General features: G+C 43.0%; 3 protein-coding genes, 2 non-coding genes and 1 pseudogene across 6 annotated transcripts; 3 read left to right on the forward strand and 3 right to left on the reverse strand.

Moving 5' to 3' along the window:
* Positions 1-99,915: 99,915 nt before the first annotated feature.
* Positions 99,916-171,862, reverse strand: LOC126190665 (repressor of RNA polymerase III transcription MAF1 homolog). Its single transcript, XM_049931108.1, has 7 exons — positions 171,002-171,862; positions 163,350-163,496; positions 140,542-140,698; positions 134,025-134,149; positions 132,798-132,917; positions 107,446-107,527; positions 99,916-102,240 (listed from the first exon to the last, which is right to left on the reverse strand). The coding sequence occupies exons 1-6, from the start codon at positions 171,082-171,084 to the stop codon at positions 107,458-107,460; spliced, it is 702 nt and encodes a 233-aa protein (XP_049787065.1). The 5' UTR covers positions 171,085-171,862; the 3' UTR covers positions 99,916-102,240; positions 107,446-107,457.
* A 753-nt stretch (positions 171,863-172,615) lies between these two features.
* LOC126190761 (uncharacterized) lies at positions 172,616-657,516 on the forward strand. Of its 2 annotated transcripts, XM_049931276.1 has the most exons (16): positions 172,616-172,694; positions 241,907-242,063; positions 309,392-309,536; positions 578,341-578,459; positions 580,734-585,378; positions 593,020-593,218; positions 602,642-602,877; positions 604,835-605,009; positions 612,160-612,554; positions 613,742-613,911; positions 614,079-614,260; positions 617,722-617,833; positions 623,555-623,734; positions 633,233-633,331; positions 650,197-650,340; positions 655,842-657,516. In XM_049931276.1, the coding sequence occupies exons 2-16, from the start codon at positions 241,914-241,916 to the stop codon at positions 655,920-655,922; spliced, it is 7,032 nt and encodes a 2,343-aa protein (XP_049787233.1). In that variant the 5' UTR covers positions 172,616-172,694; positions 241,907-241,913; the 3' UTR covers positions 655,923-657,516. The 2 variants fall into 2 exon arrangements, with proteins under 2 accessions (XP_049787233.1, XP_049787234.1); XM_049931277.1 differs by lacking the exons at positions 172,616-172,694; positions 241,907-242,063; positions 309,392-309,536 and adding an exon at positions 507,480-507,606.
* On the reverse strand, positions 424,679-424,752 carry Trnat-ugu (transfer RNA threonine (anticodon UGU)). The gene has a single exon. It is a non-coding gene; the product is annotated as a tRNA-Thr (tRNA).
* Positions 657,517-675,175: 17,659 nt separating the features above from the next.
* LOC126088424 (uncharacterized) lies at positions 675,176-1,146,322 on the reverse strand. Its single transcript, XM_049906567.1, has 11 exons — positions 1,146,180-1,146,322; positions 945,064-945,222; positions 741,943-742,038; positions 726,453-726,595; positions 725,510-725,709; positions 721,834-721,851; positions 713,080-713,308; positions 697,162-697,269; positions 696,846-697,107; positions 685,102-685,442; positions 675,176-676,846 (listed from the first exon to the last, which is right to left on the reverse strand). Exons 3-11 carry the CDS (start codon positions 742,018-742,020, stop codon positions 676,633-676,635), a joined length of 1,593 nt encoding a protein of 530 aa, XP_049762524.1. The 5' UTR covers positions 742,021-742,038; positions 945,064-945,222; positions 1,146,180-1,146,322; the 3' UTR covers positions 675,176-676,632.
* Trnat-ugu (transfer RNA threonine (anticodon UGU)) lies at positions 897,428-897,502 on the forward strand. The gene has a single exon. It is a non-coding gene; the product is annotated as a tRNA-Thr (tRNA).
* On the forward strand, positions 1,102,898-1,103,014 carry LOC126089761 (5S ribosomal RNA; annotated as a pseudogene).
* Positions 1,146,323-1,153,433: the final 7,111 nt, after the last annotated feature.

Below are 1,153,433 nucleotides of genomic sequence, written 5' to 3' on the forward strand. Positions count from 1 at the left end.
TATTGTTATTTCAGCTTAAAAAAAATCGACATGTTCCACATCCACGAGGATCTCCTCAGCACGGATCTATGGAACGAAAAACTAATCTAATCTGGGTGAAGCCGTGGGTTTTACGACGACACGATAAAAAGCATTCAACAAAACTTGTTACGTGAGCTTACAGTGGAAAACGTCAAGTCGTACATCAATTACTTAAGAATAGATGAGCATACATTTCTGTATGTGCTCAATGAAGTGTATCCTCATATCACAAAGCACAATATTCACTTAAGAAGTGCTACATCTTCAGAAGACAGGCTCACTATAACACTCCGATTCCTTGCTACAGGAGAGGGTTATGTTAGGTTAGGTTAGGTTAGGTCAGGTTAGGTCAGGTCTCCAATCTTCTTCATCTATTTTTGTTTTCAGGGTGCCTCACGTTGTAAAGCGCCTCATCAGCTTCAGACATCTCTATTAATTTTGTAGTTGTCGGCACACACCAATTGTATTTACCGGCAATTGTTATAAAAACACTACAGACGACAGAACGCTGCAGCGATGCTAGTGCTCCATGTGGTAACATGTCACATTGCAGTGAACAGAAGACAAGCGGTTTCTTTGATCAAATATACAGCGAGGCCCTAGATTTGATCAAATATTGGATGACATTTGACAAAGTCCCTATTACACTATCAAATATCTTTGACAAAGATATTGGACAAAGATATTGGACAACGAAATTTGATAGTATAATACCGGCCTAAGGGCGGTATTACCCTATCAAATTTTTTTGACAAAAATGTGATCAAATATTCGTCAAATGGTATATTTGACAAAGATCTTTGACGTGGCGTTAAAAAGGGGTATTACAGTGTGATCATATTTTTCGTCAAAGTTCAAAATAGCTGACAACAACAACTTGCAATTAACCGCAGCAGTTGCATGTACCACAATTGCACAGTGTGCACATGTGGAAGAGAAGTGGGGGGGGGGGGGGGGGGGGGGGGGGGAAGGAAACGTACCCGAGTGAAGTCGTGGGTTTCACGATGACACGATAAAAGCATTCAACAAAACTTGTTACATGAGCTTGTAGTGGAGTACATCAAGTCGTACATCAATTACTTAAGAATGGAAGAGCATACATTTCTGTATGTGCTCAGTGAATCCTCATATAACAAGCACAATACTCACTTACGAACTGCTATATCTGCAGAAGGCAGGCTCACTGTAACACTCCGATTCCTTGCTACAGGAGAGAGTTAGGTTAGGTTAGGTCAGGTCTCCAGTCTTCTTAATCTATTTTTGTATTCAGGGTGCCTCACGGTGTAAAGCACCTCATCAGCTTCATACATCTCTATTAATTTTGTAGTTATCGGTACACACCAATTGTATTTACCGGCAATGTTTATAAAAACACTACAGATGACAGAACGCTGCAACGATGCTAGCACTCCACGTGGTAACATGTCACATTGCAGTTAACAAAAGACAAGCGGCTTCTTTGATCAAATCTACAGCGAGGCCCTAGGTTTGATCAAATATTTGACATTTGACAAAGTTCCCTATTATACCATCAAATTTCTTTGACAAAGATATTTCACGAAGACACTGGACAAAGAAACTTGATACAGTAATATTGGCCTAAAACATGTTCACCTCATCCACAATTAATGTTATCCACGATGTATGGAATTAATTAAGGTCCACGACTGTGTTAAAAAATTATTATTGCTTCAATAACATTTTAGTAATTCTCACGAGGGGCGATCAATAAATAAAGCAACACATTTTTTCTTCGGCCGATTTCTGTTGAAGAGGTGTGGAATTTGCAGTGGGACATCGTGAAATAATCCCGCTCCGGTCCCCATAGTTTCAAGAACTTCCAGTAGACTGCGGCGCTATAGCCTTCAAAATGGCGACACTTATGGAGATGCGTTCCAAACAGAGAGCAAGGATATAGCCAGCATTTTATGAAAAGAGTGCAGGGGTTATTTGTTAAAGAGGACCTTGAAAACCCTCATGCTTTTATTTGTTCTGAAAAAATGATTTCTTTTTAATTTTATGTGCGTAGTTTCCTTTTTTCCTTAAATAATTGTAAAATACACACGAAAAGCCAAAGAAACTGGTTCACCTGCCTAATATCGTGTAGGGCTCCCGCGAGCACGCAGAAGTGCTGCAACACGACGTGGCATAGACTCGACTAATGTCTGAAGTAGTGCTGGAGGGAACTGACTCCATGAATCCTGCACAGTTGTCCAGAAATCTGAAAGAGTACCAGGTGGTGGAGATCTCTTCTGAACAGCACGTTGCAAGATCTCCCAGATACGCTCAGTAACGTTCGTGTCTGCGGAGTTTTGTGGCCAGTGGAAGTGTTTAAACGCAGAAGAGTGTTCCTGGAACCACTCTGCAGCAATTCCGGACATGTGGGTGTCGCATTGTCCTGCTAGAATTGTCCAAGTCCGTCGAAATGCACAATGGACATGAATGGATGCAGGTGATCAGACAGGATGCTTACGTACGTGTCATCTGTCAGAGTCGTATCTAGATGTATCAGGTGTCCCATATTGCTCCAGCTGCACACTGCCCACACCATTACAGAGCCTCCACCAGCTTATACAGTCGCCTAATGACATGCAAAGTCCACGGACTCTTGCGGTTGTCTCCATACCCGTGCACTTCCATACACTCGATACAATTTGAAGCGAGACTCGTCCGACCAGGCAGCACGTTTCCAGTCATCAATAGTTCAATGTCGGTGTTGACGGGCCCATGTGAGGCGTAAAACTTTGTGTCGTGCAGTCATCAAGGGTACACGAGTGTACCTTCGGCTCCGAAAGCCCATATCGAACATGTTTTTGTTGAATAGTTCGCACACTGGCACTTGTTGATTGCCCAGCATTGAAATCTGCAGCAATTTGCGCAAAGGTTACACTGCTGTCACGTTGAACGGTTCTCTTCAGGCGTCGTTGGTCCCGTTCTTGCAGGATCTTTTTACGGCCGCAGCGATGTCGGAGATTTTATCTTTTAGCGGATTCCTGATATTCACTGTAGGTACATTCGTGAAATGGTCGTGCGGGAAAATCCTGACTTCATCGCTATCTCGGAGATGCTGTGTCCTATATCTCGTGCGCCGGCTATAACATCACGTTCACGCTCAATAAATCTTGGTAACCTGCTATTGTAGCAGCATTAACCAATCTAATAACTACGCCAGTCACTTGTCTTATTACAGGCGTTGCCGACCGCAACTCCGTATATTAACGTTTAAAAATCCCAGAAGTGACGTAGGGTCCCAAATGTTCCAAAAGTGGATGACAAATGTTGAACATGTGACGTCACCAGATGACGTACCTCGCCGCACACGCAGCGACTGAGCTTACCGGTTTCTCGCACCTGATCTTTCCAACCCAAGTCAAGGTTCCTGTCGGTATGGCTCTGGACCCACGTGCGAGACTTGCACGCTTAGGAGTCAGGATTCGACTCTTGCGTCTGGCAGGCAGTATTTATTTCATAACATTAGACAATTATGTGTTTATTTTGTAACTTCTTTGTTTATAACAGATCACATTTACAAAAAATGTTCAAAATTTGCACCTTTTGCTCGAATGCAAATACTGCATCGCTCAGTCATCTATTCACGCCCAAGACCAACCGCTGCACGTGCGGCGAGGTATGTCTGTGGTGACGTCACATTTTCAATATTTCTCATCCATTTTTGTGGTACATTTGCGATCCCAAGTGTCTCACATTCAATTACTTGTCTCAGCATCATCTACATCGCTTCAGGGTTTCTTAAACGTTAATAAAAATACCCAGAGGCATATTTAAATACTTCTTTATTTGGCAATACGAAAACTTCACTTTATTGCCAAACGAATTAAAACTCTAATATAATGTACTGCCTCTTTGCCAACAAAACACAGCTTAGTTTTCTAATACAAGGTTCACTATCGCAGAGCAGAAGTGGGTTGAATAACTTTTAACATTTAAGAGTGCAAACCTCTTTTGACAATAGCTATCTTTCTCCTACTACAATCTTCTTGTCTTTAAATTTCTTCAATTTCCTTAAGGAACTTCTTTTTAAATTATTATTTCAATAGCCAACTCAGATCTATAGCAGTCAAATTTATTTATAAAACAAAACGGAATACACACATACTATGAGCTACATTTTGGGATCTTATCACTGGTTCACGCATTGATTTCATCTGGACTTGTAATATATGCGACCTCACAAATGAGTTTACGTTTATCCTTTATAATAAGGTTATACAGTCTTTGAAACAAACAAACTCCTCTGTGATGTACAACATACGATATTGCTTGTATGACATTGATTTACAAATACTTGTACTTTAGAGTCGTGACAGTTGGACTCACTGTTCCGAGACTATTTTGAATATGACACTTCACAGCAGGACATCGTGCAGTATAACTTGGACACATGTTCCACAAATAATCCATCCCTGTGCACAGATACATACTACAAAATGACTATCGCTAGTTGCTTTCCAGTGTAAATATCGCCGAATTAAGCAAACCAGCATTAAAAATAAATATTAGTGCCTGCCTGAGAAATAACTATTCCCCAAATCGAGATAAGTGCTGTTACAAAGGTAACGAAACATTATTTTTTTATAATTGTTTCTACAACTTAAAAACATTCCAGTTTGAAGGTAATCATAGAACATCTGAAAACGATTCAGTTATAACGGAATTACGAGGGCGTAAACATTATGGACGACAGGGATTGGGGGGGGGGGGGGGGGGGCAGGGCGAAGATTCTGGGTGCACTCGGGCTCTCACGAATTCAGGTAACCCGCTGAAATAATCTTTTAGAAACGAAAGAAGTGCAGATTGTTCTGTCGTCACACACTCATTTCACTCTACACAAACCTCTTCCCGTCGTTCCGTATTGGAACTGAGATTCATAATTTAGTACGGCCCGGGTGACCATACTGGGCGATATTTTTGCCATATGGGCTACTACTGATAGAACGTTGAACAAATTTTTGAAAGAGCTGCAACTAGCGGCATTTGGGCGATATTTATGTTGATCAACGTGATTTTTGGGGTGACACAGGCAAATCCAAGTGTTTTTGTAAGCACTAATTTTAATTTGACGTTATTTGTAGTTATGTTTACCGCTTCGCTGCCAGGAGAAATATTGTAATATTGCAACTCCGAAGTTCTATCAGTCTCCAAATAACAACTCCAGTGCTAACATTAAATTGCTATAGATAGATAATTAAGTTACATAGTGTAGTGCCCATATTTTTAATTTTTCATAACTCTAGTGAACGAATCAAAATAGGTTTTCCTCTTCTTTCTTGTTACAGGCTTACCTGTAATTAGAAACTACCACAACAGCACACACAACAAAAGCAATGAACGGCAACACTTACATTAAATTCAACTGCAAGTAATAACGGAACTGATTAACAAAACAACATCTGAGCTCAAGTAAGGTGAACAATGTGCAGTAGTTGGTCTTGGCTAAAGTATGGCTACGCGACAGCTATTAATGCTACCAGAATATCGATAATTTAAATCCATCGATGGCCTTGTTGACTATCCACAGTGCGTATCCCTTTTTCGTCGTATGATTGAAAATAAAACTATCTTTCAGTTTCACTACGAGGCAGCTAAGTCGTATGTAATTTAATTTAAGTGATAAGAGCATCCGGCCCTCTGGACCGCCCCCGCCCCCTCTTCCGCCGTCCCCCACCCCCTTTGGTTACGTCCTTGCAGAGATCTGTCACTGAGTTTCTTTTGATGCAAAACCAGAGCATCAGAAATATTCGTAGGCGCTTGCAAAACGTCAGGGGTGACCTAGCAGTGAACAAAAACACAGTGATTCGTTCGGTGAAGCGTGTGTCATCATCGCAACAAAGGCGCGCTATTATAAGATTTGGGTTCCGCCTTTTTACGAACACACTGGTTTTTCTTTTTACCCAAACATGTTTCAGCACCTCTGTCTCATCATCAGTGGGTTTGTTTGTTTATTGAAAACTGTAAAAAGTGAAAATATTTCAGGTTATAATTGATTTAACAAAGGCCTCAATAAAGTTTTTGTTCGTTTTGTTTCTTACCGTGATTTTACACTATGTAGTTTTGCAGGACCAACTGTATCGTGTCCTACATTGATAGCTTGTCACCTGCGAACCAAACGGTGTAAATGTAAATTTCATCGGCTAGTTAACACATCTCTTCATTTTTAAAAAACGTGATTTTTGGCGTGTCAAAATGTTTTGGGTATATATTTGTTGCTACACACGTTTTGTTGTGACTGATCCTTCTCCTTTTCGATTCCGAGGACACTGCACACACACATTCTTGTTGTTGTTGCTGTGGTCTTCAGTCCTGAGACTGGTTTGATGCAGCTCTCCACGCTACTCTATCCTGTGCAAGCTTCGTCATCTCCCAGTACCTACTGCAACCTACGTCCTTCTGAATCTGCTTAGTGTATTCATCTCTTGGTCTCCCTCTACGATTTTTACCCTCCAAGCTGCCCTCCAATGCTAAATTTGTGATCCCTTGATGCCTCAAAACATGTCCTACCAACCGATCCCTTCTTCTAGTCAAGTTGTGCCACAAACTTCTCTTCTCCCGAATCCTATTCAATACCGCCTCATTAGTTACGTGATCTATCTACCTTATCTTCAGCATTCTTCTGTAGCACCACATTTCGAAAGCTTCTATTCTCTTCTTGTCCAAACTAGTTATCGTCCATGTTTCACTTCCATACATGGCTACACTCCATACAAATACTTTCAGAAACGACTTCCTGACACTTAAATCTATACTCGATGTTAACAAATTTCTCTTCTTCAGAAACGCTTTCCTTGCCATTGCCAGTCTACATTTTATATCCTCTCTACTTCGACCATCGTCAGTTATTTTACTCCCTAAATAGCAAAACTCCTTTACTACTTTTAAGTGTCTCATTTCCTAATCTAATTCCCTCAGCCTCACCCTACTTAACTTGACTACATTCCATTATCCTCGTTTTGCTTTTGTTGATGTTCATCTTATATCATCCTTTCCAGACACTGTCCATTCGGTTCAACTGCTCTTCCAAGTCCTTTGCTGTCTCTGACAGAATTACAATGTCATCGGCGAACCTCATAGTTTTTACTTCTTCTCCATGAATTTTAATACCTACTCCGAATTTTTCTTTTGTTTCCTTTACTGCTTGCTCAATATACAGATTGAATAACATCGGGGAGAGGCTACAACCCTGTCTCACTCCTTTCCCAACCACTGCTTCCCTTTTATGCCCCTCGACTCTTATAACTGCCATCTGGTTTCTGTACAAGTTGTAAATAGCCTTTCGCTCCCTGTATTTTACCCCTGCCACCTTCAAAATTAGTGTAATTTATTTCTTTATAAACGCCTTTCTACTTCGCAAGATGTGGTAAGCACAATGTTGTGTTTCCTAACCACGTAGGTGTTCATTTGTTCCCGAGAGAGTTTGGCGCCGAATTTGAATTTTGTTTACTTTCTTCTTTACTTTCTCTTTCTTTCTTTCTCTTTCTCTCTCTCTCTCTCTCTCTGTGTGTGTGTGTGTGTGTGTGTGTGTGTGTGTGTGTGTGTGTGTGTGTGTGGGCTCCTTTAGCCGTTTGTGTTGCCTTTTCTGTAAACTTCCTTTAATGTGTTAAATAATGCGGCTCTACAGAATTTAGTGTTTTCATTTGTAGGCTCCTTTAGCCATTTGTGTTGCTTTTTCTGTAAAGTTCCTTTAATGTGTTAAATAATGCGACTTTACAGAGTGTAGTGTTTTCATTTAAGACCTGTTTGCCTCCTGCTATTGCCTTCTGCATATGGACGTTCTCTTCTATCGTCAGTTTGTGGTATAGGCTGTGGCTGCATTTCAGTGTTTTATAGTTTTTATATCTGCTTCTATTGTAGTTTTAGGCTGTTAGGTAGTCAGAAAATGTGCTGTGGATGCTGTTACTTTTTAGGGCTCTGGGGTGTTCTGAGCATCTTGTTTTAAAGTTCCTGCATGTTTGTCCTATGTATACTGACTGACAAGTGTTGCATGTGAGTTCGTATATTCATGATCCGTTGAATTTATGTGTGGGTGTCTCCGGTGTTCTGAGGTTTATTCTGTGTTGTACTTTCTGTCCTGTATCCTTTTTTAAGTCCCTGTTTCTTTAATCTGTCCGATCTCCCGTGAGCCGGCCGGCCATACACAGCTGTGATTCCTGCAATGTTGGAGCATGCGCACTCTTTCACTAGAGGTGATCGACGGTCACAGACATACACCTGGCTGCTCAGCTGGACGTCTCCGTTGGTGCGACCAATTCTTGAATTCTGCTCGAATGTTTGGGATCCGTACGAGATCGGAATGAAAGAAGACATCGAAGCAATTCAAAGGCAGGCTGCTAGATTTCTCACCGGTAGGTTCGAACAACACGTAAGTGTTACAGCGGTGCTTCGGAAACTCGAATGGGAATTCCTGGAGGACAGAAGACGTTCTTTTCGAGAAACGCTATCGAGAAAATTTAGAGAACTGGCATCTGAAGCTGACTGCCAAACGACTCTACTGCCACCAACATACATTGTGCGTAAGGGCCACAAAGAAATCAGCTCATACGGAGGGGCAAAGACAGTCGGTATTCTGTCCCCCCCTACCCCCCCCCCCCCCGCCCCATCCCCACCCCTCCCCTAAGCACTACTCGAGCGCGGCGCAGGAGGGGAAATGACAAGTAGTAGTCCAGGGCATCCCCGCCACGCATCGTACGATGGTTTGATGAGTATCTATGTAGATGCAGATGTAGATGCAGTGTTGAAACACTCGTCCACCGAGAGGAGCTCACAAAACTCATTGAACTGTTCTTTCTTATCTACCCTACAGCCCAGATCTCTCACCTTCCGACTTCCATCTGTGTGGCCCAATGAAGGATGCACACCGCAGAAGCAATACGTGGATAATGGGGAGGTTATTGTTGTAGCAAGACGGTGGCTCAGACATCGACCAATAAGAGTCGTATCATGCGGGCATAAAGGCCCTCCCAGTAAGGTGGCGTGAGGCCGTCGCATTTAACGTAGATTATGTTGAGAAATAGGATTTTATAGCCAGAAGAGATTCTTTTATCTCATTTTGTTCTATATTGTTCATTGAATTCGTTCGTGGTGGACGTCCAATGACACCCGGTCAGGTTCTTCGTCGATCCGTTCACTCAGTTTTTTATCACAGAGGTTGGCTAACCCTCTGACCGAACACATTGAGCTACCGTGCCGGCGAAGAGTTGGAAGTGATATGGTGTATTGGAATCCTGAATAAGACCAACCTGCTTTCAAGACAAAAAAATGTGCTCCTTTAGTTATTTAACGCGCCTCGTATTAACACGACGCACGCTGACATCATCAGGGTTGTTACAGTTACATGTACAAGTATATTAATGTGCAATATGACAAGGATTACTTTTTGTGTGTGTCGGTGAGATTAAGCGCCGATATTTAACCCTGTGTAAAAAGAATCATTTATTTCAATGTATACCTTAAGTTAACTATGTTAAAATCATTTCATTGATGTCTTTACTTACATTTTTGCTGGTAATTTGTTTGACACACAGAGCACTGCTATATCCATGCAGTCACTTAACACTTTCAGATTCAGATGTTTAGAATCCAAAGATTCTTAACTGCTAGGATAAACTTATTCCTAAGATATTACAAACAAAACAAACACAATCTTTTTTGTAGAAGCATATTTATTTCATATATATATATTAAATATTATAATTATTTGTTGTATTTATAAGTTATTCAGTAATGTTGGACGATATTTTTCCATATAATTCTTTACATTAATAAGAAAGGCACTAAACACTGGAAACTGTTTTGAAGAAATTAACATTGTTACTCTCTAGCTTATCATTTAGCGTCGTTTTACCATGTACTGTGCCATGACTGAAAATTTCTAATTCTTCTTAAAAGTCCATTTGGTGTCCCTCCTCCATTTCTTCCTTGTTACACCATGTTAATCACGATATCCCTGAATGAGGGGCTAGTGTCGTCAATGTTCGTGGCTATTGCGGGTTTAGCATAACTGTGGTAGGCATTTATGTGTTAGCTGAATCTTTCTTGGAAATCTTTCCCAGTGTCGCTTACATGCGTGGCTCTGCATGTAAGGAAGAGTGTTGTTGCCTGGGGCGTTTTCTCAGACTCCAGCTCTGTAATAGAACTTTAACATATTTTCCGATTCCATTTTCAAATGTTAGTATTCACTTTATATGTGCTGCAGTCGGAAATTACAAAAATTGCTCCGGAAATTTATGGCTTTTACGAATGTAAAAACATGTTCCAATGCACAACATGGTCATGTAGCCCGGAAAAGGTATTCTATTTAACTTTAAAAGCACTGCAACCGACAAAATCTTGTCAATACTGTATTTAGTCCTCTATCTGTTACATTACAACTCTACTAAACCCCAAAAATGTGTAAGAAAAATCAAATTAAGAAAATTTATTAACAAAAACCATTTACAAGTTAAACATATTTTGAAAGTGAATCTGTTGGCAATAAACACAAATTTCCACAGGTAATATTGTTGAGAGATAAGGAAACTCAGTTAATGTGCAAATTTCCGATGTTCCATGGTAAACGACCTTCTGTTTCAAGGTAAAAGATGGTACACGATCCATTAGGTATGGCTTTACGTTCCACACATTGTATAACTAGTTTTAAAAATGTATTGAATTTTACCTGCCAAAAATTTCTGTACCTAAAGAATTAACAACATATTCCGAATAGCTTTCATCTGTACTACTATATCAGGACAAGTCGTTGTTTAACGTTGTTACCAAAAATCTCGAAAAATGCTTGACCAATTTATTTCAAACTGCTACACAATAGTGCGCTCAACATTCGAACTGATATAGGCTACATATTTTAACACATATGCTATACAAATATGTACGCAATATATAAAGTGGACGCGTTGTGACCTGAACGTCATTGCGGGACGGTGTCAAATATCTTCCTGAAGTCAAGGAACACGGGACCAACATTGGTACTGTTGTCTACAGCGCTATGGATATCGCTGAGAAACAGAACGAACTAAGTTTTGTAAAATCTCTGTTTTTTGACTACATGTGAATTTTGTAGAGGAGATTTTCGTTGTCCAAATACGTCACAATTCTTGAGCATACAGTATGTTCCATAATTCTACAACATATTGACCTCAACGGTACAGGTCTGTAATTATGTGCATCTGTCCTACGGCCCTACTTGAAAACGGGAATGCCGCCCGGGTGGCCGAGCGGTTCTAGGCGCTACAGTCTGGAACCGCGCGACCGCTACGGTCGCAGGTTCGAATCCTGCCTCGGGCATGGATGTGTGTGATGTCCTTAGGTTAGTTAGGTTTAAGTAGTTCTAAGTTCTAGGGGACTGATGACCTTAGAATTTAAGTCCCATAGTGCTCAGAGCCATTTGAAGCATTTTTGAAAACGGGAATGATCTGAGCTTCTTTGCAATCGTTAGGTACAATTCGTTGCTCTAGCGATCTGCGATAAACTATTGATACAACGGGAACAAGTTCTTTCGCATAAGCTTTGGAGAATCTGATAGGTTTCTCAATTTGTCTTGATACCTTCCTACTATTAAGCGTTTGTGGTTACTTTGCGATTCCGCGATCCGCTATCTTAGTACCTGCCATTTAGACGTTCGCACGTTGGCTGAAAGGAGGTACTGTGTTAAGATATTCCGCGGTGAAACAAATTCGGGAAGCCGAATTTAGTATTTCGGCCTTCGCTCTTCTATCTTTCGTTTCGGTGCCAGTATGGTCAGTGAGTGAATGAATAGATGCTTACGAACAATGAGTAGATTCTTACGATTTGACATGAGACCTAAACCTCTTAGCATATTTATTCAGATCTCTTGACAAAATTTTACTTTCAAGACCATTCAACGCTTCTCTCATTGTTGTCCTTCTCGTTTCTTCAGATGTGTCCAGGTTCAGCCTGTCAGGATGTGTGAACTCAAAGAACATGTGACACTGCACATCAGAAAATCCCACCAGTACTTGGAAGAGCCATTGGATAATCTCAAGTTTGTTTGGAGAGCCTTATCAAATGTCAGCAACATAACACGCTTATTTCGCCAAAATGGTAATGCTAACCGGCAAGTGCAGAAACTGTTTATTCCATATACGGAACCGAGCGAGGTGGTGCAGTGGTTAGCACACTAGACTCGCATTCGGGAGGACGGCGGCTCAATCCCGCGTCCGACCATCCTGATTTAGGTTTTCCGTGATTTCCCTAAATCGCTTCGGCAAATGCCGGGATGATTCCTTTGGCAGGGCACGGCCGACTTCCTTCCCCGTCTTTCCCTAATCCGATGAGACCGATGACCTCGTTCTTTGGTCTCTTCCCCCAAATCAACCCAACCATATACAGATCAACTCACAGAAGATTAAAGATAGTCTTTATGTTTTCAGTAAGACAGGGCAACTATACCTAGCGCCGGCGCCTTCAGTATCTTGTTAGAGCTCATAAAGTATTCGGTGAAGGAGAGAACAATGAACAGAGGCAGTGCAATCTGGTGGCGATCTCGATTACCTGAGTTCTCTGCCTGTCTTATCTACCTGTGGAGCAAACTGAAGGGTCAGGTTTACTCAAATATTTCTCAGACAATGGAAGAGCTAAAGCAATACACTGAAAACTATTGCTGCCATCCGTCAGATAAAGTGGCTATGCGGGTCGCAGAATCTGATAAATCGAGCAAACGCTGCATCAGCGCCAACAGCAACCATTTCCAGTGTCTTCTGGGCTGTTAATTAACAACGATCAATATCTCATCAGTTATATTACATTACATTACATTTATCGTTTTCCATGGATCCCTTGGAGAGGAGTCTCTGGGATGTGGAAAGAGTCAAAGGTTGTTTTTTTTTAATATATTTTCCAGGCCATTTTTATTTTACACATCCTGCGCAACATGGTGGCCATAAAAGAGTCGCTGGAGTGCAAAAGAAAATGCTTTCCGAATCTGCGTCCATATAAGCCTATTACATCAAACGACCCTGATTTCAGGAGAAGAACAAAATGAACTGTTCCAAAGCTAGTGCAAAAACTGTTAAAGGTCTCCTGTATCTTTGAAAAACTCTAATGTTATCCGGATACTGACAATCTGATCTACATTTACATCCAGATTCCGTAAAACACTGTGGGGTGCATGGCAGAGGGTACTTCCTGTTGCACCAGGCTCCTTCCTGTTCCATTCGTGTATGAACCACTTGAAGGACGATAGTTTAAGAGCATCTGTGGGCACTGTGATTTGTCTAATCTTATCCTAAAGGAACCTATGAGAGCGGTACGTAGGGGTTTGCTGTACATCTGCATATTTAGCACCATTTCTTCAAACTTGGTAAGTTTTCTCAGAAACGTTTACATCTATCTTCAAGTGCCTCCCGCTTCAACTTCTTCAACAACTCTGTGGCACTCTGCCATGGATCAAATTAATTGTGACCATTCGTGCTGCCCTTCTCTGTATACGTTAAATGTTCCCTGTTGGTCCTGTATGACACAGGTCCCGCACACAGGTATTCATATGCAGTCTCCTTTGTAGACTGATTGCATTTCCCTAGCATTGTGCCAATAAAGCCAAGTCTGCCACATGCTATACGCACGACTGACCCTTTGTCACTGTTGCATTTCATATCCCCTCAAAGTGTTACATCTAGGTTTTTGTATGAATTGAAGGGCTCCAACTGTCACTCACTGATATTACAGTCACTAGAAACTGATTTTTTTCGTTTTGTGAAGTGCAAAATTTTACCTTTATTAATACATAATACAAGATGCCAATCTTTCCACTACGATGAAGGCTTATCAAGACCTGATTGAATATCTGAACAGTTTCTTTCGGACAGTACTTCATTATAGATGACTGCATCATCTGCGAAATGTTCTCAAGGCTGTCAATTCAACTAAGTACCTGGGTGTAAAAACTACGAACAACTTCAGTTGGAAAGACCACATAGATAATATTGTGGGGAAGGCGAGCCAAAGGTTGCATTTAATTGGCAGGACACTTAGAAGATGCAACAAGTCCACTAAAGAGACAGCTTACACTACACTCGTTCGACCTCGCTGCGCGGTGTGGGATCCTTACCAGGTGGGATTGACGGAGGACATCGAAAGGGTGCAAAAAAGAGCAGCTCGTTTTGTATTATCACGAGTGTGGCAGATATGATACGCGAGTTAGGATGGAAGTCATTAAAGCAAAGACGTTTTTCGTCGCGCCGAGATCTATTTACGAAATTTCAGTCACCAACTATCTCTTCTGAATGCGAAAATATTTTGTTGAGCCCAACCTACATAGGTAGGAATGATCATCAAAATAAAATAAGAGAAATCAGAGCTCGAACAGAAAGGTTTAGATGTTCGCTTATCCCGCGCGCAGTTCGGGAGTGGGATGGTAGGGAGATAGTATGATTGGGTTCGATGAACCCTCTGCCAAGCACTTAAATGTGAATTGCAGAGTAATCATGTAGATGTAGATGTTTGAGGTTACTTTTCATATTGTCTGCAAGATCATTAACACGAATGACATAGGACTCAACACACCTCCGTAGCGCACTCCCGAAGCTACCTTTACATCTGGCGATTATTCTCCAGCCAAGATAAAGCACTGTGTCCTTCCTACCACAAAATCCTCAATCCAATCACAAATTTCACTTGATATCCCGTGTGATAGTACTCTTGACATTAAGTGTAGATGTGGTACTGCGTCAAATGCTTTTCGGAAAGCGGGAAATATTGCATCCACCTGACTGTCTATATCCATTTATTGAAAAGTGTTAGAAGTCACAACTAAAACACAGCAGTTACCGAAACGTAGCATTAACAGCAGTCACTGTTATCGAAAAGTGACAGTGTATTCCAACCCCAATCCATTGTGAATCGGCCTTAGGCCAGTATTACACTATCATATTTCTTTATCGCAGTTGATATGTCAAATATTTATGCCAAAGAAATTTGATGGTGTAGTAGGGAACGTTTCCAAATCTCTCCTGTCGTCAAATAAATATAATCATACCTAGGGCCTCGCCGTAGATTTGATCATAATCGTCGTTCGTGTTCTGTTCGCTGCAATGTGAAATGTCACTGCTTGGAGCGTTGGCGTCGCTGCGGCTATTTGATGTCTGTGTAGCGTGTTTGTAAACATGACTTCAAAATTGGTGTGTTCCTTAGAGTCCTCTTTTTTCTTTTATAATAAACTTGCTTCGACTAGGGCGAGGGGATGAGCAAGAGGGCACAGTGCATGCTATAAATTGTGTGTTGATGCGCAGATGGAATATACTGCAGGCGACATATATCCACAGTCACAGCAGCAACCATCCACCTCTATATCTGCAAACATCCAGGCAGCTTTATAGCAAATCGCAATAGAGGATGTGGTCACACTCTAAAATAAAAGATTCTTTCTTAGCTTTCCATACTATTTTGACTATTTTTTGAACTCTCTTTGTCTATTTATGAACAAGTTAAAAAGCGCTTCATATGTTTCGTACTTTTCACTAATTTTGTAGTTTTGGAACAATAATTCCATTAATTAAATTATTCAAAAATAGTTGTTATTGCCCATATAATACACTAAACATTTATTCACCTTTACGTATCTTCACAGCTTCATAGCTTTATAAATCGCTTCAGTTGTTTCCGGAGTTATTTTGGATAATGTGCAACGTGATATTCGAGTACTGTGTTGTAAACTAGAGTAGCTCTCCCCTGCATCAAGAAATCCCAGTGTCACAGTTTACCTGTCTTCTGCAGGTATACCGTTTCTCAAGAGAGTATTCTGTTTTGTAATATGAGAAGCCTCTTTGCTGAGCAAATACTGAAATACACTCTCATCCACTCGTAAGTAATTTATATATGAGACTTGAAGTCCTCCTCTTGCAGCTCTCATAACAGATTTTACTAAATGCTTTTCTACATCTACCTGGATACTCTGCAAATCACATTTAAGTGCCTGGCAGAGGGTTCATCGAACCACCTTCACAATTCTCTATTATTCCAATCTCGTATAGCGCACGGAAGGAATGAACACCTATATCTTTCCGTACGAGCTCTGATTTCCCTTATTTTATCCTGGTGATCGTTCCTCCCTATGTAGGTCGGTGTCAACAAAATATTTTCGCATTCGGAGGAGAAAGTTGATGATTGGAATTTCGTGAGAAGATTCCGTCGCAAGGAAAAGCGCCTTTCTTTTACTGATGTCCATCCCAAATCCTGTATCATTTCTGAGACACTCACTGCCATATTTCGCGATAATACAAAATCGTGCAGCCTATCTTTGAACTTTTTCGATGTACTCCGTCAGTCCTATCTGGTAAGTATCCCACACCGCGCAGCAGTATTCTAAAAGAGGACAGACAAGCGTAGTCTAGGCAGTCTCCTTAGTAGGTCTCTTACATTTTCTAAGTGTCCTGCCAATAAAACGCAGTCTTTGGTTAGCCTTCCCCACAACATTTTCTATGTGTTCCTTCCAATTTAACCGTCTCTAATGACCTCGTTGTCGACGGGACGGGACGTTAAACACTAATCTCCTCCTCCTCTCCTTCCAATTTAAATTGTTGGTAATTGTAATTCCTATGTATTTAGTTGAAATTACGGCTTTTAGATTAGACTGATTTATTGTGTAACAGAAGTTTAACGCGTTCTTTTTAGCACTCATGTGGATGACCTCACACTTTTCGTTATTTAAGGTCAACTGCCACTTTACGCACCATTTCGAAATATTTTGCTACCTCGATGTAATACCTATGGCTTTATCTACGTATGTTTCCTTTTTTTCCGTCGCTTTTCTTCCAAATACACATACAATGCAATTGTGGTACTAGCAACTGCGGCACTTAATAACAAGCTGTTAATCGCCATCTTGAAGTCTGACGAAAAACATGACGACGGTGTAATACCCGTTTTTAGCGCCATGTCAAAGATATTTGTCAAAGAAATTTGACGAATATTCGATGACATTTTTCTGTCAAAGAAATATGATAGTGTAATACCGGCCTTATTACAACTTACTCCCGGCGGAGGTTCGAGTCCTCCCTCGGGCATGGGTGTGTGTCTTTGATCTTAGGATAATTTAGGTTAAGTAGTGTGTAAACTTAGAGACTGATGACCTTAGCAGTTAAGTCCCATAAGATTTCACACACATCTGAACCACTTACTGATGGTGCGTTGTTCTTCAGAACCTTTCAGTTTGGACTCATTCGTGTCGTTCTTTCAGCGCGGTTGCATATTTCACGGACGTCAGCGTACAGTAAGTTGTCAGCTCCCGCGCTGATAGGATTTATCGGTAATGGGTGGTGTTTGAGGCGGAAGGTGTCGCCGGGGGAGCGGTAATTGGTGGTTGCGCGCTAGGTTGGCTGTCCTGGCGCCGACGCCGCGGCCGCGACCGGTTCGAGGGCGCAGGAATGCAGCAGCGGCAGCCGCCGCGGAACTGGTTTGTGGCCCCAGCCCGCCACAAAGGAGCGCGCGGCCAGCCAGCGCCGGCCGGCGTGCCAAAAACCCCGACAGGCGTTCTCTGGCTTCGGTTTAACGCCCGCTCATCCGCACAGTCGCCACACGCCGAATGACCGCACCTTACCCAATACTCACGCCAAACTACCGGTCGCGTCCGGCAGTAAAACATGTTAGCCGTAAAACGGCGCGGAGCCGTTCGGATTTTACACGTGCTACACTTGCAACGTAATAGGCATCACTAATCATAATAAAGTGTCCAAGGTTAAGCCAATACCCAAAATACCACACTTAATACAGGGTGACAGTGATTGAACTATATTTAAAAAAACTGCAAAAAGGTGGGAATTTAAGGGGATGGAACCTGGAACAACTGACTAAACCAGAGGTTGTACAGAGTTTCAGGGAGAGCATAAGGGAACAATTGACAGGATTGGGGGAAAGAAATACAGTAGAAGAAGAATGGGTAGCTCCGAGGGATGAAGCAGTGAAGGTAGCAGAGGACCAAGTAGGTAAAAAGACGAGGACTACTAGAAATCCTTGGGTAACAGAAGAAATATTGAATTTAACTGATGAATGGAGAAAATATAAAAATGCAGTGGATGAAGCGGGCAAAAAGGAATACAAACGTCTCAAAAATGAGATCGGCAGGAAGTGCAAAATGGCTAAGCAGGGATGGGTAAGATAGATACTGCTTACAGGAAAATTAAGGAGACCTTTGGAGAAAAGAGAATCACTTGTATGAATATCAAGAGCTCAGTTGAAAACCCAGTTCTAAGCAAATAAGAGAAAGCAGAAAGGTGGAAGTAGTATATAGAGGGTCTATACAAGGGCGATCTTCTTGGGGACAATATTATGGAAATGTAAGAGGAGGTAGAAAAAGATGAAGAGGGAGATACGATACTTCATGAAGAGTTTGACACAGCACTGAAAGATCTGAGTTGAAACAAGGCCCCTGGAGTAGACAACATTCCATTAGAACTACTGACAGCCTTGGGAGAGCCAGTCGTGACAAAACTCTACCGTCTGGTGAGCTAGATGTGTGAGACAGGAGAAATACCCTCAGACTTCAAGAAGAATATAATAATTCCAATCACAAAGAAAGCAGGTTTTGACAGATGTGAAAATTACCGAACAATCAGTTTAATAAGCCACAGCTGCAAAATACTAACACGAATTCTTTACAGACGAATGGAGAAACTAGTAGAAGCCGACCTCGGGGAAGATCAGTTTGGATTCCGTAGAAATACTGGAACACGTGAGGCAATACTGACCCTACGACTTATCTTAGAAAACAGATTAAGTAAAGGCAAGCCTACGTTTCTAGCATTTTTACACTTAGAGAAAGCTTTTGACTATGTTGATTGGAACACTCTCTTTCATATTCTGAAGGTGGCATGGGTAAAATACAGGGAGCTAAAGGCTATTTACAATTTGTACAGAAACCAGATGGCAGTTATAAGAGTCGAGGGGCATGAAAGGGAAGCAGTGGTCGGGAAAGGAGTGAGACATGGTTGTAGCCTCTCCGCGATGTTATTCAATCTGTATATTGAACAAGCAGTAAAGGAAACAAAAGAAAAATTCGGAGTAGGAATTAAAATCTATGGAGAAGAAATAAAAACTTTGAGGTTCGCCGATGACATTGTAATTCAGTCAGAGACAGCAAAGGACTTGGAAGAGCAGTTGAACGGAATGGACAGTGTCTTGAAAGGAGGATATAAGAGTCTCGCGGTTGCAGACTGAAGCGCCTAGAACCGCACGGCCACACCGGCCGGCGTTGGAAAGGGGAACTGACTTTATTTCCTTAGCAGCTGCAGCACATTCCATAATTTCACACATAACTTTCGCAGCTGGTAGGATTAAATTTTCCGCAACTGTATGGGATTTCACAGATTTAGCAATTAGCAACGGCACATGATATGGCGCTAAAGTACGCCGAAGAGCCAAAGAAACTGGTACACCTGCCTAATATCGTGTAGGGCGCCCGCGAGCACGCAGAAGTACCGCAACACGACGTGACATGCACTCGACTAATGTCTGAAGTAACGCTCGAAGGAATTGACACCATGAATCCTGCAGGGCTGTCCATAAATCTGTAAGAGTACGATGGGGTGGAGATCTCTTCTGAACAGCACGTTGCAAGACATCCCAGATATGCTCAGTAACGTTCGTGTCTGGTGAGTTTAGTGATCAGCGGAAGTATTTAAACTCAGAAGTATTCTTGGAAACACTCTGCAGCAACTCCAGACGTGTGGGTGTCGCATTGTCCTGCTGGAATTGCCCAAGTCCGTCGGAATTCACAATGGACATGAATGGATGCAGGTGATCAGACAGGATGCTTACGTAGGTGTCACCTGTCAGAGTCATATCTAGACGTATCAGGAGTCCCGTATTAGTCCAGCTTCACACGCCCCATACCATTACAGAGCCTCCACCAGCTTTAACAGCCCCCTGCTGACATGAAGCGTCTATGGATTCATGAGGTTGTCTCCATACCCGTATAGGTCCATCTGCTCGATACAACTCGACCAGGCAATATGTTTCCAGGCATCAACAGTCCAATGTCGGTGCTGACAGGCCGAGGAATGCCTATAGTGGTTCCTTTGACGCTTCAGCGTATATTTCACGTTAGTGTTACCAGCAACTGCAGTCTCTAACAATATGTTTTTGCTGTGTTATATCTGCTTGCGTTTGCCAACACGCCTCTCATGTTTCGTCTCCAAATTTTTCGGAGATTAACAGTTTTCCTGCTTTCGTTGCTCAGTACTTCTTAACACAAGACACACTTAGGCGGCTGGCTGTCACCACTGCCTGTGTATGTAAATCCGTAACATTGGCAGCCATCACAATACCTGCATAGTTTTTCTTCCCTTTCACGTTCACTTGTAGTAGCTTCTGAACATGAAGGCTCCCTCTCAGATTCCTGTGTTACAACAAACAAAATTCCTTTTCTAAAAGCAAATAAGCTTCCTCTTCTGAAAGAATCACTGCGTCTCTTCTAAATCAAAAAGTGCGCCAGTTATAAAACAAGCCGGCCTTCATTTATCTGTTTAAAACAAATGAGTCTCCTCTTTCAGGTGAGCGCTTCAAAAGTGAGCTACAACTTTACTTCCGCCAGTATCTCATCTCTAACCGTCGAAACTTCACATAAGTTCTCCCTTATATATCTCTCCTGGGAGAAAGGATATTGCAGAGACGTGTCTTATCGACAGCCTAGGGGATTGTTTCCAGAGTGAATTTTCACTCTGTAGTAGAGTGTGCGCTGATTTAAAACTTCATGGCAGATTAAAGCTGTAGGCCGGACAGGGATTCGAACCTGGGACCTTTGCTTTTTGAGAGCAAGTGTACTACAGGCAGAGCTATCCAAGCACGACCCTCAACCTGCCCGCACAGTTTTTACAGTATCTCATCTCCTACATTCCATGCTGGCTCAGTCAGTAGAGCACTTGCCCGCAAAAGGCAAAGGTTTCATTTTCGAGTCCTGGTTCAACAAACAGATTTAACCCGCCAGGAAGTTTCAGATCGGCGCATGCTCCACTGCAGAGTGAAAATTAATTCTCGAAACATACCAAAGTAAGAGTATTATGGAACCTGTTTCGGAGTGTGGTTGTGAGGAATCCAATGCTTCCACAACCCCTCGAAGTTGGAACGGATGACTTGTCGGAAGCTGCTAACGTCAGTTCAACTATGATAATGATTTAGGCCAAAGCAATGAATTAAAATTTGTGCCGGTACAAACCCGCATCTCTTGGTTACTAGGCACATATGCTATCCATTATGCTACAATGGCAGTATAGATACTACACCTGCATAGATTAGGCTAGTACATCTTCATCACCTATATACACTCCTGGAAATTGAAATAAGAACACCGTGAATTCATTGTCCCAGGAAGGGGAAACTTTATTGACACATTCCTGGGGTCAGATACATCACATGATCACACTGACAGAACCACAGGCACATAGACACAGGCAACAGAGCATGCACAATGTCGGCACTAGTACAGTGTATATCCACCTTTCGCAGCAATGCAGGCTGCTATTCTCCCATGGAGACGATCGTAGAGATGCTGGATGTAGTCCAGTGGAACGGCTTGCCATGCCATTTCCACCTGGCGCCTCAGTTGGACCAGCGTTCGTGCTGGACGTGCACACCGCGTGAGACGACGCTTCATCCAGTCCCAAACATGCTCAATGGGGGACAGATCCGGAGATCTTGCTGGCCAGGGTAGTTGACTTACACCTTCTAGAGCACGTTGGGTGGCACGGGATACATGCGGACGTGCATTGTCCTGTTGGAACAGCGAGTTCCCTTGCCGGTCTAGGAATGGTAGAACGATGGGTTCGCTGACGGTTTGGATGTACCGTGCACTATTCAGTGTCCCCTCGACGATCACCAGTGGTGTACGGCCAGTGTAGGAGATCGCTCCCCACACCATGATGCCGGGTGTTGGCCCTGTGTGCCTCGGTCGTATGCAGTCCTGATTGTGGCGCTCACCTGCACGGCGCCAAACACGCATACGACCATCATTGGCACCAAGGCAGAAGCGACTCTCATCGCTGAAGACGACACGTCTCCATTCGTCCCTCCATTCACGCCTGTCGCGACACCACTGGAGGCGGGCTGCACGATGTTGGGGCGTGAGCGGAAGACGGCCTAACGGTGTGCGGGACCGTAGCCCAGCTTCATGGAAACGGTTGCGAATGGTCCTCGCCGATACCCCAGGAGCAACAGTGTCCCTAATTTGCTGGGAAGTGGCGGTGCGGTCCCCTACGGCACTGCGTAGGATCCTACGGTCTTGGCGTGCATCCGTGCGTCGCTGCGGTCCGGTCCCAGGTCGACGGGCACGTGCACCATCCGCCGACCACTGGCGACAACATCGATGTACTGTGGAGACCTCACGCCCCACGTGTTGAGCAATTCGGCGGTACGTCCACCCGGCCTCCCGCATGCCCACTATACGCCCTCGCTCAAAGTCCGTCAACTGCACATATGGTTCACGTCCACGCTGTCGCGGCATGCTACCAGTGTTAAAGACTGCGATGGAGCTCCGTATGCCACGGCAAACTGGCTGACACTGACGGCGGCGGTGCACAAATGCTGCGCAGCTAGCGCCATTCGACGGCCAACACTGCGGTTCCTGGTGTGTCCGCTGTGCCGTGCGTGTGATCATTGCTTGTACAGCCCTCTCGCAGCGTCCGGAGCAAGTATGGTGGGTCTGACACACCGGTGTCAATGTGTTCTTTTTTCCATTTCCAGGAGTGTAGATCCTAAGTCATGCCTCAGCTCATCGCTATTCCCCTTCTAAGGAGAGGTAGTTGTACCAGGGAAGTCTGTGCAGCTGTGGTATCTGTAGCGCCACTATGGCCGAATGGTGGCGGCGTGGTACCTCACCGTGGCCAGAAGTCTGGCTGCACTCTGTAAAAATAGATAAATAAATAAAATAAAATAGAATTAAATTAAATTAAATTAAAAAAGTGAGTGAAGGTAAGTATTCAACGATGAACTTGAAGGGGTGTCCTGTGACGTCCACCCAGACCACATGATGAGAACAATGATGAAAATAATGAAGAATAAAAGAAAGAGGATAGGATATCTACCTCATTAGCAGGGGACCTGGTTTCGAATCCTGGCGCTGGTACAAGTTTTGATTCATTGCTTTGGCCTACCTCATTATCGTAGATAAAGGTGAGACTCAGTATGTCTCAGGAATACCAACTTTATATGATTAACGTCAGTTCACTCTGGCTGTGACGTCACGTGACGACACGTTAAAACACTTCACAGTGCATTTCAAATTTCTGCATTCACACTGGCTGTCATGTCACTTCACCATCAAGGGTTCCCAGGAACAAGGTTTTGATCTTCGTACACCAATATTTACTTTGGATTATGGTGGGACACAGCTGGTATAATTTTTGTTAAAAATGAAACTTCCCCAGCTGTACTTAAGATTTTATATTTATTTGGCTACTAGTTTCGACGTTGCGTCAACGCCATCCTCAGGCCCTACATAACACACCATACATAAAACAAACAATGTGAGAGATCAGTAGTCTGTGAGCTATTGTACAAAATAAATATGTTATAAACATATTATATAAATAATGAATTCATTAAAAGTAGTTACATTTCGTTCATTTTCATTAAGATGCAATTTACTTTGACATTAGCAATTTATTGCGTACAAACAAGTACAAATGATGTTAAATATACACGGTTATTTCCATTATAGATCAGTACCAGACACTTGAATAAAAATAGGGGTATATATAAGTCTAGGTGGCCTGCCGTTACTCTTAGAGATTATAATATAGGCGTGAAACAGTACTAAAATTGTACCCTTTGTGTGCGCAGTTTAAATAACAGGAAGGAACATATGCATTGCCAATCAGACATATGTAAGGTATGATTCCATTGTTTATAAATAGTGAAAGGTGGGAAAGGTGGAAAGCAGTTACGTTTGCGTAACACTGTATTGTCATCACTATAAAGTAACAAAGTGAAATAGGTTACTGAAACAATATCATTCATAACGATGCGAAACAGAAGTGAGGAGGAACTAGAAGAATGATATGGAACCCAGTTAATATATTAAAAGGTAGTCAATGGTTTAAAATAAATACATGTGAGTCAATTCATTAAGCTACTCATTCCAACAAGAGAAATATAAGCTAACATGCCACCAAAATGTACCATTTCAATGTCGGTGCTTCATTTAAGGCCATAACCCAGGTCTAAAGTAATCTAATTGTAATAAGCCCGCATGAGTAAAAGAACAATCAAGTACATAACAATGCTCCAAACAGAAGTAAACAGGATGTTGTCAGTCAAAACAGTTCGTCACATATGTAAAATACTTGTAGTGCCTCTAATAACTAATTACTAAAGAAGAGTACACAGTAAGGTATACAAAGTATAACTCTCATATTGTTATACGTAATCTAGTCAAGGGTTGACATAAGTTAACAACAATCATTGAAACGCCTAATCACCCACTTACTTGGACGACTAAATTCTAACATTTACATCATCATTACACCATAAGTACTCACTCATTTCACCTATCCTTATAAACCTGTTCTTGTATAAAATTACTGGTTCAAATGGCTCTGAGCACTATGGGACTCAACATCTTAGGTCATAAGTCCCCTAGAACTTAGAACTACTTAAACCTAACTAATCTAAGGACATCACACACACCCATGCCCGAGGCAGGATTCGAACCTGCGACCGTAGCAGTCCCGCGGTTCCGGACTGCAGCGCCAGAACCGCTAGACCACCGCGGCCGGCTATAAAATTACTATCCACTCATTTACAAGAATGATCATGAGAGTGGGGGGGGGGGGGGGGTAAAACTATACTCAATAAAAGGCCCATCAAATGATTAGGATAAAACTGGATTGTAGCACTGACTCGTATAAACGAAAGATGATAATGTGTCAAAGTATAGATTCTGTCTGAGGAAGGGTTGTTCTTTCACCAAACTGACAACATGGTGACCTCCGTAGTACTTATAAACGAGTAGAGAAACATGAACTACTTGTCTTGCACACAATACTAAACGGAAAAATCTTCACACCAGGGGAATCAATCCAAATATACGAGATTGGACACAATCTAGGGCAAAATTCCCATATCTAAGAAGGATAATCGTGAAACTCCTTCGTAATGATTGGTATAATGGTTACCAGACGTCTGTTAACCGTTAACAGAAGGACATATTTCGCGATAATGCATCATGTGATGGCTGATATCATCCGTTCTTCATCACGTGATCACAAGCTCACCCATTTCCTCCCAATACAGAGCCATTCTCTGATCCTTCATACTTTGCTTTGTCGTGATTCTGTCTGGTCGTGGTTGACATCAGTTGCTATTCTAGGTCTGTTGTTCATTCTTCGTTGTTTTTCGTTATAGACTGAAATCAGCTGCGGACAGCAATGCGAGTTGAGACCACGTGACTTGATTGACTTGACGTGACGTGACTTGACGTGACGTGACTTGACGTGACGTGACTTGACGTGACGTGACCTGACGTGACGGCTAGTATGAATTGGCCTTTAGGCAGTCGTTGCGTGGGTGCAGGCGCGTGGTCAGAGCGCGGCCTGGGCGCGGGATGTGCTCTTCCGCAGGGGGGCAACGCCGCGCTGGACTGGTCCAGACGGGCCTCCAGACGCAAGTGCGGACGCGCCGCGGAGCGGCAACCCGGCGAACCGCGGCGCGCCGCACCTTGCGTGGGCGGACGGCCACGTCGGCGTCTGGAGACGCCGCCGCGGCCGCACCAGCCCCTTCTGCTCCGCCTGTGCTTGTTACAGCTCCCAGCACTAGCTGCAGCCAGCCGGCGACTACTCCATACTGTCCGATGTTGTTGTTGTGGTTGCGGCCATCACTATGGAGGCTGCATTTGTGCAACTCTCCATCTGCAGGATGGCTCAGGAGGAGTGCTCAGCACTGAGCGATATGACAGGAACGATCATTCGAAGCAATAAACTCTACTAAACATGGGCTCTAAAATGCGTACCTTAAGGGGGTTATGACGTCAAACGGGCCGACTTGGAGCAGGGGAGGCACCACAGGACATTTTATTTTCTAGTGTCTATACTTTTACAAATAAATTCATAAAACTTTGTCAGCATGACCAGGAAGGATTCAGGATTCACACTCATAGCAGTGGAAGTGCAAAAACACAACAAAATACATTTTTTTTTAGATAGGAAGTTTCGTCATTGTTTCACTTACTGTTGGCTGCATTTGTTGCTATAGGAACATTTTTCTTCACAAGTAAGAGAGATTCTGTGATGAATTTTGTACAGCATACAAACTATGCTTACAGCTGTACGAAACTCTAGAATTTTCCAAATCTATTAAAAACTGTGGTAAAAATTGAGATAATTAACTACAAAATTTGATTTTTTTCTAAATATAAAGTTTAAAAGGTAACAGCTCATTCATTTTTTCATAAATTAAATAGATTCTAGAGTTTCAGACAACTGTAAGTATGGTTTGTATGCTGTGCAAAATTCATCGAACAGTCTCTCTTACTTATGAAGAAAAGTGTACCAAACAAATGCAGGCAATAGTAAGTGAAAAAAATGATGAAATTTCACATGTTAAAAAATTATTTTGTTATGTTTTTAAACTTCCGCTGCTACGAGTGTGAATCCTGAATCCTTCATGGTCATGCTAACAAAATTTTATGAATTTACTTGTAAAAGTATAGGCAGTGGAAATTAAAATGTCCTCTGGTGCCTCTCCTGCTCCAAGTCAGCCCGTTCGACGTCCTACCCCCCGTAAGAGCTATGAGCAGTTCTTCACCTTCGATACTTTGAAACACATCTCTTCTACTGAACAAGTGCTCATAGCTATTAAAATATGCATTTTAGAGCCCATATTGACTGGACAATTTGTTCTTGTTTTCACACATACTACCTCCTCCAAACACATGGAAAGCGAAGACCCTACAGTTCAAGAAATTTGTTTCAAAGTATCGGAGACCAAAGAGTGCTCATGGATCTTAAGTTACGCATTTTAGAGCCCATATTTACTGGACTTTTTTTGCTTCGGATGATCTTTCCTGTCGTATCCCTGGATACCAACCATTTCCCTTGGGACACCTTGTGCGTTTATAGCCTATCTAACGGCTTCCTGAAGCAATAAAAACTTGACTTTCAGTATTTCATATAATTACTGAATGGACACAAAAACCTGAAATGCTGTCACAGTCTACTCGTTAAGGTGTACAATCTTGCGTTAAAGATCTAACACAATAAGTCAAGTATTAAAACGTATAATACAGCTTGTCTGAATCAAACTTAACAAACAAGATGCAAAAAGTTGTGCTGAATAAGGCAAACAATGTCGTAAGTGTAGAAAATTATAGTTACAGGGCGATATGGGAGGGGGGTGTGGAGGGGGAGGAAATAACTAAGAGTGTCCCACAGGGTTCAATTTTGAGTCGTCGTAAATGGTGCATCAATTTTGAGTCCCCTCCTATACCTTACATATACGAATGACCTTCCACTTAACATTCAACACGCAGAACTGGTATTTTTCCGCTTCTAGTATATTTATAAATGTCATTAGAGAGAAAGCAACAGAAGAGATGGTAAATGATGTTTTCCAAAGTATTATAAAGCTGTTCTTTGAAAGCGGGCTGTCCCTAAATTTTGAGAAAAAAATGGAGTACATCCATAAAATGTATTCGCAGCAACCAGCAGCTGTATAATGAAATGATGACAATGAAAATTTTTGCAGGACCGGAACTCTAACTCAAATTCTCAGTTATCTCGAGTGATCGCCTTATCATTAGGCTATCTGAGCATGAGCCAGGCCCAAACTTCTATATGTCGTCAACCACAAGACTACAACTTGCACTCGAACACCCATTACGTATATTTCCGTCGAGCGGAGACATTTCAATTGAAAGCTGTTTGCCCGGTTTCGGCGGATAGATACGACATTGCACTGCCTGTGTTGTTCAGAGGTACGATGCAACGTTCCTTCGGGCACTATCGCATGTTCGAAGGAACAGGCGCTGCAGTGACTACAGCCGTTATGAAATATATTCGCAGTTGCGAATATGGACAAGCATCAGCTGTGTACTGGAATGACGACAGTGAAAATTTGTGCCGGAACCCGAATTTCTGTACTCAGTTGTGTACAAAAAATAGTCGTACTTACAACTGACGTAGAACGTGAGCAGGAATCAGTAAATAGGGATAGAGTGCACCAAATTTTTGGGTGCTTACAGTGATAAGAAACTTGGATTGGAAGAACCATTACTGAGCTTCTCAAACAATTAAGTTCTGCTACTTCTGCTCTTCGTATAATCGCTAATCTTGAAAGCAAACGAATAAACCTCCTGGCTTATTTTGTATATTTCCATTCAATAATATTTAATGGAGTAATTTTCTTGGATGACTCACCACATAGACTATAATGATTGTACAAAAGCGAGTTGTAAGAATAATACAGCATATGGTGTTCACCCACGGACTAAATGTAGGTACCTCTTTGAGGAGCTAGGCATTTTAATTGGGCCATCAATGAACATATATTCACTAATGAAATTCGTCATAAATAACCGTCACAATTTGAGAAGAACAGTGATATCCATACCTACAGCACTAGACCTTAAAGCTGTCATTGATTCAGAAAGGAGATAAGTGTACAGCAACAAAAATGTTTGATCATTTATCCAATAATATATTTGCCAGCTAGCGAACAAATTTTTAATCTAACCTAAAATCATTTCTTCTGGACAACTCCCTATATTCCACTGACGTATTACTGCGGAAAAACTGGTAGCCAGCTAGAAAAACTGCTAGCCAGTTAACTAACTAACTAACGTTAACTAGGTACGTGTCTTAAGGCAAAGTAACTCACAGCGCACAAATTACCCACGCTGTATTCATCCAGAATTTGAGCATGAGAGCTCTTAGTGATTTGCAACAAATTTTACATACAATTTCAAACCTCTTCGAAACTTAAAAAAGGAACTGATACATTACATCTCACATCCCACAGAGAAACTTAACAAAGCAGGAATTTATAAAATAACATGCAGTCATTGCAAAAAATATTACATTGGCCAAACAGGAAGAAATTTTAAAACCCGCTTTAAAGAACACATTGACTGTTTCCGATTTGGCAAAGCGAATAAACCAGCTACAGCGAAACATATAAACGAAACAGGACACAGTGTTACAATAGACAACGATCTCGAAGTACTACATAATTTAGAAAAGAGCTGTAAAATGGACATATTGGAAGAAATGGAAATATTCATCCGTGGCCACATGGAGAATAACGAGATCCTGAATGAAGTGACAGACTTCTAAAATTCACATTTCTTTCCCAATTTCACTACAGTACTCCTAGAATAAAAGATACATAACATGACTGTCGTTTGACTCTACCCCAGCAATAGCTTAGAACTATGTAAAATAAATAGTTTATATCATAATGTGTTCAATAATATTGTAACATTGTGTCAAACAGAGCTTGGATGGCCTGTACAAGTACAGCTGCCCATGCAGCTTCAACACGATACCACAGTTCATCATGCGTAGTAACTGGCGTATTGTGACGAGCCAGTTGCTCAGCCACCATTGACCAGACGTTTTCAATTGGTGGGAGATCTGGAGAATGCGCTGACCAGGGCAGCAGTCGAACATTTTCTGTATCCAGAAAGTCCCGTACAGGACCTACAACATGCAGTCGTGCATTATCCTACTGAAATTTAGGGTTTCGCAGGAATCGAATGAAGGGTAGAGCCACATGTCGTAACACATCTGAAAGGTAACGTCCACTGTTCAAAATGCCGTCAATGCGAACAAGACGTGACCGAGATGTGTAACCAATGGCACCCTATACCATCACGCCGGGTGACATGCCAATATGGCGATGACGAATACATGCTTCCAATGTGCGTCGCCAAACACGAATGCGAACATCATGATGCTGTAAACAGAATCTGGATTCATCCGAAAAAATGACGTTTTGCCATTCGTGCACCCAGGTTCGTCGTTGAGTACACCATCGAAGGCGCTCCTGTCTGTGATGCAGCGTCAAGGGTAACCGCAGCCACGGTCTCCGAGCTGATAGTCCATGCTGCTGCAAACGTCGTCGAACTGTTCGTGCAGATGGTTGTTGTATTGCAAACGTCCCCATCTGTTGACTCAGGGATCGAGACGTAGCTGCACGATCCGTTACAGCCATGCGGATAAGATGTCTGTCATCTCGACGAGGCCGTTGGGATCCAGCACGGCGTTCCGTATTACCCACCTGAACCCACCGACTCCATATTCTGCTAACAGTCATTGGATCTCGACGAACGCGAGCAGCAATGTCGCGATACGATAAACCGCAATCGCGATAGGTTACAATCCGACCTTTATCAAAATCGGAAACGTGATAGTACGCATTTCTCCTCCTTACACGAGGCATCACAACAAGGTTTCACCAGGCAACTGCTGTTTGTGTACGAGAAATCGGTTGGAAACTTTCCTCATGTCAGCACGTTGTAGGTGTCGCCACCGGCGCCAACCTTGTGTGAATGTTCTGAAAAGCTAATCATTTGCATATCACAGCATCTTCTTCCTGTCGGTTAAATTTCGCGTCTGTAGCACGTCATCTTCGTGGTGTAGCAATTTTAATGGGCAGTAGTGTATTAAGGAGAATAAGCAGACTGCATCGGTATCACCTGGCTGCAGATCCGTAAAATTTACGTTCCTTATTAAGGATGCTGTGATTTGAGCAGTCAAAGATCCGAGTTTACTCACAGACACCGTCAAAATGCAAAATTCGAGTACTGATTGCAGTGTACTTTGAAGGCGTTCTTTTAGTGGCATTTAAGTCGGTTAGGTTGGCAGCGCTGGCCGCGAGTGACCGCGGCGGCGCCCCCTCCCCGCGGCGCCGATAGCCGCTCATTATATCTTTAGCCGGCCACTGACGGCATTCTTTCGCATAAAACTCCGCCGCGCCTCAATTAGGCCCACATGCGGAGGCCTGTGGCGCCGGATGGCCCAGCGAGCAGCTCGGGTCCCCAGTAAAGCGCGAATTACGCGCTTGGCCTCCTGGCATTTCCGCCGAACGGCGGACAGAAACCGGTTGTGGAAGCGCGTCACTCGCCGCTGCGCGTTTTATACGTCGGTTCCCTGTTATTAGCAGCGTGTACACCCCTAGCGTGCATTCTTCAGTTCATTGCCTCTACAATGGTGATCGGTATCTTGCTAAGCTCACCAGACGAAGCCGGCCGCGGTGGTCTAGCGGTTCTGGCGCTGCAGTCCGGAACCGCGGGACTGCTACGGTCGCAGGTTCGAATCCTGCCTCGGGCATGGGTGTGTGTGATGTCCTTAGGTTAGTTAGGTTTAAGTAGTTCTAAGTTCTAGGGGACTTATGACCTAAGCTGTTGAGTCCCATAGTGCTCAGAGCCATTTCACCAGACGAAAAATTTATCGCTTCTATCTGACCACGTAACACTTTCACGAACCCTAATGACAATGACTTTAACGGCCATACACTAAATAAAACGCTAAGCGAAAAATTCCTTAGGGTCCTACTGGATGACAAATTAGAGTGGATTCATCACATGGAATCTGTTTACACCATTGCGATACTTATCAAACTATGTGGAGATGTTGGCCACATAAATCCCTTTTTTCACGAGTGACTTTGTCTCAATGAACTACTCGCGGCAGGGGAGCAGACTGCGGTGCCATTGCCGTTTTATTTCCGTTCTGAGTTTCGCCTGTTCCAAGTAGTCGTTTTCGTTTACACGTAGGTGCCAAAACCGCGTGTTCTATGAGAGTTGTCTGCTGAGCAATTTGGCACTTCAGCGATGAAAGTGCGTTTATGAGGGACGATCCTTTTGACAAAAAAGTCAATGGTCCATTGATAGTGATCGAGCCAAATATCTCACGAAATAAGCATCAAACGAAAAAACTACAAAGAACGAAACTCCTCTAGCTTGAAGGGGGAAACCAGATGGCGCTATGGTTGGCCCGCTAGATGGCGCTGCCATAGGTCAAACTGATATCAACTGCGTTTCTTTAAATAGGAACCCCCATTTTTTATACATATATGTGTAGTACGTAAAGAAATATGAATGTTTTAGTTGGAACACCTTTTTCGCTTTGTGATAGATGGCGCTGTAATACTCACAAACGTATAAGTACGTGGTATCACGTAACATTGCGCCAGTGCGGACGGTATTTGCTTCGTGATACATTACCCGTGTTAAAATGGATCGTTTACCAATTGCGGAAAAGGTCGATATCGCGTTGATGTATGGCTATTGTGATCAAAATGCCCAACGGGAGTGTGCTATGTATGCTGCTCGGTATCCTGGACGACATCATCCAAGTGTCCGGACCGTTCGCCGGATAGTTACATTATTTAAGGAAACAGGAAGTGTTCAGCCACACGTGAAACGTCAGCCACGACCTGCAACAAATGATGATGCCCAAGTAGGTGTTTTAGCTGCTGTCGCGGCTAATCCGCACATCAGTAGCAGACAAAATGTCGCGAGAATCCGGAATCTCAAAAACGTCGGTGTTGAGAATGCTACATCAACATCGATTGCACTCGTACCCTATTTCTGTGCACCAGGAATTGCATGGCGACGACTTTAAACGTCGTGTATAGTTCTGCTACTGGGCACAAGAGAAATTACGGGACGATGACTGATTTTTTGCGCGCGTTCTATTTAGCGACGAAGTATCATTCACCAGCAGCGGTAACGTAAACCGGCATAATATGCACTATTGGGCAACGGAAAATCCACGATGGCTGCGACAAGTGGAACATCAGCGACCGTGGCGGATTAACGTATCGTGCGGCATTATGGGAGGAAGGATAACTGGCCCCCATTTTATCGATGGCAATCTAAATGGTGCAATGTATGCTGATTTCCTAAGTAATGTTCTACCGATGTTACTACAAGATGTTTCACTGCATGACAGAATGGCGATGTACTTCCAACATGACGTCTTTTCGGCACATAGCTCGCGTGTGGTTCAAGCGGTATTGAGTAGCATATTTCATGACAGGTGGGTTGGTCGTCGAAGCACTACACCATGGCCTCTACGTTCGCCGGATCTGACGTCCCCAGATTTCTTTCTGTGGGGAAAGTTGAAGGATATTTGCTATCGTGATCCACCGACGACGCCTGACAACATGCGTCAGCGCATTGTCAATGCATGTGCGAACATTAAAGAAGGCGAACTACTCGCTGTTGAGAGTAATCTCCTTACACGTATTGCTAAATGCATTGACGTTTTTGAACATTTATTGCATTAATGTGGTATTTACAGGTAATCACGCTGTAACAACATGCGTTCTCAGAAAGGATAAGTTCACAAAGGTACATGTATGACATTGGAACAATCGAAATGAAATGTTCAAACGTACCTACGTTCTGTATTTTAATTTAAAAATCCTACCTGCTACCAACTGTTCGTCTAAAATTGTGAGCCATATGTTTGTGACTGTTACAGCGCCATCTACCAAAAAGCCAAAACATTCATATTTCTTTACGTACTACACGAATATGTAATAAAAAATTGGGTTTCCTATTTAAAAAAACGCAGTTGATACCCGTTTGACCTATGGCAGCGCCATCTAGCGGGCCAACCGTAGCGCCATCTGATTTCCCCCATCAAGCTACACGAGTTTCGTTCTTTCTAGTTTTTTCGTTTGACGTTTATTTTGTGAGATATTTGGCCCAGTCACGATCAATGGACCACCCTGTATAGTAAAAGAAGGTAGGTACAAGCAATGCCAGTAGCGTTTATTAATGACTATGGAATAATTATAAGTGGATGTTATCCACAAAGTTCGTCTGGTAAATTCTCCACGCTCCTGAGAACTGAAAGAATAGGAAAAGTGTAGTCCAAAGATTTCCAAACATTTTATTTTTTTCTTGAGAAAACACACTTTAAAATAAAACAAAAAGGTGCACCACAAAGGAATTATCCGAATGGAACGGGATTCAGTAGATGTCACGTACATGTACAGACAAACAAATGAATACAGTTTCAGAAAATTTGGTGATTTATTCAAGAGAAAGAGCTTCAGAGATTCAGCAAGTCAGTAACCCTTTGCTGCACCTATGCCCCTTATGTAAGCATTTATTCGGCTTGGCGTTGATTGAAAGAATTGTTGGACATACTCCTGAGGGATATCGTTCCAAGTTCTGTCCAAAAAATGGTTCAAATGGTTCTGAGCGCTGTGGGACTTAACGTCGGTGGTCATCAGTCCCCTAGAACTAAGAACTACTTAAACCTAACTAACCTAAGGACATCACACACATCCATGCCCGAGGCAGGATTCGAACCTACGACCGTCCGGACTGAGCGCCTGAACCGCTAGACCATCGCGGCCGGCAAGTTCTGTCCAATTGGCGCATTAGGTTGCCAAAATTCCGAGCTGGTTGGAGGGTCCGACCCATAAAACTCTAAACTTTTTCAATTGAGGAGAGTTCTTGCAACATTGCTGACCAAGGTAGGGTCTGGCAAGCGCGAAGACAAACAGTAGAAACTCCAGCCGTGCGCGGGCGGGTATTACCTTGCTGAAATGTAACGCCGGGATGGCTTGCTATGAAGGGCAACAAAACGGATCGTAAAATAACATCGACATACCGCTGTGCTGGAAGGTGCCGCAAATGACAAACAAAGGGGTTCTCCTATGAAATGAAATGGCACCCCAGAGTATCATTTCCAGCTCTCGGGCCGTATGGAATGTAAACAGTCACTGTCCGGGGCTTTTCCAGACATGTCTTCACCGGTCACCGACCCTCAGTTGGAAGTCACCACTGAATACACTCCTGGAAATGGAGAAAAGAACACATTGACATCGGTGTGTCAGACCCACCATACTTGCTCCGGACACTGCGAGAGGGCTGTACAAGCAATGATCACACGCACGGCACAGCGGACACACCAGGAACCGCGGTGTTGGCCGTCGAATGGCGCTAGCTGCGCAGCATTTGTGCACCGCCGCCGTCAGTGTCAGCCAGTTTGCCGTGGCATACGGAGCTCCATCGCAGTCTTTAACACTGGTAGCATGCCGCGACAGCGTGGACGTGAACCGTATGTGCAGTTGACGGACTTTGAGCGAGGGCGTATAGTGGGCATGCGGGAGGCCGGGTGGACGTACCGCCGAATTGCTCAACACGTGGGGCGTGAGGTCTCCACAGTACATCGATGTTGTCGCCAGTGGTCGGCGGAAGGTGCACGTGCCCGTCGTCCTGGGACCGGACCGCAACGACGCACGGATGCACGCCAAGACCGTAGGATCCTACGCAGTGCCGTAGGGGACCGCACCGCCACTTCCCAGCAAATTAGGGACACTGTTGCTCCTGGGGTATCGGCGAGGACCATTCGCAACAGTCTCCATGAAGCTGGGCTACGGTCCCGCACACCGTTAGGCCATCTTCCGCTCACGCCCCAACATCGTGCAGCCCGCCTCCAGTGGTGTCGCGACAGGCGTGAATGGAGGGACGAATGGAGACGTGTCGTCTTCAGCGATGAGAGTCGCTTCTGCCTTGGTGCCAATGATGGTCGTATGCGTGTTTGGCGCCGTGCAGGTGAGCGCCACAATCAGGACTGCATACGATCGAGGCACACAGGGCCAACACCCGGCATCATGGTGTGGGGAGCGATCTCCTACACTGGCCGTACACCACTGGTGATCGTCGAGGGGACACTGAATAGTGCACGGTACATCCAAACCGTCATCGAACCCATCGTTCTACCATTCCTAGACCGGCAAGGGAACTTGCTGTTCCAACAGGACAATGCACGTCCGCATGTATCCCGTGCCACCCAACGTGCTCTAGAAGGTGTAAGTCAACTACCCTGGCCAGCAAGATCTCCGCATCTGTCCCCCATTGAGCATGTTTGGGACTGGATGAAGCGTCGTCTCACGCGGTCTGCACGTCCAGCACGAACGCTGGTCCAACTGAGGCGCCAGGTGGAAATGGCATGGCAAGCCGTTCCACAGGACTACATCCAGCATCTCTACGATCGTCTCCATGGGAGAATAGCAGCCTGCATTGCTGCGAAAGGTGGATATACACTGTACTAGTGCCGACATTGTGCATGCTCTGTTGCCTGTGTCTATGTGCCTGTGGTTCTGTCAGTGTGATCATGTGATGTATCTGACCCCAGGAATGTGTCAATAAAGTTTCCCCTTCCTGGGACAATGAATTCACGGTGTTCTTATTTCAATTTCCAGGAGTGTACAATTCTGCGCCCGTCAATGAGATTCCAGACCGAAAGTGCCCGACACAACTGCAAGGTTAATAGTAGTTGGCGCAAAGAGCGCCGTGAGCTCAGTCCCCTTTCTGTGAGCTGCCTGTTAAAGGTTTTTGTGGTCACTGAAGCATCACTTACACATCGGATCGATGATAACGACAAATCTGTAGCTCTGAGTGCCTCTGACGACTGCTCAGAACTTACGTTCTGCTTTCGCTCTGCGTGGACCGCTTACTCCTTGACGCTGCGTTCGGCCACGGTTCACCCATTCCTGCCAACATCGCCGAACAGTAGCATCGCTGCTTTTCAAAAGTCGAGCTATTCGCCGATGACCCCAACCGGCTTCTTTGAAACCAACCACGCGCCCTCATTCAGTTGCTGACATCTGCGTATACTGTTGACGCCCCCGTCTGCGAGGCATAATTACTGTCCAAATGAGTGCACGGTATGAAATTCGTCAAGACTTTATGGCCTGTTTACCATCGTTGCAAACGGCACGGTGGAATTGCGCTGCAGCGCCACACATCACCCATCGGATTTTGCATTTTCCGTCGAAACCTGCATGAATGTCAAAGTATATAATTACAAACACATCAGACAATACTGGCCATTAAAATTGCTACACCAAGAAGAAATGCAGATGATAAACGGGTATTCATTGGACAAATATATTTTACTAGAACTGACATGTGATTACATTTTCACGCAATTTTGGTGCATAGATCCTGAGAAATCAGTACGCCCTCTGGCCGTAATAACGGCCTTGATACGCCTGGGCATTGAGTCAAACAGAGCTTGGATGGCGGTACAGGTACAGCTGCCCATGCTGCTTCAACACGATACCACAGTTCATCAAGAGTAGTGAGTGGCGTATTGTGACGAGCCAGTTGCTCGGCCACCATTGACCAGACGTTTTCAATTGGTGAGAGATCTGGAGCATGTGCTGGCCAGGGCAGCAGTCGAACATTTTCTGTATCCAGAAAGACCCGTACAGGACCTGCAACATCCGGTCGTGCATTATCCTGCTGAAATCAAAGGTATCAAAAGCTCTGAGCACTATGGGACTTAACATCTATGGTCATCAGTCCCCTAGAACTTAGAACTACTTAAACCTAACTAACCTAAGGACATCACACAACACCCAGTCATCACGAGGCAGAGAAAACCCCTGACCCTGCCGGGAATCGAACCCGGGAACCCGGGCGTGGGAAGCGAGAACGCTACCGCACGACCACGAGCTGCGGACCCTGCTGAAATGTAGGGTTTCACAGGGATCGAATGAAGGGTAGAGCCACGGGTCGTAAACACATCTGAAATGTAACGTCCACTGTCCAAAGTGCCGTCAATGAGAACAAGAGGTGACCGAGACGTGTAACCAATGGCACCCTATACCATCACGCCGGCTGATACGCCAGTATGGCTATGACGAATACACGCTTCCAATGTTCGTTCACCGCGATGACGCCAAACACGGATGCGACCATCATGATGCTGTAAACAGAACCTGGATTCATCCGAAAAAATGACGTTTTGCCATTCGTGATGCAGCGTCAAGGGTAATCGCAGCCACGGTCTCCGAGCTGATGGTCCATGCTGCTGCAAACGTCGTCGAACTGTTCGGGCAGATGGTTGTTGTCTTGCAAACGTCCCCATCTGTTGACTCATGGATCGAGACGTGGCTGCACGGTCCGTTACAGCCATGCGGATAAGATGTCTTTCATCTCGACTGCTAGTGATACGAGGCCTTTGGGATCCAGCAAGGCGTTCCGTATTACCCTCCTGAACCCATCGATTCCATATTCTGCTAACAGTCATTGGATGTCGACAAACGCGAGCAGCAATGCCGCGATACGATAAACCGCAATCGCGATAGGCTACAATCTGACCTTTATCAAAGTCGGAAATGTGATGGTATGCATTTCTGCTCCTTACACGAGGCATCATAACAACAAACTGCTGTTTGTGTATGAGAAATCGGTTGGAAACTTTCCTCATGTCAGCACACTATAGGTGTCGCCACGGCGCCAACCTTGTGTGAATGTTCTGAAAAGCTAGTGATTTGCGTATCACAGCATCTTCTTCCTGTCGGTTAAATTTCGCGTATGTAGCACGTCATCTTCGTGGTGTAGCAATTTTAGTGGCCAGTAGTGTATTTAAATTTCACAGTGCGGTAAATTGTGCTTTTTTCTTACTTCCTGATTTGTTTTCTTCCTAAGTACAAAATAACATGAAAAATTATTTTACTCGCTAAACAGATCAGTCTTTTTGCTGTTGAATCTATTATTATTAAAATTTAATTACGTTATTGTTTGTGTGCAGGTTAGTTCAGGTATATTAAAATATAAATATCTGTATACTTTCAGATATTTCGTCTCTCTTGTGGGAGAACACTACTAAGAAATGTACCAGATTCTCGTGTAATCTTTGTAAGGTGTCACGGAAAGAAAGCGAATGAGAAATAAAGATTAAGAAGACACAGTAGCACAAAATCTGTTACTACAGTAGGAGTGAGCTCGGCGAAAATAGACGAATTTGCGACATAACTGCGCATGCGGAGTCTGCAGCATGCTTGAAATTTTATACTGAATACAGTAAATAGAATACTGATGTCACTGACCCACTCGCGACGGCGTTGGCATGCACCCGCGATTAGTCGGTTTTGAAAGTCGCTCGTGTGAAATGGGCTTGACGGGCATTAAATGATTAAACTGTCGTTCTATTCAGGACTGATGACGTCCGTCATCAGCATCATGGCGACAAATACACAATGACTCGGAAGCAAACAGTTTTCGTGTCGTAAACATTGTTGGCTGAAGACTAACATTAAAGTCTGTCTCTTGCCATTGAATACGAGGTACGCCTTATGGGTGATATATGAGGGGACTGGACGGGCCAGTCTTGGATCTGTGAACGCCGTTAAGAGCCAAAAGAGATTTTTTTCTATAGAAGACGTATTCTTCAGCTGCACACGCAGTCACCCAAGCTTTATTGATCCTATGAATAAGATGAAAGTAGAGTCAGTAAGAAAACAGGAAATCATCAGAACTGCCTAGTGAACGTGTGCACCAGACAAGAGCTTCGTAAGTAAAGTCGGAAATGCCTATCCTCCAAATACGAACAATCTCTGTCGCTAGTGGGAAGAGCATTGTCACTCAATATCACGTAATCACTCCCTTCACAAAAAATAGACTAATCTCAAAGAGGAGAAACACTTTCAAGAATAATGGACATAAGATTAAAGATTGCGCCCTGCTCGATTGCTGTGCAATCAAGCCTAATGCAAAACATTAAATTTCCGGTAACGGTGGCTATCGATCACTTCGTGTATGATAGCAAAATGAGAAACTTCGTATTACAGTCGATCTGTACATGGCAACAGAATTTGTGAACTGCCGTTTTACTGGCACAAATTTAACATGTGTGTAGTTGTATTAACAGTAAAATATATACGCCATTTTTATAAAGTCGTTTGCATAAATGTTTGGAAAAACTTTTTGTAATATTTACGTTTCACTTAATTTAGGACTTTTAAACACTTTTGTTGAATACTTTCATAAATTAAACTCTTTGACCTACATATATACACTCATGTTCAGAAAAAAGAGAATGGCTTCAACGACTAGAGATAGGACTTTCATATTCACAGGACATGTGCATTAGCATGTTCTGCAGAAATGATTATCATTTCAGTCACCTATGTTCCTGAAGTGTTCTGTTGCCTAGTAGGCACAGGGTCCACTATGGGCTATAATAACTTATTCCATGCGTGATGGTATCGGCGCGTATAAGCGTGAATGGCGTCCTGTGGTATAGTTAGCCATGCTGCATCCACCTGGTTCCAAAGTTCATTTGTGGTGGTTGGCATTGGATCACAGTGCTGCACCTGTCGTTTCACCATATCCCAGATATTTTAGATTGGCGACGGGTCTGATGATCTGGTGGGGCAGAGGAAAAGGCTGACCTCCTGTGACACCAAGAAGGAACGTCTTCCTGCAGCAACATGTGGCCGTGCATTGTCTTGTTGAAAAAAGGCGTCTGGGATGTTGTGCATAAAGAGTACGGCTACGGTTCACAGGATGCCATTCACATATTTCACACTGGTCACAGTGCCATGGACCCCATTGACGTAGGTCACACCAGTCACAGTGCCCTGGACATGCATCAATTGTGATTTGTGGTTGTATCCAATAGCAGTCCACACCATAACGCACAGAGTTCCTGCTGTATTTCTCGTGCGAATGCAGTCACTGTGATGCCACTCCCCCTGTCTACAGTGAACCAAAATGTGGCCATCAGTTTCAAACAAACAGAACGTGAATCATCCGAAAACATCATCTGATGCCATTCCTGTTCCCAGAGATGTCGTTTCGTACACCATTGCCGTCTAGAACGTTTCTTCAGATTCGTCAATCGTAGGCGGAGAAGTGGACGACGCGCACATAACCCATGCCTTAATAAATGGCGACGGGCTGTCACCCTGATAGTGTGCGATGTGCTACACTGTTCCACTGTTGCGCCAGAGCCGAGGAGGACGCAAAACTATCTTACAATGCCATTCGGATGGGATGTCGATCTTCTCAGGGATGGTCTGAGTGGTGCGACCTGAGCCATCTCGTCGTCTTCTACGGGCTTCCATGAATCATTCTGCAAATACCAGTTGCACTGCCGAAACACCTCAGCCACACGAGCAGCAGTTTCCCGGATGGATGCATCACATTCTCTCATGCCAATAATGTACTCTCTTTCAAACACACTGATTTGACGGTACTGTTCAGACATACGTTTACAAGGCGTCCTGCACGTCCTCTCAAGTCACACTGATCCATTACCCTCAGTTTATAGCTACAACGAGAGCCACAGGCACATGTTACCGGTAGGTGATATTGCGCTGCGATATCGATGTTGATCTTGAACCTGCACAGGGACATGTTACCGGTAAGTGATATTGCACCGCGATATCGATGTTGACCATGAGCCCCCATAGGCACATACTACCGGTAGGTGATATTGCGCCGCGATATCGATGTTGACCTTGAACCCGCACAGGCACATGTTACCGGTAGGTGATATTGCGCCGCGATATCGATGTTGATCTTGAACCCACACAGGGACATGTTACCGGTAGGTGATATTGCACCGCGATATCGATGTTGACCATGAGCCCCCATAGGCACATACTACCGGTAGGTGATACTGCGCCGCGATATCGATGTTGACCTTGAACCCGCAGGCTGACGTGGTTCAAATGCTAATCATTTCTGCAGACCACACTAAAGTACATGTCCTCTGTATATGAACATACTATCTCTAGTCATTCAAGGCATTCTGTTTCTTTTTTTCTGCACATAAGTGTTCTTATTGCTCTCACTATATGGGAAGAGACATAGTAGTCATTGTTGAATTAGTACTATACATGTGGTACCTGTTCTTTCGAACGTGTCCGAAAGAACTGACATCAGTCATATAATAGCAATATCTATGCCCTGATGGCATTTCATGGCATCTTCAGTGTGGATGCACCCTAGGTCCAGTGTATTGCGGCAATCACGCGAGATGCTGTGAGTAGTGCGGATAACCGCCGGGAGGGGGGGGGGAGGGAGGCTATGGAAGTAGTGTACAATAAGCTGGGAATTTGAGTTAGACAGGAAGCGAGTTCGGATAGCTGAAGCTATTATGGCGACCGCTGGTGTAAAACAGAAAATCTGGGTTCGACTCCCACTCCAGCACAAATTTTCCTTTTGGAGCCACTGAATTACTTCAGTGCCCTCGTGTGGTTGACGGCAGTAACTCTTCATCATGTTTTAGTTGTTGTCAGAGATAGTTACGGCTTAGTTGTTGTGAGAGGGTGTCATTTTCGAGTTTTTGTAAGTGAAAGAAAGCGAGTTTTGGAAGCCAGTCGAAATCGAGAGATATGATTGCATACAGCTGAGAATTACAAATGAGTTCAAATGAAAAGACGTTTCTCGTTTCTTATTTCAAATCTCGCAGTGGAAACAGCAAACTTTCTTCGTACAGGTAAAAAACCAGTGGCGGCAGTCGTACGCTGGAGAAGAGACAACGAGACCTGTAAAAGAATCAGGTAAGTAACAAAAATTCTAAATTTATCTGTGTGCCCGTGCCTTTCAGTTCTCTCAAAAAGGACGAACGCCCGTGAAGTGGATACGTCAAGAGATAGTTATTCACTATTGAAGGTACATGTTACACGCTCTACAACAGAAACAATTCATACACAAGCGAAAGAGACAGTTTTGAATGGCATAAGTTAAGTCTTTCTGTAGCAGCGCCGCCACCGAAGAAAGACGACGAGAATGGAGATAACACTGAATTCGTGGTGCGAGTTGGGAACCCGGGCTACAGGCAAACGATAAATATACATGTCTCCAAAACTCTGTTTAAAACTTGAAAGCCTTTGATTAGTAGCCACCATTCTGTAGAAGATCGTAGTTAAAAGACTATCATCATTATGAATTTCTGTTTTGTATTGTGTACGTGTTGGTATCCAGCACTTGTTTCTCAAAAGATGTCCTTGTTAGAGTTTGACTTAAAAAAAGAACAGAGGCAGTTCCGCTATCTGTCTATACAGAATACATTTCAGTAATAATTTTTTATTGCTCTGAGAAGTCAAGGAATATAATCTAGGTAAAAGGGGCTACGCCTGCTCTGAAGAAGGAACTGAGTTAATCTGAAACTAGAAGAATGATATATCCATGTAAATTGCATATTTTAATAAAAATGTTCTAACCAAGATCTGAAGAAGCCATTCACTTAAGGGGGAGCGGAAAGGCTCAAAATCATGAAAAGTTCAATTTTTACTTTTTTGCGTTTTCTGAATCTGCAGACTATTACCTTTTAATAGATATATAATTTATTCAATTCCGAAGACTACAATTATTTTCAATTTTTTTTTGAAATGTGTTCTACATGGGCGTGACCCACTGTGGCGCTGTTACACTGCTGTCAAATGGTGTTATTATTAACGTCTGTGTTCATCAGGTACATTTTAGTGATGTGAGATAAAGTATGTGTTGTGGCTAACCTGTGATGGTTCAATATATATCGCTGGTGTGATTGTCGATTGTTTCATGTTTATTTACTCTGTCGTTATCTCGAAGATATTCGTAATTAATTCTGTTTCTTGAGTCTCTGTTTTGTTGAAGTATAATAATGAGTAAAAGTAAAGTTATTAGAAATCCTCTGAAGGCTTTTAAGAAAAGGAGACATGTTGGAAAGCCAAAGGTATGTGTTATTACTGTAAATAATAACATTCTAACATGGTACGAGCGATGCTTGCTTTAGACAAGGAACGCCTTCGGGCTGCAGACAGGGCTCTAAAGAATCTAGAAATACAAGCAAGAGTAAACAGGAGGAGGAACAAGAGGAAGCTGGAGGAGGAGTTTGCAGAGGATGAAGATAATCCATCCTATGGACCTGGAATGCACTAAAAAGTTAATCCAATCTTTGTCGCTCGATTCCCAAAACTTTTATTTTCTCATACTAATTACATGTTTTCTAAGGATCTTCCAAACATATTTGTTTCAAACTTTCAGTAAATGTTACACAGTACCTTCTGCATAATTTAACACAGCCTTTTTCCAAAAAACTGTATATTTTTGAATATATAAATAAAAAATTGCAAAAAAATGTTGTGAATTTTCATTACAATTGAAAAAAAATCATCTTTAATAACCGAACTAAAATTTTGTAAAATCACTGTGTTAAGTTGTAGCCCATATTCCAATAAATAATCTGTAAAAAGTTCAACTTCCTACCTCAAATACTTTGTGAGGAAAGATGTAATTTATAAGCGTTATTTTAACATTGCAAGTATAGGGCGTTCCGGAGCCCCTTAACAAAACCAAGTGTTCAAGTGAAAGAGACTACTTTCTTGTCCTCTCTGAAAACTTTACTGAAATGCCGCTGCTGCCCAATCTTAAATCAACGAGGGTTGCCCAGAAAGTAATGCACCGCATTTTTTTTCTCAGCCGAAGGCAATGCTACGAATGAGAAACATTACGCATGTATTATTTGAAGTCCTTTGAGTGGGAGCGTCAAGTTTCCGTCACTTCCGACAGATAGCGTAGCTGTTGGACAGTTTCAAAATGGCGTCTGTAGGTGATGTACGTTACATGCAACGTGCCGTCATTGAATTTCTCACTGCAGAGAAAGAAACTGTGGGGAATATACACAGGCTCTTGTGAAAAGTCTATGGAGCATCTGCTGTGAACAGAAGTATAGTTAGTCGCTGGGCACGGATGGTGAGGTCATCAGAAGGCGGTTCGGCGGAGCTCCACAATTTGCGGCGGTCGGGAAGACCACCCACGGCTGTCACACCTGACTGCCCTGACCTAGCCCCCTCAGACTTCCACGTGTTTGGGCCATTAAAGGATACCATTCATGGAAGACATTTGGAGGATGATGAGGAAGTGATTCACACAGTGTAGGCCTGGCTCCACCACCAGGACAAGGACTGTACCGACAGGGCATACACTTCCTCGTTTCGCGCTGGAGGAAAGCCATAGAACGAGATGGAGATTTGGTGGAAAAATAAGGTGTGTAGATAAAACACCATTCTTTTGTGTGTGTAATTCTCACTATGTTCAATAAAGAATTGTTCAAGAAAAAAGTGCGGTGCCTTACTTTCTGGGCAACCCTGGTAAATTATGGCGCAGTATAACACAATGACGCACAAAAACTAAAACAGTGGGTCACTAAGGTTCCGTACATTCCTAAAGGGATTTGCATTGTAAACTTTTGTGTGGGATCCTGCTGGAATAAGCCACTTACTACTCTAGTCTTTCCTGGTGGGATTTACAGAACACGATGAAGCAATAAAGGAATGAATGAATGAATGCTGCAATTCACTGTAATATTGACAGCACAAAGGACAGTAATAGAGTTCGTTTATCACTTTCAATGAAGATATTTGCACTCAAGAGTCTGGGTCTCAGAGCTGCTTGACGGAATTCCAGACATATTTTACACTGAATATATTGTGTAATTAGTCCATTACCTAGTTAACATTTATCGAGAAACTCTTGTTTATCACGTAGTCTCTGTTGTCGTTGTTCTTCATTCTGAAACATGGTTTGATGCAACTCTCCGCCCTAATCTGTCCTGTGCAAGCCTCATCATCTCTGATTACTACTGCAACCTAGGTCCCTTTGAACCTGCTTACTGTAGTCAAGCCTTGACCTCTCTCTACAGTTTTTACCACCCTCCCTCCCGCCACCAAATGTACACACCTAACTCCATTACCAAACTGATGATGCCTTGATTCTTTATGTTGTGACCTATCAAGCAGTCCCTTCTTTTATTCAAATTGTACCACAAAATCCTTTTTTGCCCCAGTTCCATCCAGTATCTCATCATTAGTTTTTCGACCTAATTTTCGACACTTTTCTTTAGCTTCTATTCTGTTTGTGTCTGAATTGCTTATTGTTCACGTTTCATTTCTGTATGAGGCAACACTCCATACAAATATTTTCAGAAAAGACTTTCTGTCACTTAAATTTGTGCTCTATGCTAACAGATTTCTCTATTTGAGAAATGCTGTTATTTCTATTGCTATTGTGCATTTTATATCCTCTTTACTTCAGCCATCATCAGTTATTTTGCGGCTCAAACGGCGAAACTCATCTACTACTTCAAGTGTCTCGTTTCCTAATGTAATTCCCTCATCATTGCCCGACTTAATTCGAGTACATTCCATTACAGTGTTTTGCCTGTTCCTACATTTCTCCGGAACCCAAAATTTTCTCCCCAGAAGTCGATTTATATCCTCCTTTCCAAACACTGGCCATTTCGTTTAACTGTTCCTCCAAGTCCTTTGCTGTCTCTGAAAGAAGTGCAATGTCATCGCCAAACGTCAAAGTTCTTGCTACCTCTCTGTTAACTTCTATTCCCTTTCCAAATTTCTTCGTTATTTCCTTTATTCCTTGTTGAGTGTATACATCAAATAATATGGCGGATAGGCTACAACCCTGTCTGATTCTCTTTGCAATTATTGCTTCCTTTTCATGTTCTTTGACTCTTATGAGTGCTGTCTGATTTCTGTACAAGGTGTAAAGAACCTTTAGCTCCTTATATTTTATCCCTTCTACCTTCAGAATGTCAGAGAGTGTAGTCCAGTCAACACTGCCAAAATTTTTCTCTAAATCTACAAATGCTATAAATGTAGATTTGGCTTTCTTTAAACAATTTTGTAAAGCAGACTTAGGGTTAGTATTGCCTTGCCTGTTCCTACATTTCTCCAGAACCCAAAATTTTCTCCCCAGAAGTCGATTTATGCTATTTTGCCTTGCTGTAATGTAGCATTTTGTACGCTGCTAATTCTTGCCAGATATTGTTGACCATTAAGCCTTCCTTCAACAATTACTTTATCAGGCCTATTGTCATATCCAGTAGCTCCCCACACTGTTATTATAAGAGCTGAGAAGGGATATATATCTCTCGAGAATACCTGCTCCCTGTGGCCTCTCACGAGACCCACCATGGATATGTATGTGTCGATCTGACTGCCACTAACATCAAGGAGACTCATTGCTCAACACCATAGAACTCCACTCAGTGCTGTAGGTGACTCTCGCTCTACACCATGAAAGCATCTACCGCCTGCGGTATGGTGTCAGCTGTAGGCGACTCAAGCAGTTCGAGATCTCAACCCAGCTTCCAGCAATCCGTTCCTGATGGTTCGTGGTAACACTGTGCTGTGACCTCTGCCAGGATTTCGGGAGATTTTCACTCTGCAGCGGAATGTGCACCGACATGACCTTTGTTGCTACGGAGTGAAAATCTCATTCTGGGAACATCCCCCAGGCTGTGGCTAAGCCACATCTCTACAATATCCTTTCTTCCAGGAGTGTTAGTTTTGCATTTTTGACATGGAGCTTCTATGGAGTTTGGAAGGTAGGAGTTGAGGGACTGGCGAATGTAAAGCTGTCAGGACTGGTTGCGAGTCGTGCTTTTTTCTTTCTTTTTTTTTCGCAAGCTGTTGTCTGTAGTCCATTGAGCACTACTCTTTCTGTGTCATTGCGCAGTAGCCAACTTTCTATAATATCTGTTGGTGTGATGATAACATGTTCCCTACGTCAATGAGTCGACTTTTTTCAGTCCGAAAGATGGCGATAAGCTCCGTGTGAACTTTCCCTTGGTATACTTAAATTGGTAATTAAAATCGCTCAAAAGAGGAAAGGCCTCTGGACCTGATGGGATACCAGTTCAATTTTACACAGAGTACGCGAAGGAACTTGCCCCCCTTCTTGCAGCGGTGTACCGTAGGTCTCTAGAAGAGCGTAGCGTTCCAAAGGATTGGAAAAGGGCACAGGTCATCCCCGTTTTCAAGAAAGGACGTCGAACAGATGTGCATAACTATAGACCTATATCTCTAACGTCGATCAGTTGTAGAATTTTGGAACACGTATTGTGTTCGAGTATAATGACTTTTCTGGAGACTAGAAATCTACTCTGTAGGAATCAGCATGGATTTCGAAAAAGACGGTCATGCGAAACCCAGCTCGCGCTATTCGTTCACGAGACTCAGAGGGCCATAGACACGGGTTCACAGGTAGATGCCGTGTTTCTTGACTTCCGCAAGGCGTTCGATACAGTTCCCCACAGTCGTTTATTGAACAAAGTAAGAGCATATGGACTATCAGACCAATTGTGTGATTGGATTGAGGAGTTCCTAGATAACAGGACGCAGCATGTCATTCTCAAGGGAGAGAAGTCCTCCGAAGTAAGAGTGATTTCAGGTGTGCCGCAGGGGAGTGTCATAGGACCGTTGCTATTCACAATATACATAAATGACCTGGTGGATGACATCGGAAGTTCACTGAGGCTTTTTGCAGATGATGCTGTGGTGTATCGAGAGGTTGTAACAATGGAAAATTGTACTGAAATGCAGGAGGATCTGCAGCGAATTGACGCATGGTGCAGGGAATGGCAATTGAATCTCAATGTAGACAAGTGTAATGTGCTGCGAATACACAGAAAGATAGATCCTTTATCATTTAGCTAGAAAATAGCAGGTCAGCAACTGGAAGCAGTTAATACCATAAATTATCTGGGAGTACGCATTAGGAGTGATTTAAAATGGAATGATCATGTAATGTTGATCGTCGGTAAAGCAGATGCCAGACTGAGATTCATTGGAAGAATCCTAAGGAAATGCAATCCGGAAACAAAGGAAGTAGGTTACAGTACGCTTGTTCGCCCACTGCTTGAATACTGCTCAGCAGTGTGGGATCCGTACCAGATAGGGTTGATACAAGACATAGAGAAGATCCAACGGAGAGCAGCGCGCTTCGTTACAGGATCATTTAGTAATCGCGAAAGCGTTACGGAGATGATAGATAAACTCCAGTGGAAGACTCTGCAGGAGAGACGCTCAGTAGCTCGGTACGGGCTTTTGTCAAAGTTTCGAGAACATACCTTCACCGAAGAGTCAAGCAGTATATTGCTCCCTCCTACGTATATCTCGCGAAGAGACCATGAGGATAAAATCAGAGAGATTAGAGCCCACACAGAGGCATACCGATAATCCTTCTTTCCACGAACAATACGAGACTGGAACAGAAAGGAGAATCGATAGAGGTACTCAAGGTACCCTCCGCCACACACCGTCAGGTGGCTTGCGGAGTATGGATGTAGATGTAGATGTAGATACTGTGTTGTGACCTCTACCTGAAAAATTCCAGTAGCGTCAGACACATTTAATACCCATCATGGAGTCACACTATTCTTCATCTGTTGGAACAGATTTTTTCTGTGCTGAAAATAAGCTGGCATACGAATGACATTTTAATAAAGAATCTCAAAAGCATGGAAATACGAGTATCAATTTGGCGCGCTCTCTCAAGGTCTTCATGGTGTAACACGCTATATTTCCGTCAGAGTATATAGACCAATTCAAGGAGCTCAGTCCAAGTGCAAGGTTACTACTCAACTGTACACGCCTACGTGTCTATTTACAAAAATTGTTTTGTGGATCACAACAAAAAAAGATCACATGTATTTCATTCTGTCAACATCACAGAAAAAATCACCGATGCTTTGCAACTCTCAAAACACAAACAAAAACTAAAGAAAACGGTCTATTGTCACATCTACATCGATACTCCCTAATCCACCTTACGGTGCGTGGCGGAGGGTACCTCGTACCATGGAACGATCTGAAGTGGAATGATCATATAAAATTAATTTTTGGTAAGGTGGGTGCCAGGTTGAGATTCATTGGGAGAGTCCTTGGAAAATGTAGTCCATCAACAAAGGAGGTGGCTAACAAAACACTCGTTCAACCTATACTTGAGTATTGCTCATGAGTGTGGGATCCGTGCCAGGTCGGGTTGACAGAGGCGATAAAAATAGCTCTGAGCATTATGGGACTTAACATCCATGGTCATCAGTCCCCTAGAACTTAGAACTACTTAAACCTAACTAACCTAAGGACATCATACAACACCCAGTCATCACGTGGCAGAGAAAATCCCTGACCCCGCCGGGAATCGAACCCGGGAGCCCGGGCGCGAGAACGCTACCGCACGACCACGAGCTGCGGACGACAGAGGAGATAGAGAAGATCTAAAGCAGAGTGGCGCGTTTCGTCACAGGGTTATTTGGTAAGTGTGATAGCGTTACGGAGATGTTTAGCAAACTCAAGTGGCAGACTCTGCAAGACAGGCGATCTGCATCGCGGTGTAGCTTGCTGTCCAGGTTTCGAAAGGGTGCGTTTGTGGATGAGGTATCGAATATATTGCTTCCCCCTACTTATACCTCCCGAGGAGATCACGAATGTAAAATTAGAGAGATTCGAGCGCGCTCGGAGGCTTTCCGGCAGTCGTTCTTCCTGCGAACCATACACGACTGGAACATGAAAGGGAGGTAATGACAGTGGCATGTAAAGTGCCCTCCACCACACACTGTTGGGTGGCTTGCGGAGTATAAATATAGATGTAGATGTATTAGCCATTTCCTTTCCTGTTCCACTCGCAAATAGAACGAGGGGGAAAGGACTTTCTATATGCCTACGTATGAGCCTTTATTTGCTTTCAAATCTTTCAGTTGCTTCTCTACGCCAGAGATGCTTTTTACTGTGTACTACGTCGTCCATACGGGAGTCGGTTCGATGGTCAAACGACAGTATGTTTGTACGATTCTTCTGCGTGAAGGATTTCTTGAAAGTGAGGTTTATAACTTCGGCCTTCGTTTGCTAGCTTCAACTGCCACACCAGACTGGTCAGCAAGTAATTGGATGGAACCGTTAGATCCACTCAGAGATTTCACATAGGACCAGAATTTTCGAGGGTTCTCTGCCAGATCTTTTGCTAAAGCCGGGTTCACACAGGCAACAAACGTATCGCCACTGCTAATGGCGAACTGCAGTTGCTTTGTAGTTGCATGTGTGAACTCCTAGTTTTCGGTGGCGCCATTTAAGAAGCGCAACTTTTGTCACGCCACAAAAAGTTGAACTTGGTTCTACTTTGTTGCGCCATTTTGCCTTCTCCACAATCGAATAACGTCATTCGATTGCTACCTCGCGGCTGGATTCAAACCTTTCTAGTGCGTATTCGTTCGCAGATAGTGATTTTGTTTGTGCGTTTGTTATTAATATGTCGAAAAAGTGGTCAACAGCGACAATTATGAGATTCTTGGAGGTGTATCAAGAACGAGAATGCCTTTGGAACCACAAAAGCGAATCATACAAAGACAGAAATATGAGAGATGCTGCGTTAATTGAAATAGTAAACAGTATGCGTGAATATGTGCCTGGAATTGATGTAGCTACAACAAAATTAAAAATTCGAAATGCTTACATGAATGAACATAAAAAAGTACTGAAATCACTTAAGAGTGGTGCGTCTACAGACGGTATTTATAAACCCAGCCTTGCTTGGTTTGAAGCTGCAGACCGGTTCTTAAAACATGTATTCGAGACAAGAGAGACGAGAAACACTTTGGTAAGTAATATTTTACATTTATTATGTTTCCAAAACATCTTATTTAGTAATATGTACAGCCGTTTAATCAGCTGAGACAGGTGACGCCATTTTGCAAACTGCGCAATTACGAAGAATTTGTGGCGTCCTGTGTGAACGGTAGCTCACAGCGCCACTTCAGAATGACTTGACTTGTGGCGATACTTTCGTTGCGTGTGTGAACCCGGCTTAAGGTATGAGAGTTGTAGTAGCCATATGCTTGGCGCACAGATCTTTTCACAGGCGCACGAATCTCTACTAATCTTTGCTTGACGTCATTTGCGCGTTCTGTTTTGAACCGAGAGTGTAACAAACTCTGCTTCCTCAGAATTTTCCGAATCTGGTTATTAAAACATGGTGTGTACTTTGCGTTCTTAATCCTCTTAGTAGGCACATAATCCTCCACACGACGATTGACAACCTGTTTAGACTTTGCACATAATTCTTCTACGTCCATCTTACTGGAACTCAGTAATGTCAGTTCATTGTCTAAGTGAGATGCTAACAATTGTTTATCTACTCTTTTTAGCAGAAGCACTCATCTAGACTTCTTGACTGATTTTTAACTTCCGTAATCATAGTTGCTATAATGACATCATGGTCGCTAATCCGCGTTTCTGTACTGACATAGTGGATAAGGTCTGGGCTGTTTGTAGCTACAAAGTCTAAGATATTTCCATTGTGCGTGAGATGCCGAGCTAGCTGCGCAAGACAGTTTTCAGAAAATGTGTTCAAAAGTATTTCACGTGAATGTCAGTCTGTACCTCCCCGCAGTGAATCCACAGACATCCCAGTCTATACTCGATAGTTTAAAGACGCCTCCAACTAGTACTGCACGATCTACTGACGGTAGATTTTCTTTGAATGACCCTAGAACTGTCACAGCGGAGTCGGGTGGCCGGACAAACATCCAACAATGAACTTGGTTTCACCTGCACCTGTTATACGCGATTAGATAACTTCACTGTCACACTCAGCTTCGATCTTAATAGAGACAATATTCTGCAATGAACACTTCCCCTCCTAAGGCCTCTAATGTGTCTTGTTGATATGCACTGCACGACTCGGTAAATAGCTCAGAGCTTTCCACTTCCGGTTTCAGCCAGTAAGTTCGGGAACTTTATTACGACACTTCGAGAGTTTACCGATAAAATTTTGACAGTAGCTGCGGTTACTATAACTACCCTAACGGGCAAAATAATTGATAGCGACCTACTCAACAGAAATATAACAAACAACTGAAATATTGTTCTCAAAACACTGCAGACAGAACACAAACGACAACATGAGTTCTTATTGCAAGTAAAATGAAATGAACATCTAGAAAAGAAGCACTGAGATTACATGTTCGCGAGGTACGTATTTCAGCAAGACAATAAACCGTTTATGAAGCAGGAGACTTGTTTATTTATTTCCACTTATGGTTCCGTAGGACCAAATTGAGGAGCAAGTCTCCAAGGTCATGGAACGTGTCAGAACATGAAATTACAACATAAGTATTGGACGATAAAAAATAAAATATTTATGAACGCAAAAAAGCCATAAGTTGAAGTAAACGCAATCAATAATATAACAAAACAATCAGCTTGATTTTTAAAGGAACTCCTCAACAGAATAGGTGTGACCCGACCCGTGAGGAAACTCTTCAGTTTCGATTTGAAAGCGCGTGGAATACTGCTAAGTTTTTTTGAATTCTTGTGGTAACTTATTGAAAATGGATGCAACAGGATACTGCACGCCTTTCTGCACAAGAGTTAAGGAAGTGTGATCCAAATGCAGATTGAATTTCTGCCGAGTATTAACTGAGTGAAACCGGCTCTTTCTTGGAAATAAGATGATATTGTTAACAAGAAACGACAGTAAAGAATATGTATCTTGAGAGGCCAATGTCAAAATACCCAGACTGGTCAAAAGGGGTCGACAAGAGGTTCATGAGGATAGGTTTAAATTACATACAGTATACTGTGACAGATTGCAAAGATATTACTTGATCCAGAAAATCAGATTCATTTTAAGAAAGACAACTGATCTCTGATCCTTTGTGTTGCCATGCACAATGACATCATCTCATATCATTATTCACTGTAAGTTCTGCTCGTGGAATGATTGCAAAATAACTGTCAGAATATTTAGAACACTTTCACATCACCTATTATGGCAAGTAATTGTAAAGATTTCACACAAAATCTTCATCATCACAGGATTCAATACTGCATCATGCTGAAGGGAGGCAACAGAAAGCTGAAAATGTGAGAGCATAAACAAAATGGTGAATCCTTATTCGAACAACCTCGGCCTCATGGCTTGAAATCTGCAAACGTTTCTCACTGGCTGAAGGCAAGTTCAATAGAATTATATTACAAATCTTGTTGTTGTTGTGGTCTTCAGTCCTGAGACTGGTTTGATGCAGCTCTCCATGCTACCCTATCCTGTGCAAGATTCTTCACTTCCCAGTACTTACCGCATCCTACATCCTTCTGAATCTGCTTGATGTATTCATTTCTTGGTCTCCCTCTATGATTTTTATCCTCCATGCTGCCCTCCAATGCTAAATTTGTGATCCCTTGATGCCTCAGAACATTTCCTACCAACCAGTTCCTTTTTCTTGTCAAGTTGTGCCACAAACTCCTCTTCTCCCCAATTTTATTCAATACCTCCTCATTAGTCATGTGATCTACCCATCTAATCTTCAGCATTCTTCTGTAGCGCCACATTTCGAGAGCTTCTATTCTCTTCTTCTCCAGACTATTTATTGTCCATGTTTCACTTCCAATTAATTATCTTACTTACAAAATAATGAGAACCCACAATCCAAAATGAGGGCAGAAACATACTATTTCCCCCTAGATACACCTCAAGACACTGAAATTAAGGCAATTTAGCCTTATAAGGAGGGGTACCAACAGCCTTTTCCTCAGTCCAAAGTGAAGGGAATAGGAAGAAGAAAAATGAGATTTGTAGTTGATACATTACGCACCCTCCGCCACACAGCAAATGTGGATGTAGAAGGAAAATTTTTTACTGGTTTCTTCTAATCTCAGGTGTATTTAGAATTTCTTCCTGCAATCAGCAGGCCCTAATCATATACACACTATATTATCCTGCCACTTCAGCGAAATGGACGTCGGTTCAAAGAACGGTGCTCATAACATCGGACTTGCAAAGATTTCCTTAAATGGTGTTCAATGGAACCCAATGGTTCTATGGAGATAACTCAAGCATTCCGTGACACTTACGTGCATTTTCTGTAATATTCTGGAAAGTAACTTAAAAACAATAAAAGCTAATGCCTCTATGAAATTAAAAAATAGAGTAAAAATTAATTCCTTTCTGCTCACTAATTTTGATATTCAGTTCGACTGCAACACCAACAGCGAATAAGGCTGTACTTATCAGAGAGTACATGGCAAACTTGCAGACAGCAATTCAACAAAACATGATCATATCATGCCATTTAAACCTCCACCTTTGCCAGGCCCACAGTGCTTACTCATCCACAGCAGTCCATGTAACTCTGACATCTATCATCAGAAGGTAAGCCACATCGTGCTTTTTGCTATACATGGTGCATGTTAAATAGAGGTAAAAATGAAAGGGGCATGTAGAGGACATTGAAACAACTGAATAATCCTAACAAACACAGTTCTGGAAAACAGCAGTTTCCCCAATATGTCATATGTACAAGTACAGTTATGCCAGTGTTACAAAACTGTAATGTCCAAGTACATTTGAAACTTCCTGGCAGATTAAAACTGTGTGCCGGACCGAGACTTGAACTCGGGACCTTGCCTTTCGCGGGCAAGTGCTCTACCAACTGAGCTACCCAAGCATGACTCACACCCCATCCTCACAGCTTTACTTCTGCCAGCACCTCGTCTCCTACCTTCCAAACTTTACAGAAGCTCTCCTGCATACCTTGCAGAACTAGCACTCCTGAAAGAAAGGATACTGCGGAGACATGACTTAGCCACAGCCTGGGGGATGTTTTCAGAATGAGATTTTCACTCTGCAGTGGAGTGTGCGCTGATATGAAACTTCCTGGCAGATTAAAACTGTGTGCCGGACCGAGACTCAAACTCGGGACCTTTGCCTTTCGCAGGCAGGTGCTCTACCAACTGAGCTACCCAAGCACCACTCACGCCCCGTCCTCACAGCTTTACTTCTGCCAGTACCTCGTCTCCTACCTTCCAAACTTCACAGAACCTCTCCTGCAAACCTTGCAAGGTCCCGAGTTCGAGTCTCGGTCCGGCACACAGTTTTAATCTGCCAGGAAGTTTCATATCAGCGCACACTCCACTGCAGAGTGAAAATCTCATTCTCCAAGTACATTTGTTTAGATACACTGCAAGTGAGGTGTAAATTACTTATTTACTTACTTTAGCAGGCGTTCCCACTCAGCAGTTGCCTGTTCTGAGATGCTTCAAACTTCTTTCCTGCCAGTCTTCTTCTGATAGACCTCTCTTTTTCATGGCTTTGCCTATAGTTCTCCTCTATATCACCCTTGGCCTCCCTTGGCTCCTTGTCCCTGGTGGAGACCAGATGAGCAAATACTGTGGCCATCATTGTTGTTCTATCCATCTGGCATCTCCATATACTCTCAGCACTTAAACATCAATCTTATGACTGGTTACACAACATCTGTCTCCATGCTTAGATATTCATTCCTCAGTTGATCCAAGCAGGTCGCTCTCATGCTCCGCTGTAACACATCCATTTTCTCCCTTTGCCTCTTGTGCAGTGTCCAACACAATGAGCCATATGCCAGAACACTTTGAACCACAGCACGTGACACTACTTTCTTTGTACATCTGGATATGAGCCAACTCCAAAAGATACGATTTAATGATCTAACAGCCACCCTTGCTTGACTTAACCTGTGGTATATGTACAAGTCACACAGTCCAGTTGAATCGATTAGTGATCCCAGATACTTGAACACCTCCACATTTCTTACTTGGCCAAACTCAAAATCCAAATCCTCACCTTCCCTACTTTCAACAAGAAGACATTGTGTTTTATCAATACTGACTGTTATTCCCCAATGTTTATAAGTATTCATTAACTTTCTAATTTGATACATGGAATCATCCTTATCCAGAACCATAAGTACTTGATCACCGACAAACAGTAATGAACGTAAACTCTGATAATTTACTGTCACACCCAAACTTCTGCACTGTCTATTACAGTAACAAAGAACAACTTCTAAATACAACTTAAATAAGGTCAATGAGCAGAACATCCTTGTCTTAATCCTTTAATTGCTACAAAACATTCCAATTTCTTACAGCCAACGTTCACAGTGGCCTCACATCAGAGATTCATCCTTTTGACCAACTTTATTTATCCACCATCTGCTCTAACCTCTTCCAGTGATGTCCCCAGTTATCTCCTTGGCACTGAATCATAGGCCTTTTATAAATCAATAAATGCCAAATGGGGCTTTTAATTTTTTGAGATCATTTTCTGAAATATCTAGCGTACACAAAAGATTTTATTGGCACACTCAACACCACCACACTGGTTAAGATAGGCAAACTTAAGCAGCTCACTGATGTACTAGAAAAATTGCACATCAAAATCGTCACAGTACAAGAGACATATGTTACTGATGAGAACCATTTCAACATGGAAAACAACAGGATACACAAAAGAAAACCTGCTGTTAGGCTGGCAACCCCAACGATGTTTGGCACAAGATTTGCAGTACGTAAATCTGTCATAGACAACATCATAGATTTCAGTTCAGTATCAGAAAGAGTCTCTACAATAATCTTCAAATCAGGAAACAAAAGATACACAATCATCGACGCACAAGCACCTACAAATGATCACAACAGCAAGAGACCACAAGAAGTCGAAGACTTTTGGGAAGACATGGAGTGAGTGACAAACAAAATACCAGACAGACATTTAACAATTATACTAGGAGATTTCAATGCACAACTAGGCAAAGAGAAGAAGTATAAGCAAATCACAGACCCACATACAGCACACAAATGCACAAACAAGACTGGGCAGCATTTCATAAAGTAGTGTCAAAGCTTTAACTTAAAAAGTTATGTTGACACAATTTCAGAAACCAAGACGAAAACTCACAACATGGAAAACACCAAAAAACATATGGGGAGAATTCCAAATAGATCACACAGACATAAAAAGTAATAATTCAAGTGCAATTATAAATGTGAGAACTAGCAAAGGATTCCTCGAGCCCGACCATCACTTGCTACAAGTAAAGATTAGGTCAATTCCAAGGAATAGAAAGACAACACAGAACAAAATTATAAGACCAGATCCAGCACATATAGAGATAAACAAAGACAAAATTATTGAAGAAATTAATCACACTACAATAGAATGTAGGTGGTGAACTGCAACTTGTGATCATGCAGTTGAATGAAGAGTTAAGGCATGGAAGAAGTTTAGCAGCAACAGAACAACAGAAACATGGCAGGATTTTCACAAAGTCCAAAAACAATCCTTGAGAGATATTAGAGCAGTGAAATGAGCATACAACAAAAATAGACTAAACGAAATTGAGGAAGACCTCAAGAAAAATAATATGAGAAATTTCTACAGAATATTCAGAGAAAATATAATGGGTTATCACCCTCCAAATGTCTCCTTCCGAAGAACAAATGGACCTCTAGAAACAAACACTACAAAACCCTGCAATATTCTTAAAGGATACTTTGATAAATTCCTCAACTTTAAGAAGCCAAAAGAAAAATTACACTTCACGAAAACACTACCAAACCCAGACTCAAAGCTGCCAACAACCATGGAGGTAGAGGAGGTTATAAAACAACTAAAGAACAACAGAACCCCAGGGGAAGATGGCATTATCACTGAGCTATGGAAATTCACAGACCAAAATATTAAAAAGAAAATTCATAAAATTCTCTTGGAAATATGGAGTACACAGAAAATTCCACGGGAATGGAAATGAGCACTGATTCACCCACTCCACAAAAAGGGTGACAGGATAAACCCTAATAATTACAGAGGGATCTCATTATTACCTACCAAGCGTGGTGGCGCAGTGATTAGCACACTGGACTCGCATTCAGGAGGACGACGGTTCAATCCCGTCTCCGGCCATCCTGATTTCGGTTTTCCGTGATTTCCCTAAATCACTTCAGGCAAATGCCGGGATGGTTCCTTTGAAAGGCCACGGCCGATTTCCTTCCCCATCCTTCCCTCGCCCGAGCTTGAGCTCCGTCTCTAATGACCTCGTTGTCGATGGGACGTTAAACACTAATCTCCTCCTCGTCCTCCTCCCCAACTCATTATTACCGGTCACCTACAATATTCCGTCCAATGTGCTTCTGAACAGACTGGAACCGCAAGTGGATACAGAGGTAGGTGAATACCAGGCAGGTTTCAGAAAGGGAAGACCCTGTATTGAACAAACTTGGAACCTGCTAACATTTTTAAGGTCAGACAGGCGAACAACACTGTAGTCACATTTGTCAACTTAAAGAGGGCCTATAACTCCATTGACAGGCAGACTCTCTTTGATACACTAGAAGAATATGGGATAGATAGAAAAACTAGGGCACTGATAGAACAGATGCTCACAGACACCACATCCAAAATAAAATTTATGGGAGAAATCTCAGACCCATTTGAGATACATACAGGGGTCAGACAAGGAGATGGTCTCTCACCATTTCTATTCAACATAATCCTGGACAAAATTATCAAGCAGTGGGAAGAAAAATTAAAAGGAATTCAGTTAGGAAGAACACGTGCAAACAAGACAATCAAAAAATGCCTAGCATTTGTAGGTGACTTGACAGTACTCAGCAACAAGGTAGAAGGAGCGCAAGAAGCCCTGGAATATTTACATGAAGTCTCTGCTAAAACAGAGTTACATATATCATACAAGAAAACACAATATATGGAAAGAAAGAACAACAATACACAAAGCATGCACAAAAATACAGATTGGTTCACAGAGTGGAAAAATTGAAGTACCTTGGAGAATACATATAAATTGGAGGATCAAACAAGGCATCCAATAGAGAACAAACAGAAAAACTTGAAAATGTACAAACTCACATGGACACACTACAATAAAAGAAGCATCTCAAGACAGGCGAGACTCAGGCACTACAATACCGTTGTACTACCAGACACCCTCTATGCACCAGAAATGACCACAATGGGGGCATCAGGCATCACAGAGACAGAAAAAATACAATGTAATATCCTTTGAAAAATTTTTGGAGCAGTACATAAAGATGGTATATGAATGAAAAGGCCAACCAAAGAACTATACGAACATACAGACAGACTCACAGACATATCGATGAACATTCTTTGGGCACGTACACAGAATGAACAACATCAGACTCACATACAAGGATTTTTGATGTAGTTAACAGCTCAATCAAATAAACCAACTGATTTCATGAAATAGAAGAAGACCTAAAACAAGCAGGAATAAATAAAGGAATGATAGATGGAAGAGACAAATTCACAAACAAAATTATGAACATGAAATCTGAAGTAAAAGAAAGGAAGAGGCCAGGGAAAATATGGACATAACAAAGGAAACATGAACACAGCCAAAGAATGAAGAGGTTTTGAGAAGAGAAAAAGAAGAAGAAAACAAGAAAAAAGGGGAAAATTGAATAATCATGTAACATTCAAACATACAAAGTGATTTTTTATTCATATCTACTGTAATGACATATTTTTAAAATGGTAAAGTCTACCCAAAATGTTATTGTTAAATTGTCATGAATGGGTACTTGACATTGTGTACTTGCAAACAGAGTGCACTTAATATAAATTAGAATAACTTACCTCTGTTTCCTTGCTGGACGAATTAACGAAGCTTTACTGTGAAACCTCTCAAAAACATAAACGTAAAATGTCTTAAATTGTTTCATTCTTTGATACTGGGATATGTATCGACAATTTCTGCAATAACGAAGTGTATCAACCTCAAAGATTAATCTATGACTCAGCACAATATAAAACTAATTTTAGCAAGCATCTTCCTACAGCATGTAAACAATGTTAAGAATGGTCCTTTACATTTCTACCATCTCCCTGTGAGAAAATTCTTGCAAGCTATGGTAAGAGACTTCCTTAAAAAATATTCACACTTGTATGGTTAGTAACAACTTCTGAAGCACATTTATGTTCACGAACATATTCAAGATCTTTATCTGAGTCATAGTTATCCACAGTAGGGGGACAAGGCTGCATCAGTGTATTTTGTTAGTGCAGGTTGCCTACATCAGGGGCATGTATGCACTTAGGGGCAAACTTATTGTTCTCCTTTGATTGACAGGCCATTAACTTATTGTTCTGCTAAATGGATTAAGACCCCCTGGAATATCCTTCCGTTTGAGGTCCTTAACCTATTGCCTCTTCACCCCTCCTCCTCCTCCCCCAACCCCTAAGGAAACCCCCAACCCTCCCCCTAGCTGTACAAGCACTCTTTTGATATCAGTCTGATTGACTACTTAATTAAATTGATCAATTAATTAATCCCTCCTCCTCTGGCAAACCCCATCCCCTCCCCTCCCCCCTCCTGGAAATTGGTGGGAAAAAGACTCTGCTGATCGGTCATTTCAAGGGAATTAGATTGCAGTGTATGGAATATTGTTTAAGCAATTTAGACAATGTGTGGAATATTGCTTATTTAAACAATTTATGGGGTTCAAGGCAGTGTATAGAAATAGTTTATTTACTTGTTTAAAGAATTTTTCAAGAAATCGCTCCCACCCCCACCACCCTTTCCTCCCCTGCCTTGGTATGGGTACACTTTCAGGTCTGGGTCATTTGAATAGCCCCCTCTAACTCTTATCAATTTGACTGACTACTTAATAAAATTGATCAATTAATTAACCCCTCCTCCTCTGGTAACACCTCCATCCCTTCCCCCCTCTCCGCAACCTCCTCTCTCTCCCTCTATTCAGAAATTGGTGTCTCTGCAGTGGAGAGGAAGGATCTCGTAACAGGAAATTAAAGGGTATATTGTTTATTTATGAAAGATTAAGTTTGTGAGGGTTGGATTTATCTTGCTCATTATTCTCTGCTGTTTGGGAAGATGCAGATCTTGTAAGAAATAATTACATCATCCTATCACATGTAATTACACTGGTAAAAATCTTTTGATCACGAAGCATGCGCCATCCACTGGACCACACAGAATGACACCGCACACACTGCCAGGAGTTGGGGTGCACCGGTGGCCCCCAAAAGCAACGACATAGTCATCAGCTGCCGAGCCAAGCACAGGTGTCCATTCAGGTCCTGCAAGCATGAGGCAGCAGCATCCTTTCATACTTGACTCCTGAGAAATTCCTGTCAAAACATGTGTTTACCTAGGCACCGTTGCTGGCAAGATGTGCATAGCCTTCATACGTGTGGGCCCAGTGAGATGTTTGCCTAGTGACTCACCCTCACAAACACAACTACAAGGTTGTCGGTGAGATACTGACGTCTCATGTCTATGTAAATAATAGCCAACTCTCCCCACCGGACACACTATAGAAATCTTTTGCAATGCTTTCAGAAACTGTTTACCCAGAATAACACAGAATGCATTCTTCCTAGTGATCCTAATGGGACAGCCCATCCATTACATATCAACCCTTCCTGGAAATTGTAAAGTGCCACAGAAATAGTTAATGGTCGCTTTTGTTGTTGTAGGAGCTTTTGTGACATTTCAGGTTGTCTGCATGGACGTTCTTGTCCTAACAAGACCTGTTTACAAAAATAGCCCAGAATAACACTGAATGCATTCTGTCTGATGGTCTTAATGAGGCACCCAGTCCATCATATACTACCCTAACCAGAAATCGTAACATCCTGCTTTCAACATATGTCTCAGAAATAGTAAACATAAGCTCATGTTCTCAGTGCTAAAAGCCTTCATCATGTCTGTGCATGCTTGCAAAAACACTGTTAATCATAAAAGCATTACAGAAAAGGAAAATGCCTGGAATTTTCAGTGTCTTACAGCTACTTTTCTGGAAATGTCCTAATGCGCAGTGGTGGATGAAGGACAACATCCCACCATAAATGGATGGTCTGCTTCATCTTGTCTTTGAACACTAGAACAAAGAAGATATCATGTCTCTCAGAACTTTCTGTAGGTACCTTGCCCCTATCTTGTTCCAACCAGTCTGTAGAGGTTCCTGTGTCCCAGCACAAAGGATGTCTTGTGAATGAATGGAGCATTCTGATTGGCTCTTACTGAATTTACCCACTAAATTACTGATCTGCTGATGGGACAGCCCATCCATTACATATCAACCCTTCCTGGAAATTGTAAAGTGCCACAGAAATAGTTAATGGTCGCTTTTGTTGTTGTAGGAGCTTTTGTGACATTTCAGGTTGTCTGCATGGACGTTCTTGTCCTAACAAGACCTGTTTACAAAAATAGCCCAGAATAACACTGAATGCATTCTGTCTGATGGTCTTAATGAGGCACCCAGTCCATCATATACTACCCTAACCAGAAATCGTAACATCCTGCTTTCAACATATGTCTCAGAAATAGTAAACATAAGCTCATGTTCTCAGTGCTAAAAGCCTTCATCATGTCTGTGCATGCTTGCAAAAACACTGTTAATCATAAAAGCATTACAGAAAAGGAAAATGCCTGGAATTTTCAGTGTCTTACAGCTACTTTTCTGGAAATGTCCTAATGCGCAGTGGTGGATGAAGGACAACATCCCACCATAAATGGATGGTCTGCTTCATCTTGTCTTTGAACACTAGAACAAAGAAGATATCATGTCTCTCAGAACTTTCTGTAGGTACCTTGCCCCTATCTTGTTCCAACCAGTCTGTAGAGGTTCCTGTGTCCCAGCACAAAGGATGTCTTGTGAATGAATGGAGCATTCTGATTGGCTCTTACTGAATTTACCCACTAAATTACTGATCTGCTGATGTGGGAGCACTGCCTGCCATATCTTTCTGCAGACGAGACTTTCAGTGGGAAAATTATTTTGTACAGATCACCATATTGCACTGACAGTTAAACCCTGCAAAGGTGGTCTATAGGTCGTCAAACACCGAAAGATACTTCCTCAATTACTCTGCGCTGCCACTGATGACAGAAGCTTAAATATTTCAGCGTGAAACTTATTTCCAACCCGGCTATATGTCACCACATACCATATCGATGTAGTAAACACACAATTCATATCCTGCACCAAACAACATCATCATTTTTGCATCCTGCATATAGCTATCGACCATCAGACACACGTACATACACCGGGAAGACAGACAGTCTAAGCACATGGACTGTATATAGCCCTCACAGCACTAGATATATTCCGTTAGTTCAGCAGGTCATCCTCTGCAGCCGATGGTCACAAGTCATCTGCCCCCATACAAACAGTGGCCTAATGCATGGCCAGAGTACCCTCAGCAGACTGAGGTCACTCTCCGAACTGTTGTACAAAGGCTGGGTCGGTTCCCTCGGCACAAAGGTGCTACTGTTTCTGGCCCCGACCTGCTGGCTTGCTTGCTTTCTACACCCATGCCCAGACTCTGGGATTACAAGAACATATGTATTTTCACATGGTTTGCCAGAATATCATACAATTAATGTGATACTTCTCAATATCAAGCACATAGCAGTATGCTAATGATTGCTTGCACAGTATAATTCTGAAGATATAGACTGGAAATTATTTCTCTAGAAACCCAAAATGTTAGTGAGGTGCAGCATGCTGTAAACCACCAAGTAACTAGAAACTTATCCCAAAAAAATTTAAAAAGATAGAGGAAACTGATATTTCCATTCCTGAATACTGATGTTGATGATATAACAGATTCCAAATCATCATTATAATTTACAAAGTCAAGTAAGGTGCTTCTCATGTCTAGAGAACCAGCATGTGTCCTCCACCTGTCTTTCACCTGCTACATGCACACAACACACACCATAATCAATGTTCTCTCAACCAAATAAAGATGGGAAATATACAGAAGCAGTCACTGGGACAATTTAAATGCGAAGGAATTATGGTCGACCACAAATAGACATCCGTGTTGAATCTTCTCAAATTTTCACAGAGAACACACACAATCATAAAGGCTGTCCAACACATACTGAGTATTAGTTTGCTACTCAGCCATGTAGAGAGCAACATGGTTAGGTCAGCTACATTCCTGTACCCAACCAGCCTTTCGATTTGGACGGCTCCTGCCACAAGCCGAAAGTGTGAACTGTTCTTGCCATGGACCACAGCTGCCACATACTCCTCACACACCAGGCAGAATCTTCCTAGGAAACCAGCTACATATATATTTTATATTTACAATTATATATTACAATCACGGTCTCAATTGGACAACATTCAACAATGAGTGAAGTATCAGAAATATCCCCTGCTGACGGCTGTGGCTCTGGAAATAGAAATATCGGTACCATTCTTATGACTTGACATAATTTTGCAAGTAAAAAAAAGAATCTTTCATTCTCTTTGCAGCTATCGCAATATTCCATGTCAAATCCATACCTTCCTTACAACTGGACATGCACATGTTGGAATACACAATGCACATTCTTTATAAGCCTGATGCTCAAAGCGAACCTATCATGTATCCCATATTACTAAGTATAATACTTTGCCAATAACTGAATGCTGGCAATACGAAACAATACTGAGCAAAAATCAGCGACGGATGGAAATGTCTCATAAGTTTTTCTTGTGAGCATTACCACAGTGTCTTAGAAAGAGAGGCACAATTATCTTACAAGCCACTAGATGTTAAAAACACATTCACAATAACCATGTTACTGTCACAAGTGGTCTTGGTTCTACAGCTCCTCACAAGTATCCTTGTTAAAAACTATGCAAGCCTTATAAATTGAGGTATGGCATTACCTCCAAATGAAGTGGTTTTTCCACACAAATACCACAACACTGAAAATAGATGGTGATTGCCAGAGTGTATATTAACAGACAAAAATTGTGAGTGCATGTCACCAACAGTGTAAGTTTGTAATAAAATCATCGTATTTAAAAAGCGATTTGGCTAAGGAACATGTTATGAAGCCGGTATTTGTAACTTCCTCATGCTGCTGCGAGATATTTCTCCAGTATTTGCAACACATTCTGTCTCAATGTCACACCAGAGGTTTTACAATATATCCACTGGGTTATAGGCAATGGCTGATGGAGAATGATCACATACATTAGATGGTGTGCTGATTGAGGTTGTAAGAAATATCTGATATCATTTGTTCCTTTCCTTTATCCCCCCCGCCGCCCCCCCCCCCCCCCCACGTGTTGCCTAGTCTTCAAACAAGTTTGACTATGATTAAAAAGTGATGTGAAGAAAATAGTCTGCATCATAATATTATTTCAACGTATATATATATATATATATTCAAGTTACAACCCAACTATGTCTCGCAGGAAGAAGAATGTACCATCTGGACAAACAGCCAAACAATAACTTCAAAATCAACAAGCACAAAGTTAAGTACAAATAATAAAATGTGATTATTCTAGCTGTACTTGCTCGTACCAATATGTATTTAGTGTGCAAACACAAAAGTTTTCCAATTTCTTTGTTACTACAATTATTAAAGTTAACGGAACAAGGAGTAGGTCACAGTATCCAGATTCACAAGTCATGAGGTTTACCACAACTTTGTCTCTATTGAGTCTCTTATAACACTGTCCCAGTACCTGGGGGGCTGGAACAGAATTCTCAGTTTTTCACAGCTCATAGTGTTTAAATTCCAGACAGAAATCAGTAATAGCTGATTCAGTTATCTGCCTCTGCCAGTTGTGCCTCTGATGTTCTTGGTACCTGATGTTCACTGCCCTAGTTGTTTGGCCAATGTACAACATGCCACATTGAAAGGTTTATAATAAATTGCTGATTTTTGTAAACCAAGTTTATCTTTCACAGCTCCAGGTGGGCCTCTTATTTTGATTGGTAGGCAGAACACACACTTGATTTTATGCTTCTTGAGAATCCTGTTGATCTTGTCAGAAATAGATCACACATAGTGCAGGAAGCAATAATCTCTACTTCACCTTGCTCTTTTTCTGTATTGTGTGGCAGAGTGACTGGCTGAAAAAGGTTTTCTGGATCTGTTTGACACATTCATTTTTGCACAAGACTAAGCATAGTTGGTCTGTTTCTGATGTCAATCAATCTTGGTCTGACAAGCTGTTGCAGTAACACATCCCATTCCTTGAATGAAGGGTACCACTTCCTTAAATACCTATGTCAGAGAAAAGATGCTCATGACTGAGAGTAGTAGATAAGTGGTGAGTACCGCACTGTATGGACGTGAGTAGCAGTCAGATGACCCTACCTGCAGAGGTGGAGATAGGAGTTCCATGGAGTGGGTCTTTCAGAAGAAAGAGCTCCAGGAAATCAAAGAATGTGAAATGTCAAAGATAACAAATGTATTGTAATTGTTAATTATCAAGTTGAATATCAGATCTGTTATGTGCATAGTACATAGAAGCAGTAAACGAGCTGGCAGCTGTCTGCATTTACCATGTATTGAGTTGCAATTTTGAAGATAATATAAGATGGTGAATTGAATCTCACTTCTTATTTATGTGGTGGAATAAATGAGAATGAGAAGTTAATTTTCAGCAGCTTTATCTGCAGCTTGTAAGGAGGCAAAGTCTGAACTAAGTTGGAGGAAGAAGGCACATGAGTATAGGGCACAGACTAGCTGGACCCTGATAAGTAATGCTTAACAGCAATCGATTATTCAGTAGACAACATTCATTGTTTATAAAAGGAGTATTCAGGTGGCAACTGATTTAAGTGTTTGGTGCATGAGGTGAAGTATAAGAAACCACTGTGCAGCCCAACCTAACTTGAAACACTTCAGCATGTACCCTGAGGAACAATTTCTTTAGAACTCTATCCTTCTGAACTGGGTACTGACAATTCTAACTTGCAGGTATAAATCAGTGTCAGTTGATTTCCTATATACACTGTTGCCAAATGACCCACCTGCTCTCCTTTTCTCCAGTATATCCAGAAATGGCACCTGACCATTCTTCTCCAGTTCTAACAATGGAAAGTCCAGGATGGAAAGTAGCAATATTATGAAAAGGAAAGTTGCTGCTCACCATATAGTGGAGATGCTGAGTCGCAGATAGGCACAACAAAAAGACTATTGCAAATAAAGCTTTCAGTCAGCCCGTAAGACCTTTGTCAAAAATAGATGACAGAAACACACACACACACACACACACACACACACACACAAAACTCACATACACATGACTGCAGTCTCAGGCAACTGTAGCCACACTGCGAGCAGCAGCATCAGCGCATGTTGGGAGTGGCGACCGGGTGGGGGTAAGGAAGAGACTGAGGTGGGGAGGGACAGAGACAGTAGGGTAGGGGTGGCAGACAGTGCAGTGCTGCTAGGGAGCACACAGGGATGAAGTGGAGAGGGTAGGTCAGCATTGTGCAGTCTGGAGGTTAGACTGAGGGTAGGGGAGAGGTGAGGAGAAGGGGTAGTGGAAAAGGAGAGAAGTAAAAAGACTGGGTGCAATGGTGGAATGAGGACTGTATAGTGCTGGAATGGGAACAGCCAGGCTGGATGGGTGAGGTCAACAACTAATGAAGGTTGAGGCCAAAAGGGTTACAGAATGTAGGATATATTGCAGGAAAACATCCGATCTGCACAATTCAGAAAAGCTGGTGTTGGTGGGAAGGATCCATATCGGCACTGGCTGTGAAGCAGTCATGGAAATGAAGAATGTTATGTTTAGCAGTGTGCTCAGCAACTGGGTGGTCGTCTTGTTTCTTGGCCACAGTTTGTCAGAAGCCATTCATACAGACAGACAGCTTGTTGGTTGTCATGCCCACATAGAATGCAGCACAGTGGTTGCAGCTTAACTTGTAGATCACACGACTGGTTTCACAGGTAGCCCTGCCTTTGATGGGATAGGTGATGTTTCTGTTCGGACTGGAGTAGGTGGTGTTGGGAGGATGTATGGGACGGGTCTTGCATCTAGGTCTATTAGAGGGGTATGAGCCATGAGGTGAGGGGTTGGGAGCAGGGGTCGTGTAGGGAGTGTAGGGATGGATTAGTATATTGTGTAGGTTCAGTGGATGGCGGTATACCACTGTGCGGAGGAGGGGTAGGAAGGATGGTGGACAGGACATTTCTCATTTCAGAGCACAATGAGAGATAGTCGAAACCCTGGCAGAGAATATAATTCAGTTGCTCCAGTCCTGTGGTACTGAGTTACAAGCGAATGCTCCTATATGACTGGACAGTTGGACTTTGGGAGGTAGTGGGAGACTGGAAAGATAAGGCAGGGAAGATTTGTTTTTGTACAAGATTGGGAGGATCATTACAGTCTGTGAAGCCCTCAGCGAGACCCTCAATGTATTTCGACAGAGACTGCTCGTCACTGCAGATGCAATGACCACAGGTGACTAGGCTGTATGGAAGGGACTTCTTGGTATGGAACGTGTAGCAGTTGTCGAAGTGGATGTATTGCTGGTGGTTAGTAGTTTGATAAGGATGGCGGTACTGATGTAGCCATCTTTGAAGCAGAGGTCAACATCTAGAAAGGTGGCTTTATGGGTTGAGTAGGTCCAAGTGAAGCTAATGAGGGAGAAGTTGTTGAGGTTCTGGAGGACTGTGGATATGGTGTCCCACCCTTGATCCTGATCACGAAGATGTCATCAATGAATCTGAACCAGGTGATGGGTTTAGGATTCTGGGTGTATAGGAAGGATTCCTCTAGATGGCCCATTAATACACTCCTGGAAATTGAAATAAGAACACCGTGAATTCATTGTCCCAGGAAGGGGAAACTTTATTGACACATTCCTGGGGTCAGATACATCACATGATCACACTGACAGAACCACAGGCACATAGACACAGGCAACAGAGCATGCACAATGTCGACACTAGTACAGTGTATATCCACCTTTCGCAGCAATGCAGGCTGCTATTCTCCCATGGAGACGATCGTAGAGATGCTGGATGTAGTCCTGTGGAACGGCTTGCCATGCCATTTCCACCTGGCGCCTCAGTTGGACCAGCGTTCGCGCTGGACGTGCAGACCGCGTGAGACGACGCTTCATCCAGTCCCAAACATGCTCAATGGGGGACAGATCCGGAGATCTTGCTGGCCAGGGTAGTTGACTTACACCTTCTAGAGCACGTTGGGTGGCACGGGATACATGCGGACGTGCATTGTCCTGTTGGAACAGCAAGTTCCCTTGCCGGTCTAGGAATGGTAGAACGATGGGTTCGATGACGGTTTGGATGTACCGTGCACTATTCAGTGTCCCCTCGACGATCACCAGTGGTGTACGGCCAATGTAGGAGATCGCTCCCCACACCATGATGCCGGGTGTTGGCCCTGTGTGCCTCGGGCGTATGCAGTCCTGATTGTGGCGCTCACCTGCACGGCGCCAAACACGCATACGACCATCATTGGCACCAAGGCAGAAGCGACTCTCATCGCTGAAGACGACACGTCTCCATTCGTCCCTCCATTCACGCCTGTCGCGACACCACTGGAGGCGGGCTGCACGATGTTGGGGCGTGAGCGGAAGACGGCCTAACGGTGTGCGGGACCGTAGCCCAGCTTCATGGAGACGGTTGCGAATGGTCCTCGCCGATACCCCAGGAGCAACAGTGTCCCTAATTTGCTGGGAAGTGGCGGTGCGGTCCCCTACGGCACTGCGTAGGATCCTACGGTCTTGGCGTGCATCCGTGCGTCGCTGCGGTCCGGTCCCAGGTCGACGGGCACATGCACCTTCCGCCGACCACTGGCGACAACATCGATGTACTGTGGAGCCCTCACGCCCCACGTGTTGAGCAATTCGGCGGTACGTCCACCCGGCCTCCCGCATGCCCACTATACGCCCTCGCTCAAAGTCCGTCAACTGCACATACGGTTCACGTCCACGCTGTCGCGGCATGCTACCAGTGTTAAAGACTGCGATGGAGCTCCGTATGCCACGGCAAACTGGCTGACACTGACGGCGGCGGTGCACAAATGCTGCGCAGATAGCGCCATTCGACGGTCAACACCGCGGTTCCTGGTGTGTCCGCTGTGCCGTGCGTGTGATCATTGCTTGTACAGCCCTCTCGCAGTGTCCGGAGCAAGTATGGTGGGTCTGACACACCGGTGTCAATGTGTTCTTTTTTCCATTTCCAGGAGTGTAGGTTCACATAGGATGGTGCCATGCGGATGCCCATAGCTGTACCTCAGATTTGTTTATAGGTATGCCTTCAAAGGAGAAGTAATTGTGGGTGAGGATATAGTTGGTCATGGCAATTAGGAAGGAGGTTGTTGGTTTGGAATCTGTTGGAAATTGGGAAAGGTACTGTTCAATAGCAGTAAGGCCATGGGCATTAGGGATTTAGTGTAAAGGGAGGGGGCATCAATAGTGGCAAGCAGGGTACCATGTGGTAAAGGGACAGGGACTGTGGAGAGTCGGTGGAGGAAATGGTTGGTATCTTTTATATAGGAGGGTTGGTTCCAGGTAATAGGTTGAATGTGTTGGTCTGTGAGAGCAGAGATTCTCTCAGTGGGGACACAGTAACGGGCCACAATGGAGCATCCTGGGTGGTTGGGTTTATGGACTTTAGGAAGCATGTAGAAGGTAGGCATGCAGGGAATGGTAGGGGTGAGCAGAGAGATGGACTCTGGGGAGAGGTTCTGGGATGCAAATGAAGGCTCCACCACTGTTGTTTTGAATCAAAAGAATTACTTGGAAGAAGGACTTCGCCAGCTGCCAGATACATCCACCTACAAACCTTGCACAGTGCCACCATTCCAGAAATCCAACAGGATCTCCAGTCACTCCTCAAATCCTTAGGCCCATCTCGTCGTGCCCTGAAATGAGAAATGTCCTGTCCATTATCTTTCCTACTTTCTCCCTCCCCACCGTGGTATACTGCTGTCCACAGAAACCTACACAATATACTCATCCATCCCTACACAGCACCTGCTTCCAACCCCTTACTTCATGGCTCATACCCCTCTAATAGACCTAGATGCAAGACCCGTCCCATACATCCTCCCAACACCACCTACTCCAGTCTGAACAGAAACATCACCTATCCCATCAAAGGCAGGGCTACCTGTGAAACCAGTCATGTGATCTACAAGTTAAGCTGCAACCACTGTGCTGCATTCTATGTGGGCATGACAACCAACAAGCTGTCTGTCTGTATGAATGGCTTCTGACAAACTGTGGCCAAGAAACAAGACGACCACCCGGTTGCTGAGCACACTGCTAAACATAACATTCTTCATTTCCATGACTGCTTCACAGCCAGTGCCGATATGGATCCTTCCCACCAACACCAGCTTTTCTGTATTGTGCAGGTGAGAGCTTTCACTGCAATATATCCTATATTCCCGTAACCCTCCTGGCCTCAACCTTCATTAGTCATTGTCCTCACCCATTCAGCCTAGCTGTTCCCATTCCAGCACTATACTGCCCTCATTCCACCATCACACCCAGTCTTTTTACTTCTCTCCTTTTATCCTACCCCTCACCCTACCTCTCCCCTGCCCTCCATCTAACCTCCCGACTGCACATAGCTGACCTTCCGTCTCCACCTCATACCTGCGCACTCCCTAGCAGCACTTCACTGTCTGCCATCCTTACCCTATTTTCCCTTCCCCTCCCTGTCCCAGCCCCTTCCTTACCCCCATCCAATCACCACTCCCATCACGAACTGGTGCTGCTGCTCGCAGTGTGGCTACAGTTGCCTTAGACTGCAGTCAAGTCTGTGTGAGTTGCATTTGCCTGAGTGTGTGTGTGTGTGTGTGTTTTTTTTGTGTAGTCTATTTTCACCAAGGCCTTATGGGACGAAAGCTTTATTTCTAATAGTCTTTTTGTTGTGCCTATCTGCAACTCAGCATCTCCACTATATGGTGAGTAGCAACTTTCCTTTTCATAACATTGCTTCTCCAGTTCTAGCTAGACACAAACCTACATGCTTAGTCAGAAATCTGGCCGCATGTTAGGCAGATGCTCAGTGAGCTTTTGGAACATTCCAACTAACACCACCCAGATATAAAGCTCACCATGGAATTTAATGTAATATAGTGCAGTCAAATTGAATCAGGCAATGCTGAAAAGATTATATTAGGAAAAGAAACACTAAAAGTAGCAGACACATTTTGCTGTTTGAGTTGAAAAGTAACTGGTAATGATCAAAGTAGAGAGGATAAAAATGCAGTCTGACTAAAATATAACTATAGCAAAGAAGTCATTTCTTAAAAAGATGAATTTTTTAACCTTTAATATAAATGTAAGTATTGGATATCTTTTCTGAAGGGACTTTTTGGAAGTGCATGTTGGTATTGATGTAAAATGTGGACAGTAAGAAGTTCAGACAGGAAGAGAAAAGAAGCTTTTGAAGTATTGTGCTACAGAACAATGCTGAAGATCAAATGAGTAGATTGCATAGCTAATGGGGCACTGAGTAGAACTGGGGAGAAAAGAAAATTATGGCACAACTTGACTAAAAGAAGTGTTCATACGATAGGATACCTTAGGATACCTTCTGAGACGACAAGGGTACCTTGTGTGACATCAGCAAACCATCACTTCGGTATCGGTAGGGAACTGTGTGTTTGGCAGGAGGGGGGGGGGGGGGGGAGCAGGGGTGTAAAAGTTATAGAGGGAGACCAAGAGATAAATATAGTAAGCAAGTTCAAATGGATGTGCATTGCAGTAGTTATGGTGAGACTTGAACAGGATGGAGTAGTGTGGAGAGCTGCATGAAACCAGTCTTCAGTCAGAAGACCACCACAACATCAATGTAACAGACCAAGATTCATTTATTGTAATATATTATGCTCCTGATTAATGAACAACACAATACACAGTAATTTTATTATGTGGTTATGTAAATACTTTTGATGATATCTTTATTTTCAGCTTACAATAATTATTCTTTAATGACATTTGAGATTATGTAAAATATACTTTAACAGAATTTTGCTCAAGATTTATATTTTCTAAAATAAACTTGCGTTAATTACTATTTTGCCATATAAGATGAGATGATGTGTTTTACATAGATTAATTAGGATTGATGAATCAAACTAGTACAACTGTATGCAAATAAAATATTTATTTGATTGTAATGAAAATATGCATATTACAAAATTAATTGTTAAAAATACTCATCATGAGGCATTTGATACTGAAAGACTCTATATTTCACTAAAAGACTAATGGTGTTTTCTCTGTTGTGTGTCTAGTCATGCTTAAATGATTTTGTACAGATTATTGTTCAATGTAAGTTACTTAAAATACTACTTCTAATACTACCTAAGATTGCTTAAATTGTCAAAATGTGTGTATGAGAAGGTGGCTGCAACCACAGGGCACATGGCATTATTATTATTACTACTACTATTAGCAGAAGTGCTGTTGTGTTCATTTTGGTTTGTGTGAAGAAACGAGTTATTTTGAGACTTTTCAATCAAACAAAATCCATGAAGACAGAGAAGAACATAAAAAAATTTCAAAATATTCACTTCAAGACTTCTGCCGGCAGCTGTGGCCAAGCGGTTCTAGGCGCTTCAGTCCGGAACCACGCTGCTGCTACTGTTGCAGGTTCGAATCCTGCCTTGGGCATGGATGTGTGTGGTGTCCTTAGGTTAGTTAGGTTTATATAATCTAGGAGACTGATGACCTCAGATGTTAAGTCCCACAGTGCTTAGAGCCATTTGAACATCAAGACTTCTGGAGCAATGTTTGACGAAGATCTTAATGGCCGAAAGCTATAACTATGAGAGTCTTTTTGTTGTGCCTATCTGCGACTCAGAATCTCCACTATATGGCAAGTGGCAATTTTTCTTCTCATAATAGTGTTACATTCTGTCCTGGATTTTCCATTGTTTGATTTAATCTCCAACACCTCCAATTCAACCAGTTAAATAACAAAGTATTTTACTAATGTTTCCCTGCTCCAGAACTCAGTTTATCATTTTGCAAGTGCCACAATATTTAGATGTGGATACTGCAAATAATTAATATTACGAACTGAAACTTTTGCAAGCAATTAAAGGTCTTTACATGGATAGTCAGGCAGCAGTTAGAGTTGACGGTAAATTGAGTTCATAGTCCAGAGTAGTTTCAGGGGTAAGACAAGGCTGCAACCTGTCTCCACTGTTGTTCATATTATTTATGGATCATATGTTGAAAACAGTAGACTGGCTGGGTGAGATTAAGATATGTGGACACAAAATAAGCAGTCTTGCATATGCGGATGACTTAGTTGTGATGGCAGATTCGATTGAAAGTTTGCAAAGTAATATTTCAGAGCTAGATCAGAAATGTAAGGACTATGGTATGAAGATTAGCATCTCCAAAACGAAATTAATGTCAGTGGGAAAGAAATATAAACAGACTGAGTGCCAAATAGGAGGAACAAAGTTAGAACAGGTGGACGGTTTCAAGTACTTAGGATGCATATTCTCACAGGATGGCAGCATAGGGAAAGAACTGGAAGCGAGGTGTAGCAAAGCTAATGCAGTGAGCGCTCACCTACGATCTACTCTCTTCTGCAAGAAGGAAGTCCATAGCAAGACTAAGTTATCTGTGCACCGTTCAATCTTTCAACCAACTTTGTTGTATGGGAGCAAAAGCTGGGTGGATTCAGGTTACAAGGTCAACAAGGTTGAGGTTACGGATATGAAAGTAGCTAGGATGATTGCAGGTACTAGTAGATGGGAACAATGGCAGGAGGGTGTCCACAATGAGGAAATCAAAGAAAAACTGGGAATGAACTCTATAGATGTAGCAGTCAGGGCGAACAGGCTTAGATGGTGGGGTCATGTTACACGCATGGGAGAAGCAAGGTTACCCAAGAGACTCATGGGTTCAGCAGTAGAGGGTAGGAGGAGTCGGGGCAGACCAAGGAGAAGGTACCTGGATTCGGTTAAGAATGATTTTGAAGTAACAGGTTTAACATCAGAAGAGGCACCAATGTTAGCACTGAATAGGGGATCATGGAGGAATTTTATAAGGGGGCTATGCTCCAGACTGAACGCTGAAAGGCATAATCAGTCTTAATTGATGATGATGATGATGATGATGAACTTTTGATGTAATTCTTGTCTATATCTTTAGTAGGGATTTCAGAGGTCTGTAGTTATGAGCACAGTTTATTTGGCTTATTATAATGACACAGTAGAAATACACAGTTCTGAAAGTGTTCATCAGTTGAGGCCCCTTTCACTATGATGCCACCTAAATAATTGCAGCATGAAGGACTGTCCTGTACCACCAACTCAAAGTAACACTACAAGACCATTGACACACTAGAAACACCAAAGGGCAGTCCATTATATCTCAGAGGCCGAAGGGTATGTTGAGTATCAACATATCCCAAGAGTCCAGTTGCAGTTGCAACTGTAAGTATGCCTCTGACAAAGACTTTAGTATAGCAGACACAATTTTGTAACATGTAAGACAGGTCTTATGAGTGGGGAATGGGAGAAGTGAAGTTTGTACATGAATGATGCTGTGTGGCACATTTGCCAGTTTTTAGGAAATTGACAAACAGTTTTAATTCCAGAGAATTATTGCACAGTAATAATGTAATAGCAGATATGTATTATTTGTGCTTACAGACTGTTGAAAATACTTGGTTGTGCTTTTTAAAATAGCATTAAGCATAGCTTTTTGAAAATAAATAAGTATTAAAATGGAAAAGTGGTGCATAGCAATGGATATACAGCAATAATGCAAATCACTCTGTACTCTGCTGTAATGATAAGGTTACCTAGAATCCAAAAGTCATAAGTAAGAGAATTGTAACAAGATACAAATTAATATCTACTGTAAAGATCTTGGTCTTAAAAAGGTAATAGAACATGAATTTGCTACCAAGTTGAGACACGAATCTGGTACATCAGACTCAGTTGTCACACTGCAGATTTTCATAAAAATGCCTGTATTTTGGCTCCATATATTTTGTCATGTTCAATAGATCTCTTTCTCCTCCTTGTGAAGTTTCAGTGTCCCAATGTAGAACAACTGAAAACCATAAGGCAACAGAAATTTTTTTACTTCATGTTCACAACCGTGTTTCACAATACAACTTCTTTTCCATGGACAAAGCACACTGTGATTACGACACAAGCTTATGCCTTGGGGATCATCATTACATAGCTTCAGCCAGACCACACCAGTAATTTTCAAAGCAGGTGGCATTTAAAAAACCAAATCAATGGATCCTATGCCCTTGAAGTCTCTCATCATCATCTCCTAAATGGTCAGTTTTGAAGGACTGACAAAGGCCTAAATAATGACATGCCTCCATTCTAAAGGAACCATAACTTTCCTCGATCATTGTAAAGTTCCTGTCATGAGGTAGGAAACTACAACTGAAACATAAATTTTTTTGATGTATTTCTGTAAAGTACTTGCAGCTGAACAGATAGAAATAAAGCACTAAATTATCCAGTTATTGTTATGCCTGACACAGCAGTCAGACCTTACAATCAGTTTGTGTTCCATACCTTCTTCAAGTGTCACAAATTTAAGCAGACAGGAAACTATTTTGGCTGAACCTCTCCTTGTGGTGGATTCATCCCACAAATTTACTGTGTTGTTTCCAGTAACAAAGTCATGAACCGTGAAATTATATGATGACAGCTGTCTCTGGCAGAATACTGTGGAATCTGTCAATGTAGAACAAAGTAAAACCTGTTGTATGCTGACACACATAAGATACATATTGTTATTCCTTTTAGCCATTTCTGTATTGTTTTTTAGCACTTTGTATGCTTGGTCTGCTTTTGTGTGATGCTACTGAGAGTCAAGTTCAATGTTGTGCATTTCTATGTCATCTGAAGCTGCAACCATGAACAATTGATACATTCTGCAGAGTTTGAGATCAGAGTAAAGACATTCTTTAGAGAATTTATTACTGTTGTAGTGAATCATCTGCTTCGGGAATCTCAAAATGTGTTCCCGAATCAGAGTGCTGCCATCAATTTCCTTGACTGTCTTTAGGCATGGTCATTCTGCCTTTCAGTTTATGTTGAAGAGTCTGTGTTCATGGCTGGGTGATGCAGAATATATCAAGCAATGTTTTTTGACACACTTCTTTTGACTGGACTTCATATTTGAAAGTAGCTTGTTTCTGTGAAGTATCATCTGTCTTACCTTTCTTTTGTCTGGCTGGCACACCTATTTTCATTGAGTTTATCAAGTAAAAGGGCTGCTTATCATGCATCAAGGCATGATATTCTTTGTACAGCAGTAACTTAATTTCCAGGTTTATGTCCTTGCGTCATTCTTTTGAACATACCTCTGCACTGTACACGTGATCCCAAAACAAGCAGTCAGCATTACTACATAATATTCAACAGAATTATCATATTCACATTCTCTTTTAATAATATAGCAGTGCTCAGCATGTGTATTCTATTTTTTCGTCAATGATAAAGACAGAGCTGTAGTTAATTTTATTCATGTCACATATTTTTACTGTAATGTTTTCAGCAGATGCACATAATGTGCATTGTTTGAGCCATGTACTCTACATGGCACATATGCAACTCTATAGACATGTGCCTTTTTACAAAACTGATACTCCAGTATTCCACTCACCTGCATTGGAGGCTGTCTCACAGGAACTCCCTTTCCTTTTTGTGGTTTATGTTCCAATCCAGCATCAGAAGTCCTTTCCTCTTAATATTCTGCCAATTATAGAAGATAACTTTCCTTTTCTGTGCATTATTTGCACGTTTCAAACCACTTGTGGCAAGTGTCAACTTGCTACACTCTGCCATTTCTGTACCATACAGCATAGTTCGCACACAGGTGCGTAAACTGTGACTCTCCCCTATCTCTCTTAATGCTGCCCTCAGACAGTAAACAGGTCAACTACTACATCACATGATGAAGCCTGCAGTATACAACATCACTCCACATGATTCTACAAAATGTCAGAATGTGCCATACAGTATTATTCGTCCACACGCTTCAAGTATTGATGATGACCAGGGTATCAACAGCATTAAAATCACCAAGTAGGTGAATCAAGCCATCTAGTTTTTATTATTATTATTATTATTTTTACAAGAGGTTAAGCCCATTGCCTTGATAAGACAGGGGAAATTGCCTCAATGGCCCCCAATCTGTCTAATACTGTCTTAATGACATCCCACAGGGCTTGCGATCTCAAGAGGGCCAACGAGAAGAGAGGCATGGACCTCCATTTTAAATGAATTTGTACAGCTACATCTGCAGCCCATCCAGACTCAGGGGTAAACAGATCCAAATATGAGGCAGTTAAGTTGTTAATTCTGCAAAATGGAATCACCATGGAAACCAAACACACATTCTTTGAAATGGAAAGCTCAAATTGTTTGAATGCCTCTAACCCAAAAATATCTTCTGCATTACCAGAAGTAACAACCAAAAAGGAAGTTTCCTTGAAACATTTTTATAGGAACTCCCATAGCAGAACCACCTTCCACATGTACTTCATGGCTATCATACACAATTACTCTCTGAAGAGAAGGATGTAACAGAGGACAACCTGACACAATGTAGGTAGTACTCTTCAGAAGAGAAAATGATGCATTGGTATCCACCTGTAAAGGGACTTCCAAACCATTCATTCTGTCTCACTCCCTTCCCAGCCACTGCTTCCCTTTCATGCTCCTCAACTCTTATAACTGCCATCTGGTTTCTATACAAATCGTAAATAGCCTTTTTCTCACTGTATTTGACCCCCGACACCTTAAGAATTTGAAAGAGAGTATTTCAGTCAACATTGTCAAAGTCCTTCTCTAAGTCTACAAATGCTATAAATGTAGGTTTGCATATCCTTAGCCTGTATTCTAAGGTAAGTCGTATGGTCAGTATTGCCTCATGAGTTCCTACATTTCTACGAAATCCAAATTGATCCTCCCTGAGGTCAGCTTCTACCAGTTTGTCCATTCGTCTGTAAACAATTCATGTTAGTATTTTGCAGCCACGACTTATTAAACTGATAGTTCAGTAATTTTCACACCTATCAATACCTGCTCTCTTTGGAATTGTAATTATTCTATTTAACCATACCAGCTCGAGAGGTTGATTCATAGCAGGATGAGTCAACATTACAATAGAGTGCACTGCTTCAGTAGGAGAGCTGTGATGAGATGCCACGAGGGACAAGTCCTGGGTGTCAGATGACCTACTCACACTAGCAATGTGGCCCCACAATGGTGGCAGAAGAAGCGGCAAGGGTGTCAGTGTAAACATTGAGGATGAGAAGGTAGGTGACACAATTTGTAAGTCCATCAAGATGGAGAATGGGGGAAAGGCTCTGAAATTGAGTTACATGAGAAGATATGATTTTGAGACACCCCATTCACATACCTCTAGGCCATTGCATTAGTGTACCTTAAGATGTTTACCAGAGCAGTCAGCACAAGTGTGTTATTTTGTGTTGTACTGATGGGAGGTGTTTACCTCCACACTGAAGGTGGTGGTGGACAGTGCAAACTGAGCTTCCCACTGGCATTCGGTTTCCTCTGTGGATTCAAAAGGCTGAGCAATTTTAAGAACTTTATTTAAGGACAGATCTGTGTGCTGTAAGGCCTGTGAGCAGATTTCCTTGTCAAATGAATGTTGGAGATGTTGGAGAAGCAAGCCTTGAATTGAGGGGTCAGCATATGATCAGCAACACGATACTTTGGGGCACACAAACGCACAATGACAACTAAGACCTCGAAGGTCAGTGACCCAGTCTTTTTAGGTTACCAACTGCTGTTTACAAAGTCGGTAATATTTCAAGTGAGCAACTGCCATCTGGAATGATATTCTTAATGACCTGACAGCAGATTATAAATTTCAGCCTCAGCCCACTTAGTATTCCCCCTAAACTCAAACAGGAACACCAAGTGGGCTGAGACATGAATGGGAATTTGGATTGAGGAGGGAGACATGCTAGAGTAGTCCACAAGGCTGTGCAAGGCCACTGTGGCATAGTGGTTAGTGCATCTATCTAGTTTGCAGGAGACCCAGGTTTGAATCCCAGCCTTGGTGCAAATTTTCATTCATTACTTCACTCTGCATATACACATCCTAAATATCGTATAAGTTTGATGTCATAGAAACAGGAGGTAGCCAGCCAATATTAATGCCAATATTAATGTCCATATGTTGTCTAAAATCAAGGCCAATGTTACCACAGATAGTGGCTGGTACAGTGAATAGTCTGTCAAGTGAGCACATAAGGGAATGACTCCTCTGCATGGTAGACACATGGTTACAACTTATCAGAAGTCATGGGGTCCCTCCAGGTGATGTGATGTGAGCTCAAGAGTGTGACCTCTTCCCAGAGTGCTTCTGGTGGAGACAGCTTGTATGATGCGGCACCACCAGTTGTGTGGGCTGGATGATGATGATGTTTGGTTTGTGGGGCACTCAACTGCATGATCATCAGTGCCCATACAGAGTCCCAGTTTTTAGACAGTCCATTTTTCTTTTCACAATTTAATCTAGTCACTCTCACAAATGATGACAATGATGATGAAATGATGAGGACAACACAAACACCCAGTCCCCGGGCAGAGAAAATCCCCAGCCCGGCCAGGAATTGAACCCCGGACCCCATGATCCAGAAGCAGCAACACTAGCCTCTAGACCATGGGCTGTGGACGTGTGGGCTGGAGGTAGGAATCAATCTCAAACAGCTCTGACAGCTCCATGCCACTGTTGGAATCACAGGTGCCACTGCTGGAGCAGGATCCAGAGGTGCTACCGGTGGAGCTGAAGCCAGAAGGTCCTGCATTGCACATGGACGACTTCTGGCTGCATGGGGGCCATCGGCCCAGAGTCCATCAGCGCAGAGTCCATGCCACTCATGGAAAGCCGGTCCACAATGTGGGGCATTGGAACAGAGGAAAGTGGGGGTGCTGGAGCCCAGTCCCTGACCAACATGTCATCAGGTACCTGACATTAGTGGCAGAGGAGAGGAGGTGCCAGTGGTGGATAAGGATGGAGGCACAGAATGTATGAGCTTGTTGGCAGTGTCCTAGGGTGCAGCTGGTTCTGGTGGCATCTCCTTGGGTGACCCTCTGACACCTCATACATCTGTCAGTCATGTGCACTCTGGATTGACAGCCAGCACCCAGGTTGGATGACATTCAAATGATCGGAACCATAGCAGGGTGCCAGTATCAGGGACAGACTAAGGACCGGGACAGATGAGGGTCCTGGGCTAAAAGCAGAGAGAGAGAAGTTTGAGGCTGCCATTTGTGGAGCAATTTCATTCAAGCTCTTCCCCACACTTGGGGTGGCCCTATAGGTAGTCAAAAACAAGGTGAGGGCATCATCTCATGGCGTGGATTGTGCCAGTGTCCCCATCTTCTCTTAGAAGTTTCACACCTTCTGTTCTGCTTCCTCATTGGACTGGGGATGAAATTGAGCTGTACAAGGGTGTCGTATGCTGTGCATGTCACAGAGACAGAAAAACTGATTGGAGGCAACTGAGGGCCATTGTCTGACAAGAAACCATTTGAGTGTGAGACTGTGGAGCTTAGATGAACTGCTTAGCAACAAGTAACTCACAACAGTGCTGGTTATGTTGATACAAAGGAGAGGTATGGCAATGATAAATAAACCCAACATTGTGTTATATCTACAACAAAAGTCGCCAAAATTGACGTTTCATCAGGAAGGACCCCAAGGAATTTCACAGAGTGAAAAAGAAGTGGCAGATGAGATATCAGTGTTACTGCAGTATGAGTCAATGTATTGTGTGGTGTCAGTTATGCTCAACTGAGCAGACAATGTACATGAGGAGTACAATGATAACGATACATGCTTAACAAGGGGAAGTCATACTGAAACAGAAGTTTGAACCATGTAGTTCATCATCCTTGTTGGACAGGGCATCATAAATCCCATCTCCAGTTAAATGTAAAGGACAATCATTGTCCAAGGAGCAGGTACTAAACATAATTACATACATGGAAGATCAACCGCAGTGCAGTAAAGGAGCAATTATTAACAGTTTTTTAATAAGTCTGCAACAATATGACCATGTAGTGCATAAGAAAACCAGTGGATGTACAAGCTTTTGGAGCCTGTGGCTCCTTCTTCTTGCAGAAGGTTTGAAGGGGAAAAGAAAGAGTTGAAGGCGAAAAGAAAAACTATGGATAATCAAGCTTTTGGAGGCAGTTGCTCCTTCCAGCATAAAAGTTGAAGAGGAGAGAAAAGGTGTGAAGAAAAAGGACTGGAGCGGTAGCCTCACCATGAGATCTTTGTCATATGGACTCACGGTGAGGCTGACCTGTTAAAATTCCTGGAATCCCTAAATACCTTCTCACAATTAAATTTCACATGGTCCTATTCCAAATCCCATGCCACTTTCCTTGATGTTGATCTCGTCCTCACCAAAGGCCAGCTACACAGTTCTATCCCCATTAAGCCTACTAACAAACAACAGTACTTACATTTTGACAGTTGCCATCATTTCCATGTCAAATGTTCCCTCCCATATAGCCTGAGCATTTGAAGAAAATATATTTGTTCAAATGCAGATCCTTTATATACATCACCATTTTCACTTCAACCTCCACTGCACATAATTCCATCACCAGCCTAGTTCAAAAGCAGATTTGCCAGTTCATCACATCCAATTGTAGTACAACTGATTCCCCAATAAAACTACTTTAGAGCACACCACTTGTCACTCAGTATTGTCCTGGTCTTGGATTTATTAATCAGCTACTTCAACAAGGCCATGACCTCCTAAAATTGTGCCCTGAAATGAGATTGATTCTGTCTGTTATTTTGTCCACCACACCTAGAACAGCTTTTCATTGACCTCCCAGTCTCTGCAATATCCTCGTCAGACTGTATGCTCTGTCTACACCCATCTCCCTACCATATGGCTCCTACCCCTGTGACCATCCCCATTGCAGGACTTGCCCTATGCACCCTCCTACCACCACCTATACCAACCTTTTAACCGACAAAACATCGAAAGGATACCCACCTGTGAAATGATACCTCATATACCACCTATTATGTAAGCACTGTTCAACCTTTTACATCATCATGACTACCACCAAGTTATCAGTTAGGATGAATGAGCACAGGCAGAGGGTATATGCCACCAAAACACAACATATTATTGCAGAGCATGCTCTATAACATGATAGCTGTGACCGCGGTGCCTGTTTCACCACACATGCAATGCCTTCCGGATTCTTCCTCCAGACACCAGTCTCTCAGAACTCCACAGGTGGGAACTAGTGCTACAACATGTCCTTGGTTCTTGCCACCCACCTGGCCTTAATTTACGTTAATTTCTTCATCTCAGCATTTCTTCACAGTAACTACTCTTTTCTTCACTCAGTTTTAGTTTTCTACATCTTTCATTTTCTGACCTGTCTATTTTTTGCCGCCCCTTCTGACCTCTATTATGTACAATTCGCTTAGCTTTTCACTCTTATTAACTCATGCATAATGTTTTAGCAGTAATCTCTGTCTTGGGTATTACCCTTTCTTCCTCCTAAAGGTCCCAGGTTTTCAAATCTCATCCAGTGCAGTCCACAACAATCAGTCTTTCCTTCTCATCCTGTCTGGTAAGTCTCCCCTGACCTGGGATTCTGGATGACCTCTCCAAGATCTACCACTTTTCCTAAACCTCTCCAATCCTTTACCGTCACCCCTCTTCCTTCTCCTTCAATCCTTCCACCGGAAAAAGGAGGTACTGTCTCCAAAAGCTTGCATACATATAACATTCTTTTATGTGTGTGTTTTCCTGCCACCACTTGGTGAATAGATATTTTTTTATCCATGCAATTACGTTATACTGTCAAAAATTGATTATTTGCATTTTTATATCAATATTCAAGTGAGGGAAAGGCATAGTTGCTATAAAAACTGGTGTTTGCACATTTCAAGGATGCTCAATACAATGCACAGGACGCGCATGATAGTGATCTACAACATTATACAAGTCAAATTGTGCACTATATAAATTACAGTGATTTCAAGGGAAACAGTGCTACAGAATTGGAAGATGCGCCTCAACGATGCAGACAGCCATACCATAGGTGCAAACACGAAGGGGTATCTGTTGAGAGGCCAGACAAATGTGTGGTTCCTGAAGACGGGCAGCAGCCTTTTCAGTAGTTGCAGGTTGCAGGGGCAACAGTCTGGATGATTGACTGATCTGGACTTGTAACATTAACCAAAATGGCCTTGCTGTGCTGGTGCTGCGAACAGCTGAAAGCAAGGGGAAACTACAGCCATAATTTTTCCCAAGGGCATGCAGCTTAACTGTATGGTTAAATATAATAATTCCAATTCCAAAGAAAGCAGGTGTTGATAGGTGTGAAAATTACTGAACTATCAGTTTAATAAGTCGTGGCTGCAAAATACTAACATGAATTGTTTACAGACGAATGGACAAACTGGTAGAAGCTGACCTCAGGGAGGATCAATTTGGATTTCGTAGAAATGTAGGAACTCATGAGGCAATACTGACCATACGACTTACCTTAGAATACAGGTTAAGGATATGCAAACCTACATTTATAGCATTTGTAGACTTAGAGAAGGACTTTGACAATGTTGACTGAAATACTCTCTTTCAAATTCTTAAGGTGTCGGGGGTCAAATACAGTGAGAAAAAGGCTATTTACGATTTGTACAGAAACCAGATGGCAGTTATAAGAGTTGAGGAGCATGAAAGGGAAGCAGTGGCTGGGAAGGGAGTGAGACAGAGTTGTAGCCTATCGCCAATGTTATTCAATCTGTATATTGAGCAAGCAGTAAAGAAAACAAAAGAGAAATTTGGAGTAGGTATTAAAATAAATGGAGAAGAAATAAAAACTTTGAGGTTTGCCCATGACATAGTAATTCTGTCAGAGACAGGAAAGGGCCTGGAAGAGCAGTTGAATGGAATGGACAGTGTTTTGAGAGGAGGATATAAGATGAACATCAACAAAAGCAAAATGAGGATAATGGAATGTAGTCAAATTAAATTAGGTGGTGCTGAAGGAAATGAGACACATAAAGCAGTAGATGAGTTTCGCTATTTGGTGAGCAAAATAACTGATGATTGTTGAAGCAGAGAGGATATAAAGTGCAGACTGGCAATAGCAAAGAATGCGTTTCTGAAGAAGAGAAATTTATTAATATCGAGTATTGATTTAAGTGTCAGGAAGTCTTTTCTGAAAGTATTTGTGTGGAGTGCAGCGATGTATGGAAGTAAAACATGTATGATAACTAGTTTAGACAAGAAGAGAATAGACACTTCCGAAATGTGGTGCTACAGAAGAATGCTGAAGATTAGATGGGTAGATCACATAACTAATGAGGAGGTACTGAATACAGTTGGGGAGAAGAGGAATTTGTGGCACAACTTGACTAGAAGAAGGGATTGGTTGATAGGACATTTTCTGAGGCATAAAGAAATCACCAATTTAGTACTGGAGGGCAGCACGGAGAGCAAAAATTGTAGAGGGAGACCATAAGATCAATATACTAAGCAGATTCAGAAGGATGTAGGTTGCAGTAGTTACTTGGAGATGAAGAAGCTTGTACAGGATAGAGTAGCATGGAGGGCTGCATCAAACCACTCTCTGGACTGAAGATCACAACAACAACAACAACAACATAATGAGTGCATAACCCTGTTCCACTGATTTTGACAGTGTGAACCTTTGTGATCACTGTGGCACACCATTTTTCATTGAGTCTTCATGGAGCAAGTTAATGGTTTGTTCTGAATATTCCTTGAATGTGGACAATATCCATTTTGTGAAGTGTAATACATACATCCCTTAGAAGGTTGATTTCTGCACCTCCTGGACAGTCATTTTCTGTCACTCTCTTGATGCACATGTTAAGTCACTAGCAGTTAATATTTTTCCTGTTATAATTGTTAACACAGCACTTTCAAATGAGCATTACTAAAGATTGAACTTGTGACTTTGGACTCAAGGCATTCCTTGTGAAATGATGGCTTGTGGATGGCCCTCAACAGCAAAGGTATTGAAAAGGGGCTTGATCATATTTGCTGTTGATGTGGAGACTATGTGGTGGATACATGGAAATTTGAAGTATGAGTATACCACAACCAGCAACATCTGATGAAAGAAAGGACCAGTGAATCTATGTGGAGGCATCCCCAGTCCTTGTCAATGGCTGGCCAGTAGGAGTGGCAGTGTGCCAGCTGTTTCATGCAGGACACGCCCCAGTGGGCCCTGGGGCACAGAGGTGGGGGAATAACGACCAAAGGCCATTCACATTCCTTCTGCAGCAGGGGAACAGTATTACAGAGGGAGAGCTGGTTTTTCCAGTTTACATCTTGAGTCGACCATGTTCCTTTGCTGAGAGATGTGATGTGTATTCATGCTTAACCCACTCAGTCACAGTGCCGGGAATAGGGTCTGCGCTTGTCTGGGCCACAATCAATGTAGCATCAAGGGGATCCAGCTGAAAAATAACAGACTTTCTGGATGTCAAAGTCCCGATCACAGCCCACTGCAATCCAGGACAAAGCACCAGTGCTCGAATGGTGGCTGGTTAGCTTATAGATGATGTCATGGCTAGAACATGGTCCAAACAATGTGAGTAATGGCTTGCGGTCAGTCAGCAGCTGGAATTTGACACCATATAGATGGGTGTGAAATTTATTAACTTCATAAATGATGCCTAATACCTCTTTTTCAATCTGGAAATAGATGAGTTGAGCAATATCGATCATCTTGGGCACAAACGCATTGCTATATCCAGAACCATCAGGCTCCTTCTGTGACAGGACCATTCCTACACCATGCTGAGAGGCATCTGTGGCAAGAAGTAGGGCTTCTGTGGCAAAAATGGGACGACACACAGTGCTGACTGGAGGGTTTGTCTAAATGCAGAAAAGCTGCATTGCACTCCATTTTATGCAAATGATTGTGCGTGGGTAGGACAATTTTGCAACATGGGGAATGAAATGGCCATAATAGCTAATTTGTCCCATGAAGTGTTGCAGTTCCATGTGGTTCTGGAGCCAGGGACTGTTTTCTATGGCATGGACATGCTGCCTGGTATGACGGATGCCCTGTTTGCTACTCTGCAGGCAGCTGGAAATATTTACATTTGTGGAGGCTTGCTGCCTGGTATGACGGATGCCTTGTTTGCTACTCTGCAGGCAGCTGGAAATATTTACATTTGTGGAGGCTACATTTGAGGTCAGTATTGATTAACCAAGAAAACAAAGACTGCAAGTTCTGAAAGTGTTCATCACTTGAGATCCCTGTCACTGTGATGTCACCTAAATAATTGCAGCACAAAGGAATGTCCTTTCCCAGCAGCTTCAAGTAATGCCGGAAGACCGCTGGTGCATTAGAAATACTAAATGGCAGTCTGTTATACATCCATAGAGACCAAAGGGTGTGCTAAGTACAAACAATTCCCATGATTATTGATGCAGTGGAAACTATAAGCAAGCCTCCAACAAAACAAACTTAATATAACAGACATCATTTTGCATTGTGTCTAACAGGTCTTCCAGGTGGAGAATGGGAAAAGTATCGATGGGGGACTGATTATTACAGGTCTTAAAATAATTACATAGATGCAGAGAGCTGTCAGGGCTGAAGCCCAATGGCTCAATGAGACAGGGGTAATCTCCTCAGGTACCACCAATCTGTCCAATACTATCTTAATTGCATTCCACAGGACATGCAAAATTGAGCTAGACATGCGAGAAGAGGGGCACGGACCTTTGTTTCAAATGAATTTTTATAACTACATCTGCAGCCCGTCCTAACCCAGGGATAAACAGATCCAAATACGAGACAGTTAAGTCATTAATGATACAAAATGGAACTGCCATGGAAACCAAACATGCATTCTTTGAAATGAAAAACTCAAACTGTGAGACTGTGTCTAAGGACGGATCAACAAGGTGTGAAGCCTGTAAGCAGACTTTCTTATCAGGTGAATGTTGGAGAAGCAAGTTGCAAATCTAGGAGTCAGCATACGGTCAGTAGGATGATTCTTCAGAGCATACAAATGCACAAGGTCAGTGACACAGTCTTTCTAGGTTTCCAACAGTTGTTACAAACGAAACTTCCTGGCAGATTAAAACTGTGTGCCCGGCCAAGACTCGAACTCAGGACCTGAGTTCGAGTCTCGGTCGGGCACACAGTTTTAATCTGCCAGGAAGTTTCGTATCAGCGCACACTCTGCTGCAGAGTGAAAATCTCATTCTGGAGTTGTTACAAACTTGGTAAAATTTCAAGTGAGAAAATGCCACATGCAATTGATAGCCATAATGATCCAATAGCAGAAGACAAACTATCAGAATGTTTCATGGAGGCCAACTTATGGAGCATACCTAACACACTAGACAAAGTCATGAAATAAAAAAAGACCATTGCTGATCTGAATCGGTTACCTTGTAGGCAGTGAGGTGATGGTGGAGGCATCATAAGTATGTTTCCCAATTGTCAACACCATCCAAAAATGAAGGATGTGGTGGAACTGCTGAAGCCATCTCATTCTTGATAGAGAATGCTGCTGTAAGGTCTATTGCTGTTGCTTGTTGTTCCAGTAATTATTGATGGAGAAGTCACAGTTCTTGCTCTTGTTCTGCATACATGTTGCCAATATTTTGATGCACTATGAATTCAAAAAGACTCGTAATGACCACAATTTATTTGGCTTAGTACACTGACACAGTAGAAATGTATAATAAAGCCAGTAACTTATAAGTTTGATCTCACACAAACAGAAGACAGCTGGCCAATATTGAAGTCCAAACATAATACAAGATCAAAGCTAAAGTCATCAACACACAGGGGCTTGTACAGTGAACATTCCTTCAAGTGAGCACACAAGGGAATTATTTCTCTGCATGTCAGACACATGGTTACAGCCAACTGCAGGTCACTGGGCCCCGTCAGGTGATGTGAAGTGAGCTCTGGAGGTGTGGCCTCTTCCCAGAGCACTTCTTGTGGGGACAGCTTGCAGATTGTAGTGCCACTGATGGTGCACGTTGGAACTAGGAAACGATCTGTGGCAGAGACAGCTCCATGTCACTGTTGGAATCCATCACAACAGGAACCTTTCAGTAACCAGTGACTGACCCGAGGACACCACATAGAATGCAACTGGAGGCTACACACAGTATGTTATGAAAGTATGATGAGACACTACCTATTTAGTCTAGTTTGGCAGTGGATCATCTCATTATGGTTGAATGTTGAATATGATTATACTGTCGTTTATTGTGTGATTGTTGCACTTTGGGTATGCTGATGCTCCATAGTGTTTTTGTAGCTTCAGTCTGTAATGTATTTTTCTTTTTTTTTTTTTTTTATTCATGCTGAAGAAACCAATAATAGCATTAAATTATTTGATGATTATGTCTGAGAATTATTTCTTTAGAAATGTCTTGGAGTAAAGAATTACTTCATCAGTCTGACAAAATGTCGTATAGATAAACATGATGGCAGATCTATGGTAGCGCCTTGCTAATTGACTCCTACACAAAATGAAAACTATCATTGGTGCAATTTAAGCTTTGATTAAGAATGTCATTGACTAGATAAAAGAGCACATGGAATATGTAGGATCACTAGATATCCCAAAAGCAGCTAGGGAGAAAAAAGATCAGTCCAGAAAGTTCCTCATTTATCTATACAAAGGATTGGTAGTACTTACCAGTCTACAGTTCAGGAACCCTATGTTCACAAAATTGGTACCCAACCTAGATCTGCTTTGTTCCCTAATGTGTTCTCAATTTGGCACAATCCATGGGTGAAATGTAGCTTATCAAAAGTCATGGACATGACAAGCACCCCAGACATCAGAGACAAACTGAAGCATAACCCAAAAAGGCTGTAGATTTAATATGGATTCACCATTACATCATGAATACATGCTGTAAGAATGACAGACTGACAAATGTGCATCAAAGAAGGTAAATAACTGTGTTGATGTGAAAAATGATGGTAAATGTTTTTTGAGACTCACAAAGCCCCACCAAGATTCATTGATTGGCAAGGGATTTAACAGGGACAGTGAATTATTCTACAGTATTATAGGGGCATTTGGATGGCAAGGTGAAACACAAGTGACCAAGATTAACACAAAGAAGTGTTCTTGCATTAACACAATGTAGCTGTTCAACAACTGCCTTTGTAATGATAAAGACACACTAGTTTGAATTAAAAGTACGTCTATGACCAAATTTTATCCAAACATGAAAAATGGTTTGTGATGAATAAATATTTATGAAATAAAGAGTTAATATCTATTTAAATGGAATTAAAAAGTTGGAGTCTGAATGGCTCAAATGCACTGACATTAGCAGAGATTAAGCTGACCAATTTTGGTAACTGAAAAAGAACATTACATACTGGTTTTTTTTTCCTCTTACCAACTGAATCTCAAATGAAAAAAAAAAAAAAAATACAACTTTTGCCTAAAGTTTGTTGATTAGGAAATGTATTTCTCCACCTCTGCTACTCTTGACAAAAAATCCTGGCAATTAAAATACTTGCCCCACCACACAAGCAAATGTTCATCAACTGGGAACTTACTACATTATCATCCACAAACCATTGCCTCACAGATGCTGCTTTATGAAAGTCTGTATAGCCATCCTGATACAATCATTGTCTCTGAAATGTTCTTCTGCTATACATAGTCCACAATGCTGTGAAATGTGTTCATATCCTTCTGCATTTAGTTTTTACTTCAGTGCAATAAGGGGACCACACCCTAACCACAAAAAACACCCTCTTATCTTAATACTACACATGATGGCAGGTAATGTTCTCCAGCCATTCAACAAACACAGATTCTTCCATTGCATTGCCACGGGGCATGGTGTAATTCAGCACTCCAAATCACTTGTTTCCACTGTCCGGTGGTCTCACTCTTCACACCACCTCAAGCATAGCTTAGCTCTGACTACAGAAATATAAGGCCTGTGAGAATCTGGTCGACCATTGTGCCCCATTTCTTCCACTCCCTATGCACTTGTGCTAAATGGATTGCTGGTAGCACTTTGGATCTCACAAGTGATTCCTTCCACTTATTTCATGTGATTTTTTTCAGCCACCCACCTCAATGGTTGATGGTCCCTGTCCATCAGTACATGAGGTCTGCCCAGTCTTGGTTCAGCCATGGTTGTTCCTTCATGTTTCCACTTCACAATCGCCAACAGTCAACTTGGGCAGTTTTACAAGTGCCAAAATGTCCCTGATGGATTTGTTACTCTGGTGTCATCTAATGACCAGTCCGCACTTGAAGTCAATGAGTTCTCCTGACCCACGCATTCTGCTGTTACTGCTTCTCTTCTGACAACACAATTCTCCCCATCTCATTTTATACTGGTGGGTTTGGCTCTCATGACATCTGGTTGTCAGTTCCACATTACATAGGGCTGTCTGGTTATGTTTGAGCAGATATTGTGTATCTCCCACAGTTTAGAGAAAGCTTTTGATAATGTTGATTGGAATAGGACAGAAACCAGACAGCAGTTATGACTCAAAGGGCATGAAAGGGAAGCAGTGGTTGAGAAGAGAGTGAGAAAGGGTTGCAGTGTATCCCCAATGTTACTTAGAGTGTACATTGACCAAGCAGTAAAAGAAACAAAGAAAAATTTGGAGAAGGAAATTAAGTTCACAATGAAGAAATTAAAACTTTGAGGCTCACCAATTGCGTTGTTGTTCTGCCACAGACAGCAAAGGATTTGGGAGAGCAGTTGAACAGAGTGTCCAGTCTCTTGAAAGGAGAATGTAAGATTAACATCAACAAGGGCAACAGAATACAGTCAAATTAAATCGGACATTGCTGAGGGAATTATATTAGGAAATGAGACACTAAAAATAGCACATGAGTGTTGCTGTTTGGGCAGTAACATAACTGATGACGAAAAAAGTAGAGATGATATAAAATGTAGGTTGGCAATGGCAAGAAAAGCATTTCTGAAGAAGAGAAATTTCTCAACATTTAATATAAAGTTAGGAAGACTTTTCTGGAGGTATTTGTCTGGAGTGTAGCCTTGCATGGATGTGAAACATGGACAATAAGCAATTCAGACAAGAACAGAAGCTTTTGTAATGGGGTGCTACAGAAGACAGCTCAAGATCATAACTAAAAAGGAGAAAATAAATTTGTGGCACAACTTGACTAAAAGGAGGGATCAGTTGATAGGACACATTCTGAGATATGAATTATTGTAAAACAAGACTACTTGCACACGACAGGGCTACTTGACGTGCTAACCTATAGTAATTTTATATATATTATTTGGCATCTATTAATTTTCTTACATTATTGAAGTATGATTTTCATTGTTACAGGTAATTACTCATCAAAAATGGTAAGATGTAAAGAAAATCCAGGGTTAAGACCAAATGCCAACTTTAAAAAGGAAGATATGGAAAAGGCCAGAGATGCCTTTAAGGAGGGAATGTCAGAGAGGGTGGCTGCAGTAAAATTCAGAGCTTGTTGGCCAAAGCTCATAAGGAGGTTGTTTGGAAGGAATATTGGGTCTGCTGAACATCCGACAGTTTTGAGCAAAACTGAAGAAGCTATCATTGCAGAAACTCTTGCCATGGTAACAAAGTGGGGAGTTCGCCAATGCAGATAGACGTTAGGGATGTTGTCAAAAACTATCTTGATGAACAGGGAACAGTAGTTACCTTTCTTCAATGAGAATGCTCCTGATTCAGATTTCCTTGATCCATCATAGCTTGAAACAACCTGTCCATTAGAATTGCTTCCAATATAAAGCAGTCCAGATCCTGTCAATTGTAAAGACATTTTGAACTTCTTTAGTAATGCTGAACTTGTTCTTCTGGAAGTGAAAAGCATGTATCTCTGCAATTATGATGAGACCAACATTACAGACAACCCTGGGTCTAGAAAGATTGTGCTTCCCAGAAACATGAAAAGGGTAGAAAAAGAAAAAGAGCACTCCCAATGTTCAATTAGCCCGATAGTATGCGGGGACACAAATGAAGATCTACTTCCTCCTATGGTCGTGTATAAGGCACAGAATCTGTATGACAACTGGACTGTAGGTGGACCAGCTACTATAAAATATGCCAGCAACCCAAGTGATTTGTTTGATGTGAACCTCTTCCTAACACGGTTCTTTAAAATTTTGTTGCCACATGTTGAAGCCACCTGTGATCCTGAAGACACAATGGTGTTATTACGAGGCAGTCTTGCTAGCCACTTTTCTCCTGTAGTGATTGATGCAAGGAGGTATGGCAAAATTTGTATCATTCCATTCCCACCAAATGCAATACATCTCATATAACCCCTCAATGTTGCGTAATTGCCCAATGAAAAGGAAATGGAGAGAAATTCTGGACCAATGGTAAAAGGAGGGCAGGTATTCTGGTTGTATTTCATAACGACAAGAGGAAAAAGTTAGTATGGGTTTAAAGCTACTGACCAGTCTTCACCGAACCCTACTGAGGTGCTGAAAAGAATTCTTGATGGATTAGATGGTGACAGTAAGGAAGTACAAAGAAATTTAAATAAGAGTTTGGTACAACTGTTGAAGGAACACTGAAGATATTGTGAGAAGACACAAAAGCACGGAAACAAGGTAGCACCAGGAAAAAATGCATCTGCTATGTATGTTCAGGAGACTGAAATCGAACCTCCTCCGAGATTTTGTGTGTCAACATTGACATTATCCTGCCAAAATGACTTTCATCCTCAAGTGCTCAAAATCTTCACAAATACAGACCAGTTTGTGTAAGTCGCAGAACTGTTGAACCATTTACATACAGTATTTGCCATGTAAACTGGAAATATTATAGAAGCAAATGTGATTGGATTGAATGTGTAAAATGCCTGGGACAGATTTGTGGCCCATGGAGTGGTGGAAGTACTGAACTGTGCTACAGCTGCCCCAAATGTGAGAATTCATATGATGAAATTTTTTGCAATAGTGACTAGGATTAAGCCTACATACCAGAGTGAAAATCACAAAAGAGCGCCAATGTGCCTTGGAACTGCATGTAATGGTACTTAGATATTAGTTCTTTGAACGGTTTCCTAATGTTAATGAGTTTTAGTATTTTGATTTATTTTCAGTAATTTGACTTCATTTGCCAGTTATGTATTACAACTTTTTTTCGATTTATTTCAAGTGTGTTTAATCCTCATTATTATTTTTGTTTGTTCATTACATGTAAAGCTTTAAATGCTGTAATTGAATCAACTATGGGTTCTTGGTGCAACATTGTAAATTAACTAAAGAAACACTCTTTTTAGCCTTGTTTCACAATTTATTATTAATGTTACTGCATTTTCAAGTACATTACTGATTCCCAACGATGATCGAGGCAAGATAATCTCAACTTCTTAGGTATTGATCCACAGCTTAATGTACACTTATATCAATGACCATTTTTTTAACAAATTGAATCCATTATTACACACTCACCAATTATTCTACAATGACCGGACTAAAGTTACACATCAGCTAAGATATTTTTAACTATGATGGACTGGAGCCCAAAGTTTTGCTTCTATCCTGGGGTTGTGTTCTGATCTAAATGAGATGAATAATTGAATTGGATTTACTTGTTTAATAGTAGTTGTGGCAATATACACATTTTTTTTAAATTTCTAAAATTACTAATTAGTTGAGTTTGGTCCCCTTTTCCTCAAATGTGTGTAGGACTTGTACATCTATTGTGTATTTGTGATTATTGTTCAGGCAATGTTCTGCAAAGGCAGAATCAGGCTTCCTCAATCTCCAGCTTCTGTGGTGTCCCTTAAGCCTGGTACAGATTGACCTTCCTGTCTCTCCAGTGAGGTAAGACTGACACTCCTGGCATGTGATTTTATTAATCCCAATTTTTGTGATAGCTTGTTGTTTCTCTTTTGCATTGAACAAAAAACCACCTATTGTCTGAGGGACATAGAAAAACACAGAGAAACCTTTTGCCTTCAAGATGTTACTTATGCTATTCGATGTTTTCCCTATAAAAGGTAATCTGCACAATTTCTTTTCTTGTTTGTCTGTGTTTTTCATTGGGGACAGTAGGGACTGGTTTGCTTCTTCATCTTTTTACATAAAATTTTATCAATGGTATTGTGGTCAAATTCTTTATTTATGGCTATTGTGTTTGTTTAGCTACTTTAAATGTTGATTAAACAATTTCTGAGAATAATTAAAATGTACCCAAGAGGCATGTTTTTACTTTATTATGGGGTAACATGAGCAGCCTTTAAGTACAGAACTTATTTTCAAATGAAATAAAGCAAGGTTTTCATCAAGTAGACCCAAATACGGGGTTATTTCGACATCCAAAAAAATAACTTTTTTTCATGTTTTTTTAATTTTAATATGAACTACATCAGAACATGAATTTCTTTGAAAAATTCTCACAATGATAATCTGAACAAGCCAGATAAAAAGACACACTTAGATTAGATTCAGTTTTCGTTCCATACACCCAAAAATGAGATGATTGTCACGGGTGTGAACAAGTCAGAAAGTATAACATAAAACATTTGAATATAATACTCACCACCCTGCTCATTTGTCAGATTGTCAACATATGTGTATACAGTACAGTAAACTGGAACTGCTAATATTTACCTTAATTGATACACACAAAATACCGAATCTTGGCTGTTGTGACCAAGTGCTGTCAAAACTGAAATCTAGCACACATTTTTACTTAAGCTGGTCTAACAGTCCCTGTTAAGATATTTCATTTATAGAGTAGAAGTAGTGACATATCAAATCAAAAAATCTTTAACATTCTTTTCAAACTGTGCTTTATCTGAAACTAAGTTTTTAATGGTTGCTGGCATTTTATTGAGAATGTGTATTCCTGAATTTTGGACCCCTTTCTGGATAAAGGCAAGTCTTCATGTACTGAGCTATTGGTTGGAAATACACACACATTACTTGCAACAAATTTCATTACAGAATAAATATACCGAGAAGCAGCGGTTAGAATACCAAGTTCCTTGAACAGGTTTCTACATGGTGTTCTTGAACTTACAGCATGAATGTGTCTTATTACAGGCTAAAAACTTTTGCTTGCTTTGATGAGTTACCCCACAACATAATCCCATATGACATACTAGAATGAAAGTAAACAAAGCATGCACGTTTTTTTTATGTTTATATCTCTTACATATGACATAATTCTCACTGAAAATACGACTTGTTTAGGGGCTTCAGCAATTCTGTGGTATGCCCTTCCCAACTGAATTTATTGTCAAGTTGTAAACCCAAAAATTTGACACTGTCAACCTCTTCAATGTTATACAAGTTCTGGAAGGAAATCTCTTACAGTTTCTGAACTGCATATAGTGTGTATTTTCATCGTTTAATGACAGTGAACTAGCTTTCAACCATTTATTAATGCCAGTGAAAATTCTATTAGCAGCCTTTCTTAAATCTGTACTTGACGTACTATTAACTGTAATGTTTGTAACATCTACAAACAAACTAAACTTAGAATCTGGCAATGTAACAGATGAGAGGTCATTACTGTACACAAGAAAAAGCAGTGGACCCAAGATGGAACCATGAGGAACACCACATGTAATTAACCCAATCAGATGAAGACTGACACCCTTTGTTTCCTTTTACTTAGATAAGACTCGAACCACTTTACAGCACTACCAGGGACACCACAATATTCTAATTTACTTAAGAGAATGCTATGATTCACCGAGTCAAAGGCTTTTGACAGATCACGAAAAATGCCAGTAGCCTCTAATTTGTTATCTAATGAATTAAGTACTGTTTGTGTAAATAGACTTCTCTATATCGGAATCCTTAAGGAACCTGAACTGTGACTTGGACAATATATTATTTAGAGTCAGATGCTTAAGAATACGCTTGAACACAACCTTTTCAAATAATTTTGTAAAAGCCAGCAAAAGTGAAATTGATCAATAGTCTGGCAGTATCTCTCTATCCATCTTCTTGTAAAGGGGCTTAACTTCAGCATATTTTGGACAGTCTGGAAATGCTCTGCTGATAAGAGATTGATTACAAAAGTAGCTTAAGATAGGACTCAACTCACATGAGCACTCGTTGATATGTTATCATAACCACTAGAATACACTGATTTTAAGGAATTTATGATGGATGCTACTTCTCTGGGAGATGTGAGTGTTATTTCCATTTTACTTAAGTTAGTTGTCAAGACTGGTCTCAGATATTCCACAGCACTGTTTACTGAACCTGATAATCCCAAGCTGTCAGTAACAGAAACAAAGTACCGTATTTACTCGAATCGAAGCCGCACCTGAAAAATGAGACTCGAAATCAAGGAAAAAAAATTTTCCCGAATCTAAGCCACACCTGAAATTTGAGACTCGAAATTCAAGGGGAAAGAAACGTTTTAGGCCGCACCTCCAAATCGAAACAAAGTTGGTCCATTGTAAGATGAGACACAATTTAGGTCGAATGAATGACGATACAGCTACAGTAGTTTGGTTCGAGTCGTAAGCTTAGCAGTTAAGCTTTACCAGGTAGCCATTGCTATGTGTCAGGCGCTCTGTCTGTATTTATACGGGTACCCTTTCTTTTTCACGTGCTTCGTATGGTTTGAATTGATTGCTTATTTTTCTTTGATCTGATAAGCGCCGTTCTCTTTGTTATGGGTGTTTATATCACTCTAAGCTGAAAATGCATTACTGTACTGTGTCATGCACTGTTTGTCGCATTCTGATAATGAGTGTTTACGGCCTGTTGCCGCTTGCGGCAGGGCTTGCTTTTGTGCACGCTACCGCCGCTTTTTAAAAAAAGAGGGAGAAAGAGAGAGAGAGAGAGAGAGAGAGAGGGAGAGAGGAAGGGAGAGAGAGAGGGATGGAGAGGAATCGTCTCATTAGCGAAACAATGGCAAGAGACTGCTATTTGTTGTTACTTGCACTGCTGCTTTCTTTGACAATGATCAACAAGAACCAAATAATATACTGCGTATGAAAGAACTTCTGAACGCGAGTTTAGTGGAAATTTTTCTTCATTTGAAAATCTTTGCAGACGCCTCTTTAGTACATATCATTCTGCACAGAAATTAGAGTCATCTTAGATTTAAAAATCTAGCCAATTGCCATGCTTCATTTCCGACTGTATCACTATTAGGCATAAGAATAATATGGATATAAACATGACATGATGTGTATCTTCTTCCGTGTTTACTGTTGTCTCACTCTAGTTTCGTAGTGTATTAGACAGACAGGATTTAAATGAGGTAGCAGCAAACACGAAACAATACATGGCAAAATGTTTATATTTGTATTATTCTTATGGTGAAGAGAATACTGCATGTGATTCACCGTTCATAAAAGTTCCTATTAGCAACCATCTCTTATCACAGGAAGGAAAAAATGCAGAACGTAGAGTTGGCCATATTCACAAACATCCCAAACAGTCTTGCCAGTCAGATTTTCGTAGTACATTGAAATGCTACTACATTCGAAGATGAACAATACGGAACTTGTATTTACTTCGTTGGATAATATATGAAAATGCAGTGGTCGAAACTCGGAGCAGAGAAAAAAGCTCGTCTTCCACCTTTTTTTTAAATTTATTTACTGACACAGAGGTTTTGGCGCCAGTATTTATCTTTTTGCCTGCAAAGCATGCCTGTGTAGTGCTACATATATTTGACGGCAGAAGTTAGTTGTGGCGGCACCTACCAACATTTTTCAGAACTTCCGCTTACTTTGCACTCGATTCTAAGCCGCAGGCAGTTTTTTGGATTACAAAAAACCTGAAAAAAAGTGTGGCTTAGATTCGAGTAAATACAGTACTTGTTTAAGAGGTTTGCAACACTATGTGCACTTGATTACCACTCTCTCATATATTTTTAAAGCTATCTGTTCCTCTTCCTTTTTTGCCCGACTTGTCTCTGTCTTCACTATATCCCACATAATTTTTATTTTGATGCCTGATGTGATTATCTTTTTCTCATAATAAAGCTGCATAGATTTCTGGATTACCTGCTTCAATGTTTCGCATTTAAAAGGTGTTAAAGTAGACCCGTTTTACCATAGTTTTGGAGAGAGCTATAGGTGGTAAAATTATAGAGGATAACTTGGAGATGAATATAGCAGCAGGTTCAAATGGCTGTAAGTTGCAATAGTTATTTAGAGATAAACACAGGATATAGTAGCAAGGAGAGCTGCATTAAACTAGTCTCCCACTGAAGACCACAATAATCTTGTCTTTATTCAGTACTACACTTTTCAAGTGGGTAAATAACAGACTACTGTCTTTATACATTATTATTTCTCCACAGATACTTTGTATCGCTGTTAGATAAATGTTCTCTTTCAAATAATAGAGAAGGAAGATTAGAATTTAACATTCTGCTGACAATGTTGTCGTCAGAGGCAGAGCACAAGTTCAGATTAGGAAAGGAACAGGAAGAAAATCCACTGTGACCTTTCAAGGGGATCATTCCAGCATTCATCTCAAGTGATTTATGGAAATCATGGGAAACCAAAATCTTAAAAGCTACATCAAACTGTCCATCAGTTTAGTTTTAGTCTTTCAATATACACTTCAAAAGAAAACACATTTTCTGGAATGTGGCAAACAAACAAACAAGATTCTATTTCAGTGTCTACAGTATTAATGAAAGGAGTTCTTTGTTTGTTGATATTCTCAATACTTCGAAAGGAGAAAGCACGGCAGTTTACATAAATGGACAGAGGGATGAGTGTGATAAAACTCTTTCAGTTGTACAATCAAAACAACTTTAATTTTAAAAAATACGGTGGTACATATAAATTAAATTAGATAACAATACTATTCGCAAAAGTAGACATCAGTGCAACTGTATTTGTACTAACTTTTTTTGGAAGGTAATTATCAAAATTACCATCATATATTAATCATGTGCATCATATATTAATATAAGTAACGAATTTATCTACATTATGTACACATTTCTAACCAAATAATAATAAAACATTTGCTTATCATGCTACTGAACTATGTTAACAAAGTCTTGATTTATAAACCTTATGTCAGTGTAAATTTCACTGGAGATTTACCATAAGCATTTTATGCACTTATTAACAATGTGAGTCAGACTCAGAAAGTACACAAAATAAAAATGTTGTGTTTTTGTGAGATAAGTGATACTGACTAAAGTATATTCATATCATACAATCTACAAAATTTTCTTAGCAAAGGATTGAGCGACTTCTACACCAAACACAGAATACGTAACCTACCTTACCGTACAACAGATGAAATTATGTCTGATCTAAAGCTATACCTTGCAGCAGATCATATGGAGAAGATAACTACTACACAGTTCTCATAATGAAAGTGTTAATAAAATACTGGTGGTCAGTTTTCTATGTATTATTAATAGTAAAAGGACACAGCAATAATAGAGGACAGATAGTGAAGTTTGTTGCGGTACTGTGAACTCTATACCTAATACTGGCTATAGCACTATTTTAACACAGACCTAAGTGCGAGAATAAGTACAATATAATTATTTTATGGAGATTATATTGTTTGTCCCTTAAATAAAGACTGACATAAGAAGACACAAAAACAACAATAATGACATATAAATGAGCCAGTTCATTACCAACATAAATGAAAGCCAGCCCAGCTAGAGCCTTAAATTACTGATACAATACCATCAAGTTTCCACAAAAGTAACTCAGTCCAGAGAGGATTATAGACACAAAGCAAGAAAGCATGTCAGCATGGCCAAGTAATGGGGTGGCTATGGATTCTCCAAATATGAGCAGTGACCTCCCATTTTTCTTCATGAATGTAACATTATAGCAACCTACTAATAAAGTCTTATTTTGCTATCATCAAAGGCACTACTATTCTTTACAATAAAGGATTTTCTTACATAGCCTCTTTAGAACAAAAAAGGTTGACATAATCACATAACAAGCACTTTTGTTGTTGAAAACTGTGACAAATGCATTACTTCATACAATATGTAGTCATGTTACTAAATCAAGAAAATGTTCCTATCTACTAAGTTCAAATTACATTCTGACAAATACTTGACAAATTGGGAAAGCATAAGTCTGCTGCTTTCACCTGGATCAATAATAAAACATATCTATAACCTACATACAAACAGAACATACTACAATGAAATAATAAATCAACTTTTCCACACACTGTTCCAGCTGAAAAAAATATTTTTGTTGTATCTTTCACTTCTGCTTCAGCAATGCCAAATGTATCTGTTTTCAATGTTGTGTTCAAAGATCCATGTATAACTCAGATACATACAGCACAGCAGGCTACGTGTAACAAGTAGCAAGATCACCAATTACCAAGTCTGGCACTGACAAATGTAGAAATTCTTATTAGAGTGTATGTACTAAAGACAAAGACCAAGAACACTTATCACAATTAAAAAAAGTTACTTGAGTTTTTCAAAGTAAAAGAACAGTGTTTTACTTATTAACATGTGCTGTTATGTTGTAAATTCTGATATATCCAAACAGGTCGTTTAGCATAAAACAGGAAAAAAAGACATGAGATACAGGTAAGACAACCTAATACAAAGATGTGTTGCAGTACAAATAAATGTTGAACTATAAATTCTGGTACTCTACATGCAGCTATGGAACACTCAAATTAATAACATATTTTTACAGCAAGTACAGATAACAAACACATGAATGAAGAAATTAAGTCTTATACTCCACACAAATTTTTTAAAGCTTTTGTCATTCAGTATAAACGCAAATACTGAATCTTTCCCTAGGTTATCAGTTAAACTCTTGTGCCATTTACAGATTACATCTACTAGTACTGTATTGTCTAGCATTAAAATGACTCAAAGTCAAAGTTTACTTCATCAGAATAACCATAAAAATTAAACTATTCAGCATTCACAACATGAAATTTACATTAAAATTAGTTCAAAAATTGTAAGCTATGTGTCTGTAATATGCTAAACAACAGGATAGCCACTCTGACAATTCACAAAAGTTGAAATTTATTATTTTACTGCCAAAAAGCTTCTGTCTCTTCTTTTAAAGTGTTCTCTGATGTCAACACTGAAGAGCAGCATTAGTTGTTTATCCTGTAACACGATACATATTAACCAGATATTTTACACATATTTCACAAATGAATTAAGGCATGAGGGACCACAAGGGCCCAAAGCACAGAAACAAAGATTTGACAAAAATAGATGTTTGTGAAAAACAAATTTGTAGGCAAACAAGCAGTGTGGACTTGTGCACAAGTTCATATCATTTTTCCGTAAGTTTAATGAACACACACAGATACACACAACAGAGATTTTAGTCATCAATAATATGTTCTCCTTCACTATTAGAAAAGTCTGCCGACACTGGGGTAACTTTTCAATTCTGTGGATGTAGAAATCACATAGTTTTGAGATGAAGAACTTGCCGAGCTAGGTTCAGAGCACATTTTCATCCAGAAAGAAAGATCCTTGAAGGCTGTTTGATAGAAAGTGGAAAAGATGAGAATCTGATGGTGCAAGATCAGATCAACTATGTGACTGTGGAACCGCTTGCCAACTCAATTCCTGTATAGCAGTTTTTGTCAGTGATAGTTATACCTCAGTATAGTACACCACACTGTCACTGTTCCACCAGATTCATAACATTAACTTTTGTGGATACACACAGGTCGTTGTAAGGGGAGTTGCTAGTTTGTTTGGGCTCAATCATTCCTTTCTTTTCCTTTAGTTAGAATGAAGACGCTATTTCTCATCACCAATAACGATAAAGGATAGGAATGGTTGTTGTTCTTCGCAAGCCAATTGATGATGACCAAGCAGAGATGTACTTATGGCCACCTGCTTATTTTTGTGATTCTGACTTAAGAGCATGCAGTAACCGATTTTGAACCTTCCCCATTTCATGCAAATGTCACACAATGGTGGAATGACCACAGTTCATCACATTTGTCAGTTCACGAGTACACTGATGTGGATAATCGTGGATCAATGTGTTTAAATGATTTTCATCAAACCCTGAAGGTCCTCCTGTATGTGGAGGGTCAGCAAAGTCAAAATGGCCTGCCTTAAAATGAGAAAACCATTTTCTTGCCATACTCTGTCCAATGGCATTATCCCCACACACAGTGCAAATGTTTCTGGCTGCCACTGATGTCATCTCCCTACTGAAGTCAAACAGAAGAGCATGTCAGAAATTTTTTGATTTCTCCACTTGGTGCTCCATTTTCTAGCATCCACAGCTCCACTCAGTATCTCCAAATGACAAAATGGCCATGTGTAAACTCAAATAGCAACAGTGAACTACAAATAGAAAATGACAATCAATAAATAAACCGACAGCAGTCGGAATACCAACGTGCAAAATAAAAACACTATGAACTTATGCACCAATAAAATATGAAATTCTATTGAATATGTACAATTATTATTATTATTACTATTAATGTTAATCCACAAAAATTTCATATACAGGCTAGTGACAATAGTGTCTTTTTGACTGTAGTGTAGTTTGTAATTAATGTAAAACTACAATCAGAATATAAAGAATAGATACTAAATGCACCATACTCATAATTATGATCTATCCAAACATTTCAGAGCAGAGATACAGCCAAAAATGTTTTTTTACAGTTCCTGGCATATGGTTGCCCTACACAACAGATGTATTGTGTGGGGACAGTATTGGCCTGCCAAATCAACCTGCTTTGCAGGGCAGCGTACATGTCAGAAGCAATAAACTGTTTTCTGGGACCCAACACGCCGGTTGGCCTGCATGACAGGTGTGTTGTGGGAGTAGTATCAACCTGCTTTGTTAAACTATATTGTAGGGGCTACATGTGCCGAAGAACACGGCCAGAGACAGGTTGAGATGGATAGAGGAGATGATGGAAATTGTGGGTGGGAGGAGCAAATGGGCAGGCAGAGGGGAGGAAGGGAGATGCATGGGGCAGGGTGGAAAGTGTAGATGGGTAGTGGGCACATGGAAAAGGAAGAGGGGGAGGTGGGTATGGAAAGAAGGGGAGATGGAGATGGGAAGAGAGGGAAATGGATATGGTCAGAGGGAGGGGGAGGAAGATATGGGTAGAGAGGGAAGAGGGAGTGGAGGAAATGGACAATGAGAAGGGGAGGACAAGATGAAGAGTTAGAGAAAATGTGGAGGAGGAGATAGATAAAGATGGGAGGATGAACTGGACAGACAGGAGGAGGAAGAGGTGCACACAGAGGGGGGAGGAGGAAATGTGTTCCATATATTTGTCAAACCAATACTCAAGTGAAGCCACAGGGGAAAGGCTCGTATGATATAATGGATATGTAAGAAGTCTACTCAGCAAGTGGTAGCAGGAGAAAACACATATAAAAAAGTTAAAGAAACGTTCAAGCTTTTGGAGCCAGTGGCTGCTCCTTCTGGCAGAAGGGTTGAAGGGGAAGGAAGAAGGACGAAGGCAAAGGACTGGTGAGGTTTAGGAAATGGGGCTCATTCCCATATAAAAAGCCAGGCTTTAACTGGTACAAGGTGTGCAACATTTCATATGTGACCCTCTATTTGATAGAATAAGAAATGCAAAGGAGTGTTAGAGTGGGTGCCAGTAGGAAGATGTACGCAAAAGGTATTGGATAGTCCACATCTCTGAAGAAGAACTTTCAATACTAAGCAATTTATTCATGTGTGAATTAATGAATTTACTGTTCTTTGCTTCTCAGTGCCTCTTGTCCTTGAGGAGTCATAATCTGTAAACATGTTTAACAATACATACTTTTAATGTCTCTCACAATTCTTACCCTCATTCATTGTTTTTATGATGAAGTTAATCAGTCCTAGACACCTTACAAAAGAAAATACTGACTTACTTATTTTTATTGTAAAATTATTCCCCAGACATTTCCCTACATGTTGTTGTTGTTATGGTCTTCAGTCTAGAGACTGGTTAGATGCAGCTCTCAATTTTCATCCCTTCATCTACCCCTATGATTTTTACCCTCCACACTTCCCTCTAGAACTAAATTAGTGATCCCTTGATGCCTCAGAGGGTGCCCTACGAACCAATCCCGTCTTCTCGTCAAGTTGTGCCATAAATTCCTCTTCTCCCCAATCCTATTCAGTACCTTCTCATTAGTTATGTGGTCTACCCACCTACTCTTCAACATTCTTCTGTAGCACCATATTTTGACACCTTCTATTCTCTTCTTGTCTAAACTAGTTATCATCCACGTTTCACTTCCATACATGGCTACGCTCCATACAAATACTTTCTGAAAAGACTTCCTCACACTTAAATCTATACTCGATATTAATAAATTTCTCTTCTTAAAAAACGCTTTCCTTGCTATTGCCAGTCTGCACTTTATAGCATCTCTACTTTGACCATCATCAGTTATTTTGCTCCCCAAATAGCAAAACCCATCTACTGCTTTAAGTGTCTCATTTCCTAATCTAATTCCTTCAGCATCACTTGATTTAATTTGACTACATTCCACTATTCTCATTTTGTTTTTGTTGATGTTCATCTTATAGCCTCCTCTCTAAACACTGTCTATTCCATTCAACCGCTCTTTCAGGTCCTTTGCTGTCTCTGACAGAATTATTATGTCATCAGCAAACCTCAAAGGTTTTATTTCTTCTCCATGGATTTTAATTCCTACTCCTAATTATTCTTTTTTTTTTTTTCCTTTACCACTTGCTCAATATACAGATTGAATAACATTGGTGATAGGCTACAACCCTGTCTCACTCCCTTCCCAACCACTGCTTCCCTTTCATGTTCCTAGACTCTTATAATAGCCTTTTGCTCCCTGTATTGGACTCCTGCCACCTTCAGAATTTGAAAGAGAGTGTTCCAGTCAACATTGTCAAAAGCTTTCTCTAGGTCTACAAATGCCAAAAACCATAGGTTTGCCTTTCCTTAATCTATCTTCTAATGCAAGTCGTAAGGTTAGTATTGCCCCACATGTTTCAACATTTCTACGGGATCCAAACTGATCTTCCCAAGGTCGGCTTATACCAGTTTTTCCATTTGTCTGTAAGGAATTCGTATTGGTATTTTGCAGCCAAGACTTATTAAACTCACTGTTCAGTAATTTGCATACCTGCCAACTGATGCTTTCTTTGGGATTGGAATGATTGTATTACTCTTGAATTCTGAGGGTATTTTCACCTGTCTCATACATCTTGCTCACCAGATGGTAGAGTTTTGTCATGGCTGGCTCTCCGTAAGCTACCAGTAGCTCTAATGGAATGTCGTCTACTCCCGGGGCCTTGGTTCGACTTAGGTCTTTCAGTGCTCTGTCAAACTCTTCACGCAGTATCGTATCTCCCATTTCATCTTCATATACATCCTCTTCCATTTCCATAATATTATCCTCAAGTACATCGCCCTTGTATAGACCCTCTATATACTCTTTCCAACTTTCCGCTTTCCCTTTTTTCCTTACAACTGGGTTTCCATCTGAGCTCTTGATATACATACAAGTGGTTCTCTTTTCTCCAAAGGTCTCTTTAATTTTCCTGTAGGCAGCATCTATCTTACCCATAGCGATATACGCATCGACATCCTTGCATTTGTCCTCTAGCCATCCCTGCTTAGCCATTTTGCACTTCCTGTCGATCTCACTTTTGAGACATATTCTAACATATTATCTCCCCAGTTACTTTTCTTATGTTAAGGCTGTTGTGGCCTCTCCTTCTATGTAATATTATCTTAAAGTGTGTATTGTCTGTGTGAATGGCAAACATGTAGATTCATGTATTATTTGTATCAATTATCAACTGTTAATATTTACTGTTTTTAAAAGCTTTGGCAATGGAAGGAAAATTAATGCTGCACTAATTTTCACAAAGGTTATCGCTGAACATGTGAAATGTGATTACGACATTCACTGAAATTCAACTAATTTAAAATCAAAACAACAATGAATAGTAACTGTCTAGTTCAATATAAGCTACTACACAAGGTAAAAAAAAAAAAAAAAAAAAAAAAAAACCTTGCCTACCAATGTTTCATGTATGAATATAAGACAACCCTCTGCATTTCGAATGATGCATCCGAGGAAAAATCCTCATCTTATAGTCAGGTAAACATGAAACTGATTGAAGAAACATTTTGTCATTGGATTATTCCTTTCACTTTTCATTTTCCGTTTCTCTTCTAATTTATTTTAATTTCTCACTGTGTTTTAATATCTCTGAACTATATTAGACCTTGTACCCTCTCGCTGCTGCTTTTGTCTCCCTCTGTCCTCATAAAACGTGGGTACTTCTTAGCATGTGATTTTAACAATTTACCTTTACATGTAATTTACCTTATTTGAAATTTAGTCAATCTCATCCTCCTCGTCCATAGCAAAATCACTGCCGAAGCCAGAATCCAGTGAATAAATTGGACTGCAAACATAAACAAACAATTATGATAGTTCATACATTAAGAATGTCAGCTGAAAGGTTTAAAAATAATTTTTAATAATTTCTACTTAAAACATATTGTGTACATTTAATAGCACTTCTGGATGATCAGAAATAAAGTTTACACACCAGTTGGATTATGCTAGATGGAACTTATAGAGGGAGTGGGGGAGAGATCAACTTGAAAGAGAAAAAGAAGATGAAGTCGAAGACATGCAGCACTGTTCCCCATGAAATTCATAGAATAGTCTGATGCTAAAACAATACAGTCCAATAAGAACACAGTAATTATTCATTAGATCTCTGTTAACTTTTAAAACCTTTCTCAATAGTTCAGCAGACCAATTATAAAAAGTAGAAGGTATGATAATAAAACTGTGAAGGCAAACTGATCACATCTCATTTCCCTTATAAATGGCTCCCTTCCACTTCATAGGACCATGCAAAATATTATTTTCCTATGAATGGTATGGGCTTCCAAAACGTGACAATGCAAGGTGTAAACGCAGCAAAAAAAAAAAAAATTTACCGGATTTCTCTGTTAGAAATAAAATTCCACTGGGGTGAAAACAAACATTTTCTTGCGTGTTGAGTGACTGTATACTTTCCCTTGGAACTGTGAAACTTACCAATGCTTCGATTGGTAAAGGTTGTATTCACCAGCATAGAACTACTTGGCACTTTAAAAATGAAATGCAGGAAAAAATAACACGTTTCGGAAAGATTTTTCACATGCAGCACCATGTACACTGCTTATTTTTGATATTAAGAAAGTATAAATACAAATTCCATCCAATGCAGCACATTAGTTTCCGAAGCACTGAAATCGAAATTGTGATGCTCTTTTCTCAGCCAATCACAGCACACATCATACTGTCTTGCCTGCAAATGACAGCAGATATTCAGAGCGCAGGATACATGATGCAGTCAGCCAATAGCAACATCACTGTTAAGTAGTGTGAACACACACGGGAAAAGTTCATGGGTTAAATTAAGTATAGTATTGCTACAACAAAAGTTAAGCTTTCATAAGCAATATTGGCCTCCTCTCTCTCTCTCTCTCTCTCTCTCTCTCTCTCTCTCTCTTTTTTCCTTTAAGATATGTCAAACACAAATGTGCCATTGAAATTTTAAATTATGACATAAATGTCTGGTCTTCTGGGCCTGAAATTGTTTAAGTGCTTATCCTCAAAGTGTTTGAAAATAATACTTCTCAAACCATCATTCACAATATTTTCCTGCGATCTGTTAATTAGGTTCACTTGAGCAGTTGCCAAGGTGTGCCAGGAGACAGACGTTACTGCGCATGTGCAGCTACAATGACATAGGAAGCCTGTGCTAGATATTTGCTCTGCTTGTACACCTCTCGTCGCATGTCTGTTTGCAATTTTGTTTGTAGTGTGGCATCACATGACCATTTGCAGCAGTGTGGCAGAGCGACATAGGAGCTATGGTACTTGGGCAATTGCTTTATCACACCTTATCCACTTAAGGAAAGCAAAATTAGAAAGCAGTCCTGGGCATAATATTCATTTCAAAACTAGACTCTACCACTCGAAGAACCCAAATATTTTGGTACACGATCACTTTAACATAGACTTACCTTTTTTCCGCCCTCTGCAATACTGCAATGTAGCAGTTCTAGTCAAATTTACATTGACACAACACTGTAAAAAGCTAGTAAGAAGCAATACAGATTTCCCACAAAAATAAAAGAAAACAGTTGTTTGTATACACCATAAGTAATAACAGTAAGCTTTTCACGAGTTTTTCAAACTGTATAAAAATTAACAAGGTTATCTGTGAAGCCAAGAAACTGTATAATAAGTGGCAGTTTACATTCTGCTCCATGAGTAAATGTAAAGCCTTGGGGAGAGTTACAATCACAAAACATGGTGTGTTGTTAGTCCATAATTTAATGAAGAATGGCTTTCTATAAATTTAAGATGTAAGCAACACAAATTAAGAAATAAAGCCAAGCCTAGAGCAGGTACCAGACAAATGTTGAAACATGTCTTGTGACCAAAAAACATAGTGTTCGACAGAAGGCAGATATGTAAAATTCTGTTCAAGCTATTTGGTATGGGTTTCAGGAAGACAATTTTCTTTGAGTACCATTACTGTATTATCTCATGTTTCGTTCGTTATTATGGCACAATGCTATACAAGCCAGAACATGAAAATGTGCACTTGAAACTCAGTGAACAGCTAAGACTAGCTAGCTAATAGTGTGGAATGATTCATTTCAAATAAACTGATTGCCTCTGCAGAAAAGATTAGTAAAAGCCAAATTTCTTCCAAAAACTGAGAAAAATAATGTCACTGTTCTACAAAGCAAGTAATGCTTGACTGCCAATAAAGTGGAAATAAAATCAAATCAGAAAACTGAAACTATTAACATATTTCAGTCTTCTGTAATTATGTGTGTGTATTTTAATTCATTTGATAACTCCCAGCCACAGAAATCCATTTTGTGCTAAGCGAAGAGAGAACAGCAAAATCACGAAAAATGTTTATCTGGCTAAAAAATCTTTCCACTTCCACATTTGACCATGGTAACACTAGGCATAAATACTTTATAAGAATCAAATGACGAATGTCTTTTTTTCAAATTTTGATGGACACCACTGATAACACCGACCATTACATTTGCATTGTTCATGCCTATACCCTGCAGCTTGTTTAGATCCAATTTGAATTCTTGAAGCATTTCTCCAATTGACGTTACAATAGACTGTGCACTACAATGCTGGAGGTCGTCTAATTTAAGGATCAAAAATGTTGAAATGATTCCACTGGTTGCAACATTGTAATATATTACTGTTATTACTAAAAATTTTGTCACAATGATGGCTGTTGATTCATCAGTTTGAACAATGTACTGCTGTCACCAATACATTGCCACAAATTTTCCACAAAATGGAATGGGACCTTACTACATGTTTCATAACCACACTACACTTTGTTCTATGTATATGAAGTTTTCTGGCAACATCACTGTCTGTGAATTTACTCTTGCAAAAATCACTTTAGTGCCCGCATGGCATGATCCCACAATGTTGGAAACAAATAATGCAAGAGAACTTTCAGCTTGATTCACTTCTAAAGATTCTTTCAGGTTTTGAAAGGTATTTTTGTCTTTGGCTTAACACATTGGCATACAATGCTAACAAAGTACTACGACAATCTTTACAATATGCTCTTGTGTCATCCCTTGAATTCTTTCTAGCCAGTCTGCAAATTTACTATCGTGTAGCCATTCAGCATAAAAATTTTAGCTATACTGTGCCATTACTTTACCAATGTCTAACACTAAGACAATATCCACTGACATAAAAAACATTACATTATTACCAGGACTACAGATATGCACTATGAAAGATGTTGCAGATACTTTAATACTAGAAAGCATAACATACGGGAAAAAAGATATAATACCATATATTAAAAATGTTTAGACCGTACAATGTTAAAAGTTGCTAGACGTTAGCAAATAGTGCTGTTTGCTGTATACTGAATGGATCAGGTGATTTTTTTTTAAATAATCTTACTGTAATTCCACTAAAACATTTTTAAAATGCACCACAATTTCCACTAGTCACTAGATGCAAAATCTGCACACTAGACATGTATAGAAACAACTAGTTTTAGTGGGAAAACCACTGACTTGACAACACTGTCACTTGGTGATTATGCTCCACTACTACTCTCACTGCTCTGCGCACGCATGAAACTGGCAGCTCGGGCAAGCCAGAAAATTAGCGGAGATTGAGGCCTGGTGGATAACGGGAAGAGAGGATATATTGAAGAGCAAGTTCCCATCTCCGGAGTTCGGATAGGTTGGTGTTAGTGGGAAGTATCCAGATAACCCGGACGGTGTAACACTGTGCCAAGATGTGCTGGCCGTGCACCAAGGCATGTTTAGCCACAGGGTGATCCTCGTTACCAACAAACACTGTCTGCCTGTGTCCATTCATGCGAATGGACAGTTTGTTGCTGGTCATTCCCACATAGAATGCGTCACAATGTAGGCAGGTCAGTTGGTAAATCATGTGGTTGCTTTCACACGTGGCTCTGTCTTTGATCGTGTACACCTTCTGGGTTACAGGACTGGAGTAGGTGGGGAGGCCACTCCACCAAGAGTGTCTTTCCGCCGTCCACCTAACCTTCGCAACCTCTTAGTTCATTCCTATGAAATCCCCAAATACCTTCCCTACCCTCTGGCTCCTACCCTAGTAACCGCTCCCGGTGTAAAACCTGTCCCATGCACCCTCCCACCACCACCTACTCCAGTCCTGTAACCCGGAAGGTGTACACGATCAAAGGCGTCCGCCGCTCGTGGTCTCGCGGTAGCGTTCTCGCTTCCCGAGCACGGGGTCCCGGGTTCGATTCCCGGCGGGGTCAGGGATTTTCACCTGCCTCGAGATGACTGGGTGTTTGTGTTGTCCTCATCATTTCATCATCATCCAGGAAAGTGGCGAAATTGGACTGAGCAAAGATTGGATAATTGTACGGGCGCTGATAACCACGCAGTTGAGCGCCCCACAAACCAAACATCATCATCCACGATCAAAGGCAGAGCCACGTGTGAAAGCACCCACGTGATTTACCAACTGACCTGCCTACAATGTGACCAGCAACAAACTGTCCATTTGCATGAATGGACACAGGCAGACAGTGTTTGTTGGTAACGAGGATCACCCTGTGGCTAAACATGCCTTGGTGCACGGCCAGCACATCTTGGCACAGTGTTACACTGTCCGGGTTATCTGGATACTTCCCACTAACACCAACCTATCCGAACTCCGGAGATGGGAACTTGCTCTTCAATATATCCTCTCTTCCCGTTATCCACCAGGCCTCAATCTCCGCTAATTTCAAGTTGCCGCCACTCATACCTCACCTGGCATTCAACAACATCTTTGCCTCTGCACTTCCGCCTCGACTGACATCTCTGCCCAAACTCTTTGCCTCTGTATATGTCTGCTTGTGTCTGTATGTGTGTGGATGGATATGTGTGTGTGTGTGCGCGCGAGTGTATACCCATCCTTTTTTCCCCCTTAGGTAAGTCTTTCCGCTCCCGGGATTGGAATGACTCCTTACCCTCTCCCTTAAAACCCACATCCTTTCGTCTTTCCCTCTCCTTCCCTCTTTCCTGACGAAGCAACCGTTGGTTGCGAAAGCTAGAATTTTGTACGTATGTTTGTGTTTGTTTGTGTGTCTATCGACCGGCCAGCGCTTTCTTTTGGTAAGTCGCATCATCTTTGTTTTTAGATATATTTTTCCCACGTGGAATGTTTCCCTCTATTTTATATATATATGCATTTATGTCGCTGTATAATTGGTTGTTTTGTAAATATTATTTGTATTTTTACGCTGGGTCTTGCCTAGGGAAAACTATGCTATCGAATGAATACGTCGATAGGTCGTGTGGAGAACCAGAGTGTTTAGGATCTTTGGTAGTGTTAACTCTACCGCGTGGAGCGCGGGCAGAGCAGAAGCGGGAGTCTGCCTGGAGTAGCAAGTGGAGCAGGTATGTTGTGTGACGCTCCCGCGAGTTGCCGCGCTTTAGGGGTTTGGCAGCATGTAACTGCGCTCGACTTGCTATGATAGTTTCTGACACAGTGTCGCGGACGGGAAGCATTAGCTGGCGCACATCAAGAGCCCATTTCGCCTGGTGACCGTGTCGAGAAGGAGGCGCGCCAACATCCAGCTTCTCCAACAGCGACGGCCGACAATGAGTGACTGTCGCCACCTCCTCGATCGATGGCTTCAAACCTTCAATCAACCAACAAGGAAGACTGGAAGCACGTAAAGTTTTAGAACTGTATGGCAGACCTCAGCTTTTAAAACTGTTCAAATCACAAAATTACAGCAACATAGCATGAACCTTTGTTGCTCATTGTCCCAATTGCATTACCAAGCTGGGTCCCTTCCTTTTCCGGAATGAACCCGAGTGTCGTTGAAATTCAAACGCCAGCATTAAAGCAATATTATTCTATTTCACTGCTTTAATTTCAAAGTTCAGTTAAAGTATTCATAGCTGGCTACAATATTTAGATTACACAAGCACAAATTATGAGTGCGAGTTTTGTTACCATATTTTAGGTTACCTGTGACTGCAACTCAGCTTGGTACGTACTAAATTTTACTATTGTTAATTGTTCAGAATCATTTAATTCAAGTTCAAAGTTAAATCACTTATTTCTAAATTGCGTAGATTCAAGTAGCTTTTGAAATGATTGTTGAGGTAGTCCAGGACTAACCGTATCTTACTGAATTTTGATGTGCTTCAGAAAGAAAGCTCACTATTAACTTTAGTCACTAAATTAACTTTCGATTTTCCGGTTTTATTAATTCTTTTGCTAAATTAAGTCAGAGTGTAGCGAAATTTATTACTTTTGACAAACTTTCAGTTTTCACACTACACGTGTCAACCTTCAGTTGCCACGCTTCTAGTGCTAATTATATGTGTAATAACCTTTCTTTTTCAGTTACTATAGTAATTGTCCTTAGGACTGGCGACCGTAACTTCCCCCTAATCTCAAATATCTAATTAGCGCCAATTAATTGTTAATGTGACGACCGCACATTTACTTTCTTTATTAACTTTACCCCTTTTCAAAATTAATTTCCACCAGTTTCATTTGCATTTTTCCTTTCATTTAGATGTAACCCTTTCCTCCCTCTTTACCGACAGATTAACTTCGGTGATGATTGCTTTTCCCAAATTTCCATTACATACACGCGGTTTAATTTTTCACTGTCATTAAGGTCGATAAGTGAGGGGGAGGTTACAACGTTTCCAAAATATGCGGACATTTCATGTCAGTTTATCTCTAATGCAAATGTACGGGTAACAACAACTGCATTCAAACAATTCTTGCAGGCCTGGAATGCAAGATTGGGCATTAGAAATAGGAAAATCATCCTGTTTATTGACTCGTGTGCAGTGTATCCCCAGGATACATCACACCTCTGTAATATAAATGTAGCGTTTTGTTTTCCTCCCAATTGTACAAGCCACCTTCAGCCACCTCACCAATGCATTATCAAATGCCTGACAAAAAAATACAGGAAGATTCTTGTATAGAAGAGGATGGATTGTCTTCATTCTATGATGAGAAAGGTTATGATCTCAGACACTTTGTGTTTTGTAAGAAGTGCCTGGGATTCCGTGCAATAAAGACCATCTCAAACTGCCTCAAGAAGGCTTGTTTTCATCGGACATCAGTATTTATGGAAGACATCAACCCAGAAAATAAAGTAATTGCAGCAGAACAATGGCAGCAAATAATGGGGCAAGAAAAGAACACTGACTACCACAGATTCAATCAATATGTCGACTGTGATGAAGGTGTTGTTGCCTGTCGATCCATGACAATTGATGACATGTTGCAGCAACAGATGGCAGAGAAACATGAGGAAAGTGAAGATGAAGGTTAACTGAAACCTTTAAAGATTCCTACCATGTCAAAACGTATTGAGGAAATGGACACAGTAAAGTGTTACTGTTTTGAGTTCTGAAGTCGACGAAGAAGTGATGAACACATTAACTAAGATGGACAACACAATATTAAAATCAGGAAAAATGTCAACTACTGACATGTTTTTCAAACCTTTGTGAAGACAGGACTACACACTGTAAGCTATAGTATAGTTAGGCTAACAAGATGTACAATATACTGACAGTTTGTTGAAATGACAATTTCTATTAAGTTACCAGCAGTGATTTACAATTAGAGAGACACTAAATAAACAATGTTCATTTGTTCTGAGAAGTCAGGGTATATACACGGAAAAAAAAAAAAAAAAAAAAAAAAACCCAACCTGTGTCTTTCCTAGTTAAAAAGTACATTTTTTTCCCTTGGTGAAAATACACTATACCCCATAGGAAAGTACAGGTTTTCCATGTTAAGTGACAGTATACACTGATGGGGAAAAGTTGCAATATCGAGGAGGAGTTGTGTGACATAAACGAAAGTTGGTATGTGTGTTTCTGCATCTGAAATTGGAAGTCTATCTGAATATCGCGCCTGTCGCTTAAGAGTAGTGCTAGTGGCACCACTAAGAGGATGCAAATCAGGTTCGCTTTAAATACACCTTGTAATGATCGTGTGCTTTAGTTACTTTTGAGATTGGACATGGTGAGTTGACATTAATCAAGAATGCCTTTGAGGTGACAAAGATGCCATTATCAACACCTCAATGACATTGAACAAGTTGTGTACTGGGGCTACAAGAAGCTGGATGTTCCTTCCATGATACTGCTGAAACATTTGGCAGGAATGTAGCCACTGCATATGATTGCTGGCAGTGGTGGTCACGAGAATGTAAAGTCACAAAAAGACCCAGCTCCCACATGGTATTCCCGAGAGGCAAGATCATCGTGTATGGTGTATAGCTCTGGCGCATCATACTGCATCTGAAACCAATTTGAGCAGCATTTGGCACCACAGTGACACTAAGAAATGGTACAAATGAATTACTTCAAGAAAAGTTCCACGCCAGATGACTTGCAGTGTGCATTCCACTGACCCCAAACCACTGCCATTTGAGAATTCAATGGTGACAAGCAAGAGGTCATTGGAGGGGTGGGTTAAGGTCTGTTGTATTTTCTGATGAAAGCTGGTTCTGCCTCAGTGCCAATGATGGTTATGTGTTGGTTAGAAAGGGGCCAGCTGAGGGCCTGCAACCAACCTGTCCGCATGCTGCACACACGGGACCTACACCTGAGGTTATGGTTTGGAGTGCAATTTCGTATGACAGTAGGAGCAGTCTCAAGGTTATCCCCCACGCCATGACATAATATAAATTTTACAAGTGTGCACTCATTATTATGCTTCGGGTTTCTAGCCAATTCGGTGGCAACTAAGATACTCGAGGCCATAGAGAAAAAAATTCTGGTGAAACGTTTTTTTTTAATAAAAATAAATAAATAATTAAAAAAAAACACTTTTAGAAGTACCGACAGACAGCCCTAACGACAACCTTGAATTCTCAACAGAGCTTAAAAAAGTTTTGAATGAAAGTGAACAGGTAGACACTGTTTTAATGGGAATTGGAACATGTGGGCTTCATGTTGTTCATGGCATTTTCAAAGTCAGCAATACAGCAAGCACACTGGATGATAATTCAGTATTTACGTGCCTTGCACAAGCTTTCTAAGGACACCCCTGCCAGAAGAGCTCTGTATATTTTGACAACGGAATCAGAACTGTTTCCCTTAAAGTTTGGCATGATCTGATGGTTGAGTGAGCTCTTATAATGCTTCTGTTTCTGAGAATACTTGCTGCAAAGTTGAAAGACAAAAGCAAATCAACATGTGCTAGCTATACGGTAGTCGAAAATTCCCTCAAGAACAATCTACGTGACCTGAAGATCATCTTTTTCAGGACTCTTGCTGAAGACTTTACACGTTTTCTAAAGAATTCACAATCCAATTGGCTGTTAACACATCCAAACGTTCTTCTTTGACAGAGATAATGGAGACAACAATGACAATTTATCTAGACAATAAATGGCTCATCATCAGTTAATTTGGACAAACAATCCAATCTTTTGCGTGTGATGATATTAAGATCAGAAAGTTCCATAACAACTGTAGAAGAGGAATGATTACATTCGATCGAGAAATTTCCCCAAAACTTCAGGTTGACAAAAACTGTTAGCTGCTTTCAGCCCACCATAGCATGCAGGGAGGTTGGTCCCAAATGATTCCATTTCTTTCCATATATTTTGGTAGGGAGCAACTGGATGGATGGATAATGTGCTGAAAAAGCAGAAGCACAATATGCTTCTGCTGTAAACAGGAATGTCAAGACAAAATTCGAGACATTCAACAAACAAGAGGAAATGAGATTTTTACTCTGCAGCGGAGTGTGTGCTGATACGAAACTTCCTGGCAGATTAGAACTGTGTGCCGGACTGAGACTCGAACTTGGGACCAAGTTCGAGTCTCGGTCCGGCACAGTTTTAATCTGCGAGGAAGTTTCAAGAAGAGGAAAGGTTGGATGACTTTTGGATGAAGTACCTCAGGACGCAAAAAACACTCCATGGACTGCAGCAGGCAATAGAAATTGCACTCACTTTGTCACATGGGCAAGCAGCATGGAACGAGGATTCTCAGTCAACAAAGAGTGCATATTTGAGACTACAAGGGAAGAATTTATGGCAAGCTGAAGAATGGCCCACAAGGCCTAACTAGTGGGGGGAGGGAGGCTGGGGTGCAAAAGTCCTGGTGCCCAAGCCTCATAGGGAGGGCCCAAGGGCCTCAAGGTTTCATATCCCTCAGTGTGCTCAGTTGGCAAATATCAGATTGCTACTGAAAAATAAATTTTTTATCATATAATAAATAAAAGAACATTATTCCAGCACCAGCTTAACCAGTAAAACTCTTGCTTTTTCACTGTTACGATTCTTACATGTCAACTGCATACAATTGTTTTTTGCTTAATTTTGAATGCACAACTTTTCTTTAGACATTGTGGCTAAAACCACCTTCCTTGTAATGGAGTCTAAAATGCACTTTCTTTAAATGTTGGTGGAAAACTTACCAAAACATTTCCCTACCAAATGAACAAGGCAACAGCTGTAAATGATGTTATAATTTGGTAGGACTGCCAACAACATTCAAAGATAAGGCAGTTCTGATTCCATCACAAAGTGATTTTACACAAAATATGGACAAAATATTTTGCATTCAAGAGTACACAGAAAATAAAATATATCTAGGCATATGTAGTTGTCCTGCATGCATCATAAAAGTGAAGAAATGAAATTACATGAAAGAGGTACATTGGCCATACTAATAGCAGGAAGTAAAGAGGTAATGTTCTTCTTTTGTTCATTCACTGAGGAACCAACTTACATGAGAACCCTCACTTTACTTCATGCGACATTATTTGTCATAAAACAAGTTTGTCTTTCAGAGGTTCATATCGGAAAACTGGAGGTCGACATACTAGAAATTTCCTCAGAACATTAGAGCTCGAATCACTATGACCCATTTGTCATAAAATACAGTAGCAGGTCAGAGATAGACAAGAAGCTGGAAAGTGATACAAGTGCATTAACTTTCAAGTGATACTCATAATTAATTTATTTCTAGTTGCGTCCATCGCCTCAGTAGTGCCATCTTAGAACAGATGGAAAATGAGAAATATTACTCTATTGTTGTTGATGCAACTCCTGATTCAAATGATGCTGAACAGGCAACATTCATCCTGTGTTATATTTACCTCAATAAGGAAATTTATATGTGAGATTTTCCAGATATTTTGCAGCCAAAGTTTGGAAATAAATTATTTTGTTGAGTGGAAGTGAAATATCATACTGATTTTGAATACAAATGAACAATCTTTATTAGTAGACTTGTATGCATTTTTGTTATTCAGAATAATCATTGAGAAAATAACGTTTTAATTGTTATGTAAGGAGAATTATAAGGGGACAAGTCATGTTTTGTGTATCTTATTATTTGCATAATGTATTTCGCTTAGTCTCCACAACGTTCCAAGAGAGTTGAAGACATACTTGGAGTTTTAACAGGCAAAGTAGTCAAAGGCAGCAAAGAGTCTTCTGCACCAGCCATGCTGTCAAGGAATACCACTGACCAGAAGTTTATACCAATAATGTATATATGTACGTATTGAAAAAAATGCTTGTTATTTGTTACACAGAAGATCTCATGAAACAAGGTATTTATCATCTAATATGTGCTGTATGTAAAGGTGCAATAAAAGCCTTGAAAGACCAGAGTTGTCAAGTCCTGGTTTTTAGTAAAAGTTAAGTTACTCCATCAATAAGAATATTTAACAAGTCATGGGTTTGCAAACTACTCCAAGCTGACAATCACAATGTGGTAAATTAAAATATAAATAAACCCATGCAATGAGTATAAACAAGAAATAAATTAACGACTTTGGAATTCTTAGATTGTAACCAGAAAACAAGAGTTGCTATTGCATATTTAATTTGATCAATACTTGTTAAACACTCAGTTCCTATCAGTGAATGCTGCGGACAGGAATATGAGACGGTGTTATAAAGGAGATCTGACATGTTTCCTTCGGTGGAGTCTTCTTTCAAAATTCTCTTTGTGTGCTTGTCATAGCCTTAACTTATTTGGAGTGCATGCAACTGAGAGATGTCACGAAGCAGATACTTTTTTCAGAGTGATTCAACTTCTTTGCGACCACTTCAGTTGCAGTCAACAACAATGGGATATTCTGTATCAGTACGATTGGATATTCTGAAACAATGTGTCAGAAGTTCTTCATATTCCATGTCTGATACCCACTGGAGTGCTCAGGTTGACACTGTAAGCCCAACTGCAGCTGACTTGGATAAGGCTGCCACTGCTGTTGAAACTCCCAATAAGTTAAGTTAAATTTGAAAAACATTCTGCAGTACAGGTTTCTTTGGATTATGGGAGATCTTTTAAATGTTTAATCTTGACATCGATTCCGTTAAAGTTGTTAGTACTAACTGACTACAGAATCAAATTACAGCCTTGAAATACTACCATCAATATTAAGGTAAGACACCATGCTGGCTTATTTAATAACTTAAAATATCTTTTGAATATTAGGATACTATTCTTCCTGAATCTAAAGTTGTTGCCAGACATCCCGAATTTCCAGAGGTGCACACTAAGAAGAGGAAATGATTTCATTATGAAACCAGGTATGAAGTGACAAATGTAAAAATATGAGGATTTATTCAAGATAATTCACTGTCAAAACTTGAAAACCTGATGCGAAACAGTGAAGATTATAATGACACATTTAGGATTTATGGAAACACACAAAGATGACTGATGATGAGGTCACTGGGGCTAGTTATCTATCAAGGAATACCGTAATGATGTCATGATAGCTTTAGAAGAAATTAAATATTTGAAAACTATTCATACTTCCAAATATGTATACTTGCCTTGAAACAATTAGACCTCTTGAGTAAGATGCACGAGCTTCAAATTTCAAGCTCATTTCTGAACCTATGTATAGCTATGCACATGTTTACACTCTCCAATGGCTGTAGCTGAAGTCTTTCAGCACTCTGGCTCGTGTTAAAAACTGAGTCAGATAAAATGTGCATCAAAAACGCCCGACAGATTTGGTGAATGAAAGGCTCACAAACTGCCATTAATAGTACTATAAGCAAGTACGTTATGGTATGCTACCCACTGCGCAACTCATTGCGGTTTATATGCAACCGCACTGATAGCTATTTACTGAAATATATGGGTATGCCAGGGTACGAACGGGGACAGAAAACTCCACGTCACAGAGTTACTGACAACAGAAATTTCATCCATGTAAAAAGCAATATAATACAAAGCCTTTTGTTTTAAAGTGAAGCTAAAGTAAATTAAACAAATCTAAAAAATAAAATTAAATGGTGAGTACATACATATTACAATAATTTATTCTTGAGTAGCATCTAAAGTTAAACTTAAAAGTTCATCAGCCGAATCAGTTTTCCCTCTTGCCATGACAGTCTCGGTCAAGCTATAATCCAGTTCCCTAGCTAAGGTGGTCCAGGGCTCCTGATAACTGTGTTCATCACTACCTCTCAAACCAATATTCATTATTATTCTTTCAGTCTGCTGCTCCATGAAAGCAGTATGGCACTGGTATCCTTTCTCGATATGTTCGTATTTAACCTTGCACACTCATTCAAGATAACATCTGACTGGTGCGTTCTTTCAAAACAACAGTGCAAAACTGGAGACAAGGATTATGATAATATTTGTTTCCCTATATTGCAAAAGATTTTGACTGGAACAGAACATTATACAAGGTGTATTATAACAACTAGTTATGGTTTTCTGAAATAATAGAGAGCATGAAACTAAATATACAGTGATGTTGGTAGTATTACTATGAGGCAGCAAATCAACTTTGCTTTCAATTCACAATGTAACAGCCATGAGCATTAATTACCTCTGATAAATGGATATGGTGAGCTGATGTTAGTAAAGAATGCCTTCCAGGCTACAAATACGCCATTATCAACATCTCACTGAGTTTGAATGAGGTCACGTAACAGGGCTATGAGAAGCTGGATGCTCCTTCTGCAATATGGCAGGAAGACTTGTCAGGAATCGAGCCACTGTATGTGACTGTTAGCAGTGGTGATCGTGAGAACGTATGGTTGCAAGAAGACCAGGTTCCAGATGACCACTTGGCACTACCAAGAGGAAAGACCACAGTGTTCGACGTATGACTGTGGCGCATCTGCTGCAGCAGTTGGCACCACAGTGACACAACAAACTGTTACAAGTTGGTTACTTCAAGGAAAGCTCCGAACCAGACACCTTGTAGTGTGCATTAAGCGAGAGCTAATTGGAGGGCACGGTGAAGATCTGTTGTGCTTTCTAATGAAAGCTGGTTCTGCCTCAACGCCAGTGATGGCCACGTGTTAGTTAGGAGGAAGCCAGTTTAGGGCTTGCAATCAACTTGTCTGCACAGACACACTGGACCTATGCCTAGAGTTATGGTATGCAGCATGATTTCATGTAACAGCAGGAGCACTCTCCTTGCTATCCCATGCACAGAGAATGCAAATTTGTATGCCAATCTGGTGATTCGACTTGCTGTACTGCCATTCATGAACAGCATTCCAGTGAGTACTTTTCCAACAGGCCAACACTCTCCCACAGACCACTGTTGTTACCTAACAAACTCTACAGAGTGCTGATATGTTGCTTTGGCGTGGTCAATCACCAGATCTGTCTTCATTGAAACACATGTGGGACATCATCCAAGCACATATGGGACATCATCCAAGCATGTATGCCACATCATCAGATGAGAACTCCACCGACTAAGTGCAAAAGGCATGGACCTTCATCCCAAATCTGACACCCAGCACCTATACAACCCAATGCCTGCACATTTGCTTGCCTGCATTAAACATTCTGGCAGTTATGCCAGTTATTAATGTACTAGCATTTCACATTTGCAATGGCTTATCACATGCTTACATTAACCTCTGATCTTGCAATGCACTGACCAGGTTTCATTTGAATGAACCTCATACTTACTCCATATTTCTTGCCAATGAGTATTTTTTTTTTGTATTTCCAATACTCCGCAAATCGTGTTACATCTAAAACATGCCAAACCTTCTTTAAAATAACAATTAAATTGATTTTCTATATCTGAAGATGAGGCCAAATCATATATCCTGCCCTGGGCCAATCCCACCTCTCAGTAGCAAAGCGTACGACGTGGTCGAGATACGCGGTGGGGTCCAACAAGTGCCTATAACACAGTCCTTTATTCACTACAGAAGAAACTCGTGAGATCCCTATGTTGAAGATCTCACAAAGTGAAAGACAAGGATTCCAGAAAAAAAAAGGATGATCTGATTTAAAGGAAGATTTCTGACACTGAAATCAGAGAGCTTAATGAGAAGAAGGCAAAACTTGATGGGACCATTCAAAATGCTCAGATAGATCAAGAACATATTACAGAAAGAATCAATGTTATCGCAAAAAGCTCGAAGTGAGTTATTCCCCAATGTCAATTCCTAAACTGTAATAATTGTTCCTAATGATATGTTGTATTGCCTAACACTAACTAAAATGTTTCTTTAATGAAAATGTTTTTAAAACAAATGAATATTAAAGAGTAATTTATTTTAACCTGCTAATTCCTAAATATGTTTAAACATACATTTCGAACAGCATCTGTCGTGATAAAAAGAATGTTTAGAAAATAAACCAAATTGAAGAAATCAAGCATTAAAATAAAGAAAGACAAGAACAAAATTTAAAAAACCTAAAAACCCAAAAATAAAAAAGAAAGATTTTAAAAACTGAGAAAATATTTTACAGAAGAAAATCTCTTAAAATAAATATGAAAAACTAAGCTTGTTGCTTGGCCCTTTTAGTGTATCTTACCCTTTAAGATAAATTAGGGTGAAGTGGGGTAAGTGTAACCATGGGTTTAGTGTAACCACGGCTTATGGTGCCTTAAAGAAGCCGTATTTTTACCTCTGACCTATCACACATGATAATTTACTCCTTTCTTTGTTATATTTAACCATAAGTTGTCAAATCTGACATAAATTGGTAATTAATTTTTGGACTTGAATTGATGTCTACATTTTCACTCTGTGAGTGAGTGACAAGCTCAGAATTTGGTGGTCTGTCATTTTTGCAGTTTTAAAGATAACTGTGCAATTTTTTGGTTACAAACTAACTTTTGCATGATAATTTCAAATATGAGATTTGTTTTACTCTACTGATAAAGCTCTTGATATGCCAGGCATGGTTACACTTACCCCAACTTTTTCCCAAGTGGGCAAGTGTAACCAATCGGCTGGGGCAAGTGTAACCGGGGAGGGGGTTACACTTGCCCCAAACAAACTTACTGGAACAGATTTATTTATTTAACCGTAACCTTGTTTTTGCTATTACACTAGATCAACTAAACTGGCCCCTGTACATATGGATACCTGAATACTTGATGTGCTGGATTTGTAGGCCTACTGAGTTTTTGTGAGATATAATCTATTTTTTATTTAAGTCTGCTATATTTATAAACCACATTTCCTTTTATAAAATATAACACAGAACTGTGAAGAATGCCACAATTTCAATTACAGTACAGTATGTGAAGCATTGTTTGACTGCAACAATGTTGAGCATGATAATTCATTTCTGTGTTGTCTTTTCATATGTGCGCCGATGTATTGAGAGGTTGGACTACTGAGCGCTCATCAGAAAGGTTAGAATGTATTTCTCTTAGGAAAATTAGTTACACATGAGTAAACCTAATCTTTCATAACTTATCTATCCCATTGTTAAATTGTTTTATTTCAGATTTGTGACTTAGTGTGGTAGGCCAAGTTTTATCTGTGAAACAAAGTGCCAAAATGGTTAGGAACTACCAGAGGAAGACTAACCGTGCTACTTCCTACACAAACGAACAGTTTTCCAGTTCAATTAATGATATAAAAAGAAGAATTTGTACAATACATCAGGCTAGTGTTAAATATCAAATACCCTACTCAACACTTCAGAAACACATAAAAGGTTCTTGTGATGTTAAAAGTGTTTCTCAAGGACGATCTACAGTAATCCCGTATGAAAAAGAGCAGCAATCAGCAAATGGACTGGCAACTTTAGAAAAGTGGGGGTGGGGCCTAAGCAGAAAGGAAGTTTTGGAATTGGCTGGGAAGTACGTAAGAAGAAATAAAATACCAAATGCGTTCAAGAATTGTATACCTGGAGAAAACTGGTTCCTGGGGTTCAAGAAAAGGCATAAATTGCCTATAAAAAAAGCCACAGACCCTTGAATATGCATGAAAAAAAGCTGGCTCTGATCCTTTCATCATTGAGGGATATCTTGATATTCTGAAACAAACACTCAGAGACTCAGACGTTGAAAACAAACCAAAGCAGATATTTAATATTGATGAGACTAGTTTCTCTCTAGACCCAACAAAAACCAAAGTTATTGGTAAAACTAATTCTCCCTCTTCAAGAATCACAGCAGGACCAGCTAGGGAAACTACCACTGTGTTGCTTTGTAGTAATGCAGACTGGGACAAGCTGCCTGCCTTAATAGTATTCAAGGGTAAGAATGTCTGGGACACTTAGATGGCACCACCACCACAACCTCCTTTTCCTGAAACCTGCTATGCTGCAACAGTAAATGGATGGATGGAGTCAGACATTTTTTTAAATTATTTTGAAAAATCTTTTTTGAAATTTTGTGGTCCATATAGACCTATCCTTCTAATCTATGATGGCCATGCTACACACATTGATGACCGTGTGATTAAAAGTGCTATTGAAAATTATATTACAATAATAAAGCTGCCCCCTCATTCAAGTCACATCCTGCAGCCACTGGATGTAGCAGTGTTTAAGAGTGTGAAATCTACTTGGGACCAAAAGTTAACTCGTCACCAGAGACATCATCAAGGGGTAAAAATTAACAAACATGACTTTTCCAATCTCCTCACTGCTGTATGAAATGAACCACCACCTGAATTGTTGAAAAGTGGTTTTCAAAAAGCAGGAATATTCCCTTACAGTAGAGAAGTAATTGATAAAACTAAATATGATACGGAGGCATATAAAAGATATGTAGCTCATACAAAATCTTTGGCAGAAACAAATCCATTGGCAGCTCACTATAATGCAGCCATAGACTGTGTGGAAGCTAAGTCTCTAACAAAAAGTACTCAGATTTTTGGGAAGCTTCCAGCTGAACAACCTCCAGAATTTTATAGGCCTACATCTACTGAGCCCTGCAGTTCTCCCAGTATCAGACAGAGTTCTTTCTCAACCATTCCCGAGCTAACCAATGTTTCATTATGTTCTGGAACTTCTGATTTTTCATTTGAAAGCTTATTATTGGAAACACTCCAACAGTGTAGTCCCACTGGAAAAACAAAGAAGAAAAGGATTGCACCAGGAGCTGAAGTTATCACTTTTCAAGATGCCATCTATAAAGAAAAAGATTTTAAAGGAAACAAGAATAATAAGGAGAAATCAAAACAAAAAAGCATTATTGACATAAAAAAGGGTTTGGTAATGAAAAGTAAATCTTCCAAACAAAGTGCTGTTACTTTATCCGAAATGGCATCTCAGAATGTTGTGGAAAAAAAATCCCTGATTGCTCATGTGTGTAACAAGAAAAAAAGACTGGAAGTTGAATCAATGAGTGAAGAAAGTGAAACTGAAGGAGGCCTATCTTTAATAAGTAGTGATGAAGAAAATGGGACCATAACAACACTGGATGATCTCAGGAAAGAAATGATAAACTGTGAAGAAGAAGAAGAAGAAGCGGCAAACTTTTTTGAAGCCAAAGACAAAATTACAGTTGGAAACTATGTTCTGGTAGCTTTTGCAACAAAACGTAAGAAAGTTCATTTTATTGGCCAAGTTACCAAAATTAGTGATTTAGGAGATCCAGAAGTGATTTTCCTCAGATGCAAAAATGAGACAAAGCATGGCACCACATTCTACTGGCCTGATAGAAAAGATGAGACGGAAGTTCCATCCTCTGATGTCATTTCAGTGCTGCCTGAGCCTACTTTGGGCGCAGGGGAGACCCGACATTTGGTGTTACATTTGATTCATATAACATTCAGTGACTAACTAATAGTTAGGGCCTAAGGGTGAATATAATACGTTGAATGAGGGCAATTTAGCATTAAACACAAATTGCCAACTACTTTAGTTCAATTACCATGAAAAACTATAGAAAGTGAACTTATAAAGTGAATTTTTCTTTTCTCTTGATACTAGATATTTTATTATTTTTGTTAAATTGCCTACTAAAGAAAAAATATTACTTTTGTAGAATTTAAACTAATAAATTACTGGCCTAAAACAAAAATAAATCATCTATGAAGCATTCTGTTTCAGTGTTTTATGGTTTAGGCTAACACTTATTTTTTAGTTTAGCTAACATTTTCTGTGTATTTCATAATATACAAAGAGGCGTGTGCAATAAAGTTCACATCTTGAGTAAAATTTAAGATATTTTAGTAATTTAAAAATCCTCAAATTCAGTAAAAATTGGGTAATCAGGTCACTTACCCCAAGTCTCTTTTACAATGCCCTGTATGGGTACAACAATGCGGGGTTACACTTGCCCCGAACCATGGGGCCAGTGTAACCTCACAACACAAAATTTTGAAAACAATTACTTGACCATATTTTTTTTTTCAAAAACAAAATGTATATTGTTTAAAAGTCAATAAGTCAAACTTACGGCATGAGAAATTTCAAAATCATATCTTCAATAACAAGTTGGCAATTTGGTGTCAAAGTTGAACTATGCCAAAACGTGGTTACACTTACCCCCTAAACAAAAATGTGCCACCAAAATTTTACATAATGGCATACATGGCTGGTCTTCTGTGCCTGAAATTTTTCTAAGTGGCTGGTCCTCAAAGAATTAAGCTTCGAATGAGAATCAAACACTCGATGATTTAAGAAATTCATCACACATTCTCACAAATAACATAACTTAACTTGTGTAATGGGAAATTCACTTTGAAAATAATGCTTCTCAGGAGAGGAGGAGATTAGTGTTTAGCGCCCCACATTTGACACACATTTTGCTGTCAGCAGAAGCTTGTGTGTGCACCGATTTTTGTTGTTGCAAATAGCGCATGTTCTTTGCAACTCATGTTTTATTTTGGTGTTATTCTCTCATTTATGCTTTATTGCTGCAGTTATTTTCTGCGGTAGCAGGCTAAAGTAAAATTCTTTGTTAGAGTATCAGATCTTACCACTCAAAATCACAAAAATTTAACTGAAAACTAAAACAATGAAAAATTCCCAGAATTCTTCAAAATTACTGGGATTTTCCTAGATGAAAAAATTCCCATGTTTCATATTAAAACTGAGGAAAAAATGTAATTTCACTGATTCATTTGGTGGAAATAATTAGTTAGAACTGCAAAGGTTAGGAAAGGAGGAGGGAAGTCCTTCTATGCCCTGGAGGTGTTAGAACACTGAAGGAAAAGTTTGAGGGCACTAAGTTAGTGCGCCAAGAATAGCACAGTCAATCTTTATCTAACTACTGAGACGTAGAAGTCCTGGAGGGAAAGCATGGCAAAATTACTAGGATGTTATTATAAATGAGCCTTGGATGGGAGATTTATCTGCATATTGCATCACACCACAATGTGGAATGTTCTAAAAAGCCTGATAGTGAAAGCAATAAATTTAAAAAAGCAGACACGTTCAGAGTACCAGGTAGGAGGACTGGTGGTACGCGTAAACACGTTCAGAGTACACAGGGGGACAGGTACAAGGGCGCACGCGTTAATACGTCCAGAGCAGTTAAAGGGTTAACACTGCCCTGCATAACTGCCACAGTATATTATCACTTTGTCACCTCTTAGGCAATGTACAGATTGTTTAGGGCTCTACTACTGCACGAATCAATTATTTTACTGTGGTGATTCAATACATGTGTGAATTTCAATGCACATGTACTAGGAGAACATCATGGACCTACGTCGTGCAGCACATGTTAGGGTCCTGTTTCTAATCCTGAAACTCTGAATATATCCACACAAGTAAAAAATTTATTATTTGACTTTTTAAATAACATTACTACTCAAAGTGTTCAATGACTTGAATCAAATTATTCAATTAGTCTAAAAGATAATGCAGAACATAATTTGGTCCGCGTGATCTGAAAATGGAATTTCTGCTTAAAATAATTAGTTTAAATTTTAATTCTGGTTTGAAATTACTTTTTGCTTAAATTATCAATACAAAGTTTATTTGTACATTTATATGTATGATCAGTGCTTCAAAAATTGCTTTTGAATGTTATATCACTTTTAAGGTTCTGATATCCTAAGCATTCTGTTGTTCATCAGAGATGTTTTGGTGACCAGCCAGTAAACATTGTTGTATGAAAAGGTTTCTTTACTTTGTTGATGCTTAATAGTAGGGAGCTTTACTGATGCCACTAACTTGTTCTTGTTTAATTCCAAGGTTATGAGCTTATATTTATTTCTGAGTTCTTAAAGTTATTGACAGGAAATTAGCTGTCTGATTTGACTGATGACTGACTTTGTTTATCTGATCACATACTTTTACTATTTCTTGATGAACCTCGGTTCAAGACCCGTTAACAGTTTCATTCCCTCTCTTTTTTTAACACAATGCTAGTTAAGGAAAAGAGGTTAACAATCTGACTGCTTTACCCCTTCAGATGCACGATCACCGTCACTTAATCCTTTAAAAGGAGTAACACTTAAAAATTTGCATAATGAAAAAGATTTTGTAATATATGGCCTCACATTGCACTTAGTACAAGACATACTATAAATTTCTGTGATGTTCGAAGGTAGGGGAGACATACTTATGTTAGTATGCAAGGGTAGATCACAAGTTGTGCCAAATACCTCTTTAAGTAGAGCAGTAGCCCACGGAAGGCAAAGGTTCCAATTTAGATTCTTTGTGCGGCACACAGTTTTGCTCTGCCAGGAAGTTTCAAATACCGTATTTACTCGAATCTAAGCCGCACTCGAATCTAAGCCGCACCTGAAAAATGAGACTCGAAATAAAGGAAAAAAAAAATTCCAGAATCTAAGCCGCACCTGAAATTTGAGACTCGAAATTCAAGGGGAGAGAAAAGTTGTAGGCTGCACCTCCAAATCGAAACAAAGTTGGTCCGTTGTAATATGAGACACAATTTAGGCCGAATGAATGACGATACAGCTACAGTAGTTTGGTTCGAGTCGTAAGCTTAGCAGTTAAGCTTTACCACGTAGCTATTGCTATGCGTCAGGCGCTCCGTCCGTATTTATACGGGTGCCCTTCCTTTTTCACGTGCTTCATCTGGTTTGAATCGATTGCTTATTTTGCTTTGATCTGATAAGTGCCGTTTTCTTTGTTATAGGTGTTTGCGTCAATCTTAAGCTGAAAATGCATTACTGCACTGTGCCATGAATTGTTTGTCGCATTCTGATAGTGCGTGTTTACGGCCTGTCACAGCTCGCGGCATGGCTTGCTTTTGTGCACGCTACCGCTGCGTACAATTTAAAAAAAAAGAGAGAGAGAGAGAGAGAGAGGAATCGTCTCATTAGCGAAACAATGGCAAGAGACTGCTATTTGTTGTTACTTACACTGCTGCTTTCTTTGATAATGATCAACAAGAATCAAATAATAGACTGCGTATGATAGAACATGTTCTGAACGAGAGTTGGGCGAAAATTTTTCTCCGTTTGAAAAGCTTTGCGGCCGCTTCTTTATTACATCAAATTCTGCACAGAAATTAGTGTCATCTTAGATTTAAAAATCTAGTCACTTGTCGTGCTTCATTTCTGACTGTACCACTATTAGGCATAAGAATAATACGAATATAAACATGACACGATACGTACATCCTTCCGCGTTTGCTGTTGTCTCACTCTACTCTAGTTTCGTAGTTTATTTGGCAGACAGGATTTAAATGAGATAGCAGCAAACACGAAAGAATACATGGCAAAATGTTTATATTCGTATTATTCTTATGGTGAAGAGAATACTGTATGTGATTCAAATTTCATCAGGTTCCTATTAGCAACCATCTCTTCTCACAGATAGGAAAAAATTCAGAACGTAGAGTTGGCCATATTGACAAACATCCCAAACAGTCTTGCCAGTCAGATTTTCGTAGTACACTGAAATTGTGCTACATTCGAAGATGAACAATACGGAATTTGTATTTACTTCTTTGGATAATGTATGAAAATGCAGTGGTCGAAACTCGCGGCCGAGAAAAAAAGCTCGTCTTCAACTTTTTTTTTTAATTTATTTACTGACGCAGAGGTTTTGGCGCCAGTATTTATCTTTGTGCCTACAAAGCATGCATGCGTAGCGCTACATATATTCGACGGCAGAAGTTAGTTGTGGCGGCATGTACCAACATTTTTCATAACTTCCGCTTGCTTTGCACTCGATTCTAAGCCGCAGGCGGTTTTTTGGATTACGAAAACCGGAAAAAAAGTGCGGCTTAGATTCGAGTAAATACGGTATGTGCACACTTTGCATTAGAGTGAAAGCATCATTTCGAAAAAATCTTATAAAGCTCCTTGCACAGAGGCAAAAGCAGAGATGTCGGGAGTTAGACTTAACATACAGACACCAGTGGCCAGTATAATGCCCTCCCAAGTGAATGCATCTATACTTTTCAATACAATGGTCTATAAAACCCACACTACTTAATTCCATAGTTCACATAGGATCAAATTAACACTTTGCAAAATGAGCAGATGTGTTTCACTTGTTTCTCGTAGCCTCTGAAAGCAAATTTCAGAAAACTGTACTTTCAGTATTGTATTCTAATGCCAAAAAGGGCTACAAAATGGCCAGCTTATAGCGAAGTGAGACCCTAGAATACTACCAGTTATGCAAGGATTACAGTTCACTGTGAAATATGAAGCATGGTAGAACTCCATACAATAAAAGTAATGCAAAAAAATAAAAAAAAGCTTAGGATATTTAGCTTAGCACAGAGACTTAAGAGCAATAGAGAGGAGTGAGGTAGTGCTCCAGTATAAGACAAATCTGTCAGCTATGTAACAAACATTCCTTGGAAAGAAGGTTAGAGTCTAACATTTCATTGACATCAAGGTCACCAGAGACAGAAATATACCTTGAAATACCAAAGGGTGTGAGGTGGCGAAATTGTAAGACACTGGATTCACATTCAGGATAATGAAGACACAAAGGTTCAACTCTCAACTCCCCATCTTGCCATATAGATTAAGCTTTCTGTTGTTTCCCTAAATTGCTTAACGTAAATGTCACCATGGTTCTTCTAAATAGGACATGTATGATTCTCTTCCCCGCCCTTCCCTAAGCCGAGCTTGTGCTCCATCTCTAATGACCTCATCACTAACTAAATGTTAAATCCTAACCTCTCTTCTTTCCTTTGGAACATCAGTATAATACTGAGAACCCAAAACACAGAACACTGCTTCTGTGACCGGATCAACATATGTAAGTAACCATTTCAGCTGCATCTTATAACTCCCCCAGTTTTATTTGCCTTAATATTTACTGTATACATACTTCTTAACTGAATTTAAGTTTTCACTTTATGGTTGAGTTGACAACCCCCCGCCCACACTAAACAAGTACACTGTCTTGAACTACGATTCAAATGAGGTACAGTGAAGTTGCCTCATGTAAAGTGGTTGAGAGGAGGAAGAAGGAAGAGGAAAGGTGACAGCTAGGAGAGGAGATGTTGCAAGGGTATGGGGCACCAATGAGTCTGACCTGGTTCAGGTAGACAGTTTGCATGCGGCAACAATGAAATGCAGGAGTGAATTTGGGGATGGCGACACTGACAGACGAAGAGGGAGATCGTGGGGCAAGAGTGTGGGAGTAAGACTTTGAGAGTAAATTAATGGACAGATGTTTCAAATTAGAGTTAAGTAGTGAGAAGTCTTATTTGAATGTGTTTCACTGTATTTCTGTGACCACGTGGCTGAGGAAGAATAGTTTTCTTTCACTACTCTTCACACTCATCTTTTTTCTTATCAGTAATTATATGGGCAAAAAACTTTTTCAACAAGGAAATGGTAATCTTGAATAATCCATTTTCAAGTTTGTCCCTTGAATAGTACATAATTTAAAAGCAGAAGTTATGCTTCATTTGTTTGGAGTAACTGATTTGTTAAAGTAACAAAAGCTTTAAGAGTTTCAACCCACTGTTACAACATAGAAAACAAAGTCATAAATTTTTGGTGCTTACAAAATACTCACTTAATAGCTCTGCATGTGAAGAACACTATACGTTTCAGCTTCTTGTTATAGAAGAAATAATTGAATGACCACAAACAACCATCCTCCCCAAAAGGATCTGAAGCCAAATCTGGGTTATAGCTGCAAATGAAAAGTAACTGCTCACCATTATCTGAGAAATACACAGAGAAAGATACAAGATACTCTGATATTTTGTTGCAAAGAATGTGATTATCGTAACAAAAGGATAATCTGAACTTTATTGTAGGTTTCTCATAAATATACAATAATGTAACAATTATGAATCATTCAAGCACAATAAAAAAGTTAGTCCATAAGAAAAACATATACTGTGGGACATTGCGTGTCCACTCTTGTTTCAATTCAACGGTCATAGACAACCTACAAAACTCGTGTTACACACTTTCAGTTTAGATTATAGGGAATGTTTATGCACGTACAAGTGCCAGTTTAATGTGTGTACATTCAGCCAATCCCCAGATTGTGTGGAAACAAAAAATATGGCAAACATCAGTAAAAACTTTGTTGATGAAGTAAAATTATATACCTTTTTACCATTGTAGGTTATTATCCAGTAATCATTCCAAAGGATTGGAATGTTAGGTTTAAATGACAACGAATAATCTTGCTTCTATCCCAACATAGTCTGCTAACCAGAAGCTAGTTTTACACATAACTGAAATCCAAATCTCAAAACTAAATAATACCATATATATCCCGTGGTATATTTCTTGGGTCTGCTGAGAGCAGCAAACCAGCCAAACACACGTTGGATTACCAAGCTTGGAAAACCTAGATTCACAATATATTTATCCACCTTCATTTTATTTTTTTCATAATGTCCCCCCCCCCACACACACAGTGTCTACTGGGACTCAAGTCATGTATTTTATATTTTATGACACACAATTATCTTTCTTAATGATTTCAGTAGCTACAACGTAATACATAAATGTGCACAGCACAAAATAAAAATAACTAATCTAAATGACAGTCTTATGCAAATTCATGAAGTAAATCAGTACCTCACTCTCTCGGCATTTGGCATAATCTTAAGATCTCAGTTTTATTAATGATGCACTAGATTTTAACTTTGGATTATAAATATTTCACTTAAGAACTAACTATCAAAAACTTTTTCTGTACACAAAGCTTTAACTAGCAGAGGAGAAAACAAATTTTAGCAGAGTATAAAATTGGTGATACCTTATTATTTCAATTTCTAACCTGTAAATGTCGCACTCATTCAATGATATCTCATCATCAACAGCAGCCCACAGCTGAGCTCGCAATGTACGATACTGTTCACCAGCTGTTGCATTCAGATTGCTGTCAACTGTGTTCATCACCCACTACAAACAAAATAACATAAAAAAGTAACAAAGTGTAAACACACAAATTACAAGCTTACGTAAGAGGGACTACTGACAAGTCTAGACTATTAAAAGAAAAAAAAAGGAATTTTTCTGTCTATTGTAAGAACTATTTGCTTTAAGCCCCTTTAGGGATCTGCATCTGTATGGTCTTCGTTACTTTCTTATTAGAGTATTTATTAAATTACTTTCTTTGGGGTTCCCCAGAAAAATTCTTTGCCTTGCTAAAGTGTTAAATAAGAGAGGAAGTTAACAGAATTCAAAATCAAATGGAAGAAAACGGTTGTTCCGGAGTTACTTTGACACCGAGGAAAAATATTACTTGGCTACAGAATTTCTGACACTTTCACACAAATCTGACCAAAACTTTCTTTCCATGCACAGGACAAAGCATAATTAACACTTTGTTCTGAAGGAGGTATATAATTCAATGTTAAGAATGCTGGAACTCAGTTCTCATGGCAGCACTCTACCAGATGCAAAATCTCAGAAAAATGCTGTGGAAATTGCTACACGTTAAGTCAGGTCATACTGATAATGGTTCAACACTGTGTTCACTTCAGCAGGAAACACAATATATATAGATTCTTCCTACCAAATGCCCTACTATTTCTTCAGAATCACATGTGTCGATAACTTTCTATATAAGCCTTAAAGTAATCACAGTAGATTTATTTCCCCACACTAACATATCCTTCAACACACGAAATAGCACCATATGAGCTAATTTTTTCTCTCAACATGACTTTGCATAGGCCGTCACTCAACCCAGAACAACACAGAACCAGCATGCTTTCCTTCCCCACTACTATAAGAATAGTGCGACGGACATATTCCTGTCGTATTTTGCTGTCTTTTACCTAATGTGATTGCACACCATCCCACCCTTCTATAAAGCAGTGTAGATTCTCTGCCTGTCAATAGTGGACCCTATCCCGAATCACAGGATCACGACATTAGAGAGAGAGTTGCATGTACGTGAAATTACATCCTACTGATCATACTGCCCCAAACAGATGAAAGAAGAACTTTTTCAAATTTGCAAGTCACTGTTATGACACTGCAAATATACTGGACAGCAAAGAACACACTAAAAAAATTTGTCACCCACGAAAAGAGGATACAGCAGATTCTTTCACTAACAGAAGACATAAGTATAGTGGCACATGCAGTGTAAATATGTCTAGAATGTAAAAAGAAAACAGCAAACGGTAAGTGAAATATATTAAAAAATTGAGCATAAAATTTATGACAAATTTGGATTTAGGCAATGGCGACTGGGTACTAGAGCTAAATGGGAATACATATTTGGTATTTATTAATTTTACACCAAAGGATATTATCAAAACAAAGACATCCAAAGTGAAGTAAATGGGTACTACCACCTACAGTACTAGATTTTCAAATGATATTGTTGTAGTGGCCGATACTGAAATAACATTGTTTATTTACACAGTACCACTTAAAAAAAAGAGAGAAAACAACAAACGCTGCACACACAAGAGAAAGAATTGTAGCAGCAAACCATATTTTTTTACAGAAAGAACACATGTACTGGTAAACAAGTCACTTAATATGAAAATAAAAAAATTATTTTACTACAGATTTCATCCGAGGAACATTATATTTGCAGATTGTGGCAGCTGGATACTGTTGATAAGTGACAAGAAGTGCTTTGGAGTGGTGGCAATATAGCTGTAGAGAAGACTAACGAAGAAAAGCTAAACAAATAAAATATCCAACGAATAAATTTTTAAACTGACAGAGGAAGGAAAAGACTAATGATTAGTATACTGAAATGGACAACAAATCATCTTGGCTATTAAAACAAAACTTAATTACGTCTACAGTAAATGTTAAGGTACACACTGCAAATGTTTAAAGGTAACATTTTGAGTAAAATGAGAATAGTAGCGGCAGATCATAACACCTAACAAAGTAGCAAATTTGGAAATTACAAAAAGCCAAAATCATCAGGAAATGATGAGATGATGATGGTGTTGAAGTCTATTTTCCCAAGCTCTTTCAGAAGAGACATTGCAGTTACTCTGTCTACAATGTAGTAATGTCACAAGATGCACAGATAAAGCAAATCTGTCCACTTATAAAGTACAATTTGAACACATCATCATTATTATTACACTGCACTATTTGGTGAGAATGCTTCAATATGTCATAATTTCACAATTGTTACTCTTCTTTTCTTAGAGGCAGCAGAAGCCAGCGTTGCCCGTCAATACAGGAATGGAAACTTACAGTCTTATATATATATATATATATATATATATATATATATATATATATATATATATATATATATATATATATATATATAATAGAGGGAAACATTCCACGTGGGAAAAATATATTTAAAAAGAAAGATGATGAGACTTACCCAACAAAAGCGCTGGCAGGTCGATAGACACACAAATAAACACAAACATACACACAAAACTCTAGCTTCCTGACGAGGCAACCGTTGGTTGCGAAAGCTAGAGTTTTGTGTGTATGTTTGTGTTTATTGTGTGTCTATCGACCTGCCAGCGCTTTTGTTGGGTAAGTCTCATCATCTTTCTTTTTAAATATATATATATATATATAAAAACCAGAACATCTGTTCACCTTCATTTCCCCCTAAAAATAAATATTTATGGCCTTGGTCTTTTGCAACCTATTCAAAGGAAACCCTACCTCCTCCCTCCCCACCATCAACAACAACCAAAAAAGTTAGACAATAACATAAGGCACAAGTCATTTCTTTTCTCACAATACTGGAAATAACAACAATATTAGGAAAAGGAAAAACTGCTACTTACTGTAAAGTTGACACATTGAGTTGCAGACAGGCACAACAAAAAATTGGCCAAAGCCTTCTTCAGCAAAGAAAACACACACAAATTTTCACACAAGCAAGCACACCTCACACACATAGGCCCACGACCACTGGCAACTTAGATTGGAATGTGATTGTCAAGTGAATAGCAATCTGTAATGAGATGGAGAGCAATGGGTCATGGAAGGGGGGAGGGGGGGGGGAAGACAGGCTATGGATGGTGGGAGAGAAGAGTGCTTCCTAGCGGGGAGTTCAGGGACTAGAGATTACCAGGGCTTAGATAGTGATTATAGAGCAGAATCTGGGAGGAAATGGTAGTGGGAAATAAAACCTGTGGTTACATGTGTACTTTTAATGTTATATTAAGGGGTCAATCAGTTAAATGAGTGTGTGGTTTGCCAAGTTGATCTGATCATTTATGAGTTGTTTCTTTTCTGTTATGGTTTTTCGGATGAGGCAATTTTCTTGTAAGGTGAAGGGTGTTTTTTGTTGTTGTTTATACTTATGATTTCCATGTCTATGTCTCTGGTTGTAATTTCATGCTGGTGTTGGTGTAAGTGTTCTGCAAAAGGTCAGTGATTTGTCCTATACGTCCATGCTCTTACATGTTCTTTGTATATGGTGTCAAATGTCCTCCTGGTTTGACCTATGTGTCTTCCATCACATGTACAACATTTCAGTCGGTATATTCCTGATTTCTGATATAGATCAGTTTTCCCTATTGTTTTTGGGAAGTATTTCTGAATTGAATCGTTGGTCTGGTGTGCTATTTTTATGCTTTATTTTTTGAAAATATTGGATATTCTGTGTGTGTATTTGTGGTTGTATGTCACTGTGTACCATCTTTTACTTTCTGTTTCTTTCACATTTTGTATTGTTTCTATTCTTGTATTTTGAGTACTTGTTTGTGTATGATTTTGTCCTTGTGTTGGTGACAGTTGGGTGTTTGTTCTTTTCTGTTTCTTGATTTTCTTGTTCAGCTTTGTTACTAAGTTCTCTTCGTATCCATTGTTTGTGGTTATTTGTATTATAATATTCATTTCTTTTTTGTAATTGTCTGTATCTAATGGTACTGTGTTTAGTCTGTGGAGAAAGTACCTAAGTGATGCCTGCTTTTGAGAATTGGGGTGTTGTGATGTCTCATGTATAATTCTGTCTGTTATTGGTTTTTGGTATATGGCAAATGTGTGTTGGATGTTTTGAGTCATTATGGTGATGTCCACAAAATTTAACTATCTATGTTGCTCTTTCTCTATTGTAAAATGTATCTTATCATGAACAGAATTTATGTCTGTGTAACTGGTCAATTTTATTGTTCGGTTCATCTATCAGGCATAACATGTCCTCCATAAATCTAATCCAGTATAGGATGTTGCACCTATTTGACACTATTTTGTTAAATATAATCTGTTCCACATTGTTCATAAATATGTTTGCTATGGTTCCAGACACTGGAGATCCCATTGGTAATACTTCACTTTGTAAATATCATTCATTATTGAACTGAAAATAATTCTGTTCTGTTATTAGCTCTAGAACCCTGACTGTTTCTTTGGTGTATTCATGTGGAAGTGTGCTGTGTGTCTTAAGATTTTGTTCTATAATGCAGTTATTGGTATATTGGAATACATATTCTCTACATAAAATGACAGGAGGGTGGTTGTGCCTGGAAGTTGTATGTCTTTTATGTACTGAATCAATTGTGCGGTGTTTCTTATAGTCCTGTCTTCTGGTAATTTTTAGTTTCCTGATAAGATTTTCAACATGTATCTTGCAAGTGGGTAAATGGGAGCGTTTCTATAATTCACAATAGCTGTGACGGGGAGATCTTTCTTGTGTAGCTCTGGTTCGCATCGGAGGGCAGGTACACTGGAATTTGTTTGTATCAGTTTTCCTTTTTCATTCTTTTCTATTGTATGTTCAATGTCTTTCATAGCGTTTCTCAGCTTCATTTGGTATCTGTTGGATCTGATTTAATATTTATTTTTTGTGATGTATTTCTCTTTATCCATGAGAAGCACTGTGTTTCCTTTATCTGCCTTTGTGATGATGGTGTTGTGTTCCTGTAGTTTCTTCCTAAGTTTTGTCAGTGTTGTAGAATCTGTATTGTTTCGGTTTCCTCTGCTTTCTTTCATCTGTGTTATTATGTTTTTGATTTCATTACTGACTCTCTCGTCAGACCAACATTTACCTCACTTGTTTCGTTTCTGTTTTCCTGCTTGAGAATGCTTTCTGATTCCACTATGAGGTTTTTGTATGTATTTTTCCATCTATGTGTGTGCTGACTTTGTGTTTCAGACCTTTTTTGAGTAGTTTTATTTCTTCTGTATACGAAACAGTATCAGTGACGCTGACCAGTCTTGGATAGAAGTGATGTTTTTCCTTAGACTGGGTGTAATTTGTGGCTGTGTTGGGTGTTTGATTAGCTTTTAAATTTGCAATATTTCTTTTGTGAGGTATTTTTTTCATTTTTTCTATCACTGCATATGTATGATTTTCAATCTTGCTAACAAGATGGGAGAAAACAGAGGTATTATTCAGAACACTCTGAATCTTAAGATGTGCTTTATATAGTTCCCAATTTAGGGTTTGATTTTTGGCGTAAAGATACTTGATTTCCTTGATTAGCCAATTTTTTGAGCTATTTGTTTCGTTTTCTGTGCACTGGGAGAACTGTTTTTAACCTGTACATTAATATTTTTAGGTATAATATTATTTGATCTGCAAGTATTGTTAAACTTGGTGTGTTGGATAGTTTAACAATACTTGTAAACTTCATGTGGAGGCCACTTGGAAATGCCTGACGAGGTGTGCATAATACATTTGTTTGGGTGGCCATCTTCTGCAGCAGCTGTTAACATCTGTTACTATAGGTTATCCATCTTGAGCTTACTGCAATCTAATTATTAAAAAAAAAATTAAACAGCACCACTCCTCTCGGTCTCTACCTACATACAACACAATTTCACTAACTCTCTCTCTCTCTCTACACACACATACACAACGTTTCATAGGTTGGCAACACTCACAAAACGTACAAAAATAAACGAATAGGCATAAACACTGTGGCAGTACAGAATGAAAAACAGTTAGGAAAGTCAATTGTAAATAATGCAGCGCAGGAAACTGCGAACTGCAGATATGAAATGAAGCCTGTCGACACCAACCCCTGCTAGCAAGAAAGGAAGGAGTAAGTAGCTTGCAGACCAACTTTGTAAAGGAAGCACTGTTTTTAACCTAAAACAATCAGAAAATGTATAAACATATCTAGCCAATTTACAGAATAACCACAGAAGATGCTTTGTAAATAAAAGCGAAATGCATCTGGTGTAATTCTTCTTAATGAGATTGCCGTCAGCCCAAAACTGATAACCTATAATAACACAAGCACATAACGTCTGTTCGACAATGATTTACGAAGTCTGTACTTATCATAACAGTTCAGTATTAAAATAATCAAATGCACAATGAAAAATTAACAGAACTGACACTTCCATTACAATCCTATGACAAAAAGTTAATTCAGTGTCAAAATTACCTGCAGACTTGGCTCCTTACTAAATTCATGACTTTTTGCATCAGAAAAGTCATAATCTGGATAAAATGCTGCATTCAAGGTTGCTATTAGATAAAATAAAGTTTTTCTGCTAATCGTGTCACACAATGGGCCATCTTCATCACCACTTATGCTGCGGCTGTCGACAACACAAAATAAATTTACAGGTATTTCAAAATGTGTCTTAATTCCAAAAATAATGCAGTCTTTTTCCTAACATTAAGCATTTACTTCTTAACACTTTGATTTTACCTCTCAGAAAAAATACTGCTCAGTCGGTAATTTTTCACAAACTGGTTTACTTTTCAACAGCTAAAATAGACAAACACTAACTTACAACAACATTTTCCCATTACTTGCATTTTAGCTTTCTTTTAAAAATTATATTACCAGTTTCTTTCCCCCATTTGCCTCTGTACAACATAGAAATCAAGTTTTTACAACATTTGGTGTCACTATCTTGTGACCTTAAAAACCAGGGATATTACAAATAAAAAAAAAGTAACCATAAGTGGCAAAAGCCTCTAGACAACTCTGATAACATCGACTGAGTGAGATGCAGTACTCATTGCACATACGTCGTATCACCACCAAAAACAACTTTTGTTAAGGAGGAGTCAACGGAAGTATGGAATGGGGATTAATCCTAATCACTACTTTTGTAGGTTTAAGAAGCAACAAATAGCGACTACCAAACTCTAAACCATACTGTATGTACTGCAGCGATCATTTTGTGTCACAAATCGCAGAGAATTTAAATTGCAGGTAATGCAGACAGACTGCAAACACAATCTGTCAAGAGTGAACTAAGACCGTGTTTTTAAGCTTGTGCAGTTGCTCTGAAGCCAATGACTGCAACAAGAAAAGTGCAAAATCACTTGGACTGCTCCAAACACTTTTATTGGACTACAGAACAGTAGAGAAAAGTTTCAAGTGGCAAGTCATGGAACACATGACATTCACCCAGTTGCTTGTTTAGCTAGTCGACACCCGGTGAGTATTATTTACCTGTGTGTGATGCTGTGAGTAAAATTCAGTAGAAGTAATGCGATGGTCCAACCTGTATCCCCTGATCTGAACTGTTGACTGTTCAGTTCAGTTGACAAAAAGGTACAAATACGTGGCTGTGAAAATTCTTCAGACAACCACATGCTTACCACATTGAGGCAGTTGTTTGGGATTGGCCTGAAATATTTACAGGAGGAACCATCAAACGTGCAAATAACTTACAGGATTGCCGCTGGCTGTCAAGGGCATTACCTGGCTGCATGAACATTACATTAGTAGAACTACACTATTAGCTGCAAACCAACTCAATCTCTCGAACAATAATTCCTCATGCTTCTCGAAAAATAAAATAAAGTCTTCCTTCAAGTGTGTCAAATTTAGCAATGAAGGTCAAATACCATACTATTAATAGTATACATTATTAGTTACATAACTGTTGTCTTTGGAATGAATGTATGCAGCAGACTTCTAGCCATATAATATGCTTTGAATGGAAAATAGTATCCAAAATGAAAGCACAGTCAAACACTGACAGAAAATTTTCTACTTACCACATGGCAGCAAAGATGAATAAAAGGTAATAGAGATATCACCTTGTGGAGTTACATGTGTCTTCCTTTGACTAAAGAGAGGAAGGATTCAGAGGAAGCGCCAAGGGAAAAAAAAATTGACAAAGTGGAAGCAAAGATATTAAACAGATATACTGGATATATTTCATCATCAAATTACTAATATTTCTCTCACACTTAAAGGAAATATTACAAAAGAATAACTTACAGACAACTGATAATTACGACATACACACAGAGTCTATTGTGTAATGGATATACAGTAGGTGAAGCAAGAAGTATATACTATTTTAGTACCACTCATAAACAAAGCTGAAATCTCAAGCGCCATTTATACAACAGAAAATAATGACAAAATGAAGATACAGTTTTATTTAAGCCTAAAAATTTGTCTATTGCTCATAGTCAACTTTTCAAAAATGAAAATAACCTATATGCTGTTACTGAATACATTTGTACAACAACACTGTGAGACAATTTCTGCTATGTTTAATTCTTTAACATATCAAGATACCTTGTAGCAGACTACAGTATTAAAATCACAGCTTTAAAATTTATAATGGATCACATTAACTTTAGTGTTTCTCATAAGACAATGGTCTCTGGAAAGTGTTTATCCAACCAATAAAGATAATTTTACAAACTTAATGCTCCAAATAGTGTTACATATAACTGTTACTGATACCAAAAATTATTATCACACCACAAAGTAACTGTTTATACATCAAGGGGATTTTCTAAATCTGAATAATAATCCTCTGTCACAGAAATATTCTGATAATCCAGAACATTACGACCATCTACTGAAAGGTATCTTGGTTAACTTCTGGCTTATAAAGCACTGCAGATTATGGCACGAAATCAACAAATTATTGGTACAAGGATAGAGGTAATACTGTGGAATTTGGTAAGGATATGAGTGAGCAATAAGCAACCTGCAACAAATTCTTTGTTCCTTCTCCAACACAGTAAGCTGCCAGCTGTTTTACTTTACATATCTCCTTTTTTGGATGCAGCATGAGAATCAAACACCCTGCCATACACTAGCAGTTTTACCATAATTTATCCAGTTGCCATAGATACTACTGATAATATATAAACATCCAACAAGATTCACTATTTGCATTTTACCTGTTCCTCATCACCAAGACAACTATAATCTGTGATTTGTAACTGATGTTTAAATCACTATATAACCCCATTACGTGGGCACCAAATTGACTAATGAATTCATGCTGCATGGCTCAGTGGTAGTGACACACAATGAAGTAGCTTGCCAAAAGCAATGGAAACTTTACACATAAATGAAAGAAAGAAGGAATATTACAGTCTAACACCATGTCAATAGCAACGTCTGTGGGCAGGACTTTCCAAGTGGCTCCACAAGTACAATACACATGCAATAAATTTGACAATAAGGTCATTTGGGACAGAGCTCAAGCTTTGGTTGCAGATGAGTGATCAAAGGAACGACCCCAAAATTTGACTCAGGTGGTTGAGGAATACTGTAAACCCCAATATGGGTTACCGGAACTGGTGTCCTCTCGTAGACATAGATAAGCCATATGTCTTACCACTGTGCTAAGTTGCTAGTTCCGCATAAGTATCTGTACCTGGGAGGCACAGCCAGAATCATACAATACCCTATGCTGGACAGTTATATGGACCGACTACAAGGAGAGAGAGTGCAACTGTGCTTTACTTGCGGGACTTTCCAAAGATTATTGGGTTTTGTCAAATTGGCCATGTGCCTCATCACCACTGTCTGCAATGTTTATCTAATCATTAAAGATGGGTTTATTCATGGTTTGCCACATTTTGATATATGAGTTCAAATTAATTAAGTGAACAGCATACAAAAGGAGTACAAATCCTTCCACTTGTTACATGTCTTACATATGGCACCATGGCACCACATGATCTTACAAACTACTTTTGACAGGCATAGTCACAATGTTCTCACTGTTCAGTGTATAACTTTACGACTAAAGACTTTATTTTCGAACCAAAAAAACAGAGTTCATATACATAAAGACAATGAATATGAGACACTGGATGAATTTTTGGCATAATGTTTACAAACCAGCTTTGACCGGAGGTCACTGTTCTTTAATATAAAGAGTGTTCTAGGAGTAATGGCCAATATGACAGGAACACTCATAAAAACTGCATATGGGCATATGCTCTATTCCAAATGATTTCTGAGCCGCAGCACATTTAATGTACATTTGTTTTTGGGATAGTTGCACACACATCTTACACACCCAAACTCTTTGACATTTTATGCTAGCCCAACCTATCTTGTTGCTTTCAATGTTTTTGCTTGAGCTATCTTTCTGCCATAAAACGAGCTGGTTGAACACACAGTTGACCATCGGTGTTGCGAGTGAAGAAATAAAGCAACTGAGGGTGTATCAGAGACAAGTATTGGGTAGCTGTGTTTGTAAATACAATGGCTAAAATGTCACACATCTACACTAATGAAGAATATGCAGGTGTGGTGTATATTTAAGGCTTCTACAGTGGTAGTGCACCTGCTGCTGCTGACAGTGAGATATTCAAACATTTATTCTGAACTGTACAACAATGTTTGGGGATGAATGAGTTAAAAATATGTTTTCTTTCTTTTTTTTTCTCCAATTGATACTTTGGAAAACATATATTGTAAAGTTTACAACTGTTGTACATGTGTGCATTTGTAAACCTGGCAATTTATTAAATAACTGAGAATACAAATAACAATGTATGTTATGGAGAGTTCTATCTTGGAAACCTTTCGGAATAGGTCATATGTGCATATGAAGTTTTATGCTTCAAATGATCGTTCCTGTCATATCCCTGAATATTGATCTTTCCTCTTGGAATACCCTGTACAGTACTGAAGAATCACAATAGATCAATTGCCAAGAGATTACAATGCTTACATGCTGCATAACAGCTTCTTTGGGTCATCTTGTCCAGTAACGAGATATCATATATCCCATGCTTCGAAAAATTCTTGGATATTGAGTGTGGCAAAACATTGGACCCTCTCATAATGAGAATAGCATCGAGTGTGTGCTGTGCGTCAGCCCTGTTGAGGGTGTATCATCTTGAGCACAAGCCCTCGTGCCCAGTTACTATTTTGGAAACAAGTCATTGTGATAAGCTGGTAACAGCAAACAATGGTAAGCAACACAGGATTAAAACTGTGTGCTGGACTGAGACTCGAACTCTGGACCTTTGCCTTTCACGGGCAAGTGCTCTAGTAGGCAAAGGTCCCGAGTTCGAGTCTCGGTCTGGCACACAGTTTTAATCTGCCAGGAAGTTTCATATCAGCGTACACTCCGCTGCAGAGTGAAAATCTCATTCCGAACACAGGATTAGTTATTACAACACTGCTCCATGTGGCAAGGGTGCCTGCAACTGCCTGCCAACTCACCTGTGAGCAGGATCAGGCAGTTAAGGGTTCATGGTAAGACAGCCCTACTGGATGTGTACTGTGCATGAGGAGCCACTTGGGCACCCCTGACCACAGACATTTGGCCAGAGCAGTATGGCCACATACGCTACTGCCCACAGGCACCCAGCTGAGGTAGCCTCTCGAGCTAGAACAGCATGGGGGTAGGACAACTCCACATGGTGCACAGCCTTCTCAGCTATCACCACATATTAGATTGAATGTAGTCTTCATCGTTAACAAAATTACTCATCACACAGTGAAGAGAGTAAATATTTTTCTCATTTTATGTTAATAACAAGTGATCTTGTGGAAAAGACAGAATATTCTAAGAAAAGAATATAAATACCACCATAACTACAATATCACTGTATCAAACAGAAAAGTCCCTTGAGAAAACCATAAAATTATGATACAAAATTGGTGCCCGTGCTTATCTTTAGAGATATGTCAGTACCGCCAAGAGACACAGAGTACCTACTTTTATATATGTGTGTCTATCAACAGTACCGACATTTCTTCTTAAGGTAGGTACTGCTCAGAAACTCACGTCTCATGATTTTACAGTTAACTCTATAATATTTCTCCATAAAATATGTACCAGTGTATAGTATGCATCTGAGTTTGTAAGTGTTTGGTACATTTCAAAATTTTAAAGACCATAAACTAGTTCCCTTCTCAATGGCATTAGACTATCTTCAGTACAAAGGTTATGGGCTCTTGGATCATGAAGAGTGGAAAGCTGTACAGAAATTAAATTAAAAAAAAAAGAAAAAAAACTTTTTTAAGTGATTCAAATGTTTTCAGTACTTCACGAGGAGCCGAGGGGGGAAAAGGTTGGACCCAGGCCTCAAAAATGTATTCGTCACAAAAAATAATTCTTCTTTGTTCTCGGGACAAATACTATACATACTCACAATGTGTACCAGCTGTCTGAGAAAGTTAGGATATTGCAAAAATTCAATGCAGTTTCACAGAGAAAAAAATTGTAAAAACATATTGTAAAACTGAAGAGAGATGTATACAGAAATTAAATATCTCAGATGGTTAGTGTCTTCTGTTCAATCACACAACACAGAGTTCAAGAAACAACCTGTAACATTACAGAGAAAGTTGTGCTTCTGGACCAAAACTTATTACTTTTTTTTTTTTTTTTTTGGCACTGGGTACATCCTGAATTATTATTGGACTTAGTAATAAAAGACACTATAATAAGGGCTCACACACACACACACACAGTTACTGTACATCTGATATTCACTTTTGGGACTTACAGGAAGTAGAGAACCTGTCTTTACTTCCCTGTTACGTTGATTTGGATCAGTCTAATTCATTCCTATTTTTCTTTCAACCGAAACTTCGTTGACTTAACAAGTTTGCAGCCATGATTTTGTCCGGACTCTTTTACATACATACACAACTTTTTCATCAGTAAGATGTAAATACTTCCAGAGAAAGGCATCATTCAATTCAAACCTGCATCAGACATTACGTCCATCATGTTTCTACAAATAGCTTCCTTGCACTGGCACTGGCAATAAAGTCAGTTTACACAACACCAGAAGACATAAATGAGATCTCTCACATTACTAAGCAACTGTAAGTCATGACAGATTAGTGCTAGATTCTCTTTCGACCTAGAATGGAGTAGTTACACTGTGAAAAGTTTCATCACTTGAGGTCTTAAACAAAGGAAATGTGACTGATGCTGCAAAAATGTGTATTTAGCAAGTATTTTCAATTAGCAATAGTGTCTTGCAAGTAGGACTCATTGGAGCCAACATGCACCTGCATCCATTTCTTACACTGCTCAAAATATTTCTACAAGTTATGATTTCATTGTCTTTCTAGATGGGTTTAGCTAATATTAAACTCTTCAGTTTCCAGCTGAGTTAGTTGGTTGAAATGATGCAACATTTCAACAAGTATCAATCTCATTATTTTCTAGTGAAGGTGATGAAAGTGACATCTACTGAAATGTCCCACCATTTCAATGATGCCAGTCAGCTGGAAACCCAAGAGCTTTATACTATTTCTACATGCTGTTTCCAAAGAGACTTGCAGGAACTTTGAAGACCTTGCATTTTCCAATGTGCAAGTTCACATGTGCAGTAAACTTCTTGTCTACTGCCACTGAGTTGGCCAGTCAAATTAAATCTATCACTACGTAAGAATAAAGTGCAAGGTCAAAAGAACAGTAGAAAAATTAATAACTGAGTGTAGCTCAGTGGAAGAGTTCAAGTCTATACAGTGGCAACTTGCATGTAAGTGAAGGCTAGAATAAAGGCAGATTGAAAACTTCCATGATCCGACAGATTAGATCCCACAACCCCTCGGTTTCCAGGCACATGCTTTACTACCAACCACCATGCCTAACAATTGCACACAAACAAGGCACAAATAGCTGCTTTATAATGTGAGCCATCTCCCTTCTTTTTTGCCAAACAATTAGTAAGGAAGATGAGTATATATTGATGATGTATCTGACTGACATGTATTCCCTGGAAACAAAACAAATTTGTCACAAAATGTATTAATGAGCCGCTACTGTGTACAGTGGTCTGTCACATCAGACTAATTAACAACCAGTTGTTGGAATCACCTACACCTTTCTTCCCCTCCCTTTCACACAGCCACCTACCCTCATTTTGCAGCAGCTCTTGGATCCCACTGTAGCACGAGTGTGAGAGAGATCACACAATCAGATTGGCAAACAGGATTATTGCATGTGAAAATTGCAATTTTGTGAAGGATTCATTCTAAAACATTATATTTATGCTGTATCAAGATCATAGTGATACTAATAACAATTATATTTAAGTGAAAGTCAGTCTACTCCACACATAAAATGGAAGTGATCACTGGTGCAGTACATGTCACTACACACTGCGGCACTGAATTAAAAATGTGTTGAATGTGTTTGTGCAGTACTATATGTTTTGACAAAAATCCACAGTTTGGTATGCAGTGGCAGAGAACATATGGGAAGGAAGGATGAAACAGTTATAAATGCAGCACAGATCATAAATGTGCTATCACAATATGTGCCTACAATTAAGGAAGCCAAGAAGACAGCAAACAGTTGTATTGTAATTCAAAATTTATTCTACCCATGGCACTTAGTGTATCACATATCAGTGTAGTCAATATTTAGACTATTATCATCTAAAAACAATCTGTTGCCACTGTCTTGTTTTCACATGTCCATTATATTACAGCGTACTCAAATTTAGCATCACTGACGAGGATGAAGTTCCCCAAAGGCTGCGCTGTCTGGTGGCAAGAATGATGGAATGAGATGCCAATGACTATCTTTGACAAGCTTGGCAAATGTGAGAGTCTATTTTCTCAACAACTAAATTAGAAGGTAACACTGTTTGTTGTCATTCTTAGGGACAGGAGAGCACAGCAGTATGATCATTAGTGTATCTAGTGTGTCAGTATCATTAGTGTCATCATTATCAATTAAAATTCAAAACTGGACTTCTTTGGTGGAAATGCTAAAAACAGGGGGACATGCACAAAAAAGGTGTAAAATTCCCAAGAGCTTTGAAATGGGTGAACAACTGGTTTGTGAAAGATGTATAAAAGCTGGAAAGATAAACAAAAATTTAATATGCATTTGACACAGCTTATCACCACCTAAAACAGAGGGTAAGCCCCACCAGACATTAAGATGCTGGGTGCACCCTACTGAAGTGTGGCATAGCAACTGTCATATGCCACAAGCAGGAGAGAGGTGTTTTGTCTCACCAAAAGATGAAGTCATTCCTCAGTACAGCATTTTCCTGCATGGAGACATGTCAAAGAGCACTTCACTTGTTTCAGTCGTAGGAAGGAACTACAATATGGTCATACTGCTGGGTTGACTGATTACCTAATGTGACTGTTAAGTTCAGCCACTTATCTTCCAACCAAAGGAACATAGTGACAGGTGGAGGAAGAACTGTCTTCATTTCCTTATAGTATAGTATCAAAATACTAGTGAATTAAAAATGTTAAGCTAGCACGGTGACTTCAGGCTGCCATTACTTCACGAAAAATATGTAGAAAATCATCTTTTTGTAGCCTCCTCCTCCTACTAATACTACTACTAAATCAAGATGAGGACAACTACTTACCATGCGCCACACACACACACACACACACACACACACACACAAACTGTTCATGTGCATGCAGACTCGATGGCATTCCCAATACGGTGTTCCTTTACCTGGCAATAGAGACAGGAAGAGATTAGGGTAAGACTAAAAAGGAAGGAAGAATAGAGATCTATGTTCCGTCAGCCATGAGCTCATTAGAGATGGAGTTAAGCTTCGATTAGAAAAGGATGGTGAAGGAAACCAGGGCCATGCCCTCATCAAAGGAACTGTAACAGCACTTTCCTTAACCAATTTAGGAAAACCATTGAAAATCTAAATATGGGTGGTCAGTCAAGGAACTGAACCATTTTCCTCCTGAATGCAAGTCCAGTGTGGGAACCACTGCGTCCCCTAAGCAATTGTGAGATTAGGGGAATGCTCTTCTCTGTTCCTTCTTAATCTTCAAATAGCTGTTATTCTCCAAAATTTTCCTCTCTCCATTGCAAGACAGATGGATCTCAGATGTCAAAAGCTGACAAGTTTTTTTTGGCTATTCTTTTCTTTATGGAGATCTTATTACACATGCTTACAATCAATGCCATATTTTAATCTTTTCTACAAATAGAAATTTATCTCAAAGTGACACAAATACAATGCATCCATGCTTTTGGGTTTAAAATGAAACCTATGCTATTGGGGACAACAGATTTATCATACCTACAGGTTTCTCCAGTCTTACTTCATGGAGAGATATTTGCATAGCACGGTCTGTTGTGCATACAACAACACACTACTAATTATGAATACTGTCACAGAAGAAGCTGAGTAGTGCAGTAGCTGTAGTACAGTGGTTATGATATTAGATTGTTGCATGGAGGATTGAGAGTTCAAAACTCACTTGAACTGAAAAATTTTAATTTCTATATTCGGTTAGAGTACATTCTAGAAGTATCCACAAATGGGAAGAAGCGTTGTACTGGAATACTCTGTAGCTGTAGATATACTGTATGTGTTCTGGCCGGAGACATTTCGCTCCGCGCTCTTGTATGTGCAAGTGCTGAATAAACCTTTGTTAAGTGAAGTTAGTGTTCGTCATTCATCTAATTACACCTTCCTCTCTGTGACATTATTCTGGTGGAGGCGCTGGGTATTGGAACTTCTGATACCGCACATTATGGACCACACAGTTGCTCCCATCAGGCCACGACAGGGCCACCCTTTACGTGGCAAGAAACCCAAGTTCAAGCCATATTCAACAGATCGGAATCTATTGGAGACAGAAGAAGAAGAAGAAGAGGACGTCAAGATGACAGCAACTGTTTGCCGCCACATAAGACATGCTTCCGGGTTCTCTGGTAACGATGGCCAAGATCCAAACAAGTGGCTGAAGCTATATGAGCGTATCGCCAAATTTAACAAATGGGATGACACCATGTGTTTGGTTAACGTATTTTTCTACTTGGAGGGAACTGCCAAGCAATGGTATGAGAACGAGGAGAAGTTTACAAGCTGGAAAGTATTCTAGGTGGAACTGCACAAGTATTTTGGAAACACACAACAACAGAAGTGCAAGGCTGAAGATAAATTAAAGTGCAGGGCACAGCGTCCAGGAGAAACGACAGCATCTTACATTCAAGATGTCTTGGAGCTGTGTAAAATAGTGGATCCTCGAATGAAAGATGAAGATAAGGTTTCACATCTCATGAAGGGTGTTGCTGAGGACATGTATCAAGCCCTACTCCTGAAGGAGGTTTCGACAGTAGACGAATTCATAAAATGGTGCCAGTATATCGAGACAATGCATCAAAAAAGAATTACATGCAAGAAGTTCGAATGGCTTCCGAACGCGTATTGATGTCTGTGATGGAGGAAGAAACTAATTTCACACATGTTCTTTGTCAGATAGTGAGAGAGGAAGTTCAGAAGGCACTTGGATTGCATGGCAAGCAAAAATCTGAGACGCTTCAAGAGGTCATAAGGGAGGAAGTGGAACAGACATTGAACCCAATCTCTCGCCCTTCATTTCCCTTTAAAACAGTAAAAAAGTCGAGACCCAGGCGAAGTTACGTTCCTACAATGCTGCATGAGGAACCTGTTTGGGCACCAAGGAAGACTGATGTCTGGAGGACCCAGGATAACCAACCGGTATGTTTCCACTGTGGACGATGGGGACATGTGGTGCGCTATTGTCGAGAAAGGTGGGGATATTTCATGGCGCCCGCACTAGGGGACAGCAGACCAATTTTAGCCGACACCAACTCCGGGATGACAAAGATGAACAAGAAGATGTGGGTGCAGGACAACATAGGTCACCATTGCTGCAAGCTAGCTGCTGGAGAGGACACCCCCCAACATGCCAATCAAGGTCTCCATCGCAGTTTAGAAGCTCCAGCCGATCACCTAGCCTCCACAATCTGGAAAACTAAAGGGTGCAACCTTCCTTGGAGGTGAGGCCGATGAAGAGAAAAATCATCTGCCATCGATCACTACAAAAATGACGGAAACTACGTCGATACTCTCATGGATGTGGGTGGCCGACTAGCCCAAGCTCTTGTGGGCTATGGAGCATCATATTCAGTCATTTCGGAGAAGTACTGACGCTAGTTGCAGAAAACTGTATTCGTCGACAACAAAACATCTCTGCTGAAGGTGGCTAACAGGAAATATGTAAAACCTACAGGAAGATGTGTCATTCGTGTGGGTATAAGTGGCCATACACAGCCCTTTGAATTCATCATCTTACAAGAGTGTAGTCATGACGTCATTTTCGGATGGGACTTTTTGAAAGCTTCTCAAGCAATTATAGATTGTGGTTGCTCGAAGATTATGCTAGACGAGATAAGATACCGTGGACAAGAAGATGCACATCCAACTGCGTGAAGACTGTGTGCTGGATGAAGTGATCATTCCTGCAGTCAGCGCTAGAAAGGTAGCTGTCATGTGTCATGCCATGCATCAACCCATGGATCTTGTAGTGGAATGTAAGAGAAGCATACCACTGAAGAATAACTTGGTCATCCCAGCCTCTGTTGTCTCGTTTAAGAACAGATTCGGTGAATTGTGGATAGTTAACTGTTGCCGAGAATTGCAGATCCTTCTAAGACGCATGTGCATAGCAAACGCTGAGCCATTAATTGTAGAATACCTGAGCGTCATAGAAACCTCCCATGCTGAGTCTGTGGGTGAAATTAGCGCTACCACTACAAGACAAGATCTTCTAGCTCGACTATCATCAGATCTCACTAAGGAACAACAGAAGAAGTTACTTGCCATTCTTCAGGAGTTCTCTAAATGCTTCAATCCACAGGTGAAGAGCAAATTAGACACATCAACAGTAAAGCACTGAATTAGCACTGGTGACTATCAACCAATAAGCCAGAGAGCATAACGTCTGTCAGCAACAGAACATCGAATAATTCACGACGAGGTAGAGAAAATGACGAAGAATGGCATCATTCAGCCTTCACAGAGCCCATGGTCGCCACCAGTGGTTCTTGTCAGGAAGAAGGATGGCAGTGGGTGCTTTTTTGTTGATTACAGGAGGCTTAATAAGATAATTAAAAAGGGCGTTTACCCTCTTCCACGAATTGACGATACACTAGATTATCTGAAGGGAGCTAAGTTTCTCTCAACCATGGACATGTACTCGGGATACTGGCAAATCGAAGTAGATGAGGCTGATCATGAGAAAACTGCATTCATCACCCCTGAGAGCCTGTAAGAGTTTAAGGTAATGTCATTTGGTTTGTGTAATGCACCAGCAACTTCTGAACGAATGATGGATAATCTTCTAAGGCACCTGAAGTGGACGATGTGTCTTTGTTATTTAGATGACATTATAGTGTTCTCAGAGACATCTGATGAACACAGAAAAAGACTGAGGGCCATTCTTAAGTGTCTCCAACAAGCCAGACTGAAACTTAATCCAAGAAAGTGTCTTTTTGGAGCAAAAGAAATCAAAATACTTGGACACCTTGTATCAAATGAAGGTGTGCAACCAGACCCAGAAGAGGCGAGAGCTATAACGGAATTTCCTATTCCTAAATGTATTAGAGGTGTGAGAAACTTCCTCGGAGTGTGTTCTTATTACCGTCGTTTTATCAAAGACTTTTGTATCAAAGCCATGCCGCTCCAAGAGTTGTTAAAAGCCGATGCTAAATTTATCTGGGGTGGGACTCAACAAGATTCTTTTGATGTGCTGCGAAAAACTCTGACAACTGACCCTGTACTTGGTCCGTATGATGAGAGAGCACCTACAGAACTACACACAGATGCCAGTGGGTATGGGATTGGTGCTGTTCTGGTGCAGATTTCAGATGGAAAAGAGAAGGTTATAGCCTATGCATCTAGGACACTTACTAAAGCCAAGAGAAAATACTCAACTACAGAAAGAGAATGTCTTGCTGTGATCTGGGCCATGTGCATATTTCGACAGTATCTCTATGGAAAACTATTCACAGTTGTTACAGACCATCATTCACTTTGTTGGTTGACAGCTCTTAAGGATCCAACAGGATGACTTGTTAGGTGGGCACTACGTCTTCAAGAGTATGACATTACCATAGTGTACAATTGTGGGAGAAAACACCAAGATGCCGACTGTCTCTCAAAAAACCCTGTGCAAGACCATCAAGACTTTGATGAAGATAGTGACTGTCTCACAGCACTCCAGGATCTCTCTGCTGAGCAGAAAAAGGGCGCTAAGATATCTCAAATTATGTTTGCCAGGATGTGAAAGGGCAATTTAAGCTAGTTAATGGATTACTTTGCAAGAAAAACTTTGATCCGTTTGGAAAGAGGTGGCTACCAGTGATTCCTAAACACATGCACTTAGATGTTCTACAGAAATTCCATGACAAACCTGAGGCCGGACATTTAGGATTTATTAAGACATATGATAGGATCCGCAAGAGATTTTTCTGGCCAGCTTTATTTAGGAGTGTCCGTCACTATGTGTAGCACTGTCGAGAGTGCCAGAGGAGAAAGGCAGTTCCTCAGAAACCACCTGGCCGACTCATACCAATTCCACCAGCCAAAACGCCTTTACAGAGTGTTGGGATTGACCTCCTCAGACAATTTCCATCTGCTAGTGGCAACATGGATTATTGTTTGCACTGATTATCTGATACGCTATGCCATTACAAAAGTTGTGAAAACAGCCGAAGCATTCGAGGTAGCCAAATTCATTGTAGAAGACATTGTATTAAAACACGTTGCCCCAAGGTCGTTAATTACAGATCGAGGGACAGCTTTTCAATCGAATCTTGTGACAGAGATAAACAGTTGGCGCAACATTACTCATCACTTGACGACTGCCTACCATCCACAAACTAACGGGCTCACTGAACACCGTAATAGGACCTTGGTTGACATACTATCAATGGTAGTCAATGTCGAGCAGAGCAACTGGGATGAGGAGCTACCTTTTGTGACATATGCCTACTACACCGCCAAACAAGACAACACACCACAGGATTTACACCATTTTTCCTGGTGCACGGGCGTGAGGCGACAATGATGATGGACACTGCTTTTCCATTACATCCTGATGACACGGACGACGACTACATTGGCCAGGTGTTAACCAGAGCTGAGCAAGCTCAGCAGTTAGCTTGACTCCGCATGCTGCAGGCTCAAGAAAACGATCACCAAAGGTAAGACGCGAGCCACTGCCCTGTTGTCTACCAGCCCGGTGACCTGGATTTTCACTCCTGTTCGGAAGGTTGGTCTTTCTGAGAAGCTCCTCAGGCATTACTTTGGATCTTATAGGGTTGTAAGACTGTCTCCTGATGTTAATTATGAAGTTGAAGATTTCAATCTCGACACAAAATGACGAAAGATCAGAAACATGGTCCTCGTCCTTCGAATGAAGCCCTATAAGGATCCTGCAACCCAGGGTAAATTCGAAGCTGCAGCGACAGGCAACAATCGGTAAGGTAACGAAGAAGGTAGTGGCAAGGGATGTTCTACCAAGATCACCACCAGGGCGAACACCAGGCATCGTGAGTCGGAGTATGCAGGACCGATGATCGTTCCCGAACTAGGAAGACGTAACACCAAGATGCTGTTCTCTTAAGGAGGGAGCAATGTCACAGAAGAAGCCGAGTAACGCAGTCGCCGTAGTGTAGTGATTATGATACTAGAATGTTGCATGTAGGGTCGTGAGTTCAAAACTCACCTGAACTGAAAATTTTTAATTTCTATATTCGGTTCAAGTACGTCCTAGAAGTATCCACAAATGGGAAGAAGCATTATACTGAAATGTTCTGTAGCTGAATATTTACCGTATGTGTTCTGGCCAGAGGCAGTTCGCTCCGTGCTCTTGTATGCGCAAGTGCTGAATAAACCTTCATTAAGTGAAGTTAGTGTTCATCATTCATCTACTTACACCTTCCTCTACGTGACAATGTATATTCAACTGTTTTTTAAACTTCTTTAAAACAGAATTGAAGTTGAACACGATGATAAATTGTTATTGATGTCATAAAGGCAAAGAGAGAGAATTTACATCTGTTTCAAAAGGAATTTATAATTGAACTGACTGATGACTGCCCAAATTGGAAGCAGACAGTTTTAAAATCCTAGGCATTCAAAATGCCATAACGGATAATGTGTCGCAAAAGATGTTTGTGCATTGAAACTCAATGAGGATGGTGGACTACACTTTGTCTGGCCCCTCACCGGAAGACCAATCTGGCATGGGTGACCCTACCGGGAGCTTATGCTCCCGCCAGCACAGCTCTTCGGATCACAGAGGCTCACAAACCTCCCCACCACGCTAAGGTGGTAGTCCAATGGGGAGGTAAAGAAGCCAAAATTTGGCATGAAAAATGGACAAGGCAATGTGATGCATACTCAACTGCAAGAGGGATTCAGGGTTCCAAAAGACCCTATAAATGTATGAAAGCAGAAACAAAAGTGGGCATACAGAAAACACTTAAAATTGTTGTTAATTAACCAAATAACACTCATTCAAGATAACAAAGAAAAAGGCATAACTGCAACTGAAATGAGTACAAAAGCACTTTTCTTAAAGAAATGGTGTCGTAATTAACTATCATAACTTTATACGCTGTTGAGTAACTTGAGCATCATATAAAGTTTGACACAATTTTACCACAAAATGATAGTAATTTTGTATTAGAGCTTTGATACTGATTGCTACTATAATGAGAAACTTACAGCAATCACGTAACATAGTAAGTAACATGGTTAGTATTCAACCGCGATTCTTATACATACAAACGCACACACTTCCTGCTGACAGAAGCTGAAAAAAGAGGATGTGTTATCACGAATCCAACGGCCCCCAAATTAAGATCACAGGTGAAGATACATAAAGATCTGCATCCGGTTCGTCCGATTGTTAACGGTTGAAATAGTCCAGCATATAAAATAACGAAATTCTTCTAAATTCTGACGATAACATTATGGATAAAATTGTTTATTACAAACGTTATGTTGACGACACTCTGTTACTTGTCGATGGTTCCCGTGAGGACATTGAGGAAATAGTAAAAAAGTTCAACGACGCACATAATAAAGTAGAATTTACCATGGAGTATGAAACTGACAATTGTTTACAGTTCCTGGACCTGAATATAAAAAAGCAGGGCAACAAACATGTGTTTTCCGTTTATAGAAAACAAACTACGACTAATGCCGTGATCCCGAATGATTCATGCCATCCACAGGCTTATAAAGAAGCTGCTTTCCGTAGTCTCGTGCATAGGGCAGTGAATATACCTATGAGCGAAAAAGACAGGGAGACTGAAATTAATACCGTTAAGAGAATAGCGATATATGATAGATATGGTTAAAAAACTGTTACAGAAAAGTAATAAGCACAAAAAGAAAAAACCTGATGGAGAGAAAGTGAAAATTATCACGATGCCATGCTACGGAACAGTCTCACAAAAGATAGCAAATATTTTTAAACCATACGATGTTAAAATAGCTTTTCAGACTAATAACCTAGTGAGGTATAGCCTTAAGCACGATATTGGCAAGAAGAGAAATAAGTTTGAAAGATCGGGAGTTTATAAGATTCAGTGCAGAACTTGTGATGCAAAATATATAGGGCAGACAGGAAAATCATTTGCGATCCGGTATAAAGAACATAAAGATGCGTTCAGGTTAGGAAATTATGACAAATCAGCTGTTGCGAACCATATATATGAAACAGGCCATCCCCTTAATAGCATAGAAGATAACGTAGAAATATTGCATGTAGAAAAGAAAGGGAGGAAACTTGATTTACTAGAGGAATTCGAGATAGCTATCCATGAAAAGAAACAAAGCAATATTCTAAATGCACAAGATAATTTTAAAGAAATGAGATTTTTTTGCGGGCTTTTAGAATTATTTTAGGGTAGGTATGCAACTTTAAACTTGTAGCATGTCACTGACGGAGTTGCGAGAGGCTAACGATGGCAGACCAATGCAATAAGGAAATAAGGCGCCTAATAGCATAGCATTACCGTCAAGCACACGGCTGTAACCATGCCACAACACCTAGGCACGTCAGTCCACAACAGCTCCCGAGCCGGCACAGTGCGACAGCATACTTTGTAGCTATGGGACGGCCATCGACTTGTGTCAACAACTCCAATGTTAAGACGAGGATCCACAGTCCAATATACTTTTAATTCTGTTTTACTCTATGGACTTCCCAACTATTTGTGATGGTATTTTGTCTTTTTAGTCCGTTTAATTTCATGAAATAGACTTTACAACCTGATGATGAGGGCATTGTCTCTTGAAACGCGTTGTTAAAATATATGTATAAGAATCGCGGTTGAATGCTAACAGTGATAACCAGTATAACGACAACTGCTACCTCGACTCCATAATGGATTATATTAAAAAAAGTAAGTAACATACTGAATCAACAGAATTCTAAGGCCTATAAGTTTGTCTACCATAAATCAATGTTCAACGGAATGTATAGTACTTAACTTCCAAAAAATAAAATAATAGTAGTTATTTCTACACTCCTGGAAATGGAAAAAAGAACACATTGACACCGGTGTGTCAGACCCACCATACTTGCTCCGGACACTGCGAGAGGGCTGTACAAGCAATGATCACACGCACGGCACAGCGGACACACCAGCAACCGCGGTGTTGGCCGTCGAATGGCGCTAGCTGCGCAGCATTTGTGCACCGCCGCCGTCAGTGTCAGCCAGTTTGCCGTGGCATACGGAGCTCCATCGCAGTCTTTAACACTGGTAGCATGCCGCGACAGCGTGGACGTGAACCGTATGTGCAGTTGACGGACTTTGAGCGAGGGCGTATAGTGGGCATGCGGGAGGCCGGGTGGACGTACCGCCGAATTGCTCAACACGTGGGGCGTGAGGTCTCCACAGTACATCGATGTTGTCGCCAGTGGTCGGCGGAAGGTGCACGTGCCCGTCGACCTGGGACCGGACCGCAGCGACGCACGGATGCACGCCAAGACCGTAGGATCCTACGCAGTGCCGTAGGGGACCGCACCGCCACTTCCCAGCAAATTAGGGACACTGTTGCTCCTGGGGTATCGGCGAGGACCATTCGCAACCGTCTCCATGAAGCTGGGCTACGGTCCCGCACACCGTTAGGCCGTCTTCCGCTCACGCCCCAACATCATGCAGCCCGCCTCCAGTGGTGTCGCGACAGGCGTGAATGGAGGGACGAATGGAGACGTGTCGTCTTCAGCGATAAGAGTCGCTTCTGCCTTGGTGCCAATGATAGTCGTATGCGTGTTTGGCGCCGTGCAGGTGAGCGCCACAATCAGGACTGCATACGACCGAGGCACACAGGGCCAACACCCGGCATCATGGTGTGGGGAGCGATCTGCTACACTGGCCGTACACCACTGGTGATCGTCGAGGGGACACTGAATAGTGCACGGTACATCCAAACCGTCATCGAACCCATCGTTCTACCATTCCTAGACCGGCAAGGGAACTTGCTGTTCCAACAGGACAATGCACGTCCGCATGTATCCCGTGCCACCCAACGTGCTCTAGAAGGTGTAAGTCAACTACCCCGGCCAGCAAGATCTCCGGATCTGTCCCCCATTGAGCATGTTTGGGACTGGATGAAGCGTCGTCTCACGCGGTCTGCACGTCCAGCACGAACGCTGGTCCAACTGAGGCGCCAGGTGGAAATGGCATGGCAAGCCGTTCCACAGGACTACATCCAGCATCTCTACGATCATCTCCATGGGAGAATAGCAGCCTGCATTGCTGCGAAAGGTGGATATACACTGTACTAGAGCCGACATTGTGCATGCTCTGTTGCCTGTGTCTATGTGCCTGTGGTTCTGTCAGTGTGATCATGTGATGTATCTGACCCCAGGAATGTGTCAATAAAGTTTCCCCTTCCTGGGACAATGAATTCACGGTGTTCTTATTTCAATTTCCAGGAGTGTATATTAACCACTGACATAACAGATCTTAATTACTGTTTTATGTTATTACACCTTATTCTTGCAATGAAATCAATGTGAAGGATGAGCTCTGTTCTTATCATCAGTTCTTGAACCCTAGATTACTAAACCCTCATAAGATGTATGACAGCAGTTGGTACCAATCTGTGGTTCCTGCCAATCTGGTACTGTCAGTATAGGATGTACAACAGGACATTTTGTACTTATTTGTATGTGATGTACCTTTGTAGAACTTATAATTGTAATTAACTAGTGTGTAAACTATAAAATATTACTCCTTTGAATAAAATATGGAGTAGTAAAATGTATGATGGTATAGTAGCAATGTAACATTTTCCCCCTTTAGTGTTAATCTTTTTCTCTATATTCATTTGTGATCTATATTTTACGTTGACTGACAATGCTAAAAATTCTACCTCACTTCACCAGGATGTTGTAAAAAGTAGCAAAACTCACAGGGCCTTGTTACCTACTTGTAGATACTCCTGCTCTACCAACCCTGCTCTACCAAGCCAAAACATAAGCAATGACGAGGAAACAAAATTCAGTTTGAAGGTGGAATTTGAAAAAATATCAATAAATTGCTCATGTTATTCAGTGGTTAAGTAGTGACTGAAGTTCTGTTCTGAAAGGCTCTTTGATCCAATTATGTTGCACAACTTATTCCTGCACATATATCAGAATGTAACCACAGAGTTAATTTAAATGATCTACTTATCACTTTCTCGCTCAGCCCTCACTAACATAGAGAGAGGAACCGGTCTACACACACTGGCACACAGATTACATCACCGATTCTCAACACATAAACATGGTAGCAGTAATAAAAATGCTCCCTTCATTTGATGCAAAACGGAATCACAAATGTAGTTTAACATTTGTCTGTGGGAAAAATGAAACCTATGATGGCTTTCAGAGTCTGCATAAAGTTTTGCACAACAGAGCTATTTTAGTACACTGGAAAGAACCTAGCCTTGCTATATTGTCAGTGTGCAGCAGTATACTTAATCCAAATACATCAGTCGAAAAAAGAAAATACAATTTTTATGTGGTATATGAAAGGGAAAAACAGTGAGAAACTTACAGATCGAAAAAATGTGCTCACCAGGACTGGAACCTTCTCTAACCCCATGGATGCAATACAGCACCATAAACAGTCACAATTATAAGAATTCAGCATTCCTGTTAACACACTACACAACAATATGACAAACTCAAGAGGTGAGGATTGTCTTGGTGCAGTCATAGGATGTTAAAAACTGACTCTACCAGTCAATCTGAGAGTGATCCAGGAGATTTCCCACATTCACTTTGTCATATATTGACTCAACATTACACTTTACCAAACTAACCCAAAGAAATGAGGCTTTCAAAACACATTTTGTTCAACTTCAGTTAGGTCAGTCAACTGTCATGAAAGCAATTCAACAAATCCATTAACATGAACAGCTGTGACGTTTTATAAGCAAATAAATTATTATAGATGGAATCAAAGTTGAGAAGTCTTTTTGAAAGTTCATTCCATGTTTCTCCATTTCAAACAGTGGAATTTTTGTTAATATCCAGCAGGATTTTGTTAACTACTCTCACCTTTCTTCTTATTTTAGATTTTCAATTGTCACTTTCAACCTAATATTATGAAAGTGTGAAATTATTTTGTAAAGGATTTCTAGTTTTATTTCGTATCTCGTTGGATATTTTGAATTTAATCATATGAGGATACAATTTCATATTGTTGGATGAAAAAGGTGGTACGTGTATCCCTATTAATAACACTAATACTACTGAAATATGGTTACTGTTTAGGTACCAAAGTAATCTATCCTAAAAATACTACATAGATAACAATCAATCTTTTAAGATACAGCAAGTTTTGTATAGTTCTTGTCAAATTCTTGAGGCACGACATATTTTCAAACTCACTAAACCATCTATATTAAAACTGGAAACGTTTGAATATTGCCACCTCTTAGAAACATTTCTGCAGACGCTCCTGCAGTAGGAGCCTCTTTGCGAATCAGAGCTCGCAATCCAGCATAACAGCCAGCCACGCTAAGGACTCCATCTGTAAAAACACCTACACAATTTTCCCAATTAAAGTTGTTTTCTTCCATAAAGAGTGTAGTAAATATTTGAAACAGATCTGCTGCCTTTGTTCCAAGAGTGATTTACTGATTGGAAGCAAGATCTCCATGAAATTTGCTGGCATGTATAAACTGCATGCAACACACTCTATGAGTTTCGGTGTGGTTGTCTGTAGCTTCATCCAACTCAATAGCGATATCAACATTGCCTTTGAGCTTTACAATCAAATGATGATTAATGCCAACAGCCATACTGAATATTAAATGGCTAATTGTCTTGTCTGACAAAAGCACACTTGCCTGTTGTTTGGCAGCTGACTCTTCATGTCAAGAGCAGCTGCTAAAATAAGGTCTTCCACTATGATGTGAACTGGCTTACTCTTTCCTGCATGATAGGCAACATTAAGATAAAAGAAGAGTCTTTGTATTAATTATACCCTGCTTTGTAAGATTTTTTTTGGGGGAAAAAAAAGGAAATGAAAAGACCTTGTGGGAAAAGTATTCTCAGAGTTTGTTCACCAACTATCGTGACTTGACTCCACATGTTGTTTCATTTTATTAAAAAGCATGCCTCCAGTAGCTAAAATTTTGATACATATGATACAGTATGCCCATTCTTCATTCCCAAGAGTGGTACACACAAAACCAAAATTAATGGTCACCATACTTCCTTCAGTTTCGTCTTTTTATGTCTTTTGAACCACACAGTACATTTGAGATACCACGCATGGAAGCAAGATCTCCATGAAATTTGCTGGCATGTGTAAACTGCATGTAACACACTAATGTAACACTGTACTCATATTTAAAAAATTCTGATAGAGAAAGACAAATCACAGGCACAAGCAATAATCAAAAACGATCTGCATCTGACAAAACTAACCTTCTAACTGATCGATACCATGCTTATTCATTTACTCAGAAAACACCAAAATATTATTTTTATGGACATACTGCGACACCCCTCCTGTAAGGCTACTACGCCCTTGAGAGCCAGGATACACAGCTTGAAAACCCTGTTACAGACAAATACTCATTTGCTTTCACAATTACACCCAAGACCTATAAGCCATAAGGGCAAAACTTCCCAGAATTAACAACACAGCACAACTGCATACCAATCACAAACATGTCAAAAATAGGCAAATAGCAGAAATTCCATTATTGGAATACCTGTACTGGCACTGTCCTGGAGAAACTCCCAAAGATGTTTGCGGTGGAGACAATGCCTGCAGATCAGTTGGTGCTCCTGTTTCCGCTCTGTACCTTTTGTACAATTGTTTTGCATTTCCTGCCATTTTGCAGGAATAACTTTCAATCCTGAAATTATTGAATTACTTTAACTGGAATTCCTAACCATATAAATTTCACAGGTCACACTGATACTATACTAGTTTATTCACGATTAAATCAGCATACAGCTCATAAAATAGTGAATGTATTATGGAAAATTAATGCAGAATGTAAATAACTTACAGGTAAAGAGACCACTCAATGAACAGCAGAAGCGCTGAGTTGCCAACAAGCAAAAGAGAAAGAAAATTTGCTTCCTTTTGAACTATTGAATATGGAATATCCTGAGCTAGAGCATGCACCCCCCCCCTCCCCCCTTCATACACACTCCTGTGCTCCTACACTGTGCCAGCTGCACACACATCAAGATTGCATTTCACCAGATGGACTAAGGTGAGGTGCGGGTTGTGGCAGGTGGGGTGGGTTAAGAGAGAAAGAGGAGGCAGGCAGGAACAGAGGTTTGGGATGGGTAGCTAGCAGCTCTGATAGATGCAGCAGGCATACAGGCTGGAACTGCGGGAGGGAAGGGTGGCAGGTGTACAGGTTAGGCCTGTAATACATGAGTATTGGAGCAGGTGAGGCGTCGCACATGATGAAGATGACGTGTATGCATGGACTGGGAGGGGATTACAGGTCAGTGGAACAGGAATGGGCTGGAATGGGTGGAATGGGCTGAGGCAAGGAGGGTTATGCAAGTGAAGCAAATGTTGCAAGGATAACTCCCATCTGTGTAGTTCACACAGCCTGGTATTGGGGAAGGGTTCAGATGGCCCTGGTTGTGAAGCAGCAATTGAATTTGACCATGTTGAGATCACCTGCATGTTAAGCCACTGAATGGTCAACACTGTTCTTGCCCACAGTTTGGCAGTGGCCATTCATTCGAGGCAGACAGCTGGATGGTTATTATGCTGACATAAAAAGCTGTGCAGTGACTGCAGCAGAGCTGATAGATGACATAGCTGCTTTCACAGGTGACCCTTCCCCTGATGGGATAAGAGAAGCCTGGAATATGCCTGGACTAGGAAATGCTGAGTAGTGGATTAGGCAGGTCTTGTACCTGAGTCGTCCACAGGATATGACACCTGTGGCTAGGGATTTGGAGTGGAAGTGGGATGGGGATGGACCAATGTGTTGTGTACGTTGCTTATATAAGGGAATGCATCAACGACCTGCTCTCCTCCTCCTGATCCTTACAGTGGGAACATTCCCTTGCTACCAATCCCTCAAGCTGAACCCAGACAAATTCCCTACACTGAATCCTACCACTCCCTGTTCATAACACCAACCAACCATGATCCTCCCACCTACCCATTCTCTGGTCACGCTGCAGGAATACCTTATCTCCAACATGGCCTCATCACCTTTCCCCAGGATCCTTCCTTACTAACATCCAACAGAAAAAAGAACGTGCATTCAAAACCCCAAAACAGATTCTAATTTCATCATCCTCTCTGCAGACAAAGGCCCCACTGCTGCCGCAATCAGACGCAGTGACCACCCAAAGGAAGGCTTCCGTCAACTGCCTTGACTCTTCCATCTACAAACTCTGCCTCATTGACCCAATAACAGAAGTCCAAATTAACATCCAATCCCTACGAAAATCCTTAGGCTCATCACAGAAGCTTTCCCTCGAGTCTCTTCCTCCTTATTCCAATGACAATCACCTTCAACAGGCCCCTCAAAGTCTTCAAATACAAAAATCCTGGATGCTTCATTATAGTTGGTTACTGTGCTCCTACTGACAGAATTTCTGCTATTACTGACTAACACCTCCAACCAACTGCCTAAAACCTAGCCTCTCAACATCAAACATAGTAACCACTCCTTCACTTACTCTTCACCATCCCCATCCCATTACCACCTAGCTCCATACTCATCACAGTTTATGCCATCTCCGTATACACCAATATCCCTCATGCCCTTTGCCTTGTCCCTATCAAACACTAACTCTCCCAATGTCCTACAGATTCCATGCCCACTACCTTATTCCTCATACACTTTACCAAGTACATCCTCTCACACAACTACTTCTCCTTTGAGAGCAAGGTATAGTAAAAAATCAGTGTAACCGCCATAGGCATGCTCATGGCACCCTCCTATGCCAACTTTTTCATGGAACACCTACTAGAGGAAACTCTCCTAGCCTCCCAAAACCATAAACTCATTATCTGGTTCAGGTTCATGGATGATATCTTTATGATCAGGACTTGGAGCCAAGACACTTTATCCGTATTCCTCCAAAGCCGGAACACCTACTCTCCCACCCACTTCACCTGATCTTCCTCAACCCAACGTGACACCTTTCTGAACACTAACCTCCACATCTCTTATGGCTCCATCTACACCTCTGTCCAAATTAAGCCCACTAACCACCAACACTACCTGCATTTTGACAGCTGTCACCCATTCCACACAAAAAATCGCTCTGATGCTGCCTAGCCAACCATGGATGGCGTACCTGCTGTGATGAGAATTCCCTTGTTCAGTATGCTGAACAGGAACTAGCCCCAACCTAGTCTGCAAAGAGATTTCCTGTGTCATATGCTCACACACTGCTAATCCTACCACCATCCCAAGGAATTAGCTATGAAGGAACACCCCCGTCACCCTAAATCACCCAATATCACTTTGGATTGGAAAAACTGAACCATATCCTTCACTGAGGCTTTGATTATCTATCATCATACTCAGAAACATGGGACATCCTACCACAGATCCTCTCAACCCCTCCTAAAGTAGTATTCAGCCATCTGCCCAACCTACACAACATCACGTTCCACCCCTTGCCACAGGGGTCATGTCCCTGTGGAAGATCCAGTGTAAGGGCTGCACAATCCATCCACCCAGCACTTCCTACTTCAGTCCTGTCACAGGCTTATCTTATTACATCAGAGGCAAGGCCACCTGTGAAAGCAGCCATTTCATCTATCGAATGAACAATGTTGACCACCCAGTGGCATAACATGCAGCTGGGCAGAACATGCTCAAATGCAATGGCTGCAACACAACCAGGACCATCTGGATCCTTACCTCTGGCATCAGCTTTTCAAAACTATGCAGATTGAAGTTATCCTTACAATACATGCATTGCTCCTGTTACCTTCCTGGACTTCACCCACCAGTTTCTCCTTCCTCTGTCCTGCCACCCCCTCCCAATCTACAACTCCATCTCACCTACATAGTGCACTGCACCTCAACTGCTCCAGTACCCGTGTGGCACATGCCTAGTCTATGTTCGTGTCACCCTTCCCTCCCGCACTTCCAGTCAGCAACTCTAATGCCTACTTCTGAACCACTAACCACCTATCCCCAACCCTTCTTCCTGGCTCCCACCTCTCTCTCCCTCTACCCACCTCACCTGACACAAAATTTAATGCCGGCATCCTGTGTTCAGGCCGCACAATATAAGAGGCACAGGTGTGTGTGTGTGTGTGTGTGTGTGTGTTTACTCCAAACACTAGCAAGTTTGAGCATGTTGATTCAACCATTCTGTTATTCAGTGAATGAGCTCCTTTTCTCCAAAATTATGAATACCCAGAGCACATTCTTAAAATTTTTGAATACGAAATTCATAAAATTCAGGATCATGATGTTAAAATTCTCACAGGAAATGATGCAGACATGGCACACGATGTAAAGCACAGATTAAATTATCAGAAATTTTCACACATCAACCATTGATCACAAATGGTATATGGTTCAAGGACAGAGTCAGTGTTTCAGTTGTTCCTTGTGTTGATAATCTCTAGCAATTACTTCACAAGACTACACTTCCAACAAGTATTAGAATAATCAAATAGACCATGTTACTGAACTCATGAACAAACAGGAACAAACCATTGATGTCAAGGTTATAAAAGATTTGTGAAATGGATTACTATTAATATTATTTTATTATTTATTTAACACACTAGGGAACTGACTGGAAGGGATGGTGTACTAAACTACAAGCAGAGGTATAAAGATCAAATTAACATAATTCAAAAACTGCAATATGTAGATGACCAAACAAAGGCATCATGGTCAAGTAGTTAACATATCTAGCTATAGGAATGGATGTCCAAGAGTTTATTTCAACACAGTGGAATAAAAACGGCAAACTATAGTTTAAAGCAGTAGTTATCCAAAAGGTTTAAATGTTCAACAGTAATTGTCAGTCTGTGGCAGGTGTGCTGCAAAAATGTGAATGGACCAGAGCTGCTAACTGCTGGCCCAAGTTAGCTGCGTCAGGTATCTGTCAGTGTACGTCTTACTGACAGGCAAAATTCTGGCAGAATGACAGAAAAAAAATGAGAAAACATTGTTGTAAACAGCCACAAATCACAATATTGGTACAAACACTGCAGGGCTTTATTATGTATATTCTGTACAAGGTATGATCATGTACTCCACATATGTGTCAACTCAAATGAGGAAATTAACTACAATAAAAGATATGGTACATGGGGTTGGGGAAGGCACACATGAAAGTTTTGTGATCCTTCGAAACATCGTCAAATGTTTACTGATGAGTGTCATGACTGTTTCTATGGCACACCAAGACAGAAAGTAAGTTTAGTATGAGAAGTATATAAAAATAGGCCCCCCTTCAGCATACACACATACTGCTCAGTGATCACTATACAAAAAAGAAATGGAAGATAAAGAGTTTTGTGTCCTGTAAATATTGTGGCCAGACTTGACAAGGATGAAAAAAGGAACTGGCTGTTGCTTTGCTTAAGAAACAATTGCACAACTAACCTTACATGATTCAAGCAAACTATTGGTGTAACTGGACAAGGGTTTGAATGAAGTTCTCACTGGATTAAAGTCAATTATGTTAACCACTACACCAACTTGCTCAATATGAAACTAAAACTGGATGAGCTAGCCATTCTTCAACATATTAAAATCTCAAATACAGAGTTTAGCCCAAAGTTCAGGTAACACCAAATTTTAAAATGTATAACACACTGATTTCAGTTAAAATAATAGTCATAACTCTAATCAGATAAACAGCTGGTCTCTTGGCAGAATACAAGATGGAACTGTTAAACTGTGGCAAGCTGAAATACTTCTGTCACTACAAGCAACTGAACTCATGGCCCAACAAAATAAATGTCATTAAGATACAGAGCACTAGCTTAACAGAAAGGATCAAGGAGGAACACAGACAGCATCACAGAGACAACTGTTCTGGAATTTTGAAATTTTTTTTGGGAACTCATGAAACACTTCAATCAAAATGCCTGAGCAGGCAGGTAGGATTATGAACTCGCACCTCCTAAATATAGGTATCTCCTAAGTTAACTGGTGAACCAACCAATCAAAATGCCTGAGCAAAACACAGTATTACTGACAAACAAACTATGTAGAGCCAGATAAAAGTTTGCACTTATATGCAATCCTTGGAGGAGAATGTCACAGGGAACACTAGTTTTTATCCACTAGTTTCCTGTCCTTCACTTCTAGTTAATCTTCCTCCTACTCTTGCAAGACCTTCTGATCCAACACACATTACAACTCATAATGGAATGGTATAACGTTCAGCTGTAGTGTGATTGTAGCTCCCCATGAAACCTTAGTTGTGGTGATACACTAATCTATAGTGTATGATACCTTGGAATGTGACATTTTGCATGGGAGATAGAGAAGCCAACGAATATAGATGCCAAATAATTGTTTACGTGTTAGGCTTGTATTGCATAATACACAAACCTCCAATGAGTATTGTGGTGCACATTATGTAGGGCCTAGACATGTTGTACATCTACTATGTAAGATGCAAGGGTGGCGGGTGGCAGGTAATATGCAGTGTTGAACTCTGTGCTGACAGCAGCCTTCCTTAGCCACTATGGCACTTAGTTTTTTTCTTGGATTCTAATGTGAACTATTACAAAGGAAAATAGACTCCTCTACTCTGTATACTGAAGAAGAATTATACAAAAATCATCCCACTGTGTTACACCCAGGTGGGTGGAGCAGCAGATTAGTCTTTAATATTGACAACAAGGTCATTAGTGATGGAGCACAAGCTCAGATTGGGAAAGGATAGAGAAGGAAATCAGTAACACCCTTTTGAAGGAACCAACTTGGCACTCGCCTTAAGTGATTTCGGGCAATGATGGAAAAGCTAAAACAGGATAGCCAGGGAAATGTTTGAACCATCATCCTTCAAAATGTGAGTCAACAGCTCATATGGACAAGGACAGGAGAAGGACTCAATCATATATATGCAGAAGCTCTGCTACACTGCCCCTGACAGCAGGATATAGGAATTTCAATACAAGTCCTAAGTAAGAGTCTTGACCCCTTAAATTCTATGTTGACTCCTTGAATGGATCATAAATCAGTTTTTTGTCAGCAAGTCTGTCTATATATTGCTTGGAGGAGGAGCAGGAATCATAATGAAAAGAGACTTCCTTAAGACACACTTCCTCATCTCCAGTACCTACACCACCACATGTGTTCTCACTAGATTCTAAACTAATTTGGGAGGCATATCACAAACAAGTTGATATATAACTTAAAAGCTGAAGCACTATTCAAAATGTAATAAAACATGTGCAACTCATTGTCGGACTTCACATTCTTAGATTTGGAATTTGATCTCAATTCACTACTAGGATTTTAACCGTCATTCTTAGCTCCCTTTAACTCTGGCAAAGATTCCTTAATGTGAGGAAAATGAAGCTGCACCATGGTTTGGAGACCAAATTGAATTTGCAGATTCCCCTATAATTGGTTGGGTAAATTGGTTAAATGCAGGGGGAAGGTATGGGTGTACCACCTCCAATAGGACTGTGCCCAGTAAAGCACTGCAGTGCACACCAACCTTTGGCTGAAGAAAGCTTTATGTGAATTAGGTTGGCATTCAAGTGTTGTCTGAATAGCAGTTATCCCAGTCTCTGCATTATTAGGAATTATTGTTAGGCCATTATCGCTATTTTTAAATAAATAATCAGGAATAATGAGTCACCCACTCATTGTTAGAGAGGCCTGTTATCTTGCATCACAACCAATGCACCTACAAACAGTGTGTCTATTCCATCATCTAGGAGACAACTTGTAGATAATTATCTCAGAAACTAGAACAAACACAAGAGCAGTCTTTGGGAAATATATGGCGTAAATATTTGTGAAAAGTTATGGTGGAATACGACTTCTCCTTCTCAGTAAGGACGCAATAATTTTTGAGTAGGGAAAAATAAAGTATTTTGAACAATATATTTAGTTTGAAGATGAAAACAGGATCAAGCAGGAACACAAAACAATTATACTGACATATAATCAACTTGATGTGCTACCTGTGCTACAATTCGTTCTATGGTCTTAAAATATCTCTGTGTGTGTGTGTGTGTGTGCACAACAGAGTTTTCAACTAATTTCTACCATGGTTTGCAATGAAAAAACACAGGTCAATAAATATACAGAAGAAAACTCACAAATAACTTCAAAAAACATGTCAACATTCATCGACAAAACAAGAGTGAATTAAGATTCATATGAAATATTAATGCACATAAACCACTGAGGAAACTGTTTTCCTTTACCTTCCAAGAATCTTACTATCTCCAGTTTCAATGCAGAGTGCACTATTGATTGCCTCGAAACGTGTGCTTTCTAACAGCTTCATCCTCGTTAGTATTGTTGAGCAGTGTACAGTGAAACTGAATTCTCTCCTGATGTTGATCAAAATCAACACGCTAAATACATTCAAATATGTATTCCGATTTTGTTACTACAAGCAAGTTTGTACTCAAAAATTAAAAAAAAGTCAGTATCTGAATACACTTCAGCAACAATGCCCTTGGCTAGGTTGACTTCGGAGCAAATAAGAGTTTATAAACATTCTACTTGAATTTCTGAAGTATCCTTTTCGTCTTGAATGAAATGGTACATGGGAAGCAATCATCAGATTCACTATTTTCGATTTTCCGTACGATGCTTCCAATGGGCACATTACAATTGAGCGAAACTGTCTGCGTTCCAGCACTTCCCTCTTGATAATCTGTTCTGTCCTTTTCAACAGTGAAGTACGCAGAATGCAAATCAAAGGTCGGTTTCCCCGAAGTCCACAGAATTAATACTTGTAGTAGTGCTTCACTATTCAGTGCACTTCAGAATCACAGCATCTCGTGTGCTGCTTCTGAAGAACACTACAAACGTCCAAATTTGACTTGTTCTTGTAGCGTCCTATTGTCCTTGTCAACACTCAAAGTCCTTTGAATTCAAAACAAAATTTTGTTTCCTAACACATTCAAATTAACATCAGTAATTTATTAGTCGGAGAGCACCACACAACACAGTTTTCAGTCACAGCATCATCGTTAAACCAACAACTTTTTGTTTGTAAACAGGCAACTTTTGACAACTTCTACCTTCAAACCGTAATGGCTGCCGAATGTTGTCTTTTTTTAGCCTTGATGCGCAGCTACAGCTAGAGCTACCAACAACCATATCGAACTATTGCTTGCAATCAGTTATATTCGTTCAGATCTAAGCGTAATTATGAAGTTTGTCACTCAGTTATATCAGAAATATAGTTTATAAATTCTTTTTAAATGTGGGGATGAGACTGATTTTTACAGGACGCCATAAATTTGATTTTCAGAAAATGCGGTTAATATTTTTATGTTGGTGCGACGAATGGAATTCTCGTCAAACGGGGTTTCAAAAACAGCGTTATTGCGCAAACGATGGAGTTTGTGATGGGGCGTAGCATTGCGATATTTTATCCGATTATCGGTTATGTTGATTGTGTTTTCGTCCCCAACATGTAAACTCTACGCAGTAGTTTTGTGACAAAGATATGTATCTTTAATAGTATTGGGACTGCTCATTCGAAGAATTTCGTAGTAAATAATTTTGTGTACTTGTCTTCTACTGAAATTCATTCAGATGCTGAAGACGTAAGATTTAAATGTCTCCTGGGCTGTCGCCAGCTTTAACCGAACTCATGGTCTACTGTTGGACCACCGCCAATTATGTTTCAATAATTATGGTTGAAGAACGAAAACGTAGCGAGACATGTTGCTAAAGTTCAGATTCAGATGTATACACTACGGTTGTATACAAGACGGTCAACAAATAAACAACCAGTAGAAGCTGTAGCGGTGGTTGGGGCGCGGGAAAAAGTAGACAAAAATAGATGGTTCAGAATACCTTATATCAGTGCCAAAAGCGTTAGTTGCGGAAATGGCGAGAGGGTGGTTTACGTTGATTTATTTACTATCTCTATATCAGGTCAGTGATTAATTAGTATTTGTGACACATGCATGATACAAAACGTAAACTCTTTCTGTTCGCGGCCCAACAAAAGAAAATGATTAAACCTTTTAGGTTCCATAAAGAACCCGGTCTATGCTTTGATACAGAATATATTCATTATTTCCCAATCATGAACAAGGAGCATCATTGTGTCAGTGCTGGCAACGATCAAAGTCAGGGCGTATGTATGAGCACAATGATATAAACCGTTATCGGTGTACCCAAAAAATGCTTTGTGTTTAAAGAATAGAAGCTCTTAGACGTAATGCTTGAAGTAGTAAGGCTCAAACATTAAACTGATAATATTGCCTTAATATGTGCACAGACTGTACTTTGTGTGCTGAAATACTTATACCTGCTGTAGGAGGCAATTACTAACGATTTAAAAAAAAAAAAAAAAACAGAGAGACAACGTTTATAAGTAATTCAGTTGAGTCTCATGATTAACAATATACTTTGTATGGATCTTGTCTATTTGTATCCAGGAATAATTAAATAAAACTTCTTATATTTAAGTTATTTACAAACTGACATATAAATACAATCATTTCATGTCGATATATGTAAATAATTTTATTTTCTAATATTCACATACTGGCATTCTATAGTGAAATAAGAGACCGTGTGTTGTCTAAAATTGTTTTAGTTCTGCATTGAATGTATGAGATTATTTACTTTTGTTTACTGTAGGAGGCAAATTTTGGGTTGGTAATATACGCTGTTTTGGTAAAGGGTTTTTTTGTTGGGTGACTCTGAAAATCATATCTTTTTTTTGTTGTAATGAACCAGATTGTTCAACATTGAAAATTCCTGGCATGTTTTCAGAAAGCAGGAAGTGTCATTATTTTAATTTCTTAAAATATTTCCCTGTATGGATTTCTACGGGCAATTAACCCACGAAAACATTTGCTTGCTTTTTGATTCAAAACTTGTAGACGCTTTTCCCATCTAAAGTGCTCATATGCCCATAGGAGTAGGAATTTTTTTCCTGGAGCTTGTGCAATGCTGTAGTTCCCAAACACAGCACTTATACTGCTTCTAACTTTACTTCTGATGTTACTGGAATTCATCCCTTCATACAATTTTTCCTTATTTATGACCAGTGTTATCCCTGTCTTTGAGACTTTCTGCTGTTGATCATTCTCTGAGCTTTCCTGTATATGCTGCCATCTAATTGTTTGTAAAATCTTGTATATGTATCTAAGCCTAACATTGAAACCTGGGGCATTCCATAGCTAATTCTTTTTTAAAAAAAAAAAATGATCTGAAAGATTTTCCTTGCCTTAAAGACATATTTGCACACTCTGTTGTCTGTCAGAAACATAGACTTGAACCATTTGAAGAGCTGCTGCTGAACCCCTTAACAATCTAGTTTTATAAGCAGTAAATCATGGCTGATAGATCAGATGTCTCACAGCTTTTGTTCAAGCTTGCTACATTGTACCACTTGATGAAGATTGTGTTAACATCAAACTTCTCTGTAGTACTTTTCATGTTTTTCATATGAAATGGTACATGATATTTTTATATTGAAGCAGTGTTGTTGCTGATTTATTTTGTTAGACTGACGTGTTCCACATCATTATGAAATGCCATGTTCATGATCTGTGGAACAAGTATTAATGTGATGTACCAGAGATGCAACATTCTTATTCCTTTCACTTTTTTATAAAGTAACACATTAGATATTTTTCTTAAATAGTCCTAATAATAACCTATGCCTTTGAACATGTCGCATGTATGCGATGTTTTTACTGCAACATTTGTCCTCAGCAAGTGACCACACATGGGTTGTATTTTTTTCTGGTGCTTGCGTGTGTGGCAGACATTTCACAATATCTGAAAGCCTCCCTATTGTGCCACATTCATTTGTAATGAAGATAGCTTCTAAATAAGTAACAAGTTTTTGATTTGCAGTGCATAAACATATTTAGCCTTACATCATATTGGCCAGTAAGTAGTATTGTTACATAGCTTTTGATTTGCTTACAGATTCAGTTTCATCATCCGTCAAAATATTGTTGTCAAGTATTAAGACCTTTTTTTTATTATTCGTTTTGAGTTTTAACATTTGCTTTATTGTTTATCAATGTAACTGTTAGAAAATTGCCATATTTAAACAAAATGTTAGTTCCTGAATTTCACATACTATTAGCTTTCATACATACCTGTCATTCAAGTAACTAAGACATAAATGTTCCTAACTCGTTACAATGGGAAACAAAAACAATTATTAAATTAAGTGGTATTTGAAAAAGAAAATGCCCCATTTAATGGAAAAAAATGATTGTTATCTGTACACTTTGTTTTATTTCTTTCAGACAGAGAGTAACCGTTAAATTTGCGTGACATAATACTAGCATCTTCGATTGTTTGAGGTGCATAGTGTTAACATGATATGTTAAATTTCAAAATGTCTGACTATATGTCTGTAATTAGGTACAAGAGATGAAGCCTATTATGTCAAACAATACAGGCCTAGTCCTAAAGTAGACACACACACACACACACACACACACACACACACACACACACACACACACACACACACACACACACACACACACACACACACAGGGTCGACAGAAGCGTCCGATCCCACGCGTCGGCTTTGACCCGTGACGTAAGGGTGTTGTCGTGTGTGACATGATGGCGCGGAGTTTGGTTTGAGTGTGGCTGTCTCCAGTTCTGTTTTATCTTATTTTATTTACTTTTCTGATCTGTTCGTTCTATCTCGTGAGATTGGTTTTTTTTTTAAACACTTATTACTTATTTTAATTATCTATTTCCTCCAATTTCTGTTTTAGTTTATCATATTTATCTTTCTGATCTGTTCGTTCTATCCCGTGAGAGTTTTTTTTTTAAAAAGACAAAAAACACTAATCAGCTACTGAAGCATCTTTGTCTTCTATGGGTTGCAGGGGTTACGACCCCTGGGGAGGTGGGTGGGTATTCATGAATGGCTGTCTTCACTTACACGATGTAGCTACGCAAGGCGTCTAAATTTGTTTATATTTAGTTTGCCCCCCCACCCAAAACACCCCATTTCCCGCGCTTGTCCCGTTAGTGTCATTAGGCTTCTTGTGGAAAGTGTGTGTGTTTGTTTTTGTTTCCACCATATTTGTCACGTCATGGGTCAAAGCAGACGGCTTCCGTATTTCCCCCTCCCCCCCCCCCCCCCCCTCACACACACAACACCACTGTCTTGCCACTGAGGCCAGACTACGAGCAACTGTGCATGATGGGAAAAGCAATGTGGATGGTGGGGGTGAGGAGCCTTTTGTATTATATAGTATGATGATGAAAGTAATAATAATTTTATTATGATTCTTAAAATTGTCCCACGATAAAGAGTATTCCTTGAAGTTTCGGGATTGCAGCAGGAACGTCAATTTCCTGACACAATATTTCGGCTGACAGCCATTCAATCATCTTCAGGTGAGAGTGTTGCACTGGAGATTGCTAGTTCATGTCACTGCCTTTATACCAAACATTGGTGCGAAGATGCATGCTTGAAGGCAGCTGCACCTGCAATCATTGTTCAAAGAAAATTGATGTTCTCCACAAGACAGGACTACAAAAGTTGAAGATGTCTCCACATCAGTTCAGCACAACTTTAAGGACTAAGGAACTTGACCCCACAAGATCAGGAGGAGAAGGAAGTTTAACTCCAGGGTGTTCCTCACATGTGCAGGCAATATTTCTTTGAAATTAGGCAAACTCTTAAGAAAATATCATGTCAAAGTAATCTTTTGCCCACCTACAAAGACTTCTGCTCTTCCTGGTTTGACAAAGGATGATCTGAGATTGCAGAAGGCTGGAATCTACAGAATACCTTGTTAGCGTGGCAAAGCCTACATTGATCAGACAACGTGCACAGTGTGTGAAAGATGCATTGAACATGATCGCCACACTCATCTTTTGCAGCCCAGTAAAGCAGCCATAACCAAGCACTATATCTCCACAGGACATTTTATGGATTACTTGGCCTCCATTGAGATCCTTCTGGGATTTGATTATTAATGAATTGGTGGAAACATGTTTTGCGCAAAATATTATTAATCACGATGGTGGCTTTCAACTGGAGAAGCCATGGGACCTTATGATTTCTTTAATTTAGGGACCGATGACCGTTGCTGTCTGGTCCCTTAAACCCACAAACCAACCAACCATTTCTTTAATTTCTTCAGAAAGCAAACATTTTATGACTAATGACACGTCTACTGACATTTGATTTTATTAACTTTTATATCTGAATTTTAGCTCCACAAGTGTGCATTCAGACAGATAGCGCACATGTAGTATTGCATTACATATGTGCCTGCATGCCATAGGTGGAGCAATATTTGAAAAGGGCGTATAACAGACAGCGGTTGCTGTAGTAGCAGCTGCTTTTACACAAGCGCCTTCATGCCATTTTGTGGTATAAAGGAGGCTATGTAGACTAGAAATCTCCAATGCAAAACACTCATCTGAAGATGGCTGAATGATTGTCAGCAGAAATATCGTGGCAGGAAGTCAACGTTACCAGCTGCAATCCCGAAACTTCATGGAATAATTTTATTGTCATTAGGGCACTACAGCAATAGACAATGCCACATACATAATATAGTGCAGTTGACAATTCAAAATTACAGTGGGTTATTTATTGACAGTGTTATATTATAATTAATAAATAACTTCATATGTCTGCCTCTGTAGTCGAGTGGTCAGTACGGCTGACTGCCCTGCGGGCATCCCAGGTTCGATTCTCAGCTGGATCAGAGATTTTATCCACTCGGGATGTAAAGGTGCCCTTAACACAGTTTCATTGTTATCAATGTGCAAGTCACCAAATTGATGTAAAATAAAAAGACTAGTACTAGGTATTCAAAGAACCCTAAATGGGGACTTTCAGTCAATAATGCCATACAATCATTTCATTTCAATGCTGTACATTTTAGAATTGGAGGGCTAATAACCATTCATGCAGTGTTTGTTTGAACACATGATCAGGAAGATCTTTTGTAAGTTTTGAAAACTTATTAAATAATTTGTGTCTGAATAGGTCATAGCTGTCAATGGATTTTGATAGTCCATATGGAGTATCAATGCATCTGTTGCTTCTTGTGTTGTAACAATGTACATTTTCTCTGTGGTTTGCTTCTGGTAGCTTCTTTCTTGTATAAATTAAAACATAGTGTACAGAGTGATTTTGCTAAATAGGAACAAACTGCAAAAAACAGTCACTGAGAGGATAAGGAGCAAAAAATGTCGTAAGAACAAATGGCTCAAAAGGCATTCCAAGGCTGGCACACCTGCTTGAAGTTGGAGACAAAAGATCTTTGACCTTGATCCTGGTATAGACACTGACTCAGTATGAACACTGGGCAGATGGCTCTCCAGTGTGGGATCAGACAGACAACTGTTTGGAACATCGACAGCCACCACTGTCTGTATCACTTACAAGGCATGCAGGTTTTTTACCTATGGACTTGTTCCTGCAGTGGCAGATTCGTTGCTGTTTCATTCCATAGACCATAAAGGTGCTGGGGTTTCTATCATACATCCTATTTACAAATAAGTCTACCTTTACGACAAGCCAATCTTCACACCATGCACCTGTGGGCTGTGAAGAATCCCCATAACATGGTAACAGTTAATGATCACCACCTGTTTAGCTTTATTGTGTGGGTGGGGATTATTGGCAACTGAATTGTGGGACCAGTCACCCTTCCAAAATGGCTCACATGCCTTCGGTGGTGTGAAAGGTAATGTGGCTATGATATAATGATGCTCCAACACACTGCATTCTTGAGGATAGAGGTGAACTATTGGTACAGACAGAAAATCCCACTTGCCTGGTGTGTTCTCATGTGTGCTTTCAGTCACTGCAACCTACACTATCAAAGATCCCTGATCTCCAACTCCCTTTGGAACACATTTCTGGCCATATGTCCATATGACCTTTTTTGCCTCCATATCTTTCCAGGGTTTGTTTCCTGCACTTTTTCCCATTTAGCAAAATTACTTCATTGGTATATGTTATCACAGTCCCCCCCCCCCCCGCCCCCCCCCCTCGCTTAGCAAAGGTTTGCAATGTGCCATATTTAAAGAACCATAAATTACCATGATAGCTTTCTTCTGCAATATTAAGATGTGGACACAACCAGAGTTTACCAAGAATATAATAGCATAAGATATTATGCATTGAAAAAATGAATGTTCTGACACATGTTTCAGGTACACAATCCATAAATCACCGAAACAAGTAAATTACGCCAGACAACTTACCAGCAATAAATTTTATATGTTGACCCCGAGGTAATTTATCGTCTAAATACACCCCTAAAACGAACGTAATTTGGGTCATTGGAGGGAAACTTGTCTTTTAGAATAAAAACCATCTGCTGAGTTTTTTAATTCAGCAAGAATCCATTTTCTTTAAACCAATAGAATGCTTGTATGGTTGTCTTTTCAACACAAGCTTTAAGGCTATGGTGTAGAAAAGTTGTTTTATCTGTGTATAGTACTGAACTGGATCTAATAAATGAGGACATGGTCAGTGGCAAAAAGTAATCTGATTCTCAGTAAAAGGCAGGCCATCAAGAAGCAGTGACAACTCACACTTGTCAAACTTTTCAGCATAGGTAGATTTTCTGTATTTTTTTAAGTCTGTTAAGGTTTATTATGCTATTTTTTGTTATAGGGGCTCACATTCTTGTGTATGATTATGTTTGACCAATGCTAATGATGAATGATTATGCTCTTCATTATACTCCTGCAGTTATAAGTGGTTTATCTGGAGTATCCTCTGATACCTGTCATATATTTTGTAATACTTGCTGCTAATGGGTTACACTGTCAGTTCATGAACCATGTTTCATGCATGACTGTAAGGCTAAATGAAACAGCAGTTGGTAACACAATTAGTTTTGGGAGTAAACTTATATAAATTACAAGCTGATAGTGCTGACCATTCTGAACAGTAGTTCAAATGCTTGTCTGGCCATCCAGATTTAGGTTTCCCATGATTTTGCTACATCACTTAGGGCAAATGCCGGGACAGTTCCTTTCAAATGGCATTGTAGATTTCCTTCCCCATCATTTCCCAATCTCAGATTATGTTCCATACCTAATGACCTTGTCATAAATCTTACTTAATTAACCAATCTTCCTTTTACATTAAATGTATTCACAATTGCGAATAAGAACAATCATCAGCTGTAGAATGGAATGATGTCAATGGAAATTTGTGCTGAACCAGGACTTGAACCCACATTTGCCGCTTTATCACGAGCTATCCATACTGGCGTTAGATGGGGACTGTACAGCCCACTCACCCTACAGATGTCCATACGCAGCATGCCCGTCCCGTTATACAGCACAAGTGCTTAGAGGCTGGAGAATACTTCCGCTGTGACCAGAGCCACAGTCTTGGACGAGCCTGTGTGCCAGAATGCACACCCAGTCATGGAGGGTACCCGGGGATGAGTGTAGTGGTATGAATTCAGATGTTATCAATATTTTGAGTGCCAACACTTGGCGGTGATTGTCATTGAATCACTCAATTTTCCACAGAGAATACATGCAACACACACAACCACGGAGACAGCCCAATGCATACTGAGATTAGTTTGCTATTCAGCAATCCAGAGGGCCACCGCTGGGGCTATTGCCTGCAGCTGCGGTCAAGAACCAACTAGCTGGCCAGCTGGAACATTTCTTTATATCCACGCTTATGACAGCCTGAAGCCAGAAATGCCAATTCGTTCCAGTCACCACCTACCTTCGCCACACACTGAACAGAGGTTTGACTACAGCAAGCAGGTTCAAGTGAATGTAGGTTGCAGTAGTTATTCAATGGAAGAGGCCTGCATAGGATAGACTATTGTAGAGCATCGAACCAGTTTTAGGACAGAAGAGAACAACAACATAATGTAAAAATGTCAGGTGACAGTCTGTATAGAAACCATACAGGCAGTTTAAGCAATCTAGAATTCTTCACCCAGGATACAGTTATTTGCTGGAAATGCGGGAGTTTAATATTAAGCTGATATTCTGGCAGGGGACCAGTCTTGGCTGTTCAACAGTCACCTGAAACAATTTCATAAATGTCAAAATCACAGTAAAGGTTACTGAAAAATAATTTGAGCCAGACTTATCCCAGATATTGGTACAATGTCTTAATAATTGTACCTTCTCGTTTGGTGTTCATTGTAAATTAAGTAAGTTGCTAAGAAATTTTTAAATCCTCAGTAATGCAGGAAACAGTTTGATATGATAAATTGTAGTTTGTATCACGAACAGTATAAAACATGCAATGTGGGAGAAGAATGATACGTCTCATTATGCAGCCACTGGTATGAAATGTCTATGTAGAATTGAGTTGCGTAATTTGTAAAGTACTGGTTTGCCCTACTGAAATCATAGATAATTGATACTCACATTTAGCTGAGTCTAATGTAAGGTGTGCCAGTTACTGATTTTATGATTGTTTTGCTGAGCAGGGAGAATACAACAGGACAGGGTATTTGTGATAGGATCCAATGCAGGTGTTTTGTAACATCCTGTAAATGTTCCAGCAAGCATTCTGATCAGGCTGGCCAGTAATTGGCATGTTTTTGGTCAAGAAATCCTCCCCCTTCCCACCCCCCACCCCCATCCCTCAAATATGTCAGGCAGGTTAACCCTTTCACATTGATAAGCAGGGTTAATAAATACCCGTCTGTTCTCCTATTATATGGCAGGCGACAAGTGTAAGTGATTAAGAGTTAGAACGGAACTTTTTTTTCATATTTTCGGATTTTTATCTCATAAAATTTGCGATTTTTCGAATAAAATGATATATCAAAGAGCTTGAAAAACAAAGATATTATACACGACTTGGTCAATAGTCGACACTTTAGCCTTTCTGTAGTGTGTGGAGCACGAACACAAGTATGATGGCATACATGTAAAGGGAGCACCCAGGGGGGGAGGAAAGTGGTGTTTAAACAGAAACAATACATTACATTAGTAAATGAAGTGGGGGGTGGATGGTCCTGCCCGACTGGGTGAATCCTTGTACAGCACGGGAGGGATCCGGAGAGGAGATGGTGGATTGTGAGGAGCCGGAGTAGTGAACCTGAATGCCTGTTGCGGTATGAAGGACTCTTACCGTTGAACACATTGTCATGATGCACAACAAAAAAACCCTTTAGAGCTGCAAATGAAATCAGTGTTGACATCAACTACCGCTTCCGTAGAGGGGTGACAGAATCTCCACATGTATCATCGTCAGCGATGTCACACGTGCCGAGGCTGGCCCCTGGTACGTCACTAAAACCTAACTGGGAAGAGGCAGGGGGCTGCCTGTAGGAGGGTGAGTCATCACATGCGTCACTCTGTAGGGTGATGTCACATGCACGGGGATGGTCGTCACTCACGTGCCGACCATTGGTAGATACCTTGTGCAAGGCGGGTGTAGCAGAAGGTGGGGACTGACTGGATGGGGTATCTAGCAGTTCTTCTAGCGTCCACGCTGGTTTGAGGTGGCAGACGGATATAGTTTGAGGCATGTCATTTATGAGCACTTCCAAGGTGTTGTTACACCACTAGATGACTGTGCGGGCCCGAGTATGGAGGGCTGAGTGCTGGTCGTACAGTATCATCGCCCACCATGATATGAGAGCATGATGCCAAGTCCTTATGGAGGATTATGGGGAGAAATGAGTGTGTCTGAGGAGGGGCACGCGAATGTTCTTGATTAGCTGTTTAACATGTCCGACGAATGTAGAGTCACAGATTTGATCTGGCGGGAGTGAAGGCTCGACTAGCTCTGCTGCAAGTGTGAAGGGTTCTCCGTATAGTACTTCTGCCACAGATACGCCAAGGTCCTCTTTGTATGCAGCCCGAATGCCTAACATTACCCATGGTAGGGCATCGGCCCACTTGCCTCCGTGGCACATCAGTGAAGCTTTAAGCGTTAGGTGCCAGTGCTCGACAAGCCCATTGCTCTGGGGATGGTGTGCTGTTGTCCTAAATCGTTTCAGCCTGCACAGTTCACAAAACTGCTGGAGGAGGGCGGATTCGAACTGGCGCCCCTGGTCGGTGGTGGTATAAGCGAGGCAGCCAAAGCACAAGATCCGCATTAATAAAAGGGCTCAGGTCACTGTGTCGGCTGTGATAGTAGTGAGGGGAATTATCTCTACCCAGCGGGTAAACCTGTCAATGACAGACAGTATGTAATGAAAGGGGCCTGAGGGTGGTAAGGGCCCGATGATATCGATGTGTATATGTTTTGCCACATGTCGAATGTACCCATGGGGGGCTGTGCATGACGTCCTACTTTTGCTCACTGACAAGCTTCACATGTTTGCGCCCAACTGCGATGTTGTTTTATCACCCAGAACCAAACGAAACGTTCGGATACAAGATGTGCAGTATGCTAAAGTGTGCCAAGTCATGAATACTATTAAAAATGTCCCGGCGGAGAAGTGCAGGAATCACCGGATGTATGCGTCCTGTTGAAATTTCGCACCAGATGGGTGACGAGAACCCATGAAGTACCCGTAACTCGAGTTTGAGTCCTGTTTTAGTATCGGAGCGCAATGCGGCAAGTTCAGTATCATCTGTTTGCAATTTAGGAAGTTCGCTGAGGTCCAGTTGTGAAGATAATATTGACACACAAGATAAAAAATCATGTCCCGGCGGAGAAGTGCAGGAATCACCGGATGTATGCGTCCTGTTGAAATGTTGCACCAGATGGGTGACGAGAACCCATGAAGTACCTGTAACTCGAGCTTGAGTCCTGTTTTAGTATCGGAGCGCAATGCGGCAAGTTCAGTATCATCTGTTTGCAATTTAGGAAGTTTGCTGAGGTCCAGTTGGGAAGATAATATTGACACACAAGATAAAAAATCGGCGACAATGTTGTCTATCCCTCTGATGTAACGTATGTTGTTCTTAAACTGGCATATGATGTCCATATGACAGAAACTTTTCGGCGATGAGTCCTTGCCTGCGTTTCGGGAAGTGTATACGAGTGATTTGTGGTCGGTAAATACCACAAGATGGCGACCTTCAATACCTTCTTGGAAATATTTGATAGTGGCGTAAATAGCTAATAGTTCCCAGTCGAAGGTCAACCATTTACGTTGGGAAGTGGACAGCTTGTGGGAGAGAAATCTGAGCGGCTGTACAACAGAACCCATGGATTGCTGAAATACTGTCCCTACTGCTGTATCACTCGCATCTGTAGTAAGAGAGACAGGAGCATCAGGGATGGGATGGGCAAGCGTAACGGCCATCTGGAAGGCTGACTTGAGGTTATCAAATGCGTGGTGCATATCTGGAGTCCACATGACCGCCTGAGACCTTGAAGTGTTTTTGCCTACGAGAGCATCTGTCAGTGGGTCTTCTATGTTGATGTCATGGGAAATGTGTTTGCAGTTGTAATTTACAGTTCCTAGGAAGTGGCAGAGGCCCTGAAAGTCTATGGACAAAGGCACCATACTAATAGCCTCAACCTGTCTGGGAAGGGGGTGGATGTCGTCGACAGAAACCATGTGACCCAGATAAGTGACACTAGTGCAGTGGAGTTGTGACTTAGCATTGTTCACTGTGGCACCATTTGCTTGTAATAGTTGTAAAACTGTACTTAAGTGTAGTTCATGTTCCTCGAATGAGGAAGAGAAAATTAACAAATCGTCCAGGTACGCATACACAAAGTCCAGTTTTCCAGCTAATTATCTAAAATTGTTCTGGTGTTAAGTACCAAATAGTAACTGCAGAGGCAAAAAGTGTCATTTTTCTTAGGCAAGAAATGAATCGGTGACAACCAACTACTAGAAAAAGGGCGAATAGTTTTACTGTCAAAAGTTCCTGAATAATTTCTTTGGCATGTTTCAGTTTTTACGGGTTTAAATGCCTAGCCTTTGTGCGCACCGGTGAACCTTCTGTGGTATTGATTCTGCGGACAGTACCGTTGTTGATCGCAAATGCTGACCAGGATGATGGACCCGCATTCGATGAAGTAATACTAACATGTAATGTACATGCTTTTGTGTCCCAGGCTGGCAGATCAGCAGCTGTGGCGGTGATCCACTGGTAGTTCTTGTTGTGGTGCTTGGTGGGGTACTTGGTGGTGTCACGAACATAGCTTCTGTCGGGCAATAGAAAAGTCACGCGGTGTCAACGGCGGGCACGAGGAGGCGGCACGGGGGCTGGGGGCATGGCCGTTTGTGAGAGCTGGGTGACCTGCTTACGAGCATCTGTGAGCTTGGCTTGCATGGTGGCGATGCGTAAGCAGAGCTTCGTTGTTGCCCCAAAGCTCACCATTGTGTGATTTAAGAGAGAGCACTGCAACGGCGGCTTCAACTAGCTCGCAGAATACAATGGCACTCTCAGAGGATAGGGAAGAAATATCGGACCCGATGGTACGGTATACGGAGTTAAAGATTAGTGTACCTGGTTGTAGGTTCGGTGAAAAGAGCATGAGCTAAGAGAAAATCTACCCCGAGCACGGGTTCTTACCCATCGGAAATAATGAACGTTCACTGTAAGGGAGTGTTATTGTCCTGCAGTTTAAGGTTTAAATTAGTTATGCTATAAGATTGGATCAAGGAATTATTGGCGGCTCAAAGTGGGGGGCAAGGTTGATACTCAAATTTAATGCCTGTGGTCAAATGTATGGCGCTGACCTCAGCCCCTGTGTTGGCTAGAAACAAAAGGCAAGACACTGTGTCCTTCGTGTACAAGCGTCCTGGAGTGTGAGGTGAAGAACTATTTAGTGATAGGCATCTGTGCTATGCAGCGTGGCCCATAGTGCCTGAGTGGGGTCCCAGTGTAAGTTTGGGAATGAAATTTCTTAGCTGCGTCGCCAAAGCGGGAATGGAAATAACACCAAGCAGAACAGCACATAGCATCGTCCGTCGAGCTGCCTGAGGCCAATGCGACAGTGAAGGGGGTCGTGTTTGTAGATTGCTCCAACGGCTGCCCTGCAGTAGGGGATGAGCTACGGCAGTGGCTGCCACGCGGTGTTGGGTCTACACACATGTGCGGAGCATGTCATGCACACACTGTACCAAGTGATGGAAACTGCAGTGCAGGTGTGCCTACCCCTGAGGCCTGAGGGCCCCCACGGGGGGTATGTGAGGGTGGCAGGATGTTGTAAGCCTGGTCTGCTATCTTCAGTTTAGTGTCCAGTGGGGCCAAAGTTAGATGGAGAAGGTGCATTTGAACTTCCAGAGAAATTTTGAGCAACCAGATGATCCAAAGTGTACTGTTCGGCATATTATGTGTGTCAATCGTAGCGTGGAGATGACACCAGAACTGCGACGGTGATCTGGAACCCAGCAACTCGTGACTGATGATGAGGCAGATAGCTTCTTCTGTAGATCTGGATAGGTGCTTGAGGATGGTGCGTTGTGCAAACGCATATTTGTCTGTAGTGAGAGGCGAAGCCACAATATTGCAGATCAGGTCTGCTTCATTATGGAGGTAACATAGTGAGCAAAGGAACTTAGAGCTGTCATCAGCGATGCCGTGTAGCTGCAGGACATGGTTCACCAAGGCATACCATGTGCGTGGGTGGTCCTTGTGAATGGGCAGTAGTTTAGGCCAATGAATGTGGAGGTCTTGGCGAAATGGTTTATCAGAAACTATCGCTCCTTGTCCATAGTTCTGCAGCATAACTGGCTCAGGTGCAGTAGCAGTGTACCAGTACACGACACTGTCAGCAGCACGCAGCACGGTAGGCACGACTTTCTCAACCGTGGCCGAGAAATCAACAAGTCTGGCATTTGACGGAGTAATGCCAGCAGGTGTAGAGTGGAACGGCGCAGAAGAGTGGCCATAGTCGAGCGATGTGCAGGAAATGATGGAGTACAGCTTCTGGGCCCCTCCCCTACAGGTGCATTAAAACTGTTAAAATCACCTAAAGTTTGTGGAACACATACGGTAGATGCGGCAGAAACGGCATGTGCAGTTGGAAACACTCATAAAGCAGTGTGGGGGTGGGGGGGTCAAGCGTGGGTGCTGGTGCATAATCCAGAGTTCCGGGATAAACATGAAATTTCCTGTCCTGAGTGTCTGGCTCGATTTGTACCACCACTGACCCACGTGATATTTTACACTGGCACCTGGGGAAACTGTAAACAAAGTCACTGGCGAATGAGCACATTGTGTCGGCTGTTGTTGAGCACTCGGAATAAGTGGAAAGTTCACATTTGATGTATAATGTTCGCCTGGGAAGTTTTGTGCACGAAAAACGTTCTGTTGGTACCAGACACTGCCACATGACTGCTGATTCATGTATGATAACGAAAAGTTATTGTTTGTACCTGATGCCAGCACACATGGCTGTGGGAATGTAGAAGCACTGTCCTGTTGAGTACAGCTAGTCAGTGTGTTTGGAAACTGCACCGAACTATTGTGAACAGAAGGTGTATAATTGGAAAACAGTGCCGGAGCATCCATTGGAAAACCTAGTTGGTGCATGTGTGGTGTAGTAGGCAGCAAGCGATCCATTTTGTACTGCTTGATGGAGCAAGTGTTCATTGTAGCACTCATGAATAAATTCAGGGTCACCAGTATGGGTTTAGTGTTGTAGGATTGTTGGATCCAATGATGTACATGATACCACATGTAATAAGCACTATATAGTAAATATACTCATTCATTTTGAAATTCTGATAAGTGTAAAGATAATTATTTTGAAGTAAATGTTAGAGGGTTCTATGGACTGAGAGCTACTGGCAAAGGACACACTTCAGCAGAAACGATGTGTGCCGTGATGAATATGCCACACAAACCTTGTAAAATCGACAAGTATGCAGGATTTATTGGAGCTGCTGTGGAATCTGTTGCATGTGAGTCAATGAAGGGTGCTGCAAATGAAGCTGTTGAAATAATTAAAATTATTTAGGATAACATACAAAAAAACACACAAAATTTTAACCATGTAATTAAAAAATTGTATTTCGAAAGAAGTGGCTGAAATGCCATTTTTGTAGTTCATTAGACTCAGAACATACAGTTTAATGTCCTGTATAAGTTTCATGTCAATGGCTACAGTCGTTCCAGAAATACAGGGATGTAATTCTTCAGGCTTTCCCAGCGAGGCATTGTGATGTTTATTATTCGCATTTCTGCTGGTTATTCACATCTTTGCTGCACGATATTTCAACTGCATGACTCACAGTCTTCTTAGGGTGCTGTCCGACACTGATTTCAGTGTGGAACGGGTCTGGTATTTATGCCTACGTTGTGCTAGGCGTTCCCTCTGCGGTCCACTGTGCGACTGGCACTCTGTCCGCGTTGTGCGCTGACCAATAGCAGCGGCTGTAGTATTTTCTTCTTGCTGCGGCTGTTCCGAACGCTGTGCGCATACTTTGTGATTATTATCCATTGTCAATATAGCTAAATTAAGTTGTGAATGGCTTCCAAGCTGTGCTAAACATTTTATCTTCCAATTGTCATCATTTGAGTCCTTCTGTGAATTAGGACGTTGTGTTACCGTGTTGTGCTGGGCTTGTAGTAGTAGAGTGGTCCATGAAATTTTTAAAGGGGTATGTGTGTGAAAAACATACTCTCATTATCAAATGAAGCGCCTAAGGTATTAAAAATTAACAATTATAATTTTGCATGCTGGTTAGTAATAGTATAATGCAACTTTAAGTACAGTTTTTAAAATTTTCATTTGAATTTAGAAATTATTACAAAATTATCAATTTTAATATCTCTATAATTATTAATACTCCTTTTCCTCATAACCTATTAAACCAATCACTGCCAAAGTTGAACTGTGTTATATCTCCATCCATGTCAGAATTATATTTGAGCAATTTTGGATATCTTTGATAAAAAAAAAAGAAAAGATTTTATATCATTTTATGTCTTTTGGTATGAAACAGTATGGGAATTTCAGCGCCTTTATCTTCATATCTCAGTTTAAACAAAACACTTGAAAATTTCGCTCTGTGTATTTGTTGCACTGTGAGAAATGTGTGGGCCAAATATATAGGCATTACATTACAGGTGTCCTGAGAAGGCAAATAAGTGTCACAAAGTGTAGTTTCTGAGAAAATAAATTTAAAGATTAAATTTATATTTTCTTCAATTATACCTTCACAGAATGATCAAAGACTGTACTGAGGATCGTTTGTCGTGACTCGCATAATTGACAAAGAAATGAATATGTGGAAAACACACTAGAAGAAGGGGGAGAATGGCAGGATGTGTGTCAAGACATCAGAGGATAGCTTCCATGGCAGTAGAGGGAGCTGTAGAGGGCGATAATTGTAGAATGTGTAGATTACAATGTATACAACAAATAATTGAGGGTTTTGACTCTGGTGGATGACTGGGCGATGGTGTCTCATTACTCAATACACTGTAATTGTAAGTGACTAATTATGCATGTATTTTTATGACATTTAAAGGCTTTGTAGTGAAAATATTGCAATGATCTTCAATGCTAATCTGTTTACTACTCCTGACCCTAAGTAGAGCCAAACATCCGCTACGGTCGCAGGTTCGAATCCTGCCTTGGGCATGGATGTGTGTGATGTCCTTAGGTTAGGTAAGTTTAAGTAGTTCTAAGTTCTAGGGGACTGATGACCTCAGAAGTTAAGTCCCATAGTGCTCAGAGCCAAGTAGAGCCAAATCACTTTTGTTTGTGGCCCAGTAACTTACTTACATTAATAGCAGAAGAAAGTAGATAGTTCTGGGGGGGAGGAATAAGCAAAAAGCTCAAAACCACAATATTCATTGCTCATGGCAAATCCAATATGACATTAAAAATTATTCAGGACACAACAGTCAGTCATATAGGTCCTAAGCATTATTTGTTCACTTAAGTGCCAGTAAACAAATCGAATTTTTGTCATTTTGAAGACCTCAGAAGTTACCTGAGGCATTATAAGTGTCAATACAGTTATGATATGCACACATACAGCAAATTATTAATTGTTGTGGTACTACATACACCAATATATTATTGATCCAATATTTACATTACATTGCATTATATTACTTTTACTGATGACTTGCATCCTAATTCTAGGAGTACAATAGCAAATGCATTACAGTCACACCATTTTCTTGGTCTTAATTAAAATTTTTCAATTTAATAAGGACTCAGTTCTAACAGAAATTCTTTACTTTTTCTTTTGAACTGTAAATCTGGTACCTCCTTGAAACACTGGCATTTGACATTACAGAGTTTAACTAATTTATGCACAAAGCACTTCTGTCTTTTTTATTTAAATAGTAACAGCAGAATGAAATAGAGCATGTTTGTTCCTGGTTTTGCATTTATGGCACATGACATACTGCTGGTATCTACAATAGTCTTCTTGTTCAGCATTACACACTGCAAGAGTCCTACTCCTTAGTTTTTTGAATCTATATTTACAGTGAACTCTAGGTACCATGCTTCATATTATCCTCACTGTTTTTGTCCCGCAGAATCGTAACATATGGTGGATGACTATCTATTAAGACTTAATAGACAACTTTCAGTACAGGCTACTAACACAAAGGCGTGGTTTCCTCAGGGCAAATATACCTTTACTGGAGTGCACTTTTGGGAGTAATAGTGCCTTAAGGTTTGCGGGAGAACTTCGGTGAGGTTGGAAGATAGGAATGAAGTACTGGTGGAAGTGAATCTTTGATAGCAGGTCGTGAGTCATGGTTGTGTAGCACAATATATTCCAGGGCTTTGGATACAATGAATATTATCCTAATTTGTCGATAATCACGATGTAATGTTGGGCTTTCGTTCATAAGGGTGAGTAGGTTGGACTGTACTTCTTTTCTGTAGAGTGGATTATGTTCCATTCACAAGAGAAAAATTACATATGTCATTTAAGACAGGTGCTAAACTGCCTGGAACATTGTTTATAACGGGTATGTGGATACTGTCATTGCCTGTAGCCTCAAAGGAGATTCACAGTATTGCTTTTCTTATTTATTTACTGTTACGTGCTTTCGTTGGAAAGTGGTGTGGCTAGTTATGTGATTTGTGGATTTTTGTGGGTGATAGTGCTTTATAGTACGGGCACTGAATGGTGCTGAGAAACATTCATTCAATTTGTCAGCAGAGACCAGGAAAAAAAGTTTCTGATTTTGTGTTTTGAATACCCAAGCTACAGAGATTTTTCCTCTGAATTTTGGGAGTCATGTTCCAGCACACACAGGAATGATCGGGCCTGATTTTGGCATTGTGAAACACATTGCTTTACCCTGTTTTTTCAGCATTCTCTATTATTTGTAGTCTTTGTATATTGGACTTGTCTTGACAAGTTTATGAGTAGCAGCCCTGTAAACAGGCAATTGGGGTAAAATTTTTTTTATGATGATGACTGGCAATGTCAAGAATGTGCAAACTTCATGATTCCAAAGACAACTGTGTGATTTATCATCACAAAAGACGCATCTCTCGCGCATGTGAATGGCGTACCTGAGTTGTATAGTTGTCACCAATATTTGTATAGTTTATCCCTCTGACATCATGTCAAATGCTATAAGCTGTGCACTTAACTGCATGCATGTTGGCACTTTAACGTTAACATCTACATGAGTTCTTCTCAAACCATCTTTGTGGCAGCTATTTATGAATGATGCCCTGCAAGAACAACATTTGAAGTCTTAAACAAGGAAGCCCAATAACAGAAATTGCACCAATTCTGTGAGAGGTTGTCAATATTGCAGCAGATCAATATAGCCCAAACTAATGTGGAACAGAGATGTTATGTGAACTTAAATGGGTATTTTTGTAAATAAGCAGCCATGTTCTTGGGAATACTGTATATGTCAAAGAACCACCACTGGAGAAAGACTATGACAATTTCCTGTCACCGTAACGTATCTCACATAGGCACAATGAGAACAAGATAATTTGAATAAAATATTCTTGGTTTTCATCCAATGTCAATTTGAATAAAGTTGTCAAGCTTTTGATGGCCATCTCCTCCATTGTGAGGAGTAAAACCACTATCTGCTGAGGCTGGCACAGTTTTCCACCTATATAGCCACGATTTTGGTCTTGGCACCAATCAGAGAAGACCGAAACAACACGTGCCATCAAAAGTAAGCTGGGCAACGCAAAGCAGCTCCGGTCTGCTGCAGGACTGAGTGCCATGAGGGGCCAGCGCCATGTTTGAAACTGCTGCTCCCGCCCCGCTACGACTGTCAAGCATTTATCGTTGCTGCCCATCCAGAGCCTGCCCTTACGCCCTACTGAGTGAGTGCGTGTGGTCTCGTTAACATTGTTGCTGTTCGTTCTAATCCCAGTTCCATTTTTATAATGGAATTCAGGTACGTTGATGCATGAGCTAAGACCCTCGTGTTTTCAGAATGTATTTTGTGTCCGTTTTCCGGGCAATGCTCAGCTATGGCCAACTTGTCAAGCTCCCTGTGTTTAACATGTCGTTTGTGCTTGGTACAACGCTGTGCAACTGTGAGAATTTTCTGACCAATATAGATGCTGCTGCATTTGCAAGGGACATCATACGCACTAGGCACACAGAGCTACAACATCTAACAGGGTGCAGCATGTCTTGTATGTTGGGGGCAGGCCAGAACACTGATCTCAATCCATGTCTCTGCAGCGTATGTCTTAACTTGCTGCTCATTTCCCCACAGTATGGTTGGAAAGCAGCTGGACTGGCTTTTTCTGCCGATTCACAAGGCATCCTCCTTCGGTGGCAACTGAAAATGTTTGCAATGCCTCTCTTGCTATAACTATTATCTCTGAACATGTCTCAATTGCTGCAATTCAGAAATAACATTTGCTCTTAGTATTAACGTGTTCAGGATCACTTTCTTGTGTACTTGAATACCAAATGTTTTCACCACGCTCTACACAAGAAAGCAGTCCTGAACACATGAATACACAGAGCAAAAGTTATTTTTGACTGTCTAAATTGCAGCACTTGTTCAGCGAGAATGGTTGTAGCAGAAGAAACATAGCAAAGGAAGTAGGAAGCCTTGTGAATTGGCAGAAGAGGACAAACCAACTGATTTCCTGCCACACTGTGTGGCAAGGAGAAGCAAGTTAGGATGTGTGGTGCACAGACATGGACTGAGGCCAGTGTTCCGGCCCACACCCAACGTAACAAGATATGCTGCATCCTGTTAAAGACGACATAGCTTTCATGTGCCTGAATGCGGCAGGTCAGACTGCACGGTCGCAGAGCGTTGTACTGAGCACAAGTGGCATATTAGCAGGGGAACAAAGTGTGTTCTGGGGCGTGTTGTATATTCGGGCTGCATACATTCAGGGGCAAACTTGATTGATTTATGACTCCTTACCCGTCCCCTTAACTTATTGTTCTGTTAATTGGTTTATGACCCCCAGGAGATAATCTGTCCTTCTGAGAAACCCCCTCCCCATCCTCCTCCTCCTCCTCTCCCACGCCTCTGGGAAATCCCCTCGCTGATACAAGCACAGTTTTGATATCAAATTAATTGACTAATTAATTAAATTTCTCAGTCAGTTGATTAACCTCTCCCCATCTCTAAATTAGCAGGAAAAGGACTCAGTCTCTGCTGGAGAGGAAGGATCTCACGACAGAAAATTAAAATCATTGTCAATTACATAGCAAAGGATATACAGTTTATTTATAAAATTCAGTTCACAGGGGTTGGATCTCTTTCTTATTTGGTGGGATAAGCTTGTCATTCTCTGCTGTTTGGGAAGATGCAGGTCACGTAAAATACTTCGAAAAGGAGTAATTAAATAGATTACTTTTTTTTATACAGTTTTGCAAGGAATACCATCACGAAATTGACGACAACATAAATCACCGCATATAATTATTGTATTAAAAATCTTTTGATCCCGTTTTCGCACTGACTGCAGGGCAGACAGGTTGGATGGCACCTTCCATGCCCACACGCCAACCATTTCGACAGACTGCACCATGCACCAGAGTCCAAAAGGCAGCACTATGCGGAGAATTCCAACCAACTTGGCCAATTCAGCAGACCGTAGTGTCTCAGAATACTCTGCTCATTTTTTTTGTGGCCATCCAGCCGCCAGATCACCCTCACAACTGTGGTCCCCTTTCTTTACAGCAGTGTCCTTTGCCACCTCAAGTGACTATTTCTGGTTGCAGCAGGTGCACAATCCGCTCCCAAACACACACCTTCCATACCAGGTCAGTGGAAGAAGCTGCTCTATGTGGTCACCCTGCTGTGCAGATACTGATAGAGTTAGTTCACAATACCACCAGCAGAGGACTCTGGGAGAAGCAACCCCCACCACCCCTCCACCTTCAATTCCCTTTTTTCCTCCTCCTAATCCCTCCAGTTACTTCCAGTTGGACAAAGCATCAGGTGACAGCAACTCTTTGATACTGATGCCTGGGAATTTCCTCTTGAAACATATATCCCCCTCTCTCTCCTTTGTCCTGAAGAAAGTAATGATGGATACCTATTAAATCTCCAATCATCAGCTGTGGATGTCTTGGAAATATTCCCTCACTCTATCAGAATGGCGGACTAATTAATTAATTAAATCAATACCCATTTTTGTGTGGGCAGTTTTTCCTTGCATCCTACTGGTGGTTACTAGGACTGGTATGTACAGCTGGATTTGACCCTGCAACTACCCGGTTTCCAGACCGTTTTGGATATTTTTTTCCTCTTGCCTCATGTTAGTGTATAATGGCACAGTTAGGTCATTCAGCAGGAGGTCCATTACATTGGAGGTAGCTGAGGATTTCAAATTTCAGCTCAATTGCATGCTGTATCCTTAAACTACCTGTGAAGGGGTTGGATTGATGTGTGTGCTCTCAGCACTACTATTGAAAACAATAAATTGGCCAATCGGGGATTTGACATTTTGGTGTGAATTTATACCATCACAGCTGTGGAATTCCCAACCACTACAGGTCTGCTGAATGTATTTTATAAAGCATTATAGAATTCGTAAGTTCGTTCTCTCAGCTACATCAGGATGAAGAAGGAGGGGGAAAGGATCTACTGTGTGATAAGATAGTAACAACAACAAATACCAGTACAAGACAGAGTGCACTGCAATACATTGAGAAGCACTAAACCACAGTTCTAGTAGTTGTTACGGCTAGATGCCCGAGATCACTGAAAACACTCGCACATACGTCCCGTTGTGCAGCACCAGTGCTTAGAGGTCGGAGAATGCTTCCACCGTGACCAGAGCCATAACCGTGGACGAACCTGTACGCCAGAGTGCACACCCAGACATAGGTGGTGCCTGGGGATGAATGTAGAGGTATGAATTCAGATGTTATCAATATTTCCAGGGGCCAACACTTGGCAGTGATTGATATTGAATCACTCAATTTTCCACAGAGAATACGTGCAAGACACAAAATGACGGAGATAGCCCAATCCATACCGAGTATTAGTTCGCTATTCAGCTATCCAGAGGGCTGCCGCTGGGGCTTGTGCCTGCAACTACAGGCTAAATAAAACCAACTAACTGGCCAGCTGGAACTTTTCCTTATACCCATCACTTCCGACAGCCGTAAGCCAGAAATGTCAATTCATTCCAGACACCGGCTACCTCTGCCACACACCCGAACAGCCAGCAGCGTCGTCCTAAAAAACTAGCCACATATTTATCACTGCAATTACAATTGCAGCTCCAACCTGGTGACATTCGACAATGAGCAAAGTGTCGGAAATATCTTCTTCTTATGGCAGAGGCTCTGGGACGAAACTCATGTTGAAATATCAATATCTGTATCCTCCTTACGACTGGACGTAATTTTCCACATAAAATCTTCCATCCCCCTTATGGCTATCTAAGCACTGAAATCGCAATTTTCCGCGGCAAATCCATACCTCCATTATAACCGCACAAAGTCATTTTCTTTGTACATGTCGGAACACTGACCACAGTAACTTTAAAACTTATCACACATTTTATAAGCATGTCGACCACAGCGAATCTATCACGTATCCCCTACTAAGTATAATACTTTGCCAATAACTGAATGCTGGTGCCACCAAACAATACTGAGCGAAAATCCGCGACGGATGGATGGGTCTCATTTGTTTTTCTTGCGAGTGGTACCACTATGTCTTAGTAAGAGAGATGTAACCAATTTATAAGCGAGCAGCTGTTAAAAACACGATCACAATAACTATGTTACTGTCATCCTGCATAAAAAGCATTCTTGGTTCTACAGGCACACAGCAGTATCACTAATGATATCCATTTTAAAAACTATATGTGCTTTATAAATCGAGGTATGGTATTGCTTGCAAATGAAGGCTCTTCCTCCACAATTGACGCTGAATATAGTCGGTGATCACAGGGGTGTGTATTAACAGACCCAAAGTGCCAGTGCACCTGGCCAGAGGTGTAAGCTCATAATACAATCACCCTTCTCATCAAATTTAGAAAGTGACTTGGTTAAGGAACGTGGTATTAAGCTGATATTTGCAACTCCCTCACACCGCTGTTGGATATTGCCTACACTAACAAACAGTATTTGTAACACATTCCATCTTGATGCGATGTAGACAGTGTAACAGAGGTTCTGCAATATATCCATGGAGTTATTGGTGGGGGAGGGGAGGGGGGGAGGCAGATGTTTGCTGAGAATGATCACATACAGTAGACGGTGTGCTGTGTGAGAAATCACTTTAAAAAATGCAATGCCAGAGTGAAGTCCTAAGAAATGTACAAAATCCTATGACCAATACACCAGTTTTTCGGATCTATAGTGTCACATGTTCTGGTTGAAATTCTGTGTGCAGTTTGGAATCAGGTCTCTCCATTCAGTAACATACTTGCATTGGATCCTATGGAGATGTCGTTTAATGATTACAGCCACTGGTGAATCATATTTGTGGCACTCTCATATATCGAAATGAGTCACCATTTTCGAATCTGTCTGCTAAGGACCCCATAAAGCAAAACTCCAGCATGTTTTTAGATGGTCTCTCTGTATCTTGTAAGTGTTCCTCAATCTCTGCCCCACTCCACACGCAGTTTATTCCAAGTGATCGTTCCAATTTAAGTAAGAACTGAGCAGAAGTCAGAGCATGCTATATCTATTACCTTCTGTATCTTGTGGAGAAACAAGGTGAGCTGAGTACTCGATAAGATATTACTGTGTCCCTCTCTTCCGATATTTCGTAAACAAGCACTGTCTGCGTATGTGATCATCCTATTAAATATCAGGGCATTGGTCCATTGGAGCAGGTGGCCAATGATTGAAATCACTTGCACAGACAGACCAGTGTAAGGTTTCGTCACCTGTATTGTACGAGAACCATATCCCACAGACAATCAATCACAAGAGAAGGTTCTTTCATAAGCAGTTTCATACATTGTTTCTCTGTAACACACCCAAGCAGTGTATGACTACAGCTTTGTACACTGCCATACATTTTGTTTTTCCACCACAACTTGGAGGACTGTGTATGGTGCTAAACTGATATTAACACGTTTTATCCATTAGCTCTCACAGAAAGCTAGACATAGCGTAGTGTAAACTATGCTGGTCCCACAACACACAGGATAGTTGAAATAAAAGACAGAGACAGTGTTTCCTTTTGACTAAACTGTGAAGGACATCACACCATACCGAAGCTGGAAGAGTTTGCAGCATTGTGGAGCATTTCCAACCAGCTGTCCAAAAGTGCTGATCTCTACATTTAATTTCATCTTCCACAGTGATGGGGTAGCAAATGTCTTGGTGTTCCATTTTTTGAAGAGACCATGAGCGTTGATTCCTCGTATTTGTGATGCATATTGCACCAAAGTATATGACTGATGTTTTGGTGTCTTATGTGGTAGACACCCTGCCCTCGGAATCTTTGCACACTGCATCAGTCATTTTTATGGCTTACAGTATGTAACTAAATTTGGAACAAGGGGGTTCTCTGCAGGACTTAAACCCATAGACTGCGGATAGTATGCAGCATCAGTTGTCAATCCCACCAGTGGAGGAATGAAATTATTTTCATACACCTAGGCGAGCATGTAAGTACCCTCATCCTTCTACATTTTTGTCGTATTTTCATCAATTTTACGTATTTTCCATAATTTTTCGTAAATTTAACAGGTTTTCCGTAATTTCAACGCATTTTACTCAATTACTCGAAGTCCAAACCACCACTGTCGACAAACTGTCGTGTCAACAAAACATTTCATCGCGTTGATCTCATGATCCTATCAGCCAACGACAGTGCAGCGTGGTTCTCAATTCCTGTACCATCGCTAAACCACTCCCTCCATTGCTTTGTGAAGATCATATATATATGGGCGTATTGCAAACTCTGTTACACAGCCTACATCACATGAAACAAATACTGTTTTGTAGTGTAGGAAGTAGCTATCTGCAGAGAGGAGGTGCAAAAACTACATCCTTAACCAAAACACTTTATAAATGTGATAAGATTTTATTATGATTTGCGATCTCCTCCCCCCCCCCACCCCCACCCCCACCCATCCCGCATACGGATGGAGTCGCAAAGTATTCTCGCATTTCTGGGATTAAGTCAGAGATTCAGAGCTCTAACACTCATCCCTCTATTTGGAAGTGAGCTACCGCTTCATTGAACTTATAGGCTAAGGACCTGTATTAAACTACACTCCTGGAAATGGAAAAAAGAACACATTGACACCGGTGTGTCAGACCCACCATACTTGCTCCGGACACTGCGATAGGGCTGTACAAGCAATGATCACACGCACGGCACAGCGGACACACCAGGAACCGCGGTGTTGGCCGTCGAATGGCGCTAGCTGCGCAGCATTTGTGCACCGCCGCCGTCAGTGTCAGCCAGTTTGCCGTGGCATACGGAGCTCCATCGCAGTCTTTAACACTGGTAGCATGCCGCGACAGCGTGGACGTGAACCGTATGTGCAATTGACGGACTTTGAGCGAGGGCGTATAGTGGGCATGCGGGAGGCCGGGTGGACGTACCGCCGAATTGCTCAACACGTGGGGCGTGAGGTCTCCACAGTACATCGATGTTGTCGCCAGTGGTCGGCGGAAGGTGCACGTGCCCTTCGACCTGGGACCGGACCGCAGCGACGCACGGATGCACGCCAAGACCGTAGGATCCTACGCAGTGCCGTAGGGGACCGCACCGCCACTTCCCAGCAAATTAGGGACACTGTTGCTCCTGGGGTATCGGCGAGGACCATTCGCAACCGTCTCCATGAAGCTGGGCTACGGTCCCGCACACCGTTAGGCCGTCTTCCGCTCACGCCCCAACATCGTGCAGCCCGCCTCCAGTGGTGTCGCGACAGGCGTGAATGGAGGGACGAATGGAGACGTGTCGTCTTCAGCGATGAGAGTCGCTTCTGCCTTGGTGCCAATGATGGTCGTATGCGTGTTTGGCGCCGTGCAGGTGAGCGCCACAATCAGGACTGCATACGACCGAGGCACACAGGGCCAACACCCGGCATCATGGTGTGGGGAGCGATCTCCTACACTGGCCGTACACCACTGGTGATCGTCGAGGGGACACTGAATAGTGCACGGTACATCCAAACCGTCATCGAACCCATCGTTCTACCATTCCTAGACCGGCAAGGGAACTTGCTGTTCCAACAGGACAATGCACGTCCGCATGTATCCCGTGCCACCCAACGTGCTCTAGAAGGTGTAAGTCAACTACCCTGGCCAGCAAGATCTCCGGATCTGTCCCCCATTGAGCATGTTTGGGACTGGATGAAGCGTCGTCTCACGCGGTCTGCACGTCCAGCACGAACACTGGTCCAACTGAGGCGCCAGGTGGAAATGGCATGGCAAGCCGTTCCACAGGACTACATCCAGCATCTCTACGATCGTCTCCATGGGAGAATAGCAGCCTGCATTGCTGCGAAAGGTGGATATACACTGTACTAGTGCCGACATTGTGCATGCTCTGTTGCCTGTGTCTATGTGCCTGTGGTTCTGTCAGTGTGATCATGTGATGTATCTGACCCCAGGAATGTGTCAATAAAGTTTCCCCTTCCTGGGACAATGAATTCACGGTGTTCTTATTTCAATTTCGAGGAGTGTATATTGCCTCTCTCTATGCATCTCGTAACTCTTTCCCTGTCTTTAACCATCCGCCCTGCAACACTGTCTCCAATTTAATTTGAAATTGAACAGTAGTAGGAGGGTGCGGTACCTGCTAAATTCGATGTCTCATGAAGGAACAGAATGAGCTGAGTTCCATAGAATCAATACACTTCGATATTTTACTTTTGCAAAGAGTAAAACACCTGTTCCATATTTAAAGTGACTAGTGTTAGTGATATAGACCATTTTTCTCCTTCCAATGCGGTAACTAATGTTCTTCAAAGACTGTGCCATACCAGTCTTACGTCACCCAGCCAATTACACATCTCTGTAGATGCTTGCATGTTGAGGAGTTTATCACTTTTTATTCGTGTACAGTAGAAGAAACCCTGATACATTTGAGTGTGTTGTGGTGATATAACAGACAATGAAGAAGAAGAAATGTTTAAGTAATGCATAATGGAGCTCCAGACAGGAGTACTTTGAAAGGTTTTTTGTAAATCACTTGTTCTATCAATTCTGTAGAATTGTTGTAGTTTCTGGATTCCATACCAAGAAGGGGCCAGGAAGAGAGAAATTATTGTAGAACATAAGCACAAATGCGTAGCAGCGGTGTTTGATATATGAAATTAAAATCCATGCTGCATTAGCTCTTTGAACAGAACACTAACTCTGTGAACAGAACACACTCTCTTCCACACACACATTTCTCAAGCAGATGTATACACAGGGATTGCAGTACTTCACAAATCCCTGTCACTAACTGAGAATCCTTGCAGTTATGAAACAGAAGATTCAATTTATGTTCAAGATGTGGCAGAGAAATTGAATTCTTCACATACGTCTTCGTTCATGTAGAGGAGGGTGTTTAAATAGGTTTTCCATTGATGGACATGAGCCATCACACATGCACTGAAAGTCCTCTACTGGCAGTGGTAGGGAGAAGTTTGCTGTCAACGATTGCAGGTAAACAGTGCTGTAAGTCATACACACAAGACATAATTGTATAAAAGTTGATCACAAGTTAGACCACACAACTGATGCACCCCGAAAGAACAATGAGAAAAAGCGGTTAAATGCGTGATAAATGACCTGCAGCAACATCCCCCTCTCTCAAGACTGTATCATCAGTCTACCATTAAATCATAGCTCATTACAATACCTCTTAACCAATCACTTCATAGACTTTGTATCATCCTTAAATGCAGATTCATTTCAATTTAAAAGCACATGGTTCTCTTTTCCAGGAAAGCATCAAAGGCAGTAGTCAACTTGCATGTATCGCCATTATCTCAATAGACATATCGCCATTATCTCAATAGACATACAGCAGAATGTTGTTTAAACTATGCAGCAACCTGTTCTGTGAGGTATGTGTTAGCTGACACTGTATAATTGTTTTTGGTGGAGAGTACAGAGAAGCACATTGTAAACACTGTTTTTTAGGGTTCAGTACACCTGAACAGTCTTGCACAGGGTCAAGCACATGATCCATTCTGTAGTTGTATATTGCACTCCCCCAGCTGGTAGTAAAAAATTCTTTGGTTAAGGACACAGTATAAAAATTTATAAGGTGGTATATTGGAGGCACAATTGGGCTTGTGATCTGACTTATATAAATTTGTTACTCTACATTTGGTGGTCATCCATTTTAAACATCCTGTTGCAGCTGTCTTATCGCTGTCGACGAAAAATGATTGTTTTTCTGGTTCCCTGTACTTCCACATCAACTTATTCTCGCATTTTCCCTCAATTTATACGTATTTTCGTAATTTTATCGATTTAATGTCACTACTGCCCATGCAATCATTACATCACTTCTTGTCACATATTCTAAAATTGCTTGTACATGTAGTTCAGTTGTCAACACCGATTGCAAATGCACTATTATTTTTCATGTGTGTTGCCTGGCTGCTGGACAGTCACAGAAAAATGAGTGCAGCATTTTGAGACATTATGGCCTGCTGATTTGGACGGGTTGGTCAGAATTCTCCCAAGAAATGCCACATGACAGGAAGTAGCTACTTTGGGTGCGCTAATACCACATGACGCCTGATGATGCAGCGGCCAACAGCAGTAATGGGGCCAGAGTGGGCGTAGTGCGGCCTCTTGGACACTGGCTTATGGTGCAGCCCAGCAAAGTGGTGGGCGCACAATGTCTCGGCAGGCATGTCTGCCCAGCGGTCAGTGCGAAAATGGACCAAAAAATTTTGGAAAGTATAGTTACGTGTGATGAGTTATGTAGACATTGATTTCTTGACAGCATTCCTTGCATGATCGGAAAAAGTAATCTTTTTAATTACTTCTTTTTGATGTACTTTACAAGATCCTCATCTTCCGAAACAGCAGAGAATGATGAACTTTCCTCACCAAATAAAAGAGAGATCCAACCCCTGCAAACTGAATTTTATAAATAAACAGTATATCCTATGCTATGTAATTGACACTGAATTGAATTTCCTGTCATAAGATTCTTCCTCTCCAGTTTCGAGATGGGGGAGGGCTGTGGAATTTCCTACAGGGGGAGGGGTTAATTAATTAATCGATTTAATTAATTAGTCAATTTCATGTCAAAAGTGTGTTTGTATCGGCGAGAGGGTTTCCCAGAGGGGTGGGGGAGGATGGGGTGGAGGGTTCTCAGAATGATAGATTATCTCGATGGGGTCATAAATCAACCCCCAGGGGGTCATAAGCCAGAACAGAACAATAGGTTAAGGGGAGGGGGCCATAAATCAGTCAAATTTGTCCCTGAATGTATGCAATCTGCAGTAACAAGCACCCCAGACCCCACTTTGCCCGCCTACCATGCATAGCTGCAGTGTGTTGTACTGAGCACAAGTGACATACTAAACAAAGGAAGCTTGACAAATCGGTCATAGCTGAGCATTGCCTGGACAACGGACACAAAACATAGTTTGAAAACACGGAGGGCTTGGCTCATGTGTCAACATACTGGGATTCTGTTATAAAAGAGGTGGCTGAGTTGGATGTCAAAAAGAAGTGACGACGACTGCTTGACACTTGTAGGAAGGCAGGAACGGCAATGTCAAATGTGGCACTGGCTTCTAATGCCACCAGATGTCACTTGGTCTCACGGCAGACCGGAGCTGCTATGAGGTGCTCAACTCGCCTTCCGCATCTGCATCGTTTCAACCCTCTCTGTTTGGTGCCAAAAGCCACAATCTTGGTTATATATGCCATTAGCTGTGCCAGTCCGAGCAGTCAGTGGTGTTACTCCCAACAATTATGATGGAGATCGCCATCCAAAGCTTGAGAGCTTTATTCGAATCGACATCACTTGTGAGTCAAGAAGACTTTATTGACACATGCCACCACGAAAGACTCTGTGGACAAATGAGACAATTTGGTAAATAATGCCATACTTTTAATATTTACTCAAAGAATGGTACAAGTTGATAGAATATGTATTTTATGCAGTAATGGAGATAGTATACATCTATTATCTAACATGTGAAATACATCTAAAACTCCATCCTCTGGTCATGATGATGTCGATGAGCACAATTGTGTCAAGTTTGAATGAAGTCTAATTGTAAAAGGAGCAAAGATTAGCATTGAATGTCTCATCGTTGAATAGGTCTTTAGAGACTGTGTGAAAGCTCTCTCTGGGCAGTAATGAAGCGTGAAACCAAGCACATGGGATCAATCTTAGCATTCGCTGTGGTATAGTGAAATTGCAATCAACCTAAATCTCGATAATCAGGTGCAGTTTGGACCCTGTTGCTCGAGCGTAGCAGACCAATGCCTTAACTACAAAGACGTCTTGCTCTGCGCGATTGAATCATTGACATGCACAAAGTTAGGTAGTCCATCGGAGAAACTGTTCAACAAGTTGGATCTGAGGTGTCAGTGCCTTGTGTGTCCAAACGAAACTGCATGTGCATAATGTCCTTGCTCTAGATAGCAACAGCAGAATGTTATGTTGATTATTCTGGTTTCTGCCGGTTCTTCGCGTCTTAAGACGCGTAGTAAGATATGAATAACTAGCAGAAACTCAATCAACATGACAACGCCTCGCTGGGAAAACCTGAAGAATTACAACAGCACACATGGTTATGCATGAAGTGCTAAATCAGAAAAGCAGAAGCAGCCATTGCTGATTTAAGGTGCCTGCATTACAAGTTATGAATATGTTCCGCCCAGAATGTCAGCTGGAACCATCGGAAACAAACTACTAGAAACTGTACTATATGCATGGATACCACTGCCTGTCATGTCTCATCACTCTGCAGTCTACTTCCAATGGTGCATCAGAAGAAGCAGCTGGAGGAGTGAATGATTCAAAATTGTCTCTGTGATGAGCGCAGTGTACCTTTGCTTCACTGATGATCGTTTTCATCAACAACCAGGAAAGTGACGTTCCTCAGAGTACATTGATACACAGGATCACTTCTGCAGATCATGTTCTTTGTGGCTATATATGTAGCCTGCGAAGGTCATACATCTCAGGTGTTTACTGTGGGAACACAGATAATGCAGCTTAAATCTAGAACATCAACCACTTTGTTCTTTTCCCATGTCTTTGCTAGTGGGAAATGAAAAATGAATGCTCTAAAACTGTGGTCAATGTGATGCAGTTTTATGCACATATTACACGATAATCAGAATGACAGGATAATAGACCTATAGACAGCTTGTCTGGTAGAACGTTTGTTGTATCTTTTGTAGTTTTCTGTATCTACAGAGTTGCTATCAACTGTAGAGGTGCCACATAGCATCTTGGGATAAAGGGTTCCACATAACTTATATTGCCCTTATTGTTCATCAGATGCAGCAGGGAATGCAGAGCTGGTGCTGTTCCGTCTTGTCCTACATTGGCTCTGGGACAGGTCCATTACGTCGTAACTAATGACTGTTTGTGCTGGACAGGGTCTCTCACCTAAATTTCCTTTTTTTGTATGAGCACTCGCCTTAACTATTACGATATCTGAGCCCTGACTCAAATTTTCATTGTCACTGATTTCTTCCTATTGTCTTGGAATGCTACAACCATGTATCACAGATACACATTACATTGCAGGTTCAACATTTATGATCAGTTTTCACTGATATTTCATGTCATTTCATTTTTTTCATCCTCATTCACGTATTCATTTCATTTCAGTGAATGTATTTCAACTGATATTTATATTCCTTGTGGCAGGGTGAGCCACAGTGCTCCACCAAATCCGTTCCCCAGTGATACTATTCCCACATACCCCATTGGAGAACGTCTGGTGTGGTGTTCAAAAACAATAGGCGGACGTATAAGTCACAACGGAAGTTTGAGGCAGATCTGGAGATACACTTACACAGCATATTGGTTTTCTTGGATTTTAAGTGCTTTCTTTAGCAATGCAAAGAGGAAACCCTCAATGCGCAACGGCTATGAAGCCAAGCTAACGAAGGCAGATTTTGGAGGGTGCAAGAGAGAGCTGAAGGAGAGGAGGGACACCCAAATATTGAACGAGAAAATGTTTCACGCTACTGCTCGCAAAAAGAAGATCTGGATTCAAGACCAAGTTGGGCATAAATTTTCACTAAACATTCATTACACTGTAGGTTTAACATTTCTCCTCGATTTTCTTTGATATCATTACATCTTCATGGTTGTCATTCCCATAGATCTGTGGTGACATCCACCACCAGTATCGATGCCAGCTGACATATTGACCACAGCAGCTGTGGATATGGTTTACATGTAGCCTAAGTTCATGTTATTTGATCGCCAGTTTCCACGTGTTCTTTGAACAGTGGTTATCGTGATAACATTTCTTGTACATGTTCAGTTTATTTTCACAGCAATGAAGTGTAGAGTACTTCCCCAATGTGTCTGTACATCGTTCTACTCGACACCAGCTACATGTTAATCCCATATTGGTGATTCAAGACCACAGTATATCTGCTGCATACGTAAGGAAAACACAAAACGACGCCAGGATAATGAATACCAGCGACCAACAGGAAATTTTTGAACCTTTCGTTGGGCTCAACAGTGTTCTTCATGAACTACATGGTGCAACGAACAATTCAGGACACATCAAACAAGAAAGTGAGCGAAGTGACTTTTCCATTCTGCCATGTGTGCTCGAGAAACCCTCCCCCTTTGTAGCACCAGCTGCCTCAACACACCTCAATTGATAAATCAACCCACCCCTTACAGAGCACTGTCTGGAGCCAACACATGCAGGCCGCCTTTCCATCCCACTGGATGCCTGTGTTCACATGCAATGGGACTTGGACCACCACATCAGGCTCTCAGGCAACAAATCCAGTCCTACCTAGTGGCAGAGCTCTGCTGGCCAAGTCATGACAGATAATTCCCAGTTTCCCTACCATGCCACATACGAACAATGGGATATACTACCCCAGGATATAATTAAATAGTAACCTACAGACACCTTCTCCAAAATACCTCAACAGTGCCACGTACACCTCCTAACCTGTCTCCATTCTTAGTGAATGAACCCCATACCTGGATCACTCTCACTGAATCAATCTTCACCACACACAACACGTTTGAAGAAGCATTGAAGTATTCGACTTTATTTTGTCATTTACGCAAACACATCACCGTGATCAGCGACATCATTCTGTCTCCATTTAAATTTAACAAGTTCGAGGAACCCAAAAAGCGATGCTCCTAAAACTGTGCAAGACCCTTGACCAAGAAGTACTTCAAGCCATCCATGCAGAACAATTAAAGGGACAAGCACCTGGTAGTTGGACGACTGTGGAACACTCATTAATGTGTGACATTTCACTGTGGATCATATGATCATACAAACTGCCACGCCAAATCGAAGCTGTTTTAATATGCAACAAAGGACTCCCATTGGACCATAAATTACAGTTAGCAGATTGCATATATGCTTTGCAAGAGGGCCATTCACACTACCCTGCAGCCAGTGGCACTACATATTGCCGGCAGCCATGTTGCACATTGAGCTGGCAGTCAGTTTCTAAATGACACTGACCCCTTCTGAGATTACCCAACGTGTGAGCACAGAGCAGCGGCATCTATATTGTCCTCTCTAGGAGACCACCACAGAACAGTACCGACCTCACTCAAGGTCACATCACGTGTATAGCAGCGGCTGTCATCTCACCTCCCTACCCAGCACGTCACGACTGTCTGCTACCAGATGTACCCAACAGTGCCCAAATAATAACAGATCTACATATTTCAGATTCTGACTCTGCGAAATTGGAGAAGTGAAGGGATTGGACAGGTTTGTTCTTTCCTGAATAGTTTTCTCCCAAGCTATAAATGTGAGTAGGTATAATAGGGTTTAAGCCTCTCAAATTTAGGTATGTCTTGGAGATTCAGGGGGGAAACTGATACCACCAAAGTTATAATATCCATGAATATCATCATCCACTTGGTATTTACTTGCACATTGTGAAGCAATAGTTGGCATCAGTCTGCACATTAAAATGACATGTGTTGTAGCTATATCCTCTGGAAGATAGGATATAGGAAGATTCCCCATTTAATGTGTCAAAAACATGCAAGTGAACATCAGGGTGAAGTACTTTTCTGAGTGGATTGCCAGACCCTCTTTCCTGCGTTCCAGGGAATTGCGCCTGTGTGACACTCAAAATGAAAACTTTGAAGCACCCAGCTGTCAAGGTGCCCAGCGATATCACGATATTTGCCTCCCAAATATGCATAATGGTTTGTTCTTTATCATCGCCATCCTGTTTTGAGGGTGCTGCGTGAGTTCACAGCATAACACTGCACTACACTTAACAGCAACATACTGCAGATCATTTATAATTTTAGGAAGCATCCTTTCCAGAATGGGTAGACACTCATTTGAGAAAGATATCGGATATCAGGAGAAAGAAAACTGGCGTTCTATGGATCGGAGCGTGGAATGTCAGATCCCTTCATCGGGCAGGTAAGTTAGAAAATTTAAAAAGGGAAATGGATAGGTTAAAGTTAGATATAGTGGGAATTAGTGAAGTTCGGTGGCAGGAGGAACAAGACTTCTGGTCAGGTGACTACAGGGTTATAAACACAAAGTCAAATAGGGGTAATGCAGGAGTAGGTTTAATAATGAATAGGAAAATAGGAGAGCGGGTAAGCTACTACAAACAGCATAGTGAATGCATTATTGTGGCCAAGATAGATACGAAGCCCACACCTACTACAGTAGTACAAGTTTATATGCCAACTAGCTCTGCAGATGACGAAGAAATTGAAGAAATGTATGATGAAATAAAAGAAATTATTCAGATAGTGAAGGGAGACGAAAATTTAATAGTCATGGGTGACTGGAATTCGAGTGTAGGAAAAGGGAGAGAAGGAAACGTAGTAGGTGAATATGGATTGGGGCTAAGAAATGAAAGAGGGAGCCGCCTGGTAGAATTTTGCACAGAGCACAACTTAATCATAGCTAACACTTGGTTTAAGAATCATGATAGAAGGTTGTATACATGGAAGAACCCTGGAGATACTAAAAGGTATCAGATAGATTATATAATGGTAAGACAGAGATTTAGGAACCAGGTTTTAAATTGTAAGACATTTCCAGGGGCAGATGTGGACTCTGACCACAATCTATTGGTTATGACCTGTAGATTAAAACTGAAGAAACTGCAAAAAGGTGGGAATTTAAGGAGATGGGACCTGGATAAACTGAAAGAACCAGAGGTTGTACAGAGTTTCAGGGAGAGCATAAGAGAACAATTGACAGTAATGGGGGAAAGAAATAAAGAAATACAGTAGAAGAAGAATGGGTAGCTTTGAGGGATGAAGTAGTGAAGGCAGCAGAGGATCAAGTAGGTGAAAAGACGAGGGCTAGTAGAAATCCTTGGGTAACAGAAGAAATATTGAATTTAATTGATGAAAGGAGAAAATATAAAAATGCAGTAAGTGAAGCAGGCAAAAAGGAATACAAACGTCTCAAAAATGAGATCGACAGGAAGTGCAAAATGGCTAAGCAGGGATGGCTAGAGGACAAATGTAAGGATGTAGAGGCTTATCTCACTAGGGGTAAGATAGATACTGCCTACAGGCAAATTAAAGAGACCTTTGGAGATAAGAGAACCACTTGTATGAACATCAAGAGCTCAGATGGAAACCCAGTTTTAAGAAAAGAAGGGAAAGCAGAAAGGTGGAAGGAGTATATAGAGGGTCTATACAAGGGCGATGAACTTGAGGACAATATTATGGAAATGGAAGAGGATGTAGATGAAGACGAAATGGGAGATACGATACTGCGTGAAGAGTTTGACAGAGCACTGAAAGACCTGAGTCGAAACAAGGCCCCCGGAGTAGACAACATTCCATTGGAACTACTGACGGCCTTGGGAGAGCTAGTCCTGACAAAACTCTACCATCTGGTGAGCAAGATGTATGAAACAGGCGAAATACCCTCAGACTTCAAGAAGAATATAATAATTCCAATCCCAAAGAAAGCAGGTGTTGACAGATGTGAAAATTACCGAACAATCAGTTTAATAAGCCACAGCTGCAAAATACTAACACGAATTCTTTACAGACGAATGGAAAAACTGGTAGAAGCCGACCTCGGGGAAGATCAGTTTGGATTCCGTAGAAATGTTGGAACACGTGAGGCAATACTGACCTTACGACTTATCTTAGAAGAAAGATTAAGGAAAGGCAAACCTAAGTTTCTAGCATTTGTAGACTTAGAGAAAGCTTTTGACAATGTTGACTGGAATACTCTCTTTCAAATTCTAAAGGTGGCAGGGGTAAAATACAGGGAGCGAAAGGCTATTTACAATTTGTACAGAAACCAGATGGCAGTTATAAGAGTCGAGGGACATGAAAGGGAAGCAGTGGTTGGGAAGGGAGTAAGACAGGGTTGTAGCCTCTCCCCAATGTTATTCAATCTGTATATTGAGCAAGCAGTAAAGGAAACAAAAGAAAAATTTGGAGTAGGTATTAAAATCCATGGAGAAGAAATAAAAACGATGAGGTTCGCCGATGACATTGTAATTCTGTCAGAGACAGCAAAGGACTTGGAAGAGCAGTTGAATGGAATGGATGGTGTCTTGAAGGGAGGATATAAGATGAACATCAACAAAAGCAAAACGAGGATAATGGAATGTAGTCGAATTAAGTCAGGTGATGTTGAGGGTATTAGATTAGGAAATGAGACACTTAAAGTAGTAAAGGAGTTTTGCTATTTGGGGAGCAAAATAACTGATGATGGTCGAAGTAGAGAGGATATAAAATGTAGACTGGCAATGGCAAGGAAAGCGTTTCTGAAGAAGAGAAATTTGTTAACATCGAGTATAGATTTAAGTGTCAGGAAGCCATTTCTGAAAGTATTTGTATGGAGTGTAGCCATGTATGGAAGTGAAACATGGACGATAAATAGTTTGGACAAGAAGAGAATAGAAGCTTTCGAAATGTGGTGCTACAGAAGAATGCTGAAGATTAGATGGGTAGATCACATAACTAATGAGGAAGTATTGAATAGGATTGGGGAGAAGAGAACTTTGTGGCACAACTTGACCAGAAGAAGGGATCGGTTGGTAGAACATGTTCTGAGGCATCAAGGGATCACCAATTTAGTATTGGAGGGCAGCGTGGAGGGTAAAAATCGTAGGGGGAGACCAAGAGATGAATACACTAAGCAGATTCAGAAGGATGTAGGTTGCAGTAGGTACTGGGGGATGAAGAAGCTTGTACAGGATAGAGTAGCATGGAGAGCTGCATCAAACCAGTCTCAGGACTGAAGACCATAACAACAACAACATCGGATATTGGTCGCCGGCGATAGAATTGTCAATTCAGGCATGTGAGATCCTATCCCCAAATGCACCTCGAATCGCAGAGTAACCTACAGCTGGTGCACAGTATACCTGATGCTAGTTCACACTAAAAGAATTTGCCAAGAAACTGGCTGTTGGTCGGTTTATTACTGTTAGTAGCCAATGTCAATTATCATGGCTAAGGCAATTGTGCTGTTGTCAGTCTAGGACAGGATGATTGCGATGGACCTGGTTGAGGTGGTATTGCTGTAAAACCACCTTGTGAGGATTAAAATATTCCTGTGGAAAAAAAACCAAATAGATAATTACTGTGTGGTAATTCCAAACACAGTAGATAAGAACCATATGCAAACGTAAATAACTGTTATACTTATGTAGGATTTCACCAATGTCAGTACTGTACTACTGTGATTTGATATCCTCATCAAGAGGTTGGCTGTTCGGTATGTTGTAGGCTATATACTTCAGCTCAGCATCACTATCTATGTCACTGTGTCACACACTGCTACGTATATACAGGCTGATTATAATTAGAGTTACACTTTCAAAGCACTTTAGAAATATCACCACTGGTCAGAATGACGTCAGATTGCAAAGGAATATTATCGGAGATGGGGGAAAACGTATGGCAGAAGAAAAAAATAGTGTGAAAATTGATCAGTAGATGGCGCTGTATGTGTCAGAATACGTAAATGTAAACACCTGTTATTCGCACGACCCATTGAAGTTGGTATAAACATGCCAGGTACACGGCTTTTCCTTCTTTCACATCTGCGATGTTCGCCTCGCCATGACTGTCTCAATGCAGGATCACACTCTGCTTGTAAATCTGTATTTCAAGAATGATGACTGTGCACACGTCGCTCTGCAGAAGTTCCGGACACTGAAGTGTTTGAAAAATGACGTTGGTCCTGTGGGTCTGGAGAAAATGTTTCGGAAATTCGAATAGACGGGTTCTTTGGTTTGCAACCTGGTAGAGGGAGGAAAAGAAATGATTCGACGTCAGTGGGAGCAGTGGCCACAGCAATGCAGGAGGAGACGAGTAGTGGTGTGCAAACGTTTAGCGCACGGAGAATTGCCCAAACATTGGACATACCTGTGAACACGGTGCATAAAATCGTACTAAACATCCTTCTTTGGTATCCGTTCAAAATTACCCATGTGCACGAGTTGCTTCCTGTTGACCTGCCAGCGAGAGAGACCTTTGCTTTAGAATTTCTTGCTCGCATGGAAGTGGATAATGATTAGCTGTGGAAGATTTTGTGGACAGACGAAGCCCACTTCTATCTGACAAGAAATGTCAATACACAGAATTGTCAAATATGGGCCACGGAAAATCCACACGCAAAGCAACCAGTACCACTTCATCCTCACTTACCTGTACCGTTACTGATAAGCACTATGAGTGTCTTTTGCGCAACAACGTCATTCCAGCTCTCCAACAGTGTGGATGGGATCATTTTAATGCAAGACGGTGCACCTCCGCACATTACAAATCCAGTTAAGCAGCTGCTGAAGAGCCATTTGGGAAATGCTAGAATTGTCAGCCGCCACTTCCCTACAGCCTGGCCGTAACGATCACCTGATCTTAATCCGTGTGACTTCCGGCAGTGGGGCTGTCTGAAAGATGTTGTGTTCAGTGATCCGATTGTAAACTTAGCTGCATAGAAGGCACGCATTGCGCAACACATTCTGACTGTGACCCTGGAAACACTTCGATCACTTGTGGAACATGTTGCTTCTCGATGTCAACTTGTTGCAGAAAACGGGACAGCATATGGAACATGTTTTGCGTCAGTTACACGGAAGTTAATAATCCGATTTGATTTTAATTGATGCCTTTTACGTGGTTTTTGGCCTCAGGACAATTAAAAACCGATGTGAGTGATGCTTTTTATGGGTTTGTGGCCTCAAGACAATAACCCATTTTTCCCATTCAATGTGATACGACCTTGCCGTGGTGGATGGGCTTACGTAACTAACACTATCACACCTGTACACCCATGCACACTGAGTAGTACAGTTTGTTTAATGTCAAAAGTACGCCTAAGGCATTGTCGTAGGATTCATTTGTCATTTGTAGTCGACCACTATAAAATTATGATGCTTAAGCGTCATCTATTGCTACATTTTGTACTATTTATTTTTCTTATGCCACACGTTTCCCCCCTTCTCCAATAATAAATATTCCGTTGCAATTTGACGTCAATTTGACCAGTGGTGTTATATCTACAGCAGTTTGAAAGTTTAATTATAATCACACTGTCTACAAACGCTTGTATTTATGATCCCAGCCCTATTCTTTCTTGGTGCTGGTTCAGCCATTGCAAACTGCCCACTGCCTCCAGAGTGCTTATTATCTACATAAGGAACTTTAAAGTATTGTCCCCATCAGTGTGGTCGGCTTGCTGTCGTCTGTAACCAAAAAAAAAAAAAAAAAAAATCACAAGATGATGCCTATATTGAACAAACACATATACACACATATAATGCTTTAAATACATACCCACAATGCCATCATCCAGACAGAGATGTCTATGGCCCTTTTCACTGTCGCCAGATCACTCACAAGGCTGCTTCATAGCACCTAATATTCAGCCTGAAACTGAAGTGAATTCAAGCCATGCAGCATGTCGTGATATGCCTTCCAAAGGGCTGAATGAAGGGAGGAGGTTGTATGCATGTGCATCTACCTCCCAGACGTATTGTGGGTGAATCCGTTTATTAATGTTCAGGGAGGATCCATCTGTGCAAAAATGTTCAGTATGGATCCACCCACATATGATCCAGAGTTGTGTTTAGAAATGGATCCACCTCCAATAGATCTAGGAGGTAGGGTGGGTTCCCCTGGGAAGGTGTCACGCAAAACAGCATAACTAAGCTGTGTGTGTTTACAACAGAATAACATACATTAACACTCTATTCCCACAACAATCCATGTATGTGCATGTATTTTAACGTTGTCTTTGGCACTTAATGATATGTGTTTTGACTTTGGAAGAAGTATAGGTAGTAGATACGCTAGCTGTACTGGGATTCTGTTCACAGTTGGGTGGTAAAAATAGCAGTCCATACCTGACAATAAGACCATACAGGTGATCGGCTAAATAATGTGAGTAGTGGTATAATGGGATGGTTGTGTTTGATGGTCAACAGTGGAGGTAAGGCACGTGTCACGCTGTACTGTGCATGTTCAGTACAGACGAGGCGTCAGAAATGGGTTGTTTACGAGCAGTGTGCATTTCGTACTTGAATTCAGAGCCCGAGGTCGGTGTGCAATGGAAGACGTAACAGAGATTCAAAGAGGGCAGATTGTGGAGTCCCGCTTAGCTGAAGCACCAACAACCAAGAGATCCAACTTACTGAATGTTTCAAGAGCCACTGTTTGAACAGTCAAGACAACGTACATAAAACATGGAAAGACGTCATCGCGTAAATGTAATAGTGGGAGCAAAGCAAAACTAAATGACAGAGATTGTCGTACGCTAAAACGAATTGTGTCGAACAACACAAAACTACGGCGGCTGAAGTAAGTGCAGAACTCAACAGCCATCTTCAAGACCCTGTAGCTATTGACACTGTCCGCCGGGAACTCCACAAAGCGAATATTCATGACTGAGCTGCTATACCAAAACCACTAGTGACGACAACCAACGCAAAGAAGCGTAAAACATGATGTCAGTACCATAAATCCTGGACAGCTGATCAGTGGAAACACGTCATGTGGTCCGACGAGTCAACGTTTTCTTTATTTCCAACATCGGGCCGGGTTTACATCTCGAGAATGCCAAAAGAAGCCTACAATCCTCATTGCTTGATTCCAATAGTTAAGCATGGAGGTGGAAATGTGATTGTGTGGGCAGCCATACCATGGTACTCTGCTGCTCCCATCATTACTCTCAAAGGCCGTGTTACAGCCAACAGTTATGTGAACATGTTTCAAATGTTGTTCCTCAACAATGATGTCATATTTTAGGACGATAAGGCACCCAACCACACAGCCTGGACAGTACAATCGTGTTATGAGGAGCATGAAACTGAACTGCACCGCCTTCCCTGCCAGCTCAGTCCCCAGACTTAAACATTTATCCAACCCCTCCCTCGTCACTACATGAGTTAGAAGAGGTTCTGATCAAAGAGTGACATAACATTCCACTGAAGACTATATGATTGTTTTATGCCAGTATTCCAAGAAGAATCGCAGCTGTATTATGGGCAAACCGGGGTCAACGCCTTATTAATAAACCATTCACAAGTAAGTACAGGTGTTCCCATTATTGTGCTTATCCTCTATATATACACTTGAGAATTTACATATAGAACATGCAAACATCTGAAAATATGGAAGAATGATAAAAATGTCAAAAATACCGTAAAATCTGGATATGACATCGTCATACAGGAGACCTGTATTAATATGTAGGAAGTAGTCGAAATTTTTTGATATACGCACTTGATTCAAGTGTCTGGCAGCTTGAATGCAGACTTCCAAGATCCTGCAACTTTTCTCAATGCCTATCAGGATGTTTTGGAGAAGGCGCTCCCTACAATTGCCAACGACCTGCAGTATCCTGAGGCAGAACCCTGATTATTCAGTCCAAGTATGCAGTGGGGATGTTGATGGTAGCAAGCAATACAATGAAGACCACGAGCACGTTGTGCTGAACAAAGAAGTTAAGCATGAAGTAGTTGAACCTCTCTGTCTTTTAAAATACCTGGCCAGGAACGTCCCAAACATGTAGATTTGTTGTTACTCTCCAAGGGTGAGAAACAACACTACATGTGGATCAAAATCATGTTTTGCCTACTTTCCTCCCAACTGAGTAAAAAAGACCATAAACAATATTTTGCTGTAGAAGCCTCAACCATTTACCACTACTGAGGTTCTAGAAAGGCATCTCATTGGCTGATCAAGCCAGGAACCACGAGATGGGTGCTCTCTGAGCTAAAAAAAAGTTGTGTGGGAAACTGATGGAATTGATCACAACAATATCCTCATGACCAACTCTCAGGAGAGTGATGCCTTGTATGAGCAGGCAGTTGACTGTCATATATGTGGGCTGCCATTGGATAGAGAAGCGGAAAATCAATTAGAGACCATAGCCATTTTATGGGGAAGTTCCATGGTGCAGCCCACTATGCATGCAACTTGGGAGTACCAACTGCCACATCACATACGCATCGTCTTTTACCATTTCAGTGGGTATGATTCCCAGTTTCTCATTCAGCACTTGGATGATTTCGCTCTGACAGATGATATGGTCAGTGTTATTTCTGATACCATTTTAAAGTACATTCCTTTACCCAAGAGAATCACGTCAAACATAACTGTCCATTTCCTGGACTCACTTTGCTTCATGCACGCAGCTCTTCAAAAACTTGCTGAGAAGATGCTTCAGGAGGCTGTGGATATCAGCAGAGCCATATATTTCACTGGTGCAAAGTTTCAGCTTGTGGTGAAGAAGGGGGGGTCTTTCTATACCAATACTCAGATTCGATGGAGAGACTCCAGGAAACCACATTGCCAGACATAACCAAATTCTCCAGTAAAGTAATAGGCACTGCCATGATGTGTGCAGAGTATGAGCATGCAGAAAATGTCTGCAGGAGTTCGACGTCCCTGAGTTAAGAGAATATACTAGATTATATATGATCACCAGTGTAAAACTGTTCACAGACATCTTTAAGAAATTCTGGAATCTATGTCTTCCATTTCACCATGCTAGGGCTTTTGTGGGATGCATTGTCAAGGAAGACACTTGTCAACATCGTACTGTTGACCAATGTTAACAGGTTACTCCTCTTTAAAAGCGGGATTCACAGGTATGCCAAGGCAAATATCCTGCGAATAAATGAGGAGGAGTACAAGCCATCTGATGGTTGAAGTTCATCCTTTACTTGGATGTAAACAACATTTATGAGTAAACCACACAACAAAGTCTATCATTTGGAGGGGTCCAATGGATGTGCCAAGAGGAAATCGCCAGATTGAAGGAAAAGATCCATGATGTGATTGTAGATGTTGGTGATATATGTTCTGCAGGTAGAGCTGGCATATCCCACATGATGTGTGCAGCGACTTCCTGCTGTGTCTGGAGAACCTAGTTCCACGAAATGGTTCCATCTCGAAGCTGTTGACAGCGCTGCGGATTAAGCAGAGAGGTATCCTGCACTACAGAAATCTGCAGCAACGTCTCAGGACAGGGATGGAACTTTCGACCAGCATTTCTGGTTGAAGGAGTACATTGTGTGTGATTTCGAAAAAGATTTTTACAAATCAATGAATAATTCAATTTTTGGAAAAACAAAGGAAAATAATATAGACTAACGCGAAATTCATTTAGCTTATTGGTGGAAAGGGCGTCTGGCACAAGAGATTACATTTACTGGCTTAATTTGAAGCAGACCACCATCAGGACTAGTTGCTGTGAAGATGGCAAATGTTTCATTGCAGTTTACGACACCTGTCTGTATCAGTAGGTACGTTCTGGACCTCTCCAAACTCCACATGTACAAATTCCACTATGGATCTGTGAAGCCAAACTTCTCCGATCCCAAATTACTTTATATGGATACAGAAATACTGCGATCTGTATGAAATAATTAGGTACAATCATGCCGAATTTGATACGTCTGGATAGGTGACAGACAGTGCATTTGGAATAATACCATAAAACAAGAAGCTCATCGTCCTGATTAAAGACGAGGCGAATCAAATCGTGGAGTTTGTGGGGTGCGGTTAGAAAATCTAAGCATGCTATGTAGATGCAGGTGCTACCTAGAGGTTGGCTGATGTTGTGGATCACGCAGTTTCAAAGCCTCTGGCAACTGTTGACATTGGGCTGCTTCATGTATGATGTGCCTGGTGATCTGTCGATTGCAAGGCACCGAGGTACGTTCTGCACTGCAGCTGAAAGTAGGGCTCTCACGACACGATGACAAACACTTCATCTGTGAGGATTTGGTTGGAACCCTCCTGTACTCACACCACTCACTGAATGAGTGTGGGGCTGTGTATTTATTTATTTGTAAATAGTGCATGTTTGTGCGAGCATGTGTGAAACAGTTAGATGATTCACTTGTTAGAGTTGTGTGTGTGTGTGTGCGTACGTGCACAAGTGCATCTTTTGATATAAACAACAAACGGCTGTAAATAAACAACACACTGTTTGCATAAGAACAACTTTGTAAAATAAAATAATTGTGAATAAACAACAAATTATTGTAAAAATGCACTGCAAAAAGTTACAAAATTGTTTATAATAAACTGTTAGTTAATTTTTTTATATCATTGTTGTTATCTCCAAACACTTTCAGTAAAGAATTATTCCTTATAACAAACCTCTCCCCATGATGTACAGACCTTCAATAAAGACGCCTACAAGTGGGCTTCAGAGCTGAGATAGTTATAAAGGGGGAGGAGGGGAAGTTCGAATCTTATTGGTCCAGGGGAAGGGCGGCATTTCCCTTTGTTTCAATCTCCTCTCGTTGATCCAGGGGTCTCCCATCAATTTCATATCACATGACAAGTATCAAATTACGTCATGGCTTGCAGAATTGCCTAAGGTGCATAGGTAAGACAGTGATTCCCCTGGATAACCTATAATATAGCTCGCACAATTGCCTAACGTGTAGTAGTTTCCCTGGATGACCACGATTAAGTGCTGGTGAATCCTTGGTGAAGAGGAGTTGAAGTGTCCTTGATTGTAAGTCACCCATGTCTGCATGCTGACACCAGAAGCATAACCCCTACCTCCCATATCTTATACGTGATCTTGAGATAAACGTTCCCTTAAAGCCAGACTGGTTTTAACCTACTGCTTATCATTTACAGCATTATCATATCGGCAGATGTGCAAGTTGCCTGTCCCTCCCTTGCTCCTGCCCTTGAACAAGTCCCTGATAACTACTCTCTTCTTTTGAGAGCTTCTCAGTATTGTTAAAAATATCGTTCCATTTAAAATATAACATATTTGCCTCAATATTCGGTTTATTTCCCTCTTGAATCATTTATGAAATAAGAGTTGTTACATCTTATGTGACTCTCCCTATAATATTTATTTATTTTTATTTATTACACCTGGCAAGGTTAAGGCCTTCAGGCCCTCTGTTACATCTAGCCCAACTTTCTTGGTGAGTAAACATTAGAATCTGTATGGTACACAGGTAACGTAAAGGACGTTTCAGAATTCCTATTACACAGTTGTAGGTGCTATAGAGAGGACTCAGGACGGCAATATCTGGTACTAAACACATGTCCAGAAATTCGCCATTTGAAAAACAAATGACTCTGAATGATGGAATACAATACAGATTGACAGAGGTTGGTGTCCTGTGTCACATGATGTCTTGTATTATATGCGCATGTACATCAGTTGCCACTGTGTGACTGAGAAAGATGGTGTATTACAGAAGGGCAGAGTACACGTTTCTGAAGTACACTGACATGTTGCTCATGTATGGTGGAAGTGGGCAAAACGATCGACTAGCACAACGGCTGTATCAAGAATGATTTCTGAGTTGCGCCCGTCTATCACATGCCACTTTTGCAAGATTGGAGCAACGCCTTCAGGAAACTGACACCTATAGTGCTAATGGGGCCAGCTGTGGTTGTGGCCACATGCACTGCACTACTGACGTGGTGGAAGAAGTCGTCTAACTGGTCGAACAGAAGCTGTCAATGAGCACTTGAAACATCGCAGGTTTTATGGATACATCCCAGAGAGATACCTGGTGATTTCACCATGAACAGAAACTTCGCCCATACCACCACTGTGGGTCTAGCAGATTTTGCACCAAGTGCCGATTACTGCACATGGTGCCTACACCATTGTGTTGACGTTCCACACTTTCCTCAGACCATTCTTTTCACTCATGAAGTAGATTTCACAGATGAGGGTCTGCACAACCATCGTGACACCTGCATTTGGAATGAGGAAAGCCCACATGCCACATATCCCAATTCGATATCAATATTATTTTGGTATTAATGTGTGGGCTGGTGTTATCAGTGGTCATCTGCTTGGTCTGTGTATTCTACTGCCCTGTCTAACAGTTACTTGGCCTTCTTGCAAGACATATTGGTGCAGCAGTTGCAGGACGTGCCATTACATATCCGTCATACGATGTGGTTCCAACATGATGGTGTGCCAGCCACTTTTCACGCGATATCCATCAGCACTTCACCAAACATTCGGGGACAGGTGGATATGTAGTGGTGTACCGATTCGTCGGCCACCAAGATGGTCAAATTTAAGACCTCTGGACTTTTACCTGTAGGGCTGATGAAGAGTGTTGTTTACAAGACTCCTATGGTGTCACAAGAGAATCTCATTGCCAGTGTAGTAACTGTAGCAGAGGTCTTTCAGGACACTCCAGAACTTTTGGACTTGGTGTGTGTGAACATTGTTCACAGGTACACTTTCTGCAATGGAACTGTGGGTCGCCACTTCAAGCATGTGTTGTATAGTTCATGCAGGCAAATGTCAGTCGATGCATGTGCAGCGTATCTTTTGACATCCTTTCAGAGTCGTTTATCATCCAAACGGCGCATATCCAGACATGGATTTATTACCAAATGTTGCTGTTCTGATAACCTTCTACAACTATAACTGCATAACAGGAATTATGAATCACCTTGTTAATAATAATAATAATGACACATAGTGTAACGAATATGTAGAATTTAAGAAATGTCAGTGTTATTAAAGTTAAGCAATTTCTTTATGATGTTCTTGTCAAATGTGGATAGACACGTCTATAGTGCAGATGGAACCGATGTGGAGATCAACTTGAGTGGTCAGAGGAAGAGCAAGTAATAATAGGGTAAGATTAGCGGAAAGAATGGAAAAAAGAAAACAAATAGAAAGTGATGAGAAAAGCATAGAGAGAGAAGCTAAATCAATTTTAAAAGATAAAGTTTTAATCTCCTGTTGAAGCAGCACGGTCTTGGATAAGGTGCAAGTTATACTGTAGTTTATTCCATAGTTGTACGGCTGAAATGAAGGAGGAGATGGAAAAAGGTGTAGTGTTGCGCAAAGGTACAGTCAAGATTCTAGACATACCGGTTCTGGTGTTGCTGTTTTGAAATAATGATTGGTATTTGATTGTAAGGAGAGGTATTGAGAACCTTATTGACTAAGAAACCGATGAAGTAAACGAAGTGTGTGAGAATCACGTCGCTTATCCCTTCCCAGCCAACGTAACTAAGTGTAGGAAGGACTGATATGAAACAAGCAAATGTTGCACATATATTCACGCAAGAATTCATTACTTAGCTCTAGTTGTCAGGTTTTCACTATTTCTGCCCCGTTGAACTACATCACAGTCATAAGAATTTGTGAGGGCTAAATACTGGACTTTTTTTCGCAATTTAAGTGGGAATATTTTTCATAATTTCTGGATTGCATGTAGAGACAAGAGAGATTACTTGCAATCTGCAACAGTTCGTTTTTCACAGTTTGAATGCTCCTTCAAGATCAACGTCTTTTACTATTTTTCGAAGCAGTAATTGGATGCCAATTAAAAATGTTGGAGGAAGTGTTTCATGGAAATGGCCGCTGATGTAATTTCTATGAGAATGATGACCGGTGACTTCTTGGAATTTATTTTAAAACATAGGTTTTGTGCCGATTGTGATACCGAACAAAGATTGCCATTCGTACGTGATACAGCAGCAACAATGTTCTTAGGGCTGACACTTATGTATGACTGGGTATCGTCAGCATCTAAGTGGTAATTACAAGAGAGAAGCATAGATGACATGTCATTGATATATAACGAGAAAATAGATATACCAATGCTGAAACCCTGTGGATTCCAGAGAGCACACTTCTCCCTTATCACTTCTCCAATTTACAGGTGACTCGTTGACTTTTTCATGAGATAGCTTTTGAACCACAGTACTGCACTGTTTGAGAAATTCAGCTGTTTCATTTTAATTATTAATGTACTGAAATCAGCCTTATCAAAATCCTTCCTGAAATAAAGTGTTGTTAAAGTGGTATCTTCATAACTGTCATGGGATATTTGATACCATCAGTCACTTTGATTAATGCAGGTATTTTCGGAAGCGTGATTGATATCTGTTGTGAATGTTGTAAGTTTTGACGTAATCCGTTATTGTTCATGAACTCTAAGGCTTTAGAGACCGCATGTAATATGCTGACTGGCATACAGTCACCTGGTGATTTTGGGTTGTCATTCACACCATTCTAGGGTATTTGTTGATTTAAGCTTGGTTCCACTCAGTAGAACATGTATCACTAACAAGGGAAAGACTGATGATGTCTGTGAGAACTGGTTAATAGTATCAACAAAGTTTTTGATTGTACCTAAGCACATTCCGTCATTACCTCCATCCATCCTCAGAAGGGATTCTCATGTTTGCTTTCGGTACTGTCTGTGTAGAAACGGTTAGCGTAACACACGTCTGTTGAGAGGGTGTTATCTTGTGGATGATAATTTATCGCAACTTGAGGAATGAATGCTTTTGAGAAAAAATCGTTTAATTTCTACAAGGCCTCGAAAAGTATCAGATTTTGTTTTTGCCATGCCAAAGCTGCTCAGTTTTATCCACAGTGTTGCCGGATTCGACATGCTGCATGAAAGAGCGGTCATACCTGATTTTGGGATTGCAAACATTTAGCTTCGCTTTGTTTCGCGGTTTCCGGTGTACTTAATGTAATTCAGGAGTTGGATTTCACTTGAATCTTTTATGTGCAATATATGTCTTCATTAAACGGTATAGTTCTATAGTCAGCCATGGAGCAGAAGCTTTCTTTACTTTGAAAGAACGTTTAGGGACATGTCAGTCATATAATCCTGTAAGTCTGCGACTTAATTCCCTGACTTGACCGCCTAGTGTCGGCTCATTTCTTATATGCTGCCATGGGATATCTTAACAGTCCCTCTGTAGGAGATACAGTTAACTTGCTTTATGTTTCTATAGGTTGTCAGATGAGATTTTTCTCTGGTGATCTGCAATGAGTACATTAAGAATATCACATGATGAACAGAAAGCTCCTGAGTGTGCCAAGAATTACTTTATCTGCCCTCTTTCTTTATTTTACGTCTTTCAGGGAGTGGCCGTGTGGCGTGCGGTGGTTAAGATCCAGAGGTACAATACTCATATCGTTAGAATGAAACAGTCTCCTTAAAATCTTTGCAGAGCGATATTTTAATTGTAGGTTTATATTTATGTCTCCTGCAACGGTTGCATGTTCGTACTACGACACAAGCAAGGACAAAGCTGACTTAAAGGATGATAAAGCGCCGATTTTGGGTGATTTGTAGAGTAATGCAATTAAAAGTTTCTGATTAGATACATTTATTTCGGGAAAGAAGAACGCTGCTTCTATTTCAACATTTGCGTCAGATGCTCTTAGAATATTGCATTAGTGTTAAGTGGAATTTGCTTACACGAATCCAAAATTCTGATAAATTATGGAATAATTGCTCACTAAGGTATTCTTTTACTTTGTTTCGGTTATGCGGATATTTTGTGATCTGCACAGTCGAAGATGTTGGCAAGGTCAGGGAAGATAACATGGTAATACTTCTTGTTTAATTCCATCAGTATTGAGTTTGTCTGATCATGCGAGGCGTGTTTTTTAAGTAAGTACCGTTTTGAAATTTAATAAAGACGTGCTAAGATATCTCAATAATTTTATTTTTACATGAAAGCCTGTACCTTAATCTACTTTTCCACATAATTTCCGTCAATATTGAGGCACTTGCCATAACGTTGTACCAGTTTTTGAATACCCTCCTCATAGTAATTCCTTCTAGTACTCATCTGGATGGCCTCACATGTTTCGTTATTTAGGGTCACTTCCAATTTTTGCACCATACAGATATCTTTTCTAAATCTTTTTGCAATTTGTTTTGATCTCCTTATGACTTTATTAGTCGATAAACGACAGCGTCATCTGCAAACAACCTAAGACGGCGGCTCAGATTGTCTCCCAAATCGTTTATATAGGTAAGGAACAGCAAAGGGCCTATAACACTACCTTGGGGAACGATGGAAATCACTTGTGTTTTACTCGATGGCTTTCCATCAGTTACTACGAACTCTGACCTCTCTGACAGGAAGTCACGAATCCAATCACATAACTGAGACGATATTCCATAAGCACGCAATTTAACTACAAGCCACTTGTGTGTTAGAATGTATTTTCGTCTTTCTTATTAACCTATTGAAAACAGGAATCATGTCCCCCTTTCTCCACTTCCTTGGAATATTTCATTCTTGCAGAGTCCTACGATAAAATGCTGCTTTCACATAATCTATGTAGAATCATACAAGTATCCCTTCAAGACCAGTTGCCTATCCTGTGTTGAGCGATTTTAATTGATTTTACTCTACGCTCACATGTCCCAGTATCTGTCATTTTGTTATTCATGATACGATTTAAAGCAGGAACCGTTTTACGACTTTTCTCATTGTCAGTGAAATAATTTTACAAAATTTAATTCAGCAAGTCAGCAGTCTCTGTATCATTTTTCGTTTCGATGTCACTATGATCACTTAGCACTTGAGTAGCTTACGTCGACGAGAAAACTGAGCACATATAAGACCATAATTTCGTTGGAATTTCTCTTTTGCATTCACCGAACACTGCTCTCATTGTTCTCTGTACACTCGTTTGGGCTTCAGTTTTAACTTGGCAGCATGCAGTGGCGGCTATTGTATACGAGCACAAGAGCATGGCAACACCTTGCGGTGTTATTGGTTATTTTTGTTTGAATGCTGTTCAACGTAATACGGTAATCTAAAATACGTGGCACTAATCTACCGCGCTTCGACGCGCACGTCGCCGAAGTGGTGTCAAATCGAAAGAGTTGCACCCGGCGAACGGTCTACCCGACGGGAGGCCCTAGTCACACGACATTTACATTTATTTATCTACCGCGCTACGCTACATTGCTACTCCTCTAGACTCTGTGAAACTTCGCATCAGGGCCGCGAGCACACCTTAAGTTGTGCACGTTTTAGGGACCAATTGCGCATGCGCGACTGATGCACACAGATTTGATAAACAACGTGCACAGTAAACATTTTACCAAAAGTTTATTTCAATGCCGCTAGATGATAGTACACTGCAGCAGATTTTATCTCCGTTCGCTCGGCATAAATCCCGCTTGACAGTAGCCAGTAGCACACTCCTCCTTAGGCATGCCAATTCACTCACTTTATAGTAAAATTAGATCGGACTTCAAAATATGTTATAGCTATACTGCTATACTGATAGAGAAACCTGTTTTGTGGGATTGTGAATAAGATAGGATATCCTAAGTTGTTATATATATATATATATATATATATATATATATATATATATATATATATATATATATATTCCCCCTGTTATAATCAGGGGAAGACTTCGTGCTCACCCTATATACACTCCTGGAAATTGAAATAAGAACACCGTGAATTTATTGTCCCAGGAAGGGGAAACTTTATTGACACATTCCTGGGGTCAGATACATCACATGATCACACTGACAGAACCACAGGCACATAGACACAGGCAACAGAGCATGCACAATGTCGGCACTAGTACAGTGTATATCCACCTTTCGCAGCAATGCAGGCTGCTATTCTCCCATGGAGACGATCGTAGAGATGCTGGATGTAGTCCTGTGGAATGGCTTGCCATGCCATTTCCACCTGGCGCCTCAGTTGGACCAGCGTTCGTGCTGGACGTGCAGACCGCGTGAGACGACGCTTCATCCAGTCCCAAACATGCTCAATGGGGGACAGATCCGGAGATCTTGCTGGCCAGGGTAGTTGACTTACACCTTCTAGAGCACGTTGGGTGGCACGGGATACATGCGGACGTGCATTGTCCTGTTGGAACAGCAAGTTCCTTTGCCGGTCTAGGAATGGTAGAACGATGGGTTCGATGACGGTTTGGATGTACCGTGCACTATTCAGTGTCCCCTCGACGATCACCAGTGGTGTACGGCCAGTGTAGGAGATCGCTCCCCACACCATGATGCCGGGTGTTGGCCCTGTGTGCCTCGGTCGTATGCAGTCCTGATTGTGGCGCTCACCTGCACGGCGCCAAACACGCATACGACCATCATTGGCACCAAGGCAGAAGCGACTCTCATCGCTGAAGACGACACGTCTCCATTCGTCCCTCCATTCACGCCTGTCGCGACACCACAGGAGGCGGGCTGCACGATGTTGGGGCGTGAGCGGAAGACGGCCTAACGGTGTGCGGGACCGTAGCCCAGCTTCATGGAGACGGTTGCGAATGGTCCTCGCCGATACCCCAGGAGCAACAGTGTCCCTAATTTGCTGGGAAGTGGCGGTGCGGTCCCCTACGGCACTGCGTAGGATCCTACGGTCTTGGCGTGCATCCGTGCGTCGCTGCGGTCCGGTCCCAGGTCGACGGGCACGTGCACCTTCCGCCGACCACTGGCGACAACATCGATATACTGTGGAGACCTCACGCCCCACGTGTTGAGCAATTCGGCGGTACGTCCACCCGGCCTCCCGCATGCCCACTATACGCCCTCGCTCAAAGTCCGTCAACTGCACATACGGTTCACGTCCACGCTGTCGCGGCATGCTACCAGTGTTAAAGACTGCGATGGAGCTCCGTATGCCACGGCAAACTGGCTGACACTGACGGCGGCGGTGCACAAATGCTGCGCAGCTAGCGCCATTCGACGGCCAACACCGCGGTTCCTGGCGTGTCCGCTGTGCCGTGCGTGTGATCATTGCTTGTACAGCCCTCTCGCAGTGTCCGGAGCAAGTATGGTGGGTCTGACAAACCGGTGTCAATGTGTTCTTTTTTCCATTTCCAGGAGTGTATATACACTACTGGCCATTAAAATTGCTACGCCAAGAAGAAATGCAGATGATAAACGGGTATTCATTGGACAAATATACTAGAACTGACATGTGGTTACATTTTCACGCAATTTTGGTGCATAGATCCTGAGAAATCAGTACCCAGAACAACCACCTCTGGCCGTAATAACGGCCTTGATACGCGTGGGCATTGAGTCAAACAGAGATTGGATGGCGTGTACAGGTACAGCTGCCCATGCAGCTTCAGCACGATACCACAGTTCATCAAGAGTAGTGACTGGCATATTGTGACGAGCCAGTTGCTCGGCCACCATTGACCAGACGTTTTCAATTGGTGAGAGATCTGGAGAATGTGCTGGCCAGGGCAGCAGTCAAACATTTTCTGTATCCAGAAAAGCCCGTACAGGCCCTGCAACATACGGTCGTGCATTATCATGCCGAAATGTAGGGTTTCGCAGGGATCGAATGAAGGGTAGTGCCGTCAATGCGAACAAGAGGTGACCGAGACGTGTAGCCAATGGCACCCCATACCATCACACTTGGTGAGACGCCAGTATGGCGATGACGAATACACGCTTCCAATGTGCGTTCACTGCGATGTCACCAAACACGGATGCGACCATCATGATGCTGTAAACAGAACCTGGATTCATCCGAAAAAATGAAGATTTGCCACTCGTGCACGCAGGTTCGTCGTTGAGTACACCATCGCAGGCGCTCCTGTCTGTGATGCAGCGTCAGTGGTAACCGCGGCCATGGTCTCCGAGCTGATAGTCCGTGCTGCTGCAAACGTCGTCGAACTGTTCGTGCAGATGATTGTAGTCTTGCAAACGTCCCCATCTGTTGACTCAGGGATCAAGACATGGCTGCACGCCGGCTGCGGTGGTCTAGCGGTTCAGGCGCTCAGTCCGGAACCGCGCGACTGCTACGGTCGCAGGTTCGAATCCTGCCTCGGGCATGGATGTGTGTGATGTCCTTAGGTTAGTTAGGTTTAAGTAGTTCTAAGTTCTAGGGGACTGATGACCACAGATGTTAAGTCCCATACTGCTCAGAACCATTTGCACCATTTTTGAACATGGCTGCACGACCCGTTACAGTCATGCGGATAAGATGCCTGTCATCTCGACTGCTAGTGATACCAGGCCGTTTGGATGCCGCACAGCATTCCGTATTACCCTCCTCAACCCACAGATTCCATATTCTGCTAACAGTCATTGGATCTCGACCAACACGAGCAGAAATGTCACGATACGATAAACCGCAATCGCGATAGGCTACAATCCGACCTTTATCAAAGTCGGAAACATGATGGTACGCATTTCTCCTCCTTACACGAGGCATCACAACGACGTTTCACCAGGCAACGCCGGTCAACTGCTGTTTGTGTGTGAGAAATAGGTTGGAAACTTTCCTCATGTCAGCACGTTATAGGCAGCGCCTCATTTGTGTTCCAATCAAATGTCCATTTTAGCTAACAGTACTACTTGAATTTAATCAGTTCCACAAATGGTAGTTGGTTGTTTAGTGTGCAGGTATCAGCTTTCGTGTGCGGTGTCAGCATGAAATCTGTTGTATCTTTTCGAAGCGTTACCAGAAAAGAAAATTACCAGGAAAAGTCAGCGCAAAGTAGCTAGGGTATCCCAGATCAGATTCGTTGACTGAGGAAGCGATGACATCAAATAAGCGTGACTACAACCGAACATTCAACAAATAAGTGTATAATAGGCATACGATATGTGAGTGCAATGTCTGATTTTCAGCCCGGAAGTTAATTCGTTAACTAATACATACAAATGTGTTATGGATCTTGTACATATGTTCAAAAAAATAAAGATCTTGAAAACATCCTCTTACACAAAATGCGAAACAGAGAGTAGCGAAAGTAAACATTATTTAGTTCTTGCCGAAAACTGTACTTAATTCAGTACAAAACAACAACATTAAAAAAGGCTTTCTCTTTTAGACAAGTAATGCATGTTATTATTATTATTATTATTATTATTACTTCTGTTACTATTATTATTCTTTCTTTTCTCAGACGTTATGTCTGGTCAAAAATGGAAAGTGACGCGGACCTTCCTTTTAACTATATGGTATATGTTACACTGCATTTAGGAACTTTCGGGTAATTGAACATGTATCAATAATTACAGATTCCTGTAGTTGTATATATAAGTTTGGATGTAGCTGTATTGCGTTGATGTACTGGTGGATATTTTGTGGTATGACTCCTGTAGTTGATAGTATAATTGGTATGATGTGAACTTTATCCTGATGCCACATGTCCTTGACTTCCTCAGCCAGTTGGATGTATTTTTCAATTTTTTCTCCTGTTTTCTTCTGTATATTTGTTGTATTGGGTATAGATATTTTGATTAGTTGTGTTAATTTCTTCTTTTTATTGGTGAGTATGATGTCAGGTTTGTTAAGTGGTGTTGTTTTATCTGCTGTAATGGTTCTGTTCCAGAATAATTTGTATTCATCATTCTCCAGGATTGGGGAGATAGGATTGAGGAGAAGAGAAGTTTGTGGCACAACTTGACTAGAAGAAGGGATCGGTTGGTAGGACATGTTTTGAGGCATCAAGGGATCACAAATTTAGCATTGGAGGGCAGTGTGGAGGGTAAAAATCGTAGAGGGAGACCGAGAGATGAATACACTAAGCAGATTCAGAAGGATGTAGGTTGCAGTAGATACTGGGAGATGAAGAAGCTTGCACAGGATAGAGTAGCATGGAGAGCTGCATCAAACCAGTCTCAGGACTGAAGACCACAACAACAACAACATTCTCCAGTACATTTTGTGGTGCATACTTGTATGTGGGAACGTGTTGTTTTATTAGTTTAAGTTGTATGGCAAGTTGTTGATGTATTATTTTTGCTACATTGTCATGTCTTCTGGGGTATTCTGTATTTGCTAGTATTGTACATCCGCTTGTGATGTGATCTACTGTTTCTATTTGTTGTTTGCAAAGTCTGCATTTATCTGTTGTGGTATTGGGATCTTTAATAATATGCTTGCTGTAATATCTGGTGTTTATTGTTTGATCCTGTATTGCAATCATGAATCCTTCCGTCTCACTGTATATATTGCCTTTTCTTAGCCATGTGTTGGATGCATCTTGATCGATGTGTGGCTGTGTTAGACGATACGGGTGCTTGCCATGTAGTGCTTTCTTTTTCCAATTTACTTTCTTCGTATCTGTTGACGTTATGTGATCTAAAGGGTTGTAGAAGTGGTTATGAAATTGCAGTGGTGTAGCCAATGTATTCATATAAGTGATTGCTTTGTGTATTTTGCTAGTTTCTGCTCGTTCTATAAAAAATTTTCTTAAATTGTCTACCTGTCCATAATGTAGGTTTTTTTATGTCGACAAATCCCCTTCCTCCTTCCTTTCTGCTTAATGTGAATCTTTCTGTTGCTGAATGTATGTGATGTATTCTATATTTGTGGCATTGTGATCGTGTAAGTGTTTGAGTGCTTCTAGGTCTGTGTTACTCCATTTCACTACTCCAAATAAGTAGGTCAATATTGGTATAGCATAGGTATTTATAGCTTTTGTCTTGTTTCTTGCTGTCAATTCTGATTTCAGTATCTTTGTTAGTCTTTGTCTATATTTTTCTTTTAGTTCTTCTTTAATATTTGTATTATCTATTCCTATTTTTGCCTGTATCCTAGATATTTATAGGCACCTGTTTTTTTCCATCGCTTCTATGCAGTCGCTGTGGTTATCCAATATGTAATCTTCTTGGTTAGTGTGTTTTCCCTTGACTGTGCTATTTTTCTTACATTTGTCTGTTCCAAAAGCCATATTTATATCATTGCTGAATACTTCTGTTATCTTTAGTAATTGGTTGAGTTGTTGATTTGTTGCTGCCAGTAGTTTTAGATCATCCATGTATAGCAAATGTGTGATTTTGTGTTGGTATGTTCCAGTAATATTGTATCCATAATTTGTATTATTTAGCATGTTGGATAGTGGGTTCAGTGCAAGGCAGAACCAGAAAGAACTTAATGAGTCTCCTTGGTATATTCCACGTTTAATCTGTATTGGCTGTGATGTGATATTATTTGAATTTGTTTCGATATTAAGTGTGGTTTTCCAATTTTTCATTACTATGTTTAGGAACTGGTTCAATTTAGGATCTACTTTGTATATTTCCAATATTTGTAGTAACCATGAGTGGGGTACACTATCAAAAGCTTTATGGTAATCAATATATGCGTAGTGTGGCGACCTTTGTTTAGTTTTAGCTTTATATGTCACCTCTGCATCTATTATCAGTTGCTCTTTACATCCTCGTGCTCCTTTGCAACAGCCTTTTTGTTCTTCATTTATAATTTTGTTCTGTGATGTATGTGTCATTAATTTCTGTGTAATGACTGAAGTTAATATTTTGTATATTGTTGGTAGGCATGTTATGGGGCGATATTTACCTGGGTTTTCTGTGTCTGCTTGATCTTTAGGTTTCAGGTAAGTTATTCCATGTGTAAGTGTATCAGGGAATGTGTATGGGTCCGCAATGTAACTGTTAAATAATTTAGTTAAATGTGAATGTGTTGAGGTGAACTTCTTTAGCCAGAAATTTGCTATTTTATCTTTTCCAGGGGCTTTCCAATTGTGAGTAGAATTAATTGCTTGGGTGACTTCATGTTGCAAAATTATGACTTCAGGCATTTGTGGTATCATCTTGTATGAGTCTGTTTCTATTGTATCCACCGTGCATGCCTGTTATGCTGTACCGGGTTTGACCATATGTTGCTCCAGAAGTGTTCCATGTCTGTTATGTTTGGTGGATTGTCTTTTTTAATGTGTGCTTATCTATTGTCTGATAAAATTTCTTTTGGTTTGTGTTGAATGTTTGGTTTTGTTTCCTTCTATTTTCACTTTTTTGTATCTTCTAAGTCGTTTGGCCAATGCTTGTAATTTCTGCTTCTTTACCTCTAATTGCTCTATCGCTTCTTGTTGTGATATTTTACCTAACCTTTTTCGTTTTTTGTCTGACATTTCATTTCTTATGAATTGTGTTAGCTGTCCAATGTCTTTTCCCAGTTTTTCTATTCTGGTCTGTAGCCTGTGTTGCCATGCTGGTTTTGTGGGTTTCTTCTGTGTGTTGGTTGGTTCTGATCTCTGCCTAGTGTGCATATTTAGTGTAGTGAGTGCTCCTATATAAACCAGTAGTTGTAACTCTTCCATAGTTGTATTTTCATTTATTTTGTTGTGTATGATTGTGTTGATAGTTGTTATTATTGTTTCAAATTGTGGGTTATTTGGTGGTCTATGCAAGAATGGTCTAATGTCTGTATTTGTGTCTTTGTATTCTATATATGTCAGCTGAAATTTTTCTTCTATATCTAACATGAGTGTCACTTCGTGTTCTATTTGTGCTTGTTCTGGTGGCTGTCTTAAGATTTCGTTTTCCTCTGATTGTTTAATTGATGCATGTTGTTCTTTGTCTGTTTGCTCTGAGATGTTTGAGTCCATTACTGTATATTCTTCTTCTTCTGATTGCACATTATTTTGTTCCAGTAGTTGTTGTACTTGTTTGATGTTTTCTAATTCTGACTGGGGTATCCTGTTATTTTTGATTATTACACGGATCTGATCAGCTATTCGTTGTTTTGTTAAAAATTTTAATTCTGGGTATCTGGTAATAAATGTTGTGTATACTTGTGATCTGTATCCAGTTGTGTTGGTTTCTAAGCTTGTTGCTTGGTGATAACAGAACATGAGGTGTCAGTTAACTTCATCTGACCATCTCATCCTCTGTCTTTGTTTTCCTTCTAGAGTGGTTGCAGGAAGCATATCCTGCAAAACACCTCTATTTGGATTTAAATCATTTTCCGTATGGCTAGCAGTATCGTTACGATTGTGGACGGGCATAGGGTTCAAGCGTCGTCCCCGACCATGACAGCGCTTGTCCGAGGCTTCATTAGTTCTGTCCTGAACCAACTAATCACACTAAAAGGGGGGTTAGCCCTATTAGTGGTTTGTTCTTTTCGTCGCCTTTTACGACTGGCAGAACATACCGGAGGCCTATTCTTTTCCCGGGCCTCCACGGCTGCAGTTCTATAAATACTTTGATAACCATAACTGTTATACAACGGATGCTATTAATTTCCCACCCTCATATTTATCTAAATTTAAAAATTTGTGAACACGCAGAATGTGTACTCACGAACCGCCACTGGCAACAGGTCTTGCTGTGGAAACAAACAACAATAGTAGTCTGCATGCCAGCTCACTGCTCTGTCCAGTGCAGTTATATGGGGCTGGCGGTACACAGAGAATGTGCTAGTCACAGTGCAGTGCTGTTCCATCCCATGCGCTCCACACTGTTCTGCGCGCGGTCTTTCAGTAACTATTCGGTTTAAAAGGTTTCATTCTTTCGCAGCTTGTAGCTTCATTCGTGTTTCAGGGTAAAGTACCTATCATTTCATTAATAGTCATACCTATCAGGTGTAGCGTGAAACATGCTTGTAGCAGTGAATAAAATCAATATCTGTCTTCTACGCTGCTATTTAAAGGCAATCGTTCTTTAACGTTATTACCAAAAATCTCGAAAAGTACTTGACCGATTTACTTCAAATTTTTACACAATACCCTAATCACTTTTGAAACGACAAGGAACATGGTTTCTTTTTACTGAGCTTTGGACATGTTTGATTTCGATTTATTTCCTACAGTCATTTTCAGCTGTAAACCATTAGACAAACTGATGAAGAGCCAAAGAAACTGGTACACCTGGCTAATATCGCGTAGGGCCTCCGCGAGCACGCAGAAGTGCCCCAACACGATGTGGCATGGACTCGACTAATGTCTGAAGTAGTGCTGGAGGAAATTGACACCTTGAATCCTGGAGGGCTGTCCATAAATCCTTAAGAGTACGAGGGGGTAGAGATCTCTTCTGGACAGCACGTTCCAAGGCATCCCAGATATGATCAATAATGTTCATGTCTGCGGAGCTTGGTGGCCAGAGGAAGTGTTTAAACTCAGAAGAGTGTTCCTGAAGCCACTCTGTAGCAATTCTAGACGTGTGGGATGTCGCGTTGTCCTGCGGGAATTGCAAAAGTCCGTCGGAATGCACAATGGGCATGGATGGATGCAGATGATCAGACAGGATGCTTACGTACGTGTCACTTGTCAGAGTCGTATCTAGACGTATCAAGGGGTCCCATATCAATCCAGCTGCTCACGCTCTACACCATTATAGAGCCTCCACCAGCTTATACAGTCGCCTACTGACATACAGGCTCCATGGATTCGTGAGGTTGTCTCCATACCCGTACACGTCCATCCACTCGATACAATCTGAAACGAGACTTGTCCGTCCAGGCAACATGTTTTCAGTCATCAACAATCCAATGTCGGTGTTGATGGGCCCTGGCGAAGCGTAAAGCTTTGTGTGGTGCAGCCACCAAGAATAGACGAGTGGTCCTTCAGCTCCGAAAGCCCATATCGATGATGTTTCATTGAATGGTTCGCACCCTGACACTTGTTGATGGCCTAGCAATGAAATCTGCAGCAATTTGCGGAAGGGTTGCGCTTCTGTTACGTTGAACGATTCTCTTCAGTGGTCGTGGGCCCCATTCTTGCAGGATCTTTTTCCGTCCGCAGCGATGTCGTAGATTTGAGTTTTTATCGGATTCCTGCTATTCACGGTACACTCGCGAAATAGTCATACGGGAAAATCCCCACTTCCTCGCTACCTCGTAGATGCTTAGATGCTGTGTCCCATCGCTCGTGCGCTGACTGTAACACCACTTTCAAACTCACTTAAATCTTGATAACCTGCCATTGTAGCAGCAGTAACCGATATAAGAACTGCGCCAGAGGCTTGTTGTCTTATATAGTCGTTGTCGACCGCAGCCCCGTATTATGCCTGTTTACATATCTCTGTATTTGAATACCCATGTCTACACCAGTTTCTTTGTCGCTCCAGTGTATTTTCTTTCTCCTTATACACAAGGTGTTTAGAAAGAGTCTGGAAAGCTTGTTAGGGTACTACAGAGTAGTTTCTGCTGAGAAGTAACTTTTAAGAAAAAAATTCGATACGTTGGGCTGTTTGCGAGTTAATTATCATTGATGATGATGAGCGTTTGGCGTCATTGGCCGGGAGGCCCCTCGCGGGGCAGGTCCGGCCGCCTTGGCGCAGGTCTTATTACATTCGGCGCCACATTGGGCGACCTGCACGCCGGATGGGGATGAAATGATGATGAACACAACACAACACCCAGTCCCTGAGCGGAGAAAATCTCCGACCCAGCCGGGAATCGAACCCGGGCCCGGAGGACGGCAATCCGTCACGCTGACCACTCAGCTACTGGGGCGGACTTAATTATCATTGAAGTTAACCAATTCAAGCGCCCTGTCAGATACAATTCGAGTCTGTTGTTATCATAGTGTAGATGATAGCGCACGAAACTCCTCAGCCTTTCGCTCGCGTTCAATCCTTATTACCGCCCAGTTTACAGTTTTGTATCGCTCTCTTGTTCAGTTTTAGGATATCAAACGAAGAACAAGTTTGGCGGCACCATCTCTAGCGGTTCGCTTGAGTTTGCGCGCGCAATTGCCTGATTGGCTAACTTCAAAGGCAATTAATTCAGAAACGACACACGTGTCGAAATTTTTCGTAACAATTATTTCTCGGTACAACCCATCCTTTCAATACCCTTACTAGCTTTTGCGACTGCATCTGACTACCCTTTATATTTTCAAACAAAAACTGTATACAAAATGTGCTGTTTTGTTTTCCACCACGCTGTGGATTTTACAGAAAACAGAAAAGTTGAATATAAGGCTTACTGGCTTGTAATTAGAATACTACCCGTTCACTGATTATAACTATGCAAAATAGCGTCATTGAAGCTACTTTCCTCATATACCCAGCAGTTACAACTGCCTCTCGTACAGGGGCGTAGATTGACCCCCCTCACTTCCGCGCCCCAACAAAAAGAATTTTTTTTTTTTTTTTGTTGTGAGTTTAAAGTCGTTCTCTTAAAGTATGGCAGTTATTAGTTGTAATCAATATGAGATTAAATTTTGCCTATTGAACACATACAGTAATTGTCAGGTTGCAAAGCTCGGCAGGAGCGAGAAGTGGCACGAAGTCTATACGTAAGTTGTCTGTGCTAGGTTGAGCTTCGGCTCCCTAGTTCTTGCCGGTACGTTTTTGTCGACTCTCTTATCTTTATCACTGTTGCCAACATCACTGATGTAACAGCTGTAGCACTACAATAGTACGGTGAACTCGTGTAGAGTGTCAACTGAAAAATGAATAGCGTTCTGCTAATCCTGTTCTATACAAACGATTTAGGAGGCGATCTGAGCAGCCCCCTTAGATTGTTTGCAGAGGATTCTGTCTTTTTACCTCGTAGTAAAGTCATTAGAAAATCAAAACCAACTTAGACTCGATGGCTGTACCGTGCGAGAAGTGGCAATTGTCTCTGAGTAAGGAAAAATGTGAGATAATCAACTTGCGTACTAAAAGATGATGAGGTCCCATACTCCGAGGAACGCAGGGAACGATGCGAGAGACCCCCACCGCCGACTAGGCAAGGTCGTAGTGGAGGTGGGTTGTCATTGTCTTCCTCCGACCGTAATGGGGATGAATGATTATCATGAATACAACACAACAACACCTAGTCATCTCGACGCAGGGAAAATCCCTGGCCCCGCCGATATCGAACCGGGGACCCCTTGCGCGGGAAGCGAGAACACTACCACAAGACCACGAGCTGTAGACGTATTAAAAGAAATTCGTTAAATTTCAAACATGATAAATTACACAAATCTAAAGGCTTTCAATTCAGCTAAATACATAGGAATTACAATTACGAAAAATTTAAATTGGAACAATCACACAGATAACGTGAGACAGAAATCGGAAAAGATTCTTCGATCGATTTCTAGTTTACGGACTCCATATATGTTGAAAATGCTCAATTTTCAATTATCTAACGTTCTCATCAGTTCTGAGTCGATTGCACGTCATAAACTTTATGCGTAATTTTCTACAAAACGGCTGTGCTGAGACAACATGTCTTGAGTCTTTCACTTTAGATTGTACACAAGCGAACTGCCAAATATGATTCGAATCGGCTGGCGTTTCTGAGGCCTTCCCCTTGTTAATATCAGCTCGTGTAGATTGGCAAGCGTCACGATAACTTCCGAATTCTTTCGAGTAATTCCGAGCGGTTCGAGGAGCAGTCCTGAAGAAAAGTTGGGAGAGCTACGCAGGCTGGTCGGAAACCGGCTAAAATGTTTGTAAAGTAGACTGTGCTGAGAAATAATTGTTAAGAAAAATATTCGAGTCGTTGCGCCGTTTCGGAGTTAATTATCATTGAAGTTAGCCAATAGGCTGTTTCGCGCGCAAATTCGAGAGACCCACCAGATACAATTTAAGTGTAGATGATAGCGCACGAGACTACTCAGCTTTTGGCTCGGGTTCGATCCTTACTAACATCCCATGCCCAATTTTTGTATCGCTCTTGTCTTCGGATTTAGGAAATTAAGTGCAGAACACATTTGACAACACCGTTTCTGGAGGCCACGTGAATTGGTGCGCGCAATGGCCTGATAGACTAAATTCAATGCTAATTAACTCGGCACTGGCGCAACATATCGAATTTTTTTCTTAACAATTATTTCTTATCACAACCTACCCTGCAATACCCTTACAAGCTTTTCAGACTGTTTCTGACAGCCCTCTACAATATGGTCATGTTATGTGAATGTAGTGACTTCTAGTCGACGAAGTAAGAAACTGCAACGGAATTTGGCACAAACATTTACATGTGCTTAGAACTCAAGTACATGACTGTGAAAGAAATGGGAATGGTAAGTTAGGTGTCCACTACTTTCACTCAGATAGGGAAGCTTTTTGATCTTAAATAAAAAACTGCGAACTATGCATGAACTATAGTATGGAAATCACTTTTTTAATTAAAACCCAAAAAGTGTAAGTGTAAGTCATAGAAACAAAGTGGTAAAACCCGATCACAGGGTTCAGCTTACTCGACGGAGCTAATTAAGCAATGGAAAAAAAAGCTAATCTACTGACTGCCATACTAATACCTTAAGAGATATTTGTTACCTTGTTGTAATGAGTAAAAACTTGCGGTGATGTCCTTTTTTGAATAGGTCTATATTCTGAAGTATTACCAAAGTCAGTCTGTGATATTTTTAATCATTTCATTCTATATAATTTGTCACTTTTCAGATTACGTATTAGAAAACACACATTCTAGAAAATCACCTTACTTAGTCTATTTTCACTCCTTTCCTTTAAAACAGAATATTTAAGAGTGTTTTAGCCCTTCTGTATCTCAACATTTCAGCACTAAACATTTCACATATTTATTGCCTCTTTTTAGTAACTATCATGGGTTGAGCATCACAAAAAATAACTTCATAAACAACAATTAAATCAGTTTCTGAAAGTAATATAGCAAAACTGGAATCAGCCAATGAAGACCTAAAAAGAGTGGTAAACATTTGTTAAAAATACAGCAAGCTAGTTCTAGTTTCACTTCTTGTTCTCAATTTGATGTAGTCAGTTCACAAGATGACAGTGTTAACATTTCTCCAAGAGCAGTACTCGCGCACTGAGGGGTTTCGTACAAACGTATATATATATATATATATATATATATATATATATATATATATATATATATATATGCACTAAAGCGTTAAAGAAACCAGTATAGCCATGCGTATTCAAATACAGAGATATGTAAACAGGCAGAATACGCTAACGCCCGTATAAGACCACAAGTGTCTGGCGGAGTTGTTAGATCGGTTACTGCTGTTACAATGGCAGATTATCAAGTTTTAAGTCATGAAAATTTCTCGGGTATTCAGCCGGGTAGCGTCGTCCAAAAAGCGCGATATTTCGGCAAGCCGACTTCTTGCCATCTTCAGGCATTCTTGGTGTCGGGCGCACGAGCGATGGGACATAGCATCTCCGAGGTAGCGATCCCGTACGACCATTTCACGAGTGTACCGTGAATACCAGGAATCCGGTAAAACATCAAATCACCGACATCGCTGCGGCCGGAAAAACATTCTGCAACAGTGGGATCAACGACGACTGAAGAGAATCGTTCAAAGTGACAAATTGCAACTCTTCCGCAATATGCTGCATATTTAAGTGCTGGGCCGTCAACAAGTATCCGCGTGCGAAATTCAACGAAACAACATCGATATGGGCTTTCGGAGCAGAAAGCCCACTCGTGTACCCTTGATGGCTGTACGACACAAACCTTTACACGCCTGGGCCCGTCAACATCGACGTTGGACTGTTGATGACTGGAAACATGTAGCCTGGTCGGACAAGTCTCGTTTCAGATTGTGTCGATCGGATGGACGTGTACGGGTATGGAGACAACCTCATGAATCTATGGGTCCTGCATGGCAGCAGCGGACTGTTCAAGCTGGTGGAGGACCTGTAACGGTGTGGGGCATGTGCGTTTGGAGTGATATGGGACCCCTGATACGTCTAGATACGACTCTGACAAGTGACGCGTACGAAAGGATCCTGTCTGATCATGTGCATCCATTCATGTCCATTGTGCATCCTGACGGACTTGGGCAATTATAGCAGGACAATGCGGCACTCCACACGTCCAGAATTGCTACAGATTGCTCCGGGGACACTCTTCTGAGATTAAACAGTTCCACTAGCCACCAAACTCCCCAGTCATGAACATTGTTGAGCATATCTGGGATGCCTTGGAACGTACTGTTCAGGAGATATCTGCACCCCCTAGTACTCTTTCGGATTTACGGACAGCCCTGCAGGATTGATGGTGTCAGTTCCCTCCAGCACTGCTTCAGACACTAGTCTCGGGACTTCTGCGTGCTCGCGAGGCCCCACACGATATTTTAAGCCGCTGTACCAGTTTCTTTGGCTCTTCAGTGTATATTTATATACACTGGGAACGGAGAATCTCAACGATTTTTGCCTGTTTTTGATATAGATACTGGCAAGATATGGGTCCCGGGAATTGCAAGACCGTATCAAAATCTCTAAAGTAGTTCCTCAGATTAGCAGGGGCATACAAGAACAAACGAGCAGGGGAATTCAGTTTACATGTGTAGTCATAGAAGATTTAATAAAGTATTTTATAATTTACGTACAAAAACATGACTACAAATTACATTTTATGTTTGCATGCAGTAATGTTCGTCTATCATGTTTTTGAGATATGATGAATGCTACGGATGTCAGAATGGCAAAAAGATGATTTTTGTGTGATATAGTTACAATTCAACAATTTTCAGGTTATTTTGCTTTACTTGTGCTGTGAAACATTGCATCATCGGGAAGTACCCTATAGGTCTTCATGAGTTTGTTGCGAGTTTCAGAACATGTGACGTAAATGGCCGAATCTTTTGACTGTATTCACTTAGGACGTTAAATGTTTTACGCCGCTAAGGGATCGTAGGCTTTATTATGTTACATAAATTTGAACTAGATAAGCCAAACTGTTATAGACCAGAAATGGTTTTAACAGAGGGACAGACAGGCGCATGGAAAATGACAAAAAACTATTTTTCGTTTTACATAACTGCAAATTAACAATTTTCGGATTTTTTCCTTTTCTTTTACTGTGAAACCGTGTCTCTTGATTCATAATGCTAGGTTTTGATGAGTGAGTTTCCTAGTATCAAAATATGTGACATATATGGGCGTATCTTTTGACTGAATTGACTTAGAAGCTTAAAATTTTTAATTTTTACACTGACAAGTGATTATGTGATATAAATTTGAACTTCATACGTCTACGCGTTCCTGAGATAAAGGGTTCTTAACAGTCGAACAGATAGGCAGACGGAAAACAAAGCGAACTTGGAAGGGTTCGGTTTTTACCGACTGAGGCACGGAACTCTAAAAATGACATTTCTTTGTTCGTTGATAAGGCTCAAGGTCAGAGAGAGGTACAGAGGGCGCGCGTGGGGGGGGGGGAGGTCGATATTAAAAGATGGTGGAGGAAGTGAATTGGGAAAGGGGGGGAAGAAGTGATGCACAAAGAGAGAGGGGGGAGGGGGGAAGACAACGTCTAGAAACAGAGGGGCAAGGAGGAGATGGGCAGAGAGAAGGGGAGGGGGAGGGGAGGAGTTTAGGATGATTATCCTATTCCCACACATATTACCAATTGTTTAGCATTGCTGGGTTTGCTGTTATATAATAAATACACGGGTTGATTGTTTGTGTGTGCTCCTATAACTCCACAGATCACCCCCTGCAGCCCTCCATCCCTCATCCATGAAGGTTTCGGTTTGGAACTACAAGGGCTGGGTTCGAAAACATGAGTCAAAAGATGGCATCCTACCAACGGACTTCTTATAGGAAGTTGGTGAAACATCTGAGAATATAGTGTCGAAATGGCCGACGCTGGTCAAAATGCTCCTGATTGTTCTAGAACATTCCGGACAGAATGTTATGGAGGTTTCGAGGATGTAGGAAAATGTTACAGACTCTTCCAGAAGGTTCGAAAATATTCAAGAATATTTTAGTAAGTTCCAGAATTTTCTGGAGTGTTCGAAAATGTTCCAAACGTTCCAGGATGTAAGAGAATGTGTCGCATGCTCCATTATCCTATTGTGGTGAGGATATGTTTCAGCTCAGAAGAGTGTATATAGGTGATGAGAAGATGCATGCGTCTGTATGTTTTTGGAAATCGATTAGAGTGAATGAAGGAAAATTTAAAGTGATAAAAAGTGAAATAAGGTTGCAGAATATTTCAAATTAGTTAGTGATCTCAGAAAATAAATGAAACCAAAGACCAAGTGAAGTGGGTCCCTTCAGGCTAAGCAAAAGCTAACATGACTATGCGAACATACATGTATAGCCAAAGCCAGAGTAAATTACACGCACATAGGATTCATTCAACACAAATAAAAAGAACATAACATTTGAAATAAAACTTATTACCAGGTATTGTACAACAAAGTATAGATACAATGTACTGTAGACAATTGGAATAAGATCGTGCCTGGTTACTGTATACCAAAAGGACACATTCAAAAAGATTATAAAATTATAAGTAAACATCAGATGCATGAAACAGGGACTGTAGTGTTTTGGAGACCTGAATGAGGTATTACAACAGTCTATCTGGTCCATAGGCAGCACATGCCATCCAGTTTTTCTGAGGCCACTCTCTATATCTAGTCTACTTTGGCGGCGGACACCGTACAGCTTCTACATTTCCTCTCTTCTTTATTTTCTCTTCTTAAAACCAATCACCGTTGTTAATTTAGTACCTTTCCTAATCCTCATTTAGCATAAGTTACAGAATTTTCATAAAAAGTTGAAAACAAAGTAACAACTTTATGAGATGGTAATTGTAAAATTAACTATGAATCAGTGACACCATAACTGTAATATATGAAACCTGTTGTAAGTCTAGGTAATAAGTCAAAAAGTTTATGGCAATATATACAAATAAATAATAATTTCTTTCAGGGATTTCGTACCTAGTGCTCCGTGGATTTACAACGGTACAGTGTCTCTGATGTCTCTCTGCTCTGCGATAATATTTTGATGTATCAGTGTTAGTACTAGATGCTGAGACAGCTGTTTTTAACTTTCACTGTCTTTCGTCATCCACAGGCATAAGATGGAGAAGTGGATGTTCCGTCCGCCCGTTCTGGTGGGTGAACGAGTCGTGTGGTTGGGCAGTGGTACGGGGCTGCCTCAAGGTGGCATCGTCAGGTGGATCGGCAAACTCCCGGAGATCGGCCCCGATTGGGCAGTCGGTCTGGAGCTTGTAAGTGCCTTACATAGTACTTTGTATTACGGTGCTTGGACTGACTGATTTACTTGTGACCTGCTCGTACAGCTAAGCATGCAGCATGCTTGCTTGAGAGAGTTTAAGGTGAGTCTGACCCGTGTCGAGTCTGTGCTGGATTAATGCTACACCAGTCAGCCAGAGTGTGAGTTTTAGGTGGTTTTTCACGCTGGGTTAGGTAAATGCTGGGCTGGCCCCTAACTGCTTCCTCAGAAAATATGATACACAAACAGTTTAAAATACTATCACACATCGAACAAAGTTTACAGAGAATGATATTTTCACTCTATAGCGTAGTGCGCGCTGATATGAAACTTCCTGACAGATTAAAACTGTGTGCCGGACGGAGACGCGAACTCGGGACCTTTACCTTCCGCGGGAAAGTGCTCTACCGACTGAGCTATCTTTTTTTTGTGTTTCTTCGTTGGTCTCATTTTTCCGTACTGTTCGTTGTATTTGTTCGGGGTGGATGTTCTAACAACCCTACCACAACAAAGGTCAAAAATTAATTATGATTGTAGTGTTGCTCACGCTGCTAAATATTGCATTTTCGGGCAACAACAAAGTTGTATTATGTGGCAGGTGTCATTAGAGCACAGCTAATAAAGTCATTTCATGAAATAATGGATAAACTAGGCACTCATCTTTTCGTGTTTCCCACGCTGGTCGCGTTGTAAACTCATGGCTCAATCGTCGAAAATCTAGGTAGTGATGATTCCAAGCTCGGATGCAAAGAGGCCTAGGTGTTATTCTGCTATATTCAAAAGTTTTATAGATGCGCTTCACAAACCATTCTCGAAGATTAAACTTTTGCAAGTTAGGACAATGGTGATGTAAAAAAGTAATCAGCACTCCGAGTTTAAGTACACTTCTTTTTTTATTACTTTTGTTGCAACATCACTTCACAATATAAAACATACTTGAAAATATCTTCCTCACTGTTAAAGTTCACATTTCATAAACTGACTACAATTTGCGTCTTTTCAACATGGCGACCAAGACTTGACTCTCCAATAACCGCTTACGCGCCCAAAATTCAGAGTTACAAGTACGTCAAAGATCACAGTGACAAAAGAAAGAATACACATAAGAATAATATCATTGCAATATAAACATATCGATGTATCAAAGTACCTCTACATTGTTGTTGTTGTTGTGGTCTTCAGTCCTGAGACTGGTTTGATGCAGCTCTTCATGCTACTCTATCCTGTGCAAGCTTCTTCATCTCCCAGTACCTACTGCAGCCTACATCCTTCTGAATCTGCTTAGTGTATTCATCTCTTGGGGTCTCTCTATGATTTTTACCCTCCACACTGCCCTCCAATACTAAACTGGTGATCCCTTGATGCTTCAGAACATGTCCTACCAACCGATCCCTTCTTCTAGTCAAGTTGTGCCACAAGCTCCTCTTCTCCCCAATTCTATTCAATATCTCTTCATTAGTTATGTGATCTACCCATCTAATCTTCAACATTCTTCTGTAACACCACATTTCGAAAGCTTCTATTCTCTTCTTGTCTAAACTATTTATCGTCCACGTTTCACTTCAATACAAGGCTACACTCCATACAAATACTTTCAGAAACGACTTCCTGACATTTAAATCTATACTCGATGTCAACAAATTTTTCTTCTTCAGAAACGCTTTCCTTGCCATTGCCAACCTACATTTTATATCCTCTCTACTTCGACCATCATCAGTTATTTTGCTCCCCAAATAGCAAAACTCCTTTACTACTTTAAGTGTCTCATTTCCTAATCTAATTCCCTCAGCATCACCCGACTTAATTCGACTACATTCCATTATCCTCGTTTTGCTTTTGTCGATGTTTATCTTATACCCTCCTTTCAAGACACTGTCCACTCCGTTCAGCAGCTCTTCGAAGTCCTTTGCTGTCTCTTACAGAATTACAATGTCATCGGCGAATCTCAAAGTTTTTATTTCTTCTCCATGGATTTTAATACCTACTCCGAACTCTACATTAATGAAATCAAATCTGAATGTTGTCACAGAAATATGTTAACTATTTTACAGAAACACAGTAGAATATTGCTGGTATCGAGAGGTTGAGGTGAGGAGCCGTAATGGTTACGTAATTCAAGTACCATTACAATGTCCCATGTCATCCATTCAAGTTCATCGATGATCTATTCACTCAGTTTTTTTATTGCAGAGGGCTGCTAACCTTCCGACCGATTACGCTGAGCTACCGTGCCGGCTATCTATCCAAGCACGACTCGCGACCCGTCCCCACAGCCTCAGTTCTGCCAGTACCTCGTGTCCTACCTTCCAGACTTCACAGAAGCTCTCCGAGTTCGAGTCTCGGTCCGGCACGCAGTTTTAATCTGCCAGGAAGTTTCTAAGTTTACACAGTTCGTAGACAGATGTCGCACATGGTTCCCTTCCCTTGGGTAACTGATGACTGTTGTTACCAGGACATCTGGGCGCAAACGTAAATAAAATTATTTGTCCACTCATGAAAACAGGGCATTACTTACAATGCTATTAAAGACGGAGTGATGGATTTAGTTAAGGCTCACATTATGAAGTTACTTTATGTAGTGTTGATTTTGTTAATATCCACATTTGCAACGCACCAAGTCCCTCTTCACTGTCAAGTGCCCTGATAAGCAGCATTGCTGAACCTAGTTATTGTTAAAGTAAATCATCTATACATTTATATCGAATGTTCATTGTTTGCCATCCTGACATTGTTTGTGTCAGTTGTTTTAGTATAAGTTGGTGCACTCACTGCTTTCTCTGCGATCACCCTTGCATGCAACAGGAAAAGCGCCACAAGATATGTTTCAATGATCATCTTTAGTTTGTCTATGTTATTGTTTTGTGTTCTGTGAGAAAATTAAGTTCAAAATGCATATTTATGACGATCCGCAGGGTTCCGTGTACTGGAACACATTAAAAATAAAGCAACAAGAAACAACTGGCTGTATCCAGCTAGCAAATTTGTAACACAGTATCATTGTTCCACTCTGGAAACGCGTCATGAAATAAAATTAAAAGAAAGACTGACGCAGATAATTGTTTTATTTGAACTTTTATTTAATTTACACCGAAAATACGTAGGACTAAACACCTGGAGTGAACTCAAGCATATTCCACGTTTTGACTGATTTGCAGCAATTGTAAGGGAATGTACTTCACCATCCATGAAAGAAGTGATCTACTAAACACCTACAAGACTGTGCTTTCTTACGAATAGTTGCACGCTGGCCTGAGACCCTTCATTTAATTGCGATATATTTTAACTGGTACAGTAAAATACACAAAGAACAGCCAATATATATATATATATATATATATATATATATATATGAGATTTGCTGATGATATTGCCTTACTGGCCAAAGACTTCGCAGAGCTCCAAAACTTAGTTACAGATCTTGCATCGGAATGTCAGCTGGTTGGCTTGAACATGAACCTTTCCAAAACAAAAGTAATATCCAACAAATGGGTCCCAGCTGGAGATGTGAAAGTCAAGGACAGTCTACTAGAAGAGGTCAGTGAATATGTCTACCTTGCCCAGATTATAAATATGAAGGGAGACATAAGACCAGAAATCTATCGACGCATCAAGCTTGGCTGGCAAGCATTTGGGAAGAATTCAAAAGTATTCAGATAAAAAATGCCAGTAAATATGAAGAAAGCAGTATTTGATCAATGCATTCTTCCTGTAATGACGTATGGCTGCGAGACATGGACACTGAACTCATTCACAAAAGGGAAACTTAGGACAGCACAGAGAGCCATGGAGAGATCAATGCTGGGCTATACAAGAAAGGACAGGAAAAGGGCAGATGACATCCGGTCTGTGACGAAGGTTAATGACATCTTAGAGAGAGTAGGTTCCTTGAAATGGCAGTGGGCTGGCCATGTTGCAAGAAGAAAAGACAACAAATGGACGAAGCTAGTACTGGAGTGGAGTCCGAGAGAGCACCGGAGGCCTAGAGGAAGACCACCAGACAGATGGGACAAAGACATCAAGAAGATCGCTGGTAACACCTGGCAGAGAACTGCCCAAGACCGTCCCACTTGGAGAAGACTTCTGAAAGCCTACCTGAATCCACGATTCGAAGAGGCCACATCATCTAATGATTGAATTGGCTGATCGCACAAACAGATAAGCCAAAACATTATGACCACTGCCAGGATGCTGCTAGGTGGTGTTGCAGGGAAGTGACGTGGCAACAAAAACATATAAGCGGAGCAGACACGGACGGGGGATGACCCTAGCGAAGATATGGGTTGCAAATGGGGGAATCCATTGAGGTAAACGGCTTTGACGAAGGGCAGATTGTTATAACGTAGAGCCTGTGAGTGAGTATCTCGAAAACGGCGAAACTAGTCGAATGTTCACGTGCTACTATCGCGAACATCTACGGAAAGAGGTAGAAGGACTGTGAAACTACCACTGGGCACTAAATGGTTGGATGTCCACAACTCTTCATAGAACGTGGGGTTCGGAGACTTGCCTGCTCTGTAAAGTCTGTAATGGGCTTATAAGGTGTAAGAGGCATTACAGTAATAAAAAGCAATGAAATAAGAGCGACAAAAGGTAAAGTGTTAAAAAGGAAAACGTTAAGAGACAGTAATTGACATATGCTCCAGTGGCAGTATTATAGATAACGACATAAATAGTAAACAGCTTTGCGAGTACACAGAATAATATAAAAATTACAAAACAAATAGTTAAAGAAGCGCAATGAATGAAAACAGACTGCCGCATATAATCTGCGCCCTCTGTTGACGCTAACACCAGAACGTCGCATAGACGAGAAATGGTTAGAGAAACGTGACTGCCAGAGGGCCCCTCGTACCCTGTGGCGCCCCATTCGAAGAAAAGAATGATAAAACCTCGTACCAGTGCATGAGCTAGATTATCTAGTTAATGAAGTATATTATATAAACAGAGAAGGAACAAGAAAACACTAGAGTTATGCGCAATACGTAAGAAAACGAAGTAAATATGTAAGGCACTGTATATTAGCCGAACAATGTTCCATCGGTGAGGACAGTCTAGAAGGCATATTGCTACAGCAGCCAACACGCGTGTGTTGTTATTACTGCAGAACGAGAGTAGTGCTATATGTGGATGTGCTTGATAGCCGAAAGGACCTCGTCCTCAGCCAACTCCACGTTAGGGCAATAGTGTATTTGGCGCACCATGCAAATTGTGAAATCGTGTATTTGTTTCACTACACAAATTGTTAAACATGAAAACCATAGAACAACCAAAGGCATACTCTGGCCGGGTGCTACATAGTCTCATTGCCCTGACGTAAAGATTTCGACTAGAGTATAACCCAACTCCAACATGGACAAAGTGCAAACACGTCCCCCTGTGTGATCTAAAAACTAAACTCCCCCCAATCAGACCATGAAGGCCCAACGGTATCGACCGGCCGCCGTGTCATCCGCAGCCCAAAGCCGTCACTGGATGCGGATATGGAGGGGCATGTGGCCAGCACACCGCTCTACCAGCCGTATGTTCATTTCCGAGACTGGAGCCGCTACTTCTCAATCAAGTAGCTCCTCAGTTTCCCTCAAAAGGGCTGAGTGCACTCCACTTGCAGAGAGCGCTCGGCAAACCGGATAGTCACCCATCCAAGTGGTAGCCCAGCCCGAGAGCGCTTAACTTCGGTGATCTGACGGGAACCGGTGCTACTACTGCGGCAAAGCCGTTGCCTCTGTGTGACTTAGAAATTTATTTTAGGAACTTAAATGCCATTTGACTTTCTCAGGTGATCCCCGTGTCTATATATGGGGACTGTACCACCTTAAGGGGCTCCGGAACGCCCTATACTTGCAATGTTAAAATAACGCTTATAAATTACATCTTTCCTCACAAAGTATTTGAAGTAGGAAGTTGAACTTTTTACAGATTATTTATTGGAATATGGGCTACAACTTAACACAGGGATTTTACAAAATTTTAGTTCAGTTATTAAAGATGATTTTTTTTTCAATTGTAATGAAAATTCACAACATTTTTTTGCAATTTTTTATTTATATATTCAAAAATATACAGTTTTTTGGAAAAAGGCTGTGTTAAATTATGCAGAAGGTACTGTGTAACATTTACTGAAAGTTTGAAACAAATATGTTTGGAAGATCCTTAGAAAACATGTAATTAGTATGAGAAAATAAAAGTTTTGGGAATCGAGCGACAAAGATTGGATTAACTTTTTAGTGCATTCCAGATCCATAGGATGGATTATCTTCATCCTCTGCAAACTCCTCCTCCAGCTTCCTCTTGTTCCTCCTCCTGTTTACTCTTGCTTGTATTTCTAGACTCTTTACAGCCCTGTCTGCAGCCCGAAGGCGTTCCTTGTCTAAAGCAAGCATCGCTCGTACCATGTTAGAATGTTATTATTTACAGTAATAACTCATACCTTTGGCTTTCCAACATTTCTCCTTTTCTTAAAAGCATTCAGAGGATTTCTAATAACTTTACTTTTACTCATTATTACACTTCAACAAAACAGAGACTCAAGAAACATAATTAATTACGAATATTTTCGAGATAACGACAGAGTAAATAAACATGAAACAATCGACAATCACACCAGCGATATATATTGAACCATCACAGGTTAGCCACAACACATACTTTATCTCACATCACTAAAATGTACCTGATGAACACGGACGTTAATAATAACACCATTTGACAGAAGTTTAACAGCGCCACAGTGGGTCACGCCCATGTAGAACACATTTCAAAAAAAATTTAAAAATAGTTGTAGTCTTCGGAATTGAATAAATTATATATCTATTAAAAGGTAATAGTCTGCAGATTCAGAAAACGCAAAAAAGTAAAAATTGAACTTTTCATGATTTTGAGCCTTTCCGGAGCCCCTTAAGGTATGTGTCGAAGAGTACATTAAAATCCATCCTGCTCGTGGAAACAACAGATATCAGTGAACAACCGTCAGGGATGTGTGTACTGGGAAGTAATATACCGGGTGGATATAACTAAACTTCCCCTATTTACACGTTAGAACACGGAAACTAATTATCGTACGAGGACCAAACTTGGGAGCGTTAATACCAAGGACATGAGGAAGAGAAATAATGCATAATAAGTTCAATTGAAGCACTTCTAATGTGCTGTTGCGGTACATCATACCATTACATACCGGTACCATTACTGCTACAAAAGTGGCTGAATATGGCGCCTGTCAGTGCCCAGAAGAGTCTGAAAGCGCAGGATTGCATTCTGCACAGCAGAACGAAGCATGTCCGTAGGTATGCTGGCTACCTCTCTTGATATGCTGCGCTTCAGACCAGCACATGTGTGAATGTTCCCCTGGTGAACCCTGAACTTCAGGTAGCCCCACAGCCAGAAATCACAGGGAGTGAGATCATGTGATCGTGCCGGCCAAGCATTTGGAAACGATCGGCTGATAATTCGATCGTTTCCAAATGTGTTTCCGAGAAGCAGGTGAACTTCACGAGCTATGTGCGGCGAGGGACCATCCTGCATGAACACTGTTGAGTTCAATGCGTATCTCTCCTGTACAGCGGGTATGACATGCTGGCGAAGCTTATTGTAACGCTGGCCAGTCACACTGCACGTCTTTGGTCCTTGAGCGCCAACCTGCTCAAAAAAGAATGGGCCAATGATGAACGTAGCCGTGAAGCCACAGCATACAGAGACACGTTCATCATACAGAGGCTCTTCGTGCACCATGACTGGAGGTGAAGATCGCCACACTCGGCAATTCTGTGTGTTCAACGCACTCGTCAGAGAAAAATGAGCTTCGTATGTTCACAGGATGGTCCAAGACCAGCCCTCGTCAACTTCAATCCTTGCCAGAAAATGGAGAGCGAAGTCAACACGTCCTTTTGCGTCCTGTGGCGTAAGCTGCTGTGCGATATGGATCTTGTATGGATACCATTTGAGAATGGGTCGAAGCACCTTCAGTACAGTGGACCACGGGATGTTCAACTGACGTGCACTGCCTGACGATCGGGAACTGCGCGCAGCGTTGTCTGCCATAGCAACCGGTCGTTGGCCTCTTCCCGGAGCGACGCCCAGATCTCCATTTGCCATGCTCCGCGCAGCAGGTGGAGAGAGAGGACCCTTCAGTAATCCTTTCATCCGGCGGTATTCTCGAAGTGCAGCTGCAGCATTACTGTTGTTTTGATAATAGAGCTTCACCAATAATGCCCTGCTGCTTTTGTCCAAGCTCATGTTGACACGTCAACAAGTGCACTGCGACTCATCAGTTGTATGAGACTGTGAACCACGATGGCTGACCACGGCACCTGGTGGCCGTAGATGGAACTGGACGGTGGCGCTGTGACGCATGGAATCATGCACCCCATACTCTGGACATTAATGCTACCAAGTTTGGTACTTATACGGTAATTGGTTTCCGCTTTATAACGTGTTAAATAGGGAAAGTTTAATTATAACCACCCGGTATATCACTACAACACACTCTCCTGGATTTTTTCACAACCATAAACCTCTCCATTGTACACAACACCTCCAAAGGAACAGCTGCGACAAACCAGGTGGGTACTCTTAGGTAAACTGTGGTGGGTAATTGGGATTGGGGTGCAGGACACTGCAACACATAATGTTATGTTCAAAATGGCTCTGAGCACTATGGGACTTAACTTCTGAGGTCATCAGTCCCCTAGAACTTAGAACTACTTAAACCTAAGTAACCTAAGGACATCACACACATCCATGCTCGAGGCAGGATTCGAACCTGCGACCGTAGCGGTCGCGCGGTTCCAGACTGAAGCGCCTAGAACCGCTCGGCCACTTCGACCGGCTAATGTTATGTGTTCATATTGTTAGAACAGTACGGATTCTAATATACATGTGAAAGCAGCACCTACACACATCATAAAACAACCATCATGTAATGCGATTTCATCAGTAGTGTCAACTAGATACGTTACTGTTAGGTTCGATCAACATGTGAGTAATATGGAACCGCTTCGTGAACTCAGTGAGAATCATTGTAGGGAAAGCGACATTCTTTCCACGAAACACTTATGAGAAAATAAGAGAACCGGTATTTGCGGCACTTGGCAGAATGATTCCACTGCCGCCAGCGTAGAATCTGCGTAAGGATCACGAAGATAAGATAGAAAATATGGCGAACACGAAAGCCTATCGACAGTCGTTTCCCCTCAGTCTATTTGCGAGTAGGAAAGGGAATGACTCGTATTGGTATAAAATAACCTCCGCCATGCGCCATATGACAGCTTGGAGTAATTGTGTTCATAAATTTAGGAACATTAACCGGAAACGAGATCATGATCGCGTGACCAACTTGTAAGCATAAAGTCGCCTAGCGTCAGGACCAGCATTACGAGTGCAGACTTAAGCAAATCGTCATATCAGTTCTTTAGGTGTGCAAGTGTGATACAAGGGTGATTATTTCGAATTCAGGCAACGCACTCCTTACGTACTGAGGGCATTCTCGAAATGTCCAGTAGCATTAATGGTTGTGCCTTATGCTGCCGTGAGAAGAAGTCTATGTACAAATCAAGCCTACAATGCTTTTTTGGTTTCGCTCCGGGCCGTGGATATCTGGACGGTATTATTGTTAATCCTGACGCTATGATTTTCGAGTGTGTGCAAAATAACGTTAAATGCCTGAAATTCGTTAAGCATTTTTCTTGGGGAAACGAGTAAGATTTTTCCAGAGTTTGAAGTGTCCACAGCGTTGTATCTCCCTTGCTGCCTACATGAGATCTTTCCTGATGACTGATCAGAAAGTATTTATTAAATTCATAGGAGACTGACATGAGGATTTTTTTTTGACCTCGGATATTTGTTCTGCGTGCGTCGTATTCGTACTCTTGTAATGTGTTAAAGTGCTCCACGTCTCAGCAGGCCGCTGTGGCCGAGCGAGCGGTTCTAGGCGCTTCAGTCCGGAACCACGCGGCTGCTACGGTGGCAGGTTCGAATCCTGCCTCGGGCATGGATGAGTGTGCTGTCCTTAGGTTGGTTAGGTTTAAGTAGTTCTAAGTCTAGGGGACTGATGACCTCAAACGTTAAGTCCCACAGTGCTTAGAGTCATTTGAACCGTCCACGACTCATGTGGCAGGTCCACTTAATCCTTATATGTATTAGTTTTCTCTTTTAATCATCTTTGCTGCAGCTCTAAAACTTTATCTTCAAATCGCTTGTCCGAACTGCCTTGTTATATGCTTTTACGTGCTTTCACGAGTTTGAAGGTGGTAATAGTTGATATTCTCTCTCCTGTGGTCGTTTAGCCGGAAGACAACATTTTTTTACATAGTCTCCAGATACCAAGTTTCACGAGGTCTTCCCACAAACCAACCGCCTCGTGAAAGAAACGTTTCGGTTTGACCCATGATTGGTAATGAGCACCAAAGTCTAATTATACCGACGTTAAAAGGAATATCTTACAAATAGAATTTCCAGCTTTCTCTGCAAGATAATTTCGGGTGAAGCAGACCTTTTACATTTTTAATGTTCATGAGGTGGTGGTCAGACAAGTTTAAAGGGATGACGTCATATCCGTATACATCAATTCCAGGTATGGTGTAGATTCTGCCAAACTTTGATGGTTTTATTGCCAAAAATATGTGTTTGATAGCAAGTCAATTCTGGGAAAGATCCTGCCAAGGTTTGATGGTGTTACTGCCAAAATACACTCCTGGAAATTGAAATAAGAACACCGTGAATTCATTGTCCCAGGAAGGGGAAACTTTATTGATACATTCCTGGGGTCAGATACATCACATGATCACACTGACAGAACCACAGGCACATAGACACAGGCAACAGAGCATGCACAATGTCGGCACTAGTACAGTGTATATCCACCTTTCGCAGCAATGCAGGCTGCTATTCTCCCATGGAGACGATCGTAGAGATGCTGGATGTAGTCCTGTGGAACGGCTTGCCATGCCATTTCCACCTGGCGCCTCAGTTGGACCAGCGTTCGTGCTGGACGTGCAGACCGCGTGAGACGACGCTTCATCCAGTCCCAAACATGCTCAATGGGGGACAGATCCGGAGATCTTGCTGGCCAGGGTAGTTGACTTACACCTTCTAGAGCACGTTGGGTGGCACGGGATACATGCGGACGTGCATTGTCCTGTTGGAACAGCAAGTTCCCTTGCCGGTCTAGGAATGGTAGAACGATGGGTTCGATGACGGTTTGGATGTACCGTGCACTATTCAGTGTCCCCTCGACGATCACCAGTGGTGTACGGCCAGTGTAGGAGATCGCTCCCCACACCATGATGCCGGGTGTTGGCCCTGTGTGCCTCGGTCGTATGCAGTCCTGATTGTGGCGCTCACCTGCACGGCGCCAAACACGCATACGACCATCATTGGCACCAAGGCAGAAGCGACTCTCATCGCTGAAGACGACACGTCTCCATTCGTCCCTCCATTCACGCCTGTCGCGACACCACTGGAGGCGGGCTGCACGATGTTGGGGCGTGAGCGGAAGACGGCCTAACGGTGTGCGGGACCGTAGCCCAGCTTCATGGAGACGGTTGCGAATGGTCCTCGCCGATACCCCAGGAGCAACAGTGTCCCTAATTTGCTGGGAAGTGGCGGTGCGGTCCCCTACGGCACTGCGTAGGATCCTACGGTCTTGGCGTGCATCCGTGCGTCGCTGCGGTCCGGTCCCAGGTCGACGGGCACGTGCACCTTCCGCCGACCACTGGCGACAACATCGATGTACTGTGGAGACCTCACGCCCCACGTGTTGAGCAATTCGGCGGTACGTCCACCCGGCCTCCCGCATGCCCACTATACGCCCTCGCTCAAAGTCCGTCAACTGCACATACGGTTCACGTCCACGCTGTCGCGGCATGCTACCAGTGTTAAAGACTGCGATGGAGCTCCGTATGCCACGGCAAACTGGCTGACACTGACGGCGGCGGTGCACAAATGCTGCGCAGCTAGCGCCATTCGACGGCCAACACCGCGGTTCCTGGTGTGTCCGCTGTGCCGTGCGTGTGATCATTGCTTGTACAGCCCTCTCGCAGTGTCCGGAGCAAGTATGGTGGGTCTGACACACCGGTGTCAATGTGTTCTTTTTTCCATTTCCAGGAGTGTATATGTGTAATAGTATGTCACACAAACATTTCTTTCATGTTCAGTCTCAGATCGAGTTTTGCAGTGGACCACAGAAGGCTGTTGTGCCTTTTGGATCTGTCACCATTAACATGCAATTTTCGTACTTCCTATCTCGATATAGATTTTTAGTGTGCGTTATAACACTTTCAAAAGATCATGGAATGAGGGAAAATATGTTTCCTGAGCCATAATTAAGCATTTATGTGTAATACCCATATCATCTGTGTAAGCAGTCTCCTTCTAGTTTGTAGGTATGTAATTAAAACTATAGGCAGGCAGAGAATTGCCCCAGTAGACAATACAGATGTGTAACATAGACTTTGTGTCGAGGTCCGGTGAGCCGGCCAGTCTGTGGATGGTTTTTAGGTGGTTTTCCATCTGCCTCGGCGAATTCTGGCTGGTTCTCCTTATTCCGCCTCAGCTACACTATGTCGGCCATTGCTGCGCAAACAAGTTCTCTAAGTATGCATACACCACCATTACTCTACCACGCAAACATAGGGGTTACAATTGTCTTGTGTGAGACGTTCCCTGGGAGGGGGGGGGGGGGGGAGGATCCACCGTGGGCCGAAACGCACTATAACCCTGAAAGAGTGGTTCGGTGTGGCGGCGGAGGGGTGAAGTGGACTGCGGTAGTCGTCGTGGGGTTGTGGACCACTGCGGCTGCGGCAGGGACGGAGCCTCCCCGTCGTTTCTAGGTCCCTAGTTAACATACAATACAATACAATACAACATAGACTTCCACCAAGAATCGTCTTCAATATACCTAACAGTTCAGTTTTTTTCAGTAGACTTTTGTTGTGTGGCACTATCTCCCACCATTAACAATTGTTCCGTTAAAAAACTATTGTCTTCTACTGAATATACACCCTCTTCTTATGTTGAAATACTACTATCCTACAAAGAACACCAATACTGCAGCAGAAAGATGTAATATGATGCGTAACATAGATTCCCACCAACAGAAAACTACAAAACTGCATATACACATCCTGCTAAAATACAGCACTGAAGTATAATACATGTCTCATCTATGTTAATAACCTCCTCTTGGTGTGTAGACATATTTAATTAGAAGAACTAAAGGCAGAAAGAGGATAGCTTATAACCTCTTCTCGCTCGTAACAGACGGGAATGCGCACCTATACACCAGGCAACTCTTCACTGTTCTTGTCATCAGTGCAAAATGAGTATAGTGGTACATGTAAGAGTTACACTCGAAAGGAGCCAATGCTGTTTCAGTAATATCCATATTTTTTACTATTATGTGGGGAACAATATTCTGGATTGAGAAAAAAAATGTTATCTCCAGCTTTTATAATACGGCACTTACGTATAAGAACTGTGTCGCCGATACACATCTGTCACAGTTGGCCTGAACATCCATTTTTGAAATGTGTGCCAGTTCCACTTTGTAGCAAGAGGTATCTGAGGCACAGTCGTAATTGTTAAATAATTAGGCAGCGACAGGCATGCACTGGCTGGCTGTCAGATAACTTCGCTGCGTTATTTCTGCGACAGTAGACCTGACATTACAGACCGTTGTTGTGGTGGCAGAATCCGATATTTTTCGTGCAATACACCCCAATCTATCATCGAGTCACTACTAGCTTAGTAGAGTGTACATGTTGCCTCTAGTGTCCTATCCCCATATTGCATCACTTGTTACCAGATGATACAGACCCTACTGTATGCAAAAAACATGTGTCGTCTTTGTTGGAGTCTGCATTATAATTCCGCCTACTGCAGGGGGTTGATTGGTATTGAGTACAACGAGCACAATATTTTTGAAAAAATATTTTGCTGGTATTTAATACATTTATACAGACTTCAATAAGGGTAAACACACCGTAGATTCCTCAGTTGGAAATTGTAGCTTCAAGTATGGTAACATTACGATCTTTAGCCAAGAAAGATATAACAGTGTTATCGCTGTTACAATAACAATACTGCTTCCCTGGTAGGTTTCCTCTTTCACACCGAAGTTGTGGTTTGATGCTAGGTCTTTAGAATGTCCTTTCTTTCCAACTGTTAAAGCATTGTGGGGATAGCACTCCAGAGGCAACATGTACACTCCTCTAATCTAGTAGCGACTCAGTGCTGTATCGGGGTGTGCTTTACAGAAAAATATCAGATTCTGCCACGACACAAGTGATCCGTAATGTCAGGGCTACTGCTGCAGCGATATTGCAAGAAAGTTATCTGACAGAAAGCTGGCATGTGCCTGTCAGTGTCCCGTAATTTAACAACTACAGCAGTGCATTAAGTACGCTATTGTTACAATTTGGATCTGGCAGATGTTAAACAAACGGATCTTCTAATAGACTGGCTGCAACAGTTTTGTGTAGGCGACACATCTACATCTACATGGATACTCTGCAAATCACATTTAAGTGCCTGGCAGAGGGTTCATCGAACCACCTTCACAATTCTCTATTATTCCAATCTCGTATAGCGAGCGGAAAGATTGAACACCTACATCTTTCGGTACGAGCTCTGATTTCCCTTATTTATCTTTGTATCGTTCCTCCTTATGTAAGTCGGTGTCAGCATTCGGAGGAGAAAGTTGGTGATTGGAATTTCGTGAGAAGATTCCGTCGGAACGAAAAACGCCATCCCAAATCCTGTATCATTTCTGTGACACTCTCTCCCATATTTCGCGATAATACAAAACGTGCTGTCTTCCTTTGAACTTTTTCGATGTACTCAGTCAGTCCTATCTGGTAAGGATCCCACACCGCGCAACAGTATTCTAAAAGAGGACGGACAAGCGTAGTGTAGGCAGTCTCCTTAGTACGTCTGTTACATTTTCTAAGTGTCCTGCCAATTAAACGCAGTCTTTGGTTAGCCTTCCCCATAACATTTTCTATGTGTTCCTTCCAATTTAAATTGTTCGTAATTGTAGTTCCTAGGTACTTAGTTGAATTTACGGCTTTTAGATTAGACTGATTTACCGTGTAACCGAAGTTTAACGCGTTCTTTTTAGCACTCATGTGGATGACCTCACACTTTTCGTTATTTAAGGTCAACTGCCACTTTTCGCATCATTTAGATATTTCTTATAAATCGTTTTGCAGTTTGTTTTGATCTACTGATGATTTTATTAGTCGATAAACGACAGCGTCATCTGCAAACAACCGAAGACGGCTGCTCAGATTGTCTCCTAAATCGTCTATATAGATAAGGAACAGCAAAGGGCCTATAACACTACCTTGGGGAACTCCAGAAATCACTTCTGTTTTACTCTATGGCTATCCGTCAGTTACAACGAACTGTGACTTCTCTGACAGAAAATCAGAGATCCAGTCACATAACTGAGACGATATTCCATAAGCACGCTATTTCACTACGAGCCGCTTGTATGGTACAGTGTCAAAAGCCTTCCGGAAATCCAGAAATACGGAATCGATCTGAAATCCCTTGTCAATAGCACTCAGCACTTCATGTGAATAAAGAGCTAGTTGTGTTTCACAAGAACGATGTTTTCTAAACCCATGTTGACTGTGTGTCAATAGACCGTTTTCTTCGAGGCAATTCATTACGTTCGAACACAAATATATGTTCTAAAATCCTGCTGCATATCGACGTTAACGATATGGGCCTGTAATTTAGTGGATTACTCCTACTACCTTTCTTGAATATTGGTGTGACCTGTGCATCTTTCCAGTCTTTGGGTACGGATCTTACGTCGAGCGAACGGTTGTATATGATGGTTAAGTATGGAGCTAATGCATCAGCTTACTCCGAAAGGAACCTAATTGGTATACAGTCTGGACCAGAAGACATATTTTTATTAAGTGATTTAAGTTACTTCACTACTCCGAGGATATTTACTTCTACGTTACTCATGTTGGCAGCTGTTCTCGATTCGAATTCTGGAATATTTACTTCGTCTGCTTTTGGGAAGGCATTTCGGAAGGCTGTGTTTAGTAACTGTGCTTTGGCAGCACTGTCTTCGATAGTATCTCTATTGCTATCGAGCAGAGAAGGCATTGATTGTTTCTTGTCGCGAACATACTTCACATACGATCAGAATCTCTTTGGATTTTCTGCAGGGTTTCGAGACAAAGTTTCGTTGTGGGAACTGTTATAGGTATCTCGCATTGAAGTCCGCGCTAAATTTCGAGCTTCTGTAAAAGATCGTCAATCTTGGGCATTTTGCGTCTGTTTAAATTTGTCGTGTTTGTTTCGTTGTTTCTGCAACAGTGTTCTAACCCGTTCTGTGTACCAAGGGGGATCAGCTCCGTCGTTTGTTAATTTATTTGGTACAAATCTCTCAATTGCTGCCGATACTATTTCTTTGCATTTAAGCCACATCTGGTCTACACTTATATTATTAATTTGGAATGAGTGGAGATTGTCTCTCAGGAAGGCGTCAAGTGATTTTTTATCTGCTTTTTTGAATAGATATATTTTTCGCTTATTTTTCGAGGATTAGGGGATTCCAATATTCAGTCTTCCTACGACAGCCCTGTGTTCACTAATACATCTACATCTACATTTATACTCCGCAAGCCACCCAACGGTGTGTGGCGGAGGGGACACAGGTCTTACACGTAAGTGTCACAGTATTACATATTTTTTTCTCAGTCCAGGATGTTATTCTCCACATTAAACTAAAAAATGTGGATTTACCGAAATAGCATTGGCTCTTTTCGAATGTAAGACTTATATATAGCACTGTAGTCGTTCTGCAGTAATGATAACAGAATAGTTGCCTGGTGTATGGGTACATCTTGCAGAGTATCACGAGCGTGAAAAGGTTATAAGCAGTGTACTGTCTACCTTTAGTTTTTTTAATTGAAAATGTCTACACAGTAGAAGGAGGTTGGTAGCACAGACGAAAAACATATTATACATCAGTGGTATGTTTTAGCAGGGTGTGTGTATGCCTTAGAAAACTGTAGTGACGAGTCTTTCTGTAGATTATCTCTTTGGTGGAAATCTACGAGTACGTCACCCATCTTGTGCTATTGCTCTGCTGAAGTACTGGCGATTATGTAGTAGAAAGCAATACTTTTTAATGGAACATGTGTTAACGGCGTGACGTAGTGCCGCACAGCAATACTCCCTTGAAAAGATGAACTGTCAGGTATATTCTAAGCAATCTCTTGGTGCAGACCTTTGCAAGTGCATTGTCTACTAGTGTGTATCGCTACCCGCATGCAGTTTTAATTATATACCTATAAACTAGGAGGAGATTGCTTACACAGACGACATGCGTATCATGCATAAGTGCTATATTTTGTCTGAGGAAACATTTTTTCCTAATTCCAGGATCTTGTTAAACTGTTATAATACACATCGAAATTCTGTGTCGAAACGGAAAATACCTAAACTGCATTTTAAGGGTGACAGATTAAAACAGGCACAGTACCCTTCTGTGGTCCACTGCAAAACATGATGGGGTGTCTGAACATGAAAATTATAGTTGTGCCTCTTGCTATTAAGCATATATTTCGGCAGCAGCAGCGTCAAGGCTTCAAAGAATCTACACCAGAATTGGAGTTGTCGTGCAAGGTTATGATTTCATCCGTATCAGCCACTCTGGCAACCTAACTATTATCATTAAAAACATAAAGGGTCCGAAAAAGGTTGGTACAGGATACTGGAAATTATATTTGCTCCGCTTAGCATGGGAACTGTTAGGATTCGGTGCTTGTTGCCAGGCATGGGTCAACCAGAAATGTTTCTTTCATGACGTAGTTGGTTGGTGGGAAGACCATGTGGTAACTATCATCTGGAGCCTATGTAAAAAAAATTTGTCCTCAGGCTAAACGACCACAGGAGAATGAATGTCTGCTGTTATCACCGTCAAACTGGTGAACAGTAGGTGAAATCATATAACATTGCAGATCGGCCAAGCGATTCAAAGATAAAAGTTTTAGAGCTGCAGCAAAAAGGGTTAAAAGAGAAATCTATGATGTGTAAGGATTATGGGCACCTAGCTGATGAGATGTGGAGCATTTTAACACCTTACAAGAGAGCGAGTATGAAGCACGCAGAACCAATATGTGACGTCAGGAAAGCACTCCATCTTCAGGCCACAAGTGGCCCATCGGGACCATCCGACCGCCGCGTCATCGTCAGCTGAGGATGCAGATAGGAGGGGCGTGTGGTCAGCACACTGCTCTCTCAGTCGTTATGATGGTTTTCTTTGACCGGAACCCCTACTATTCGGTCGAGTAGCTCGTCAATGCATCACGAGGCTGAGTGCACCCCGAAAAATGGCAACAGCGCATGACGGCCCGGATGGTCACTCATCCAAGTGCTGGCCACGCCTGACAGCGCTTAACTTCGGTGATCTGACGGGAATCGGTGTATCCACTTCGGCAAGGCCGTTGCCCCTGACGTCGGGAGGAAACTGTTATCAAATGACAGGAACTGCAGAGTAGACGGTGTCTCCTGTTTTATGAACACTTTCTGACCAATCATCAGGAAGATGGTTGGTTGGTTGGCTGGTTGGGGAAGGAGACCAGACAGCGTGGTCATCGGTCTCATCGGATTAGGGAAGGAAGTCGGCCGTGCCCTTTCAGAGGAACCATCCCGGCATTTGCCTGGAATGATTTAGGGAAATCACGGAAAACCTAAATCAGGATGGCCGGACGCGGGATTGAACCGTCGTCCTCCCGAATGCGAATCATCAGGAAGAGTTCACGGAGGTAGCGAGGGAGCAACTGCGCTGTGCACATTTCAACTGTACTTTCCCCAAGAAAAATGCATAGCGGATTTCAGGCCTACGACGTTGTTTTGCACACATTCAAAAATCATACCAACAGGATTAAAAATAATCTCTTCCAGATATCAGCGGCCCGGAGCGAACACAACAAAAGCGTAAAGTGCAGTAAATGTTTACACATATTGCTGTTCTGTGTGTAATATTGTTATTAAATCTACTTTTTGAACCATATATCTCTCTTATCTTGTTCCTATGCCCTGTATGCGAGATATACGTTGACTGATGCAGAATTATCGTGGAGCCTACCTCAAACTCGTGTTTCATAAAATTTACCCAGCAGAATTTCTTGCGATCTATGTTGTCCTCCTTCCATGGAAGAGTATTTGCTGTGGAGACGGGAAACAAGTCGAAGTACTACCTATGCATATGTCCGGACAACTATAAGACTGAACCGTGAAACAGGCAAAGTCGTCTTACAAATCCTACACGCGTGTCCCTGCCTTGTCACGGACAATTTTCTCTGGATTTTTTTAAATACGATCTGCGTGTCGACTGGAGGACACTCCCAATATTAACGGCCTCTAGTGTGTGTCTAGATACTTACGTAGAGAACTGTAAGGTGTTATACACAGAAAAAATGTTAAGGTTATGAGTATGTAATACGTGTATGGGAGGGTGTTGTATTGGGAGCATCGAATTGGGAAGCTTACTTGTACGTATATTAGCGCCTTGCTATGCTGAGGGTAGTGTCTATTCTTCTTGTATTTTAATGTCGCTGTTAATACGTACCGATGAAACGAAGGGTCTCAGGCCGACGAACAACTACCATTAAAAAAGAGATCGGACTAATAGATGTTTAGCAACCCATTTCCTTCGAGGGCGCTGAAGAACGTTCTCTTACGATTCCTGCAAATGAATCCAGACCTGGACTATTCTTTCGCTTACTCCAGTTGCAACCTCCCAGGTATTTTATGGTGGTTAATTTTTCCAGCTATAGAGTGGAACATCAGAACTGGATATTTGCCATCATTTTAGTAGGTTAACTTCCTTCGACCTTTCACTACGGAGTACAGAGTGCATATGACGACGCTCTAGAGAGAAAGCCGGCCGCGGTGGTCTAGCGGTTCTGGCGCTGCAGTCCGGAACCGCGGGACTGCTACGGTCGCCAGTTCGAATCCTGCCTCGGGCATGGGTGTGTGTGATGTCCTTAGGTTAGTTAGGTTTAAGTAGTTCTAAGTTCTAGGGGACTTATGACCTAAGATGTTGAGTCCCATAGTGCTCAGAGCCATTTGAACCTAGAGAGAAAATGGGGCGGGGGAGAGGGTTGGGAGCTTGATTCTGATTGGAATAGATAGGGAAGGGTGACATAGTCTTAGATCATTATCTGGGCTAGAACCGCCCACAACTGACCGAGAGGTGCTGGCTGTGGCCCCGGCTCTTGTCGTCGACCTGCTGCCTTTTTATCGCGGCTGGAGCCTGGTGGGGGGGAGGTGCCAACTGTAGCAAAAGCCCCAGATTCCGTCATTCCTCTTCAGGCTTTCTGACTGGTCACGAGTGGACACTAGGGACTGTTACACGCACGTTTTCCAATAAAGTGCATTTCATTATATTTGCTGTCGGATGCCTTGGGCACTGGGCTAGAAGCAGTTACATGGATAGCACAGTACTTGTGGCATGCACATCGTGTTTGTTTTTTTTTTTTTTTAGATTATGTTCCTCCGCCGGCCGCGGTGATCTAGCGGTTCTGGCGCTGCAGTCCGGAACCGCGGGACTGCTACAATCGTAGGTTCGAATCCTGCCTCGGGCATAGGTGTGTGTGATGTCCTTAGGTTAGTTAGGTTTAAGTAGTTCTAAGTTCTAGGGGACTTATGACCTAAGATGTTGCGTCCCATAGTGCTCAGAGCCATTTGATTTTAGTTTCCTCCCCACGGGGAAGAAACCGTTGGCCTGAAAAATTACCAGTTCATGACACTGATGTGGGTGTGCCAACAGTACAAATTGTTAAGTTCACCTAAACAGGTCATTCCGAAGGGTTTAAATATGCTAAATCTCATGTTAGTAAATTGTCGAAGTATCTGTAGCAAGATCCCCGAGTTACTCTCCGAAATAAACAGTTGCAATGCCAATATTGTATAAGGTACCGAAAGCTGTTTGAAACCAGACATAAATGGCAGTGAAATTTTGAACTCGGATTGGACAATGTTTAGGACTGGTGCTATGGGAAGTGGTGTGTTCATTGCAGTTAAAAGCTGTTTAAAAGCAGATGAGATCGATTCTGGGTCGGACTGTGAAATAGTCCGGATAAAGCTGTCAATCAGACAAAGATTTACCATTGTATTAGGATGTTTTTACAGACCACCAGCATCCGCAACAAACGTCGCTGAACGTTTCAGGGAAAGGCATGAGTACATAGGAAATAAATATCCAAATTATTCATTAGCTATAGGTGGAGACTTTAATCTGGCATCCATTGACCGGGAAAATTACACGTTTATCACAGGGGACAGAAGCAAAGATTCATGTGAAGTTATTCTTGGAGCGCTCTCAACATACAACCTTGAACAATTGGCTGGAAAACCAACTCGAAATGGGAATATATTAGATATCTTGAGAACAGACAGACCTCATATTTTTGAGGATGTTCATCTAGAAGAAGGTATTAGCGACTACAATGTCGTGGCTTCTATGTCAATGGAAGTTGCAAAAAAAACGACAGAAACAGCGTAGAGTTTTCTTGTTTGAGAAAGCAAATAAAAGTGTCATTAATGAATATGTTCATAGTCAGCTCCAAGCATTCACACAAAGATATTAAGCATCTTTGATCGAAATTTAAACGTATTGTCCACCATGTGCTAGAGAAGTATGTGCCTAGCAAAAATATAGGGGACGGAAAGGATCCACCTTGGTACAGCAAACATATTAGGAAGTTGCTGAGAAAGCAGATAATTTTGCACAGCTGTTTTAAACTTAGTTACTGCCCCGTTGACAAACAGAAATTATGCAAAATGAAAACAGCTGTCTAATGGTCAATGAGAGATTCTTTTAAGGAATTTGAAAGCAATATTTTTATATGCAGAATTTAAAAATAACCCCAAAAAATTTTGGTCGTACGTAAAATCTATGAACGCTACAAATTATTCAATACCTTCTCTTGCTGACAGTACGGTTAATGTAACCGATGATGATAAACAGGAGGCCGAAATTCTAAACCCAGCTTTCAAAAACTCTTTTACGGTAGAGGACTGCAGCACCATTCTCCCTTTCAGTTATCGAACAAACGCAAGGATGGCTGACATAGTGTGTAGTGTATCTGGGATTGTAAAACAGTTAAGATCCTTAGACGCCAGGAAGGCATCTGGCCCAGACGGTATCCCCGTAAGATTTTATGTTGACTATGCTACAAATATAGCACAATTGTTATCCATAATCTATCAGAGTTCATTGGAACAGCGGAAAGTTCCACGGGACTGGAAGAAGGCCCAGGTCATAGCAATCTATAAAAACGGCAGAAAATCGGATGCACATAATTACCGGCCAATTTCACAGACATCGATTTGTTTAGAATCATGGAACATATTTTGTGTTCAGACATAATGACCTGTCTACACTCTGAGAACCTCATCTGCAGAAACCGGAACGGTTTTAGGAAACAGCGGTCATGCGAGACACAGCTGGCCCTCTTTGTGCATGATGTGCAACAGGCTCTAGATACCGGCTCCCAGGTTGATGCCATATTTCTCGACTTTCGAAAGGCGTTCGACTCAGTTCCGCACTGTTGCTTGCTCCAAAAAGTGGGCGCTTACGGTCTATCCGATGACATATGCGGTTGGATAGAAGGTTTTCTAACAGACAGGGAGCAGTATGTCGTCCTGAACGGGGTGACTTAAACAGAAACAAGCGTAACTTCAGGTGTGCACCAGGGCAGCGTAATAGGTCCGCTGCTGTTTACGATTTACATAAAAGATCTGGTTGATGGTATTGATAGCGCCATTAGACTGTTTACCGACGATGCTGTAGTCTACAGGAGAGTAGTATCACACGAAAGTCGTGAACAAATCAATGAGGATTTGCAGAAAATAAATGCGTGGTGTAATGACTGGCAGTTATCTATCAATATTAGTAAGTGTAAGCTACCAAGGCGAAAATCCCAATTAATGTACGAGTACAAAATAAATGCCCAGTCTTTGGAAGCTGTAACATCTGTCAAGTATAGGGTGTGACTATTCGAAATGGTCTCAAATGGAATGATCAGATTGCACAAGTAACGGGCAAGGCGAACTCTAGATTGCGGTCTATTGGTAGAATCCTCAAGCGATGCAGTCCTTCAACAAAGGAAATTGCTTACAATACGTTAGTTCGTCCAGTCTTAGAGTATTGTTCGTCTGTATGGGACCCTTACCAGTTGGGTCTGATTCAAGAGATTGAGAAGGTCCAAAGAAGAGCGGCAAGATTCGTGGCTGGTACATTTAGCCATCGCGAGAGCGTTACAAATCTCATAGAAAGTTTGAAGTGGGACACACTTGCAGATAGACGACGCGCTAAACAGAAGGGGCTGCTCACTAAATTCCGAAATCCGATCTTCGCCGAGGATGTAGAGCATATATTATTACCACCAACTTTCAAATCGCGCAATGATCACCATTCAAAGATAATGGAAATTAGAACTCGTACTGAGGCGTTCAGACAGTCGTTTTTCCCTCGCGCGATCCTCGAGTGGAACAGAGGGGAAATATGACTGGCGCGAATTGTGCCCTCCACCACATACCGCTTGGTGGCTAGCGGAGTATACATGTTGATGTAGATCACTTACTCAATGAATACGGCCGGTCCGATGAATGGAGAGCAGCGGCTGACACCCGCGATAACGGGTAGCTCCGTAGAGGTGGCGGCAGAATGTTGGCGATCAGACAGCGGGCTCCTCCTCGTGTTTTTAACTTTTTTCTTTTTTTTTGCTTCATCAGTCTGCTGACTGGCTTCATGCGGACCGTCACGAATGCCTGTTGTGTGTCAACCTTTTCATTTCAGAGTAGCACTTACAGCCTACGTCCTCAGTTACTTGCTGGATGTATCCTAATCTCTGTCTTCCTCTACAATTTGTACCCTCTGCAGCTGCCTCTAGTACCATGGAAGTTATTCCCTGATGTCTTAACATATGTCCTAACATCCTGTCCCTTCTTCTTGCCACTGTTTGTCATATATTTGTTTCCTCGCCCATTCTACAGAGATCCTCCTCATTACTTGCCTTATCATTCCCCCTAATTTTAATATTCTTTTCTAGCACCGCATCTCAAATGCTTCGATTCTCTTCTGTTCCGGTTTTCCCACACCCCACGTTTAATTACCATAAATGCTGTGCTCCTATCGTCCATTCTCAGAAATTTCTTCCTCAAATTAAATCCTACGTTTGATTCCAGTAGACCCCGCTTGGCCAGGAATGCCCTTTTTCCCAGCGCTAGTCTGCTTCGTATGTCATCCTTCCTCCGTCCGTTGAAACGTCCCCTTAGAACCTTTGTACAAGACTGTGCTTAACCTGACACACAATATTATTTAGCGCAACGCAATCTGACTTTCAAAAATCCCTACAAAAGAATGGCCCTGACTAACATTAAACTATACCTTTCACAAATAACTTACCTCACAAAAATCTTCATTACTCCGCGCAACGCTACGCGCTGTTCACATCCAGCTGCCGCTGCCCAACACTACAATGGCTGACAACAATGCAAACTGACCACAGACTGCACACAGCACAGCCAGTGATTTTCATACAGAGCGCTACATAACGTTGCCAATAAGAAAACATAAACAGCCTACTTACATAGCCCCCATGCTCCCCACAAAAAATTTTACAAAATATTTTTGGGCAGTGGCCAATAATGATTTGAAAAAAATTTTCATAATTACAATAACAAAGATATCAAATGCACACACTTATTTATACAATGTTGGTCAAAAGCTAAAATTTTCTCACAGTCCATAAAGACAGTCCTGATCATTCATCATAAGAGTAAACCTGCAGTTTGTTTCCTCAAAGTCTGAGCAGTAAAAGGCAATGCACACGGAAGTAGTGGATTTCCATGCAGTCATGAAGAAGTAGTGTTGTCCTTCCAACGGAAAGACTGTGCTGACTCTTGACATGCAGACAGGTAATGGGCCACAACAGAGCAAACCCACAGCAGAGTCAGTCGAAGTTGATGAATATTGGTAGGTAGGTCATCACAAAGTAGACCCACTGTAGTCCTGGTAGAGATTGTGGTATTGGTGGGCCACCAGAGGTGCAGACCCACTGCGGTCCTTGTAGAAATAATGGTATTAGTGAGTCAGCAAAGGTGTAGACCCACTGTAGTCCTTGTAGAGATGGCCAGCAGCCATCTGTTGTGACTGTTCAGGTGCACAATCACCATTGAAGAGTCTTGCAGATAATATAGCAAGTCCATAACCACCACTTGTGCACTCACAAAGTTTTTGGAATTGTCCTTAGAACCAGCAATGCTGTTATCCAGTCCCTTGCTGAATTATTAACACACGTGCAAACACTAACAGTCCCTACTTCTCACATATTGTCCATATACTATGACCAACAGAAACGTGTGCAGTGAAATGTAACGTACAAGTTACTTAATTAGATGAACTGGTGTCAATTACAATATTATAACATAAGAATACAATTACAAAGATACAAAATACACCATTATAAACATAATAATACAGATAACATTTGTGGTAATATGGGATTTACAAAAGAATTGAACTAACATATACATCAGTGTTACAGGAATTATGACATGAGTACATACATAAAAGATCAGAATAACTTGCGAAACATCAACTTCACACATGAGCATTAAAACAAAACAGAATAAATAATGTCTAACATCTTTACAAAGTAAATAACATATTATTAATGCCAATTATATTCGAGGATAACAGTATTCCTCATCATAGTGAATGTAGCTTAGTATTAGAAAAATTCTACAACATAAGTCTTATCAGATAAACACATAAAGACAGGACGAACACAAATACACAAGGGTACACAACATATAGTGGAATAACACAAGGAAAGGACAGGTTTTGTTTTATTGCAGTATTTTGCAAACAAAACTTTCTTTGCTTCTTGGAGATCTCCCTTCATTCATCATTATTCCCAAAAAGTCCTATCTATACCTCCTTCCTTTATTCTATTCATATTTCTTTCAAAATAATTATTTCTGATTGTACAATACTCATTTGGGCCCAAATCTTTTTCATATAACTTCGCAATGCATTCTTTACCTATTCTCCATAGTCAGTTTCTTATACAGTCTACCCCCTCTTAAGCTAAGTTAAATCTACAGAGCTCAGATGCTAAACTAAGGGACGAGGCAATGCAGCAGCACATAACAAATTAACGCAAACAGCAATAAAAAAAATGCAGATTTGCGAAGCAAGCAACGTTATAGAAATTAGCAAAGCAGTTGCAATATTACAACTAATATAAGGCAATGTGCAGCAAACAACAAAAAATATATCAGTAGTAAACTGGCTTAGAAGAGTAACACAAATTAAAATTCAGTAGCATTATGCCTGGCAAACAGCAGCAGCAACTTATATCTAAACATGACATAGCTCAAGCAGAAAAAATATTACACTAAGATGGCCATGTCTAATACTTATGTCACATCTTAACACTAGAGTGATGCATCACGAGAACTTACACTAGCAGATAAGTTACCAAATCGTAAAGAAATTATTTATGCAATTCCTGTGAAGGGAAATGTCTATTTATGTGCCCTCGTTTTCTTGGAAGTAAATCATAAATTTCTTATTGACTGGATCTGTAGGCATAAAATAACTATATTAGTACCTATATTAAATTTTATTTTAACCAATGCTGCAGTGCAGCTAGAAACTAGATATTAAAGAAAATGAGAAAATATGTACAAAGGACGGCATGAAACATCATTCATTATCCATATGGCATTTCATAACGCAGTAAAAATTCCCTCAATTCTAGAGAAAGACGCTTGTCATAATCAGGTGTGCAGATGTAAGCGTGTCGTGTTTGCGGTGCTTTCTACAAAGGTATGTCAAAAGCGAGAATAATGGCCTCCTTTTTTTTTTTTTCTTTTCTACCTGAGCGTCTGAAAAGGCTTGTTCTCCAGGTGTCTGACACAGCTGTGTGCCCACGACGCACGTGCAGGTGGTCACTTAACTTTCTTACGGAAATATTTACGACAGCAGTTTCCGCTACAGTGACAGTCTCATATAAAAATTTCACAGGTCGAGAATTTACGTTGCAAATGTGTAGAAACAAAATCCTATGAATATAACAGTGTCCAAAAAAATTTTCGCCGCCATTGTGATACATTCACGCATTTACACACATTTCATAACTCTTAAAGTACGATTCTTGGTTTCCAACATCCTTTTTCACAAGTCAAGAGTCCCTAACTTCTATTCATTATTCATATACATATAATCATGTAATCACATTCCTCATATATGGTAGCATCATCTTATTGACATAAACATACCTCAACAGCATAATACACATCGTCGTTGTAAAAATAACATCATAACACCTCAGTCAACTCTCAAAATCGTCGTAGCTTTCTGCAATAATTTCGAAACCTAAAAAAATTCTCTGCTCATGTCAAAAGTGTCATCTGCCTCAAACCTACTTTAAAAATCGTGATCCCATACCAAATATATCATTCAAAGCTCTCATAATATCACAATGGGTCCGAAAAAAATATGAACAGTTCACAAAGTACAGACAAAATACAATTTCGTAAGTGTGAAGTTATCCAACGGTGTAATTACGTAAACATCTGTCACTGCTGTAGTAAAAAAGTTTGTCTCTTTTAGTTAAATGATCAGATAGCTGTGTAATTTGTGTTAGAGAAATATGGTACTGATGTGTAAAGTTGTATAAGCAAATACCATATTAGCTAGGGCTCCTTGTGCTTGCCAAACACATGGTACACAAAGCAGGCGTGTACCCCCCTGAGGATTAATGCAATTATACCCTCAGGTGTTACAGATTACAGCAATGGAATGAAATGTATCACGGAAAACTTTCTTTGTAATTCAAAAATCTTTAAAAATTAATGTGTAAGTACAAAATTAGTCACTCAAATACGTGTCCTGTAGCGCTAAATGTGCGTCTTGCTGTAAGATAATCGCTGTGGAAGTGTCGTAGTTATCGTCCTCCGAAAGCTAAGTTCTGCAGAAGCCAATGTACTTACCTCATGATAAACAAAAGTGAAATGCTTTGCGTATAGATATCTTAGTTATTATGCTTATTGTTGTGATGAAGAAAGTACTGTGCTGTAACGTATTGTTGTGCTACGGAAAAGACTGTCTCCTTGTAGCTATACCACAAAAGTTACTATTAAACATGTTTTACTTTCCAGAAGAATTCAGAAAAACTGTGCAGATATAAAACAGATACACCGCAAAAGCAACAATGTAAATTGTGTCACACATTAGTAACATCGTGATATAATCGTGTAGCTGTCACATAAACTAACCACTGTGTCATCTGGTATCTCTCAGAAAGTACTTTAAATCCGGAATGTATTTTCAAGTAAACCAAAATGTTGCATTAGAACCTCATTAGCAGTACTGGTAAATGTTCTGAGTATGTGAGCCTTATAGTCGTTACGTAATCGTGCAACTAACAAGCAAGAATGTACACACACAATAACACTGTGTCGTCTGTTCGCAATAACAATGCAGTCGTAATTTCTGTTTAAATAAGTTGTCTTGGTTCTTGAGTGGATATTGAAGTTTAAACATTGTTGCATGGTAACAGTTTCTAAAGCATACTAGTAACGTGAAGTGAAACGTTTTATGGCAAAGACAAAGTTAAAAAGCAGATTATCTTTCAATAAACGGTTTTACATGTGAAATGTGGTGGAAACCTTTACTGTTCCTAGTACGCAGAGTTTCAACTTTAACGCAATTATCATGTGGTATACGTCGGTAAAGAATACTGGAATTTTGCTCAAGGTTAGCGTCAATGTTATTTTTCCCTGAGCCAGCTGGCGCAAGTGGCTGCCTGCGGTGCGAGTCATTGTCTGTTTCTTTGTTGGCGTGCGTCGTTATTGGGATTTGGAGACCTAACTTCTACAAATTCGCCTTCTCGAGAGGGCTCTGCTCTGTTTAAATCCCGCCAGTTCTGATACAATTAACGTCTGTCGTTACGATCACATCGTCTGTCGTCATGTCGGTAGTTCCTGTAGTTTCTTTCTTGTCGGTTAAGTGGTGGAGAATTTCTCCCTGAATTATCACTGCACGGTGGACCGTTACGTCTGAAGTTATTCTGTCTCCCATGATAATAATTGTTCTGGTTGCCAAATTGTCTGTTTCTATGATTGTCTCTGTCATATTCATTACTATGGAAGTGTGATCTTTCTCTGTAACTATTATTACTCAGCCAGTGGTTATCAAATGGGTGGTGTCTGTTTTGGTCACGATTTGCGTTGTAAGAATAGGTTCGTCGTGGCCATTTATTGTTTCTGTCGTCACGGAATTGTGACGGATGTGACCTGTAGTGATTGTTTTCCTGTTTTCGCATCCCGCGACTGTCTGTGTCAATTTCTAATTCTTGTAAGAGTCCCTGAAAAGCTTCAATGTCGTCTTTGCAACGTCCTGCCAAAATAATATGCCGTAAATGTTCAGGTAATTTGATTAAACAAATGCGGATGAGTTCTGAGGGGCTGTATGGGTTTGACAGGTACTGATTCTTGTGCAACATGTCTTCAAAATACACTCCTGGAAATTGAAATAAGAACACCGTGAATTCATTGTCCCAGGAAGGGGAAACTTTATTGACACATTCCTGGGGTCAGATACATCACATGATCACACTGACAGAACCACAGGCACATAGACACAGGCAACAGAGCATGCACAATGTCGGCACTAGTACAGTGTATATCCACCTTTCGCAGCAATGCAGGCTGCTATTCTCCCATGGAGACGATCGTAGAGATGATGGATGTAGTCCTGTGGAACGGCTTGCCATGCCATTTCCACCTGGCGCCTCAGTTGGACCAGCGTTCGTGCTGGACGTGCAGACCGCGTGAGACGACGCTTCATCCAGTCCCAAACATGCTCAATGGGGGACAGATCCGGAGATCTTGCTGGCCAGGGTAGTTGACTTACACCTTCTAGAGCACTTTGGGTGGCACGGGATACATGCGGACGTGCATTGTCCTGTTGGAACAGCAAGTTCCCTTGCCGGTCTAGGAATGGTAGAACGATGGGTTCGATGACGGTTTGGATGTACCGTGCACTATTCAGTGTACCCTCGACGATCACCAGTGGTGTACGGCCAGTGTAGGAGATCGCTCCCCACACCATGATGCCGGGTGTTGGCCCTGTGTGCCTTGGTCGTATGCAGTCCTGATTGTGGCGCTCACCTGCACGGCGCCAAACACGCATACGACCATCATTGGCACCAAGGCAGAAGCGACTCTCATCGCTGAAGACGACACGTCTCCATTCGTCCCTCCATTCACGCCTGTCGCGACACCACTGGAGGCAGGCTGCACGATGTTGGGGCGTGAGCGGAAGACAGCCAAACGGTGTGCGGGACCGTAGCCCAGCTTCATGGAGACGGTTGCGAATGGTCCTCGCCGATACCCCAGGAGCAACAGTGTCTCTAATTTGCTGGGAAGTGGCGGTGCGGTCCCCTACGGCACTGCATAGGATCCTACGGTCTTGGCGTGCATCCGTGCGTCGCTGCGGTCCGGTCCCAGGTCGACGGGCACGTGCACCTTCCGCCGACCACTGGCGACAACATCGATGTACTGTGGAGACCTCACGCCCCACGTGTTGAGCAATTCGGCGGTACGTCCACCCGGCCTCCCGCATGCCCACTATACGCCCTCGCTCAAAGTCCGTCAACTGCACATATGGTTCACGTCCACACTGTCGCGGCATGCTACCAGTGTTAAAGACTGCGATGGAGCTCCGTATGCCACGGCAAACTGGCTGACACTGACGGCGGCGGTGCACAAATGCTGCGCAGCTAGCGCCATTCGACGGCCAACACCGCGGTTCCTGGTGTGTCCACTGTGCCGTGCGTGTGATCATTGCTTGTACAGCCCTCTCGCAGTGTCCGGAGCAAGTATGGTGGGTCTGACACACCGGTGTCAATGTGTTCTTTTTTCCATTTCCAGGAGTGTATTTGACAAGACTGGAAAATTCAGATTGTTCAAAGTGTTTCATCATCATGATGCTATGTTTTACTCGGTCTTGTGTAGCTTGTGACCAATATGCTGAGAGGAACGCATGGTAAAATTCTCCTTCACTGTGACAATCGTGAAGGACTGATCGCATTCTTACAGCTGGTTCATTCTCTAAGTAGCCATACATAAATTCTAATCTGTGTTCTAATGACCAGTTGGGAGGAAAGCAATGAGAGAATTGATGGAGCCACGCTTGTGGATGAATGTCGTTGGCAGAATTCTTAAACGTTTTGAACTTACGTGTAGTAATGAACAGCTTATAGTCAAAATCATCGTGTCGGCGAGTAGCATATCGGTCATTGTTACGTCGTGTCGGCGGTTCCATCTCAAAATTCGGTCCACCTTGCCAATTCCTTTCATAATTACCGAAATGCCCTGTGTTATTATTTTGTGGCTTTTCCGTATTTCTAAGTTCCTCTTCCCGTGTTGGAGCGCGAGTGTCCTCTGAAATATGTAATTCTTGTATCACCTGCGTCAACTGATCTTGTACTTCCCGGGTTTCTCTTTTGTACTGTGTATTGATTTGATTTTGATTTTGTTTGAATTTTCTTATTTGTTCATACTCTTCTGTGTCAGTGAAGGCTACGGGTCTTGTGTCATTCTGATCATCATCTACCTTTGTAGATAAGTTAGTGACCTGATCCGTAAGTTCGGCTACTTTCTCCGATAGTGTACTTATTTCCTCCATGTGTCTTTCTGAACCAATTTTCAGGGTATCTACTGTGTCCTTTAAGTTTTTCTGAGTTTTTGCAAGTTGCGTAACCGAATCGGTAGATGCAACTGAGTCAATTTTAGCTTGCAAGGTCTCATGATTTTCATGAACAATAGTTTGCAGTTCTTTTATGGCTGCTTCGTGATTCTGTAATGCATTTTCATGACGCAAAAAAATAGGTTGGAAATGCTCACAAATTTGTGTTTTTACGTCATTACAGACTTTTTGACATTTCGATTCGATGTTATGTAACTCAGTAGTTAAATCTTCACGTGTTTGTTCAAGTGTGGTGTCTAACTTTTGAAGATTTTGTTCCATTGTGTCTAACTTTGAAGATTTTGTTCCATTGTGTCTAACTTTTGAAGCTTTTGCTGTGTTTGTCTCTGATTTTGTTCCATTTGTTTCTGATTTTGTTCAAGCGTTGTGTCTAACTTTTGTAGCCTTTGTCCCATTTGTTGCATTAACTGCAATAACAGGGCACTGGTGTCTGAAACATGTTCCTCAGTGCTATTCGGCAACGCATTTGAACCGGCAATATTCGCAGTTTGAATAGCAGAAAATGTGTCTTGACTTATTTGAGAAAAGGGTGAGGACGCAAAACCTGAATCTACAGTATTTGCAAGATTATGTCCTGTCATTTCGGATTCCTGAGGCGAGCTGTTGCCGACCAATCGATCGATAATGCTTCCCTGTTCACTAATTGTTTCACCGTCTACACCATTGTTTGCCGCCCGCTCCATTTCCCTATGCACAATTACCAAATTACTATGTTGAACATTAGTTAATTCATTACATGGTGGCGCTAACACACTACTTTCGTCTTCACTGTCATTTCTCAGTTTACTTTGGAGCCTAGTGTTACGTTTTTCACACGCCATTATTGTCACAATATTTCACACGATAACACAGAAAAGCACAATTTGAAGAGCAAAAATAAGAGAACACATTAACATAGAACTGAAAATAATATCTAGTTAATTGCAAGCGCAGCTGCGAAATACTTGGTGCAAATCTACATGCATGCCACAACTGTTTTACTGTACAACAATGAAAGACTGCAACTACAAAGGAGATACTCTCTACAATTACGCAATAGCAATAAACAAAATCTACACTAATTACACAAACTACAAGAAAAAATCAGAAGATTCCAGTGAGGTATCCTCGGCTAAGGGTCGACATATGAAACGTCCCCTTAGAACATTTGTACAAGACTGTGCTTAACCTGACACACAATATTATTTAGCGCAACGCAATCTGACTTTCAAAAATCCCTACAAAAGAATGGCCCTGACTAACATTAAACTATACCTTTCACAAATAACTTACCTCACAAAAATCTTCATTACTCGAACGACTGCAATACAGCGAGCGCCACTATTGCCAGCTAAATAAAAGATTCAAACTACAGAAGGCACTAACTACTGATAGGGATAGTTAGCAAATGAAAGATATTAATAGAGAACAAACAATGTATTTACCTTAATAGTCATAATATATATAGCAGTTCATGACAAATTACAAAACTTCGCCATCTCTCTCCTCACATCCACCACTGCTGGCGGCTCACCTCCCACTGCGCAACGCTACGCGCTGTTCACATCCAGCTGCCGCTGCCCAACACTACAATGGCTGACAACAATGCAAACTGACCACAGACTGCACACAGCACAGCCAGTGATTTTCATACAGAGCGCTACGTAACGTTGCCAATAAGAAAACATAAACAGCCTACTTACACCGTCATGGGTTATTTTGTTGCCTTGGTAGCTGAATTCCTTAACTTCGTCTACTTCGTGATACACAATTCCGATGTTTGTCGTTGTTCTCATTTCTGCTACTTCTCATTACTTTCGTCTTTCTTCGATTTACTCTCAGTCCGTATTCTGTACTCATTAGACTGTTCACTCCATTCAGCAGATCAAGTAATTCTTCTTCACTTTCACTCAGGATAATAATGACATCAGCGAATCTTATCATTGGTATCCTTCCACCTTGAATTTTATTTCCACCCTTAACCTTCCTTTTATTTCCATCATTGCTTATTCGATGTGCAGATTGAACAGTAGGGGTGAAAGACTACATCCCTACTTACACCCTTTTCAATCCGAGCACTTCGTTCTTGGTCGTTCACTCTTATTATTCCCTGTTGGTTCTTGTATATATTGTATATTACCCGTCTCTCCCTATAGCTTACCCCTGCTTTTCTCAGAATTTTTCATTGTCGAAGGCTTTTTCGAAGTCGACAAATTCTATGAACGTGTCATTATTTTTCTTCAGTCTTGCTTCCATTGTCAACTGTAACGCCAGAACTGCCTTTACCTTTCCTAAAGCTAAACTGATCTCATTTAACCGATCCTCAGTTTTCTTTTCCATTCTTCTGTATATTATTCTCGTCAGCAGCTTGGTTACATGAGTTGTTATGCTGATCGTGGGATAATTCTCGCGCTTGTCGGATCTTGTTATCTTCGGAATTTTGTGGATGATATTTTTCCGGAAGTCTGATGTTATATCTACAGTCTCATAAATTCTACGCATAGCAGTTTAATTACCAATTCCCCCAACGATTTTAGAAATTCTAGTGACATGTTATCTATCTCTTCTGCCTTATTTGAGCTTAAGTCGTCCAAAGCTATTTTAAATTCTGATTCTAATACTGGATTAGCTATATCTTTTATATCGACTCCTGTTTCTTCTTCTATTGCGTCATTAGACAAGTCTTTCCCCTCATAGAGGCCTTCAGTGTACTCTTTCCACCTAACCGCTCTTGCTTTTGCATTGAACAGTGGATTTCCCATTGTACTCTTAATGTTACCGCCCTCGCTTTTAATTTCACCGAAGGTTGTCTTGACTTTCGTATAAGCTGAATCAGTCCTTGCGACCATTTCTTTTTCGATTTCTTCACGTGTTTTGTGCAGCCATCTCGCCTTAGCTTTCCTGTACTTCCTATTTATTTCATTCCTAAGCGTTTTGTATCTATGTATTCCTGAGTTACCCTGAACCTTTTTGTACTTCTTTATTTCATCGATTAATTGAAGGACTTCTTTTGTTACACATGGCTTCTTCGCACTTGCCTTCTCTGCACCTACGGTTTCCTTTCCAACTTCGGTGATTCCCATTTTTAGAGATGTCCAGACCTCTTCAACTGAACTGCCTACTGATCTATTCATTCTCACAGTATCTATAGGCTAAGAGAACTCTAAGCATATTTCTCCATTCTCTAGTACTTTCATATCCCACTGCTTTGCACTATGATTCTTCCTGTCTACCCTCCTAAATTTGCTCCATTGGTAAGCCCTACAATGCAATATGTGATTTCCGAATCTCTGCCTGACCATGATGTAATCTGAATGGAATTGTCCGATATCTCCTGGGCTTTTCCAGTTATACCGTTTCTCATGTTATTCTTGAATAGAGTATGCAGTATTACTAACTGATATTTATTGCAGAACTCAATTAGTCTTTCTCCTCTCTCGTTCAAGCCCATATTCTCCCATAACCCTTTCTTCTGCTCCCCCGCATACAACTGCGTTCAAATCCCCTAAAACTATTAGATTTTCATCTCCATTTACGTACTGAATTACCCGTTTAATATTCTCAATACTTTCTCTATCTCTTCAACTTCTGCTTACAAAGTCGACATGTTAACTGAACTATTGTTTCCTGTGTTGGTTTGCTGTCGATTGTGATGAGAACGGCGCTATCACAGAACTGTTCACAGTAACTCACTCTCTGTCCTGTGCTCCTATTCATAACAAATCCTCCTCCAATTATACCATTCTCTGCTGCTGTTCATATTTTCCTATAATCGTCTGACCAGAAATCCTTGTCTTCTCTCCATTTTACTTGGCTGAAACGCACTGTATGTAGATTACGCCCCTGCATTTCCCTATTCAGATTTTGTAGCTTCCCTACCACCACGTTCAAACTACTGGCATTCCACGCCACGACTCGTAGAACGTTATCTTTTCGATGGTTAATCTGTCTTTTTTTTTTTTTCGTGGTGACCTCGCCCTTGGTAGTCTTCTGCCTGAGGTCCGGATAGGGGACTAGTCCGGAACCTTTTGCCATTGCAGAGATTATCGTGACACTTTTTCAGTTGCAGGCCATATATCCTGTGGATACACATTATATGTCTTTAATGCAGTGGTTTGCATCGTCTTCTTCATTCTCAAGCCGTTGATAATTGCTGATTCTTCCACCTTTTATGGGCACTTTCCCACACCAAGAGCAAGAGAGTGCCCAGAACCTTTGTCCGCTCCTCTGCCCTCTTTGACAAGGCCGTTGGCAGAACGAGGGTGACTTTTTATGCCGGAAGTCCCATTTCTGATGATTTTTGACTGTACGGACGTTCGAGATTCGATCCCGAGACAGAGGACGTTTCGATTTATTATCAAGATTTGGGGGGCAATGAAAATACGTGCATCAGTAAATGTGAAAAATTGAAATATTAGAGGTGTGATGCCGTGGATAAAGAGGGGAGAAGGGACAAGGACATAGTAAGACTTCCAGGCATCCTCCTGCTGGGCGTGGGGGTAGAGTGGGCAAGGGTCAACATAAGAGGCCTGGCCACAGTCTCCCCGACACCATCCCTGGGCAGAAGCGCTTGAGAGGAGGGCGGAAGTTAAGGAGGACGAGACAGTAGAGTCGAGGGAATGCCAGGCTTGCCCTGGTGTAGTGCATAAAAGAAAGGCATGCGTGTCCATGCGCCTACCCAGATGTAGTGTATGATGTAGAAATCTAGTGCAGGGCGTCTCAGACGTCGGCTGGGGACGGAAGAGAGCCGACCGCTTGCGATATCATTCAGCTGAGTGTGGGTGTTCGATTTCATTGTGGGCAGTTTGTAAGTACTGCCACAAGTCAAGGCGTGAATTATCGCCATCAGTATAGAGGTAATGAATTGTCCATCCCTTGACCCATACGACAACGTGAAATGAGTGTTCTCACGATGGGTAAAAGTCCTTGGGTCAGTCGAGTGTGGTGGAACTGGGAGGTAGCAGGCGACGAATTGTCGATCCAGTTTCGAGACCTCGCCAGTGGCTGCACAAGTCAGGTGGTGAGCATCATCGTCCACGGGGTGGGCAATCGTACAAGTCAGAGTGTCTGACAATCCGATTGCGTGAAGACGTTGATTTCTGGCAAATTTTCCACTTGCGACATGATACCCTGTTGCCTGGATGCTGGAGGGAAGGAAAGGTTGGTGGACATGACGCCAGACAATGGGCCACCACGTCGATGGACGTTTTGAGTTCGACGTCGTTGTAGGATATTCACTGCAGTAGTAGAGTGTAGAAATCTTTTGTTCGAGGAAGGCGCTTGCTCGGTAAGTGAGTGGGAGCGTAACTGAAGTCGAAGATGAAATGAGAAATGTGCGTCAGACGGGATGTGATGTGTCCTGCCGGCACCTACAAGGATATGGACTTGAGAATAAGAATGTTCAGCAAGGTGCGCATAAGAGAAGTGGCCCTGTTCCACTGCTTGTAAATGGTGGTCATGTACAAAGAGGCCGAGGCCCCCCGATCGTGGGAGCAGGAGCGGCGTTTCATGACAGACCTTCAAGAGCCTGTGGCCATAAGAAAGTATTCAGCTAGGAGGCTGTGTCCAATAGTTGATGGCAGTGGGAGCACCTGCGCCATGTGGACCATCTTGGAGACCACATGTTGATTGAGGTATTCAACGAATTGTAAAGAATCTAGTCGGCAGAGGAGATTTTGTTGCACTGCCATGCAGGTAAGTTGAAGAGTACACCGAAAATTGATGGCAGTGGGACGGCACACGGTGGAAGCAAAAATGATACCAAGGTATTGGGAGGAATGCTAAGCCATCGTGTGAGAGGCCCATCCAATGGGCATCACTCAGGCTTTAGCCACCATATTCATGGTACTGTCCGCTGCAGTTCCGCACTTTATCAAATCGAGTAACATCTGTGTTTCGATCCATGAGCAGATTTGGAGGAAGAAGTCGCCCACATATGCCTGACAACGAAAAGTGTGCTGTCGTCACGTGTGTCGTCAATCTTCCGATGAGTGGATCCAGAGTTATGGCTCAGAGTAGTGTCGAAAGTGGGCAGCCTTGACTTATGGAGCAGCGTATGGTCGCCTGAGCCACCCGGAGTTGTCTGATCCGGTGATAGAACGTAATGGAATGTCTTGACGCAACGCGTCGCCAAGGGACATGCAAAATTTTGTAGTCGGCGTTAAGCAGAGTTAGGGGGGCGGTAATGTGTGGTTGTCGCTCCCCTTGTCGGTTTGTGGATAGGTATAATAATTCTCTTGGCAAAGGCTGGGAGTACAGCGTTGTCGATCGTCAGCAGTTCATGAAACACTGTCGTCCCCGCGGCGCCATTAGCGCAAGGAAGACGCGATACAATTTTGTCGGCAATCCGTCGACACCAGGCGACTTATTCATAGCACTTTCCAAGATGCTACTCCAGACGGGTTTAAAAAGAATATGCGCAACGGAAAATCATAAACGCTAAAATGAAGATTTGGCCCTGTCTGACTACCCTCTGAAGCAGATCCTAGGATCTCTTAATGCTTTTTAACATATAAATTCCAGCCTAAACAGAAATTAATGATTAAGGGAACTAATTATAATAAATGATAAACGTTGTTGCTGCTTATACATTTATTGTATATTAAAAACAATCTTTAATTACAGATGTTTATATTTCCTAACTAAAATTACTGATCCATTGAACAATTCTGCTCTTTTATTATGACTGCGCCATCTAATATAAATGACGCAAAATGACTGACATCATCTATGTACCAAACACAAGAAGACACTACTTTTAAAGATGATCTACAATGGCGTGCAACGTCAGTGGAAATCTACGTAATCACAGCTGTTTAGCTTTATAGTCCCTAATAAGCACCAAAGCAATTAGCAATATCACCATATGTACTCCGTCCGGTGCGTCGGAGTGATGGTTCTCGTACACGTCTGCGACGACGGAAGAACTCCAGCCACAAAATAAACTGTGTCATAGAGTAGGACGGCTGAAGGCGGTCCTCTGACTACTGTCCTGTCGTCTCCTCTCTGTGTTCTAATGACGAGAAAGGCGAACTCCCAGCCACAAGGACGGTGTTCAGATAACGTCTCAACGTAAGTATAGGCAGAAGTGCTCTCAATCACTGAATGCTGCATACTCAATGACGACTTCCAACCCAAAAGCGAAGTCCAGAATCGTACAAGTTCACAACAGTACAGTGCCTAACCGTTCTAACTATAAAATCTCGTGAGAGCAAAGAGAGCAAGTCCATCCGTACCAACAAGAAGCTGATACTGAGCGACCGTCACACACGGGAGCTCAAAACGGAAGACGACATCTCTCGAGCGCTGGCTTCCCAGCGAGGCTTGGCTCCCCACCATCGTAATTCCGAAAATGAATCATGTTCCCGAAACCACGGAATATTCTCCCCCTCTACAGATTCTTCCGAACGCCGACCAACCATATTTTAGTCTTTTGTCGTCCAGCGTGAAAAGTTTGCGAGGAAAAATCTATACTCATACAATGTTACGCTTCTGAGTAAAAATCCTTGGGGATAACCAAGCCTGCCGCTTCTTTGTTCCTCTAACCTGCATCCAAGATTTTCATAGTTTCCGAAGAGTAATCCTTCCGGTTCGGCTACAACGCCGGCCGGCCACGACTCTATTGTGCTTCAGTGCTTAGGTGCTACGACGTCCATCTTGCTATTTCCTGTGTTTAAGCAGGACCAACATACCTGTGTGGGCCTTCCCCACAGGACTTGAGTTCCGTCTGCAGTTTCATTTCCACTGTCGTTCCAACCTCTACTAGTATGATAATAAACACACTCCATCATCTTTCATGCAATAAGCGTTAACAATTATTTACAAGGCTTACGTGTCAATGTCAGTCTCCTTTAAATATTCACATATACGATGCACTACCTATCGAAAAATAACTAATGTGGTTGTAGATCACACCAAAGTATGTGGATGAGTGCTTATAAGGTGCGAAATTATAGCCACCTTACAACTTCGTTGATAGCATCGTCGACCTTGTCATACGTAACCAGCTTCGTCAGCTCGTCCATCTCGTCGCCAGCGACGACGCTTGTGACGTGTGATAACACAAGCTCCATAGGTGTTGGTCGACTTCTCCTGGTACATTGTACAGTAGTGGTCTACAAAGGCATTGACGATTTCGTCTGACAAGTAAATGCGCTGGGCAAGACAGGTGTGGATCTTGGCGATGAGTCGTTGTCATTGTCGTTTTCCATCAGAGACGTTGTTCCTGTTCCGCCGAGTCTTGGCGTCTGGTCTTCATCACCGCCCCCCCCCCCCCCCCCCCGCAGTCTACGAAGTGTCAGTGTCATGATTTGTGTCTTAACCGTGTACCCTCTGAGCTTCAGGGGTGGGCGGCTGGGCATCTAGGTCGCGGAGAACGGCGTAGAAATAGCCGATAGTGTGCCAGTGCCACAGCTCCTTCCTTGCCTTACTGAATCAAGGCACGTCGAATGACAAGTCTGACACATTACAGCCACCAAGTCAAGGATGTGCAGTACTTACAAGCGACGTTCACAGGTCGCCCACGTCTCGGTAAAGTGTTGAAGACATTTGGGATCGTGGAGGTAGGAGATGTATATTTTCACGATTCACGATTGCGCCAGACCACGCGTTGTGAGAGGAGAATATTGCAGATGTAGGCACAATTGTCCAAAAAGGCCAAGGGCCAAAGTTATGCACCTTGGAGTGCAGGTGTGAGTTCCCGAGAGACGTAAATCCTGTCAAGGCGGCTCGCAGGGTGACCTGTCTTTTATATGCAATTACACTGCCGTGCCGAACTTCCCAAGTGTCACGGAGCAACACATCACAGACGAAAAACCTCAGCTATTGACGGGTGTTGTAGAGGGGCATTTGATCCTTTGGTGCAGGATACCCCTGATCAAATAATGATCACAGCACCCAAGAAATAAAGGATCGATTTCTTCTGAGTAGAAACGTGCTCTCTCATGTCTGCAGGTGGAGCCTGACAAGGTGTGAGCATTGATGATACACGTCCCCATGATAGTGATCGCCACTCCTGTAGCAGATGGAAAGTATGTGACATCAGCTACTGGGATGCCCTCTGGGCGTAGATGGCTTCACTGTGTCTGAGGTTGTCACCAGGAGAGAATTAAGTGCTATGGCCCACGATGATCAGAAGTGTGGCCAAGTGTACTTCCTGCAGTAGTGCAATGTTGATGTCTGATGTCCATATCATCTCGCGCAACTGTTGAATTTTCACTTGGGAGCTAATGTTGTTAGTGCTGATCATTGCTACTCGGTACATTTGGATCCGAGCCCCACTGTTGAGGGTAACTATCAGTAGGAGATGAGGTGGGACGAGGCAGTGGTGAGCTATGCTGTATGCCACATGCCGGCTTTGGCGTCTGAGTAACTAGGTCTCCATCTGGGGTAGCTCCGTCTGGGTCATAATCGACATCGTCACTCTACGGCATCGAGAGCGCTGCCATTGTGGCGTCCGTGTGTTCCACATTGTCCGTGGGAGTCGAGGACGTCGTGGCAGCAGTCATAATGGTGGAGTCCATTGGTAGAGGTGCACCTGGGCGAGCAGGCAGAGTAGGTACTAGCGCAGCCAGATCCTACATTGTCGTCATTCTTGTAGTCGTGTAGATTCTCCAAGACCGCGTCAGACGGGCGGTCTCGGAAGCGTTGTGGTTGGGGGGAGGGGTCGGAGGGTGAGGGGTGAGTTAGTTTGTGTTCCGAGACTGTACAACGCCTCCTGTTGTGCCATTTAGATGAATGTTGTTTACATGTCCAGCCTTCGTGTTGGGAGAGGTGAGGGAGTCGCGAAAGTCTGGGATGAAGGCCACTGTGGGGACGATGAGAGATGTGACGTCCATATCATCAGCTGGGAAGGGATCGGCAGTCGTTGCTGTTGGTAGTAGCGCCAGAGTCGCTTCAGATTGTGAGCATGATGCATTGACCCCAGTGTTAGCCAAGACAGCTCGAAGGGACACTGGTATGTGGTCCAGCTGACGACTGTCAGTGGAAGAAGAAGAGAGTGCCGACGTGTAGGTGATCGGTAAAACCGTCTTCAGAATCGGAAGAGCCATGGTAGCAGCTGGCAGTTGGGTGATGCACCACTGAAAACTATCAGACCTAAGATGGCCTTCTTTGCCACATCTGGAGTAGGTCTTGTGTTGGCCGTCCGTAAGAATGGGGTACGTTTGGAACTGCGCGTGACGTTCGGCAGTATGACCATACAGAATGCCGTAGGTGCAGGAAGCCGCGATAACGTCTTCTGCCGGGAGCTCAGACAATAGTTCGAAAACTCGTATGGTTGCCATAGCCTGCGTGGTCGACAGTGACCGCGCTGACATTGCCGTTGGCGTGCAAAAGCGTACTCCATTTTGGTGTCACGAAGTATTCGTCACATACCACGTCACTAACGCCTTTGATGTACATCGTATTGCTCAAGATGGACAAATAGATGCCCAAAATATCAGATGCTGGGATCTTAGCTTCGTCGCGTTGGAAGCGTTTCACTTCTAAAGCCTTTGGTCGGTTGTATTCATTACACAAGGTGAATAGTAGTATGCGGTTTCGAAAAGGGTTGCCCATGGTTCTAGTACACGTAAGCGACACAAATGGCGGCCGCTGAAAGTAAATAGCAGCAAGTCCGCGAGCTCCGCAGGCGGAATATATAGCATATCTGCACTGCGTGACTGCGAAAGTCGGTCCGTAGACCACTCTTATTTCCATTTAGCGAAGCCATTTACTAACTAGGATAGCTCTGCTGCTTTCTCTCACTTCAGAGTCTGAAGCGAGGCTCCAATAATAAAAGTGGGTGTGGGTGGAGGGTGGCGAGCCTGATTGTTATTGGCCCAAAGGGGAAGGGGGGGGGGGGGAGGAGTGAGTGACATTACCCAAGCACATAGCACGTTATTTGTCCCAGAACTCTCACAGTGGTGCAGTGACATCTCCACGTATCCAGGGAAGGGACGTTCCTGAGAGTCTTATGTAACCTTGAGATAAGGAGAATAATGGACGCTTTGTGCCAGTTCTCTCACTGATACCCAACTCGCTCCATATTTATACCACAAATCTGATCACGTTTTGTGAATGAATTAAAAATAATAAAAGAAATTGCACACAGTATTGTTTATAATCCCACCTTAACTGACAACATACTTATGTTAGGAAACAGAAGGCAAAAGATAACAACAATTCTATATCCTCCTCAGAAGGCACTAAATCACACCTGCAACAAATGGCACCCCCATACCGTATGTAGGCAGCACTTCACAGGTACTTGTAGCAAATTAAAATCCATAAAAGGTATACCAACTTTTTATGCTAGGAATATTGTTGCCCACATTCTGTTCAACAGTAAAAAAAAGATTCCACGCTTAGACCGCAGTGGAATTTTTAGCATTTCCTGCAGTTTGCGAGGCAAATTATATGTAGGTGAATTAGTTAGTCCTATAACTACTAAACTGACTGGACATGGAAGACGTTGGAGACAGCAAAAGGAAGATTCCACCTCTGCTGAACAATCATTCTTACGATATGAAACGTTCTCCATAAAACTTACATTACTTGAAGATCTGCCTATGAATAAACATCTATCACTGACTCCTGACTTAATCCTTAGCGATCAAATGCAGTTCCATTATCACCCTTACTAAAGCAACACCAGCCAGCTATTATTTTTCTTGCTATAATATACTGTAACAAATATAACTACACTACTGGACATTAAAATTGCTACACCACGAAGATGACGTGCTACAGACGCGAAATTTAACCGACAGGAAGAAGATGCTGTGATATGCAAATGATTAGCTTTTCAGAGCATTCACACAAGGTTGGCGCCGGTGGCGACACCTACAACGTGCTGACATGTGGAAAGTTTCCAACCGATTTCTCATACGCAGACAGCAGTTAACCGGCGTTGCCCGGTGAAACGTTGTTGTGATGCCTCTTGTAAGGAGGAGAAATGCGAACCATCACGTTTCCGACTTTGATAAAGGTCTGATTGTAGCCTATCGCGATTGCGGTTTTTCGTATCGCGACGTTGCTGCTCGCGTTGGTCGAGATCCAATGACTGTTAGCAGAATATGGAATTCGTGGGCTCAGGAGGGTAATACGGAACGCCGTGCTGGATCCCAACGGCCTCGTATCACTAGCGGTTGATATGACAGGTATCTTATCCGCATGGCTGTAGGATCGTGCAGCCACGTCTCGATCCCTGAGTCAACAGATGGGGAAGTTTGCAAGACAACAACCATCTGCACGCACGAACAGTTCGACGACGTTTGCAGCAGCATCGACTATCAGCTCGGAGACCATGGCTTCGGTTACCCAGTCACTACTCTTGGTGAACTGTGGTATCGTGTTGAAGCTGCATGGCAGCTGTACCTGTACACGCTATCCAAGCTCTGTTTGACTCAATGCTCAGGCGTATCAAGGCCGTTATTATGGCCAGAGGTGGTTGTTCTGGGTACTGATTTCTCAGGATCTATGCACCCTAATTGCGTGAAAATGTAATCACATGTCAGTTCTAGTATAACATGTTTGTCCAATAATACCCGTTTATCATCTGCATTTCGTCTTTGTGTAGCAATTTTAATTCCCAGTAGTGTATTTCCCAACGACATTCCATTGACTCCTTGCTGTCTCCTGCCCTCTGTTTTTGCCTGTTCATCACATTCACCACATATTGTATCCATATACTATATTAGCATGTTCAAGTGGTCACTTGTGTACCAATTTTTACCTGTAAATTTTTATACTTTGGATCTTTATAATGTAATATAAGATTTATTTGTTGATACCTTCTTTGTGAATTTTGTTATGCTTTTGTTTTTTCTAGATATATTATAGTAAAAGGCCACATATCTTTGGAAAAACCATTTTTGTACTGCTATAAACTCTAGCTGATGTTGCGTTTAATATCTGTTTAGCTTAAAGTTGTCTGAGGCTGACCTAGAAACCCGAGAGACGGTTCACAACGAAGTATAAAATAAATATTACTGTGAAGCATCAATACTTATATTATAGTTATTATTAAGTAGGATATATTATAATTAATCATTTGATTCCACATAATTTGGACCATGGCTAGGCTGACAGCAGTTATGGTCTTCAAAGTTTATTTTGGGGGCAGTTAATGTATTTCCTTCGCTTACTACATTTGAGAAAGAAAACAATAATAGGCCCAATATGTTAACGAAAATCTCAGATCGCTTTCCAGATTTTAGTTACAAGTTTGAGACAACTGCCATATTGACAAGCGCTGTTTTACTGGAATGCTTTAGTGCATGTCGTTGGCAGGCGTTTCACACGATGTGCTGAAAAAATAAAACGAGAAGTCTTAGCGTGGCATGCTCGGGATGGAAGCATTTCCGGGCGGTGGGCGTTGCGAAAATAGCATACAGACGGCGACGAGACGGGTCCCACGGCTAGGTCCAACTAGAACAGGTGTCTACCAGCAGCGATTTCCACCGACAGACTTGCACTCACAACCAAAGTGCCGAGTGACCTGCGAGCAGTAGTTGAAGTGCCTTACATCAGACCTGGCAGTGAGGCGTCTCTCATAAAGCCTCGTGTCCAACTGTCCCGCACTAGGAGGACCTCCCCCCTAGCATTCTTCACAATTTGCTAAAGTTCGATTCGAGAGCTCGATTCTTCGTCTCGGCTATCGCAACATTTGTGAGCGACTTTGATTGCTGTAGCGTAAAAAGGTGGGAATTTAAGATGTGACCTGGATAAAGAAGAGGAAGTGGGAGAATACAAGGTCTACCTGTCAGGAGTCAAAGCAGGAATAGCACAATGGGGTGTAGGGCTTTACATCAGGAAAGAAATGGAACCCAGCGTAGTCGCAATAAGGTATGTAAACGAACGACTGATGTGGATAGATTTGACAGTGTCTAGCAAGAAAATTAGGATTGTGTCAGTATATTCGCATTGTGAAGGGACAGATCAAGATAAGATGGATAGTTTTTATGACGCACTCAGTGACGTAGTTGTTAGAGTAAAGGACAAGGACAGTGTTCTGCTCATGGGTGATTTTAATGCCAGGATTGGAAATCGAACAGAAGGGTATGAAAAGGTTATGGGTAAATTTGGAGAGGATATGGAGGCTAAGATGAACGGGAAATAACTCTTGGATTTCTGTGCCAGTATGGGCTTAGTAATCACAAACTCCTTTTTAAACATAAGAACATTCACCGGTATACTTGGGAAGGCAGGGGAACCAGATCTGTCATTGACTATATAATAACAGATCAGGAATTCAGGAAAGCTCTGAGGGACACACGTGTATTCAGGGGATTCTTTGATGACACTGATTACCATTTAATCTGCAGTGAAATTGGTATTGTGAGGCCGAAAGTGCAGCAGGTCAGGTCCATATGTAGGAGGATAAGAGAAACTTCAGGATAAGGAAATCAGGCACAAGTACATAACAGCGATCTCAGAAAGGTACCAGTTAGTTGAATGTAGTCAATTACAGTCATTGGAAAAGGAATGGACAAGGTACAGGGACACAGTACTAGAAGTGGCTAAAGAATGTCTTGGAATAGTAGTGTGTAAAAGTAGGATGAAACAAACAGCTTGGTGGAATGATACAGTCGAGGCAGCCTGTAAAAGGAAAAAGAATGCGTATCAAAAATGGCTACATACCAGAACCCAGGTAGACAGAGAAAGTTATGTTGAAGAAAGAAACAAATCCAAACAGATAATTGCAGCATCGAAGAAGAAATCGTGGGAAGACTTTGGAAACAGGTTGGAGACTATGGGTCAAGCTACTGGAATACCATTCTGGAGTGTAATTAGCAGTCTTCAAAAGGGAGGTAAGAAGGAAATGACAAGTATTTTGGAGAGGTCAGGAAAACTGCTGGTGAATCCTGTGGATGCCTTGGGCAGATGGAGGGAATATTTTGAAGAGTTGCTCAATGTAGGTGAAAATACGATCAGTAATGTTTCAGATTTCGAGGTAGAATGGGATAGGAATGATGATGGAAATAGGATCACATTTGAGGAAGTGGAACAAATGGTCAATAGATTGCAGTGCAATAAAGCGGCTGGGGTGGATGAAATTAAGTCGAAACTTATCAAATGCAGTGGAATGTCAGGTCTTAAATGGCTACACAGGATAATTGAAATGGCCTGGGGGTCGGGACAGGTTCCATCAGACTGGATAAAAGCAGTAATCACACCAATCTTTAAACATGGAAACAGATGAAAACAATAGACTGGCAGGGTGAGATTAAGATATGTGAACACAAAATAAGCAATCTTGCATATGCGGATGACTTAGTTGTGATGGCAGATTCGATTGAAAGTTTGCAAAGTAATATTTCAGAGCTAGATCAGAAATGTAAGGACTATGGCATGAAGATTAGCATCTCCAAAACTAAAGTAATGTCAGTGGGAAAGAAATATAAACGGATTGAGTGCCAAATAGGAGGAACAAAGTTAGAACAGGTGGACGGTTTCAAGTACTTAGGATGCATATTCTCACAGGATGGCAACATAGTGAAAGAACTGGAAGTGAGGTGTAGCAAAGCTAATGCAGTGAGCGCTCAGCTACGATCTACTCTCTTCTGCAAGAAGGAAGTCAGTACCAAGACTAAGTTATCTGTGCACCGTTCAATCTTTCGACCAACTTTGTTGTATGGGAGCGAAAGCTGGGTGGATTCAGGCTACCTTATCAACAAGGTTGAGGTTACGGATATGAAAGTAACTAGGATGATTGCAGGTACTAGTAGATGGGAACAATGGCAGGAGGGTGTCCACAATGAGGAAGTCAAAGAAAAACTGGGAATGAACTCTATAGATGTAGCAGTCAGGGCGAACAGGCTTAGATGGTGGGGTCATGTTACACGCATGGGAGAAGCAAGGTTACCCAAGAGACTCATGGATTCAGCAGTAGAGGGTAGGAGGAGTCGGGGCAGACCGAGGAGCAGGTACCTGGATTCGGTTAAGAATGATTTTGAAGTAATAGGTTTAACATCAGAAGAGGCACCAATGTTAGCACTGAATTGGGGATCATGGAGGAACTGTATAAGTGGGGCTATGCTCCAGACTGAACGCTGAAAGGCATAATCAGTCTTAAATGATGATGATGATGATGACCTGGAAAAACTGAAAGAACCAGAGGTTGTTCAGAGTTTCAGGAAGAGCATTAGGACAGGAATGGGAGAAAGAAATACAGTAGAAGAAGAATGGGGAGCTTTGAGGGATGAAGTAGTGAAGGCAGCAGATGATCAAATAGGTAAAAAGACGAGGGCTAGAAGAAACACTTGGGTAACAGAAGAAATATTGAATTTAATTGATGAAAGGAGAAAATATAAAAATGCAGTAAATGAAGCAGGCAAGAAGGAATACAAACGTCTCAAAAATGAGATCGACAGGAAGTACAAAATGGCTAAGCAGGGATGGCTAGAGGACAAATGTAAGGATCTAGAGGCTTATCTCACTAGGGGTAAGATAGACATTGCCTACAGCAAAATTAAAGAGACCTTTGGAGAAAGGAGAACTACTTGCATGAATATCAAGAGCTCAGATGGAAACCCAGTTCTAAGCAGAGAAGGGAAAGCAGAAAGGTGGAAGGAGTATATAGAGGGTCTATACAAGGGCGATGTACTTGAGGACAATATTATGTTAATGGAAGAGGTTGTAGATGAAGATGAAATGGGAGATATGATACTGCGTGAAGAGTTTGACAGAGCACTGAAAGACCTGAGTCGAAACAAGGCCCCCGGAGTAGACAACATTCCATTGGAACTACTGACAGCCTTGGGAGAGCCAGTCCTGACAAAACTCTACCATCTGGTGAGCAAGATGTATGAGACAGGCGAAATACCCTCAGACTTCAAGAAGAATACAATTATTCCAATCGCAAAGAAAGCAGGTGTTGACAGACGTGAAAATTACCGAACTATCAGTTTAATAAGTCACAGCTGCAAATACTAACGCGACTTCTTTACAGACGAATGGAAAAACTGATAGAAGCCGACCTGAGGGAAGATCAGTTTGGATTCCGTAGAAATGGTGGAACACGTGAGGCAATACTGACCCTACGACGTATCTTAGAAGAAAGATTTCTAGCATTTGTAGACTTAGAGAAAGCTTTTGACAATGCTGACTGGAATACTATCTTTCAAATTCGGAAGGTGGCAGGGGTAAAAAACAGGGAGCGAAAGGCTATTTACAATTTGTACAGAAACCAGATGGCAGGTACAGAAGTCAACGGTTAAGAAAGGGAAGCAGTGGTTGGGAAGGGAGTGAGACAGGGTTGTAGCCTATTCCCGATGTTATTCAATCTGTATATTGAACAAGCAAAAAAAGAAACAAAAGAAAAATTCGGAGTAGGTATTAAAATCCATGGAGAAGAAATAAAAACTTTGAGATTCGCTGATGGCATTGTAATTCTGTCAGAGACAGCAAAGGACTTGGAAGAGCAGCTGAACTGAATGTACAGTGTCTTGAAAGGAGGGTATAAGATGAACATCAGCAAAAGCAAAACGAGGATAATGGAATGTAGTCGAATTAAGTCAGGTGATGCTGAGGGAATTAGATTAGGAAATGAGACACTTAAAGTAGTGAAGGAGTTTTGCTATTTGGGGAGCAAAATAACTGATGATGGTCGAAGTAGAGAGGATATAAAATGTAGAATGGCAATGGCAAGAAAAGCGTTGTTAACATCGAGTATAGATTTAAATGTCAGGAAGTCGTTTCTGAACGTATTTGTATGGAGTGTAGCCACGTATGGAAGTGAAACGTGGACGATAAATAGTTTAGACAAGAAGAGAATAGAAGCTTTCGAAATGTGGTGCTACAGAAAAATGCTGAAGATTAGATGGGTAGATCACGTAACTAGTGAGGAGGTATTGAATAGAATTGGGGAGAAGAGGAGCTTGTGGCACAACTTGACTAGAAGAAGGGATCGGTTGGTAGGACATGTTCTGAGACATCGAGGGATCACCAATTCAGTATTGGAGGGCAGCGTGGAGGGTAAAACTCGTAGAGGGAGACCAAGAGATGAATACACTAAGCAGATTCAGAAGGATGTAGGCTGCAGTAGGTACTGGGAGATGAAGAAGCTTGCACAGGATAGAGTAGCATGGAGAGCTGCATCAAACCACTCCCAGGAGTGAAGACCACAACAACGACAGCGTAATGCCCGTTTCCATTTCCAAAGAATACTGGTGCTCAAAGGTGTGAATACTACCAAACCATCAGTTTAGTAAGTTCAAATGGTTCAAATTGCTCTGAGAACTATGGGACTTAACATCTGAGGTGATTAGTCCCCTAGAACTTAGAACTACTTAAACCTAACTAACCTAAGGACATCACCCACGCCCATGCCCGAGGCAGGATTCGAACCTGCGACCGTAGCAGTCGCGCGGTTCCGGACTGAAGCGCCTAGAACCGCTCGGTCACCACGGCCGGCAATTTAATAATTCATAGTTGCAAAACACTAAAACGAGTTATTTATAGAAGACTAGAAAAACTCGTAGAAGCTAACGTCAGGGAAGATCAGTTTGGGTTGCGGAGAAACACGAGAGGCAATATTGACCCTATGACTTACTAGAAGATAGGCTGAAGAAATGAAACGTACGTTTGTAGCATTAATAGTTTTGGAGAAAGCTTTCGACATTGTTGAGTGGACTACAGTCCTTAAAATTTTGAAGGTTGTTGTTGTTGTTGTTGTGGTCTTCAGTCCTGAGACTGGTTTGATGCAGCTCTCCATGCTACTCTATCCTGTGCAAGCTTCTTCATCTCCCAGTATCTACTGCAACCTACATCCTTCTGAATCTGCTTAGTGTATTCATCTCTTGGTCTCCCCCTACGATTTTTACCCTCCACGCTGCCCTCCAATACTAAATTGGTGATCCCTTGATGCCTCAAAACATGTCCTACCAACCGATCCCTTCTTCTAGTCAAGTTGTGCCACAAACTTCTCTTCTCCCCAATCCTATTCAATACTTCCTCATTAGTTATGTGGTCGACCCATCTAATCTTCAGCATTCTTCTGTAGCACCACATTTCGAAAGCTTCTATTCTCTTCTTGTCCAAACTATTTACCGTCCATGTTTCACTTCCATACATGGCTACACTCCATACAAATATTTTCAGAAATGACTTCCTGACACATAAATCTATACTCGATGTTAACAAATTTCTCTTCTTCAGAAACGCTTTCCTTGCCATTGCCAGTCTACATTTTATATCCTCTCTACTTCGACCATCATCAGTTATTTTGCTCCCCAAATAGCAAAACTCCTTTACTACTTTAAGTGTCTCATTTCCTAATCTAATACCCTCAACATCACCCGACTTAATTCGACTACATTCCATTATCCTCGTTTTGCTTTTGTTGATGTTCATCTTATATCCTCCCTTCAAGACACCATCCATTCCATTCAACTGCTCTTCCAAGTCCTTTGCTGTCTCTGACAGAATTACAATGTCATCGGCGAACCTCAAAGTTTTTATTTCTTCTCCATGGATTTTAATACCTACTCCGAATTTTTCTTTTGTTTCCTTTACTGCTTGCTCAATATACAGATTGAATAACATCGGGGAGAGGCTACAACCTTGTCTCACTCACTTCCCAACCACTGCTTCCCTTTCATGTCCCTCGACTCTTATAACTGCCATCTGGTTTCTGTACAAATTGTAAATAGCCTTTCGCTCCCTGTATTTTACCCCTGCCACCTTTATAATTTGAAAGACAGTATTCCAGTCAACATTGTCAAAAGCTTTCTCTAAGTCTACAAATGCTAGAAACGTAGATTTGCCTTTCCTTAATCTTTCTTCTAAGATAAGTCGTAAGGTCAGTATTGCCTCACGTGTTCCACCATTTCTACGGAATCCAAACTGATCTTCCCTGAGGTCGGCTTCTACTAGTTTTTCCATTCGTCTGTAAAGAATTCGTGTTAGTATTTTGCAGCTGTGGCTTATTAAACTGATTGTTCGGTAATTTTCACATCTGTCAGCACCCGCTTTCTTTGGGATTGGAATTATTATATTCTTCTTGAAGTCTGAGGGTATTTCGCCTGTTTCATACATCTTGCTCACCAGATGGTAGAGTTTTGTCAGGACTGGCTCTCCCAAGGCTGTCAGTAGTACCAATGGAATGTTGTCTACTCCGGGGGCCTTGTTTCGACTCAGGTCTTTCAGTGCTCTGTCAAACTCTTCACGCAGTATCGTATCTCCCATTTCATCTTCATCTACATCCTCTTCCATTTCCATAATATTGTCCTCAAGTACATCGCCCTTGTATAGACCCCCTATATACTCCTTCCACCTTTCTGCTTTCCCGTCTTTGCTTAGAACTGGGTTTCCATCTGAGCTCTTGATGTTCATACAAGTGGTTCTCTTATCTCCAAAGGTCTCTTTAATTTTCCTGTAGGCAGTATCTATCTTACCCCTAGTGAGATAAGCCTCTACATCCTTACATTTGTCCTCTAGCCATCCCTGCTTAGCCATTTTGCACTTCCTGTCGATCTCATTTTTGAGACGTTTGTATTCCTTTTTGCCTGCTTCATTTACTGCATTTTTATATTTTCTCCTTTCATCAATTAAATTCAATATTTCTTCTGTTACCCAAGGATTTCTACTAGCCCTCGTCTTTTTACCTACTTGATCCTCTGCTGCCTTCACTACTTCATCCCTCAAAGCTCCCCATTCTTCTTCTACTGTATTTCTTTCCCCCATTTGTGACAATTGTTCCCTTATGCTCTGCCTGAAACTCTGTACAACCTCTGGTTCTTTAAGTTTATCCAGGTCCCATCTCCTTAAATTCCCACCTTTTTGCAGTTTCTTCAGTTTTAATCTACAGTTCATAACCAATAGATTGTGGTCAGAGTCTACATCTGCCCCTGGAAATGTCTTACAATTTAAAACCTGGTTCCTAAATCTCTGTCTTACCATTATATAATCTATCTGATACCTTTTAGTATCTCCAGGGTTCTTCCATGTATACAACCTTCTTTCATGATTCTTAAACCAAGTGTTAGCTATGATTAAGTTGTGCTCTGTGCAAAATTCTACGAGGCGGCTTCCTCTTTCATTTCTTAGCCCCACTCCATATTCACCTACTACGTTTCCTTCTCTCCCTTTTCCTACACTCGAATTCCAGTCACCCATGACTATTAAATTTTCGTCTCCCTTCACTATCTGAATAATTTCTTTTATTTCATCATACATTTCTTCAATTTCTTCGTCATCTGCAGAGCTAGTTGGCATATAAACTTGTACTATTGTAGTAGGTGTGGGCTTCGTATCTATCTTGGCCACAATAATGCGTTCACTATTGTGTTTGTAGTAGCTTACCCGCATTCCTATTTTCCTATTCATTATTAAACCTACTCCTGCATTACCCCTATTTGACTTTGTGTTTATAACCCTGTAGTCACCTGACCAGAAGTCTTGTTCCTCCTGCCACCGAACTTCACTAATTCCCACTATATCTAACTTTAACCTATCCATTTCCCTTTTCAAATTTTCTAACCTACCTGCCCGATTAAGGGATCTGACATTCCACGCTCCGATCCGTAGAACGCCAGTTTTCTTTCTCCTGATAACGACATCCTCTTGAGTAGTCCCCGCCCGGAGATCCGAATGGGGGACTATTTTACCCAAGAGGACGCCATCATCATTTAATCATACAGTAAAGCTGCATGCCCGCGGGAAAAATTACGGCCGTAGTTTCCCCTTGCTTTCAGCCGTTCGCAGTACCAGCACAGCAAGGCTGTTTTGGTTATTGTTACAAGGCCAGATCAGTCAATCATCCAGACTGTTGCCCTTGCAACTACTGAAAAGGCTGCTGCCCCTCTTCAGGAACCACACGTTTGTCTGGCCTCTCAACAGATACCCCTCCATTGTGGTTGTACCTACGGTACGGCTATCTGTATCGCTGTAGCACGCAAGCTTCCCCACCAACGGCAAGGTCCATGGTTCATGGGGGGGGGGGGGGGGGGGGGGGGGAATTTTGAAGGTAGCAGGAATAAAATACAGAGAACGAAATGTTAGTTAGAACTGCCCAGAAACTACATTACGGTTATAAGAGTCGAAGAACGTAAAAGGAAAGCAGTAGATGAGAAGTGAGTGAGATAGTGTTCTAGCCGCTTCCTGGTGCTAATGAATCTGTACATTGGGCAAGCATTAGAAGAAAGTGAGGAGAAATTTAGAAATGGAATTTAAGTTGAGGGACAATATTTAAAACTTTGCATTTTGCCGAAGACGTGTTGACTGTTTCAGAGACGGCAAAGGACTTGGGAAAGCAGATCAACGGAATTGTTATTGTATTGAAAAGAGATTATCAGAGGAACACAAGAAAAATAAGGCAATGGTAATGGAATGTAGTCGAACTAAATCGGCTATGCTGATAGAATTTCATTAGAAACTAAGGCACTGAAAGTAGTAGATGAGTTTCGTTACTTGGTCAGTAAACTGAGTGATGATGGATGAAGCAGAGAGGGCCGGCCCTTGTGGCTGTGCGGTTCTAGGCGCTTCAGTCCGGAACCGCGCTGCTGCTACGGTCGCAGGTTCGAATCCTGCCTCGGGCATGGATGTGTGTGACGTCCTTAGGTTAGTTAGGTTTAAGTAGTTCTAAGTCTAGGGCACTGATGACATCAGATGTTAAGTCCCATAGTGCTCAGAGCCATTTGAACCATTTTCATGAAGTAGAGAGATGAAGGCAGACTGGCAATAGGAGGAAAAGCGTTTCTGAGAAACGCTGTTAACATCAAATATAAATGTAAGAGTTGCGAAGTCTTTTCTGAAGGTATTTGTCTGGAGTGTAGTCTTGTATGGAAGTGAAACGTGAACGGTAAACAGTCCAGGAAAGAGGAGAATAAACGCTTTTCAAATATGATCCTCCAGAAAAATGCTGAAGGCTAGACACGAGATCAGATAACTGTATCGAAATGGGAAAAAAAAAGAAATTTGTGCCACCACTTGACTAAAAGAAGACATTGGATGATAGAATACGTCCTGAGGCATCACGGAATAGTCGATTTGGCATCGGAGGAAAGTGTTGGGAATAAAAATTGTAGAGAGAAACCAAGGAGATTCATATGAATGTCGGTCGCACTACTAATGCAAAGTTGAAGTGATCTGGTCATGACAGACTAGCGTGAAGAATTGCATCAAACCAGTCTTCGTAAGGTTGGCTCTGACCACTATGGGACTCAACTGTTGTGGTCATTAGTCAGTCTTCGTAAGGAAGACTGCAGCAACAACAAGACTGCTCATTTCCAAAAGCTTTCAAGTGTGGCCTTAAACAACGTTAATTTAGCCGGTATTTGCAAAACTCTATATTCTGTTGACGTTCATTTGTCAGGTCCTTTTGATCGGTGGTGGTGGTGGTGGTGGTTAGTGTTTAACGTCCCGTCGACAACGAGGTCATTAGAGACGGAGCGCAAGCTCGGGTTAGGGAAGGATTGGGAAGGAAATCGGCCGTGCCCTTTCAAAGGAACCATCCCGGCATTTGTCTGAAACGATTTAGGGAAATCACGGAAAACCTAAATCAGGATGGCCGGAGACGGGATTGAACCGTCGTCCTCCCGAATGCGAGTCCAGTGTGCTAACCACTGCGCCACCTCGCTCGGTCCTTTTGATCGTTTCCATTATGTACGGTCGTCATTACAGTGAGGTGTCGAAAGTCATGGGATATCTCCTAATGTAGTGTCGGATCTCCTTTTTCTCGGCGTAGGGCAGCAAATCGACACGGCATGGACTCAACAAGTCGTTGGAATTCCCCTGCAGAAATATGAGGCATGCTGTCTCTATAGCCGTCCATTATTGCGACAGTGTTGCTGGTCCAGGACTTCCTGCACTGACCCACCTTTCGATCACGTCCTATAAATGTCCGTTGGGATTCGCGTCAGTCGATCGGGGTGGCCAAATCATTCGCTCGAATTGTCCACAATGTTCTTCAAACCAATCGCGAACAGCTGTTGCCTGTTGACAAAGCACATTATCATCCATGAAAATTCCATCGTTGTCTGCGTCGTGAATGGCTGCAAGTGGTCTCCAAATAGCCGAACATAACTATTTCAGTGAAAGACCGGATCAGTTGGACCAAAGAACCCAGTCAGTTCCATGTAAAGATGGCCTACGCGATTATGGAGCCACTCGAACCCTACCATCACCTCTTACCAAGTGAAATCTACATCTACATCTACATTTATACTCCGCAAGCCACCCAGCGGTGTGTGGCGGAGGGCACTTTACGTGCCACTGTCATTATCTCCCTTTCCTGTTCCAGTCGCGTATGGTTCGCGGGAAGAACGACTGTCTGAAAGCCTCTGTGCGCGCTCTAATCTCTCTAATTTTACATTCGTGATCTCCTCGGGAGGTATAAGTAGGGGGTAGCAATATATTCGATACCTCATCCAGAAACGCACCCTCTCGAAACCTGGCAAGCAAGCTACACCGCGATGCAGAGCGCCTCTCTTGCAGAGTCTGCCACTTGAGTTTGTTAAACATCTCCGTAACGCTATCACGGTTACCAAATAACCCTGTGACGAAACGCGCCGCTCTTCTTTGGATCTCCTCTATCTCCTCCGTCAACCCGATCTGGTACGGATCCCACACTGATGAGCAATACTCAAGTATAGGTCGAACGAGTGTTTTGTAAGCCACCTCCTTTGTTGATGGACTACATTTTCTAAGGACTCTCCCAATGAATCTCAACCTGGTACCCATCTTACCAACAATTAATTTTATATGATCATTCCACTTCAAATCCTTCTGTACGCACACTCCCAGATATATTACAGAAGTAACTGCTACCAGTGTTTGTTCCGCTATCATATAATCATACAATAAAGGATCCTTCTTTCTATGTATTCGCAATAGATTACATTTGTCTATGTTAAGGGTCAGTTGCCACTCCCTGCACCAAGTGCCTATCCGCTGCAGATCTTCCTGCATTTCGCTAGAATTTTCTAATGCTGCAACTTCTCTGTATACTACAGCATCATCCGCGAAAAGCCGCACGGAACTTCCGACACTATCTACTAGGTCATTTATATATATTGTGAAAAGCAATGGTCCCATAACACTCCCCTGTGGCACGCCAGAGGTTACTTTAATGTCTCTAGACGCATCTGACCAGGTCACGGTTTTCCAGTCATCTAGGATTCCAACTGATATGGCCACAAGCCCAGAAAAGTCTCTGCAGGATACGTCGTGTTGTTAGCAAAGGCACTCGCCTCGGTCTTCTGATGCCATAGCCCAGTAACGCCACAGTTGGCCTCACTGTCTTAAGGGGCTCCGGAAAGGCTCAAAATAATGAAAAGTTCATTTTTACTTTTTTGCGTTTTCTGAATCTGCAGACTATTACCTTTTAATAGATACATAATTTATTCAATTCCGAAGACTACAACTATTTTTAAATTTTTTTTGAAATGTGTTCTACATGGGCGTGACCCACTGTGGCGCTGTTAAACTGCTGTCAAGTGGTGTTATTATCAACGTCCGTGTTCATCAGGTACATTTTAGTGATGTGAGATAAAGTATGTGTTGTGGCTAACCTGTGATGGTTCAATATATATCGCTGGTGTGATTGTCGATTGTTTCATGTTTATTTACTCTGTCGTTATCTCGAAAATATTCGTAATTAATTTTGTTTCTTGAGTCTCTGTTTTGCTGAAGTATAATAATGAGTAAAAGTAAAGTTGCTGTTGCGACTTTCAATGATGGCAACATTGTAAGGTGCAAGGTATTTAGAAATATGGGAATGAAGATAGGTTCTAACATGGTACGAGCGATGCTTGCTTTAGACAAGGAACGCCTTCGGGCTGCAGACAGGGCTGTAAAGAGTCTAGAAATACAAGCAAGAGTAAACAGGAGGAGGAACAAGAGGAAGCTGGAGGAGGAGTTTGCAGAGGATGAAGATAATCCATCCTATGGACCTGGAATGCACTAAAAAGTTAATCCAATCTTTGTCGCTCGATTCCCAAAACTTTTATTTTCTCATACTAATTACATGTTTTCTAAGGATCTTCCAAACATATTTGTTTCAAACTTTCAGTAAATGTTACACAGTACCTTCTGCATAATTTAACACAGCCTTTTTCCAAAAAACTGTATATTTTTGAATATATAAATAAAAAATTGCAAAAAAATGTTGTGAATTTTCATTACAATTGAAAAAAAATCATCTTTAATAACTGAACTAAAATTTTGTAAAATCCCTGTGTTAAGTTGTAGCCCATATTCCAATAAATAATCTGTAAAAAGTTCAACTTCCTACCTCAAATACTTTGTGAGGAAAGATGTAATTTATAAGCGTTATTTTAACATTGCAAGTATAGGGCGTTCCGGAGCCCCTTAACGGATTCGTTCGTTATAGTCCCATATTGATTTCTGCGTTTATTTCACGGATTGTTGCTTGTCTGTTAGAACTGACAACTCTACGCGAACGCCGCTGCTCTCGGTCGTTAAGTAAAGGCTGGCGACCACTGAGTTGTCCGTGATGAGAGCTGATGCTTGAAATTTGGTATTTTCGGCACTGTCTTGACACTGTGGATCTCGGAATATTCAATTCCCAAATGATTCCCGATATGGAATGTCGCATGATTCGAAATCCAACTACCACTTTGAAAGTCTGCGTCATGCGACCATAATCAGCTCGGAAACCTTTTCACATGAATCACATGAGAACAAATGACAGCTCCGTCAATGCACACCCCTTTGATACCTCGTGTACGCGATACTATAGCCATCTGTATATGTGCATATCTCTGCCCCATGACTTTCGTCATTTAAGTGTGTGAAGGACAACAGCAAACCTTGGCTCATGTTTTTCAAACTAGCTGCTCAATTTGTGAAGCCCTTTCTCCTGAATAAAACATTCAATTTTTCTGATATTGTAATCATTTGTTTGTCTGTACATGTACATCACATCTATCGGTTTCCGTCCCATTCGTATAATTCCTTCGTGTGCGTCTTTTCTCTTTTTTTAACATTTTCCTACAAAACGTCAATGTTTAAGAGGCAGACTTATATTACACATATCTAGTAACTTCTTAAAGTATAGAGAAAGACAATGGTATCACATACACTAAACGATCTTCAAAGAATAGCCTACAGCGAGAGCGGTAGTGCAAGCAGTTCTGATATGCCCCAGAGCGATTACGAGTATGGATGTGGACGAGTTCTCAGTGCAGTTTGAATATGAAACAGAGGTGGATCCTGAGTCTCAGTGATAAACACACGTCCTTAATTGCTTCTCTATTGGTGACATTATCTTCACTTTGTCATACTGACCATCCGTTCAGACATACAAACTAGCACTCATCATCCAGCATAAATGTAGTGTGTTGTATAAAAATGGGCGGAAAGGCCAGCTTTTGTTTGATTACACTAACGGCGCAAAATTATTGGCGCTAACAAAATATTTTCGCATTCAGAGGAGGAAGTTGGTGTTTGAAATTTTACGAGGAGATCTTGAAAAAAAAATACCTATGTTTTAATGATTGCCACCCAAATTCGCGTATCATATCCACGACACTCTCTCCCCTATTTCTCGATAGAACAAAACAGGCTACCATTCTTTGAATTTTTCCGACGGTCTCCGTCACTCCTATCTGGGATCCCATACCGCGCAGCAATACCCCAGACGAGGACGGACAAGCGTAGTGTTGACAGTCTCTTTAGTAGGCCTGTTGCATCTTCTAAGTGCTCTGTCAATAAATCTCAGTCTTTGCTTCGCTTTTCCCTCAGTGTTATCTGTGTGGTCATTCCAGACTAAGTTATACTTAATTATAATTCGTAAGTACTTAACTGAATTCACAGTCTTTAGATTTATGTGATATATCGTGTAAAGAATGTGAGACTGGCCTCATGTTGGATCGCATGGGAACTTGAGGCCAGGCATACCCCGTCATCAAGGTTCCACGTCATCAAGGTTCCAATCGACCATGTCTGGATCGCCGTATTGTGGACCAAGCATCTGCACCTGCCATCCGAGGGAAAGTTGAAAATGATTCAAATGGCTCTGAGCACTATGGGACTTAACATCTGAGGTCATCAGTCCCCTAGAACTTAGAACTACTTAAACCTAACCAGCCTAAGGACATCACACACATCCATGCCCGAGGCCGAGGGCAAGTAATGGACTTCTTGCAACGCCCTGTGTCATTACACTCCATCGGTTGGAGCCTAGCAGCAGCCAGACTGGAGAATTACTGACGCATGCGTAGGCTTCTATTACGTCTACAACACAAATGCGTTTGAAGTAGTGCCGTGACCGGGAAGCAGGGATTGGTGATGAATGGCGTCGCATTCTGTTCAGCGATGAATCATGGTTCTGCACAACACCGGATGACCATCTTCAGCAAGTATGGCGACGACCTGAGCGCATTCTTCCAACGATATGGCGAGGTGCTGTGGTGTTAGTCCTGGCGTCATTGTGTTGGGAGCCATTGGGTGTGACTTCAGGTTTTTGGATTGGATTGTTTTGGGGGAGGAGAGCAGACAGCGTGGTCATCGGTCTCGTCGGCTTAGGGAAGGAGGGGGAAGGAAGTCGGCCGTGCCCTTTCGAAGGAACCATCCCGGCATTTCCCTGCAGCGATTTAGGGAAATCACGGAAAACCCAGATCAGGATGGCCGGATGCGGGATTGAACCGACGTCCTCCAGAATACGAGTCCAGTTCAGGTCACGGCTGGTAGTGACTAAGGGTACGTCACGAACATTCTGCTTTCTCATGTGTTATCTCTCATGCGACAATATCCTAGCGCCATTCTTCAACAGTACAATGCTCGTACACACATGACACGTGTCTCTACTAACTGTCTGCGTGCTGTTGACGTACTCCTGTGGGCAGCAACATCTCCAAATCTGTCTCCTACAGAACACATGTGGACCCAGCTCTGACGACAACTCCTCGGTTGGAGCCAGATTACGTTAGCAAAGGATACACCTTCTTTGTGGCAGCATACCCAACTGAATCAGTGCATGGTTCCCGGCTAGAAGGGGTGTAACGCCATACTGACAAGTGGGCTGAAACTTCCAAGTTCTTTGTAGCTTTTGAGACAATTTTGTAATGACCTAAACAACGTCACATTCCTTCTTAATCCGCGAGGTTGCATTTCACTTCCTCCATCCCTTTAGGGTGCCGTTTTTTATAGGCAATGTATATCCACTAAGGCGGCAAACGTCATGGATAGCGTTATACACCTATACAGATTGCAGTAATATCGCGTAAACTATAAGGGCGAAACACTACATCCCTGTCTTACATCCATTTTAGTCCCTCTTGGCTCTTGTACATATTGCACATTACCCGTTTCTCCCTATAGCTTACCCCTATTTTTCTTAGAATTTCGAACATGTTGCACCATTTTACGTTGTCAGAGGCATTTTTCATATAGACGAATTCTGTGAATGGGTCTTGATTTTTCCTTAGTCTTGCTTCCATTATCAACTTAAACGTCAGAATTGCCTCTGTGGTGCTATTACCTTTCCTAAAACCAAACTGATCGTCATCTAACACATCCTCATTTTTCTTCTCCATTCCCCTGTATGTTATTCTTGTCAGCAAATTGGATGCATGAGCTGTTAAGGTAATTGTGCGATTCTCGCATTTGCCAGCTCTTGCAATCTCCAGGAGTTTTGTGGACGATATTTTTCCGAAAGTCAGATGGTCTAGTGCCAGATTCATACATTCTACACACCAATGGGAGTAGTCGTTTTGTTGCCAATTCCCCCAATGATTTTAGAAATACTGATGGAATGTTATCTATCCTGCCTGCATTATTTGACTTTGAGTCCTCCAAAGCTCTCTTAAATTCTAATACTAATGCTGGATCCCCTGTTTTTTTGTAAATCGACTCCTGTTTTTTCTTCTGTTAACGAATCTTACTCCTCATAGAGACCTTCAATGTACTCTTTCCGCCTATCCTCTCTCTCCTCTGCATTTAACAGTGGAATTCCCGTTGACTCTTAATGTTACCACCATTGCTTTTAATTGCACCAAATATATGCTGATTCAGTTCTTCCGACAACCAATTCTTTTTCGATTTCTTCCAATTTTTCTTACCGCCATTTCGTCTTAGCTTCCTTGCACTTCCCCTTTATTTTTTTTTCTCAGCGACTTTTATTTCTGTATTCCTGAATTTCTCTGAACGTTTTTGTACTCCGTTCTTTCATCGATGAACCGAAGTATTTTTTCTGTTACTCATGGTATCTTCGCAGTTACCTTCTTTGTACCCATGTTTTTCTTTCCAATTTCAGCGACTGCCATTTTTAGGGATGTCCACTCCTCTTCAACTGTACCACCTATTGAGCTATTGCTTATTGCTGTATCTATAGCCTTAGAGAACTTCAAGCGTATCTCGTCACTGTTTAGTACTTCCGTCTCCCACTTCATTGAGTATTGATTCTTCCTGACTAATCTCTTAAACTTCACCCTACTGTTCATCACCAGAACATTGTGATCTGAGTTTATATCTGCTCCTGGGTACGCCTTACAATCCAATATTTGATTTCGGAATCTCTGCTTGACCATGATGTAATCTAACTGAAACCTTTCCCTATTACCCGGCCTTTTCCAAGTATACTTCCTCCTCTTTTGATTCTTGAACAGAGTATTCGCTATTACTAGTTGAAATTTGTTAGAGAACTCAATTGGTCTTTTCCTCTCTCCTTCCTATCATCAAGCCCATATTTCCCCATAACCTTTCTTCTACTCCCCGGCCTACAGCTGCATTTCAATCCCCTATGACTATTAAATTTTCATCTCCCTTTACGTACTGAACTGCCTGTTCAGTATTCTCATATACTTTCTCTATCTCTTCATCTTATGCTTGCGGCGTCGGCATATATACCTGAACTATTGTTGTCGGTGTTGGTTTGTTGTCGATTCTGGTGAGAGCAACCCTATCACTGAACTGTCCTACCCTCATATTCATAACGAATCCTCCTCCAATTATACCATTCTCCTCTCTCATTCCTTGTTCCAAGTCCATATTCCCCTGTAACTTTTTTTTTCTACTCCTTCCCCTACAGTTGCTCTCCAGTTCCCCATGTCTATTATATTTTCATCTCCCTTTACGTAGTGTGTTACCCTTTCGACATATACTTTCTCTATCTCATTATCTTCAGATTGCAACATACGCATGTATACCTGAACTATCGTTGTCGGTGTTGGTTTGCTGCCGATTCTGGTAAGGAGGAGGAGGAGGAGATTAGTGTGTAACGTCCCGTCGACAACGAGGTCATTAGAGACGGAGCGCAAGCTCGGGTGAGGGAAGGATGGGGAAGGAAATCGGCCGTGCCCTTTCAAAGGAACCATCCCGGCATTTGCCTGAAGCGATTTAGGGAAATCACGGAAAACCTAAATCAGGATGGCCGGAGACGGGATTGAACCGTCGTCCTCCCGAATGCGAGTCCAGTGTGCTAACCACTGCGCCACCTCGCTCGGTCCTCTGGTAAGGATAACCATATCACTGGACTGTTCGCAAAACACACTCTCTTCCCAACCTTCCTATTCGTAACGAATCGTACTCCGTTACACAATTTTCTGCTGCTGCTGATATTACCCTGTACTCATCTGACCAGAAATGGTTGTTTTCTTTCCGTTTCATTTCACCGACGCGTGCTATGTCTAGATTCAACTTTCGAATTTCCCTTTTCACTTTTTCTAGCTTTCCTACCACGTTCAAGCTTCTGACATTACACCCCCTCCCCCCCCCCCTCCCCGACTCGTAGAACGTTATCCTTCCGTTGGTTATTCAATCCTTTTTTTATGGGCACACCTCCCTTGGCAGTCCCTCCCGGAGATCCGAATGGGGGACTGTTCCGGAATCTTTTGCCAATGGAGAGATCATCATGACAATTTTTCAATTACGGGGTCCATGTCCTGTGGATACACGTATGTGTGTTTAATGCAGTGGTTTCCATTGCCTTCTGCATCCTCATGCTGTTGATCATTGCTGATTCTTCTGCGTTGAGGGGCAGTTTCCCATCCCAAGGACAAGAGAGTGCTCTGATCCTCTGTGCGTTCCTCCACCCTCTTTGACAAGGCCGTTGGTAGAATAAGGGTGACTTCTTATCCCGGAAGTCTTCTGCCGCCAATGCTGAATATTAATAAAAATTTAAGCAGTGGCGGGTTTCGAATCCGGGACCGAGAACGTTTTGATTATTAATCAAAAACGCTACACCTTTTTTGTTTATATTTGTATATACACTCCTGGAAATTGAAATAAGAACACCGTGAATTCATTGTCCCAGGAAGGGGAAACTTTATTGACACACTCCTGGGGTCAGATACATCACATGATCACACTGACAGAACCACAGGCACATAGACACAGGCAACAGAGCATGCACAATGTCGGCTCTAGTACAGTGTATATCCACCTTTCGCAGCAATGCAGGCTGCTATTCTCCCATGGAGACGATCGTAGAGATGCTGGATGTAGTCCTGTGGAACGGCTTGCCATGCCATTTCCACCTGGCGCCTCAGTTGGACCAGCGTTCGTGCTGGACGTGCAGACCGCGTGAGACGACGCTTCATCCAGTCCCAAACATGCTCAATGGGGGACAGATCCGGAGATCTTGCTGGCCAGGGTAGTTGACTTACACCTTCTAGAGCACGTTGGGTGGCACGGGATACATGCGGACGTGCATTGTCCTGTTGGAACAGCAAGTTCCCTTGCCGGTTTAGGAATGGTAGAACGATGGGTTCGATGACGGTTTGGATGTACCGTGCACTATTCAGTGTCCCCTCGACGATCACCAGTGGTGTACGGCCAGTGTAGGAGATCGCTCCCCACACCATGATGCCGGGTGTTGGCCCTGTGTGCCTCGGTCGTATGCAGTCCTGATTGTGGCGCTCACCTGCAAGGCGCCAAACACGCATACGACCATCATTGGCACCAAGGCAGAGGTGACTCTTATAGCTGAAGACGACACGTCTCCATTCGTCCCTCCATTCACGCCTGTCGCAACACCACTGGAGGCGGGCTGCACGATGTTGGGGCGTGAGCGGAAGACGGCCTAACGGTGTGCGGGACCGTAGCCCAGCTTCATGGAGACGGTTGCGAATGGTCCTCGCCGATACCCCAGGAGCAACAGTGTCCCTAATTTGCTGGGAAGTGGCGGTGCGGTCCCCTACGGCACTGCGTAGGATCCTACGGTCTTGGCGTGCATCCGTGCATCGCTGCGGTCCGGTCCCAGGTCGACGGGCACGTGCACCTTCCGCCGACCACTGGCGACAACATCGATGTACTGTGGAGACCTCACGCCCCACGTGTTGAGCAATTCGGCGGTACGTCCACCCGGCCTCCCGCATACCCACTATACGCCCTCGCTCAAAGTCCGTCAACTGCACATACGGTTCACGTCCACGCTGTCGCGGCATGCTATCAGTGTTAAAGACTGCGATGGAGCTCCGTATGCCACGGCAAACTGGCTGACACTGACGGCGGCGGTGCACAAATGCTGCGCAGCTAGCGCCATTCGACGGCCAACACCGCGGTTCCTGGTGTGTCCGCTGTGCCGTGCGTGTGATCATTGCTTGTACAGCCCTCTCGCAGTGTCCGGAGCAAGTATGGTGGGTCTGAGACACCGGTGTCAATGTGTTCTTTTTTCCATTTCCAGGAGTGTATATAGACGCCACAGCATGACTCACTTTCGGACCTTTGGTGTGGCTACCGACAAACACAGCATCAAAATGTGGCCGTGTTGGCACCCCTCGACCTCGGTAGGCACACCAAAGGCCCGAAAATGAGTCATGCTGTAATCAAGGTCATTTGGTTAACACAGTGCAAGTTGCGTGACAGTACGCTGAACTCACGTCTCTTCATGTGTATCTCAGTCAACAATTCAAAGTAAACTAATGCTTTGTGGACATTGTGTGAAGGACTAAGGTTCCCTCTATTGAGTTGTGAAAGAACTAAGGCCATACTTTTACCTTCTTTGTGCAATGCCGACTACGCTGTAACCATACACACTGTAAAAAGACTCTTAGTTCTACCCCTAAATATTTAAAAGCTCTGACATCCTACTAATGGTGTAATCGGTCACTAACTGGTTATATCTCTTTGGTATAGTCATTATTTTAAGTGTATTACCAGGTGTAGAAGTATGAAACGGGAATTTCTCTATAGATGGTGTTAGCTGTCAGTGTACAGCCGGTGGGACGTCGTCTGTAGCGCCATCTGCTTCCTGTAATAGTTGTCGACGAATGTCAACACACAGTAACCCACGTTCCATACATCGTTATCTGTTTCAAACCCTTAAACATGTCGAGTTTTGTGCCTACGAACTACGATTTGCGGACCAGACGACGAATTGCAGGGCTTATTGGATGAAGATGATACTCAATCTCAACAGGACCTCGCGTAATAATTGAATGTGACACAGAAAGCCGTTTCTCTTCAGTTGAAAACCATGGGAACGGTGCAGAAAGTGGGAAAATGGGTTCCGCACGAACTGGATGAAAGACCAGAAGCAAATCGAAAGATCAATTGTGAAATGCTGCTCGCCAGATAAAAAAGCAAGGCGTTTCTACATCGAATAGTGACAGGTGATGAAAAATGGATATATTTTGAGAATCCTAAGCGTCGTAAATTATAGGTGAATCCAGGCAAACCACTGAAAGAAAAAATCGCTTTGAAAAGAAGACAATGCTTTGTGTTGGTGGGATCAGAAGGGTGCAATCTATTATGAGTTGCTAAAACCTGGTGAAACCGTTAACACTGACAGCTACCAACAGCAAATGAGCAGTGCGTGGAAAACTACCAGAAAATGGAAAAAGGCAACACAAAGTCATATTGCTCCATGATAACGCCCCATCACACACAGTAAAACGGGCCAGAGAAACAATCGAGGCGTTCAGTTGGGAAATAATAGGGCACGCGACTTATTGTCTAGACTTGGATCCTTCCGATTATCATGTGTCTGCATCATTGGGACACGCTCCCGCTGAACAACACTTCAAGTCGTATAAAAATGTACGAACATGGCTCGGTGAATGGTTCGCTTCAAAAGAAGAACTGTTTTCTGCCGTCGCATTCACAGCGTGCCGGAGAGGTGGGAGAAATATATAAATAGCAGTGGAGATTATTTTGAATAAAATATTGTTTATCAGTTTCAAATAACAGACGTATAATTATTGCAACCAAATTCCGGTTTCATATTTCTACACCTGGTACATTTAAACAGAGCTGTCGTTGATTCCACGAAGTGGAGGTTTTATTCAAGGCTACCTGCGTCTGTTTTCGATCGTCCACGATGATACTGGATGTACCCAAAACCTCTTCAGCGAACAACTGTGTAATGCTGCTGACTCTATTTAATTAATCGTTCACGTATGTTGAGAACATTAGAGGATCAGTTACGCTCGATGCTACTTTCGTTTTTGTTGAACGTTCTTGCTGGGTTCGGTGGGCCACAAATTCATCAAACAAATCTTCTAAGACACTATGCGTGATCGTATCTTGGTTATCAGTTGATGTGGTACCATTTCGAATGACCATAGCTCTGTTTCGCACTCCTGCACTGTTTTGCCCAACCTGTAATACGACTAAGCCCATTAAACGTTACGTCGTTTTTGCAGGACAATCCCCTGCCGTACGGTGGCATCGATGGAACCTGGGGAAACAGACACCTTTTCACTTGCGAACCGAAGCACGGCCTGTTGGTTCCCATCGCCAAGGTCATGCCGGAATACGAGCTGTTCAAGTGGCCTATGCAGCTGAAAGGTAAGTCTTTCCACAACTATACCCGCACTGTATCAGCATGTATTCTTAGGACTAAGGTTATCCGTCAGCGGCTTCGCAATCTTGCTTTCAATGGACTATATGCTGCCCGCAAGCGACACAAGGTACGGACCGATAAACTGTAGGCGCTGTCGTACTCCTAATATGGACCAGCCTTCAGGCAGTGGACCAGAGCCACGCATAGCGCCTGCCTGCCTAGTGCGTGCGATACGCAATATGGCGTTACGTTCATTCATTCATTTAATTTGCTGATTTACCGTGTTTTGTAATCCACATAAAAATTTCTTCATCCATCAAGCAACCTCAATAATTTCATTATTTACATACTCTCTCTGCTGCTATCCAAGCTCGCTGCTATGTACTGGTTTAGAAATTAATGTGAAGTACTATTGCAGCTTGTTTACCAACACGAGAGAGAAAAGCTGGTGGCAGATTAGCAGGGACGGCGCTAGCGATTGACTTCTTCAACATATTCTGCAATAAACTGATGTATCCGCCTCAGGTCGGCGAATAAATTGTATGTATGAAACTTCCTGGCATATTAAAACGGCTTGTCGGAATGGGACTCCAAAGCAGGACCTTTGCCTTTTGCGAGCAAGTGCTCTAGCAACTGAGTTACCCAAACACGATTCACGACCCGCCCTCACAGCTTTACTTCGCTAGTACCACATCTCGTACCTTCCATAAGTTCTCTCGCGATTTGCATAACTAACAGTGCAGCAGTTGTGCTTGGGTAGCTCAGTTGGTAGAGTACTTTCCGTAAAAGGCAAATGTCCCGGTTTCGAGCCGCAGTCCGACACTCCGTTTCAATCTGCCAGGAAGTGCTATACATACAGTTTCTTTTCCGACTCAACTGCAGAGTGAAAAATTCGTTCTGGAAACATCGTACAGGTTGGGGCTAAGCCGTGTCTCCGCATTATCCTTTCTTCCAGGAGTGCTAATCCTGCAAGCTTCATAGGAGAACTTCTACGAAGTTTGGTAGGTAGGAGATTAGCTCAGGTGGATGCCGGCGCGCTAGCACAGCGTGTTCGTTCAGAGAGCCGCTGGCCCTTTGTAATAAAAAAACTGAGTAAAGCAATGAACGATCAACTTGAACGGATGTCCTGTGACGTCCACCCAGACCAAGCGCAACGAACATTACCGAACAAAACGAAAAAAGGTGGTAGGGCGTTGGCCGCAAAAGGCGAAGATCCCGGGTTCGAGTCCCGGTCCGGCACACAGTTTTAATCAGTCATTTCATATCAGCCCAAACTCCGCTGTTGAGTGAAAAATTCATTTTTAATTGTGTATCTAGTTCCATAAATCACAGTAACTCAAATTCGTTGCTCATGTGAAATACATTCAAACTTTTTCCAAAACCAAACATCATCTCCTATTTCAAATAATCTACAGAAATTTTCTCTTCGCAGCTTGTAATAATATAAATAAATTATTCTCAAAATATTAGTAAATCTGAGATAATATTTAACTGTACGTAAATGAGATCTGCAAATTTCATCAAAAATCAAATGGCTCTAAGCACTATGGGACTTAACATCTGAGGTCATCAGTTCCCTAGAACCTACAACTACTTAAACCTAACTAACCTAAGGGCATCACACACATCCATGCCCGAGGCAGGATTCGAACTCCCAAGGACAATACATGAGTGCTACTCTGACGAACGACGGCCTTCGGCACATTGGCAGCTGGTGACCAGGCACACGATACAGCTCGGTCTTCAGAGGTTTCACACATTCTATCGTTGATAGACAATTACACGGAAAAAAAGAATGTAGTTACGAAAGTAACGTACAGGATATGTAACTGTAGGCATTCCCGGGTAAACTGTTGATGAAGGTTTCTCGGGTCTGCAGCGGGGTGGTAGCGTTGATATCTCGCGACGTTTCGGGAAGTATCATACTACCCATCTTCTAACGAAGAGATGGGTAGTATGACACTTCCCAAAACGTCGCGAGATATCAACGCTACCACCCGCTGGTAATGTACAGGATTTGAACGAAAGTATTGAGGCGCCACGAGAAATGCATACTTGAACATAAATGCAGATGCTAGTCAAGGTTGCGCTGTTGTATTTGCCAACGAACGGCAGCTGTGAAATGTCCTCAACACGTTGTAAGTTTCAGTAGTGGTCAGAAAACTGTTGTGTGTAGTTGCGAGTTCATTATGTCGGAGCTCAGTGCGTTCAAAGGTGGGCAGATTGTTGTGCTCGTATGATGGGTGCTACCGTAAGCAAGGTAGCTGATATGTTTGGCACCGTACCGGGGAATTATGCCGCATACAGAGGAAGAGGAAAAACGCCATCCGCTCTGTCGCAACGTGGACGATAGCGTGTGTTGTGGGATCGCGACAGACAGTCATTGAAAGGGATTGTGACCAAAAATAACTTGACGACAGCCGCAAAAGTCTCTGGAGAATTGAATGTCATACTCGCAAACCCCATCAGCACCAAAACAACACGAATGGAGCTCCATAAGAAGCGAATTGCAAGGTGAGCTGGAATTACAAAACCGCGCATCAGTCATATACCATTGATGACTTTGTAGCTTCTCTAGAATGAAGTGATAATTAAATCGACACCCTAGCTGCAAACAGGCGTTGATATACATCATTGGGGACATGTTGGAAATGTGTGCCTCGATCGGGACTCGAACCCGGGATCTCTTGTTTGCAGCTGCAGCTGCAGCTGCAAACAGGCGTTGATATACATCGTTGGGGACATGTTTAAAATGTGTGCCCCGACCGGGACTTGAACCCGGGATCTCCTGTCTGCAGCTGCAGCTGCAAACAGGCTTTGATATACATCGTTGGGGACATGTTTAAAATGTGTGCCCCGACCGGGACTTGAACCCGGGATCTCCTGTCTGCAGCTAGGGTGTAGATTTAATTATTATTTCATTCTAGAGAAGCTGCAAGGTCATCAATGGTATCTGTTCTTTCGGGAACAGATACTACCTTCATATATACACTCCTGGAAATGGAAAAAAGAACACATTGACACCGGTGTGTCAGACCCACCATACTTGCTCCGGACACTGCGAGAGGGCTGTACAAGCAATGATCACACGCACGGCACAGCGGACACACCAGGAACCGCGGTGTTGGCCGTCGAATGGCGCTAGCTGCGCAGCATTTGTGCACCGCCGCCGTCAGTGTCAGCCAGTTTGCCGTGGCATACGGAGCTCCATCGCAGTCTTTAACACTGGTAGCATGCCGCGACAGCGTGGACGTGAACCGTATGTGCAGTTGACGGACTTTGAGCGAGGGCGTATAGTGGGCATGCGGGAGGCCGGGTGGACGTACCGCCCAATTGCTCAACACGTGGGGCGTGAGGTCTCCACAGTACATCGATGTTGTCGCCAGTGGTCGGCGGAAGGTGCACGTGCCCGTCGACCTGGGACCGGACCGCAGCGACGCACGGATGCACGCCAAGACCGTAGGATCCTACGCAGTGCCGTAGGGGACCGCACCGCCACTTCCCAGCAAATTAGGGACACTGTTGCTCCTGGGGTATCGGCGAGGACCATTCGCAACCGTCTCCATGAAGCTGGGCTACGGTCCCGCACACCGTTAGGCCGTCTTCCGCTCACGCCCCAACATCGTGCAGCCCGCCTCCAGTGGTGTCGCGACAGGCGTGAATGGAGGGACGAATGGAGACGTGTCGTCTTCAGCGATGAGAGTCGCTTCTGCCTTGGTGCCAATGATGGTCGTATGCGTGTTTGGCGCCGTGCAGGTGAGCGCCACAATCAGGACTGCATACGACCGAGGCACACAGGGCCAATACCCGGCATCATGGTGTGGGGAGCGATCTCCTACACTGGCCGTACACCACTGGTGATCGTCGAGGGGACACTGAATAGTGGACGGTACATCCAAACCGTCATCGAACCCATCGTTCTACCATTCCTAGACCGGCAAGGGAACTTGCTGTTCCAACAGGACAATGCACGTCCACATGTATCCCGTGCCACCCAACGTGCTCTAGAAGGTGTAAGTCAACTACCCTGGCCAGCAAGATCTCCGGATCTGTCCCCCATTGAGCATGTTTTGGGACTGGATGAAGCGTCGTCTCACGCGGTCTGCACGTCCAGCACGGACGCTGGTCCAACTGAGGCGCCAGGTGGAAATGGCATGGCAAGCCGTTCCACAGGACTACATCCAGCATCTCTACGATCGTCTCCATGGGAGAATAGCAGCCTGCATTGCTGCGAAAGGTGGATATACACTGTACTAGTGCCGACATTGTGCATGCTCTGTTGCCTGTGTCTATGTGCCTGTGGTTCTGTCAGTGTGATCATGTGATGTATCTGACCCCAGGAATGTGTCAATAAAGTTTCCCCTTCCTGGGACAATGAATTCACGGTGTTCTTATTTCAATTTCCAGAAGTGTAGTTAAAATATGGCTACCCGGCCATTGAACTTCTTGTGCGAACGCACACGCTGTGCCCCAACTCGTACGGGACTTGATAGATTAATCTGCCACGAGTACTGAGTGTGATGGGCAAACATCTGCTAGGCGCACTACAAATTAGTGGTGTGGACATGTTGGGAATGTGGGTCTCACGGGGAGCGTGCAAGGGATAAGTCCCTGCAGGCGCACTATCCTCTGTGCCCTCGGTGGCGCAGATGGATAGAGCGTCTGCCATGTAAGCAGGAGATCCCGGGTTCGAGTCCCAGTCGAGGCACACATTTTCAACATGTCCCCAATTATATATATCAACGCCTGTTTGCAGCTGGCGTGTCGATTTAATTATCATTTCGTAACAGGAAAACGTGGTGCCGAAGACATAAAACCTGGACTACTGAGGAATGGAAGAAAGTTATTTGGCCGGATGATGTTTTTTTAGCACTGTTTCGAATATCTGGACGAGTTTACGTCCCAAGAGCGAAACATGGCGGTTGTTCGGCCATGATTTCGGCAGCCATATCCCGGTATTCCACGGGAACCGTGGTTACCCTGCAACGTCGCATTACTGCCAAGGGTTATGTGACCATTTTAGGTGATCAATTTCACTCCCTAGTACAATGTACGTTCCCCAATGATGATGCTGAGTTAGAAGACGAGAGGGCCCCTGTTCACACAGCTCGCAGGACTGGTCTTGTGAGCTCGAGAATGAACTGTCGCATCTCCCCTCGCCACCAGTCATCAGATCTCAGTACTGTCGAGCCTTTGCGGCTTGTTGTGGAGAGACGTATACATGATAGCTATCCACCTTCATCAGTTACCTGAGCTTGCCACTATGTAGCAAGAATGGTATAGGATTCCCATTTAAAACCATATAGGACATGCATTTATCCACTCGGAGACAACTGGAACCAGTTTTCAATTCCAACGGCTTTCGTACTTTGTATTAGGCATGGTAATGTGTTGTGAGTTTGGGACATCCACCACATGCACATCTACTTCGAAACATAATAAACCTTGTAAAAATCCATAGTACATAAAATTGGTTGGTCGCTGGCGCAAAATAGTTTTGCAAAGGATTTTGTGACGCCACAGCAAGTCCCTCTCAAGTGTTCGAGAGGTGCGCTCCGCAAAATCGTGCCGTATGCAGCCCGCTACACTTTTGTGAATAGCACATCCGCGCAACACTGGGGAAGTTAGACGTTGCAGAGCATATCCGGATCGGCCGACGGTTGACTCCTTGGATTTTCTTCTTCATAAACACACCAAAGATATAATTAATGACCCCTGGAGATATCACCAACAGCATGTAACACCATCCTCCCATTGCCCCGCACCCTGATAATGGCTTCTGTTCGGTGAGGGTTTCTTCGCGTATGCCATATGCGGCTGAAGCCGCTCTATTAAATTGGTTTCGTGGACCTAGTAGATTACGGCGATGTTGACTGCTGCATTTCACCAGCTGCTCCAACCAGCCACAGACTTTTCTATAGCATTAGGATCGGGCGATTTATCGAGCTAGTTGGAGTTCGATAGGTGTCAGAGTGTTCGTCAGAGCAGCCCTATACGACTGTTGTCGCCCAGGAAGACGGTAGTTTCTACACCACACTCATCATGAAGATGTAGAAAGGCCGACACTTTTCAATTCAATAAACTTTACCAACAACCGTTTACTTGAGGTTATTTGATTTTATTTAGAACGCAACCAGTTTCAGCAGTTCATTTTGCTATCTTCAGGCCCCATATGCTTTTTCGAATGAACGAGCTTATCGTATAGCGCGATAAAACTGGATATTATGAATCCCAATCGGTGTGCAACTGATTCATACGAAAGCGTGAAAGAACGATTGGGATTCACGGTATCCAGTTTCATGGCGCTATAAGATAAGCTCGTTGATTCGAAAACAGCGTATGGCGCCTGAAGAGGGAAAAATGAATTGCCGAAGCTGGTTGCTTTCGAAATGAAATAAAATAAAATAACCTAAAGTATACGGCTTTTGGTGAAGTTTATTGGATTGAAAAGTACATACTAGCTGATGTCCCCTGGCCATAATGGACCGACGTAGACTGAGGGCGACACTTAGTCGCTGGGAATGCTCAGATAAATTTAGTAGTTTATGTTCGCCGTAACCTAATGAGTGCGCTCAAGTCATGGTACCCCCAAAACCTCACCGAACTACTTCTGGGCTGAACTACAACGTCCACACTCTGCGGGTTAATCGCCTCATTGGGCCGTTGCTGCATTAGACTACCTGCATCATTTGAATGAAGGCCAAATCACGATTCGTCGAATCACACTACACTCTTCTTGACAGTTACTGTTCAGATTCTGTATTGTTTGGTACGTTGAAGAGATGAAGCTACACTCTAAGGCAAAGAGAAAAAAAAAAAGAAAAAGAAAGACGCACCACGAAGCAATTATCCGAAAGGGACAGACGTCGATAGATGAGACGTACATGTACAGGCAAACAAATGATTGTATTGTATTGTACGTATGTTAACTGGGGACCTAGAAACGACGGAGAGGCTCCGTCCCCGCCACATCCGCAGTGGTCGGCAACCCCACGACGACTATTGCAGCCCACTTCACCCCTCCACCACCCCACAACGAACCCAGGGATATTGTGCAGTTCGGCCACCGGTGGACCCCCCCCCCCCCCCCAGGAAACGTCTCAAACCAGAAGAATGTAACCTCTATGTTTACGTGGTAGAGTAATGTACGCGTACGTGGAGAACTTGTTTGGACAGCAATCGCCGACATGCTGTAGCTGAGGCGGAATAAGGGGAACCAGCCCGCATTCGCCGAGGCAGATGGAAAACCGCCTAAAAACCCTCCACAGACTGGCCGGCTCACTTGACCTCGACACAAGTTCGCCGGCTGGATTCGTGCCGGGGACTAGGCGCTCCTTCCCACTCTGGAAAACTGTGCGTTAGACCGCTCGGCTAACCGGGTGGGCAAACCAATGATTACTATTTCAGAAAATTGGGTTCAAATGCCTCTGAACAGTGTGGGACTTAACATCTGAGGTCATCACACATCCATGCCCGAGGCAGGATTCGAACCTGCGACCATAGCGGTCGCGCGGTTCCAGACTGAAGCGCCTAGAACCGCTCGGCCACTCCGGCCGGCATTTCAGAAAAATTGGATGATTTATTCAAGAGTAAGAGCGTCACAAATCGAGAAAGTCAATTACGTGTTGGTTCACCTCTGGACCTTCTGCAAACAGGTATTCGATTTGGCGTTGATTGAAGGAATTGTTGGACGTCCACCCGAGAGATATTGTACCGTACTCTGTCCAACTGGCGCGTTATATCGTCAAAATCCGGAGTTTATTGGAGGACATCGCCCTTAATGCTGGAAGCATTCTCAGTTGGGGAGAAATCGCGTAACCTTGTTGGCCACGATATAGTTTGGCAAGCACGAAGACAAACAGTAGAAACTCTCACAATTTGCAGATGGGCATTATCTTGCTGAAATGTAAGCCCAGGATGGCTTGTTATAAAAGATAACAAAAAGGAGCGTAGAATACTGTTAATGTGCCGTTGTGCTGTGATGGTTCCTCCAGATGACAATCAAAGGTGAAATGAAATGGCACCCAAGATTACCACTCCTGTTTGTTGGGCCGTATGGCGAGCGCATCCAATTTTTCTGAAATTGTAAACATTCGTTTGTCTGAAGGTATCCCGCACCAAATGTCTATTCCATGCTGATGCCTTCATAATGTTTACTCGGAAACTGGTAGGGATGGACCTGCGTTTAGTTTATCAGTTTTTAACTGTTATTTCATATTTCTTGACAGCTCTACACTATTTTAGAATTTAATGTATTGTTCCGCGCGGAATCACACACAGTAAGATGAAATGGTTCAAATGGCTCTGAGCACTATGGGACTTAACTTCTGCGGTAATCAGTCCCCTAGAACTTAGAACTACACTCCTGGAAATTGAAATAAGAACACCGTGAATTCATTGTCCCAGGAAGGGGAAACTTTATTGACACATTCCTGGGGTCAGATACATCACATGATCACACTGACAGAACCACAGGCACATAGACACAGGCAACAGAGCATGCACAATGTCGGCACTAGTACAGTGTATATCCACCTTTCGCAGCAATGCAGGCTGCTATTCTCCCATGGAGACGATCGTAGAGATGCTGGATGTAGTCCTGTGGAACGGCTTGCCATGCCATTTCCACCTGGCGCCTCAGTTGGACCAGCGTTCGTGCTGGACGTGCAGACCGCGTGAGACGACGCTTCATCCAGTCCCAAACATGCTCAATGGGGGACAGATGCGGAGATCTTGCTGGCCAGGGTAGTTGACTTACACCTTCTAGAGCACGTTGGGTGGCACGGGATACATGCGGACGTGCATTGTCCTGTTGGAACAGCAAGTTCCCTTGCCGGTCTAGGAATGGTAGAACGATGGGTTCGATGACGGTTTGGATGTACTGTGCACTATTCAGTGTCCCCTCGACGATCACCAGTGGTGTACGGCCAGTGTAGGAGATCGCTCCCCACACCATGATGCCGGGTGTTGGCCCTGTGTGCCTCGGTCGTATGCAGTACTGATTGTGGCGCTCACCTGCACGGCGCCAAACACGCATACGACCATCATTGGCACCAAGGCAGAAGCGACTCTCATCGCTGAAGACGACACGTCTCCATTCGTCCCTCCATTCACGCCTGTCGCGACACAACTCGAGGCGGGCTGCACGATGTTGGGGCGTGAGCGGAAGACGGCCTAACGGTGTGCGGGACCGTAGCCCAGCTTCATGGAGACGGTTGCGAATGGTCCTCGCCGATACCCCAGGAGCAACAGTGTCCCTAATTTGCTGGGAAGTGGCGGTGCGGTCCCCTACGGCACTGCGTAGGATCCTACGGTCTTGGCGTGCATCCGTGCGTCGCTGCGGTCCGGTCCCAGGTCGACGGGCACGTGCACCTTCCGCCGACCACTGGCGACAACATCGATGTACTGTGGAGACCTCACGTCCACCCGGCCTCCGGCATGCCCACTATACGCCCTCGCTCAAAGTCCGTCAACTGCACATACGGTTCACGTCCACGCTGTCGCGGCATGCTACCAGTGTTAAAGACTGCGATGGAGCTCCGTATGCCACGGCAAACTGGCTGACACTGACGGCGGCGGTGCACAAATGCTGCGCAGCTAGCGCCATTCGACGGCCAACACCGCGGTTCCTGGTGTGTCCGCTGTGCCGTGCGTGTGATCATTGCTTGTACAGCCCTCTCGCAGTGTCCGGAGCAAGTATGGTGGGTCTGACACACCGGTGTCAATGTGTTCTTTTTTCCATTTCCAGGAGTGTACTTAAACCTAACTAACCTAAGGACATCACACACATCCACGCCCGAGGCAGGATTCCAACCTGCGACCGTAGCGGTCGCGTGGTTCCAGACTGTAGCGAATAGAACCGCTCGGTCACCCCTGCCGGCTACAGCATGATCAAACTGCATTCGATTCCATTTAAGTTGCTGTGGGCTGGAGCGCTTTCCTGACTGCATAGCTATCAGGCGCAGCTCCTCCACAGTTTTGTCCAAACAGCGTCTTTCTGTATAGAGCCTCCGGGACAGTGGGACATGCTCAGATATCTGAACATGATAAGGCTCGCTAAAATATGGTACATACGCGCAGGACCATATTTAGGATGTCTAGGCCTTTAGGTTGAACCTCTTGGTATTGGGTCCCTACCTACACAAATAGCATCGTAGCAGTTTTAGAATTAAAATCCTCTTACATTAGCCGGCCGGAGTGGCCGAGCGGTTCTAGGTGCTACAGTCTGGAGCCGCGCGACCGCTACGGTCGCAGGTTCGAATCCTGCCTCGGGCATGGATGTGTGTGATGTCCTTAGGTTAGTTAGGTTTAAATAGTTCTAAGTTCTAGGGGACTGATGACCTCAGAAGTTAAGTTCCATAGTGCTCAGAGCCATTTGAACCAACCTGTTACATTATATTTAAAGTTTATTATTTAATTGCACTAAATTTTAGTATACATTTAGGCTTTAATGAGTTCATGAGAGCAAAAAACTAAAATCATTAAAATATTCAACACGATTTATAAACATAGTTATCAACAGTTATTTCTTTAACAAAAAAAAAGATTAAAATGTTGAGATATATGTCCACGCGAACTTCAGTTTTAAAAAATATAACTCCCATGTTTGCTAGCCAAATGCAAGATACCAAAATGAACGTATCAACGAAATGGATTTTACCTTCCTTCAATTCAAATCTAATACTTTCTGAAATAATCGGAATTAAAATGAGAATTTTAATTAATCATATAGGCTAATTCTTTTGCAGCTTCACTTTATGCTAATTCTTTTGCAGCTTCACTTTATGCTAATTAAACTACAATACTTCAAATATTACTTTCATTACTGAGCGAAACGAAAATGCTTAGCCTGTTGTGGCGGTTCTCGTATTTAATGGCCGAACAGGTTGTTGTTTAGCAGACAACAATTGGTAAAGGAGTTGCCTTTTAATTTTTTATATTGGAGTACTACATGGTGCTGTTGAAATGTGATTTTACCATTATTATAACATTTTTCATTTGCCATTGCTAACAAAATGGCTACTCAGAAAGTGGTTGAGGTGTTTGTTTACAGTGAGCGTTCGAACAAACAGTGTGTAACATGGCTGCCACATATCAGTATGCGATATTATTTCATTTTTCAGCCAATCGGAAATTTGTGGTAAGGTCTTATGGGACCAAACTGCTGAGGTCATCGGTTCCTAAGCCTACACAGTACTTAATCTAACTTAAACTAACTTACGCTATGGACAACACACACATCCGTGCCGGAGGAAGGACTCGAACCTCCGACGGGGGGAGCCGCATGGACCGTGACAAGACGCCCAAGACCGCACGGCTACCCCGCGCGGCAGGCATGTTTGCTTGGGTGGAAAGATTTACATTTTTCTCCCTGGGAAGTCCTTAGTTCCTGTTTGTCGGTAGAAGGCAGTCAGTTGAGTCTCATTAGGAGGTACGAGCATCCCTGGGGTGCTGAGCAGAAGTTAGGCCATGACCCGCTCTATGCTTTTGTTGGCTAGAGGCGGAACCTGTTCTCACTGAGGGTAGAAACCACCTTGCTGCCACTGCAGTCCCCACAAAATAATTAAGTAATGACATTTATGTCTTTTATGTACGGACATCAAAGGACAGGACACTGTGGCACAACTGACCAATGTGAGAATGTTGATTGCTTTTCCTCCAAATTTTTGGTGTATCCACTCGAGTGAGTTGTTTGGTCTGAAGAACTTGGCCAATTGGTGAGACATTGTGCCAGGCCAGAGCCGACTCTTGTATGTCAGTATGCATTTTGTACACAAAAGTTGAAAGTTTCTGCTGCGTTCCCCTGTTTTGTTATGAAATATGTGATATTCTACTTCGTCTCATTGGCAATAACATTGAGTCACCCCCTCCATGTGAAGGACTTTTTTTTAAGTTGAGAGTTCAGAGCAGCAAGTTTCTAAGCTGTTCGTCTCCCGGCCGTCGTCTGGCGCTTATTGGCGCGCCCTGGCTGAGTTTTGGGGCAATGCGAGTGTTGCAGTTGCGGTAACATGACCCATATGCTGAGCCTCTCGCGACATACTTATTCTGCCGTGCAGCATATGTTGCCTATTTGATTATAATTTTTGGTCTCTTTTGCCTCATTAACTTTAAATTGAGGAGCTCCACAGATGAAGAAATTTGCTAGGTTTTCTCCATACAGTCTTCCACATAATTTGGTACGCTCCTCACCCAGTGTTACAGTCATTTCGTGTAATTTCCATTGAGATTTTAGAGGACTTTGCTCTCTGTCAATTTTATGTGAATTTTGTATATCACAAATAGCAAATAAAAATTGTTGTACTCAGACTTGGCACAGATTTTAATATCCTTAATTTGTCCTACAACTTTTCCTTCTCCAGACAACCCACAACTAAGAAATATATTTTGTTGTAATTGTATATCTACGTTGTTGTACTCATTGTGACTTTGATTTCGTTGAGCACTGTGGCCAAACTCAACCAACTGCTGTTTGAAGTTAACTGAGAGAACTCCCCACCCCATTGAGTTTCGAGTCTTGTGAAAATATTTCACGTGATCGTTTTCGATACATGATTTCCTACGATCAATATAATTGAACGTATTTTAATTCAGGTTAAATGAAGGTAAGTGATAATCAAATTTTTCGAGCAGTTACACATTTAAACGTCGAAAACACATGTAAATGTTGAAATATCTTTGTAAGACTGTCTGAGTGATAACCGAAAGGCATTAATAAATTTTTGAAAAACTTTGGTGATATTCACCTTCAGAAAAGAGTGTGCACAGTAAGTTTGCTGAATTTAGTCGAGATTGTACTAATGTGAGAGATGAATTTCTTGAAGGTCGATCAAAATCGATTGTTGTATCAAAGGAACATCGTGTTGTGCGCAGCATAACTAAAGAGGATCGGCACGTGTATTATCATACGGTGTAGCTCTCCTTAGGGGATGCCGAAGACACATCATATTCGATTTCGAACATTTAGCCGCAAATAAGATCTGTCCCGGTTTATTCTTCGCAATTTGTCCGGAGTCTCAAACACAACCTCGTGTCCATTAGTACAAGGAAATGCTTGAAAATGCAATTGCGGAAATGCAAAATCCAGTTCCACTATCTGACCAAAAGTATGCGAACACCGCTATGCAATTTCGGAATTGATGTCACGAGGCAGAACCACCAGCATAAAAGGAGGGGGGACCGAGCGAAGAAGCGCAGCGTTTAGCACAATGGGCTCGCATTCGGGAGGACGACGCTTCAAACCCGCCTCCGGTCATCCTGATTTAAGTTTTCCGTGATTTCTCTAAATCGCTTCAGGCAGATGCCGGGATGGTTCCTTTGGAAGGGCACAGCCGACTTCCTTCCCTAATGCGATGGGACCGATGACCTCGCTGTTTGGTCCCCTTCCCAAATCAACTAACCAACCAAAGGAGGAGGGAGAGTATTATGTTGTCCGAAGAGAAGCAAAACAGCGGAATGGGTCGTCGGTCAGGAGAGCTCTGTGACTTCAGACGTGAGCTAGTCATTGGATGACACCGCATTAACAGATCCATCGGGGACATTTCAGCCCATCGAAATCTGCCGAAGTCGACTGTTGGTAATGTGATTGTGAAGTGGAAGGCAGCAAAGGCAAGACCAGGCAGACCTCATGTACTGACAGACACGAAGAGTCCAGCATTGCCAAGGGTGATTGTAGAAAATCGCATGTAATCAGCGGCACGAATCAGTCGGGGTTCCAAAGTGCTACCAGCAGTCCAGCTAGCACAATGACTGTCCGTATGGAGCTGAAAGAATGGAGTACAGTGGTCGAGCAACCCCTCATAAGCCACACGTTTCTGTAGTCAGTCCTAAGCGAAGCCAATCCGATGGTAAGATGGAGAATGTTATCTGTCATCATGTGTAGTGCCAACTGTGAAATGCAGATTAGATGGTGTTGGGGTGTTTCTCGTGGCTAGGATGTGTTCTAGTTATTGTCCTTAAGAAAGCGCCAAATGTGGACGGGTGTGAACATATTTAAAGCATTGTGCCCTGCTTACAATAAAGGAACATTTCGGAGGCGATGATTGCTTGTGTCAGCGTGACAATGTACATTGTCTGATTGCTTGTGTCAGCGTGACAATGTACACTGTCTTACAGCAGCATCTCTGAGGCAATGGTTTGTATACAATAACATTCCTGAAATGGACTGACCTGCCCAGAGTGTCCATCTGTACACAATGGAACACCTCTGGGTTTAGGTACAATGGCGACTTCGGTCCGGACCCGGCGTCCACTATCACTACATCCTCTGGTTTCGGTTCTTGTGAAAGAATAGGCTGCCATTCTCCCACACACATTCAGACGTCTCACTGAAAACTACCCGGCAGAGTTCAAGCTGTCATTAAGGCGAAGGGTGGCCACACCCCATGTTAAAGTCCACTAATAGGTGTCTAGGTGCTTTTGATCAGATAGTGTTCAATATCGTAAGAGGAGACGATACTTGAATCTATTCGCACCTGCTCGAAATTGAGGATCAGCCAATTATTTGTTTGTTCCAAGCTGAAGATAAGTTGTAGTTCCTCTGCGAAGCACTCCAAGAAAATGAAAATGGCTCTGAGCACTATGCGACTTAACTTCTGAACTTAGAACTAATTAAACCTAACTAACCTAAGGACATCACGCACATCCATGCCCGAGGCAGGATTCGAACCTGCGACCGTAGCGGTCGCTCGGCTCCAGACTGCAGCGCCTAGAATCGCACGGCCACTCCGACCGGCCTCAAGAAAATGAACACATGTTTATTTGGTTATCATGCACTCGTCATGACCACTGCCGAAGTTTGGAATTAGCCTGAAATGTTACTGAAGCCATCTTCTGTAATGGTACAAAGCGTGGCGCCCTGTGACGTCACCCTCGGATTTAAACAGCAAGGTGTCGTCACAAGTGAAGAAAGGGGTCAGAGCTCAGAAGTTGATGGGAGCTGTAAGGTGGATTAATGATTCCACATTCAAACCAAAATTCTACCAAAGCCGCCGTGGACATGTCACACCATGAGAAGGCGGTTACAGCCCCTTTTATCCACTTTTCATCCCTTCTTTTGACGTCTCTGTGACACTCAGTGTTGAAATCACTCGGTTTTCTTACGGGTAGCTGAAGAAAACATTCCAGACACACCGCCGCTCAGAATCGACAAGAAAAGACCTCAGGGGGGGGGGGGGGGCATAAAGGACCTCAATGAAACCACCTCTTTCCCTGTGGCATTGATTCCCATACATTTCGTGGTCGAAAACGACGGTTTGCAGTCTGACGGGCAACAGGGAGATGTTCTCGACAGCCTTTGACACCGCTGACACGCTCGGATGCTTCAATCCTTATCTAAGAACCCTGTGGGGCTGCATCGCCATTGAACATGATCGCAGGCCTTTCGAGTTGCAGCATGACCGCTATTTTTAGTGTACTGAATAGGCAGAAACCACTAGAGCATGATCTAAGCAGCATGCTTTTCAAGCCTCCTGCTTTCCGGCCTTGTGTGGCGTGATCACGCGAGAGTGCAACATTAACAAGTGCGTGAATAAAACTGCAGAGGGTCCCTGTATGACATCTCAGTTCGGCAACACCGTCGGTGCCCCAACGCAACTTTGTTTAGCACGTTACAAATGCACCTGTCAGAAACTTCGAGACCAATTCAGCCTGGCGGCTGCGCTAGCGCCTGAAGTTTAGGCAACCTGTTCGACACCAGTTTAGTGGGTTATACCGACCTTCAGGCGCTAGAGCGAAGTGTCTGTGATGTACATTTGTAAAATGCTCAACAAAATTGCGTGGGTGGCACCGAAGGTGTTGCTGAACTAGGGGTTCTCACTTGGACCCTTTACCGTTTTATTCACGCACACGTTTATGTTGCATTCCTGCGTGATTACGCCACATCAGGGCGCGGAACAGGAGGGCTGAGAAACCGTGAGTACACTCTGCTACTTTGGATCACTTTCGAATTTTGTCGAATCGTTTTGAACGGTCGCTAGTGGTTCCAACCTGCACATGAGACCAAAAATTGGGGTCGCGCTGCCCTCCAAAGGGGTGCGACCATGTTAAATGTGGATGCATCCCCAAAATGCCCTTAGAGAAGGGTTGAAACGTCGGAGTGTATCAGAAGTGTCAAAGGTTGTTAGGAACATGTTCCTGTTGCCCATCGCACTGCGAACGTCCGTTTTCGACCGCGAAATGTGTAGCCTGGTGGGCAGTGGGTGGTTTCATTGACGCCCTTTATGCCACACCCTGAGGTGTTCTCATGTCGATTATGTGCGACGGTATGTCTGAAATGTTTTCTTCGGACACCCACAAGGAAACAGAGTGATTTCAAAACTGGGTTTCGCATGTGCTCCGTTCCTAATCAGCTTGTCCTCAACTGGACTACCCTTCCTTTTCTTTTAACCCTTATTATTCGAATAATTTTTGCAACTATCGTACCTCGCTTTTTTGTTTCTCCACCGAGGTGTTCCGCTGTTAACACGGTTGTTTGTGCTGTTTACTCACAGTTCAACAACCACTTAAACTGAAAATTTCTGTTTTCGAGTTAAGTGATTGATTACATTCGTGCGGTAAGGAAGATGTTTCTGGGACCTCTTCCTCCTGATGGCTGAACGGTGGTTTATGGCGCTGCCATCTCGTTACTACTTGATCAACTTCCACTTACATGTTATCTAGTTCAAGTAGTCTTCAAAGCCTGTTGCCATTGTCACAGGAAAAGTATATGATTCAATTTAAAAAAATGTCGGTGCCACAATTCTGTAGCTATACACTACTGGCCATTAAAATTGCTACACCAAGAAGAAATGCAGATGATAAGCGGGTATTCATTGGACAAATATATTATACTAGAGCTGACATGTGATTGCATTTTCACGCAATTCGGGTGCATAGATCCTGAGAAATCAGTGCCCAGAACAACCACCTCTGGCCGTAAAAATGGCCTTGATACGCCTGGGCATTGAGTCAAACAGAGCTAGGATGGCGTGTACAGGTACAACTTCCCATGCAGCTTCAACACGATACAACAGTTCATCAAGAGTAGTGACTGGCGTATTGTGACGAGCCAGTTGCTCAGCCACCATTGACCAGACGTTTTCAGTTGTTGAGAGATCTGGAGAATGTGCTGGCCAGAGCAACAGTCGAACATTTTCTGTATCCAGAAAGGCCCGTACAGGACCTGCAGCATGCGGTCGTGCATTATCCTGCTGAAATGTAGGGTTTCGCAGGGATCGAATGAAGGGTAGAGCCACGGGTCGTAACACATCTGAAATGTAACGTCCACTGTTCAAAGTGCCGTCAATGCGAACAAGAGGTGTCCGAGACGTGTAACCAATGGTACCCCATACCATCACGCCGGGTGATACGCCAGTATGGCGATGACGAATACACGTTTCCAATGTGCGTTCACCGCGATGTCGCCAAACACGGATGCGACCATCATGATGATGTAAACAGAACCTGGATTCATCCGAAAAAATGACGTTTTGCCATTAGTGCACCCAGGTTCGTCGTTGAGTACACCATCGCAGGCGCTCCTGTCTGTAATGCAGCGTCAAGGGTAACAGCAGCCATGGTCTCCGTGCTAATAGTCCTTGCTGCTGCAAACGTTGTCGAACTGTTCGTGCAGATGGTTGTTGTCTTGCAAACGTCCCCAACTGTTGACTCAGGGATCGAGACGTGGCTGCACGATCCGTTATAGCCATGCGGATAAGGTGCTTGCCATCTCGACTGCTAGCGATACGAGGCCGTTGGGACCCAGCACGGCGTTCCATATTACCCTCCTGAAACCATCGAATCCATATTCTGCTAACAGTCATTGGATCTCGACCAACGCGAGCAGCAATGTCGCGATACGATCAACCGCAATCGCGATCGGCTACAATCCGACCTTTATCAAAGTCGGAAACGTGATGGTACGCATTTCTCCTCCTTACACGAGGCATCACAATAACGTTTCACCAGGCAACGCCGATCAACTGTTGTTTGTGTATGAGAAATCGGTTGGAAACTTTCCTCATGTGAGGACGTTGTAGCTGTCACCACCGGCGCCAACCTTGTGTGAATGCTCTGGGAAGGTAATCATTTGCATATCTCAGCATCTTCTTCCTGTCGGTTAAATTTCGCGTCTGTAGCACGTCATCTTCGTGGTGTAGTAATTTTAATGGCCAGTAGTGTAATAACCACGTCGCAAGAGTACTATTCGATAAGGTGTTCGCCCGACTTTTTCAACGCCTTGAGCACATAGATTCTGTAGTGCCCCAAAAGGTGAAAAGTGCACTTCCTGAGTCGGTCCAAATGCCAGAGGGAGGAGACGAAAGAACCAGTGGGCGACGACTGGCGGTGGCGGCTAAGGTTTTTAGTTATCCTCTTATCTGGGCGGTACGACATCCATACCATCTTCAACGCTTCAATTCACGGCAGCAGAATGCAGTTCCGTGAGTGGCTCTTGTAGAAGTGTTCTGCAGATCCACTGTTTTTTTTTTTTCGTCGAAGATTTTATTTACCAACGAGACGAGATTCATAGAAGATCGCGCTCTGAACTTCCATAATTAGCATGTGTAGGCTGATGAAAATCCCTATCCGGTTGCAGAAAAAGGGCAACAACATCGCTTCTCCATCAACGGGGCAGACATTCTTGATGATACATTGCTAAAGCCATACACCTTACCCCAGAAATTAAATGGGGCTCATTATCATCTATTTCTTTTTAAGGTATTCTCAAATGGTATCCGTACAAGATCCATATCACACAGCAGCTTGTACCACATGACGCACAACGACGTGTTGACTTCGCTCTCCACTTTCTCGCAAGGATTGAAGTTGACGAGGGGTGGCCCTGGGCCATCCTGTGGACAGACGAAGCTCATTTTTCTCTGACGAGTGCGGTGAACACACAGAATTGCCGAGTGTGGGGATCTTCACCTCCAGTCATGGTGCATGAAGTTACTCTGTATGGTGAACGTGTCACCGCATGGTGTGGCTTCACGGATACGTTCATCATTGGCCCATTCCTTTTTGAACAGGTTGGCACTCAGTGACCAAAGACGTGCAGTGTGACTGGCTAGCGTTTCTGCGACATGCTTTGCCAGCATGTCGTACCCGCCCTACGGTAGAGAGACGCTCTGAACTCAACAGTTTGCATGAGAGATGGGGCTCCACCGCAGGTCGCTCGTGAAGTTCACCTGCTCCTTCGAAACACATTTGGAAACGATCGAATTATCAGCCGATCGTTTCCGTATCCTTGGCCGGCACCAACACCTGATCTCACTCCCTGTGATTTGTGGTTGTGGAGCTACCTGAAGTTCAGGGTTTACCAGGGGAACACTCAAACATGTGCTGGTCTGAAGCGCTGCATATCAAGAAAGCTAGCCAGCATACCTATGGGCATGCTTCGTTCTGCTGTGCAGAATGCAATCCTGCACTTTCAGGCTCTTCTGGGCCCGCCATAGGTTCAGATCCTCCTTCGGGCTTTGGTGTGTGTGTTGTTCTTAGCATACGTTAGTTTAAGTAGTGTGTAAGTCTAGGGACCGGTGATGGTTCAAATGCCTCTGAGCAATATGGGAATAAACATCTGAGGTCATCAGTCCCCTAGACTTGGAACTACTTAAATCTAACTAACCTAAGGACAGCACACAACACCCAGTCATCGCGAGGCAGAGAAAATCCCTGACCCACACATGCATGATCGAGGCAGGATTCGAACCTGTGACAGTAGCAGCAGCGCGGTTCCGGACTGCAATGCCTAGAAGCGCTCGACCACAGCGGCCGGCAGGGACCGATGGCTTCAGTAGTTTGGTCCCTTAGGAATTCACACACATTTGAACATTTCTGGAGACTATGGACGCCACATTGAGGTCCGCAGCTCGTGGTCGTGCGGTAGCGTTCTCGCTTCCCACGCCCGGGTTCCCGGGTTCGATTCCCGGCGGGGTCAGGGATTTTCTCTGCCTCGTCGTGACTGGGTGTTGTGTGCTGTCCCTGGGTTAGTTAGGTTTAAGTAGTTCTAAGTTCTAGGGGACTGATGACCATAGATGTTAAGTCCCATAGTGCTCAGAGCCATTGAGCCACATTGAGCCCCTTTTGTAGCAGTAATGGTATCGGTATGTAATGGTACGATTACCGTACCAGTGCGTTAAAAGTGTTTCAATTGAAGTGAGTCTGCATTATTTCTCTTCCCCATGTTCTTGATATTAATGCTGCGATGTCTGGTCCTCGTACGGTAATTATTTTTCTTATTGTAACCTGTTAAATAGGAAAAGTTTAATTATAACAACCCGGTAGTTAGTGAACTGACGTGACTAGAACCTGATGTGTCAGCAATCGAACAGTTGCGTGTAGATCGACAGCTGTGTTACGTGACGCATCGGGGGCGCTTCCTGCTATCCGACTGTCCAGCTGAAACATGACGCTGGAGAGGTGGCTGCGTCGTTGAGTCACCCGCGCGTCGGTCAACAAGCAAACCCGGCGCCTGGCAGCCCACGTTTACGATATGTTTTCCTCTGCGCCGAGAAAGCCTCTGGGCTAGAAGCCACTCCCAGTAGTTGCATTGTTTGCGGGCGCGCGGAGGGGCCGTTTGGTAGGCGAGGAGAGCCCCCACGATTGTGGGCGCCAAAAAACGGCTGGAGGCAGTCAAAACTGGAGAGCATTAGCGCGGGAGCCGTGGTCGGAAGGTGTATTTCGGTTCACGGAGATCCGGCAACACGGGGTCCACACGCCGGCGCGGGCACCCAGCCAGGACGGCCGCCACTGGCCCAGCACCGGCTGCCACCAGCGACAACGCGCCCGTCACCCGCGGACGCTGTCAAGAGTTTCGAAAACCACACGGAAACTGGCTAAACAAAACGTAATTTAGCTCACCGCAATCCTGAAAACGACAAAGCGCGACCGGAGAGCTTATTTAGCCAGTATAGTTTAAATTAGACGACATCTGACGTTTAGTGTGTGAAGTTGCGACGTTGTCGCGACAGGTACAGTCTGCAGGCGTCCGCCACAGCGCTCCGCGACAGGTGCGGCTTTTCGCGGATGATGCTGTAGTATACAGAGAAGTTGCAGCATTAGAAAATTGCAGCGAAATGCAGGAAGATCTGCAGCGGATACGCACTTGGTGCAGGGAGTGGCAACTGACACTTAACATAGACAAATGTAATGTATTGCGAATGCATAGAAAGAAAGATCCTTTATTGTGTGATTATATGATAGCGGAACAAACACTGGTAGCAGTTACTTCTGTAAAATATCTGGGAGTATGCGTGCGGAACGATTTGAAGTGGAATGATCATATAAAATTAATTGTTGGTAAGACGGGTACCAGGTTGAGATTCATTGGGAGAGTCACAGGGTTATTTGGTAACCGTCATAGCGTTACGGAGATGTTTAGCAAACTCAAGTGGCAGACTCTGCAAGAGATGCGCTCTGCATCGCGATGTAGCTTGCTGTCCAGGTTTCGAGAGGGTGCGTTTCTGGATGGGGTATCGAATATATTGCTTCCACCTACTTACACCTCCCAGGGAGATCACGAATGTAAAATTAGAGAGATTCGAGACCGCACGGAGGCTTTCCGGCAGTCGTTCTTCCCGCGAACCATACGTGTCTGGAACAGGAAAGGGAGGTAATGACAGTGGCACGAAAAGTGCCCTCCGCCACACACCGTTGGGTGGCTTGCGGAGTATAAAGGTAGATGTAGATGTAGATGTAGACCGCACCGATGCGGTGGTGAGATACGCTCCCGCCAAGAGGGACCGCGCAAAAGAAAAAAGTTTGTAGAAAAACGAGAACTTAAAACGGTTGAAGAATTAACCGGGTGAGGTACGTGAATACTGCTATCCGTCGTGTTCCTGTCTCCTGCTTACGAAAAGAAGCCCTTCCTCCGACTTGCGACTGCCAACGCACTATTTTAACACACAGTCATTTCCACAGTCCCATTTCGGCCAACTAGCGTCATCAAGGAACGAATGCTATCGAGCAGACGCATATCGGTAACATGGTCCAGATGGGAACAGTGCGCTTGGATCGTATTGCTGCTATCTACACAGTCCGCTCTTGTTCGACAATGGAGTGCTCGCTGCTACTTCGCTACAGTATTGTAGGATCTCGAAAGTTAGGAGTGATTGCTGTAGCAGGTTGGAAAACAGCTCTCACATACATCTCTCCTTTCATCTAACTGTAATTTCCTGCTGTGATACGTCTTAAATGAAGATGAAGGGCACTGGCATGGCTTTCCATCTTTTTTTTTTTTTTTTTTTTTTTTTTTTTTTTTTTTTTTTTTTTTTTTTTTTCGAGGTATGGGTTGAGAGATGCTTATTCAGTTAGCCAAACATCGAAATAGTTTTGAGGATATTTCTGATTCTGTTATTGGCTGCACCATCTTGTCAATGTTGTTTCAGCAAATTAAAGATTATAAAAACTACCAAACTTCGAGTAGCCTGTCAAATTTAGTGACCTTGTCGATAGAATACGATACATCACCTGGTTGCAATGACGCAATCAACGAGTTTGTTTTGCTTAATGCAAGGAAATGAAAAGTGAAACTGCAGTAAAAACACATTGTTTTGAAAGTGGTAATTTCTCAATTCTCACTTCTACCCCTTTCTTGTATTTCTAAGCCGCGCGGTGTAGGACGCTTTGTCACGGTCCGTGCGGCTCCCTCTGTCGGAGGTTCGAGCCCTCCCTCGGGCATGGGTGTGTGTGTTGTCCATTGCGTAAGTTAGATTAAGTACTGTGTAGGCTTAGGGACCGATGGCCTCAGCAGTTTTGTCCCATAAGATCTTACCACAAATTTCCAAAATTTTTTATTTCTAATAATAATGCAGTGTTCATAACATATGAGGAGCAAATAAAAATTTTTCTTTCTTATACATCATACTGAAACCAATGTAAGTAGCTGCCATAAACAATAAGATGTAGTATAGATTTTCCCTTACTTTCAAGTTGTTAAGGAATTTTATGTAATGTGTAATTATATATTTAATTTGCTATCGTGAAATAGGGGAGACAGTGCCGCAGACATGATCGTGAATTGGAGTGGCATGCATTAAAATAAAGGCGTTTTTCGTTGCGACGGGATCTTTTCATGAAATTTCAATCACCAGTTTTCTCCTCCGATTGCGAAACCATTCTGTTGGCACCCACATACATAGGGAGAAATGATGATCACGATAAAATAAGAGAAATCAGTGCTCGCACAGAAAAATTTAAGTGCTCGTTTTTCCCGCGCTCCGTTCGAGAGTGGAACGGTAGAGAGACAGCGTGAAGGTGGTTCATTGAACCCTCTGCCGGACACTTTATTGTGAATAGCAGAGTGATCCATAGATGTAGACGTTACATGCAATATTTTTCATCAATATAACTCATGAAGTAAATTTTTCAATGATGGTTCATTATCATTAAACCCACTTACAAAATTATAAAATTTTCTAAATAAGCACAGATATTTACAGGGCAAGGAGGACGGGCAGGGGGGGGGGGGGGGGCTGACGCAGCTGTAGCAGTTTTTCCAGGGGCGCACGATGACCTCGATACGACTCTGCTGTAGATAATCGTTTTAAAGATTCTATCTTCAAGAAAAATCACGTAAAAAAGCTGTAATTTACGTATGGTATAGATGTTTATATTGTCACTTGTCAAAAATCTGTTCTCAATTTTAATTAGAGACAGAGTTATGTTATTTTCTTTTAAACGGTTGAAATTTTCCCCTCTGGGAAACAGCTTTAAATTTATCACGTCATATCTCGAAAAATGTTCAGCTCACTCGTAGATACAAAAATGCCTCTTTTGACAACGGCTCTATACAAAGCTACTACTATGTATATGCTTTGAAAGAATTTTTTTTTATTTTGGCAATATTTGACTCGTAAAAAGAATGAAGTTCAAAGTTTCTAAAAAGTAAAAGAGAGAGAGTATAAGTGCGGAAATTGACGTATGGTATAAATGTCTATACTATTTGCCTTATGCCCCTCAAAATTACTCTTTCATCGTAGATGACCTATACTTGACCTATACTTGAGTATTGCTCCCCAGTGTGGGATCCGTACCAGATCGGGTTGACGGAGGAGATAGAGAAGATCCAAAGAAGAGCGGCGCGTTTCGTCACAGGATTATTTGGTAACCGTGATAGCGTTACTGAGATGTTTAGCAAACTCAAGTGGCAGACTCTGCAAGAGAGGCGCTCTGCATCGCGGTGTAGCTTGCTTGCTCGCAAGGTTTCGAGAGGGCGCGTTTCTGGGTGAGGTATCGAATATATTGCTTCCCCCTACTTATACCTCCCGAGGAGATCACGAATGTAAAATTAGAGAGATTAGAGCGCGCACGGAGGCTTTCAGACAGTCGTTCTTCCCGCGAACCGTACGCGACTGGAACAGAAAAGGGAGGTAATGACAATGGCACGTAAAGTGCCCTCCGCCACACACCGTTGGGTGACTTGCGGAGTATAAATGTAGATGTAGATGTAGGTGTAGATCGTAAGGCGCACGAAAACAAATATTGCGTAGTGGGTCCACTCACATTAATGTGACCGACCACCTGAAAAAGGCGTGAATACCCATCTTTTGCAGCGCGGACGTGCAGGAAGAGAATCAGTGACGATTTGGAAGATACCGACAGGGATGTGGAGCCTTTCCGACTCCAGTGCCCTAGTTTGAGTGAGGATCCATGGCGCGAACAGTCCGAGCGCGGTGATCCTACAGATTTTCGGCTGGGTTTAAATCTGGAGAGTTCGGTGGCCAGCGGTGTACGGTAAGGTCATTCTGGTGCTCTTTGAGCCACACACGTACAATGCGACCTGTGTGACACGTTCCATCATCCTGCTGGTACATGCCATCTTGCCTAGCCGCGCGGGATTAGCCGAGCGGTCTTAGGCGCTGCAGTCATGGACTGTGCGGCTGGTCCCAGCGGAGGTTCGAGTCCTCCCTCGGGCATGGATGTGTGTGTTTATCCTTAGGATAATTTAGCATTTAAGTCCCATAAGATTTCACACACATTTCAACATTTTCCATCTTGCCCAGGAAAAACAGACCGCGTATAGGGGAACACGATCCCCAAGGACACTTTTGTTGATCGATTGTGCCTTCCAGAACGACGAGATCACTCAGGGAATGCCACGAAAACCTTTCCCCGGACCATAATGCTCCCTTCTCCGGCCTGGCCCTTACGGCGATTGTTGCGGAGCCATATGCGCCGAAGACCATCTGTCCATTGGAGCATAAAACTTGATTCGTATAATAAGGCCGTCTGTCGCTTCTCGGTGGACGTCTGTTTGCGCTTCTGCCGTGCGTAGTCCGTCCTTGGTCGCCGATGGACAGCAGCCAGCATGGGTGCAGGAACCAGGCTCCAGCTGTGGAGGCGCATAAGCAGCAATGTTCGCTGAACGGTCATTAAGGAGACACTGTTGGTAGCCCCTTGGTTCACCTGGGCGATAAGCTGCTCAACAGTTACACGTCTATTCGCCCGTACACATCTCCGCAACCGCCATCCAACCCCATCATCTATGGCCCGTGATGCACTATAGTTGGCTTGGCACCAGTTTTTATAGCGTCTTTATACTTTAACCAAGGCGGCACGCGAACAGTTTACAAACTAAGCCGTTTCGGATATGCTTCCACCCTTGGCCCTAAAGTGAATGATAACGCCCTTTTGGACGTCAGATAAATCGCTCCATTTCCGCATTACGACAACGACTGCACTGTTTTCCTCGCGACACGGTATACAGGGTGTTACAAAAAGGTATGGCCAAACTTTCAGGAAACGTTCCTCACACACAAAGAAAGAAAGAAAATGGACGCCTGTGATACAATACGCCATTCTCCAGGGCTGCATCAGCGCATCAGGGATTCCATGCGACGGAGGGTGGATGCATGTATCCTCGCTAACGGAGAACATTTTGAACATTTCCTGTAACAAAGTGTTTGAAGTCACGCTGGTACGTTCTGTTGCTGTGTGTTTCCATTCCTTGATTAATGTGATTTGAAGAGAAGTAATAAAATGAGCTCTAACATGGAAATTAAGCGTTTCCGGACACATGTCCACATAACATCTTTTCTTTATTTGTGTGTGAGGAATGTTTCCTGAAAGTTTGGGCGTACATTTTTGTAACACCCTGTATACAGGGTGGTCCATCTGAAGTTTCGGATGAGATTATCTCGAAAACTATACATCAGGTAAAAATAGTGGATTAGACAAGTTCGTAAGCTCAAAGGAGGACATCAAATGATACTACACGTGTCCTCCAGCCCGCGCTCCCTTGGGTGGGGTGGGGGACAACTTTTAAATCTTAAATGGAAACACCCAGTTTTTATCGCAGATTCGGATTCTCTATAAAAAAGTAATCAAGTTTTGTATGAAAATTTTTTTTAAACCATTGACAGATGGCGCTGAAATCGAGAAAAAAGTGAAATTGGGGAAGAACTATAATTTATTTTGAATCATCCGTGAAAGACGCTTCAAATCGATAAAAAATGTGCACCAACGTTTTCGTTACGCCAAATTAAACTATTTTTGTACAAAATGTACCGTGTCCTACTTTTAGCGTTACCCAGGAACAACGTCATGGACGTACTAGAATGATGTTCCCATGGGGTGCTTCATAAGTGTGCGTCCCCTTGCCTCTCACAATTTGGGGTGCTTAATTAATGAAATTATCCACAAAAAAATTGTTCAAAATTATCCCCATTTGCTTCAGTGCATAAAGTCAATCGACTGCGAAAGTTGTCCACAGTTTTGAGGAGCACAAGCCGTGGTATGGCTGCACACGCTCTTCGAATGCGTTGCTCCATATCGTTTCTGATTGTGGGCTGTCTTTCATAAACAATATTTTTTAAATAACCCCACAAGAAAAAAATCAGGAGATGTTAGGTCTGGTGAACGTGGCGTAATGAAATAATTGGTGCACATTTTTTATCGATGTGATGCGTCCTTCTCAGATCTTTCTAAATAAACTGGACTTCTTCTCCAATTTTACTTTTTTCTCGATTTCAGCGTCATCTGTCAATGGTTTAAAAAAATGTTTCAGACAAAACTTGATTACTTTTTATGGAGCGAATCTGCAAAAAAAATGGGTGTTTCCGTTTAAGATTTAAAAGTTGCCCCCCCGATTGGGGCGGGGGGCTGGAGGTCACGTGTAGTATCATTTGATGTCCCCCTCTGAGCTGACGAACTTGTCTTGCCCACTATTTTTACCCTATGTATAGTTTTCGCGATAATCTCATCCGAAACTTCAGATGGACCACCCTGTATACTCTCAACTGCTAGTGCTCCCACCTGCCGTTTGTGAGTGGTCATTGCACGTTGGCGTCGAACGTGGGCCGTGATCACATTAATGTGGCTGGACCGTGTAGATCTTCTTCTACAGCGGATCGCTCAGAGATATCATACAACCTGATCTAATCATACCGGAGATTACTCAAGGATTTGTGTTTCTGAGGTCAACAATATTTAGGATGGATCTTAAATATCGAGAGGCAGTGTTTCCACGCGCGTAAACCGCCGCACAGGACGATGACAAGTGTCTGACAATATATGCGCAGGGTAAAGCTGACAAAGAGCCTGAGACTGTTGAAACATATTTTGTTACTACAGGCTTGTTGTCTCCGATGGCTCGTTTCACAGAAAAAATTGTTATTCCAACTACCTACGTTTCTGTGAAATATTGAATAAGCCTGTTGTATGCTATCACCAAAACGTACAACACAGAGCAATGAAATAACATTCAGATGGTAAAGTACTGTGATGTGGCTACTGTCACTGCACGAGCAACTCAGCAGTAGCGTTGTTGTGCTGTTGTCCACACATGACGTGCATGTCGGCCAACTCTTCAACGGTAAATCAGTTCGTAGTGCTCTGTGTCTCTGTAAAAGTAAAACTAACGCTGGTGGAAAAACAAATGCGAAACAAATGAGCAGTATTAAATGCAATCTCGTGGACAAGAAGTGACAAGTCATTGGACAGCGATATGCACATATACTAATGGCGCTAGTATCGCGTAACAAGGTATAAAAGGGCAGTGCATGACGGAGCTGTCATTTATACTCACAAGGGAACCTCCCCATCGCACCCCCCTCAGATTTAGTTATAAGTTGGCACAGTGGATAGGCCTTGAAAAACTGAACACAGATTAATCTAGAAAACAGGAAGAAGTTGTGTGGAACTATGAAAAAAATAAGCAACATATACAAACTGAGTAGTCCAAGCGCAAGATAGACAACATCAAGGAGAATATGAGCTCGGGAGCGCCGTGGTCCCGTGGTTAGCGTGAGGAGCTGCGGAACGAGAGGTCCTTGGTTCAAGTCTTCCCGCGACTGAAAATTTTACTTTCTTTATTTTCGCAAAGTTATGATCTGTCCGTTCGTTCATTGCCGTCTCTGTTCACTGTAATAAGTTTAGTGTCTGTGTTTTGCGACCGCACGCAAAACCGTGCGATTAGTAGACGAAAGGACGTGCCTCTCCAATGGGAACCGAAAAAAATTTGATCGCAAGATCATATGTCAACCCATTCCTCCACAGAAAAACACGTCTGATATATTCTATACGACACCGGTGACGGCATGTGCGTCACATGACAGGAATATGTTGTCGACCCACCTAACTTGTACACTTAGCGAATGGGTAAAAAGATTCTTCTACCTTGCCCGATTTAGGTTTTCTTGTGGATGTGATAATCACTCCCAAAAAAGTGATGAAAACAAAGAGTTTGTCACATAAGCTGAAAATAAAAAATTAAACTTTTCACTCGAGGGAAGGCTTGAACCTAGGATCTCTCGTTCCGCAGCTGCTCTCGCTAACCACGTGACCACGGCGCTCCTTCACTCTCATTTTCCTTGATGTTGCCTATCTTCGCATGGACTACTCAGTTTGTATATTTTACTTATTTTTTTCATAGCTCCACACAACTTCTTCCTGTTTTCTCGATCGATATGTGTTCAGTTTTTCAAGGCCTATCCACTGTGCCAACTTATAACTAAATCTGAGGGGGGGTGCGATGGGGAGGTTTCCTTGCCAGGTGATTTATGTGTAAAGGTTTCTGACTTGATTATGACCACACGACGAGAACTAACAGTGAACACGGGATGGTAGTTGGAGCTAGACGCTTGGGACATTCCTTTTCGGATATCGTTAGGGAATTCAAGATCCATAGTGTCAAGAGTGCTTCGAGAAAACCATACTTCAGGTATTACTTCTCACCATGGATAACACAGTGGCTGCCAGCCTTCACTTGACGACCGAGAGCTGCGGCATTTGCGTAGAGTTGTAATTGCTAACACACAAGTAACACTGCGTGAAATAACCGCAGTAATCAATCTGGGACGTACGAGCAACGTAAAGGATAGTGCAGTGAAATGTGGCGTTAATGAGCTATGGCAGCAGACGACCGACACGAGTGCCTCAGCATGGCATCGCCTGCAACGCTTCTCCTGGGCTCGCTACCGTATCAGCTGGACCCGACTGTAAAACCGTGGCCTGGTCAGACGATCCTCGATTTCAGCTGATGAAAGCAGACGGTAGGGTTCGGGTTGGCGCAGTCCACACAACGATGGAGCCAAGGTGCAAGGCACTGTGCAATCTGGTGGTAGCCCCAGAATGGTGTGGTCTGTGTTTACATGGAAAAGACTGGGTCCTCTGGTCCAACTGAACCGACCATTGACTGGAAATGATTATGTTCGGCTCCGTGGAGATCATCTGCAGCCATTCATGGACTTCATGTTATGGATGACAATGCGCCACGTTAGGGGGCCAAAATTTTTCGCGATTGGTTTGAAGAACATTCGGGACAATTCGAGCGAATGAGTTGGCCACCCAGATCGCCCGACATGAACCTCACCAAACATTTACATGACATAATCGAGAGGTCAGTTCGTGCACAAAATCCTTCACCGGCAACATTTTCGCAATTATGCACGGCTATAGAGGCATCAGGATTGATGGTCACGAAGTCAATGAAGTTAAGGAATTCTGCTACCTAGGCAGTAAAATAACCAATGGCGGACGGAGCAAGGAGGACATCAAAAGCAGACTCGCTATGGCAAAAAAAGGCATTTCTGGCCAAGAGAAGTCTACTAATATCAAATACCGGCCTTAATTTGAGGAAGAAATTTCTGAGGATGGACTGTGGGAAAACCGGAACAGAAGAGAATCGAAGCATTGGAGATGTGGTGCTATAGACGAATGTTGAAAATTAGGTGGACTGATAAGGTAAGGAATGAGGAGGTTCTACGCAGAATCGGAGAGGAAAGGAATATGTGGAAAACACTGATAAGGAGAAGGGACAGGATGATAGGACATCTGCTAAGACATGAGGGAAAGACTTCCATGGTACTAGAGGGAGCTGTAGAGGGCAAAAACTGTAGAGGAAGACAGAGATTGGAATACGTCAAGCAAATAATTGAGGACGTAGGTTGCAAGTGCTACTCTGAGATGAAGAGGTTAGCACAGGAAAGGAATTCGTGGCGGGCCGCATCAAACCAGTCAGTAGACTGATGACAAAAAAAAAAAAGAGGCTGCATGTCTCAGTAACTCTGCTGGGGACTCGTATTACGACCACAACGCACTGCGAGACTGACTGCCATCTGTTGGAGCTGTGCTTCTTTGTGCGGAGAAGATCTGAACGGTGAATCAGTCTAGCGCCAATCGGGCCACAAATGGGGAAATCCACTGACGTAAGTGACTTGAAAGAGCAGGTTGTAGTGACCCGGCACCTAGGAACGAGCGTCTCGGAAGCAGCGAGGCTGGTCGGCTGTTTGCCTGCTGCTGTCGTGAGCACTTATGGGAAGATGTTGAAGGACGGTGAAACCACGAATGGGTGACAGGGTGTCGGACGTCCACATCGCATCATCACAGAACGTAGAAGCCGAAGGTTTGCCTGCTCCATAAAGCAGTATTGGGGGCGACATGGGTAGACCTGGTTCAAATGGCTCTGAGCACTATGGGACTTAACTTCTGAGGTCATCAGTCCCCTAGAACTTAGAACTACTTAAACCTAACTAACCTAAGGACATCACACACATCCATGCCCCATGCAGGATTCGAACCTGCGACCGTAGCGGTCGCGCGGTTCCAGACTGTAGCGCCTTTAACCGCTTGGCCACCACGGCCGGCGGGTAGACCTGACGAGACATTACGATGCTGGTGCAGATGGAAACGACGGAGCACACCGTTCAGAGCAAACTGTTGCACATGGGCCTCCGGACCAGGTGAACCCTTTGTGTTCCCATTTTGACCCAACAACACTGGCAATTATGATTACAGTGGGCAAGGGATCATCGATAACTGGACTGTGGATCAGTGCAAACATGTCACCTGGTCGGATGAATCGATTTTCTTGTTGCATCAAGTCGATGGTCATTCCGGAAACAACGTCACCCTCGTGAATCGCTGTTCGAAACATGGACCACGCCACGGGTGCAGGCCGATGAAGGCAGTACTGTGCTATGGGGTACATTCACCTGGGCTTCCATGTGGCCTGTGGCAGTAATTTAAGTCACCTTGGCAGCTGTGGACTACGGGAACTTTATTGTGGACCAAGTGCATCCCTTCATACTTGATGTCTTCCCATACCAAGATGGCATATTCCAGCAGAATGTGTCACCACAGCAGAATCGTACTATAGTGGTTTGAAGAGTGTGATAGCCAGCTCTCGTTATGTCTTGGCCACCAGATTCGCCAGATTTGAACCCAGTGGAACAAATCTGGGCCGCTATGGGCGCCAGTTCCACGCCCACCAGCCACCAGCCTGTAATTTACTGGTATTGCGTGACCTACGCGTAGGCATCTGGTACCACATACCTCGAGAAACGTACCAAGGAGTTGTCGAATCCATGCCACGTAGAATCACTGCTGTATTGCGTTTCGTGGGTGACCCAACACACACTAATAAACAGGGTGGCCATAGTGTTCTGATTCATCAGTGTACGTAGATATAGATGTTATCGGATCAGTACTTGAGGTTTAGTATCTCCAAAAAGCCGGCATGTTTCGCAAGGAAAGAGCAAAGCTTATTAGCTCCTTGTCTGTAATGTCACTATGTCCTTAAATATAATCGAAGGCACTAAAAGCAAAACAGAGCAACTTCGACGACAAGAAATTCTTACGAGGGAAACTCCCCATGGCACACCCCTCAGATCTAGTGATAAGATGGCCTATAGAACAGCTCATCAAAAACTGAACACAGACCAAGCATGAAAACAGGAAGGAGTACTTAACTGTGGAAGAGAGAAGAAAATGGAAACAGTGAACCGTCCAAGATTAGGATGTGCAACTTCGAGCGACGTTGACTGTAGAGTTATGGTGTCATGTGGTCATGGTGTTGAACTGCGAAGGGGAGATCTGGGTTCGAATCTCCCTTACGTCACACTTTTTTATTTATTTATTTATTTTTTTATTTTATTTTTTTATTTTTTTATTTATTTATTTATTTTTTACAAAATTATCAACTGTCCGTCCGCTCAGTGCCGTGTCTGTTCGCTGTATTCAAATTTGTGTCTGTATCGCGGTGTAAAGTCCGTTCGCAACAGCGATGTACAACATACCTCCAGACGTATGTACCTCCTGTTTGTTCTACACAAATGCCACACGTTACGTTTTGGAAAATTTGACTCTTGAATTCCGTCGTTGTAACATAGTTCACACCCGTTTGTTTGTTGTTTCCATTTCTGTGAGAGGTTTATGAGGCATCTCGCCCGCTCTTACTATTCATCACATTTACTTGCGACGATAATATATTCTTACCGCGTGACTCATATTCTGTAATCTGTGTATAGTATGAGAACTGCCAAGACTACAGAAGGTGAACGGACACTTCAATGACCGGACAGACAGTTCATAAACTTGTAAAAAAAAAAAAAAAGGGTGGGCAGAGAGAGGTTTAAACATGGCTCTCTCGCTTTCCAGTCCACACCATGACCACCCAACCACGACACCATGGCTCTTGCCAGTTGCTCGATGTTGCACATCATGGGCTTGTACAGTTCACTGTCTCTATTTTGCTTCTTTTTTTACAGTTCAGTTCATCTTCTTCCTGTTTTCATGTTTGATCTGCGTTCAGTTTTTGACAGGCTGTCCACTGTGCCATTTTCACTAAATCAAAGGGGGTTTTCCTTGTTAGGTGACAAGGGACAGGTGCAGCGATTTATTCCTCTCCGTCACCATCTAAACGTTTTGTATGACTTACGCTCTGTTCATTGCGGTAGTACAATGTTTCTTTCGTTAGTTGACTTTATGCCTGGTGTTGCGTGCAGTTGAAAGAACAGCTGTGGCTAGCTCTTGGCATCTGTAGAGGGGCGTGACTCACGCAGACATTGCCTGAGTCACGACACTCCACCTGGTGGCAATGCTTTGTCCAGTCGCCTGCTCAGATATCGCGAAGTGAAGGCAGCAAGGAAACCAGATACACATCTGTCGCACGTCGTCTATCTTCTGGTTCTCTGCTTGAGGATTGAGCAGCCATCTGGGTTAGTATGTACACTGCCGAAGACAATGGTTCGTTGGTTTCTATTTGACTTTCGGTGGTTTCCACACAACTTCCTGGATACATCACGTGTTTATTTCGACAAGACCACAGTCAACTGATTGCAAAATGTGTGTGAATTCCTAAGGGACCAAACTACTGAGGTCACTGGTCCCTAGACTTACACACTACTTAAACTAAGTTATGCTAAAAACAATACGCACACACACACACACACACACACACACACACACACACACACACACACACATGCCCGAGGGAGGACTCGAACCTCCAGCGGGACGGGCCACACAATCTGTGACATGCCGCCTCTAATCGCGCGATAATTCATTGCAGCTGCATGTGGTATTATAGTCGATGGACTGAAAACGCGCATATGTCGGCCAGGTCGCGTGGTCATTTCGGAGATCACATGAGTCTGGGGATATCGCAGATTGCAGCACACTTGATCACTGATCGCGCGTAACTCCCAAAGAGTCTGATAAGTCGCATGCGACTAGTCGTTACGTGGCTGCCTGGCTGAGACCGTGTAGTCTGGCTATTGGGTATGGTTGTGGAGTTTTGTTTCGTTTCGGTATGGCCACTTGGAGAAAGTACAATACGTTATAATTTATAGTCATTCAGGGAGAACGGGCCGCGGTGACCGTGCGGTTCTAGGCGCTGCAGTCCGGAACCGCGGGACTCCTACGGTCGCAGGTTCGAATCCTGCCTCGGGCGTGGATGTGTGTGATGTTCTTAGGTTAGTTAGGTTTAAGTAGTTCTAAGTTCTAGGGGACTGATGACCTCAGATGTTAAGTCCACATAGTGCTCAGAGCCATTTGAACCATTTGAACCAGGTTGCACGAGCTACTCTCTAAAGTAAAGTTGAAGGAGGAGTTGCCACATATATGAAGCAAAATGGTTCAAATGGCTCTGAGCACTATGGGACTCAACATCTGAGGTCATCAGTCCTCTTGAACTTGGAACTACTTAAACCTAACTAACCTAAGCACATCACACACATCCATGCCCGAGGCAGGATTCGAACCTGCGAGCGTATCAGCACCGCGGTTCCGGACTGAGGCGCCTAGAAACCGCTCGGCCACACCGGCCGGCTATATGAAGAAAAAACACAAATCTAAGAAGGTTGATACTCATGCGAAATTCATGCGAAGTTCATAGTAATGTATTTGGTTCCAGCCAGTGGTTTTGAGTTCTGAAACAACTAGACATATTGTTAAAGTTTTTTAGCTTCTCAAAAGAATGAAGTAATATTAAGCGAACATTTTAATTTAAATGTTAAGGGCGTACCGGTACCTATTCTGCAGCTTTAGTTAAATCCCTTGCCAATCATATATTGTAACTCTCCCTTACACAGTTCACGACAGGAGTTTCATAAACTGGCACTGCTGCAGTTGATAACATTTCTATAGACATGTCGGTATTGTAGAGTCCTTATGAAAATACTTGCAGTTAAATTACAAGGTTAAAAAATTAAAATGGAATTGAGTTTAAGATATATTTGCGTAGTACAGACACAGTTAGCATCAATGAAAACTGTTATCTGTTCTGTTATGGAATTGTTTTGTTGTTGTTGTTGTTGTTGTTGTCAATGTAAACTGTTATCTGTTCTGTTATGGAATTGTTTTGTTGTTGTTGTTGTTGTTGTTGTTGTTGTTGTCTTCAGTCCTGAGACTGGTTTCATGCAGCTCTCCATGCTACTCTATCGTGTGCAAGCTTCTTCATCTCCCAGTACCTACTGCAACCTACATCCTTCTGAATCTGCTTAGTGTATTCATCTCTTGGTCTCCCTCTACGATTTTTACCCTCCACGCTGCCTTCCAATACTAAACTGATGATCCCTTGATGCCTCAGAATATGCCCTACCAACCGATCCCTTCTTCTAGTCAAGTTGTGCCACAATTTTTACTCTCCACGCTGCCTTCCAATACTAAACTGATGATCCCTTGATGCCTCAGAATATGCCCTACCAACCGATCCCTTCTTCTAGTTAAGTTGTGCCACAAATTTCTCTTCTCCCCAATTCTATTCAATACCTCCTCATTAGTTATGTGATCTACCCATCTAATCTTCAGCATTCTTCTATAGCACCACATTTCGAAAGCTTCTGTTCTCTTCTTGTCCAAACTATTTATTGTCCACGTTTCACTTCCATACATGGCTACACTCCATAGAAATACTTTCAGAAACGACTTCCTGACACCTAAATCTATACTCGATGTTAACAAATTCTCTTCTTCAGAAACGCTTTCTTTCCCATTGCCAGTCTACATTTTATATCCTCTCTACTTCGACCATCATCAGTTATTTTGCTCCCCAAATAGCAAAACTCCTTTACTACTTTAAGTGTCTCATTTCCTAATCTAATACCCTCAACATCACCCAAATTAATTCGACTACATTCCATTATCCTCGTTTCGCTTTTGTTGATGTTCATCTTATATCCTCCTATCAAGACACTGTCCATTCCGTTCAACTGCTCTTCCAAGTCCTTTGCTGCCTCTGACGTAATTACAATGTCATCGGCGAACCTCAAAGTTTTTATTTCTTCTCCGTGGATTTTAATACGTATTCCGAATTTTTCTTTTGTTTCCTTTACTGCTTGCTCAATATACAGATTGAGCGTTCCAAAACAAGGTTGATAAATTTTTTCAGCTATGAGCCTTTGTGAATCTACATGTACATACGCTCCGCCAGACACCATATGATGCATGGCGGAGAAAACACTAGTCATTTCTTTTCCTGTTCCACTCGCAAACAGAGAGAGAGGAAAACGACAGTCTATATGCTTCTATACGAGCCGCAATTCTCATATCTTCGTGGTCCTTACGCGAAATGTACCTCAGCAGCAGTAGAATCGCCCTGCAGTCAGTCTCAAATGCCGGTTCTCTAAATTTTCTCAGTTGTGCTCCTCGAAAAGGAGTCCCCTTCCCTCCAGTTATTCCCATTTGAGATCCCAACGCCGTGGCCGTGCGGTTCTAGGCGCTGCAGTTCGGAACCGCGGGACTGCTACGGTCGCAGGTTCGAATCCTGCCTCGGGCATGGATGTGTGTGATGTCCTTAGGTTAGTTAGATTTAATTAGTTCTAAGTTCTAGGCGACTGATGACCTCAGAAGTTAAGTCGCATAGTGCTCAGAGCGATTTCCATTTTCTTGGAGTGCTTCGCAGAGGGACTACAACTTATCTTCAGCTTGGAACAAACAACGCATCTCCATAAGGTTTGCGCGTTGTTTGGACCTACTGTCAACAAAACTAGCAGCCCGCCTCTGAATTGCTTCAAAAATGGTTCAAATGGCTCTGAGCACTATGGGACCTAACTTCTAAGGTCATCAGTCCCCTAGAACTTAGAACTACTTAAACCTAACTAACCTAAGGACATCACACACATCCATGCCCGAGGCAGGATTCGAACCTGCGACCGTAGTGAATTGCTTCGATGGTATAATCAGTTCATAACTTCAGATTAATTCTCTCATTCTTTCCGCTCACTGCGCATTATTAGAATGTAAGGTCAATGCTCAATTTCGTTATACACAGATGTTAGGAAACGTGTCTGTATACAGACATTATTCTTACACAGCATGAGTGAAATATTTCTGAAACAGTGTAAGATATCGTAATACTGTTTTCAATCTTTTAGCTGTCGCTACTCGGGAGGACAACCAACAACTCCATCAGTCAATGCCAAGCCGAATAACTACTTGCATAAGGTGCAGAGGTGGACTTGCTCAATGTGTGAAGATATTTCTCTTGAGTGAATTATCCAATTTTACTGAAATTGTAACCATTTGTTTGTCTATATATGTACATCACATCCACCGATTTCCGTCCCATTCATGTAGGGCCTTTTAAATTCTTGTTGAGCAACTTTCATTGAAACGTCGCCTTTGAACAATTTATACAAGACTGTGCTTAAACTGACACACAATATTTTTAGCGCAACGCAATCTGACTATCAAAAATCCCTACAAAAGAATGGCCCTGACTAACATTAAACTATACCTTTCACAAATCACTTACCTCACAAAAATCCTCATTACTCGAACTACTGCAATACAGCGAGCGCCACTACTGCCAGCTAAATAAAAGATTCAAACTACAGAAGGCACTAACTACTGATAGGCATAGTTAGCAATTGAAAGATGATAATAGAGAACAAACAATGTATTTACCTTAACAGTCATAATATATATAGTAGTTCATAATATCCAGTATTACAAATTATCAAAACTCCGCCATCTCTCTCCCCACATCCACCACTGCTGGCGGCTCACCTCCAACTGCGCAACGCTACGCGCTGTTCACATCCAGCCGCCCAACACTTCAATGGCAGACAACAATGCAAACTAGCCACAGACTGCACACAGCACAGCCAGTGATTTTCATACAGAGCGCTACGTAAAGTTGCCAATAAGAAAACATAAACAGCCTACTTACATATCCCCCATGCTCCCCACAAAAAATTTTACAAATTGTTTTGGGCAGTGGCCAATAATGATTTGAAAAAATTTTTCATAATTACAGTAAGAAAAATATCAAATGCACACACTTATTAATACAATGTTGGTCTTAAGCTAAAATTTTCTCACAGTCCATAAAGACAGTCCTGATCATTCATCACAGTGAAACTGCCGTTTCTTTTCTCAAAGTCTGAGCAGTAAAAGACAATGCACACGGAAGTAGTGGATTTTCATGCAGTCTTGAAGAAGTAGTGTTGTCCTTCCAACGGAAAGACAGTGCTGACTCTTGACATGCAGACAGGTAATGGGCCACAACAGAGCAAACCCACAGCAGAGTCATTCGAACTTTTGAAGAATATTGGTAGGTAGGTCATCACAGAGCAGACCCACTGTAGTCCTGGTAGAGATTGTGGTATTGGTGGGCCACCAGAGGTGCAGACCCACTGCAGTCCTTGTAGAAATAATGGTATTGTTGGGTCAGCAAATGTGTAGACCCACTGTAGTCCTTGTAGAAATAATGGTATTGGTGGGTCATCAAAGGTGTAGACCCACTGTAGTCCTTGTAGAGATGGCCAGCAGCCATCTGCTGCGACTGTGCAGGTGCACAATCACCATCGAAGAGTCTTGCAGAGAAGATAGCAAGTCCATAAACCACCACTTGTGCACGCACAAAGTTTTTGGAATTGTCCTTAGAAGTCTTGCAGACATTATAGCAAGTCCATAAACCACCACTTGTAGACTCAAGAAGTTTTTGGAATTGTCCTTAGAACCAGCAATGCTGTTATCCAGTCCCTTTCTGAATTAGTAACACACGTGCAAACACTAACAGTCCCAACTTCTCACATATTGTGCATTACTATGACCAACAGAAATGTGTACAGTGAAATGAATGCTTACACGTTACTTAATTTGATGAACTGGTGTCAATTACAATATTATAACATGAGAATACAATTACAAAGGTACAAAATACATCATTAAAGACCATAACAATACAGATAACATTTGTAGTACAGGCTTTACAAAAGAATCGAAATAACATATACATCAGGGTTACAGGAATTATGACATGAGTACATACATATAAGATCAGAATAACTTGCGAAACATCAACTTCACACATGAGCATTAGAACAAAACAGAATAAATAATGTCTAAGCATCTTTACAAGGTAAATAACATATTATTAATGCCAATTATATTTGAGGATAACAGTATTCCTCATCATAGTGAATGTAGCTTAGTATTAGAAGAAGAAAAAATTCTATGAAACTACACAGAGACAGGAAGAAAACAAATACACAAGGGTACACAAACACATAGTGGAATAACACAAAAGGAAAGGACAGGGTTCGTTTTCAGTGTAACATTTGGTACTGCAGTCCAACCCAAAACTTCATTCCATAGATCTTTCGTCTTATTTCGATATTTGCTCCAGCCAAAAAATTCTATCCAAGCATGCTTTCTGTATTCTGTTCACACATTTCTTACCTCACTATTTATTTACCATTATCTTACCTCAACATTTATTTCCAAGAAAATCCTACCTAAACCAGTTGTCCATAAACCCTACTTTTTTTGTTCATATCCTCTTTCAAAATTCTTTTTTTGGCCACACCATTTTCTTATAGCTTCTCAATGCATTTCTTCCAATTCATCATAGTTAGTTTCTTATATAGTCTACCCCCTCTTAAGCTAACTTAAATCTACTGAGCTCAGATGCATAAACTATGGGACGAGGCAATGCAGCAGCATAAAACAATTAATACAAACAGCAATGACAAAAAAAATGGAAATTGGTGAAGCAACAATATTACAACTAAGATAAGGCACTGTGCAGCAAACAAGAAAAATAAATCAGTAGTAAAACTAGCTTAGAAGAGTAAGACAAATTAAAATTCAGTAGCACTATTCTGGCAAACAGCAGCAGCATATATAAAAAATATAAAAAGTATAAAACTTATATCTATACATGACAAAGCTCAAGCAGAAAAAATATTACAGTAAAAATGGCCATGTTGAATACTTATGTCACATCTTAACACTAGAGTGATGCATCACAAAAACTTACTCTACCAAAAAAATTACCAAGTAGTTGAAAAGAAAATTATGTATGCAGTTCCTGTGAAATGTCTTTGTGCTCCCCCATTTTTGGGAAATGTATTACAAAATTAGTATTTACTGGATCTGTAGACAGAAAATATTTATATTAGTACATCTATAAAATTCTATTTTAACCAATGCTGCAGTGCAGCTAGAAACTTGATATTAAACAAAATGTGTAAATAAATACATGAAGCAAGCCATATGGCATTTTTCTCAACTAGCAAGACAATAGCCGTGAAATGTTTCTCATCGTTTCATTAGGCATTTCAGTAAATATCATAAATTACGAGCTCCACAGTATGCTTTCAACAAGGAAATGTCAATAGCGAGGATAATGGCCTCCCTTTTTTTTTCTACCTGTGCTTCTGAAAAGGCACACCCTAATGGCTTGTTCTCCAGGCGTCTGACACAGCTGGGTGCCCACGACACATTACGTGCAGGTGGTCACTTAACTTGCTTACGGAAATATTTACAACAGCAGTTTCCGCTACAGTGACAGTCTCATATACAAAATTTCACGGGTCGAGAATTTGCGTTGCAAATGTGTAGAAACAAAATCTTATGAATATAACAGTGTCCAAAAAATTTTCATTGGCATTGTAATACATTCACGCATTTACATACATTTCATAACTCTTAAAGTACGATTCTTGGTTTCCAACATCCTTATTCACAAACCAGAGTCCCTAACCACTACTCATTATTCCTTACCTCGTTATACATATACATATTCGTCGACACTTCTTCAATATTTCATCATAAGAGATACGTAGCATAATCAAATAACTCATATAGCATCAGCCTATTAATCATAAACATACCTCAGCAGCATAATACACATCGTCGTCGTAATAATAACATCATAACACCTCAGTCAAATCTCAAAAACGTCGTAGCTTTCTGCAATAATTTCAAAACCTAAAGAAAATTCTCTGCTCATTTCAGTAGTGTCATTTACCTCAAATGTACTTTAAAAATCATGATCCCATACCAAATATATCATTCAACGCTCTCATAGTATCACAATGGTTCCAAAAAAAATATGAACAGTTCACACAATACAGACAAAATACACTTTCATAAGTGTGAAGTTATCCAACTGTGTAATTGTGTAAACATGTATCACTGATGTAGTAAAAAAGTTTATCTCTCAGTTAAATGATCAGATAGCTGTGTAATTTATGTGTTAGAGGAATATGGTACCGATGTGTAAAGTTGTATAAGCAAATACCATATTAGCTAGGGCTCCTTGTGCTTGCCAAACACATGGTACACAAAGTAGGCGTGTACCCCCCTGAGGATTAATGTAATTATACCCTCAGGTTTTACAGATTACAGCAATGGAATGAAATGTATCATAGAAAACCTTTGTATTTCATTGTACTTCAAATATCTTTAAAAATAAATGTTTTAAGTACAAAATTAATCACTCAAATACGTGTCCTGTAGCGCTAAATGTGCGTCTTGCTGTAAGATAATCTCTGTGGAAGTGTCGTAGTTATTGTCCTCTGAAAGCTAAGTTCTGCAGAAGTCAATGTACTTACCTCATGATAAACAAAAGTGAAATGCTTTGCGTATAGATATCTTAGTTATTACGCTTATTGTTGTGATGATGAAATTACTGTGCTGTAACGTATTGTTGTGCTACGGAAAAGGCTGTCTCATTGTAGCTATACCACAAAAGTTACTACGAAAACATGTTTTACTTTCCAGAATAATACAGAAAAACTGTGCAGATATGAAACAGAAACACCACAAAAGCAACATTGCAAATTGTCACTCATTAGTAGAGTCGTGATAAAATCGTGTAGCTGTCACATAAACTAACCACTGTCTCATCTGGTATCTCACAGAAAGTACTTTAAATCCAGAATGTATTTTCAAGTAAACGAAAATGTTGCATTAGAATCTCATTAGCAGTACCATTATATGTTCTAAGTATGTGAGCCTTATAGTCATTACGTAATCGTGCAACTAACAAGCAAGAATGTACACACACAATTACACTGTGTTGTCTGTTCACTATATCAATGCATTCGTAATTTCTGTTTATATAAGTTCTCTTGCTTCTTGACTGGATAGTTAACTTTAAAACATAGTTGCATGTTAACAGTTTCTAAGATTGAAAAACAGTACTAGTAACGTGAAGTGAAAAATTTTATAGCAAAGACTAAGTTAAAAAACAGATTATCTCGCAATAAATGGTTTTATATGTGAAATGTGATGTAACCCTTTGCTCTTCCTAGTATGCAGAGTTTCAACTTTAACGCAATTATCATGTGGTTTACGTCGGTAAAGAATACTGGAATTTTTCTCAAGGTTAGCGTCTATGTTATTTTTCCCTGAGCCAGCAGGCGCAGGTGGCTGCCTGCGGTGCGAGTCATTGTCTGTTTCTTTGTTGGCGCGCGTCGTTAGTGGGATTAGGAGACCTAGCTTCTACAAATTCACGTTGTCGAAAGTGCCCTGCTCTGTTTGAATCCTGCCAGTTCTGATGAAATTCACGTCTGTCGTTACGATCACATCGTCTGTCGTCATGTCGGTAGATTCCATAGTTTCTTTCTTGTCGGTTAAGTGGTGGAGAATTTCTCCCTGAATTATCACTGCATGGTGGACCGTTGCGTCTGAAGTTATTCTGTCTCCCGTGATAATAATTGTTCTGGTTGCCAAATTGTCTGTTTCTATGAGTGTCTCTGTCATATTCATTACTACAGAAATGCGATCTCTCTCTGTAACTATTACTCTGCCAGTGGTTGTCATACGGGTGGTGTCTCTTTTGGTCACGATTTACGTTGTAAGAATAGAATTGTCGTGTCCAGTTATTGTTTCTCTCGTCACGGAATTGTGACGGATGTGACCTGTAGTGATTGTTTTCCTGTTTTCGCATCCCGCGACTATCTGTGTCAATTTCTAATTCTTGTAAGAGTCCCTGAAAAGCTTCAATGTCGTCTTTGCAACGCCCTACCAAAATAATATGTCGTAAATGTTCCGGTAATTTGATTAAGCAAATGCGGATGAGCTCTGAGGGGCTGTATGGGTTTGACAGGCACTGATTCTTGTGCAACATGTCTTCCAAATATTTCACAAGACTGGAAAATTCAGATTGTTCGAAATGTTTCATCATTATGATGCTATGTTTTACTCGCTCTTGTGTAGCTTGAGACCAATATGATGAGAGGAACGCATGGTAAAATTCTCCTTCACTGTGACAATCGTGAATGACCGATCGCATTCTTACAGCTGGTTCATTCTCTAAGTAGCCACACATAAATTCTAATCTGTGTTCTAATGACCAGTTGGGAGGAAAACAATGAGAGAATTGATGGAGCCACGCTTGTGGATGAATGTCGTTGGCAGAATTCTTAAACGTTTTGAATTTACGTGTATTAATAAACAGCTTATAGTCGAAATCATCGTGTCGGCGAGTAGCATATCGGTCATTGTTACGTCGTGTCGGCAGTTCCATCTCAAAATTCGGTGCACCTTGCCAATTTCTTTCATAATTTCCGAAGTGCCCTGTGTTATTATTTTGTGGCTGTTCCGTATTTCTATGTCCCTTTTCCCGTATTGGAGCGCGAGTGTCCTCTGAAATACGTAATTCTTGTATTACCTGTGTCAGCTGATCTTGTACTTCCCGGATTTCTCTTTGGTGTTGCGTATTAATTTGATTCAGATTTTGTTTCAGTTTCCTAATTTGTTCGCACTCTTCTGTGTCATTAAAGACTACCGGTTTTGTGTCATTCAGATTACCATCTACCTTCGTAGATAAGTTAGTGACCTGATCCGAAAGTTCGGCTACTTTCTCCGATAGTGAACACATTTCCTCAGTGTGTTTTTCTGAACCAAGCTTCAGAGTGTCCATTTGTGTTGAAATCGAATCTACTGTGTCCTTTAAGTGTTCCTGAGTTTTTGCAAGTTGCGTAACCGAATTGGTAGATGCAACTGAGTCAATTTTAGCCCACAAGGTCTCATGATTTTCATGAACAATGGTTTGCAGTTCTTTTATGGCTGCTTCGTGATTCTGTAATGCATTTTCATGCCGCGAAAAAATAGGTTGAAAATGCTCACAAATTTGTGTTTTTACGTCATTACAGACTTTTTGACATTTCGATTCAATGTTATGTAACTCAGTAGTTAAATCTTCACGTGTTTGTTCAAGTGTGGTGTCTAACTTTTGAAGATTGTGTTCCATTGTGTCTAACTGTTGCTGTGTTTGTCTCTGATTTTGTTCCATTGTGTCTAACTTTTGAAGATTTTGTTCCATTGTGTCTAACTGTTGCTGTGTTTGTCTCTGATTTTGTTCCATTGTGTCTAACTTTTGAAGCTTTTGTCCCATTTCTTGCATTAATTGTAATAACAATGCACTGGTGTCTGAAACATGTTCCTCAGTGCTTTTCGGCAGTGAATTTGCACCGGCAACATTCACATTTTGACAAGCAGAAAATGTGTCTTGACTTATTTGAGAAAACGGTGAGGACCCAAAACCTGAATCTACAGTATTTGCGAGATTGATGATGATGATGTTTGGGTTGTGGGGCGCTCAACTGCGTGGTTATCAGCGCCCGTACAATTTCCCAACCTTTGCTCAGTCCAATGTCGCCACTTTCCTGGATGATGATGAAATGATAAGGACAACACAAACACCCAGTCATCTCGAGGCAGGTGAAAGTCCCTGACCCCGCCGGGAATCGAACCCGGGACCCCGTGCTCGGGAAGCGAGAACGCTACCGCGAGATTGTGTCCTGTCATTTCGGATTCCTGAGGCGGGCTGTTGCCGACCGATCGATCGATAATGCTTCCCTGTTCACTAATTGTTTCACTATCTACGCCATTATTTGCCGCCCGCTCCATTTCCCTATGCACAATTACCAAATTACTACTTTCAACATTAGTTACTTCATTACACGGTGGCGCTAACACACTGCTTTCGTCTTCACTGTCGTTTCTCAGTTTACTTTGGAGCCTAGTATTACGTTTTTCACACGCCATTATTGTCACAATATTTCACACGACAACACAGAAAAGCACAATTTGAAGAGCAAAAATAAGAGAACACATTAACATAGTACTAAAAATAATATCTAGTTAATTGCAGCTTTGAAATACTTGGTGCAAATCTACATGCATGCCACAACTGTTTTACTGTACAACAATGAAAAATTACAACTACAATGGAAATTCTCTCTATAATTACGCGCTGGCAATAAACAAAAGCTACACTAATTACACAAACTACAAGAAAAAAATCAGAAGATTCCAGTGAGGTATCCTAGGCTAAGGGTCGACATATGAAACGTCCCCTTTGAACAATTTATACAAGACTGTGCTTAAACTGACACACAATATTTTTAGCGCAACGCAATCTGACTATCAAAACTCCCTACAAAAGAATGGCCCTGACTAACATTAAACTATACCGTTCACAAATCACTTACCTCACAAAAATCCTCATTACTCGAACTACTGCAATACAGCGAGCGCCACTACTGCCAGCTAAATAAAAGATTCAAACTACAGAAGGCACTAACTACTGATAGGCATAGTTAGCAATTGAAAGATGATAATAGAGAACAAACAATGTATTTACCTTAACATTCATAATATATATAGTAGTTCATAATATCCAGTATTACAAATTATCAAAACTCCGCCATCTCTCTCCCCACATCCACCACTGCTGGCGGCTCACCTCCAACTGCGCAACGCTACGCGCTGTTCACATCCAGCTGCCCAACACTACAATGGCAGACAACAATGCAAACTAGCCACAGACTGCACACAGCACAGCCAGTGATTTTCATACAGAGTGCTACGTAAAGTTGCCAATAAGAAAACATAAATAGCCTACTTACATCATATTCCATTTGAAACGTCCCCTTTGAAAATTAAGTCCTGGCGGAGGTTCGAGTCCTCCCTCGGGCATGGGTGTGTGTGTTTCTCAGGATAATTTAGATTAAGTAGTGTGTAATCTTAGGGACTGATGACCTTAGCAGTTAAGTCCCATAAGATTTCACACACATTTGAACTTTTTTTTTTTAATTAAGAAAGACTGTGCCGATGAACTTCTACGTTATTTGATTTTCAAACAGCTGAGCAAAACTCAACGTACTCCAACAGTTTTATCTTTACTTACTCTGATCATCACTAAACTGACACACAATATTTTTAGCGCAACGCAATCTGACTTCCAATAATCCCTACAGAAGAATGGCCCTGTCTAACAAAAAAATGACCAGATGTGTGTGAAATGTTATGGGACTTAACTGCTAAGGTCATCAGTCCCTAAGCTTACACACTACTTAACGTAAATTATCCTAAGGACAAACACACACACCCATGCCCGAGGGAGGATTCAAACCTCCGCCGGGACCAGCCGCACAGTCCATGACTGCACCGCCTCAGACCGTTCGGCTAATCCCGGGCGGCCCTGTCTAACAACAACCTATACCTTTCATGACTCTCTTACCTCACAAAAATCTTCGTTACTCGAACTACTGCAATACTGCCAGCTAAATAAAAGATTCTAACTACTGAAGGCACTAACTACTGACAGGCATAGTTAGCAAATGAAAGTTTTCGTTAGAGAACAAACAATGTATTTATCTTAATAGCGTTCAAAAGATATATATATATATATACAGGGTGTTACAAAAGGTACGACCAAACTTTCAGGAAACATTCCTCACACACAAAGAAAGAAAATATGTTACGTGGACACGTGTCCGGAAACGCTTACTTTCCATGTTAGAACTCATTGTATTACTTCTCTACAAATCACATTAATCATGGAATGGAATCACACAGCAACAGAACGTACCAGCGTGACTTCAAACACTTTGTTACAGGAAATGTTCAAAATGGCCTCCGTTAGCGAGGATACATGCATCCACCCTCTGTCGCATGGAATCCCTGATGCGCTGATGCAGCCCTGGAGAATGGCGTATTGTATCACAGGCGTCCACAATAGGAGCACAAAGAGTCTTTACATTTGGTACCGGGGTTTCGTAGACAAGAGCTTTCAAATGCTCCCATAAATGAAAGTCAAGAGGGTTGAGGTCAGGAGAGCGTGGAGGCCATGGAATTGGTCCGCCTCTACCAATCCATCGGTCACCGAATCTGTTGTTGAGAAGCGTACGAACACTTCGACTGAAATGTGCAGGAGCTCCATCGTGCATGAACCACATGTTGTGTCGTACTTGTAAAGGCACATGTTCTAGCAGCACAGGTAGAGTATCCCGTATGAAATCATGATAACGTGCTCCATTGAGCGTACATACTGACGAAACTAAAATGAGCACTAACATGGAAATTAAGCGTTTCCTGACACATGTCCACGTAACATCTTTTCTTTATTTGTGTGTGAGGAATATATATATATATATATATATATATATATATATATATATATATATATATATATACTACTGGCCATTAAAATTGCTACACCACGAAGATGACGTTCTACAGACGCGAAATTTAACCGACATGAAGAAGATTCTGTAATATGCAAGTGATTAGCATTTCAGAGCATTCACACAAGGTTGGCGACACCTTCAACGTGCTGGCATGAGAAATGATTCCAAGCGATTTACCATACACAAACAGCAGTTGACCGGCGTTGCCTGGTGAAACGTTGTTGTGATGCCTCGTGTAAGGAGGAGAAATGCGTACCATCACGTTTCCGACTTTGATAAAGGTCGGATTGTAGCCTATCGCGATTGCGGTTGAGGATGATGATGTTTGGTTTGTGGGGCGCTCAACTGCGTGGTTATCAGCGCCCGTACAATTATCCAATCTTTGCTCAGTCCAATTTCGCCACTTTCCTGGATGATGATGAAATGATGAGGACAACACAAACACCCAGTCATCTCGAGGCAGGTGAAAATCCCTGACCCCGCCGGGAATCGAACCCGGGACCCCGTGCTCGGGAAGCGAGAACGCTACCGCGAGACCACGAGCGGCGAGCGGCAGCAGCGGCGATTGCGGTTGATCGTATCGCGACATTGCTGCTCGCGTTGGTCGAGATCCAATGACTGTTAGCAGAATATGGAATCGGTGGGTTCAGGAGTGTAATACGGAACGCCGTGCTGGATCCCAACGGCCTCGTATTACTAGCAGTCGAGATGACAGGCATCTTATCTGCATGGCTGTAACTGGTCGTGCAGCCACGTCTTGATACCTGAGTCAACAAATGGGGACGTTTGCAAGACAACAACCATCTGCACGAACAGTTCGACGACGTTTGCAGCAGCATGGACTACTAGCTCGGAGACCATGGCTGCGGTTACCATTGACGCTGCATGACAGACAGGAGCGCCTGTGATGGTGTACTCAACGACGAACCTGGGTGCACGAATGGCAAAACGTTATTTTTTCGGTTGAATCCAGGTTCCGTTTACAGAATCATGATGGTCGAATCCGTGTTTGGCGACATCGCGGTGAACGCACATTGGAAGCGTGTATTCGTCATCGCCATACTGGCGTATCACCCGTGGCTCTACCCTTCATTCGATCCCTGCGAAACCCTACATTTCAGCAGGATAATGCACGACCGCATGTTGCATCTTTCTCGATACAGAAAATGTTCTACTGCTGCTCTGGCCAGCACATTCTCCAGATCTCTCACCAATTGAAAACGTCTGGTCAATGGTGGCCGAGCAGCTGGCTCGTCACAATACGCCAGTCACTACACTTCATGAACTGTGGTATCGTTTTGAAGTTGCATGGGCAGCTGTACCTGTACACGCCATCCAAGCTCTGTTTGACTCAATGCCCAGGCGTATCAAGGCCTTTATTACGGCCAGAGGTGGTTGTTCTGGGTACTGATTTCTCAGGATCTATACACCCAAATTGCGAGAAATTGTAATCACATGTCAGTTCTAGTATAATATATTTGTCCAATGAATACCCGTTTATCATCTGCATTTTTTTCTTGGTGTAGCAATTTTAATGGCCAGTAGTGTATATAAAATTTTGTGACATCCAATTAAACAAATTTCCTTTTTGTGATGGACACACGTCCAGATCGTCCGCTCAAAACTCTGACATCTCTCTCTCCACATCCACCGCTGCTGGCGACTCACCTCCAACAGCCCAACGCTACGACTGTTCACATCCAAGTGCCCAACACTACACAAGCGAATAATCCAACAATGAGTCCAACCAGCCACAGACTGCACACAGCGCACTCAGTGATATTCATACAGATCACTACGTGGCGTTACCAACATAAAAACCTGAACAGACTACTTACATACTACGTACACATTGTCGAGGGACAGGACGAGCGCCGATTAGGGAACGCTTATAACCTCCTGGAGCCAGAGGTATGTAAGGTGCGTAGTTTCTGTGCCTGGACACTTACTGCAAAGGAAGAGGCCATTCAGTTCTACAGTCACATGATCGATCATCTTGGTAAACAAAATATATCACCCTTAGAAGGCTAGAGAATATTTGCATAAAAAAGGTGAATTACTCAGCAACCTGGTGTCGCGATAATGAGGTTAGGCGTTGAAGCCCATGTGTGAAGTGATACTTCAGCGGAGAGCCGTTTCTGCGGAGCCTGGTGCTCTTGCTGGGATAAACGGCTTTTCGCAGGTAGCATACAGGCACACCAAGAATTTTTTTTTTCTCGTGTAGCAATGCCGCGCAGCGGGCTGTACTCTACGACATGTGGTTCTAGGCATTAGTTTTAATATGCAATGAAAGGTTGAAAAAACTGTGAACAGTCATTTCTTGTGATAACTTAACCTGTCTTTATCAGTGTCAGGATGGTGTGCCTATCTTCATACGAAGTCTAGGCTACGTTGGTATGTGATAGTCTGGTTGTGAGTTGGCGAAGCCACCGAAAGTCACAGCAGAAAACCTGGTTCTGATGAAAAATTGATCTGTAGCTTAGCCCGAGGTCTAGATTATTTTCATAGCTGACAGTTTGTGAGTTGGTGAAGCGAACGAATGCGAAAGCAAGAAACTACTACCTGATGTCTCTTGGGCTACGCAGAAATGTCAGTATATTCCATCCCAGCACATATGTCACTAAACTCTGATGTTATCCACAGTTTCATCGTAACTGTCACCGTGTACGGGGAATGGAAACCGTGAAGATCTACATAAAGACTAGTCAAGCACTTCTTTGTGAAAGAATCCCACAAATAGTGAGGATTTAAATTATGTTAGCTCTGTTTGAAATGCTTTGTATTTTTCACTGGAGAAAATTCTGTCACCTCAAGACAGGGATAAAGTGAACAGAAAAACGTTCAGTGATGCTGCAAGGTTATCATGTTTCAGGGCAGTGAACCAAAAAGAGAAGTTCTAGAAACTGACGAATAAATTGCACAGAAAAGGTGACATTCTGGGTCCAGAACGATTAGGTTGTATCTCTCGTCAAAGGAAGTCAGTGAATCAATATGCGTCAAAAGCCGAATGTGAAAGAAAGGCCGCAACAAAATATGAGTAATTCGTGTATGGGCGGCATAAATACGTATCTAGCTATAACAGCTCTTCATTGGCTAAGCACATACTAGTACTATCCTCCTATTGGCTGACTCCAATTGGGCACGGAGTCGCATGGCCAACAACTGCCCTGTCCCATAAACAAACGCAGCGTGTAGATGGCCCTCCGTAAAGTTTAGTCGAAAAATCAGGCAAGGCGATTAGCTAGACTGAATTGGAACATATTAGATGAAATTGTCGTCGAAAAAACCTATAGGAAGGTCCAGGACGCAGAACATGTAGCTCGTGGTCGTGCGGTAGCGTTCTCGCTTCCCACGCCCGGGTTCCCGGGTTCGATTCCCGGCGGGGTCAGGGATTTTCTCTGCCTCGTTATGACTGGGTGTTGTGTGTTGTCCTTAGGTTAGTTAGGTTTAAGTAGTTCTAAGTTCTAGGGGACTGATGACCATAGCTGTTAAGTCCCATAGTGCTCAGAGCCATTTGAACCATTTGAACCGTTGCAGAACATGTCAGAAAACAACGATACACGGTACACATTTACAAAGAAAAAGAAAGATATGCTACTGTACGTTCCACATATACCAAAGGAAATGGCCCTGGTGGATATGGAATAAGTCACAAACTCTTAAACATATTTTCATTTAAAAGTCAATGACAAACATGCCACAAAACATGTACATGTTCACCACACTACGGTGCATATGATAATTCTTAGGCTGTCGATTGACAGCATTACTGCCCTGAATTTTTACAGAAGTTAAATTGTGCGTAATACTCGCATTACTTGAAATTTCAGTAACATTTACACGTCAATCGGTTCTATTACAGAAGTCATCAGTGGAGTAGAAGGTGTTGGCTTCAATAAATCCTTTAGACTCTTCTTAAATTGAAATTTATTAGTATTTAAAACTCTTTATGGTTGCTGGTAAGTTATTGAAAAGTGTGTTCCTGAATAATGGACATATTTCTGGATCTATGTAGATGACATTAAATCTTTGTGAAGGTTATTTTCATCTCTAGTAGTCACTCCATGAACTGAGCTGTCGGTTAAATAAGAGATTTACTTTTAACGACAAATTTCTTTAAGGAATAAATATATTGACAAGCAGTAGTTAGTATCCCCATTCCTTAAGGAGGCACGTTGTTCGTGAGTTCACAGCAGTAAAACTTCGTATTAGGACTTTGAAAACTTTAGCTTGTCTTGATGAGTTTTCACAAAAAACGATACAATATGACATTATGGAATGAAAGTAAGCAAAGCATGCTTTAAAAAGTATGCTAACTTTCTTATTTTTGCATGGTCTTTGTCTAACAACATCCACACTGAAAATAGAGATTTATTTAAGCGATTCATGCGCTGTGTGATATGTTCCTCCCAGCTGAGTTTATTATCAATCTGTAATCCCAAGAATTTAGCACTGTCAACTTCTTCTATCTGCTTGCCGACATATTTTAGGCATGTGCTACGGTGGAAATCTCTAACGATTCTATACGCATATAACGTTTTTTTTTTTTTTAAAGTTTAGTGACAAAGTATAAGATTACCATTTACTACTGGCCGCGAAAAATTCGTTAACCGATATTTCTAAAATATGGTTCATGGTGTGGGTTCCTGTTATCATGTCCTAGTTCATGAACCACGGGCAACGTATGAGTGGCCAAGTAAGTGGTCCTGACAGTCAGGATACCAGTTACTCTGGAATAAGGCTGGGCATCTCTGACATATTCTGAGTCGTGGTCACCTTTGTGCTCAGACGGCAAAGACTACCAAATCCACCGGTTAGTCCCTCAACCGTTAGGGGTAAAACACAATGGGACCTGGGGCAAGTAAGGCTAGCAACCTGCTTCCCTGGTACTTTAAATATGATGCTGCCAACAATAAGAGCAAAATGCCTCGGACCTTTGGAGGTGACGGAGCCCCACCTCTGACAAACCAGGACTCCTAAGATACGACTCGGCAAACGAATGGTAACGAGATGAGGAGCTATTAATGTCAATGGGGGCTACTCTGGGAAGAAGGTAGAGTTGGCAGAGGCTGCAAGTAAGATGGGGTTGGACGTTTTAGCTGTTAGTGACATTCGGGTAAGGGGTGAGAAAGAAGAGGAAGTGGGAGAATACAAGGTTTACCTGTCAGGAGTCAAAGCAGGAATAGCACAATGGGATGTAGGGCTTTACATCAGGAAAGAAATGGAACCCAGCGTAGTTGCAATAAGGTACGTAAACGAACGACTGATGTGGATAGATTTGACAGTGTCTAGCGAGAAAATTAGGATTGTGTCAGTATATTCGCATTGTGAAGGGACAGATCAAGATAAGATGGATAGTTTTTATGACGCACTCAGTGACGTAGTTGTTAGAGTAAAGGGCAAGGACAGTGTTCTGCTCATGGGTGATTTTAATGCCAGGATTGGAAATCGAACAGAAGGGTATGAAAAGGTTATGGGTAAATTTTGAGAGGATATGGAGGCTAACAGGAACGGGAAACAACTCTTGGATTTCTGTGCCAGTATGGGCTTAGTAATCACAAACTCCTTTTTTAAACATAAGAACATTCACCGGTATACTTGGGAAGGCAGGGGAACCAGATCTGTCATTGACTATATAATAACAGATCAGGAATTCAGGAAGGCTGTGAGGGACACACGTGTATTCAGGGGATTCTTAGATGACACTGATCACTATTTAATCTGCAGTGAAATTGGTATTGTGAGACCGAAAGTGCAGGAGGTCAGGTCCATATGTAGGAGGATAAGAGTGGAGAAACTTCAGGATAAGGAAATCAGGCACAAGTACATAACAGTGATCTCAGAAAGGTACCAGTTAGTTGAATGTAGTGAATTACAGTCATTGGAAAAGGAATGGACAAGGTACAGGGACACAGTACTAGAAGTGGCTAAAGAATGTCTTGGAACAGTAGTGTGCAAAGGTAGGATGAAGCAAACAGCTTGGTGGAATGCCATAGTCAAGGCAGCCTGTAAAAGGAAAAAGATGGCGTATCAAAAATGGCTACATACTAGAACTCAGGTAGACACAGAAAGTTATGTTGAAGAAAGAAACAAAGCCAAACAGATAATTGCAGCACCCAAGAACAAATCTTGGGAAGACTTTGGAAACAGGTTGGAGACTTTGGGTCAAGCTGCTGGAAAACCATTCTGGAGTGTAATTAGCAGTCTTCGAAAGGGAGGTAAGAAGGAAATGACAAGTATTTTGGACAGGTCAGGAAAACTGCTGGTGAATCCTGTTGATGCCTTGGGCAGATGGAGGGAATATTTTGAAGAGTTGCTCAATGTAGGTGAAAATACGATCAGTAATGTTTCAGATTTCGATGTACAGTGGGATAGGAATGATGATGGAAATAGGATCACATTTGAGGAAGTGGAGAAAATGGTCAATATATTGCAGTGCAATAAAGCGGCCGGGGTGGATGAAATTAAGTCGGAACTCATCAAATACAGTGGAATGTCAGGTCTTAAATGGCTACACAGGATAATTGAAATGGCGTGGGAGTCAGAACAGGTTCCATTAGACTGGACGAAAGCAGTAATCACACCAATCTTTAAACATGGAAATAGAAAAGATTATAACAACTAAAGAGGTATCTCTTTAACCAGCGTTGTGGGTAAAGTCTTTTCAGGTATTGTTGAAAGGAAAGTGCGAATATTAGTTGAGGACAAATTGGATGAAAATCAGTGTGGGTTTAGGCCTCTTAGAGGTTGTCAGGACCGGATCTTTAGCTTACGACAAATAATGGAGAAGTGTTACGAGTGGAACAGGGAATTGTATCTATGCTTTATAGATCTAGAAAAGGCATAGAAAAGGCTTATTGCAACTACGCTGGGTTCCATTTCTTTCCTGATGTAAAGCCCTACACCCCATTGTGCTTCCTAGGAGGAAGTTATTGTCTGTTCTACGAGATTATGGAATAGGAGGCAAACTTTTGCAAGCAATTAAAGATCTTTACATAGATAGTCTGGCAGCAGTTAGAGTTGACGGTAAATTGAGTTCATGGTTCAGAGTAGTTTCAGGGGTAAGACAAGGCTGCAACCTGTCTCCACTGTTGTTCATATTATTTATGGATCATATGTTGAAAACAATAAACTGGCTGGGTGAGATTAAGATATGTGAACACAAAATAAGCAGTCTCGCATATGCGGATGACTTAGTTGTGATGGCAGATTCGATTGAAAGTTTGCAAAGTAATATTTCAGAGCTATATCAGAAATGTAAGGACTATGGTATGAAGATTAGCATCTCCAAAACGAAAGTAATGTCAGTGGGGAAGAGATATAAACGGATTGAGTGCCAAATAGGAGGAACAAAGTTAGAACAGGTGGACAGTTTCAAGTACTTAGGATGCATATTCTCACAGGATGGCAACATAGTGAAAGAACTGGAAGCGAGGTGTAGCAAAGCTAATGCAGTGAGCGCTCAGCTACGATCTACTCTCTTCTGAAAGAAGGAAGTCAGTACCAAGACTACGTTATCTGTGCACCGTTCAATCTTTCGACCAACTTTGTTGTATGGGAGCGAAAGCTGGGTGGATTCAGGTTACCTTATCAACAAGGTTGAGGTTACGGATATGAAAGTAGCTAGGATGATTGCAGGTACTAGTAGATGGGAACAATGGCAGGAGGGTGTCCACAATGAGGAAATCAAAGAAAAACTGGGAATGAACTCTATAGATGTAGCAGTCAGGATGAACAGGCTTAGATGGTGGGGTCATGTTACACACATGGGAGAAGCAAGGTTACCCAAGAGACTCATGGGTTCAGCAGTAGAGGGTAGGAGGAGTCGGGGTAGACCAAGGAGAAGGTACCTGGATTCAGTTAAGAATGATTTTGAAGTAATAGGCTTAACATCAGAAGAGGCATCAATGTTAGCACTGAATAGGGGATCATGGAGGAATTTTATAAGGGTGACCATGCTCCAAACTGAACGCTGAAAGGCATAATCAGTCTTAAACGATGATGATGATGATGATATTTCTAAAACTATAATTGGTATGTTATTTATTGTAATGTTTTTATCATCTGTAAAGTAGTGAAACTTGGCATCTGCTAATGTTACTGATGAAATGTCAATGGTAAACACAAGAGTCAGGGCCCTGTTCTCAATAGCCCTGCCGAGAGGAAATTTTCAAACCCGGAAACTATGAAAACAAGAAAAGAATACTTGTTAAAGGATCATATTGGAATCACCTTCGCTTTGTTTCTGGCATTGTAGCGTTTGCATCCAGTGCAATAGACTTCAACAATGAATGGAAGAACTAAAGAGAACAATTTTGAAAGAGGACTTCAAAATCAGTTACAAGAAGATTAAAATAATTCACAACGAAAACATCATAATGGGAACTGTATTTGTCAAAATTGACAGTGAAGTCATAGAACCAATTGGGGTTTTTATATTTAGGGGAGTGGTATGCAACAAATTAATGGACAGAAAAAAGTAAAAAGAAAAGAAAAATTGCCTTTACTGAATTAGGTAAGCTAAACAGAGTTTTCAAAACTAAAAGTCCGGCTTGTGTTAAATGGAAGTTTTATAATCAGTGTGTATGACCGGTTGCGGCTTATGACAGTGGTACATAGCATTCAACGCGGAAAACTTTCAAATGTAGTGTTGCTCAGCAGGCAGCAGAAAGAGATGCGGACTGAGAACTACCGGGAGAGACAGCGAAAGTAACAAATGGATAAGGAGGCGTTACTGTGACTGTAACGGAAATGACACGAACGTTGGTTGGACATGTAATGACGCGAATTGGCCAAGGAGTTAACTGTTGGATTCCAAGAGATAAAGAAAGACGGAGTCGACGACCCCTCTAAGGTGGGAAAAAAATGTAGGAGCAACGTGGGTATGTAAATCTAGACACTGGAATGCGTGAAAAAGTCTGGAGAATTCGTTTACCTAACAATCGAAGTGAAATGGCTGATAAAGATACAAACGCTGTAGTCTTAGGAAAAGTAGAAGACGGCCCAAAACAACATATTAAAACTTGATAAAAACTTTCTAAAGCCAAGATCGCATGAATATATCTTTATTACAACAACCGGTTTCGTCAGAGTTTGCTGTCATTTTCAGGTCTTCAAAAATTTTTGTTATAAATCTTGTTCAATTTGAGATGGAACCTCAAGCCAAGTTGTCATGTTAGTGGCTAAAATGTAGCACATTATACAGAGGTGCTGTTTTATTTTAAATGTTTTGCTTATGATAAAACTTTATATAATGTGCTACATTTTAGCCACTAACGTGACAACTTGACGTGAGGTTGCAATTCAAAATGAATACCTTTTATAACAAAAATTTTTGAAGACATGAAGATGACAGCAATGTCTGTCGAAATGGCTTGTCTAAATAAAGAAATATATTTGTGATCTTCGCTTTAAAAAGTTTTTACCAAGTAAAACAGATCACCCCCTTCTGATTTCTCAACATGAGAAAATTCAACACTAAAACATAATTTATATTCCAATCCTGACTTAGGGCAGTTTACATTGTCTAAATACAATTTTATATTATACCAATATTGCAAGAATAGCATATTCAAGAGAGTTTAAGATAAAGTAATTAGTATCCCCGTGAATTCAAAATTTCAAAAATTTTGGCGACCCTGAGTGGCAAAATGATGCACATTTCCTCTTAACATAGATATTCGTTTCTTTGCTATTAAATCAATGGCATAAAGCTGCAACAAATAAAACATGAGTTAAAGGTTACAACGGTGATCCTAAGAAAGTAACAGTATTCATTAACTATATTCAAAATATCTTATGGCGATATCCCCAGGAACTTAACTAACAACCCGGGTTTAAAATGTCATCTATCTTCGAGTCCTGGACAGTATTTCCAATTCAGATAATGAGATAACCACAATTTTATTGACATACAATGTCCGTCCAAAAAGTTCCGAGGCTGAGCTTATTCCTGGCGTGTAGGCGGTGTCAATGTAGTAACTACGGTGGTAGCTTGTACCAATAAACACAAACAACAGGTGTGCATTCGATCTGGAAATCTGGAAAACTGTGGTAAGTTGCTATGGGACCAAACTGCTGAGGTCGTCGGCCCCTAGGCTTACATTTTACTTAATCTAACTTAAACTTACGCTAAGAACAACACAAACACGCATGGCCGATGCAGGACTCGAACCTCCGACGGGGTGAGAAGCGCAAACGGTGGCAAGGCGCCTGAGACCACGCGGCTATCAAGCGCGGTGTGCATTCGAACATTCTGTTGTGAGCAGGCAGTGTTAAGTAGTGGACGTGTGGCCGTAGTGTGCGAACGTTGTTTCACAAATCGCAGTGGAGCGACAGCTCTAAATGAAGTGTACCAGGCATTCCCCAGAAAGCAAAACGCTGACAGTTCTCTTCTGCAAAAATCATCAGGGTGATGACACTTGGTGTTACCAACACGAACCTACCACAAAGTGACAAAGAGCAGAAATTCACTCGAAGGGTCACGACATAACCGACATTAGTGTGGCGCACGAGATGAACAACATCCCAGAGAAGAACTTTTTTGACACTTTATATCGGCCTTGCCGCAGTGGTAACACCGGTTCCCGTCAGATCACCGAAGTTAAGCGCTGTCGGGCTGGGGTAGCGCTGGAATGGATGACCATCCGGTCTGCCGAGCGCTGTTGGCAAGTGGGGTGCAGTCAACCCTTGTGAGGCAAACTGAGGAGCTACTTGATTGAGAAGTAGCTGCTCCGGTCTCGGAAACTGACATACGTTCGGGAGAGCGGTGTGCTGGCTACATGCCCCTCCATATCCGCATCCAGTGACGCCTATGGGCTGAGGGTGACACGGCGGCCGGTCGGTGCCGTTGGGTCTTCATGGCCTGTTCGAGAGGAGTTTAGTTGAAGCTTATACTTGGTTATATGAACGTTCTGTGCGTCGTACTCAAGTAGAGAGAGACTGTGTAGAACAACTGAAACATGAAAAGTGGTTCAAATGGCTCTGAGCACTATGGGACTTAACTTCTGAGGTCATCAGTTCCCCTAGTACTTAGAACTAGACTACTTTTAACTTAACTAACCTAAGGACATCACACACATCCATGCCCGAGGCAAGATTCGAACCTGCGACCGTAGCGGTCACGTGGTTCCAGACTGTAGCGCCTAGAACCGCTCGGTTACCTCGGCCGGCTGAAACATGAAAACCACAGTAAAATCTTGTCTCTATTTTTTATTAATCCAGTCTCGAAACTTTTTAGACTGACGGAGGAACTCTCGATTTTCTTGTATTTTATTTATTTATTTTTGTCTGCTGAGGTGCAAACTGCTTGGCTCTGTTTTGAATAGGTTATACATTTCAAGCATACATCTCTGCCTTTTGATCGGCTGAATGAATCGCAGCAGCAAAATCATGCTACATCCTCTTCGTCATTAATGGAAATATTTATATATGTCCTTTCCTTGTCATCATGTCGTTAGAAAACGACCAAATGTCGCTTCACAGCTGCTCGGTTGCATTTTTCTTTCAGTGTTGGTAGACGTGGAAATAAGATGCTCGCTGCCTTGTCGGCTCTACACCCTTATGTCACATTTCAACGGGAAGGATTTGGAAAAACCGTTCTTCAAGAACTATTGAGGCTTTCGTGGCCTCTTGGTCTTTGTCTCGGGATCTTGGGCTGACGTTTGCTTAATGACAATGACAGCCACTCGCGCTGCTGAAACTTCTTAAAACTCATTATACAAACGATAATCCTAGATCACGACACAAAACGCAACAGGAAATAAGTTTTCACGAATAGCCTCTGTATCCTCTATGCTTTATTTATTGTTAACTACGAGTTCTTCATGTGTTGGTAGCGTAGACTGGTCTGTTACGGAATGTGGCTGATATGTTGCCCTGCTTGCCGCATGCAATTGCTCCTAGTATTGTCTGAAGCACTTCTTATGTCGAAGAGGCTTGAAGGTACTCGTCGTCTCCCTTCTAACGACAGTAATGGAAGATTTCAAGTCACTTGCATTCCATGACAATCTGTTTGAAGTCCGTATGTATTTTTTCACCTCTAGCTGCAAAAAATATTTCAGAAAGGCATAAAATAGCGTATGTAGTTGCTAGTTACTGTTTTAAATTGTACATTTCTTTTTATAAGCAGAAATACTGTACCCAAACAATCGAAAAGGCAGGTGATGAAGCAGACCAAATCGACATAGTCCTGTGACATTTTATCCTCTGCAACGCAAACGTGATTTTAGGTCATAACCTCAAAAACTAATAGCCCTACAGTCACGTCTCTTTCTCTCTATCAAATGATAGCAAGCAAAGATAAATGGCTGATAGGTGAGCTCTAGTCGTCACAAGCACTGACGTAAACCACCCGAGAAATTCAGAAACAGCCGACACCTTGTTTCGTCCTACATCTGCATCTACATTATTACTCTGCAGTTCACAAATAAGTGTTTGACAGGGGATACATCGAGCCACTTCTAGACCATTACTCGATCTTTCCGCAGTCGAATAGTGCGCTGGAAAAACGAGCACCTAAATCTTCCCGCGCGAGCTCTGGTTTCCCTAATTAAGATTGCCATTTCTCCCTATGAAGGAAGGAGTCAACAAAACCTGTCTGGCATTCGGAGGAGATAGTCGGTGATGGAAATATCTTGCCGCAGTGAAAAACGCTTTTTTTTTTAATTACTGCCACGCGAACTCGCTTATCAAACCCATGTCAGTCTCTCCGTTGTTTCGTGAAAATACAAAACGAGCTGGCCTTCTTTGAATGATTTCGATTTCCCGCTTTGAATGCTATCAGGTAAGGATTCCATACCGCGCAGCAATACAGATAAGTTTAGTTAAGGTGAACATATTTCCTGGTTACCCATGTGTGCTAGCCGTGTTTCGCTTTGTAGTCGCCTCGTCCAGTTTCCGCTTGCAGGGGGAAAGGCTGAAGGTGATGAGTAGGGCTTTCCCTAATCCTCTTAAATGGTGGTAGTCGGAACGGTGGGTGGTTTGCAGACGGTTCCAGAAAAAGTTCGTAATGTTCCGCCAGGAGGCAGCACCTTACAAGTGCGCTAGGCAGGAGAGGGAAATGTCCAGTGAGAATGCCTACATTGTGCTCCTGCTTCTCATTGGCTGGAAGGCCTGTATGTTTAATAACGTTTTGGAGCTCGCCGAATCGGTGAGTAGGCCGTCGCGAGACTGACGTCGCAAGTCGTGGGCGCTCCAGAACTAAGTTTGTGTTTTTAAGTGGTTAGTATTCCGGAAGACAGCAGTTAGTAATTCTTCGTGATCAACGAGATTAAATGGTTCAAATGGCTCTGAACAGTATGGGACTTAACATCTTAGGTCATAAGTCCCCTAGAACTTAGAACTACTTAAACCTAACTAAGGACATCACACACATCCATGCCCGAGGCAGGATTCGAGCCTGCGACCGTAGCAGTCCCGCGGTTCCGGAGTGCAGCGCCTAGAACCGCACGGCCACCGCGGCCGGCTCAACGAGATTACTTTTCCAGTGCTCAAAGCCTACAAAGCATTCAAAAGTGTGGTCCTGTGGACGGGCATCGAATTCTGCCGAAACATTTTTCTGTTTTCCACTGCGACTGTTGCCGATAAGTAAGGGCAGACTTGTTCTGTAAAAAGAGGCTCAGAGAAGAGAGGGAAGTCATCGGCTAGCTGGATGTGGTATTAGATAAAAGTGACGGACTTGTCTAGGTTAACTGATACCAGAGCCGGCCAGAGTGGCCGAGCGGTTCTACCGCTACAGTCGCAGGTTCGAAACCTGCCTCGGGCATGGATGTGTGTGATGTCCTTAGGTTAGTTAGGTTTAAGTAGTGCTAAGTTCTAGGGGACTGATGACCTCAGATGTAAAGTCCCATAGTGCTCAGAGCCATTTGAACCATTTTTGAACTGATATCATTTGCTTCTGTGCAAATTTGAGAGTCGTGTTTTAGATGCTTCTGTCCGTATTGCCTTCTGACTTTATTCGCGTTACGTTCTAACTTTATTCCTGTTTCGGCAGAAGTGGCTTGTAACCAGTTGGATGCGGTATACTGAACTTTTGGCAGCGAACATATTCCAGCCCGATGGCCACATCTCGGAATTTAACCCGAAAGATGGTAGATAGCTACAGATCTTTCAGTTATTGATTCTGGCATTGTGGAAGTTCAACTCTGCCTCTCGGGTCAAAGTGACACTGGTGACCCTTGTTTAAACTGATTTTACATGTGTAGCAATACACGGAATTAATGTGGGTTCGCCAGAAACATTCGCGATGAAATCCAAATACCGTAAGGGGACGTCCATCAATTACCTGTGGGGTTCCCTTTAAAATTTGGACCCCCTCCCACCCCTCTTGATGAAATATGGTGAGATGTGGTGGAACCGCCCCTCCCCCTTCCATGAGGCTTACCCAGTAATCAGGTAAGAGTACGTAAAAATGAAAGCATCTGTGTTTCAAAAATTGATTACAACAGTTCAATAAAATTATGTTTTATTTAGAAAGTATTAAACTGTGTTTTTGAACACGTGAGTATAAACATTGTTTTAAACACGCCAACGATGAGCAGTACTCGGATAGACAGACACGCAGAGACAAACGGACAAAACGAATTCACGAAAATGGTATTAACCGTTTTGACAGATACCTAAAAGATTTATATGAAGATGGTATCTGTTCCAGAAAGAACAGATACCATTGATGTCCGTGCACTCTAGAATGAAATGATAATTAAACCGAAACCCTTAGCTGCCGACAGATGTTGTTGATATAAAACATTTACCTTTTATTGGTGTATTATATACATTAAATATTGAACTTTTCTTGCTTTCCAGATGAAAGACAACATTGCTTGTACCTTTCTTTTAACTATATGGTTATGTAGCTCTTCAATCTCTTTGTTGATATTACCACTAAGAGAGTTCTTGTCAGTGAACTTCACTTTATCGTCCTTCGATAAAAGCTTAACGTCTCGCTTCCACGTATGTTTCGACTTGTCGGCATACCATTCAACATATGCGCTGTAAACGTTTTGATCCAAATTCTTGTTGAACACAATGTTGTTGTTGTGATCTTCAGTCCAGAGACTGGTTTGATGGAGCTCTCCATGCTACTCTATCCTGTGCAAACTTCTTCATCCCCCAGTACCTACTGCAACCTACATACTTCTGAATCTGCTTGGTCTCCCTCTACGATTTTTACCCTCCGCACTGCCCTCCAATACTAAAATTGTGATCCCTTGATGCCTCAGAATATGTCCTATCAACCGATCCCTTCTTCTAGTCAAGTTGTGCCACAAATTTATCTTCTCCCCAATTCTATTCAATATCTCCTCATTAGTTATGTGATCTACCCCATCTAATCTTCAGCATTCTTCTGTAGCACCACATTTCGAAAGCTTCTATTCTCTTTTTGTCTAAACTATTTATCGTCCACGTTTTATTTCCGTACATGGCTACACACCATACAAATACTTTCTGAAAAGACTTCCTGACACTTAAATCTATAATCGATGTTAACAAATTTCTCTTCTTCAGAAACGGTTTCCTTGCCATTGCCAGTTTACATTTTATATACTCTCTACTTCGACCAGCATCGTTATTTTGCTCCCCAAATAGCAAAACTCATTGAACACAATAACATCGGCTTTATATGTGGTGCAGAGTATCATTACAGACTCACTGACTGTCACTTCCCAAATGAAGTCTGACACTTGGACGGCACATTTTCAGATCGGGCAATCCCATGAACGCACACTCGTAAAGCAATTAGATCATTCAGTGCAGACATACTATAACAGCTAATGGACACTTCAGTATTGTCCTTTATAATAATGTATAATATTTTCTGAATTAAAAACTAACGTGAGGTTTTAAGTGTACCCTAAGCTCCCCCATCCCCTGTAAATGAAATTTGATGAGATTTTGCGGCACCCCTCTTCCACCCGTCATTTTTGAGCTCGCGTAATTCATGTACGTTCCGTAGTTTGTCTCGCGCGATGTACAACGCCAAGAACACGTGGATCATGCCCGCGGCCGCTAGTCTAGACTTCGCGTAAAGCCAGTAAAGGTCAGAGGCACGTACGAAGGAACGATTCATAGAGACAGTCTCATTACTAGATTTGATGCGGTTTCTAAGTATTCTGATAATAAAACGCCGTCTTCGGTTCACCTTACCCACAACATTTTTTTAATTGGATGATACGAATTTAAGTCATTTGTACACTACTGGCCGTTAAAATTGCCACACCACGAAGATGACGTGCTACAGACGCGAAATTTAACCGACAGGAAGAAGATGCTGTGATATGCAAATGATTAGCTTTTCAGAGCATTCACACAAGGTTGGCTCCGATGGCGACACTTACAACGTCCTGACATGAGCGAAGTTTCCAACCGATTTCTCATACACAAACAGCAGTTGACCGGCGTTGCCTAGTGAAACGTTGTTGTGTTGCCTCGTGTAAGGAGGAGAAATGCGTACCATCACGTTTCCGACTTTGATAAAGGTCGGATTGTAGCCTATCGCGATTGCGGTTGGTCGTATCGCGACATTGCTGCTCGCGTTGGTCGAGATACAATGACTGTTAGCAGAATATGGAATCGGTGTTTTCAGGAGGGTAATACGGAACGCCGTGCTGGATCCCAACGGCCTCGTATCACTAGCAGTCGAGATGACAGGCATCTTATCCGCATGGCTGTAACGGATCGTGCAGCCAGGTCTCGATCTCTGAGTCAACAGATGGGGACGTTTGCAAGACAACAACCATCTGCACGAACAGTTCGTCGACGTTTGCAGCAGCATGGACTATCATTTCGGAGACCATGGCTGCGATTACCCTTGAGGCTGCATCACAGACGGGAGCGCCTGCGATGGTGTACTCATTGACGAACCTGGGTCACGAATGGCAAAACGTCATTTTTTCAGATGAATCCAGGTTCTGTTTACAGCATAATGATGGTCGCATCCGTGTTTGGCGACATCGCGATGAACGCACATTGGAAGCGTGTATTCGTGGTCGCCATACTGGCGTATCAGCCGGCGTGATCGTATGGGGTGCCATTGGTTACACGTCTCGGTCACCTCTTATTTGCAATGACGGCACTTTGAACAGTGGACGTTACATTTCACATGTGTTACGACCCGTGGCTCTACCCTTCATTCGATCCCTGCGAAACCCTACATTTCAGCAGGATAATGCACGACCGCATGTTGCAGGTCTTGTACCGGCCTTTCTGGATACAGAAAATGTTCGACTGCTGCCCCGGCCAGCACATTCTCCAGATCTCTCACCAATTGAAAACGTCTGGTCAATGGTGGCTGAGCAACTGGCTCGTCACAATACGCCAGTCACTACTCTTGATGAACTGTGGTATCGTGTTGAGGCTGCATGGGCAGCAGTACCTGTACAAGCCATCCAAGCTCTGTTTGACTCAATGCCCAGGCGTATCAAGGCCGTTATTACGGCCAGAGGTGGTTGTTCTGGGTACTGATTTCTCAGGATCTATGTACCCAAATTGCGTGAAAATGTAATCACATGTCAGTTCTAGTATAATATATTTGTCCAATGAATACCCATTTATCATCTGCATTTCTTCTTGGCGTAGCAATTTTAATGGCCAGTGGTGTAGTTGTAATCCTGAGGACATAGTTGCATCTGTAACCTTTACATTTGTGTTACTTGTCATGTAACCAAATTTTATCCGAATTTTTTTTAGTACTCATGCAAGTACTTCACAATTTCTGCTATCTAGTACAGCCATGGCCAGTGAAAAGTCTGTGCTGTCGCATTATTGTCGCAGTTGCGTCAATGCTCGGAGTAGAGTGTTTGCTAGGTTTCGCTCTCTGTGACCTTCCCATTCTTTTGCCTTCCAGCTATGTAGGTTAGGAGAAATGGACACTGGGCGTCTAGACTTCAATTAGCGGTCCCAAGGACTGCACCTCGCCCGAGCACCTGGTGCGTGGTGCTTGGCTGCCCGCCAACTGGGTATTCCTCGCGCACTGCCTGGCTTGCAGGAACTGTTACTGAAATAATTCTGACGACTGCTCGTGTGGTGGCCGCATCAAGGTCTTCCGCTCCACAGTTTGGCGCTGGCGGTGCAACAATTGTTCAACAGCAGTGTTAAACTGTTGTTCTGTTCCTACGGAAGGAAAGCTTCCCCTGTATGCTGAATCATCTAGTGTGGTAGAGCCACATCTGTTCTAGCTGAACACAAATGACCTGTCGGATAACGTCTGTTGCGTCTCTCTTATGTACAGGGAGCTAACGTCAATAGATATTCCTTACGAGTTTCAGATAGAGTTGCAGATCAGAAAAATAAAAATATTTGCGTTAACATATAGTTGCACTTTAATTTTTGGCTACCTGTTTCGGTATCAAATACCGTCATCGAGTCATCCTGTGACCAAAAACTCATGTCACGTACTTAAAATTATTATTTACAAAACATTTACAAAATATTCTTTCTCTATATAACAGCAAACGCATGGTGTAGAACAGTGATAGTCAACCTGATCGCTGCCAGAATGAGATTTTCACTCTTCAGCGGAGTGTACGTTGATATGAAACTTCTTGGCAGATTAAAACTGTGTGCCGGACCGAGACTCGAACTCGGGACCTTTGCCTCTCGCGGGCAAGTGCTCTACCATTTTTATCTCATTTTGTTCGTTTGTTTTTTTTTCCTTTTTTTGTGTCTCCTCGGGCCGTCGTCGCAAGACACTCATTTCAGTTCGTCGTTGATCCATTAACTAAGTTTTTTTTATTACAGAGGGCAGCTAACCCTCTGACCGAACACGCTGAGTACCATCTAAACTACCCAAGCACGACTCACGCCCCGGCCTCACAGCTTTACTTCCGCCTATACCTCGTCTCCTAGTTTCCAAACTTCATAGAAGCTCTCCTGCGAACCTTGCAGAACTGGCACTCCTGGAAGAAAGGAGTGCTAGTTCTGCAAGGTTCGCAGGAGAGCTTCTGTGAAGTTTGGAAGCTAGGAGACGAGGTACTGGCGGAAGTAAAGCTCTGAGGACGGGACGTGAGTCGTGCTTGGGTAGTTCAAATGGTAGAGCACTTGCCCGCGAAAGGCAAAGGTCCCGAATTCGAGTCTCGGTCCGGCACACAGTTTTAATCTGCCAGAAAGTTTCGACCTGATCGCTACCGCCTACTAGTGTGCGTTCCATCTCTGATGGCGGGCTGTAGGCGGTAGAAATTTAAAAAAAAAAAAACATTTTAACTAAGTTCTCACAAAATTTTGACGTATTGTATTTGCTAAGCAATTAAGCTTTAACTTGTTGTAATTCAGTTTTACAATTTTTATGAAGTAAAGTTACTTCCCTACCTTAAAAATCACCATTACTGTGGAACCAGTGGACGGTTAGACAATTTTACTATTAACAGAGACACAAAAGTGGGCAGTATGTAAGAAAGTCTGACTGCGCCTCGTATAGGGTATAATGTCAAAATATACTCAGTCCCTTACCCTTCTGGCGTAGTCGTCATGCTCGCTTTCTAAGCAGGTGAGTCATTTACTGAAAGTAAAGGTCAATGCTATCCTACAAATACATGCAAATTGTGGTCAGAAGTGAGGATAGTGTCCACTACGTACAACGTTTCTTCTTTCTTTGTAAAAAAAAACAGTCGCGATGTAAAATATGTTAAAAAATATGAATATTATTTATCTTCTTGCAATTCACATCTTTTGGTACTTTTATTTTTCAAATATCTTTTACATTGAGACTCTTTTTAGAAGAAAAATGAGGACTCTGTACGTACGGGGCACTCTTATCGCTTCTGGCTGCATTGTTCGTCTATTTAAGGCATAGAACTGACCTTTACTTTTAGTACATGATGCAGCTACTTGGGAAGCGTGCACGACCACTGCGTGTTGCTATATTTCAATGTTCTACTCTATGCCATGCGTTTGCTGTCACAGAGGAAAAAAAAATCATTTTGTAGATGTTTCGTAAATGACTGTTTTAATTACGTACCGCGATTTTTTGATCATTGGATGGTCTGATAATAGTACCTGATACCGAAGCCGGTAGCCAGTAGGCAAAATAAAAATTGCGACTGTAGCCTGGAGGAAAAACTTTTTCCGGTTGTGCTGCTCACTGTTCCTGTAGGGAACACTAGGCCTGCACATGATCAGTGTCTAGGGCAAAGGCTGAGCGTTGACCGTATACCTAATTAATTTAATGTAACCTGCATAGATAGGCGAAAACATCCTCTATCGCGTTATTATTTGATCAGCGACCATTTGATGGACTCAATTACGGCTTCCAAGTATGCAAGTATGCTAGAATTTTAACCAAACGACTACCGCCAATCGCTGAAACTGGATTATCTGATACCCAACATAGTTTTCGAAAAGGCATATCATGCTGGGACTGCATCTTTACCATGGCACAGCTAATAGAGAAACATTGTAAATTCAGTATACCAAATTTTCTTCCCTTCGGTGACTACGAAAAGGCGGTTGATAAAGTAAATCGAAACAACCTGTGGGAAATTTTAAGAAGCAGAGGGATTCCATTTCATAAGAGCTGTACGGGGTATATATACTACGAATAACAAAATACAAACGACAATAGCAAGCAGCAGACGTGATATGGCTGAAATTTACCAGGCAATTAGACAAGGGTGTTCCCTTTCACCCACTCCTTTTAATCTTTATATCGAAGATGTAACCAAAACTTTGTCAGAGACAATAAAACATTTTAAAATTGACAATGTGGATGATAGTACAATACTTTTTGCTGACGACCAACTAATTGTTACTCAGAATGAAAATGACTTACAAGAAAGTGTCTTTAATTTAAGTAAAATAGCCAGAGAACACATTCTGAACGTCTCCATCACCAAGACGAAGTCAGTGGAATTTTTTAGGACAACAGCCCAAGCGAGTTAAGACTGAGATTAACAAGCAGATCATAGAGCAAGTTAATACACATAAATATTTAGGGTGCAGCGTTACAGACAGGGCAAACAATGAAATACGAAATAAGTTAGACCCACTTAACTATTTCTGTGGAACGCAGAACATTGGGAAAAAAGTCCACAGACTTATTCTACTAAAGTTCTATAAAGTTGTGGTTATACCATCACAACTCTATGGATGCGAAAACTGTAACCATAAGAAAAGAGATGAAAAGAGAATAGAAGCATGTGAAGTGAATTTCCTTAGACACTTGGCTGGATATGCTTTGATGGATAAAAAAAGAAATGATGACATTCAAGCTGAATTGAAACTGCAAAATATAGAAGAGATAATAAAACAATATCAGGTCAGATGGAAAGAACATATAGAGTATATGCCAGATGCAAGAATCACTAAAGACGTAAAACAATATAAACGAACAGGCAAAAATCTTTAGGAAGACCTTTGAAGAGATGGCTTGATCAATTTTGAACGAGATGGAACGTATCAAAAGGACCAATCCTTGATGAAGTATTAAGAGCTTTCTGTCCAGAGTGATTTGAGGTGGAACGACCACATGAACCTAACTGTGGGAATGGCAGATGTCAGAGTCAGGTTTATTAAGCGAACCCTAAGGAAGTGTAATTCATGGAGGAAAGAGATCGCTTCCAAAATCGTTGTCCATCAGGTGATTATTGTTCGTCGGTCTGGCACCCTTATGAAGTTGTATTACTAATAGATACAGAAAATACGCGATTCATAGGACAGTTATACGATCCGCTTTGTGGTTGTTTAGTCAGAGCAGAGAGGCACATAAATATCCTTGGACCATAGGTAACATAGACCACGCACTCTCTCTTTACATGATGTGTTAAGGTTTGAAATCTACATCTTAGTTACGTGACGGACGGCAAAATTCTTAGTTCCTGTTCAAACGTATGTGAATTTCTAAGGGACCAAACTGCTGAGGTCATCGGTCCCTAGTCTTACACACTACTTAGAGTAACTTATGCTAAGAACAACACACACACACACACCCATGCCCGAGGGAGGACTCGAACCTCCGGCGGGAGGGACCGCGCAGTCAGAGACACGGCGTCCTAGACCGCTCGGCTACTCCGCGCGGCCCAAGTTTCCGTCATTACGCGCTATGCGAAGAGGAATTATTCAGATCTACAACTGAAATCAAGGACTGATTTTAACAATTAAACGAACCGTCATATTACTGTTACATACACAGAAGTACGATTGGTCTAATATCTCCGAAATTCTCAATATTATCGTTTTTTCATGTGGCCAGATGAAACACTGTATTAGCAGTTCTTTTTACAAGCGGCGGAATTACAGCTCTCCAGTGAATACCAGTTTATGTTGCACTCTGAGTACCTTGGTATCTATGAATCCCAACCAAAATTGTTATTTGTATATAATTTTACCACAGTAGCCAACAGAATTATTGCTCTTAAGGGCTGCAATATGTCACCTGAGTATACAAACGAATATGATGTTTAAGCGATATTAACTTGACAAAATCGGATTTATATACCACCTGAAATATTTATACCAACGCATGTATTCAGCACCTCGAAACAAAGATCTCCAAAATCCTTTAAAATCTTGTCTGTAATAATGTTGTTACGATGTATATTCTTTGTACTTATTGATAATGTTTCTCTTCTCCTATACGATCCTTGCACCTAATAATCTCCAGACGCCATATTTGTTTACGAATAATGACAGTATACATGTGATGTGTTACGATAGTGAAAAGAAACTGTGACCAGCTGGAGGTACCCTATTTTACTTATTTAATTTATTTTTACCATTAGATATACGTTTAGTTTATTTCAAAAGAAACCCAACACCATGTTCTGAAATAGTCTTTTGTTTCTCCACTAGACAGTACCATAAGTCCCGCCAAAAAAAAGTCGTAAACAACACAAGACACACACACACACACACACACACACACACACACACACATGTAATACTAACAAATGTAAATCCACCTGATGATGGAGTTTTAAACCTTAGAAACGCGCCGTGGAGACAAAAATAAGTAGTGACTAGAAACAGTAAACTTGTTGTTTCATTCCCTGATCAGTTCTCTTATCTTAGTAGACAACATAACTTCTCTGAGCGCGTGTTTACATAGTAAAGTTATTTTCGGTTTATTAAATGACTATTTATTTCCAAGTGTTAACTGAGCTTTTATATAAAGTTCGTTCCTTTAAACAATCGCCGATAAGTGAATAATTTTGTGACGTTTGCAGTGTTGGTGGGGAAGGGAATGGATTGTTAACTGCGGCGCCTTGCAGCTGCCTATCGTTAACAGCGTATTGTAAAGCCAGGTAACTGTGTTGTAGGCACATGGTGGTGAATTAATGAATGACCAGAAAGTTAAGGCGCTTGTCTCACCAGTAGCTATGTTACTGGTAGGCTCCATAAAACTCTTCCATTCAGGAAGTGCTGGCATTTCTAGAACAGGCCACATTGAGTGTAGCCACTTATCACCATCCACAGTGTAACTTCCAAGGAGGCTGTGGTTTTTTTCTGATTGACGGGGACTGATCATGTTCAAGACTAAAAGAGTAATCTGCTGCATTGCATCGGTTGACATACACTATGTTGAAATATCTGAAGCTGCATATCACCTAGGCGACCTATTTCTGTTGCAGAGGGAGACAATTTAACCCCTCTGTGCCTCTTCAGATGTTGGGATAGCTGAGACTGGGGTGATGCATTTGACAACCCGCAAGTTGTGAAAAGTATTCCAACCAGTGACGATGGAGTCAATGAAATCGACATTGTCGAATACATGTTGACAGCATATTACAAGTGGGATCGGCAATTCGGTATGGTAAACGATTAACAGCTCCAGCTGTTGAGCATTTTTACATAATAGCTTACATAATAACTGCAAATAAGTACTTACAAAACTGAGAACAACTCCAGTACATAAGCACGAGATCAGTGAAATTACTTTATCTACTCAAATGGAGCTAAGTATGACTCACAATCAATTTCCCCTTTAGCAGTGTAGAACAGTGCGCAGAGATGTACGTGGATTCTGTCCATAAGCGTTTCTTGCGTTAGTACTACAAACGACGCTTATCTGCATTCCATGTATTGTTAATGCACTTTGTGGAACATGAACGCCCCCCTCCTCTTCCCATTTGTGCGCACTGCTTCGCCAGTGATTCATAAGGCCCTATCCTTTGCCAAACACCCTGTAGTTGCTTCTTGTAACGTAGTTGGGTAAGGGGAGTGGGGAAAAACCTGCTCGCTCTTTCGTTTGCAGAACTGTGAAGAAGGGGACTGCATGACCACATTCCAGCAACTTACCTTCTCCTACACTTCTTCCCTCCACCGCTCCTCCACCCTGTTACACCTCCAGAACACAATTTATCCATTAATGAGGCTATACTGCACTCTGACGTGGCACGCACATTTAATACGTCTTCTTAACCTGCTTCATTTAACAATAAATATTGTTAATTCTAATAACACCATTAAAAAACTATTTTAGTAATCTACGATTTTTCCATCCCCTACGACGGGGGAAGTATTACGCCTAGAGCAAAAATGAGTAGGACCTTTTTTTGTAAGATATTTAGTGTAGTTTATTTTTATAAAATACAATTATGATATAGTCACATGCAACAAGCGACCGTTACAATACATATTATTTCATAAAAACTTACAGTACAGTCGTAGCCCTCCAACAACATCCATATAACATTGATAAAATTGAGTGTAATGTAGTTTAATTGTGTACTGGAAAATATTCACTTTAGCAGCCTCGGTTTTCGAGTTATTCAAGAAAAACATAAAAAGTTACATTTAAATGCCTCCCACACTTCGCTCATACACCACTTGTTGGGATTTTTAGTGTGTTATTCATGGCAATCTCTCCTACTACTGTACAAAAATTTTCGACTACACGAATTTTTGCGCTGTTTCGCCGTTTTTGGTCTTGACTGGGCTATTATTTAAAAATACTCTTCGTACATTAATCACACCCGGTTTGGACTACATCATGTCAACAGTCACCTGGACAAGCTGTTACTTCAGAGAGAAACATTTAAAATCCCCCCCCCCCCCACACACACACATATTTCGGAAGAATAGCGATGGGGCATTCTACTGGTTTTAACACAGACGGTTCTTTTTTTTTTCATTTAAACGAATTTTTTTTTCCAGACCAGTGAAACAGAATGAAACTAGTCTACATCTACATCCACATTTTTTCTCCGCAAGCCACCCAACGGTGTGTGGCGGAGGGCACTTTACGTGCCACTGTCATTACCTACCTTTTCTGTTCCAGTCGCGTATGGTTCGCGGGAAGAACGACTGTCTGAAAGCCTCCATGCGCGCTTGAATCTCTCTAATTTTACATTCGTGATTTCCTCTGGAGGTATAAGTAGAGGGAAGCAATATATTCGATACCTCATCCAGAAACGCACCCTCTCGAAACCTGGACAGCAAGCTACACCGCGATGCAGAGCGCCGCTTTTGCAGAGTCTGCCACTTGAGTTTGCTAAACATCTCCGTAACGCTATCACGGTTACCAAATAACCCTGTGACGAAACGCGCCGCTCTTCTTTGGATCTTCTCTATCTCCTCCGTCAACCCGATCTGGTACGGATCCCACACTGATGAGCAATACTCAAGTATAGATCGAACGGGTGTTTTGTAAGCCACCTCCTTTGTTGATGGACTACATTTTCTAAGGACTCTCCCAATGAATCTCAACCTGGTACCCGCCTTACCAACAATTAATTTTATATGATCATTCCACTTCAAATCGTTCCGCACGCATAGTCCCAGATATTTTACAGAAGTAACTGCTACCAGTGTTTGTTCCGCTATCATATAATCATACAATAAAGGATCCTTCTTTCTATGTATTCGCAATACATTACATTTGTCTATGTTAAGGGTCAGTTGCCACTCCCTGCACCAAGTGCCTATCCGCTGCAGATCTTCCTGCATTTCGCTACAATTCTCTAATGCTGCAACTTCTCTGTATACTACAGCATCATCCGCGAAAAGCCGCATGGAACTTCCGACACTATCTACTAGGTCATTTATATATATTGTGAAAAGCAATGGTCCCATAACATTCCCCTGTGGCACGCCAGAGGTTACTTTAACGTCTGTAGACGTCTCTCCGTTGATAACAACATGCTGTGTTCTGTTTGCTAAAAACTCTTCAATCCAGCCACACAGCTGGTCTGATATTCCGTAGGCTCTTACTTTGTTTATCAGGCGACAGTGCGGAACTGTATCGAACGCCTTCCGGAAGTCAAGAAAAATAGCATCTACCTGGGAGCCTGTATCTAATATTTTCTGGGTCTCATGAACAAATAGAGCGAGTTGGGTCTCACACGATCGCTGTTTCCGGAATCCATGCTGATTCTTACATAGTAGATTCTGAGTTTCCAAAAACGACATGATACTCGAGCAAAAAACATGTTCTAAAATTCTACAACAGATCGACGTCAGAGATATAGGTCTATAGTTTTGCGCATGTGCTCGACGACCCTTCTTGAAGACTGGGACTACCTGTGCTCTTTTCCAATCATTTGGAACCTTCCGTTCCTCTAGAGACTTGCGGTACAGAAGGGGGGCAAGTTCTTTCGCGTACTCTGTGTAGAATCGAATTGGTATCCCATCAGGTCCAGTGGACTTTCCTCTGTTGAGTGATTCCAGATGCTTTTCTATTGCTTGGACATTTATTTCGATATCAGCCATTTTTTCGTTTGCGCGAGGATTTAGAGAAGGAACTGCAGTGCGGTCTTCCTCTGTGAAACAGCTTTGGAAAAAGGTGTTAAGTATCTCAGCTTTACGCGTGTCATCCTCTGTTTCAATGCCATCATCATCCCGGAGTGTCTGGATATGCTGTTTCGAGCAACTTACTGATTTAACGTAAGACCAGAACTTCCTAGGATTTTCTGTCAAGTCGGTACATAGAATTTTACTTTCGAATTCACTGAACGCTTCACGCATAGCCCTCCTTACGCTAACTTTGACATCGTTTAGCTTCTGTTTGTCTGAGAGGTTTTGGCTACGTTTAAACTTGGAGTGAAGCTCTCTTTGCTTTCGCAGTAGTTTCCTAACTTTGTTGTTGAACCACGGTGGTTTTTTCCCGTCCCTCACAGTTTTACTCGGCACGTACCTGTCTAAAACGCATTTTACGATTGCCTTGAACTTTTTCCATAAACACTCAACGTTGTCAGTGTCGGAACAGAAATTTTCGTTTTGATTTGTTAGGTAGTCTGAAATCTGCCTTCTATTACTCTTTTTAAACAGATAAACCTTCCTCCCTTTTTTTATATTCCTAATAACTCCCATATTCTGGGATGCTGCAAAGGCCTTATGATCACTGATTCCCTGTTCTGCACTTACAGAGTCGAAAAGTTCGGGTCTGTTTGTTATCAGTAGGTCCAAGATGTTATTCCCACGAGTCGGTTCTCTGTTTAATTGCTCGAGGTAATTTTCGGATAGTGCACTCAGTATAATGTCACTCGATGCTCTGTCCCTACCACCCGTCATAAACATCTGAGCGTCCCGGTCTATATCTTGTAAATTGAAATGTCCACCTAAGACTATAACATGCTGAGAAAATTTATGTGAAATGTATTCCAAATTTTCTCTCCGTTGTTCTGCCACTAATGCTGCTGAGTCGGGAGGTCGGTAAAAGGAGCCAATTATTAACCTAGCTCGGTTGTTGAGTGTAACCTCCACCCATAATAATTCACAGGAGCTATCCACTTCTACCTCACTACAGGATAAACTATTACTAACAGCGACAAACACGCCAACACCGGTTGCATGCAATCTATCCTTTCTAAACACCGTCTGTTCCTTTGTAAAAATTTCGGCAGAATTTATCTCTGGCTTCAGCCAGCTTTCTGTACCTATAACGATTTCAGCTTCGGTGCTTTCTATCTCAGCGCTTGAAGTTCCGGTACTTTACCAATACAGCTTCGACAGTTTACAATTACAATACCGATTGCTGCTTGGTCCCCGCATGTCCTGACTTTGCCCCGCACCCTCTGAGGCTGTTGCCCTTTCTGTACTTGCCCGAGGCCATCTAACCTATAAAACCGCCCAGTCCACGCCACACAACCCCTGTTACCCGTGTAGTCGCATGCTGCGTGTAGTGGACTCCTGACCTATCCAGCGGAACCCGAAACCCCACCACCCTATGGCGCAAGTCGAGGAATCTGCAGCCCACACGGTCGCAGAACCGTCTCAGCCTCTGATTCAGACCCTCCACTCGGCTCTGTACCAAAGGTCCGCAGTCAGTCCTGTCGACAATGCTGTAGATGGTGAGCTCTGCTTTCATCCCGCTAGCGAGACTGGCAGTCCTCACCAAATCAGATAGCCGCCGGAAGCCAGAGAGGATTTCCTCCGATCCATAGCGACACACATCATTGGTGCCGACATGAGCGACCACCTGCAGATGGGTGCACCCTGTACCCTTCATGGCATCCGGAAGGACCCTTTCCACATCTGGTATGACTCCCCCCTGTATGCACACGGAGTGCACGTTGGTTTTCTTCCCCTCTCTTGCTGCCATATCCCTAAGGGGCCCCATTACGCACCTGACGTTGGAGCTCCCAACTACCAGTAAGCTCACCCTCTGCGACCGCCCGGATCTTGCAGACTGAGGGGCAGCCTCTGGAACAGGACAAGCAGCCATGTCCGGCCGAAGATCAGTATCAGCCGGAGACAGAGCCTGAAACCGGTTCGTCAGACAAACCTGAGAGGCCTTCCGTTCAGCCCTCCAGAATGTCTTTCGCCCCCTCCCACACCTCGAGACGACCTCCCACTCTACCACAGGTGAGGGATCAGCCTCAATGTTGGCAGTATCCCAGGCAGCCACAGTCGTAGTCCGATCGGGGGATGCGTGGGACGAGCTGGCCGTCCCCGACAAACCCCCATCCGGACCCCCACAGTGATGCCCATTGGCAACAGCCTCAAGCTGTGTGACCGAAGCCAACACTGCCTGATGCTGGGAGCGAAGTCGGTGGGGCCATGTTGGCTAAGTGAATGTTTTTCACTGTTTTCACTGTCTCCAGATTTGAGTGGTTTCACTTACAAACTTATAAGGCCTTTTCGGTTTTACGTGAACCATGTCTAGGGTTGCCAACTTTTTTAGATGCAAATAGCATATCTTATTTCAAGGAGAGATGAACAAAAAATATATTTCTCAAACTGAAATATTATCAGAATTTATTGATATATTTACTTAAATGCGAGTTTTTCTTAATTCCGGCGTCAAACATCGATTTTTGGTTGACCTTGAAAGGTTAATAACTCGTATGTTCAAATAAACGAACAATTACTTTTTTATTTAAATGTTTTGCAGCTTCGTCTCTTTTTGTGCTGGTTTGCACCTATAACTGATAATTTCCTTTAGTAAAATGCTGAGGTGATGTGGCCAAAAATCATATAAAATGCAGCTCTTTATTGATATAAATTAGTCACTTGCTTGTTAAACATATACTTCCAGAATTTTGTTTGCGAAAAATATTTGTCATCTTTCGTTTATTATTCTCAAACGTCGCCTACTTGAGACTGCGCTGAAAGTACCTGATCTTAATAACAAGCATCAAAAATGTTCTCAGATTATTGTCACAATCAACAAGTGCCTACTAAGTGAGTTTGATTCCGACTTGCTAAGTAGGCACATGTTGATTGTGACAGTCATCTGCGAACACTTTATAGAGCATGTATTGCCTTTTTGATGTTTATTATTAAGATCAGGCACTTTCAGTGCAGCCTTAAGTAGGCCAGACTTGAGAATGAACCAGATGGTTCGAAACTAGTCGCCAAAGATATGTAGTGCTGTTGTGACAGATTTGCTAACAAATGCTTCATGAAATAACAACAGTTCGTCTCTGAGGCGGTGACTTGTGATATTTAGTTCTGGATTGTCGCTGAACTGTAGTAGCGGATTTGGATTCGTGATACCATAAACAGCACTGTGCACGCTCTGCACCGTTATACCACTCCGTGATGACTGAATAATTCATTCGCACATGCCACCTAACGGGAAATAACAGTGTTAGGCGGGAATAACTCTTGAAGAAATACTGCATTCAGTACTGTGTCAAACAGTTTTCTCAGTTAAAGGTTACTTTTGTGTCAGTAATTTATAAACATCCTGCAATATTCTGTTTCCTGTTAAGGTAAGAGACAGGCTTAATTTGAGCTCAGTTAGACGAGGACTTAATCGAAAATTTTACATGGGAGCATATTTCATACCGAAGTCAATGGCAACTCGTAACCACCCAGTTATATCGCAAAAGACTTGTTTGCAGAACGTTTGCCGGCCGCGGTGGTCTAGCGGTTCTAGGCTCTCAGTCCGGAACCGCGGGACTGCTACGGTCGCAGGTTCGAACCTGCCTCGGGCATGGATGTGTGTGATGTCCTTAGGTTATTTAGGTTTAAGTAGTTCTAAGTTCTAGGGGACTGATGACCACAGATGTTAAGTCCCATAGTGCTCAGAGCCATTTGAACCATTTTTTGCAGAACGTTTCTGTCATGGAATAATTCAGCCCGTCTCTGTTTTCGCTATTAATTACGATATCCTCTGTATACGTAGACTTCTGCGGTGCGATAGAAACTTTATTTAGTCTGCACCATTCCTGAACCGTGTCCAGCACGTTTACGTTCGTTTCTAGTTGTACTCTGCTTTTACCTTTGGCTGGAATAAGGAGATTGTCAGCATACACAGTTACGTCCAGGGTTTTGGGTTTTTGTTATATGCTGTGCAAAAGGCGTTCAATATAAACATTCCAGAATTTAGCCTCACAAAACACAGGAGGTACGACTGTAGGAGTGTCAGTTATTGTATAAGTCGGAAACCTATATGTAAAATGCAATGCATATCTTCAGCGTACAAAGTGTTTTGTAACTACAGCTATGGTGTTAATAACTGTTAGGAATCAGAAGATGTATAATGTAACTAATTCATTCTCGTTTCCAAAATTAAGGGAACTATCATGAAAATCGTAGCTCAGAAGTTCTGGTTCAAATGGCTCAAATGGGTCTGAGCACTATGCGACTTAACTTCTGAGGTCATCTGTCGCCTAGAACTTAGAACTAATTAAACCTAATTAACTCAACGACATCACACACAGCCATGCCCGAGGCAGGATTCGAACCTGCGACCGTAGCGGTCGCTCGGCTCCAGACTGTAGCGCCTAGAACCGCACGGCCACTCTGGCCGGCTCAGAAGTTCTATGTCAAATAATTAACTGAAGTGGTAACCTGACAAGATCATTAAGTGCAGGAGGCAATCTATAAATTTGTACTGTAGTCTTCTTGTCAAAAACGAATTTATTGCCAAGATAAGCTGCACATACAGTTTTGCGCACTTCAATATTTATTTCCTTGCTACTTAGAAAGTCTCACTGTATTTTACCGATGACAGCGGCATACGGTTGCTTCAAATATGAAATTAATATTCTCCATTTGTCATAGACGTTCAGCTTTACCATTAGTACTCTCTTGGGATTTAATGTAGGACATGGGCCTCGAGCTAAAAAGTGTCAGAAGTGGTGTCTATAAAACATCTACAGTTATACAGTGATGGCACGCTGATGAAAATATGAATGTTTTCAAAAAAATGAAACGTATGTTTTATGTGTAATTTGTACTAGCACATGTTTCTATTAAAATGTTTTATACATGAATTGTATTTTATATTGCTATCCTACACTGTGTAGGCGCTTGTTTTACAGTTTCCTATTACATAATTGTTAATTGTCATCCAATGCTTGCAGCGAACCGACCAGTATGTCAAATCCAATTTCACAATTCTGTAAATGTTGTCTGCTCAGCTTCCCCCTAAGGCAAACACTTTTACATATATCGTATGACGTAATTTTGTTAATGTATTCAATATATTATGTCATCGTTACGTCACAAAATGTTTCCAATTTTTAGCTGATCGCTTAGGCAGCCGTTCATGACACTTTCCTTTATATACAATTTGTGTAGACTTTGTCGTTGTGATTACTTGGCATATAATACTTTGACGTTATATTCCTTATGTTAATTTCAGTGTTCAACGAAAGTGTGACTCTGTTACGTTAGTTGTACAAGGTGCATTCAAGTTCTAAGGCCTCCGATTTTTTTTCTCCGGACTGGAAAGAGATAGAAACATGCGCATTGTTTTAACATGAGGCCGCGTTCATTCTCAATACGTCCCAGAGATAGCAGCACCGTACGGCAGATGGAATTTTACCGCCAGCGGCGAGAATGAGAACTGTTTTAAATACTTGAAATGACGACGTTTTCCTTACTTGAACAGCGTGCAATCATTCGTTTTCTGAATTTGCGTGGTGTGAAACCAATTGAAATTCATCGACAGTTGAAGGAGACGTGGTGATGGAGTTATGGATGTGTCGAAAGTGCGTTTGTGGGTGCGACAGTTTAATGAAGGCAGAACATCATGTGACAACAAACCAAAACAACCTTGGGCTCGCACAAGCCGGTCTGACGACATGATTGAGAAAGTGGGGAGAATTGTTTTGGGGGATCGCCGAATGACTGTTGAACAGATCGCCTCCAGAGTTGGCATTTCTGTGGGTTCTGTGCACACAATCCTGCATGACGACCAGAAAATGCGAAAAGTGTCATCCAGGTGGGTGCCACGAATGCTGACGGACGACCACATGGCTGCCCATGTGGCATGTTGCCAAGCAATGTTGACGCGCAACGACAGCATGAATGGGACTTTTTTTTCGTCGGTTGTGACAATGGATGAGACGTGGATGCCATTTTTCAATCCAGAAACAAAGCGCCAGTCAGCTCAATGGGAGCACACAGATTCACCGCCACCAAAAATATTTCGGGTAACCGCCAGTGCTAAAAAAATGATGGTGTTCATGTTCTGGGATAGCGAGGGCGTAATCCGTACCCATTGCGGTCCAAAGGGCACTACGGTAACAGGTGCATCCTACGAAAATGTTTTGAAGAACAAATTCCTTCCTGCACTGCAACAAAAACGTCCGGGAATGGCTGCGCGTGTGCTGTTTCACCAAGACAACGAACCCGCACATCGAGCTAACGTTACGCAACAGTTTCTTCGTGATAACAACTTTGAAGTGATTCCTCATGCTCCCTACTCACCTGACCTGGCTCCTAGCGACTTTTGGCTTTTTCCAACAATGAAAGACACTCTCCGTGGCCGCACATTCACCAGCCATGCTGCTATTGCCTCAGCGATTTTCCAGTGGTCAAAACAGACTCCTAAAGAAGCCTTCGCCGCTGCCATGGAATCATGGCGTCAGCGTTGTGAAAAATGTGTACGTCTGCAGGGCGATTACGTCGAGAAGTAACGCCAGTTTCATCGATTTCGGGTGAGTAGTTAATTAGAAAAAAAATCGGAGGCCTTAGAACTTGAATGCACCTCGTAATTGACATCATGCAGTGCAGATCGTCGTTCGGTGGTACCTCTCAGCACTAGCTTCCGTTATACAACAAATCCAGTCGTCATTTATTTCCTCGCAGCTAGAATGGCACTATAGCACGAACCGGCAAGATGTATCATGTGTCTGTCTTGTTTGTGCCATTCGTAATCAAAGTTGTACGCAAATTATGATAAAACACCTGACCTGTAATTGTAATGCCTCGACGATCTTGTCGTATATTTTTATTTAAATTTTACTTATTATTGGTTTTCATTATTACATTTTGACTTTGGATTGTATTCGTCCATATGAGCAGAACTTTATGAGAGTTATTATTTTACGGCGTATTGTATAGTCTTAATGTGACAGAGTGGTTTAAGTACTGTTTGATATAACTACCACTGCTCCGTTTACGGATATGTAATTTTTGACATTGAATTGTTATGCATGCCCTGCTAAATTTCCATGTGACTGTAAGCCTGTAACCTCGGCATATTTTCTTCTTGTAGATCTGGAAAGGCAATGCAATTACCTAAATTAGTAATCCAATAACTGTGTTAACGTAGCGATCTTGGCAAATAAATTTATTTTCACATTACGACTAGAGTACATATCAACTGTAATGTTGAACATCCGACCAGGTATAAGGAAAATGTAGAATCACAGTTACAGGTACGGAACTGTGTTCAGAATATGCAAATGTTTCGAATGACTTGGCTGTGTCGTGTTGGAACAGCACACAGATATAAAGTGTGATTGCTCCGAGTTCAAATATTACGCACATAGAGATGAGTGGAGCGGTTTCTACTGGTTCCAAAGGAAGAGAATACCATTGCTGGGGACGCGGAATGCGAACAGGAACAGGCGTCCGGAGAGTTCTGCCAACACCCACTCTGGAATTCAGGCCGGGAGATAGGGCGGCCACTCATGCGCTAAACTATTTGGTATTGGAGATACTCGCCACAAGAGGAACACCGCGTGGTCGACAACTGTTATCTTACGGAACGAATCCATCACCTGCTGCACCGAGATCAGGACGTACATAAGCAGTAGGGATGTCACTTGCGTAGCCTATACAGTAACAAGGCTAGTATGAAGAGGCTAAAAAAATAAGCCAGCCAGTTGCAGAACAAAAGTTTATTAACCCTTCACCTAGATTTTGATATTTCTAAAAATATGTTCTTCATAAGGAGTGGGCCCTAAAATGCAATTAACCAGTTACAAAAATTATTTTTACAAACATAACAAAATATTAATAGACACCCGCCCGTGTAGCCGAGAGCGCTATCGCAGTGCTTCCTGGACTCGGGTAGGCACACCGGCCCCGGGTCGAATCCGCCCGACGGATTAACGACGAGGGCCGATGTGCCGGCCAGCCTGGATGTGGTTTTTAGGCGGTTTTCCACATCCCGCTAGGTGAATACCAGGCTGGTTCCCATGTTCCGCCTCCGTTACACGGCTCGCAGACATCTGACCACAGTCGCATTATTCCATGGATTACACTGGACACAGACATTTGGGGTACACTTCTACCGTCACGGGGGGTATGGGGTGGCGGCAGGAAGGGCATCCGGCCACCCCTTAACCATTAACATGCCAAATCCGATTAACGATGGCTGACCCTGCGTAACTGCAGGACAAGGCTCAAGCGATAGAATAGAATAGAACAAAACATTAACAGAAAAATATTTGTGAGGTAGGTGTCCTCACTTGTTACATCAGATGATGGTACATTAGAATAGCCAAAACCGAGCAGCTCTTTTCATACATAAAACTGACAGAAACAAGCATTGCCCCAACCAATGGCTTTAGATAGCAGCCATATTACATTTAGCGTACTTCAAAATGAATGCTCACTAGTAAATGCCCACAGGTAGGGAGACTCTTGACAACATAAAGCCGGTCAGTGTGGCTGAGCGGCAATAGGCGCTTCGGTCTGGAACCGCGCGACCGCTACGGTCGCAGGTTCGAATCCTGCCTCGGTCATGGATGTGTGTGATGTCCTTAGGTCTGTTAGGTTTACGTAGTTCTAAGTTCTAGGGAACTGATGACCTCAGATTTTAAGTCCCATAGTGCTCAGAGCCATTTGAGCCATTTGAACCATTTTGACAACATAAAATTATAACAGGAAGGTCGCTTGAGCCTCTATGTTCGTAACAGTTGGCCTCTATCCCTGGCATGATGTACACTTTACGTATGTAAATATTTTACCCTGTTACTTTTGTTGTAATTTTATGTTGTCAAGACCCTCTACCTGTGGGCATATACCAGTGAGTATTCGTTCTGAAGTACGCTAAATGTAATTTGGCTGCTATCTAAACCCATGACTTGAGGCAGTTCTTGTTTTTGTCAGTTTTATATATGACAAGAGCCGCTCGGCTTCAGCTGTTCTAATGTAACTATGTGATCAAAAGTATCCGGACGCCCCCAAAAACATACGTTTCTCATATTAGGTGCATTGTGCTGGCATCTACTGCCAGGTACTCCTTATCAGCGACGTCAGTAGTCATTAGACATCGTGAGAGAGCAGAATGGGGCGCTCCGCGGAACTCACGGTCTTCGAATATGGTCAGGTGATTGGGTGTCACTTGTGTCGTACGTATGTACACTAATTTTCCACACTCCTAAACATCCCTAGGTCCACTGTTTCCGATGTGATAGTGAGATGGAAACGTGAAGGGCACGTACAACACCAAAGCGTACAGGCCGATATCGTTTGTTGACTGACAGAGACTGCCGACAGTGGAAGAGGGTCGTTATGCGTAATAGGCGGACATCTATCCCGACCATCACATAGCAATTCCAAAGTGCATCAGGATCCACTGCAAGGCCTATGACAGTTAGGCTGCAAGGCCTATGACAGTTAGGCTGGAGGTGAGAAAACTTGGATTTCATGGTGGTCGAGCGGCTGCTCATAAGCCACACATCACGCCGGTAAATGCCAAACGACTCCTCGCTTGGTGTAAGGAGCGTAAACATTGGACGATTGAACAGTGGAAAACGTTGTTTGGAGTGACGAATCACGGCACACAATGTGGTGATCCGATGGCAGGGTGTGGGTATGGCGAATGCCCGGTGAACGTCATCTGCCAGCGTGTGTAGTAGAGATGAGTCGTTGACGTACTAACTGGTCCAAAGGAACGGTTCACCAAGATGAACGGAACGGGCGAGGAACGAATTCTAAGGAACAGTCTTTCATAGTTCACTTCGGTCGCGACTTTCTACTTACAGTTCCTGGGAACGGGAAACGGTCGGTCTCGTTCCCGCAACGTCACGTCGGCCGGTCTCGTTCCAGCAGCCTCGGTCCCGTTCCCGTCTGTCTCCGTCTCGGTCTCGCTCGGCCGGACTCGTCCTCCTTCGCGTGGCCACTCGTCGCAGTTCCGCTGCCGACTGCTCATAGTTCAGTATCGAGTTGTTATTCATTCCGTTCGCTTGGCACGCTCATTCTAGATCTGTTTCAAACCTTTTTTGAACTCTGAACTTCTGGCTCTTTTCGTATTCTATTCAGCGTCCATGACCGGTAATTGGAATGTATTTTATAATTACGCAAATTACACAAAAATTACGTGGCATGTAATGCATGCATTTTTGCAGATAACAAAACGGCATATCAGCTTACTTCACTTGTAAAACGGCAAGATTTTTTTTGTTATTACACATGGAAGACGGCACGGCACACACGAGTGGCCATTTTCTGTCTTTTTTTGATCAAAGGTAAAAGGGCATGTTCAGTGTTATGGAAGGCAGACCGACTTACAACCAAATGAAGCCCGCGCTCCATAGTCGTGTGTCTGGTGTCACATTTTTTTAAAGAGAATACGATAACTCCCGCAATATTGTTTCAGTGGTACACAAGATGGCGCACGAAAAATCGGCCGCGAGTACGAGCTTGCTCATTGTCGCCCACCAGTCATCATCTATTGTTTCGAAGTTGTTGTTTGCGTTAGCTTTTTTGTTATTTATTCATTGCCTAATTATTACATGTTTATCTTTTCTGCTCGTAGCGGTCAACAAATCGTGAGTAACTGGCGAGCAGTCTGTACTCGGGGCTGGTTTTTCGTGCGCCACCTTATATTATTTCACTGTGATCAGCCACGTAACGCTACAGTTGGGTAAACGAGAGGTTTTGCAGAATCACGAAAATTACAAGTGTGTGGGAATTCTGTTATGAATAAAAACTCTGTATTCCAAGGAGGGAGGCAAGCGCGCCCTATTGGTGCCTTCCATCTTCAGTCACCTACGCTACTAATTTTTCATAAGAACCACATAACAAGCACAAATGAACGGTGAATGAGTAAAAATGAACGGTTCCCAAAAAAGAGCGATCACCAGTGAACTAGTTCCCAAGGATGAACGAGTTTGCCCATCTCTCGTGTGCAGCGCAAACAGTGAAATTCGGAAGCGGTGGTGTAATGGTGTGGCCGTGTTTTCGATGGAGGGGGCTTGCACCCCTTGTTGTTTTGCGTGGAACTGTCACAGCACAGGACAACATTGATGTTTTAAGCACCTTCTTGCTTCCCACTATTGAAGATTAATTCGGGGACGGCGATTGAATCATTCAACCCGATCGAGCACTTGTTCATAATGCATGGCCTGTGGCGGAGTGGTTACATGACAGTAATATCGCTGTAATGGACTGGCCTGCACAGAGTCCTGACCTGAATCCTATAGAACACCTTTGGGATGTTTTGGAAGGCCGACTTCGTGCGAGGCTGACATCAATACCTCTCCTCAGTGCAGCACTCCGTGAAGAATGGGGTGCCATTCCCCAAGAAACTTTTCAGCACCTCACTGAACGTATGCCTGCGAGAGTGGAATCTGTCATCAAGGCTAAGGGTGGGCCAACACCATATTGAATACCAGCATTACCGATGGAGGACGCCACGAACTTGTAAGTCATTTTCAGGCAGCTGTCTGGATACTTTTGATCACATAGTGTACGATCATGTGATGTCACAAATGAGTACGCTTACCTCACAAATATTTTTCTATTACTGTCTCGTTATGTTCCTAAAAATAATTTTTGAAGCTGGTTATGTTTGTTTAGAAATATCGAAACGAAGGTCAAGGGCTACTAAACCTTTGTTTTGCAACTGGTTGGCTGATTTTTTCAACCTCTTCAGATTTTCACAGTTGCTGATTCGCAGCCATGTTTAAGATTTTGAGTAACGTTAATCACAGTGGGGCGTATCTGTTGTGCGAAAACTACATTTCACATTACAAAAGTTGCGATTACCTATCTTCTCATAGCCGTTTCCAGTACTTACCAGCGGTTTATGAAGGGAGTACAACCGCAATAAGCATGAAGGTGTACAAATAGTGAGCATATTGAACACGCATTCGGGAAAACGGCGATTCAAATCTGCGTCCGGCCACTTCGACTTAGTTTTCCGTGATTTCTCTAAATCGCTTCAGGCAAATGCCGCGATGTTTCCTTAGAAAGGGCACAGCCCATTTCCTTCGCCGTCCTACCCTAATCGGAGCTTGTGCTACATTTCTAATGACCTCGATGTGGACGGAACGTTAAACTGTAATCTTCCTTTTCTTCCTTGCGCGGATAGCCGAGCGCTGCGCTGCAGTGGCCGATTAAAAATAATACTAACTTATTAAAACACTCGTTGTATTTTTAGATTATTATAATTACTGCATTGTTACTTCAGTTTCACGGGCGTATACGGTTAGGAGAACTAACTGAAACTCAGGCTAGTAATTGTTTCAGAGGTCAAATTAAAATTGCGGAATTACGAAGCTATCAAATTAAGGCTTCCTCTCTAAATGCATGTGATTCGCCTTTCTGACGATGTTGTTGTGGTCTTCAGTCCAGAGACTGGTTTCATGCAGCTGTCTATGTTACTCTATCCTGTGCAAGCTTCTTCATCTCCCAGTAACTACTGCAACGTACGTCCTGAATCTGTTTAGTGTATTCATGCCTTGGTCTCCCTCTATGATTTTTACCCTCCGCACTTCCCTCCAATACTAACATGATGATACCTTGATGCCTCAGAACGTGTCCTACCAACCGATCCCATCTTCTAGTCAAGTTGTGCCACAAATTCCTCTTCTCCCCAATTCTAGTCAGTACCTCCTCATTAGTTACGTGATCTACCCATCTAATCTTCAGCATTCTCCTGTAGCACCACATTTCGAAAGCTTCTATTGTCTTCCTGTCTAAATTATTTATCGTAAATGTTTCACTTCCATTCATGGCTACACTCCATACAAATACTTTCACAAAAGACTTACTGACGCTTAAATCTGTACTCGATGTTAACAAATTTCTCTTCTTCAGAAACGCTTTCTTTCCCATTGCCAGTCTACATTTTATACCCTCTCTACTTCGACCATCATCAGTTATTTTGCTCCCCAAATAGCAAACCTACTTTACTACTTTAAGTGTCTCATTTCCTAATCTAATACCCTCAACATCACCCAAATTAATTCGACTACATTGCATTATCCTCGTTTTGCTTTTGTTGGTGCTCATCTTATATCCTCTTTTAAAGGCACTGTCCATTTCGTTCAAATGCTCTTCCAGGTCCTTTGCTGTTTTTGACAGAATTACAATGTAGTCGGCAAACCTCAAAGTTTTTATTTCTTCTCAATGAATGTTAATTCCTACTCCAAATTTTTCTTTTGTTTCCTTCACTGCTTGCTCAATATACAGATTGAATAACACCGGAGATGGGCTACAATCCTGTCACACTTCCTTCTCAACCACTGCTTCCCTTTCGTGCCTCTCGACTCATAACTGCCATCTGGTTGCTGTACAAATTGTAAATAGCCATTCGCTCCCTGTATGTGACCCTGCCACCTTCAGTTTCTGACGATAACTGGACAATATTACTGGCAGAATATGTATTCCCCCATCCTTCAGGATAATCGAAAAATGTTCGCTGTCATACAGCCAGACATGATGCAACACGCACCATCAAGCTGCGCCGTGTAATCAACGCAACCGCAACAAAGAAAACATTTAACTGACGAACCGTCTCCTCTACTGTTATACACTACTGGCCATTAAAATTGCTACACCACGAAGATGACGTGCTACAGACGCGAAATTTAACCAACAGTAACAAGATGCTGTGATACGCAAATAATTAGCTTTTCAGAGCATTCACACAAGTTTGGCGCCGGTGGCGACACATACAACGTGCTGAGATGAGGAAAGTTTCCAACCGATTTCTTATGCACAAACAGAAGTTGACCGGCGTTGTCTGGTGAAACGTTGTTTTGATGCCTCGTGTAAGGAGGAGAAATGCGTACCATCACGTTTCTGACTTTGATAAAGGTCAGATTGTAGCCTATCGCGATTGCGGTTTATTGTATCGCGACATTGCTGCTCGTGTTGGTCGAGATCCAATGACTTTTAGCAGAATATGGAATCAGTGGGTTCAGGAGGGTAATACGGAACGCCGTGCTGGATCCCCACGGCCTCGTATCACTAGCAGTCGAGATGACAGGCATCTTATCCGCATGGCTGTAACGGATCGTGCAGCCAGGTCTCAATCCCTGAGTCAACAGATGGGGACGTTTGCAAGACAACAACCATCTGCACGAACAGTTCGACAACGTTTGCAGCAGCATGGACTATCAGGTCGGAGACCATGGCTGCGGTTACCCTTGACGCTGCATCACAGGCAGCAGCGCCTGCGATGGTGTACTCATTGACGAACCTGGGTGCACGAATGGCAAAACGCCATTTTTTCGGATGAATCCAGGTTCCGTTTACAGCATCATGATGGTCTCATCCGTGTTTGGCGACATCGCGGTGAACGCACATTGGAAGCGTGTATTCGTCATCGCCATACTGGCATATCACCTCGCGTGATGGTATGGGGTGCCATTGGTTTCACGTCATGGTCACCTCTTGTTTACATTGACGGCACTTTGTACAGTGGATGTTACATTTCAGATGTGTTACGACCCGTGGCTCTATCCTTCATTCGATCCCTGCGAAACCCTACATTTCAGCAGGATAATGCACGACCGCATGTTGCAGGTCCTGTACGGGCCTTTCTGGATACAGAAAATGTTCGACTGCTGCCCTGGCCAGCACATTCTCCAGATCTCTCACCAAATGAAAACGTCTGGTCAATGGTGGCTGTGCAACTGGCTCGTCACAATTCGCGTCACTACTCTTGATGAATTGTGGTATCGTGTTGAAGCTGCATGGGAAGCTGTACCTGTACACGCCATCCAAGCTCTGTTTGACTCAATTGCCCAGGAGTATCTAGGCCGTTATTACCGCCATAGGTGGTTGTTCTGGGTACTGATTTCTCAGGATCTATGCACCCAAATTGCGTGAAAATGTAATCACATGACAATTCTAGTATAATATATTTGTCCAATGAATACCCGTTTCTTCTTGGTGTAGCAATTTTAATGGCCAGTAGTGTAAGTTTGTTGCAGTAGGATATACAGTCTTTGCTTTAAGGCAACAGAGAGAGAGAGAGAGAGAGAGAATTAATTGTTAGGCCTTCTCCGTGTGCCACCAGACAGAGGCCTGCTGGTATCTGTATGCTCTCAGAGAACACTTGCACTGACCACTGATGTAGATCAGGGCCGACCGCAGCGTGCCAAACTTCACGCGTGTCGGGGTTGCGGACCGCGTGCAGGTCACGGCTCGGTCTGTCTTGGCTTTGCTCTGTCCTCCTCAGAAGTACCCCCAGTTCAGCGCGACATTTCATTTATACTGCGGTGTGGCATTTTTAGGTTGGCAGACCTCTCTTCAGTTCGGAAGAATCGTCGTGTCAGCGCTGTTTATCCTGTGCTATTTGTTCGTGGATGTTTTCACAAAAAGAGGCAGTCTACCGAACTACCGTCACAAGCCTTTAAAAAAGAATGCAGTCGCAGATGGGTACTACAAATTTGCTAGGAAACGACGTTACAATACTATATATCAACATCTACATCTACATCTACATGGATACTCAACAAATCACGTGTAACTACCTGGCAGAGGGTTCATCGAACCACCTTCACAATTCTCTATTATTCCAATCTCGTATAGCGCGCGGAAAGAATGAACACTTATATCTTTCCCTTATTTTATCGTGGTGATCGTTCCTCCCTATGTAGGTCGCTGTCAACAAAATATTTTCGCATTCGGAGGAGAAAGTTGGTGATTGGAATTACGTGAGAAGATTCCGTCGCAACGAAAAACGCTTTTCTTTTAATGATGTCCAGCCCAAATACTGTATCATTCCAGTGACACTCTCTCCCATATTTCGCGATAATACATAACGTGCTGCCTTTCTTTGAACTTTTTCGATGTACTCCGTCAGTCCTATCTGGTAAGGATCCGACACCGCGCAGTAGTATTCTAAAAGAGGACGGACAAGTGTAGTGTAGGCAGTCTCCTTAGTAGGTCTGTTACATTTTCTAAGTGTCCTGCCAATAAAACGCAGTCTTTGTTTAGCCTTCCCCACAACATTTTCTATGTGTTCTTTTCAATTTATGTTGTTCGTAATTGTAATATCTAGGTATTTAGATTAGGCTGATTTATCGTGTAACCGAAGTTTAACGAGTTCCTTTTAGCACTCATGTGGACGACCTCACACTTTTCGTTATTCAGGGTCAACTGCCACTTTTCGCACCATTCAGATATCTTTTATAAATCGTTTTGCAGTTTGTCTTGATTTTCTGATGGCCTTATTAGTCGATACGACAGCATCGTCTGCAAACAACCGAAGACGGCTGCTCAGACTGTCTCCGAAATCGTTCGTATAGATAAGGAACAGCTGCATATCGTTTATATAGATAAGGAACAGCAACGGGCAGAAAGAATTTAAGGATTTAGTTGACTATGAAAGAGCAAAAGATTACAACGGACAGGATGATTGATCTAAACATCAAGAAGAACTTTGTGCGAGTGAAATGGTACGAACAGTAAACTTTATAAAGTCGCACTCATGCTTCCACAGTCAGTTTCAACAGTTTTTGGTGTCATTCAGCGAAGAGTATGGAGTCTTTATATTATTGCAAAGTACGTTGGTAAAGTCAAGGGGCATACCAGGAACGATTTTTCGATTTAAAATTTGCTATTATTGAATTTTCGAAGGAGAAAGGAGTAAAAGAGTGAAAATTACAGTAGCCGAAACGGATTGCAGACCTCGCATTTTTAACAGCCTTGACTGCACACTGTTCACATCGCTGGGCGAGAAACAACTTCACTCTCATTTTATGGGGATGTATTTTAAAAGAAAAACGCGCTATAGAAGGAACATATTTTGGCAAACACAGTCCAGTTCCCTAAGCTCATTGGCGTTAAAGAAAACGCGAGCTATAAGGAATTTATTGTGATCTTGGAAAAGTTACAAGTGTCGTTTCCTAAAGGTTTTGAGGACACTGCCAATTGTGTATCTGCTTTCGTGCTGTCTTCGAGACCATTTACCATTTCAGTTGAATGCGCCGTTGTGCATGTGCGGATGTAACTGACTAGTTTGCAAGGTAATTCCCATTTTAAAGACATACCATTTTATGTTAAAACTGTTCAGGACGCATAGTTACTTTTCTCATGTTGAGTTTCCATTTCTCTGTAATTTGGTTGCAAAAGTGCTAGAGTACTGCGATCAACATAAGTGTGTGGAAGATCTTTTTCGATTACGAAAGTAAGTAATTCATGATTACGTGGAAACCTGAGTACGAAAATATGTGAAATTGTATGTTTTTGTCTGTATGCCACCAGTCTGTACCAGATAAAAATTATGTTACGGCTTTAGTGCGCCAAAAATAATTAAGTAATACTGAAAACTTGTTTTGTTTCTGATCTGTGTTGTTGAGAAGCGTGAAATATAAAACCAAGTAATATGTAGTGCCGCTGCACTGTCATTTAAGCGCAGAGTTTTCACAGTTTTCCCCTCTACATCTACCACGCATTCAGACTGCATAATGGGGCAAATGTGCAGCGAGACTGAGCTCTGTGGCACTCTTAGATGTAGCATGCCGTTTGTAGTCCCAGCTGATTTTGTTCAATGCCTTTTGCATAATTCGGTATCGTAAACACTAGTTCACAGGACGAGAACAGCTAATTGTCGATTTACTCGACCTAGCCAAAGTCATTTGGCTCTGGCTCTTGGCTCTGAGCACTATGGGACTTAACATCTATGGTCATCAGTCCCCTAGAACTTAGAACTACTTAAACCTAACTAACCTAAGGACAGCACACAACACCCAGCCATCACGAGGTACAGAAAATCCCTGACCCCGCCGGGAATCAAACCCGGGAACCAAAGTCGTTTCTTCGAACCGAGCGACATAGTGCAATGAAAAGATACTGGACTCATATGACGGAGGGCTGGAAGAAGTCTCTGTCCGGCCATGCAGAGTTTGGTTTTCCTTGATTTCCCTGAATCGCTTAAGATGAATGGCAGGACGGTTGCAGTGGAAGAGCACAGTCGAGTTCTTTCGCCAATCACCGTCGTATGGTTTAGAAACCGGGAGCACGACGAAACGATAAACTGAAAACCTATTAATTTTTGAGTCACCAACTGGTGTTCTTGTGGTTAGCGTTGCTGACTCTCGATCATGGGGCCCCAAGTTCGATTCGCAGACGGATCGGGGATCTTCTCCGCTCAGGACTGGGTTTGTGTGTGTGTCGGTTCATTGTGCAAGTGTTTTACAAAGCAAGATCATGTTGTGATAGTGGTTGAAGCGGGAAACAGTATTGATAGGGATCAGGGCTACGATATCGAGTGCGACCTGGTAAAAATAACATCTGTGACGAACCATACAAATGGCGGCTTGGTTCTTGCTTTCATGCGGTATGATCGGCCCCAATTGAACAGTTCTGTCAGGAGGGTCAGTATGGAGTTAGAACAGCTGCTTCGGGTGGCTATTTTGTCAGGTATAGGTTTGGTTCCTGTTGATAGTACTGGTAGGTGGGTCTTCACAAGATATGGCCTACATCTCAATAGGAAAGGGAAGGGTAAACTGGCTGGGATAATAGCAAAATCTATAAGTAGGGTGGGGGGGGGGCACTGAAACTCATGGGAGTACCTCTTTTTTAGGTTAAGTTCATTGTTCAGTCATCCAACATTGACTGAAATTAAGCTTAATGAGAAGCTCAGACAGGCAGATACTAGAGATGTTAAAACATCACAAAGTTCTCATAACAGTAAAGTGAAAAAAAATGTTAGTATGTCACAAGATTCTCATCAAAGCACATGGAAAAATAATGTTAGTATATTGCTTCAGAATATCAGGGGATTAAAAAAAACAACAAAGTAGATGCACTTCTCGTTTGTTTAGAAGATTTAGAAACTGAGGGTGTAATAGATGTACTAGCGTGTCTGAACATCATGTAGTCACAAGTGTGGAAATGATAAATGTCGGTGGATATAAGCTTTGAGCACATGTAAGTAGAGACACAATGGAGAGAGGAGGAGTTGCCATATAAGTTAAAATTAAAATGTCATAGTATGAGAAATATGGAAACTAAAAAAAATTGTGTACAGCTTAAACTAAATAATGGAGCTTTTATAATTGTAGCTGTGTATGGGTCCACATTGGGAAATTTTCAGCTATTTTTGAAAAACTTGGATTCTTTGTTGTGCTATCTGTTACACAGAGGGAAGCAATTATGCCGGCCGGGGTGGCCGAGCTACAGTCTGGAACCGCGCCACCGCTACGGTTGCAGGTTCGAATCCTGCCTCGGGCACGGATGTGTATGATGTCTTTAGGTTAGTTAGGTTTAAGTAGTTCTAAGTTCTAAGGGAATGATGACCTCAGCAGTTAAGTCCCATTGTGTTCAGAGCCATTTGAACCATTTTTTGAAGCAATTATTGTTTGTGGGACTTTCAATGTAGATTTTCTGAAAGACTCCGATAGAAAGCTTGACCTTGAAATATTCCTTGGTTCTTTCAATTTGACGTCAGTTATTGATTTCCCTACTCGGGTAGTACAGGAAAGCACCACACTGATAGATAATGTTTTTATAGACAAAGATAAATTTAATAAAAAAAAACTTTTCCTGTTGAGAATGGTCTGTCTGATCATGATGCACAGCTAGTTGCAGTGCATGACATAGCTCCATACAGTAATGCAAAACAGTCCTCCAAAACAGTGCATTCAATTAATGATTTAACAATTGAAATTTTTTTAGGGAAAGCTTGCAACAGTTAGACAGGGATAAAGTGTACAGAGAACCTGATGCTCATTTCAAATTTAACCTATTTGATTATACCTTTGTGAGTATATTCGAAAAGAGTTTCCCTAAGAAAAGAGTGAAATATAATTGTAAGAAACCATGGAAAAAGCCATGGCTTACTGAAGGGATAAAAACATCTTGTAAACAGAAAAGGGAAATGTATCTTATAGCTAGGAGGAGTAATGATCCAGAAACAGTGTAACATTATAAAAATTACTGCATTGTATTAAGAAAAGTTATTAAAAATCCAGAAGTATGTACGTTATGTCTGAGATTAATAAAATTAAAACAATTTGGAATATTGTTAAAAGGGAAACAGGGCTTTTGAGAGCACAGGAAGACTGTATCTCTATCAAACTCAATGAAAAATTTGTTACCAAGAAGTCAGAAGTGTAAAATATTTCTAATAAGCACTTTTAAGTGTTGTGGAGACAGTAGGATCCAGCTATTCATTAGAAAATGTAAGGCAATATATGGAAGAGGCAGTACCTATGCAATTTGATAAAACTGAAATTCTACTCACCTCTCCTGCTGACATTAGGAAAATAATAAATTCACTCAAAAGTAAAGGCTTACATGGAATTGATGATTTTGATGATGTTTAGTTTGTGGGGCGCTCTACTGCACAGTCATCAGCGCCCGTATGATGTCCCAGTTTTTACACAGTCCAAATAAAAACACAATTCAATCGAGCCTCTGTCACTAATGATGAGGACACCAGAAACACCCAGTCCCCGGGAAGAGAAAAATCTCCAACCAGGCCGGGAATCGAACCCTGGACCCCGTGGACCAGAGGCAGAAACGCTAACCACTCGACCACGAGTTGCGTACCCACATGGCATTTCCAACAGAGTACTAAAAACTTGTTCCCCACAGATAAGTGGGATTCTCAGCCACATATGTAATAGCTCACTGAAACAGGGCATTATTCCAGATTGCGCTATTGTTAAACCACTGCATAAAAAAGGGGATAGGTCTGATGCTAACAACTACCGTCCAGTCTCACTTCTGACAGCTTTACCCAAAATTCTCGAAAAAGTAATGTATTCAAGAGTTGCAACACATATTTGTACAAATGAAGTAGTAACAAAATGTCAATTTGGTTTTCAGAAAGGCTTTTCAATAGAAAATGCTATATATGCATTCACTGATCAAATATTAAATGCATTGAATAACAGAACATGACCCATTGGGATATTTTGTGATCTCTCAAAGGCCTTTGATTGTGTGAATCGAGCGGTTAAAGCCGCTACAGTCTGGAACCGCGCGGCCGCTACGGTCGCAGGTTCGAATCCTGCTTCGGGCATGGATGTGTGTGATGTCCTTAGGTTAGTTAGGTTTAAGTAGTTCTAAGTTCTAGGGGACTGATGACCTTAGAAGTTAAGTCCCATAGTGCTCAGAGCCATTTGAACCATTTTGTGTGAATCGTGAAATTCTTCTAGATAAGCTTAAGTCGTGTTGTATGAGTGGGACAGTGCACAAGTGGTTTATTTCATATTTAACTGGAGGAATGCAGAAGGTTGAAATTAACAGTACAGATAGTCTGCAAAAATCAGCAGAGTCCATTCCTTCAAATAAATATTCTCAAGATTCATTCTAATGCAGGGGTGGTGCTGAGAAATACTGGACGCCTACTCGAAATCCCATCAAAGCTCGTACAGTGGCTCCTTTCACAGTAACCACCCACAAAGGCAGTCGTAATCATTACCGCCTACTCTCTCTGCGCACTTGAATCCTAACTCCTCCGTTTCTATAGATCAAAACACTCATATTCGGAAATCATGAATTACGGCCGAATAATCGCCACTTCACTCTTCGTTCCATAGAGAGCTCAAAACTGCCGAATTCCCTTCACAAAACTACACACGTGATTTTCAGATTTGTTACAATAAAATGGTGAAAAAGCGTGTACACAGTTTGCGTGATATATTGACAAGTGTTTACAGCGTTGAAAGTAGGATAACAATTTCACAAGCAGAAAATCAACCTTAAATGTAGTACGAGCTCACATGCTCTGTCACTGATGAATCTTTATAGCGGAAAAATATTGCAACGCATGATTCATTCAGTTTACTGACAAGAATCCCACGTTGCAAATTACAGAGTAGCCAAATGCAAACCAAAGGGGATTTGGTGAACAACGAAACACTTATTCCATACGTACAATTATTGGTGCGGAATAGCTGACAAACTTTACACACATAGTCTTTGTTGCGGAGCCGCTGATGGCTTTGTGGAATGCAGACTGTAGGTAACCATCGACTACCATTAGAATGCCAGTACTCTCGCGATTGCTACAGCCACATCGGAAGCAACAAACAAGTGGTGGCTTTATCATTGCTTTCAGAGGGCTGGAGCTAAGAAAATTCCTTCTCTCATTGAAGGCTGTAAGGCACAACATGATGAAATATACAACAAAAATTACTCGATAATTAGCAGTTACGTAACTATTACCATATTTAATAATGCGTACGTTACGTCAATAAATCTAATATATCAGGCTGAAACACAAAAGGAAGAAATTCTGTTGGTAATGTTGGAAACTGGCATTGAAATTTAGCATTAATTGTTAGAGAGTACATAAAAATTAGCTTTGGAACCAATTAAAATTTTATGACACATTTCTTTGGCGATGCGGAAGCAATAACTGAACTACGCATATGATAGGAGAGATGTAATCAAGTCTTGGAGAACATTGTGATGGAAAACGATTACCACACCAACATGTCTAGTACTTTTCACAAAAAGTAATTGGGATTTCGCTTGTTTTTAGAAAAAATAATAATTGCTAAATCTCCCAAATTCACCTCCTGTATTCTCTCTCTGTTCGCCGATAGTAAATTTAGTCAGTAAAACACAATCAAATCCGAGAATACTGAAGTCACAAATCTGTTCCCAATGACGTAAATTCGATGATACGACTATTTCGTAAATCTGATAGCGAATTGTGAAGTAGAAATGTATTTAAAATTGAGGTTTTGTGTACTTGTGGTGGGTTGGGTGACGAAGTTTTGCCTCTGTAAGCAGTGAAATGCTTCGCCAAGATAGCAGCCCGATCAGCTGTTCATTTCCTTTCGATGGGTTTCAACGATTTGAAGTGGTATCACTACATACGGGAATCAGGTTCTTTCTTTGTAATATAGCGACGAAGTGGGGGGTGGGCGGAATTGGAGGTCTCGAAAACCCTCAAGCTAGCCCCCTTCCCCTTTTTATGGGCACGCCTGACCAGGAAAACGCTAAGTCGTCATTGGATAATTACGTTGTAGAGAGTATAAGAGACAACGTCGATCGATGAATAAGCAAGTGACTGGCTGCTCCCATGTTTTTCTTCGAGAATCGCGGGATCAGATCACGTGACTCCCTGCGCCACCGGCGGTGGGGCTTGGCAGGCTATATCGACATCTTTGTCCGGCTCCGTGTAGCATACAACACAAACCGTGCATTGCAGAATGTAAGTTGCATTTATTCAGATGAACGCAGAAGTGACTTTAAAATCACCAACAAAGCAGATGATCGATACGCCAGCAACATTGGAGATGTTAGTCACCTTCGAGTTCATCTCGGATGCATATCGCTTCTCATCGTCGCGGTTTACATTTGGCGATGACCACCTCCCCGTTGATGAATTTGGCAGGCAAGCGAGACGAGTGCTGGCGCAGCGAGACGAGCACTTGAGTGTTCCAGAAACGCTGCCAGCTAGCGCAACGAGCGCACTGCCCACGTTGCCCACGCTTTGGCCGGGGTTTGTCCTCAGAGACACTGTGCTCGAGACGTCATAGGGCACTCCATGAGCCATGCTTCTCCCACATATACCTATCAATCCGGTACAGATCACTGGTTTTGGTTGACATCTGCCTATTTGAGAACACTTTTTAGCTTCTTCGCCCCGTGAAGTATTTTGATGCAGCTGCCCCTGCTGGTCTAATCTGTGTAAGTCTCTTCGTATCTCCATAACAAATGCGAGCTTACTATAGCCAAACCTTGGTCTCCTCTGCAATATGTACCGGCCACACTTCCCTTCATTATCAGGTTGACGGTTCCGTGATGCCTTAAGATGTGCCCTTCCCTTCTTTTAGTGAAATTGTGCCATTAATTTCTGTTCTCCGCCTGCTGCTGTAGTCGCCGGCCGCGGTGGCCGAGCGGTTCTAGGCGCTTCAGTCCGGAACCGCGCTGCTGCTACAGTCGCAGGTTCGAATCCTGCCTCGGGTATGGATGTGTGTGATGTCCTTAGGTTAGTTAGGTTTAAGTAGTTCTAAGTTCTAGGGGACTGATGACCTCAGACGTTAAGTCCCTTAGTGCTTAGAGCCATTTGAACCATTTTTTTCTGTTCTCCCCAATTCAGTTCAGTCCCACTGCGTTAATTATCCGATCTATGCATCCAGTAGTCAGTATTCTTCTGTAAAACAGCTTCTGTTCCCTTCTGGCCTGAACTGTTTATCGTCCGCTTTTCACTTCCGCGCGAGATTACAGACCAGACAAATACGAGGGTTGGAACTTAAATAGTGGCAACTATTTATTGACAACCGATACAAAAGAGTTACATCTATGCACCTGTTACTGTCCTTCAGAGTTGTCACCAGAGTTGTGTAGAACCCGTTGCCAGCGATGTCGAAGGCGTAGTATACCGTTAGCAGAGCCTGTTCTGCTGATGGTACGAATGGAGCAGTCTACTGCCTGTCGAATCTCTGGAACAGTTCTGAAGTGAATGCCACGAAACGGTTCCTCCATCTTCGGAATCAAATCAAAGTCACAAGGACTTAAATCGTATTACTGTTCGTTTTTGGAGCATCACCTGCGACCAGCTTTGCGAAAGAAGCGGCGACACTTTCTGCGCAACCCACCCATCATTTTGCACGACGATGCTTGGGCGCATACAGCGCAAGCTGTGGCTGCTCTGTCCGGTCGATGCGACTGGGAAGTACTGTACCATCCACCATACTGCCCGGACTTAAGTCCTTGTGACTTTGATTTGATACTCAAGATGAAGGAAGCACCTCGTGTCATTCGCTTCAGAACTGTTCCAGAGATTCGACAGGCAGTAGACCGCTCCATTCGCACCATCAACAGAACGGGCGATGCTAACGGTATAATACGGCTTCCACATCGCTGGCAACGGGTTCTAAATAACGCTGGTGTCTACTTTGAAGAACAGTAACAGGTGCAAACATGTAACTCTTCTGTATCGGTTGTGAATAAATAGTTGCCACTATTTAAGTTCCAACCCTCGTACCTTCAAAAGAAACTTCCTACATTTTAAAATATATTACATTTAAGCAATTTCTGTTTTTAGATCATGCTTTTCCTGCTATAATCAGTCTGAATTTTATACCCTATATCGGCAAGCTTCGGTTAATTAGCTGCCCAGATAATCAAACATACCTACTGCATTTACTATTTCATTTCCTAATCTAATTCCCTCAGCATCACCTGATTTAATTCGACTGTATTCCATTACCCTCGTCTCAGTTTTGTTGAAGTTCATCAGACAACTTCTTCCAAGGAACCACGTACTTCGATCGTCTTCTCTGCCAAATCCTTTGTCTCAGCGTAACCCACTTCGCTTTGGGGGTTTTTAAGCATTAAGAAGAATCACCCAGAACGGGATCATTTTTTTCTACCGAGTACAAACTTTAGGGACTGATCGAAGAGAGGACACGGGACAAAAGAGGCCTCATGAACTTGTATCCGGAAATGCATGGTTTCCATGCTAAGGACCATTTATTAAAACATACTTTGTTACAGAGACTGCACGAGCGAGGTGGCGCAGTGGCTAGCACACTGGACTCGCATTTTGGAGGACGACGGTTCAAACCCGAGTCCGTCCGTCTTGATTTAGGTTTTCTTTGATTTCCATAAATCGCTTCAGGCAAATGCTGAGATGGTTCCTCAGAATGGGCACGGCCGAGTTCCTTCCCCATCCTTCCCTAATCCGATGGGACCGATGACCTCGCTGTTTGCTCCCGACCTCCCAAATCAACGAGCCAACCAACAGCGACCGCCATCTAATACGCGCTGCACCATGCAGCCACAGTTACAGAATGCATGGATTCCTCCGAGAGGGTGTTATGTTCCTCATACGTCATGCTCTAGCGCCCTCTCCTGCCATACTAATTCGTAATGTTGTGTCCGATTCACTTCTCTTGTTGACTCACCTTGTAGTGGATGTGTACACAATGATTCTGTATTCGAATCGAGAGCTTGACGACATGGTGTTTACTTACGGAAAGGCAAATGACAGTGGGCGACGGGCAGCAAGGTTGTATCAGGAGACTTACCCGCCGCCGACAACAACCACAGCTTTCAATGTCTGCAACAGTATTTCGCCGTTTGTCTGAGACAGGATCGTTTCAGGCAGTAGGACGTCATGAAGTCGTACCCGAAATGTCCGGACACAAGAGTTGGAGGAAAATGTGATTGACACTGCGAAAGGTGACCGCCGTGTAAGTACCAGGCAGTTGGTCGGTCAGTACAGAGTAAGTCACACGACCGTGTGGAACATTCTCCATGACAATTGTTGCTACCCTGATCACTTACAGCGTGTGCAGGGCTTACTAGCGACAGATTTTCCACATCGGGAGCAGTTTCGTCACTGGTTTCTTCACCAGGCAACCACGATTCCGGGATTTGTGTCATCCATCCTATTCACATATGAGACCGCCTTTACAATCATCTGTGGGATAGTATGCAGAACCCCCATGGTAAGCGAATCATCAGCATCAGCATCAGCTGGAACGTGTGGGACCCGATAATTAGCGACCGTATTTTGGGACCAGTCTTACACGTCGCCTAACAGGCCGGAACTATCGGCGTTTCTTGCGGGTGACTTTGCCTCGCCTGCTGGAAGGAGTGCCATTGGTGTTTCGAATGGTTATGTGGTTGCTGCATGATGGTGCTCTAGTCCACTTCGATGTTAACTTCCGGATGCATCTCAATCGTGTCTTCCCTGGTCGATGGATCGGACGAGGGGTCCAGCTGCATGGGCTGCTCGTCCATCGAATCTCAACTCGTGCGATATCTGGTTAGAGCCCATTCCAGATGTGGAGGCACTGGAGCAGCGTATTCATGCTGCCTTTGAAATTGTTCTGTTGCAGCCTGGACGATGTGAACGTGTAAGACAGAACAAGCTACAGCGAGTACACGCGTGCGTTGAGGCACATGGAAACCATTTTCAACATAATATTTTCAACATAACTGTGGCTGCATGGTGCAGCGCATATTAGCCCGCAGCCTCTGTAACAAAGTATGATTGAATAAATGGTCTCCAGCACGGAAACCATGCTTTTTCGGACATAAATTCATTAGACCATTTTTTGTTCCGTGTCCTCTCATCGATCAGTCTGTAGAGTTTGTACTCAGTGGAAAGAATTACCCTGTATATAAAAACAAGATGGTGCATAAATAGAAGAAGCGAAATGCATATGACTAAGAACAAACTGCCTTTCCAGGTTGTAGAAAAATTTTAGCTATCAGTCACAATAAAAGGTTATTTATTTGTCACAAGACCAGTTTCGGGTTTGCGCTTATCCTCAGGTGTTTATACATTCATGTACATTTTTATATTGCCACTTACAATTGTCCCACTTATCTATTTAGTCACCAGAAAATAATTTGTTTGTATTTATACAGTGATCCCCAGTAATATAAACATGTACCTGAATGTATAAACACCTGAGGATGGGCGCAAGCCCGAAACCGGTCGTGTGACAAATAAATAACCTTTTATTGTGACTGGAAGCGGAAATTTTTCTACAACCTATAAAGGAACAGTCACGGAGTTCAACAGAATCCACTATGGATAAAATTAATTTAAACTCCATTTCATTTAGGTGCAAAGACGGAGTGTACCTCCATATATTTTGAAGCAACTAAGGAACGATGGAAAACACAAAAATGACGATTTCCCATTGGTTTGTGTCTCATTTTGAACTCTCGGTATTTCAAAGGAAAAGTATCTCCGAGAGCAACACGATAGGGCTTATATGTGAAAGATGCCATCGGCGACGGGTTGTATATCTGTTCGGAAGCGCAGGCTCTCAAATAAATCGAGTGTATCCAGCGCCAAATAGACGGGGAGGTGATGCATCTGCGCGCCACGTGTTTCTGTCAGAGGGCAGCGGCCACGTGTAAACTGAGCGGCGATGACGGACGTCAACCCGCGATACACGACGGTCCCGGGTTCCGTCTATATCTGCCCCCAGAAGCGTGTACCCCACCCACCGCGGCGCGGCCCTCTCTTTAGAGCGGTTCGATATATAACCTCCAAGACACGCCGGATGGCACGAAGTGGATGTGAATCGCAGAAGGTGACAGAGAAATTCCAATTAAGCCTTCTAACGAAACAGGATCGCCACCTTAAAAGTGTAACCCATTAAACACTTTATTTCAACGGCACCGCATCTGTAAACGCCGCCGCAGTAGCAGGAGTAAACTTTGTTCGGCGTTTACTGAGTTTTAGTTTCCAAACAAACCCACACAGAAGGGAGTCAGGGCCCTCTACTACGAACTGCAACCTTCCGCCTGGTTAGCATAAGCAAGTCTATAAATCAGCCGTGAACACATGTTGTTTTTGAGGTGAAATGGAAATGTGTAGAAATGTGTGGTGCAGAATAATCCGCCTACGTAGTCAAATGCGACAGTTCACTTCAGTGGTACTCGATCCAGAAGAGTTCGTTTCGAATTCTGAAGGCGGAGGACGTTTTCACCTGTTGTGTTCAGCCCGATATGGGACGTGTAAAATTTTTCGTTTTTATGCACTTGGCAGTGTCTCATAAGGTTAAGCGATGTGATAATGCTACGCTAGTCGGCCACCTAGATGTTACGAGAAACGAGTAAGATACGCGCTGAATTTTCCATTCGTAACCATCAACAACAGGTGTCTAATGGTCGTCGCATTAGACAAACGCTTTTGCAGGCGGAGGGGCATCTACGTCGACTCCTGTTTCATTGTAGGCATGCCGTTTCTTCGTTCTTGACCTGAGACAGACCACAGTAAAATTAAGATTCTTGTTTGGTGCGTTGTTGATGATGTGATATCGACTTCAGCTTTGCTTTCTGTCACCCTCACCATGTCGCACATTGGCTACGGCGTTCATATATGAGGCGTGTTTTTTTAAAGTAAGTACCGTTTTTTAATTAACAAAAGACGTGCTAAGATATCTCAATAATTTTATTTTTACATGAAAGCCTGTACCTTAATCTACGCACTGACGCCATTACAGTCTGATTCTTCCTTGTTTACGTTGAGTACTGACAAGGGAACCTCCCCATCGCACCCCCTCAGATTTAGTTATAAGTTGGCACAGTGCATAGGCCTTGAAAAACTGAACACAGATCAATCGAGAAAACAGGAAGAAGTTGTGTGGAACTATGAAAAAAATAAGCAAAATATAGAAACTGAGTAGTTCATGCGCATCATAGCCAACATCAAGGATAGTACGAGCTCGGGAGCGCCGTGGTCACGTGGTTAGCGTGAGCAGCTGCGGAGTGAGAGATCCTTGGTTCTAGTCTTTCTTCGAGGGAAAAGTTTAATTTTTTATTTTCAGACAATTATTATCTGTCCGTCCGTCCGTACGATGCGAGGTAAACTGCGCCGTAGTATCGGGCAAGGTAGAAGAATCTTTTTACCCATTTGCTAAGTGTACAAGTTAGGTGGGTCGACAACGTATTACTGTCGTGTGACGCACATGGCGTCGCCAGTGTCGTATAGAATGTATCAGACGTGTTTTCTTATTGAGGAATCGGTTGACCTATGACCTTGCGATCAAATGTTTTCGGTTCCCATTGGAGAGGCACGTCCTTTCGTCTACTAATCGCACGGTTTTGCGGTGCGGTCGCAAAACACAGACACTAAACTTATTACAGTGAACAGAGACGTCAATGAACAAACGGACAGATTATAACTTTGCGAAAATAAAAATAAAAAATTTTCTTACTCGACTGAAGACTTGAACCTAGGCCCTCTCGTTCCGCAGCTAACCACGGGACCACGGCTCTCCTAAGCACGTTCTGTCCTTGATGTTGCTTATGATGCACATGGACTACTCATACTCAGTTTCTATATTTTGCTTATTTTTTTCATAGTTCCACACAACTTCTTCCTGTTTTCTCGATTGATCTGTGTTCAGTTTTTCAAGGCCTATCCACTATGCCAATTTATAACTAAATCTGAGGGGGGTGCGATGGGGAGGTTCCCTTGTGAGTGCGTAGTTTAAGGTACAGGCTTTCATGTAAAAATAAAATTATTGAGATATCTTAGCAAGTCTTTTATTAATTCCAAAACGGTACTTACTTAAAAAAAACACGCCTCGTATTTCGGCACATCAATATGAAGAATACCGTCTCCTTATGTCATTTCGCACGCCAACTTTCTGTAAATGAATGCCTTGAAGTGAGGTAATCCAACGCCACTATTTCCATCTACATCTACATGAGTACTCTGCAAATCACATTTAAGTGCCTGGCAGAGGGTTCATCGAACCATCTTCACAATAATTCTCTATTATCCCAATCTCGTACAGCGCGCGGAAACAATGAACACCTGTATCTTTCGATGCGAGCCCTGATTTCCCTTATTTTATTATGGTGATCGTTTCTCCCTATGTAGGTCGGCGTCAACAAAATATTTTCGCATTCGGAGGAGAAAGTTGGCGACTGAAATTTCGTGAGAATATTCCGCCGCAACGATAAACGCCTTTGTTTTAATGATGTCCACCCTGAATCCTGTATCATTTCAGTGACACTTTCTCCCCTATTTCGCGATAATACAGAACGTGCTGCCCTTCTTTGAACTTTCTCGATGTACTCCGTCAATGCTGTCTGGTAAGGAGCAGCAGTATTCTAAAAGAGGACGGACAAGCTTAGTGTAGGCAGTCTCCTTAGTGGATCTGTTACATTTTCTAAGTGTCCTGTCAATAAAAAGCGGTCTTTGATTAGCCTTCCCCACAACATTTTCTATGTGTTCCTTCCAATTTAAGTTGTTCGTAATTGTAATTCCTAGGTATTTAGTTGAATTTACGGCCCTTAGATTTGACTGATTTATCGTGCAACCTAAGTTTAACGAGTTCCTTTTAGCACTGATGTGGATGACCTCACGCTTTTCGTTATTTAGGGTCAATTGTCAATTTTCGCGCCATACAGATATCTTTTCTAAATCGTTTTGCAGTTTGTTTTGATCTTCTGATGACTTTACTAGTCGCTAAACGACAGCGTCATCTCCAAACAACCTAAGACGGCTGCTCAGATCGTCTCCAAAATCGTTTACATAAATAAAGAACCAGAGAGAGCCCATAACACTACCATGGGGAACGCCAGAAATCACTTCTGTTTTACTCGATGACTACAGTTACTGTGACCTCTCTGACAAGAAATCACGAATCCAGTCACATAACTGACAATGAGACGATATTCCACAAGAACGCAATTTCACTACTAGCCGTTTGTGTGGTACATTGTCAAAAACCTTCTGGAAATCTAGAAATACGGAATCAATTTGAAATCCCATATCAATAGCACTCAGCACTTCGTGTCGCATAAGTTGATATGCATGGCATGCCGTTTATCGACTTCCTGTAAAAAAAAAAGTGAAGCATCTAAAAGGAGAGGAGGAGACGGAAGAAAACTTCACAATTTGAGACGCTAAATCATCAAATTTACAAAGAATTTGGCGGTATTAGCCCACTTATCGGAAGTAGGTTGCAACCCTCTCTGGCCTCATTGCATGCGCTGATGCGTTTGGGAAGGATATCATAAGGCCGTTGTATCCTCACCTGGGACAAGATGGTCCACAACTGTCGTAACTGTTCCTCGATATCGTTGATACTGGTGTTCTGACGGAGTTGGTCCAGGCTGGTCCCACAAATGTTCTGTCAAGGACAGATGAGGGGACCATGCTGATTACTTGAGTACCTCCACATCAGGCAGACATTTCATAGAGGCACGTGGCATGTGGGGATGAGTATTGTCCTGCTGGAAAGTGCCACCACGGTACTGTCACACAAGAGGTAATACATGAGTAGGCAGAATACCCATGACATACTGTAGTGCCGTCAGAGGTCCCTCCATCACTAAATTCCGTTAGCTAAAGCCATATCCGACGGGTCCCCACACCATGATACCACTAGTAACATCGCTGTTCCTCTCCAAAATATTGTAAGATTGGGACAGTTCCCCAGGTCAGCGCCATACTCGCCGAAGATGGTCGTCTGGAGTAGTGTAGAACCATGGGTCATCGCTCAACACTGTACGACACCTTTCATCAGCAATCCATATTTCCCGGTCACAGGACCACTTTTAACATAGCCTTTGTGTTGTAAAGCTAATGGCAGTCTAAGCATTAGACGGCAATGTGTAAACATAAGATGGAGGCGGGGAAGGGAAAGGAAATGATAGTGCCAATTGATATCACCTACATTAGGACTTCACTCACAAGGGAAGGCCATGATGTTGGTATCTCAGATTTACTTCAAACTATAGTAGGTCATTAAAGCAACATACACTGAAGCGCTAAAGAAAGTACACTCTTGCTACTCCAAGAAGAAATGCAGATGATAAACGGGTATTCATTATACGAATATATTATACTAGAACTGACATGTAATGACATTTTCACGCAATTTGGGTGCATAGATCCTGAGAAATCAGTACCCAGAACAACCACCTCTGGCCGTAGTAACGGCCTGGATACGCCTGGGCATTGAATCAAACAGAGCTTGGATGGCGTACCTATGCAGCTACACCACTATACCACAGTTCATCAAGAGTAGTGGCCGGCGTATTGTGACGAGCCAGTTGCTCGGCCACCATTGACCACACGTTTTCAGTTGGTGAGAGATCTAGAGAACGTGGTGGCCAGGGCAGCAGTCGAACATTTTCTGTATCCAGAAAGGCCCATACAGGACCTGCAACATGCGGTCGCGCACTATCCTGCTGAAATGTAGGGTTTCGCACGGATCGAATGATGGGTAGGGCCACGGGTCGTACCACATCTGAAATGTAACGTCCGCTGTTCAAAGTGCCGTCAATGCGAACAAGAGGTGACCGAGACGTGTAATCAATGGCACCCCATACCATCAGGCCGGGTGATACGCCAGTATGGCGATGACGAATACACCCTTCCAATGTGCGTTCACCGCGATGTCGCCAAACACGGATGCGACCATCATGATGTTGTAAACAGAACCTGGATTCATCCGAAGAAATGACGTTTTGCCATTCATGCACCCAGGTTCGTCGTTGAGTACAACATCGCAGGCGCTCCTGTCTGTCATACAGCGTTAAGGGTAATCGCAGCCATGGTCTGCGAGCTGATAGTCCATGCTACTGCAAACGTCGTCGAACTGTTCGTGGAGATGGTTGTTGTCTTCCAGACGTCCGCATCTGTCGACTCAGGGATCGAGACGTGGCTGCACGATCCGTTTCAGCCATGCGTATATGATGCCTGTCATCTCGATTGCTCGTGATACTAGGCCGTTGGGATCCAGCACGGCGTTCCGTATTACTCTCCTGAACCCACTGATTCTATTTTCTGCTAACAGTCATTGGATCTCGACCAACGCGAGCAGTAATGTCGCGATATGATAAACCGCAATCGCGATAGGCTACAATCCGACCTTTATCAAAGTCGGAAACGTGATGATACGCATTTCTCCTCCTTACACGAGGCATCACAACAACGTTTCCCCAGGCACCGCCGGTCAACTGCTGTTTGTGTATGAGAAATCTGTTGGAAACTTTCCTCATGTCAGCACGTTGTAGGTGTCGCCACTGGCGCCAACCTTGTGTGAATGCTCTGAAAAGCTAATCATTTGCATATCACAGCATCTTCTTCCTGTCGATTAAATTTCGCGTCTGTAGCAGGTAATCTTCGTGGTGTAGTAATATTAATGGCCAGTAGTGTAGCATAGGCATGCGTATTCAAATACAGAGATATATAAACAGGCAGAATACGGCGCTGCGATCGGCAATGCTTATATAAGACAACAAGTATTTCGAGCAGTTGTTAGATCCGTTACTGCTGCTAAAATGGCAGGTTATCAAGATTTAAGTGAGTTTGAACGTGGTGTTATCGTCGCCGCACGAGCGATGGGACACAGCATCTCCGAGGTAGCGATGAAGTGGGGAATTTCGCATACGAATATTTCACGAGGGTACCGTGAATATCAGAAAACCGGTAAAACATCAAATCTCCGACATCGCAGCGGCCGGAAAAACATTCTGCAAGAATGGGGCCAACGGCTATCAAAGAGAATCGTTCGGCGTGACAGAAGTACAACCCTTCCGCAAATTTCTGCAGATTTCAGTACTGGGCCATGAAGAAGTGTCAGCGTGCGAACCATTCGACGAAACATCACCGATATGGGCTTTCGGAGCTTGATGACTGCATGACACAAAGCTTTACGCCTCGCCTAGGCCCGTCAACACTGACACTGGACTGTTGATAACTGGAAACATGTTGCCTGGTCAGACGATTCTCGTTTCAAATTGTATCGACCGGATGGAAGTGTGTGGGTATGGAGACAAACTTATCAATCCATGGACCCTGCATGTCAGCAGGGGACTTTTCAAGCTGGTGGAGGCTCTATAATTTTGTGGGGCGTGTGCACTTGGAGTGATGATATGGGACCCCTGATACATCTGTATACGACTCTGAAAGGTGACACGTACGTAACCATCATGTCTGACCCCTGCATCGCTTCACATTCATTGTGCATTCTGATGGGCAATTCCAGCAGGACAATGCGACACCCCGCACGTCCAGAATTGCTACAGAGTGGCTCCAGGAACACTCTTCTGAGTTTAAACACTTCCGCTGGCCACCAAACTCCCCAGACATGAACATTATTGAGCATATCTGGGGTGCCTTGCCACGTACTGGTCAGAAGACCTCTCCAGCCCCTCGTACTCTTACGGATTTATAGACAGACCTGCAGAATTCAAGGTGTCAGTTCTATCCAGCAATACGAGTCTCGTTCAAATTGTATTGATATTAGTCGAGTCCATGACATGTCATTTTGCTGCTCTCCCACACGATATTAGACATATGTACCAGTTTCTTTGGCTCTTCAGTGTAATATGCAAGTAGTAAGATTCACTATTCTGGCAATTCCAAGAAAATCGCGGGAGAAGTTTTACGTGTCAGTTATGTGCCTTATGTATCTGTGAATAGGTGCCAAATATTAGAGTTCATAGTAGCGTGGTTAGCGTTCGAGCTTCATAAGACAAACATGAATGAGGCGGCGATTCGACTCCCGTTCAAACTTAATATTTAACGTACACTATCGGAAGAAAGAGAAACTTTTCAAAATAGCAACGAGTTGTGTTTTCCCTTATAAACTCTGAACATTTCCTGTAAAAGCGAGAAAACTGTAGTCATTTGATGTAGTAGATGCCATTCAATGTATGTTTTCCACGTCTATATGTCAAATAGCATCCTGCAACTTGTGATGTCGAGAGCACGTCCGAAGAGTAATTGCACATTACGCTTGTGGTCTGGCACATTGTGACTTACTGTATTACTGAATAACGTCATTCGTATCATTATTTATCAAGTTTTGGCTTGGGCTTTCCTAGCCTTTCCATCGTACTTGAAAATTTAATTACAAATAGTAAATAGACAGATAACATGTAATTCACTACAACTTCACTAAAATGTACGTAGTTTTTTTCATTATATTACTTCTTCAATGTCATACAAATTAAATAATGTGGCCAGTGATGAAAAAACATAGATGAAGAACTAGGTGTTAGCAGGATTCGAACCGTCGCCTCATCTAGGATCCTCTTACTACGCACAATCGCTAATCACTTGTCCACAATGACTTCTTACAAAAAAAAAAATGGTTCAAATGGTTCTGAGCACTATGGGACTTAACATCGGAGGTCATCAGTCCCCTAGAACGTAGAACTACTTAAACTTAACTAACCTAAGGACATCACACACATCCATGCCCGAGGCAGGATTGGAACCTGCGACCGTAGCAGTCGCGCGGTACCGGACTGAAGCGCCCAGAACCGCTCGGCCACCGCGGCCGGCGACTACTTGCACATTACGTTGTTTTAATGACCAACTAAAGGTGTACAAAGTTTGAAGTAAATTCGTGATCCCTACGTCGTGGCCTCCCCTTGCCAGAATCCGCGGCGACGGGCAAAAAGGTGTGCCGGACCGGGATTCCAACCTGGGACCTCCTGCTTACTAGGCAGGTGCGGTAACCACCACGCCATCAGGACGCAGTGTCTGTTGCAACCGCGCGACCCCACTGAGCGCGCCTCTCGGCCGACCTACACTCCCATCTAGCGCAACCTATCCGCAGTCACTGTTCATTTGCTCCATGGTCGGTACTGTGAGATTCCCACAGGAGATCGGATGTGTCGCTGGCCGCTCTGGTCGAGCGGTCCTAGGCGCTTCAGTCCGGAACCACACGGCTGTTACGGTCGCAGGTTCGAATCCTGCCTCGGGTATGAATGTGTGTGATGTCCTTAGGTTAGTTAAGGTTTAAGGGGCTCGGGAACGCCCTATACTTGCAATGTTAAAATAACGCTTATAAATTACATCTTTCCTCACAAAGTATTTGAGGTAGGAAGTTGAACATTTTACAGATTATTTATTGGAATATGGGCTACAACTTAACACAGGGATTTTACAAAATTTTAGTTCAGTTATTAAAGATGATTTTTTTTCAATTGTAATGAAAATTCACAACATTTTTTTGCAATTTTTTATTTATATATTCAAAAATATACAGTTTTTTGGAAAAAGGCTGTGTTAAATTATGCAGAAGGTACTGTGTAACATTTACTGAAAGTTTGAAACAAATATGTTTGGAAGATTCTTAGAAAACATGTAATTAGTATGAGAAAATAAAAGTTTTGGGAATCGAGCGACAAATATTGGATTAACTTTTTAGTGCATTCCAGGTCCATAGGATGGATTATCTTCATCCTCTGCAAACTCCTCCTCCAGCTTCCTCTTGTTCCTCCTCCTGTTTACTCTTGCTTGTATTTCTAGACTCTTTACAGCCCTGTCTGCAGCCCGAAGGCGTTCCTTGTCTAAAGCAAGCATCGCTCGTACCATGTTAGAATGTTATTATTTACAGTAATAACACATACCTTTGGCTTTCCAACATTTCTCCTTTTCTTAAAAGCCTTCAGAGGATTTCTAATAACTTTACTTTTACTCATTATTATACTTCAACAACACAGAGACTCAAGAAACAGAATTAATTACGAATATTTTCGAGATAACGACAGAGTAAATAAACATGAAACAATCGACAAGCACACCAGCGATATATATTGAACCATCACAGGTTAGCCACAACACATACTTTATCTCACATCACTAAAATGTACCTGATGAACACGGACGTTAATAATAACACCATTTGACAGCAGTTTAACAGCGCCACAGTGGGTCACGCCCATGTAGAACACATTTCAAAAAAAAATTTAAAAATAGTTGTAGTCTTCGGAATTGAATAAATTATATATCTATTAAAAGGTAATAGTCTGCAGATTCAGAAAACGCAAAAAAGTAAAAATTGGACTTTTCATGATTTTGAGCCTTTCCGGAGCCCCTTAAGTAGTTCTAAGTTCTAGAGGACTGATGACCTACATGTTAAGTCCCATCGTGCTTAGAGCCATCTGAACCATTTTCGGATGTGTTTGTGCATCCGTATTGAAGAGGTGGATTCGTTGCCTATCGAGGCGATTCAGCTGCAGTCATGGTGGTGTCTGTTCTTTCGGACACGTAAAGAACGGGCATCACACATTCATATAGGCAATACCGTAGTCGGTTGCCAGTGCTGCAGTATGACAGAAATTCACGGCGAGTCGTTTACTTGTTCTCGGATGTCAGGCGTAGGCTTGGATGTATTACGATGTTCTTGGCACACAATAAGACGATCCTCTCTTGAGGTCGTCAGACATGCTCGACTGGAACCTTGAAGATGAGTATTCCTGTTCTCACATACCCATATTTCATTTGCTGCATTCTTATACGTTCTCCTTTCGTCCATTAAATTCAGTATCTCCTGTATTATCCAAGGATTTTTGATCTATTTGGTCCTCTGCTGCCTTCATTATTTCATCTCCGAAAGCTACCCATTCGTATTGTGGTGTGTTCCTTTCCCTTGTTGCAGTCAAGCGTTGCGTATTGCTTCCTCTGAAACTCTTAACAACCTCTGGCTCCTTCAGTTTATCCAGGTTCCATTTCCTTAATTTCCTATCTTTTTGAAGTTCTAATATGCACTTCATAATCAATATATCACTTTCAGAGTCCACATTTGCCGCTGGAAATGTCTTACCGTTGAAAATCTGTTTTAGAACTCTCTGCCTTACCGTTTTACATTCAATATGATACTTTACTTCTTGAATGTAAAACTTTCCTTCTTGTTGTGTTATTGTTGTAAACAATACAACAAGAAGGAAAGTATCACATTGAATGTAAAACAGTAAGATTCTTAAATCAAGTGTTACTGTCTAGAAAATTCTACTACCCGACGTCCTCTTTCATTCCTTTCGTCAATTACATGTTCTCCAACCATTTTTCCTCCTCTTCCTGTCTCCCAGTCTCCCACCACTGTTAAATTTTCATCGTCTCTAAGTATGTTGGAAATTTGTGGTAAGGTCTTATGGGACCAAACTGCAGAGGTCATCGGTCCTTAAGCTTACACACTACTGAATCTAATTTAAACTAACGTACGCTAAGGACGACACACACACCCATGCCAGAGGGAGGACTCGAACCTCCGACTGGGGAGGCCGCGCGGACCGTGACAAGACGCCTTTAAGTATATGAATAATTTATTTTGCAGCATCTTACATTATTTTATGCGCAGCTGCACTCCCACAAAAGTAATTTTATGAAGGGTTCCCATTATTTAAACTTAAATTCAATTTTAACATGTCTCTTTTTAGGGAAGCTTTCCTTGCCAATAGGAGTCTACATACAATCCTTTTACACTTCTACTGTCATCAGCTAGTTTGGCCATGAAATGCAAAACTCTGCTTTCAGAATATCATTTTTGAATCCAGTTCTCTCACCGTCATCTAACTTAATTCGACAACACTGCATCACCCTTATTTTACTTTTATAGGCGTTCACGTTATAACCTTCTTTTGAGACACTATCCGTTCGTTTGAACTGCTCAACTCCTTCCTGTCTCTGACAGAATTACAATGTCGTTGGCAAACCTCAAAGTTTTTAATTCTTTGCCCCGAAGTTTGATTCCCTTTTCAAATTTCCCCTTGGTTTCTGTTATGCTCTGTGGACAGATTGAGAAAACTGAGGATAGATTACAACCCCGTTTCATTCCCTTCTCAGCTGTTTGGTTCCCTTTCGTTGCATCGAATGTCATAACTGGTGTCCAGTTTCTGTACAAGCTACAGAAAAACCTTTCATTTCTTTCAAAAAAATGGTTCAAATGGCTCTGAGCACTATGGGACTTAACATCTATGGTCATCAGTCCCCTAGAACTTAGAACTACTTAAACCTAACTAACCTAAGGACAGCACACAACACCCAGCCATCACGAGGCAGAGAAAATCCCTGACCCCGCCGGGAATCGAACCCGGGAACCCGGGCGTGGGAAGCGAGAACGCTACCGCACGACCACGAGATGCGGGCTTTCTTTCTTAATTTATGCATTTTACTGGTTATTAAGCTCCTTAGCTGTAGATTATATCTTTTAATAAATTCAGCAACCAGACCCTTTTTTATGTATACATGTATTTATGCCAATACACCTTTCGGACTTTCGCCCATCTTGAGTTGGCATAATACTATTCATATCTTCAGTTACGCCGCGCGGAGTGGCCACGCGGTCTAGTGTGCCTTGTCACGGATTGGGCGACCCCTCCCGTCGGAGGTTCGAGTCCTCTCTCGGGCATGGGTGTGTGTGTTGTTCTTAGCGTAAGTTAGTTTAAGTAGTGTGTAAGTCTAGGAGCCGATGACCTCAGCAGTTTGGTCCCTCAGGTATTCACACACATTTAAACATTCTTCAGTTATCAAATCTTTAAAAACATCGACTGCAGTTTGGATGCTGCAGCTGCCATGTATAAATACGAATTTTGCGAGTTGTGTATTCACAATATATTACTCGTTAGATACAGTTATTTTCTAAATTTACAAATGTGGGTTTCCTTTTCTTCAACCCATCTTTTAACAGAAATTGTATGGTCAGTATTGCTTCGCTATTTCTACACTGCGATGACTTCACGCCGCAGCGGCCGAGCGGTTCAAGGCGCTTCAGTCCGGAACCGCGCGACTGCTACGGTCATAGGTTCGAAACCTGCCTCGGTCATGGATGTGTGTGATGTCCTTAGGTTAGTTAGGTTTAAGTAGTTCTAAGTTCTAGGGGACTGATGACCACAGAAGTTAAGTCCCATAGTGCTCAGAACCATTTGAACCATTTTGGATACCTCCTAATATCGTGCCGGACCTTCTTTCGACCGGCGTAGTGCAGCAAGTCGATGTGACACGGTCTCAACAAGTCGTTGGAAGTCCCCTGCAGAAATACTGAGCCATGCTGCCTCCATAGCCGTCCACGATTGTAAAAGTGTTGCAGCTGCAAGATATTGTGCACGAACTGACCCCTCGATTATGTCCCACAAATGTTCGATGGGATGCATGTAGGGCGATCTGGATGGCCAACGCATTCGCTCGAACTGTCCAGAATGTTCTTCAAACCAATCGCGAACAATTTTGGCCCGGGGACAAGGCGTATTGTCATCCATAAACACGAAGTCCACGAGTAGCTGCAGTGCACAAGTAGCCCGAACATAAGCATTTGTAGTTAGTGATTGGTTTAGTTCGACCAGAGGATCCAGTCCTTTCCTTGGAAACACAGCCCACACCATTACAGAGCCACCACCAGCTTGCACATTATCTTGTTGACAACTTGGGTCCATGCCTTCGTGGTGTCTGCGCCACACTAGGACCGTATCATCAGCTCTTATAACCTGAAATCGGAACTCATCTGACCAGTCGTCTAGGGCCCAACCGATATGGTCACGAGGACAGTTGAGGCTTGTGGGTGATGTACTGCTGTTAGCAAAGGCACTCGCGTCGGTTATCTGCTGTCGTAGTCAATTAACGCCAAATTTCGACTCACTGTCCTAATCGATAAATTCGTCTTACGTCCCACATTGGTTATGCGGTTATTTACCGTAGTGTTGCTTGTCTGTTAGCACTGACAACTTACGTAAACTATAATTTATTGAAACCCTCAGCTGACGACGGATGTTGTAGATATACCTCGATGGGGACAACTGAAAATGTGTGCCCCGACCGGGACTCGAACCCGGGATCTCCTGCTTACATGGCAGACGCTTTATCCATCTGAGCCACCGAGGACACAGATGAATAGCGCGACTGCAGGGACTTATCCCTTGCACGCCTCCCGTGAGACCCACATTCCCAACTGTCCACAATCTACATAACGTAATGTACCTAAAAGATATTTGCCCATCCAGTCATTACTCGCGCACACTAAGGTGACGATTTCCGTAAGAGTTCGGGCAACCTGTGCGCATTCGCACAGACGAAGGTCAATGGCTGGGTAGGCTTTAACTATATACGTCGTAACTGCCGTCTGCTTCACTTCTGCTGTGCAGCGAGGTACCTTAATTTAAGTATTAACTGTATTTTTCTTACTTGTCACTTCTTCTTCCGTGTGTATTTGCTTTTAGGAAGCTTTAATTGTCGGGTGCTATTAATAGTGTTCCATAGATTTCGTGTTTGTTTTGAATACAGTCAGAGAGAGTCCCTTTAGTCAACCATAGTGCCAGTAGTGCTAGTGTTTGTTTTCAATACAGTCCAGAGACAGGTAGTGTTATTTTCATTGTTTTCTACAAGAAGTGGCTAGCAACCACAGTTTAGTCAATAAACAGCCGCCTTTAGTGAATTAGCAGTCTAGTTAAAGGTTGATTAACTCTCTTCAGTAAATTGATTCCTTAGGATGGATAGGATGTGTGACTGCTGTGTACGGACGCAGGAGGAGCTGGCCACTGTTCGCGAACAGCTGAGCGTGTTGATGGCCGCGGTCAGCAGTCTTCAGGCTGCTGCCTCGGAGTGTAGCGGCAGTGGGGAGTCTGGTGCGTCGCAAGGTACACCTCAGGTGTTACATGCTTCACCCACTGTCCCTGCTGTCGAGACATCTTCGCGGGTACCGGGCGCGGTTGGACCACTCTCTCCCCAAGGGGAGTGGCGGGTTCAGCGGCGTTCGCGGCGCACGAGGCGGAGGGTCAATGTGGAGGCTGGCCGTGTGGCATCGCCCGCTCTGCCTGTGAGTGGACATGTGGCTGCTCCTTCAGCAAGGTCCGAGCAGGCACATGGGGGGAGGGGTTTATTAGTTATTGGGAGCTCCAACGTTAGGCGGGTGATGGAGCCCCTTAGGGAAATAGCCGGAAGGTCGGGGAAGAAGGCCAGTGTTCACTCTGTCTGCTTGCCGGAGGGTCTCATCCGAGATGTGGAGGAGGCCCTACCGGTGGCGATAGAGAGCACTGGGTGCACCCGACTGCAAATTGTTACTCATGTCGGCACCAATGACTCCTGCCGTCTGGGTTCAGAGGTCATCCTCAGTTCGTACAGGCGGTTGGCGGAATTGGTGAAGGCGGAAAGCCTCGCTCGCGGGGTGGAATCAGAGCTAACTATTCGTAGTATCGTTCCCAGAACCGATCGCGGTCCTCAGGTTTGGAGCCGAGTGGAAGGCTTAAACCAGAGGCTCAGACGATTCTGCGGAGATCTGGGGTGCAAATTTCTCGACCTCCGCTATCGGGTGGAGAAATGTAGGGTCCCCCTGAATAGGTCAGGCGTGCACTACACGCCGCAAGCGGCTACAAGGGTAGCGGAGTACGTGTGGAGTGCACATGGGGTTTTTTTAGGTTAGAGAATTCCCTCCCTAGGCCCGACAAGACGCCTCCTGAGACGCGGCAAGGTAGGAGTAGGCAAAATGCAACAGGGAATAACAATATCAATGTGCTAATAGTAAACTGCAGGAGCGTCTATAGAAAGGTCCCAGAACTGCTCTCATTAATAAACGGTCACAACGCCCATATAGTACTAGGAACAGAAAGTTGGCTGAAACCAGACGTAAACAGTAATGAAATCCTAAACTCAGATTGGAATGTATACCGCAGAGACAGGCTGGACAGTGAAGGGGGAGGCGTGTTTATAGCGATAAGAAGTGCAATAGTATCGAAGGAAATTGACGGAGATCCGAAATGTGAAATGATTTGGGTGAAGGTCACGGTTAAAGCAGGCTCAGACATGGTAATTGGATGTCTCTATAGGCCCCCTGGCTCAGCAGCTGTTGAGACTGAGCACCTGAAGGATAATTTGGAAAATACTTCGAGTAGATTTCCCCACCATGTTATAGTTCTGGGTGGAGATTTTAATTTGCCGGATATAGACTGGGAGACTCAAACGTTCATAACGGGTGGCAGGGACAAAGAATCCAGTGAAATTTTTTTAAGTGCTTTATCTGAAAACTACCTTGAGCAGTTAAACAGAGAACCGACTCGTGGCGATAACATATTAGACCTTCTGGTGACAAACAGACCCGAACTATTTGAAATAGTTAACGCAGAACAGGGAATCAGCGATCATAAAGCGGTTACGGCATCGATGATTTCAGCCGTAAATAGAAATATTAAAAAGGGTAGGAAGATTTTTCTGTTTAGAAAAAGTGACAAAAAGCAGATTTCAGCGTACCTGTTGGCTGAACACAAAAGTTTTGTCTCAAGTACAGATAGTGTTGAGGATCAGTGGACAAAGTTCAAAACCATCGTACATTATGCGTTAGATGAGTATGTGCCAAGCAAGATCGTAAGAGATGGAAAAGAGCCACCGTGGTACAACAACCTAGTTAGAAAACTGCTGCGGAAGCAAAGGGAACTTCACAGCAAACATAAACATAGCCAAAGCCTTGCAGACAAACAAAAATTACGCGAGGCGAAATGTAGTGTGAGGAGGGCTATGCGAGAGGCGTTCAATGAATTCGAAAGTAAAGTTCTATGTACTGACTTGGCAGAAAATCCTAAGAAATTTTGGTCTTATGTCAAAGCGGTAGGTGGATCAAAACAAAATGTCCTGACACTCTGTGACCAAAATGGTACTGAAACAGAGGATGACAGACTAAAGGCCGAAATACTAAATGTGTTTTTCCAAAGTTGTTTCACAGAGGAAGACTGCACTGTAGTTCCTTCTCTAGACTGTCGCACAGATGACAAAATGGTAGATATAGAAATAGACGACAGAGGGATAGAGAAACAATTAAAATCGCTCAAAAGAGGAAAGGCCTCTGGACCTGATGCGATACCAGTCCGATTTTACACAGAGTACGCGAAGGAACTTGCCCCCCTTCTTGCAGCGGTGTACCGTAGGTCTCTAGAAGAGCGTAGCGTTCCAAAGGATTGGAAAAGGGCACAAGTCATCCCCGTTTTCAAGAAGGGATGTCGAACAGATGTGCAGAACTATAGACCTATATCTCTAACGTGGATCAGTTGTAGAATTTTGGAACACGTATTGTGTTCGAGTATAATGACTTTTCTGGAGACTAGAAATCTACTCTGTAGGAATCAGCATGGGTTTCGAAAAAGACGGTCATGTGAAACCCAGCTCGCGCTATTCGTCCACGAGACTCAGAGGGCCATAGACACGGGTTCACAGGTAGATGCCGTGTTTCTTGACTTCCGCAAGGCGTTCGATACAGTTCCCCACAGTCGTTTAATGAACAAAGTAAGAGCATGTGGACTATCAGACCAATTGTGTGATTGGATTGAGGAGTTCATAGATAACAGGACGCAGCATGTCATTCTCAATGGAGAGAAGTCTTCCGAAGTAAGAGTGATTTCAGGTGTGCCGCAGGGGAGTGTCATAGGACTGTTGCTATTCACAATATACATAAATGACCTGGTGGATGACATCGGAAGTTCACTGAGGCTTTTTGCAGATGATGCTGTAGTGTATCGAGAGGTTGTAAAAATGGAAAATTGTACTAAAATGCAGGAGGATCTGCAGCGAATTGACGCATGGTGCAGGGAATGGCAATTGAATCTCAATGTAGACAAGTGTAATGTGCTGCGAATACACAGAAAGATAGAGCCTTTATCATTTAGCTACAAAATAGCAGGTCAGCAACTGGAAGCAGTTAATACCATAAATTATCTGGGAGTACGCATTAGGAGTGATTTAAAATGGAATGATCATATAATGTTGATCGTCGGTAAAGCAGATGCCAGACTGAGATTCATGGGAAGAATCCTAAGGAAATGCAATCCGAAAACAAAGGAAGTAGGTTACAGTACGCTTGTTCGCCCACTGCTTGAATACTGCTCAGCAGTGTGGGATCCGTACCAGATAGGGTTGATAGAAGATATAGAGAAGATCCAACGGAGAGCAGCGCGCTTCGTTACAGGATCATTTAGTAATCGCGAAAGCGTTACGGAGATGATAGATAAACTCCAGTGGAAGACTCTGCAGGAGAGACGCTCAGTAGCTCGGTACGGGCTTTTGTGAAAGTTTCGAGAACATACCTTCACCGAAGAGTCAAGCAGTATATTGCTCTCTCCTACGTATATCTCGCGAAGAGACCATGAGGATAAAATCAGAGAGATTAGAGCCCACACAGAGGCATACCGACAATCCTTCTTTCCACGAACAATACGAGACTGGAATAGAAGGGAGAGCCGATAGAGGTACTCAAGGTACCCTCCGCCACACACCGTCAGGTGGCTTGCGGAGTATGGATGTAGATGTAGATGTAGATATATGTAGGTAGTAACTGTTCTCGAAAGAACAGATACCATTGATGACCTTGCAGCTTCTCTAGAATAAATGATAATTAACTGAAACCCTCAGCTGCCGATAGGTGTTGTTGATATATCTCGATGTGGACAGCTGCCATGCCATGTAAGCAGGAGATCCCGGGTTCGAGTCCCGGTCGGGGCACACATTTTCAGCTGTCCCCATCGAGGTATATCAACAACACCTGTCGGCAGCTGAGGGTTTCAATTAACTATCATTTATTCTAGAGAAGCTGCAAGGTCATCAATGGTATCTGTTCTTTCGAGAACAGTTACTATCTACTACATAATTACGTAAACGGTCATTAAGTAGAGGCCGTCGGCCACTGCGTTGTCCATGGTGAAAGGTAATACATGTAATTTGGTATTCTCGGCATATTGATGACACTGTTGACCTCTGAATATTGAATTCCCCAGCGATTTCCGAAATGGAATGTTCCATGCATCCAGCTCCAGCAACCATTACGCGTTCAAAGCGTGTTACTTCCCGACATGGGACAATAATCATGTCGGAAAGTTTTCACAGGAATCACCTGTGTACAAATGACAGCCCCGCCAATGCACTGCCCATCTACACCTTGTGTACGCAATACTACCGCCAGATGTATATCTGCATTCGCTATCCCATGACTTTCGTACGTTCCTTCGGTGTCTATACGATACTTCCCGGAGGTCGGCTTGTACCATTTGTCCCTTTTCGCACTGGTGTACTGTACCCGTCTCTCTGCCAGCTCATACTTGAGCCCTGTTTAGAGACCGTCACGCGTACGAGGTCCACAGTGGCCGTGCTTCGCGCAGATTGGGTCCTGCGCAACCAGCTGTCTATAGGCTGCCCGCAGAGGTCGCGCCTGCTCTATTGGCGGCTGTGACGGCGAATGCCCTCGTTCCGAAGCGCTTAACTGCGACAATGACGGCACCCGCCCTAACTCGCCGGAATACGAATAAGTGGTCATCTGGCAGCTGCCGAGGACGCCTCGGTACCGACGGACCGATCCACAGTTTCTTCTGCGTGGCACGCCCGTTTCCGCACACGGTGGTGGATACGCACCGAAGGCAGTCATCTAAACGTCATGTAATGGTTAGAACTGCGCCTTGCGTCGCCATTTTTGATGTAACAGACTCAGGAGACTCGTTGTCCGAATCAATTACGGAGTCAGTATACGAGGCGTGTCCGGAAAAAATAGACTCCAATTTTCTTTCACATAGAAAACACGTTTATTGACAATGAATGTTACATTGATGGAAAGGCTGGACTTTCAGCTATGCGATCGAAGAACATCTGCATGCACTGTGGCATTCTTCGTACACACTTGTCACAGAATTCTCCCACCACGTCTCGCAAAAACCACGGAACCTCGCTTTTCAATTCGCGGCTTCGGCGAATTCGAATGCTGCCATTACCGCAACTTTTCCTTAATATCAGGTGTCGTGTAGTGTACACAGGTTTCGTTGTCAGTGAAAACGGAATCCAAAAAGTCCTCGTCCTGTTCTGCATCGCGCTCCAGGGATCGGCGGGCCGCTTCAACGCGTTGTCGATTATGGTCTTCGGTGAGAATTTTGGAGACCCACATCTTTCGATAATCTGCATCTACATCTGCATAGATATTCAGCAAGCCAATGTACCATTACTTGTCATTTCCTGTTCCACTGCCGGCCGGAGTGGCCGAGCGGTTCTAGGCGCTACAGTCTGGAACCGCGCGACCGCTACGGTCGCAGGTTCGAATCCTGCCTCGGGCATGGATGTGCGTGATGTCCTCAGGTTAGTTAGGCTGAAGTAGTTCTAAGTTCTAGGGGACTGATGACCTCAGAAGTTGAGTCCCATAGTGCTCAGAGCCATCCTGTTCCACTCGCAAACAGAGCGAGGGAAGAACGACTGTTTGTATGCCTCCGTATGAGCCTTAATTTCTCGTGTCTTATCTTCGTGGTCCTAACGCGCAATGTATGTTGGCGGCAGAAGAATCGTTCGGCCGTCAGCTTCAAATGCTGGTTCTCTAAATCTTCTTAATAGTGTTTCACGAAAAGAACGTCGCCTTCCCTCCAGGGTTTCCCCTTTGAATTCCCGAAACATCTTCCTGACACTTACGTGTTGTTCGAACCTACCGGTAACAAATCGAGCAGTCCAATATTGAAGTGCTTCGATGTCTTCGTTCAGTCCGACCTGGCACGGATCCCAAACACTCGAGCAGTAAACCACTCTTTCCTAAAATTCTCTCATTAAACCGAAGTGGCTCATTCGCCTTCCCTATCATAGATCTCACGTGCTCGTTCCGCATCATATCGCTCTGCAACGCTATGCCCAGGCATTTAAACGATTGGCTGTGTCAAGCGGGACACTAATAATAGTGTATCCGAACATTACAGGTTTGATCTTCTCTTGGCCACCAAATTCGCCTGATCGGAAACCCAGTGGAAGACATCTGCGACTCTATCGGGTGCCAGCATTGCGCCCACGAACCCCCAGCCCTTGATTTACACGAATTTCTTGACCTGTATGTAGACAGACATCTGGTGCCTCATACCTCTGGGAACTTACCAAGGAGTTATCGAATTCATCAGGGTGTATACAGTGTGCTACCATGATGATTATGATGATGATGATGATTATGGCCCGACCGGCTAGCTGTGCGGTCCAACGCGCTCTTCGCGAGAGGGAAGGCGTGTCGGTCCCCGACACGAATCCGCCCGGCGGATTAGTGTCGAGGTTCGGTGTGCCGGACAACTTATGGATGGTTTTTAAGGCGGTTTTCCATCAGCCTCGGCGAATGCGGGCTGGTTCCCCTTATTCCGCCACAGTTACACTATGTCGGCAATTGCTGTGCAAACAGTCTTCACGTATGCGTACACCATAATTACTCTACCACGCAAACATTAGGGGTTACACTCGTCTGCTATGAGACGTTCCCGGAGGGGGGGAGGGGGGCACTGGGGGTCGAACCGTACAATAGCCCTGGGTTCGGTTTGGGGCGGCGGTGGGGTGGGTGTACTATTGTGGCCTGTTGCGGGGTTGTGAACCACTGAGGGCTACGGCCGGACGAAGCGTCTCCGTCGTTTCTACGTCCCCTGTTCAATACGCACAATGATGATGGTACAAATTTAACAGGTGTGATATAGAAGGGCAAGTGTATCAGTTTCAGAAAGGTAACCCTGGTCTGGTTGATGTCGAGTCGGAAACCGGAAAATCTCAAATGCATTGCTAGCTTGCTAAAGAAGATAAAATTCAGTTCAAAAATGGCTCTGAGACGATGAGACTTAACAGCTGAGGTCATCAGTCCCCTAGAACTACTTAAACCTTACTAACCTATTGACATTACACACAGAAATATTTGCATTGTATTAGTCATCAAAGGAACAATGCGTGGTTTGTCAGGCATGTTGTAGGTGATGATGTGATAATTCAGAAGGACAACAAATAATTTCTAAACCAGTGGAGCAAGAACTCAAAAAAAAAATTTTTTTTTCAACTGATATTCACGGAATTTAAAAAGTTACGTTATTTTTTTAATCCAACGTATAAATATATTGCAAAGTAGCTGTAACGAACCTGGAAGAACAACTTATGTATCTTCGACTTTGAGGATATTGCCGGGAACAAACAGAAGTATACACCATGTCATTTCAAAAAGATTCGAGACTGGATTAATAAAAAATGGAGAAACGTTGCGATGGTAGGTTTAATGTTTCAGGTATTCTACATTGTCTCCTTGAACTTGAGTACAACTCACAACCAACTCAAACTGTCAGAGAAGTTCTACTTTGGGATGTTCTTCAACTCACACGTCACAGTGCCTCGAATGTCGACTATGACATCAAACCGTTGAACCTTCATGTGAATTTCTGCATTTTGTCGTTTTGCGACAGGTTATTGTTAATGACACCAAGTCTCGTCACATGTAATGATTTTTTTCCGGAAAAGAACTGTCGGCGTTTTGCATTTGTTATTTCACGGCAGGAGTCCGTGCGTCGTTGTTTTTCTTCCGGAGTGAAGGTGTGCAGGACTAACTTGGCACACACTTTTCTCTTCTTCAAAACATTCTGGAGAACGTCTTGAACACTGGATTTAGATATATTGCTCTTCTGCAATTTTTGAAACAACGAAATGACACACACTGTAGTCGCACGTGCGCTACTTAACACTGCCTTCGTACAACTGGCTGCCCAACTGAACATCCATTGTACACAATTCTTACTTCAAGCTGCCACCATAAGTAGTGCGCTATAGTCGCTTGTATAGACGATTAAAATCAGTCTCGGAACTTTTTTAGACGGATGATGTATTTGCTTCCAAATCTCTTAAGTAACCCCGGATCTGTGGTGCTGAATTCACGCCAGCCGTGACAGCAAAAACAAATCTCGCTGACAATTGGTGGGAAGGTCACAGCTTACATCATCCTGAAACAAATACGCGTTCGAAGACCAAGTGGTATATCTTACGGCAAGTGAAATAGAGGCAGAGACAGAGAGAGATATTGCGATAGGGATTTAAGTGTGTATGATAAATCCCTTTCTACGAATATTTCCCTCCTTCATACCGGCTCTGAGTTACCACAGATGACGTATCACTGATCTCATTTGTATTAAGACTGCAGTACACGTGACGTGCCTAGTTGCCTCCACCGCCCTGAGTGGAATGAACAAGTTTTGAATAACGTTCGCCAACTTGCATCCTTCTATAGTTGTTTGCCTTTGTGCAGAAAACACCACTTAGGTCATGAGTCAAATGGTTCAAATGGTTCTGAGCACTATGCGACTTAACTTTCGAGGTCATCAGTCGCCTAGAACTTAGAAGTAATTAAACCTAACTAACCACACACATCCATGCCCGAGACAGGATTCGAAACTGCGACCGGAGCGGTCGCTCGGCTCCAGACTGTAGCGCCTAGAACCGCACGGCCACTCCGGCCGGCCGGTCGTGAGTTCGATACCTTGAGGCTGTAATAAAATGTTAGCGATGAACTGGTATTGTATAAATAATTAAATTTTGAATTAGTATGTTTGAACGGGATGCCACTCGCTTTTTATTAGCAGAATACGAGAAACCGCACAACTATAGTCCACTTTATGAATCACAAATAATCTTCATTCTTTACACGTTCATAGAAAATAAACAAAATAATGAACTGCATAGTAGCGTAATTATTATCAAACTGATCTCAGTTACGTGTCCAAATAATCTGAGATTGCTAATTAATTTTGTAACCGATACCGACCAAGGCAGACAATGTGTCTGTCCTCCGACACTGCCAAACCAGCTCTGATCTTACAGCCGAACCACTTCGCCCGCCATACAAGTTATGCACGATCCGAAGATCTCAGAAGTTTTCGTTTAGCAGTTGTTTATTAATATGCTGGTATTTAACACTTTCAAAATAATGGAAGATTAGCATGCTCCTGCGAGATGCGTTTGTATGAAATGCAAGCAAATTCACTGTTTAGTTTTTTTAATGTTAATAACAGAAGTTTGTCATTTTGGCGCGCCACTTCCGAACGCTGCAGCCAATCATGGAGGAGGACCACAATTTAGGCAGTCTTTCTCACGACATCCGTATCGAACAAGCCATCTGTCGCCGGTACCTCACTCCACATTACGTCCTCTTCCCACTGCTGCTTTCTCAACTGTTATAAGAAGGGTCGAACTCGTTCAATCCCGTGAACTGCTTCATTCATTTCACTCTTTGCCGTGAAGCGTTCAAATGAAGTAGTTCATTCATGAAGTACGGAAGCCTGGCGAAGTTGCCCAGTTCGCCGCTCAGCCGCGGCTATGCTCGCTTCGCCTCGCTCGTACAATAAAGCTTCGTAATACTTCATAATTTTACCAACAGATGGCCGAACTATGCAGTAACGTGCACGCAACGTTTTACGCTCTTACAACGTCTGAGCTAACTTAAATAGAGTATGGTCGAAGGGGACAAAGGAAAGATAAACAGAGAAGCCTGTCACATATAAAGAAGGTATTACATTTAATCTTGCTCGACATTTTCTCATGAAGCGCCCAAAAAAGTCTTTATCTGCCAAGTGAAACATTATTTGTTGTATTCATGGACTGAAAACAAGGTCTACCAACGAAATGCAGTCCAATTTTATGTTCCTTTTAAAATTTAATCCAAAATAGAACGTGTATGTTTACCACTGTCACAAAGTCTATATATCTACTTTAAGTAATAATTCAGAAGTCTTCCTGTAGATTTATTTTTGTTGAGAATAATAACCCTCCAGATTCAAAACGTGAACTGTCACCTGTAGTCATTGGTACGATTTCAGTGTTATTAACATGTTGGCCGTGCGTGCTCACACAGCCAGCCTCATCGTTTGTATCTGTTGTATTCATTTGTCCGCAAGCGCTGCCAACGGTAGGCTATCGGTAGACGCGAAGTATAACTGAACTGCACAAATAGTCACGGGTAAAGATGTCAGCACTGCAGGAAGCAGCTGACGCTGCCTTCCCCTCGCCCCTCACCTCCAAAATACCACGCAAACCTATCGTTTCCCACAAACGCCGCACGATTCGTCGACAGGCAGTAGAGGGGGAACTGAAGTGAAGGGAGAATAAGTGACGTAGCGCCGATGTAATGGGATGAGGGAGAGGGGAAGAGAGTGAGTGAACTAGAAAATAGTGTGGAGTGTGTTATCTGTGAAGAGTTTGAAGTACCAGTTCATTGAAATTGAGTGGTTAGTTCACACTTCACTGGTGTGAAGCGTTCATTTAAACGACTCATTCACGAGCTCCCCATCACTAATAAGAAGAGCTTCTGGTAGCTGAATACGTTGGCTCCAAAGCCAGAAATTTTACAGTCTTCTAACATCATGGGAAGAATGTATCTGAAAAACTGAATGTACTGGGCAGTTAAGTGGGAAGGAAAAGACATATGGACTTGTAAACGAATCACTGACTGTGCTCGTTCTCGGTTTCACTATAGAAGAAGGGTGATCGCTCTTCACAGCTGTAGTGAGGGATACTGACCGAGACACTCATGACTGTTCAGTGCTCTGTATCTTGTCAGGCAGGCTTCTTTTTAGGAAGAAAACTCACTGGGAAAAAGTTAATGACCCACTGGGCGCTTTAGATGCGGTAGAGTTAATACCAGACTCTCCACCTGTGGCATAAGTAATGGCAATGAAGAGGCGCTCATGTGCCCTTGAGTTGTATGGGATGAGTACAGTAAGATGGGTCGACTTCGAGATGTGACACAATGGCAAAAAGAAGCTGTCTTGTTTCGACGTGCTCGTGACCACTACCTTAATGAAGTTTCCCAGTTCGTTGATATACACTCCTGGAAATGGAAAAAAGAACACATTGACACCGGTGTGTCAGACCCACCATACTTGCTCCGGACACTGCGAGAGGGCTGTACAAGCAATGATCACACGCACGGCACAGCGGACACACCAGGAACCGCGGTGTTGGCCGTCGAATGGCGCTAGCTGCGCAGCATTTGTGCACCGCCGCCGTCAGTGTCAGCCAGTTTGCCGTGGCATACGGAGCTCCATCGCAGTCTTTAACACTGGTAGCATGCCGCGACAGCGTGGACGTGAACCGTATGTGCAGTTGACGGACTTTGAGCGAGGGCGTATAGTGGGCATGCGGGAGGCCGGGTGGACGTACCGCCGAATTGCTCAACACGTGGGGCGTGAGGTCTCCACAGTACATCGATGTTGTCGCCAGTGGTCGGCGGAAGGTGCACGTGCCCGTCGACCTGGGACCGGACCGCAGCGACGCACGGATGCACGCCAAGAGCGTAGGATCCTACGCAGTGCCGTAGGGGACCGCACCGCCACTTCCCAGCAAATTAGGGACACTGTTGCTCCTGGGGTATCGGCGAGGACCATTCGCAACCGTCTCCATGAAGCTGGGCTAGGTCCCGCACACCGTTAGGCCGTCTTCCGCTCACGCCCCAACATCGTTCAGCCCGCCTCCAGTGGTGTCGCGATAGGCGTGAATGGAGGGACGAATGGAGACGTGTCGTCTTCAGCGATGAGAGTCGCTTCTGCCTTGGTGCCAATGATGGTCGTATGCGTGTTTGGCGCCGTGCAGGTGAGCGCCACAATCAGGACTGCGTACGACCGAGGCACACAGGGCCAACACCCGGCATCATGGTGTGGGGAGCGATCTCCTACACTGGCCGTACACCACTGGTGATCGTCGAGGGGACACTGAATAGTGCACGGTACATCCAAACCGTCATCGAACCCATCGTTCTGCCATTCCTAGATCGGCAAGGGAACTTGCTGTTCCAACAGGACAATGCACGTCCGCATGTATCCCGTGCCACCCAACGTGCTCTAGAAGGTGTAAGTCAACTACCCTGGCGAGCAAGATCTCCGGATCTGTCCCCCATTGAGCATGTTTGGGACTGGATGAAGCGTCGTCTCACGCGGTCTGCACGTCCAGCACGAACGCTGGTCCAACTGAGGCGCCAGGTGGAAATGGCATGGCAAGCCGTTCCACAGGACTACATCCAGCATCTCTACGATCGTCTCCATGGGAGAATAGCAGCCTGCATTGCTGCGAAAGGTGGATATACACTGTACTAGTGCCGACATTGTGCATGCTCTGTTGCCTGTGTCTATGTGCCTGTGGTTCTGTCAGTGTGATCATGTGATGTATCTGACCCCAGGAATGTGTCAATAAAGTTTCCCCTTCCTGGGACGATGAATTCACGGTGTTCTTATTTCAATTTCCAGGAGTGTATAATGCAGGCCGTCCTGAGAGGCTACAAGGCATGGTGTACGACTCGCATCGGTGTAAGAATAGTGGTAGCCGAAAGTTCCTAAACGACAGGGATCGGAGACGAGTATCACGCATTATCAGTGACTGTGTTTCAAATCCGACAGCACTTTCTGACAATGAATGCAGGCTCATTTCAACCAGTTTCAGAGCGAACATTGCAGGGAACTGCATACAATGAACATTTGGAGTCGGATACTTCGAAAAGATAATTTCTCCGTGGCAAATCATGCTGCAAGACTTCAGTGGTTCAAATAACACAGAAACCAGACGGCAGGTGACTGGAGACGTACGCTGTAGTCTGACGTGTTGCGGTCTTGCCTCTTTTCAAAGAGTGCAAGGCGTCGAATGCACGGGCAGCTAGATGAGGCGTTTAATCGTCAGTGTGTCAAGGTGATTCTGTGACTTTTTTTCGTATCACGACTTGAGCCCGGTCATTAAGGTTATCGTGAACATCAAAAGAGGACGCCATTTCAACGTTCCCGGCGACCAAACATTGCCCTTTCTTTTACCCCTTTATGTGTCTATGTTGAAACACTCCAAGATTCCGCGATGCCAAGCTTCGTATTCACAGAGCTGCATACATACAATGATCAGCCAGAACATAATGACCACCGACCTACCATCGATATACACTGAAGAGCCAAAGAAACTGGAACACCTGCTCAATATCGTGTAGCGTCCTTGCGAGCGTGCACAAGTGCCACAACACGACGTGGCATGGACTCGAATGTCTGAAGTAGTGCCGGAGGCAACTGACACCATGAACCCTGCTGGGCTGTCCATGAATGCGTAAGAGTACGAGGGGGTGGAGGTCTCTTCTGAACAGCAGGTTGCAAGACATCCCAGATATGCTCAATAATGTTCATGTTTGGAGCGTTCGGTGGTCAGAGGAGGTGTTTAAACTCAGAAGTGTGTTCCTGGAGCCACTCTGTAGCTATTCTGGGAGGCGGGGGGGGGGGGGGGGGGGGATCGCGTTGTCCTGCTGGAATTGCCCAAGTTTGTAGGAATGCACAATGGACATGAATGGATGGGGGTGATAAGACAGGGCGCTTACGTATGTGTCACCTGTCAGAGTCGTATCTAGACGTATCAGGGGTTCCATATCACTCCAACTGCACAGCGCCACACGATTACAGAGCCTCTACTAGCTTGAACCGTCGCCTGCTGACATGCAGGGTCCATGGATTCATGAGGTTGTCACCATACTAGTATACGTGCATCCGCTCGATATACGTAATTTGGAACGAGTGTCGTCTGACCAGGCATCGACAGTCCAATGTCCGTGTTGACGGACCCAGGCAAGGCATAAAGCTTCGTGTCGTGCAGTTAAGCCCGTGTCGATGATGTTTCGTTGCATGGTTCGCAGGCTGACACTTGTTGATGACCCGGAATTGAAACCTGCAGCAATTAGCGGAAGGGTTGCACTTCTGTCACGTTGAACGATCCTCTTCAGTTGTCGTTGGTCCCGTTCTTGAAGCATCTTTTTCCGGCCGGAGCGATGTCGGTGATTTGATGTTTTACCGGATTCCTGATATTCACGATGCACTCGTAAAATGGTCGTACGGAAAAATTCCCACTTCGTAGCTACCTCGGAGATGCTGTCTCCCATCGCTCGTGCGGCGACTATAACATCACGTTCAAACTCATTTAAATCTTGATAACCTGCCATTGTAGGAGCAGTAACAATTCTTGTCTTATATAGGCGTTGCCGACTGCAGCGCCGTATTCTGCCTGTTTTCATATATCTGTATTTTAATACGCATGCCTATACCAGTTTCTTTGGCGCTTCAGTGTCAACCCGTCCAGGCGATAGCAGCGTTACCTGGCAAGGAATGACTGTTACACAGACAGACGCACGGTTCATGTAGTATCAGTGAGCGTGCTGTCCGTGTATAGAATGGGAAAGTCTGCAGCTCGTGGTTCAAAAATGGTTCAAATGGCTCTGAGCACTATGGGACTTAACTTCTGAGGTCATCAGTCCCCTAGAACTTAGAACTACTTAAACCAAACTAACCTAAGAACATCACACACATCCATGCCCGAGGCAGGATTTGAACCTGCGACCGTAGCGGTCGCGCAGTTCCAGACTGTAGCGCCTAGAACCGCTCGGCCACTCCGGCCGGCGATGGTGTTTTCAGAGGTTTTTATTTCAGTAGCTTCTTTTATGACGCTGTCCCAAAATCCCTTCGTCCTCATAACGACAGATGTTTCGTCGAATAGAATTCTGTGTCCATTTTCAAAGGCGTGTCCTGGCACGGCTGATTTTTCTGGATAGCGTAGGCGTAAGCACCTCTCGTGTTCCGTCCGGCGTTGCTCCACAGTGCGTACTTTTTGGCCGACGTAGTAACAGCCACACTGACATGGTATCGTGTACACTCCAGGCGTTCTACGCCCTAGATCGTCCTTCACAGGCCTCATGAGCTGTTGAATTTTTGCTGCGGGCCTGAACACCGATGAAATGTGATATCTCTTCAGTAGCCGGCTAATCTTTCCCGACACTGTACCACAGAAAGGAAAAAACGCAAGTTTCCCACTTTCTTCTTCGGTGGCATTCTATTCTCTGTTGGTGTGTTTCTTGCGTGTCACACCAGATATAGCCTATGACACCTGTCCGTGGCTGTACCCATTTTCCCGGAAGACTTTTCGGAGGTGGCTCAGTTCTAGTGGCAGACTTTCAGCGTCTGAGACGACTTTAGCCCGATGGACGAGGGTATTCACAACGCCACGTTTTTGTGCCAGATGGTGGTGGCTGAGAGCGTGCAGATACCGATCTGTGTGTGTCGGTTTCCTGTAGACACTGTGGCTGAGGTGCCCATTGGTTTTGCGTCGAACGAGGACGTCAAGGAAGAGCAATACATCATCTGTCTCGACTTCCATTGTAAATTTGATGTGACCGTGAATGCTGTTCAGGTGTTCTAAGAATTCTCCCAGTTTCTCACGACCATGGGGCCAGATGATAAAAGTCTCATCGACGTAACGATAAAAGCAACTTGCCTTAGCTGCAGCCGTGTCCAAGACGATATCTTCAAATTTTTCCATAAAAAGGTTGGCTATGGATGGAGCTAAGGGGCTTCCCATAGCCACGCTGTCCAACTGCTCGAAATACTGGCCGCCATGTAGGAAATACGACGATGTCAGCGTGTGCTTTAACAGTCCCACAATGTGCTATCAAATAACTGGGAGTGGAGATCTACACAGTCTTTGACTGGAATACGAGTAAACAGGCAGACCACATCAAAACTAACAATTATATCTCCTTGACTAAGACGCGGTTGTTTAATTCTGCTTGTTTGCCAAACCATACCTTGGCCAGTAAGGTCGCCGGATCTCTTCCCAGTTGAGAATGTTTGGAGCATAATGGGCAGGGCCCTCCAACCGGCTCGCGATTTTGACGATCCAACGCGCCAATTGGACAAAATTTGGCTGAACGGTAACTATGCCTCGCTGACAGGCGCGTGAATGATATATGCTTATGTGCTCATTTGAGGGAGGAAGTTTAGTTGGCAAGAAACCAGTTAGAGTAATCGCGAGTTGCTCTGCACTTGAACAGGAGCGATGCCACCGTTCGACGATTTTGCCAGGAACGGGTGAGCCGTTGCCGAAAACAGCGTCAAGGAGGAAGAGTCAACTCAGTGACGACAGAACGTGATGACCGAACAATCGTCACAGAGGCACTCAGAGCTGCGGATTTATCGTTATCATCCATCCGACGTGCAACTGTTGCCTTAGTGATCACAGAGACCACACAATAGGCGGCTCACAGAAAGGCGGCCCAGCCCACGGCGCCCCTTGCACCGACCACCATTGGCCTCTGCCACCAACAAGCCCGCTTGTAGTGGTGTCGAGCACATTCGATCTGGAATCTCACTGACTGGCGTAGCCCTGATGACCAGGGAAGAAGTGTCTACAGCCCCCCCCCCCTCCCTCACTCCTGGATGGCGCTGTCATACCAACCTGACTGTCATCCGCCATACGCCACGACAGCCAGGAGTGATGGTCTGGGGTACCATTTCATTTCATAGCAGGATCCCTTTGGTTCTTGCCCGTGCCACCCTTACAGCACAGAGGCACGTCGTCAAAATTCTACACCCATCCTGGGAGTACATTTCAGCAAGATAATGCCTGCTCTCACACGGCGAGAGTTTCTACTGCTTGTCTTCGTGCTTGCCAAACTCTACCTTGGCTAGCAAGGTCGCCGGATCTCTCCCCAGTTGCGAACGTTTGGAACATTATGGGCAGGGCCCTCGGGATTTTGACGCTCTAACGCACCAATTGGACAGAATTTGGCACGCTATCCCTCAGGAGGACTGAAACGTCCCCTTAGAAAAATTATACACGACTGTGCTTAAACTAACACACAATATTTTTAGCGCAACGCAATCTGACTATCAAAGATCCCTGCAAAAGAATGGCCCTGAGTAACATTAAACTATACGTTTCAGAAATCACTTACCTCACAAAAATCTTCATTACTCGAACTACTGCAATACAGCGAGCGCCACTACTGCCAGCTAAATAAAAGATTCAAACTACGGAAGGCACTAACTACTGATACGGATAGTTAGCAAATGAAAGATATTAATAGAGAACGAACAATGTATTTACCTTAATAGTCATAATATATATAGCAGTTCATGACAAATTACAAAACTCCGCCATCTCTCTCCCCACATCCACCACTGCTGGCGGCTCACCTCCAACTGCGCAACGCTACGCGCTGTTCACATCCAGCTGCCGCTGCCCAACACTACAATGGCAGACAACAATGCAAACTAGCCACAGACTGCACACAGCACAGCCAGTGATTTTCATACAGAGCGCTACGTAACGTTGCCAATAAGAAAACATAAACAGCCTACTTACATAAAGAAAACATAAACAGCCTACTTACATAAAGAAAACATAAACAGCCTACTTACAGGACAACCAAAAACTTTTTCAATCAGTGCCAAGCCGGATAAATGCTTGGATAGGGGTCACAGATGGACCAACGCGTTATTGAATTGCTCAATCTGTGAAACTCTTTCTCTTGAGTAGATCAACCATTTTTTCTGAAATTGTAATCATTTATTATTATTATTATTATTACATCACTTCTGCCGGTTTCCATCCCGTTCAGATAATTCCTTCATGGTGCGTCTTTTTTTTTTTTTCACGAATTGTATTTTTCTCTGGCAGTTTTCCATCAGGCACTGATCAGCTGCAAGTATCATCCAACAAGGGTTGCAGTAGTCGTATCGTCATCACGAGAAACTCTCTGTAGATGGAAAGCATTATAGTTGCATGTGGGATGAGGCAGGCGGTGTGTGCCACGTTCTGTGCTTACGTCGTCTCTCTCGGGAAAGCCGTGTTGGGTAACAAGTGACACCGTGTGAAGACATCGGCGCTCCCGGAGTAAGACGTTCTATTTGTGGGTTCTCATTGGAGTGGAGCCACCTTTGAAGTTCTTCAATGGCCTATTCTGGGAGATACACTTGCACTGGCTAGAAATTACGCCTTGTGCCTGGGCGGTAGTTTCGGCTGTAACTTACTATGTACTCTGTTAATGTGGAACCGACGTGTCGTCTTCACGACGAGTGGTTTATGTACAGAAGTGGTGGCCGTTGACCTTCTTATTAGTTCCCTCGAAAGAAAACCAACTTCTGCTTATCAAACAGCTCGTCGTTTTTAATTAGAAGACATCGTCTACAGATAATGATTCAGGCGTACTCTAGGGAATTATGACAGGATTGATGATGTTCACTGTGGATAGTGAATCTTCTATCTAATGTTTACACTTCGTACAATATCACGCGTTAAAAGTATTAATAATATGGTTTTACCTGGAAGATTAGTTCCAAGAGTAATTTATGAAAAAAGCTACCCACTACTAAATTGATGAAATTTTTCTTTCATACATTTCATTGTTTTTCTGTCACCAGTTTCGAACGTTTTGTTCGTGATCAGATGGGAACATTGTATTTTCGGAACGAAACGTTAATCAGATGCTGAATGCTTTCAATGCCATGTTCGCAGCGAAGCATTCAAAAGTTGACTGACAGCTAGTGATTTGAAATGGATAATGGCAAGAAACAGTTGATAGTGTTTCTATAACATATAGTACAACCGCGTAATCTTCATAACGTTGTTTACTTAGAGAGCAGCTATAGTCCCATGGGGCTCATAAATTAATTATCAGCATGTTTTCATAATTTTATTAACTACCCCTGGAACCACCAAAATTTGGGAGTGTGGAAGTGCTACGGTAGCAATTTATTTGCAGTCATTTTTATCGATTTCCAATTTAGCTGGTTCTGACCTCTTTGCATGAGTTTTATGATGTAGCTGAGATGGTGCATTTGGTATGTTATATTGTCCTCCCGGGTGTTTATCTCACCTTAAATATCACTACTTGTTACTTATGTAATATAGTCATGATATACTGGTTGCCTTTTATTTGAACTTGAGTGTCACTTGTTGCTGTTGTTGTTGTGGTCTTCAGTCCAGAGACTGGTATGATCCAGCTCTCCACGTTGCCCTATCCTGTGCAAGCCTCTTCATCTCCGAGTAACTCCTGCAACCTACATCCTGCTGAATCTGTTTAGTGTATTCATCTCTTGGCCTCCCTCTACGATTTTTACCCTCCATACTTCCCTCCAATACTAATTCAATACCTCCTCATTAGTTACGTGACCTCCCCATCTAATCTTCAGCATTCTTCTGTATCATCACATTTCAAAAGCTTCTATTGTCTTCTTGTCTAAACTGTTTATCGTCCACGTTTCACTTCCATACATGGCTCCACTCCATACAAATACTACTTCCTGACACTTAAATTTATACTCGATGTTAACAAATTCCTCTTCTTCAGAAACGCTTTCCTTGCCATTGCCAGTCTACATTTTATATCCTCCCTACTTCGACCATCAACAGTTATTTTGCTTCCCAAATAGCAAAATTTATCTACTACTTTAAGTTTCTCGTTTCCTAATCTAACTCCTTCAGCATCACCTCATTTAATTCGACTAGATTCCATGATACTCGTTTTGCTTTTGTTGATGATCGTCTTATATCCTCTTTTTAAGACACTGTCCACACCGTTCAGCTTCTCTTCCAAGTCCTTGGCTGTCTCTGACAGAATTCACACATATTCAATTATTTTAACTAGATCCGCCTGAGTCGTTAGGACAAGTTCCTCATACATTGTCAGGCTGGTAGCCTTTGTAGATTTTTGAAGGGTGACAGCGGTAAGAGTGCTGTCATTCTTCCATATTCCGTCCCCCATACTCGCAAAATTCTAAAAAATGCATATAGTTCATGAAAGAACTACGCTATGTTACAGATACCAGGAATTTGGAAAAGACAGACGATTAGGGATAGTTAGACTGAGCAAACAATAAAATACGCTCCGAATTTATAGAAGAAGTAAATTTCTACGTCCTAGAGGGAGTTTTTCTAAATACCAAATCGAATTTACTCGTATAACATAGATGAAAATGGAAAAGTGATGCCCAATACTTGCCAAATTTCAAGTTCTAAACCATTTTTCTAAGTCAAAATGGAGATTTATTTAATAATATTGCATGATTTACTAATTTTGAGTGTATCTTAGAGTTTAAAAAATGTCATCTCATTTTAGTATTTGAAATACACGGGTAACTAATCTACTACCATTACCCGATGGCATTGGGAAATACTGATCAGTTTTTTTTTTTTTTTTAATTTACTTCATTTCCTGCATGTACTGGGTGATTCCGTGATGATGTTACGGAGTTTCAAGAATAATGGAGAAGGGCAAATGTATCAGTTTGAGATATCGGACCCTGGTCCGGAAACATCGAGTCGAAAGTTATAAGCGAAAATCGTTCTGATACCTCTCAGAGTGGGATACATGTACCGCTACTGTTGTTGCTAAGATTGTAGGGTAGGCAACTTTCAGAGGTGGTAGTATGGACCAAAACAAGAAATCAGTGTCTAGTAAACACAGGCTCTAAAATGCATATCTTAAGAGGTGTGAGCACTTTATCACCTTCGCTACAGCAAAAAACATGTCTTCTACTGAACTAGTAGCCGTAGCTCTTAAAGTATGCATTTTAAAGCTGACATTTGTTGCATGTTTTTTCTTGTTTTGGTCCATACTACCTCCTCCAAGCTAAAGAGCTAATGTGATACCTGTACGGAACTATCTCTAGGACTGAGCGTCTGGAAGTGGTGAACACACCGGTCTACACAAGTAGAACAACACAGCGTTGCCAGACAGCTCATAGTGATGTCAGTCTCATTATTTTTCTCGCACATCTCGTACGTACAATTAGTGTTGCTGCCTCTGGATCACGGGGTCCTGAGTTCGATTCCCGGCCTGGTTGGGGATTTTCTCTGCCCGTGGACTGGGTGTTTGTGTTGTCCTCATCATTTCATCATCATAATCATTCGTTACAGTGCCTAGATTGGATTGTGAAAAAATTGGATTGTGTAAAAATGGGGACTTTGTCCGGGCGCTGATGACCGCCCCCACAGACCAAACATCATCATCATCATCATCATCGTACATACAAATTATGTTCAGCTGGGACCAGAAACTAAAGAAAACAATGTAATTTAATAGAAAATGTTTAATAAAATGTTCAACAATACAACAAATTATATTACAGTACCTTATTACGTATTGCAACAATGCAAACCGATGTTATTGTGACGTAGAAGACTTCATGAAGTCTAACGATGTCGTCTGACAAGTCACTTTTTTTCCTTCTCACGCCAGATTTTCTCTTAGCACGCTAGAAAATTTTGTATTCCCCGCTTTTTGGCGGGAATGCGTATTTCGTTGGAGTTTTTCTAGAATTTGTAAACATTTTCTCGACTGAAAATTTCTGCCAAGTTTGCGATCGTCATTTCACCTTCTGATTGAAATGCGCTCAAAGAATCAGGTAGGTCTATGTTTTGCTCTCGCTCACGCACTTCTATAATCTCATCAGTTCTCAGCTGCTGACTGCGTTCATCCAGCAGTTTTTGAACGTCATCACCATCCACCTCTAAATTTAATTGTCTAGTAAAATCAAGCATTTCTTCAATCACATTATCAGTTTGATCAGGAGCTGGTGCTGATTCCTCCTGGTTTTCAGTGGTGAAGAAAAATGGATACAGTTTTTCTCGGGATGTCATTTAAAGTTTTTTTTATTAAATTTCATTCCAGGGTTGTCCAATAATTCTCATGGTGTCTAAAACATTGAATTTCTTCCAAAAGTCCTTAACAGAGAGATCGTTGTTTTCTCTCATTGCTTCATCTAGATGCACAGACGATCGTGTCGTGTAGATAGCTTTAAATTTTTTACTGTCTCCTTGGTCCATCCGTTGAAGCAAGCTGGTTGTGTTCAATGGCAAAAATGCAATTTTCACACGTGGGTCGAAATTAATTAGAATAACAGGAGGATGACCTGGTGCGCTGTCGATTAATAGTATTACTTTAAAATAGATTTGTTTTAAGTGGAAGTAACGTTCGACTCAAGTATCATGTCATGACCAAACCAGCACTCAAAATAGAGAAGCTGTCACCCAAGATTTTGCATTCGACTTCCAAACCAGCGGCAACCCAGCTTTAGATGTATTTTTAATGCTCTTGGATTTTCTAAGCGATAAACTAAGAGAGGCCCTAATTTACAATCACCAGCTGTATTCGCGCCAACCATCACTGTCAGTCGATCTTCATCTTCTTCCGCCTTGAGTTTCTCCGCATAGAGCCTCTCCACTTCCTGCGGTGTTGAGCCAATTACGACGACTTTTGAATCGGCGAAACCTACCGTTAATAGCTTTAAACAATTCATCTTTGACCGGCTCCTCAGCTTCTTCTTTCTGTTTGTCGAGAATCAGCTTAGCTTTAGAGCAACTCTTGTTCTGCTCTATAGCGCAATTTTTCACCCTTACTTGATTATCACACCATAATTTTAACGTTGTTTCTATGTGAGCGATAATATCCCGACGTTTACGAATTGTACTAGAACTAAAAGACCGATCAATTTTCACAGCTTCAAGAACTTTTTGTTTACCATTTATTATTGTTCTGACTGTTGATGCCGGTAGATGGTTCCTACTGGCATATATATATATATATATGGGGTGGAGAAAAATTGTCACAAAATTTTAACCCTGGATACCTTATGCCAGTAGGAACCAAAATTACTGATATTGTGTAGGTCGACAAAGCACAGTTTTTAAACTGCGGAAACTTGGCACTTCGCGCTCCGATTGTCCGTGGGATTGTCCTGTTGCCATTCGTCGGTTGACGGGCAACACTATGGTTGTCGGTTCACACATACAAACGTCCCTCGCCGCGTTACTGCCCCAACGTGATACACACACATTCGAGGTCGACCTACACAACATTAGTAATTTTGGTTCCTACAGGCATCATTCATCCAGGGTTAAAATTTCGTGACACAAGGGTGATTTTTTCCACCGTGTACAAACTCTAGGAATTGATCGATGAGATGATACTGAACAAAAAGTGTCTAATGAACTTATGTCAGAAATGCATGGTTTCCGTGCTAGAGACCATTTATTCAATAATACATGGAGCAGACACCTCCTCGTGATGTTCTCGGTTATCTGACGTTCGTGGTAACCATGTCTCAAGTTCGTGGTGTTGGTGAAACATCGACAAATTTTTTTATTGATAAACCATTGTGTGTTAGGATCCGCAGGTCTTGTAAACTCTCTCATGATGATAATATTTGTGTACCATGCAGCTACAGTTAAAGAGTATGTGTTGAAAATGGTTTCCACGTGCCACAAAGCATGCGTGTAAACGCCGTAGCATTATTTTAAAGTTTTGGAGATGGCTGCGTGGTCAGTCATCGTTTACAAAGTAGCAGTGCCTAAATCTGGGTCAAAAGACTCCTTTTTCTGCGACCGAGGGCTGCTATTGCTGTGAATTTAGCCGTAGCATTTTCTGTCTCACACGTTCACATCGGCCAGGCTGCATCCGTACAGTGTCAAAGGTAGCATCGATACTCCGCTCCAGTGTCCCACTTCTGGAATGGGCTCTGCATACACGATGCTTTTGAGATGGCCCCATAACCGGAATCGCAATTGTTGAGGTCCGGTGAACGAGCAGGCCATGCAATTGGGCCCCGTCGTCCGATCCATCGACCAGGGAAGATACGACTGAAATGCCTTTGGACATTGACGGCGAAGTGGGCTGGAGCTCCATCATGTAGCAGCCACATAAGCCTTCGAATCATCAATGGCATTTCTTCCAGCAGTGGAGGTAAAGTCACCTGCAAGAAACGCCGATAGTTCCGGTCTGTTAGGCGACGTCGAAGGAAGACTGGTCCCAAAATACGGTTGCCAATTATCCCGTCCCACACATTCCGGGTACACCGATGTTTCGCTGCCACCATACCATGTGGGTTCTGCGTAATATCCCACAGATGACTGTTATGAAAGCTGAAGATACCAATCCGTGTAAAAATAGCCTCATCTGTGAGTAGGATGGATGACACAAATCCCACAGTCATGGTTGTCTGGTGAAGAAACCAGTGGCAAAACTTCTCCCTCTGTGGAAAGCCTGTCGGCAGTAAGCCCTGCACACGCTGTAAGTTATGAGGGCAGTAACAATTGTCATGGAGAATATTCCACACGGTCGTCTGGCTTACCCTGTACTGGCGGACCAACTGCCTGGTACTGACACGGCGTTTGCCTTCCACAATGTTAATCACATTTACCTCCATGCCTGGTGTGCGAACATTTCTGATACGTCCTTCATGCTCTGCTGCTTCCTGAAACGACCCTGTCTCTGACAAACCTCGAAACACGGATGCAGACACTGAATGCTGTGGCTGTTGTCGGCGGGGATAGGTCTTCTGATACGACCTCGCTGCCCGCCGCCCGTTGCCATTCGCCTTTCCGTAAGTAAACGCCATGTCGGTAAGCTCTCGATTCGAATACGAAACCATTATGTACAACGCTATATCACATGAACTACAAAGTGAGTCAGCAAAAGAAGTGAATCGGACACAGCATTACCAATTACTAAGGCAGAGAGGGCGTTAGGGCATGACTATGAGGAACAATGCCCCTCTATGAGGAAACCATGTAAATTGTAATTGTGGCTGCATGGTGCAGCCCGTATTAGACCGCAGTCTCTGTGAGAAAGTATGATTGAATGGAGATTTGAACAACCGTATACTAGTTTCAACCTAGGATTAGTCAGCCAACCGGTTGCACATAAACAGTAGGTACATTGACCTAGGTTTCGACACCTACTAGGGGTGTCTTCATCAGAATGAAATTTTCCTAAATCCTATAAAATAATACATAAAAAATTAGGTATGACAAAAAATAAATTAACCAAGATGACGTTTTCATGTTGTGCCAAGGGCACTTACACAAAATTACATTGCTAAAAAGCAATGGTCAGATTTGGAGCAGCTATGGTCAAGTCAAAAATGGTCTCTAGCATGGAAACCATGCATTTCCGGACGTAAGTTCATTAGAACTTTTTTGTTCCGTATCCTCTCATCGATCAATCCCTAGACGTTGCACACGATGCAAAAAAATCACCCTGTATAATAATCGTCATACCCAACAGTTGCGGAGACAGGAGCCAGCGCCGTGGTTACACTTACAAACTCGTGTGCTCGCTCTCCTTTCTATCCACACATAGTCCATTTGTACCGGACATGAAACTCAAACGACGAGTTTTCAGTTAAATGGGCACGGTGATGGCGAGTTCGGAGATGACGTCATACGATCCGTTGGCGAGCTTAAAGCAAGTACCCCGACTTACGCAACCCGTTTCATGCAAATCCAGAGTTAGGCGATTCGTCTGTTTGAACGCCACGCACCTCTGTTCACACACGCTGCCTACCCAGTGTTCAGTGTTCAGCTAACTACGGGTTCAGACGTGTTTCGTTGGAACTTACGGACGCTAAACGGCGAGGTTATCAGCGACGTGTTTCGTGTGGAATCGTTTTATCCCTCGGAGCTGCCTCAATTGATGAATTCTAAACATGTCATCCAAATGATGCAGAACTGATTCATTTGCGTCAAACAAGAAAAGAGAAACATCAACTTTGGGTGTTAGAAAAAGGTACGGCCAAACTTTCAGGAAACATTTCTCACATGCAAATAAAGAAAAGATGTTATGTGGACATGTGTCCGGAAACGCTTAATTTCCATGTTAGAGCTCATTTTAGTTTCGTCCGTGTGTATGGATGAGGCTTCATTCCAACGTGATCAAATTGTAAATTTTCACAATCAACATGTGTGGGCTGACGAGAATCCGCACGCAATTGTGCAATCACGTCATCAACACAGATTCTCTGTGAACGTTTGGGCAGGCATTGTTGGTGATGTCTTGATTGGGCCCCATGTTCTTCCACCTACGCTCAATGGAGCACGTTATCATGATTTCATACGGGATACTCTACCTGTGCTGCTAGAACATGTGTCTTTACAAGTACGACACAACATGTGGTTCATGCACGATGGAGCTCCTGCACATTTCAGTCGAAGTGTTCGTACGCTTCTCAACAACAGATTCGGTGACCGGTGGATTGGTAGACGCGGACCAATTCCATGGCCTCCACGCTCTCCTGACCTCAACGCTCTTGACTTTCATTTATGGGGGCATTTGAAAGCTCTTGTCTACGCAAACCCGGTAGCAAATGTAAACACTCTTTGTGCTCGTATTGTGGACGGCTGTGATACAATACGCCATTCTCCAGGGCTGCATCAGCGCATCAGGGATTCCATGCGACGGAGGGTGGATGCATGTATCCTCGCTAACGGAGGCCATTTTGAACATTTCCTGTAACAAAGTGTTTGAAGTCACGCTGGTACGTTCTGTTGCTGTGTGATTCCATTCCATGATTAATGTGATTTGTAGAGAAGTAATACAATGAGTTCTAACATGGAAAGTAAGCGTTTCCGGACACATGTCCACATAACATATTTTCTTTCTTTGTGTGTGAGGAATGTTTCCTGAAAGTTTGGCCGTACCTTTTTGTAACACTCTGTATATATATGTGTGTGTATGTATATGAGAGAGACATGTTGAGATACCGTTTCGACACGTCACCGGATCTGTGACAAGAATACAGGACACGAGGTTGAAGTCTGTTCTCTCAATGGTGTTTACTTGTTAAACTAAATTTACAGCAGTCTTCAGTAAAGTCACAGAAATGAATGCTAACCTACACAACTCCCCATAAGTCCATAAACACAAGTTGACATGACCGAAAGAATACACATATAGTGCGCTCTTTGGCCGTAGTGACGTAACAGCGACGGTGCTCTGTACATTGTTTCCGTTTGACTTAACTCACATGTTTTTCTAATGGTTGTGGTAGAATAAACAAGAACAGAACATTTTTTATATTGAACGAAATTTGTAATTCTTTCGTCTAAAACATGGACTGTAACATCTAACTTTCACATACATCACTCCTACTCTGATGGGGCACATCTGCAGTTGTACACATCATTTAAAAGTGGTCTTACGCCCTCCACGATCTCACAGAACGTAGCTTCATTACAGCCCATCTCCTGCCAAGTCGGTCATCTCTATCGTGTCACCGCTACTTTACGGTAGTATGATGATGCACACTACTTCCGTACTGAGTCACGACTAGCCTCACACCCCTGCACACATTAGTAAGAGGGAACGAGTCGACGGGTATGAAGTGACCACAGTTCTCAAACTCGTCATCATTATCACGGAACTGTGGCAGGAAGAGCACTGACGTTAAAGCAGCGCCTTGATTTCTGTGTGCAACCTTCAACGTCAAATACGTACTCTACATACAGGGTGTTTCAAAAATGACCGGTATATTTGAAACGGCAATAAAAACTAAACGAGCAGCGATAGAAATACACCGTTTGTTGCAATATGCTTGGGACAACAGTACATTTTCAGGCAGACAAACTTTCGAAATTACAGTAGTTACAATTTTCAACAACAGATGGCGCTGCGCTCTGGGAAACTCTATAGTACGATATTTTCCACATATCCACCATGCGTAGCAATAATATGGCGTAGTCTCTGAATGAAATTACCCGAAACCTTTGACAACGTGTCTGGCGGAATGGCTTCGCATGCAGATGAGATGTACTGCTTCAGCTGTTCAATTGTTTCTGGATTCTGGCGGTACACCTGGTCTTTCAAGTGTCCCCACAGAAAGAAGTCACAGGGGTTCATGTCTGGTGAATAGGGAGGCCATTCCACGCCGCCTCCTATATGTTTCGGATAGCCCAAAGCAATCACACGATCATCGAAATATTCATTCAGGAAATTAAAGACGTCGGCCGTGCGATGTGGCCGGGCACCATCTTGCATAAACCACGAGGTGTTCGCAGTGTCGTCTAAGGCAGTTTGTACCGCCATAAATTCACGAAGAATGTCCAGATAGCGTGATGCAGTAATCGTTTCGGATCTGAAAAATGGGCCAATGATTCCTTTGGAAGAAATGGCGGCCCAGACCAGTACTTTTTGAGGATGCAGGGACGATGAGACTGCAACATGGGGCTTTTCGGTTCCCCATATGCGCCAGTTCTGTTTATTGACGAAGCCGTCCAGGTAAAAATAAGCTTCGTCAGTAAACCAAATGCTGCCCACATGCATATCGCCGTCATCAATCCTGTGCACTATATCGTTAGCGAATGTCTCTCTTGCAGCAATGGTAGCGGCGCTGAGGGGTTGCCGCGTTTGAATTTTGTATGGATAGAGGTGTAAACTCTGGCGCATGAGACGATACGTGGACGTTGGCGTCATTTGGACCGCAGCTGCAACACGGCGAACGGAAACCCGAGGCCGCTGTGGGATCACCTGCTGCACTAGCTGCGCGTTGCCCTCTGTGGTTGCCGTACGCTGTCGCCCTACCTTTCCAGCACGTTCATCCGTCACGTTCCCAGTCCGTTGAAATTTTTCAAACAGATCCTTTATTGTATCGCTTTTCGGTCCTTTGGTTACATTAAACCCCCGTTGAAAACTAGGCGGTGGAATTCCAACACCAGAAAAATCCTCTGTTCTAAGGAATAAACCATGTTGTCTACAGCACACTTGCACGTTGTGAACAGCACACGCTTACAGCAGAAAGACGACGTACAGAATGGCGCACCCACAGACTGCGTTATCTTCTATATCTTTCGCATCACTTGCAGCGCCATCTGTTGTTGAAAATTGTAACTACTGTAATTTCGAAAGTTTGTCCGCCTGAAAATGTACTGTTGTCCCAAGCATATTGCAACAAACGGTGTATTTCTATCGCTGCTCGTTTAGTTTTTATTGCCGTTTCAAATATACCGGTCATTTTTGAAACACCCTGTACGATCTGCTGCGGCTTCAAGTCTGCATCTCCTTGCGGCCACTGAGGACCGTGTCTACCCTCGTAGACGGGTGGCTCACTCGCGCTGTGGCCCCAGCGCGACGTTGTGTTTGCGCTCTGGGCCACGCAAAGCACGGTGTGATTGTGGGGCGGTGTTTGTCCGCACGCGGGGTCCGTAACCCGGCGCTATTTTTACTACGCGCCGGCCCGCGAGCAGGAAGCGGAACCGAGCTGGTCCGGCTGACGCAGCCTCCAGCAGACCCGCCCGTGGCCATCTGTCAACGGGGCTTGAGCGCTCGCTTCCCTAGATCGGAATCGGTACAGGCCGCGACGAGATATGGGCGCGAATGTGTTTTGTCTACTGCCACTGCCAACTAGAGATGTTCAATTGTCATCGATACTTACAAAATATCGATCTTGAAGTTTAAACATCGATGTTCCAGTATTAAAGTATTTGAAGCATCGTAACATCGACGTTAAAGACAAAACATCGACGTTACACGTCGGAAGAAAAAAAGAAAGGAAACTAACAGACTACATGTTACCAGTATCAATTACATTTTCGTTACTTAAACGAATCCTCTTCTGAACTTGTTGTATGACGGCACCAGCGCCACACATTTCTTTGCAAAAACAGACATAATGTCTGCAGGGATACTGCAATCACTTTTTTATGCAATGTTACTTATAATACGTCTTGATTGCAAAATATTTATTCGCATCACCGGTTTCGGTTCCTCTAGAACCATCTTCAGATATGCAAATTTCGGTTACAGGAGTAAGCTGTCCACACTTAGCAACCTTCACATGCTGCGAGTGTGACGCAACCCCTTCTAGATTTTAAACAAGGCCCATCAGAAACCTGGAATAACACCATTGGCGCCACCTATCCACAGCTACAACAACAACTACACATCAGTACCTGAGCTGCGTAGCCACATCGTCCGCCTCCGATATACTGTTTTCAGTAGTGGGATTCAGTCTCTGTCAACAACGTGATTATGTGAAGAAATTTCTCTGAAGAATGTTATTTTTACAGTCTATAGACAAAAAGTTGTAGAAATTGTGTGACTTACTCCTGTATTTAGTACAGCCGTCAAAAAGTAAGTTACACATGTACACTATGTGATCAAAAATATCCGGACACCTGGCCGAAAATGACTTACAATTCGTGGCGCCCTCCTACGGTAATGCGGGAATTTAGTATGGCGTTGGCCTGCCCTTAGCCTTAATGGCAGCTTCCACTCTCAAAGGTATACGTTCAATCAGGTGCTGGAAGGTTTCTTGGGGAATGGCAGCCCTTTATTCACGGAGTGCTGCACAGAGGAGAGGTATCGATGTCGGACGGTGAGGCCTGGCGCGAAGTCGGCGTTCCAAAACATCCCAAAGGTGTTGTATAGGACTCAGATCAGGACTTTGTGCAGGCCAGTCCATTACAGGGATGTTATTGTCGTATAACCTAACCGCCACAGGCCGTGCATTATGAACAGGTGCTGGATCGTGTTGAAAGATGCAATCGCCATCCTCCAATAACTTTTCAACAGTGGGAAGCAACAAGTTGCTTAAAACTTCAATGTGGGCCTGTACTGTGATAGTGCCACGCAAAACAACAAGGGGTGCAAGCTCCCTCCATGAAAAACACGAGCACACGATTACACCGTCGCCTCCGAATATTACTGTTGGCACTACACACGCTGGGAGATGCCGTTCACCCGGCATTTGCCGTACCCACAGCCTGCCATCGGATCGCCACATTGTGTACCGTGATTCATCACTCCACACAACGTTGTTCCACTGTTCAGTCGTCCAATGTTTACTCTCCTTACACCAAGCGAGGCGTCGTTTGGCATTTACCTGCGTGATGTGTGACTTATGAGCAGCCACTCGACCATGAAATCCAAATTTTCTCACCTCCCGCCTGTCATAGTGCTTGCAGTGGATCCTGATGCGGTTTGGAATTATTGTGTGATGGTTTGGATAGATGTCTGCATATTACACATTACTACCCTCTTCAACTATCGGCGGTCCTTGTCAGTCAACAGACGAGGTCGGCATGTACGCTTTTGTGCTGTACGTGTTCCTTCACGTTTCCACTTCATTATCACATCGGAAACAGTGAACCAAGGGATGTTTAGGAGTGTGGAAATCTCGCGTACAGAAGACGTATGACACAAGTCACACCCAGTCACCTGACCACGTTCGAAGCCCGTGAGTTCCGCGGAGCGCCCCATTCTGCTGTGTCATGACGTCTAATGACTACTGAGGTCGCTGATATGGAGTACCTGGCAGTAGGTGGGAGCACAGTGCACCTGATATGAAAAACATGTTTTTGGGGGTGTCCGGCTACTTTTGATCACATAGTGTAGTTACTGAGCGAGGTGGCGGTTACCACAATGGACTCGCATTTGGGAGGACGACGGTTCAAACCCGCGTCCAGCCATCCTGATTCAGATTTCCGTGATTTCCCTAAATCGCTTCGGGCAAATGCCGGAACGGTTCATTTGAAAGGACACGACCGTCTTCCTTCCCCATCCTTTCCAGCTCGATGGGACTGATGACCTCGCTGTCTGGTCCTTTCCCCCAAATGAACCAACCAACCACAAGTAGTTCCACGATAAGAGCATTACGCAAAAAGAGCGATGCAGTGTCGGAAGAGAGTACATGTTCCAAGTTCCCTGCAGGCACAGCTCTGCTCCGTTACGCTTTACAGGTGGGAGTGAAATGGAGCAGCAACTGGAAACGTAGTTCAAAGTTGAAGTAAGTGAGGCAGTACGATTCTTGTGGTCAAAACGTTTAAACTGCTCGCAGATTCCCTTTGAAATTCTGGCAACATATGGACCAAATACAGTGTCGCGTCATCCATAGTGAAATCGTGAACACAATTTGATCAAGGCCGCAGAGACATGAGTGCTGATCGGGGTTTTTCAGAGCTTACACTATGAGGCTCCCACCTTTTCGGCAAGGTGAAAGAACATCTGCACGGACGGGAGGGGGCGGGAACCGATTATCCATCGATGAGGTCGTTCGCACTACGGTACTCGGATGGCAGCGTGGCGAACAAGCGGACTTCTTTCTTTGAGGACTTCAAAGATTTATGGAAAGTTGTAAGATGCCGCTTAAGCGAGGAAGTCATTTTTACCAGTTATAATAAATTATTCTCTCTTATTGATGTATTCAGGATAGTTAGGAAGTGCTGTAGTCCGTAGCCGGCCATGAGTCGGAGAGCATTTCCCACGCTGGCTGGCTAGGTGACGAAGCGACCATATGTCGCGCGCAGTGGGGTGGGGCTCGGCGCTGGACCGTAGCAACAAGCGTCAGCCTGGGAAATATACATGACGGGAAGTACCGCCATCTTGGCGCCAAAGTCACCGATCTTGTTTATTTATATTTAATAATTAAGTCATTTATGACAACATTAATACTAGGAGGAGCCTCTGGATGTTTAAAACTATTCATCATTTTGCCTAGTTAAAATTCACACCCGTTCATTAACAAAAGCATATCTTAGTAAGTACGAACTTGATCGGAAATCCACGAACTGTGACGAAACTAGTAAGAGATATGGACTGCGCACCAAAGTCGGCAGTCGGCGTTAAGAGCTCTTCCTGTCTTGTTCGATGATAGCCATGCTCTCGGTTACGAGTAGTTTGTGACATGAGTGTTTCATTATTGATCTAATAGGAATAAAAGTGATATTACGGCATTCTGAATATTAATTTCGAGTGAATGGATACCCCAAAGTTGATCGACAGCAATTTCAGATAATTAGCTTCCACCGACAGAGACATCCAATGCGCCAATGAAGAATCAGCACGGGACGACATTTACGAGAGCTGCACCGCGCACAGGTAGGAGGAAATCCGACGACACGACCCACCAAGGCGGATCAAGGAAGGTCCGACTTACACTCGCAAATTCCTAGTGGAAATGCTGACCAGTTATACTGTACCTCACATATACCGCCCTCTACGGACTCGCGGCTAAGCTGAGTAATAACAGTATCAGTTTAGAAGCGAGAGGATCTTGCAAAGTTCCAACTGTTTTTCTTTTACAAAGAAATCAATAAAGGTTACTTGGCTTGCAATAATAATCTGTAACTAATTATTTGAAGACACCTTGTACTGTTTAATAAATGTGTTATTAGATGTTCATGCTAAGGTAAAAAAAATGCACAGCGAAGGAATTATACGAATTGGTCGGAAATTCTAGCTGTACATGTAGAGGGAAACAATTTTTTATAATTTCAGAAAAACTGGATCATTCATTCAAGAGAAAGAGTTTCACAAATTGAGCAAATCAATAACGCGTTGGTCCAGCTTATGCAAACAGTTATTCTCTTGGCACTGGTTCACAGAGTTATTGAGTGTCCAGTTGCGCGTTAGATAGTCAAAATTTCGTGCTGGTCCCTAATGCTCCAAACGTTCTCAGTTGGGGAGAGATCCGGCGGCATTGCTGGCCAAGGCAGGGTTTGACAAGCACGAAGACAAGAAGTAGAAACTATCGTCGCGTGCGGGCGGGCATTGTCTTGCTGAAATGAATTCCGAGGATGGCTTGCCACGAAGGGCAATAAAATGGGACTTAGAATATCGTCGACGTGCCCGCTGTGCTGTAAGGGTGCTGCGGTTGACAACCAAAGGGGTTCTGCTATGAAATGAAATGACACCCCAGACCATCACTCCTGGCTGGCGGACCGTGTGGCAGGTGACAGTCAGTTTGGCATCGTACCACTGTCCAGGTCGTCTCAGGCCAAGTCTGCGGGCTGAAATCTCATTGAGTGGTCTTCGGTGCTCATTTCTTTGTGGGGCTCATCACTGGGGACAAGTGTACTCCAGTCACTGAGATTCCAGGCAAAAGACGTGTCTGCAGACGCCCCAGAGACCTACCTGTCGTCCGCCGTACAGTCCGACAACAGGAGTGGTGGCCTGGGATGCCATTCCTTTTCGTAGGACACCTTTGATTGACAACCGCGGCGGCCTTACAGCACTGTGGTACGTCGACGATATTCTGCGCCCTTATTTGTTGCCGCTCATGGCTTACACTACAGCAAGACGATGCCCGCGCGCACATGGCGAGTGTTTCTACTGCGCAACTTCGTGCTTGCCAAGCCCCCTACCTTGGCCAGCAGGTCGCCGGATCTCTCCCCAACTGAGAACGCTTGGAGCAAGGGATTTTGACTATCTAACACGCCAGTTGAACAAAATTTGTACAACATTCCTCAGGAGAATGTCCAACAACTCCGCCAATCAATGCCAAGCCAAATAACTGCTTACATAAGGTCCGGAGTGGCCGAGCGGTTCTAGGCGCTTCAGTCCGGAACCGCGTTGCTGCTACGGTCGCAGGTTCGAATCCTGCCTCGGGCATGGATGTGTGTGATGTCCTTAGGTTAGTTAGGTTTAAGTAGTTCTAAGTTCTAGGGGACTGATGACCCGAGAAGTTAAGTCCCATAGTGCTCAGAGCCATTTGAACCTTTTTTTTTTTTGGATCAATCGGTTATTGACTTGCTCAATTTGTGAATCATACAATTTTGTCTGTACATGTACATGACATACGACTGAGACCTGGTGGTCAAGGAAGGCAGCATTCGGTTATGATTGTGGACGGGGCCGTAATCAGTTACTATTGGTTGGCTTTTCTTTTAATCACATACAGTTTATTTAAATCGACAACAAATTATATAATGGCAATAATTAAAGAATTGTTTCACGGCTGAAGGCCTTAATGGCAATAAATTAAGAATGTTTAACTTGTTGCAACTTAAAAACTACAGTTGTTAAAATATTGGAAACAGATCACCAAGGTCTTAAAGGTTAACTGCTAAAATAAAATTGCCACATTAGAATTGTAAGGCAAGTAGCGACAGTAACAGCCGAAGGCCTTTAACGCCAAGAATGGAAATTATTAAAAAAGTTTAACAACATACTATCAAACAGCAAGGCAAGAGGAAAGTTAATTTAAAAGACAGGCAGTTGATCACCAAACAGCTGAGACAAAATGATAGTAAACTTGGTAGCTCAACCGTTTAAACTTGCTGTAACGCCAAGAATAGCAATTATATCAAAAAAATTTAGAAACATACAATAAAACAGCAAATATAATAACAAGGTTAATTCAAAAGGACAAGCAACTGATCACCAAACAGGTGAGACAAATGATTGTAACTTGGTAATACAGTAATAAAATAATTACACAATAATAAAACACAAGGGCTAGTCACAGACAGTGCTTCAGGAATCGACCTCTGAGTAGGTCAGGCCAAAAACTATTTCACGAGCGACGAGATAGGCAGCCAAGAGTTGCATTCACTTCACAAGATGGTAACTCAGACTAGTGGCAGTCTAACGAATGACTAACGATAATCTTGCTGAGGCTACCTGACGTCCAATAAACCAAATGCAAAGATGTAAAAATACGCCAATGCGGGAACCGGCGGTCAGCACTACGTCCTCAGAAAGATGTGTTTAGAGCTTCCGAAAGGAGAAAGGAACCACTGCTACCAGAGTAGAAGAAACACCAACCGATCTAAATAAAGGAAACTGTCATAATTACATGCCTTATCGGACAGTAGCGGCAAGGCGAGGAAACATTCACTGCCGTTACGTACACTAACCTCCAGGGCAGGTCACTGGGGCGTTAGCGGCCACCAGGCAGGAAAAATACGGCTGGTTGAACTTAACAATTCATAACACATAGAATGCAGCAATTAGTAACAAGAAGTCGAGGATAGCTAATTAGATCCGCCTTCCCCAAGCACTCCACTTGCTGCTCTTCGTCTCGGCGACACTGCGAGCAGCAACACGAACCCAAGTCACTGGAGAATCGCGAGATCTCACAAGGTGGAGTTTTCACTGCTAGGATTAAAATCCACTCAACGTAAAGCGTGTTGGTTCTGGTTGACAACTAGGTCTTGTACCCTCGCGACCACAACCCTTCCATCTGGCAATGCATGCATGCCGTCAGCGGTTCCAGCGTGTTTCCGCATTGCCCTCCTGACTCCTCCTGAGTCCCCAATCGAACTGCTCACTCACACGACCAGGAAGAACAACGACGTCACCCCACAGATAGGACCACAGTTACTACATATCGATAACGCCGCTGTTGCCACTAGCGGACAGGCAACGCTTGCGAAACCAAGTGGCGCCAGTCAACACGAGAATAAAAACAACCGCAACCATGTCAACTAAACGATACAGTATGGCCTCTAACAGAGGACGGAAACCTACAACAGCACCAACGCGAGCCGCAGCACGGCTCAACGACGTCTACCGATTTCCGTCCCATTCGGCTAATTTCTTCGTAGTGCGTCCTTTTTTCCCCTTTGCTTTTTGTCTTAGAGTGAATTTACATGTTGCTTTTTAGTCTGTTCTAATAAATTCATCATTTAAAATTGAGGTTCAAAATTCGATGTTTTGGTGTCAAATATTGTCAGTCATCGAGGTTTGGTCTTCGATGATAAAATCGAAATCAGCAAAGAGGATTTACCAACATCGAACATTCCTGCTGCCTACTGATGTCTTGGCCACTAAATTCGGCTGATGTGAGCCATGTGGAACACATCTGGGACGCTATCGGGCGGTAGCTCCCGCGCCTACAAACTAGCTTTCTGTAGTGTACGGGATTGGTGTGACCTGTGCGTAGATACCTCCAGAAACCTACCATGGACTAGGCGAATGCATGGTACACAGGATCCTTGCTTTGTTGCGTTCCAAAGGTGGGTCAAAATGAGTAAGTGGTCATAATGTCATGGTTTATCGGTGCATATTGGTGTACAATCGAATGGTTGGTTTGTAAAGAAAGTCGTTATACTGCAATGTCTTAAGTCAAAATTCAGATCAGTTTTCTATCTTTCATCATGTAGAAAACATACGAGGTGCTATCCAAAATTTTCGGGACTGGTGCTGCCATCTGTTGAAAACCTTACCTTTGGACTAATGGTCACCATCACCCTCGAAGTAGTTCCCATCCACACGCACACACCGGTCCCAGCGCTTCTGCCACTGGTCAAAAGTTTTCTGGGAGCCCTGTTCTTTGACGGTGTTTATCACCGCCATCGAAGCTTCTCGAATCCTTTCACCTTGAGTTTCAGTTATGGGAACAGCGCGAAGTCGCAAGGTGCCAAATCTGGCGAGTACGGTGGGTGGGGTACAACCGTCATGTTCTTTTTTGGCAAAAAGGCCCTGGTGAGCAAGGACGTGTGACAAGGCGCGTTGTCGTGATACAGCAGCCAGTTTCCTTGACGCCAAAGTTCGAGACGTCGTCGCCACACGTTTTCACGGAGCCATCGCAAAACGTCACAGTAGTACGCGGAATTCATTGTTTGGTTGGGTGGGACTAATTCTTCGTGCACAATTCCTTTGGTATGAAAGAAAACGATGATCATGCTCTTCACTTTGCTCTTCACCTGTCTCGCTTTTCTGGGTCTTGGAGAGCCCGGGCTCTTCCACTGGGATGGATCATGCTCTGTCCCCAAAACACTTGTTGAATCATTGCAAGGGTCTCCGTAACACTTTTCCCGAGATTGGCACAGAATTTAATACGCACGCACTGTTCTGTTCGCGGATCCATCGTATAATCGCCACACACCAGAGTGTTACGAAAATCCCTGTGGACACGCAACACGTCCTCCCAGCTGAATGCCACTCCGCACACTGACTCATCAGATATGCAGCTCTCGCCACCTAGCGGTGCAAAAATCTATTACTCCTACTTTCCATATGGCAGCACCAGTCCCAAAAATTTTGGATACCACCTCGTATAAACGGCAGTCAAATGGGAAAGAGACGGAGAGAAACAAGCAAACAAACTATTTATTATTTCAAAGATAATTGTCCTAACTGTTAATACATTTATCCCACTGTGAGACAAGACGGTCATTGGCTTCATGCAAAATTGTTTCGATTGCCTACGGAACCATGATTGTACCCAGGTGTGCACCTCTTTGTTCAAAGCAAATCGGCGGCGACGATGTCTTTCTTCAGGGTTCCAAAAAGTATGGAAATCGCATGGGGAGAGACCGAGACTGTGTGGAGGATGTGTGCGGGGTTCCCAGCGAAACTTCTGCAGCGTGGTCAAAACAACAGGCATGTCACCCCGGGAAAGCCGTGATGAGCTTTTTCTTTGATTGAAAGGGCCCGCTGCCATTTGCCTTTCTGCAATACGGCGCCACAATTAAAGCACAGCAGTACGTGGACACTTTGCAAAAACTGCACCACATCATTAAGTCCAAACAGCCAGGAATGTTGACGGACAGAGTCGTTCTGTTGCAGGGTAATGACCACTCACATGTTGCCACAGTTGTTTCGACCTCGCAGCAGAGGTTCGCTGGGAAGCCCTTACACATCATCCGTACAGCCCCAATCTCTCCCCCTGCGATTTCGGTACTTTTGGAGTCCCGAAGAAAGACATTTGCGGCCGTCGATTTGCTTCTGGCGAAAAGGTGAACACCTGAGAACAATCATGGTTCCGTAGGCAACCGCAGACATTTTTCCATGAAGGCATAGACTATCTTTTTTCTTTGATTTGACTACCCCTTATAGCACAATGAAGTACGGTTAATCTTATTTTAAACACCCTGCAGACTTAAGTGCATTACTAGATACAACTAATCACAACTCACGTGTTCCCCGAAGCACTTCACTCGAACCCTGTACGTGGGAAACCAGAAGCTGCGTAGTACTTAGTATCGCGAATGACGCATGAAACAAAATCTTACAAGTAAGAATTCCAATCAAGAACAACTGCCAAGAGGAGAGACATAAAAGTAGATATCCTCGGTGTAACAAAGCAGCTTAAATCACTTAATAAAGGCAAGGCCTCCGGTCAGGTTCCTCTCAGAGTATGCTGATAAAATAGCTCCATATTTAGCAATTATGTACAACCACTCGCTCACAGAAAGATTCGTACCTAAAGACTGGAAAATTGCTCAAGTCACACCAATACCCAAAAAGGGAAGCAGGAGTAATCCGCTGAATTACAGGCCTATATCACTAACGTCGATTTGCAGTAAGGTTTTGGAACATATACTGTATTCGTACATTATGAAGTACCTCGAAGAAAACGATTTATTGACACATAGTCCGCACGGGTTCACAAAATGTCGTTCTTGTGAAACACAACTAGCTCTTTATACTCATGAAGTAATAACTGCTATTGACAGGGGATGTCAAATTGATTCCATATTTTTAGATTTCCAGAAGGCTTTCGACACCGTTCCTCACAAGCGTTTTCTAACCAAACTGCGTTACTATCGCCTCAGTTGTGCGAATGGATTCGTGATTTCCTGTCAGAAAGGTTACAGTTCGTAGTTATAGATGGAAAGTCAACGAGTAAAACAGAAGTAATATCCGGCGTTCCCTAAGGAAATGTTATAGGCCCTCTATTGTTCCTGATCTATATTAACGACATAGGAGACAATCTGAGTACGCGCCTTAGATTGTTTGCAGATGATGCTGTCTTTTACCGTCTTGTAAAGTCATCAGATGATCAAAACGACTTCCAAAATGATTTAGATAAGATATCTCTATGGTGCGGAAAGTGGCAATTGACCCTGAATAAAGAAAAGTGTGAAGTTATTCACATGAGTACTAAAAAAAATCAGCTAAATTTCGATTACGCGATAAGTCACACAAATCTGAAGGCTGTAAATTCAACTAAATACTTAGGGATTGCAATTACAAGTAATCTAAATTTGAACGATCACATAGATAATATTGTGGGTAGAGCAAACCAGAGACTGAGATTCACTGGCAGAACACTTAGAAGGTGCAACAGGTCTACTAAAGAGACTGCTTACATCACGCTTGTCCGCCTTATTCTGGAGTATTGCTGTGCGGTGTGGAATTCGCATCAGGTGGGACTGACGGATGACATCGAAAAGCCGGCCGCGGTGGTCTAGCGGTTCTAGGCGCGCAGTCCGGAACCGCGCGACTGCTACGGTCGCAGGTTCGAATCCTGCCTCGGGCATGGGTGTGTGTGATGTCCTTAGGTTAGTTAGGTTTAAGTAGTTCTAAGTTCTAGGGGACTGATGACCACAGATGTTAAGTCCCACAGTTCTCGGAGCCATTTGAACCATTTGACATCGAAAAAGTACAAAGAAGGGCAGCTCGTTTTGTATCATTGTGAAATAGGGGAGATAGTGTCACAGATATGATACGTGAATCGGAGTGGCAATCATTAAAACAAAGGCGTTTTCTTCGTTGCGACGGGATCTTCTCATGAAATTTCAATCAGCAGTTTCTTCCTCCGGTTGCGAAAAGATTCCGTTGCCACCCACCTACATAGGGAGAAATGATCATCACGATAAAATAAGAGAAATCAGGGCTCGCACAGAAAAATTTAAGTGCTCGTTTTTCCCGCGTGCCGTTTGAGAGTGGAACGGGAGACAGACAGCTTGAAAGTGGTACATTGAACCCTCTGCCAGGCACTTTATTGTGAGTAGCAGAGTAATCACGTAGATGTAGATGTAGAAACATGTTTGGTAAGAACGGTCGTCTGAACGACATAAAACGCACTCATTCGACCTGTTTGCTCCTTTGTTCCTGTCGGCCTTACTAAGAGTCTGCTTGAGCACGTTGTACTTTTAACACACTAGTTGAGCTACGGCAGCAGCACAGCTTGCGCCCCTCTTGGTCGCTGAAGGAGCAGCCTCTTCCACAGACGGTACACATCGACAGGGTGTTTATTAGTGGACTATGTGGGCTGCTAACTCCGCTATCTCGCCCCCAGGCAGTTCCCAGCACTTAAAAGCTTTCACTGCGGTGATTTGTCACTCACGAGGAGGGCAGTCGCTCGTCTCTGCGAGTTGTTTTCGGAGTTCCTATTTTCGTGACACGGTGCGTCCCCGGAGCTTCATTCATCGGGCTTCTGTTACCGCTACAGAGGTAGAAGCGACCAGGGGTGTATCCCTTGTCTGCAAGTGACTTTATTTTCTCTAGAGCGTCAGTGCCACCACAGGGGACAGCCTACTCAGAAGTCCGTATGACCATTTACTAAACTGTTACAGCTCCAGGTCATTTTATTTTCACTAGGTTCGGGAAGATGAGCACAATAATAAGAAAAAGAATTGTTTTACTGACACGTTCTTACTGGCAGCTAAATTACATTCTCTCCATTAGGTGATTCAAGATCTTATGGTATTACACTCCTGGAAATTGAAATAAGAACACCGTGAATTCATTGTCCCAGGAAGGGGAAACTTTATTGACACATTCCTGGGGTCAGATACATCACATGATCACACTGACAGAACCACAGGCACATAGACACAGGCAACAGAGCATGCACAATGTCGGCACTAGTACAGTGTATATCCACCTTTCGCAGCAATGCAGGCTGCTATTCTCCCATGGAGACGATCGTAGAGATGCTGGATGTAGTCCTGTGGAACGGCTTGCCATGCCATTTCCACCTGGCGCCTCAGTTGGACCAGCGTTCGTGCTGGACGTGCAGACCGCGTGAGACGACGCTTCATCCAGTCCCAAACATGCTCAATGGGGGACAGATCCGGAGATCTTGCTGGCCAGGGTAGTTGACTTACACCTTCTAGAGCACGTTGGGTGGCACGGGATACATGCGGACGTGCATTGTCCTGTTGGAACAGCAAGTTCCCTTGCCGGTCTAGGAATGGTAGAACGATGGGTTCGATGACGGTTTGGATGTACCGTGCACTATTCAGTGTCCCCTCGACGATCACCAGTGGTGTACGGCCAGTGTAGGAGATCGCTCCCCACACCATGATGCCGGGTGTTGGCCCTGTGTGCCTCGGTCGTATGCAGTCCTGATTGTGGCGCTCACCTGCACGGCGCCAAACACGCATACGACCATCATTGTCACCATGGCAGAAGCGACTCTCATCGCTGAAGACGACACGTCTCCATTCGTCCCTCCATTCACGCCTGTCGCGACACCACTGGAGGCGGGCTGCACGATGTTGGGGCGTGAGCGGAAGACGGCCTAACGGTGTGCGGGACCGTAGCCCAGCTTCATGGAGACGGTTGCGAATGGTCCTCGCCGATACCCCAGGAGCAACAGTGTCCCTAATTTGCTGGGAAGTGGCGGTGCGGTCCCCTACGGCACTGCGTAGGATCCTACGGTCTTGGCGTGCATCCGTGCGTCGCTGCGGTCCGGTCCCAGGTCGACGGGCACGTGCACCTTCCGCCGACCACTGGCGACAACATCGATGTACTGTGGAGACCTCACGCCCCACGTGTTGAGCAATTCGGCGGTACGTCCACCCGGCCTCCCGCATGCCCACTATACGCCCTCGCTCAAAGTCCGTCAACTGCACATACGGTTCACGTCCACGCTGTCGCGGCATGCTACCAGTGTTAAAGACTGCGATGGAGCTCCGTATGCCACGGCAAACTGGCTGACACTGACGGCGGCGGTGCACAAATGCTGCGCAGCTAGCGCCATTCGACGGCCAACACCGCGGTTCCTGGTGTGTCCGCTGTGCCGTGCGTGTGATCATTGATTGTACAGCCCTCTCGCAGTGTCCGGAGCAAGTATGGTGGGTCTGACACACCGGTGTCAATGTGTTCTTTTTTCCATTTCCAGGAGTGTATTTTAGCGGTGACTATTTATTTATTATCCAACTTTTATTTTCTAGATAAGATTACTTGTGTTTCACAACAGAATTTTTATTACTGTTTCTAACAAAACATGTTTCCGCAGATAGTTTTACGCATATTCTGCGATCCACAAAGAAATGAAGTATGTGACTGTTGGCTAAGCATGTAGAGTTTCCTAGCGACACATTCGTTGCATTAATATTAATGTAAATATTAATATAATACATTTGCTTGGAGTACTCGACGAATCGTTCGGTATGTGAACAGGAGCGATGCCATTGTTCGAAGATGTTGGCAGGGAGAAGTCGACCTAGAGAGACCACAGAACTTGACGACCGAGCAGTCATTAGAGACGCACTCACAGCTCCGGATTCATCATTGTCATGGACCCGACGTGCAACTGCTGCTTCAATGACATTTACATCTACATCTACATCTTTGTGATTACTCTGCTATTCACAATAAAGTGCCTGGCACAGGGTTCAATGAACCACCTTCATGCTGTCTCTCTATCGTTCCACTCTCTAAAGGCACACGGGAAAAACGAGCACTTAAATTTTTCCGTGCGAGCCCTGATTCCTCTTATTTTATCGTGATGATCATTTCTCCCTGTGTAGGTGGGTACCAACAGAATGTTTTCGCAATCGGAGGAGAAAACTGGTGATTGAAATTTCATGAGAAGATCCCGTCACAACGAAAAACGCCTTTGTTTTAATGATTGCCACTCCGATTCACGTATCATGTCTGTGACACTATCTCCCCTGTTTCACGATAATACAAAACGAGCTGCCCTTCTTTGAACTTTTTCGATGTCATCCGCCAGTCCCACCTGACGCGGATCCCACACCGCACAGCAATACTTCAGAATAGGGCGGACAAGCGTGGTGTAAGCAGTCTCTTTGGTAGACCTGTTGCACCTTCTAAGTGTTCTGCCAATGAATCTGTGTCTGGTTTGCTCTACCCACAATATTATCTATGTGATCGTTCCAATTTAGGTTATTTGTAATTGTAATCCCTAAGTGTTTAGTTGAATTTAGAGCCTTCAGATTTGTGTTACTTATCGTGTAATCGAAATTTAGCTGATTTATTTTAGTACTCACGTGAATAACTTCACACTTTTCCTTATTCAGGGTCAATTGACCCTTTTCGCACCATACAGATATCTTATCTAAATCATTTTGCAGGTTGTTTTGATAATCTGATGACTTCACAAGACGGCAAATGGCAGCATCATCTGCAAACAATCTAAGACGGCTACTCAGATTGTCTCCTATGTCGTTAATATTGATCAGGAACAGTAGAGGACCTATAACACTACATTGCGGAACGCCGGATATTACTTCAGTTTTACTCGATGACTTTCCGTCTATTACTAGGGTCCAAAAATGGCTCTGAGCACTATGGGACTTAACTTCTAAGGTCATCAGTCCCCTAGAACTTAGAACTACTTAAACCTAACTAACCTAACTACATCACACAAATCCATGCCCGAGGCAGGATTCGAACCTGCGACTGTAGCGGACACGCGGTTCCAGACTGTAGCGCCTAGAACCGCTCGGTCACACCGGCCGGCTATTACTAGGAACTGTGACCTTTCTGACAGGATATCACGAATCTAGTCGCACAACTGAGGCGATACTCCGTAGGCACACAGTTTTGTTAGAAGACGCTTGTAAGGAACTGTGTCGATACCCTTCTGGAAATCTAAAAATATGGGATCAATCTGACATCCCCTGTCGATAGCACTTATTACTTCATGAATATAAGAGCTAGTTGTGTTTCACAAGAACGATATTTTCTGAATCCGTGCTGACTATGCCGGCCGGAGTGGCCGTGCGGTTCTAGGCGCAACAGTCTGGAGCCGAGCGACCGCTACGGTCGCAGGTTCGAATCCTGCCTTGGTCATGGATGTGTGTGATGTCCTTAGGTTAGTTAGGTTTAATTAGTTCTAAGTTATAGGCGACTAATGACCTCAGAAGTTAAGTCGCATAGTGCTCAGAGCCATTTGAGCTGTGCTGACTATGTGTCAATAAATCGTTTTCTTCGGGGTACTTCATAATGTTCGAATACAGTATATATTCCAAAACCTTAGTGCAAATCGACCTTAGTAATATAGGCCTGTAATTCAGCGGATTACTCGTACTTCCCTTTTTGAGTATTGGTGTGACTTGAGCAATTTTCCAGTCTTTAGGTACGGATCTTTCTGTGAGGAAGTGGTTGTATATAATTGCTAAATATGGAGCTATTTTATCAGCATACCCTGAGAGGAACCTGACTGGTATACAGCCTGGACCGGAGGCCTTGCCTTTAATATGACCTCACGAACCTTTAATAGACGGCTCACACAAACTGGGCTCAACTCACAGCGCCTCTTGCGCTGACTGTTATTGACCTCTGTACTTCAGAAAGACCGTTTGCAGTAGTGTCGGCCTGGAATCTTATTGACTGGAGTATAATTGTCTTCAGTGATGAGTTCCGCATCCAACTAAACCTCAATGACCGGCGAAGACGTGTCCTGAGACGCCTCGGACAGCAGTGGTATACCAGCCTGACCGTCTCCCCCAATACGGCTCGACAGCCAGGAGTGACGATCCTGGATGCCATTTCATTTCATTGCAGCACCCCTTCAGTTGTTATCTGCGGCACCATTACAGCACAGTGGCACGATGACGATATTCTACGCCCCGTTCTGTTGCCCTTCGTAGCAAGCCGTTCTGGGTTTACATTTCAGCAAAATATAGGCCGCCCGCACACGACAAGAGTTTCTACTTCTTGTTTTCGTGCTTGCCGAACCCTACCATGGTCAGCAAGGGCGCCGGATCTCTCCTCAGATGAGAACATCTGAAGCATTACGAGCAGGACCCTCAGCCAGCTCCGGATTTTGACGATCTACTGCGCCAACTGGACAGAATTTGCGTGATTTTCCTGATAAGGACATCCAACAACTCTATCAATCAGTATCAAGTAGAGCAGCTCCTTGCAAAAGGGCTAGAGGTGCACCAATGCATTATTGCTGTGCTCAATTTGTGAAGCTTTTTCTCTTGAACAAGCCATCCAATTTTTCTGAAATTGTAGTCATTTGTTTGCTGTACCTGTGCATCACATCTATCGATTTCCGTCGCAATTGGGTAATTCGTTCATGGAACATCTTTATTGGTTTTTTTTCCGAGTGCATTTACAAATGGTTCAAATGGCTCTAAGGACTTAATATCTGAGGTCATCAGTCCCCAAGACTTAGAACTACTTAAACCTAACTAACCTAAGGACATCACTCAAATCCATGCTCGAGGCAGGATTCGAACCTGCGACCGTAGCAGCAGCGCGGTTCCGGACTGGAAGCGCCTAGAACCGCTCGGCCACAGTGGCCGGTCAGGTGCATTTACAGTTACTCTCCTTTATTTCTTGGTAGACGACTGAAGATGGCTAAAACATTTAGGTGTTCGGCTAAAGACCATAATACAAATTGCGTTCTCAAAGTACATTAATAGTTATTCTTAGATGCAACAGAGAGAGGTGGCGCAGTGGTTACCACACTGGACTCGCATTCAGGAGGACGACGGGTCAATCCCGCGTCCGGCCATCCTGATTTAGGTTTTCCGTGATTCCCGTACATCGCTCCAGGCAAATGCCGGGATGGTTCCTGTGAAAGGGCACGACCGATTTCCTTCCCCATCCTTCCCTAATCTAGTGAGACCGATGGCCTCGCTGTTGGTCTCTTCCCCCTAAACTATCCAATCCATTCTTAGCTGCACTGTAAACAGTATTTAGGTAGCGACTGAGGAAAAACCACTGCAATTGTTAACAATATAAATATTAATTTTGCGAACGCCTTGCTAGCTGCAAATCATATAGTAGCTCTCCTGTCCTGTCATCCATTTTTAATGACTGGTCAGGAGAACGCTGTAAGTACCTCATCAACGATCAAATTTAGAAACAATTCATACGAAAAAAACAGCTAATAGGGAACCACACAAATTAAAACAGTATTTCTAATGAAAGAAGAAGATTAAACTATTGCCCACTAAATCTCGTGAAATTTGACCTCGATAGAATATTACATCTACATTAATTATTCCAAGTCAGGCCCTGAATGCTGTTGCACTATATTGTTTACGGCTTTCGTACCAGATATGACCTTACAGCGAATTGAGATCTAGAGTCATAGTGGTAGATATCTTCATCTGCGAGGGATTCCTCCACTAGTACAGTTTGATACAGAGGGGTATTATTGTCCAGTCCATGAAGAGAAACTACTCCAGACAGTGATGTTATTCCTAGTAACCCAGCAGTCCTAATAACAAGAAAATTTCAAATACACTGGGCAGTCTCTTTCGCTGCAGTTAATTGAAATAAATTTATCCCCAAATCTATGAAGCTCACACTATAGTCTCATAAATTAAGTGTTTCAAAGTTAGGATATAAAACACAAACTGTATAGATTTCTATAAACAAGTAATTTGTACATATCAGGTACTAAAGTTAAGACCAGAAAGGACACTTTACCGAAATTCCGTAATACGGCAATGACGATGCCTACAACACTACACTGTTATGAAAACTGGGTCCTCTCTCAAAAGGAAAAATGAAATATACAGACAGATGGAATAGCTTTCCTTGGAGGGTCTTCTTCTACTAAACGGACAGAGGAATAAAGCTGTAAGGCACGAGCTGAATATTCAACTGTAAGGCCAGAAATGGGAAAAACTAAGAAGAAGCAACCAACTTGTGAAACAGTACCACTAAAGGACCAGTGGGGGCAGATGAATGAGAGGTACAAGCTGGTCGAAATGTATAGCCGAGTAAGGTAGCTCTGCAGATGAAGAGGAAGAAACATAAATTACACAGTGAATTAAGGCTTTCTTCATTGTGGCACCGTTGCCAGAAGGACTTAATCATGCAAAACATAGGAAGTGTTAGTTATATGTTCCATGAGTCACTTGGCACGATACACTGCAATGTCGTGGTGTGTGTCCGTTTAGAGAGCATTAAGTAACTGATAACTTAAATATCGCTGCATGCGGACCATTCACACATGAGTTCACGTAATAGAAAACAATTTTTAGATTAATAATGTAGGTAAGAGTGTGACAACGTGGACTTCTCCAGGGTATACTGAGGATGAAAAGCTGTCCTGTTTCCAGCTGATCGCCAGTGTTAAGGTACTGCGACGTTTTGACAGGGATGATGAATGACACCCGCCTGGAAAACCAAGAGTTTTCCATGACAAGTACAGGTGCTGGACAAAAATATGGAAACACCCAAAACGCAGGACACCACCATGCCCAATATGGTATGTGAAAACCGTTGGCATTCAAAACAGCTTCCAGTCGTCTCGGAATGGATAAATACAGGTCCGGCATGGTTTCCAAGAGAATATTATACTATTTTTCCTGCAAAGCAGTGGGAAGTTCAGGCAACGAAAACGGATTTAGATATCGATCACGCACTCTTATCTCCGAAGTAGACCACAAAAGTTAAAAAATATTGAGATATGGTGACGGTGGTGGGCAGCACAGATGCGGCAATTCATCCTCGTGCTCCGGAAACCAGTCCTATGTGTACAGGGGCCCTTCACCAAATGGTTCAAATGGCTCTGAGCACTATGCTACTTAACTTCTGAGGTCATCAGTCGCCTAGAACTTAGAACTAATTAAACCTAAATAAGCCAAGGACATCACACACATCCATGCCCGAGGCAGGATTCGAACCTGCGATCGGAGCGATCGCTCGGCTCCAGACTGTAGCGCCTAGAACCGCACGGCCACTCCGGCCGGCGCCCTTCACCACTGGGGGACAAACACGGAACCATAGGACGGACCTGATCGTCCAAAATGGTCACATAGTCCGTGGCAGAAATGCGACCTTGTAGAGTATCCATGAGGTCCACGATATACCACGGGCCGGCCGTGGCGGCCGAGCGATTCTAGGCGCTACAGTCTGGAACCGCGCGACCACTACGGTCGCAGTTTCGAATCCTGCCTCGGGCATGGTTGTGTGTGATGTCCTTAGGTTAGTTAGGTTTAAGTAGTTCTAAGTTCTAGGGGACTGATGACCTCAGAAGTTAAGTCCCATAGTGCTCAGAGCCATTTGAACCATTTGATATACCACGGTACGGCTGCTCAAATCATCCTTGAACCCCCACCATGTTACACTCATAGTGTGTAAACTTGGCCAGAAGTTGGAAACAGCGTGAAACGAGATTCTTTCGACCGAACAACTTTCTTCCATCGCTCCGTTGTCCACGTCTCATGGCTTCAGCACCACGTTTTCCTTTTACGGGAATTTGCATCAGCAATGAATGGTTTGGAATTACAGCCCGCTCTCTAACTCCTTGCTTATGGAGCTCTCTTCGTATTGTTCTGGTGTTGAGAGGGTTCGCTAACATGATATTCAGTTCTGCAGTGACTTTTACAGCTGTCTTCCTCATATTTTAAATCAAAATTCTCTTCAGTGACCGTCTGTCACGGTCATTCAATACACGCTTTCGTCCGCGTTGGGACTTAGCGGATGATGCATTTCCGCGTTCGATACAGTGCCTTTTGAAGTACACAATACTTCGTGTACCTCGGTTACGGAAACACCATAAGAGCAGCAACAATTTACCCACGTTCGAATTCACTTAATTACAACACAATGCACTCGCAGCTGTACAGAACACTGTTATGACCACGACTGGCACTTGCAACGTATTGAGGACATTGCACGAGTGCCATTCGTGGTCAAATACACTACTGGCCATTAAAATTGCTACACCACGAAAATGACGTGCTACAGACGCGAAATTTAACCGACACGAAGAAGATGTTGTGGTATGCAAATGATTAGCTATTCAGAGCATTCACATTGTTGGCGCCGGTGACGACACCTACAACGTGCTGACATGAGGAAAGTTTCCAACCGATTTCTCATACACAAACAGCAGTTGACCGGCGTTGCCTGGTGAAACGTTGTTGTGATGCCTCGTGTAAGGAGGATAAATGCGTACCATCACGTTTCCGACTTTGATAAAGGACGGATTATAGCCTATCGCGATTGCGGTTTATCGTATCGCGACGTTGCTGCTCGAGTTGGTCGAGATCCAATGACTGTTAGCAGAATATGGAATCGGTGGGTTCAGGGGGTATGCGGAACGCCGTGCTGGATCCCAACGGCCTCGTATCACTAGCAGTCGAGATGACAGGCATCTTATCCGCGTGGCTGTAACGGATCGTGCAGCCACGTCTCGATCCCCGAGTCAGCAGATGGGGACGTTTGCAAGACAACAACCATCTGCACGAACAGTTCGACAACGTTTGCAGCAGCATGGACTATCAGCTCGGAGACCATGGCTGCGGTTACCTTTAACGCTGCATCACAGACAGGAGCTCCTGCGATGGTGTACTCAATGACGAACCTGGGTGCACGAATGGCAAAACGTCATTTTTTCTGATGAATCCAGGATCTGTTTACCGCATCATGATGGTCGCATCCTTGTTTGGCGATATCGCCGTGAACGCACATTGGAAGCGTGTATTCGTCATCGCCATACTCGCACATCACCTGGTGTGATGATATGGGATCCCATTGGCTACACGTCTCGGTCACCTCTTGTTCGCATTGGCGGCACTTTGAACAGTGGACGTTGCATTTTAGATGTGCTAAGACTCGTGGCTTTGACCTTAATTCGATCCCTGCGAAACCCTACATTTCAGCAGGATAATGCACGACCGCATGTTGCAGGTCCTGTACGGGCCTTTCTGGATACAGAAAATGTTCGACTGCTGCTCTGGCCAGCACATTCTCCAGATCTCTCACCAATTGAAAACGTCTGGTCAACCGTTGTGGAGCAACTGGCTCGTCACAATATGCCAGTCACTACTCTTGATGAACTGTGGTATCGTGTTGAAGCTGCATGGGCAGCTGTACCTGTACATGCCATCCAAGCTCTGTTTGACTCAATGCCCAGGCGTATCAAGACCGTTATTACGGCCAGAGGTGGTTGTTGTGGGTACTGATTTCTCAGGATCTGTGCACTCAAATTGTGTGAAAATGTAATCACATGTCTGTTCTAGTATAATGTATTTGCCCAGTGAATACCCGTTTATCATCTGCATTTCTTCTTGGTGTAGCAATTTTAATGGCCAGTAGTGTATAACTGCCGAACCTACAGTCTTGGCTAGCACCGGCTTTTATGTCCAACCATGCATTTCTCTCTGTGTTTCCGCTTCTTTGTCCAAATCTTTCTGCAGAAAACTGGCTACATGTCCCTACCTACAAAATTTTCTTTTCAAATAGAAGGAGTTGTCCAGAAACAACTCTCTCAGCATAGTTTCAAATTTGATTTTGCTACTTATCAGGTATTTGATATCAGTGGGTACTTGATCAAAGATTTTGGTAGCAGTATTCACCACTTAATGAGGAGAAGTTAATTTTAATGAAGAGTAGTGGAAGTTATTTTTCCTTCTAATCTGGACGTTATCGTTTAGTTGTAATGGATTATTTACAACACCTTTCACGAGAGAAAATACAAACTGTGATGCTGCTGTTAAAATACCTATTCTGCAGTTGTCTACAAATGATCGAGGGGGAGCACTACATATTGTTCTTAAGTGGAGTTGGAATGCCCTATACCGTCAATGTTAAATTTAGTGACTTGGCTTCCCTGTATTTCAGGAACCACTGTAGCTATTGACATGAAACTTTTACAGCAAATTAAACTATATGTTATGAGTCTACTGAACTAAAATAATTGCATTTCAGCTGCTTTCGGAAACACAATTTTTTAATTACGCGGTTAAAATTTTGTGTGCTTATATATATGTTATTACCGCTTGAAAATTTGAATACTCTACTCGAAGTGGTTTCTGAGATTTAGGGAAAAATGCAACAGAAAATGTAAATTTTTAGGAACGGCTTCTAAAATTCAAAAGACTGTAACTCAATATATGCTTAATTTTTATTTTATTTTTAGTCACTCAGAAGCACGCTGCACCATACTGTATATCATCCTCTTGATATTTTTCAAGTTTTTTCTTCTTTTCTTCTTTCTGGACTCCTTAGTGGCCAACTGTGCTGCATACTCTGCTTTACCAATGTGAATCTTGTCCATCCGTTCAAGTTCTCTGATGCAGTTTGCTCCAGGATTAATTCTCAAATGCTGTAGCAGTCTCACCCTTCCAATGCTGCCATCATTAAAAGCAATAACAGCATCACTGACCCCCCACTTTAGTGTCTTCATTCCAACAAAAACATATAAGTTTATTGAACGACTCATTGGGATTTTGAGTTTGACCGTGCAGCCACTTCTTCAGTAATTCAGGATTTGCCAGGTCTCTGTAAACAGGTTTTATTATATCCATGAATGCTGCTGGGATGGAATATTTATGGCTGTATGAACTGTTTAAATACTGGGCATTGCGGTAATTGCACCATGTGTCAGGTCCAGGAGGGCAGAGCTGGTGTACTGGTTTTTTATCAGTTGAAAGTCTGTGGAAGAAGGTAGCCCATACTTCCTGCTTCATTTCCAACAAATCTTCAGTATTATTTCTAATGACCATCCCATAATACTGCTGTAGTTGATCAATCATTTTGTCTGTCAGCCTGCCTCTTACGGTTTTACCATCAGAATGTTTCTTGTCTCTCAAACTTTGTTTCAACTTCATTAACCTGGTACCCATCTTCTTCTAGACATGGCCTTTATAACACAGCAATCCATAGTCTTCTATATAAAAAATTACCGATTTTATTAGATCTTGAAGTAATGCATTTAAAAATTTTGACATTTTCTACCGGTGTAGATTATATTTAAAACAATAAAATAAAATACTTCCCATGCGAGTTTATAAGTGATATGTATATCATTTTATTCGGAAAATTGCAAATTTTATAGTGAGATAAAAATACGAAAATGTGAATAAAATTTTTTCCGTTCTAAATCCTCTTAAGGCACAATTTTGCGCAATGTAGACATTTTTGTTAAAGACGAGTTACCCAAAGTACATTTCCATGCAAAATTACAGAATAAAAATAAATTGTATGTCAACTTACTGACTAGCATGAGTGGTAGGCAGGACGTGTCTTCGAAATCTCTGATAGCACGTCTACACTAATGGTCTTTACTCGCCACAGGGTTCCACTTCCCCAAGCAATGCACTGAGTGGACGTAATTTCCCAGTTGCGAAAACAACACAATATTTTAGGGTGATTATCGATAATAAAACTAAGATGGGCTCATCATATCTGACATATCATTACTAGATGTGGAGAAGCATGCAATACCATCAGAGCTACGGCTAGAGAATCGTGACGCTCTGATCGGCGGATAGCGAGGACTGTATACCGGTCCCTACTAAGGACACACTTTGATTATGGACTGACGTCTCGCAGAAGAGTGTCAGACACCACGCTCCAAAAGTTCGACACTATGCAGTACAAAGCCTTGCTTATAGTCATTGGGGCGTCTATGTCAACCCCAACCAACGCACTACTACTTGATGTGAAAGAACCACCGAAGCTGCGACGAATATTCTGCAAGAAATTCCTCCTGCGGTCCTATTCCGACGAATATGGGCCTCATGACCAAAAAATCCGGGACGTAACATCCTACTGACTGTGTGTGTGTGTGTGTGTGTGTGTGTGTGTGTGTGTGTGTGTGTGTGTGTGTGTGTGCGGAAGATGATGGCTAAATAAGCAACTTCCATTCGTCGCGGCTGAATATATGAGACACAGGCATTAAGGCAGGTTCAAATGGCTCTGAGCACTATGGGACTTAGCATCTGAGGTCACCAGTCCCCTAGAGCTTAGAACTACTTAAACATAACTAACCTAAGGGCATCACACACATCCATGCCCGAGGCAGGATTCGAACCTGCGACCGTAGCGGTCGCGCGGTTCCAGACTGAAGCGCCTAGAACCGCTCGGCCATACTGGCCGGCGGCATTAAGGCACAAGGTGTGGAAAAGTCCTCTTCTACCGCATTACAACGGGCCATATGATATGTCGGTCTGCAGATTGATGCCTGGTCCACTTTCACGTTTTAAAGCCAGGGTCCAACTAACGTAATAACAATGGAATAATAGCATTGGAATTCCTGTCCCACTGTCACCATGCGTGTATAATGTATACAGATGGATCCCAGTCTAGTGACGGCGCTGGTATTGCCTATAGCATACCCTGAAGCAAACGGCAAGGCCTGTACAAGCAAGGTCCAAATTCCAATATCATGCCAGCCGAGCTGATTACCGTTTCGGAAGCCCTGCTATTCGGACAGACAACCACAGCAGACACAACAGTCACAATCTGTGATAGTACTTGAGCCCAACAACTGATTAAAAACCATCAAAATAGTTGTACCAACCCATAGCTGCAGCATTTATCAGTGTTGTGTTTCGGTTGCAGAGGAACCATCGCAACAACGTGATGGCATGGATGAAAAGCTGGGATGCCTGGAAATGAACAAGTAGACATGCTGTCAAACCCGTCTGAATATTGATGTACCTACATGTATGGCTTAAAACCCAAATCTTGTTCTTGTGTACTGTTCCTATGTTCCGTCTAGATGGTACTTATATACCTGCACAGATATTCAATTCTCTAATCGCAGCTTTTGAAACAGTTCTTACATGACATACAAAAGAACAATTTATGCTGATTTACACTGCTGGCTATTAAAATTGCTACACCACGATGATGACGTGCTTCAAACGCGAAATTTAACCGACAGGAAGAAGATGCTGTGATATGCAAATGATTAGGTTTTCAGAGCATTCACATAAGGTTGGCGCCGGTGGCGACACCTACAACGTGCTGACATGAGGAAAATTTCCAATCCATTTCTCATACACAAACAGCAGTTGACCGGCGATGTCTGGTGAAACGTTGTTTTGATGCCTCGTGTAAAGAGGAGAAATGCGTACCATCACGTTTCCGACTTTGATAAAGGATTGTAGCCTATCGCGATTGCGGTTTATCGCATCGCCATATTGCTGCTAGCGTTGGTCGAGATCCAATGACTGTTAGCAGAAAATGGAATCCATGGGTTCAGGAGCGTAATACGGAACGCCGTGCTGGATCCCAACGGCCTCGTATCACTAGCAGTCGAGATGACAGGCATCTTATCCGCATGGCTGTAACGGATCGTGCAGCCACGTCTCGATCACTGAGTCAACACATGGGGACGTTTGCAAGACAACAAACATCTGCACGAACAGTTCGACAACGTTTGCAGCAGCATGGACTATCAGCTCGGAGACCGTGGCTGCGGTTACCATTGACGCTGCATCACAGACAAGAGCGCCCGCGATGGTGTACTCAATAGCACGAATAGCAAAACGTCATTTTTTCGGATGAATCCAGGTTCTGTTTACAGCATCATGATGGTCGCATCCGTGTTTGGCGACATCGCGGTGAACACACATTGGAAGCGTGTATTCGTCATCGCCATACTGGCGTATTACCCGGCTTGATGGTATGGGGTGCCATTGGTTAAACGTCTCGGTCACCTCTTGTTCGCATTGACGGCACTTTGAACAGTGGACGTTACATTTCAGATGTGTTACGACCCGTGGCTCTACCCTTCATTCGATCCCTGCGAAACCCTACATTTCAGCAGGATAATGCACGACCGCATGTTGCAGGTCATGTACGGGCCTTTCTGGATACAGAAAATGTTCGAATGCTGCCCTGGCAGCACATTCTCCAGATCTCTCACCAACTGAAAACGTCTGGTCAATGGTATCCGAGCAACTGGCTCGTCACAATACGCCAGTCACTACTCTTGATGAACTGTGGTATCGTGTTTAAACTGCATGGGCAGCTGTACCTGTACAGGCCATCCAAGCTCTGTTTGACTCAATGCCCAGGCGCATCAAGGCCGTTATTACGGCCATAGGTGGGTGTTCTGGGTACTGATTTCTCAGGATCTATCCACCCAAATTGTGTGAGAATGTAATCACATGTCAGTTCTAGTATAATATACTTCTCCAATGAATACCCTTTTATCATCTTCATTTCTTCTTGGTGTAGCAATTTTAATGGCCAGTAGTGTACTTCGTACCAGGGTACGATTTAAATTAATGTCTAAGCAGAATTTTCATACCAAAGTACAGCGTAACGTGTATAGCATTTCCGGTGTCGAGATGGCTATGTGGGTATGTTCCAAAAGCCAATAATAATGATAAAAAGGCGTTACTGACTTCTCCCTCTCCAGGGCTTGCAACAACACGAACGGTAAAAGTGACTGAACTGAGGTGTATAGACAGCCGTTGTAGCCGAGCGGTTCTAGGCGCTTCAGTCCGGAACCGCGTTGCTGCTACGGTCGTAGGTTCGAATCCTGCCTCGGCAGTGGATTTGTGTGATGTCCTTGGGTTAGTTAGGTTTAAGTAGTTCTAAGTCTAAGAGACTGATGACCTCATATGTAAAGTCCCATAGTGCTTAGAGCCATTTGAACCTTTTTTTTTTTTTTTAGCTGTATAAGAAGCTCTAAAAGGTGTTTTTCTTATCCCCCTAACTTTTAGTTAATATGTACTCCAGATATTTTGAAGGTACTGCCTTGCTTACATATTCCCAATCATTCTTTAAAATTATCACAGGTCTTGTACACTCTGATGTGCAGAAGTGAAGATATTGTGTTTTCTTAAAATCGAGAAAGAGACTGCAGGCAGAAAACGAGTCAATAATCTTCCTAATCGTATAATTTAGATTTTTATCTGTTGTGTTCACAGTTCAATACACCTTCTTCCTGTTTTTATGCTTGTTCTGTGTTCGGTTTTTGAAGGGCTGTTCACTTGACCCTCTTACCACAAAATCTGAGAGGAGTGTGATGGGGAGTTTCCCTTGCAGGTGACATCCACTGACCAGTCTTCGTTCGAAGTCCCTGTTACTGCTTCTCTACTGACAAGGCGATACTTCCCGCCTCCTACTACATCGGCGGGTCCTCCGTTCGTGACATCTGGTGGTCAATAATTGCGCATTACATAGTGGTGTCTGGATATTTCTGATCAGACAGTGTATCTAAATCTATACTCAGCAAACCACTGTAAAGTGCTTGGAGAGGCTACTTGACACAGTGCGACGTATGAAGGTTTCTTCCCATTCCATTTGAGCAGGAAGAATTATAGCGTGCATGGCTTTGTGCTCATAGTAATTGGCCTGATTTTGTCCTCGCGGAGCTTGTGGGAGGGATATGTAGCGTGGTGTAGTATATTCCTAAATTGCTCGCTCAACATTGTGTCTTGAAACATTGTAAGTAGGCTTTCGCGACATATTGCAGAGAATTGGTAGACGGTATGCCGCTTCATATTTTATTTTATTATATAAGCTTATTTCGGCTTTACTGCCTTCATCAGGACATGTCCTGACGTAGATGGACATAAGTTAACTTTGAGTAAACTATTATTGCCATCTATAGTTGTTGGATGCAATATTTCTTTCAGTGACGTTTTAAAGTTCGATAATTTGCTGTTGCACGTATGTTATAACTAGGGCCCGGATTTTAATTACCTAAAAAACAGTGAAATATGCAAGCATTTATGACCCAAAAACTTACATAAATATGACCTTAAAAATAAAATATGACTTAATAGAAGTTTATTTAAAGCATTCTTGTTTGCTTATTTAATTTTTTATTCACCATAAAGTAATACAAAATTCACTTCTCAAAATATTGTAAGTATAGTTCTTTCTTTCTGTAGGGTTTTTGGCTAATTTTGACTTTTTTTTAAATTTCTGAATGTTTTATTTTCTAAACACAAAGTACAGTGAAAAGATCGTCTATCGAAACTGTAAAACAATGTTTTTATTTCTACATAGTATTTAAAGTGTTTCACATTATTTACTACCGCATGTCAATCTTCAGTACCTGCAAAGTTGCACTGGATCACAAGGTGCATTTTCAGGTTTTCCATTGTCAAAGGTCTACGGTTGTCGCTGAGGATAGTTTTGTACCTGGAAAAGCTCCTCTCCACTTCATAAGACGTCACTGGAGCGTATTTGAAGGCAGCCAAGTCACTAGAGTTCAGCTTTGTTTCAGTATCTTCAAATGTTGCGGCATTCCCTAAAAGACTGTCACTAATTTAGCACGGTGCATAATATCCAGGATTCCGTTGGAGAACACTTTGCAATTTGGTTTTCACTTTGTCAGCTACATGACCACGAGCTCGACCCAACTCACTCTGCACATGTTGCACAATACTCAGGGCCTCACACAGCTGAGGCCAACAGCTTCCAGTCGTTTGATGGCTTTTGATATCACTGAAAAAAACTGGCATTGATGTATTCCAAGTTTCGAGACAATGTATCTGTAAAAACTTATTTCAAAATTTTGATGGTACTTGATTCATCGCTATCAAGCTCACAGAAGATTGTCTTTATTTGGGTGTAGTTGGTGCAGTAATACTCAGCAGCATTAAGCCAAGAACCCCATCGTGTAAGACCAGGTTTAGGTGGGAGGGGCTTGAAGGTGCTTGTTCCTTGAATTTCTGCACACGTAGCGTAGCCTTCACATAGATTTTCTTACCACAGGAAATTAATTTGTCCACTTCAGGGTAATTTGATCGCACCTCTTCGGCAACTCTGTGCAACACATGTGCAAGGCAAATGGCCTACACCATACTGGGGAAGAGAATCTGAAGCCCTTTGACTGCTTTAGGCATATATGAAGCACCATCTGTTACAAGCAGCAAAATGTTGTCTCTTTTCACACCATCCGGCCACAGTAGCTTCAGAGAGTTGTCAAACAAAATAGCAATCGTCGAATTGTTTACTCTATCGAGAGCTTCAAACGTTAGCTGGAACATATCTCCAGGGCCATCAACTTTTAGAATACCAACAACAACATTTGCAATCTATCGCCCACTAATATCCGTAGTTTCATCTATCGACAGCCAGATCTTTTGCTCAGCAATAGTAATTCGTATTTTGTTTTGCACATCATGGAAAAATAGTTCTTTTTCAGTGTAGATTCATCTGGAACTCGATGTGTTGTGTAATTTTCCAAGAACCGTCTGAAGCGTGGATTCTTTAGCCTTTCCAAAGGGATGTTGCAGGACACCATCATCTCACACAAATCCTTGCAGAATGATTTCACGGATGACCATTGATCTGTCTGTTCAAATAACAGCGTTTGCCTGCTGTTATTTTCAGCACTTCGTTTCACACAGCTGCTTTGCTTAGCGGTGTTACAGTGTTGTTGTACATTAAAGCGCTTTTCTGCACTAATTTAAAGTTTACAAAATAATATTTTCCCATCAGTACTAAAGAACTTCTCTCCAAATTCTCGAACATATCCTCGCAACTACATGCTGTCGGAGCACTTTGCTTTAAGCATGTTGAACAAGGCAAAGGCTGTATTCAAAATGGTTACTGGGAACACCTGTGCGACTGCGATGATTATTACGGCAGAAGCCGACTCTGTTGGCTCTGAGAGCGTATTGTCGACTCTGTGCAACAATGTTTTATGTTCGCGAAACGACTGTTGTGGTACACCGATTTTCTGCTACAGTCCTGAGAAATAAAGCTGTGTATCTGTTTATCTTTCATAATAGCACGTTAAATATTGTCTCATGAGCAACATATTCATTTTCTTATTCGTGTGTCCCGTAAGATACGAGAAAAACGGTATATGCATTTTTGGCGAAAGTTGACGGAAATATGACCTATTATATTAAAAGTTAGTCGCAATATGACCTATTACTAAAATCTGTTGAAATATGACTTTATATGCACAATCAAAATACATTTTTCGACACTAAAATGCGTAGATTTGTGTATAAATTGTTCTAAAATTCGCCCTATAGTTAAGAAAAAAATGTGACTTTCATTAAAATCCGGGCCCTAGTTATAACAAATTACTTGTTATTTGATAGATATATTGATAAGTAACTTCGAATAAACAACTAGTTCAAATGGTTCAAATGGCTCTGAGCACTATGGGACTCAACATCTTAGGTCATAAGTCTCTAGAACTTAGAACTACTTAAACGTAACTAACCTAAGGACATCACACACACCCATGCCCGAGGCAGGATTCGAACCTGCGACCGATAAACAACTAGTGATGAAACTTGAATTTCTACGACTATCAAGTAATAAGTAATTTATTATAATATACGTGCAACAGCAAATTATCAAACAATTTAAAAACGCCACTGACAGAAATAATGCATCCAACAAGGAGTGAGTGCTCCCCACTTGCCAACAGTGCCCGGCAGACGACCATGGTCACCCATCCAAACGTTAGCCAAGCCCAACAGCGCTCAGCTTATGTGATCTAACGGGAACCGGTGTTATCACTGTGGCAAGGTCGTTGACCATTTATTATAATAAGACATTATATATATTGTATTGTTATAGTATCTGTCGTACATTAAAATTAGGAGTGCAGCGAGTTGTAATTGCCTGATAAAAAAGATGAATCAGCCAAAAGAGAAGAAGGAAACGTATTGAAACTTCACAGGTTGAGAGGGTGTGTGATGCTATTGCGGTGAAGCCGAGTCAGATGTATAAAGAACATGGCAGTGTGAGCCCACTTGCAACTGTGACGTTGCATCCCCTCAGGCATGGATGCATGCACTGATTCGGCTCGGAAGAGTGTCATTTCGTTGTATCCTCTCGAGAAGGCTCACAACCGTTGTAACTGGTCTGCGATATTCTGGATATTGACACTGAGACCTAATTGCTGTCCCACACGTTCTATCTGGGATACACATAGGCATCTTGTTGGCCACGGGAGAACATTAACTTCAGACAGTTCACAGAGCCACGTGCTATTTTAAACGGAGCATTGTTCTACTGAAAAATGGCATCACAATACTGTCGCATGAGAGGTAACACATGAGGATGCAGTGTCCGTGACGTACTGTTGTGTCGTCAAAGTCCCCTCAGTCGCTACCACCTGTAACCTAAAGTCATATGGTTTTCCCCACAAGGACGCCATGAGTTAACACCGCTGCTGCTCTCCAAAACATTGGACAAATGGGATCTCTTGACAGGTCGCCGCCATCTTGCTGACGAGGATCACCCGAGATACTGCAGAACCGCGAGTCGTCATTCATCAGCATTCTACCCTCCGTGTCAGGGTACCATACTAAATGCGCCGGTTTGTGTTATGGTGCAACGGCAGCCTAGTCCGGCGGCGTCTAGTCTCCGACCAGTGGTGTGCGATGAACCAGAAGGTTGAAGGGGGTCCATTACTTGCTCTCGGACGGCAGGCGCAGTTGTGAAGGCGTTTCAGTGTGCTTGGCGAAACAGTACGACGTGATCGGACGTGGTTCTCTGGAACTTTGGTGGCGAGTGTGCTTGCCTTTACTTTCTCATGCACTCCAACATCGAGCCACGGTCGCATCCGAATGCCCCCACGGACACGGATTGCACGATTCAGTCAACTGACCGGATGAAGACCCACAATGATGTCCTTTTAAACAGGTGCTGATAGCAGTCTCACACGAATACGCAGCATCTTCGTGATCACTCAGTTTCTGAGGCTAGATACCAGGATAGGTAATAACACTATACACGAACAATACTAATGCTCTCTGGTGGCTGTTTTACCTGTCAGACTGAGCGAGGTGGCGCAGTGGTTACCACGCTGGACTCGCGTTAGGGAAGACAGTAATTCAAATCCGCGTCGTATCTTTCTGATTTAGGTGTTTCGTGATTTAAATCACTCCGTGCAAATGGTGGGATTGTTCTTTAGAAAGAACCTTGCCTTTTTCTTTCCTAATCCGCGAAATGATGAGAGCTTGTGCTCCATCTCTAATGACCTCGATGTCCATGGCACGTTATATCATAATCTTCCTTTCTTATACCTACCTGTCACAGAAATTGCAGCTGTAATTATTTACAATCCGGCAGGTGTACGAAATTTCAGTGGCATCCGACCATGACTTCTTGGTATTTTCCCTTTTTGTGAGGCACTGTATACGAATGAGGAGAGGATGGGCCCCGCTCTAGGGGGGGGGGGGGGGGGGCAACCCGGGGTATCTGCCCAGGGTGGCAATTTCGGGGAGCTCCAAATTTATATTCTTGAAGAACAAAACCTTGTTCACGAAGAGCGCAGCATTCGGTGCACGTTGGGCTATCACTTATTCATATGATTTTGAAATGCATCCCTGTTGGTTTTGGACATTTTTGAACCCATTCTAAGTTGATCTCTGAACGAATCATAAGTTGATTTTTGAAAGTGTGCACAGTGTACGTGATGTCTCTGCCAGGGCAATCCCCGTCGCATCTACACTCCTGGAAATGGAAAAAAGAACACATTGACACCGGTGTGTCAGACCCACCATACTTGCTCCGGACACTGCGAGAGGGCTGTACAAGCAATGATCACACGCACGGCACAGCGGACACACCAGGAACCGCGGTGTTGGCCGTCGAATGGCGCTAGCTGCGCAGCATTTGTGCACCGCCGCCGTCAGTGTCAGCCAGTTTGCCGTGGCATACGGAGCTCCATCGCAGTCTTTAACACTGGTAGCATGCCGCGACAGCGTGGACGTGAACCGTATGTGCAGTTGACGGACTTTGAGCGAGGGCGTATAGTGGGCATGCGGGAGGCCGGGTGGACGTACCGCCGAATTGCTCAACACGTGGGGCGTGAGGTCTCCACAGTACATCGATGTTGTCGCCAGTGGTCGGCGGAAGGTGCACGTGCCCGTCGACCTGGGACCGGACCGCAGCGACGCACGGATGCACGCCAAGACCGTAGGATCCTACGCAGTGCCGTAGGGGACCGCACCGCCACTTCCCAGCAAATTAGGGACACTGTTGCTCCTGGGGTATCGGCGAGGACCATTCGCAACCGTCTCCATGAAGCTGGGCTACGGTCCCGCACACCGTTAGGCCGTCTTCCGCTCACGCCCCAACATCGTGCAGCCCGCCTCCAGCGGTGTCGCGACAGGCGTGAATGGAGGGACGAATGGAGACGTGTCGTCTTCAGCGATGAGAGTCGCTTCTGCCTTGGTGCCAATGATGGTCGTATGCGTGTTTGGCGCCGTGCAGGTGAGCGCCACAATCAGGACTGCATACGACCGAGGTACACAGGGCCGACACCCGGCATCATGGTGTGGGGAGCGATCCCCTACACTGGCCGTACACCACTGGTGATCGTCGAGGGGACACTGAATAGTGCACGGTACATCCAAACCGTCATCGAACCCATCGTTCTACCATTCCTAGACCGGCAAGGGAACTTGCTGTTCCAACAGGACAATGCACGTCCGCATGTATCCCGTGCCACCCAACGTGCTCTAGAAGGTGTAAGTCAACTACCCTGGCCAGCAAGGTCTCCGGATCTGTCCCCCATTGAGCATGTTTGGGACTGGATGAAGCGTCGTCTCACGCGGTCTGCACGTCCAGCACGAACGCTGGTCCAACTGAGGCGCCAGGGTGAAATGGCATGGCAAGCCGTTCCACAGGACTACAGCCAGCATCTCTACGATCGTCTCCATGGGAGAATAGCAGCCTGCATTGCTGCAAAAGGTGGATATACACTGTACTAGTGCCGACATTGTGCATGCTCTGTTGCCTGTGTCTATGTGCCTGTGGTTCTGTCCGTGTGATCATGTGATGTATCTGACCCCAGGAATGTGTCAATAAAGTTTCCCTTTCCTGGGACAATGTATTCACGGTGTTCTTATTTCAATTTCCAGGAGTGTATGATTTTGAAACGTATCCCTGTTGGTTTTTGTACATTTTTGAACCCATTCTAAGTTGATCTCTGAACGAATCATAAGTTGATTTTTGAAAGTGTGCACAGTGTACGTGATGTCTCTGCCAGGGCAATCCCCATCGCATCTATAAATATAAAGCTTTCCCGCAGACAAAAGGGGACAGGGCTGTACGAGCTGAGGCGAATAAACCCGAACGAACGGGTGAATGCCAGTCAATGTTTTTTTTTTATGTGGTTGGTTGGGTGTGCTAATGTTCTGCGTTGTTATAATTATTAGCAAAATCCATAGATTCAGACTACCAGATTGGAAATAAACGACTAACAGGAATAAGAGGTAAGAAAGATTACGTGTTATCATCTCCGTGTATCCAATAAAATGAAATTTCGACAAGAAGTTCTGCGAGCTCTCTACATTTCTAAGGGCCGGTCGTACAAGTCCCCGGTTAGCAGCCGCTTAAGTTTTGTTCTCGGAATAGCGCGGAAAACGCGCTGTACGAACACGTGATAACGCCTAACCGGAGAATAAGCGCGGGATAACTGAACCGGCGATTCTGGCAGGGTTAGGGAAGTTAACCGGAGAGTAAGTTTCGACAATGGCAGGAATAGTTACAGCATTTGTGATGACAAGATTTCTGTTAGAACGGGGAACAAGAAGGAACAGGAACATATCACAAATATATGGAACAATGTGATGATTCCAAATTACATTTCGTACTACTACTTTTTGATCTCATGCTTGTGTGTATTAATGGAATGTGAAACTATTTCCTAACATAGGCCCAGTAGACATTTGATATTGGTACTTTGTGGATTATATTCTGTCGTGCTATTTATGTAAATGAAGTACATAAAAATGAACATTTGTGCCACAATAGTCTCACTTATTTACCGTGTGTTACAATTTCTGCAATATCAGAAAGACATATTTCCTTTTTTCCAGCAGACAGTAACAAAACGGACGTAATCAAATCAAGAAGCCACACCAGTGTTGGGTACTATTCGTATCAACAACTTTCTCAGTATTCGACTACGACATTTTGAAATTTCCTGGTGGCAGATTAAAACTGTGTGCCGGACCGAGACTCGAACTCGGGACCTTTGCCTTTTGCGGGCAAGTGCTCTACCAACTGAGCTACCTAAGCACAACTCACGACCCGTCCTCACAGCTTCAATTCTGCCAGTACCTCGTCTCCTACCTTCCAAACTTCACAGAAGCTCTTCTGCGAACCTTGCAGAGCCAGCACTCCTGGAAGAAAGGATTTTGCGGAGACATGGCAAGCCACAGCCTGGGGGATGTTTCCAGAATGAGATATTCACTCTGCAGCGGAGTGTACGCTGATATGAAACTTCCAGGAAGATTAAAACTGTGTGCCGGACCAAGACTCGAACTCGAGACCTTTGCCTTTCGCGGGCAAGTGCTCTACCAACTGAGCTACCCAAGCACGACTCCCGACCCGTCCTGACAGCTTCAGTTCTGCCAGTACCTCGTCCCCACCTTCCAAACTTCACGGAAACTCACCTGCGAAACTTGCAGAGCTAGCACTCCTGGAAGAAAGGATATTGCGGAGACATTGCTTCGCCACAGCCTGGGGAATGTTTCCAGAATGAGATTTTCACTTTGCAGTGGAGTGTGCGCTGATATGAAACTTCCTGGCAGATTTAAACTGTGTGCCGGACCGAGACTCCAACTCGGGACCTTTGCCTTTCGCGGGCAAGTGCTCTACCCCGCCGCTGCAAAGTGAAAATCTCATTCTGGTAACGACATTTTGATTTATCGTGGCCGTGCGGTTTGAGACGCCATGTCACTGATTGCGCGGCCCCTCCCGCCGGAGGTTCGAGTCCTCCCTCGGGCGTGGGTGTGTGTGTGTGTTGTTGTCAGCGTAAGTTAGTTTAAGTAGTGTTTAAGTCTAGGGACCGTTGACCTCAGCAGTTTGGTCCCTTAGGAATTCACACACACATTTTTCATGTAGCAAAACGTATGACAAACTTTGATAAGATAATAGATTCTTGGGAGGAAGGAAATCACGCATTGTAAAGCTGTAGCAAGATTAGGGAGAAAAAAACGCTGAGACCTAAAAATTGAAGAAATGTGTACTGCCTTGCTTGTCTCTTGTGTTTACTGGTTTTATGTTTCCTACATTTAATTTCATGTCACACAAAAGAGAAAGTTATTAGCTAATAGCCAATTAAGAGTGTAAATTTTCTGAAGAGTTCTTATTCTTCCAGTCACAAATAATCCAACCCAGTATCAATTGTGAGTTTTTTTAAGGGGGTAGGATGTCAAACCGGCCGACTGGGACCAGGTGAGGAACCACAAGACATTTTAATTTCCACTGTCCTGAATATAGTATTGATGGCTTCCATTGGATAAGGTACACGTCTGAATTACATACAGCGAAATACAGTGACGTGCGATAGAAGAACGTTGTGTGAAGAAGGTCGCATTGCACTTTGACACACTTACGACCAAATAACGTGTCTTACATTTCTTCGAACATACATGTTTTATACATCAAACTCTTCATAAAGGTGTGCGCTACAAAATGAACATATTTTTGAAAAATCGATTTTTTTTATCGCAAACGCTCGATTGGGGCGGGGAAGCCATTATCAAGTTTTTGCCCCGGTTCGGAAATATCGTAGATCCAGGGGCTCGGAGGGGAATGAGGCAGAAAGTGAGAAACAGTGACCCCTACCCCCAAAGCCCAAACTTGGATCCATGCCTGACAGAATAGTGCTTTCCTGTTGATCGTTTGTAGGGCACAGTACAATCAGGGAAAATGCAAGTGAACGCCTGTTAAGAAATCAGTGCGGCTGCTGATTGACTGTGGGCACGCCCAACTAGGCAGCTTAGTCCGCCTGAAACGGCGATTCTTATCGATTCCGAATCAACCGTTTAGTCGATGGAACGATCGAGAGCACGTGCCGCGCTCGGCCTCAGTGGAGACACGCCCCTGCAGCTGGTGACGCACGCGGCGTCAGACGGAGCACCGCTTCCCTCGCCTTCTCCTCCCCCTTCCCCTTCTTTTGTGCAGCTGGCCCGCCTCTTCATATTCCCCCTCTAGTCGCGGCCGCGCCGTGACGCGCGGGCCGTTATGACCGGCCAGCGGATTAACACGATAACTGCGCCCGCCGGGCGAGTTGCCCAAATGTTTACCAGAGCCGCTGCTGTTAATCTGGACCAGGCGGGATGCGCGAATAACATCAGCAGACGCTTACGCTGTTACTTTCAGTTTTAGGTTTTCTGAAAATTCAGAGGTCCCTTCTAACAAATATCTGAGTGCTTACTTCACCTTCTTGGTCAGGCGCAGAGCCAAGGGGAAGGAGAGGGGCACCATAGAGTCATCCAACCCGCTGAAGAACAGTTTACTACACTGAAGGGCCAAAGAAACTGGTACACCTGCCTAGTATCGTGTAGGGTCCCCGCGAGTACACACAGGTGCCACAGTAGAATGTGGCATGGACTCGACTAATGTCTGAAGTAGTGGTGGAGGCAAATGGCACCATGAAACATTCAGGGATGTCCATAAATCCGTAAGGGTACGACGGGGTGGAGATCTCTTCTGAACAGCACGTTGCGAGGCATCCCAGATATGCTCACTAATGTTCATGTCTGGGGAGTTTAGTGGCCAGCGGAAGTGCTTAAACTCAGAAGAGTGTGCCTGGAGCCACTCCGTAGCAATTCTGGACGTGTTGGGTGTCACATTGCCTTGCTGTAATTGTCAAAGTCCGCCGGAATGCACACTGGACATGAGTGGATGCAGGTGATCAGACAGGATGCTTGCGTGCGTCGTATCTAGACGTATCAGGGGTCCCATATCACTCCGGCTGCACACGCCTCACACCGTTAGGCTAGGCGGAAATTGTGACGTGTGACGTGACACGACACTACAGCGCGACACGCACGTGCCGCACGGGTCACGCGGGTGCAGCGCATATTGCGACGCGTACACCATACTTCGCACGCGCCGACTGGCGACGCTCTGCCCTGACTGAACCGAAGCGCGCGCAACCTCTTATCTTTCTCAAACGATTTTACAGAAACTATTCTCTGAAAATGTATGATTTTTGCCTTACTTGTGGCGTTATATGTCAGCTTCGTGCCCATCACCTCGCTATGACCATTCTTATTCTGATGTACACATTTTAGTAAGGCACTACGCAAAACTCAAAAAGTTTGCAACGAAAATTAGGGGTCGCTATGATTTTGCGTTTGGTGCATATTACACCATATGTTGCTGCGTATGAAATTTAGCTAACATGCTGAATTTTTGTTTAGACTTGGGAGGAAATCTCTGTCTGCCTCCGATCTCGAGAAAATGGATCCCATGTAGCGCGCTCACTTCCGATCTCAGGCCCGCGAGAAAGAAATACTCGCAACATCTCTCGTATCTCATAAACCGCTCGAGACATCGAAACGAAAGTTTGACGAATGATAGCACACAAGGAGGAGAGTGTTTTGCCAACTATTAAACACAGGGAACTTTCTTATCTATGGCGATATATCACTACTTATACTTCTTTTTTTTATTTATTTCACTCCAGTGACTGCAATTTTTTAAGAGTTATCGACAACTAGCGAAACGAGAGCTTCCTAGTATGAAAATAAACATGAAATTTCTTCTTTCATGTTACTGCAAACCGATACTACGAGGTTTTTCGTAAGCTATTGAGCTCTCCAATTGCCAATTACTTGTTTAATGAGGCCTTACGTTTCGGAATTCTGTCTCAATAGCTGCTGTCAGATGAGTTTGGCAAATTACATTGTGACAAAGGAAGTAAAGTTAAACCAGTCACCAAGCGAAATGTGGCCTTTACTCATAAATGGCGATGCTTCTTCGAATGAGAAAAGGTTAACAACTCACACAAAAACAGATTGGCAATTCTGTTGGAATTTTGGTGGAATTCCCGTAACCCATCGCATTTTTAACACTGAGCGACGGGAATGGAAACTTACCAAAGGATTTTATTCCTTCTCTTGATCTGGGCAGTATTAAAATAATGACGAGCGTTCCTTCAGGCGGAATGTCAGGCACATGCCAGATACTGTTTACTCACCTAGGGCTTGCCAAACTGACAATGCGTGATCGCGAATAAAATAGTTGTTATTGAGAAAAATAAACAATTGATCTGTCGCACAACACAATGGTCAGTGTATTGTCAGCGGCGAAGGATAATGCGCACGATAGGAATGCACAAGTTAGCCATGTGTGCCTTGTGAGATGGAGTTCTAAAAACATTGTCATGAAAGTAGATCTGCCTTTGTCAGCAGTACATTTCAACAAATTGAATATATCTAATCATAACACTCTTTTAGGATATTCCTACTTTCGTAATAATACCATTTTCTTCATTTGTATAGCCTGTTGTTGTATAATTAGTTTATTAATGCTGATAATATCCATGCAACGATTGAAATGCTTTTTCTCATCACGGCGAACCAATTAAAACATTGTTATTTGTGACTGCTTTTCGACTGTTTCTAGCTTGCAGTGGAAATATGTTGTTCACATGCATGTAGTACAGTGTGTCATATTACATTATTACATACATATCAGAGTAATCACAGTGAAACTTCTATACTTCAGATCTTGGACGCTTTTTACCACAAGAACAAAGGGATCACACCTGTGGAGATTATCCCTTTCTAAATTTTTGTAACAGATCGTACAGATACGCTAGCTTACTAGGCAGCGAGAATATAACCTTGCTTTACTTTCCTACCTTGATTCTTAATCACATGATTTTATAATATTCCTTGCTTCCTTATTCACTACCCACTGTCCCTTCTTGCGATCTGAAAACATCACGGAGGCATATGGTACAATTCCAGCGGCCAATGGCTCATCAGTTACTGAAGAGTACATTTTTCTTGACAGAAGAAAAACAAAACAAAACTACGCAGATATAAATAACAGAAAAGTATAACGTGCTAACGAAGTAAGCTGGAGCGTTTAAATGACGAAAAACGAAACACTACCCAAAGGCATTAAATTCAGTACACAGTAAGGCAAAATTTATCGTATTCGCAATACTACCACTGCTGATATGCGCCGTTCCGATGTGAGCATATGGCTGGGCTACTTTTCCGCTCCCCTCCTCAAATTTCCCACGATGCTAGCGAGGCAAGCGCGACGCGCGGCGCGAGAAACTGTGCCTCAACCACAACGCCGCGCGACCTGGCGCAGGCGCGTGTCGCGTCCCAGTCGCGTCGCGTCGCAGTTTGCGCGGTCCCATTTGAACCTGTGATGTTACAAAAACCCGCGCTGCGCTGCGTCGCGCCACACGCGCTATACGCGTCTCAATTTGCGCCTAGCCTAACACAGCCTCCGCCAGCTTGAACATCCGCTGCTGACATGACGGGTCCATGGCTTCATGAGGTTGTCTCCAAACCCGTACACGTCCATCCGCTCGATAAAATTTGAAATGAGACTCGTCCGACCAAGGAACATACTTCTAGTCATCAGCAGTCCAATGTCAGTGTTAATGGAAATGGACATGAGCGTTTGCCGTCACTGGCAGGGCCGCCTTGGTGCAGGTCTTATTACATTCGATGCCACATTGGGCGACCTGCGCGCCGGATGGGGATGAAATGATGATGAAGACAACACAACGCCCAGTCCCTGAGCGGAGAAAATCTCCGAGCCAGCCGGGAATAGAACCCGGGCCCGTAGGACGGCAATCCGTCACGCTGACCACTCAGCTCTTTTTTATTTTTTATTTATTTATTTATTTATTTTGTAGTCTCATTTTGTTCGTTTTCGTTCATTGTATCTGCTCGGAGCGGACGTCGTAAGACATCCGTTTCAGTTCGTCGTTGATCCATTAACTCAGTTTTTTTTTTTTTTATTACAGAGGGCAGCTAACCCTCTGACCGAACACGCTGACTTACCGTGTCGGCTTACTTTGTCGCGAATTCAGTTCCCCGGCGGATGCTATCGGGGCGGAATGTCGGTGTTGATGGGCACAGGCGAGGCGTAAGCGAGGCGTAAAGGTTTGTGTCGTGCAGCTATCAAGGGTACGCGAGTGGGCCTTCGACTCGGCCCATATCGATGTGATTTTTCGTTGAATGGTTCGCACACTGACACTTGTTGATGGCCCTACACTGAAAACTGCAGCAATTGCTGTCACGTTGAACGTGAACTGAGGTGAAAAACGTCATAGGATAGTGATATGCGCACATACAGATGGCGGTAGTATCGCGTACACAAGGTATAAAAGGGGAGTTCAAATGGCTCTGAGCACTATGGGACTTAACTTCTGAGGTCACCAGTCCCCTCGAACTTAGAACTACTTAAACCTAACTAACCTAAGGATATCACACACATCCATGCCCGAGGCGGGATTCGAACCTGCGACCTTAGCAGCAGCGCGATTCCGGACTGAAGCGCCTAGAACCGCTCGGCCACAACGGCGCTGGACGCATGGGACATTCAGTTTCAGAAATCTTTAGGGAATTCAATATTTCGAGAACGACAGTGTCAAGAGCTTGCAGAGAATACCACATTTCAGGCATTACCTCTCACCACGGACAACGCAGTAGCCGATGGCCTTCACTTAACGACCGAGAGCAGTGGCGCTTGCGTAGAGTTGTCAGTCCTAAGAGACAAGCAGCACTGCGCGAAATAACTGCAGAAATCAATGTGAGAAGTTACAATGAACGTATTCGTTAGAACAGTGCGGCGATATTTGGCGTTAAAGGACAATGGCAGCAGAAGACCGACACGAGTGCCTGTGCTAACAGCACAACATCGCCTGCAGCGCCTCTCGTGGGCTCGTGACCATATCGATTGGACCCTAGACGACTGAAAAAACCGTGGCCTGGTCAGATGAGTCCCGATTTCAGTTGGTAGGAGCTGATGGCAGGGTTCAAGTGTGGCGCAGACCCCACGAAACTATGGACCCATGTTGTCAACAAGGCACTGTGCAAGCTTGTGTGGGCTCTATTTACATGGAATGGACTGGGTCCTCTGGTCCAACTAAACCGACCATTGACTGGAAATAGTTGTCTTCGGCTACATGGAGACCATTTGCAACCATTCATGGACTTCATCCCCCCGCCCCCGAACAATGACGTAATTTCATGTTGTTATTCGCGATTGATTTTAAGAACGTTTTCGAGGGAATGATTTGGCCACCCAGATCGCCCAAAGTGATTCCCACCGAACATTTAAGGGACATAATCGAGAGATGAAGTCGTGCACAAAATCTGGCACCGCAACACTTTCGTAATTGTGGACTGTAGAGGCAGCGTGGCTCAATATTTCTAGAAAGGACTTCCAACGATTTGTTGAGTCCATGCCATGTAGAGTTGCAGTACTATACCGAAAAAAAGGAGGTCCGACACAATATTAAGAGGTATTCTATGATTTTTGTCGTCTCAGTGTAATATAGGCACCGTTTCACAGGCAGACCGTACCTACCGTTGGTAGAGCACTTGTCCGCGAAAGGCAAAGCTCCCGACTTCGAGTCTCGGTCCGGCACACAGTTTTAATCTGCCATGAAGTTTCATATCAGCGCACACTCCGCTGCAGAGTGAAAATCTCGTTCTGGAGACCGTACCTGCTGCCAACAGCAAATCTGGCGTGCTTCGTGAGTCGACAGGTCCGGCAAATCACAGGAAGTTGACCAAGGCAAGACAGAAAGGAAAAGTCCCTCAACTAATAAGAAACTAACTTATCTCTCTCGAATGTAGATGAAAATGGCCAAAATAAATACCATTCCTCTCATTTAGACACTCACATAGCCATAGTATGCCGACCTGTAATCGTAGTGCTAAATCAAACACTGATAGTGGTCAGTGCATCTTTGGATTTCATATTGTCAACTGGCATTGTCAGTGTTATGGGATAGTACTGGTTTTATAGTGTAGTTCTGAAATCAGTTTCAGTATACGTGAACTTATCGAATTTTTGGACTAGTGCTTTTCACATAATGTATTTCTTGGAAGTTATGCTAAAGCAATGTACTAAGTGCTGATGTAAGCAAATTATTATGAGTATTATTATATTTTATTAGTATTACTATTAGATTACATTCCCCCCTTCCAGAGAGAGCCGCGCATGTTAACACACCACTGTGGGATTCGTATGGAAGCGTCGGCCCCCGGATCCGTCTGGTGAATTAACGACGAGGACCGGTGTGGATGTGGTTTTCAGGAGTTTCCCCACATCTGAGCAGTGAACACCGGGTAGTACCCACGGCCCGCCTCAGTCACAGATTTACAAATATTTATGGCGACCGTTCACATTGCTCAGTCCGATAATTAACATGCCGAAACCATGACGTTGCGGGATAAAGGGCACGTAATAAAAGCTGTTTCACTAAAATATCTATATTCTGTCTGTCTGTCTTCTACTATCTTTGCTTCTACCTACTCATAGCCACTGAAGCGCAGAATAAACTGGTATAGGCATCCGTATTCAAATACAGAGATACGTAAACAGGCAGAATACGGCGCTGCGGTCGGCAGTGCGTGTATAAAACAACAAGTGTCTGACGCAGTTAGATCGGTTACTGCTGCTACAATACCAGGCTGTCAAGATTTAAGTACATCTTCATCTACATGGATACTCTGCAAATCACATTTAAATGCCTGGCAAAGGGTTCATCGAACCACCTTCACAATTCTCTATTATTCCAATCTCGGCGCAGTGGTTAGCACACTGGACTCGCATTCGGGAGGACGACGGTTGAATCCCGTCTCCGGCCATCCTGATTTAGGTTTTCCGTGATTTCCCTAAATCGCTTCAGGCAAATGCCGGGATGGTTCCTTTGAAAGGGCACGGCCGATTTCCTTCTCCATCCTTCCCTCCCCCGAGCTTGCGCTCCGTCTCTAATGACCTCGTTGTCGACGGGACATTAAACACTAGTCTCCTCCTCCTCCTCCTGCCACCGAACTTCACTAATTCTCACTAATTCCCACTCCAATCTCGAATAGCGTGCAGAGAGAATGAACCACTATATCTTTCCGCACGAGATCTGATTTTCCTTATTTTATCGTGGTGATCGTTGAGTTCCGACAGGTGGCAGCGCTGTACGGATCTGTTAAAATGGCGTCTGTAACGGATGTGCGTTGCAAACAACGGGCAATGATCGAGTTTCTTTTGGCGGAAAACCAGGGCATCTCAGATATTCATAGGCGCTTGCAGAATGTCTACGGTGATCTGGCAGTGGACAAAAGCACGGTGAGTCGTTGGGCAAAGCGTGTGTCATCATCGCCGCAAGGTCAAGCGAGACTGTCTGATCTCCCGCGTGCGGGCCGGCCGTGCACAGCTGTGACTCCTGCAATGGCGGAGCGTGCGAACACACTCGTTCGAGATGATCGACGGATCACCATCAAACAACTCAGTGCTCAACTTGACATCTCTGTTGGTAGTGCTGTCACAATTGTTCACCAGTTGGGATATTCAAAGGTTTGTTCCCGCTGGGTCCCTCGTTGTCTAACCGAACACCATAAAGAGCAAAGGAGAACCATCTGTGCTGAATTGCTTGCTCATCATGTGGCTGAGGGTCACAATTTCTTGTCAAAGATTGTTACAGGCGATGAAACATGGGTTCATCACTTCGAACCTGAAACAAAACGGCCATCAATGGAGTGGCGCCACACCCACTCCCCTACCAAGAAAAAGTTTAAAGCCATACCCTCAGCCGGTAAAGTCATGGTTACAGTCTTCTGGGACGCTGAAGGGGTTATTCTGTTCGATGTCCTTCCCCATGGTCAAACGATCAACTCTGAAGTGTATTGTGCTACTCTTCAGAAATTGAAGAAACGACTTCAGCGTGTTCGTAGGCACAAAAATCTGAACGAACTTCTCCTTCTTCATGACAACGCAAGACCTCACACAAGTCTTCGCACCCGAGAGGAGCTCACAAAACTTCAGTGGACTGTTCTTCCTCATGCACCCTACAGCCCCGATCTCGCACCGTCGGATTTCCATATGTTTGGCCCAATGAAGGATGCAATCCGTGGGAGGCACTACGCGGATGATGAAGAAGTTATTGATGCAGTACGACGTTGGCTCCGACATCGACCAGTGGAATGGTACTGTGCAGGCATACAGGCCCTCATTTCAAGGTGGCGTAAGGCCGTAGCATTGAATGGAGATTACGTTGAAAAATAGTGTTGTGTAGCTAAAAGATTGGGAAATAACCTGGTGTATTTCAATGCTGAATAAAACAACCCCTGTTTCAGAAAAAAAAATGTGTTGCATTACTTATTGAACTGCCCTCGTATTTCTTGGAAGTTATGCTAAAGCAATGTACTAAGTGCTGATGTAAGCAAATTATTATGAGGATTATTATATTTTATTAGTATTACTATTAGATTACATTCCCCCCTTCCAGAGAGAGCCGCGCATGTTAACACACCACTGTCGGATTCGTATGGAAGCGCACGCCCCCGGATCCGTCTGGTGAATTAACGACGAAGACCGGTGTGGATGTGGTTTTCAGGAGTTTCCCCACATCTGAGTAGTGAACACCGGGTAGTACCCACGGCCCGCCTCAGTCACAGATTTGCAAATATTTATGGCGACCATTCACATTGCTCAGTCCGATAATTAACATGCCGAAACCATGACGTTGCGGGATAAAGGGCAACGTAATAAAAGCTGTTTCATTAAAATATCTATATTCTGTCTGTCTGTCTTCTACTATCTTTCCTTCTACCTACTCATATACAGTGAAGCGCAGAATAAACTGGTATAGGCATCCGTATTCAAATACAGAGATACGTAAACAGGCAGAATACGGCGCTGCGGTCGGCAGTGCGTGTATAAAACAACAAGTGTCTGACGCAGTTAGATCGGTTACTGCTGCTACAATGCCAGGCTATCAAGATTTAAGTACATCTACATCTACATGGATACTCTGCAAATCACATTTAAATGCCTGGCAAAGGGTTCATCGAACCACCTTCACAATTCTCTATTATTCCAATCTCGGCGCAGTGGTTAGCACACTGGACTCGCATTCGGGAGGACGACGGTTCAATCCCGTCTCCGGCCATCCTGATTTAGGTTTTCCGTGATTTTCCTAAATCGCTTCAGGCAAATGCCGGGATGGTTCCTTTGAAAGGGCACGGCCGATTTCCTTCCCCATCCTTCCCTCCCCCGAGCTTGCGCTCCGTCTCTAATGACCTCGTTGTCGACGGGACATTAAACACTAGTCTCCTCCTCCTCCTCCTCCTGCCACCTAACTTCACTACTTCTCACTAATTCCCACTCCAATCTCGAATAGCGCGCAGAAAGAATGAACCACTATATCTTTCCGCACGAGATCTGATTTTCCTTATTTTATCGTGGTGATCGTTCCTCCCTATGTAGGTCGGTGTCAACAAAATATTTTCGCATTCGGAGGAGAAAGTTGGTGATTGGAATTTCGTGAGAAGATTCCATCGCGTGCTGCCTTTCTTTGTTTTTCGACGTACTTCGTCGGTCCTATGTGGTAAGGATCCCACACCACGCAGCAGTGTTCTAAAAGAGGACGGACAAGTGTAGTGTAGGCAGTCTCCTTAGTAGGTCTGTTACATTTTCTACGTGTCCTGCCAATAAAACGCAGTCTTTGGTTAGCCTTTTCCACAACATTCTCTATGTGTTCCTTCCAATTTAAGTTGTTCGTAATTTTACTATCTAGGTAGTTGAATTTACGGCTTTTAGATTTGACTGATTTATCGTGTAACCGCAGTTTAACGAGTTCCTTTTAGCACTAATTTGGATGACCTCGCACTTTTCGTTATTTAGGGTCAACTGCCACTTTTCGCACCATTCCGATATTTCTTCTAAATCGTTTTGCAGTTTGTTTTGATCTTCTGATGACTTTATTAGTCGATAAACGATAGCGTCATCTGCAAACAACCGAAGACGGCTGCTCAGATTGTCTCCCAAATCGTTTATATAGATAAGGAACAGCAAAGGGCCTATAACACTACCCCGGGGAACGCCAGAAATCACTTCTGTTTTACTGGATGACTTTCTGTCAACTGTGACCTCTCTGGTAGTAAATCACAAATCCAGTCACATAAGTGAGACGATTTTCTTGAATATTGGTGTGACCTGTGCAAATTTCCAATCTTTGGGTGCAGATCTTTCGTGGAGCAAATGGTTGTACACTCCTGGAAATGGAAAAAAGAACACATTGACACCGGTGTGTCAGACCCACCATACTTGCTCCGGACACTGCGAGAGGGCTGTACAAGCAATGATCACACGCACGGCACAGCGGACACACCAGGAACCGCGGTGTTGGCCGTCGAATGGCGCTAGCTGCGCAGCATTTGTGCACCGCCGCCGTCAGTGTCAGCCAGTTTGCCGTGGCATACGGAGCTCCATCGCAGTCTTTAACACTGGTAGCATGCCGCGACAGCGTGGACGTGAACCGTATATGCAGTTGACGGACTTTGAGCGAGGGCGTATAGTGGGCATGCGGGAGGCCGGGTGGACGTACCGCCGAATTGCTCAACACGTGGGGCGTGAGGTCTCCACAGTACATCGATGTTGTCGCCAGTGGTCGGCGGAAGGTGCACGTGCCCGTCGACCTGGGACCGGACCGCAGCGACGCACGGATGCACGCCAAGACCGTAGTATCCTACGCAGTGCCGTAGGGGACCGCACCGCCACTTCCCAGCAAATTAGGGACACTGTTGCTCCTGGGGTATCGGCGAGGACCATTCGCAACCGTCTCCATGAAGCTGGGCTACGGTCCCGCACACCGTTAGGCCGTCTTCCGCTCACGCCCCAACATCGTGCAGCCCGCCTCCAGTGGTGTCGCGACAGGCATGAATGGAGGGACGAATGGAGACGTGTCGTCTTCAGCGATGAGAGTCGCTTCTGCCTTGGTGCCAATGATGGTCGTATGCGTGTTTGGCGCCGTGCAGGTGAGCGCCACAATCAGGACTGCATACGACCGAGGCACACAGGGCCAACACCCGGCATCATGGTGTGGGGAGCGATCTCCTACACTGGCCGTACACCACTGGTGATCGTCGAGGGGACACTGAATAGTGCACGGTACATCCAAACCGTCATCGAACCCATCGTTCTATCATTCCTAGACCGGCAAGGGAACTTGCTGTTCCAACAGGACAATGCACGTCCGCATGTATCCCGTGCCACCCAACGTGCTCTAGAAGGTGTAAGTCAACTACCCTGGCCAGCAAGATCTCCGGATCTGTCCCCCATTGAGCATGTTTGGGACTGGATGAAGTGTCTTCTCACGCGGTCTGCACGTCCAGCACGAACGCTGGTCCAACTGAGGCGCCAGATGGAAATGGCATGGCAAGCCGTTCCACAGGACTACATCCAGCATCTCTACGATCGTCTCCATGGGAGAATAGCAGCATGCATTGCTGCGAAAGGTGGATATACACTGTACTAGTGCCGACATTGTGCATGCTCTGTTGCCTGTGTCTATGTGCCTGTGGTTCTGTCAGTGTGATCATGTGATGTATCTGACCCCAGGAATGTGTCAATAAAGTTTCCCCTTCCTGGGACAATGAATTCACGGTGTTCTTATTTCAATTTCCAGGAGTGTATATGATTGTTAAGTATGGATCTAATGCATCAGCATACTCCGAAAGGAACCTAATTGGTATTACAGGCTGGACCAGTGCTTTTATTAAGTGATTTAAGTTGCTTCACTACTCCGAGGATATTTACTTCTACGTTACTCACGTTGGCAGCTGTTCTCGATTCGAAGTAAGTAACTTTGAACGTGGTGTTAGGGTGGCGCACGAGCGATGAGACACAGCATCTCCGAGGTAGCGATGAAGTGGGGTTTTTCCCGTACGACCACTTCATGGGTGTACCGTGAATATCAGGAATCTGGTATAACAACAAATATCCGACGTCGCTGCGGCTGGAAATAAATCTTCCAGGAATGGGACCAACGACGACTGAAGAGAATCGTTCAACGTGACAGAAATGCAACCCTTCCGCAAACTGCTGCAGATTTCAGTGCTTGGCCATCAACAAGTGTGAGTGTGCGAACCATTCTACGAAACATCATTGATATGGGCTTTCGAAGCCAAAGGCCCACTCGTGTACCCTTGATGACTGAACGACAAAAACCTTTACGCCTCGCCTGGGCCCATCAACACTGACATTGGACTGTTGATGACTGGAAACATGTTGCCTGGTCGGACGAGTGTCGTTTCAGATTGTATCGAGCGGACGGACATGTACGGGTGTGGAGACAACCTCATCATTGGCACCAAGGCAGAAGCGACAACCTCATGAATCCATCTCAGCAGGGGACTATTCAAGCTGGTAGAGAGTCTGTAATGGTGTGGGGCGTGTGCAGTTGGAGTGATATGTGACTCCTGATACGTGTAGATACGACAATTTTTTTGTATTGTTCGTTACGTTTGGTCTGTACGGACGTCACATGACATCCATTCAAGAATGAGACCTGAAAGGTTAACAAAAAAGAAAAACAAGAAATACAAACCAAAAGGAAACCAAGACTCCGGAAGACTGAGGAAAAGTTCCGATCTGTAACAGCCAATAAAGAGTAAAACAGAAAGTGAAGAAGAAGACTCTTCATAGTTGAATACTTAATCATAGATTTATGGTTCCATGATAATTTAGAGCCCAAGCTTACACCAAGAAGTTTAATGGACATACAGTCAGTGTCAAAGTTACATAGGCTACAAATAAGACTATACTTTCAGTTTTATCTTCATTCGAAGCTAATTAGTTTTCTTTGACCTGGTACTGGATACTGCAAGATCGTTTTCTCCCTTTTCCGTTAGGTTCTCTTAACTCATTTTCAGCCATAATGAGAATGATATCGCCAGCATAAAGAACAGGTTGGAATGGTAGAGTACTAGGCAAGCCATTCACTTAAATTATAAACAAGAAAAGTCTAAACACAAAACTTTGGAACTCACCTGCTGAAATATTTAGTAATTGAGAACTATATTTGTTAAGGTTTACCTGTTAGATACAGTACTATAAGCTGACGCTCCATATGTTGAATGCCTTATTAGAATTGTAAGACTGTTGTAGGCTACCACAGACTGTCGCAAGTAAGCGCAGACTGGGAACTTTGGTCAGTTAAGGTCGTACCTGTACTACCCATACGACAGATGTGTTGCATATCTATCTGGCGGTACCTCATAACGACCCCTTTCTTTAAACACGCGATCTTTGTCTTACTAGATTCCCCTAAAAACCGGAAGCTGTGTACCGCCTAGTAACTGAGAGAGGATATACTGTATAAAGGACTACCTAACGTACAGAACATTTTTATTCTACGTAGTTATCCTCATATCTGTTACTTAAAAGTAATCAGCATTTATAGCAAAGTTGAGACCGTCAATATTTAATTTACGTTTTATTCGAAAATTGATTATTTGTGACGTGACACGTAGGGATGTTGTAGTAAAAATACTGTAAACAATACAGATTTATCATACAGAGCTAGAAAACTGAATTTCCTCAGCAAAAAGGTAAAGTGCCTGGCAGAGGGTTCATCGAACCACCTTCGCAATAATTTTCTGTTATTTCACTCTCGAATCGCGCGCGGAAAATAAGAACACCTATATCTTTCTGTGCGCGCTCTGATTCTATTATTATATAGTTATGGTTTCTCCCTGTGTAGGTCGGGTCAAGGAAATACTTTCTCATTCGAAAGAGAAAGCTGATGTTTGAAATTTCGTAAGAATATCCTCTAGCAATGAGAAACGCCTTTGTTATAACGCTGTCCATCCCAAATCCTGTATCATGTCCATGACGCTCTCTACCCTACTTTTCGATAGTACAAAAAGTGCTGCCCTTCTCTAAACATTCTCGATGTATCCCATTAATCCTATCTAGTCTTTAGATTTGTGTAACCGATGTTTAACGGATTCCTTTTAGCACTCATGTCGATGACCTAAAACTTTTCATTATGTGGGGTGAGTTGCCAATTTTATCACCATACAGATATTTTATCTAAATCGTTTTGCAATTGGTTTTGATCTTCTGACGACTTTACTAGACGATAAATGACAGCACCATCTGCAAACAATCTAAGAGGGCAGCTCAGATTATCTCCTAAATCTTGTATGTAGATAAGGAACAACAGAGGGCCTATAATACTACCTTGTGAAAGCCAGAAATCACTTATTTTTTACGCGATGACTTTCCGTCACTTACTACGAACTGTGATCTCTCTGACAGGAAGTCACGAATCCGGTCGCATAAGTGAGACGATATTCCATAAGGACGTAATTCGATTACAAGCCTATTGTGAGGCACGGTGTCAAAAGCCTTCTGGAAATCTAGAAGTACGGAGGCAATTTGCAATCCTTTCTCGACAGTACTCAACACTTCGTGTGAATAAAGAATTAGTTGTATTTCACATGAACGATGTGTTCTAAATCCATGTTTACTATGTGTCAATAGAGCGTTCTCTTCGAGGTAATTCTTAATGTTCCAACACAATACATCTTCCAAAGTCCTACTGCATATCGACGTTAACGATATGGGCTTGTAATTCAATGGATTACTCCTATTGCCTTTCTTGAATACTGGCGTGACCTGTGCAGCTTTCCAGTTTTTGGGTGTGCATCTTTCGTCGAGCGATCGGTTTTACATGATTGTTATATAGGGAACTATTTCGTCATCATACTCTGAAAGAACCTAATTTGTATGCTATCTGAACCGGAAGATTTGCGTTTATTATGTTGCTTCATTACTCCGAGGACATCTGCTTCTGAGTTACTCATGTTGTCAGAGGTTCTAGATTCGAATTCTGGGATATTTACTTCACATTCTTTGGTGAAGAAATTTCGGAAGGATGTGTTTAAATAACTCCGCTTTCGCAGCATTGTCATCGACAGTATTTTCATTGCTATCGAGCAGAGAAGGCTCTGACTGTGTCAGCATACTTTACATACGACTAGAATGTTTTTGGATTTTCTAAGAGGTGTCGAGACGTAGTTTCGTTGTGGAAACTATTACAACCATCTCGCATTGAAGTCCGCGCTAAATTTCGAGCTTCTATAAAAGATCACCAATCTTAGGTGTTTTCCTTTCGTTTAAATGGTTCAAATGGCTCTGAGCACTATGGGACTCAACATCTTAGGTCATAAGTCCCCTAGAACTTAGAACTACTTAAACCTAACTATCCTAAGGACATCACACACACCCATGCCCAAGGCAGGATTCGAACCTGCGACCGTAGCAGTCCCGCGGTTCCGGACTGCAGCGCCAGAACCGCTAGACCACCGCGGCCGGCTTTCGTTTAAATTAGGCATGCCTTTTTTTTACTAAAAATTGCAATTTATTTTCTGTAATGCACGCAATGGACTACACTGAATGATGAGCGGTTCTAATTGTGCGCAAAACAAACAACGAAACAAATAAAAAGACCAAAGATAAGTCATGAACTTCCAGTTTCTGTCGTATACATTCATTTATGTTTCTTTCCCTACCAATGCTACCGGTAATCCTAAGTCATTTATGCAGTATACACACAACTACCGAATTGTAGTTTTGGTAGAGCGCAACTCTACGCCTTAGCATTTCAACACGTATTAGGATTTGATGACACACAGACTGAAATGTCTGCTCAGGTCCGACACACCGGCATCAACAGACAGTTGCTGAACTCGAAAGAACTTCATCTCTTTCGTTGCGGGACCTGTCTTGCTTGAAGTGTAACAAATTAGAGAAATAAGTTTGTGAGTTATTGTTATTTTTTGTGAAATTTTGGGGCTGTAAGCAAACGCGAATAGGGAAAGTCATTTGTTTCCAGGATCTGTTTGCACATTAGACTGGTGAGACACGAACAGTGCAGTTGGTTTGCGGCGTTGGCCGAGGAACACAAGAACAGAATCCACGAGTGAGCCGTCTTCTTTTAGGACCGCGCGGGTCGTTTTCTTTGTCAGCGATCGCGGCAGCACAGTACGGAGGTCGGGCAAAAAAATGCAACGCGTGTGCGTGTGTGGTAGCCGGCGGCGGAGCGGGGGGTGGGGGGCCTAAATTTACCTCCGCCGGCTGCGGCGGCAGCGGCGGTGGCGCCGCTGTTGACTGTTGGCCGCCAGTGGGGCCCTCGCCGCGCCGAGGAACAGCAACAGCAACAGCAGCAGCAGCGTCAGCAGCAGCCGGGCACAGCGCCTCCCGGGCAGCGCCGCGCGCGGCTATTTTCGGCCGGACCGCCGCACGCATCGCCTTACGCACAGGTATGTCCGCGTGCACGCACCGCAGCGGACTCGCCTGGCATCTCGGGCTGTCGGGCACTGATCGCCACTGCGTCCACCGGCAGCGTGTGCTCTCTGCTGTGAGAATACCGAACACTACGATCGAGAACTGTTACTGTACTGATCGACTTATGCCTTTGGTGGCACGAGTTCCTTGTGTCATTAGGAGTCACCGCCGCACCCACAGTTAACCACAGCAGTGCGTAACAGGCTCTAAATAAATTTTCATGTGGATCACAGCTTAGTGAAAGCCTTTCTATTTGACACCAATTAGTAGGTTGGGTGCCAATGTCGCTGTTTATTCATTCAAGAAGGTTCTCACGACGTCTCGCGATGCAGGGTGGCTCTTCCTCCAGTCCTTTCAATTATATAAAATGTACAGTATTTGACAGAATTCGAACTCAGCATCCCTCTATCGGTTGACAGTGGTACCGACGACTACCATAACTTCCGCCGTGGCCCGAATATAAGCCGCAACATTAATCTTTGAAGGGGGGAGGAAGAAGAGGAAAACTAAATATAGGACAATTTGTGTCGCATTAACCACTTGGAAAACTGCTCCCAATATGGTCACTGTTAATCGCATTTTTTATTTTCTACTTAAGTTACGTAGAAATATCGATCTACATCGATATCGCAGTTAATTTGACCACCGCGTATTTGTTTCAGCACAGTCACTATTTTCGTCACGCTGACTTTGTCCTTGCTACTACCATGCAGGGCATTGGCCATAAAGCACTTCTTGAACCACACCTTTTGAAAGCTTCTCTATTCGACGTTCTCTTCGCATAACGAACAACTGCTAGTTTAAAGTTTGCATCGTAACAGCGCCTAGTCCCGATGTCTTGCCGATTTTCTTTCGACTTTACTGCTCGTTGCTGAAAACTAAATTTCACTCATTAGTTAAATAAAAGCTGTGCCTGTTCTGTCGCGTAAAACAGGGGAATTGTGAGCACAATAGTAGTCAATATCTAAATCAGTTGCAATTAAAGTACCTATTATAGTAATTGCAGTTTCCACAGTAGAATAATAAAATTCGATGTACAAAAAATAAGTTTTTAATATAAAATAAAATCGCTTAAAGACGAACACCAGCCAGCCAGCAGTAGTTACACCAGTGCCAAGTTAACGTTAGTGCAGTTTTCATAATTGAAAAATTAAAGAGAGCGAAGTACAAAGATAAGTTCGGTATATAAATAAGTAAAAAATTACGACCCAGGGTTCGAACCTGGCCGGTTCTAGAGGAGAATTGACATTCACAGCAACTTATAATTGAAAACTGGGCAACGACGTCTTTTACAAAGATAAGTTCTTAATTCAAAGTAAAAACACAACAGACGTCCGAGTTTTCGAACCGAGCTGATACTATGGGAGGACAAAATCCACACAACTTATAAGTGGTAAAGCTGGATACCGGCGTCTTTTAAATAGTTCGCGAGCAAATAACACGTACATAAATCAAAACGGTGAAGTAAAGCAGTTACATTTGCAGGGAGGGACAGCCCCCAGCGACCAGTTTTTTGTACAAGACCTGCGCGTCCGAGTACTCGGTACACGCCAGTGTGACGTGGTTCAGATCCGATACCGCCGTTGTGCATGATCTCACTGTCCAGAAGCGATGATTTTCGACCGGTGTAGATGGGCGGGGTGACACTAGTTTCCCAGCTTCATGCGGATGAGAGAGGTGACGTGACGTCTACTGAGATTCACCGAGCTGAACTATGGCCTATAAGAGACGTCCGGTTCTACGGTATGACCGCCCTTGTAGTTCTAGGATACATGCCGTTCACAATTCCATTCGTGGTAACCAGCTCGCTTGGCCTCATAGTTGAAATCCGTATACGGGATTAGTGTTGGGCGAAACTGTCCTTCGTAATGCTCCCCATTGCGAGGCGGACAACTGTTTCATTGTGGAGTTGCCACCTCATGCTGAATGATTAATGTACAAATTATAACTAGCGCTGCTGTGGCGCCATTTCGGAACGGAGAACGAGTGCTACAATTGAAGTTCCTATGATGCGAAAATATATCGGTATTTGTACGGTTGTCCAGCTAAGCCGCACCCTAATTTCTCCATGTCCGAATTTTGGAGAAAAAGTGAGACTGAGACTTATGTTCGGTGCGATACGGTATTTCCCTTCTGGAAATGAAGGTTTCTGTGACTTTTCAGACTTATGATAATCCACCACTTAGTAATCACTAGCAGAAATCTGTCTTTAATTAACACGATGTGTTTTGGGAGCACTGAAACATCCTAGGTGCTTTGTTCTTGGCTTACATTAGTAAACAAGTTCAAAAATCACCTGCGTCCTTAGACTGAAGATGTTGGGTATTTTGAAAGCCTGTGAGGCATACACGCATGCATACAAAACTGTGTCAAGACCACACCACTCAAATGTTTGAATATAGTGCAATACTCGCCCATTGAACTGTAAAGTAACAAATATCCTCAATCTATATAGGACGCCAGTGACACTGAAAACTGTGAGACATAAACGTAACACACAAGAGGAGGCTATCCTTGTGCTAATTATATAGTGAGTGAAACAAAAAATTCGCAGTTTGAGTAATCGTAGCTTAACGGAGGGGACATTAACAAGCCCTGAGAAAGTGTTAATGTGCATTCGCTCCCGAATAGGTAAGTACGGTCCCGTAATAGAGAAAGGCGTGGTTCGAATAGTTTTCCAATTTGACTGCTTTAGATTCTGCGTGACATTTGGAAATCATCGTAGGCTTCTTGTCCATCTGTCTTCCTATCTTTTAGTGTGTCTTACTGGCTGAATTACTAATTCCACGCCATGAAAAATCTCAAGAGAGAGGCAAAAAATGTGAATGATTTCAGATAGAGGAAAAATCTAGAGGAAAGCAGGACTTGTACCAGCGGTCTTGAAAACCTAGAGTCGTGGGTTCGATTCTCAGCGAAGAACGCCCTTTACATTTATTTTAAGCAGAATGAAGGCAGTCGCACCCTGTGAAAGTAGAACTCACCATCTCCTAACATGAAATTTACGAAAACTTACGGAAAATACCAGTGAAAGGAGAGTCTTTCATGAAGTGGAAAAATCCATGCTTGTGCTTTCATTGTCTGCCATGACATGTGTTTCGTTCTGTGATAAATGATACAGTATCATAAATGCTCTTAGGTTTTATTATCACAAAAAATGCTGACATCAGACTATAAATCAAAGATCCGTCCCCAGTCGGTCATCGGATTTATTAGTCACTTAATGTTACTTTCCATTGTGGAAATGCTTCGTGTTTGGCCAAGCTGTCAATCTTCGGCGTGGTTGGGTATGCGATGGAAACATGTAACTTCCAACAGCACCACGCATAGTAAAACCCACTTGTGGTGTTCTAATCAATCTTAGAGTGATGTCCGCTTTACCTTTAACCCTTTGTAAATCAGTTTCTCGCAGAAGAGTTTGGATATTGGTGCATATTACACTAGATGTAAATTTTCTTTTTTGAAGGAGGACTTACAGTCACGCCTCCTTCCCAACAGATTATTTCGTTTCGTTTCATATAGATATTTCTTCAGTCCCCTTTATCCGCCAGTGCAATAGAACTACACCATTCCAACTCTTTCTTCAAAAACGGTTAAATTTTAGGTACCAACTTCGTTCATCACCGTCTTCATGTCCATAAACACTAATTAACACTGACGTTTCTAAAGATGATGACGATGACTGTTAAATTACCTAAGTACAGCGCTGTCACCATTTTTTATTGGCTAATTTCTGTTTGTGTTTGTGCAGATGTTACGCAAAATTTCTTACGAAGTATCATCGTATTTCCTCATCTCATAGTTTCTTGCAGTGTTTCAAGTTTTAAGTGACTGAACCCTGTGACGATGACATAATACCTTCCCCATCAATGGATGTCCTACGACCTAGGTAATGGCATTCAACTACTTTCGCAGAATCAAACAGAAAACACCAGAAGCAAAAGTAAATTTTTGCTTCTGGCATGAATTTTGCATAGAAGCAACGAAAACATTAACAGAAGTCCGCAAAAACGAATTTTTAATGAATGTATCTAAAGTCTCAACATAATGGATAATTTATCAGTCAGTTGCATCACCTGCAGAAGCTTCGAGCTTCGTTGCGAACTGTTACGTTTGGGCAAGATGATCAGTAGTAAATCAGGCGATGAAACATAGGTTTCCATTCGCAGAAATGAAATACGGGGAGCTGCCTACGTACATAAATGAATGGCAGGTACTAAGAATGCGGTAGCCGCTAGTGACGCCAACAATCAGGTGAAAGATTCTCAATAAACTGGACAGAAGAAAGGTTCCGCTCCAAATCTGGTTTATTACTGAAAGTACCACGACGAACCGCTTTTCTATAGCTTGGACGTCATACTCCTTGAACACTTCTATTTGAGTAATGATTATTTTGTTCATTCTTTCTAGGAATAAATAAGAAAAGAGCGCTATACTACAAGTGTAAGTAAAGCCGGCCGCGGTGGTCTAGCGGTTCTGGCGCTGCAGTCCGGAACCGCGGGACTGCTACGGTTGCAGGTTCGAATCCTGCCTCGGGCATGGGTGTGTGTGTGATGTCCTTAGGTTAGTTAGGTTTAAGTAGTTCTAGGTTCTAGGGGACTTATGACCTAAGATGTTGAGTCCCATAGTGCTCAGAGCCATTTGAACCATTTTGAAGTGTAAGTAAGAGATTTTCAGTAATCTGCTACATAGTTCCAATTGATGCCTTAGTGGTATGAATATAAAGACTGGGGATTGAGTCGCTGCTCCGTACTAAGATGCATTATTTTACTTTTGCAGTAGTTGTGGTTTTACTACAGCTACGTGTACATAACAAATATCGAGTTCTATTACCGATCAGAAGAGACAAAGTTCTAAAACCTCTACTATGATCGGTCCTTGTGAAGCGCTGTAATTTTCAAACCACCTTCTGAGTGATACTAGTGTTTACGTCCAATAAAATTTATATTATTCTAAAGTTTTATAGCACCTGTAATGCTGACATTACAGTAAAGTCGTTTACGCTTAGTTTCCTGTAAAATTCAAATCGTAATATGGATCGCTTTTAAGATTGAAGAATTACTCTCCATTCTTCATTTAATACCAGAGTGTCTCTTTGACTGTTTCTTCGTTGTAAGAACTGCAGGCTAATTATGTTTTCATGTTCTCTGAATTCCTCACAGAAGGTCACACGAAGGTCTGTGGTGCAGAGTAAAAGAAATTTATGTACGATCTTAATAAAAGCTGTCTTCTAAAATCTTCGACGGTGTACTTTTATGAAAAATAATGTCAACGTTGGGAGTGTGGTCATAGCTTTTATAAAAGATTTATCAAGGATCTTTGACAGTGTAATCCGGTCTAAGGCCTTCCAAAAATATATGTGAAATCTTATGGGACTTAACTGCTAAGGTCATCAGTCCCTAAGCTTACACACTACTTAACCTAAATTATCCTAAGGACAAACACATACACCCATACCCGAGGGAGGACTCGAACCTCCGCCGGGGCCAGCCGCACAGTCCATGACTGCAGCGCCCCAGACCGCTTGGCTAATCCCGCGCCGCGTAAGGCCTTCCAAATTACTACTCGTGCATGCCTTGGTATGGTTTGTATTTAGGTCTAACGTGCAGCCGGCCGCTGTGGCCGAGCAATAAAAAACTGAGTGGAAGGATCAACAAACGAACTTGAACGGAAGTCATGTGACGTCCGCAACGACCAACAACGAACTAAAAAAAAAAAAAGCGGTTCTAGGAGCTTCAGTCTGGAAGCGCGCTGCTGCTACTGTTGCAGGTTCGAATCCTGCCTTGACATGGATGTGAGTGTTGCCCTTAGGTTGGTTAGGTGTAAGTAGTTCTAAGTCTTAGGGGACTGATGATCTCAGATGTTAAGTCCCATAGTGCTTAGAGCCATTTGAATTTCTTTTTTTTTTTTTTTTTTTCCTGAAGTGCGAAGTTGCCCAGAGTTCCAGATTTCACCAACGTATCTTCTGCATATGTGCTTATCCCAGAGTCTGGGCTTTTAATGGCCGGATGATCCGTCAGTAAGTTTGAATGTAAAGTCCAAACCACTTCTAAATCACTCTTACTACTCAGACTTTGAAATCAGTTAGTGTAATAAAGCCTTGTAACAAGATCAAAGCGGTTGCTTTCAAAGAAAACGTGGATTTCAGGGAGAAGTTCAATCAGCGGTCCAAAATGTTCAGATTTTGGAGTAATAATATGGTGATTTTAATGCTTCAGGTGTTCTTCTTGAGTGCAGCTAAATGAAAGTCGGAAAATCTCTTCTTTGGGAAGTTGTTCAACTCGTGCGTCACGTTGACCTAATGTCGACTGTGTCTTCAAAGCGTTGAACTTTCATATGACTTTCTACATTTTGTGGTTTTGTTGTAGGGTCACACTGATAAGACCAAGTTTCGTCATCTGTGATGATACAAAATTGTTAAGGCTTTCGTGGGGGCTTGTTGACAAACTGCCTATAGGCTTCTGTCTCGGGTTCATCGGCCGACGTTCATCTAATGATCAGATGAACGTCGGCCGAAGAACCCGAGACAGAAGCCAATAGGCAGTTTGTCAACTGTGATGATATTTTCCAGAAAAGAATTATCTGCGTTCCGTATTTCAATCAATTCGCGGCACGTGCCCATGTGTCTGTTCAGCAGTTAAGGTGGGAGGGGGGATGGGGCGGGCAACATATGCACACACTTTTCTCTATTTCAGAACATCCCGGAGAATGTGTCGTAAGTCTGATACGCAGGTGTTGTTCGATTGCGCTGTGTGACACAACTACGTTGATAAACTACGCTGCTGAACACTGCCTGCTTACAACTGACTGGTCGAACGAACACCTGTTTTCAGCTGTTAGTTCAAACTCCCACCGTAGTTACTGCGCTGACGTCGGTTATAGGCCAGGAATAAAATCAGTCTCGGAGCTTTTGGGACCGACAGTGTATGTACTTCAACGCGATGCAGGTACATTATTTCCGAAAGCAGAAACAGTTCTCTGTTAATGTTATTCATTCATAGGTTAAAACAGTCTGCATTTATCTAGCTGTGCTGCAATAAAATTCACCAATTTTGCAGCGTCATGAGGGAAGAAAACGAAGATTAGGTATTAACATACCGACAACGATGAGGTCTTCAGAGATGGAGCACAAGATCGGACAGGAGGAGGACAGAGAATAGAATCGGCCTGTCCTTTTCAAAATAACTGTCCGGACGTTTGCTTTTAATGATTTTGCGGAAACACGTAAAAGCTAAATCGGAATGGCCTGACGGACTGAACCTCGGTCCTAACGATTGGGAGGCCAGTGTCACCCCATGTCTGTTAGTAAGTCGTCACCAATGATTTATTTTAGTTCACTTGTTCTTAGGTTATTTTAGCCTTGTTTTATTGTGCACTCCATGTTTTCACACTGTCGTCTACCTTTACTCGCCCCTGAGCCACTGCACATTCATTGAAATGACGGACTATCAAATCACGGCTAATCCTTTTTTATCCTTTCACTATATCTATCGATGACACTGTAATTCCGTCAGAGACAGCAAAGCACTTGTAAGAGCTGTTGAACGGATTGGGCAGTGTCTTCAAAGGAGTACATAAGATGAACATCAACAAAAGCAAAGCGAGGGTAAATGGAATGTAAGGTGATGCTGAGGGAATCAGATTAGGAAACGAGACGCTTAAAGCAGTAGATGAGTTTTGTTATTTGGACAGCAAAATAATTGATGATGACTGAAGTAGAGAGGATATAGACTGGCAATCGCAAGACAGGTTTCTGAAGAACAGAAATTTGTTAACATCGAATATACATTTAAGTGTTAGTAAGTCTTTTCTGGAGTCTTTCATGGAGTGTAGCGATGTATGAAAGTGAAACGTCAACGATAAACAGTTTAGACAAAAAGAGAATAGAAGCTATTGAAATATGGTGCTGCAGAAGAACGATGAAGTTTAGGTGGGTAGATCACGTAACTAATGAGGAGGTAATGAATAGAACTGGGGAGAAAAGAAATCTGTTGCACAACGTGACTAGAAGAAGGGATCGGTTGGAAGGACTCATTCTGAGACATCAAGGGATCACCAGTTTGGAACTGGAGGGGTGTGTTGTGGGGGGGGGGGGGAGGGATTGTAGAGGCAGGCCAAGAGATGAATACAGTAAGCAGATTCAGAAGAATGTAAGTTGGTGGTTATTACTGCATCAAGCCACTCTTCGGAAAGAAGACCACAACAACATATCGATAGTGCTATGAATCGCCAGTAGCCTTACATTCGACGGACGATTAAATCACACCCATGAATCTGTTATAAGACACCTTGCCTTCATTTACAAAAGCTCCTTTACTATTACGCAATAGTAGATGGCTCTCTTTAACAGGTGTTAGCTCCCATTACAAGGAATTTAAGTACTGACTGATGAGTACTCTTTTTCCCCATACTTCTAAATGATCTGTTTTCTGAAGCACATCAAGGAAAAAAGCTTTTTCTACATTACACGATTATTATAATCAATTTGAATAGAAAGACAGAGGCAGAGGAAATTCTATGTTCGTCCTTCAAAGAATTATTTGTTTTTTGATAGTTGCTGTCTGTTCCACCGTACATCGATTAATGCAACATGAAAGACTGTAGGGAATCTACTAACATTTTGGTTGTATACGTTGGTGGGTTTCAAACCTAAAAAAATGATAATTTGTTAATAACCCAGATATCATATTTTGCACCTGGTATCATTGCAACTAATGCGGAGAAAGAACTCATACTTTGCTTATTTAGTTCAGTAATATCCCAAGATAACTTATCTTTGAGAAACGAAAAATTTTGGTACAAAAATTAGGTGTAAGAATAATATTCACACGAGAACCTAAAAAGAGCTGTTTAAGGAGTAAGGTATTTTGACTATGGGCTCACGGTATGAAATTTCCTCAGATAATCTGTCGTAAATTATCAGCTAGAATGTAGGAAGAATAACAGTTCCCACAATTATACAATATTGGGAGAAAACTGTCGTCGTTATTCTTAATGTAAACTAAGTTTAGAGCATAAATAGATGTATAATGCTACCTATTAAAGTCTTTGACAATGTACCCAATGATGTAAAACAACTTGACAGCAAACATAGATTACAAATGAAGTCATGTTATTCCTTCTGAGTTATTCCTTCCACTCCAAATTAGTATTTCTACATTTAAACTAGTAACTCAATGTAGTGCATTATTACATCTTTATTTTTCGTTATTAAATTAAATATTTTATACTGATATGTGAGTTTATCAGTTAACACCTAGCAAGGAGATATGTTTAAAAACAAAATAATTTCGTAGTAATCAGTAAATTTTCTCATCCCATAAAACATGCAAATGAGTTTTTCAGTGTCATAAAAATACATGTTGGTTGCTATATTTACTACACTGGTTTGCAACCAACAAAATACTGAGATGAACATGCACTTTCTATGCATGTTAAAGAATTACTGTCCATATGATATCATACGGGCACGTTTTACAGTAGGTTACAAACGAATTAGAAATAAATCCCGCGTAAATTTACATCTTATGATATTCCATTGTGGCTTGCTTTATCTAAGAATTTCTGCAAATACCATGTTCCAGAACTTAACAAAACGCTAAATACTCCCTAACCCTGAGTGTGCAGTTCTATTTCGCATGAAAAGCTGTTAACGACAAATGGGGAAGGGGGAGAAGAAAATACAATAATGAATGGCAGAACGTATGTAATCGTGTTCATGCTAACGTCTTCAAGAAGCAAAATTACGCCTGAACCTCAGAAAATGACAATAAAGAGGCAAACTGGAGAGAAGGCGGTAGGTGATGCCAAGCGTGTTTTCTAACGTCCAATAATTTTCATTTTCGAATACAACAGGGAGACAAAGGATGGGAAAGACGCCAAAATGCAGCCGTGGAAAATTTTTGATTCTAGAATCACTGAGTATGAGGAAAGAATAGCAGATTGTTTTAACAGCAAATTAGGTTTGTTTTCTCTTAGAACGATCCATTCAAAAATATGAGAAAAATGGCGAAAAGGAAAGATGTTAGTAAAGGAAGGAGACCTTTACGAAAGTTTCTTTCATGTTAAATCCAGAGTCCGTGTTGGAATTGTATTTGGTTCTACGATTTCTGTCTGTCACGTGTTGTCACTTTTGTCTTCTGCAATGGCTGTTGCGAATTTTTTTATGAATTTCATCGGGTGAAGAGCGGCTAGCCAACCCTTGCACTGACACGTGAGAGAATAATATATCAATAAATATGCAATGTAACAAACTCGACAAACAAAAACACGTATACATTACAGAAAGTGAAAAGCCACGTGTATTATAACAGTAGCTGGCTCCGTTTGATCAGTCTTGTGAGACAACTTCGAGAAAAAGAGTTCTTGCTGAGAACAGAACACATTTGCTTTGACAGCTTCGAGGCTCGGTGTAGGAGACAAAATACTAGGCAACGACCGTGAACTCGGTTCAGAGAGTGTAACGTGATTCTCGCGAAGTGGTTCAGAAGCACGAAGGGAAAGCGATAGCTTGGACGGGGACCTGAAGCATTTAGTGCCAGTCCGAAGCTATAACTTCCCGCGACGTCGCCTGCTAAAATAGTTTCAAGAAGGCTTGGAGTGCAAAATGAACTGAGGCGCTCTGTTGCCAAGAAACCAAAGAAAATCGTCGCTACTTCACTCTGGTGTTCGAAACGATTCATTTTCTCAGCTATGTTCTTACGCGAGAAGTCCATTAATGATCAGCGTTGTTTTATATCTTTCAAGTAAAAAAAGAGACGATACCTCGAGATAACGGATTGTTATAATTAAAGTGCAGTTACTTCGGAGCTCCAGCGTGGATTGTAATTATCGTGTGCCAGCGAAACTTGGTAGGTATGCTGATGCGTTAATGCAGATACAGTTTACGCTGAAAAAAAAATAGTTCCAGTTTTGGTCACTAGGTGCAAATCTGGCGCTGTGCAGCATCTCATCGACGTCTCTGGTGCACATATTAAACAATAAGCGTATGTGTGGATTGATAATAAAATTAACATTTTGCCTTTCTCCCTTGTTTGACCTTTTCTGCCCATGTCCCGTTTCTAATCCATGACATAAGAAAACATTTTCTTGTCTCTCTTACATTCACAGCGTCAGATTTGCATCTGGTGGCGAAAATTGAACTAATCTTTTTCCGAAGTAAATCGATTCCGCATTAACGCATTAGAATATCTACGAAGTTTCGCTGTCATACGTTACTTACAGCCCATACTGGGTCTCTCTGAGCAGCTGCACATTAATTACAAACACCCGGTACTGGCGAGAAGCAGACAATGCGAATGTTTTACTAGTACTGATACATCAATAACAAAATTTTGTATTATTAGGTAACATTCAGGTAATATGTGAGTGGCCGTGACATAGATGCTAGTGTGTAAGTGCCGAACCTTAAAAACTAAAGGTATCTAACTGGACGACGTGTTTCATTATAGCAAACGTAGGTAGCGTCATATGAAGAGTCATGAACTACATATCGTACAATGTTACAACTAATCTTTACCTATTAATTCATGATTAATGTTTCACGCAGTATGTGTACTTTGTTTTAGAAATTGAAGACTTACGTGATATATTGAAATTTAATGTATATCTGTCCGTACAGAGACTATTATGTACACCATGGTTAGATATCTGCTGTTAACTTCCGCATTATCTCTATATTCGTACTACACCATAGCAAGTAGGCCATTAGCCACGTTTGCTTGACATTGATAACATGCTCTGTTTAAAAATTGTATCCGATAAAATATTAACCAAATGTGTTCATCACTCCAGTCTATGCATTTGTCTTAATAAACGGTACTGACAGTTACAGAGTGCAGCTGTTTTACAAATAAATTAAACGTGTTTAAATTATCAACAACAATTTAATGTGAGGTGTAAATTACTGACTGCCTTCTGTGATGCAATTTCAATGCTGAATGTCAGTTTCCTGTAAAACTGATATTATCTCAACTGCGTACTTTTCGTCACTTTCTGTTTCGTGTATCAGTAACATGCTTCGTATTGCGAATATTGTTTCTATCATTTCTTTGTGTAACTGATGTTACCTTTTTATTCACTTCCATAAGAAACAAGTGCGCCAGATTTCTGTTAGGGACCATTAGTGATGTAAAAGAATAATTTTTAATTACATATTTCCTATTTTTACAGCTATTTACATAATAGAAGTACGAGATATATATTGAAACCAAATAGTTGTGAAGCTGATGTACAAATAACATAAATGTTTTTTGTTTTGAGTGTTGTTGATGATTATCAGTAATTTAAAGAAGGGAGTCTGATTTTAACAACTACAATCACTTACAAAATATGGACTTAAATAATTTCCTCAGCAAGGTTTTCGTTTACAAAGAAACTTAGGATAGTGGCCGGCAATGTAAGCAGTTCGGTTGCAGTGATAAAGGACAGATATAAAAGTGGGCAACGCACATTTTACTCAATTTCGGAATTTTGTTAAATCTGATACTCGTAAAAGAGTAACAGCAATACATGTAATTTGAAGGTCAACATAAAAGTAATAATATACTAACAACATTAATTATGGCTGTGTCAGATTATCAGTGTCAGAAAATTGGCTATTGGTGTAAATAAAGTGAAGTGAAGAAATGAAGGTGTGTGTCGCTGGCTATTTTGTGCTACTGTTTGGTCGTTCCGCCTGATTGCCAAGCTAGAAGTCAGCTGAAGCTCGAGCTGACGAAAGCATTAGCAGCACCCGCCTAGGATACGAGATTCTAAACAATGCTTGCCAACACGTGAGTGAACTTGAGCTCTGCCGAATGCGAACAGACAGTTTTAGCTATGAGTCATGGGATTTTTTGCACTTCCCGTTCCGTGTCCTCCTACGCGCTGTTTAACCATTTTCTGCACCCTAGTCATTTTACCGACCGATAACCTTTGCTATAATATTTAAGATTCTCAGAAGAATACTGGAGAACGATTCCATAGGCAGTCTCTCTCGCTTCCGATGTTACAGAAGAAGGATATCTCTCCCGACCCAACATTGTGTCAATAAAACTTCTGAACAGTGTTGAAATGATTTATTTCGATACTGAAACAACTTACACGGCTACAATTACTTTGGAAAAATTTAAACTGACACACAAAAAATTGAAAAATCTTTCCTTTAAGACATAGGACTATATCAGTCATCTCAAGTGTAGAATGCTACTCGCTTCTTTTTGTCTTTGCCATACTTTTTTCTATAGTGATAGAGAATGTGTGTGTGTGTGTAGCTTTGAAATTATTAGTAATAGAAGAAGCTGTGACTACAAGATACACTACCGCGTGATATCATCGCAATTTTGTTAATCTAAATGTCAAAGCGTTGCATATCCACTTACTTATTACTTTGTACATTACAATTATCACAGAAAGGTCATCACATCTCTCTCTCTCCGCAACTGGGATGAATACCGACGAATCTTGCAATTCTGATAGTGACAAAATCTGAACTGAACTCATTTGAAAATAAAATTAACTGTAGCACAAATACATTGTTTGAAACAAATATGCAGTGAGGATCCATAGGCAATAATTTGGGCACCTGAGTTTCTGTTTTTTAGAGAGTGTTCTTAAGAAATATTTATTTTTTCTATTTTTGCTAATAATATTTATTTATTTTTTTGATTGCTTATTTAGTCTGACTAGATCAGGGCCTTAAGGCCCCCTCTTACATCTAAGCAGGTACGTCACATGCACAAAAATATTACTTAACAATCACAACAATAATAACTTGCATTATTAATGCAAATAATTGTCAATAATAATAATAATAACACTAATAATGAGCCGACCGGAGAGGCCGTGCGGTTCTAGGCGCTGCAGTCTGGAACCGAGCGACCGCTACGGTCGCAGGTTCGAATCCTGCCTCGGGCATGGATGTGTGTGATGTCATTAGGTTAGTTAGGTTTAATTAGTTCTAAGTTCTAGGTGACTGATGACCTCAGAAATTAAGTCGCATAGTGCTCAGAGCCGTTTTTGAACTGATAATGATGATAAAATAATGGAGGAATTAAGAATGACGTTCATTAGTTTAGCAACTTTGAAGCCTTGTTTAAAGTGGAAGGGACACTGATAAAGGAGAGGATTGAAATGAAACTGACAGTCGTTGCTAGCAAACAAGATCATTTCAATACACTGCTAACAAGGGGTGGGAAAAGTAGTGGGGAGGGATGGTTGAAAAGAGTGAGCTACAAAAGAGATAGCTATCTCTTGAAGTTTGAAAGAATCTTAATTTCTCTAATATTTTGAGGAATAAGATTTAGAAAAATGTTTGGAGAATATTTGTGTTGTGTAGTGGTACAGAGAGGATTTTAATTTGTTCGGAACGAGTATTTCTGCTGTGTTGTTGAGATAGTAGTGTAAGGATTGAAGATAAATAGGAAGTATTGCAGTGACTGAGAAGACGGTGCAGCAAACAAAGATATGATCATTTCTACGCTTATCGGCACGTAGCCATGATAGTTTTTCGTTGGCAGGAGTGCTATAGTCGAAATAGCGTACGTCAGAATTGAATCGCACACAAGCATTCACCGTCAGTTCCAGCTGATGTGAGCCCTCATACGAAAGTCCTTGGAGCATAGAATCACCACAGTCGAGGATGGGGAGTGTTAGTGAGTCTACAAATTTCTTTGTGAGCTCGAGAGGAAGTATTCTTTTTATATTTCTGTAACGAATACGGTGATGCTGACACCTTCTTACGGAAGGCAGTTGTGTGTGCTGTCCACTATAGGTGACGGTCCAGAATTCTAAATTCTTTGCTGAAGTAGAAAAGGTGATTTCTGTGCTGTTTAGGGTTAAGGGTGGAAGAGTTTCGGAACTGAAGAGTAATAAGCCTTCTGCGATCAACTAATATTGTTTGCGCTTTAGATGGGTTAATTTTCAAACCTATGTTAAGCCCCCATTCTGATAAAGCAAAGAAGTGAGTATTTACGTTCTGGACGGCTGCGCGCAGATTTGTCGGTCTTCCATTTAGGTATATCTAAAGGTCATGGGCATATAAATGATATTTGCAGTGGGAGGTAGTAGTCGACACATCCTTAACATATAATGAGAAAAGTAGTGGGACCAACAGTGACACTGTGGGGTCCCTGATAGTATATTCTTCCATTGTGACCTCTTTGTTCCGATCACTACACACTGTTGGCGGTATGTAAGGAATGAGTGGAACCATTGTACAGCACTTGAAGAAAAGTTTTGGCTTTTGAGTTTAGCACACAGAATATCAAAGTCGACAGGATCGAGAGCTTAGTCGAAAAAGCACGTAATAGCCGCCCGTTGTTTGCCCATTGCTTGTCTCAGTTCCCCAGTCACTAACATGACGGCAATCGTCGTGCTGTGATTTTTTCGGAAACCGTATTGGTATTAATCCAGAATGTTAAGTAACTGGTAAGCTGATCGTGACTTATGTTTTCTAAAGTCTTGTGGCAGTTTCTTTATCGGGTAGAGGTTTAATGTGTTCCTTTCTCCACGGCGTTGGGAAAATGCTGTAGATCAGAGAATGATTGAAAATATGAATGATAATTAACTGAAACCCTCAGCTGCCCACAGGTGTTGTTGATATACCTCGAGGGGGACAGCTGAAAATGTGTGCCCCGACTGGGACTCGGGATCTCCTGCTTACTTGGTATACGCTCTGTCCATCTTTTTTTTTTTTATTTAAATCTCATTTTGTTCCATATTGTTCGTTCAATTTGTTCGTGGTGGACGTCCGATGACACTCGTTCAGGTTGTTCGTTGATCCGTTCACTCAGATTTTTATTACAGAGGGTAGCTAAACCCTCTGACCGAACACGCTGAGCTACCGTGCCGGCTATCCAGCTGGGCCACCGAGGACACGGATGAATAACGCGACTGCAGGGACTTTTCCCTTGCACGATTCCCGTGAGACCAACGTTCCCAACTGTCCACAATCTACATACCTAATGTACCTAATAGATATTTACTGTCGGCAGCTGAGGGTTTCAATTAATTATCATTTGTTCTAGAGAAGCTGCACGGTCATCAATGGTATCTGTTCTTTCGAGGACAGTTACTATCTTCATATACACTCCTGGAAATTGAAATAAGAACACCGTGAATTCATTGTCCCAGGAGGGGGAAACTTTATTGACACATTCCTGGGGTCATATACATCACATGATCACACTGACAGAACCACAGGCACATAGACACAGGCAACAGAGCATGCACAATGTCGGCACTAGTACAGTGTATATCCACCTTTCGCAGCAATGCAGGCTGCTATTCTCCCATGGAGACGATCGTAGAGATGCTGGATGTAGTCCTGTGGAACGGCTTGCCATGCCATTTCCACCTGGCGCCTCAGTTGGACCAGCGTTCGTGCTGGACGTGCAGACCGCGTGAGACGGCGCTTCATCCAGTCCCAAACATGCTCAATGGGGGACAGATCCGGAGATCTTGCTGGCCAGGGTAGTTGACTTACACCTTCTAGAGCACGTTGGGTGGCACGGGATACATGCGGACGTGCATTGTCCTGTTGGAACAGCAAGTTCCCTTGCCGGTCTAGGAATGGTAGAACGATGGGTTCGATGACGGTTTGGATGTACCGTTCACTATTCAGTGTCCCCTCGACGATCACCAGTGGTGTACGGCCAGTGTAGGAGATCGCTCCCCACACCATGATGCCGGGTGTTGGCCCTGTGTGCCTCGGTCGTATGCAGTCCTGATTGTGGCGCTCACCTGCACGGCGCCAAACACGCATACGACCATCATTGGCACCAAGGCAGAAGCGACTCTCATCGCTGAAGACGACACGTCTCCATTCGTCCCTCCATTCACGCCTGTCGCGACACCACTGGAGGCGGGCTGCACGATGTTGGGGCGTGAGCGGAAGACGGCCTAACGGTGTGCGGGACCGTAGCCCAGCTTCATGGAGACGGTTGCGAATGGTCCTCGCCGATACCCCAGGAGCAACAGTGTCCCTAATTTGCTGGGAAGTGGCGGTGCGGTCCCCTACGGCACTGCGTAGGATCCTACGGTCTTGGCGTGCATCCGTGCGTCGCTGCGGTCCGGTCCCAGGTCGACGGGCACGTGTACCTTCCGCCGACCACTGGCGACAACATCGATGTACTGTGGAGACCTCACGCCCCACGTGTTGAGCAATTCGGCGGTACGTCCACCCGGCCTCCCGCATGCCCACTATACGCCCTCGCTCAAAGTCCGTCAACTGCACATACGGTTCACTTCCACGCTGTCGCGGCATGCTACCAGTGTTAAAGACTGCGATGGAGCTCCGTATGCCACGGCAAACTGGCTGACACTGACGGCGGCGGTGCACAAATGCTGCGCAGCTAGCGCCATTCGACGGCCAACACCGCGGTTCCTGGTGTGTCCGCTGTGCCGTGCGTGTGATCATTGCTTGTACAGCCCTCTCGCAGTGTCCGGGGCAAGTATGGTGGGTCTGACACACCAGTGTCAATGTGTTCTTTTTTCCATTTCCAGGAGTGTAGTTAAAGGCTACCCAGCCATTGACCTTCGTCTGTGCGTTTGCGCACAGGTTGCCCGAGCTCTTATGGGAATCGTCACTTTAGTGTGCTCGAGTAATGAGTGGATGGGCAAATATCTGTTAGGTTCATTACGTATGTAGATTGTGGACAGTCGGGAATGTGAGTCTCACGGGGAGCGTGCAAGGGATAAGTCCCTGCTGTCGCACTATTCATCTGTGTCCTCGGTGGTTCAGATGGATAGAGCGTCTGTCATGTAAGCAGAAGATCCCGGGTTCGAGTCCCGGTGGGGGCACACATTTTCAGCTGTCCCCATCGAGGTATATGAACAACACCTGACGGCAGCTGAGGGTTTCAATTAATTATTATTTGTTATAGAGAAGCTGCATAGTCATCAATGGTATCTGTTCTTTCGAGAACAGTTACTGTTACGCTATTATCGGCAGCGATGGACCGACGAGGAAACTGATCATTTATATTGTAACATTGTCGTGTCCTGCAGCTGCAGAACGAACTTTGCCGGCCGGTGTGGCCGTGCGGTTCTAGGCGCTTCAGTCTGGAAACGCGTGACCGCTACGGTCGCAGGTTCGAATCCTGCCTCGGGCATGGATGTGTGTGATGTCCTTAGGTTAGTTAGGTTTAAGTAGTTCTGAGTTCTAGGGGACTGATGACCACAGATGTTAAGTCCCATAGTGCTCAGAGCCATTTTTAGAACGAACTTACGAGCAGTTGGATTCCTGACTGTGTTAAAACTTACCATCTACAGAAGAAGTTTATCGTTTATACCGACCATATATACTGCAAGGGATTCGATGGTTTGCGTCCTTGTGCGTTGGTCAGGTAGAGAGGTAGACGTGACGAAATACTCATTTAGCTGTCAATATACAACATCGGTGACCTAAAGTCTTATTACTTGGAGGCTAACCTCTGAGTCTGTAAGTCTTCTTGAATGAAACCATTATTACTGTCACGAAAAGAGAATCTACTTCAATTTGTACCCCTCCTCCATTACGATATAATGCGTTCAGTTCGAAGACAGGCGTCGCACGAGTATAGAGTTCTTTCCGACACGTATAATTTACATGCTAGCGTAAGCATCTCTCTCTCTCTCTCTCTCTCTCTCTCTCTCTCTCACACACATACACACACACACACACACACATACACTCCCCCCCCCCTCTCCCTCGCGTTCTCCTTTGTCGGTTGGAGGTACACCCGTAACTCTTAAACATGTTAACCCAAGACAAAAAACAAATAAACAGACGTTCCAATCTCAGTAGTTCACATCTCACAGCATATAATATGACACCGGAACAGCTGACAAATATCAAAAGCATAACTCGTGGCCTGCTCAATATACAGAATAGTAAATTGCGAGACGAGCAAGTAGGAGAGATTCCATTCGAATCTGCGTTGATGTGACATAGTTTTTAGACAATGTCCAACCCCAGTTTAGACTTATGCCGGTTGATACCACATCTCCGCCGTGGAAACCCAGCACAGCAAAAAACAAAATATGAAAGCACGCAGGTCACAGTTTACGAAATGGTTTACACGACTTCGTTCTCCTTACAGTAATGTGACGCGTGGCGTCGCGTCACCAAAGGAGTGCACCCATTAAAACATCTGCTACATTTATGAGCAAAGATTGGTTATTTACGTACTCTGCAATCGTAGAATAATTCCAGGAAAGCTTGACACTAAATTTGTTCATCTACCATGGCGTACACGACTGTTTCCAATCAGAGTGCTTCGGACAGGTAGTGTTTTGTTTCCAATCTCAACCTTTGAGATCACACAGTACTAAGGTGCAGTGCCACTATAGGAGTCTTTCGCTGTTCTGTGCAGCGTTTTCTTAAGCTAGACAGTAAATTCTTGTCTAATTGATTAAGCAGCAGAACACAGTGATGGGCCAAAAATATTATGACCAGTGATCACCACGACACTGAATACCGCCTAGGGGCTTTGCGGATACAGGCAGAATAAAAGTGGCCTGGGAAATACGAGGGTGAGTCAAATGAAAACCTTAAATATCTTTTTAAATATTATTTATTGTGCAGAAGTGGTACAAAGCTGTATCACTTTTCAACATAATCTCCCCCAAGCTCGATGCAAGTCCTCCATCGCTTACTAAGTGCATAAACTCCTTTAGAAAAAAATTCTTTTGGTAGTCCGCGCAACCACTTATGCACCGCGTGGCGTACGTCTTCATCAGAACGGAACTTGTTTCCTCCCATTGCGTCTTTGAGTGGTCTAAACATATGGAAATCGCTCGGGGCAAGGTCTGGTGAGTATGGTGGATGAGGAAGACACTCAAAATGCAGGTCTGTGATTGTTGCAACTGTTGTACGGGCAGTGTGGGACATAGCATTGTCATATTGCAAAAGGACACCTGCTGACAGCAATCCACGTCGCTTTGATTTGATTGCATGTCGCCGATGATTTTTTAGGAGATCTGTGTATGATGCACTGGTGACAGTGGTCCCTCTAGGCATGTAATGCTCCAAAATGACGCCTTTTTCGTCGCTAAAGAGAGTCAGCATAACATTCCCTACTGATGGTTCTGTTCGAAACTTCTTTGGTTTTGGTGAGTTTTGGTGATGAGGAATGGCGCCATTCCTTACTCGCTCTCTTCGTTTCCGGTTGGTGGAAGTGAACCCAGGTTTCGTCCCCAGTAACGATTCTTGCAAGGAAGCCATCAACTTCTCGTTCAAAGCGCCAAAGAAGTTCTTCACAAGAATCAACACTTCGTTCTTCATTTCAGGAGTCAGCTGCCGTGGCACTCATCTTGCAGACACTTTGTGAAACTGGAGCACATCATGTACAATGTGGTGTGCTGACCCGTGACTAATCTGTAAACATGCTGCAGTGTCATTCAGTGTCACTCGGCGGTTTTCCTTCACTATGGCTTCAACTGCTGCAATGTTCTGTGGAGTCACAACTCGTTGTGCCTGACCTGGACGAGGAGCATCTTCCACTGAAGTCACACCATTTGCGAACTTCCTACTCCATTCGTAGACTTGCTGCTGCGACGAAGATACATCGCCGTACTGAACCTTCATTCGTCGATGAATTTCAATAGGTTTCACACCTTCACTACGCAAAAACCGAATAACGGAACGCTGTTCTTCGCTGGTGCAAGTCGCAAGTGGGGCGGCCATCTTTATACTGATACTGCGACGGTATGTGTGCATCTGCACTATACTGCCATCTACAGGCCATTCTGCACGCTGTTTTTAGAACGCTTACCAACTTACAGGATAACGGTGCGAAATTTCAATTTGTTATTATATTTTGCTACAGAAGAATGCTGAAGATTAGATGGGTAGATCACATAACTAATGAGGAGGTGTTGAATGGGATTGGGGAGAGGAGAAGTTTGTGGCACAACTTGACCAGAAGAAGGGATCGGTTGGTAGGACATGTTCTGAGACATCAAGGGATCACCAATTTAGTATAGGAGGGTAGCGTGGAGGGTAAAAATCGTAGGGGGAGACCAAGAGATGAATACACTAAGCAGATTCAGAAGGATGTAGGTTGCAGTAGGTACTGGGAGATGAAGAAGCTTGCACAGGATAGAGTAGCATGGAGAGCTGCGTCAAACCAGTCTCAGGACTGAAGACCGCAACAACAACAACATTACAAATTTAAGGTTTTCGTTTGACTCACCCTCGTATTTATTAGACTGACGCCAACTTGGCCCTTTTTTGCGTTCCGTAGCACAATTGGTGAAAACGGAATCCTTTCAGGATCGTTTTGTTGTCCGTCTGTCTGCCTGTCCGACTATTAAAAAGCCTTTTTCTCAGGTAGATGTACCAAGTTCAAATTTATGTCACATACTAAGGTCTACGGTCCCTTAGCGATGTAAAACATTTAAGCTTCTAAGACAGTGCAGTGAAACGTACCTTTTATGTCAAACATTTTGCTACTCCCAAACTTACTCATCAAAACCTTTATGACACTACCTGTTGACGTATAATCATGAAATGTGGCAAGCAGCAGGGTTTAATAGCACAAGTAAAGTTAATGCGGATGAGTAGAAAAAACAAACCCGTAATGTTCGGATACACTATTGCTAGTGTCCTGCTTGACACAGTCACGTCGTTTAAGTATCTGGGCGTAACGTTGCAAAGCGATATGAGGTGCAACGAGCATGCGGGGATTGTGGTAGGGCAGGCGAATGGTCTCCTTCGGTGTATTGGGAGAATTTTAGAAAAGTATAATTCATCTGTGAAGAAGACCACATGTAGGACACAAGTGCGACCTTTTCTTGAGTACTGCTAGAGTGTTTGGGATCCACACCAAGTCGGACTGAAAGAAGACATCGAAGCAATTGAGAGGCGAGCTGCTAGATTTGTTAGCAGTAGGTTCGATCAGCATACAAGTGTTACGAATATGCTTCGGGAGCTCAACTGGGAATCCCTGGAGAGAAGAAGACATTCATTTCGAAGAACATTACTGAGAAAATTTAGAGAACCGGCATTTGAAGCTGACTGCAGAACGATCCCACTGGCGCCAACATACCTTCGCCGGCCATGCTAGCCGAGCGGTTCTAGGCGCTTCAGTCTAGAACCGCGTGACCGCTACGGTCGCAGGTTCGAATCCTGCCTCGGGCATGGATGTGTGTGATGTCCTTAGGTTAGTTAGGTTTAAGTAGTTCTAAATTCTAGCGGACTGATGACCTCAGATGTTAAGTCCCATAGTGCTCAGGGCCATTTGAACCAAGCCAACATACCTTCCACGTAGGGACCCCGAAGATACGACACGATAAATTAAGGCTCATACGGATGAAAGCATATACCTGTAGACAGTTGTTTATCCCTCGCTCTATATGCGAGTGGAACAGGAAAAGAAACACTAGTTGTGGTCAGCGTACCCTCCGCTACGCACTCACTGTACGGTGGTTTGCGGAGTATGTATGTAGATGTAGAAGTAAAAGAAAAAAAATTCGAAAATTGTTAATCGTAATTATATCACACGGAAAAAATATTTTTGTCTTTTTTCATCCCTCTGTTAAAAGACCCCTTTTTCTCAGAATCGGGTAGTCGTATCAATTTCAAATTTACGCCATACTAAGGGCTATAGTCTCTTCGTTGCGTAAAAAATTTAAGCGTCTAGTCAATGCAGTTAAAATATACTGCCATTTATGGCCATATTTTGATACTAGCAAATTCACTCGTCAAAACGTATAGAGTACTTCCCACTGACCTAGAATCGAGACATTTGGAAAGAAGCAAAGTATGACATTACAGCTAAGGGGAAAAAATTCGAAAATTGTTAATTTATAACGATATCACATAAAAAACATGATTTTGCCATTAGAACTTACATTGCACTCATCATCCGTCAAAAGCATAATAGAAAAATGTTACTGCATGCATAAGTAAAATGCAAGTTGTAATAATGTTCTAGCAAGTAAATAAAAAATATTTTATTAAATCTCTTGTTTCTACATATGAGGGTCACTCCAAAAGAAATGCACACTATTTTTATAAATCCATCTTTTATTCTACTTGTTTGAAAGTTTTACAGTGTGTAGATACATCCTTTAGGAACAATATTTTCATTTCCCCACATAATTTCCATCCCTCTCAACTGCAGTACGCCATCTTGGAACCAGCGCCTGTATACCCGCACGGTAAAATTCTGGACCAACCTGTTGGAGCCACTGTTTGGCAGCGTGCACAAGGGAGTCATCATCTTCAAATCTTGTACCACGAAGAGAGTCTTTCAGTTTCCCAAAGAGATGATAGTCACATGGAGCCAGGTCAGGACTGTAAGGTGGGTGTTTCACTGTTGTCCATCTGAGTTTTGTGATGGCTTCCGTGATTTTTGACTGACATGTGGCCGTGCATTGTCGTGCAACAGCAGAACATCCTGCTTTTGCCGATATGGTCGAACGCGACTCAGTCGAGCTTGAAGTTTTTTCAGTGTCGTCACATATGCATCACAATTTATAGTGGTTCCACTTGGTATGATGTCCACAAGCAAGAATCCTTCAGAATCGAAAAACATCATAGCCCTAACTTTTCCAGTAGAAGGTGTAGTTTTGAATTTTTTTTTTTCTTGGATGAATTTGCATGATGCCACTCCATTGATTGCTTCTTCGTCTCTGGTGAAAAATGATGGAGTCATGTTTCATCACCTGTCACAATTCTTCCAAGAAATTCATCACCACCATTCTTGCACTGTTCCAAAAGTTCGCCGCATACCGTTTTTCTTGTTTGTTTGTGAGGTACTGTTAACATCCTGGGAACCCAACTGGCACAAACCTTTTTAAACGCCAACACTTTCAGTATTCTGCAAACACTTCCTTCGCCTATCCCAACTTAGCGTGACAATTCGTTCACTGTGATGCATCTGTCAGCAGTCACCAACTCGTTAACTCTCTGCACACTGTCTGGTGTATGTGCAGTTCAGACCTGCCGCTGTGAGGACAATCCTCAATATTGCGTGCCCGCTTTCATCACGTAACCTGCTTGCCCACCGACTAACTGTACTGCGATTGACAGCAGTATCTCCATACACCTTTTTCTACCTCTTGTGGACGCTTCCCACAGTCTCGTTTTCACAGCACAGGAATTCTATGACAGCACGTTGCTTCTGACGAACGTCAAGTGTAGCAGCCATCTTGAAGACATGCTGTGACGGCGCCACTCACGGGAACAGATTGAACTAAGTTTGAAAACAAGTGGGAAGGATGCATCTAGACAGTTTAAAACTTTCACACATGCAGAATGAAAACTGTATTTTTACAAAAATAGTGTCATTTCTTTTGGAGTGACCCTCTTATATAAACTGAACTCCCCTGCACGGGCTAGTCTCAGGAACTACTGTAGAGATTTTGATACGATCCTGGAATTCCTAGGACCGATATCTTACAAGTATCGATATCGGCAACAGGAAACAATAGTCGAGAGTATCGATTCGCAGAACGCATGAACTGACTACGTACATAAGTAAACTTGTATGGAATCCACACTGCGAGAGACGTACACGCACTCGGCCAGTTTTTAATGAACAGGAGTGCTGCTCATCACATTTCTGCATGCGCGCATCTGCCGCATGCTCTGTCCAGACTTCGTCGCTGTGTCATTACGATCGAGTGAGTTGCGAGGAGCAGACGTCGTTAGTGAGCAGCTGAATGCAACACAAAATGGCGCACACGATAAAACAGCGCGTGTTCTTCGTCGAGTGTAATGCGAAGAACAATTCGTGGGCAACGTGTGCTGAACTGTTTGTGCAAGAGTTTTAACATTGGAAGTGTTTTGGCAAAACCTCCAGCAAAAACTGCAATGCAAAAATTAGTGGCAAAATGGCGCGGAACGGGCTCTGTAGCGAATAGAATCCGCAACTATCCGAAAACAGTTCGAATGTCAGAAAATGTTGCTGAGTGAACGAAGGCATGAAACTAACTCCGACGAAAACTCAACGCCGTTTATCTGTGCTATTGAGAAGAAGTAAAAACTTTGAGGTTCGCCGATGACATTGTAATTCTGTCAGAGACAGCAAAGGATTTGGAAGAGCAGTTGAACGGAATGGACAGTGTCTTGAAAGGAGGATATAAGATGAACATCAACAAAAGCAAAACGAGGATAATGGAATGTAGTCAAATTAAGTCGGGTGATGCTGAGGGAATTAGATTAGGAAATGAGACACTTAAAGTAGTAAAGGAGTTTTGCTATTTAGGGAGTAAAATAACCGATGATGGTCGAAGTAGAGAGGATATAAAATGTAGACTGGCAATGGCAAGGAAAGCGTTTCTCAAGAAGAGAAATTTGTTAACATCGAATATAGATTTAGGTGTCAGGAAGTCGTTTCTGAAAGTATTTGTATGGAGTGTAGCCATGTATGGAAGTGAGACATGGACGATAACTAGTTTGGACAAGAAGAGAATAGAAGCTTTCGAAATGTGGAAGAATGCTGAAGATAAGGTGGGTAGATCACGTAACTAATGAGGAGGTATTGAATAGGATTGGGGAGAAGAGAAGTTTGTGGCACAACTTGACTAGAAGAAGGGATCGGTTGGTAGGACATGTTCTGAGGCATCGAGGGATCACAAATTTAGCATTGGAGGGCAGCGTGGAGGGTAAAAATCGTAGAGGGAGACCAAGAGATGAATACACTAAGCAGATTCAGAAGGATGTAGGTTGCAGTAGGTACTGGGAGATGAAGAAGCTTGCACAGGATAGAGTAGCATGGAGAGCTGCAGAAAACCAGTCTCAGGACTGCAGACCACAACAACAACAATAGGAATTCAGAGATCGTCGTGTGGAAACATTATCAAACAAGGACCTGCATCTGTATCCATACAAAATCATACAGACGAACTTTCGAATGTTGAGTTCTGTCGGTCATTTCTGAGCGAAGGGTAGTTGGGGCTTCTGGATCCTCAGTTTTTCTTCAGATGAGGCCTGGTTCAGCCTCTCAGAGTATGTGAAATCACATAACATGCGCCACTACTCAAGTGAAAATCCCCATCAGCACCTTGAAGAGCCCTTGCATAAACTCTAGATTAGTGTTTGGTGTGCAATGTTTGGTGTTTGATTGTAACATGATTCTTCCGCCAAACTGTTAACGCTGTCCGGTAGCTCCAGAAATTGTTTAATCCATATGTACGAGCCGTGCTGCGGCTGGCGTTGGTGCTGTTTGTAGGTTTCTGCCCTCTGCTGCAGGCCAGACGGTATCGTTTAGTTGGCATGGTTGCAGTTGTTTGTCTTCTTCTCGTGTTGACTGGCGCCACTCGGTTTCGCAAGCATTGCCTGTCCACTAGTGGCAGCAGCAGCAATTATCGATATGTAGTAATGTTGCCCTAACTTTTAGGGGACGTCGTTGTTTTTCCGAGTCCTGTGAGTGGACCAGTTCAGTTGGGAGGAGCAGTGCGAAAACACGCCGGGACCGCTGGCGCCACGCCTGGACTGTCGGATGGAAGGGCTGTGGCCACGAGGGTGCACGACTTCGTCGTAAACCGGATCCAGCAAGCTTTAAGACGAATGCATTTCAATCCAAGCAGAGAAACCTCCACCATTGTGATATTTCGCGATTATCCAGTGACTTGGGTTCGTGTTTGCTGCTCATAGTGTCGCCGAGGCAGAGAGCAGCGAGTGGAGTACTTGGGGAAGACGGATCTGATTAGCTTTCCTCGACTTCTTATTACTACACTCCTGGAAATTGAAATAAGAACACCGTGAATTCATTGTCCCAGGAAGGGGAAACTTTATTGACACATTCCTGGGGTCAGATACATCACATGATCACACTGACAGAACCACAGGCACATAGACACAGGCAACAGAGCATGCACAATGTCGACACTAGTACAGTGTATATCCACCTTTCGCAGCAATGCAGGCTGCTATTCTCCCATGGAGACGATCGTAGAGATGCTGGATGTAGTCCTGTGGAACGGCTTGCCATGCCATTTCCACCTGGCGCCTCAGTTGGACCAGCGTTCGTGCTGGACGTGCAGACCGCGTGAGACGACGCTTCATCCAGTCCCAAACATGCTCAATGGGGGACAGATCCGGAGATCTTGCTGGCCAGGGTAGTTGACTTATACTTTCTAGAGCACGTTGGGTGGCACGGGATACATGCGGACGTGCATTGTCCTGTTGGAACAGCAAGTTCCCTTGCCGGTGTAGGAATGATAGAACGATGGGTTCGATGACGGTTTGGATGTACCGTGCACTATTCAGTGTCCCCTCGACGATCACCAGTGGTGTACGGCCAGTGTAGGAGATCGCTCCCCACACCATGATGCCGGGTGCTGGCCCTGTGTGCCTCGGTCGTATGCAGTCCTGATTGTGGCGCTCACCTGCACGGCGCCAAACACGCATACGACCATCATTGCCACCAAGGCAGAAGCGACTCTCATCGCTGAAGACGACACGTCTCCATTCGTCCCTCCATTCACGCCTGTCGCGACACCACTGGAGGCGGGCTGCACGATGTTTGGGCGTGAGCGGAAGACGGCCTAACGGTGTGCGGGACCGTAGCCCAGCTTCATGGAGACGGTTGCGAATGGTCCTCGCCGATACCCCAGGAGCAACAGTGTCCCTAATTTGCTGGGAAGTGGCGGTGCGGTCCCCTACGGCACTGCGTAGGATCCTACGGTCTTGGCGTGCATCCGTGCGTCGCTGCGGTCCGGTCCCAGGTCGACGGGCACGTGCACCTTCCGCCGACCACTGGCGACAACATCGATGTACTGTGGAGACCTCACGCCCCACGTGTTGAGCAATTCGGCGGTACGTTCACCCGGCCTCCCGCATGCCCACTATACGCCCTCGCTCAAAGTCCGTCAACTGCACATACGGTTCACGTCCACGCTGTCGCGGCATGCTACCAGTGTTTAGACTGCGATGGAGCTCCGTATGCCACGGCAAACTGGCTGACACTGACGGCGGCGGTGCACAAATGCTGCGCAGCTAGCGCCATTCGACGGCCAACACCGCGGTTCCTGGTGTGTCCGCTGTGCCGTGCGTGTGATCATTGCTTGTACAGCCCTCTCGCAGTGTCCGGAGCAAGTATGGTGGGTCTGACACACCGGTGTCAATGTGTTCTTTTTTCCATTTCCAGGAGTGTATTTACTGCGTTCAATTTGTTACAATTTGTTAAGTTCAACCAGCGGTAATTTTTCTTGCCTGGTGGCCGCTAACGCCCCGGTTACCTGCCCTGGGGGGTTAGTGTATGTAACGGCAGTGTATGTTTCCTCGCTGCCACTAGTCTGAAGTGAATGCAGCTCTTGGGTGCCAGCTCATCGCTCGCGAAAGTGTTTGTTGCCAGACCCTCTCAGAGGTCGATTCCTGGAGCACCGTCTGTGACTGGTCCTTGTGTTTTATGATTGTATTATTTATTACCATATCTTGTAATGCCTACATTAATGGTTGTGTATGTCTAGTTAATAGTTCTGGTCGCCTTCTGGAATAAATCTAGCAGTGTAAGGGTTGTGTTACAAGGTTTACCACCATCTTATTTCACCCGTTTGGTGGTCAGTTGCTTGTTTCTTTTAATTAACCTTTGCTTGTATTTGCTGTTTTACAGCAGGCCTATAATTTTTTTTTATATAATTGCCGTTCCTGGCGTGTAAGGCCTTCAGCCGTGATTGTGGTCATTTGCTTTAAAAAATAATTTAGTATTTGTGTTTTAGCAGTAAGCCTTAAAACCTTATTTACTGCCATTCCTGGTGTCTGATACCTTCTGCTGTGTTTGTGGCCACTTACCTTTTAATATTTCAATACCTGTAAGTTGTAAATTGAAGCGAGTTCTTAAACATTCTTAATTTATTGCCATTCTTGGCGTGTAAGGCCTTCAGCCGTGATCACAGTGGCTTTTTTTTTTTTAAACGTTATTTGTATCTGTGTTTTATGCTGATCTGCTAAATTGTAACGCACTGAAAACACTTATTTACACAGTTGATTATTCCTTCATTAATAACGTGTGGTAATTTTTTATTTATTGTTGAGTCTGGAATTACTATTTTAAAAATAAATGTGTGTAACTGTAAAAGACAACCAATAGTAACTGATTACGGCCCCGTCCACAACCGTAACCGAATCGTGCCTTCCCTTGACTACCAGGTTTCAATGTGGATCAACTCATGGAAGATGGAATATTTTCAGCAAGACGTATCAACAGCATACACGGCATTGATAATCTTGCCACGAGTGTATGAGGTGTACCGTGAGGAGAAGACAATCATTAGAGACAGTGCAATCTGCAGGACATCTCGATCGCCTGGTGTCTCTCCCGGTGATTTTTTCCTGTGGGGAAAAGTGAAGCATCAGGTGTACTCAAGTAATACCCACTCTCTGGAAGAGCTGCGGCAGAACTACACTCCTGGAAATGGAAAAAAGAACACATTGACACCGGTGTGTCAGACCCACCATACTTGCTCCGGACACTGCGAGAGGGCTGTACAAGCAATGATCACACGCACGGCACAGCGGACACACCAGGAACCGCGGTGTTGGCCGTCGAATGGCGCTAGCTGCGCAGCATTTGTGCACCGCCGCCGTCAGTGTCAGCCAGTTTGCCGTGGCATACGGAGCTCCATCGCAGTCTTTAACACTGGTAGCATGCCGCGACACCACTGGTGATCGTCGAGGGGACACTGAATAGTGCACGGTACATCCAAACCGTCATCGAACCCATCGTTCTACCATTCGTAGACCGGCAAGGGAACTTGCTGTTCCAACAGGACAATGCACGTCCGCATGTATCCCGTGCCACCCAACGTGCTCTAGAAGGTGTAAGTCAACTACCCTGGCCAGCAAGATCTCCGGATCTGTCCCCCCATTGAGCATGTTTGGGACTGGATGAAGCATCGTCTCACGCGGTCTGCACGTCCAGCACGAACGCTGGTCCAACTGAGGCGCCAGGTGGAAATGGCATGGCAAGCCGTTCCACAGGACTACATCCAGCATTTCTACGATCGTCTCCATGGGAGAATAGCAGCCTGCATTGCTGCGAAAGGTGGATATACACTGTACTAGTGCCGACATTGTGCATGCTCTGTTGCCTGTGTCTATGTGCCTGTGGTTCTGTCAGTGTGATCATGTGATGTATCTGACCCCAGGAATGTGTTAATAAAGTTTCCCCTTCCTGGGACAATGAATTCACGGTGTTCTTATTTCAATTTCCAGGAGTGTATAAGAGCGGTATCACTGCTATCGCTCAGGCAGAGCTGCTAAGTGCCTCCCAAAGTCTGATATACCGAGCACGTCAACGGCGTCCAGTTCCAGAATATTCTATGATGTCCATTAACAAGGGTCAATACTGCGTCAGTAAATTGTAAATATTTTTCGGACCAGTTTTATCTTCCTCCCACTCTGTACACAACCGGACAGTGACGAATGTGGAACCATTCCAGCGACAACATGGCCTGCCAATAGGGAAATCACTGGCATAAACGACGTTGACAAAGGGCTCGTTGCCTGGAAACAAGCATGCATGCAAGTCCGAACAACACAGGCAGCATATCTTATTTATCCGCCGACACCGGGCAAACGACTTTCAGTTAAAATATCTCCCCTGTACAGGAATATAAATAAAGGGTGTATGACCAGGTTGTAGACATGCGGTTGACGGTGTACGGAAGTTTTGATCTGGCCGTGAAGTGTGCTCGGCTAGACTAGTGGAAGGCGATCTCTTGCGTAAAGCGGGAAATCCGGGTTCGTGTCCCGGCCCGGTCATTCCGTTACACAGCTGATGATTGTTCGTATTCGCAGCTGCGAATACATTCAATTTATATGAAAAGCCGTTGAAGGATGGTGTAACCTCGAGTAGGCCACAAGGTGTTGGACGTCACTGAACATGGAGGTCGGGGGTATGCGCGCTCTGTAAAGCCCTATAGGGGGCAGACTTGACTACAGAGCCCGATGCTAGTGCAGGCATCAGCGTTTCAGAGCGATTCGTTCAGTGCGAATTCTTGAAGGTGGGGCGCAGTAATAGACAACCCCTACGTGTTCCCGTGTTGACCCAGCGACACGGTCAATTACGATTGCAGTGGGCACGGGATCATCGGGGTTGGACCGTGGGTCAGTGGAAACGTGTCGCCTGGTTGGATGGATCATGTTTCTTATTACAGTAGGTCAATGTTTGTATCTGCATATGCCGTAATTTAGGCGAACAGCTGTTGGAAACATACACTGCGCCACAGTCGCAGGCCGGTGCGGCAGTATTATGCTGTGTGGGACATTCACGTAACCTTCTGAGGCCAGTGGTTGTAATCGAAGGCGTCATGACAGCTATGGTCTGTGTGAACATTATTGCAGACCAACTGGATCTCTTCACGCTCATCTTCCATGTAAACGATACCATCTTTCGGCGGAATATCTGTCCATGTCACCAGGCCAAAATCATGCTAAAGTGATTTGAGTAGTGTTGCGAAGTGCTCTGTTCTACTGTTGAGCCGTGTCACTGTTACGTTGTCATTCTTTATAGAATGTACCAGTATTGACCTCACTACTGTTGTGTGCTCATATTAACGAGAGCCGGCCGGAGTGGTCGAGCGGTTCTGGGCGCTACAGTCTGGAACCACGCGACCGCTACGGTTGCAGGTTCGAATCCTGCCTCGGGCATGGATGTGTGTGATGTCCTTAGTTAGTTAGGTTGAAGTAGTTCTAAGTTCTAGGGGACTGATGACCTCAGCAATTAAGTCCCATAGTGCTCAGAGCCATTTGAACCATTAACGAGTGTGTCAGAGTAGCGTTCTGAAACTATTATTTATTAGAACTCACAAAATACCTTAACATGAGTTTTGGTACGCCAAGTATTCAACACCGACAGAAACTTAGTCCGTGACAAGTTATCACTTCCAGTAGAAAGTATCCTTCCAAGACTAAGCCCGTAACTGCAATGCAGCTCCATGACTGTGATGATTACAGTAACAAGTCTATTTATGGCACCGTATTCCAGCATGGCATCTCTCAATAGCCAACGGCATTTGCTGGTGACTTCGTAATTGCGACGGAGTAGTAGTGAAACCACTTATACAGCACTTGGGCCGCAGGTTAACACCGTGTGGATGCCTGCCTTGGATCCGCACGATTTGACGTCGCCGTCGGAGATAACGAACTCTTCTTTTTTTTTTTTTTTACTTTATTGTTATTTTAAAACCTGTACAACTCAGGTTGGCTGGCAGCGGCACACAAACGCCGCTCTTCAGCCATAGCGATTTACAAGAGTATAAAAACATGGTGAATAACAATGAACAAAGTGACGGGCAAAAGAGAGAGGTCACAGAGACATAAAAACACGGTGTCGTTCACATGTGACGATAACAACACTGAAAAGACGTGGGCACGGCGCACAAAACACTGATGAGTCCGACGACACAAGTGAACTTAGGAGTGGGACGGCGGACACCAAAAACACTATACGACGTCACACACACGAGACACAAAAGGCGACGATCTCCGGCGCGCGAAAGTTCACTAGACGTGTGCGAGTCCGGGGACCTGCCAAGAGAGGAGGAGGAGGAAGGGGAGTGGGAGAGCGAGAGGGGAGAGCAGAGATGCCACAGGCAGGGGAGATAGGGGGGAGGGAGGAAGGGGGAGAGGAAGCCCGGGGGAAGAGGGGGAAGGGAGGGGACAGGGAGATGGAAAAAGAAGGGAAGAGAAGAGAAGGGAGGGAGGGTGCCGAAAGGAAAGGACACGGGGAGTGGGGGGCGGGGCAGGGTCAAAGTTGATAGGAGGGGTAGATGGAGGGGGCGAGGACATCATCAGGGAGAGGGAGCTGGCGGAAGCCACCTTGGGAGAGGGTATGGAGGGTGGAGAGATGGAGACCGGGTGGGACATGGGAATACAGGCGCGGCAGCGGGCGGGGGTGGGAGAGGATCGGGGAGACGAGCGGGTGAGGAGGATCGAGTTTACAGGAGGTGTATAGGATTCGTATCCTTTCGAGGAAGAGGAGGAGGTGGGGGAAGGGGATAAGGTCATACAGGATCCGCGTGGGGGAAGGGAGACGGATGCGATAGGCAAGGCGGAGAGCATGGCGTTCAAGGATTTGGAGGGATTTATAAAAGGAAGGGGGGGCGGAGATCCAGGCGGGATGGGCGTAACAGAGGATAGGGCGGATGAGGGACTTATAGGTGTGGAGGATGGTGGAGGGGTCCAGACCCCACGTTCGGCCGGAAAGGAGCTTGAGGAGACGGAGTCGGGAACGTGCCTTGGCTTGGATTGTCTGCAGATGGGGAGTCCAGGAGAGGCGACGGTCGAGGGTGACGCCAAGGTACTTAAGGGTGGGGGTGAGAGCGATGGGACGGCCATAAACGGTGAGATAGAAATCAAGGAGGCGGAAGGAGGGAGTGGTTTTGCCTACAATGATCGCCTGGGTTTTGGAAGGATTGACCTTGAGCAACCACTGGTTGCACCAAGCGGTGAACCGGTCAAGATGGGATTGGAGAAGGTGTTGGGAGCGTCGCAGGGTGGGGGCAAGGGCAAGGAAGGCGGTGTCATCGGCAAACTGGAGAAGGTGGACGGGGGGTGGCGGCGGCGGCATGTCCGCCGTGTACAACAAGTACAGAAGGGGGGAGAGGACGGAGCCTTGGGGCACACCGGCGGAGGGGAAAAAGGTGTAGGAATCGGCGTTATGGATGGTGACATGGGAAGGACGGCGGGAGAGAAAGGAACCGATCAGACGAACGTAGTTAATGGGAAGGGCGAAGGTTTGGAGCTTGAAGAGGAGACCGGAATGCCATACGCGGTCATATGCGCGTTCGAGGTCAAGAGAGAGGAAGATTGCGGAGCGACGGGAATTGAGCTGTTCGGAAAGGAGATGAGTGAGGTGAAGGAGAAGATCGTCGGAAGAGAAGGACGGCCGAAAGCCACACTGGGTAACGGGGAGGAGGCGGTGCTGGCGAAGATGCTGGTGGATGCGGCGGGTGAGGATAGATTCCAGGACCTTGCTGAAGACCGAGGTAAGGCTGATGGGACGGTAGGAGGAGACGGCGGACGGCGGTTTGCCAGGTTTGAGGAACATGAGGATACGGGAGGTTTTCCACAGGTCGGGGTAGTAACCGGTGGACAGGACTACATTGTAGAGCCTGGCCAGGGTGGAGAGAAAAGAGACAGGAGCTTCACGAAGGTGACGGTAGGTGACACGATCGTGACCAGGAGCGGTGTTGCGTTTGGTGCGGAGTGTAGTGATGAGATCCTGTGTGGTGATGGGGGCATTAAGGCCCGTGTGTGGAATGTTGTCCAAGTACTGGAAACCAGGAGCGAGGGGAGGGACAGAGGTGTCAGTTCGATCGCGGATATCTGGGAAGAGGGAGTAATCGAACTGGGGATCATCAGGGATGGAAAACACATCGGACAGGTAGGAGGCAAAGTGATTGGCCTTACTAAGGGCGTCAGGGAAGGGGTGATCATCGTGGAGAAGAGGATAGTAGGGGGAGGGTTTAGTTCCGGTAAGGCGACGGAAGGCGGTCCAGAACTTGGACGAGTTTATAGGGAGGGTAGCATTTAAACGGGTGCATGTCTGTCGCCAGTCCCGGCGTTTCTTAGCCGCGAGCAAATTTCGAATGTGTCGCTGTAGTTGCCGGTGGCGTCGTAGGGTGTCCGGGTCACGCGTGCGGAGGAAGGCACGGTAGAGACGACGGGATTCACGGAGGAGGAGGACGGCCTGTGGTGGTAAGGTAGGACGGTGGGGGTGGATTGCAACAGTAGGGACGTGGGCCTCCACGGCCTCAGACAAGGTCTGCTGGAGAAAGGAGGCGGCATGGGTGACATCATCGGGACGGCGGTAGGCGAGAGGGTGGCTATCGACCTGAGTGGAGAGGGTATCCCGGTAGGCATTCCAGTCGGCACGGGAATAGTCATGGATGTACTTAGGGGGAGGGTCATGACGAGGGTCGGGGCGGGGGTGACGGCCGTCTGAAACGGTGAGGAGGACAGGGAGATGGTCGCTACCAATAGGCTCCAGGACATCCACCGTAATGCGACCAAGGAGGTTGGGGGAGGAGAGAATAACATCGGGAGTGGAGTTGGATTCGGGACGGGTGTGCTGGGGGATGGGGATGAGGTCGCCTTGAAGGGAGGAGAGGAACCGATGCCACCGTCGTAACTGGGCAGCGGAGCGACTATATCGAACTCCTCGCCCGTTAACTCTTCTAGCTAGATGATGTCATCGCAGCCTGTGGTTGGCGTCCGATGTGGGTGTGGCATCTGCTGTAGGCGACCTCTGTGAATGACCATCGATACTCGTCGCTGTTCCGGGCCTTGCCTGCGGTGTATGCAACCCGGAACACAGCGATGTGGTAACGGATATCTATCTGGCAGGGGTGCTGGACTACACAGCAAGGAGCCAGATAGTGAACTCATGTTGACGGGAACATATCCGGGACGCTATCTGGCGCCGTCTATGCATCCTCAAAAGTATGCATCACTTGTGCATAGCTATCTGGTGCCACATACCTCCGGAAATACATGAAATGTATTCGCAGTTGCCTTTATAGAAACCATCAGGTGTATAATGGAATGGCGACAATGAAAATTTATGCCGGAACGGTATTCGAACCCGCATTTCCAGCTTAAGATGAGTGATCGCCTTCCAATGGGTTATTCGAGCACGCGTCACGACCAGGCCCAATCTTCCATTTGTCGTCAATTATGTGTCTACAACGTGCACTCGTACATTCATCGTGTATATTTCCGTACGGAGGAGACATTTTAACTGAAAGTCGCTTGCCCGGTGTCAGCGAACTGACACGATATTGCAGTGACTGTATTGGTCATAAATACGATGAAATGTTCCTTCGGACATGCAAAAAAGCACTGCGTTATGAAATACGTGAAATGTGTTCGCAGTTGCATTCACTTAGCTTCGATATAATCCATTCAAACTACACGGAACACAGTGTTGACCACGACTGATACTTGGAACGTGTTGAGGAATTTCCAGGTGTCGTTCGTTGTCAAACTCGACAGCGCCACCTGCAGGCTTGGACAGTATCCACACCTATGTTCAAGCATGAATTTCTCGCGGTGTTTTGATATTTTTGTCCATCTCCTGTAGAACAGTCAGGCTGTTTATGGTGAGCCCTTGATTCAACCTGTGTTAGTATACGGAAGGGGACACATATCGACGCTACAGCCTCCATTAATCTTTTTGAGGAAGTGGGAAATTCAGAAATGAATCAGTTCTCATAAACCCAAGATCTTTAAACTGGGAAGACGAATAAGGAATATATGTTAGTGGTACGTATCTGAATCCCCTTCGTTTCGCTGATGACAGAAGCCTAAAATGCTATATGGCCAACACACCGAAAATAAAGCTGTAAAAATGAAGATTAAATCATAAGAAAACTTGACGAGTTTTCGTGTAGAGCGATTAAAGACAAAAAGACTGGATGGACGGAAACGTCACTAAACAACAGAGTTTAAATAGCCTGGAGCACTTTTCGCAAACTAAATAGAGTTTGAAAATATAAATTCCTATTTTGTCTGAAACTGAAACTTAGCAATCGATGTGTGCTACGAGTTTTGAGCTATGGTGGTGACATTGAATTTTAATGCACCTCTCAAAAACTTGGGGTTTCTCTGCGAGAAATGGAGAACAAAATGTTACTAATTAGTAGGAGCAACACAAAAACAAATGAATGGATCAGGTGACAAGCAGTAGTGCAATTATAACTATGACAAATGAAAATGAAAATGAAACTCAGATGGACAGGACAAGGAGCTACGAGAACTGATGATGAACTGAGGAAGCTCTTTGCTGGATAGCAAGAGATAAGAAACGACCTAGCTGGCGACTAAAGAAGATGGATAGGTGGCACAAAGCGTGCAGGAGCACCATAAATGAATATAAATGAAGACTGTAATTCATGGAAAAGCACTTTTTCGAGAAGTGGATGTAAAATGGCTGATGACAATAATGAGAACATATCTGTGCATTGCTTGTTACAACCATCCTATTCTGAAGAGGTTGACTCTGAAAGACTGTACATAGAATTTTGTCGCCAGTCGCAACTATAAAAATCGATACTGAAGCCCAGGTGCACTCTAGCTACCAATGCTGAATGTTGTGTGTTGGGGCATGGGCCGTCTATGTCTCAAATTGTCTCATGAATGATCTTGGTCCCACATTTCTGGAATACTTTTCGTTATGTGAATGCGCCTCCTAATTCGTGTAATTACTCTTTGGAACACTGGAACTGCTACCTGCATCTGCACCTACCTCTAGCTCTACATCAATTCTCCACACGCCACCTGGCAATATGTGCTGGACGATACTTCTGATACTACCAGCCGATCCCCTCTCCCCAGTTCCATTCGCGAATGGCGAGTGGGAAGAATGATTGTCGGTAAGCCTTTGTATTAGCTCTAATTCCTTAATTTTTTCAAATTTCGTGATTTCGCGAGATGTACGTGGGAGAAAGTAGTACGTTGTCCGACTCTTCATGGAAAAATGCTCTCTCGAAATTTCAATAGTAAACCTCTCTGTGATGCTCAACGCCTCTCTTGTAACGTCTGCCAACTGAGTTTGCTGAGCACCTCGGTAACCCTCCCGCGCCGACTAAACGATCCCGTGACGAAACGCACCGCTTTTTCTAAAAATCTTCTCAATCTCTTCTATCAGTCCTACGTGGCAACAATCGAGATTGATGAAAAATCGGTCGACCAAGCGTCTTGTAGGTCACGTCCTTCGTGGATGAGTTACATTTCCTTAAGGGGCTCCGGAAAGGCTCAAAATCATGAAAAGTTCAATTTTTACTTTTTTGCGTTTTCTGAATCTGCAGACTATTACCTTTTAATAGATATATAATTTATTCAATTCCGAAGACTACAACTATTTTTAAATTTTTTTTGAAATGTGTTCTACATGGGCGTGACCCACTGTGGCGCTGTTAAACTGCTGTCAAATGGTGTTATTATTAACGTCCGTGTTCATCAGGCACATTTTAGTGATGTGAGATGAAGTATGTGTTGTGGCTAACCTATTTTCAGAGACTTAGCAGCACCTGAACTGTTGAAAAAGTGTATTCACGGAAAAACTCAAAACCCCAATGAAAGTGTAAATAGTGTTATATGGTCGAGAATCCCCAAGACTGTATTTGTTGGAATAGAAACACTTCACTTTGGTGTGTATGATGCTGTTGCGACTTTCAATGATGGCAACATTGTAAGGTGCAAGGTATTTAGAAATATGGGAATGAAGATAGGTTCTAACATGGTACGAGCGATGCTTGCTTTAGACAAGGAACGCCTTCGGGCTGCAGACAGGGCTGTAAAGAGTCTAGAAATACAAGCAAGAGTAAACAGGAGGAGGAACAAGAGGAAGCTGGAGGAGGAGATTGCAGAGGATGAAGATAATCCATCCTATGGACCTGGAATGCACTAAAAAGTTAATCCAATCTTTGTCGCTCGATTCCCAAAACTTTTATTTTCTCATACTAATTACATGTTTTCTAAGGATCTTCCAAACATATTTGTTTCAAACTTTCAGTAAATATTACACAGTACCTTCTGCATAATTTAACACAGCCTTTTTCCAAAAAACTGTATATTTTTGAATATATAAATAAAAAATTGCAAAAAAATGTGAATTTTCATTACAATTGAAAAAAAATCATCTTTAATAACTGAACTAAAATTTTGTAAAATCCCTGTGTTAAGTTGTAGCCCATATTCCAATAAATAATCTGTAAAAAGTTCAACTTCCTACCTCAAATACTTTGTGAGGAAAGATGTAATTTATAAGCGTTATTTTAACATTGCAAGTATAGGGCGTTCCGGAGCCCCTTAAGATTCTTCCTATGATTCTCAGTCTGGCGTTTGCCTTTCCTGCTATTTGTTTTAAGGGGTCATTCTGTTATAACTAGGAATAACACAATAACCTCTTCAGTCTGGTTTATTAAATCACAAATCACTTTTTAACAATTATGTTAGCCAAGCGTCAACCCAGGCTCACACTCAGAAGTAATGCAGAATTAGAAGTTTGGTTATGCCAATGTCCGAATGTGCATGGTGGGGTGCACGTCTCGTAATTATTCCCAAGTCCAGTGAAGTTCAGTCTCTCCAAGTGAAGTCGCAAGATTTTCCGCCGGACAGCCACGTAACCTCGAGTGGTGCGGCGAGTCATCCACAAGCAGCTGGAACACGGCGTACTGCACTTCCCGATGATAACTGTCGTTTGCGGCGGCGGCCGGGTTTATATAAGGCTTGCTAGTTAATGGAGCCGTCGGCTGGGGTCGCTGTTTTCCAGGGAAAACCAATCGCAATGTTTCCTGGCGTAGCCAATTGCTGTGTGCTGACAAACGCCCGCGCGCGAAGGCGGCCTGCGATGGTAGCCGCTAGCCGCCCGGAGAAGTGCGGCCAGCGATGTATTTCTCGGCCACGTAAGGGAGCGTGCGTGTGAAGACGGCCAGCGATGGAAGCAGCGGGCCGCCCAGAGAAGTGCGGCCAGCGATGTATTTGGCGGCCGCGTACTGGAGCGCGTTGTTCGGTGTTTGTTGGAAGTGGTGTATACCACACATTCCACTTAAGGTGGATACGGATAGTTACTCCTGGACATTTACGGTATATAGTATTTCAGTATTGTAGTTGTATGGTAGTGGATTTACTTTCCTATGTATGCGCAATGTGTTACATTTATTTACATTCAGCGTCAAATGTCAGTGAATGCACCATTCATCGATCTCCTGTAGATCATTTTGCAAATCGATAATGTATTTTGGCGTTGCTACTTTCTTATAGACAACCGCATCATCTACGATCAGTCTTAAAGAGCTTCCGACGCTTTTTACTAGATTATTAATATACACTGTAAACAATTACCGTCCTATCACACTTAGACCGAGCGAGGTGGTGCAGTGGTTAGCACAGTGGACTCGCATTGGGGAGGACGACGGTTCAAACCCGCGTCCGGCCATCCTGATTTAGCTTTTCCGTGATTTCCCTAAATTGCTTCAGGCAAATGCCCGGGTGGTTCCTTCGAAAGGGCACGGCCAATTTCTTTCCCTATCCTTCCCTAATCCGAGCTTGTGCTCCGTCTCTAATGACCTCGTTGTCGACGAGACGTTAAACTCTACCTTCCTCTTCCTACCACACTTATTTGGGGTATTCCGGAAATTACATTTCTAGATATTGTTCCGTTAAGAGCGACAAGATGAGTTATATCAGCAAGGAAGTCTTCCTACATCGCAATATTACCACCAAAGTTTTCGGTAAATCGTGTTGCGGGGACATTTTCTGCACCTTTATTCACGGGTCGACTCTAAGAGTTCTAATGTTAAGTAATAATATCCAACTTCTGATCACGTGGCTAGTTAGTTTGTGCAGATAAGTAAAACGTCATTTCTCTTCTCGTACAGTGTTGGGACTTGCTGACGCGTCTGAAGTAGTGCAAGATGTTAAGTACCCTCAGAAAAATAGATATACGTTATACGCTGTAGGGAAAGACGAGTAATATATGTAAAGATCAATTGCCGCATGTGTGAAAGATCATCACCTGAGAAAGGCCTGACCGATATAATTGATTTTTTGTTGTGTTCATTATTGTCAGGACAAGGTTTCTATGAAAGAAAATTTTTGGAGAATCCATCGGAAAAGTCAAGAATTAAGATCAATTGGCGCATGTATGAAATATCATCAGTTATGAACGGCTCGAGAGATTTGGTTGTTTTTTGTCATTGTTGTGTTCGTAACTATCAGGACAATGTTTGTAAGAAGGAAAATTTTTGGAAAATCAATCGGAAAAGTCGGAAATTAAAATCAATTGAGTCAGATCGTCAATTGAGACAGATCATCATTTGAGAACGGTTCGACTGATCTAGTTGATTTTTTTTCCTTCGGTTCGTAATTGAGCGTGGTAATGGTATTTTTGGTATGAAAAATAAAATAAAAAAGTTGCGTTTAGTTTGAAAGTTCTGCTGTCACATGTTTTTAATAGCAAAACGATCACTTTGACAGTTATATATATAATATATAAATGGGAAACGCTCTTACCGAAACTCTCGAAAATTTCTTGCCGTCTTGCTGCAAATTTTTACAAGCCCCTAAGTAACGGTCAGACGATCATAGGCTATATATTTTTGCAATGTATATAATATATGCACATACACCGAAGAGCCAAAGAAACGTACACCTACCTAATATCGGGTAGGGCCCGCGCGAGCACGCAGAACTGCCGCAACACGACGTGGCATGGACACGACTAATGTCTGAGTAATGCTGGAGGCAATTGACACCACGAATCCTGCAGAGCTGCCCATAAATCCGTAAGACTATGAGGGGATGGAGATCTCTTCTGAATAGCATATTGCAAGGCGTCCCAGATATGCTCAATAATGTTAATGTCAGTGAATATTTGTCTGTTCGTATTCTATGCAATCCCATATTATTCATCCGATTATGATGAAACTTTGGTGAGTTGTTGTTGTTAATGCCCGCGAAGGTTTCTGTGGAGGTAAGAACCTCGTACCACCCTTATCGATGGGGGTGAGAATGGGTGACACATCTACATCTACATACATACTCCGCAAGTCACCGTGTGGTGCGTGGCGGAGGGTACCCTGTACCACCACCAGTCATTTGCTTTCCTGTTGCACTTCAAATAGGGTGAGGGTAAAACGACTGTCTTTATGGCTCAGTACTAGCACTACTCTGTCTAACCTTATGTTCATGGCCCTTATGCGAAATGTACATTGGCAGCAGCAGAATAGTTCTGCAATCAGCCTCAAATGTCGGATCTCTCATTTTTTTCATTAGTGTCCGTCGAAAAGAACGTCACCTTCTCTCCAGTGACTCCCATTTGAGTTCCTGAAGCATCTCCATAATACTTGAGTGTTGTTCGAACTTACCGGTAACAAATCTAGCAGTCCGCCTCAGAATTGCTTCGATGTCTTCTTTCAACCCAACCTGGTGTGGGTCCTAAACACTCCAACAGTATTCAACAATGGGTCCTATGTGCAGTCTCTTACAGGTGAACCAAGTTTTCCTAAAATTCTCTCAATAAACCGAAGTCGACCATTCGCCTTCCTTGCTACAACCATTACATGCTCATTCCATTTCATAGTGCTTTGCGACGTTACGCCTAGATATTTAACCTACGTAACGGTATCAAGCAGCACACAACTAATACTGTACTTGAACATTATGGGCTTGTTTTTCCTACTCAACTGCATTAACTTACATTTTTCAACATTTGGGTCTAGCTGCTCTTCATCACACCAACTAGAAATTTTGTCTAAGTCGCCTTGTGTCCTCCTACAGACACTCAACGACGACACCTCCTTCCCATACACCACAGCATCATCATCAGCAAACAGCCCCAGGCTGCTGCTTACCCTGTCCGCCAGACCATTTATGTATATAGACAATGACAGCAGTCCTATTACACTTCGCCAGGCACACCTGCCGAACCTTTGTCTCTGATTAACTCTCTCCATCGAAGACAATGTACAGGGTTCTGTTACCTAAAAAGTCTTTGAGCCACTCACACACCTAGGAACCCAGCCCGTATGTATGTACCTTTGTTAACAGTCGGCAGTGTGGCACCGTGCTAAATTTCTTTCTTTATTTGGGCCTTTGTCCCGCTTCAACGGGGATCGGCCGCGTTATTACGGATTTGGCTGTGTTAGTTGCAGAGGGTGGCCGGATGCCCTTCCTGCCGCCACCCCGAACCCCCGGGTCGTAAGTAGTGTACCCCAGTAGTGTAAGCCATGAAATAGGGCGAACGTTTTCAAATGTCTGTGAGTCGTGTAACTGAGGCTGAACGTGGGGACCAGCCCGGTATTCACCTAGCGGGATGTGGAAAACCCCCTAAAAACCACATCCAGGCTGGCCGGCATACCGGCCATCGTCGTTAACGCGCCGGACGGACTCGATCCGGGGCCGGCGCGCCTACCCGAGTCCAGGAAGCAGCGCATTAGCGCTCTCGGCTACTGTGGCGGGTATGGCGTTACAGAAATCTAGGAATATGGAATCCGCCCGTTGCCCTTCATCCATGGTTGGCAAGATCTCAGTGAGAAAGGGCAAGCTGAGTTTCGCACGAGCGATTCTCTCGAAAACCGTATTGATTTGTGGACAGAAGCTTTCTCTCTCAAGGAAATTTATTATTTATTTATTATGGTTCAAATGGCTCTGAGCACTATGGGACTCAACTGCTGTGGTCATAAGTCCCCTAGAACTTAGAACTACTTAAACCTAACTAACCTAAGGACATCACACACATCCATGCCCGAGGCAGGATTCGAACCTGCGACCGTAGCGGTCGTGCCGTGCCAGACTGTAGCGCCTTTAACCGCTCGGCCACTACGGCCGGTTTATTTATTATGTATAGAAGTTTAAATCAGGAACTTCTGGAGCAATTTCAGTCAAATTTTGTAAGGAGAAGTGACATGTAGAAATATTCGATAACGACCGATATTTGAATCAAATCCATAGTTTATGTAGAGGTCGCTAGACTTATTGGCAGCAGTCACGATGGCGTTTCACCCTTAGAGTTGTGGTACAGGGCCTCATAGAGTGACATATCAGAACATCTCTACCATAATTGTCACTCGTATCACTTACCATTGTAATGTTATGTGTGCCTCACTGCTTTTCTTTTTTAAATAATTTGTGCCTGATTTTATTCTGAGAAGCTCAGTAATGTATGTAAATACCGTACATGTAAATGTGATTCAAAAAGTACTTGAAGTGAAGCGCAGCTGGACAGCAAGAAACTCTTTAGCGCGCAATCCTCGCAACGATAGTAGTTGTGAGTCTTTGAGTATGGACTCTAATAAAAAAAAAGATAATTGATTTATTAAAAAAAGAGGACTGTTAATCTGTATCTTGTGGAAAGAGGAAATGTTGCTAGGCCGTCGCTCAGAACGTATTGTTACATTTAATGAAAATTGATATATTAGTGATAAAACCGAGTAAAGAATGTGTAAAAGTTGCCAAACATTTTATGTATACGAATTTTCTGGAAGTGAAGAACAGAAATATCTTGTTTTTGGAAAAGGAGGTGAACTTCATTGTCGTCGCCGTCTATCAGTCAACAGAATTGTAAGTGTACAAAGTTCACTAAAATACAGGAAAAGAAATGCATTCTCTTTTCATTCAATAAGTAACAACCTCTCATAATTTCTTAATTACAGTAATTGGATTATGTTCTTGTACAATAGTATGGTGCTGAACTCCACTGACCAATTTTTTTGTAGCAGGACGTGTAGTTTGAAGGAAGTTTGTGTGCCAAGCAATCTCCTTTTCTCACGAAAAGCAGATTGCTGTTTTACAACAGTGGTCCCGTAGGTATGGAAAGCTACGAAAACTTTGGCTCAAAACTATCCGCAATACAGCCAAGTAACTAACAGTGTCGTATTTTAAGCCTTAAAGAACAATAACTTCCTCCAAATTGTAATACGTCACCAACTGGTGCAGAAGCTGATCATTCAAGGAGGCAGCAACCAAAATTCAGGTACCAGTTACGACTTAAAGTGAAAATCTCAATCAAAAATCAATCTCACTCTCTCTCCAAAAACATGTATAAATACTCATATTATTAAGATATAAGTCATTTTATACCGTCTAGAAATATTTGCTGTGGTTGTAATACAGCCCTAGCACCCCCATAGCTGAGGGTTTGGGGTGAAAAGTCATGGCGTAAAAGCATAACTCAGGGTCGCCTGGTGCAATTTCAACCACATTCGGTATGTACATGATCCATTATTTGCATAAAAATACTGTGGAAGTAACACACTCTCACTACACTACCGCTAGGGTCGGGGGTGTAGAGGAGAAGGGGTGACATGCAGGGACGTCCGAAAACGACCTGTTGGTATTTCTTTTCTGCAATTGGTTGACTTGGAATACTTTGAAACAATGAAGCGCAATTTTCTCTTACTTGCGTTGTTCAATGCACCAACGGCATCGTGTTTCGGGCAAAAGATCTTGCCACAGGGCTCAGTACCACAGTTACAGGCAGATTTACAAGTTTCCTCAGAATTCAGGGCGAAATTTGCTACAGATACGGATGAAATGTGTGTACAAAATGTGTGAAATATGTTGAACGTCACATGTTCTTCTTGACAGGACATGCACAACTGTTACGTATGTTATAGATGATTGATAACATCCACTACATATGTAATAATTTTTTTTATTTTCCAATAAAAGGAATGCACAGCCAAGTTTCAGGACATGCATCCTGTCTTCAGGTGCATAGAATGTCCATACGGATCGACCGACAGCGGTTTGTATAGTGATTTTCTGGTACATGGCACTGTGAAGTGGCAATTTATTCCCAAACCTGTCCTGTAATTTGTTTTTTTTTTTTCTGTTATCTGGCTCATGACGGCAAGTTTCACTTAGGCGGCACAGAAGAAATATAACTCTTCGTGTAGCCACAACGAAATCCGCAAGAGTAGGACATTGTTGAACTTCTTTATTAAATTATCATTTGTCAGAACTCGCGAGGTCTGCTGCAGTTGGCTGGTGAGATTCCGACGCTGGACAGTCTCGGTTTCGGATTTAAAAAATGAGCGTCCCGAATACTGCTCTCGGGACGCCAGTTTAGTCCCGGATACGTGATGCCAAAGAAATACTCTCATACCGTCTATTTCTTCCCAAATACTGCGTGGATTTGTATTTTAACTGCCACTGTTAAGCAAAATAATGATTTTTGTTTGATTGTTACACCTGCCAACGCCTATCAAGGGCCTTTATTGCGCGTAACACTTCTTTCTATTATTACTCTTGTCATGGGATTCAGTTTAGTTAAGACGTTGCAGCTACGTGGTTCTTTGTCCGAGGCTCATTGTGCGTAACTCATATTTGCGTGTGTGTAAAGTGAGCTCCAAATGCCAAAGCGAAAGTGTTTCTTTCGAGACAAATACACTCCTGGAAATTGAAACAGAAACACCGTGAATTCAGTGTCCCAGGAAGGGGAAACTTTATTGACACATTCCTGGGGTCAGATACATCACATGATCACACTGACAGAACCACAGGCACATAGACACAGGCAACAGAGCATGCACAATGTCGGCACTAGTACAGTGTATATCCACCTTTCGCAGCAATGCAGGCTGCTATTCTCCCATGGAGACGATCGTAGAGATGCTGGATGTAGTCCTGTGGAACGGCTTGCCATGCCATTTCCACCTGGCGCCTCAGTTGGACCAGCGTTCGTGCTGGACGTGCAGACCGCGTGAGACGACGCTTCATCCAGTCCCAGACATGCTCAATGGGGGACAGATCCGGAGATCTCGCTGGCCAGGGTAGTTAACTTACACCTTCTAGAGCACGTTGGGTGGCACGGGATACATGCGGACGTGCATGTCCTGTTGGAACAGCAAGTTCCCTTGCCGGTCTAGGAATGGTAGAACGATGGGTTCGATGACGGTTTGGATGTACCGTGTACTATTCAGTGTCCCCTCGACGATCACCAGTGGTGTACGGCCAGTGTAGGAGATCGCTCCCCACACCATGATTCCGGGTGTTGGCCCTGTGTGCCTCGGTCGTATGCAGTCCTGATTGTGGCGCTCACCTGCACGGCGCCAAACACGCATACGACCATCATTGGCACCAAGGCAGAAGCGACTCTCATCGCTGAAGACGACACGTCTCCATTCGTCCCTCCATTCACGCCTGTCGCGACACCACTGGAGGCGGGCTGTACGATGTTGGGGCGTGAGCGGAAGACGGCCTAACGGTGTGCGGGACCGTAGCCCAGCTTCTTGGAGACGGTTGCGAATGGTCCTCGCCGATACCCCAGGAGCAACAGTGTCCCTAATTTGCTGGGAAGTGGCGGTGCGGTCCCCTACGGCACTGCGTAGGATCCTACGGTCTTGGCGTGCATCCGTGCGTCGCTGCGGTCCGGTCCCAGGTCGACGGGCACGTGCACCTTCCGCCGACCACTGGCGACAACATCGATGTACTGTGGAGACCTCACGCCCCACGTGTTGAGCAATTCGGCGGTACGTCGACCCGGCCTCCCGCATGCCCACTATACGCCCTCGCTCAAAGTCCGTCAACTGCACATACGGTTCACGTCCACGCTGTCGCGGCATGCTACCAGTGTTAAAGACTGCGATGGAGCTCCGTATGCCACGGCAAAGTGGCTGACACTGACGGTGGCGGTGCACAAATGCTGCGCAGCTAGCGCCATTCGACGGCCAACACCGCGGTTCCTGGTGTGTCCGCTGTGCCGTGCGTGTGATCATTGCTTGTACAGCCCTCTCGCAGTGTCCGGAGCAAGTATGGTGGGTCTGACACACCGGTGTCAATGTGTTCTTTTTTCCATTTCCAGGAGTGTATACAGAAGAATGATCTTTCAGCAAAACAAGGAAGACATGACTATGAAGTGGAATGTAGAATATGTAAGTGATATGTTTCCATTTCACATGGAGGAAGAGTAGATCACTTAGGCAGTCAAAAGCATAAATCACACATGTGCTCTGCTAGCACTTAAAAAAAATAGACAGCTTTTTTATTTCAAAGTTATCAAAACAGAGACAATCAGTGGCAACGGAATTAACAATGTGTTATACCGTTAAACATCATATGTCTTTGAAATCTGTAGACTGTACTTCTAGGCTAAATTCCAATGTTTTTAACGTTTCTGTCACGGCGAAGAGTGTGACGTTGGATAGAACCAAAAGAACAGCACTTTTGAAAGCAGTTTTGGCACCCCACATTGTCAAACAAATATGCGACGACCTTTCACTGGTCCGCTGTTTTTCAATAGCTGCAGAAGCGAGTAATCACAAGACTCAAAAAATATTTCCATTAATTGTTCAATGTTTTACACCTCAGAATGGCATTCAAGTGTAATTGCTTGATGTAGTTCCGCCGCCAAATGAAACCGCCTCTACAATAAGTATGTACTGCAGCACTGCATTAGAAGATAACAAAATTGATAAGAGTAAGTGTATTGCATTTTGCGGTGACAATGCTAAAATGGTTCAAATGGCTCTAAGCACTATGGGACTTAATATCTGAGGTCATCAGTCCCGTAGACTTAGAACTACCTAAACATAACCAACCTAAAGACATCACACTTATCCATGCCCGAGGCAGGATTCGAACCCGCGACCGTAGCAGCAGCGCGGTTCCGGATCGAAGCCCTAGAACCGCTCGGCCACAGCGCCCGGCGACAGTGCTAACACAAATTTTGGAGGAGTGCGACGAGCAGGTACAAACAATGTATTTGATAGACTGAAAAGCGAAGTAAACGAAAATCTTTTAGGAGTTGTTTGCCCTGCTCACATACTGCACAATGCTGCCAAGACAGCCTCTGACGCGATGTGTGCTGACGCAGAAACCTTTATAATTAAACTTTTCGATTACTTCTCCATATACACAGTACGAAAGGAGCTTTGTGAGTTTGTGGATAGAGTATCATGCATTATTGTCATATACAAAAACAAGGTGGTTATCTTTGTTTGTTGTTGTAGAGAGAGTACTGAAGTTGTATGATGCTCTTAAATCATTCTTCCTCTTAGAAGAAAAGGAACCTAAGTTTCTAACAACCTTCTTCCAGATTCCGTTGACGGAAGCATATCTGTGGTTCCTGCATAGTCAGTTGAACGTGTTTCAGAGACAAATACTTAAACTTGAGAAAGCAGACAGCAGCGTTATAAAAGTAGCTGCGATTTTGGAAAATACTTGCAGAATCATAGAACTACGTAAAGAAGAAAGTTTTATTCCACTCAAAGTGACATCTCTTTTGCAGCACAGCGAGGTTGCATTAACTAGTGAAATTCAAAAAACTCATGTTGACGTAGAACAGTTTTACGAAACGTATACAACTTATTTTCAAAACTGGTCAACAAATTTCAATGAGCTTTCCATTTTTAAATAGATGTTGATGGATGCAGAACCTGTGTGGAGCAGTGTGACAAGGACAATAACATTTTAACTAGACTTGGCCACTGTTTCTGTGTCTCGATACAGTGTATCGATACCTGGAACTGTTTCAGTGTTTCGGAACGGCTATGGTTCACTGTTTCGAAACAGTGGTGTTTCATTCCGCCTCTGTCTCGGATCTCGAGCCAAACACAGAAACTGTATCGTTGTTTCAAAATAAGACTGTTTCAGTCCACCTGCGCCTGGAACGGACTAATTGTGTCGAAACAGTGATGTTTCATTCCGCTCTGTGCCGGACGAGATTCGGGCTCGGCACAGGTACTGAAACACAACATACCACTTCATGAAACACTTTCAAGAGTGTCAAAATCTTTTGACAAGCAATAGCATGAAGCTTAAGATATCCGAAAATAAAGCTTCGTTTCTAGCTGACTGTCCTATTCCGAAATGGCGTAACATCTGCTTTATAAACACTAACCAAACAATAAAACAACGCATACTATTCACATTCAAAATAATAAATATGTGAAAATCATTCAGTTAAATTACACTTTTTTTATAACATACGCTTCTCTGTTCATGTACAGTAATCATATTAAGAAACGCAAGTAAGACTACAACATTTTAAATAAAAAAAGGCGTAGAGTGACAGTTATTAGACATGTACATAAATTTGATGTAGGTATAATTGCAAGCAATTTGTTTGACATATCACTGATAGTGTAATGGTGAACGGGAAGCATCGTAAATTTATAGTTACGGTTCGAAACACCTTGAAACACAAATTTTTTTCTGTTATATTTTGTTATTTATTCGAATTATTTGGCGTTATTTGTGAGTCTATAGTCACTGTGTCTATTATCCACAATGATTCCCTTTGTGTGCATGGAAATTAGCAGGATGGGTATATTAGCCATACTAATGGAATGTGGGAATCCCAGTAGCATATCTGTTGTTTCAGCAGTTTGCTCCCACCTCCAGTTCCGTTCGTGGTGGTTCTTATGTCTTCACCTAAGGTTTTCCTCAGCCAATTGAAAGTATGAAAGTCATATGACACAAAAACAGCGCATTTGCTGCAGAAAATACGAAACTGCCAAGACGCCTAAGTGATAGTTTCATACTTTCTACGATATGATTAGCGCTCTCGCACCTCATTTGTGTTTATATGGACATACTTATACAGTAGCCATTCAAGATGATAAAATGTGTAGGTTTATTAGATTACAAAACACAAACTGTTTCACTGTTTCGAAACACCGTATCGAAACATTACATTGTACTGTTTCATTTGTTTCGAAACATTTACGTGTTTCAGTTTGCCCATCTCTAATTTGAACAATATAGAGGATTGTCAGTAGATGATAGTTTATTGTTTGACCAGTTTTCTTTCCTCAAGCAGTTCACTGATTCAGAAATCAACAAAAATAGCGACAACTGTGGTAGTAAATCATGTCAGGAGAACTGGACCCTTCGACATATTGGAAGAGAAACAGTATTCTCAGTTGCCGAATCTGTGTGAATTCGTCTTCAGTATTCCAGGGCATAATGCAAACGTGCAACTCGTATTCTCTCTCATGAATGTGAAATAGACTGAGGAACGAAACAGATTACAAGTACCAACGGTCGACGCAATAATTAAATGTGTCTTTAATGACCAAATGAGTTGCTCCAAGTTTTATGAATACATCATACAGCGGAAAGATCTTCTCTCCCAAACTCAGAATTCAGATAAATATGAGGCGTAGGATAACAAATTATGTGAACTTCAGCATACAGTGTTTCAGTAGACAATTTTGTATTTCGTATTAATGTTTCAAAATAGAAAATTCTTGTGTTACCAGTACTAATATTGTAAAACGTTATTACCATTTGAATGCCCTCCATTGGGCTTTATTAATTTAATGAGAGTATAAAGTGTTCATTTATTTACTTATTTTACTAAATCAATTGGAAACGACAGTAATTTGCATAAATGTTTCACTTTTTTAACGTTAAGAAAAGTGTGCTGAAATGTCCCGGTGTATGATTCACAAATTATGGCCGTTTTTAGTTAATTTTAGAGAAACGTCCCGGTTTGCTAGCAACAAATTCTGGCATCCTACGCTAGAACGACCAGCTATGCTTCGTACAGAAGAGTTAGAACATGTTTGCTTCGAGGGCGCCACATTTGTTCCAGGGCTTGAGGCAGTACGCTGGGTCTTGGAACTGCAGAGCGAAATGTCTTTTGCATCGGGGTTTCGTTGATTTAACTTTCACAGCCAGTTAGTTGCACCCGTCATGCGCTTAGGTGAGAGTGTTCGTGTTCATTCATGCTTTTCCGGGATCTTTCTGTAAATTACTAACCTTTTCCGCAATCATTGGCCATATTCTCGACATAGCTTTATGTCCCTTTTTTGATGTATCCACCCATCTGTGCCAAGACGTTCCTTAGTTCCTGTTTGCAATCCCTTGGTCACTTGTTAAATGTTTGTATCCTTGATTCAAAAAGTAAATCATATTTGATATATTTTGACACTAAATCAAATTGAAACTTCCTGGCAGATTAAAACTGTGTGCCCGACCGAGACTCGAACTCGGGGCTAAATCAAATTGTTATAATGATAATTAGTTTCCTTTCATAGTGTGAAGGATCCCTTTATTAGTATGTATGGTGCCCATATTTTCATGTTCAATTGCGTCATCCCTACTAATTTTCGCTTAATAAAACATTATCTGTTGCACGATCTTGTTTTATTTTTAATTTGCATGATGTTAAAGAAAGCTTCCTATCTCTATAGGTAAGCAGGGATGTAATGTGAAGCATCTTGCTTGTGTGCTAAACCGCTCACCCAACACCTCAGCATGTAAGTAGAAAATCCATCTAATGTATTCGTAGGTTGGATGGGAAACCTCTCACAGAGCAGGGAATGGTCCAGGCTTAAGGTTGTCACTAACATAATGCTGCATCAAGCAAGATAGGCGGACTTTCGCACACAGTACTGCATACACACTGCTCTAGTACCGTACCAACCACACACCGGTGGGTGCGTATGCATTAATGTGTGCAAAAGTCTGGCTGTGTTACTTTGCAATGCACTTTACTAGAGACACCTTTAAGCTTGGACAATTGCCCTGCTCTTCTATAGGTTTTGCGTCCGGCTTGGGAATATGTGAGAGGGATTCTCTGCTTACATGGGTTTGTTATTCTGAAACGCAGTTGTGTTTTCCTTTTATTGGAAAATAAAAATGTATTACGACTGTAGCGGATGTCATTAATCATGATTCTTTTAGCTTTGCTGTATGTGTCAAATATCTGCGTCATAAGCGTATGCTGGTTTAAAAAATAAATTCCTAAGAGTGTACGTGTGCAGTGCGGCACTGTATGCAAGCGAATTTGAACCGTGAGAGAACAGGGACACAGAATCGAAGTGTCTGAGATGTGGTGTAATAGAATAATGCTGAAACTTATGTAGACTACAAAGATAAAAAATGAAGAGGTTCTTCCGAGAATCGAGGAACGGAATATGTGGAAAACAGTGACTAGAATAAGTAATATGACGTGTTAAGACATCAGGCAATAATCTCCACGGTACTAGAGGACTCTGTGGAGGGAAAAATTTATAGAAGAAGACTTGAGATTGGAATGCATGCAACAAATAAGTGAGGATGCTGTGCGTAGTTGCTACGCTGAGACAGGGATGGGAAAAACCGACCGGTTAAAACCGATTAGTTCTGAATAATCGGCATTTTTCGGAATTTCTTTGGTTTCGGTTATAACAGGTATTTTTTTGCTAATAATCGAGTGAAAAACCGAAATAACTATATGCCGGAGCAGCAATGCTAAAATTTCGTTTTATAAATAACATTTTTTGTAAAAAAAAAAGGAATAATGTCCATTCGTAAAATTCCCATTGCTTTGGAATATAGGATTATTGTAGAAACTGGGGAAAGCGATCAGTACTGTTTTAATAAAAACGCCTATAGTTAGAAACCAGCAATACACACGTAACAAAAGAATCGGTACAGCATTGCAGAGACCATAATGTAACTGCCTCGTATAGCGTGCCCTGTAAGGACGAGGCACGTAAACGTGCAGTGTGCAAGACTTTCTCCATGTGGTTTATAAGGTAGTTTCTCGCTGTCGTCCTCCGGGCGTGAGTTGTATTGCAGAACGATACGTCCCTAGTTTGGAAGTATGTTGCGAAGTACGGTAACATGAAGTACAATGCTCCGTTTACTTTGAGAGACGAGAAACGAGAGAAGGCACAACAAACTTGCAACGTCATATAAGTAGAAAACATCCACAGTGTTCCTTGGAAGAGAAGGAAAATTCGATTGACATACCCATAATTTTATTGACATATTATAAACTGGGTGCAATAACTGAGCCCTTAATTTTGTAGTTGCTTCAGAGTGAAACATTGGCATCATCTACAAGTCCTTCACCTCCACTGCAATTTTTCAGTCTTTGTTCGAAGTGCACATTTATTACTGGAAGTAATAGAATTAAAAAATCGAAAATCGGTTAGGCCGGTATTACACTATCAAATTTCTTTGTAAAAAGATTTGATCAAAGATGTGATCAAATATTCGTAAAATTTATTTGACAAAGATCTTTGACATGGCGCTAAAAAGAGGAAACGTTAGCGTCAGCCCCGAACATTTGCACAAGCCCCGCCCATTTACCCCCCTCCACACCAACCAAGAGCGCATCAATATGATCTTTGGTAGTTCTCGTCGCTGTCGTGTTTTTGTTCGCCGTTTTTTGTTTCACCGCGATGAAACATAGATATGTACTCTCAATAAAGTTATCATACACAAGGTACCTAATCTTGACTGTTGTGGCCAACTGCTGTCAAAACTGATATCTAACAGACATTAAAGTACGATAAGATGTGTTGGAATGACACTGACGAAATTATGTACATATGTTTAACAGTAGGCAGCTCTAAAGCTCTCAAACACTGAAGAAGAACTCAAAGTAATCTCGTGTCTGCTATAAGCAAGCAGTCATAAGAGTTCACAAGTAAAAATTCACCCATTACACAGGCAAATATTAATGAAGAATGTCACTGTATAAATATCTGACTGCTTGCATTACGCATTTCTACATTTCCCACTCTTATATTCCTTAGTCTTAATGAGGTAATCAGAAACAAACCAAGACATCGACTTTGCCTTGTTTATGCACAATATTGACTTTAGACAATCGAGATAATGGACAGCATCTTTGGCGATACTACCAATTAATGTTTCCCAACAGAATTTCTTACACTACGCGAGGTGACGGAAATTTGCGCTCATGCAGTTTACAAATATCAGATTTTTTGATATAGTGCAGTTGAAAGCTCATGAAATAAAGACAGTGTGGATACGATTTTTACTTTTATTTCTTATTGATGATTTTTAACTCGCATATTCAGTGAGCATATTTCTAATTCTTTTCACAATGGTACCGGAAAAACTGTATTTCGTACTAACTACTGATTTTCTCCCTTGTTATGACTAGCATATCTGTGATACGAACAACTTGGATGTTGGAACATGCGGCAGACCATGGGCGGAGCTTAGGATATGGATTGGTGTGGAGGGGGGTGATTGGGCGGGACTTGTGCACCGTCCGGGGCTGTCGCTAAGGCCGGTATTACACTATCAAATTTCTTTGTCAAAGATTTGATCAAAGATGTGATCAAATATTCCATCAAATATATTTGACAAAGATCTTTGACGTAGCGCTAGAAGGGGTATTACACTGTCATCAAAGTTTTCGTCAAAGTTCAAGATGGCTGACAACAACTTGTTATTAAGATTAGATTAGATTAGATTTACTTTCATTCCAATTAACCGCAGCAGTTGTACGTACCCCAATTGCATTGTGTGCACATGCGGAAAAGAAGTGGGGGGAAAAATGGAACCATACATACGAGGTTGACAGTCTTAAAAGTCCTGGGATTACAACTTGATAATAAATTCAGTTGGGAGGAGCACATCCCAGAACTGTAGAAACGCCTTAACAAATCTGTTTGCAATTCGAATGTTAGCAGACATAGGCAACATAAAAATGAAAAAGCCTGCATACTTTCATTCCATAATGTCATATGGTATAATATTTTGGGGTAAATCTTCAAGTCAAACAAAAGGTTTTCAGAGTCCAAAAGCGTGTAATACGTATTATTTGTGGAGTAAATTTACGGACGTCCTGTAGAAACCTCTTCAAAGAACTGGGTGTACTAACTACTGCCTCTCAGTATATTTGCTCCTTAATGAAATTTGTCGTAAATAATATATCTCTTTTTCCAACAAACAACTCAGTTCATACATACAATACCAGGAACAAAAATGATCTACACAAGGACTTAAAAGCACTTACTTTAGTTCAAAAAGAGGTCCACTACTCAGGAACACTCATCTTCAATAATTTGCCAGCAAACATAAAAAATTTAGTTACAAATAAAGATCAGTTTAAAAGGAGCCTGAAAGACTTACTAGTGACCAACTCCTACTCCACTGACGAAATTTTTAATAGAAACAAATGATGTATTGTATTTATTCATACTATTAGTATTGTTATTTCAGCTTAAAAAAATTGACATGTTCCACATCCACGAGGTTCTCCTCAGCACGGATCTATGGAACAAAAAACTAATCTAATCTGGGTGAAGCCATGGGTGTTACGACGACACGATAAAAGCATTCAACAAAACTTCTTACGTGAGCTTACAGTGGAAGACGTCAAGTGGTACATCAATTACTTAAGAATGGATGAGCATACATTCCTGTATGTGCTCAGTGAAGTGTATCCTCATATCACAAAGCACAATATTCACTTAAGAACTGCTACATCTTCAGAAGACAGGCTCACTGTAACACTCCGATTCCTTGCTACCGGTGAGGGTTATGTTAGGTTAGGTTAGGTTAGATCAGATCAGGTCAGGTCAGGTCAGGTCTCGTCTCCAATCTTCTTATTTTATTTTTGTATTCAGGGTGCCTCACGTTGTAAAGCGCCTCACCAGCTTCATACATCTCTATTAATTTTGTAGTTGTCGGCACACACCAATTGTATTTACCGGCAATGTTTATAAAAACACTACAGACGACAGAACGTTGCAGCAATGCTAGCGCTCCATGTGGTAACATGTCACATTGCAGTGAACAGAAGACAAGCGATTTCTTTAATCAAACCTACAGCGAGGCCCTAGATTTGATCAAATATTGGACGACATTTGACAAAGTTCCTATTACACCATCAAATATCTTTGACAAAGATTTTGGACAAAGATATTTGACAAAGAAATTTGATAGTGTAATACCGGCCTAACGTTACGTGCTAAAAAGGGGTATTACACTGTCATCACATTTTTCGTCAAAGTTCAAGATGGCTGACAACAACATCTTGTTATTAACCACAGCAGTTGCATGTACCACAATTGCACTGTGTGCACATGCGGAGGAGAAGCGGGAAAAAAAAGGAAACGTACCTGGGTGAAGCCGTGGGTTTTACGACGACACGATGAAAGCATTCAACAAAACTTGTCACGTGAGCGTATAGTAGAGGACGTCAAGTCATACGCCAATTATTTAAGAATGGATGAGCATACATTTCTGTATGTGCTCAGTGAAGTGTATCCTTATATCACAAAGCACAATACTCACTCAGGAAATGCTATATCTGTAGAAGACAGGCTCACTGTAACACTCCTATTCCTTGCTACAGGAGAGTGTTAGGTTAGGTTAGGTCAGGTCAGGTCAGGTCTTCTTAACCCGTTTTTGTATTCAGCATGCCTCACATTGTAAAGCGCCACATCAGCTTCATACATCTCTATTAATTTTGTAGTTGTCGGTACACGCCAATTGTATTTACCGGCAATGCTTATAAAAACACTACAGATTGCAGAACGCTGCAGCGATGCTAGCACTCCACGTGGTAACCTGTCACATTGCAGTAAACAGAAGACAAGCAACTTGTTTGAGCAAATCTACAGTGAGGCCCTAGATTTGATCAAATATTTGACGACATTTGACAAAGTTCCCTATTACACCATCAAATTACTTTGACAAAGATATTGGACAAAGAAATTTGATAGTGTAATACCGGCCTTAGTTCAGAAACCGGTTATTTTGAGCGGTTTTGACAGTAATGTCAAACTGGAGACGGAAAGAGACGGTGTAACCGAAAAAAAAAAAACAGTTGTTCCAAGCCAAGATGAGGATATTCTCACAGGAGAGAATATCATAGTGAGCCATATCAAACCAGTTAGAAGAATAAGTAGTGTTAGCGAAGTCTTGTAGTTCAGCATACCCTGGCGCTACAGTCCCCATACCAGATTACGTTGAACAGTGTACAAAAGCTCAACTGTTCGCCCATCATCTTCGTAATCAGAAAAAGCCAACTGTTAACCACCCAATCTCATAGGGATATTTTCGAGGTCAGCAGCATTGGATTGTCACATTTGTTACCTGTATTAACAGAAATACTATTTAGTTGCTTTGTTATGGGAAACTACTAGGTCAGTGGTCTCCAAATACGACACTGCGCGTAATCCGCTGTTACTAAATTAACCGGACTGCAATAGTACAATGTGCGTGCAGAATCCGAAGCATGCTCAATAAATAGCACCGATTGGAATGCTGTTCCGCATTCGACGAGCTCTGCTTTTAGATCACGGCTTCACAGGTTTTTTTCGCTATTCCATTTAACGTTTTGCAACGCCGTGAGTCTTCATAGATCGTAATTTCTTTCGTTGTATTTACAGTTGCGGGAAAGTATTCAGCGTCTAGCTGTCACTCACCCAAATAGAGAGACGGTGTGCTGCAGTAAAGCGACTCATTTTAAAAGTTATATTTAAGAACGAAGAATTAAAAACTACGTATTAACTGGTGTACACCGCCGAAACATTACTCATTATACTACTTTTAAACAATGTTATCCAGGTTAACACCATATTTGATAATGGGAACTTTGTCAGAGTGTGCACACACACACACACACACACACACACACACACACACACACACACACACATATATATATATATATATATATATATATATATATATATATATGTGTGTGTGTGTGTGTGTGTGTGTGTGTGTGTGTGTGTGTGTGTGTGTAGTGAACGAAACTTTTCGCACACTCGGGCTTCGCAGTGAGATTCCTTACAAACTGACAATACAAAAATGTCTCTCACAAAATTTCGTCTTGTGCGTATTTCGGGCAGTAAATGAACGTTAAAGATTTGGTAATATGGCAACGCTGTAGTCACATGTACGGTAACTACCTCTGTAAGCATGGAGGAGGTCGAGGGTTCGATTCTGGGTCCAGGCTTATTTATTTTTACCTGTTAAACGTAGTCTGCTTGGTGCGGGATCTGGCTCCTTAATCGTCATACAAAGATTACAGTGGTTCCACTACAAAACATTTGCAATTACTTACTACAAAGACAGAAACGGAAATACAATCGTTTTCATTGGTCAGCTTTTAAGGAAATATTTTGCATGTCGTGGAGGCGTATTGTTTGGCGCCACTATATCTGCTGGATTCCAAACCTGTTTTCTGTACACCCTCCCCCAATGGTCTCTTCGAAACTATTTGCAAAGTACGTTGCCAGCCCTTCTGGTGACGTAAGACACTAACAGAATGTAATGGACCTGAATGTGACAAGAATAATAGTTGACATTAACCAATGGGACCATTGAGGAAGGGTGCACACAAAACCAAATTTGGAATTTGGTAGATTCAGTGGTATGAAACAACTGGCGTCCACGACGTGCAAAAGTTACTTTAAAAGCTGAATTTTGGCATTTTCCCCAACTTATAAATGCCCCGGTATTTTACACCACTATCTGTGAGGAATTTCCTCTCATTTCTCGCTAGGAGGGACTTCTTTCTGCCTATGCAGATGTATGTACAGACATATTAAGACATTTCTGCTGTTTTCCTCATTGACAGCCCGTTCTTGATATATTGCAAATAGATTTTTCTTTAAATATGTAGCAACCATTTTCGTACTTCCTTGATGAGGCTGGGCGAGAGGGAAGAAATTCAGAATAACCCGGAATCTGCCAGATTGTGGCAAGCTTAGCAGACGGACACTACCTCTAGGTTTCCCACAACCGTAGGTGTAAGCTAGGCAGTTTGCCAATTTGTCACCTACTTGGTCGATATCGTCAGTTAGGTCGAAGTATTCTCCGCCATGCATTGTCTAGTGGTTTGTGGGGCTTATAAGCTTTTGTGATAGTTTTTCACATTATTTTCTCGGAAGACGCTGTGCCTTGTCGTACACCTTCAGATTAGCTGTAGTAAATTTTGCTATTCCATGCGTTCCCTTGCAGAACAGAGTTTGAGAAGTTTTATTGTGTATTTGTGAGTTGCATTGCATCTGTATTGACAGGAGACCAGTCTAGTTGTCCAAGGTCAAGTGTCATCAGTGAGAAAGTTTTCTCTTAAATAAAATACTTCCTGGAACTTCTTGTGCAGTGCATGTATCAGTGAAACCATTTTTCCTAACCAGTCCCCTGGAATTAGGTTTATCATTATGTAAGAAGTGAATTGGTTGTATTGGAATTTGCGCAGCTGAATAAGTATTAAGGAGAAAAGGGACATCTTACTAATAACTATATTTGCACACTCAAGAACAAAACAAGATTCCAGTGAACACAACACAATAATCAAAGAGTGTTAGGCAATGCCAAAGAGGTCTATTTTACACAGTGCACTTTGCTCCATCACACACGAAATATATTGTTCACACAATTCCAACACCCCTTCTTGAACTTATATTTTGTGTGTTGCTTCCACAAGATAAACCAAATAGTCCCACAATCTTCTCAAACTTCTCCCTCTCCAAGGGTTTGATCAGAAGGTCAGCTAACATGTCTTCTGTACGCAGATAGTCCACGGCAATGTTCTGTCGTTCTACGTGGTCCCGAATGAAATGGTGCCGTATATCAATATGCTTTGTCCTAGCACTAGTAACATCATTTTTAGCTAGGTTTATGGCTCCTTTATTGTCACAGAAGATGGTTGTAGGTTCCTCAATTAAATTGGGATCTATTTCACTTATTAATGTTCGTAGCCATAATGCTTCCTGTGTGGTGTAGGATAGTGCCATATACTCGGCCTCTACGGTGCTCAATGCAACAGTTTTTTGCTTTTGACATGACCATGATGTGAGGCCCCCCATTAATTTAAAACAGCAGCCAGTGGTGGAGTATCTGTCTCCCAATTCACTCCCCCAGTCCGCATCGCTATATCCCTCTAGTTTTGCGTTACCATCTCTATGGTATTTTAGCTCATAGTTTGAGGTTCCTCTTAGGTATCGGAATATCCTCTTTACAGCTTTCCAGTGCTTTTCCTTTGGGTCTCTGCAATATCTGCTCACTGCATTGGTGGCAAAAGCAATGTCGGGTCGTGATGTTTGAGACAAATATAACAGACTCCCTACTGCTTCTAAATAAGGAACATTCTTGTCACATTCCACATCAGTCTCATTTACACTTAACTTCACTCCTACTTCCATTGGAGTACTTATGGGTTTGCAATCACTCATGCCAAACTTCTTTAATATTTTTTCCGTGTATGATGATTGACTTATGCTCAATTCTTGTCTTTCTTCATCCTTAGTAATTTGCATACCTAAATAACGTTTCACTTCTCCCAAATCATGCACCTTAAACTTGGTTTGCAGCTGTTTCTTGAAAATTCTCATTTGGCCTTCACTTTCAGTCAGGATAAAGAAATCGTCCACCCATACCGCCATTATTATTATTTCTTCTTTTCTCCCTTTACTCCCTTTATAGTAAATGCTGGGATCTGCCTTGGATTGCTTCATATTCATATTTATTAGAGTTTCATGTAGACATCGATTCCAGCAACGTCCACTTTGTTTAAGTCCATAAATACTTTTTCTCAAACGCCAAATCTTTTTACTTTCTGACCTGGTTTTTATGGCTTCCTTTGGTGGAATGACATATATCTCCTCCTCCAATTTCCCATTTAAATATGCCGTTTTAACATCCATATGATGAATTATTAAATTTCGTTTTACTGCCAAGGCTAAAAGATATCTCAATGATGCATACTTGACTACAGGTGAAAAAGTTTCTTCGTAATCTACCCCTTGTTTTTGTGAATATCCTTTTACCACAAGTCTTGCTTTGTATTTTGGTGATGAGCTTTCAGGGTTCTTCAAATTGAATACCCATCTTGCTTGCAGTGGTTTCTTATCTCCTGGCATATCTACCCATTCAAAGGTTTCGTTTTGATATAAAGATTCTAATTCTCTCTTCATCGCTTCTTTCCATTCTTGAGAGTTTGGGCCACTCATTGCTTCTTCTGCTGTTCTTGGCTCATCATTAAAGGACTGTGCTGTATACATCTCAAAATCCGGATATTCCTTCGGTTTTGGTACACGAGAAGAACGCCTTACATTAGTTTCTTCATGTTTTTCATCCTCTAACTCATTGTCATCATAAACTGCTTCCATTTGTCCTTGGCTGTCGTCTTCCTCTTCTTCACTTCCTATTTCCTCACACAAGGTTTCACCTTCTGAACTGGGTGCAGTTGACTTAGTGGTTTTGCTCTCTTCTGAGTCCTTTCTATTTTCAAAGAATATTACATCTCTACTTGTGACAATCTTTTTAGTCAATGGATCCATTAATCGGTAGCCCTTTGAATTTTCACAATAGCCTACAAAAATATACTTTTTAGCTTTTGGATCCCACTTTCCTCTTAGCTGTTTTGGAATATGTGCCATTGCATCACACCCAAAAACCCTTATATTGCTTAGATCAGGTTTCTTTCCTACCCATATTTCATAAGGGGTTCTACTCTTTAATGCTTTTGTAGGTGATCTATTGTTCAAATATACAGCTGTTGACACTGCCTCTGCCCAAAAATCTTTGGATAATTCAGCGTCAGTCATCATGCTCCTTGCTTTCTCAACAATGGTCCTATTAGCCCTCTCAGCAACCCCATTTTGAGATGGGCTGTACCTTATGGTAGTTTGATGCCTGATTCCCTTTTCTGCCAGAAGTTTCTTCAATTTCTGGTTAATATATTCTCTCCCATTATCAGACCTGATGATCTTGATCTTCTTTCCTGTCCATCTTTCAACCATATTGCAATATTCCTCAAAGATATCACTCACTTGGTCTTTAGAACTAAGGAAATAAACATGAGTATATCGTGAGTAATCATCAATAAACGTAAGAAAATAATTACTCCCACCTATGGATTCACACTCCATCGGACCACATACGTGTGGATTAACTGTAAGACTTCTGTGGATTTACTCTTACTAGTCTTGAAGGGTAACCTTGCTTGTTTTCCCTTTATACATGTCTCACAAGGATCCTTGGACACACTAAAATTCTGTATTCCCTTTACCATATCCTTTATTATAGACATACTCTTTCTATTTAGATGTCCAAGCCTCCGGTGGCATAAAAAACCTTCTGCTGAATATACTGAATCACTAACATTTTTATGTTTACTGTCAATGATATCCAACTTAAAAATACCCCTTTCGTTACTTGCTGTAGCTATAACTTCACCACTTTCACTGATTACTCTTGCACCCTGCATGTCAAAGGTGACTGTATTTCCTTTCTTGACAATTTCCCCTACAGACAGCAGGTTAGTTGCCACATTTTTCACATAATGAACATTGTGTGCTGTAACCATATCTGATTCACCATTTACACTTACATGTAGATCTAGTTTCCCAGCCAGGTGACACTGGAGTTTGTTGCCATCAACAGTAGATATCCCCATATGAGTCTTATTTTTGGTGTCATAAAGAAGTGATTTATCTTTAACAATATGCACAGATGCACCTGAGTCTAAAATCCATTCCATATCACGGTTGCTCATCCCACCAAAAGAATAAAAACATGAGAGTGCTTTACCTTTGTTATTGGTCCTTCTCTCTGGGCTATCAGTAACATACCTCCTTCGCTGAGTGTCTGATCCTGGGCTTACTTTTTCTTTGCACTGAGACGCAATATGTCCCATCTTCTGACATTTATAGCACCTCACCGGTTTCTTCTTTTTGTTTTTTGAGTAGAGAGCAGACGCACCTTCCTTCTCCAATGTACAACAGCTTGGAGCACTCTTTACGTCCTGTAGAATTTTCATCTTAACACTGTCGCCTGTGATTGGTATACCCGAGCTTTCAAGTCCCATAATCATAGGTGCATACCTTTCGGGCAGTCCTGCCAAAAGCAATGTTCCTATCCATTCTTCAGCGATCTCGAATCCGATGTTTCTCAGTCGGTTCGACGTGGTTAATATTTTGTTAACGTATTCGTCTACACTCTTACATTTGTCCAGACGAGTAGTAATTAACTCGCGTAATAATCCTACTTTTCTCGTAAGACCACCATCCTCGAATGCACTTCGTAAATTGTCCCAGACTTCTTTCGCTGTAGCAGCTTTTTCAACGTGAACATAATTCACCGAATCAATCAGTAATATCAATTTTGATTTTGCTTTCCTATCCTTACTTGAATAATTCTGATCTGTGGATTCCATTGTCCCATCTACCACGTCCCATAGGTCGTCTAAACGTAAATACGCTTCTACTGCGAACTTCCAGGTTGCATAGTTTTCGCGACCTATAAGTCTTTCAATCTGTGGAATAATGCCGCACTCATTCTTAACGGTAACTTGCTTTTTATTGCCGTAAAGAACACCGAAAAATAATGCGGAAAAAAATTGCGATCGTCTTGTAAGGATCACTCGCACTTCACGTAAATTGGAACTTTTCCAATACTTTCTCCTTACTATTTTGTTGATATACTTATTCCAAATGCACGCTGGGCCCATAACCTATTGGAATTTGCGCAGCTGAATAAGTATTAAGGAGAAAAGGGACATCTTACTAATAACTATATTTGCACACTCAAGAACAAAACAAGATTCCAGTGAACACAACACAATAATCAAAGAGTGTTAGGCAATGCCAAAGAGGTCTATTTTACACAGTGCACTTTGCTCCATCACACACGAAATATATTGTTCACACAATTCCAACAGGTTGCAACAGAGTATGTAAGAAGTGAGTTAGATGCAACAGAGTTTCAAATCGGCAGCGAGACATTATGGTTGCTGGAATTGCTTTCTGGTAAATTTATTTGGTTGAGCACCAGGCCTGAAGTGTGCAACGTTTGTTCAAACTCATCCACATAAATACGCCTAAAACTACGTTATCCGACCTGTACAAGTCTTTCTCTGTACTATACTTTCTCTGAGATGAGTAACTTTTTCCGCATATCTTTTAGCTTACAATATATTTACATCTAAAACTTCATTGTCTACAAACAAAGAAAAGACATAAAATGGTGAACTGTTTATTGAAATGTGTTTTTGCAAACCAGGCTTGCTGTGAAAGCAAATAACGTGATGACCCGTGTATTCCATTTAGTCCACATTTCCATTTTCGTGGATGTATTCTTCATTTGTTGATTCTATAATGGATACATCATCTCAATATTTCCTTTCTTGTCTGAATCGCAAGGACTCTATATAGGATCCGCAATAGCAATAGCATTTTCAGGAGAAATGTCTGCATCACTAAAAGCTTCTAAAATCCGACGCACTTTCATTGTCAACTTTTCACGAACCATATAGCAGACGCTAAAGACGTGAAACAAACCGAATGCATACGGCGCTCAACCCCCGTTGTTGGTGTCACAGTACCCACTTTATTGGCTCAAATTTTCAAAACCATTAGACAATTACTGCATGCCACGGTGTCTGTTACATACGTCTAACGTGGTCATGCATTATAACGCCACATCAGCTGCATGTTACTGACATGTAGGCCTGCTATTATTTATATTTACTATTCTGATGTTACACACATGCGTGCTTCTTTCAGCACGGCCGATAAACTTCAGAAACCACCCATTTCCTTGGGGCGTTATTTCCCACACATTTCGCAGTCGAAAACAACTGTTCGCATTGCAACGAGCAACTGGATGAAATTCTTGACGACCTTTGACATTTCTGACAACCCCGGACGTGTGAACACTTCTCTGAGGACACTGCGGGGCTGCATCCCCACTGAATGCGGTCGCAGCCCTTTGGAGTGCAGCGCGACTCCAATTTTTGCTCTCATGTACAGATTGGAACCACCGGGGACCGTTCAAAACCATTCGATGAACTCTGAACATGATATAAAGCAACAAAGGGTGCTTCTGCATTTTCAGCCCTCCTCTTTTGTGTGATGAAAGAGGGGTACGACATAGACATACACTGAATAAAACGGCAAAGGGTTCTCTAGGGAGGAAGGTTTTAGGCACCGTGCGAAATTTCAAACTTGATAGACATTCGCAGTGGGACACAATTACAGTGTGTCCAAAAAGTGATCCTTTAATTGTGTTGTGCAGTGTGCATGAAGACTTGTTTAAGAAGTGACGATCGCCAAACGGAAGTATGCTATCTTTTAATGTTTATATAATAATTTGTTATATCAGGATCGCTTAGTAATTGCAAAGTTCATATTACCAGTTTTGGTAATTGAAAGCCATCTTCAGATGTGATTAATCCACTAACAGCTTCATCATGATATAAAACAATTACAGTTATGCACTTCGAACATTAAGAAGTTGTATAAAATATGTCAATGAATTATACAGCAGGTCGTCACATATTAAAAGAGACTCAGCTGCGTAAACAGGTAATGTGAACATTGCAGTTTTAAGCGATCTTGGCGTAATAAATTATTATATGTATTTCTGAAATCTCAAAACTGCGAAGTCCACCGCGAAACTCATCGTTGCCCCCTTCTCCTCGCCTTCCCTCTCAGCTCAGATTTTCGGAACTTTGTTGTACGTTGGCGCGCTGCAGTAGCAGAACGCTAGATCCGTTAGCGTTTTGAGCCCAACAGCTTTAGAGGCAGTCGGATGATGACCCATGAAACGTGACACTGATGATGCAACTACACAGCAGTAAAAACTCGCAGGAGGAAAAAATTGCGGTTGTCTCCGAGAGAGCCGAATGAGAATAGCTGTGCCTCATGCTCCGAAAGCTCATGGGCAAGGTTCCGTATAAAGCATTCACGTACACACTGTAGTGACATTGGAAGCAATTCCACAGCACTATTAGATGAGACAGTGTTCATCCGTACTAACTGAACAATAGAGCAACATTGCCGTAAATGTGGCTGTTAGAAAGTATTAATACGCCACCGCAGTCTACATGAGAGTAGTTTAATAAAGATGGACCATTCTTTTTTTCTTGTAACATCCAAAGATTGTTATTAATAAGTGAACAAAATGGTTCAAATGGCTCTGAGCACTGTGCGACTTAACTTCTGAGGTCATCAGTCGCCTAGAACTTAGAACTAAGTAAACCTAACGAACCTAAGGACATCACACACATCCATGCCCGAGGCAGGATTCGAACCTGCGACCATAGCGGTCGCGCGGTTCCAGACTGAAGCGCCTAGGACCGCTCGGCCACCAGCGGCCGGCAAGTGAACAATACTCCGAAAGGAAAGTGGCCTGCTTCCATGCAACACGGGAACATGTTGTAACCGTAAATAACAATTACACAGGCTCACACCAGTGATCAATTTGGCCCGAGTCTGTATGGACTGACTCCGTTAAGTTTTGCTCACAATTAAAGGGGACACTTCTGAACAGACCGCTGAAAGTCGCGGCACCAGTTCACAGTGGTCTGTGAGCATGAAATGTGAAGCGTTGACCATGGCTACGAACAAGGAGGAAGTCGTTAACTTAGCTGCCGCTACGGTTTGCATCTAAAAGGAAGCCGGAAAGGAAATGGTGGGAAAAAGGGCTGGCACATAGAAGACAAATGAGACATTTATAGTTAGTTGAAGAACTCATGTTCAAAACTGGTGAGCGGCGAAATTTTTCACCGATGAGGCTACATAGAATCCATTGCACCAAATTGTCACTCCAATGATAACGAGAAAGGACACAAACACGAGATAAGCCATCATCGTGCAGACAGACTGCTAAACCTCACGCAAGATATTTCCAGAATGAGATTTTCACTCTGCAGTGGAGTGTGCGCTGATATGAAACTTCATGGCAGCTTAAAATTGTGTGCCGGACCGAGACTCGCACTCGGGACCTTTGCCTTTCGTGAGCAAGTGCTCTACCATCTGAGCTACCCAAGCACGACTCACGACCCGTCCTCACAGCTTTACTCCCGCCAGTACCTCGTCTCCTACTTTCCAAACTTCAAAGAAGCTCTCGTGGAAACCTTGCAGAACTAGCACACCTAGAAGAAAGGATAGCCGGGCGGAGTGGCCGTCTGGTTCTAGGCGCTACAGTCTGGAACCGCGAGACCGCTACGGTCCCAGGTTCGAATCCTGCCTCGGCCATGGATGTGTGTGATGTCCTTAGGTTATTAGATTTAAGTAGTTCTAAGTTCTAGGGGACTGATGACCTCAGAAGTTGAGTTCCACAGTGCTCTGAGCCATTTGAACCATTTTTGAAGAAAGGATATTGCGGAGACATGGCTTTGCCACAGCCTGGGGGATGTTTCCGGAATGAGATTTTCACTCTGCAGCAGAGTGTGCGCTGATATGAAACTTCCTGGCAGATTAAAACTGTGAGCCGGACCGAGACTCGAACTCGGGACCTTTGCCTTTCGCGGGCAAGTGCTCTACCATCTGTGAAGTTTGGAAAGTAGGAAACGAGGTACTGGAGGAAGTAAAGCTGTCAGGATGGGTCGTGAGTCGTACTTGGATAGCTCAGATGGTAGAGCACTTGCCCGCGAAAGGCAAAGGTCCCGAGTTCGAGTCTCGGTTCGGCACACAGTTTTAATCTGCCAGGAAGTTTCACACAAGATAACTTGGCCCGACTGCAAAAACACGTCCTCGGTCTGAGCGCTGCGCGAGTCCACCCCTCTATTCCGAGGTCTGCAAAAACACGTGAATATAAATTATTAGGACTTTTCTTGTTCCATTGTGTGAAACACAACAAGAATGGTTGGTTGAACACCTGTGTGTGTGCAGTAACTTGGCTAATCTTGTCTTCCTTATGCCTATGAGACTAATACCTAGGGTTTTGTAGTATATGCCTAGATTCTTGAAAGCTGGTTCTTGAAATATTGTTAAGTGTGCTTTTGTGATAATTTGTGTCTACCTATAAGTATCTAAGAGTTCAGTTTTTTCAGCATTTCCTTAATGTTGTTCAGACAAACCTGTGACCACTCAGACCGACCCTTTTTGTAAATGTTCAATATCACCTGATTAATCTTATTTGGTATGTATCCCTACACTTGCTCAATTTTCTAGTATGTCACAAAAACATTTTGTATGCAATCTCTTTTGTAGACTGATTGCATTTCCCTAGTGTCCTGTCAGTGATTTGAAGTCTGCCACTGACTTCACCTACATCTGATCCAATAACATTGCTCCAGTTACGGAAAATGTGGGAAAGACAATCACTCACCTGCAGAGGACCAATGTGTGGAGCACAGAGACACATAACAGGAAACAGCTTTCACACTAGCTTTCAAGCCCGTGCTCTTTTTCTACCAAAAGCACAGTCATTCACTCAAACAACTGCACACATATCCAAACATGCACTCCTGTGGCCACAGTGAGACTTACCATTGATACTTAGTCTTTGAAAGCTGTTGTCTGAGGTGATGGAGGTGGGGAGGGGTTAGGTAATGATGCAGAGATAGGGTAGCAGGATAGAGGCAGGTCTTTGGACAGATAACTCTGCAGCTGCACAACAAGATGAAAGGAGTACAGAGGGTAGAGCAAGAAGAGGTACAGGAAGAGGGAGAGAAGGGGAAAGGGAGAAGTGAAAAAAAGGGAGAGGAAGGTGGAGGTTAAGAGGGATAAAGAAAGTGGAGAGAGGGTGGGAAGGGATAGAAAAGGAAAAGGGGAGATGGAGGGAAAGAGAGAGGGGGGGAGATTGCACATTTTGGAAGGGGGGGGGAAGAGTCCTGGGAGAAGAAGGTGCACAATCTGCATAGGGAAGGAGCAGTGTGGACAGAAAAGAGGAGGAAAAAGGTAAAGTGCAGCAGAGGGAGCAGATTAGAAGACGTTTAGGCCAACGAGATTGTGAGAACTCAGGATATTCTGTTGAGACAATTCTCATATGCGTAGTTCAGAGAAACTTGTGTATCTACCTGAAAGCATCTGCCAATTCAGTTTTTCCAGCATCTGATACTAAACAAGCCTGTGACCATTCGCACTAACCTTCTTTGTATACGTTCGATATTCCCTGTCAACCCCATTTGTTAGGGATCCTACACACTTGAGCAATATTCTAGGATGGGTCACACAGATGTTTGGCACCATATCCCATGTTCTCGCAATCTCCCTGGCCTAAACCCCCACTAACCTGTTCCCACTTTACCTTTTCCCTCCTCTCCATGCACTGTCTTCTCCCACAACACACTCTTGCTCTCTTGCCCACCCACCCCCCCCCCCCCCTACTCCCCACCACCACTACCATACAGACATTTCCCTCTTCTTATGTCACTTTTCCTCTACCCTCTTTACTCTTTTCATCTTGCTGTGCAGCAGCTGAGTCATTTGTCAAAAGTCCTGCCTGTTTCCCACTATCTCCCCCCCCCCCTCACAACTTTTGCATTCTCCTGTACCCCCTCCCCAACTCTGTCAGCTCAGACAACAGCTTTCAATAATCGTGTATCAATAATAAGTCTAACTTTGGCCACAGGAGTGCATGTTTGGGTATCTATTTGGTTGTGTGTGAATGTGTGTGCTTTTGCTAGAAAAGAGCAAGAGCTCGAAAGCTAGTGTGAATGCTTTTTGCAGTTATGTCTCTGTGTGCTCCATGCATCAGTCTTCTTTCTGTGTGTGAGTGGTTGCTTTTCTCTTATTTTATGTATTGCTCTGTCCATGAATTTCCTTGATTGTTCCATTTTGTATCCCCACAGGTTGATATACCCAGGTATTTGCATGAGTTCACTGATTCCAGTACTGACTCATTGTTATTGTAATCAAGGATATTACTTTTTTTCATTTTGTAAAAAGCACCATTTTATATTTCTGAACATTTAAAGTAAGTTGCCCATCTTTACGTCTCTTTCAAACCTTAACAAAGTCTGGCTGAATACCTATGCAGCCCTTCCAGACCATACCTTATTACATACAATTGCAATATCTGCAAAAAGGACTGCTAGATCATTAATATACTATACAACATGATCATCAAAGATCCCAACAGACTTAATTACTGCATTCTACCTTATAAACAATCCTCATTCAATCAAATATTTAAGGTGGTAGGGTGGTATTTAGTCAAAATCTTTTCAGAAGTCAAGAAATATACCATTGCCTTTAGCCGTTGCTTTCAGGATGGTATGTGAAAAAAGTGCAAATGGGTTTCACCTATTTTTGGAGTAACAATTGCGTTTTATTGTGTACTCTTTGGTAATGCAATGTTCAGATTTGCTTTATTATGAGAACCATGTATGGCTCTGAATTTCTTTGTGTCATTGTTCAAGTGTGGATTTTTCTGACCAGTGTGATAAATGCGTGGTCAGTGAAGGCCAAAATCATATTTGAGAGGGCAGAGTAGTACAGGTTGCTGTCTGGGGTATGGAAGAGACATTAAACATTATAGCTCTTTCACTTTGCATTGAATTTAGATGATACATTGCAAGTAAAGTACAATTGCATTATTGCTTTTGTCTTTTGTGAAATCCATTCTGTGTTTGACCTTTGCCAATGTGCTGTGTCCCTCCATAAATCAGATGATCTGATTGTAGCATTATGCCAAATATCTGTAATATTGTGTGATTTATGACATTTCATCTGGCTTGAGGCCCAGGTATCACTAAAGTACGTAACGGCTTAGCCGTAGCTCACATATGCCTCATGTCCTCTACTACAGAAATTAACATCCAAATCAATATTCATTTTCTTAAAAGTATTTTGTTTACAGAGAGTTCACCAGCTATGTAATTTTATGCATTCTGTGCTTACAGAAAAAAATCTACGGCATGGCAGAGATAAAAATCAATCTTCAGAAGGGAAGCCAGAACCACCTGCAAGAAATAAAACTAAACCAAAGAAAACAGAAATTCCAGAACAGCCTCAGGGGAAGGTAAGATATACACTCCTTTACGTGCTTCTTAGTACCTTAGTAGCACTCTGTAGCATCATTTTATGTTGTTCCTGTACAAGGATGGGGATGAGAGGTGCACATTCAAAATATAACCTCCCTTGTTCTCAGGTACCATGACTGCTGAAGAATAAGGGCTGTACAGGCAGTATTGATAATGGGTATGGCAAAAACTGAACAGAAATCTATAGTGCTTTAACTGAAGTTTGCAGTGATATAACAGCAAACTGTATTTCAGTTTCCCACTGGGCTAGTAATTTTTTTTCCACTGGACCAGTAATTTTTGTTATGATCAAGTGAACATAAACAATGATACCAGACCAGGAAAGCAAGTATGTGAACTGATGAACAAAGTATAAAGCTGCTAGCAGATGCTCTTAAAGAAGGCTGCCATGTTACACATGAAGGACATTTTTGAGTACACATGGATTCCACCAATGTCAGTGCCTAGAAGTCTTACATGTTATGTAAACCAGAGAAAACTTTTTCACAGTGAATCCATTACAGCTTTACTACTGAACAGAAGCAGAGATAGCTGGACATTGCAGCCCTTTTTGAAACAGAGATTTGATGTTAAAGGCAGAGCATTCTCACTTCAAACTGTCCACCCCGATAGCTGAGTGCTCAGCATGACGGATTGCCATCCTACAGGCCCGGGTTCGATTCCTGGCTGGTTCGGGGATTTTCTCTTGTCAAGGACTGGTTGTTGTGTTATCTTCATCATCATTTAATCCCCATCTGGTGCGCAGGTCGCCCAATGTGGCATCAAATGTAATAAGACTTGCACCAAGGTGGCCGGACCTGCCCCGTATGGAGCCTCCCGGTCAATGACGCCAAATGCTCATTTCTGTTTCCCACTTCAAACTGCCCCTACTGCTGAAACTTGAGTTATGGACTGAGAGATCCAATTTCTATGTGGTAAAGGAATTTTTGACAAGTTCAAAAGTCAAACAGATGATACTCTTTGCTCATGATTATCAAGAATTAGTCTATATACTGGACTGGGAATTGATGTGTGCCTTTGAAAATGATGATATATATTGCTTTCAGCCTTTCATTATTCTACTACAGATTCCTTACACAGCCACACTGTAGTTATTATTGTATTAGTTATGTAATTATTATTCACCTTATGTAACAACATGCTTTATGATCAAGTCACAGTGTTATAGAGGTCCCATGAGAGAGCGAGAGAAGGAAACAGAAAATGACTGATTGGTTTCAAGTTCCATGTTAATATTTTGTAGTTTTCTGTGATATAGTATTCAGTAACTATTACAGTTGTTTATTGCTTGAGTCCTACACAAGCAAATGTAATTCATGTTTGGAAGTACATTACAAATTTCATGTTTGTTTTCAGCAAAGAATGGTCATAATGAAATATTGTTCATGTCATTGTAAACCTAAATCTTATTTCTCATTCCTTATTTTGTGTAGGCTAGTAGTAAATGTCATGTGTAAGTTCATTTCCATACCTACAAAAAGTAACATATTTGTGTACATATGTTTTTCATTCCCTTGAAATACTGTGGTGTTGCATAGTTGTATAATAGATCACTAAAATTTTGGCATGATAAAAACATTACATGTTAATTTTACTAGTTTTGCGAGCATGGACAACCTACTGCCTTCTGTTTCATAGCTATTACTGAAGTACTACATTTATGCAGAAATAACTCCAATTAAACCCCTTAGTGTACTAGCTGTATTAGCTCAAGTTTCCATTCAAATGTGATTTATTCTTTTGCAACTAATGGCAGCAGGTATAATTGACTGGATGCTTTCTTGTTTTGCTTCTGCTGTTTTTTTTTACCACAGAATATGAAATGAGCCCCTAAAAAGTATCACATCATCATTTTTATACTATGAAGAAAAATTTGTCAGGCCATTCATTCTGCTATATGTGAAAATTCTTGTAGCTTTAGGCTCCTTGGATGTGCTTGTTGCATGCAGCAGAGCAGAATCTGTGGCATATGAATAAGCTGCCGTCTAAAAGAGAGATTTCTCTCGAGAATCACGGAGGTTACAATCCTCACTTCTTTCCCCTGTTTAATGTTACACATGTGTATTCCATAATAAAATTTGTTAAAACTCTGATTTCATCTTGAATATGAGGTTGCACCTTAAAATTCACTCCTCTGGCTCTTTTGTCATTGGCTGGTTGTGTGCAGTGCAAAATTTTGCATGGAGTTGCCACTACTAACCTTTATTTGGGCATCAGTTGTGGTGCTGATATTTGCTGTAATCTGATTTCAGCCTGTGACTATCGAACCGTGTGCCAAACCACAACCAGCCGCCAGAAGGAAGAAGCGCCCAGCAAGCCAAATTGAGCGGCTTTCAGTCATACAGGAACCAAAGGAGCCAGAGTGTGAAGTGAACAGTGACTTTAAAACATTGCCACAAACCACCCCATTGTACAAAGTGAGGAAGGAGAGTTATAGACTATACAGTGGATCTCTGAGAAGTCTTAAGTCTTCAAAATCATATAGATCTTTCCGAACATGCAGATCAGGTGACTACAGTGAATATCAGTGGTATGATGCTAAAGATGATTCTGTATATGATTTTCATGATTGCTATAGTAATTTCTATGAGCCAGTTGGAATATTTGATACAAATGAAGAACAATGTACTGCACTGACAAATGTCAGTAAATGTGAATCACCTCTGAACACATCTCAGAATGGTGACCTCATCAAAAGAATGAATTCATCTGAAGAAATTGACCTAGAGAATTTCAGCACAAATGATCCCTTGGCACATGGCAGCAGAGTTTTGAGCACTGGAAGCATAAGCAAGGAGTCACATTCTTCCATTACTGCTTCTCTGCAGACTTCATCTTCATCACGCAAAGAGAAAGGAACAAGTGGATTCTTTTCCTTTCTTCGGTGGTTCAAGAAAGGCAAAAGTGGAGGAGATGAAGAAGATGATGAAGTTGGGGATTTTGCAGATGGTTTGGTGCTGCCATCAATCCCTTCAACTCCAAAACTGATACGGACACAGAGTTCAAGTTGTGGTAGCATTGATACACTTTTCAGCACTGCTACAGTTAACAGTTTTGCTTTTGTTACTCCTGCAGCATATCGACCGTTTGGTTCAGCAAATCCACCAGAAAAATGGATTGCCATTGGACCTGAAACAGAAACGTACAAAAAACGTGTTCTTAACAGGGACAGGTTAAGGGAACAGGAAAAGTATTTAACTCTAAAGAAAAAGTACCAATTGTATGGTAGTGATACAATACTACGAAGTGGTGTGAACACTCCAAATGAAAGCCCTGTTCTTGCTACAAGAAGGCAGAGAGCAACAAATGTGTTGAATGGTGCAAATCATGTCATTCCAATTTCTCCTCCAGGTAGTTTAAATTCACTTGGTAAGAAAAAACGCAGAGCTCCAATTCCTCCCGAGTTTGTGAAGCCACAGTGTAATGACTATAGCCTTCCAAATACTTTGGAACACAAGCATAACAAAAATAGTATGGACAATGGTGAAGTGAGTAGTCTCAATCAACCACGTCATAAAAGGAGTGCTAGTGAGTCCTGCAAAGACAGAAGAGCTGGTGCATATTGCCATGTGAGAGGAAAACGAAGAGCTCCGCCACCCCCACTGGTAAATAAAAATTCAACGAATGGTATTGCGGATCCTATAGATAAGCACAGTCCTCAATTTTCAAGTATCGGTAGAAAGAAGCGACCAGCACCCCCTCCTCCGGCAATAGAACAATCAGGAGAAACGAGTGCAAAGAAAAGCAAGGACAAGGAAATACAGGCAGATGATAAAAAGACAGAGAATAGGTTATCACAAGAGGAAAAGGAAAGGCTAATTGCTAACATTGCAAAACTGAAAGCACATGCAGACAGGAGAAGTATGGGATCACCACCATCTTCTCCTGTAACTGTAAGGTCAGATTTGGGTGCTAAGAATGAACCTGTAGTCTGCAATGATTCTTTAAAACTAGAACGGGGGGTCTTGAAACCTAATAAAGAAATGCCGAAGATAGATTCGGGGTCATCAGATTCGAAAGCTGCACCTGTATCACCTCGTCCATGGTACAAAAGGAGCTTGGTGTCAAGAGAAAATAGCATAACAGGATTCAAGAAAGATTTTATGAAAAGTCTTGAGAAGAAGAAAGATAAAGAGAAAAGTAAGGAGTGTGACTGGATGCCAGAATCTGGTATTCCAAGAATAAACAATGTTGCTATATCTAATGATGGAAGCAGCATTGTAACCAGCAGCAGATTCAATATATTTTCACGGTTAGAAAGAAATGATGAAAAAAAGAAAGAAGCAGAGAAGAGGAAGTCACAAGTTTCAATTCTTGCAAGTATTAGTGAGCTCGATCGAGAGGCTGCAGAGATAGTGCAGAAGGAACATGCACGAGAACAAGCACTTATGGCAGCACATGATGAAAAATTCTACACTCAGCCTGAAATAAATGCAAACAAATTGGATGTAGTTGTTGAAGAACCCATATCTGAAAATGTGGAGGTTCCTAAACGCAGCTCAGCTAGAGAACTTATTTCTCTTTTCAATGCTATAAGTAATGTGACAAAAGTGACAGTGAATTCATCATTTTTTTCGAAGGATGGTGTCAAACAGTATTCCAAGGAAGTTACAGAAAAACGATTTTCGTTTGCTGGTGAAAGTGCTAAAGCTGATAGTAAAGTGACACCTGAAAACCATGAAGAATTAGAACAGAAACAACAACCCACCAGTAATTCAATAATTTCAGGAGCTACATCAAGCACATCTGTTACAGTACGTCAGTCTATATTTTCTGAGGGTGGTGGCTTTCCAGTAAATATACCAAATGTTCAAGAAGAGATATCACCATTAGCCACTGATGCTGACAATTCCATATTAACTGGTCATCCATCTTCAAAGAGTACAGAAAAATCACATTTCCGCCTTTCGCCCAGCAACGGTATTGTAGAGAATAACCAGCCTCAGAGAGCAACACCTGTTTCCTCAAACACCTCCAATAATAGTCATGGTTCTGCTAAACCATCTGAAAACACCACCACTAATAAAACAGCATTACAAATAGCAGGTGATCATAAACCAAGACAGCCTTCAATCTGGGCATGCCCTAGATGTACACTTGAGAATCCTCGTTGGAGGCTTACATGTGATGCTTGTGGTAAATGGAAACCCTCTAATATTGAGGAAAGGCCTGCAGGGACCAAGGATTTAAATCTCCAGAAAACTTCAGACAGTGATGAAAGTCCAGCTAAGAGAAATGTTGAGGAGCAAGTGAAAAGTGAGGTTGCTGATGCAGTTGTAAATAAGCCTAAAGGTGCTATTGACTGGGAGCAGGAACTAAAACGATATTTTCCACCTAGTGCAAATCAGAATGTTCCTAAGCGAACAGTAAATGGTGAAAGGACAAGTAACTCAGAAAAGCAAAAAGTAGACAAAGATTCTTTGGGTCTTGATGCTGGAGTAACATCTGTTCAAGCAGTTTCCCAAGCAAACAGTTCACAGACAGTGGTAAAAGATAGTATTTCTACTTCAGGAAATGTCAGAGTACTACATGATATCAGCAATGTAGAAGCAACTGCCATTGATATTAAAAAGACAGAGAATGATCAGAAACAGACAAGTCAGTTGATTTCAAAGAATGACAGTAGCTCATCTACAGTCAATGGACTGCAGGAAGATCCAGATGTTGATGAAGTAAGAAAGGCACGAATTGCATTCTTTGGTCAGGCTGGAAGCAATAACAATAGCACCAGTAAATATGATGACTCTCCTTCTGTAGAAGTTTTAAATAAAGAAAACAAGTCTGTAAAAACAGAAAGGATATATACAGGAAAAATAAAAATGCCTGCAGATGAAGCTGAGAAACAGAAGTTGAAGGAAATGTTAAAAGAGATGAAAGATTCTCTCCCAAAACGCCCAAAAGGGACTACCAGTCAGGCTAGTGCAAAGGCTTCAGAGCCCAGCATTGATATTTTAAAGCAAAACAATAATGTTTTGAATCATGAAAAGGATAATGCAAAACTTGCAGTCGGTCAAGGGGCTATTAAGAAGATTCCACTACAAAGAGGCAGCCATGCCAGCAGAGGAAATAGCATGTTGACAGAAGAGGGGTCTTCAAAACTGAATGAAATCAAAACAAGTAAAACATACAATTCTGAAGTTACTGTAGAAAATATTACAATGAACAAACTCAACGGTTCAAAGCCACTCAAAGTTTCAGCCTCTGTTCAAACAAATTCTGTTATACGGAAAGTTGAACAGACATCTGAACCAGTTAACAGCTACTTACAAAAAAGCTGTGACAGTAATTTGCAAGTAGTCAAGAGAGCTCAGGTAAATGGATCTGTATTGCCAGTAACAGTAGAAGAGATATCTACTGCTGCAGTTAAAGATGGTGTCTTGTTTACATCAGCAAGCAAGCAGTACAATCGCATTGGCAAAGGAACATTTGAGCTAATACATGCAAGAGATTTTGCAAGCATTGAAGCAACAAAAACTGGTAATGAAACTAATATGCCACATGTCTATGCTAACTATCCACCATCTTCTGTTGATTCTATTGCACAGGGAACCACAACTGCTACAAGTGTTGGGGACAAGAACAGCATATCACCTCAACCGTTGTCAAGACATTCAGCAACTCCAGACAAAAATTCAATTGGTTCTAAGGTGACAGACATTCCAGTGCATCATAATCAGCAAAATCAAAAGCAGCCTTCGAGTGGTAACCAGCCTCTTCCATCAACATCTGGCCTGAAGTCACCTAAGTCCAAATCTCCTCGCCATGTAGTGAAGGACCACAGTAGGGCAGCATCAGAAGCAAGTACCAGGTCTGCAGATAGTAGCAGTGGGGACAACAGTGAAATAGAGCGTCTCACAGCACAGCTAACTTTACCCAAAGGACTGGCTGATTTCAAAGGTAAACATTGGCCCAATTCTCAGTACTTCATAATACATCCCACAGAAACTACATATGTGATTAACTATTCAGATGTCATGTGTGCTCAGCTTTTTGTACTAGGTAGATATTGCATGATCAGTAATGTGTAATTGGCATCTTTAATATATATTATGTGGGGATAGATCATTACTTAGCAAAAGAAAAGAGAAGAAGCATGGAGGAGCTCACTGCTGCTTAGAAAGAATGATAAATTGCTTAGCTTCTGGATCAACACACACACACACACACACACACACACACACACACACACAGAGAGAGAGAGAGAGAGAGAGAGAGAGAGAGAGAGAGAGAGAGAGAGAGACCAACTACTGTTCTCTCTCTCTGTCCATGTGTATGTGTATTTAGATTAGTACGGTAGAAGTGCTTTGTCCTTCTACCAAGCAATTTGTTATCATTTTGATGTGCTTATCCACGGCACCTTCAGTCTTTACAAGTCTTCACAACATAAAATACAGTTTGTATTGTGTTCCTAGTGACTAGATATTTAAGTAATTTAGCAAAGAATCATATATACAAGAAACATTAGAGACAACATACAAAGTAGAATATTCATAACACATATTTATTTTTGTTGTTTGGTTTCTAGGACCCTGTCAGATTGTAAAAGCAATGATCAATTAAATATGCCTTTAGTTTAGCCTTAAAACTACTGAGTTTACTTTCTGATTTAATATGGTTAGGCAAATTATTGTAAATTTTGATCCCAATATGCAGAGTGCCTTTTTGGCGCAATGATGTTCTCACCTGCTTCATATGAAGATCAGATTTTTGTATTGTATTGTATGCATGTATATCTTCATTTTTTAATAAGATATCTGGGTGTCTATATTGTTTTATGAAAACTGACATTTTGTATATAAAAATGCAAGGAAGAGGAAGAATTGACATTTTTTTGAATATGGGTCTGCTTGATTTCCTTTTGTTTACCCCTTCAATAATTCTCAATATTCTCTTTTGCATCCTGAAAAGTTTAATATTTGTTGTTGTGTTGCCCCAGAATATTATGCCACATTTAATTACAGAATGCACATAGTAGTAGTTTACATTTAAGAGGTTGGCTTTGCTGCAACAACTTTTTAAGATCCTCATCATGTAGCAGGTTTTGCTTAGTTTTCTTTGTATATATTCAATGTGTACATTCCATTTTGTGTTGTTCTGGAGCCAGAGTCCCAGAAATTTTGTGCTGTCAGCACTTTCAAGTACTCTGTCCCTTATCCTATTTCTATAGTTGGGTGGTGCCTTCCTTTTACACCACAGAAGTTCAGTGCTACTGTCTTTTCTTTGTTTTTAATTAGCTTTTTATAGCTGAACCACTGTTCTATACTGTTCATTGTTTGGATAGCAGAGTCTTTCAGTTTCTCTTCTGTTTTCCCACTAATAAGGAAGCTTGTATCATTTGAAATTTGGAGGGTAGTTTGGCAATACTTGTTATATATAAGGTCATTGACATAGAGGAGAAACAGAATGGGTCCTAATACTGATCCTCGAGGGATGCCATATTTCACATTTTCGTAACCTGAATAGTAGCAGCTGATTTTGTTACAGTCAGTATATTGCACTGCAACCACCTGTTTGCATCCACATAGATATGCCCTGAGCCACTCATTGTATATACCTCTAATTCCTAATTGGTCAAGCTTCTGCAGTAAGGCATTATGGCCAATGATGTTGAAAGCTTTGGATAAATCAAGACATATAGCTACCACAAACTCACTCTCATCTATTTTAGCATAGATTTCATTAAGAAATTCGTATATTGCACACTCAGTTGAATAGCCTTTCCTGAAACCATGGTCTGAGGAAGAGAGAATATTATGTTTATTTAGGAAATCAGACAATCTTTTACACAAAAACAATTTTCTAAAATTTTTGAAAATACAGGCAATAGGGCCTATAATTTGAAATTTCTTCTGGATTTCCTTTTTGAGCATTGGTTTCAGTTTTGCCATTTTAAGCATGAAGGGAAGGTTCCTGATGCCAGTGAGCTGTTGCACAACTGTGTCAAGGGGTCAGCTAAAGCAAGGCAGCATTTTTTAATAATTGCATCTGGTATTCCATCAATTCCACATGAGTATTCTGTTTTCAAGGTTTTTATAACTGATAAGATTTCTTCTGTATTTGTGGTTTAAAGGGGCACTGATGTAGACACATTTCTTATGCTATTGGATGATTGAGGTGATATTTTGTTCTTTTCTTCCAGTCCACTCACTAACTGTTCACTTATGTCTGCAAAATTTTTGTTCAAAGTCTCTGCAATTTTTTATGGGCAAGACATAATTTATCCTTTGTAACATAAGTTTATATTTTAATGTTGTTTGGTTTCACCTGCTCTTTGATTTTTGATAACTACCCATATAGCTTTAGATTTGTTTTTTGAATTTTCAGTGAGTTTGGTTACCAGCGATCTATCCTGATTACCGTATTATAGCCCATCTTGTCTTTTACATATAAATGATGATAACTTAAATAATTTGTGTTATTTAAAAGTAATATCAAAAATTATTTTCATTTTTGTTTATTAACAGAAAGATGTAACTCTTCAGGCTTTCCCGGCGAGATCTTGACATGTGGAATAATTGGGTCTACTGCCGGATGTTTGTGTCGCTCTGGCACAATATTTCGGCCACGTAACTCGTTGCCTTCTTCAGGTTCTACCTGAGACTGCCGTGTTGGAGGATCTTGTCCAGTATTTATGCCCAGAGGGCGCTGGGTGCTCTCTTTGCCGTCCGCGCCCGACTGGCGCTGCTTGTAATGTTTTGTCTCTTCCCCAGTGTTCCCTTGGGTCGTGGCGGCTGTCAGAGGCCCGTCCTGCATCGGGAGTTGCGTTCGCGGTCCGCACCCGCCTGGCGCTACTCCTGTAGTGTTACTACTTCTTGAGGAGTTTGTTGGTTCATTTCAGTGAGCCCTGATAAGTTCCAGAGCCAGACTCCACGCCGAGCTGAGCTGGTAATCGCTGTCTCGGTTTATTAGGTTTTCTGTGACCTTGATCTCGATGGCCTCCTTTATGACACTATCCCAAATTCTTGGCGTCTGCGTCACAATTTTTGTGTTGTTATAGTCCATTGAGTGGCCGAGCTCCAGACAGTGCTCCGCTATGGCAGATTTTGTTGCCTGTCCGAGTCTGGTGTGCCTCTGGTGTTCTTTGCACCTGACATCCACCGTCCTGGTTGTCTGGCCAATGTATGACTTTCCACACTGGCATGAGATGTTGTAAATGCCTGGTTTACGTAGCCCCAGGTCGTCCTTCACACTCCCTAGCATGGTCCCAATTTTGGAGGGTGGACAGAAGATACTCTTTATATCATATTTTGAAAGAATTCTGCTGATCTTTGCAGAAATAGGTCCAGAATATGGCAGGTATGCCACCTTCTTCGCCTCCTCTGGCACATCTTGTGTACCCTGTGGTTGACTGGTAGTACGAAGTGCCCTTTGGATGTCTGTGGAGGAGTATCCATTTCTGCCGAACACCAGCTGTAGATGTTCTATCTCTGTGGCCAGACTTTCCGTATCTGACAGAGCTCGAGCCCTATGAACTAATGTTTTCAAGACTCCATTCTTCTGTGCCACATGGTGGCAGCTACTGGCTTGAAGGTATAAGTCAGTGTGGGTGGGCTTACGATACACACTGTGCCCCAAAGTGCCATCTGCCTTCCTCTTGACCAGGACATCCAGGAATGGGAGTTGTCCATCCTTCTCTAGTTCCATAGTAAATTTTATACTTGGGTGGTGTGAATTTAGATGTTCCAAAAAGTCATCTAGCTTCTCCCTACCATGGGGCCAAATGACAAAAGTGTCATCAACATACCTAAGAAAGCACTTGGGTTGGTAAGTGGCTGATGCAAGTGCCTCCTCTTCGTACCTTTCGATGAAAAGGTTGGCTACCACTGGTGATAAAGGGCTGCCCATTGCCACTCCTTCTGTTTGCCCATAAAATTGACCCCCATAAAGAAAATATGTTGAGGTCAGTACATGTTTGAACAGGTCGAGCAGGGCACCATCGAACTTCTCTCCAACAATATTGAGTGAATCGGTGAGTGGCACTCGTGTGAAGAGTGACACCACATCGAAACTGACCATGATGTCAGAGTCCACAATGTGTAGCTGCCTTAGCCATTGTAGGAAGTCCTCTGAGTTTCGAATGTGGTATGCACATTTGCCCACGTACGGGGGTGCCAATATCTTCTTCAGGTATTGTGCAGTGAGGTATGTCGCTGCGCCGATGTTACTGACAATATGTTGAAGAGGGACCCCCTCCTTATGGACCTTGGGGAGTCCATAGAGTCTGGGTGGTACAGGTGCTTTGGGATAAAGCTTCTTGGTGACTTGTTCAGGTAGACCTGTCTCCTTCAGCAACTTCCGGGTCTTCTTGTCCACCTTGTCAGTGGGGTTATCATCTAGTGATTTGTAAGCAGTGTCTTCCAGAAGTTGTTGCACCTTCCTATCATACTCCAACTTGCTTAAGATGACCGTGGAGTTACCCTTGTCAGCTGGCAGAACTACAATGCTGTCATCCTCCCGTAGCTGCCTGAGTGCCACCCTCTCCTGGCTCGAGATGTTGGATTTGGGGGGCTTCGTCCTGGTGAGTGCCCTGCAGGTCTCCCTGCGGATCTCTTCAGACACGTTGGAAGGTAGTGTGTTGATGACTTGCTCAACCGAACTCATGAAGGCTGCAACAGGTACGCTTCTGGGAGTCACTGCAAAGTTGAGGCCCTTGCTGAGTGCTTTTGAGGTGGCTCATCGAGCTGCTTGTCGCTCAGGTTGACCACTGTCCGTGTGTCCCCATCCTGTTGTACCTTCTTGTTAAGGCGCTCAAACTTGGCCTGTTGACCTATTGTCAGTAACATCGGCGCAGCGACATACCTCACTGCCCAATACATGAAGAAGATATTGGCACCCCCGTATGTGGGCAAATGTGCATACCACATTCGAAACTCGGAGGACTTCCTACAACGGCTAAGGCAGCTACACATCGTGGACTCTGACATCATGGTCAGTTTCGATGTGGTGTCGCTCTTCACACAAGTGCCACTCACCGATTCACTCAATATCGTTGGAGAGAAGTTCGATGGTGCCCTGCTCGACCTGTTCAAACATGTACTGACCTCAACATATTTTCTTTATGGGGGTCAATTTTATAGGCAAACAGAAGGAGTGGCAATGGGCAGCCCTTTATCACCAGTGGTAGCCAACCTTTTCGTGGAAAGGTATGAAGAGGAGGCACTTGCATCAGCCACTTACCAACCCAAGTGCTTTCTTAGGTATGTTGATGACACTTTTGTCATTTGGCCCCATGGTAGGGAGAAGCTAGATGACTTTTTGGAACATCTAAATTCACGCCACCCAAGTATAAAATTTACTATGGAGCTAGAGAAGGATGGACAACTCCCATTCCTGGATGTCCTGGTCAAGAGGAAGGCAGATGGCACTTTGGGGCACAGTGTGTATCGTAAGCCCACCCACACTGACTTATACCTTCAAGCCAGTAGCTGCCACCACGTGGCACAGAAGAATGGAGTCTTGAAAACATTAGTTCATAGGGCTCGAGCTCTGTCAGATACGGAAAGTCTGGCCACAGAGATAGAACATCTACAGCTGGTGTTCGGCAGAAATGGATACTCCTCCACAGACATCCAAAGGGCACTTCGTACTACCAGTCAACCACAGGGTACACAAGATGTGCCAGAGGAGGCGAAGAAGGTGGCATATCTGCCATATGCTGGACCTATTTCTGCAAAGATCAGCAGAATTCTTTCAAAATATGATATAAAGAGTATCTTCTGTCCACCCTCCAAAATTGGGACCATGCTAGGGAGTGTGAAGGACGACCTGGGGCTACGTAAACCAGGCATTTACAACATCTCATGCCAGTGTGAAAGTCATACATTGGCTAGACAACCAGGACTGTGGATGTCAGGTGCAAAGAACACCAGAGGCACACCAGACTCGGACAGGCAACAAAATCTGCCATATCGGAGCACTGTCTGGAGCTCGGCCACTCAATGGACTATAACAACACAAAAATTGTGACACAGACGCCAAGATTTTGGGACAGTGTCATAAAGGAGGCCATCGAGATCAAAGTCACAGAAAACCTAATAAACCGAGACAGCGGTTACCAGCTCAGCTCGGCGTGGAGTCCAGCTCTGGAGCTTATCAGGGCTCAACGAAATGAACCAACAAACTCCTCAAGAAGTAGTAGCACTGCAGGAGTAGCGCCAGGCGGGTGCAGACCGCAAACGCAACTCCCGACGCAGGACGGGCCTCTGACAGCCGCCACGACCCCAGATGACAGATGAGTCAAGCACGGACGACCGTCGGAGCACCAGGGAAGTGCCAACACTGCAGGATCAGTGCCAGGCGGGCGCGGACTGCGAATGAAGCGCCCAACAAAGGACAGGCCTCAGAGAGCTGCTACAGATGGAGACCAAGTCGGGCGCGGACGTCCGAGGGAGCACCGGGGAGGAAACAACACCTTACAAGCAGCGCCAGGCGGGCGCGGACCGCGAACAGAGCCGCCGACGCGAGACGGGCCTGAGGCAGCTGTCACAGCTGCAGATGGTCGACTAGGCGGGTGCGGACGTCCATCGGAGCACCAGGGAAATGCCAACACCTCGGGAGCAGCGCCAAGCAGGCGCGGACCACGAAAGTAACGCCGCATGCAGGTCCGGCCCCAAACAACTGCCACGACCACAGATGGTGGCGGAGCCGGGCGCGGACGTCCGTGGGAGCACCAGGGAGGGGTAAAAACCTCAGGAACAGCACCTGGCGGGCGCGGACCGCGAATGGAACACCTGACACAGGACAGGCCTCAGAGAGCTGCCACAGATCGTGCCCATCGGGTGCGGACGTCCGAGGGAACAGCGAGGAAGAGACAACACATTACAAGCAGCGTCAGGTGGGCGCGGATGGCAAAGAGAGCCTCTGGGCATAAATACTGGACAAGATCCTCCAACAGCACCTGAAGAAGGCAACGAGTTACGTGGCCGAAATATTGTGCCAGAGGGACACAAACATCCGGCAGTAGACCCGATTATTCCACATGTCAACAGAAAGATTCCATAATATTCATAATTTTTCCTCACATGTACTAAATTATGTATCAAAAATTGTGTAGATTTTGATAATTGGATTTTTGTGTTTTTTTTTCTGTTTGTAATTAGATCGTAGGAATACTCTGTTTCAACTTAGTTAAATAGAAATTGGTAAATATCAAGTAAAATAACTGACAGAAGTGTAGCTGCCTAACACAATGCTAAATTAAAGAAACATGGTCAAAGAGAAAATAAGTACACTGTACACTTGCAGCGACTAAAACCAAAGAAAAGAATGATAATATGAGATACTGTACTGCATGCAGTCATAATTCACACAATGGTATGTGCTTTAGTAGCTATTGCACATTGCCCTTTGATGTAAAATCCAGTAACGTCTCCTTAGTACATTTTGTGAGCCCTGTGTTTTGCCATTACAAGAACCACTCTCCTTTTCCTTGGTAGTTACAGTCTTACTGTAAAAATGATTTGAAAGGTTGCCACATCAGTTTCATAATTGTTTTGCTAGTGTGACAAACTGTAATGAGATTACTGGTATCTTGAACAGCTGACCTGCAGGCATCTCCTCCAGAGCATAACATGAACACTTTAGCAGTAAACCGCCTGTTGCGTCGTCTGGAAGCTGCAATAGCAGGCGGGCAGCATCACCAAGCAGCTGGGCTCGCTAGAGATCTGGCCCGACTCAAAATCAGCTGCTCTGTAACTCGACAGCGACATGCCTTAGACAAGAGTCCTTCATCAATCATGTAAGCATTTCTGCAATGTTTGTCAGTAATGAGTTACTTGTTTTAACAACTTATCACAGATTATCACAGAACATATGCTCCATTGAATTGTAGCAAAAATGAAGAAGAACAGTTTTCATGTTATTTAAATATTACTTATAGCTCTAAAAATACAGGCATTTAACATTACTTGGTTGAATCTGAGGATTAATGTTGTTTCTTTGTGTAACTGTTCAGTGGAGTTGATTACTGTCAGTGCGCTAATCTTGTAGTATCATCCTTTTGTTTGTGATTACTATGATGAAAGAGGTAGTGCCAAAAGACATGGAACATTTCATCATCAGTAGTGGCATGTATACTGGTTTTGAATGACAGGGCAAGAGGGCTTGGCACATTGCCCCAGAACCTCATGGATGGAATCTGGATGTTTACCCTTTCTTCTCCTTTCTGTCCAAATTTCAAAAATAAAAAAAAAGTTTCCTCATCTGGATTTATTTGGATTAAGTGCCAGCACCCTATTACAATTTAGCTGCTTTGGCCACAAAATCATTGTACCATTTGTAAGCTTTTTCACCACTGCTGATAGTGGGGGATGCAGGGAATGGAGGAAGCAAGCTCCGTGTAGTTAATTAGCAGTTGTGAGGAGAAGAGCCCCACCTTCCACAAATTGTGCAGCAACTATGGCTGTGCTTTGTGGTGTGACGCGAGATAAGAATGAGACCTACAGGAAACTGACAAACATCATTCACCTATAAATGCATTGTTAGCTGCAACAGGCAGAAGATATGCTTTGTAGGTGCTGCATAATTTAGCAATTTTGATTGAGATAAACTCACACTACAGTGTTCTCCTTCTGCATGCCAGTGTAGAACTGTACACAGAAACAGCTAAGTGAAAAAAACTGTGCAGTACACCCTTTTATTTATATATAAAAGCTGACTTTGGGATTTTGCTTTTTGTGAGACTGTGTGTATTTGTATTTGAAGTTCTAGATTCACATATTTTACAGTTCATGTCACTTCTGCATAATGGTTCATTGATTGCATCAATACCTATTTGTATTGTGAAATTTCAAACATTCATGAGTGTTGCGGAAAGCTCTTACTGTCATCTGCAGGCTAACATATGTTAGAATGAGCTGTTATCATCGGTTGTGTAGACTTGAATTTAATTGTGCTCTTTTAAAATTTTTGAGAACAGTACGCCTGTGGTTTTTCAAAACAATTGTTATCTAATTTCACTGTTTGTATAAGTGAGAAATAGGTTATTTTTGACAATTTTTGGACACTTACAAAACTTGCTGGTACGAGTGTTTTGGGTATGTAACCTATTTTGTAGCAAATCAGCGTTTTTGGCTCAGAGCTACTGCCAAAGAATACATCACCACTGAATTTCATTGTATGTCAATGCAAATAAATGTGAGTTTTCGAGAATTTTCGAAAGCTACCATTGTCCTTTGCATAATATACAAGTAATCTGTAGTAAATTGGCATTCGTGATTTAGTTACTGTAGCAGATATTCTAACTAATGTATTGTGTTACATCTAGTTTCCCCTTAAAAAGGGTTATCCCTACATATTATCTGCATTTGTCACAAATTGACTCTGTTTTCAATTTGCTAACATCTATAATTAAATTCAGAAAGGTTTTAGGAAACTAGTAACTATTACCAAAGGTTTTTGTGCTGCCTGAATAGAAATTTCATTTTGTGCATGTACTTCAATTCGTATAGGGATCAGCAACTTTTTAGCTCAACAAATCAAAAGATAATCAGCAGGCTTAATTTAAAGTTATTTGTTCACTACCCTGTTATACACTGCACCAGCCAGTATGCAGCCCCAGTGTGAATGCTGTTCTTGAACACAGGACGAGTTGGTTGATGTTCGCAACCAACAGGTATAAACTGCCCTGACTACTGTCAAACGATTGGCAGCTGCTGTGAATCAGTGTGTTGGAACAGCTTCTAAGAGTTGTGTACCTGTGATACCATTACTAGAGATATCTCAGTTACTATCCTTTCCTGTGGATCCTTTCTCTTCTGCTGAAAGTACAGGATATATCATTTCTCATCCACTTGATTGTGAGTGGCATGTCAATGCTAGATCTAGGCATCTTATACAGGGTGGATGGCGTTCAGGGAAGGCTCAAGGTGCTGTACCAATCCCTCTAACCAACAAGTTTGAGGTGCTGTCTTTCACTGAAACTGAAACTGAGCCAGTTAGACCCATTTCACCTCTTTTGGAGAAACATGTTCTGTCTGGTGTCAAGAGGAGCGAGGTAAATGCAAAAGGGTAGGGGTCTATTAAACACCATCAGTTAAAAGGTATGGCGAATGATGGTACCCCTTTGGGAAATGGCAGCAGAAGTGTGTACACCCAAGTGTCTCATTCAACATGCTGAAGAGGCTACTCCAGCAGCCATTGAGGGAACATGGTGCAGATAGCAACAGATTTCAGCACACATTGGAAAAATTGATGCCTATCGCCTGGACTCCGAAATCATACTTGGTTGTTCCGGAGACTGTCAGAGAAGGTTGAGAAGACCAGCCTTGTGCATGGAGTTTCAACACAGCTCACAATTTGCAGCATTGTTCCCAGAACTGATTGTGGTCCTTTGATTTGAGTATAGTGGAAGGACTTAACCAGAGACTTTGAAGATTCTGTGACAAGCTAGGCTGTGACTTCCTGGACTTGGGCCATAGGATGGAGAACTGTAGGGTCCTCCTAAATAGGTCAAGTGTACATTACACATTAGAGTCTGCTACTCAGGTAGCCGACTGTGTCTGTGGTGCACACAAGGATTTTTTAGATTAGGCAACTCTCTATTCAATCCAGATAACAATAGCTGTAAGAAACCCAGAAGTATCAGTGTAAGATCAAAAGAAATGTTTCCCACCTGTGAGAGTATTAAAATCCTTAATAGTTAACTGCCAAAACATTTGCAACAAAGTCCCAGACTTTGAAGCACTCCTGAAAAGCATTGAAGCTCACATAATACTAAGTACAGAAAGCCAGTTGAAACCTGAAATTGATAGGAGTGAGATTATTTTGGGGAAAATTTAAGTGTATATCCAAAGGACAGACAAATGGGAAATGGAGGTGGTGTAGTTGTCAGGATAGACAAGAAACTCAAATCCACTGAGATAGAAATTGATGTTGCATGTGAGATTGTTTGGGCAAGACCCAGTGTCAGGAATGGTGATAAAATAATAAATGAATCCTTCTGTCACTCACCAGGCTCCTCTCCAGATGTAACCGAAAACTTTAGAGAAAACCTCAGTTCACCTGTATGCAAGTTTCCCAATCATACTGTAATGTTCACTTGAAACTTTAGTCATCCAACAATTAATTGAGAAAATACAGTTTTGTTAGTGGTAGATGTGATAAGACATCCCATAAAGCATTACTAAATGCCTTCTCTGAAAACTACATAGAACAGATAGTTAGGAACACCAGTCATAAAGAAAGTAGATTGGCTCTAATGGCAACAAATAGAACTATCCTCTTTGAGGATGTCTGCATCAAAACTGGCATCAGTGACTATGGTGTGCTTGTGGCAACAATGATTACCAAAGTACGAAGAACAACTAAAACAAGCAGAAAGATATATATGTTTAGTAAACTGGATAAAAAATCGGTAGTGTAATATCTGTGTAATATCTCTATGAGGAGCTTGAAACTTTCAGCACAGGGCAGGAGCATCTGCAGAAACTATGGCTCAAGTTTAAAAGAATAGTTGACTGTGCACTGGATAGGCATGTACCCAGTAGAACAGTTCATAAGGCAAGGACCCTCCATAGCATACAGTCACTGTAAAGAAACCCATTACTCTCCTGACAGCCAAACATGTTTCATTCAGCATCTCTCTATCTATTGCGCAACACTTTGTTTTACACCTATTATGCAGTAATCACTGTGTCTTTAGAAGTTTCCTACAGCCACTGTTATCTGGATTGAATGGAGAGCTGCCTAATCTAAAAAATCCTTGTGTGCTCCCCAGACACAGTCAGCTACCTGAGTAGCAGCCTCTAATGTGCAACAAATCAGCATGTTTCTGTTGTTGTCTGGAATATTAGCAACATGTAGGATGAGTGTGGATTGTTGTTTGGCTTGCTGACACTTGGGCCTGTCATGACAGATGATGCCTGAACTGTGGCCACCCATGGGACACAAGAGTGTTGCAGGTTGCTATCTTGAAGGAGGGACGCAGCACAAACTGTGAGAGGGTTTTAGTTTTCGGGTGGAAGTCAGAGTTGGATATTAGCTGCACAGCTATCCTATAATGCCTTTAAAATAGATTTGAGATCTTGTCTATTACTGAAAGTACCAGCATGGACACCTCATCTGTAGAGGCTGGGACCAATCTCTCAGAAAGGGGAGGAAAGCACAGAGGGTGGATTAGCTGATCTTTGGGAGCTCCAGTGTTCAACAGGTGAGGGAGCCCTGTAGCAAATAGCACAAAGGTCAGGAAGGAAGGCCAGTGCCCACTCATTATGCTTATCAGGACCGTCTTGTCCATGGAGCTGTTTGCAAATGATGCTGTTGTACACTGCCAGTCATTAAAATTGCAGCACCAGGAAGGATATAAATAGAGAAATTTTATGTGTTGCCGTATACAGTATAGTGGAAAAGAATGTGATTAAATTTGTAGATGGTTTTGAGGTTTACAGGATGTAAAATTTTTATGCAAAAGTTTCATGGTCTCCTCTTTGGTATTAGTGACTTAGTGACATATGAACAGTAGCTCAGCACTATCACTAAACAATTTTTTTTTTAATCTTTGACAAGATGACAGTCGACAGTTAAGTTTTATCTTTGACAAGGATCATGTTTGCTTATATTGTGTAGCTCCTGCCATGCCCCCTTTTCTACAGTATATATGTCACTCTCAGATGTCTGACCCTTTAGTCCACAAGACTCAATGGAGGAGCAACAGTCTTGAAGATGCCCAATGCAGTTCTGGATGAAATGTTAGGAACAGAAGACTTTCATGGACCACAACCTTATACCCTGAAAGATTTACCAGCAGAAGTATTTGTTCTTCTCAAAACTTCCACACATTGATACATCCATCATGATGCTGCAACTAAAAAAAAGACATTGTGACACTATTGTGTTCAGTATTGTTGTTGGGTGCACCATTGCTACTAAGTTCCTTCATGATGTAGGATATGGCCTTCCAGAAGCCAATGACTCCATATTGCCTTGACAATTGTGGGACACCGACCAGTGTGAGCAGCAATATTGTGGACTGATAAACTACATCTCGACAGGCTACGATACTCCTTCTTAAATAAGGAATAACATGATGTTCTTAGAAACAATCTATTTTAAACACAATTTCTGAATGAGAAACCCACTGCAAATCTTTCCTCATATACAGAATGTAAATGCCATTTCTCCTACCAACACTGTGCAGTTGCACTGAAATGTTAATCATTTGCATTAGCCAAGCACATAGTGTGCTTCCTGCCAGTTTTATAATTTGATGTATATTGAGTTCTGTCTTCATGGTAGTGCAATGTTAGTGGCGAACAGTGCACCCAAGCTGCTGGCAGTGTTTGTAGAGAAATTGCAGTGCTAGAAAATTTTAGGAAAATGGGAAAGTGTGCGGAGGATCTACACTTTATGCAAGAATTGATAGTTGATTCTCAACATAAATGTAGTGTATTACATATAAATAGATGGAAATACCCATTACTGTTTGATTATATGATTTTTTGCCAATCCCTGAAATAGTAATGGGAGTTAAGCATATGGAGCAATTTAAAGTGCAGTTACCACATAAAACTAATCATAAGATAGGCAGGAGTTAAACTGAGCTTCATTGAAAAAAAATTAGTTCATCCACAAAGAGGTAGCTTACAAAACACTCACTCAGTCGGTACTCGAGTGTTGCTCATGTAGAGGAAATTGGCATGGCATGGCATTTAATGAGTACAAAAAATATGGAGATGCTCATACAATGGTGGTGAGAAAAGAGAGGTATTATGCAACATAGTGTGGTTTAATGCTAAAATTCCCAGAGCATACATTCTTAGAAGAGTCAAACAACACAGTGCTTTTTGCCACATGTATCACAAAAAGACTATGAAGGTAAAATTAGAGTTGTTCGAGCTTATACAAAGACTTATACAGACATCAAAAAAGGTTTTACATCATCTCGGTTTTGAGAGTTCCAGAATCTGTACAGAAAATTGGAATAGAGATCAACATAAACATCGTTTCCACTCTTTTTATTGCTCATGAAAACCACGCATTGCATGTTGTACCACCATACAGCAAGACCTTCAGAGGTGGTGGTCCAGATTGCTGTACACACTGGTACCTTTAATACCCAGTAGCACATCCTCTTGCATTGATGCATTGATACAAGTTCATCAAGGCACTGTTGGTCCAGAATGTCCCACTCGTCAATGGCGATTTGGCTTAGATCCTTCAGAGTGATTGCTGGGTCACATCATCCATAAACAGTCCTTTTCAATCCATCCCAGGCATGTTCGATAGGTTTCATGTCTGGAGAATATGCTGGCCACTTTAGTCGAGTGATGTCATTATCCTAAAGGAAGTCATTCACAAGATGTGCACAATGGGGGTTGGAAATGTCGTCCATGAAGACGAATGCCTCGCCAATATGCTGCTGATGTGGTTGCACTATTGGTCGGAGGATGGCATTCACCTATTATACAGCCATTACGGTGCCTTTCATGACCACCAGCAGTGTATGTCGACCCCACATAATGCCACCACCAAACGGCAGGGAACCTCCACCTTGCTGCACTCGCTGGACAGTGTGTCTAAGGTGTTCAGCCCACTTGCGTTGCCTCCAAACACGTCTCTGACGATTGTCTGGTTGAAGGCATATGCGACACTCATCAGTAAAGATAACATGATGCCAATCCTGAGCGGTCCATTTGGCATGTTGCTGGACACATCTGTACCACGCTGCATGGTGTTGTGGTTGCAAAGATGGACCTCGCCATGGATGACAGTAGTGAAGTTGTGCATCATGCAGCCTATTTCACATAGTTTGAGTCATAACATGATGTCCTGTGGCTGCACAAAAAGCATTATTCAACACGGTGGCGTTGCTTTCAGGGTTCCTCCGAGCCATAATCCATAGGTAACAGTCATCCACTGCAGCAGTAGCCCTTGGGCGGCCTGAGCGAGAAATGACATCAACAGTTCCTGTCTCTCTGTATCTCCTCCATGTCCGAACAACATCGCTTTGGTTCACTCTGAGAAGCATGGACACTTCCCTTGTTGAGAGCCCTTCCTGACACAAAGTAATAATGCGGATGCGATTGAACGACGATATTGACCGTCCAGGCATGGTTGAACTACAGACAAGAGCTGTGTACTTCCTTCCTTGTGGAATGACTGGAACTGATCTTTTGTCGGACCCCAACCGTCTAATAGGTGCTGCTTTTGTATGGATGTTTACATCATTGGGTGGGTTTAGTGACTTCTCTGAACAGTCAAAGGGACTGTGTCTGTGATACAATATCCACAGTCAACGTCCCTCTTCAGGATTTCTGGGAACCGGGGTGATGCAAAACTTTTTTTGATGTGTGTACATAGATGTTCTTCCTGTATGCCACTTGCAACTGGATGTGGGCGGGGAGGGGGGAATGATAATGGTACATGAGATACCATCCACTGCAAATCGTAAGGTGGCTTATGCACCTCCCGTGCATAGCAATAAATAACAGTTCTGTAGAACACATGTTTGCTTTTATTTTTGTGAGTTTAATACAGTGAATCACACATCACTGAAGTGCAGTTGAAATTAATAATAGCAATAATCTTTGAATGTCACATAAGCTTTTTAATAGTACTGTGCTATAAAGTCTTCTGCTTTTAAATGCCATCACAAAAATAGCTAATTCAAATTGTCAGATACACTGGGGTGACAGAAGTCATGGGATAGTGATATACACATATTCAAATGGCAATAGTATCACATACACAAGGTATAAAAGGGCAGTGTACTGGCAGAGCAGTCATTTGTACTCAGTTGATTAATGTGAAAAGGTTTCCAACATGGTTATGGCCTCACAATGGGAATTTACAGACTTTGAATGTGGAATGATAGTTGGAGCTAGATGCTTGGGGCATTCCATTTTGGAAATTGCTAAGGAGTTCAATATTCTGAGACCCACACTGTCAAGAGAGTGTCAAGAATATCAAGTTTCAGGCATTACCTCTCACCGTGGACAACACAGTACCCATGGGCTTCATTAATGACCGAGAGCAACAGTGTTTGCTTCCAGTTGTCAGTGCTAACAGATAAATAACCACATAAATCAATGTGGGATGTACAACACACGTATCTGTTACAACAGTGAAATTTGCTGATAATGGGCTGTAGCTGCAGGCGACTGATGTGAGTGCCTTTGCTAACATCATGACATCACCTGCAGCGACTCTCCTGAGCTCGTGACCGTGTCAGTTATAGCCTAGATGACTGGAAAACCGTGGCTTGGTCAGATGAGTCCCAATTTCAGTCAGTAAGAGCTGATGATAAGGTTAAGTGTGGCACAGACCCCATGAACCCATGGACCCAAGTTGTCAACAAAGCACTGTGCAACTTGGTAGTAGCTCCGTAATAGGGTGGGCTGTGTATACATGGAATGGACTGGGTCATTGACTGGAAATGATAATAATGGGCTACTTGGAGACCATCTGCAGCCATTCATGGACTTCCTGTTCCCTACAACGATATCATGTTACGGGCCACAATTGTTTGTGACTGGTTTGAAGAACATTCTGGGGAATTTGAGCAAATGATTTGGCCAACCAGATTACCCAACGTGAATCCTGTTGAAAATTTGTGTGACATAATCGAGAAATCAGTTCATGCGCAGAATCCTCCATTAGCATCACTTTCACAATTATGGATGGCTATAGAGGTAGCATGGCTCAATATTTCTGCAAGTGACTTACAACAACTTGTTGAGTCCTTGCCACATCGAGTTACTACACTACGCCCGGCAAAAGGAGGTCCAACACATATTAAGAGGTATCCCACAACTTTTGTCATCTCAGTGTGTAAATACAAGGATGAAAACATGAAAACTCTGAGTTCTCTAAAAGTAATTTTATTGATTGTTGTTGCTAAATGTTGTCTGCTTTACTACTTCGGACAGTGTTTAATGTTGCCCATACACTAAATACTTAACTTCATTTTCCAGTCTGGGATATGTTGTGGTGACACACAGTTTTACCTGTCACTTTTCTGTCTTTTCTTGTTTGTTATCATTTTCTAAATTAGCAACCTCTAAATATGAGAACTGAAGAATCACTGTTACCTGATGTGTAAACATCTGTGGTACTTTTGGTCATTTATTATCTGTCTGTCATTTGTTCATTTTGTGACATACAAATACATGTGAAACTTTGTGAAATCACTTCTCAGAATGCCCAATGTGTTTATATTTTTCAGGGTGGATATGTATGTAGAAGATAAGGTATCTCACCAGGGTCCTATACCAATACAAATTACACCCAAAATGACAGTGGCAGACCTGAAGCAGAAAGTCCAATTGGAGTTTGAAATTCCAGCTGGTGTGCAGCGATGGATACTGGGAAAAGAGCTTGCATCAGATGATTCTAAGACTCTGGAGGAGCATAATATAAATGCCAATGGCTGCCCTATGTTCCTATACCTCGTTGCTCCAGGTAGGAATGAGACAATTATGACTGTTGAGCTGAATGTCATAAATGTATGTAGTTCATTAGAAATGTTAAGTAAAGTCTGCTTCATAATTATGAAACCATTATCATTTTGTTTGCTACCTCAGCTTCAAAGAAAGACTTTGTTTATCATGCTGCTATTTGAGAGTTAACTGTTACTTAATCTCTAGTATTTTTATATTAATGCAAGGGTTCTCCATGTGATCAGTGATGTAGGGCTATCTCTGAAAAGGTACAGTAATAAAGGATTTTCTTTGTAACAGTACAACATTCAGTAGGGTTACTGGGCACAAATTTCCAAGTTTTGAAAATGATTGATAACTGGTAACTCTGAAAATCTATTAAGCTTATATTTATTTACTTTTAATTATCTACTCTTCCTTACTTGTAACTAGCCATCTAGTGGATGAGACAAATTGTATTTATGGGATGAGACAAATAGTATTCCTCACTATTACACCTTGTACATTTTAATTACTTAATAGTTGGTAATATTTACTATTAGTACAAGACAAAAATAAATAGCATTTCTACAGCTTATAAAGTAAAGTATTAGAGCAAATTTTTCAGTAATAATAGTAAAATTTATGTGCTCATAACTCTACAGTATTGTACATAATATATTTTTTGTTTATTCACATTAACAAAATCATAGTGTAAATATAGTGAATCTACAGAAAATAATGTATTAGGTAGTTTGGATACCTTTGAATAAATATTTGTACTACTAATACATTGGCACTGGATTTATATGAAAAGTAATATTATTTGATAATGGAGTTCAGAAATCCTGAAGTAAGTGAGTTTTGTGAAAATTTAGATTCTATGCCTCACTTGTTAAGATACCTTTTGAATTTAACAATATTATGAAAGGAAAGTTGCTACCCACCATATAGCGGAGATGCTGAGTTGCAGATAGGCACAACAAAAATACTGTCACAAATAAAGCCTTCAGACAGTAAGGCCTTCATCAACAACAGACGACACACACACACACACACACACACACACACACACACACACACACACACACACACACACACACCACCAGTGCATGATGGGAGTGGCGAAGTTCTTGTATCCTGCCCGTCTGTGGCACTTTGGCCATGCACACTTCATGTTGAACAAAATACATATCTTTATAATAGAGGGAAACATTCCACATGGGAAAAATATATCTAAAAACAAAGATGATGAGACTTACCAAACAAAAGCGCTGGCAGGTCGATAGACACACAAACAAACACAAACATACACACAAAATTCAAGCTTTCGCAAAAAACAGTTGCTTCGTCGGGAAAGAGGGAAGGAGAGGGAAAGACGAAAGGATGTGGGTTTTAAGGGAGAGGGTAAGGAGTCATTCCAATCCCGGGAGCGGAAAGACTTACCTTAGGGGGAAAAAAGGACAGGTATACACTCGCACACACACACACACACATATGTGTGTGTGTGCGAGTGTATACCTGTCCACACATATGTGTGTGTGTGCAAGTGTATACCTGTCCTTTTATCCCCCTAAGGTAAGTCTTTCCGCTCCCGGGATTGGAATGACTCCTCACCCTCTCCCTTAAAACCCACATCCTTTCGTCTTTCCCTCTCCTTCCCTCTTTCCTGACGAAGCAACCGTTTGTTGCGAAAGCTCGAATTTTGTGTGTACGTTTGTGTTTGTTTGTGTGTCTATCGACCTGCCAGCGCTTTTGTTTGGTAAGTCTCATCATCTTTGTTTTTAGATATACAAAATACATATCTTGTTGCATAGACATTTCGCCTGCATCTTTTTGTGTGGAATTCTGAACACTTGAAAATGCAAGCTTATAAATCTGTTTACAATTCTACAGCTACAGTAACAATTTTCCATTTAAATATTTCCCTCTCTCCAATTTAAGCAACTAAGAACTGTACTGTATTCAGTGCCTAATGAAAAACAAATTTCACTTGACAGATACTGAAAAAGAAGTTGGGGCACAGAATACAGTGACTGATGAAAAACCTGAACAGCAGCAGGCAACAAATCCACCACCTACTGAGCCTGGGAGAGGCTGGTATTACAATTATGAGGAAGACCACTACAGCTACTGTGAAGATTCTGAAAATGAAATAAGTGATGAAGAAACAGGGTAACTCCTATTTAACTGTTATACCTGCATTCTGTTTGAAATTGTGCAATAATTTACGACACTAAATATTTCGGTACGATGAGAATAGTGTTGTCTAATGCGCAACTGCAATGACAGGTGCCGTGTAAAAGCGCAAAAACGTGTGAACACACTGACTTTTGACACCTTGTGGATTTATTGGTAATTTTTCTTCGAATATTGTTAAACGCGACATAGATGCTGCAATCTAAAAGATACGGCACTCGTATCTACGACTCTACTGCTCCTCAAAACTCCCTGAAACTTGGTAACAGGGTTGAGACTACACCTTCAGTTGTGCACGTTTTGTGGAGCTTTTGTGCGTGCACAACTCGCGTGACGTAATTGCCTTTCGGGGCAAATACAGAACGGATTTGACCGGTAATGTGCACGACACACATTGTGTATGGCTAGCCCTCGACACTCGACTAGAAGTTTACGTCAGTGCTGCCGGGTGGTAGCACATTGCGGCAGACTTTTATTCCCATTTGCTCGGCATAAATCCTGCTAGATGAAGCAGACTCCTCAGATATGCTAATTCACTGGCTACGTACGGTAGTAAAATTGTATCGGAAGTCAGTATGTGTTAAGATTGTACTGACAGTAAACCTATTTTGTGGTTTTCTGAATGAGTTAATAGTATATTAAGTTATGAATTTTATCACACAGAAGCTGATGAGGGAAACTCACCATCATGCCCCCTCCGATTTTGTGGTAAGAGGGCCCAGTGGACAGCCCATGAAAACATGAACAAGTATCAAGCATGAAAATAGGAAGAAGGTGTACTGAACTGTGAAAAAAAAAGAAGCAAAATAAGAATTAGTGAGCGGCCCAAGGAAAAGAAGTGCAATATAGAGCTAATTGCAAGATCAATGGCGACACGATTACGTGGTCACAGTGTTGGATTACCGGGCAGGTGAGCCGTGTTCAAACCTACCGTATGCCACTTCTTCTCCACTATTCGCTGTATTCAAATTTGTGTCTGTGTCGTGGTGTAACATCCATTTGCAAACGCAAGGTGTACGGGAGAGATTTACGATGACAGATCATTCTGCACAACTACTCTATTAGCAGCCGAAAGGAAGTGGCTTTCGAATGGGAACCACAAATGTTTGATGACAAGGTGGCAAGCCAACCGAATCCTCCACCAGTAGACATGTCTGGTGTGCCATACAAGGCATTAGTGACCGTATGTGTGTCATATAATAGAAATTTCATGCTGACGCACCTAATTTGTACGCCTGGTAAGTGAGTGAGATATGCGTCCATACCCGAATGAGATTTTGTGTGAATGTGAATGTGATCACTCCCAAGGAAATGATGAAAACGTAATAATTTGTCACATGAGCTGCAAAAAATGAACACAACAGTTTCACAAACTCTGTTTTTCTGTGCCCTGTCAAAACACATTTTTAATGTTTTTGAAGTTGTGTTCTGTTTTGGAAGTTTCAACTCTTGAATTCTTTTGTTGTAACATGTTTCATACCTGTTTATTTGTTGTTTTCATTTCTGTGAGATGTCTGTGTGGTATCTCGCCTGCTCTCACTATTGCGACGGTAATGCGTTCTTACCACATGTCTCATATTCTATAACCAATTGCCAAGACTACAGAAAGAGTTTCCTACATGGCTCAACAGTTTCACAGTACAACATGACCATTAACCATGACGCCGCACCTCTGAATGTGCACTTAATATTGCACTTGTTAAGCTTGTTTCTAATTATTATTATTTTTCACCTTCTTCCTGTTTTCATGTTTGATATGTGTTCAATTTTTAATGGACTAGCCACTGGGCCGTCTTACCACTAAATCTGAGGGGGGAGAGGGGGGGCTGAGATGGGGAGTTTCCCTTGGAGGATTTATTTATGCTTCTTAAATTGGTTGATCTTTTAATGAGTCACATTTATCTCTGCTGTAGGCCCACACTGCGTATATGAAAATTCACGAAAAGCTGTATCACAGATTTCTCTGATGTTCACTTAAATGTGGGATTGCTGGCAATGTGCTTTAGGCTGTTATGGATCTTAGTGCCTCATTTGTAATCTAATTGAGTGACCATGTTGGTAGACATTACTACTTGGGTTTAATCATTTCCACAAACAACACTTTGCATTTGGAGTTGGTTGTTCTCTGGGCGGGAATTGGCTTTCATGTGCAATGTAAACATGAACTATGTTGTATCTGTTTTAAATGCTAACAGAAAAGTAAAGCTGTGAGGATGGGTCATGTGTCACACTTGGGTAGCTCAGTTGGTAGAGCACTTGCCCACAAAAGGCAAAGGTCCCGAGTTCAGCACACAGATGGAATCTGCCAGAAAGTTTCATATCAGAGCACATTCCTGCTGCAGAGTGAAAATTCATTCTGGGAACAGAAAAGTTAATTACCAGGAAAAGTCAGCCGCAAGGAAACTAAGGCCTCCAAAAACAGATCCTTTGATTGAGGGAGTGCCGAAATCAAATAAGCATAACTACAAGTGAACATTTAACAAGAAAGTGTACAGTTAGCAAAAGTTGTTGTGTGGGTGCAACATAAAAACTTTGTGAACTAATACATCCCTTGGGGATCTTGTACATTTTTGAAACTGGAAAAGCATGAAAAGTCCAACTTACACAAAAATGCAAAATGGAGAATTGTGAAAGCTTACACATTATTTTGTTATTGTCCTAAACTTTACTTAATTATGTACAAAACAACAAGATTCTATAAAAACAATTCTTTCTTTTGTCAGATATTTTATGCACCTTATTATTATTAATAATGTTGTTATTATTATTGGCAGTGGCTGTAGTTGTATAAATTTGTTGATAAGCACAAATGTTATACAGCAGATGCTATTAATTTCACTCATTCAGATTTATCTGACTCTAAAAATTTGTGAACACCCAGAATGTATACCCACGAGCCGCTGCTGCATAATTGTATCAACATGTTGTGGAATAGGAGCAACAGACTTACAAGAAAGTTGACTATAGGTGTTCCATAAGTTTCATCACATAGACAAAGAAGGAAAGGCATTCAGTAAGTAATGCTACACGTTTTTTTCTGTAATCTGGTTGGTTTTATTCAGGGTTCTCTTTTTCAACATAATCTTCGTTCAGTGCGATGGCCTTAAGCCATTATAATTATACTGGGAAGTACTGTATGTGTGGCACCACTCTACTGGCTGATGTTGGAGCCAGCATTTTGCAGCATCAGTAACCTCCCCATCATCCATGTACTGCATCACGTGGAGTGTCCTACATTGGGCCAAACAGGTCGAAGTAGGAAGGTGCAACATCTAGGCTGTTGGGCGGAAGAGGAAGAACAATCCAATGAAGTTTCATGAGCTCCTCTCGGGTGCACAGGCTTGGTTGAAGCCTCGTGTTATCATGGAGAATGTGCAGTTTGTTTGCATTTTTGTGGTGACAAACACGCAGAAGTCATTTCTTCAGTTTCCTGAGGGTGTCCCAACATAGCAGGAGTCACAGCTGTGTGCAGCTGGCTGGCACACTGAAGATCAGATGTGTTTGTGCAACCATCTTCTGATGATTCCAGATGACTCATCAAGCATTTGTTCACTTCCAGAACTCTGCTGAGATTCTGCAATCCGCTATGAATGTCTGCAATGCTCTGTTTTTCCACCAAAAGAAACTCAAATCACAGCTGTTTGTTTGGTGTCGTAAGGCATGGTAGTTGAATGCACGCCACAGGGGAAGGATCTGGATACCCTCTAGGAGTCTCTGTGGTCCAGCGCATGCGTGCACCGTGAGCCTCACTGCGCGAGTGCGACACTCTCTGTACCCTGTGAAGTCTGCGGCCAATTGTGATTCCCGCAGTCATATATTTAGGTGGCTGCGCGGCGCTACCCCAGCAGTCTGGTACACGCCGTAGTTCGCATGTGGATCTCAGCCGTACTGCATTCTGGTTCTATGTGTTGAGATACATACTGTCGTTTGGACTGTTCATACATTGTTGTTGTCTCACCATGTTTATCACCTCAGTTCTTGCTTGCTTGCCTCATGTTGTGTCCTGGTCAGCCATAGTGTCTGTCATCCCCTACACGTTCATCTGTCCTGTCTGTTCATTGTTAGTAATACCTTTAGTGGTCCTCCACCTGGCAGGGTCATGGCTCCTTTCTCTGCCGTGCACTGCTTACCGGTCGCTTGCAGCTATAGCAGTTTGCTTGCAACATGCCACCAATGTAGACACCATTTTGAAGGCTATATATGGCGCCTCCTGCCAATGGTCTTGCCGCAGTGTTAAAAGTGGTTCCCGTCAGATCGCTGAAGTTAGGCATGGTTGGGCTTGGCTAGCACTTGGATGGGTGATCATTTGGGTCTGCCAAGTGCTGTTGGCAAGCGGGGTACATTCAGCCCTTGTGAGGCCAATTGAGGAGCTACTTGACAGAGAAGTAGTGCCTCCAATCACGGAAATTGAGAATGGCCAGGAAAGCAGTTTACTGACCACATGCCCTTCCATATCCTCATCACGTGAAGCCTGTCAGCTGAGGATGAAACGGTAGTTGGTTGGTACCATTTGACCTTTCGAGGCCCGTTTGGACAGAGTATAGTGCCGTCACCTACCGATATTTCGTGAAACTGTGGGGGCTGAAGCGGAAATGTTTTGTGATGTCCCACAACAAATTAAATATTTTTTCAGCCAAAATTAGGCAAGGAAAAAAATATGTTGCATTGTTTACTGAACACTCCACAACAGTATGGTTGCCTACTTAAGAGCATGTTGGTCCATCTTTGTAACACAGTACTGCGGCAGTTCTGCGTGACATGGATTCGTGAAGTCCTTGGTAGTTTTCCTGAAATATGTGGCATCAAATCACATACAGGTCATGCAAATACAGAAATCATGTAAATCTTGGCCAGTGGTCTGTAGGTGCAGAGGTGGCATCTCATGATTTCTCAGATGTGTTCCATCTATTCCGGATCAGGCAAGTCTAGCAAGCAAGACAGCAATGTGAGTTCTCTGTCATGCTTCTCAAATAACTGTAACACAATTCTTGCCTTAAAATGCTGACAGTAAACCTTCTGGAGGGTGCCAACGCTATGGGGGAAGACAATAAGTGTGAAGGGATGCAGGTGCTCTGCAATAATAGTCACATAGTCCCCAGCTGTCTGATGGTTTTGTTTACTACCACCACTCCCATGGAAACTCATGGAAACTCAGATGAATGTCTCCCATAGCATAATACTACCCCCAGCCCACCTGCATTCATGATGTGGTGCATGTTTCTAGCAATCCTTCGACTGGTTGACAGTGTATCCAGACACCACCGTAAACATGGTGTAACAAGAAACATGATTTACATAATCAGGCTATCAACAATTCTACATGAACAGCTGATGAACTTTGCCTTTCCCTGATACTTGTGTTCCTTCTCTAATGACCTCATTGTTGGTGGGATGTTAAACCGTCATTTTCCTTCCTTCTGTGTTGCTAGCTTATCAGACCTTCACAGGTGGGTTATGGCATTGCAACATGTCCTTAGTTCTTGCCACTCACATGGCCTTAATTTCCATTAATTTCTTCAGTCTCAGCACTTTGTATCTGTAACTATTCTTTTAATCTCTGTCTTGCTTATTACCCTATCTTCCACCTCAAAACTCTCAGGGTTTGAAATCTCACCCAGTGCAGTCCCCAAAAATCAGTCTTTCTTTCTCATCCTGTCCCGTTAAGTCTCCCGTGGGAAAGGCAAGATTATGAGTCCCAGTTGAACCCAAGTTTCAGTCTACTAGGAATTTTCAAACCAGTAGACTCTCTGCCACAGAGTGAAAATTCGTTCCAGTAATTAAATGTGTTCCATTCATCATTCCAGTTGTCTTTTAACAAATAGTTCCAGAGTTTTGTTGCATGAGCTTTCCAAAATTGGTGTACTAGATCTAGCACATCGAGGCTCTTTTCTTTGTTTCAATATGGGGATAATGTGGTCCATGTCAGAAGGAGAGATTCCCTAGATATTGAAGATGTGTAGTAGATGTTGCAATGTCTCTGATTGCATAGGTGCAGTTGTTGGGTCACAAATGTTGTCAAGGACTGACAGTTAAAATTCCTTCGTTGCATTCCAGATGTGATCAAATGAAAATGGTTGAGCATTTGCCAATAGTGTGGTGATTGTGTTTGCATAATCATCTGTCCAAGAATAACAACTTTATGAATGCTGGCTATTGCTTTTTTTTTGCCATCAATCATTTATTATCCTCTTATACTCAGTAAACTTTACAGTGACACATGTGCTTCATCTCAAATGTCTATGTTGCAAAACTTGTTACATACCAGAAACAAATACCTGTCATTTTAACAGGACTTAAGTTTTATGATTTCCTGTTAAATACCAGAAACATTTAGTCACCCTTGATATCTTACTAAGATGAATAAAACTTTAGCCCTCATTTTTTTCTGTTATATCTTTTTCCCTGGAAACGTGTGATGTTGAACCATGCAAGCTTATAATTACATCTCAACTATGACAGTCTATACTAAGCAGGCAAAAGTTATGAGAAAAGGCACTTGATGTGATATCAGTCATCAGTTACTGAACCATCTGTGGTGTATTTGTCTCTGTGCAAATCACAATACAAATGGGTTCCTGATGTCACACATTCAAATCGGCAGCAATCTGATCATTGATAGCCTCTTATGGCTCTGCAGTGGCAACATTATGTCTGCTTGTCAGATGCTTCTGGTCGTTCTGTTTGGCTGTTCGTATATGTCTTTGCCATATTGAAGACTCGGCCTAGAACACTGTGGACTTCCAAAACCTGTATTTTTGTGTAATCTCCTGTTGCACTGCACCAGTCGTCACCATATATTCAAAGTCGGTTCACACATGACATTTCATCATATTCAGTACACACCTGTGTGCAACAAACTGCTCGGATATTGTGTCTACACTGACACGATATGCTGCATATAGATGCAAAATTCAGGTGACTTATGCAGCACATCTTCAAATGAGATAACTCTCCCACGACCACTGGCCATTACTTTATTAATCAGTGGTACAACTGTCCCTCACATATTTCTTGACATCAGTCGGCTTTCTTGAAAGTAGCAGGTATAATGTGTACAAATAAATAATGCTAGAATTTTTCTGTTATTACGTCTTTATTTAGTAATCAACCAACATTAATTTTACAGCCCTGATCAGACTAAGAAAGTGTTGGTGCATGAAGGATTAAGGCAAGTAACTCAAACAGTTCAAAATGGTGCATCTGAAAAGCAAGAAGTTCCTAAAGTAAACCATGTTGCGGAAGAGGAGGAAGATGAAGAAGATGAAGAGGAAGAGGAAGAAGAGGAAATTGAAGAGGAGGAGGAGGAAGTAGAAGAGGAAGACGAGAACTCAGATGAAGGAGGCTTGATAGGTGCAACAGCTGTTGTGGTGCATGAGAAACCTGTTGTAGTAGAACCTTCAGAAATCCATGTTGGCCACTCAAAGTTATCACCAGTTCCAGAGCCAAAACCATCTGCACCTCACATTGATGAAATAGGAAATACAAGCGTGAGGGAGAGGAAGACTGATACCATGAATTTAGGTATGTTTTGATGTTTGATTTCATATTTGTCCTTCACTATGTAATATGGTAGATACCTCAGAAACAAGTGTGTGTGTGTGTGTGTGTGTGCACTGGCTCTTGTTGGTCAAGTGTCACTAGGAGTATCAACAATCAGCCCTGAATGTTGTCCAATATCAAGCTGCGATAGGGCCTGCAGCCATGATAATTTTTTTAATTATATCAATTTGACACAATGGCTGTTATTGTCAGGATTAGTGTGGACAGTACGAAATAAAAGGACGGTTTAATTGTAACAATAACAGCCAGTGCAGGATATTGATGTCGTTCCCGAACGTTGTGTATGACACTAATATTTGTCTTTCTTTTTATTAATTTTCTGTCATCCATTTTCTGCACCCACCATATTCCTAGCAGAGAAATGTCATCAAAGCTATCACCAATTAAACTGTGACCCCAAAAATTGTGGATTTGATACTAATATAAAATTGATACTAATATCAATTCCTTTTTATTAACTTTGCACTTCACATCCTCTCTGTCCCTGCTCACACTGTGTGGGATGAAATGTCATGTGGACTGTCACCAGCCAACTGAACAATGCCAAAAACCTTGGTTTTGTCTCTAATACCAATTTTTTTTATGTAACACCCCCTTCCCTCCCTCCTCACAACCTTATCCCTTAGCACTTGAGGTTCCCCCACAGAAATGGTTTCCAGCAGCTACTTCTCTATACTTTGCTTTGTTCCTTATCTCTATAGGTTCTCTTTAATGGTGGAATGTACAGAAGATATGTTAATGAATCAATGATTATATTAATCCTTTTTTAGCTGCAATTGTAAATTATTATTCTTATGGGATCCAACTTTGAATGAATCTTGGTTTGACCAACCGTATTATGCTTTGTCATGGACAATTTGTCTACATTTTCTAACATTCATGAAGTAAGCTATATTTTACATTAACAAATCACTTTCAGGGATTTTTATTGAGTATTTTCTGAGTTGGCCTCCATTCCAGCATCATTTATACTGTCCTGCTGTCCATCCATAAACATGACCCAATGAAGCTATTGTTGTGTTCTTTGTTAGCTTTACACTGTCAGCTTGGAAAACTATTCAGCTATTAGTAATAAGTGTTGCAGCTAACATTAGCAGATAGTGGAAGCCATTGTCTAGTGAACTTACACTTCTTCTTCTTCATGCCAGGATGGAAATGTCCAGTTTGCACACTAATCAATTCTCCTACAAGACCAGGATGCGCTGCTTGTACAACTGAAAGACCTGTACGATATGTGGTCCCTGTAGAATATCGAGCAAATGAACAGGAATTCCAAAGAATGAGACGTGAGCAAAAACTGGATGAGGAAATGCAGCAGGTTACTATGCGGTTCTTATTATGGAAGTTAAATATGTTTTGATGAATGTGTATTTCCTTATTTGAAATAATTGATATTAAAAATTATCTTTGTGATAAATCTACAATACTACCATGCATAACGGTTTTTCATAAAATCATTGCATCATCATATTTCACTATTTGCAGGCAGCAGCAAAAGAGAAAGATGTTGAGAAGCAAAAACAAAATCATCATTATCAGGAACTCTTAAATCTGGATAACACAGATCTGGTTCCCAACACTGAAGCTTTTGACTGTTCTGTCTGTCTTGTAACATATAATGCTGGTGATGGAGTAATTCTTCGAGAATGCCTTCATGTATTCTGCAGGTGCATTGTTTTTAACAATATCTTTAAGTTGGCAAACTCTCTTGACTGTGTGGAATGTGTTTTACAACTTATCACTAAACACATAAATGGGTGCACTAATTTATTTGATATGACTGGAATGCAAGCACTGCAGATGCAAAAAATAACAATATGTTTTCAAACAACAAAACCATTTCATAAAAATACATTATTAAAAACTCAAACAAAAAATGAAAACAGAACGATACTCAGTGATCCACACTCATTTTTATAAAGATGAGGTAATTACTAATACTTTAGGCACCATTTGTCTGCATACAACTAGTTGCCTGTACCCATTTCCTTTTATATTGTCTCCAACCTGAAATTTCTATTATTATACTATCACTGAAGCTTCATTTCATGATGGACAGCTGAAGTGAACAGAGATGTCACATATCAAAGCAAACTAATCTCTGGAGAAGATTTAAAACAGGCTAATTTTTCATTTGTTGTATTTACTTTGGACTATTTGCCTGAAATAGATTTTTTTGTTCAATAAATGTCCACTAATGAACTGTTGGTTTCTTTTGTGTTATATGTTTTCATTTAACTTTGATTAACACTATTTTTTCAATTTGGTGACAATACTAAACCCATTTACAACATCTTAACAATTATTCATGTTAATACATGCAGACAATGACTCCTCTATATTTTACTGTTAATACAAAATATGTTTCACTAACAAAGTAATCGAAATAAGGCTGTGCATTGCTTGGATGATTAATATGGTTGCACAACATTATTCAGATGGCAGCTTGGCCAGAGGCTGCACTTTGGCTGTCAAATTCGATGCTTCCACCTATCTTTCAAATGTATGCAATGTGAATAAACAATTTTATGTGCATTTTTCCTGCTCAATAACAGCAATATCCTGGTCAAGGTAGTCCACAATGTGTACCAGAAAAACTCCCATCTATATTTATATATTTTGTATCACTAGTAACAACAGTAAAAGAATGAGGTGATCATAACAATAACAATGCAAACACCATTTGAAATATTGATAGTCTGTCATTCTCAATGTCAGATGTAACTGTGACACCAAACTAGCACCTAAACATGCAATCTTTTGTCACCTTTCTTTTAATCATGAATGGTTGAGAATAGCCACTGACAAGATAATTTTAGAGGAAAATTGTTTTGTGTTGGTGAAGAGTATATCGTTCAGTTGTTCGAGCATGGAAATGAATTCCCAGAAATAATCTATCATTAAAATGCACATACCACTGCAGAGACAAAGCTTCATTATGGAAATTATTTGAAGCATGTTGAGGAAGCCATTTTCTGCTGTGTCCTTCCTCCCATAATCCATCAAAGTCTGCAGAAGATCTTCTGTGTAGAGCTAGAGAAGACATGAGGGATTTCACATTAAAGCTTTGAATTTGGTAATAGAACATATTCAGGCAGCTCAGTTGATAAGAGTGTTTGTCATGAGAGACAAGACTTGAATTTGGAATCCCTGCAGAAAGTTTTAATCTGTCAGGAAATATAAAGTTATTGGTTACCTTGGATTTGTATTAGCCACATGCCAATTCTTATGTTGCTAAGACTAATTCATTAAATAACTAGACAAGGCAAGTGAACCACCAAGACCATAAAATGGGAAAGTACGTGTTTTTACACTAAGATATTAATGCGTTACATGTAGGGGCCACAGAAATAGGCATTGCTTTGTCTTGAGTTGACATTGTTTTATGTCACTATCATATCATTGATAAGAGTAGAAGTTGAAGCAATGAATTAAAATTTGTGCCAACTTGAACAAGGGTCTCCTGCTTATGCAGCAGACGTGCTAACCACCACACCATCTGCCTTGTAAGCAGGAGACTGGGGTTCAAGCCCGCCCATTGCAGAAATTTTAATTCATAGCTTCAGCTTCTATCCTGTGTGTGTTGGGGTTTATGGGCGCTCAACATCAAGGTCATCAGCGCCCAGCTTCTATCCTTGTCAAAGATAAAGTTGAGACTCATATGTCTCCAGCAAAATGTAATCCCACCAGCGCAACTATGTTATCAACTTAGTATGTCACTCAGTTTCTCAAAAGTCAGTTCTAATAATGGTCTCCTTATCATCATGTCGCTTGTTGGTATACAACTGAAGCATTTCTTAAATGCAGTAATGTGTCCTTTTCATTGAAAAGATGGTATGAGGAGCAGAAAGGGATAGATAGCTTCAAACAACACTAAGACAGCCACAGAAGGAGAGAGGGAGAGAGATAGAGAGAGAGAGAGAGAGAGGAGCAAATGAAGGAAGCAAGCACTGCCTTGTTTGTGTACTGAGATACAAGGACATGCATTCTGTGCATCTATGCTGTTTACATACAAAACAAGTGCATAAATAGATATTCCATATCACTGAAAGTTTTTTATTGACAAAGGTGTATAAATATAAAATATATTTAATGGTAGACATGTTTGATATTGCTGTTGTGGCTGCTTCTGTCCTAAAGTGATGTTTGGCAGCAGAGGTGATATTTGTTGAGGCAGATATCGTATTTGACCAAAGCATTTGACTTCTACCTAGGGGCAAATGAAAGGTGTGTGGTGAATGCTTATAGTTTTAAATGCATTTGCAGTATTAATTGGTCCATTTATTAGCCGTCTTCATCTTACTTGTACGTAGGTAGATACATTGTTGCACAGGAAAGTCAATATGTAATGAGATTAGAAGGTCCATTGATAATTTAATAATAATCTAATTGTTGCTATTCATTGCAATACATTATTTTAACAAAATTAACTCTATATTTTTTGGCAATACTCAACTTCTGTCTTCTTATGAGCTAAACATTTTCGTCACAGAATTGAAAATGAGGCCATAAAAGGCAATGCCATTCAGAACAGTTTAAACAATGAGGATTCAATCTGCTGTCCCACTTTGTGTGGAATAACACATTCGTAACACTGTGAATTAAGTTTCATTACATAGACAGAATTCATATATAATTCAAAGCTCATAAAATGAATTCTGTGGAATGCAGGTAACTGGCACAGTAGAAACAGGAGTGCCTGGCTGTGTGACCAATTAATGCAGTTGCTGTAAGACTAGACTAAATAAATGTTGTTTGAACATAATTGTGGTGTTTGATATATAGCAACAGCATTAATTCTGCTATCATTTACCTACCACCATGAATGATTGAACAGAAATAACAGAATCACAGTAAAAATGAGGATCAACATTCAACTATAGTCTCAGTTTATGATCTTTGCAAATTGTCATTAAGTAATCATCATGAGATCATTTTTAAGTGCACTAAATAATCTTACAGCAGTAAGTGAATGAGGCTCTGTGTTGAACTGCTCTGTTGGAGGTGTATAAATTCATAGGTGAACTCATTTTTCATTTTATTACTGTCTTTAAAATATTGCATACCAAAGTTCTGAATGGCACATCATCAATGGCTCATGTTTCATTTATGCTGTGTTTTGTTGCAGACAATGCCTAAGGAATACTGTACAGTTTAGTGAGGAGGCAGAAGTTAAGTGTCCTTATAGGGATGCAGACTATGCTTGTGACTGTGTTCTTCAAGAAAGAGAAATTAAAGCAGTAAGTAAATTTTGTACAATATTGTTTTTTCTTCAGTTTTCAGAGTCTTGCCTCTTTGCCACTTCTGATGAGAATATGATTGCTCTATCTAATTGTTGGCCACAATGACCAAAACTAGAACTGATGGTCCCAAGACTATATATATATATATATACTTTTGGTAAATACAGGGCTATTACAAATGATTGAAGCGATTTCATAAATTCACTGTAGCTCCATTCATTGACATATGGTCACGACACACTACAGATACATAGAAAAACTCATAAAGTTTTGTTCGGCTGAAGCCGCACTTCAGGTTTCTGCCGCCAGAGCGCTCGAGAGCGCAGTGAGACAAAATGGCGACAGGAGCCGAGAAAGCGTATGTCTTGCTTGAAATGCACTCACATCAGTCAGTCATAACAGTGCAACGACACTTCAGGACCAAGTTCAACAAAGATCCACCAACTGCTGACCCCATTCGGCGATGGTATGCGCAGTTTAAAGCTTCTGGATACCTCTGTAAGGGGAAACCCATGGGTCGGCCTGCAGTGAGCGAAGAAACGGTTGAACGCGTGTGGGCAAGTTTCACGCGTAGCCCGCGGAAGTCGACGAATAAAGCAAGCAGGGAGCTAAACGTACCACAGCCGACGGTTTGGAAAATCTTATGGAAAAGGCTAAAGCAGAAGCCTTACTGTTTACAATTGCTACAAGCCCTGACACCCGATGACAAAGTCAAACGCTTTGAATTTTCGGCGCGGTTGCAACAGCTCATGGAAGAGGATGCGTTCAGTGCGAAACTTGTTTTCAGTGATGAAGCAACATTTTTTCTTAATGGTGAAGTGAACAGACACAATGTGCGAATCTGGGCGGTAGAGAATCCTCACGCATTCGTGCAGCAAATTCGCAATTCACCAAAAGTTAACGTGTTTTGTGCAATCTCACGGTTTAAAGTTTACGGCCCCTTTTTCTTCTGCGAAAAAAACGTTACAGGACACGTGTATCTGGACATGCTGGAAAATTGGCTCATGCCACAACTGGAGACTGACAGCGCCGACTTCATCTTTCAACAGGATGGTGCTCCACCGCACTTCCATCATGATGTTCGGCATTTCTTAAACAGGAGATTGGAAAACCGATGGATCGGTCGTGGTGGAGATCATGATCAGCAATTCATGTTATGGCCTCCACGCTCTCCCGACTTAACCCCATGCGATTTCTTTCTGTGGGGTTATGTGAAAGATTCAGTGTTTAAACCTCCTCTACCAAGAAACGTGCCAGAACTGCGAGCTCGCATCAACGATGCTTTCGAACTCATTGATGGGGACATGCTGCGCCGAGTGTGGGAGGAACTTGATTATCGGCTTGATGTCTGCCGAATCACTAAAGGGGCACATAGCGAACATTTGTGAATGCCTAAAAAAACTTTTTGAGTTTTTGTATGTGTGTGCAAAGCATTGTGAAAATATCTCAAATAATGAAGTTATTGTAGAGCTGTGAAATCGCTTCAATCATTTGTAATAACCCTGTACTTACAAAAGTAGAAACACTATCCTAGGTTCCGTAACTGTTTGTTGAGGAAGCTAAGAAAGATAGATTGGGGATGATTAGAAAGGAGGGACTGGTCATTCAGACCCCAGATCGAGAGAGACCCACCTCTTGTAAAAATCAGGAATGACAAAGTTGAAGCAAGAGCATCAAAGAAAGTAGTAGGTCAAAGATAGTACGTTGATAAGTATGTGACATTACAAGCAGTGAGTCCACTAAAAACTGTATATAAAAAGCAGTGCACTTATTTGAATGTTGTGTCCCTGGAAAGTTGATGTGAACAGGGTGGGCCAGATAAGACAAATATGATGATGGGCAAAGCACCCAGGTTATTGCAGCTAGCCGTGAACAGACATGGGGGCCACTCGGCAGGTTACAGCAGGTCAGCGACATGGAAATCTGGAAGTGGTAAGGGGAGTGCATGCTGCCACTGCATGCTTAAGGAAGTGAGGCAAAATATTAAATTGAAACTTGAATATTTACTGAAAAAACTAAACCTGCTCCAAGACATGATACAAATAAATCTTAAGATAGCAATGAATTCACTGTAGTGAGACAAGCTCACTATAACTATTAGATGTGTATACAATCATTATTAACAAAGTTATTAACATTTATCCGAAAATTGTTTGCTAACTCAGTAACAAATAATACAGATACACAACGTATGCCATGTGTCACACACAGTTTCATACATCTTGATGACAGCTGGAAAATGACCTTGTTTCTATTATTATTATTAAACAAATAATCTGGACAAGGCTGCCAAAATAAATATTTCTCCACATGTACATCAGTGATTGTTGCTAGAACGAGAGTGTGTTCCATTATCCTACAATCCATATGTTTAATTAATGAGACTTTGGTAATTTAATGTATTCAAGGTCGTCATTTGACTTAATAAGCTGTGCTCAAGTTGTAAGTTGCTGTATTGTATAAGGCAAGGGGTCACACGACTAAGTTTTCAAATAGGCAGGCAGTGCAGAACTTGGGTTTTCTTTTTGTCTTGATCTTTTTGTCAGTGATGTAGGTTTTGCTAAGGTTTTGTGTGGCCAGAGAGCTGCTTGACCTTAAGTGGTAACAGTTAGAAACATTTTGACACGCACCAATTCCGGACTTAAGATATGTCAACAAGATGCCTCTTTTCTCATGCACAATCACAGATTCATGGGAACAGAAGCACATGCACAAAAATTAGTTAAAGAACATACATACATACAAATCCACAGTCTCCTGTCTACATGTTGGCTCATTGCTCAAGCACTCTGCTATGCACTCCTTTCTTTGCTCAGAAGTTTGTGCTACTTTTATTGTGATGAAAGGTGTCAGAAAAAGGAAATACAAAGTTAATTATTGGTAAAAAAAGAATCTAAATAACAAAGGTATGATAAATAAAAAGTAATGGTGACATTCTGTTTGCAAATTTGATGAGGTTCAGCAAGACTGTAGAGTTTCTGCTAGTGTCACTGCAGCTGTGAGGCTGTCAATAAAAAACATTTTGCTACCTGGAAACCAGTGACTTATATACCAGTTTGAACTATTTAATTTGCATTTCAAAACAAAGCATTTCAGTGGTTACTCCTGAAACTAAGAAAAACTTAACCGAGTTTCTTAGTTGTTATGTGAATACTAATTGGCTTTTGATCTTCATTTGCATTATATTTAAAAAAGTTATTTACACAACTTTAATCATGAAGGATTATGTATAAATTAACATCCTCAGATTCAACAAATTCAGCAATGTCACAGAACCCAGCATCCACTAGAATGGAGGTTGGATTTTCCAGTTTTGAATTTCTTGCATCATCAGCTCCCTTCATTTCAATTTCTGGTAGTTTGTTGATGAGCCATATTCAGATCTAAGGAAGGTCATGTACTCTCTGTCTGGTGGTTAGGTAACAATGAATTGATGCTTACAGTGGATTAATCTTTCATTGTTGTTATCAAGCTCCAGTGAAGTTGAAATTGGTTTGATCTTGTCCCTTCCCCCCAACCTCTCTCTCTCTCTCTCTCTCTCTCTCTCTCTCTCTCTCTCTCTCTCTCCCCCCCCCCCCTCCCCCTCCCCCCCCCAGCCATCTTTACATTTCACTTCGTCCTTCTATCATCTCTGACCTGAAGCTGACACAGTGTTCAGTTATATACTGCCTTTGATCTTGTGCTCTCTCTGATGTCTGTTTGTCTCCCCACTTCCTAACAACAGGTGGGTCCATCTCAATGAGGGGTCTGAATGATCAGCTCCAGCATATCACTCTTTGACAAACTGTCTGTGGGCTTCTGTCTGTATTTCTTTGGCTGATGTTTGTTCGATGATTATTCTGACATTTCACTGGCACAAATGGCTGGCATTGTCAAAGCTTTACCTTCCATTCTTAAACAAGTAAAGAACTAGAGCCACTATTAGCAGAGGTAATTAGTAGTGCCACTAGTTGCTCCACAAAATTATGGGGCATTGCATCATATGAAATATATCAGCCAACAGCAAGCAAAAGCACCACAGCTTCTAGTAGCAGAATGGTTGTGGGACATAGTGTTAAACGGAGTATATTAGCTGAGGACAAATAGTTAATAGTGGTGTAACAGCTCCTAAGTTAGGACAGCTTTTGCTACATTTATATATATTGTGATGTAACCACCTTGCTGGTGACAATAATTGTTGAAAAATAAATAAATCAAAATAGAAGTCTGTAAGAATATTAATCTTGAAGAAGTTAACAGAAATAAAAGTTCTTGAAGTTGGACAGATGTGACTCACATTGTTAAAAAAACAAAAAGGAAAAATAAATAAATAAAATGCTGGCGTAAACTTCACTTTATTGCTCCACTGCAGTTGATTCTTCCCATAAATTTCTTAAGTGATGGCGGGCCGTAGAACACATGGTTCTCTAATAACATGAGAGGTCAAAAAGTTATTCAGGTGTACTTAGATTTTGAACTCTGGATGTTGTTTATTTCTTGACTTTTCACACAGTGGAGCTCAAAATCCCACATTGTACTGGCCCCCTTGCACGATTTCTTTCTGGCTTATATGCATTACAGTCAGAACATTTTTATGTATAATAATTTTGTTTGTTGAAATTGCAGAAATCAATCAAAATTGGAGAAAATGTTATCATTCAATGGTCACAATTAAAACGCATGAAACAGTATACAAGGGAAAATACGTATCCGTCATTTTCATGGAAAATAAGTGAAATGATTCAAATAAACAATGCTGATTACACTTTTGTTAATTGCACTGAAACTACATTATCTTAAGTATGCCTATCTGGTTTCTTGTTTCTTTTAGTGTAGACAAAATTTTGGTATATAATCCAGTAACCTGAATAAGCAGTTTGTTTACATTCTCAGTTTGTTTTATATGGTTAATTACAGTAATTATCAAGTAATTAGATGTCATTATGTTAAACAATAGTATAGCAAGCTGACAATCGACAGAGCTGTTATAGGTTTCTAACATTATAAACTAGAATATATTTGATGCTTTTTTTGTCATCCAACTGTTTGTAAATGAATATTACCAATTGAAATTAAACAAACTGATAATACATGTTCCTACCAATGGATGGGTATACTATTAGTGAGTACTTTGATGTGAAGTTGTTGATAATCACATTGCAGAGCTCGTAAGGTGAAATTAAATATATGGATCCTACCTGATGATGTAACAGTTATCAAGTGATCCAAATTAGCTTCAAAACTGCATGAAAAATGGGCTGCTTCAATATCTGTAAGTGGTACTTAGAATTTTTGCCTCCTGAAAGTAAGTGTTAGACACTCCTTCTGTCTCCATGTAATTTTATAGTTTTCAGGTGAATTTTCTTTTAAGTACAATGTACCAAAACTTATATTGTCTCAATCACTGAATAAAACAGATGGGCAGAAAACATAATCAAACATACATACCAAACACGACAAGTGCTGACAGGTTCAATGTATCTAACTACAAACAAAATCAGAAAAATTATTTTCAGTGGAAGTATTTATTACTTTCTAGGGAATAATTGTGTTTCAGGCAAAGTAAACATTTCATTGCATGCGTGTCTGTTCTTGAGCTTAAGTAGTTTCCATGATGCCATGTTATACAAAGAGCAGCCTCTGTTTTGGCTGTTGGTCCACCACAAGAAACTACTGTTATTATCTTAAATAAATAATATATGAAGAAAAATAGTAAATTACACATTCTTTTGTTTGCAGCTCGTGCCTGCCGATATGTATGAACAACATTTGGCCAAATCTGTAGCACAAGCAGAAAATAAAATAGGAAATGCATTTCACTGTAAAACACCTGACTGCAAAGGATGGTGTATTTTTGAAGACAATGTTAACGAGTTCCGCTGTCCAGTGTGTTCTGTAACCAACTGCCTCACATGCCAGGTAAATTGAAACAGTAATTGTCACATGAACATTTGGATTCTTTTAACTTTCCCATAAGGTTATATTTAAGCACGTTGTCAACAATCATAATCTCTGAAAAGAGATCCCCATAAAAAACAACATTAAATTAAAGCTTTTCTTTTTTTTTAAAAAAAAGAGCTTACATCTTAAAAATAGACAGATATGAAAAAAAAGATAGGCCACTAGCTTTTTGAACCATGTTCTTCTGTCTGGCCAAAGAGAAGAAACTGCTTAAGAGGGAATGGTGTCATGTTACAGATGCTATCAGTATCAGAGTACTGATGATGATGATGAGGATGATAATGAAGATGATGATATCCCTCCTTCATATACTGTTGTTGACAGTGGACCTCTTGTCCACTGACAGAGTAAGGGATGTGTAACTGTGAATTCATGCAAAGATCTTCTCTAGTCCATCTAACAAATATTTGCTTGGCAAGATCCACTCGCAACCATTTTGTATTAGTTACTGGCACTTCAGCCTGTTTCCTAATCCAGTTGTTTGTTTCCTTGTTTCTTCTAGTAATTACCAACATGAATTTCTCCACTGCTCACCGAAATTTTCATGCTAATGGTTCTTCTCTGACACTCATAAGTCGTAACTGTAACACACTAATCGTAAACATTTTATTTGTGGTCTCTTTGAAAGATTAGTTTTTAAACCTTATTTAGTTTATGGAGAGCACTCCATGCCATTTTTACTCTTATTTTCATTTGTTTGCTTGTCAATTCAACCATAACTGCCCTAAATACAAAAGCTCAACAGTTACAAGTAATGTTATGCTTGCATTATTAATTGGTACTATTATCTTTTCAGTATGTTCAATGAATATTATGTGTAGTCTCAGTATAATAGGTTTTCAGGGTTGCTGAAATTTATCTGCAATAGGGGGAAACAAAACATTGTCATTGGCAAAATGAAGGTGATTCTTGAAAGTTTTCTGGCATAAAGAGTATTCCATGAAGTTTCAGGATTGTATTGGAGCCAAATGACATCAATTTCTTGCCATGATATTTGATATTCAGCCATCTTCACCTGAAGATGGGTGAATGAATGGTCCCCAAGAAGCTGACATTATCCTGCTGCAATCCAAAAAATGAAGGTGGTTCACCAGTGTTCCTTCAACATATATTCCTTCTTCGTTTTTCCAGTTTTACTGGTTTTGTTAAAACTGAGCCAATATTCATGAATCCTATGATGTTGTGGTCTTCAGTCCAAAGACTGGTTTCATACAGCTCTCCAATCTACTCTATCCTGTGAATAACTACAGCGAGCTGCATCCATTTGAATCTACTTGCTGTATTCATCCCTTGGTCTCCCACTTCAATTTTTACCTTACCACACTTCACTCCATTATCAAACTGATGATTCCTTCATGTCTCAGTTGCGTCTTTATCTGTTGGTCCCTTCTTTCACTCAAGTTGTGCCATAAATTTCTTCCCCCCCTCAGACTGTAGTCTTGTTTCTATACAACTTGTAAATAACCTGATCATTTAATAAAAATATTGACACAGAAATTGCTGGACCCCTTTGTAATAAGTTGTTCATTAAGCAAGGGCTTCTTTCTGGAATTCTTCAAAATCTCAAAAGTCATCCCAGTTTTCAAAAAGGGTGACCCACATGATGTAAATAATTGTTGGCCAATCTCCCTCCTACCAGCAGGATCAAAGGTAATTGAAAATGTCATGTGCAGTCATGTGTTAGAATTCCTGAGTAAAGGAAAACTTATTTTCTGAACATCAAATGAGTTTTGCAAGCACAGATCTATCAATGATGCCCTTTTTGCTCACTGTGACCAAACCTTCCCCGTCTTTCAATTACAGAGAATTCTCCTCTGGATTGTTCATTGACCTAACCAGAACATTTGATTTGCTTAATCAACAGATATTTCTTCAGAAATTAGACGCATGTGGCATCCGAGGTGTATGTAATCAATGGTTTGAGCCGCACTTATCAAATTGGATGCAAGTAGTTGAAGTCTCTAGCAAAGAAAGAACTTGCTCTAACAAAGCTGTGATTACTTGTGGTATGCCAAAAGGCTCTGTTCTGGGGTTGCTCAGTAGCACATCAGTGCAACAAATGAGTGACCAATGCTGTCCTGGCTTCACAGAAATAAACTGTTGCTGAATGCAGTCCACATGCTCTTTTATCAATCAAAAACCACCCTATTCAAATGACACTAATACTAATAGAAGGTCATGAAATCAAGCAAGTAGAAGTAACAAAATTTTTGGGAATATGAATAGATAACACTTTGGAGTGGAATGTGCAAGGGAAAAAGTACTGACTAAGCTGAGCATCCTCTGCTACGCGTTTAGAATCCTCAGCCAAACATGCAACATAGATACATTAAAAACAGCGTACTTTGGCATAGTCCATTCCATTTTAGCATACAGCATCCACTTCTGGGGATCATCACACTAAAAAATCTTTATAATGCAAAAAAGGCTATGAAAGATAATGAAGAAGCTAGAACATCCAAGATTATCAGCCAGGCCAATTTTCAAAGACTTGAAAATTTTACCAGTATCCTGTATTTATATAATGGAAACAGTTTTATTTGCTTAAAAAATATGAATATACATGAGTACAACACAAGAACAAATTTGAACATTCATCTGCTGCTCCAGAGACTAAGTAGGTGTCAAGCTGGTGTCAGGAATATAGGCACTCAGCTGTAAAATAAACTTCCTATAACCATAAGATATAGTGAAAGGCTATCGTTCAGGAAGAAAGTAAAAGAACTACCTGTCATGCACACCTTTTACTCTGTTCATGAGTACTTAAAAACAAATATACAATTGCTCTCCAAAATTCCTTCTCAAATAAATAAGAACACATTTTCACTAATCATCAAATAACACATTAAATTTATTTTTACCTATTCTTAATCTTTCTTTGTATACTGAAATAAATTTAATTGTTAGTCAGTTATGTTAGGACTATACAGAAATAAGCCTATAGTTTGTACTTGTTGTAGTTTCTTAATTCCCATTGTGCATTGTAAGCCCATATATATTACTGTTACATCACTTTCTATGCATCCCCATATAAATGTAAACTGTCCGCTATGTGTATGTAGCTTTAAGTCAATTTTTTGTGCCACCATCCATGTAAGCTTATGCATACACAGTTGTATGTTCCATTTCCTTGTAATGATTTCACATAAAATTCACATGTGCCTTTGGACAAACAATGTTGTTGTTGTTGTTGATGATGATGATGATGTTGTGGTCTTCAGTCCAAAGACTGGTTTGATGCAGCTCTATATGCTACTCTATCCTGTGCAAGCCTCTTCATCTCCAAGTAATTACTGGAAACAACATCCCTCCAAACATGCTTACTGTATTTATCTCTTGGTATACCTGTATGATTTTTAACCCCCCCCCCCCCCCAAACTTCCCTCCAGTACTATATTGGTGATCCCTTGATGCCTAAGAATGTGTCCTACCAACCAATCCCTTCTTCTTGTCAGGTTGTACCCAAATTTCTCTTCTCCCCAATTCTGTTCAATACTTCCTCATTAGTTACATAATCTATCCATCTAATTTTCAGCATTCTTCTGTCCCACCACATTTCAAATGCTTCTATTCTATTCTTATCTAAACTGTTTATTGTCCAAAGCTTCTCTTGCCATTGCCAGTCTGCATTTTATATCCTCTCTACTTTGACCATCATCAGTTATTTTGCTACTTTAAGTGTCTCATTTCCTAATATAATTCCCTCAGCATCATAAAATACACTCTGTTATCCTCTTTTTGCTTTTGTTGGTGTTCATCTTATATCCTCCTTTCAAGACGCCGTCGATTCCACTCAACTGCTCTTCCAAATCCTCTGATGTGTCTGACAGAATTACAATGTCATCAGTAAACCTCAAAGTTTTTATTTCTTCTCCCTGGACTTTAATACCTACTCCAAATTTTCCTTTTGTTTCCTTTACTGTTTGTTCAGTATACAGATGAATAACAATGGGGATAAGCTACAACCCTGTCTCATTCCCTTCTCAACCACTGCTTCCCTTTTGTGCTGCTCGATTCTTATAATTGCCATCTGGTTTCTGTACAAACTGTTAATAGCTTTTTGCTCCCTGTATTTTACACCTGCCACCTTTAGAACTTGAAAGTTTTTTTTTCAGTGAACATTGTCAAAAGTTTTCTCTAAGACTACAAATGCTATAAATGTAGGTTTGCCTTTCCTGAATCTGTCTTCTGTGAAAAGTCGTAGGGCCAGTATTGCTTCACATGTTCCTACATTTCTCTGGAATCCAAACTGATCTTCCCCATGGTTGGCTTCTACCAGTTTTTCCATTCTTCTGTAAAGGTACCATGTTAGTATTTTGCAGCCGTGATTTATTAAACTGATAGTTCGGTAATTTTCACATCTGTCAGCACCTGCTTTCTTCGGAATTGGAATTATTATATTCTTCTTGAAGTATGCAGGTATTTCACGTGTTTCATACATCCTGCTCACCAGGTGGAAGAGTTTTGCTGTGGCTGGCTCTCCCAAGGCTATCAGTAGCTCTAACAGAATGCTGTCTACTCCTGGAGCATTGTTTTGACTTAAGTCTTTCAGTGCTTTGCCAAATTTTTCACGAGTATTATATCTCCCTTCTCATCTTCATCTACGTCCTCTTCCATTTCCATAATATTGCCCTCAAGTACATCTACCTCGTATAGACTCTCTATATACTCCTTCCACCTTTCTGCTTTCCCTTCTTTGTTTAGGACTGGTTTTCCATCTGAGCTCTTGATACTCATACAGGTGGTTCTCTTTTCTCCAAAAGTCGCTTTAATTTTATTGTAGGCAGTATTTATCTTACTCCTTGTGAGATAAGCCTCTACATCCTTACATTTGTCCTCTAGCCATCCCAGCTTAGCCATTTTGCACTTCCTGTCGATCTCATTTTTGAGACGTTTGTATTCCTTTTTGCCTGCTTCATTTACTGCATTTTTATATTTTCTCCTTTCATCAATTAAATTCAATGTTTCTTCTGTTACCCAAGGATTTCTACTAGCCCTTGACTTTTTACCTACTTGATCCTCTGCTGCCTTCACTACTTCACCCCTCAGAGCTACCCATTCTTCTTCTACTGTATTTCTTTCCCCCATTCCTGTCAATTGTTCCCTTATGCTCTCCCTGAAACTCTGTACAACCTCTGGTTTAGTCAGTTTATCCAGGTCCCATCTCCTTAAATTCCCACCTTTTTGCAGTTTCTTCAGTTTTAATCTACAGTTCATAACTGTCAGTTTCATTTCTGAGACATTTTTATTCCCTTTCACTTGCTTCATTTATTGTGCTTTTATATTTTCTCCTTTCATCAGTTGAATTCAATATCTTTTGTGATACCCAAGAATTTCTACTAGCCCTCATCTCTTTACCTCCTTGATCCTCCTCTGCCTTTACTATTTTGTCTCTCAAAGCTACCCATTTGTCCTCTACTGTATTCCTTTTCCCTGTCCTTGTCAGTTGTTCCCTAATGCTCCCTCTGAAACTCATCAGAACCTCTGGTTCTTTCAGTTTATCCAAGTCTCATCTCCTTAAATCCCTGCCTTTTTGCAGTTTCTTCAATTTTAATCTGCAGTTCATAATCAATAAATTGTGGTCAGAGTCCACATCTGCCCCTGGAAATGCCTTACAATTGAAAGCCTGGTTCTGAAATCTCTGTCTCATCACAATATAATCAATCTGAAACCTTATAGCAACTCTAGGTCTCTTCCATGTAAACAACCTTCTTTCATGCTTCTTAAACCAAGTGTTAGCTATGATTAAATTATGCTCTATGTAAAATTCTACCAGGCGGCTTCCTCTTTCATTCCTTCCTCCCAGTCCACATTCACTTGCTACTTTTCCTTCTCTTCCTTTTCCTGCTATCGATTTCCAGTCCCCCGTGGCTATTAAATTTTTGTCTCCCTTACCCGTTTGAATAATTTCTTTCATCTCATCATACATTTCTTCTGCCTCCTCCTCATTTGCAGAGCTACTTGGCATGTTAACTTGTACTACTGTGGTGGGTGTGGGCTTCATGTCTGTCTTGGCTACATTGACGTGTTCACTATGCTGCTCATAGTAGCTTTTCTACATTCTTATTTTTTTATTCATTATTAAACCCACTCACGCATTACCCCTATTTGATTTTGTGTTTATAATTCTGTTTTCATGTGACCAGAAGCCCTGTTCCTCCTGCCACCGAACTTCACTAATTCCCACTATATCTAGCTTTAACCTATCCATTTCCCTTCTTAAATATTCTAACTTACCTGCCCGATTCAAGGATCTGACATTCCATGCTCTGATCCATATAACTCCAGTTTTGTTTCTCCTGATAACGACATCCTCCTGAGTAGTCCCAGCCCGGAGATCCGAATGGGGGACTATTTTACCCCCATAATATTTTACCCAAGAGGATGTCATCACCATTTAACCATACAGTAGAGCTACATGCCCCTGGGAAAAATTATGGCTGTAGTTTCCCCTTGTTTCAGCCATTCACAGTACCAGCACAGCAAGGCCATTTTGGTTGATGTTACAAGGCCAGATCAGTCAATCATCCAGACTGTTGCCCCTGCAAATACTGAAAAGGTTGCTGCCCCTCTTCAGAAGCCATACGTTTGTATGGTCTGTCAACAGATACCCCACCATTGTGGTTGCACCTATGGTACCGCTATCTGGGGAGCAGATAATATCCATACAATATTTGTTATCTGTGGGTGGATAAATAAGTAAATAAATAACTAAAAATAAATTAAATTATGATCAGCTTTGCACCTCTACAAGATGCATCTTAAAGTGATTAACATTCTTTTAGCCTAAGAGCTTCTCCCCACCATTTACGTCAAATGTAAACAAACAGTGCACTAAAAGCAGTAGTCATTTAAAATTAAGGGGATAGCAGAACTATGCAAGAAGCTGGAAGGTGGTTGAGTGGCAGCAGACAAGGCTTAACTTGTCACCTGAGGATTTACCTTCGAGTGGCACGAAACTGGTCATTACTTTCAGTAGAAAGTATTTCACAGCTAGTGTGGACTATTTCTTTCAAAATGTGGAACTTCATGGTTTCCCACAGTTTAAAATAACATTCCTTGTGTATGTTCCTATTTACTCTTTTCCCTTTGAATCCTACAGCTTTTATTTTCCTGAAGAATTTTATGCCATTGGCTATGGATCCAAGTGGAGTGGACATTAGTTATGGCCAACTTTTAATTAAGCTGTTGCTTGGAATTAATCCTGTTGACAAACTTGTTAGTAAAAATAATAGTTGATCACCTTATTAAAAGCACATCAATTGTATCATGAAAATTATTCCTTATACATTACACAAATGGCACCTGAACATGTTTGTTTTGCCATTTGTGTTCAGTGTAGAGCAAATAACTTTGTCTTTTATATCACTAATTCCAACACAATTTTCATTCAGTTGATTAACATCTGAAATGAATCCAGTAGTTCTTGTTCCAGCTTCATCCTGATGGATAATCACTCGAATCAGTGTTTGTGAGATGATGTCGTTAGTGATTGCACTGGAACTTGCATACAGAGCAAAAAGTTGAATCCAGTTACATTGGAGAGGAACAAACATTAGAGTAAGATTCAGAACTTCATTATTACAATCGTTTGGAGTCTGTTCTCCCAAATTAACAAAGTGTTACTTAATTACAGCCTTTGTTGAAGCTTAAGTTCATAAAGAAATCTGCAGGCATAAGCATTTGTTATCATCAACTTTTGCCAAAATAGTTCTCAGGTGCTTCCACAGAATATATTTTAATTCTGTATCAGCCACTAAGACGCTTTACTAAACTCTAGGATTGTGTATTTGAAGAGAGCAGCAAGCACATGCTATCCAGAACAAATTGTTCAATTTTCATTTTTTAACATTGCCTCAATTATGATTTTCTGTTTCTTATTGAGTTTATAATAAGATTGGGATTTGGCAGAGCCATCTTCTACTTTGTCTGCAAGTTGCTTTCACAGTAAATTGTAGTTTAGGAGTTTTCTCTGTTTGTTTCTTAATCACACAACTCTTAGTTTCTTACAATTTATTTTTTAAGTAAAAATGTTGTTAATGTCATAGTGATTCATTGTGTAAAATTTGTTGCATGGAAGTTGACATTACAACTTCTTCTGTGGTTTCTTCTTCTTCTTCTTCTTCTTCTTCTTCTTCTTCTTCTTCTCTGCCACAGCTTTTCTTATGTGGTTGTCTTACTTATGATTTTCCCCAGAATGGTGTTCTTGGATAGGTATTTTGGTAAACACGGAAAAGCTCCTTCCTTCAGAGACAATCTTTCTCTTCAAATTTCAATGTGTTTACCATCAATGACAAATTTCCTTTTTAAGTTTATCTTTAATGTGTGAATCATAGACAGAACAATTGTGAGTGAAATCTCAGCTCTTTTCATGGAATTGCTCTTGCCCATTCTGTTTTTTGAAGGTAAGGAAATGTTTACTTTTACTTTCTCTGTAGCCAGATCAGCATGCTGGAATGAAATGTGGCCATTATTTCTTCTTCTTCTCCTCCTTCTCATCCTCCTTGCTCTCCTCCTCTTCCTCTTGCATATATAAGTAACCAGAAGACCTAGCATTACTTTCTCACTGCAGCTTTCACATACTCAGCATTCACACATAATAATATAAGTAAAACCATGAAAGAAGTGCAGACAGTTTCAGTGGTCACCATCCACGGAATCAGGAAACAGTGCTGTTAGTAGTTTAATGACAGTATTATTAAAAGGATAGATCGCTACTCATGAAACAGAGGAGAGGCTGAGCCGCCCACACCAAAATGCTATTAATTGTGTGAACTTTCTGCCAAAAGGAAAATTCTGTCTCATGCTCTAGAGTATATTTTCTTCTGAATTTGTTTTTATTCAGCCAGTCTTTAGCTTTTCGTGTCTTAAAATGCAAGTTTGCTGGGAAACCTTACCCTTATCTTTCAGATTATGGTCTATAACGAGTTAGTCATATCTTTTTCCTTGTGATTAGTACTTCAACTACCAAATACCTGATACTCAATGAGTAGAAGTGTGTAAATTACAAGACAAAATACAGAAGCTGTATTTATTGTAAAAAAGTAAACAGTACAGTCTCTTACATCAGTTTTTACATAAAAAAGTTAAAAAACTAAAAACCACTTTTGAATGCTTTTAAAGGTAAGTATTTGTTTTCCTTACCTTCATTTCTGGGTGGATTGTATTAAATATTAAGCCTATAAAACAGTATATTTAATTTATTGATGAGACACAAAGATAAAGTTGTTTGTGTATGTTATGAATAAAACTGACACCATTAGGCTGTTGTGCGACAGTCCTGTCTGTAATGGTTATGTTTTCCTACTCAGTATGATTTGTGGCATATCTTCTCAACCTAAAAACTGAGGATTCAGTACATTTTTTTTAAATAAGCAAGATAATTTGTAACGAATCTGTTGATGGATAATAAAAATGCCTACTATAATAAAATTGCTTTTCTCTAAAAATTTCCAGGCAATTCATGATGGAATTAACTGCCGACAATATCAAGAGCAAGTGAAACAGCAATCAGAGACCAATGCTGAAGCTCGAAGAACCAGGGAGATGCTTGAGGTATATTTCTTAGAATAAGATCAAGTAATAACTTGTCTTGATTTTTTGGAAGTAAGTAAATAAAGCTGAAAATAGTTACAAGTTTCGAGGTTAAAAATATAGTAAACAGAAGAAAAGTTCTAAAAATTATAATGGGATAATCTTAATCTTCTCTGTCTCTCTTTCCCCCTTCACCCCTAAATGAAATATTTAGCTATTTAGTTATTGACAAATTGGGAGAATATTTGATCGAAGATGATTATTGTAACAAAATTATTTTGCATTGCTACGTGGAAGGTGGAAAACTGAGGGGTCATACTGTGCAAATTGAACCAGTTGAACTACGAGAATGTAATTGTTTCTCACAAATCTCTGCCACAGTAAAAAGAGTTTTAGGATTTTATGTTCTTTGTTGTTGTTGTTGTTGTTGTTGTTCTTGTTGTCTTCAGTCCTGAGACTGGTTTGATGCAGCTCTCCATGCTACTCTATCCTGTGCAAGCTTCTTCATCTCCCAGTACCTACTGCAACCTACATCCTTCTGAATCTGTTTAGTGTATTCATCTCTTGGTCTCCCTCTACGATTTTTATCCTTACACTGTCCATTCCATTCAACTGCTCTTCCAAGTCCTTTGCTGTCTCTGACAGAATTATAATGTCATCTGCAAACCTCAAAGTTTTTATTTCTTCTCCATGGATTTTAATACCTACTCCGAATTTTTGTTTCCTTTACTGCTTGCTCAATATACAGATTGAATAACATCGGGGAGAGGCTACAACCCTTTCTCACTCCCTTCCCAACCACTGCCTCCCTTTCATGTCCCTCAACTCTTATAACTGCCATCTGCTTTCTGTACAAATTGTAAATAGCCTTTCGCTCCCTGTATTTTACCCCTGCCACCTTCAGAATTTGAAAGAGAGTATTCCAGTCAACATTGCCAAAACTTTCTCTAAGTCTACAAATGCTAGAAACGTAGGTTTGCCTTTCCTTAATCTAGCTTCTAAGATAAGTCGTAGGGTCAGTATTGCCTCACGTGTTCCAATATTTCTACGGAATCCAAACTGATCTTCCCCGAGGTCGGCTTCTACCAGTTTTTCCATTCGCCTGTAAAGAATTCGCGTTAGTATTTTGCATCCGTTACTTATTAAACTGATTGTTCAGTAATTTTCACATCTGTCAGCACCTGCTTTCTTTGGGATTGGAATTATTATATTCTTCTTGAAGTCTGAGGGTATTTCGCCTGTCTCATACATCTTGCTCACCAGATGGTAGAGTTTTGTCAGGACTGGCTCTCCCAAGGCCATCAGTAGTTCTAATGGAATGTTGTCTACTCCTGGGGCCTTGTTTCGACTCAGGTCTGTCAGTGCTCTGTCAAACTCTTCACGCAGTATCGTATCTCCAATTTCATCTTCATCTACATCCTCTTCCATTTCCATAATATTGTCCTCAAGTACATTGCCCTTGTATAGACCCTCTATATACTCCTTCCACCTTTCTGTTTTCCTTTCTTTGCTTAGAACTGGTTTTCCATCTGAGCTCTTGATATTCATACAAGTGGTTCTCTTTTCTCCAAAGATCTCTTTAATTTTCCTGTAGGCAGTATCTATCTCACCCCTAGTGAGATAAACCTCTATATCCTTACATTTGTCCTCTAGCCATCCCTGCTTAGCCATTTTGCACTTCCTGTCGATCTCATTTTTGAAATGTTTGTATTCCTTTTTGCCTGCTTCATTTACTGCATTTTTATATTTTCTCCTCTCATCAATTAAATTCAATATTTCTTTTGTTACCCAAGGATTTCTACTAGCCCCAATGTTTGTTGTTTATTAGAAATTTCTTTATTTATTAGAAATTTCTTTATTTATTAGAAATTTAGTCACACTATTAAAAACTATTATGTAATTAGGCTTTACTGGTGGGAATAAAACTTATGGTACTGTAGCACCATCACTGCTTTTTACATGGCTGAGTAAAATAATGCCACTGCTGCAGCTAATGCAAGAGGCCATGGAAGTAGGTCAGACTAGAGATGGCAAGATGCAGTTATATCAGCGGCTACCTGCTGATAAGGCAAGTACTGATTCCAAAGTCTTGAGGCAGTTACCACATGCTGTAACAGAGCAGAGGCATCACATGCGTAATATCATTGATGCAGCAGAAGGGCAGAGCCACCATTGTGACCTGGTTGCTTCACATTCGACTCAAGGTTCTGCTGTGACTTACACGATAGAAACCAGTGCTGCAGCAAAACAAAGATGGACCAAGTCTGTATAAATACTTGTCATATTTAGTCAACAGTGGTCTGCAGCTTCCAGTCCCAAAGGGAGAGGGGGGGGGGATTGTGGAAGCTAGAAAGGATCTACAATGGTCTACAACTGTATGTGGGTTACCATGTTACTGCCTCTCAACTGTCCCGCTGCTAGCTACATCCCTGCTGATTTGCATTGAGACAAGTGCTACAGACTTAGAGCCTTGCAACTAGCAGACAGCTGTCACTGGCCTCCTGCCCTGTGGGTTTACAGTTCAATCATGGGGCTGTACAGCCACTCGGCCACCATAACTTGTGCAGGCAAACTCATTGTTGCCTGCTGCTGTTCTTGTGGGCAGACACTGATGCTGCTGTGAGCCATCGCATCCTTGCTGGGTCCACCAAATGAGATTGCTCTAGTTTATTGAGTAACACGCGAATTTTCTAACAATGATGTTTTCATGCTGATACATCAGCACACATTGCTCCACTGCTACCCCACACAGGGATGTGTACTACTGGTTTCATGACACTAACAGCTCAGTACCACAGCCTGTTGTGGATGTCAACCACTCCCAACCATTACAAGTGGTAGCAGAAGTGGGATTAATGACTGTAACTGGATCCAGGACAATGTTGCTATCCGCAGTGTGCAGCATCTAAATCCACTGGGGTGAGTGAGCCCACTTAAGACCAATCTATAACATAGATTCCTAAGTCCTGTGAACATCATATAGCTGTTACAGAGCAAGTTTCCACTACAAGAGTGTCAAGAGGGCTCACTCACAAGCATCAGAGACCGCACTTTAAGTACAAATCTTACTTAGTAGACTTCCTCTTACACTGCTGGGTTACATATTACTATTCTATTTAATAGCTTGTTAGTTCACATGGAACACACATCACATCATGCCTTTACTTTTTTACTTCCTGCTAGTCATTTGTCAATTTGTCATTGATCATTTTCCCTATATACTTACAACCTGTTTCTTGGTGTCATTGTCCTAAGTTCTAGGGAATACATTCCTCATCAACATTCACTTTACAGTATCTCCATTCACCCACTACAGTTATCACCACCTTGGAATCTCTCCTCATGTAGCTTTATCAAACATCCCTCAAGGATTCGAAGCCTTGCTCATTATCCTAAACATATTTCACTACTATGCATGTTACCATGTTCTTACACGCGGGTGCACGCACGCACCAAAAATGTCCAATAAGGAATTCTTTCACTCTTAATAAATTATCCTTAACATACCACCTTTAAAGATACATGGAAGGTGGACTGACTCTAGTAAACTCCTAAGCTTAGTATCTTGTTTGTCTACCCATTGGTTTTTTAACCCCCAGTATTGGGACATCTTTCAGAGCTTTCCCCCTGTAACAACAGTTCCTCTTTTCCTTTCCTAGAAAGCATACTTCCGGACCTGTCCTCACACATGAACCACATATGGTACCATCACACACAGTACTTCAAAACATTGTCCCACTTATCACTCTCATTGTAGTGCTCATCACAAACTGAATGTCTCCAGGAATACTTGATTTTCTGGTACTCCTTGCCCACCCAAAGTAACTTGCCCACCCAAAGTAACTTTCTGGTGCTTAGTGGCACTATATCATATGAATTAAGCCTTAGCATACTTGTAAGCAGTTTAACTGATTTGTCCCATATGGCAGATGTATCTTATGACATCTCTAAATTGGTAACAGTTTCCCATTGCTGAAGGTTTACTCTCTGGTTTGCCTCGTACCCTTCACCTACTTTACACTCGCCATGCATACCAGACTGTGGTGACATTGTAAACAGCTTGCAACTCACATCAGCAGTTCGCTCTACAAGGCTGTGATCTAGTCCTTGCATTAATGCAACACTGCGAACCTCAGGCCCACTCTCCTCAACAGATTTAGCCCTATTGGCTCTATCTTCAACTGCATGAACACATCTCCTCTTCCTTACTCTGTGTTCAGCCTGCTTCTAAGGAAATATATGTATGCGTCTGTATAATTTTGACCACAACCTCTGCTACACAACTATCAAAAGCTTCTTTGCATTTCTCATAACATCTAAAATAACAACATCACCAGCAGTTCCACTCTGTATATCATGAAAATCATCAGCACATGCTCTTCCCTGTCCATCTGGGTCAGGCACCTTGGTTTCTAAACAACACTCATTATACCCCAGTGGGATAGACACTAATGCACTTGCATAACCCACGTTGCTATCCACTCACTTATTCACTTTGGTACAGACAACACTCATTCTACCCCAGAATCCACATGATATCAGAGCTGCTATTTCTATATTATTTTACTTGACTTTAACAATTTTATTATTCTGTACATTGTGTAAACTGTAAGGAATTTGCAAAATGTCACTATTCTGACTAATTGCTTCATCTTCCCACTCAACAACTTGTCCCAATAGTTGTCAAATACTGTCTTACCCCTTACCAGAGTGACAGTTTCAACTACATTAACAGTTCTTGAATGTATTGCATGAAGTGGCAAACTATCCCCAGACCTATCCTGCTCCCTTCCAGTTTTCTCCTTCGCCTTCCTCTCTGCTTCCTCTCCCTCCATTATTTCCATCATCTCTAAAATCATCCTATTCCTCATGTCCTGATGTCGATTTTCAATCCAAGAATCATCAAATCTTCTCTGCACCTCCTCTGTAAACTCCAGTTTTGCATTAAGCCATTTCCTTTTGCCTTTCCTCAAGTGCTTCCAGTCTCTCAGACAACTTTGCATTATCCACTTGTAACTTATCCACTTTGGCTTTTACAATTTTTAATGCCTGCGTTTTATAAACAACGCACACAAAAATGCTAAGAATGCTTGAATGTACTATTGTTGCAAATTTCTCACTATTTTTCGTGCTTACCTACAGGCCATATTCCTTGCTCTATACCTTTGGCCTTTCAAAACAGTGCAAACTACAATCCTCATACTCTGGTTCCCTGAGAATTCCATCCAATAAATGCAGCAAAATAAATTCAAATTACAAGAACATGTAACTGTAACACAATTGTATTACTTCTCAGAACTTTACCTCAGTGGCTACTCATTAGCTTCACCTTGTGATTCATTACTTGTGGTTAACAGCTTGTATACTACTAGTGAGTAAGCTACACCTCGAGCTTGTGATAACACCTCTTGCAAAAATCAATATTCTTATTTCCACATCCACAGAAATCTGCCTGTGTTTACCTGCCCCATACTGAGCCCATAAATATAATTACTTATCTGATGAAAGACTCCCCTGGCTTGCCATGATACTCACAGTCAAGCAAAATTACTGCACTCTCTTCACCACATGTTGATGACACTGCAACCCTACACAAGTTTTGTGAATTGTGTTCGATTCATCTCATGACGCACATTTGGTTTGCGTACAGGAGACATGTCAAAAATTTATGAAATAATTACTATGAGTTTTATATTAATAAATAATAGCAGTATAATAAATAACAACACTATAAGGATAACACATTGTACCCAGCTCAAATTTCCGGTTTGTCCCACATGAATTCATCCACTCGCACTTCAGTGTCAGTACCTCATATAGCTTTCTTTTAAGTGAACCTAAATTCATCTGCATCTTCTTCATCCACAGATGGCAGTTGTATGTGTTGTTGCTCGTTCTGCTGTCAACAAATGATGTGGTGATGGGGTAAAAGGTCCCACTGCTGATGTCAAATGAAGCCAACCCCAGGGGTTGGGAGGGCTTCAATGCAGGATGGCTGGCAGCCAGGAGCTGTGGCAAGGTTGTGGTCTGGTGGTGCCCCGGCGGAAGAAGGCTATCATAATAAACACTTAAGTTCACTCATGCATTTGTCCTCTGCCTACGTAAAGTAGTGACCGTGCCCCTCTCGTTACTTGTCAAGGTCCAGATGGCTGATGTGTTAATCAGCATCCAGCCAGCTAGCTGTGAAACATGTGCCCAGGATTACTGATGCCAGTGCCCTATATGCAGCACGTGACCTGGCTATGTGACTCACATCACAAGCACATTGTATCAGAATGCTTGAAGGTGGTTAGAATTCTTTCAGCGGTAGCCAGCTCCTCAGGAAATGGCTGAGTTGAGTAAGAGCATGAGGTTGGGTGCTGCCTACACTGATAATGCTAGAAGGCACTGCTGTGTCTGGGACTTGCCTCACTGCTCCCCTGAGCAGGAGTCCAGCTCACTGATGGAGTGGTCCGAGTTATCTCTGCTTTGCGGTGGTATCAAGTCTGGCTGGTGAAATTAGCTTATGAGGCAGATACCACGACGGAGATCCAAACTTGTGGCTGCTGCTGGTGGCTCCATGTCATCTCCTCATCAGGCAGACCAGGCTGCGAATGAATCTGCTACCAAAATGACATCTAATTATAGAGGATAGTGGTCGCCTGTTATGTCAGCATGCCACTTCTAGTCTCATTCTTGACCAAACCACTGAAGCCTGTTGCTGGAGACATCTTCTTGCATTTACTGCAAGAACAGTGTCTTATTGCTGTGCTGTCAGGTTTTGCAGAGCTGAGCCTGACCTGTCTCATAATGAATCAACAATCCTCTTACTGCAATTGGAATGCCAACACCTTGCACTTGCCAGCTACCAGTGGCTGCTGTATATAGTCTGACAGACCTGACCACAAAATAGTAGAATCGCAACACTGTGAAAACATGATTTGTCAAGGACATTTGTTTGATGGAAAGAGTTTTCCAGTATTACTTTTACTTTCCTGTATGATGAGTCAATTGAGTTATGTTAATGGGTGAAAAGTGAGGGAAATCCAGAACACCTATAGCTGCTTGGGAGGGATGCATTTCTGCAGAACAGTTGCTTCAACACATGCAGTAGTACTGAGATAGCCAGCACCACAAAGTCTCAGTCGTGTCACAATATTTAACACCTTGGTGGCTCAGCACCTTGGTGTCACAGTCTCTGCTCTGTGCAGTCTCATCTTTGTTAGATAGAGAACCACCAAGCCACATGAAACTCAAGTATACCAACTGCCAATGGACTAGATTACACACAGCCAGTAAGGAATAGTTAAGCAATATTCGGTATAGGCACTCCTGGTAAGCATAAGAAATTTATTGAGTAAATCTATTTATTGTTAAGTAGTCATTAGGAATGGGTGAATAAAAAATCTACTAGTATACTTTGCTAGTTTACAAGAGGTAGTTTTTATGGAATAATGGTCATGGTGTGTAAAGGAGATAGGCCAGTGGTATCGTAATAGGAGTGCCGTTTAGGTTAAGTACACAGCAGTGAACATTGTGGTATAAGATGACTATTGTAAGGGGAAAGCTGAATGTACTCTTCGGAGTTATCAAGCTGTAGGATCTGGGGGTGGATCTACAAAAAAGTGAAGGTGTGTAGCAGCACCACTATTTTTCTACCACGACTAAGTAAAAAAATGCCACTGCCACAGCTAATGCAAGAGGCCATGAAAGCGGATCAGGCTGGAGCTGGCAAGATGCAGTTACATCAAGGGCTACTTGATTATATGACAAATACTGGCCCCAAAATGTCGAGGTGATTCCCACAGGCTGGAAATGAGCAGAGGTCCACAGTTACAATAGCACTGACATAGCAGAAAGGCAGACCACTGTGGCATTTCTGGCCTGGTTGCTTCGTGTCTGAGCCATAGTTTTGTGCTGTGGCTGACATGATAGAAAAGAAAAGGATGCTGCAGCAAAACAAGTAAGGGTCAAGTCTGTATAAATACTTGTCATTTTTAGTTAAAGGTATTGCAGTCTGCCATCCAGTCACGGGAGGGGGGGGTTTCTATCCTCTGCAAGTCATCACGTGTGAGCAAGTCACCACCTCTAGACTATCACTGCTAACTGTGTCCCTGGTCCCTGCTGTTTGCATTGAAGCCAGCACTGCAGACTTAGTGCCCTCCAACAGCAGGCCACCTAGGGGCCTACTTCAACTGCTGCCAGCCTTGTACCCTGTGGGTCTACAGTTCAAACCCAGGGCCGTGTAGCCACTCAATCACCACTGCTTGTGTAGGCAGACTCCCTGCTACCTGCCCTGCGTTGCTCATGTGACAGACATTGATGCTGCTATGAGCCATGTCATCCATGCAGCATTCATGGTGTGATTTGGTGCACCTCAGCAGTCTTTAGTCTGCAGTGCAAGCACAGTCCTTGACACCCAGTGCTGTGATCATTGCCCTGCAAGTTCACTAGTGTCATCACTCTACTGGCCATGCGACAATTCCAGTGGTTGCACCTCTTCACAGGCCACCTACAGTTTACAACCTGGGGATGCTGACTTCTCTGAGCATAATTGCGCAACTGCTTTAGTTTCTCGAGTATTAAATGAATATTCCAACAACGATGTTTTCATGTTGATATGTCAGATGATTACCAGCCAACCATTCACTGCTCCACTGCTACCCATGTGATATGTTATTTTATATCACTTGGGGATGATGCGAGGGATTCTGGTAACACATCACATATGGAAAGGTCTAAGGGATGTGGATGTGGGGTCAGATAGCATTCCATGTTGAAACTGTGCATGTGCGTGCGTGCGCGTGTGAGATAGTTAGGATGTAGGATGTGTTGCAGGACAGGTGGGATGTGTCAATATTTTAACAGCAGGTCAGGGTGCTGAAGGACATATAATTCAAAGAAGTGTAGAAATTCAACTTTAGAGCAGCTGTAGTGTATACAAAGGTCTTCTAGCTGTTTGAGGATGTGTGGGAAATTTATGAACTGGTATGGGATTTGGCCGGGGGAAGTTAGCCAAGTACAGAAAGTGAGAAGAACTGTATGTTGTTGAGGAATTTGAGGAAGTGTTGGAACTTTAAAGTAGTAAAGGACCATGCAAAGCACTAGCAGAAATCCACGCAACATTTACATGGGTGAGGATGGCACAGATGAGGCATTTGTGTGTGTGGGTGATAGCTGGTGGATCTGTTTCCTCTGTTTAGCTAATTATAAGTTTTAGTCTGTTACTGTCTTAATTTTTGGAGGCTAGTAACTGGGGATTGCACATAGGTTTTTAAGTGTTAGTCCTACTTATATTAGTGTTTTGTGTAGGTGAAATGGACAGTTTGGGACTGTTAAGTAGACATCTGGAGGGCAAAAAGAATATACAGTTTTCCCCATAATTATTGCCAGGCATTTTTCCATGTTAATGGGGATGCCTCATACGTTGCAGCTGGAGGTCAGGTTTTCAAAGAGTACTTATTTTGAAGGTATCTAAATGTGTCCACTTACTTTTTTTAAAATACAAATGACAAATTATTTTTTAAGAATGCAGAACCCTGAGGCTGTGACACTGAATAAAAAAATTTCGGGCCTCCAGCTGCATCACTAAGTAAATACAATTACGCAAGCTTTCGGCCGAGCAGTGACTGTCCATTGTCAAGTGCTACGATTGCCATTGGGCTGCCAGTAGGCCCTTATATATGCTAGTTGCTGACTGTGATATCACTGGTGCTTGCTGCATCATCATATATGGGCATACATTAACTGTGTGTTCAGCGTGCCCACTTCAACCATGTGATTACTGGAACTCATTCTCTGCTGAGGCTGCAGGCTGCCATCTCTATTAAGGTTGTTATTGTTGATTTTTACTTCAATGGCTTCTTGAGTTACACAGTTCCAGAAGCCACTAATGTGAATGACAACAGAGTCTTCAAATTTGATCCAGTGACCATTTTCTGAAGCATGCTAAACTAAAGTGAATTTCTCAGGGCAGTATAGATGATAAAACCTCTCACATTCCTTCCTGCATTGATTGTGCTACACTGCATAGTATTTGTATGATGTAAGACTTGCCACGTTCGCTAGGTATCTGGTAGACATCAGGTGTCCTGAGTCTTTCTGCATCTTCAACTAGTCTCAATAACTGCCACATTTTTGTTGGAGGTATGGAAATTGATTTTATCTTGTGCCCCTTAAGCAGATGGCTTGTCTTGCCCAACACGAAGCCACAGAATGGCAAGAAAGCAAGATTCTTTTCCTGCTGCTCATTGGTGATCTTATTGTGATTCTTGCTCAAAATCACTTACTTTATTTGATGAACATTGTAGCCATTGTTCCTGAAGATCTGGCATAGGTGGCTCAACTGGTGGGGCAGGCTATAAGCATCTGATATCATTCTTGCACGATGCACCAATGTTTGTAATATACCACTCTTCTGTGCTCGGTGATGATAGCTGATGGTGCACAAGAAAGATTGGTATGATAGGTTTTCTATAATGCTGTAGCCATGGGATCCATTTCATTTTCAGCAGCCAAAGACATCAAAGGAAGGGCAATGTGCTGTCTTTTTCTACCTCCATGGTGAACTGGATGTTACTGTTAATACTGTTAAAGATGCAGCAGGTCTCAGAAGACTTGGGGTCTGCAAAATATCTTGCAAGTGTGGCCAGTCTTATGTCGGACATATGTTACACACTGTAGGGAAGTACAGGGAGGAACACAGCAGGTTTTATGCCTACACTACCCCAAGAAATCCGCTTTAGCTGAGCATGCTTTAGAAAATGATCACTGGATCAAATTTGACAAAACTACTGTTGTGGCACATGCTAATGCCCATATATGCTGATGTCACGAGCACCAGTGATGTCACAGCCAGCAGCTGTCGTATGTAAGGGTCCACCAGTAGCCCTCTGGCAGTCATACCACTTGACGGTGGCCAAGGAGTACTTGCCTGAAAGCTCATGTAATTTTAATTACTTGTGTGGCTGGAAACCTTTGAACTTTTTATTCATAAACAATACTATTCTCACCATTTCCGTTCACGATCAGTGCAAATTTAGAAGCATACACTAATATGAAGTGTCCCATGTGAGACTTTATAATATGTATGGTACAGAGACCTTGCAGTGCCAATAAATCCAAAACTGTATACTACAGCAAAATATGGATGTTTTATAGCATATTTTGCTACTGTCAGAACGTACTTTTTTTTGCATAAGTTAGTGCAATGTAGCCATTTCATTCATAAATGTTATTTCACCTGTGCATTTTTGTATAAGATCATTGTAAAGTTGTTTGATGATGCAGGACCTTAAATACTAAGTAGTGAGATCAGCTCTAGATGGGAACAGGAGTCAGTAAACTGATGATGTTAAGCAACAAAAGAATTGTTGCTGTGTGTTATCTGAAGATGGCCACTAGTCTCATGGTTGTAATACAGTGAAACCCCCTATTTCACATTTTCATGTGGTCCACACATAAAAAAAAAATGCAAAATTGAGGAAAATGTTAACCCCCCTCCCCCAAAACAGATCAAAAATACATGTAATTGGCATATATGATTAAAAATTGCTGTCCTCTCCAATATTAGTATAAAATCTTTGTAAGTGGAGAAAATTAAATATACAATACAAAGTTTACACAATAATTTGTCGTAATGAATTTCATGAATTGTTAAAAAAATCAGAAATGTATAACAGCAAGTAAAAACTCATTAAAAAATAGAAATTGGTAACTGGGTACAAGTCAATTGAGCTATTTTCTGACATGCTATGACCGCAAATTATAAGTTCAAAACGCATGTTTTTGAGAGATCATCATTTGTGCTCACAAAGAAAAAAGCAAAAATTGATAACCATTTGAATTAAATCAAAACCACCATAGCAGCTAAGTTGTTAAACCATAAGCATAAATGTGGACATCTGCTTAGCTTTGTCACCATTGCTGTTACTGTTTAATGTTTTTCTTATGAGCTGCACTTCATATCCTCACCACCATTAAAGTTTTATTTTAGGCTTGATGAGAGAAACACAGACATGAAAAAAAGAGTTTACTTTGTGAACTGACGTTACTAGCATATGAGAAGTTGGCTCAGTGAATTTCTGTACACTGTGTAAAATGTAAATCTGAAAGAAAGCTCCAGCACTACAGTTTCACTTCATGCTCTCTATCACTGCTGCCAATCTTTATGAGCTACAGAGTGTGACGTGCGTGGTGCAAAGTACATACATGACTAGTGTATATAGTTGTTGCAATTGTATCGTGTCAAATTTGAACAGGAAAGTCTTTAAGTGTGCTATAATGAGACCCGTGTTCTATTTCTGTGTGACATCTCTGTCAAGCATATCATCTGCACAAAAAGTATATTTTCAGCACTTCACAAAGTACTCTCAGCCCTTCATACACTCCCATTGTTGATAGGCCACTCCCCTCTCCACACTTCCAGTAGGTAAGCTCATTTACATTTGTTAAGTGTGGTGTCGTGGCTGGGCTGGCTATTGGGTGACTTAACAAGTCGCCAGCCAATAAGAGTTCACTAGCCAGAAATGGATGCGTTTCCTCAATTATGACAGAGTATATTCTCTGAGACTAAGTGTTTGCATTTAAAGGTTGACAATTGATATTGTTGCTGAATACAGTACACAGAAATAAATGCAGAAATATGAGATTGAGTTATAAGTGGCACAAGAAAAGGTGGTGACCGGGCCACTTCATTGCATATTGGCTTGGTCCAGAACACTTCAAGTCGACTGTCTTGTTTTTCCATTACCACTGTAACCTAGCAGTAGTTGTATCATAACTGCATCATGAAACTAAATGTTGCAAGTTGTGTTGGCAACACCAATTGTGGATTATGTCAGCATTTCCTCTCCCATGTCTCCCCTGTCCACAATGCCCTAAAATGTTCCTCTAACTCCACCATCACTCGTGGTGCAAACCATCAGTCTTTTGTGCCACTTATAACTTGTTCAGTCACATAACATGTCAATAGGAAGAATACAGGCTGAAGTCAAGTGAGACACTTAGTAAGAACTTATAATCAAGGTAAACCTTACTAGGGAGAAATGTAAAATCAGGGAATTTTTAGCATTGATCTTATGGGTTTTTCACCGGAGCTACAAATTTATGGTGTAGAATTGTGAAAAACATAAAATTGGAGAACATAAAACTGAAGTTCCACCATATTATGTGTTTGTTTTAAGATGTAGCAGCCAACCCAACAAAAACACAATGAATTACTATTCTGGAAAATCTTACACAGTTACAATGAACCTGTTCATAAGTGGTGAAATTTACACTTATTTTGAATACAAGTAATAAAAGATCAGGTATGGTAAATGTGCTTTGAGACCCTAAACTGTGAAGATAATGGAAAGATAAAGTTTTTCTGAATTACTAGCACTGTTTTTGTAGCAGCAAAAACAATATATCTCGTTCGTATATCATCAGTAAAGAATAAGAAACACTCTTTTATGACAAAAATAATGATAAAAATAAAATATTAAGTATTTTCATCAACAAAGCTTTATGACAGTGAATGCACAAGTGAGTAAAGTTGTCTTAACACATTCTACGACACAAATTGATAATAAAAGAAGAAATTGTAAGAGTAGTTCAATAAAGTAAGGTTTTTCTTGCAATTGAACTAAAGCACAAACATGAGATACTGCCTTAGACGTTTGTGTGATGTGTGTTTCCCTCACAACAATTTTTGTACCGTCTCAAAAATAAAAACTTTTGAGGGTTCTGTAAGGTACTGGTGTGGGATTTCACTCTAACTGCTAGTCACCCAAGCAATAAAAATAAAAATTTTGTGGATGATGTATTGCACCTGGATTGGCAGTTCAGTGGACTCTGTAAGAAAAGGGTGTTAAAGGAGCCATTTAGCAGGCTTTTTCACAGTAAATAAATCAAGAAGACAGAATGAGTGATGCCACATTTCCAGGCAAGCCATGTCAGAAAATTATCTGGAAGATACTGACAAAAGAAAACTATTTATACATAAATCCACATTTTCAATTAAATCTCAGCTACAGTGAAAGGGAAATGGGCTCATTATAGATACATTCAGAAACAGCCAAGAGAAAGTCAGACATTACTAACTGCTGGTATGGAAATTCGGGGAGGTCATCAAGATATTCACATCCTCATATACAGGGCGTTACAAAAAGGTACGGCCAAACTTTCAGGAAACATTCCTCACACACAAAGAAAGAAAATATGTTATGTGGACATGTGTCCGGAAACGCTTACTTTCCATGTTAGAGCTCATTTTATTACTTCTCTTCAAATCACATTAATCATGGAATGTAAACACACAGAAACCGAACGTAACAGTGTGACTTCAAACACTTTGTTACAGGAAATGTTCAAAATGTCCTCCGTTAGCGAGGATACATGCATCCGCCCTCCGTCACATTGAATCCCTGATGCGCTGATGCAGCCCTGGAGAATGGCGTATTCTATCACAGCTGTCCACAATACGAGCACAAAGAGTCTCTACATTTGGTACCGGGGTTGCGTAGACAAGAGCTTTCAAATGCCCCCATAAATGAAAGTCAAGAGGGTTGAGGTCAGGAGAGTGTGGAGGCCATGGAATGGGGTCCGCCTCTACCAATCCATCAGTCACCGAATCTGTTGTTGAGAAGCATACGACCACTTCGACTGAAATGTGCAGGAGCTCCATCGTGCATGAACCACATGTTGTGTTGTACTTGTAATGGCACATGTTCTAGCAGCACAAGTAGAGTATCCAGTATGAAATCATGATAATGTGCTTCATTGAGCGTACATACTGACGAAACTAAAATGAGCTCTAACATGGAAATTAAGCGTTTCCGGACACATGTCCACATAACATCTTTTCTTTATTTGTGTGTGAGGAATGTTTCCTGAAAGTTTGGCCGTACCTTTTTGTAACACCCTGTATATTCTGCAAGCCACCATATGGAACATGGTGGAGGATACCTTGTATGACAACTAGTCATTTCTTTTCTTGTCTCACTCACAAATGGAGAAGGAAAGGCAACTGTATGCTGCCATACGAGCCCGATTTCTCTTATTTTGTCTTCAAGGTCCTATGCGAAATGAACATTGGCACCAGTAGAATTGTTCTGCACTCAGCTGCAAATGCCCCTTCTCTTAAATTTTCTCAGTAGTGGTTCATGAAAAGTCTTCCCCTCCAGAGATTACCATTTGAATTCACAACACATCTCCCTAACACTCATATCTGGTAACAAATCTGACAGCATGCCTCTGAGTTGCTTCAGTGTCTTTTTTAAAGCTGACCTGTTGGGGATGCTCTACGCTTCAGTAATGCTCATGAATGGTTGATTTAGTGTTTTATATGTGATCTCCGTTATATATGAGCTACACTTTACCAAAGTTTCCCCAATAACCCAGTTACCTTTCACCTTCCCTGCTACCATATTTGCATGTCCTTTCCATTTCATATTGCTTTGCAATATTACACCCAGATATTTAACAGACATTACCATGTGAAGCAGCACACTGCTAATACTGCATTCAAATATTATAGGCTTGTTTTTGCTACTCATGTGCATAATCTTACGTTTTTCTACATTTAGAGCAAGTTACCATTTATCACACCAAATAGAAATTCTGTCTAAGTCATCCTATGTCCTTCTACAATCATTCAATGACAATATGTTCCCATATAGTACAGCATCATCAGCAAACAGTTGCAGATTACTGCTCATCCTATCTGTCAGATCACTTTTGAAAGGATAACTTCATACCTGTGACTGCATGAATAACATCTGACTACCAAAAGAACATGCCTTGCAAGCCACAATTTTTCTAAGCAGAGCAAGCAGTTAAAGCACATTTTTGGCAGTGAAATATAATAGGTGATGCACTAATTTGTGGTTTATAACAAGGAACTGTAATTGGTTGTAATATGTTGTCATTAGTTGCTGACATTGTAACAGTGGTGTCCAGCATAATGTCAGCTAGTATTTTCAGGTTTATTCAGAATAACAGTCCTGACATGAATGTGACATGTTTAACTATCAATTCAGTTATATAAAGAATGAAAACTTCAGGTTGAAATATCAACTATAGTAGGAAAAGGATAGATTTCTGCATATAAGGAAAAGGATGGATTGCTACTCACTGTGAAGATGACCCATTGAGTTGCACACAGGCACAATGAAAAGACTGTTACAAATTATAGCTTTCAGCCAAAGCCTCCTTCAGCAAAGACTGAAGCTGCTGGTGATAGTGGTCATGTATGTATGAGGTGTGTGCATGAGTGTGTGTTTTCTTCGTTGAAAGCTATAATGTGTAACAGTTGTGCCTATCTGCAACTCAGCACTTGAGTTATACAATGAGACCTGTACATTTCATTTCTCATTTTGAATTTGAAACTAAACTGAACCATGACAAAAATCAACATTGAAAACCATTCAGAAAGTTAAAAAAATACCAAAATAATAACACATTGCAAAACAGATAAATCCACACTGAAAATGAAAATGAGAATTCAGTCAGTCAAAAGTTAATAACAGAAGTAAATATTTTACAAACTTTTTTATTAATAAATGACAGAGATAAATAACTGATAAATAATGCTTTGTAATTTTATACCCACTCTGACCTGATTGTTGAAAATAACTGTCCTGAATACCAGAGATGGAGATCAGTAAGCTACGGTTGTCAGTAGGTAATACAGGCAAACAAAAGTTCATAATTATGGATCAGGTTCCTAGCATGTATTATTTATTGAATTTTATTTTTTATGTTGGTGTCAGCAGTGTTCCAGTTTGCCAAAGTCTAAAGAAGTGATCTTCATAACATTAACCACGTATTACAGAGAACATCTATGTTAGACAGATAAAATTTTCAAATACTTTTGTAGCCATTATTTCAAACTAATTTAATGCTTATGTGCACTTGTTTCATAGGAAATGCTTGAGCGTGGGGAAGCAATGAGCTGTCCCACTTGCGAAGTTGTTTTGATGAAGAAGTGGGGATGTGACTGGTTGAGATGTTCCATGTGCAAGACTGAGATCTGCTGGGTGACGAGAGGACCTCGCTGGGGCCCAGGGGTAAGAAACTACCTGTCTACACACGCAGAGTGATATTTGTCTTCTGTTGTCACCAGAGTAAATGTTTTCTCGTCACATAAATGTTTCCTTATTACAAAACTATAAAATTTTGTTTTCTCACTGCTACACTTAATAGAACTCTTAAATAAGACAATAGTATGAAAAAATTGTGATTTTTGTTGTGTGAGGTTTCAGCCAGAAATACGTAGCTGAGGATATGAAGGTGGAGAGAAATAGTCTGATAATGTGATCAGAGCAGGTAGGGAATGTCAAATCAAGCATAATTTTCCTTCGAACCTTGTGTCAGAAATGCGCTGTTGTGGAAACATAGCTATAAAACAGCAATCAATAAGTGATGAGTGTATGGAAAGTTTGAGTGGTAAGTGAACTTTTTTTAGGTGATTCTAGCAGTCTGGTTTTGTCTGACCAGCTTCTACTGTGTTATATTGTTGTTGTTATGCTTTACCACACTTGTTGCTGAGTATTGTACTGCACTGGAGTTATCATGAACACATACAAAACTACATGCTAGCTGACATTCACACAGCTTATAGAGAAGCAGGATGCAATCCTGTTGGTGTAAGAAGATGGTATGCTTAACATTTCCCCGACAGAAGTCTGCTATTAGGGTTGTGGAGCACTGCATGAGATAAAAGTGAATATTTGCACCTTAAGTGACCAAATCAAGATGTAAAAGAACAGAGGGGTCTGGAATTTGATGAAGAAGTGCTCCAGCATTTCAGAACAATGCCTTAAATCAGCATCAAAGCAACAACACAGGAAACTCAGTGTCAATCAGTGGCATGTTGGAATATCACAAAGGACAATGGTTTACATCCTTACCATGCACAAAAGATCCAAGTTTTGAAAGTAAAAGGTTATCCAAGGCAGGCAAAATTTTGTGTCTGGGCATACAGGTAGCACCAGTGTCCCAACAATATGAACTATCTCCACTTTATCCTGCTTATGGATGAGGCTATTTTTCATCAGGGAAGCAGTACGTAACACATCCATAACCATCAACAGTAGGCATATGAAAATCCCCCTGTAACAACTTGACTGGATATGTGATTCTATCCCCTCTACCCCACAAGCTAAATTGACACCATTATTTGCAGTGTTTGCCACTTTTCACTACTGCAGTCAGGCAACATTTGAATGAAGTGTTCGGATGCAGGTAGCTCATGGGTAACTGCTCCGAGTGGCCTCCCAGATAATCTAATCTAACACTACTGAACTTCATGTTGTGTGGGGCTTCGTGAAGGACTCCACCTACCAGTCATCTGTTTCACTCATGTAGAGGTGGTCACAAGAATTTCTGAGGATGCAACAATCATTTGCAACATGCCAGGAACTTGAGACAAAGCACCAATCATTTCTCATTTGAAGAGAGCAGCTGCACTCAGAGTGAGTAGTGGTGGTGACAAGCTGGAGGGCCCTGTAGAAACACTGCTGACAATAAAGGAGGCTTTTAATCAATCTCTGTACATGCTTCGTCATGATTTGGCAAGGAAAAACATGCTTCACTCTGTTGACCATGGCCGGCACCAACATACTAATGGCAGCTTCCATCCTGGTGAGAGGATGGTGTGTAGGCTACAGTTGCGACGTCAGCGGTGCACTACTGCTCCATCAGTGTTAGTGCCAGAGACAGCCCCTTGGCTCTGCATGTGGCCACCATGTCAGCATGCAGAGACTGCTGTGAACAGGATTCGACCCACATACTCCTGGCAGGAGTCAGATGTCGGCTGGACCTGTGGCATTAAGTTCCAGGGAGGAACTCAGTGCCAGTGGCCACAGGTGCAGATGGCAGGTTGGTGGAGCTGTCGCACCAAGTCCCTCGAGGAACATAGTGCTGGTGGCAGCATGTGCAGCCCAGCCTTGAACACACAGCTGCTGGTGATGAGGCCTAGTTGCCTTTCTGTCCAGTGTGGCCCTGGAATTGTGGTGGTGGTGGTGCTGCTGGACTCTGCTAACAAGAAGTGCTGCTGCCTCAAAATTCACACACATTTATATCACTCCAAGGTGTACTTGTTTCACTAAAACCTGGCACCTAATCACATTGCCCATAATAAGAGACTTGCCGTGGAGTGGAAACATCGATCACCTGCTACAGTCATTACTACTGTGCAGTGCAGTTTTCTGCTGACCTCAGCTAACCCTGTCTTGCAATCTCCTTAAGTGTATGTTATTCTGACCCACCTGTTGTCACACTGTAGCTACCGGCCTCTGGCCACTAAAGCAATACTTTATGATGGCTTTATCACTACTACTTATTATTTTTTGCTGAAATACTGGGCAGTGTCACTACACAATGATGTCAACTATGCAGGGTTACTGGAAGCAGAAATTTGAGCATTTACTGTAAAAAATGTGATTTGAGAGAAAAAGAATGAATGAAATTTTATTTCTTTTCTTCTCATTCAGTATTGGATTTGTTCACACTTACCTGATATGCTGTACTTCTTATAATAAAAGTTGATTCATACTCTCAGTAAGTTTGCAAAATATGTCTTTCAGATTTCACTATTAACAACTATGTCATTTTATGGCTGTAGCTCAACATTGGCGCACTTCCAACCTATTGTTATATGGAAAATTTTACTAGGTTTGATGTGTCCTACAATGCTCTGACCTTATTGTGAAGTTTTTTTTTTCAGTATATAATATGGGTGAATAAATGGCCATTAGAATCAAATAAAAATTTATGGTGAGTAACAATATTATGTAAAAGAACACAGACACATGCCAGCACAAACGCAACTCAGACACGATTGCAGTCTTGGGCAAATGTGAATTTATTAGACGAACATAAAATACAAATCTGTGAAACTCTGGTTTCCTTGTATTGTACGCTGGCAACTCCATCAGAGACATGTTTCACCCGTGAAAATAAATTGAAACATGTTGCTCCAAAACAATCATTTTAAATTGTCCGCAGTGAATAATAAGTGTCAATATCGGGGGGTGTTCTTCAAACAGGATGTAAGTTTAGCTAATGGTACTGAAATGTGAATAGATAAAATTGTTTGTGAGCTTTCTGGATCACAGATCTGTTTGGAAGTAGAAGTGAAAGTATGGACATGTGGAAATAAACCATGCACTCATGATCAATTGAAATAGAACTTGCACCCAAATGACAAGAGACAGTGATCACATGGTAATGACTCCATGAGACACAAAGCATTGGGGTACAACTTGATTCACTACCACTTATCCAATGCTTACAGTTCAATGAAATTTGGTCAGAACTGGGTCCAAGCTTAGACATCCCGCACTACGGCATCCCAGAACACAATTATTAGAATGTTCCTCTGACAATTCTGACACAATTTAGGAGCAGTGGCATAGTGCATATTCTTGCTGAAGATACAGGTTGCCTGACAACTGCTGTAGATGAACAAAATAGATGTACAACATCATTTGCCAGCAAGATGCAATGACAAATTTAACAGAAGCCACATTTCAGTCTGTGCCAGCATTTCCCACACAAGAATTCCTTCACAACCTGCCTGAATGGTACCCTGCCCGCTAAGTGGCATGCATTGCTTCATGAATTTCCAAATTATTCAACTAATTTCCTTAACTACATAGGTGGCAAGATGATTTCCGAATAACTTAAAAATACACTCACACTGCACTTAACAATTGGTAACTGTTAATAGTATGTGTGGCAGTACAGTTTATAAGTACTGGCTAGTATAGTTGGTAAACACATTTATATACAAGAAGCACAGTTCAGTTTCATAATGTTACTGCAGTTCCTTGTTGATACAGTCACAAATATTTTGATAATTTATGTTTGTGTGTACATAAATATTGTAACAACACTTTCCATTTTTTAGTGAATATAGTACACTTCTATAAAAATTCTTTTATCTGATTCTTCATAGTATTTAAGCCACATTGCAACAAATCATTAGCAGAAACTTTACTATGTTCCGTATAATGCAATTTATATCACTGTACGGCACTGTCTAGCTGCTTACTCCGATCCCTATGCATGCTGACTGCTTGGTGTCTGTGCTAATAACGATTACATTCTGTTGACAGTGCCTCAAATCAAATTATGGGCTCCAACATTCTGCTTAAATGTTCATCTATTGTATAAGATGGGATGACAGTATGCTCACAGAGTGATTTCTGTACTCCAAATTGAGATGGTGGCTCTGACTCATAAGGCTCCTCTGTTTTTTTTTTTAGTCCAGCATTGTGATTGTTTTGTTGCGTGGTGGACAGGCTATCTATTATTAGTTATTACAATATGCTATAGTGAGTGGTCACCCCTTCATCAATGTGTTGCTGTGCATGGCAGCTGCTTGTGGTGGCTGCTGTTTTCGCCAAAATGAGACACCAGTGATATGTTATTGAAGGGCTGACATGAAAAGTCCAGTGCCTGCATGATCTCTAAGATAGTCATGATTAATTCACCTTAATATCAGGCATCTTGCCCATCCTCAATTCATCTGCCACGTTTATAGCTACTTCAGCATCTGACAAATCAGTTATGTGACACATCGAGCAATTCCATTCACCATGGCAGTTAGAGTGCTCTCTTTCCAACACAGCCTCTATCTCTCAAGACCCAGGGTACTCTGGTAGGAACCCTGGCAAACACTTATGGAGAAGAGTACATGTTTACACACACCTAAGGTTATAAATAAACAAATACATAGAGGCCTTTAGATCTCTCCATAGAAAATATACTGACACCTCTCCTGTCTAAGTTAATTCAGCAGTGTTTACTTCACATGGTGAGTTGCGTATGGTTTTATGTAAACTCAAGAACTTGCTTGTTCTTTGTCTGTTGGCGCCATATTATAATAGTGATCTATCAGTAGATTGAGATTGAGATTTTTAACATTCCATTCAGGGGTCATATATCTCTAATGAAAGAACTCTGACAAAATTGCAGTGGTCAGTGTTTGATTAAAAAATGGCATCAGACCAAAACATAATGCCCAAAAGAAATAAACAGTGTAAAATTTGACTCTGTTTATCTGTAACTCTTCACTGGAGTTGGTCACAACAAACAAAAATCTACTGGTATAAATATAGAATGATTTAACATGAAACAACATTATTGACCTAGCTGTGGAGAGGAAAATATCAGATTCTTTCAAGGACATTAATGACTGAAGTCTGTTCATCAGGATGGGTTGTTGCTGGGAGGGATTACTTGAATAAATAGAAAAGAAGAGCTGTTCGATCTCCCATGGGTTCATTTAGCTTGTGCAATAGCAGCATAGAATGTCATCAAACTTACATGGTAACAGTACAAAAAAATTGTTCTGTCTTATAGAAAAGGATTCTTTTTAAATTTCAACAGTGCATTGTCCTAGGTGAGTAAAGAAATTGATGGGGGGAGGGGGGAGAATAAATGAGTGATTCTGTCATCCTTTAGAAGGTAGCATACTGAACTTACTATACTTGTGAAGTAAATGTGAAAATTGTGTAATGTATCCTAACTTTCCTACTTATTCCCTTTTCTTCATTTTTAGGGGAAAGGAGACACAAGTGGTGGATGCCAGTGTGGTGTAAATGGAGTGAAGTGTCATCCAAAGTGTAACTACTGCCACTAAATGGCAGTCTACATCTTGCTAATGTATGGCGAGGTATGGAAGCTCCAACATGCTCCTCACTCAATAGGTACAAGACCAGTCGTTATCAAAATGCTGTTTCACCACTAAATAATTTCCACATATGAATAGTTAACCAAATCATACAACAATTTAATTTCAATATGAATGTCAATTGAGGCATTCTAGTAAAAGCTACAAGAGTTAAAATGGAATCATTTCAGTGGTGCAAGAGGTAAATGATAAAAGTTGGAATAGACATAACAGTGAACTGGCTGTATGCTGTATGAATGTAAGTCAGCCATGCTGAAATTATTTTCCCTCTTCCAATAATTAATTTTTGTTTTCATATAGATGATTTTTATGTGATTGGGTGTATAGCATCAAGGTGCATTTCTATGGTGTTTGATGTATGATGCTGAATTTCTACATTTTAAGTGAGTGTACATTTCCAACTGTAGACGACTGTCCAGATTTATTACATTACTGCTGGTAACAGGAAACATTATGTTTACAATTACAAGCTTGACTTCTCTGTCTGCTTGCAACAAACAGTATTCACAACAAAATGGAATTGTTATGAATTATTGTATATTTTGTGATTAGTAATTTCAAACAAGGAGAACAAGATGAAGTCATGAATGAAAATATATAATCCTTATAAACTTTGCATGCAGTGTGTTAATAGTTGAGATGTGTGTACCTGTGTACATTGCACTTGATACATCTGCTCAAAATGCTAATGATACACTCAATTGCAAGTGGAACTGATCCAGTTTGGCTGTTGAGACATTTTGCATTTTTTCTCTTGAATGTAAAGACTGAATGCTTGTGAGACAATGTAGTCTTATCTTTCTTGTATAAAAATGATCAACTGTATAGTTAATGACAACCTTCAGTGTTTCACTGTGAACAAGTGATAAATGTGGACTGTAATTATTACATTGCAACTTTAGTAAATAGAATTTTTTTAAATGGAAGAATTGTGTCTGTGATAATACCCTAAGCTGTGTTTTGTGTGAAATTAGGTAATTAAGGTTCTTTTATACAATTTTTATTGTGAGTACCACTTTGACTCTTAAACAGATAATTTATGTGTGTTGAGAGAACAGGAGGTTATATCTTGATTACTTGTGAATGTTAACCTATGAACTAAATAATGTTCACTGCCTGTTTCTTATATCTTTTTATAAATATATATTTAATGTGGTACAGATATGGACCTTCATAATTATGTAAATAAAATGAAAACCATATTTTATGATACATCGCCTCATGAATAATCACAATATTAAAATGGCATAAAAGTGATTTTTCGATTGGCATCACCCCACAGTGCACGATAGACAAGGGAAAATGGGAAACATATTACCTCAAGGGAAGGGACAAGTGGTAAGTAATAAAGAGACAGGAAGTAGAGTAGACAATGCTTAACACATCAAAAGACTAACTAGATTTTAATAGACTTTCACACTTTGTTTCCTAGAAGATATTTGTAGGCATGATGGCTAGAAATGTGGTAGACCCTACTGAAGTCTAGAGAAGAGTGGTTGCTTTATGCGACAGAGAAATCAGGAATAGAAAATATGCAGTGTAACTAAAAATCTGAATGATTGAAAGTGAATGAATGTTAGTGTATATATGCATAGGCAAATGGAGACAATAAATAACTCAAACAGAGAAAAAAAAGGTGGTAAAATGGCAAACATGAGGATGAATGGTAAAATTAAGTAAGAGACATATATAGAAAATTGTGATGATATGTTGATGATTGATTGGTTGGGAAGGAGAAATTGTATGAGAACAATAAATACAAGCAGACACGGTGAAATAAGTAAGAATTAAACAATGGAAACTCCATGTAGGAATATCAACAATGTAGGAAAAAATGTATTGATACTTACCATAAAAAAGACATGTTAAGTTGCAGACAGGCACAATTTTAAAAGACACTTACATAAAGCTTTCAGCCACAGCCTTCATCAGCAAAAGAGAAACACATGCCATGCATGCATACAATCAAGCACACCTCGTGAACACATGAGTGCCAGCTTCAGCATCCTCGGCCAGAATGCCTTTCTGCAACTTAACGTGTCTTCTTTACAGTAAGTAGCAATCTGTTTTTTTCCTACATTGCTGATATTCCTAGCTGGAATTTCCACTGTTTGATTTTGCTAAATGGCTTTTCTTCCACCCTACAACCCTGTGATGTTTTCCTTTGTTACCCTTCTCTACAAGCATTGCTCTTCCCAGTGTCTGTTCTTTCTCTTCTTTCCTGTGTTATTCACCGCATTCCAAACTGCATTGACTTCCAAGCCATTCTGTATCAACAATCGTCTGCACACAACATGGACTTCGTGACCATGTGGATTGTTGATGGAGCATCTGATGCTCCAGATTCTTTCCTCTGACGGTTATAATTATATTTATTCCTACTGATCCCACTTCATTCCTCATCCTGACGTACTTACAATTTTATTTTCCCACCTACCCATGCCACATCAACTTTTGGTCCTCGACCTAACCCATCCCCCTCCCTCTCTCTTCACTTATCGCAACTCTGGTACTGCGCGCCGCAGAATTTAAATCCGCGCCAGGCGTCATGAACATAAAAAACCCCTAGAGGTCTCTGCATCAGCGTGCCATAAACTGTGGTGGCATGTGCCTTCTCCCACATTTAGTGTGGGGGCGCCACAGTGGAACCCGTGGTCCCATCAGCCAATAGCAGCTCCCCCGGTTGTGTATTTAAGTGCCTGCGTCTCGCTCAGCCAGTGAGTCTAATCGTTGGGTGCGTCTTGACGACAGACAGCGTATTTACCGTTCTTTGTTTTCATTACTAGTGGAGATCTTGGATGCATTTGGTTGTCTCTGTCAACCTGTTGCTTCTTGCAAGGAGGTATATAAACTACATAGAGTGGCTATCTGTGAGGTAACAGCACTCCCAGCGGCAGCAAAAAGCAACACCGGCCACCATTTTTTTGGAACGTCTACATGTCAGTATATTTACATTTGGTGTATAGTACTGGTGTTAGAAAATCACTGTTTTCCTGTTGTAATTTGTTTCAAGTCTTATTGACCGATCGCAAATCATGCCCAGTGTATGTGCAGCGTACAGTTGTGCTAATAGAAGTCATAAAACAACTGGAATATCATATTTCAGGTGAGTATCTAAATGCGTGTTGTACTTGGCGTCTTGTCCATCATTTTCGTGTTTAAGGTGTGTACAAAATGCAAATAAGCTACTGTATAGGCTACACGTCTTTATTTTTATATTTCCTCTGAAAAAGAAAGAGCTGTTAAGTTGGTGGGTAGCCAATATGAGGCAAGAAAAGTGGCAGCTAACCCAGTATAGCTACATATGCTCGTTTCACTTTGAAGATAGGTACATGTATACTACAAACGAGAAAAGGCGACTTCTGGCAAACACAGTACCGACAATATTTACGTTTCCTGACCATCTGCAGAAAACAACTGTAGTAGAGAGACAACCAAGGAAACGGCCTGTCAGTGAAGAATCAGCTGCCTTATCAAATGAACCAGGTAAAATAGTTTTCCTGTTATTTATTTGTTATATGGGTTAAGTGTGAATTTTACTATTAATCAATGTAAAGAAAAATAAAGCTTAATGATAATACTTTATTTTTGTAAGTGAAAGAGTGAATCAGAATGATCATAAGATCATTCTTACTGTTTGCCGAGCCCCAAAAAATTGAAACAGAATTATGAGGCACTACAGAAAAGGACCGAGAAGCTGAGGAAGCAAGCAAAACATGCAAGGCAAAGTATTTCAAGAAAGAAGAAACAAATTGTAACATATAAAGCAGTGATTGCAGGCTTAAATAAGAGACTTCAAGACTGTGCTTCTGAAGTGATAGGATGTGACAAAAATAGTGATATTCTGAAGCAACTTTTTGCAATGCAAAACAAATGTCCAGTTCCTGAATATCCTAAAGAAATAAGACAGTTTGCCCTTACACTCAATTTTTACTCCTCCAAAGCTCATTATCATTTGAGGAAGTTTGTTAAATTACCCCATCCTCAAACACTCCGCAGGTGGGCAACTACAGTAAATGGCAGTCCTGGATTCACAGAAGAAAGCTTTAAAAAAATTAGCAGATGAGGTTCAACATTGTTCAGGACCTATTTTAGCTACACTTATGTTCGATGAGATGGCCATTAAAAAAAGACTTAATATGGGATGGTAATAAGATCTGGGGTTATGTTGACTTAGGGCAAGGATGTGAGGAAAGTGATGACAGCCAAATAGCAAAGGAGGCACTAGTGTTTATGGTCACTGGGATTAATAGGAGTTGGAAAATTCCTGTTGGCTATTGTTTCCTTAATGGTTTAACAGCAAGTGTGAAACTTAATTTACTGCTGCAGTACCTCCGTAAGTTGGAGGAAACAGGAGTGCATATAGTTGGTGTTGTTTGTGATGGTGCTGCAGCTAACAGATGTGTTATGGACAAATTAGGAATTAATGTAGGTGTAATTAACTCCCAATGCTGGTTTCCTCATCACTCAAATGATGACAAAAAAGTGTTTTGTTTTTTTGATGCTGCTCACGTTAATTAATGAGGAATACTTTATGTGAAAAAAAAAGAATTATTAGATGGGGATGGTCAAGTAATTAAGTGGGAATATTTTAATAGGCTAGTTGAATTGCAAGAACGGGAAGGGTTGGATGTGGCAAATAAAATGAGGAGGGCACACATTCAATTTTAATCTCAGAAAATGAAGGTAGCATTGGCTGCCCAGACTCTGAGTAATTCTGTTGCTGATGCAATGATTTTTTGCAGAGACTTACAGTTACCAGGGTTTGTCAATTGTGAGGGCACCGTTAAGTTCATAAAAATGGTGGATACTACTTTTGATTTACTTAATTCTTGCAACTTTATGAACAAAGGCACCAAAACACCAGTGTTTAAAGGTAATAAACAACAGTCTGTAAAATTATTGAAAAATCCGTTCAGTATTTTATGAAATTGTAACTTTGTAATGGTGATCTACTATATTTATCAGGTAGAAAAATGGGTGTTTCTGGAATTGTGTTAGATTTCTTAAGCTTAAAACAAATGGCTGAAATGTATGTGTGGGCTGAATCTCCAGTGCTTAAGTTTATTTTGACAAGGAGGATGAGCCAAGATCACTTAGAACAATTCTTCTCTAGCATTCGCAGAAGTGGGGGCAATAGGAATAATCCCAATGCCTTGCAGTTTAGATCAGCATACAGAAAGTGCTTAATAACACAAATAGAGCCCTCAAAAAATTCTAATAGCACTGGAGGAGATTTGGAGCCACTTTTGGTACCAATATCATATCCTGTGGAGAGTTCGCATGGTGTTGAGAAATTTGACCATGATTACTACATTCCAGAGTACGAAAGGTTAACTCTATATTCGGAAAGGGTGGTAGAGTACATTTCTGGAAGTGTTGTCAGGCAAGTTTGTAAAAAGGTTAAATGTGTAGGTTGCTTACAAGTTCTCCTTTCTGCCCAAACAGAAGGAAAAACAGGTTTAATTGCAGTAAAAGATATCAACAATAGTTTGTATACTGCTCCTAAGGATGTAATCAAATTGTTGACAGTGGCAGGAAGGGTCTTCAGGAACTGTCAAAACTTAATATGGAAGAAGAACTTTCTTTTGCAATTGTATGTGGAAGTGTTCAGAATGTTGGGTGACAGGCCAAATTTATTTACTGACTTTGACCATCTAATGGTGTCAACTGAATTTGGAGAAGAGTCACATTACTCTTTTCTAGTCAAGTTGCTATTAAAACAGTATTTTACTTGTAGGTTACACCATTTGTGCAAAACTAAATCACTGGAAGAAAGGGGGAAACACATCAGACAAATGTATACAAAACTGATATTGTTTAAGGGGCAATGAAAGGTCTTTTATTTTATTTATCTACAAATTCCATAGATCCTGTTATGCGTATGACACTAGGATGTAGAACGACTTGAGTAATATATGTTCACAGACCATGGTATCAATTAGTTTACAAGAGCAGAACTAGACATAAATTACATAAGACTTGCAAAAATAATAATGAACTAAAATAAAGTCATAGGAATAGTACATTATGCAAAGTTTATCACATTGCAAAAGCCTATTTGTCACAGTAAGTATATGGTTACAAATAGGAACAAAAAGAACATAAACAAACAACAGTAAATATAAATATAAAGACTATTTTTCTCTGTTGAAATATTCATCAAGTGAGTAAAACGTTATCTCGATTAAATATGTCTTTAGATTGTTTTTGAATGATGCACTGTTATTACGTAGACTTTTTATATAGCTCGGTAATAAGTTACATATTTTGACACAGGAGTAATGCATTCTGTACCCGAGTTAAACTTTTTAGTTCAAAGTGGAGGTCAGCCTTCTTTCTTGTATTGTGATAATGGAAGCTTTCATTGGTTTCATAGTGGGCAGGATTGTCAACCAAGAAACTCATTAGGGAAAAAATATACTGGCAGGTTGTGGAAAATACTCCAAGTTTTTTAAAGAGCATACGGCAGGAGGTTCTCGGGGGTACTCTGCACATTATACGGACTACTTTTTTCTGCATGAGGAAGATTTTTTTAGATGAGGGTGAATTGCCCCAGAAGATGATGCCATAACACATAACGGAGTGGAAGTATGCAAAGCATGTGGACTTTGTGACATTTATGTCTTCAAATTGTGAGATTGTCCTAATGGCAAAAATTGCTGAGGACAGCCTTTTTACAGTCTCGAGGACATGGTGGTCCCAGTTGAGCCTATTGTCTATGTAGAGGCCTAAGAATTTGGTGCAGTGTACCCTTTCTATCTGATTATTGTTATTTAAAACAGTAATCTCCTGGTGGAGTTTGTGGTCAAGGCTGAAATGGATATAATTTGTTTTGCTCAGGTTTACTGTGAGCGAGTTCACATGGAACCAGGTTAATAGTACTGTAAGTAATTTGTTGGCATCAAACTCTGTATCAGTGAGCTGTTTGTTACTAATCAAAATGCTGGTGTCGTCAGCAAACATGGTGAACTTGCATGTATTGCATGAAAAAGGTAGGTCATTTACGTGTATCAGAAACAGCAATGGACCAAGGACGGATCTCTGGGGTACTCCATGGAGTACAGTGCTCCAGTCTGACTCTACTACCTCTCCCTCTTTATTGCTCCCATTGAGAATTACCTTCTGCTTCCTGTTTTGGAGGTAGGATTTTAGCCAGCTTCCCAGTGCCCCAGTGATCCCATAGTGGTGTGCTTTTTTGTGGTCCACACAGCTGAAGGCTTTGGACGGATCACAAAATATTCCAACTGCCTTCATTTTATTATTTAGGGATTCCAGTATATCATTTGTGAAAGAAAATATGGCCTCAGTTGTGGACATACTTTTCCAGAAACCGAACTGTCTATCACTTATGATGCCAAAGTTTTCTAGGTGCCTTACAATTCTGAGGTGCAGTAGTTTCTCAAGGACTTTAGCGAAAGTGGACAGGAGGGAGATTGGACGATAGTTTGAGACTTGCGTTGTCTCCCTTTTTGTGGAGAGGCTTCACTATAGCAAGTTTCATGCCCTCTGGGAAAACACCCTGGTACATAGAGGCATTAAATATATGGGCTAATACTTTGCTTAATTGGTCAGAGCAGGTTTTTAGCAGCTTACTGGAGATATTATCTACACCAGATGATCCCTTACATTTCAGTGAGGCAATGGTTTTCTTAATCTCATATCTGGTTATGGGGGATGTCCTTATCTCGCTCACTGGAATGGGAAAACTGTGCTTCAGTAGATCCATGGCCCTTTCTAAGGATCCATTGCAACCTATTTGCTCTGCAGCACTTGTGGTGTCAATTGCTCTTTTTTGGAACTTATGAACTATTCAAAATATATGGCATTACAGTGAAATTAAGTGTAACATTTTGTAATAAATTTTTAATTAATGTCACAAATGTGTTTCATTTCTGTTATCCTTTATTACCATTTGTTTTACAGTAGAGACATCAGTGTGTTAGGCAAGTTTGTAAAGTACTTAAATGTGTAGGTTGTTTAAAAGTTCTCCTTTCTGCTCAAACTTACAGAAAAAAGCATTTCATTGCAATAAAAGAAACTGGTAATCCTTCATATGGAAGAACTATACTGTGCAATTTTATGTGGAAGTTTTCAGGAACTTGGGTGACAGGCAGAATTTATTTACTGATTTTGACTATATAATGGTGTTAAGTTTGCAGGTGAGTCTTGTTGCTCTTTTGTGACCAAGATGCTGTCAAAACAGTGTTTTAAATGTAGCTTGTGCCATTTGTGCAAAACCAGATGGAGTACATTTCTGGAAGTGTTGTCAGGCAAGTTTGTAAAAAGATAAATGTGTAGTTTTTTTAAGTTATTTGTGCTCAAACTGACGGAAAAACAGGTTTCATTGCAATTAAATGCATCAAAAATAGTTTTTATACTGCTCCAAAGGGTGTATTCAAATTGTTAACAATGGCAGAAAGGGTTTTCAGGGACTGTCAAACCTTAATATGCAAGAAGAACTTCCTTCTGTAGTTGTGTGTGGAATTGTTCAGAATGTTGGGTGACAAGCCGAATTTATTTACTCGATTTTGACTATCTCATGGTGCCAACTGAATTTAGAGAAGAGTCACATTACTCTTTTCTAGTCAGGATGCCATTAAAATAGTATTTTAATTGTAGGTTACACCATTTGTGCAAAAACCAGGCCAATGGAAGAAAGAGCGACAGATATATACAAACTTATATTGCTCAAGGGATAATGAAACGTCCTGCGCTGTCAATTGATTGTTTTTGGACCTACTGAACTATTTAAAATTGTTTTTGACCTACCCTATATGGCATTGCAGCAAAAGGAACTGCAACATTTTGTAATAAGCTTTTCAATTAATCTATGTCAGAAGTGTGTTTCATTTCTTTTACCTTCATCACTATGTGTTTTACAGTAGAGAAATCAGAATGTCAGTGCAGATTGCTTTTTTTTTTACACCATGCATAGTAAACAATAACAACATTCGGTATTAGCAGACAACGAGTAGGCTACACCTTGACGTTACAAGACATGGCGGCTCAGTTTTCAAGTTGCTTCAAAGATGGCAGTGCCATTGTTTATATAGGTCATTGGCTTCTTGCGTGTTGTTGTCGTAAGGTCTCTCTCGATCATCTGCCATCATTTCGTGTCCGTCCACTCTGTTCATTTGTTTGTTTCGCTCTTCATTTGGCCCTGCCGCACTTTCTCGGCCACCCTGCGACCATTCCAGTAGTGGTTACAACAGCAAAAAAAAAAAAAAAAAAAAAAAAAAAAAACAACCACACACACACACACACACACACACACTACCATACCTTATCATTCCTTTTCTCCCATGTTTCTGTACATTTTTAATGTATTTGTCCATATTGTTGCGTGGTTTCACACAGTTTCAAATATTTTTGTGTATTTTTACATATCTGTGTGTATTTTTGCATATCAGTGTGTGTTTCTGCATGCCCTAACACATTTTTTATGCATTTCTTAAGTGTTGTTTCACTTATCCAGTTCCTCTCCTAACCATAAACACCTATTTGGCCCATTTCTGCACCATTCCCATTTGATTTACACCATTCCTGCCACATTGGACCCCTGCTCCATCTTTAGGCGTTCTTGCCTGTGATGCTGATGTTTGCAGTTGTGTGCATGATATGTGCTTGCTTGTGTTTATGAATGGTGTGTGTTTCTCTTTTGCTGATGAAGGCTCTAGCAAAAAGCTTCATGTAAGTGTCTTTTAATTGTGCCTGTCTGCAACTTAATGTATAATAAGTAAGAATAACATAGACAGGAATGACACTGACATGAATGTCATCAGAAACATGCCTTCCCCCACACACGCATATTAATTTGAGTTTGTGTTACTAATACAATCACACGATACAAAATAAGAGAATGTCTTACAGAAGATCACACATCTAAAGCATTTTCCTGGTTGTGATGTAAATGAACTGTTTAAAAAAACACATCATCCATATCTGTGAGCATGTAGGGGCTTAGAACCAAGGGGAGCAGGGACTGAGGGAACAAAATCTTGTGAAACTAAAATGTGTATTTACTGTGAAATGGAAACAAAACAATAACTAAATACCTGTGAAATCCAAACCTACTGGTGAGTAATGTTCAATTTCATGTGCACTGTAACATGGTTGGATCCTTTTTGGTGCCATGTCTAAAAGGTGGTTGAGAAGTTACTGTCCCACTTGTCAATGGCTGCACTTCTGAGATCATCCAATGTGTGGGAAGGGTTTCTTAGATAATGCACTGCAAATTTCAACCGGTCCCCAAGCAGGCTCAGTTGGTTTCATATCAGCAGATAGAACAGTTCATTCCATTCAGTTGATTCCTGCCTACTGGAGAATGCATGCATTATTGTATTGAACCCAACAGTAGGTTGGAGGGTCCTGTCCCAATGCTGCACAATCCTCAAATTATTATCTGTAATCACAAGATGCATCCGTAATCGATACACAATACTGGCACAAAACATGACTGACTCACCTTCTTGCTGTAGAATTGCATGCCTGAGACATCAGGTATCGGACAAATCCTGCACTTGCCCCTGAAGAGAACTCTACGTCACTGCGCCATGTTCCACCTCAAGTGTTATCTTGCCCAGCTTCATCACACATGATGGTCCTGAGAATTTGACACTCTTGTTGGTATTGGACACCTATAAACCAAATTGATTGTGTGGATATGGTTGCATAGTATCTGAAACAACACAGCCCTCCAGTTGCATTCTCCTTGAGGTATCTTCTGTATAAGAATTTGCAGGTAGCTTGATGCTTGCGGGCAGCTGCTATGTGAGGGAGATCAGTTTCATTGTTGTGTGTTTCACAGTAGTGGTTGAATGTTCAAATGACATCACTGTGGTGTAAGCCAATTTGGCAAGCAACTTCACATACTGATGATCCTTCTTGCCCTAAGGGAACAATGTGCACATGGTCCATGTGCTTGAAATGATTGGGGCATATTGTCAGACTGAACAGTGGAAGCAAACTGCATTATTCCATTCATTACTTGAGACACAGCATGGTTTTCTGCACTGCACTTGAGAATGCAGGTTTCATTTTACCTCCATAAAACCTTCTGTGGTCAAAATGGCATTGAGAAACCGGTTTCCAATTACAAAAAGGAAAAATACAAACCACGTAGAACATGTAGATGATACCAGAGTTTTATTAAGGAGAGGTTATGGTTCAAGACTAGTGAGAAAAGCGATATTTTTACATAATTTGCATCTCTGGATTATATAGATCATGTCTGCAAATGGAGTTTTTGATTGTGAAAGTATGTTAGAAGTTACAGTGTGTTGAAAGGAGCTGGGCCACTACTAAAATATAAGCAGCTCAATGAATATTTGACCAGTGTGCAAATTTCTGTTCAATGAAGATATGCTTAAAAGAAACACTGGCACCAATGTGCAATATGACAACAAGTGTCAATATCCAGAATGACAATGAGAGCTTCAACGCACACATTTAGTAGCAAAACGTCTTCATTGTGGGACAAAAACTACTGAAACAGCAGCATATATAGCTGCAGGTATATCCAACACAGATTATTCATATATTCTAAAGACCACAGATATGTTAGGAATTGTCATAGGGATGGAACAGCAAAAGTTTCCAGAATGTCTCATTTTGTTAAAAGAACCCGGATTGAAAAAATATAGCACCAAATTCAGAAACAGAGCATTTTTGAGGAAGAGGAAGGATGCGTTTATGGTCCTGAGATTGCAGACCAACTCTAAGTTTTGGAACAACATGTTTTTTTTTCACTCAGAACTTTAAAACACCTTTTTCCCCAAACATTTTTCAGCAAGCAAAGTGCTCAACAGCTTCAATAGATTAACTGATACATTTGATTTTTTTTTTCTGAAATGAAAGATAGTTACATTAATAGGGCCATACTGAGAGCTTTTTTTCTTTATTCAAATTTTACATAATTTTTTAAACATGAAGCTTTTTTCAAAACCTCTTTGATGCCCCCCCCCCTCCAAAATTCGTTCTAATTTAATAATTTTTCATTTTTATGGGTTCCAGAAATAGTCGGGAGTCTGTACAACACTTCGAGCAAACCAGGATGTGCCACAGGGCACATACTTTGACAAGTGATGCAGCCACAATTTTTAATTTATTATGAGGTTTAAAAAAATTCATACAGAAATGTATGTATAATAAAGTGGTAAAACCTCCATTTCAATAAAAAAAAGTCGTCTTGCGAGAAAAAGTTCTAAACTTAACCCACTTTTAGTGCCTCTCTACTAGAATCTCTCCCAAAGAAATTTACTAACATTACTAGTGTAGTTGTGCACGATGAACATACAAAAAATAGAATAATCGGAAATTGCTTTTGATAAAATATTTCTCACCATTAGTGTTAGTGTTAATTTTCACATTTTATTTGTTCTTGTTCCACATATTAACACCAATAGATGGATTAAGGAGCCCCTTCATAGATTTATTAAATGTGTCTCATTTGCAATGGAAACAAGTGCTTTACATTTATTGTACACACTTATGATTTTAACAAAAACAAAATCTCCTACATAGAAAAGTACATTACTATAATTCTAAGTTTTCTTTTTTATTTGCAACTTAATGACTGGGCCCCTAGGAGTCTAAAAACACGCTTGTTTATCACGTGTTTCAGCAGAATTCAGTGTCAGGTATTTTACACAGAAGTCTTCAAACAACACAGTAAATCTTATTTTCAGGTTGTTATACGAGACTCTCACCTGCAAAATTAACACGTGGTATGTAGCACACGTAGATCTATAGACACTCAGTCTCCTCTCTAGTGGATCCAGCTGACACAGGCATACAAAAATCTTTAACAAAGAAAGCTCAAATGTTCTTGATAGTCACTGTAAGGCCATGAAATGCTTACTGAAAGCATGGAACTCGTAACTGTAACCTAGGGATCAGGTCTTGGTGGAGCTCCGGCATAATCACATAACTTGTCTCAGACTCTTGTGGCCCTTAGGTTATGACACATCTCTCAGCAGTTTTGTACACATATTGCTACTTATCTGGACATTAGATATTTGCTTTGGTGTATTATTGCAAGTGGTTCAAATCCTTGGCCACCTAGGGGGGGGGGGGGGGGGGGGGGGGGCGGTGTTACTGACAGATGGTCATACAAAATATTTTTTAAGATATTTTCTGGAAACTGTCTTTAGCAGATAGCTCGGCAGCCAACATACAATGAAAATACCTTAGAACTTTTAGCTACAAAGCAGCCAGACTTTATCGACAATGTCGGTATAGAAACTGGGATTAGTGATCATGATGTCATTACAGCAACTATGGTTGTGAAAGTTAATAAATCAGTCAAGAAGGCTAGCAGAGTATTTCTGCTAGATAGAGCAGATAAGCAGTTGTTAGCATCTCACTTAGACAAAGAAACTGACATCACTTAGTTCTAGTAAGATGGATGTAGAGGAATTATGGCCAAAGTTTCAGCAGATTGTAAATCACAGTCTGAAAAGTTATGTGCCTTGTAAGAGGATAAAGGGTGGAATGTATCCACCATAGTTTAACAGTGAAATATGGAAGATGCAGAGGTTGTTGCACTCAAAAGAGAAGGCACAAATGGTGACAAGCAGAAGTTAGTACAGATTCATGCATCTGTGAAAAGATTTGTGCACAAAGATACATCTACCACCCCCATCACACCTTAGCAAAAGGTATGGCAGAGATCCCAAGATAATTTTGGTCCTATGAAAATCACTAAGGACATCTAAGGCTTCCATTCAGTCCCATGTTGAACAGTCTGATGTGGCAGTTCAAGATAGCAAAATGAAAACAGAAGTTTTAAATTTCACACTCAAGAAATCGTTCACACATAAGAATAATGCAAACATACTGTCATTTAACCATCAGACAGACTCCCATATAAATGACACAGTAATAAACATCCCTGGTGTGGAGAAACACCTGAAAGATTTGAAAGCAAATCAATCACTAGATCTGGATGGCATTCCAGTTTGGTTTTACAAAGAGTGCTCTTCACCATTGGCTCCTTACCTAGCCTGTGTTTATCATGAATCTCTGATCCAGCACTAAGTCCCAAGTGACTGGGAAAAAGCACAGGAGACTCCAGTATATAAGAAGGGTAAAAGAACCGAACCCCAAAATTACAGACCAATATCCCGAACTTCGGTTTGCTGCAGAATCCTTGAACATATTCACAGTTTGAATATATAAAACTTTCTTGAGACTGAGAAGCTTATGTCCACAAATCAGCACAATTTTAGAAAGATCACTCATGTGAAACCTAGCCTGTTCTCACACGATATACTGCGAACTATGGATGAAGGTCAACAGGCAGACTCCATATTTCTAGATTTCCAGAAAGTATTTGATGGTGCCCCATTGCAGACTGTTAATGAAGGTACAAGCATATGGAATAAGTTCAGAGATATGCAAGTGGCTTGAAGACTTCTTAAGTAATAACCCAGAATGTTCTCCTCGACAGTGAGTGTGCATAAGAGACAAGGGAGTGCACCAAGGAAGTGTGACAGGGCTGCTGCTGTTCTCTGTATACCATAAATGATTTGGTGGACAGGGTGGGCAGCGATCTGTGATTATTCACTGATGATGGTGTGGTGTATGGGGAGGTGTCAAAGTTGAGCGACTGTAGGGAGATACAAGATTACTTAAGACAAAATTTCCAGTTGGTGTGATGAATGGCAGCTAGCTCTAAATGTGAAAAAATGTAAGTTAATGCAGATAAGTAGGAAGAACAAACCCATAATATTCAGATACAGTCAAGTTGTTTAAATATCTGGGTGGAACACTGGAAAGTGATACGAATGGAACGACCATGTGAGAACTATAGTAGGGAAAGCAAACCGTCAACTTAAGTTTATTGGGATAATTTTAGGAAAGAGTGGTTCACGTGTAAAGAAGACCACATAGCCCGCATATAAGACACTGGTGTGACCTATTCTTGAGCACTGTTTGAGTGTTTGGGATCCGTACCAGGTTGGATTTAAGGAAGACTTAGAAGCAATTGAGATGCGGGCTGCTAGATTTGTTACCCATAGGTTCTAAAAACACTGAAGTGTTATGGAGATGCTTCAGGAACCTAAATGGGAATCCCTGGAGGGAAGGTGACATTCTTCTCGAGAAACACTGTCGAGAGAATTTAGAGAACGGACTTTTGAAGGTGACTGCCACTCAGTTCTATTGAAGCCAACATATAGTGTGTGACTAAGGACCACGAAGATAGGGTATGAGAAATCAGAGATACGAATGCATGCAGACAGTCTTTTTCCCCTCACTTTGTTTGGGAGTGGAAAAGGAAAGGAAATGACTATTAGTGGTACAGGGTACCCTCTGCCAAACACCATATCTATGTAAATGTAGAAGCTACAGCCATGTCCCACACTGAGAGCCCACACACCAGGTTTGTAATCAGAACTCCCGAAGGACACATGGGAACCTCAACTTCACTTTAAGACTGAATGCCTTTATTAGTTATGTGTGTGATAAGGGAATCTAAGCCAAGTGAGGAATTTAGCTGTTTTGACTTACTGTGCATTATACTTATACTCCAATTAAAATAACATTGTAAATGACAGACTGTAGTGGAGGAAACCAAAGTTGCCAGCCACATTAGTTCATTCTCTATGTGTACTTACAAAACAGGCAATACAGCAAGCATGTGGCACACAAGGAAGAATAAGATTGGTTAGTGACTCACTTAAACATCAGTCACAAAGTTATTTTTATTGAAGAATACACTGTGTGTTTTTCTGTCTGAACCACCTCTACTACTAGACCAATGAGTGTATTTCCAAAGAATAAGATGCAGATCATATTTAGTGATGATCAGGTAACAATAAAATATTAAATCTCTGTTGTCGTACATTATTCTTCTAAATTGTAAAATTGAACGAAGATGTGCAGAGAGTTGGAAAGCTTGGGATACGGACTGGTGATGCGTGAACCAGTGTTGCACTGTTGTCCAATATGAAATTAACTGCCAGAAGATGAAGAAATATATGCATTTTGTTCACATACAGAGAGATGTTAAAAAAAGCCACCACTTATAATCTTAGAGGTTATGATTAAGACTTTATCAACATAAGCCATTTATTTACTATCTTGACTTCAATTAATTGTTAAATGTACCCACCTAAAATATTTGTGGAAGTTGGGCAATAAATGAATACTGCTTCTTCCTTACCCCTCTGAATATCCTTCAGTGTTCCTTGGGAAATTTCAGCCAGGACCACTTAGTAGTGTTGTACACATATCCCTTACTGTCAGGCAACAATCACTGTGAGAGTAAGAACCACCTACCTATCAAAACTCAGGAGAAATGATGTCATAAACAATGAGATGCGTGAAAAACTGCAACATCATGCATAATGGTTAAAAATATTAATTCTGTGCTACTAACTGTATTGCAACATATTTCACTGACAAAATCCACATGTGTCTGAATGTACCTACACAAATATATCATTACATGAAAAAATGCCGCATCATGTAAGAAATTTTAATACATATATTCTTTACTAAGAAAACACTCCCTGCAGCTGAGTCATCTGCAACAATCCCTGACAACTGGCAGCACTTTTGACAGCTTCCATCTGTGAAGTGCAAATGGCTGTATGTGAAAGTGATACCTGTCTGTAGAGCTATGAATAGGTGTTGCCACAGATATGTTTACAAAATTGCAAAACAGTTGAGCCCAGTATACAGAAACTGTCCAAGATCATGTTTCTTAATTTGGGTACTGTACTTGTACATTACGCATATTTCTTTGTGTGATTGTTTCGTAACTCCAGGTGTTTTCATGAAAACATGTACATGAAATTTTTTTGATACTCCACTAGGTTTTTTGTTTTCATTTCTAATAGAAAATTGGCAAAATGAATAACCAGGCAATGCCGAGTTTGTCAGCTAGTTATTAATAGTGTGCAAATTAGAACAAAAAGAGCTGTACTACAGCAAATTAATTTGAAAGTCTTACCGCAATTATTTTTTTAGTGAAAGCATCTTAAATTTTGTAACCTGTTGTTTCAGAATTTCCTGACCGTGTAGCATTTAATCATTAATCACACTGAGGTTCTAGGATCCATTCATAGCAACTGTCTGAATTTCTTCTATGTGGAATGAGATGCATTCGAAGTCATGAAGTGAAGTATGGAGCTGTTTGAATGTAGGATCAGAGAGGCTGATACACAAGCCATGCTTAAAATCAGTAGATCCATACCTGTTCCTCATTTGCTATATAACCAATAGTTATCTATCATTCATATGGCTAATATTGTATGAATGTCAGTGGCTAGAAATAGATTTTGATCAGAAAATGAACCCATTCCATGAACTCACTGAGTATCAAACTATTAAGTATCAGTCAACTGAATGTTTATCTGAATTAGCTCTAGACACAGTTTGTAACACCACTAAATCAGCTATCAATGTGATTACCATGCTTTGACATGATTATCAATTGTGTATTATAGATACACACAATTTATTATTGAAGATTTTGTGTTGTTCAGTTGGAGGAGAAAATAAACAGAGGCAACTTCTCAAACTTGTTCAAAGCATCTAAAATCAGATATCCATAAAGTAAATGAAAAGAAACAATATAATTCTCAGATTTTAACACACTCGAATGCAGAATGCCCACCATAGTGGCCTAGAACACTAGAAAAATAGCATTATGACATATTCAGCCAGAGTGATTTCTGAACGTAGTGCTGCCTTAAATTGTTTGTAATCAATATAACAGAGAATGGCAGCTGATAATTCTCAGTCACCTCACTTAGGCCATTAGGCAACAAAGCCAATTACGCTACAAAAACAAATTGTACATGACAATGGCATCACATCAGTTTTTCAGAATTTGCTGAGCATACTGAAAACGTACATATTACATATTGTTGGAGTGGATTTAAGCTGCTTTCTGGACAAAAGTTCCAGTAGTTCACAGGTTCTCAAGCTACTGTTATTCAACAATAAAGAAACTGTCAATGCAGGGGACAGCATATGGATACTTCTGCCTCGAACTGAAATGCCTTGTGGCTAGGGCCTCCCATTTTGTAGACTGGTAACCTGGTGCAAGTCTTTTGAGACGACGCCACTTCAGCAACTTGCGCTTTGATGGGAGTGAGATGATGATGATGAAAACAGCACAACACCCTGTCCCTGAGTGGAGAAAATCTCCGACCCAGCCAGGAATCAAATCCAGGCCCCTTTGCATCTCATTCCGTCACACTGACCAGTCAGCTATTGAGGCGGACACTTCTGCATTTTCAGCTTAGGTAGAAAATTTGTCAACCCTTAGGTAGGTTTAGCCACTATAGCTCTTTACTGGCCATGGGCCCTTTGGAGGTGGTAAACCACTGTCTTTCTCAGACCTCGGAACAGACTTACCCATCCAGAGCACATGGGGACCTAAAGTTTAACATGGACTCCGAACCATATTATAAGTTTGTGGTTTGCACATAAACAAACATTAACAAAGAAGAAATAAATAATAAAGCATGAAAAAAATTCCTTGAACTTATCCAGGTTTGAATCCCAACCTATGGTGCACAGCACACTACCACTAAGCCACTGAGCTAAAACTCCATTTAAATATTGGCTTTTTAGGTACTGGCGAATGAATAACTTTGCTCGCTGCCTTACATGTCTTACTTTTTCTGGTCATCAGTTTTTGTACACTTGTCATAGCAATATAAGCACATTTTCGCAAGATAAAAATTTAATATGAGTTGCTTAGTTACTGCTATTCAAGCGTAGTGAGCATTTTTGTAAGAGATGTTCAGTCATTACTGGCTGCTGTCGAACCCAGTATCTAACTGTTCATTGCAAATAGTTCAAATTTCCTGTTCATATCCAAGCAGTAAGTGCCAATGGAATACTTTTAAACTTTTTCACATTAATTATGGGTCATCTCCAAGAAATCTTATGGGAGCATTTATTATCTGAACTCATTACTTATATTCCAGATATAGTTCTTAACCTTACAGATTGAAACAATTGATTTGAACTTTGAGGCAAAATAACTTATTTTTTATTTATTCTTTTCAATTTGTATTGTGCAAAATGAAATCCATTTTTTTTCACTGTCACTGTTGTGAACTGACAACTGCAATTGAACATTACCTGCCCCACAAAATTGAATGTTTACACGTTGCAGATGTCCATGTTCAGCTTAATCACAGTTCATTTTTTGTGCTAATCTATAATGACCTACTTTATTCTATCAGCCTGTACAGTACTAATTCAATAACTTGGCATATAAAGCTTACCTGTTCCTACTAAACAACAGTCATGTTTTGCAGTTCAAATATATTGGTAGTACAAGTGAGGGTACTTTAAATTCATGCAACAAATGTACAAATTTATTTCAGTTTCTGTATACACATAAAAAAGACACTGTTATGATTTACATTTTCTTTTTTGGTATCATTCAACACTATGGTTTTCCTTCAACATCACCAGTTTGATAACTCTGACAATTACAGATCTGCAAGACATTTGTGCGCTTCATCCATCCACACTTTGTACTAATCACATTACACAAACTGTTTAAGCCTTTAAATCAAATACTATGACATGAACACACAAATTAAAACAAAACAAAAAATGTTACAAGCATATTTACTGTTCCCTTTAGATGACACAAACATGAGCGTACTCAATCCTCTTTCTTCATACAGATATTTTCTTCTCAGCACTGCATACCACTGAATTTCTTTCCATCAGTGTTAAATGCTTTGCTTTCTGCAAGGTTTGTTCAAAACAGATACGTGACACACATTTGTAAAAACAAGTTTTTGTGACATATCCTCTCCTAAAATTTTACAGCATTTCTCTGGCTACCAAATACAAAATTAAAAATTCGATGAGCTACAGAGATCTGCATAATTCATATTGTCTTGTATTTATGAAAGGACATCTACACTGGAAAGGGTAATACTGAAAATGGGTTACTATATCTCATATGCTGCAAATGTTCTGAAGACTGGATAGGTGAAAAAGTTTCAACATACAATAACCGTATTCCTTGAAAGCCTATTGCAAAGTTCCTTTCTGTGGAGTTCTCTTATTTTTATTCATACAGTACCTGAATCTTCTATTTTTCTACTGTTTTCCTGCTTGAGGATGAATGACATTACATTCTGAAATGAAATGTATTTTGGACACACTCAGTACATGTACGCAAAAGAACAAGGTTGAGTATTCCCACATAGAAAGCATAAACACAAGTGGAAATGTGATTATATACTTGATGAAATATGCTAACACATTATCATTAATTCATAACTATCAATTGCTTTACTTTTTCATATCAATGAAACAGTACATCACGGATTGAAAAGAATCTCCCCTCCCCTGGTCCGCTCTTGGATTAATTAAAATCTGCATTATTTGAACAGGGTGAACAAAAAGAACAACTATCCAGCTACTGTTGCATCAGCTCCTGAGATATCACAGAGAACTATGTAGTTCTTGAAAAAGAGGGTACAATGATTGGTGGTGACACACAAATTAACACTCATTTTTTCAAAAGGGTTTCAATTATACAAAAAAATAAAGTCAGTTTGTGGAAAGTCTAACAAATTCATAGTCCCTCAATTGGAGAGACCAAAATTACCCTGGGGATGGAGAGTGCAGGAGTGTTTGGCAGTACTATACTCCATAAACAAAAATGTCATGATATGTCAATGCTTGCCATAGGCATGTAGAGCTGTTCTTCAGCTGCTGCTGTTACTGGAATGCGAGGGGACATAGGCATGTATCCAGGTTCAGTATCAGAAAGAGCAGAACAGGATGCAGAATGCCGTTCAGTGTATCTCAGGGCCACTTGTGACGAAACCAGCCTTGACGATGGTCGGCAGTCGTCTAATGTCTCCTCACTCCGTACGCTGTAAAAACAAGAAGTAAAAAGTTTTTTTACAACACAAATGGACTACTATCAGTAAAATTTTATGGAAATGAATATAACATTTTAACATACCACTCTGCTTTAAGCAAAGTAAAAAACTTTATGTTTTCCATATTATTATTATGCATACTGTAATTTATGTTTTGCTGACTGCTATGTTGTAAGTAATTTTGCTGAGGAATTTTTATTTTACTGAAAAGCCTGATATTTTAAATTTAAGACTATTATGTGCTCTAAAAATTTTGACCATGTTAATAATCTTTTGCTGGAATACTAACTTACCATAATTTAAAGTACTAAGTTTCTTGATTATAATAATGTGTCTGAATTTACCTAACACACAATAATTTGGTTTTCAAATCTCATCCAGTGCAATCCCCAACAATCAGTCTTTCCTTCTCATCCCATTCAGTAAGTCTCCCCCAATTTGCAGTTCTGGGTGACCTTTCTGAAACCTACCCCCTTTCCTAAACCTCTCCAGTCTTTTTCCTTCACCCTTCATCCTTCCCCTTCAACATTTCTGTCAGAGGAAGGAGCCAGTGGCTCCAAAAGCTTGTGTAAGTATAACCTTTTATGTGTGCTGTCTCCTGCTGCCACTTGGTGAGTAGATTTCTTTTTTATCTCACCAATTTCATTATATAGTCAAATATCGATTATTTTCATTACAATAATTTGGAAGTTTTTTTGATTTACAGATTTCATTGTTCATCTAAAAATGTAACAATGAATTCTTCAGTTGTGTGGCCATAGTGTTTGTAGGTGCAGTAAAATTATTTGAGGTATTTCAAATCCATCTCTGCAACTACTAAAAATACATTGTTTATTTTGTCATGCTTTACACCAAGAAATGTGTGGTGCTACAAACTAAACTTAAGTTAGATCAAATACAGGAGTACCAGGAAATTATGTAAGCAGATGACAGATGACTCTTCCAGATGTAAGCACGAGGTAGACAAAAATGCAATTGCTGCAATGTTTTAAATGAGTAAAATGGAACATACATCTGCACTAATAACAGAACTATTAAACTGTCATGTCTGTCTTCCAGTTCGAACACATTAATATCCAAAACTACTACACAAATTTTCATGTGGTTTCTGCAGATAACTTGAGCATAGCTTGGGTCAACACTGAAGCTTTATTTCATCAAAATTGGACCGTGAAAAAAAAATGTAATTTAAAGTTTTAGGAGTCTGCTCAGACTAGTAGTTCAGATGTTTAGCTTAGAGATAGCATAGTACACCAAAGAACCAATAGATGGTGCTCTTAGTTTCGTAGTACATCAAAGGACAAATCGTTGGCACTGTTAGTTTTTGACCTTCATGACACATATTTTCAGAAGTTTGTGTCAGTCACAGAATTAAGAGAGGCAATCTTATCTTTACAAATACAAACTAACATTGAATTTAGGTGGCTACAAAAAAACGTATTTTTTGACAAAGTGACCAATAAATGTCTCATTTTTCTCAGTTGCAGTACTGAACCTAAAAAGCGACAGTATGCAGAGGCCTTCTTTAACTTCCATTGGGAAGCTTGGGTGTCCATCTAGTGGTAAATTAAATAAGCAATTCTAGTAGTTATAAAGACTAATATGACATATCTAGTAATGTAATAATGAATATCTACAGCTACAACCACACACTGCAAATCACTGGTAAGTGGAGAACAGAGGGTATTTCCCATTATACCACACATTAGAACTACTTCTCATTTCATTTGTGTACGGAGGGCAGGAAAAATCACTGTTTAAACCTTTCAGATCCTCTGGCTGCAACTGTATACATTAATTTTTACTATGTCTTTGCTGCAACAGAAGATTTTTTTTTTCCCCCAATGGAAACCTGAGGTCTACATTTGTGAATGTTCAACCTTTTCATCATGCAGAAGTGCTGCCAACTGTTGGGCATCACTATGAAAATATCAGCAAGTCAATGTAGCAGTGCGCAGCAACTTGTGACCACCAGAATACACGGATGTGGTTGGTTCGCTATATTCCACTGCATAATTAAATATTGTTATTTACTCACCAAGCAGCGGCATCCCATATGTTAAGTCTCCCCTCACCCACGGTTCAGGGTGACTTTCCCAAAATCTACCCCTTTTCCTAGACTTCTCCAGTCCTTTTCCTTCACCCTTCTTCCTTCCCCTTCAACCCTTCTGCTTGAAGAAGGAGCCACTGGCTTGCCAATCACAACAGTCTTTTATGTGTGTGTGTTCTGCCATTGCTTGGGGAGCAGATTTTTTATCCATCCAATTAAATAATTTTATCAATAATTGATCGTTTTCATTGTTACAATTATTGTTATTGTTATTTTACAAGGTAATTGTTGAATGATCATTTCACTATTTATTACAATGGAGAATATTTTGTAATTAGTTATTTTAGTTCATAAAATGAAGCCAAGTGTGCAAAATATGTTATGAAAATAGGTACATATTTTTGTATAAATCTTGCATCCAAAAGTCATAAAAAATCTCCTAAGAGCACTAGCACATAAATAAAAGTTTTCCTAACTCCAAAAAAAAAATTCCGATCTGAAAGGGTTGAATGTGTCTATGCACACTGTAATTAATCTAATTCCATCTTCACTATCCCTGTGTATACCAGTTTTATATTTGTAAATCTCATATTTCAGCATTTCCACAACCCATTCCGTAGGTGAAACAAACCCATATCCATTTATGCTGCCTTGCTTTGTATCTGTTCAGTATCCTCCATTATAGGCTTAGTTGGTGCGAGACCCTAACCCTTGAACGATATTCTAGGATGGACTGCAAGAGAGTTTTGTAAGTAGACTGAATGGAAGTCTGCCACCTACTATACCTTCAACTGAGCCTATGTTATCATTCTATTTCATATCCCCAGAAACTGCTTCACACAGGTATTTGTATGGGCTGATAGATTCCAACTGTACTCATCATCAATTTTAATAATTGGATAGCTAGATTTTTGCATTTTCTGAAATCCATGTTTTCCAACGAACACTTACGGTAACACTGCATTGCTTTGAAATTTTATCAAAATCTGACTGACTACACATGTCGCTTCTTTCAGACAATGTTTCGTTATACAGATTAAATTCCTCTGTAAAAATATGATCGAGTTGTCTTGGGTTGGTGCAGAAGTCCATAGAATTTTACCATAAGTTTAACAAACACAACACACACATATAACATAGACTTCAGTCATCAATAATATATTCTTCTTCACTATTTACAACAGTGTCATAAAACGGGGGTAAGTTTTCAATCCCACGACTGTACAAATCACATGGTTTTCAGGTGAAGAACTCGTTAAGCTATGTTCAGAGTGCATTTACATCAGGAAATGAAGTTCCTTCAAGGTTTTGCAACAGAAACTGGAAAAGATGGAAATCTGGAGACACAAGAACAGGCAAATAAGGTAGGTGCAGAATGACTTCCCAACCCAACTCTTGTAAAGTGTTTTTCGTCAGTCTAGCGTACTGCAGATGGGCATTATCGTGGAGTAGCATCACTTCACCCAGTCTTCCTGGTTGTTGTTCTTTGACTGTGTATGTCAGACATCTCAGTTGTTGACAATAAATGTAAGCAGTGACGGTTACACCTCGCTGTTCCATCAGATGCAAACAAGTCTTTGTACGGCGAGTTGCTGCTTTGTTTGGTCTCAACCATTCCTTTCTTTTTTTATGCTAGCATAAAGACACCATTTCTCATCACCAGTAACAATACTGGATGGGAATGGTTGGTGTTGTTCTTGAGCCAGTTTGATGAGCAAGCACAAATGCACATAGGGCCACCCCATGATTTCTGTGAATTTGACTTAGAGTGTGCGGTATCCAAACACCCGATTTTCCAACCTTTCCCACTGCATGCAAATGTTGCACATTGCACTCTTAATACTTCACTTTCTTCAAAGAAAACCTTTCCTATGCACTTCAGTTTTAATCCCTCTTCAAACCAATGGCATACAGTTTTAGCCTAGTGGGAACATGAAGTTACTGAATGGCTGCAAATTGCCTTCAAGTAGCAATGTAACCATTTCCAATCAATGACTGGTTCAGTTTGACCAGAGGAACCAGTGTCCTCCATGTAAACACAGCCCACACCATTATGAAGCAACCACCAGCTTGCCCAGTGCCTTGTTGATAATTTGGTTCCATCACTTCATATGGTCTGTGCCACACTTGTACCCTACTCTCAGCTTACCAACTGAAAACAGGACTCACTGGATGAGACATGGGTTTCCAGTCGTCTAGGATTCAAGCAATATGGTCACAAGCTCAAGAGAGGCAATGGAGGTGATCTGCAGGTGATGTCAAGCTGTTAGTAAAGGCACTCACGTAGATAATCTGCTGCCAATAGCCCATTAATGCCAAATTTCACCATACTGTCCTCAAAGATACATTCATCATATATCCCCCATTGATTTCTGCTTTTATTTCACACAGTATTACTTGTCTGTTAGCAATGACAACTCCATGGAAATGCCACTGCTCTCTGTCATTAAGTGAAGGCCGTCGGCCACTGCGTTTCTGTGGTGAGAGGTAATGCCTGAAATTTGGTATTCTCAGCTGAAATTTGGTATTCTCAGCACACTCTTGACTCTGTGGGTCTTGGAAAATTGAATTCCGTAACAATTTGCGAAATGGAATGTCCAATGCCTCTAGCTCCAATTACTATTTCAGTCTGTTAATTCCCATCATGCAGCCATAATTGCGCTGGAAATCTTTTCACATGAACTCTGCCAATGCACTGCCCTGTTATACCTGGTGTGCACAAAATTACCACCATGTGTACATGTGCATATTGCTATCCCATGACTTTTGTCACTTCAGTGTATAATTTAACCGTCCTAATACCGTGGGGTCTATAATGACCCCAGGCCGTAATTTTCTGTAAAATATACCTTATTTCCTATTTCTAAGAAGTATGAAAAATTTGGACTTTTCCTGAATTAAGTAATGGGTTCGTAATATACTAATATAACTTTTTTTTAAATATTTAGTTTTGCAGAAAATCAAAAGAGAACCACTGAATACCACTGGGGTTAAATGCGACCCCATTTCTCTCTTGCGGTATTATTACCCAATAATGCTGCACTGAATCCGTAACTGTTGCTGTATTTCCTTTGTTTTATTCTTGTATTCTTTTATTGTTGTAACGTGTGATTGTTACAAATACTTTACAAGCCGACAGTTATTTGTTCCATACAAGTGGAGACTACTATTGTGTGTGTTGCATTTAGTGGAAAATGTCTTGTCACCTTTCCAAAGACGAAGTGCTCGAAATATTACTGCAGGATAATCCTCTATCTGGAGAATAAAATAGTGATACCTGCGATATAGTTTCTGATGTCTTGTGCAGTGATGGAGAAATTGACGTCTTAGAAGAGAATTTTCCTCAATCAGATGGAAGTTCAGAAGAATATTTGGACAGCGCAGATGTCCAGCCTGAACAGGAAGCAACACATATTTCTGACTATTATATGTAAGTACACATTGTATTTTTGTAAATGTGCGTTAGGGTCTAGCGCCAAGATATACCCTTTGTATTTTTTACTTTTTTTATTTTGTGTAGGTCTAAAAACAAAGAAGAATTGTGGCACAAACACGAGTTGAGAAGAGCTTGTGGAAGAGACTCTATAGAATCAGCTTTCCAGTTGTTTCTTAGGAGAAACATTGTTGATTTAACTCTAAAGTGGACTAACAAAGAGGATGGTCTTGTTTACGGTAGTAAATGGAAACCAGTAGATACCATTGAACTGAAGTGCTTTATCGGTGTCTTGACCCTAGCAGGTGCTTACAAGGCCCATAATGAAGCAGTTACACATCTGTGGAACAAAGAGGATGGTAGACCCATTTTTAGTTAAGCAATGGCTAGAAATCGCTTTGAAATGTGGCTACACACATTTCAAGAAGCATATGTTCCTCTCAGCAACGTAACAATTGATGAACAACTTGTGGCCTTTTGTGGTAGATGTCCATTTTGGCAATGTATTCCTTCAAAACCAGGAAAATATGGGTTGAAATTATGGGCTGTATGTGATAGTGCAACGTCTTACGTTCTCAATCTCCAAGTTTACACTTGGTAACAAGAAAATGAAACTCGTGAAGTTGGTCAAGCCAAAAGAGTTGCTTTAGATATGGTGAAAGGCTTAGAAAACAGTGGCAGAAATGAAACAACTGAAAATTTTTTCACTAGCCTTAGTTTGGTGAGAGAACTTCTGAAAATCAATCTCACACTCTTAGGAACAATTAGAAAAAATAAAGGAGAAATACCACAAGCTTTCACTCAGACCAAAGATTGAGTCAAATATTCATTTATTTTTGGATTCCAAGAGCATGCGTCAACTGTTTCATATTGTCTGAAAAAGGGAAAAATACAATGCATTCAAGGAAGGAAGTGGAAGATCGTGAAGAATGCAAGCCAGTGATGATTCTGGATTATAATAAAACAAAATCAGGAGTAGATACCATGGACAAGCCAGTTAGAATGTTCACTACAAAGAGGATGAGCAGAAGGTGGCCAATGGTATTATTGTACAACATGATAGATATTAGTGCATTGAATGCATTTATCATATGGCTACATCTTACACCAGACTGGGCAGAAAGGACCAACTACAAGAGACGCGCATTTCTCACAGAATTAGGAAAGCAGCTTGTCGGAAGAAGGCCAGACAAAATTATTTCCCCAGTACTTCCATCAACAGTACAGACCAAAAAAAGCGGAAGGTGTCCGTTTTGTAAAAGGTCTGAGGATAGAAAATTCACCGATAAATGTTCAAAATGTGGATGTTCTGTGTGTAAAAACCACTCTGCAATTTATTGCTGCAAGTGTAAAGCGTCATATATGTCAATTCGGAATTTAATCAAAAATGTTTGTAGTTTCATGAGAATCATTTGTAAGTTTTACGGAAATAAATAATTTAAAAAAAATATGCATTTTAATTTAATGTAATGTCACTGACATCATGTTTTAGATTGTGGAAAAAATAAGGAATGTGATTTTATTCTACCATTATTAAAACTATCCGTAATAAGAAATAAACTCCGTTGGGGGTCACTAAAGACCCCAATGGTATTCAGTGTAACAAAAAAATACTCGGTATTAGAAGAGTTAATCAGGGTAATTACAGCACTGGAGATTCAAAATGCTTGTGCCGTAGTGTTACAAGATGAACTGGTGAGAGCATGTCATGGAAACACTAATCTTGTTTCAAGGAAGGTCATTTTGACAAAAGTGGTCATGTTCATTCAGAAAGACTTATAGACCAATGGACACCATTTAAACACAACAATACATTATTGTAACTATCATTGAACTTCATATTTGGCAAATGTAATGAACTGTGATGATTCACATAAAAAAAAAAAAAACAGCCGGTTTCCATATGTGCTCCAGTGCCTCATGAGCAGAAGCACCATTCACATCCAAAATTATCATTAGCAATTCTAAACAATGCCTTTCATTAACTTCAGAAAAATAAAAGGATTGCTCGCCTCTAACAAAAATTGAGCATCTTCTCGTACAAAGGTCAGTGTGCATCTACAAAACATAATATTAAACATCTGTGAGGATACAGGGGGTGTTTTACATTAAGAACCACTTCTCAGAAAGTGTAAACGTCATGTGTTATTTATTGCTATCTGAGATGTCTTGTGACTACAGTCTAATACATAAAGCCAAAAGGAGGGAGATAAATACTGTAACTACTTGCTAATGCTTGCCCACATTGTACTAACGTGACAAAAGTTATTAAAGAGCTTCATTGTTAGGTGATTCCACGTCCCTCTTGATATTCTGATCTACCTTCACTTTAAAACTTTTCCAGTTATGTTCATACAGACATTCAAAATGAATGTGCTCTTCCAACCTGACTTTAATTTCTTAGTTCTAAATCACTTGACTTCGTTAGGCATGAACTCAAAAAGCTATTTCTGAAGTGTACATTTTAGATAACTCAAATGACTACCTTATGTTGACCTTTTAATTTAAAAAAGTCAGTTTTCAAAACAAAAAAAAAGCTATAAAATTTTTTAAGAACATTTTTTGTTTCCATTTAACTTGGTTAAACTAGCCACTAAATTCACAAGTCACTTTAAGGTGTCATAACTACAGCCTGTGGCATACCTTAAGAGAAAACTTTCAGGATTACAAATATACATTTAAATGAGTACATACAGTATTTGGCCTCAAAACAATGAATGAAGACATTTCAAATGCCTAATGTTGCTGGTTCAGAGTACAAACCTGCAGATAGTGCGGCAGTCGTGTCTCTTCCGTGGGGGTAGTGGAGGAGGTAGAGGGGCACTCTTGTTCATTAATGTTGTCCAGTGTAAAGAAACAGGATTCTCGTAATGGCTCTGTGATGATACTTCAGATTCATCAATCTCCTCATATATACCGGATGCCACAGAAATACCAGACTCCCTCCTTGGAGATGTCCCGTACCGAATCTGGTCCTGATCTTCCTCATCACTGTCAAAGCTTCCAATCTGTTGATACTCATGCAAAGATTCTGAGTCAACTTCACTGCAGCCTGGTGTCGAGAACATCAGCCCCAAGCCAGCAGATATTAGACTCGACGCAACCTATAAAGAAGGAAAAGAGAGCTGTTGAGTAATTATGCTACAAAACTCCACATGATTATAATAATTGTTAACAGCCAAATAATATTATGTACTAAACAGTAAAGCATTTGTAGCTTAAAAGATAAAAGCAAAATATCATCATTAGAGTTTAACATAATCACAAATGATGATGGCATAATTTTCTCAATAGCTGTGAAATTTTGTCTGTCCTCCTAAGTTATTCACAAATGCAGGGCAACTGTCTTGAAAATACACTACTGTCAGTCAGTCTAATTACAAGGATGGACCGAGGGCATGTATGCCTTTGCATGGTCTTCCATTGACCAGAAGTGGCCAGCATCTCAAACTGTAATGGGTATACAAAAGCCATCACTGCCTTGCTGAGTGGCAAAATGTGCTTTCAGATGAATCCTGCTTCAACTTGTCCTACAGTGATGGCCACATACCTGTTAGATGCTACTGGGGTGAATGCAATTGAGCAGTCTGCATTGATGAGCAGCATAGTGGACCAATGCCTAGTGTGACAATTTTGGGTGCCATTGGCTATGATGTGCGATCTCAGTTCCTACATATTGAGGGCATGGTAAACACAGGGTGTATACATGGACAAGGAAAAAACTTCCTGTTTTTTCCCGGACCTCCTGGTAAAAAATACACTTTCTCCCAGGTGAAAATACACTTTTTCCATGTTAAGTGACAGTATACTTTCTCTCGGAACTGTAAAATTTGTCAAGCATTTGAATGGTTATGGTTTTATACAGCGGCTTAGAATTTCCCAGCGCTCTGAAAAATGAAATGCAGGGGAAAAAAACATGTTTTGGAATGTTCTTTGATGTGCAGCAACATGTACGCTGCATATTTTCGTATTACGAAAGTATAAATTCACATTCCACCAAACACTGCATGTTACTTCCCGAAGCAATGAAATCAAGATTGCAATGCGCTTTTGTAAGCCAGTCATAACTCATGTCACGTAATCTCGCCAGCAGATGACAGCGGATATTAAGAGCATAGGACGTGGTGTAGTCAGCCAATAGCAACATCACTCTTAAGTAGCTCAAGCACATGAACAGGAAAAGTTAATGATTTAAATTAATATACATAGTGTTTCTACAAGAAAAGAAAAGCTTTCATAAAATTAATAAGCTACAAGAGAATCTAAGCTTTCACATAAAATGTTGATCTTTTTTGTGCATTTTACACTTTAAGATACATCACACAAATGTGCCGGTAAAATGGTTAATATCGACATAAATCTCTGATCTGGGCTCGAAATTCTTCTCAATGGCTTGTCATCAAAGGGTTGATTTTTAAATGAGAGTCAAATGCTCTGTGATTTAAGAAATTCATCGTACATTCTTGCACATAGGTCATCTTACGTAAAAGGAAATTTACTTCGAAAATAACACTTTTCAAACCTCAATTCGCAATATTTTCCCGCAATCTGTTAGAAATAGATTTGTTCCAGCAGTTGCCAGAGCGCCAGATAAGAGGTGTCATCGCACTTTCACAGCTACGATGACATAGGAAGCCCTGATGTCTGTATGAGTAAAACATTAAAAGATCTTAAATTAAGTCAAAGGAAACAGGACATCAGAGAATACTCCAAGAGCATCGGAATTTCGTGAACCATACTGAAATTAATAATTTGCTTTAAAGTGCACAATCGTATATCCAAATTCCCAATGAAGTAGGCCTCGACCTGATATTAAGCTTTTCCGTGTGGTTTTCGGGATGTAAATTTTCTTGGAGTACCAGTACTGTATTATCTGATATTTGGTTCTTTATTACGGCATAATGCCATTGTGCCAGAAGATGGAAACATGCACTTGAAATGCAGCGAACAGTTGAAACTAGCCAATAGTGTGGAATTAAACACTGCATTTCAAATAAATTGGCTACCTCAGGGGAAAATATAAATAAAAGCTGAATTTCTTTAGCAAAGTGATAAAAATAACTTCATTGTTCTGCAAGGCGATTAATGCTCGACTGTGAGAAAGGTGGAAATAAAATAAAATCTGAAACTAATAACATATTTTAGTCCCCCATAATTATGTGAACGTATTTTAATTCATTTGATAGCTTCCAGTCACATAAAATCACTTTCTTTTCATTTGACATTAGAGCAGTAAACGAAGAGGAAACAGCAAAGTCACTAAACGTAAACAGGAATCACGTGGAGACTACCCTCCTACCCCGCTCTACCCTACTATAACTCAGATTGCTCTGTGCAACAGCCCCGGGTCTACGATATTTCGAATCGGGGCAATACTAGATGGTGCAGTCCCCTCATCGCCCGCCTCTCCAGAGAGTTTGAGATAGGACGTCAAAAATTAAAAAAAAAAATACTTTTCAAAAATATGTTCATTTTGTAGCGCATGTCTTTCTGAAGAGTCTGACGCTTAAAACGAAACTTCGAGGAAATGTAAGAGAGACATCTTAAGAGTGCCAAAGTGCACTGCCATGCCTCTTCACACAGCATTCTTCTACCACACGTCACTGTATTTCGCACTGTGGAATTCAAATGTGTATATTTTGTAATGGATGCCATCAAACTATATCCAGGATAGTGGAAATTAAAACGCCCTGTGGTGCCTCTCCTGGTCCCAGTCGGCTGGTTGGACATCCTGCCCCTCTTTTCGGAAAAAAAAAAAAAACCTTGCCATCTCAATTAATACTGGATGCAATTATTTGTGACCAGAAGAACAAGAACTCTTAAAAAAAATGGACTCTTTATTGCCTATTAGCTAATAACCTGCTGTTGTGTGTGACATAAAATTAAATGTATGATACATAAAACCGTCTAGACAGGAGACAAGCAAAATTATACACATTTATTCAGTCCTTAGCTCCCAGCATTTTTTTCTGTCTAATCTTGCTACAGCTTTACATGGCGTGCTTTCCTTTCTACGAAAGATCTATTACCTCATCAAATTTCATCAAACGTTTTGCTACAAGAAAAGTCAAAATGTCATTGTCTAATACTAAAAAAGCTGTTAATACAAAGAGTACCCAAGACTGGTGTGGTTTCTCAATCTGATTACATCTATTTTGTCACTGTCTACGAGACAAAATAAAACAGGCATTTCTAATATTGCAGCAATTGTAACACACACCAAGTGAGACTGTTTTGGTAATAATGGTCATTTTTATAATACGACAGAATATAATTTGAGAATTACCAATATGAAATGCCTATTTGGCCTACTACAAGCAAAAAGATTTATGTTGGGAAATAATTTCACCTTTCATTCATATGCTCCAGTTTGTCAAGCATGAGATCAAAAATTAGTAGTACGAAATTTTTATATAAATTTGGAATTGTCATATTCTTCCATAATTTGTGTGATGTGTTCCTAGAACACATTTTCCGCGCTACTGCCAGAATAGAATTTAAATGGCTGCTAACCGGGGACTATACAACTTGTCCTTTCTAGTGTAACAAGCTGGCCAAAAATTTTCTGTCAAAATTTCATTTTCTTGGGTACACCGAAAAGATAATACGTAATCTTTCTTACCTGTTAGTCATTTATTTCCACTCTGGTAGTCTCACTCTATGGACATAGCTAATAATTATAACAATGCTGATCATTCGCATATACAGTCAATCACATAAACAAACAGCAGTTGGCATCTTTATTCCACTCAGCTCATATAGCACCGTCCCCTTTTGCCTGCAGGAAAGTTTATTTCTAGATGGATTCCCCTGGCAGACACATCACATACAGTATGCACGTATTCAAATATCAGCTTATGATTCGTTCAGAAATCAACTTAGAATGTGTTGAAAAACCAATAGGGATGCGTTTCGAAATCATCTGAATAATCAATAGACCAACGTGCGCCAGATGCTAGGTGCTTTGTGAAACGAGGTTTTTTCCCCTCCAACCAGATGAAACCAATGAACCAGATGTTGACAAAGACCTGGTCTGTACATGTGAGGTGACAATTACTGACTTTGAGGAGCCAAGTGGTGGGGCATCAGACTCGGAAATTACAGACTTTGAGGAGCCGAGTAGTGCAATGACAGTCAAATGTCGACGTATGTGAAATTTGTGTACATACCTACTTTTACCCTTTTCATCTCATACATTTATGTTAAATTTTGTAATTACAAAATATAATAACCACTACTTAATTTCAAGGAGTGTCTCTCTCTTCCTGCCTCCTTCATATCAGTTGAATGGGTATCACTATATTATATCAAGGCTTAAGAACAGAGACCATGCATCTGACAAAAGACAAATTTTACAGGGGAGCTAAAAAACTTAACTTTTTAATAAAAATTTTGTTGCTTTGATTTTTTATTTAGAGCATAATCATTTATTACTCTCAGGGTGTGCATTGTCTTTTTTGCATCATTTTGTTATAACAGTGTTTTCACTTACAAGTTTTTTTTGAGCCAGGACCTTTTCTGATATTTCTCAGATACGAGGTCTCAGTTCCTAACCTTGATATATGAAAAACTTTTTTAATATTATTTTTCAAATTTTACAAAATTTTAATGTTTTATTCTACTACTATATCAAATATGTACAAGACAATGGGTTGCTATAGTTTTGTATTTAAAAGAGGGTACATAAGAATTACTGAAGAACTACATTTGGAATTGTCTTAATTGATGATGAGAAACTGTCCAACTTTAATGAGGAGCTGTACACAAATGGGTGGTCCAATAAATTCACTTTTGGTTTCATAAAATGCAGAATTTATCTCTCCATATCTTTTTTGTCCCGCCCATGAACCATGGACCTTGCCGTTGGTGGGGAGGCTTGCGTGTCTCAGCGATACAGATAGCCGTACCGTAGGTACAACCACAACGGAGAGGTATCTGTTGAGAGGCCAGACAAACGTGTGGTTCCTGAAGAGGGGCAAGCAGCCTTTTCAGTAGTTGCAAGGGCAACAGTCTGGATGATTGACTGATCTGGCCTTGTAACAATAACCAAAACAGCCTTGCTGTGCTGGTACTGCGAACGGCTGAAAGCAAGGGGAAACTACGGCCGTAATTTTTCCCGAGGACATGCAGCTTTACTGTATGATTAAATGATGATGGCGTCCTCTTGGGTAAAATATTCCTGAGGTAAAATAGTCCCCCATTCGGATCTCCGGGCGGGGACTACTCAAGAGGATGTCGTTATCAGGAGAAAGAAAACTGGCATTCTACGGATCGGAGCGTGGAATGTCAGAGCCCTTAATCGGGCAGGTAGGTTAGAAAATTTAAAAAGGGAAATGGATAGGTTAAAGTTAGATATAGTGGGAATTAGTGAAGTTCGGTGGCAGGAGGAACAAGACTTCTGGTCAGGTGACTACAGGGTTATAAACACAAAATCAAATAGGGGTAATGGAGGAGTAGGTTTAATACTGAATAGGAAAAGAGGAATGCGGGTAAGCTACTACAAACAGCATGGTGAACGCATTATTGTGGCCAAGATAGATATGAAGCCCACACCTACTACAGTAGTACAAGCTTATATGCCAACTAGCTCTGCAGATGACGAAGAAATTGAAGAAATGTATGATGAACTAAAAGAAATTATTCAGATAGTGAAGGGAGATGAAAATTTAATAGTCATGGGTGACTGGAATTCGAGTGTTGGAAAAGGGAGAGAAGGAAACATAGTAGGCGAATATGGAGTGGGGCTAAGAAATGAAAGAGGAAGCCGCCTCGTAGAATTTTGCACAGAGCACAACTTAATCATAGCTAACACTTGGTTTAAGAATCATGAAAGAAGGTTGTATACATGGAAGAACCCTGGAGATACTAAAAGGTATCAGATAGATTATATAATGGTAAGACAGAGATTTAGGAACCAGGTTTTAAATTGTAAGACATTTCCAGGGGCAGATGTGGACTCTGACCACAATCTACTGGTTATGACCTGTAGATTAAAACTGAAGAAACTGCAAAAAGGTGGGAATTTAAGGAGATGGGACCTGGATAAACTGACTAAACCAGAGGTTGTACAGAGTTTCAGGGAGAGCATAAGGGAACAATTGACAGGAATGGGGGAAAGAAACACAGTAGAAGAAGAATGGGTAGCTTTGAGGGAGGAAGTAGTGAAGGCAGCAGAGGATCAAGTAGGTAAAAAGGCGAGAGCTAATAGAAATCCTTGGGTAACAGAAGAAATATTGAATTTAATTGATGAAAGGAGAAAATATAAAAATGCAGTAAATGAAGCAGGCAAAAAGGAATACAAACGACTCAAAAATGAGATCGACAGGAAGTGCAAAATGGCTAAGCAGGGATGACTAGAGGACAAATGTAAGGATGTAGAAGCTTATCTCACTAGGGGAAAGATAGATACTGCCTACAGGAAAATTAAAGAGACCTTTGGAGAAAAGAGAGCCACTTATATGAATATCAAGAGCTTAGATGGAAACCCAGTTCTAAGCAAAGAGGGGAAAGCAGAAAGGTGGAAGGAGTATATAGAGGGTCTATACATGGGCGATGTACTTGAGGACAATATTATGGAAATGGAAGAGGATGTAGATGAAGATGAAATGGGAGATACGATACTGCGTGAAGAGTTTGACAGAGCACTGAAAGACCTGAGTCGAAACAAGGCCCCCGGAATAGACAACATTCCATTGGAACTACTGACGGCCTTGGGAGAGCCAGTCCTGACTAAACTCTACCATCTGGTGAGCAAGATGTATGAAACAGGCGAAATACCCTCAGACTTCAAGAAGAATATAATAATTCCAATCCCAAAGAAAGCAGGTGTTGGCAGATGTGAAAATTACCGAACAATCAGTTTAATAAGCCACAGCTGCAAAATACTAACACGAATTCTTTACAAACGAATGGAAAAACTAGTAGAAGCTGACCTCGGGGAAGATCAGTTTGGATTCCGTAGAAATACTGGAACACGTGAGGCAATACTGACCTTACGACTTACCTTAGAAGAAAGATTAAGGAAAGGCAAATGTACGTTTCTAGCATTTGTAGACTTAGAGAAAGCTTTTGACAATGTTGACTGGAATACTCTCTTTCAAATTCTGAAGGTGGCAGGGGTAAAATACAGGGAGCGAAAGGCTATTTACAATTTGTACAGAAACCAGATGGCAGTTATAAGAGTCGAGGGACATGAAAGGGAAGCAGTGGTTGGGAAGGGAGTGAGAAAGGGTTGTAGCCTCTCCCCGATGTTATTCAATCTGTATGTTGAGCAAGCTGTAAATGAAACAAAAGAAAAATTCGGAGTAGGTATTAAAATCCATGGAGAAGAAATAAAAACTTTGAGGTTCGCCGATGACATTGTAATTCTGTCAGAGACAGCAAAGGACTTGGAAGAGCAGTTGAATGGAATGGACAGTGTCTTGAAAGGAGGATATAAGATGAACATCAACAAAAGCAAAACGAGGATAATGGAATGTAGTCGAATTATGTTGGGTGATGCTGAGGGAATTAGATTAGGAAATGAGACACTTAAAGTAGTAAAGGAGTTTTGCTATTTGGGGAGCAAAATAACTGATGATGGTCGAAGTAGAGGTGATATAAAATGTAGATTGGCAATGGCAAGGAAAGCGTTTCTGAAGAAGAGAAATATGTTAACATCTAGTATATATTTAAGTGTCAGGAAGTCGTTTCTGAAAGTATTTGTATGGAGTGTAGCCATGTATGGAAGTGAAACATGGACGATAAATAGTTTGGACAAGAAGAGAATAGAAGCTTTTGAAATGTGGTGCTACAGAAGAATGCTGAAGATTAGACTGGTAGATCACATAACTAATGAGGAAGTATTGAATAGGATTGGGGAGAAGAGAAGTTTGTGGCACAACTTGACCAGAAGAAGGGATCGGTTGGTAGGACATGTTCTGAGGCATCAAGGGATCACCAATTTAGTATTGGAGGGCAGCGCGGAGGGTAAAAATCGTAGAGGGAGACCAAGAGATGAATACACTAAGCAGATTCAGAAGGATGTAGGTTGCAGTACGTACTGGGAGATGAAGAAGCTTGCACAGGATAGAGTAGCATGGAGAGCTGCATCAAACCAGTCTCAGGACTGAAGACCACAACAACAAACGACTTCATTGATAGGTGGGTTAGTTTCAACAATATTACCAAAAACAGAGGTTAAAACGAAAATTTTTCATGAACATGTAAAATTGGTCCTATTTTGAAGAGCACTAGTATGGAAACGGGTGGCCAAAAAAATATGTGAATGGTCTCGTTCAATGCAGAATTTCATGCCCTACAATTTTTAATTCCACTATGTTTTCAATATTGTGAGTCATTTACGAGATATAATCACAAAACCGAAAAAATACCCCTTTTTGGAGTACATTTTTATCCCCCACCACTTTTCCACAACTCCGTCAAGGGCGGAAACCTAGGATAGTCATATTGGACCACAAATGAAGCCATTAAAACAACAAAACCTTTTGTAGCAATTATTTCTGATTTGAATGATAATTCCACTGGACTGCATTGGAGAAGTTTCAGAGCCTGATGCACTCCCCCCTCCTGCAGGCACAACTGTCATCTGCTTCCCTGTTATAAATTCCTGAGTAATGCAGGTTGTTTGAAGTCATGCATTGCCTTGATGGGGTACTCAGTTGTTTGTACACAATTCCTATAGACATTTTGTCCTCACGTCCAGCCTTAAACATCTTAGAACACTGTAACAGAACTTTTTACTGATTTCATGGAAGGACAAATTCTTTTTTAACAATCAATTCCAACCTAGACTGTCCACTGTTTCAAGTAAAGATGATGTATACCTGAGCCATCACATCTGATTATTGTCCCATTTTGTTTCCTAATTAATGTTAACCGGAGCAAAAGAATTTTTGTTAGTTATTTAATCCTTTGGATTTTACGTCTGTTTCCATACTAGACAAAGAAATTTCAAACGAAAATGCAAATACTAGGTTCAATACGTGCAACAAACAATGAGTTGCATATTTTTAAGAAAGTTCAGAACGTAAACAGAAGACCAGTAAATCTGTTGTGTGTCACTAACACTTAGGCGAGATATGCATATGTCATCTGTTAGCTGTCAAGCACAGATACTGTCAGTGCTTCATACTTGGGTAATACAACTGTCCACAGAGGTGACAAGCCATGAGATACCTCCTAAAATCATGTTGAACCTCCTTTTGCCCAGCATAGTGCAACAATATGTGGCATGGCCGTGACAAGTCACTGGAAGACCCAAGCAAAAATATTGAGTCATGCTGTCTCTGCAGCTATCCATAATTATGAAAGTGTTGCCTGTGCAGGAATTTTGGGCGTGATCTGACTTCCCAATTATGTCCCATAAATTTTCAATGAGATCCGTGTCAGGCAGTCTGGGTGGTCAAATCATTCACTCAAACTTTGCATAATGTTCTTCAAACAAGTCACAAAGAACTGTGGCCCAGTGACATATTTGGGAACATGAAGTTCATGAATGAATGAATGAATGCAGGTGGTCTCCAAGCAGCATAACATAACCATTTCCAGTCAATGACTAGTACAGATAGACCAGATGACCCAGTTCATTCTATGTAAACACAGCCCACACTATTACGAAGCCACTTTCACAGTGCCTTGTTGACAACTCGCGGGTCCATGACTTTGTGGGGACTGTGCCACAGTCTTAACACTACCATCTACATCTACATTTATACTCCGCAAGCCACCCAACGGTGTGTGGCGGAGGGCACTTTACGTGCCACTGTCATTTTCTCCCTTTCTTGTTCCAGTCGTGTACGGTTTGCTTGAAGAACAACTGCCGGAAAGCCTCCGTGCGCGCTCGAATCTCTCTAATTTTACATTCGTGATCTCCTTGGAAAGTATAAGTATAGGGAAGCAATATATTCGATACCTCATCCAGAAACGCACCCTCTTGAAACCTGGACAGCAAGCTACACCGCGATGCACAGCACCTCTCTTGCAGAGTCTGCCACTTGAGTTTGCTAAACATTTCCGTAACGCTATCACGCTTACCAAATAACCCTGTACCAAACGCGCCACTCTTCTTTGGATCTTCTCTTCTTGGATACGGATCCCACACTGATGAGCAATACTCAAGTATAGGTCGAACGAGTGTTTTGTAAGCCACCTCCTTTGTTGATAGACTATATTTTTTAAGGACTCTCCCAATGAATTTCAACCTGGAACACGCATTACCGACAATTAATTTTATATGATCATTCCACTTCAAATCGTTCCGCATGCGTACTCCCAGATATTTTACAGAAGTAACTGCTACCAGTGTTTGTTCCGCTATCATATTATCATACAATAAAGGATCCTTCTTTCTATGTATTCACAATACATTACATTTGTCTATGTTAAGGGTCAGTTGCCACTCCCTGCACCAAGTGCCTATCCGCTGAAGATCTTCCTGCATTTCGCTGCAATTTTCTAACGCTGCAACTTCTCTGTATACTACAGCGTCATTCGCGAAAAGCAGCACGGAACTTCTGACACTATCAACTAGGTCATTTATATACATTTTGAAAAGCAATGGTCCCATAACACTCCCCTGTGGCACGCCAGAGGTTACTTTAATGTCTGTAGACGTCTCTCCATTGAGAACAACATGCTGTGCTCTGTTTGCTAAAAACTCTTCAATCCAGCCACACAGCTGGTCTGATATTCCGTATGCTCTTACTTTGCACACACTGTACAAAATATTCGTGTGTCTACCTGCATCTATTGATACAGCAGAAAGAAGTTTCTCAACACTGCAGCGTACAATGACATGTCTGAGGTCGACAATGAAGGTGTTGATTGTCCTATTGATAATTTCATTAACCAATTTGCCAGGAAGAATAGAATAGAATTTGAGGAAGAGAACCACAATTGTAACTTTTTTGTATCGTAAGATGGCATTGTCTTGTATGTGTGTATAGTCAGTTTAAATAAAACTTTCTTAAACTCTGCATGTGACTTTATTATTTTTTATTGTGGTAAATGTAAACTTGAGGTTTTTCTGTATCTGCCACTGCTGACAACTTAGGCAAATGCCGCAGCTCTCGGTCGTTAGGTGAAGACCGTCAGTCACTGCACTGTCCGTGGTGAGAGGCAATGCCTGAAACCTGGTATTACACTCTTCACACTTAGAATCTCGGAATACTGAACTGCCTAACCATTTCAGAAATGGAATGCCCCACGTGTGTAGTTCCAACTACCATTCCACATTCGAATTCTGGTAATTCCCGTCATAATCACGTCAGAAACCATTTCACATTAATCACCTCAGTGCAAATGACAGCTTTGCCAATGCACTGCCCTTTTGTATGTTATGTACGCGATATTGCTGCCATCTACTCGTGGGTATATCATTATCCCTCAGTGTACAGATGGATAAGATATAGACAGATGGCTTAAGAGCGGCAATATGACGTTTGCCGACACCCCTCCAATAGGAAGAACGTTAAGTGTTAGAAAACAGCGCAGATATAGAGTACCACTACCTTGCCGCGGCCGGTGCTGGAGTCGTCGGAAGCGGTGGAGACTCGCACGCCAGAGTCGCGCGACCCCGAGTGCGTGCGCAGCAGGACGGCGGCAGCGCGCTGTGGGGAGCCGGCGAGCCTGTCGTCGGCTGCCCAGCAGCAGTGCAGGTCGCTCTCGCTACGGCTGAGCCGGCGGCTGGCGGCGCGCAGGCCCGCGCACACAGCGGACTGTGCCACCAGTGGGCCGGCCATAGAGGCGGCGGTGGATGCGGGCGCGGTGGCAGCAGCCGGCAGAGAAGGCGGTGCAGACGGCGGCGTGGGCAGCGGCGAGGACAGCAGGCGCTGCGGCGGCCGCCAGCCGCGAGAAACGACGCGCTGCACCAGCCGTGGTGCGCGCCACCCGCACCACAGCACCAGCTGTCCCGCGCCCGCACAGAAGGCGCTGCATTCGACACACGCAAAGTCAGCCCTCATTAAGACTAGACTTCAGCAGAACATAACAGCATAAAATGGTGATGTGATACAAATCATCGCTATATAGAACAACAATTAAGGAACTGTCGTTAACAAACTTCTGATATTTGGAAACTTCCACCGAAAAGACTTCGTTCGCCTAGTGAGAATGCTTTGCATCAAAGTGTGTTTCTAAGACAGCCAGGCACTGAAGTTACCACAGAGAACTCTCGAGTTTTACGAGCATGAGAAAGAATACGCAAGAGTTCACAAACGGCTATCAATTCCTGCTGGTAAAGTTGTGGAATGAACATCTAAAAATCTTGGAATACGTGCACGAACAGTAATAAGCAAGCGAGTGTTATTACAAAAGTTGAAAGTATGAAAGGGGTATGAGGTGGCTGGTTTTTGAGTTTTTGGAGTAGTAATTTCTGGAGGGGATTGTGCTGATGATGTATTGGTAGGGTCGTACCAAATCGTACAAAGGAATTGTTGACATCTTTAATAGAAGAATATGGAAGAAGGTTCCACATTCATGTCGGATGGGATTGCTTCGTACAAGGAGTTGGGTGAAAGGGGTTATCATCATTTGGTCATGAATCACAAATCCAGTTTAAAGATTACAAGATTGGGGCATGTACCAATACTATCGAGTGGTACTGGAGGGCTGTAAAATCAGTTGTCAGGCAGGGAAAGAGAAGGATTTCAGTGTTGCAAGGCCATTTTGATGAATACTGTTGGAAGAAGAGTATTCCTAATGGTTATTGTGTATTTCTCGTATTTATGAAAATATTCAGCAAAATGTACAAGTCTTGTTTTCTTAACTAGGTGTTGGTGGATCTTATTTTTTTTCTTGTTTTACGTTGTGTTTTTTTCTGTTACTGTACTGTGGGTTTGCTACTTTTCTGGTTTCTCTGGGAGGAGGTTTTTCTGTCGTTTAATATTTTTTGGTTATAATGGTGGGGTGAGGGGTGTTGCTGTGTCTTGTGCAGTGGGGGGGGGGGGGGGAGGGTTATGTGATTGACTTGTGATATCATTTTTTTTTATTATTTTAAAATTTTGCGGGTGGTAGGGAAGAACTGATTTGGGTGGTGCCTCTTTCGTGCCTGGCAGTTTGTATTTCCTATTAATTTTTTGATTAGTTATTCTGAATTTTGCGTATTTCGTTGTAGTCTGACTTCCTAACATTATTACTTCTTCAGGGTGTATACGTGGACAAGGAAAAAAAATTCCCGGATTTCCCGGTTAAAAACACATTATTTCCCAGGTGAAAATACACTTTTTCCATGTTAAGTGACAGTACACTCTTATTGGGCACTGTAAAACTCGTCAATCTTTTGAATGTTTATGGTTTTATATACCGGAGTAGAATTTCCCGGCACTTTAGAAAACGAAACTTAGGAGGGAGGAAAAACACGTTTTGAAAGTCCTTTGATGTGCAGAAACACGTACGCTGCATATTTTCGTATTATGAAGGTATAAATTCGAATTCCACCGAACAATGCAATGCACTGAAATCGATATTGCGATGCGCTTTTGTAAGCCAATCATAGATCATGTCACGTGATCTCGCCAGCTGATGACAGTACAGGACAGATGATGTAGTCAAATGGTTCAAATGGCTCTGAGCACTATGCAACTTAACTTCTGAGGTCATCAGTCGCCTAAAACTTGGAACTAATTAAACCTAACTAACCTAAGGACATTACACACATCCATACCCGAGGCAGGATTCGAAGCTGCGACCGTAGTGGTCGCTCGGTTGCAGACTCTAGCGTATAGAACCGGGCTGCCACTCCGGCCGGCCGTGATGTAGTTAGCCAATAGCAAGATCACTGTTACGTAGCGCGCTTGTTACACTTTTAAGATAAATCACATAAATTTGCCAGTAAAATTTTTAATAACGACGTAAATGTCTAATCTTCTGGGCTCGAAATTCTATTAAATGGTCGTCCTCAAAGATTTGATTTTTAAATGACGGTTAAACGCTTTGTGATTTAAGAAATTCATCATACATTCTCGCACATAGCTCATCTTACGTAGAAGGAAATCTGCTTTCTCAAACCACCATTCGCAATATTTTCAAGCGACCTGTTAGAAATACGTTCGTTTCAGCAGTTGCAAGAGAGCGCCAGATAACAAGCATCATCGCGCTTGGGCAGCTACGATGACGCAGGAAGCCCTATGTTCGTACGTGTAAGATATTAAAAGATCTTAAATTATGTCATAAAAGAAACAAGACATCAGAGGATACTTCAAGAGCGTTGGAATTTCGTGAACCATACCAAAACGCATAATTCGGCTTAAAATGCACATTCGTATGTAAATTTTCTTGGAGTACCAGTACTGTATTATCTCATGTTTGGTCCTTTATTATGGCATAATGCCATACGTGCACTTGAAATGCAGCGAACAGTTGAAACTAGTAAATAGTGTGAAATTAAACACTTCATTTCAAATAAATTGACTGCCTCAACAAAAAAGATTAATGAAAGCCAAATCTCTTTAGCAAACCGGCAAAAATAACTTCATTGCTCTGTAAGGCGATCAATGTTTGACTGTCAGAAAGGTGGAAATAAAATCTAAAACTAATAACATATTTTAGCCTTCCGTAATTACGCGAACGTATTTTTATTCATTTGATAGCTCCCGGCCACAAAAATCCGTTTTGTTATCATTTAACGTGAGAGCAATAAACAAAGAGGAAACAACAAAAATCACTAAATGCAAACACAGGCCACGTGGAATGACCCACCTCCCCACTACAACTCAGACTGCTCTGTGCACCAGCCCCAGATTTACTAATTTCCGAACCGGGGCAAAGTTAAGTAAAAATTAATATATATTAATGACTTGCCATTCTATATTCATGAAGAGGCAAAGTTAGTTCTCTTTGCTGATGATACAAGTATAGTAATCACACCTGACAAACAAGACTTAACTGATGAAATTGTCAATACTGTCTTTCAGAAAATAACTAAGTGGTTCCTTGTAAACGGACTCTCACTGAATTTTGATAAGACACAGTACATACAGTTCCGTACAGTGAATGGTATGACACCATTAATAAATATAGACCTTAATCAGAAGCATATAGCTAAGGTAGAATATTCCAAATTTTTAGGTGTGTCCATTGATGAGAGATTAAATTGGAAGAAACACATTGATGATCTGCTGAAACGTTTGAGTTCAGCTACTTATGCAATAAGGGTCATTGCAAATTTTGGTGATAAACATCTTAGTAAATTAGCTTACTACGCCTATTTTCACTCGTTGCTTTCATATGGCATCATATTTTGGGGTAATTCATCACTGAGGAATAAAGTATTTATTGCACAAAAGCGTGTAATCAGAATAATAGCTGGAGTCCACCCAAGATCATCCTGCAGACATTTATTTAAGGATCTAGGGATATTCACAGTAGCTTCTCAGTATATATACTCTCTTATGAAATTTGTTATTAACAACCAAACACAATTCAAAAGTAATAGCAGTGTGCATAACTACAATACTAGGAGAAAGGATGATCTTCACTATTCAAGATTAAATCTAACTTTGGCACAGAAAGGGGTGAATTATAGTGCCACTAAAGTCTTTGGTCACTTACCAAATAGTATCAAAAGTCTGACAGATAACCAACAAGTATTTAAGAAGAAATTAAAAGAATTTCTGAATGACAACTCCTTCTACTCCATAGAGGAATTTTTAGATATAAATTAAAAAAATATTAATAAAAAAATAAAAAAAATAAAAAACAAAAAAATGAAAAAGTTGTTATAGTAACTTAAATATATTGTTAAATTAACTTAATTATGTCTTGTATTGGAAAATTTGACTCGTTCCACATCATTACGAAATATCGTATTCATGATCCATGGAACTAGTATTAATCTAATCTAATCTAATCTGTCGTCCAGGCACACTTCTGTAACCAGAAGCGGGGTAAGGTACTACTCGTACGCGACTTAACTGCGCAAGAGCCCTCCCGCGACTACTGAAACGAATCTAATTTAAACAGTTGTCACGCCACGCCCATCGGAGGCAATTTGTTGTTACAAAGCATTGCATAGTCTTCCTAAACCCTTTGACACACTTTGCTGTTGGCAGACGCTTGTATGAGCACTGTTTTATTTGTTGTATCGGCGGCGTATTTCCTTTGCAACTTAAGTTTTATTTTCGTTTTTTTTTCTCTCTCGTTCATGTTTTGTTGCTGCAGTATCATTCTGCAGTAGCGGGATACAGTAATATCCTTTGTTAGAGTATTGGTTCTTACCAGTCAAAATCACAAATTAACTGAAAACTAAAGCAATGAAAAACGCCCGGAATTCTAAACAATTCCCGGTTTTCTCCCGGAAGAAAAAATTCCCGGGATTTTCCCGGATCTCCCGGTTGTCACGGGTCGTATACATCCTGTTATTGTTATGTCCTTATCTTATTCTTCTTGTCAGCCTAAATCTTTCACTCCTTGGGAAGTTCGTATGTGGTAAGCTTCTTTTTATGTAGCCACTGTTATGTTTTCCTTTTCGATGTTTTTACTATACTTAATTTAACTTTCATTCTTGATGTATCAATTTTAGTGAGTGTTATTTTGGAACAACTGTAGGTGGTGTCACTGTCGTGTAGTATAGTTATCGGTTCCAAGGTTTGGTCATTTTTGCGTTTTATTTTTTTAAGTGTGCAATAATGTTTGTAAAGATTTTCATTTTTTGAAAGTCTAGTCGGACTCTGTAGTTTACTAACAAGATCGTTTTTTAAGCACGTTTCTCATGTGTTATAAGATTTTTGCACTTGTAATTGCTCTTTGTACTACCGCGAAACATTAATATTGGTAACTAGAAATGACAGCCTATATAGGTTACTTCAAGTTACCTATCCCAACTATTCGATGGTTCATAACTTAGATCGTTTTTGCAGTGTGTGTAGAAAATATAATACAATATTTGCACTCGTAATTGCTCTCTGAAGTTTTGCGAAAAAGTTGGTAATAATGGAATCGGTAACTAGAAATGACCTATATATCAGGTGAATTCTAGTTACCTATTCCATCTATTCGAAAATTCATTAACTGGGTCTTTATTTTTCCGGCAGTTATCTTAAATGTAATAACATTTTTCGGCTCGTAATTGCCGTCTGATTGCTGCGAAACAACTACAAGCATTTGAATCGATAACTAGAATTGACCTACGTTATAGGTCAGTTCTAGTTACCGATTCCACCTATTCGCTATTTCATTAATTATATCGTTTTTCCAGGTCCTGTGTTAAATATAATACCATTTCTGCACTCGTGGCTGCTCTTTGAACTTCTACAGTGAAGTTTATAATATTGGAATTGGTACCTAGAATTGACCTCTTATATGGGTCAATTCTAGTTACCGATTCAAATATTTGTTAATTTTTAATTGGTTTCCGTTACTTGAGTTGCTGCTTTGTTTAGGATTTACGGCGTTCATTTCTCCATATTTTATGTTAGTAATTCGTGTTTGTTACAATTCGCTTTATTTTTCCGTTGTTCTGTTCTGATTTAATTTCTCCCCTCCCAAAACCCCAACTTTCCTGCGCTTCTCCCGTTTGAATCAATAACAGAATTAACGTAATTTTGCAACAGGACGATTTCAACAAGCACTATACTGTAATACAGTTCGTGGTCCTCTGTACCCTGCAATCGCATAAATTATAATAATAATTCTAATTATATACAAATTTTTTTACACTCCTCTTCGTATTTATTTCGGTTATCTTCAGCTCGTTTACATGTAATTCGTGCGTAAATTATAATCGCGTTAAATGTATTAATTTATCGCATGCTATGTTCGTTTACGTGTATGATCCGTTCCCTTCATAGATTGCCGATATGCAGCATCTTAGCCTTACGTATGACGTCATTGATCAAAGCCAACGAATAGAATCGGACACTAGAACTTATCCCGCGTTTCCATACGCCTGAGTTGGAGACACTACTTACGCGACTTTCAAGATGGCTACACGAGAAATTATTTGTACGACAGTTGTGCACATTAACGTTGACAAACAAAAAAACTGACCCACAAATGTTGGGCATGGAAATGAGAATCTTGTAGGAAACTAACACGCTGACATGGGAGTTATATCTGCTAAAGACTACATTTCGTTCGAAAATTATTTTCAGTGAGTAAAGACAATTTCGAAATCTTTTTGAACCCTATTTCTGGCTCTGTACAAAAGCCTGATAAATGTTATGACAGATAACGGGCCAGCTCGCATTAAATTACAATTAACATTGACATACCTGACAATTGGCGCGTCACTGCAATATATGTATTGAATTCTGAAAAGCATTGTTTCTAAATTTTTGTTCTATTTACAGTACACTGAAGATACATCATAAAGTAAGGTTTTTGTCTCGACAGTTCAGCTTTGTTCTTATTTTCAGAGTTCGTCCAGTTTCTAAGAGGTCACAGATGCTGTAAATACATGTGTGTTTTACTGGCACAATACTTTAACACTGTTATATTTACAGACGGTTTTAGGGGAGGCCTTTACAGTATTGACTGTTAAAAGTGATAAGGAGCCGCTGAATGCTAGGATGACATCCGTATTTTTTTTTTTTTTTTTACAACTTTAGAAAGTATGTATTTACTTAGTTGAGCGATTCTAGATTACGCTGTCGAACGAACCAGAGCAGAATGAGAGCTGATCCACGTACCTGAAGTTGCTGAAACCTGCAGGCGATGGTGGGGCAAGCGACATCGTGCAAGGAAGTTCAACACCTTTTGACTTTCGTAACTTACGCGTCAGTTGGCATGACTGTGAAAAAGTAGTGTTTTCCGCACGTAAACTGACTTACGCGAGTAGTGTAGGAAGAGCACACATGTAAGCAATTCGCGTCTGGGGAAACCCAGCTGTGCTTGCGTATGAATCAGCCTCCAACCACTTCGAGTGGGTCAGTGACGTTAATAATATATTGATTGTGCTGAATGTGAAGTTTTAAAATCTCACCTTCCATCACCATTAGAAACACAGTTACTGCTTGCAGTTCTCTGTCTCCAACGTGAGAATCACTATAATCACCTTTGCTGTCACTGCCTACGCTACCTAAACTTATTATTATTTTATCTATTTCATTATTGAAAGAGATTTCTTGCTACATATATTCTCGCTCAGTTCTTTTTAACATGTTCGCACAACGGAATCCAATCTTTTTTATTCACTGAATTAAGTTTCTCGTTGCACAAATGTTACGTTGCAAAGAACGTTCCAAGAAGCTACCCAAACTTTCACAATAGAACAAATATTCTCTGTTTGGTTTAATTCTGGGTGGTAAGGAGCAAGGCGTAACGCAACGTGACCAGAAATTTGTAGGTCATCAATGGATTACTCTATGGTCCTTGGCTCGGTTCTTCGAACGAGCTCATACAAAATAAGTTTCAGCAAGTCATCCGAAATGGAATGTTTTCCGTTGTTATCCACTTTCTGATATCCTCTTTTAGTAGAATTACACGTTGGACCTTTATTTTAACGCTGTGATACGGAGCATTGTTAATAATTAGTAAGTGTTTAAGTTTTAAATTGGGAATCACCTTTTCTGTCAACCATTTTTTGGTAACTGCGGTAGTTCTTGTGATTGTAATTATCTCCCGTTGCTTGGTTTGACTTCCACATGACAAGCCCATTAGGAAATTTCGCTATTTTTACCGCCTGCATGAGTTGTTAATAGGTGTCGTCCCTTTTCTATTGGTTTGAAGAAACCGAGTTGTATTTTCGTTCCACGTTTTCCCAATTACGTGTGATGATAAAATGAAAAGTTTCATCGACGTAAAAATATATTTGTTTCCCTAATTTTCTTTATTGCTTCAAATAAGCAATTCTTTTTTCCCGGACGTCACTTCTCTCTGACAGTATGATTACCTTTTTCCAGCGGAAACCTAATTTCTTTGATAACCTTCTTACACTAGTATCGTTACCTTGAAAGTCTATACCCTCTTCCAGCTTCTGTTTAATTCCTTCCACTGTTAGCACTCGTTTTTCGGACACACAAAAGTTGTGAACAATCCTCCTAACAACAGCCTCATCAAAACTATAGAAGAATATAACTGTTTTGTGTTTCCGTTTTTTATCCGGAGTTACAAATTTCCTTTCTCCGCCAGATTCCCATAACCTGCTTTCCCTTTTAATTTTCTGGATAGCACTATGCAACTCGTCTGTGGCCACTTGGACTCTCAGTTGATCTTGCTGCACTGAAATGTCCATTCCCTGAAAGGACTCATCTTCTGTAAACATTAAAACTGACTATTCTGTTTTATGCCTTTCAATTCCGAAGTAATAATTAGCGGCAATCTGAAGTCACTGTGCGCAACACGGAAAAACACACAACAGGCACACACGGGAAACTTGTGTTGTTGTTGTTGTTGTTGTTGTTGTTGCTGTCTTCACTCTGAAGACTGGTTAGATCCAGCTCGTCATGCTTCTCTATCCTATGCAGTCTTCTTCATCTCCGAATAACTACTACAACTTATATCCTGAATTTGCTTAACGTATTCATCGTTATCAAACGATCCCTTCTCTTGTCAGGTTGTGCCACAACTTTCTTTTCTCCCATATTCTGCTCTGTACCTCCTCATTAGTTACGTAATCTACCAATCTAATCTTCAGCATTATTCTGTAACACCACATTTTGAAAGCATGTATTCTCATCTTACCTAAACTGTTTATCGTCCATGTTTCACTTCCACACATGGATACACACCAGATAAATCCTAGAGTAATACGTAACTCTACACTGAAGCGCCAAAGAAACTGGTACTGGCATGAGTATTCAAATACAGAGATACGTAAACAGGCAGAACACAGCGCTGCAATCGGCACTGTCTAAATAAGACAAGTGCCTGGCGCAGTTGTTAGATCGGTATCTGCTGCTACAATGGCAGGTTATTAAAATTTAAGTGAGTTTGAATGCGTTGTTATAGTCAGCACATGAGCGATGGGACACAGCATTTCCGAGGTAGCGATGAAGTGGCGATTTTCCCGTACAACCATTTCACGAATGCACCGTGATTGTCAGGAATCCAGTAAAATATCAAATCTCCGACACTGCTGTGGCCGGGAAAAGATCCTGCAAGAACGGGACTGAAGACGACTGAAGAGAATTGTCCAACTTGACAAAAGTGCAACCCTTCCGCAAACTGCTGCAGATTTCATCGCTGGGCCATCAAAAAGCGTCAGCATGCGAACCATTCACTGAAATATCATCGATATGGGCTTTCGAAGCCGAAGGCCCACTCACGTACCCATGATGACTGCACAACACAAAGCTATATGCCTCGCCTGAACCCGTCAATACCGACATTGGACTATTGATGACTGAAAACATGTTGCCTGGTCAGACGAGTCTCGTTTCAAATTGTATCAAGTGGATGGACATATACAAAGTCAGCAACATGCGACTGTGGCCTCATCTGCTAATGTCAAATGTTAATTTATTCTCACTGAGCTGACTCCTATTGTATCAATCGATTTTGTTCTATGTGGCTTCTTAACTGTTGAAACTTCCTGACAGATGAAAACTGTATGCTGGTGCTGGATTGGGACTCGAACCTGAGGCCTTTGCCTTTCACAGCCAAGGAGATAAGGCACTGGCAGAAGTATAGTTGTGATAACTGGTTGTGAGTCATATTTAGGTACTTCAGTTGGTAGAGCACTTGTTCGTGAAAGGCAAAGGCATCAGGTTCCAGACCTGGCCTGTCATGAAGTTTCGATCTGACAGGAGGTTTCACAGCAGAGCACATTCTGCTGCACAATGGAAATTCATTTTGGATTTTGTTGTTTGCTTTATTTTTGCGACAGATTGCAAAGGGTGGGACATGAGGTCCTGGTATTTTTCCTGTAAGTGTTCTCCCACAATAACTCCAATTTCATTGTTCAGGTGCTAAAATACACAGCAGACAACTCTCGCAACACATGCAGTTTTGGCACTTACAAATAAGCAAAAACAACCACTTGTGACAAGCAAGACAGTACAGAAACAAAACATCAGGGGCACTGCAGTAGACTCACTTGCCATGAGTAGTCTATTTAGACAAGAAAGTTGCTCATGTAAAAGAGGCTTAATTTCAAATTTGTGATACTTTGGAATAGTTCTTATCGCAAAGCCTTACTATGGTAGACATCTTTTCAATCAGGCTCATTTACTGTAAAATGTTTAAGGCATCCTTGCCTTCCGACTCGCTTCACTTTTGACAAGGACAAACTTAAGGATTATTGTTTTTCACAAGCACACAAATTCAAAACCTGATCATTTCACTTGCATGATGAGTTCCATTAAATCCTATCTATTTCATCACTTGAAAGTGCATTAAAGTGTAATAGAGTAATCAATATGAGTGTTAGGAGTAAATATAGATCATTAAATTTAGAAGATTGAAGGAGAATTATTTATGAAATCAAAGCTAGTGCTTCTGCCCAGGAAGTTATGATGGTGTTTGACACTGTTAAGTCATATTTTTATGACATTAAGAAAAATAGCAATGTACGTTGGGACTTTGTGATAAAACATGGCAAACTAGAAGGAAAACAAAAACCTACATCTGGACCAAAACTGACCACTACTGGTGATGCTGTGTACACTTGGTACAGGCAACAAAACACTGCCGGAGTTACTGTAATAGAAGTAAAACTTTGACAGAAATATTTGTAGGGAAGTTAGACCAGACAGGTATCAAGACTAGTAACGGATGGCTGTTCAGATTCTGTAACTGGCACATCTCTAACAGAAAACTGTGTTCCCTGAAAATCACAGGCACCAGGAAAGAGTTCAACACCTGGATCCAAAGTGAATAAAGAACGAAATCACTGGTCTTTTGTGCTCTAATGCTGATGGCTCAACCCATTCAGAAACATTCCTAATTGGGGAACCTCTAAATCCTAGGGCAATCAAAAATATTATACAGCATCTCCAAGCAATGTTTGTAACAACTTCAATAATTAATTTGTTAAGTCATATTGTTCATTACTGTGGTAACATTATATTAGTTTTTAAAGTCAATAACCTGTACAGTACTCACATGAAATTACAGTTCATCTAGTTTTCATTTAATCACTACCTACATGGTATATTATATTCCTATTTATAGTTTTAGGTAGCTGTTTTAGAAAATATTTTTGTAGTTTAGACTTTCAATCATTTGGAGTATGACTCATCCCAACTAGTCCAAATCCACAAGTTTTGCTGTACACTCACATTGGACTTCATTTGACAGTAACGACAAAAAATCCCACACATGTATTTCAAATCAGTCTGCAAATTGATTGTTGCTGAACTTCAATAAAACACAATCCATTCAAATCAGTACTGCACAAGATCTGGCCATGTTGTAAGAGATAATGCACAAGGGTAAATCAGTAAATGAAACTGAATGTATCGGGAAGTTCTCACACTCATCTCTTCAAATCTTAACACAAGGCACACTTTATCCAAACCAGACAAATGATGTATCTTTCAAAAACGCATTTTACAAAATTTGGTTAATACAGTCATTAACATAAGTCCAGATGTGTGATTTTATTAGCAGATAAAGTGTTACAGATACCATCAAAGTTGGACAAGTGTTTTCAAAATATATTTCCTGTTTCTTCACTTCAAGAAGTACTTTTGTGAATGGTCAAGAGTAAGCCCCCCCCCCCCCCCCCCAAAACCAGAATTTACTTTACATTACTGGTGTAAGGACAAATTTATCTCTTGTGAATACTTTCCTAGCTTTATTTCCATGCTCATTGTATACACAGGATTTTCATTTATGAGTGATATAATTTCAGATCATTAAATCAAAGAATTGGCATCTGCATACATATTGATAAAGGGAAAAATGTAATTTGCACATATTAATGAAGTATGATTATGATTTATGGTATCAAAGAACTCTGAAAATGACTATGTGAAAACTGCAAGACAGACAGAAAATAACCCATACCAATTGATAAATTTCAACCCTTAATATAAGCTGTGGAGTTGTTGCTGAGCATATCACTGCAAGCAAATGTGTCAGAACATGTAGACAAATCATATGTTTCATACTTTCACACTGAATTATTTTGCACCAGCAGGGAGGCAACCCAATGAACAGGCTTAGTAAAGGGGGCTGTTGCTGTGCCTTCCCAAGCAGCAGCAGCAACAACAGTGACTTCAATGAATTGCATGCTTGTACAAGGTCTGCTCAGAAAATTTGGGAGCTTTGTTCACAAAATTTTACTTTGCTTACCTTTTGCTTACTGTGCATGGTCTCCTTTGAATACTCTCCTCCAAAATTGATACACTGCTCCCAATGCTGTTTCTACTTGCAAAAGCAGTCTTGGTATGAAACTTCTTGGCAGATTAAAACTGTGTGCCAGACCGAGACTCAAACTCAGGACCTTTGCCTTTCGCGGGCAAGTGCTCTACCAACTGGGCTACCCACGCACGACTCTCACCCCATCCTCACAGCTCTAATTCCACCAGTACCTCGTCTCCTACCTTCCAAACTTCACAGAAGCTCTCCTGCGAACCTTGCAGAAATAGCACTCCTAGAAGAAAGGATTTCATTCTAGAAACATCCCCCAGGCTGGGGCTAAGCTATGTCTCCACAATATCCTTTCTTCCAGGAGTGCTAGTTCTGCAAGGTTCGCAGGAGAGCTTCTGTGAAGTTCGGAAGGTAGGAGACGAGGTACTGGCGGAAAAAGCTGTGAAGACGGGGCGTGAGTCATCCTTGGGTAGCTCAGTTGCTAGGACACTTGCCCACGAAAGGCAAAGGTCCCGAGTTTGAGTCTCGGTCCGGCACACAGTTTTAATCTGCCAGGAAGTTTCATATCAGCACATACTCCGCTGTAGAGTGAAAATTTCATTCTAGTCTTGGTATGTCTCTTGCTGGATTGCACAAAGCACTGCCTGCAAATTTTCTTTTATCTCATCTGTCATTGCAAATCTTCATCCATTTTACAGGTTTTCAACTTTGGAAATAAAAAAAAAAAGAAAATGGTCGGCAGGGCCATGTCTGGAGAGTACGGAGGATGAGGTAGCACAGCGATTTCGTTTTTTTGGTACACAGTCACACACCAACAGGGATGAATGTTATGCAGCTGTGTTATCATAATGCAAGAGTCATGAATTGTTTCGCCTCATTTCAGGCCATTTCCTTCTCATATTTTCTCACATGGGTCACAACACATCCCAATAGTGCCACTTTAACAGTTTGTCCCTGTGGCACAAATTCATGATGAACTAGTCCTTCAAAGTCAATGAAAACTATCAGCATGGCTTTGACATTTGACCTGACCTGACAAGTTTTTTGTGGTCTTGGAGAACCTTTCCTGATCCAATCTGAAGGTTGAACCTTAGTCTCGACATCTAACCATAGACCCATATCTCACCATTGCCAGTTACGACACTCTTGAGGAACATCTTGTTCTCATTTACATGATCTGAAAGCTCTTCACAGATTGCAACGCAAAGGTCTGTTTGGTCTTAACTCACGAGCCATAGGACAAACTAGGCAGCAACACTATGCATTCCAAGATGCTGCGTCAGTATTGCACGACATGATACAACTGAAATGTTAAACTCTTCTGCTATCTCTGGGTTGGGATGGGTTGTTTGGGGGTCATCAGTCTTATCGGATTAGGGAAGGACAGGGAAGGAAGTCGGCCGTGCCCCTTCAAAGGAACCATCCCAGCATTTGCCTCACTTGCCTGGAGCAATTTGGGAAATCATGGAAAACCGAAATCAGGATGGCCGGACACGGGACTGAACTGTCATCCTCCCAAATGCAAGTACAGTGAGCTAATCTGCTATCTCTCTGACAGTCAGTCTTCAATTGGCTTGCACAATTTTGTTGACATTCCTGACAAGAGCATCATCAGTAGATGTTGAAGGGCATCCTGAACAAGGTTCATCTTTAACTTTCATCCAGCCATTTTTAAACTGTGTGAACCATTCGTAACACTAAGTATGACTTAAGCACTCATCACCATGGGCTTCCTACATCATTTGATGTGTCTCTGTAAAGGTTTTCTGGAGTTTCATGCGCAATTTAATGCAGACGGGTTCGGGTTGCTCCTCTACCTTTGCTATCTTGAAATTCATAAACTGTGCAACACAACATTCTACTTAGTACAGCACTGAACAATAACAGACATACAACAATGAAACTTCCAGCAGTTACACATTAAACACAGGCATGTGCAGGGCTGCCAACCACATTTGGCTCCAACACACCATTGACATGAAATTACAAATGTTTCAGAATTTTTTGAACAGACCTCATATTGATGTTTGCTGCATAACAACTGGTACCCAAAGTGAGCTCCTGTAATACGAGTTAAACACTTTAAGAGATACTCTATCCACTGATGCGTGTCTGTTTTCTGTAGCCTTGTTTTCATGCAGTTGTCTTCTGAAGCCCTAGATGCACTTATAAATAATCCTGTCTTGAGAAGACACTATGAATTTTTTGGCTTACAATATTTTTATGTACTCTGAATAGCTATTTCTAGAGTAAGTTACATTCTTAAATTAATGAAATCAGTAGCAATAATGTAAGTATATAATTGTCATCAAAGATGAAAACATACGCTATCTGATCCGAAGTATCTGGATACCCCCACGTAATGCAGAATTGACCATTAGATGTCAGGAGAGGCAGATCTACCAAGATAAAAGGAGGTATGGAGCACTGTGTTATCAGTACTGAAGCAGTAACAGCAGAATGAAGCAGTCACGAGAACCCAATGACTTCCAACGTGAACACCACCGGATGTCACCTGAGTAACAAATCCATAAGGTGCATTTCAACCTTTTTAAAGCTGACTGTTGGTGATGTGATCGTGAATTAGAAACAGGAAGAAACAACCACATGTAGACCAGGTAGCAAAAAAAAAAAAAAAAAACTGTATGAAATTAGTGGAAGGAATCACTTGTGAGTTCCAGAGTGTTACCCGCTATGGAGATAGCACAGAGACTATTTGTAGGGAGTTAAAAAGAATGGGGTACAATGATCGAGCAGTTCCTCATAAGCCACACATTTCGGAAGTCAGTGCTAAACGATGCTTGAGGTGGTGTAAAGAGTGACACCACTGAACAGTGGACGACTGGACACAATTGATTTGGTGTGATTAATCACACCATACCCCATAGCAATCCAATGGAAGAGTCTGGGTTTGGCAAATGCCTGCAGATAGTTACCTGCAATCACATGTAGTGCCAACAGTGAAGTACAGAGATGGTGGTGTTACAGAACAGGAATGTTTATCATGGTTAGGGTGTGGTCCCCATATTGCACTTAAGAAAATGCTAAATTCACAAGGATATGAACACATTATGTACTATGCATAGTTGAGGAACAGTTCGTAGATGGTAACTATTTGTGTCAGCATTACAACGCACCCTTTCATAATGCAACATGCAGCATTTGCGAGGCAATAGTTTGTGGATAACAATGTTCCAGAACTGGACTGACCTGCCCAAAATCTAACCTGAACGCAATGCAGCATCTTTGGGACAAGTTAGAATGTCGACCTTGCTCCAGACGCCAGTGCCAAACATCACTACTTTCTCTGGTTTCAGCTCTTGAGGAAGAATGGGCCATTCCTCCACAGACATGCAGACAGCTCGCTGAAAGTGTCCCCAAGAGCCCAAGCCATCATAAAAGTGGACTGGATACATCTCTCATTAATGTGCACTAAAAAAGAGTTCTGGATACTTTTAAAAAGTAGTGTGCATTTATGAAGTAGTCCAATAGTACATAATCACTCTATTCTTGGAAACAATTATCTGATGGGAGATGGCTGAAACTCACCTGCTGGTATGTAGGACGCAGATGCGATTCTCGTCGCTAGGGTTGGTGGCGGCGGCCACATGGCACTGGTGCAGCTGACGCCAGTCGATGCGCATACGGACCTCCTCCAGGAAGGGGTCACGCAGCACCAGGTGTGTTGGTGTCACACTCAGCACGCCGTGGTAGCCTGCCAGGCCGGCAGCACGTGCGTGTGCATTGTCGATCAGTGACACCGCGAAGTCGCTCTCCCCTGCCACAGCCAGAGTAGTCTCCTAGCTAGACGAGCTACACTACTCAACTGTGTAAAAGCACTAACTTACTTACTTTCACTTGTTGTCAGCACAATGCCGTAGGGAAAGGGAAAGTGTCATCTCTGTGTAACTGTAGGAGGAATTGAACAGCATTTCTATTTGGTGTGACAAATGACAGTTTGCTCTAAATTCAGAAAAATTTAAGTTGACGGAGATGAGTAGGAAAAACAATCCTGTAATGTTCGAATACAGTATTAGTGTTCTGCTTCTTGACACAGTCACATTGATTAAATATCTAGGCATAACTGTAATGTTCGAATACAGTATTAGTGTTCTGCTTCTTGACACAGTCATATTGATTAAATATCTAGGCATAACTTTGCAAAGTGACATGAAATGGAACGAGCATATAAAGTCAGTTGTAGGGAAAGTGAATGGTCAACTTTGGTTTATTGGAAGAAACCTAGAAAAGTGTAGTTCATCTGTAAAGAAGACCATGTACTTAACACTTGTGCAATCCATTCTTCAGTACTGCTTGAATGTTTGGGATGCCCATCATGACAAAATAATGGTGGGCATTCAAATAATTCAGAGGTGTGCCATCAGATTTGTTACCAGTAGGTTTAATCAACACGCAAGTGTTATGGAAATGCTCTGTGAACTCAGATGAGAATCGCTGGAGGGAAGAGAGATTCTTTCTGTGAAACACTACTGAGAAAGTTTAGGGAACCTGGAACTGTGAAGACTCCTGTATTTGGGAGCAATTGTCGTGACCGCTTACAGAAAGTGGTTGAAGGGCTGAAACCAGGAATAGTGGACAAGGTGTTGGATGTTCACACCTTATCACAGAAGTTAGAGGTCAGAAGCATCCCCACTTTGTAAAACCTCATCTGATTAGACAGTAGAGCACTGCACCCACATGGTCGGTTGGCATCGAGTAGCATTTGTCTACATCACTCGCTTTCCACATGCACAGCAGAGTACATGGTCAGCTGTTTCCCCACTTGGTATCACATGACACAGTACCAGGCAACAGGCAAGTCGCCCTGCCACAAGGCTAAGGAAACATGGACTCTCTAGAACTTCACCACAATGTAACAAAACTAATAGGTCTGGGAAGTGTCAGAATGCATTTAGAACTAAAGTTTCTTTTTAGCTGCAAATTTTCCATGCTTTTTACGGAGTGTGTATATGCCGAATAACTGGTATTCATCAAATATTACCACACTGACTGATTAATATTATGGGCAATGAAGATGAAAGTGATAATCAAACACAATGTTACTGAAGGTGGGATTGATTTAGGTGGGGCACTGTAAATTTGTGTGAATGAATAGATGTTAAAATGATGCTCACATTTGGTCTGCAGCTAAAACTGCACTGACACCGAGATGCATTTTGGACACATCAAATGAAAAATGTCGTTGTTATAGAACATGACAATTGATTGTAATTGTCAACACTGTTTCTAACTGACAAAAAACTTAGTCCAGGAACACTGTAGGCTCTCACAGGTAAATTGAGCAAATTAACTAATAGGTCTCGTTGTATTTGTGAATGTAGTCGAATTAAGTGTGGTGATGCTGAGGGAATTAGATTAGGAAATGAGACACTTAAAGTAGTAAAGGAGTTTTGCTATTTGGGGACAAAAATAACTGATGATGGTCGAAGTAGAGAGGATATAAAACGTAGACTGGCAATGGCAAGGAAAGCATTTCTGAAGGAGAGAAATTTGTTAACATCGAGTATAGGTTTAAGTGTCAGGAAGTCATTTCTGAAAGTATTTGTATGGAGTGTAGCCATGTATGGATGCGAAACGTGGACGATAAATAGTTTGGACAAGAAGAAAATAGAAGCTTTCAAAATGTGATGCTACAGAAGAATGCTGAAGATTAAATGAGTGGATCACATAACTAATGAGGAGGTATTGAATAGAATTGGGGAGAAGAGGAGTTTGTGGCACAACTTGACAAGAAGAAGGGACCGGTTGGTAAGACCTGTTCTGAGGCATCAGGGGATCATAAATTTAGCATTGGAGGGCAGCGTGGAGGGTAAAAATCGTAGAGGGAGACCAAGAAATGAATACACTTAACAGATTCAGAAGGATGTAGGTTGCAGTAAATACTGGGAGATGAAGAAGCTTGCACAGGATAGAGTAGCATGGAGAGCTGCATCAAACCAGTCTCAGGACTGAAGACCACAACAACAAACAACAACTCATTAAAGTCGGTTATGTTAACTGAGCTGAAAGAGGAAGGAAGTGTTTTTGACGAAGGCCTTACTGCCTAAAAGTTGTATTTGTGAGTGTCTTTTTGTTGAGCCTTATTTGCGACTCAGCATCTCCACTATATGGTGAGTAGCAACTTTGTTTTTCACAATATGTTACATTCCCTCCTGGATTTTCCAATGATAATTATTCAAATTTGTAGATCACTCAAAGAAGTTTATTCATGAATAAATTATTCACAGATAAAGGGCTAATTCCTCTCTGCAAATACGTATTTATTATTCATAACAAATAATGAATAAAATGGAATGCCAGTGCAGTTTCTTTGTTTGCTTTGTGTGCAGAATTCTACAACTAGTGTTTGTTCCCTCAGCTCAGTGAAGTTTGTATTTGGTAAGTACCTTATTATTTTCTCAGTTATTGAAAAAATAATATACATTAGATTTATCTCATATTTGGCAGACAACCTAGATTCCAGAAAGGAAGAATTTGCATTTTTGTCAGCATTTGAACATACAAATATAATCTCAGAGGAATTGGATCAAAGCCAAAATCCTCTTCTTTTGGCAGGAAGCCACGGCATCACAGACATGGGCGTACCCAGCGAGGGGATAGGGGGTGGGGCAGCTGCCTCTCCCCCCCCCCCCCCCCCCCTAGAAGATATTTGCAGTTTTTCCACTAGTTTACTGTTTTATTTAATAATAAATGCTGCATGTTTTCTCGGATTGTACAAGTGCATTCTTGTATTTAAAATGTCTATTAAAAGCAGTTTTTCACTGGTTTACTGTTTTATTTAATAAGAAGTGCTGTATGTTGTCTCAAGTCCTTGTTTCCTAAGACTAGTATGACCTGCCTGCCTCCCCCCCCCCCCCCCCACACCCCACCCCACCCACCCACAGTTCAGATCCTAGGTACGCCCTTGATCACAGATATTCATAGGTGTTGGCAGAATGTTATGGAGACCTGGTAGTGAAAAAATGAACACAATGAGTTGTTGGGCTAGACGTCTGTCACTATGACAACAAGGTCGCACAAATCTGTCAGATGATCTGTGTGCCAGCAGGTCACATACAACTGTGACTCCTGCAATGTTGGAATGTGCGGACACAATTATTCGAGGTGATCAATGGCTTACAATCAAACGCCTCACTGCACAACTGGATGTCTCTGTTGGTAGTGCAGACACACTCGTCCACCAGTTGGGATACTCAAAGGTGTGTGCCCGCTGGGTTCCTCACCACCTAACAAAAGATCATCAGGCTTGCACATTAGAGGGTGATCATGATGATTTTTTGTTGAACTCTATGAAACATGGGCTCATCATTTCAAACCAGAGACAAAAAGGAAATCCATGGAGTGGTTCCACACTACCCCTCTGCTGACCTAGTATGAACTGTAATGCTTTGTTGGCAATAGCAGTTGTCAACATTACAGAAAGCACGAGTACACAGCAATATTGTACAGTACTGCTAGATAGCACGAGCCAACAATCTTTTATATCTAAGGGCATGGCAGGGAAACTGAAACAGTAACAAAGTAATCAGTTATGAATGGCTTAAAAATTGCCTTTGTAGTCTTAGTATCATATACCTCCAGCCTTGAACTGTCTTCCATGCATAATGGCTTTCATGTAAGATATATGAAGTGTATTTGTAGTTGCACACATGAACCACTGTCAACCATATAAGGGAATGACAACAATGAAAATTTTTGCTGGACCAGGTCTTGAACCCAGATTTCCCACTTTAAACAAGTGGTCACTTTAAACACTTCAGCTATCTGTGTGCGACTCAAAGCCAGACCCAAACTTTCAGATGTCATCGTTCCTGCACCACAACCTATACTCATATACTTAACTGTAATTACTGTTCAGGGGAGGATATTCTAACTGAAATGTCGCTGCCAGATATCAGTGGATTAATACAACATTGTAGTATGGTGTTGTGTTGTTAAGGAGAATGTCGCAATGTTCCTTTCCTACAAAAGGTTGGAGAAACCACATCATCCAGTACCGATTGAAATGAAATTTGTCTGGATTTTGTCTGGTGGGATTCATTCGGCTTCATGCAACATGCCTACAGTCACCACATGCTTTGTTAGAGATGACATCCTACATGTCAATCTGCAAAGGTAGACCCCTCTAAGACTGGTGCATCTTGAGAGAAGATTTAGAAGGCAACAGAATCTGAAAAGGGAAAATGTTGCAGTCGTGCAAGACTAATCTGACCTACGGCACATATAGGATATTGTTGGACCAAAGTTTCACCTTCCACACCATATTGCCTTCAAGCAATACAGCTCTGCTACTAAGTTGACAGCAGTATTTGATGGCTCTGCTACCACTTCTACTGAAGTATGCCTCGATGATATCTTGTTGGTTGTCACACTATCCAACCAGATTTATTTTCCATTACTATAAAATGTTGCCCTCTCTTTAATGTGGTTCTGTCAGCTGACACAGCAAAAATACACTGTCAACTGTCTGTCCATCCTGATGATAGGAACTTGCAGAGCACTCACTCAAGGCAGGTATCATCACCTGGACTGATTCAAGAATATCAATAGTCTACAGTGTCACCAGCATTTGAGTTTCGAAAACAATGTCACCACAAACTTTGTCATGTAGCTTGTCTCCAGGCAGGTCAGCTACAGAAGCTGAAGCCCAAGATCTTCATTCCCAAGTCAACTACTTGGTTCTGGAGGGAATTTTCCACTGAGGAAAAGATGTTCCAATAGTCACAATGTTAAGGAACAAATGGAACAAATTCCACTGCAGGACAGAGGAATATTGTTACCTTGCTGTCTCAATGGTTAAGAAGCTATAACAATGTTAGAAATCTTTTGGAACCCAGACTCGACTCATTTCAGTGCAATGTGCAGCTCAAGAGTCATCAATGCTCAACGGTTAATGAGTGTAATGTTCTGTCTACAATAGCATCTATTTTTTACCCACTGGTGCTTCTGGACCTAGCAGTCCTAAGATGAAAGCTATTCTTACAGCACTTGAAGCAACTACATCTTGATTGAGGTGAAGTTCGTCCATCCAACCTGATTGATGAATGGAATGCTCTTAATGTGCAATTGCCACTGTTGTGCACATCCAAGTGTAACTCACATTTTGAAGCCCCTCCATATCACTGTACATCTTTGCATTCAGACTGCTGGGAGCTGTGTTCCATCACATCATGATTTGATGCTTGAAAATGACAAAAATGCCAAAATTTTCATAGCAATAGAAATTTTTGACAGCAATAAAAGGAATGACTACATTTAGTCATAAATTTTAGGCCCCTCATCTCTCTACTGACACAATGTACGTCAAACATTTAGTCAATGCTATGGCAAGACAATGCAAACAAAAGATCTCAACAAATACCTTTCTTCACCTCCAACATAGTCTCCATTGTTTAAGACACACAAAGCAAAACTTATAAATACTGCTTGCAACTGTCAGCTGAAGATGGTTATTTTTTAATCAAGGGGGAACATTCTCCTCACATGTCATTAGTCATCTCTTAGGTCATTATATCCAGTGCCACCAGAAGCTTGTCTTCATATCTATTACATACTCTGGAAGTCACTGTTAGACAGATAGTACTTTGCACCATTGCTAGTCTGGTTCCATTCGTAAATGAGGCAAGAAAAAAATGTTGCTGCTCGATGAGTATTAATCTTCTATTCTGCTGCCCACAAAGCTGACCTCACATAAGGACAAAATACAGATCTGCAGACTGTCACAAATGTTGGTTCTCTCAATTTATTCAATTAAGTTTTGCAAAAGTATCTCCTTCCCTCTAGCAATTCCCATCCAAACTCATATAGAGCATTTTCATAACATACCTAGCAGCTTGCTTCTGTATTGCTCCGATGTCTTCCTTTCCTGGCCTGTTGGGAGATTCCCAGCATTTGAGCTGTACCCAAGAACTGGGCCACATAAGGTTTCATGTATGCTCTCTATTTGCCTCCTCTACAACTGAACTTATGTAGCCATTACATTTTATGTTGTTCCACCAGGTATTTAATATTATATTTAATCACTGACTGATTCAAGAATCCTGCCATTAATACACTGGTCTAACATTAAAGGATTGTTTTGCATTCTTCACGTTATGTAGGTCTTTACTCTGGATCAAACTAGTGGAGTTAAGCCTCATTTCATGTGTAGATACCTAACAAAAAAAAATCTCTGTAACACATGCCAGCAAAATCTACGAGTTTTCCTTCTGTGTTACTTTCTGACAGTAATTAGTGAATATGTACAGGGGATCCTCCACTAATTCATTCAAAACTATGTGAATGATGCCACTAATGCAGTCTGTGTTTACCTCCAATTCACATCATATCAAGCTCAGAGACAGCTGCTTATTATACACTGCTTTCACAGCGTGCATCCAGCTGGTGAGGCCAGCTGCTGTGCCTGTTATGTGGGCAACAGGAGGATCTCCAGTAAATATAGCTCTGTTTGTTATTTTTAACACACATAACATAAACACTTAAAAAGAAAAGCAAGGAGATGCTTGAAATGACCACCTTCATTTTTCAAATGTTTCTGACATTTGTTTAGGAAACTGATCATTGCATTATGCAGTTATCTCTGAAAAATGCAGCAATTTCTTGATGAATGTTACTCTTAAGTTCCTTTAAAGCGTGTGGACTTGATTTTTACACCTTCTCTTTTAATGCCCCTCACAGATAAAAATCAAAGGAGGTTAAGTCGGGGAACGAGGAGGCAACATGTTGTTAGTGATTACTCTATGTTGAAACATATCGTGGATTTCCTGTAATGAGAAGTTGGCTGTATGTCCTGTCACAGAATCCTGCTGAAAAGTCATGAAAGCATGTTCTTTTTCAGTTAATTGGCTAAAAAAAGCTGACAAAATGTTTTCCCCATACCTATCACTCTTTACAGTTTCCTAGAAAAAAAGCCCTCACAACTAACAGCGCACCGTGCTTTTATTTTTTGACAGTACAGGAGTGCCTCATGTTTTATGTCAAGATTTTCAGAACTTGAATAATCGTTATTTTGTGAATTGGTGTATCCATTTAGGTGGAACCACGATTTGTTTGAAAATAAAGTAGACGAGGGTCAGTTTCTCCATCATGTGCTCTACTCACAATCCATTCACAAAACTGCAACCCTTTTGCAGGGTCATCTAGTTTAAATTCTATCACTGCACTTGTTTTATGGGGTTGTAACTTCGATAACTTTGTAGCCATTTGAACAGAGCCACTGCAAACACCAATTTCCCAAGAATGATTTCGAACTGATTTTCTGCGAGAACTTTTAAGAGTATGCCCAATGTTATCATAGTTTCTTCTGTGAGTACTGTATGGTCTGTCTATGTTTCCTGTCATGACCCTTCCTGTTTGACGAAGTTAATTTATAAAGCAATGAATCGCACTCTGATTAGGAACTTCATCATCAGGAAATTCTTGAAATAATAATCTTATTGCACCCACCGATTCTGTATGCATATATGAATCATACATGAATCCTCTTTAGTGAATAGAATATTTGTATTTCACCATTTAACTTGAAACACTTTCACTCAACATATGAGCTACTTGCACAAGCAAATGCCTCACAGGAGAGAGGAAATATACTCCCATCAGTGCTGCCGCTGGGCTCAGATGGATGCGTTAAGGATTGATCACCCTGTACTTAAGCTTCTACCACACTAGCTTGATTTTCTCTATTCTATGGATTTTGGTGATTGATAGGAATGTGGGCCATTCAAAAATTTCCTTTCCATGCTGAAAGCATTTGAATCAGCTGTAAATATGTTTACTGTTAGACGACATTAAAAGCAGCCCCATTTGCTATATTATATACAAAACTTAATGTGTAGCCCCCTGGACTATTACACTACACTCGGATGAATGCAACAAACATTCCACATCATATAAGCTTGTTTGATGATATGTGGACTTCTGAATGTCTCTCTCCCTTTGCATGTGCAAATTTTTAACATGCCTTGCCTCTACATATTGGTCCATTCAACTGACTTCTTAAACGTATGTTTTACATCAGTGACATATGTCACAAGCATGGAACTTCTGTAACTGGACTAGAAATTAGTCAGTTATTAACTAATTATTGTCTCAAGTTTTATGCAACTCACATATTGAAAAGATGTAAACTATAATAGCAAATCATTTGGGAAAAAAAGTCTAAGAGATAGGTAATGATATTTGTCAAGGTGTTAATCATCTAGTGGTGATTTACCCATCTGCAGAATAATCTGCTGTTTTCTCCTTATTTACATTACGTATTAGCTCCAATTAAAACATGCTTACCTAGTCTTGATGCAGCAGCTGAAAAAGAAAGAAACTTTGTATTAACTTCAAGAATTTTAATTACAGATCAGAACTGTGAACAGATCAAGATTCAAACCTGGAATTTTGCTTTTCATGAAGATTGGTACTAGCAGAACTGAAACTGTGGTCCTCAAGTACTGCTGCCTAATTAGCTCAGTTTGTGATGCCAAGGCCAGCAAATGGCAATATTCCAGGTTCAAGTCCTATTCCATAACACAGTTTTAATTTGTCTGTAAGCTACAAAACAAAACTCCATAGTGAAAATTTCATCATGGAACCTTAATTATGCACACACACATACTTTAACTATAGGACCCCATAAAAGAACTCATTTAAAAAGTTAATGTAAGGCTACAGCGTGCCACCACTGATAGGACATGCCTAGTAAAGCACTGCAATATTCGTAAATATGTAGAAAAGAGGTAATGCTCTCATCCATAGAAGAGTTTCTCCATTTTTCATTTGACTCAATCCCTTACTGATTCTTTCCATTGTGTGCATTTCAGTTCTTTTTATCCTTCTTGTCTTTATTGGGATTTTGCCATTGCTATCTTGAAACATGTTACAAGTTCAGAGATAAATAATTTCCAAAAAAATGTGTGTGTCATATTTTTCAACTTGTTTGTGTATTAATGTTTTGGAGAACTTTTTATCACATTCGACACTTATTTTTGGCTAGCAGTATTTTTCTGTTTTATGTTAATTAAAGCAAACCAATGTACAATTTTCTAATCGCTAACAGGTGGTAGGATGTCAGTGTAGTTACCTACCACATAGAATTCACCTCTGGAGTTATATGCCACCAGAGCTATATACCACCAACCAAAATAAAGCAAAATTTTGCTAAAAATTTTGGATTCCAACATTTCCTTAGTAAAGGTAACAGTGTGTTCCAAAATGAGGAGAACACGAATGTAGTGAACTGCTTTTCCATTGCTAACAAGGTGATTGAATTTTGTGAACCTTGTCATAACTTAACAACAACATTTGAGGATGAAAAAACAGTCATGGACTACCAAAGGAAGACAAATGGTAGTTCAGTGATGTGAGCAGTTTTTTTTTTTTTTTTTTTTTTTTACAGGTACATGGAAAGCCACAAACACAACACATTGCCATGCCTAATATGGTATAGGAAAACAATTTGCATTCAAAATAGCTGCCAATTGTCTTGGTATGGGTAAACATAGATGCTCTATGGTTGTCAAGAGAATCTCATACCATTCTTCCTGCAAAATAATGGCAAGGTCCTGTAACAACAATGGAGGTGAGCAGTGAATAGTCACCCTTCTCTTCAAAGTAGACAACAAAGGTTCAATAATATCAGATCTGATGACAGTGGAGGCCATTGAAGATGCAACAATACATCCTCCTGCTCATGAAATAGGACCTGAATAATGTGAGCTGTGTAAATGGAGGCCCTGTCGTCTTGGAATACAGCATCATCAGAAAAAAAATATTGTACAATACGATGGACCTGATCGGCCAAAATGGTCACATAATTCCTGGCAGTAATGCAGCCTTGCAGAGTAACCATGGGACCCAGGGAATATAATTAACCCCCGTCATGTTTCACTCTGAGGACATACTCTCAGCCATAACAGACTGAAACTAGACTCACCTGACCAAATGATTTACTTTCATTGCTAGATAGGCAAGATTTTATAGTTTCGGCATCAAGTTTTCCTGTCATGGGCATTTGCATCACTGGTGAGGGGTTTTCGAATTCCAAATCACCTTGCAATTCCCAGCTTATGGAGCTCCCTTCATGTTATTTTGGAGCTGACAGGGTTTGCTAATCCAACATTCAGTTGTGCAGTGACCTTTGCAGCTGTGTTCCTCTTGTTTTTCATCATAATCTTCTTCAATGATCGTCTGTCACGACCCCTCAACAAAACCTTTCGCCCATGTTGTGACTTAGCAGGTGATGTTTTTGCACTTTTCTCTGTACGCAGTATAAATCTTCAGTACAACACTGCGAAATCAAGACAGAGAAAACCACCTGGTGGTATGTGGCAGAGAGTACTTATGGTACCACCATCTGATCCCCTTTTACCTATTCCATTCCTGAATGGCACATTGTAAGAATGATTGCTGGTATTATCTCTAATTCCTCATTTCTTTAATTTTCTCGTTGGGGCCATTTCATGAGACGTACATGGCAGGATGTAATATGTTGTCCAACTCTTCCTCGAATGTACTCTCTCAGAATTTAAATAGTAAACCACTCTGGAGTTTGCTGATCATCTCCATATGCTCTTGTGCCAATGAATCAACCCTGTGAGGAAACACACTGCTCTTCATTGGATCTTCTCTACATCTTCTATCAGTCCACCCTAGTAATGGTCCCAGAGTGGTGAGCAATAGTCAAGAATCAGTTGAACAAGTGTCTTATAAACCACTTCTTTTGTGGATGAGTAACATTTCCTTAAGGTTCTCCTTATGAATCTCAGTCTAGAATCTGCTTTTCCTACTATTTGTCATGTAGGATCATTACTCCTAGATATGGTAGATACAGTTTCCAGTAATTTCTCATCAATGATGTAGTTTTACAGTAGTGGACTTCTTCTCCTATATAGGCACAATATGTTACGTTTATTTACATTCGGGGTTAACTGCCAGTCCACACACTATTCATCAGTTCTCTGCAGGTTTTTCGTAAATTCACTACATTCTTCTGGTGTTGCTACCTTCTTGTAGTCAACCACGTCTGCAAATAGAATTACGGACCTTCCCACATTTTCTACTAGACAATTTATACATACTGAAAACGGTAACGTTCCCATCACAGTTTCTTGGGCTACTCCTGAAATTATCTTTACATTTGTCTTTTGTTCTGTTAAGAGCGAGTTCTCCCTGCAAGGAAGTAGCAAATCGGGTCTGATACTCTGTAAGCTCGTATTTTTCTCACTAAATGGCAGTGAGAGACGGTGTCAAATGTCTTCCTGAACTCTAGGAACACGGTACCAACCTGTGCTTTGACGTCTACAGCATCGTGGATCTCTGGTTCAAAACCCATGTTGATTTTGATAAATGAGATTTTCGTTCTCCAAAAACGTCGCAATACATGGGCATGAAACACGTTCCGTAACTCTAGAATAGTTAGTAGTCAGCGATATATGCTTATAATTGAGTGAATCTGTCCTTTCTTGGAAACACGAATAACCTGCACTTTTGTCCAGTCATTAGGCACCCTTCGTTGCTCCGGCAACATACGATAAACTGCTGTTAGTAGGGTAGCAAGTGCTTTCGCAAAATTTATGTAGAATCTTACAGGTGCCTCTTGAAACAATAAACACTTCAGCTATCTCAGTTAAGGAAGCATCCACCATATGAGCACCAATAATCTGTCCACGTTCAAAGTCACATAACTCCGACATCATTCACTGACAACTACAAAGAATACTGTTCTGACCACAACGACAATTACAGCGTGCAAGTGCCCTTTGTGGTCAAATGTACAGCGCAAACTGCAGCCTTGGCTAGCATCTGCATTTATGTTCAAGCATGCATTTCTCACGGTGTTTATGTACTGTTGTCCAACCCCTGTACTGTTACAACAGAGCGACTTGATGTGGCGTAGGATCCATGCCGTGCACGGTGCGTGGTGATAGCTATGCGAGTGTATAGAAGATGAGAGGATCTACTGAGTACTTACGCAGCGGGCGCCCCCTGGCAAGCAGCGCACGGATGTGCGCCATCCAGGTCTGCGTCTCGGCCTCGTTTGGGGTGGCCAGGAAGAGCGACGGTCGCCGCGGTGTGCCCACACCCACACCCACACCCAGGCCCTGGGACTGAGAGTGTGAACGGCCCTCCACCTGCGGCTGCTCGTACACACCAAACGCGAACTGGCGGGACCTGCCCAACAGCAAGAATGTGCTAGAGGTTTCTGTCTTACACCTCTGCTATTCCATTAAACTTATCAAACAAAAACACAATGTGAGCGCGCACACTTCTCAGGATAAACAGAACTTCAAGAGGGAAAAGGCATCGAGAATGGTGAAGGAGGAAAGATTGAGAAGGAGGAGGAGCAGGAAGAAGAGAAGAAAAACATCAAGGGGGAGGGGGAGGAGGAGGAGGAGAGGAAGACCGAGGAGCAGGGGAGGAAAAAGACCGAGGAGGAGGGGAAGAAAAACACCGAGGAGGAGGGAAGGAAAAAGACCGAGGAGGAGGGGAGGAAAAAGACCGAGAAGTTGAAAAAGACTGATGAGACGGAGAGGAGAAGGAGAGCAGGAAAAGATCGATTAAGAGAGGAGGAGGAGGAGGAAGAGGTGAAGAAAAGATCGATGAGGATAGGAAGAGGAGGAGGAGAAGGCAAAATACCGATAGAGATGCTAGAGAAATGACACAGGAGATGACAGTGACTAAGATATTTATAAAATGAATACTTGAAAGAATGATTATTCACTGGCAATTGTATCAAAATAGTACAGGGTGAGGTACTTCATTCTAAACAGGCAACATGGGAGTATTACACTTCTTCCTACATTCCATTTTAATCCAATGAAAGGCGTATGCAATGCCACAGACTACCGCAAGCTGCTAGACTGCTGGAATGTCAAACAGTGCGAAACCATACAGCATGCAGACCGAGGCCTTACCGGGACTCGGAGCGGCAGAGCACGACTCCGTGCGGGATGTGCACTGTGTTGGTGCTGCCACCTCCCGGCGTCGCGGAGAACTGCAGCTCAACGGCGCCTTCCTCAGCCGCCGGCCGCGCTTCGCACCACTGCCGCCGCCACGCCTGCGGGTCATATCAAAATTTTTACTACTGCGGTGTTAGTTTCGTAATAATTACCGCTTCTGTTAAATTCTGAGATAAATTATTTTACAACATAGGAGGCCTCAAAAAGAAACTACTATAAATCTAATTTTCTTATTCGAAAGAAGCAAACTGAACACACCATTCTCGTCAAGAGATATGTTGTTTAAGAGTAAAACACAATACCAAACATTTGACCTCACCCACCCCCCACCGGCACTAGAAGTGATCGTTCGGTAAGGACACGTCGAATTTCTAGTTTGTGTTGCGACTAATTATGGGGGGGGGGGCGATTAAGCCCCCACTCAAACTAAGCGAAGAACTTAAACAATGGGAAGAAAACATTGAGAGATCTTTAAATCTATCTCGAGAAGATGTGTGTTCCACGCAAGGAAATGAACCCATGACAAGATCCCCTAACACCACACCGTAACTAGTTGACGATGCATGCCTTTTTCGTGAATTACTCTCGGGTTCTCTCATCTCCATATCTGGCAATTATGCTTGTCCACAACGCCGTTTAAATGAAAGTGAGCTTCATTTGAGAAAATGCTCATTTCCATGATTCGCTGGTTTAATGATGATGATTTCTGGTTTGTGGGGCGCTCAACTGCGCGGTTTTCAGCGACCGTACAAATTCCCAACCTTTGCTCAGTCCAAACTCGCCACTTGCAGGAATGATGATGAAATGAAGAGGACAAAACAAACACCCAGTCATCTTGAGGCAGGCGAAAATCCCTTACCCCGCCGGGAATCGAACCCGGGACCCCGTACTCGTGAAGCGAGTACGCGGCCGCGAGACCACGAGCTGCGAACTCATGTGCTAACTAAACTCTGTAAAGGTGTATAAGTGCAAATTTTTTTTTAAAGATTCTGTGCACTGTTTCTGGGCACATGCACATGTGATTAGCATGGCGACGGTATGATTTTTCCCGGACTCACAATAACAGTATCACGCACAGCATTATTGTTTGCCTCTATGCGGCCACTTTAAGGGCATCCAGGGCTTTTGATGTCTGCTGTTGAACCGGTTTTTTCCCTTCCTTCAGATTTCTTGATCATATACGGACAGTGGATTCAGCTAGTGTACTGTCGTGTGCAAGAACAGTATGGAATTTTTGAACAGTTTCTGCGAAAACTTTCACCATTCATAAAGTGAGTTTCCACAATCAACACTCGCTGTTCCGCACTGTATATTTCTATGCCGATGATCCACAAACACTAACCTGGAAAACAGAAGCACAGTATCAAAACAAAACTTCAATGACCACTGATAACAAAACATACAAAAGCAACGTTGCCAACAACAATGAATCAAAGTAACGGGCCTTTCAAATCCGGCGTTCTTTTTGAGACACTCTTTCTATCGTTTTACCCACAGCTTCACCCGTGTACGCATGTCACATAAATCTGACACATACATTCCACAAATATTTAACATATTTCACACACGTTGTTGTTGTGGTCTTCAGTCCAGAGACTGGTTTGATGCAGCTCTCCATGCTACTCTATCCTGTGCAAGCTGCTTCATCTCCCAGTACCTACTACAACCTACATCCTTCTGAATCTGTTTAGTGTATTCATGTCATGGTCTCCCTCTACGATTTTTACCCTCCACGCTGCCTGCCCTCCAATACTAAATTGGTGATCCCTTGATGCCTCAAAATATGCCCTACCAACCGGTGATCCACCCATCTAATCTTCAGCATTCTTCTGTAGCACCACATTTCGAAAGCTTCTATTCTCTTCTTGTCTAAACTATTTATCGTCCACGTTTCACTTCCATACATGGCTACACTCCATACAAATACTTTCAAAAACGACTTCCTGACAAATCTATACTCGATGTTAACAAATTTCTCTTCTTCAGAAATGCTTTCCTTGCCATTGCCAGTCTACATTTTATATCCTCTCTACTTCAACCATCATCAGTTATTTTGCTCCCCAAATAGCAAAACTCATTTACTACTTTAAGCGTCTCATTTCCTAATCTAATTCCCGCAGCGATTTAATTCGACTACATTCCATTATCCTCGTTTTGCTTTTGTTGATGTTCATCTTATAAACTCCTTTCAAGACACTGTCCATTCCGTTCAGCTGCTCTTCCAACTCCTTTGCTGTCTCTGACAGAATTACAATGTCGTCGGCTTCCATTCGTCTGTAAAGAATTCGTGTTAGTATTTTGCAGCCGTGGCTTATTAAACTGATAGTTCGGTAATTTTCACATCTGGGCAGCTTTCTTTGGGATTGGAATTATTATATTCTTCTTGAAGTCTGAGGGTATTTCGTCTGTCTCATACATCTTTCTCACTGGATGGTAGAGTTTTATTAGGCCTGGCTCTCCCAAGGCTGTCAGTAGTTCTAATGGAATGTTGTCTACTCCCGGGGCCTTGTTTCGACTCAGGTCTTTCAGTGCTCTGTCAAACTCTTCACGCAGTATCGTATCTCCCATTTCATCTTCATCTACACTCTCTTCCATTTCTATAATATTGTCCTCAAGAACATCGCCCTTGTATAGACTCTCTATATACTCCTTCCACCTTTCTGCTTTTCCTTCTTTGCTTAGAATTGGGCTTCCATCTGAGCTCTTGATATTCAGGCAAGTGGTTCTCTTTTCTCCAAAGGTCTCTTTAATTTTCCTGTAGGCAGTATCTATCTTAACCCTAGTGATATGCGCCTCTACATCCTCACATTTGTCCTGTAGCCTTTAGCTGTTTCATCTGAAATCCTGAGGAGACCGATTGTTTCTCCGCTGTTTTACAACATTCGCCTCCAGATAACGCAAATGTATCTGCCGTGAGGCATGATCAATGATCCCAAAATACGCTGACAAAATCATTGGCTCGCTGCGGGGCTCATTCTCGCGTCCTGGTAGTCACATTAAAAAAGGAAGTATGATGCCCAATCTGTCACTTGTTCAAGTATTCAACTCAACTAAACACAAGAAAGAGATATCAATAGGCCGTTTTCCAACTTTTTACATGACACACCTTCTTAGCCCCATCCCTAACCCTAACACCAGCATCAGTCTGGGTATCTTATTCCTACAGTACTTTTATACAAATAATGACTCAAAGTGATTCCCGAGTAACACTTCTACGTCACCACCCTTATGGTGGCTAGGTGGTTCTAACCCCACAGCGCTTCGTTGCAGTTAGTGATATGTTTACCAAGCCGATCCAGTCGTTCAGCTGTGGGTGTGGAATGCGCATGCTGTCTCCCAGACGGTTTGAGATATTGAAACGAGATTTTGGCAAATGGTAGCATGCAAAGAGAGTATTTTGCCGTACAGTCAACATGCAAAACTTTCTAATCTACCGCGTATGCAAAGTAATCATATTTTTTCAATGGAAAAATAAATTTTTAAAGGTCATTGATTGTTGCTGTGAATTTTTACAATAAAGTAAAAAAATTACATGTTTATTTTTATTTTTGTACCAAGCATGGGATTTTCGTAAACTGATTGACCAATCTTGTCCTCAGTTGCTAGTTTAATAATGTACCGTGTCATGATTCCGTCGCAATTTCAACTGCATTATATTGTCAGTCAGATGAATCTTCCTAAACTCTGCTGTTTTTTGGCAACAGAAGCGAATTTTAACATGTCAACAAAAGTTGAGTATTACTCAAAACTCATCACTGATGACATTTCACTGGGGAAAAAAAAGAATAAGATGTCTGGTATAGGGATAGGAACTAAATGATTGTATCTGCAGTGAATTGTTTTCACACTTCTCATATCACTGGGGAATAGGATTCCGCCAAAACTGCAACACGGGTTCCCGGGTTCGATTCCCGGCGGGGTCAGCGATTTTCTCTGCCTCGTGATGGCTGGGTGTTGTGTGCTGTCTTTAGGTTAGTTAGGTTTAAGTAGTTTTAAGTTCTAGGGGACTGATGACCATAGATGTTAAGTCCCATAGTGCTCAGAGTCATTTGAACCACTTGAACCAAACTGCAACACAAGTGGAGATTTTTGTTTCAAAGCAAAAATTTCTTGTACGGTGTCTTCCACAGCATTAGGAACCACTGACTTCTTGAAGATGAAGCAGTTATGTAATCTATGGTGAAGTAATGTCTGAATGAAGCTGCATAAATAGTCAATCAGATCTCGATAACATTTCAAAGTGGTGCGAAGACTGGCGACCAACTTGCTTTAAATGTTCAGAAATTTAAAATTGTGCACTTCACAAAACGAAAAAAAAAAAAAACGTAGTATCAAATGGTTCAAATGGCTCTGAGCACTATTATACTTAACTTCTGAGGTCATCAGTCGCCTAGAACTTAGAACTAATTAAAACTAATTAACCTAAGAACATCACACACATCCATGCCCGAGGCAGGATTCGAACCTGCGACCGGAGCGGTCGCTCGGCTCCAGACTGTAGCGCCTAGAACCGCACGGCCACTCCGGCCGGCTAACGTAGTATCCTCTGATTATAACATCAATGAGTCACTATTGGAATTGGTCAGCTCATACAAATACTTATGTGTAACACTTTGTAGGGATATGAAATGGAATAATCACATAGCCTCAGCTGTGGATAAAGTAGGTGGTAGACTTCGGTTTATTGGTCTACAATGGAGATTGCTTACAAATTACTCGTGCGTCGGTTCTAGAATATTGCTGAAGTGTTTGGGGCCGGTACAAAATAAGGCTGACAGGGGATATTGAACGTATACAGAGAAGGCCAGCACAAATGGTCACGGATTTGTCTGATACGTGACAGAGTGTCACAGAGGTACTGAAGGAACTGAACTGTAAGACTGTTGAAGGTAGTTTACGTCTATCCCGAGAACGTCTATTAACAAAGTTTCAAGAACCAACGTTAAATGATTACTCTAGGAATATATTACAAGCCCCTACGTATCGCTCACATTGGGATCGTCAGGATAAGATTAGAATAATTACTGCACGCATAGAGGCATTCAAACAGTCGCTCTTCCCGCTCTCAATGCGTGAATGGAACAGGAAGAAAATCTAGTAACTGGTGCAATGGAATGTACGCCCTGCCGTGCACCTCAAAGTGTTTTGCAGAGTATAGGTGTAGATCTAGTACTGGACAGGAATCAAAACAGCTGCAAGAACGGATCTGGTCTTCACGAGCGCGGGAGCCTTACCGCACATCGGTATGTGGAGGAAATCCTTCTGTGGCATGTTGTTCCTTTTGCTCCATTTATTGCTGATGATTTTACAATATTGCATGGCGATGCACGCCCTCATGTTGCGAGAACTGCGCAAGAGTTCTCGTATGAACAAGGGTTCATGCTACGGGCTGGCCTGCTCGAAACCCTGATTTGAATCCTACTTAGCATGTTTGGGACCGGCTAGGGAGAAGAGCCTGTCAGCATCATTCAGAGACCCTAAGGACCTACGGAACATCCTCCTGGAAGGATGGGGGATGATTCATCAACAAGACATTACCACGTTAATCAGGAACATGCCTCAAAGGTTGAATGGCATCACTGGTGCAAGAGGTGGCGATACACGCTTTTTATGATGCGAACGGAGGTCTCCTCAATCGTTTCGAAGATATGTGAAGTAAAGTGTGAAGTTCGTAACATCAAAACAGACATGCATTATCTTTATGAGCGTACTCAAAATTTCCTTGGCTTAATTTGTAAAATTCGTTTATAATCGTCTTTCCTTTTCCAATGCTGGATATTTAGATGGGACCGTGCCAAAATATTCCATTATACGATAGTGGTTTAGTGTCATAAAAGTGTCACAAATTTAAAATAAATTACAGTTTTTGTAAGAAAAAAAAAAGTGTTACATTTTTCGTGCCGGTCAGTGTATTTAACAGTTATGGCGATTACTTTTCAAATAATGAACAGTTCGCTCACTTTTTTTCACCTGTCTCGTTTTCATTAAACTGACTACTTCTTATAACAGAAATAATGACTTAATCTAAGTGTGCTGCTACGCAGTTCGGCATATCTGAAGTTAAAAACTAAAGAGAACATATACTCTGAAATGCGGTGCAGTGGTGAGACACCTGACTCGTACTGGGATGGAACTGGGAACAAATCCCCGTCCTACCATCCAGATTTTGGTTTCCCATTCTTTCTCCATATCGCATAAGGAAAATGACTGCTGGGTTAGTCTGAAATGGATACAGCCAATTTCCTTCGTGATGCGACTTCGTGCTCCGTTCTAACGACACCATCATCGACGGAACGCCAAACTCTAACCTCAAATTTTTCCTCCAAAAGAAAATCCTCCATAGAGCAAATAATTACTAAGGTAATAGGTCACTAAATAAAATACGCTGAAAATAGGTGAAACATGTTACGTTAATAAACAAATCCATACAAATTATAGAAATATATGTATGTATGTATGTATGTATGTATGTTCGTTCAACATCATCTCCTGAAACGCTGGGCTCGTGCCAAAAGACGTATCATATAGTGTCTGGAAAGAATCACTGTTGTGGTAAGAGCCACCCTCCTATCAAAGGCGTATGGGTGGAAAAGTAGTGCGGCCGGCGACGCCCGAAACCACATGCTTTACTCATCCAGTACTTGAGAATAAGAGAACTTAGACACTTCCAACTTTACCAATAATTTTAAACATTTACGAAGATTTTTTTCGCTGAGTATCCCCATAAAATGATGAAAAGGAAGAATTTTATCTCTTACTACATTTTCACTATTCACTCAGTAAAACTGCCACATAAAGCATGGTGTTTTAATTTATTACTTTCTTGCTACTGATTGTATTCTTGGCTCTTTTGCAGACAGTATTGACATATTCCACTGAATGTACCAGAAAAATTGCATCATTTTACGACACAGAGTTACGGAGATATGACGTCAAATACTAAGATGCGAGAAAAAACTGCCGCATCATGGATGACGCTTTAATTTATTACTTCGTTGCTACTAACTCTGTTCACAAAATATTTCGCATATATACACCACTGGTGTAACTGCAAAATTATACGATTGTACAGCACATAGTTCAGGAGATACGTCGTCATAAACATTAAGCTGCGTGAAAATGGAACTGCAGGGTGAAATTCGTTATACACATGTGTACAAATACCTGTGAAATACGTACGAAATATATTTGACATGATATATTTGACATAAGTGTATGCGAGCATACCCTAGAGTAAGAAGCTTATCCTGTACTCCTGGAAAGATTTCAATCTAACTTGGTATACACCGTATTTACAAGCAGAAAAGAAATACTGTAGGAAGTCAGTAAACTGCTATTGCGGTGAGTGTGATAACATGGAGAGAAGGGAGGACGAAGAAATGGACAGACAACGAGAGGGACGGAGAAAATGGATAGAGGGAAGAGGAGGCGGACTAATGGAAGGTTGGAATAAATAAAATTCAGGTAAAGCCAGGTTTCTCAGCTAGTAGGCCTATAAAATGCAACTGCAAAAGACGAATAATGAATATTTTAATTTATGATATAGACAGCACTGCAGTAGCAGCTGGGCAAGAATAGCTGGAATTGTTAACAACGCGAAGCTATGTTTGGTTTCTTCGTTTCACCACGACTTCCTCCGAAGTTTCTTTTTATTAGATGCGCCTTGTAGTACAGGGACACGGTAAGTATCCGGGTAATATTGTGGAGCACAGCGGAGTGCATGTTAGTGGCGGTAAAATGTAAAGTCAGTACACAGCGCAACTGCAGTGCGGCGTTTTTCCATCAGTAGATGGGCATCCTGCCCCGGATAGGGAGATACACGGGCGCGCCGCCAGATGCCCAGGCGCTGCCAATAACACGCGCGCCTGTGGATCGGACGTATCTCCGAACCGAAGCGGACGGCGACTGACCTCGGCCACACATTCCGCTGGCAGCTGGTCAGTCGATACAAACCTGCTCACCACCCAGGCGGTACTCGCTCCCAGCTTGACGGGGCACCTTCACCTGCGCGTATTCTCAGCAGGCCACTCAACAGTGAATGGCGGAGGGTATTTCTTAGGAACATCAGCTACTTTTTGTCCAGTTCCATTAGTCAATGCACTAAGGGGCGGGTGGAAAATTGCTACGCGCATCTGTACGCACTTTAAACTCTCCTATCGCCGAGCCACCGCTCCGGTCGCAGGTTCGAATCCTGCCTCGGGCATGGATGTGTGTGATGTCCTTAGGTTAGTTAGGTTTAATTAGTTCTAAGTTCTAGGCGACTGATGACCTCAGAAGTTAAGTCGCATAGTGCTCAGAGCCAAACTCTCTTATCCTTTCCTCGTATATACGAGAGCCACTCAAAAAGAAATGCGCAACATGTGTTGAAAAAGCTAACCTTTTTTCCTGCGTATTTGCTATTCACGGAAGTCATAGCAGCATTCTTCCCGCTAGTATTCAAATTTAGTTCAACCTGTTTCCTCAAGTCGCGCTGTCGTATCACTTCGTCAGGATGTCTGCTGCACTTGAGGTATGTCTGTAGCAACGCGCTGTTGGAGCTTTCCTCTGTTGTGGGAACGAGATAGTTGTGAGAACGAGACAGCGGCATTCTCGTGCACTTTCTTCAATGTCTTGTGAATTTTTGTCACAGTGACAGTGACAAAAATTCACAAGACATTGAAGAAAGTGCACGGGAATGCCGCTGTAGATCGCAGTACTGTTAGCCTATGGGCAAACACATTATCTCTGCAACAGCCTCCGAGGGTTACAAATGGTAACGTCCTAACAGCATTTTGATGTTTAATACCACTGATACAGAAGGTATGATCATTTAAAAACCGATTTAACGTAAAATTCAGTTTCAGTATCGTGTGCCAGTAAAGAACTTGATACTGACCCCTAGTAATAGTAAGGCAGCGCAAGTTTATTCTACACCTGACAAAATACAGGGTATTTTCAAATTATCTATACAAAAATAACCTGTAATCCAGAAAAAGGTAAGCAGTTTAAAGAAATGTTTAATGCGGCACTGAATGCAGCATGTCTTCAAGTTCTATTGCTGCCTAGCACTATTAGTTCCCAACGTCCCCGCTAGGTGACATGCACGAATGAGTTTATTCCAACAGTCATCATGAGGCCGTACGAGGGGCGTTGGAAAAGTCCGTGCAAAAATAAAAACTACTTACGTATTTGGGGTAAATCTTTTTCATTTTTCGACATAGTCTCCTTTTAGTCTTTTACACTTCGTCCAACACTGTTCTAATTTGTTGACCCCTTCCGAATAATAGCAATTGTCCAAGTCTGCAAAACAGCTATTAGTTGCTGCAATCACCTCCTAGTTTGAATAAAATCCCGCCAGCCATTTCTTCAAATTGGGGAACAACAGTATCCTGAGGGAGCCAAGTCAGGAGAATAGGGGGGATGTGAAACGAGTTGGAATCCTATTTCCAATAATTGGTTCAAATGGCTCTGAGCACTAAGGGACTTAACTTCCCAGGTCATCAGTCCCCTAGGACCTAGAACTACTGCCCGCGGCAGTAGCGGTCGCGCGGTTCCAGACTGTAGCGCATAGAACCGCTCGGCCACTCCGGCCGGCTCCAATAATTTTGCGACCACCAACTACTGAGGTGTGTGCTGGTACATTTCGTGATGGAAAAGGACTTTTTTTGTGGTCTAATCGCCTGCGTTTTTCTTGTAGCTCTGCTTTCAAACGGTCCAATAACGATTAACAATATGCACCTGTAATAGTTTTGCCCTTTTCCAGATGGTCTATGAGGATTATCCCTTGCGAATCCCAAAAGACAGTCGCCATAATCTTTGCGGCCAAAGGAATGGTCTTCGCCTTTTTTGGTGCAGATTCTCCCTTGGTAACCCATTGTTTAAATTGTTGTTTGGTCTCAGGAGTATAGTAATGTATCCATGATTTATCCACATGGACGAAACGACGTTTAAAGTCTTGCGGATTCTTCCTGAACAGCTGCAAACCATCCTTGCAACACTTCACACGATTCCGTTTTTGGTCAAGCGTGAGCAATCGCGGAACCCGTCTTGCGAATAGCTTTCTCATGTCCAAATGTTTGTGCAAAACATTATGTACCCGTTCATTCGAAATGCCCACAGCACTAGCAATCTCTTCTACCATCCATCACTATATCATGGTTTTTATCAATGATATCTGGAATCGTAACCTCCACAGGGCGTCCAGAACGTTCAGCATCACTTGTGCCCATATGGCCACTCCGAAAATTTTAAAACCACTTATAATCTGTTCTAATCGAAGGTGCAGAGACTCCATAATGTTTATCAAGCTTCTCTTTAGTCTCCTGAGGCGTTTTGCCTTTCATAAAGTAATGTTTAATCACCACACGAAATTCTCTTTCGTCCATTTTTTTTTACGATCTCTCGACATCCTTGACTCACACGAATGCCAAACACAAAGAAATTGACCAATATGGCTGAAACTTGGTGTGCATTCTTTCCAAAGGCGCCTGTGGAGCCGTCTCTCGGACTTTGCACGGACTTTTCAAACGCCCCTCGTATAATGGTGCACAGTGTAATTTTATGAATCCACATCCGCTACCACAGTTCCGAGGCAGTCGAGGACTAAATATCGCAAGCGACCACCTCAAAGACTAACTGGTACAATCGTTTCAGCGAAACTGGCTGTGTCATATATGACACCGGCTCAGGTCGGCCAGTCAGACATTTGTCGTGTTACGAAAGCTAGCCACATTGAACATTTATAAATGAAACTTTAAGATATACTGCACTCAGTGCCGTATCAAACATTTCTGTAAGTTAGTTTCCTTTTTCACAATTGAAAGTTACTTTTGTATAACTAGTTTATAAACACCCTGCCTCCCGGCAGAGGTTAGAGTCCTCCCTCGGGCATGGGTGTGTTGTAAGTAGGCTGTTTATGTTTTCTTTATTTAAGTAGGCTGTTTATGTTTTCTTATTGGCAACGTTACGTAGCGCTCTGTATGAAAATCACTGGCTGTGCTGTGTGCAGTCTGTAGCTAGTTTGCATTGTTGTCTGCCATTGTAGTGTTGGGCAGCGGCAGCTGGATGTGAACATCGCGTAGCGTTGGGCAGTTGGAGGTGAGCCGCCAGCAGTGGTGGATGTGGGGAGAGAGATGGCGGAGTTTTGAAAAATGTCATGAACTGCTGTATATATTATGAATATTGAGGTAAATACATTGTTTGTTCCCTATTAGAATCTTTCATTTGCTAAGACTATCAGTAGTTAGTGCCTTCCGTAGTTTGAATCTTTTGTTTAGCTGGCAGTAGTGGCGCTCGCTGTATTGCAGTAGTTCGAGTAACGGAGATTTTTGGTGAGGTAAGTGATTTGTGAAAGGTATAGATTAATGTTAGTCAGGGCCATTCTTTTGCAGGGATTTTTGAAAGTCAGATTGCGTTGCGATAAAAATATTGTGTGTCAGTTTAAGCACAGTCGTGTACAATTGTTCTAAGGGGACGTTTCATAGTGTGTGTTTGTCCTTAGGATAATTTAGGTTAAGTAGTGTGTAAGCTTAGGAACTGATGACCTTAGCAGTTAAGTCCCATAAGATTTCACACACATTTGAACATCTGAAACACCCTGCATTAGCCACCCAGAAACAAAAGCGCACTGGCCGCTTTGGAGCACTGTAGATCTAGTAGCAGGGAGTCATGTGATTCTTCAATGCTTGCGAAATTGTTTCGACGAAGCGGTATGTTCGTGCCAGTTGCTTGTATGGAAACAGCGCAGTGAGGATGACGAACTAGGGTATTTATTTCAACATTCTCTGTGACGAAATGTTGCCCTTTCTTCTACATTTCCATGGCGAGTATTCTGCAGACACTGTCATCTTCCAAAAACAAAGGCAGTGTTCTGAGCAGCATGTATATGTTTCTGATTTGACGAAGACACGGGCAGTCCATTCAACCTCGACTGGCCCGCTAAACCATCTGATCTCAATCCCAAAGAGAATATCTGGAAACATATGGAACAGCAGGTAAACTTAGCAATCAGTATCCCAAAATTTGGTTGCTGTATGCGATCTAGTTAGCTGTGCGTGGCATTCCTGAAGAAACTTATAGACTTACTTCCTCGCCAAATTAAGGCCACTACCAAAACCATAGGCATCCTACGATTTTTGCATGGTATCTCCTGTGGGTGACAATTTTTTTTTTTTCTGGTGTGCTGATAGGCATAAAGTTAACGCGAACCTCGCAGCGGTAACAAGTGCACGCAGCAGAGCTTGCCAAAATGCGAGCTATAATGGAGACTGCGTCAGAAGGTGCCTGGCATCTTGCAGCACTGTTGCCAGCTTTCAAGTGCGTAGCCGCTACAGCTGCAGGCGGAAACAGTAGCCGTCTCAAGAGCTATGACAAAACTACAAAATAGCATTACGTTATTCGCTGAAGTAGGTCAGTGAAGCTGCCGCACCCAGCAAACTGCAATTGTCAGGAATCAACTTACGCTGATTCAGTAACAGTCTCCTTGAGAGACAGTTAAGCAGTAGCGTGTTAATAGTAGACACTGTCCTGGTTTTACTGGCTGTTGCCGCTAGATGCAGTCTTTTAACTTATTCTACCAATGTGGGGGTGCCCTTTGAACAACTCACTTATCTGTGAAATACTGACAGGCGGTGGAAGTATGAAATGATAGCAGTAATAGCAACAATTTAAATTACTAAACGACTAACCTCCGGTGCACGGTAATCAACTCCCAGTCACAGGTGCTGTCTAACAGCTTCCTTGGGCAACAAAAATTTGATCTTAACTCAGGAAGTAAAGCATTACAGACAGAAACTGTGTCTATTTCTTGGGGCAAAATCACACCTTGTAAATTACTGAGACTATATTCATCGTAAATGAGATCATTTAGCGTGTTCTATGAAACTTTACACACAATTTCCAACCTTTACGAAAATTTCTCTCTCTTTCACCCCCACAAAATGCTGAAAGGGAAGAAGTTTATTGCTTTTTACATTTTTGCTCGCAGTAAAATTTCAGCATCAGACATGACGTTTCAATTTATTAGTTCTTTACAACACACACTATTAGCAACTCATTTTTCAGGCCGTATACACGTATACTGAATGTATCTGCAAAATCGTATCATTATACGACACGTAGTTCAGAAGATATGACGCCATAAACACAAAGACGCGTCAAAAACTCTCTTTTTCTTGAAGTGGCGCGAATTTCTCAGACTATACTTATCCAGCGTCTGATACTGAGATCACATAGTGACTTCCAACAAACTTTATGCATAGTTTCAAACCTTTCCTAAACTTTTTCTCGCTAAAATGCATAGCGTCAAATATTTAGCACGTTATCTCATTATAATGGAATCAGACGTCTGAAGCTGTTTTATACATGGGAGTTCGATTCTTTGAAGAACTGCTTCTATACTGGTATTTACTCGATGAAAATAAACTGATAATAATTACGAGGGTAAGTCAATTATTTTCCGCAATTTAGTTATATTTTTGTTTATTTTGGTAGAACTGTAGTTTTACATTGATGACGCATGCTTTTTTATTTGTTGGTATATTCTTGCAATCTTCAAGCTGCTAGGTTAGTTTCGTTATCGCTGCCGTGCTGTTAATCATGGCTGCTCCGCCGTCTATTTGCACCAAAGAAGAGCAACATTCAGTGATCCGTTTTTTGTAGTCGGAAGTTGTATCAGGGGCCGAAATTCATCGAAGGCTTTCGGTACAGTACGTGAACAGTGTTTTGCCAAAATAGAGTGTCTACGAATGAATTGAAAAATTCCGAAATGGTCACACAAGCGTTACACACGATGAAGGAGCCGGACGACCGTTTACAGCCACAAATGAAGAAAACCATTGAGCGTTCACGTGAAATGACACTCTTAGACAGGCGATTAACTATTGACGAAGTGGCGCATAGTCTGCAAATTAGTCACGGTTCTGCCTACGAAATCTTCCACAACAGACTTGGGTTTCATGAAGTTTGTGCAAGATGGGTCCCAAAACAACTTACACAGTTGCTTGGACATCTGCAAGAAACATTTAGATCGCTATGGTAACGAAGGGGACAACTTCTTAGACAGAATCATTACTGTGACGAAACATGGATCCATCATTACGAGCCGGACAGTAAACGTTAGAGCATGGAATGGAAAAATCCAGTGGAACATTATGGGGAAAGGGGCACAACAATAAAAGGTGTACGTTACAGTGAGATGCTTACTGCCAGGCTAAAGCCTGCAATTCGAAGCAAACGCCGAGGATTTCTGTCAAAATGTGTTACGTTGTACGACAATGCCCGTCCGCATACTGCTGCCCACACTGCTGAAATGCTCCAGAAACTCAAATTTTAAGTAGTGGATCATCCTCCATATAGTACGCATTAGGAGTGATTTAAAATGGAATGATCATATAATGTTGATCATCGGTAAAGCAGATGCCAGACTGAGATTCATTGGAAGAATCCTAAGGAAATGCAATCCCAAAACAAAGGAAGTAGGTTACAGTACGCTTGTTCGCCCACTGCTTGAATACTGCTCAGCAGTGTGGGATCCGTACCAGATAGGGTTGATAGAAGATATAGAGAAGATCCAACGGAGAGCAGCGCGCTTCGTTACAGGATCATTTAGTAATCGCGAAAGCGTTACGGAGATGATAGATAAACTCCAGTGGAAGACTCTGCAGGAGAGACGCTCAGTAGCTCGGTACGGGCTTTTGTCAAAGTTTCGAGAACATACCTTCACCGAAGAGTCAAGCAGTATATTGCTCCCTCTTACGTATATCTCGCGAAGAGACCATGAGGATAAAATCAGAGAGATTAGAGCCCACACAGAGGCATACCGACAATCCTTCTTTCCACGAACAATACGAGACTGGAATAGAAGGGAGAACCGATAGAGGTACTCAAGGTACCCTCCGCCAAACACGGTCAGGTGGCTTGCGGAGTATGGATGTAGATGTAGATGTAGTCCCGATCTTGCCCCTTCTGACTACCACTTGTTTGGTCCACTCAAGCAGGCATTAAGGGGCCGTCGATTTGCCTCGGTCGAAGCAGTGAAAGAAGCGGTGCATTCCTGGTACGCAGCTCAACCGACAACCTTCTTTTATGGGGGCATCATGAAGCTCGTACAACGATGGACCAAGTACGTTGAAACGCAAGGAGACTATGTCGAAAAATGATGTTCTTGTAAGTTTCCTATTTGATTACAATACAATTTTATAACTACTTTGCGGGTAATAATGAACTTACCCTCGTATTATTTCATGCACTAAAGCAGACTGTAAGTGTAGCTTGTTCCCATAACTTTTATTGTGAATGTGATCGATGGAACATGATCAAACTATGTCCTGATGTCAATGTACTCTCTCTCGTCTGCTCTATACACCAGTCCTGACAGTCCACCCAAGTCCTGACAGTCCACCCAAGTCCTGACAGTCCACCCCCCATATTACTATCTTTAGCAGTCTTACAGTTTACTCTACTGTACCTTCCAAGGAGTGAGACCCCTCTTGCGGACGCGCGATGGCACCTTCACCTCCAGGAAGCCGCTCAGCTCCGAGGACATGGCGGCTGGCGCTCCCTCCTGTAACACAAAGCACACCCATCAGCTAAGCAGCATGCTGCTGGTATTGGGAGGTTTGTCTGTTGCAGCATCCTAGAGTATATAGGTTGTTTCAAAATCTTTGCGACAAACTGCCAGGGGCAATAGGTCACGCCATGGAGAACAATATTTGTTAGAGACAAAATGTTTGCCGACCCTTCACAGCAACGCTAGGCGCCTTTCATGCGAGAGCTATTCGGAAAGTAAGGCCCCATCGGTCGCGAAATAGAAACCACAGTGAAAACCAAAAATGTTTTCATTTGCGACAATTATCAACATCTTCCAGTTACTTCTCTAAATAGTCGCCGCACGAGACATCTGTCGTAGTAGTTGGTCGGTTGATTTGGCGGAGGGGACCAAAGAGCGAGGTCATCGCTCCCATCGGATTAGGGAAGGAAGTCGGCCGTGGCCTTTCAACCATCCCGGCATTTGCCTGAAGCGATTTAGAAAAATCGCAGAAAACCTACATCAGGGTGCCCGGACGTAGGTTTGAACCGCCATCCTCCCCAATGTGTGTTCATTGTGCTATCAACTGTGCCACCTCGCTCGGTGTATCGTAGTACTGTACCAAATTTCCAATACCCTCGTCAAAGAAGGCAATCGCCTGTGCTCTCTGACGGTTCCCTACGCTGATGGGCAGTTTATTATGTGTGCCAAAATGTGTTCTTCATCGCCAGCGACTCGTGTGAGGAGGGATAAAAATCAGAGAGGGCCAAGTGAAGGTTGTATGTTGGGGGACTAAACACTTTCAATCGAAAACGCTGCAGGAGCTTCCATACTGCACCTGAAGTGTGCGGCCGAGAATTGTCATGAAGAAGGAAGTGCATGACAGTTACGCCGCGTGGACTGCATGAAATCGTGCGAAATCTCTCAGGAGGCACTCATACGTGACAGGAGACACTATTTTCTAGGTGTCTTTACGTGCTCACTGTGCGCTCACAAGGGAACCTCCCCATCGCACCCCCCTCAGATTTAGTTATAAGTTGGCACAGTGGATAGGCCTCGAAAAACTGAACACAGATCAATCGAGAAAACAGGAAGAAGTTGTGTGGAACTATGAAAAAATAAGCAAAATATACAAACTGAGTAGTCCATGCGCAAGACAGGCAACATCAAGGACAAAGTGAGCTCAGGAGCGCCGTGGTCCCGTGGTTAGCGTGAGCAACTGCGGAACGAGAGGTCCTGGATTCAAGTCTTCCCTCGAGTGAAAAGTATACTTACTTTATTTTCGCAAAGTTATGATCTGCCTGTTAGTTCATTGAAGTCTCTGTTCACTGTAATAAGTTTACTGTCTGTGTTTTGCGAACGCACCGCAAAACCGTGCGATTAGTACACGAAAGGACGTGCCTCTCCAATGGGAACCGAAAACATATGATTGCAAGGTCATAGGCCAACCGATTCCTCCACAGGAAAACACGTCTGATATATTCTATACGACACTGTTGACGGCATGTGCGTCACATAACAGGAATATGTTGTCGACCCACCTAACTTGTACACTTGGCGAATGGGTAAAAAGATTCTTCTACCTTGCCCGATTTAGGTTTTCTTGTGGATGTGATAATCACTCCCAAAAAAAGTAATGAAAACATAAGAGTATGTCACATAAACTGAAAATAAAAAATTAAACTTTTCACTCGAGGGAAGACTTGAAACAAGGACCTCTAGTTCCGCAGCTGCTCACGCTGAACCATGGGACCACGGCGCTCCTCAGCTCACACTACCCTAAGATGTTGCCTGTCTTGCACATGGACTACTCAGTTTGTATATTTTGCTTATTTTTTCATAGTTCCACACAACTTCTTCCTGTTTTGTCGATTGATCTGTATTCAGTTTTTCAGGGCCTATCCACTGTGCCAACTTATAACTAAATCTGAGGGGGGTGCGATGGGGAGGTTCCCTTGTCAGAAATGAATAAAGCGACATGATGCGATCGCCGTAGGCACTCTGCTGTGTTCGCAAGCAATGTGTGTCGTCTGTAAGCGAGTCATCTGTTCCGTTGAAAGGCGGTAGGCCGAGGTTTCAAATATCTTTCTCTGATTAGAGACATTTATTCGTAAGGCTCTTTTTTTTCAGAATCGCGATCACTTTGTTAGGGTAAGTAGGATGCAGATGCAGCACACCTGGACATCTAGTTAGTAGGCCCTGGTGTTCGGTGAAATCTCGTCGCCCCGGGATGCGGCAAACTCAATAGAACGACGCCTGGTCTAGGAAGCGTCAGCAAACATTTTATTTCAAACTAAAGTTTTCCCCCGTGGGGTGGTCCATTACTCCTAGGCACTTATCGTACAGACTTCGAGATTAGAATACAGAATGTTTCAGCAATTACGACGTTGCTGCGGAAACACAGCACGGATTCAGAGATAATCACACGCGACAAACAGCTAGCTTTATTCATACCCGATATCTTGCAGATAATAGAGACGGGCATCAACAAGTAGATTCGTCTTCCTAAATTTTCGTAGACACTGTACCTCATCGTCGACAACTGATCATGATAAGATCATAGGGAGTATCTTAGCAAATAGGTGATTGGCTCGAGCAATATTTGAATAATAGAACCTTGCACGTTAAACTGTAAGGAGAATGTTCCACAGGCAAGGCAGGAGTGCCCCAAAGAAGCTTAACAGGACATCCAATGTTCACATTAAACATAAACGATTTATCAGACATGATGAACACAACAGTAAAATTTTTCGCTGACGATAAGTTGTGTAAAGGTACACAATGTGATCAAAAGTATCCGGACACCCCCAAAAACTTATGTTTTTCAAATTAGGTGCATTGTGCTGCCACCTGCTGCCAGGTACTCCATATTAGTGACCTCATTAATCATTAGATATCGTGAGAGAGCAGAATGGAGTCCACCGCGGAACTCACGGACTTCGAACGTGGTCAGGTGATTGGGTGTCACTTGTGTCATGCGTCTGTACGCGAGATTTCCAAACTCCTAAACATCCCTAGGTCCAATGTTTCCGATGCGATAGCGAAGTGGAAACGTGAAGGGACACGTACAGCACAAAAGCGTACAGGATGACCTCGTCTGTTGACTGACAGAAAAAATGTTCAAATGTGTGTGAAATCTTATGGGACTTAACTGCTAAGGTCATCAGTCCCTAAGCTTACACACTACTTAACCTAAATTATCCCAAGGACAACACACACACACACACACACACACACACACACACACACACACACACACACACATACCCATGCCCGAGGGAGGACTCGAACCTCCGCCGGGACCAGCCGCACAGTCCATGACTGCAGCACCTTAGACCGGACTGACAGAAACCGCCGACAGTTGAAGAGGGTCGTAATGTGTAATAGACAGACATCTGTCCAGACCATCACACAGGAATTCCAAATTGCATCAGGATCCACTGCAAGTACTATGACAGTTGGGCGGCTATGACGTTGGTAAATGTCAAACGACGCCTTTCTTGGTGAAAGGAGCGTAAACATTGGAGATTAAACAGTGGAAAAACGTTGTGTGGAGAGACTAATCACGGTACATAATGTGGGGATCCGCTGCCAGGGTGTGGTTATGGCGAATGCCCGGAGAACGTCATCTGCCAGCGTGTGTACTGCCAACAGTAAAATTCGGAGGCGGTGGTGTTATGGTGTGGTCGTGTTTTTCATGGAGGAGGCTTGCACCGCTTGTTGTTTTGCGTGGTACTATCACAGCACAGGCCTATATTGATGTTTTAAGTACCTTCCTGCTTCCCACTGTTGGAGAGCAATTCAGAGATGGCGATTGCATCTTTCAACACTATCGAGCACCTGTTCATAAGCACGGCCTGTGGTGGAGTGGTTACACGACAATAACATTCCTGTAACGGACTGGCCTGCACAGAGCCCTGACCTGAATCCTATAGAACACCTCTGGGTTGTTTTAGAACGCAGACTTCGTGCCAGGCCTCACCGACCGACATTGATACCTCTCCAAAGTGCAGCACTCCGTGAGGAATGGGCTGCCATTCCCCATGAAACCTTCCAGCACCTGACTGAACGTGTACCTGTGAGACTGGAAGCTGTCATAAAGCCTTCGGGTGGGCCAACACCATATTTAATACCAGCATTACCGATGGAGGGCGCCAAGAACTTTTTAAGTCATTTTCAGCCAGGTGTCCAGATATTTTTGATCACATAGTGTACGTACCGTCGTTCGAGGACCGCAACGAATCGCAAAAACACATGGCCAAAATTTCGAATTGGTATAGTAAATGACAGCTCTCTTTAATGTGGATAAATTTAAGGTAATGCCTATACCGAAGAGAGAGAATCGCGCGGTGTCCGATAACAGGATTGTTGGATAACATCTGTAGCGCGTCACATCGTATAAAAAGCAATCTGAAATGGGACGACCATTACTAGAGACGGCGAACTGAAGACTTAGATTTCTTGAAGAGGCTCTGGAAAAGTGCGATGCATTTGTGAAGGTAAGCGCACACGCGATGATAGAGCGACCATATCCAGAGTTTGGAGTACTTATCACGTAGTTATGACAACAGACATCGAACGAATTCAGGCTCGCGCGGCTACCCTCGTAAAGAGGTCGGTGTGGGCAATACGAAAGTGTAACAGAAAAGCTCGGGAATCCTCGGAAGAAAGACGACGTAGTTCTTGCGAAACCCTGTTGGAAAAATTTTGAGAAACTGTATTCGGAGACAATTATGCGGCCATTACGTTGCTACGAACAGATATCTCGCGTAGGAGTCATGGAAAAAAAATGAGGCCAGGGTGTGTACAGAGGGGTAAGGACAATTATATTTTTCCTCGTTCTATACGCGAATGAGCAAGGAAAGTAAACTGAAAATATTGGTACGATTTACCACGCACTCAACAGTGGCTTGAGGAGTATTAACAGAGACTACCACCAACAGGGAACCTATAGAAGTATTTTCAGTGTGGACATATTTCAAAAATGGTTGACCCACGAGTTCTTTTCCTCTGCTGTCCCTTGTACAAGACAGTCCAGTCACATTAATATGACCACCCCAATTGTTCGACATCAACGGACAATAACCACTCAGACGGCAGGTGGCAGCACTAGCAGAGGAGAGTACACTCATGCTCACAAATTAAGGCTAATGCTGATACATGGTGAAACAACGCTCTGGTGGGCGGTTTGCGGGTTTAAATCACCTCGGGGTATGGCCATACGGTACATTTCACATGCGGTCGTCGCACGGTGGCTCTGGCAGCAGTCAACATGCGCAGAGGTGTGTTGGTGCATGTCAGAGTACGGTGTAGCGAGTACGTGTGCAGACGTTTTCAGACGTGCTAATGGTGACTGTGTGTTGAAAATGGCTCAAAGAACACATATTGATGACGTTACGAGGGGTAGAATACTAGAGCGACTGGAGGCTGGTCAAACACAGCAGGTCGTAGCACGGGCCCTCCGTGTGCCACACATTGCGATCTCAAGATTATGACAACGATTCCAGCAGACAGGAAACGTGTCAAGGCGCTACAGTACGGGACGTCCACATTGTACAACACCACAAGAAGACCGATATCTCACCATTAGTGCCCGCACACGGCCACGAAGTACTGCAGGTAGCTCTGCTCGGGACCTTACCGCAGCCAGTTGTCTCCAGACACACAATCTACAGGCGACTGAACAGACATGGTTTATTCGCTCAGAGACGTTCAAGGTGCATTCCACTGATCCCTGGTCACAGGAGAGCCTGTAAAACCTTGTGTCAAGACACAGTACATGGTCATTGGAACAGTGGTTCTAGCTTATGTTCACGAGACGAGTCCAGGTGTAGTCTGAACAGTGATTCTCGCCGGGTTTTCATCTGGTGTGAACCAGGAACCAGATACCAACCCCTTAATGTCCTTGAAAGGAACCTGTATGGAGATCGTCGTTTGACGGTGTGGGGTGGGATTATGATTGGTGCACGTACACCCCTGCATGTCTTTGACAGAGGAACTGAAACATGTCAGGTGTATCGGGACGTCATTTTGCATTAGTATGTCCGCCTTTTCAGGGGTGCAGTGGGTCCCACCTTCCTCCTGATGGATGATAACGCACTGCCGCACCGAGCTGCCATCGTGGTGGAGTATCTTGAAACTAAAGATATCAGGCGAATGGAGTGGCCTGTCTGTTCTCCAGACCTAAACCCCATCGAGCACGTCTGGGATGCTCTCGGTTGACGTATCGCTGCACGTCTTCAAACCCCTATGACACTTCAAGAGCTCCGACAGGCACTGGTGCAAGAGTGGGAGGCTATACCCCAGCAGCTGCTCGACCACCTGATCCAGAGTATGCCAACCCGTTGTGCAGCCTGTGTACGTGTGCATGGTGATCATATCGCATATTGATGTCGGGGTACATGCGCAGTAAACAGTGGCTTTTTGTAGCATATCTGTTTCGGGACGGTTTTCTCATCTTATCACCAATACCGTGGACTTACAAATCTGTATCATGTGAGTTCCCTATGTGTCTACGCTATTTGCGCCAGTTTTGTGTACTGCCACGTTGTGTGGCACCACATTCTGCAATTATCCTTAATTTATGAGCATGAGTGTATGTAAAGCGTGTCGGAGGAGAGGGATGCGGAAAACAATATTGTCGTCGTCGTCGTAATGCAGAACAGACCGATGTATTTGACGTCGAAAAGGGCACGATCATTGGCTTTACGCCCAAGGGTGAAGCATTTCCGGAACGGCAAACGTTGTAAACAGTTCACGTGCCGCTGTAGGTAAAGAAAACCGTGTACGGAAAAATGGCGCTATCCAAAACCGGCGCCGAGGGATCTGTGGTGCACCACGAGCCACGGATCACAGTGGTGAATGACGACTGCAGAGATGTCTGCCGGCGAACACACGTGCAAGTGTTGAGCAACTTACTGCGTAGCTGAACCAGGGGGCTAACAACAGCGTCTTCTCAACGACCGTTCAGTGGACGTTCCGGCGTATGGGGTTCTGCAACAGGCGACTAGGTTCATGCAGCCGTGCATATTGCTGTTCATGGACGATATAGACCGGAATTTGCACGCCATTTGCCGCAAGTGGACGTCCACTGAGTAACAACAAGTGACCTTTTCAGGTGAATGATTTTTATCCTCCATCGGTTCAGGTGGCCGTTCGCTTGTACGGAGTGAGACGTCTGGAAGCAAAAATACTGCAATAATCTTCGGAGCGTTATGGTCTGGGGAATGATTTCGTGGCATTTCCTGGGCGATCTCGTCATTCTGGAAGACACAATCAATGCATATATCCTTGGGACCATGTCCACCCCTAGATGCAATTTGTTTTTTCCTCGGCGCGGTGGCATCTACCAGCGAGACAATGCAACGAGTCACAGCTAGCGGAGTACGTGCGTAGTTCGAAGATCACCATGTTGAGTGTACTGTACTCCAATAGCCATCAAGGCCTTGGAGCAAAGACCTTGTAAAAAATAACTAGACTCACTGATGGCGCTGCAGTCGCGGGATAATTTGAACCTTCGGCTGGACGCCATTATAGTGGTTGTAGTCTGATGTGTTGTGTAGTACTGTTGCTTATGAAGACCCTGATTCAACGTTGTATATTTGTTGGGGCGTACATACAGTATTTGTTACTCGTAATTCTACTGTCTGTACGTTCCAATCAAAAGAAGTACAATGGTGAAGAGTTGTGCAGCGATTAATTGCACAAATAAATTCGAGAAAGGAACGAATATTACATTTCACAGGTATGTGGATATTTTGTTTTGTATGTCAGTGCACTTGCTTAGTAAATGTTTTTGTAACGGTATTAGCATAATTGTCTGTGCATATATTTGCAGGTTTCCTTTCTCAAAACCACAGCTGTTACAAAAATGGTTACACGCTGTCAGGAGGCAAGATTTCCAAATGGCTCTGAGCACTTAACTTCTGAGGTCATAAGTCGCCTAGAACTTAGAACTAATTAAACCTAACTAACCTAAGGACATCACACACATCCATGCCCGTGGCAGGATTCGAACCTGCGACCGTAGCGGTCGCTCGGCTCCAGACTGTAGCGCCTAGAAACGCACGGCCACTCTGGCCGGCGGCAAGATTTCCGACCGACAGAATACCATTTTATATGTTCCGATCATTTTGAAGAAAGTTGTTTCCTTGAAAATTACGTAAATCGCAGGAAGCTGAAAGATGATGCTGTTCCATCCATCTTTCGTTTTCCAGAACATATACAGCAGAAGATAAATTTTTCTTTGTGAACCACATTTTATTTTAACTATAAAAGTTGAGTTTCAAGCAACACGAAATTTGAGTTAGCAGGCTTTTTATCGTTATAAAATGCAACTGAATGTGTGTAATTGTAATCTGATTTCACAACTTCTCTCTATGGAACAGTTGTTGAGTTTTATTTATTATATGAAAAAACGACACATATAAACTGAAGTGTACATCTTCGAAAGTAAATATTGTGACTAATGCGATACTGGATGCCTGCCTGAAGTCTTATTCGTTGTAGCTGGCTGATCGGTAGTTTTCATGGTCCAGGTTAGGTTGAAACTTGATAATTTGGTCGTGAGTTGCCGAAGCACTACGCCATATACACTCCTGGAAATTGAAATAAGAACACCGTGAATTCATTGTCCCAGGAAGGGGAAACTTTATTGACACATTCCTGGGGTCAGATACATCACATGATCACACTGACAGAACCACAGGCACATAGACACAAGCAACAGAGCATGCACAATGTCGGCACTAGTACAGTGTATATCCACCTTTCGCAGCAATGCAGGCTACTATTCTCCCATGGAGACGATCGTAGAGATGCTGGATGTAGTCCTGTGGAACGGCTTGCCATGCCATTTCCACCTAGCGCCTCAGTTGGACCAGCGTTCGTGCTGGACGTGCAGACCGCGTGAGACGACGCTTCATCCAGTCCCAAACATGCTCAATGGGGGACAGATCCGGAGATCTTGCTGGCCAGGGTAGTTGACTTACACCTTCTAGAGCACGTTGGGTGGCACGGGATACATGCGGACGTGCACTGTCCTGTTGGAACAGCAAGTTCCCTTGCCGGTCTAGGAATGGTAGAACGATGGGTTCGATGACGGTTTGGATGTACCGTGCACTATTCAGTGTCCCCTCGACGATCACCAGTGGTGTACGGCCAGTGTAGGAGATCGCTCCCCACACCATGATGCCGGGTGTTGGCCCTGTGTGCCTCGGTCGTATGCAGTCCTGATTGTGGCGCTCACCTGCACGGCGCCAAACACGCATACGACCATCATTGGCACCAAGGCAGAAGCGACTCTCATCGCTGAAGACGACACGTCTCCATTCGTCCCTCCATTCACGCCTGTCGCGACACCACTGGAGGCGGGCTGCACGATGTTGGGGCGGCAGCGGAAGACGGCCTAACGGTGTGCGGGACCGTAGCCCAGCTTCATGGAGACGGTTGCGAATGGTCCTCGCCGATACCCCAGGAGCAACAGTGTCCCTAATTTGCTGGGAAGTGGCGGTGCGGTCCCCTACGGCACTGCGTAGGATCCTACGGTCTTGGCGTGCATCCGTGCGTCGCTGCGGTCCGGTCCCAGGTCGACGGGCACGTGCACCTTCCGCCGACCACTGGCGACAACATCGATGTACTGTGGAGACCTCACGCCCCACGTGTTGAGCAATTCGGCGGTACGTCCACCCGGCCTCCCGCATGCCCACTATACGCCCTCGCTCAAAGTCCGTCAACTGCACATACGGTTCACGTCCACGCTGTCGCGGCATGCTACCAGTGTTAAAGACTGCGATGGAGCTCCGTACGCCACGGCAAACTGGCTGACACTGACGGCGGCGGTGCACAAATGCTGCGCAGCTAGCGCCATTCGACGGCCAACACCGCGGTTCCTGGTGTGTCCGCTGTGCCGTGCGTGTGATCATTGCTTGTACAGCCCTCTCGCAGTGTCCGGAGCAAGTATGGTGGGTCTGACACACCGGTGTCAGTGTGTTCTTTTTTCCATCTCCAGGAGTGTATAACGCACTTTTCGTCATAAAAGCTAAAGCAAGGTAGAGTCAGAAAATATCTATTAACATAGTGGGCAAATCTTCGAGTATTTTGATGCATTTTGCGTACATCTATCGTAAATGAACTACGAAAAATGCTAGGGGTCCAGTGCATAACTTTTAGCTACGGCAGATTCCATGTACTACGTAACATAAATTCATAAACAGTGACTAGTTGCTGTTTGTTCATAAACATAAAAACTATATTGTAGTGACGTATATAAATGAGGCATTATGTTTGTGACCTAACTCTAGGGAAGGCATTTTATAACCAAAAGCGATGTATAAACATTCGAAATCCGCGCGTCAGTTTACCACTCTAATGGCCGCCGGCCAGCTATTCAATTTGTCCGCTCTTCACAGTCGACCACTCGTGAGGTTGTGGGTGCCTGGCCTTGGAGTTTAGATTCTAAGCGGCGGTGTGTCTGAAATGTGTGTCCGAAATGTTTACCTCGGCCACTTGTATGAAAACCGCGCGGTTTCAACGTTGGGAGTCGCGGTTCTGACCTCCATCGCAGAAGGCGTCAGAAGAAGGGATGAAACGTAGGTAAGAGGGAATGTGACTACCTTCCCATCGTGTGGCACGTCCACCGTGGCGTTGAGCAGAACTGTGGTGAAACTGGACGCCAAGGTGACGTCAGTAGCCCACGTTACAGCTCACATGAACTACTGACCTCAGGCCTTTTCTCCGCAAGTGCCGACGCCTTGCTGTTCAAAGCGTTGTCGAACCCGAGGGCGACGTAGCGGGCGCTAAGCTTTGCAACATTATAGAGAGAGACCGGTTGTAGGCACCTTTGAGCCAAATGACAAACTTCCGCGCCACAATAGGAACCAACAATGGGGTTTCGAGAAAGTGATCCTCGTATTCTGTTGCGCAGTGTATGTTTCTCCGCTTAGGGAAACCATTCTTAATATTTTCTTGTTACAAATCACTATTAATTTACTGTTGTAAGTAGCATGAAGATGCAGCACACCCGCTTAGGATACCCTGCTAGTTCGGTGAAACCCAGTCGTGCAAGGGCCGGCAAATTCAATAAAACGACGCCTACCGTCTCCAGGAAGCGTCAGCGAACACACTGTCTCTGGCAGAAGTTGTTCCCCATGATGTGATCTACCACCCGCAGACGTCTGATGCAAAAACCCCGAAAGACGCTGTACATTGTGAAGAGTAATGGTCCTATTACACTCCCTTGGGTACGATTGAAGTTAATTTTAGGTACTACGACTTCTGTACTCGAAGCAAAACATGCCAGTCAAAAAGCTAGCCTAATATTCCGTACACTCTTCTTTCGTTTATTAGTAACTGAGCCGTGGCAAAAATTGCTGTTTTGAAGAGCGCGCCGCAGCGCGTAGTGTGAAGCAGTCGCCCTCCGTCTCTGGCGGTGTCGCCGCTGTGGCAGTCGCAGCTTTGCCGTCTCCCTCTGGTGGGAAAGGGGAAAGGTTGCCTGTTCACGTGCATTTAAGGGGCGCTATGAGCTCGCCAGTCGGTGAGTCTGGGTCAGTCTCTCGTCCCCAGCGTGCTAGTCGGTCTCTCGTCCGCATTTGTTACGCAGTTGGTGTCTGTCTGTCTGTCGTTCGGAGTGCTAGTATGTCTGTCGTTCGGATCAACCTTTGAAGCCGCCAAAATGACAGTCTTTCCACTCCGCCAGTAAGAGAACTCAGCGAGTGGTTGCCCCGTCGGGGCTAGAGCCTGCGCGTTAGGCCGCCAGTCTGCTCGAGTTTGCTCATGTAATGGTCATTGGCGGTTGAATCGATCGGTTGGTCGGTCGCGCACTGGGACACAAGATGACTTGTCCGTCTTGAGCATCGGCGCATGTGAGGTCGCCACGCTGAGTCCAGTGGGCCGCGGCTTATAGCGAGGGGTAGTGACTTCGCGGTCGACACGAGAGCAACAGGAGTCAACCCACGACATCAGTCTGGCCGGTGTGAGCTGCGACGCCGTGAGACGGGAGATCGGCGCGCCTTCCTGCGTCCGTTGAAGCGGCTGGCAGCGTACGGTCCGGGAGAGCGATTTGGGGGTGCTGCGCCAGGTCTTCTCGAGAAATCGCAGTTTATTAGAAGTGATTGGCGATATCCTGTTTGATTTACTCTTGTTAAATTCTACTCGTTTTCTTGGTGAGGTCACCAGCCGTTTTGCTTTGGGGTCGTCCCACCATTCTTCTCCGTTTGCCCACCCGCGGGAAGGTGGTTATTTATAAATTGGGTAGTCAAAAATGGCTCTGAGCACTATGGGACTCAACATCTGAGGTCATCATTCCCCTAGAACTTAGAACTACTTAAACGTAACTAACCTAAGGACATCAGACACATCCATGCCCGAGGCAGGTTTCGAACCTGCGACGTAGCGGTCGTGCGGTTCCAGACTGTAGCGCCTAGAACCGCTCGGCCACCCGGCCGTTTTTCCCTTGTGGAGTAGAGGCGGGTTAGAGCAACCTGCGGTTCGGGTTGTTCGGTAATCTCCCTATCAATCTACCGTACTTTAGTAGCTACCTCTGTCATGTTTGTCGGATTTGGTGTGTTAACGAATTTATTGCTTGGAGTGTAACTGCCTAATACCTGAAATATGTTTTGATCTTTGGAAACTTTGATATTATTGCCTATGCTCTTGAGGGGCGGTATCTGTGCACTGCAGAGCATCTTAACTATTGTTTGGCCGACCTTGTAAAATTTTATATAAGATTGCATTTCATGGGCTTTTATTTACATGATCATTTTAGTATATAAAGTTGCCACCCTTTCAGCGTAAGACTTTTCTTACAAGTTAAAATCAAGTTGCACCTGCGGTGGCAAGGTTAATATTTTAATTGTCAGAGTTTTGTACCATTTCCATTCCTCCTACGGGGGGTGCATAGTTTGTGTGCTTGTGTAAATTGTTAAAACTCTTAGTTTAAAGTTATCTGGTGTGTTGCAGATTTGTACCAGTGTAGTCTTCCAGAGGCTGTTGTGAGCGGTCGTAACCTACGGCCGTGTCAAAATGGAGCGGCAAGCTTCTCTACCCGAAAGCTCATACAGTCAAAACTTGTTTCTTTCGGCCTCTGAATAAATTGTAACTTTGATATTTAGAGGATGCTTTCAGATTATAATTTAAATCTGTTTCTTTTAAAAAAAAAGTTTTTAGGTACTATTAAAGTGAATAAAATTCCCATTTGTTAAAAGGAATTTGGATATGATTTCATCAGTTACTCCCTGGTAACTACTTCCATGCTTGCGTAGTGTGATTAAATGTGTTAATGTTCTTGATGAATCGCTAGTAAATAAAATAAATTCTTAAGAATATTCTTTGAAAGTAAATCACGGTTCAGTAACAGTGTGCAACTGTATCTAACACCTTCCAGAAATCTAGCAACACGGTATTCGGAAGTGATGACAGTTGAAGAGACGCCTGAAAGCCCGGTTAAGCACTGAAGCACACGTCTCAGCTCCTGCCACAAGTTTCCCCTTGCAGCGGAGTGGCAAGAGGCTGACCCGAGACGCCGAGACAGCACATGGGCGGCGGGCGGGGGTTTCGGCGACGGCTTCTCATTACGGCAAGTCCCTGGCGAGCCGTTGCGGACTCACGAGGTGCGAAGGGGGCTAGCCTCGTCTCAGCCTCTTGCGAGACGAGCCAAACTTTACTCTCGTCACCCTAGCGTTGTGCAGTCTTCTCCACTACTGCCTCCGCCCTCTGATTACGCTACTCTGCGCAGCGTCCGAACAACCACCGTCTCTACGGCCGAGAAATCACTCAAAATTTTCTCTCTTTGCAGATGGGACTAGTGCTAATTTAAAAAGCGCGCACCTTTATACAGGATATGCATTAAGTCCCAATATGGCGCGTACTTCAATGCGAGATGCTTTTAATAATTTCCACGACAAAATTCTGTCTCGAAATCTGGCAGAAAACCTAAAGACATTCTGGTCATACATAAAGCACACCAGTGGCAAGACACAATCAATAACTTGACTGCGCGATAACAACGGTGAAGTTACTGATAACAGTGCCACTAGAGCAGAGTTATTAAACACGATTTTCCGAAACTCCTTCACCAAAGAAGACGAAATAAATATTCCTGAATTCCAATCAAGAACTGCCAAGATGAGAAACATACAAGTAGATATCCTCGGTGAAACAAAGCAGCTTAAATCACTTAATAACGGCAAGGCCTCCGGTCCAGATTGTATGCCAGTCAGGTTCCTTTCAGAGTATGCTGATAAAATAGCTCCATATTCAGCAGTTATATACAACCACTCGCTCACAGAAAGATCCGTACCTAGACTGGAAAACTGCTCAAGTCACACCAATATCCAAAAAGGGAAGTAGGAGTAATCTGCTGAATTACAGGCCTATATCACTAACGTCGATTTGCAGCAGGGTTTTGGAACATATACTGTATTCAAACATTATGAAGTACTTCGAAGAAAACGATTTATTGACACATAGTCAGCACGCATTCAGAAAATATCGTTCTTGTGAAACACAACTAGCTCTTTATACTCGTGAAGTAATTAGTGCTATCGACAGGGGATGTCACATTGATTCCATATTTTTATATTTATAGAAGGCTTTCCGCACAGTTCCTCACAAGCGTCTTCTAATCAAACTGCGTGCCTACGGAGTATCGCCTCAGTTGTACGACTGGATTCGTCATTTCCTGTCAGAAAGGTCACAGTTCGTAGTAATAGACGGAAAGTCATCGAGTAAAACAGAAGTAATATCCGGCGTCCCCCAAGAAAGTGTTATAGGCCCTCTATTTTTCCTGATGTATATTAACGACATAGGAAACAATCTGAGTAGACGTCTTAGATTGTTTGCAGATGATGCTGTCATTTACCGTCTTGTAAAGTCATCAGATGATCAAAACGACTTGTAAAATGATTTAGATGAGATATCTGTATGGTGCGAAAAGTGGCAATTGACTCTGAATAAAGAAAAGTGTCAGGTTATTCACATGAGTACTAAAAGAAATCAGCTAAATTTCGATTACGCGATAAGTCACACAAATCTAAAGGCTGTAAATTCAACTAAATACAAAGGATTACAATTACAAATAACCTACATTAGAACGATCACATAGATAATATTGTGGGAAGAGCAAACCGAAGACTGCGATTCGTTGGCAGAACACTTAGAAGGTGCAACAGGTCTACCAAAGAGACTGATTACACTACGCCTGTCCACCCTATTCTCGAGTACTGCTGTGCGGTGTGGATCCGCATCAGGTGGGACTGACGGATGACACCGAAAAAACACAAAGAAGGGCAGCTCGTTTTGTATTATCGCGAAATAGGGGAGATAGTGTCACAGACATAATACGTGAATTGGAGTGGCAATCATTAAAATAAAGGCGTTTTTCGTTGCTACGGGATCTTCTAGTGAAATTTAAATCACCAGTTTTCTCCTCCGATTGCGAAAACATTCTGTTGGCACCCACCTACATAGGGAGAAATGATCATCACGATAAAATAAGAGAAATCAGGGCTCGCACAAAAAAATTTAAGTGCTCGTTTTTCCCGCGTGCCGTTCGAGAGTGGAACGGTAGAGAGACAGCACGAAGGTGGTTCATTGAACCCTCTGCACGCATTTTATTGTGAATAGCAGAGTAATCACGTAGATGCAGATCATTCCAGAAAATGAGGTGACAGAAGTCACGGGATACCTTTTAATATCGTGTCAGAGCCCCTTCTGCCCGGCGTAGTGCAGCAGCTCGGCGTGACTTGGACTCAACAAGTCCACTCCATAAATACTGGGCTATGGTGCTCTAAAGTCGCCCACAAATGCGAATGTGTTGCCAGTGGAGAATTTAGTCCACGAACTGACCTCTTTATAATGTCCCATAAACGTCCGAAGGGATTCATGTCAGGCGATCTGCGTGGCCAAATCATCCGCTTGAAATGTCCAGAACGTTCGTCAAGCCAATCGCTAACAATTGTGGCCCAGTGATACGTTTAGGAATGGCTGCAAACTGTCACCAAGTAGCCGAACATAATCATTTGTAGTCAATGATAGGTTCAGATGGACCAGAGGCTCCAGTCCATTCCATGTAAACACAGTCCACACCATTACGGAGCCAGCACCAGCTTGCACAGTGCCTTGATGACAGTTTGGGTCCGCTGCTTTGTGGGATATCTGCGCCACACTCGAACCCTAGCATCAGCTCTCACCAACTGAAATCGGAACTCGTCAGACTAGGCCACGGTTTTCCAGTCGTCTGGAGTCCAGCCGATACGGTCACAAGCCCAGGAGGGGCGCTGCATGCGATGAAGTCCTGTTTGCAAAGGTCCTCGCGTCGGTCGTCTGCTGCCGTTGCCCATTAACGCCAAATTTCGCAGCTCTGTCCTAAAGGATACGTTCGTCGTGCGTCCCACCTTGATTTCTGCGCTCATTCCATGCAGTGGACGTGTCTGTTAGCGCTGACAACTCTATGCAAACGCAGCTGCTCTCAGTTGTTACGTGAAAGCCATCGGTCACTGCCTTGTCAGTGGCGAGAGGAAATGCCTGAAATTTGGTATTCTCCGCACACTCTTGGATTTCGTATAACTGAAATCCCATACGATTTCCGAAATGGAATGTCCCCTGCGTCTGGCTCCAACTATCATTCTTCCCTAAATCACTCCAGGCCAATGCCGGGATGGTTCCTCTGAAAGGGCACGGCCGACTTCCTTCCCCATCCTTCCCTAATCCGATGAGACCGACGACCACGCTGTCTGGTCTCCTTCCCCAACCCAACCAACCAACCATCCAACTATCATTCCGCGTTCAAAGTGTGTTAATTCCTGGCGTGCAGCTATAACCTTTTTACAAGAACCACCTTAAACAAAAAGGCAGCTCCGCCAATGCACTGCCCTTTCACACCTTGTTTACGTGATACTACCGCCATCTGTATACGTGCATATCGCTATTAATGACTTTTCCCGCGTCACTGTAGGATCGTGGCTTGTCGTAAAACATTTAGCAGTGGTCGAATTTTTTCTCTTCCGCCAGAATTTAAACGTGAACCCCACTTGTCGCTCGTAGAACGTCAAGGCGCTATTTGAGTTCTGCCCATACACGGGTCAGAATTGCAACACCAACAGTTCTGATTTTATCGCTGATTCGTGCATGATGGGTAGTAATGACACGGGGTGGTGTCGTGTACTCGCGATCCTTGACGAAACTCTACGGAAGGAAATCTATTGGCGTGACATCGACTGAGCGCGGGGGCCATGCAATGCGACGGGTCCACAATGAACCAGCTACCCCTCACGAACTTTGTCCGTCAGCAGTAGGAATAAAGATTCTCGCTGAAACAAACGGTTTTCGGTTATATAGCTTTATTCCACGCCAGTTTAACTTGACTCTTAAAACCGCACAAAACAACCAGTTTCTTTTAAAAAAAAAACACACCTATCTTCGGTTTTCTATTCCTCTTATTTCCTGTAGCAAACGTAGAAATCGAACAAAGACTGAAAAATTTTGACTCACTCAGTTTCAGGACACACAGACTCAAGATATTAAACAGGCAAATAGAAAATCTTTTTCGTGCACCGTTCGCTACGTTGACTACTCCAAAAATCAACAGTATTTTCCTGCTGATTCTAAGTTTTTGAAACTCTGCTCGAAAATCATGTTGTAATCGGGGGTTGGGCATTACAAATAGTCATTTCTAAGGGCGAAAACTGAGGGTGGAAAACTGTATTGGCTAAAAGCAGAAAATGGCATATATGCTGACACAGCAGATCGGTTGCTTTCTATTTTTGTTCTATATTACGAATGAACTGTTGCTGAGTTTTTGGTTTATTTCTGTTCCCATAATTTACTTCCTCTTTTATTGTTTCCTAGAAATGGCAGACAAATCTTTGATCTATTAAAGCACATGAAGCATTGTACTTCATTGTTTCGTCACTTTGTAAAAATATTTTCGGACTAGAGCTGATGCCATTCTGCAGTAGAACAAAGTCCAGGCGATGCCAGAGAAAAACTATCGCATGGACCAGGTGGGGGCAGGTCTTGCACACTGCACCTTCAGCTACGAGACATGGCAACAGAGACGTTATTGTCTCGGCAATGCTTATGCCATATGTTTATTGCTCGTTTCTGTTGGTCTTATTATTAAAATAGCACTGGTCGCTTTTCCCACTTCCTATAATACCGCAATATTTGAAACCAACGCAAATTATACGAATAAATGACCACTTCTTTTTCAAACAAAAAAGGTTAATATAAAAACGAAAAATTTTAGCACTGGTGCTATGACTGATGTTTCGGTTTTTTTACCCGGTTACTGAAAAAAAAAAAAAAACAGGTAAGACCTGTTGCAGCCGAGACCAAACAAATATTATAAAATACTGATTATTCACAACTAAAATACCGGTACCAGTTTTAACTAATCGGCTTTCTCATCACGTGCTCGAAACTAACGGGAACGTCCACATCTCATTATGTTTGTTTTTGCCTGTGATGCCATCCCATACTGGAGTGGATAATTCTGCTGTGGTGTTATCACAGATCTGGACTCTGCATACCAGATGACACATTGCACCTTTTCCTGGTCTGTCACCATTTTTATGTAGTTCTAACACTGCTGCGCTCTAACTCAATTTAAAAGTACAGCTACATAAATGCGTAGTTATGTAGTAGGCCACGAGAAACAGCAATGTTAAAAATATTTCATATTGGATTGTGTAATGAGAAAAAACTTCAATGCACGTCTTATTCCGTGAATGTGTTTGTGGCTCCAAACTACTGCTTGTCAAGGGGATGATGTAAAGGTCCATGTCGAACATTAGGGAAGATAGTTGTTCACATTTTCATCGCATGTTCTTTCGTTTCTCATCCAGGCATCGCAAGCAATGAAGTTTATGCATCAGTTTTCGACACATCGCTGAAGAGTGTCTCCTTTAGAGCGCACACAGATTTCATACGCTGATCTCTGTCCTCAGTTAATAAATTCACAAATCATTCCAAATTCAGTTCAATTCAAATTAGTTTCCAATATTAAAAAAGTGGTACTTTGCGCACATCCTGTCCACCGTACAAAGACGAACTTACAACTCCGCACCTAAACAAAGACTGTCCTACACGAGCTTGAGACAAACACGGGTTACTTCTGGCACGTTATGTACCAAGTCGCTCTAGAACTAGATTGTCCCAGAATTGGTCAAATTAACTTTTGTACATATTATTATTTAGCGTATGACTAATACAGACATATCATAAAATTAAACTACATATACATATGTACATATCTACATACAAGAATCTTAAGTATGGCTTTACAACTGAATAGCCAGTCCTCCAATCCAGTGCACTGCATATATGAATGGATATTTAAAAAGGAAACACGCCTTTTGAGATTAGTTAAATTTATAAAAATAATTGCATGTTATTGTATTTAAGTTTGAGATGGAGTTTTGTAAAAATCACGGCGTATGCCACATCGCCAAAATAATGAACATTTTGTACTTTTCCATGACGTTTTTTTTATGAAAATTGATATTGCTTTCAAAAAACTGTAACAGTTCTTGAATTTAATAGGTAATAAAAAGTTATGAGGAGTTTCCTAACCAAAATATTGTAAAATGCGAAATATTATGTGCCACTTATTGTCAAATAAAAACAAACAGAATTTATAGTGTAATTGATTTCTTTCAAAATAAAAAATAAAAATAATGTTCCAAAGTACTGAGAAAAAACTTGGAAAAGCGTGAAATTTAAATAAGTATACCCATAAAATACACTGATCGCATAGTCTCGCCTCTTGTACTTCAAACATGCTACTTCATGTACAACATAGCTAACGAAATTTACGATTCCATTCCCCCTTTTTTTTTCCCAAACAGGTTCAGTAACGTAATCGACTACTGATCATAGATCACCGCAATTCTGGTTTGTTCTATACACCATGTCACATCTGCAATGAAGGAGGAAGAGGAAAAAAAAAAGAAAAGAAAAAGAAAAAAAACAGACCTGCTAAACTTGTAACAACAAACTACTATGATTACTTCCAACAGTTTCCAAGTTACGATGTGCGCTTGCTCAGTTGGGTGGTAACGTGCTTGCCTCAAATGCAGCGGACCCGGGTTCGATTCCCGGCCGGGTTAGAGATTAACTCCTCTCGTGGACTGGGTGTTGTGTTGTCCTCATCAACATTTCATTATCATCACCAGCGCGCAAGTCGCTCAAGACTTGCACTCGGATGGGGCCTCTCGGTCAACAATGCCATACGCTCATTTCATTTCCAAGTTACGATGTTTTGAAATGATGGCGGGACTTTATAGACACACTGTATCAATGATGTAGCTGATAGGGTAGTCAGTATCACTCGCATGTTGTTTTCAGTGAACAGATTAATGCTTCCAGATTGAGATTTTCACTCTGCGGCGGAGTGTGCGCTGATATGAAACTTCCTGGCAGATTAAAATTATGTGCCAGACCGAGACTCGTTGAACTCGGGACCTTTGCCTTTCGCGGGCAAGTGCTCTACCAACTGAGCTACCCAAGCACGGCTCACGCCCCGTCCATTCAGCTTCAGTTCTGCCAGTACCTCGTCTCCTACCTTCCGAACTCAACAGAAGCTCTCCTGCGAACCTGCAGAACTAGCACTCCTGAAAGAAATACAAAGGTCCCGAGTTCGAATCTCGGCCCGGCACAAAGTTTGTAAGTAGGCTGTTTGGGTTTTTATGTTGGTAACGCCACTTATATGAAAATCACTGACTGTGCTGTGTGAAGTCTGTGGCTGGTTGGCATTGTTGGAATATTGCTATTCTAGTGTTGGTCAGTTGGATGTAAACAGCGCGTAGCGTTGCGCAGTTGGAGGTGAACCGCCAGCAGTGGTGGATGTGGGGAGAGAGATGGCAGAGTTTTGAGAGCGGATGATCTGGACGTGTGTCCATCAGAGACAGTAAATTTGTAAGATTGGATGTCATGAACTGATATATATGACACTATTAAGGTAAATAAATTGTTTGTTCTCTATCAAAATCTTTCATTTGCTAACTATGCCTATCAGTAGTTAGTGCCTTCAGAAGTTAGAATATTTTATTTAGCTGACAATATTGGGTTCGCTGTATTGCAGTAGTTCGAGTAACGAAGAATTTTGTGAGGTAAGTGACTCATGAAGGGTATAGGTTATTGTTAGTCAGGGCCATTCTTTTGTAGGGATTTTTGAAAGTCAGATTGCGTTGCGCTAAAAATATTGTGTGTCAGTTCAGTGATGATCAGAATAGGTAAAGAGCGAAATGTCTGAGTGCGTTCAGTTTTGCTCAGCTGTTTTAAAATCAAATAACGTAAGGGGTATACCAGAACAGTAATTCATAATTTTCCAAAGGGGATGTTTCAAGTTTTAATCAGGAAGTTTCAAAAAAATGCTTAATTGCAACAAAACGCAGCGCATATAGCTCCTGACACGGAACTCTTGTCAAAAACGGCACTTTGCTGCGCCATTTCGAAGGAACCATTCCGGTATTCGCCTTAAGCGATTTAGGGAAACCACGGAAAACCTAAATCAAGATGGCTGGACGCTGGTTTAAACCGTCGTCCTCCAATGTCCTAACCACTGCGCTACCCCGCTGGAGTGGAGCTTGGGCTAGGATAGGCGAGAACACCTGCCTCGGTACACGTGGGTGGGAGCGGCGCGAGCCACAACGTGCATCACGTCACGCCCCCGCTCCGCAGCTGGCGGCAGCAATTACCCAAGTGCAGCCTCCGCAAACAGGAGGCGTACAGCGGTGTTGAATGAATAACAAATTCAGAGGCGTGCATTAAGTCCTTACTCTCTTATCTTCCCGCGGTTAAAGGATCGCTTCGCGTAATTGCACGCCACGCATATTTCGTCCGAGCGAGCGAGAGCTTGCGGCTGCAAAGATTACAGGCGTGTGTTGCGTAAAGGAAAACAAAGAGTGGCGGCGGGCAATAGAGACTGCAATTACTGGATCAGGCCGCCTTAATGCGGATCTCAAACGGCCGTAAAACTGCCACTAGAAGAGAGTATCCTGCCGCGCGATGCACTTGGTAGCATCTTGCACTTGGGTATCCTCTTCCTCCGCGGCTGGTGACTCTGACAAACACACAGAAATCAAACTATTTTGACTTGAGAACGTCTATTTCATCGTCGATCGAGCTTTCTTGTGCGGCAGAATACCTTCAGATTTGAATCGCTAATAACTATGAGACTAACAATGCGTGAACAATGGTTGAGACAACAACACATAGAGCAGACCGCACCCCGGCAAGGAACGTGATCCGAATCAAAATACGTGTGAAGTGCCTCAATGCGCACAAATAACGCCATACCTCTATCTCGCAATTCGTCCACTTCCGAGCAATTGTGTTAGTTTTGCTGTAGGCTATTTGTTCATTCGCCACGGCAAGAACAGGGTCACTACTGCTTTGCTATTTGTAGGTGAACATCTGTCATTCAAGAAGAGCGGGACATTTCAGTTATGAAACTTTTCGTTCGTAAGGTAAGTTGAATGCAGTTTTTAGTATCATTTATTATTACAATGCCAATGTTTATAAAGTGTCTGACAGCGTCCTTCGGACATACATGCATGCAGACACTGTTTTGACGATTACGAAATTTCGTGCGTTGCAAAAAATAATGAAAATTTCTGCTATATGTATTATTTGAGATGAAAAAGTGCCAGAAGTATTACGTGAAGGGTCATACCAAAAACAAACGCTTTCTAATCACGAAAAGCGACACAACTCAAAGAATTAATTAACAATTACCTGATAACACCTCACATTCGAGAAGTACAGAACTACACGTCCACATTACTGTTGTATAGACCTTTAATATAATTTACTGCCAAAATCACTTATTTGAAATATAAAGGGTGCTTGAACTATTTCAGTATAAATTATAGCCGGCCGAAGTGGCCGTGCGGTTCTAGGTGAGACAGTCTGGAGCCGAGCGACCGCCACGGTCGCAGGTTCGAATCCTGCCTCGGGCATGGATGTGTGTGATGTCCTTAGGTTAGTTAGGTTTAATTAGTTCTAAGTTCTAGGCGACTGATGACCTCAGAAGTTAAGTCGCATAGTGCTCAGAGCCATTTGAGCCATATAAATTATATAGAATTCTTTAAGTCGATTTTTCTCAAATACTGCATTTTAGAGCTGTGTCACTGTTACTTTACTTGCCATGGTGTGGCATCTCTACTTTCGCGCTGTATTTGTTTTCCTGCGACGTCACCGCACCAGTGTGAGCGCATGCGCGTGATTGCTGCGAATTACCTTCGTGTAAATTCATAAACTGCTGTAGTGTGGAAATGCGTTTAGCTAACACATTGTTTCGGATGTCACTGTGAAGAGCTTTTGGAAGGCTACTAGGGCCTAAATGTGAGACAAAATATTTGAAAATCAATATTAAATTGAAAATTACAAAACAATGTAAGATGTCGTCTGAACTGGCTCGAAAATATGTTCGGAATTATAGAAGACTCAAGCGACAGGAAACCTCGTGTCGAAATGAGTCCAAAAGCCTAGAAGTTTCAGTGAACAGCTGACGCGAGAGCTAAGGCAGCGTCGACAAGGAAATGAAAAAACGGCACAAACCGATTACGTAGCTGGCCCATCGGACGTACCTAGCGACAGTACAAACTTGTGTTTTCTCTGTACTGTAACATTTACATTGAGGTGATTGTACTCAGATGATTCACGTGGAAAGATTCCGAAGTGCTTATGGACGCACGACGGGAATTAACAGACGTTGAACGGGGGGAATCTTAATGGAGCTAGACGCATGGGACAGTCCATTTCGGAAATCGTTAGGAAATTCAATATTTCTTTCTTCTGACTTGAGTTTTCTATAATTACGAACATATTTTCGAGTCAGATATCTTGCATAGTTCTGTAATTTTCAACTTAATATCGATTTTCATATATATTGCGGGAAATATTGCCTCAGTATGGATCCCGGTAGTGTACCACAAGCTCTTCACAGTGGCATCCGAAAAAATGTCTTAGCTAAACGCGTTTCCACACTAAAGCAGCTTATAAATTAACACGATGCTAATTAGCAAGAATCACGTGCATGCGCTTACACTGGTACGATGACGCCGCAGGCAAAACAAATACAGCGCGAAAGTAAAAATGTCACACCACGGTAAGAACAAGAACAGCTCCACAGAGTCGAAAATGTGCCGCGGATACCAAATTTCAGACGTTACCTCTCACCACGGGCAACGTAGTGGCCAACGTTCTTGACTTAACGACCGAGAGCAGCGGCGTTTGCGTAGAGCGGTCAGTGCGAACAGACAAGAAACACTCCGTGAAATAACCGCAGAAAGCAATCTGGGACGTGCGACGAACGTATCCTTTAGGACAGTACGGCGAAATTTGGCGTTAACGGCCTATGCCAGCAGGCGTCCGACGCGAGTCCCTTTGCTAACAGCATGGCATCGCCTGCAGCGCCTCTCCTCGGTTGTTTTGGGCATATTTGTTGGACCCTAGGCGACAAGAAAACCGTGGCCTGACAGGTGAGTCCCAATTTCATTTGATAAGGGCTGATGGTAGGGTTCTAGTGTGGCGGAGAACACACGAGACCATACTACCTAAGTTGTCAACAAGGCATTGTAGAAGCTTGTGGTGGCTTCATAATGCTGTGTGCAGTGTTTATACTGAACGGACTGGGTCCTCTGGATGTTCGGCTACTTTAAGACAATTTGTAGCCACTCACTGACGTCGTGTTCTTAAACAACGATGGAATTTTGATCGATGACAGTACGCCATGTCAAAGCGTCAGAATTCTTCGCACATTATTTCAAGAACATTCTGGACACTTCGAGCGAATGGTTTGGTCGCCCAGATCGCCCGACATGAATCCCATCGAACATTTATGGGACGTAATCGGGAGGTCAATTCCTTTTCAAAATCCTGCACCGGCAATACTTTCGCAATTACGGACGGCTATAGAGGCAGCATGGTTCACATTTCTGATGTGGATTTCCAGTGACTTGTCGAGTCCCGCTGATATTCTAGGCCCTGAGTTCCTTCTCTTTTTGAGTCCATGCCACGTTGGGTTGCTGGACTACGCCGGCGAAAGATGATCTTAAACGATAAATTGAGGATCCCAAGACTTTTATCACCTCAATGTATAATCTGCTGTATCGTGGAAACGGGTTTAGCTACGGCACTGATTGTACGGAAAGAAAGAGATTGGACGATACCTACAAATAACTGAAGATGTTAAGTGTAACACACTTCGAAATTAAAAAGTCGGCAGTGGAAAGGGAATGGTCGTTGGACCGCATCAAGTCAGTCATGAGAATGGTATTGCGTCAGAGAATCGACCCTATTAATGAGTTCCCGCTATTTTCATCCTTATCCACCGGTTACGCTGTCACGCAGTTTGTAGTCGCGTCCACAAAGCATGAACTGTGGCTGCAGGAGAACCTGAACGAACAAGTTGCCGACCGACCATATCGCAGAAACGTTCGATGAGCGACATGTCAGATGAACGGGCAGGCCAGGATACGCGGTTTTCTTCGAAGAAGGCTTACACATTCATCGCCACTTGCGGCCGTATGTTGTCTTACCGAAATGTGGCATGTGGAACGTCTTGCAGGAGGAACAGTGCCTCGGGCTCTGAAACCTCCCTGATGCAGTGCTAGTTGTTCAGTTCTCAAGGAGTAGGAGGCGAGATCGCGTGGTGTAGGCCAGGGGTCTCCAAACTACGGCCCGCGGGCCGAAACCGGCCCGCGTTAGCTGGCCGGACATCCCCGGTATCCGGCCCGCCAAATATTTGAGGTGGTGCCTATACTGCCAACAATTGAGTTTCGAGACCTATCGCGGCCAATACACCGCGACATTGGGTCTGCTACTCGCTACAAGACTACATAACTACACTTATTTTTGCGCCGCTTGAAATAACAATACGTTGACATACTCTACCTCTGTTACGTCTTGCAGTAATAGTGTTGCTAACAATGATTTTGAGATTTCGTAAACTTTGCAGGACGCTTTCGTGAAGAATGTGCAGTGACATACTTTTTTGTCGGTGAAATACGCCAGAATTTCGGTCAGGTACGTCCGCCAATCAAAATTATGTAATTAAAAAAAAAATCTTAGTTCGTTTCAGTGCTAGCTATTCGCACAACCTTAGATTTTTGCGATTTCACCTTTCCTTTAGCCTTGCATAACGGTGATCATGGAGTGCTAGGGTGCTTTAATCCCATTAGGTAGATCTTGGCCCTTATGACTTCGTGGAGGAGTCAATGTGGCCGGCGGACTAAAAAGTTTGGAGACCCCTGGTGTACGCAATAGTGCCTCGAACCATTAAACTGTGCGTTTGTCCTCTATACAGCTCAACAATACAGTCTACTGGATTGCGTTCACTACGGCGGCGCCGAAAGCGTATGTGGGAGTCACTGTAGCGCAAGTTGAAGCGCGACTCGCATGAAAACAGAAAGTTTGCCACTCAGCACGCTAGTGTCGACGTTCACGTGCCCTTTGCAATCTGCCTTCTGGTCAAAGGAAGCCGATGCAGTGGTATATGTGCCACAATCACCAGGAGACGGAGCGAAAGCATCGACGCAGACATATCCACACCTTCTGCAGTGCTCCAACTTGGCGCCAACAATGCGGACGAAGCTGTTTGTTCACTGCGGCCAAGCGGACAAGACAGCAGCCATCTCGCGCTGTGGTCACACTGTGTAGCCCAGGACCCGGTCGACGCTGTGTAGCCGCGTGGGATTAGCCGAGCGGTCTCAGGCGCTGGACTGTGCGGCTGGTCCCGGCGGAGGTTCGAGTCCTCCCTCGGGCATGGGTGTGTGTGTTTGTCCTTAGGATAATTTAGGTTAAGTAGTGTGTAAGCTTAGGGACTGATGACCTTTGCAGGTAAGTCTCATAAGATTTCACACACTCACTTTTTTTTTTTTTTTTGACGCTGTGTGGGCCCTCTTCTCTACACATATGCCTCCCTGGTGAAGCAGCGCGCCCTGCACACGTCGCAAGATTACGGAACGATAGATCCGCCGCCCAGAGAGCATTCATTCTGCGTTCTGCCCCGTTCACTTGATAACACGTTTCCACTTCGACGGCTCGCCAGTCTTGAATCATCATGCACGACTGACAAGACTAGCACAAATCGCGCAATTGCACCATTGAAACTTCCGTTCAGTTTTTTGTTCAGTAGTTTCGAAATAATCATGGAGGAAACACTGCTAGTGACGACAGTTGCGCTATGGGTTCTTAAACTGAACAAGAAGAGAAAGTCTGCTTGTCGTTCACAATGGTCCCGCGACTGGTTATTGAACAGAGTTGCAGAAGCGTTTCCAGTGCAGTCGTCTTGTGAGATAGACAACTGGAGGCTTACAAAGTCGTGCTTAAAAAACAGAGCAGTCGCCGTCGTTGTTATTATTAGAACGTTAGGTTGAAGAAATGGATAAAATGGAGAACGTATTGATGTTATCAAGAACCGCTGTTCAAAAAATCGTTAAAATGGTTCTGAGCATTATGGGACTTAACTTCTGAGATCATCAATCCCCTAGAACTTAGAACTACTTAGACCTAAGTAATCTAAGGACATCACACACATCCATGCCCGAGGCAGGATCCGAACCTGCGACCGTAGCGCTCGCGCGGTTCCAGACTGTAGCGCCTAGAACCGATCGGCCACCAGGGCGGGCAAGAACCGCTGTTGAATGAACTAAAATCACAGGACTTCACTTAGATAAAAACTTTCAGAGGCTGTCGTATGCAAATTTCGAACATCTCTTCTCTACTATACAATCAAATGTTCGATAACAATATACCAAAATGAAACTTCCTGGCAGATTAAAACTGTGTGACGGACCGAGACTCAAACTCGAGACTAAGTTCGAGTCTCAGTCAGGCACACAGTTTTAATCTGCCAGGAAGTTTCATATCAACGCACACTCCACTGCAGAGTGAAAATTCATTGTGGAGAGTATACCAAAATGTTTACGGTAACATTAAAATGTGGCCCAATATTTAAAGACGTCTGTACTGCCATTCGACTTCTCCTTCTGGTGAGACAAATCGATTGGTAAATTCATGTCGCGCTCCGTGGCTGGTGGTGCCAGTTACATGTGTATAGGGGTTCCAGTGAGACATTTGCTGTAGCCTTATCTTGGACAAATAGTAGACTGGCAGCGGGACTGGTTTGAGCGATAAGACTGACGTGCGTCTGTATGCAGAGACTTGTCGGCAGTCTTTCATGTACACAAACCTGCTGGCCATCAGTCTTTCAAACTTCATTCAGTTCATGCAAGACACGTCAAAACGGTGCGTGTGGACACAGAGCTTCATTTAAATCACTTATTATAATTCCTCTGTTCTACACGATCTCTTATCGTGAAGTGTTGCAGACCATTGCTTCTGAGTGTTTCACATTTTACAAACCGTAGCGCAGATTTAGCGCTAGATGTTCACAATAGGGCTACGAAAATGTGGTACACGTCTTCTGTTATACGGCTGCTTTTTTGTTTTACGTATTCACGTTAACAGACCACAGTCCTGTTCCAGAAAACGGATCACTGCTTTCACATCATACAACGCTGCAGTATACCCTGAAACCCTCACGTAGTTCTTGCCTGCCAAGCGAGGATATAAAGGGTAATAATTTGCACGATACAATGGAGAAGAGAAATGGGGCTGGAGAAGGCCGGTGTGTCGGCGCGCATGTTGCTGCTTATCTCTGTCTGCAGAAGCAAAGAGGGAAATTATGGCCGGTCTCGCTGCAATTTGCGTACCGGCTGCAGGTATGGGAACAAAGTCCTTTTTCACGATCTCTGGTGTGCGTAGGCGCTCTATCGGTCCAAGAATCTGTGTTGCTCTGGGACGTGCTCTCAGGAGGTGGAGGTGGGGGAGGAGGAGGAGGAGGAGGAGGAGGATGAGGAGGGAGGGAGAGGGGTGGGGCAGGCGGAGGGAGGAAAGGCTCCGGTACAAGGAAGAAGCACGAGTCAAGGTTAGGATCCAATGTCCTGTCGACGATGAGATCGTTAGAGACCTATTGTAAAAACGGAAGGGTAGTGAGTTTTGTGGGTGTTTTACTATACCACCATCTAATGATTCAATGGGACAATTGGTATTGCTTATTTCTAATAAACCATTTTTACAGAATTACGTAGCAGTTCTCAGTGCTGGCTACACCTACTCCTCAGAAAAGAAAGCTAACTGTCCACATTGAGCGTAGACATTTGTTACGAATCTTGCTTTCTCTGCATCACTCCCCTTCCTAATAACACTTGCTTCACCTCCACTCTGCACCCTCATTTAAAATCAACGTTAAAATGTGTGCGCTATACTTAGGCCTATAATAAGTAAATCATTTGATTGCTGGATTCGTTACATCTAAACTAGCAAAAACTGGAAGACTTCAGGCTGCCAATGTTTCGTGTTTGACTGCTGTCACTACCAATAACAACAATAATAACACAGTGTACAGTGTGTAGACTTTTAGGTGGCAGCCCTCTCCCTAGTCCTGAATCGGTAGAAGTCGGTAAACGTCGGGAGGCTTCGGTAGGCACGCAGTTTCGACTGCTGCCAACATTACGTAGCTGACTGTGTTGTACAAGGTAGCCATTGTCGTCTGCTTCGTTATTGTTTTGTGCTGTACTGTTCTGCGTGTTTTTATCGTCCAGTTGTGCTAAACATTATCAAAATGAGTGAAGAGGCAGTTGCTGGCCCATCTCGGGAGTCGCCAACAACCCCTACCGGTAGGGCTGCGGTTAGAAGGAAACCAGTATTACGAAGCGATGCTCGCAAAATTATATTGCGTGTGATTGAATGCTGCAAACGGGAAAGGAAGGGAGCAGAATAAATTGCTTCCATTACTCTTTTCACGCGTTCGGAGAACAACTCACCAAAGTTTCATTGCAATCGGATGAATGGTTTGTGAGCGCATAGTGGATATATATATATATATATATATATATATATATATATATATATATATATATATGACGATTTCAATTTCGTTTACGAACAACATTTAAAGCGAGTTTTACTTCCAAGCCTTTCGTCTGCTTTCGTGTAAGCATGACGCGCAATTTGTAGTGCCAGCACTGCAACTGGTAGGCGTGCCTAGTCCCCTCCCCAATGGCTCCTCTCCCCTCGCCAGCCGATGCTTGCTTCCTCCTCTCCCCGCACTCCCCTCACAACTCACTGCAGGCCCTACAGCAGTGCAGTAGTCATAGCATGGTTACTGTTGTGTTGCGAATTAGTTTGTTTATTGTTATGAAGTAAATAAAGTTATGATCTAATGTTGGACGGGCTACAACTCTGAAAATGTATTTTCGTTAGATTTTTAAGCATGTGTGATGTATTTGTCTCAGGTTTACTGTCACAGATGCGTGGTGCAAAGTGGAAAGTATGTGTCTAGTGGGACGACTATCTGAAGATTTCACACACATTTGAACGTTATGGACCGATGACCTTAGCAGTTAAGTCCCATAAGATTTCACACACATTTGAACGTTTTTTTAAACAGTAATTTTTCGTAACTTCAGTAACATTAAATGAATTAATTATTAGAAAACTTGTAGTAGCCCAAAGAGGAGTGGAAAGATACAATATTGGGCTACATAATGACACCAGTTGATAGCAGCCAGACAACGAAGGCCAGTGACATAATGGAAAGAGTGGATACCTAGAAATGGCAGTGCACTGGTCATGCCGCTCGAAGAAAAGACGGCATGTGGTCAAAACAAGTACTAGATTGGAGACCAGTTTACCAAAATAGAACAAGGAGAAAGCTACCAGAGAGATGGGACAGAGAATTAAGAAAGACATCCGGACTGTATCGGCAACGAGAAGCTCAAGATCGGCGGAAATGGCAAAGTAACTTCACGTAAATGGAGAAAAGCTGCGCACGTTGATAAAGTTAGTTTCTTGAATAACATTCAACTTTTAACAAACAAATTAAAAACACTGCTTTTGGAATAAAGCGTTTTCTTTGTTACGCTGTTTTCTTCTTGCAGTTTCAAGGAAACCATTAGATTTCAAATAAAACACACTGAAGAGTCAAAGAAACTGGTAGACCTGCCTAACATCGTGTAGGGCCCCCGCGAGAACACCGAAGTGCCGTAACACGACGTGGCATGGGCACCACTAATGTCTGAAGTAGTGCTGGAGGAAACTGACACCGTCAATCATGCAGGGCTGTCCATAAATCCGTAAGAGTACGAGGGGGTAGAGACCTCTTCTGAAGAGCACGTTGCTAGGCATCCCAGATATGCTCCATAATATTCATGTCTGGGGCGTTTGGTGGCCAGCGGAAGTGTTTAAACTCAGAAGAGTGTTCCTAGAGCCATTCTGTAGCAATTCTGGAAGTGTGGGGTGTTGCATTGTCCTGTTGGAATTGTCCAAGTACGTCGGGATGCACAACGGACATGAAAGGATGCAGATGATCAGACATGATTCTTACGTACGTGTCACCTGTCAGAGTCGTATCTAGACGTATCAGAGGCCCCATATCACTCCAACTGCACACGCCCCACACCATTACAGAGCCTCCACCAGCCTGAACAACCCCTGCTGGCATGCAGAGTCCATGGATTCATGAGATGTCTACATACCCGTACCCGTCCATCCGCCCGATTCAATTTGAAACGATACTTGTCCGACTAGGCAACATGTTTCCAGTACATCAACAGTCCGATGTCGGTGTCGACGGGCCCAGGCGAGGCGTAAAGCTTCTGTAAGTAGGCTGTTTAGGTTTTTATGTTGGTAACGCCACGTAGCGCTCTGTATGAAAATCACAGTCTATGCTGTGTGCAGTCTGTGGTTGATTTGCATTGTTGGAATATTCGCTATTGTAGTGTTGGGCAGTTGGATGTGAACAGCGCGTAGCGTTGCGCAGTTGGAGGTGAGCCGCCAGCAGTGGTGGATGTGGGGAGAGAGATGGCAGAATTTTAAGAGCGGACGATCTGGACGTGTGTCCACCAGAAAGAGTAATCTGTAATACTGGGTATCATGAACGAATATATATATATGACTTTTGAACACTATTAAGGTAAATACATTGTTTGTTGTCTATCAAAATCTTTCATTTGCTGACTATGTCTATCAGTAGTTAGTGCCTTCAGTAGTTAGAATCCTTTATTTAGCTGGCAGTATTGGCGCTCGCTGTATTGCAGTAGTTCGAGTAACGAAGATTTTTGTAAGGTAAGTTATTCATGAAAGGTATAGGTTAGTGTTAGCGCCATTCTTCTGTAGTGATTATTGAAAGTCAGATTGCGCTGCGATAAAAATATTGTGTGTCAGTTTAAGCAGAGTCATTTATAATTTTTCTAAGGGGACGTTTCACTTTGTGTCGTGCAGTGATCAAGAGTATACGAGTGAGCCTTCGGCTCCGAAAGCCCACATCGATGATGTTTCGTTGAATGTTTTGCACGCCGACAATTGTTGATGGCCCAGCATTGAACACTGCACCAATTTGGGAAATGGTTGCACTTCTGTCACGCTGAACGATTCTCTTCACTCGTCGTTGATGCCGTTCTTGCAGGACCTTTTTCCGGCCGCAGCGATGTCTGAGATTTGACGTTTTATCGGATTCATTATATTCACGGTACACTCGTGAAATAGTCGTGCGGGAAAATCCTCACTTCATCGTTTCCTCGGGGATGTTGTGTCCCATCGCTCTTGCACCGACTATAACATCACGTTCAAACTCACTTAAATTTTGATAACCTGCGATTGCAGCAGCAGTAACCGATCTAACAACTACGCCAGAATACGTATGCCTATACCGGTTTCCTTGGCGCTTTAGTGTTTTTCTCTTATTGTAGGCTCAGACTGCATCTTGATAAGGAACTGCCTACCGCTCCGTCACATGAGATAGTTAAGCAAACAGAAAAAATCATCAGCCCATGAGAAATCACGCTAACACCGTGTAAGTCCGTCTTTAGGTTCAATAACGGGCTCACTTCAGACATGTGCAGAATGCATCCACGTCATGAGGGGGACCTGATCTCTAATTTTGGCTAATACGAGCACCTCCACACATTGCACTTCCGTGATACCTGTGCCAAATGGGAGCAAGAAGTAACGGACCTGTGGCCTGGGTTGGAGGCGTGACTCAGCCGTCTGAGGTTTAGGTTACCGGGAGCGCATGGGCTCCAACTCGTTCAAGACACACCGTATTGGTGTTCCTGTGCCACCGCGTCCCCGCTGGACATATTTGAACCTAACAGCTGGAAAAATTCAAAGCAACCCGCCATCTTGACGAATAACAATATTAATTAATTGGCGAACGGGAAAATTATTTAGGCGCCTCCACATGATAGTCCGCCTTGAAGGCATGTTTACAGTGTCGATTAATAATCATAGAAAATTATCCTACTTACCCGAATAACATGTTTTAATTAATGAAGTTTTAAAGTCCATGTCCATGCTCGGTACGAATCGACTCGTTATCTCGCCAGCAGTGTGAATCACTAATCAGGTAATTCTCTCTCTCTCTTAGTTTCTGGTCCTGGAGAAGGAAATCTCCGTGGCTACGCCATGTGTTGGATCCGCCCATGAAAAGTCTACGCGTTACGGCTGGGTGACGTTACTAAATAACTAAAACGCAAGTACCGTGATATAGTTGTAAGAACCTGACTTGTATAGCCAAGCGGGATGAGCAATCCTGGATAGAGAGTGACTGATGAGGTACAAATGGTTCAAATGGCTCTAAGCACTATGGAACTTAACATCTCAGGTCATCAATCCCCTACGTTTAGAACTACTCAAACCTAACTAATCTACGGACATCACACACATCCATGCCCGAGGCAGGATTCGAACCTGCGACCGTTGCAGCAGCGCGGTTCCGGACTGACGCGCCTAGAACCGCTCGGCCACAGTGGCCGGCAGTGATGAGGTACCAGAGACTTGATGAGAGACAATAGTTTCATATTCATATAAGGACACGGTGCGGACGTTTGTTAAAGTACACGGTTATGAACTACTGACCATTAAAATTGCTACACCAAGAAGAAATGCAGATGATAAACGGGTATTCATTGGACAAATATATTATACTAGAACTGACATGTGATTACATTTTCACGCAATTTGGATGCATAGATCCTGAGAAATCAGTACCCAGAACAACCACCTCTGGCCGTAATAAAGGCCTTGATACGACTGGGCATTGTGCAAACAAAGCTTGGATGGCGTGTACATATACAGCTGCCCATGCAGCTTCAACAAGATACCACAGTTCATCAAGAGTAGTGACTGGCGTATTGAGACGAGCCAGTTGCTCGGCCACCATTGACCAGACGTTTTCAATTGGTGAGAGACCTGGAGAATGTGCTGGCCAGGGCAGCACTAACATTTTTTGTATCCAGAAATGCCCGTACAGGACCTGCAACATGCGGTCGTCCATTATCCTGCTGAAATATAGGGTTTCGCAGGGATCGCATGAAGGGTAGAGCCACGGGTCGTAACACATCTGAAATGTAACGTCCACTGTTCAAAGTGCCGTCAATGCGAACAAGAGGTGACCGAGACGTGTAACCAATAGCACCCCATACCATCACGGCGGGTGATACGCCAGTATGGCGACGACAAATACACGCTTCCAATGGGCGTTCACCACGATGTCGCCAAACACGGATGCGACCACCATGATGCTGTAAACAGAACCTGGATTCATCCGAAAACATGACGTTTTGCATTCTTGCACATAGGTTCGTCGTTGAGTACACCATCGCAGGCGCTCCTGTCTGTGATGCAGCGTCAAGGGTAACCGCAGCCATGGTCTCCGAGCTAATAGTCCACGCTGCTGCAAACGTCGTAGAACTGTTCGTGCAGACGGTCGTTATCTTGCAAACGTCCCCATCTGTTGACTTAGGGATCAGGAGGCGGCTGCACGACCCGTTACAGCCATGCGGCTAAGATGCCTGTCATCTCGACTGCTAGTGATACGAGGCGTTGGGATCCAGCACGGCGTTCCGTATTACCCTCCTGAACCCACCGATTCCGTAATCGGCCAACAGTCATTGGATCTCGACCAACGTGAGCAGCAATGTCGCGATACGATAAACCGCAGTCGCGATAGACTACAATCCGGCCTTTATCGAAGTCGGAAACGTGATGTTACGCATTCCTCCTCCTTACACGAGGCATCAGAACAACGTTTCACCAGGCAACGCCGGTCAACTGCTGTTTGTGTATGAGAAACCGGTTGCAAACTTTTCTCGTGTCAGCACGTTGTAGGTGTCGCCACCGGCGCCAACCTTGTGCGAATGCTCTGAAAAGCTACATTTGCATATCACAGCATCTTCTTCCTGTCGGTTAAATTTCGCGTCTGTAGCACGTTATCTTCGTGGTGTAGCAATTTTAATGGCCAGTAGTGTATTTAATAGCCGCTTGCGTATCTGATGTAACACTGAAAATCGAAAGCGTGATTTAATCTCTTTGTCGGCGTAGCTGAGCAACCTCTTCCTCCGCGTCCTGCCAGGAGGCACGCGCGCTCCCTGCGGCGCAGACTTGCCGACGAAGCGCATGAGCCCGCTCTCAGTCGTAACTGCAAGATGGCCATCCAAGGACAAGTGCTGCGAGCCATGTGGGACACTGGCGCTATGAGCATTTGCCAGAGTTTAATATCGCTAGAGTGGCTACGTGATTCTCTTTTCCATCAACTGAAGACAAAGCCTATAAATAAGCCCACGGTAGTACTACTGCTCTCTATTCGTAAAAGGTCTTTCCTGCTCACATAAATTGTAAAATTAACAATTACCTATTTCGGCCATTGCCATCTTCAGATTATAGAAATATTCTGATGTAAGTTTCAGTGTCAAAATATGAACGATAAGGTGAAGTGGGGTAGCGATATACAAATATAAAGATGAAGGTAGTATCGCGTATACAACGTATAAAAGGGCAGCGCATTGGCGGAACTGTAATTTGTAATGAGGTGATTCGTGTGAAAAGGTGTCCAACGTGACTATCGCTGCAGAACAGACTAGCAGTTGGAGATGGACGCAAGGGACATTCGATTTCGGAAGTCGTTAGGGAATAGAATGTTCCAAGGTCCACAGTGCCAAGAGTGTGCCGAGAAACCAAATTTCAGGTATTACCTCTCACCATGGACAACGCAGTGGCTGACGGTTTTCGCTTCATGACCGACAGCAGCGCCGTTTGTGTAGAGTTGTCAGTGCTAACAGACAAGCAACAGTGCGTAAAATAACAGCAGAAACCAATGTAGGGCATAGGATGAATGTATCCGTTAGGAAAGTGCGGCGAGATTTGGCGTTAATGGGCTATGCCAACAGACGATCGACGCGAGTGTCTTTGCTACCAGCACGACACCGCCTGCAGCACCTCTCGTGGGCTCGTGACCATGTCGGTTGGATCCTGGACGACTGGAAAACCTTGGCCTAGTAAGATGAGTCACGAGTCCAGTTGTAAGAGCTGACTGTAGCGTTCGAGTGTGGCGCAGATCGCCGAAGCCATGGACCCAGGTTGTCATTGCTAACAACTTGGGTCTACATCTACATCCACATCCACACTCCGCAAGCCACCCGACGGTGTGTGGCGGAGGGTTCCTTGAGTACCTCTATCGGTTCTCCCTTCTATTCCAGTCTCGTATTGTTCGTAGAAAGAAAGATTGTCGGTATGCCTCTGTGTGGGCTCTAATCTCTCTGATTTTATCCTCATGGTCTCTCTGCGAGATATACGTAGGAGGGAGCAATATACTGCTTGACTCCTCGGTGAAGGTATGTTCTCGAAACTTGAACAAAAGCCCATACCGAACTCCTGATCGTCTCTCTTGCAGCGACTTCCACTGGAATTTATCATCTCCGAAACGCTTTTGTGATTACTAAATGATCCTGTAACGAAGCGCGCTGCTCTCCGTTGGATCTTCTCTATCTCTTCTATCAACCCTGTGTGGTACGGATCCCACACCGGTGAACAGTATTCAAACAGTAGGCGAACAAGTGTACTGTAACCTACTTCCTTTGTTTTCGGACTGCATTTCCTTAGAATTCTTCCAATGAAACTCAGTCTGGCATGGGCTTTACCGACGATTAATTTTATACGGTCATTCCATTTTAAATCACTCCTAATGCCTACTCCCAGATAATTTATGGAATTAACTGCTTCCAGTTGCTAACCTGCTATTTTGTAGCTAAATGATAAAGGATCTTTCTTTCTATGTATTCGCAGCACATTACACGTGTCTACACTGAGATTCAATTGCCATTCCCTGCACCATGAGTCAATTCGATGCAGATCCTCCTGCATTTCAGTACAAATTTCCATTGTTACAACCTCTCGATATACTGCAACATCATCCGCAAAAAGCCTCAGTGAACTTCAGAAGTTATCCACAAGGTCATTTATATAAACTGTGAATAGCAACGGTCCTACGACACTCCCCTGCGGCACACCTGAAATCACTCTTACTTCGGAAGACCTTTCTCCATTGAGAATGACATGCTGCATTCTGTTATCTAGGAGCTCTTCAATCCAATCAGATAATTGGTCTGATAGTCCATATGCTCTTACCTTGTTCATTAAACAACTGTGGGGAACTGTATCAAACGCCTTGCGGAAGAAACACGGCATCACCTTGGGAACCCGTGTCTATGGCCCAGTCTCGTGGACGAATAGCGCGAGCTGGGTTACACGCGATCGTCTTTTTCGAAACCCATGCTGATTGCCTAAAGAGTAAATTTCTAGTCTCCAGAAAAGTCATTATACTCTAGCATAATACGTGTTCCAAAATTCTGCAACTGATCGACGTTAGAGATACACTCCTGGAAATGGAAAAAAGAACACATTGACACCGGTGCGTCAGACCCACCATACTTGCTCCGGACACTGCGAGAGGGCTGTACAAGCAATGATCACACGCACGGCACAGCGGACACACCAGGAACCGCGGTGTTGGCCGTCGAATGGCGCTAGCTGCGCAGCATTTGTGCACCGCCGCCGTCAGTGTCAGCCAGTTTGCCGTGGCATACGGAGCTCCATCGCAGTCTTTAACCCTGGTAGCATGCCGCGACAGCGTGGACGTGAACCGTATGTGCAGTTGACGGACTTTGAGCGAGGGCGTATAGTGGGCATGTGGGAGGCCGGGTGGACGTACCGCCGAATTGCTCAACACGTGGGGCGTGAGGTCTCCACAGTACATCGATGTTGTCGCCAGTGGTCGGCGGAAGGTGCACGTGCCCGTCGACCTGGGACCGGACCGCAGCGACGCACGGATGCACGCCAAGACCGTAGGATCGTACGCAGTGCCGTAGGGGACCGCACCGCCACTTCCCAGCAAATTAGGGACACTGTTGCTCCTGGGGTATCGGCGAGGACCATTCGCAACCGTCTCCATGAAGCTGGGCTACGGTCCCGCACACCGTTAGGCCGTCTTCCGCTCACGCCCCACATCGTGCAGCCCGCCTCCAGTGGTGTCGCGACAGGCGTGAATGGAGGGACGAATGGAGACGTGTCGTCTTCAGCGATGAGAGTCGCTTCTGCCTTGGTGCCAATGATGGTCGTATGCGTGTTTGGCGCCGTGCAGGTGAGTGCCACAATCAGGACTGCATACGACCGAGGCACACAGGGCCAACACCCGGCATCATGGTGTGGGGAGCGATCTCCTACACTGGCCGTACACCACTGGTAATCGTCGAGGGGACACTGAATAGTGCACGGTACATCCAAACCGTCATCGAACCCATCGTTCTACCATTCCTAGACCGGCAAGGGAACTTGCTGTTCCAACACGACAATGCACGTCCGCATGTATCCCGTGCCACCCAACGTGCTCTAGAAGGTGTAAGTCAACTACCCTGGCCAGCAAGATCTCCGGATCTGTCCCCCATTGAGCGTGTTTGGGACTGGATGAAGCGTCGTCTCACGCGGTCTGCACGTCCAGCACGAACGCTGGTCCAACTGAGGCTCCAGGTGGAAATGGCATGGCAAGCCGTTCCACAGGACTACATCCAGCATCTCTACGATCGTCTCCATGGGAGAATAACAGCCTGCATTGCTGCGAAAGGTGGATATACACTGTACTAGTGCCGACATTGTGCATGCTCTGTTGCCTGTGTCTATGTGCCTGTGGTTCTGTCAGTGTGATCATGTGATGTATCTGACCCCAGGAATGTGTCAATAAAGTTTCCCCTTCCTGGGACAATGAATTCACGGTGTTCTTATTTCAATTTCCAGGAGTGTATATGTCTATAGTTCTGCATATCTGTTCGACGTCCATGGCTTACCAACTGAACTCGGGACTCATCTTACTGTGCAAGCTGGTGGTGACTCCATAATGGTGTGGGCTGTGTTTACTTGGACTGGCTCCCCTGACCCAGCTGAACTGATCATTGATTGGAAACGGATACGTTCGGCTACTTGGAGACAATTTGCAGCCATTCACGGATTTCGTAATCCCAAACAACGACGGAATTTTTATGGATGACAATGCTCCATGTCACCTGGCTACAATTGCCCGAATTATTTGGCCATCCAGATCGCCTTTGTGAATCCCATCGAACATTTGCGGGACATAATCGAGAGGTCACTTCGTGCACAAAATCCTGCACAGGGAACACTTCCGCAGTTGTGGACAGCTGTAACAGCAGCATGGCTCAATAGTTCTGCAGGGGACATCCAATGACCCATTGAGTCCATGCCACGTGAAGTTGCTGCACTACGTCGAGCAGGAGGGGGTTCGATACTACAGGGCTATTACAAATGATTGAAGCGATTTCATAAATTCACTGTAGCTCCATTCATTGACATATGGTCACGACACACTACAGATACGTAGAAAAACTCGTAGTTTTGTTCGGCTAAAGCCGCACTTCAGGTTTCTGCCGCCAGAGCGCTCGAGAGCGCAGTGAGACAAAATGGCGACAGGAGCCGAGAAAGCGTATGTCGTGCTTGAAATGCACTCACATCAGTCAGTCATAACAGTGCAACGACACTTCAGGACGAAGTTCAACAAATATCCACCAACTGCTAACTCCATTCGGCGATGGTATGCGCAGTTTAAAGCTTCTGCATGCCTCTGTAAGGGGAAATCAACGGGTCGGCCTGCAGTGAGCGAAGAAACGGTTGAACGCGTGCGGGCAAGTTTCACGCGTAGCCCGCGGAAGTCGACGAATAAAGCAAGCAGGGAGCTAAACGTACCACAGCTGACGGTTTGGAAAATCTTACGGAAAAGGCTAAAGCAGAAGCCTTACCGTTTACAATTGCTACAAGGCCTGACACCCGATGACAAAGTCAAACGCTTTGAATTTTAGGCGCGGTTGCAACAGCTCATGGAAGAGGATGCGTTCAGTGCGAAACTTATTTTCAGTGATGAAGCAACATTTTTTCTTAATGGTGAAGTGAACAGACACAATGTGCGAATCTGGGCGGTAGAGAATCCTCACGCATTCGTGCAGCAAATTCGCAATTCACCAAAAGTTAATGTGTTTTGTGCAATTTCACGGTTTAAAGTTTACGGCCCCTTTTTCTTCTGCGAAAAAAACGTTACAGGACACGTATGTCTGGACATGCTGGAAAATTGGTTCGTGCCACAACTGCAGACCGACAGCGCCGACTTCATCTTTCAACAGGATGGTGCGCCACCGCGCATCCATCATGACGTTCGGCATTTCTTAAACAGGAGATTGGAAAACCGATGGATCGGTCGTGGTGGAGATCATTATCAGCAATTCATATCATGGCCTCCACGCTCTCCCGACTTAACCCCTTGCGATTTCTTTCTGTGGCGTTATGTGAAAGATTCAGTGTTTAAACCTCCTCTACCAAGAAACGTGCCAGAACTGCGAGCTCGCATCAACGATGCTTTCGAACTCATTGATGGGGACATGCTGCGCCGAGTGTGGGAGGAACTTGGTTATCGGCTTGATGTCTGCCGAATCACTAAAGGGGCACATATCGAACATTTGTGAATGCCTAAAAAAACTTTTTGAGTTTTTGTATGTGTGTGCAAAGCATTGTGAAAATATCTCAAATTCTAAAGTTATTGTAGAGCTGTGAAATCGCTTCAATCATTTGTAATAACCCTGTATATTAGGAGGTATACAATGACCTTAGTCACCTCAGTGTACATATAGGCATTTATTAAGTTGTCTGTCCTACCAACTTACATGCCCGAGAATAATGTCGCTCAGATTTGTTGAAGACTGCCGTGGAACGTTGTCTGCTATTTGTGTCTACAGAATTCATGGATAAAGCGAGATACTGACGCGTAGTCTTTGTCGCCTCTTGGGCATGCTTGGTGAACACTTCAGTGTAGAGACTGTACGAACAGTTATTCGGAGCTGAACACTACGCCGTAGGGTTCTTTATAGTATACGTGGTATATTGTTTTAGCATTGGGTTAACCCCGATTTTATTTACAAAATTTGCCACTTCTAATTTCGCTGACTTAGAATGTTGAAATCGTTTACGACACAGTTATTCCGGTCTATCGGGTTTGAGCCCTGTTGCTAATTTTTGAAATTATGTGCCTGGTTTTGTGTAATTTATTCGGTATTTAGGATAAATGTGAAACGTATTAATATATTTCACAAGCTGCGACATTGTCGCGATTAAAACAGTGACCCGTATATACAATAAGTTTCCTGTAATTTACGGCTATGGTCACAAACGTTTTGTTAACAGATTACTGGTTTCGGTCTATAATGACCATCATCAGATCTGCAGCAAAAAATGGAAAAAAATATATACACTCGCAGATTGTCTACAGCTTAAAAACAATACATAGACCATAATGAAACGTACTACTGACAAATATATGCATTTGTGCGCTTTAAGTATGAAGAGGCATACCTGTTTTATGAAAACATGCAGCCATAGTGGCATCGTCAAATGTTTATTACTTATGTCATTATCTAGAATATTGGCAGTGGAGCATATGTCAAGTACTGTTTCTTAACTCTTCCTCTTTTTAACAATCTTACTTTTGTCGTGTTCTTTTTCATTGCCTTTTATTATGTAATGCCTTTTATACATTATAAGCTCATTACAGGCTTCAACTGTTGTATCCCCCTTCATTTTTGCTGTTCAATTATTAATTGAAAACTAGTGTATGCCGACATTACCGACATCTGGTGAACTTACAACACAAACATCTTGTGGCTACTGTACGGTAGCTTGTTTTGAACAGTAGTGTTACTCACAACATGACTCGTGCATATGATGTTATTTATATAAATTTGACAATGCTGATGCACATTCTACATTTAACATTTGACGATGCCACTATGGTTGCAGTGCTTTATTTTTATAAAACAGGTATGCCTCTTCATACTTAAAGCGCACAAATGTATATATTTGTCAGTAGTACTTCTCATTATGGTCTATGTATTGTTTTTAAGCTGTAGACAATCTGAGAGTGTATTTATGTTTTTCACATTTTTTGCTGCAGATCTGACGATGGTCATTATAGACCGAAACCGGTAATCTGTTAACAAAAGGTTTGTGTCCATAGACGTAAATTAAAGGAAACTTATTGTATCAATGTATTATCGTTAGGCTGTGTGTGACATGAAGTGTTGACCTCTGGTGTCAGGCTGCCACATTCAGAGGCTTAAACAAATTTTGTAACAATCTTATTTCATTTATCCCGTCGTCCTAGAACTCAACTCAGTACACCGATTCAAATTTTGTCATTAATTTAGTTTAGACTTTAGCACGCATATTTATTTATACCTCTGCGCTGGTTCGATTGTTACCAATCGATACTTGAACACGAAACATAATTCTCATTTTGTAATTCCAAGATGCCTTTCAGTAGAAGTGAAACTAGCTTTTCGTTAGCATTTATGGAATGAATAAATGCAAGCGTTAGGACCATTTTCCAAATAATATTCTTCATTATATAAGCAACTTCATAAAAAGCACTGTTATCGAACATTTTTTAAATTATTTTCAATACTAAAAGCCGTGTAAAAGTTTATGGTGCCATGTCAGAGGAGCGAACTAATAAGTAAATCCGTGATGTCAGCCTACATAACATAACCAGTAATTGTTAAAATAGTACCGGTATATAAAGAGCGACAAATCAGCCATCGGGATACAGTTTTCGGAGAAACATGTAATTCTGAAAGACAGGATCATACCAACCTGACTTTCTTGAAATTCCTCTTGGCACTACCAAATCATTAGCTACACTGTCAGGACCTCAGAAAGTTGCAGTAAAGTTTGGTGGAGCAGGTACTTGCAAATTCTTTTACAGGCACTGCAAGATCGGAGATCGCCGAGAAATGAAGGTGAGTATTTGCTATTACCTGTTAAACCCTGTTGCATTTTAAATGTTGCAGTTTTACTAGCTGTCGTTTTCGTTGAAATTTTTTGAGCGTTGTCGTTTAGATTTTATTTATACATTCTTTTATAGTACTAGCTTCAGTTGTTGCAGCGTACGCTGATACATTCTCTCTTGGTTGATATTTGCATTCTACTTAACATCATGTTTGGCTATGCAACCGCTACCTTTTTATGGGGCTTCAAATAATATTTCTCTAATTTACATAAAGGTTATACTCCATAATATATTACAGTTGTTCGTTGCTTCTTTTGGTCTGCTGTGTTTATGGATGTTAACTGATGGGTTAACTAAATGTTTATTGACGACTGATGTATTTTTGTCTGGAACAAGTGTTAACTGAACTGTTTCTATCTGTTCTAGGAGTACTTGAATTCGTGCCCTGCTTCAGGTAATTTATTTCGAGGCAGAAGCTCTCAGCCAGGTCATGATTTCAAACCTGTAATGAAAATTGTTCACATTTCAAATACTAAATTTTTATTGCTGATTTTCTTCCGTTCATTCGAGTTTGTCGCGATTCACCTGTTAAAAAATTTTGTTTGCACTATTCGGTAAATTAAGTGTTTTGTGGATATAACGTATTATGTCTTTGAGCCGTGGCATCTTACTACTCCCAGCTTCTAGCTTGCTCACGTATTTCAGTAACGAATCCCTTCCACTAGTCCGATTTCCGTAAAACTTGAGTTAACACTACAGTTTTTCAAAGCAGCAGGTAAGCGACATCCGCAGCCATGATCAGTTCAATTGATCTCTGATCATCCTGATGCATCCTTCATCTCTGAGCGTGAAGTCGTGGAATGTGCAGAGGTGGAGCGTGCGGTCCGTAGGCTCGGTAAAGCCCAAATAAGCGCTCCGTGTGACCTTTGTTTATGGCGGCAATAACGGAGAATCGGTTCACGGCTGTAAAGTAGGGACGTCCGCCGGGATTCTGGGTAAGCTGAGGAAGGAAGGGAAGGGAAAGGAAGGGAAGGGAAGGGAAGGCAGCCGAAAGGATAGGCGAGGACCGCGACTTTATGGAGAGCTACTGCCGGCGGCTCAGATCTCGCCACCAAGGCCTGCGCGTTTTCACCTGACCTGCTTTAGCCGCCTTCTGCCTACACGTAGCCTTTGTCTGTGCCGCTTGTATTGTGTACGACTCTTAGTCAATCGTCGCATATGCTCAACGGGTTTTGCGCACTCGGCGGAGTAATGCCCATCAAATCCAATTCATTGTCTGAGAATAATCTGACACTGCCTGCAGCTGTAATTTTTTTCTTTATTTGTATGCTACTGTACAACTTCGGTCCAATAAAATTTTCAAGTATTCTAATAACGGGAACAAAAAGAATTCAGTGCATTCACAAAAATGCATCGTCTCTATATGTCTAGCACATCATCTCTGTATGCCCGCTGTGTAGTTTAACATAACCTTGTAACAACATTTTCCGTACTGCCATGGTCATATTAACATTGTGCTGTCGTAGCGTGCAAGCAGAGTACGACAGTAAGTGGAAACACAGATTTTAAATGTGATGTGCTCCCGTAGTAGCAATGTTAATGGCGCTGGATTTACGATAACGTCGACACTTGCACTTAACAAGCACAAAGGCAGCGATCGACACTAAAATACAGCATGTACAGAGATACAATGCCCAACTGCAGATTGCTAACGAAGGTACGAGCATGGGGAATAGGGTCCCAGATACGTGAGTGGCTCCAAGATTTCTCAAGTAATAGAACCCAGTACGTTGTCCTCGACGGCGACTGTTTACCAAGGACAAAATATCGTCAGGAGTGCCCCTGGGAGAGTGATAGGCCCGCTATTATTTTCTACATACGAGGGTAATCCCAAAAATAACGTCTCCTATTTTTTGTAAGTACATAGATCTGTTTAATTCTACAATGGTTTACACCAGTTTACAGATGCCGGCCGGAGTGGGCGTGCGGTTCTAGGCGCTACAGTCTGGAGCCGGGCGACCGCTACGCTCGCAGGTTCGAATCCTGCCTCGGGCATGGGTGTGTGCGATGTCCTTAGGTTAGTTAGCTTTAAGTAGTTCTAAGTTCTAGGCGACTGATGACCTCAGAAGTTAAGTCGCATAGTGCTCAGATCCAGCCAGTTTACAGATTGAACATTTAACTATTTTTCGACATAACCACCGTTTCTGTCGATGCATTTTGTAGACGCTGTGGCAGTTTTTGTATGACCATGTCATACCAGCTCGCCGCCATGCTGTTGAGAAAGTTATGAGCCTCTTCTTTCTCCTCGTCGTCGGAGCTGAATCGCTTTCCGGCCAAATGTTCTTTTAACCTAGGGAACAGACGATAGTCACTGGGCGCCAAGTCAAGACTATAGGATGGGTGGGTGATTATGTTCTACCGAAACTGTTGCAGGAGAGCAACGGTTTGCCGAGCGATGTGTGGACGAACGTTGTCATGGAGAATGTGTACATTCCTCTTCTCCGGTTCTGAATTGCCCGTTTGAGTTTTTTCAGAGTCTCACAGTACGTGTCCCAGCGACTCAGCTCCGACGACGAGGTGAAAGAAGAGGTTCACACCTTTCTCAACAGCATGGCGGCGATCTGGTATGACATGGGCATACAAAAACTGCCACAGCGTCTACAAAAATGCATCGACAGAAATGGCGATTATGTCGAAAAAGAGCTAAATGTTCAAGCTGTAAACTGATGTAAATCATTGTAGAAATAAACAGGTCTACGTACTTATAAAAACATAGGAGACCTTACTTTTGGGATTACCCTCGTACATACATCTGCCGGACAGGCCGAGCAGCAACATGCGGTTGTTTGCTGATGATGCTATGGCGTATAGTGAGGTGTCTAAGTTGAGTGAGTGTAGGAGGATACAAGGTGACTTAGGCAAAATTTCTAGTTCGTGTGACGAATCGCAGTTAGCTCTAAAGGTAGAAAAATGTAAGTTAATGTGGGGGAGTGGGAAGAACAGCCCGAAATGTTCGTATACAGCATTAGTAGTATCCTGACTGACACAGCGACTTCGTCTGAATATCTGGGCGTAACTTTGCAAAGCGATCTGAAATGGAACGAGGATGGGACGATTGTGGTACGGAAGGCGAGTGTTAGACTTCGTTTTGTTGGGAGACTTTTGGGAAAGCGTGGTTCATCTGTAAGGGAGATGGCATATACGACGCTAGTGCGACCTATTCTTGAGTACTGCTCGAGGGTTTGGGATCGATATCAGGTCAGATTAAAAGAAGATATCAACGCGGTTCAAAGGTGGGCTACATTTATTACCCGTAGGTTCGATCAACGTGCAAGTGTTGCGGAGATGCTTTGGGAACTCGAGAACGAGAATCCCTGGAGGGAAAGCGGCGTTCTTTTCGAGGAGAACCGGTGTTTGAAGCTACTGCAGAAAGATTCTAATGCTGCTAACACACATTTCGCGTAAGGACCGCGAAGATAAAGACACGAGAAATTAAGGCTCATACGGAGGCATAAAGACAGTCGTTCTTCCATCGCTCTCTTTGCGAGTGAAACAGGAAAGGAAGTGAACAGTAGTGGTACAGGATACCCTCCGCCACGCACCCTACTGTGGCTTACGGAGTGTGTTATCTACATGTAGCTATAGATATGGCATAATGTCTCATCGCTGAATTTTTATACAGCAGATTTTATCACCTGATTTGTTACTGTGTTTAACTTTTAACGAATTTTTAGAGCAATGGATTCCTCTTCTTTCCGTTATCGGGATACTTCAAAATCGTCAAAGATCAAAATTGTAATAGAATACACAAATAAAAAAAAAGGCTGCAGGCAGTATCAAATCGTTCAAACAATTTCTATCAGATGCAGACCCAAACTAAACGAAGATCTTAAAAAATCCATTAAATATCGGTTATAAAATATATCGTACAAATACAGAAGTCGCCGATTTACCAAAATATCTATGGATTGCAATTATAGAAAATGTTATGGGGAGGGCGGAGAGGAGAAGCGAAGCAAAGACTGCGTGTTATTGACGCAAAACATTACAAGATGCAAGAAATCTGCCGCGCGGGATTAGCCAAGCGGTCTGGGGCGCTGCAGTCATGGACTGTGCGGCTGCTCCCGGCGGAGGTTCGAGTCCTCCCTCGGGCATGGGTGTGTGTCTGTTTGTCCTTAGGATAAATTAGGTTAAGGAGTGTGTAAGCTTAGGGACTGATGACCTCAGTAGTGAAGTCCCGTAAGATTACACACACATTTGAACATTTTTGCAAGAAATCTACTAGAAAGACTCCTTACACTACGCTTGTCTATCCTCTTCTGGAGTACAGATGGATGATATGGGATCCTTACCCGATGCGATTGGTGGAGTCCAAAGACGGGCAGTTCGTTGTACGAGGGTGAGTCAAATGACAACCTTAAATTTGTAACAACGACTCGAAATTTCGCGCCGTTATCCTGTAAGTTGGTAAGCGTGCTACAAAAAACGTGCAGAATGGCCTGTAGGTGGCAGCTTAGTGCAGATGCACACATACCGTCGCAGTATCAATATAAAGATGGCCGCCCCACCTGCGACTTGCACCAGGGAAGAACAGCGTTCTGTTATTCGGTTTTTGCGTAGTGAAGGTGTGAACCCTATTAAATTCATCCACGAATGAAGGGTCAGTACGGTGATGCATGTTTGTCACAGCAGAAAGTCCACGAATGGAGTAGGAAGTTCGCAAATGGTGTGACTTCAGTGGAAGATGCTCCTCGTCCAGGTCAGGCACAACGAGTTGTGAGTCCACAGAACATTGCAGCAGTTGAAGCCATAGTGAAGGAAAACCGCCGAGCGAAACTGAATGACATTGCAGCGTGTTTACAGATTAGTCATGGGTCAGCACACTACATTGTACATGATGTGCTCCAGTTTCACAAAGTGTCTGCAACATGGGTGCCACGGCAGCTGACTCCTGAAATGAGAGAACGACGTGTTGATGCTTGCGAAGAACTACTTCGGCGCTTTGAACGAGAAGGTGATCGCTTCCTTGTAAGAATCGTTACTGGGGACGAAACCTGGGTTCACTTCCACCAACCGGAAACGAAGAGAGCGAGCAAGGAATGGCATCATTCCTCATCGCCAAGTGATTTCCTTATGTCTGGACCACTCAAAGACGCAATGGGAGGAAAGAAGTTCCGTTCTGATGATGAGGTACGCCACGCGGTGCATGAGTGGTTGCGCGGGCTACCGAAAGAACTTTTTTCTAAAGGAATTTATGCACTTCGTAAGCGCTGGAGGACTTGCATTGAGCGTGGGGGAGATCGTGTTGAAAAGTGATACCGCTTTGTACCACTTATGCACAATAAATAAAATTTAGAAAGATATTTAAGGTTTTCCTTTGACTCACCCTCGTACTATCGCGAAATCGTACGTTTTCCTTTGACTCACCCTCGTACTATCGCGAAATCGTACGGGGGGGGGGGGGGGGGAGAAGAGGCAGGGGGAGTGTCACAGATATAAGTGACTTGAAGTGGTAATCATTAAACAAGAGCGTTTTTCTCTATAACCGACGTATACGTCTTGTGAGACTCAGCAACTGTATTGATGTTTAAGGTAATTCTCGTTTATTGTGCCGTCATTAAAAGTGTGCAACTAAACACTAAATGAGAATTATCTCAAACGCTTTCCTAGTTACGGCGATGTCTTTTCTCGAAATTTCAATCACTAGCTCCTCCGAATGCCAAAATATTTAATTGACTCCCACCTGCATAGGGAGAAGTGACCATCGCGATAAATTCAGAGTTCGCTGAATAAAATGCTCATCAACAACTTGTCCTAATTCATTCAGGTGTGGAGAGACCGAAAAAAGTGACTATATGCCTCAATTAGACCGAGTTTCTCCTATCTTATTCTTATCATTCCTTCGCTAGTTAAGCGACTGAGACAGTAAAATTGTTTTACAATTTATTTCGAATATAGCTTATCTAAATTTACCCCACCAAGGATTATGGAACCATAAAGTCGTATATGAGATTCCGAAGATGCGGATGAAAGCTCTCCTAGCATCTCCATTACACTTTGGTACGGGCTATACCCATGTCGTTCAATGTTAGTTTTTCCGCGAACTCGATAATAAATCCAAAAGCTGAAGCTGTATTCTAGAATTAGTCCAAACAGCGTCTTTTATGCGGATTAAAAGAGGTTTAAGATAAAGTTACAGTCTTTCGCCCCTACTGTTCAATCCATACCCTGAAGCAGCAAGGACGGAAATAAGAGAAAGATTTAAGAGTGGGATTAAAATTCACGGTGAACGGATATCAGTGAAAAGATTCTTTGATCACATTACTATCCTCAAAGAAAGTGGGGAAGAACTTCCCAAGGCTTGTTGAATTGGATTAAAACTCTAATGAGCACACACTATGGTTTGAGAGTACAACGAAGTAATGAGGTGCAGCCGAAATTAGATAAACGATTAACTTAGTAAAGCTGGGGACCTCGAACCGCTGTTTCGTAAGCAAAAATATCGCATGACGGACGAAGCAAAGACGACATAAAAAGTAGACCAACACAGGCAGAGAGGGTATCCTGGTTAAATGACGTCAACTACGAGGGTCACTCCAAAAGAAATGCACACTTTTTTTTTTAATCCATCTTTTACTCTACATGTTTGAAAGTTTTACAGTGTGTAGATACATCCTTAAGGAACAATATTTTCATTTCTCCACGTAATTTCCATCCCTCTCAACTGCCTTACGCCATCTTGGAACCAGCGCCTGCATACCCGCACGGTAAAATTCTGGACCAACCTGTTGGAGCCACTGTTTGGCAGCGTGCATAAGGGAGTCATCTTCAAACCTTGTTCCACGAAGAGAGTCTTTCAGTTTCCCAAAGAGATGATAGTCACATGGAGCCAGGTCAGGACTGTAAGGCGGGTGTTTCAGTGTTGTCCATCCGAGTTTTGTGATCGCTCCCATGGTTTTCTGACTGACATGTGGCCGTGCATTGTCGTGCGACAGCAAAACATCCTGCTTTTGCCGAAGTGGTCGAACACGACTCAGTCGAGCTTGAAGTTTCTTCAGTGTCGTCACATATGCATCAGAATTTATGCTGGTTCCACTTGGCATGATGTCCACAAGCAAGAGTCCTACGCGATCGAAAAACACCGTAGCCATGACTTTCCCAGCAGAAGGTGTGGTTTTCAATTTTTTTCTTTTCTTGGGTGAATTTGCATGATGCCACTCCATTGATTGCCTCTTCGTCTCTGGTGAAAAATGATGGAGCCATGTTTCATCACCTGTCACAATTATTCCACGAAATTTATCTCCACCATTCTTGCACTGTTCCAAAAGTTCGCTGCATACCGTTTTTCTTGTTTCTTTGTGAGCCACTGTCAACTTCCTGGGAACCCATCTGGCACAAACCTTTTTTAACACCAACTCTTTCAGTATTCTGCAAACACTTCCTTCCCCTATCCCAACGTAGCGTGACAATTCGTTCACTGCGATGCGTCTGTCAGCAGTCACCAATTCGTTAACTCTCTGCACATTGTCTCGAGTGTGTGCAGTACGAGGCCTGCCGCTGCGAGGACAATCCTCAATATCGCCGTGCCCCCTTTCATCACGTAACCTGCTTGCCTGCCGACTAACTGTACTGCGATCGACAGCAGCATCACCATATACCTTTTTCAACCTGTTGTGGGTGTTTCCCACTGTCTCGTTTTCACAGAACAGAAATTCTATAACAGCATGTTGCTTCTGACAAACGTCAAGTGTAGCTGACATCTTGAGACATGCTGTGACGGCGCCACTCACGGGAACAGGTTGATCTAAGTTTGAAAACAAACAGGAAAGATGTATCTATACACTAAAACTTTCACACATGCAGAATGAAAACTGTATTTTTACAAAAATAGTGTGCATTTCTTTTGGAGTGACCCCCGTAGTATTGAAGGAAAGACGAAGACATTTCTAAACATAGAATAGCTTGGAAGTGTACAAGCACAGTATTGCTCGGAAGTCAATTTTGGACTGTGGTAAAAGAGGAACAGAAGACAATCGAAAGATGTAAGATGTGGTGCTATCGAAGAATGTCGAAAATCGGCGGACTAATAAGATAAGATGCAGCAATTATAGAGGGTTTGGCTTCTTATGCACAACTTCTAAGATCCTGGGCATGATGATGCCGAGGCGGCTATCATCATATAATATGAGGTACTTTGATTCCAAAAAGCAGGGTTTAGGAAGTGAAAATCAACCGCAGATCGACTACATATAACGAGGCAAATTCTATCAAGGACTGGAAATTTTGTAGAGATGGTTACTGTCTTTTTGTGCACTTCTAACAAGCGCATGATAGTATGACAGGCAAGCGACACGGCAAGAACTGGAAAGGGGGGCAGGTGTCAAAAAAAAAAAAAAATATGTATATAAGAGACAACAAGCATGGTGAAAGCGAACGGAAATATGTCCAGAGAACTTCAAGGTGAGGACTGGATTGCGACAGGGAGACTGTATGGATGGTGATGATGATGATGCCGCCGCTCCTCCCCCCCCCCCCTCCTACCCAAAAAAAACCTTTCTTTTTAATTTGGTTCTAGAAAGACCACTGAGAAAATAACAACCTTGCTGACAGGGATACAGCTCGGTGGATCAAAACTCTGGCCTGTGCGGATGATGTAGTTCTTAAGTATAGAATGAGCAATATCTGCATCCGATGGCAAGAGTGATAACAGAAAAGGCAATGAGAGCAAGCTTGAAGATGAATATGGGTAAGACCAAATCCGTCGTGGTGAGTACAGAGAACGATGACATACCGTGAGATATAGGCGGTAAAACCTCAGAAAGGGTAAAACAGTTCAAATAACTTAGGACAGTATTCAGTGAAAGGAGTGAGACAGGCCAGGAAATAAATGGCAAGGATCCAGAAAGGAAACAGGTCAAGGTTTGCAGTCGGAAAACTGCTGAAGTCCCGGCTTCTATCGAGAACCACGAATATTAGGATCTACAGAACAGTAGTACAACCTGACGCTCTATACGGAGCAGAGACCTGTATTATGACACAAAAGATGGAAAACTAGTGAAATTTGAGAACCGTTCGGAAACAGATTTTTTGGCCGGTGAAGGGTGACACGACTAGAGAAAAAGGGAAAAACTGAGAATTGCAGGGACTGTACAGGTCGCTGGACATTATGGCTGCGATTACATAGGAGACAGAAGTTGCACGGGCACGTAATACGTCGAGAAGGCCACATCACCGTGTATGTGGTGGAAGAGGAGAGGACATCAAAGACAACAGAGAGACGGGAGTGCCACGGCTGAAATGGATTGACTGAGTCAGAGAGGATATGTTTACGATGGGACTAGCTGGAAGAGAATAATTGGGCCGAAGAATGTGGAGGAGGATGACTGCCCGGAAACCGACTGCGGCTTATGTGACCAATCTACTAAATAAGTAACAAATAACAACTAAAGTTCTCTGCAGAATCGGCAGGGAGTGGAACCTACGGAAAACGTTGACAGGAAGGTGGGAGCGGATGATACAGGGTGACAATGATTGAACTATATGGGAAAAAAATCTTAAATTAGTTACTAGGGCGTGCACACACTTCATTCAACATGTAAACGTCACTACAGATATTCGAATTCAGGTTATGACATGTTCGATATACGTGCTATCATTGGCGATGATGTGTCGCAGAGGAATAGCGAAATTCTCCTTGACCCGCTGAAGTGTCGGAACATCAATGCTGTCGATGACCTCTTGAATGGTTGTTTCCGGCTCAGCAATGGTTTTGGGGTTATTGGTGTACACCTTGTCTTCAATATAGCCCACCAATAGAAGTCGCATGTGTTCAGATCCGGAAAATATGATGGCCAATCGAGGCCCGTGCCAGTGGACTTTTGAGTACCCTGGACCCAGAATGCGGTCCCCAGAGTGCTCCTCCAGGACATCAAACACTCTCCTGCTTCGATGGGGTCGAGCTCCGTCTTGCATGAACCACATCTTATCGAAATCAGGATCACTTTTCATAATTGGGATGAAATCATCTTCCAAAACCTTCACGTGCCGTTCGGTAGGCACCGTGCCATCATCAAGGAGTATCGCACCGATTATACCGTGACTGGGCATTGCACACCACACTGTCACCCATTGAGGGTCAAGATACTTCGCGATCGGAAATGAAGATTCACAGTCCCCCCAAATGCGCCAATTTTGCTTACTGACGTACCCATCCAAATGAAAGTGGGCTTCGTCGCTAAACCGAACCATATTCACATCGAAGTCTTGTTCGTCAATTCTGTGGACGATAGTTTTGGCGAAACAGCCGCTGTTCCATGGACCTGGGGCTTAATGGCTGATGGGTTTGAATTCTGTACGGGAAGAGATGTAGGTCTACAACAATTTGTCACTGTGTCTCCCGGTTGATTCCCACCTGTTGTGCAGCTCGTTCGATTTCCTGGGTCTAATTTGATCAACAGCGCGTGTCTTTTTGACGTTTTCAGGCTTTCGCCCCCTATTTTTGACGACCGACACTGCGAACAGTTATCACCAACACTACCAGTTCTTTAGAACTTGCGAATCAAATTCGTGACTGTTAGCACACTTGGACCGGTTGTCACCAGCTTCAACTCGGTTGCAAAATTCCTTTGAGCCGCAGTTGGGCTGTTATTACTCGCTTCACAACCTCTATACCCTCACGCACGCTGTATCGTGACATTTTCACGTGCAAATGGCCGACAACACCGAGGCGTGTTCGCATGCGCATACTAATTCCCACCATGCCCCGCGGCCAACCGTGCAGTTTGAACGTCCTAACGCAAACCGTTCAGCAGTTATGACGATGTTATTTCGTATAGTTCAATAATTGTCCCCCTGTAGGTTGTGTGTTGAGACACTGAGGAATAACTGTCATGATACTTGAGGGAGCTGTAGAAAGTAAGAACTTTAGGAGGAAAGGACTATTGGAGTATACGCTACAAACAATTGGGTTCGAGTGATACTCTGAGATGAAGTACACTACTGGCCATTAAAATTGCTACACCAAGAAGAAATGTAGATGATAAACGGGTATCCACTGGATAAATATATTATACTAGAACTGACACGTGATTACATTTTCACGCAGTTTGGGTGCATTGATCCTGAGAAATCAGTACCCAGAACAACCACCTCTGGCCGTAATAATGGCCTTGATACGCCTGGGCATTGAGTCAAACAGCTTCAACACGATACCACAGTTCATCAGGAGTAGTGATTGGCGTATTGCGACGAGACAGTTGCTCGGTCAGCACTGACCAGACGTTTTCAGTTGGTGAGAGATGTGGAGAATGTGCTGGCGAGGGCAGCAGTCCAACATTTTTTGTATTCAGAAAGGCCCGTACAGGACCTGCAACATGCGGTCGTGCATTATCCTGCTGAAACGTAGAGTTTCGCAGGGATCGAATGAAGAGTAGAGCCACGGGTCGTAACACATCTGAAATGTAACGTCCACTGGTCAAAGTGCCGTCAATGCGAGCAAGAGGTGACCGAGACGTGTAACCAATGGCACCCCATACCATCACGACGGGTGATACGCCAGTATGGCGATGACGAGTACACGCTTCCAACGTGCGTTCACCGCCATGTCGCCAAACACGGATGCGACCGTCATGATGCTGTAAACATAACTTGGATTCATCCGAAAAAACGACGTTTTGCTATTCGTGCACCCAGGTTCGTCGTTGAGTACACCATCGCAGGCGCTCCTGTCTGTGATGCAGCGTCAAGGGTAACCGCAGCCATGGTCTCCGAGCTGATAGTCCATGCTGCTGCAAACGTCGTCTAACTATTCGTGCAGATGGTTGTTGTCTTGCAAACATCCGCACCTGTTGACTCAGGGATCGAGACCTGGCTGCACGATCCGTTACAGCCATGCGGATAAGATATCTGTCATCTCGACTGCCAGTGATATGAGGCCGTTGGGATCCAGCACGGCGTTCCGTATTACCCTCCAGAACCCACAGATTCCATATTCTGCTAACAGTCATTGTATCTCGAGCAACGCGAGCAGCAATGTCGGGATACGATAAACTGGAATCGCGATAGGCTACAATCCGACCTTTATCAAAGTCGGAAACGTGATGGTACGCATTTCTCCTCCTTACACGAGGCATCACAACAACGTTTCACCAGGCAACGCCGGTCAACTGCTGTTTGTGAATGAGAAATCGATTGGAAACTTTCCTCATGTCAGCACGTTCTAGGTGTCACCACCGACCCCACCCTTTTGTGAATGTTCTGAAAATCTAATCATTTGCATATCACAGCATCTTCTTCCTGTCGGTTGAATTTCGCGTCTGTTACACGTCATCTTCGTGGTGTAGCAATTTTAATGGCCAGTAGTGTAGTTCGCAAAGGAAAGGAGTTCGTAGCGAGCCCATCAAACCACTCAGAAGACTGCTGACAATATAAAAAAAATGCTCTTCTCTTTACAGATGCACCACACTTTTTGCAGAACCCTCCCTACATATGTCTTACATCACTCTTCCTTATCACCGTTCTCACTCGTTCGTTCTATTGAAGTAGTGCCACGATGGAACTGAGTCTGCTTGTGAGGTGCTTCTGAATCACTCAGCCTCGCACCACAGACAAGTACCGGCTTTAAATATCAGTCCCCCGCGAAGTTGCAACCTACTATGATTTTTTTTCTTTTAAGATTCACGCTTCATATGCAATGCTTTCCTTAGCATGAAATATTAAAGATTATTTCAAATGCAACGTCTTTTTGTCCTCCCTGAACTTGTTCCCGACGCAGCGCCTGTGCGCAGACAGAGGACAGCGGGGTTGACGGCAACCCCCACCTCTTGATCGCGTCCCCCGGTGGCAAGCCGTCAATTTATCGACACGCGCCCTCCCTCATTAAATATTCCGAGCCATTAAATGCGTGTTTGCAAGTACCCTCGGGCGTTCTGCGTGATTATTAAGCTCCCTCCAGCGAAGCGCAAACTCGCGCTGAAATTGGAAAACAGGTTTTGATGTACGTGGCTAGTACTGAATTTATACCCTTTTAGAAATACGGTTAACTGATGGCTCATACAAACGTTTAGAGCGCCTCTAACAGCGTGATTACTCAAACGGAGCGTTGTTATAAATCATATAACGAGAGAAGTGTCTAAAATGTTCCCGTGACCGACGATCATCACACGCGTACCATCTGTTTTCACGTAATATGGAAATCAGTTGATATCGTTCTCTCTCTCTAGGATGGAACTTTTCACCGACAACAAAATCAGAATTAATGGACTTATATTATGAATTGAAAGTGCCAATTTTTTTCCACTAATGGTGTACCGCATTCTGCCTTACAAAACAAGGGACGCACCTACAAAAATGGCTCTAAGCACTACGGGACTTAACATCTGAGGTCATTAGTCCCCTGGAACTTAGAACTACTTAAAGATAACTAACCTAAGGACATCACACACATCCATGTCCGGGGCAGGACCCGAACCTGCGAACGTAGCAGCAGCACGGTTCCGGATTGAAACGTCTACATCTATATCTACATTTATATTAAGCCACCCACCGGTGTGTGGCGGAGGGCACTTTACGTGCCACTGTCATTACCTTCCTTTCCTGTTCCAGTCGCGTATGGTTCACGGGAAGAACGACTGCCGGAAAGCCTCCGTGCGCGCTCGAATCTCTCTAATTTTACATTCGTGATCTCCTAGGGAGGTATAAGTAGGGGGAAGCAATATATTGGATACCGCATCCAGAAAGGCACCCTCTCGAAACCTGGACAGCAAGCTACACCGCGATGCCGCCTCTCTTGCAGAGTCTGCCACTTGAGTTTGCTAAACATCTCCGTAACGCTATCAAGCTTACCAAATAACCCTGTGACGAAACGTGCCGCTCTTCTTTGGATCATTTCTATCTCCTCTGTCAACCCATCCTGGAACGGATCCCACACTGATGAGCAATACTCAAGTATAGGTCGAATAGTCTAGAACCGCTCGGCCACAGTGCACCTAGAAACGACGGAGACGACGAAATGGAACTACACAAGTTGAGGGGGTATGTAATTTTATTTCAGTGATTACAAAATAGAATCAAATTTATGAAGAACCTGGTGCTTTCAGCCAACTTCCGAGTAAGACATTGGAACGCCCTCTGGCATGGATGCATATACCGATTCGACCAGCATGGGTATCATAACGCCGATACATTCTCTCCTGAGGGAAGCTAGCTCATAATTTCTTACTCGTCCTTGATACTCGGCTACTGTTAATAGGACGCAATTGACATCAGAGCTGATCCCACACGTTCTGTTGGGGACAGAATCAGGGCATGTTCCTGGCCACGGGAATACCTCGACATAACACACACATTCATCATTTTGATTTGCAACTCCTTGTATTGGCCGTGATGATGATGATGATGTTTGGTTTGTGGGGCGCTCAACTGCGTGGTTATCAGCGCCCGTACAATTATCCAATCTTTGCTCAGTCCAATTTTGCCACTTTCCTGGATGATGATGAAATGATGAGGACAAAAATTGTATTGGCCGTGTTTGCAGTTACAATTGTTGGATGTGAGGTCCGCCAGTTATGCAAAACACGGTTTTTCTCTGTACCCAAACTTGTTTCGGCAACACTGTGCCATCATCAGTGGGTTTTCGTTTTTATTTATGCTTTACATTTGGTATGCATGGATCACTTGTGTGTTAATTACTACAGACCGGTTAAAACCGATACCGGTATTTCAGTTTCGAATAACCGGCATCTTTCGGTATTTGTTTGGTCTCGGTTATAACAATCTTTCATTTTCGTTTTTTACCAAAAACTGGGTGAAAAACGGATACATCAAACTGGCATAGCAGCAGACTATAATTGTTGTTTGTAAATTAAACTTCTTTAAAAATGAGTAATGTTTAATGGTAAAATTTTCTTTGCTTAGGAATCGGGAAAAGCGATCAGCTCCACTTTAAGACAGAAACTAGCAACAACCACGTGACATAAGAATCGGTACAGCCTCGTTGAGACAATTCTGTACCTTTCACAAGCTGCGACACTGTTGCGAATAAAACAGTGACCTGTACATGCAATAAGTTTCCTTTAATTTACGTCTATGGTCACAAACTTTTTGTTAACAGATTACCGGTTTCGGTCTATAATGAATCATCAGACCTGTTTCATAAAAACAAAGTCCTGATGTACTGCAGCCATAGTGCATTTGACGATGATACTATGGTTGCAGTAGATTAGGATTTTGTTTTTATGAAACAGGGCTGACGATGGTCATTATAGATCGAAACCGGTAATCTGTTCACAAAAAGTTTGTGAGCATAGACGTCAAGTAAAGGAAACTTAATTCTGTACCTGTTGCCGTGTGGCGTGACCTATTAGACGGTACGCGTATACGGGCAGTGTGCAAGACTTGCCACCACCAAGCCCATGAAAAAGTTTCTCGCTGATGTCTTCCGGCATCAAGAAATACAGTTTCACAGTATGGTACCGTCTCTCGTTTGTGGAACTAGTTTACGGAGCGCGGTAGCATTGAAGTACAGAGCTGCATTACCTTTAAAAGATGAAAAACGGGAGGGGGCACAACGAACTTTCGACATCATATAAGGAGAAAACACCCACCTGAATCCTTACTCTTATGACTGTTTCAGGGTGAAAACCTGATACCATCCAAAGCCAATGACGCAGAGAAACCATCAACTTGTGGTCTTTCGCTCTCGCTCTCGGCACGCCCGTCCCCTTCGTCATCTTTGCTGGAGGCAGTGAGACAGATTCCTGCCGCAGCCTCAATCCCAAGTCGATCACGAGCTCTTACTCCTTTACCTCCATTAGAAATTCTCAGTTTTTGTTTGGAGTCACCGTTTATTACGAGGTGCATTCAAGTTCTAAGGCCTCCGATTTTTTTTTCTCCGGACTGGAAAGAGATAGAAACATGCGCATTGTTTTAAAATGAGGCCGCGTTCATTGTCAATACGTCCCAGAGATGGCAGCACCGTACCGCAGATGGAATTTTACCGCCAGCGGCGAGAATTACAACTGTTTTAAATACTTAAAATGGCGACGTTTTCCTTACTTGAACAGCGTGCAATCATTCGTTTTCTGAATTTGCGTGGTGTGAAACCAATTGAAAATCATCGACAGTTGAAGGAGACATGTGGTGATGGAGTTATGGATGTGTCGAAAGTGCGTTCGTGGGTGCGACAGTTTAATGAAGGCAGAACATCGTGTGACAACAAACCGAAACAACCTCGGGCTCGCACAAGCCGATCTGACGACATGATCGAGAAAGTGGAGAGAATTATTTTGGGGGATCGCCGAATGACTGTTGAACAGATCGCCTCCAGAGTTGGCATTTCTGTGGGTTCTGTCCACACAATCCTGCATGACGACCTGAAAACGCGAAAACTGTCATCCAGGTGGGTGCCACGAATGCTGACGGACGACCACACGGCTGCCCGTGTGGCATGTTGCCAAGCAATGTTGACGCGCAACGACAGCACGAATGGGACTTTCTTTTCGTCGGTTGTGACAATGGATGAGACGTGGATGCCATTTTTCGATCCAGAAACAAAGCGCCTGTCAGCTCAATGGAAGCACACAGTTTCACCGCCACCAAAAAAATTTCGGGTAACCGCTAGTGCTGAAAAAATGATGGTATCCATGTTCTGGGACTGCGAGGGCGTAATCCTTACCCATTGCGTTCCGAAGGGCACTACGGTAACAGGTGCATCCTACGAAAATGTTTTGAAGAACAAATTCCTTCCTGCAATGCAACAGGACTTCTTGAGTGCCAATCCTTGATATAGAAATCATTACCGGTTGGTAGCTCAACGAGGCACTCACTGGAGATCAGAAATGGGCTCCGTACTCCTGATTTACACTCACCAGCGAGTCGTGTGACGTCATCTCGTAACTCGGCGTCTCCGCCACAGCCCACTCGTCACCCGGGCCTGCTGTCGGGTACCAGTGGGCTCGATTCGCTCAGAAAGGAAAGCGAGTGCAAGAGTTTACAAGTAAAACCGCGGACTTGCGGCATTCCCGCTACAAACGCAACCGGTTTGAAAGAAATTTACGCCGTTTAACTGTAAACTACTATATTTTACACACTCATGATTTCGGATTTATACCCATACTGAACTGCAAGTTCAAATGTCACAAAATGTCCGACCTGCCTAAATAATAGAAGCAAGTTAGATACCAATATAATCGGTTAGCAATGAATATTGTTCCGTTTACACATACATTTATATGGACAAAATTTTTGCGAAGACAGCTGTAAATTTATTTTAATATCTGATATCTATTCAGAAAATGTTTAACAATTACGCTGAGATGCAAACACTTTCGACGCGTTACGGCGTATGTAACGATAGTACCAGAAAACATGACAAGAGGATGGAGTGCAATCTCTAAATAGTGATAAGTTATAAACACAAAACAGACATGAATGAAAAGCTACACAATTTGCTGTTAGCCCATTAACGCAAGTTTTCAAGACCAAATTAATACAAAAAGAGCGCGCTTTTTTTTCTCGCAGGGATATAAAAGTACGTTGATCTGCGCCCAGTTTTCGTTTGACGCAGCACGTAGTTTTCTCGTGGTGGAGGTGGAATAAACAAGAATACAACAATTTTGTTTGCATTACAAGAGTTCATTTTTTTCATCTGAAGTGTGGACTAAAGCGCGTACATTATTCCAGACAACACTCCTGCTCTAATGGAATACATTCGTAATCGTGTACACGGCATCAATTAATTTTCGTCTTACACCCTCCACAGTTTCACAAAAAAACAGTTTCGTTAAAAGCCAAGTCATACCAACAGTTGATCATTCCGCCTTGTCAGTACTACTTAACAGCAACAAGGTCGTGTACTCATCTCCCTAATTACAGTAAGTGAGGACTATCCTTGAACTCGTGCCCGTTACAGCAACACACAACGAGTCGACGAGTATGAAGCGATCGCAGCGCCATAGTTCTCAGACTCGTCATACTCGTGGGACAATAGCGAGAATGGAGGAAGCCTATTAGCAATAATGTAACAGCAGCTCTTGATTGTTAAGTGTGCAACCCGAACATCTCTCTCTCTCTCTCTCTCTCTCTCTCTCTCTCTCTCTGTGTGTGTGTGTGTGTGTGTGTGTGTGTGTGTGTGTGTGTGTGTGTGTGTGTTACAAAGGCTCACCATTTTCAGACGTTGCGCAGTGTACTGACAGTATTTTATTTTATTTTGTTGGCTGAACGAACTCCGCAGTTTATATTTGATGTCTGTGTGATGGTTAACTTCAAAACAGATTTTCGGTATGACTATTACCCCTTTTACACCTTGCATGGAGTACTTGTGGCTATGATTTTAGGTAAAAGTTTTGTTTTTGAGCTTACCCACTTCAATAGAAACTGAATCATTTACTTACAGGGCCTCCGCGAGGACGCAGAAATATGGCAACACGACGTGGCATGGACACTAATGTCTGAAGTAGTGCTGGAGGGAACTGACACCATGAATCCTGCAGGGCTGTCCACAAATCTGTAAGAATACGAGGGGGTGAAGATCTCTTCTGAACAGCACGTTGCAAGACATCCCACATATCCCCAATCGTGTTCATGTCTGGGGAGTTTGGTGGACAGCGGAAGTGTTTAAATTCGGAAGTGTGTTCCTGGAGCCCCTCTGTTGCAATTTTGGACGTATGGGGTGTCGCAGTGTCCTGCTGGAATTGCCCAAGTCCGTCGGAATGCACAATGGACTTAAATGGATGCAAGTGATCAGACGGGATGCTTACGTACGTGTCGCCTGTCAGAATCGTACCTGCTATATCACTCCAACTGCGCAAGTCCCACACCATTACAGAGCCCCACCAGCTTGAACGACCGTCTGCTGAAATGCAGGGTCTATGGATTCAAGGGGTTGTCTCCACACCCGTACACTTCCATCCGCTCGATACAATTTGAAACAAGACTCGTCCGACCAGGCAACAAGTTTCCAGTCATCAACAGTCCAATGTCTGTATTGACGGGTCCAAGTAAGGCGTAAAGCTTTATGTCGTGCAATAACCAAGGGTACACGACTGGGCCTTCGGCTCCGAAAGCCCATATCGATGACGTTTCGTTGAATGGTTCGCACGCTGACACTTGTTGATGGCCCAGCATTCAAATCTGCAGCAATTTGCAAAATTGTTGCAGTTCTGTCACGTTGAACGATACTCTTCAGTCGTCGTTGGTTCCGATCTTGCAGGATCTTTTTCCGGCCGCAGCGATGACGGAGATTTGAGGTTTTACCTGATTCCTGATATCCACGGTACGCTCGTGAAATAGTGGTACGGGAAAATCCCCACTTCGTCGATATTTCGGAGGCCTGTGTCACATGGCTCGTGCGCCGACTGTAACACCACATACAAACTGACTTAAATCTTAATAACCTGCCATTGTAGCAGCAGTAACCGATCTAACAACTACGCCTGACACACTTGTTGTCTTACAGGGTGTTTCAAAAATGACCGGTATATTTGAAACGGCAATAAAAACTAAACGAGCAGCGATAGAAATACACCGTTTGTTGCAATATGCTTGGGACAACAGTACATTTTCAGGCGGACAAACTTTCGAAATTACAGTAGTTACAATTTTCAACAACAGATGGCGCTGCAAGTGATGCGAAAGATATAGAAGACAACGCAGTCTGTGGGTGCGCCATTCTGTACGTCGTCTTTCTGCTGTAAGCGTGTGCTGTTCACAACGTGCAAGTGTGCTGTGGACAACATGGTTTATTCCTTAGAACAGAGGATTTTTCTGGTGTTGGAATTCCACCGCCTAGAACACAGTGTTGTTGCAACAAGACGAAGTTTTCAACGGAGGTTTAATGTAACCAAAGGACCGAAAAGCGATACAATAAAGGATCTGTTTGAAAAATTTCAACGGACTGGGAACGTGACGGGTGAACATGCTGGAAAGGTAGGGCGACCGCGTACGGCAACCACAGAGGGCAACGCACAGCTAGTGCAGCAGGTGATCCAACAGCGGCCTCGGGTTTCCGTTCGCCGTGTTGCAGCTGCGGTCCAAATGACGCCAACGTCCACGTATCGTCTCATGCGCCAGAGTTTACACCTCTATCCATACAAAATTCAAACGCGGCAACCCCTCAGCGCCGCTACCATTGCTGCACGAGAGACATTCGCTAACGATATAGTGCACAGGATTGATGACGGCGATATGCATGTGGGCAGCATTTGGTTTACTGACGAAGCTTATTTTTACCTGGACGGCTTCGTCAATAAACAGAACTGGCGCATATGGGGAACCGAAAAGCCCCATGTTGCAGTCCCATCGTCCCTGCATCCTCAAAAAGTACTGGTCTGGGCCGCCATTTCTTCCAAAGGAATCATTGGCCCATTTTTCAGATCCGAAACGATTACTGCATCACGCTATGTGGACATTCTTCGTGAATTTGTGGCGGTACAAACTGCCTTAGACGACACTGCGAACACCTCGTGGTTTATGCGAGATGGTGCCCGGCCACATCGCACGGCCGACGTCTTTAATTTCCTGAATGAATATTTCGATGATCGTGTGATTGCTTTGGGCTATCCGAAACATACAGGAGGCGGCGTGGATTGGCCTCCCTATTCGCCAGACATGAACCCCTGTGACTTCTTTCTGTGGGGACTCTTGAAAGACCAGGTGTACCGCCAGAATCCAGAAACAATTGAACAGCTGAAGCAGTACATCTCATCTGCATGTGAAGCCATTCCACCAGACACGTTGTCAAAGGTTTCGGGTAATTTAATTCAGAGACTACGCCATATTATTGCTACGCATGGTGGATATGTGGAAAATATCGTACTATAGAGTTTCCCAGACCGCAGCGCCATCTGTTGTTGACAATTGTAACTACTGTAATTTCGAAAGTTTGTCTGCCTGAAAATGTACTGTTGTCCCAAGCATATTGCAACAAAAGGTGTATTTCTATCGCTGCTCGTTTAGTTTTTATTACCGTTTCAAATATACCGGTCATTTTTGAAACACCCTGTATATAGGCGTTGCAGACCGCAGCGCCGTATTCTGCCTGTTTACATATCTCTGTATTTGAATACGCATGCCTATACCAGTTTCTTTGAGGCTTCAGTGTATATGTGATTGATAAGCTACTAACTAATGACCCACGCTTTCGCGTGTTTATTAATTGGCTGTGCTATTCTGCGAGAATCTATATCTATTTGCAGACTTACCCCGCAAAGCACCGGCAGAGGGTATCCTGTACCACTACTAGCTATTTCCTTCCCTGTTCCATTCGCAAACAGAGCGAGGGAAGAACGTCTATATGCTCCGTATTAGCCCGAATCTCACTAACCTTATTTTCATGGTCCCTACGCTAAATGTATGTTGTCGGCAGCAGAATCGTTCCGCTTCAAATGCCGGTTCTCTAAATTTTCTCAATAGTGTTCCACCTATAACGCCTCTTCTTCTTGATGATTTGGTTTGATTTGTACTTGGCCTCGGCTAAAACTCGGCGACAGTCGGTAGAGTGTTGAGATCGTTATCAAGTTACGAATACGACGTTACACAAAATAACAGTGCTGAACCGAAATGTCGACGTGCGTGATATATTTACTTCACCGAGAATCGTAATTAATCTTTCGTAATCGATGTTTAACTGATTAATGATGAAATATTAATGATAAAACCAATACAGTCACATCCACAACAAATTCCCTACAAGCTGGTCGTAATTTCAAGTATCTAAGATATCGTAACAGTGGGCTTGTTATTTGAGTCAAAGATTCTACACAAGCGCCGAGCGCTAAGCGAGCGCTACAGTCAAATATTATCGCTGCGCGTAATTATTACTCGGGAGTTTCATGTCAATAATTTGATAGAATTTTAAATCACAAATGCACGACTTGGCACGAGAGGGTGTTTTATTGCACAATATCAATCACTTCCTAACCGAACCTTGAGAAGAAAACTTTCCCAGGTGTTGGAGGGATTTAAATTATATGCTTCGGACCTATTACTGAAGTTCCATAAACCACTGGCTATTATGAATGAAAATTGTCTATCAGTGTTCGTTGCCTAAATCACTGTTTAAGTAATGTTTAGTTCATTTATCTAGTTAAAAGTTCACTTTATTCTAGTAGGTAAAAGTCCTCCGTTCGAATTCTAATGCCATGATATTTGAAGTCTGAAGATCGTATTACTACGTCATAATAGATTGCAATTGTTCAATCTCAAAAACAATCTAAGCGCGCCTACATGTACGAGTATTCAAATATATGACCTGTTTTGGGTAACTCTCGTAACGTAGTGAGAATGCATTGAATTATACATAGTCATTATTCACTATTCCCAAAGAGTACTCACACGGAGTATTCTTTGGGATCGTTGGTTCTACTTTGCGAATGTTAATTTATGCTAATTTTGTGATTTATTATGATTTTGATTTTAATTTTACTGAAATTTAATCTTTCTTTCCTAGATTGCTAAATTGTCAAATCTTAGATTCCTGACTTAATTACTTGTTATTGTCCTAATAATAGTGATAAATGGAACTTCGTTCGCTTATTCACTTTTCTGGGAATTTGGGATTTGGGGGGAAATCTTTGGGGTATTGGGAGCAAATATTTTATTTTTATTTCTCGTCCGAGGAAGTGGCATTACACTCCGAACTACCGGTAACCACTGTAGCAGCCCGCCTCTGAATTGCTTCGATGTCTTCCGTCAGTCCGACCTGGTACGTATCCCGAACACTCGCACAGTACTCAAGAATAGGTCGCACAAGCGTCCTATATGTAGTCTGCTTTGCAAATGAACTACACTTTCCCCAAATTCACCGAATAAATCGAAGTCGATAATTTGGCTTCTGTACCACAATCGTCACCTGCTCTTCCATTTCGTATCGGTTTGCAACGTTGCGTCCAGATATTTTAACGACGTGACTATGTGAAGGAGTACACTGCTAAAAACTGTACCCGAACATTGCGGCTTTGTTTTTCCTATTCATCCTCGTCAACTTATATTTTTCTATATGTATAGGTAGCTGCTATTCATCACACCAACTAGAAATGTTGTCTAAGTCATCTTTTATCCTCCTGCAGTCACTCAACACTGGCATCTTCCCGTACACCATAGCATCATTAGCAAACAACCGCAAATTGCTGCCCAGAATGTCCGCCAGATCATTTATGTGCACAGAAAAGAATAGCGGTCCTATCACACTTCTATAACACTAACGAACGAGCAAATTTCACATGTGACCCAGTTCCAAGCAAAGACAACAAGGTATTGCCCATTCAGTAGCGCAAGCACGCACGAGAGCGCGCGCGTACACACACACACACACACACACACACAAAAGCGAGAGAAGGTAGCAGTGGAATGAGAATAGCCCCCTCACCGTGAACAGGAGGACATTAGCAGGTGGCAGAATAAACTTCACTGTGCTGTGCTCGTTTTGTGTGTGAATCGGGACAGTTAGAGCAGAAAGGAGGTCGAGGCGAACCCTCGCGGTGACGTGCATTCGTTACGTACGTTTATGCAGAGATATTAGCATTAGTTATGTCTAGTGCGTAGCCCGTAACTCAGTGTCCTTTTGCGCTGTTATCGCAGTATTCATCGACGGCGGCCTCAGGTCGCAGCTTCCTTTCAGCAAGTCATGAGTAGTAACGAGGATACAGAGTTGCGCATTGGAAATCCAGCCGTTTACGACACACGAGACCAGTTAGCACTTGTTGCAGTTCGATTTCAGCGGCATTTAAGCCTGCGCGAGAAAGGGGGTATAGAGGTGTTCACTAGAGCTCGAACGAAGAACAACGAAGTCACGCAGTCATGCGCAAACTGGACGGGCTGGAGTTTCTTTTACGTGTCCTTTGTACACGACACTACTAAGAAGCTGTATGTTCTTCCTGTCATCTTTGGACCGCATCATTTCAAGTGTACTTTTCCTTGTACCAGAGATTTAACCAAACATTAGCGCATTCGTTTTGTGCGCTGTTCCTTCTTCGCTTGTTACCGAGCGTGGTGGTGTAGCGTTCAGCACAACTAGACTCGCATTCGGGAGGACGACGGTTCAGATCCCCGGTTCGGCCATGCGAATTTAGCTTTTCCCTAAATCGTGCCAGGCAAATGCCGGGATGGTTCCTTTGAAAAGGGGACGGCCGATTTCCTTCCCAACATTTTGGTAATCTGAGCTTGTGCTCCATCTCTAATGACCGCGCCGTAGACGGGGCGTTTAACTCTAATCTTTCTTTTTCTTTCTTTGTTTCTTTCTTTCTTTCTTTCTTTCTTTCTTCTTTCGCTTAAGTCCACGTTCTTAGTTTTGACGTTCCTTCGAAACAAAGGAGCTCTTTTTGAGTTGCTAAGCGAGCGGAGCACGTTTCTGGACATCCCATGGGTCATTCTCTCTTCTTGTAAGTCTTTTTCTATCTTAGTGAACCACACCTCACTGGTTTCCTTGTTGAGTAAGTAATGGAAGATACGATTGCTCACACTTCTAGGACTCACACAAGTAATGTGACCATAGATATCATACGAATTACTACGAATGATGTCCGTGATTTTTTCAACACGTGCATAGAGTTCATGCTAGTGTTGTGTTCTGAAGTCAGCACTATATTTAACTAGATTAAGGATTTTTCTCAAGGTCTCTCTCAGATTTCTAATTTTTCGACCACACATGTTACAGTTTACAGCTAGGCGTCTCGCCCCGTATTATTGTGTGATATTCTTGTATACACTGTTGCTTAGCTAAAATGAAGCTTCCATCGATCTGTACGACTATCTTTTTTTTTTTAAATTTGTGCCCTGAATACGGGCATAACTGTCCCCAATATGTCAGACGATTCTCTGATTTGTTTTATTTCCCGTCCCTGACGGAAAGGTGATGAGAAACAATCATTCAGCACCCAGGATTTGACAGCTGGCGACATAGCACCGTTTGCAATTTGCAGCGTAGCACTATCTGCATTTGTAGATACAGTAAGACGTCTGTATAACTCCGCCTCTCTCCTCCTCCTCCTCCCCCCCCCCCCCCCCCACCATCACCAGTCCAGTTTTCAACAGCGGGCCGCAAGAAGGTGAAGTGGAGAGGAAAAAACAAACAATCAAAGCAATTCAGCTCTGTGCGGCTGTAATGAGACCATCATCCTGTGAAAATGGTTTCAAAAGAAACAAATGACTGAAGGCCCTGTAATTCCAAAGTCCGGTCAGTTCGCAAAATAAGTTATTCACGGAGCTAGTTGGTTCAGGAAGGTGGCACACAGATATGGAGTCTTTGAAAGCTCCATTCACATGGTGCACATCTGCAAAGTGTTTTAAGCAGACTTTAAAATTTTACAAGAAGTGACCAGAACATACGACGAGTTCGACGAGCTATGCCATAATAGTCGGAAACACTCGCCAGTAACTCCTGTGGAAGTATAAAACGTCAACAAGGTTTCGTTTTCTAAAAAAAAACCGAGACTGAACGCCATAACGCAGGAATTACTTTTGACCTGTTGGAATTATTAGCGCACGAAATAAACTAACTGAAAAAAAATCGGGAACACATTTTTCTAGGAATATATTTAAGTGATTAACACTCCAAGGTCACAGGTTAATGAACGCTCAGGATAAGCCCCTGCAAATAAAGAGCACAGGGGAAAAATCATGGTAAGTTCAAAATGCCAGATTTTATGATTTTTTTCATAATTTTTTATTTTAACCAGTGTAGTTGTACATGGTTTCGCACAACTGGTCAAAAATCTGACAAGTCGAGGTGTATTTCAAGATCTTGTGTGCGTGTGCAGGGGAAAAAAATTTCTGGTCCTTGCAAAACAGGGGAATACCCGACAAGTTCAGGAAATGTAATGAAGTGTTATGATGTAATGATGCCTAGCCTGTGTAGATTGCTTCCGCCTTGACCGTCGTAATTAGTTTTGTGCAGATTGCGATGGAAGTTCGACCTAGCATTGTGTTGTGTCAATGTAATGTGAGTAAACAAGACAGTGACTTACCTACTAGTGAAGGAAAATACACAATGTCATCGGTGAAACTGACTAAGAGAAGGAAGAAGTTTGGTCGCATTAGTGATGTTTCGAAACGTTGAAGACTGCTCTCACATGAAACAGGAGAACTCTGTAAGTGTAAAAACAATTGCTTTGATATTGTCGGTGATGAAAATGAAATGAATCTTATTAATAATATGAACCAAATTCAAAATCACGATGAAATAAACCTCTAAGTGGTTTAATAACAGTGGTCCCTGTACAACGCAGGCGTCCTCGGAGAGAAGAGCATGAGTAACAGTTTCCTGATGCAGCTTATAAATTCTCTGTTCGTATTACCCTAAATGGAACTGTCCAAGAAATACATGCGTGTAAGCAAGCATTTATCTCATTACATGGAATAAGAAAGGGCAAGATATCATTTACTCAAGAAACTTAAATCTGGAGACCAATCTCGACAGCCGAGGAAAACATAAAACCCGCCCACATGCTTTAACGGGTGGAACACGTGAAATAATAAGAGGGCACATTAAATCATTTAAAAGTCACAACAGCCACTACAGACTGAACAAGACAGAAAAAATTGTCTGCCAGAGTCTTTAAATATAAAAAAAGTTCCGTATGTTCAAGGAGAAGTTTAATGATCATACTGTATCATATGAAGCATACCGCACGATATTCAATTCAGATTTCAATATACGTTTCACATATCCACGAACTAATATTTATGGTTTCTGAGATGATTATCTAGCCGAGAGAAAAATTTGGAGAATGGACCGACTTTAAAAACATCTGCTGAAAATAAATTAAGGCTTCATTCTGATCTTCGATCCACTGAAACAGCTCATGAATTCCTTCTTATAAAGCAAAAAGTGTTCTGTCACGGAAAGAAAAAGCAAAGAATGAGTGTCAAAAAAATCTATTAAAGGTTGCGATAACGATGAACTACAGCTAAAATTTCCCTTGTCCAAATATAAAGACAAATTAAGTTATTATAAACGTCAGTCTTCTGTATTTATTTTCAATACTCATGTTCTGGCAACAGGGGTAGCTATTTTTATACGTATCCAGAAACCACAAGCCGAAAAGGAGCAGACGAAGTTTCATCGTTCTTCCTTATTTTGTCCACTATTTTCCAGATCCAGCAGTCAGACATCTGGAGATATTTTGTGACTACTGTGGAGGACAAAACAAAAATACCACCGTGCTCAGATTCCTTCACCGTCTAGTCCTTACATAAAAACGATTCGTCTTTGTAAAGATTACATTCCCCATAAGAGGTCATTCGTACCTCGAATGTGATAAAGATAATGGTATGATTGACGAATTTCAGGAATGTCAAATGCCTGAGGACTGGTGTCAGGTTTTCCGGAATTGACGAACTCACCTTCGATATTTGTCGTCATTGATCTTGAGGAGCAGCCAGAAATAATTGAAGGATGACAGCAGATCTGGATAACAATATACAAGAAGACACTCCCTTTGCAATCCATGCAAACAGGAGAACTTGACGTCGCACGACATAATGCCGCAAGCTTCGTTACTTCTTCCAGGAAAGAAAAAGCGAGTTACCAGCCTGAAAGAAGGTGAACGCAATCTCCCACCTGCTCGATATGAAGGTACAGCAATTCCATTACAACAATACGTGCAGAAGGTTTTTTTTTTATTTCTTAATATATGCTTTTTAGTATTATGCATGTAACTACTTGGATTGTAGTTTTTCTGGTTACTTTACAGGCGATCTTAAAATATCTAATGAGAAAGAGAGATTTTCAGGACTTGAAAAGATTTTACCGTAGTGATGGTCTTCGGCAGTAGTCCCACCCACTGAAAAAGGACTGAATATTCCCTAGTCTTATCAGATTACATTAGCTCCAGTGAGCTCTCTCTTGGTGCCACTGAGATTTGGGGTCAGCGAAATGCACGCTACTGTGTGTCCGAATGGAGCTGTCCCTGAAGTACCTGATTTGTAACATTCGCTGTGTCACTGTGGTGCCAACTGGTGTGTCGTCCGAAAAAGACACAGCCAGGGCAAAAGCACCATGAGGGAAAATATATGAGCCGGTGCCAGTGCCATAGATGATGATGATGATGATGATGATTGGTTTGGTTTGTGGAGCGCTCAACAGCGTGGTCATCAGCACCCGTACAAATTCTCACTCTGTACACTGTCCAATCACCAATGATGATCGGATGATGAGCACAACACAAACATCCAGTGCCCGGGCAGAGAAAATCCCCAACCCGGCCGGGAATCGGACCCGGGACCCCGTGATCCAGAGGTAGCAACGCTTGCCACTACTCAGACCACGAGCTGGTGCCAGTGCCATAGAGACTCGCCACTAGAGTGAGTTCCACCAGCACCACGGGCGGCGCTGACGAAGATATCGGCTTCGCCTCGGCCAATTGCCGACCGAGTACAACCCGCCAATGACCGGACGACAACGGACAGATGCCTACTAGGAAGATAGAAGAGCAGCTCTCGCCCACTTGGTTACAGATCGTCGTCCAGGGCTGACTTACACAGGGAACGTCGTTTGGTGAACTCTTAGAAGTGAACAGACAGTTGCTGTAAATTGCATTTGTTATGTGCTGTGAAGTCTATCTACGATTATTTGCACTTAGCCACTGAGGGCCTTTTTTGTGTTCTATTACATGCAGTGTGCAGACTTAATCATTCAACAAGTCACTCATTTGTGTGACTTTGTTACTAATTTGTTGGGCTGTTGTAGAACCTTCGTTCCCCTATCCTGCTACCTAACCCTGGGGCACAGCTGTGTAATGGTGGGAGTGTATTGCATCCGCAGCCGTTTAACGTACCCAGAACCTCGGTATACCGTATCAGTGGGGAACTCAGACTCAGTGGCGCTACTGGCGCCACTCTTCTACGACTAGCGCCAAATTTGTATAGACACCATCTTTCACATGCAGAAATACGCCTACAAACTTTCGTTTATGTCGCGCAACTCTTGTTGGGGTTGCAAATTTTTTTCCGTCAGTGTATATGTAAGCTATCGTAAAAAATTATACTTTCTTGTAAAGAAGGGGAAAGTAATCAGACTAAGTGCCTACACGCTTTGACGAAACGTGTTTGATCCGGCTGTATACCTGCGAAGAACTGAAACCACTGATGCATCGATTCCTCATTAATTATAAGTTTGCGGGCTGATAATATGTATACAAAATTTCCTTATTGAGGACACAATAACACTTAGGCGGTTTTTTGTTCTATTTTTTATTTGTATGAACTAGTTTTCGGCTTATTAGACGATCTTCAGATAACTAATGGCTATTGTTTACAAGGAGCTTGTGTTCTTACGAACCGAACATTCTGCACTAAGATACAACGCACTTACATACGATCTTTAGTTGTGGTATTGTCTTTGGAATTGTCAAACGGGTCTTTTGACTTTTTGTTCTGTAAAAGTGTTCTTTAATTTAATAAATCACATTTTATGGTGTGTCAGTACCATGTATGACAACAATTAGAATTGTTTAGAATACAAATTATTACAAAATTACAAATTTTTGCTATTTGTTGTGAACAGTTGCACTGGAGACTGACTGTTGGTTGTACAACAGATATGTTTTTTTCGGGGTTACAATTTGTTGTTAGAAAAAATTGTGCATTAATACCGGGTGATCAAAAAGTCAGTATAAATTTGAAAACTTAATAAACCACGGAATAATGTAGATAGAGAGGTAAAAACTGACACACATGCTTGGAATGACATGGGTTTTTATTAGGATGGCGTTCCACCCCATATTGCTAGACGCGTGAAAGATCTCTTGCGCGCGTCGTTTGGTGACGATCGTGTGCTCAGCCGCTACTTTCGTCATGCTTAGCTGTTCACAACATTATTCCTCGACTACAGCTATTGTTGAGGAATGATGGTGGACATATTGAGCATTTCCTGTAAAGAACATCATCTTTGCTTTGTCTTACTTTGTTATGCTAATTATTGCTATTCTGATCAGATGAAGCGCCATCTGTCGGGCATTTGTTGCACTTTTGTATTTTTTTTGGTTCTAATAAAACCCCCATGTCATTCCAAGCTTGTGTGTCAATTTGTACCTATCTATCTACATTATTCCGTGATTTATTCAGTTTTCAAATTTATACTGACTTTTTGATCACCCGGTATATACCAAATATTACATTGTTACAGTTGAGTTACACTTAGTAATGTAAACACATAAGGTATTACAGTATATTGTGGTGTATTCCACTACGAATAACTGTTTACCTTGATTTCGAGGCCCGTTTTGCACTTTTTTCTACGCTGACCAGCCAGAACATTGTAACCACCTATCCAATAGCCGGTATGTCCACGTCTGGTACGGATAACAGCAGCGACGAGTCGTGGCGTGGAAGCAATGAGGCCGTGGTAAGTCGCTGGAGGGAGTTTGTACCACACACACACACACACACACACACACACACACACACACACACACACACACACACACACACAAAGTCACGTAATTCCCGTAAATTCCGGGGAGGTGGGCGATGAGCTCTAACGCCACGTCCAGTCACATCCCAAATATGTTCGATTGGGTTGAGGTCTGACGACTTGGGGAGCCAGGACATCAATTCCCGCCACTGTTTTCCTCCAACCACCACATCACACTCCTGGTCATGTGACATGGCGCATTTTTTTGTTCCAAAACCACTGCTGTCGGGAAACACGATCGTCATGAAGAGGTGTACGTGGTCTGCAACCAGTGTACGATACTCCTTGGCCACCATGGTGGCTTGTGCGAGCTCCACTGGATCCATGGATGCCCACGTGAATGTTCCCCAGAGCATAACGGAGCCGCCGCCAGCTTCTCTCTGCCCCGCAGTACGGATGTCCAGGAGCTATTCCCTGAAGACGGCAGATTCGCGCCCTCCAATCGGCACGATAAAGAAGGTATCGGGATTCCTCAGACCATGCAACGCTCTGCCACTTGGCCAACGCCCAGTGTCGATGGCCACGTGCCCATTTCAGACGCAGTTGCCGACGTCATGGTGCATGCATGGGTCGTCGGCTGCAGAGGCCCATTGTCAGTAGTGTTAGGTGGAGTGTGTGTTCACACTTGTACTCTGCATAGCATTAAAGTCTGATGTCAGTTCCCCCCAGTTCTCCACCTGTCCCGTTTCACCAGCCCGCCCAGTCTACGACGCCTATCTAATGAGGGGTGGCCGCCCAAGCCCACGACGTCTGAACATGATTTCACCACGTGCTGGAGACACTCACCACAGCACTCCTTGAACACCAGACAAGTCGTGCACTTTCCGAAATGCTCGTGGCGAGCTTCCGGGCCATCACAATCTACCCTCGGCCAGACTCAGAAAAATCGCGCGCCTTCTCCATTCTACACACGGACAGCATGCTGACTGATACTAAATGCACCGTGCGTGTGTCTGACTAGCAGTCATTCAACGTCAGATGACGCTGCTATCGCCTGGACGGGTAGTAGGCAGGTGGTCATAAAGTTCTGGCTGATCAGTGGATATTTCTTCGTTGCCGTTGAACTTTATATCACGTAAGTGTTCTTTCTTAGGACCATACACGTAAAAATCCAAATGGTTCAAATGGCTCTGAGCACTATGCGACTTAACATCTGAGGTCATCAGTCCCCTAGAACTTAGAACTACTTAAACCTAACTAACCTAAGGACATCACACACATCCATGCCCGAGGCAGGATTCGAACCGTAGCGGTCGCGCCGTTCCAGACTGAAGCGCCTAGAACCGCTCGACCACACCAGCCGGCAGGTAAAAATCCAAAGCGGTGATCTCCGGCTGTAAGGAGGATGAAGAAGGAGGAGCTCCCAACCCACTCTGCCAATGGCTGCCATCGTAAACTGTGTCATATGAGGTCGAGCGCAGTCTTATAAGAAGGAGTACGCCTTTTCTTTGAAATACCGGGGCATTCCTCCTCAGCACGGTCTTGACTACTTTCTTAATCATACATGAGTAGTATGAAGTGTTGATAGAGCGTTACTCCTATACAAAATTACAGAAAATAGTACCTTGAGCACTCCGAAAGATGGCTGACATGATCTTACTAGCCGATGGCTGTGTTTTGAGTTTCTTAGCATAGGAGAGTCAACGTGTTCACACTGCACGCTCAGGTTACAGTCCGGTCCAAAAGTGCATCGTCTTCGCTGCTGACATAATTTTTGACTTCTGATCCTTTCGATGAATGGTGGTCTCTCTGGGAATCGTCTTTGCACGAGTCTTACGGTTGCTCCATTTGCTTCTATTGATGGAATGAGCTGCGCCAGCACCTACATTTTTCACTAATTTGCTGAACTGTTAAGTCGTCACTCTTCTTGTATAACGGAATCACCTCGAGTTTGCAACATCGAACTCGGTACTGCTATCGGACGATCGCAGCGATGATCCTCGGCTATGCTTTTGCGTCCATCTTTCAACATTACTTGAGAGTTAAATTGACGATGAATAGAAAATCTGAATCTGCAAGAAATATTGGGTGTTTCGGAAGTAACTTATTTTCTAAATTGATTACTTCAGACTCCCCCGGAATTAGGTGACTTGCGTGTGCAGATGTGCTGCCAAATCCAGAAGCGACCTACCAAGGTCTCATTGCTTCCACGCCAAAGGTAGACACAAAGACTATTAGATAGGTGGTCATAATGTTCTGGCTGATCAATGTAGAAAAAAAAGTACAAAACGGAATTCATTGTTATGACACATGTATATCTTCCGTATACATGTCTTTTCTTCATTACGAATAACATATTTACAGTCAGACCATTATAAATGCTCTAAATATAGTTTCATTAAAAGAAAAAAAGATAAAATTACTATTTAAACTCTTACACCAACGCCTATCAACTCGCACAGTTGGTGCCACCACTGTTTTAGTGATTCTTCATTCAGGAGAATATTTCCGATAGTTAGCAGTTCACTTTCTGAAAGTAAAAATCAGATGGCAGAACGATGTTTTCCAAACTTACTTTCTTCGAACTGACACGTCACCGTAATTAAGATCTATGTCATTTGTTCGAGCAACATTTCCTCAAACGTAACTATAACTTTCCTCGAAAGGTTGCCAATTAACACTTACAAAAGTTTCAGTTCACTGCGTTAGTCGTGATATTCAAGCCGTTTATCGTCTGGGATTGATTATTCGCTAAACTGATGTTCTTTGCTCCTTTTCTGTTCAATCGTATTTTACGTTCGTCTAATTCTGCAACGAATGGACAGCAATATACGCGTACAGTTGGCGACGTCATTTACCGAACGGAACGTGTACAGAAAAAAGAAGTTTCCATTCATCTTCTGTACGCAGCCAGTTTAACTTATTTTCTTTGCTACACATGTGCCCTTTGACCACTGATGATAGAGCAGATTATACAAACTCGTTCGTCCTGCTATAGGCGCTAATTTACTCCTGTGAAGTCACTCATCCGAGGTAGCTACATGGTTTCTGTGAAGGCTTTCAGTTTGATATAATAACTCTTCTTGTGCAGTTACTACTTCTATGACGAAAAATTATAGTGAAATTACGGATCTGATTTCCTGATTACTTTAGTACATGAGCAGCAGGACTTTTTGTGCAAACCCGAGATCTCTGTACAAGAGCCGCGAGTGATTAAGTGCGTGTCAGAGGGTAATTCACGGGCGCGCGGAGCGAGCGACACAGGTGCACAAAAAGAGTTGGCAGGCGTGCCACCAGAGTGGAAACGCGTTACAACCAGTTTGCGGCCAGTTGGAATATATATACCTGTGGCGGGAGCCAACGTAATTTAAATGAAGTTAATGCGATGCGAGCTCGCAACGAAACGGCAGAAATACGGAGACACAACTGCGTAAATGGACAGAGAGAGAGAGAGAGAGAGAGAGAGAGAGACGGGTGGGGCAGGTGGAAAGAGTGTGTGTGTGTGTGTGTGTGTGTGTGTGTGTGTGTGTATGCCTGTCTGTCTAGAGGGGGGGGGGGAGGCTATAAACCGACCGTACGAATCCAGAATCACTTCTTATGTTTCACAGACTTGCAAGTATGAGTTTAGTGTACTTGGAAGCACGGCTGACTTGCATCGAACTTAGTAACTGAAACTTTGCGCTAGCAAATCTCCCTTGGCATCGTACTGTGAAAGTTCAGAATGAGCCTGGTTGGTGAAGATTTTTACATCGCCTTCACCACCACCACCACACCACAATCATCTTCACATTCCCTTAATAATATTTAGTCGGCAGTCAACAAATGGCAATTACCGTGTAACCTCGTCAACACGAATCCGAAGGGATTGAAAAATCAAAAGTTCGAGTTTAATAAATTCAGTTCAGTTACGTATGCGTGTACAGTAATACGTAATATACTACGGTACCACTTTACATTACTGTATACTTGTAAGACAGTAACGTGTCTGTAATAGTAGATGTACTCACTAATTACACTTTTTTCTTGGAAAAAATTGAAGCAGAGTTCGCTGACGTTCACGAGAACGAAAATATCTTGTAATTTTACAACCACTTTTAACTATAGCGTCCGTAAACCCAGCACTCATGCTGGATGTTGAAGAAAATCGTTCTAAACTGTTCAAGGCAGTAAACATCTCACTTTAATCTGATGAAACTTCTTGCATCTCGGTCGCAGCTGTTGACACATCAGATTCCACAGAAGCACGCACGGCAATACCGTCGTCTGCACTAATCGAGTTCCTCAAAACTAATCCCAGGGTTCGCAACGTCTTGCAGAACTGTCCATTCGTCAGGTGAAGGCTTCGTCTAACTCGCGGACACCTTCGGTGTTGATGTGTCTCCAAGCTCTCTTAAAGCACTTGTGTATATGATGTGGCAACACTGCGTTCCAGGCTGCTGCGATGGCTTTTACTGCGTCAAGCGGATTACAGTTTGGGGTTGTAGTATTGGTTTCTGCAGCACGAACTGCAGCTATCAAAAGTCGCTCGTGTGAGAGAAATGACACCTTCGTCCAAGGGTTGAAGGCGTCTTGTCACTTAGTGGAAAAAACAAACTTTATGTTGGTTAGTTTCAGATCCTGTACGTTATGGGCAGTACACTTGTCCAATGTAAGAAGAGCATATGTTTTGAGCAACCATTCGACTGTTGAAATGAAGAAGCCACTATCCAAATGATGGGCCGACGATGCAAGCTTTCTTACGGTGAGAGTAGTCGCAAGGGCAAGTGGTCATATTAATGTTTTTAAAACAACGCGGTTTCTCGGACTTACCGAGAACCCAGGCACGAAGTTTCTCACTGCCGCCCACATTACATACAAGAGCAAAAGTTATATGTTGTTTGCAGCGTTCTCCACCGTGACCCTTCTCACCTTTTATCCCAGGACGCGATTTGGAAAAAGTTTGTAGGAAAGTCCAGTTTTATCCATATTAAACACCTCACAAGAGGCAGACTTTGCCCTCACTCGTTTGAATTCATTCAACAAGCTGTTCGCACTTTCTTCATTAACTTTATTTGCCTGACCACAAATTGGTACAGGTGAAATTGAATGTCTTGTCTGGAACCAGCACAGCTAACACAGCAGAACAACTGAAGTCTTAGATGACTATATCTTCGGCAAGCTCATTTACTTTTGACTGAATCATAGGCTCACTTAAAGGTATGTTAGATGCACGCATATGACTGAACCATTCTATCAGTAATATCTCTATGTCTTTATATTTAGCGTTATGAAGTCGTTTAGATTTGTTTCCGGAAGTTGATGCAGCCGCATTAATGAATGCAGAGTGAAATCCTCATTCTCCAAACATCGCCCAGGCTGTGGATAAGCCATGTCTCCACAATATCCTTTCGTCCAGGTGTGCTAGTTCTGCAAGGTTCGCAGAAGAGCCTCTGTGAAGTTTGGAGACACGACGTACGGGAAGAATTGAAGCTGTGAAGGCGGGTCCTGAGTAGTGCTTGGGTAGCTCAGATGGTACAGCACTTGCCGGGGAAAGGCAAAGGTTCCGGGTTCGAGTCTCGGTCCGGCACACAGTTTTAATCTGCTAGGAAGTTTCAGAGTAGTAGTTGATTTAGGGCGCAAAACAGGTGAGATCATCTGCGCTTGTGTCATAACTTGAAATGGTTGATTACCGAAAGAATTTAAAGTCGCTAATAGTCAGAGCCTAATCGACTGGAATAGAGGGATAGCTAAAAACTATCACCTCCCCTCTGAGGAGATTGCTCAAACGGTTGAAAATTAAATTTCCTTCGCCATGTTATTGTGACGAATAAAAAGTAAAACGCGTTCTACAGCTCGTGCAGTATCTGCTAAAATACCTACTAATTCAAGGGCAAACATATAATAAAACGTAAATATTGATAAAATCGGCCTTGAGTCAGAAAATGGCGCACTGTCAGTGGTTAGTTGCAGTAAGCACAGAGTAAGCGGTATCTCCACTTAACAAATGGCGGTGACTGAAACGAGAGTGTCCAATACGCAGCCTAGTTCTGTATCTCCTCGCGACGAGAGGAAGTTGTCCAAGCAGTCGTGAGGTGTTTAACTTCCCAGAAGTTGTTCCCATGCTAGAGTGATACAATGGTCCTACGAGCGGCAACACAGAGACCATCTAAAGGAAATGAAAAGCTAAAAGGCCTGGGTAATCGGACTGCAGCCTTCCCCGGCATTCCGAAGTGACCAGAGACATCACGTTGGCTCCATCATCAGCGAGCGAGTGGGTGGGTAGGTGCATTCTTGGACTCTTTGTACTAAGGGGTGGTACGTGAATAGCAGACACAGGCTCTGGAGGGCACTAACTGAGTCGGAACATAACAGACTGGGTAAGCCTAGTTTACACGACGACATTGGGTTGCGACACTCGTTGCGTGGAATGAGTTGCACGCAAGTGGTTTCATATATGATTGTAGACACGGCGACACCAGTATACACTTCAGTTTCGTCGTTTTGTGGGTCCTTGAGTCGTGTCCGAAATGCCAGTTTTGGCAGCTGCACTTCGCACGAGTTGTGGTGGAGTTAAAGGTTGTTGCGTGGAATCGCTGCATAAGAAAAAAATAAGAAATGTGTTTCGATTCGTGACTGGACGAAGAAAAGACGTCAGCATTCTTGCTGAAATAATTTATAACCGAAGGTCCAAGAAGTTCTTTTAAGTTTCTTGGAACGTCACCAGAACTGTTCACGTCTCTTCTAAATAGAGTTAATTATGCAATAAGCAATAAAGGTACTGTAACGCATGAAGCAGTGTCGCCAGAACTGAAATTACGTATCGTATTGCGTGCATTACAATCGAGAACACTCGGCATGCTATAAGATACGGTTTTAGTTGGTGATGACGCTATTTCATTAACACCAATAATTATTAACCTTAGCAGTAATAATTATTAACATTAGCAACAATAATTATTCCAAGCAGGCCGCATTAAGAACAGAATGGTTTGCAAACTACTCTCTTGAAGATGGATCTGTACAGTGGCAATATTTCAAAATTCTAACATATGAGAATGGGCAGCACTGCAGTGAAGTTTTACAGAGATGAATATTGAATAAAGAATGCAGCTTCTTGAATTTCTATAGCCTTCCCTCCTGTCAACAACATTCCTTAATAAAAAGTTGGCCAACTCGAACGATGGGATTTTAGTCTTATAGACGATAGCATTGCCACAGCTAGAATTACACTTGCTTGAATTTTTTCTTAATTCAGTTGTATATGTCCTAACTCAAATTTTTCCCACAGCTCAGATATTGTCAAACCATCTATGTTATGATCGCACATGACGGTCTCAGCGGCAGCAATATGTTGCATATTTTTGTAATCAGCATCACTGAAATCCCATAAATACCTATGCAAAGCATAGATATCCAAAAAACAAACATTATTCTCTGTTCCCCACTTCATATTTCAGTTTGCCTACACTCCACGAGCACACACAACCTCAAAACTCATGCAACTAGTGTCGCCAAAGTTGGAACACGCCGAAAGTATTTAGTTTCACCAACGAATTGTGCAAACGCGCGTCGCGCATGCGCAGTGGCCGGCAGCGCAGTTGCCTGCAACCTAGTGTCGTCGTGTAAACTAGGCTGTAGAGCTATCAGTGCTGTCTCCGTTGCGTGAAAAGTTCGAGGAAATTACATAGATCGAATCTAAAGTAGTGTCCTTGAGAAGCGAACTGAGTCCAAGATAAATGCGGACCTCTGCAAGAAGCCGAGGTGGTGTGAAGGGCTCTCACCCACCGGGAACGTGGCAGGTAGCGTAAAGCCGTCGCGGCACACTGGACCGTGCTGTCGCACGTTAGCGTTGAGCGTGCCAAGTTCAACGTGATGCTGAACACTCAGGAATGAAGCGACTTGTGCATACGGTACGTGGGCCCCAACGTGGCATACGCGATCGCAATGCACTCCAGCGGCAGTTGAGGGATGTTTCTAGTTCGTAAATCACATTGTCTACTCAACGGGCGCGCGTAAAATTCCGACGTTAGCTCTATTAAAACGCACATTTCCTCCATCGTCCATGAAAAGGAAAGTACCACGTCCAATCAATAAGGACACAGGCTTATAAAAATTCCATTACAAACAGTGCGATACAAATTTTGAATACTTCTCCAAATAAGATAAACATTATTCCATCATTCCCACAATTTAGTATAACCCCAAGGTCAGTCTTGCTTGATCACTGTTCGTATTCAGTAGCAGAATCTTTGCAACAAGTGAATTACAAAGCGTAAAAGAAAGAGGAGCAAAATATCTTTATACAAGTAGCGCAAGCTGTCCTGTAGATTAAGCCAATCGAACAAAGTCACCTCTCAAAAAAAGAAAAAAAGTGAACTTATATTTATGTAACATAGAATATTATAGTACATACTTATATTAAACTATTAATGAAGTATCAGAACGTAATAAAAACGCGAATGTTAGGAAAAAAGTTTGAAAGCGTCAAGACACGAACCACCGTCCCAACTAAGAACTCATTACTGATTAGTGACGCAACTCATTACGCTAAACCAGTGAGACACGCCTAACGTCTGATCATATTACGTTACGCCTAACTGAAAACCTTAATCGTAGATATGTTACTAATTGAAATTTCATCATAACTAATTGTACCAAGAACAATGCGTTTTGGGTGGATCTTCAGTGTGTCGCTGCCTTCAAATAGCATACTCTTATAATACGAAAGTTACAATAATTCTTTTGCCACGAATATGATGTTTCTCATTATTTTATTGGAACGAATCACACAGTTAACAACAGTTTTTCCAGTGATTCTCAATATGCTGGTGCTCAGAAACGGCATACATGCATATAGGTTAGAAATGAATGCCAATATGGCGCCTCACAACTCTGTACTGAAATGAGACGGCGTGCGTGTGACGTAGGTGACGTTGTGCCATCCCATTGGTCAACGCTCACAAGGGGAAGGCCTCAGACACGGCCAACCGATTCGGCTCAAATTTGGCAGGTCGCTTGTGTACAACCTAAAACGAAGGACTAAGATATTTTGGGTCAACAGCCCCGCAATTTTGAGAAAATCACCCCTAAAGGTTATGACGAGCAATCGACTCAAGCCCCCAGGGGCTCAGCATTCATTTGCTGAGTATGGGCTTGGCGACCCCGGGGTCCCGAGCTGGGGACTGGTCAGCGCCGCCAGTCTCCTGTCACCGTAACCCTCGGACATGCTTCAGCGACCACCGTATGGCGTGCGGCGGTGGAATGTTGTGTGCTGCGGGGAATGGTAATCTTGGCTTGACCGCCTGGATTGCGAGGAAGACCAAGCTCTATAAAAACCCCTCAATCTTACGGTGTGCTCCGCGCCTATAAGATGCATGGCTGTTGGGGTGGAACAGTCGCAAGCGGGCAACCTCTGGGGCACCTGCCACACCCCAGTTGTGTAAGGCTTACTCAGGCACGCGGGGCTCTGTCTGAGCGGACCTTTAGTTTCCTAGCTGCTCGTGGGACCACAATGGACCCTTCGACCTCTATGTTTCCCCCTACCAGTGGATTGGGTGGGCCACTGGTAGGAAAACACACCCCATCGAAAAAGCGACTTCGTGCTGCGAGTTCTCCAGCGCCTGGTGTTGCTAGAGATTTATCAGTCGCAACACAGCACAAGCTGATAATCAGAATGTGTTTTTGATTTCTAAACGGAATGAGGGTAGCTTTGAGAGGGTTTCTCCTTTTCACATGCACAAGGGTCTTGAGGGAATTGCAGGAACACTGAAATCTGTGAAGCGACTGCGCAATGGGACTCTGTTAGTTGAGACTTCTAGTTCCCGTCAAGTCGCTTCTCTTCAGAAAGCAACCTGTCTCGGAGAGTACGCTATCGAGACCGAGCTCCACTCCACTTTGAACTATAGTAAGGGTGTTGTGACATGTAGGGACTTGGTGGATATCCCCACAGACGAGTTAAAATCTGAGTGGGCTGACGAAGGTATTGTTGACGTGCAGCATATTATGAAACGAGTCGATGGGGACCTAGTCAAATCCGACTCGTTTATTCTCACGTTCAGTTGCCAGAGACTCCCAGAGCATGTTAAAGCGGGTTTCTTACGTTTGCTAGTACGGCTGTTTTAAATGTCAGCACTTTGGGCATACTATGTTGAGGTGCAATGGGACAGCCACTTGTGGTAAATGTGGTCAGCCTGCCCATGAAGGAGCCGATTGTTCATCTCCTGTGAAGTGCGTGAATTGCTCTGAGAGTCACCCTGTTTGGAGCCGGGACTGCCCCATCTATCTCGAAGAACAGAAGATACAGGAGATCAAAACATCCAAGCGCATCTCCTATGGTGAATCCAAGAAGCTCTTTAAGGCCATGCAGCCTCCTGTTTTTACAACATCTTTCGCTTCCACCCCTGAAAAAACCGGTACAGTTGGCCACTGTTGCTACGCAAACGGAGGTTGCTAGTGTTAGCACTAATACCTGCGTTTGCCAGTGCACTTGTGCTACTGCGGTTGTTTTGAAACCTGCAGCTCTCCCCGCAACGTCGGACAAGGCCGTGGTTGCTGACATTGGGGTACTTCCTGCCTCTCCCCATATGGCGCCTTCTGCCCAGGCGAGTAAAGCTCCAACTGAGGCTCTGCATTCTAAGCCCCCCCAAGACAAAGACGCCGAAGGTGAAGGTTTTGCCACCTGAGGAGACTAGTCAGGGTCAGTCCGATGACGAGGCCATCGTACTATCTGACATCTCCCTTGGGTCGTCATCGGAGCTGATGGACATTGATGTCGACCGGGAGCGATCTTCTCGCCCCAGGAATAAATCTCCAGCCAGTCCGGGCTCTCCTCCGAAGCACAGAGGAAGGGTGAAAGTTCAGCCACCCTGATCACTGGCTCCCATATTACAGTGGAACCTGAATGGGTTCAGGACGCATGTGGCCGAATTACAACTCCTTGTACGAGAGTGCCCTTTGTGCTTATGTCTCCAAGAGACACATTTTCGGGCCACTGATGCTGCTCCTTTACGGGGCTATACCGTTTATCGAAAAGATGATCTGACGGGGGAAAGGGCAAAGGGTGGTGTTGCGGTTTTTGTCCGTGACATGCACCCCTCATCTGAGTTCCCTCTCGTTACAGACTTGCAAGCAGTTGCAGTTGACCTCCTTGTGGGTCGGAGGCTCACAGTCTGTTCAGTTTACTTACCGCCTAAGGATGCAATAGACTCTGAGGCTCTCACAGACCTTATTAGCCAACTCCCCCGCCATTTCTTCTTCTGGGGGACTTCAATGCTCGTAATGTCTTATGGGGCTCTCTGACTACTTGCCCCAGGGGTCGCGTTCTGGAAATCCTCATGATGTCTGAAGAACTGTGCATCCTCAACTCTGGTGCTCCCACTCATTTCTGTACTGCTTCTGGGTCGTCATCAGCTATTGACCTTTCCTTTTGTTCTCCAGCACTCGCGGATTTGCTTTGTGGGAGGTTGCTGCTGAGTTCCATTCTAGTGACCACTTCCCCCTTTGGATTCGCCTCCTGGACGAGGCTGTGGCATTACCAGTGCCGTGCCAGTGGCACCTCTGCAGAGCTGACTGGACACTTTTCAGCCATCTGACTGTTTTGGAACACCGTGCCAGCGTCCATGAATGGGTCGACCATGTTACAGCCGTGATCTCCCATGCTGCTGAATTGTCAATCCCACGGTCATCCGGTCATCCCAAGAGGCGTCCTGTCCCTTGGTGGACCACTGAGTGCCGCTCAGCCATCTGAGCCCCAGTGCAGCTCTGCGCCGCTTCAAGTGCCGTCCATCCACTGACAATCTTGCGGCCTTTCGGGTGGCAAGGGCCAAGGCGCGGCGAGTGATTAGAGAGAATAAACGACGGTCATGGCAATCGTTCTTGAAATCCACCTCCCGCTCCACCAGTTCTACCAAAGTATGGGAAGCCATCAGGAGGATTTCCAGGAAAGTCAGCCAACTACCTGTCACGGCATTGCTGCATCAGGGATGTCTCCTCACGGCGCTGAGAGACATTGCCCAGACACTGGCCATGCATTTTGCGGAATCTACCGCCACTATGAACTGTGATCCAGATTTCTGCCGCTACCGCACTGCCATCGAGAGGGGTCACTTGGACTTCCGGTCTCCAAATTCTGAACCCTACAACTGCCCCTTCACAGTGTGGGAACTGGATTCGGCGCTGTCTGTGGCTCATGATACTGCGCCTGGTCATGATCAAATCCGGTACAGCATGCTGCAGCACTTGTTGCTGCCATCCAAGGAAGTTCTCCTGAATTATTTTAATATGATATGGTCATCCGGCACGTTCCCTGACTCGTGGAGGGAGGCGATTTTGATTCCCCTCCTCAAACCGGGAAAGGACCGAATGCATCCCAGTAGTTATCGAAGTATTGCTTTGACGAGCTGTGTCGGGAAGACGTTGGAACGCATGGCCAACCTTCGCCTGGTTTGGCTGCTCGAGACCAGGCAGCTCCTTAGCCCCTCTCAGTGTGGCTTTCGGAGATGTCGTTCAACTATAGACAACTTGACCCTGCTTGAGGCGGCCATCCAGCAGGCCTTCCTACGTAACCAGCATTGTCTAGGTGTATTCTTTGACATTAATAAGGCGTATGACACTACTTGGCGCCGCCTTATCCTCAATCAACTCCATCAGTGGGGCTTTCGTGGCCGTCTCCCCATCTTCATTCGGTCCTTTCTTTCCCACCGCCTCTTTCGATATTGGGTTGGTAATGTGCTATCTGATTTGTATGTGCAGGAGAATGGTGTTCCTCAGGGAAGCGTTTTAAGTGTCACCCTGTTTGCCGTCGCCATTAACAGTATCACGTCCACTAGCCGGAGTCCTGCCCAATGCTCCTTGTTTGTGGACGATTTTGCTGTTTTCTGTTCTTCCTCAAGTCTTGTCACTGCTAGTCGGCAGTTGCAGCTTACGGCAAAGCGATTAGAGGCATGGACTGCGAAGACGGGTTTTACCTTTTCTGCAGACAAATGTGTGTGTGTGTGTGTGTGTGTGTGTGTGTGTGTGTGTGTGTGTGTGTGTGTGTGTGTGTGTTCATTTTAATCGTTCTCGACGTCTTTTTACCTCCCCTGAATTGCGTCTGAGGGACACCATTCTTCCTTTTAGCGACACTGTGAGGTTCCTGGGCCTCACTTTTGATTCCAAGTTGTCGTGGTTGCCTCACCTGAAAGACCTCAAGGTGCGGGCCCTGAGGGCACTGAATATTTTGAAGTGTCTGAGCCATCGGTCCTGGGGAGCAGATCGGGCGCGTCTGCTGCAGTTTTATAGGGCTTTCGTTCGATCGCGTCTTGACTATGGTTGCACCGTGTATGGGTCAGCGAGGCCTTCGTATCTGAAGATTCTTGACGCAGTACACCATGAGGGTATCAGGCTGGCCACTGGTGCCTTCCGTACCAGTCGCATCCCCAGCCTGTATGCTGAGGCAGGGAACCGCCGCTCGCCATCCGGCGGAAACTCCTCATGGTGCGGCGGGTATGTCAATTCCTTGCCTGTCCTACCTCCCCTGCATACCCTACCGTTGCCCGACCGCCTATGGAACGTCTCTTTTCCAGTCGTCCCAGGGCAACGAGACCATTTGGGATTCGTGCCAAGCATTTGCTTGAGTCCCTTGATGTGAAGCGCGTGGCCCCCCAACTCCAAGGTTTTACCCGCCTGCCTCCCTGGTTGCTCCAGAGGCCCAGCGTCCTTTTAGACTTGTCAGAGTACCGGAGGAGCTGCACTCCTGCGTTTGTTTTTACCTCCTTATTTTACGATATTTTACACCAGCATCCCGACCATGTACCAGTATTTACGGATGGCTCTAAACAGGGGGACTCTGTTGGTTGTGCTGTTGTTTTCCCTGATCGAGTCGTCAAGTTACGGCTTCCTGCGGCGTTCACCATCTTTGATGCCGAATTGTTTGCGATCTTGCGGGCACTGGAGCAAATGAAATGTGTTCGCAGTCGTAAGTTTCTCACCTGTTCTGACTCCCTGAGTGCCCTTCAGACCATGCAACACTTGTACCCAGCGGATACGGTCGTCCAGAACATCCATGATGCCCTACTCCACCTGCAACGGCAGGGGAAGGAGGTTTCTTTCTGCTGGGTGCCGGTGCACGTGGGTATTAGGGGAAACGAACTGGCGGTTGTGGCTGCCAAAGATGCATGTTCCCTCCCTTACGTTGTTGAATGTGCCGTCCCCCTCCATGCTGTTACCTCTCTTGCGTTTTCGTGTTATGCGTCAATGGGGAGTGGCTGGCAGTCGGTGAAAATAAGCTGCGTCTGGTCAAGGCCACCACGCGGCCGTGGCGTACGTCCTACCAGTCATGCAGGCGGGATGAGGTTCTCCTCACTTGCCTCCGCATCGGGCACAGTCCCTTAACGCACGGTTTTTTACTCCGGCGGGAGGACCCCCCAATCTGCAGTGCTTGTGGCGTCCAGATTACTGTCCGCCACATTTTACTTGACTGTCTTTTATTCTCTGACCAGAGGGCGGTGGTTTCTTTGCCACCGGATTTGCCCTCTATTTTGCAAGACGACGCAACGACTGTGGTTAAGGTCTTACGGTTTTGTGTCCTGTCCAATTTGTTGCCTCGGATTTTAGGGAGAGGGTTTTAATGTGCTGCTCGGTGACTGGCTCACCCCGGTTTTAGGTAAGACGTCTGCCGGTCACGATTACCTCCTTGTTTCACTTCGGTTTCTGTTCTCTTTTCCTTGTGTTTCCTTTCCTTTTTTAGTGCGTTTCTTCTCCTCTTGTTTTGCCTCTGTATGTGAGGATTTGGAACTGCGTCAGGTCTGTGTCTTTTAGCCGTTCTCCTTGTTCGCTGTCCGTCTTCGTCCCTTCACCGCATGTGTTCCTGTTTCTATGCGTTTGGGCGCTAATGACCACTCTGTTTAGCGCCCGTAATCCTCAAACACACAATCGACTCAAAATTGCAGGATCGATAGATAATTGTAAATAGAGAATTTTTCATCATCAGGTATCAACTGCCGCTTCTATACCCACATGGTAAACGCCTTTCGCCGACAGCGCCGATAGTGCAATGGCCAAGGTAATTGGCTGGGAATCGGAAAACCCCGGTTCGAATCTCGCAGAAAGGTAGCGGATGTTATTCTTTTCGTTTGTATTTTTCCATATCTAAATTGATAGGGATAGGAGGGTTAATAAGGTAAGTAAATGAATAAGGAACGATAATAATACTTACCTTATTAACCCTCTTATCCCTATTAATTGAGATATGGAAAAATACAAACGAAGAGAACAACATCCTCTAGGTTTCTTCGAGATTCAAACCCGGATTCTCCGAGTCCCAGACAGTTACCTTGTTCGTTGCGCTATCGGTGCGGTCGGCGAAAGGCATTTACCATGTGCGTACAGAAGCGGCAGTTGTAAAAGTTTCTTACCTCGATTTCTGGAAAAGTATGCATTTTCGGACTGTACACCTGATGATGAAAAATGCTATATTTACAATTATCTATCGATCCCGCCAATTCTGAGTCGATTGCTCGTCATAACCTTTAGGGGTGATTTTCTCAAAATTGCGGGAGTGTTGACCCAAAATATCTTAGATTCCTTCGTTTTAGGTTGTACACAAGCGACCCGTCAAATTTGAGCTGAATCGGTTGGTCGTGACTGGGGCCTTCCCCTTGTCAGACGCACGCTCAGAATATCTGACATGTCAGATTTTGCTCTGCACGTTCGGAAAGACTCCCGAACGTGCTATTCCACGCTGTGACGTCATAAACTCGGCACGCTCAACGTTCGGATGCACGGTCCGTGTGCCGACGGCTTAAGGTGAAGCACACAAAGCAATGAGAAAGAGAGAGAGAGAGAGAGAGAGAGAGAGAGAGAGAGAGAGAAGGTATTTAAAGGATTACTCATGCTCCTCGCTTAGGTGCTTCCACCGTCTTTTACATGAATGGTGTGGGGTTCATAGGCAATGGAGAAGAGAGATGTTAAAACAGCTATCGCGCTGTCCGCGTTTACGGAATTGCCCGGGCTGTCCGCGTCCATTCTCGTTCTCTGGACAGCAATCCCACCGGTAAATCGAGTCTCACGCTCGCTGTTCCCAGGGGCGCCCGGCGGCTCGGCGGCCAGTGAGTGCGCCAGAGCGACTCGTAAACAAGACACCGGCGTGAAGAAGGAGCGGCTGAGTGACGGCGCAGACAGCCGCAGCCGTACATCACCTGTCGGCCGCAACCTGTTTCCCGCCACCTGCCCGCCACACACACACACACACACACACACACACACACTGCTCCCGCTTTTTGCCGCCGATTGAGTGAGTGAGTGAGTGAGTGAGTGAGACAGAGGTGGCGCATCGCGCGCCTCCCCGCTTGTGAGTGGTGCGAGAATTGCGCAACGGTGGGGAAGGTCGCGCATCTCGGACACGCCGACATGACGAACGAGCTCTGCGCGCACTGTCCTGATTAAGCAGGGACGATGTCAGCTGCTGCGGGGCCGGCCGGTGCGTTGCGCAACGGTGTTGCGTATGCACGCAGTTGTCCAGAGGTTCCGATGCCGGTGCGGCGCGGCGCGGCGTCGCGTTACGAAATCTGAGCGATTTGTAATCACTGGCTCCGGCCCGCCACGAGAGGTACGACGTCTGGCTCCCAACTGCAAATGGAAAGTGTTACACCATGAAGCGCCAGTCCGATATTTATCAAACGCTGTGGATATGTTCATCATTTCACGGGTATTAACTGATTAAACTTTCATTAAACATACCCTCTTGTACGGCTACGTAGCCTTCCGGGGCCGGTGTCATGATGATCAAACATTCTTCTAGGTGTTGTATCGCGTCATTGTACAAAAGACCTTAAACAGAAACTATAAAACTGACATTTCGAACGTACTGCTATGGCCTTCCACAGTAGAAGATTGATTTTGGTTCAAATGGCTCTGAGCACTATGGGACTGTTTGACGCAGTTACAGGTAAAATGTTCGCCCTTAAAGCTAAAGAATGCTCTAACGCTACTTCAGTATAACTGTTGACTGAATATAGAAACAGACCGTTTTGAAGCCGAGTGTGTGTGAGTGTGTGTGTGTGTGTGCGTGTTACCCTGCTAATTCGTGACACTTTGGAATACAGTACTTTGTTTTATTATAAGAATACTGTTCTCGTAACGTTATCATGATAAACTGAATTCATTTGTATTCGTACAGTGCATAGTGTGTTTTCTTTGGTTTGTTGGACACAGCAGATAAACGTAAGTGATAAATAAATCAGCAGCAATATAATCTCCCATGTTATCTAAAACAGACTGACAATGTTCCGATAGTTTTTCTACTTAACGCCTGTAGACAATATGATGGTAATACTTCGTTGTCTTGCCTGTTATGCTGGGTTAACAGACAGTAAAACTGTCCATTTCATCATAAAGCTGGGGGCAAAGGTCCCACAAATTTTGTCACCGACGGTGCCTTTAGCCTAAAATTGACCATTGGCTGGTCAGAAAGTGGTTACAATATTGTGATATACTCCATGTTATTTTGCCCTAAAACACATCTCAGTGGAGAGTATTGTGTTTTCCAAATCAAAGCGTTGCAACTAAGGTGTCCAGCCGTGGTCACTGGTACAATTTTAATGTGCGTGAGTGCCGTCTACTTCATGTCCGGCTTTGTTCTTGGTTCCTGTTTTACGTAGCGCTGTATGTAACACCAAGAGTTTATCCTGATAATAAAAAATAAATAAATAATAAAAAATAAAAATTCCACATCGCAAAGTACACGACGGATCAATTAGGAGAGAAGAATATTTACATCCATTTCTGCCGCTCGTTTTTGTCCCCACGTGTTCTGCAAGTCTCGACCAGCGACTACTAAGGCTACAGTGTTACCCAGAGGATTATACACGGTGGGAAATAAATAAATAAAAGGAGCTGACACGATGATTAAGGATGCACAGCACGTGCGTTTCGTCATGACAGCTGATTAATGTGTAGCCGACCTCGTGTTAGAGCAGAGCTCGGAATTTCTAGCACTCGTGGAAAGACGCGAAGATATATCGCCGAGTTCTGCAGCGGCGCGCACTTCATCACGTGGCGCGGCGTATTGCGTGAGGGGGCGACGAGCAACGGACTGGGGCTCCGTGGGAATCTGGTCCGGCTGCGCTGTTAAATCTGTGGAACAGCTCGTACTGCTGACCACAGAGGCAACGAAAGGAAGAAAACCGCGAAACGGAGAGGAGGCAGAGGAAAAGAAACCACGAATAGGATAGAAGGAGATATGAAGTAAAACCAGGGTGTGTTATGCTCTGAGCACGGTAAGTCTGACACCGAAGTCAACACGACGGTACATATTCCTCAGAGACTTTTGTTCTGTATCTCGATTCTCCTTCCCGCGGAACGTAATTCACGGCCTGTAAAATTCAATCGCATCCGCCTGATTATGAGAGTATGTTTATAAGCCCTACTGGCGCATTTAATCTGTAGCTGCCCTGTACCATATATTGCCTACGCTACAGTCGGCTGTGCCTGTATTCCCCGTCGGTTGTTGGGATGCGCAACAGGCGACGGTTGCAGCATGAACGTTTCCATCAACCGGAAAATGAAACTCCAGCTGGAGGCCGTTGCCCCCCACCCCTCCCCACTTCACCATGAAGAAAATACCGTCTTCATAAACGAAGCTAACATCCTTTTTCACAACAGAGATTCTTGTATTACATCTATCAGTTTCAAGAATGCCAGAATATGTAATGGATACTATCATGAGAACTATAAACCATTTCGCCGTTCGGTGGTATTCTCCTGCAACTGGTAATGCTACATAATTCTGGACCCTAAAAACTTCCAGTTGCTTCAGAGTTCACGACGTTTTCCACTTTTCACTAGTTAATGTCAAAATCTACAAAAATGTGAATGTAAAGTGTATTCACAGACATCTGATCGTAACCTATGTGAGAGAAAATAATACTTACCACCCGACCCCACTCCAAATCCAACCGCGCGCACAAACATTGGGGTACCCTATTGTTAATTTCAATGTATACACCGTACGTCCAAAAAGAACAAAGTCTGATTTTATTATTGGTGCATTAGCGAATTCAGCGCAGTAACTCCGGCGGCAGCTTAACTAACAACTCGCCGGCCGGAGTGTCCGGGAGGTTCTAGGCGCTACAGTCTGGAACCGCGCGACTGCTACGGTCGCAGGTTCGAATCGTGCCTCGGGCATGGATGTGTGTCATGTCCTTAGGTTAGTTAGGTTTAAGTAGATCTAAGTTAGGGTACTGATGACCTCAGCAGTTAAGCCCCATGGTGCTCGGAGCCATTTGAACCATTTTTTGAACTAACAACTGTCAATAAATAAAGAAATAAATAAATAATGTGCTCTCACCAGTCGGTGGTGAGCAGGCAATGTAATGTGGACGTACGGCCGCACGGCCACAGTGTATCAACGTTGTTGTATCACAAATCGCAATGGAGCAACATCTCTAAACCGAGTGTTCAAGACATTCTCCAGACGAGGAAAGTGCGTGCACAGTTTGTATAGCACACCTTGAGTCCCAAACAGAAATAATGACATGTGGACGCCCGCCATGACTTGATCGAACTGCAAAACGCGGACAATTCTCTTCTGGAAAAAACCATCGCGCGTCTCATCAATACGAACCGATCACAGAACGACAAAATGCAGAAATTCACTTGAAGGGTCCATTCTTTGACGACATAACCGACATTCAAGCCAATACGACGCCAGAGTTGAAAGACATCCCAAAGGAGGACTTTTCCGACACTTTCACGGGTGTAAACGTTCTATAAGTCGCGCCGAAGTGCGACGAGAACAACTGAAGTATTAAGAGCGCCATATTAATTATCCTTTTTGCTACAGTACAGCGCGCCTCTTTGCTATGGCGCAGCGGCATCGTTGAAGGGGAAGATGGTTGAAATGGTTCTAAGCACTATGGGATTTAACATCTGAGGTTCGTTCAAATGGCTCTGAGCACTATGGGACTCAACATCTGAGATCATCAGTCCCCTAGAACTTAGAACTACTTAAACATAATTGACCTAAGGACATCACACACATCCATGCTAAAGGCAGGATTCGAACCTGCGACCGTAGCGGTCGGGCGGTTCCGGACTGAAGCGCCTAGAACCGCTCGGTCACAGCGGCCGGCTGACGGGGAAGGCCCACTGTTCTGGAACGTGCGAATCGGCGCCTAGAGATCGGTTGGCGGGAGGTAGGAGTTGGTCTCATTCGAGCCATACCCGAAGCCATCAAGTGAGCAGGACGCGAATATGTATGAGCACGCGATCACGGCAGCTGTGTTAAAAATAACAATTTCTCGGTTATTCGGTTGTGAAACGTTTAATATTGAAAAGGCGACCGTACTGAAAAAAAGATCGGCAATGGCTAGCTCATTTAATATAGTGAAAATCATAGTTGCTTCTCACCTTACAGAGGAGAGGCTGAGTCGGAGAAAGGACCCACAAAAAGACTGTCTGAAAGTGAGCTTTCGGCCAACAAGGTCGTGTGTGTGTGTGTGTGTGTGTGTGTGTGTGTGTGTGGCCTTCTTCGAAAAAAGCCTTATTGGCCAAAAACTCACATTCCGACAGTCTTTTTGTTGTGCCTATCTGCGACTCATCATCTCCGCTGTTTGGTGAGTAGCTTTTCCTAATATTGTTTCATTCCATCCTGGATTTTCCATTGTTTCATTTTATGCAGTGAATGATTACGATACGCAAGTGTAGTGCGACTGCGGTTACAAACCGTGTTGGTGTGCAAACAAAGAACGATAAAATCTAATGTTTCGTACAAGTGTGTTATCTACTAGATTGGTGCGTAAGTCCGTAGGATTTTTGTTTTGCATGTTGGTATTCTAGTTGCTATGGGTTTATTTATCTATTGTCAGCCGCGCGTAGTGGCCGCGTGGTTAGAGGCGCCATGTCACGAATTGCGCGGCCCCTCTCGCAAGAGGTTCGAGTCCTCCCTCGGGCATGGGTGTTTGTGTTGTCATTAGCTTAAGTTAGTTGAAGTAGTGTGTAAGTCTAGGGACCAATGACCTCAGCAGTTCGGTCCTTTAGGAATTCACATTTGAACATTTTATCTATTGTCGTTTTTTATTTTAGTTTAAATGTTGTCATTTTGGTCTAGGACTGGCAAATGTGATGAACTGTGATCATTTCACCATTGTACGCAATGGGGAAGGTTGAAACATCGGGTGTATGGTACCGCATGCTCTAAACCAAAATCACAAACATTAGCGGTTTGCCGTGTGAGCCGCTCTGCTTGTTCATGTCAATTGCTCGTGAACAACACCAACAGTTCCTATCATGTATCGTTACTGGTATCGAGAACTGTCTCTCTATGCTAACATAAAGAAAAGGAAGGAATGGTTTAACCCAAACAAAGCAGCAACTCCCTATACAAAGACCTGCGAGGTCCACAAAAAGAAAATGTTATGCATCTGATGGAATCGTGCCTGGGTGGTGTACTACGAATTGCTTCCCAGAGGCGTAACCATCACAGCTGACATTTATTGTCAACAACCGAGACCCGTCTTGCAGACGCAATCCGAGAATAACGGAAATGAAGACTGCGTGAAGTGGTGCTACTCCACGATAACGGCCGCCCGCATTCTGCTAGACTGACACAAAACACTGTACAGACTAGCGCTCAGAAGTCATCCCGAACCCACCGTCTTCGCCTGATTTTGCGCCCTCACATTTTCATCTTTCCCACTGCCATGGAACAACCTTCAAACGACTTCCTTTCCGGATGAAAATGCGCTCCGAATCGGCTCGACGAGTTCTTCGCCTCAAAACCCTTCGCTTCAAAACCACCTGATTCCTGAAGTCGCTTAATCGAAAAGTTATCCCAGTGTTGGCAGAGTGTTGTAAACAGTGAAGGAGAATATATTATCGATGACTAAAGTCTCTGCTATATGTGTTTATTAAACTTTTGTAGAAACGCTACGAACATCTGCACCAACCCAATAACTTATAACATAACTCACTTTCATGACTTTAAGGTGGGATTGTTTTCTGTTAGCATGAACGGAGCAGATAGGGCATGTGGCGTAGACTACACGGTTGAAAAGAATAACCGACAAATGTACCATGGGAGTAAGTTTGCCGATCAAGGAACTGGCTAATGTAGATGTCCGACATCTTTAAAATGTGTGTGAAATCTTATGGGACTTAACTGCTAAGGTCATCAGTCCCTAAGCTTACACACTACTTAACCTAAATTATCCTAAGGACAAACACACACACCCATGCCCGAGGGAGGACTCGAACCTCCGTCGGGACCAACCGCACAGTCCACGACACATCTTTAAAAATATAAAACAGCCAGACAAACATTTCCAGCAACTACTACAAAAAGGTGGAAACTCATAAAAGTCACAAAAAAGTGACTGCCCAGTTAGAAGATAAGAACTGAACGTTAAACATTTAGCACGTTTATTGACAAAAACATTTAACACTTCTAATGCTTTAGGTTGCCTCTGTTTCTCAATTGCATGCACCAGAATATAAAATATGAGGTGATATTCGAAAGCCCCCGATGTACATTAATTACATTATTACGTCTCACCTACATCTTATTTGGCACAAACACCTTCAAAGTAGCACCCTTGCGAGTAGATACACCGACCCCAAGGTTTTTACCATATTTGAAATGCATCTTTGAATTATTTCTTTATTAAGGTGTTTAGTACGCTCTGTGATTCCACTTGAATCTTCCCCGCTGCATCAAATCTCCCCCTATTGAACTCTGATTTTCAAGCTAGGAAAGAGGGAGAAGTCTGGTTAGTATGGCGCGTGGAGAGTAACAGTCATCTTGCTTCTTCTCAAAACCTTGTTATTAACCCAACGCGGTCGTGCACTGTCATCGTGTAGTGGTGGAGTAACCAGCCTTTTAGCACGCTACATCTGTGGATGTGCTCCCAGTCCTCTCTCAAACGCCTTACAACATAGCGACGGAACTGTTTAGTGGCCGGCTGACCAGGGACGACGGACTCTTTAAGAGCGATCCGTCAATATCAATACACAGATCAACTAGGACTTAACGTTACTCTTAACTTGTCGACCTTTTTTTGGCCGAGGTGAAGGACTCCTCCATTGCACCGATTGCTGCTTAGTTTCAGGGTCACGGCCATAAACTCAACATACGTCAGCAATGGCAACCACTGGAAACAAGTTCGGATCCTCCTAAAGCACGTGATGGTGTGTCTGATGGTCTTGGCACATACTCGGCTGCCATCTTTCTCGTCTAATACCGCATTTTATGGACTATAAGACGTGCATTTCGTCTTCGAAAAATTACCTCCAAAATTCAGGTGCGTCTTATACTCTAAATTAATATAAAAATGTCCAGTGTCTGATTAAAAATTCCAGCCAGTCTTAAAAATGGCCATATATTCCAAGCCCCGGAAAACCTATCTGGCAACATTAGATTCAGCTGGCAGCAGCAGTGCACTAGTGCGACGAACGTGAGTTGCGGGGATTCACAAGCTTGCTAACACGGTATCCCTCCCAATTCCAGAACATTGCCATGCCTGTGACGCGTCATTGCAGTCTACCGTACCCGTGAACTAGGATTGAAATGATTTGTGTTATCAGTAACAGTACAATATTTTTGTTAGTAACTACCTTCGTAATGGCAAAATATAAAAGATATTCATATGATGCGGGCTATAAATTGCAGCGGGACATGGAAACGGAGAGGCTGAGAGGTATTTCGGTCCTCCACCAACAGAAAAAACCATTCGTGATTGGCGAGCTAGAAAAGAAGAACTGAAAAAATGAGGAAGACTAAATGTGCAAACAGAGGACGGAACGCAAAATGGCCAAAACTAGAAGATGACTCATTGAAACGGCTTCCAGGACACCGTCAAAATGATATTAATATAAAAAATGATTCAAATACACGCTCGTAAGCTAGCGCTACAGTGGAACTTAACAGACTTTAAGGGTAGAGTTGGTTAGTGCTACACGTTTATGAAGCGTCATAGACTTAAAAAACTTATTTTTTTTTAAAACTGCTTGAAAATTAAGGTTCGTCTTACAGTCTGTAGTGTCAGAGTCCCGCACTGGCTCCAAAATCTTGATTTCAACATCTGATGCGTTTTTGCTGCGGTTTCCCCAAGCGAAAAAATCTTTATACAGACACATTCTCCTTTCACTCCAGCCATCGCAAAACCGCAAACACTCAACGCGCAGCTACCTGCCGCTATGTTTCACTCGATATGTATGAGGAAACACCTAACCGTATTTTAGATTATTCGTAATGATTTATGAGCAAGATTCAGATGTCGAAAACCTTTGTGTATCATTTCGTACCTAATACTCGTACATAAATAGGGCCTATTTTCAATGGCGTTCCCGCACCTCGTGGTCGTGCGGTAGCGTTCTCGCTTCCCACGCCCGGGTTCCCGGGTTCGATTCCCGGCGGGGTCAGGGATTTTCTCTGCCTCGTGATGGCTGGGTGTTGTGTGATGTCCTTAGGTTAGTTAGGTTTAAGTAGTTCTAAGTTCTAGGGGACTGATGACCATAGATGTTAAGTCCCATAGTACTCAGAGCCATTTGAACCAATGGCGTTCCGACCTCTGATTGATGTACCCTAGTGCCGACGACCGATCGAAGAGCGCGTGTTTGTGGACAGAAAGGTTAAATTTACGATGAAAAACGTATAATTGGCAATCTCGTTGTGGTACGTCTGAAAAATAGCTATCCGAGCCTAACCTGTGTTGGGGCTCCAAGTTCTATCGTCCACTTTCGCGAGGTAAGTGTTAAGTGCCCTGTCAGAAAGTGCGGGGTTCATCCACAGCACTAACACAACATTACGGTACACAAGCCCGAATGACTGTCCTCTTTTCAAAAATGACTCTAAGCACTATGGGGCTTAACATCTGAGATCATCAGTCCCCCTAGAACTTAGAACTACTTAAACCTAACTAACCTAAGGACATCACACACATCCATGCCCGAGGCAGGATTCGAACCTGTGACCGTAGCAGCAGCGCGGTTCCGGACTGAAGCGCCTAGAACCGTTCGGCCACACCGGCCGGCTGAAAATCTTAACATAACAATATCATCATATGGGGCTTGCATTAGAATACTGACTGTCCTCTGTAAGATACAAATAAATGTTTTATACTACGTGGAGGAATAGGTGAACCCCTGCCTCACAACGCCAATACATCGCACTGACACTTCGAAATTGTACTTATTGTGTCTAAAAAATACCTCTTAAGTGTAAGAATAAGTTTTACATCGGCATCTCTCTCTCTCTCTCTCTCTCTCTCTCTCTCTCTCTCTCTCTATTCGTTTAGTCGGTTCCAACTCTTCGTGACCCCATGAACCAAATCACGCCACTTTTTCCTGTCTTGCACTTTCTCCCGTAGACCCTTCAGGTTGGAACACATTGCTTCTGTGATGCCATCGATCCATCTCATCCTCTGACGTCCTCTTCTTCTAGTTCCTTCAATCTTCCCCAGCATTAATGTTTTTTCCAGCGAGGCATACCTTCGCATTGTGTGTCCAAAGTAGGTCAGCTTTTGTTTTAACATTAGACCTTCCAGGGAGAAGTCTGGTTTTATTTGCTCCAATATTGATCTGTTGGTTCTTTTTGCAGTCCATGGAACTCTAAGAAGTTTCCTCCAACACCACAATTCGAAGGAGTCAATTCTTCGCCTTTCAGCCTTTCTAATGGTCCAGGTCTCACATCCATACATCACAACTGGAAAGACCATAGCCCTCTCAATACGGATCTTTGTTGCTAGTGTTGTATCTCTGGACCTTATAACCTTGTCAAGGTTTGACATCGCCTGTCTACCGAGCAACAGGCGTCTCCGGATTTCATGGCTGCAGTCGCCATCAGCAGAGATCTGGGAACCGAGATAACTGGATGTGGTCACTACCTCTATGGTTTCTCCTGCTATATCCCACGAATTGATAGGTGTAGTTGCCATAATTTTCGTTTTCTTCACATTCAGCACAAGACCGGCCTTTTCACTTTCATCTTTCACCTTCAGTAAGAGTGTTCTCAATTCTTCTTCACTTTCTGCCAACAGGATCGTATCATCCGCGTACCTGAGGTTGTTTACATTTATTCCAGCTATTTGAATTCCTGTTTCTTCTTCATCTAGCCTCGCATTCCTCATAACATGTTCTGCATACAGAATGAATAAGTACGGTGACAGTATGCAGCCTTGCCGGACCCCTTTCTGAATATTTATCCATTTCGTTGTTCCATACATAGTTCTCACCGTGGCTTCTTGGCATATAAACTCCGTATCAGATGAATGAGGTGATCTGGCACACCCATGTTTTTCAGTACGTTCCATAATTTGTTGTGATCGACGCAGTCAAAGGCTTTGGCGTAGTCAATAAAGCAGAGGTACACATCTTTCTGGAATTCTCTCGCTTTTTCCACAATCCACCGAATGTTAGCAATTTGTTCTCTAGTTCCTCTTCCTTTCCTCAATCCAGCTTGTTCTTCTGGTAGCTCTCGATCTAGATATTGGCGAAGTCTATTTTGTAAGATTTTCAACATAACTTTGCTAGCATGTGAAATAACTGCGATTGTTCGGTAATCTGAGCATTCTTTAGAACTTCTCTTCTTTGGAATGGGGATGAATACTGATCTTTTCCAGTCTTCTGGCCACTGCTGCGTGATCCATATTTCGTGACATATTGAGTGCAGCACTTTCACTGCATCCTTTCGAGTGACTTTAAACAATTCTGCTGGTATTTCGTCATGTCCACTAGTTTTGTTATCAGCCATATTTTCAAGGGCCCACTGGATTTCGCTCTCTAAAATATCTGGCTCTAGTTCTAAATTAACATTAACATCAGCAGTAGGAGCCCTTTCATTATGCAGTTCTTTCTTGTATAGGTCTTCTACATATTCTGCCTATCTTTCCTTAACATCCTCTACTTCACTCAGATCTTTCCCGTTTCTATCTTTTATCATTACAATTTTTGCCTGGAATTTCCTTTAATTTCTCTAATTTTCTTATAAAGATCTCTTGTCTTCCCCATTCCGTTACTATCTTCCACTTCCTTGCACTGTTCATTAAAGAATATATTTTTATCTCTTCTAGCTAATTTCTGAAAATTTTTATTTAATTCAAACATAGCTGATCTATCTCCCTTGATTTTTGCTTTCCTTCGTTCTTCTGCAACTTGCAGTGCCTCAACTGATAGCCATCTAGCCTTCTTACTGTTCCTTTTCTTGGGAATGTGTTTCTCTGCGGCCTCCTTGACAGTATTAGCTACTTCTGTCCACATCTCTTGCGAGCTTTTGTTCTCCAGCTGTAATACATTAAATCTGTTTTGTACCTCTACAGCGTAGTCGGAGGGTATAGAGTTAAGGTCGTATCTGCAAGTTGGGATACTTTTTGCTACATTCTGAAGTTTCAGCCGAAATTTTGCAATCAGGAGCTCATGATCTGATCCGCAGTCAGCCCCAGGTCTTGTTGTAGCTGACTGAACCGCGCTCTTCCACCTCTGATTACAAAGTATGTAATCAATTTGGTTCCGGTGTTGGCCATCTGGCGAAGTCCAGGTATATAGGCGTCGTTTTGGTAGTTGAAACAGTGTATTAGTAATTATCAATGAATTTTCTTGGCAGAATTCTAGGAGTCTCTGTCCAGCTTCAGCTTCATTTGTTGTACCAAGACCATATTTCCCTGTTACACCTTCTACAGCTTGATTTCCCACTTTTGCATTCCAATCTCCAACTATGAAGACGATATCATTTTTTGGTGTTGACAGTAGTAATTCTTGTAAATCTCCATAGAACTGGTCAATAATTTCCTTTTCAGCATCGGTTGTTGGTGCATAAACTTGAAATACTGTGATGTTGAGGGGCTGACCTTGAAGTCTGATGGACATCACTATCATTTTTATATTTGCATCCCATTACACCTTTTCTCACTTTATCACTAACTATGAAGGCTACTCCATTACTTCTCTTGTTATCGTGCCCAGAATAATACACCATATGGCCATCCGAAGCAAATTCTCCCATGCCAGTCCACCTCATTTCACTTATTCCCAATATGTCGATGTTAATTTTCTCCATTTGTCTTTTCACTATGTCTAGTTTTCCTTGATACATGGATCTTACATTCCATGTTCCTATGCAGTGCTTATCTTTGCACCATCTTACTCTTCGTGAAGCTCCTCTCAACCTGGTTCCCCCCGGAGATCCGATCGGGGAACTTGAAACTCCGGAACATTTTGAGCTGAGCGAAGCCATGGGGTTTTCTTGGGATAGTTCAGTGGTGGTTTCCCGTTGCCTTCCACTGTCCTCCAACTCCTATCTGCTCACCGACTCAGTTTCCCGCTGGGGTTGGTTACCCAACCTTCCGCTGAGTTGCTCGGCTTAACAGGGGCACCACGTGTAGGTAGGAAGTCTTTACATTGCCTTAATTACAAGAGAATGTCACGGACAGCCCCTCTCCGATTTTCAAATTTCCTAAACCAGTACGACGCAATACAAAAACACACAAAAAACCACATTTGATGATTACGTAGATTTAAGAGCACTGAAGTACAAAACGTTCCTGGATTATTGAAATATTTGCTGATTACGTAGATTTCAGAGCACTGAAGTACAAAACGTTCCTGGATTATTGAAGTATTTGCTAGTAGCTGTGTGTAACATACAGGTCTTTCAATTATACAGTCGCTGGTTCCAGTCCGATTGGTAGCAATTTTTGGGATTGAGTGTGTCAGTTATAACTTTCTTCATTTAACAAACATGCAAGTCTTTTCAAATTTTAGTTTATGTTCCTGTGACCGGTAATTAGAAATGAAAGTGATTTTTGTCACAAAATATTACACTACATATGTTAATCAAAATTTCCATTTGCTAATAAATACAGCTTTTATTTAAAAGTTTTAAAAAAGTGCTAGCAGTGAGATCCGAACCAGCAGTATCACAACTGCAAATCTACTGCGCTATGCATTTTTTCCGACTACCGACGAATGCGTGAATAAACTACAAAATGTTTTGTACTTAACAGCTTTTAGTCTTCCAATGCAGATGTTTTAGTGTTTTTAAGAACTCGTCGTACTGCTTTAGGAAACTGAAGCACAGGAATTGCCTTTCAAATATCGTAAAGTACGAAGAGAATCTAACGGGGACAGCCCAAAGCTCCTGTTTCTAACTTCGCTTCTTTGATGAACCCTGCCCCAACTGGTGCGGTACTGAGCGAAGAAGTGTGTCGAAAAGAAACTATTTTGTATCTAGAGTCTCCTTGTTGGTGAGCAACTTTGACGGACCTCTCTCTCTCTCTCTCTCTCTCTCTCTCTCTCTCTCTCTCTCTCTCTCTGTGTGTGTGTGTGTGTGTGTGTGTGTGTGTGTGTGTGTGTGTGTGTGTCAGCGCGCGCGTAGAAAGAGACAGAGAGAGATAGATTAATTAAGGTCATTAAGGAGAAGAGAAATAAACACCGCGATGTTAAATGATCAGATGCAGTAACAGTGTGTTGTTAAACGGCGCATGCAATGAGTAGCTTGTACAAACAGGGCATTCTGCCATTACACGACGTGTACTGTAGCCATCTTTTTTCAGTCCTCAGTCAACTACGGCCATAAACACCTATTCCAGCAGACAATGGGACATTAATGGAGGTCGTGCGACTAGTACCTAGCTTTGCATACCACTGTGTTCACAAAAAAGTTTAACATGCTGCAACCCACCTTTCAACAGTATCACACATGCAATAACGTAGCCGTGTTTATGACTGTTGCTATTGGAAAATAAAGATTCTGACTGTGTATTATTATTTGCATAACATTCAGGAATATTAGCACGCAGTTGTATCAGTCCCTTTACGACTTCACAGGAAAGTAATTATCGGTTTGTTATTTAAACTAGCGGTTCTGGCGCTGCAGTCCGGAACCGCGGGACTGCTACGGTCGCAGGATCGAATCCTGCATCGGGCATGGGTGTGTGTGATGTCCTTAGGTTAGTTAGGTTTAAGTAGTTCTAAGTTCTAGGGGACTTATGACCTAAGATGTTGAGTCCCATAGTGCTCAGAGCCAGTTGAACCATTTTTTTTTTTTTGTTATTTAAACGCCAGGCTGAGTCACCTAGTTCCGCAAGAGAGATTAAGCATAACTTTATAAATATTTCAAAAAGTTTTTAAACTTTGCGTCTAAAGTCAAATAGTGCTAAAAGTATGGCCTGAGCATAAAGAAATCATACATGCCATCCTGATGACGGGCAGCGAAAGTGACTTAGCTAAATGTGATTATAAAGGTTATGATTAAATCCTCACATAAATTTTATTTCGTTCGGAATCAGCTTAGCCAAGTAACGCAAGAAAAGTAATATAAGCGCTGACTGATCACCTTTGAAATAACCCTGGCCTGGAGAATATCTATAAGATTGATGCGGAACTGACCTTTGATAACGAACAGGTAATGCTGGAAATCCTGAGGTCGATAAACCAGTCGGTTACTCGCACATCTCTGCACGTGCGCATCTCCTGCAGGTCGCTACACACGCAGCAAGCGACCAACCGATAAATAGCAGATGAGAAAGCGCTTGACTAGCAGACCGCTGGCTTTTCTTGTCGGGATGCCGGTCGTGGTACAACAAAGTCGACCCAACAAACTGTGCCGTGTATAGAGGTCAAGGAAGTTAGACCAAGGTGAGACAAGTGAGGCCGCCGCCGCCATATTGGTGTGATCATAACATTTGGTGCCAAGTGTGTATTCACCTAACACTACATACTTAGAAATGACAGCCGATAACGTATGGAAGCTAAGAGGGCAAGTGTCACAGAGTACCTTAACTGAGAAATTCACTTCCTGGGCTCAACAACATGATGCCCCAGTCTTCAGTCGATGGCTGTGCACGGTATAGGTAGCGCCATCTCCCTTTATTCTAACCTTCCTGGTAGCGCTGTCCACAATTGCAACCAAAGTTCTTCTTTAGCCACTGCACGTGGAATTAAATGCTCTTCTAATACCCATGATAGGGTGAGAGGCGGACGAAACTTTAAAGACTGAGTCTCTGGAGAAATCTGAAGACTGCAGGTGTTTGTGAAAGACGTCGTGTGAGCAGTATAGCAACAGAGATGCAAGAAATGAAACACTTGTTTCATTTTTTAATGAATCCATAAATTCGTTCATGTGACGCATAGGGAGAGTAAATGATATATTTTTAATGAATAAAGGTCCGTTGACCTTCTGTACTTCGGTTTTTAGGTTTTATTTCCGATACTTATCGGATATGAAATGACCCCCGCCAGGAGAGTCGATAGCGTTATTTCCTGGACTCGGGTAGGCGCGCCGGCCCCGTATCGAATCCGCCTGGCGGATTAACGACGAGGGACGGTCTGCCAGCCAGCCAGCCAGCCAGATGTGATTTTTAAGCGGTTTTCCACATCCCACTAGGTGAATACCGGGCTGGTCCCCACGTTCCGCCTCAGTTACACAGCTCGCAGACATGTGAAAACGTTCGCTCAATTACATGGCTTACACTAGTCGCCAACAGCTGGGGTACACTACTTCCCTTCCGGGGTTTCGGGGTGGTGGCAGGAAGGGCATCTGGCCACCCTCTGTAACTAACACTGCCAAATCAATAGTAACACGGCCAACCATGCGTTCAGCGGGATAAAGCCCCTCCCCCCCCCCCCACCCCCAAAAAAACCTATCTGAAACAGAAATCTTAGACATTTCCGATATGTACAGGAAGTAAAACCTAAAACCCGAAATACAAAGAGTCAATGGATGTTTATTCATAAAACATACTAGCTTCAAAATAGTTAAGTTTACACGAACATCTTTCATTTTATTTATTTTGCTTTGCCATTGGAACAGTAGCGTGTAAAAGTAGGAAGAAGCAAACAGCTTGGTGGAATGATACAGTCAAGGCAGCCTGTAAAAGGAAAAAGAAGGCGTATCAAAAATGGCTACATACCAGAACCCAGGTAGACAGAGAAAGTTATGTTGAAGAAAGAAACAAAGCCAAACAGATAATTGCAGCATCCAAGAAGAAATCGTGGGAAGACTTTGGAAACAGGTTGGAGACTATGGGTCAAGCTGCTGAAAAACCATTCTGGAGTGTAATTAGCAGTCTTCGAAAGGGAGGTAAGAAGGAAATGACAAGTATTTTGGACAGGTCAGGAAAACTGCTGGTGAATCCTGTGGATGCCTTGGGACGATGGAAGGAATATTTTGAAGAGTTGCTCAATGTAGGTGAAAATGCAATCAGTAATGTTTCAGATTTCGAGGTAGAATGGGATAGGAATGATGATGGAAATAGGATCACATTTGAGGAAGTGGAAAAAATGGTCAATAGATTGCAGTGCAATAAAGCGGCTGGGGTGGATGAAATTAAGTCCTCATCAAATACAGTGGAATGTCAGGTCTTAAATGGCTACACAGGATAATTGAAATGGCCTGGGAGTCGGGACAGGTTCCATCAGACTGGACAAAAGCAGTAATCACACCAATCTTTAAACATGGTAACAGAAAAGATTGTAACAACTACAGAGGTATCTCTTTAATCAGCGTTGTGGGTAAAATCTTCTCAGGTATTGTTGAAAGGAAAGTGCGAGTATTAGTTGAGGACCAATTGGATGAAAATCAGTGTGGGTTTAGTCCTCTTAGAGGTTGTCAGGACCAGATCTTTAGCTTACGACAAATAATGGAGAAGTGTTATGAGTGGAACAGGGAATTGTATCTATGCTTTATAGATCTAGGAAAGGCATATGACCGGGTTCCTAGGAGGAAGTTATTGTCTGTTCTACAAGATTATGGAATACTAGGCAAACTTTTGCAAGCAATTGAAGGTCTTTACATGGATAGTCAGGCAGCAGTTAGAGTTGACGGTAAATTGAGTTCATGGTTCAGAGTAGTTTCAGGGGTAAGACAAGGCTGCAACCTGTCTCCACTGTTGTTCATATTATTTATGGATCATATGTTGAAAACAATAGACTGGCTGGGTGAGATTAAGATATGTGAACACAAAATAAGCAGTCTTGCTTATGCGGATGACTTAGTTGTGATGGCAGATTCGATTGAAAGTTTGCAAAGTAATATTTCAGAGCTAGATCAGATATGTAAAGACTATGGTATGAGGATTAGCATCTCCAAAACGAAAGTAATGTCAGTGGGAACGAGATATAAACGGATTGAGTGCCAAATAGGAGGAACAAAGTTAGAACAGGTGGACGGTTTCAAGTACTTAGGGTGCATATTCTCACAGGATGGCAACATAGTGAAAGAACTGGAAGCGAGGTGTAGCAAAGCTAATGTAGTGAGCGCTCAGCTACGATCTACTCTCTTCTGCAAGAAGGAAGTCAGTACCAAGACTAAGTTATCTGTGCACCGTTCGATCTTTCGACCAACTTTGTTGTAGGGAGCGAAAGCTGGGTGGATTCAGGTTACCTTATCAACAAGGTTGAGGTTACGGATATGAAAGTAGCTAGGATGATTGCAGGTACTAGTAGATGGGAACAATGGCAGGAGGGTGTCCACAATGAGGAAATCAAAGAAAAACTGGGAATGAACTCTATAGATGTAGCAGTCAGGGCGAACAGGCTTAGATGGTGGGGTCATGTTACACGCACGGGAGAAGCAAGGTTACCCAAGAGACTCATGGATTCAGCAGTAGAGGGTAGGAGGAGTCGGGGCAGACCGAGGAGAAGGTACCTGGATTCGGTTAAGAATGATTTTGAAGTAATAGGTTTAACATCAGAAGAGGCACCAAGGTTAGCACTGAATAGGGGATCATGGAGGAACTGTATAAGGGGGGCTGTGCTCCAGACTGAACGCTGAAAGGCATAATCAGTCTTAAATGATGATGATGATGATGATGCCATGATGCATTCCCCAAGCAATTACAAATCAAGCTGTAGGTTTCAGGAATCATTTTAGTTAATAATTGTAGGGACACAACAGCATTGAAATTGAAGTCGTCTTAAGGTCTGCAATAGGCTAAAAAATGTTAAAATGTGTGTGAATTCTAAGGGACCAAACTGTTTAGGTCATCGGTCCCTAGACTTGCACACTAATCAAACTAACTTATACTAAGAACGACACACACACCCACGCCCGAGGGAGGACTCGAACCTGCGGCGCGAGGGGCCGGCCAGAGGCTAGAAACCATAATGTAGCTAGCCTCTCGTCACAGGTTACAGCATGTCTCATGACGGTATTCTTTTTCGTTAAGAATCGTTTGATGATGTTCAACAGATCGAAATGCATATTTCACCTATTCTTAGATAATTACGGAAATCATCGACTCCCGGCTCCTTCAGTAACGGAGCGTAGGTGAATTTCTTCCTTTGCTTTAGCCACTTCTTTGCCCACAGCTTTCTCTCGGCCCTTTTTGGTCTAGTGACCTCAAACAGTCAAGGTAGATCCCAGTTTTTGTTCTATGTGAAGCCAACCTGGACCTCGTAGGGCATAAACTCAATGAACTTGAGATAAACAAAGCACAACGGCGTGGCGCTTTAACCGTCGACTGCAGTCGGTCGGGACGCGTGTAGGCTGTCACGAAATTGGTCGTCTGGCGGTCGGGCGGACGGCCGATAAATTGTTGCTGTGTGTGCGTGTGGAGGGGGGGGGGGGCTTAGTCGAGGGTACTTAGATATGAGCGAGTAAGTGGGATGAGAAAACGCGGGAAGTGTTTCGCCCAATCCGCCAGAAAAGTCTGAAATGCAAATCTTACGGCAAAATGCCCGAAATGTGCTCAGTATTTTAGACTAATCTTTGTGTGCATTGACAAGGGTCAACCCGTCAAATACTAGCTGACAAACCCGATATTTTCCGTGTATTCATTTTGCCAATTTTCTGTTGGAAACGACAACAAAAAATTTACTGTGTTTGTAGTGAAGTATCCAAAAAATTTCATTTCCATGTATTCGCGAAAACGCTTTTCAACATTATGAAAGAGTCATAAAAGAAATATGCATCAAGGAGAAAAGTGTAAGTACAGTGTCCAAACTAAGAAACATGATCCACGTGTCTACAACGTGATTTTGTGAACGTCTCTATGGCAACGTCTCTTCATAGCTCTATAGACGGCTATCGTTTTCGCCTACAGCCGTTAGCGCTTCGCAGTTGAAAGCTGTCAAGAGCGCTGTCAGGTGTTGGCGATTTCCTTAACTGGACCGTAATGTGTGTTAGTAGTAAAGAATATATGTATTATAACATCATGTATGATGCGGCAAATTTTCACGCATCTCAGTGTTTATGACGTAACTCTTGCACTGTGTGTCGTACAATTATACATTTGTGTAGTTACGTTCAGCGGCGCATGTGTATACTGCTCGCAAAATGTTTTGCGAATACAGTTAGTAGAAAAAATAATAAATAAATTTAAACGTCAGGCATGATACTGCAGTTTTTCACACATCTCAGTGTTTATGACGTCACATCTCCTGAACTGTATGTGGTACCATGATATACTTTTGTAGGAGCATTTAGTGGCATATGTGGATACTGCCTGCGAAATTTATTGCAAATCCAGTAAGTAGCACAGAAACAATACGCTTAAACGTCATGCTTCATGCGGGAGTTTATCAGGCATTTTATAGTTAATAAAGTCATATTTCCTGAACTATGACCGTTGGGTGGTTCTTACCCCTACAGCATGTGTTACCTCACAGTAATGGATGTTTGTAGCAAGTTTGGATGGTATCGGTCCAGTTGTTCAAAAGGAAGGAAGGAAGGAAGATTAGGTTTAACAGCCCGTCAACACAGAGATCATTAGAGACGCAGCACCAGCTCGAACTGCGTTAAGGATGTGGAAAAAAATCGGCTGCGCACGCTCAGAGGAACCAACCCAACATTTTCCAGGAGCGATTTAAGGAAATCATGGAAAACCTAAATCTGGAACCCAAACTGATCTTGCCCGAGGTCGCCTTTTAAGAGTCTTTCCGTTCTTCTGAAAATAATTCCAGTCAGCATTTTGCAGCCTTGACCTTAAACAGATGGTCCGGTAATAATCACACTCGCCAAGCACCTACCTTTTTTGGAACTGGAATTATTACATTCCTTTTGGACATCATTCTTGAGGGATCGTGTTTATCAAGATCGCTAGCAATTTTTTGGTGTATGCTGGGATATCAGCACATCATGTTGTAAGTTTTATTGCGTGTTTTTTATTTGTGGCATACCGATGTTCCCTGTCATAGTTCATTTGACGCTGCATCACTATGTGGCTTTCAGTATTCTTACAAGCCTGTACAACTAATAGTGTTACGAGATCCAATGAGGACAGTGTACATCTGTCGAAACCGGTCACAGTAATTAAAAAAAAAGTTGCTAGCGATCTTGGCAAACTTGATTCTTCCAGAATATATAACTTTCAAGTCGCCCTCAAGCTGACGGAATGTCAAACATACATTCTTTTTGAAGTCAAGAGTACTTGGCTCCATATCTTGGATACTGGGTGGAATAATTGTTGATATGATATGTTCTTCCAAGGACCTCAACAAATCTGAAGGAATGTTGTCAATTACATGTTCCTTGTTTCATCTTTGGTCTTTGAGTACCTGTCATATTATTCTCGCAGTATCATATCTGACATCTACGCTTCAACTAGTTGTTCTCCTTAACCTAAAGATTGTCAAATTGGGTTCCTTGTATAGACCCTTTATACAGGCTGTACATAAAGTCCGGGAACACTGAATTATTTATTGCACAAGAAATAAACATAGTACAGATGTCATACATAATGCATTTTGAAGAGAAACTGATTTTTTTTTACAGACATTCGATATGCGAATCATGAGTGAGTCTTCAGACGTCAATACGGTAATCGAATTCTTGCCATACTCGTCCCAGGATGGAATCTCTCTCGGACCTTTGCTACATCACGTGGTAGAGGCGGTAGAGTGGTAAATGGCGTTCCTTGTTGGTGACTCCTAATCGTACTTGGTTCTAAACATCCGTTGAACAGCTGTGCACACTTGTTTTTATCGAACTCCAACACACAGAGCTCGCTCCGCACCTGAACACGCCATGTTTGCGACTAACGCTGACTAGTTTCAGTGTTTCTCTTCAAAATGACATATGTATGATATCTGTACAATGTTTATTAATTGTGCAATTAATAATTGAAAGTGTTCCCAAACTTTATGTACACCTTGTATATTCCTTCCACAATATAAGCCTTCCCTGGTTTGGGCAGTACTGGATTGCCATCTGATCTTATTCTCATACAGCTCCACCTCTTTTTCCCAATGGTTTCTTTAATTTTCCTGTAGGGGACTACTGTCAAGAGATTAACTGAAATAATCTGAAATTCGATTATCCAATACCATGCGTAAAATTCAACAGCTGAATTTGAAACTGTATCACTACGGCTTATAACACTGTTCCAGCAGGGCTGGCGGCGGAAGGATGATTTTCTGGTTAAATATTCTCTGCACGTAACAGCTTCAACCAGCTGGAAACCAGACAATACTGAAAACTTTTGTTTTTTGTTCACTCCAATCCGCGCGTGTCGAAAATATAAAAACAGCGAGCCACCAACAACGACTGCCGCGGCACGAGTGAAAAAAAAAATCCCCTCTTCAAAATAACAAGTTTATGACCACGCCCCCAGCTCCGGGCAATAAGTTCCAGAGGGGCCAAGCCGGCGCAGAGGAAATGCGAGTAAAGGTTCAGCGACTAACATGCTAATTGTTACGCACTGCAACGTCGTTTTCAACTGACGTATGCTTCAAAATGCTCGTGTTTTGTCTGAGGCACCTTTCACATTTATTTGGTTATAAGTTTGACGAGCCATGTTATTCTGTATTCAGTTACTGCTCTGCGTGTGAGTACAACATGCATACTGAATTGTGCTTCCTTTCTAGCGCAGTGCTGTTTAATAATTAATTTACAAACAGCTCCGAGAAAGGCAACGAAAAAATTCACTTTTCTTAAGTATTCAAATCGTATTTTATGTGCAAAAATACTACACAACTTGTCTCTATCAGTTCCATTACGATTTTTTATTTATAAAATGGTCTACGATTGTTCCGTGAAACAGATAATTTCAGTTCTGCGAAGTACACTTCTTAGTTTAATGTCGAGTGTCCGAGAATCACATAGAGGCAGGGATCAAGCGATTCTTGTTAACACTGCGTAACGGAACATTGACGATACTGGCGTGGAATGACTTTTCTGTATCTACATACTTTATTTTTATTTATTTAACCTGATCTGATTAGGGCCATGAGGCCCTTTGACATTGGGCCAGCGTTTCACATATACAGTACCTTCTTTACCTCATAGTTACCTAAGAAACCATTTTAATATATCGAACAGTATTAAAATGATTTTAGTGTCGATAGTTGCATTGTGAGTAAAAAATACTGACTTTGAACTAGTGAGGTTAATGCTGGCAGTACTTTTACCACTGCCCTTGCTGCCACTAATAAGTGATGATGATGAGAATAATAATAATAATAATAATAATAATAGTAATAATAATAATAATAATAATAATAATAATAATAATATAGATCCCGTGGAGGCCCGGGAAAAGAATAGGCCTCCGGTATGTTCTGCCAGTCGTAAAAGGCGACGAAAAGAACAAACCACTAATAGGGCTAACCCCACTTTTAGTGTCATTACTTGGTTCAGGACAGAACTAAAGAAGCCTCGGACAAGCGCCGTCTTGGTCGGGGACGACGCTTGAACCCTATGCCCGCCCACAATGGTAACGACACTACTAGCCAACTGGAAAATGATTTAAATCCAAATAGAGGTGTTTTGCAGGATATGCTTCCTGCAACCACCCTAGAAGGAAAACAAAGACAAAGGATGAGATGGTCAGATGAAGTTAATCGACACCTCATGTTCTGTTATTACCAAGCAACAAACGTAGGAACCAACACAACTGGATACAGATCACAAGCATACACAACATTTATTACCAGATACCCAGAATTAAAATTTTTAACAGAACAATGACAACTGATCAGATCCGTGTAATAATAAAAAATAACAGGATACCCCAGTCAGAATTAGAAAACATCAAACAACAAGTACAACAAATACTGGAACAAAATAATGTGCAATCAGAAGAAGAAAATGCAGTAATGGACTCAAACATCCCAGAGCAAACAAACAAAGACCAACATGCATCAATTAAACAATCAGAGGAAAACGAAATCTTAACACAGCCACCAGAACAAGCACAAATAGAACACGAAGTGACACACATGTTAGATATAGAAGAGAAATTTCAGCTGACATATATAGAATACAAAGACACAAATACAGACATTAGACCATTCTTGCATAGACCGCCAAATAACCCACAAGTCGAAACAACAATAAAGACTATCAACACAATCATACACAACAAAATAAATGAAAACACAACTGTGGAAGAGTTACAACTACTGGTTTATATAGGAGCACTCACTACACTAAATATACACACTAGGCAGAGATCAGAACAAACCAACACACATAAGAAACCCACAAAACCAGCATGGCAACACAGGATACAGATCAGAATAGAAAAACTGAGAAAAGAAATCGGACAGCTAACACAATTTATAAGAAATGAAATGTCAGAAAAAAAAATCGAAAGAGATTAGATAAAATCTCACAACAAGAAGCGATAGATCAATTAGATGAAAAGAAGCAGAAATTACAATCATTGGCCAAACGACTTAGAAGATACAAAAAAAGTGAAAATAGAAGGAAACAAAACCAAACATTCAACACAAACCAAAAGAAATTTTACCAGACAACAGATAACACACACATTAAAATAGACAACCCACCAAACATAACAGACATGGAACACTTCTGGAGCAACATATGGTCAAACCCGGTACAACAGAACAGGCATGCACGGTGGATACAAGCAGAAACAGACACATAGAAGATGATACCGCAGATGCCTGAAGTGATAATCTTGCAACATGAAGTCACCCAAGCAATTAATTCTACTCACAATTGGAAAGCCCCTGGAAATGATAAAATACCAAACTTTTGGCTAAAGAAGTTCACCTCAACACATTCACATCTAACTAAATTATTTAACAGTTACATTGCAGACCCATACACATTCCCTGATACACTTACACATGGAATAACTTATCTGAAACCTAAAGATCAAGCAGACACAGCAAACCCAGGTAAATATCGCCCCATAACATGCCTACCAACAATATACAAAATATTAACTTCAGTCATTACACAGAAATTAATGACACATACAACACAGAACAAAATTATAAATGAAGAACAAAAAGGCTGTTGCAAAGGAGCACGAGGATGTAAAGAGCAACTGATAATAGATGCAGAGGTGACATATCAAGCCAAAACTAAACAAAGGTCACTACACTACACATAGATTGATTACCAAAAAGCTTTTGTAGTGTACCCCACTCATGGTTACTACAAATATTGGAAATATACAAAGTAGATCCTAAATTGATACAGTTCCTAAACATAGTAATGAAAAATTGGAAAACCACACTTAATATCCAAACAAATTCAAATAATATCACATCACAGCCAATACAGATTAAGTGTGGAATATACCAAGGAGACTCATTAAGTCCTTTCTGGTTCTGCCTTGCTCTGAACCCACTATCCAACATGCTAAAGAATACAAATTATGGATATAATATTACTGGAACATACCAACACAAAATACACATTTGCTATACAATGGATGACCTAAAACTACTGGCAGCAACAAATCAATAACTCAACCAATTACTAAAGATAACAGAAGTATTCAGCAATGATATAAATATGGCTTTTGGAAGAGACAAAGGTAAGAAAAATAGCATAGTCAAGGGAAAACACACTAAACAAGAAGATTACATGTTGGATAACCACAGCGACTGCATAGAAGCGATGGAAAAAGCAGATGCCTATAAATATCTAGGATACAGACAAAAATAGTAATAGATAATACAAATATTAAAGAAGAACTAAAAGAAAAATATAGACAAAGACTAACAAAAATACTGAAAACAGAATTGACAGCAAGAAACAAGACAAAAGCTATAAATACTTATGCTATACCAATATTGACCTGCTCATTTGGAGTAGTGAAATAGAGTAACACAGACCTAGAAGCACTCAATACACTTACACGATCACAATGCCACAAATATAGAATACATCACATACATTCAGCAACAGAAAGATTCACATTAAGCAGAAAGGAAGGAGGAAGGGGATTTATCGACATAAAAAACCTACATTATGGACAGGTAGACAATTTAAGAAAATTCTTTCTACAACGAGCAGAAACTAGCAAAATACACAAAGCAATCACTAATATAAATACATCGGCTACACCACTGAAATTTCATAACCTCTTCTACAACCCTTTAGATCACATAACATCAACAGATACGAAGAAAATAAATTGGAAAAAGAAAACACTACATGGCAAGCACCCGTATCATCTAACACAGCCACACATAGATCAAGACGCATCCAACACATGGCTAAGAAACGGCAATATATACAGTGAGACGGAAGGATTCATGATCGCAATACAGGATCAAACAATAAACACCAGATATTACAGCAAGCATATTATTAAAGATCGCAATACCACAACAGATAAATGCAGACTCTGCAAACAACAAATAGAAACAGTAGATCACATCACAAGCGGATGTACAATATTAGCAAATGCAGAATACCCCAGAAGACATGACAATGTAGCAAAAATAATACATCAACAGCTTGCCTTACAACATAAACTAATAAAACAACACGTTCCCACATACAAGTATGCACCACAAAATGTAGTGGAGAATGATGAATACAAACTATACTGGAACAGGACCATTGTAACAGATAAAACAACACCACATAACAAACCTGACATATACTCACCAATAAAAAGAAGAAATTAACACAACTAATCGAAATATCCATACCCAATACAACAAATATACAGAAGAAAGCAGGAGAAAAAATTGAAAAATACATCCAACTGGCTGAGGAAGTCAAGGACATGTGGCATCAGGATAAAGTTGACATCATACCAATTATACTATCAACTACAGGAGTCATACCACACAATATCCACCAGTACATCAACGCAATACAGCTACATCCAAACTTATATATACAACTACAGAAATCCGTAAGTATTGATACATGTTCAATTACCCGAAAGTTCCTAAATGCAATATAACATATACCGTACAGTTAAAAGGAAGTGACGCTTGATCAAGGTCCACGTCACTTTCCATTTTTGACCAGACATAACGTCTGAGAAAAGAAAGAAATAATAATAATAATAGATGACAGATACAAAAAGAATTTATAGGTGTACAAAATAGGTTTTCTAATATAGCGAGTTCGGGGAAAGGAAAGCTAAGGAGACTGCGCTAGTTAAGAATACTTGGAACTGAGGAAGGTATGGTTGGAAAGATGGATGCACAAGGGTAAAGAGTGCGTGCAGGGGCAATTATAGTCATTATTGTTGTTTTAGTACACATATCATTAACTGTCTTCTGAAGCTGAAGATGTTATTCAGTTCTCTAATATAATGCAGGAGGCTAGTCCAGAGTCGGCTTGCTGCTACTGGAAAGGTCTCCGGAAAAGCGGCTGAACGATGGAGTGGGACAGAAAGGATTTTGCTCTGGTGGGAAAGGTTGTTTCTGCCATGTTGTTCAGACAAGAGCGCTAAGCTCGAGGAGAAATATGGGGACAGTGTACATTAATACACTGGAGAAGATGGTATGAGAATCTCGGCACTTGCTGACACTCAGCCAGGATAGCTGTGCATATGATGGTGAAATATGATCAAATAATCAAACATCAGAGAGATAACGAACACAGACGTTCATAACCAGTTCAGGCGCCGTTAGCGCTCCTGAGAAAGGCCTTACAGGATAACAGCGCTGTAAGCGTAAGTGTTTGTACAAGTTCCTTTTTCATGTCAAGAGGAAAGAGCTATTTATATTTATGTGAGCATGGAGAGATATTTGATGAAGTCTTCTTGCATACTGCAGTTACGTGCTAAGTCCAATTTAGATTTTTATCTCTAATTACTACTAGGCTCTTTGGTGAGGGAGAGAAGTTGATATTTGCCCCATTTAAGGTTAAAGATAGTAGCGATTCCTCATATTTCGGGCTAATGAACCTAGAAATGCCAACCAGTACCACTTTGGTTTTGGACGAGTTGACCTTTAACCCCATATGCTGCTCCTATTTTGATAGTGCCCACAGGTCGGTATAGAGATTCTCGATATATGCCTTCAGGTTTATTGATTTCGCACTTGGATACAACTTGAGGTCATCAGCGTACCTGTGGTATTTGCAATGGGGCAAAACTGATGGCACATACAATGAAAAGAGTATAGGATCTAATACCGAACCGTGGGGGACAAACACTTTCCGGAAGGCACTGCACAACACATGGCGAAGAGTAGTTCGCAACGCTATTTGCCACCACCTGAGGGAAGAAATTCATCGGTACGCTACGCCTGTATACTCACTCTTTCTTTAGTCTTTTATGTTTGCTGGTTTCTGATCCAACGGTTATTGCTCCTAATTGTGTAAAACATTTACTTGTACTAGGTCATAATTTATTTAGCGACAAAACATTTAACGCGTTGATAATAAAAAAACCACAACATTACGAAGCTCCAGACCCCGAAGGAATCACTTTCAGATTCTGCACCAAACTCACGGCTGAGTAAGCTCCTGTTTTAATCATAATGTACCGTAGATCGCTTTAACAGAAAACTGTGCCCAGTGGTGGGAGATAGCACATGGCGTACCTGTCTACAAGAAGAATAGCAGAAGTGGCCCACAAAACTATTGCCCAGTATCCTTGACATTCATTTGTTATAGAATCTAAGAACATATTTGGAGCGTAAACATAATGCAGTACATCTAACAGAATGATCTCCTTCGTTATAACCAGCATCGATTCCGTAAACATTGGTCATGTGAGGTTGTTGCAGCATTTCTTGACTTGTGAGATGCCTTTGACAATAACACACCAACGCTTACAAGCGAAAGTCATTCTCAGTGGAGAGAAGTCTTCCGAAGTAAGAGTGATTTCAGGTGTGCCGCAGGGGAGTGTCGTAGGACCGTTGCTATTCACAGTATATAAATGACCTTGTGGATAACATAGAAAGTTCACTGATGCTTTATGTGGATGATGCTGTAGTATATCGAGAGGTTTTAACGATGGAAAATTGTACTGAAATGCAGGATGATCTGCAACGGATTGACGCAAGGTGCAGGGAATGGCAATTGAATGTCAATGTAGACAAGTGTAATGAGCTGCTAATACATAGAAAGAAAGATCCTTTATCATTTAGCTACAATATAGCAGGTCAACAACTGGAAGCAGTTAATTCCATAAATTATCTGGGAGTAGGCATAAGGAGTGATTTAAAATGGAATTAACATATAAAATTAATCGTCGGTAAAGCAGATGCCAGACAGATTCATTGGAAGAATCCTAAGGAAATGCAGTCCGAAAACAAAGGAAGTAGGTTACAGTACACTTGATCGCGCACTGCTTGAATACTGCTCGGCGGTGTGGGGTCCGTACCAGATAGGGTTAATAGAAGAGATACAGAAGATCCAACGGAGAGCAGCGCGCTTCGTTGCAAGATCATTTAGTAATCGCGAAAGCGTTACGGGGATGATAGGTAAACTCCAGTGGAAGACTCTGCAGGAGAGACGCTCAGTAGCTCGGTACGGGCTTTTGTTGAAGTTTAGAGAACATACCTTCACCGAGGAGTCAAGCAGTATATTGCTCCCTCCTACATATATCTCACGAAGACCATGAGGTTAAAATCAGAGAGATTAGAGCCCACACAGAGGCATATTGACAATTTTTTTTCCCACGAACAATACGAGACTGGAATAGAAGGGAGAACCGATAGAGGTACTCAAGGTATCCTCCGCCACACACCGTCAGGTGGCTTGCGGAGTATGGGTGTAGATGTACGATCGTATGAGGTATGAAGTGAAGTTTATGACTGGACTGAGGATTTCTTCGTAGGGTGGGCGCAGTATGTAACCGCGGATGGAAGGTCATAGACAGCTGTGGAAATAACTTCGGGTGTACCCCTAGAAAGTGTGTTGAGACCTTTGCTATTTTCCTTAAAAACACTATTCTTTGCTAACCTCCGACGATCTGAACTGCGTGTCTCTGAATTCTAGTCTATCCAGTTACGTTTACACTAGACCAACTTAACTATGTAACATACAGGCTACTAGGTGGTGTGTACAGGTAAAGAGCCTAATATTAATGTGTGGCAAGGAGAATATTAACACGCATAAATTTCTTTTGATTCACGAAGTTACTCAACTGAGCCAGGACCAGGAGCCTGCCAGCAGCGTTTGCTTCTGACAGATAAGAATCAGGTTGTTGAATCAGAACTGACATGTAGCAAGCAGACCACCGAGGTAAAATACATGTGGCCAGCAGTTATAAGCCACAAGGAATTGCTTGGAAGATGGACGAGGAAAGAAGTTTCGATGGCTTCACGGATTGCCGTCACTGGGATAATTAGTCATTGGTAATATCATCTCTCTCAGTCCAGCTGATTGGCAGGCACAAGGATTTAGGCGAATTCCGGAGCATATATTGACGCCAATCTATTCCGTACGCAGCCATGAAAGCTACGGGAAGCTGTCATACACCAATGGGCATCATCAGCCGCGCCGCGGCTTAGAGATATGCTATGTTTCTATGCAGCGTGTTGTAGGGTTTTGGGCTGTGAATAGTGACTCCTGTATTACGTTTAATGGTATCCGGGACAAGGCGCAACTCGAGGCGTTTGCCTCCGATGACTAGAATAGATGACAAATACGACTCCCTGCTCAGCTCCTTGTAATTTTCTATTCGATAAGTATTATGTGCTGTACCAGTTACCTCCTACAATGTATCATTGAAGTGTGCGCCGCCTCCTGTAGGCCTTGAGCATAAACGTCCACGTCTAAGAATAATTATTGTGAGACAATATATTACGCTGTAGACGCTTGCACATTGAAGACGTGTAATCAGATGTGAAGTTTTATGAATTCTACGTTACAGTATTTAAGCAATTTTCGTGAGCAATATTGAAGTTGTTACACCAAATGTCATTTGTGAATGGCAAACAACAGTTCTTATATCTCGGAAATGAGGATGAAGTCAACCGCAATGTACTGCAGCTGTATTGATAGCAAGAATACAATTGTAAATGAAGGAAAGTTAAGTTCGGTCCTTCTCATTAAGTAATGCTGAGAAGAAAAGTTCATTGTTTAAAATTTTAGGCGATACGGTGAAGAAGAAGAGAGATACAACATAGTGTCTCTAAAAAGTCGTAAGAAAAATTTTGTTCACGCGCGAAAGTAAAAATCACTGCGGAAGAGCATGGTAAAAGTCGTGTGACTAGGGCCTCCCGTCTGGTAGACCGTTCGTCTGGTGCAAGTCTTTCGATTTGACGCCACTTCGGCGACTTGCGAGTCGATGGAGATGAAATGATGATGATTCGGACAACACAACACCCAGTCCCTGAGCGGAGAGAATCTCCGACACAGTAGGTAATCGGGCCCTTAGGACTGACATTCTGTCGCGCTGACCACTCAGCTACCGGGGGCGGACAAGAGCATGGTAAGAAGATACAGTAAACTTCACACATCTTTAATTAAATACGCGGGTTCCAAAATTGACTCATGAATAAACTGTAAGGATTTTTGTATCATACGTGTTAACTTTCCGAGGTCAGTCACCGTTGTATCATTATAGTGAATTACAGTATAACCCCCCCCATTCTTTGAAGAATCGAAATCTGCAGCATAAAACAGTTCGAAACGACTTTACAATTAAATTCATGTTTTAAATACCTGACGTTTACCATGTACAGGTCTTATGTTTGAAGACATAAAACCCTAATTTCCCGCATGAACAACGAACTTGGTAAGCGATAAACCGTACTCCTTTCATTCTTTTATGGGACTGTAAGAGGAAAAAATTTAGAAAAAGGTTTGCTGGAAGTCACTAAGTGCTCTCATTATCAAAAACTGCGCGGCGTGAGTCAGCTACCTAAAGGTACATATACCGTTTTCTAACTTTAATGTTTGGCTTACTCTGTTACACTTACTCTATGTCAGTTTACAGCCGATAATGATTAGATTACGACGGGGTGGTCAAGAAATTTGAATACCTAGGCTCCTACACGCAAAGTCATGGAGGACAGGAGGCCGAAATACAGCACAGGATAAATAGTGGATGGGTGGACTAGAGGAAACTGAGCGGAGTACCGTATGATAACAAGATTAGCTGCAGAATGGAAGAGAAGCTCTACAAGTCTGCGGTGAGACCTACGATGCTGTATAGTGAAGAAACTTGGCCAATTACAAAAGCCCAAGAGAAAAAGATGGAAGTGGCAGAAATGAGAATGTTACGGTGGATGAGTGGAGAGACACGAAAGTATAGACTAAGGAATGAGTACATCAGGGGAACAGTGAAGGTGGGGCCCATTGGGAGGAAGATCCAAGAAAGTGGGGTAAAATGGTATGGACATGTGCAGAGAAGAGGGAGAGTGCTACGTGGGGAGAAGAGTTGAAGACCTAGAAACCGAAGGATCAAGGAGAAGAGGATGACCGAAACTGAGGTGGAAAGAGAAGATAGAAGGGGACATGCAGGAGAAAGGATGGCTCAGAGGAGAAGCACTGGATAGGCATTTATGGAAAAGAAGGATGCAGCAAAGCAACGCCAACCCCACATGACGTCGGAAAAGGCTGAGATGATGATGAATGATTAGATTACGACAGCATTCTAAATTTTAAAATTTGGTCAATAATTACATGAAAAATACCGAAAATAAAATTTTTGTCTCCCCTGGAGGCCGTTTAGATGGGCCACCTGCAATTGGAACTGGGCGTTTGTAACTACTTATTAATACAAACATACAAATCATATCCACTAAATTGGTCCCAGAATTCCAAGAAAGTGCTCTCCCTTCTAAGTTTAGACGTCACACTGACAGCCTGTCGTCATTAGTAAGAATTACTCAAATTCACCTTCGCTTGATATCCGTCAGTGAGGCAGAAATCCCGTATCTTCAAAGTCACTAATGTTAATAGTGAGGCGTATCAGCGTTCGTCCACTAAGAGGAGGATCAGGTCAGGTTAAACTTCCTGCGTATTCGGCAGAGTTCCAAGTATAACGCCTCCGGGATATGACGAAGCTGGTTTTAACATCACAGTGCTTCACCAGCCCTCGTCCTTTTGGAAGCGGTGTACCCTTTTACTCCTCACATATCTAATCTCACTTGCTCAACCAGTTACAGGGGCACCTACAGGTTAATGTGGATTCTGAATCACGGTGGAATCGCAGCATTTTTCGCATCAACAAACATTGCCAGAGGTGAAAAAAGCTAATACCTGGTAAAAGAAAATTCTAGGAACGACTGCGCATCGGACCCCGGACCTATAGATTTGTAGTCTGGTACGTTACCACTGAGTCACACGTAGCGAAGTAACGATAACAAAATTTCGTTGATAACAACACTTTTTATCTGCCTGGTGGATAAATGTTCTCTTAATTATATAAAGGTATACTATCTGGATTTAAAAACTATGATTTACTCAAATGCCCCACATTTCTAATACTTGCCTGATTGTAGAGTAAGTGTCTTCTTATGTGAAATTTAGATAATTTCGGAAAGAGAAATTGTATCAGACTGAAATTAAAGCGTCTTCATGAATGAAACACAACACAGATGTAATATTCTACAATAGTCATTATTTGTTACGTTAACCTGTTTTCGGCTGTTACATCACCATCAGGTACAAAGGTAAGTACGTGGTGCTGTGAAATTTTGTTGGATCAAAGATTTTAAACTCGTACATCGACAGAGTATCTCCATTCCCACAGATGCAAATATTAATGTTAGTGAATCGATTTCTTCTTTTGATCAAGTTGTGCCATAAAATGGCATCTTTCTCCAAATCGATTTAGTACCTCTTCACTAGTGACTCAATAGATCAAATTGCTTGGCGCATTTACAACTTTTGCTAAGCTATGGCAGCAACGACCGTATTATGCTCAAATGTAACTTGGGCAATATCGCTGTATGGATGTCAGTTACTGAATACATTTGTAATTTATGTAAACTTTTGATACCAATCTATGGGCTGTTAAGTCAAGCTCACAACCGGAAGAAGTCAACTTTGTTAGCACATGCACAACACAAAAGTAGTGTGTTATGTATTCCATTAGTTTGTTGTACAGTAGTTATACAGAACATGCCAGGTTCTGGCTGCCCTTTAGTGACAATTAGTATTTATAGTTATAGAGAAAACAAATTAGCTAGTAGCGAATAAGCAATTAAAATAAAACCTGCCAGGGGGGCATCCTAACTGCAGTGTCACTCATACTGCCGCAAACCAGTGCTTAGCATCACGCTATGTAAGTAACACCTGGAACTTTAGTGAGCCCAATGTGGAGATGTGCCAGAGACGCTGGAACTCCAGTTTATTGGAATAAACGAATGCTTCCAAAAGTGACTGGTCGCATTTTTCTGTATTTATATTCAACACACAGTCACGTGTTCTAGAATATTCATAATGTTTCAGCTTAATCTGCTGGCTGTATTACTGTGAACACGTACATCTGACAATGAGGCTAGAAGCCTAAAAATAGAGCTCGCTGTAATGAAATGTTATTTAATTACAGTAATGGGCAATTTCGATTTTTCCTAATCCTGCAGGGTAACAATGTTCCAAAACAGCAGCGCGCGAAAATGCGGATTTTCAGAGCGTCATATCTAGGGTTATATTGATGACAGAGGTAACGGATGAAGTCTCTTGGATAGCCGTTAGTGACAGTTTCTATACCTATCGCAATAACGGGGATAGTTTAGCTATTCTACAGTACAGCGTCAAAATTTAAACATTCCACACTTCCTCCAGGCTCATGCAAATTGAGAAAATCAGTTGCGTCTTTTGAATTAGGTGTGGTCTAGGATGAATCTTAGGCGGTTATAAAAGCACCTTTGTTCATGGGCGATTACTGTGAAACTTCTGTAAAACTATGGTTTGTGGGTACAAAAGTTACCAGTTGTGGTGATTGCCACTTCTGTAGTTTCTATTCATGGCAAAACGTCGAATTTTTTTATTTTAATTGTTTTAACTGAACCAACTGTGGGTTCTTGGTGAAAGATTGTAAATTATCTAAACAAACAGCGTTTTTGCTTTGTTTTACAAATTTTATTACGGTTACTGTACAACCTAGGTTTATTTTTTTAATACATGTTCTTTTTTCGACATCATTATCCGCTACACAAATTGAGAGGTTCCAACTTACCGCACTTATGCACGTAATATTCGGTCTGTAGCGTAAATGTAGTTTTAACTGACGTAATGAAAACATGGCAAGGGTTCTAAGGTCCCCGAACTATGTTTTTAGTCAGCAGTTTTTCCACCAATAGAACTTTATGACATGCTGTCTCTGTATAACGGCCATTTCACGCCTACAAAAATATAACCAAAGTGGTATTACAGCGAGAAAAAATTAGCTAAAAAGCGTTTTGACAAGCCTCAAAGGAACTTAAAATTACTACCAAAAATTATATATAACTGGAAAGACCGAAAATTCAGTAAAATACTTCTAACAACATTTTTAATCTTTTAAAGCTCCAATCATAATCTGGGCGTATTCTATGAACTGCGAACGATGAGTAAAGTATCCGGAAAAATAGTAAAGCAAACGATATTGTCTTAACCTTGTATTATGCTTACTTATTTGTTGTTTATAAGTGTCAGTCTATGTAAATGTATCTAAACTGTCAAAACAGTACTAACCTATAGAATTCGTTTTGTACAAGCAGCACACCCTGATGTAGCAGAGAAAAGCAAGGAAAAGACGGGAACAAGCGGAACAATACTCCTGTCGAAGCACAAAAAAGGCGAATATGTTACTCTCTAAGAGACTCCGTCAGAAACGTGGGGCATCGGATTTTTAATCCTAATTCCGCCTTACTCAACAAAATTTTTGGCATTCAAACATATTCACGCTTTTTTGTGCTGAAAGAGAGTGGCAAACAGACAATGGAGGTGGAAAAGAGATGAGACCTTGCAAATAGCAGTGAGAAATTGGCAGTGAAAGAGAAAGAGATTGATGAAGACAACAACAGTTGGAGCCAAAGTGAAGGGGAAGATACTGATGGTCAGAGAGACACTGGCAGTAAAAATGTGCGTTTACTCCTGTGCGCCTTGTGCTTAGTCGCCGTACGACTGTACATGCCCTGCACGCAAGTGGAACCACGCGTGTAGGTTGCATGGCTCTTCCTAAAAATGTGCGTGTGAGTGGTTCCATTCGCACCTGTGTTCACACTGGGCGCCTCTACTTCCATGTGGGGGAAGCTACAGCTGCAAGGTGCACAGGTGTAAACGCACCTTAAAGACAGAGAGCTGGATGGGGACAGAAGCAGTGCGTGCAGAAGAGAGATAAAACATTGGAAATGAAAAATACATGTGAGCGGAGACCATAAACAGACATGAGGGGGGGGGGGGGGGGGCGGGCGGCTCTGGACAGGTGAACTTAATTATTAGATAGGTTATAGGGGACGCCACATTTTGACCGACATTTTAAAGAAGTTGGTGTAGGGAAATTTTTGAGCTGTCAAGGTATGGTTGAAACAGTAGAACAGTTGCAGTGGGGTACGATAACAAAAGCAGACAGTTTAAGTGAGAGGGGAGACAGTGGAAGTGTGACAAACTGTAAATAAATGGGAGAAAAAGGAGACGCGTGCGTGCGTGCGTGTGTGTGTGTGTGTGTGTGTGTGTGTGTGTGTGTGTGTGTGTGTGTGTGTGTGTGAGAGAGAGAGAGAGAGAGAGAGAGAGAGAGAGAGAGAGAGAGAGAGAGAGTTCGAAGTTTAGGTATTTCTATTGGTGACTGAGGATTGAATACTCAACAACATACATCAGTATTTACTTCATTTGCAGATTCATAATTATAGCTATTAAGAGTAGTATGCTTTTAGGTTGGTTAGTGCCTCCAAGAACATATAGCAAGAGGAAGCCATTAACGCCTATATTCGCTTGGGCAGCAGATCAGGTGTTGAATTGTGGATGCATGGACTCAAAAGGATTAATCTGTAATAACAGGCGTAGTTCACTTAATGGTGCACTTACGACCGTGGAGAAAACATCTGGTAGTAAGTTATGTGACATGCTTGCAGGAAAACTGTTACATAACAGAGGCTGATTCCTGCAGAGGTGGTAACAGCACCCAGCTGCCTTTATAATGGTATTTACTTACATAATAGCGCCGTTACCGGTTTCGAACTGACAGGTTCATCATCAGACGGCTGGTTCACGTTAAGATTTGTTTTTTAGCTCCCAATAGTTTTCGCTCTATATTTCCCCGTAAGTGGAGTGGTGGAGCTCTAAAACATGGTGTGAGAAACTGCCTATTTGACTGTAATTATGCCTCATAGCAATTTCAAATTATGTAAATAAATTATTAAAGTGAAAATATTTTAGTTACTTACGTCTGCATCTGCATCTACTTGGATACTCTGCAAATCACATTTAAGTGCCTGGCAGAGGGTTCATCGAACCACCTTCACAATTCTCTATTATTCCAATCTCGTATAGCGTGCGGAAAGAACGAACACCTGTATCTTTCCGTACGAGTTCTGATTTCCCTTATTTTATCGTGGTGATCATTTCTCCCTATGTACGTCGGTGTCAACAAAATATTTTCACATTCGAAGGAGAAAATTGGTGAATGGAATTTCGCGAGAAGATTCCGTCGCAACGAAAAACGCCTTTCTTTTAATGATTACCAGCCCAAATCCTGTATCATTTCTGTGACACTCTCTCCCATATTTCGCGATAATACAAAACGTGCTGCCTTTCTTTGAACTTTTTCGATGTACTCCGTCAGTCTTATCCCACACCGCGCAGCAGTATTCTAAAAGAAGACGGACAAGCGTAGTGTAGGCAGTCTCCTTAGTAGGTCTGTTACATTTTCTAAGTGTCCTGCCAATTAAACGCAGTCTTTTGTTAGCCTTCCTCACAACTATTTCTGTGTTCCTTCCAATTTAAGTTGTTGGAAATTGTAATAACTAGGTATCTAATTGAATTTACGGCTTTTATATTAGACTGATTTATCGTGTAACCGAAGTTTAACGAATTTCTTTTAGCACTCATGTGGATGACCTCACACTTTCCGTTATTTAATGTCAACTGCCAATTTTCGCACCATTCAGATATCTTTTCTAAATTGTTTTGCTATTTGTTTTGATCTTCTGATGACTTTATTAGTCGATTAATGACAGCGTCATCTGCAAACAACCTAAGACGGCTGCTCAGTTTGTCTCCAAAATCGTTTATATAGATAAGGAACAGCAAAGGGCCTATAACACTACCTTTGGGAACGCCAGAAATCACTTCTGTTTTACTCGATGACTTTCCGTGAATTACTACGAAGTGTGACCACTCTAACAGGAAATCACAAATCCACTAACATAACTGAGACGATATTACACAAGCACACAATTTCACTACGAGCCGCTTGTGTGGTACAGTGTCAAAAATGTCAGTTTCCGACAAAATAACAAGACCTTTCGTGCAGATGTTAAACAACTAACACACTGAAGAGGGTACAGATTAAGGTACCACTGATGACAGTATCTGCACTTTTAGCCCTAACACTCTGTATAGACAGTGGCAGGGACAAGCTTAGTATGAAGGCTTAACTACGAAGAGACCAGGGAAAGGCTTTAGAACATTGTTAAAAGAGCGCGAATATGTTCGCATGCCAAAATTTTTGATGAAGGCGGAATGAAGATTTAGGCACTGGTTCCACATTTTTCTGCCAGAGCCTTTTACAAAGGCACATATTAACCTTTATTTGCTCCGATAGGAGCATTTTTCCGCTTGTCAACTGAGTTTGTCAAAGCTCCATTAACGATGATAAGCTTAAATACTCTGACGGTAAAAACCAACACCAAGAAGAAGTTGTGCGACGTAAACGAAAAGTTGGTAAGGCGTGTTTCTGGAAGATGATGCCTCTTCAAATGTGGCATGTCGTATAAGAGTGACGTTAGTAACATCACTACGAGGATGCAAATCATGTTTGCTTTAAACATACGCTGAAACGGTCGTGAGCGTTAGTTACCTTTGAGATTGGACGTGGTGACTGATAGTAGTCAAGAATGCGTACAAGGAGACAAAGAAGTCATTATGAACACCTCGCCGAGTTTGAAAGAGGTCGCGTAATAGGGCTACGAGAAGCTGGATGTTCGCTCTCCGACATCTAAGAAAGCCTTTCAGGGAATGTAGCCATTGTACCGAGTGATCAAAAAGTCAGTATAAAATTGAAAACTTAATAAACCACGGAATAATGTAGATAGAGAAGTAAAAATTGACACAAATGCTTGGAATGACATGGGGTTTTGTTAGAACCACCCCACATTGTTAGACGTGTGAAAGATCTCTTGCGCGCGTCGTTTGGTGATGATCGTGTGCTCAACCGCCACTTTCGTCATGCTTGGCCTCCCAGGTCCCCAGACCTCAGTCCGTGCGATTATTGGCTTTGGGGTTACCTGAAGTCGCAAGTGTATCGTGATCGACCGACATCTCTAGGTATGCTGAAAGACAACATCTGACGCCAATGCCTCACCATAACTCCGTCCATGCTTTACAGTGCTGTTCACAACATTATTCCTCGACTACAGCTATTGTTGAGGAATATTGGTGGATATATTGAGCATATTGCTATTCTGATCAGATGAAGCCCCATCTGTCGGACACTTTTTGAACGTTTGTATTTTTTTGGTTCTAATAAAACCCCATGTCTTTCCAAGCATGTGTGTCAATTTATACCTCTCTATCTACACTCCTGGAAATTGAAATAAGAACACCGTGAATTCATTGTCCCAGGAAGGGGAAACTTTATTGACACATTCCTGGGGTCAGATACATCACATGATCACACTGACAGAACCACAGGCAGATAGACACAGGCAACAGAGCATGCACAATGTCGGCACTAGTACAGTGTATATCCACCTTTCGCAGCAATGCAGGCTGCTATTCTCCCATGGAGACGATCGTAGAGATGCTGGATGTAGTCCTGTGGAACGGCTTGCCATGCCACTTCCACCTGGCGCCTCAGTTGGACCAGCGTTCGTGCTGGACGTGCAGAGTATGTAGTCCTGATTGTGGCGCTCACCTGCACGGCGCCAAACACGCATACGACCATCATTGGCACCAAGGCAGAAGTGACTCTCATCGCTGAAGACGACACGTCTCCATTCGTCCGTCCATTCACGCCTGTCGCGACACCACTGGAGGCGGGCTGCACGATGTTGGGGCGTGAGCGGAAGACGGCCTAACGGTGTGCGGGACCGTAGCCCAGCTTCATGGAGACGGTTGGGAATGGTTCTCGCCGATACCCCAGGAGCAACAGTGTCCCTAATTTGCTGGGAAGTGGCGGTGCGGTCCCCTACGGCACTGCGTAGGATCCTACGGTCTTGGCGTGCATCCGTGCGTCGCTGCGGTCCGGTCCCAGGTCGACGGGCACGTGCACCTTCCGCCGACCACTGGCGACAACATCGATGTACTGTGGAGACCTCACGCCCCACGTGTTGAGCAATTCGGCGGTACGTCCACCCGGCCTCCCGCATGCCCACTATACGCCCTCGCTCAAAGTCCGTCAACTGCACATACGGTTCACGTCCACGCTGTCGCGGCATGCTACCAGTGTTAAAGACTGCGATGGAGCTCCGTATGCCACGGAAAACTGGCTGCCACTGACGGCGGCGGTGCACAAATGCTGCGCAGCTAGCGCCATTCGACGGCCAACACCGCGGTTCCTGGTGTGTCCGCTGTGCCGTGCGTGTGATCATTGCTTGTACAGCCCTCTCGCAGTGTCCGGAGCAAGTATGGTGGGTCTGACACACCGGTGTCAATGTGTTCTTTTTTCATTTCCAGGAGTGTACATTATTCCGTGGTTTATTCAGTTTTCAAATTTATACTGACTTTTTGATCATCCGGTACATGATTAATGGTAGCGGTGGTCACGAGAATGTACGGTCGCAAGGAGACTGGTCTTCGGACGGCCACGTGGCACTACCGAGAGGGCAGACCATCGTGATTGGCGAATGTCTGTGGCGCATCGTACTGGATCCGCCGCAGCAATTTGAGCAGCAACTGTCACCACAGTGACGCAACGGAAGACTTATATAAATCTATTGTTACAAGGACAGCTCAGAACCAGACGCCCTGTAGTATGCATGCCGCTGACCCCAAACCACTGCCGTTTGCGACTTCAGTTCTGTCAAGTAACAGTTCACTGGAGAGCAGGGTGGAAGTCTGTTGTGTTTTCTGAAAAAAGCTGGGTCTGCATCAGTGCCAGTGATGGCCGTGAGTTGATTGGGATGAGGCCAGCTGAGCGCCTGCACCCATCCTGTCAGTGTGCTAGACACACTGGATCAACACCTGGAATTATGGTCTGGGATGCTATTTCATACGACAGCAAAAGAACTCTCTTGGTTACCCCACCCAACCTGACAGCAAATTTGTACGTCAGCCTGGTGATTCGACCTGTCGTGCTGCCATTCATGAACAGCATTGGACGGGATGTTTTCCAACAGGATAACGCTCGCTCACATACCGCTGTTATAACCCAGTACGCTCTGCAGTGTGTCAATATGTTGCTTTGGCCTGCTCGATCACCACATATGACTCCAGACGAGCACTTCATCGGACGACTACTCCACCCAGCGTGAACCACAAACAGCATCAACCGTCCGTGTACTGACTAGAGATGGATCGTTCGCGAACTGACGGGTCCAAACGAACGGTTCACCAAGATGAACGGAACGAGCGAGGAACGAACTCTATGGAACGGTCGTTCATAGTTCACTTCGGTCGCGGCTTTCTACTTGTAGTTCCCGGGAACGGCACGTCGGCCGGTCTCGTTCCAGCCTCGGTCCCGTTCCCGTCTGTCTCGGTCTCGGTCTCGCTCGGCCGGACTCGTCCTTCTTCGCGTGGCCACTCGTCGCAGTTCCGGTGCCGACTGCTCACAGTTCAGTACCGAGTTGTCGTTCGTTTCGGACGCCCATTCTAAATCTGTTTCAAACCTTTTTTGAACTCTGAACTTCTGGATATTTTCGCATTCTATTCAGCGTCCACGACCGGTAATTAAAATGTATTTTATGATTACGTAAATTACATAAAAATTACGAGGTATATGATACATACATCTTTTCAGGTAACAAAACGGCGTATCAGCTTACTTCACTATTTCGATAAACAGCAGAAGAAATATTTGTACGAAGGCAAGATTTTTTGTTGTTACAAATGCAGAGGACGTCGGTACGGCACACACGAGTGGCCATTTTCCGTCTTTTTTTGGTCCAAGCCGGCCGGTGTGCCCGTGCGGTTTTAGGCGCTTCAGTTTGGAACCGCGAGACCGCTACGGTCGCAGGTTCGAATCCTGCCTCGGGCATGGATGTGTGTGATGTCCTTAGGTTGGTTAGGTTTAAGTAGTTCTAAGTTCTAGGGGATTGATGACCTCAGCTCTTTGAGTCCCATAGTGCTCAGAGTCATTTGAACCATTTTGGTCGAAGGTAAAAGAGTATGTTCATTGTTATGGAAGGCAGACCGACTTACAACCGAATGAAGCCCGCGCTTCGTAATCGAGTGTATGGTGTCACGTTTTGTAAATATGATAACTTCTACAATATTATTTCAGTTGTACAGGGTGGCGCACGAAAAATCGGCCCCGAGTACTAGATTGCTCATTGTTGCCTACCAATCGTCATCTCTTGTTTGCATTAGCTTGTAATTTCTTCACTGCCTAATTATCACATGTTTATCTTTTCTGCTCGTAGCGGCCAACAAATCGTAATTGTAGAGCAGTCTGTACTTGGGGCCGGTTTTTCGTGCGCCACCTTATATTATTTTGCTGCGATCAGCGTCATAACGCTACAGTTGGCGAACGAGATGTTTTGCAGAATCACTAAAATTACAAGTGTGTGAGAATTCTGTTATGAATAAAAACTCTGTACTCCACAGGGGAGGCAAGTGCCCCCTCTTGGCGCCTTCCCTCTTTCAGTCACCTATGCTACTAATTTTGAATTTTTCATAAGAACCATAATATACCAAGCACAATGAACGGTGAACGAGTAAAAATGAAGGGTTCCCAGAAAAGAGCGAACAACAGTGAACTAGTTCCCTGGGATGAACGACTTTGCCGATCTCTAGTGCTGACCTACCAAGTGCAACAGGTATGTATCTCATTCCACCGCACAAACTGACATCCGCCACCTATAGAACACAGTGCCCGTAAGTTTGGATGCTTGCATTCAACACTCTGGCGGTTAGAGGGGTTGTTACTGCACCAGCATTTCACGTTTGCACTGGCTTATCACGCGCTTTCATTAACCTGTGATCTGGCAACGTTAATCGCTTAAATACAATCCTGACCATTAAAATTGCTGCACCACGAAGATGCCGTGCTACGGACGCGAAATGTAGCCGACAGGAAGAAGATGCTGTGATATGTAAATGATTAGCTTTTCAGAGCATTCACACAAGGTTGGCGCCCGTGGCGACAGCTACAACGTGCTGACATGAGGAAAGTTTCCAACCGATTTCTCAGACACAAACAGCAGTCCACCGGCGTTGCCTGGTGAAACGTTGTTGTGATGCCTCGTGTAAGGAGGAGAAATGCGTATCATCACGTTTCCAACTTCGATAAAGGTCGGATTGTAGACTATCGCGGTTGCGGTTTATCTTATCGCGACTTTGCTGCTCGCGTTGGTCGAGATCCAATGACTGTTGGCCGATTACGGAATCGGTGGGTTCAGCAGGGTAATACGGAACGCCGTGCTGGATCCCAACGGCCTCGTATCACTAACGGTAGAGATGACAGGCATCTAAATCCACATGGCTGTAACGGATCGTGCAGCCACGTCTCGATCCCCGAGTTAACAGATGCGGACGTTTGCGAGACAACAACCATCTGCACGAACAGTTCGACGATGTTTGTAGCAGCACGGACTATCAGCTCGGAGACCATGGCTGCGGTTATCATTGACGCTGAATCACAGACAGAAGCGCCTGCGATGGTGTACTCAACGACGAACGTGGGTGCACGAATGGCAAAACGTCATTTTTTCGGATGAATCCAGGTTCTGTTTACAACATCATGATGGTCGCATCCGTGTTTGGCGACATCCCGGGGAACGCACATTGGAAGCGTGTATTCGTCATCGCCATACTGGCGTATCACCCGGCGTAATGGTATGGGGTGCCATTGGTTACACGTCTCGGTCCCCTCTTGTTCGCATTGACGGCACTTTGAACAGTGGACGTTACATTTCAGATGTGTTACGACCCGTGGCTCTACTCTTCATTCGATCCCTGCGAAACCCTACATTTGAGCAGGATAATGCACGACCGCATGTTGCAGGTCCTGTACGGGCCTTTCTGGATAGTTGGTGGCCGAGCAACTGGTTCGTCACAATACACCAGTGAATACTCTTGATAAACTGTGGTATCATGTTGAAGCTGCATGGGCAGCTGTACCTGTACACCCCATCCAAGCTCTGTTCGACTCAATGCGCAGGCGTATCAAGGCCGTTATTACTGCCAGAGGTGGTTGTTATGGGTACTGATTTCTCAGGATCTATGCACCCAAATTGCATGAAAATGTGATCACATGTCAGTTCTAGTATAATATATTTGTCCAATGAATACCCGTATATCATCTGCATTTCTTCTTGGTGTAGCAATTTTAATGGCCAGTAGTGTGTATTACCCAGAGAAATGTATTCCAGAAATTTCATTGTTGTTTTTTGGTTTTGCGATTTCTTTCCGTCAGTGTACAAGATAATTTCTGAAAAATTTTACTGAAACCTTTCAATTTCCTGTTAGATGTTGCACTGGCGCCACGAAAACTGAGGGTAAATAGCTTTTTCGCATTTTCGGTGTGACGAGGTGACATGTAGGGTCACCCACGTGCGAACTGCATTTCTGAGCCTGTCCTGGTTAAGCCAGCGCACCTTTACTCCTGCGGCTACAACGGCCGGCTGCGACGCCGCTCGGCAGAATTTCCCCGGAGGACTGCGCGTCAGCGACATCGCGAGCAGGTAGAAACCTGTGGCAGCGCAGGTCGCGACGCCGCTGCTGCACAACTCGCGTAATCGGCCGTCTGCGCATGCGCGCGCGCCTGCAGCTATGCCCGCGGCAGCCAGTAGCCGCGCCTTCATTACGCTGCCGTGTTTTAATTAACGGGCCGAACGGGGAAGCGGCGAGCAGACACCGTCTCCGCCTTTTGTTCCGCTACGGCGCCGAGGCGGATGCTACGAGAGCGCCATTTCATTAGCGCTGCTCCGGAAGGCGCAGCGAGAGTGCGACTTGCAGATCTGCAGGATAAACTGCTGACAAGTACGAGTCGTTGCAACGGCATCAATAGTTGCTGCTGAATTCGCTGCGAGCTTGCTTTCTCTCTTTCTTTTTCTACCCTTCTCCGCAGTAGTCTTCGAATAAGCAACCGCTCCTTCCAACTATATTCTACCCAGTCAACACGTCTACTACTTTTCGTTTTCATGAAGAGATTATTGAACTATGTGCGGCTCGCGGTGATGCGGTTCTATCTACATCTACATCCATACTCCGCAAGCCACCTGACGGCGTGTGGAGGAGGGTACCTTGAGTACCTCTATCGGTTCTCCGTTCTATTCGTCTCGTATTTTTCGTGGAAAGAAGGATTGTCGGTATGCCTCTGTATGGGCTCTAATCTCTCTGATTTTATCTTCATGGTCTCTTCGCGAGATATACGTAGGAGGGGGCAATATACTGCTTGACTCCTCGGTGAAGGTATGTTCTCGAAACTCTAACAAAAGCCCGTACCGAGCTACTGAGCGTCTGTCTTGCAGAATCTTCCACTGGAGTTTATCATCTCCATAACGCTTTCGCGATTACTAAATGATCCTGTAACGAAGCGCGCTGCTCTCCGCTGAATCTTCTCTATCTCTTCTCTCAACCGTATCTGCTACGGATCCCACACTGGTGAGCAGTATTCAAGCAGTGGGCGAACAAGTGTACTGTAACCTACTTCCTTTGTTTTCGGACTGCATTTCCTTACGATTCTTCCAATGAAACTCAGTCGGGCATCTGTTTTACCGACGAGCAACTTTATATAGTCATTCCATTTTAAATCACTACATAATACCTACTCCCAGATAATTCGTGGAATTAACTGCTTCCAGTTGCTGACTTGCTATATTGTAGCTAAATGATAAAGGATCTTTCTTTCTATGTATTCGCAGCACATTACACTTGTCTACATTGAGATTCCATTGCCATTCCCTGCACCATGCGTCAATTCGTTGCAGATCCTTCTGCATTTCACTACAATTTTCCATTGTTACAACCTCTCGATATACTACAGCATCATCCGCAAAAAGCCTCAGTGAACTTCCGATGTTATCCACAAGGTCATTTATGTATATTGTAAATAGCAACGGTCCTACGACACTCCCCTGCGGCACACCTGAAATCACTCTTACTTCGGAAGACTTCTCCCCATTGAGAATGGCATGCTGCGTTGTGTTATCCAGGAACTCTTCAATCCAATCACACAATTGGTCTGATAGTCCACATGCTCTTACTATGTTCATTAAACGACTGTGGGGAACTGTATCGAACGCCTTGCGGAAGTCAAGAAACACGGCATCTGTGAACCCGTGTCTATGGCCCTCTGAGTCTCGTGGACGAATAGCGCGAACTGGGTTTCACATGACGTCTTTTTCAAAACCCATGCTGATTCCTATAGAGTAGATTTCTAGTCTCCAGAAAAGTCATAATACTAGAACATAATACGTGTTCCAAAATTCTACAACTGATCGACGTTAGAGATATAGGTCTATAGTTCTGCACATCTGTTCGACGTGCCTTATTGAAAACGGGGATGGCCTGTACCCTTTTCCAATCCTTTGGAACGCTACGCTCTTCTAGAGACCTACGGTACACCGCTGCAAGAAGGGGGGGGGGGGGCAAGTTCCTTTGCGTACTCTGTGTAAAATCGAACTGGTATCCCATCAGGTCCAGCGGCCTTTCCTCTTTTGAGCGATTTTAATTGTCTCCTCGTTTTTTTTTTTTTTAATTCGTTTTACAGGCGTCACTAGGTTGCTGGTATGCTTGCCCGTGAGTGGCAGCAGGAGCGCTTATCGATAAGTGCACTGTCATACCATCTCCGGAGCGACCGCTAGTATTTCCGGGCCGTCGTCTGTCGAGAGTTGAATCCGGAAGAAGAAGCAGCAGCAGTGATGCCGGGGACGGAGCGCCAGTGAGGTGCGGACAGCCAGTGCTCGCCGACCGCTGGCGACACACATGAACTGTCCGACGGAACGAGATAGGAGCGGGACGACCGTTGGTCGTCTCATCGGGCGACATGTATTTGGTCTTTTGACCGTTTCTGGGCCTCGTCAGTTGGTCATCTTGCCGGACGTGGGTCGGTTCCCTCCTTGTGCAGAGATGTCGTGACCAATGGGCAAGAGTTACCTCTGCATGGATGGGTCCGAGCCAGGGTGCCCGGGTCGCCGTGTCTCCGAGCTCCGAAAAGACATGGAGTTCAATCGGGTTCAAGCTGCAGTCAGCTTCGGACAGCCGACACTCGCCCGACCGTCGCCGACACACGTAACGTGAGAGGGAACGACCTGGGTTGGTCGTTCGGTCGGTCGCCTCATCGGACGACGCGTATTTGGTCGCCGACCGCTTGTGGAAACACACTGTGTGTCGAATTGATTCGTCCTTGTTGTTCCACAGTGATTGCTTTTACGATTGTTCGAGTTTTTGTGCAAGTATGTTTACGTGGAACTGTGTGTAGCTTCTGTGATTTCCACTGAGTAGATGAATGCTGGCTGCTTACTGGAATAGGTAGTTGGTCGGTTGCGACAGAGGGAATTCATTAGGTTGTTGGTTGGTTGTTCAGCCGTCCCTAGGTCGTGTTGCAACCCCATTGTTTAGTGTTACTCTTGGTTACTCTTGGCTGCCTGTCTCACCTAAACTGTGGTTAGAGTTTCCTCACCAGGGCGACCCTTGGAACACTTCTGAGCACCACTGTTTATTGTTTGTGATTGTCATTTTATTTGGTCGCAGGTATTGTGCCAGGCCTTTAGCCGTGTATTAATATTGTCAGTTTTATGTTTAGTATATGGCCTTCAGCTGCGTTTGTTTTAAAATCTCTGGCTTTAATATGTAAATCCTTGTCTGTAAGGTTTCTCTTGAATTATCTTGAATTCTTGAAACGGCCTCCAGCCGGGTTCTGTAAATGTTTATCTTAAGGATGTCCTTAATTATTCTTGAATAATTGTTAGGGCCTTCAGCCGACAAGATACTTCCAGTTTTCTTAAGATGTTGTACTGTGCAAAAGTTTATCTTTAAAGCCTCTTTTTTATTCGGCTTTCAGCCGAAGAATTAACTTTAATCTTCCTTAATATGGCCCTTAGCCTGAATTGGTACATGCTTGGCTTTTAAGGAATTTCCTTAGCTGATCTGAAATATTATTTCGGCCTTTAGCCGAGAAGATATTGTAATTTTATTTAAGTAAGAGGGGACTGATGACCTCAGATGTTAAGTCCTATAGTGCACAGAGCGATTTGACTTAAGTAAGGCCTTCAGCAGTTTCTCTAAATCCTGGTGTTTTAAAAGCAATCATATAACTTATTCTGGAGAAGTTATTTGGACCCTCAACCGTGAATTGATCTTTGTTGTTTTAATGAGAAAACTGTGCATTTGTTTGAGGAGTAAAATTGTGTGTGTTCTTTTATAATTAAGAGTAACTGACTTTGGCCCCTTTCCACAACCTGATCCGCTCTGTCCTGCGAAACTAGATTTCAGTTGTTACATATCTGTTACAGTTGTATTACATACTGATATACTTTTTGGCGACTTGTTTCCAACCGACTGGTGCTTTCTTATGCCTGACCTACTGACGCTGCACTGAAAGTGCCTGATCTTCCCTCTTGTGAGCGTAGAATATGTTGCATGTTGACTGGACTAACGGTCTAGGGGAGGTGAGGGGGGGGGGGCGAGGATCTAAAACTTATCAATAAGGATAAATCACTGTAATTTTTCGTCATTGTAACAAGCCTGATGAACAGTGTCTGCAATACCAGCCGAGACGTCGGCAGTTGCACACTCTCACGTATTATGAAGTTTTGGAGAACGAAAATCTCTTCTTCGACAATAAACATGGATTCCACAACCAAACATGTTCCAAAACTCAGCTCGTTCTGTTCGTCGTCTAAGTTCCGCATTGCACTTTATTGAAAAAAAATACGAGCCTTCCGAGTACCGCACCAGATTTGTGACTGTATTCAAGAATATTGCTCGAGATAACTCAACATGGCGCTCTTAACGAACAAGATCGACTGATGTAAACCTAATTTCAGGAGTCCAAATGGTTCAAATGACTCTGAGCACTATGAGACTTAACATCTGAGATCATAAGTCCCCTAGAACTTAGAACTACTTAAACCTAACAAACCTAAGGACATCACACACATCCATGCCCGAGGCAGAATTCGTACCTGTGACGGTAGCAGCAGCGCGGTTCCGGACTGAACTTCAGGAGTACCCCAAGGGAGTGTAGTATCACCGGTTTTCTCTCTCTCTCTCTCTCTCTCTCTCTCTCTCTCTCTCTGTCTGTCAGAACAGGCAACGAAAGGTCGAAACGTACTTCTCAGTCAAGTCGCTCCTCAAATATCCTCACAAGGGCAGAGTGGACCCCGTTTACGAACAGTGCTCGGCAGATCCAGACAGTTACCCATCGAAGTGGTTAACTTGGATGATATTACAGGAACGGATGTTACTACTGCGGCAAGGCCGTTGTCAACACGACCGTTACTGTTTACGATACCGTTCGCGCCACTATCCGCCTGTAAGTTGGCAGTAACCCATGTGACAGCACCGCCAGTCTGTGGCCGACTCCAGGACACACGCTCTTCAGGCAGCACGTCGACCGCGCATGGAGCTGAAAGAGGGCGCCACACCGGAGTCGACACAGTCTGTTATTTCAGTTATGCCTGCGTAGTCTAAGCGTTATTATTCAGCCTCTGTTGTTGTTGTTGTCGTTGGGTATATCGAACCGGCCTTGTTTGGATTGTGCTGTGGACTTGCTGTAATTGAAGTTAAGTAAAAGAAGTCTGTTGACCTCTACACGTGCATCTCATTATTTTGGTCTCTGCCTTGGAACTCACCAACTCCTTGGCGTCCACCACGCATATGATGCGATTGTCTGTAAGAAGATAGCATCACCAGAGGACTGTTGCTAACTGCAGGAAAAGCTGCAGAGGACTGATGACTGGTGCAGGGACTGCTGGCTCAACTTTAACGTACGAGGTCTGTTCAAAAATTCCAGAACTTTGTCCACAAAATTTGTCTCCGCTTCATTTTTAGTACGAAATACTCTCCTCCACAATTGGTACACCGCTCCCGGCGCCGTTTCCACTTCCGGTAGCAGCCCTGCTCGACCGCGCAAAGCGTCGCCTGCGAATTTTCTTTTACCTCGTCTATCGTTGCAAATTTGCGTCCTTTTAACGGCGTTTTCAGCTTTTGAAATAAAAGAAGTTCGCAGGGCCAGGTCGGGGGAGCGCGGAGGACGATGCAGCACAGTGACTTCGTTTTTTGTACAATAGTCACGCACCAACAACGACGAATGTGCGGGTGCGTTTTTCTGATGCAAGAGCCACGAACTGTCTCGTCACATTTCAGCCCGTTCCCTTCTCACATTTTCTCGCAGGCATCGTGACACGTTCCGATAGTACCATGGTTTAACAGTTTGCCCATGTGGCAAGAATTCATGATGCACTAATCTTCAAGTTAAAGAAAACAGCGTGGCTTTGAAACCTGACCTGATCTGACGAGTCTTTTTTTGGTGTTAGAGAAACTTTTCCGACCCACTGCAAGGATTGAACCTTGTTCTCAGTATCATAGCCGTAGACCCACATCCCATCACCAGTTACGACTCTCTTAAGGAACATCTCGTTCTCATTTGCGCGATCCAGAAGCACAGATTGCGAGGCGAAGGTCTTTCTGGTCTTGACTCATGAGCGGCAGGACGAGCTTGGTGGCAACACGATGCAAACGAAGATTCTGTTTCCGGATTTCATGACGTGATCCAGCTGCAATGTTACGTTCTTCTGCAATCTCGTGGACAGCCAGTCTTCGATTGGCAGGCACAATTTCGTTGACTTTCCTGACATGAGCGTCGTCGCTAGACGTCTATTGGTTGGTTGAGTTGGGGGAGGGGACGAAACAGCGAGGTTATCGGACCCATCGGATTAGGGAAGGGTGGGGAAGAAAGTCGGCCGGTCTCTTTCAAAGGAACCATCCCGGCGATTTAGGGAAATCACGAGATACCTAAATGTGGATGACCGGACGCAGGTTTGAACCCTCGTCCTCCCAAATGCGAATCCGGGTACACGTGGAAGGCCGTCCCGAACGAGGGTCACCTTTAACGTCTGTCCCCCAATTTTAAACCATGGGAACCGTTCGTAACACCGAGTACGGCTTAAGCACTCATCATCGTAGCCTTCCTGCATTATTTTATGTGTGTGTGTGTAAAGGTTTTCTTAAGTTTCACAGACGCGCCGCTCCCCTAACTCTGCTATCTCGAAATTCGCAAACTGTGCGACACGACGTTCTACTCAATACAGCACTGAACAACAGATATTCAGCAATGAAACGTTGGGCATTTACACATTAAAAACAGGTGTGTCTGCAGGGACGCCAACCGCATTTCGCTGCAAGACCCACTGGCGCGAAATTATGAATGTTCCAGAATTTTTTCAACAGACCTCGTAAATGAATGTAAAGTACAGCTTATAAATGGGCGAAGAAACCCACTACTGAACGATGAAAAATCACTGGGAGCAGTATCTATCGTTATACACCTGTACAGCCGGCCGCTGTGGCCGAGCGGTTCTACGCGCTTCAGTCCGGAACCGCGCTGCTGCTACGATCGCAGGTTCGAATTCTGCCGCGGGCATGGATGTGTATGATGTCCTTAGGTTATTTAGGTTTAACTAATTCTAAGTTCTAGGGGACTGATGACCTCAGATGTTAATTCCCATAGTGCTTAGAGCCATTTGAACATTTTTTTTTTTTTTTTGTACCTGTACACTGAAGCGCCAAAGAAACTGTTACAGGCATGCGTATTCAGATTCAGAGACACGTAAACAAGACATAATACGGCAGTGCAGTCGGCAACGCGTACATAAGACAAGTGCCTCGTGCTGTCGTGAGATCGGTTACTGCGGATAGAATGGCAGGTTACCAAAATTTAAGTGAGTTTGAACGTGGTTTTATAGCCGGCGCAAGAGCAATGGGACACACAATCTCAGAGGTAGCGATGAAGTGGGGATGTTCCCGTACGACCACTCCACGAGTCTACCGTGAATATCAGGAACCTGGTAAGACATCATAGCCGGCCGCTGTGACAGAGCGGTTCTAGGCACTTCACTCTGGAACCGCGTTGCTGCTACGGTCACAGGTTCGAATCCTACCTTTGGCATGGATGTGTGTGATGTACTTAGGTTAGTTAGATTTTAGTAGTTCTAAGCTCTAGGGGACTGATGACCTCAGTTGTTAAGTCCCATAGTGCTTAGAGCCATTTGTACCATTTAAGACATCAGATCTCTCACATCACTGTGGCGGAGAAAGATCCTGCAACAACGGGACCAACGACGACTGAAGAGAATCATTCAACGTGACAGTAGCGCAACCCTTCCGCAAATTGTTGCAGATTTCAATGCAGGGCCATCAACAAGTGTCAGCGTGCGAACCATTCAGCGAAACATCATCGGTATGGGTTTCGGAGCCGAAGGCCGACTCGTGTGCCGTCGATGACTGCACGAAAAAACTTTACGCCTCGCCTTTGCCCGTCAACAGCAACATTGGACTGTTGATGACTGGAAACATGTTGCCTGTCGGACGAGTCTCGTTTCAAATTGTGTCGGACGGATGGATGTGTACGAGTATGAAGACAACCTCATGATCCATGGTCCCTGCATGTCAGCAGGGGATTGTTCAAGCTGGTGGAGGCTCTGTAATGGTGTGGGGCGTGTGTAGTTTGAGTGAAATGGGACCTATGATACGTCTAGATATGGCTCTGACAAGTGACATGTACGTAAGCATCCTGTCTGATCACCTGTATCCATTCATGTTCATTGTGCATTCCGACAGACTTGGACAATTCCATCAGGACAATGCAACACGCCATACGTCCAGAATTGCTACTGAGTGGCTCCAGAAACACTCTTATGAATTTAAACACTTTCGCTGGCCACTAAACTCCCCAGACATGATCTTTATGGAGCATATCTGGGATGCCTGGCAACGTGCTGTCCAGAAGAGATCACCACTGGTACTCTTACTGAAGTATGGACAGCCCTGCAGGATTCATGGTGTCCGTTCCCTCGAGCACTAACTCAGACATTAGTGGAGTCCATGCCACGTCGTGTTGCGGTAGTTTCGCGAGCTCGCGCGGGCCCTACACGAAATTAGGCATGTGTACCGGTTTCTTTGGCTCTTCCGTGTATAAACATCGGGAGCTAACCGAAGTGGAAAAACCACAGGAAAAGCAAATTCCATGCTCAGATTCATAGGACGAATCTTAAGCAAATGTAATTCATCCACGAAAGAAGTGGCGAACAAAACACTTGCTCGATAGATTCTTAAGTGATATCCATCAGTCTTGAACCATTACCAGGTTTGATTAATGTAAGAGTGGTATGTCTCGTCACGGTATCGCTTAGTCAGCGCGAGTGCGTTACGGGGATGCTCGACGAACTCCAGTAGCAGCCGCTACAAAAGAGGCTTTGGCTATCAGATAGAGGTTTAGTGTTGAAATTCCAAGGGTGTACTTGTGGGAGCAATGTGACAACACATTGGTTCCTCCCACAAACGTTTCGCGAAATGGCTGCAGAGATAAAACTGAGAATTTAAGAGTTAATACCGAAATTTGCCGAGAATCATTTCTTCCGCGTGCCATTCGCGAATAGAACAGGGAAATGTTCAACAGATTAGTGGTACCAGAAGTACCTTCCGCCATACACCAAAGCGAGGCTTTCAGCGTATAAATGTAGATTACACGCCGGAAAGATCTTATTCTAAATGGATCGATTCCTGAACGAACAACAGGGGTTATTTTTGGCAACGGAACATAGATAGTCCGAAAATGCTTTTAGTCCTCCCCAGTCGAGTTTTTTTTTTCATTGACTGGGGTACGCTGCAGAGTTGAACGTACGGAGATCGGGCCCACGCTTATTGGAATCACGCCATCCCCAGGGCGCCCGGGGCAGCACTTTATTAAAAAGCTTTTCGCATCTGCAGCAAACGAAGGCCTTAATTACTACACCTTGTTGAGTTTTAATGAAGTTTAGCTCCCACGGGTAACTCTGTTGGGGCTATTGAGTTTCCGCGACCTGCCCTGCCCCGAGCAATGATAGCGCCGCGAGCTAAAAGAAAAACAGAGGTGGGAGGCGGAGGAACAAAACCGTGAAGCCGTCAAAGTGCTGCCTTTTCAATAATTTATCTTTGCCGCAACAAAGGAAGGCTTTCAGAGGACCAGAGGCGGCGTGCATTAAACAAGAGCGCCGGGCCCCTTCACGGCCTACAACAGCTTTACGCTCGCCGCCGAGCGTACGCTCGTAAATTTCTGAAAGGCATAAGCCCGCCCCGGGCCGAAACACTTAGCAGAGAAATTCCCACCGTCCCCTTTCTCTGGGTGAAAGCGCTGTCTCCGTGAATGACGACGCTCCCGCGGTGTACTCACGCAGCCATTAATTAAACGTATTCTGAAGATCACTCCCGATTTAACTCGGCGATCCATTCGGGTAAAAGATGGCGCCTCACGCTCGAGGCGCGTATCGGGCGGAAAGCGAAAGTCGGCGCCACGTTCTGTCGTTGCCGCGACGGCGTCAGCGCGGAGAATACCGGCACATCGTTAACAGTCCTGGAGCGAAACGACACTAACGAGGAATCCCGACAGCAGAGCAAAAGGCGGGGAATAAATGCGAGGTGTGCTGCAGTCTTAATTTGGAACGAATTTGTTTCCACGACGAAGTAACATTTTTTTACTTTTTTATTTTATTTTCTGGTGAGACTCCACAAATGCCGCAACGTTGCATAAACCACTACTCTGTTCCAAATGAAAACAGCCGAGAGTAAATCATTCGAAATAGATACCATAACCTTGTAATGGAGCGGACGAAATAATAAATAGGCAAGCCGTTTAATGGCAGGTGCTGCGAGAACGTCGACGACTGGCGTGTAAATAGAGAATTACAAAAAAAGTAAAATGTTCTGCAAAAAGAACGAGTACAGAAATATTTGCTGCATTTCTGAATGACGCTCGAAACCATGCCCAGCACATGAAGTGCTGACTGAGAATTAGCTATAGAAACAGGTCAACGCCACACAACAGAAGACTGCCGGTCTACATAAAAACTTTCCCTACTACACTCTGTAAAATTCTACGTTAAAGACTGAACTTTAAATTCTCTGTTGGTACCTCATTTGTTGTAAATGGTTTCGAGCACCTTTGAAAGGCACGCCCAATGTTTTTGTACTCTATTCCATTTCTTGCTTTTAAACTCACTCTCCGTCCGAACACGCCTCGTAAGCCCCAACGGTACCGACCGACCGCCGTGTCATCCGCAGGCCCTATGCGTCTCCGGATGCGGATACGGAGGGTCACGTGGGCAGCACACTTCTCTCCCGGCAGTTGCCAGTATCTGCACTCCGCTTGCCAGCAGCGTTCGTGAGGTCCATCCAGCGCTTAACTTCGGTGATACGACGGGAACCGGTGATACTACTGCGGCAAGGCTATTGGCGATTTCTTACTTTAGATCGATAATTACACAAAACATGTGGCATTTTTCCAAAACTTTGCTTCTTTTTTAATTTTTTACTAAATACCTTGATTACTTCCAAGTTTCTTTCTTCCCCATTTTTCCATTTCCCACTCTTTGCTTGGCTATGAAAATCTGGACAAAAATCCATTGTGTAATTTCTAGGGAGCCTTGTTTCTGTTCCGCTCAAACATTTGACTAAACACGTGGAAGGTATGCAATGTGGAAAAATTCCGCCGACAGGCCTCCTGGGATAGTACCTTGCGCAGCTAAAACCACAGCCTGACGGGAGAACGGAGGCAGCATGTCACAGCCTTTCCTTTAAATTGTGTACATCATATTTGCTATAAATAGTAATCATATATTAAGACAAATAGATGAAGACGCTGTCTCCCATCAAAACATCTGGGGTCATTAATTACTTTATCATAGTTGCAGTTTCTATTGGGACATTCTCCTCTGACATTACCTTCCTTTATAGAAATAGCCGATACCAGGGATATTTTCGAATGTCTTATAGGTGAACATTATCTCGGCTGTTTCACTGAAAAAATTTCATATTATTTTGCCGAAAGGAAGAAGATGCTGTGCTATGCAAATGATTAGCTTTTCAGAGCATTCACACAAGGTTGGCGCCGGTGGCGACACCTACAACGTGCTGACATGAGGAAAGTTTCCAACCGATTTCTCAGACACAAACAGCAGTTCACCGGCGTTGCCTGGTGAAACGTTGTTGTGATGCCTCGTGTAAGGAGGAGAAATGCGTATCATCACGTTTCCAACTTCGATAAAGGTCGGATTGTAGACTATCGCGATTGCGGTTTATCTTATCGCGACTTTGCTGCTCGCGTTGGTCGAGATCCAATGACTGTTGGCCGATTACGGAATCGGTGGGTTCAGCAGGGTAATACGGAACGCCGTGCTGGATCACAACGGCCTCGTATCACTAGCAGTCGAGATGACAGGCATCTTATCCGCATGGTTGTAACGTATCATGCTGCCACGTCTCGATCCCTGAGTTAACAGATGGGGACGTTTGCAAGACAATAACCATCTCCACGAACAGTTCGACGACGTTTGCAGCAGCATGAACTATCAGCTTTGAGTCCATGGCTGCGGTTACCCTTGACGCTGCATCACAGACAGGAGCGCCTGCGATGGTGTATTCAGCGACGAACCTGGGTGCACGAATGGCAAAACGTCATTTTTTCGGATGAATCCAGGCTCTGTTTACAGCATCCGTTATTACGGCCAGAGGTATTTGTTCTGGGTACTGATTTCTCAGGATCTATGCACCCAAACTGTGTGAAAATGTAATCACATGTCAGTTGTAGTATAATATATTTGTCCAATGAATACCCGTTTATCATCTGCATTTCTTCTTGGTGTACCAATTTTAATGGCCAGAAGTGTATATATTCAGTAAAAAGTCATTGTTTTATTACGTATTGTTCTTTTGAAAAGTGTACCTATTCAAAAGGTAAAATAGTATTGGCAGAATAGAGATAAAAATTGCCTTCCTTCTCCCCTTAAGCGATTTAGAGAACTCGTGGTAAACGTAAATCAGGATGGCCGCTCGCGGATTGAAACCGTCGTCCTCCCAAATGCGAGTCCAGTGTGCTAACCACTGCGCTAATCCGTTTGGTATGTTTGTCGGGGAATAATAGGAGGAAACAGTGGCGACGGAAGTTTGAGTCCGTCCTGCGTGCCCGGGCAGCGCAGTGGTTTAAGGCAGACATCTCGCGAAAGCTCGAGATGTGTTTTCCCGAACTGACACGGACAGTCATCAATCACGAAATGTTCAGCTTCAAGAAAGGTGGCATTTTGATGCCACGGTCGAGGAAGTGGTGTGCTAAAATCTAGGTCGTGTAATAGGCTGAAGAATCGACCTGACAGCAATGCGCGTACCACTTCGGTTAGCACAATTTTAGTTGAACACATGTAGCAGCGCTGTACTTTCTCCCAGTCTAACAACATTAATTCCTGCCGGCAATTTTAAACGTTTTCGCGGGTTCACAGTCCGCCCACACTGACACTCACTAGACGTTTAAAAAGCAGAAACGTCCGTTATGCTGATGCGTTTATAATTGTGCCTTTCGGTATGACTTAACGAGAGCGTGCGCTCTTGTCCAGCCTTGACACTATTTTACCTGACCGGTTCCATTGCTGCCTAGACAACCTCTTGTGAACTTTGCTCAGCTACTGTGTACGAGTTAATTGTTGTAGTGACGTCTAAAGTAGCATAGCATCCTATTTAATCCATGTTTTTATGGCGAGTGAGTATTATGCAATGTGGCATCTGCGGCTGATCTGTGGGCTGGCACATATCCTTCTGAAAAGAAACCGCGGCGGTTTCTCTCCGTACACGACAAAACATTTCGCATTTTTTATTTACAGTTGCGTTTATCACATTGGATAGACGAAAAGCAAAATTAATGTTAAATCCATACATGTTATAAAACCGTACGTGTGCGCGATTGTGTGTGCACCACTGGACCGGTTTCAACCGAACTTTGTACACACATCCCTTACTACCACGTAACAAGTGCTCTCGGGGTAAGAACCACCTACCGTAGTTCAGCAGACACGCAGTCATAAATAATGAAATGCGTGAAAAATTGCCGCATTGTGTATGACGTTTAAATTTATTTCTTCCTTGCTACTAACTCTATTAGCTACATACACTCCTGGAAATTGAAATAAGAACACCGTGAATTCATTGTCCCAGGAAGGGGAAACTTTATTGACACATTCCTGGGGTCAGATACATCACATGATCACACTGACAGAACCACAGGCACATAGACACAGGCAACAGAGCATGCACAATGTCGGCACTAGTACAGTGTATATCCACCTTTCGCAGCAATGCAGGCTGCTATTCTCCCATGGAGACGATCGTAGAGATGCTGGATGTAGTCCTGTGGAACGGCTTGCCATGCCATTTCCACCTGGCGCCTCAGTTGGACCAGCGTTCGTGCTGGACGTGCAGACCGCGTGAGACGACGCTTCATCCAGTCCCAAACATGCTCAATGGGGGACAGATCCGGAGATCTTGCTGGCCAGGGTAGTTGACTTACACCTTGTAGAGCACGTTGGGTGGCACGGGATACATGCGGACGTGCATTGTCCTGTTGGAACAGCAAGTTCCCTTGCCGGTCTAGGAATGGTAGAACGATGGGTTCGATGACGGTTTGGATGTACCGTGCACTATTCAGTGTCCCCTCGACGATCACCAGTGGTGTACGGCCAGTGTAGGAGATCGCTCCCCACACCATGATGCCGGGTGTTGGCCCTGTGTGCCTCGGTCGTATGCAGTCCTGATTGTGGCGCTCACCTGCATGGTGCCAAACACGCATACGACCATCATTGGCACCAAGGCAGAAGCGACTCTCATCGCTGAAGACGACACGTCTCCATTCGTCCCTCCATTCACGCCTGTCGCCACACCACTGGAGGCGGGCTGCACGATGTTGGGGCGTGAGCGGAAGACGGCCTAACGGTGTGCGGGACCGTAGCCCAGCTTCATGGGGACGGTTGCGAATGGTCCTCGCCGATACCCCAGGAGCAACAGTGTCCCTAATTTGCTGGGAAGTGGCGGTGCGGTCCCCTACGGCACTGCGTAGGATCCTACGGTCTTGGCGTGCATCCGTGCGTCGCTGCGGTCCGGTCCCAGGTCGACGGGCACGTGCACCTTCCGCCGACCACTGGCGACAACATCGATGTACTGTGGAGACCTCACGCCCCACGTGTTGAGCAATTCGGCGGTACGTCCACCCGGCCTCCCGCATGCCCACTATACGCCCTCGCTCAAAGTCCGTCAACTGCACATACGGTTCACGTCCACGCTGTCGCGGCATGCTACCAGTGTTAAAGACTGCGATGGAGCTCCGTATGCCACGGCAAACTGGCTGACACTGACGGCGGCGGTGCACAAATGCTGCGCAGCTAGCGCCATTCGACGGCCAACACCGCGGTTCCTGGTGTGTCCGCTGTGCCGTGCGTGTGATCATTGCTTGTACAGCCCTCTCGCAGTGTCCGGGGCAAGTATGGTGGGTCTGACACACCGGTGTCAATGTGTTCTTTTTTCCATTTCCAGGAGTGTAGTTCGCAAACGGTACCCACATATGGCGCTGATTGACCTACACAAATACATCACAGTACGACACATAGTTCGAGAGATATGACATCATAAAGCTGAGACGCCTGAAAAAATTCCGGATCACGCTCTAAGTTTTAATATAGTTAGTGTTTTCTAAGGCACACCTAAAGTCGACTTAACTGAAGGAATCCTTGATATCTAGCAGCGCTTTTGGCAGCTTTCAACTATGAAGCGCAAACTGAGGTAGGAGAAAAGAATAGCCGTCTACAAAATCGCGTTGTAGACACGTGAAGCAGCTGTACTTATGCATTTGTACATTACGCATATTTCTTTGTACGGCTGTTTCATAATTTCAAAGATGTTTTCAAGAATACAAAGAAATGAATTTTTTTCTAAATTACACTACAAAAACAGTCCATTTTCTTCCGTTTATAACAGAAAATTGGCAAAATGAATACCCGGACAATGCCGCGTTTGTTAGCTACTATACAGATAATGAAAACGTACAAGATAAAAATAAAAATATACCCACTGTTTTGTTACAAAAGTTCACACGTCGAATTGTCTCATAACGCTCATCTTGCTCACATTATAACTGTCGTGATTGCTTAAGCTTCGTACTAAAAAACTAAAAATATACATAAACTTAACAGCTGCGAGTGCACTCATTACGGATGCAGGGGTATGCTTAGACTGCACGTGCGGAAAACAGAAATAAAGCATCATGTTTAACGCATTATTTTTCATTTGTGAAATATAATGAACTACACTTCTGAGTATTTACAGAAACTAAAAAAGATTGCTTTTTGTCTCTTTTTATCGGATAGTAGTCCCAATGGGTGCAGTAATCGTTTATCTTAATTATTTACCTACTCAAAATTGTATTTGATTGTGTTTCACAAATGAAAAACAGTCATTACGTTATATTTTTTTAGGTGTCCCATTTTGTAAGTACGATGCACGATCAGGCACGATAGTTGATGTAAAGTGACCAAGATGGGTGTACGGTGACTTTTCGACCTCTTTCTTTAGTAACAGGACACTTGGTATATTTTTACGTACTTTTCACTTTATCCCGTTGTTTTAGTATTTTAAATATTTAGCAACAATTTTGCATTTTATCTTTCCTAGATTTTTAGTTTTGCTAGTGACTCTTACGAGACGACAATAGTAAATTACCGCAATTGGGCAAAGCCATTATTCTGAATAAAAAAGCAGTTTCCTAAATCATATCACGCACTTCAATTTACCGATGTGAAAACTGATTGAACATATTTGAACTCTTAGCGGCAGTTTTCTCAAATATCACCCGACAAAATCGTGAAAGTTGAAATACAACTTCGTCTATTATTCGCAATGGATGAGCCATCAAGGATTTTGTGTAATTCAGGTCACTGGAAATTTGTGGTAAGGTCTTATCGGATCAAACTGCTGAGGTCATCGGTCCCTATGCCTAGACACTACTTAATCTAACTTACACTATGGACAACACACACACACACACACACACACACACACACACACACACACACACACACCACAGCCATGCCCGAGGGAGGACTCGAACCTCCGACGGGGGAGGGGGGGGGGGGGGGGACAGCCGCACGGACCTTGACAGGGTGCCTACAACCACGCGGCTACCCCGCGCGGCTTCACGACATTAGTAGGAATCATTACACGGGAGGTGGTTGTAGTGATGGAATGACACGATCGAAGTGCTTTCTGTCTTGCATCGAAGGACCGCCGTATACTTAATACAGATTTGTGCGTCTAAGCGAGTTTCTTTCCAAGTAAGGTCACCTCTGAAAAATATTGTCGGCTGAATTACTCTGTTTGCGTAGACGTAAGGAAGTTGTCCTGACTGGTTCTATGTAACCTATGAGCCTACCGGAGTTGGACCTTCAAATAAAATTTCCATTAAATATTCGATTATACGACGTGTTGGGAGTGGCTGAGAGAACAGTAAGTGAAGGGAAGGGAAGTATATAGTAAGCAGTAAGTATAATCTAATATTTTAACAATTTCATTATCCATTGCCAGGAATAGTTTGAAAGGGCGAAAGCTTGCCTCCAGATTGCTTTCGAACAGTTTCTGATCGTGCGAAGGATACTCTGACGTATCTTGTACCATTTTCAGTGCGAAGAAGCCCTCTGGTGGCAATATTATACAACGAAAAGGAGTGCACTCTGAATGGATCTCATTCCTATTCATGTGGTAAAATATTAAACTACATGTGACATACTTTTTACACAAACCATTTTTGTTTTTCTAGAGCTCTGCATGTAAACCCGGAGGTCAAATCTCTAACCTCGGAGCTAAGTATAGGAGCCTGTGCTGAGAGCCCTACTGTTGTCGGGATGATGGAGATTGCATGCGGTGCAGCAGACCGGTGTCTGCCTTGGTCCCCAATGATACAACATAAGCGGAACAAGAATTTTTTTACAGTCGTGTATTCTCTAACGCTGCACCCAGAAATATACACTCCTGGAAATGGAAAAAAGAACACATTGACACCGTTGTGTCAGACCCACCATACTTGCTCCGGACACTGCGAGAGGGCTGTACAAGCAATGATCACACGCACGGCACAGCGGACACACCAGGAACCGCGATGTTGGCCGTCGAATGGCGCTAGCTGCGCAGCATTTGTGCACCGCCGCCGTCAGTGTCAGCCAGTTTGCCGTGGCATACGGAGCTCCATCGCAGTCTTTAACACTGGTAGCATGCCGCGACAGCGTGGACGTGAACCGTATGTGCAGTTGACGGACTTTGAGCGAGGGCGTATAGTGGGCACGCGGGAGGCCGGGTGGACGTACCGCCGAATTGCTCAACACGTGGGGCGTGAGGTCTCCACAGTACATCGATGTTGTCGCCAGTGGTCGGCGGAAGGTGCACGTGCCCGTCGACCTGGGACCGGACCGCAGCGACGCACGGATGCACGCCAAGACCGTAGGATCCTACGCAGTGCCGTAGGGGACCGCACCGCCACTTCCCAGCAAATTAGGGACACTGTTGCTCCTGGGGTATCGGCGAGGACCATTCGCAACCGTCTCCATGAAGCTGGGCTACGGTCCCGCACACCGTTAGGCCGTCTTCCGCTCACGCCCCAACATCGTGCAGCCCGCCTCCAGTGGTGTCGCGACAGGCGTGAATGGAGGGACGAATGGAGACGTGTCGTCTTCAGCGATGAGAGTCGCTTCTGCCTTGGTGCCAATGATGGTCGTATGCGTGTTTGGCGCCGTGCAGGTGAGCGCCACAATCAGGACTGCATACGACCGAGGCACACAGGGCCAACACCCGGCATCATGGTGTGGGGAGCGATCTCCTACACTGGCCGTACACCACTGGTGATGGTCGAGGGGACACTGAATAGTGCACGGTACATCCAAACCGTCATCGAACCCATCGTTCTACCATTCCTAGACCGGTAAGGGAACTTGCTGTTCCAACAGGACAATGCACGTCCACATGTATCCCGTGCCACCCAACGTGCTCTAGAAGGTGTAAGTCAACTACCCTGGCCAGCAAGATCTCCGGATCTGTCCCCCATTGAGCATGTTTGGGACTGGATGAAGCGTCGTCTCACGTGGTCTGCACGTCCAGCACGAACGCTGGTCCATCTGAGGCGCCAGGTGGAAATGGCATGGCAAGCCGTTCCACAGGACTACATCCAGCATCTCTACGATCGTCTCCATGGGAGAATAGCAGCCTGCATTGCTGCGAAAGGTGGATATACACTGTACTAGTGCCGACATTGTGCATGCTCTGTTGCCTGTGTCTATGTGCCTGTGGTTCTGTCAGTGTGATCATGTGATGTATCTGACCCCAGGAATGTGTCAATAAAGTTTCCCCTTCCTGGGACAATGAATTCACGGTGTTCTTATTTCAATTTCCAGGAGTGTAGATCCTGTCCAAGCCATCCTTAAAGCTCCTAACTCAATCTACAACGACAGTTTTTCCGAATACAACAGAGCCATCTGCAAGCACACTGCTGCCGAACCTACGCGACAGATGGTTTTGGTACATGGAGAACAAGAGCCGTCCTATCGCACGTCATTGGGGGCACTACTGCCGTTTCCATTGTCTCTGATGAACAGTGGTCGTCGAGGCCAGAATAATGGACTCCATCATCCAAAGAGTTGGTTGATTTGGGGAAGGGGAAAACAAACAGCAAGGTCATCGGACCATCGGATTGGGGAAGGAATCGGCCGTGCCCTGTCAAAGGAACCATCCTGGCATTTGCCTGAAGCTATTTAGGGAAATCACGGAAAACCTAAATTAGGAATGCCAGACGCGGGTTTGAACCGTCGCCCTCCCAAGTGAGAGTCCAGTGTGCTAGCCACTGCGCCACCTCTACATCTACATACATACTCCGCAATCCACAATACGGTGCGTGGCGCAGGGTACCTCGTACCACAACTAGCACCTTCTCTCCCTGTTCCACTCCCAAACAGAACGAGGGAAAATGACTGTCTATATGCCTGTGTACGAGCCCTAATCTCTCTTATCTTATCTTTGTGGTCTTCCCGCGAAATATAAGTTGGCGGCAGTAAAATTGTACTGCAGTCAGCCTCAAATGCTGGTTCTCTAAATTTCCTCCGTAACGATTCACGAAAAGAACGCCTCCTTTCCTCCAGAGACTCCCACCCGAGCTCCTGAAGCATTTCCGTAACACTCGCGTGATGATCATATCTACCAGTAACAAATCTAGCAGCCCGCCTCTGAAATGCTTCTATGTCCTCCCTCAATCCGACCTGATAGGTATCCCGAACGATCGAGCAATACTCAAGAATAGGTCGTATTAGTGTTTTATAAGCGGTCTCCTTTACAGATGAACCACGTCTTCCCAAAATTCTGCCAATGAACCGAAGACGACTATCCGCCTTCCCCACAACTGCCATTACATGCTTGTCCCACTTCATATCGCTCTGCAATGTTACGGCCAAATATTTAGCGACGTGATTGTGTCAAGCGCTACACTACTAATGGGGTATTCAAACATTACGGGATTCTTTTTCCTATTCATCTGCATTAATTTACATTTATCTATATTTAGAGTTAGCTGCCATTGTTTACACCAATCATAAATCCTACCCAAGTTATCTTGTATTCTCCAACAGTCACTCAGCGACGACACCTCCCCGTACACCACAGCATCGTCAGCGAACAGCCGCACATTGCTATCCACCCTATCCAAAAGATCATTTATGTAGATAGGAAACAACAGCGGACCTATCACACTTCCCTGGGGCACTCCAGATGATACCCTCACCTCCGATGAACACTCACCATCGAGGACAACGTACTGGGTTCTATTACTTAAGAAGTCTTCGAGCCACTCACATATTTGGGAACCAATCCCATATGCTCGTACCTTAGTTAGGGGTCTGCAGTGGGGCACCGAGTCAAACGCTTTCCGGAAGTCAAGGAATAGGGCATCCGTCTGATGCCCTTCATCCATGGTTCGCAAGATATCATGTGAAAAAAGGGCGAGTTGCGTTTCGCAGGAGCGATGCTTTCTAAAGATGTGCTGATGCATGGACAGCAACTTCTCTGTCTCAAGGAAATTCATTATATTCGAACTGAGAATATGTTCGAGAATCCTGCAACAAAACGATGTTAAGGATAGTGGTCTGTAATTTTGAGGATCCGTCCTTCTACCCTTATAACCTCGCTCGGTTATACAAGGAGTCTTGGATTCAGTCTTACATGCCAACCACTGTATCACGTCGCTCGATCGCGGCAGTTTCATACGGCTATGCAGAGCCCTGCCCCCACGCGCGATTTGTTGAAGTATGACTGGTGGGCGCAAGCAGTGGATGGATGTGTGGGTGTGTAGGTGGGTGTGCTGTGACGACCCCCCCTCCCCTCCCCTCCCCTCCCCTTCATTGTCCCACTTCGTGGAGGCTGCCTCTTGGTTGCACTCGCCAGTTTACCGTTGTCAGCGTGCAGACCGACAGCCGTCACGGTAAAGCACGTTACGTACGTGGTCGGTGACCATAAGGAGTTCTCCGTGGGCAATCCTTTGTTCACCAACTTCCATATGCAAAATTATTCGCGGTCTAAGGCCGATTGCCAATCGTTGATTACGTGACAACGCCGTTACGGGGACACGGTAAAGAAGTTCTGCATTTTAACCACAAACAGCATTTTTATGTACAATGCACTGTGTCAACATTCCAAGCCCCGAGAGCACATCGCCTCACAGCGGGAGAGTGGGAGTTTTGCAGCTGTCGTGGCTTCTCAGTTCCGAACTCTGTTTTCACCCTGGCGTCATCTTTTCGAAAATCTCTTTAGTGTGTAGCACAGCGAAAGTCTTCGTATCATCTTACACCTGGATGTACTCGTTTCTTTGTCCTTTCTGTCAGTGTCGCACTAAAAAGACGGTCTACTGAGGACGCTACTGCCAACATGTTTGCTAAGCGTAGCTAGACTCGACCATAGATAAATATTATATATGAAGGTAGTATCTGTTCCCGAAAGAGCTGATACCATTGATGACCGTGCAGCTTCTCTAGAATGAAATGATAATTAAATCGACACCTTAACTGCAAAGGGGCGTTGATATACATCCTTGGGGACATGTCGAAAATGTGTGCCCCGACCGGGACTCGAACCCGGGATCTCCGCCTTACACGGCAGACGCTCTATCCATCGGAGCCACCGATGGCACAGAGGATAGTGCACCTGCAGGGACTTATCCCTTGCACGCTCCCCGTGAGACCCACATTCCCAAGATGTCCACACCACTACATTCGTAGTGCGCCTAATAGTTGTTTGCCCATCACACTCATTACTCGTGGCAGATTAACCTACCAAGTCCTGTACGAGTTGCGCATAGCGTGTGCGTTCGCACAAGAAGGTCAATGCCCGGATAGCCATATTTTAACTATATATGGAGGTAGTATCTGTTCCCGAAAGAGCAGATACCCTTGATGACCGTGCCGCTTCACTAGAATCAAATAATTATATTGACACCCGGAGCGTGCAAGGGATAAGCCCCTGCAGGCGCACTATCCTATGTGCCCTCGGTGGCTCAGATGGATAGAGCGTCTGCCATGTAAGCAGGAGATCCCGGATTCGAGTCCCGGTCGGGGCACATATTTCAACATGTCCCCAATGGTGTATATCAACGCCTGTTTGCAGCTAGGGTGTCAATTTAATTATCATTTCATAGATAAATACAGACCGCGCACGCCGCTACCTCTGCCGCGCTAAGGTTCGAAATCAACATCTAAGTCGCGTGACGGAGGGCAAAAAGCCCAGATTCTTTCATTACGCACTTTGTGATGTGGAGCCCACATTTACTCTTCCTCATTTACAGCTCAAATCAAGCACTGATTCTAACAACTGAACGACACGTTTGTAAAAAGCACACGTTTGTAAAAAGCACACTTTACCTAATTTCTCCAAATTTCGTGAGATTAATGCAATAGTTTTTTTTCCTTTGGGCCCAGTGGAAGGGTAACAAACAGTCTCAAACAATGTGTCGACTTTTTTTTCTTTTTACAAGCGACAAAACTAGAACTCTATGATTTTGTTGCACAGCGAGTCATTTAATTCGCCGTTTCCAATTGCGAATATGGACAATTAGCCGTATAACGGAATGACGAAAATGGAAATTTTTATCCGGACGGGACTCTTGAGCCCCAATTTCCCGCTTATCGCGAGCGGTCGCCTTACCATTAGGCTATCCGAGCACGACTCACGGCCAGACCCAAACTTCGTCCCAAAATAACGTCAACCATGTGTCTATACCTATACTCTTACATCCGTTATGAATATTTCCGTACAGCGAAGGCACTGTAATCGAAAGTTGCATGTCCGATGTCAGGAGATAAACCCAAGTCCGATGTCAGGGAATAAATCCGATCGGAAGCAGGACCACTGCATCGTAATTTGGAACAACAAAAGCACTGCAATATTCTAAGTGGTCGACCGATCACAAACTCCTCGCTGCTCAACTGGAGCTCTCTGTTGGCAGTGCTGACACAGCCGTCCACCAGTTGGGGTACTCCGTGTTCCTCGCCGGCTAATAGACGACCATAAAGAGCAATGAAGGATAATCAGCGGAACTGCTTGCGTGTTACGAGGCTGATCCTGACAATTGTTTGTCGAACATACTCACATGTGATAAAACGTGGGTTCATCATTTCGAACCGAAAACAAAACGGCAATCCATGGATTGGCGCCACACCACCTCTCCCCTGAAGAAAAAGTTCAAAGCTGCACCCTCAACCAGTACAGTCACGGCGACAGTCTTCTGGGCTCTGAAGGGGTTATTCTGATGACCTCCCTCCTGCTGCACCGATCAATTCTATGTTGTTGTACTACCCTAAGGTTATTGAAGAAACAACTTCCGCGCGTTCATCACCACAAACTTTTCCCTGCGAACGCAAAGCCTCACACAAGTCTGCGCACCCGAGAGGAGCTCACAAAGCTTTATTGGACTGTTCTTCCTCATCCACACTACAGCATGGATCTCGCCCCCTTCCGACGTCCATCAGTTTGGCCCAATGAAGAACGCACCCAGGGGGGAAGAGTACGTGGATGACGTGCGGAAGTTACTGATGCACAGCAATACGTTGGTTCCGGCGTCGATAAGTGACCAGTAGAGTGGTACCACACAGGCATACAGCCCCCACCCCCACCCCACCACCAGTAAGATGGCTTAAGGCCACCACTGAACGGTGATTATGTTGAAATACAGTGTTCCGTAGCCAAAGAGTGGTGAACGAATAACATGGTGTACTGGAATCCTGAATAAAACCAATCTGCTCTCAGAAAAAAATAGTGTTGCATTACTTATTGAACGCCCCTCGATAACAGAGGAAATTCATGTACTGAGTGAGATATCAACATTCAGTCATCTCATTGAGATACATACATAATGAAACTTATCAAAAAGCGTATTATTTAGACACAAGTAAAATCTCTCATATGCAAGACCATTCGCACCTTAGCTTCAGCATGTAGATTCACTGACAACCTGGAAAAACGTGTTCGCAAATTTGTGTGTGTTCCAAAAACCTGTAAAATGAAATATCAGTCCCTTTCACATCTCTCTGCACAAAATTTCACCAATGTAATAAAGAAACCTTTACTGAAAACATTACAATTAAGATAAACTTATTAGTTTTCCATAAGTCGTCTGCAAATGGATGGACGTATCAGTCAGCTTAACGAGAGATGTTGGCTTTAATTTAGACTGCTCAAAAGAATTACGGCACATTACTTTGAGCGTCTGCCGTGCTCCACTGAGCAATAATTGAGGGCTTTCACAAATTAAGTACACAACAAAACATCATTAGATCCTCGTTTATTTACATAACAAGAATTGAAATGTCCCACTGATTTCGAAAACAAAGTGGAAACGATCATTCATGCAGTCATCCTGGGTACTCTTCATCTGACTTTGAGAGCTGCATCAACATGTACGCCCTCCGTAAGCGTTTATCACCACCTGACACCTATGTGGCAAGCTCCGTCTAAGTCTACAGAGGACACCCTGTGGTATCTGTTCCCATTCTTCAATGAGGGCCTTTGAGAGTCATTTGAAAGTCTGTGCTGGAACAAGACGACCACCAACACGTCTGTCAAAGAAGCCGCACACATGTTCGATGGGGTTTTAGTCGGGACTCACCACTCGCCATACCATTACTTCAATGTCCAAGCTTCGGCAGACACCCTCGGTGATGCTAGCCACATGGATCCTGGCATCATCGTGCGTGGGAAGGAACTGAGGGCCACCACCGCATGCAGCAGCCACCAGCCGGTTGAATTGGGAAAGGCAGTACTGAAGGCGAACTGCGAGATTTGGTAGTGCTAAGCACCGTACTCGAGCAGGACGTCTGGTTCGTAAGATCCTTTCTCGTGAATTGTTCACTGCAGTCTGATCGGACGCAGCGGCTCCTGTGGCCCTTCTGAGATCGTATTGCAGTGCCCTGGTGGCAACAGTACGACGCCGCAGCGCAGAAATGGATATATTTTTGTCTTCACGTGAGATTGTAATGCGCCGGCGACCTTGTCGAACGTGCCTCGTGTAGTGACCTGTCTCCCTGTAGTCTGCCCACAACTTGTGGGTAACAGATGGAGAGACACTGACACCTACAGTAACGCGACGCAAATGCCATCCTTCTGGAATCAAACAGACCGCCCTTGACAATTGCACTGTAGTACGAGTGAGAGTCAAATGAAAACATTAAATCTGTAATAACAACTCGAAATTTCGCGTCGTTATCCTGTAAGTTGGTAAGCGTGGTACAAACAGCGTGTAGAATGGCCTGTAGGTGGCAGCATAGTGCAGATGCACACATACCGTAGCAGTATCAGTACAAAGATGGCCGCCCCACTTGCGACTTGCACCAGGGAAGAACAGCGTTCTGTTATTCGGTTTTTGCGCAGTGAAGGTGTGAAACCTATTGAAATTCATCGACGAATGAAGGTTCAGTACGGTGATGCATGTTTGTCACAGCAGCAAGTCCACGAATGGAGTAGGAAGTTCGCAAATGGTGTGACTTCAGTGGAAGATGCTCCTCGTCCAGGTCAGGCACAACGAGTTGTGACTCCACAGAAAATTGCAGTAGTTGAAGCCATAGTGAAGGAAAACTGCCGAGCGACACTGAATGACATTGCAGCATGTTTACAGATTAGTCACGGGTCAGCACACCACATTGTACATGATGTGCTCCAGTTTCACAAAGTGTTTGCAAGATGGGTGCCACGGCAGCTGACTCCTGAAATGAGAGAACGACGTGTTGATGCTTGTGAAGAACTTCTTTGGTGATTTGAACGAGAAGGTGATGGTTTCCTTGCAAGAATCGTTACTAGGGACGAAACCTGGGTTCACTTCCACCAACCGGAAACGAAGAGAGCGAGCAAGGAATGGCGCCAATCCTCATCAACAAAACCAAAAAAGATTCGAACAGAACGATCAGCTGGGAATGTTATGCTGACACTCTTTTGTGACGAAAAAGGCGTCATTTTGGAGCATTACATACCTAGAGGGACCATTGTCACCAGTGCATCATACATAGATCTCCTAAAAAAATCATCTGCGGCCTGCAGTCAAATCAAAGCGACGTGGATTGCTGTCAGCAGGTGTCCTTTTGCAACATGACAATGCAAGGACCCACATTGCCCGTACAACAGCTGCAACAAACACAGACCTGCATTTTGAGTGTCTTCCTCATCCACCACACTCACCAAACCGTGCCCCCAAGTGATTTTCATATGTTTGGACCACTCAAAGACACAATGGGAGGAAAGAAGTTCCGTTCTGATGCAGAGGTAACGACACGCGGTGCACGAGTGGTTGCGCGGACTACCAAAAGACTTTTTTTCTAAAGGAAATTATGCACTTTGTAACCGCTGGAGGACTTGCATTGAACGTGGGGGAGATTATGTTGAAAAATGATACAGCTTTGTACTATTTCAGCACAATAAATAATATTTAAGGTTTTCATTTGACTCACCCTCGTAAGATGTCGCATTGTGTGGTTGAATGCAACGGCCACAAATGACAACTGCCGTCTGTGCCCCTCGCTACATAATAGTGAAACACAGGTACTCAGTTCCTGCAGAAAGGTCACCTGATACTGTAATGGGTAACACAGCCGATAGATGGCGTATGACATAACCTGATAGCTTCTCTTTCAGTATATGTAAGGAGACCACAGGTAGCGGCAGATCAAAACAGATTTGTCATACCAGAAGATGATGCATGTGTTCCTCTAACTCTTTTGAGCAGTGTAAACTGCTTCATAAGCGCTCTGTATTATCTACGGACAAAGAGGATGATGTTACCGGGCGACCTCCAGTGCTGGCATCTGGCGACCATTGCGGATGCCATTCGGACCCCAGCCTATAGGTGAGTAATACACTTAAAAAAAGACAAGCACCACGAAGTAATTATCCGAATGGGACGTAAATTAGTAGATGTGACCTACATGTACAAACAAATAATTACAGTTTCTGAAAAATTGGATATTTATTCAAAACAACGAGCTTCACAAATGGGACAAGCCGATAACGTGTTGGTCCTCCTCTGGCTCTTATGCAAGCCTGGAATCTCACTGACTGGAGAAGAATTGTCTTCAGTGACGAGTCCCGCTTCGAAATGAGCCCTGATGACCAGTGAAGACGCATCTGGAGAGAGGTGGGATACCAACCCAACCGTCACCCGCCATATGGCCCGACAACCAGGACTGATGGTCTGAGGTGTCATTTCTTCTCGTAGCAGGTCCCCCTCGGTTCTCATCCGCGGCATCCTTACAGCACAGCGGTGTGTCAACGATACTCCACATCTCGCTTTGTTGCCATTCATGGTAAGCCATCCTGGGCTTAGATTTCAGCAAGATAACGCCCACGCCCCACACGGCCAGAGTTTCTACACTTGCCTGTGACTGCCAAACGCTACTTTGACCAGCAAAATCGCCGGATCTCTCCCTAAATGGAGTATTATGGGTAGGGTTATCCAACTAGCTCGCGATTTCGACGATCTATCTCGCCAACTGGACAGTATTTGACACGATATGTTGTGGGTAGAGCAAATCAAAGGCTGCGATTCATTGGCAGAACACTTAGAAGATGGAACAGGTCTACTAAGAAGACTGCTTACACTCCAGTCGTACGCCCTATTCTGGAGTGTTGCTCTGCAGTGTGGGATTCGCATCAGGTGGGACTGACGGATGACATCGAAAAAGTTCAAAGACGGGCAGCACGTTTGGTACTGTCGCGAAATAGGGGAGATAGTGCCACAGACATGATAATATAATTGCAGCACCAATCATTAAAACAAAGGCGTTTTTCGTTGCGACGGGATCTTCTCATGAAATTTCAATCACCAGTTTTCTCCTCCGATTGCGAAAACATTATGCTGGCACCCACCTACATAGGGAGAACTGATCATCACGATAAAATAAGAGAAGTCAGGGCTGGCACAGAAAAATTTAACTGATCGTTTTTCCCTCGCGTTGTTGGAGAGTTGGCCGGCCGAGGTGGCCGAGCGGTTCTAGGAGCTGCAGTCTGGAAACGCGCGACAGCTACGGTCGCAGGTTCGAATCCTGCTTCGGGCATGGATGTGTGTGATGTCCTTAGGTTAGTTAGGTTTAAGTAGTTCTAAGTTCTAGGGGACTGATGACCTCAGAAGTTAAGTCCTATAGTGCTCAGAGCCATTTGAACCATTTTTTGTTCCAGAGTTGAACGGTAGAGACACAGCTTGAAGGTGGTTCATTGAACCCTCTGCCAGGCACTTTATTGTGAATAGCAGAGTAATCACGTAGATGTAGATATTCCCCAGCAGGACATCCAACAACTCTGTCCAAATGGTTCAAATGGCTCTGAGCACTATGGGACTTAACAGCTGAGGTCATCGGTCCCCTAGAACCTAGAACTACTTAAACCTAACTAACTTAAGGACATCGCACACATCCATGCCCGAGGCAGGATTCGAACCTGCGACCGTAGCGGTCGCGCGGTTCCAGACTGAAGAGGCTAGAACCGCTCGGCCACATCGGCCGGCCCAACAACTCTGTCAATCGACGCTAATTCGAATAACTGTCGCGTAAGAGCCATATGTGGACCAACGCATTACTGACGTGTACAATTTGTGGAACTGTTTCTCATGAATAAATCACCCAATTTTTCTGATATTGTAATCACTTATTTGTGTGTAGATGTAGGAAGATTTCCGTTCCATTCGTATAATTCGCTTGGTTTCTTTTTTCTTAGACTGTATTTCCTCTAAGCTTTTGACAATGTTGACTGGAATACTCTCTTTCAAATTCTAAAGGTGGCAGGGGTAAAATACAGGGAGCGAAAGGCTATTTACAATTTGTACAGAAACCAGATGGCAGTTATAAGAGTCGAGGGTCATGAAAGGGAAGCAGTGGTTAAGAAGGGAGTAAGACAGGGTTGTAGCCTCTCCCCGATGTTATTCAATCTGTATATTGAGCAAGCACTAAAGGAAACAAAAGAAAAATTCGGAGTAGGTATTAAAATCCATGGAGAAGAAATAAAAACGTTGAGGTTCGCCGATGACATTGTAATTCTGTCAGAGACAGCAAAGGACTTGGAAGAGCAGTTGAATGGAATGGATGGTGTCTTGAAGGGAGGATATAAGATGAACATCAACAAAAGCAAAACGAGGATAATGGAATGTAGTCAAATTAAGTCAGGTGATGTTGAGGGTATTAGATTAGGAAATGAGACACTTAAAGTAGTAAAGGAGTTTTGCTATTTGGGGAGCATAATAACAGATGATGGTCGAAGTAGAGAGGATATAAAATGTAGACTGGCAATGGCAAGGAAAGCGTTTCCGAAGAAGAGAAATTTGTTAACATCGAGTATAGATTTAAGTGTCAGGAAGTGATTTCTGAAAGTATTTGTATGGAGTGTAGCCATGTATGGAAGTGAAACATGGACGGTAAGTAGTTTGGACAAGAAGAGAATAGAAGCTTTCGAAATGTGGTGCTACAGAAGAATGCTGAAGATTAGATGGGTAGATCACATAACTAATGAGGAAGTATTGAATAGGATTGGGGAGAAGAGAAGTTTGTGGCACAACTTGACCAGAAGAAGTGATCGGTTGGTAGGACATGTTCTGAGGCATCAAGGGATCACCAATTTAGTATTGGAGGGCAGCGTGGAGGGTAAAAATCGTAGGGGGAGACCAAGAGATGAATACACTAAGCAGATTCAGAAGGATGTAGGTTGCAGTAGGTACTGGGAGATGAAGATGCTTGCACAGGATAGAGTAGCATGGAGAGCTGCATCAAACCAGTCTCAGGACTGAAGACCATAACAACAACAACATTTCCTCTGACGAGTATACATACGACAGTTTGGATTCCTGTAAATAGGGAAGCGTGGAGTGGTTGAGTAGGCTGTCTTTTCGACCGGTTGATGCCCAGCCGACTGCACCGGGCTCGTCTCTGCAGACGGGGCCATCCGGCGCTGACAGGAAGTGCTAAACACCGGGCCGGCGGGCACGGCATTAAGCCTCGGGCACGTCCGGAGGGCACTCGCATCCGGCTGTCTGGCTGTCTGGCTGGAGTGAAGTGAGGTGAAGTCGCCCTCGAGTGGCCGGCGCATGCAGATGAGACCATTAGCGCACAAGGGACCGCAATTAATGCTACACCTGGCGCTGCCGGTAACGAGGAAACGGCGTCCGGTCGCGCCTGATAAATATTGATGGCCCGTCGGTCAGGGGCGCCTAGGCCCCGTCAATTAAGTCGCGCGTCGCCGCCCACATATATTCCGCAAATTACGAGACAAACACTGATTATAGCGGTCGTTCCTTCTAATAAGCCCAGCGGGCGGGAGTAATAGCCGCTCCTCGTTACAGCTTAATGGCGGCGCCGGGGCGTGCACCACGCCGGCAAGTGGCCAGATTGCCTCGCATCGTAGTTACCACGGCACACAACGGCTCACTTGCACTGTGGTCCAGTTTAATTCGCTGCAAACGCCCCCATGACACGATAGAAACCAAACTGATACGAAAGTGGAGTGACTGCTATAATAATGGTACAAGCGGATTCCGTCTTCCTATGATCAGTGTTTACATTAATCCTTATTGCCAGCACTTTGTTCACGCATATACTGACGGCCCTCGATATCAACAGACTTCAGCAGTACGATGTGCGTTCTTCTGCCTTGGCTGGAATGTTCGGACTTCTCCTGCCTCACATTGTTTAATTTTTACTCCAGAACGATAGCGGTTCCAGAGGGACTCATAATCGCCATCATGCGGGGCTCCAGAACCTGCAATGTCGCGATGGTTCCTTTGAATGGACATGACCGATTTCCTTCCCCATTCTTCCCTAAATCCGATGGGACACATGACCTCGCTGTTTGTTCCCCTTCCCAAATAAAGCAACCAACCATAACTTGCTGACAGTAACACATTCAAAAGGCGTATCAGAATCAGTTGAAGAACCAAAATGCAACAGTACAATGACTACTCAAATACCGGCAGTTATACGAAAATCGTTGCTAAATAAACGAAGAGTTATGAGAATCTCCTTTATGTGAACCCCAGTTCATGTAGGATCGTTTTACAGTGATTGATTGATTGACTGGCTAGGGGGGGGGGGGCGCTTTACAGTGACGAGGTTGACAAATTGACGAAGGAGGCCAGTGTTTATGGCCCAGCAAGGAACGTCTTTCCACCATCCTCCTATTTCAAGTTATGAATGAGGAAACTGGTCGAGGAAGAATGGGCAACGGACTGGCGCCTTTCAGTCTGACATAAAAGTCAACAATACGCTGCGGTCAAACCACAATTAGAAGCTGCCCCACGTTTCGAAAAAATTAGGCGAAGAGGACGTTGATGATAACCTTGGTGCGAATGCGTACCAATCGTAGTTCAGCTCCTTTCTACTTACATCGGACAGACATCAGCGAAAACCCTTTCCGTGACTGTGAAAGGAGGAGGTTAAACACTTGCTGTTTTGTTGCACTTTCTCGAAGCACAGCAAAACCTTTTATCTGAAAAGCTCATGAAATTGAAAGTCCACCTTCCAACAAGTGCTCGTGTTTTATTTTGTTTCCTCAATTATAGAATCTTTTTTGTTTTATACGAGATAGTAACAGGTTTTAACAAACGGTTCAAATGCTCTGAGCACTATGCGACTTAACTTCTGAGGTCATCAGTCGCCTAGAACTTAGTACTAATTAAACCTAACTAACATAAGGACATCACACACATCCATGCCCCAGGCAGGATTCGAACCTGCGACCGTAGCGGTCGCTTGGTTCCAGACTGTAGCGCCTAGAACCGCTTGGATACTCCAGCCGGCTAACAGGTTTTAACAAATTTGGTGTTTTCTCTATGATTGCCTAATCACTCTAATTTCAAGGTGTATGCGTCCTAATCTCGAATTTTCTCTTTTGTATTTTTTTTATGGTTGATATGTTAATATTCTTCGCCTGTGGATATTTAACGTGTGTGGAAATTGCAAAACAATTTAAAATCACTGTTCACACTATATTGAAATTTCTCTGTATATTTGATTTCACATTTGTAGCAAGTTTTTGGCAATATGATTCATAAAACGTTATCCAAACAATTAAAACTAATTAGGCTTATCCAAGCACACCTGCCGGAAATAAATTCTGTCATTTCCTCATAATTACCGTAAATTCACAACGAGATTTTCAGTCAGACCAGGAGGCTTGCTTGCGAAACTTGATCTTTAAGGCAAGTAGGCTATCTATCATTACTCTTTGCTTTTAGTAAAAATTTTCACATGTCGCTTAATATATTGAAAAATATATGCAGAATATCGTACACGTCACCTAATCAGTCTATTACATGGAATTTGGACTTAAATTATTTTCGTGTATTGTTAAGTTCCAGGTCTTTGTGACCTATGTGCTAGGTAAGACTGTCGCCACAGCAAAGGTTGCTTGTTGCCTTGGAACTTGCGCTACTGACAATCTGCCTGGTAAGAAGCATGTCCAAAAAAAGTAAGTACCATTTGGAAGAAAACTAATAAAAACTTTTTTCAAACCAAAATTTATTTCCAGAATGAGGAGACGAAATACCGGCAGAAGTACAGCTGTGAGGACGGAGCGTGAGTCATGCTTAGGTAGCTCAGATGGTAGAGCACTTGCCGGCGAAAGGCAAAGGTCCCGAGTTCGAGTCTCGGTCCGGCACACAGATCTAATCTGCCAGGAAGTTTCAAAATTTATTTTTACACGATCGAATATCTCTTAAAATATTTCTCTGCTTTTTCAAAGTAATTATAGTAATCTAGATCGCAAGGAACAATTATTACTGTCTTCTAGCGGTTCCTCCTCCACATCCAACCATTATCCATCAGAATGGTTGTAGGTTGGTTGGTTGGTTTTGGGGAAGGAGACCAGACAGCGTGGTCATCGGTCTCATCGGATTACGGAAGGATGGGGAAGGAAGTCGGCCGTGCCCTTTTAGAGGAACCATCCCGGCATTTGCCTGGAGTGATTTAGGGAAATCACGGAAAACCTAAATCAGGATGGCCGGACGCGGGATTGAACCGTCGTCCTTCCGAATGCGAGTCCAGTGTCGAACAATGGTTGTAGGTCTGAAGATGATAATGTGATGATCGAAACCGGTGACCACTCAATAAATGTGCCTTGCGATCTAGACTGTTATTTTGAAAGATTATATTTGTATCGCTGATATCCCCACTAATGTTTTCAAAAATATTTTGCTGCATGACAACTATTCAGACATTTTTCATAGCGGGAAACCAAATTTCCTATGCCCTCTTCAAAGAAGAATGCCGTCAGTGAAAACAGCCACTGGTGACCACAGTTTATTTCGTCGTCATCATCGCTGTGCAAGTGCCTTCCAGCAAAATAACGCTTGAAGTTCAAGAATGTATGGTAACCAGAAGGTGCGAGATCGGCGCTGTACGGCGGGTGATTGAACTGTTCTCAAACCGAACTGATGAATACGGTTATGAGTGATACCTGCTGAATGGCGACGTACGTTGTCATGCAGCAACACAATACCTTGACTGAGCATTGCACACCAAAGTTTTGTCATTGTTTCACATATTGTACCGCACTGACGGTTTCACATCTGGAAAGGAACTCAACAAGCCGAAAAAATGCAAAAAATTGTATTCAACAGTGGCTGTCTTCACTGGTGGCATAGTTCTATGAAGAGGGCATAGAAAAGTTGGTTTGCATTATGAAAACTGTCTGAAAAATAGTCTCAACTACGTACAAAACTAGATTCGAAATGCTCTTTCTTTTGAAAAAATGTATTTATGAGTTTCTCCCCAAAACCGTACGTACTTTCCGAACATGCCTCGTATGTACTCGCTGTGAAGATCCAATGGGGACCGTGGGGAGGAATCACGTGTTGACATATGGTCGTCCCCGAAAGCGTCGGCCGAGACCGCCAGCTCTCTCCTGCGCTGACATCCAGTCTCGAGGTCGTGTTTCCCTTCCAACTCCTGTGTAGATCTAGGGCCACCCGGAATGGTCAAGTTTCACCTCACTGTCCAGACAAGACTGGCTGGAGACCTTGCAAATCAACCAGAGCAATTTCCTCTTTGACCACGAAAAACTACATCTTATGATGCAACAACCCCTAAATATTCAAAGTAGGCTGAAGTTAAAGAGACAAGTCAGGAAGAATCAATGCGTACGGGGTACGGAAATACTAAGCAATGAAGATATGCGCTTGAAGTTCTCTGAGGTTACAGATATTACAATAATAAATATCACAGTAGGTAGTTCAATTGGAAGACGAACGGACATCTCTAAAAAGTGCACACAGAAGTTGGAAAGAAAACCTTAGTTACAATGACCGTGATTGCGAAGAAACCATGGGTAACAGAAGAAATACTTAAGTTGATCCACGAAAGAAGGAAACAACAATGTTCACGGAAATTCTTCAGTACAAAAGTACTTTTCAGTTAGGAATGAAATGAACAGGAAGTGCAGGGGAGCTAAGGCGAAACGGCTGCATGAAAAACGCGAAGGAATAAAAAAAGAAATGGTTGCCGAAGGACTGACGCAGCGTACAGAAATGTCAAAAACACTTTCGGTGAAACTAAAACCAAAGGCGGTAACATTAAGAATGCAAAGGGAATTCCAGATGAGAGAGCGGTTAGGTGGAAAGAATACATTTAACGCCTTTATGTGTGGGACCAGTTATCTGATGACGCCACAGAAGAAGAAACAGGAGTCTACAAGGAAGAGATAGGAGAACCAGTACTAGATTCATAATTTAAGAGAGCTTTCGAAGACATAAGATCAAGTAAGGCAGAAGCGATAGACAACGTTCCATCGGAAACATAAAATCATTGGTGAAAGTGGAAGCAAAACTACTGTTCGTTTTGGTGCGGAGGATGTATGACACTGGCGATATACCATCCGACTTTCGGGGGAAAAATCATCCACACAATTCCGAATATTGCAAGACCCAACAACTGTGAGAATTATCGCAGAATCAGATTAACATCTCGTGCATCCAAGTTGCTGAGAAGAATAATACGCAGAAGAATGGAAAAAGAAAACTGAGGATCTGTTAGACGACGATCATTTTGGCTTCAGGAAAGGTAAAGGTGCCAGAGAGGCAGTCCTGACGCTGTCATCGTTAATGGCAGCAAGACCGAAGAAAAATCAAGACACGTTCGTTGGGTTTGTTGACCTGCAAAAGGCGTTCGACGATGTAAAATGGCGGCAAGCTATTCGAAACGGTGAGAAAAAACGCGGTACGTTATACGAAAAGCCGGGTACTATGCAATATGTACAAGAACCAAGAGCGAACAATAAGACTGTGGTACCAAGAGCTCGGATTAAAGAGAGAGTAAGAAAGGAATGTAGTCGTTCGCCCCTACTGTTCACTCTGTACAATGAAAAAGCGATGACAGAAATAAAGGAAGGGTTCAAGAGTGGAATTCAAATTCAAGGTGGAAAGATATCTATGGTAAGATTCGCTTATGACATTGTTATCCTCAGTGAAATTGAAGAATTACAAGAGCTGTTCAAAGGAATGAACAGTCTAGTAAGTACAGAACATCGACAGAGTAAATCGAAGAAAGGTGAAACTAATGAGAAGTAGCATAAATGAGAACAGCAAAAGATTTATCTTCAGAATTGGAGATCATGAAGTTGACGAAGTCAAGGAATTCCGTTATCTAGGCAGCGAACTACCCAACGACAGACGGAGCAAGCACGACATAAAAAGTAGAGTAGCGCTCGCAAGAGGGGACATTCTGGACAAGAGAAGTCTACAAGTATCGAACATTTGCCTTAATTTGACGAAGAAATTTCTGAGAATGTACGTTTGGAGGACAGCATTGTATGGTACCGAAACATGGACTGTGGGGAAACCGGAAATGAAGAGATTCTCAGCATTTGAGATGTGATGCTTTAGACGGACGTTGCAAATTAGGTGGGCTGGGAACGTAAGGCATGAGGTGGCTCCTCGCGAGGAAAGGAATACATGGAAAATACCGAAAGGATGGTAGGGGTTGGGTTGTTTGGGGGAAGAGACCAAACAGCGAGGTCATCGGTCTCATCGGATTAGAGAAGGACGGGGAAGGAAGTCGGCCGTGCCCTTTCAAAGGAACCATCCCGGCATTTGCCTGGAGCGATTTAGGGAAATCACGGAAAAAGGATGGTAGGATGTGTGTTAATACATCAGGTAATAACTTCTGTGGTACTAGAGGGACCTGCAGAGGAACTGGAATACACCCAGCAAATAACTGAGGACGTAGGCTACAACTACTGCTGTGAGATGAAAAGGTTGGCAAAGGGCCGCATCGAACACGTCAGAAGACTCGTGACACCTTTACTGTCCACACCAGCGTCACACTGGATTTCAAATCAGCACCGGCTTTCCCGAATGCACAGCTCGGTGCGCCTTTTAAAAGACAAGATACTGGTGCGACGGAACGTCAGACTTAGTCTATGCGCTGTTTGAAGTCATGTTCCGGTTCGGTTAGATTACAAAACGTATCCATACACTGCTGTATATGAGGCAGGCCGGAATGTACGAACAAATGAGGTTCGCTCTGCCAAGCACACTGACCGGTAGTAAACATAATACACACACCCAACGATGTACACAGCCCCAAATGACTTACAAATAGGTCACAGAGGAAGCTTGTCGCTCCGTGGCACCAGCATCTTTATATCCCGTTGCAGATCGTTTAGAAGTGTTGACAACCTCACTTAGATGGACATTACGCCACCAGAACACCCTTCTAAACACAGCCAATACGTACAGCATGTTGAATCCACCCCTAAAAGTTTGAAGTTTCACTTCGCAACCAAAAGCTGCCAACTCCGCCATAGTAAAATACAGGATGTTGGAAGAGATATTCTTCCTGTTTCACAAGACTACCACGAACATACAACCACGGGGTACTGTACGCCCCATAATGAATTTACGGAACTAAACAACAACGTATAGATCACTACCACGAAGAGTTTGTAGCAACTGAATTTCGTTTGGTTTGAAACGCAAACGTCGCCGCGAAAGACGCCATACAGACACACGACGAATGGCTAACTCTTGGTTGGAACTAGTGATAGACAGACTGCTGTGGATTACGTCCATAAATAACTGTCGCGTCCGCTCTGTGTGTTGAACGAACAAACGAGCTTACGTAAAATGCTGGAGTCATCGTCAAATTATAATGTCTAAAAAAATCGAAGAGCGACGACGGCGGATTATTATTATTACTATTATTATTATTATTATTATTACACTACTGGCCATTAAAATTGCTACACCATGAAGATCACGTGCTACAGACGCGAAATGTAACCGACAGGAAGAAGATGCTGTGATATGCAAATGATTAGCTTTTCAGAGCATTCACACAAGGTTGGTGCCGGTGGCGACACCTATAACGTGCTGACATGAGGAAAGTTTCTAACCGATTTCTCATACACGAACAGCAGCTGGGCGACGTTGCCTGGTGAAACGTTGTTGTGATGTCTCGTGTAAGGAGGAGAAATGCGTACCATCACGTTTCCGACTTTGATAAAGGACGGATTGTAGCCTATCACGATTGCGGTTTATCGTATCGCGACATTGCTGCTCCCGTTGGTCGAGATCCAATGACTGTTAGCAGAATATGGAATCGGTGGGTTCAGGAGGGTAATACGAAACGCCGAGCCGGATCCCAACGGCCTCGTATAACTAGCAGTCGAGATGACAGGTATCTTATCCGCATGGCTGTAACGGATCGTGCAGCCACGTCTCGATCCCTGAGTCAACAGATGGGGACGTTTGCAGCAGCATGGACTATCAGCTCCGAGACCACGGCTACGGTTACCCTTGACGCTGCATCACAGACAGGAGAGCCTGCGATGGCGCGCTCAACGACGAACCTGTGTGCACGAATGGCAAAACGTCATTTTTTCGGATGAATCCAAGTTATGTTTACAGCATCATGAAAGGTCGCATCCGTGTTTGGCGGTGAACGCACATTGGAAGCGTGTATTCGCCATCGCCATGCTGACTTATCACCCGGCGTGATGGTATGGGGTGCCATTGGTTACACGTCTCTGTCACCTCGCCGGCCGAGCGGTTCTACGCGGTACAGTCTGGAACCGCGAGACCGCTACGGTCGCAGGTTCGACCTGCCTCGGGCATGGATGTGTGTGATGTCCTTAGGTTTGTTAGGTTTAAGTAGTTCTAAGTCTAGGGGACTGATGACCTCTGATGTTAAGTCCCATATTGCTCAGAGCCATTTGAACCATTGGTCACCTCTTGTTCGCATTGACGGCACTTCGAACAGTGAACGTTACATTTCAGATGTGTTACGACCCGTGGCTCTACCCTTCATTCGATCCCTGCGAAACACTACATTTCAGTAGGATCATGCACGACCGCATGTTGCAGGTACTGTACGTGCCTTTCTGGTCACCACATTCTCCAGATCTCTCACAAATTTAAAACGTCTGGTCAATGGCGGCCGAGCAACTGGATCGTCACAATACACCAGTCACTACTCTTGATGAACTGTGGTATCATGTTGAAGCTGCATGGGCAGCTGTACCTGTACACTCCATCCAAGCTCAGTTTGACTGAATGTCCAGGCGTGTCAAGGGCGTTATTACGGCCAGAGCTGGTTGTTCTGGGTACTGATTTCTCAGGATCTATGCACCCAAACTATGTGAAAATGTAATCACATGTCAGTTCTAGTATAATACACTCCTGGAAATTGAAATAAGAACACCGTGAATTCATTGTCCCAGGAAGGGGAAACTTTATTGACACATTCCTGGGGTCAGATACATCACATGATCACACTGACAGAACCACAGGCACATAGACACAGGCAACAGAGCATGCACAATGTCGGCACTAGTACAGTGTATATCCACCTTTCGCACCAATGCAGGCTGCTATTCCCCCATGGAGACGATCGTAGAGATGCTGGATGTAGTCCTGTGGAACGGTTTGCCATGCCATTTCCACCTGGCGCCTCAGTTGGACCAGCGTTCGTGCTGGACGTGCAGACCGCGTGAGACGACGCTTCATCCAGTCCCAAACATGCTCAATGGGGGACAGATCCGGAGATCTTGCTGGCCAGGGTAGTTGACTTACACCTTCTAGAGCACGTTGGGTGGCACGGGATACATGCGGACGTGCATTGTCCTGTTGGAACAGCAAGTTCCCTTGCCGGTCTAGGAATGGTAGAACGATGGGTTCGATGACGGTTTGGATGTACCGTGCACTATTCAGTGTCCCCTCGACGATCACCAGTGGTGTACGGCCAGTGTAGGAGATCGCTCCCCACACCATGATGCCGGGTGTTGGCCCTGTGTGCCTCGGTCGTATGCAGTCCTGATTGTGGCGCTCACCTGCACGGCGCCAAACACGCATACGACCATCATTGGCACCAAGGCGGAAGCGACTCTCATCGCTGAAGACGACACGTCTCCATTCGTCCCTCCATTCACGCCTGTCGCGACACCACTGGAGGCGGGCTGCACGATGTTGGGGCGTGAGCGGAAGACGGCCTAACGGTGTGCGGGACCGTAGCCCAGCTTCATGGCGAAGGTTGCGAATGGTCCTCGCCGATACCCCAGGAGCAACAGTGTCCCTAATTTGCTGGGAAGTGGCGGTGCGGTCCCCTACGGCACTGCGTAGGATCCTACGGTCTTGGCGTGCATCCGTGCGTCGCTGCGGTCCGGTCCCAGGTCGACGGGCACGTGCACCTTCCGCCGACCACTGGCGACAACATCGATGTACTGTGGAGACCTCACGCCCCACGTGTTGAGCAATTCGGCGGTACGTCCACCCGGCCTCCCGCATGCCCACTATACGCCCTCGCTCAAAGTCCGTCAACTGCACATACGGTTCACGTCCACGCTGTCGCGGCATGCTACCAGTGTTAAAGACTGCGATGGAGCTTCGTATGCCACGGCAAACTGGCTGACACTGACGGCGGCGGTGCACAAATGCTGCGCAGCTAGCGCCATTCGACGGCCAACACCGCGGTTCCTGGTGTGTCCGCTGTGCCGTGCGTGTGATCATTGCTTGTACAGCCCTCTCGCAGTGTCCGGAGCAAGTATGGTGGGTCTGACACCGGTGTCAATGTGTTCTTTTTTCCATTTCCAGGAGTGTATATTTGTCCAATGAATGCCCGTTTATCATCTGCATTTCTTCTTGGTATAGCAATTTTAATGGCCAGTAGTGTATTATTATTATTATTATTATTATTATTATTATTATTAATATGTTCGCCTACCCACATTGCAGAAATGCGAGGTTCTGTCAATACTAGCCGACCGGTGTGGCCGAGGGGTTCTAGGCGCTTCAGTCTGGAACCGCGCGACCACTACGGTCGCAGGTAAGAATCCTTCCTGGGGCATGGATGTGTGTGATACCCTTGGGTTAGTTAGGTTTAAGTAGTTCTAAGTTCTAGGGGACTGATGACCTCTGATGTTAAGTCCCATAGTGCTCAGAACCATTTGACTTTATTTATTAACTTTTAGCAGTCGTTAAGAAACTCAAGAGTCTGATATGTTCATTCCCTGAATCAAATTGCGCGGAAGTGAGCTATATACAGAGCACAGCAGCAAGACACAATCTGTAGCTCTTCAGGCTTTCCCGGCGAGATCTTGACATGTCGAACAATCGGGTCTACTGCCGGATGTTTGTGTCGCTCTGGTACAATATTTCGGCCACGTAACTCGTTGCCTTCTTCAGGTGCTACTTGAGACTGCCGTGTTGGAGATCAACTGGACAAGATCCTCTAACACGGCAGTCTCAGGTAGCACCTGAAGAAGGCAACGAGTTACGTGGCCGAAATATTGTGCCAGAGCGACACAAACATCCGGCAGTAGACCCGATTGTTCGACATGTCAAGACACAATCTATTGATTCACGGTATAACAAGATGTTCAGACATTCACCCGACCGTTCACGAAGGGACAGTTCAACACGACAAATGATTTTCAGTGACCCTTTACACTGTACCGTTCAAAGCACGTTTTGCGTATGTTCATACATAATATAAAACTTTTAGTGACCTGTTACACACAGACGTTTTCCGACGCACTGTTAAGTGCGACGAATAATTATCGACACCGTATTTCACTTGGCCGTCCCGACGCGTGCTCCCTCGCCCGTACTCGATAAAGACTCTTAGTGAGTTTCAGTAACAGTTTGACGCCTGCTTATTCAGCGCGCTTCTGATTCGTCCATCGTCCTCCACTAATAACGGCTAAGTTAAAATGTTCTCATTTAGGATTTTACTTTAATGAGTTTATGAAATCATTATTAACCTATCAGTGCAACTAAAATTGATACACTACTGGCCAATAAAATTGCTACACCAAGAAGAAATGCAGAAGATAAACGAGTATTCATTGGACAAATATATTATACTAGAACTGACATATGATTACATTTTCACACAATTTGGGTGCATAGATCCTGAGAAAGAAGTACCCAAAACAACCATCTCTGGCCGTAATAACGGCCTTGATACGCCTGGGCATTGAGTCAAGCACAGCTTGGATGGCGTGTACACGCACAGCTGCCCATGCAGCTTCAACACGATACCACAGTTCATCAAGAGTAGTGAGTGGCGTATTGTGACGAGCCAGTTGCTCGGCCACCATTGACCAGACGTTTTCAATTGGTGAGAGATCTGGAGATTGTGCTGGCCAGGGCAGCAGTCCAACATTTTCTGTATCCATAAAGGCCCGTACAGGACCTGCAACATGCGGTCGTGAATTATCCTGATGAAATGTAGGATTTCGCAGGGATCGAATGAAGGGTAGAGCCATGGGTCGTAACACATCTGACATGTAACGTCCACTGTTCAAAGTGCCGTCAATGCGAACAAGAGGTGACCGAGACGTGTAATCAATGGCACCCCATACCATGACGCCGGGTGATACGCCAGTATGGCGATGACGAATACACGCTTCCAATGTGCGTTCACCGCGTTGTCGCCAAACACGGATGTGACCATCATGATGCTGTAAACAGAACCTGGATTCATCAGAAAAAAATGACGTTTTGCCATTCGTGCACCCAGGTTCGTCGTTGAGTACACCATCGCAGGCGCTCCTGTCTGTGATGTAGCGTCAAGGGTAACTGCAGCCATGGTCTCCGAGCTGATAGTCCATGCTGCTGGAAACGTCGTCGAACTGTTCGTGCAGATGGTTGTTGTCTTGCAAACGTCCCCATCTGTTGACTCAGGGATCGAAACGTGGCTGCACGATCCGTTACAGCCATGTGGATAAGATGCCTGTCACCTCTAATGCTAGTGATACGAGGCCGTTGGGATCCAGCACGGCGTTCCGTATTACCCTCCTGTGCCCACAGATTCCATTTTCTGCTAACAGTCATTGGATCTCGACCAACGCGAGCACCAATGTGGCGATAAGATAAACCGCAATCGCGATAGGCTACAATCCGACCTTTATCAAAGTCGGAAACGTGATAGTACGCATTTCTCCTCCTTACACGAGGGATCACAACAACGTTTCACCAGGCAACGCCGCTTAGCTGCTGATTGTGTGTGAGAAATCTGTTGGAAACTTTGCTCATGTCAGCACGTTGTAGGTGTCGCCAACGGCGCCAACCTTGTGCGAATGCTCTGAAAAGCTAATCATTTGCATATCACAGCATCTTCTTCCTGTCGGTTAAATTTCGCGTCTGTAGCACGTCATCTTCATGGTGTAGCAATTTTAATGGCCTGTGTTGTAGTACGGCTGAAAGAACATTTGCAGTGTTCTAATAATAAATATTAATTAACAACCTTTGACTACTTCGCGCCAGGCTCAGTAATTCCCGGCTGTCTACACGGTACTCTAGCATGGTATTGTCGAGTCCCCGCCAGTGTCTCCACGCACTGAAACCATCTGTCGCACAGCTCAATGTACGGAACTCTTCCGTTACCTTGCTGCTTCTGAATGTTCTTATCCGACTGATGGAAAGTAAAAGTAAAATATACATGTAGCGTGAGCGAAAAATTTGGCAGAAGCGGCACAAAACGGCCTGAGCTGTATTAGGTGCAGTGCCGAACTGTCGAAGAAACACTACTGTAACCTCACAGTGTGTGTTGAAAAGGCGACCGCGAAACGCCTTTTTGCTCTGTAATAACCATCTCCACTAGATGCACGTGGGGTTATGAACGAGACAGCCAGCAAGCTGCAACATGTAACTCCAAACTGGCGACGTCGTTTTCCGCCAATTCACAACTGCCGCCGAGGTTAACTTCGTTTCCACGCACAAGTTAAAATTCACCTCACGTTTCTATCTTCGTCCATGTAGAAGATATAGTGAAGTCGGACAGGTCTTTCTGAAACGCTCTGTGCGTATGGTAACGAACATTGTGTTTAAGGTAGGGTTAGTTCACAAATTAATGAAGTCGCTCAGTCAAACGTGCGCGCGGCCGAGTGCCTACGTAGCTACGTCTGGAGATGACGGAGCTTTCGCCGTGACCCGCTTACTGCACGAGGCGTGGCTGGGACCGCCGGATTCGGCAGACATACAGACACACACAGATGCCCCCTCACCGACGGCGGCAAACCTGGGTGAATTAGTTCTTACGAGTTAGCTGCGTTATTAGTCTATGGAGTGTGAATTAAAAGGTGCGACTTCAGCAGGCGAAAATTCGTCCTAGTCACAAGCCTGCTATCAAAATTCCGATGTGTTAGTTAACACTGAGTGCCATGCTCGTAATATTACGGGCGTGGCATTCTTTCGAAATTGAAGACACTGTAATATTACGGGTGTGGTACTAATTGTTCAGCACCTACACGATGCTTTCGAGTTTACTAAATGAACCCATAACGAAACGCATTGTTCCTTTCTGGATCTCATCCATTTCCCCTATCAATCCTGTATGGTACCGATATCCGACAGACAAACAATATTTACCAGGTGTAGAAGTATGGACCAGGAATTTCTCTGTAGATGGTTCTATCAGTCAGTGAAGGGCCCCTGAGACCGCGTCTGCAGAGCCATCTGCTTCCTGTAACGGCTGACAACGAATGTCAACACACAGTAACCCAAGTTCCACTGATAGGTATCTGTTTCAAACCCGTAAACATGTAAAGTTTTGTGCCTCCGAACTACGATTTGCGGACAGCATTGGTTTTCTGTTATCGTTTGAAGAAAACTGCTGCAGAATCGCATCAAATGCTTGTCGAAGCTTTCGGCGAACATGCTCTTGGGAAAACAAAGTGTTTCGAGTGGTTCAAAAAATTCAAAAATTGCTATTTTGACGTGAGAAACGATGAGCGCGGGAAACAACGAATTGCAGATCTTATTGGATGAAGATGATACTCAAACTCAACAGGAACAATTGAATGTGACGCAGAAAGCCGTTTCTATTCGGCTGAACGCTATGGGAAAGGTGCATAAAGTGGGAAAATGGGTTCCACATGAACTGAATGAAAGCAGCAAGAAAATCGAAAGACCACTTGTGAAATGCTCTGCGCCAGATACAAAACAACGTCTTTTTTCCTTCCAGTAGTAATAGGTGATGAAAAATGGATATATATTGAGAATCCTAAGCGTCGTAATCATGGGTGAATCCAAGCAAACGATCGACATTCACTGCAAGACCAAATCGCTTTGGAAAAAAAGACAATGCTCTGTGTTTGGTGGGATCAGAAGGGTGTCATCTATTATGAGCTGCTAAAACCTAGTGAAACTGTTAACGTTGATCGCTACCGACAGCAAATGATCAATTTAAATTGCGCATTACGTGAAAAACGACCGGAATGTGCAAAAAGGCAACATAACGTCATATTGATCCATGATAACGCCCCATCACACACGGCAAAACGGGTTGGGGAAATGATCGACGCGTTCAGTTGGGAAGTACTTACTAGATCACGCTCTATCAATGAAGATTATTTTGAATAAAATATTGTTTATCAGTTTCAAACAACGGACGTGTAAATACTGAAACAAAATTCTGGTTTCATACTTCTGCAGCTAGTGTGTGTTGGTCGAAAGAGGGCTTAGTCACCTATCTCCTTTATTCGTGGAGTACTCTTCAAGACACTTTCACAGGATCTGTCGACCTGGAAAAAGCGTTCGACAATATAAAATGGTGCAAGCTGTTCGAGATTCTGAAAAAAGTAGGGGTAAGCTATAGGGAGAGACGGGTCATATACAATATGTACAACAACCAAGAGAGAATAATAAGAGTGGACGATCAAGAACGAAGTGCTCGTATTAAGAAGGGTGTAAGATAAGGCTGTAGCCTTTCGCCCCTACTCTTCAATCTGTACATCGAGGAAGCAATGATGGAAATAAAAGAAAGGTTCAGGAGTGGAATTAAAATACAAGGTGAAAGGATATCAATGATACGATTCGCGGATGACATTGCTATCCTGAGTGAAAGTGAAGAAGAATTAAATGATCTGCTGAACGGAATGAACAGTCTAATGAGTACACAGTATGGTTTGAGAGAAAATCGGAGAAAGACAAAGGTAATGAGAAGTAGTAGAAATGAGAACAGCGAGAAACTTAACATCAGGATTGATGGTCACGAAGTCAGTGAAGTTAACGAATTCTGCTACCAAGGCAGTAAAATAACCAATGACGGACGGAGCAAGGAGGACATCAAAAGCAGACTCGCTATGGCAAAAAAGGCATTTCTGGCCAAGAGAAGTCTATTAACATCAAATACCGGCCTTAATTTGAGGAAGAAATTTCTGAGGATGTACCTCTGGAGTACAGCATTGTATGGCAGTGGAACATGGACTGTGGGAAAACCGGAACAGAAGAGAATCGAAGCATTTGAGATGTGGTGCTATAGACGAATGTTGAAAATTAGGTGGACTGATAAGGTAAGGAATGAGGAGGTTCTACGCAGAATCGGAGAGGAAAGGAATATGTGGGAAACACTGACAAGGAGAAGGGACGGGATGATAGGACATCTGCTAAGACATGAGGGAATGACTTCCATGGTACTAGAGGGAGCTGTAGGGGGCAAAAACTGTAGAGGAAGACAGAGATTGGAATACGTCAAGCAAATAATTGAGGACGTAGGTTGCAAGTGCTACTCTGAGATGAAGAGGTTAGCACAGGAAAGGAATTCGTGGCCGGCCGCATCAAACCAGTCAGTAGAGGAAAAAAAAAAAAAAAAAAAATTACTCTTCCTGAAAATTCTCCCACCGAATCTCAGTCTGACACCAACCTTACTTTCGACTAGTTTCACGTGGTCGTTCCACCTTAAACCGCTCCGTACGCATTCTGATAGATATTTTACGAATGTGACTGCCTCCAGTAACAGCTTGCAGTCTTGTAATGATACAATAATAGGTCTTTCAGGCTGTTCACGTAGAATATACTGAAGTGACAAGAGTCATGGGACACCACCTAATGTCGTGTAGGATCTCATTTCTCCCGGCGTAGAGTAGCAATTCGAAGTGGTATGGACTCAACGATTCATTTGAAGTCCCCTGCGGAAATCCTGAGCCATGCTGCCTCTACAGGTGTCCATAATTGTGGAAGTGTTGCCGACCTCTCGATTATGTCCCATGTCGGGCCTCTTGGGGGGGGGGGGAAACCATTCGCTCGAATTGTCCAGAATGTTCTTCAAACAAATCGCTAACGACTGTGGACCGATGACATGGCGGCATTGACATTCACAAAAATTTCATCGTTGTTTGGGAACATGGAGTTCATGAATGGCTGCAAATGGTCTCCAAGTAGCCGAACATAACCATTTCCATTCAATGGTCGGTTCAGCTGGACCAGAGGACCCAGTCCATTGCATGTACATACGGTCCACACTATTATGGAGCCATTACCAGCTTGCACAGTACCTTGTTGACAACTTAGGTCCATGCCTTGGTGGGGGTCTGCGCCGCACTCAAATCCTACCAGCTCTTACCATCTGAAATCGGGGGTCATGTGACCAGGCCATTGTTTTACAGTCATATAGAGTTCAAACGATGTGGTCACGAGCCCAGGAGAAGCGCCGCACACGATGCCATGCTGCTACCAGAGGCTCTCGCTTCGGTCGTCTGCTGCCACAGCCTATTGCGGTTATTTCACGCAGTGGTGCTTGTCTGTTAGCACTGACAACTGCTGCTGCTTTCGGTAGCCGCTGTCCGTAGTGAAAGGTAATGCCTGAAATTTTGTATTCTCGGCACGCTCTTGACACTGGATCTCGGAATAGTCAATTCCCTAATTATTTCCGAAACAGAATGCCCCACGTGTCAAGCTCCAACTACTATTCCGTAGTCTAAGTCTGTCAACTCCCGTCGTGCGACCACAATCACGACGGAAATCTTTTCACACGAGTTACCTGAGTGCAAATGACAGCCCCGCCGATGCACTTCCCTTTTATATCTTGAGTACGCGATGCTACCGCCAACTATATATGTGCATATCACTATCCCACGACTGTTGTCATCTGAATGTATATTGCGTTCACATACGTTCAGGGTCAACTATCAATCCCTGCACGAAGAGTCGATCCTTTGGCAGGTCTTCCTGCATTTCGCTACAATTTTCCGGCGGGGAGACTTCCTTTGTATACAACAGTATCATCTGCGAACAGTCTCATTGGGCTTCCGACGTTACCCTCTAGGTCATTTACACTTATATATCGGGTAATTGTTATTAACTTTTAAAATCCTTGAAGTGACGTAGATGACGCTGAAACACGCAATTTACCATAAGACACATGGGACCGCAAATACCTCGCGAGTCGACGAGAAATATTGAATATGTGATGTCACCAGATGACGTACCTCGCCGCACGTGCAGTGGTTGGGCTTGGGCGTGAAGGAATGACTGAGCGATGCAACACTTGCATTCAGGCAAACGGTGAAAATTTCGAACACCTTTTGTGAATGTGATGTGTTGCAAAGATGGAAGTTACAAAATGTCTATCTTCGCTGTAACCAAGCGAAAGCTTTTTCTTATTTTATGTTGCTTTCCTTTTGTTCAAATGGTTCAAATGGCTCTGAGCACTATGGGACTTAACTTCTAAGGTCATCAGTCCCCTAGAACTTACAACTACTCAAACCTGACTAACCTAAGGACATCACACACATCCATGCCCGAGGCAGGATTCGAACCTGCAACCGTAGCGGTCGCGCTGTTCCAGACTGTAGCGCCTAGAACCGCTCAGCCACACCGGCCGGCTTGGTGTCAGGAATGGCCTGTATCCACGTTTCATCCACAGTGACGAAACGACGTTTAAAGCCCTTGCAACATCCACAGTGACGAAACGACGCTTAAAATCCTTGCAACACTTCACGCGATTCCGTTTTTGGTCAAGCGTGAGCGATCGCCGAATCCATCTTGCGGATAGCTTTCTAATGTCCAAATGTTTATGCAAAATATTATGTACCCGTTCATTCGAGATGCCCACAGCACTAGCAATCTCACACGCCTTAACTCTTCCGTAATCTATCACCATATCATGGATTTTATCAATGATTTCTGGAGTCGTAACCTCCACAGGGCGTCCAGAACGTTCAACATCACTTCTGCCCATATGGCCATTCCGAAAACTTTGAGACCACTTATAATCTGTTCTAATCGAAGGTGCAGAGTCTCCATAATGTTTATCAAGCTTCTCTTTAGTCTCCTGAGGCGTTTTGCCATTCATAAAGTAACGTTTAATCACCACACGAAATTCTGTTTCGTCCATTTTTTGACAATCACTCGACTTCTTTGATTCACACGAATGCCAAACACAAAGAAACAGACCAATATGGCTGAAACTTCGTGTGCGTTCTTTCCAAAGATGCTACTAACTAAACATGAGGTCGATACGCGCCGGTGATGTCATCTCTCGGACTTCGCACGAACTTTTCAAACGCCCCTAGTATCTACTGCTTTGTCGGTCTACGCTTGATACCCCTTGAAGATCGTAGCTTCGATAGTAAGCGTAGTTGTAGAAACGAATGAAATGTTTTTCGGAAATCAGTGAGTACTCATCCGCCTGACTGAGACGGACATCGTCTGATCCCAAGTGTTAAGTCCCACTTTCAGATGAAACGCGAACTGGGGCGATAATGTACATAATAATCCTGTTTCGTACACTATCAGGGAAGTTTTCAGCTGGGCCGTGCGCACAGTAACAGCGGCTCAGCTACAACAGAAGTCGCAGAGCCAGTTTCGCGTGATGCCCGAGCTGCTGGCCTGTGATAGCACTGGAGAGACACGGCGCGGTGGCCGGAAACTTTCTCGCCACTGCGTGCGACTCTACGTACCACTAGTTTCCCCCAAACGAGTTACACAACGGATCAGCTCACTTCTTGGCCAACAGTCTCTCTAGGGTACTGCGAAACTAAAGTTTTCCTCGCTTGCGTCATTGTCGCGCCTAAACAACAACTTGCTACTCCCTGCTGCAAACCTTAGTAGAGGATAATGACATCGAGATTTCAGCTCACTGTTGTTGTTGTTGTTGTTGTTGTGGTCTTCAGTCCTGAGACTGGTTTGATGCAGCTCTCCATGCTACTCTATCCTGTGCAAGCTGCTTCATCTCCCAGTACCTACTGCAACCTACATCCTTCTGAATCTGCTTAGTGTATTCATCTCTTGGTCTCCCTCTACGATTTTTACCCCCCACGCTGCCCTCCAATACTAAATTGGTGATCCCTTGATGCCTCAGAACATGTCCTTCTGGTCAAGTTGTGCCACAAACTTCTCTTCTCCCCAATCCTATTCAATACTTCCTCATTAGTTATGTGATCTACCCATCTAATCTTCAGCATTCTTCTGTAGCACCACATTTCGAAAGCTTCTATTCTCTTCTTGTCCAAACTATTTACCGTCCATGTTTCACTTCCATACATGGCTACACTCCATACAAATACTTTCAGAAACTTCCTGACACTTAAATCTGTACTCGATGTTAACATATTTCTCTTCTTCAGAAATGCTTTCCTTGCCATTGCCAGTCTACATTTTATATCACCTCTACTTCGACCATCATCAGTTATTTTGCTCCCCAAATAGCAAAACTCCTTTACTACTTCAAGTGTCTCATTTCCTAATCTAATTCCCTCAGCATCACCTGACTTAGACTGCATTCCATTATCCTCGTTTTTCTTTTGTTGATGTTCATCTCATATCCTACTTTCAAGACACTGTCCGTTCCATTTAACTGCTCTTCCAAGTCCTTTGCTGTCTCTGACAGAATTACAATGTCATCGGCGAACCTTAAAGTTTTTATTTCTTCTCCATTGATTTTAATACCTACTCCGAATTTTTCTTTTGTTTCCTTTACTGCTTGCTCAATATACAGATTGAATAACATCGCGGAGAGGCTACAACCCTGTCTCACTCCCTTCCCAACCACTGCTTCCCTTTCATGCCCCTCGGCTCTTGTAACTGCCATCTGGTTTCTGTACAAATTGTAAATAGCCTTTCGCTCCCTGTATTTTACCCCTGCCACCTTTAGAATTTTAAAGTGAGTATTCCAGTCAACATTGTCAAAAGCTTTCTCTAAGTCTACAAATGCTAGAAACGTAGGTTTGCCTTTCCTTAATCTTTCTTCTAAGATACGTCGTAAGGTCAGTATTGCCTCACGTGTTCCAGTATTTCTACGGAATCCAAACTGATCTTCCCCGAGGTCGGCTTCTACTAATTTTTCCATTCGTCTGTAAAGAATTCGTGTTAGTATTTTGCAGCTGTGGCTTATTAAACTGATAGTTCGGTAATTTTCACATCTGTCAACACCTGCTTTCTTTGGGATTGGAATTATTATATTCTTCTTGAAGTCTGAGGGTATTTCGCCTGTTTCATACATTTTGCTCACCTTAATCTGGCTTAAACTAACTTACGATAAGGACAACACACACATCCATGCCCGAGGGAGGACTCGAACCTCCGACGAGGGGAGCCGCGCGGACCGTGACAAGACACCTCAGGCCGCGCGCCCAACGCAAGGCGTGTATAGCTTTGTGTCGTGCAGTCGTCAAGGGTGCACGAGGTTGCCTTCGGTTCCGAAAGCTCACATCGATGATGCTTCGTTGAATGTTTCGCACGCTGACACTTGTTGATGGCCCAGCACTGAAATATGTAGCAATTTGAGGAACAGTTGCAATTCGGTAACGTTGAACGGTTCTGTTTAGTCGTCGCTGGTCCCGTTTTTGCAGGATCTTTTTCCGGCCGCAGTGATGTCTGAGATTTGATGTTTTACCGCATTTCTGATATTCACGGTACACTCGTGAAATGGCCATACACGAAAATCCCCACTTTATCGCTATCTCGGAGACGCTGCGTCCCTCTGCCGGTGCGCCGACTATAACCCGTTCAGACTCACTTAAATCGTCGTAACCTCCTATTGCAGCAGCAGTAACCGATCTAACAACTGCGCCAGAGACTTGTCTGATTTACGCGTTGCCGACCGCGGCGCCGTATTCTGCCTGTTTACATATCTCTGTATTCGAATACACATGCTTGTACCAGTTTCTTCGGCGCTGAAGTGTGTAACTATTTCTGATGTTGTAATAAGTTGTGTTTTCGTAGGCAGTTTGAAGAAGGGAACAAAATCTCTGTTTTTAATATTGTGCTGCATCCTTCAAGGCAATCCAATTTATTTTTCTATGGTACTGACAGAGGAACCTCCCCATCGCACCCCCCTCAGATTTAGTTATAAGTTGGCACAGTGGACAGGCCTTGAAAAACTGAACACAGATCAATCGATAAAACAGGAAGAAGTTGTGTGGGACTATGAAAAAAATAAGCAAAATATACAAACTGAGTAGTCCATGCGCAAGATAGGCAACATCAACGGTAGTGTGAGCTCAGGAAAATGCCGGCACGGTAGCTCAGCGTGTTCTGTCAGAGGGTTAGCTGCCCTCAGTAATAAAAAACCTGAGTTAATCGATCAACAACGAACTTAAACGAGTGTCTTACGACCTCTGCCCAGAGCAGATGCAACGAACAAAATCGAACAAAATTCAAAATGAGATTAGAGAGAGAGAGAGAGAGAGAGAGAGAGAGAGAGAGAGAGAGAGAGAGCCGTGGTCCCGTGGTTAGCGTGAGCAGCTGCAGAACGAGAGGTCCTTGGTTTAAGTCTTCTCTCGAGTGGAAAGTTTAATTTTTTATTTTCAGACAATTATCAAACTTCAAGCACTCACACATAATCAACTTCGCTCTCCAAAATTCCAGGACATGTTCAGATTTGCTTGGCATATGCAGGATTTGACGGTTTACACACGGAAAATTTTGAAAACGTTAAAAACATATGTTTTGACAGAGCACGGGGAAAACTGTGCGACTGTGAAACTGTCACATAAACAGCAACAAATTAATGCAACAAACTCTTATGTTTTCATCACTTTTTTGGGAGTGATTATCACATCCACAAGAAAACCTAAATCGGGCAAGGTAGAGGAATCTTTTTACCCATTCGCCAAGTGTACAAGTTAGGTGGGTCGACAACATATTCCTGTCATGTGACGCACATGCCGTCACCACTGTCGTATAGAATATATCAGACGCGTTTTCCTTTGGAGGAATCGGTTGATTGCCGGCCGCGGTGGTCTAGCGGTTCTGGCGCTGCAGTCCGGAACCGCGGGACTGCTACGGTCGCAGGTTCGAATCCTGCCTCGGGCATGGGTGTGTGTGATGTCCTTAGGTTAGTTAGGTTTAAGTAGTTCTAAGTTCTAGGGGACTTATGACCTAAGATGTTGAGTCCCATAGTGCTCAGAGCCATTTGAACCATTTTTTGAATCGGTTGAGCTATGACCTTGCGATCAAATGTTTTCGGTTCCCACTGGAGATGCGCGTCCTTTCGTCTACTAATCGTACGGCTTTGCGGAGCGGTCGCAAAACACAGACACTAAACTTATTACAGTGAACAGAGACGTCAATGAACGAACGAACAGATCATAACTTTGCTCAAATAAAGAAAGTAAACTTTTCACTCGAGGGAAGACTTGAACCAAGAACCTCTCGTTCCGCAGCTGCTCACGCTAAACACGGGACCACGGCGCGCTCCTGAGCTCACACTCTCCTTGATGTTGCCTATCTTGCGCATGGACTACTCAGTTTGTATATTTTGCTTACTTTTTCATAGTTCCACACAACTTCTGCCTGTTTTCTCGACTGATCTGTGTTCAGTTTTTCGAGGCCTATCCACTGTGCCAACTTATAATTAAATCTGAGGGGTGCGATGGGGAGGTTCCCTTGTGAAATAGGTTAATGTAAAGAATGTCATATATATATATATATATATATATATATATATATATATATATATATATATATATGTTTCGTTAAGAGAAAATTAAAAATGACAACAGGAATAAGTTTCTTTTATTTCCCCAGAAAAGGTGGTTTGGACTCGTTCCCTTCTTCGAACTAACAAAGCAGATACGTAAAATAGATCTTGCCGACCCTGCGCACAATATTATTATCATTGTATTCCGTAAGCTAATCGTGTGAAAATTTTAAAAGAAATAAATTACTGGGTATAATGTCTTGGTGGTCACGTGTCAGGTTTCGACGTCCAACGTTCGGTGCTGAAGTCCGTGAAGTCCTGTGTCTTGCACCAAATGGCGCTCAGTTTGAGAAAGGAACGTGAGCAGGAACCACAGTTGTTACGAGACGGTGCAGTCGGGGGCCGCGGCTCTGCTGCAGTCTGCCTCTGGTATGCTGTGGCAGGCACGGAGGTCCCACACCTGCCGAACTGGGACAGCTGCGGGCATCCTTGAGCGCTGCAGACGGCGTGGAGTTACGGACCGACACCTCCGCCGCCGCCGCCGCCGCCGCCGCCGCCAAGGATGTCCCACTATGCGGGCCAAGGCGTCAACCGCTGCTACAAGAAAGCGCTCGCAGGGGGGCGGCTTCGTCCGCGAGGGCGCTCCGCAGTGTCTGATGCCCGCCGCGAACACACTTCCAATGCAACGGGACATTCAGACTACAGAGTTGTTATAATTAAAGTGTAACTACTCACAGAGGTCCAAGTTGGAATGCAATTATATTATGGCAACGGCACTTCGTAGAATACGTTAATGCGGAATCGGTTTACGCTGAAAAAAGTTCGAATTTTCGCCACTAGGTGCAAATTTGGCGCTGTGAATGCAAAAATGACGAGGGCAGAGAAGGTCAAACAAGCGAGAAAGGCATAAGGACGTTTTTAAAATTAATCTCTACTTGAAACAATTTAGTATGAGAACCGGAGACGTTGACTAGTGGCTACATCCGTAAAACGACGCGGTCAACAGTTGCTCGGAACAGCTGCGGTAGAGTCTGAGCAACGTGTTCCTGAATGAACTGCATGTGAATATTTTAATACACACACACACACACACACACACACACACACACACACACTGAATACAAACGAAATTAGCCGCGCGGGGTAACCGTACGGTCTTGGGCGCCTTGCCACGGTTCGCGCGGCTGCCCCCGTCGGAGGTTCGAGTCCTCAAAAAATGGTTCAAATGGCTCTGAGCACTATGGGACTTAACATCTATGGTCATCAGTCCCCTAGAACTTAGAACTACTTAAACCTAACTAACCTAAGGACAGCACACAACACCCAGCCATCACGAGGCAGAGAAAATCCCTGACCCCGCTGGGAATCGAACCCGGGAACCCGGGCGTGGGAAGCGAGAACGCTACCGCACGACCACGAGATGCGGGCTGTTCGAGTCCTCCCTCGGGCATGGGTGTGTATGTTGTCCGTAGCGTAAGTTAGTTTAAGTTAGATTCAGTAGCGTATAAGCGTAGGGACCAATGACTTCAGCAGTTTCATCCCACAGGAACTTACCAAAAATTTCCAAATTTCCAAACGCAATTAACATTTTAAAAGAAATAAGTGCTACATTCACAAAGGAAATATTTTTGTATTGTACCCAGTAGTTAAATGCGCAAACTGCGAATTAAGTTTACTTTATATGAAACTTTTCTTTAAACATGTACACACAAATAGGCGCTGACTGCAAATACAGTCAACAGTTTGTAAGAATTATGTACAGGATTTACCAAAATTACTTTTTCACTGTATCCAGTAGTTTTTCTGCGACGCCGGGCATACGGCGCCTGTCTTTGACACAACACTGGGTGATCAAAAGTATCCGGATACCCCCAAAAACATACGTTTTTCATTTTAGGAGCAGTGTGCTGCCACCTATTGCCAGGTGCTCGAAATCAGCGACCTGAGTAGTCATTAGACATCGTGAGAGAGCAGAATGGGGCGCTGCGCTCAAGTCACGTACTTCGAACGTGGTCAGGTGATTGCGTGTCATTTGTATCATACGTCTGTACGCGAGATTTCCACACTCCTTAACATCCCTAGGTGCACTGTTTACGATGTGATAGAGAAGTGGAAACGTGAAGGGACACGTACAGCACACAAGTGTACAGGCCGACCTCGTCTGTTGATTGACGGAGACCGCCGACAGTTGAAGAGGGTCGTAGTGTGTAATAGCAGACATCTATACAGACCATCACACAGGAATTCCGAACTGCATCAGGGTCCACTGCAAGTACTGTGACAGTTAGGCGGGAGGTGAGAAAACTTGGATTTCATGGTCGAGTTGCTGCTCATAAGCTACACACGACGCCGGTAAATGTCAAAGGACTCCTCGTTTCGTGTAAGGAGCGTAAACACTGGACGGTTGAACAGTGGAAAAACGTTGTGTGGAGTGACGAGTCACGGTACGCAATGTGGCGATCCGATGACAAGGTATGGGTATGGCGAATGCCCGGTGAACGTAATCTGCCAGCGTGTGTAGTGTCAACAAAAAAAATTCCGAGGCGGTAGTGTTATGGTGAGGTCGTGTTTTTCATGGAGGGGGCTTGCACCCCCTATTGTTTAGAACAGAAATTCGAGTATAGCGATTGCACGTTTCAACACGATCGAGCACCTGTTCATAATGCACGGCCAGTGGCGGAGTGGTTACACGACAATAACATCCCTGTAACGGATTGGCCTGCACAAAAATGTTTTGGAACGCCGATTTCGTGCCATGCCTGACCGACCAACATCGATACCTCTCCTTAGTGCAGCACTCCGTGAAGAATGGGCTGCCATTCCCCAAGAAACCTTCCAGCACCTAACTGAACGTATGCCTGCGAGAGTGGAAGCTGTCATCAAGGCTAAGAGTGGGCCAACACCATACTGAATTCCAGCATTACCGATGGAGGGTGCCATGAACTTTTAGATCATTCTCAGCCAGGTGTCCGGATACTTTTGATCACACAGTGTATGTCGAAACGTCCGCTAAGCGACGCCTTCGCCGCAAGTGGCCATTGTGCGCTCGCAGTGTCGGGACGACATTCTGGCGTCAAATGCGTCCCAATTTCGGCCGAATACGGCGATTGTGTGTCTGGAGAAGAGCCGTAGGTGACTGATGTCGTGCCTTCACATATAACGGTCACTGACGGACGTACCGTTTTGAATACGCCGGTTCTCGTCCGATCACAGAAGTTAAGCAACATCTATCCCGGTTAGTACTTGGATGGGTGACCGCCTAGGAACACTCCGGAAACTGCACCAATTCAATTCAAGGGAAGAAGAAGTAGTGCGAGAGAGTGACGGAAAGCACCGGAAAAACCACACACGAGACGAACTGTGAGCAAATGACAAAAGCATAATACTGGTGTGTGCTAGTTTAGCCTTCAGATCAGGGAGAGACCGAACGTATCCCTGGTAGATGCGTGCTTCTAGATAGCCCCACAGCCGAAAGGTGATCTTGCAGGCCACGCATCTAGGGAAACCACTGGAAGTAACACGTTGGTGAAAGGTTGCATTAAGCAGATGAGAGGGCGAGCGACATGATGTGTTGCCCCATCTTGCATGAAAATAATGGTTTCCACACAGTGCGGTCTTCCAAAGCAGGAATCACAAGCTGTGCAAGGTGGTCTCGGTAAGGTGCAGACATCAGGGTGTCACGGTACATCTGAAAGCCCCTCTGGTTGTATTGTAACGCCAGAAATGCATATCCTCCTATTTCCATCTATTGTACTATTATTTTTTTCCTTGCTTTGTTACCTCAAGAATGACATTTCTGTCTCTTTGTATATTGTAATTGTTTTACTGTTTGTATATATATATTTATACATTTATGTCGATGTATAATTGGTTGATTTGTAAATATTATTTGTATTTTACGCTGGGTCTTGCCTAGGGAAAACTGCTATCGAACGATTACATCGATAGGCCATGTGAAGATTCAAAGTGTGTAGGATCTTTGGTAGTGTGAACTCTGCCGCGTGGAGCGCGGGCTGAGCAGAAGCAGTCTGGCTGGAGTAGTGCGGTTGAGCAGGTGTGTTGTGTGACGCTCCCGCGAGTTGCCGCGCTTTCGGGGTTTGGCAGCATGTAATTGCGCTCGACTTGCGATGATAGTTTCTGACATGGTGTCGCGGACGGGAAGCATTAACTAGCGCACATCAAGAGCCCGTTTCGTCTGGTGACCGTGTCGAGAAGAAGGCGCGCCAACATCCAGCTTCTGCAACAGCGACGGCCGACAATGAGTGACTGTCGCCACCTCCTCGACCGACGGCGTCAAACCTTCAATCAACCGACAAGGAAGACTGGACGCACGTAAAGTTTTAGAACTGTATGGCAGACCTCAGCTTTTTAAACTGTTCCATTTTCGTCACTATAATTACAGCAACTTAGCATGAACTTTTGTTGCTCATTGTCCCAATTGCATTACCAAGCAGAGTCCCTTCCTTTTCCGAAATGAACCCGAGTGTCGTTGAAATTCAAACGCCAGCATTAAAGTAATATAGCTAACTCGTTTTCACTGCTTTAATTTCAAAATTCGGTTAAAGTATTTATAGCTGGCTACACTATTTAGATTACATAAGCACAAATTAAGAGTGCGAGTTTTGTTACCGTATTTTAGCTTACCTGTGACTGCAGCTCAGCTTGGTACGTACTAAATTTTACTATTGTTAATTGTTCGGAATCATTTAATTCAAGTTCAAAGTTAAATCTCTTATTTCTAAATTGCGTAGATTCAAGTAGTTTTTGAAATGATTGTTGAGGTAGTCCAAGACTAACCGTATTTTACTGAATTTCGATGTGCTTCAGAAAGAAAGCTCACTATTAACTTCAGTCACTAAATTAACTTTAGATTTTCCGGTTTTATTAATTCTTTTGCTAAATTAAGTCAAGGTGTAGCGAAATTTATTACTTCTGACAAACTTTCAGTTTTCACACTACACGTGTCAACCTTCAGTTGCCACGCTTCTAGTGCTAATTATATGTGTAATAACCTTTCTTTTTCAGTTACTATAGTAATTGTCCTTAGGACTGGCGACCGTGATTTCCCCCAAATCTCAAATACCTAATTACCGCTAGTTAATTGTTAACGTAACGGCTGCACATTTACTTTCTTTATTAACTTTACCCCTTTTCAAAATTAATTTCCACCAGTTTCATTAGCACATTTCCTTTCATTTAGATGTAACCCTTTCCTCCCTCTTTACCGACAGGTTAACTTCGGTGACGATTGCTTTTCCAAAACTCCCATTAGGTACACGCGGTTTCATTTTTCACTGTCATTAAGGTCGGTAAGTGAGGGGGAGGTTACAGTATTGTCTCCAAAGAAAAACGGAATGAGAATAAAATTTTTGTGAATGCACACCACAAAGCCACATACGGCGAGTGAAATGGTTCTTCGCGCGTAACACGCGTTTTACCCGAAATTCAGCAGTTCTCGGTGTTCACTGCACCCCATAGTGTAAAATGTGGCAGAATATTTCCCGGCCACATATCATCAACTTCGATCCGTGACAGAAACCGAAGAGCAAATTCAGAAAGTTGCTGCGGCTCACAAGATTTCAGGTGCTGCACCTTCTGAATCTTGTACGAGTAGCAGTGTAATATAGAGCGCAAAACTTTCGTGCTGTTGACCATGGGGTAGACAACTCTCGTGAATCTGCACAAGCACTAACACTAACAGTCCCCGGGGCACGTGTTGCATGGTCAGTTTCAGCAACAGCGACCTCGTCATTAACTTCCACCGGCATAGGATGCATTCCTCTTACGGGTGTCAGACCTGTTTTCGACTAGAATTATCTTCTTTCGACCATTTAAAGGCATCCAGTCTCCCCTGAGATTTTTCAGTCCGTGATATTCTCTCAGTGCAGCAAGGTAATTGCTGCTGTTCACATAAAACAGTTTCACTAACACCGCACAGTCGCTCTTCTCAGCAGCCATAATGTTCACTCACGTTATGGCTTGTCAAATGACAGCATGGATTTCATACTGTCATACAAATAATGTACAGCTCCAGATTTGCAACTGGTGGCCACAACTGGAACTACACTACTGGCCATTAAAATTGCCACACCACGAAGATGACGTGCTACAGACGCGAAATTTAACCGACAGGAAGAAGATGCTGTGATATGCAAATGATTAGCTTTTCAGAGCATTCACACAAGGTTGGCGCCGTTGGCGACACCTACAACGTGCTGACATGAGCAAAGTTTCCAACAGATTTCTCACACACAATCAGCAGCTAAGCGGCGTTGCCTGGTGAAACGTTGTTGTGATCCCTCGTGTAAGGAGGAGAAATGCGTACTATCACGTTTCCGACTTTGATAAAGGTCGGATTGTAGCCTATCGCGATTGCGGTTTATCTTATCGCCACATTGGTGCTCGCGTTGGTCGAGATCCAATGACTGTTAGCAGAAAATGGAATCTGTGGGCACAGGAGGGTAATACGGAACGCCGTGCTGGATCCCAACGGCCTCGTATCACTAGCATTAGAGGTGACAGGCATCTTATCCGCATGGCTGTAACGGATCGTGCTGCCACGTCTCGTTCCCTGAGTCAACAGACGAGGACGTTTGCAAAATAGCAACCATCTGCACGAACAGTTAGACTACGTTTGCAGCAGCATGGCCTATCAGCTTGGAGACCATGGCTGCGGTTACCCTTGACGCTGCATCACAGACAGGAGCGCCTGCGATGGTGTACTCAACAACGAACCTGGGTGCACGAATGGCAAAATATCATTGTTTCGGATGAATCCAGGTTCTGTTTACAGCATCATGATGGTCGCATCCGTGTTTGGCGACATCGCGGTGAACGCACTTTGGAAGCGTGTATTCGTCATCGCCATACTGGCGTTTCACCCGGTGTGATGGTATGGGGTGCCATTGATTACACGTCTCGGTCACCTCTTGTTCGCATTGACGGCACTTTGAACAGTGGACGTTACATTTCAGGTGTGTTACGACCCGTGGCTCTACCCTTGATTCGATCCCTGTGAAACCCTACATATCAGCAGGATAATGCACGCCCGCATGTTGCAGGTCCTGTACGGGCCTTTCTGGATACAGAAAATGTTCGACTGCTGCCCTGGCCAGCACATTCTCCAGATCTCTCACAAATTTAAAACGTCTGGTCAATGGTGGCCGAGCAACTGGCTCGTCACAATACACCAGTCACTACTCTTGATGAACGGTGGTATCGTGTTGAAGCTGCATGGGCAGCTGTACCTGTACACGCCGTCCAAGCTCTGTTTGACTCAATGCCCAGGCGTATCAAGGCCGTTATTACGGCCAGAGGTGATTGTTCTGGTTACTGATTTTTCAAGATCTATGCACCCAAATTGCGGAAAATGTAATCACATGTCAGTTCAATACATTTGTCCATTGAATACCCGTTTATCATCTGCCTTCCTTCTTTGTGTAGCAATTTTAATGGCCAGTAGTGTACCTTGTTTTCCAGCTTAATTCGTTAACGTATTAGCATATCTACTAAGATTCGCTGCCACACGATAATTACAGCCCACCGGGAGTAGATGCAGTTTAATAACCACCTGGTACGTCTGCATGCAGGAGCGTATCCATCACCTGAGCTGTGGCGAGGAGTGAGAGTTCTGGCCTTCTCGAGCTGAGTGAGGAAATACATGCATCAACAGAAGTGTTGCATCACCCCGATATGTCGTACACGTGTGTTACTATTGTGACTGCAGCATTTCAGTTGAAAGAGAAGCACACTTGGGGGCGCATGGAATAGTAGAGTGAATATAGTGATCAGCGAGCTTTTCCGCATCATCATGTTACACACAAAACGCTTGTCAACCGAGCTCGATATGTGTTCTGGGATGGAATAGACGTGATGCGGGCATAGGATGGATTCCAATTGACAAGTAGTGCTGAGGACTACACGGCACAGTCCTTGAACCCCGTGCAGGTGCACTGGATTATATCTACGACTTTTGAGGCAAAGGAACCGTGGGCTGAGTGCTTCAGAACTGAATTCTGCGTTCAGAGAAGCTACAGGATGTCATGTATCGCATCAGACTGTTACGAGACGATTTCTCAATTCGACTCTCCATTCCCGATGACAATGGAGAGCACCATGACATATAGAACATCATTAAAGATAAGCGAGAAAGCACGCAGACTGTACGCACTAGGACTGGAGGCGGATGTTCTTTACGGACGAAACTCTGATCTGTTTATGCCCCAATAATCGCAAACTTGTTTGGAGGCAATCTGGTAATATCGAACGCCTCCGACACTACGTTCCACAACTGGAAGAACGTGGTGATGGAGCGATGTTCGGAGGTGGCGTTAAATGGGGACACCGTACAGCTCTTTTAGTTGCTGAGGACAATCTCACTGCTCTACTGTAAAGGGACGATATTCTGCAACCGAAAGTGGGACCGTATCCCCAAAATTTACCTACACTTTCATCTTGTTGGATAAAAACTGGCGTCCTCGACGTCCTGTTCTCGTGAACATATTCCATCTTGATGCTAGGATCACCAGAATCGAGTGGCTTGCCTATTCTCCAGGCATGAACCTAATAGAACATGAAAATTTATGCAGATCTGCAGGATTTCGTGGCCGTTGTGACTGAAGTTAAAATCTTCTGGATTATTACGCTGCACCATATTTCCACTAAAATAAGCGACGTTTCGATCCCTCTGGTGGGATCCTCCTCACACTCTTCCGGTGTCCACTACTGCTAGAACACTGTCATAGACCAGTGTCGCGTTCTCTTATAAAGGAGAGTTTCCCCGCATCCGTGCTGGAGAAGTGGTAGCATTGTTTAAAATTCTTACGGCTACCATTGGTGGGCCATCGTCATAGGCTAATATTCCCGCACTGATGCAGAAGAAGGGGCGTTATTGGCTAAACTCTTGTGGATAGTATTGGTGGCCAGTCGTCTTTGGCTAGAAAGGCACAATTCCACACTTACGCTGGAGAACTGTTATTGTTTTTAGTTCCTCTTGCTGCTGGTTGGCCGTCATCAGTGGCTAGATGCGAAACGGACCGAGCAAGAGAGGGGGAATGTTACCCAAAATATTATTTTCCGCGGAGGTGACTGGCAGCGCGTTATTTATGTTGCTCGCACACCGCGGCCGGATATTCACTTCCTTGATGGCGGGGAGCCATGATGCCGGAAGCCTATAGTCTTCCTCTCTATTGAAATTAGATGCATTCTTGGAAATTTCAACCGCTTCTCGGACCTTCATCCTATAAATATTTGTTTCCTTAGCCAGCACACGTAAGGAACTAAAATCGATGTCAGAGCAACAGTTCTCATAATGTTCCGCTACTGCCGATTTTACACTTTGTTTTAGCCGCGTGTGTCGTTCGTGCGAGTGCGTTCTTTAACAGTTCATCCCGTTTCGCATATATACATTTCGCCGCAGCCACATGTCACTTGATAGACGCCTGGATTGTGTAGGCAATCAGGTGTATCAGTTTTTTGCCGAAAAAAAAAAAACAATCAAGTGACATGTGGCTGCGGCCAAGTGTATATAGGCGAAATGGGAAGAACTGTTAAAGGATGCATTAAGGAACACGAACGACACACGCGGCTAAAACAAAGTGTATAATAGGCAGTAGGTTCAAATGGCTCTAAGCACTATGCGACTAAACATCTGAGGACATCGGTCCCCTAGAACTTAGAACTACTTAAACATAACTAACCTAAGTACATCACACACATGTGATGCCCGAGGCAGGATTCAAACCTGCGACCGTAGCAGTCGCGTGGTTCCGGACTGAAGCGCCTAGAACCGCTACTGCCGGCCCAAAATAGACAGTAGCGGAACATCATGAGAACTGTGGCTCTGACGTCGATTTTAATAACGTACGTGTGGTAGATAAGGAAACAAACATTTATAGAAGAAAGGTCCGAGAAGCGGTTGAAATTTCCAAGTATGCATCTAATTTCAACAGAGAGGACGGCTATAGGTTTATGGCATCGTGGCTCCCCGCCATCAAGGAAGTGAATATGCGGCCGCGGTGTGCGAGCAACATAAACAACGCGCTGCAAGTCACCTCGGCGGAAAATAATATTATGGGTAAACATTCCCCCTTTTTTGCTCTATCCGTTTCGCATCTTGCCACTGACCACGGCCAACCAATAGCAAGCAGTAGGAGGAATTTCAACCAATAACCCTTCTCCAGCGTAAGTGTGGAATTGTGCCTTTCTAGCCAAAGACGACTGGCCACCAATAGTATCCACAAGAGTTTGGCCAACAGCGCCACTTTTTCTGCATCAGTGCGGGAATATTAGCCTATGACGATGGCCCACCAATGGTAGCCGTAAGAATTTTAACCAATACTACCACTTCCACAGTACGAATGCGGGAAAACTCTCCTTTATAAGAGAACGCGACACTGGTCTATGACAGTGTTCTAGCAGTAGTGGATACCAGAAGATTCTGAGTAAGATCCCTGCAGAGGGGTCAGAAAGTCGACCTAGCAACATTCTAAAGGATAATTATTGAAGTTGAGTAGGCGCACCTCTCAGCCATTATGCCAAGTCAATAACAATCTTAAACTTTGTATAGAAATTTCATTAGCGAATCCTATCCTTGAGGAGTAACTTCACATTCCGAAAGGAACCAGGATATAACTTGTTCAATTCATAACTAAAAGTGCCATTGTGATTTCTCAGAATTTTTGGAAAATAAATAATAATTTTCGTTAGTTTCATGTTTTTCTTACACTAACAAGGGAATGGTCAGACTTGTCATGCCGAAACATGTATTCATTTTTTTAGCACTGTTATTTAACTGTGCAAAAGGTCCGTTTGCAAAATTGTAGCTGCTGACATGAACTGGAAGTCCCTAAAAAAAAAATCACGAACATGGCTGTGTTTCCTGCTTGGCGCTTGCAGTGACGGCTGGCCACCCCTGGAAATGGCGAGTCTCGAGCGTTGTGCGCATGGTCGGTAAGAGCGGCCGTCTTACCGTGGCGTTCACTAAACAGGAATGTCGCTGCAAGGTTTTGGTAGAAAGGGGGAACAAATATTCGTTTCTGTGGCATGCACGTCCTTTTAATTTCTGGTACGTATTTCGAAACATACCGTCATGAAACTGGTTAGAGATATGAAAGATGTTCTGTACATGTTCATCTATTCTCCGCAAACCACTTTACGGTGAACATTCAATCTCCCCTCACAAGTGATGGCGAACCCTGTAAATGTTTTGCTGCTTGCCATAGAGATATACCACAGACGCCAAATGAAGCAATCAACAGAAAACACGCGTGAAGACTATGCGTTGTGCGACATGGTTGTTACACTTCTAGACGAGCATGTAAATGGCGTAGACATGTGGCTAGAAACAACTGGAACACTCGATATTGCGGACTGTGACTATACAGACGGCGAAGAAACCGACGAAAGTAGCACTCGTGAAGACTCTTCGAGTGATAGTGCCGCGTACCATCATCAATTATCTCCGAAAGTAACACCAGCAACTACAATTACCTTATCAGACAAAGAAAAAGCGGTGACGTATTGGTTGAACGAAAGTGGTAAGAAACGCCTACGTGTCAGTACTGTTCTAAATAAGTATCGCTTTGTCCGTTCTGAACGTGACTTGTATAGATGGAAAAAGCAAGTCGCTCGACGACGTAATAGTCGACTGGAAATTGCGACGGAGATAACTGCGCGAATTTTTGAGTTATTTACCGATGCCAGACAACAGTCATTTGGTGTGAGCAATACAACTTTGAGTGACTGGGCGTTAGAGATTGCCAACGCGATAGGCGCTAAAGAATTTACAGCTTCTCAAAGTTGGATTAGTCGCTTCAAAAGATCACATAAAATTGTGGCAAGAAAAATAACAAAATTTGTATCGAGAAACAGGTCGGAAAATGAAGTGACACAAATCGAAATGGTATAAGCTTTTCTTACGAATGCAAAAAATAAGATCGCTAGTTTTAGTGAATCATACGTGTACAATGCAGATCAGTCAGGTTTTCAAAAAGAAATGCATGCGAAAAGAACACTGTCATTCAAACGGGAAAACATATTAAGGCGATTGCACAGTCCACGACTGCACTCACCCATTCATACACTATAATGCCCATAATTAGTCTGGATGGTTCATTGCTGCCTAAAATTTATGTGTGTCTTCAAGAACCAACTGGACGTTTTGGACCACGTGTCAAAAGAACAATGTTCTACACAAACAATCTTGTGGTAGACGCATCGAAGTCTGGAAAAATGGAAATGAAAACGTTACACTTTTCATGCGTCATGCTTTTTTTCCGTTCTGCGGAAACAAATCTCTTCTCCTAGATTCGTGGTCAGGTCATAAAAGGTCTGATTCATTAAAAGCTGTATTTCGAGCCCACCCTGACAAAGAAGTAGAGATGCTTCAGATTCCACCCGGCACGACCAACGTAATTCAATCTGTAGACAGAGAATTTTTCCGCCAGTGGAAGGCATTTTACAGAAAACTAACAGAGAAAATTATTGTGTGCTGATCACTGCAATTTCCTGTCTATCACCGTGACAATATTCTCAAGCTGCAATCAGTAGTACATTATCAATTTTCCTCCCCACGATTTCAGAATTTGATTAAATATGCGTGGCACTCCTCGAAATATACTCATACTAGGCCTGATTCATTCCTAACACCAGCCCAGTTTTGTCTACGGACATCTAACAACGTCTGTGATTCGCAGGGTCGTCTTTGCTTGTATGTTCTTGGTGCACAAAAAACCTATGTTTTGAACAATGTATCAATGTTTCGCATTTTTGCGGTAATTACAAGAAATAAAATTTGGACGCGTTCTAAACCGTATATTTATTTGTGTCTATTTCATAGCTATTTGGAAATAATGTCGTAGATAACATATCAGCCATATTTGTCAACGAATGTTTAATTATCATACGATCGCTTTCACTGGGGGAGTCAGCTCTCTCACCGCTGTGGCAAGAGAGCGGCGCGTAGCTAACGCCACCTTGTCCCTAGATGGCGTTGGTATAACGTAGCGAGAGAGGTCAGGGTTGTACAAGAGGCAGTTATAAGCGCGGAAACCATGCGACAATAATGTCTTACTTCATAAAATTGTTTACAGACTTCCAGGTCATGTCAGCAGCTAAAATTTTGCATACAGACTTCTTGCAATGTTAACTCACAGTGGTACAAAAAGCAACACAGGTTTCGACATGACAAGTCTGACCATTCCCTTGTAAGTAGCACTACTCCAGTACCCAAGTATCCCACTAGTTACGTAAGAAATTTTGTAAATTTTTGTGTCATTTCCTTACAGCCGACGACCCTAGAAGATATTTATTGCTGAAAGTTTTTCTGGCATTTCTCTTTAGAACGTTAGGAGCGTGTGTCTGACTTCTGTAGTAGTGTGGGGGTGGAAATTGCATCTTACAGGAGCCACAGGGTAAAGGGTACATCTCAGATTAATCCGTTGCGCAGAATAACGGAATAGAAGATCAACCCCACGCTCACAGAACGTCGACAACGACCACGAACCCTGCACGATTTACGCAGAATCGCCATTGAAGAGTAGGACAATGTGGTCTTACCGACGGTATGCCACGACGGATTCAAGTTTGCACCCGAGCAAGGAAATGCTCCACTGCGTATTGACGTTACTCCGGAGTGCTTATTTTAAGCCGGTGGCCTGGACACGTTACAAATGGATATATTATGCTTGCCTCAGATTCAATTTCTATTTTGAGTGTCGTGAATAAGAAAACGCTGGAAAACATAAATCCGGATGGCCAGACGTTGATTCGAAACCAGTTTCTCTCCAGCTGAAGTCTACTGCATTGAACGCTGCGCCACTTCGCACGATCAATTCGTAGTGCGGGGGAAAAAGCCATATCTATATCTAAATAAATTACAGGATTTCGTAAAGTTTCGACAGTGCAAATATTTTGACAATATTTGCTGTAAATTAATTTCGGTATATCCGTTTCCAAATCACTTCACTTCATCAAACACTCTGATGAAGTGTCTTACCACGGCGAGGCTTATTGCCAATCACAGCCTCATAAACTTTGTGGCGTTGCGTCACGTATGTGGTACCACAGGTAGTACGGCACTGAGAGAAACTCCAGCTCCGACATGAAGTGTTCCACTTCGGATGTATTTAATTGCCTCCGCTGGGGCTATGACCCATCTGTCTAGCTTGTTCACTTCATAAATGGCGGCTACCAGGGGGCTTAAAACCCCACTATGCGGAATATAGTCCGTGCATGCGATCAATTATCCGGTAAGTTTATGTACCTGTATGAATGTCTCAACGGAGTGCTGTAGTTTACATCCAATAATATGGTCAGCAATATTTCTTCCTGCTCAACACAAAGTTGTGGGACTCCCATATAAGGAGTCTAAATACTAATGAGAGGCACTGGGAGCCCCAAGGTCCGAGCGTAATTCAGCGCAACGTCTACTGCAAAATATGGAACGTATGTCCTAAAGTACGCTATTTCATTCACGCACTAAATCTACAAACCAATCAGTGCCGATACCAGGTCAGCATGTGTGAAGTTCAATAACGTGTGTGTGTGTGTGTGTGTGTGTGTGTGTGTGTGTGTGTGTGTGTGTGTGTGTGTTTCCAACTACGGAGTTAACAACACCCTTAACAAAATAGAGACGAATGTGATTAAAGTATTAAAAGGAGGTGAAATAAAAAGTTGGTTATAAACGGCACTCAATTTCACTGCCTTACAAGGTCCACCGGTACATTCATGCAACTCTGAAGGTACAGTACTTTAAGTTACATATTGTAAAACTTAAAAAAACTGATAGCATAAAAAGGAAGCTGCAGTAACGACACAGGGAAGTGTGCCTCTCTCATCTTAGATGCGCCAGCTACCCTGAATGCAAGTTAATTACATCTCCGTAATATTTAGGAGGTTAAGCCGCCATTTCATAGGAACTTAAAATTTGTGCCACATTAATCTCCTTATTAGCTAAAATAGAGAACACATCTGCACGCAGATTAGCCGCTGCCTCTTGTCTGAACATAAAACTCTTTCAAAGAAACTGTGTCGCACACAAACACCACACATGTGAGGGTCCTCTCGCTGGAGCGAGACGACATGTGTCATATGACAGTTCAGAACGTAGACGAAGTCTGTAACGATCAGGAAAGTTACTATTTGGTAAAATTTCCCCACGATCGGCTTATAGTTTTGTCGTTTCAGGTGAAAACCTGGCAAGTGTTCCACGCAAAAATGACGCATTTATTTGAATGTCTAATATATGGAAATATTTGTATTTCAGCACTAGAGGCTATAGTTAAGACGTTTAATATCCGCCTACTTAGATACACAGTTTCCGTACGGGGTGAGGTATACAGGGCGCACAAAAAAAAAGACAAATTTTAGGGACAAGTTCCTAACACACAAATAAGCAAAAAATACCTTGAGAGGTATGAGCACTTGTTCACCTTTACTAGCGTGAAACACATCTCTTCTACTGAACAAGTGCTCATAGTTCTTAAGATGTGTGTTTTAGAGCCCATGTTTACTGAACATATTTGTTGTTTTGGTCCATACTATCTCCCCCCAAAATAAGAAAAGCAAAGAGCTTGAGTCGAAAAGATTCAACTCATAGTACCAAAGATGAACAAGTGCTCCCATCTCTTAAGGTATGCACTTTAGATGCCTCTTTTTGTTTTAGTGTGAGGAACTTGTTCCTAAGTTTTGTTGGTGTTTTTTTGAGGGGCCACCCTGTATTATGTGGGCACACTAACAACTCCAGAGCTGCATCATCAGCATAATGAACTGAAGTTTCCGACAGCTGATAAAACGTCAAAGGGCAAGTGTTTTGCTGCATTCTTATGCTTTTAAGTTTATCGATGACAGTGAGGTAACAAATTTTAAATTTTTAATACGGACTGAAATTCTAACCTATCTAGTGGGAAAAGTTAGGCTGTACCTTTTTCTAATTTTGTTACTATCTCCAATAATTTTGTCGTCGACTCAACATTAAAAACTCTAAACGTTTTCTAGTGTGTCTCCGTTCTATCACAAGCGCCCATGGCTCACGGATGGTCACAATGTTATACATTTTTTTTGTTTTTACAATGGCCTTTCTCCTTCTGCATTGTACGCATGTAATATTTTTTCCTAAAGAACTGTCCTCCTCTAACTGGCTCACGGCTCACGGACGGTCACAATGTTATACATTTTTTTTTGTTTTTACAATGGCCTTTCTCCTTCTGCATTGTACGCATGTAATATTTTTTCCTAAAGAACTGTCCTCCTCTAACTGCGGTCGTTTATTTACAGCCATTTTCCGAACAGGCTTCAGGAATTTTCTGCCTAAAACACTTCAAACTTTAACACACGGCATATCCTATACTGTTCAACAGCTATACAATTTCACCTTTCCCTAAAACTATTTTTTGTTTGTTTGTGCCCATAATACACATGCACGGAAAAAAGAAAACGCACTTGATGATTTCATTACTGTTTGACATGCATACTAAGGCTGTTAGCCAGCTAGGAGAAGTAATTTACAGCAGCACGAACTTACCTTTCAGCGCGCGTTACGTGATCCGTTGCGGGATTAGAAGCGAACGTCGCTTAGAATCCAGGGCGTAGACAATTGTTATCTGGGATGACGTATTTTTTGTGGTCTTCCTCAGATACGTAGACAAATGGTTTGCGCCTCAGATGGTTGTCCTCAGCGACCCTGCAGATAAACGACACACTCTTAAGGCACTTCATATATAAAAATAAAAAAACACAATTACATACGATAGAAATTGTTTCCTTTGAAATATCTTTTAGAGGTAATATTTCTCGCCGATGAACGTCAACGTACAGAAAAATCGAAAAGAAAAATTCTTGATGACTACTTTTGTTCTAAATGTATCGCTCAGGAGGATAATAACTCTTTTGGAGACTATGCTACTGCTCTGTGAGAATGAACACGGAATCAGTAAGCACAAATCGTGTGACAAATAGCTATCTCTGTTCGTTCAGGAGATCCAGGAGGCAGTTCAGAGGCACGTATATACCGGCTGGGTTCATCCTCTCCTCTTTCTCATCATTATGCCACACAGGCATGACACCACCACTACAATCGCTAGACAGACAGCGTCGGACGGATAACTCGAGTACACCACAAGGAAAGGAGGCCAATGTGCACACCAGGGCATTAAAAAAGTTCTAGGAAATACAGGAAAGCTTTAAAAAATATTAACATTTGGTGTAAGTGCTGGTAACTCATGCAGAATGAACAAATTAAAATCTGTTTGCATACATCATTCGAGACTATCACGAGAGATTTCAGTAAAAAGTAAAACTCCAGGAATTGATCAGTGGAAGCCATCTCCAGGTTATTTACTTGCAGAAAGCCTAAGACATGTGATAATACCCACTATTTTGGTATATTTTATGCCAGAAAGCCTATAGTGAGAACACTTCCGTGAAATCACACACAAATGAAACATAATATGGAAACTCTGCAAATAGCAGCAAATAAACTCGAGTTCAAAGTCAATACTTCAAAAACAAAGGGAAAAACCAGAACAGCGTAAGCTAGGATAGACGTGTATGGCAACAGTCGAGGACCTCAAGTATCTGGGAGCCACAGTCGCAGAAAGAAGTATATAGGCAGACCAACGAAGTAATGAGCTCTCAGAGTTTGTAACGAAAGCTCACATGAAGACTCTCCACGACCCTAACACGCACTGTTTCTCTTTACACGTGTCAGGCTTTGAGTAGAAGATAGCGAAAAATCAAGCAATGAATTTTTCAGTGAAAATACCTCAGGAAAATTTAAGGACATATGAAAGCCAGCGAATATGGCGAGTGGTGGGAGCTCTCCACAATGCAAGGAAAGGCGATCTGTACAATTAGTTCAACGCGGTTGATTTGGTGACAGCAGGATTCAAGAATGGTCTGAGCACTTAACTAGAATAAGTAACGAGCGATGCCCGAAGATTGACATGGATGTGGTGCACGGTAGTAGCAGCCGGATAGAGAAAAAGAAGACCTACAAACGCACCAGGTCTGATACAACTTCAAAAAGATCGCAAAAAGCCGAATGAAGTGGACGGACTTGAGCATGACTGATATGTGTCGTGACGTCGCGCAAACGGTGACTACCTGCAAGAAGGATGTTATGACCGTAACAGACGAAAATACTCGATAAGGTTTGAATACATGACCGCCGATCAGACACTGATCTGTTATAAGGGTCAAACATCTAGGCGCATCTGTCCAGAGCAATTTCAACCGCAGAAATTTAACAGTGCGAGATGTAGAAGACAAACAGATTTATCACAAGAATCTTTGGGAAGTGTTCATCATCAACAAAGGATGGCGCCTAAAAAGCTCTGTTTACTCTTCACTATCCTTCGGCCTGGACCCTTATCGAGTTGGATGAACTGGGGGAGGTGGATGGATGGAGACAAGGAGAGGGGAGGCAGGGAGATGGGGGGGGGGCAGGGAGATGGGGGGGGCAGGGAGATGGGGGGGCAGGGAGATGGGGGGGCAGGGAGATGGGGGGCAGGGAGATGGGGGGGCAGGGAGATGGGGGGGCAGGGAGATGGGGGGGCAGGGAGATGGGGGGGCAGGGAGATGGGGGGGCAGGGAGATGGGGGGGCAGGGAGATGGGGGGGCAGGGAGATGGGGGGGCAGGGAGGTGGGGAGAGGGAGGCAAGGAGAGGGGAAGGGGGAGGCAAGGAGAGGGGAAGGGGGAGGCAGGGGGAGGGGGAGAGGGGAGGTGGGGAGAGGGGAGGCAGGGAGAGGGGGGGAGAGAGGCAAGGAGAGGGGAAGGGGGAGGTAGGGAGACAGGGGGGGGAGAGAGAGAGAGAGAGAGAGAGAGCATCATCATTGAGTTTCCTACACAAATCCCTTTGTTTTGTTTCAGGTACTACGTAACTACATCACAACAGAGCACAATGCGTGTTTGGAATGCGGAAACGAAATCACCCTTTGCTGTCAAAAGTAATTTCAAATGGAGCCACCAAACGTTAAGACGATAAAGGCTTGGTAATACAACTTCCTAGCTACTGGGAGGATAAACAGTCAGTAAGGTTCTGATGAAATGGTAGAGGAAAGACACCTTCGAAAGCAGCCCATCGAAGTCAGTTCGCCGAATATCACGAGAGCTTAACATCTTTTGTCCAATAGTCCACATGGTGCTCCGTGAACAACATCGCTTGCACACTTATCAAGTTCAAATCGTGCAAGCATTGAAGCGAAGACTCCTGCAGTTTCGGCAAGAATTTGCTATTGAACTGTTGCAACAGATCGGGCAAAATCCCATTTTTCTACGAAATGCCGTTTTCTCTAATGAAACAACCTCAAACACACGTGGAAAGGTTTATTTGCACAACATTCGCATCTCGGATTCGGAAAACCCGCCAACATTTTTTTTGGGAACATGTCAGAGATACAGGAAATGCGTACGTGTGCTGTGTGCTGATGAAAGCCAGAATAACAGGTTAATTTTTCTTCATCGAGAGAATATTAACAGGACTTGTTTATCTGGACAAGCTTTAGAATATTTTGCCCCTCAGTTTCTTCTCCCTCAGCCAAATGTGATCTTCTATCAGTATGGTTCATTACCGCGGAGGAATTGATATGTTAGCGACTTCCTGGACCGAACATTACCACAGCAATCGTTTGGACGTGATGGACCTATCAAGTGGCCACTCTAATCTCCGGACACAACCCCTCTGGATTTCTTCCTGTGAGGGTTGTGTGAAAGACATTGTTTATGCCTCACCTGTACGTGACTTCGGCGATCTCCGTAGCAACAGTCTCCATCACCCCAGACATACCTGTGCGCACGTGGGATGAGATAGCATACTCTGGAAATCTGGGGAACCATGGTCTTTACGTGTGTTGCATGTGAAGCTCTGAGTGCGCGAGTATGGTCCGATGGCATGCCCGAGGGCGTCAGTAAAACAGTGTTAGCTATGAATACATCTATTGTCCAGATTTATAAACGCAAAATAGCTTCTGCGTCGCGTTGGGCGGTGGCGGACCGAGCATCGCGCGTGACTGGGAGTTGGTGACTAGCCCGGATCAACAGGCACCGACGTTGCTTCGCGTGGTCAGGGATCCCGCACTCAGCATAGATGGTGTCATACGGGATGAGAGCCCAGAGTCCTGCAAGCATCGCCCGTCAAGTCGGGACACTAACAGCTTTGCGAACTGTCCCATCAATGCGCTCTGTCAGCTTAGTTTGCATCCTGGTCGGCAGCCAGCAGGTCCACGGGGAATAACAGTAGCTGTGCGGAAGTATGCCCTGACCTCTTAACAAGACACGGGAAGCTGTTCCCAAGTACACGAGTGCGCCTCTCCCCGGAAGGTGTGAGGTCGGCAGCTCACGTGTTACCCGTGCTTGACCACCAGGTGGGTCTTTGGTCGAAGACGCTTCAGTATCCACATTAGTGGCGGCAAGGATGGCAGCAATGGCAGTCACAGCAGTGAAGTATATCAGACTGTCTGGCTGGTGTCTTATAGCTGAAATCGTCAGGCGAACGATAGGCACCACATCAGGGAACAGACGATGGACCGACTGTAACTTATGAGACTGACATACTAACAAATTCCATGTTTCCGAAGCCTAAGCATTTATATCGGTGACCCGTGGCGATGACGTTACCAAGTGCGGTAATGAGCGAATTTGTCCCTGTTTTCTACTTGTCAACGTTTTACACCACACTGATGCTTTACTACAACGACAGGCTATTGTGGAGGCGCAGAGTGTGTGCGTGCGTGCGTGCGTGTGTGTGTGTGTGTGTGTGTGTGTGTGTGTGTGTGTGTGTGTGTGTATTTTACGCGTTACTACTTTACCTTGCCGTGCTGTCAGAATGGCGTTACAGAGTGGTCATTCGGCTGTGATTGCGTTCTGTTCCCTCTGCTCCAATGTTGTGTGGCAATGCTTCAGTGATGTGTCTCACTATTTGCAGCGCTGCTGGCTTTCCTACCTGGTTTATATTCCGATTGACACCCTACGTTCGAGCCCGTCTTAGCTCGACTCGGTGGTTGCGGGAAAAAACTTCAAAACTTTTACGTTCACCCAGAATTACATTTTGTGGTCCAACGGTATCATCTACACCAGCGGCCGGTTATTGCGGCCCGCTGGCCGCATACGGCCCAAATCGGGTATCCGTGCGGCCCGCGCTTCTGAGCCGTATTTTTGAATAGTAAGAATGCAGCAACAAACAACCTAACCCATAGAACATCAACTGACGTTAAGGGTTTCTTACGAGTGTAGTTTTCCTGTTCAATAACGAACAGGAATACTTGCAGAGACAGTAATATTTTAAGATGCTCTTAATATTAATTGGCGTTGGTGAAGTCGGACATGTGCTAACTGAAGTTGGCCGCTTACCTAAGGCAGTGGGAAAGTGGTACTACTGCGCGGTTGTAGGATGTGAGCAGGGATTAGTGAAATCGTCTCAAATGTCAATTTGTCCCAATGTGGTATTTATTTGTAGCAATAAAATCAATTACGGCTTTTGTAAAACAGTGCAGTAAGTGGCAGAAAACTGGCAATAAACTCAATTTTCAGATTTTTACGATAGTGTCTTACATTGAACAAAGCAATTAAAAAACACGTACAAATACCAGTATTAATCAAAGCCGTTGGGATACATAGTAAAATTAACAACACTTTACGACGCAGCTAAGTGTCACAACTGTTAGATCGCTGAGGTTGGCAGCAGTCTGAAACAGAGAACAGTGGACACGAAGTGTTCCAAATGGTGCCGAGTATTAGCGATAAGTATTTGGGAGTTGACGGCCAACTTATCGCGCCCGTGCTAGTCGACTGTAGACTCGTAATACACTGATTTATGAGGTTAGAGGTTAATAATGAGATCGGCACTTGTGGTGCCCGAGGTTCTGCTCCACGTCAGCATTGGTTCTTCAGCAAAAATATTTGACAACCACTGATCTAAGACATTTTACGGATCGCGAAAGGAGGCAATGTGGAAGCGCATTTACCGGAAGTACTGTGGACGTCCGTCCGCAGCGCAAACATTGCTGCACGCAAACCAATCACGCTGCCGGCGATGGAGCGGCAGCGGCACCAAGAGGAGAGACGCGCGCTTAAGTAAATGTTCAAGTGCAGGTGATGTCAGTTGCAAGTTGTAAGACTGTGCGAGTCTTACTAGAGAGTTCCTGCACAACGTTCGTCGTTTCTTCAAGTCGTCGAGTGAGAGAGAGAGAGAGAGAGAAACAGTGGTCAGTAAACAGTCAGTGGTTAGTCTTCAGTAGAGATAGAACACTGTATCGAATTATCGTGTATGGACAGAGACCACCTGCGTAGAGCATTAACCGAGTACGGTTAGTTTGCAATTGTTCTCCGAACAGTACATCACGACAGAAGATATAATTTCTTGCAACGCAGGACAGATAGGCTAAACCTGCATTTACAATTGTTGTAGCCAGCGTTACCGAAGTTGAGTAATATATTTTACTATTTTCTCTCTCTCTCTCTCTCTCTCTCTCTCTCTCTCTCTCTCTCTATCTGTGTAACACTTTTTGAATTACATTACGTGATGCAGCAATTAGCAAGTAAGTGTGTCTCCCAGTATTTTTTTTTTTGTGCCTTTGTTTCATGTGGATACCCTGTACTGTTGCTGCTCGGGCACTGCTCTGTTTTTACGACGGGGTGAAGAATGGACAAAGCAGCGGAGACTCTTCCGTTCTCGATTCGTCACTCAGAGGGCGCTTACACAACGTCACTTCGCGGAGCCATTTGCCTTCCATCTTAGTGAGTCGCTACAAAAGACTCTCGCCTGCTATCATTCCTCGCAAGCACCGAGGGTGCTAGGTGCGGGGAGAAACGCAGCTACGCACTTGGCGGTATTAAAACGCACCAGCCTCGGCGGCGGAGCACTAAGACAGAGTGGATGCGCTGCTGCAGGAGCCCGGCCGCGACCCACGCCCATTCACTGGTGGCAGAGTGGAAAGCGTGTTCGGCCTAATCGAGATTTTTGCCCGTCTCCCTGCTCGCTGATCACAGAGGCCGCCGGCGCCCGGCCGCCCGCGTGGGCGTTACGAAACGGCCGCAGCCAACACGGCCCGACAGCCGCCCGCTGGACATAAATATTGGCCGTCACGCCGAGCCTAATACAGCTGCGCGCTACAGCGCCTACAAGTGGCTACTCGACCCGGTACCGGGTGCTCTTCTTCAGAAACGCTTTCCTTGCCATAGCCAGTCTACATTTTATATCCTCTCTGCTTCGACCATCGTCAGTTATTTTGCTCCCCAAATAGCAAAACTCCTTTACTACTTTAAGTGTCTCATTTCCTAATCTAATTCCCTCAGCATCACGTGACTGCATTCCATTATCCTTGTTTTTCTTTTGTTGATGTTCATCTCAATCCTACTTTCAAGACACTGTCCATTCCGTTCAACAGCTCTTCCAAATCCTTTGCTGTCTCTGACAGAATTACAATGTCATCAGCGAACCTCAAAGTTTTTATTTCTTCTCCATGGATTTTAATACGTACTCCGAATTTTTCTTTTGTTTCCTTTACTGCTTGCTCAATATACAGATTGAATAACATTGGGGAGAGGCTACAACTCTGTCTCTCTCCCTTCCCAACCACTGCTTCCCTATCATGCCCCTCGACTCATAACTGCCATCCGGTTTCTGTAAAATTGTAAATAGCCTTTCGCTCCCTGCATTTTACCCCTGCCACCTTCAGAATTTGAAAGAGAGTATTCCACTCAACATTGTCAAAAGCATTCTCTAAGTCTACAAATGCTAGAAACGTAGGTTTCCTTAATCTTTCTTCTAAGATAAGTCGTAAGGTCAGTATTGCCTCACGTGTTCCAATATTCCTACGGAATCCAAACTGATCTTCCCCGAGGTCGGCTTCTACCAGTTTTTCCATTCGTCTGTAAAGAATTCGTGTTAGTATTTTGCAGCTTATTAAACTGATAGTTCGGTAATTTTCACATCTGTCAACACCTGCTTTCTTTGGGATTGGAATTATATTCTTCTTGAAGTCTGAGGGTACTTCGCCTGTCTCATACATCTTGCTCACCAGATGGTAGAGTTTTGTCAGGACTGGCTCTCCCAAGGCCGTTAGTAGTTCTAATGGAATGTTGTCTACTCCCAGGGCCTTGTTTCGGCTCAGGTCTTTCAGTGCTCTGTCAAACTCTTCACACAGTATCGTATCTCCCATTTTATCTTCATCTACATTCTCTTCTATTTCCATAATAATGTCCTCAAGTACATTGCCCTTGTATAGTCCCTCTATATACTCCTTCCACCTTTCTGCTTTCCTTTCTTTGCTTAGAACTGGTTTTCCATCTGAGCTCTTGATATTCATACAAGTGGTTCTCTTTTCTCCAAAGATCTCTTTAATTTTCCTGTAGGCAGTATGTATCTTACCCCTAGTGAGATAAGCATCTACATCCTTACATTTGTCCTCTAGCCATCCCTGCTTAGCCATTTTGCACTTCCTGTCGATATCATTTTTGAGACGTTTGTATTCCTTTTTGCCTGCTTCATTTACTGCGTTTTTATGTTTCCTCCTTTCCTCAATTAAATTCAATATTTCTTCTGTTATCCAAGGATTTCTACTAGCCCTCATCTTTTTACCTACTTGATCCTCTGCTGCCTTTTACTACTTCATCCCTCAGAGCTACCCTTTCTTCTTCTACTGTACTTCTTTCTCCCACTGCTGTCAATTGTTCCCTTATGCTCTCCCTGAAACTCTGTACAACCTCTGGTTTAGTCAGTTTATCCAGGTCCCATCTCCTTAAATTCCCACCTTTTTGCAGTTTCTTCAATTTTAATCTGCAGTTCATAACCAATAGATTGTGGTCAGAATCCACATCTGCCCCTGGAAACGTCTTACAATTTAAAACCTGGTTCCTAAACCTGTGTCTTACCATTATATAATCTATCCGATACCTTTCAGTATCTCTGGGATTCTTCCATGTATACAACCTTCTTTCATGGTTCTTGAACCAAGTGTTAGCTATGATTAAGTTATGCTTTGTGCAAAATTCTTTCATTTCTTACCCCCAATCCATATTCACTCACTATGTTTCCTTTTCTCCCTTTTCCTACTGTCGAATTCCAGTCACCCATCACTATTAAATTTTCGTCTCCCTTCACTATCTGAGTAATTTCTTTTCTCATCATACATTTCGTCAATTTCTTCATCATCTGCAGAGCTAGTTGGCATATAAACTTGTACTACTGTAGTAGGCGTGGGCTTCGTGTCTATCTTGGCCACAATAATGCGTTCACTATGCTGTTTGTAGTAGCTTACCCGCACTCCTATTTTTTTATTCATTATTAAACCTACTCCTGCATTACCCCTATTTGATTTTGTATTTATAACCCTGTATTCATCTGACCAAAAGTCTTGTTCCTCCTGCCACCGAACATCACTAATTCCCACTATATCTAACTTTAACCTATCCATTTCCCTGTTTAAATTTTCTAACCTACCTGCTCGATTAAGGGATCTGACATTCCACGCTCCGATCCGTAGAACGCCAGTTTCCTTTCTCCTGCTAACAACGTCTTCCTGAGTAGTCCCCGCTCGGAGATCCGAATGGGGGACTATTTTACCTCCGGAGGACGCCATCATCATTTAACCATACAATAAAGCTGCATGTCCTCGGGAAAAATTACGGCTGTAGTTTCCCCTTGCTTTCAGCCGCTCGCAGTACCAGCACAGCAAGGCCGTTTTGGTTATTGTCACAAGGCCAGATCAGTCAATCATCCAGACTGTTGCCCGTGCAACTACTGAAAAGGCTGCTGCCCCTCTTCAGGAACCACACGTTTGTCTGGCCTCTCAACAGATACCCCTCCGTTGTGGTGGCACCTACGGTACGGCCATTTGTATCGCTGAGGCACGCAAGCCTCCCCACCAGCGGGAAGGTCCATGGTTCATGGGGGAGGTCCTCTTCTTATAAATGCCAATTTGCGGTTTTTTACGATATCTCACAGCTCTAGGAACTGAACACTTGTTTTGATGCAACACGCCCGGGTTCCCGGGTTCGATTCCCGGCGGGGTCAGGGATTCTCTCTGCCTCGTGATGACTGGGTGTTGTGTGATGTCCTTAGGTTAGTTAGGTTTAAGTAGTTCTAAGTTCTAGGGGACTGATGACCATAGATGTTGAGTCCCATAGTGCTCAGAGCCATTTGAACCATTTTTTTGATGCAATGTTTACATTAATGGAAAGGTTAAAAAACAATTCTACAGTGCACAAAAGTCTAAATTGACACAAACCAAGACATTGCATCAAAACAAGTGTTCAGTACCTAGTTCTGTGAAATGTCGGGAAGAAAACAGCAAATTGGCATTTGTAAGAAGAAGAACAACACCAAAAATGCAACAGGAGCGTAATATCTACAAAATCGTCCATGCAACCTGCCACTGAAGATGCCCTGGAGAAAATATAGGTGAAACGCGTATGGCACGAAAATTGCGTTTCATTCAATTGTATTCAGACGGTCCATAAAGTAAAAATTATCAATATACCGTAATATTACACGCAACTGAGGAAGACAGGACTACAAAAACTGAAGATCTTAAAACAACTGTTTTCTGTTAAAATGACTGATAACAGCGAAACAAAGTCGCTCATTTTCTCAGCACAGCTTGACTGGATCTTTTTAGCAGCCGGTTCAACAGTAAGTGTTCATTGTATATTATGTCTGTATCTCCAGGTTTAGGCTTTGCTATGTCGTCTGTCTGTCTGTCAGTCAGTCAGTCAGTCGATCGAGAAGGCAGTCATCCAACCGCATCTTTCCTTCAATTTGTGCGAACTGGAATAAAACAATGAATAGGATCATGAAGTTATTGAAACGAAATAAATCGGAATTCATTGTTCTGGATTAACAATGGATCGCGCTTGAGAAATTCTTTCTCGATTTGCCTCCGTACACTACGCTCTTCGTCATTCTCACTGAGTCGACTATCATGACGTAGTTGGCGTTACGCATACGCCGACCAATATTTCGACGCCTCACAGGTGGTACTTTTTCCAAAGAAATAAACACGGACTGAAATCAACTGAATGTTTGCAACACGCCAGATTGCCACAAACTGACATCAATTCAGTCTTTTCAGCACACCAGACATATGATCACCAGCGATAACACAATTGTATTCCTTTTCGCAAAATATCAATGTTCAGTGCGGTATTTGTTGCTGTAAAGAAAGCATGTGCCAGCAGAACTGCCCAACCGACCACCACGTTTCTTTCGTTGAGAGTCTCATGCAAAAATACCATCCGAAGTTCCGAATTTTCCGGTAGATTTCCCAAAAATTTTCTTTCATACATGCGGCAACGGATTTTTATTAATAGAGTTTAGACATACCGTGGGACAAAACAATGTGAAAAATAAGTATTACATTCATTAACTGCAAACATACAGGGTGGTATAAATGGAGCCACTGTGCATGATATATTGTTATTTTTGGCGATAAGGTGAAATGTATTTTCTTTCTGGAGTTAGTCATAGGGCTACTTGACAGACAGCACATTTCCATCTGCTTCTGTTACGTTTCTCATTTGTGCTACAGTGCCTTGAGATGCCGTGTATTGGCGTATGCTTTGCTTCTGTTGCATGTTTTCGAACTGGAACAACAGTTTTACATTTTTTTGCTAATAGTTCTTTTGTGCCACTCTCCGAAATAACGCAAGAATACACTGATTTTTCGTTCGAAAATCGAGATCACTGTCTTCAGCTAGATCACCATCTCCACTTTCAAATGGTTCAAATGGCTCTGAGCACTATGGGACTTAACATCTTAGGTCATCAGTCCCCTAGAACTTAGAACTACTTAAACCTAACTAACCTAAGGACATCACACACATCCATGCCCGAGGCAGGATTCGAACCTGCGACCGTAGCAGTCGCGCGGTTCCGGACTGAGCGCCTAGAACCGCGAGACCACCGCGGCCGGCATCATCTCCACTTTCACTGCTACTGTCAATATGATTCGGCATGAAAAGAAATCCCTTCCGAAGGGCATGCCAGGATTTCCTGGTCCTTTACTCTTCGAGAGAACATCGTGACAAACTGAAAAAAAAAGAAAAAATAAAACATCATAGCTACTCGCGTTCCCCTTAGAGTCGCAGTGCTTTCAAAAGGAACAACCACGATAATTATGAAAATAAGTACGTACATTTACATATTATCGAAATACACAGTGTATAAACTGGAACAGGGCAGTTCCTAATCCATGCGCAAAACGTGCCTCATAGAGACAAACTCAATCACAATTTGAAAATAAAGACATTGCGCACTGCATAAAAAATGTCAACTACGTCTGCTCGTCTAACTGCTAAGATTTGAAACATGTGGAGTTGTTCAAGCTGCAGCCGCTACAGGACAGCGTCTACTGAAGACATAAAAGGTCGCTACGGAAGTATCTGCTGTTCGTGTGCCACGAATTAAAAAAATCCTAGGTGGCTTCAAACCGAACCAGATGGTCTGGAAAGGTAAAGGCACGCAAGTAGAACGGATGTTACAAACCACTTTTTTGTTGTGTCCACGTCAGTGGCATTAGAGACGGGAGAACCTCGCAAAAGTGAAGTACGCTCTGGCCATTAAAACTACAACAGCAGGCAAGGTCTCAAACAACAAAAATATGCCTGTTGTGAGTATTGTAATGTAATCAAGCTAAGGCATATTGGGAACCTTTCGACACCGCTGGGTACTGATAAAACTCCAACTCCGTCCGAACAGGCTTCGGAATGCTCGGCGGTACCTACCGACCGCCGTGTCATCCTCAGCCGATGGGCATCACTGGAGGGCATGTGGTCAGCTCCAAGTAGCTTCTCAATTGGCCTCACAAGGGGTGAGTGCACACCGCTTGCCAGCAACGCTCGGTAGACCCAGACGGTCACACATCCAAGTACTAGCCAAGCCCGACAGCGCTTAACTTCGGTGACGTGACGCGAACTGACGTTACCACTGCGGCAAGGCCGTTGGAGGGTATTGATCACTCCACTTACAACAAAATGTAACATTGTGTAAATCTATTTATATGGAAACGAAATAGTTTGTGAAGTGCTGCTTTCAGTCGATATGAACTGCATGATTTTGAAGTTAAATAACAAAAAACATAACTAAGAACATTTTATGAAGTTATTTATAACAACGTTTCCATTAAATTTCGTCACATTTATATAAAAAAATCTGTTAATTTATGTACTTTCGTTCCCAGCAGTGTGAGTGATTAACATTCTTTGTCTATAAGTGTAATCTCTCTGATCTCTCGCTTGCTGGAACAGACGATGTGAAGCAATTGTTCCTAATTGCGGCCAACTGCACCCTTGAGAGGTAAAATTAAATTTTCTGAGGGATAAAAAGAAGGGGATATCATTGCGTTTCAATTATGAAACTAAATTATTTTTTAAATATCAGTGCTTTTATTACTATTTCATAAGTTACCAAAAATTACATTTCTTCTTTTCTTTCCCCCTCAATTACTAAGAGTGACAAGTCACGATGTACACGGCCGAAAAAAAAAATAGTACATCCTTCTAGAGGTTTCCAATTCACTCCAGATTTGTTAGAACAGTGCGTATGGAGTCCATGAAATGATTACATTTACAGTTCGATAGTGCAAGCGGTTCTGATGTACCAGGTATCGCCTCATGCTGGAACATCCATATTAGCCTCCACGGGAGCTAATGCAGGCACCGACTCTGGCACCCTTTCGACTTTATAGTGGCGATTATTATCCTGAGACACGTCATGCCACGCTTTCCAGACCTGTCACTTAATCCTATAAGAGTTTTTGGTTGATGATTCGTACGAGTCACCTCTCGTCCCATCATATCCTACACGTGGTAAGATTGGAAACAAGTCCAAAGACTATGCTGGCCAGGGATGCTGGTGCACATCTTGCAGGGCACGTCGAGTTCCACGGGCAGTGTGTGGACGAGCTTCATCCTGTTGTACCAACACATCACCTTTCTGTTGCAAAAACGGCGGGTCTAACTACCGTACATTCTGCGCATACCGGGCGCTGCTTAGCGTCCCCTCCAGAAATACCAAAGATGAACGAGAGTTGATGCTTATCGCATCCCAGACTATAAGGCCTGGGTTGGGGCCAGCGTGTCTACGAGACAGGACTCACCAGTATATCGTATTCGCAGACGACCGTCGCTTGCGTGGAGGTAGAATCTGCTTTCACTGCTGAAGACCGTGGCGCACCAATCGATCTTCCAAGTGATCCCCTGACGGTACCAGTCGAGTCGTGCACGTCGATGCCGTGGCGCGAGTGGAAGACAGACTAAAGGTGCGCGTGCCTTAGTCCCACTGCTAATAACCGGTTCGCAACAGTTCATGTTGACACGCTTGGGCTCACAAGCCCGCTTATCTGTACTGTGGTAGTTGTACGGTCTGCCACCGCTGCCCTTACAATACGACGATCCTGGCGGCGTCTGTTCAGCATGGAAGTCCAGAGTCTCGTCTATGGGTGTGAGCACGGTCACGTGACCACTTATAGCAGCATCGTTGCAGAACTGACGCAGTACGTCCAACTTGTGTGGCAATTCTCCAAAGAACCATCCCGCCACTTGGAAGGCCACAATCTGACCCCTTTCAAACTAGCTCAGCTGGCCGTAGGAAGCTGAATGCGCCTCCGTGGCACTGCTGCCTACTCCTTTCACGCGTTTGCACCACGCTGAGCCTTCTGGCTTTCAGCATTCCCCAGTGAAGAGTGTAACAGATGCGCTCTGGTAGCAACGCCACTACGCTGTGTGTTGGCGGACGACGTTGAAATCAATATCAATGCATCTACTGTCCCACGTCGTCTTCCTCGTATAGTCCACCCGCTGCATACAGACTTTCTACTTTATGCCAAGCATCTACGACAGCAATATTGAGACATACACGTCACATAGGATTAAATATACCCCGGAACCGAGCTCTGGGTAGTTCGTGCAATGGACCACAAGCTGCTTTATTATTCACTTCGCAGCAGATAAACGAAATAATTGACAGCACAGCACAACACAACAGTTAACTATTCAATGGCTACAACATTGCTGTACCGTAAATTTCCTTTACTTTACGTCTATGGTCGAAAACGTTTTGTCAACAGATTACCGGTTTCGGTCTATAATGACCGTCTTCAGATCTGTTTTGACCTTTACGCCTCGCATGTGGCCGTGAACACCGACATTGGACTGTTGATGACTGGAAGCATGTTGCCTGGTCGGACGAGTTGTTTCACATTGTTCAAAAATGGTTCAAATGGCTCTGAGCGCTATGGGACTTCTGAGGTCATCAGTCCCCTAGAACTTAGACCTACTTAAACCTAATTAACCTAAGGACATCACACAGACATCCATGCCCGAGACAGGATTCGAACCTGCGACCGTAGCGGTCCCGCGGTTCCACACTGTAGCGCCTAGAACCGCTCGGCCATCCCGGCCGGCCGTTTCACATTGTATCGAGCGGATGAACGTGTACGGGTATGGAAATAACCTCATGAAACCATGGAGCTGCACGTCAGCAGGGTACTGTTGAAGCTGGTGGAGGCTCTGTAATGGTGCAGGGCGTGTGCAGTTTGAGTGCTACAGGACACCTCACAGATCTAGATACTACTATTGACAGGTGACACGTACCTAAGCATCCTGCTGCATCCATTCATATCCGTTGAGAATTCCGAAGGACTTCGGAAATACCAGCAGGACAACGCGAGAACCCACACTTCCGGAATTGCTACAGAGTGGCTCTAAGAACACTCTCTTGAGTTTAAACGCCTCCACTGGCCACCAAACTCCCCAGATATGAAGATTATTGAGCATATCTGGGATGCCTTGCAACGTGCTGTTCAGAAGAGATCTCCACCCCCTCGTACTCTTCCGGATTTATGGACAGCCCTGCAAGATTCATGGTGTTCCAGCACTACTTCAGATATTAGTCGGGTCCATGCCATGTTATGTTGCGGCACTTGTCTGTGCTCCCGGTGGCCCTACAGGATATTAAGCAGGTATACCAGGTTTCTTTGGCTCTTCAGTGTATTTACTGTGTGGGTAACCAGCTTTACTGGAATGATGTTCAAACCATGCGCTGCGTTGGTAGTTTGTGTGCGTGCGTGCGTGTGTGTGTGTGTGTGTGTGTGTGTGTGAGAGAGAGAGAGAGAGAGAGAGAGAGAGAGAGAGAGAGAGAGAGACAGAGAGAGACAGAGAGAGGTGAATCGCCAGCGCTGGTACGGCGACGTAGAGTTTAAACACAAGCATCAGTGTGCATTACAGCTGCAATCACTCAACATAGATCTGGAGAAGGTGGGAAGGGCCTTACTTGTACAGTTGTTTTATCATAACAGCACTAGTAGTGCTGCTGCTCTTCATGAGTAAAACTCAAAGTAATACAGAGATGTCCCTTTTTCACACCGGTATTGATGAACGTGATTCGGAACTTCGAATTAATGTTGCGAGTATGTAGGAAAATTAGTCGTACGTCTAGGTCTGGTACTAAGAGGAGTGATCCGGCTAAGGACTGGCTGGATGGCCCCAGGGCCGGAGTATCGCGTCCGGCACCGGCCAGCCAGGTGCAGAGAGGAGTACGGATATATCCCAAGGCTGGGATGGCCGTGCAAGACACAATGCTCCAACATATGGTGAAGTATCAGACAAGCTGAAAGATGGATTCTTAGAGCTCTGTGAGATTCAACAACAACTGAAAGTCAAATATTGATGCAAATCTGACCTGAATACATCTGCAATCTCAGAAAAATGTATATTCAATGACGCTCGAATATTTCAATATCTTTAAAACTACAGAAGTTCAAAGTTTTTAACATCGCTGCTTGGTTCAGTGACCGTTTATAAATTAAAATTTAAACAAATGTGCTCTCTGTCACAATTTTTTAGTCTTATTTACCAGGTTTCACCACTTCTAAGAGTTCCTTCATCAGAATTTAGACATATAAAGTGGTCTATAGCGTAATTACAAATTTATGGGGAGAAAATTTTTTTTATAAAAAAAATGTAAGTACTGACTAGCAATACAAGACAGAGACAGTACTTACATGTCACGTATAAAATAAATAACACGCCAGAAGGGCTTTAGTCACAAAATGTGTAAAAGGAATGAGTGAATGCGAGCCTCTAAGGGCTGCTTTTACATATTCCTTTTACATATTTTGTGACTAAAGCCCTTCTGGCCTGTTATTTATTTTATACGTGACATGTAAGTACTGTCTCTGTCGTGTATTGCTAGTCAGTACTTACACTTTTTTTACATAAAAAATTTTTTCTCCCCATAAATTTTTAATTACGTTATAGACCACAATAAATGTCTAAATTCTGATGAAGGCACTCTTAGAAGTGATGAAACCTGGTAAATAAGACTAAAATTGTGACTGAGGGCTCATATGTTTCAGTTTTATTCCCTCAGAAGTTAATATTTACGGTGAATAAACACTTTCACACTTTATCTCTGAATTAACAACTTTTAAACCCGTCATTCTATTTCAGCATACGATATCACAGATGATAGTATTGCACTATAGTTATCATCTCAGAAACCTAAGTATCTTCATTTCTTTATTTATTGGGTATTTTGGGAAAGGGAAAGAAGGAAACAGAGCAGGTGAATATGGATTGGGGCTAAGAAATGAAAGAGGAAGCCGCCTGGTAGAATTTTGCGCAGAGCATAACTTAATCATAGCTAATACTTGGTTTGAGAATCATAAAAGAAGGTTGTATACATGGAAGAACCCTGGAGATACTAAAAGGTATTACATAGATTATATAATGGTAAGACAGAGATTTAGGAACCAGGTTTTAAATTGTAGGACATTTCCAGGGGCAGATGTGGACTCAGACCACAATCTATTGGTTATGAACTGTAGATTAAAACTGAAGAAACTGCAAAAACGTGGGAATCTAAGGAGATGGGACCTGGATGAACTTACTAAACCAGGGATTGTACAGAGTTTCAGGGAGAGCATAAGAGAACAACTGACAGGAATGGGGGAAAGAAATACAGTAGAAGAAGAATGGGTAGCTTTGAGGGATGAAATGGTGAAGGCAGCAGAGGGTCAAATAGGTAAAAAGACGAGGGCTAGTAGAAACCCTTGGGTAACAGAAGAAATATTGAATTTAACTGATGAAAGGAGAAAATATAAAAATGCAGTAAATGAAGCAGGCAAAAAGGAATACAAACGTCTCAAAAATGATATCGACAGGAAGTGCAAAATGGCTAAGCAGGGATGGCTAGAGGACAAATGTAAGGATGTAGAGGCTTATCTCACTAGGGGTAAGATACATACTGCCTACAGGAAAATTAAAGAGACCTTTGGAGAAAGGAGAACCACTTGCATGAATATCAAGAGCTTTGATGGAAACCCAGTTCTAAGCAAAGAAGGGAAAGCAGAAAGATGGAAGGAGTATATAGAGGGTCTATACAAGGGTGATGTACTGGAGGACAATATTATGGAAATGGAAGAGGATGTAGATGAAGATGAAATGGGAGATACGATACTGCGTGAAGAGTTTGACAGAGCACTGAAAGACCGGAGTCGAAACAAGGCCCCGGGAGTAGACAACATTCCATTGGAACTACTGACAGCCTTGGGAGAGCCAGTCCTGACAAAACTCTACCATCTGGTGAGCAAGATGTATGAGACAGGCGAAATACCCTCAGACTTCAATAAGAATATATTAATCCCAATCCCAAAGAAAGGAGGTGTTGAAGATGTGAAAATTACCGAACTATCAGTTTAATAAGTCGCAGCTGCAAAATACTAACGCGAATTCTAAACAAACGAATGGAAAAACTGATAGAAGCAGACATCGGGGACGATCAGTTTGGATTCCGTAGAATTGTTGGAACATGTGAGGCAATAGTGACCCTACGACTTATCTTAGAAGAAAGATTATGGAAAGGCAAACCTACGTTTCTAGTATTTGTAGACTTAGAGAAAGCTTTTGACAATGTTGAGTGGAATACTCTCTTTCAGATTCTGAAGGTGGCAGGGGTAAAATACAGAGACCGAAAGGCAATTTACAATTTGTACAGAAAGCAGGTCGCAGTTATAAGAGTCGAGGGGTATGAAAGGGAAGCAGTGATTGGGAAGGGAGTGAGACAGGGTAGTAGCCTATCCCCGATGTTATTCAATCTGTATATTGAGCAAGAAATAAAGGAAACAAAAGAAAAGTTCGGAGTAGGCATTAAAATCCATGGAGAAGAAATAAAAACTTTGAGGTTCGCCGATGACATTGTAATTCTGTCAGAGACAGCAAAGCACTTGAAAGAGCAGTTGAAAGGAATGAACAGTGTCTTGAAAGAAGGGTATAAGATGAACATCAACAAACGCAAATCAAGGATAATGGAATGTAGTCGAATTAAGTGGGGTGATGCTGAGGGAATTAGATTAGGAAATGACACACTTAAAGTAGTAAAGGAGTTTTGCTGTTTGGGGAGCAAAATAACTGATGATGGTCGAAGTAGAGAGGATATTAAATGTAGACTGGTAATGGCAAGGAAAGCGTTTCTTAAGAAGAGAAATTTGTTAACATCGAGTATAGATATAAGTGTCAGGAAGTCGCTTCTCAAAGTATTTGTATGGAGTGAAGCCATGTATGGAAGTGAAACGTGGATGATAAATAACTTAGACAAGAAGAGAATAGAAGCTTTCGAAATGTGGTGCTACAGAAGAATGCTGAAGATTAGATGGGTTGATCACATAACTAACGAGGAGGTATTGAATAGAATTGGGGAGAAGAGGAGCTTGTGGCACAACTTGACTAGAAGAAGGGATCGGTTGGTAGGACATGTTCTGAGACATCGAGGGATCACCAATTTAGTATTGGAGGGCAGCGTGGAGGGTAAAAATCGTAGAGGGAGACCAAGAGATGAATACACTAAACAGATTCAGAAGGATGTAGGTTGCAGTAGGTACTGGGAGATGAAGAAACTTGCACAGGATACAGTAGCATGGAGAGCTGCATCAAACGAGTCTCAGGATTGAAGACAACAACAACAACAACAACAACAACAACAACAACAACAGGTATTTTGGATATTTTTTTATTACACAAATGATTGTCAGAACATTATGTTCTGCACAATTACGGAACAAATGAATGCTGCATAAATACCTCATACTTTGTCATACATTTGTGTTTGCTTGACTTATAGTTTACTATTTTGCCAGTAACTATATTCAAATGTTGCCTGCATGTGCTATTAAAAACTCTGCGTATTTATAATCGGTCAATCGCATCGTCAGCGGACACCACTAATGAAATAGCACCAAAAGATGCTTCTTCAAGAAGGTGTAAATAATTCTTTAAATAAAATTTAACGGCAGTTTGTACTCTTCTAACGTGAGCGCATTTGCGCAGGAATACTAGCACTTTTATTTATGAACAAACATTTGTTCAAATGGCTATGAGCACTATGGGACTTAAAATCTGAGGTCATCAGTCCCCTAGACTTATAACTACTTAAATTAACTAACCTAAGAACATCACACTCATCCATGTCGGTGGCAGGATTCGAACCTGCGACCGTAGCAGCGGCGCGGTTCCGAACTGAAGCGCCTAGAACCGCCCGGCCACACAGGCGTATGAACAAACATGTGTGTGTAATTACTGTGATTTATCTGAGTGTGATCAAATATTTATAACATTTCTTTATTTGAGTATGTTGTAATACAGTAGTTTAGTTTGGGAAGTAGTCAAATTGAATCTTATCACGTCTGTAGATCTTAAGAACGTTGTACTTTTTGTGGGGATGGCGTTCAGCCAATGGAAAAGCAGACAGTAACTGAGAACTATGGGAGTCAAATAGAGACTGGGAATTTTCCAGTGATTAAGACTTTTGAACCAGGTCATCTTGGAACAACAGAAGTGCCTACAGTGCGATCGCAGAGTACTAAGTGTGTTCATTTTCAACCACACCGATCGACCCACAGCATAACATGTGTACTTTACAACTAACAAATCTTAGCCTCTCATGTGGAAACTGAAATGGGTTTCTTGCAGTGTTTTATCCGTTGTTTCTCTTAAGTCCGTACGAATATTTCTGCAAAGTTTCATTGTCCAACGATTATTCGTGTTTCAAGGGGACCTTCACGTAGCGGAAGTTTAATTATTGTCATCCTCTATAGCAGAAATGTCTCTGATGCACACCCTCCCTCCCTCTCAGCGTCTGTTAGAGGCATCTGATGATCACTTCTGTGGCGCTCACGCACTCTCTTAACAATATACTGACGAGGCTCGTGGCTCGTCTTTCGATCTTCTCTCTTTTTTCCACACTGTGGCCGCTGGTAAATTGTACCATTTCAGTTGGGCACCATGCATAGATGTGCATATGCTCTGGCTGCTTGCCTCATACAATCGGACGCACACAGATGCCATTCGGTTCAGTAAGTAACGATGGCCAGTGCAGGTGCATACTGAGGCAGTGGAGGGGTTCTTAACAACTGACAGCCAAGATCGCATGAAATATTTCTTTAAAGACGAGAAACGGTTTCAACAGTGCACTGTTTAGAATACGACCAGCACATGCAAACAAAATAGGGACTTGACATCTGTCATCAGTCCCCTAGAACTTAAAACTACTTAAACTTAACTAACCTAAGGACACCACACACATCCATGCCCGAGGCAGGATTCGAACCTGCGACCGTAGCGGTGGCGCGGTTCTACACGGAAGCGCCTAGAACGGCTCGGCCACTGCGAACGGCTGAACATGTTTTGCAACAAAAAGATTTTAAGACCTGAAGATGACAGCATAGTCTGTTGCAACCGGCTGTCTTAAATAAAGAAGTGATGAGTTCGATCGTACGCTGAAAGCTGCGGCTGTCAGACGCGCAATGATCCTTGAAAGAGACTGTCATTACTGTATTCCAGGCAGAAGGTGAATAAAGCGGGTTCTATAACTAGTGTCAAGCATAAGAGGCCTAAACTGACAGTTCGACCACAGGAAAATATCCGACGAGTTCGTGCAGCTCCGTAACGAAGCCCACAACGATCTGTCCGTCTCCATTCCAGAACATTACAAATTCCTCGTACGTCTTTGTAGAGGATTGTGAAACGGGATTTGAAGTTTAACCTTTGTAAGCTGCAAGTGGCTCAGCAGTTACGGCAGAGAGATAAAGTGAGCACGCGCAACTTCTGCACATTACAGGACAGAATTGAGATGGAGGACGCTTTTCTGGCAATGAATGTGAAATGTGACGAGGCAAACTTTCATCTGCATGGCTTTAGCAATAAACAAAACTATTCGGGTACAAAGCCGCAGCTCAGTCATGAAATGAAGAGAGATGTAAACAGGCAGAATACGGCGCTGCGGTCGGAAACGCTTACGTAATACAACAAGTATATGGCGCGGTTTTTAGATTGGTTTTTACTGCTCCTTCAATGGCGGGTTATCAAGATTTAAGTGAGTTTGAACGTGGTGTTACAGTCAGTGCACGAGCGATGGGACGCAGCATCAGCGAGGTAGTGATGAAGTGTGGATTTTCCCGTACGACCATTTCACGAGTGTACTGTGAATATCAGGAATCAGGTAAAACATCAAATCTCAGACATCGCTGCGACCGGGAAAACATTCTGCAAGAACGGGGCCAACGACGACCGAATAGAATCTTTCAACGTGACCGAAGTGCTACCCTTCCGCAAATTGATGCAGATTTCAATCCTGGGCCATCAACGCGAGAGGCGCATTGTAACAAGAGTGTAGCGTGTTCTCGATTTCCTGCAAAAATCAGTCCTGTTGCGACATGGATAACACATGAACCACAGCGTGCGAGTGAAACGGCGCGGCAGCTACGAATGTACTCTTCCAAAGTTTAAATGCATGGAACAGTATGAGTCTTGTGCGCAAAACGTCTAAAGTGGACACATATTCAGGATGAAATTTTGGTGAGCTTTTAAGACCAAAATTCCTTAACATGAGTCTTCATAAAGATGCACCACCATCACGAACATGGGACATATACATGGTTACTCTGCAATTCACACTTAAGTGCCTGGCAGAGGGTTCATCGAACCATTTCCATACTACTTCTCTACCATTCCACTCTCGAATGGCGCGTGGGAAACAGGAACACCTAAATCTTTCCGTTCGAGTCCTGATTTCTCTTATTTTATTATAATGATCGTATCTCCCTAAGTAGGTGGGTGTGAACAAAATATTTTCGCATTCAGAAGAGAAAGTTGGCGACTGAAATTTCGTAAATAGATCTGGCCGCAAAGAAAACTGCCTTTGTTTCAGTGACTGCCACCCCAACCCGCGTATCATATCAGTGACACTCTCCCCCCCTATTGCGCGATAACACGAAACGGGCTCCCCTTCTTTGCACTTTTTCGATGTCCTCAGTCAACCCTACCTGGTAAGGATCCCACACCGCGCAGCAATATTCCAGCAGAGGACGGACAAGTATAATGTAGGCTCTCTCTTTAGTAGGTTTGCGCATCTTGTAAGTGTTCTGCAAACAAAGCGCAGTCTTTGTTTCTCCTTCCCCACAATATTATCTGTGTGTCTTTCCAATTTGAGATGCTCGTAATTGTAATAACTAGATATGTAGTCGAATTGACAGCCTTTAGATTTGTGCGGTTTATCGTATAACCAAAATTTATCGGATTTATTTCAATACCCATGTGGATGACCTCCCACTTTTCTTTGTTCAGTGCCTATTGCCATCGCACCATACAGAAATTCTCTCTAGATCGAAAAAAATGGCTCTGAGCACTATGGGACTTAACATCTATGGTTATAAGTCCCCTAGACCTTAGAACTACTTAAACCTAACTAACCTAAGGACATCACTAAACACCCAGTCATCACGAGGCAGAGAAAATCCTTGACCCCGCCGGGAATCGAACCCGGGAACCCGGGCGCGGTACTCTCTAGATCACTTTGTAATTGGAATTGATCGTCTGATGATTTTACTAGACGGTAATTACAGCATCATCTGCAAACAATCTAAGGGGGCTGCTCAGAATATCACCTAGATCATTTATGTAAATCAGTAACTGCAGAGGGCCTATGACACTACCTTGCGGAACGCCAGATATCACTTCTGTTCTGCTTGATGATTTACCGTGTATCACTACGAACTGTGACCTCTCTGAGAGGAAATCACGAATCCAGTCACACAACTGAGACGATACTCCGTATGCACGCAATTTGATTAATAGTCGCTTGTGAGGAAGGGTATCAAATGCCTTCTGGCAATCTAGGAATATGGAATCGACCAAATGAAGGAAGTCATTTCGGCATTATTTCCGACATCAGAACACCCACAAAACGCAAAACATTCTTGGATACAACAGACCACACTACAACTAACTGAAGAGAGAAGCAACCTTGAAGAGAGAAGCAACCTGAAGAAAACTGGTATCCACACTGTGGTGTCACCGCCAGACACCACACTTGCTAGGTGGTAGCCTTTAAATCGGCCGCGGTCCGCTAGTATACGTCGGACCCGCGTGTCGCCACTGTCAGTGATTGCAGACCGAGCGCCGCCACACGGCAGGTCTAGAGAGACGTCCTAGCACTCGCCCCAGTTGTACAGCCGACTTTGCTAGCGATGCTACACTGACAAATACGCTCTCATTTGCCGAGACGATAGTTAGCATAGCCTTCAGCTACGTCATTTGCTACGACCTAGCAAGGCGCCATGACCAGTTTATATTGAGATTATATAATGTATCAACAAGAGCGATGTTCTCCAATTATGGATTAAAGTTAACTATTACATCAACTCCGTACTTTATTTATTAGACTCAACTCCTTTAATCTGTTCCAGACCTCACGCCCGTCTGCGTGAGCTTAAACGCGTGCATTTCTCTAGCAACACTGTGTTGGCTCTTCTGCCAACACAACACACACCACCCTCTAACAAGACGATACAAGAACCTGTGCAGAGAAATACAAAGGAATCGCAAAAAAACAGAACACATTTCATTAACGGTAACTCTTGTGAGACAGATCATCATAGTCACAATAGAGTACCTCTTACTTGCAAATGAGAGCTCATTTTACTTTATTTCCAGTTTTGTTACGTCACATACTTTAAGTGAATGTATCAGCGTTGCTGTACCTACGCAGTAAGGAGCGAGCGGTAGGTTCCCATAGTGACAATGGGATGAGGTGCCGAGGCAGAACTCCCTCGTGACGTCAGCAACGAGGTAAGTACGGAAAGTACATTTATTCTGCCGCGAATCACGTGATTGTTATCAACAAATATTTGCTAACAAAAGTTGCCTTTTGCCACTCAGATATTAGGGGGTGTTTACGGGTCACAAATACTATCAGTAATTTCACAACGCCAGGAAATTTTGATATAAATAAATAAATGAACAACTTCGGCGTAACCAAAAAGGTACGATCTTATACGAACTATAACGACTGTATGTTCACTTTACAGACTGCAGCACAGTCGGCAGTCGTCGAGAGGGTGCCTTTCGATCTAGTCACGTGGTACACCATGCTCTCGTACCGTTCATAGTTAGCTTATGATTAGTGTGAACATGTTCATTTTATGGCGTTTCTTAAATACATGAAGCATAGTGACACCCTGTGTAAAAATTATTTATACAAAAAACTTCTTCCCACTTCATTACGTAAAACATAGACAGAGGTATTGCACTTTCAGAATCCGACGGCGCTGCTACGACTCTGCAATGGGACATAAAACTACGAGAGCATCTCCACGTAACAGGTAGGGAGAATTCCTACGCGGCGGCTCACAAAGTCAGTTCAAAGACGGACTGGCTTAATTATCGCAAAATTCGGATGGGAAAGCGTGGCGAGTTATACTGTATATCCTTGTACTCACCGGCTAAACCGAGACATTTCTGGAGGTTTAGTACGAGTGGGGCTTTCTTGTAAGAGTCACCCGTAGGAGGTGCAGATACGCCTCATCTACGAGGCGTTGTGGAAGGATAGCTGGCCCATCGAAGCGTCCGCTAAGAATCCCCGGCCACACACTGAGGTTGAACGGATGCTGACGGTTCGCTGCCACCATACTATCTACACCTACATTTATACTCCGCAAGCCACCCAACGGTGTGTGGCTGAGGGCACTTTACGTGCCACTGTCATTACCTCCCTTTCCTGTTCCAGTCTCGTATGGTTCGTCGGAAGAACGACTGCCGGAAAGCCTCCTCTCTCTAATTTTACATTCGTTATCTCCTCGGGAGGTATAAGTAAGGGGAAGAAATATATTCGATACCTCATCCAGAAACGCACTCTCTCGAAACCTGGACATCAAGCTACACCGCGATGCAGAACGCCTCTCTTGAAGAGTCTGCCACTTGAGTTTGCTAAACATCTCCGTAACGCTATCACGCTTACCAAATAACCCTGTGACGAAACGCGCCACTCTTCTTTGGATCTTCTCTATCCCCTCTGTCAACCCGTCCTGGTACGGATCCCACACTGATGAGCAATACTCAAGTATAGGCCGGACGAGGGTTTTGGAAGCCACCTCCTTTGTTGATGGACTACATTTTCTAAGGACTCTCCCAATGAATCTCAACCTGGTACCCGCCTTACCAACAATTAATTTTATATGATCATTCCACTTCAAATCGGTCCGTACGCATACTACCAGATATTTTACAAAAGTAACTGCTGCCAGTGTTTGTTCCGCTATCATATAATCATACAATAAAGGATCCTTTTTTCTGTGTATTCACAAAACATTACATTTGTGTATGTTAAGTGTCAGTTGCCACTCCCTGCACCAAGTTCCTATCCGCTGCAGATCTTCCTGCATTTCGCTGCAATTTTCTAATGCTGCAACTTCTCTGTATACTACAGCGTCATCGGCGAAAACACGCATGGAACTTCCGACACTATCTACTAGGTCATTTATATATATTGTGAAAACCAATAGTCCCATAACACTCCCCTGTGGAACCAGAGGTTACTTTAACGTCAGTAGACGTCTCTCCATTGAGAATATGCTGTGTTCTGTTTGCTAAAAACTCTTCGATCCAGCCACACAGCTGGTGTGATATTCTGTAGGCTCTTACTTTGTTTATCAGGCGACAGTGAGGAACTGTATCCAACGCCTTCCGGAAGTCAAGAAAAATGGCATCTACCTGGGAACCTATATCTAATATTTTCTGAGTCTCATGAACAAATAAAGCGAGTTGGGTCTCACACGATCGCTGTTTCCGGAATCCATGCTGATTCCTACAGAGTAGATTCTGGGTTTCCAGAAACGACATGATACGCGAGCAAAAAAACATGTTCTAAAATTCTACAACAGATCCACGTCAGAGATATAGGCCTATAGTTTTGCGCATCTGCTCGACGACCCTTCTTGAAGACTAGGACTACCTGTGCTCTTTTCCAATCACTTGGAACCTTCCGTTCCTCTAGAGACTTGCGGTACACGGCTGTTAGAAAGGGGGGGGGGGGGCAAGTTCTTTCGTGTACGCTGTGTAGAATCTAATTGGTATCCCGTCAGGTCCAGTGGACTTTCCTCTGTTGAGTGATTTCAGTATGCGGTTTCTCCGTAACCCACAGGTGGGTGTCGTGAAGGTTGACGATACCGCCACCCGTTAAGGTTTTTTGACCAGTTTGGATGACAGTAAACACAGTACCCGACTGACCGGAGTGAGGAACAAGTGACTAATCGTCGCCGGGAAGGTATTTTCACTGGTACTCACGCCTGCACGCGTTTAAGTGATACGGATACTGGCATTTGTCGTGGAGAATGTTCCACATGGACTTCCAGGTCACATGCCTGGTGCTAACACCGGGATCACCGGTCAAAGACGTTTGATCTTCAGTTTCGAGCCACACGTCCGTATGACATTTTTTGTTCCTTTCCTCTCAAGAGATCTTTACCTGCAGTTTGTTCCCAATTCAGTCAAATCACTCTCGTATAACGTCTAGAGGCATTACAAAAATATTTTTTTAACACCGGAGTTAAGTTTGATCTTGAAATAAAACATTTTTTCGCGTCCCAAAAAACTTCCTACTTGAGAACTGGCATGCACAAAGATTTGTGTTACAGAAGCGGTATTTATGACAGGATCAGTCCATTGATCGACAAACAGTTAGGACTGTCAACAAACCCTAGACTACTTGTGCAGCCCTTCTTTGAAAGATGGTAAGAGGTCGGCTGAACGAACGAGTGTTTTGTAAGCAAACTTTCTCGTGCTTATATTACTTTTCTTTAGGATTCCTCGACTAAATCTGAGTCTGGCACTTGTCTTCCCATTAACTCGCTCCGGACGGAAATTCCTGGATACATTTAGGTAGTGCCTCGTTTCAGCGAATGATTGCTGTCAGCCTAGTCGAACGATATCGGATATTTTCGTCTATCTGTATGCATTACATTACATTTACTTATGACTATTAATTTCTAACACATCTTTGTATTATTGATTACTGACATCTCGTATTTTCAAATTTGCTTGACGTACAAGTCAGTCTATTTGTTAAGAAGCCACTAACAATGTCAGTCATCTCTGTGTGCTGACATTGGCATATTCCAGCGTGTAACGTGCCTACTTTCGGAGTTCTACGCTGTGGCATTTAACCTGGTTGTCATGTTTTCACAGTAGTATTAAAAGCAAGAACAACACGGTAGCTGATCTTCGAGAGGACTTAAAATAGTGAGTTACACATTACTATAGGAGGCAACATTTCTTTTACGGAATGCTGCACTACTTATCAAAGAGACACAGATACGTGGCACTATTGTTAAACATAGTCACGAGGTCTCTCTAAATGACGACCGGAACCTCATACCAATCATACGACAGAAATCTGCTCTTTGGCCACGGAACCATTCGACAACCGCTGTATGAAAAATCTGTCTTTGCCCCCCCCCCCCCCCCCCCCGCGTTGTTCGAAATCGCATGGTGCAACATGTGGGCTGTGTAGCGAATAAACATCACCGACGTTTTCGCGGCCGCGTTCTAATTGTTGGAACTATTTGACAGCGACTGGTCGCGACATTTCACTTGGTGCGTATGTTACGAGAATATCACGGTGAATCTGTGTGCAGTTTAGACGCTTTGCTCGCAATAATCGTACTGTTACCCGTATTTTAGCTTTCGAGTACGTTTTTCAGTTGCCGAAGGGTGCGTTTCGAGTTGTCACGCCGTTTCATGCCCATACTGTGAAGCCCTATTATCCGTCCCGCAGCGGAATTGCGTCTGCATGAAACCCAGAAAATGCAGCACTGTGTTACGAAACGGTATTAGCTTGAGATGACGTGTGCTTTGGTAAAGTTCTTACGTATATTACAGAAGTAGTGAAAGAAATACTGAAGTCATTTGCAGCTTACTACTGAAGTCATTTGTAGCTTACTACACCTCGAGACGGTGTACGAACGTAATTACCGGGTTATCTCCATCACGGTACAACGTACCATAGCTGAGAAAATGTTACCACGTAATTTTTTCCTTCTCAGTACATATTTCTCTACAAACAGCGTGTATAATTGTTTGCCGACAGAGATTAACGTACTGTTAACGCAGTTAACATTCCGTGGTGTACAATATGACACTGTCGTGGCTATTTGCTTCGTGAGTAATAGTACTGTTTCTGCTTCCATAGTTTAATGTCTACCTACGCTTTGCTTTACGAACCAGACAGCGAATGCTTGCGCGCCAGCTCCCCCCCCCCCCCCCCCCCACCCACCCACCCACACACACACACACACACACACACACACACACACACGAGGGAGAGAGAGGCGCGCGAGCATTTTATCCTAATTACCGGGAAACGTGTTTTATTTACAGCGAACTTTAAATTTTTATCTTAGCATGACAAACGCAAGTGAAGACAAGGTAGAAGGTGAAGAGAAGGTGGTGAAACGACGTCGGCCAATGGTGCGTTGATTACGACCGCACTATGAAAGAAGCGGCCTCTACAAGAGTAGAGTATCAGGGCCGCTCCTGCCAACCTCATCGGCTCAGTATTCGGACAGGATTAGGACAGTATACGGACAAGCCTAGCAGAGAACGCTACGATAGCAGTTATTAGTGATCCACAAACTGTGTGTCAAACTTGTATGCACATTGTACACAGCAAATACAATTGTATATTGTAAATTCAAGTTAAGTATTGTCAAACTGCTTTACTGAAATGTAACTACTGATCTTATTTGCTTGAATTGTTGTATAGCATTCCGAGAACGCAGCATCCTTTAAGTACCCTATAGGTGACAAGTGGACAGGACCCCATATCTTTCACAAATATTCATTTTATTTAACAAATATAATTACAACACTGTACTTCAAAGAACTGTTAATTACACAATTTTATTTGAAACAAGAGACTCCATTGCTTACACAACTGCTGTGATTTGTGGCTCAATTTTTGTCATGGACAAGCGTAAAATTGAGCCGTCATTCGTCAAGGGATACATATCTTTTGATTTGTTTCTGCTGATTACGGAAATACTTGGTCATATTAGGTTTTTGCGTAAGTTTGCAGCTTTTCTGTTTCCAATGTTAGTGTTCCGGTTGCTGCGGGTTCATTTATCGAAGGCCGTTTTTTATTTGTAGGTCACTATTGCTACTTGAGGTTACATATTTTCATTTTGCCATTCGGAGATAGTGTGTGGAACAGTGGGCGGCAGAAAATGGAGTGCCAAGAGGGAGAAATCGGAACATTTCCGACATACTGTTTGAACTCGAAAAAGCGGTGATAGTAGCGGAGGCAGCCAGAAATATTTATGGAGTGTATGGGGATAATGTCATTGGACAGAACACGATATGAAAATGCATTTCTCGTTTTGTGGAGGATCGTTTTGACATTGGTGACTCTCCACATTCAGGAAGACGTTCAGGGTTTGATGTAGATCGTTGAAAAGCATTAATCCCCAATGATCCACGTCATTGTACTCGAGAACTGGCAAATGTGATGGACTGTGATCATACCGCCATCGTGCGATATTTGCATGTTGTGGGTAAGGTTCAAAAACCGAGTTTATGAGTAACGCATACTCATAAGCGAAAATCAAGAAAAATCAGCTCTTCATTAATTGCCACATGAAGAACTACGACCATTTCTATCCTGTACCATTACTGGTGACGAGAAATTGTGTGTTTATGCTAGCATAAGAAAAAGAAAGCAATGACTGAGACCAAACAAAGCAGCAGCGCGCATCCAGACACGTTAATTTTACGTATTGGTGGAACAGCAATGGTGTGGTGTATTACGATTTGCTTCCCTGGGGTGTAGCCATCATTGATCATTGCTGACATGTACTGTCAACACCCTGCAGACGCAGTCCAAGAACAATGACCAGGAGGACTGTGTGTATTGATGCTATTCCACGATAACGCCAGCCGGCGTTCTGCTAAACTGAAAATAAATAAATAAATAAATAAAAAATAAATTTATTACAGTCATTGGATTGTGAAGTCATTCCACACGTACCTTATTCATCTGATCTTGCACCCTCAGATTTCTACCTTTTCCGCTCTCTAGCGAACAACCTTCAAGAAACTTGAGATGAAAATGCGGTACGAATATGGATAGACGAGTTCGTTGCCTCAAAACCACGCGATTTCTAGTTACCCCAGAGTTGACAGACTCTTGTAAATAGCATCCTCTTGTAAATAGTTGGAGGAGGATATATTACTGACGATTGAAGTCTCTGTTACGTGTATCTGTTGTGTTTGTTAAACTTATGGAAAAAACGCTACGAGCTTTTGCACCAACCCAGTTAAGTTGCCCCAAAAAGGCTTGCACATTTTAATGCTTCATCTACCAATAATTGGCGCTATGAATCCACGAACGGCGTATACAGTTGTTTACATTGGTGATCAATTACAGGGTGTCTACATGGACAAGAAAAAAAAATTCCCGGATTTTTCCCGGATTTCCCGGTTGAAAACACAATTTCTCCCGGATGAAATTACGTATAAAGCGGGTGAAAATACATCCGTGTTAAGTAGCAGTATACTTTCCCTCGGAGCTGTAAAACCTATCAGTCCTTTGAATCGTAAAGGTCTTATACCGGCGGAGGACGTCCCAGCATTTAAGAAAACGAAATCTAGGAAAAACAATGCGTTTGGAAAGTCGTTTGATGCGAGACAATATGCACAGGGTTTATTTTCGTATTGCTAAAGTATATACACAAATTCCACAAATTACAGCACGGTAGCTTCCGAAACTCTAAAATAGAGATTGCGTTGAGCGATGCACTTTTGTCAGCCAGTCATAGTTCATGTCACGTGACCTCGCTAGCGAATGACGGCAGTTATTCAGAGCACGAGGTCTATACGAAAGACAGGCCGCGGCGCGTACGTTACGAACGTGGGCCGAGCTCGCTCAACTCAGCAAAGTGCTTTTCTACAGCGCTTAACTCGTAAGTAGATGTGTATGTACGAACGAGAATTGCATCGTCTATTGGCATCCACTGATATTAGTCCTACAATGATAGGAAGTCCGTAGGCCTACTAACAGGCTCTAATTTGGCAATTAAAATCGTGCCAAAATGATTATCAGTTGCGTAGAAAAGTCGAGGTGTTCTGGCATGAAGAGCCTTGTGACATTACCCAGTAACACATTATGCACATTTTTTTGAAGATCAATTACACTTTTTGCCATCGATCGCATAATTTTTATCTATGTAAAAACAACATTAAATATGAAAACTAACTTGAAGCTAGGTCTTTTTTTAGCGTGTGTTACACGTTAACTCATATCAAATACAAATGTGCCGGTAAGATTTTAAATAGTGGCATAAATGACTTATCTTCTCGGCCAGACATTTTTCAAATGGCTGATCCTCAAAGTGTTACGTTTTGAATGAGAGTTATAACGCCCTGTGATTTAAGAAATTCACTGCACATTCTCACACGTAACATAAATCATCTTGTGTGGAAATTTCCTTTGAAAGTAACGCATCTCAAGCCACTATTCGTAATATTTTCTGGTGATCTGTTAGAAATGTAAACAATTGTGACGTCACACACATCGAATGCACGTTAGTTGTTACGGACGTACTGCATAATCTTCGACCTAAAGCCTTTGACACTTAACGGTGCCGGTAAGCTGGTCTGTGCATTGTGTAAATTACCCATTTTCTATGCAACTAAACTTTTATTTTGGTGTCACTCTCTGATTTGTGTTTCATTGCTGCAATATTATTCAGCAGTAGTGGACTAAAGTTCTTTGTCAGCGTATCAGATCTTACACGTCACGCCTACAAAACTTTAACTGAAATCTAAAACAACGAAAAATCCCGGAATTCTAAAAAATTCCCGGGTTTTTCCCGGATTTGTCCCGGATGAAAAAATTCCCGGGTTTTTCCCGGAATTCCCGGGCCGTATACACCCTGAATTAGGAACGAGACATGGACAAAGAAGGTGAAACAAAAGAGAAAGGTATAATGTTTATTCTATTATTTTGTTCATTATGTGCACCGGAAATGTCGATCCGATGCTGTAGCATATGTATCCCGGTACCACTGTCCAAACTTACGCGAGACAGAATGACTGCGTTACTGACCTTCAGGACAGGCAGGTAGTTGGAACTGCGGCAATTAGGAGACAATGAGATCTGAGGATCTAAAGCAATAAAGGGCGGATCCGAGTCTCTCGGGGGCAGGCCACGACGTTGGGATCACATATTTATTTCAAACTTTGTACATCTTTAGTAGTCCATTAAAACAACATATTGTGCAAATATAAGGTGCACTACTCTGACAATTCCGAGAAAATTGCAAGAGAATTTTTACGCGTCTGTTACGTGGCTCATGTACCTATGCGTGGGTGCCGGACGTTAAGAGTTCGTGGTGGTCAAGTGATAAGCGTTTGAGCTTTGTAAGACGATCGTGGATTGAGGCATCGGTCTGGCTCCAGCTCAAAGTTAATTATTAATCAATTTTTTTATCACTGGTCCTATTATTTAATTTATAGGCATTTTCACGGTAATATAATGAAAATAAACACGTGTATTTGCATGAAGTATATGTACGAAGTTTCAATTTATGTTCTCTACACCTGCATGACAAATACCATCCTGCAACGTGTGATATTGCGAGCATATCCGACGAGTAACTGAACATTACTGGTGGTAGTTAGTGTTTAACGTCCCGTCGACAACGAGGTCATTAGAGACGGAGCGCAAGCTCGGGTTAGGGAAGGATTGGGAAGGAAATCGGCCGTGCCCTTTCAAAGGAACCATCCCAGCATTTGCCTGAAACGATTTAGGGAAATCACGGAAAACCTAAATCAGGATGAACATTACTATTGTGGCTTACTGTATTGCTGATTGTGAATAACGTCATTTGTCTCATTATTTATCGAGGTTTGGCATGAGCTTTCCAAGCCTTTCCCTCGCCGTTTGAAAATTTATTTACAAATGGTAAATTGTGAAATAACATACGAAATTCACTACAACTTCATGAAAATGCACGTGGTTTTTTCACTATATTACCTTTCAAATGTCATATAAATTAAATAATGTGACCAGTGATGAAAAAATATAGATTAAAAAACAAGTGTTAGCGGGACTCGAACCGTCGCCTCTTCTACGACCCTTTTGCAACACAGCGGAGGCTGATAACTTTCTTTTTTATTTATTTTTATATTATGTAATATTCCTCGCATTCCTGAAATTACGTAAAACTGCAGAATGAAAGGAAAGCGAATGCCACCTCCGCTTTTGCTCTAAATATTTAAGAAGCAGTCCAAAAACAAAAGCGTCACGTTAAGTGTTGGCTCTTATTACGTAAGACCCCCATAACGTCTTTTTTTTTTAAAAAAAAAGCGGATACATGGAAGGTACTTCTTGATTTTTATTTTTCCCTTTTTTATTTTCTTGACTTTCTCACACATAAATTCATCTCCGTCGCACAAGCACGTCCTCGCAAAGACTGGCGATCGCCTTCGACATCATTGGGAAAGAAAATACCGCGTGGTGGCGACTTATCAATAGATCATCTATGTACGTCCTCCCGGAAGTGCGTACGAGTAGCCGTTGAGGGGAACGTATCTGTAAAATGGAAGAAGGGTCATACGTCAGCTGCACTTAGCATAGATGATCCACATCCGACGGGAGTTGTGGGAAGCGCTCCGAAGAAAGTTCGAGAAATATTGTTGGTACTTTGGGTTCTTGAGTACTGCTAAATGTCGGTCGTTAAGGCATTGCCAGAAATTGAAGGTTGATTTGTCAGCACGACCAAACAGGTAGTGGACTGCGTGCCCGCTAATCCAAATCAGTGAGTATGTCTTTGAACGCGGAAAGAAGCACTCGACCAAAGCGACTACTTACGGCCGATACCTTCGCACAGGTACGTGAGTTACATAACAGACGCATCAAATTCTCTAGCAATTTTCTCGGAATTGCCGGAGTAGTGCACCTTACTACTTGCACTTTATGTTGTTTTAATGGCCTACTGAAGATCTAGAAAGTAGGAAGTACGTCCGTGATCCCAACGTCGTGGCCTCCCTTGTTAGTAAGGCAGGGTTGCGTCGTTGCTTCACAGAGCGGAGTCGGTGCCCGCCACGGATGTTGGTTTGTTTTTGACTAACGACCTGCGCTGGCTTCGCACGGCTGCCACCAAGTATGCACGGCCGGGCAGATTGTCTGGCGTAGCGACTATTTGGCTGACGGGCCACTGCGTAGAGTTGTGAGTAAAACTGATTGAAGAACGTTAGGAGCCGCGCGAGATAAGCCGAGCGGTCTCAGTCTCAGGTGCTGCAATCATGGACTGTGCGGCTGGTCCTGGCGGAGGTTCGTGTGTGTGTGTGTGTGTGTGTGTGTGTGTGTGTGTGTGTGTGTGTGTGTGTGTGCGTGTCCTTAGGATAATTTAGGTTAAGTAGTGTGCAAGCTTAGGGACTGATGACCTTAGCAGTCAAGTCCCATAAGATTTCACACACATCTGAACTTTTTTTTTTAACGTTAGGAAACTTAATTCCAAATTCTAGTCTAAATTAAACAATTTAAGCAGCGCGCGCCACGAATATTCTCAGGATGTGTGACTATTATTTCGACCAACATATTTCAGCCAATTTGCACGCATTATTTATGAATTATATTCATTAACATTCCTTTAGAATCAATCTATCTACAAGGGTAAACCATACCAAAATACCTACAGCAGTTCCTGAGATTAGCTTTCACATACAAAACGTGGCGGACGACTGTAATTTATAATATGAGTCGACCGTTTCCGAAGTCCGTATCTCCATGCAACGGAAGTTTTCAGAATCGAGAATAAACTGTCAGTTGTTACTTGATTTTTTACTGTTAATCATTATTTATTACAATTTTCTTTTATATTCCAGATTTATATTTATACTTCCCATAAATCACACCACAATATTTTTACTTAAATATTTTACTTTGGACATAACGACTTTTGGAACTATAATCTCCACAGAATGGTTTCTCCAAATGCTTTGGTTTTAAAATGATGGGTACAAATGAAAAATAGCTTAAGATATTTCATAAATTTATTCCTGTTCCAAAATTATTAGTCGCCGCTAGAAAGAATAACATAATATACATACTACTTAATTTTTTTGAACAATTGCCGTCAACTTTATATTAAAATAGCACATCGTTATGAAATCAGTACTTTTTACATCAAATACTGATCTCTTCAGCCTCATCATTTAGCTCTCCAATATCAGATTCTTTACCCAGTTCAGCTCCAAACTGCAGTTTGAAGATATTCTTGTAGAGTAAAAGCTCATTAACCTCTATTCAGCCAATTGTGGTTCTGTAAAAGGACTGTTATATCTTTCCTTTTTTTCTGGTTTTACCATTACACCTTTACGTATCTCTGCTGGTTTTATTCCCGACCAAGATTTACCTTTCTTGGAGATGTCCTATATCAGTGGTATAGCTTTGTTCTCCTTGAATAATATAGCGTCTGATCTTTCTTTTTAATTAGTAGCCTTTTTGAAGGGTTGAACTGAAAGTGGCATGACACGGAAGTTTCATGGCATCCTTAGAGTTATCTAACAGTCAGCAACATGCACATCTGACCCAAATTTATAGATAGTCCAAAAGTTTCAAATAATGTCATAATAATGTATGGAGTTTAAGGTAATGCTTATTGAGCGTAATTCGTTTTCAATCCAGCTAACCAGTTGTTAATAATATGTATTTGCGTAAAAATTCGATTTGACGGGTATACCAATACGAAAAAAACAAAATACAGAAAGCTAAACAAAATAAAGTAGCATTTACCTCACAAGAGAAATTAATACAACGTGTAAAATGTATTCTAAATACAGTTTTACAAGTATACTGAAATAATGTATTCAGGAAATGTGTCCTTTTCAGAGCACTGAACATGCCCTGGGTTATAGGGCCTTCATTGTTGTCAGGATTTAACGTCTACTGGAACCGCGACCATCATGGATATAACGCGAGTCCGGAACTTCAGAAAAACTGCAGAGTTAATTTAGAAACAGAAATAGCACCTAGTGGAGCTTTTATTATACTCTAAACTGTGCAGCTCTAAGCGCACTCTTTCGACATGCAAAAAAGTAAATATTGGAAAAAGTGTATTTGACGGGTTTTGGAAATGGGCGACTCATATGTATAGATGTACAGTTGCAAAAACTCTTCTGTTCCGAACATTTCAAAACTTTCAGCTACTTTAAAACCATTACGGCAGAAGGGCAACGCTAGGTGGTACGGTTTTGACGAAGGTTGAGGAAACGGCAGAAACGGACTCACGAATCTCGAAAAAAAGACAACTATATATAGTTGTCTAGACATAAGAAACCAGATGGCAGTTATAAGAGTCGAGGGTCATGAAAGGGTAGCAGTGGTTGGGAAGGGAGTGAGGCAGGGTTGTAGCCTATCCCCGATGTAATCCAATCCTTATATTGAGCAAGCAGTAAAGGAAACAAAAGAATAATTTGGAGTAGGAATTAAAATCCATGGAGAAGAAATAAAAGCTTTGAGGTTCGCCGATGACGTTGTAATTGTGTCAGAGACAGCAAAGGACTTGGAAGAGCAGCTGAACGAAATGGACAGTGTCTTGAAAGGAGGATATAAGATGAACATCAACAAAAGCGAAACGAGGATAATGGAATGCAGTCAAATTAAATCGGGTGATGCTGCGGGAATTAGATTAGGAAATGAGACGCTTAAAGTAGTAAATGAGTTTTGTTATTTGGAGAGCAAAATAACTGATGATGGTCGAAGTAGAGAGGATATAAAATGTAGACTGGTAATAGCAAGGAAAGCCTTTCTGAAGAAGAGAAATTTGTTAACATCGAGTATGGATTTAAGTGTCAGGAAGTCGTTTCTGGGAGTATTTGTATGGAGTGTAGCCATGTATGGAAGTGTAACATAGACGATAAATAGTTTGGACAAGAAGAGAATAGAAGCTTTCGAAATGTGGTGCTACAGAAGAATGCTGAAGATCAGATGGGTAGATCACATAACTAATGAGGAGGTATTGAACAGAATTGGAGAGAAGAGAAATTTGTGGCACAACTGGACTAGAAGACGGGATCGTTTGGTAGGGCATATTCTGAGGCATCAAGGGATCACCAATTTAGTATTGGACGGCAGCGTGGAGGGTAAAAATCGTAGAGGGCGACCAAGAGAGGAATACACTAAACAGATTCAGAAGGATGTAGGTTGCAGTAGGTACTGGGAGATGAAGAACCTTGCACAGGATAGAGTAGCATGGAGAGCTGCATCAAACCAGTCTCAGGACTGAAGACCAGAAAAAATATATATATATATATATATATATATATATATATATATATATATATATATATATATATATGTGTGTGTGTGTGTGTGTGTGTGTGTGTGTGTGTGTGTGTGTGTGTGTGTGTGTGGTTTTCCACATCTCCTAAAGCACGTGACCGATTTCAACCAAACTTTGTACACATATCCCTTACTGTCTGGCAATAATCGCTGAGGGCTGAATTTACCTGCACAAACGTATCATTGTACGACAAGAAGTTTCAAGAGATATGACGTCATAAACACTGAGATACGTGAGAAAATACCGCATCGTGCATGAAGTTTTAATACATTTATTCTTTACTATGAGACAAACACACAGTCGGGTCAACTTAAGGAAATCCGTGAAACAGACAGCGCTATGAAGAAATAAGGTCATAGATACGTCGACAAAATCGCGTTGCAGACAAGCGAAGCAGCCTCCCCTAGCCTACAGAAACTGTCCGGGGTATTGCACTACAAGCAGCGTTCATGTTATGTTTTGTTTTCTTTTCTAATAGAAAATTGGCAAAATGAATACCAGCGGTATGCCGAGTTTGTCAGATAATATTGTTCATTGTTGTTTATACAACACTATGAGATAAGTCTACGTAAAATTAATTTCTTTAAATACTTACGAAATGGAGGCATCGCTTACATAAAATGTATTATTCAACGATGCTGACACAGTATGGTGAAAATATTTCAGCAGCGTAAACGAATGTAAGTCGTATTGGGGCGTCAAGCGTCAAGCTTGGCGCTCCTTGCTTGGAAGCATTAAGGAGGACCTGGCTTCGTGATGGCACCGGGTGTCTCCGCCCCCCCCCCCCCCCCCCCCAGCTCTCTCTCAAGTCATCAGTTCAGCACGTCACTAAACCTCTACACACAGCCTCGCCAAAATCTAGACACAGCTCTCACACTTTGCATTATACTTCATGATGCAGGTGACAACAATGTTCTTGCTTCATCTACGCTTACATCTACATGGATACTCTGCAAGTCACATTAAAGTATCTGGCAGAGGGTTCATCGAACCACCTTCACAATAATTTTGTATTATTCCACTCTCGAACAGGGCGCGGGAGGAAAGAACACGTATATCTTTCCATGGGAGCTCTGACTTCCTTTATTTTACTTCGTCGACCATTTCTCCCTATGTAGGTGGGCGTCAACAAAATATTTTCGCATTCAGAGAAGAAAGCTCATGATTGAAATTTCGTGAGAAGATCCAGCCGCAACGAGAAACGCCTTTGTTTTAATTATGTCCACCACAAATCCCGTATCTTGTCCATGACATCTCTCCCCATTTCCCGATAATACAAAAGGTGCTGCTCTTCTCTTAACTTTCTCGATTTACTCCGTTATTCCTATCTAGTAAACATCCCAAACCGAACAGCAGTACTCCAAAAGAGGACGGTCAAGCGTAGTGTAGGCAGTCTCTTTAGTAAATCTGTTGCATCTTCTAAGTGTTCTGCCAATAAAACGCGGCCTTTGGTTAGCCTTCCCCACAACATTTCCTGTGTGTTCTTTCCAATTTCAGTTGTTCGTAACTGTAATTCCTAGGTATTTAGGGGATAATTAAATGTCTGCTAGTTCGCTTATTGTTACGACGAGAATAACGAAGCGGTTTTGGATCTATTGCAGGCCCTACCTGCAACTCGGAGACGGCATTTTCAGGAGATATTTACGCATATGTGACGGAAATGAATCAATTTTACTGTCATAGATGCAGCGTACAAAGTATGTGTGTAGTGTGTGGTTTGTGATAAAGATGATGTTCATACATAAGTTTCACAAGCAGCAGTCCCCATAACAATGTGCAATTTGTTACAAATAATTTGGTTTCGTGACAGTTCAATCCTTTCCCTTTTACCTCTCAGAAAATTGTGTTGTACTCCTCAGGGGTGATAACCCCCAGGTTTGGAACCACTGTGTTCAGGGATAGTCCACACTTGGACACCGGCAGGTAAGAGAAAGCTGCCAATAGCAGCCGCAGCAGCGGAGCTTGCAGAGCCTTGGCTGGAACAATGCGGCCAGCTCTTCTCCCGCGAGACGGCGTCCTCTCCACCGCCCCGTCCGCGGAAACTTTTCATCCCCGCGACGAGAGCTGTCTGCAATTACTCTGCAAGGCGTCCCGTAATTTACCTGTCAGCGACACAAAGCGCGGCCAAACTGCGCGCGCCGCCCGCGTCCCAGATTCTGCAGCGCGCGCCGTCATAGAGGGCTTTTTCATTATTGCTTGTTCTTTCATTACAGGCTCGCATCTCTGATTACCGACGCAGCAGCTGGCTCGCGCCGCACCGAACCGGGCCTCAGTGTACAAAGGAAAACTCTGTGTCGCCGGTCCGCGTTGTTGCAACGCATGTAACACAGCAATTAGCTCACATTGTTTACAATCAAATGCCATCCCTTCTCTCTTTCACTCTCTCCCTCCACGTCCCCCCCCCCTCTCACTCTCTCCCGTACGCATGTGTGTCAGAAACACAACAGCTGCAATCAATGCAGAGAGAAGTACGTCCACTATTGTTCTGGAACCCCTCCCCCCCTTCCGACCAAATATCCGTATCGATTGGCAGTATGACGGTAGGTGACAATTTAAAATCGTTACAGTCCTTCATTTCACACGAAACCCGCAGAACACTCGAGACGAATTTGAATTACATATTAGTCACGAAATTGTCCGACTGCATGTGTGTTCGAGTCGAAATTCCAAATGAAAGAGAGGAAAACGAATTCAGGTTCGACAAACAGATCTAACGTGTCACATACAGGGTGTCTCAGGGGAAATAGTCAACACTCAGCGATATGAAAGGAACGATCATTTGAAGGAAGAAATCTCATATGGACGTATTCCTATTCCTGCATTGCGGAGTCCTGGGGATTCCGAAACAAAAAAACTATTGTGTCTGGTATTGATTTTTGTTTTGTTTTCGGACTGATGCGTAATAAAGGACGTATAAAGAGACATTGTTTAACTTACACTCATTATACTCAATCTAGAAAGAAAATGAAGCGATAAAATTTGGAACTAAAAATATTACCAAAATAGTCTTTTTGTTGCATCTATTTTTCAGGAAACATCTCGCAAATAAAACCTTTTATTTATCGAACAGACGTTTGGTAAAGTTTATACTATAAGAAAAGAGCATACATTTACTTCGAAAAGAAAAACTTAAAATACTGACTACGATCCAAACATCCATATAAAAGAACATAATACTTAGAATTCCTGTATATTTGCAACGCATTCAACACACAATTTTCGTCTTCACTTTCAGCACCAGTTAGCATCAGCAGCTGTAAGTTTTTCTGGATTCGTGGACATATTCACTAATTTGAAAATATTACAGTAACTGTGTAGCTGAGTTCCTGGGTCAAAGTTCGCTCTTCACTATGCTAGCTTACCTCGCTAATCGACTGCCGTCTTCTGAGCACGTGAAGTGTCGTCCCACCAAAGGAAGCTCTCTGATCAAAAAAATTGGAAAATTACTCCGAAACGCCGATTAAGATGTACGGATGTCCTTGGCCACGAGCATTACAGTACATACTTCTGGAATGAAGGAGTCCCTCCACTTTTTACGACACTTCTCAAAGAACAAGTCAACCGCACTTTCCCTAGTCGCTAGAATTTTCGTGGTAGTACCAATTAACTAGCTAGCACGATCGCCAGTCCTTAACTCATTAGATTTTTGTTTAAAGGACTGGATAAAGTCTGAGCTGCAGAAACAAGAACTGAATACGCGAGATGAACGCCTTGGTCACATCACGGACGCTGATGCCCTGATTAGGGAACGATCAGAGGCACTCAAGACAACCAACGCAACATGTTTTCCTAAGAAGGCACAAGTGCAACGATCTTGACGAGAGATATTCTAAAATTTATTGTGAACTATGCAACTGCTGTAACGTGACGTGTACGACAGTACTTAGATGTGATTATGTTAGAAATGCGCATTTTTTCAATTGATACTTTGTAAAACGTATGTTGTAATGTTTACTGACTGACGTACAGGAGTGAATGTATTCAATAATAATAATGAATAATACACTGAGGTGACAAAAGTCATGGGATAGCGATAGTCACATACAGGGTTATTACAAATGATTAAAGCGATTTCACAGCTCTACAATAACTTTATTGTTTGAGATATTTTCACAATGCTTTGAACACACATACAAAAACTCAAAAAGTTTTTTTTAGGCATTCACAAATGTTCGATATGTGCCCCTTTAGTGATTCGGCAGACATGAAGCCGATAATCAAGTTCCTCCCACACTCGGCGCAGCATGTCCCCATAAATGAGTTCGAAAGCATCGTTGATGCGAGCTCGCAGTTCTGGCACGTTTCTTGGTAGAGGAGGTTTAAACACTGAATCTTTCACATAACCCCACAGAAAGAAATCGCATGGGGTTAAGTCGGGAGAGCGTGGAGGCCATGACATGAATTGCTGATCATGATCTCCACCACGACCGATCCATCGGTTTTCCAATCTCCTGTTTAAGAAATGCCGAACATCATGATGGAAGTGCGGTGGAGCACCATCCTGTTGAAAGATGAAGTCGGCGCTGTCGGTCTCCAGTTGTGGCATGAGCCAATTTTCCAGCATGTCCAGATACACGTGTCCTGTAACGTTTTTTTTTGCAGGAGAAAAAGGGGCCGTATACTTCAAACCGTGAGATTGCACAAAACACGTTAACTTTTGGTGAATTGCGAATTTGCTGCACGAATGCGTGAGGATTCTCTACCGCCCAGATTCGCACATTGTGTCTGTTCACTTAACCATTAAGAAAAAATGTTGCTTCATCACTGAAAACAAGTTTCGCACTGAACGCATCTTCTTCCATGAGCTGTTGCAACCGCGCCGAAAATTCAAAGCGTTTGACTTTGTCATCGGGTGTCAGGGCTTGCAGCAATTGTAAACGGTAAGGCATCTGCTTTAGCCTTTTCCGTAAGATTTTCCAAACCGTCAGCTGTGGTACGTTTAGCTCCCTGCTTGCTTTATTCGTCGACTTCCGCGGGCTACGCGTGAAACTTGCCCGCACGCGTTCAATCGTTTCTTCGCTCACTGCAGGCCGACCCGTTGATTTCCTCTTACAGAGGCATCCAGAAGCTTTAAACTGCGCATACCATCGCCGAATGGAGTTCGCAGTTGGTGGATCTTTGTTGAATTTCGTCCTGAAGTGTCGTTGCACTGTTATGACTGACTGATGTGAGTGCACTTCAAGCAAGACATACGCTTTCTCGGCTCCTGTCGCCATTTTGCCTCACTGCGCTCTCGAGCGCTCTGGCGGCAGAAACCTGAAGTGCGGCTTCAGCCGAACAAAACTTTATGAGTTTTTCTACGTATCTGTAGTGTGTCGTGACCATATGTCAATGAATGGAGCTACAGTGAATTTATGAAATCGCTTCAATCATTTGTAATAGCCGTGTATATAGATGGCGGTAGCAACGCGTATACAGGATATAAAACGGCAGTTCAATGGCGGAGCTGTCGTTTGCACTCAGGTGATCCATGCGAAAAGGTATCGGACGTGATTATGGCCGCGCGACGGGAATTAACGGACTCTGAACGCGGAATGGTAGTCGGAGCTAGACGCATGGGACATTCCATTTCCGAAATAGTTAGATAATTCAGTATTACGAGATCCACAGTGTCAAGAGTGTGTCGAGAATACTGAAGTCGGTGACTGTCTTCACGTAACGACTGAGAGCAGCGACGTTTACGTAGAGGTGTCAGTGCTAACAGACAAGCTACACTGCCTGAAATAACCAAAGAAATCAATGTGGGACGTACGATGAACGTATCTGTTAGAACAGAACGCCGAATTCAGGTGTTAATGGGCTGTGGCAGCAGACGACCGACGTGAGTGCCTCTGCTAGCAGCACGGCATCGCCTCTCCTGGACTCGTGACCATATCTGTTGGGACATAGACGACTGGAAGACCGTGGCCTGGTCAGGTGAGCCCCGATTTTAGTTGGTAAGAGCTGATGGTAAGGTTGAAGTGAGACGCAGACCCCACGAAGCCATGGGCCCAAGTTGTTAACAAGGCACCTCATCATGGTGAGGTGTCGTTATGCACACGTGAATATAACACGACACCTCTCCATGATGCTAAGAATAAAAGGGCTTGAACCACGAAAACTTGGGTAAAAACGAATATAGGCACGAAACATCGCGACAAACTAAATTACGTTTAGATGATACGTTAACTTCCAACAAAATTTCTCATCAACATCGTTTGGTTGCAGATGATAAGCTACCTGTAATAAATAATACAAAAGTTTCTTGAAAAATCATGCACACCACATGTAATGGTATTAACAAAAAGAAACGAACTATTGTTTGAACTACATATCCACATCATTTTGTAATCATTTAGTAAAAATGTTCACGTTACTGATTAAATAAAATGGAAACCCACTTATGATAGCACAGTGGTGCTGAAACGTGTTTGGATACCTGAAAAAAAAAAACGGTGTTTTGCATAACTAGGCGACCTCACAGCCTACAATTTTAGGGTATATACCTTTTACTTCAAATTATATTTCCTCTGATATCCCTGAATACTGACCATCCCTCCTGGAACACCTGTACAGCCAGTGTAGCATAAACTGACAAGTGAACAGATGATGATGACCGGTGACCGCCTCAAGACCGAATGCCGCCAAGTGGTGTTGCGGCACGTATGTCGGTAAGAGAAGTTCGTAAGGGCAGAATCCGCACTGAAACTCTCATCTAACAGCCGTTGCCCACAGAGAATTATAGATATGACTGGCGTGTGTTCTGTAGGACGCGTGAGAGAGAACACACACCGCTCATATCTACTACGTTTCAGAATGAATGACCTGAGTTAAAAACTCTATATATACAGATAAAAAGACACTACAAACACGGGATACAATGTAAGGAACTCACAAAATCTTAATGTTTCAGCTATGCTATCACAAAGGCTTTGTACAGCAGCAACAGTACGGACAATAAGTAGATAGCTAAATTAGTCGTCAACTTTACACACTGTATCTATTTTTACAGAATATACTGCGGCTGTTATTATGTTCTTCATTTCTTCAGTCACGAGCTAAGGCCAGATGAACACACATTCCTGCAACATATCCTCACAAGGAAAAGTCCCATGTGGTCGTGTCTGGGATCTTTGGGTCAAGAATGCTGGACAGTGTTCCAGTGTCCCGTGCGCCGTACCCAGCGTTGAGGCAGACACGGAGAAACCGTCATCCTCCTGAAGTTGTAGAAAAGGCTAGCCCTGCAGCATTTCAAGATAGCTCAATGCTACATAGGGATCACGGGACTCAGATTCACTGCCCTGCACTCTAGGCCTCTAAGATCGCCAGACAAGACCCCATGAGAGTTTTTCTTGTGGGGATATCTGGAAAAACTGTCTTCATCTCCCCTTTACCTGACAGACAGGAACTGAAAGACAGAATAACGGCCGCCATAACTCCTGTAAAAGCAGATACACTGTATAGAACTTTATAACAAATTTAGTTATCATCTACATGTTGTTCGTGCTGCTGCTGGTGGACACTCAGGGCCTTTGTAGCACACTACTGACCATTAAAAATGCACACCAAGAAGAAATGTAGATGATGTACTGGTATTCATTGGACAAATATACACTCCTGGAAATGGAAAAAAGAACACATTGACACCGGTGTGTCAGACCCACCATACTTGCTCCGGACACTGCGAGAGGGCTGTACAAGCAATGATCACACGCACGGCACAGCGGACACACCAGGAACCGCGGTGTTGGCCGTCGAATGGCGCTAGCTGCGCAGCATTTGTGCACCGCCGCCGTCAGTGTCAGCCAGTTTGCCGTGGCATACGGAGCTCCATCGCAGTCTTTAACACTGGTAGCATGCCGCGACAGCGTGGACGTGAACCGTATGTGCAGTTGACGGACTTTGAGCGAGGGCGTACAGTGGGCATGCGGGAGGCCGGGTGGACGTACCGCCGAATTGCTCAACACGTGGGGCGTGAGGTCTCCACAGTACATCGATGTTGTCGCCAGTGGTCGGCGGAAGGTGCACGTGCCTGTCGACCTGGGACCGGACCGCAGCGACGCACGGATGCACGCCAAGACCGTAGGATCCTACGCAGTGCCGTAGGGGACCGCACCGCCACTTCCCAGCAAATTAGGGACACTGTTGCTCCCGGGGTATCGGCGAGGACCATTCGCAACCGTCTCCATGAAGCTGGGCTACGGTTCCGCACACCGTTAGGCCGTCTTCCGCTCACGCCCCAACATCGTGCAGCCCGCCTCCAGTGGTGTCGCGACAGGCGTGAATGGAGGGACGAATGGAGACGTGTCGTCTTCAGCGATGAGAGTCGCTTCTGCCTTGGTGCCAATGATGGTCGTATGCGTGTTTGGCACCGTTCAGGTGAGCGCCACAATCAGGACTGCATATGACCGAGGCACACAGGGGCAACACCCGGCATCATGGTGTGGGGAGCGATCTCCTACACTGGCCGTACACCACTGGTGATCGTCGAGGGGACACTGAATAGTGCACGGTACATCCAAACCGTCATCGAACCCATCGTTCTACCATTCTTAGACCGGCAAGGGAACTTGCTGTTCCAACAGGACAATGCACGTCCGCATGTATCCCGTGCCACCCAACGTGCTCTAGAAGGTGTAAGTCAACTACCCTGGCCAGCAAGATCTCCGGATCTGTCCCCCATTGAGCATGTTTGGGACTGGATGAAGCGTCGTCTCACGCGGTCTGCACGTCCAGCACGAACGCTGGTCCAACTGAGGCGCCAGGTGGAAATGGCATGGCAAGCCGTTCCACAGGACTACATCCAGCATCTCTACGATCGTCTCCATGGGAGAATAGCAGCCTGCATTGCTGCGAAAGGTGGATATACACTGTACTAGTGCCGACATTGTGCATCCTCTGTTGCCTGTGTCTATGTGCCTGTGGTTGTGTCAGTGTGATCATGTGATGTATCTGACCCCAGGAATGTGTCAATAAAGTTTCCCCTTCCTGGGACAATGAATTCACGGTGTTCTTATTTCAATTTCCAGGAGTGTATTATACTAGAACTGACATGTGATTAGATTTTCACTCAGTTTGGGTACATAGATCCTGAGAAATCAGTACCCAAAACAACCACCTCTGGCCGTAATAATGGCCTTGATACGCCTGGGCATTGAGTCAAACAGAGCTTGAATGGCGTGTACAGGTACAGGTTCACGAAGAATAGTGACTGGCGTATTGTGACGAGCCAGTTGCTAGGCCACCATTGACCAGACGTTTTCAATTGGTGAGAGATCTGGAGAATGTGCTGGCCAGGGCAGCAGTCGAACATTTTCTGTATCCAGAAAGGCCCGTACAGGACCTGCAACATGCGATCGTGCATTATCCTGCTGAAATGTAGGGTTTCGCAGGGATCGAATGGAGGGTAGAGCCGCGGGTAGTAACACATCTGAAATGTAACGTCCACTGTTCAAAGTGCCATCAATGCGAACAAGAGGTGACCGAGACGTGCAACCAATGGCACCCCATACCATCACGCCGGGTGATACGCCAGTATGGCGATGACGAATACACGCTTCCAATGTACGTTCACCGCGATGTCGCCAAACACGGATGCAACCATCATGATGCTGTAAACAGAACCTGGATTCATCCGAAGAAATGACGTTTTGCCAATCGCGCACCCAGGTTCGTCGTTGAGTACACCATCGCGGGCGCTCCTCTCTGTGATGCAGCGTCAATGGTAACCGCAGCCACGGTCTCCGAGCTGATAGTCCATGCTGGTGCAAACGTCGTCGTCTAACTGTTGGTGCCTGTCATCTCGACTGCTAGTGATACGAGGCCGTTGGGATTCAGCACGGCATTCCGTATTACCCTCCTGAACCCACCGATTCCATATTCTGCAAACAGTCATTGGATCTCGACCAACGCGAGCAGCAATGTCGCGATACGATAAACCGCAATCGCGATAGGCTACAATCCGATCTTTATCAAAGTCGGAAACGTGATGGTACGCATTTCTCCTCCTCACCCGAGGCATCACAACAACATTTCACCAGGCAATGCCGGTCAACTGCTGTTTGTGTATGAGAAACCGGTTGGAAACTTTCCTCATGTCAGCACATTGTACGTGTTGCCACCGGCGCCACCCTTGTGTGAATGCTCTGAAAAGCTTCTAATTTGCATAGCACAGCATCTTCTTCCTGTCAAATTTCGCGTCTGTAGCACGTCATCTTCGTGGTGTAGCAATCTTAATAGCCAGTAGTGTAGGATAGCTCAAACTTCTGTGAGTAATTTGCAATTCGTCCCATGTTAATAGTATATTTTTATCAATAAATATGGAATTTTGGAATCAGGTCATTCTTTTTGAAATATGGATTTTTGGAATCAGGTCATTCTTTTTGAAACACATTGTACGACGAAATATACTACTCAAAAGACTGTCCGAACTTCCATATGCTGGACTGAAAGGATTGTTCTTTTAACACATTTTTAGCGTCGTTCAGTACTTGGGTAGCAAAGATATGCGGCACCTTCTGTGGGCAGTCGCTGACCTCCGCTGGAACACGACCGCTTCTCTGGCTACTGCCGCCGGATCTCCTGCTAGCGTATCTCGTGCGGCCGAGAGCCTGCCACAGCCGTTTCGTAACAGCAGTGGCGCTGCGGGCGGCATTAGCGAGCTAACGCCATTAGCGCCGACGGCTCGTTACAAGGCAGCGCCCGCGGCTACTACGTGATTGCCTAACCTAACCTCACTAACCTAACCTAACTTAACCTGACACAACCTAACGTACCACTCCGCGCCCTGGGCGTAAGCGACACTGCGTCTTTCCCATTTGCACCCGCTGCAGGTAGCTATGCTAGCCACGAACACCCACGACCTTCCGCAGAGAGCAAATCTGTGTGAATAAACGGCAGAATCGGTACACCCCTTCGATTTCGATGATGATGATGATTGGTTTGTGGGGCGCTCAACTGCGCGGTTATCAGCGCCCGTACAAATTCCCAACCTTTGCTCAGTCCAAACTCTCCACTTTCGTGAACGATGATGAAACGATGAGGACAACACAAACACCCAATCATCTCGAGGCAGGTGAAAATCCCTGACCCTTCGATTTTGAGGCTTCCTACTAAACGGCTTCCAAAGGCAACAAAAATTTCATTTTTCGTATAATTATTGACCGAATCTGAAAACTCAAAATGCTGTCGTAATCTAGTAACTCAGCAGTATAACGTTAAGTTAAAGGTCTAAGACAGTAGGTTAAGTATTTAAGTTACAAACAGCGTGTGTGTCTTAAGGCGGCCTAAATTACGCGCCGAAGTTAGCCAGATATTATTCATCCAGTGTTTGAGAGCGGGAGCACTTAGCGATTTCTAACGAATTTTCCCGCTGACAACCCCATAAAGTAATAATGACTCACTAAGTTTCCGCTGTTCGTCACAGCAGTTCCGCATTAATTTTATTATGATGATACCATAATGGCTTAGTTACAGCCGTTTCTTTTATTCCAACAATAAGTATTATGCAGAACTAAGGCATAGGGCCTCTGCCAGTGGCTCCAAACAGGTGGTCCGCGGACACCCAGGGGTCCGCGAGCGATGCCAGAGGGGTCCGCAAGATGCTATTAGAATAAAAAATATATTAAATATATTTCGTATGATAACAGATTTTTTGTTTTGGCCGCTTCCTGCATGTGCAGAGCTTGAGCGAACGCTAACTTGTGCGTCTAGCGTCTTCCTAGTGTAAAGAGATCGGCAGTGAGCATGAGCAACTTCTTATTCATACCTTAGTAAGATGGCTTTCTCGAGGTATTATCTTGTCAATATTTTTTGAACTTAGAGACGAGGTTCGTGTCTTCCTTCTTGACGCAAAGTACGCGGATTTTCTCACTAACTTCTCTTGGCTTTGCTCAGTTGCGTACTTAGCTGATGTTTCTGAACACTTGAATGTGTTAAACTTGAGTTTACAAGGAAAAATGTAGACATGTTCAAAGTTGGAGATAAGATTAATGGTTCTAATGGCTCTGAGCACTATGGGACTTAACTGCTGAGGTCATCAGTCCCCTAGAACTTACAACTACTTAAACCTAAGGACGTCACATAAATCCATGCCCGATGCAGGATTCGAACCTGCGACGGTAGCGGTCACGCGGTTCCAGACTGTAGCGCCCAGAACCGCTCGGCCACTGCGGCCGGCGGAGATAAGATTAGTGCTATGATCAAAAAGTGTCTGATCTGGGCGTCAAGCATAGAAAACGAGTCATTAACTGACTTTTCTACTTTAAAACACTTCTTGGGGTCATCGGAGGAGAGTTTGCCTGACCAGATCAAGACCAATGTCGCCGAGCATCTACGCAGCCTAGCCACCACTTTTAGAGAGTAGTTCCCTGAACCTGAGCCTGACGACAGATGGATTCGAAATCCCTTTAGCTGTGAAGAAATAGACAAAATCCAAGGCCTCACTGAAGAAGAGCAAGATCAACTTGTGGATCTGTCCAGCTCTGGTACGATGATAAACATTTTCATCGCTGATAAAATTATAGACATCTGGACATCAGCAAGCAAGGACTACAAGAAACTTGGAGATAAGGCAATGAAAAATATCCTTCCATTTGCAACCACATATAGGTGTGAGCAAGTATTTTCTTCCATGTGATTCATGAAAAACAAATATAGGAATCGGCTGGACATGTGGTCGGATTTCAGAGTGAAAGTTTCAGTTTGGAACCTAATATTTCAGAAATAATGGACTCAAAGGTCAGATTGAACTCGTATCATTAAGAACTGAAAATTAGAACTACCTGTATACCGACGGAGTACTCTGCTGTAACTCTATTTTTTCAAATAAATAATACCTTGCATATAATTAGTGTTTTCTTATTTTTCACACATGTCTACTCAATGCAATCTCAAATGCAGGACACTTGAAAGACCAATACACTCAGTTTTAATTTTTTCCTGTCATTTTCAGTTCATAATCAATTTTTATTTTTTAAAGGAATTTTTTTACTAAACACCCAGATTTGAAGACAAAGATTTTGAGCAATAATCAAAAATTTAACAATAACAATGATGGCTAATTTGAAAAAGTTTTAAGCTCAATATTTTTTCCAATAATGAATATTTCAATTTTCCTAAGTACCAAAAATACAAAACGTATAAAAAGACTCTTAATTTGGCTTTTCTCGGTACTTGATACTGTGGTATGACAAAGTACCAATCATGCTCGATGAGGGGGTCGTCGAGAAAATTTTGTTGGGAACCCTTGGCCTATACAGTATTCTCGTTCGCTAAGTCAAGAGAGAAGGGTAGCAAACTGAAACCGTTTTGGGAAAATCTGTTGCATATTTTCGTCGAGTAACAGCTAAGCGCGGAGTGGGCAACTGAAAGCTGACCGAAAAAAACCGCTCGCACACGCACACATACACGAAGGAGATGACTGACCGATACGTTAGTCTTTGGTCTGCGTCGTTTTCGACTGGCGTATTTTTATTTGCGCTAAGCCATAATTATTACCTTTAATACTGACTGTTTACCTTTTAACGAACATTAGCAAACAGACATGACAAAGCACTGTTTCTGTATTTTACTCGTTGAAGATTATATGACTCCGTTAATATTGAGCACTTCATCGTTTCCTTTTATGTACTGAGAGAATGTGTTTGCCCATGGGTTTCATATTTTCAGTTAATTACAGAGAGAAGTGTCTTTCTACTCATAACTTCAGCGTGAAGGTAGGGGCCGCTATTTATCTTGATAGTACTCTGAAGTACGGACTGTTGTAAGATTTCTTAGTGCTGAAGGCCTAAAAGCGATCGATGTTCATCGTGAGATCTGTGCAGTTTACGGAGAAAACATTATGAGTGATGGAATGGTATGAAAGTGGGTGAGAGCATTTAAAGATGGCTGCACAAATGTGCATGATGAACAACGGAGTGGGCGTCCTTCAGTCGTTAATGAAAGTTTGGTGCAGGAAGTGGACAACAAGGTGAGAGAAAACAGACGCTTTACGATTTCCTCCTTGTGGGATGACTTTCCTAATGTTTGTCTTAGTGTTTTGTATGGCATTGTGAGCGAGCACTTGAATTACCGAAAATAGTGCGCACGTTGTGTACAGAAAATGTTGACGGATGTGCACAAAACCAAACGTCTTAGACAGTGCATTGACTTTCGGTGGTCTCGTGGTTCTAGGCGCTGAGTCCGGAACCGCGCGACTGCTACGGTCGCAGGTTCGAATCCTGCCTCGGGCATGGATGTGTGTGATGTTCTTAGGTTGGTTACGTTTAAGTAGTTCTAAGTTCTAGGGGACTGATGACCACAGATGTTAAGTCCCATAGTGCTCAGAGCCATTTTTTTGCATTGACTTTCCTTGAGCGGTACCACAATGACGGTGATGATTTCTTAAGCCAAATTGTTACGGGCCTACGTCACACCAGAATCAAAACAACAGTCCATGGAAGTTGAGCAAGGGCATCGTTTTGCTGCAAGACAATGCCCGTCCGCATGTGGCGAATCAGACCAAAGATCTCTAGGTCATCCTCCGTACAGCCCCGATCTTGCGCGTAGTGACTACCATCTGTTCCTGCACTTGAAGAAATACCTGGGCGGTCAGCGTCTTCAAGACGATGACGAAGTCAAAACAGTGGTGAAGCAGTGGTTAACAAGCCAGGCGGCAGACTTCTATGAGGAGGGTAGTCAAAAACTGGTACAACGTTATGACAAGTGCCTCAGTATTGACGGAAATTATGTAGAAAATTAGATTAACGTACAGGCTTTCATGTAAAAATAAAATTACTGAGATATTTTAGCACGTCTTATTTTAATTTCAAAACGGTAAATGATTTCCTTGGCGTCAGCTTGTAATGACACATTCCGACGCAGAGACATACAATACCTTAAAGGCTGCGCCAAAGACTAAATTGAGAGGCATGTAGGTTATAATCTTTGTAATGTTCACATTGGATTCTCTTTTGTTTCATACTCCAAGAAGGAGCTAAGGGACAATTTCGATTGTTGCCTCGCGGAGGATGGACGTAATTTTTGGTGTCTGCGGAAAGGCAGCCATATTGTTAGTAATTATGGTTTGTGCGACGAGCAGAGCAAGTCTTATTGTCTTGTGAATAAAAAAAATAGTGAGAAGTGTCGAAGTGTTACGAAAATTATTTAAAGCAACGTAGCATTGTATTCCTTGGTTTCCACCGTCTTCGTGAAGTGAACCGATGCCGACTTAGGAAGATACACACGGTCAACAAAGAGAAGAACTTCGATGGCGACTGATGAATTAATATTGTGGCAGAAGGACTAATTCTACGTCTAAGGTGAGAACTCTGATTAAATCAACAATGACCTAGAATTCAAAATGTAATTAATCGAAATGGTAAATTATATTACAGGCATATTTCACGCAGCACTGTATTTGTCCGCATTCAAGCCGGTCAATACAATCCGTAAAAAAGCCTTTCAAAAATTCTAAAGTTAAAAACACAATAATTTGACAAATGTTTTTTTTATTTATTTCGCCACAAGCTGTACGTTGTCAGTTACATGAATGACGGTAGGTATCTCCAATGCCCAGCCAACTCACACGGTCGGTCATCGGTCAATTTGCGCGGAGCCGAGATTTCTACAGGTGCAGTTCATTTCCAGGTGTGTTGTGTGATCTGCATTCAGAGTATGGCGCTGCAGTGGCAGCTGCTTCATCGACAGATCAGACGGAGTAAAGTTCTCCGCTGCTAGCAGGCGCGCATGGCTGCTGCCTGCCTAGCTACTTGGCGTGCTGAACCTCTCGCAAGGCGCATGGTACCGGCGCGAAAGCTAGCTGGCTGACATGACTGTGTGAACGACAGTGCGCGCGAATCGGCCGGACTGCAGTCTTTCTCAAGCGATTCTGAAGGAACTATCCGGTAACATAATTTGATCTTCGCACATCTTATAAATTCACTTGTCAGCTTCATGACGAACTGCTTGTCATTTCGTTAATGGTTATATCTATTGTGATATTTTAGGATTAAGTAACCTTCTGCAAGAATTTCGGAAAGTTTGCAGAGAAAAATAGAGGTTACTATTAATTTGCGTTTGGTGCATGCTATGTCATATACTGCTGCGTATGAAATGCGGCTAACATATTGAATTATTCTTTCCATCTATTACCAATAACACAAAACAAACTTATTTTTGAAGAGAAACAGAAACTTGCCAGGAAACTCATTAGGAAAAAGAAAAGGGATTTTATGAATTACAAATTAAAAAGAGCTGAGAATGACCGTACCACAGACTCCAGAGGATTTTTCAAGAGCATAAATATGTTTAAAAGTGGGAATATAAAAAATTATGGACAGTTCATAACAGACCCAGATGGCTCCTTGCTAACAGAAAGAAGTGACATTGCTAACAGATGGAAGGAATATTTTAATGAGTTACTAAATGCTCCAACTATAAGCGTCTCTCAGGAAGATGACAATGAATATCTTACTGCTGACCCATCGGACGAAGAGCCCAGCTTAGCAGAAATTAAAGAAAGCATCAAGAAGCTGAAGAGACATAAAGCTCCTGGAAGTGATGGTATAGACACAGATATATGGAAGCTCAGTAAATTTCCTTTTGTAAACTGCTTACACAAAATCATCACCAACATCTGGAAGCAGGAACAGGTCCCACATGATTGGAAAGAAGTAGTTGTGTGCCCTATATACAAGAAGGGGGACCCAACAAATTGTTCAAACTACAGAGGAATTGCGTTACTAAACACAACATATAAAATTCTGACAAATATACTGTTAGCAAGGATAAGCCCTTACGTTGAAGACTCCCTAGATGATGCCCAATGTGGATTTAGACCTAACAGATCGACTATTGACAATATATATGTCCTAAGGATGTTGGGTGAAAAGAAATATGAATTCAATCAAAATGTACATATGCTTTTCATTGATTTTAAAAAAGCTTTTGACAGTATCAACAGGGAATATTTATGGAAGTGCATGAGGCAGATTGGCATCCCTAACAAATTGATAAATTTAATAAAAGCTTGCACTTTAAACTCAAAATACAAAATAAAAGTAGCTGGCAAACTTTCTGAAGACTTTGAGGTTAAAACTGGAGTCAAACAAGGGGATTCACTCTCACCAGTTCTTTTTAACATAGTAATCAATAGAATAATCCAAAAAGTAAAGCTACTACAAATTGGAGCACAACTGGAAAGCAAAATTAACATTGTAGCATACGCTGATGACATTGCATTATTATCTGACAGTGAGAATGATTTGAAGCTTCTTACAGCACAATTAATTAAAGCCACAAATGGCACAGGCCTCCAGCTGAATACAGACAAAACAATGTACTTTATCTTATCCCGCTATCCATCAAATAATAATGTACTGCAAATTAATAACACAGCTTTCACAAAGACAAATGAATTTAATTACCTTGGTACAATAGTAACCTCTGACAACTCCATAAAAATTGAAATAGAATCACGAATTCAGAAGGCTAACAAATGCTACTATAGTCTCTTGACAGTTTTCAAAAGCAAGTTAATATCTAGGAACACCAAACTACAAGTATACAAATCATTGATTATACCAGTACTCACCTATGGATCTGAAACCTGGACTCTCACAAAAAAAGAGGAAAACAGATTAAGAGTATTTGAACGAAAAATTTTGAGAAAAATATTTGGACCCATAAGAGATAGGATCAGTGATGAATGGAGATTGCTAAATAACAATGAAATTTACAAATTATATAAAGACTCCGATATAGTGGCCAAAATTAAAGCCAAGAGACTGAAATGGATAGGGCATGTCATCAGAGCACCACCAAACAGGACCATCAAGAAAGTGACTGAAGAGATTCCCACCGGAAGACGACCTCTTGGACGCCCACGCATGAGATACTTGGACAATATTCAAGACGATCTCAGAAAACTAGGACATGACAGACAGTGGCAAATTACTTGTAAAGACAGAGCAAAGTGGTTCAACATTGTCCATTCTGCAGCAAAAAGCCTTCATGGATTGTAATGCTTAATAATAATAATAATAATCTATTACCAATCTCGAGAAAATAGATCGTATATAGAGTGCTTCGTCTCGAACCCCCGCGCCAGCGAAAGAGGCAGGAAGAAATATTCACGAAATTCTTCGTATCTCGAAACGGTCACAGAAACTGAAGCAAGATTTTGGTAAATAATAGTACGCTAAGATGACAGTATTTCAACATCTGATTAACATGCGAAACTTCCATGTATAGCGCGATATTCAAACGACTACAGATTTCTTTCAGTGAAATTATGCTGGTGAAACGAGAATTACTGTGAGTTTGAAACCAAACATAAGGAAATTTCACTTTATTTTTATATCGAGAACGGGCATTTTCATTAACTACTGACTTTTCTTCCAATCAGTTACTATTTTATAATACTATTGCAATTTCGACTGCATTATAATGTTAGTGACAGGAATATTTACAAACTTCGCTATGTTTTGGCGAAAGAATCAGATCTGAATGTGGCAACAAAGTAACTTAATGTTTTACTCAAAACTCAGGAACTGAAATGGAAATGAGCGTGTAGCATCATTGGCCGGGAGACCCCATCCGAGGAAATTTGGCCGCAAACTTAATGTATTACTCAAAACTCAACACTGATGACGTCTTTCTGAAGAAAATGGAATAAGAAGTATAATTTTAATGGAATACCCCAGTGTGGGCATTGTGTGGATTGACACTGACCAAATAATTTCATTCCTGTATCTCCAAGGACCTGAGAAATATGAAAACTTGAAAATTTGAAACATCCAGTAACTACCTATCAGAGTGCAAATAGATTACCAACATTTTTGCCAAGCTAAAAGATGGCATGGTTATGTGATTTCATAATTTTTAGAATTCTGACACAAAGAAACAAAATCCGTCACCCAGTTCAATCCACGTCATTCGTTATTAAAAATGTACTGGGGTATGAGATTTCACGAAATTTCAATAGAAGTAGCTATTTATTTTCACTGACGTTTCATTATGTTTGTTTTCCTTCAGAGAAACGTTATCAGTGACGGAGTTTTGAGCAATATGTAAGACTCCTTGTTGCCACATTAATCGGTTTCTTTCGCCAAAATACAGCTGAGTTTATATATATTCATCTCAGTAACATTCTAATGCAGTTGAAATTGCGACAGAATCATAAAACAGCAACTGATGTAAAAGTGTGTCAGTAGTGTATGAAAATGCCTATCCTCGGTACAAAAATAAACTGTAATTTCTTCACATACATGATTCCGAACATACAAAAATTCTCGTTTCAGCAGCTATCAGTTGCGCTTAAACATTACATCATTTCACTGAAAAAAATCTGTAGTCGCTTTAAAAAATATCGCATATATCTGCATATTAATCATGTAGCAAAATACTCTCCTGGCATTTGCCAAAATGTTATTTCGAGATACAAAACCGTTTTCGACGTACGAGGGATTTTGTGAATATTTCATTCTGGCTTTTTCACTGGTGCGTTAGCTCGGGACGAAGTGCTTTACACAGGATACATCTTCTCAACACTGGTGATATATACCAACATCCTTCAAAGTTTAGGGAAGAATTCGATGTGTTAGCAACATTTCATATGCGGCAAAATACGACCCAACATGCACCAAACGCAAATTCGTAGCAACCTCTATTTTTCACTGCAAACTTCCCGAAATTCTTGCAGTAGTATCATAAAATATAACAGCAAATATTACCATTAATGAAATGATAGGCAGTCGAATAAAACTATAAGATGTACAAGAAACAAATTATTTCACGGGATAGTTTCTTTAGAATCGTTTGAGAAAAATGGCTCGTCTGCTGCGGGGCGCGTGACATTCTGTTTGGTGTCGAGTTAACTAGCGTTGTCCGCCTGTAGGCTGTGAGATGGCCACAACACGACTTTAGGGGTTTATCTAGTCGGATTAGAAGCTTTCTGTGCTAAGTCTGTCAACTTGCTTCTCTGAATGCGAAAATATTTTGTAGACTCCCACATAGATACGGAGAAATTACCATTGTGATAAAATATGACATATCAGAGTTCGCAAGGAACGATTTAGGTGTTTGCGTACGCCATGTGCCATTGATGATGATGATTGTTTTGTGGGGCGCTCAACTGCGCGGTTATTAGCACCCGCACAAATTCCCAACCTTCGCTCAGTCCAAACTCGCCACTTTCAGGAATGATGATGAAGACAACACAAACACCAAGCCATCTCGAGGCAGATGAAAATCCCTGACCCTGCCGGGAATCGATCCCGAAATCCCGTGCTCGGGAAGCGAGAACGTGACCGCGATACCACGAGCTGCGGACGTGCCATTCGAGATTGGAACGGTCGAGAAACAGTCAAAGTGGTTCTATGGACCCTCTGCTCTCCAGTTCACATTTTAACAGTCATGTCGATCATCGCGAAGTATGGGACGAATTTGACTATCGCCTGCATGTTTGTTGTGCGTACGGTGGAGGATACATTGAACATATGTGAGGGGGAAATGGGAACTTCAGTCTTAAACCTAATTATAAGAAGTAGGGTACGTGGGGGTGAAGCTCTGCAGTCAGTAGGTATTCTAATATTGTGGTCAATTAGGTGCAGATTTTCCCACAATTTACCTATAACCCGTCCAAATTCTAGGTCTGTCTAGTTATTGAATGCAGAGAAATTTACAACGTAGCTAAAACAAAATTGCGGCGCAGGTCTCTGTCCGATTTGAAATAAACGTGAATAAAAATTAATGATAAAAACACCTGAAATAACCCTTTGTATCATTGTTGTCTTGTAGCCAAGTTACCCAAGACAATATTCAACTGAAATGTCTCATAAACTTGAATATAATGCTTAAAAATACTTAAAAAAAGTAATACTTTCCTATCCAGAGAAGGAGGCTTAGTAGTGTAACGTGAAAGAGTTCAGTTACTAACGAGTAATTCCTTGAATCTTCTTTTTAAACCATAAATTATAGAACGTTCGAGTACAACATCGGAAAAGTACGTGTAAAGTAGAAGAAAACTGAGTTCTTTCATTTTATTACCTCTGGAGGAACCTGCCACGAAGTGGTCAACTCCTAAATGGATGGCGATCAATTAAAAAACTCGTGAAGGTTTTTACCCCATGTGGGGTTTTACCCCCACCTACCCCACCACATGGATGTACAAAGGTGTCCATAAATGTCTACTCTGAATTCAAGATGAAATATTGATTATATTTATGATGGTAACGTTTGTTTTTTGTTACAGGTCTACTAGGTAACCCATGAAGTTTCTGTACAGCTGTGTCTCATTCAACACTTTCGCTACAAGGAGCGCTGTGCGACTATGCTGTAAAAATGGCTTCCCCACAGGAGGAAGTTCAATGTCTTGTGTGGCTAGCAGAATCCCTAATCACGATTACTGTACAGCGGAAGCTCGTGTTCCATTGTGGAAAGAAAGCAAACTGATGTCAAGTTAATCAGAACATGGATGGAAACTTTTTTAGCAACGGGGTCAATTTAGAAACGGACAAGCGATGGCAGACCATCTGCTTCGGATGAGACAGTGCATCCAATTCAAACCATATTCAAAGCGTACAGTACAGAAAGTGGTTCGCAAATGTCTTAAATTGCAGTTTTTTCAAAGAAAATGCCTTTTTGCATGCTACACGTCGAAATTTTTATTTTTATTTATGCACCCATACGCGTTTCGCCTTTTTTTTTTTTTTTTTTTTACAAGGCATCTTCAGTGGGTGTCCTGAAATATTACATGATTTGTCCATTTTTACACATAGGTTGTGTGTTTCACATCTAGGTTATAGATTCACATCTCGGTTATAAAAAATGTTCAAATGTGTGTGAAATCTTATGGGACTTAACCGCTAAGGTCATCAGTCCCAAAGCTTACACACTACTTAACCTAAATTATCCTAAGGACAAACACACACACCCATGCCCGAGGGACGACGCGAAGGTCCGCCGACATCTAGGTTATAGATTTAGTAACAGTTCCTTAATGTTTTTAATGAAATGGAAAGGTATTCAACTTCTAATTCATTGCATTCAAGCAAACTGCTTTTTCTCATCTGGCAACCAGGTGGACATCTTACAGTTCAGTGAACTGAAAGTGAACTACAATATGTCCACCTGCTTGACAAATGAGAAAAAGCAGTTTGCTTAGATGCAATGAATGAGAAGTTACCTGTAAGTACCTTTCCATTTCATAAAAAAACGTTAAGGAACTGTTTTTAAATCTATAACCTCGATGTGAAACCATAAGTTACGTGTAAATTGGACAAATCATGTAAATTTCAGGACACCCACTGAAGATGCCTTGTAAAAAAAAAGGCGAAACGCGTCTGGGTGCATAAATAAAAATAAAAATTTCCATGTGCAGCATGCAAAAAAGACATTTTCTTTGAAACAACTGCAATTTATATGCAGCTGCTGCGAAAATGGCCACTACAAGAAATGTGTCTTAAATTGTGTGCCTACAAGGTCCACATTGCTCAGGCATTAGAACAAGCTGATCATCAAAATGGCGAGCAACTTGCAATAGGCATGCTGAACCGTTTGGATGAGGGCTATGATTTCTCTAAGGGTATATTTCATGTTTGTGGCTTAGTCAAGCGCCATAATATCCGGATCTGTGGATCAAAAGTCGTTATGTCGTACGAAAACACATTCTGGACAGTCCGAGAGTCATTGTGTTATCAAGTGATTGGCCCATTTTTCTTCCTTGAAAGCAATGTATGTGGGTATGTTTGCCTAAACATGTTAGTAAATTATACAATTCCCCAGCTACAGGTTATGCAAGACACTATAATATCTCTCCCTCATTGGACCCTTAGATGTCAACAATTTTCTTAACGAAATCTTTCCCAACGTCCTCTTACAAGTCCTTCTTTGGGTGCGTGTGGAAGATATTGTGCTCCTGATATTGTGACTGCAACAGAGCATCAGAGGCGCCATTCGCACAACACAACGAGACATGTTGCAGAATGTGTAAGGTTCGAAACTTAGTCAATAAAGGCAAATGTGGTTGTTGTTGTTCTTGTTGTTGTTGTCTTCAGTTCAGAGACTGGTTTCATGCAGCTCTCCATGCTACTCTATCCTGTGCAAGCTGCTTCATCTCCCAGTACTTACTGCAACCTACATCCTTTTGAATTTGTTTAGTGCATTCATCTCTTGATCTGCTTCTACGATTTTTACCCTCCACGCTGCCCTCCAATACTAAATTGGTGATCCCTTGATGCCTCAGAACATGTCCTACCAACCGATCCCATCTTCTAGACAAGTTGTGCCACAAATTTCTCTTCTCCCCAATTCTATTCAATACCTCCTCATTAGTTATGTGATCTAACCATTTAATCTTCAGCATCATTCTGTAGCACCACATTTCGAAAGCTTCTATTCTCTTTTTGTCTAAACTATTTATTGTCCACGTTCCACTTCCATACATGGCTACACTCCATACAAATTCCTTCAGAAAAGATTTCCTGACACCTAAATCTATGCTCGATGTTAATAAATTTCTCTTCTTCAGAAACGCTTTCCTTGCCATTGCCAGTCTACATTTTATATCACCTCTACTTTGACCATCATCAGGTATTTTGCTCCCCAAATAGACAACTCATTTACTACTTTAAGCGTCTCATTTTCTAATCTAATTCCCGTAGCATCACCCGATTTAATTCGACTACATTCCATTATTCTCGTTTTGCTTTTGTTGATGTTCATCTTATCCTCCTTTCAAGACACTGTCCATTCCGTTCAGCTGCTCTTCCAGGTCCTTTGCTGTCATCGGCGAACCTCAAAGTTTTAATTTCTTCTCAATGGATTTTAATACCTAGTCCAAATTTTTATTTTGTTTCTTTTACTGCTTGCTCAATACAATGATTGAATAACATCAGGGATAGGCTACAACCCTGTCTCACTCCCTTCCCAACCACTGCTTCCCTTTCATACCCCTCGACTCTTATAACTGCCATCTGCTTTCTGCACAAATTGTAAATAGCCTTTCGCTCCCTGTATTTTAACCCTGACACCTTCAGAACTTGAAAGAGAGTATTCCAGTCAACATTGTCAAAAGCTTTCTCTAAGTCTACAAATTGCTAGAAACGTAGGTTTGCCTTTCCTTAATCTTTCTTCTAAGATAAGTCGTAAGGTCAGTATTGCCTCACGTGTTCCAACATTTCTATGGAATCAAAACTGATCTTCCCCGAGGTCGGCTTCTACCAGTTTTTCCATACGTCTGTAAAGAATTCGTGTTAGTATTTTGCAGCCGTGACTTATTAAACTGATAGTTCGGTAATTTTCACGTCTGACAACCCCTGCTTTCTTTGGGATTGGAACTATTATATTCTTCTTGAAGTCTGAGGGTATTTCGCCTGTCTCATACATCTTCCTCACCAGATGGTAGAGTTTTGTCAGGACTGGCTCTCCCAAGGCTATCAGTAGTTCTAATGGAATGTTGTCTACTCGACTTGTTTCGACTTAGGTCTTTCAGTGCTCTGTCAAACTCTTCACGCAGTATCATATCTCTCATTTCATCTTCATCTACATTCTCTTCCATTTCTATAATATTGTCCTCTCAAGAACATCGCCCTTGTATAGACCCTCTATGAAGTTCCACCTTTTTGCTTTCCCTTCTTTGCTCAGAGCTGGGTTTCATGTGGTATAACGCTCGTTTCATTTCTTGTAGACAATAAAGGGTTACACTGTTTTCTTATCAGGGTAATCGTTTATGGACATCCTGTATGATTCAGTCTGGAACCGCGTGACCACTACGATCGCAGGATCGACTCCTGCCTCGTGCATGGATGTATGTGATGTCCTTAGGTTAGTTAGGTTTAAGTAGTTCTAAGTTCTAGGGGACTGATGACCTGAGATGTTAAGTCCCATAGTGCTCAGAGCCATTTTCCACACCCTGTATGAGCATGCATGTAAAACCGGATGCTTGTTTTGAAAATAAAAACTTCGCAGACCTATGCGTTAGCTGTAATTTAACACAAATTCAGTACTGTACAAGATATACACAGTCTTGTAAAATAGTATGAATTTACGTCCCGTGCTGTGCCACGGCTTAACTGCGGCGCGGAAAGGGCAAATAAATCGATGACGAGGATGTACACACGGAGAGAGTGCGGCAGGCCGGTAATACCTGCGAGCGGCACGTGGAATAGGCCTGGCTGCTGGCGGCGGTGGTGGGGGTGGAGCTGTGGTTGTGGCGCTGGTGGGCCGTGTGATCAAGCGGCCGGCTGACAGCACAGGCCGGCGCTAATTAACGGCTGCAGCCCCAACAGGCCGTGACCCGCCACACACAGACCCAGACACGCCGCGGCTGCACCACCCCGCACACCGCCTCTAACTCATTCGGCTGCGCTTGCCTCAGCACGCAACGTGATCTGCGAGGACACCCACCAGTCACCGTGGACTCTTGTGTCAACCGGTTTTCGGTTACACCGGTTATTTTCATCTCCAGTTTAACAAAACTGTTCTAGCCGCTCAAAATAACCAGTTGCTGAAATAACCTATTTTCGGTTTTTTATTACTGTCGAGGGACATGAAAGGGAAGCAGTGGTTGGGAAGGGAGTGAGGCAGGGTTGTAGCCTATCCCCGATCTTATTCAATCTGTATATTGAGCAAGCAGTAACGGAAACAAAAGAAAAATTTGGAGTAGGAATTAAAACCCATGGAGAAGAAATAAAAACTTCGAGGTTCGCCGATTACATTGTAATTCTGTCAGAGACAGCAAAGGACTTGGAAGAGCAGTTGAACGGAATGGACAGTGTATTGAAAGGAGGGTATAAGATGAACATCAACAAAAGCAAAACGAGGATAATGGAATGTAGTCGAATTAAATCGGGTGATGCTACGGGAATTAGATTAGGAAATGAGACACTTGAAGTAGTAAAGGAGTTTTGCTATTTGGGAAGCAAAATAACTGATGATGGTCGAAGTAGAGAGGATATAAAATGTAGACTGGCAATGGCAAGGAAAGCGTTTCTGAAGAAGAGAAATTTGTTAACATCGAGTATAGATTTAAGAGTCAGGAAGTCGTTTCTGAAAGTATTTGTATGGAGTGTAGCCATGTATGGAAGTGAAACATGGACGATAAATAGTTTGGACTAGAAGAGAATAGAAGCTTTTGAAATGTGGTGCTACAGAAGAATGCTGAAGATTAGATGGGTAGATTACGTAACTAATGAGGAGGTACTGAATAGAATTGGAGAGAAGAGAAATTTGTGGCGCATCCTGACTAGAAGAAGGGATCGGTTGGTAGGGCATATTCTGAGGCATCAAGGGATCACCAATTTAGTATTCTAGGGCAGCGTGGAGGGTAAAAATCGTAGAGGGAGACCAAGAGATGAATACACTAAACAGATTCAGAAGGATGTACGTTGCAATAAGTACTGGGAGATGAAGAAGCTTGCACAGGATAGAGTAGCATGGAGAGCTGCATCAAACCAGTCTGTGGACTGAAGACAACAACAACAACAACAACATTACTGTCATCTTCTTCTCGTGGTCATCTCCCTCTTGGGAGCCCCCTACCAGAGATCCGGATGGGGGACCAATTCGGAATCTTTTGCCGATGGAGAGCTTATGGAAATTATCTATCCATGAACCACCATTCCTCGGATGAGAAATCTACGATCTAGCAGAAACATGGGCAAACAGTTATTCACTGTGACCTCCTTGTTGCCATTTCAACCCAATGGAATCGATATGGGCCCAGATTGGTATTCATCCAGTATCGGCGAGTGAGAGGACCTAGCGAATTCCAACAAAAGTTACACATAATTTCAAACCCTTTTGAAACTTCTCACGGACACCCTCAAATAATAATGAAAAGTATGAAATTTTGTCACTTACTCCATTTTCGCTGTTAATGCAGTAAAATTTGAGCATCAGGCATGACATCTCAATTTATTACTTCATTACTCCACTCGTATCACATTTTGCAGCCAGTATCCATGTATACCACTGAATGTACCTGCAAGCTTAGGCTGTATCATTGTACGACGCACAACTCGGAAAGTATGACGTCCTATGCACTGAAATGCGTGCATACATTTGGTTTCGACTTTTTCATTAGTCTATGAGAGAATAGTATAAAACTAATAAAACCAACAAAATTTCTGTTTTTCATCTTCAGTCATAAATGTTTTACATGCTCAACTTCAGAACTTTAACTCATTTATAAAGTACTCAGACGTTTGAAGCTGTTTTACACATGGGAGTTCGAATCTTTACACAATCAAGAATGCTGGAACGTATTAGTCATCTTGTCACTTGCGCCTTCTGCATGCTGTAACTGGATTTCGCGGAAGTATGGGACATCGATAGTACTTTTTGCATGTATGTGTGTGTACACAGCGATTGATGATGATTCTCTGATGATACGAATACTCCTACTGGTATATTATGGCTGGTAGTTATGATATCCTTATTGTGTACAGCTATTTTTCTCTAGACTGGATCTTCAGCCGTATTGTAACTATTATTTTCCAATGTTCTTCCAATTTATTTTAGCAGATCTGATGACAGAAAGCTGAAACCAGTAATATTGTCAACTGTGGCACCTCTTTTCGAGATTTAAGCTATTTTTTGTATTTTTATTCATGTTTCCTTTCCTAACGAGTAATAAATAGCAGCCGGACGAAGTAGCCGAGCGGTTCTAGGCGCTAGACAGCTAGGAACCGCGCGACCGCTACGGTCGCAGGTTCGAATCCTGCCTCGGGCGTGAATGTGTGTGATGTCCTTAGGTTAGTTAGGTTTAAGTAGTTCTAAGTTCTAGGAGACTGATGACCTCAGAAGTTAAGTCCCATAGTGCTCAGAGCCAATAAATAGCAATTAATAAAGAGGAAAGGTGCTTAAGATGATTGAGTACCGGAGCAAAGAACTATAGGCTAACCAGAGACGTGACGCAGAATACGTCATAACGTGCTTAAATTGTTTCTTTTGTAAAAGAATAAACTGACGAAACAACGTTTATTCACTTCTCCTCTAGAGATTCCGATTGAGATTGCTATTCTTATCGTTCGTTGATGATTCATGTTGTGTATCCAGTCGAAAATATAGTTTCAAGAAAAGTACTACTTAGAGTCGTGTCATTATTTAGATAGCCTGAGTCATACATAATTTTCAAATAATTACTAAAAGTGGCGTTCATAATAACTGAAGATATTGTGGGAGAAATTTTTGGTGGCTTCACCGACAGTTGGTGAGGGTCAAACGTATCTGTAAAATGGAATCTGCATCTTTCCCAAATTACGTTAAAGAAAGTCCGATAGTTTTTCTACAGGCGAGACGAAGATTATTCATTTCGTAGTTCCAAAGGAATCCCATGAGCCAAGGTTACTCGAACTTTGCTTCGTGTAAAACTGTTAAGCACGGGAGAGAGTAACTTTCACAATCTAAAGCAGGAAAATATAATGTGCAACGGTGTAATAGTATTCAGACATTAGAAATAATTTTACTCCATCGAGTCTTAAAGGATCGAGAAGTCATAGCTATACGGAAAGCAGTTTTGTGCTTCACACAGGAAATTGGTATAAAATGATTAGTAAAATAACTACAGTCTCCCATCACATAAAATACTTAAGAAATAATAATAGTATATTTCGATTTTATTGGGTTACAGAATTACATAATAAAGAGCCGAATATGATCCACTGGAACTGTACATGTCTGTTAGAATTGTACACTTCTCAACTCTGCATAGCCAGCAAACGGTCTGTTTTAACAGTAATAAACGGTGGCTGTTGGCTCAGCGTCGTAGGCCAACAGAAATCGCCTCTCAGAGTTCTTGGCGTAGTGTGCACTTTGTAAAAGTGGCGCCTGAAACCTCATAAAGGCACGACAGCACAGCTGGGATGGAGGCTAATAGATCGGGTGAGCAACGACGAAGTGCAGCGGACGGAGCATATCTACTTGCGCTTTTACTACAGCACCTTTGCCTCACGAAAGGTCGCTCAATGAACAGGAAAGGTCAGGATAAAATCTTCGTACTTACCGGTGCCTGTCCAGATACTTGCTCCGTAGCCACGCGAGAGCAAGCAGTAGCTTAGAACAACAAGTAGCTAAGCATGTTGCTAGTACGCTACCCGTGGGTTCATGTCTACCCGTGCTCTTGGAGGTCGCGTTAACGGCACTGCAGACACGCACTTCAGCTTATCTCAGCTATCATAGGTATCGTGTGATCACGTTTCCTCCTCAGCAACGAGTTTAATATACATGCATGCAGACACGTGCAACTGTGAAGGTTCCGATAAATGTTGTTAGCTTGATGAAGGGTAAAACTATTTTTCGCACGGGCTATGAACTTTCTTCAGAATAGACCAGATGCATTACTAGAGTCAAGACTTTCTGGGGGACAGAAAGCAATACGTCGCTTTGAACAAGAGGAAATCGAAATCTCTAAAAGTAATTTCTGGATTACCCACGTCCAGTATTACAGGGCCATTACGACATATAAATAAATGATTAATAGACAGCGTCGGAAGTCCACGAGGCCTTTTGCGGACGATGCAGAGACCCATTAGGAAAGTTGCAAATCCTAGACGACTGTATCGAAATACAGGAAGGCTTGCGGAGGATCAATATTGGTGCAGGAATTGGCAGTTTACACGGAACGTAAAGAAGAAATGTAATGAATTGCGCACAAGCATGGGAAGAGATTCATAGCTGTTCACTTATGCACTGGAAACGGTAACAATCGTAATAAATAAATAAAGCCTAGTAGTAACTGACAGAAGAGAGAGAAAGTTTATCAGTTTCGGAATTTTCACCCGCAGATTAATGTTCATGTAATTAATTCGCTCACATGAGCAATAGATCCACTTTCTTCAGTGCAGATGCATAATTACGCACTACTTCTGCGGGAGTCGGACAGTAGGGAGCATGGAGGAAATGGACAGACTGAGGACACGTGGCGCTCGGTGGGAGTGTAGGTCGGCCATGAGGCGTGCCGAGGTAGTCCGCACAGTTGCGATAGAGTTGTGTCCCAGATGGCGCAGTGGTTAACGCACCTGCCGAGTAAGCAGGGGATCCTGGGTTCAAATCCCGGTTCGGCACACATTACGTGTAATGTCCCGATGCAGGTGACGTCAGTAATCCCTTTCCTTCCCTTCCCTTTCTCTCCCCCCTCCCCAAACCAATTTACATATAAAACCAAAATGTTCTCACGCGTCATGCATGCTAATGCTTATGGCGGCGTATCTCGTGAACTGTGTGTTGTGCAATGATATAAATTTGGCAGATACATGCAATGATGTATGTCGATATCGTTTGCAAATTGCGGAAATTTAACTGATTCACGAAAGCAACAGCTTAAAAAAAAATAGTTTTTCGACCAGTTCTAGAGTACTGTTCATCAGCCTGCTATCATTTCCATTAGAAGTCTTAACAAAAGAAACATAGATGATACAATGAAGAGCGGTGTGTTTTGTCACAGGATCGTTTTATAGCAAGCGCGACAGCGTTAGGTAGATGCTCAACGAACTGTAACGGCAGACGGTAGAAGAGGGGTATTGTGCATCACGGAAAGGTTTACTATTTTAAAACTGTTCAAATGGCTCTGAGCACTATGGGACTTAAATCAGAGGTCATCAGTCCCCTAGAACTTACAGCTACTCAAACCTTTCTAACCTAAGGACATCACACACATCCATGCCCGAGGCTGGATTCGAACCGGCCGGCAACTATTTTAAATTTCGGGAGCGTACGTTCGAAGAAAAGTGGTCCAACATATTAATTTCCCCCCTTCGAATAGAACAGGGAAGATGCTAAAATTTTTTTACCACCACAAGTATCATCCGTACAACACCGTAAGGTTATTTTCGGAGTGCAGAAGTAGATCGCTCCTGATCGGCTTTGGCATTTAGAAGCCGGCTTTCCAGGGACACATGCATACCCTCCTCAAAGTTTCCAAAATTCAGGGCTACTTCAAATGCTTCATTCGTTTTCAAAGTTCTATATTTATCAAAGAATTACATGTTCAAGTATGACAGATACGTGGATAGAAACGCACTCGTCAATTCCGCATTAGGGATGGGAAAAACCGATACCGGTATTTCCATTGTTAATAACCGGTATTTTTCGATATTTGTTTGGTCTCTGTTATAACAGGCGTTTTTTATTTTTACTAATAGCCGGGTAAAACAATTGAAATATCAATTAACCATAGCAGCAGTGCTAAATTTGTTTGTATTCAAACGAACCTTTTTTGAAAAAACGAGTAATTTTTATTCCTAACATTTTCATTGCTTTGAAGCATTGCATTGTTATAGAAACTGGGAAAAGCGATCAACGCTATTTTAATAACAATGCCGACAGAAGCGAGTAGCAAACACATGGCATAAGAACCGGTACAACACTGATGCGACAATAATGTAGCTGATACCTTGTGTTGTGGCCTATTAGGTGGTAGGCGTGTACATGCAGTTAGCAAGACCGTCCCCGCGACTGTATTGTAGTTTCTGGCTGTCTTTGTCGGACATCAGTTGTATCAGATAATGGCACCATCCCTAGCCTGCAAGTATTTTATGAAGTGCGGCATCAATGAAGTACAATGCTCTTCAAAAGATTAAATACGGGAGGAAGCACAACAAACCTGCGACATCTTGTAAGGAGTATGTACACTAATAAAGTTGTATGGTCACATGTGCTGCTGGGAATTTGTTGGATTATAACTCACTCAAATGCCCTTAAGATGGATATTTATGGCTAAAATCTGGATATTCAAGAATAATCAAAAATCAATGGGATTGCGAGACTGAAGTATTCCTATTCTTCGTTATAATAATATACAATCGCTGTCGACCATAGTTTGGCATGGAGTTAGAGTTGATAAAACTTAACAGTTCGTTCGTAGTTTACACACAAATAAATCGTAGCTGATCTGCTGTCTGTGCCTACATAATAAGCTTATATCTGCTTGCAGCTCTTGGAAACGGACACATTAACACTTCGCTTTAGCACTGACTATCCGTAACGCCCGCATGTGGTGTGACACAATTAAATCGCGATTTTTTAGCAGTACGAAAAAATTAGAATCAGCAGTAGAACACTGGTGAGTTTTCTGTTATATTCACTCACTTATCACTTTCGAGTGAAGAAGCGAACAGTGAACAAAGTTTTCTTTTCTTTGCCTACGTAATTTAATATTTTGATTCTATTATCTTAAAACTGAGGGAGTTAAAATTTTTGACTCTTCGTTCAGTATTTACATTCATTTCGGGGAACACTTGCATAAAAATAGAAAATCGATTACTTCAGAAAATGGTTATTTTGAGCTGTTTTAACAGTCATATTAAATTGGCATTGATATAAACCGATATAACCGGAAACCGGTTGTTTCACCGATAGCCGCCAATCCTAATCTGACTGTGCCCACCAGGTGCCGTCGAGTGCAGTGCCTTGTCAAAGAGGTGAGAAAGCAAGAAAAAGAATGTGTCTGTGTGTTGGACTATGCGGGTGTTTATCTACCACAACAGGGCAGCGAGCATTCAAAAAGGTATTATAGAAACGAACCGCCATGTAAACCGAACACAGTGCATCGGATCGACAATTTACGGACACTGTACACATTAACGTGCTGGTCGACCAAGCGCGACCGAGCGAGGCGGCGCAGTGGTTAGCACACTGGACTCGCACTCGGGAGGACGACGGTTCAATCCCGCGTCCGGCCATGCTGATTTAGGTTTTCCGTGATTTCCCTAAACCGCTCCACGAAAATGCCGGGATGGTTCCTTTGAAACGGCACGGCTGATTTCCTTCCCCGTCTTTCCGGGAATCCGATGAGGCCGATCTTCGTTTCTTCCCCCAAACAACCCAACTCGACCATGCGTGCCACATGCATCCATGGAGAGGGTGAGGGATACTTTCACACGTAGTCTAAAAGAACTCAAAGGTCCAGTCTAAAAAAATTAAAAATAAACGATCCGCGCAAGTCACGAACTCAGATTACCGCAGCAAACTCTCTAAAAGATCTCAAACCGCGGAAGATTATGGCCGACGCCTTCAATTTTGCATCACAACGCAGAAAGCACTTGAAGATGCACACTTCGCCACCAAGCTGATGTTCTGCGAAAAATAATCAGCACAATTTGAGTGTGTGGAGCACTGAACACCCTCATGAAATTGTGTCGCATGAACGAGATTCGACGAAGGTTAATGTTTTCACGGTAGGACATTATGCAGAGAACTGACAGACAGTATGTTCCTTGATATTTTATTTTAGTATTAAAAGCTTATTTCGGCTTTATTGCCTTCATCAGTACGTGTCCTGACGTTGTCTATAGATATATATCAACTTTGCGTCAACCATTATTCCTGTCCGTAGTTGTTGGATACATTTTTTCCAGCAACGTTTTACAGTTGTTGGATAATTTGCTGTTTTACGTATATTATAATACATTTTTTAGTATCTGACGGTTGTAGAAATTCAAGTTTGACAGCTAGTTGCTTACTCACAAATGTTTTTTTCTGTTGAAGCTCTACGGGCTGTTTTTACTCTGTGAGAGGACTTGACGCGTGCTTCTTACCTTCATATGCCGCAGTTGTGATTGTTACTGAGGAAAACATTGCTGCTGTCAGAAAAATGCTAGACGAAGCCAGGCGAGTGACCTGAGAGCACATAGAGGATACTTTAGGGCTAAATGCACCAGCAATTCGTTCGATACTGCATGGTGATTTGTAAGTAAAGAAACTTTGTTGTCTATGGATGCCGCAGATGACACGACGTATGACTTGGTGCCAAGAGATGTTAAAGAAGTCTTCTAAGGGACATTTTCAGCAGGTGAATAACATCGTGCTAAGTGACGAGACTTGGCTGTACTATTATGACGTGCCGACTAAGACTCAGAACAAAGTTAGGGTCTTTGAAGATGACGACACACCCGTGGCGATCAGAAAATCGCGATCAGTAAAGAAGAAAATGACAGCCGTTTCTCAAATCGATTAGAATTGTGGAGCGTGTTGTTTTGGACACACAGAAGACAGTCACAGCTAAGTGGTACACTGAGCGGTGCCTGCCCAAAATCATCCAGTCTTTGAAGATCACACCGAAGTCGAGAATGAACACTTGATTCCTCCATCCCGACAATGTACTGGCTCACTGCGTTGTATGCGGTCACAGTGTAACTTGCAAGCATCAGCTAGGGAGTCGGCAAACGATCTTATTAACAGGTTATGTCAGTACGACCAGAAATTCGATAAAGACCACGCACTGCTGGACGAAAATTTCATAAAACCAAAAAGGAGTAAAAATGTAGAGTAGTGGACAACGTTACTTACAATGATGCTGACAATGCGAAATAAAGAACACGTCCCATGTGAAAACTCTGTGTCGGTCTACTGACAAACTATCGTCAGCATAACCTAAATATATAAGGGGCGTTCAAAAAGAAACGAACCAGAGGCATAATTATAGAAACCAGTACCTGTATGTTATAAGTATTGACCCTGGCTGTTGAGACACTTGTCCCACTGTGACACAAGGCAGTGAAAGGCTGTCTCATACAATTCCCGGGGCTGCGATGTTAACCAGCACGTACAGCTGGACGTTGTCGTCAGAGGTGAATCGTTTGACCCTCAGAGCCTTTTTAAGGGGACCAAAAATGGAGTAATCACAGGGAGGCAGGTCCGGACTGTATGGAGAGTGGCCGAGAGCCTCCCGTTTGAATTTTTGCACTGAGTGCCGCGACTGTGTGGGCCGTATGAGGCTTTGCATTGTCGTGTAGCAGAATGACCCCACGGGTGAGACTGCCTGGTAGTTTTGATTTGATCGCTTGGCGAAGGGGGTCAAGGTTTGCGAGTAACGCTGGGCATTCATTCACTGTTGTCCCGTGCTGAAGGAAGTGAATCAGCAGGGGGGACCATCTTGGTCTCCTTAAAAAGGCTCTGAGGGGCAAACGATTCACCTCTGACGACGACGTCCAGCTGTACGTGCTGGTTAACATCGCAGCCCCGGGAATTTTATGAGACAGCCATTCACCGCCTTGTGTCACTGTGGGCAAGTGTCTCCAACAGCCAAGGTCAATATTTCTAATACACAGGTACCGGTTCCTCTGGTTTCTGTAATTATGCCTCCAGCTCGTTTCTTTTTGTACGCCCCTTATAAAATTTTCTTCAGCTCCTTCGGCATCTTTAGTAGAAGCCTTGGTAAGTGTTTGTAGCTATGTTTTCGCCCCATTTCAGTCTCTCTATTGTGTGACGAACGGATGGCGCTTCACGCATCTCTGTCAAGCACACTTTGTAGTTAGATTTTTGTTGCTTAAATAAAACGCTTCGCCTTAGGAAGAAGTATTACCATGCTTTCTAATGAGTAATGTCTAAGTATTACTGTGTTGACAGCGCCAGATGGAGGTTAAAATGATGGAGCAACGTGAAAATATTTTCCAGCTGAGCCAGGTTCTGGAAGTGTATTTGCATACCCGAGAAGTAACGATGTTTGGAAAGCAAGTAGCTATTAATATGTAAAACACCGCTGTCGCGTAATTTAAGCCCTCATCTGCATCAAGTTTGAGTAAATTGTATAGGGTGCTAGGGACACTCGGCGGTGTTAGTACCTCCTCAAACGCACCTGCTAAATTCCTCCACCAGAGAGCTTCCACCTGCAATACTGTCGTACAAACCTTCCACCACTCCGAATTTGTAACAACATTATTAGCTCGGAAGCTCCGTCAGGCTGTCCAAGGCTGATGCTTTCGTCTATATAAGAGGTGTCCAAACTTTTAATTTACCTGGGCCACACTGGAAGCAGAGGAGTATTTTTGGGCCGCACACAGCGTATTTAACACTAACAATAACCGTTGGACAAAAAAAAGGGACGGCCGATGATATATATTTAACATATTTAAGTAATTCATAATTTACTAAAAAGGAACGATCGGGGGTATATAGTAAGAAATTCATAGTTTACTGAGTTACGATTCTCTATTCTACAAAAGGAAAATGGAATTAATCTGACATTTTATATAGGAGATTCCATTAATAATTTTATTTGTAATTAATTACAAATCATAGAATTAATGTGACATTTGACTTTGAATTTGGGAAGCTATTGTATCACTATCACGTTCTACAGAAATGTTGGCAATTCTCGGGGTGTTCGCCTGAGTTTTTGGTTGTATTTTTGTGTGCTTCACTCTTGAAAATAACTATTAACAAATACACGTGCTTGAAAACAAAGATAATGCACGACTGTGCACCAAGGGATCCGGGCAAGATCATGATCAAATTTTTCTTTTAGTTGGATGCCAGATTGCAACTCTATGCTTTACAGTTGAAAATCTTCTGGTAACGTATCTACATAGTTTGTAAAAGGTGTCTCACAAATACAAAAAAAATTGATTCTATCTTGAAACAAATTTTCAAGTTGTTGCATCAAATCGAAAAATATAGCTGCGTGTCTCACCTCGTGTTTAGGATTATGTTTTCCAGTTTCAATTAGAACGCGTTTAATGTTTGAAAGACTGTGCTTATAAGTAGGTTTCTACTTTCAAGATACCTGTTTCTCACCTAAATGAAGAGTCAAATCTACCAAAAATGCTACATCTGCCATCCAGCTGTCATCGTCAAGTTCTGGCAGAGATTTCTCTTTTGATATCATGAACGATTTGATTTCATTAATTGTTGTTGTTGTCGTCGTCGTCGTCGTCGTCGTCGTCGTCAGTCCTGAGACTGGTTTGATGCAGTTCTCCATGCTACTCAATCCTCTGGCCGTAATAACGGCCTTCATACGCCTGCCTGCGCATTGGGTCAAACAGAGCTTGGATGGAGGGTACAGGTACAGCTGCCCATGCAACTTCAACACCATACCACAGTTCATCAAGAGTAGTGACTGGCGTATTGTGACGAGTCAATTGCTCGGCCACCATTGACCAGACGTTTTCAATTGGTGAGAGATCTGGAGAATGTGATGGCGAGGGCAGCAGTCGAACATTTTCTGTATCCAGAAAGGCCCGTACGGGACCTGCAACATGCGGTCGTGCATTATCCTGCTGAAATGTAGGGTTTCGCGATAGGCTACAATCTGACCTTTATCAAAGTCGGAGACGTGATGGTACGTATTTCTCCTCCTTAAACGAGGCATCACAACAACGTTTCACCAGGAAACGCCGGTCAACTTCTGTTTGTGCATGAGAAATCGGTTGGAAACTTTCCTCATGTCAGCACGTTGTAGGTGTCGCCACCGGCGCCAACCTTGTGTGAATGCTCTGTAAAGCTTATCATTTGCGTATTACAGCATCTTCTTCCTGTCTGTTAAATTTAGCGTCTGTATCATGTCATCTACGTGGTGTAGCAATTTTAATGGCCAGTAGTGTATATGCGTGCAATGTAAACTTAACTAATGCTGAAAACAGAATAAAAAATTCTTTCAGAGGCACGACCTTGTACTTTGACTACAGAGTACATGAATCTGACTGTGCCATAACAATTGAAGCCACAAAATTTGAAACATAAGAAAATGCCCCCAGATTTTATAGTTATGGCCAATACGTTTTCATTCGTGGGACTAAAAGCTACTCTAGTATCCGTAGCGTGAGGCGGGGATCACGTATTGGAGATTTTTTAATTTTTTAAATACATCCCTCGTTTTATTAGTATACATGTGACCTGTCCGTTAATAGTAACGACTTCTTTTGTAATAAGCGCCGAGTTGAGAAAGAAAGGGTAGATGGTATCTATTGCTGAATCGCCCAGTACCATGTGACTTTCATCTTACGGTCCACGAGCACTATCTCCCGCAATTCTTGAGGATGGAAGAGAGTCCTTAGTGCGTGCCTTGGTCGTAGTGGTCGGCCCGTACATACTGCAATACTTCGAACAGTTCGTCAGGAAGTGTACTCTACAATCACAGAACAGACGGTACACACTGTGATGAAAGAGAGTGTGTTTCGTCTGACATTGTTGCATCGCTCTGCTGTGTATTGTACTGCTTTCACACTGTTGTGAAGGTATTTTTGCGAAAATACAGGTTACTGGGATGACAAACCAAATAGAACATAATTACCGTACACCACAGGTCCCTTACACTCGCACTATATCCTTGAATAACCGCCGAAATTTTGTCGGTAGAGTTCGCGGTCGCTCCATGTAACGATGTATAGGTAGGCGCAGAGAAACGGGAAATAGGAGGAGCAGAGAAACGGGAAAATTTGAAATAAGTAGGAAAAATGAAGTAAGCTTAGGCAACTTTGATGCTGAAATTGAGATCTACAGGAGTGGAAATTTTATCAGCCAACGACGAGGCAACTTAGTGAAGAAAGAACTTTGCCACGGGAGCGTATCTCATAGTGGCGGTGAAACACACGGAGCAGCTGTCTGTCACACTCTCACCGTGTGGGTAATAAGCGTTCACGGCGAAGACACGCTGTCCGCCGCCACACTTTAAAATTTTAAATTTTACTCGACGGTTTGGCGTCCTTTCTTCCCCCCCCCCCCCCCCAATCAATTACTGAACATCTGCAGAACTGCGAACATCAAACTTTTCCATTTGTCTGCGCCACCCTGTCGACTAACAGAATAAATAATGCAACGCAATATGGACTCGATACAGGGAGAATAGAACAAATTTTAATAGGGTATGGGTGTTCAGGTTGTTCTCTTTTTCAGAATATAAAATTGTGGAGTTATTTCATGGAATTGTGTGCGCACCAGATATATTCATTTAATTTCTTCAATAAAGTAAATGCAGTCGGCATGGTGAACATGCAGTGGTAAGTACAATCGTTCGCATTTAACCCGAATACTGATTTGGTTGATGTAAATCGTTACCACGTTAAAAGCTGAGAATTTACAGCATCTGTTTATCGAAGTGCCTGCTGGTATCTTCCTATTCCTCTGGCCCTCAACACAGTCTCAATTCCTCTCAATGTATCCTTTATTGTGCAACCTATTTTCATTCAAGTGTCCTGATCAGTTTACTTTCTTCCTCTTACTGCTATTCCTTATTTTATCTGTCCATTTCATATCTTCCATCCTGCTCTACATCATCTGAAAAACCTCTGAGCGTTTCTCCGCCCTACGTCACACTGTCCTTGTCCTGGAGCCATACAGGATGACACGACATAGAAAATACTTCACTAATTCCTTCCTTAATTGTTTATTTAATTGATCACAGACAATACCTCTACTTTAAAATCATTTTACATACAGGGCATCCGCAGCTGCTGAAGTGACAATTAAAACGACAGCTGTCAGCGGTGTTTTCATAATCACGATCTACTTTAAAATATGTGCCTTTGTGTTACTGATTATTTCACACTCCCAAGCACCAACTTATCAAAAATTTTCGCTTATATCTTCCTCGCTTACCTCGTAAAATTTATTATTGTCTTATACTACTTCATTTTTATCTTCATTCAGTAGTGTTCAGTTCTTTTAAGATATTAATTGCCTTTTCATTTTTACATAATAATACCATGTCATTGGCGAATCTTATACATTTGATCTTAATTCCTTTTATTGTCACGTCACTCTTCTGTTCGTAACAGTATATAATAAATCATCTAAACAGATATTAAACAGAGAAGGTAAAAGACAAAAACCTTGTCCAACCATTCTCTTAATTTCAATTCCTTCTTTCAGCTAATCTTCTATTCTTACTTTTACTCTTTTTTGCCATATCTACATTGCTTAGCTCTACTTCGCTTACTAGTCTTACTTTCCAGATAATTCTGATCTTCTTTAAGAGGTCTAAAAATTTAATTCATTCAACTGAATCAAAGGCTTCTTCAAAGATAACAAAAAATTATCAAACTTTCCTGCCGTTCTCTATCAATCTTACACCAATTACTCGTAACAATGGTACTGCTTCTCTTGTACCTTTGCTCCTTCTGAAGCCAAGATGATGCTCGTCCAATCCTCAGTTTACCAATAGTGTACCTGAAACTGCACAGCGCAGCAGAAGAGTCATCAAAAAATGGTTCAAATGGCTCTGAGCACTACGGGACTTAACACCTCAGGTCATCATTCCCCTACACTTAGAACTACGTAAACCTAACTAACCTGAGGACTTCACACACATCCATGCCCGAGGCAGGACTCGAACCTGCGACCGTCGGACGAGTCATCAACACTTGGAAGAACGCTCCATGCCCTGTGCAGTCTACGGCGGCTGCGGCCGAATCTGTTATCTGGAGACAATGTGGCTGGTGGCCGCTTCGTCAACCCACACCAGTCCAGGCCTTTGTGCGGTCCACAATGCGCAGTAATGGCAGCGCCTCAGCGGCCTGGCAGGCCCGCCTTAACTTGGACCACACGCCTTACCGCCAGCCTGTGTTCTGTCTGATCAGGCCTCAAGTTTGTGTCCACAGTACGCTAGAAGCACGAAATCCGTGCACCAACAGGAGTCGAACCGATTCACAAGTAAGTGGAAGATACACTTTTGCTCACACTCTTCTAGTACACGCGAACTAGATGTACACGTGCTCCACAACATGAATGTAGCGAACATCACAGAGTTACACTAAAAGCGTTTACACATTTTCATAGGAGAAAGTAGTGCAGTATCGGCTGTGATTTCCCTTTCCGCCTCCAAATGGCAGAAGTGTGCAGTATGCAGAAGCAAGCTTGTGCATGCATGTGCACTCGAGTCGGATATCTTCTTCCTTCCTCCAGTGATTTCTCTGCTCTGAGTGCTTCGTGGTGGGTACTCTAGCTCTTAGCGCACGAAGAGAACCGACTCGTGGAGATAACATCTTGGACCTACTGATAACAAACAGACCCGAACTTTTCGACTCTGTAAGTGCAGAACAGGGAATCAGTGATCATAAGGCCGTTGCAGCATCCCTGAACATGGAAGTTAATAGGAATATAAAAAAAGGGAGGAAGGTTTATCTGTTTAGCAAGAGTAATAGAAGGCAGATTTCAGACTACCTAACAGATCAAAACGAAAATTTCTGTTCCGACGCTGACAATGTTGAGTGTTTATGGAAAAAGTTTAAGGCAATTGTAAAATGCGTTTTAGACAGGTAAGTGCCGAGTAAAACTGTGAGGAACGGGAAAAACCCACCGTGGTTCAACAACAAAGTTAGTGAACTACTGCGAAAGCAAAGAGAGCTTCACTCCAAGTTTAAACGCAGCCAAAACCTCTCATACAAACAGAAGCTAAACGATGTCAAAGTTAGCGTAAGGAGGGCTATGCGTGAAGCGTTCAGTGAATTCGAAAGTAAAATTCTATGTACCGACTTGACAGAAAATCCTAGGAACTTCTTGTCTTACGTTAAATCAGTAAGTGACTCGAAACAGCATATCCAGACACTCCGGGATGATGATGACATTGAAACAGAGGATGACACGCGTAAAGCTGAAATACTAAACACCTTTTTCCAAAGCTGTTTCACAGAGGAAGACCGCACTGCAGCTCCTTCTCTAAGTTCTCGCACAAACGAAAAAATGGCTGACATCGAAATAACTGACCAAGGAATAGAAAAGCAACTGGAATCACTCAACAGAGAAAAGTCCACTGGACCTGACGGGATACCAATTCGATTCTACACAGAGTACGCAAAAGAACTTGCCCCCCTTCTAACAGCCGTGTACCGCAAGTCTCTAGAGGAACGGAAGGTTAAGACGACTGGGCGCTGTGTACCAAGTGTGGACGCTGGTTACATGTTAGATGTGCGGATCACTGTAGAACAATGGGCTGAACATTGGTGAACGGTAAGTACCTATCCTTGTGTGTCCCACTATTGTTCAGTAACTATTAATGCAGAGTATCATGAACAACCGATGTTATAGCGGAAAAGGCAATCGCCGATAATGCAAGACACTTTCTACAAGCCTTGTCATTGGAGGTCTTTTACTTTCGCGGTAAATTACCATAAATCACAAAAATAATTACACTATGCTGTCCAGAGAGTATGTCTTGAGGTAAGAGAGTAGTGTATTAATATTACGATTCACCAAAACAGTTACAAAGTGTAGTCTGTAAACTCCAGTCGGCTGATACTGCATGACTCTCCGCCGTAGCAATTTCCAAGTCAAATGGTTCAAATGGCTCTGAGCACTATGGGACTCAACTGCTGAGGTCATTAGTCCCCTAGAACTTAGAACTAGTTAAACCTAACTAACCTAAGGACATCACAAGCATCCATGCCCGAGGCAGGATTCGAACCTGCGACCGTAGCGGTCGTGCGGTTCCAGACTGTAGCGCCTTTAACCGCTCGGCCACTCCGGCCGGCACAGAGTTACCGTCATCTGATCTGTGAATAGTGTACATGAAGTGAAGAGCATGTCAGATTATAAAAAAATAGCGTACAACGTTACAAAATGCAATACATACAACGAATTATTATTAGACACACCGCGGTAAAGGTTGATACAAATAGTTATGGAATATTCAGTCGGTTCTACACTTATTAATAATTTGTCTACAAAGTATTAATGTTCCACAGTAATATTTATTACATCGTTATGAAGCGGCTTTCGGCTTCTCAGGCCACCGCCATATACCTTAATGCTAAATAGATAGTCCACACAGCTTCAGCGAGAACTCATAGCTGTGCGAGAAGTCTCTTCACCGTCAACGGGTGACCGTGTGGTGTGCAGTGTCCAGCCACGGAATAATCGGTGCTATATTCCTTAATGGCGCGGTGACTACCGAACGGCACGTGAATAATTTGGAAGATGATTTCATCCCCATTATCCTGGAGGAGCAGTCTGGGGACCGCATTCTGACTCTGGGGTACCCAGAGGCCACTGGCATGGGCCTCGATTGGCCGCCATGTTCTCCGGATCTGAACATATGCGACTCCTTTTCGTGGTGCTATATTTAAGACAAGGTGTACAGCAATAACGCAAAAACCATTGCAGAGGTGAAAACATCCATTCAAGAGATTACGGACAGCATCAGTGTCCCAACGCTTCAGCGGGCCATGCAGAATTTCGCTATTCGTCTGCGCCAATGATGGCAGGCATATCGAACATGCCGTAACCTAAATCCGAATATCTTTAGTGATGTTTACAAGTTGAATAAAGTGTGTGCACGCCGTAATTTGTAACTAGTTTACATTTTTTCACATAGTCCAGTAATTTTCACCCTGTATGTTCCTTACAAACATTTTGGAATAACTGCCATGTTAATAAAACCATACGTATCATGAGCGCAGTAAAGGATCTAGAGCTGGTTACATTCTGCGACCTTAATAACTGACCACAGAAAAAGAGCCGCCACAAGATGCGTATCACTTCCTGAACACAGCGCTATGCCCCACATGGGCTCGTAGAGACTTCATTCACTCCTCGCTGTTTATGGCGGCTTTCGCCACGCTGCACGGCAGCAGTAAACGTAAAAAGCGACCGGCGCGCGGCTGTGCCGTCCACAAAAGCAGGCGTGACGGACCGACTGAAAGTTGTTCCGCGCTCGCTAGGGGGCGCCGTTGCGAAATTTCCAAGGCAAAGCAGCAAGGCCGTTATTCATTCTATTACACCGGCCGAACCTCATTCATGGGCTACGACTGAACAGCGGTAATTCATTCCGAGCGCCGTAATGGCTGTTATTACACTACATGAACGTAAAAAGGAAAGTTTATCAAGTGTGCTGTACCAGTTATCGGTAATACACGTCGCTCTCCATCTCCCTCGCCGGCAGTAAAAGGCTTTATGAAACTGTATTTTTATTACTGTACAATGTGTCGTAGATAACTGGAACACACGACGTGAAAAAGTCTGCATCGACCCTTCTGCTCCAATCGCGACTACTGATTTCCTGCAATGCTGCGGGACAGCACAACGCACAGCTGGACAAAGTATCGATACTTCTTGATGTCGAGTACCTCGATACGATTACGTTGTTACTGCTTAGTTGATGACGATGGATGATGATGGACTCACCGGTCTGCATATGGCCAGAGGCTCAAGACCATTTTAAGGGCTATTTCATAATTCATGTTTCACAATTGTACAGGTGGTAGATGGGACTCAGCAGGTCCAGTTTTACATAGGAACTCATGTCCGGAAACGTCATCCAACGACGCTACAGAGCGTCAAAGTTACAGACGCCAGCGTCAGTAAGTGTATGTATGTACAGGGCGATTGCGTAATGTTATGAACTTTCTAGGACGACAGAGAAGGATAAATGTATGCTTGAGGTACGAGTCCCTGTAGAGCAGTGGTTCCCATCCTGAGGGTGATCACCACCTGAGTGACAAAATAAAATTTCCTGGGGGCGTAAAAACTAAACGTTTTGATTCCGTTTCAGTCACGAAACCAAATTATTGTCAAAAGATCATTACTATTATCACAATTTTGTAAGAATCTAACAATGATTGTTTAAGTTATCAATAATTACTTTTATCAATTAGTAGCATTAATGCGGTGGAGGTTACAGGTTCCTCACACAATCGACCCACTATACACATGTGCTTTCATCGCTGATGATAAAAGTGAGACATGTTGTTGTTGCTGTTGTGGTCTTCAGTCCAGAGACTGCTTGATGAAGCTCTCCATGTCACTCTATTCTGTACAAGCTCCATCTCCGAGTAACTACTGCATCCTACATCCTTCCGAATTTGATTACTGTATTCATCTCTTGGTTTCCCTCTACGATTTTTACCCTCCACGCTGGCTTCCAATACTAAACTGCTGATCCCTTGATGCCTCAGAACGTGTCCTACCAACCGATCCCTTCTTATAGTCAAGTTGTGCCACAAATTTCTCTTTCCCCAATGCTATTCAGTCCCTCCTCATTAATTACGTTATCTATCCATCTAATCTTCAGCATTCTTCTGTAGCACCACATTTCGAAAGCTTCTATTCTCTTCTGGTCTGAACTATTTATCGTCTGTGTGTCTCATCCCTACATGGCTACACTCCATGCAAATACTTTCGGAAAAGATTTCCTGACACTTAAATCTATACTCGATGTTAGCAAAATTCTCTTCTTCAGAAACTCTTTCCTTGCCATCACCAGTCTACATATTATATTCTCTCCACATCGACCACCATCAGTTATTTTGCTCTCTAAGTAGCAAAACTCATCTACTTTTAGTGAAATGAGACATATGCGCAATAAATGCTGAATATCTCAAGAAAATGTTTTCTCCAAGTTGTAGATATTACCTACAGTCATCCAAAAATTGCTTCATTACTCACTTCGAAATAGTTAAATCAATTAATTGACAGCACGACACAGCAGTAACTACGTAAGGGCTACTATCGTTCCGTACATTATCATCATCTTCTTTCCTTTCTCAGACCTTAGGTCTGGTTAAAAATGGAAAGTGACGCAGACCTTGATCAAGCGTGACTTCCTTTTAACTGTACGGTATATGTTATATTGCATTTAGGAACTTTCGGGTGATTGAACATCAATAATTACGGATTTCTGTAGTTGTATATATAAGTTTGGATGTAGCTGTATTGCATTGATGTACTGGTGGATATTATGTGGTATGACTCCTGTTGTTGATAGTATAATTGGTGTAATGTCAACTTTATCCTGATGCCACATGTCCTTGACTTCCTCAGCCAGTTGGATGTATTTTTCAATTTTTTCTCCTGTTTCTTTTGTATATTTGTTGTATTGGGTATGGATATTTCGATTAGTTGTGTTAATTTCTTCTTCTTATTGGTGAGTATGATGTCAGGTTTGTTATGTGGTGTTGTTTTATCTGTTATAATGGTTCTGTTCCAGTATAATTTGTGTTCATCATTCTCCAGTACATTTTGTGGTGCATACTTGTATGTGGGAACGTGTTGTTTTATAAGTTTATGTTGTAAGGCAAGCTGTTGATGTATTATTTTTGCTACATTGTCATGTCTTCTGGGGTATTCTGTATTTGCTAGCATTGTACATCCGCTTGTGATGTGATCTACTGTTTCTATTTGTTGTTTGCAAAGTCTGCATTTATCTGTTGTGGTATTGGGATCTTTAATAATATGCTTGCTGTAATATCTGGTGTTTATTGTTTGATCCTGTATTGCAATCATGAATCCTTCCGTCTCACTGTATATATTGCCTTTTCTTAGCCATGTGTTGGATGCGTCTTGATCGATGTGTGGCTGTGTTAGATGATACAGGTGCTTGCCATGTAGTGTTTTCTTTTTCCAATTTATTTTCTTCGTATCTGTTGATGTTATGTGATCTAAAGGGTTGTAGAAGTGGTTATGAAAGTGCAGTGGTGTAGCCGATGTATTTATATGAGTGATTGCTTTGTGTATTTTGCTAGTTTCTGCTCGTTCTATAAAGAATTTTCTTAAATTGTCTACCTGTCCATAATGTAGGTTTCTTATGTCGATAAATCCCCTCCCTCCTTCCTTTCTGCTTAATGTGAGTCTTTCTGTTGCTAAATGTATGTGATGTATTCTATATTTGTGGCATTGTGATCGTGTAAGTGTATTGAGTGCTTCTAGGTCTGTGTTACTCCATTTCACTACTCCAAATGAGTAGGTCAATATTGGTATAGCACAAGTATTTATAGCTTTTGTCTTGTTTCTTGCTGTCAATTCTGTTTTCAGTATTTTTGTTAGTCTCTGTCTATATTTTTCTTTTAATTCTTCTTTAATATTTGTATTATCTATTCCTATTTTTTGTCGGTATCCTAGATATTTATAGGCATCTGTTTTCCATCGCTTCTATGGAGTCACTGTGGTTATTCAATATGTAATCTTCTTGTTTAGTGTGTTTTCCCTTGACTATGCTATTTTTCTTACATTTGTCTGTTCCAAAAGCCATATTTACATCATTGCTGAATACTTCTGTTATCTTTAGTAATTGGTTGAGTTGTTGATTGGTTGCTGCCAGTAGTTTTAGATCATCCATGTATAGCAAATGTGTGATTTTGTGTGGGTATGTTCCAGTAATATTATATCCATAATTTGTATCATTTAGAATGTTGGATAGTGGGTTCAGAGCAAGGACTTAATGAGTCTCCTTGGTATATTCCACGCTTAATCTGTATTGGCTGTGATGTGATATTATTTGAATTTGTTTAGATATTAAGTGTGGTTTTCCAATTTTTCATTACTATGTTTAGGAACTGTATCAATTTAGGATCTACTTTGTATATTTCCAATATTTGTAGTAATCATGAGTGGGGTACACTATCAAAAGCTTTTTGGTAATCAATGTATGCATAGTGTAGCGACCTTTGTTTAGTTTTAGCTTGATATGTCACCTCTGCATCTATTATCAGTTGCTCTTTACATCCTCGTGCTCCTTTGCAGCAGCCTTTTTGTTCTTCATTTATAGTTTTGTTCTGTGTTGTATGTGTCATTAAGTTCTGTGTAATGACTGAAGTTAATATTTTGTTGATTGTTGGTAGGCATGTTATGGGGCGATATTTAGCTGGGTTTGCTGTGTCTGCTTGATCTTTAGGTTTCAGATAGGTTATTCCATGTGAAACGTCCCCTTTGAACAATTATACAAGACTGACCTTAAACTGACACACAATATTTTTAGCGCAACGCAATCTGACTTTCAAAAATCCCTGAAAAAGAATGGCCCTGACTAACATTAATCTATACCTTTCACAAATCACTTACCTCACCAAAAATCTCCGTTACTCGAACTACTGCAATACAGCGAGCGCCACTACTGCCAGCTAAATAAAAGATTCAAACTACGGAAGGCACTAACTACTGATAGGCATAGTTAGCAAATGAAAGATTTTAATAGAGAACAAACAATGTATTTACCTTAATAGTGTTGAAAAAGCATAATATACATAGCAGTTCATAATATCCATTCTGTACTAAAAAATCCGCCATCTCATTTCCCACATCCACTACTGCTGGCGGCTCACCTCCAACTGCGCAACGCTACGCGCTGTTCACATCCAGCTGCCGCTGCCCAACACTACAATGGCAGACAACAATGCAAACTAGCCACAGACTGCACACAGCACAGCCAGTGATTTTCGTACAGAGCGCTACGTAAGGTTGCCAATAAGAAAATATAAACAGCCTACTTACACATGTGTAAGTGTATCAGGGAATGTGTATGGGTCTGTTAAATAATTTAGTTAGATGTGAATGTGTTGAGGTGAATTTCTTTAGCCAGAAATTTGCTGTATCATCTTTTCCAGGGGCTTTCAAATTGTGAGTAGAATTAATTGCTTGGGTGACTTCATGTTGCAAAATTATCACTTATTATTATTATTATCATTATTATCATTATCATTATCATTATTATTATTATTATTATTATTATTATTATTATTATTATTATTACTACGAGCGGCTGCTATCAGACATATAGCGATAACGGCCTGAAGTCTTACAATTTCTGCCAGTTCAGAAGTAGGGAACAGACATATTAATTAGGCTGATTTTAAATGCGGTTGCAGTGTCCAGGTCAAGCAAGTTCCGTAATGGAGAGGAGTAATGTAGGGGAAGTATGTTTCGTAACGAGTGTCTACCCTGCCTGAGGATAGTTAGCTTTCTTACCTGAGAAGCAATTGTCGGTAGCACTTGCAATGCACCACGAATTACCTCGTCATTCATTCTATCACCTCCCCCTCCCCCCCCCCTCCTCCCCACTGCTCTCGACCACACAAACTAAGTCTCATTCATTTTTCATCTTTCTAAAAATAACAGTTTTCGAAGAAAATGCTTTCATTCTACAGTTTAATTAGTTGTTAAAGGTTGATGATAATGTGGTGGACAGGGGGGGGGGTACCAGCTAATGTATGATTGCACTCAGGGGCAATGATCTAAGTGAGTTTGCGAACGTAAAAGAGTAGAAAATTATAAACGAAAACTGTTCTGATACGTCTGACAGTGAAATACGAGGATAAGTCAATTATTAACCGCAATTTAGTTATATTTTTGTTTAGTTTGGTAGTACTGTCGTTTTACGTTGATAACGTATGGTTTGTTTATTTGTTGTTACATGTCTGCAATTTTCAAGCTGCTAGGTTAGTTTCGTTAATGCTGCTGTGCTGTTGATCATAGCTCCTCCGCTGTCTATTTCCACCAAAGAAGAGCAACGTTCCGCGATCCGTTTTTTTGTGGTCGGAAGGCGTATCAGGGGCCGAAATTCGTCGAAGACTTTCGGTACACTACGGGAACAGTGTTTTGCCACAACGGAGTGTCTACGAATGGATTAAAAAATTCCGAAATGGTCGCACAAGTGTTACGAACGATGAATGAGCCGGACGACCATTTACCGCCACAAATGAAGAAACCGTTGAGAGTTCACGTGAAATGATTCCCTTAGACAGACGATTAACTATTGACGAGATGGCGCATCGTCTGCAAATTAGTCACGTTTTTGTCTACGAAATCATCCACAACATACTTGGGTTTCGTAAAGCTTATGCATGATGGGTACCACACTGTTGCATAAACGAACGCGCTTGCACATCTGCAAAAAACATTTGGATCGCTATGGTAACGAAAAGGGACAACTTCTTAGACAGGATCATTACTGGTGACGAAACATGGATCCACCATTACGAGCCGAAGAGTAAACGGCAGAGTATGGAATGGAAAAATCCAAATTCGCCGTGCAAGAAAAAGTTGAAGACCCAACCGTCCGCAGGAAAACTGATGTTACAGTTGTTTGGGGCGCACAAGGTCCAATACGGGAACATTATGGGGAAAGAGGCACAACAAACAGCGTACGTTACAGTGAGATGCTTACTTCCGCCGGCCGCTGTGGCAGAGCGGTTCTAGGCCCTTCAGTCCGGAACCGCGCTGCTGCTACGGTCGCAGGTTCGAATCCTGCGTGGGGCATGGATGTGTGTGATGTCCTTAGATTAGTTAAGTTTAAGTACTTCTAAGTCTAGGGTACTGATGACCTCAGATGTGAAGTCCCATCGTGTTTAGAAGAATTTGAACCATTTTTTGCTTACTGCCAGGCTAGAGCCATTCGAAGCAAATGCCGAGAATTGCTGTCAAAAGGTGTTGTGTTGTTGTACGACAATACCCGTCCGTATACTGCTGCCCACACAGCTGAAACGCCCCAGAAATTCGAATTTGAAGTACTGGATCATCCTCCATATAGTCCCGATCTTGCCCCCTTCTATCACTTGTTTGGACCACTCAAACAGGCATTAAGGGGCCGTCGATTTGCCTCGGACGAAGCAGTGAAAGAAGCGGTGCATTCCTGGCTCGCACGTCAAGCGAGAACTTTCTTTTATGAGGGCAGCAGGAAGCTTGTACAACGATGGACCAAGAGCCTTGAAATGCAAAGAAACTATGTCGAAAATGATGTTCTTTTAAGTTTCCGATGTGATTACAATAAAATTTTATAACTACTTTGCGGATAATAATTGACTTACCCTCGTACATGTACCTATACTGTTGTTGGTAAGATTGTAGGGCAGGCAACTTTCAGAGGTGGTAGCACAGACCAAACCAATAAAAAATGTCACGCAAATTTGGGTTCTAAAATGCACACCTAAAGAACTATGAGCACTTGTTCAATATAGGAGATATGTTTGACACTTCACAATACCGGTACGTGTATTCCCGTGTCAGAGGTATCAGAATGATTTTGGCTTGTAATTTTCGACTCGTTCGTTTCAGAAACAGGGACCCTTATCTCAAACTGATACATTTATCCGCCTCCATCGTGCTTTAAAGTTTGAGACGTCATCACGGAATCACCCTGTAGATACATACATTTACAGGCGCTGGCGCCTATAACTTTGACGGTTTGTAGCCTCGTTGGAGATGTTTCCGGACATGCTGTCTATGTAAAACTATCTACTAAGTCCTCTGTACAACCTCTACAAGTGTGTAACATGAATCGTGAAACACTCTGTAGGAGCATATTTACTCCGCGTAAAGTGAACAAGAATCGACACCGGGACACATTGAGCGCGCGACTCCAGAACAAATGGAGCGGCTCGGCGTGGGCTAGAAGGCCGCCTCATCAATCGTGGCGAATCTGGCTTGCGCAAGTGCGCGGTTTCGTCGTCCGCCAGAGAAAGTAGAACGTGTAAGCGCGGGACGACAGCGGGACGGCCCACACGGTGATCCAACCACCCATCACTATCGTTTCCATCTGCGACGTCGAGGTCATACATCGCCCGCATCAATACGGGAGGCAGACTCTCTGACAGGCGTCGAATGCAACCTTCTGTCCGGGAGAGACGACGGTGGAATATTTATTACCTCAGAGTACGCCGGTCATTAGCAACGCAAGCAGGCTTGTACTGCTGCACAACTGCACCACCTGCGAATAATGCTTTATCGTGACGTACAGCCCGACGATATCACATTAGTTGACAGAAGATAGAGCTAGTAGGTTTATCAGACGTTAAAGCACTGCTCTGTTTGGAAGACAATACTTCGAATTTTTTTAAAGAGCCGGGTGATCAAAAAGTCAGTATAAATTTGAAAACTGAATAAATCACGGAATAACGTAGATAGAGAAGTACAAATTGACACACATACTTGGAATGACATGGGGTTTTATTAGAACAAAAAAAAAGTTCAAAAATGGCCGACAGATAGCGCTTCATATGACCAGAATAGCAATAATTAGCATAACAAAGTAAGAAAAAGAATGATGATGTTCTTTACAGGAAATGGTCAATATGTCCACCACCATTCCTCAACAATAGCTGTAGTCGAGGAATAATGTTGTGAACAGCATTGTAAAGCATGTGCGGAGTTATGGTGAGGCATTGGCGTCAGATTGTTGTCTTTCAGCATCCCTAGAGATGTCGGTCGATCACGATACACTTGCGACTTCAGGTAACCCGAAAGCCAATAATCGCACGGACTGAGGTCTGGGGACTTGGGAGGCCAAGCATGACGAAAGTGGCGGCTGAGCACACGATCATCACCAAACGACGCGCGCAAGAGATCTTTCACGCGTCTAGCAATATAGGGTGGAGCGCCATCTTGCATAAACATCGTACGTTCCAGCAGGTGTTTATCAGCCAGGCTGGGGATGATGCGATTCTGTAACATATCGGCGTACCTCTCACCCGTCACGGAGGCAGTTACAAAACCAGAATCACGCATTTCCTCGAAGAAAAAAGGCCCGATAACGGTAGATGTGGTAAATCCAACCCATACCGTGACTTTCTCATCGTTGCAATGGAGTTTCCACGACAGTTCTAGGATTTTCGGTAGTCCAAATTCTGCAGCTGTGGGCGTTGACAGACCCTCGGAGCGTGAAATGAGCTTCGTCGGTCCATAACACGTTACTCAACCAATCGTCATCTTCCGCCATCTTTTGAAACGCCCACACCGCAAATGCCCTCCGCTTCACTAAATCGCCAGGTAACAGTTCATGATGCCGATGGATTTTGTACGGACAGCATCGGAGGGTACGTTTAAGTGCCAACCACACAGTAGTGTATGGAATGCCGGTGCGACTGAACCAGCGCTGACTTCCCCGTGCATAGACGAACCCTCTACAGTCTCCATTTCTTCCTGAACCGTCTCAGCAGCATTAATCCTTGTGCTCGGTCGGCCACTACGGGGTCTATCGTCTAAACAACCCGTGGTTTCGAACTTCGAAATCATTATCGCCACAGCTTCATTTGTCAACGGACCTTTACCCATTCGAATCCCCTCCCTATGGCGATAGGATCGTAACGCTGAACTAGCACAGCCCCCATTCTGATAATACAGCTTCACTAAAAGCGACTTTTCAGGTAACGTCAACATGCTGCGACTGCTGGCGCATCTGATTCTCTCTATCATTACAGTTCCTTTTATACACGACTGTCATGCGCAGTCACTGACGTTTTGCTGTCCAGCGCAATCTGTCGGACATTTTTGTGTTCTAATAAAACCCCATGTCATTCCAAGCATGTGTGTAAATTTGTACCACTCTATCTACATTATTCCGTGGTTTATTAAGTTTTCAAATTTATATTGACTTTTTGATCGCCCAGTATTTTAGATAAACATGGCACGACGACTCAACACAATTGGATGCTCTTGGCTAAGAAGTAGTCTTCCACGAACAGTACTTCAGACGTGTGGACTTCCTCTGATCAGAGCAGAGCAGAGCTGATAATCCAAACAATGCAGGACACACTCCTCCCTCTTCAACAGCAGCGGATGCGGGTGTCATTCTGCTGGGTACCGTGACGTGGCTATCAGAAACGGCGCGCCCGTTTCTGATTATTTCTATTAAAAGTTATTGCACCTAGTCAATTCGCTGTCAGCGCAAGCAAGTGAGCCACAACGTACTACCGCTGTCTGTCTACGGCTCTAGGCAGTAGGTGGCAGCAGCTCGCTAAACACGTGGTCCACAGGGGAGTGTACGCCGAGAGAAGCAAGCGCTGATAATAATGTATGCAATAGCCTCAGCCTCTGAACACCTAACGACATGATCATAACCATATTTTGAAACTTTCATGGTTTGGAAACCCAAAACAGAGGTAAAGGATCACTAATCATAGGAAGACACAAAGTGATAAAGAACAGGCCTGTTGAGGACGCGGTTGGCCGAGCACGAGGGCTGATGGTAAATACGGTTGCTGTACGGAAAGATGTCGTCGTTGTGTGACTGTAGGAGAATACAAGATGACTTGGATAGGATTTGTGATTGGTGTAAAGAATGGCAGCTAACTCTAAATATAGATAAATGTAAATTAATGCAGATGAATAGGAAAAAGAATCCCGTAATGTTTGAATACTCCATTAGCAGTGTAGCGCTTGACACAGTCACGTCGATTAAATATCTGGGCATAACAATGCAAAGCGATATGAAGTGGGACAAGCACATCGTCTTCGGTTCATTGGTAAAATTTTGGGAAGATGTGGTTCATCTGTAAAGGAGACCGCTTATAAAACACTAATACGACCTATTCTTGAGTACTGCTCGAGCGTTTGGGATCCCTATCAGGTCGGATTGAGGGAGGACATAGAAGCAGTTCATAGGCGGGCTGCTAGATTTGTTACTGGTAGGTTTGATCATCACGCGAGTGTTACGGAAATGCTTCAGGAACTTGGGTGGGAGTCTCTGGAGGAAAGCAGGCGTTCTTTTCGTGAATCGCTACTGAGGAAATTTAGAGAACCAGCATTTCAGGCTGACTGCAGTACAGTTTTACTGCCGCCAACTTATATTTCACGGAAAGACCACAAAGATAAGATAAGAGAGATTAGGGCTCGTACAGAGGCATATAGGCAGTCATTTTCCCCTCGTTCTGTTTGGGAGTGGAACAGGGAGAGAAGATGCTAGTTGTGGTACGAGGTACCCTCCGCCACGCACCGTATGGTGGATTGCGGAGTATGTATGTAGATGTAGATGTCATTATGTTGCGCGTGCATTTTGTGATTGTTCGTCAATACTGAACTGGTTTCAGCAATAGACACACGCTTGAAAAAAAATGTGATATATAAAAAAGTGTTGTGTAGTAAGTATGGTAGAATACCAGTTTATTCAACCGAAGTCATTCTCGTACACAGTTTGAAAGACGCAACAGGACAAGGAACCACGAAATAGACGCCTTACGGTAGATGGCAATAAACGGTTCAACGTTGCATCTTCAGCGGAAAGTGTCGAATGATACGTCCAATAATACAGACTGCGCTATTATTATACACATCAATCATACAATGTAGGCTTTCACGGCCCCTGTTGTCTTCAGTTGAAACTTCCGGGCTCAGAGGCCGTGGTCGATGTATTGAATTCCCACCTAACGTTTCGTCTCCATCTGCGGGAGACATCTTCAGAGGTAGTCCGGCTACTGCCACTGAGGCTCTTTTTTTTTCCTTTATTGATTTTCAATTGCCCCCGAAGGGGGCGGGCTGGCAGCAGCTTAGTACTCTGCTCTACAGCCTACAGACTTTTATTTTAAAAAACGGAAGAAGAAAAGAAACAAGAAAAACAGGCGATAAAACTGTGACGTCAAGTGTAAAATGGCCGAAAGTTAAATCAGAAAGCAAAAGGGGTTGTCAACGTTAATAAAAGACACAGGAATCAGACAAGTAACATAGTACACACACAATTAAAAAAAAAAAACACGGCGACAGTCTGGTTTCTGTTCGCAAGAGGTAAAAGGCACACCCAGCGACAGTATGATGGCCGTTCGCGACACTCCCAAAAAACACAACACGGAACACTCGCTGTAGAACACTGCACGAAAGTGGCGGCACAAAGATGACACTCCCGAGCCAAAGGCAGATTGGGGGGGGGGGGGGGAGACCTGGAGGAGGGGGAAGAACAGGAGGGAGGAACTGAGGCTCCAGGTACTCTCGCATTTATAGAGCACCACCATTCGTCACGTGATGCCGACGGTATGCCTATCTTTGGAAGCCGTCAACATTCTTTATCAAGACTAATCGATTGTCATTCTGCTGGCGCAACGTCGACATCCATATTTCGTCCAACTTTAAAACTTCCTCTTCTCTATTAAAATTATTATGGTGTTCGTGAATCTCTATTGCTTCACTATACATGCGCGCATGATAATGGGGTGTTTGGGCTAGAACGCTTGTATCATTAAATTTAATTTCGTGGTTCCCATCTCGAAAAACATGCTCAGCTACGGCCGATTTTTAGATGTGTCCTAAGCGACAGTTTCTTTTATGTTCGGGTAAGCGGGTGTTTACACTTTTTTCGTTGTTCCAATATACAGGGTGAAGCAGGTAAGTCGTAACACCCCTTGTATCTCCCCAACCGTAATAGACACAAAGATGCCGTTTGGATAGTGAACTGCAGGGTCAGGGGCTACTTGAATACATCACATTTCATGTTAGTGCTAGTTTTTATCACAGAGGTATGAGGCCATCTTTGGTTCTTTTTAAATGGAACCCTAATTTAAATTTTCGCGTAACATGATAAGCTTAAAAAGACGGTTTCAAATATTTGTATATCATAATATTTAGGCGAATAGCTTTTGAAACACAGATATGTTCTCGTATCGTATTCGTCCTTCCAAGCGGCATTGTCCAATGCGACCTTTCCTGTTGACCACTGAGGAACTCAACAGGGAAGGCATTGTTTCCTGCTTCTCGATAACGCCCCGCACGAGGTAGCTGGAGAGAAGCGTATACATGTAATGAGACATCTCATTTCCGCCACAGTTTCTTGGAGCAAACATGTACACCAACAAAGAAAAGTTACATATGCTTCTAGTGTATGGTGAAAGCAGAAGAAATAATGTTAGAGGAATAAAGCGATATGGAGAGCTGTATCCTGATCGTGAGCGTCCTACGCGCCAGTTTCTTGCACGTTTTTGCAATTAACTACTTGAATCGGGTTCATGGAACGCCATACAGAGAACAAGGCAGAAAACTACAGCTAGCGAGGTACATGAAGAGGGCGTTCTAGCGTTGGCGCATAACGATCCTACTGTTTCGTCGCGACGTATCGCCTCGGAATGTGGTATAAGTCAGAGCAGTGTTCTACGCATATTGCACCGGCATAGATTTCACCCGTTTCGCCACTCATTACATCAAGCACTCTCCGGTGTGGATTTCGAACGGCGGCAGGAGTTTTGTCGGTTTGCTCTGCAGCGCCTACAAGATGATCCGACGTTTTTCCAACTGCTACTTTTTACTGATGAAGCGACTTTCACCAACCACGGTAATGTGAATGTGAATAATATGCATTACTGGTCAATAGAGAACCCTCATTGGCTTCGACAGGTACAGCATCAGCAACCGTGGAGTGTTGACGTGTGGTGCAACATCGTCGGAAATCTCATTGTGGGGCCGTACGTCATTGCGGGTATACTAAATGGCAATAACTACGCACAGTTGCTGCGAAACGTTCTGCCCATTTTGCCGGAAGAGGTACCACTAACTACGCGTCAGTGCGTGTGGTTCCAACATGACGGCTGTCCTGCTCACTCTTCCCGTGTGGCTCCAGAGCTGTTACATGAAAAGTTCCCGGATTGTTGGATAGGACGACGTGATGAAATGGACAGCCCGGTCTCCTGATCTGAGCCCTCTATATTTTTTTTCTGTGGGGAGCAATCAAACAAAGTGTATACACAAATACCAACTACGCCAGATGATATGAAGCAACGTATCATCTAAGCGTGCGCTGTTATCTCACGTGACACCCTCGCAGCCGTTCACAAATCATTCGAACGGCGACTACAAATGTACATTGCAGCAGAGGGGAAGCATTTTGAGCACATGCTTCAGAAAAGTTTTGTATCATGTACAGTATGTATCGTGCATCTTTGTGTGTATTTGCTTCATATTGTGATCAATAGTAAATATTTTCAAATAAAAAACAAATACGTACGAAAGAATTGTGACCAATAACGGCCTCCTCATTTACATTTTTATTTCTGTTACTTAAAAAGTATTAATATCTTGTAATATTTTAATGCTGTATGTTATCTACTATTTTGGTATCACAGTTGTCAAATAACTGAATAATATTTGCGCGACATCATCAGTGAATTTTTGCGCAAAATATCGCAGTATGTATTACTATCGTCGGGTAAATGGGCGTGTTTGTGTAAGGACGGACTCGCGATGTTTACTATGTACTCTATACAACAGGAAAGGTCGCACTGGACAACGCCGCTTCGAAGGACGAACACGATACGAGAACATATCTGTGGCTCAAAAACTATTCGCCTAAATATTAAGACATACACATATTTCAAACCGTCTTTTTAAGCCCATCATGTTACGCTAGAATTTAAACTAGGGTTCCATAAAAAAGAAGATGACCTCATATCCCTGTAATAAAAAAATAAAGTTCAAATGGCTCTGAGCACTATGGGACTAAACATCTATGGTCATCAGTCCCCCAGAACTTAGAACTACTTAAACCTAACTAACCTAAGGACATCACATACATCCATGCCCGAGGCAGGATTCGAACCTGCGACCGTAGCAGTCGCGCGGTCCCGGACTGAGCGCCTAGAACCGCGAGACCATTGCGGCCGGCAATATAAATAAAAAAAAAGCACTAACATGAAATGTAATGAATTAAACTAGGCGCTGCCCCTGCAATTCACTGTCCAAACGGCATCTTTGTATCTATTACGGTTGGGGAGATACAAGGGGTGTTATGACTTAGCTGCCTCACCCTGTATACTTGTCCACAATTGCATGGAATTTTGTATACCCCAGGTGTTGCTAGGGGGTGTCGGGCGTCTTTTGTAGTTCTTAAATATTCCTTAATCTTTTTGGTGGGTCTGAAGATTGTTTCGATCCCACACTTGGCCATAACTTTCCCGATACGATCCGTAACTTTATTAATGAACGGTAGGAAAACTTTTCCAGTTTTATTCTTGGATGGAGTGCTCGATCAATTTCCTTGCTGGTATATCCGTTTTTCATGAAGGCTGACCGTAAGTGATTTAGTTCATCTTGCAAGTAAGCCGGCTCGCAGATTTTGTTGGCTATGTCCACCAAGGTTTTCAACACACCTCTTTGTGCCTAGAATGATGGTTTGATGCCTTGTGGAGGTATCGATCCTTGTGAGTGCTATTTCTATATACCATGTGGCCCAGCGTCCCATCCACCTGTTTAACATATTACATCCAGGAAACTGAGTTGACCGTTGCACTCTTTCTCCATCGTAAACTGTATCTTCGGGTTAATACTGTTCAGATGCACCAAGAAGACATCCAGCTCTTCTTCACCGGCCGGCCGCAGAGGCCGTGAGGTTCTAGGCGCTACAGTCTGGAACCGAGCTACCGCTACGGTCGCAGGTTCGAATCCTGCCTCACGCATGTATGTGTGTGATGTCCGTAGGTTAGTTAGGTTTAATTAGTTCTAAGTTCTAGGCGACTGATGACCTCAGAAGTTAAGTCGCATAGTGCTCAGAGCCATTTGAACCATCTTCTTCACCATGGCCTCGATGGCGCGAACAGTCCGATCGAGCTGGTCCTATAGAACCTCGATTGGGTTTAAATCCTGGGAGTTTGGTGGCCAGAGGAGTGCGGTGAACTCGTCCTGGTGCTCTTCGAACCGCGCACGTATATTGTAAGCTGTGTGACACGTTGCACTGCCCTGCTGAGAGATTCAATCGTGTTGGGGAACTGCATGTACGAGTGCACATCATCCTTAAGCATAGATGTGTACTTGTGTAGATCCTTTGTGCATTCCAGGATGACGAGATCACCCAGGCAATATCACAAAAACATTCCCGATAGGGCCTTACACGCCATCAGCCATCTGTCCGATGAGTCATAAAAAGTGATTCATCTGAAAACGCCATCTGTCGCACCTCAGCTGACGTCCAACTGCAATACTGGCGTGCGCATTCCAGCCTTTGACGCCGATGAGCAGCAGTCAGATTGGGTGAATGAACCAGGCATCTGCTGTGGAGGTCCATGCGCAGCAGTGTTCGCTGAACGGTCGGTCAAGGAAGACTGTTGGTAGCCCCTTTGTTGATCTGTGTCGTGAGCTGCTCAGTATTAGCTCGTCTGTTCAACTCTACCCATCGTTCACTCCTGTCATCTACGGCCCATGGTGCACCACAGCCGGGCGCCGATTTTCAATAGTGCTATTTTGTCATGCACGGAATACTTTAACCCCAGAGTGGCGCGCGAACATACACTCCTGGAAATTGAAATAAGAACACCGTGAATTCATTGTCCCAGGAAGGGGAAACTTTATTGACACATTCCTCGGGTCAGATACATCACATGATCACACTGACAGAACCACAGGCACATAGACACAGGCAACAGAGCATGCACAATGTCGGCACTAGTACAGTGTATATCCACCTTTCGCAGCAATGCAGGCTGCTATTCTCCCATGGAGACGATCGTAGAGATGCTGGATGTAGTCCTGTGGAACGGCTTGCCATGCCATTTCCACCTGGCGCCTCAGTTGGACCAGCGTTCGTGCTGGACGTGCAGACCGCGTGAGACGACGCTTCATCCAGTCCCAAACATGCTCAATGGGAGACAGATCCGGAGATCTTGCTGGCCAACACCTTCTAGAGCACGTTGGGTGGCACGGGATACATGCGGACGTGCATTGTCCTGTTGGAACAGCAAGTTCCTTTGCCGGTCTAGGAATGGTAGAACGATGGGTTCGATGACGGTTTGGATGTACCGTGCACTATTCAGTGTCCCCTCGACGATCACCAGTGGTGTACGGCCAGTGTAGGAGATCGCTCCCCACACCATGATGCCGGGTGTTGGCCCTGTGTGCCTCGGTCGTATGCAGTCCTGATTGTGGCGCTCACCTGCACGGCGCCAAACACGCATACGACCATCATTGGCACCAAGGCAGAAGCGAATCTCATCGCTGAAGACGACACGTCTCCATTCGTCCCTCCATTCACGCCAGTCGCGACACCACTGGAGGCGGGCTGCACGATGTTGGGGCGTGAGCGGAAGACGGCCTAACGGTGTGCGGGACCGTAGCCCAGCTTCATGGAGACGGTTGCGAATGGTCCTCGCCGATACCCCAGGAGCAACAGTGTCCCTAATTTGCTGGGAAGTGGCGGTGCGGTCCCCTACGGCACTGCGTAGGATCCTACGGTCTTGGCGTGCATCCGTGCGTCGCTGCGGTCCGGTCCCAGATCGACGGGCACGTGCACCTTCCGCCGACCACTGGCGACAACATCGATGTACTGTGGAGACCTCACGCCCCACGTGTTGAGCAATTCGGCGGTACGTCCACCCGGCCTCCCGCATGCCCACTATACGCCCTCGCTCAAAGTCCGTCAACTGCACATACGGTTCACGTCCACGCTGTCGCGGCATGCTACCAGTGTTAAAGACTGCGATGGAGCTCCGTATGCCACGGCAAACTGGCTGACACTGACGGCGGCGGTGCACAAATGCTGCGCAGCTAGCGCCATTCGACGGCCAACACCGCGGTTCCTGGTGTGTCCGCTGTGCCGTGCGTGTGATCATTGCTTGTACAGCCCTCTCGCAGTGTCCGGAGCAAGTATGGTGGGTCTGACACACCGGTGTCAATGTGTTCTTTTTTCCATTTCCAGGAGTGTATTACAAATTTAGCCACTTCGGAAATGCTTCCACATCTGACCCGAAAGCCAATAATCGTGCCCTTTTAGACGTGATATAAATCTGTTCAATTCAATATTACTACGACTGCACTGTTTCCGCGTCCCGCCGAGTTGCTTTACAAAAACCGGATCAAAAGGCTCTGAGCACTATGGGACTTAACTTCTGAGGTCATCAGTCCCCTAGAACTTAGAACTAGTTAAACCTAACTAACCTAAGGACATCACACGCATCCATGCCCGAGGCAGGATTCTAACCTGCGACCGTAGCGGTCGCGCGGTTCCAGATATGCTTTACATACTCTTCGCTGGTTGTGCTGCCACCTGTCACCTGTGACAGGTTATTGTACCCTGACGTATATCATAAGGAGTGGCCAATTAATGTGAGTGGACCGTGCAGAACAACGGAAGGGCAAGTGTAGAAGGGGGAGAAATGGACAGATGAACTGTTACAGGACACAGTTTTCACCCAGGAGACTAAACTACTCCATTTGGTAAGGCTCAGGTAGAGTACCATGAAAGGCTGCACAGGACAAGGAAGAGTGTGGGGGACTGAATGGTATCTTGCGTCCCGTGCTGAAGAACATGTGTATGACTCTTCCACCGCAGGGTGACAACAATATCAGATTACAGCAACCGTAAATGGCCAGTTGCGATTGAGTTTCCAAAACATGTAGGTCACGCTCCTTCGCGAGAGCATGTGACAACGGGATTTACTTCAGGGAGTAGCGAGTCAGACCTTCCGAAGAGCTACAATCCCCCTTGACGATGTCCTCCGCATATAGGGCCGACGAAACATTGGGTTTTAACACGAAATTCATCCAACCACGGCATAATACTTGGGAATGTTTTAATAAGCGTGGTATCTCCGGCCGCCAAAGTTTACAGCCAGAGATTTGTTAACGTCGAATATTAATTCAAGTGTTAAGAAATCTTTTCGTAAGTGTATGTTTACAACGAAGTGAAACGGGGATGACACTTCAGGCAAGAAGAGAATAAAAGCTTTAGAAATGTGGTGTTATACAAGAATAGCTACATAATCCAGTACGTAACGAAGAGGTACTGAATCGAATTGGAGAATGAAGACGTTTATGGCATACCCTGACTGAAAGAAGGGATCAGTTGACAGGACTCATTCTGTGACATCAAGGGATCATCAATTTGGTAGCGGAGGGAAGCGTGGGGGGCAAAAAATTGTAGAGGGAGACCAACGATCGAATACAGTAAACAGGTTCAAATGGATGTTCGTTGTTGTAGTTATGTAGAGGTGGCGAGGCTTGCAGAGGAGGGAGTAGCGCAGGGAGCTGCATCAAACCAGTCTCTGGACTGAATACGAGAACAGGAACAACCATAAACTAAGAGGAGATGATCAGACTGTTGCTATGCGTATTTACCGACTACCATCTGATAGTGATTAGAAGCAGTAAAAGCGCGCCAAAAACGATAAATGGAATTCATGAAATGTATTTGCAGTTGCAAATATGGACAATCATCACCTGTATAACAGAATGACGACAATGGACATTTGTACCAGACCGGGACTGGAACCCGGATTTCCTGCTTTTCGCGAGCTGTTGCCGTATACGATGTGCTATCCAAAATTTTCGGGACTGGTGCTGCCATCTGTTGAAAACCTTACCTTTGGACTAATGGTCACCATCACCCTCGAAGTAGTTCCCATCCACACGCACACACCGGTCCCAGCGCTTCTGCCACTGGTCAAACGTTTTCTGGAAGTCCTGTTCTTTGAGGGTGTTTATCACCGCCAGCGATGCTTCTTGAATCCTCTGTAGAGTGTTGAACCGACGGCCTTTCAACTTGAGTTTCAATTTTGGGAATAGCGCGAAGTCGCAAGGTGCCAAATCTGCCGAATACGGTGGTTGGGGTACGACTGCCATGTTGTTTTTTGCCAAAAAGGTGCTGGTGATCAAGGACGTGTGACAGGGCGCGTTGTCGTGATGCAGCAGCCAGTTCCCTTGACGCCAAAGTTCGGGCTGTCGTGGCCGCACGTTTTCACGGAGCCGTCGCAAAACGTCAAAGTAGTATGCGGAATTCACTGTTTGATTGGGTGGGACGAATTCTTTGTACACAATTCCCTTGGTATCAAAGAAAACGATGATCATACTCTTCACTTGCCTCGCTTTTTTGGGTTTTGGAGAGCCCAGCCTCTTCCACCGGGGCGATTGTTGCTTTGTCTCTGGGTCATAACCGTAAATCCAGCGCTCGTCGCCGGTGATAACCCGTGACAAGAAGGTTGCATCATCAGATGCGGTCTGCTGAAGGTCTGTGCACACTTCAACACGCTGTGCCTTCTGATCGGCAGTCAAGAACCTTGTCACAAATTTTGCGGCGACACAATGCATGCCCAATTCATCAGTCAACATTCGTTGACATGCCCCATAACCAATACCCACCTCATCCGCAAGGTCTTGAATGGTTCGACGCCGATCGCACGAACCAATTGTTGAACTTTGGCAACAATGTCTGGCGTTGTGCGGCTAACAGGCCTTCCAGTGTGAGCATCATCTTGGACGTCTGTAAGGTCTACCCTGAACCGAGCATGCCACTCAAACACACGCGTACGACTCATGCTCTCTCCCACAAACACTTGTTGAATCATTGCAAGGGTCCCCACAGCACTTTTCCCGAGATCCGCACAGAATCTGATACACACGCGCTTTTCTGTTCGCGGATCCATCGTAAAATCGCCATACACCAAACACAGAGTATTACGGAAATCCCTGTGGACACGCAACACGTCCTCCCAGCTGAAGGCCACTCCTCACACTGACTCATCAGATATGCAACTCTCGCCACCTAGCAGTGCAAAGATCTACTACTCCTACTTTCCAGATGGCAGCACCACTCCAGAAAATTTCGGATTCCACTTCGTATTCTCGTACAGCGGAGATATTTTAATTGAAAAGTCGCTTGCCCGGTGTCGCTGTATGAAAAAATACTGCAGTGCGTGTGTTGATCAGAAATACAATGCAATGCTCCTTCGGACATGAATCAAGTACTGCAATATCGAATTTATCCGTCGACACCAGACAAACGACTTTTACAATTAACTTACCTCCCCTGAACTGGAGTATACATAATGCATGTACGAGTGCAGATTGTAGATGCATGGTTGATGGCTTACAGAATTTGGGATCTGTCCATGACTCGTCCTCAGATAGTCTAATAATAAGGCGAACGCTCGTGCTAAGCGGGAAATTCGGGTTCGAGTCCCGGTCTGGTACAAATGTTCATTGTGGTCATTCCATCATACGGCTGACGGGTCCGTATCCGCAACTGCGAACAGATTTCATGTATTTCATAACGGCTATAGTCTCTGCAGTTCCGGTTCGATCAGACATGCACGCACGTCCGAAGGAACATTGTATTGTATTTCACACCAACACAGACACATCAACACAGACACTTCAACATCGTAAATGAAATTCTCTCTGGCAGTAAAACTTTTTATTCAGGAAACAAGCAACAAAATAGGCCGGATCATGAACAGAGCACAAGAAAGAAAGAAAAATGAAAATAAAAAAAATTCCAGTTGTGAAAATTCGTCTGATGAACGACTACAAGTGGGAGAAATGGAAACGCACCAGTTTGGTCCGTGAAGGGATGAGTATGCCTTTTGTCTAGAATGGTGATTGTAGTGGATAAGACACACGGCACCTGCTATTCAAACCACACTTCGCAGCTCGAACAGCAGGAGAGCTAAGTGAGCGGTGATAGTTCAGTCTGTGCTAACAATGTTGAGAAAGTAAGCGTACCTGCGGTCTGTCCCCCTCACGGCAGGGTCTGTAGAACACCAGCGCTATCACTGCTCTACGGCGAAGACTCACCACTCACGCCAAGTACTTTTTCCATGATAATTATTTTCAAACCGAGAGAGATGATTTGCGCGAACTGGGCGAGGCACGACGCACGCAGCGTGCATTGCTGCGGGGTGGGGTTCGGTGTGATTAATGCCGAGTCGGGCCTTGGCAGCCACCACTGCTGACCCAGTCCCCGCCACTGGGCAGGATTTACATACGGCCTCCCCACACCACCTGCCAGCCAGCTACGCCTCTCCCCTCCCTGCTGCAGCTTCCTCCACAAAGTCAAAGTGGTCGGACAGGTCTCCCCTCCAGACAGTTGCAGACTGCTCATCACGAAACACGATCGGTGCCTTTTACAGGACTGCCCAGCTACAGTGACATCGAAAAATCAAAGGGATTTTCGAGACATTTCGCAAATACTCTATGGTTCCAAGTTAATCAAAGTGGTTCAAATGGCTCTGAGCACTATGGGACTTAACATCTGAGGTAATCAGTCCCCTAGACTTAGAACTACTTAAACCGAACTAACCTAAGGACATCACACACAACCATGGCCGAGGCAGGATTCGAACCTGCGACCGTAGCAGCAGCGCGGTTCCGGACTGAAACGCCTAGAACCACTCGGCCACAGCGGCCGGCTCTAAGTTAATCACTGTCTAACACTCAGTATTTGGAAGTGTTTCGGCAAGTGTTCCGCCATTCACCTCTTCGTGACTCCAGTTTGTTTACTCTACAATGCATAACGTATTACGCTACTCACAGACTCTGATCAAAAGTACACTGCAGGGTGAACAGATTAGAAAAGAAACAAAAGGAAAATTTTCAGAACAACTGCTAGAAGCATGACATACAATTAACTCCCAAGAAATGAAAAGATTGGTAACAACTAAGCTGGACTTTTGCAGACGGCATGCATGGATATCCAGTTGGGACAGTGTCAGAAACGAACTTATCAGGAAGCTTGTCACTACTTCGATTACTGATTTTGTCTAAGAAAATCATATGCAGATCAGAAAAGGATGTCGCGTCATGGACTGGGAACAATCAGAAAGAAGGAACGAGAGGGATCACACCAGCCACACTGATAAAAGGAATTCAGACATTACTTAGAAGAAGAAATATTGAAGAAAATTTATGGACGTAATACGAAGTGCGGACCTTCTGACACAACTTCTGACAATACTTCTAGAAGGTGAGGGACTTATCACAGGTGAAACCTAAATATGTTGCCAAGTTTTCATTCGATGGTGTCGATCTACTTGTGGCGAGATCCTTTCCTTCCAGTTTATTTATCTTTTAGATGGAAGACTGTCCATTCCGTATCGCTGGCTAACTCCTTTGACACACAGGCACTGCACCACAAGGTGCTAGAATTGACTTTCGTAAGACCACACACTACAGAGCCAGGAAGTGGCGAAAAGTCGAGGGGCATATCTAAGCCGCCTGAATAGTCTTCCCACAGGGCAGCGAATGCACTCCACTGGTGGTCGCTGACAGTCTAACGGCGCGATCGTCGAGTTAGGTGAGACTGCCTGACTGCTGCTACACTCATATTCAAAACACTGACGATGGCTGATGTATCAGCGTTCATATATGATGCGCTTTAAAGGAACGAAGTTACGATTTTAACGTCTTTTCGACGTCTACGTCTCTAGTGTTGCGGCACAAGCTCGAAATGGGGAATGACGGGGGAAGGAGATCAGATCAGCAGTATCATTTTCAGGAACCATTCCGGCATTTGCCTTAAGCAATTTAGGGAAATTACGGAAAATCTTAATCTGGATGGCCGTACGGAGATATAAACTACCGTCATCCCAAATGCGAGAGCAGTTCCTTGAACTACACCACCTCGCTTAGTGGTTTCTAAATAAGGATTATTAGTTCTTCACCTTACTTACTTTATTAACATGATGGTATTCTTTGAACAGAAACTAATTGTGAATTAGAAACCTGTAAATTTTCAGCTTGTACTTATTCTTTCTAAAGAAACATGTGCAGCTTTTGTCTAGCTGGCACGTTTCAAATTACATCGTTCGTCACGGATATGACAGTGTTAATTTACGCTAACAAGGCCGCACGCTATTTCATGAGCTTTGCAAACTTGATACACACTGAATGGTGTATAAATGGCTGTTTTTGCTGCGATTCCTGATTGAGAAGATAATTACGCGACCCCTGGTGAGCGATCCTGTTTACTCGTAACACAGATGGTATCGCGCCAGTATTGCGTGCGAAACGTTCGGGTAACAGCTGCCTAAGGTTTTTTCCCCTTCTGTAGGATTCAACCATGAGAAAGATGGAGTATCTTAAGGCCTTCGTCGAGATACCCTGTCATGTACAGTCTAAACTATAAGAAATATAAATGTAACGAGTAAATTTGATATATTCTCTCTCTCTCTCTCTCTCTCTCTCTCTCTCTCTCTCTCTCTCTCTCTCTCATTGCAGGGTCTCGCAGTTCGTTGGACGAACATCCCTACGACGAACAATAGTGTACTATGGTCATCCATAATGTGTATAATTCTTCCTTTCCTACTAGAATGTTACTGCGGCTTGCAGATCGGCTTTTCGAAATGAAAGATTGCAGTTAACAACGAGAAATACCTCTGCAGTAATGGTTCGGTTGCACGTGCGGTTCCCTTAATTCTTGCTAGATTAGGGTATAAACCAATCTTGATGTGGCTTCATAAATTTCTATTGCAGATTTACAGGTCGAGTCTTTATAACTAAAATGAAAATTAAGTCTGCTGTTGGTTTCAAAACTACAATGACCGGCACGAAAAACGCAACACTTCACTTTATTACAAAAACTGAAATTTTATTTTAAATTTACGACACTTTTCTGACACTGATCCACTTTCTTATGATGGAATATTGTGGTGCAGTCCTATTCAAGTGCCCATCAATGAAAAAAAAGACGATTGTAAGCAAATTTAACAAATTAAACCAGAGATGTATACTTGAAGCAAATTTTGAGCAAGCTCGTAAAGACAATGCACGTCTGTTTTGATGTTACACATTTCACACTTTACTTCACAGTCCTCGTAGACGATCTCTGAGACCTCTGTTCGCGTCTTCAAAAGCGTGTGTTGTCATCTCTTGCACCAATGATGGTATTCAACCTTTCAGGCATGCTCCCGATTAATACAGTAATGTCCTGTTGATGAATCGTACCCCTTTCTTCCAGGAGGATGTTCTGTATTGTCTCTGGATAGTGCTGACGGGCTCTTTTCCCCGGCCAGTCCGAAATGCGCTCAATTGGATTCAAATCAGTCGAGCAGCCAATCTCATAACATGCATTATTGTTTCATCCAATAATTCCTGTATAATTCTCGTAACATGTGGGCGTGCATTGTCGTGAATTACTGTAAAATCATCTTCAAAAAATGGAGAGAAAGGCAAAACATGCTCCAGAAGGATTTCCTCCAACTACGGATGTGCGGTAAGGCATCCATGCTCCAAGACGACCTAATCCATCCTTGCGGCAGTACTGATTCCTGCCCACACCATCAAAGAACCACCCTGAAAAGACGTCCTGGACGACCTTGAGCAAGGAGACTACCTTTCCCTTGGCCTTCTCCAGACCCTCTCTCTTCAGTCAGGTGATCGGAGGCCAAATCACAACTCATAGGGGAACAAAACTTGATCCCATTGTTGTACTGTTCAGCCAAGATGTTCCCTTGAGAAATGTAGTCTAACTGTACGATATTTACTGGCGAGTTCTGGGTCTGTGCCAGGTCTTCAGGACTGAAGATTGGCTTCCCCCAGTCTTCTCTGAACGTTTCTCTCACTTAAATTGACCCCTCGAACCTGGTAGAGTCGATTTCGTGCTTCAGTGGCGGTGGTGTGACAGTTGCGGAGAACTTGGAGTTGTTAGAAGCGGTTATCTCTCTCCGATGTTGCTCTTCTCGGGCCTGCTCCTGGTCTCCTTGCGAAGCCTCCAGTTTCCCTGTACCTTTGCACGGTTCTGGAAATCATGAAAGGCGTAGTCCTCAACACATCTGCAACTTAATGCACGCTGCGGCCATCTTCCACCAAAGCAACAGCTTTCGCAGCTTGTTCAGGGCTTAACGGCATGTTTACTCCATAAAGTTGATTACGACGATCACAGAAGGTTCGTACAAACAAATGCAATTACAGAAGAACAGTTCAGAGTGCAACAAGAAGCGCTACAAGAGCGGGAAAACATATTCGCTCACATTCAGTGATTTGTTTTCCAAGTTATGTGGGAAACAACATACAATACAATAAACACAATAATAATACAATAAACAATTAATACTTCATTGTTCGCTCGCAAAGCAACGCCAATAACACGCCCCGCCTCAAAAAATTGGTTGAAGTGCTACACTTCGATTAAATAGATAACTACACTGATTACATATCATTTATTGGGTGTTGCGTTTCTCGTGCCAGTCAGTGTATATCCAAAAAGTTACCTTTGTGGTACTTACAGGAATACAGAGTTGAGAAGTAGGTCTGCGATCTAGTTTCTCTCTCTTTCCCTATTTTTGAGTGCTGTCAAGTTTTTCTTTTTTTTCCGAATTATAAAGATATGGACTCGAAAGTTTTGAATATGGTATGAGAAAACGTTGGCCAGGATGAAGGTACACAGTCTCAAACTCTCAACATAAAAAACGATTCAGTGTGGGTGCAAGATAATCACGAAGCAAATTTCTATCTGGACATATAAAGGGCAACGCTTGACAAAGGCTGCTCATGGTCATGTGGTGAAACATTTGAGTGTGAGATGTCAGGGTGGCCTCGTAAACAGTTCCGCTGAAAATAATTTTTTTATGTAATTGTTTACGCTATGAGCCCCAAGTACTGATTGTGCACCACCATCAATAATTACGGCTATGGAATTAATTACTGTTTGTTTTAAGATTAACAAACTAACGAGAGGGTCATCTTCGCCACTCTTTACACATACAAGGTTATTCGTAAATATTTATGGGGTTTCAGAAGACAACACCGCGAAAACTACAAGAGAGACACAAATTAGACATATACAGGGACAAAATTATTAAGCTATATGAAATAAAATCGTTATAACTTCTGAATGACTTCAGTTAGGACGTTCAAATTGCACGATTGGCCGCGAGTTATGATGGGGAGTTAGTATGCGCATGCGCACATGTCTTGTTGTTGTCTGCCATTTAAGTTTGGATGGGTTCGTCATTAAGCAAATCTGGCGTGAGGTCAGTCGCTTGACGGCGCGTTTCGGTACGGGCCCGCCCGTTGCCGGCGCGCCGTAAGGCACGGAAGCTCGCACTGAAGCGTATCGCTTTACGTCGAGCGTGCCGCGGCAGTCCTCACCTGGGGAAGTGATGCGTCTCAAACAGCCTCTCCTTCCCAAGTGGCTCTTTCCGCCTTCCCGTGGTGCCAGACGTCAAGCTTGGCATTCTGCCTTGCGTCAAAAGGGAGAGCTGCGACCCAACCCGATGCGAAAGCGAAGGGTGCGTGGCACAGGGGGAGCTGTGTCGAGGGACCGAACACCAGTCCCTTTCTGTTCGCAGGGCACAGACCAGCAGGTGCTCTGCATGCCGGCGACCTCGTTTGTCGGCGTGGGATCACGGCGCGAGTCGGCAAGGGTGCTTCGCCGCGCCCCTGGGTAACCGGGGCGTGTTCTGCCAAACCCAGGTGGTGGTGACATCGCCTGGGCCAGGTTAGATGGGTCCAGACCGCCGAACGACTGGGGGACCGACCCACCACCTGAGTAGGAGTGGGTCCTTGGCCTTCAGGTGGAAACTCGGGCAAGTAGGCGGCGAAGGGCGAGAGGTGCATCCGCCTCTCCGGAGTGCGGGGTGCAGTTGCCGAGGAGCGCCGTGTGAAATCGTCGGCGACGAGGCCATCGATGGGGACCAGTGCGCTGGCGACGGCGTGCTGAACCCGGCAGCTCTGGAGTGCCCTTGACCTAGGGGCGAGGTCGGTGGGCGAGCTGCAGTAGTCCCCCCCCATGCCAGAGGAGCCGGTCCGGGGCAAGAGACGGGCTCCCACTTCTTTTATCACTCGTTCAACCATGGCTACAAACGAAACGAGTGATTCGTGTGCGACTCAGCGTGCTTCTGTTGTGCCTGATCCCGCTCCCCAGGACGAGCAGGGACAGGCAGAGAATGAAACAGTAATGGAAAGGTACACGAGAATTACGACGCTCATAGAGCAGCAAATTAAAAACGGGAAGATAAGCCAAGCAGGACTTGCCATTATCAAAAATGAGCTGGCAGCTTGGGCTATTGCCCACGCCAAGCTAGAAGGTAGGGTAGAAGAGCTCGAAAAGGAGAATGACAGACTAAGAAGTCAACCGACAAAGACGTGGGCTGCCGTGGCCGCGCAAGCGCCCACTAAGCGCCCACAATACACGACAAAAGACACAATTGAAAAAATGACAAAGAAAACAGATACTGCAGTCTTCCTAAGGACACTACCTGGGCAAGACACAAGTGTGAAAAGAATTCAAGAATTATTTACGAAAAGTATTGACCCTGTAAAGGACAAAATCAGAATTAAGAAAATAAAACCGAGTAGAAACTCTGTCATCGTAGAAGTAGCCTCTGAGGAAGATAAAAATAAATTGCTGAATAACCAAAAATTGAACTCGGTGGTCAAATGTGAACCACCGAGGAAAAGAAATCCCCTAGTCATATTATATGACGTTCCAACAATAATGACCAATGATGAACTCTCAGACACAATTAGAAAACAAAACTTTGATGATATAAACGAAGAAGAATTTAAGAACAGCTTTAAATTAAAATTCAAGACTGGGCCAAGGGGTCGTGATGTGGTACATCACGTCGCCGAGGTGTCAGCGCAGATGTGGAGAAAAATAATAACAATGGGCAGAATATACGTTGGCTTCCACGCCATAAACACAAGAGACTATGTCGTGGTACCTCGTTGCCACAACTGTGGTGACTTAGACCACGTCCTAAGGCTGTGCACCAGGGAGCCGGCATGCACCAGGTGTGGGGAGCACGGTCATGGCCGCAAAGACTGCAAGGCAGCAGCAGTCTGTATACCTTGTAAGAATCGCGGGAAGAAGTCTTGCGGAGCCACAGGCAGGAACTGCCCAACATATAAAATGTTGGAACAAAGGTTAATTTCCAGAACGGACTATGGCTGAGCCCGGCATACTGAACAGGATGCCGAAACGAAAGTCCCCGAGCAAAAGGAGGAGGGACGCCATGAGGGCAAACAGATTTAAGGACTTCTTGAGGTCGCTCTCGAGCGTCACCAAAATTGAAACAATAGATAGAGCAATTCAAACTGAAATTCCAACTATAGACATTGGCACACAAACTGATCTCCCACTCATGGCCAGTACTCTCTCCTCTGGAAGCCGGGGACAAAAGCCGGAATTACACCAGCAACGGCAAGGGCATCCTGTGGCTGTGGCAACGCTTAAAGACAAACACATCAGTCAAACAAATCAACCCATACAAGAAAATATAGTAACAAGCTCGAGTACAAGCCCCGCTGTACAAAGTTCACCAATAGTCAGATTGCCACCAGTTGATCCAGTTAGGGTGTACCCCAACTTGGAGTACACCATGCAACTATCTAGATTGGAGCAGCCGGCTACCCTGACCACTGCCTTGCGACATGTGGTCCGTGTGGGACATGAGGAAGGTAGAAGGATAACCTTCTCGGTTATGGAGGCTGTTGACAGGATTCAGTTAAAATCAGTGAATCTTCCCACCGACTTCGGAGCCTTGCGAGATCTGCTTAAGAAAGTTTTTGAAAGACGAGGTGAGAAATTTGATCTTAATGACATCTATGAGCAATCAGTAGTAGCACACGGACGGATTGCATTCGACTGGACTAAGACTTGGCCACATGACCGTATACATACGTATTTCCCCTAATGACGAAAATAACCATTGGACAACTCAACACTCATAATAGCAGACTCGTCATGCAAGAGCTCCGTAGGGAGGTGGAGGAGAGGAGATTAGACGTACTCTGTCTACAGGAGCCATACTCCCTTGCTGGAAAAATAGCTTTTGCCGCTGCGGGCTGGCAAATAGTCAGCAGAGGGGATGACCCAAAGGCAGCAATTATAATTGTTAATAGACTGTTGAGAGTCACCACGCTCTCACAATTTACAACCAGCCACTGTAACGTCGTGGAGGTTCAGACCCCTATGGGGATCATAACTCTCATAAACATGTACTTCCAGTACGGGGACAGCATAGAACATCATATAGACCATCTAACGAGAGTTACCACGGCGTTACAGGGAAGAAAGATCGTGATAACAGCTGATATCAATGCCAAATCCCCCCTGTGGTACAGCGGCACAAGAGACGCTAACGGTGAAAAAGCTGAAGAATTCATAATGGCGTCACAACTTGTGGTTGCAAATAGGGCCGGCAATCCTCCTACCTACGCTGCAGGGGGAGGACAGGGTACAAATATTGATGTCACACTCGTAACTCCAAATATGGCAAACACCATACAAGACTGGAAAGTCATAGAGAACGCCACCACAAGCGACCACAACTTGATATGTTTCACCTTGGGAGACAGAGAGTGCCGCTGGGCCGCGGGGTGGGAGGTGCAATTGAATTACAGGAGAGCTGATTGGGAACGGCTAGCAAGGGAGTGTGACATTCCTCCATTACCAGAAGGTGACATGCAACTGGACATGGACGTAGACCAGAGAGCAGAGGAACTGGTGAACGCAGTAACAAGAGCGGTGAAGGCAGCCGTACCAACAAGGAGGAGGGCCATAGCGGCCTCTCCGTCACCATGGACTGCTGAACTGGGAGAACTGCGTCAATCTGTCAGAAGGCTGAGGAAGCACTACCAGCGCAGTGTCGTCTGGCAGGAACGACAAAGGTGGCAGGTGCTATATAGAGAGGAAAAGCGGAAGTTCCAAAAGGAACTACGCGAAGTCAGGATGAGAAGCTGGGAAAACTTTGTGCTGAACCAGCTGGTCACTGACCCATGGGGGCTTCCTTATAAATTGGTAAGGGAGAAAATCCGCTCTCCTCTGGAACTGTCAACAGTCAGGCACGGGGACGGGATGACGGAGTCCTGGCAGGAGACTGCGGGGGTCCTCCTCCAGTCCCTGTTGCCTGACGATAATGCGGATGGGGAGACAGAGGGACAGAGGCAACTAAGAGACGAAGATCAAGAAGAATATGTTAATGAAACGGCTGTCTACCCCTTCTCAGAGGAGGAGGTGGCAACCCATATAAAATCGCTGAAAAAAGGAAAAGCACCAGGGCCAGACGGCATTGTGGCGGAGGTAGTGCAGTTTCTGGCGCCTCAGTTAACTGCGCCACTAACAGAACTATATAACGAATGCCTCCGACAAAGGAGATTCCCAAAGAAATGGAAAATGGCAAACGTGGTCATAATAAAGAAAGGATTAGACAAGGACCCTGGAGAAGTAAAATCCTACAGGCCGATTTGCCTGTTGGACGTATTCGGCAAAATCTTAGAGAAACTGCTGGCTGACAGATTGACAGCACACCGAGTGTTGTGTGGGATGAGTGACAGGCAGTTCGGTTTCAGGCCGGGGCGATCTGCATCTGATGCAATTGCCCTGGCGGCCGAGGTCTGTGGCTCGACCCCGCACAAATACGTGGTAGGCATCATGGTGGATATCAGTGGCGCCTTCGACAACCTGTGGTGGCCTTCGCTCTTCTCCTGCTTGCGGAAGAAAGAGTGTCCAGGGCCGCTATATGGTTGCCTGAGGAGCTATTGTAAGGATCGGGAGGTCTGGTTATCATCGTCTAGCGAAAGAGTTGGGAAGGTAATCACCAAAGGATGTCCACAAGGCTCCGTTTTAGGACCCCTTTTTTGGGACATCCATATGGAGCCTTTATTAGATAGACTGCAACAAAGCGATGAGGTGCTAGAGGTGATAGCCTACGCAGATGACCTCCTTCTGCTGGTTGGCGGCCGTAGCCGCGAAGACATCGAACCGAAAATAGAGACGGCACTAGACAAACTCCAACAGTGGTGCCACACGACTAAAATGACGATTTCACCAAGTAAATCTACTTACTTACTACTAAAAGGACAACTTATCAGAAACCCGACAGTACGAATAGACGGTTCACCAGTTCTCCGACGACGAGAGACACGCTACCTGGGAGTCACCATTGATGAGAGGTGGAACTTCGGAAAACACATCGACATTGTCACGCAAAGAGCCCTTCAAATATTAAATAATCTCATTTCAATTGGCCACAAAAGATTCCATCTTCCTCCACACTTAATCAGACTCTACCATAACAGTATCCTAACCTCAGTTGTTGGCTATGGCTCGGGAGTCTGGGCGCACAGGCTCACGAGGGTTGTGCCCGCCATGGCCGTGAGACGGGTCCAGAGAAGCATGGTACTAAGAGCAGTAGGTGCTTATAGAACATCTCCGGGGGGGGGGCCCTATTAGCCATAATGGGGCTCTGCCCCCTGGACATAAAGATAAGAGAGCAAGCGGCGTGGTACTGGGCCAAGAAGGGAAATTATGAGAAGATTGCCGATATCATGGGTATTAGAGTGGGGGATAAGAGAGAGATAAGGAAACGAGGGGAGGAGCTCTGGCAGGAGACCTGGGAGGCAGAAGAGACGGGACGAAGAACCTTCCAGTTCCTACCTGATGTCAGGGAACGACTTGGACTACAGTACTTCGAACCTACGCGAGGGTTGATACATTTTCTCACCGGCCATGGCCCCTACCCGACATACTTATGTCGATTTGGGAAGAGGGCATCACCAGCGTGTGACTGTGGTGATCCAGAGGGCACACCTGAGCATGTAGTTTACGAATGTCCCCTCTTCAATGATGTTGCCAATACACTACGAGACAGACTACCCAACCGCGACACATACCAACTACTAAGACAAGAGGAAACATTTCAGACATTAAACACCTTGGCTAACGAGGTATCTCGAAAAGTCCTAATTGACTATCTAGCTGAGATATAATAACCACCAATTGCGTCCAGGAACCCTATTCCCATGCCGCCTGTGCGTGGACTGGCCGACCACATCTAAGTTGGAATCCGCCACGTGCAGGATTAGGGGGAGTAGGGAACAAACACCGATTGTGAGACACACCGGATTGACGTAGGATAAGTTAGTATGTAGGAATTAGTTATAGGAAATAAAGATAGGGACTGCAGCGATTTAACACCGAGGCCTGCCCAGTGCCAGGGGCATGCTCTTCGGGTTTAGCTCGAAGAGCAAGGCAAATACAAGTAGGTTTATATCCTTACTGGCACACATGTGACGCTGCAGATCACTAATTAAGTTAGTCATAGGAATAGATAATAAGTAGTAAATGTTAGATGTTAGATGCCCATTGTTATTAATACTAATATAAGCTGTAGCTCACTAACTTATACTAAACTAGCTGCAACATTTTAATATCAATGTATAATTGCTAGGACCCACTAATGTAGTAAGGAAGTGGGTTATTTTGTATAAATATAATGATTTGATAATAAAGAATTCTTTTTTTTAAAAAAAAAAAAAAAAAATCTGGCGCATTTGGGGAACTGAGAATCCGCATTTCGCGATCGGAAAGTCTCTTCACCCACAACGGGTGACTGTGTGGTACGCAATGTCCAATCACGGAGTAATCTGTGCGATATTCCTTGACAGCACGTTGACTAACGAACGGTACCTGAAGGTTTTGGAAGATGCTTTCATCTCCGTTATCAAAAGTGACCCTGATTTCGACAAGATGAGGTGCCGGCAAGACGGAGCTCGACCCCACCGAAGCAGGAGTGTGTTTGACGTCCTGGAACCGCATTCTGCCTCTGGGGCAGAGGCCACTGGCATGGTCCTCGATTGGTCGCCATATTCTCCGGATCTGAACACATGTGACTCCTTTTTGTCGAGCTACGATAAAGACAATGTGTACAGTAATAAACCCAAAACCATTGCTAAGCTGAAAACAGACATTCAGGAGGCCGTCGACAGCATCGACGAGAAGAATTTCGCTCTTCATCTGCACCACATGATAGCCAATGATGGAAAGCATATAGAACATGTAATAACCTAAATCCGAAGATCTGCAGTGACGTTTACATGTTGAATAAAGTGCGTGCACGCCGTAGTTTGTAACTAATTTACGTTTTTTTATATACACTCCTGGAAATGGAAAAAAGAACACATTGACACCGGTGTGTCAGACTCACCATACTTGCTCCGGACACTGCGAGAGGGCTGTACAAGCAATGATCACACGCACGGCACAGCGGACACACCAGGAACCGCGGTGTTGGCCGTCGAATGGCGCTAGCTGCGCAGCATTTGTGCACCGCCGCCGTCAGTGTCAGCCAGTTTGCCGTGGCATACGGAGCTCCATCGCAGTCTGGTAGCATGCCGCGACAGCGTGGACGTGAACAGTATGTGCAGTTGACGGACTTTGAGCGAGGGCGTATAGTGGGCATGCGGGAGGCCGGGTGGACGTACCGCCGAATTGCTCAACACGTGGGGCGTGAGGTCTCCACAGTACAGCGATGTTGTCGCCAGTGGTCGGCGGAAGGTGCACGTGCCCGTCGACCTGGGACCGGACCGCAGCGACGCACGGATGCACGCCAAGACCGTAGGATCCTACGCAGTGCCGTAGGGGACCGCACCGCCACTTCCCAGCAAATTAGGGACACCGTCTCCATGAAGCTGGGCTACGGTCCCGCACACCGTTAGGCCGTCTTCCGCTCACGCCCCAACATCGTGCAGCCCGCCTCCAGTGGTGTCGCGACAGGCGTGAATGGAGGGACGAATGGAGACGTGTCGTCTTCAGCGATGAGAGTCGCTTCTGCCTTGGTGCCAATGATGGTCGTATGCGTGTTTGGCGCCGTGCAGGTGAGCGCCACAATCAGGACTGCATACGACCGAGGCACACAGGGCCAACACCCGGCATCATGGTGTGGGGAGTGATCTCCTACACTGGCCGTACACCACTGGTGATCGTCGAGGGGACACTGAATAGTGCACGGTACATCCAAACCGTCATCGAACCCATCGTTCTACCATTCCTAGACCGGCAAGGGAACTTGCTGTTCCAACAGGACAATGCACGTCCGCATGTATCCCGTGACACCCAACGTGCTCTAGAAGGTGTAAGTCAACTACCCTGGCCAGCAAGATCTCCGGATCTGTCCCCCATTGAGCATGTTTGGGACTGGATCAAGCGTCGTCTCACGCGGTCTGCACGTCCAGCACGAACGCTGGTCCAACTGAGGCGCCAGGTGGAAATGGCATGGCAAGGCGTTCCACAGGACTACATCCAGCATCTCTACGATCGTCTCCATGGGAGAATAGCAGCCTGCATTGCTGCGAAAGGTGGATATACACTGTACTAGTGCCGACATTGTGCATGCTCTGTTGCCTGTGTCTATGTGCCTGTGGTTCTGTCAGTGTGATCATGTGATGTATCTGACCCCAGGAATGTGTCAATAAAGTTTCTCCTTCCTGGGACAATGAATTCACGGTGTTCTTATTTCAATTTCTAGGAGTGTAGTTCAATGATTGTCACCCTGTATCAGTGGATTGAAGATCTATTCAAGATTTTAACACTCATTATAGGTGACAATAAGGGCACCATCTGTGACGTGGCAGGGTCACAGACGCGAACTGCAGCGTCAGCAGCCCATTTTGGAAATCTGTTTACTGTTTTGCCTATCTGTAGGTGCGAACTACACTCATACTCATAAATTAAGGATAATGCTGATACATGGTGAAACAACGCTCTGGTGGGCGGTTTGCGGGTTTAAATCACCTCGGGGTGTGACCATGCAGTGCATCTGGCCTGCGGTCGTCGCACGGTGGCGCTGGCAGCAGTCCACATACGCAGAGGTGTGTTGGTGCACGTCACAGTACGGTGCAGCGTGTAAGTGTGCAGACATTTTCAGACGTGCTAATGGTGACTGTGTGTTGAAAATGCTGAAGAACACATGTTAATGACGTTATGAGTGGGTAGAATACTAGGGCGACTGGAGACTGGTCAAACACAGCAGGTCGTAGCATGGGCCCTCCGTGTGCCACAAAGCGATCAAGATTATGGCAACGATTCCAGCGGAGAGGAAACGTGTCCAGGCGCTACATTACGGCACGTCCACAGTGTAAAAAAACCACAAGAAGACCGATATCTCACCATCACTGCCTGCAGACGGCCACAGAGTACTGCAAGGAGCGTTGCTCGGGACCTTACTGCAGCCACTGGAACAGTTGTCATCAGACACACAGTCTGCAGGCGACTGAACAGACATGGTTTATTCGCCCGGACCCCTGGTCACAGGAGAGCCCCTAAAGCCTGGTGTCAAGAACACAGTACATTGTCATCGGAACAGAAGTCCCAGGTTATGTTCATAGACGAGTCCAGGTATAGCCTGAACAGTGATTCTCGCCGAGTTTTCATCTGGCGTGTACGAGGAACCAGATACTAACCCCTTAATGTCCTTGAAATGGACTTGTATGGAGTTCGTGGTTTGATGGTGTGGGGTGGGATTATGATTGGTGCACGTGCACCCCTGCATGTCTGATAGAGGAACTGTAACAGGTCAGGTGTATCGGGACGTCATTTCGTACCCGTGTGTCCGCCTTTTCAGGGGTGCAGTGGGTCCCACCTTCCTCCTGATAGACATAACGCCTGTTCTCCAGACCTAAATCCCATCGAGCACGTCTGGGATGCTCTCGGTCGACGTATCGCTGTACGTCTTCAAACCCCTAGGACACTTCAGGAGCTCCGACAGGCACTGGTGCTTCTGGGAGGCTATACCGCAGCAGCTGCTCCATCACCTGATCCAGAGTATGCCAACCCGTTGTGTGGCCTGTGTACGTATGCATGGTGATAATATCCCATATTGATGTCGGGGTATATGCGCAGGAAACAGTGGCGTTTTGTAACAGATGTGTTTCGGAACCGTGGACTTGCAGATCTGTGTCGTGTGTGTTCCCTATGTGCCAATGCTATTAGCGCCAGTTTTGTGTAGTGCCACGTCGTGTGGCACAACATTCTGCAACTCAATTATCCTTCATTTATGGGCATGAGTGTAGATTCGATGTGACAGCTCGGAGCGGATGGTGAGTCTACAGGTCCGGTCATGCCTGCCCCATAGTAGCGCGCTCTGCAGCCACGCCACGGTGCGCATTCCGAATATAAACTTGTTGAGATGCACTATCCAGTGATGGGTGTCATTTTTCTGAATGTCTTGTAGATGTCGCTCAGTCGTCCTCTGAAACCACCTAAATACTTAGAAATCAACTAGTAGGAGGACCTCGTTTGGCGTAAAGCCTGGCTGACAGCTGCTGACCCGAACTGTTCAGTCACTTCCCTGATTCCCTACAATAAAGCTGGTTTGTCCCTCGTATAATATGCCGCTGCATTACGTCGCTGTTCTGCGAAGAATATTAGTTAACCTATTCTGCACAACCAAATTGCTGATCCAAATAGATCAAGGGGACGCCTGGAGTGAAAGATGAAATTATGACTGCAATTTAAAAAGGCAGAAGGCGGGACATGTGGATCTTACGAATGCATGGTAGGTGAATGAAGGAAGTTCAGTTTTGGATTTCAATGGATATGAAAAAGTGGAGTATATGGGCTAATAAATGGGTGGATGAAATTAGAAAATATTAATTTATGATATGCCCAGAGACATTAAACTATTGACTTGTAGCAGCAAGTCAGCTTCATCGAAACCAAGGTATCTTTCAAGAAGGTGTGAAATTCGATGCCACAGAGGAAGAGCGGGAGGAAGCGGCGTTAGTTACCTTGACCATCTTTTGTGAGCCACTAGGAATTCGGAAAACACGGGACAGACTGGGAGATCTTAGATCGCATCATCAATGCACCTGGATTTCCCAAAAATCGAAATGACCATAGGATAAACGCCAATTGCGAATAGATACATCAGAGTCCTCAGCCCTGCTAGTTCTCGGCTGTTTCCATTACATGACACAGTGGTAAAACATGCACAACTGTGTTCAGAGACAGAAGCATAGGCAACTTGCAAACATTCGATTTCTCCCTTTCTGAGCTAGGAGCATTATTTGCAGTTTTTTATGCCCGACTCTTTTTGCGTGTATGGGAATCGGAACTGAGAGCTTTTGTTAAGAAAATAGAGTGACAGTTCTTTCGTGATACCACGTCAAGAGATGTAAATATACAGGCAGTGTGAAATTTATAAGCTTTCATTTCGCAAAATAAAGGTCAATGGCTGAAAGCACAAGTATGGAATCGAGTCAGTGAAAACTACTCCCTTGGTTTAGAGTCCACGACAAAACATCACAACTGACGAACGGCTCTTTCACACTAACAACGGATGAAGGTTTACACAACACATGGCTAGCAAGCATTTGCATTTTGCATCAAATTTTGGTTTACGGCGGATTTGGATATCAAAATATCTCTTAAACGGATTGTGAAAATTTACCAGAGAATCAAACCCTTTCCGAATAAACTGTTATTAAAGTGTAGCAACAAAGAGTGAAGAGAGTGTAGGAACACATTTTTTTTCCCTCCACTTCACCGCAATATTCGAAAGTATGCGAACAGCGAACTGTTAAAGAAAAGGAGAAAGAGATCCTATCATCAAAATGAATGTCAAAAGAACAACACTATGTTAAGCTACTGTGGCGAGACAGACAGAAACTTGCCTGTTTATCACAATAATAAAAATAAAGTCTCTCTTTCTCAGTAAACTTCATTGAAGTTTAGATATTGGTATCCACATCTAAATGGATACTCTGCAAATTACACTCAAGTGCCTGGCAGAGGTTTCACCGAACCACCTTCACAATAATTCTCTGTTATTCTACTCTCTAACAGCGCGCGGGAAAGCTAACATCCGTATCTTTCCCTGCGAACTCTGATTCCCCTTATTTTATTGTGATGGTCGTTTCTCCCTATGTAGGTCGGTATCAACAAAATATTCTCGCATTCGGAGGAGAAAGTTGGTGACTGCCATTTCTTGAGAAGATTCCGCCGCAACGAAAAAAACCTTTCTTTTAGTGACGTCCACCCCAAATCCTGCATCATGTCAGTGACTCTCTCTCTCCTATTTCTCGATAATACAAAACGTGCTGCTCTTCTTTGAACTTTCTCGATGTACCCTGTTATACGTGTCTAGTAAGGATCCCAGACTGCGCAGAAGTATTCTAAAAGAGGACGGACAAACGTAGTCCAAGCAGTCTCTTTAGTGCGACTGTTACATTTTTTAAGTGTTCTGTTAATAAATCGCAGTCTTTGTTTTACTTTCCCAACAACATTTTCTATGCGTTCTTTCCGATTTAAGTTGTTCGTAATTGTAATTCCTAGGTGTTTAGTAGAATTTACAACCATTAGATTTCACTGATTTATCGTGCAACTGAAGGTAACGGATTCCTTTTAGTACTCGTGTAGATAACCTCACATTTTTCATTACTTACGGTCAACTGCCAATTTTCGCACCATACAGCTATCTTTTCTAAATTGTTTTGCAATTTGTTTTGATCTTCTTATGACTTTTCTAGATGTTAAACGAGAGCATGATCTGCAGACAACCTAAGATGGCCGCTCAGACTGTCTTGTGAATCTTTTACCTATATAAGAACCAGCAGAGGGCCTATAATACCACCCCGGGGAACGCCATAAATCACTTCTGTTTTACTCGATGAATTCCCGTCAATTACTACGAAATGTGACTTCTCTGACAGGAAATCACGAATCCAGTCACATAACAGACGATATTCCGTAAGCACACAACTGCACTAGAAGCCGTTTGTGTGGCAGTGCCAAAAACCTTCTGGAAATCTAGAAATACGGAATCAACTTTAAATAACTCGTCAATGGCACTCAACATTTCGTATGAGAAAAGAGCTAACTGTGTTTCACAAGAACAATGTTTCCTAAATCCGTGTTGACTGTGTGTTCGAACACAATATATGTTACAGAATCCTGCTACATATCGACGTTAATGATAGGGCCCTGTAACTGAGTCGATTACTCTTTCTACCCTTCTTGATTATTTGTATGACCTGTGTAGCTTTCCAGTCTTTGGGTATGGATGTTTCGTAAGCCAGCTGTTGTATATGATTGTTAAGTATGGAGCTGTTGCATCAGTGTACTCTGAAAGGAACGTAACTAATATACAGTCTGGACCGGAAGAATTTCTTTTGTTAGATGATTTAAGTTGCCAAAAGCAGGCAGCGGAGCGACTGTTAAAACTAAGTTTTCGAAAACAGCTACAAGTCGCACTTTTCTTTTGCCGATTTCGCCCTTTACATGAACAATAGTGTGGTGTCACCGCCAGACACCACACTTGCTAGGTGGTAGCCTTTAAATCGGCCGCGGTCCGCTAGTATACGTCGGACCCGCGTGTCGCCACTGTCAGTGATTGCAGACCGAGCGTCGCCACACGGCAGGTCTAGAGAGACGTCCTAGCACTCGCCCAAGTTGTACAGCCGACTTTGCTGGAGATGGAACTGACAAATTACGCTCTCATTTGCCGAGACGATAGTTAGCATAGCCTTCAGCTACGTCATTTGCTACGACCTAGCAGGCGCCATGATCCTTTGCTACTTATCTTATGATGCCTGTACCGTCAGACCGATGTACACCAATTATGGATTAAAGTTAAGTATTCCAGCAGCAACGTACTTTATTTGCTAGACTCAAATCCTTTAACTGTTCCAGACTTCACGCCAGTCTGCGTGAGCTTTAACGTGTGCCTTTCGGCTACCAGTCATAGTGGATTGGCTGTCGGGCCAGTCCACTACAAATAGCATCATCGGAATATAAAGCTTAAAGTAGGCTTGCAGGTCAATTTCATCTTTGCCCCTGTCAATGTCAATATTTACCACTGTACTTTAAACATTAGTTTAAGTACTATAGTACAGCCAGATTTATCTTTAATGCTGTCAGCCACCTTTAAGTTGTTTATTTTGATGATGCTCTTGTTCATTTGAAGAGCGAAACCAGTCAATAAAACAAGAAATAATAAGTGTGACCTGTAACTGTTTTCGAAAACACAGATTTAAGTTGATTCAGTACTTTGACGATAACTAAGTTACTCATGTTGGGAGCTGTTCTTGATTCCAATTCTGGAATATTTACTTAGTTTTCTCTGGTGAATTTCGGAAGGTTGTTTAGTGACTGCTTTGGCAGTATTGTCGTCGATAGTACTTCCATTGGTATCGCGCAGAGACTTTGATTATGTCTTTCTGCTGGCGTACTTCACATACTACGAGAATCTCTTTGGATTTTCTGCCAGGTTTCGAGACACACTGTCTTCCAGAAAACTAAGAATTTCATAATAAATCGGAATATGGAGTGAGTATTACACTAATGCATTGTACTGGATCAGACTGCTAAAAGGGGTGAGTGACAGAAACTTCGCAGAGACGAGCAGTACAAGTGCTTTACAATATATTGGACATCGCTGAAAAAAATGCATCGATTCTTTTCAGAGCAGTTTAAGGAAATTTATCCCCCATTAGTTACTGCAGCATCTCAGTGAAAAATAAAGACGTGAACACTTGAACAGGTGCTAAAATTATATTGCCGGAAAAAAAATTAGTCACCTTGAAAGACGATGTCGATTCTGAATGCACCTGGGAGATAGATGTACTGATAATGTTTCAACGTCGTCCGCCAACAGACAGTGGTAGTGGCATACTACCAGAGCGCCAACTGTGTCCACCCTTTAATAGGGAATGCTCACAGCCACAAGGCTCAGGGTGGTGCAAACGTGTGAAGCAAGCAGGCAACCATGTCACAGAGACGCACTCATGCTTCCTACAGCCAACTGAGCGAGTTTGAAAGGGGGCTAGAATATGACATTCCGAGTGGCAGGATGAATTGAAAGAAGTATCCTTTATCGTATGACTATATGATAGCGGAACAAACACTGGTAGCAGTTACTTCTGTAAAATATCTGGGAGTGTGCGTGTGGAACGATTTGAAGTGGAATGATCATATAAAATTAATTGTTGGTAAAGCGGGTAACAGGTTGAGATTCATTGGTAGAGTCCTTAGAAAATGTAGCCCATCAACAAAGGAGGTGGCCTACAAAACACTCGTTCGACTTATACATAAGTATTGCTCATCAGTGTGGGATCCGTACCAGGTCGGGTTGATGGAGGAGATAGAGAAGATCCAAAGAAGAGCGGCGCGTTTCGTCACAGGGTAATTTGGTAAGCGTGATAGCGTTACGGAGATGTTTAGCAAACTCAAGTGGCAGACTCTGCAAGAGAGTCGCTCTGCATCGCGGTGTAGCTTGATGTCCAGGATTCGAGAGGGTGCGTTTCAGGATGAGGTATCGAATATATTGCTTCCCCCTACTTATACCTCCCGAGGAGATGACGAGTGTAAAATTAGAGAGATTCGAGCGCGCACGGAGGCTTTCCGGCAGTCGTTCTTCCCGCGAACCATGCGCGACTGGAACAGGAAAGGGAGGTAATGACAGTGTCACGTGAAGTGCCCTCCGCCACACACCGTTGGGTGGCTCGCGGAGTATAAATGTAGATGTAGGTAAGTTGGACGTGTTGTATCAGTTGTGCAAGGATTCTGGTATCGCTGTGGCCGAGCTGTTCTAGACGCTTCAGTCCAGAACCGCGCTGCTGCTACGGCCGCAGGTTCGGATCCTGCCTCGGGCATGGATGTTTGTGATGTCCTTAGGTGACTTAGGTTTAAGTAGTTCTGAGTTCTAGAGGACTGATGACCTCAAATGTTACGTGCCATAGTGCTTGGAGCCATTTGAAATTCTGGTATCAGTAGTAGACGATATCCTGGATGTCCACAGAGCAGAGAGGCCCACCGGGATCGCCGTATTCCATGGGCAACAACGGCAGATCGTACGGCTACCACAGTACAGTTGAGATGGCTTGTGAGCCCAGATGTGTCAACACCAATTGTTGCGAACCGGGTATTAGCAGTGGAACTATGGGCGGGCGCGCACGCACACCCCTAGGTCGCCTTCCACTCACGGCACCGCACTGCTGAGGTTTCGGTTTATTTCGAACTGTTACCGAGTGAAAACTGTAATCTTATTATTAGCACGAGCGGTCTGTATGACATACCTCTCAAGCAACACTATGCCAGACTGGACGCAAGTCCGTACACAGCAGCATTCGTCCAAGTGGCCCACACTTCGATTCTGTAATACAATCGTGGCTAAATGACGGAAGTGATGTTGACGAATGTGAGGCAGACTTCTGCATGGAGGTATGTAGTAATAATTCAGACTCCAGAATGTCTGCAGATAAAAAGGGAAGATGCTGCAGTAAACAATGTTCATAGTAAGCTTTGTTATGCAAAAACGGGTTCAAATAGTTTTGTGAACCTGTTATCAAAAGAAGCAGGACGCAAAAACAAATGACAATGTTGTTGTTCAGTTGCCAAGTATAAAGGAACGAGCACACGAACACTTTTACCAAGCAACTGATGTTGAGTATCACCGGTAACAAATACTTCCAATATTGTAAAAATGTAAAAATCAGTACATTATGATACATCCAGTTTTTTAATTGTTCAGTTGCACCCATTCATCTCTAAATATGCAATTAATCACTAAATATTTTTACTAATCCACGTAGTACAAAGGCTGGAGTCAGTATGTGTAATTTCCTCTTAATTTTTAAAGTTGAATTAAAGAAAGTTGTGCGAAGCATACATACATACATACGGTTTTCTCTACATATAGTATTCTATTAGTTGCTTTAGTCACTAAATACTACTCGATGTTATCAGGATCTCAGATTTGAAATTTCTATAAATCTGAGGAAGAAATAAAGCACAGCGGCATGGTACACCTGACGTCTCGATCTACGTTCCATTGTAAGCACCTCACAAGTTAAGGGTAACTATGTTAACTGGATTGCCTTATATTATTTATATGTTTTGTCTTAATGTAATTACTACGTTCTAGATCAGTAACAATTTTAAAAACTTATATGTAATATATTTGTTTGCTGTGTTTCCTTGGTAAATGGATGATAAGAAACTTACACGTTAGTATGTTACGCAGAAAGCAAGTTTCGAAATAATTTGATATTTTAATGTTTTTTTTAATACGTGTGCAGATTGTTCTGTTGATTTACTGATGTATCAGTTGCGTTTCGAAATTAATACATTACATGTGAAATTTGCAAAATTTCCATCCGTATACAAATCCCTAAACAGTCTGTTTCGTTCCCTGAAAAAAATTACAATTCTGCAGAAAGCGAGTTTCGAAATACGGGCGGCAAATATGGGGGACAGTTCTTTTACCCTTCTTTCTGCAGCCATCATCAATGTAAGGTGCAACTTAAAACCGATTCGACATTGAGAACAGACCATCTCCACTGAACGACCCTCACCAGTTTAAATGACTGAAGCCAGCGTTCCACAGCCTGGGATTGCGGCCTGACGTTACGTCGGTTACCCCCGGCGACAACCCGATCTGGGGCCTGCTGGCTTAGTCATGACTGTCACGTCATCCAGGCGCGCCCGTGTGGGGGAGTGACGAAGGGTGATTACACTCGTCACGCACCGCACGCACGCGAGCCCCCGGCCAGCACACGAAAGCCGTACTAGTCACGGCGTTCTGGACGCCGTACACTTAGGGAGACACCCACAGTGAACGATAGTTTGTACACCAACGCTTGACTTTTACTACAAAAACTTTTGCTGCAATTGACTACCCGAGCGCAAATGACCACTGTCGACTGCTGTCATGCGCTGGCGCCTTCAGCTCATGGTGGAAGATGCAGTCAACATCTTCAGCACCGGAGTCATATGTCATTCAATTTCTCGCCCTCCTCCTGCCTCTTGAAATTCCTGGTCTGTTTTACAATCTCTTTGGCCTCTCTCTATAACCTTTCATGGTATCCGCTTGTGGCTGCTAGTACCTGAGTCCCATCAAAATGAATGTTGTGGTCTCCTGGCTGTAAAGCATGTTCCTCAACAGCTGATCAGTCGATGCCCCCCCCCCCTTCTGCAATTGCCCTTGTGCTCTTCTAGTCGTTTTATGACCGTTCTTTTTTGCAGTATCCACATACACCTCCCCACAACTAAATGGAATACTTTAAATTTCTGCTTTTTCTAGCGGTTGGCGAGCATCCTTCGCCACTTTTAGGTGATCATTTGTCTTCCAGGTGGGTTTGTAGATTACCGCGATATTCCGTTTTTTTTTTAAGTTTCTTCTGTGTTGTCAAACGTCCTTAATGAAAGGCAAGAAAACTTTCGATTTCACAGGGGATTGTACCTAGACATGATTTCTGCGCGGTGTTCTCTCTTTCTACCTCAGCGGACGAATAACCATTGTCTATTAATGTATTGTGAGATGTTTTAATTCTACGTCAAGCAGCTCTGGTTCGCCGATATTCCTTGCTCTATCTGCCAACGTTTTTATGATACCTCGTTTTTGTTGTGAGTGATGGGTCGAATCCCGGTGTTCACGCATGGTGGAGGGAATGGCAATTGAATCTCAATGTAGACAAGTGTAATGTGCTGCGAATACATAGAACGAGAGACCCTTTATCATTTAGCTACAATATAGCAGGTCAGCAACTGGAAGCAGTTAATTCCATAAATTATCTAGGAGTAGGCATTAAGAGTGATTTAAAATGGAATGATCATATAAAGTTGATCGTCGATAAAGCAGATGCCAGACTGAGATTCATTGGTAGAATCCTACGGAAATGCAATCCGAAAACAAAGAAAATAGGTTACAGTACACTTGTACGCCCACTACTTGAATATTGCTCACCAATGTGGGATCCGCACCAGATAGGGCTGATAGAGAAGATCCAACGGAGAGCAGCGCGCTTCGTTACAGGATCATTTAGAAATCGCGAAAGCGTTACAGAGATGATAGATAAACTCCAGTGGAAGACTCTGCAAGAGACACACTCAGTAGATCGGTATGGGCTTTTGTTGAAGTTTCGAGAACATACTTTCACCAAAGAGCCAAGCATTATATTGCTCCCTTCTACGTATATCTCGCGAAGAGACCATGAGGATAAAATCAGAGAGATTAGAGCCCACACAGAGGCATACCGACAATCTTTCTTTCCAGGAACAATACGAGACTGGAATAGAAGGGAGAACCAATAGAGGTACTCAAAGTACCCTCCGCCACACACCGTCAGGTGGCTTGCGGAATATGGATGTAGATGTAGGTATGTATGTGTGCGTGGATTTTCGGTAAACTGTGTGACCTAAGCTATTCTTTCTTGAAAACTACTACATCAAGTAAATTCAATCTTGCGCCTGCCTCCTCCTCCTCCTCCTCCTCCACCTCCTCCTCCTCCTCCTCCTCCTCCATGGTAAACGGAGTCTTTGGATTAATCCCGTTGAGATGTTTACGAAAACGACAAAATTCCTCTCTGCCATGCCTCCACAGAACAGACTTATCATTCAAGTACTCGATTTTTTCCATACAGAAATTCGCTGTAACTGGGCTTAAGGGGCTTCCCCATAGCCACGCCATCCGTCAGTTAATACAAATCATCATTCCATTTGACATACCTGGTTTTGTGGCAGTAGCTGACATACGGATTGTAAACACTACAGGCAACATGTTTCCAGGCATTAACAGTCCAATGTCGGTGTTGACGGGCCCAGGCGACGCATAAAGCTTTCTGTCGTGCGGTCATCAAGTGTAGACGAGTGGGCCTTCGGCTCCGAAAGCCCATGTCGATGATGTTTCGTAGAATGGCTCGCACACTGACACTTGCTGACGGCCCAGCATTTAAATCTGCAGCAATCTGCTGAAGGGTTGCGCTTCTGTAGCGTTGAACGATTCTCTTCAGTCGTCGTTGGTCCCGTTCTTGCAAGGATCTTTTTCCGGCCGCAGAAATGTCTGAGATTTGATGTTATGCTGGATTCCTGATATTCACAGTTCATTCGAGAAATTGTCGTACGGGAAAACCGCCGCTTCAACGGTACCTCCGAGATGCTGTGCCCCATCGCTCGAGCGCCGACTATAACACCAAGTTCAAACTCACTTAAATCTTGATAACCTGCTATTGTAGCACCAATAACCGATCCAACAACTGCGCCAGACACTTGTCTTACGTATATAGACGATGCGGACCGCAGCGCCGTATTCTGCCTGTTGACATGTCTCTGTATTTGAATATGCATGCCTATACCAGTTTCTTTGGCGCTTCAGTGTAGTTACTCATTATACAGCGTCGCACACGAAAAACCGACCCCGAGTACTACACAAATCATTGTCGCAGGTCATCTACTGTTCCAAAGCTGTTGCGATTACGTTTTGTATTGCCAGTACGAGAGCCGTTGCGATTTGGTTACGACGTGAGAAGTAAATATCTCGGCGAGATGTGTCCCCCTCAAGAAAGAATCGCATTAGCAGAAGCGTACGTATCTACGGGTTCATTTAAGGAAACGTGGAATATTTTTGGAATAAAGTTTCCTGGGGTCTCCGTACCAGCAAGGAGCGTTGTGCAGGATCTGGCGACGAAGTGACGTACTACAGAGTCAACTGCAAACGCAAAAAGAATCGAGCTCCATCCGTTCGTACACCTGCTGCAATCGCGGTTATTCGAGCGCGAATGATCCAGAGTCCAAAGAAGTAGACATGTAAATTGTTGCAGCAACTGAACGTTCCGCGTAGGTCTTTACACCATATAGGGATGAAGACCTACGAAATGACATCTGTTCAAGAACGGAAGGAGTGAAATAAGACAAAATGTGTGAATTACTGTAGGTGTCTATGTAGAACAATTTAGGGCGGAATATTGGATCTGCTGCTGTATTTCGTGAGTGATGAATCCTGCTTCCATCTGACAGGACCTGGAAACTCCCAGAACGCCAGATACTTGTCAACTAACAGTCCCTACACGATTAATGAGGAACTTCTTCACGGTGAAAAAAATCAGTGTTTGATGTGTCGTGTCAACAACTGGGGTTATGTAAACACTTATGTATATGCGAATCAATGGGAATTTTACGCACAGTTGACCCCTCATGAACTTACGTATGCTGCCCGTTTTTCGTGTTCACCCTGTAGTCCTCGTGGCACTTAGGCTCCGTTTCAATGACTTCGCGAACCATGGAGTGCTTTTCCTAAGAAACGGACCATTTTCAGTTATGATTTTGGCAGTAATGACTGCAACTGTTTTGCACTGTGAAGCCCAACAAACGAACATACATCTTTTTTTAAACTGAAGACGAGCTAGTTTCCTTACACAATGAAAAATCTTATAGTTGATTATTTGGCACTGGTTATTAAATATGAAGAGACACCTGCTCTTAGTTTTAACACTGACCGGGATGTCATTTACGAGGGTTGGGTAAAAATACGTGAAGACAGAACTTCACGCTTTAACATAAATGCAGATGTTAGCCCAGCCTGCAGATGACGCAGTTGTATTCGCTCACAAACGGGACCTGTGCATTGTCCTCAATACGTTGCAAGAGTGTCGTGGTCATAACAATGGTCTATTATGTTCAGATGTGTGTGAAATATTTTGGGACTTAACTGGTAAGGTCATCAGTCCCTAAGCTTACGCACTACTTAATCTAAATTATCCTAAGGACAAACACACACAGCCATGCCCGAGGGAGGACTCGAACTTCCGCCGGGATCAGCCGCACAGTCCACGACTGCAGCGCCCCAGACCACTCGGCTAATCCCGCGCGGCGTCTGTTATGCCTTGAATGGATTATGTAGGAGCTAAGTGAATTAGAGCGTGCTCGTATGGTACGTGCTTCCGTAACCAAGGTAGACGAAGTGTGCAGTATTTCAAGAGACGCCGTATCGAAGATTTATACCGCGTTGAGGGAAAGCAGAAGGACATCATCCGATAACATCACTTAAAACTTCCGGGCTATTAGGCCGTGGTCGATGTATGAAACTTTCTCCTAACGCCTGCTCTCCGGCTGCGGAGACGTCTTCAGAGGCAAAATGGCGAACTGGAACCAGAGCTCGAGGGAGCGCCGAATATATAGCCAGTGTAGAGGCCACCACAGTCTCATCTGACGTCGGCTACGACATTACCTCTGGTAATACCAACGTTCTCGATTGAAAGTAATCGATCGTCATTCTTAAGTGGCAATGTTGACATCTCAGTTTTATCTACGAGGGCCGTTTTCTTTTCTTATTTTTTTTTTTCAACCTGCGACCGCTTAGTATAGTATATGCGACACTCACTGGTAAAGAGAACGTAATGCCAATTCTGAGCGGTGCATTCGGCATGCTGTTGGGCCCATCTGTACCACGTTGCATGGTGTCGTGGTTGCAAAGATGGACCTCGCCATGGACGTCGGGAGTAAAGTTGCGCATCATGCAGCCTATTGCGCAGTTTTCAATCTTAACAAGACGACATGTGGCTTCACGAAAAGCATTATTCAACATGGTGGCGTAGCTGTTGTGATTCCTCCGAGCCATAATCCGTACGTAGCGGTCATCCACTGAAGTAGTAGCCCCTGGGCGGCCTGAGCGAGGCATGTCATCGACAGTTCCTGCCTCTCTCTGTATCCCCTCCATGTCCGAACAACATCGCTTTGGTTCACTCCTAGACGCCTCGACACTTCCCTTGTTGAGAGCCCTTCCTGGCACAAAGTAACAATGCGGACGCGATCGAACCGCGGTATTGACCATCAAGGCATGGCTGAACTACAGACAATACGAGGTGTGTACCTCCTTCCTGGCGGAATGACTGGAACTGATCGGCTGTCGGACCCCCTCTGTCTAATAGGTGCTGCTCATGCATGGTTGTTTACCTCTTTGGGCGGGTTTAGTGACATCTCTGGACAGTCAAAGGGACCGTCTCTCTAAAATAATATCCACAGTTAACGTCTATCTTCAGGAGTTCTGGGAACCAGAGTGATGCAAAAATTTTTTTGATGTGTGTAATTCGGTCAGATGAATTTTGTTTCAACTTTTTATAACTTCTGGCCGAGTTCACGTTTGATGACTATAACATTGCGAGGGTTTAGTGTTGATTTGGACAGCCATATCCCGATATTCCATGGGCACCATGGGTACTCTGCAAGGTTGAGTTACTGCAAAAGCCCGCATCTCGTGGTCGTGCGGTAGCGTTCTCGCTTCCCACGCCCGGGTTCCCGGGTTCGATTCCCGGCGGAGTCAGGGATTTTCTCTGCCTCGTGATGGCTGGGTGTTGTGTGCTGTCCTTAGGTTAGTTAGGTTTAAGTAGTTCTTAGTTCTAGGGGACTTATGACCACAGCAGTTGAGTCCCATAGTGCTCAGAGCCATTTGAACCATTTTTTTAGTTACTGCAAAGGATTGTGTGACCATTCTGACGACTCAGTTCCATCCTATGGTACAACATCTGTTCACAATGTTGACTTTGTGTTCCAAGACGACAGGGCACATGATCACGCAGCTTGTATCGTCCAGGAGAGGTCTTGTGAGCAGGAGGATCAATTGTCTCATCTCCCCTGGCCGGCACAGTCACCAGATCTCAATATTATTGAGCCTGTGTCGTCTCCTTTTGAGAGTAAGATGTGTGGTCGCTATCCACTTCCGTCATCGTTATCTGAAGTTGCTATAGTTTTGTAGGAAGAACGGTATTAGGTTTCATTGAAAACCTTATAAATGGTTCAAATGACTGAGCACTATGGGACTTAACGTCTAAGGTCATCAGTCCCCTAGAACTTAGAACTACTTAAACCTGACTAACCTAAGGACATCACACACACACACACACACACACACACACACACACACACACACACACACACACACACATGCCCGAGGCAGGATTCGAACCTGCGACCGTAGCGGTTCCCGACTGTAGCGCCTAGAGCCGCTCGGCCACGAAAACCTCATAGGACCTTTATTTATCCATTCAGTGTTTTGAATGCCAACGGTTTTTGTACATCGTATTAGACATGGTAAGGGTTGTGGTTTTGGTACTTAAATATTTTTGTACACCCTCTGTATCTGTTGCAAGCTGTAGCCATGCAGGAAATCACTCCATTCTCCAGAGTACCCCCTCTCCCTCGTTACATCGCTTTCACACTCAGGGATCTCGACGATTCGTCCATTTGTGTGTGCGTGTGGGGGGGGGGGGGGGAAGGCTTAATTTCGGCGTGGCCTGCTCGAATGAGGTTTAGGCGACGCCGAACGAAACTGGGAAGCGCTACTGTGGAACAAGTAATAGCTCATTCGATTCTAATACAATACTGAAACTGGAAACATTTATCGACAATTAACAGCAATCCAAGTGACTCCACACGGTGTTCAGTCACCGTCAGTCTGGAAATAAAAGCGCTGGACTAAACGGTTATATTGCAATACCAGTTGCAACAGCCAGACTTTTTTCGATACCACTTGTTTTTAACTGATTTTTGTTGCTGATCTGTGCTGTGACTGGGTGTAGAAGCAACCTGAGGAGACGTCATACTGGTTATGGTGAGCAAATGTTGATTTTTTGAGAATGAAAAATCCCTCTACAGGTCCGATGGACTACGTCGTGACTTTGGACACACATCAGCCCCATTAATTACGTAGAAAGCGTTAGTCATTGTAGATCACAAGCCTAGAAACGTGATAATCATGTATTCATTCCACATGCTTGACAAAACAATATCACTCACTGTTGTTACTGTAATGTCTACGGTAGCCCTGCAGAACACGTCACTGAAAGTTAGTGTTACCACTACAGCGCACGCATATGTTGTGTGACGCGTCCCACAACCTGATCGAAAAACATTCAGTCGAACGTGCTCTTGACTGTTCAAGAAAATTACCTACACTTCGGATATCTGTCAAGCACTCAGCTACGGGAACGAAAATTTCAGTTGCAGAAATGTTATGCTTGATTACGCTTCACATAATATTACCGTGTTATATTGTTCTACAAAACAACATTTGATAATGGAGAACCATTAAAGACTGTATTTTTGGAGAAAAGGTCAAGATGGCAGTCTTTCGCCACTAAAGAAGTGCACTGGTCCACAATTGATCTCTCAAGACAGGGAGTCGGGCTTAATGGTTCTCATGGAATTCTTCTCACCAGATTTCACCAATTTTATTGAGATATAAGGGCTTCCGTTTTCAGGGAATGTCTACCTTGAGTCTCATAAAAATAAAGACTATTACGGAACAAGACAAGCGCTTTCTTTGTGGATAAAATATACAGTGCATCAGTTTTTGAGCATCATTAATTGCAATTTTGTCGTCTCACCTTCAAATTAAATTTTGTTTAAGTAGTCTATGTAGTTTAGGCAGCAAACTCAGAAATATTTTTGTGTATACCTACATTTTTATAGCTCTCCAAGCTGTACGTTTAAATGTTAATGAAAGCACCAGTTATCATAGGTTCAGTATGTGGCTGGATAGGAGGGTATTGATATGGTGTCATGAATTCGAGTTCTTCCAGTGCTGCATTGTTTTCCGAGCCCCAGATACCCATGACACGACTTGCCGTATGAGACTATGACGTCTTACAGAACAATGGAGAACATTTTAGCACACATCCTATGAAATTTAACAATGCAATTTCGCATATGACAATTGAACCCGCACGGTCTTCGTGCACGTAATGTGCTGTTATGTTGGTCAGTTGCTGATAAAACAAACGAGGGATGCCTATAGCCGGTAAATTGTAACTGTTGACGGAATACATCAATGAGGCACCAATTTTGATGACCACATCCGTTGTATAAATAGTCACACCTTCCGAAACCTTTGACATCTTGCCTTGTCAGACACGCTTCTCGTACAGCACATCTAAAGCTTACGAAGAATTTATATGACGAAAGGGAAGAATAAAAGTACCTACACTTAGTTCATAACCAAACATCTTACAGTACATTAGGAAAAACTCACAATTCACATATCAAAGCAATTGACATTTAACAAAATTTGTGAGTTAAAAAAATGAAATTCAGAACTGTTACACATCGTAGTAGTGACAGTCATCATAGGAATTCGTAATGAGACAAATGCCCTGCCACAGAAATCCTTAATAACAGCGCAGTAATCATAAAATTTGCTATCCTTGGACTACCTCCTTATTTACCGATTAGAATTGAAGCATTTCTTCATGCAGTAATAACTCTGAGAAACGAAATGACAAGTAGGAAACGTCCAAAATTGTGTTATTTCCGCAGAACTATAAACGGTGCTTTTAGTACTTCAATGTAGTTGTCTCTGTAGATAGCAATTAATTTGACGTACATCAGAACGAACTGTAAATCAAATGCTCTAGTATTGTTAATTCCAAGCCATTAACCATTATTCCCAAGTGTTAACTGGTACAGAAACTCTTTATTTGTAGGCCTAACTGTATGAAATAACCGGTCGTTTCTATTGACGTCCGAAAACCGATGGTCAGTGCGTTCGTACACCCATGAGCAGATAGCGTAAGAGCGGAGAGCGCGCTTCGGTAAGCTGACGAGGGTAGTACAGCTTTGTCGCCGAACTAATTGCTGGGTACAAACAATCAGTTATTACGATCACTGCAAATACTCATTAACGGGCTGTTCATTCTACGTAAGTTACGTTTTGCCATCTATACTGGCGAGCATAGAGTTACACTTAAGTATGTAATTGCATACGGAATAAATTTTAACAAGCTATGCCCCAAGGGGCTTGTAGATGAATTGGAAGACCGTGAAAAACGTATTACAAAATGGTAAGGGCGTTAAATTGCCTCACGCTGTTCGCCTGATGCCCCTCTGGCACGAATTCTGATGTTCAATCAGCGAACGCGTGCGGCTTGTTTGATTTATTCCAATATGGCGGGCGCTCCCTAATTGGGCCTGCCCGTCTCGCTAGTTGACAGGTCTTCCACGATCCGCATTAGCTATCAGTTCTAAAAAAAAAAAATTGACATAAAAGGCAGACAAATGAGATATTTGGGAAAGCCAGTGCTCAGTAGCAACCTACAAAAGTTGCGCATTGTTCTGGCAGAAGTAATTTGCTGCGCATATTCATGCACGTCAACGATAGTAAACGCCGATTCTATAACAATTTTTGCTAACTTCATTTCATTATTCAAGTGAAGTAAGGCATCTGGCTTACATTTACCGAGCTCAACAGCTGAACTGCATGTTTCCCACTAAAGCCGATGCTAGAATTACTTCAGTGTCTCTGAAACTTCTGTTATATTGTGGCTTGGCTCTGAGCACTATGCGACTTAACTTCTGAGGTCATCAGTAGCCTAGAACTTAGAACTAATTAAACCTAACTAACCTAAGGACATCACACACATCCATGCCCGAGGCAGGATTCGAACCTGCGACCGTAGCAGCCGCACGGTTCCAGACTGTAGCGCCTACAACCGCTCGGCCATCCCGGCCGGCTATAAGTAATCCCCTATACATTCCGTATCGATGGCGTTGTCTTTGTAGCGTTTTACTGAATTCGCCGGCCCTGCGACAAAGAGATTTCACTGCAGTAGTAGAGTCTACTTACCACTTGTGTTGCATCTGAATACCACCGGGTTTTATAATTTCAGTGCAGCTACTCTCTGAGGTCCAGTGGGGGCTGTAATTATCGTATGACAACTAAACTATGTAGATATGCTAATGCGTTAATACGGAACGATTTACGCTGGAAAAAAAATTAGTTCCATTATTCGCCACCAGATGCAAATCTGACGCGACGTCTCTGGTGTTCATCTTGAACAAATTATGTAAGGGGCAGTTAATGATAAAATGAATATTATGCTGTCTCACTTGTTTGTCCTTCTCTGTCCACGTCTTGTTCCTTATAAATACACTCCTGGAAATTGAAATAAGAACACCGTGAATTCATTGTCCCAGGAAGGGGAAACTTTATTGACACATTCCTGGGGTCAGATACATCACATGATCACACTGACAGAACCACAGGCACATAGACACAGGCAACAGAGCATGCACAATGTCGGCACTAGTACAGTGTGTATCCACCTTTCGCAGCAATGCAGGCTGCTATTCTCCCATGGAGACGATCGTAGAGATGCTGGATGTAGTCCTGTGGAACGGCTTGCCATGCCATTTTCACCTGGCGCCTCAGTTGGACCAGCGTTCGTGCTGGACGTGCAGACCGCGTGAGACGACGCTCCATCCAGTCCCAAACATGCTCAATGGGGGACAGATCCGGAGATCTTGCTGGCCAGGGTAGTTGACTTACACCTTCTAGAGCACGTTGGGTGGCACGGGATACATGCGGACGTGCATTGTCCTGTTGTAACAGCAAGTTCCCTTGCCGGTCTAGGAATGGTAGAACGATGGGTTCGATGACGGTTTGGATGTACCGTGCACTATTCAGTGTCCCCTCGACGATCACCAGTGGTGTACGGCCAGTGTAGGAGATCGCTTCCCCACACCATGATGCCGGGTGTTGGCCCTGTGTGCCTCGGTCGTATGCAGTCCTGATTGTGGCGCTCACCTGCACGGCGCCAAACACGCATACGACCATCATTGGCACCAAGGCAGAAACGACTCTCATCGCTGAAGACGACACGTCTCCATTCGTCCCTCCATTCACGCCTGTCGCGACACCACTGGAGGCGGGCTGCACGATGTTGGGGCGTGAGCGGAAGACGGCCTAACGGTGTGCGCGACCGTAGCCCAGCTTCATGGAGACGGTTGCGAATGGTCCTCGCCGATACCCCAGGAGCAACAGTGTCCCTAATTTGCTGGGAAGTGGCGGTGCGGTCCCCTACGGCACTGCGTAGGATCCTACGGTCTTGGCGTGCATCCGTGCGTCGCTGCGGTCCGGTCCCAGGTCGACGGGCACGTGCACCTTCCGCCGACCACTGGCGACAACATCGATGTACTGTGGAGACCTCACGCCCCACGTGTTGAGCAATTCGGCGGTACGTCCACCCGGCCTCCCGCATGCCCACTATACGCCCTCGCTCAAAGTCCGTCAACTGCACATACGGTTCACGTCCACGCTGTCGCGGCATGCTACCAGTGTTAAAGACTGCGATGGAGCTCCGTATGCCACGCCAAACTGGCTGACACTGACGGCGGCGGTGCACAAATGCTGCGCAGCTAGCGCCATTCGACGGCCAACACCGCGGTTCCTGGTGTGTCCGCTGTGCCGTGCGTGTGATCATTGCTTGTACAGCCCTCTCGCAGTGTCCGGAGCAAGTATGGTGGGTCTGACACACCGGTGTCAATGTGTTCTTTTTTCCATTTCCAGGAGTGTATATATGAAAACATGTCTATACATCTTTCTTGCATCGACAGCGCCAGAGTTGCACCTTGTGGTCAAAACTGGAACTAATTTTTCTCCGCGTAAATTGTTTGTAAATTAATTCATTATATCAAAGTTTGGCTGACATACGACAATTGCAGCACACACTGGTCCCCAGAGTAGCTGCTCTCTTTAATATGACCAAACAGTACCCACCCCCACCAAACTGACAGTGATTTTCCCAAAAAAACGTTTTATAAATTAGTGTCTCTAAGCAGAGACACTAATTTAGCTCGATCTACCACTTTTCACGTTGAGCAGACGACTGGATTATACGCAACAGACATTGCATACGAATGCCGCACAGTGCCTACACCCAGCCGCCTCTCAGGGGCGTAACCTGTCGTAACCCTGGTAGAGTACAGCTCTCAATCTGTCACATGAAGTGTACACCAGGATCACAGTGACCCCTCAATTATTTGTTGGAGAAACTGCCTAAAAATAGAATATTTTATAATGAAATTCGACCCTCATGTACTAAATTCATTTTATTTTACCTCTCTCTCCTGTACTTTTTCGATCAATATTAGTATCAACGAATCTCGTATTTATCCATCCACAGCAACTATAGTTGTATATAACGAAATAAGAAACCAGCTGCATTAAAGAAATTTAAATTTTTTTACCCGTTTCGGGTATGTAGTGCCCTTCTTTAGAGGGTTACATCCATCGCTTTATTTGCGAGCGTCAGCAATAAAATGCATACAGCGAAATTCCGCGGTCATGCGGTTCACATTATGAACCACATGACCACGCTATTTTGTTGTTTGCTTATTGAAAATAATGCCATAGGTATTACCTTCTAAAGAAGGACACTAAGTGCCCTATCCGGTAAAGAAATTGCCGGCCGCGGTGGTCTAGCGGTTCTAGGCGCTCAGTCCGGAACCGCGCGACTGCTACGGTCGCAGGTTCGAATCCTGCCTCGGGCATGGATGTGTGTGATGTCCTTAGGTTAGTTAGGTTTAAGTAGTTCTAAGTTCTAGGGGACTGATGACCACAGATGTTAAGTCCCATAGTGCTCAGAGCCATTTGAACCATATTTTTGGTAAAGAAATTAAATTTCTTTTATGCAATTGGTTGTATTAATAAATTCAAAATTAGACGCTAAGTGAAATATGTTATGGAAACTTTAGTAAAGAAATATGAAAGCGACCCGGATCAAAAGACTTTATTTACAGTTTAAGTAGATGATGATGCTCTTCCTTTAATGAATTTGCAAATATTATACGAATATTTTGAGGGGTTCTGAGTCATTCATAAATCCGTTCATTCTTAACTGCACATTCTTCGAATGTGGACTACAATGTTATCGGCAGCTGCTAGGTCTGAACCATTAAGGAGAGCTGTGTTCCTCCATGGGTGACTGTATTTTCTTCATCGACGTCTGAAGATTCTGTAGACGGGTTAGTTTCGCCATTGTCCGTAACTGCTGCAGGAACTTCGGCTTCAGAATCACTTCCCCACTGCGAGCTAACGGCCCAAGGATGTACGGGCTCACATGCGCGGTTCCTCTTCGTCGAAATGTCTTGGCTCAAACTCGTCTAGGCAGTGAACCGCACGTGTCGCATTACACGCCCTGAATTAGACACTTGTGACCCTTTGGTTGAATTGTCTGGCTGATGGTAAGTTCTCGAAATACAAAGTAAACATAACATATAATAACAGTAATAATAATATTGGGAACTAAATTAACGACCCATAAATGACGTGGGCCACACAGTTACGATTTGGTCAGAATACCAATAGCGAAAGTGGTCGTATTTAGAGTTACTGTTACACTCTAGCGCATATCCATTTGACACAGATCGATCATTCACAATCTCATCGCGAATTACAAGTCCACCGCGTTAACTACGCAAAATGTTACGAGTTCACACTAGGCGCGCGGCTGCTCACCGCTCAGAGACTAAGTCCCGCGATACCACACAACGCGAAATTTTCTAAGTCGTTTCACTTCCTAGCTGCCTACTCAGCGACCGCCCGCTCTCGCGTCTGCATTTGGACTGTATCCTTTGGTGTCTAGACCAGAACTGGCCTCTGCCCGTCTCCGACCGCGTTTTGCCGCGCGCCGAACATCTTCGCTCAACCGACAAGCACCGTCCCCTTTTCTGATTGGCTACAGCTTATTGTGCATTACTTTACATTTTAACATATTTAAATAATCAAAGCTTGACCACCTTCACGTTCTAAATAAAGTAACAATAATATCCATTACATAATAAACGTTGAATTCTTTTGCATAAAACCAATACAATTTCCTTCTTAACTTTGAATGCCACGGCCAGTAGCCTTGCACCAATGTGCATTCTGATAAATAAATAATGAACGAAAGTAAGTATTAAGCACTAAGCTTTACAACAAATATTCTGTTACCTAATGATCCAATAAGGTGTCATGCTGTCATCGTTCAACGAGTTTAGTGTGGAGGAAATGATGATCTGATGCTTAATTGCAAATACTAATTATTTAAATTTACTGTATCTTTTAAACAAAGTTGTAGAGTTGATATTTACAACGTTTGTCATTTTAATGATGCTCTTCTATATGAAATATAGATCGTTAAGATCGACCAAAGCGTACAGGTTTTAGCATTCAGGTCTTTGTAACAAACTTGTTAATTTCACTTTAACAGTAAATCCGAAACTATCATAAATATATCAATATTCAAGTTTTATTGGGATCACCATGAAAGTTTGTGGAGAATGGCAGATTAAAATTACTGTGGCTTGATTCCCTCCATTACTAAAGAATTAAACAGTTTTCATGAATGTTTCCCTTTATGGCCGATCTTAGGTCCACCATGTTTAACACTGCTAGGTCTCTTTGGCCACAGAAGCCTTCTACTGGGCTTCCCTATGACGTAGGTTTTTGTCTATCTTACTCGCACACTACAGCGCTTAGGCCTCAATAGGCACTAGACGCCTGTGAGTTTCCCCATCCCGCGGTGAATCTGTGCCCTTTGTGGCATTCGCTCCTGGACGACAGGTTTCGTTTCACAATTCCTGAAGACTGACTCTTTCGGCCATATACTTAAATGAGAGCGCAATGCTCGTTAACTCACACCACAAAAGTCACTTACACCACTTTCACTTTTAAGTTCTTTTAACAATGCCTGCCGCTTAGCATCTTCCGTTAGTAAAATGTCATTCCTATTTGCCCTTTCCACATAAATGAACGTCAGACTCAGCGACACAACAGTTGCATAATGTGCACTCCAGGGTCACTGTCAATCTTACGAAAAAATTTGTGTCGACTTAATTAAACAACAGTGTATCACATCGAACGCCCGTCCTCTACTAATCTCACTAAATGCTGAATTTACATTGGTAGCAGCGGGCTGAGCACAGTAACGAACAAAAAAACTCCAAGGTCAGAGTGACACTTCTAGAGTTAAAAGGCACCTAGCGTCGTGAGTATGTATCAGCGAACATACAGTGTGTAACAAAAGTCACTACTCATGACATGGTGCATCACCCTGAGAAGTCTGATGCAAAGTCGTTGAAACACCCAGTATAAGTAAAGACTACGCAGTTGGTTTCCCTTCAGAAATGCATTTAAATCTTAGTTGTCTGCGAGATTGGTTGGTTGGTTTGGGGGATGAAAGGGACCAGACTGCTACGGTCATCGGTCCCTTTTTCCAAAGACAAAGAACATCCACAGAGAATAAAAACGAGGAACAGAATAGATCACAGACGATACAGAACAAGAGAAACGGAGACAAGGACAAGACAAAACGAACTAAAACCACACAGAGTGTGACAGTGGTTGGCCGACCATAGAAATAAAAAAGGAAAAGCCAACCACTTAGAAACACATTAAAAGATCAGTTTAAAATCATAGGCCAAAGGCCAGAATCAAAACAAAAAATAAAACAGAAACACTCAGATGAAAGAATAAAAACTCCCTGCCCTAATAAAACGTAAAACTAAGGCAGCCATAACAGGGTCATCGGATAAAACGGCAGGGAGCGTATCAGGCAGCGCAAATGTCTGCCTGACCACAGCTAAAAGGGGGCAGGCCAACAGAATGTGGGCCACCGTCAAAGCCGCCCCGCAGCGACATACAGGAGGGTCCTCCCGGCGCAGTAAATAACTGTGTGTTAGCCGGGAGTGGCCAATACGGAGCCGACAAAGGACGACTGAGTCCCTGCGGTTGGCTCGCATGGAGGACCGCCACACAGTCGTCGTCTCCTTAATGGCACGGAGTTTATTGGGTGTAATCCGATCGCGCCATTCAGCGTCCCAAAGCGCAAAAACTTTTCGGCGGAGGACCGCCCGCAAATCAGCCTCTGGGAGGCCAACATCCAGAGATGGTTTACTCGTGGCCTCTTTCGCCAGGCGGTCAACATGTTCATTGCCCGGGATACCGACATGACCGGGGGTCCACACAAAGACCACAGAGCGGCCGCAACGCGCAAGAGTATGCAGGGACTCATGGATAGCCATCACCAGACGAGAACGAGGAAAACACTGGTCGAGAGCTCGTAAACCGCTCAGGGAATCGCTACAGATAACGAAGGACTCACCTGAGCAGGAGCGGATATACTCTAGGGCTCTAAAGATGGCGACTAGCTCAGCAGTGTAAACGCTGCAGCCAGCCGCCAAGGACCGTTGTTCGGAATGGTCCCCTAGAGTTAGCGCATACCCGACACGACCAGCAACCATCGAACCGTCGGTGTAAACAATTCCAGAGCCCTGATACGTGGCCAGGATGGAATAAAAGCGGCAGCGGAAGGCCTCTGGAGGGACCGAGTCCTTCGAGCCCTGTGTCAAGTCGAGCCGAAGGCAAGGGCGAGGAACACACCACGGGGGTGTACGCAGAGGCGCCCGGAAAGGAGGGGGAACAGGGAAAAACCCAAGCCCACAGAGAAGCTCCTTGACGCGTACGGCGATCGGACAACCCGACCGGGGCCGACGGTCTGGCAGATGGACGACTGACTGCGGGAACAGGACACGATAATTTGGATGCCCGGGCAAGCTTAGAACATGGGCCGCATAAGCGGCCAGCAAACGTTGGCGCCGGAACCGCAGTGGAGGTACACCTGCCTCCACTAGTACACTGTCCACAGGGCTGGTGCGGAAAGCACCAGTGGCAAGGCGTATCCCGCTGTGGAGAATTGGGTCCAGCACCCGCAACGCAGATGGGGATGCTGAGCCATAAGCTAGGCACCCATAATCCAGGCGAGACTGGATTAACGCCTGGTAGAGCCGCAACAGGGTAGAGCGGTCGGCGCCCCAGTGGGTGTGGCTCAAGCATCTCAGAGCGTTTAGATGCCGCCAACACGTCTGTTTAAGCTGCCGGATATGAGGCAGCCAAGTCAACCGGGCATCGAAAACCACCCCCAAAAACCTGTGGGTTTCCACCACAGCAAGGAGTTCGTCGCCAAGATAAAGCCGCGGCTCAGGATGGACTGTTCGGCGCCGGCAGAAATGCATAACGCGGGTCTTGGCTGCCGAAAACTGAAACCCATGCTCTACAGCCCAAGACTGCGCCTTACGGATAGCGCCCTGTAGCTGACGTTCAACAGCTGCAATGCCAGTAGAGCTGTAATAAAGGCAGAAGTCGTCAGCATACAGGGAAGCAGAGACAGAATTTCCCACGGCCGCAGCGAGCCCGTTAATGGCTATTAAAAACAGGCAGACAATTAAAACAGAACCCTGTGGCACACCGTTCTCCTGGACGTGGGTGGAACTATAGGAGGCTGCGACTTGCACGCGGAAGGTACGATACGACAGGAAATTGCGGATAAAGATCGGCAGAGGGCCCCGAAGACCCCATCCATGAAGCGTAGAAAGGATGTGATGACGCCATGTCGTATCGTACGCCTTCCGCATGTCGAAAAAGACAGCGACCAGGTGCTGACGGCGGGCAAAGGCAGTACGGATGGCCGACTCCAGGCTCACCAGATTGTCGGCGGCGGAGCGGCCTTTCCGGAACCCACCCTGAGACGGAGCCAGAAGGCCCCGAGACTCCAGTACCCAATTTAAGCGCCGGCTCACCATCCGTTCAAGCAACTTGCAAAGAACGTTGGTGAGACTAATGGGACGGTAGCTGTCCACCTCCAGAGGGTTCTTTCCAGGTTTCAAAATGGGGATGACAATACTTTCCCGCCATTGCGACGGAAACTCGCCCTCGACCCAGAGACGGTTGTAAAGGTCGAGGAGGCGTCGCTTGCAGTCCACTGAAAGGTGTTTCAGCATCTGACAGTGGATGCGATCTGGCCCGGGAGCGGTATCAGGGCAAGCGGCAAGGGCACTCTGAAATTCCCACTCACTGAATGGAGCGTTGTAGGGTTCAGAAGCGTCGGTGCGAAAAGAAAGGCTCCGACGTTCCATCCGCTCTTTAATGGAGCGGAAGGCCTGGGGGTAATTCGCAGAAGCGGAACTCATAGCAAAATGCTCTGCTAAGCGGTTTGCAATGACGTCGGAGTCAGTACAAACTGCTCCATTCAGTGAGAGCGCAGGGACGCTGGCAGGGGTCCGATAGCCGTAGACGCGTCGAATCTTGGCCCAGACCTGCGAAGGAGTGACATGGAGGCCAATGGTGGACACATACCGCTCCCAGCACTCCTTCTTGCCTTGGCGGATAAGGAGGCGGGCCCGCGCACGCAGCCGTTTGAAGGCGATAAGGTGGTCTAAGGAGGGATGTCGCTTGTGACGCTGGAGCGCCCGCCGGCGATCTTTAATCGCTTCAGCGATCTCAGGCGACCACCAAGGCACAGCCTTCCGCCGAGGGGACCCAGAAGAACGGGGAATGGCAGATTCGGCGGCAGTAACGATGCCGGTGGTGACCGATTGAACCACCGCATCAATGTCATCACTAGAGAGAGGCTCAATAGCGGCAGTGGAGGAGAACAAGTCCCAGTCAGCCTTATTCATAGCCCATCTGCTAGGGCGCCCAGAAGAGTGACGCTGTGGTAGTGACAGAAAGATCGGAAAGTGGTCACTACCACACAGGTCGTCATGCACACTCCATTGGAGAGACGGTAAGAGGCTAGGGCTACATATTGAAAGGTCAATGGCGGAGTATGTGCCATGCGCCACACTGAAGTGTGTGAAGGCACCATCATTTAAAATCGAGAGATCGAGCTGCGACAATAAATGTTCAACGATGGCGCCTCGACCTGTTGCCACTGACCCACCCCACAGAGGGTTATGGGCGTTGAAGTCGCCCAATAGCAAGAAAGGTGGCAGCCAGGACATGCTGCGAGACATCACCATCCGGTGGAAGGTAAAGACTGCAGACGGTAACAGCCTGTGGCGTCCACACCCGAACAGCGACAGCCTCTAAAGGTGTGTGGAGAGGGACAGACTCGCTGTGCAGAGTGTGAAGGACATAGAGGCAGACGCCACCCGACACCCTTTCATACGCTGCCCTGTTCTTATAATAACCCCGATAGCCACGGAGGGCGGGGGTTCGCATTGCTGGAAACCAAGTTTCCTGAAGAGCTATGCAGAAGAAAGGGTGACGGCTGATAAGTTGTTGGAGCTCAGCTAGATGGTGGAAAAAACCGCCGCAGTTCCACTGGAGGATGATATTGTCCATGGCTGAGAAAGGCGTGAAAGGACTGGGAAGGCAATTTACGCCGCTTGTTCACTCACTGCCACCGATTCAGTACCCGTACGAGAGGCATCCATGGCGTCTGAGGGACCAGCGAGATCAAGGTCCTCAGCGTACGCTAGAATCTCGACTGCATCCTCAGACGCAGAGCGCGAAAGGTGCGGTGGGGTTGGCGCCACCGCAAGTTCTGTGGCCTTAGAGGTCTTTCTCTTGGACTTCTCTCGCTGAACCTTGGGTTGCACCGGCTGGGAAGGCTTCACCGATTCAGCCTCCGGGACAGAGGAGGATCGTGAAGCCCTACGCCCGGCCGCTGGTGAGGACTTATGCCACTGGCGGCCGTCATCCTTCCCGCTGGTGGAACCCTGGGAAGGGAGGGTCCCAAGGGAACTCTTACGGGCGAGAGTAGCCGAAGAAGTTAGACGCTTCTCCGGCTGAGAAGCGGGGACGGACGTCCCCGACGGGTGGGAGGAGGTTGCTCCTGAGGTAGGTGGTGCAGGAGCAACCGGTTGGGTAGAGCCCCCCACAGGCAAGGGGGCAGGAGGAGTCGTACTGCTTATCGAGCTGGCTGGAAGTCTCGAAACTGATGGGGCTAGCACAGTTGTCGTAGCAGCTGCATAAGAAGATGTCATTCTCACAGGATGGAGTCTGTCATATTTCCTTTTGGCCTCAGTATAGCTCAGCCGGTCCAGGGTCTTATATTCCATAATTTTGCGCTCTTTCTGAAAGACTTTGCAGTCAGGCGAGCAAGGTGAATGGTGCTCCCCGCAGTTGACACAGATGGGAGGCGGGGCACATGGAGTATCGGGATGAGATGGGCGTCCGCAATCTCGACATGTGAGGCTGGAAGTGCAGCGGGAAGACATATGGCCGAACTTCCAGCACTTGAAGCACCGCATCGGGGGAGGAATATAGGGCCTGACGTCACATCGGTAGACCATCACCTTGACCTTTTCCGGTAACGTATCACCCTCGAAGGCCAAGATGAAGGCACCGGTAGCAACCTGATTGTCCCTCGGACCCCGATGAACGCGCCGGACGAAATGAACACCTCTACGTTCTAAGTTGGCGCGCAGCTCGTCATCAGACTGCAAAAGGAGGTCCCTATGGAAAATAACACCCTGGACCATATTTAAGCTCTTATGTGGAGTAATAGTAACGTTAACATCCCCCAACTTGTCACAAGCAAGTAACCTGCGTGACTGGGCGGAGGATGCCGTTTGTATCAGTACTGAGCCAGAGCGCATTTTAGACAAGCCCTCCACCTCCCCAAACTTGTCCTCTAAATGCTCGACGAAGAACTGAGGCTTTGTGGAGAGAAAAGACTCCCCATCAGCTCTCGTACAAACCAAGAATCGGGGCGAATAACTATTACCTCCATCCTGAGACTTACGCTCCTCCCACGGCGTGGCCAGAGAGGGGAACGTTTTCGGATTGTACTTTTCAGCATTAAATTGAGCCCGAGAACGCTTAGAGACTGCTGGCGGCTGGCCGCCAGCGAGAGATGATGTACCACGCTTCATTGCGGGTCATCCGCCCTGATGCCACCTACTCCGACCAAGGGCCCTCCCCACGGGCGCCACCCAGCCGCAGCAATAGCCACCTGGCAGGATGTCCATTGCCGGGAGTCCTGATGCCCCAGGGAGACGGGCATCTACTCCTTGGCATACGTGGGGAGTTAACGGCGCAGGCATCAGTAGAGCGATCCCTGTGTTGTCAGGGGGCTACAACCAAGAGGGTACATGGCGGCCCCACCACAACGGACTGGCTACCGTGCTGGATCTTAGGTGCAAAACTGTCCAAGGTCGTCGTCGCAGTTAAAAGAAACACTGCAGAGTGCAGCGTGGGAATCGCATCCAGGGACGTATCCTCGCCCAAGAGATGGAAAACGAGCGGAACACTATTGCAACGACGAAAAAGCCGGCTAAAGGTCTCAATGCACGACGGATACAGTGCACCACGTAAGGCGCCCTTCCCCAATTGGCTCGCTCTTCGGAATAATTTAGAAAGATGGAGGTCAAACCCGAGAGGGGACCATCACATAAGGCCGAAACATGTGAGACTCCTTTTAGTCGCCTCTTACGACAGGCAGGAAGACCGCGGGCCTATTCTAACCCCCGAACCCGCAGGGGGATGTCTGCGAGAAGATAGTGTTGTGTCTCGTTTCACAAGCAGAAGCGTCTAGCAGCAGGAATCGGAATTCGATACCAGCAGATCGTGGCCTTTCGAGAATGCGATATCGTTCCGCGATATTGCTACTGAAGTCGGTCGGCATTTCGCTGTCATGCGAACATGGAATCGATATAAGGTCGCAGGAATCAGACCTACATCTCAATGTGCCCGCCAAGATCCGAGATTTGCTGAGGTCCACGAAGGATCCACGGATGCTCTCCACAACGCAGATGTCTACGAACTTCGGTGTAAACGCGGCGAAGTCTGTGTTTGTGAAACCGGGAGACCCATTAACACTCGCAGCTCGGAGCATGAACGTTACGTACGACTGGGACAGAACAACAAGTCAGCTGCAGCAGAACATCACGAGAATTGTGGAAGTCCTAACAATTTTCGAGAACCTCGCGTATTTTCTCGGCAGCCGTGGATGCAGCAACGGAAAATGAGAGAGACTATTTAAATAATTAAACGCCCTAACAACGTTAACAGGGAAGATGGCTACAAGTTAGCTGCGATCTGGCTGCAGACTGTCTTCGTTCGCGTCAGCAGCGCCACTTAACAGCACAAACAGCAGCCGCGGAAGAACTGCCTTGCTGCAGGAGAACACCACCCCTCAGATGCAAGCTGCCGATTTGGTACTGCCTTCCAATCACCAACGACAGTTTGCCTACCAATCACTTAACAGACTGGCACAACCAACAGCCACGTTATACTCTACCTTCTACCAATAATCTACTCAGTTTCCTTCCAATCAGCCACCCCTCCATAACAGCCTCTTCAAATTGTGCAATGACGTCTCACACATATGACGTCGGGAGCCACCAGATAATCGATAATGACATTATCACCAGTATATACAGTAATGAACCGCAGCAAGTAGGTCGAAATGTCGCCTATTTAGTTGTTTATTACTTTACGATGACGCGGCCCAATTATTTGAATCAAGATGCTGATGGCTCCAGTTATGGATGTGTCGATATATCTGACTGTCTATTCATGGAGTGCGTAGGGGCCTGAAGATGGCATTAACGAGATACAGAAACTGATCGCCTAAAGAAAGTAACTTCTGAAAACATTGGGTTATCAGGAGATTTCACTTTGCTAAATAATTGTTTGAGTCTGTCTTGTCACCTTTCTAATGAAGTGATTTAACAACTGCATATTTTAACGTGTCTGGAAAAATTCCTTGCGCCAGTGATGCACTGCTAGGGACATTACTTACTGGATCCCATAGCCACGTCACGAATCTTTGATCAGGAACGGAAGTTTTTTGCAGTAGGACTGTTGACATTTTTAAACGTATCGAGAATCCGATACATCTGTATTTAAAAAAGTTTCATTATCGGCCGTCGATATAACAAAAAGGTAGGGATATATCGACGGAAAGGATATCCACGTACTGCCCTATAAAAATATACTGCCGGTTTAGAGCTGTATATTTAAGTATTGATTTATTATTAGAAATTCTGTACATGAACAAGATAGCACCCTGCTTATCCCCCTTAGAGGAAGAATTGAAAGGAAAACTATGCAGGTTCACACTCTGTGATAACCATTTTGCCAACAACTGTAGCTGCATGTAAGTGGTACAATGAAAGACGTGCCGCGCGGAGTAGCCTTGCCACGGTTCGCGCGGCTCCCCCGTCGGAGGTTCGAGTCCTGCCAAGGGTGTGTGTGTGTGTGTGTGTGTGTGTGTGTGTGTGTGTGTCTGAGGGGTTCCTTAGTGTACGTTAAAGTCAGATTATGTAGTGTGTAAGCCTAGGGACCGATAACCTTAGTAGTTTGGTCCCATAGGAACTTAATAACAGATTCAGATATTTACGAGGATTGCGAAAAAAATATAATGTAACATAAAAATATTGGCGCTCGATTTTGCCCTTTCGATATCCTATGGCCGGCCGATGTGACCGAGCGGTTCTAGACGCTGCAGTCCGCAACCGCGCTGCTGTTACGGTCGCAGGTTCGAATCCTGCCTCGGGCATGGATGTGTGTGATGTCCTTAGATCAGTTAGGTTTAAGTAGTTCCAAGTCTAGGGGACTGATGACCTCAGATGTTAAGTCCCATAGTGCTTAGTGCCATTCGATATCCTATGCACCGATATATCGGGCAAGATTGATGTGTCGATGTTTTATGAACAGCGCTAGCCTGCAGCACCACGGACCGTCAGCACGGCGACTTTCAGTTGCGGCTTCCGCTGGCGTGGCAGCAGAGAGCGGCGCGCCGACACTGGTGCGCTCAACTTCATTCAGTATTGGACACTCGAGTGGCACCTCGTCCTCTTTCCGGATGAGTACCGGGTCTACGTACAGCATTATTTATGGAGTTTGCAAGGACAACGAAGGTCGCATCGCTACTGCGAAAATCGGCTTGCTTTTTTCTGAAATATCCTGCGAAACATAAGTTAAGGGCAACAGATAGATTTCCGAAAAGCGTTCGACACGATGCACCACTGCGAACTGTTAACTAAGCAGCGAGCGTAAGGAACAGGTTCCCTGGTATGTGAGTGGCTACCAGAAAGCCTCTCTCAGAGGACGACGACGGTCCGGGCTTAAGGGCGTGCCACACATGTAACCGCATGCAGAGATGCATATAGGCGGATTCATGTGTGGCACGCCCTTAAGCCCGGACAGTTGTCCTTCTCAGCGAGAGGCTTTCTGACAGGCCTAGGATCTACGAGAATATCCTGTTTGATGCCATGTACCAGGGAGGCACTATTTTTAACATATTTTAACATTTATGTATCATTTATGGACAAACATTTTAATATGCAACTGAATATGGGACACAGGCCCTGGAAGCAGGTTGAGCCTTCATTTTTAGAAATACTTTTTGTTTTTTTATACCAGTGTAGTGGCTTTTGTGACCGATGAATATGAGAGTGGGCGGTTCTAGGCGCGCAGTCCGGAACCGCGCGACTGCTACGGTCGCAGGTTCGAATCCTGCCTCGGGCATGGATGTGTGTGATGTCCTTAGGTTAGTTAGGTTTAAGTAGTTGTAAGTTCTAGGGGACTGATGACCACAGATGTTAATTCCCATAGTGCTCAGAGCCATTTTTTTGAGAGTGGGTTGAAGACTTCTTAAGTAGTTGAACCCAATATGTAGTCGTGGATGCCGAGTGTTCATCAGAGACAAGGGTATCGTCAGGAGAGCCCCAGGGAAGTGTGACGGGGCCGCTCTCGTTCACTACAGACGCACAAATGATCTGACGGACCGAGTGAGCAGCGATCTGCCGCTGTCTGCTGATGTTTATGTGGTGTACGGAAATGAGTCGTCGAGTAACTGCACGTGGATACGAGATGACTTTGACAGGAAGTCAGGTTGCTCTAGATGTAGAAAAATATAAGGTAATTCAGATGAGTAGGAAAAACCAAACCATAATGTTGGAATACAGTGTCAGTAGTGTACTGCTTGAAAGACTTGCGTCGATAAAATATTCAGGTGTAACATTACAAAGCAATATGAAATGGAACAACCACCTAAGGACGATAGTAGGGAAGGCGAATGCTCTAATTCGGTTTATTGGGAGAATTTTACTGAAGTGTCGTTCATCTATAAAAGAGACCGTGTAGACAACACCAATGCGACCCATTCTTGAGTACCGTTTCAGTGTTTGCGATCCACACCACGTCGGATTAATGCAAGACATCGAAGCTATTCAGGGGCAGGTTACTAGGTTTGTGAAACAACAATTAAATCAGTACTATGAAATGAATATCCTTAGCTGCATACAGGCGTTGATATACGTCAACGGGGACAGTTGAAAATGTGTGCCCCGACCGGGACCCGAACCCGGGATCTCCTGCTTACATGGCAGAAGCTCTATTTTTTTTTTAATCTCATTTTGTTCGCTTTCGTTCGTTGCATCTGCCCGGGGCGGACGTCGTAAGACACCCGTTTGAGTTCGTCGTTGATCGGTTAACTCAGTTTCTTTACTACAGAGGGCAGCTAACCCTCTGACCGAACACGCTGAGCTACCGTGCCGGCATCCGTCTGAGCCACCGAGGACACAGAGGATAGTGCGACTGCAGGGACTTATCTCTGGTACGCCCCCGTCAGACCCACATTCCCAACTTATTGGCCCGCCCTATATTCGTAGTGCCCCTACCCATTACACTCATTAGTCGCGGCTTCACCGATTCCCGTAAGAGTTCGGGCAATGTGTGTCCATCCGCACAGATGATGGTCAAATGGCCGGTGAGCCTTAACTATATATGTGAAGATTGACATTGGCTATATATATGATGATGATGTATATACTAGATATGTTACCGATAGGTTCGATCAGCACGCACGTGTTACAGAGATGCCTGATGAACTGATGTATTAATCTCTGGAGGGAAGTCGACAACATTTACAACTATTTTCGTGGAACACTATTGAGAAAATTTGGAGAATCAGCATTTGAATGTGACTGCAGAAAGATTCTACAGAAGCTAACATACGTTCCGCGTAAGGACCACGAAGATAAGAGAAGTTAGGATTCGTACGGAGGTTTACAGACAGTCGTTTCTCCCTAGTGGAACAGGAAACGAAATGACTGGTGGTGGTACAAGGTACCCTCCGCTTCGCACCAGACAGTGGACTGTAAGTATGTTTGCGGATACAAGTTGTATTCGTTATCGCCATACGAGCCCAGCACTTGGCGTTCTACTATGGTTTGTCATTTATTGCACAACATGACTATCTCTGGTAGCACAGCCGATAACTGGGACAACTAGCGTTACATTTCTGACGAGTGGAAATCTGTCGCTGTGTGTGCCCTTCCTTCGGTGGATCCGTGACGTTATTAACCGCAAGACCTTCTGTTGCCTGTGCAGTTCTGTCCTACTTCGATACTGGAAACATCTCTCACCCACTGAAAATACCTAGTCATGGGTTGCCGAGATATTGATACGCCATAACTCGACAGCCACTACTTTTGATGAACGATAGCAGAGTTGAAGCACCATGGAATGACGTACACGTCTGTCATCCAAGCTCAGTTTAACTTTATGCCCACCTGGGTAGCTCAGTTCGACTTGAGGTCACCTGGTTTACAGCTGCTGTTGCCGGCAGATGGGTTAACTGAGCACTAAATGAATACCTCCAAATAACCTACAAAATCACGTAATTTTCTAGCTAACTACACTTAATAAATGAAAAAAGCAATCGGGATCCACATATCGTCTGTCATCCTCTGCCAGTGTCGTCACTGGAAGCTGTACGGAGAGGCGTGCGGTCAGCAGACACTTGAGATGTTATTTAATTTTATTTTTAAGGCTATCTGTTTCAGCATTTCATTATGCCATCTTCAGGCCCCATATGCCCCTGAAGATGCCATAGTGAAACGCTGAAACAAGTTACACGGCTGTTTAAGAATTATTGACATTGACAATCACTTAACTAACCAGTGTCCCATGTCCATGATGGACCAACAGATATACACTTTCTTGAAGCCACTACTTCTGAACCAAGTAGCTCCTCGGTTGGTCCCACGATGCTGATCACACCCCGTTACGGCCCTTGCACCTCGGAAAAATCCCTGGCAGTACAAGGAGTGGAAGCCGTGTCCCCCACATAAGAGCCAGACATGTTGTCCACTAAGCTACAGAGGCGGAGCCTCGGTGTCTTTCCAATAGATGTAACCATAAAATCTAGCTGCATCTTACTGGCTGAAGAAGGGAAGGACTAATAAGGTCAGGGAAATTGCAGTAGAAACTATAGAGTAGAACAATAAGTAAAATTGTTATTTGCTGTCCTTTCTGGTGCTGCAAAATCCAGTGGTGGCCTGAACACAATGCAAACACTGGTGCAATACAAACGCATCATCAATCGCGGCACACAAAACAGCTTATATACTAATGAAAGGTACACGACAAAGACCCCCCACCGATAGAACTGAACAACACAAACATCAAAAGAACTTCTAGTACATCCTGACGACGAACGTAACTCCAGCAAAGACACAGAACTAACTACAAGTAAGGCCGAAAAAACGTCATACAAATTAGCACGTTTAAATACTTGCAATACAGACTACCCGTCACGTACATCAGAGCATATCACTGCACTCTCTATGGGCCAGCAGCATGTTTTCCAAGTGTGGGGGCACACAGACTTGTCCCTGCGATAAAAAGTGTAACTATGACACGCGGACAGAGGAGTGTGTTCCTTGAGGTTTTCTAGGGCGTTCGGCATCACCTCAGTAGAGAATGTGTGCAACGCCGGGTGTATTTCCGACAGATATAACCACGAAATATCTTATTGTCTGAAGAAGGGAATATCCGATAAGGTCAGGGGAATTACTGTAGAAACTATAGAGCAGAACCGGAACGTAATTCCTGGCGGGTGGGCGTCTGGCAACGGGACTGGGACCAACGTGATCAGGGTCGTAGGCTGCACACCTTCTTCCCCGCCAACGTCAGGGAGCGGTTACGAATGAAACATGCCAATTCGAGCCGTGGCATCGTTCACTTCCAAGTTGAACGCGGTCCTTGTCCACCACGTTTGCAGTACTTTCCGTTTGCTGACAGCGGCCACTGTCAGTGCGGGGAACACGGATCTCCAAACATTTAGTTCTTTACTGTGTGTGGTACAGCCATTTATCTAGAAACATACCACGAATAACCACAGATAAACTACAAGAAACGTTCGGAGACCCGGACAAATGGGAGCTATTAAACACACAGATCAAATCTCCAAAATTGAACACACTATCTGCAAAGAAATGAGATCATTCGACATATACACTCCTGGAAATTGAAATAAGAACACCGTGAATTCATTGTCCCAGGAAGGGGAAACTTTATTGACACATTCCTGGGGTCAGATACATCACATGATCACACTGACAGAACCACAGGCACATAGACACAGGCAACAGAGCATGCACAATGTCGGCACTAGTACAGTGTATATCCACCTTTCGCAGCAATGCAGGCTGCTATTCTCCCATGGAGACGATCGTAGAGATGCTGGATGTAGTCCTGTGGAACGGCTTGCCATGCCATTTCCACCTGGCGCCTCAGTTGGACCAGCGTTCGTGCTGGACGTGCAGACCGCGTGAGACGACGCTTCATCCAGTCCCAAACATGCTCAATGGGGGACAGATCCGGAGATCTTGCTGGCCAGGGTAGTTGACTTACACCTTCTAGAGCACGTTGGGTGGCACGGGATACATGCGGACGTGCATTGTCCTGTTGGAACAGCAAGTTCCCTTGCCGGTCTAGGAATGGTAGAACGATGGGTTCGATGACGGTTTGGATGCACCGTGCACTATTCAGTGTCCCCTCGACGATCACCAGTGGTGTACGGCCAGTGTAGGAGATCGCTCCCCACACCATGATGCCGGGTGTTGGCTCTGTGTGCCTCGGTCGTATGCAGTCCTGATTGTGGCGCTCACCTGCACGGCGCCAAACACGCATACGACCATCATTGGCACCAAGGCAGAAGCGACTCTCATCGCTGAAGACGACACGTCTCCATTCGTCCCTCCATTCACGCCTGTCGCGACACCACTGGAGGCGGGCTGCACGATGTTGGGGCGTGAGCGAAAGACGGCCTAACGGTGTGCGGGACCGTAGCCCAGCTTCATGGAGACGGTTGCGAATGGTCCTCGCCGATACCCCAGGAGCAACAGTGTCCCTAATTTGCTGGGAAGTGGCGGTGCGGTCCCCTACGGCACTGCGTAGGATCCTACGGTCTTGGCGTGCATCCGTGCGTCGCTGCGGTCCGGTCCCAGGTCGACGGGCACGTGCACCTTCCGCCGACCACTGGCGACAACATCGATGTACTGTGGAGACCTCACGCCCCACGTGTTGAGCAATTCGGCGGTACGTCCACCCGGCCTCCCGCATGCCCACTATACGCCCTCGCTCAAAGTTCGTCAACTGCACATACGGTTCACGTCCACGCTGTCGCGGCATGCTACCAGTGTTAAAGACTGCGATGGAGCTCCGTATGCCACGGCAAACTGGCTGACACTGACGGCGGCGGTGCACAAATGCTGCGCAGCTAGCGCCATTCGACGGCCAACACCGCGGTTCCTGGTGTGTCCGCTGTGCCGTGCGTGTGATCATTGCTTGTACAGCCCTCTTGCAGTGTCCGGAGCAAGTATGGTGGGTCTGACACACCGGTGTCAATGTGTTCTTTTTTCCATTTCCAGGAGTGTAGTTGTGATGACAGCAAGGCGAATGGATCAGCTCAGATGAGGACTCCAGCACAACGGATGACATTAATACCAATGGCGAGATAAAAGAACAGCAACATGTACGTAACACGTACACGACACTAAATGGTGAAATAGTGATACACAAAAAAATTGGAACAGAAACCTGTTAATCTACTAATCTATTAAGTAGTACAGTATGTGGTCAATTATTGACCCAGGCGCCATGTAAACCGTTAATTGACTACATTAACGTAGGTAAACTACACTGAAGCGACAAAGAAACTGGTATAGGCATGCGTATTCAAATACAGATATATGTAAACAGGCAGAATACGGCGCTGCGGTCGGCAACGCCTATATAAGACAAGTGCCTGGCGCAGTTGTTAGATCGGCTACTGCTGCCACAATGGCAGATTATCAAGATCTGTCTTAGTCTGAATGTGGTGTTACAGTCGGCGCACGAGCGATGGGACACAGCATCACGGAATAGCGATGAAGTGGGGATTTTCCTGTACGACCATTTCAGGAGTGTATTGTGAATATCAGGAATCCGGTAAAACATCAAATCTCCGACATCGCTGCGGCCGGAAAAAAGATCCTGCAAAAACAGGACCAACGACGACTGAAGGAATCTTCAACGTAACACCAATGCAATCCTGGACTCTTGATGACTGAAAACATGTTGCCTGGTCGGACGAGTCTCGTTTCAAATTGTACCGAGCGGATAGACGTATACGGGTATGGAGAAGACCTCATAAATCCATGGACGCTGCATGTCAGCAGGGTAGTGTTCCAGCTGGTGGCGGCTCTGTAATGGTGTGGGGCGTGTGCAGTTCGAGTGACGTGGGACCCTGATGCATCTAGATACGACTCTGACAGGTGACACGTATGCATCCTGTCTGATCACCTGCGTCCATTCGCGTCCATTGTGCATTCTAACGGACTTGGGCAATTCCAGCAAACACTGCAACACCCCACACGTCCTAAACTGCTATGGAGTGGCTCCTGGGACACACTGCTGAGTTTAAAAACTTCCTCTGGCCACCAAACTCCCCAGACTTTAACATTATTGAGCATATCTGGAATGTCTTGTAACTTACTGTTCAGAAAAGGTCTCCATCCCTGGTACTCTTACGGATTTGTGCACAGCCCTGCAATTCCCTCCATCACTACTTCAGACATTATTCGAGTCCACGTCACGTTGTGTTGCGGCACTTCTGCGTGCTCGAGGGGGCCCTACACGATGTTAGGCAGGTGTACTAGTTTCTTTGGCTCTTCAGTCTATAACATAAGTAATCTAGCTAACCGACGCACATATCAGAAAGTTATACGAGTGACGAACCGACTCGTAACATTGAAGACGCGAAGTATCTCGTGTAGTAAACTAACAATGGGACGGGCTGCCCAGTGTTGTCAGGGCCGAGGACACATACTGAATTCCTCGAGCAGCACCACTGAGGAAAGAATCATCTTTAATAGCGCTCCTTTATCTGCTCTTAAAATCTTATGATTTTCCGTTTCGAAATTTCAGATATTATAATTTCAAGAAGTAATAACAATTGTATCTCAGACAAAAAAAAGGCGAAAGACAATCACGCAGCCCCCACCTCCACGTGGTGTTCCACGGACAACGATGCCCGCGGCCTTAGCAGCGTATACAAATTTCGTTGCGCGATAGGGGCCGTGTGCGCTGGGTAAGTGGAATGAGTTGAGCCCTACGGCCTGCACAAAATTCATCTGATGGCGGGCACCGGTGGTATAAATACACCCTTGGAAAAGAATCGTTAGCAATTTACGTATTCTTTTATTAGTGAGAAGTTTTATCTCCGAAAAAGTCTCGAAGTTATCTCACTTCTTCTACGAACTTGCATTAGAGATGATAACGTAAATAAGCGATCAAAAAAGAATAAAGGAATGACCATTAGCGTTTAGTATCACGTCGACGAGTCACAGCTTAAGCATTTGGAGGGAAATTGGTAGTGTCGTATGCAAAGGAAATTCCCCCGTATTCATCTTAAAGAAGGTACAAAAAAATCTCATTCTGCTTTGCGGAATATTAACTTCGCTCTTCCCAAAAGCGAATCTAATGTTGATCACTGCATCATTTCGCTCTGTGAGTAGTGTTAGAGAAATAAACAAACGTAATTGTCATCAGGTTAAACACAAATGATGTTGAGTAACAGGGACGTTAGCATGGCAGAGAGAAACAGACTGCGCGTGAGATGTCGCAGCCAACAGCCGGGCATACGATCATCATCGTCAAAATATTATCGCCGTGAATGCTCGATGTGCCTGTTTTCAACATTCCTTTCTGTTGACAGACGATGTGAACGCGCCTAAATTCAAACTACAGGTGGGAATTACTTGCTGTTAACATTCCGTTCCACTGACTTCCCGTCGAGAGCGAAGCGAAAATAACGCTTCTTTATCGATCGCAATTACAAATAGAACCTAGATCGCAGGACATCCATCCTTGCTGCAATAATGATGATTTCCTAAATGATATTATATAATCAGAAACGATAGGCGTTATGATGCCTTTCCAAGATTCACGATTCATATACTACTTGTAGCTGGGATTCACAGCCATACAATACTTTTTGAAGGACATCATCTTTACGGCAGTGATTGTTATAGGTTTTTTATTATTTATTGCAATTTCGGCCTTAGGCCATTATCAAGTGATATTATGGCTTTAAACCATGTCAGCTTACATTACGTTGGCATGGCTTAAAGCCATAATATCACTTGATAATGGCCTAAGGCCGAAACTGCAATAGTGTAATAAAAACCTGTAACAGTCACTGGCGTAAAGATGACGTCATTCACGATTCAGTCGGTAGCTTCAGCTCTACTTACCGAGCAAACTTATTGACTACACTGACCAAAGAGCCCAAATCATGCACCAATAAATTTTAGCACATCTTGCGACAGCTCGTGATGAAGTTTTTCTCACGTAGAAATCCAGTCGTCTGCTGTGTCATGAAGTTATTCTCACGAAGAAATCCAATTAGTCGTCTGCTGTGCCTAAAATGTAAGTTTCACTCGCGAAAAGTTAAAAACTAGAATTACTATTTTATCCGACGTATTCTTAGCATAAGGCAACGGCCTTGCCGCAGTGGATACACCGGTTCCCGTCAGATCACCGAAGTTAAGCGCTGTTGGGCGTGGCCGGCACTTGGAAGGGTGACCATCCAGCCGCCATGCGCTGTTGCCATTTTTCGGGGTGCACTCAGCCTCGTGATGCCAAATGAGGAGCTACTCGACCGAATAGTAGCGGCTCCTGTCAAAGAAAACGATCATAACGACCGGGAGAGCGGTGTGCTGACCCCATGCCCCTCCTATCCGCATCCTCAACTGAGGATGACACGGCGGTCGGATGGTCCCGATGGGCCACTTGTGGCCTCAAGACGGAGTGCTTTTTTTCTTAGCATAGGGAATATAGTGTCGGCATATTGTAACTTGCTCTTTGGCTAATTGTACATAACACCACCTGCTGCGTAAATATTTTTTGCGCCACGACCAGGCCTAGTGGTCGAAACTGTCCGTGACCAACAACACTTATGCAACTGGAGCTCGTATGTATTCGAACTGTCAAATGTCGTGATTTTTCGTTAAAAACTACTGTTTTCGCGACGCATTTAAAGCCACCGTTTCTACATCTGGATACAGGAGGTGCACGAAAGTATGGAAACACCAAAAACACAACACATTACCACGCCCAATACGGTGAAGGAAAACATCAGGCATTCAAAACAGCTTCCAGTTGTCTCGGTATTGGTAAATATAGATCCTGTACGTTTTTTTAAAGGAATCTTAGAACTATTCTTTCCGCCAAATAGTGGCAAGTTCAGAGGTAACGATGGTGGAGGTGAGTGCATCACGCACGCTTCTCACCGAAGTAAACCTATAACGCCAGCCGGCCGCGGTGGCCGAGCGATTCTAGGCACTTCAGTCCGGAACCGCGTGACTGCTACGGTCGCAGGTTCGAATCCTGCCTCGGGCATGGATGCGTGTGGTGTCATTAGGCTAGTTAAGTTTAAGTAGTTCTACGTTCTACGGGACCGATGACCTCAGATGTGAAGTCCCATAGTGCTCAGAACCATTTTAACCTATAATAGCCATTGTGGTGACCACAGGAGGTAAGACAAAAATTCATCCTCGTGGTCACAAAACTGGTTCTGGATGATGCACGCTGTGTGAACAGGTGTTTTGTCGGTTTGGAACATAGCGTTACTACTTTAGAACAAGTGTACCATGGGATGGACGTGATGGCCGAAACTGTCACGTAATCTTTTTCCTCCACAGTCCAAGTTTTATGAGCTCGGCAGAACGCTTTCCTCTAACGGGCAATTGTATCACTAGAGCTCCCTTCGTATCGTTTTCGCGCTGACAGAGCCCGCCAGTGCAACGCTCAGATCTGCAGTTGTCGTCGTCTTTATTTCACAATCATTTTCAACGAGCGTCTGTCACGATCATTAAAACACAAACCCTCGTTCGCGTTGTGACTTAGCAGATGATAAATTTCCGCTTTCCCTGTATGCGGTGTAATTTTTCGATACGGTGCCTCCTGAAACATCAAACACTTGGGCTACCTTGGTTACAGAAGCAAGCACCATACGAGCACTAATTTGTGCAAGTTCGTATTCGGTTGGCTCCGACATAATGCATTCACTACTTCACTGTTCCGACAGTGACTGACACTTGCGACGTATTGATGACATCGCATGGCGCCGTCAAATACAACAGCGGAACCTGCAGGCTTGGCTAGCTAAAATAAAAATAAATAAATAAAATAAAAAATGGTTCAAATGGCTCTGAGCACTATGGGACTTAACATCTATGGTCATCAGTCCCCTAGAACTTAGAACTACTTAAACCTAACTAACCTAAGGGCATCACACACATCATGCCCGAGGCAGGATTCTAACCTGCGACCGTAGCGGTCACGCGATTCCAGACTGAAGCGCCTAGAACCGCACGGCCACACCGGCCGGCACTTGGCTAACATCTGCATTTAGACACGGTAGTGCAGTGCCTGTGTTATTCCGAATTACAATGCAAATTTCCTGTGGACATACATGCATGTGCGAAGGAACATTGCATCGAAATTCGGAATAACAGAGGCACAATACAACCGTAAAATGTCTCACCTGTACGGGAATATGCATAATGGATGCACGGGTACAGGTTGACGACGAAGGAGGTTTGGGTCTGGCCGTGAGTCGTGCACGGATAGCCAAATGATGGGGCGACCTCTCGCGAAATCCGGGTTCGAGTCCCGGTCTGACACGAAGTTTCATTGTCGTCATTCCATTCTTCAGCTGACGTCATTCCATTTTACAGCTGATGGTTGCCCATATTCGTAACTGCGAATACATTTCATGTATCTGCATTTAGATTCAAGCAACAATTTCTCGTGACGTTTTTGTCCACCCCCTGCATATACTTTGCAAACCACTGTCAAGTCCATGCTTCTTAGGGTTTCTTTCAGTGCCGCAGAATGACTGCGGTAATGCCAGAAACTTTAAAGGATAGCTTTCACGGGATAATTGACGCTTGTTTTCAAGCCTCCGCCAACTCAAGTGTTCAGCATTTGTTGCCGGTCTTGCTGGATTCAAAGAAACAGATAACCATTCGTGCCGCACTTCTTTGCATATGTTAAACACACCCTACTAATGCTATCTCGAATAGATCTCTCACACTTGACAATAAGACAGTATACACAAATGATGTGTAACCATTTTCCCAGAATGTTGCCTATGAACCGAAGACTGCCATCTGTCTTACCTACAGCCGAGCCTGTTTGGTCATTCCGTCATTTCATACCCCCTAGAAACTGGTATTTGTATGAGTTGACGGATACCTATTGTAACTCACTGGTGTCATCAGGGAATGCTACGTACTTCTCAGCGTTTTAGGAAGTGCATAATTTTACATTTCTCAACATTTAAAACGAGTTGCTAGTCTTTGTGCTGCTTTCTCCAGAAGTACTTCACTGTAGATATTTATTTATTTCCTGTTTTTTTCCTAGTTTTTCTCGAAGTGTAACACAATTAAAGGTTACCTTTTCGAAACACCGTTTTTGTTTCCCGGTGAGAGCAAGATGTTTGAAATTTGACTCAAAGGTGTCTACAACCATCCTCTGTAATTGTGAAAAAATGTGACGCCCTGCGACTTCACCACCAGGCCCGACGACCTTTTGGACAAATAGGAAACATACGCCACACCTCCGAAGTTCATGCGGGGAGCAAGGTGAGTTCCGTAGGTTACATAGGCACCAAATTTCACCCCAATTGTGCCCGTCACTACCGTGGGCGTGCCACATGATAGGAAGTTCTCTCTCTCTCTCTCTCTCTCTCTCTCTCTCTCTCTCTCCCTCTCCCCCCCCCCCCCACTACATACTTCTCACGATCCCTCTGCAGTGGAGGTCAAATCTGCGACACCCAACATTAATCACTTTGTTTTCCTGTCGCTGGCAGAGGAAAAAATTTTAAACAAATCGCCGCTCAGAATCGACACGGAAGCCTTCAGGGGGTGGGGGATAGGCCGTCAATGAAACCACCCCTTCCGCTGTGGGTGTCCACTCCCCACACATTTCGCGATAGAAACGACAGTTCGTAGTACAGGACGACGTCCTTGACAATCTCTGGCACTGCTGATACACCCACGGACGATTCGAGCCTTCTCTAAGGTCATCGGGAGGCCTGCAACCGCAATGGACATGAGCGCACCCGTTTGGAATGTAGCACGGCCGCAAATCTTTGCTCTGTTCAAAACGAAATTCGAACTTGATCCGAAACCAAAGGTAGATCAAGCTTTTTCAGCCCTCCTGTTTCACGCCTCTTGCGGCGTGATCATAAGGAATTAGACATTAACATGCGCATGAGTAAACAGGCAAATGGTCCCTTTAAGACCTCTCAGTTCAGCAACACCCTCAGCACCGTCCATGCACCTTTGCCAAGCACTTCAATGGGGGTAGGGGGGTGGGGGGTACGACGTCAGATGGACCGATTTGGAGCAGGAGAGGCACCACAGGACATATTTATTTCCACTGGATATACTTTTATAAATCAATTCATAAAACTTTGTCAGCATGACCAAGAACTATTCAGTATTCATACTCATAGCAGTGGAAGCTCGAAAATATTACAAAATAATTTTTGTTTTACATGTGAAATTTCCATCATATTTCACTTACAATCGGCTGCGTTTGTTGCTATAGGTACACTTTTCTTCATAAGTAAGAGAGATGATTCCATGAATTTTGCACAGCATACAAACCATATTTACAGCTGTATGAAACTCTAGAATTTTCCAAATCCATTAAAACCTGTGGTGAAACTTGAGGTAATTAACTATAAAAATTGAGTTTTTCTAAACATGAAGTTTAAAATGTAACAGTTCATTTTTTTCATAAATTAAATAAATTCTAGAGTTTCATACATCTGTAAGTATGGTTTGTACGCCATGCAAAATTCATCGGATAATCTCTCTTACTTATGAAGAAAAGTGTACCTATAGCAACAAATGCAACCAATAGTAAGTGAAAAAATGATGCAATTCCATATGTAAAAAAAAATATTTCTTAATACCTGTGGTTCATGGTGTGGGTTCCCATTGTCGTGTCCTAGTTCATGAACCACGGGCAACGTATGAGTGGCCAAGTAAGTGGTCCTGACAGTCAGGATACCAGTTACTTTGGAATAAGGCTGGGCATCTCTGACATATTCTGAGTCGTGGTCACCTTTGTGCTCATACGGCAAAGACTACCAAATCCACCGGTCAGCTCCTCAACCGTTAGAGGTAAAACCCAATGGGACCCGGGGCAAGTAAGGCTAGCAACCTGCTTCCCTGGTACTTTAAATATGATGCTGGCAACAATCATAGCAAAATGCCTCGAACCTTTGGAGGTGACGGAGTGCCATCTCTAATTGACAAACCAGGGACTCTTAAGATACGACTCGGCAAACGAATGGTAACGAGATGGGGAGCTATTAATATCAATGGGGGCTACTCTGGGAAGAAGGTAGAGCTGGCAGAGGCTGCAAGTAAGATGGGGTTGGACGTTTTAGCTGTTAGTGACATTCGGGTAAGGGGTGAGAAAGAGGAAGTGGGAGAATACAAGTTCTACCTGTCAGGAGTTAAAGCAGGAATAGCACAATGGGGTGTAGGGCTTTACATCAGGAAAGAAATGGAATGGTTCAAATGGCTCTGAGCACTATGGGACTCAACATCTTAGGTCATAAGTCCCCTAGAACTTAGAACTACTTAAACCTAACTAACCTAAGGACATCACACATACCCATTCCCGAGGCAGGATTCGAACCTGCGACCCGCGGTTCCGGACTGCAGCGCCAGAAAGAAATGGAACCCAGCATAGTTGCAATAAGGTATGTAAACGAACGACCGATGTGGATAGATTTGACAGTGACTAGCAAGAAAATTGGGATTGTGCATGTACATTTGCATTGTGAAGGGACAGATCAAGATAAGATGGATAGTTTTTATGACGCACTCAGTGATGTAGTTGTTAGAGTAAAGGACAAGGACAGAGTTCTGCTCACGGGTGAGTTTAATGTCAGGACTTGAAATCGAACAGAAGGGTATGAAAAGGTTATGGATAAATTTGGAGAGGATATGGAGGCCAAAAGGAACGGGAAACAACTCTTGTATTTCTGTGCCAGTATGGGCTTAGTAATCACAAATTCCTTTTTTAAACATAAGAACATTCACCGGTATACTTGGGAAAGAAGGGGAACCAGATCTGTCATTGACTACATAATAACAGACCAGGAATTCAGGAAGGCTGTGAGGGACACATGTGTATTCAGGGGATTCTTTGATGACACTGATCATTATTTAATCTGCAGTGAAATTGGTATTGTGAGGCCGAAAGTGCAGGAGGTCAGGTCCATATGTAGGAGGATAAGAGTGGAGAAACTTCAGGATAAGGAAATCAGGCACAAGTACATAACAGTGATCTCAGAAAGGTACCACTTAGTTGAATGTAGACAATTACAGTCATTGAAAAAGGTATGGACAAGGTACAGGGACACAGTACTAGAAGTGGCTAAAGAATGTCTTGGAACAGTAGTGTGTAAAGGTAGGATGAAGCAAACAGCTTGGTGGAATGACATATGATGATGATGATGATGATGTTTGGTTTGTGGGGCGCTCAACAGCGTGGTTATCAGCGCCCGTACAATTACCCAATCTTTGCTCAGTCCAATTGCGCCACTTTCCTGGATGATGAAATGATGAGGACAACACAAACACCCAGTCATCTCGAGGCAGGTGAAAATCCCTGACCCCGCCGGGAATCGAACCCGGGACCCCCTGCTCGTGAAGCGAGAACGCTACCGAGCGGCGGACAGGTGGAATGACATAGTCAAGGCAGCCTGTAAAAGGAAAAAGATGGCGTATCAAAAATGGCTACATACTTGAACTCAGGTAGACAGAGAAAGTTATGTTGAAGAAAGAAACAAAGCCAAACAGATAATTGCAGCATCCAAGAAGAAATATTGGGAAGACTTTGGAAACAGGTTGGAGACTTTGGGTCAAGCTGCTGGAAAACCATTCTGGAGTGTAATTAGCAGTCTTCAAAAGGGAGTTAAGAAGGAAATGACAAGTATTTTGGACAAGTCAGGAAATCTGCTGGTGAATCCTGTTGATGCCTTGGGCAGATTGAGGGAATATTTTGAAGAGTTGCTCAATGTAGGTGAAAATACTATCAGTAATGTTTTAGATTTCGATGTACAATGGGATAGGAATGACGATGGAAATAGTATCAAATTTGAGGAAGTGGAGAAAATAGTCAATAGATTGCAATGCAATAAAGCGGCTGGGGTGGATGAAAGTAAGTCGGAGCTCACCAAATACAGTGGAATGTCAGGTCTTAAATGGCTACACAGGATAACTGAAATGGCGTGGGAGTCGGGACAGGTTCCATCAGACTGGACGAAAGCAGTAATCACACCAATCTTTAAACATGGAAACAGAAAAGATTGTAACAACTACAGAGGTATCTCTTTAATCAGCGTTGTGCGCAAAGTCTTCTCAGGTATTGTTGAAAGTAAAGTGCGAGTATTAGTTGAGGACAAATTGGATGAAAATCAGTGTGGGTTTAGGCCTCTTAGAGGTTGTCAGGACCAGATCATTAGCTTACGGCAAATAATGGAGAAGTGTTACGAGTGGAACAGGGAATTTTATCTATGCTTTATACAGGGTGTTTCAAAAATGACCGGTATATTTGAAACGGCAATAAAAACTAAACGAGCAGCGATAGAAATACACCGTTTGTTGCAATATGCTTGGGACAACAGTACATTTTCAGGCAGACAAACTTTCGAAATTACAGTAGTTACAATTTTCAACAACAGATGGCGCTGTGGTCTGGGAAACTCTATAGTACGATATTTTCCACATATCCACCATGCGTAGCAATAATATGGCGTAGTCTCTGAATGAAATTACCCGAAACCTTTGACAACGTGTCTGGCGGAATGGCTTCACATGCAGATGAGATGTACTGCTTCAGCTGTTCAATTGTTTCTGGATTCTGGCGGTACACCTGGTCTTTCAAGTGTCCCCACAGAAAGAAGTCACAGGGGTTCATGTCTGGCGAATAGGGAGGCCAATCCACGCCGCCTCCTGTATGTTTCGGATAGCCCAAAGCTATCACACGATCATCGAAATATTCATTCAGGAAATTAAACACGTCGGCCGTGCGATGTGGCCGGGCACCATCTTGCATAAACCACGAGGTGTTCGCAGTGTCGTCTAAGGCAGTTTGTACCGCCACAAATTCACGAAGAATGTCCAGATAGCGTGATGCAGTAATCGTTTCGGCGCTGAAGAATGGGCCAATGATTCCTTTGAAAGAAATGGCGGCCCAGACCAGTACTTTTTGAGGATGCAGGGACGATGGGACTGCAACATGGGGCTTTTCGGTTCCCCATATGCGTCAGTTCTGTTTATTGACGAAGCCGTCCAGGTAAAAATAAGCTTCGTCGGTAAACCAAATGCTGCCCACATGCATATCGCCGTCATCAATCCTGTGCACTATATCGTTAGCGAATGTCTCTCGTGCAGCAATGGTAGCGGCGCTGAGGGGTTGCCGCGTTTGAATTTTGTATGGATAGAGGTGTAAACTCTGGCGCATGAGACGATACGTGGACGTTGGCGTCATTTGGACCGCAGCTGCCACACGGCGAACGGAAACCCGAGGCCGCTGTTGGATCACCTGCTGCACTAGCTGCGCGTTGCCCTCTGTGGTTGCCGTACGCGGTCGCCCTACCTTTCCAGCACGTTCATCCGTCACGTTCCCAGTCCGTTTAAATTTTTCAAACAGACCCTTTATTGTATCGCTTTTTGGTCCTTTGGTTACATTAAACCTCCGTTGAAAACTTCGTCTTGTTGCAACAACACTGTGTTCTAGGCGGTGGAATTCCAACACCAGAAAAATCCTCTGTTCTAAGGAATAAACCATGTTGTCTACAGCACACTTGCACGTTGTGAACAGCATACGCTTACAGCAGACAGACGACGTACAGAATGGCGCACCCACAGACTGCGTTGTCTTCTATATCGTTCACATCACTTGCAGCGCCATCTGTTGTTGAAAATTGTAACTACTGTAATTTCGAAAGTTTGTCCGCCTGAAAATGTACTGTTGTCCCAAGCATATTGCAACAAACGGTGTATTTCTATCGCTGCTCGTTTAGTTTTTATTGCCGTTTCAAATATACCGGTCATTTTTGAAACACCCTGTAGATCTAGGAAAGGCATATGACCGGGTTCCTAGGAGGAAGTTATTGTCTGTTCTACGCGATTATGGAATAGGAGGCAAACTTTTGCAAGCAATTAAAGGTCTTTACATAGATAGTCAGGCAGCAGTTAGAGTTGACGGTAAATTGAGTTCATGGTTCAGAGTAGTTTCAGGAGTAAGACAAGGCTGCAACCTGTCTCCACTGTTGTTCGTATTAGCAGTCTCGCATATACGGATGACTTAGTTGTGATGGGAGATTCGATTGAAAGTTTGCAAAGTAATATTTCAGAGCGAGATCCGAAATGTAAGGACTATGGAATGAAGATTAGCATCTTCAAAACGAAAGTAATGTCAGTGGGAACGAGATATAAACGGATTAAGTGCCAAATAGGAGGAAAAAAGTTAGAACAGGTGGACGGTTTCAAGTACTTAGGGTGCATATTCTTACAGGATGGCAACATAGTGAAAGAACTGGAAGCGAGGTGTAGCAAAGCTGATGTAGTGAGCGCTCAGCTACGATCTACTCTCTTCTGCAAGAAGGAAGTCAATACCTAGACTAAGTTATCTGTGCACCGTTCAATCTTTCGACCAACTTTGTTGTATGGGAGCGAAAGCTGGCTGCATTCAGGTTACCTTATCAATAAGGTTGAGGATATGAAAGTAGCTAGGATGATTGCAGGTACTAGTAGATGGGAACAATGGCAGGAGAGTGTCCACAATGAGGAAATCAAAGAAAAACTGGGAATGAACTCTATAGATGTAGCGGTCAGGGCGAACAGGCTTAGATGGCGGGGTCATGTTACACGCGTGGGAGAAGCAAAGTTACCCAAGAGACTCATGGGTTCAGCAGTAGAGGGTAGGAGGAGTCGGGGTAGACCAAGGAGAAGGTACCTGGACTCGGTTAAGAGTGATTTTGAGGTAATAGGCTTAACATCAGAAGAGGCACCAATGTTAGCACTGAATAGGGGACCATGGAGGAATTTTATACGGTGGACTATGCTCCAGACTGAACGCTGAAAGGCATAATCAGTCTTAAATGATGATAATGATGATGTAATATTTTTGAACTTCCACTGCTATGAGTGTGAAGCCTGAATCCCTCCTGGTCTTGCTGACGAAGTTTCATGAATTTATTTGTAAAAGCATAGACAGTCGAAATTAAAATGTCCTGTTGCGCCTCTCTTGCTCCAAGTCGGCCCGTTTGACGTTGTACACCCCTTAAAAATGTTCCTGTACGGATAGATCCCGCAGACAGATGCAAAGGTGCCTGCAGGCACCCCTCAGATTCTGCACGACTGCAAGCAGGCACTCTTGCAACAGTGCAACGCCACTCAGCCGAAGGGTGGCAAAGGCTTGGCTGCCAGCAGGCACCTAAGAATCCGTCAGAGGTTCTCTCTGTACAGGAAGATTTCTAAAGTGTTCGGCGAAGGTCCCGGGGATGTTGCTGAGCTGAGGGATCTTAGAGGGACAATTTGCTGTTCTGTTCATGCCAGTGTCAGCGCCGCACCACCCTGTGATTACACTAGAGGAGGGCGTGAAACAGGAGGGCTGAGAAAGCAAAAACAACGTTTGCTGAATAGTTCTGAACGGTCCCTAGTAGTTCCATCCTGCACACTAGTGCTAAAATTGCAGTCGTGCTATATTCCAAAGGGATGTCATCTGGGTCAATGGGCATTTTGCAGCCTCGACAGAGGTAGGGAATAAACATTTGCTTAACACTACATCACATCATGTATTTCCCCTATACGTTTCGGAGCTGAGAGATTCAATCGCAGGTTGAAAAGACGTTATTAAACTAACTTCAGTAATCAGCATAATGAAAAAATAATGCAATGCAACGCCGTTAGAGAATACTGAAGTACGGTAGAGTCCCGTTAATCCGAACTAATTGTGACCGGACCTTGTTCGGTTTACCGATTTGTTCGGATTAGCCGGAATTACGGTGACGAGTTTCTAGAATGAAGCACAGCGAACAGATAAGTAGGTACACCACGGTAACAAATGGGAGCAAGTGTGGGAACATTGGCACACTGTCACTCCCTGCTCTTGTTGTTGTGCATTGTTGTGACCTTTGTAGAGTCTGAGGTCAGTGCACTGCCGGTTCGCTCGCAAAGCTCTTGGTTACGTTAGTTATCGATCGCTGGCACGCGTAACAGGTGTAGTGGTGTACTATTTTCGTCACGAGTAAACGGAAACATACGACGTTCACTCTCAAAGGAAAACTGAATGCTTTGAAGCGGATAGACAATGGCGAGCATGTATCTAAACTGGCAACGGAACTGGGTGTTGGTAAAGCAACCATTTTTAATTGGAAAAAGTACCGAGTGAAGCTTAAACAGTCCTGTGCAACGTCTTCGGGAAAAACACTCGAAATTCGGCAGACTCTTAAACAGGCCCAGTACGATAAAGTGGATGAAGCTTTTTTCCTTTGGTTTACGCAGGAAAGAGAAAGAGGAACTCCTTTGAGTGGAGCACTGCTTCAGGAGAAGGCTGTTTACCTGAACAAGTTAATGAATGGTGGTGAGTCTTTTAGTGCGAGTACGGGTTGGTTGGACACATTCAAAAAACGTCATGGAATCCGTCAGCTAACAATTACTGGAGAGAAGCTTTCTACTGACCACGATGCAGCGCAGGAATACTTGGACGAGTTTGAAAAAATGATGAGAGGGGGACAGTATTCTCCTCAACAAATTTATAACGCTGACGAGACTGGCCTTAATTTTAGGGCGCTGCCAACAAAAAGCCTGGCTTCAAAAGCAGACCACCATGCTCCTGGTTTTAAAATGTGCAAAGATCGTGTGACTTTATTAGCGTGCGGCAACGTTGCTGGTAACCACAAGCTGCCTTTAATGCTGATCGGCATCATACGATCTATGACCGAGAGTTCTGAAGAAAATTTATTTCATAAAGGTTTGCGAGAAGCCAGAGAACAACTAGGCGAAGAACTTAAATAATGGAAAGAATACATTGAGGGATTTAAAAAACGATATCTGCTAGACCCAGAGCTTTTAAACGTTGCAAAATTTGGTCCCCGCCCGTATATTATTGCAACCATAAAAAGCATGGATGGATGATAAGTTGTTCAAAGAATAGTTTCACGGTCAGGTTGTTCCCTCTGTTCGACGGTTTCCTAAGGAAAATCATTTGTCTCCCCGTGCACTCCCTTTGACCCCAGCACCGACGAATTATGTGATGGAAAAAATGTGGCGAAGTTTTTGCGCCGAATGTTACACCACTTCTACAGCCGATGGGCCATGGCGTATTGCAAATATTAAAACTAATTAACAGAAAACAGTTTTTAAGAATGCTGATCCAAGTTTACATTATTCCTTTAGTGGACAAATTAAAAAAAAGACCAATGTGAAGGATGTTGTTTATTGGGCCGCTGAGGCATGGCGGAATATTTCAGAAAATATTGTGAGAAAATCGTGGAGAAAACTTTGGACATCTCTTGAATTTCAATACAACCTAGTTGAAAATGAAGAGGAAAATCTACTACAAATGCTACAGACAATCCCTGGAAGTGAAGAAGATAGTGAAGTACACATAGATGAGTGGATGACAGCGGACGGGGCATGTGTAGAGAACATTACTGACGCTGATTTAGTTTCTGCTGTGACTCAAGACCAGGAAGAAGTGGACTGCTGTGACGGAAGCGACAATGAGCCTGAAAGCGACAAAGGAGAGCTGGTGCCACACACTGACGCAGCAGAATCCCTTGACCTCGTGCTACGTTACTTGGAGCAACAGCCCACTGCTACACCTGCTGATTTGATGTTTATGAGACGATGGCGCAACTACGCGTCATATAACAGACTGTCTTCATTACGCCAAAACTGAGTTTTTGCCATCTAAAAAGTAGGGATAAAATGTCCGCTGTATTTTAGTAAGTTTGACTGTTTTTCTTTCATTGTTACGCATTGTTTAAACCTAACGTTTTCTTGCCAATTTTTCTCATACGTGTTTACTGTACTGTGTAAATTAAAATCGTGTGTATGTACAGCAGTTTACCGCACAGTTTTCTATACTGAGACTAACATTTTTCATGTTCGGATTAACCGAACGTTCGGATTAGCGGGACTCTGCTGTAGTTGCATAGTACAGTATTAGTTCTCGCAGTTCTTTTAGAAAATTTCATCTTCATAATATCTAAACACTTCCAATCCTAGTTACTAGTTTGAACATTAAAGCAATTCCTCTTAGGCATAAATACTTTAATCTGTGATGTAACAGGTGAAGTCTTATTTCAGTTACCTGTTTATTTCCCACGAGTATATCCGGCTGTAACTGTATACAATACATCAGCCCAAGTAGTAATTGATGATTTGAATATTATGTCTGGTTTGTGTGTATTTGATTTATGTTGAATCGTTCATGTTCTGTAGTTTATCGGCGTTAAACTGACTGCGATGAACATTATGTATGATCGGAACTTTTTTTTTGTGGTTTTAGGGCGCACAACTTCAATGGTCATTAGCGCCCGGACGACGTTAAGAATGAACCGCGAGGCACAAGTTTAAAACAACAACTAAAAGGGAAAACACGATAAAAGACAGACTGAGAGGCATAGGATTAAAAAACAGCATCATCAAATGTCCTTAGTGAGGTTTGTCAAATTGATAAAACGAAGAACACGAGCAGTTGCTCGTGGGTCATCCGCTAAAAGGGCTTCTAGAGTACATGGCAGGTTAAGATCGAGACGCAGTGCGTTAAAATCCAGACACGACATTAAAATGTGGCGGACCGTCAGCAATTGCCCACATGGGCAGAACGCCGCCGGCGCAGCCGTCAGCAGATATTATAGCGATGGCTGAACCGGCAGTGTCCAATCCTTAACCGGGCCAAAACTACCTCCTCCCGCCGAGAAAGGCGTGAGGAGGACGTCCAAGCCACGGGAAGAGGTTTCAAGGCCCGAAGCTTGTTGGCTGTAAGGGCAGCCCAATCGGCATGCCACAGCGATAAAATGCGCCGACAAATAACCCTGCTAAAATCTGACGAAGGGACACAACAGGAAGCTGTCCGAGGCTGGAGGACCGCAGCCATGATCGGAACTAGTTATTATCAGTCACTTACGGACGTTTGTGGACGTTCTCCTGATGCGGGAGAGTGGTTTGCGGCGCTGTTATCTTGACACTATTTGATTAAGTCGCATGCATGTCATGTCGTTGAAGCTCTCTTAAATACTTCTTTTGAATGTCACAGAAAAAATACAGGGTGTAGCTCCATCACGGAACAAACCGAAATCAGTGACGTAATTCGGCGACTACAAACGAAAAAAAATTACTTTCGGACGTCAGGAAATTCGTCATATTGTCTAGTAACTGCCTCACCAAGTTGTAGCGGACAATATCGCGAATATCCGAACGTTCGCAAGAAATATTTACACTTTTATTTATCATGAATGTAGCCCAGACATCATAAAAACGTCGTTATTGTTGATTGTTGGACAAGACTTGGGTGAAGTTTAGATTTATTTATTCACTAATTTTTTGCTACTTACCTACGAATAAAAGCACACTTTGTAACAACAATAACGTTATCCTACTGTATATGTAATAAATTTTTGTCTTCTGAATTTCGATAAATTAGTATAATCGATATTCTGGTTTCATTTCTTTTTTGTTTCATGACATTATGTTGAAAAAGCTATAAACAAATTTCGATGTAAATTTTAATATTTATGTCAAATTTCAAGTAATGTTGTAATCGAAGGGAAGTGTACCTAATGTTGAAACTATTGTAAGATGTGAAAGTTGTATTTGCACGCCTGGTCCATACGTAGGCAATGTATTAGAATATGTGGAATGTAAAACCTTTGGTGAATACCCTGTCTGTAGGGGAGCAGGAAAAGGTGGAGGTAGGCGAGCGCGGGAAAATGCACACGGGCACGGTACGGCATAACGGGCTCAACAGTAGTAGTCGGAGTTAGGCACCGATCTGAGACACACGTGCTGTGTCGAGGAGGCTCTCCTGGAAAAAGTGGTTTCGTTGAGCCTCGGATGCGCTGTTTCCGACGTCTATACAGCATGGCAATATTCCATAGGCACTAAATGGAAAAGAATTGCGACGCTATGAAGAAGTAAAGTGCCGATATTTCATGAGCCGTTGCTGTAATTGCATGTGTGCTTTGTGCCTCGCCGCCTGCCGACCGCCTCATCGATACGAACAGGTTGAAACTTTCAGTACTGTATTCGTGTGGACCAGTGTCACTTTTGCTACATACTGTTCAATAATAACTTAAATTTTACCAGAACTGTCCTATCAATTAATTATCCTCACAACTAACCTAGACAGGGTCCTTTCCACATGTTGTGCAATCGGAGTATCCCAAGATGAAGATTTAAAGTTTATGTTAATAATCATTACCTGCAGACCTATCTATGTTAGAATGATGTTTAAAGAACTTTGTTGTTAATGAAATACTGGACGAATAATATAGGTCTGACCAAGTTGGAAGATAATATTGAAATTGGTTTAGTAATGAAGTTTAATTAAATTGAGACAAAAGTAACAGTAGTTAAATTAGCAGGAAATAAGACAAAAAGGGTGGTAAATCATATATTGGAAATCTAGAATGCTTAAGGCTCTCAATGATCAAACTTTCACTACAGTGATCATAACAGTTTCAGGGTCCCCCCCCCTCTCCTTTCTTTCTTTTCTATTCATTTGAATCCTGAAGTGTACTGAACTGCTTTGACCAGAAAAGTTAAAGTCAATATAAAACCTAAATTTATCAGTGTTTTACCCTTCTGAAAATTGACATTGTATGTGTGTTTCAAAAGTGCTGTTTCTAGGGTAGTAGTAAACATTGTAGTGTAATGTTGTGTATTTATAGCTTGTCCATATTAGTACAGAAAGTGAAAATATTAGTTCAGTAGATTTTTCTGGTTCTAAAATTTACCATATAATGCAATGTTACTACGTGTTGTTATGCTTGAACGTACTTCCTCTTGTACAGGGAAAGAACTCAGTTAATGCCTAATTAGGCTGGCGACCGTATTATTAACAATTGGTAGCATCTGCTGTGTATGTTTCTTGTCCGTCCAAACGTGTAATTGCACTTTAGACTTGATTGGCGTATCATTGTTGTTACTGAGTGGGTGTAAGTCTGATTTTGCCTCCATTCAGGTACACGCGGTCAACATATTTACCAAAATCCTTACTTATAAGGTGAAGCCCGTCAACTTACCATAGTACAGGCTTTAAAGAGTTAACGTACGCGAGAGCGGAGACGTTACAACTTCTTTTCGTACAAGTTGAATTCCTTCTGTTTCAAATCTGTGTTGTAGCTCAAGTTCACATTTTAGATCGGTAGATGTTGTTATCTTTTACTCGTGTTGTGTGTAGCTATAGGTGAATGCCTAGCATTTTCCGAAACTTTCACGAGTGGTTCGTATCTTTTGTAGAGGTTGCTACCATTTCGCTAAACGCATCAAATAGCTAACCGACAACATTGCACTATTTATACTAACCATCATGTCAAATATGTAAAATACAGTAAAATAATACAGACATAGCAAACGCAGGCATGACCTACCGGGGGAGACAGCGACCGTTATAATTAATATTCAGATAAAAACAGCCGAAGGTCGCACACAACATGATCACTGCACCGGTGGCAACAGCGTTTTCAGAAGCACTCCTCGGCACCACAGTCTAATCCCCTAAAGTTGCCACAAAGGCAACAACGATTTTATGATGATGATCGCGTCTGGCGGGCGAGATCGATTATAAAATCTAATTCTCTGTGACTGTGGCTCTTTTCTGAATACTGATGAAGTTACAGTTCTTCTAGCACATCTGTCATTAGGTAATTCTTCTGCCTAGCAATTTCTTTGTGGTGGGGGGTTCACTTGGGGGTGAGCCTTTTCTTCTTCGTCGTCTTCTTCTTGCTTCGAATACAGCCAACTATGGACCTCGTAAAACAATTACTCAGAAGAATTTTTCTTTTGAATGAAGTTGTTCTTTCTATCTTGACTTTTTTTTTTTTTTTGTAATGTCGCTCTTTTGATGATGTTGTTGTTCGCAGGGGAAGATCCTTCCTTGTTGCCTATATCTTTATGAAAACGCGTTGAACGTTTTTAATTTTGTTCTATATTTTTCTCCGTTTTGAATGTATTCTTCAGTTATACTCACCTCTTCTACGTCTTTTTGAGTATACCTGTTTCATTGATGTTTGTTGCTTTTGTAGTAAAATACAGGTAGATATTTTAATTAATCTACTGTCGTCAATTTGTTTTTACATGTTCAAAAAAAAAACAAACCTGCCTTCTCCGCACTGTTAACGAAAGTCTGGGAATTTTTTTGATAGAGTTCTTTGTTACTTCTTAATTTATAGTTTGTGACATTGCACGCTACTGCCTAAGACGCTTGCAGTTTTATAGCTACTGTCTTTCACAGTGTCTAATTTTTGCATTAATGAAGACTGATATTTTATTGTAGGTGTCCTGGGACAGCTGACAAGCCGCCTCCGTCTTGTGGAACCTGATGTCTGCGTCTTTGATTGCTGAATTTTTTGAAAGGTTTCTTATTTTATGATTTAGTTTTGATTTTGGGACTCGATGCCTTTCCTAGCGCCGTAGTTTTCACAATGCGGAAGGAAAGTCATGCACGCCATCTGACTGTCAACACCGTAAATTTTGTTGCTGTATATTATCGCATCTTATCTGCTTGTCTATTGTCTTTTCAATGCAGAGATTTGGCACCAGCCTGACATTTGCCTAAGAGCATGGGACACCGCCTAAAATCCATATTTAGGTTGGCTTGTGTATCAGACTAACAGTGGTCAACATGTGTGGATTCGATTCCAGTGTTGCTCACATCACTGTCTCATATGCAAGCGCGCTGCTCGCTACGCCATATGAGCAGGTAAAGAGACGACTGTACACTAACGAGAAAGAAATCGCAACACCAAAATAATACTGTGGAGCAATGAAATTTCGGGACTACATTTTTCTAGGTAACATATTTAAGTGATTAACATTGCAAGATCACAGGTTAACTTAAGTGCACTTGATCGGTCAATAAAGGGACGGTTAATGCCCATTGTGGCTGACACCGGAGTTCTTGTCCGATGATGTCCCATACAGGGGGGCGGCACTTGAAACCGGGCAAATGGAACTTTTTTTGTGAAGCAAATTTACAAAAACAAAACAAAAACAAAAATTAATTTACATGTAAGTAGTGGTATCTTTCGAGAGTAACATTACTGGATGTAACCCCTTTTCAGCCGCAATGATCACCTACAATCTTGAGTGAAGCGATCGCACGCATTCTATAAAACAGAGAGCCAGTTTTGGACTAAATGGCTCGTATGCGGTCCTCTTCTGCCATTCGCCGCATTGCTCACTCGCAGACATTCAATACTGACGCCAATTTCCTCAGCGATCGCACCGGGTCTTATGAAATCAGCGCCTGAGCTTTTTCGATGTCTGCAGCAGTTCGTGACACGAGTTTACTCGCCGGGTTAGCGGATCCTCCACCAGACTTCTCCAAAGCATTATACTAGGCCACAATATAGAAAACAGTTGATCGCAGGTACCCAAAGAATCGAACTACACTGAAGCGCCAAAGAAACTAGTATAGGCATGCATATCCAAATACAGATATATGTAAGCAGGCAGAATACGGCGCTACGGTCGGCAACGGCTATGGAAGACAAGTGTCTACCGCAGTTGTTAGATCGGTCGCAGCTGCTACTATCGCAAGTTATCAAGATTTCAGTGAGTTTAAACGCGGTGTTATAGTCGGCGCACGAGCGATGGGACACAGGATCTCCGAGCTAGTGATGAAGTGGGGATTTTCCCGTACGACAATTTCACGAGTCTATCGTGAATATCAGGAATCAGGTAAAACTTCAAATCCCCGACATCGCTGAGGCCAGAAAAGGATACTGCAAGAACGGGACCAATGTAGACTGAAGAGAATCGTTCAACGTGACTCAAGTGCAACCCTTCCGCCAATTGCTGCAGATTTCAAGGCTGGGCCATCAACAAGCATCAGCGTGCATACCATTCAACGAGACATCATGGATTCGGCTTTCAGAGCCGAAGGCCCATTCGTGTACCCTTGGTAACTGCACGAAACAAAGCTTTACGCTTTGCCTGGGCCCGTCACAACAACACTGGACTGTTGCTGACTGGCAACATGTTGTCTGGTCGGATGAATCTCGTTTGAAATTGTATCGAGCGGATGGACGTATACGGGTATGGAGACAATCTCATGAATCCATGGACCCTGCATGTCAGCAGGGAATTTTTCGGAGCTGCTGGAGGCTTTACGATTGTGTTGGGCGTGTGCAGTTCGAGTGACATGGGACCGGGATGCATCTAGAAACGACTCAGACAGGTGACACTTATGTAAGCGTCCTGTCTGATCACCTGCATCCATTCACATCCATTGTGCATTGTAACGGACTTGGGCAGTTCCAGCATGACAATGCGACATCCCACACGTCCAGAATTGCTACAGGATGGCTCCAGGAACACTCTTTTGAGTTTAAACACTTGCGCTAGCTCAAATGGTTCAAATGGCTCTGAGCACTATGGGACTTAACAGCTGTGGTCATCAGTCCCCTAGAACTTAGAACTACTTAAACCTAACTAAGCTAAGGACATCTCACACATCCATGCTCGAAGCAGGATTCGAACCTGCGACCGTAGCGGTCGCGCGGTTCCAGACTGAAGCGCCTAGAACCGCTCGGCCAAAATGGCCGGCTTGCGTTAGCTACCAAACTCCCCAGACCTGAACATTGTTGAGCATATCTGGGATGCCTTGCAAGTACTCTTCAGAAGAGATCTCAGTCCCTTCGTATTCTTATGGATTCCTGCAGGGTTGTCGAGCCCTGCAGGATTCATGGTGTCAGTTCCTTCCAGCACTACTTCAAACGTTAGTAGAGTGCATGCAACGTCGTGTTACGGCAGTTCTGCGTGCTTGCGGGTACCCTGCACGATATTAGGCAGGTGTGCTAGTTGCTTTGGCTCTTCAGTGTATTTCAATGGGGGAACGACCAGCCCGAAGACTTGCGATATTCGTGGCTCTTCGGTTGCCATCCGCACTTGTCAGTAACATTTCGGCCATTTTGAGGTTCTGACTGTTTACTCGATGCCTATGGCTTTCAAGAACGCCAATCGCGACTTCTGGCGGAACTACGATATGGTCTGAAATTCAATTTCAAATTTTCCTGATTTAGGCGCCGCCCTCTGTATGTGCTCGATCGAAGACAGATCTGGGGATCGAAAAGGCCACGCAACATGTGGGCACAGTGCGGAGCACGATGGGTTACAACAGCGGTATGTGGGCGAACATTGTCCTGTTGAAAAATATCTTCTGGAATGCCGTTCATGAATGGCAGCACAACAGGTCGAATCTCCAGATTGACGTACAAATCTGTAGTCGTGCTGCGTGGGATAACCACTGTACAGCTCCTCTGTCATAAGGATTCGCACCCCCCCAGTCCATGACTCCAGCTGTAGGTCCAGTGAGTCTAGCAAGTGGACAGGTTGGTTGCAAGCCCTGAACTGTCCTCCTCCTAATACGTGGCCATGACTGGCACTGAGGCAGAAACAGCTTTCATCAGAAGACACAACAGACCTCCACCCTGCCCTACAATGAGCTCTCGCTTGATATCACTGAAGTTTCTGCTCAATGGAATGCACGCTTGAAGGCGTATGGCTCGGAGCTGTCCTTGAACTAACCGATTTGTAACAGTTCATCGTGTCACGTGGTCCAACTGCTGTCCAAATGCAGCAGATGCGGTACGGTGTGCGAGAGACAGACGCCGAACTCTACGGTCCTCCCTTAAGGTAATGCCACTGGCCATCCGGAGACTGGTCGTCTTCCGACCGCACACTGCCGCGACCGCCGCTGGCAGCAATCGTATACAGTGGCCACATTCCTGCAAAATCTTCCTACAGTATCGTGGAAGGAACATATACACTCCTGGAAATTGAAATAAGAACACCGTGAATTCATTGTCCCAGGAGGGGGAAACTTTATTGACACATTCCGGGGGTCAGATACATCACATGATCACACCGACAGAACCACAGGCACATAGACACAGGCAACAGAGCTTGCACAATGTCGGCACTAGTACAGTGTATATCCATCTTTCGCAGCAATGCAGGCTGCTATTCTCCCATGGAGACGATCGTAGAGATGCTGGATGTAGTCCTGTGGAACGGCTTGCCATGCCATTTCCACCTGGCGTCTCAGTTGGACCAGCGTTCGTGCTGGACGTGCAGACCGCGTGAGACGACGCTTCATCCAGTCCCAAACATGCTCAATGGGGGACAGATCCGGAGATCTTGCTGGCCAGGGTAGTTGACTTACACCTTCTAGAGCACGTTGGGTGGCACGGGATACATGCGGACGTGCATTGTCCTGTTGGAACAGCAAGTTCCCTTGCCGGTCTAGGAATGGTAGAACGATGGGTTCGATGACGGTTTGGATGTACCGTGCACTATTCAGTGTCCCCTCGACGATCACCAGTGGTGTACGGCCAGTGTAGGAGATCGCTCCCCACACCATGATGCCGGGTGTTGGCCCTGTGTGCCTCGGTCGTATGCAGTCCTGATTGTGGCGCTCACCTGCACGGCGCCAAACACGCATACGACCATCATTGGCACCAAGGCAGAAGCGACTCTCGTCGCTGAAGACGACACGTCTCCATTCGTCCCTCCATTCACGCCTGTCGCGACACCACTGGAGGCGGGCTGCACGATGTTGGGGCGTGAGCGGAAGACGGCCTAACGGTGTGCGGGACCGTAGCCCAGTTTCATGGAGACGGTTGCGAATGGTCCTCGCCGATACCCCAGGAGCAACAGTGTCCCTAATTTGCTGGGAAGTGGCGGTGCGGTCCCCTACGGCACTGCGTAGGATCCTACGGTCTTGGCGTGCATCCGTGCGTCGCTGCGGTCCGGTCCCAGGTCGACGGGCACGTGCACCTTCCGCCGACCACTGGCGACAACATCGATGTACTGTGGAGACCTCACGCCCCACGTGTTGAGCAATTCGGCGGTACGTCCACCCGGCCTCCCGCATGCCCACTATACGCCCTCGCTCAAAGTCCGTCAACTGCACATACGGTTCACGTCCACGCTGTCGCGGCATGCTACCAGTGTTAAAGACTGCGATGGAGCTCCGTATGCCATGGCAAACAGGCTGACACTGACGGCGGCGGTGCACAAATGCTGCGCAGCTAGCGCCATTCGACGGCCAACACTGCGGTTCCTGGTGTGTCCGCTGTGCCGTGCGTGTGATCATTGCTTGTACAGCCCTCTGGCAGTGTCCGGAGCAAGTATGGTGGGTCTGACACACCGTGTCAATGTGTTCTTTTTTCCATTTCCAGGAGTGTAGCTTCTCGTAGCCATACTACACGACTTCGTTCCAACTCAATGAGGTGTTGATAATGGCTTCTTTTTTGCTTCAAAGGTAGTCTTGACTAACACGAACTTGCCACGTCCAATCTCAAAGGTAACTAACGCTCATGTTTGTTGCACCGTGTATACAAAGCAAAACTGATTTGCATCCTCATCACAGTGGCGCTCTAGCGCCAGTCTCTTGCGACTGGTGCGAAATCTGAATGAGACGTAATCTTTCAGATGTAGAAACAGGCCTGCCAACTTTCTTTTGTGTCGCACAACTTCCTGTTGGTGTTGTGCCTTGTTTTCCTGTTAGTCCAGCCAACCTACGTGAACGTTCGGGCGCAAACAGCGGCTCGGTGCTGTGGAACTGGCGGGACGGACGCAGAGCAAATGCGCTTTCCGATGGTGACGTCAGATGGCCTGTTCCCTCGGTTTTCGCCTGCGCTCTCCTACGAAAGCCTCGTTATCGCAGCAGGAGTGCTGTCTGCGCCGCGACCAGGAGAGAGGAAGACACGATGCGCGGATCATTTGCAGAAATGTCGCCCCTGTGGCTACGGCATTCCCCGTGGCGAGACTAGCCTGCTTCTGAGAACAGATGACACAGGACGGATATACACAAACAATGATGACAGATTTTTGTGATATAGCTCTTCCGTTAATTACTTTAAGAAGTACAGCAACCTGCCTCTTTTTTATGCATTTTCTTTATGAAACGCCCTGCTAAACCCGCAGGACAGGACAGGTAGTTGGAATTGTGGAAAGGGGCCAAAATGAGCGGCCGTCAGTTACACTCAAATACATATAACTTTATTCGTTTCACCAAACATTACAGTACAAATTCTTGAACTTACTTATCGGCTGAATACACCACACTAACCTATGCCTTAAGTGCACAACCACTTTAATTAAAAAAAATAAAAAATAAAGCAGGCTAAAAGCCATTAACTCAAAATTCAGACGTGAAAGAGAATATTTAGAGGGCAGAAGGCCTCACATTAAGTAAGTTCTACAAATCGGCTGTAACACTTGAAAAGCAACAACCTTAATTTAAAGACAGCTGAAGGCCTATGATTTGAGACTGAAGGTAAAAAAAAAAAAAAAAAAAAAAAAAGAACACAAGGCAGAAGGCCCCAAACAGTCTGATGCTCGAAAGATAAAGATCTTTAATTTAAAAACGGCTGAAGGTCCATGACTTAAAACACCACTAAAAACAATTCAACTTTAATTCAAAACCATCGGCTATGAGCCATACAAATACACACAACAGAAAATAAGAAAAGGCAGTGCAGCTAACGGCGCTCAGAAGTTTCGGGGGTCGGCCAGCAATTGAAATGCTAACGTTCACTTAGGTGAGACTGCCCGCCCGATTGGCCGTGCGGTCTGAAGCACGGTTTTCCGGGCAGGAAGGAGCGCCTGGTCCCCGGCATGAATCCGCCCGGCGGATTTGTGTCGAGGTCCGGTGAACCGGCCAGTCTGTGGATGGTTTTTAGGCCGTTTCCCATCTGCCTCGGCGAATGCGGGCTGCTTCCCTTTATTCCGCCTCAGTTACACTATGTCGGCGATTGCTGCGAAAACAAGTTCTCCACGTACGCGTACACCACGCAAACATAGCGGTTACACTCGTCTGGTGTGAGGCTTTCCCTGGGGGGGTCAACCGGGGGCCGAACCGCACAATAACCCTCGGTTCGGTGTGGGGCGGCGGAGGCTGAAGTGGACAGCGGTAGTCGTCGTGGGGTTGTGGACCACTGCGGCTGCGGCGGGGACGGAGCCTCTCCGTCGTTTCTAGGTCCCCAGTTAACATACAATTACTACTTGTTACATTTGAAGTGCATATGCAGGCCGTTGTGGCCAAGCGGTTCTAGGCGCTGCAGTCCTGAACCGCGCTGCTGCTACTGTCGCAGGTTCCAATCCTGCCTCGGGCATGGATGTGTGTGATGTCCTTAGATTAGTTAGTTTTAAGTACACTACTGGCCTTTAAAACAGTTATACCAAGAAGAAATGCAGATGATAAACGGGTATTCATTGCACAAATATATTATACTAGAACTGACATGTGATTACATTTTCACGCAATTTGGGTGCATACATCCTGAGGAATCAGTACCCAGAACAACCACCTCTGGCCGTAATAACGGCCTTGATACGCCTGGACAGAGCTAGGATGGCGTGTACAGGTACAGCTGCCCATGCAGCTTCAACACGATACCACATTTCATCAAGAGTAGTGACTGGCGTATTGTGACGAGCCAGTTCCTCGGTCACCATTGACCGGACGTTTTCAATTGGTGAGAGATCTGGAGAATGTGCTGGCTAGGGCAGCAGTCGAACATTTTCTGTATCCAGAAAGGCCCGTACACGATCTGCAACATGAGGTCGTGCATTATCCTGCTGAAATGTAGGGTTTCGCAAGGATCGAATGAAGGGTAGAGCCACGGGTCGTAACACATCTGAAATGATACGCCAGTATGGCGATGACGAGTACACGCTTCCAATGTACGTTCACCGCGATGTCGCCAAACACGGATGCGACCATCATGATGCTGTAAACAGAACCTGAATTCATCCGAAAAAAAAAAATGACGTTTTGCCATTCGTGCACCCAGGTTCGTCGCAGAGTACAGCATCGCAGGCGCTCCTGTCTGTGATGCACCGTCAAGAGTAACCGCAGCCATGGTCTCCGAGCTGATAGTCCATGCTGCTGCAAACGTCGTCGAACTGTTCGTGGAGATGGTTGTCGTCTTGCAAACGTCCCCATCTGTTGACTCAGGGATCGAGATGTGGCTGCACGATCCGTTACAGCCATGCGGATAAGACGACTGTCATCTCGAGTGCTAGTGATACGAGGCCGTTGGGATCCAGCACGGCGTTCCGTATTACCCTCCTGAACCCACCGATTCCATATTCTGCTAACAGTCATTGGATCTCGACCAACGCGAACAGCAATGTCGCGATACGATAAACCGCAATCGCGATAGGCTACAATCCGACCTTTATCAAAGTCGGAAACGTGATGGTACACATTTCTCCTCCTTACACGAGGCATCACAACAACGTTTCACCAGGCAACGCCAGTCAACTGCTGTTTGTGTATGAGAAATCGGTTGGAAACTTTTCTCATGCCAGCACGTTGTAGGTGTCGCCACCGGCGCCAACCTTGTGTGAATGCTCTGAAAAGCTAATCAATCGCATATCACAGCATCTTCTCCCTGTCGGTTAAATTTCGTGTCTGTAACACGTCATCTTCGTGGTGTAGCAATTTTAATGGCCAGTAATGTAGTTCTAAGTTCTAGGGGACTGATGACCTCAGATGTTAAGTCCCATAGTGCTTCAAGCCATTTGAACCATTTGAAGTGTGTATGTAGGGGGCACACCAACCGCACTCTTTGTGTTGCTACACCTAGACGTAGTTCTACATGTTGTACGTTTGTGCGGTTGACGCTGATTCCTTTAACTAATGCCCTATGTGGGAGGGGAGCCTTTGAACTTAAACTTCAAGCTCCCCGTAAGGTGTATTTTTTTATGTAATGATTGTCTAATTGCTTGCATAAGTCATTTTCCTTTAGATTATCTAGTTATCATATTTAAAGTGTAGATTAGATATGGGGTTGAATCACGTGCTGCGTCAGTTTAGTTATAGTTGACCTATTTATCTGTTTTAGGTGTTATACTCCATATGTTAGGAGTGTGTCTTATGATGATGTAGTGCGATTTTCTGTGTCTGCATCTTTATCAGTGTCCATGTGTAAGTTTCTGTCGTTCCAAGGATCTTGTAGTCGCATTTGATATGTGTGTGTGTTCGAGATATGACGTATGGATTTTCTTGTCTGTAGACGTCATGCAGTGTTCTTAAAAACTTATCTGCGGTGTTGGCTACAATCTCGTAACGTTTCCTTAATGCCATTGTATTCTGTTAAGAGGTCTTAGGTGTGTGAGGGTGTTGCAACGTAATGCCACGGTGACTCATATGCTACACACGTGGATGTAACGCTCTGGCCAAAGACCACGCGGTTCAAATGTGCTTGGTAGAGGCCGTGATCGTTCAAAAAGTAAACCATACGCACTGCTAGGATCCGCATGCTTCGGCTTCAGTCTTCCCCTTGTATTGGGGAAGAAAGAGACAGTGCGACGGCCTTTGTCGGTCGTCTTCCAACACCGCTGCCATGTGTCAAGGCGTCAGCTGTTTAACTGACGCATGTCTACAACCTTTTCCCCTGTTGTTTCACGAACCTTTTCGTGACTGCCCCTCTTTAGTTAGTATGTCGCCGCTCTTTGGGGGATAGTGACGTCAGCGGGGCAGGTCGCCAGAACAACACCCAAGATGTGTTGCCGAAAGCACCTGACATTCTTAGTAGTATGCTCTCTCTGTCCTCGCCTGTTTCTATACGTCATTAGACACAGTTGATACGCCCACATATTTGCTGCAAAGCATACATGGCTTCCAAGAGAGCTAACACGTCAGTCATACGGCAGATGGCCTTCCTTCTCCAGTGCAGGACTTAATGGCCGCAACGAAACGACCCGTAAACTTGAGCTAGTCTCACAGTGGTCATTAACCGCGCGCAAACAGCCAGCGAGCGGGACGTTCTGCCATTGTTTGGTTCGCCCTCGCTGTGTCAGCACTGGGAAAACACTGGGCAAAGCGTCTCTCAGAGTTTTTAACGGGGACTGCCAGAACCGTTAAAGATCGTTTCTGCTAAGTTTCTGCGAAGTTCCTGTCGGTTCGTAGGCACTCCAACTATATGATAAGGAGGGTCTGGTCCACAATCTTCGACTAAAGAAATACGTGACGATTTTTCCTGTTCGATAACTTCGCGTTTTTAATAGTCGCACAACGGTGCCACTCTCGAAGCGTTTATAGCTGCGGCATCGCGGTGGATGACGTCGTGTCAAAATTAAAAAGTAGTTGTCACATTTGCGACAAAAATGTGTGGTTTTTGCTGTTGTGTGCCAACCGACACACCTTGTAAAATGAGCTGTCATACTGAACTAAAACATTTAGCTGCAGTAGCATTAATACGTTATTCGTCATCGAATAAGAATGAAGTGCTTATCAAAATTGTGGATTCGTCCAGTATAATATTACAATTAATCGTCCAAGTCAAGGAAAGTATCTGCTGTTACACAAAAACATAGTTACTGCCCCGAAAAAAATCTCTGTTATGTCCGTAGCTATTTTCGAATTACTGTTGTCAAATATTAAAATTAACTTATAAAAATGTTTCGTGATTGTTTCAGTGGAGACGAAAAACACTTAAGTAGCGATAAGGTAAGAATATGTAAGTAGTTTATTAACAAACATGAGCTTACTGTCACATTAAAATAGAAACAAACAAACTTATTTTAACATTAAAATAAACAAAGTTGTAATGACAAAGTTTATGTTAGAAGTTAATATTAATTGGTTACTCAACTTACGATATTCTTAAAACTGTCTAAATTGATTCATCACTGGCTCTAGAAACTGATGGAAAATAAGCGACTGGACTCTCTGCTTTGCATTTACGACGGTGTCGACGGTGTTGTTTTTATGAAGTGGCTGGGGAAAGGGTGGTAGTTGCAGTTGTAGTGATAGTGGTGTTGCTGGCGGTGGTGGTGGTGGAGTCGATACAGAAACATACGCCACCTGAGCGCAGCAATATCTGTAACAGGATTTCCAACATAACACGTGTGACGCACTAGCGTGGAAAAATATTTTCCCTGCGCTGTTACTGCTTGTGTATTCCATCCTCTCACGGCGGACCAGCCTTTCCAGACGATGTTTGGTTAAGCCTGGTAAGCGTTTAATGGCCGACATTTCATTACCTTCGGCCACAGTAAAATCCATTCGGAAAGTGACGCAGTATGAGGTTTGCTGTTTACAGAGGCCGTGACAGTTACAACAAATTCTCGATACTATCAAGACGAATGAGAGTTATCATTCACACATTGTATGGATCGTCGGTGAGCTACGAGTAAGGCAACGTTAGTTATCTGACACCTCGCTGTCACATAATAATCATTGTTATCAGAATATTTTATCCTAATACACGGCCTAACGTCCAACTTACGTCAAAACAGTATATCCGTATTACTAAATTTAAGCCCGCTATGTTTTTCAGTCTGTATGTGAAGGCTAATCTCGGGAATTGCTGAAGGGCTTCTGGTAATTTTTTCACTGATACACAGACTAATTCACGAGGAAGGTTTCTGCATATACACCATGCGATCAAAAGTATCCGGACACCCCCAAAAAACATACGTTTTTCGTATTAGGTGCATTGTGCTGTCACCTACTGCCAGGTACTCCATATCAGCGACCTCAGTAGTCATTAGACACCGTGAGAGAGCAGAATGGAGCGCTCCGCGGAACTCACGGACTTCGATCACGGTCAGGTGATTGGGTATCACTTGTGTCATACGTCCGTACGCGAGATTTCCACAGTCCTAAACATCCCTAGATCCACTGAGTCCGATGTGATCGTGAAGTGGAAACGTGGAGGGCACGTACAGCACAAAAGCGTTAAGGCCGACCTCGTCTGCTGACTGACCGAGACCGCCGACACTTTGTCGTTATGTGTAATAGGCAGACATCTAGCCAGACCATCAAACAGGAATTCGAAACTGCATCAGGATCCACTGCAATACTATGACAGTTAGGTGGGAGGCGAGAAAACTTTGATTTCATGTTCGAGCGGCTGCTCGTAAGCCACACATGACGCCGGTAAATGCATGCGAAATCCATTGAAGTACCATTTCCATTGAAGTCAGAAGGCATCGGAAACGGCTGCAAGCAAAAACACAGTAGAATACGTACGTACAATACACTTACAATGCATTTAAATCGAGCAGTTCACACTGAAGGTTCGTGAGAAATAACAGATATACGGAAGTACACAGAACACCATGCAACGCAAGTAGCTTGTGTTTTATACGAAACAATAACAAATTTGGAATCATTTACCCCCACCCAATATTACGGATGCGAGAAGAACGCAATCAGAATACGAGTTACGTATTTACAATTCATTTCAAAGACGCAATACAAAGGAAAAGTTTTGATCAGAAGAGCGGTGTGATGAAACGAACTTGCGTTAACTATGAAACTAAAACAAACCCGGAAGACTAAAAATCAGCAAATAAGAAAGCGAGATGGTAGACTGATAAACTGCAGCGCTGCAAGTTGCGTGGCAGCGAACAAAGAGAATTTTGCCTGACGTCTTAGTGACTAGAATCACATTGGATTATTTAATACAATATCTTTATATTCTCCATGGACTTAATAAATGTTCTTGTTTATGTGGAAGCACGCGGTGCGTCTTACTTTATTTACTTGGAGCTACATCGGCGAAAACGGTGGAAGGATTGCCGTGGCCCGGCACGTGGAAGAATTTCTGCAAGCAACATTTCCGTCTTCGCTAAGAAGGCGGAGCAGCCACACAATCATATTCAGGTACGATGAGCAACATTACGCTGTAGGACTCCCGCTTCCAGAAAGGAAATTTGTCATGCCTGCTGTATACTCTATACTTTTCGAGTAAAATTAGAAGCCATCCCGTTACTGCTATTTATATTGCTGTGGGGCACTTACTGAATAACTTCGTGTGAACTTCGGCGTAGATCGCGATTGTACTGATCTCTGGTTGATTTGCCCGCTACTGTTGTCACCAGCGGATCTCACCTTTCGTTCATTTGCTGCTACCCTAATTTTGGTCGGCACACAATTACTAACTTTCTTGAGAGAAGATCATTAAGCTATGACAGTTTTCTAAACACGTCGGCAGGAAAACTACACCCTCTGAACAGAAAGCGAACTCCTCGGAGATCGATATTACTCGATTCATCACGGCTCTCCAACCTTAGACCTTACAAGATTCGATCGAGGACACGCGGTCAGCTGTTCTACTCCTACACGACCAAACACACCACTGTTTGTCAAAGGAGCAATACAATAATGGCACAATTGTCTGTGAGAATTGTACTGATAAAGCGACGGCACCTGAAGGAAACACGCTGAATCCACGTCAGGTTTAAACATGAATGATGTGATACTTCCTGCCAGAGCAATGGCTCTGAGCACTATCGGACTCAACTGCTGAGGTCATTAGTCCCCTAGAACTTAGAACTAGTTAAACCTAACTAACCTAAGGACATCACAAACATCCATGTCCGAGGCAGGATTCGAACCTGCGACCGTAGCGGTCTTGCGGTTCCAGACTGCAGCGCCTTTAACCGCACGGCCACTTCGACCGGCTCCTGCCAGAGCGATTACTACACAGTCAAATTGCCGTTCATTAAATCAGAGCCCTTCTCAGCAGACGTGGAGAGAGAGAGAGAGAGTCTAGATTTGATAGCTAAGTGGATAGCACGCCATCTTCGTCCACTGTCTTCCTTCGAGGCTATGTCGAAGATAAAACTGAGACGCTCGTCGACGGTATCGCTGTAACAGCTTCCACTTACGAGGGTACAAAGAAAATTCTATATTAACAGTACAGAGATGGTAACAGAATCATTCGGGCAAGGCTAGATTATTTGGAAGTGATTCTGCCTGTTTAGTTCGTATCCCGGAAAGCCTCAATTTAACATTCATAGAATATAAGTGAAACAAGCACGCATGCATTAAAATCATTGGGGGGAAGAAGTCATTGCCCGTGGAAGAAAAAAAAATGGTTCAAATGGCTCTGAGCACTATGGGACTCAACATCTTAGGTCATAAGTCTCCTAGAACTTCGAACTACTTAAACCTAAGCTAAGGACATCACACACACCCATGCCCGAGGCAGGATTCGAACCTGCGACCGTTGCAGTCCCGCGGTTCCGGACTGCAGCGCCAGAACCGCACGGCCACCGCGGCCGGCGCCCGTGGAAGAGTCTTAGTTCAGAAAACATAGCGCGCCTTCCAGAAGAAATCTGCCGTCCCTCGATAATGCGCGTAGAGCTACATACCGTCTACAAAGGAGACCTTTCCACTTAAGCGCAAGAAGTAGACGGAGCATGCATTACTTAAAAGATCCGCTGAGGAGTGCAAGCAAATTAAAACCCTGCCCTCGGCTTCGGCTCAAATTACACAGTCCAAACAAACTCTTCCTTAACGCAATACCAAGCGGACGCCAGAACCGTATCGCGTATTCTGCTCACAATATAGTCATTGGAATCAAGATTTCCAAACAGTACTAGAGGCACAGGAGCGTGTCAAGATACTGAAGCTATGTAACCGTTGCTTCCTTTCCCTCTAGAAAGCCCATACTTTTAAGAATCGCATGACGAAGGGCAAGACCTTCTGGTCGTTCTGTAAAGGCAACCACCACATATCTATCAGTGGCCGCAAAACATCTGCATCTACAGCGCAAACGCGTTGTAGATCAGTGGATGATGTAAACACAGGATCCTCCGGCTTCACGCACCTGCAGATGGCACGTGCACGTGTTCCAGGTCTCAAAGGCGTGGAAGAACTGACACTTTGTATTCTGGACGCTCGTACCAGTTCATCTCCGTTAACAGATGTTTGTTTGCCAGTCTGTATTGTGTGACTGAGTGTCACTCAGTCACTGTCGGTCGGCGCGGTGGCCAAGCGGTTCCGGGCGTTTCAGTCCGGAACCGCGCGGCTGCTACGGTCGCAGGTTCGAATCCTGCCTCGGGCATGGATGTGTGTTAGGTTAGTTAGGTTTAAGTAGTTGGAAGTCTAGGGGATGGATGACCTCAAATGTTAAGTTCCATAGTGCTCAGAGCCATTTGAACCATTTGGTTACCACAATTGGATCACGCAGACTCGTCTGTCAGAATTTAAATAGTATGTGGTTTTTTAGCAGTCTCCCGTCTGTACCACGAGATGCTGCAACTATGCAACACGCCTAGCAACCTATCACTGGCCGATCCTATTCCCAAACATATGGATGTTGCTTACATTAGGATCTCCGTCTGTGATCTTAATGCCCTCGTTGTTTGACTAAATACTCAGCGGATGTCGGGCAGGTGTTTCTGCAATACACACCGCACCTCAGTAGCGTAGAGTCACGAGGTCCAATGGATGTTATGTTCGAGTATAATGACTTATCTGGAGACTAGATATCTACTCTGTAGGAAACAGCATGGGTTTCGAAAAAGACGATCGTGTGGAACCCAGCTCGCGCTATTCGTCCACGAGACTCAGAGGGCTGTAGACACTGGTTCCCAGGTAGATGCCGTGTTTCATGACTTCGGCGAGGCGTTTGATACAGTTCCCCACAATCGTTTAATGAACAAAGTAAGAGCATATGGACTATCAGACCAATTGTGCGATTGGATTGAAGAGCTCATAGATAACAGAACGCAGCATGTCATTCTCAATGGAGAGAAGTCTTCCGAAGTAAGAATGATTTCAGGTGTGCCGCAGGAGAGTGTCGTAGGGCCGTTGCTATTCACAATATACATAAATGGCCTTGAGGATAACATCGGAAGTTCACTTAGGCTTTTTGTGCATGATGATGTGGTACATCAAGACGTTGTAACAATGGAAAATTGCACTGAAATGCAGGAGGGTCTGCAGCGAATTGATGCATGGTGCAGGGAGTGGAAATTGAATCTCAATGTAGACAAGTGTAATGTGCTGCGCATACACAGAAAGAAAGATCCTTCATCACTTAGCTACAATATAGCAGGTAAGCAACTGGAAGCAGTTAATTCCATAAATTATCTGGGAGTAGGCATTAGGAGTGATTTAAAATGGAATGATCATATAAAGTTGATCGTCGTTAAAGCAGATGCCAGACAGATTCATTGGAAGAATCCTAAGGAAATGCAATCCGAAAACAAAGGAAGTAGGTTACACTGCACTTGTTGGCCCACTGCTTGAACATTGCTCACCAGTGTGGGATCCGTACCAGATAGGGTTGATAGAAGAGATAGAGAAGATCCAACGGAGAGCAGCGCGCTTCGTTACAGGATCATTTAGTTATCGCGAAAGCATTACGGAGATGATAGATAAACTCCAGTGGAAGACTCTGCAGGAGCGACGCTCAGTAGCTCGGTACGGGCTTTTGTTTAAGTTTCGAGAACATACCTTCACCGACGACTCAAGCAGCGTATTTCTCCCTCCTACGTACATCTCGCGAAGAGACCATGAGGATAAAATCAGAGAGATTAGGGCCCACACATAGGCATACCGACAATCTTTCTTTCCACGAACAATACGAGATTGGAATAGAAGGGAGAACCGATAGAGGTACTCAAGGTACCCTCCGCCACACACCGTCAGGTGGCTTGCGAAGTATGGATGTAGATATTTATGTAGAAGCCAAAATCAGGAGTTTCTGGGTTTTGGAAGCGCGGATATGTCCACTACTTTGGTAGGGTTTAATGCATCTTATCCAAGACAATAGAAGGTCGAACATTTTCGTTTTATGCTATGTTTATGACCGTCTACATGGTGTCTTTTAGGTCATGTGTAAGAAGAACGAAACTACTTGCACACCTCAAGTGTCGTAAAAACCTTTTAGCACCAGTCAAGAGAGTAACTATCCCGCGTCCAGTGTTCCCAAACCTCCCACTAATCGAAATAAGCTAAACGTGCCCACAAAAAATTGCCCAGAAAAATGTTGGAATAAAAAATGTGCACTATTGTGCAATTTTATTTTTGCAGGAATGATACTGTACAGCGGACAAGTGTGAATTTATATCCTCTTAATTTGGAATATACTAGCCTTTACAACAACACAAACGATTAACTGCGAATGTATAACCCTATTTTGAATTACATATGCTTCATAACGAGGAAACAATATACTTGCATTTTTAAAACTTGAAAATGGATGTTTTTGTTTCACTATAAATATTAATTTAAACATTAAATTGCATCCGGGAAACCTACATTTAAAACAGCTTCATCCAAAACATCAGTGCACCGACGTATAATTGCCCTGGTGCAAGTTTGTTTACGGTGCAAGGTGGAAAACTGTAATCCTTGTAGCATTTATTGCAGCATCGAAGACCTGCTCGTATTTTAAGTACACAGGGGTGGCTAAAGACACATCTTCGTCAGTCAACGTGTCTCAGTTCGAAGCAGGACTCATCACTGAAGACAGTTCTACTCCAGTCAAGGAGATTCAAGGGCGAAGACTTATCTCTACATGACATGGAAAGCGGCGGGATACCAACGTGGCTGCTGCCTAGCACACGGTCCGCAGCCAGCACTGATGGCCTGGGGTGCCGTTTCTTTTCATAGCACGACCCCTTTCGTTGTCATCCATGGCACCTTCGAGCACAGCGATGTGTCGACGGTATTATCCGCCCCCGTTTTGTTGTCCTTCATGACAAGCCATCCTGGGATTACATTTCAGCAAGATAATGCCCGCCTGCACACCGTGAGAGCTTCTCCTGCATGTCTCCGCGCTTGCCAAACCCTACCTTGGCCGGTAAGGTCGTCGCATCTCTCCAAAATGGTTCAAATGGCTCTGAGCACTATGGGACTTATCTGCTGAGGTCATCAGTCCCCTAGAACTTAGAACTGCTTAAACGTAACTAACCTAAGGACATCACAAACATCCATGCCCGAGGCAGGATTCGAACCTGCGACCGTAGTGGTCGCGCGGTTCCAGACTGTAGCGGCTAGAACCGCTCGGCCACTCCGGCCGGCGCATCTCTCCCCAACTGAGAGTCCCTCAGAACCGCAACCAACAACTGTATCAATCAGCGCAAAGCCGAGTAACTGCCAGAGGCGGAGCAACACGTTATCGACATGATCGATCTGTAAAGCTGTTTCTCTTTAGTAAATCAAATTTTTCTGAAACTGCCATTATCTGTTTACATGAGGATGAGTGAAATGAAAACAAATATTTTTTTAAATATTATTTGTGATACAAAGCTGTATCACTTTTCAATATAATCTCCCCCATGCTCAATGAAAGTCCTCCAGCGCTTAACAAAGTGCATAAATTCCTTTAGAAAAAAATTCTTTTGGTAGTCCACGCAACCACTCATGCACCGCGTGGCGTACCTCTTCATCAGAACGGAACTTCTTTCCTCCCATTGCGTCTTTGAGTGGTCCAAACATATGAAAATCACTTGGGGCACGGTCTGGTGAGTATGGTGGATGAGGAAGACACTCAAAATGCAGGTCTGTGATTGTTGCAACTGTTGTATGGGCAGTGTGGGGCCTTGCATTGTCATGCTGCAAAAGGACACCTGCTGACAGCAATCCACGTCGCTTTGATTTGACTGCAGGCCGCACATGATTTTTTAGATCTGTGTATGATGCACTGGTGACAGTTGTCCCTCTAGGCATGTAATTCTCCAAAATGACGCCTTTTTCGTCCCAAAAGAGTGTCAGCATAACCTTCCCTACTGATAGTTCTGTTCGAAACTTCTTTGGTTTTGGTGATGAGGAATGGCGCCATTCCTTGCTCGCTCTCTTCGTTTCCGGTTGGTGGAAGTGAACCCAGCTTCGTCCCCAGTAACGATTCTCTGCAAAGAATCCATCAACTCCTCGTTCAAAGCGCCGAAATAGTTCTTCACAAGCATCAACACGTCGTTCTCTCATTTCAGGAGTCAGCTGCCGTGGCACCCATCTTGCAGACACTTTATGAAACTGGAGCACATCAGCACAGTGTGGTGTGCTGACCCATGACTAATCTGTAAACATGCTGCAATGTCATTCAGTGTCACTCGGCGGTTTCCTTTCACTTTGGCTTCAACTGCTGCCATGTTCTGTGGAGTCACAACTCGTTGCGTCTGACGGACGAGGTGCATCTTCCGCTGAAGTCACACCATTTGCGCACTTTCTACTCCATTCGTAGACTTGCTGCTGTGACGAACATGCATCACCGTACTGAACCCTCATTCACAACGCAAAAACCGAACAACAGAACGCTGTTCTTCCCTGGTGCAAGTCGCAAGTGGGGCGGCCATCTTTATACTGAGACTGTGACGGTATGTGTGCATCTGCACTATGCTGCCACCTACAGGCCATTCTGCATGCTGTTTGTAGCATGCTTGCCAACTTACAGAATAACGGCGCGAAATTTGGATTTGTTATTACAAATTTAAGGTTTTCATTTGACTCACCCTTGTACATGTGTATCTCACCTACAGATTTCTATCCCATTCACAGAATTCCTTCCTCTTGCGCCGTTTTTTGTTGGTCCCACAATTCGAGTGTTTACAGTATATCGTGTGTGTGTGTGTGTGTGTGTGTGTGTGTGCGCGCGCGCGCTGTGTGAAACTGGTTTCACCACTAAGTACTTGCGTAGACACCGGAAATGCCCACATTATTTTTCGCCTTGAAGCTTGCAGTCTGTGCTGCTCGATTTTTCCTCCGGCGGTGCTGGTTGTGCCTTAACAGAGATACACAGCTGTGTGATTCTACTGCTGCAATGGAAGAGCGGCACAGCGATTCTCTCACGGACATCGTTGCTAGGGTTGTTGCAACTGCAGAAACAATACGCTGCACTCCAAAATTTTTTGAGCGTGTAATACACTGGATGGTGCTTCTTCATATACTCTGCAGCCACCATAGTGGTCGAAATTTTGAACTATAACTGATAACTGTATGGGAAGAGTTCTTAAATTGTTATGTAGTTTCCTCTAGCACAGTGTGTTCAACCTTTCCTGTAAATGTAAGCATCAATATGTTTGTTTCGCCTGAGCTACTACTATGTTTTATGTTAGTGAGGCTTTTCCTGGTTTTAAAGATATTTTCGCAGAGACAAAGGTAAATGGGAGGGGGGAGGGGGAGCCAACAAATCGAATCAATGATATCTACATCTACATCCATACTCCGCAAGCCAACTGACGGTGTGTGACGGAGAGTACCTTGAGTACCTCTATCGGTTCTCCCTTCTATTCCAGTCTCGTATTGTTCGTGGAAAGAAAGATTGGCGGTATGCCTCTGTGTGGGCTCTAATCTCTCCGATTATATCCTCATGGTCTCATCGCGACATATACGTAGGAGGGAGCAATATACTGCTTGACTCCTCGGTGAAGGTATGTTCTCGAAACTTCAACAAAAGCCCGTACCGAGCTACTGAGCGTATCTCCTGCAGAGTCTTCCACTGGAGTTTATCTATCATCTCCGCAGCACTTGCGCGATTACTAAATGATCCTGTAACGAAGCATGCTGCTCTCTCTCTCTCCCCCCCCCCCCCCTCTATCCCTCTCCCTCCTATCAACCCTATCTGGTACAGATCCCATACTGGTGAGCAGTATTCAAGCAGTGGGGGAACACGTATACTATAACCTACTTCCTTTGTTTTCGGACTGCATTTCCTTAGGATTCTTCCAATGAATCTGTATGGCATCTGCTTTACAGACGATTAATATTATATGGTCATTACATTTTAAATCACTCCTAATGCCTACTCCCAGATAATTTATGGAATTAAATGCTTCCAGTTGCTGACCTGCTATATTGTAGCTAAACGATAAAGGATCTTCCTTTCTATGTATTCATTCGATTGCCATTCCCTGCACCACGCGTCAATTCGTTGCAGATCCTCTTGCATTTCAGTACAATTTTGCATTGTTACGACCTCTCGATACACTACAGCATCATCCGCAAAAAACCTCAGTGAACTTCCGATGTTATCCGCAACGGTCCCACGACAATCCCCTGCGGCACACCTGAAATTACTCTTACTTCGGAAGACTTCTCTCCATTGAGAATGACATGCTGCATTCTGTCATCTACGAACTCCTCAATCCAATCACACAATTGGTCTGACAGTCCATAAGCTCTTACTTTGTTCCTAATTATATGATTACTCTGTAACTGGAGACCAGGAGAATGTTAAAAACCAGAAAACTCAGAAAATACTCCTAAATGATTTCCGAAATTTTGTAATGAAATTTCCTTTTCACCCTGTACAGACATTTTCATATACAGACTGATTCAGCTGCCCCTGCCGTTTAATGCAACCCACCCTGTTATAACTGTTGTAAAACACGCATGAGATTTTCATAGTCTCTCGCTTGCTACGCGCAAACTATTAGTCCTACAGATAAAATGAACAGCGCCTTTTTGTAGGAAATTTGATGTAGTTAAATTTTGTACTGGGATACGTTTTGCTGAAGGTCACGGTTTATGAGTTATTAAAGAAAACGTAGAAATTGGCCTTCAAACGCAGCTCCATCCCCATAGTCATCCCCCACCAGGCAGGATTTCTAGTACGTTGTTCGTGGCACTCCTATCACCGCACAATGATATCTGACAACACGAAACACTGCCGATATTCGCCCTTTCTTGGGCACTATTGACTGGGCTATTACGCCACAAGCATAGCCGCCTATTTAGTAAACATTATTAATTTAAACGTGCGCGTGAGGCAATGAAAGGAAAATGACTTTCGTGAACGTTACGTCAAAACTGATTACGCTGACAATTCGTTCCAAACTTAACCCTTACAAGCACAGTAGTTTCGCACTCAGAAGCTCTGACGATTGCAGCGATGTAAATGTTTATTTTATGCTGTCAGAATTCACTTCTCACGAGAAGCAAGTCTTAAAGGAATAGGACAGCAATAGATTTTGTCGCTCAGAATCAAGCAAAATGCTTGCATAGAATGTAACTTCTGCAGTGGTTGGGAACCTCGCTCTCACAAGGAAAATGCGACCACAACGAGCGCCCGAGAGAATATCCCCAATGTAATCAGAACTTTCAAAGGAAGGGGAAGACTGCAGTGGGTATTTTCCAGCTTAATGAATGAGAAACGATGTTTTCCGGAGGCAGCTGGCTGACTCTTCTCCGCTAGATATGCGACGCAAAAAAAAGAGCACTTCGGCTGTTTGATTTCCTGGGAAACCCACCGACGTCGTTATTAAAATGGCATTACCAGTAATCCTTTGTGTGACATAACTGTTCGAAAATTTCCGCCACTACTCGCTTCATAATGCGAAGACACTTTTTTTCATCACTGCAGTATCTGACAAAATGATTTTTTGTGAGAAATCTTAAACTTCTTAACACTGACGTGCGGGCACTGTCGGTAATAGGGTACAGTTTTGCGTCATTTAATACTACAGTACACACTACGCTTGCTGACAACTTCAGCCAGCCAACGGAAAATTACGACAGAATTGGATCTACGTTAAGTTCTCCGCAAGCCATTTCACAATCAATCTTCTTATCTAATATATTCGCTTACTGGTCGGTTGAAAATTGTCTGCCTATTTGCTTCTATTTGCACACTAATCTGCCTTTCCTTTTTCTCATGATACCTACGCTAGGTATGCGATAGTGGTAGGAGAACTGGTACCATGTCCTCCTCGATTAAAAGGTTTCTACATTTTCATGATAGGGCTTCCCGAGAATAACGGCACTTTTCTTCCATATATTTCTAAGCCGGCCGGAGTGGCCGAGCGGTTCTAGGCGTTTCAGTCTGGAACCACGCGACCGCTACGGTCGCAGGTTCGAATCCTGCCTCGGGCATGGATGTGTGTGATGTCCTTAGGTTAGTTAGGTTTAAGTAGTTCTAAGTTCTAGGGGACTGATGGCCTCAAATGTTAAGTCCCATAATGCTTAGAGCCATTTGAACCATATATTCCTATTTCCTTTCCACAGGCATCTCTCTCACACCATAACAAGGGGTTTCGGAGTTCGTTTAATGTCTGCTGCCACGCCTACTTCAAACACAGGTACAGTATTCAAGAAATAGTCGCATCAGTGTCTTGTGTGCGATTTCCTTTAGAGCTGCTACTTTTCCCAGAACTCCTCCAAAAAACCCAAATCATCCGTTCGCCTGGTAAAATAATGCTTTTGTAATCAACCCCATTTCATATTGCTTCGTACAACGGAACTGTCCAATTCGGTATGTCGAGACCTGCCCTGAACTTGTTTAAAGAGGAAGAATAAAGCGAAAGAAACAACGTCAAAATTTTAGCTCCTCAGGCATACTGCAATAATTTAAAAAAAAATATATGTTGAAATCTACCAAATCTGTGGGTCGTCAGGCAGCTGGAGAAATGCACATCCTTGCCGTAGCGATGGCAGATGGCGCATGCGCACATGGCAGGCACATATCCTTAGCGGAGGACACATCGGTGAACAGATAACACGGCACAACACGATCATAATTTGTAAAGCGAATTTCAGTTTCCATTGACAGTTTGAATGGCACAATTGATCAGTTCCTGTCTCTCTAATTTGAAATTCATTAATATGCATAAGAATTATCAGTTGACTTTGTGGTATTTCCAAGCGTTAACAACTGAGATAACACAATTTTTCTTGATTTCTTCGTATATGGACGCCAAAAGCATCCGTTTTTTGTGTAGTTTGAACAGTTTCACAGTAATGTGGAATTCAATTAAAGTTTTCAGCCTTGCGAAGATGAAATATGAAGAACGCGGTATGCAATCGCAATCACGTACTTCTCCTGAATACCTACATATGTGTTAGTTATTAGTTAATTTCTTGGACACTCCTTCCAATGATGTGGACATTTCGTTGGAAATTGTGGTAACTTTACAAGCAACAGGAAGTAACTGATAATTCCGTAAATCGTGGTTCGAATTGTGACTCTTGTGCTAATTACACACCAGAACAATAACAAAGTACCTACCAAGCCCAAAGAACACACATATAATAATAGCTTTCAGTGAGAAAAAAAAGCTGTACTTTAGTTAAACGAACGATTGAGAAAACGCTTAAACTTTAAGCCGTATGCAAAGCCGGTTCCATTTCGTAAAATCTGACCATCACATAAACGGAAGAAAGGTTTACATGAAGTACGAAATATGCGCCAAAGTGAAACTCGCAAAAATGTGAAAGAAAAACCTTTGGAAAGAGTTACAAAGATTCACGAGAGTCAATGCACTGTTACCGACGGAGATCTACGAGAGTGGGAACTCTGAATTTAAGTGCGAAGAACATTACTGATTTCCAGGCTTCTTCGACATGGTTAAACAGATTCAGGAAATTATACGGTAAAGGAAATCGCGGAATCACCAAGTTTACTTAAACATGGAGCGGAGATCTCATTAACAGGTAACTCCATACAGAAATTCGTAGCTAACGTGCATACGAAGCTTCCTGTTATCCCATAAAGCCTAAAGGCTGCGTATAAATTCATTGCTTTAGTTGGACCCTTGACGTGGGCATTAACGACACCTCTGTCTTTAGGACGACGACGGAAAGACTGAGTTTGGATTTCACCCGAAACTAATAGTGTGACTCAGCCATTCGATTACAAAATTTTTTCGATAGTGTACAGCACTTTTCAGAAAAGTTTCCGATAGCACTTCGTTATCTCAGGTTTACCAGCGGAATAGTATACTGGGAATACTGGAGATGAGAGACACCAATATGGCAGTCTGATTCCACTGAAAGTATTGCATTCACGCAACAAGATCGGAAACTAACATTTCACAGCTGGAGAGAAATGGTGTAAAAGCACCACAAAGCGATATTTAAGGGGCACTTATTGCTTTAAGTGCTCATTCCCAAGAAATCTATTTGCTTGTGTTAGTGGGGTTGGTCAGAACAGAATTATCTAGATATGATACCCCATAAAAACCGTGAAATCAATTTTAGACGTGGCTAGTGGAACATAAATGTATTGGAAGGTTTCTTGCGGAGTACGTCGTGCCTTTAAAGAAAAGTGCAAACAAGACGTTGGTACAACCGATTGCAGAGTAATGCTTCAGCTTTTAGTGCCCTCATTTAGGAAGTCGGACAGAAGGTATCAGACGATGGGCACAGAACCTAGGTCTGAAACTAAACCCCAAGAAATCCCAGGTCATACTTATATCTCATCCAAAGTTAATCAGTCGGTACTTTCGCGAAACAGTCCCTCAAATACTCCTCAATGGTACCCAACTACCATACCAAAAAACAGTAAAAGACCTTGGAATAATCTTGGATGAACACCTAAAATGGGAAGAACAAACAGTCACAGCTTGCCGGAAATCGCTCTCCTCCCTACATGCAATTCAAAAATTTAGAAAAATATTTCCAACCCATGTTAAACAAAAATTAGTCCAAACACTAGTCTTGCCTAATCTTTACTACTGTGATGTAGTTCAACACGGCACAAATAGTGAAAATTCGAGATGCCTCGAGCTAGTGATGAATGCTTGCGTTAGATACGTATGCAGTATACGGTTGTATGATCATATCAGTCCTTCATATTCCCAGCTAGGTTGGATACGCCCACATAAGGCCCGCGATCTCCACACGATGTGCTTACTTCATCGATTTCTTAGCCACTGGTGCCCTTAATACTTATCTTCTCACATTAAACACCTATCATCATTCCACAACCGCAATACCAGATCGGAGACGTCTAGCATCTTGGCTGTACCTTTACATAACACAAAATCTTTGTCTGTGTCATTCTCCAGCTCAGCCATACGACTATGGAACGCGCTCCCCTGTGATCTGCGTCTTATCCAGAACCACTTAACATTCAAGAGGGAACTCAAGACTTACATATTAAGGACGGTTAGCCACCATTGTCGTGCCCCTCTCATCTTTTTCTTTCTCCTCTCTATCATAGCTTCGAATTTTACCATTCTATTTCTCTTCCTCTAACCTATCTACCTCTTCTATATCTCTTTCACCCCATTCTATCGTCTTATGTCTCTGCTTGATGAGAATAACTCACAAGCTGCAAGAATATAACGAGAAAATTCGCAACTAGCAATAGGACTGACATTCATAAAAGAAAAAATATGTTTACTTTCCTATACATAGTCATTTCTATTATCATTATTCTTGATTATTATAATTATTTTTTGATTGTTATAATTATCATTGTACTACTTTTATAATCTCTAATTTTTTTCTGTAACATTAATACTGTATAATATGTTATATGTCCTTAATGTTCTGTAGAAACTGAAATTTGTTGAATCTGAGTATGCCTGGTTAGGTGTAAGAGAGGGCCTGAAGGCCCTAATCTTGCCAGGTAAAATAAATGCATTAATAAATAAATAAATAAATATTTCAGGTGATACTTGTAGCATCTTAAGAGGTCGGTTTAGCTCACACGAAAGTGTAAGAGACGCGCTAACGCAGCTTACTTCCAAGTCGTTGGAAGGAATGACACTGGCCTCACGATATCATGTTACGTAGAACAACAGAAACAATTCAGTATCTTATATCTTGCATGTTAGAGTACGATACGAGGGAGTTGATGGCACGTACGGATGTGTACGATACATGTTTCCCTAGCTTAGAAGGCGAATGAAATTTGAGCGGAGCTAACTAATAATAGTGAACAGTTCCCTCGGCACGCAAAGTACATTGGCTTCCGGAATATAGGTAGACGTATAATGGTAGTAGTCGGTGCATCTCCACTGACCTTGGTCTGATGAGCTGGTGATGTTCCACCGACAGTAATGTCCGTGGCGCTTGGTTCGAGAGAAGTACTAACGACGTCTCCCGTCGCTGATGGTATCCGGCAGGAGTCCGTAACTTAGCTTCAAGGCGCGCATTCACTCAGCGACATCTGCAAGAGTAACGGATTGATGCAAACAAGTAACGCAAAAAAGAAATATAAATACACAAGGAACTTCATGTGAAAGTGGAATTTTATCACAATAGTAATAAACTCAGAACTGAAAGGGGTCTCACTGATTCCATATCCAGAAAACAACCTTAGCAGCCCACATGACGTTTTTAGGCATCTAAACTTTACAAACTACGATGGCATGCGTAGTCATGGAACACACGTGAACTATCTTCACTTTCCTGATGATATTTTACTGTCTGCCTCAAGACAAGAGTAATTTTAAAAACTGCAGGAAAAACTGAATACAGAAAGTGTGAAACTGGGACTAAAATCCGTCTTAGTAAGATTAGTACACTGTGTAATTAAAACGACGAAAAAAATTATGAAGTTAGGAACTTCTTGTACCAGTTTGGAGCCTTGTATTAGGAGCTGTTATAAACGATTGAAGTTCTCTCTCTCCCCGTCATTCACACATACATACCTAGAAATTATGAGTACTCAATTGTTTAAAAAACGAAAGCGAAATCAAAAATTTACAAATTCACACATGTATATGAAACAACATTTTTCGAAGTCGTCCCCTTCTTTCTCAATGCCCTTTGCGAGCTTTCGTCAGAAAAGGCACCCACTGCACCTTTCACATACTGTTTGACCTCTGGACCTTATCGCGTGTAGAAAACGTTTTCCCATACATAAACAATTTCAGAGAGGTGGAAATGAAAATCTGAAGCTACCAGATGAGGGCTGTGAGCAGGTTGATTGATGATATCGTAACCAACCGAATGAACCAACAAGTTTCTTTGCGACGTTGTCTGCGTGGTGACGTGCTTTTGTTATGCAAACAATACACTCCTTCGCTAACTCTCCCCTTTCACTCTGTATCGCCCTCCGCAGTTCCTTTCTAATTTCTTTTTAAGGTTTCATAGTACTACGCAGCATTAGCTGTCTCCCATTTCGGTAAAAATTTAATGAGAAGATTCCCTTGATGATAGTTAAAGACAGGGAATATTTTTTCGACTCAAACAGCGGTTTGTAATTGCTTGCCGATGACTAAGAAGGATGTTACTACCGCAGTGATTGTCTTTTCGTCTCAGGAGTGCAGTGGGCCATACACGTCTCGTTACCAACCACAATAGTCATGTAACTGCACATGTTACAGCTCGAAGCGTTCCAGAAATTCCGCTGAAGCTGCGTTTTTGTTGACTTTGTGCTGATCTTCGAGTAGTTTTCGTACCCATCTCGCACACAATTTACGAAAACCTAATGTTTCAGTAATGGTTTTTGCCGAAGAGGTTTGAAGATTTCTGGAAATACTGCGTTTATCTCGTCCAACGTCAATATTCGGTCGCCACGAACAGGGTTGGATCCAGGCTTACTGCTTTTGTTTCTGTCTGTCTCTCCAACACACCCCCCCCCCCTCCAAAAAAAAAAAGTAACTTGCAAACGCTAGCACATTCAACGTGGCAGACATGTGTCCAATTTTAATAAAAATAACATTAATGAACTGTTTTAATACAATAATAAATTGATTTATTACCTTACAGTATATTAAATATTTTAATGTAATAATAATAATAATAATAATAATAATAATAATAATAATAATAATAATAATAATTTTATTGGTAGAATGCTTCAGCAAAATGTGGAACAAATAGCAGTTCAGAAAAATATTTTTTTTTTAAATTACACTTAAAAATTTGAGAACTTCATGTATGACATAGTTAGTTCGAGAACTGTAATAGGAAATTCGATAACGTCATAGTGTACACAAAATGAAATCGAAGTACGAGGTGCATTCAAGTTCTAAGGCCTCCGATTTTTTTTCTAACTAACTACTCACCCGAAATCGATGAAACTGGCGTTACTTCTCGACGTAATCGCCCTGCAGACGTACACATTTTTCACAACGCTGACGCCATGATTCCATGGCAGCAGCGAAGGCTTCTTTACGAGTCTGTTTTGACCACTGGAAAATCGCTGAGGCAATAGCAGCACGGCTGGTGAATGTGCGGCCATGGAGAATGTCTTTCATTGTTGGAAAAAGCCAAAAGTCACTAGGAGCCAGGTCAGGTGAGTAGGGAGCATGAGGAATCACTTCAAAGTTGTTATCACGAAGAAACTGTTGCGTAACGTTAGCTCGATGTGCGGCTGCGTTGTCTTGGTGAAACAGCACACGCGCAGCCCTTCCAGGATGTTTTTGTTGCAGTGCAGGAAGGAATTTTTTCTTCAAAACATTTTCATAGGGTGCACCTGTTACCGTAGCGCCCTTTGGAACGCAATGGGTAAGTATTACGCCCTCGCTGTCGCAGAACATGGACACCATCATTTTTTCAGCACTGGCGGTTACCCGAAATTTTTTTGGTGGCGGTGAATCTGTGTGCTTCCATTGAGCTGACTGGCGATTTGTTTCTGGATTGAAAAATGGCATCCACGTCTCATCCATTGTCACAACCGACGAAAAGAAAGTCCCATTCATGCTGTCGCTGTGCGTCAACATTGCTTGGCAGCGTGCCACATGGGCAGCCATGTGGTCGTCCGTCAGCATTCGTGGCACCCACCTGGATGACACTTTTCGCGTTTTCAGGTCGTCATGCAGGATTGTGAGAACAGAACCCACAGAAATGCCAACTCTGGAGGCGATCTGTTCAACAGTCATTCGGCGATCCCCCAAAACAATTCTCTCCACTTTCTCGATCGTGTCGTCAGACCGGCTTGTGCGAGCCAGAGGTTGTTTCGGTTTGTTGTCACACGATGTTCTGCTTTCATTAAACTGTCGCACCCACGAACGCACTTTCGACACATCCATAACTCCAGCACCACATGTCTCCTTCAACTGTCGATGAATTTCAATTGGTTTCACACCACGCAAATTCAGAAAACGAATGATTGCACGCTGTTCAAGTAAGGAAAACGTCGCCATTTTAAGTATTTAAAACAGTTCTCATTCTCGCCGCTGGCGGTAAAATTCCATCTGCCGTACGGTGCTGTCATCTCTGGGACGTATATACAATGAACGCGGACTCATTTTAAAACAGTGTGCATGTTTCTATCTCTTTCCAGTCTGGAGAAAAAAAATCGGAGGCCTTAGAACTTGAATGCACCTCGTATGTGCTCACTATTACCAGTATTTTACTTAGCACTATGATTTTACAAGGGTTATTCAATAAGTAATGCAACCGTTTCTTTCCTGAAAGCAGGTCCGTTTTATTCGGGACTCTAGTACACCATATTATTCCCCACTTTTTTGGCTACACAACCCTAGATGTCAATACAGTCTCCGTTAAAAGCGACAGCCTTACGCCGCCTTACTGGCAGGGCCTGTAAGCATGCACGGTACCACTACACTGGACGACGTCGGCGCCAACGCCTTGCTGCATCAACAACCTCTTCATCATCCACGTACTGCTCCCCGCAGAGTGCATCCTTTATTGCGTCAAACACATGGAAGTCGAAAGGTACGAGATCAGGGCTGTAGGGTGGATGAGGAAGAACATTCCAATTAAGAATTTATTTTGTTTAAAAATCTGGGAATTTGTTTTAAATTCTGCTGTAAGAGCGGAATAAAGTGCATCAAAGTTTTCAGAAATGTTAAATATTGGTTTTTGTGAGTCTGGTGTGACGCTGAAGATGACGAGAGCTCTGACGCACCAGCAACCCACTGAACGATGAAATCGTGGAAAAGGTGAAACAAAGAAAAGTTGCTGATGATGGAACATCAACTGGCTCGTGTTACGGTTTATTTCTTTATTTTTTATGTTTCTGTTATGTAACTTTGTTATAGCACCCTTACTTCCAAAACTGTTGAATTACAAACCGAAACAGATGCGAGTGTTAATTACGCAGGAGTCGCTACACGGTATCAGCTGGAAAGTGTCGTAACAGGCGATAAAAATTGGTGTCCGGATATGACGTCGACACCAACGCTCAGTGGTACCAAGGGAAACCGTTCTCGATGGTCAACAACGAAGAAAGCTCGACAATTTAAGTACGATCAAGTGTGAAAGTGATGTTCTTCGACGTTAAAAGCTTAGTGCACCACGAATTCTTGCCATGAGGTCGAACGATCAATAAGTAGTACGAACTACTACTTACAAGTTCAACGTCGCGACACTCAGATTCCTGGCGTAACAAACCACGGCTTTGCATCATGATAATGCACCTGCTCACACTTAGTTGCTTGCCCATGATGTTTTGGCCCAAAAACAAAAAATAAAAAAATAAATGAAGAACCGTAATGACGGCCTAGCATGGATATTCTCAGGCATAACCCCATTGGACTTTTTGTGTTTGTAAAGCTAAATAAAATCCTGAAGGGACGTCGTTCCTAAGTAGAGATGAATTTAAAACGCACTGCAGCCAGAGAGACAAACTCTCTCCCTAAAATAAAATTCCAAAAGTGTTAGAAGGACTGGGAAAGCACGGGCTTAAGTGTGTAATATTTAATGGGGAGTATTTTGAAGGTGTAACGCTGATGTAGAGGAAAAATTGAAATTATTTGCAACAAAATCATTCCAGTTATCTTTTTGAACAGGTTTTGTAAGTAGAAGAACAACGCTCCTCCTATAAACGCCGTCTTTCCCCCTCCTCCAAGATCTGGTTCAAAATGGTTCAAATGACTCTAAGCACTATGGGACTTACCATCTGAGGTCATCAGTCCCCTAGAACTTGGAATTACTTAAACCTAACTAACCTAAGGACATCACACACATCCATGCCCGGGGCAGGATTCGAACCTGCGACCGTACGGTCGCGCGGTTCCAGACTGAAGTGCCTAGAACCGCTCATCCACAACGGCCGGCCCCCAAGAACTGGGTTGCTCCGTGTGCAATGGCTAGGCTTGATGTACGACGCCAATCGCTGGGTAGACAGCAAAACAAACAAAAGGAGCAGGCAGTCTTTAATAGAAGACATAATTATCACCGCAACGAAAATTAAATTGAGTTAAAGAGATCACTGTACTTAACGAATTAATGTTCGATTTGAGAGAGAGAGAGAGAGAGAGAGAGAGAGAGAGAGAGAGAAGAAAAACACTATGACCTAATGGAATGTAGCTACGTGCAGCGTGGACGCGTATATTTGAGGACCGCGATGCGTGGAGAAATATGAAGGCGGACTTTAACCAGCAGTGGATATCATGGTTGATGACGACGATGTTTGCGACGACTTTATTTGGAACATGCTGGCGCCACTCCACGGGATACATCCAGTGCTAACACATGAAACTCAAACAGCAATTCTCAGGCACGTAACTTTATTGCCTCCTCCCTCCATTTCACGTGCTCTGCCAAGTTTATCTTTCTCGCCGTCTCTCGTGTTTTCTCACGCGTCTACGGCTGCCATTCGAACGCCTATGATTTGTCTTTGTTGTTCTACTTCCCAACTGCCACGAATAGACTTTCAATAATGTAGGACGTCTTACTCAATGTAATATACACGTCTTACTCAATGTAATATCAAATACGTAGAATATCTGGTTGGATGGAATATTGCCAGGATAAATAAATCAATAAATAAACGGTGCCTCCTTCACTGTAGCAAGCTGACTTCCTCTTTGAATACTATTTAGTGTCGACCATTGTGGGTAAACACATCGGTTACATTACATCAAAGCAGATGGTGGTCACGCTTCAGCTAATAGCGCTTTTATGTCCATTGGACTCCAGTTCTTGGAAGCAGCCGCATCCATTACACATCTGGGAGCTTGCGTACGGAGCTATTTCAAGTGAAACGACCCATGAAGCTAATCGCAGGTTAGTCAGATGGCAGATCTTCATTGGAAGACTCTGCAGGAACTGTAGTACGGAAAGTAGCCATTCCGAGACCGGTCCCAAAACGAATTTATAGAGGAAATATTAGAGACGAAAAGAAGAGCAGAGCGATTTTTCATAAGTTACTTTTGCAAACGCGAATGCGTCAGGGGGGGGGGGGGGGGCGGACGCGGTTCCAACTCCATTGGTAGACGGTAGAAGAGGGGTTGGGGTTGGGAGACCAGACAGGGTCTCATCGAATAAGGGAAGGACGGGGAAGGAAGTCGGCCGTGCCATTTCAAAGGAACCATCCCGCATTTGCCTGGAGCGATTTAGGGAAATCACGGAAAACCTAAATCAGGATGGCCGGACGCGGGATTGAACAGTCGCCCTCCCAAATGCTAGTCCAGTGTGCTAGTACAAGAGGGGTGTTGTTCATCGTTAAAAATCTGAACGCAGTCCTGTAAAGGACTCAGCCAATATATTGCTTCCACCTACGTGTACCTCACTGGAAGAACAGGTAGGCGAAGTAAGAAAGATTCGAGCTGCCACGGAGGCTTACCAGAAATCGTTTATTCCGCGCATGTTCGCAAGTGGATCAGGGAAGAGACGAACTGGTTGCGATACACTAAGTGTTCTCCGCCACAAAGTATTACGTGGGCTGCGGTGTATGGATCTGAATGTAGACTTTTACAATTAGCGTCACAAAGTAGGACTGTCTTGGTTCAATATGCGATTGCTTTCCTTTATCTCATAGCTCTACACACACTTGTGAGTTGACAGTTTTTATGAGATTTTACAACGCCTATGTTTTGGTGGAAGGTATGCGGGGTACCTCTACTGAACTTCTGCCTGGAATAAGCAAATGTTAGTAGAGACTTCTGCGTCTGCGAAAAATATCTCTGCGCGAAGCATACAATTACTACCGTCACACCTTAGCAAAAGATCAGGCAGAGAACCAGAGAAAATATGGTCAAATGTAAAATCGGTTCAAAATCGTTGAAATGGCTTTGAGCAGTATGGGACTTAACATCTGAGGTCATCAGTCCCCTAGAACTTGTAACTACTTAAACCTAACAAACCTAAGGACGTCACACACATCCATGCCCGAGGCAGAATTCGAATCTGCGACCGTAGCAGTGGCACGGTCCCAGACTGAAACGCAGAGAACCACTCTGCCACAACTGCGAAATCAGTAAGCAGGTCTAATGCTTCCATTCAGACCCTTGTTGAGCAGTCTGGATTGGCAGTGTGTAAGTACGCTGTTTAGGTTTTTATGTTGGTAACGCCGCGCAGTGCTCTCTATGAAAATCGCTGACTGGGCTGTGTGCAGTCTGTGGTTTGGACTTATTGT

Source organism: Schistocerca cancellata, chromosome 6 (assembly GCF_023864275.1).
Source record: "Schistocerca cancellata isolate TAMUIC-IGC-003103 chromosome 6, iqSchCanc2.1, whole genome shotgun sequence".
NCBI lineage: Eukaryota > Metazoa > Arthropoda > Insecta > Orthoptera > Acrididae > Schistocerca > Schistocerca cancellata.

Bases quoted from the DNA above. Each gene is read 5' to 3' on its own strand.
- LOC126190761 (XM_049931276.1), top strand. From the start codon at position 241,914: ATGGAGAAGTGGATGTTCCGTCCGCCCGTTCTGGTGGGTGAACGAGTC. The intron at 242,064-309,391 runs GTAAGTGCCTTA...TCGTTTTTGCAG, and splicing joins GGGCAGTCGGTCTGGAGCTT to GACAATCCCCTGCCGTACGG. The intron at 633,332-650,196 runs GTATATTTCTTA...CTTGTTTCATAG, and splicing joins GAACCAGGGAGATGCTTGAG to GAAATGCTTGAGCGTGGGGA.
- LOC126190665 (XM_049931108.1), bottom strand. From the start codon at position 171,084: ATGAAGCTGTTAGAAAGCACACGTTTCGAGGCAATCAATAGTGCACTC. The intron at 163,497-171,001 runs GTAAAGGAAAAC...CAATAATTTCAG, and splicing joins GATAGTAAGATTCTTGGAAG to GATTGAAAGTTATTCCTGCA. The intron at 132,918-134,024 runs GTTAGAAATTGA...TTTCATTTGCAG, and splicing joins AATGAGTGCGACATTTACAG to CTATAACCCAGATTTGGCTT.
- LOC126088424 (XM_049906567.1), bottom strand. From the start codon at position 742,020: ATGTCCTCGGAGCTGAGCGGCTTCCTGGAGGTGAAGGTGCCATCGCGC. The intron at 697,270-713,079 runs GTGAGTTTCAGC...TGTCGAATGCAG, and splicing joins TGCGTCCTACATACCAGCAG to CGCCTTCTGTGCGGGCGCGG. The intron at 697,108-697,161 runs GTCCTCGCCGCT...GCCGGCTGCTGC, and splicing joins CGGCCGCCGCAGCGCCTGCT to CACCGCGCCCGCATCCACCG.